Source organism: Lagopus muta, chromosome 1 (assembly GCF_023343835.1).
Source record: "Lagopus muta isolate bLagMut1 chromosome 1, bLagMut1 primary, whole genome shotgun sequence".
Classification (NCBI taxonomy): domain Eukaryota; kingdom Metazoa; phylum Chordata; class Aves; order Galliformes; family Phasianidae; genus Lagopus; species Lagopus muta.
The window spans coordinates 157,290,696-158,444,128 of NC_064433.1; the positions used below are offsets into that span (position 1 = coordinate 157,290,696).

At 36.3% G+C, this 1,153,433-nt stretch overlaps 1 protein-coding gene, 2 long non-coding RNA genes and 1 other non-coding gene across 10 annotated transcripts; 3 read left to right on the forward strand and 1 right to left on the reverse strand.

Annotated features, from left to right (window-relative positions):
• Window positions 1–61,505: 61,505 nt before the first annotated feature.
• On the reverse strand, window positions 61,506–62,779 carry LOC125698207 (uncharacterized). The gene is made up of 3 exons (XR_007379109.1): window positions 62,717–62,779; window positions 61,952–62,030; window positions 61,506–61,572 (listed from the first exon to the last, which is right to left on the reverse strand). It is a non-coding gene; the product is annotated as an uncharacterized LOC125698207 (long non-coding RNA).
• An 11,751-nt stretch (window positions 62,780–74,530) lies between these two features.
• On the forward strand, window positions 74,531–793,519 carry PCDH9 (protocadherin 9). 7 transcript variants are annotated; one of them, XM_048934689.1, is made up of 5 exons: window positions 74,531–74,979; window positions 76,211–79,380; window positions 399,678–399,743; window positions 545,778–545,979; window positions 788,127–793,519. In XM_048934689.1, the coding sequence occupies exons 2-5, from the start codon at window positions 76,345–76,347 to the stop codon at window positions 788,498–788,500; spliced, it is 3,678 nt and encodes a 1,225-aa protein (XP_048790646.1). In that variant the 5' UTR covers window positions 74,531–74,979; window positions 76,211–76,344; the 3' UTR covers window positions 788,501–793,519. The 7 variants fall into 7 exon arrangements, with proteins under 7 accessions (XP_048790646.1, XP_048790649.1, XP_048790652.1 ...); XM_048934692.1 differs by having other exon boundaries at window positions 545,904–545,979; XM_048934695.1 differs by lacking the exon at window positions 788,127–793,519 and adding an exon at window positions 546,787–546,997.
• A 39,256-nt stretch (window positions 793,520–832,775) lies between these two features.
• On the forward strand, window positions 832,776–832,849 carry TRNAN-GUU (transfer RNA asparagine (anticodon GUU)). Its single transcript has one exon. It is a non-coding gene; the product is annotated as a tRNA-Asn (tRNA).
• Window positions 832,850–920,029: 87,180 nt separating this feature from the next.
• Window positions 920,030–931,445, forward strand: LOC125702072 (uncharacterized). The gene is made up of 3 exons (XR_007380426.1): window positions 920,030–920,115; window positions 925,827–925,967; window positions 930,216–931,445. It is a non-coding gene; the product is annotated as an uncharacterized LOC125702072 (long non-coding RNA).
• Window positions 931,446–1,153,433: the final 221,988 nt, after the last annotated feature.

The following is a 1,153,433-nucleotide window of genomic DNA, read 5'->3' on the forward strand; positions in this document are numbered from 1 at the left end:
TGATTAATACCCTTGTCATGGTTTGAGCTGGGAGAGAGTTAATTTTCTTCATACCTTCTTGTATGATGGCATTATTCATATTTTTGATGAAAAAACTGGTGAAAACACACTGACGACTTTGTTACAGAGCAGTAACAAGTAGCTAAGTACTTTTCTACTCACGCTGTCCTGCCAGAGAGGAGGCTGGAGGTGCACAAGAAGCTGGCAGCAGACAGAACTAGGACAATTGACCTAAACTGGAAAGAGACATATTCCATACCATATAATGACATGCTCAGCAATAAAAACTCCGGTAAGAGGGAAGGAGGATGTTCAGGATTGTGGCATTTTGTCTTCCAGTGCAACCATTGTTCATGATGGACCCTTCTTTCCTGGAAATGGCTGCCTTATGATGAGAATAGTGAATTAATTCCTTGTTTTCCTTTGGTTTAGCACATCATTTTTCCTGTACCTACTCTACCCAGTAGTTCTTGCACTTTTACCTTTCTGATTCTCTTCACCATCCCACCTGGGGAGAGTGAACAAGTGAGCAGCTGTGTGGTGCTTAGCTACCTGCCAAGGTTAAACCTCAACATTTGTTCACTTAAAATTAGCAGATGGACTTCAGGGAGAAGAATGCAATTACTTGATTTGTAATTTGGTTCAGCCACACCCCAGTTATATGACAGTAGCATAGGTCTTCCATGGCCACAAACATGGAAACATAGTCTTATGATTCACAGACCTGCACTATGATTACAGTATCTGCTTATAATTTTTTGTGGGTACTTTATAGACTATTCTGATGCGTAAATTGCAAAAGAGCTTGAAAATCAGTACATTAAAATTTTATGAAGATGGATCAAAAAGATTACCTTAAAATTTCTTCTGGGAAATGTACACTCAACGTTACAATACAAATTACTAGCAGTAAAAAAATCTAAACAGAGAGCATATCAAATGCTAAGAAAAAAATCAGTTTTGGATATCAGCACTTGATGTGGGGCATCTAGCTGTCAGCTAGTGAAATATCACATAATACAGGTCCACTACTACTCTTTTGTTGAAAATAATCACTCCCTTTGAATGACCTCTCCAAATTAAGATCGTAATCTAGAGCAGAAACCGGACTTCTTATATCATAACATTTATTGAAATTATTTAAATTGATCTATTTATATCTGGCAACTGAAACTCAATTGAATCAATTGAAATTGATTAGCGAAATTTGAAGTGAAGGGACAAAATAAAATCATCTGCTGCTGGACCATTACTCTGACAAGAACTTTTTCTGTTACTGTGCTGTTATGCCCGCCATGTGTTGGACAATGCAGTCCATGGTGCCCGTACATTTCTTTATAGATTGTAATGTTCACAGTGGTGTTCGTTACACAGTCTGCAGCCATTAAGAGTTGCTAAACATATTTTTAGAAGTTCAGTATCTGTGCTTTTCTTGCTTCCTGACAGACACTGAAAATGCTGTCTGTGGAATCATTCCCTTTAGTCAGAGGAAAGTGTAGACATACGTAGTGTTACATATGTAGGTTTTCTTGAGATTTTCTTAGAAACTTCATAGATTTGTTTCAGCGAAAAAAGAAAAAAAAAAAAAGTATTTCTCAGCTGGAGGGACTGTACAGATCAAGGTGGGAGGATATTGAAATATTGGCATATGGGATACAAAAAAAAATATTTTACAGTTTGTTTTACAGACTTTAAGGGAGAATCATCTAAACCAACATCACAAAATTTTGGAATGGGAATGTGTAATTAGGAAAATGCAATTAGATTTGATGTGAAAACTGGAGGGGTATTCATTCTCTGTAAACAAATAATTAGTGCATATATATTTCAAACAAAATCTGAGGAGTACATACACTGTCTGCAATATACGTTAATGACTGTAATATTCTCAATGGATGTCCAGATATTTCTAGGGGAGTAAATAAATCTGTTACAGGAACCTGCCATTTTTCACAGTATTCTGTTTAGGGAGTGTAAATGTGGTATGATGACTGAGGAGCTGTCACTCATGGGAGTGTTTTTTAAATGCTATTCTCTACCAGAATGCTTTTATTTTCTACTCCTTCACTGAAGCAGGGTGAAGAATGACATACAGCTTAAGGGATGGAGCCTATCTGTAACCAAGTGTACAAGCATTAAGGAAATCAGAGTAAAAATAAAATGCTTAATGATCTATTTGAGTGAGGACAGTTGGGCCTGCACAGCAATAGTTTACTAGCATTAATAGGTCAACAATAGTGATACATCTTCTGGTCCAGAATAAAGCTCTCTACTAGGGGAATGTATGCTCCTCCTTGATATTTCTTTGTTTGTTTGTTTGTTTGTTTGTTTTGTTTTTCTTCCTTGTATACAGTGTTCTTTGTTCAGTGTGCAGTAAATGACTTTTCTTACAATAAATATTGTATGTCTGCTTCAAGACATGCATAATAATGAATGTTTTATAAATGAATACATTTTAGAGAGGCTTATGATAAAAAGAATGATAAAAATTATTTAGCTGGGTGTAAAAATCAAGATAATTATAATTCATTTTTCAACTTTCATTTATATGTAAAATATCATGTCTCCTTCTTAAGCCATATTATACATTTCAGAAAACTCATTACAGTTTTATTCTTGAATTGTAGCTTTTAAGTTATGAATGGCAATTTTTTATTCTGAAGGTTCCAACTTTGTACAAATTATTCTATGTAACTGCATAGGATTAATTTTTCAGCTATACATTATACGCAAACATTTGTAAATATATTTAGAGAAAAAAATCTGGATCTCTAAAGGCAAACAGAAGAGAGAGAAAAAAAAAAAAAAAAAAAAAAGACCTACATGTACCAGCCACTGAGCTGGTAATCAAATCTGTAACATCATGTCTTGAAAGAGAATCATGGGATTGCATATTAAATACCTGACATTATTTTCTTTGCTCCCAAAGAGAATATGACTTTCCTGTGCAAAATATCCAGCCTGTAGTTTGTGTCCTGTGCTCTCAGCCCTTCAAATTGTTTAAGGCTTTAAAATTTAATCAAGGGATTTCTTAATGGAGGCTAAGGAAGAGAAACATCAGAAATACATTTGACAAAAGGGTAACAAATTTCTACTTAATTATTTACAATGACCCTATGCTGCTACTTAGAGACACAAAGTAGTCAGACTCCTGAGCATCACATCCAACAGTCTGGAAGGACAAGGGCATCAATTTGTCCTCACATCATGCAAACAGTTTTCAAGATTGCATCTTGTTGATCTTGATGAAATTACAAGTCTAGGATCTGATGCAGCATGCCAGTAATTTATGATCACAGGTCACTCCAAGCTGAATGTTTTCAGGGCACATCAAGCCTACTTGTCATTTGCATGCAACTCATTTTATCACCCAAAAGATGTTTTTCATCAGGCCACTGGGCAGACATTTGCATTTCTGGAAAGCCTGTACTTGGAAAAAAAAAAAAAAAAAGAAGACCTATTTTCACCCATCACAGCATTAAAACAAACATCAATGCAAAATGTAATATTAAAGCAATTAACCTATTATCTTCAGGTCAGGTGTTTGCTATTTTGCCATTTACAGAACGACAAGCTCTCCCACTTGGCTGCTGATGTTTGGACTGGGCCAGATGTCTGTTCTTTCTAAATGCTGTTTCAGTTGATTATGTGACTATGAAGTGCCCTTTTTCCTGCCATTTGAGATTACTCCTAGTTAACTCTGTATCTGAGCACTTTTCCCTTATAATGTCTAATAAATAGCAAGAAACAAGAGGTAAATTTTGCAGCTGTTATGTTGTATTGTTCTCTCCCTGCAAAGGTTTGGACAAGTTTAGTTTTCAAGACAAATGTGTCTTATTCCTAAAATGTAAGATGGAAAAAAAAAAAAAAAAAAAAAAAAAGGTCCCTCCTGGTGTTCTCCTTTCTGCCTAATGACTATGGGGGGAGATGGGATTATTCATTCAGATTTAGGCATAGAATTGGTGATTCTCTGACATTATGCAGGATGAATCCTGACTGAAGCATGTATCTACTCTAGGGGAATACTATTAAGTGGGTCAAACCTTCGCTAGGTTAATTAATACACAGGTTCTGTATATTACAGTGTACTCTAGCTCCTATTCTAGAAAATAACTATGGAAAATTTTGAAAGACTGTTTAAAGTGTTCTAACACAAGGGAAAAAAAAACCCATCTCTATACCACCTTCATGTTAGTTTAAAATAGACTAGGTGCCAAAGCTTGAAAACACCTTCCACAACAGGCTAACTGTTGCAGATTATGTATTGCAACTTGATGCATTAGCAGCTGCACTATACCAGTAGAATTTCACTAGTAATATATTTGGAGAGCAAACCTAAGTCAGATATCTTAATAGCAAATGGATGTGAATTGCTGTGATTGCACTATGCATACTTAGTCTCTGAGCTCACTACTCCCCAACTCTGAAAAAAAAGAAAAAGAAAAAAAAAAGCAATAAAAAGTGTACGTGTGAGAATCTTTCTTTGTTTTTTGGCTCAAAGCTTGCTTCCTGAGGTATTTCATGTGATAAGATTCTGATTGATTTGTTGAGGAGGCAAGTGATGGGTGTGACAATCAACATCACTTTGGGAACATTTGAAAGTCCCTTCCTCCAAAGCTGCTTGCTCTGTAGAAGAGTGGAAGAGAGTGCTCAGGAGTGTTTACTGGTGAAACATTTGGCCTGAGACTATACAGCTCCAACTTGATATGGGAAAACTGGGGAATGATACCATCATGTCCTGTGAAAAACAGGATGCAGATTGACATCCCTGCTCTTATCTGCTGGCAAGGCCTAGAAGTGGGAACAAAGGAGTTTCTGCTGAGATCCCAGAGCCAGAAGCTGCCACTCTGTGGAGAGCTGACTCAACCACTTTGGATTTGAGCTGTCACTCCAAAGACAGCTGACTTGACCACTTTGAAAGCATTGAAAAGGGCCATCATTGCCATGGCCCTCATTATCGTCATTGTCGCTGTCAACAGAACAACAATGCCCGACAACCCACCACTACTGAAGATCAAAGACTGAACTACAAACCACGCTGGATCCGTGGTGGTGACTACGTCCCTCTTGCTGCCTACAAAGATTCCGTGCTTCTTCTTTCCAATCTTTTCTATCGCCCTCCTTCCCTTTCCCATTACCCTAATTCATAATAGTGTCCATCCTCCCCTTCCTCACTTTCCTAATTAAGATTTGTAATAAACTGGTTGGGCCAACATTTGAACCATTATTTCTTTATCTCATGCCGGGTATATAGATAATAAAAGAACCTCCTCTTCCTCCTATAAATTGGAGCGAGACAACATGATAGAATACTTACTGGACAATCTGAGCTAAGATGCAACCTGGTCCTGTTCAGAGCCATTTAAGTACAGTTTCCTACAATTATTTGAGTAATCAGATATGACACGTAGTTTGGACTGGATGTAGAAGTGTACTGGATGTAGAATTTTTAAACTCAAATCACTTTTCCCTTCTTTGTTGGTATATATTGTTCTACTTCACAAAATCTGTTGCCCTTGTATTTAATCAGCTTTCTACAATTAGACAAGCCTCTCTGGATTTTGTTATTATCCACCTGATAAGGCAGACAGCTCAATGAAACTTTCTAATGTGCCATTTTGTCACCAATTCAAATTCAGCAGAGGAAAAAAATGTCACCTCTGTTTCTATTACACTACCAGAGCCATCACACGGACTTATAACCCAGGTCATACAATTTCCTCTGGATTGTTTTCTGCAACATTCATGGGAGATGAAGGTACAAAGAGGATCCAAGTTAATATTGTCTTCTGTTGGAAGAAACCAGATTAGTCTTTCAATAGTATAAGATTTGTTCCTAATTCATATATATTTTTGACTGAGAAATCAAGCATGCTTGGACAAAGTTACTCTTACTTTGCAAATGTAAACAAATATTACAAGAAACAGATATTATACTTTCTCTGTGTTCACTTTTCCTAAAATGTATGTCTATCAAGCTCTGAGCAGCAGTACCAATTAAATTAACCATAAAAGCTTGACGTTTAATGTGGAAACAGATAACAAGGGAACACAAGTGAAACCTTTCAGGGGATAAAGAAACAATGTGAGTCATAGCACCTGGAAACATCGTTGATTCTGTATGAGACTTAAAGAGCAAATTATCTGAAGATTATAAAAATATAATTCTATAATGGATACAGCAACTTGGGTGCTGCAGTGCTATACGTCTGTTTTATAGGCTGCTGAATAATTTAGTAATGAATTTTAAAATTAGAATAAGTTACAAAGCATGATTAATATTATATGAAGTATTGTTGAATTTCATAGTATCAAAATTATGTCTGTTGTAGGGTGTTTCTTCCAGTAACGGTCAACTATGTTTGTACATAGTCACTGCTTTTCCTAATTGTAAGTATTTTAGTGATGCTCTGGTGAGTGAAGTCAGCAGATGTAATATGGTATACAGCTCTTCCAGATGGTAAGCACTCCTAGCTTAATAGCCTAAAACAGCTTTTTTTTTTTTTTTTTTTTTTTTTTTTTTTTCCCTATCAATATATAAAGCATCATTACAAAACTTTTTCTTTTTTTTTTTTTTTTTTTTTTTTAACTGCAACTGTGAAGTTGGAAGAAAGTTACTGTAAATTTGTCATTGTGTCATCAGGAAGATGATAAACACTGAAGAATTAATCTTGTAAATCTCTACCCGATCTTGACATACACCTGATTTTCTTTGAAGTTCCCCATGAGGGTATGGAAATTGGGAAAAGTGGTGCAGTTGAGGAGAAATAGGAACTATTTAATTCTGTAACCTGACCAAGTGTTGCCATTTTTACCTTTTAAACTGCCATATTTATATGATATCATCAGACACAAACCCAAAGGTATGTGAAATAGTGCAGCATAAAACTTCCTCTGTCATTAGAATATAAAAGAGTATCTTATAAAATAAATTGCTTTTTGCTAATGTAATATGCAGTAATATTCCATAAGGATGATTTTAGTTATTTTTTCTTGCTATTATTTATATTCATAGAAATATTTTCTTGTATTCTGTTAGTAAATGCAGTCTTCCCAATATAACATAATTACTGAAACACTATTTCAAGATGCTGATAGACTTTTTAGTTATCATTTTGAAAGTAATAAAAGTGTTTTCATCTGACCCTTTTGGTGTAGAAAGGCACGACCCTTGGCACAGTGTTGCTGCTAACAGCTACCACTAACTACTTTCCTTATCAAAGTCTAATTACAGAGATTTAAGTGTCTGCCTGCCCAAATATAAACCAATATTAATTTTGCTTCAGTGTTACTGTCGGTCTCAGACAGCTGTGAAATGTAACATATTAGCTTGCTGTGCTAAAGAAGGAAAGAACTAGATGTTAAAAAATAGTTAAAGATATATTAAGTCCCAGATATATATTTTTTAATTTTTGTTGATGTTGATATTAAGATACCTTCTAAATTTAGTTACCAGGTAACTACTTGGGACCACCTTCTGCTTCTCCAAAGCACAATGAATCAAGTTGATTTTGCAGGCTTCCAGCTAAGCACTTAGCATGGATACAGACTGTTCTTTTTTTTCTCCCACTCCTGCCTCAGAATACAAGGTCACATCTCCACTCTTCCCTCCCTTGATGGGTACTCTCTAGCTGAAATCTGTTATGCAGCCATCTGTTTATTAACTATAAGCATTTTGCATCTGTAGAATATTTTCAGACATATCAACTAGCAATTGTAAAATATTTCCATGTTCTGCACCCCAGTCTTGACAGTAAATTCCCTCTTCCTCTGCCTCTTTTAACCTTCCTTATTGAGCAAACATTGATCTTTTCCTTTGTGTTTCTTGAGAAAATAGGGAATGTTTCTGTTTCATATATTTTGTCTGTGCTCCAAAGTCCTTGCTGATACAATTATTGCAGTAATCTATCCAAGAATTTCTAAAAGCTGTTTTCGCTCTCCTGTCTGTGACTGATTGCATAGTGAGTATAAATCATTAAAGAACTGCAGTGCTAACACAGGTCCAAATTTTGGAAACTGAAATGTCATAGTTAGGGTATTACAAAGTTTACTTAGGAAAATAAAAGGAATAGAAGGAAGAATCAGTAACACTTCCCTTTTTCTTATGCTACTGCAATTTCTGAGATTTAATTTGTTCTCATTAAAGTTACAAGTGCTCTTAGTGCTTCTACTCAGAGAATATCTTGAAGGCCTGTTTAGATAATTTACCTACACTCTAAGTCCATTTATTCTTGGCCTCATATACGTGTTGTATAAATATATATTCAAACTAAGAACAGGTGATTGTAGACAATGCAAATAGAGTACATTATTTAGAGTTCAAATTCTCAGACAGGATTATTTCTGTCTTCTTGCCTGCAATTCTGCAGTTTGCAGCATGTGGGTTCACAAGTCCTCCTCAGTTACCATCTTTGTCTGGGAGTACATACGCCATATGTTTTAGCAATGGTAAAGGAGTGATAGGAAGAAAGAAAATAGTCTTTCAGAGGGAAGGAGTGGAAACTTTCCAGGCATGATTCTGTTGCAGACAGGAGATTAGAAGTAGCTTACAAGATTGTTTTTTAACGGATGAAGAAGATACAAGTATTATCACAACTCATTTGTTATCGAGAATATTGTGTCTTTTTTTGTGTGTATAGTTTTAAACAAATCATAAAGAATTGACTGCATTGTCCTAAAGCAAGTCTCAAATTTTAAGCCAGCGAGAGGTACTAACTTGAACAATCCATTATTATTAACTACTAGGTGTGTGGCTGATGGGGAGAAATAGGCATCTCTTTTAAGACAGGTCTTTAAGATCAGTGGTGCTCATCTTAATTTTAAGTTAATTTTAGGAATTAGACCACAAAAATAGTTGATTGTGAAAGAGTTAAACAGACATGGAGCTATACTGAAGACGCTATTGAGTTGCATTTATACCACTGTAATTAATTTGTTGTATTATCCATATAAGTTACTGACAATTCCCTCTTTTTTGTGAGTGTTTCAGAGTACAGGTAAATTATCTGAATAGGCTTTTGAGCTATTCTACAGTGTCGGGAATAACCCACTTGGCCAGGGAAACCTGCTGATAAACCTGGGGAAGCCCACCAACTCAATATGAGTGAACCGCTTCGTTTATTGTAACCACAGCAGACCTTATATAGATACATTATTCTACGTTATTCTAGGTAAGCCTTAATGGTAGACTAGGGAGAAGGTGGATAGTACATGCAACAGATCCATAGTGACAAAATCCTTTCTTCTATCCTTTCTTATTCAGGATGCTTGCAGGTAACCCATAATTCACTGACATCCTGAATATGAACACCTTCTGTACTACAGATTAAATTATCATTTAATTATTTAAATTATCATGTAATGATGTAAGCACGTCATATGGCTATGTATCATACAAATTACACAGTAATAATTATTTTGTATTAAAAGAACCACAGCCATCATGTAAATGATCAAAACTTCTACATTTTTCTAACTGTAGCAATATTCAGTGGTCCTAAATCGCAAACATGAGGAACAAAATATTATTTTAAAAAATTCTTCACATAGCCATGACCTGACACTGCTTCAGACAGGGCTCTATGCAGTATGGAATATAACTGAAATAAAATATACGAGAGACAAATTTGTCAGAGACAAATAAAGATGTCTTAAAAAGTCTCTAGGCACAGATATTTTTATATGGGTATGCAAACAAAATACTAAAGCTCTATCTAGCAGTGCATAGAATGGCCTTAACTTTAACTCTTTTATGTGAAATTCTAAATGGAAAAGGCATTAGTAATATATCTACTGTTGTTTATTTAGTACACGTCCACAGTCTTCTATACATTTCAAAGCATTATTTGCTGCTTTCTAGATTTTAATTAGTCTCTCAATCTTCCTCCAACAGAAATCTACCAGCTGTGACCATCAGTAATTCTTTTTTGACATAACAAAACATGTAGTGCTATATCCAGAGATAAATTAGTCTGGTGGGTTCAGAGACAGAAGTCAGCAAAATTAAAAGATGAATGAATTACCTAAGAGCAGAACTAGAAGACTGAGAACAGAACCATGCTGTGAGTACTGTGGCATAGGTAGGTGTACAATGTAATCAGCGTAACCAAAATAAATGCTGCGTTTCCAGTTGAAAAGACTCCAAAATTTCTATCCAAGCAGTATAAATGAAAACTCTTTCATTATATTTCTAGCCTTTTTCTACTTTCTGACAAATGGAAGTACAAGTTATTTGAAATAATTTTGGTAAGCAGTTCATTCTCTTTCCATTAATCAAAACAGATAAGTGCTTTGCATACCTACAAGGAGAGATATCTAACCTAGTTATCAAACATAAGTATTCTATATTTAAGAGCAAACATATTTTACACATCTTTGTCATCACCTCAAATCTGATACATCTTCATAGGTGTCCTTAAGGACAGAAATTTTGTCCAAAATGATGCTGTAATATAAATATCTATGCTGCCTTATATCAACTGTGACTCTGTAGATAGTATTTGTATATAAAAGAACCCTTTTTGACAGTGAAAAGAACAGAAAGGTCTGCATTTTTCTCTATAGAAAGTTGATGTATTGATGCCAATGATGGGAGACAATAAGAGGAAAAGCTCATTGGTCAAGATAATGATAACTCGCTTATCAATTACCATCACAAGCAAGCAGTCTTGATTTGGGTAATATTAATTTAATATATGAAAAAATGAAAAAAGATCTGAGTAGTAGGAAATACTTTAAAAAAAAACAAACAACACAACATACCCTTTATTCCCACCTTTTTCCAGGCTCAGTCTAACTACTCTGGTTAATGAAAAAAATTGATCTGGTGTTGATTCCTCCATGGGTTGCAGGAGAATCTCTTCTGTGGTGCCTGGTGCACCTTCTTTGTATTGCACCTTCTATGTATTTTTCCTCTATCTGTCTTAAAAAATACAGCAAAGAAAACAAACAACAGCAGAACAGAAAGATGCACGTAAAAATATACATATATTAAAGATTTTATTTAAAATTGGGAAAGAAGTATGTACATGAGTTAGTAGCTCTGAAAGATCCTGTGTGAAAGAGATGCTTTGAGACACAAACCTATACCCCATAGCTTGTTCAATAGTATAACAAATTTCTATTAGTCAAACCCAGTAATAAATGGCATTATCTTTGCAAGAGGTACAGAGATGTCTTTGACACTGCATTGAGGAGTAGAGTTAACTCTGTGCTTAATTCTTATTCACACCTCACCTGATTTGGGAACTACATCCACTGAATAAAATTTATCCCAGCTAGTATTAGATACCTAACCAAGCATTGCTCCTAACTTCTAAAAACAATGGATATCTGAATTACCTATGCCAGTTCAGATCTTAGCCACTTTGTTTGGTTGCCCAGATTACCTACATAAATATGTTCTTCTAAGGCCAAATTTAAAGCAGGAAGGTACAGGAAGGAAGCTATTTGTTCCAGAGGGTGAGGTTTTTGTCCAAGGTGGTCACACGTATTAACAGAAATGTGTGTGTGTAAATATGGAACACACCAAAGTAACATTGTGATACCATGGTTGAAAACTGAAAAATAATTTTAGCACTCAAATTGAGGATAGATTTTTACTGTATTTTATCACGCATTATATAATTACAAATACAGAAAAAAACTCAGCTGGCTTTAGTTAAATGTTGTCCTCATAGCCCTTGCTTTCACAGATTTTAAACAGAAATGCAGGACGTGTTTAGTCAGCACAATATTGTTGTTTTTTTTTTTTTTTTTTAATAAATGGCAATATCAACACATTGATAAAAACAGATCTGTTTCAGCTAGTACTTTTGCCCCTATTTCTGTCAGGCAGCCTGTCTAAAACTGTCTGATTTCATGAAATGGACTATTTTATGGAGCTGTGGTAGTCATTCCATGGCTAAGGTTGTAAGTACCTTCCATTATAAGCTCAATTAGGCCCTTCCATCTAATTTTAACATCAGACTGTTCTATTAGAAATTTCTCTTGTGTGGTGTTCTAAAAGAAGATTATTTTTTTCCCTTTAGAAAGTTTGAGGGTAATTGGACAAGGCATCTGTGAGATTTGAGAGGCTGTAAAATCAATGGTAATTTGCATTTGTTACATTATCCTAATGTATTTCAGAACAGCATATCCCCAAAACAGCATGTTGCAGAAACAGCAAATGTGGTTTATTCTCCTATCTTCATTGCAGAATGAGGAGTTTATGAGCTTTACAGGACTAGACAGAACTACCAGGGCTAGGAAGAAGCAAAGCTTAAAAGGTTCCAAGGAATTGGCCTGCTGTCAGAACTTTTGTTTAGAAGATACCCAGCAAAAGCAGATCTTTGGAGCATCTTCCTGCCTGAGGCTAGTTAAAAAAAAAAAAACAAAAAACAACCAAACAACAACAACAACAACAAAACAGAATAAAGAATAAATAGAAATATTAGATTTTTATCTTACTAAATATTACCTGACATATTTTTTCAGATATAATTCTTTTTTAGAATATTTGATAAGACACAAGCAATTTGAAAGTCATGAAACTGTAGTATTCAATAGGAATATTAATAAAACTTTAGAATTAAAAACTTTAGTATTTTGTAAAATACCAACATCTCACTTACTTCTTTCTCCTGTTATTGATCACTATCACGTACCTTTCAGATATGTTCAAATACCATGTGTTGACCTAGACTTATAGGCCATGATCACATACAAAGGAATGAAACACAACTATAAAAACATAATGTTAAATTATGCATACCACACAGTATGGAAATAATGTGCCAGGATAAGTTTAGGTTGGATATCAGGAAAAATTTATTTACAGAAAGGGTTGTTAAGCACTGGAATAGGCTCCCCAGGGAGGTGGTTGAATCACCATCGCTGAATGGTGTTTAAAATCCATTTGGATGTGGTGCTCGGGGACATGATTTAGCTGAGGATTGTTAGAGTTAGGGTAGTATGGTTGGTTTGTAGTTGGACTTGATGATCTTTAAGGTCTTTTCCAACCTGAGCAATTCTATGATTCTATGATTCTAATGGTATAATTCAAGCAAAAAGAAATCTCTCTTGTTTGCTATTGTTGTTCCCTTTCTCTAACTTGGGGAGCATTTTCTATAACATTTTGTAGAACACATATATTAACTACATAGGCTTATCTTTATTTTTCTTTATTTTCACAGGTAATTGATATGATTTCAAATGTATATCTATAAAATGGTAAAGTAGAAATAGCCATTACAGGCTGAAGACTAATATCACTCACCAACTTGAAATACAGATCAAATTTTATCTTATATACACTGATATTCAATTAATATTTTATGTACCTTACTAAAAGTTTTAATGTACTGTATTGAATATACTTTTCATTACTTTTTCATAGAACATGTAATTATATCACAGAGCAGAGACTGATTGTTCATCCAACTAATATAGAAGGCATAGACTTCAGTGATCTAAAATTAAGTTTCAAAATACAAAGTAATTACCCTAAATTCTACTTATGCTATGAAAAGTGAGAACACTTCCAGAATGTAATTCAGACTACTTGAAAGCAAATATGGATGGAATTAATTTCCTCTGTCAATAAAATATGTTCTCTTTTTATTATTGGTGCACTCAATGATGAACTTCAGTTGCCTCAATTCTGTTTGATTTAGAGCGTTCTAGAATATCTGAAATGTCAAGATGGTATTGGCATACATGACAAAACACCTGTGGAGATTGCTTTGGAGCTGTAAAAGTGATGCAGGGCAAACCAAGATACTTAAAATGTCACTGTGTTTCAAGTCTGGGAAACCCAACATATGAAAGACGCGTCGTGGTTTTATGATTTTTGGTTATCAGTATTCCACATCATAACATCATGTAGTGCACTGGGAGTTTAACTGTTAATGCTCAAGTTCTGGGTACCTGTCTGGAAGAGAAGAACTACATTCCCCAGGGGGCTTTGCAGTCAGAGAGGAGATATAACTCGTAACAAGCTCACCTGATCCGTATTACGGTGTGTTATCTTGCATTCCAATATTATATTTAGTAAACTAGTTGTGTCTCCTCAGATTGTTGCTGCTGTTTTTAATTATTTTGGGGTCCCCTACTCCCTTTTTCTGGAGGTGCGGATTCTGCGAAATCCCTCTGCCCCTCTAGTCACTGAACCGGGCCGAATCAGCCCGTAAACCGTTGACACAGGGCAAACCGAGACACTTAAAATGTCACTGTGTTCCAGGTCTGGGACTCCCAACACAGGAAAGATGTGGAGTTTTTGGAGAAGGTCCAGAGCAGGGCCACAGAGATGATCAGAGAGCTGGAGACCTCTCCTATGAAGACAAGCTGAAGCAGATGGGCTTTTTCAACCTGTAGAAGAGAAGGCTGTGGAGAGACCTAATTTTGGCCTTCCTGTATTTAAAGAAATATTATAAATATGAGATAAATCAACTTTTTACACAGGTATGTGTGAAAGAGAATGGGAATTGGTTTTAAATGAAAGGAGGAAAGATTTAGATTAGATGTTCAGGAAGCTTTTTACAGATGGTGAGGTGCAGGAACAGGTTGCTCAGAGAGGTTGTGGAAGTCCCATCTCTGGAAGCATTCCAGACTAGGTAGGATGGGACCTTGGGCAGCATGTTTTAGTACTTGATGTAGGGGTTGGCAACCCTGCCTATGGCAGAGGATTGAAACTTAGTGATCCCTGAGGTCCCTTCTAACCCAAGCCATTCTGTGATTTTGTGATTCTAAATTAAATGGTCTGGAAACAGAATTCCATACTGCTGTCAAGTTTAAACTAATCACCCAGATTTCCTGTTCACTGAAATTTGACAAAAGCTTTTCCATCCACACTCATGGAGACAAATGTAAGCCTAAAGGGGGAATGGTTTTAAACAGGGGAGTTTTATTTAGTTTAGATATTAGGAGAAAGTTTTTCACACAGACCATGGTGACACACTGGAACAGGTTGCCCAGAGAGATTGTGAATGCCCCATTCCTGGAGGCATTCAAAGCCAAGCTGGATGCTCTGGGCAGCCTGGTCTAGTGGTTGGTGACCCTGCACATAGCAGGGGTGTTGAAACAGGATTATCAGTATGGTCCATTTCAACCCAGGTGATTCTATGACTCTGTGAAAGTGTAGCTTTGTTAGTCATCTGACTTTGTACTTACTGGTGGCTTTTTATACATTACCTGGAGATGGTTAGTACAGATCTGCCAATGGACATTACAGTGGCAATATAGTTATACTACCATAAGATAAAATGTATAATGAGTGGCTTTTACATCAAGGAAAGTAAGCATAATACTTAACTTGTGAAAATATCACAATTTAACAAAATAATTAACCGTGATCTAAAATGAAATTTTTCAGTCTCATTGACTTAACTGTGTGCTAAAACTTAGCACTTGAAAAGCTTTTTCTGAATAAAAGCTTAAAAGATAAAGGATAACAGAAGAGGAAAAAAAAATAAATCACAAGAAATAAAATAGGAAAGCTAAAAATATTTTCTCTCTAGAGTAATACATTTTCTTGGAAAATATATAATGATCTAACTGCAGTGATACTCCTCTTACAATGAAAATTTATTCTTAAATGATTTAGCAATGGCAATGTATGATGAATAAATTATAGATGAAGATTAAGTAAGGAAACATTAGCGTGTCAACTGCAACTTTTTTCTTTTCCTTTTAGTAATGGAATTAAGTCAAGGATACTTTAATGAAGATTCTAATGTTTGACAATCTAATAATTCCAATGTCTTAGTCCCATCTTACACAGATAATTTCACAATTCTTCAAAGTATTTATAGTTGTGTTTCGAACAAAAACTGATATTATGCATCACATGGAAGAATTCCTTGAAAGAATTTAAGACACTTTTTTTTGTTATGATACAAATCATGAGGTCTAGAGTGGTTCCTATAATTGAAGATTTTTTGAAAGTCTGAAGCACTTTGGGCAAATTTTACTGATCTACTCTTCCATTTCCTGTGCAAGTTATGTTATATCAATATTTGAATACAGTTATAGGTGTCTATACTTAATGGACAACTGGAGCTATCAGCTGACTGCATAATGTTAACTCTGGAGTTAATGCTGAGATCCAAGCTCAGGACTTTTTTTTATGTTAGTCAAATTTACATTTTCACTCAAAGAAAGTCAGCTTTCAGGGTGATGTATTAAATACATTCAATTAGCAAACTGTATGATTTTATTCAGCTTTTTAAAAATTAAAAAAGGAATACAAGTATACTGTAGCAAATTCATACTACGTGCTATTTTGGTAGAGACAATGCATTTAAACATTGTTCTGTCTGTATATCATTCTCATTCAGAAACAATATCATATACACTTTAAAGCCCCCTGTATTCAACAACTGCTTTTTGTGTCTATGTATTACACACTGCCATCTTGGTTTGCTGATAGCATATCAGAAGAAGATACATGCATTGACTCAAGACAATTGGTACAAGGTATGTCATGAACATACTCTAAAATAGTTGTCTTGGCATTCTCTCACAGAAATAACCTAAACCTAATGGAAAACCTTAACATTACTAAAGAGGAATAGCTAGAACAAAAGATAAAAATTCAGTCTATAACTTCCTTGTTATATTATATTATGAGAGAACTTTGTGTAGAAATTCAAACTCTTACTTAAAATTATCCTTCTGATTCAATAAACCATACTAATCTTGTAGCTTTGTCATTTTAACACCAGATGATATGCAAGTTTCCTCAGTGACCAGCTGATGGCAATCATATTTTCCGTTAAAGGGATGCTGTGTGAGAAACACCTTCCAAAAAATTGTTTCTGTATTCTGTAATGCTTTCATAAAGCAATACAGCATACTTCATTCCAAATTTTGCTCATCTTTCTTCAAACTTTTCTAATTAATATCTCCAATCAAAAGACTAACAATCATTATCAGATCAATTTTTAAATAACAGTATCCCCAATGTAATGATTTTATCATCCTGAAAATTAACTCTTTAAAATTCTCTCCCATAAACAAAACTAGTACTAAATACCAGGTAGGAAAATAGTAAATGTAGCCAGATAAACTTGAATTCATTAAAACAACATATAACTTGATAGATATTTAAAATGTTATAAAGTCTCTCTCCTTTTGCAATTTGGCATTAGCACCATCCTGCCTTTGGCATGTATAGAGTTAATTTTACTCCTAGTGTCTGGTATGCTGCTTTGTTTTGGATTTAGGATGAGAATAATGTTAATAACACACTGATGTCTTAGTAGTTGCAGAACTGTGCTTATGCTGAGTCGTAAGACATAAGAAGTTGGGAAGGGACAGAACTAGGACAGCTGATCTACACTGGCCAAAGGAATATTCCATACCATACAGTGTTGTGATAAACAATAAAACTGGGAGTAGTTGGCCAGTAAGCTGCAATTGCTAGGGGACTGTCAGGGCATCAGTCGGCAGGTGGTGAGCAATTGCTTCATACATCAGTGTTGTTGTTTCTTCTTTTTGTAGTTTTAGTTTGTTAGTTTTGTTTTACTATTTCTTATTAAGCTGTCTTTTTCTAGCCAGCATACTCTTGAGGTTTTCCTTTAAATTTTCTCTCCAATCCCACTGGTGGGGGGTGGAGAGTGAGCTGTGTGGTTTTAGTCCCTTGCCCGGTAAAAACACAAGAAACATAATACAATTTACTTTACTTTTTATTTGTACTTTAAATGAAACTAAGCAAGGCAGGACTGACAACTCCTCATTCACAGAACTAATAAACTCACTAAGCCATAAGCCCTGCTTCAAATGAGGTATCATCTTTCACTTATCTTACACACCTGGGAGACATTAAACAATGTTTCCTATGAAGAGGACTTCCTTCCCTATCCAGAAAGCATATAGAGTCTAAAAAACAAGCTATTTTAAGATAAGTATAAGGTAATGATATTGTATAATAGAAGTGCTATGTGAGAGTTACATATAAGCAAAAGCCGATGTAGAAAATTCTGTAACTCAGATTTCTTCTGGCTGTAGAAATCTTGAGTATGGATAGTTGTTCTGCTTTGCTTTTTTTTTTTTTTTTTTTTTTTTTCCTACAATATGGCTGTGAGCTTTTATCTTTTACTATAAATCTTCAATTTGTAACAGGAAGATAGAAAATGTTATTTGGTCTGTGAGGTAATATAGATATTTTGTAGATCCTCTACTGGGCACTTACATTTCACAGGGTATGAACTGAATTACTCCCAGGTCATTTCCAGACCTATGACCCTACTATTTGACCTCAAGATGATACCATGTGAGATCAATTCTAAAGGTAATATAATTCAATTCTAATATCCAGAAAATAGCTTTGTCCAAGTTTTCAGTTCTAGCATTTCAGCTGCACCATATGTCAGAAAAAACTGTAAATTCAAAGGGTCAAAGCTTAGAAGAAGTTCTTGGATGAGAGCTGAGGAGATAATTTGACATGACACTGAAGGATGTGAAATTCACATCTGAAGAAGGCCAAAGAGATGACCAGAGCTGATTAAATAAATAAATAAATAAAAACATTTTTGCAATCACACAGAGCTTTATAATACTCCATGTTTCAGTGCTGAAGTCTGAACTGTTACTTGGTTAAATGAAAAATAATTTTCTCCTTCATTTTAGTGATTGCCAGACCAGGGCCCTAAGAGATCTTTTGTCACGCTCCTTAAATACAGGACAAACCCACTCTGCAGCACACACTTCCGCTTACAGTTTTCAGAAGACAATGTCTTACAGAAGTTATGATTGGAAGCTGTTTCTAGTTTGCCTTCTCATGATTGTATTTATTTTCATAAAAGACAGTTGAGCAATATATCTCAGAGAGGGTGAACAGGAAGTGCAACACCAAAAATACCAAGCATACCTGATACACAATACCTTACCCTCTGTCAAAGCACTTTTTGTGAAATACCTAGTTCCATATTTTTTAATAAGAATCATAAATAAAAGAGAAAGGAAGGAAGGAAGGAAGGAAGGAAGGAAGGAAGGAAGGAAGGAAGGAAGGAAGGAAGGAAGGAAGGAAGGAAGGAACATCCACAAGCATTCAGGGAAGGGAAAATACTGAAGAGTAATCCATTCTTGAATTTTAAATGTTAATTTTATACAGCTGATTTTCCAAATAAATCATATATGCTCAAAGATAAAACATTGCATTAATATTAGATAGCTTTACCAGGGACAATGCAAGGATGTGAAGAAGCCAGACTATTTACAGATAGCAGGCTATGTTTCATTGGTAGTGCTAGTGCACACTGCTAACTCTAAGTATCAGGTTGTAGACATCTTTTTGAATCTGGCCCTTGCATGCTCTGCTGACTTTCAACTCAGGATAGAACTAAATCCCACAGGTGTTGTTACGAGAAGTTCTTGCTTTTATCACAGAGCAGACAACAAGAGTCATTAAACTTTGATGACTTGAATGGGATAATGTTCAACAAAGAGATGTGTTCATTCCAGAATATTTTTTCTTTTGACTGTGAAAGGCATCATTACATGGTAACAAATAGTGTGGTAAAGACTTTGGTAACTTATCTAAGAATTCTGGACAGTTATAACAGACAGTCTTACTGTCTTTTTCTCCTCTCTGGATAGGTGCAGTCCATAATAAAGCTTATAATCCTCCCCCAATAGCAGGGCTTCTGGTAAGAATGCAGAATTCTCTAGCCATCAAGTTAACTTTCTTCTACAACTAACACTTTGGTGACATGTGTGTACAACCACTTCTCCTTCCATTATGTAGATGAGAATTTCTCCCTGTTTTGTCTGTTCATGTGAAATCTAGTATGACTGGAGTGAGATAGATTGTAAGGAGGAGATAGTTGACTGTAGAAATGTAAGGTTATTTTATGGCCTGGAAGAAATATTGTATACCAAAAGGAAAGCAAAGTGGGGTCCTGGACTCCTTTACAAGTTTTCCCAAAGCTTAGGGATGCCTACCAGTCAAGATAAATCCAAGATCGAGAAGCGTGCGCAGGCATTTTTTATTTTATGTAATTACATTTTTCCTTGTACTTGAAGAGCATGACTAGTATTAATATACATTTCTATATGCACTAAGGCTGTAAAGTCAGATTGTATTATGCTATATTTTCATGGAAAAAAAGGTGTTTGAATGACAGAAAAGGCTGAACTGAAGCAATGACACCAAGAAATATTGCATTTCATCTATGTGAAGCAGCAACAGAGGACCTGTGCCCTGAAAGAACAACAGAGTTGATACCTATACTGCTAAATGCATTGACCCCAGGGAGTGATCCTTGCCCATAGAGCAAGAAGCAGAACAGACTGCTGCATACTGCTGAGCACTAGCTCACTAGACCAGTCTGGCTATATTCACAATATATAAAAGTTTAACATAGAATCTTCTCTGAGATTCATGTAGGACAGGTATAATTTTTTTATTATTATTATTATTTTTTAATTTTTCCCTAAGGAAAAATGAAAAATGTAAAGTCTGTTCTGCAGCATACCGAAGTGATCATTTTACAGTGTGAAAGTGAGGCCATGTATTAAATTCCCAGGGGTGTATAGTTAGGGCTTGAAGGAAAGAGAAAAACGTGCTTCAGTTTTGCCTACTTCATCCTTAAAAAAGGGTGTCTGGACCACAGCAAGAATACATTTGGATGTTAGCTACTTGATGCATTGTGAGCTTCAGCATGAATTACGATTCATGCAATCTGGAGCAGCATGGGCCCTGTGTGCAGGAGGGAATTTGTAATTGAAACTGATTTACACCACAGATAAGGGAAGTGCAAGAACGTACTCAAGCTAGGAGAAGTTTAGGAGCATTATCTCCCGTGTGTCTGGGGAAAATGTACCTAGGACAGGTAATAGCTAATCATCAGGTGTTTTTTTCCTTTTTAATTCAGTTTTATTTGACAGCAAGTGATTTCTTTTCTGTGGCAGAGACAAAGTTTTACCGCATCAGAACAGGAATGCTAGGAAATAATGACTATCAACTCTTCTAAGGTTTTATATCAATGTATAAGAGCTTTCTGGATTAATTTTTATACCTTGTAGTTCCATAGCATAGTAACAATATTTTATCTCCCTGCCTTGCCATCATATATCTAAAAATTTTCTTTCCTTCCAGCCACTTAACATTTAGGAAGAAGATGATTTTCACAATTAAAAGTCTTTTGCACTTTCTTTTTTTAGTAATGCACTGTCTCTATGTACTACAGGTAAATAGAGAGAACCTCTTCTTATTGACAATGTCCTGAACAATACAGAATTCTTGTTTGTTGGTAGACATCCCTACTACTTAAATACTTTTCACTGAAATAATAATTAAAAAAAAAAAATTAATTCAAAGATGATACAGTCCTTTAGCCTTGTACCCTTTCTTGGCACCCTATGATCAGATCAAAATAAAAGAGACTTAGGAGAATGTGGAAAAAGAGAAAAGAGAAAAGCTAATGCTCCGAAGTGAATAACATTTAGCCTTATCTATGTGTTAAGTGCCCAGAAGTAGCTTAATACTTGCTCAGCTATATTCATTACCTGCAGTTATTCACCAAGTACTTTTTCTCAAAGTAAATTATAAATCATTCATCTGAAGTGTTTATTCAATATGCAATATTATTTTTGTTCACATAAATTTTGGTCAATTAATGGATAAATGCAAGACAGTCATAAGATGGGAGTGGGAGTATCTTAAATTAAAAATTCATAGTTTACCCTCTCAAATATTTGTGATGTGAGCAGTAAATATATTTCCAGTAGAAATTTTTAAGTAGAATTCCTGAGAAAAAAAAAAAATGTGAGCATACTTAGAAAATGTCTTAGAGCTATTCTATTTGTTAAAGTAGCCTTCTAGAATGGAAAACAAAATGAACAAGATTAACACAGTTCTTTCCTATCCAGAAAAGAAAAGTATCTAACTAACAAACTAAATCAACCAACCAACCACTGCCATTACCAATAACAACAAAAACACTAAAAACCTGTTATTATTTTCATTCTTAAACCAATTTCAAATGTTTGGTCTTTAAGGTCTGATTTCTCCTTTTTTTCCCATTTCCTTCTCTAAAGCACTCTGACATGCACTGAGCAACCTTATCTGTGAAAATCTATCTATAGCAACATAGAGGTCAGTTTCACCCTTTGGCCATGAGTCCTTGGAACAGTAGTTTTAGAAGTCTAATCTGGCCCTTTTTAGTAGCAAATGTGACAGCTCTTTGGCAGCACTCTCATAAACTCTCCCCTCTCTCATTTCAAAGTGCTTTATTACATGTCACATGTTATTTCTTAGAAGCCAGTTTAACAGGAATGATAAAAAATATTACAGCAGTGTATCAGTTCTGTACTCCTTCCAAGTCACAATATTTTGTGATGGTAACAACGGTTTCCATAGAAGACAATCAAGATGTTGCAGTGTTTGCTGGTACTTACTGCTTTTCAATCTTACTTCTGTTATCAGTGTGCTAAACCCATTGATCACTCATTTGTACTGCACATGGACTCATTCATGCATACAGTGTTGAATTCCTCCAGCTGTTACTACTGTGCTTGTTCATAAAAGGGAATGCCCATGCCTAAACAACTTTTTGTAATTTTAATTACTGTGATGCAGTTTTTTTTCTCTGATATCATGTGTAATGGGGACCCAAAAATTATTTTGTCCAAAATGACAAATTAACTTTGAAGCTAAATGTGGAGTTAGAGACAAAATTACTGAAAGAGGGACGTTATGTACTCAAAGCTACTGTACAGACAGAAGGCACTTATTGCTCCTGCACCTGATACACTCACAGAACTTGCTCAGTTTATTTTTTTCTAGGTAATATTCATAACCTTTAAGCTGCTGACACTTACTTTCTATTTCCTTTCTTGCCTTTTATTTTGTCCTTACCACTTTAATATCTTTTCTAGTGGGAGGGTTATCAGAGTCTCAGAATTCTCAGCATCTTTTTGTTGTTATCATAAACATACTCTTCAAAATCAGAAATGCCTGGATTTAGACCAGCAAACAAGTCTAGTGATGATAAACAGGTTCAGCCAAGAGTCCAGATCTCCAGACAAGAGCACAGCAACAGGTAATGCCCAAGGGCAAGGTGAGAAGTTGTCAGTAAGCCAGGATTAGTATTGGGTCTGCAGTAAGCAGGGTCAGACATGCCCCAGCAACTGCTGGGGAGGTATACAGTGATGAGGCAGGTCTAAGATCAAGTCAGAAAGTCAAGTCTGCAATATGCTATATTTACCATTTTTCCACTGATTTTTTAATTCCTCCAATTACAGTCAACAGCACCAGTACTAATAAAGTGCAAAGTTCAAACAAAGTTTGACCTAATAGACTTTTTTTTTTTTTCTTTTTGTATGCTTAACCATATCCTGTGGTAGTTACAATAATATATTTAGAAGGCAAACATTACAGGCTTGTTTTCTAGCTCACAGTATGGTATTACATTTATTTTGGATCTGTATTTTGCCTGATTAATAGAGGTATTCTGTACTCTTTTCACTAAGTATCTTCAGTATTATCCTTCTGAATACATTTTCTGAAGCAAGGTCCCATCCTCCACTGTGTCTAGTAAGAGGATATTACTCTATTTCTCACAGAGTCCCCAAGTCATTCTTCTTTGCAGTTTCTGAATTATATAAACAGCAGATGTTCTGTGCCCCCTGTCCATTTAAGTAATTCCTGTCAAGATCAGAATAGTAGTCTAAAAATAGCCTGTCTTGGCAAAAAAAAAAAAAAAAAACAAACAAACATAAAAAACCCCATTCCAAAGTCTGGACCATAGGTCATGCTTTTCAGTCTTTACTCCTCTGGCCATAGGTACAAACACAATTCTAGTTCTTCAGGCTTTTCCTTGACTTAAAGAAAGAGATTTCCAGAGCACTTGAAATTCCAGCAAAAGATTTCATGCTATGAATTATGCTCAAAATAAATTTAAATGATTATACATGCAGCCAAGAGGTAATAATCATACCCATGCCAATATAAAAGAAAGAAAAATAAAAAGCAAAATATACACTTCAGCTATTGAGCTAATTTTCCTCTGTTCAATCCAGAATTATTTGGGCCATGAACAGAAATAATAATATTAATAAAAATAAAAATAGCTGCCTTTCTGTCTTTAAATAGAAAAATTCAAGAGGCTGTATTTGGTGACTGTAGGTCAAGTTTTAAAAGGACATGTGAAGACACACAGTTCTCTTACCTTTAATCACACTAATTTGTGTTTAGGTCCTGCTGGTACTGTGGTAGTCATTACTACTTTAATTATCAATTTTTCTAGTCTTTATGTTGGATTTCTTTTTTTCTCAACTGAAGTTCTCATAAAATCTGTGTTCCATTTATGTACTTTTCATCACGTAGTTTATGGACCTTTGCAAATTCAGGAAAGCTACCAAAGGTAAATAAGCTGAAGTGGCAGAGTTTAATTCTGAACTTCACACTTTCATTCTGAAAGTATGCAAGAGGATGAAAAATTTGAATGTCACTTTTTTCTTGAATCTGTATCTATCACAACTGAGTAAAAAAGTAGTTCAAAGCATCCCATGGACTGCATTAAGTCTGATAAGATTAAGATGATCTTCTCTGGCCTGATAAGATATAAACCTATATGTGATATACCGGAAAGCTATGCCAGCTTGAGAATTGTGCCTGCACAGTGAGTTTCTTTTACATGTGAAAATTCTTCTATATGCATGTGAAACTGTGATTTCTTTTAAAGCAGACAGATTAGAGCTGATTTACATAGACCAAGGACCCTGAAGATAATACAGGTCAAAAAGTATCCCAGCTAACATTAACATTAACTCACATCTTCTCGCCTTCTGGCATAATGATTCTACCAATTTACAGTCATTTATACCTCAACACAATCAATTAAAGTAAGTAAAAAATATTCCAAGTGATTTTAATGCAGAAGGCACTAGTTTATACAAACTTATGAGTAATTTCTGTACTTTCTCCACAGAAATTAATGATGTGGACAGTCTATTAATTCACTTATTTCACTCCTTGCAGTGTAATACATCTATGTGGTTTTATCTGAGTCTATTTTAGATGAGAATGTAAAGAGAAGCTGTCTTAGAAAGCACCTACTTAAGTTAATAAGTACAAATACAGCTGATGATGTTAGAGGAGTGTGGACAGCAAGACCCTTCAGACCCATTCTTATGTAGCATTTTTACAATGGATCCTTCAAGAGAGAGCTGGGAGGGACCTTTGGGGGTTCCTGAAGGTGTCATTCTATATCCAGTAACTATCTTAGAGAAAACTAGTACAAGTGGTCTAAACTAGAATCAAAAGCTGATGAGTACTACTAGTAATACTGTGTTTGGGTGATGGTAACTCATTAATTACTTAAAATCATTACTAAAAATCGTTCTTGAGTTCCAACAGATTTTTATTACATATAATACATAACACTTTGTGTTTTGTGGTTTAAACCTGATAGATAGCTAAGCTCCACACAGTCACTCACTCCCTCAGAGTGGTAAAGGGAGGAGAATTGAAAGGGAAAAATTAGAGAATTCTTGGGTTCAGAGAATGACAGTTCAGTAAATATACCAAAGCTGCAAATAAAGCAAACACTACTTCCCGTCAGAAGACAGATGTTCAGCCATTTCCACTAAATCAGGCCTCCATTACGTATAGCTGTTATTTGGGAAAACAAATGCCAATACTTTGAACATCCTTCTCCCTTCCTCATTTTTTCCCATCTTTTAGTGCTGAGCATGATGTCAGATGGCATGGAAATATTCCTTTGGCCAGTTTGAGTAAGATATCCTTCCTGCATGCCCTCCCAACTTCTTGTGCCATCCAAAACTGCATCAGCAGGGCAGCATGAAAATCAGAAAAGACCTTAACTCTGTGCAAACACTGCTTAGCAACAACTAAACAATCAGTGTGTTACTGAAACTGTTTTCATCATGAATCCAAAACACAGCATTATACAAGATGCCGTGAAGAAAATCAACCCCTTTCCAGCCAAAACCAGTACAATTACTCATTTCAATATCATAAAATCATAGAATCCTCAGAGTTGGAAGTGATCTTTAAAGGTCATCTAGTCCAAAACCCCTGCAATGAACAGGAACACCACAGCTAGATCAGGTTGGCCAGGGCTTTATTCATCGTTGCATGGAATGTCTCCAGGAATAGGGCATCAATCACATCTCCAGGCAACCTGTTCCAGTGCCTTACCACCCTCTTTGTAAAAGACTTCTTTATATCCAACCTAAATCTACTCTCTTTCAGTCTGAAACCATTTCCCTTTGTTCTGTCACCACAGACTAAAGATTCTATCCCCTTCTTTCCAGTAGCTCCCCTTTAGATGCTGACAGGACACTATCAGATCACCTTGCAGCCTTCTCTCCTCCTGTCTTAACAGCCCCTGCTTTCTCAGCCTGTCCTTGTAGGAAAAGTGTTCTATTCTATGGATCATTTTTGTGGCCCTCCTCTGGATGCACTCCAACAAGTCTATGTCTGTCCTGTTCTGAGGACTCCACATCTGGATGCAGTACTATAAGTGAGGTCTCACCAGCACAGAGCAGAGCAACAGGATCAAATCCCTTGATCTGCTGAGCTCACTTCTTTTGATGCAGCCCAGGATATGATCAGCTTTCTGGACTGAGAGGGCACATTGTTTGCTCATGTCCAGCCTACCATCCACCAGCATCCCCACATCCTTTTCAGCAGGGCTGCACTCAATCATTTCATACCCCAGCAATATATTAACTAAAAAAAAAAACAAAATAAAACTGCTAATGAGAAATATATTACATAAAAAAAAACCTTAAATAAATTATATAATACTCTTACATTTATCAAATAAACTTCTAGAAGCATCAAGTGCAGGCAACAGGTTAGCCTGACAAATTATTAACTCTAAATCAATGCTGATTGGTACAAATGATATTGTATTTCAGGTTTTATATATATATATATATTGTTGTTGCTGTTTTTGCTGTTGTCCTTGTTTTATTGTTTATGGTATTTTTATTTTGTTGTTGGTAGTGGTGTTTGGGTTTTTATTTCATTTTGTATTTGTATCCCATATAAAAAGTTCAGCAACGACTTTTTTCACAATGAACATCAGGCCAGCAGACCTATAGTTTTGTACGTTGCTAAAGTTTTTAAATGCTAGCACTGTGTCTGCTTGTGTTCTTTGACATATTACCATGAATAATTAAAACGAAGCTACAACTGTCAAACATAAAATTGTGGCTTATATATGATGTCTTATTTTTGCTAACATTTTATTTTGACTTTGTTTATTTCAGGCAAAATTCCACATCACTTATTCATTCATCACTCAGCAGAAGTACTGTTTGCTTGTGTGTCTGTGTGTGAAGAAAAAGTATAAATAACACACTGACGCTCCTCTTCATAATTTCATTGCTGTCTTTGTTGTATAATCATATTAAACCACTCATCAGATTTGCACAAAAATTTCCCTATGTTTGAGCTGTTAGTGCTTACGAGCAGTTTCTCTGCCTTCCTCTGCAACTACAGGTACAGTCAAATTCACAAAATAAACTGGACATTTCACTTAAGAATTTTTTGGAGTCTAGGAAACTTGGGACACTCACGCGTCTGATTTTGCTTTTTTAATTGCACATGGTAGGTTTTGTTTTTATACACTTAAGATCTTAAATCAGTTCAAAAGTGTTGTTGGGCATTTTTATCTTTGATGGTGCAGAGAACAGACTATCAGTGTACCCTTCTGGACTAAAGAAACATTGAACAAATGTTCCAGTCAACTTCCACATTTAATTTCGTCTTCTCATCTGTCCTTTCCTGCAAACGTGACAGTAACTACTGGGGGCTGAATTTTACTAATACATCATTAAAATTAAAGCAAAATCTATGTGAGTTATGATACATCATCCAAGACAAATAGTTTTATTTGCTGTATAAACATCTAGAACCTTATTTTCACCAAGATTATAACAAGGTATTTTTTCAATTGCTGTGAAATTACCTACTGTATCCATATGTTAATTCTAATTCTAGTCTGCTGCGACTGCTTACCAACTAGGAAATTTAAAAATTACTGCCAATATCTTTCAATGCTAAAAAAATTACTGTTCTTTTAAATTGTCAGGTTCTTTGCAGCAAATAAAGCATACTGCTTAGAGAAAAGCAAATGAAGCTAAACATGCACTTGATATTGATGCAGTCTACGCAACAGATGGCAACATGGATGCAAATAAAGTGCTTGTCCTTTTATTAATATTAGTTAATATTTACATCACTGGAATGCTCAGATGCCTCAGTCGGGAGCAGAGGCCCATTATGCTGGACACCACACAAATACACACTGGAACATTTTGTTCCAGTATCGTCTATCTCCTGCTGCACACTAAACTCGCTGATTACTAATTTGTATTGCCCAGAGATTCATTCAAGCATACAGAGGGTTGATTTCCTCCAGCTGCTCTGAAAAGTTTATAGCCTAAGCAGTGGAAGAATGGAGGAAGGAACTGTAGAATCATAGAATCAACATCCAACTCCACTGCCACAGACAGGGCTGACAGCTGCTGGATCAAGTACTATACTAGATCAGATTGCCCAGGGCCTCATCCAACCTGGTTTTAAACACCTTCAGGGACAGGGCATAAGGAAAGAAAGAAAGAAAACATTTCTTACACCTCCACTTTCTTGTTTCTCAGGTTCCCTCCTTAATTTCTCATTGTTCCTCTTGTTTTCTTTCTCCTGTCTCCTCCTCTTTGCTGCATTGTCCTTACTTTTTTCTCCTTTGTTTTCATGGTCTATGCTTTTATCAGAACATCATCTGACATCCTCCAAGACTGGTGGTAGACTCTAAGTGTGCTAGAGGAGTTACTAATCATTGGCTGAAAACGAAATTAGGGATGCACAAAACAAAGACATCTGTAATTATTATCTAAATTAGTGCATCCGATTTTTCAATTATTCTCTTTTCATTCAGAGGGTGATTTATTTTAAGTAGGACAATTAATGTATTTTTGTATTGTACATAATCATTTCTCCACTGAAAAGCCTCTTTGGCAGATGTTTTTGTCTGAAAATTATTTCTACCAGGTAACAGAAAAAAGCTCCCAAAAGTTCATCCTTTTCCTCAGCAGGTGCATCATTCTGTCTTTCACGATTAAGCACTAGTGGTGTTTGAAACTGGATTTCAATCAGCTACTCTCTGATCCCGTGAATGGATATCAACTGCATTGGCACATAACAATATTTTCTCTCTTCTTTTCCTGCATTCTCACCTCTTAATAGAAAAAAAATTGAAAGACATTTTCAGTAGTAAGCATTTTGATTCTTATGACTGAAACACAAACCCAATATTGAACTCATAAAATATATGGTAGAAATCCAACTATCTAAAAAGGATACCTTTTATAATTTTTAAATTCAAGAAATGGAAAAATCAAGCTTTGCATGGAAATTTTGTTGCAACATAACCTATAAAGTATTGTAATATAGGTATTACAGAGAAAATAAACATAAGTAAATTTTAAGTGCAAAAAAAAGCATTCCTTTCCAAGACAGAAGCATTTACACATTGAATGAGTATTAAACAAATACTTCTGAGATCAATGAAGATATTAGGAAATTACGCACATACAGAAAAAAAAAAAAAAGGAAAATAAATATAACTTACACTTAGTACTAAGAATTTGTATTTCTCAAAGTAATCAAGTGTTCCTGATAAAATTAAATAAAATCTATAATATTTGCAGTTAGTCATCATTAGTTAAATCCAATTTCTGGAGAACAAACCACTTTACATCTCTTCAAAAATATCACAGGAATTGATTTGTGTGTATAGACACACAGAATTTATTTGATAAAATGTAAAATAGTTTTACTGCTAATAGAGTCTCTCTTCAGTAACTCTTGAGGACAAAGTAATTATATATTGAGGCTAAATGAAATATGTCACAGATTGCTGATCAGTACAGCTTAGTCTAAACTTACACTCTGAGAATCATAAAAATCAGTTAATAAGTATATTCAAACAGTTCTTTGGGAACTATTGGAATCACTATTGGAATCATCAGGAATCACTAAGATCTACTAACAGTGATAACTGAGGCAATCTTATATTTCATATTTCTGTAGAGAAAAGAAAAAAGAAAAAAAAGAAGAAAAAAAAGAGCTTTTTAGTAATATCAAAACCAGTGATAATTGTGCACAATTTCTATGCAGCTGCTTCTATGCAGGACTAGCAATTCTGTCCTTGTTACTGTGGTACACCATCACAAGAAAAAAGAACTGCCATATTCTCCCAGACAAAACAAGAATATGCTGTCCCATACAAACACTTCCCTTTTACTGATATCACAGCTTGTCAGGGATTGTCACTTGTAAAATAGTTCCAGTAGGTTCATTTCATTAACCATGTTTGCTGTACGTCCAATAGAAATATTAGGTCAATCCCTCACCCAGAAAAGCAAGGAAAAATAGATTTTCTGTCTGTGTTTGATATGCAGTATTTCCTGATTCTTTAGTAATAATTCTGGCTTTAAATAGAACAGAAAATAGGGAATGTAAAAAATGAGCTTAGCAATTCACATAATTGGAGGGGAAGGATGTTCTATAATGGACTTGGGAAGACTGGAAAATAGCTTAACAGTGATATTTGTGAAAGTTCCCAAATCACAATATTCTACTGACATGACTGCAAAGAGATGATACTATTCAACCGTTATCTATCAACTCTCCTTCCTTATATCTACTATATCTTATTGTTCAGTATCAATAATCTGCATTTTGGACAAGACCACCTCTTACAACATACGTGGTTACACAGGATCAAAATTATTATTATTCTCTATCAGACACAGATAGAGTCTTCTGGCTTCAAATGAAGCATTCCAGACTTATCTGAATATACCCTTAGATTGCCTCAGCTAACATCTTACTCGGGTTTAAAGACATTACTACCAAATGAACTACTGTAAAAAGACACACATCAGCCATACACACATCTAACAAAAGTTTTATATTTCTCTTTCCTGCTGGAATAGAGCTTTAGACAAAATCCTGTCAAGAATCTCTAATGGTTACGTGACTAGGTTCCATTGTCCAACTCTTTATCTTTCAGTTTGATGTAAGCAGCAACTATAGAATTCATTCCCAAGCCTTAATTTTTGAAAGTAAATTTGAATGTGATGGCCTGATTTTTTTCACCAAAACATTTAGAACATTTGCTGTGAACAGTGCATATTCTCCATAAATTCCTAACGTTATGAATGCTATAGTAATTACAGCTTTATAGTCAAAGGCCTATTATCTATTTCAGAGTGCTTACCCAAACTAAGTTCAGATGGCTCTTTTGGCAGTGGCACACTGCCAAATCAGAAGTTCTTGCTCCCCAGCTACAACTGGTAGTGCCATAACTCCTCACTGACAGCCTTGATGACTTTCCTTTTCAGACAGTCCAACTGCACAAGGCTAGAAAGGATGACAAGAACATTGTATAACGTCACAAAGTCAGATACTAGCAGTAAATCATAGACTTCAAATGCCAATAAAACTAGAAATAATGGATGCCACGTATAGTAGCTCACAATATGAAATAAGTTTCTTTCATATTTTTTAAAACAAGTGCGACTAGAAAGCAAGAGAAGCATATTCTGGTGATGTAGATAGTAGCAGTCACTGCAGCTAAGAGGTCAGATTCTATTCTGGCTTATGTCAAGAACTCAAAAAAGTACTCTAGGTTAATACTGAGAACAAGGACCTGACCCTGAAAAGCTTATCTTGAAGTCAGAAGAATGAGCTTCTTCTCAAAGACAACTGGTTTTGCTTTGTGTGTAGTTCAGCCTGTATTGTGGAAGGCATAAATATATTGCTCTTCTGATGCATTTTACCTGGATTACAAACCACGTGTAATTAATGTGTTTGGTTTCTTTCTTTCTTTTTTCTTTCTTTTTTTTTTTTTTTTTTTTTCTTTTTTTTCTTTTTTTTCTTTTTTTTCAGTACAGGAAGAGAAAAACAGATAAATTTTAGATGAAATTGTTCATCAGGCTTGATTTCTATCACGACTGAGGTCTTTTATCGTTACAATTCAAACACATACTGATGAGTTGTTCTTAATTTAGCCCAGTTTGTATGAGGGAAGAAGCATTCAAACAGTGTGAAAAAGAAAATATAAGACAGATAGTAGTGTGGGTCGGAGGAATTTTTCTCACTCTTTTACAAAAAAAAAAAAAAAAAAAAAAAAAAAAATCCTGCTGAAAAGAAGACAGGTTGTAGATTTCTCTCTTACAGTACTGTATGAGCCACATCATTTGCCATGTGTTACATTTGCCAAATGATGCTTATTAATAAAGTTAATCTTGAGCTATTGGCTAATTCATCTGAAGATTCTCTAGCACCCACAGATGATATAACTTTCTCTTAAATGTGAGTCATTCATTTAAACTAAGGAGATGTTTATTGCAATTTAAAACATTAATTAATTATAAATCTAAGAAAATGCCAGAAATAAGTGTTCATAATCCTTGTATTTTAACAGATGAAAAAGAGATTAAGTCAAATAATTAACCTTTATATGACAAAAAATGTCTAAGAGAAGAACAGTTTTTCAGTGGATGTTAAACACAGTGAAAGAATAAGAGAAAGTAAGAAAAATCTAACCAGCAAAAAAACATAGTTGTTTCCAAATGGAATATATATTACATTATATATCACTCAGTACAGTAGCTGTCAGTCAATAATTCTCATTCCTTAGGCAGCATGTATGAATGTCACCACAAATCCATTCCCTTAATTACAGTATGAAATAAAATAAATTTTAAATGCTGATCATAGTTCATTAACCTACACTAAATAGCAAAGTGTAGTGACTTTACATTGCCTTTCACTGAAGAGAACGGCTTGTCTTTGGTAAAATAATGACCTTGCTAAATTATAAGGCAAAAAATAAACTGTTTTAACTAAACAGATATAGCCCTGTAATGTAAAATTACTGAAAAGACGTGATTTGGGGAAATTAAAGTTCCGTGTCTAGTATGTATTCTGCATGCCCTACAGCCTTCCCTAACCAGTAACTCCAAATTTCATTTAAATTGTAATGATTTCCTTTAAGGACAATTACGTTACCTAAGAGCAATGCATGCATAATAATGATGCTTTAGCAAGGTTCAGTATGAGAGTAATAACTGTTTATTAATATGATAATTAAGTGTTAATGCTTAGCAACCCAATTATATCTGTTAAAAAAACATTTTGAGCCAAATTCTAGCAAGAAGAATTCTATTTAAAGATAATAAAAAGCTACAAATGTCACAGTAAACCCACAGTTGCAGTTTAAAGTGCTGAATTTTGACTTCATTTACATCAGTCTTTGCTATAAATAAAAGTGGTCGTAAGGCCTTCTTAGTTCTAAAAGAAAATACCTTCAAGTCAAGATTTTGAGGTTTCAAGAAATGCATGAATGAGCTATGAATACCATGAAATGTGAAGAAAATGAATAAGTTACATGCACGCTATAAAGCTTCTAGAAATCTCCTTTTAGATGAATTGCAGAAGTTTCACCTATTGTAATATTACTGAATGTTATAATCATTTTTCCTTTCTTTGGTGTAGAGTCTAGAAGTCTTTTCACATGAAACAAATACATGGATATACACAGCACTGGAAAGGAGCAAGTTCAACACCTTCAAGTAGAAGGTAGACTAATATGATAGTGGTGATAGTCTGAAACAGAATAAGACAGACCAAAAAAACCAAAAAGATATAACCAATGAAAGAATGTATTTATTCAGCAAAATGAAGAAAAATCTGAGGAAGAATATGAACCTTCAAATCCAAAGTTATGTAGAATTGAACAGGAACTGTATTGAATTAGTGAACTGAGCATGAATACTGAATGTTAACTGAAGCAAGATATATTGAGATGAGGCATTATATCGGATATCTTATGATTGCGAGATACAGAGGGGTTTCATTTGGTTCCTTCATCCGGGGAACTCTGAGATAACAGAGCAGGGAGACTGCCTAACGTGAAGTGGGAGTTGCCAGGACAACAGCTCTGCATCCATGCCCCCTGCCTTAAAAAAGCCTCGGGATGGACAGGAGGAGTCGGGATGTGTGAATCACGTGGGTCGTTCAATAGTGGAGAAACCCTAAGTGACCCATTCACGGGAATACACAGTGAGGAGGGTTGTTATTACTGTGAAGAGAGTGGTAAGCGCAGGGGCAATTGTTAATGGCCTGGTAATGGGGCAAGGGTGGTACCAGCAGTAAGGGCAGCAGGGCAGGGCTGATCAGTCACACTGCATTAAGGCTACCCAAATAGTGCTGGTGAGGCTGCTGCTTTGCAATGGCTGCACCCTGGAAGAAGGCTACTGCCAGGAAACCCAGACAGAGGTCCCATGCACACATGAAAGGAAGGCTGCTGCTAAGAAAAATGTGGAGACTCAGACTGAGGTCCAGAAACAAGATACTACTTCACAGGTCTCTGGCTGTATTGAGTGCCAGAGCCTGGCCTTTGCAGTGCTACATGAGGGAGACAGAACATGTGTAAGATGCAACCAGCTAAATGACTTACTCAGCCTTGTGGTTGACTGAATCACAGAATCACAGAATGGCCAGGGTTGGAAGGGACCTCAAGGATCATGAAGCTCCAAACCCCCTGCCACATGCAGGGCCAACAACCTCCCCATACTATGTTAATACTAGACCAGGCTGCCCAGGGCCCCATCCAATCTGCTCTTGAACACCTCTAGCGATGGAGCATCCACAACCTTTCTGGGCAGCCCGTTCCAGCACCTCACCACTCTCTCTGTAAAGAACTTCCCCCTGGCATCCAATCTAAATCTTCCCTCCCTCAACTTATAACCATTTCCCCTTGTCCTGCCAATATCTACCTTCTCAAAGAGTTGATTCCCCTCCTGTTTGTAGGCTCCCTTTAGGTACTGAAAGGCTGCAGTGAGGTCACAGCCTTCTTTTCTCCAAGCTGAATGAGTCCAGCTCCCTCAGCCGGTCTTTGTAGGAGAGGTGCTCCAGTCCCCTGATCATCTTTGTGGCTGGTCCCTCTCCTCTGGACGCTCTCCAGCAGCTCCCTGTCTTTCTTGTACTGGGGGCTCCAGACCTGGACACAGTACTCCAGATGGGGCCTCACAAGAGCAGAGTAGAGGGGAACAATCATCTCCCTGTCCCTGCTGGTCACCCTCTTCTGATGGAGCCCAGGATACCATTTGCTTTCCAAGCCGCAAGGGCACATTGCTGGCTCATGTTAAGCTTTTCATCCATCAAGACCCCCAGATCCTTCTCTGCAGGGCTGCTCTCAAGGACCACTCCTTCCAGTCTGTATAGATGCCTGGGATTCCTCCGGCCCAAGCATTGAACCTCATTAGGTTCACCTGGGCCCACCTTTCAAGCCTGTTGAGGTCCCTCTGAATGGCATCCCTTCCTTTTACCATCATCAGCAAACTTGATGAGGGTGCACTCAATTCTGTCATTGATGTCATTGATAAAGATTTTAAAGAGCACTGGTCCCGAGACAGATCCCTGGGGGACGCTGCTTGTTACCGGTCTCCACCTGGACATAGAACCATTGATGTCCACCCTCTTTCTGCAGCCTTTCAACCAATTTCTTATCCATAATGTGGTTGATCCATCAAATCCACATCCCTCCAATTTGGAGATAAGGATGTGGTGGGGGACCACGTCAAAGGCCTTGCTCAAGTCCGTGTAAATGACATTGGTTGCCTTTTCCTTGTCCACCAATGCCGTCACTCCATCACAGAAGGCCACCAGATTGGTTAAGCAGGACATTCCCCTGGTGAAGCCATGCTTCGACATGCCACGACTTTCCAAATATGATGGAGAGTGGCTCGGCAACCACCTCAGCAAGCTCCTTCAGAACCCTGGGATGCACGCCATCCGGCCCCATAAACTTGTACACATTCAGTCTCATGAGGTGGTCTCAGACTTGCCCTGCCCTTACAGTGGGGGGGGATTCACTGCCTCAGTCCGCACCTAGAGGTTTAGGGATGTAGGGCTCAGGGATGTGAGAAATACTGGAATCCTGGCCGCCAGTGAAGACCAAGGCAAAGAATTCATTCAGTATCTCAGCCTTCTCTTCATCAGTTGAAGCCAGTTCTCCTACATTTACCAAAGGAGGTACACTCACTTTGGGCTGTCTCTTCTGGCCAATGTACCTGTACAATGTCTTCCTATTGTTTTTCACATCCCTTGCCAAGTTCAGTTCTGCCTGTGCCTTGGCTTTCCTGATCCCATGTCTGCAAGTCGGATGGTATCTCTGTGTTTTTCCCAAGTGACACACCCTTGTTTCCACAGCTTGTACACACTTTTCTTCGCCCTCAGCATGCCCAGCAGGTCCTTGCCGAGCCATGCCAGTTTCCTACTTCCTCTGCCTGCTTTCTTATTTAGAGGGATGGAGAGCTGACCTGAAGGAGGAGGTGGAGAAGCTGAGGAGCACAAAGGAATGTGAGAGGGAGACTGATTGGTGGTGCCAACCCTATCGGCCCCCAGATCTTGACAGCCAGCTGAGGCTCCACATGGAGCACGTCACCCCCTGCCGCCTTGCAAAAAGGTGATAGAGGGGAACAAGCAGGTAGACGGTGTTCCTGCTGCCATGAGCCCCCTGTCCTCTTCTCCCCCTAGTTAGAACAGTCTAACCAGACCTGACTTAGCATCAAAACCTTGCCGGCAAAGAAAAAACAACAGGTCATTGTCATTGGTGACTCTGCTGAAGGGAGCAGAAGGGCCAGTATGTAGATCAGACTCTCTACACAGGGAGATCTGTTGCCTCCTGGCAGCCCAGGTTAGAGATGTAGGGAAGAAGCTTCCTTCCCTAGTTTGGCCCTCAGATTACTATCCCCTATTGTTGTTTCAGGTAGGCAGTGATGATATAGGAAGAACTCCCCTAAAGAAGGGCTTCAGAGGCTTGGGGCAACAGGTATGGGGTTCGGGAGCACAAATTATAGAGAATGATGAGGGACTAAATATGAAGGGCCAATGGATTAATAACTGGCTCCAAGCCTGGTGTGCCCAGCAGGGTTTGGGGTTTTTTGACCCAAAAGGGAGTAGCTTCTCCCAGCGGTGTAAAAGGGTCTTAACATGGGAGTTGGGAAGGTTCATTGATAGAGCTTTAAACTAGGTACAAAGGGGGGTGGGACGTATCTGCGGTTGCTAGAACAGAGCCTGTATGTAATGTGCCAGTGCTTGTAGGAGAGGGCTATCCTAGTAAGATCCCACAGTCTTGTGTCTTGGTGAAGGAGGAGGACAACTCACCCTTTTGTAGGAAGAACATGAGGGTTGGTGTTAGGTTGGCAGCTATGAAAACACCTGAGCATGGTCATGAGGGTTTTAGGACTACTGCCACTCAAAATGAGGCCCAGCTCAGGTTTTTACACTAATGCACACAGCATGGATAATAAACAGGAGGAGATGGAGGCTATTTAGCAGTCTGAAAGCTACGATATAGTCACCATCATGGAAACACAGTGGAATGACTCGCACAGCTGGAGTGCTGTGATAGATGGCTACTGACTTTTCAAAAGAGATAAGCAAGGCAGAAGAGGTGGTATTTCTTAAAATAGCCCTCTATTTTAAGGAAGACTGTGAATGTATGGAAATTAATGATGATGATGATAGGGTTGAGAACTTATGGGTCAGAATAAAAGTGAAGGCCAATAAGACTGATATTATCGTGGGAGTCTGCTACAGGCCACCCAATCAGGATGAAGAAGTGGACAAGACACTTTATAGACAGTTGGGTGAGGTCTCAAGGTCTCTCCCCCTTGTTCTTATAGGGGACTTTAACTTCACAGACATCTGCTGGATTTATAATACAGCAGACAGGGAACAGTCCCATAGGCTTCTAGAGTGTGTGGGAGATAACTTCCTTAAACAGCTGGTGAAGGAGCCAACAAGTGGAAGCAAAATCCTGGATTTGCTGCTTACTAACAAAGAAGGTCTTGCAGGGGATGTAAATGTTGGAGGCCATCTGGGGCATAGTGATCACGAGATGTTAGATTTCTCAATCTTTGCTGAACCACAGAGGAGAGTCAGCAGAACTGCCACCTCAGATTTGCAGAAGGCAGACTTTAACTTCTTTAGCACCATGGTTGAGAGGGTCCCTTGGGAGGTAGTTTTGGATAGCATGGGAGTCCATGAAGGCTGGGAATACTTTAAGGAATTAATTTTAAAGGTGCAGGAGCCGACCATCCCCAAGTCATGGAAGACAAGCTGACAGGGCAAGGAGGCCAGACTGGCTGAACAGAGAGTTTTGGCTGGAACTTAAGAACAAAAGGAAAGTTTAGGGTCTGTGGAAGAGTGGGTAAGCTACTTATGGTGATTGCAGGTACGTAGTGAAGCTGTGCAGGGAGAAAATTAGAAAAGCCAAAGCCCGGATAGAACTGAATTTGGACATTATGGTAAGGATCTATAAAAATCTCAACAACAAGAGGAGGGCTAGGGAGAATCTCCATCCCTTGTTGGACACCGAGGGCATCATGGTGACCAAGGATCTGGAGAAGGCTGGGGTACTTAATGCCTTCTTTGCCTCAGTCTTTAATAGTAAGACTTGTTACTCTTGGGAACACAGCCCCCTGTGCTGGTAAATAGGAAGGGGGAAAAAAATAGGCCCTGCATGATCAATGATGAGATGATTTTGGATCTGCTCTGAAAGCTGGATGCTTACAAATCTGTGGGGCCAGATATGGATTGCACCCTAGAGTGCTGAGGGAGTTGGTGGATGTGCCTGCCAAGCCACTCTCCATCACTCTTCAGCAGTCCTGACTAACCGAGGATGTCCTGGTGGATGTCATTTGTCCTAGCAAATGTAACACCCATCTTCAAAAAGGGCCAGAAAGATGATGCTGGTAGCTACAGACCTATCAGTCTCACCTTGATGCCGGGGAAGGTTATAGAATAGATAATATCGGGAGCCATCATGGACCAGTTAAATGTCAACCAGGGGATCAGGCCCAGTCAGCATGGTTTATGAATGGTAGCATAGGGTTATGAATGGCATCCTGCCTTCTATCAGGAATTGTGCGGTGAACAGGACTAGGGAAGTCATCCTGCCCCTGTACTCTGCACTGGTGAGAACTCACATTGAGTATTGTGTTCAGTTTTGGGCATCTCAGTACAGAAGGGACATTGAGGTGCTGGAGCAGGTCCAAAGAAGGGCAACAAGGCTTGTGAAGGGCTTGGAGAATGTGCCCTATGAGGAGAGACTGAAGGAATTGGAGCTGTTTAGTCTGGGGAAGAGGATGCTGGGGGGAGACCTTATTGCTCTCTTCCAATATCTGAAAGCTGTTTATATTGAGAGCAGGGTTGGTTTCTTCTCACTGGTGACAGGTGACAGGACGAGGGGAAAATGGCCTTAAGTTGTGCCAGGGTAAATCTGGGTAGGATTTCAGGTATAACTTCTTTACAGAAAGGGTTGTTAAGCACTAGAATGGGCTCCCCAGGGAGGTGGTTGAGTCATTACCCCTGGATGTGTTTAAAAACCATTTGGATGTGGTGCTCAGGGACATGATTTAGCGGAGGGATGTTAGTTCGGGTAGTATAGTTAGGTTATGGTTGGACTCCATGATCTTTCAGGTCTTTTCCAACCTGAGAAATTCTATGATTCTATGATTCTAGCTAAGCTATGCAATGGTTTTCATGGGAAGACTGCAAAGACTCTATCATTGGAATCCTTGAAGCTAGCTGTCAGGCGTTACATGAGCGTAGTTGATTCTGAAGCACATGATGGCTCATCCAACTCCTCAAGACTGTTCCAGCCCTGTGATTCTTTCCTAGTTTCTTCTCCAGAGCTGCATAAAAGGATTGACTATTATTTCAAATATTCAGAATTTTAATTAGTGGACAGATTGTTTGCATTAATTCAGCCAATTACTCCTTGAAGTACTTAATATATCTGTCATTTAATTATTTCTCTTAACTGACCTGCAGTTTGAATAGCAAAACACTCATTTTTATCTCTCTGGCCGCTAGCTTTTTATTGTGTTTTTCTAATTTCTTGACAATAAAATGCTTAAAAACATTGCAATTACCATTCCCATTATCTTTGTTCTATCTATGACTTTGGAACAGAAGCTCAGGAAATAATTCACCCCAGAAAACCTAGAAAATTGCAGACAAGAATTAACCTGAAGCTAATGCCTGTTGTGGAATTCTGTTTTTTAGATAACTCCATCCCCATCTCTTCAAGGCACATTTTTGAAAATGTTTGTTAAGGATGGAAGTGGGAAACTTCAACAATATTTTGTTTCCTACCTCATCTTCTTTTGGCTATAACTTTAAGGACTATTATTTTTCACATATTTGTACTACTCACGCTAAACTTGAGTTCAGAAATTTATATTATAATTATCAGCTCTTTTGATCTCCTTTCGGAAGAACTATCATTGTTTTGAAGATGGTTTTATAACCTACATCATAACAACTTCATAATGATTCAGTTCTAATGGGTAAAAAATACAACAGGGTTTAGTATTTCAAATAAGTTCTCCCTGTGGTGTCCAAACTTATGTCAATGAGTGTTTCAATAATGAACAACAGTTTTGCTCCTGAATCAAGACAGTGTTTCATTTGTAGTATATAGTATCACGTTAGCCAACATTTCTTATCTGGCAGATAGATGGTTAGTAGGCTTTTTTTCCTGTGAGAATTTGTCAGCATGCCAAGGTCAACATACAAGGGGAAGATTAAGGATGATAGATAATACAGGGATTGATTCAAAATCCACTGTAGTGATCCAAAAATTGTATGTTTACTCACTAGACACTACTCTTTACACCACAGACATTACAATGGACAAAATTATAATATATCTTAATCATGGTAATTTGAGTCATAAAGATAATGGTAGGAGAACTGACTGACACAAAGTGTACTCTCAGATGTCTTATTAGCCCTATTCTGAGAGTTTCATTTGTAAGAGCTGAAGGAAGCAGAAAAGGAGCACTGAAATTTGTGACCTTTCATCACAACTGTAAATCATCTATAAAAAAGAAGGACGTAACACTAGTAATCTGTATTCTCCACAAAGGGAAACTTCATCCATCTCTTAGACGAGAAATGGATTCTTGGCAAACTAAACCAGCTGCAAGTGTTCTGACTTGTTTGAGCCAGCTATTTCAGTGTGATTCATTAAGGTCTATCAATACAAATTTTAAGATACATGAGTTTTCACTTTTTATTTCAGAATTAGAAATCCTGTTGCAGAGAGGTGAATTAAACTTCGTGTTATTACAAAGCTGATAAAGTAAGAAAAAAGACGTATTTTCCTCTAACTCATTTATAGATTGTGCAGACAGAATATACTGAGTGCTAGAACTGCACTACAGTCAGAATCAGGAGATTCAGGAATGACTGGATTTATAGCTCTAAGAAACACAGAAACACACATATACATATATATATATAAATATAATGTATATCGCCATTAAATATTTATAAAGACAATTAATAACATTATGATTTGTGTTTAGTCTCTGCAGGGGAATTGCCCCCATTGTACTTATTTCCCCTTAGTTCTCTGTTATGCAAAAAGAGTAGAGTTGTACAGAGCAACCCAAAGCCCTTCCCACTGCAGTGCTGGTTAGGTCCTGAATCTGATAACCTGATCCTTCTGGTCTCACTTCATCCCAAGCACAGACACTTGGCCCTAACAGGGCATCTCACAGATCTTGACTAAAGCACATTCATAAGTAGTTTTGCAATGACTAAAGACAGTTTAGGAATGATCTACAAAATCTTTTTGTATTTATGTGGGTCTGTGTAAAGTTTGTCAATAGAAGACATTCCATTTATATTTCTAGATGCAGACCTCCCTCAACAGTGATAAGAAGCATTTGTTAACTTAGACCATATGCTATGCCGATTTCTGAAAGTCTGGAGTCTTCGCTGAACAAGCTTATTTCATTTAGAGAGTTAGTATCAGCAGTGTTTTATGTCTGTAGTACCTAGTGGCTAAGTGGAGTCACCCAAACAGTGAGGGATGTGTGTTGCATTTGCAGCTCACACTGAGGAAATTCACATCCACATTTTAGAGTCCAGCTCAGTTCAGTGTTTAGCTTTCATGTGTAGCTGAATCTCTATAGGAACAGGAATGCGAAATCTCTGGTAGCAGGTGAAAAATAAGAGAGAAAGATGACTCATCAATCAGGTTTTGAGTGCACACTGGATGTGCAGGAAATTGGATCTGCTTCTGCTGGGCTACTATGCAGTGTTAAAATACATAAATATTAAATGGTATAGAGATTCAAAAATAAGTCTAGTTTCAAAGTCCAGTTTCCTACTCATATATTCTGTCCACCTGGTCTCATGTCTTTTTGCACACTGGTGTAGTTTTATCAGTAGCAATAGGAAACACCTATGACAAGTGGGTTACTATACACAACATGAAAAAAAAATAAAAACAAAACACACATAGTAGTGGACATAATCCTCTCTGCATTTTTTGAACAAATACTATTTAAACATTTAATGCATTAAAACACAATAAAGCATAAACATTTTATTGTGTTTCAGTATTTATTTGCTAAAAATTAGTAAAATGGAGAAAGGCTGGGCTGTTATACATCAGCCTCTCCAATAGACTCTTGTTCTGTTTCATTTAGTGAATGACACTGGATTTCACAAGTGATCCCAGACCACATTTTCTCTTAGTGTCACTTTGTCGTTTATTGTGTACTGTGTAGTGAGAGCTGGTATGCAACAACTTGTAGACTAATAAAGGCAAGACTGCTTGGTACTCTTCAGCTTATCTACACAAAAACAATATCATAAACAGAAATTATTATTCAAACAAACAAAAAATAGATATATAAGAGCATAAAAATGAGAAGTAAATTATTGATTTGTTTATTATTTTTCATAATGTTTTTCTGTCCTGGCTGAGGATGCAGTTTTCCTAGCACACATATAAATACAGAGGTGATTAAAAATTTTGATGACTAAAAAAAAATGCAAAAATAAAAGCTTTTAGAGGAAGAAAACTATCAGGTGACATAAAAGACTGGGAAATTGGTGGCTGGAAAATTAAACTGAAGTAAATGGATAGACGTTTGGAATGTAAAATTAATTAGAGGGTTAAAATGCAATACACTTGTGAGAAAAACAAACAAACAAACAAAAAAACCCTGTTTTTTCATTCATATACTTATATACATACATGAGTTCCATGTAAGCAACTAAAAGGTAACACTGTGGCAATGTTCTCATTTATTTCAGGCTGATGGAGGAGTTCAGAACAATAAAAGATATATGTTTCTCAAAGTTAGGAAGAAGAAATATAACTGAAATACAATAAGGCAAAGTCTGTAGCAGTGATAAAATAATGGAAGTATTTATAGTCAGAAAAATTATAGACCAGATAGTAAAAAAATAGATACCTGGTTATAAGTGAAAGTATCACAATGAAGTGTGGTTATATTCAAAATCCTGAAGCATTAAGAAAATATTCTTAGCATCTCATTGTTAATTTTCTAGTCACTGAAAATTAGTTCTAAGTTCCTATTTTTTGTTTGTTTTTAATAAAAAAAAGCATACTTAACAGCGTGCGTAACAACTGTCTCTACACAGCTGGAATTGATTTCATCATCAATCAGTGCCACCTTCGAGCCATAAATACTTGTATGATGTCACAGCTGTGCAATAATATCGCAACAACACATTAGCATTATGCAACACTGAAGAGCTGAGAGTCATCAAACTGTTTTGAGACTTCAGCACAACTTTTTAGCCAACTAGAGCCATTTGATATTATTTTTTCCCCATGTTGCATTGATGAGTAATAGAGAAATACATTTGGTAGCTGTGCCTGAGTTAATCACACTTTCTAGCCATGCTTTAAAATCAGTGGAGAAAAATGGAAACACTGGGAGATTATTCATCTCATTTTAAAGCAAGCATCTAAAATGGGTCAGAAATACTGCACCTTGAAAGGTCGTATTTCTATCCCTTGATTGTAAAGGGAGCTTACAGTGGCTACATCAAATGTAGATGTCACCACTACAAATCTCTAAAGTTTAGTTAATCCCACTGATAAATTTTAAAACTTTATTTTTCTACATGTATAAAATCTTGTTAACATATCCATGAGAACAGATAACGCTCCTCTGAGTAGTACTACTCTAGCTTGCTTCATCAAATCTCCCATGATTCTGCAAGAGGAACATACAATATTCTAAATATATGCACATTTAATTGTTTTAACATTTTGGGTCTCAGTCAAAATATTGTCTTCAAGGTAATATTTTCTGAAGGGAATTAATTATTCATCTCCTCAAAAAATGTAATGTTAAGGAAGAACAGCTTATGTCACTTAACTACAGACAGCTAAAAGTTAGAGATATAAGACTGAGACAGTCATCATAAGTTCCCTTGATAGTCACTGGAAAGAAATTGACACCTCCAAAGGACAATTCATCTGACCTATTCTAGATACTGATCTTAGGATGAGATGAATCTATCCCTTGAGGATCCCATCTCTCTTCATTCATGATAATGAAAGAATAGTGAGTTAGAGAAATTTAATTTTTTATGCCTAAACTAGGGCAAATTAATCTTTACTCTAGGAGGCAAATGTTGGGCTACTTTGCAGATAAATCCTGTAAAAATATAATAGGGGACACATAGAAGTCTACCCAAAATATGACAATATGACATAAATCGGTGCATTTCTTAACATTGCACCATGTTGAATATATGTTCAGAATAATGGGCCACTTAAGAAAACTCTAGAAAATGTATGTCAAAAAGAATTTCCTGATCAAATACAGAAAGAAGATATCTGTCCTAAAGGAGACACATATTTCAGATTTACTGCTAAGAGTCATTTTAGGAATTCAAAGGACATGCCTTTCCTCTCCCTACTCCCCGTCCCCCTCTTCCCCCCTCCCCCCCCCCCCCCCCACAAAAAAAAAAAGAAAAGAAAGAAAAGGAAAGAAAAAGTTTTAGACTAATAATTTTTAGATTAACACTAAAATTAACCCTTCTGATATCTGTCTAGTATTCACAGTCTAAAGAAAACCCAATCCCTGCATGTAAGAGACTTTCGATTAAGAGCCAAAGACTTCTGGGCAAATGCAGAACCTGACCTACAGTGAATGCATGTTTGGAACTGAGAATATTTGAAAGAAAGTACATGGAATATAAAATGAATACTGATTCAACTGCTCAATGAATTTACAAAAACTATCCCGTGGTACATCAATTAAAGACATATTTTAAAACTCTGATAATCACTTGCAAAATAATTTTTATTTTATTTATATAAAATTATACTGTTTATCTTGATCTAACTTGACATGAAGTGATTTAAAATGTTTCACCAGTTTCTGTTCATTTTTTAAAATAATGTTAGCTTAAAATTTAAACATCTTACTATTACACAAGAAGGAAACTAAACAAAAACTTCAGGAGATATTCTTTACCACAAACAAAAACATCTCATGTGATAACTTAAAAATTCATAATGGAAGATAAAGTCTAGAAGAAAAAAATTAAGTAGATTACTTAAATCTGTAAACCAGATATTTTTCAAGTCTATATTTTCAAACATTTTTGTGTCTTTTTGTAAACACGCAGAATAGCTATCCTGAAGTCAGTAGCAAGTTCTCTTCCCTCATTCATTCTTTTCATTAACTGACTCTCAACACAATCTGTGTTTGTATTTGTACAACACAAATAGCAACTCCGATATTTTACTTAAAATAGATGGCACTTGAATAGGTTGGGCATGAGAATGGAAGGAAGTGCCACCATTTTGCCCTATTCTTTAGTGCCGAGATGGAGACATGCATAAAACTATGTGAACACTAATGAGTAGGAAAGTATTGGGGTAAAGACCAGGACAGACCAGGCTGTGCAAGGTAACATCAAATGAAGTACAAGACTTGTCTCAAGAATACTTGTACTTCTCAAAAACATCAACATCACTTTGTTTTAAAGTATATTTCACTACAATTTGAATCATTATATTCATGCAGTACCAACAACCTGGACTGAAAATATTTTTCATTCAATCTGTCTTCATAGACATTGTTCTAGAGGAAATTTAATAATCAAATAAGTTCTCAAGAATCTTCTTAATTATTATTTTTTAAACTGTATTAAATAGGAGCAATAACTTTTTTCCCCCCCCCCCCAATGAAATAAGTTCTCTAAAGACTTACCCCTTACTATTAAAATCTTGCATATAAAGACTAAAGCCAGAATTACACTATGCCTCTGTGTTTGCAAACATCACAGCACCTCTGGAACTATCCACAATATGAAAGAGAAAACAGGAAAATTTTAGAATGGATGACGCAAGATTCTAATTTTTTTTAACCTACAGTTTATCAAAAGCTATATCAATGCTAACTAAATGAACCTAGGAGTACAATTTTCCATAGAAATAATCTTGTTTCATAATGGTTCTTTTAAAGTGTCCACAGGGGACATTAGAAAGAGAATGCCAGCTAGATAAGACGCAAGTCTGATACAGTACAGCTATTTTAATGATACAATAAGGAAGTCATTAGAGATATGATCCAAAAGGTAGGTACTGAGCATAGAATTCCCCCAGTCCAGGATGCTGCAGAAGCTGAACAGATTAAGTTATTCAGAGAAATCTGTAGGGAAAGAAGAAAAAGGATATATTTGGCAATGTTAGATAGCTTGGAATTTAACTTTGAACATGGCATAGGCAGAGACAAGTTCAGTCAGAAATATTTCGCAGAATCATAGAATCATGTAGGGGGAAAAGACCTTCAAGACCACCAAGTCCAACCACCATCATCTACTGTGTCCCATCATAAACCTTGTCCCTTACTGCCATACCCATGTCTCCAGCGATGATGACTCCACCAATTTCCTGCACAGCCCATTGCCTCTTCACTAAGAAATACTTCTCAATATGCCATCTAAATCTCTCATGGTACAACTTGAGACCTTTTCTTCACCCCCTATCACTTGTCACCTTAGACAAAAGACTGACAGTCAGCCTCCTCATTGTGACCTCCTTTCATGTAGTTGTAGAGTGGTAGGATCTCCTCTCAGCCTTCTCTTATCCAGATTAAAGAACTCCAATTCTCTTACCCCCACCTCAAAAGTCATGTTTTTCAATAGCTTACAACAGATATCTTGCTCTTCTCTGCACACAAATAGTCATTTACTTAACTGAAAACACGCACTTAAATTTAAAATGTTTTATTTTTTTCTTATACCAGACAATAAAATAATTCAGCAACATAAGATTTTCATATTACAGACTTCGTGGCTTTCATAAATGTTTCTTTTAATTTTTACCTACATGCTGTATTCAACAGAATGATCCACGGTCTTTCATAGTGGGTAAGCACGCAAAGGTCACAGACTCAAATTCCACACCTGGCTGATCTACTCAGCAGAAATGCAGCTGAACTGTGGAAACAATTTCTGCTAAATTCAGCAGGTGCCCCAGATGTAAGTAGCCAGGAACCTCTTACTTCACTGAGACCAGTTTCTTTAATTTCATCCTTTCTGTGCACCACTGATTCAAACAGGTCTCACAAACAACATTCTATAATGTAGAAGACTTAATGAGAAAATGAAGCCAATGTTCTGGATTAATGCCTTCCCAAGTCACAGGCTGTTAAGTAGGTGCCCAGAACAATTTTCAGACACATTCTCTAATCATCAAAAGGTCTTTAGTATCTAAGCAATGACCTCAAGCATGATTTTATTAATGCTTGTGATTAACTTATTGCTACTGCATTCAGTTTCTGAAGAGAAAGTTGCTGCCAATCAGCCTTAAAATAAGCTTTAAAATCTTCCAACTTGTATGAATGTCAGTTAGACTCCTTACAATAGCTGATGCCAGGTTTTGACTATCAAATTAGAAAAATGTTGGATGCTGCACCAGTAAATGAACACACTTACAGTGTTTGTTAATAAAAACACTAGAATATATTATCAAACACAAATATTCAGAGCAAGTGCTTAACAAGAAAAGATAAGTATAGATAATGTACTTTCATAGATACAATGCACATTTCTTATAATCACTGTGGAAGAAGTGGTTCTCTGGAGAAATTTGAATACATAAAAGCTGGTGGTTAAAAATTTGCTGACATTAGAGAAAATATGAAGATGAGGATTGGTTGGAAAAAGAATAAGGAGACTAGTGCAAGAGAATGAATTGGGTATGAAGGTTAGAGCAGAAAATTGGGGGCAATTAGTCTGGAACACTGCAGAGAGGACATTGTTCCTGGCTAGGAAGTTTGCTGAGACTGCAAATCACATATTTATTTATTTCTGCTGAACTAGCCTTCTAAGTAATAAAGTGCTGCAAGGACACAGAACAAGAACAGTAACATAATTCATTTGAAATTAAGTCACAGCAACCAACCTATAGATAAATGGATAAAGAGCTACATTTTCTCCTGGCATAAATTGGTTGTAACGTCATTGGATTCAATGGAATTGTGTCTTTTTACATCAGCAGAGAATTTGTTCTACAACACAAGCAATAGTTTTGGCAGTTATGTGCTATTTTCAGTAACAGCAAGGCTACAGTAAAATCCCATTTGCAGCTCCTTGTTGATCTGTCTAGTAGTTCTGTCTAACGTCTGGAAGGGTCCCCCAAGAATTAAAAAAAAGAAATCAATTTCCCTGCTGGTGACATCCAAAGACAAAGGTATGGAATGAAATTCAGACACTATTTATACCTAGCATTTTCACTGAGCTCAATAGCACCACTTTATGATGCAAAATTTGGTACATTGTTTCCTGCAGTTTTTTGCCATTTTAAATTTCTGAATACTAGTGTAGTAATAAATAAAACATATCAAAATGTAGATTCTTTGACTTCAGCACTGACATTTCCTTCACATAGAATTTAATCCATGGATGTATAAAGTGGGACAACTTGTTCAGATTGAACACTTAATCGGTTTTATTCTTAAGTGAAATTTCCACATTAAGTATTTTCTTTAGGCATCTAAAATATACATTGCAACTTACACTAATGATAATTTTTGATTTTATGAAATGCAGACTTTTACAGTGACCCCAAAAGGTGTCATAAGTTAATTGAAAGATGTGTCTCCGCAGAGGCATCGTAATTCTTTCTTGGTCATAATTTCTTATGTATCTGCTTCTTTCTTGTTATCTTCTTTTTGTTGTTGCTCATTCTTGTATTTTTCAGTTGAAGGGAAAAAAAAAAACCAACAAAAACCATAAATCACTTTGAGAAGACAAATGGGACTAAAAGCAGCATAAGCATTGCTAAGAATGTGACTTATATTCTAAAATATTTTTATATTTTTAATTAATGCTTATGACAATTCATGGAAACCAAGAAAACAGAAATGGCTTTTGCAAAAAGGGAAAGCTTTATTTCAGAGGCACTAGCGAATTCCTAAATATTGGTATATATATTTTTAGCAAGCTATGTGAACTTCTGAGTCTGGTATACTATCTCCTTAAATTTCTTCGACAGTCTGCTTAATCACAGATAAAACAGAAAGAGAATAAGAAGTTGTTACTGTCAATGATGCTTAATAACAGTCATTTACTTAGAGATAAGACAAGTATCTTTTCATATTTTTAAGTAAACAAAGAATATTAAAATAATCTTGTTCATATCCTCATGCGTGACATTAATGATAGAACTACAGTTTACACTATAGGCTTGTAGAATCCAGTAAGTTTACGAATAAATGTTGCCTAAATGAAGTGTTGAAGAATTTGGGACAAATTCAGACTTTGTGCTAGAGATCTGCCATGAACATATTCTGATGCCAGAAGCATTGCAACTTTGTTACAGTCATATGAGGCTACAAAGCAACATGCATACTGAGCTCAAACATCGTGGCTTTACTATATCGCTAAGAAGCCCAGCTGGACTGTCACCTACATCTATAAGCATCTACTCCCTGCCCAAACACAGTCTCCATAGCAGAGGTCCTGATGCAGTAATACTGCACTGTACTCTCAATGCTATGGATGCACTGTTGAATGGCTGATCTCACCAAGGGCTTCCAGCATGCTCAACTCTCATACCTATTTTGAATAGTGTCAAAAACACTTGTATCCAATATCTTAGTAGTCTCTGAGAACTGAGGCTTTTAGAAGTAGATCTTCACCTTTAACCTCAACCTACTTTGAGAGACATATTTATTGCTATAATGAGAGTTGCTGGGACTTTTCTGTAGGCTTTCTTGCTGTTTAGTTTTCAGTTGTTAGGTTTTTGTTTGTGGTGTGTAAAAGAAGTATCTCAGGCACCTGAGAATACCAGAGAAATATGGTATCAGAGAAACAATTATGCCTTCTTGAGGAAGGGGTTGAGGCCCTGGTCTCCTCTACCCTCAGCATTTTCAAAGAGCTAAACTATTTCATGTGACTTCCTGTTCAGCCTGCAAGTTCTGACACCTCACTTTCCCCATGCATTGAAAAAGGACAAAACATAATTTGGCTCCTGAGCTTTCAGAAGTTAGGCACTGTACTAGGTATGCACTAGGTACATAAATCTTCTCTGCATCCCTATAAATTTCCCTGATGACCTGGGAAAGAAAAAACATCTTGCCACACTTTTATCCAGTACAGTGTATTAATTTCAATCGTTACTACACTATAATTATAGTTAGGTATACAGAGAAGCAGATTCAAGGTTTCCTTTTCTGATGGCCTCTCATCCATATAGAAAAGTAAAATGTCATAGCTGTGCAGAACATGCTTCCTTTTTTTTTTTTTTTTTTTTAAATCAGCGATGCATGCAAAGCATTAAACCATTTTATTTCCAGCCCTTTTCTAGGTAGCAATTATTTTCAAAATATTACATTCAATTTAAGCTGTTGAAACGTAATAAAAGCAGTGAATTTTGACAAGGAATGCATCTGATTTGGTAATAACAACTTTTGTCTATGTTTTGTTCATATCAAAGAAAGAAAACTCCTTTTTTAATAAAGGAATAAGTTCAGCTATTAATGAAATGCTGTCACTCACAGGTGAAGTGCAACAGATTTTCTCTCTTTTTTTTTTTCTTCATTTATTTTCTTAATTGTACATATCTGCTCAGCAATAGTAGGGGAAAAGATTATTTGAGATGAGAAAAAAAGTCTGCAACTTATTTTGATACTTTTTTTTTTTTTTAACACCTGTCAACATCAGCAAAGTATTTTGTCAAGTTTCAGATTGAACTATAACAAATTTTAGAAAAGAAGAAAACTAAATTAGGTACCTTATACCTAAGTAAATCTGTAAGCAAAATGGCTTTCAAAGCCACAGATCAGTAGCTAGATAGAGCTGCTTGATGAGCCACTCATTTAGGTATGAGCATGGGACTTGTTAACAGAGGCAAATGCGAGAGAAAAAGGAAGCCTCATGATGAAAGGGTTTAAGATGTCAGTAAAGCACATGTTTATGGCAGTAACATTAAGCAGTTAACTGTGATTCACAGCTTTAAAAGCAGAAGTCATTTAGCTTGCTAATTACAATAACAGCTGCAAAATTGAAGAGTTCTTCAACTATTTATGAGGTATGAAGACAAAACTGGAAACAAAGCATTAGAACATTGGAGATCTGATCGTTAAGGGTTTTGTGCTAAAACTGTGTCATCTGAGTCCAGCAGCTACCACCAAAAGGGACTTTAGAAACATCTGCAGACTTTTCTGCTCAGTCTTTGTGTTGTATTGTAGTTTTAGTAGTTCCCAATCCTTAGACCTGCAGTTGATTGGTTTATCACACTGACCAAGCGTTTGGTATGTGACAGACCTCGACTGGATATTGTAAATTGAATTCTTACATGTGTGCAAAAGTTTTGATTCAGTGAAATTGCAAATCCTTTCACAGGATGCCCAGGCCATAAAACATGGACATCTAGAAGAGTTATCTGAATTGTGACTTTTGACCCCTTCTTTTCTGTAGATAGCACGAACATGAGGAATTGCACAGTGTGTTATGCAGCAGATCGTGGTAGTCCATATTCAACTGTATTTCCTCCTACTTTCTTTTCCAAAATCCCTCATTTTTCTTCCATTTCCTCTACAGATGTGAATCTGCTTTTGATCAAAATATATTGCATTATACAACTCATTAGTTAAACAGCCAGCTGTGCAGTGGGTTTTACAGCCCTGCAAATACGCCAGAGATGATCTGAACACAGTTTCTGTTTAACAGGACTTAGATAAAATTCCTGTATCTTTTGACTGCGAGGGGGTTAGATTTCTTTCTTAGGAGAGTATAAAAGGTTCAGTATTCATTTTCTTCTGATACATAGATAAAACAATCTAGTAAAGTTATACACAGAAGGAATTTGAAGATGCCTTTAGATAGAGCTGTTCTGAGTTGATCTTACAGGATTAGAAATCATATTAAAAAGCTGTCCAGCAAAATGAATGACAAGATATAATATCACCAAAGTAGATCATCAAAGTATATAAGCAGCCCTTTGATAGTTATCAAGCATTGGACAGCAACACAAAGGCAATGGAACTAAATACAATAAAAAATAAGTAGTGGTCAGCCACAGTCACGTTGGGAAATTTCATTCTAAGAAGTATTGTGCATGCTGTGGTATCTGCAGGAGAATGCAATTAACTCTTTAGAGCCTTGTTATTATTGTCTGTGTGAAAAAGATTTCTGAGAAGAGAACAGGATATAAGCAACTCCCAGAACTATCTGAATAATACCCAAGAGCTGTTAAACTATGGAACAAATGAGGGAAATAAAAGAGGTAGCTGGTATTTTCTATCTCTGTGCAAGCTCAAGGACACCTAGAAATCTGGTTTCACTCAATACACGATTAAGTCTTATTCCTTTAGAATAATGGCTATAATAAAATCCACTATAGGAAATAATCCTTGTTCTTTCATTTTGCACCCTCATTTGGACTAAGAAAGGTCCCTTTGTTGGACTTTTTTCTATCTTCTTTCCATTTATTTTTGTCCCACATGGCAGCCTATATACATGAATAAAATCCACATAAAGTATGCAAAGGTTATTGCAGATGTAGTGGAGAACTTGCCACTAAATAACACCATTTAGCTAATTAAGTTAAACTGCTAATAAAGCTAATGATAGAAACAATAGTTTTGGCAACAAGTGCTGAGAATCATGGAGGTGAATGTGACTGTTGCTTGGATCATATTCACCTTCTAATGTGCCATTTTGATGTTCAGACAGCATACACTGTCTGGTGGGAAAAAAAAAAAAAGAAAGAAAAAAAAAAAGAAAGAAAAAAAAAGGTGTTTCAGAGCTGGATAAATCAGTAATAACTGCAGAATCAGAGGATAAAAAGACTGTTTAAGATTCCGGGTGTCTCATGCCAAACTCTGAGTCCTCTGGAGAGTTCAGAAGCTCACAGCCGGCATCTTCTGGAAATGTGTCACCTTCAGTTGCTATTGATCTGTAGCTACCAACTGTTGTGCTGGAGATTCAGCTCACCAGAAACAAAGTATTGTCAGAACCAAAGATGTTGCATAACAGTGCACAGAACTTTTTGATGACTGAAGTAAGGAAAGAAGCATTTTTGAATAAGGTCAGAAATTACTGAATGATAACACATTTTCCTGTTATCTGTGAAAGTTTCACCATAGTGCAGTTGACAGAGGTGAGAGACTTCTCCAAAACACTGAGAAATAATCATATAAGCTATCTTTTTGTTTGTTTGTTTTAATACCAAAAAAAGGAGCTTCTCTCTCTTATTTTTATCATACTGAACGTGAACTAATTTATTTAGTTTTGTGAAAAAATGATTCCTTTTTAATGTAAAAAAAAAAAAAAAACCAAAAAAAAAAAAACCTTTCAAAAAGCAGTCTTCCTGAAGTACAGGTTTTATGTAAAATAAATAAATAAATAAATAAAGATCTGAGATAACTGTAACATCAAAGAAGTCAAATTCTGTGCAAAAAAAAAAAAGAATTCATATTATGAAGACTGGGGTGCACACAAGTTGCTGAAGTGCACTTTAGTATTATGCTCCTTCTTAAATTTCAGGTCTCAAAGCTTACATACAAGAAAGTATTATTTTTGCTGTACTTGGTGGAAGGTAAAACTATAGATCACAGTATGGAGTCCAATTAAGACAGCTGAGCAGTGCTATCTTAAGGCCATTCACAATAATTTTGTACAATTTCAAAAGCTGCACCTGTCACCAACAGGTGTTCTTTATAGTCTTTGAGATTATGGCAAAGATGTATTCAGACCACTGGTAGCTGAAACTTCTTGAGATCATTGTCTATCATACCCAAGCAGAAAAAATCCTTCATGCTTGTCTCTTTGAGGAACCCATTAAAAATCCACACATCTCCAAGGTAAGAGTGCTAAAGAGAGAAATGAAAAAACATGTTGATATCAGGAGGGAAGGCACCATTACTCCATTTGTACAGTAAGTTGATGCACAGTTGATGTCCTTATGATTGCACTGTAATATATTATTATATTGTATTGTATTGTTCAAGAAAAAGAAGAAACGTCTGGACAGAGTCCAGTGGAAGGCCACAAAGATGATTAAGGGCCTCGATCATCTCCCTTATGAGGAAAGGGTGAGAGATCTGGAACTGTTCAGCATGGAGAAGAGAAGACTGAGAGGGAATCTTACAAATATCTAATGGGTGAGTGTCAAGTGGAGACTCAAGAGCCTCGAGGCTCTTTTTGGTGGTGTCCAGTGAAAGAACAAAGGATAATGGGCATGGACTAGAACACAGGAAGTTACATATGAGCATGACAAAAATATCTTTACTTTGAGGGTGACAGCAATGGAACAAGCTTCCCAGAGATTTTGTAGAGTCTCTTTCTCTGGAGATATTCAAAACTCACCTGGATGCTTTCCTGTGCAAACAGCTTTAGGGAACCTGCTATAGCAGGGGACATGGACTCGATGATTTCCTGAGATCCTTTACAACCTATGATTCCATGATTCTGCGATGTCACCCATCAATGGTGGACTTTTCAGAAGGCTGTATCTCACGGTCCTGATTCTCTTTTGTCTGAGTTTCTGCATTTATTACCCATGCATTTTCCTTACACGTTAAAAAACTTACATTCAAATTAGAATAATATTAGTGTAGCAATTCTCTAATTGGTTAGACTTAACTTCAGATGGAGCAGAATTACAGAAAACAGTATTTTTCTTCCCTAATAGCCTCAATTTTATGATCAGCAACTAATTTCCTTTTGCTTTTACAATGCTTCCGCTTATTCGTATTTCTGCTTTCCAACAAAAATGACTGGACAAAATTTATGTCAAACTTAGGCTATCGGTATAGTAAAGATTATTTTGACTTAAGAGCATGCATTTACAGGAAAATGGAATGAGTAGAAGATTCATAAAAGCTAAGGCCCAACCTTCAGTATGTGCTGTATATTTACAGCAATGGGGGAAACACTGAGCTATTTAGAAAACCTGAAAAGTTCTGCAGCTGCTGAGGCAGTGTTATGCGGTCTTTTTAAAAGATGTGCCCTTCAGACTGCTTTCAGTGTCCTATCATGTCTTTTTCCATCTTCTGCCTTATAACATTTTCTATGCCTTGTAAACTGATAGGAATTCACTCCTCAATGGTCATACACAGAGGTTAATAAGCTCCCAGCATCAGCTGACTTTGCACTCAAGAAGAAATACTCTACCCTCCATCCAGTTCAGAAATGTTACCTTCATATCCCCTTCCCTATTTTGGGAAGTCGTACTGACAGTAAGTCTTCTTCCACCTCAGTTCTTTTGGATACATTTAGGATCCATGCAGGCCATGCAGGCTGTTCCTTGTGCAAATTGCTGGTCAGCATGATGTGACACTGAGTCACATAGATGCACGTAGATGACTCTACCTTTTTTCCTTCTGTCAGACCACAAAATAAGGCTTTGAGTGTTAAAAATAATTACTCATTAGAACACAGAGTAAAACAAGGTAGATATTACAATAAACATAAGGTTTGTCTGTGGAACAGCTTTAAACATTTGAAAAACAAATCTCTCTAAAATCTAATGCATCTGTCCTTCCTTCTGACCTTGCTCTGAGTCCAGCAGCTTTCACTGTGCATTGCAGCAAACTCTCTCTGGCTCTCAGAAATCTCCTCTCTGTCACCTCCGTGTCTGTGCGCTCTGCTTTCTCGCTGCTTCACACTCCAGCTGCAGGCTCCCTGCCTGCTCCACCTTGCACTTGCCAAAGGTTTTCCAGCAAAGCTTTTAAGCTTGTTCTCAGAAAACACAATCTCCCTCTCTCTTTAGAGGGTGCAAAATACAGGACAAAAAAAAAAGAAGCAGCTTCTGACCTTGCTATCCAGTGCAGCCTTTCACCAAACCACGCCGTGCACAGAAACTGTGAACAAACAAATAACTCAGGCTGTTTATCATGTCAGAGTAACAGGGTGGTGAATGGCAGGAAGGGCTAAAAGAATGTAAGAGATTATTGGAAGACAAGCAGCTAGTCGTATATGTATTTCTCCCACATTTCTGACTTTGTAAAATGTCATTCACTTATGTCTCAAGGAAGCAGACAACTTGCTCTTCTTTCAGAAGAACAGACTGGGAAGATACAGAGGATTATTATTACTCAGAAGGATTCCTTCTAAGGTGATAAAAGAATATAGTTATCTATACTGGAACAAACAGCAAGGTGTCTCTGCCTTGTAATATTAGAGGCAAAATATGACACTTCCTGTGACTTAAATTCCATTTTGTTATCCTTTGAAGACGTGCACAAATTCTACTATAAAATAAATAGAGCTTTGCACCCAGAATTGAGAATGTTAGAGGTTAAAAATATTCTTTACCTCTTGCCTCATCAGTGCCCTGCCACCTCTATATATTTTCATACATATGCAAGTTTATGCTGTAAAATGTGCCCAGAAAGAGTTTGCTGTTGAAATGCTGTGCATTGTATCTGACAAAATACTGAGATAAAATGGAATTATGAAAAGGTGTGACATAAACCTTGGACAGTTTGTCGTGCTGTGCTAGGAGATGTACCTCATAGGAAACTATGAAATCTGTAGCCTAAAGCATGGCACCACTCAATCTATGCACAAAACTAATATGTATGATGACAAAGTTTCAGTGAGCATATTCACATGGTAAGGCTTTTTATCATTTGAATGTACTGCATCAAAAGGGAAAGGATAAAAAGTACTCTGTCACCAGTTTGGACAGAGGTCTGTAGCAGTCTGCTGGAAAGGAAGCAGCCAGTAAATGGGAGAAAGGAAGATATCCAAATAGGTTCGGCTTTCTGCAGAGAACAATTGGAAGAATCAAGACAACAGCTATAGATTTTTTTCTCTAATGATATTTTCAATTGTAATCCTGAAAAGTTTTTACACAGTAATTAAATTAAATTTTGAGATGTCTCCAATTTACTATCATATTTTCTTGCCCCTAGCAATTACATAAATTATTGCCCCTAGCAATTAAATATTTTGAAGGATTTTTTTTCTCACCTTTTCCTTCTTTTCCAGTTCCTCTGCTTCTTAGACGGCCATGAAAAGCACAAAAGAAATATTAATGCATATAACCTCCCCCTCTGTCACTGCTCCAACACTAATTTTTTTAAATATTTCAGAGTTTTTCTTTTCACGGTTCTGAAGCTTACATAGGTACAAAGTTACAAATGACAGAAGTATTTAAAAAAAAAAAAAAAATTAAAAAAAAAAAAAAAAAAAAAAAACCACTATCAAGAACAAATGGGACTGAATCAAATCAGTCCCATCAAATGTACTGAATCAAATAAAGGGGAAAAAAAAAGAGAAAAATAAATAAACTTCTTCCAAATCAACTGTTTTTAAAAATACATACATTTTTTGCACGCATCCTCTTTTCTTTGATTTCAAAGAAAACCTGTAATATATGACTTATAAACATTTTGGCTATGGGCAAATGTTTCTATATTTTTCTATAAACACTTAACATGTAAATATCGGTGGCAAAGACCATTCTCCTGGAGTGACACAAGAAGCACTGCTAAGCAACATTCTCTGAGTTTGTTGTTTTTTTGTTGTTGTTGTTCTCAGAGTTCTTAGTGTCATTTCCTTTCTTTCTTTATGAACATAGAAGGAAGTGCTACTAAGGGTCTATTTCTGCAAGTAATGGGCATGCAGCTATAAAGAAACCTCAGATTTCAGGTAGCCCATGCAGAAGATCATGGCATTCATTAAATAACTTTAAGTCTGACATTCAGAAGCAGAATTCAATCTGGAAACCATGTATACAAGTCCAGACTATTTACATTCCAGGTTACCACTTACAGGTTCATGATTCCTAATCGCAGGGATAATCTGCAAAACTGGAAGCTACACTTGTCTGTATTTCTTCATGAAAGAAAGTATTAATTGAAGGAAGCAGTGATTATAAAACTTCTTTATTTCCATCACAAACAGTGAGGCTGAAGACTGAGAAATCATAAGCAAAGTCCAGAATCTTCAGTACACATCAGAAAAAGATGAATTTTTCCACATTTTTTTCCTTCCTCTGTAGTTTCAGCTCTTTGTGAAAGAAATCTGAGCAGATAGAGTTGATGGGTGCCCTAAAATTAACACACCAAATAACAGAAACGCACACACCAATGTTCTATAAGCTTGTGATTTTTTTGCCAAAAAAAAAAAAGAAATCTCCTGCCAAAACCTAAAAACATGAACTCAAATCCTTGGCATTTTCGTCAACACATAACATAAATTATTTAGTTTAAAAAGTACAGGATGCTTTTCAAGCTGTAATTTCAGAATATGAAGCTTATCAGCTCCTCAAATCATAACACATCATCCTACCTTGCTCTTCCATTGAGACTGCATTTGGGATAGATGCCAATGTTACATATGATACAGCAGCAGTTTCAAATTGGTTTATAACTGACCAGCAGCAGTCAGAAATGATAATATTCCAGATGTTATGACAAAATGCATCTCTACAGACAAGGAAATATTATACCGGTATGAAACATAGAATCATAGAATCATAGAATCACAAGGCTGGAAAAAACCTATAAGATCATCTAGTCCAACCATCTCCTCATTACCACTGCTACCACAAACTAAACCATATCTTGCAGCTCCTCATCCAGACGCCTCTTGAACACTGCCAGGGACGGTGACTCCACCACCTCCCTGGGCAGCCATTCCAGTGCCTGACCACTCTCTCAGAGAAAAAGTTTTTCCTCATGTCTAACCTAAACCTCCTCTGGTACAACTTGTGTCCATTTCCCCAGGTCCTGTTCATTGCCTGGGAGAAGAGACCAAATCCCTCTTCACCACAGCCTCCCTTCAGGAAGTTGTAGAGTGCAATGAGGTCTCCCCTGAGCCTCCTCTTCTCCAGATTGAACAATCCCAGCTCCCTCAGCTGCTCCTCATAAGACTTGTGCTCCAGACCCCTCACCAGTTTCATTGCCCTTCTCTTGACATCGGGCCTCAACATCTTTCCTGTATTGAGGAGCCCAAAAATGAACACAATACTCGAGGTGTGGCCTCACCAGTGCTGAGTAGAGCAGGATGATCACCTCCCTGCTCCTGCTGGCCACATTATTTCTAATGCAGGCCAGGATGCTGTTGGCCCTCTTGGCCACCTGGGCACACTGTGGGCTCATGTTCAGCTGAGCATCAACCAACACCCCCAGGTCCCTTTCTTCTTCACAATCATCCAGCCACTCATCTCCAAGCAGCCAAAGTGCAGGACCCGACACTTGGCCTTGTTGAACCTCATCTCATTCACCTCAGCCCAGCGGTCCAGCTTATCTAAATCCCTCTGAAGGGCTTCTCTACCCTCAGGTAGATCCACACTACCTCCCAGCTTGGTGTCATCTGCAAACTTACTGAGGGTACACTCAATCCCCTCATCTAGGTCATCAGTAAAGATACTAAACAAGATGGGCCCCAGTACTGACCTCTGGGGGACGCCACTTGAAACGGGTCGCCAGCTGGACTTAACTCCATTCACCACTATCTGCTGGGCACGGCCCTCTAGCCAGTTCCTTACCCAAAGGAGTGTATACCTGTCCAGGCCACAGGCAGCCAGTTTCCCCAGAAGAAGCCTGTGAGAGACTGTGTCAAAGGCTTTGCTGAAGTCTAGGTAGACTACATCATCAGCCCTTCCCTCATCTATCAGTCTGGTCACCCAGTCATAGAAAGAGATGAGGTTGGTCAAGCATGACCTGCTGGCTGGGCCTGATCCCCTGGACACCACTCATGTGCCTGAAGCTCCAAGGCAACCTTGACATAAATTTTCAGCAAACATATTCCTGCCATTACTGCCTGTGCTATCCTATCAATTCAGTGTGATTATCTAGTCCAATACCATGAATCCACATTTAATAGATGGTTCCAGCAGCAATCCTCTGACACAATCAGCTAAAGCTTGTTCTCTCTATCTTCTTTACCCTCGTCTTTAATGCTGCCTCCAAGAGTTTTCCAGTTCCATAAACTGGTGTGTAAGAGCAGGCATTTGCTTCATAAACTCCTGCTGTTTCTCAGCTGTTTATCAGTGCAATGGAGGATTTTCAATACAGCATGTAATTAACTGTTACTGAGAAACTAAAAACAGGAGCAAGAAATGTTGTTGAAGTGTAACAGAGAAAAGTGTGATTCGTCAGGGTTCTTCCTTCCTACAGTTTTTAAATTGTACCATGTCTCTCCCACAAATGAGTTCATGAAAGACTACAGTGTTTTTCCTAGTGATCTCTGCTTATGGAAATGGAAATGCCTTGCTGACCTCCAGAAAAATAACCCTCTCTACACTACTTATAGCAAGGCAACACTGCAGATGTTTCCAGGACATTATGGCATGTGATGCATGGATAATTCAAGGACATCTCGTATGCATTCTGCCACAACTATTTGTTTGTTATGAGTTAACAAAATTCATTTTGGGCAAAAGTTAGATTTTGGGAAGTATTTACATCAAAGCTTTTACTCTGAGGTTTTACAGTCAGGGCTTCTGTATTTGTTTGGTCTTTTGCACTGAGTACAGAAACCATTTTTGCAAGCACTGAAACTGGTGGAGAGAGTCTGAGATATCTTGACAGTGTCTTTAGCTCTGAAAAGACACCGTAAGTCAAGTCCTAAGCCACTAACAACTTGACAATGGCAAAACTTCACTGAAGTATTGTCAAGCGTATGCACATATTAAATGTCAATACTGTTATTGAACTAGCAACTAGACTTGAATGCATGATAGTATAATCACTAATCGCAAATCTTGGTTTTAATTACACCAAACCTGAATAGATAGTGCTTTCTCTTTTCTTGCTTCCCAGTCTAAATCTTCTTTTCTTGCTGCTACGTTTGTTTCTCCTTCATTCTTGGCATTCTGACTACAGCCCTTTTTTCTCAATATACTCTCACAGCTACCTAGTGCTTCCTAAATAAATGTCTGTTTCTACAGCTATGTTGCGCAAAGCATTACTTTGCTACAAAAGGAGCCTATTGCAAGTGATCACTGTTTGATGCTCCCATGGACCATTTCCATTTCCCCAGCTCTCTTATGACTGGAAGCCCAGCTGTTTGCTTTTTTCACTTCTTTCATTAGAGTTCACACTTTCTCTCCAGATACCCTACTAGAGTAACTGTCTTCCTACACCAAAACCCTCTGGAGATGTAGAAACATTAGCGATCATGTTAGAAGTACTAATGTGCAGAAACTTACCCAGTATTGCATTTGCTGTCTCTTGAGTTCAGCACAAAGAGCAGTCAGTCTCATAGCGCTCCTCAGTCTGAAAATAAAAGAGAGTGGATGAATTAAGAAAAGTTCTGTACAACTGTGGGAATGCATTTGTTTCTTCCTTATAAACACATTTACCACACTTAACAGGCAAACATCCAAATCCAGCTGAGTTCTGCTGATGAAGCACCTGTTCCTGTGGGGATATGGTTACTGCTTCTTTGCTAAGAAGCCCCACAGGATTTGCTTTTTTCCCACTCTCACCATCTTTGTATCTCATAACTAGATATATCATCTGTCCCTTCCTTACCTAAGAAAGTAAAGTCTCTTGATTTTATGAATGTATTTGAAATTAAAAAAATAAAAATAAAAAAATGCTAGTGTTAATTTATTATTTTAATTGCTGCTACTACTCTGAGATTTGTACTCACCAGCCTCAAACAAGACCACAGATCCATTAACCTTGTCATCAAAGTTTAGGGGGGGGTCCTTAGTTCTGATAATGTACAGCTTAAATAAATAAGACAAGAAAAGGTAAAAAGAAGTGCCGTTTAAACACTCCACTGTAAGTGTAAGTAAGTCACTGAAATAGAAAAAGCATCATCTGACTGGCATCCTCTTTCCCTTAGCTTCATTCTGCAGCAGCTTGCAACTTTTCTTGCCAGGCAGTAATGCACTAGATGCAGTATTGTTTTTAATGATCTCAGTCACCATTCTAGTACTATCCCTATTCCCATAACATGTATTAATGTAGAAGTAAGCTTACTGTTGAATTCAAGTGATGTCAACATTCGTAACGGATGGTTACTTTAATTATAACAGATAAAGGAAAACTTTTTAGCCAGCATTATCTTGTGAAAGACTTTATCTGCAGCTAGTTAACTTGACAGCTTTACTGTAACTTTGTTATAATTAAATTTCTGTATCATATAACTGTCTTGTTTGATTTTATTTCATATAACAGTTTTTAATTCTTTTAATTAACATTATAACCTCATTAACCAATGGTATGTTTTTAATGCAGCTCATTTGTAAAACAGATATTAAGTTACATCCTAATGGACCCACTGCTCTCAAGTTCTGTACAAATTGCACTCCTGCCTGACCCACAACTGAAATTAAACACAGCGTTACATATTTAAATTCTTGCAAAATAACATGAAACTACCAGGAACAGGCAGGACTAGATGACACACATTTTAAAGTCCTTCTTGGCAAAGCAGGTAGGGAGTTGTAAGATGTGAAGCTGTTTCTGGTCTAGGTAAAAAATAAAAAATAAATAAATTACAAAAACAAACAAACAAACAAACAAAAACCACCATAAAACAGCTTTAGTTAAGGCAAGTAATAACACTTTTTGTAGCAATTTGTTATCTATACTTAGAGCTCTTAAAAAAAAAAAAAAATGTCTCATGAGGAACCTCTACAGTCCATCGTTTACTGATGGAAGGAGGGTTTGTTCTTACCACTCACTGCATCTAAGGCTGGTAACAAAAAACACCTTGTAATGACAATTATCAATATAAGAAAGTAGTCCTAACGTGATTTTCTTTAAAGTCCTTTCAAAGATACTGCTTTGTAGCATATGTCCCCTACTATTGTTTGATGAGTTATTCCAAAGAATACATCACTTAGGAAGTAACAGGCAGTAGAAGGTAATAAAAATCTGAGACAGCAAAGTAAAATTAATCTTTCCAAGAGAAATGAATGCTAGTAAGTAGGCAATAATATCACTGCTTTTTCCAAACAAAAATATATTTGATGATGGTATATGCTATTACATATTTGCAACATTTGGCAATAAAATTTTAAAGGGTGAAATTTCAACAATTCCTAGTTGCTGGGTTCAGCTGGGTTTTTAAAATATTATTTATAAATTACTTGGTATAATTTGATCACATTATATTAAGCACAAACAAGGGGTTATTTAAATATTCACAGGTCACAACAACATGCACATGATTCCCTTATTTTCTTGATGTCAATTTTACATACTATTTTGTCACCTTAATAGAACTAAACCAAAGATTCACAACAATAATGGACGCTAGTTTTATTTCTTTAAATGCTTGTGATTAAATTAACAACCTTAGGGCAGCCAAGCGTTTTGTTGTGACAGTATATTAGTCTTGCTAGTGTCTCAAAAGCAGAATGCTTTTTTTTATTAGTACTTTTGTTTTAAAATACAATTACTATGGCAACTATTTGTCTTCACGTTTTCACTTTGCTTGTCAAAATCTTTGTAGGGGAGATATTGTAGATGACATGCAGTACTTAAAAATATCCTCTAGATGACACTGTTTACTGCATTTAGAAAATGTGCAGGCGTTTATGAGAAATAGCTGCAAATTGAACCAATTACATTTGACAACCATTGTTTGAGTCTAAGCCTGTTTTCTTGACGTCAGTGGACAAGATTTCAGCAGTTTCAGTGAAAATATGAAGAGATCCTATTTTTATCTATAAAACTAAACAATAGTTTTGTATTTTCAACAGAAAAGACTGAAATTTAAAATGCAATTGAAATAGTTTTCATTGCATTCTGAGCTATAAAATGTACCATAGGAATGCTTTCTAATTGCTGAAACCCCTTCTCACACACACACTCTTAATTATTCTGGATGACTTTGTTTAAAGATGACACTGTATAAATATTAATCTTTTTTTTCAACTATTCTTTGTTCTGCAATCTACATTCAATGTAGCACAGTAAATTCGAGTTCATTAGATCAGCTACTGCTATTTAGATGTAAATGTCTTTGAGGAGGATTAATTAATCTCTAATTCTGATTTTTTTTAAGTCAAGATAATGAAGACATTTTCTGACATTTCTCTGATTGGGGGGAAAAAAAAAAAACCCAACAAAAAAAAACCCACCAAAAGCTAGAAATTCCCCTTGTGCCTCTGTATGAAACAGTTCATAGTAGCTAAAACTTAGAATGTGCCTGATCTTGGATTAGTAAATTAGGTTAGAATGCATTCCAGGAAGTGATTTAGTGGCTGAAACATCTAGGCTCAAGATGCTTCTCCCCTTTAGGGGCATCTTGGTTGCCTCTAGAACCAATGGGAAGAGTTAAACATTTCAGAGTGGTCTCCTTTAAAAATGAATTACAGACTACTCTTTAAGCTAAATGGAGAAGAAGGAGAAGAAGGTGATTTATCAACAATCACATGTAGAGCATGTAGTGGTATGTGATGGAGCAGTGTTTAGAGCACCTTTTTAACTTGCACATTAAGACTTTGTTAAAGAATGTGAGAGACCTGTATAGAAACTGAAAGCAATTGTTAGTAGGCATGCTTTTCAATTACTTGTTACAGACCTCATACAAGTGGTAAATGAACTACCAAGAAGACATGAACCACAAGCTGGAAATCCCTGACAGTTTTCTAAGGAGAAGTAAAGATGAGAGGTTTTTTCCTCTGTCTTACATGAATCAAACCACACACCACTCTCCCACTACCAGAGAATTCATGGAGGGTTTTGTTTACTGACATTCCTCAAGATTTTCTTTAATGACTGTTTTATGTACAGGACATAAGCAGTTCATGGAATAGAGAATACAGTGAGAAGAGGGAAAAAAAAAATAAAAATAAAATTGTATTTGTAAATTCTGATAGGGCTTAGGATATGTACTAATTAGACCACAACTGAGAGACTTCTGAGCAGCCACAAAAGTAGGCCAATTTCTCAAAAATTTTACCAACGTGAGTTGAAACAAGCTGTTGAGAAACTTCCTCCACTTTTTTATGAGGTCAGGCTTACAGGACTAGTTTCTGAGGTAGACGTTTCTACCTAATTTTAGGCAATCGAGATAACTTTAGATGAAGCTTAGGGGTCTGATTGTGTGTTGTTTTTTTTTTTTTGTTGTTGTTGTTGTGTTGTTTTGTTCTGTTCTAACTACATAACTTCTTGGTGGTTTTACAGATTTAAGTAAGATCTACTTCTCACTAGGATGAGCAACTTCAGTGTAAATGAGGAAAATGAATTTGTGGCCTTATATCAGAGCTGCCTTAAGCTACATGGGATCACAGATCATCATCTGTAATGTTAGGGAAGATTTATGAAAATGAGTTTCATGTCATATTTTTGGGGAGGATCTTAGTTTTCAGCATTACTTCATCTTAACAAAGCTAAGACATGCAGGTTCTGCTCTTGAGATGATTTCCAGGTGCCTGGAGGCCCACATTTAGGCAAAGAACATTTGAGATTTAAGATCTTCCCTCCCTGTTTTTAGGAAAACTGAAACACATAGAATCATAAAATCATAGAATCATAGAATGGCCTGGGTTGAAAAGGACTGCAATGATCATCGAGTTTCAACCCCCTTGCTATGTGCAGGGTCACCAATCACTAGACCAGGCTGCCCAGAGCCACATCCAGCCTGGCCTCGAATGCCTCCAGGGATGGGGCATCCACAACCTCCTTGGGCAACCTGTTCCACTGCGTCACCACCCTCTGTGTGAAACTTCCTAATATCTAACCTAAACCTCCCCGTCTTAGTTTAAAACCATTTCCCCTTGTCCTATCACTATCCACCCTTGTAAACAGCCGTTCCTTTTCCTGTTTATATGCTCCCTTCAACATCTTCTGAAAAAGAACCAAAGAGGTTCAGCTTCTCTAGTCTGATCAGAAGCTTACCTTCATCTAATCAAAAATAAAAAGAGAGAGAGATTACTCTTCAGTCACTTGAAAACAATGTTGAGCTTTGGCAAAAGCTCTGGCTTTCCCTTTATGAAATTTTACATTAAATGCATCCAAGTGACTGATGAGACTATCTGAGGAATACCTGGATGGTTGTTCAACAGAAGAAGCAGAGGACATCAACTGATAACAACATGCACAACATCAGACCAAACTGGATAACACCTTTACCAATGGAATGGAGCATTTCACTCATGTTCAGAGACTTGGATTCAAGGCCAAATCCTTCCTGGGGAAGAGAACTGAAGTCCTGCAACTCCTTTGGTTCCCTTACGGTAGCACAGATATGTATACAGTGAAAAAAAATACCTATCTCTACAACTAGAAATGACAGTCTCCTCGTTCACTTCAATGCAATCATGTTAATAATATTTCCATAGTTCAAAATAGTAATTCTGTCAATAACAAGCAAAATATTTTTGTACTGAATACAAACAATTACCCTCACTAAAGTCCTCTGGCACTCGCACTATAAGAGAAAAAAATCTAGTAAGATTCCTTACATTTCTAAGAGAAGAATCAGGTGAGCAGTAATGTAACTTAAGCAATAGCTGGACTTCAGCCTTGAAATGACTGGTGTTCATTGAGGTGTGTATGAAGTTTACATAGTTGGAAAAAAAGAAGGACCTGGTAATAATTACTCCTCACTATGACAGTAGCATAAGTAGGGTGTATCTGGTACTTACAGTGACTGACATATCCCGTAATGACTGAAAGTAAAGGACATTCCCAATTACATATATTTATTATTATTATTATTATTATTATTACACACTCATGTACTTTTTTCTAGCATCACATATATTTCATTAGGGTTTTTACTTCAACAAAATATGTAGGTTTATGCTATGTATATAAGCTATAAGAAAAAATGTTTAAATAGGACTCTGAGTAAACCTGAGTTACTGATTTGCAAAATGTCCTATCTCAGAAACAAGTATCCTCTCCTCATCACAGGACTGAGGTTTGCAGGCATGAATATAAACTAGTCAGGCAGAAGACCTTCAGTCTATCCAAGATTTAGAAAGATAAGGGGGAAAGACAGAGATATGAAAAGGAATCTAAACACTGATCCCTGTAAATACTTCTGAAAATAACAACTTTCTGGCATATGTCAGATCAAGCTTTGCCAGGAAAAACATACAAACAAACAAACAAAAAATAGTGACAATTTCAAGCAACTCATAATACTGTTTTTTGGGGGATTTTTTTTTTTTCTTCTGATTCTAAGGTTCTTCCCCAGGAGGGTGCATTTTGCTCACTCGGCCAGTAGCTGGACAGAGTGAAATCTGTTAGGCTTTGTTCAGGACCACTGTGGCACCTTCCTACCTTTGCAAGGACTGAAAGCAATCTAATCTACCTGTCTAGACAAGGCTTTTCTCTGGTCTGATCCTCCTCTTTGGTGTTGCTTGTGACATCTAGAAATTTGACAAGGAAAGCAATTATTGATCAGTCTGAGGTGTGTTTTGCTGTGATAATTGCCTAAGCATTGCTGTGCGATGCCCCTATAGATAGCTGCTTGCTTATTTCCTGAGGCATTTCGTCCTTAGAGAGACAGAAACATTGATAAGGAAGAGGACAAAATGACTAACTTTGATGGGGTTTGTGTTGAAATATCTGCTGCTTGTCAACATGGGAGGGAGAAGAGGTGATTTATTAGTAGTAAGAAATGAAACACAATGAAACTCTCGTATACTTCTCCTAGACTATTTTCTGACTGTGACCACTCACTAAGTTCCCATCAGGAGAAAGTAGTGCCCCATTATCTTCATATTTTTACTTTCTGTATTGTAACTTGCCACATACCTCATAAAACATAATTCACTTGGAGGCTTTTAGAAACTTCTACTACTGTGAAACGTGACCAAGAAAATAAATGAATGCAACAATGAATACAGAGAAAACAAAATATGGATTTAAGGCAAATTTCAGTCTCTTAGCTTTGTTTTCTCTTGTCCAAAACATGAGTATTTTTAGGACACTGAAGAGTATAGAAATAAACAAGAAGATATACGGTGATGCCTAACCTATTCCCTGAAAGTATGTCAAGCACAGACCTGTAATTTTCCCTGTTTTAATGAGAGTAATTTCACTGGGATTAATCCTTTCATTCAGACTCAGCACTGCATGGGCACTCTGTTCAATTCTGGCTTCCACATCAAGAGAAGCTCTGAGAGGAATTAGCCTCCAGAAGGCCAAAACTACATCAAAGTGCTTCCCCAGAACATGGTGGCACGTACAGAGAGAGGGCAGAGCTGCCAAAAGGAGGAAGAAACACACCTTCTCTTTCATGGATCTCAAGCCCTGAAGAACAAACATTCTTTGAGAATCACAGCAATGCCACTGGGATACAGAAAGGATGCAGTTCAGGAATCTGCCCTCTTCCCTTCCACACATATATGGAAAATAAATGGGCATATTCTGCAGGTGTTGCAGTATTTCCACCAGTGGAACACAACACAAGAGATAAAACTTCAGTACCATAGATTCCTTGTTTAACTGGAATGTTAAGAGAAGCAGAAGTGTCAAAATCAAGAATATATCATAACAGTACAGCACTTTAACAGAAATATATGTCTGCCTGCCCATCTGAAATCTAAAGAATGAAGCTGTGACTGTGTCACACAAGTATTTCCCCAGAGGAGATGGAACTTCATCAAGCTTCAATACCTCAGTCACTTTGTGCAAATGATGAGGCATGACCAAAAATCAGAAGTTGCTTAGGTTCAAATTTAGATGCAAAGATGTCAATCCCAGTAATGCAAGATAGTGTGAGTAGATATATTGATTTAAATTGAACATATTCGATTTGCAGTTAATAGAAGCAAAGAACAGGTCAGAATTTGAAAGCGGAAAAACAAAGTAAATGGTTGAAGGAGGTCTCATTCCACATTTTGGGTTTCATACTGATCCTTTCAGTGTTGCATCAGCATTACTCCATCAGCCAGACCTACATTACCCTTTTGGTGGAAATGAAAACAATTTAGTAAAGCTTTCTTCAGCCATTGTTTTGTCTGAAAAAAAACAAAACCATAAGACTCCGTTTCTTTTCCTGTCTTTTTCCTTCCCCATTTCCAAATAATAGAACATAAATAAGACATCAGGTTATTTGCAGGTCTTGGAATACTTTCACCTTACACAAAAGCGCACACTGGTTTGAATCAGCTTCTGTATTCTGATTCATCATCTACTTCCATCGTAAAAAATGAGAGTAACAAACAATAAAACATTTTTTTCTTTATGTGCCACATGCAATTACATCTTGTTTAAGTGGCCCAATAATTGCATTTTAAATGGCACTTCTTTATTATTCTCTTTTTGCCATTTCCAAATTGATTTTTATTGTTTCACTAAATAGTTACTAAAGCTTTGTGAGAAGGAAAAAAAATCAACACACTTTCAAGCAAACAATTCAACTCTGTATGTTAATCTGTACCTTTAAATAAGCAGCAATAATTAATGGGAGTTCGGCACCTTGCTGTATTGTACAGTGACAGGGATTAAACACTGGCACTGCAAAATGCCAGTTTTCTGCTTGTGCATTTGTAGACCCTTCAGAGCCATGAAATGACATTTGCAATCTTTGTCAGTCTAAAAAAAATGGCAAATTCAGTTAAATTTAGTGCTGCCATTCAAATGGAATAAAGGTCGTCACCTGCCCCTTTTGTGATTTGATTATCCGGGAACTGAGTTTATTTTCCACAAGGATGGTCCATTAAAAGGCCCCCATTCTGCAACTATTTCCAACATTTCAGAAGCTCAAGTAGTTTCAATTATTCATTATTAACTGACTTCGCTATTGTTGTTGAAGAGTACACATTATACAGGCATAAATTGTTTGCTTAAGTGTTTTTCTTTTCCTAGAGCTCTAACAATCATTCTGCAAAACAATTAAAACACATTTTTTAAATGATAGAAATGAGTACATTAAATAAGCATCATGCACATTCAATTAACTGGCCTTCTGAAAGGCTGTACTTACATATGGTTTACATTAAACAAAACATTTTTACTGACTTCATTTGAACTACTCAGTAAGTAAAAGCTCTATGTTCAATCCCTATGCCCAGGAAGAGAAGAAACTCCAAAGAAAGCTCCAAAAATCCAGTCAGAGGTACAACATCTGGACAAAAGAAGCATACCTGTAAGGAGAAACGTGTCTGCAAGAATGTGAAAAACAGGCTCAACAATCCTTTCTGTATGCTCTTATGAAAGTTTGCGGCATTCTCCTCTTTGGCATTTATAAAATTCCTAAAGTTTTGGAGGTTAGGAGTAAAGTAGAAGATAAGCATCACTTTTTGGTATTGTTACATCATGTAAGAACTGGATTTCCTGAGGTTACCACGAGGCCAGATTGTGGTAGAAGCCTGAGTGAAGTCAAATGTCAGCGCAGAAAAAAACAAATGCCTGCCCTCTGAAGGTGAACTACTTCATGGTTTAAATATGTCTGCAACATGGGGAAATCTCACATCTTACCTGCCACACAGAACTCCAATCCTCCAGACTTTCAGCAGACAGTTCAAGGAACAACCAAGTCAGGAGCACTCTGAATGATCACAGCAGGAGTGGCAATTTGGCCTTGAGTAATTCCTATTCAAGACGGGACCAAAGCTGTACTTGCATGTGATTTAAGCAACGTTTAAAAAACACTGCTTCCTGGGATAATAGTAAGGACTGCTAAATAGCTAGCGTGTAACCTGCTATTTGAACACATGCACAAAATTGTTTATAATGTATTTTCTCATTATGCTGGACTGAAGAGAATATGCTATAGGTGTGCTGTAGGTCAGGTTCCAGTGTTGCCGTTTGATGGCATGATGCTAAGAGCTCGCTCATTAGAATATGAATCAGATCTCTGCAGAAAGTGGTAGAACTGCAGGAGAGGAAAAAAGCCATTTTGCTTTAATAATAACAGACTGTAAGAGGTAATCCCAGGTACAAAATGATCAAGTGACCAGAGCCAGTTCAGTGAAGAACGATAGCATTTTGTGCTCAACACTTCAAGATTAAAGTCTTTAGTTAGCTAAGCATAATGTGAATCAGTTTCATTTATAATGTATTGTGTGAGCCTGTAGCCAGTATGATACAACGTAAGCAATTCCATTTAGTGCAATTTGACTATAGCTAGTACAGAATAATTGGAGTCAGTTTCTAGCATGCTAGAATTCAAGTCAAATATGATATGGAAAAGAATTTGATACATAATAATATGGAGGCGCAGATAACATGCAGTGATGTGGATGAATAGTTAATATGCTGTAATACAAAAGTCATTCTAATAGGTTATGATGTGATTAGGAGCCCAGTGTTCTTAAATGCAGACAAAGGCCTAATACATCACGGTAAAGAAAGGCTATCAAGGAACAGTATAAATAACAGTACATAGCTGCCATTTGACCAAACACCACATGTCTTAGTTTTCCCAAATGTAAGATCAGCCAAATAAACATTTACTGGAGGATAAAACATGGCTACTCAAGTGAACATGGGAAATGTTGTACAGCAGTTCCTCAAATTTCAGAGACTGCATAATAGTGTGCTGTGTGATTCTGATTCCTGCTCAAGGACTTGAGCTTGTATTAATTTTCTTCCAATATTAGAAGTAGTCATGACAGTTCTAGCCCCCTTGGTGCTCCGAGACACAATTTTACAATCTGCTGTGCAAACACTGTAGCCTTTTTCAAGAGGTTAACAATGCATGATTAGTTAAAGAACTACAGCATTTCAAAGCAAGCACAGAAACATTAACGTGGCAGAACTTCAAGTAAACACCTCTGGCTTTCTAATGTAGCTTCAGAAAACAACAGAAATGTTGTACTATCTATTTTATACTATTTGTAGCTTGAATCCAACCATGATTAGTTCTCTGTTCACTGTTTTTTCCCTTCCTAACACAGGCTAACCCTGCATACATGAGAAGAACTCATTTATGAGCATGTGGTAATCAGTTCTGACTACAAGTTAAAGTCATCCTTGAGCAAACAGAAAACTATTCAGCTTAGCAATAAAGTTAAATAATTATTACCAGGCTATGTGATGTGACTACAATGTGACATTGAAATAACTATGGTGTGATTAGAATAAGAATGTTATATGTCTGTGATGTTACTAGAATGAGGCTATAAAACGTCTGTGATGCCATACTGCTGTGATATGACTAGTGTCAGAAAAAATGTGTGCATTATTAATGCATACATAAACACGCCATATTTCAGAAGCAGACTGCATTACACAGAAAGCTCACAGTCCTAATTATCTTCTTTATTAATGGCTGTTCTGCTTTGTATTTTAGAAGACGAAAGGATCACATACTTAATTCATTCACAGAATTCTTTTTTCTAAGTGGTTTGGCAGTGAGGTTGCTCCTTTGTGTCACTTGCTTGACTTTCAATGCTGGGGCTCTAGCCATCCTTCCTGTATTACATAATGAACATTTTTCTTCAACTATTATTAGATTCAGTTCCGTTTGCTACCATTACTTGATGTCATCAAAACCAGGATCAATTTTTTTCTGTGTCTGTAATAGGAGTCTTTCAGACACAAATACAAAGCACTGCAAAACTAAGACTGCTTAATCTTTACACATCATGCAACAACAGGATTTCAGTGCTCACATACAGAGTGTATTATCAGTCTCTATCACTTCCAAGGGAATGTACCACAGTAATATCACTATGTGCCACACAAAACCAAGCCATGAAAATTACTGACCTCTGACAGATATGAGGAGCTTCCACAACTGCCTAATGCTGTGCCGTATGTGTGTATGTATATTGGAATCTGAAGGCAGGAGCCTGCATCTGAAAATGTAAAATCTTCTAAAATCTTCGAGGCAGTAACTTGGATCTCTTGCTGGCCAACGCTATCAACTGAAACAGCAGACACTTTTTAGTTACAATATCGCACATGAAAGAAGGTAAATACTGATGTTATCTTTTCTTTTTGTATGCACATATATTTGAAAGGCTTAACCAGAAACAGCAGCCAGCGTGGCCATGTATCTGGGCATACTAAATTGGATAGGTACTGTGTGATACGGCTTCCAAGTTCAAGCTGAGAAAAGCTAGCAGTAAAAGCATAGTCAAATGAAGATTCATTCATGCCTCAGAAAATGTTTTAAAATGCACTACATATAACACACCATATATAATGTACTATAATCATCCTCTTGTCACACTTTTGAGGTCAGTTGTATCATAACACATCGGCATTTTATTACACCGTCTTCCAGGCATGTGATGCTGCTTTGTGGCTAGCTGGATAATTTACCTGTGTCATTTACAGGGAAAGAGAAGTGATCACTTTTATTATTTATCAGGCCACAGAAAAGTGTTTTCCAGCTCGATGTTTAAGCAGACAGAAACACAAGCAGCTAAACAGCTCTCCCTTTCCTTCAGCGAGTATCTCCGCTGACCCTTCGGGAAGGGGAAGGAGAAAGGTGTGCAGGCGTAAATGGGAGCCGAGACGTGGCTGGAGTCTGAGCAGCGTGAATTATAGATGAAAAGGCATGTATTAAATATAAAGCCGAACCACGCAGCGGCGGGCCGGGGCAGGCTGCTTGCTGCGGGAGGCGCGCCGGCAGGCCGCGGAGAGTGCGCAGCCACCGCCGCCCCGAGCGCGCTCCCTCCGCGCAGCGCGGACGGGCGCGCTCGCTGAACTCCCCCACTCCCACCCAATAAAAAAAAAAGCCATAACATCCCTATTTTCCCCAGATTAGCCGCACATCCTCTATCACTGCTGCAACCGGCAGCGGGGCACCCCACACTCGCCAGGGCGGCCCCAGCTCCCCGTCGCGCTCTCGCCTGCTCCCGGAGCGCGGCGACCCGAGACGCACTCCGCCTCCCGCCCCCTCTCCGCGGGGCTCCGCGCTTGTTCGCCCCCTCCCTCCCCGCGCCGCCCGCCGGCCGCCCGCCAGCCGCCCCCACCGCCCGGCCGACCCAAGGAGCGACGTGCCCGGCGGCCAATGCCAGAGCCGCGCTCCGGCAGCCGCCTCCCCCGCCGGCGCGGACCAATGCGGTGCGGCGGGAGGGGGGGCTTAGCGCCGCGCACACCCTCCCTCTGGGCTTATTGAGAGTTATATCAAGAATTTCAGTTCAGAGAGAGAGAGAGAGAGAGAAGGAGAGAGTGTGCGTGAGAGGGAGACTGGAAGGGAGGAGGGAAAGCGCTGTCGCTTCCTCCCATCACTAAAGCAATAATCTATTAGGATTTTTTTTTTTTTTAACCTTTGTTTTCTTTCTTTTTTTTTTTTTTTTCCTCTCTTTTTTTTTTTTTTTTTTTTTTTTTTTTTTTTTTTTAATGTGTGCAACTATCAACCCAGAGGTAAGAAGGGGGAGAAAAGGAACGCCAGACCAACTCTGTCATTTCCAGTAAGAAGTTGCAGACTTGATGTAGCTGCCTCTGCTGTGGTGAGAGAGGGATGGAAATTGTGTGCAGTGCAGAGTGGAAAATACTCCCCATCTAAAGAAGTGCACCGGATTTTTGCTTGCTGCTTGTTTGCGCTGTTGCGTGTGCGTTAAGCACCCGAAGGATCGCCGCTTAATAGAAATGAAACATGGAGAGGATGACTAACGACGGAACTGTGAATTTGTTCCCTGGAGTTGCTAATTTGCCACCCCGAAGCAACACATATCTCAAGGAGGAAGCGTTTGGCTGCTGCTGATTTCTCCAAAACTGGTGGTTTACCAGATGCATTGTGCTGTATCTGCTGGAACAGATCATTGCTTAGCTGCAGCAGATCATCAAAGGTAGACAACCAACGTAAGTGCAAAGTTACCCATACAGCGTGATGCATTTCATTAACAAAATAATGATCAGAGCCAACACACAGTGTATTTATCTAGGGAAAGGATCAGTATTTCGGATTCAGTTGGTGTTGGTGGCAAAGGCTCACCTACTCCCTGTCTCTGCATCCCTACCTGCATCACTCCGCTGGAAGTAATCACGGGCAGCAGCTCCCGTGCTGCTTAATGCAGATAAGGTTAGTGCTGAGGGTGCCCAGTTCCCCCAAACTGCAGGTGCTGGAGCCTTGCTCCCGGGTAATTCACAGCTAGCAGAGCATGCAAACACAAGTCCTTCTGTCGCTTTTCTTTATTTATTTATTTTCTTTTTCTTTTTTTTTTTTTTTAACCTGCATTATTAGTCTGCAGTATTTATGTGTGGCAGCTGCTAATAACATCCTAAAGGGAGATCAGTGTCAATGGAGAAAGGCTGAAAGGCTATACCTTTTTTCCTTCCCTTATATTCAGAAAATATATTCACCCCCTCCATCTGTAAACATACTGGCTGCTCCTAAGTTGCGTTTGGAATTTCCAGCCCCCTCGGTTTAGACCGTGTTTTAAAACAAACAAATAAAGTTTAAGGTTATTAAACAGAAGGGGAAGTATCCAAGAGAGGATACACTGGGCTGAAAGTGTAAGAAACTGTAAGTCCTGTTATTGTCTCATCAGTTAACAGGGATGTGAAGTCGCCAGTGACGACTGCTGCAGCAGCAGCATGTCCGGGTGGTTATTTCCCAGTACGATCACAGTAGTGGGGGATGCAAGGCACAGGGAACAGAGAGAAATCTGGTTAGCAAGAGCTGAAAAATGCGTATGGAAGCAAACAGCAAATGACATTTGGCAGCTGCCATAGCAGTTAGAATCCAGCAGAAGTACAGGAAGATTTTTACTTGCACCAAATGACTGGGTGGAGGAGGGTAGAGGGGAAACGCACGTTACGGATTACACGGTGTGCCAAGAAATTATTCAGAAAGTACGTGTTGAAACTGCAGCTACCCTTAATCCTGCAAGTAGTTATTTCTGTTCTCGCTCTCTGCAAACGCAGCCAATGGGATATTAGTGTATTTGTCCAGAGGGATTGCTTGTAAAGGGGAGCAGTAGGAAAGCATACTGCTGCAAGCGTGCCTTGCAAAAACAAGTAGTAGTTGGAAATTGTGGATTTGTCATACCTTAAAAACCAATAATGCTGTTCTGTGTGGTTGTGTTGACAGTGCTGTCTCCAAATAAGAAATGAGATGTAATGCATCCTGCAGTCCATGCATGCCTCCTCTTGCAAATTGCGCATCATTTCTGTGAGGAAACCTTTAAGTCCTAAAATCCAGGAAAAGACAATAAAAACATTATCATGGACCTGAGGGAATTTTACTTGTTGACCGCTTTGATTGCCTGTTTAAGGCTGGATTCTGCTGTAGCTCAAGAACTTATTTACACTATTAGAGAGGAGCTGCCTGAAAATGTCCCCATAGGAAACATACCAAAGGATCTGAACATTTCTCACATCAATGCTGCCACGGGGACCAGTGCCAGCCTTGTCTACAGACTGGTGTCTAAAGCAGGGGATGCCCCTCTGGTCAAAGTGTCCAGTACCACTGGGGAGATCTTTACAACATCAAACAGAATAGACAGAGAAAAACTCTGCGCTGGCGCTTCCTATGCAGAAGAAAATGAGTGTTTCTTTGAACTTGAAGTGGTGATTCTTCCCAATGACTTTTTTAGGCTGATCAAGATAAAAATAATTGTGAAGGATACTAATGACAATGCACCTATGTTTCCATCCCCTGTCATCAATATCTCCATACCAGAAAACACTCTGATCAACAGTCGCTTTCCAATCCCATCAGCAACAGATCCTGATACAGGTTTCAACGGTGTGCAGCACTACGAGTTGTTGAATGGGCAGAGTGTGTTTGGCCTGGATATCGTAGAAACTCCAGAAGGAGAGAAATGGCCTCAATTGATTGTGCAGCAGAACTTGGATAGAGAGCAAAAGGACACCTACGTGATGAAAATCAAAGTGGAGGATGGAGGTACCCCACAGAAATCTAGCACAGCTATCCTGCAAGTCACAGTAAGTGATGTCAATGATAACAGGCCAGTTTTTAAAGAGAGTCAAGTAGAGGTTCATATACCAGAGAATGCGCCTGTAGGCACTTCTGTAATTCAGCTTCATGCTACAGATGCAGATATAGGAAGCAATGCAGAAATCAGATATATTTTTGGTGCCCAAGTTGCGCCTGCGACCAAAAGATTTTTTGCTTTAAACAACACCACAGGGCTGATCACAGTTCAGAGGTCCTTAGATCGGGAAGAGACTGCTATTCACAAAGTGACAGTGCTGGCTAGTGATGGCAGCTCTACACCAGCTCGGGCAACTGTGACCATCAATGTCACTGATGTAAATGATAACCCTCCGAACATAGACCTCAGGTACATAATAAGTCCCATCAATGGCACAGTGTACTTATCTGAGAAAGATCCTGTCAATACAAAGATTGCCCTAATTACGGTTTCAGATAAGGACACTGATGTGAATGGCAAAGTGATCTGTTTCATTGAGAGAGAGGTCCCCTTCCACCTGAAGGCAGTTTACGACAACCAGTATTTGTTAGAGACCTCTTCCTTGTTGGACTACGAGGGCACCAAAGAATTCAGCTTTAAAATTGTTGCTTCTGATTCTGGCAAGCCCAGTTTGAACCAGACTGCCCTGGTAAGAGTTAAGCTGGAGGATGAAAATGACAACCCTCCGATTTTCAGCCAGCCTGTAATTGAGCTGTCAGTTTCTGAAAACAACCGTCGCGGTCTATACTTAACAACTATTAGTGCCACAGATGAAGACAGTGGGAAAAATGCAGACATTGTTTATCAGCTTGGCCCTAATGCCTCCTTTTTTGATCTGGATCGAAAGACGGGAGTTTTGACAGCCTCCAGAGTTTTTGACAGAGAAGAACAGGAGCGTTTCATTTTCACTGTTACAGCCCGAGACAATGGCACCCCTCCTTTGCAGAGTCAAGCAGCTGTAATTGTTACTGTGTTGGATGAAAATGACAACAGTCCCAAATTTACTCATAATCATTTCCAGTTTTTTGTATCAGAGAACCTACCAAAGTATAGCACTGTGGGGGTGATCACGGTGACTGATGCAGATGCTGGGGAAAACAAAGCGGTGACCCTTTCTATTCTCAATGACAATGACAACTTTGTGCTGGATCCCTTCTCTGGAGTTATAAAGTCCAATGTTTCTTTTGATCGAGAACAGCAGAGCTCCTATACCTTTGATGTCAAGGCAGTTGATGGAGGACAACCTCCTCGCTCTTCTACAGCAAAAGTGACCATAAATGTCATGGATGTTAATGATAACAGTCCTGTTGTCATCTACCCGCCTTCTAATACTTCTTTTAAGCTGGTGCCACTCTCAGCAATTCCAGGATCAGTGGTAGCAGAAGTGTTTGCAGTGGATATCGACACTGGAATGAACGCTGAACTGAAGTACACAATAGTGAGTGGAAATAGCAAAGGTCTGTTTCGGATTGATCCAGTGACAGGTAACATCACTCTGGAGGAAAAGCCAACTCCTAATGATGTGGGGCTGCATCGCTTAGTTGTCAACATAAGTGATTTGGGTTATCCCAAATCTTTGCATACTCTTGTGCTTGTTTTTTTGTATGTAAATGATACTGCTGGAAATGCCTCTTATATTTATGACTTGATACGCAGGACTATGGAAACGCCTCTGGACAGGAACATAGGAGACAGTAGCCAACCCTACCAAAACGAGGACTATCTCACAATCATGATTGCTATTGTGGCAGGTGCCATGGTTGTCATAGTGGTGATATTTGTCACTGTTCTTGTTCGCTGCCGGCATGCATCCAGATTCAAAGCCGCCCAGAGGAGCAAACAAGGTGCTGAATGGATGTCTCCCAATCAGGAGAACAAGCAAAGCAAGAAAAAGAAAAGGAAGAAAAGGAAATCTCCGAAGAGTTCTCTTTTGAACTTTGTGACCATTGAGGAGTCCAAACCTGATGATGCAGTTCATGAACCCATCAATGGGACAATAAGCCTTCCAGCGGAGCTGGAGGAGCAAAGTATAGGAAGATTTGATTGGGGCACAGCACCACCAACAACCTTTAAGCCTAACAGTCCTGATCTTGCCAAGCATTACAAATCTGCCTCTCCTCAGTCTGCTTTTCATCTCAAACCTGACACTCCCGTTTCAGTGAAAAAGCACCACGTGATTCAGGAACTCCCTTTGGACAACACCTTTGTTGGTGGCTGTGACACCCTTTCCAAACGCTCTTCCACTAGTTCAGATCACTTCAGTGCCTCAGAGTGCAGTTCCCAAGGAGGCTTCAAGACAAAGGGCCCCTTACACACCAGACAGGTAAACGAGCACTTTTACTGGTCTATAAGTACTGCATACAAGTGCCCGATCAACCAGTATTAAAAGTGCCAGTATGTTCTTTTTTTGTTTCAGTCTAATTTAACTTAAATATATTATGGGGGGGAAAAAAAAAAAAAAAAAACATACAAAAAACAAAATCAAGCAAAGAAAAAAAACCTCAACCACATTATCGTTTACCTGGGGCTTACCCACACATTTTCAAAATGCCTCTGGTACTTTGGATTCTGAAGATTACTGATTGTTAAAGGACTGTAGGGGTCCTTACATATGCACATGCGTATGCATAAACAGACATGTGTTGTTTTTTTTTTTTTTTCTCCCCAGTTTTTGACTACCCAAATGTAAACGTTATTGAAGAAAAACCTCTTTTATGCCAAATTTCATTTAGAAAAACGTGACTGTTTTGAGATTGAAGGGATGTATACATTCAATGTCAAATTTCAGAGTGAGTTGGCTTGAATTTCTTTAACAGTTCAAGCTGATATGGAACTTTATTAAGTTAGTGCTACTAAAGGGGTTAATTTTTTTTTTTCCCTAACAAAGACAGCTGAATTTCCAAGCTACTTCATCTGCGAAGCATGTGGTTTGTTCATAGAATATAACTAAGCCATACGGAAGTCTTCCTCTGTTTTGAGTTTAAATGATTTTGTTGTAATAGATTAAAGTTGGTATTGCATAGACAGTTCCTTGCATATTTTGAAAAAATGGCCAAAGCATACTTTCAAAAGGATTGCGTTCTCTGAATACATCTGAATTATGCAGAAAGAAGTCAGCCCATTGTAAATATTTTCTCATCTTAGTAATGCATAAGTGATCTGTCATAACTCATTTTAAACTGTGAAATACGCCATATGAAGAGGGATTAGGAGGCTGAGAAACTCATATTTCAACCAAATCCAGCATTAGTTTTTCTTAGGTCTAATAATTCCTTGCTAATAAAGATTTAAATGCAGTGCTGTCTAATTTATTTTATTGGTGCTTGTCTTTTGCCACTAAATTAGAATGTCAATATAGCCTGTAGATGGCACTAAGGTACTATGTCGCTTACGCTGGCCTGGTGCCAGTCCTGCAGTAGGTAGGAAAAGGGGGGAGGGAAGGACTAAGCTGATATTCCAGCCAAAGAACCTTTTATTTAATGGTAGTTGCACTGGGCTGGTCAGTAGTTAAGTTCGTGTGTTTACAAAGCAGCTTTCCAAGTGCTTAGCTTCCACTGCACCAACTTCTTAGGTGTTAGGAATCACTTTTGTATGCCTGTTGGCACTGCACCCTCCAAGTTATGGTGATTTCTCAGAATTTTATTAGAGATACGAATCTTGCAGAATCAAGCAAGACACATTTAGGCTTGTCTTTGCAAAAAGATTTTGACAGTAGCCAAGTTTAGGATAAAGTCATTCTCTTGCTGTTGCATTAGCCTTATCTGAGATGAATGTGGTGTACCCAGAACTGTCTTGACTTTGGGTGTCTGTAAGGTGTCACACTAACAAGATACTAAGAATAAAACAAGCACTTTTGAGGCAGTTCTGCTAAAGTAACTACTCTGAGACAACCGATAACAGTGAGATACTGAAAACATCTAAGAAGGTTCTCACAAAACTGTCACCTTTCTAAGAAATTGAAGTCGTGGTGAACTCCAGTGGCGGTTTTTAAGCTGCTGTACAGCACCATATACATACTGTCTGCATAAGTTTAAGAAAAGATCTCATTTAAAACAAACAAAAATAATCTATAGAAGAGCTCTGCATAATCAGTGGTTACTTGGCTGAAGTTTTCATGAGATTTTTTTTTCCCCTCTGTTTAGTTACAAAATGTAACACCTCCAACCCACACATTCCTTTTCTGTTCAGAGATGTTGTTGAATTATCTTAAATTATCTCTCCAAACTCTATTAAGAAACTCAGACTTAATCCCCCACAGTAAACTGGGAAATTTAAGGTTTGAAATATTATTTACCTGACAGAATGTATATGCTCTGCACAGTGAAATTGAATATGAGCAAAATATAATTTAGGAAAAAAAACAAAGAAACAGAAAAACACCCTACAGGTGTATTTTTAGTTAGTTATGTTCATTATATTAAATGTATTGGTTTCATTTTAATAACCGTCTATGTTTCTCTATATGGATATGATTCAGGTTTCACTGAAGTCTTATTAAATCCTTTCTGAAGTCAGCAAATATTCATATCATGTGATTTGAATCACTCCCTGCAAAAGCTGCAATATTATGTCTAACTGCAAGTATAACTCTTCCTTAGGCAGACAGTTATCTAAACTGAGTTTATGTACGTTTATTCTGTGGGGAAGGAGGAGGTGCTGCTGAGGTTTTGTTGTTTTTTTTCTCAGTGATGCATGTTACAGGAAGTAACCTTATGTCCCCTTAACACTTTTGGCTGGAGGAGAGCAGCCAACAATGGCAGTAATCATTAGCAGTCTTTGTACTATTCTTTCTGTAATTCCTGGGATTAGGATGTATCTTGACTAACATGCACTGGCACTGCAGTTAAATACTCTTTCATAGGTCTTTCATAATTCTTTTAAATAGATTTTTGTAGAATATGTCCTTTAAGCAAAATATTCAGACTTAAAATAGAAATCTTTCTGAACAGTAGTTTAAACTAATGTTACAGTATTGGAAACAGTTTTTCTTTTTTCTTTTCTTTTTTTTTTTTTTTTTAATTCCTTCATGAAGAGATATTTAATTCTGTTTTCTTGAAATTTAAAATAATTCTTTTCTTTGTCTTATGCTGGAAGTTGTAGTAAATTACTTGTAATATAAGTTTTATGTGTGTGGTTTGCAAAGTGTGTGGGAATTGTGGAGAGTGTTAAAATAGGGAAAGAAATATAGGATTAGTATTTGTCTAAGAAATGCTAGCATCCTATGTTTCTACTTCAAATTTCTTTCAGTTCAAGCAAAATATACATTAAGTGTATCTTGCAGATGACTAAATTAAAACTGGTATGGAGATGAGACCCAAGTCCCCACTTGGACCATTTAAACAAAATCCTATTACTTCTAATGGGAGCTGGGCTCTAGAAATCTGTTAGAACTGGGACCTGTGTCAGAAAGCCTTTAGAATTCAGAAATCAATCGTTCAATCCAAATTTATTAATATTTTTTACTGATTCTGTGTTATTGTTGATAATTTTAGAGGAAATTCTGTGGTTAAGTCTTTTCTTCACATGTCTCTTTGAATTGCACAGGTTGGTGTTTCAGAAGTACCCAGTATAAAAACCAAAGCCTTCTTAAAGTGCCTATCTTGCAGTAAACCTGGTGGATGCTCTGAAAAGAGCATTTTTGAATACTTGAACTTGGGATTGTTCTAAATGCTAATTCACATAATTAGGAGTATGGAAAGGATGTTACACACCACCAGCTCATATAGCTAAGCTTCCAAAATCAGTGTTATGACTCATAAAGAATGCTGAAATCTATGCAGGCTTCTCAATCAGTGTTCTTTTCAGAATTTGATTGAACTTTAAAATGCACTTGAAATTAGTAAGTCAGTACACCAAACAACTGCATAGAAATATAGTGGAAAACGACATGTATTCTTCAGAGTGAAAGGCCTTTTATAAAAAGCAAATAAACAGACAAAAGCCTCCTACTCAGTATCATTAGGTTAACAACAGATTAAATAATAAAAGAAATTATGGCCAATTTGCTGTGGTTATCCCAGTTTTAAATTATAACTTTATTTAATCAGATTTGAAGCACAGCACTGGCAAATAAAACAGTTTGTAAAATAAGTTTCAGTGAAGGTTTTGAGCAAAACCTTCAGTCTACATTCCTAAGAAAACAGCATTTAGAAACGTGTTTAGCTTTCATTTAAAGTGATGGGAATGAAGCACATCCTTGAAGTCCAAATGACTTCAGATGTTTTCAAGAAAGACCGCACACAGTAACTCTTATGAGTCAAGATGATGATCTGTAAATTCTGGAAATGTGTACAGTTCCAGTACTTTCTGGAAAGCTGAAAATATGTTGTCACTGTCCTTTTACTTCTGTGTTCTGATGGTAGAAATTATGGATTTGGGGCTGAACGCATTCCACACTGAAGTCTTTCGGTTTTTATTTTTCTTTTTAATGATACAGTCAATAACTATGGAGCTTCCTTTATTCCTTTTTCAGTCAGTGGACTTTTTGCCTGACCAAGGAATGAGTAGCCAGGCTCCTGCTGATCAATGCAGATTACTTAAGCTTATCACATAAAACTTTCTGTTGGCAAATGCAGCTGATATTGTCTTATACTGCAATGTTTAAATTTGTAACTTTGGGGTTTATATAAGAGAAAAAAAAAATGCTGAAAATGTTAATAACTCTAATTTGATATGCCAAGAGTGGCAATTTCAAGATATACATGAAGGAAAGCTGCATTGGAACAGCTGTACAGAATTTACATCACCTGCAAATATTAACGTTTTGTAACCATAGCATTCCATAATTCTGTACGTAATATTATTTTTAGTGACCCTGTTTTAACCTACTACTACTAGTAAGGGAAAAAAAAAAAAAAACAAAAAAAAAAACAAAAACACAACACAGTTCCACTGTTTCTTTTCCTTTCCATGTTTAACTTGTTTTATAAGTTAGTATGGATGTTAGTCCTGGGTGGGAACTACTTGCCTGGAAAAATGCCTGCATGTAAAATTCAATTGTTTCTAGGTTCCATATATTTATGTATCTTTATACTAAAATATTTGAAAAGTTGAAAATGCACAATGCATTTTCTTTTTATCCTTGTATAACTGAAAAATAGGTTAAGGAAAAATAGGATTTTGCTCAACTGTCTAAAGAAATTCATCTTTCAGCTGAGACCAAGCATGGAAAATTTCAGCTGAAAAGAAGAATTTTTCAGAAAGTTAAGAGCATGTGAAAACTGGGGGTTATAATGGAAATCTGAACATAACCTTAAGCTATAATACCATTTTCAGTAGTGACAGTAGAAATGCTAAACTAGGGTAAGGAACATTCTGTGTGTACAGATACAGACAGTCAAAGCTTAGCAAGCTTCCTTGTTCTTTAAATGTTTCCCATGCAAAAGGATTTTATTGGATTCACTGGGGTTTCATCTGTACTGAATGTGCAAAACCAAAATTCCATAAATGCTAATAAATTTGTGGCACACGTGGGAGAGTGAATTGGATCCGAAGAGTTTAATACTATTGGAATTCTGTGATAATGTTCTTTTGTGTATAGGAATAAGGAAGTGTCCTTCTTGTTTCCACTTCAGATTTTCACTTCCAAAGAATCTATTCTTCTAGCACAGCAAAAACATATCAGCCACATTTTATTGACAGCAGTTTTATTGTAGCTAGAGGCTTACAGTAAGCTGTTTATTGCTGTTCCCTAACTCAGTTGACAGCAATTGGGGAATTAATTTTCTTGCCCCTGATGTGTTTTCTTGGGTATAAACAACAGATGTTAAAGATATGAAAACTGTGACCCATTTACATGTGGCAACTCTTTACGGGCACAGCCTACCTGTTTGGAGTGCAGGTTTCAAACCCTAAGATTTCCTTCATCAGTTCGAGGATTCTTATTTTTGCAATACAACTTTTCATCTGCACACATTCTCTTGAAGGACAAGTACGTGATACCTAATGGACCAGTCCTCATCTAGGTGAATTCAGTTCAAGAGAAGCTGAGTTCAAGTTTCATTTATTTCAGGATGTGCTGTATCTTCTCACTTTAGGATCGAATTGTACCCAATATGCGGAATATAACTGACCAAGTGGATCTGCCTGTTCTAGGTGATACTCGAGTTTTGGTGTCACCCTGCAAAATAGCAAATTTACTTTAAAAAATACACTCAGAAGTTTCTTCAGTTGATTCTAAAGTGGAGTTATCTGACATGCATTCTTTAATGTCCATATCTTTGCCAAAGGAAAAGAAAAACAAAATCACATATTACTTTCTTCTTTTATTACTGTTTTGACTTTATGGCCTGTGTTGGAATGTATGCAGGATGATTCATTTTAGTAGACCGATGTGTGCATTTAATCTGTTCATTTCTGTTTTACATCAAATAGCATTCCATTGACTGGAAAATGTTTTCTCAGTCTCTAGATGAGAAATGAATAAATGCTATCTGCTATCATATTTTACTGAAGCTGAGAGTGGGAACATCTTTGTTTCCATTGGTGTCTTTTAGCTAATCGTTTGCTGCATAAAGGGCGGCTTTAGTGTCTTACTTAACTGAGATTTTAAGTGCTTGTTTTGACACAAATATTATTGTAACTGTTCTTTTATAATTAAAATATCATATAAAATAGTTCCTTCTAGAGTAGCTGCAATATATTTTTTTTCAAATGGGTGATGTTCTATTAGCTATGAAAAAAAGGCTGACCTAGGACACCGTAAACGTATTACTACACTCTTGTGTTGGTTGTACAGTTACAAAAACTTGAGATAAGTTGGTCTGCTTAGCAACTTTTACCTGTACAAAACCACTCGTAGATTATTCCTAGGATGCGAGGAGTCAGCAAAGCATTTGGCCCCATGTAATTTTGGTGTTAATTTCATGTTGATCTTAATAGAAAAATTTGCGAAATCTTTCTCAGTTTTTCTCTAACTTTCTTGGTAAGGTAGTTTAAAAATCTAATTTGTAGTCACACTGAAGTGTTCAAACTGTAGTCTTGGAAGTGTTGCTGCCACTTTTTCTGACCTGTAGTTTCTTTTCTGACGTGTGAGTAAAAGTGAGAGATCTGTTTTAAAGTTGACGTGGGATTTTTTGCATCTCCTGTTGACAAAGAAGGACAATTGAGTAATTTAGCAGTTTTCAGGAAATGACTGAGAAATGACTGCAGTTGGTGTGTAGCTTCTATAGTTTCCTATGAGATGATGTTGTACTTTTGCCATTTCTTTTGTGAAATGCCACACTGATTTTATTTATATATTTTTTGTGTGTATATGTATTAATATTTCTACTTGAAAGTTGTTCTTGAATATGCACAGTTCTTGCTATAACAGGAATATAAGGAGCCTTTTCTTAGAGTCGCTGTTCAGTATTTGATGTTAAATCCAAATTGAGATAAATCTGCTGATTAATGCCATCTGTAGCTCTTCCTGATGTTAACTGCTTTATAAAAAATGTAAGATAACACCAAGAGAATATTTTCGAAATCTAAAAAACATGTAAGATGAGTTGGGACTCATACGAACTAAAAATCATTTTATTTTGAGCAGAATTTGATAAAATGTGGAAGATCAGTTATCTAATTTTTCTTCCTTCCTTTATTCCTCACCCATAATCACAGGAACAAATCTAGTAGCAGCTTAAGACAGCAACATCTCCCTGCTCCAAAAAATTTAATTAGATAGTCTCTCTGGCTGATAGCTGTAAGAAAAAAACCTATCAATATTGATTTGTAAAATGCTTTGTAGACACAAACTGATTTTCTTTCTTTCTTCTTCATTCCTTCTAACCAAATTAACTGTGAGATACTACCTGTATTTTACATTTTGCAGTATATTCATTCTGACTATGTCCTAGGCTTTCATATTTTACTAATTCTGTGGGGGTTTTTTTCTTAATTGTTAAAAAGTCTTTAAAAACTGCCAATTCGATACTTTCTGTCAACTGAGCTACTTTAGTAGTTTCATTTAGCCTTGTTTGGTCATATAGCCTTTATTACTCTTAAAAATCTAAAAGGAAATTCATGCTTCAGTTGGTAATGATAATTCCTACTCTTAACACCTCTTATAGATTGGTATCTGGCAGCAGTGTCTTTTAAATGGCTAAACCTGGCAGATGTAAATTTCTGCCTCGAAATCCATGCTTCTTCAAAGCTTGCAAGTCAGGAAGACAACTGGGTTTCTCAAGGAAAGGTATTTCTATCATACATGCTTCTATATATGACCTATTTATCAAGGTATTATAATGAAAAGAAATTAAAGATTTGATACTGATCTTCATTTTAAGCACTGAGTTTTTTGTGAGTCTCCTTTTCCCTCTAGAATTTTTTGGAAGAAATTTTAAACACCTTGGCTTAACAGAAATGGGTCTCAGAGCTACAGAAAAAAAAATAAATAATGCAGAATTGTGAAATTTAATTACAGTGAATTCCTCCTTGATACATAAAATAAGGTGTCTTCTGAAGAGTAGTATTAAACCCCTGGCTTTAGTACTTTTCCCCAGTCAGTGTTGTGCCAGTCCGTATTCTTGCAGCATGTAATGTTATGTTACGTTAATGTAATGTAATGTATCTGAAGATGCACCCAACTTCCAACTGTGTATCTAGCCTAATTTCTGCAAATGATGTTCAGAAATAGCAAACATCTTCCTTTGTATAATTTTCCACAGTATATTTAGCTAGTAGCACCTCTGTATGCAGTGCATGATTTTGCTTCTGTTGATACTGTGGATGGATTGGTATGGTGTAACTTTGAATTGTATGTCAAATCATTGATGATTCTCTGGGTTCACAATTTACCCCTTCTGAAAGAAAATACTCTGTTTCAACTAGTTGCAGTAGCTGACTGATGCAGTAGGGTAAGATACATTCCACACTGGTGAAGATTGAATACAGTGAAGAGTATGTGCCAGTACTTTTTGTTTTGTTAGTAGAGAGGATGAGCCAGTCTAGCTTTCTTACTGAAGTCAGGAGAAGGATTTTAAGGGCAGGTATTTCTGTAGGTAAAAATATCATTTGAGTAGTGTATTTGCCCACAGAAGATAGACAATGTGCTCAGTTACCTTTGGGAAAGTCTTCATTACAACATGGATTTAATACAAGGGCTACTGGATCAACTGAAGCATTCTTTTTCTTAAGTTGTTATCAGGCCATTTGCACAGCTGACTATTTTAGGAAGACAGTACATTGAAACCCCAGTTATTTTGTTTTGGTACTGTGCTAAACGTTTCTGTTTTTCCCTTCCCTGATAACTCATTCTATGAATGTAACTAGAGAAAAAGGAAGCTGTAAACTTTTGATCTCTATCCTCTGTTACGTCTGGCCACTTGTATCACAGTGTAAAAATGCTTCTTTTACCTCTCTGTTTTAGGTCCATAGCAGTATGAATTTTCAGTCACTTGTCAGATTGTTCACTTTCGCCATTTCAGAAATAGAGGTCAAAATATCATTGAAGTGCAAGTGTTGCCAGTAAGAGAATTTGAAATTACCTTCAGTTTGTGACAACAGTACCCTGAAACATGGATTGCTCTGAAGCCTGCAGAATCCAGAGCAGCAGGAGTTAGACTATGCACCAATAGTGAAGTTGTAGTCGTCTCCCATGTTTTTAACAGCTGAGAGATAAATATAAATAAATAAATGAAATCTGCATTTGCATAAGGACAGTAAAACTTGCCTGTTGAAATGTAATCTCTCCTGCGTACAGGAGATGGACTTTCCTATTTGAGATTTCATCAGCTTCATCTCAGAAAGCTGTTACATCTGTCAAACACTTCAGTTTGAAATGAACACCTGATTTTTTTTTTCTTCCTTTGTGTGCTACAAGAGCACCTGGTTGTCAATCAGTAGAAATACAAAACGAGTCAAGATAGATGATCCGCTACTGTGATTGGCATTTTATTTTTATTTTACAAGCCTTTTTTCTTCTTCCAACTGTGATGACTAAAAAATGGCAACACTTGTCTATACTGTGAAAATAGATGAAAAAACGTGGATGTAGCAAAGGGAAGTGAGCTTTGATTCACTTTGATCCTGTTTCTCTTCACTTCTGATAGCCGTCCTTTCAAGTATTAGAACAGTTCAGATGGACAGCTGCAGGAATTGTAATTGAGTATTGCTATGAATTGTGAGAATGGCAATCTCAAGTGGTAAGTGATTGAGATTTAAATATATTATATGACTGAAATTTAAAGACTTACTTTTTCTTTATTTTTACTATAGAATTAATGCATTGCAACAAACTGTATGCAGCCCATAGTATTTACCTGGTAGAGCAAGACCGCTTCTGAATGAGCTGTATGGGCTTTCAGATACCTCCAGGTAAAGGGGCAGTGCAGGACTTGGGGTAATTGAAACCTCTTGATAGTTTTGCTTTTTAATCCACTTCCTTGATTACAGATCAGAACTTTTGTTTCTTGATGTGAATTTTCAAACCCTGGACTAAGAAACTGTCAAAAAGGTAGACTTTTTTTGAAGAATATTTAAATGATAGATGTATTTCCCTGATTCTGTTATTATCTGTTGATAGCAGCCCTACTGGACATCAGTGGATTTCACTATTATACACTGAGAGTGTTGTTTAAATGTAGGCTTTGGTCTTCTCCTGTGCTTTAGCAGTTGATTAAGAAATATTCTAATCTGTCACAGAGTATGAAGAAACTAATGGCATGTGAAGTATTTTAGTCTTTAAGATCTACTGTAAATGATATGAAAAACAGTGTCATTTGGCTGATGCTTAAATACATCCCTTTCTTTTATGATATACTGTCACTGCCCTTTCTTGTTTCTGTTTTTAATCTCTTCTTTCTTTCTCTGAGTTATTTATTTATTTATTTATTTAAATTTAAAATTTTTTTTAAGCATCCATTTGTACACATTAGAAATTTGATACTTCCTCTCAAATATTGTTGCAGCATAGAAGTGGCACCTTTGTGTACAATGTGTTGTTACAAGTTCAGTTTGTAACCACACACTGCAATAGATAAGGACTGATGAACCAATTGGCTTCTTTAAGATGTGAAGAACTGAAGCATTTGGAACCATATCAAGATAGAAGCGTAATATGGAAAGTAAAACACCTTTTTAACTAGCTAGATACTTGGTTTGTCTTGTTCCAATATATTTAAGAGAATCCAATTAGAGCAAATTATAGTTATTATTACACATTTGAAAAGGAAATGAAATCCTGCAACAGGTAACACACATTTTCTATCTGTAGCTTGGTGGCTTACTAAATTTGTGTTGCAAAATTTGACAGCAGAAAAACTAGGATCTGACTTCATAACTGTGGATTTGCAGCTATGATAACTAGGACAGCATCTTCTGGTTAAAACTTAAACACAGGGATTGAGCAAACGTAACCCTAAGTTGCATATCAGAATCTGAAGTGTCTTTAACTTAGTGGACTTGTAGTACTAAGAGTATGAATAGGATGAACAGAACTGGCTAGTATTTTAATGTTATGCATATACCTTTTAATACTGACAAAATCTGATTCACTTGTGATTGATACCATATAGGCACGTTACGTGTGAGTAACGGAGGACTGAAGCAAGTTTTGTGCAGTGTGTTGACTCATATTAATCATATTCCTTCAGTGCAGGTAATGTCTGTATTGTAAAAATACAAAACCAAAATCCTCTCTATCCATCTTTACCTACAACTGTTGAAGTATAGTGCGATACTATAGTACAGGTTTTCCTTCCAGATATTACCAGTTATTTTTGTGGCCATCCTGCATCTGTCACAGTTAAAACCAGCAGACAAAACAACTCTTTGTCGTATATTTTGCTTGTTGTTGTTTTGTTTTTTTTTTTTCACCCTCTCCTGCTTCCCCCTCCCCCCCAAGGATTCTTCATGCTTTTCTCACAGGTGGTATAATGCATTCACAATTTGTAATAGGTGTGGTATCTCACTGAGACTTAGATAGAAAATTGATTTTAAAAACAGCTACAAAAAAATGTAACTCACAAAGCAGAACACTGGAGTTTGCAATTTGGTAACTGGATAGTGCTACTTGAATTCAGCAATTTGAAAGGGAGGTTGGAGTGAGAGATGAAAACATTCATTTATTGTTACATTTTAAAATGATTAAAAGCTCTGTGTGGATGGATGTCTGGACTTGCAGGAAAACTTAGCCTTTTAATAAGAAACCTGGCAGTGCTGGAATGATATAAAGAATGCCACTGATCCTTGAGTCTGCTTGTTTAAAGCAGCATGCTGAGCAGTGTTCAACAGAGTGGTTTCATGCAATGCCTTCTAAGACAATTTATAGACGGTGCAGATTGATTGCAGGCCAAATACTTCTTGTTGCCAGTTAGGATTTCTATCTGTTCTAAGTATGTCACAGAAATAATTCCTGGTTTCAGAACTATCATTTTCTGGATTAGCAGAGACCAAATTGAAAAATACTCTGCATTCACCATCTCTCAATTGGTATTTTTAAACATTTGTAATGTCCTAAAGCTAGAAACTCAGCCTGTTTTAACTATTGTTGAAGTTCATTTCAGCAAGCCTCTAGCCACTGAAGAACATTATATCTTACTTCCTGCAATACTCAGTAAAGGTAGCTGGGATTCAGGAGGATTCTGTGCACTTTGTGCTGTTGTTTGATACTGTTCATGACTTTTGGACTTTGGTAGAGGTGCTGTGATAGTACTTTCAATTAAAAGCCATAGGCATCAAGCATAACAGAGGGAAGCCTTCAGACTACTTAGTATTTTGCCATTTTGTCAACTGGAGTAAAACTAGCATGAGAATAAATTGACTGTGTTAGTTTAACTGTGATCTTCACCCAAACACTGCCTATGAGACCTCAGCTCTAGCATAAAAGCCCAGCTGAAATGTTGAGGTGCTTTTCTGTGCTTGCTTAAATTTATCTCATTTTCTTTTGAAAGCAGCAGCATTAATTCTACTCCAGTTTTAAAGCCTTAAACTTTGGTTGCTCGTCTTGGATTTTCATTACTTTTACGTGTATACAGTAACATAGAAAATGAGAAACCTGCAAAACAAACAAACAAACAAAACTAAAACAAAACAAAGCATGCATATCACTGCATGTAACATTGCTCTGCAACTATTTACCACTTCATTAGTTTTTTCAATAGCATAGATAAGTTAGCATTGTCATAAAATTTGAACAGCTACCACAACCAGCTGAAGCTTATAAGCTGAAGCATAACAACTTTCACAAACTACATTAACTCTTGCAGAAGAAGATGCAATTTTGTAAATAGCAACAACAACAAAAAAAGCACATGAATTTTTATATCTATATAGCCAATTTGTTTGACATTTTCTCCAGTAAATTTTGCTGCTCTCAGAAATATTAAGAATACAAAGGGAGGAATTTATTTTTTGTCTTAGTCTGCATAACTCTATTGACTGAGATAGAATTGGTCTCATTTACATTTGGGCTGTGCTGTACACTCATTGCTCTTTGAACATCATGTGCCTTTTTCTCATTTTTGTTAGGGTTTTATCTTCACTGCAGAATAAGTGTATTTTACATCAAGATTGTTATTGTGAGGTAGCTGTCTAAATGTAAAATCCATGAGGAGAGAAGAAGCAGGTATTTTGTACCTTGATGTAGCTGGTTGAGGTCAGCTCTGAACAATACACTTGGGGTTGATGTCAGCTGGCTATGTACAGGTGAAACTATAATACTTTATCATTAGCAGGATTTTATACTGCATTACCTACTTCAGTGTAAAATCGTTTTACACTATCTTGCAATGTAAAGGTGCCTTTGAGGATATGAATTACATGTGTACTTATTTTAGGTTCTTTCATGCTCCTGAAGTGAGGCAAAGTGAATCTCTGCCCTGCTGTCTGGCAAAACCATACAGTTTAGTCCTGTGGTTGAAGCATAAAGTACAATCCATATTGAGCTTTCAGATTTATCCCAGGTGATATTAGCAGACATACACCTAAAAGTTCCTGCCAGGATTGCAATACTATCTGATGTAACTGCAGTGCATTTTTATGACTTCTTCAATTTTATGCTACTGTTTTGCAAACTTTGCATAATTACATCAATGATTACAGGTTCACACAGTGGTTATAACTCATACCCCAAAAATGGAGTGGTATGAAGCATCAAAATCAAACATTAATTTAATGCAGACCATTAAGTTATGATGTTGATGGTATAGATCTGCCTGTATTCAATTTGTACATCACTAAGCCCCAGTATTTTATAGGGAACATGATCAGAATAAAACGTTTCATCCACAGTCTACTGAATTTTGACAATAAATGAGTAAAATTCAAACAGTAGTACATCCATAACGGGGTAGGTAAACAGTCCTCAGCTTGAGTTGTCTTCTTCAATTTTTCTGTGATGTAGTTTGAATCTGCCTTCTCCTAAGAATGTACTGCTCAGTATATGTCTCCCACCTTTGTTAAAATGTCTCCTGAATTTGCCCAAAGGCTTGAATTAATGTCAACTGAAGGGTTTCTATTCCATTAAAAATGCCTCTTTAAGATTTGCTGTTTTTCCTAGTAAGCTTTCTGGATAAACAGTTCTTTTATATGTTGTGTTTCTTATTTAACTTTAAAAAAATCTCCTTTATATCTCTTAAATTATTCCTTTACCATTGTCTCCTCTCTTACTTTTTTTTTAAATTTAAATTCAGTAACTTTTTTTGTTCTTTCCACTTCTGAACTTCGTAGGTAATTTGCTTGCCTCGTGTCCTACACAAATATTCAATATGCGACTCAGCTAAGGATCCTCTCCTTTTCAGTATCTTTCTTTTTTATTTTTCCCCTCCTTACCCCCCCAAAAAACAAAAACAAAAACAAAAAAAACACCTACAAGACAACATATTTAGTTCACCATCAGTAGTTACTCAGCGGGAGACATTTCCCATTCACATGCGATACCTGCTGGTTGCTGCTTCCAATTACGCCATATACTGGAAAGCCGTGCTGTTGAAGTATTGGAGTCAATGTTATAATCAAACTATTTACAGTGCTAGCAGTATCTCATGAAGGGTTCTGGACATTGTCTGATTTCTGCCATAAGCAAAATACTGACAAGTCCTGCTTTGTTTTGCTTCTTTTTCAGGTGGCAAAAAGCTAGACATACATTCATTATATTGTAAAATCACAACCTTCGAGATCTTGCTGAATCTGCCCTGCAGCTATTTATCACATGATTGCAGGGAATGAAAATAACATTTTTCCTTCTACTAGAATATGTTGCTAACCTTGAGGCAAGATAGTGCATAATTTTATGTGTGCCTAGTCTTGCTGTTATATATAGACTGTTCTGAGATGAATCAGTGTTATCATTTCCCAGAATTTAGCACTAGCGTTTTACCAGAGCCAAGGAGATTTCATATACTTAGGCTCTTGGCTGCGACAGTGACCAGGGATCCCAAGTCTGAGTCACATTTGCACTAATGCCATTAGTGTATATAGTCATGGAAAAAGGCCAAGAAGATGCTAATATCATTTACTCCCAAGTTAAGAGGTTTTTTTCTAAGGTTAGAGCTTGCGTGTAATAATCTTTGTGTTAAAGCTATCTGAGCCCAATTCTGATTGCGTATCCATAAATGTTGTATTTATGAAATTAGAGCAGTTCTATTGATGGTTTTGCTTGTAATCAAGAGCAGAATCTGTCTCCTCACATCTTTGTGTTAATCCCTCTTTCTTCCAGGAAACTGAAACATCTCTAAGACTCTTTTCTTTCCTGCGACGCCCATCCTTCCCTTGTGCTTTCTTGAGTAATCCCTGCTTTTTAATATAAAGCATTAATTCACTTTAAATAGCAGGAATTAGGGAAACCAGGTCTCAGTCCCTCGTAACGTTTATGAATTTAACCATCAAAGCCTACCTGGTGCATTTATGAGCATAGCTATAGTCTAGGCTTGCAGCTAATACACAATTCTGACTTCTTGGTTTAATTTATTCATAAGGTGATCTGCTGTATTAAACATGTTATTATAATTTCTGATATTACGTGGGTACTTTCTGCCACGGCCCATTTTTGAGCCACTTAAATATATAGACAGCATTCTTTGAGTATTGTTTAAAGATAAACATATTCAGAATATAGTTTCCAAACTAGGTTCACTGTGTTTCAGTTTTTAACATTTGTGACACTTTAACATCTTAGAAAGAGCAGAACAGCTTGAAATTTATAGGAAAAGTGTTGAGGAGTAGCTGATGAAAACAACTGTATTTGCAAATCAGGGCATAACCATCGTTTTAAGAAATAACATACTTCTGAGTGTAGATGTGTTAGAATTGCCTGTGCCCTTGCAAGATCCTGTACAGTTATAAACTAGACGTATTTATTTTCTAACCAGGGAAGGCAAAAGAATCGTATTTTAAGTCCATGGATCGGTGGCAGTTTGAAGTAGTTTAGCACAATAGTGAGATGCATTATGCTAAATCCAAAGCCATTGGAGCTTCAGATTATGCTGTTCTAAATTGCTGTGTGAATTTATTTTAGGTGTTTCTTAGTTGATTAAAGCTTCATAGAAACAAAACAAAAAACACCAAAACCAAACCAAGGAAAAATAAGAAAGAGAAGTTTGGTTTTACTATGTGTGTCAGGATAGCTATCCCAAAACATGAAAGCAGCAGCCTTCCTTTGCAGACTTAGCAGAGGCAGAGAATTAATGATAAATTCTGTAGAACACAGTTGGGCAAAATGCCCTCTTGTTTTACTGAGAATTTTGTTTGCTTGAGATCTGTTTTCCCCTTATCTGTGAGTTTCTTGTACAAACTGTGTTGACTCTGATCCAGTAAAGTAGAGCAAGCTTCTTAATCTGGCATGTTAAATAAAAGCTCAGCTGGGAAAGGAATGCAGCATTTTGTCTTTGCATTTCAATTGAGTTGAAACTTATTATTTTAAGCTTAGGCTGTGATAATAATCTCTGAGCCATGTAACATCACTTAGAAAATTAGGTGATAGATGCTTGGACTGAATGCAAAGATATGATGGGACACAGCTTTCCTGTTAATAAAAACAGAAATAAATAAATGCAACATTCAGACTTCCATATTCAGTTATTTGAAGCAACTCAGCTCTGACTTGCAGCACTCCTGCTGTTTTGAGTCACAGACCTTTCTTTCAACACAGACAACAAATTATGCTAATCTGCATGCTGGGCAAAAGCCCAGTTGTGAACAGCTGAAAGTCTAAAAGAAGTTTCACTTTTCACCACATCCTAGTTTTGAACTGCAACAGCTAAAGCAGAAAGGCTTGCTGCATCTAGAAGTGCGTGTTAGGCCATGCACCTCTTCCCTGAAATTCTGGCATCATTTTTTCCTCTCTTTTTGCCTTTCACCAGGGAAATTACTCATGTTTTATGCTGGTGGAATAAGAAAGACTTGGGCTTTTAATTTTAAAGCAAATGTATTTTTCTTTTCCATTTGTGCTGAGACTGTACTCTCTGCCAACAATATGAAAGGAAATCACCAAATGTTCTGTAACTCTTTAAGCAATTATCACTGAATACTATGTTTCAGAATGTAATGAATAAATAAACACTTAAAACTTCAAAAAGAAAATCTAGCACAAATCATAAACAAGCTACTGATGCAAATACCAACATACATAATTTTTATGTTAATTCATATCAATTATAAAATATAAATACATTGTCAGTAATCTTAGGAATGACTTAGAGTATCTTCTTCTCCTGTGGTGAATGATGTGAGGCTGCATCTATGCTGAATGACTGTAACCTACTTTATCTCCCAGGAGTACTAATGATACTCAGTTTAATATACAGAAATATTTAAGAAGCTTACCAAAACAATATGGTGGGCTTAGACTAAGATCATACCTTAAGATCAATCCTTGAGTTGTACTCTGAATCATAAGAAGAAACAGACTATGTCAAATGGAAAGTGAGAAATAATGTAATCTAACCAATCTGCACGTTGGCAAAGTCGTTGTACGCTGGCTAAGAGTTCTTTCATATTCTCAGTTCATGTGGGTGTTTTGCACAATACTGAAGAACTGGCCATTATGATTATGCATGTCTTTTCCTGGAAAGCAGAAGTATAGGCAGGTTCAGAGAGGTCTTTATCAGCAGGTTAGTTACACAGTGCTGCTTAGAGTGAACCAGCAGGAAGAATATACAGTTGGCTGTATAAGTACTTGCAACAATGCTTTGTTGGGAATTGGAGTACATAAGAAAGCGCAGGGGGAAAAAAAAAAAAAATTTTTTTCCTTCACAGATTTTATTGCTTCCCCTGAAACCTTCTGTCCATTATTCCTGTTGATTTTTGAACTCTCTGGAGTTTTTTGCTGGTTTTTTTTCCTCATATTTCTGGGAATTGTGACTTTTTAGAAAGTTATTGAAAGTTTTGCGACTCCTGCTCTTTTTGCTGAGGCTTAACTTTTCAATCACTTTAAAGTGCCTTGGTTTTTCTTCCCATTGTCTAACCAAAGACAACTTGAGTTTTTGGGTTTTTTTTTTGTTTTTTTTTTTTCTCTCTCCAGTCCCAGCTGGAGGCTTACTGATATCGCCTTTGTTTATTTCATGGTGGTAAAACGTGGAAGTATTCACACAGAGTAACTTTTGCTTGTTATGTGGTTAATCACATTGAGGCACAGATAGGTCTGTTGCGTGCACTGGCTTGGGCTGCTTTAGAAACAGTTAATATTAGCTGTGTATACCTTAATTTATTTGCCTTTGTAATCTTAAACTTCAAAACCTCCCTGTTCCTCAAACCAATCAATTACATTCAGTTTGAGAGCTATTTTGAACAAAGCAGGCAATTACTTATATGGGATATAATATTGAATTGCCCCTGAAAATGAATTTAAAAAGAAAATACCTGTTTATAAAAATTGAATAAATTCTGAAATATCTAATGATAGAGAAATATAATTACTACTGTTTTAGTAAAGGATAACTGAGATATAGAAAAACAGCATTGTAAAGATGGCACACATTTCCAAATCCAAGAATGGAATGTGAACTGAAGTCTATAAATATTAGATACAGTGGGCCTTCTGTATAGGCCTGTGAATTAGATATAAAAATTGAAATTTCCATGGAAGAATACTGAACAGTTTTAGAAGGATGAGAATGCCAGCACAACATCAGCAGTTATTTGCATAGTATTGTCAGGGACAACTATTCTGGAGACAATTCAGTGAATCAGAGTGTTTGATTAATCAAATCAAGTCTCTGTTGTAGGAGTGCAAAGAGGTTATGTCTGCTGGCAATCTGATTTGAAATCAGATGTTTATGGATTAATGAACACAAGAAAATTGCTTCTAAGCCTCTTTTCAAGCAAAATTCTTGGTCTTTAGAAATGTGGGTAAGTAGGGAATGATTAGCTGGGTCTGACAGCACATTTATCCCTTCAAACATGCACTCTTTACAATTAAAGAAAATCTAAGCAATTAAAAGCAGACAAAATAAAGCAAAGAACAAAATTTACAAGCTGTGTTTGTTATTTTATTAACATAAGGTGATTAAGCAAATTGTAATCATGGTTTCATTACATTCTAATTGAACGATAGCAGATATAAAGATAACAGAGCTATATTATTTCATATCAGTGAGGATCTATCTCACAGTCTGTTTTTTAAAGGTAGTCCAGGCCACATCTTGCACTATTATTAAGTAAAAGAAATAATTAAAAATATATGAATCTTTCTTTTTTAACAGTTGTTGTTCATTACATTATCTTGAAAACTGTTAACAGTGTGCATATTATAAAAGGAAATGTGTAATCCATTTGAGCATAAAGGAAAGTTCTTCAGCTTTCATAGGAATTGACTCAGAAATAATTCAGGTACAATTTTGTGTTCCCTTTGGTCTCTTTCTTCTCTGAGAAGGCTATCCGCTTTGGTTTGATACTAAATTAGTTATATCTAAATGCTACCTTCATTTCTGCCCCCACTGAGCTTAACAGTTAATTTTCCAGGCTAGAATAAAGAAATCCTTGCTTTCATATTTTATCCGATCCCCACAGTGCAATAGACCAGTAAGAAGTGTGTAGTTCTTACCGAGTTAAGAGAATAGGAGTGCTTCTCTGAAGAAAATTGGCTGGCTTTCACTCATACATAAAAAAACGATCAATTAAAAATAGAAACAGCTGGAAATGAACATCTTCCTCTTGTCAAAGGTGAAAACTGAAGTGTTCTCTGATTTGATTTTTTTTTTTTTAAGATAATTATAATTATTTTTCAATTATTCTCTTACTCACTAAAGTAACAATGATGGCATTACCTGGTTGGGCTTGTTTTTCAAAAACTGACTGTGCAGAATTTGAGGTAACTGCATGGACAACCGTGCACAAGATAACAGAATCCTAAGTTCACAGGGGAGTGAAATTTTTATTAGAACAATCTAGGGAAAGCCAGTCATCCATTAAAATCTGTGAGAATCGTACAATTGCTACTAAATACTTTTGAAAAGCCTGCCTTCTCATCTCATATTAGACTCAGGAGGATCACAGAACTAAATCCTATGGGTGTTGGCTGCTGCTTCACCTGAACACTCATCTTATCTGGAGGTTAAAATATTTTCAGTGGAAACTTTAGTGATGACAATCTGAAAAGAAAAAAAAAAAAAAAAGAAAAAAAAAAAGCAAGATTTCAGCCATATTGTTTTAAAAAGCATAACAGGTGATTGTATATTGTTCAAGGAGAAAATTGGTGAACTTTGATCGAGTTTCATACTACATCATCATCTCAAAATTGTGTAACTTTTAGTTCTTGTTACTATACCTCAGATTTTTTTAACCGCACTACCTTTGTTAATTTTGTATAAATTTATAGTTCTAGTTATTTATTTGAGCAGGAAAATAGTTCAGGCAAGGAGAATGTGGTGTTGCTCAGCATATTGCCTTACCATCATGCATATGCATAGGCATGTGCAGACATGTTACAGATACACATCTGTATGCATATACAGGATTATATATACTTTCTGAAATATTGAAAAGGTTCCACACCTTAAAACAAAGATACAGTACTGTCCAAGGGTACATTAGTTCTAAAGTTCATGTACTGCTATTTAGTTAATGGTAAAAGAGTCATAGAAAACTCACAGTCAAGTTCATCACTTTCAGAAAGACTGTTACTTCTCTTTTCACTTACCCCAAACTGCTTTACATGTTCAAGTTAAGACCTAGTTCCTCAGATAGTACTGGACATTCTCTGTGTTTGTGAAAACAACTGAGGGTCTAACTTTATGACATTTGAAGATTTCCTTTACAGGATAAAAATAGATGCCAGACATTTGTCTGAAAATGTTGTGAAACTGCAGTCCAAAACAAGATGAGACTTGTCCCACACAGACATATTGTGCATATGCAGCCAGGATGAGTATGTGCTGTAGGAGTGCCTGTAGACAGAGTCATCATAGAAGGTGGAAGAGATGATCAGTTTGTAATTGACAACCTCCTTAATGGGCATTTCACAGACTAAATGAGAATTGAACCTGCTAAGGATGTCACTAAGGCATTGGCTAGCATACAAAGGTAAAGAGTTTCTAACTGTAAGAAAACATGAGATGTGTCAACAAGAGTATTTATTATTCCATTTGGGTTTTCTTTCATTTTATTACTTGTTTCTTGGTGTTAAAATCTTCAGGATCAGAACCACACGCAAGTTTGCTCCTGTAGGAGCTTTGCAGATATTTTCAAACCTGGGAAATATTTACAGACTCCGGTACTGAGCTGAGCTGTCAGATATCATGATTTCCATGTCAGGTTTATAGGACTATTGCACTGTATTAGAAAATAAAATCCTTGTCAGGATCATGGCCTGGCATGGTTGGGCACTGTATGTGCTGATGAGAAGGCCTGTCCTGAACATCTTCTTAGACAAAGTCTATGTGTAAACGTTGTTTGGGCTAACGTAAGCAGGCTTGTTTTGAAGTGCATGGTATTTACTAATACTAATACTAATACTAATACTAATACTAATACTAATACTAATACTAATACTAATTTTGGAGAACTCCAAAGGTCAGAATTAGACACATAAGCCTTCTTTTGCAGTCAGATTTCTCTTTCGGATATTGACTGTGTACTGTTGTTCAGCATGCATTAGGATCATTTACACTAATTGCATCTGAGCCTTTTATTTTCATGTAAGAAACTGCATTTGGCTAAGTGTTTTACCATAAGAGTATCCTGCTGTTTTGAAGTGTTGGAAAGCATACAAAGCTGTGTGACTGGTATTACTGGCAAATCATTTTTTTATTAAATTCAGCAGTGAGATCTCAACTGATTTTAAAACTACTCATAGAAAACAATTCCAGTTTTCCTTTCACAGTAAAGAATTTGTTAAGTTTGGGATAGGCTTCAGTAGCCCCATCAAACTTGAATATGATTCTTCTGAACAGAATTTTCCACGTTGTGCTCTGTGCCCATCAAAGCAAATGAATAAAACTAGCTCAGTGGTAGTGCATACTCCACTTATGGGTCAGTAAGTTTCATTCTACCAACAGAATGCTAAGAACCTTGACTGATGTGTGCAGGGCAGTTAGATCATATCGTCACATTCATGACTGCTACTCTAGAACAGAGAGTAAAATCTTCCTAGAGTCTTAAAGGACAAGATATCAGTGAAAGTCAAATATTACTAAAAGACAAGTCAGATCTTAGAAATAAAATGTTGCAATGTTAAATGTCTGTGATGAATAGGAAGAGCTTTATTTTGAAGCTTCCTCTATTTTGCAGGTGATTCTGAAGATTTGTCTGTTTCTTTTTTGTTTGTTTGTTTTTGTGATTTGCGTATTTATTTGCCTTTGTATATTATTTCAGAATTAGAGTCTCTAAATATGTAGACCATTTTTTTCTTATTTAAGGATTTCATTTGGATATATCTCTCAGCACAAACCATAGTGCAGTTAATAAACGAACAAGCTTTTCTGTGGAAAGTTCAGTAGATAATCAATCACAAATCCTGGATAAGAACTTGTAGCTGTTACTTTTTTGTGTCAGTAGAATTACTCTAAGGTTTACGGCTTCAGTATAGTCAAGCAGATGCAAGGCTGATTGTTGTTGGTTGGTTGGTTGGTTTTCCTTAAAGCAAAGCAAAGCAAAGCAAAGCAAAGAAAAAACTTCTGATTAAATGGAAAGATAGGAGTACTCAAATCTGTGTTGGGATAGAAACCTTGTGGCTTGGTGTATGTATGCCTTGTCTGTGCATGTGAATGTACATGAGAGAGACAGAATATATATAAACAAATTACTTTGCAGTGTGAAAATATTGAATTAAAAGAAAAACAGAGGGGTTTAAGAGCATCTTGTATTTAACTCGAGCTCTGGAAAGTAATCTCTCCCAGTAATCTCTCTTTTACAGATTCAAGTGGAAGAAAGCCAAGTTGTTTAGTTGCACAATAGGTTGCAATCATGTGGGAGAGTTCCCAGTTGGGAGTTGAAAACTGAAAACCTGACATGCATAAGTGAATGAAGCTACCCTACATGATGTGTTGATTTAAAATTTTCCCCCCTCCTTAAAAGTACAGCTGGGCTTCTGCCTTTGTCTGGGTACGGAAGAGGCAACACTTTGTGAGACGGAAAATAAGTATTAAATTGACATTTTGGATGTCGGTGATAATTTGTACTGACATTATGAATATTGCTTGATCCAAGTGGGCACTACAAGAGCCAAATTTAATAGACTATAGTTGTAATTTCCTGCCTTGCAGACTGCAGAGATGTTCCAGTGTTCCTTCACAACAACAATCAGGGATTACTAAAAAACAAGTCCGCAGGATTGGGGGAGGATTGAAAGGATTAATGGACTATGACAAAATTGCACCTGAGGGGGAAAATCTGTAGCAGTTTTTGTATGGTGTTGTGGTAGACGAGGCAAATTGGCAATTGCTACTGATCTTTACACATGCATGTCTTCAAAGAAAGTGTGTGAAAGTCAAATGGAATCCAGCTATGTGGCTAAGGCTGTCATAAACATTTATGTCATCAACTGCATAAATCACTTAATACTATCATTTTGAGTATTTCCATGATCAACTATATTAAACATCAGTAGACTGTAGGCCCTGTTCTAAATCATTTTTTATTCTGCTCTAACCTCTTATCCTGCTAAACTAAATCCTAAAAAAGATTAAAATGTAGAGTTAGCCTAACCCTTCTTCTCAAGGATTATTAAGGAATAGTTCTGTTTAGGAAGAAGGTTTTCAGCTTTAGAACTTTATACATATATATATATATGTATACTTATATAAATTGTTTTGTAGTCTTCATTTACATTCTAAACCAATGTTAAATAAAACCCCTTCTATCCCTCTAGTAACTATTAAAAGCAACAATAACAGTCTTAGGTGAAAGTTATTATGAGATATTGATGTATATTTAATAAACTATTTACTGCTTTGAAACATCAAAAGTTTGTAAACTGATACTTGGTTTCTTTTTTCACTGGCTTAAATCAAGGATGCCACCACTATTGATGGTAGATTTAATCAAATGTAAACAAGGAGAAGCAAGAGCAGAGCTATGCAGCTGTTTTTAAGAACTCTAACTTTTTTTTGGCAAAGAGCTTATCTATTACATACTGTTTATTACTGTAAGAAAAAATTGAGATTTGCTTTTGACTTAAGCATGACGGTTTTAGATTAACAGATAAACTTAAACCTTGAAGAAATGTTTCTTTTTCCCAGTTTGGTACAAACATTTAAAGATTAAGTGTTGTCTTTGTAGATTAATGCTAGAGAGAGAAATTTAAAGAAATAAGAATCGCAAGCATCCATCCGTTGCTGTCTGAGGTCATCTCTCATGTATTGTGAACTGTTTAAGGAAGCTCTTCTTTAGCAGCACTGGCTGAAGATCTTGTTATTATTTAGATTTGTTACTACAAGAACAGCAAATGATTCATTAATTCCATTAGCCGACTTTTCTGCACACTGGGAAATGTGAATGTAATTGTCAAGTATTCCTACTGTATACTTAAGCTGTCAAAGATGCTGGAAGGCTTCAGTTATCCTCTTTGAAGATACCAGTTAGGAAGGGGTGGGCTATTTTGTGTCTTTAAAACAGAAATGGGAAAAAAATGTGCCACATGATATAAGCTAAAAGATTTATTTTTAACCAAAAGTGACATTGTAATACAAAAGCAGGATTCTGACTCATAAAGCTTCTGCACAGATTTTTTTATTATTATTATTTATTTATTTTTAAAGTCATCTTAAAAGTACAGTCTGTCAGTGTGCCATCATTGTTTTCCCTAAACCTGTCTTGTCTCTTGGAGCCACGCCAGGGAATTCTCCTTTCTGTTCTCTTTGGATTCCTCAGTCAATCCATAATGTCTCATACTGCGTACTGCTGCATGTTGTAGACAGGTGGGTGCAGCCTGATACAAGTTAGAAGGGATGTTGCACTCTTCTTGCATGCATGTAAGGTATAATCAGGGTGCATTTTTTTTAATGAACTGTCTGGTAGTTTAGCATACAGAAGAAGTGAAAAATGGCGTTTCATTAAAGCATTTCTTCCCATTAAGAGGGATAACCACCAAAATCTAGTTACTGCATTTTAGCATGGAGGAGCAGAATTTGAGAATTAGGAACTCAGCCAAATCTAGATTACATCTGAATTGGAGTGTCTGTCTAAGTGATCACTGCTATTGAATAGTGGTTTTGCGCAGAGAGAATAAAATTCTTTCCGTAGAACAGACAGTTATATTGAAAATACAGCAAGGCTGTTGGGTGCAAGAGGCTATTTTAAGTGAAGACCAGGAAAAGTACTTGAGCCTTCCATTTTCCCATGTGCTTAAAAAAACCTAGCATGCTCTCTTCCAGAGATCTTAATGTCCCAAAATTCTTTGATGGTGTTTTAAAATCCTCAGTTTGTAATTACAGATTTCAGCATATTGCTTTTATGCTAGCAATAAGGAATGCAAAGCTGCCTTGACCTCTGCAATGCTTTGAGCTGTTCAGATAGCACATTACAGAGTGGTTAAACATAACTCACATAACCCCATCATTCTCTAGTTGAAAGGATAGTAAATTTTTATATTTATTATCAACTAACTAATTTTATGGTATGCTTTTTCCACAGTTTAAATGGCAGTCCCACATCCCCTATACATGGCTTGTTTAGCTTTGCTGTTGAAAACTTAACTTTCTCTTTAGAGGTTTAATTTTGTATCATGCCTATAAAATAATTAGTAGGTTGCTGCTCACTCTTAGGTCCTGAAAGAGGAAACACATTTTACATACTTCTTAATATGTAACTTTGTCACAGTGTGATGCTTTTTCTCTAAAATATCAGAAACAGAGAAGGAGGTCCATCTATTGGGTAAATTTTCCCTATATGTGTGATATAGTGTAATGAGTAATAAGTGTAAAGCACTTGATGTGACAATTTTCTATATAATGATTATGCAGTAGTTAGTAGCCACAATATACTATATTACTCCTGTTATGTATTTTGGAGGTGGACATTATGGATTCATAACATGGTTTAACTTGTATAAGTAGTATCAGTTCGTCTGAGGGATACTCTTCCCCCAGCTTGAGAAATACGAACTTACAGTGTTGATTTTTTGAATCTTATGAGCCACTACAGAGTGGAAAATATTTAAGGATAGCAGTGTATGTACTCCTGTGTGTTACTGAGTGTTAAATAAGCAATCAACTGATTGTTAAATAAACTAATATATATAAGATGCATTATATTTATGCAAAAAAAAAAAAAAAAAAAGCTGCAAAAATCAGGTGAAGTGTTTCACTTACTGTAGTAATAGGTACCATTGCTATGTATTTATCTATGCATAGTTTAGGAGAGAAGAAGATGCTGTTAATGATTCTGTAATATTTTCTTCATTGTAGTGGCCATTGAGTTAAATAAGAATTCACTGGTGTGTATAGTAATGAATCTCTAAAACTATCATTTCTAATCAGTGTTGGACAGTGGAAATAAAAAGGTATCCTCTTAAAAATGGACCTTTGTACACTTTGAGTTAAAAACTACATAAAAAGGATATAAAGTAGTTGTACATTCAAAATGTATTAAATTCCATTTTTGCTTTGCTATATTTTGTAAAACATTTCCATTGTAAACAGTATGCCTCTCACACATGTCAAATTGAAACTCTTTATTTAAAAAATATATACCTAATGTAATTAGAAGCTTATTGCACTCTCATAAATGTATATATTGTGACTTCAAAAAAAGTCTGTACTGAACTTTGCTTAAACTACAAGTATGTGGATTTCTTTCAAATTTATTTTTAATTAATGATATTAAGGATAAGATCCTTTCTAAATGTACTTTAAAATTCACAATAAAGTTTCAGAAGTTGTTTTGTACAATGTTGAGGCTTTGTGTTGAATTTTCTTTTTGAAATCTTTTAAACTGATACCTTGACTGAGTTCTGTGTTCCTTGAGCATGTGTAAATCTGTGTTTGACATCAACATGGTTAAAATCATATGTGTAATATTGCAAAATATGGTATCTCCATTTACCTAAGTTCTGTCTTCATTAAATTATGTATTGCTGCTCTGTTGAACAGAGCAACTACTGGCACTTCTGTAATTTCTTCTGGAGATTCAGTCAGTATTCAAGCAACTCTGTATTGAAGGGTGAGATAAAATGAGTTCTCTGTTTTGTGTAACAACTTCATCCAGGAGACAACGGAGAATGAATTGTATGAAATAGTTGAGTAAACACAGAGAAAAACTTGTTATCTTTAAAATATCTAAAAATCTGGTTCATTGTTCCCGGTAGGGAAGGAGGAAAAAAAAGTAAATATGACAATATTGGAAAAAGATGCAGTGGTACAATATGTAGTCAAATATATTGCAAGCTTTCATTTTTATTCTCTGTCTTTTTTTAATGCTTTTTTATTAGCTGATTCAGTAGTTATTGAAATAAAAATATTAGTGGCCTCTGGGGAATATGCCTGAGTAAAGAGGTGATTAGAGCTCTGTAGAGCTTGGAATAATGATTATTTTTCCTTTCTGTCCTTTTCCCATCGGAAAAAAAAAAAAAAAAAAAAAAAAAAAAGGAAAGATGACAATTGCTCAGATGTAGATGTTTCTATTGTAGTTATATGTTTTGTGATGACTGAAAATGTTGGGTAAGAGGATGATATGTTTCTTTTTTTCACTTGGGGAGAACATATGTTAGTTCCTTTAAATTTATCAGTATTTAGTTGTTTAGGCTTTTAACTTTTTTACAACATATCACAAGCCTGTATAATCATGAGAGTTTTGCTTCGCATTAGCACTGTAGGTCTACATACATAGTAGACGTATATAGCTTGATAGTTCCCATTTAGAAATGGAAATATAGCTCCTTAACTACACTAAGATTCTTACATATTAAAAATGTGATTCTGATGTCAGGTAAATCTGATTTGAGAATGAGTTAGAAATCCGTATCTCTTTCAAAACTCCCTTACTTAGATTATCTGTTTAAATAATTAAAACCTTTTCAGAAATTATTTCACTATGCAAAACTTCAGTTAAAGTCCATGGCAAAATTAGACTTAATTGTCTTAATGTTAGATAATACTCAGATATATACTTAAGAAATGATGCTATTCCTACAGAAAATCAGATCTTTCTGTTCAAGTATCTCCTTCAAAAAAGAATGAAGAACAGTTTTAAGTTGGCATCAAAAAATAATCTGAGATTCAGTCTCTTAAAATATCCTCTTGATCTCTTTAGAGATAGATAGTTTACCATACTCAGCTGTTTTTGATTTTTTTTTTTAGTCTAATAACGTTTATCTCATTAAAGGCGTGCTTTGTGGCTAATTCAACGCTCAATTAACTTAAAGCACTGATACTCTAAACTAGAGAACCATTTTCACATTTATTCCATGGAATGGGAATGGATGTTGAAGTAGTCTCATGTGAGGAAACACTGATGACCAAAAGGAGGTAGGATTATGTATTTTTCTTGCAAATACAGCCAGAAATTAGAAATAGTGCTTCAGCATTATTGTGCAGCACAATAAACAAAACACTCATTGTCATTAGGAATAAAAATCAATGCTTTTTCTGGTCTCAGGCTTTTTTTTGTATTTGAGACCCATAATTGTCTTGTGATGTATGACTCTGTGTCTTTCTGCTAAGATTCGTATCTCTGCCTTCCTCATTAGGAATTATGAATCTTTTCATTGGGATACTACTGCCAAAGCTAAGTGATTAGCCTAATTCAGACCCTGATTGTGTAACCTGGGTTCACATTAGCTGGCAGTTAAGTCTATGAATGGCACTGTTAAGTTCTAATATAGCACAATGGACTTGTAAATGCATACTGGTGTGCCAGGGGTTGTGTGATTCAGTACTGAATATCTTGACTCCCTTACACAGAATTATGCTGAATTCAGCCACGCTTGAAGGGCCCTATATTCATCTTCAAATAACTTGCTCTCAGCAATTCCTATTGTCCAGCAGCAGAAATCCCATCCTGAGTTTTTTTTATCAAGGATTATAGTACTGCCATTATTGTGGTTTTATGGTGATAAAAACAAAGGTGCAGTTAAATTGGGGTATTGTATTTTCTTCAAATAATCTTCTGTATCAGGATCTTTCTTTAAGAGTCACATGTGAGACTGATGAGCACCACTTCATGCCATTTAGTTATACTGAATACAATAATATTAACCATTTCTAGCTTCAGAGACAGATTCTGGGAAAAAAAAAAAAAAAAAAAAAAAAAGAGGGAGAGAGAGAGAGACAGAGAGACTAGAGCCTGCAGTAGAAGGAGGTGGAGTAGGATGAACTAAAATATCTTCACTGATAGCCATCATCAAAGGGAAGAGAAAAAGGGAATTTACTGTGAACCCAGGGGAACAATTTAGTTTAGTTTTCAAACATAGATAAACTAAATAAAAATACCCTACAGAAATAACTCTGAATTCATTTTTATTTTGATCTTAAGCACATTACTCTATTTATAGTTGTAGATTTTTCTATTTCAAGTGATATGATCAATGCATACAGTTAGATTTAAAAAAGGACTTAACATTCAGACTCAGTTATGTCTGTATACATGCATTTATTTCCTTTTTTTTTTTTTTTTTTTTTCTTATAGAAGAAAACATTTTGCTGATAAAGTTTCTGGAAGTGGTTGAATGTCTTAACTTTGCAGCTTTCTTGAAGAAAGAGAGAAGTTTCCATCTGCCTTAGTCTGAATATCTGATAAAAGCCTGCTTCATAAGAAATGAAGTCAAACTGTTTTTGTCTTTGAAAAAGGCTTCCCCTAGGTTTATGATGGAGAGCAGATATGCTGGAAGAACTTGTTCAATTTCATTCTTGCATATTCACTTTGCATTTAATACAAAATGTTTTCTTGCTTGCTACATGAAGCAGAATCTTGTCAGAGCACAGCAAAGAGAAAATACATAGTGGGCTTGGCATTCCCTGACAATATGCTTTCATTGCAACTTTAAAATGTAAATGTATGGAGAAATGCATGTCATATCCCATCATAGAGTTTCACAGCTATTGCATTCATTGCCACTAGTATGTGGCAAAGTTGTTCTTTCTTCTTTTTATAGCTTGTTTCCCTCATGAATGTGACTATACAGAGAGTTATAACTGAGAGTAAATGTTTTGCAAACCTTAGCTGAACAACAGTGGTCTAAGCTCCAAGTGTGTTAGATCATTAGCAGTTTAAATTAGTGACCAATGGTTAACAGATCTCAGCACTACATTTCTTCTTCTCCATGTTCTTTCTTAAACTGCTTTGCAGCACAATTTTCAGGTCACTACTCAATGCCTTAGCAAAAGAAGTGGGTGGATTAGAATTCAGAGACATGAGAAATGTTATGTGGAAATTGCTCAGTACTGTTTTGACTGTGGCCAGAAAATATGCTAATTAAAAACATAGGAGAACATAATCCTTTTCTGAATCCAAATGGCTATGACAGTTTGTACAGTTGGGAGGCATGGGACATGCTTTAACCAGTTACAAAGCTATTTAGATGGATCAAAAAAATACAGCAGAGAAAGATTATGCCAGTGAATCCAGTTCCATATGTGTCACATCATCCTTTTTAGTTTCTTATTTTAATGTTAAATATTTGAAATACAATTTATCATTTGGAGCATATGTTAATTACAAAATAATGCAAGACCTCATTTTTCTGTCAGAAGCATTACTTTTTTAGTCTGACAGTACACAGCACTACGTTTGATAATAGCACTATCTGCAATTTGGAATGCTTTCTTCGCTCCAGATTCTCCAAACTCACCTTTCTGAAAGCATGTTCAGAGATGAGAGACAAGTCCATTCTTATATGAGAAAATCACACATTCCTTAGTAAGAGAGTGATCACAGAGACCAGGTACAGAGCTTGCCCTAGAATGTTTTCACTTTGCAAACAAGAATGTCACTATTCCTTCCTTAATGGAATGTAGCAGGATAAGGAGATGGAGTTACGTTCAGTTCAGTGGCAAGATTAGGAGAAATCCATTTTACAAACAGTACACTTGGTATTTATCTTTGTGGTTGTTAAGTTTTTTTTGTGGGTTTTTTTTGTTTTTTTTTGTTTTTTTTTTTTCTTGTTTCTTTTTTTATTTTTGTTTTTTTTTCAATTGACATGCTTAATTTCATGGAGGTTTCTGGTCGGAGACTTACAGCTCTGTGGTGACTCATATCTGCATACCACGGGGGTGCAGTAAGAAAGCTTCAGTACCATCAAGCCTGTGTTGCTTTACTTGTTTATGCTTTTATGTGTATATATATATATTTTTTCATTTTGTTGTTTGTTTCTCTCATGTTCTTCTGGTCTTTCTAGGCATGCAAAAATATTGTTTGAATTCATTTTACTTTGTTTTAATTAGTACTAGTAATTCTAATTAATATTTTTTAAATAGTTGTGCACTGATATAGCTTTTTTTTGCAGGATGACACTGTTGGAGGCAAATGTTGACTTCATCTGGATTTATACTTTTTAATATGACAATAATATATTACTTTTCTGATCTGAATCACTATACAAATACCATTGTAAACATCTTTCCTATAGACCATGACAGGAAACAAGGTAGTCTGTCTTTCTAAGGGTGACAGGAATGTCAGCTACAGTAAAAATAAATGGGAAATCAACATTATTTAAGAGAAAAAATAAGTCACTCATATCCAAAAATAGCTGGCTATCAAAAGCAAATATTTCACTTAAATAAGGGCTTAAAACTTTCTTTAAAGAGATCTATGCCAAGCATTTTAAGCAAAACAGTACAATTTAAACTAAAAATAATTTTAAAAACAATAAAAATGTGAACTTTGTTAAGAAAAATCTGCCAAGAATTTTTTAAATAGTTTAAAGACACTTTCTAAAGAAATGTTGACACAGAATGCTATGTAAGAAAAGTAGTTTCTGAGAAATAAATGCTTTCATCTAGTATAATCAGCTGACAGCTTCTGCTGTATTCTTGGGTTAAATTCATCTGACTGAGTGATCTAGTCATCTAGACACCCTTTAAAGTTAGTAGAGGGAAATGATTTGTTTCATTCCATCCTAAGGTAGGTGTTCCAAATCAGTCCTAGGTATTTAACCCTAAATATTAATTTAAAAGGGAAGAGGATTTAAATAGTTCATTTGTAAACATGTACCCTGTAAAGATCTAAGAGTAGGTGAAATCACTTTTTCAAACATCTTATTTTGCTCAATCACTTTTATGAAAGTCTGTTTTACTGCTTTTCTCTAAGGAATTTGCACTTCCACAGATTTCTTTTGTTTACTTTCCTGAAGGGATAGGATTTACTTTATCATTAAACCCTAATGTAGATTTAATGTGACTGAAGATGCAAGATATCAGCTTTAAGGTTTATTGAAACATTTCTGGAGTATTTTTCCAAGTTTCATCTACTGGAGTGCAATTCTGAAGGGTATACGTTTTTATCTATGAACTTCAGTGGCGGTGCAGTCCATTCCCACCCTCATCTCCATAACACCTTGAGGCACTTAACACCTTAGGCCTAGCTTGGTTTCTTTACGTGTCAAGGATGCTGGGGACAGGGCTACCTTGGTTGTTCTATTTCTTTCAGTATGATTACTTTGAATCTTCTGCTTCATTGCTTTTTTCTTTTTTTTCCAGGATGAAAAAGAGGATTTTAGTTTTTGATAACAGCAATAATCACAACGATTACATACTATAAGAGGGAAAAGAAAATTTAAAAAAAATCAAGCTTAAATTCTGAAAGAAAGAACAGAAAGCCCATAGATATGCAATTTCAAAGATCTATAGATTTTCAATAAATGCACTAGCAAAATATTTATTTCACGGCAGGGTATGATCAACAGCCTGGAATTTGTAGAAAACACTGAGCTCTCAATCCATTCTGTTTCCCAGCTATTCTGCCCGTGGGAGCAGTGGAGCAGTCTAGAAAAGACTGCAACAGATGAATCCAGAAACTCCTTTAGGAACATAGCAATGAGCAATATATATCAGTGTTTCTCTACTGATGATATGCAGTAGGTGATCTTTCTCAAAACTCTGTTACTCATACAGCATTAAAAAGACATACAAAAGCTTAGCATACCCATGGGGCTTGGGAGTCAGATTATTTCTCTCAGCGAGCTCGCATCTCTAAGTTAAGGACTGTGTTATGGATGTTAGCTTTGTTGGTATAATAAAGTCTCATAAAAGAGAAATATATAAAACTAGATCCATTACCATGGAAATAGTGAAAGGTCATTTCCATGGAAACCATGGAAGCTCTCATACCATAATTTTGAAAAAGCCTGTCTTTGAAGCTACAATGCATTTATACAATAAGCCTTGTTTAAAATTAAATCTATATAGGTAAAGCAATAGACATTTCAAAAATTCTTAGTGCAGCCATTTGCTGGAAAGTGCATGAATATCAAACCCAGATGTATTACTCATTTTGGCTATGGAGAAGCCGTTCGGTATCTTTTTGTGCCTTTCCTCATGTTGCAAATTGCTGAGCTTTTTCACTGAGAGCAGTAACCTTTCAGGATTCAAGACTGAGGTTTCTGTTTTCTATGGTTTCCTTTACTGTCTAAATCTGATGCCAAATACTTTAGCCACAAAAGAATGCTTTCTAATATATACATATATTTGTATTTAGAGAGCTCATTCAGGCAGAGTGATGAGACGATTTGCCTTTGTGAAGAATTTCTATAAAATGTAATATTTGTACAAAGAGCAGGTTTTTTAAGAAATGACTGTGGAATCGTGTACAAGTTAATTCAGTCTAATTTTTTTGTTCCTTATCATCCATCATCACAATCTCTTTAGATTTTTCTTGAGACAGTTCTATAGGTAGTGCTTTTTAGAGACTTTTGAGTAGGATGTCAAATCAACTAAAGAAACAATCAGTCTGCAGGTGATGTAGAAATCTACTCTAAATAAGTAATTCTCCAGTGAGGCTTTTTTTTTTCTTCCCCCCATAATGAGAGAGAGTTTACTATTTCTGTGATGCCTCTTTGGGTAGGTAGATGGGAAGAGAAGAATGCTGTGGCTTAATTAAAGATGAATTTCAGAAACTGGAACATGCATGAACCTGCTTTCAGTGTGGATGTACAAACAAATATGAAGTTTGGCTGTGAAATCTTTAGAAGTCTGCTAAACTAGCTTTAGCAAATAATTCAACTTCAGAATACTTGAGCATCAAAGGGAAAGAATCTTTACTTAAGATAATTTACATAAAATCATAATGAAGGTTGGAGCCAGACTACTTTATTTTTCTCTTATCGGGATCACTGAAGCAAAAGTGAGAGCATTCACTTTTACGTACCTGCTTTATTTTTAAAACAGCAAGAAGCTTTCAGACATCCTACTCCCCAGGGCTTCCTATAAAGTCAATGGGAAGAGTCGGTGATATCTAAGGTTAGGCAGACTGTGCTCTACAGGTCCTGCCCACAGAAGTATTTAGGAGTCTGTGCCCCATTAAAATCATTGGAGTGCAGTCTCTGAAATGTCTTTCCAAGCCTGACAATGCAGTTCTTTGATTACACAGGAAGCTCAGTGTTACAGCTTGGGAGGACCATCTGAATCACCCTTAGAAATAACAGTAGTTATAGGTCTATGGCTGCACTTCTTTTTCTTTCCAGATACTCTCAGTACTTCCTTTCCTGTCAGAATTTTGAAATGCTTTCTGAATATTGAACTTACATTTGAAGGAGTTTGAGATCAAAAAGTGTTAAGACCAGCATTTCTGAAGTTTTCACTAGTTCAACGAGATTTTATCAGTACTCAATTTAAAAAACTGTTGAGCCTGACTTCAGTCTGAGTCCAGGACAAAGAGAGCTTGCTGAGAATAGTTTCTGTGTTAACTGAAAATTTGTATAAATTGTTTATCAGAAGGTTTAACAACCTACAAGTAGGAAGTGATGTACTGACAAAATGTATAGGACACTGTGAATAAGCTTTTCCTAGTTTGACATCCTGACTTAGAAGGCAATGATTAACTGAAAGGGAGAAATGAAGACACCATGATTTTTAGTGTATGAGTAGTCATGTGCAGGGGATGGTCTTGGGTGGACTTATCATATGTCACTTCAGACTTTGAAATCAGAGATGTTTTCAGTCAGAATAACCAGACATTTTTTAAAGCAATATTCAGTAAGGAAACAGCAGTGCAAGGTCTTGCCAAGATCCAGCCGGTGTCATTGTTTTAAATGCAGACTTAAACTTTTTCTTCACTGTATGCACCTATGTAACTCTTTCCATCTGGGATAGTGGGTACTTGAACTCAATCAGAGTATTCCATTTCACTAATATTAATTTAGGTCAGTGATACTCTCTGAGATTGGCCAAATACAGATAGGATGTGGATGTGGATACTGCTATGCAGAAAGTCCACTTATGCTCCTTGATTGACCAAAAGAGGTAAATAAACACTGGAACAGTGAATTTTTGTTTGAATTCCTCCTCCTCCTCCTCCTCCTCCTCCTCCTTCTCCACCTCCTTCCCCTTCCCCTTCCCCTTCCCCTTCCCCTTCCCCTTCCCCTTCCCCTTCCCCTCCCCCTTCCCCTTCCCCTTCCCCTTCCCCTTCTCGTTCCCCTTCCCCTTCCCCTTCCCCTTCCTCTTCTCCTTCCCCTTCCCCTTCCCCTTCCCCTTTTTTGTTTTTTCCTTTTCTTCTTAGTATTCCTTACCACTGCTAATCCCCTCTGCTAATCCAAAACACAATTTTTGAGAGCGAAATTCCTTCTGACATCAGACCACCATGAACTGTGACATTTAGGTTGGGGTCTTTCAAAAAAGTCCTACTCGTATCCAGCCTTTGCTCCCTTGTCTTAGTTTCACATGTTAAAGAACTCCTCTTTCTTTTTTTAAACCATTTGAGGAGTTGCTAAGATGCCATGACATTGGTCAGGTAGTGTTCTGATCTACAGATTTCCTGGAAATCAAGTCACAGTATATTAAGAATTAGGCCAATGGCAAATAAAAATCTTGTTTGCTTATTTTGCTTGTTTGCTTTGTTTGCTTATTCTTCCCCTTCCCTCCCTGACCTGCCCATAACTTTTGTCCCAAGTCTCACTCCTGAAATTTTCCCACTAGGAAGTTATGTTCTGTTATATATACATATTTGCTTTTTGCAGGAAACTACTGAACTACATTCAACAAAAAGTACACATATACTTTATTTATTTATTTATCTATCTATTGATTTATTTATTTAACCATCTACTGTTGCCAAGCAACTCCTTTTATTTGGCTTGTTTTTTTCCCATTTGGTCAGACTTAAAGCAAAATCAAGGGAGAATTCTGAATGAAATTTGTTTCATTTTTATACAGATAAACATATCACAGAGTGATATTTATAAGGTTTTCCAGTGACATGAACACAGTTAATCCTAATGAAAATATTGAAGTTTCAGAATTTCAGTTCAGAGACGTTGCATATGAAGAATAGTTTGGAAGTCATTAGGAATGGAGGAGATGAGAAGAGACACACCGATGAGCTTTACTATAGGATTCCCTTTGTGTTCTCCTAGAGCAAGCTTTTAGGTATGTAGATTACTTTCTTATTTTGTGTAAGTTGGAAATAATTTCCTCCTTCTTGCAAAAAAAACAAACAAACAAACAAAAAAACCCTAAGTTTTTAGAAGACTAAGAGCCTCTGCAGACTTTTAATACTTTCACTGGTACTAAAGATACTAGTTTAGGTGGCATTTGTCTGTATTTCCCAGCCACTAAAATAAGGTATGAAGCAGGACCAGATCTGTTTTGTCTAGCCTAATGGGCCCACCACAAATGTTTTGCAGTTTCTCTCAGTGACAACACTGGTACCAGGATATAACTTCATTTTTGATATTCGAAAGTCTAGATATTTTCCTTTTTTAAATTTACTTTTAAAAGAATATTGACAAATAATGCATAAAGTGGGTCTGCATTTATAAACTAATAATTGTCATTGAAGGAACTAGGATATGTCATTTGCCATTATTATAACTAACTGTTTAATTGACATTTTTGAAATTAAAAGAAAAGAAAAATAGTTTTATATTATTAAAATGGGTCAAATGATACTTTGGTGTTTCAAGTTCAAGTACAAAACGAGAACAGTATTTCTTTGTATATTTCTCTCTTTTGATGATTTGATAGTGGGAAACTGGAACGTAAGTTTAATTTCTTTAGAGGGCATTCATCTGTTGAAAGGTCAAACAACAGATTGTCTTGAGATGACATTTTTGAACATTATATGAAAAGAGAGATGATAAAGATTGTAGAAAGAGATACAAGGAGTGTAAACTTAATAAGAAGCATTAGAAAAGAAAGTATCCATCATTTCAAATTTAAAAAATATATATATTAAAATGTCAAAAGAATATTTATTTTAATTATCAATTTATCATGAGATGAAGTGTATCATCATCCATTATTGCTATTGCCTGAATTTTCTTTGATTACAAACAGTATTTATATACACAACACCTTCAAGAGCTTACTGTCGAAGTCAGATCCTGTGTCTTGCTTTCTGCATTTGCAGAATATTTTATAGCAATGCTTGCTACCAATTCTACAGACAGTCTCATTTAACAAATAAAAGTAAGCAGTGTGCATGTGTTTCAAGTTCCTTGATGAGAAGTAACTCTTGAAACAGAAGAATTTAGAGTATGTCAGGTGTTAAGCAAAACTAAAAAGATGCAGCTGCTAGAAAATTGTAAATTTCAAGTTATCTGCAGTCCGTATATCATATGAATCTCAGAAGCGCTTTAATTAAAGAAACAAGAGAAAATTGTCCTTGAAACACAGATTATGATTATGAAAAGCATAATATGAACAAAAAACAGTCATGCCAACAGCACTAAAATCTAGCTCCACCTATTCAAATTTGATGTTACTTAACAGTTATTAATAAAAATATTGTTAATTGTAATGTAGATTGGATGTATCTAAAGATTACAGGTGTGATATCTGATATGCTGTTCAAAAAAGGAGAAGACTCAATGAATTCTCTTACCATTCAGAGTATGACACTGGTCTCCCTAGGGTATGCTGTGTGCCAAAGATCAAAAGTGGGAAGAAACAAACAGTAAGGACATTCATTTGTTCTGGTTTCATGAAAAGTTCTCTCTGTGACAGACATTTGAGTTGCCTGGCAAGAACTGAGTAGGGATTGAGTTGAGAAAAGGAAATGGGAACTTCTTTCTTATCACCTCCCATATCCTCCTAAGATACAGGGAATTAGTGAAGCCATAGCGATTCTTTAGTAGGGCACGCAGTTCCTGACACTGGGCAAATTCTCCTCTGATATATCATGCTGGCCAAAGATTGGACTAAAATATAAACATGTATGCAACAAAAATCGATCTGCGTTTCAAAGTAATTTGTTATTGGACAGTCTTAACATTCTCTTAGAAGATACAACTCTTCCTTGTCTAAAACATTAAATACACTGCCAATGATAAATGAAGGGATATTACACATAATACCATAATAGAATCAGTGTTAATGAAAGACGTAAGACCCATTTTTTTCATCACTGAAAACAGCAGTTAATAAAACTGTACCAAGCTAAGTTTGACTGCTCTTGTCCTTTCGCAGTGTATAAACACAGGATACCTATTGACTTGTTACAGGATCCTGAGGATAAGATTTTGCCAAAGATACTTTTCAGATCACCAGGATTGCTGTGTATGAATTGGAGTACAGGATCTTTTAGAATTTCTTTTAGTTAATGTTTGTTATATTTTAATTATTTCTTTCATACTGAATAAACAGATTAAGAATCATTCAGAAGCTTTTTGTATGGGATTTCCCCTCATTTTACTCCTTATATTTTTACCCATTTTGACAGGGTTTTGAAAAGTCTTTTTACCCTTTTTATTCATGTAATAATTCATTTATCTACAGGGTTTTATTGCTACAACATTACTGGCAATGTAACTGAATATGTAGAATTATCAGTAATTCCTATCTTATTCTCATTATATCTATTCTTGCATACAGTAATCTAGTATAGAATACACTTTTAAAATCTGTGTAGGTGTGTACATGTGTTTTATGATTTAAATGAAATGACAGATTTGGTTTTGTTTACATTCTCCTTCTTCAGGTAAGTGATTTTCCTACATGTTTGCTTTGGAAAGTCATCGCATGATTTTTTGTGACCACACAGAATCATAGAATGGCTTAGATTGGAATGGGCCTTACCCCTAACATGGACGTGGTAGCCAACTACTGCTAGAGCAAGCTGCCCAGGGTCTCATCCAACATGGCCTTGAATATTTCCAGGGATGAGACATCCATGACTTCTCTGTGCAATGTATGCCAGTGCCTTGCCACCCTTTGAGTAAAAATATTCCTTCTAACATCTAACCTGAACTTCCCCTCTTTTAGTTTAGTTTAAAATGATTCCCACTTGTCCTAGCACTATTGACCTGTGTAAAAAGTCAGTTTACCTCTTTGTTTAAAAGCTCCTGTTGAGTACTGGAAGGCTGCAATGGGGTCTTCCTGGAGCCTTCTCCAGGCTAAACAAGTCCATCTCCCTCAACCTTTCTTCACAGGAGAGGTGCTCCAGCCACTGATCATCTTCATAACTCTCTTTCAGAGCTGCTACAACAGCTGTGCAACTTTCTTGTACTGGGGTCCCCAACTTTGGATCTTGTAGTTCCAGTTCATCTCAATGGCATCTCTGTTTTTAATGTGCATGCATTATCTCTGTCATATAAATATTATTTTACTTTGTTTGTTTGTTTGTTTGTGGAATGCAAGGCCAACTATCAAGCTCCCAATTACAATGATAGAGATTTTATGAATGAACATTGTGGGAGCATAATACTCATACAGAATTTATTGGCTCCATGTTTAGATTAAATCACACATTGCAATCAGAAATAACTAGCTACATGAGAATCACTAACTTTATAGAGCTCCTAAGCTTTTCTAATTGCCAGCTATGTGAATACAAACTGAAAAACCACTTTTAACTTTCACATTTATTTTTCTAATAAGAATTCTGCGGTTCACATATAGATAAATCATTTTGCTGATGAAGCATAAGACAAAACAGAAATTCAGCTCACTTTTAAATGATGTGTAATTCAAATAATAGTAAAAACTTGTTGTTAAAGATAATTGGCATGATTTTTAGACTGCCTGGGCATATAGGAGGAGAAGGGCAAAAATTAGTGAAGCTACTTTCCTGAGTTTGCTTTTAAATACCGTATGTAAAAGACATGACCTTAAGCCTAATGAAATGTAGATCCCTTCTTAACTTCAGAAGGCTTTGAATGTTGGGCTGCTTGCAGATTATAAAGCACTTACTTCTTGGTTCTTGTAAGTACATTTATGACAGTTTGTACGGTTCTGTATGTATAATACATATCATGGTAATACCCTGCTGAGACCAGACATTCAGGGCCTATCCTCCATCTTACTGGATTTACTTGCTTTTACCATGCACTTATAAAGTCCAGTTACTATCTGGCCTTGACTTTTTCAACTTCAGAAACATCTTTATGTGTGCAATTTAATGTATTCAAATGTTGTTGTTGTTTGAGAATATGCTTTTTTAAATCTAAATTTACTAATCAATATGTGGGCTATTTTTTTTTTCCTCAATATGCTCAGGGAGAGGTACTTTGACACTGTGTCAGTGTCAGCGGAGAGAAAAGTATGAAAGGCAAAAAGATCTTGTAAATAAAGCTTTATGATTCAAAAATAGTTTGATGGAATCAAGCACTTCTTGGAAATAAAGCTCATATACACATTTGATAAAATGTTTTGGAATAGCCAAAATCCACACATGTCATGAGACCTCCCATTTCTTGTTTCTTAGCAGTTTATAACAGCTGATGCTGTGTAAGTCAAATCTATCAGAGGACACCTTTCTGCAAATTTCTACAGTCTGCCACTGTGGAGTTCCCCAAGGGCTCTGGAGAGACATGAGGAGAGGTGTTTATTATCGGCTTCATTTATTGAAGAAAACAGCTCTTACATTTAGTGGGAGGATCACAGCAGCTCAGTGAAACTAAGAGAAGTCCCTGAGCTCTGGATTTTAAATCTCCCGAGCTTGTTTGTTCTTTTATTTGCCTGTCATTGTGCACGAAACAGCATGACCACTTTTTGCCTCCCAAGCCACAGCTGCTGGCGGGGGATCAGCAAAAGGCCCAGTGCAGCAGAGGGGAAGAGAGGAAGGTTGTTTACACAGATCCACTCCAGTTGGAGTTCATGTGGGAGAGATAGGTTTTAGAGACACACTAAATTTTTAAATGTGAGATCTGCGTGTCATTGAGCAGGAACTTTCCTCTCCTCTCCCTCACTGCTGTTATGCCTGGCGGAGCGAGGGATTTTCCCCCTACATCCAACTCTGCCAAATTCTCGCTAGTTTATGCCGAGCTTATCAGTTGACTGGTCGCAGGGGAATCTTTTCAAGGGCTAAAACAGGCCACAGCTGTGGCCCTGTGGGCAGTCGACCCATTGCAGCTCCATACCCATCGCCAACCCCACTCAGCAGTGTCACCTCATAAGTATTTCTCTATCAGTGTTCACAAATGCAAAAAAATAAAATAAAATCCACCAGCTCTTATGGAGCTTCCCTTCCTTCATACCTGAAGATCACTACTGATGCAGCAGTGACTGCTGGCATGTGATCTTCAGGCACGTTCCCTGGGAGTGGCACTTTGAATACTACGGAAGGCTGGGTCACACATGCTGTGTTGCTCTTGAGAAAGGTGTAATTCACTTCTCTTTAGTCACTCAGCAACTTCAGTGGTCTCTTATCATTCCCCTTGGATGCCCAGCAGGTTAAATAAACAGCAATCTACTTGCTCCCCTATGATGCCTTGATCATTGCAGTAAGTCCGCAAAGGCAGAGGAAAAAAACATTTTAGATGATCTCATGGATACTGCAGATTCAGCTTGGCCTTTTGTTGCTTTACATTGCCAGGCATTGTGTATCCAATATATCTGTGTGTTCTCTGTTATGCTATTTACATAAGCATGTGCAATTCTATTTGGAGATTGTACCATCCGAAAGACAAGAACAACATTCAGTATGGGATTCTTCTTATCTAACCCTAATTATCTGCAGTTATAAACAGAGTTCAGGTATAAATATGTAGTTGTAAAGAAGCAGGCAGTAAGATCACAAGTCATGTGGTGTTCTTAGCAGTATAAAATGATGTACAGTTCCTTACTATGCTCTACTGAGTAAAGATACTAGTGCCATGGGATAATATTTTCTGTAGGATCAGATTATTTGTTTTTTATGTGTTTGATTGGAGGAGAAGTTGGTTTAGTATAACACATATATGTAACAGAGAATCGTAGAATCATAAAATGTAGAATCACAGAATCCTTATAGTTGGAGACGACACCTGCAGACCATGTAGTGCAGCTTCTCTGCAGTGAGCAGGGACACCATAGCTAGATCAGCTTGCCCAGACTCTTATCCAGCTTTGCCTGGAAAGTCTCCAGGGATGGGGCATCAACCACATCACTGGGCAACCTGTTCCAGTGCCACATCACCCTCACTGTATAAGATTTTTTCATTATATCTAACCTAAATCTACCCTCTTTGAGCTTGAAACCATTTACCCTTGTTCTGTCGCCACAGATCCTGCTAAAGAGTCTGTCCCCTTCTTTTCCTAAAGCTCCCCTTTAGATACTGACAGGCCACTGGGTCGGGTCACTTCACAGCCTTCTCTTCTCCAGGCTGAAGAGCCCCAGCTCTCAGCCTGTTGTTGTAGGACAGATGTTCCATTCCATGGATCATTTTTCTGGCTATCCTCTGGTTTCATACCAACAGATCTATGTCTCTCCTGTACTGAGGACTCCACATCTGGATACAATACTTCAGAAGAGGCTTCACCAGCATAGAGTAGAGGGGCAGGATCACCTCCCTCACCTGCTGGTCACATGTCTTTTGATGCAGCCCAGGACACGGTTGGCTTTCTGGACTGTGAGGTACATTGCTGTTTCACGTCCAGCTTCCAGTTCACAAATATGCTGACTTGGAAGGGACCTACAGAATGTTAATTGTGTTTATATTAAAAAAGTAACAACAACAACAAAAACAAACTAAGAAATAGTAGCTATACAGTATGGATAAATTACCCTTTACAGTACACATGATACTGAAAACTGTACTACTGTGTACAATGTCTCTACAACGAATCACAAGCTTTGCCTCAAACTAAGTCACCTATTTGTTTCATATTTCTTTCTTTTCACTCATATTTGTCTGTCTTTCACATTTGACTATTTTATTTGCCTATGGTTTTTTTCTCTCTGTTTTATCTGCCAGTCTAATCTGTCTAACCTATTTTTGGCTTCTATAGCTGGTTTATCACTACAGTATCTAGACATTAAATGCTTCAGTGCATTTCTGAAGGCTTTTATTTTAGTTAAATGACTTTGAACGCACTTAGGAAGTGTTATTAATTAGAATCAGCAACACAGTACAACTTCAGGTACTAATTAGACATTGCCCTCCCATAAATCACTTATAACTTTCCCAAATACAGAACGTTTTAGCTAAGTGAACAATTTGGAGATGGAGAAAATCATTGTACGTGTTTTTGTAAATCTTTACTGAATACTCATTAGGTTTGACATGGAAAGAATATGGGATTTTTTTGGAGACCAAAAATAAATCTTACAAATAAATATCTACATTGTCAGCTGTGAATTACGTACACTTTGTTCTTCCTGTGGAACTGTTCATGGGGAATAGGTCCAAATAAAGACAGAGAACTTAAAAAAGCAGTCTTCCAGTGACAGTTTAGTTTTAATATTTTGTTTTCTTTTATGTTTGGTATTATTTAAAGATTTTATATTTTTAAACACTTTTATCTCATGGAAATAAATTGCCTGTAATACTTTAAACAACCTTTAATTCTTAAAAAAAATATGTGTGCTTAAATCAGTCCTGTAATTTTCAAGCTAAGAACTTGAATGGTAAAGAAAATTTCCAACATTTTATATAAGTATGACAACTTGCTTTATGTGTTTGATATTGGATCAGTGTTACTAATGAAAGCTCAAACCCTTGTAAACAAGAACTTAAATACTTTAAACACCTCAGAAAAGATCTTAGCACGTATGGGCCATGTGAGTTATGGGCACTGTTATGCTGTTAAGCAAGGTTGCATAACCCTAGATCTACTTGAGTTAAATCTGCATGTGCATCCTTTCCCCAGAGGTTCCATGTCAGGGTTATTACCAGTGATTGACCATCTGTAATCCCACTTCAATGGCATTCTCTCAAGATAAGGAATTGGTTATGCTTTCTCTTGGTAGATTCAGTGAATAAATAAATAAATAAATAAATAAATATGTCAAATATGTGACACTTCAGTTACACACAGAAATGCTTTCCTTGGCAATTTTTTTACTGTGGTGGAAGTACTAGCAGGACACTTCAACAGATCATGTGCACTTAAGAAAATAAATTGACCTAATGTTATGAACTCAGTGGGGAAAAAAAAACAGTAAATGTGAGCTGCTTGAAGTCTGATTCTGCTCTAACGGGTTTGAAGAATAACAGCTCTGTCTTTTGTGCTGCAAATTTTGAACCACATTTTTAAACTTCGAAATTGTTGCAATGGCATTAAAAATTGGATGTTAAATGCAAATATGCAGCTCTTTATGAGAGGAGGCTAAGATATATTTGCTTAACTTAATGATCTTCTATTTGCACCACATTAATCTTTACACAAAACCTCTATTTCTACCTTGTGTATTTCTTTTCTTATATGAGAGCTCAGTATTTTTCTCTCCAAATAATTCCGTGAAAACCTGAGCCAGCTTGCTACTTCTGGATCACGTTTAGTTTCTTATGATCCATTTTTATGAGCTTTATTATTTCAAGTAGGCCCTATTCTTCATGTTTCTCATAAAGTCAGGCAAATGTGAGTATATTCTGTGATTAAAATTGCAGCTAGTATAGTTTAGCCTCTTGACACGAATTTAAAATGAACAAGTTTTTCAAATTATTTTGCTTTCTATTAAGGTGCTGAAAAACAAGTAGGCATGCTTAGTTTATTCTTTTGCGTGACTCAATATTACTGTGAGAAATATTCCCAGTGTTAAAACTGAAGCAAAATAACTGCTCTCTAACTAGCACTTATTGGTGTTGAAAATACTAGAAGATTCTTTCTACCACGTTTACTACAAAGATCAAGAAAGGAACTTCTAAAATATTGCTGGAAGTAACAGTTTTTTTATGGGTGGTGAGAAATTGTCCATCTTTCAAAAATGGGTTGGTGTACTTCAGCAGCTATTTTCATTTAAACCTTGTTTAGACTGAGGCTAAAAATCTAGCAGCAGCATTTACAGAGATGGACACACAGTATTTGCATATAGGCCAGATCAAATGATGGTCCATGATAAATCCATGTTTAAATTTGCATCTATATAAAAACTGAAATGAATTTATGACTGTCTAATGGAAGTGATAGTGGGCTTGATGAACACAGTCCTACAGCGACATGTTAGTTGCTACAGTCACCAGAAAGGTTTATCTCAGCAGACTGACTTCTGTACTTGAAAAAAAAATATCGTAAGAAGGTAGCACAGTGATTTATGAAATGTATCAGGAACTGAATCTCAGAGCTCAGAAATCTTCACATAACCTCCACGTCTGCAACTATTCCTGAAGTCATGTTGCTGAATCCTAAAGAGCTGGGAAAGAAAGCAAGCTTTTGTCAGAAGTAGAGCGTTTGCAGTTCTTCAGGAAGGCAGCCTTTGTTCAGCTCAGTGCAGTGAGTTGCAGCTCAGCAGAACTTTTTGTACTTTTTTTTGGCTGACATTGGACTGCAGCTGTGATACAGATACCTTTTCAATGGATCTTTGCTGAACAAAATGTAAGATTGAGACAGGGCAAATATTTTTATGAGATCCTCAGGGGAAGTAGGATCCCTGGAGCAAAGGGAGTGATGATCACAAATGCGCATAGTAATCTGACATTCAGGGTTTACCTGAAATCTGAACTTTAAACTAAAGGACACACAGGTTACATTTAGTACACAGAGTATCAGAACAAGTGCATCTACCTTCTTTCCCTGTTACTTCCAGTACACTGTCCCATGGGCGCAGCAGTCTGAGTGAATCACAGCACCTCAGAGAGTCTGATTCCTATGAAATAGCCTTTCTTCTCTTAATTCATATTAGAATTATTCCATCAATGGATCACCAAATTATATCATCTTTCATACAGAGGCTTTTATGCAGGTGTGATCTGGAAAACTGAACTGGGTGTGTATCTCAGCCAGCATGGTGTACAGTGTCCTTATAGCTGAGTCATTTGACAGCGAAGCATCCCATATTTTTGATGCTCAAAATATATGCACAAACAAGTACTAATTTTGTCAACATGTAAGCTAAATGTATATTTGTATGCATACATACATTTCCAATTAAATAAATAGTTTTGCTATGCTTTAGCAATGAACAGCAATTAGCTGTGGATAATGAACGAGTCATCACTTCATACAAATTGTAGGCTTAGAAGTACCTGGCACACTTGCAAAAGAATACAAAAAAATATCTATTTTAAAAATGTTGAAACTCCTCTGACTTTAGTGAAAAGTGGTGTTGGCTGATGGTAGGCATGCAGTGCAGTTTTGGGCCAATTAATTCTCTGGGGTTAAAAATTATCTGCCTAATTGGTAGGAAAGGTTTCTGTCTTAAAACTGATTGCTTTATTTATTTAGCTTAGTAAAGCAAGTCTTTATTGTGCAAATTACATGCAAGTTGTTTGTTCTGCCCACTTTTATTCCATGAAGATTTGACTTGTTATTCAACAAAAAAGACTTTTTCTGAAGAAAAGTACAAGAAACGTTATTCACAGCAGAGCAGCTTCTCTTGAACTGAACTTTTATTTCAGATTGAAAAATTAACTCCCCTTTATTTAAAAATAAAATAAAATAAAATAAAAATTAGACTACAAAAAATAGTTTACAGCTCATTCTACATTCATCTAAGCATTTCAGGGTCACTTTCTTTCTATTGTGTATGAAATTTCTCACATATTAATAATGAATATGTTAGAAACATATGAGTTCAATTTCCCATACTTTGTCCAGGGCAAGTGAGTTACAGAAATCTCTTCTCCAGATCTCTACAGGGGTGCCTCAGTGAAAAAGAGGACAGGGCTAAGCGTCACATCTAAAATACAAGTGGTTAGATTATCTATTCTGAGTATTTTGCTCTTGGGCACTATAGTCCTTGTAAACAAATGTTGGCAAAGTTTGAAATGAAAACAGAAAAAATGTAAATATCAGAGATTCCTAACAACTATTTTTTTCCTTCTCTCCCTCTTTAAGCTTAGATGACCACTGGTGTAATAGTTCCTTGATTATTAATGAAGAGGAGAACATATAGAAGAAACAGCTTATTGTGTCATTCATACTGCCATACCTGTGCCCATCTACCACCCATATGACTCTTTAGCATTGAGAATTCTTTGGCCAGAGCTTCTAGATAAAAAGTAGCAGCAATTCAAATATTGCTGTATTTCTGAGATCTTCTTCTGATAATGTAATATTTTGCAGCTGACATCATCCCAAAGATGTACTTTAGACTGATTTTTTAAAAAGAATGATACTTTCCTTTGCAGTCTGGTCCATTCTGGATCAAGTTCAGTATGGCGGCAGGTAATTTAACTTCACCTAGACTGATAGACTTCCCATAATGTGGCACGGTTTGGCACATGCAAAATCAAAATTATTGCAGTATGTGCAAATACAAGCATGTGCTCATGCATAGTGAATTAGAATTTTTCTCATTCCAGAGCTGTCAAAAGGACATCCATCCCCCAGTGCTCTCCTAAAACACCTGAGGCTACAAAAACAGCACTTTGTCACTAAGACAATAGCTGTGTTTTGAAAACAGACTTAGTGGCATATTACTATTGCATCTCGATGGTTGTGAGGTGAGATCTACTGCTATGGACTATCACCGTGAAGTCTCTACTTATAAACCAGGAAAGACTGCACTACAGAATGCTACAACTCTCTCTGTACCCTGTCCAACTTAGAAAGGAGGGAGTGCAGCAGCACCAAAGATAACTTTCTTAAAGTCTGACAGAAACTGCCAGACTTACTAGCTGGTAAAGGAAAGAGAATACACACTATGATGTGACTGATGGTGGTTATGAAAGTTCCAGCTCTAAAAGATCCTTCTCTGCAGATTTTCCTGCTCTTTTGCATGAATTAGAAATGGTTACTTGCAGTGCTTTTCCTTATACAGCAACAAAGCTGTCACACATTTTGTCTCTCAACAATGTTGGCTTGCATGGAATGCGAATCTGGCTCACAAGCAGCATGTAAAAGAGAGAAAAGTAAGACACTTAGCACCAGTAAGTGCCTGAACACTCTTTCTTCTTAACTTGGCATGAATATGATAGTATTTCAACTTGACATTGACATGAACATTTCAATGGCAAGACAGTAAGCCCTCTGATAAATCTATTGTCTGACTAGGAAACAAGTCTCTTTTACAGGGTAGCCTCTTTATAGCGATTATAGTAAAAATTAACCTTTCAGAAGTTAAGTTTCTGTTCAAGGGGCCAAAACAAGGACTGAAAGCAAGGATTAATTTCCCAGCAACAATCTTACCTTTTCAAATGAAAATAAAACGCAGACAGGATTTTGTAAGAGGTATTTTCACAGATGAAAACATCCATCCTTTAATTTTTCTAATTAGATTCTGCATCCAGATGTGAACACAAGCAAAGAGTCTTACATGTGGAAACAACCCTTCTTTAAACTTTAGAAAATTCAAAGCAAAATAAAAAAGAAATGCATGCAGAAAACAATATTCTTTGGAACGCTACAAGTTCACATTTTTAGGAGTAGACTTCAACAAGAATTGCTTCATTATGCTTAGTATTTTTGGCATGCAGTTTGAATATAGTACTCTTTCTGAGTACACTGCATAGAAAATCAGCTTTGATATAGCTCTCAGTGTCTTTTCTATGGTTCTCTGTATATTTCATAGTTCTCTGTTGCCATTCTGTTGGTTTTTTTTTTCTTTTGTTCCCCCCCCCAAAACAAAAAGTACATGCAAGTCTTTTCATCTGTCTCTCCCTCCTGATCTTTGTTTCCTTTTCTGTAGTTATAAGAATTTTTTATCAGCCTCTGAATCTGTTACTGTGCTAAAGCAGTGACATAAAGTGATAGCATCTGGAAGTTAAGTACAGGCATTATGCATAGAAATGATTCCTAAATCATGTATTCCACATTAAGTAAAATCTGTGGAAATAAATTTTTGTCATGGCTTGTAAGTAATGTATAAAATACTTGCCCAGTACTGTCAAACAGTCATATCCACATTCAGAGTCCACAATATATAGGTTGTCTGTTTGCATTCCATTCAGTTGTGTTTTTTTCACTTGACGGTGTAGAATCATTTGCTGTACATTCATCCATTTATTTAATTTTGAATGATCTTCTCTCTCCATGTATGGTCTTAAACAACTTATTAATCTGGAGATTATGGAGTACTTTTCAACCATTTGCATCAAGAAACCGTTATTCCTTGCTGCTTTAGATGAATGCAAATTGTTTTGGTTTGTATGTGGTGGCAAACTAGGACTTCTGCCAGTTTTCTTGATTGTTTTAGAGAAATTCCAGACAGCTCCTTAACGCATGTTTAGAGTTGTAAGTCTCCTACTGATGGTGCATTAATAGCTGTCATCAGAAGTATCTTATAAAATATGATGGTGTCAGCAGTGCTATACAGAATGGCAGTCTCCTTGTGAACAGATCATACAGAAGAGCAAAAAGGATAGAGGATTGTTTTAGAACCTTGTTCTTTCTTTAGAGTCAGAGGGGTGAGACCGTCACTTTAAATAATAGTTTTCTACTTCAGAAGATAGTTTGTTAGTTATTCTCTCTTCATGTTATGCCAAGGTTGATTTCTGTGTACTGGAGACAATAAATGTAATGCAGGAGCCTGATACATATTCATAATTTTGCTGTAAGTCTAACGTGCCTTCCTTGTAAATTCATCTAGCTACAGATATTGTGAGCACCAAAAGCAATTACTTCACCCCAACAGTTTGGTCTAAAAAAGAATACCATTAAACTTCTTGTTCTATATTTATTGTTCTAACAGGGAACAAGAAGAACATTCTGCTGAGACACCAGTGCAAGTACCAAAATTAGGATGCTTTTATTCAATTATATTTGACAAAGCTGGACGCTTTTTTTTCAATGTGTAATTTAGTAAATTTATGTACCTATCAAAAACAATTCATAGTGCTCTCCGGTGTTAAATTGTGGTAAAAAGGGAAGGCTAGGCAATTTTAGAAAAAGAGCAGTATGCTTTCCATTTGCAGAGGAAGGCATGAGTCTCTCAGAAAAGACTGCTAATTTTTCAAATTGTTGGTTTTCTTCTCCCTTGCCCCCTGACCCGCCCACATGCTATTAACCTACAACCAAAATCCATTGACTGGGTTCTGTACAGAGAACATAAACCTCTATCTTGCCCCCAGCGCCTACATCTTGCTCATGAATACAATCTGTGTTAAGTCAGAGGGACAGCAGAATACAAAGAAAAGGAAGGTGTTATTTTATGGTGAAAGAAAAATTGAAAAAAGAATGGGCTAGGTTTCTAGGTGGATATTCAAAAGGCATGCCACCAGACTTGATATACAGAGAGATATATTTGTTCATAGGTGAATAGAAGGAAGTCAAGCTTGTGACTTTATCAGAAGCAGAGGTCAAATTCATAGTATGGAATAAACACTGATGGATAGGTGGAAAGTCAATTGTGAAAGTTCCTGAACATTAAATATACATATATATAATTGTATGACAGATTAGATTATCTGACAATCTTTAGAAGAATAAAACATCAAATCAGTACAATTATTTGTTTACAAGTATTTTGCTAGTGTGTCAAAATCACAGTTGTTGAGACAAGGGAGGAGGGTGATTCAATAATAAAGTTGCATGATGGAGAGAAGCAAAATTGTATTTTTTCCTATGTGATTCAAGAGACACAGTGTAAATATGATGGCCTGGAACTATTCTAACTCATGGAATTGTCTGCAGTAATTTCCATTACAGTGGACATTGACACTTTCATCAGGCAGGTAAGCAGGTAAAATAAACAGGATGAATCAGCTTGGGGAGATTGTTTTTTCAGGGTTTTTGTTGGTTTGTTTGTCTCACTCTACAGGAAAGTTTACTGAGAGCCTCGAAAATATTTTGTCACAATGTGAATCTTTAAAATCATAGAATCACAAGATCATAGAATGGTTTGGGTTGAAAGAGACCTCAAAGATCCTCAGGTTTCAACCACCCTAACTTGGGCAGGGTTGCCAACCACTAGATCAAGCATGAAATTAGATTAGCCAAAGCTCCATCCAGCCTGGCCTTGAACATCTCCAGTGGGGGGGCATCTATAACCAAAAATGGGCAACCTGTTCCAGAACCTCATCACCCTCTCAGTGAAAAACTTCCCCTTGACGTCTAACCTAAATCTCCCCTCCTTTAGTTTAAAACTTTTCTGTCCTGTCATATCACTATTTACTCATGTAAAAAGTTGATTTCCCTACTGTTTGTAATCTCACTTTAAATGCTGGAAGGCTGTCACACAGTCTTCCTGGAGTTTTTTTCCAGACTCCACCATCTCAGCTCCCTCAGCCTGTCTTAATAGGAGAGGTACTCCAGCTGTTGGATTATCTTGGTGGCTCTCTGGATCTTCTCCAAAGCTTCACATCTTTCCTGTGTTGGGGGCCCAGACCTGGATGCAGTACTCCAGCTGGGGCCTCACGAGGGCAAAGTAGAAAGAGACATTACCTCCCTCACCATACTGGCCCCTCTCTTTTGATGCAGCCCGGGATACTATTGGCCTTCCAGGCTGCAGCACACTGCCGGTTCATATTAAGTTTGTCATCTACCAAGACCCCTAGGTTCTTCTCAGCAGGGCTATTCTCAGTGAGTTCTTCTCCTAGTCTGTTTACATATACGGGAATCTTCCCCATAGTTGGATGGTGAATTAAGATTTTTATTTCAGTGCTACCAAAATTCTCCACAGTATATTAAAATCTTGGTTTGCAAGTTCTGTTAAATAAAGTCATTTACACGGAGTCATGCTTCTTTCTGTTCATGCATCATGCAGCTTATTTGGAGACTTCTGAAAAAGGAGTCTTGTGAATCAGAAACAGAAGCTCTATGGGTAAACCACAAAGTGATTTTTAAATGTTTATAAGTGGATTGAATTGTGTCCAAATATGTTCATAGACCTTGTCTTTTCTCAGTTTAATGGCGTAAATTTCAGGAACTATGCTTCTATTTAGGAATATACATAATGTGAATTGCTGCAAAACAGATCACCTTAAATATATTTGTACACAATATCAGATAAAATGCACAATTATATTTACATATTTATCATAAAAAGCATATTATTTAAACAGAAAATTACTATTTAAAACATCTTTAACTTTTTTTTTCTTTTTTTTTTTTTTTTTAATAAGAACAGCTGGTTTAGAACTGGTGCACACAGTATCTACAACAGTCCTTTTAAAAAATATGCTCTGAACAGTCTGGGAGTGGTGATGAATAAGGATGAAGAGAAGAGATGGGTTTAGGGACAAACCACTGTTTTTGCAGTGAATTTCAGATTTTACTCTTGCCTGCTTCAAGGCAAAAATATTTGCTTGGGGAACTTTGAATTTTTCTATTTCTTTTATTTATTTTTTTTTAATTAACCTTAGGACAAAATATGATTTTATGCAGCAATGGATTGATGGGATAACTTATTAAGGTGTAGAAAAGGAACCGTATCACCAAAATCTGTATCTGTAGAAAGTATTCTCCGGTAGCTGAGCATTGTGGTGCAGAATGGATGAGCTATGTATGTGCATTAGAAATCTGGTTAGAAGATGTTGTTGTCCTTACCCCTTTACTATCTCATCACTATAGTTTAAATTTAGCTATTGTCACAATTTTCTGTGAAATATGAAATTGTCCTTTCCTCTGACCTGGCAAACATGCGTAAGTGGTTAGGTGATTTGGCCAAGATGACATATGAAATCTTTGGCAATAGCAGAAAATGAACATGTACCTTCCTGTAACTATTCAGTTATCTGTGAAATAGGATCATTAAAAGTCACGCACAGAAAAGCATCTTACTTCTTTTGTATTAAGACAGATGTGGTATCTCAGCAGTGTCCATAGAGAAAAGCTTTGAACTCTGCTGAAGTTAGTTGTATACAACATCATTCCTAAAGCGTGGTAGCAAAGTTATAATTTTACAAGATTGGTGCATTAGGATTACTGTTTCAACTTGATGTGATATCTATGCAGATGACATCTTGCTAATTACTGAGAATCCAGAAAGATGAGTGTAATGTACAGGAACTCCATACTGAAACCTCTTACAGGTATTACAGGTATTATCTATCATCAAGGAAGCAGACTCTTTATTTTAGAGAATATTCCTTTAAATTGTTTGTCTTTTTTTTTTTTTTTTTTTTTTTTTTCCCTATGTAGTGCTTTCAGCTGTTTTTATGCACCACTTTAAAAACACAGTTTCAAATGCTGTATGGCTTTTCCTAATAAGCTTCATAGCTGACATGCTCTTAAAATGCTCTCTTCTTAGGCACCTGTTACAAGGTCTCTTACATGTGAGATGATGCAATGCAAATTATCTGTTCTTCCACATGCATGAGGGCTTTTTTTCCCACAAGCAATTGTTTATTTCTCAAACAAATAATTTCTCAAAAAAAAAAAAAAATTCTCAAGCAAATTCTCATTGGTGTGAAGTGAATCTGCCTGTGTCAAGAGTTGGAATTAAATTTGGCACTAGATGTCAATCTGAAGAATATTGTTTGAATTTTGACTTCTGTTCATCAGCAGTACTTGCCATCATTGGTATTCAAGAACTATTTTGGACATTAAACCTTTTGCTTTATTTACATCTGTACTAATAAAATTTCCTGTAGATGTTTCATAGGAAGAACTATCACTGATAAATTTGTAATAGGGAAGCTTTCAAATCAGTACTTCTAATAAATTCAATAATATAAGAAATTAAAATAAATTTAGCCTTTTCTGAAAAGATAATGTGGTGAAAATGCTTCTATGAAGAAAGTCTGGTCTCCTATGAAGAAAGGCTGAGGGATCTGGGCCTGTTCGTCCCAGAGAAGAGAATGCTTTTGGGAGACCTAAATTATGGCCTTCCAGTACTTAAAGAAGGCTTATAAACAGGAGACAGATCAACTTTTTACATGGTCAGATAGTGATAAGACAAGAGGGAATGGGTTTAAACTAAAAGAAGGAGGATTTGGCTTGGAGGTTGGGTAAAAATTGTTTACTCAGAGGATGATGAGGCACTGAGACAGGTTGCCCAGAGTAGCTTTGGATGCCCCATCCCTGCAGGTATTCAAGGCCAGGTTGGATGGGGCACAGGGCAGCCTGATCCAAGGGCTGGCAACTTTGACCTTGCAAGGAGGGTGGAACTAGGTGATCTTTAAGGTTCCTTTCAACCCAAGCCGTTCTATGTTTTTATGATTCTATGAAAATAGAACTGTTACAATGAGTTAGCATGACCAAACCCCAAAGCTCTTTAAAATGAGATCGAATCATTTCATAGTTGTATCATTTTCAGTTGGAGAACTGTAATTCAGTTTTATGAGACCAATTTAATACATAGTTTTCACTGGAACATGAAGGAGGGAAGGAATAATTGTAATAATTTAAGATTACAAGTGTTTGGATAAAAACAAATGATAATTTTAACAGATCTGAATTGTCGTGTTAGGTTATATAACCTGATTCATTTTTTCACTGAACAATTGCACATAACAGTTTACAATATATCTTCATATGTGGCCTTATCATTTTTCCCCCTTAATAAATTATATTCCTCTATACAACAGAAATAATAGTATTACTTTGTCCCGAGGATATGTAAGATTTATGGAAAATAGTTATTCTCTAGGTAGAAGAACTGATATTATTTACTCCTTCACTTTGATACAGAGAAGGATGGTTATGATCTTCATGTACTTATTTATATTGCATGCATTTTCTTTTTCATTCATTTTCTGGAGCTGCTAGAGTAACTATATTTCTGAAAACTTGAATTTAATTTCCACTTGCCAAATTTAATGAAACTGCTTTAAAGAAAATTGTTTCTTTGTCAACCTGTTATAATTATGGTGACTAGACAGGTCATGTTTCTGAGCTGCTGGAATCAGAGGGAATCAAGAAAGGATTCTGGTAGAAAAGTATATTTTGTTAATAAGTATTTTTGCGTAGGTTTCCCAGTCACCTTTTCCAAACTTTTATAAAATTTAACAGTTTGTTCAGCAAAGATTTTCTGTTTCCATGGTCATGAGTCAGGTAGCTGTTTTCCCCACTCCAAGCAGCAGTTTGTTTCACGTTGATATTTTTTTTTTTTTTTCCGAATACATTACCTTCCACAAAAAATGCTGCAGACAAACAAATATGCAGTCACTTCTCATTCTCTTGTTATACATAGAGTGTTGCAAGGGCTAGGTTACACCTTATTTTCCTCATTCACTCAAGGCTGTAGCCTTTTCATCAAGGGGCACTGTTGTACTTTAAATTTTTATTTTCCAATACAGTCTCCTGCTGACTGAAATCTAGGTCAAAACCTTGCGACCTTGTTCAGTGCACATTCTTTCAACTCCTTGGCAGCAGTAATGTTTGATGACCGCAGTGCAGGTTTGTAGATCAGCCACTGAGATACACATGGAGCTTTACTGTTGCATTAAACTGTTTTTGCAAGCCTTTCTTATGCAAAGACTCAGGAGTCTATGTGTTGCCTGTTAAGAAACACTCAGTGGTTTTTCCAGAAGAGGAAAATCTGGGGTCACAGATTCTATCTGGGGTCACAGCAAAATGGAGCTGTCCTGTTTCTGACAATGGACAGCAGCAAGTGGCTAAGGGATAGCATGATGGCAGGGAGATCTCTGAAGTGACCTTCTGAAGAGCAGGGGTATTTATTTCTCACTGTTCCATTCAGAGCAGTTATCTAGGCATAGGTAGAAATCAGACCTCCTTCATTTAGACAGTAGGGGCAGAGGGAGTTAACTCAAAGTGATGGGAGTAGAACATGAATCAAGCAGGAGAAATACAGCTTGAGTACGAGAGAAACTACTTAGTGGTAAGCTCTATTAGAGAATCAGGCAGCTTCCCAAAAAGAGATGATGGATTTCTATTGCTTGTGGCATTTAAAGGTGAGTTGGGCAGAGCACAAGAAATACGTTAAGAAATACTCAGCCATCTCTATCAGAATGAAGCAGTAGATGAACATTTCTGGATACAAGTGTATTGCTACTCAGAAAAAGATTGAAATATTTCCAAAATTTCTTGAATAAAATAATAAAAAAAGCATTATTTTTTTTCCTTGAGATTGGCCCTCTTTTTCTTTTTTAATTTTTTTTAAACTTTTCATCTAGTTTTGCATATATGTCTTAACTTTTACAACACTTGTTCAGTGTATGATGAGTATGAGGATCACATAGCCTTTAATTACATGTTGCAGGATATATACTTCAAACATTTATGCAGTTTAGGGAACTGGATTACTGAAAATGTATTTCACCATTTTCTTTTGCAAATACTAAATTATTATTCTAGCTAATGTCAAGTAGCATCTAGCTATGTGGGAGTAGCATTATTTAGATTGAATATCTAAATAAGCATTTCATAACCTGGGCTTTCATTGTAACTAGTTGATTGCATCTGCCATTTGTGTTTTAATGAACACTCTGTCCAGGATGTCACTCAGCCTCTGGTGTTCCATAGTCTGTAGCATTTACTTTTAAAAATGTTTAATATGCAGCTGCCTGCTCACATTTATAGCACATCTCCATTGGAAGCCATCAGGTAGAAATAAGGCACTTAAAAATGTTGAGGCATCATACAGTTTTGCAATGAAGACAGTTTAAAGCTTTAGGCACTTATGTAACTTAATTTTTACAGAAGGGAAGAAAGAGATTTAGGTATTCAGAAGAAGATGAAGTCAAAGAGTGCTGTGCCAGGTGTTTCAGTCATAGGAAAGCTTAAAGCATGGAAGAAGCAATGTAGCAGCAAAGCAGACACGTTGAATAATTCATCACTGTCTTACACACTTCTGCTGCTGTACCATTATTTAGGAAAGAATATTATATTGTTATTGATTGCAGCACTTGCTGACACGTTTCATTTGCTGGGAGGTGTGTGTGCATGCTTTGTATTTCCGACACTTACACTATCAGCAGAGAAACTTATGTATGAGCTCTATTAAAATTTCAGAGGCTAAATGTTTTCCTCACAAACACACACACACACACAGAGCATTTATCCTTAATTTCAGAGGCTAAGTGTTTTCCTCACAAACACACACACACACACACACAAAGCATTTATCCTTAATGGTCCTGTTTTGAGGAGGGAGAGCTGGCTTCAGTCAGCTCTCAGGATCTTCAGGAACTCAGATAGTGTTTCCAGAGTGATAACATTTCTTAGGGGAGTACAAGCAGCTTTGCATTTACCATGAGATGGCAGGGAAAGTGGCTCCCTTATTGTACGGCTGTGGCACCCTGCAGCACTATGAGAATACATAGGAAAGGGGCCAGAAGCATCTTCTGCCAGGACAGCCTGCCCCGATGTAGCCAAGATCACAGACAGCCCCACTTACACAAGCCAAACCCCAAGGGTGGCATAGTTATATGGATATACAGCTGTATACAAAACTAGATATGTGCCATTATATAAGCTTTTAGATTTATACTGGCACACTGTGAGAAGTATCAGTTTTTAGATTCCTTTCTGAAAAAGTGATATTTACCTCGGTTAAGGAGAGGGGCAAGAAAGAAATAAACCACAAATATTTTTTCTCCTGATTTTTGTTCTTGCTGTTGTTTAAAGGAAATCTAGTGGAAATGAAAAAGATATTGTTACAAAATATAGATTGTCTAGAAACAGTATTGAGAAAATCCCAAGAGACTGTGGCAACCTTTCTGTCAAATGCTGAATGTGTAGGGGGGATCCTGTTCCAAATCCTTAACAGCACTAGAGATTGAATGAGAAAAACAGCTTGTATCCTGAAGGGAACCCTTTCCTTACCTCTCCTGCTTACATGCCCAAACCTATAAATAGCAAAAAAAAGGAGTACAGGCAAAACACAAGAGACCTTGAAAGACTCATGTAAAGAATAATCAAGTTTCTCGCTCCATTTTGAAAATACACTTGATGAAAATAAAATTAATTTTATACCAGGATTAATTCACAGTAAGATATTGATCTCTTAAAGCAAATGGCTGCCTGCTCAATGATTTCAATAGAGTCTGGGCTCGCTCCTCATGTCCGGCTTTCTCAGGTGGAAAATCGTGAATAGATTAATAAGCAGTTGTTTCATATTTACTTCTCAAATTTTGGAAAAGCCAGCTCACAATTAGCAGATTCAGAAGCTTAGCAGATTAGATTTCCCAGCGCATCAGTCATAGGTACACAGTATATTACTGCTTTACGTATGGAAACAGGTTTTGCACAGCTTGATTTTTTTTTTGAAGTCTTAAAATACTAAATGAACACTGCTCAGTAGAATATTCAATAATGTAAATAGCATGTATTGCATGTGTTTCTAGTTCTTGTTTGCTTTTGTTTGTTTGTTTGTTTGTTTTCTTTTATTGCCAGAAGGGAATTAGATGGTTAATATTTGGCTTATTTATTAAAACTGAGATGGCAAGACTGAAGAAAAGTTGTGGGCTTAGAAGAAACAATTTTAAATAGATTTCTGGTGGTTTTGTATTTGCAGTGATTCTGTATGGATTGCTCAATATCTGAATAGAAATTTGTAAATATAATTTTACAAAATTATTCTTCAAAATGCTTTGAGTTTGCTATGACAAAAATACATAAGTGCTGCAGATTTAGAAATAGGTGCTTCAAATGATGCTTTTTGCATCAAAGCCATCTCTTATTTCCACAGTTTAGTTATTGTGATTTACCTAGAAGAAATCCATACATAGATTTAGTCAGTGTTTTGATTGTTGATAACCAGTGAAAATGAAAAGCTCTATATCTCTGAAACTTATTAAGAATGTTAAAAGGTACACCTTCATCATTATTTATTGTCTAGAGCTTTTGGTATGTCTGATTCATTTTCAAGATAAGTACTGGAAAAGTGGAATGCAATGTATCTTTTACAAAATGCTCAGCAAAACTCACAATAATGTGGTGGTGATTAGTGCAGTATGATGCTTACAGCAATCACATAGTACCAGTGATTATACTTTGGAGCCACTATAAAAACAAGCTGTTCCTGATGTGCTTCTCAAAAATAGGACAAAATGTTCTCCATTACTCTGTTGCTACTTAACATCGTTCTCTACGTCATTTCTTTCTTTTTTTTCCTCATGCCATCTGCAGAAAAACATGTCTCTCAACCTTCTAGATCCTGAGATAGCAATTTTCAGAGCTGTAAGAGGAATTAAGTCAGGTGACAAGAGGTGGTGTGGTAAAGCCTTTCACAAATATTGAGATAAAGAAAAAACTTGCCATCTTTGATTATTATCTTCAGTACAAGTAATTAAAACATTATTTACTCATATGGTCAAATACAAATTCACATATTTCATATTCTCTGAGGCTTTTCAGTCTAGAGAAGAGAAGGTTCTGGGATGACATTATAGCAGCCTTCCAGTACCTGAAGGGGGCCCACAGGGAAGCTGGGCAGGTAGCAACAGGAGGAGGGGAAATGGCTTTAATCTGGAAGAAGATAGTTTAATCTGGTTTAGACCAGATATCAGGAAGAAATTCTTTACTGTGAGGGTGGTGAGACACTAGAACAGGTTGCCCGGAGGGACTGTGGGTGCCCACTCCCTGGAAACTTTCAAGACTAGGCTTGATGGGGCTTTGAGCAACCTGGTCTAGAGGAAGATGTCCCTGCCTGTAGCAGGGGGGTTGGAACGAGGTGATCACAGAATAACAGAATCACAGAATTGTAGGGGTTGGAAGAGACCTCCAGAGATCATCGAGTCCAACCCCCTGCCAAAGCAGGTTCCCTACAGCAGGTCGCACAGGTAGGCGTCCAGGCAGGTCTTGAACATCTCCAGAGAAGGAGACTCCACCACCTCCCTGGGCAGCCTGTTCCAGTGCTCCGTCACCCTCACTGTAAAGAAGTTCTTGTGCACATTCGTGCGGAACTTCCTATGCTGCAGCTTATGTCCATTTCTCCTTGTCCTGTCTCCACGTACCACTGAAAAGAGACCGGCCTCTCCACTATGGCCCCCACACCTCAGATATTTATAAACCTGGATTAAATCCCCTCTCAGTTGTCTTTTCTCAAGGCTGAACAGACCCAGTTCACTCAGCCTTTCTTCATAGGGGAGATGCTCCAGGCCCTTCACCATCTTTGTGGCCCTCCACTGGACTCTTTCCAAGAGGTCCCTGTTTTTTTTGTACTGGGGAGCCCAGAACTGGACGCAGTACTCCAGATGAGGCCTTACCAGGGCAGAGTAGAGGGGGAGGATCACCTCCCTCGACCTGCTGGACACGCTCTTTTTAATGCACCCCAGGATGCCATTGGCCCTCTTGGCCACAAGGGCACACTGCTGGCTCATGGCCAGCCTGTCGTCCACCAGGACACCCAGGTCCCTCTCCGCAGAGCTCCTCTCCAGCAGCTCATCCCCCAGCCTGTACTGGTGCATGCAATTATTCCTCCACAGATGCAAGACTCTACACTTGCTTTTTGTTGAACCTCATGATCTTACATTTCCCTTCCATTCTAAGATTCTATGGTTCTATTAAAAAAATGAAAATTATATACTATAATTTTAAACTACTTTTAGTGTCAAAGTGCACAAATTCTTACACCTCTGGACTTCGGTCCTTTAGTCTTAGAGCAATTAAACTCATTCATTATGAAACATAGTGCTGTTTCCACAAAGAGGGCTCCTGTGAGGTAGGGAGCAGTGTGGACCAATCTGTCAGAAAACCTAAGACATGCTTCAGGTTGAGTGTGTCCTCTGCCTCCTAGAGTTGGGCAGAAGGCTGTGAGGTGAGCATAGGCCCAAGCATCCTACTGGACTGACACCACAGCACCAAGCAGCCTGCCAGCTCTGGCTCTCTCCAGGGGCTGTATTTTACATTTTCATCTGCTTTTATTGCAGGTGAAAAAGAGCAAGACAGCGTTTCTGCTGCAGGGTAGTGCTTGGGACTCTCAGGACCAGTTGGTGATGAGCTGTGAGCAGTGCAGGAAGGGCTTGAGCAGTATGCTTGAATTCATCAGGTTTTTCAGAAAGATGAACATTTGTGACCTAGTGACACAGTGAATGCTGGCATTTTTCTATAGCATATGTTGCTTTCTGGCATGTTAATGCCTTCTGTGCCCTAAAAACTAATGCCTCACAAATGCGCTGAACCACTTTGTTTGAGAAGCTCAAGGTATTATTCCACCTGTGATAAACAGGGCTGCTTTAGAAAAGATTAGTGGCCTTAGTGGGGCTCAGAAGTGTACTCTGTAATACTCTGACAAACTTTAAGCTTTACAGTGAATTATAACTGACATGATTGTAAGGAAGCAAATAGGCAAAGGGGCAAGGCAGCTAGAAAACTTTGAATGGGTTTGTTGAGTTGAGAGAGGGGAAGAATAATGGGAGACACAGCTAGGAATCTTATGACAGGCTGTGAAATTGTATGACGTGAAGGTTTGTGGAAGTCAGTGAAACTGCTGGGGCTGAGCATTAAAGTAATTTCTCATTCACCAGAAGCACATGTGTCATGTAGCAAATCCCAAAGACTTTTAGCATGTACTGTGTTCTTCTACTTTGGTTCTTTTTGCTCTTTCAAACATGCTCACTCTCTCTCCCATACGCCTTCACTTTTCTCTTTACAGTTAGTTTCATTCTTTTGCTTTACAGTGAATATTTGATCAGCAGCTACTCGGGTACTATACAACTTCCACTCCAGGTAGCAATGGTCTTTTTCTCCCCTTTCCCCCTCCCCCCACATCTTTCACACTGACTTTTTATTCCAGCAGTTTTTATCAATGTTGAATTCTTGCAACTCTCACTGGCACCACCATTTTCTTTTTTTCCTGTTCCACTTTAGCTTGCATTCTATATTTTATTCAGTACTGAGAGTAGAGATTGTCAGGTGCTTTATGATAGAAAATAAACAGTTGGAAACAAAGGCTTTTCCAGAAGCAGACAGAATTATTTATTGTTGAAAATATGTCACTGATCCTTTAAAATTAATTGAAATACCTTCAGTATTGGAAGCTCAAATATCACAAGGCTGTGAAAGAGCTTAGCCTAAAGCAAACTGGTGCCAATACAAGGATCACAAGTGACTTATAGTCAATTGGTATTAGAGCTGATTGGAATCTGTGACACTTCTGTGAAAAATATGTCCCCCTTTCTGGGATTAACTAGTCTTAATTTATATTTACAACGTGAATATGGCTACTGTTGTCATAGGATATGATTGCCTTTCATATTCTGTAATGTATATGCCATGTAATTTACCATATAATGCAGCATGATTTTAAAGATTTTTCATCTTTCCTCTTAACAGTTAAGAAATGAGGCATACACTGCTTCTACGGCTTTCTCAGGGTAACACATGGAAATCTCTTTCAGAGCAAGGACAGGAGTTTCAATCTTCCAAGTCAGTGCCTTAGCACTCAGATAGTTGCTACTCTCTGACACTTCTCTAGTAATCGAGACCAAAAAGTGAAAAAGGGTAAAATGCCTATGATATATGAATCTTTATGTTGACTAAAAAGCAGAGGGAAAGAATTAACCTAAAATAAATAAATAAATAAAGGCCTTCAAATACGTTTTCATTCTCTTGAAACTGGGCCAGTTGTGCATCCAGGGATTCAAGATTCATGGATTTAGGACAGCAAACACAAAGGTGCTTGCTTGTATATCCTACTGGCTGAACAACTCCCCTGGGATACAGGAGTCTTACAGATCTGCTTGTTGCATCTTTGAGACATTCTATATTAGAAAGTTGTTTGGTAAAAAAATGAAAACTAATGAAAATTACTCCTATCCCCTACTATGCTCTGAAATATGTTCAGGTTAAATTTTAGATAATAATGTAGCGGGTTTTTTTCTGCATTATTTCTATGGAAAGTAGATACCTAAGACTGCTTATACAAGAGACAGCAGGCGTGCACTGAACAAATATTTAGGACACGGTGTGTCATGCATTCAGAGTACAGATAAAATAGATCTAATTAGACATTTTTTTCATCCTTTATTCAAATATTTTATTTTACATATATTTAAAAGAATGTTATTTATGTTTGCTGTGTATAGAAGAGGTACAATTATGTACATCTGAGTGACCACTCTGCAATGTACAGTGTTACTATGGCTCTGAATGTGGTGGATAGCATGTGCAAAGAGAAAATATGGTCGGAAATAATATTGTCCCATTAATTAGTTTCCCATCACCACTATCTTTGTTCATGCATGTCTGTCAGTTGCTTTTTTTCCTATCTTAGTTTTTACTTCTTTAGCAAATTTCAGCAAATATTCCTTTGCCAGAATTCTCAACAAGTCTCACTGCTACGCTTCCTTCATTTCTTCAGCTTAGGGGGGAACAGTGCCAGCCATCTTGCTCCCAAAAGTAAACAAGATAATGACACTTTTTTCCTTTTTCTTCCTACGACAATATGAGTAGTTATCACTTTTCACTTTGAAGAAATACTGCTTCTTAGAGAACAGCCTTATTTTAGAAGATTTCATAAAGAATATAGTAACATGAATTTTGTAAATTTGGAGTAAGGACAGCATCATCTTGATTGACATGTTTATACGCATATGTAAATCTAAAGAGCCACAAAGAATGAAAAAAACTTCTGTAATCAATGGCTATTTCAAGAACCTGTTCTTCAGCTCTGATGATAACTAGCATGACACATCTCATATCCATACAGCTATACTCTCTTTCCCAAAATTAAGATGAGCACTGCCCTGCAGTCTGGGAACTGCCCCTCTTCCAAGGCACCCCTGAAACTGTTGTCTGTGACAGTGTTGTCTGTGTTAAAACTGACAAAACAACTGTGCTGTTACATATAATGGGCATGTTTTGCTCCTTTTTGGTTTATAAGATTGGATTAACATTTTATTTTGTATAGTTCAACAGGAAATGAAAGGGCATATTACTTACTGATAAATAATCTACATATGATAGTTTTCTGCAATACCTAGTCTGACTCTCATCAATATCCTACTTCACAGTGGTTGATATTTTGGTAGTATCCTTGTGATTAACCATTGATATTCAGAAGTCAAAGTCTGTGGATGCTTTCTCAGCTGGGAACCAGGCTCTAAAGGAACACATGGTTAATGTATAAAGCAATCATGACTGACTCTTGGAAACCATATGTATTTGAAAGGCTGTTATGGGAATGTATGCTCATATCTAACTAAATAAAACTAGTATGCTTGATATGCACTGTCTGATCATTCTATATGTACAGATGGGTCTAATTACAATAGTCATCGTTTTTTAGAAAAGGACATTTTTCTTCGGGTATTTCAGTGAGCTATATTAGTTGTAAAAGGGGGAAAAGATTGGTCCACTTCAGATACTGAATTGTTTTCTCTTGCTTAATTGTATTAATCTGAATGACACTATTTCTTTTTCAGAAATACTCTCTGTTTCTCCCTTTCTAGTACTGTAACTGACATAACATTAGCAGAACATGCTGCACATTCCTATGGCTACTTCAAAAAAAATTAGTGTCTAATAAAATTATTATTAAAAAAAAAAACAACAACTTTTTGTACATAAGCACCCATGTATGTTGATAAGAAAATGTACCATAAATCTTCCTATTTCCTTCCCTCTTTCCTTCCTGCCTGCCTTCCTTCCTTTTTTCCATCAGACATAATGGCTTTCAGATTGTTCTCCTGTCTTGCCATTCAGCAGGGACATCAATCATTTTGATGCTGAAGATATTTTCAGGAAAATGCTCAAGTCTTTTCATATTGAAAGAAACTTGATTTAATCAGAGATCTGAAAACTTCTTTTGCCCGTCTGTGGAGTCTCTGAATTTGACTTCTCTTATGTTGCTACTGAAAAACAAAAATAAAGGTATATATTTTGAAGAAGACATTCCTTTGGTTTCACTTTTTTTATCAATAAAATGGAATGAAAATTATACCAACAGAAAATAATAGAATCATAAACTCTTTTAGGTTGGAAAGGATTCTTAAAGGTCATCTAGTCTTCTACAGTGAACAAAAACACTGTCAGCTAGATCAGGTTGCACAGATCCTGATCCAGTTTGACCTTGAATGTCTTCAGGGACAGGGCATCCACCTGTTTCACTGCTTCATTACCCTTTTTATAAGGGGTATTTTATAAGGCATAAAGAATTTCTTCCTTATGCCCAATCTAAATCTTCTACTTCAAAATCATTTCTCCTTGTCCTATCAAAAGCAAACCTTGCTAAAGGTTCTTCTTCTTCTTATAAAGCATTATCATTATTATAAAGAGTGTTTGTTACAGCCCATCTTTAGATTCTGAAAGGCTGTTCTCAGGTCTCCCTGCAGCCTTTTCTTCTCCAAACTGAACAGTCCAAGCTCTCTCAGCCTGTCCTCATGGGGGTGGGGGGGAGTGTACTCCATTCCTTGGATCATTTTTGTGGTCTTCCTCTGGATGTACTCCAACAGGTCTATGTCTGTCCTGTACTGAGGATTCCATACCTGAATGCAGTACTCCAGGTGAGGTCTCACCAGCACAGAATAGAGGGTCAGGATCATATTCCTCGACCTGCTGAGCATGCTTCTTTTGATACAGTGCAGGATATAGTTGGTTTTCTGGGCTGTGAGGTCACACTGCTGGCTTGTGGCCACCTTGCCATCCACCTTGCCATCCACCAGTATCCCCAGGTCCTTTTTGGTAGGCTGCCCTCAGCTTGTAATGATAGGAAGAGTTGTCATGACCCAGGTGCAAGGCATTGCACTTGTATTTATTCAAGCTCATTACGTTTTTCTGAGCTCACTACTAGAGCCTGTCCAGATTTCTCTGGATGGCATCCTGTCCCTTGGGCACGTTGACCACACCACACAGCTTGGCATCATCCACAAACTTGCTGAAGGTGCACTTGATCTCACTGTTGATGTCATTGATGAAGATACTAACATGATATTTTTTTTTTTACTTTTTCTTTTTTTTTTTTTTTTTTTTTATGGCCTCAGATACTGAGCATATATAGCTATGAGAAGTTTACTGTTTATTTTTCAATCTCATACGTTATTTCATTTTAGTAATGAAGCAGGAAGTTTGGCTGTGGCTGACCTCTATGTCTGCTTGAAGCCTGCTAAAAACACACAGCACTTCATGTCTGAAATTAGCTGAGGGATTATACTTTCAGTTGAAAGGAAACACAGCATGTTTATTCCTCCAGTGTAGGTGGTGTGCTCACGTTTCTTCCAAATGCGATAAGCAAAACTAGGCAGGAGCTTTATAAGATGTATGACACGGTGCTGTGGTTAAGTTTATCAAAAATTATGTTTATATAAGCATGCTTGATTTTATCCATCAAGCACATTATTTTTTAATCCTGATTGAAAACCCAGAGAGCATTACTACCTCCACAGAGGAGACAGAGCAGTACGATAGGTCACCTAATCAGTCCTAATACATGGTTCGTAGAAACAGTTCCATTATTGACTTCTATATGACTGTGTTCTTTCCTGATTGAACTCTTACTGAAGTGCAATACTTTTCTTATACTATCAAGTCCCTCAGAAAAATACCTATGAAATCTTTAAAATTAAGTCAAGGAATCTGTGTGACTTAGTGGTGTTTGTCCCACTTCTGTTGTACACTATTACCTTCTTATTCTGCTACTGTTATTTTCAGACTAGAATCTCCTGGGATGAAAGATGTGTTTTTGTTGCTGCTGCTGTTGTGTGAAATAAATAAATAAATAAATAAATAATAAATAATTGATTGCAGATTGCTATAAAGTTTGATTGAAAATCCTTCCAATCATTTAATTTGTGGGATAACAGAAGATTAGAAGTTTTATTTTCCTTGCATGGAAGCTGGTTCTTAGTGACTGCAGTGTGAACGGGATCAGTCTTTATTCATGCTATAAGGAACAACTACTACTGTGTGTTTATTTGTTTAAAAAAAGTTTACTTCTCTGATAAAACCAAAATTGAATTAATTCTCTTGATTCGTTTCTGACAAAGTATGGTTTTAAGTCATGACTGTTTCTAAAAGTCTGATTAAAAGCCAATGACAACCATTGCTTTAATATCTCACTGATCACACTATTTCGCAAAGGCTGCATGCTCTCCTTGAGTCAATGAGAACCTTGCATTGATTTTGAGGGAAGGAAGATGAAGGCTGAAGTGCAATATCTCAGATTGTACATTCTGGTTATCAATGATAAATATTGACTTTTTTTTCATGGCAGTTACTAGATATTATTTTCCCCATTTTACAAGTGACAAAAATCAAAGCTAAGGGGTTAAATGCCACAGGTGAAGAACAAGAAAGAACAAAGAGGCTCCAAACTGAGTCTTCCAGAAATTTGGCAGATATAGCAGACAGCAGCTAAGAAATTCTTCTCTGACACACACTGACTGAAGAGGCAGGGAAATGCACAGATATTTGTACTGAATTAGGTGAAGCATGGGTTAAAAAAGGCCAAGAAGCTTTTCCAGTCACAAAATGCAGTATGTGCCATTACTAATGAAGCCAGGGAGGATCCCCCCTGAGCCAGGACTTAAAGGGTGTGAGAGCTTGTGTCGGGGATCCTGATCCTTATGTTTGCTACTTGATGAGGTTTGACAAGGTCATACCAGAGTGCATGCATTCCTTCACCAGCACAGTGGGAAGTAAAATTGTAGTGTGCAGACACAGAAGCACCAAGTGAGCCTGCCTGTCTGGTATACTGCATGTAGGTAGGCTGAGATTGATTTAGCCAGGTTTCTCTAGATAACAAAGTAAGAGAAGGAGCTAAATGAGCTGGCTAGTGGTGCTCTAACCTTACAATGTCTTTTTTTTTTTTTCTTTCTTTTTTTTCCGAAAGATCTCCCACTGAAAAAGAAAAATTTCTTTAGCATTATTAAGTGATGTAACCAACAGGATGCACAGCACATGGAAAAGGATTTTGTTAACCTTTTGTGTAGACGAGTTTTGTTGTCTGGAGTTTTTGCAGAAGGGAGAAGAGGAAGAAAATAATAACTATAGGAGATTTTGCTCAAGCAAAATTGATATGTTACTAGGATTTCAGATTCCTGCTTTTCTTTTATGATCATTGTAGTTTACTAGACATTAAACTATATCTATCAGTTTAAAATAGCTGGCAAGGATTTTTGTACAAAGCTAGAAAGAAAATAGTATATTTGCCTGGTATTCCCCACGATCCATTTGTAGTATCCCTGTTACCTAGGAGAGGAAGACATACACCTCAGGTGTAGAAATCTAAAGGAGATAGGGAATATCTATAATTGGTCCCTGACTGTATGCAAAGAGAAGTGTTGAAGTGTTTCAAACAAGAAAAAAATACCTTCTTAGGCAATGTTTTTGCATTTTCACTAATTAAGAAAAGGAGAGAGAAGAGAGAAAAAAAAAAAAAAAAAAAAAAAAAAAAGCCACTAGAAATTACAATGCTTTTGCAAAAAATAGCCTGAATGTACAGTCATCAACTATACAGGAGTGATATACATTTCAGATATATATATCAGTCTGTATCTCTGCATAACTATTTATAAATTCTCAGTATCACTGAGAGCTGCTGGGCTGCTAAGGACTTATGTTAAAAAGATAGACTTGCATTTAAATGCTGATCTCAACTTTCCACTAGGGACCACTAAACAGTCTTTCAGTGGGAAAGGCCAGGATCAGCAAAACATGAAATCATTATAGCTGCAGACTTTCTAGACCTGCTTTGTATTAAGCTTTTGAAAGGGACATTTGTTTAAGGATAAGATACTTTTATCCTGCCTCTAATGCTTAATCTTCTGCTATGGCAGAATCCCAGTGTTCTTACAGCAAGGTCACTGAACCAGGGCAGAAGCACAAACCTGTTTCTCCTCTCCAAACACCTGAGCCACTCTGCTGCAATTTAATTGTTAATGAACACCTACATTAAAAAGCCTGGACATCTTCATTTAGATTCTACCCTTTACATCATAGTTCATCAAAACAGACCTATCTTAGGATGTAACACAGATTTTACACTGATGAGAGGACGATGAGGAGTATTTACTTGGGTGAATATCTCAGGGAATATGCCAGCCTTTTCCTTCTTCACTTCCTTAACTGCAAGTAAAGGAAAGGTAGTGTTTCCACTATCATGGACTGAGGAGTCCTTTTCCAGCTTGTCATGGTGTTTCTGAATACCATTCAGGAATTTGGTGACACAAGCGTCCCCAAGAAGCCATGTGCACAACCCTCTAAGCAGGGTGTGATGTTTTCATTTTCCTGCAGCAGCTGAGAGAGGCTAGCATGAAGTGACATCCAGCAGCAGCACAAACAGCTGTTAAAAATCCACATGCATAACTCCAGCGAAAAAGGAATGTCAGCCCATCCTAAGTTCAGTCATGGGCATAAATAATGTACCTGGACTTATTTTAGATATTTTCTGCAATTTAATAATAACACTTTATTTTCACAATCTGAAGTCACTGGACACCCAGGGGCACAGAAGGGATCTCTTACCAATGCAATTCTGTGAAAATTTGAATGAAGAATTGCAGAGCCTCTGGATTTTATCTGTGAGATGATTTATCCTCTAGCTGAACTGAACTAACTGAGACAATTTGCAGACACAGTCCCCATAGTCTGCAACTTATGGAAGACAAAGACATTTTTCCCAGCATGAATTTTTATGACAGTCTTTGTACTGACTAACTGCACGTACCATCTAGCAGGAGGTAACTCATAGTTCTTTCCTCACTTTTCATGGTTATTGAAAAGATAGCAGATCCCAAGACACTTTTTTTGTATATCCCTTTTGCATCCTGTTATGCTGCTGTTTTCCTTCGGTGTTAAGCTCTTTACAAAAGGGATTCACCTTTACAATACTCGAAAAAATGGAGATGAAAACTGCAACAATCACCATGACTTCATGAACAAGCTGCTTCTTGCTGCCTTCTGAAGTAAGAGCATGTATACTTACTCTGAAGTACAAACTGCGAATAAGAATGACAGATACACCAAAGAGAGTGCTAAAAAAAATCTGTTGCATGTACATGCTAAGTACAGACCTCAAGGAAAAAATTGGTTATCTTATAAAATCTGTATAAAAGATCTGATATGTTCCCACACAAAACAGGAATAGGAACTGAACATGTTGAGGGAGTCAGGGCTGAACTTTAGTTCAGTTGCCATTTAATATCTGCATGCATTAAAAATAGTAGCATAAAAGTTGATTGTTTAAGCTATTCAGAGATGCATGCCATGTATCTGAGACTATAATTTGACATCTGGGATATAGGAACTATTCTCAGTAACATATTTGCATATAATTCGATGATTAATGGAATAAGAAATGGCTTTTCTTAAAAATGAACAGTGGTCAAGGAAACCCTTATTCTCCTCTCTTTTTTTCCAACACCTGTGGGTCCACTTAAGTATTTATATACCTGATGAACGCTGAACAGAGGCACTGCAACAAAAAGTACTGTGCTTGGTAACTCAAATGCCTAAAGGTAAATCAGAATTGCTGAATTTTAGCTGTAAGTGAAATGTAAAAAAAAAATGTCCGCATGTTTTGTGCAGTACCACATAATTAGCAAGGTACTTAAGCTTTCCTTCTTTCTCCTGTTGATCTTTTACATGTGATAGGTAGCATTCTGTACATGAAAAGGAGATAGAGCGCTCTCTGCAATTCTTTCAGAGTATTTCCATTTATAGAGATGTCAGAGAGCTTTTTAGTTATAACTCTGAGGAACATCAATGTCTGAGGCTCTGAATTGATTAACATCTTGTGCATGCAAATCTAACACAAAAGAGAAGCTGACTTCACAGCAGATTGCTACCATATTAGCAAGCCCCTTCGAGTAGTTTGAAAAAGCAATTTGCTATTTCCTTTGGACTGTGTAGCTCTCGGTTGCGTATGATTGTTTTTTCCCCTCTGTTTTAAGGATCTCCCCCTTTCCACTGCTACCAAAGAAGAAGCCTTCAATAGTTGCTGCCCACATTCTTCATGTTGATAAATAATATATGTAAGAATAATTTAAATTATGAAATGGAAACCAACTACTTCAGTCTTCCTGTCATTGCCTTCTTTGAGTTTTTGCAGCTGTATGGAAGAAGACCCATAGAATCTTAATTCAAATTAGAATTTCATTGTGAATATAGTACCTCAGAATAAATTAGTACAGAAAACTGTTTTGAAAAGATTCTTAAATTCCTGTTTAGCTGTCTCTGCTATGTGTGTATTATTGATTTAGTATTGGATCAAGTAAATTTCTACTGTATTGATGAAAATTTATATGGATTAATTAGCTTACAGACAACAATTAAATGAGGGCCAAATGAGCATATAGACTATTTTACAATCTCATGACTAGCAGTGGTTACTTTGGGTCAAGGATATTGTCAATGAGAGAACAACCAAGGACAAATAAGAAAGCTTGCTCGTTGCTCCTATGTTGTGTCTGTTCTAAATTTGGTTGCTTTCATGAAATTCAAACCTATCATATCCAAAAGCAGTTCTAAATAAATAAAAGTTTGTCTGGGAAGAGGGGGCCAAATTTCGAGTTGATGTCTATTATCATGGTTGCACTAATATAAATAAGCTACTGTTCAAGGCATTGATTTTGTAATCTAATTATGCTTTAGAAAATACACATGCACACTTGCGTAGCATGTATGCATTTCATTATGGTAAGACATTTATATTAATGGAGGACATTTCTAACGGACACAGAAAGGAAAAATGCTCATAACTCAAAATCAACACCATTTTTTATGTCAAATTTAGCCCTAGAAATGGCAAAATGAAAACTGTTAAATATTTCATCATACATTTCATAGTAAAATAGGAAGAAAATTAGTTTTAGGAATCCATTCATAATTGTTTTGGTTGGCTTCCAGGCTGTCCAAAATAATATGTTGTGAGGAAATCTTTGGTGAAAGTGTACCATAGCTACAACTGGTGCCTGCCATTGAAGAAATTTCTTATTGTTGCTGAGATTAAAATGTCACTACAAAGAGAACAAAAAAAGCAAAAAGAATACTCATCATCCAGATGATGATTGTGACCTTGCACATAGCAGTGGAATTGAAACTAGATGATCATCTAGTCCTTTTCAACCCAGGCCATTCTATGATGATGATACAGGTATTTCCTGATAGACTAACATTATGCCATTGACATAGTTATAGTCTAATGGTTGGTATTGTGAGCTCAAATACAAAAACAATATATCTGCAATACTGTAATCTCCTAAACTGAGTAAATAAGAATATCTTGACATTGCAGTGTTTGGATCCTAACCTTAATGTCTTACTGGTCTGTATTGCCATTTAGGAGTCTTAGTCTTGGGACTGGTTCTGTTGACTTAGATATTATCCAAGCACAGAAAATGCCTTGGTAAGGCCAGAACAAAAGTATTATGTCTAATGTGGGGCTCCCATGTGCATGAGAGACATGAAGCTATGAAGAGAGTCCAAAAGGCTGCGAAGATGATAAAGGGGATGGGGCATTTCTCCAGAGCTTGCATTCTTCAGCCTGAAAAATAACACAAAAGAAGGCAAAGGGAAGATCTTATCAATGAATACAAGCACCTGAAGAAAGGGTGCAAAGAGGATGTAGCCATCCTCTTCTAAGTGGTGCCCAGTGACAGGACTAGAAGCAGTGACACAAATGCAGGAGGTTCCTTCTGAATGCAAGGAAACCACTTTTTACTGTGCAAGGGACTGAAAACCAGAACAGGTTGCACAGAAAAGTTGTGGAGTCTCTGTCCCTGCAGATCTTTAACATCTGCCTGGATGTCTTTCCATGAGCAGGGTCGGAGGATCAGATGACATTCGACGATATCTTCCCACCTCATCATTCTGTGATTATGTTAATTAGGGCTGCTGAATGTTTGAAGGTTCTGATCTTTCTTTATAGCCTCTTGCACCAGTGTGAAATTTCTGAGCTATCTTATGCATTCACTTGGGTTCATCTACTAGAGACATCAGCTCCCAAAGAGAAGAAATGGTTGCCTTATTCTAATGAAGAATTAGTCTTATAACATTTCGTGTGTAGTGGAAATTATACTTGTGCAAATATAAGTGTAAAAGATGCATCCATGCTAACTAACTTGCTAATTCCTCTTATGGTAGAAATAACAAACCAGTTGAAAATGAAAACTGAAATTAGGGGCTTCTCATGGATTAAAGGCATGGCAAGTCTGAGGGGACCCAGTGTTTTCAAAAATGATGTGAAATAAGACTGAAACTGCATCTAGCCACTGCCATGATTTGAAGCTTGTTCTTTCTCTTTAATTAAGAGGTCTGTTTCCAGCAGATTGATGCCAATGAGATAATTTTGAGATAAAAAGAAGATATAAAAATGTCTTGTTTGGTCCCGGAAAACATTGGTCGTGTGTGAGAACGTATTTTCCATTAATTCTGCACATGGAGTACCTTAAATTACAAAGTATTAAGAGAGTAGGATAGAAGGGGGAAAAAAAAAAAAAGGGCAATCAGAAAGAGAAAAGCATGTGTGAGAGCTGACATCACAGCTTTTTCAGGTATCTCTTGAAGAGAGTGAATATGGAAGGGAAGGGCAGCTGTTCATCTGAAATAAGGTCACCGACAAATAGAATACCAGACACAGTTTTACTAAAATTGGGCCTGACTCATGTTGGAACAGTATGAAATAGTCTTTCTCAAAAGGACCAGTTCTCAAAAGGATTTTTTCTCAAAAGAGCTGGTTGGTCAGTCAGCTTTTAGAATGTCATATTTAGGGATAAGGAGTTGAGAAGTGCTATCATTAGCTATTCAAGCTTTCATTATAAAACCTTTGCTTTTCCTGTCTTCATGATAGTAATGAAGCATGATAAAATAATGCTCAAGTATTTTGCCTTCTATTATATTCTTTACTGCTACTCTTCAGTATACTGCATGCCTACAGAGTACTATAAATATATCACAATATAGCTTGTTGTTTCTTATTATCAAGGTATAATGCAGCTGTTATTAGGACAATAAATGTTGAAAGCACTGAAACCCAATAAATAATAATACATCTTTAACAGAAATCCAAAATAAGAACTTCTAGTCATTTATAAAAGACAACCTTTTGCTTATTTTCCTACGCAAGCACAATGCTAAACAATTTTTAACATGAAGAAACTTCAACGTTCAGAGGCTTAACAAAAGATACATTAGGCTGCCTTTTAAAAGACAGTTTCTTCTCTGAGTCTTTCTGAAAACTGTGGCTATTAACCAGTCAGACACTGTTAGTATCCTAAGCACTGAGTTAAGTTAGGGAACAGAATAAACACAGATTTTGAGGGTAAAAAAGTTTGGGCACCTTGTAGTACAGGGTGCGAGAAAATTGATTAGGATAGATTTAAGGTTCCAAGTGAAAGAATAGTTTCCTAAGTGGTACTTTTTCTGAATTCCTGTCACTCATACCTGCTAATGTCCTTTGCCACCCTCTCATTTTTCATCCTTATTCTCAATGGAGTCCTTCATGATGCTCAGATTCATTTTCTTGATCGATTCCAGCCTAGTAAAGCTCAAATAGCTGTTCTTCATGAAGATTTGGCTCATTATTTAGCTCTAATACTCATTGTTTTAATTTTGTAGATCTGTCTTATTTAGAAGAGTTGGCTAGTGTTTATTCAGCAGAGCCAAAGCTAATGGGGCATTCTGAAGCAAGGTAGATTCTTTTGCTCCATTTTGGCAATATCAAATGATGTACTAAGTAGTTCTTTAAAAAGCCTTCTGTAAAGCTGATAACACCTTTACATTACTTACAGCTATTTTTGTTTTGTTGCTTGTTTAAAATAGAGAAGGCTTCCTGTAAGGAACTTTGAAACTGGAAGAACAGAGATGGAAGGAAACTCATTTGCATTACTCTTCAAATTGTAATTAAAGAAAAGAAAATAAAAATCTAGTTCCTTTGAAACCTTGAATAACTTCAGTTTGAGATCATTTTTATGTTTCAGTTTTTCATTGTTTTACATTTTACCCTCAATTCTGGTATTTTTAAAAATATGCAAAGCAGCTACTAAGACTGTTATGCTATATCCTTGCATTTTTTGAGTTCTGTTGCTTTATGTTCCGTTACTGATAAATTATAGAGTAGATAATCTAATCATTTACATCTGACTAGAAAATTTAGTTGGATGGTTCATACTCAGAACCACCATATCTTTTCTGGTAATTTTTTTTTTACTAGCATTTTAAAAAAATCTGTTGGGTTTATGTCTTTCATAAGGTTGCTGATGAGATACACAATGCAATCCATAGATCAAATAATTTGTATTACAAATATTGTGAACTGTTGTTATTTACAGTCCATTTCTAACTATTAAAATACTTCAAATGCTCTGACAATTAAAATTCCTACACTATTACAACTTTAACTGATAATTAGTAAAATTGTACCCACTCCATTTTCCATAAGAAACAGCAAGTAACCAAATAAGAATTAATGACTTTTCTTTTAAAATATTAACACAGGAAAATTGGGTATTGCAACATTTCTATTTGCTCTATCTTTAAGAAGGTTGACTCAGATTATGAATCTGTATTTGTCTTTTTTTTTTCTTTTTTTTTCTTTTTTTTTTTAATCTCATGTAATTCACTTATGGCAATTACAATTAAAATTGTAATTCCATTGATGTTGGTACATTCAGCCCTCTAGCTCTGAGGCTAAAATAAAAATAATTAAACCCGAATGAAAGGTAAAATCCTAATCTGTTAAAATAAATAATAAGGCTGCTTTGGCTTCAAGTGTGAGCACAACTCTATCTTGATCGCCCACAAACATAATTTTGTAGTATCATGAATGTAAAAGCTTCTTATCTTTTTACATTATGATGATGACCTAATCTGAAGTAAATTAGTAGTCCATATTCTTTTTTCACTAAAGATATTTTCTTTACATTTCTTTTAAATGTCTTTAGTTTTAGAAGTGGATCTTTTTAGCTTGAGATATTTTTCTGCCATCTCAGAAAGTTTTATTATGAACTCACTGTAAAATTCCAAACATGATTTATCCTCTTTAATTTTATTTACTCTTGCCCATGTATTTCAGTCAGTTGTATTCTCAGCCTAGATTCTCTGTCAAATCTACGGACTTAGATGTCTCTGCTAAAGCTATGAACAGGAGATATATGTTCTGTTTACCTAAAAAAAAGCACTCATATGTATGCCAAAAGCTTCAGTTATTATTTAGAATTAACAATGTAAAATATGTAGTGCTTGTTTTTTTAGCACTTATTTTAGTCCTGTTTTAAGGCAGAGGGCCAAAATCAGGAACAGTATGGAAAATTGTAATTCCATTGATGTTGGTACATTCAGCCCTCTAGCTCTGAGGCTAAATTGGCCCACTGCCTATGTATTTTAACTATCAGAGGATCTGAACCCAGAGCAATGGACACAGAAATCATTTGCCTGTCAGTCCTTTTCAATTACTTGACAGTTGGTATAGTATATTTCTCTATAGCAGTAATTATTGTTCTCAAGGGATAGTCAAGGCACAGAGCTTTTCTTTCAGACAATGCTTGTTGCCTCAGGGGAGAACAATAAACATGCAGATATTCTTAGACAGCCACTGCCACTCACAATAGCTGTTCCTAGATATACAGTATCATAATACTGAGGAATTATATAATTTGTTTTAAGATTTTTTTTTTGTATAGTTGCCAAGAGCCTCAAAGTATAAACTAGTCCAGATATGATATTCATTTATTAAACTTCATCCAAATAGTATCAATAACCCACTGAAATGGTGATGAGAGTTGCATAATAGATTGAAAAAAACATACACATTGCACAGTTAATTTCAAAGTTAACTTTATCTGACTGGCATTTCTCTTTAAATAAATACTTCTAGATTGAGAGATCTAGTCCGAAGGTGAGAAGAGCAGTCTGCTAAGCGTTGCCATCTCTTGGCTTGGAACTTGACCAGCCAGTGGGAAATGAATAAGCAAAGCCACTCAAGCTGACACTTTTCTGGTGCCTTCTTCCTACATTCTGCTTGAGTATTAGACAGATTTGTTCATGGTTGACTAGAAACTTTGTAGCACAAAGAATCTTGGGCTCTGTCCTCAACAAATGTGAGAACAAAAGACTCAGCAACAAATGGGAATACTTTGCTATAGAATTCTCACACACGGACAAAGCAGGCTAGGATGCTAAAACTGGGGTGCCAGCCCTGCAGTTTACTGGCCAGGGCAGTGAAGACTTTGATGCCACATTAAGCTACCCTCTCCCTCTGCACGTATCAGTGTGACCTGGATACAGGAGCTGGAGATAGAAGTGGAATGGCTTGTCATTTCTTGTCATAGCCACTGCTGTTCAGAAAGTAGAATAAGAGATTCTAAAGTGGAGGCAAAATGTGCATTGCTATTATAAATGTCATTTGTTTAAACACCAGGCTCACTGAAAGGGTATTTTATCCAATTTCTTGCTTTTGAAAAACTAAAGGAATATGTCTGAGTGTTTCACCTCAATGAGCATGGTACAGAAAGCAAAGAAACATAGGTCAGCTCTTAGTTGTCGGTTTTTCCATTACATTATACATCACAAAATGAAACTTTCTGTGATTTACCATTTGCGTTGGTTATTGCTTTCATCTAATTTTGGCAAATTCATTTCTTTTTTTTTTTAATTAGTCTTTAAACCCCGGAATCCTTAACTCTGTCAAGATGTAAGTAAATTAGCAGAATTGATAATGAAATAGACCCCTGGTTCTAAAGGTGCTTTGGGTATTGTTGCTATGTCATTCTTTTAGTCAGTATAACAGTCATTTTTTGCCATTGGTTCTTTAACCAGTATATCTTGTTTAAAGGTTTTTTTTTTTTTCGTTTTTTTTTTTTTAATTTATTTAGTAAATATAAGAATTTGAGGGATTGATTATTTGCAGTGGAAATTACTAACTGGATGACATTTTTCAGAGTTTTGTTTGAATAGACTTGGATTCCTTGACAGAAGTCTACACCTTTTTCATTCACAGAATTCCCACAGAAGCAGTCATTCTAGCAACTTTATCTCCTTAAAAGTACGTGAGTGACTCTGTTTTCAGGTTTGTCCTAAGATTTTACTGTGATCAACCAAGCTTCTATATGACAAGAATGAAGGAGAAATGAAAGGCCTCTTGCATCTTTTCTTAGAACTTATACATCTTCCTCTTCATGTGACTTTATGTGTATGTCTTTGTTGTGCAGAGCAGAAATACTCTAAGGATGAATGCGTGCTGGCAATAGAAAGAGGGATTGTCTGGAAACCCCATGTGGCCTACATTTATAAAAATGATGACAAAAATGGTAACAGACACAAAAAAAGGTTCTGATTTTTTTTTTTTAGGGACATGGAATTTCTTCACTCATTCTTTTTGCAGGTATCTGTGAATGAAACAGTACAGGATTAGGTTCTGAATATTCAGTTTTGTAATTCTTTCAAAATAAACTCTAATCTGTGGACTTTCTGGTGTTCTTATCAGGAAAAAAGAAAAAAAAAAAGAGGTAAGGGAAACAATATGCTAGAGGTTTGCCCTGGGGGTGAAAAAAAAAAAAAAAAAAAAAAAAAAAAAAGATGAACATAGTATCTTTATCCAAATTGAGATATACAGTGCAGAAGTATATATCCTTGTTTAAAAGATGAGCTTTGGAATAGTTGAGGCTACTGTGACCCACAGCTGAAAGACAAGTGAGATAAAATTAAAGCTTCCTGAAAGAAATATAGTTAGCTATTATCATACTCATCTACATTTTCCAAATGCATAGGGTGACATTAACTCAGTCCTGCCTCTCCTCTCAGAAATAGAGTAGGTGGATTTTAGGGTATTTATTCTTAATTAGCAACTTTTTTTTTTTTTTTTTTTTTTTTTTTTTTAACACAGAAGATGGGTTTTTAGCTAATAAGATCAAAATCACATCCAAGTTCCTATCTCCCCAGCAAGTAAAGTACCACAGGATAGATGTATGTGCTGTGGGAAAGAAACTAGGCTTATTACACTGTTTGGTCGTAAGTTGGTCAGAGCAACCAGATGAATATCTCATCTCATGCTTCTTAAAAGAAGGAGACTTATAATTGTCTTTTCATTATTTAATTATATGTACTTGCAATATTCAGGAACTATTGGCCATACATAGTTGACATTAAGTCCGATTTCAAAAGTTAAATCCTTAAAATAATTCATTTTTCATCAGGGACAGATGAATACTGTCTAACAATAAAACTGAGAGACAGAAATTTCTGAGTTGATTTGTAAAGTATTTATTAACTTGCATAAAAATCAAACTACTTAGAACTTTCACTAAATAAATCCCTTATTTCTGACTACCAACATATTACCCTTGGTAATTTGTTAGAATGCACAAATGTATCAGTATACTAAGGACTAAGCACAGCACACACATACCCCTAAATAAATAAATAAATAATTGAAAATCAAAGCATTGTGTTAGAGCAATTATAGTGTAACACATACTTACTGAGAGGACTGTGCTGCTTTGAAGTGGCTGCAGAGAAGGCTCGTTAGGTAGAATCAAGAATGGTAAAAAATGGCACAAATATATATGTGCATGCTATCATGGATACAGTAAATGGAAAAGCTTTTCTATTTGCAGTTCTGACAGTTTAAAAGATAAGAAGAAGTTGTGGATTGGACATCACAGAATCATAGAACCATAAAATCCTTAGAGTTGGAAGGGACCTCTGAAGACCATGTAGTCCAACTCCCCTGCAATGAATAGGGACACCACAGCTATCATCAGGTTGCCCAGGGCCTTATCCAGCCTCGCCTGGAAAGTCTCCAGGGATGGGGCATCAACCACATCACTGGGCAACCTGTTCCAGTGCCTCACCACCCTCACTGTAAAAGACTTTTTCCTTACATCTAACCTAAATTTTCCCTCTTTGAGCTTGAAACCATTTCCCCTTGTTCTATCACCACAGACTCTGCTAAGGAGTCTGTCTCTAATAGTACTTGACTTGCACTTCAATTGAAAATATCTGGTAGGATAAATGGAAAAAATATTTTAAAATCAACTTTAAAAAAAAATAAAATCAGTGTTAGTCTGAATTATGAGGATTTTTTTTTCTTTTTTAAAAAATATTTTTAAATACTGAGACTAGATGATGTTGTTCTAAAGACATCATAATGTCAGAAATAGACATAGTTGGTTTCCCTCTTTGCTTTATAGGGAAGTTTTGTTTTGTTGCATTCATTTGCATTTCTCCTTGATAGATTACTGAACATTTCAGTGCTGTAAATGTTGTGTGTTTTTTTGTTTGTTTGTTTGTTTTCCCCACCTCTCTCATCTTTAACCTGTGTTCTTGGTCCTGTTGTAGTGTGTGTGAGTAAGCAAGTTCCTTCACTTCAGTGAAAATAAAAATAAACTACTGGAGCCTTTCTTCATATTTATCTGATTGTACTTTATCCAAAAAATACCTTCTACTTGTGTATGCTTATCTTCTCAAATATATCTCCATTATGTTGTCCTGAGGATTAATCCATGTATATATTTTCTTTCTCAGAAATGATCTCCCATAGAGAACTAGTTCCTTTAAGGGTTTTCCCTTTCAAGGTGACCCACTGCAGGCAGACTTGGTGACTTTAATTTGTCTTTACCTTCCTCAGGCAAAGCAGAGATCACAATTCAGTAGTTTGCTGGCAAGAAAAAACAAACAGTGACAACCTTAAGCGCTCCAGACTTCTTGAAAAAGCATTCAGTGTGTAAAAATAACTAAGTTCGTATTTATTTTGTTGGCCTTTTGACTTTAGATCATTTTAAGTTCACCTGGAATAATTTCAGACTCTGCCTTACAACAACAGGTTCATACTTGTGAATAAGAGAAAAAAAAAAAGCCATAACAAAAATAAATCCTAAAAGATGATCCAGAGCAAATTTGAAATGTGCAACTTCCCTTGAATATTTCTTCCCTTTACTTAGGAAGGAGAAACAAAGAGGGAGCATATTTGCAGTCTTTTATTCAGTCATTTTATTCTCACTTCTTCTCCAGAAAAGGTGAGATAAAGGACAGCTTATCACAACAAATAATCTGTTACTACAACAGGAGGCTTAACTTAGTTCAATCAGTGTCATATACAAAACAGAAAAAGCACTTCCCATGTGCAGATACTATTTATTCTCATTGTATTCATTGGGGAATTGTGTGACTTCAGCACTGAACTTGAAATACATAGTCAGTGTAAGTAAACTTTCAAGTCAGTGTAAGTAAATACTGTAAATGTACTGTTTTAGAGGATAGAGGATAAAATATGTTTATTTTAAATAGATGAAATTTTCTGGAAAATGGCTTTTTGTAATTCCATTGCAGTTATTACAGACAATAAGAGTTATAGTAATGATACTTCAGCATTCTCAAAATAGGGGTAGAAAGTGGGCTTAAAAAAGCAAAATTTTAGATCTCTTTAGCCAGTAGACTAACAAAGCTAGCTTTCATAGCAGTATGGAAATGTGCAAACATTTCAAGGTGCGCAGCCCTCTAGTGTTTTAGAGCTTAAATATTGTGAATAGTCGGACCAGTGGCTTTTCTACAGTGGAGACTGCATTCTGCTGTGCCAAACAACTCCAATATTTACAATATTAGCTGAAGTCTAGCAGTGGAGAGACCTGATTCAAGTAAATTACTCATACATCTGCTGCTTTGCATGTATGTTCCTTACATGGAGCAAGTGATAAGTTCCAGAAGCTTTAATAATCAATCCCACAGCTCACTGGAGAAGGCGTACTTTCTGAAGACAGATTTTGTCATTTACTTTGACAGCTCCATAGTTGCCAAATATATCACATAAGATCTGTTTATATTGTGGTATTTAGCTATAATCCTGAATTTTTTTGAATTTCATTGAATGTAATAGGACTGTACTCTTCTATTTTCAATATGAATTTGGCCACTGATTTAATTTAGTGCATTCTATTTCACCAGCCACTCCATGTACCAGATTTCTGAGGTAAAACATTTCCATAAAGGTGCCTGCATATACATATGGAAACCTAACATAAAACAAAACAAAACACAACAACAACAAAAAAACACCAAATAGGGAATTTTAGCTACATAAAGCCTATGTAAGGTGAAAACAGTAAAGCAGTTCATAGAATTATAAAATCATTTGAGTTGGAAGCGGCATTTAAAGATCATCTAACCCAACTCCACTGCAATGATCAGGGGCATATACAGCTGGATCAAGTTGCTCAGAGCCTGGTCCAGCCTGACCTTGAATCTCTCCAGGAACTGGGCATCTACCATGTCTCTGGGTAATCTGTTCTAATGTCTCACCACCCTTATTGTAAAAAATTTCTTCTTTATTCCCACCTTAAATCTCCTGTCTTTCAGTTTGAGACCATTTCCCCTAGTCCTTTCACACCAGACCCTGCTAAAGAGTCTGCTCCCTTCCTTTGTATAGACCCCCCTTTAAATACTGAAAGGCTGCTGTCAGGTCTCCCCTGCCCTTTCTCTTCTCCAGTTGAAGAGCCCCAGCTCTCCCCGCCTGCCCTTCCAGGGGAGGTGTTCCCTCCCTTGGATTGTTTTTGTGACTTTCCTCTGGACGCGCTCCAACAGTTTCATTTCTCTTCTGTACTGAGGACTCTATATCTGGACACAGTACTCCAGATGAGGTCACGTCAGCACAGAGTAGAAGGGCAGGATCATAGAATCATGCAAGGGAGGATCACCTCCCTTGCCTTGCTGACTACTATTTTTGATGCAGCCCAGGAGCTTTTTGGGCTGCGAGGAAACATTGCTAGCTCATGTCCAGCTTGACATCCACCAGTACCCTCAAGTTTTTTTTGGCAGGGCTGTGTTCTATCCTTTCATTCACTGGCTTGTATTGATAGCAGAGCTTGCTGCGACCCAGGTGCAAGACCTTGCGATTGGCTCTGTTGAACCTCATGAGGTTCGCCTGGGCCCACTTCTCAAACATGTCTAGGTCTCTCTGAATGGCATCCTGTACCTCTGTTGTGTTGACAGCACCATACAGCTAGATAAAATCAACAAGCTTGCTGGAGATGCACTTGATCCCACTGTCTATGTCACTGATGAAGAAATTCAAGAGCATCGGTATCAGTACCAAATGCTGAGGGATGCCACTTGTCACTTATGTCCATCGAGGCTTTGAGCCGTTGACCACTATCCTCTAGATATGATCTTGCAACCAGTTCTTCATCCAGTTCACCCATCAAATCTGTATCTTTCCAATTTAGAGAGAAGGATATTGTGGGGGACCATGTCAAAAGCCTTAATGAAATCTTGATAGGTGACATTGGTGGCTTTTCTCTTCATAGAAGTCCACTAGGCTATTCAGACAGGACTTGCCCTAAGTTTAGGAAACTGACTTGACACATTTTCTTTCTTTCCTCAGAATCAAAATGACACCTGCTCACAGGGCAGAGTCTGTGACTCTGAATACAGTATTTAAAGTGTTGTACAGAGTTAGGGAAACTTGTATTTTAATTATATCTGAATTGAAAAATAGCTTTTCTAGGTAATATCAGATAATTATCTGCTGTATTACAAAAAAACTGTTTGAAGCTTAAGCTTAGAGCAACTTTTTCTTTTTGAAAAAAAAAAAAAAAAATTTACCTATACTAGCAAAGATGTGAATCCATGGCCACCATAATAATCATCTGGTACAGTAATGAAGGACATGTAAGAAGGTGTAAATGAAAAAGATATTTCTAAACTAATACACTAAGACTTTTTTGTTTCCAATATTTATTTAGAAATCTTCACTTGAAAAACACTTTATAAATCATATTATTCTGAGCAAAAAAAAAAAAAAAGAGAAGCTGAGGATGTCAGAAGGAGAAAAGTAGAGCTGCTTTGATTTTTCTCTAAGTTGAGCTCCAAAGCCTGTCATGTTTTTGAGCATCTGTGTGTTTGTGTGTTGGTGTTTTATCTATGATGCTGATAACCTAATGGCAAACATCATAAAAACTCTACCAGGAAAAAAAAAAAAAAAAAAAAGTTGGCAAAGCATTTGCAACCACCCAGAGCAACAAAGGAGACTGTTCTAGGAGAAGTGAGAAAGCTTCTCCTGTATACTGATTTGTCCCTTCCCTTGGGAAATAAAGACGTCAATGCATTTGCTGCCTTATGTGTAATCAAATATCCTTCCAGGCAAAGACACAAATAAGTGCTGTCCTTCTCCTTCCCTCTTCAGATTATATGCAAAAATGAATCCAATCTCACTTTTTTGTTTTTCTCTCAGCAATTCTGCAAATTAAAAGCCGTGTCCTGTAATTTGATTCAGTTATAAACAATCTTTTATTTCCTTATTTAAGAGTGTTGAATTTAAGTTTGTGGAGATGAATTTTCTAGTATGTTTTTTTATGTGGATACATATATTTGCTTTTTACATGCAAAGCCATGAAAAATCAGTCACAGTGAGTCTGGAGTTATCTGTGAACAAGCATAACAACTGAGTGCACCAGTGCACAAGCCATACAACAGTGCACAGTCACCTACTGATGGATAGCATATCCACTGAGTATGCATTGCAGAGTATTCCTTGAGTTACTATTATCAAAGGTGCAAAATTAGCTTTCTATTGCAAAATTGATTAGTTTTCTCTATAGTGGAGACTTCTGTTGAGTTTGATGCTCTGACAGCACCCTTAATCTATACTGGGACATTTCTCCCTTGGACTTTATTATTCCTGGCATTTTATTGTTCCTGGCATGGAGGAATTTAATCAAAGGTCGTTTGGGACTTTCTCAGTATAGCCACATCAAATTCACATCTGTTTCACTCTGCAAAAAAAGGACCATTAGTACTTATCCAACTAATACATTTATGTATGATTTCAACCTGGCTCTTCAGGTGTGCTTTATGGGATGTGTCCAGATGTGTTGGAATGCTTTCTGTTTGCTGTTATATCATCTCCATATAGCTCACTTTAAGGAAAATTTTTGTGTATGCAAACTGAAACAAAACAAAACAAAACAAAACATAGTTTTTTGTTTGTTTGTTTGCTTGCTTATTTTCAATTTCTGGTTTTTTGAAGTCATCAACAGTGCTGAAAAACATATGAAATACAAATTGTATTCTCTATAAAGATTGTTATGAAGAATCAATCTGAGCTTCAAAAGCTTCAGAGAGATTGTTCTTTTGTTGTTTTGTTGCTTGTTTGTTTCTTTGGGGTTTTGTTTCATAAGATGATCCTGTGTTCTCTTGATCAGAAAGCTGTAACTAGCAGCCATTTTGTTATATATTTAGAAAAAAATAAGAAGTCTTGAAGGGGAAAAAACTGTTTTGTTTAGTGACAATCATTTATTCTTATGTTTCCTTTTCATAATTCCATTTTTTGTCACTTCTGTTCCTTTTTGGAAATTTAGTTCAGCTAATTTGTGAAACTAAAGATAGGGAAAAATAATTATAATAGCTGTTATATTCAGGAGATAATTTTTGCCTTTCCAGTTATGACTTGTTATTTGACAGCGTGTCTTAGTTCAGAGTGTCGCATCTTGAAAGCTCTACAGTCATTTTAGACCTTTGAAATCTCTTCATGAATACTTAATTCTGCATTTGTAGGGAAGAGTCTGTGCTGGAGAGATCTGTAGTACTGTTCAGTCTGTTTCCACTAGCTCTCAACACAGAGTGTGCAAAGATGCAGAATAAATTAGTATTATTTTGAAACACTGTTTGTCCACTGGTATGTCATCCCTTCAAAACCTTGCACTGAGCATATGAAATAGCACCAGATGCAGACAGTGATGTATGTTCCAGTATGTCTCCCAATTACCGTCATGAAGCTCTCCTGCTCACACTGATGTTTTGTGAGAAGAACAGAGAACAGCATTGGTTCCTGAATGTATGTGTGTGATGGATGGCATTTGTTTTGGTCTCTTTGTTCATCTAAAAAGGGAGTGAGAGGACAGGAGAGAGGTAGTCCTTTTATTTTGGAGAAGAGATCTCAGTGCAAAAGGTAAGGAGTGCAGCTCAGTTAAGCAGGAAGTTACAGTATGGGCAGAGGTCAGGGAGCTGGTGGAAAGTGCAGGTGGCAGACATAATGCAGAAATAGGGGTGATGACAAAAAACTTTTGAGGGACCCAGAGAGGGCTACCCAAAGTATACTGCAATCCCAATCAAGTCAGTTGCTCTGAAGCCAGGCCCAGACACAAGGAGATGCTTTCACATATACGAGCGCTGAAAGGAACATTCCACATAATCCCACTTTATTTCTGTCATTTTACTTAGTTATTTCTACTTTCTCTGTTAAAATACATGGTCCAGTTTCAGTTCATATACAATCTCAATTTACCATTTAAAAATCTTCTGGAGTTTTTTGGGTACAGTATATAATGAAAGGGAGCACCTTTTCATTATAAGTAAAGGGAGTACTTTATTTCAAAGGTCTGGCTGCCTTTGGCTCTTGTCACAACAGATTGAATTTTTCAGAGCAGAAAAACATACTTATTTTGTTAAACAACCTCCCTGAACTACTTGATGCCAAAAAAAAAAAAAAAAAAAAAATCTCTTTTCTTTCCCCCTCTCTCTTTTGCTTTTAACTATTCAAGCTTTTTTTCTTTTTTTCTTTTTTCTTTTTTTTTTTTTTTTTTTTTTTTCTGTTTTATTTTCTGTTAGAAATAGTGTCTTGAAGACCTCAATCTGCTTCTGGAAACTGCGAAAATAAGCAGTAAAAGAAAGAAGATGAAAAAATATTAAATCACTTTCTCTTGTTCATAACTTCCAATAAAATTAAGTTTGAGCTACCAGATCAGTGCATGGTATCTTCAATGTACTGAACACCATGCTCTTTAGGCAAACCAGAATCCATAATAGAAGCAGTTCAATTAGAGGAGACAATTAACCATTTTACCCTTGAGTGTAAATAGATATGTGAATTAACTGAGTGGAATTTTCCTACCGAGTTCAGTTGTGCTGGAATGGATAAAATATTACTGGTTTGTGTATATTTTTTAAAAGTGAGGAAGTTTGAATTGCTGCAGCAATTCTGGCAAACATTCTCTTTCACCATTTTTTTTTTCCTTACTTTTGAATTTCCTGAGGGTTCTAATTAATAAAGTCTGTAAGAAAAGCAGTCACAGTCTATCCACATTCCTAATGGACTTTCATTAGAAAGGAGGCCAACTTCTTGCCTGTTTCTGATCTTCTGTTTATTGGACTCAAAATCTGTCTTGTATCTGAAATCTTTATTTTTTTTCAAGATTTTTTAGTAATAACTTCCTTGCCAGATAACCTCATTTTCATATTTCATACTGACTCCATGAAAAAATAGGGTGCCTTGGATGCCAACCAAACATCTAATTTCTTAGCTAGAACATTTGTGAAAGACAAAAATCCGATCTATTTACATAAAATACTTACTACACTGTCATGGTTTTATGTTTTTTGGTTATTGGCATTCCACACCATAACATCATGTAGTACACTGGAAGTTAAAGAGTTAATATGAAATAAAAGTTAATTGGAGGAGGTAAAGTATAATCTTGGAGTTGGCTCTGTGAGAATGATTTGTTTCAAACTTCTCTGTGATTAAAAAATAATAAATACCTACTTCTTACTTGGACATTTTTTTTAAGTAGATTTAAAAGCTTTTTGAAGGCTGTAACCTTGACTAACTCTGTTTTACAGATGGGAGGAGAAGGAAGCAACTTTTCTTACTTCACTGAACAAACTAATAGTAAAGTTGCAATTAGAAATTCAGGCCTCCAGGCTTCATGTCAGGGCCATCTAGATCCCACATAGAGTCAATAATGTAAAATGAAGGTAGTCTCAGTGCCTGTTCCGTATGGGGTATTATTAGATTTCTGTATTTGCAGAGATTTATATCTTTTGATTTGTACACGTGGCCTCGCAATTTGTACTGGGTGCATAACACAAAAACAGTAACGCTAAAACATAGGAGATGGCTAGAAATTAATGATGATTATGGAAAGGAGACTTAGATGGAGGATTTGGCTCTTGTTCTTGATTTGCTAACTACTGAAGGAATTGAAAAACCAGAAAATGTGGTGACTAATAGAATCATAGAATCATTTGAGCTGGAAAGAATCTTTAAAGGTCATCTAGTCCAAGTCCTCTGCAATGAGACAGGGACATCTACAGCTAGATCAGGTTGCCCTGATCCAGAGCCTTGTCCAGCCAAATCTTGCATGTTTCCAGGGACAGAGATTCAGCACATCTCTGGAGCACTTGTTCCAGTGCCTCACCACCCTTACTGATCTTCCTTATGCCCAATCTAATTCTCCATTATTTTAGCTTGAAACTGCTTCTCCTTGTCCTTCCAACACAGATCCTGCTAAAGAGTTTGTCCCTTTCCTTCTTACAGCCTCCCTTTGAATACTGAAAGGCCACTATAAAGTCTCCCTGGTGTCTTCTCTTCTCCAAGCTGAATAGCCCCAAATATTTCAGCCTGTCCTTGTTGAGGAGGTGTTCCACCCTTTGGATTATTTTTGTGGCCGTTTTCTGGACGTCCTCCAGCAAGTTCATGTCTCTCATTGACTGTGGTTTCCACACTGAAATAGCGCTCTAGGTGAGGTCTCACCACTGCAAAGTAGAGAGGCAGGATTACTTACCAGTTGTGCAGGTCTTGCACTTGGCTTTTTACACTTTTTACATTATGAAGTTCTCTTGGACTCACTGCTCAAGCCTGTCTAGGTCTCTCTGGGTGTCAATCCATCTCTCAAGTGTGTCAACCACATCACACAGCTTGGTGTTATTTGCAAACTTGCTGAGGGTACACTCAGCCCCAGTGTTTATGTCACTGATGAAGATATTTAAGACCATCAGGCCTTGTACGCACCCCTGAGAGGCACTACTCAGTATTGATCTCCATCCAGACACTGATCCATTGACCACCTCTCTGGGTATGGTCTTGAACCAGTTCTTTATCCATCAAACAGTCCATCTATTAAATCCATATCTTTCCGGTTTGTGCAGAACAATTCTGTAGAGGACCGTGTCAAAGGTCATATTGAAGTCCAGATAGGTGGCATCAGTGTCTCTTCCTTTGTCCATTGATACAGTTACATCATTCATAGAAGTCTACTGTGCTGGAACTTGTACAGGACTTGACCCTGGTGAAGTCATGCTGGTTGTTTTCTATCATCTCTCTCTCTTCCATGTGCCTTAGCTTAACATCCAGGAGGATCTGTTTCATAATATCCCCTGTCACAGACGTAAGGCTAATAAGATGCTAGTTCCTTGGTTTGTCCTTCCTACCTTTTTCAAAAATGTATGCAACATTGTCTTTTTTTTCAATCAACAGAAACTTTACCTGACTGCAATGAATTTTCAAATATAAATGAGTCACTGTACTAGTAACACTATGCGACATTCCTCACTAATGTTAATATGAATCAGTAGATACATACAGTCAAGATTTTCCATGCAGATTTTAACAAAATTAGTATTTGATTTAAGTTCAGTCATCATCATTTTTCTGTGCAGAGAATGAAAAGTGCATGCCGGGATATTTCCAGTTGGTAAAGAAACAACCACCACTAGGTGGGATAAGATGTTAATCTTACAGTAAGACTGGGGTCTCAACATGAATTGAACAAGTCTGATTCGGAGTATCATGTGCAATGCAGCACACAGCAGATTGCTCAAGGGGAAAATCAAATACTTAGAAGTTGAAGGGAGAAATAGATAATTTGCTAGGAAGTCTCAAAACTGTACTCAGTTTAGACTCTGCTTAACCTCCAAGACACTTATGAAGACAAGAGATACAGAAAGTAAGGAAGAAGTGAGCAAAGAGAGATGTGAAAGGAAGGGTAACTAGATAAAAATAGTGGACAGAAGAAAATGACTAGGACATTCAAAATGATGAAGTGGAGGAAGGTTGACAAAAGGAAAGAGCCATTTTATGCTAGGGCAGATGTGGAAAAAGTCTCTTTTCAGAAGTTTTCCATCCAGCTACATCTAAGTAAAGTGCTCTCCCTTCCCCATTTCTCTATGTCTTCCCCACGCAGCCTTTTGCTCACCCCACAGTAATGTAGGAAGGCAGGCTCAAAACCACATACAAAGGCAATATGTTCTGTTTAAAGTAGACTTCTTTGCTTGCATTAGATTTTAATTTTTGTCAGGCTGCAGTCACAGCAGTGGGAAGCAGCAGCTCTGGCAGGGCTATGAACCAAGCAGAGTTCTGTGCTCTGGGCTGGTGTGGCAGTGAGTGAGTGAGGACTCTTGTGACAGCAGGATGCTGGGGCATTTCTCAGAGGTACCACCTATAAGAAAGCAGAACCAACAGGCTAGTAGGTAAGTGACTCAAGGTGGCCATTCATTCTCCCACTCAGGAGCTGTTGTAGTTTAAACCATCTTCATTATTTTGCTGCTTTCCTCTGGACTGACTTATTTTTCTGCTTTCTGGGGATAAGACAAGAACACAGAGTATTTAAAATCAGTGTATTTAAAGCTCTATTTTCATAATTGTTCTCTCTTTTAGTACTGTGAATAGTTCAGACCTTAATAATATTGTTGGACTTTTTGACTACAGTTGTACAAATGGTTTTATTGAACTGTCCAGAGTACTTTTTTCATCTTTTTCTCTGAATACATGTACTTAATTTAGAATCCATTTATACATAGAGGTAATTCACATTATTTCATCCAGTGTGTTTCTTCGTCTACGCTGAATTTTATCTGTTGAGTTTCTTAAACACCTAACTTTGTTCAACATTTCTGAAGTTCTTCCTGGCCTTCTCTAATCTTGAGTAACCCATGTCACTTTGAATGTGAGTTTTAAAGATTCCATTAATACTTTAAATGGTTTTTAATTTTTTGTTTTGTTTTGGGATTGGCAAGGCAATATCAGAAGTACACTGAGAATACCTTTGTTCAGCACAGCTGCAGTAATTGCTTCTGTCTCTTGTAGTTTGGAGAAAGTGAAATAAAGTGAAAATATCCATTCATAACAAGAAAATGTAAAGTCAAATAGGCACAAAGTTTTTAATATTTAATTTTCCACATTATAAAGCAGACTCTTCTTCTCTGCTTTCCCATAAATGCAGAAATGTGTAGGATTAATTAAACATTAAACCATAATTCTTCCTAAAAGAAAAGTCCTTACTAGTCATGTTTGATATAATATATTACCAAGGTGATCTTCTTCCCCATCTGAATTTTTCTCATCATTGGTTTGAAAACAATAGTAAAGAAATAAATATTTTGTTATCATATATATGTGTATTTATATATATTATTCTTATATTTTTAATGGAGGAAAAAAGGATATTATTTGGTAAATCTTCCTTTAATTAAATAATTGACTGCAGAACTGATTGCATAATGGAAATGTTGTGTGACATTCATTGCAGCTACTGATTTAGAAATGAGACAGCGAGTCTGTGGAAAAAGGTTTCTAGGTCCTTAGGCTCTGGGGAAGAAGCATATTTACTTTCTAGTCTGTTTGCCTTCTAGAAAAGGAGGAGGAGCAGGGAATAAAGCCAACAGAATAAGGCCACTAGCATTTTTAGCTGATTATATGCAGTGTCAAGAAGGTGCTATTTGTATCTGTGGGATATTGCTATGGGCTGACAGAGTAAGAAAACAAGGAACATATGAAGTAAACTCAACAAGGCAAAAATATTCCATCAAGGAAGAAAACAAATACCAGAGAACTACATTTTTTATTTTTTTAGTAGAAGTAAGTGATGCTTGCTTAAATTACTTAAGGATTTCATTTTTTAACCGTGAGATTATGAACATAACTATTGCCTTGACTGTGTTCTGTATTTTTAAAGCATTTGTCTCTATTACTAGCTTTGTTATTTTGCAGAATGTGTTTAGACTAAATGGAGTTAGTAACATAAGGAAAAAAAAATTGAAGAAATAAATAGTCTTTATAAACCTACAAAATAGGGTGTGTAGGGGGAGAATGAGGGACAAAGATATGTACATGCACACAAATGACATATATAATATACTTATATATTTTCAATGAATATATTTCCTAATATCATATTGGTAAATAATGAATTGTCAGGAATTCTCTGGACATGGAGTTAGAGGATACTTTATTGAACAGTCTGAACATTTATCTACTTCAAACTGTCTATATTCCTTGGAAGGCAAAATAACTACTAATCCTTCAGCTCACACTTTACCTACTTTCTTTTTAGCAATAATGCTACAATTTATAGCTTTTTTTTTTTTAATCACACTATGATATATTTACTATCTTAGATCATATGTTAACAGCTCAACAAGTCCCATAGGAGAAGAAAGGAGACCTATAATTAATCAGATGCATAAAATCTAATGGTAACATCTATCACTATCTTTCCAAAAGGAAACCAAAAGAAGAGTGGAAAAACTATGCAAACTCAAGATGCAAACATAATTGGGAGTGGAAGTAAAAAGGAGATTGTGGCCCACTCAGTGGTATGAGTACAAAAACTCAACCTAAGGTAGAGCCTTTCTACTTCCTGACTGCCATAACTTTGATTAACTTTGCAATGTTTCAGCACAGGGTCATGCTATCTTGTTGACACTTTTCCTTTGAGATGTCAGTCACATTTCAATAACTTTCCAGTGTGGGCTTGTAAGTCCTGTCTCTTCATTGACTTTGAATGAGACAGGTTGCTTGTGAATGCAGCTTGGAGTGTCACTCAGATATTCTTGCATTGTGTTACCTTTGATTGACATGTCTGAAGTGGTGGAAAAAATTCAGGGTATTGAACCTCCCATTTTGACGGTGAGGACCCTTCATTTTTCATTTTATTTTTTTTTAATTCTAGAAGCTCTCCTCCCCTTCGCATAATAGCACAATTTCATTCTGATTGTTTTTTCTCTTTTTTTTTCTTTTTTATTAACAAGCACAAGAGGGTCCAAGCCTGCAGATGTAGCAACTTAGCACAGGTTTTCACAGGACGAAAACTGTGAGCTCTACTAATGGAAGATAATATGTTAATGATAAGAGAAAATGCATATTCAGGAAAGAACATTAAAAAAAAAAAAATGTCCTATTGGTTTAGTCTTCAGTATACGTAGTTCTATTTTATGTCGGGCTTGTGTAATTCCTAAGGGTTAGGCCAAAGCTCTTTAAAAAGAGCCAGCAAAAAGGAAAGAAAAACATTTTTAGTTTTCCAATGTTTATTATTACAACATAGACTGTAGCTGGTTTTGTGGAAGTTTCACTATGTAGTAGAATGCTGTGTCCCAGAACAGTGATTGTTCCAAGGCTGAGTTATTCAATAAGTTGATTTATAACATATGACTCCAGTTATAATGCAAGAGTTGCTCCATTTATTTTAAACAAAATAAATATTTCTTTGCTGTATCCACTTGAGGTTTGTAATCTTGTTTTCAGGAGTGCCCTAGCTCACATAAATAGACCTACCCCCCTTCCAGTGCTAACAGAAAATGCAGGGTCCATGATGGAGGAGGGGAAAACTGCAATATAAAATAGTTCATATTTGTTTCATGGTGTTTCATAAATCTGGTTCCCAGGCAGTGGAGAAAAGTGAATAAAAAGCATTTTATTTTTCTTTAGCTACAACTATAGCTTTTTGCTCAGCAGAATGGACAGAAGTGTATGAAAACAGCAAGTGCTGGAAAGTAGTTGCAAAACAATAGCAAACAAAAAACTCTTTAATAACATAATATCCTGTAGTCAGTGAAAAGCAAGGGCATCATTAAATTCACAATAGAATGTATTTTTCTAATGCAAGTCATGAAGGAAGCAGTCATCCTGAGAAGCACAACAGGAACCACAGGCTCTATCCTGAGTATTGCCATGCCAAATTTTTGCATGCATGTCCACCCATGCACGGCACCCAAGCTGAATCCTGAAACTGATCTGCCATCCGTGTACTGATTGCACTGGGAAACTGCTGAATATGGGGTGCCGTCAACAAACTGTACTGTGATGAGGAGAGAGCAAAGAACAGAGGTATGTTGTGGATCATTACATACAGTTTCAGTAGCAGGAATATTAAAAATAAAAAGTAAAAAAAAATATTGTAACGCATAATCTGGTACCTACAGAACCTGACAATTGGATACCCTTGAAAGAACTGAATCCTCTCAGTAGTTGCGAGTGCTTGAAGTACTGTAGAAGTGGGACCAGTTCCTGCAGCCACTTTTTTTTTTTTTTTAAAGTGGTACTTTCAGTGACACTTTGTACAGATCTCAATTCACTACAGGTGCTTGAGAGAGCCAGCAAGATCAAGCCCACAGAAGAAGAGGCAGAAGAAAATCTAGTTTACTGATCCTGAAGTACCTTAATTCCACTCTAGGTGTGAAACCCTTCATCTCTGTTGAAACACAGACTCTTTCTTATGAGTGAAGAAGCAGGACCTTAAATTTTTGAAAGTCTTTAGCATACAAACTGTGGGCCAGTTGCCAGATGCCCATCCACCCGAGCTGCCTCTCTCAGTTCCCATTCTCAATAGGTGAGGGGGAAAAAATTAGGATGAAAAAGCTTGTGGGTCGAGAGGTAGGCAGTGGTATCACTTACTAATTATTGCAATGGGCAGAACAGATTCAGAACAGTAATTTAATTTGTTGTCAATTAAAAAAAAAATTGGATGCTAAAAACAAACAAAAAAAACCCCCACTATCTCCCCTTCCTCCTTGAGCAGTGCAGGAGGGAACAAAGAATGGGGATTTGGGTTCAGTACATAACAGCTTATTCCCTTCATGCTCTTCCCCTGCTCCATTGTCAGTCCTTCTATCAGAATGCAGTCCTTCAGAATAAACGTGTTCTAGCAGAAGGCCTACAATAGGCTATAGCTTGGATGTCTGCTCCAACATAGTCTTTTTCACAGAACCATAGAATGGCCTGGGTTAAAAAGGACCACAGTGATCAGTGATCATCTAGTTTCAATCCTCCTGCTGTGGCCAACCACTAGACCAGGCTGCCCAGAGACACATCCAGCATGGTCTTGAATGCCGCCAGGGATGGGGCATCCACAACCTCTCTGGGTAACCTGTTCCATTGTGTCACTACCCTCTGTGGGAAAAAAACTTCTTCCTAACCCGAACCTCACCTGCTTCCCCTGCTTGACTTCTGCTGGGGGATGGACAGCCGTTGCACTCTCAGAAGGGGTGTCCTTAAAGAGCTGCCAGCTCTGTTCTGTACTCATGCCTTTAAAGACAGTTTCCCAGGGGATCTTACTCAGCAGTTCCTTGAGCAGCCAGAAGTTTGATTTCCTAAAGCATAGGGTCTGTTAGCTCTGTTTTTTGCCAGTCCCACATTCTTCAAGATCACAGACTGCAGAGCAATCTGTTCTTCTGCACCTAAAGCACATCCTCCTTTTCTCCAACTCTGGGGTTTGCAAGTTTGCTTCTCACACTATTTTTCTTCTCTCTTGTCTAGCATTTTGCTCTTCCTTAAATCTGTTTATCCCTGAGATGCCTCTATCTTGGTTTCTGGACCCATCAAAGCACTGCAGTGGGGTCATTGGAGTCATCTGGAATCATCTGTGTCTAGTGCAGGGTAGCCCAGGATCGTGTTGTAGCACCTGAGAAATTGAGATAGGTTCATAGATACTGTAGCAATTGGATTTCCAGGATTGGTACGTTATTTTAGGTAGCTGTGAAAAATAACCCACTTTCCTTATAGGTATCAAGAGAATCTCAGGGTGAATTTGTAAGAAATAAGGAGGCACTATTTTAATTAATTTCTCTGTAAGATGTTGGATTAATCATATAACAAATCTATTCAAAAGTTCCATTTCTGTTTATGTTTTCTCTAATTCCAAACAGCACGAGCATTTGTCAATTTTAATTAATACTTGTAGAAGTTTTAAGGACTGTAGCAAAAACAATCTGTTCAAATTTGTGCAAAAAATACTGCTTGGACTGGAAACTATTACTTCTTCGAAGGCACACTGCAAGCAGATTTTGTGTTTTATTACGTAGCATATAATGGTACTAATGCTAATATTAACCCTTAGCCTGTTTTTCTTCTGACTTACATACAAAGAACAGGAAAGTTGATCTCTAACAAGTACATGTATTCATTAGCCCATTAGCTATGATGAAAAACGTTTGTTGTTGTTGTTTTTAAGTATAAAGCAGATAGATGCATTTGTAAATACCTAGACATCCTTGCTAGTAATTATATTCATGATGATTTTATTTTCATGAGTAGTTACACATACTTCTTAACACTCTGACATCTCTTCAAATGATTTTGAAAATAATGTTAACATGTTTTTCCTCAAAAGAGGTTTCAAATCTTTTGTTTCTTTTGTTGTTGTTGTTGTTGTTTTTTTAATTCATGTATTTGTGTATAACATGCTACATATAACAGTAGTGCTAAAAGGTGTGTATGTGTACATATATGTATGTGTATGATACCTGTAGTATAATGTGTAAGATAAAACTAATTCTTTCAGTGGCGACTTTACAGCCACTCTAGTAATAGAAACTAATATGCTCAAGAAGAGATTTTTTAAAAGCACTCTGAAGCTCCATGTGATACAGACTTCATTCTTCTTATTCCTGTCTTGAAATCTAGCAGAGAAAAAAAAAATGTATTTCCCAATGGACAGCCACATGCAAAAAGACAGAAAGCTGTGACACAACTTGTGATATCACTCCAGGGGGTCATTATTTAACTCAAAAGCTCTGTGTATTATAATAAATGGCTGCAAGAGCCTTTTTAGATATCTTTCTAAAAGAGGTGTTCAGAAACAATCTTCTAATATGAGCCTAATGTGTGTTTTAATATTAGATACTTACTGTACTATTTCTCCTGGTCTACTTTTATGTGGTTACTGAAGAAGTCTAAGGTGTATAAAATTAAGTGGGCAGAATCTTTCTTTAGGTCTATGAATGTGCATAACTTCTCTTCATTGCTAAGTCAAGTCGTTCATAAAAGCAACTTAAATGAGAGGGAACAGCTCTAAAGTAACAGAGAGGAGATTTAAGTTAGATGTTATGAAGAAATTATTAACTCAGAGGGCAGTGAGGTACTGGCACAGGTTTCCCAGAGAAGCTGTGAATGCCCCATCCCTGGAGGCATTCAAGGCCAGGTTGGATAGGGCCCTGGGCAGCCTGGTCTAGTGAGAGGCAACCCTGCCCATGGCAACGGGGGTTGGAACTGTGTGGTCTTTAAGGTCTTTTCCAATCTCAGCCATTTTATGATTCTGTGATTCTTTGATAGCTAATTTGCCAGATAATTACGATGTAGGAGTAAATAAGTTGTTAAGTTAGACAGTCTGATTGCTGAGGGTACATAGATCACATTTAACTAGTACAGTCAGTTGTGTAGTGAATACAAAGTGAAAAAAATGAAGGGAGTGGCTAGGTTTTTATATTCATCTTTGAGTGGGAACAAAAATTTGCCTTTTTTTGCTAATCAGAATTTTCTAGGACTCTAGCTTTTTAGAATTACATCACAAGGAAATTTTATAAATTTCAGGATGAAGAGAAGCAAGGTTTTAGAAGGCAGCCAGTAGTTTTTGTTCTTTGCAGCTCTCTGCTTTCTACCAGTCTGTCTGAATCTATCTCATATATAATGGGTGTGTTTCTGCCACTCCTGCTGGGAGAACTTCGTAGTCTGACAGACTTGTCATCGTGTCCTGGTTTCTACAGGGACTGAGTAGCTTAATTCCACTTTACTTCACTGTGTAAGCTATACATATCTTACATTAACTTCTTCCTGAAGGAATGGAAAATACTCATGGTTTTGATTCCCACTGAACCAAGTAGGTTCTGCCCAATTCAGCCCCTTAGCACATGCCCTACTCTGTTAGATGGAACAACTATTTATGGGAAATGTTAGATTTGTTGTGATCCAGATGTGATTCAGGACTGTTCATTATCAGAATTCATCTGTCAAGCCTTGTTCATGGATTGTGATTGAGAAAAAGGTGTGCAGTACTAAGAAGGCAAAAGAATGGATTTAATTCTCAGATTAAGTTTCACAAGCTTTATAGTTGCTGCACATGCTCTGCACTGCAACAGCTGACTGTGAGAGTAATTGAAGTGGTAATTAAAGTGTAATTAGACTTGATCCATTGATGTAGATCAGCTTGGTTTCTGTACCAAGGTCATTTGAGTATGTGCCTAAGACAACTTAGATAAGCAAAGGTTAGATGTTTAGAAAAGCTCTTCTGTGGCACAGATAGTTAAGCAGCAGAACTGTTTTCTGATACTGCTGTCACTGCAGATCTGGAAGACATGAACATGTTAAAGGAAGGAAGAATTGCTTTCTTATGGGTAGATGTGACTTCCAGCTATAGGATTCAGAGGCCCATAAAAGAAGTTGCTTGCCCTAAGCCATGTAGCTGAAGTTCCATCAGAAGCCTGTGAGAGGAGAGAATCTAATCTTTCTCAAATCCTGATGCTCTCTTAAACATAATATTTGATCCACAGTTTTAGTTTATGGCATTTTCATTATTTTTTCAATCTGTCTGTCACTATTTATATTTCTGACCTACATACATATAGTTCTCTGTGAATTCAATTTAGATTCTTCTCTTGCAAATTCTGTTTTTGCTAAAAATGTGGTTGTGGGAAGACCATCATAAACAATATATGCATTTTGTTTGAGTTTGTTCATTTTGAAGGGAAGTAAAATTATTTGCCTCCAAATTTAGTATTATAAGCAGCACCTATCATTCCTGACTCTTTATTTACATGGGCCTTTGGAGAGAATAGCTGGGAAGGGTATCCTTGCAGGTGTTCCTGACAGAGTCTCTCCTGGTGTTATTCCAGTCATGCATGTACTTTGGGGCAAATATGATCTTAATTTCAAAGTCATGTGTTTCTTATTAGTTTTGCTTCATTGTATGTTTTCATTTTAATTTCATTTGGCCTTTATTTTCTAACAGAAAAGTTCTATAGAAACTAGAAAATAAATTAAAAAGGATCACTGACACACTAGGAGACACACAGCTCAATAACTCATTAAGGTTTAGAGATGGTTATTACATATATTTTTATTCACAACATGCGAAGTGCGAATTCTCCATCTCTCTTTTGACTGTGCAATGTCAGTAAAATGGATTATGTTTTTTTCATTGCACAGGATATATTGTCTACTAGAATCCATGAAAATAAACACAATAAAAACTGTAATGAAATGTTATTGTATAGAATAATTATTTGCTTTTAAAGTCTTACTATTTCAGCTGTACTAATTGTACAAGCTGCAGAGTTCAATTTTTTTTGAGAAAAAAAATTAGGAACATGTTTGAATTATTCATGTTTTGAAAATGGCCTGTATGACAGCTATTTTCATAACTCATTTTTACTGCAAGTTTAGCACATACCAAAACTCCCACTGAATTGAGAAATTAGAATAGTTATGATTTTACCCAAAGTATTCTCATGCTTTCTTTTAAAGAAATATCTCTCTTGTTAATATATTGCACAGTGTCATGAATGGGGAAATATAGACCCATGTCATCATATAAAGCTTTTATTCAGCAGGCTATAAGAATTTATTCTCTTTAGCATGGACTATCTTGCTTTCTAATTAATAGATTTTTAATCTCTATTTCTCTCCAGGAAAAACCCAGACCACACATAAATGATACTTTCATAATAGATGGCTAATAAACTAGCAACAAAAAGAACAATATTAAGCCTGGGATATTTTTTTCTGTTTTTTGCCTATAGGAGGGGAGAATCAGAAAATAAAGCTATCATCTCACTATTGTCTTTGTTCTCCCTCCGAGGACCACATGGAAATCTTTTGTTAAAAAGTCTTAAGTACCCTGGGTGCAAAAGAGTAAGAATTGAAAGAATTTTCTATTCAGGGACTCAAGTTGCTCAGTGTATGCAAATTAGCCTGGATCTTGGTTCATGCTTCTCACAGTCTGAATCCAAACACAGTTAGCAGCTGGAACACTAATACCCTCCTTGGAAGAATTAAGCTAGATCTATATTTATTCAGCATTTTTTTTCAGGAATCTTTTTTATGCAATCAACAAGGATAATTTACTTGCAGCTTGCTGCTCTTCTATTGCAGTAGCAATGTTGATGTCCCTGAGTACCCCCAAATTAATAATTTCTTGATATATGCTAGTTTATATTGCTCTTTCCTGACCAAATAAACTAATTTAAATATGTTGCTTGTACTACACTTGGATGCTGACCCTAGTAAATTGTGGTGACATCCAGAAAATTACTCATTAGGAAAAGGTATTTAGAATAAATGAGCTAGATATTGAAGGAGCAAATGTGCTATAAATCTCATTTTTTATGTGTTTGATTTAATTTAAAGTCTCAGTTCTGGTCCATCTTCATTTGGATATTGCTTTCTTCTTAAAAGGATTTTGAACAAAATATACATTCACCTGCCATGGTATTTTGAATATGCTCTTACCTTTGAGACACCTTGGATGTAGGAAAGTAAGAAAAGCATACTTGGCATATAAACAACAACAGCAATAACAAAGAAAGAGAGAAAGAGAAAGAGAAAGAGAAAGAGAGAAAGAAAGAAAGAAAGAAAGAAAGAAAGAAAGAAAGAAAGAAAGAAAGAAAGAAAGAAAGAAAGAAAGAAAGAAAGAAAGAAAGAAAGAAAGAAAGCAATTCCTAATGAACAACTCCTATACATTAAAATAAATAAATAAATAAAATCATGTGCCATATGGCAATTATGCCAAAAGACTGAATTTATTACCAAATAAAACTGCTGGCATATGCATTTCACAGTTTCCTCCATTCACAACTAGTGTGTTTTTAGAGGTTTTCCATAGGGTTAGTTGCCCAGACTTCTGCAAAAACAACAGTTTTTCCTTATTGCAGGAGGTGTTAGGAAATCAAATCCAACTGGAGCATCAACTGAGCTACAGGCTGGTTTTGTCTCAGCTGCATGGCACATGCCAAGTGCTGATTTTTCAGTGCAGACATTCAAAGAAATGAATACAAAATTCTATTTGTTCTCTTACTGAATGAATTATCCTTATTGTGTTGTTTTGTTGTTATTTTTTTTTTTTGTATAAGATACTTAATATTTCAGCAGTCACTTTTCACTTTCACCACAGTGAAAATATTTTTACACATCACTTTTTCTTTTGATAAATAATCCTTTAACATCTTCAGATGTGACTTGTTTCATTGTCACTGTCATTTTATCAAATGAAATTATTTACATATACAGAGGTGTATATATAGATAAATATTTATCTGTATGGGAATTTGAAAATTCCTGTGCAATTTCTTCTACTGTTTCTTGGTCTCTGTTAGCTTGCTAATGAATACTCACAACCCAACATGATTTTGAATCTTTAAAAATATTTTCTTAATATCTGAAAATTTGTGCCATCAATTTCCTTTAAAATCTATATTTTTAATTAAGTCATATTATAAAAAGATTTCTTTTCTTCCTTTCTCTCTCACCCACTGCATTCATCTATGAAAGTGGATGTTTGCATCCATCTCAGATCAGATTTGTTCTCTGAGGTCGTGAGTCTGTGATGCTGTTAACATGCCTTTAGCATGCATATTTAGACAATGTTTATATAGACCTTTCAATATAACTTGCATCCAAATTGCTAAACTTTTTTTTTTTTTTTTTTTTTTTTTTTTGTGCAGACACCTACTGAATGAACTTTCTTGGTGTTTTACAGTGCTTACTACAATGAAATTCTATTGCAGAAAGAGGGTGAAGGGGTAAATTAGAAGACATGAGATCTCCATGTTTTCACTTGGCCAGGCATGGTGACTGTCACAATTAAGTTGGAAGAGGTCCTTGAGAGGTGAGGGGGAATCCTTCAGCAAGAACAATGGTGTTTTTATTTGGCAGTAGGGGAAAAGATGCAAAGGAACACAATTGAGCTCCATAACCTTGCACGGAATGGCTTATTCAGCTATGCTTGTTCACCAATATTTCACTCCTGTTGCTGTGATTGGCATGGAGAGGAATACAGGAAAATGAGTCCACAGAAGCTCTCTTTACTGGAACAACTTACTTATCTATAACCTGTCAAGCTCACCAACAGCTAATGTCAGTATATTAAACTGTTTCTGAACGTATTCACACAGCTTACTTGGGAGACCAGTTCTATGAAAAACATCCCTTCCTTTTTTCTCTATATCTTTGAATCTTTTGCCTCTCTCAGGCATCTCCTAATTTGCCTTCCTTGGCATCTGATGTCAAGGAAATAGTATAACGTGAATTTGTGAACAATATTTTCAGCAAGTTCACGCTGATATAGAATTTCCCTGAGAGGCAACATTAATAATGGGTTGGCACAACACATTTGCTGGAGTGGATTTGATGCCTTGATTGAGTTTCCGTGGTGCGTTTGTTGTTGCTTTGGGGAACGTGTGGATATTGGGTTCAACAGACCATAGAATTTTGAATTAACCTCTCTTTTCCTCTTCATGAATATAATGGCTTCACAATCTGTTCCTGCCTTGGCCTTTCATTTAAGGGAAAGAAGAGAAGCTTTAATTAAAAAAAAAAAAAAAAAAAGAAAAAGAAAAAGAAAAAAAAAGGATTTTTGAGAGCATTGTGAGGAGAAATAAATATACATAAGGAAACATTGATTCATAAGAATTTCTTAGGTTACTTTCCCTCAAGAGCTTCCTACACTGATTCACTATAAAATATTCAGTTTAGCCCTGAAGTGTAAAAGATGAAAACCATTAGCACTAAGTTCAGAAATGGCAGCTTGAGTTACACCCACTGTTTAGGAGAAGCTTATGACGAATTTGAGAGACTCCTGGATAATTTTCAAGATTTCTCTTAAACCCAGTCAGGGGTCTCATTATAGATAAAGGTCTCTTTTTATGGGAGTTGTAATTGAATAAAGAAATTTTAGAAGATTAAGACTGAGGGGCAAAAAAAAAAAGCAGCAAACCAACAGAAAAGAATAATTTATTTTTCATTTTTCATTTTTATTCCCTGATGCTGTGTTCAAAGAATGTTTTGATTGTTTTTTTTCAGTTAAGTAGAAATTTGCTCTCAGGGTTTCAAAACAGTAAAGAAAAAATCTGATCTTTACATTATTTCCAAAGCTGAAGAAGGTTTATGTTTTTGTTTTGGTTTTTTTTTTGTGGATGAATTTGAATCCACTCTCCTGAATTTGAGAGTGGATAGTGGATGAAAGAAAACAGTTACTAGCGGCTATATATGCACTGGTAAAAAATGTGCTCAGGGTTAACAGAAATTTGATGTAACAAAACTAACACGGTGATTTGTAAACTGAGGCAGAGTGTGAGCGTGAAATTTATGTTCCTGCCAAAGAATGTTACCTTCTTTGCACATCATTTTTGATCCCTACATTGTTACATTACAAAGAACATAAGCACTACATTTAGTCTTTATCTTCAATATTTCACCATATGTTTACTCCTTAAGCCATTTGCATATCAAGAAACATAATCAAGATATTTTAATTCATTAGATGCATACTTTAGCTCAATTTCACAGCATTTTCGTTGTTCATCTCAGAAGCATATGTTTATTTGTAAGCTTTTAGTTTAAAATAATAATCAAAAATAGCCTGGAAAAAATAAGATTAGTAAAAGTTTTTGTTTTATTTTTAATGAAAAATATGAACTGTTTTTCAAGTTTACTAGTTTAACCCAACCTTAGCAGCAAGACATTGATATAATCCTCAATTATTTCTCTAACTATACGATGTCCATGATTACTAAGGATAAATAAAGCCTTTTCATACTTTGTTTCTGAGATCCTTGTTCGAAGTTGTGTAGGTTTTAGACAGCAGTTTAAATCTGGGAAAGTTAAATCAACCTTAGGGACAGACTGTCTGTACTTCAGACTTGCAGTGAATAATCTGTCTATAATTTACTTGCTCTAAGAATTAGCTCAACTAATACTGATCATTGTTTAGCTCTTAAGAAAACAACGTTTAAGGCTTTAAACATTTTTAATCCCTAACAGACACTCTCAAAAGTAGGAATTTCCTTCCTTTGTTTATGAATCACTACATCCAGAAAAAAAGAAAAAAAAAAAAAAAGATAAAAGTTTTCCACTTTTCATTGGTTATTGAATGCTGCATGATCTTGTTTTCCAGATTTTCTTCTCTCTGTTTTAGCTCCATTGTTGCTGACAGCAACAAGCAGTAGCTGTCTTTGCAGCAACACTACCTTTAAGTACCCAAAGCACATGAAGAGTAAGTGGCCCTGCTGTTTTATTATCAGCTGACTTACTTAATATTGTCATTGAGTCACAGAATCATAGAATGGTTTGGATTGGAAGAGATATTAAAGATCATCTACTTCCAAACATTTTGCTATAGGCCGGGTTGCCACCCATGGTATTGGGTTGCTCAAAGCCCCATCCAAGCTGGCCTTGAACTTCTCCAGGAGTGGGACATCCACAGCTCCTCTGGACATCCTGTTCCATTGCCTCACCGTCTTCCCCCTTTTATTTTAAAACTGTTACCTATCCTATCATTACACTCTTAAAAAACTCCATTTCCATCTTTTCTGTAGGCCTCCTTTAGACACTGGGAGGCCAAGGGATCTCCCTGGTGCCTTCACTTTTCCAGTATGAACAAGTGGAGCTCTCAGTCTTTCTGACCAGCTCTCTTTTAAAGCAAACCAAGATATGGTTTGGGCTGCAAGTGCACACTGCTGAGTCAAAAAACCCCAAATCCTTCTCCTCAGAGATGCTCTCAATCCATTCTCTGCCAAGCCTGTATCTGTGTTTGGGATTGCTCTGACCTGACTCAAGACCTTGCACTTGGACCTGCTGGATTGTTTGTGAGATAACAACCAAACATTCCTACTCTTTTTTTCCTTTTGCCTGTGCTCCTTCCATCTCCTCAGACAAGAGTCAGAATTGGTTGACAACTAGACCTTATTTTCTGAGTGGCCAGTTACCCTTTACTCTTAATTAGGGTACAGAGAGCTGAGAATTCCAAAAACTGTAAAAATATATGAAACATTTCTTTAAAACTGTTCTTTCCAGTATTTTTATCTCTACTGTAAAAGTGACAGAGGGAAATTTTAGCAGAAGTTATTATGTTGCCAAGTCCACATAACTGTACTTGATTTGGGAATCCAGCTCCTTGAATAACACAAAATGGAGGCAGCTTTGGTATCAAATCAGTCTGCTTTTTTACACTCAAATTGAAGGTACTTAGCTTGTTACCATATGGAACAAAAGTAATTACTAAGGATGAAAGGAAAAAGCAAGACAATTAGAATGCTTGATGTTTGTCAAAAAGCAAGCTTCTATACCTCAGAATGCTGTAATTCAGGTTTCATGATGAGGGTTTGTGGGAATGCACCAGAAGTAGTGATTTGAAAGATTTATTCACTTACTGCACTGACAAATGCAATGGAAACCTGTTTTGAGACTTGCTTTATACTCAATTGCTTCTTGTAACTGATTCATTTATCAGAGATTTGACTAGAAGGAACTCAGTGTAACATATTGATGTAAATCAGTGCAGAATGAAATATGTTGAATTTCATAGGCCTGCCTGTACAGCAGAGCTGATTATCTCTGTATCTTAAATACCAGGCATTTTCTTTATTTGCACCTGTTTAATTTGATCTTTCTGTAGTAGTATGGTAATTTATAAAGTTATATCGAAGGAATAATTTTAGATACACGGGAATAGTGTAAAGAGATTGCTCATAATTTCCTGTCTTATGTAAATTGTGTCAAGGTTACAAGAGGAGCTTTTTTTCTTTTTTTTTGTGCCAGAATACTTTAAAAAAGTGAATACGTTTTAGAGCATTTTTTCATGTTCTGTGATCTAGCTTCAGTAAGAGTAGTTCTTCCGTACAACACAACTCAGGTTTACACGTACATTCTTTCTTCGCTCTTCTTCAGGGACCCTTCAATTCTAAAAGCCATGAAGAAAATGGTCTCAACAAAAGTCCCAGAAGAAGAATCTGGGAGTGACCAAACAGAGAGAATAGGTTAGCAGTCTTCAGTCCCTGTGGTCTTTATTAGGTACTTTGATTTCACCAGGTATGCAACTCAGTAAGCAGTAGGGGCCATGTTAGACCCTTAGCTACGACGGGTTCACTAATCTTGAGTGAAAAATTCCTTAATATGGAACAGAACTCTCATTTGCCTGGGTTTCAGTCTGTGTTTTTCCCCAGATTCAGGAAATCACCTGATTTTCTTCACCTTCCTTTATATGTTGATTCCTCTTCATGGCACAGTGAATAGGATCGAGTACTTCAGAATATGAGAAATCTGGAATCCCTATATATTTCAGAAGTTTCTATTTATAGGACTTATGGTTATTTTCTTGAATAATCTTTTCTAATTTGAGGGTCATTAATATGTAAGTAATGTGTGTACACACGGCTATGCTATTTTTATCTAATATCCTTATCTTGCCACAACATTTTACATGAATGTAAGGTTTCCATGATATTCTCCAGTGAAATTTGCATATATATAAATAAGAAGATGGAAAATTTAAATTGAAAATGTGCTTTTTTTAGTCTTTCTTATCCAGGAGAAGAAGTGAATAAATTTTATGTAGCATATTCATAAAATATTGTCTATTAGAAGTGGAATGATAGAAATATCTCGTATTTGCATCTTAAATTAAAAACAAAAATGCATTGATAAATATATAAAATATAATACTGGAATTATGATGAAAAAGTAAAGCAAAAGAAGTTAGGATACACACAAAAAATAGTTGTTTTGTAGTTGACCTGAGTGATGTAAGAGTTAACTCACTAGTTGCCAAGAGAGCTGCATTACCTTTTTTGACTGACCTGCATGATACAGCACCAACTTGTCCAACAGGGATGTGTTTTTGTTTATCTTTTGTATTGCAAAGACAGCTTCCTTAATTAAGATTTGTGTGATGACTTTAGCTGAATTTTTCTTCATTTAGTCAAAGCCTTTAAATTTCTCAATAGTGCTTTTTATAGTATGCTAATTAGGGTTAATTTTACTACACTAGATGATACACAGATTTAGAAATGCATGTAACAATCCAATTTTGAATGGAGAGAGATCCTTTCTTGGCTTATTCTTGTAGCATGTATTTTCTGTTCTGACCTGCAATTCATGTATAATAAATCATTTTTAGTGCTGGCACAGGTGTCCTTTTGAATTTAAGTATGCTTTTCTTTCATATTGTCTGCTATAATTTTTTTCTGATGTATGGTTCATTATTACATCATTCTGGTGTGCAAGTATTTTTACAGCATCATCTTTTGTAACTGTTTCTAGTGCCATGGTTGACTTACCTATACTCATTTTTGAGTTTTGAATTCAAACTAATGCACAAACTTTAAAACACCGTATTTGAATGCTCCTTTCAATTTTTCAGCGAAATTTGAACCTATCTGTACCTGATTTACTCTCCAGTCTAAAAACAAATGGCCTTGATCAAGTAGTGGCTGAGAAAAGAATTCCAGAGCTCTCTGTAATTTCAGATACAGATAACTACTTATGGTTCTTTGCCTTACCTACGGGATTACAGTGCTGAGGGCTTGACTGCAGAAATTATTTATGGTAGTTCTTACACATACGGGTAGTCTTTCTCACAGGCTGCATACTTAACGGAACACAGAATTTTCTCTTTTTGTTTAGTTTTGATTTTCCTCTCCAGTTAGAAATGAAAACAAATTGCAAGAAGAGAATATAGCTGATGATGGTTGAGAACTTCAAAAGTCACTTAGCTACCTATTCTAGTGTTTCAATATCCTTCCCTAGAAGGGTAGGGTTTTGAGCGTCTTGCTACAATTTAATATCACTACTTCATCATGGACAAGTCATTCCTCTTTAAAGCTACCTGTTATATCTTTTATATATTAAAAGATTGCTATCATCTTTAGCTTTGAGAATCTCAGGTTGTTCAACCTCAGATCTTCCTGTGTTGGCTGGACTCCTGATAGTTCTCCTTTGGACTTCATCCGGTTGGTTCATATCTCTTGAGCTGCTCAAAATAGGACAGAAACAATTCACCTCAAGTTTTACCAAAACTAGAGCAAAATAGAATTTTATCTTCTGTATCCTACAGATATTTTTCAGGTTATAGATCTGAGGATATATTTCCTGTAACAGAAAGACACTTTAGATTTATTTTCAGATTAGATCCATTCAGATCTCTACATCTTCTCTTGAAAAGCGTCTACCCATCTAATTATTTTATATTTCACATTTTCATGAACTCGTTTCTTTTAGAGTTTTGCATTCTAATCTACTTCACAATACAGTGATAAGCCCAGTTTTGTGCCTTCTTTAAATGCAGTAAGTGTATTTCTCCATCATCTACAATATCATGAAAATTTCAAATAGATCAACTAGGGGAAAAAAAGCAAAATTAATGACTTTTACTTAATAGGCTAGTCATATATACAGTTTTACATTCAAATAACAGTAGTTACTTAGACAACCTTTCCCTTTCGCTCTTTTTTGAATGTTTGAGAATTTTCTGTGAGACTTTGAGGCTGTCTAAATGACCTTGCTTGCAACTCACCTAACCACAGGTGCTATTACCATTTTCTGGAAAAAAGTGCATCAAATGACAAAGTTTGTTCTTAAATAGTTGGCTAAATTTAACTAATTCATTTTGCCTGTTTCTTACCTCCTTTTCATCGTTTTCATTGTTTCCAGGAACTTACAAATCACGCTGTTCATTTGTTCCAGGATTTTGTGACTTAGCAACTGACAGTTTTGTTAGTCCTAAACTTCTGCTTCCAAACTTTGTTAAAGATGAATATTGTGTCTTTATATTTCCATTTTATTGTGTCTGCGTCCTTCACAGACTATTTTTCTAATGGTAAAATGATTCTGAGATGCGTTTACCAGTTCTCTAAATACTCTAGGAGAAAGTTCATTAAGAGCATCTGTTCTGTAAACTAATTTACTTAAGTACTCTGCAACATTTTTGTCTACATTTTGAATTGAAGTCATTCCTTTGTTGTTTGTGTTAACTGTGGTAATCATCTCCTCACTGTTGACCTTTTAACTTAACATTAATGCAAAAAAAGGTGTTAAATGCTTGGACCTTTATAGTGTCATCTGACAGTAGCTTTTCTTCTCCAAAGATAGCAGGATAATGCTTTTCTTTGTCCCTCAATTAGTCACTTTGAATAGACTCAGCTTGGTCAGCACAGGATGATTTTTTTTTAAATTATGTTTTATCCTCCCAGTAGGTAGTTTAAACTAACTACTGAAGGGAATTTTCTATTGACTTTCCTATGTTTGCATTTGTTCTAAAATTAAAACAACTAGTATTCATGAAAAGTTTTGTACAAATAAGTGCACGTTATGAAACAAACAAATAAATAAATATTCAAGACAAAATTAGAAAAGCTGAACTCCAGTGTCCTGACGGTTTAATTTGTTGTTTGACACATTCAAACCTTCATTATTCCTGCACAATAAAAGTGAACAGCTAAGCAACTAGAAATCAGTTAACTCTGATCAGTAAGTCAGAGGATTTGATGATGTAAGCATACCTGATTCTCTATTTTACTACAGAAAACCTTCTATATATATGCTTGGATTTTCTGTAACAGATCCAGAAATTTTTAGCCATAACTATCCTACCAGGAGGGATGAAGATGTTATCAACCACTTGAAACATGAAAATGTTAGAAAGAAACAAACAACAAAAAATGTAAAAACAAACAAAAACAAGCAAACAAAACAACAGAGCTTGAATTTTCTTTGTTTTTTTTTTCTTTAAATTTCAAATTTTGACAATATGATCTCTTTAAAGTCATATGTGATATTGTTTTTAAAAATAGTTAGCAAGCACACTCTCTACTTAGCAGATGGACAGGCTGTAATGGAGACAGGGCTTTCTAAGTAATACATCTCTGAAAATATATTTCTGTTTCTCAGTCACTCAAGCAGAATCACCTGAATCATTGTTAAGATTACATGAAAATCTCACTAAGAGAATTAAAATAAATAGAATAAAATTAAAACTTAGTTTTGATAATACCTATGGCAATAGTTATATAACAATTTATTGCCGTATATTTGATCCTTTATAAACTGAGTTCATTATGCCATGGTAATGTAGCTGAAGTCAGTTTAAAACAGTTAAATAAGAATACTTAGACTATTTTCTAGAAGTAAATCCTTCAAAAATTTCCCTACTGCCTGAAGCAGAATAAGATTTTAGCATAGCAGTTAGCAGTCCAATTTGCAGTCTACCTGTATAGTGAAGAAATGGGAAAACTAACAACTAGAAGAATATACTCCCGGATGCGTTTTTCTTCTGATGGGACAAGAGCATTGAATGTGAATACACTGACGGTAGCTATTCAAATTTACTATTAGTCACTGGAAGCAGAGCTTCCTGACCAGGGAAATCTGGGATTTGCAATGCTGAAAATGTATTAAATCTGCCCTGGGGAACTTAGAGGGAGACTCTGTTATAAAGGAGATTAATCTTTTGGTGTGAATATGAGGAAAACAACTTGAAAGAGTGTGCTTAAAAGCTGAATCTTTCAGGACACAGAGAATCAGTCACCTATTTAAAATACTCTGCTATCAGGCCTTTGGAGATTTCAGGATGTTTTCTTATAACTAGACAACTTGGAAGAAAAACTTGCCCTATGTTATAATACAGGTTGTCAGTGATGCTAGGGTTGCTAATGCACCATATGCACTTACAGGCAATGTACTGAAGCTGCGATAACTAAATTTCATGCCAAAAATGTCTTAATTATTTGTGATATTTTAACAGCTAAAATGTAGCTACAATATTTTCTAAGGAATTGAAAACATAAAATTGCATTTTACACTGACAGTAATTTAGACTTCAGAGAGGAGAAATGTTTTTAATTCATTCTTATGCAGATAGCATTATGTAATTCGTTATTGCCACAAGAGCGAGGTTTTTTGTTGTTATTTTTGAAACCTATGGACTGTTGCTTGGTTAGGAATGTCAGCTGCTAGCTTGCTGTAAGCACCACAGCAAGCAAAGAGTGAAATGTGGTTACAGCCTTGAGCACCAAACATCCATCCTGTTTGCTAGCATCTTACAGGAGATTCTGAGTGTGGATGATACTAATTTATCACAGTTCCACTCATCACAAGGATGCAATTGGTCTCTCTGAGCTAATATTGAAAGAGTAGACAATGTATGCTGGAGTGTATATCCTGTAGCTTTTATCAATCTGTTTACTAAATACCGTTTTGCATAGCTTAAAATGTTTGCACAACATTACAGGAAAAGAAAAAAGCAAATTAAGTTGTAGAACAACCAACCAAACAACAAAATTATTTCCCTTCATGTTTTTGTATTTCAGAAAATATTGCATTCATTTCTCTGTTGTAGACATAACCATAACATTCTTTTACCATCTTCTAACAAAACTTTTCTACTGTATCTAAGAATTGAGTGGAAGCAACAGTCCCATCAGTCTTTTAATAATTGGAAGCAGGTTGCTCTACCTACGCAACATCTCAGATTTCACTGTTTGTCAGGGGGTGGTATGGCATGAGAAGGCCTTTCACAAATGCTCCAGGTTTCCTAAACCTTGCTTCTTGTCTTTATTAGGTCGTGTTTCATTAGCAGTAAAACTCTTTCTCATTCATCTGTTGATTAAATTGAAAGTTTGTGCAAATGCTAAGTAAAGTTTAGCTGATACTGGAACCTGCTGCAGACAGCATGCATTGGCAATCAAAATAAATTACTTGGCAATCAAAGTCAAAACTAAGGTTTTCAAGGGGTAAGTAACTATTCAGTATATGGCACAGTGTGTGTTTAAACATTGTTCTTTGATTTAGGTACACATTAATTGTAATAACCTGTTTATGTCCACAACAATTTTTTTCCTGTTCTACTCTATCTATTCATTTTATCAAACTTAGCACTAGGTATCATTACTATTATCAATAATAATTTTGTATGCAATAATAATTTTGAGTGGTCTCAAACAAAATAAAATTTTGAATGTTTCTGCTTTTAAAAAAATGACTGAAGATTAAAAAAAAAAAAAGAAAGAAAGAAAACAATCCCAATTGGCTTTAAACAGTATTTTTTTCTTGATAATACAGTCTGAAAGACAATTACTATGGCCTAATTAGTACATGGAAGCCCCACTGCTCTTTGGCCGTGTTTGGAGAAGTGGCTTAGCAGTTTAGATGGAGTCTAGAAATCAAGCGAAACCCATTTATGCCATAGAATCTGGTCCACAACCGTTTGTTCAGTATTTTTTAAAAGATTGAAAAAAATTAATCTTTCTCCACCTATACTCCCAGATTCTGATTACTTAGAGTCATAGAATCATAGAATCACAAGATTGAAAACGACCTATAAGATCATCTAGTCCAACCGTCTTCTCATTACCACTGCTATCACAACCTTATCTCGCAGCTCCTCATCCAGATGTCTCTTGAACAATGCCATGGATGGCGACTCCACCACCTCCCTGGGCAGCCATTCCAGTGCCTGACCACTCTCTGAGAGAAAAAGTTTTTCCTCATGTCTAACCTAAACCTCCTCTGGTACAACTTGCAGCCATTTCCCTGGGTCCTGTTTGTTGCCTCCCTGGGTCCTGTTTGTTGCCTGGGAGAAGAGGCCAAACCCCTCTTCACGACAACTTCCCCTCAGGATGTTGCAGAGTGCAATGAGGTCTCCCCTGAGCTTCCTCTTCTCCAAACTAAACAACCCCAGATCCCTCAGCTGCTCCTCATAAGACTTGTGCTCCAGACCCCTCACCAGTTTCGTTGCCCTTGTATGGACACGCTCCAGGGCCTCAATGTCTTTCTAGCTTTGAGGGGCCCAAAAATGAACACAATACTCGAGGCGCAGCCTCACCAGTGCTGAGTACAGGGGGATGATCACCTCCCTTCTCCTTATCCTCAGTGGCCACATTCCCTGCTGCATCAAGTATAGGATGAAAATTATCCTTGGTTCTTCTTTTGCGGTTGATATAAGAGGATTTTTTATTGTCTTTTACTGCAGTGGCTAATCTGAGTTCAAGTTGTGCTTTTGCCTTCCTAACTTCCTCCCTGCATACCTTAGCTACTTCCTTGTAATCTCCCCAAGTAGCCTGTCCCTTCTTCCAGAGGACGTAGACTTTTTTTCTCCCTGAGTCTCAATAGTAGTTCCCGGCTCATCCACACTGGTCGTCTACCCCTACGGCTCACCTTACGGCACTCAGGGACAGCCTGTTCTTGTGCCTTAAAGATTTCCATCTTGAGGAGCGTCCAGGCTTCCTGGACCCCTTTACCTTAAGAAGCGACTCCCATACCCTTAAGAAGCAACTTGATGCATATCTCCACAGCAGTTGTTTTACAATGGACATTTTTTAACTTCACAGTTTGTTCTCTTGCTTGCTTCAGGAGGTTTTTACATTTTTTCAGTCTTCGTTCAATACTGTAACTTTCCAACATAATTCTGAGTAAGAAAGAAAATAGAACTAGATTGTATGTGGAATTACAGTAGGTACTAAATATAGTAAATATAAAATTATCAATGTACAAGTCAACATCTTGAGAAGATGTTATTGTGATGGAATAGAATTCAGCAAGGTAAACTTGAACACTTTGAATGGTGAAGTAGTAAGACTTGCTAGTTGTACTGTGAAATCCTTCCTCTTATTGATTTTATTTTTCTTGGAGAAAAAATAGTAATAAAAATGGATTATAAAATAAATAAAATCTACAGGGTTTTTATCTGCTACATAAAAACATTCATTTTTAACTGTCAAGACACTGGTCTTCTAATCCATATTAGTTAAACAGAACACTGTGTTGAAAAAGGAATTGCAGTTAAATCTCTAGCATGGCTGTATTTTTATGGAGGTAAAAAGACAGCTAGCAGAATTGGAAACGAGAACATTTCTTTCATTCTCTGTTGATACAGAGGACTCATTAAATCTCATATCAGGCTTGCAGGCACTATAGAGGTACAGACATTTCAGAGATCTTCAACCTCTTAGGAACTTTGGAAGTTAATGAGCCATCCCATAGTTATTACTTTGTGTTTTATCAGGCTTTGCTCTAGGCTTTTATTTGATTTTTAGATTGTAATGTGATGTCCTGTGTGTGTATGCTGAATGACATCAGGTCTGGAAAAGCTGTATTCTCCAGCATTCCAGTACTGATGGGCTACACCATTCAAAACTCTTGATGCTATTTGAGTCTTTTATGATTCCCCAAGTGTCCCAACATCATTAAGCATTTCAGACAAGAATCAGTAAGGATTCATGAGCTCTATGGAGTTTCAAGGAAACTTGAGCTAAGCTGAAGTCTGAAGCACTAAGTCCTACCAGTTACATTGGAACATTCAAATATTCTCTTATCTAACCGTAACATGAATAGCACTTCATCTCCTTTACTTCCCTTCAGAGCCATAGGGCATTTTTTGTCCCATGATTGTCTCAGCTCTGTTCTGTTGGAGGCATTTTGTTGTCAAGATGAGGAGCAAACAGTCAAAATGGGAAGGATGACTAGCTGCCTCCATTTCCCACATATTTGGCTGACTGGAAAGGCCATCCATCCAGGGACCTCTGCCTCAAATCCAATGAACGTATGGAGAAAAAGAAGAACGGGATGTAAAGAGTTCAACCCCCCTTATATTATGATTGTACCAAAGAATCAGAATCAAATAATTTTTGTAATATTTGGAGTCAGCTACTGATCTTACTTACCTGCTTGGTGTCTTCTTTCTGTGAAAGTCAGAAATGCTTAGGAAAAGCAAAAAGAATGTTGTACCAAATGTTGTAAGACTACCGGAATACTTCTCCAACAAACTCCTCCAGTAAAGAAATACATCAGAAAATATTTATAAATCTAGCAAAAGGTAACCTCTCCCCATCTAAATGTAACTAAGACCACCACTATAGTCAGTGGTGATTTATGCAATCTGCTCATGCATGGCAATAGAGTCAGCATTAAAAATGATTACTTGTCTTGACCACGTTGTGTGTTTGAACTTGTAGGTCTATGACAGAAGAAATTGAAGTTCACTCCTGGATTAAACTAGATCCTTTAGACATCGAAGTCGGTAGCAATACCTCTGTCTTCCTCTTTCACAGAATCACAGAATTGTAGGGGTTGGAAGGGACCTCCAGAGATCATCGAGTCCAACCCCCCTGCCAAAGCAGGTTCCCTACACCAGGTAGCACAGGTAGGCATCCGGGCAGGTCTTGAACATCTCCAGAGAAGGAGACTCCACCACCTCCCTGGGCAGCCTGTTCCAGTGCTCCGTCACCCTCACTGTAAAGAAGTTCTTGCGCATGTTTGTGCGGAACTTCCTATGCTCCAGTTTCCGGCCGTTTCTCCTTGTCCTGTCTCCACTCACCACTGAAAAGAGTCCGGCCTCGCCATTCTGCCCCCCACACCTTAGATATTTATAGACCTGGATCAGGTCCCCTCTCGGTCTCCTTTTCTCCAGGCTGAACAGACCCAGTTCACTCAGCCTTTCTTCATAGGAGAGATGCTCCAGGCCCTTCACCATCTTTGTGGCCCTCCGCTGGACTCTTTCCAAGAGGTCCCTGGTTTTTTTGTACTGGGGAGCCCAGAACTGGACGCAGTACTCCAGATGAAGTCTTACCAGGGCAGAGTAGAGGGGGAGGATCACCTCCTTTGACCTGCTGGCCACGCTCTTTTTAATGCATCCCAGTAAGCCATTGGCCTTTTTGGCCACAAGGGCACACTGCTGGCTCATGGCCAACCTGTTGTCCACCAGGACACCCAGGTCCCTTTCCGCAGAGCTCCCCTCCAGCAGGTCATCCCCCAACCTGTACTGGTGCATGGAATTATTCCTTTGAGGTTTTGATCAGAAACTCAGGAGCTATTTTCTTCATCTAGAAATATTCTTTTGGAGAATTTCAAACAAAATTCAAAATTATTCCTCTTCACACATTCATTCTCCTCACCTGCAAAATTCTATCTTTTATTTAGAGACTTTATCCAAGTTTGTCATCTCACTGATTTTGATTACTGGTTTTAAAGTCAGAAAAAAACAAAAACAAAAACAAAAACAATTATCCTTTTTTTCTGAAAATATATTTGTCATTCAAAATGGAATGACTACTGGAGTTCATTATCTTTTGAACTTAAGTAAAAAGTAAAAGAATGAGAGTCAGCGGAGTGAACAGTTTTTCCTTTTGGGGAAGGTTTAAGGAGGTGAGGAACTAAAAAGGCATTTGTTTTATAGCAATCAGGCATTCTTGTGCTGACATGCAGTGTTTTTCCACTCCAGTTGACATGGTTAGGCATCCTCTGACACCCTGGGGGATGTAAATCAGAGGCTGAGGAATTTAGACTTTTTACTCTCTGGAGAAATGTTCACGGTATTTTAATGATTATTTATCTTTCCACCATACATTTACTTAGATGTACGTAGGTTTAAAAATGTATAAATACATATTTCCTTTCAAATATTCAAAAGGTTAAAAAGGAAAAAAAAAAAAAAAAAAAATTGCCGACCTTTAGCCTGTATGGCTTGTTATCATTTTCCTATGCATTTTCCAGAGGTGTTCTAGGAACAGCCTGTTGTACAGCTGTTCTGCTCCAGCTGAACAGGTTCATAGGGAATGAAGAGCTTAGAGCAATTTGTAGGCAATGAAGCAAAAAGAAAAATCCACAAAGAAGCAGCTGATGTTAGCAGCTTTTAAAGAGATTGAAAGAAAAAGGTAAGAATAGGGAATTGAATGTAGAACAGAGAGAGAAGAACATGATTTTGGAAGAAATCTGAATTATGATTTTTCAAAACCAAAAAGAAGCTGCAGTGCTTACCTTGTAAGCCAGGCTTTATCCTTTCATGCTTTTTACTGCCTGCCGAACAATGTATCTGCTTAGAATATGCAGACATTTAGCCAATTCTTTACCTTTATTGCACAAATGACTAGGAAGATGAGTCTGACAGCAAAAGCTGTATGTTAGAGCTCTGTCACTAAGAGGCATCTAGACTTGAATCAAGAAAGATGTTAGGACGTGCTAAAATTATTAATTTCATTATTTGTTGTAACACCTTTCTGAAAAGTAACCTGCATGTTAAACTCCTCAAACAAATCTTGCAGTGCCCGTTTTCCTTTTGTAATCTGGAAATAAAGGTGCTTAGTTCCTATAAAGATTATGAAGCTCAGTTCAGGGTATTTTTCACTATGGAAAACAAAACTCTTCATAGAATTGTGATTTATTACTCTGTCATTAGCATTAATAGAAATTGTTATTTGCATCTATTTCAACATTTAATTTTTCATTGCAATAGATCATTGAAAATTTTAAAGGGAAGAAACACAGTTTCAGTTTCCATAGCTTTGTTTATATCTTTATCACAGAGTCAAGTCCAGCTCCCTAACTTACATCACATCCCATGGGGATTGCTTAGAAAGGCAAGGAAGTTTATTAAAAAAGTGTAGTAGGATACTAGATATTTTTGTTTACATATTTTCATAGGGACATGGTCTATATTGAAAATAAATATTTCATGATATAATCTGATCAATCATTATAGAAAAACAGCAACACCTCTTTGTGAAAAAGAATGAAGAAAAACATTTTAAAATGTTGTAGCTACTGTATTTTTTAAAAACACATGCTAATGTTACGTTTCAGAGTATGCTCGATACTCCTGAGGTAGGTAATAAATATGGTACAATGTCATGGAGCAGAGGGATGCATTATTATTTTTAATTGGTTCTTTTACTACCTGTGGGTGCGCACAGACAACAGAACAGTGTATCAAACTTACTTTTAACCTTTAGACTTAGAAGAAGCTGGACAAGGGGTGCAAAGTGTATTTTAAGTTATTATCCTCACAGTCACCTCACTCCCTCTCTGTTTGTAACTAGTGAACGTGAATGTTATCCAGTTTGTAGTGTCAGTCCCTTATATAGTGTTCCACTTAGACCTGTTGTTTTCTCCACAGGTTCTGTCATGCTTTTCCCTCTGCTTTGTGTGACATGCTATAGATTGTGTCAGATAACTTCAACATGATTCCTGCTTAGGGGAAAAAATGTTAAAAAAATTAAATAAAATCACTTTTGAGTGATGGTAAAAAAGGACAAGACTGGCATATTTTTTTTGAAACATACATGGGTCATAGCTCAGACAGAGGAGTGTGACACTCATGCTTAGAAAAAGGAATGGGATGTTTTTAAATACTGCAGGGTAAAAGAACTAGATAAAACAGAATATTCTTCTATTATGAAGACATTATTATGCCTGAATGTTAGTATTTGCAGCACTGCTACAGCTCGTTTCTTAGTTTCAGATGATAGGTATTAACAGATAATAACCATTTGCAGAGGTAAGACAGAGGGTAAGCGAGGCTAAATTGTGCTTCTACTTTAGAGAAGCCATTCACATTGTGGACCAGGAGAACAGGGAAATTGACTTTGCTGTATATGCAGAGTGGAATGAGAACTATGTGTTTTCTTCCCCTATCCCTCTGCATGCTCTGTCACGCATATTCTCCAACCAACAAATAATGTGAAAAGTAATAATGAAGGCTGATTGAGCAGGGACCACAGTGCTGATAGCCTTTCTTCTCTTTCCTGAGAATCTGTGTTTCACAGTAAGGTATTAATATGAGCATGTTGGTGCCTTTACCAAAAATAGGCTGAGAAAATAATGTGGAGAAAAATAGCATTAAAACATCTTTCAGCAGTTTTGAGGAAGTAGCTAAAAAAAAACCAAAACACTGTTATCAAGGGAAGGAGACATCTTATATCTTGTTTTGTTTTTTTTTTTTTTGTTTGTTTGTTTTTTAAAAAAAGAAAGTTAAGACTTTGACATTAGAAAGCATCAAAGCTAAGGAAAGTGCTAACAAACATTTTACTACTCCTATTTCATTCAAATTTGTACTGTAGTTTTCAGATTAATTATTATATTTTCCCTGTCTAAAAGCTGTTCTGAAGAGGTGAAGAATGGAAGGTTCCAAATTCTCTCTTCACTGAAGCAGATGTCATTAAGTGTCCAAGCATTTACACCATACACGTAATTCTGCCTATGGTTTTGTTTGAGTAAAGCTAGCTCAGCAGCAAAGACAATTATTTTGAGAGAACTTTTATGTTACAGCTCTTTATTTTGCTACTGAGGGTTCTCTGTGTTTATTGACTCCATCCTGGGAATCCACCTCATTTCTTGGCTGCAATGACCTTTACATTTATAACTTTTCATCAGTTTCCAAGCAGTCAGTTGAAGATGAATGCTGTGGTATTAATATGTTTATCAACAATTCTTGTGACCTGGACATAATTCCCTACCCTACCCTATCCCACCCCTTTCCCTTTTAAGCTCTGCTCTAATGCATTTTGTTGAAATCCAGGAAAAGTATTAGTTTCATTGCTTCTCAGATGGATATCACGTTTTATGATTTTAGGCTTATATGGTAAATGTATCAGATTGCCCTTTCTATCACAGTATACTGCTTTACTTTCTGCTTTAGTGTGAAGACATCTAATATCCATTCATTACACCATGTCAATGCTTCACTCTTATTAGTAACAGTAGTAACTGTAATCCAGTATTCTTCTTGCTTCAGTGTTTTTCAGCCATAAATCTGAGATTACTTTACAAAGGAGTTAAATATTTTTACCCCTGTCAACATATCAGGAAAGTGAGGTACATAACTGGGAGGAACAGAAACAACTTGCTCCAAACTAAACTAAGATAGCTAAGCCAGATGAGGGGACAGAAGCCACAATTCCTAATACTCATTACTGTCATCTATTCCCCCCAAACTGAGGTTATTATGTCCCTGTGAGCCTTTTTAAACCACACCCCATTTTTTGTTCTCATTTCTCAGTAAGATACAGTCTCCTTGCCTATTTCTAACAAAATTGATCGCAGGCAATTTTATCGAACAAACATTACATGATGATGCCTGCATGGATTTCTCCAAATACTGACATGCTCAGTTTAAATTAAATGAAGTTAATTAAGTTAATTCAAATTAAGTTTTTATATTTAAAATCTCTCTACTGGAAAATAACCAGATTTAAAGTTTGTGAGGGTTTTTTGCTTGTTCAGATCTAGTTTATTTTGCTACATCCACATGATAAAGATAAACCTGAATAAGGCCTTGGATAAGCAGTACTATCTGTGAATATATCTTTTATGCTGTCTAAATATTATTTTGCAATATATAAAAAAGTAACATAATAAACAAATGTTTAAAAAATCACCTACAAAAATATACGCTCCCTTTGGATGTGACAGTGCCTCTAAAACGTTGTTAATAACTAGTCCTCTAGAAAGAAAATCATTTCATTTAAAAAAAGAAAAAAAGAAAGAAAAAAACCGAGGCCGTCAGTTTACTCATGACATTTGAGTGGATTAGTGCCAAATTGCCTCTGAAATATATTCTGGTAGTCAAAGTTTAACAAGAAAATACATACCAAAACACAATCTGTGTTTGAAACAGAATAAATTTTTGGTAATAATTTACTGAAACTAAATTTAGTTCTCTAAAAGCTTATTTATATGGAGACTTTCAGGAAAATTAATCTGTAAAAACAAATTTAAAGTGGATTAGTTAAACCTAATTAAGTCCCTGTATAGACGTTCATTCAGAATAAAAATTGCTTTGATTTGGTTTAACTTAACTCCCTTCCAAATGAATTACGACTACCAGAGATTTAATGTAGTTTAAATAATCTACTTTAAAAATTAAATGTAGAATAATTTTCCTGCATGTCTCTGTGTAGACAAGGGCTCTGGAAGAAATCTGTCTGTCTGACCCTTTCCCAGATGTTAATACAGGTGTAGACTTTAACAGAATTTCAAATACAAAGTCTTGTAAAACATGTTAAATCACTCTGAGTTCTGAAGTACTCTCTTAAAAAAAGAGACAGAATGCAGGTAAGTAAGCTATCTAATAGGTAGGAATTTATGATATGAGGGAAGGACTATCTTCTAATGGTGCCTAGAAACTGCAGGAAAAGTTTTCAGGCTAATTTTTGGTGAGTGAACATGATTTCCCAAGAGAAGGAATGACTGGAAATACTAATTTTCTACAGGTAATAGGAAGATGGAACATGACTTCTATCGTCTGTCATCTGTTTAGAACATGATAGGTTCTTTATGCTGAGATTCCTGTTACACACCAGTAATAATCCCATATAACCAATACAGTATTTATATTGTTCTTTGACGGTGTGTTTTGTAAAAGGATAACATTTCTTTCAAAATTTCAGAGTACAGTTTTGTACCATAGGTCTGAGTGACTGACTATTTGAGCAGGCATAAGGTCGGAGAGATTCTTGAAGAAAAATAAAACCCATTTTTCCCTGTAGCTGTTCTGTGCGGGAATTAATATGGAAGCTTGGAGGAATGTACAGGCATGGTGACAATGAATTTTGAAAACATCTCTTCCAAGAAAGACCTTCTTAGTGTTTTAAAATAACTTCTCTCATGGGCAGGAGAGACTCAGATTGCAAATGATAACAGTAGCTTTTGTATTGGTGATTTCATAGACTCTTTCGGAGCATAGTAGGTAAATTCTTCCCATCTTGTCTTTTCTCTGCCAGTTTTGCAATCTTTCATTATTCCAATTGCAGTTCAGTTGCAATGGAATGTATTTTTTTAATAAGAGACTTCAGAACCACTATAATCTGGGGTTAAAATGTTTTTATCAGAGTTAAATTATGCCCCTCTACTTCAATGAGTAGAATTAATTATACATTGGTAAATCCTCCACTCAAGCAGAATCCAGAATACTGAGAATGATATAAAAACCACTGTAAGATGAAAAAACTATGCATAAACAAGTTACTGATACTTAAGAAGACTGATAGTTCTGCATATGAAGTAAACAACAATTTCTGATGTAGCTGATTTCATTTTCAAAATTTCAGCAGTATTCTTCTGTTCAATTGATTTTTACATGGTACAGTTTAAAAGCTGGTTTTGTTTCTCTTTGCTTGCTTAGTAACAAGCATCAGTAGACAGCAAATTTCCAATCACTATATAATGAGAAATGTCACAGAAACACACATTGCAAGAGCACTAACTTTACATACTGATTGCACTGGATTTTGAAGGAAGAGGAAGGAAAAACGAAATAAGAGAATGGAATAACAGAATGATTTTGTGAATTACTTGATAATATCCTTCACATTTTATCTTTATATGAAATAAACCACACAACAATAATGAAACTATCAGTGGTGCATAAATGTCGTTCTCCACACCTCTACATCATCTCTTGGGTAAATGAAAAAATTCTAACAGGGAAATCCACAGTTAAACTGTGCAAATGGTGAACTGTAAATACAATGTTTAGGTCATTTCGAAAAAGAAGTTTTAACCAACAAAACCAGTTCTGTTGAGGTAACTCCTCCTTCAGGCCCACTTACAAGCCTCCATCTTTTGTTGTCACACCTCTGTGAGCTGTTGCTACTTACCATGTCCATAGAAAACAAGCCCTATAAAAACAACACAATTTATTTTATTCTGGATGAGCACACATAATGTTCTTGCAAGTGAGTCAGATAAACCTACAGAAGAGGAGAAGTGGGAAAATGCTCCTTGAGTGAAGGGTAGCTTAGATGACTGCTTTTGAGTATATCTGACTATTGAGTTCAGGTAGTTCAGATACAAATATGAAAAGAAAAAAAACAACAACAACAAAAAATATTTGTTTAGTGTTCAGGTACATATGTTTATTATTCTTACAGAGTCATTCAAAGCACTGAAAGTGATGTATTTACATCACATTTGTAACTTTGGTGCTGAAAATGCTCCTTCCTTTTCTTTTTAGTTTAGTCTCTATGATAGATATTGCTTTGTTAAATATTTTCTGAAATCTCTGAATAATTAAGGCATAAAATAAGTGATTTAAGAGCAAAATCTTGTTTATAAAAGTGCACTTGTCAGTGTTGGGGAGGTAAAAAGAAATAATCCTGCCGTGACAGTAGTCCCTCAGGAAGACCTTACCTTCCTGATATCATCCATGTTTCTTGTGGTTCAGAACACTTGTTAAGCTGAAAGGGGGGAAGAGGAGTGCATGACATTTAGACTTGTTGTAACATAAACCATTTCTTATCTCTTCCCTCAGTCCCTCTTCTCTGCCTCCCTTCTGTTTCCATTTACAACCTCACTATCCCTCCTGCCTCCTGGGACCACAACCTTAGTGTAATCTTTGTTCTTCTTGCTTCCCTCTGCATATCTGAGACAAACTGTTTCTCTCTCTCCCTCTCTTTTTTTTTTTTTAGTCACACACACACACAAAATCCACATTTCCCTCTTTTTTTTTTTTTTTTTTTTTAACTTCTAGAAGCGTCATTTCTTCTTCTTCTCCTTTTTTCTTTTCTCCGAAGTGAATATTTTTATATCTCATTTCTGTCTGTCTCACAGTTCCCATATTGGCCAGCCCATAGGGCTAAAATCCCAGGTGACACTACCAGTTCTACTTGTTAAACTTTTTTTTTGTCATAAAGTGAACATTGTCCCATTGGGTTATAGAACTGAAGTCCTTTTCTTCTCTGTTTACTAAAAGACAATCTAAGAAATTATGCCAGAATGCACTGTTCTTCCAACCTAAACTGGTTCTCAGTAAGCCCAGATAGCATTTCTATGCCACTATCAACTTATAGCTCATTTCACCCACAGTTGTTAGCAAACTTGATATGATTTTCATGTTAATTAGATGCTTGGCAGTCTAGGATTTCATTTCTCAAATTTGTTAATCAGCCAAAAGTTCTTTTTTAGGATTTTCCAAGAAGCATTGATATCTTAGAAGAGCAGTCCAACATGCACTTTGCCTTATTTAGATTTAAAACATGAGCATCTCTATGCCTAAATCCCTTGGGGATCTGGTCTAGCTAGGTGCTCTGTGAGAAAGCTTAACACACACTGACAGCACAGAGTTTAGCAGCAAGTAGTCTTGACCACAGCCACTTACATTCAAAACACGTTCAGAATATAAAGTAGTGCTGTCTTTCTTTCAGAACATTTGCCCAGGAAATGACAGATCTGGGAGGACCAGAATGATGCTAAGTTCCATTATGAGTTTCACCCGGAATTCTGTTGCTTCACTTCATTGGAAGAATATGAACAACAGTATTTGCATATTTTGCGCAGTGTTTTGAGATCAGTTGAAGAGAGCTGTTTAAAAAGATGAACAAATTTTAAGAGAAGCTTTGAAGCATCCAGAGTTTTACATTAATAGTTCTGCATTAATAGTTTTGAGGTGCAAAGAAATGCTGTTATAAATGGCACCACTTATGCCTTGTATTTTTCTATCTATGCAATCACCAAGCAAATGCAGTAGTTAGATATCTTATTGCAAGTCCACGTGGGAGAGCTAAAAGTATGATGTTAATGCAGCTAAATTAAGGACCATTAAGCCCTTGTATGGAAGCTCTTATTGAGAAGTAGAGTGCTTAAGAGAAGATTTTTGTTTTTTTTTTTATAAAAGTAATTTCTCTACATTAACTTCATAGCTTCAGTTGATTCATCACAACCTTTCCAACAGCTGGCAGTCCCAAGTGATATCAGTTTTTCACAAAAGTAAATCTTTGGAATCAGACCCTGTGATGGACACAGTGGAAAATCACAGAGAACAGCAAAAAAAATAGCATGATAGTATAAAGCAGTGTATGCCTGCCCACTCAAACTGGGTGCTTGAGCTCAAACTTGATGTTTACAGCTGAAGTAAGCACAAAAGTCTGTGTGGCACAAGCTTTGGTAAGAGGATATTGGAAACTGTGCTATGTGAAAATGCTGTTGTGCATCCCATTACTCCATGCAGAGGTTCCCAAAAGAATCATTTTCTTTATGTCTATGGTGCTTCTTCATGCTTTATTAATTTTTGGAGGGATTCAGCTTGGCTACTTGGTTGTCACTTTATTGTCCCAATAAATATTGACTCTATGTAAAGAAAAATATAAAACTGCCAGATAAACCAAACCATATCTTATACTCTAAAGTCAATACTAGTTCCTTCTCTGTCATTAACACAGGAATTCTGCAAACTTTTCAGCAATGATAAGGCCACATCATGGACATAAATGCTGATACTTCTATTCTCTGGAATCACCAATTTTATTTAATAATTAGATTTTGGTTGTTTTCAGCTTTCATAACTCACTGATTTCAGTGGCTTCCAACTAATAAATTAGCAATCTCCACCTCCACCCCAAACCCCGGCATTATACCTAAAAGTTCGTGAAAGTAAGCATAACTGTGTCAGTTTCCACCTTCAGGGTAATCAGTTACATTTCCATTCTTCAGTCATATATTGTTTTGCTTATTATAATGCTTAAGTTAATAGAGGAACAACCATAACGATGATGGAGTAAGAAACAAAAGCTTCTATGTCTCATGTGGAAAATAAACAGAATATTTTCTCATTCTAAGAGTTATCACATCTATGAAGGACAAATGTAATACTAGTTGTTACTACTGTTTTTAGGTTTTAAAGGACCTTAATAACTTCACTTCAGTGTTTTAGGAGCATCACAACCTCTTTTTTTTTTTTTTTTCCAATAAACGTCTTCTCAATTAAAAACATTAAAAAATTAAAATCTTCTGTAGGCATTAGGTTTCATTTCATTTGCATAGATGATGCTAAATAGATTTATTAATGTAATTCGGTCACTACTATCTTATAGCATTTAGCTAGGCATTAAGTGTAGACAAACAGAAGTAATATTTGAAAGCATTTCAGATTAGGGTCATATAATTAAATTTTGATGCTGATCTTCACAAAAGTGTCTACCTATGAGGGATAAGCATGACAGTCTTCACAGATAGATGCCATATCATGTGCATTTACTTTATCACAAGTTACAGTGAACTAGAGCTTGTGCTTTTTTCCTCTTCAGCTGTGCATTTTGTTGTTAAAGTGCACATAGACTTGCATTTCCCATTTAGAGAGATCAATATTTCCTGCCCTCCCACCCTTTATTTCTCTCTGCCCACCATTTTTCTTGTCAGATTGTGTTCCCCATTGCTGGGTGAGCAGTTTATGAGAAATAAACCACTGAGGCACATCAAAGCTTATAAGAGGGCCAGGTCAGTAATCCAGTAGCTGAGTTTTTCAATCCATTCTGTTTCAAGTAGCTTATTTTAAAAGATACAACAGAAATAAAACATTATTGTGTCTCCTGTTGATGTTTAACAAAACTATAGAAAGACCTTTTGCCTTAATAATGCCAGTGACATGCATTTTATCTTTCTAATTATTTATTTATAGCTGACATGAAAATGCTTCCCACTAGACATCGCTGACTGCTTGAAACCAAGTTCTGCATTGCCTTTGTGAGACTTTCGTTATTATAACATGATTAAAATAGTACATTAATTATGCATCTTGCTATAAAACTGAATACAGCAGAGGAAATAAATACATATTAATAATACATTAGCTATTAAATTGTATACTTGTCATTTGAATGATATACAAACTGATACATCTTCAGTTCATGAAGACCACCATTCATGGACTTCTAAGTCCATTTACATTTCACTGCCATGGAAGGAGAAAGATCACCTTGTTGTGCAGATGAGTACTCTTGAGATTAAGTAGCCAGCACAGCTTTATTGTCAGGCTAAAATTTTCACTAAGATGTGGTAGTAGCATAAAGCATATTGGCCACTAGGATAAACCATGTGCAGTCTACTTTTCATCAAGATAAGTGTTTGAATTTATGAACATTAAAAAGGAGACACCTTGAAACAAGAACAATTCTGACTTTTTATTTTGTGTTTCCTTGTACTGCAGGAAGGCAGACTTTTATACTGAAGAGAAGCCAGCTACATTTCGCTGCACTCGTGAAATATATTGTAGAAATAGATATTTAAAAGTTCTTATAAAGTGAGTCGTGATTAGATTGCTTAAAGAGGAGATTGTAAGACTGTATGTAAATAAAGCATGTGAAGAAATTATCTAGGAGTAATGCATTGGGTTCCAAAATCAGCACATCAAGGTGTCATTTCAGTTAAAAGACAGAGCCAATAGATTACAAAGTGCAACTGCAGCCGATTAGCTGCAGCAAACTTTCATTAAAATAAAACATTTACTTTCTTTTGGCTCAAGCTAGAATAAAAATAAATTTGTTTAATATGAGAACTGCTTGGCAAGATTTGCTGTAGGAAATTAAATGTGCCTGGGAATGTTCATGCCAGTGAGGTCAGCTGTCATGGAGTGACCTATGTCCATATTATTAAAATCTGCTAGTTGACTATAGAAGGTGAATGCAGGCGAATTGCCAGTGGAGAACGCTGTTAACTCCTAAAGCTTGTCTAAGAGATAGATGGGAGAGGCCTGTGTAATTTAACAAGTGTCTGACTTTCAGTCCTGAGCACTTGTTATTTTACAAGTAGTGGTAATCTTGTTGAGTGAGTGTCCAGAAAATAGAGATTTTCCAACAATTTTTGAGATAAGTTCCAAATTTTAGTTCCATCCTTAAATGTCATATGTATAGCTTCCCTCTTTCATAGAGTTGATATATTAGATATATTCTAATTCTAATTTTGAGTCCAATGTGAAAGATAGGGAAAGTTAGATCTTGTAAGGCTAGCTTAAGACATAAAAGCCTTCAACTGTCAGCTACATATGGATGTGTTTTCTCAGTGGCTTATTATTGAACTAGAACAAATGAAAAACTTCAGAATAGGTGTGGCGTCTTAAAAGTTGTTTGATTAAACTTATTTAAAAGTTATGTCAGCTAAGATGTTAAAATAATTAATATTAACAATTTCAATAAAAGAGCAACAAAAATAGAATACTGTTGGTATTGATATGCAGCTCTAACTTGGGATTTGCAACAATAGATTTGAAAACATATAAAAATGGAAATAATATTTTATGGATTGCGAAAGTGAGAAAGAGTCAAGCACAGTGTCATGGTCAGAACTGACTTTTAGGTCATCCGGCAGTCAGCAATAGAATGAAGATATCTCAAATTCCACATTAAACCTCTATTCACTATTATGGCACCAGTGGTTGAGCGTATAATTTATTTTTTTCTTAGATAATTTTCTATCCGAAGAAAACTGTGGTTCAGTGACTATTGAAATCATGCAACATGAACATGACATCCCTAAAGTCAGGAGGTCAAAGCAATATGTGAATTTATACTAGACTAAAATGGCTTTCTTTCTTCCTGTCTCTTGTTTCTTGCATTTTCATATCTTCTATGTTTTCTCTGATTGAAGGTAGTAGATTACCCAGTCAAGAAAACTATCTGCTGAAAAGGAGATTGACCTGTATATAAACACTTACTAACAAATATCTTATACATATCTTTAAAAAAACTTTCAGTGGAAATAAATCTGTTTATAATCCATCATTATCGTTGCTCTTGAAAAGGCAGTTTTTGATTTTATTTTTTTTTTCCTAGTATCTAACCTGCATTTCCTTTGCTTCAGGTCCACACAGCCCTCTTCAAAATCAGTTCTCCAAGTCCATTTCTTTCCCTTTTATACCAACTGTTGAAATACTTGAAAATCACTAATGTCTTAACTGTGGAAAAGCTTGACTACTGCGTATATTAAAAAATGAATCTATTCCTTCTTTCACCACTATTCGTAAACCTTATATCAATTTAATTAAGACTTAGCAAACATCTTTACCATTTTTCTTTGAAAATGCATTTATCTTCTTTCCCTTCTAGAAACACTTTGTTCTTTACAGCAAACAAGAAAAAAAAAAAATCTGAAAAAAACCCAAAACCATTGTAATGTTGTACTGTTGTACTGTTCAATTTCTTTTTCACTTCGAAGCAGTGTTGCACAATTATATATTCACTGTTTGCTTTGTTTTGTAAAAACCCTGCAGTGATTTCTATTAGAGAAAATGATATGCCTGGCTGTTGCATGCTTTGGCTGCTTTAGGGCAGTTCAGAGTAAGTGGGTTTGTATTATTATTATTGTAGTTTTCTGGATTATTACAGATTATTATTTTTCCCTCTTTTTTTGTATGGAAAGTTAGAAGTAATTATACTCCAAGAAAAGATGATACCATAGCATTTCCATAAGGCCCATATGGTGTTGCTTGTTAACCTCATATATGTATAACATTAAATGTATAATTCTACATATCAACAGTTTGATCAATTACTTTGCAGTGGTGCTCTGGCAGTGTTTTATTTTCATAAATGCATGCAAATCCTTCTGTTTAAAGCATAAGATTTTCTTAACTTCTCCAAACAATCTAATGGTGTTGCAGCTCACAGAGCACAAAGAAAATCAAACAATATCAGAAGATAATTCCTGCTCAGCTATAGAGATGCTTTCCTTGTTTAAACTAACTCTTCAGCTTACTTTGGTAGTGTTTATATTTGTAATTACAGCACCTCCCAGTGTTCCTGTAAGTTATTGATTATGCTGCACTCATCCATCAAGGCTGATGAGCTGTAGAGAAAAAAAGGCTTGACACTTACAGTGTATTTATTTGTGGGGGAGAAGAAGTTGGAGCCATATCCCTGAAGCTTTATAAAACCCTTTTGGTTCCAGAAATCTCAGAAATTTCCAGAAATCTGTAAATTTCATTGAATTATACCATTTTTCCTGGCACTGTCACCAACTGCTCTTGACATGTATATTAATGGAAAAAATAGTCTCAAACATGAATATTGAAACCTCTGTCTAATTTCAAATAGAAATAGTTCCAGTTTTATCTCAAGACAGCACAGTTTTGAGAAATCTTTTGAAAATCCACTTTGAGAGGAAGTTATCTGAAATTTGCTAAGATACCTGTGCTGAAAAATATTGCAGGGTCTGTATAGACTAACTGAAATATCTTCGTGAAGCTAGGGAAAGAATAACTGAAGTTTGATAATGTGCATACCTTTGGTACTGATGTGAATTATGTGACGCTTGTTTCATAATACAGAGCAGCAACATAGTGTAAGCTCTAGGAGTTATAACTTTTGTAGAGGCAGTCATTTATGAGTTATAAACTTAACGAGTGTGTTTCCCTTGGGATTTGGGGTGATTCTTTCACTCTCTCCTCAGTTTGCATCCAGCTTTCTTTCTCAGTAGCGTCTGTGGCTTCTAGTCTTTATGTGTGTGGTTAGGGCACAGATATTTTTCGCTGAGCAACATGATTACATGTGAAAACAGACATGTGGATGTGCACATGCATACACTCTCTGTCTAGCAACCATAGAAGAGTTCTCAAATCTGTCTAATGATAAAATAAAAATGCCATGCAAGAGAAGTCACTGCTTTGGGATTTCTTCATACTAGTTATTTGACAATACGCCAAGGCATTACAACTCAGGCCCAAAATACAAATGGAGTTTGGAGTGAAAAAGGAGGAAAAAAGCAGCCTAACAATGTAATGCTGAAGTGAGCGAAGTGTTATTCTGAGAGGTGCTAGCAGCTGTGTAAGGAAACAATGGTGTAACATTCTTCTTTCATTTTCAGTTCTTGCTTGTTATCTTCCACGTCTGCATGCAATCCCCTTTCGTGAATAAGATGTGCTCTGATAAAGGAAGTGATGATACATGAAGTTGTAAAGTAACAAAGTGCAAAGCGATCATTGTCCTCTGCCTATCCTCACTGTATTTTCACACCATTAATGGTGTAAATACTAAGACTTGCACTTAGGATCTCACCTTTGTGCTTTCTGTGGTAGTGTCGTATTTGAAGTGTGATGGCGCTTGCTAAAGCACTGCAAAATATCAGGTAATTTTCATAATGCTATTCTGAACAGACACATCGTATTATTTCTCATTGTGTTGGTGGAGAAAGCAAGGTTAAGTGACTTGCTTCAGCTCAAACAAGAAGTCAGTGATTATGATCAGGCATTCATATTCTCGGTCTTTGAACACAGTTTACTTGAAATAACATCGTAATATTAAAAATCACTTCAAATTTTGCCATTGAGAAAAATTGCCAGGCTTTAATAACTAATTTTAGAATTGTTTGCATTACCAAGTCACTTCTCTGTGTAAAAGTTTTAATTCTCCTTCTGCTAGTATTGAAATTTCTGTTTCAGATTCCTTCTCTTCATTCTCTTTGCTTTGTTTGTTGTTGCTGTTGCTGTTTTTTGTGTGTTTTTGTTGTTGGTTTGGTTTGGTTTGTTTGTTTGTTTGTTTTTTTCCCTTCAGAGCTCTTTTATTCATTCTGCATTCCTAAGCACTTTGCTCTCAATGAGACACTGTCTTTTTGTAGCAGTTGCCAGTTCCAGCCGGTGGAATTGTAATCAGAAAGTACCCATGATAACTGATTTATCCCCCACAGAGACCACACATAGTATGATGGTCTGCACTTACAAAACGTAGATCCTGTCCACAGCTCAAGTTTGCAGCATGAAGTGCCAGAACAGATGCCAGAAGAATTTACTTTGGTTTGAGCTTTGTGAATGTAATAATGTATGGTGAGTAATGCAATCTCCATTGATGTTGCTGCCTGTGTTTTCATTATTCGAAGAACAGAGGATCAAGCTTCAGTCCACAATGTGGTAATTTCCCCCAATACCTAATTTAATGGAAGTAATTTCTATTTACACCATATCTTTCATTTGAGAAGCTCTCACACTATAAACATAAATTAATTAAGCTTTATGCTCTTTCTGTGCAGCATACATAGACTTAGGAATAGTGTGGTTTAAACATTATACTGGTGTTGGGAAATTCTTCCTTTCCACATGCTTTGGGCATATTCAACACATGCATCAAATGCAAGAACTGGAAAGGATAGTATAGATAGTAGGGCAGATTACTTCTGCCCTACTGCCTTCTCAGCAGTCTAACTGAGTAAATTTGGGGTATGTCTTCCTTAAAAACATTTTCCAAATATCAAGGTAGTGGTTGTGTGCAGGTATAGATCTCCTAAAGGGGTTGGAACAATAACAGCATCTCCACTTGGCACCACCTTCTATGGCAAATACTCTTGATGTATATGACAGCTCTGTCCAGTTAGATTAGTACCTTTTACATCTCTCAGTGTAGGACACAGAGCAGCCAGTTAAAATCAGGAGTTTACAGTTCTAACACTATTGATAAATGTATTATAAATGAAGATACTTCTTCTTTTTGAAACCCTGTTTTTTAATTTGCTGTAACTTGTGGTTTTGTTTGCCAACATATCAGCTCTGCTCTGAATAATCTATTGCCTAAAGCAGTAGGATACTGTTCCTAAAGAAGCAAACTGTCAGTGGGAGTAACAAAGAAAAGGATTATAAGGATAATGTCCAGAAAATGATTAACTGCTGACTTTTAAGTCATAGTGCTACACAACATACGTTGGGTCTGCAGACTGGAAACGTTGCACTAATTTTTAATGGCTGGATACCTTGCGCAGTTTTCCTAATAGGTACTTCTTCTCTAAAGTTGCATGATTTCCTACAGTGAAAAAGAACGTAAGTTAATCTACCTAAAGAGAGTATATCTTGACATTTACCCACCACTAAATATATATCCTATTTAGATACTACTTATACAGTTTGGTTTACAAGCAAATGATTCAATTAATGGATCTTAAAGCTTTCTAGGAGGGATGTAGAGGACTTGCTGCTTCAGCAGTGGTTGCTGAAGGCATTTTGACCTCCTAAACTTAGAACACACACAGTGTTACAGGATGAATGGTCCTTATGTTCTGGCAGTGATTTCTCTTTCCCTTCTGAGAAGTGTTTGCATGCTCCTGCAGCAGCTCAGGCTGCTTACTAATCCTCAGGGAGGCTGCAGTGATGCTGCCATCTAAGGAGATACAAACTCCTTGGGTCTCAATACGTAGGAAACATGAGATGCTCTTTCTTCTGTGGTTGAATAGTAACCTGGTACAAATAACCTTCAGCTAGAGTATGAGGGCACAGTGGAAAACTTTTTTTTTCTCTTTTTTTTTTTTCCCCTTTTCTTTTTCTTATTTATTTATTTATTTATTTATTAAGAGAAGCAGGATACGTTCCAATGATTTGATGTTCTCAGCCATTAAAAGTCACCATGGATTTAATTCCTGAGACTAACACTGAACCACATGGAGCATTTCAGAGGCCTAGAAGCCACTGATATCTAAGACACAGAAATGGGTTCCAATGCTAATATCTCTCAATCCATACAGGTGAAGCTGATCTTTTGCCTTCTTGAAGATTTTTTAATTTTAATTTTTACAGGCAGCAGAAAGCTAATTATTGTGGCTTTCAAAACTCTCCTCTACTATTGTCTGATTTGATGTTCCAGTCGGCCTATTATGTGTTGTTAGGCTATGTCAGTTGCCTTGCTACTTCTAGCTATCAGAAGGAACATCCAGGGGCAGGAAACATCCCTTAGAAGTTCCAGGGTTGTTTTATAGTCAAAGTCAGTCCGCCTACCTAGTATTACTATAAAAGTGATTGCAAGGTACATTTGCCTCATTTCTTTGTAGACTCTACCACTGGCCTAAGTTGTCGTAAATTTATATGACTGGTCTGAACAAGGGTTAGGCAGGTTTGGGTATTGGCTGTTATTTCTGTCACAAAATGAATCCTCCAAGGTAAGTAGAACTCAGAAAGGAAAAGAAATTCCTCTGAAGTCCTGTATCTGCATGTATGATCTTTGGTGAATTTGAAAAACACAGCAGGGATCTTTCCAGAAGCTTTTGCAAATTCTTGTGGTTTTACTAAAGCTGTTTCTTCAAAGTGCTGGAGCTTCCTGAGTAAGCAATTTTTTTTAGTACCCACTGGATTGCTTTTTATTGTATGCAAATTCACTGACACAGATTGTTAGTAGCTGAAAAAGGGGAAGTCTTTTTGTTTGATTTCCTTAACTTCTGCTTTAAAGTTACTACAGTCTGGGTGTCTATGCTAAGTTTAGTTCCTGTATTGGGTAGGCAATACTGTTAGGATGAGATGCTTGCATCTGTCAGAAAGTAAATTTAGTGTTGTAATTGTGCCATGTAATACTGACTGAAGTGGTACAAAATAAAAGGAAGAAACTAAAAAAATCCAAGAGGTTATGCTGTCTAATTCTGCAATTGATTTTGAATTTAGAAGTAGAAATATGCTTTGCGTTGTAATCATGATTCCGTTCCACCACCCCAATCCCCATCCCAAAGAAGACTACATTCATTCTATTGAAATGTGGAAAGCTGGAAATTCATTTTTAGACTGTAAGAGGAAATGAAAAGGACTTCAAGATTTATAATAGAATTTCAATGTCTTCTTGAAATCCAGGCTTGAATCTAAGGGCAGTCCTTTCAAGGAGCTGAATTACATCTGTGTATAATTTAATAAATGACCATTGTAACACAAGTTTTTGTACTGATTACTTAGTTCGATTACTCTAAACAAAGAATGCAACATTTTAATAGTCTCTGAAATAAATCTAGCCTAAAAGGATTGCAGAAATGTTGGAAAGATTAAAGACACTTTTATCCACAATTGAATGATTTGAAGCCAGACTCACCTAAAAGGTCATCCTGTATATCAGTAGCAAGGTTACCAATTTAAAAAGCTTAATGACATCTCTTAGCTGATTGTTAAAATAGGTACTTATATTTCAGCATAAATGATCACAAGTTACTGTATGCAAAGAAACACTTAGCCACAGATAGAGGTTAAATAGATTAATTGGTAGGCTTTTACTTCTATTTACAGATACTCCTATAAAGGGCTGGATTTTTCAAAGAAAAGATAGATGAATTAAACCACAATTTAAAATGAAACATTTATTTTTTCCATTTGAAATAATCAGGTCCCTCATTAGATGGCAAAGCAAGTTCCCCTAGAAAGCCCAGTATTTCAAGACTTAACACAATGTTCCAAAATTATTTTTCCAATTCTTTTTTTTTCCCCCCCATTGAATACAGCTGCTTTCATATATTGAAAGATTTTATTTGCTCAGTAAATCTCTAGGTGCCTGTGTTTTCATGTTGTAGAATCATAGAATTATTTGAGTCAGAAAGGACTTTTAAAAGTCGTCTAGTCCAACTCCTTGCAACGAACAGGGACACACATAGCTAGGTCAGGTCTCTCAGAGCCCTGTCCAGCCTGACCCTGAATGTCTCTAAAGAAGGGGCTTCCACCACAACTTGTTCCAGTGCTTCACCACCCTCACTGTAAAAAATTTCTTCATTATATATAGCCTAAATCTCCCATATTTAGTTTGAAACCATTTCCCCTTGTCCTATCACAAAAGACCTTACTGAAGAATCTGTCCCCTTCTTTCTTATAGCTTCTCTTTAGATACTCAAAGGCCACTGTCAGGTCTCACTGGAGTCTTCTCCAAGCCAAACAGCTCCGGTCTTTGCCTGTCCTTGGTAGGGAAGTGTTCTTTCACCCTAGATGTTTCCTGTATCTTTTGTATAGTTTGTTTTGTGTGTCTCAGTTCATCTCCCCAGCTTTTTCAGAACCACCAGCAGAAGCTTGCCTGCCTGCCTTCCCTCCCTCGCTCCTTCTCTTTTCCTTCTTCCTTTCCTTCTTTCCTTACTTCTGTCTCTTTCCCTCCCTCTCTCCCAGAAGTTAGCCTTAACCAGAGCAACATGCTAAGGCTGAGAGGACAGGATACAGCTGCCTCTAAAAGCCTGTCAATGATGCTTCTTTTTAAGTGACAGGGAACTGCTAGCACAGCTGCACACTAAGGTGGATTTACACTTTTCACTATTTTTTTTTTTTTTTCCTCCATATGAGAAATTTCTCAAAAGCTGTATAGAATAATGAGTTAACTGCTGATGCATGAAACTAAGTGAAGACACTACCTTATGCTTAATGGCAGTCTATGGACAGCCCTGTGTTTTAGAGCCAATTCTTTTTCTGGGGAGACATTGTTGAGGTCAAATATGGGGTTACTCTCTATACTTTACAGGAAATTTGAGGAGTCTTAACTTCAGATCTGACAGTCCGAGGGTAGGAATGTAGTGAGTTAGCATTAAAGGTACAGCTTGTATCTTATTTCCTTTAAGCACATAATTGCTTCAATTTTGAAATTTTGATAGCTCACACAGTACTGTAGATATCAGAAAAGCAGTTAATTTGGGGACTTAATTTATGAGTTATGATCCATTTTAACATTAATTTTCTTTTTTTTTTTTTTTCTTTTTTTTTTTTTTTAATAAAGCAGAATTTAGTGGCCTCAGTGACCATTGTGCCCTCCTTTCCCAGTGCTCTTCTTTTCCCTGCAGGCTCCATTAGTTACTAGTTTCCTCCAGTATGAGAAAACCAAAAGGGAATAAGGCAAGGCAGCAAGCCTAGAAAGACTGCAAGCTGATGTTTCTTTGCCTGCTTACTTCTGCTTTCCTTTCTCCTGTCTATTAAAGTTGCTGCCATCACTCATATGGCAGCTATGGTTGGAGGAGGGCAGCTGGGGCAAAAGAGGACTCAGGCAGTAAGAGCAGCAAAAGCAGATGCTTCTGGATATTTGTCGCTGTGCTTAAAAATGCCATGTTAAAATCATATCTTAATATTGTAGATAAAAAATGGTCGTCATGTCCTTTCCGTAGTGTCAAGCTAGGCTGGTTGCAGAAGAATCAAACATACGTTATTTGACGTGATAGAGAACCTCTGTCTAAGGTACAGGCAGGAAGAAGAGATGCACTGGTTGGTAATGACTAACTTAATGCTAAGGGCTCAGCATATACGTAGTGAGGATAGATGAAAGAGGCTTGAGTTGCATCTGCCTGCATTTTTGCTCAGTACTGAATGGTCTTCTAAACTGAAAGTGCATCTTCAAAATTTTCTACTTGAAAAAAACAACAATTAACATAAATGCAATTTGCAAGGAATTGCAAGCAGATGATTGTATTATATTATTTTACTTCCACAACATTGTTACTGTCAGAAAATCTACTTCGATTTATGTTTACAAATTTATCTTTAATACAGTTATATTTTTCTTTATGCATGATGTTTAACTTATTTCTGATTTGTGTTCTTGTGCTACAAATTGTGACAGGAAAAGTCACCACCTTTAACTAGGATAACGATTTCATTAAAAAAAAGAATCTGCTACTGCAGAGATCAAACCCTTTGGCTTGTAAATAAGCTGGGGAAAACACTGTCAAAATGATTAAAAGGTCTTTGAAAATGCAATTTTAACAATCAAAACCAAATTAACTACCAGTTAAAATGATTTTGTGCATTAAAAAGTGACTATAAAGTGTGAAACCAGTAGCTTCATATGATGTAAGTCCATAAAAAGGAAACATCAAAGAAACACACAACTGTAAAACGCTAACAAAATATTTGGAAAATTAACTGAAGATTGGCCCGTAGGTGACTAGAATTTGTGGGAATACAAGAAAAACTGTTCAGAGCAAAAGCTGTGAAGCAAGATAAACAGCAAGAATTTATTTGAAAATTCTTTTAAAGAGATGCTCTAACTCGATTTAAATGAAAACACTTGCTTTGGTGACTTAACAAATTGGGATGAGTTGGTAAGAAAACATGAAATGTCAGATGCTTTGACATGATAGAAAATATCACCTTTCAAACACCCAGCAGAATTTCAGAGTAGCTTCTAATTTGTTACTTTGCCAGTGCTGGGAAATGATTGCAGTATTTCCAAATGTCACCAGAGTAGTTTAAATCATGCCATACACAAGTGAATTTCTGAATATTCTTGTGAGCGTTTCCAACAACTGAGTTCCTCTCACTTCGGCAATTGTCTAAGCCAGAGTCTAAATACCTCACAAACCCATCGATTGGTTTGGGCTAAAGGACTTTAATCACTTATATCACAGATTATGTTTGCATGCTCAGTACTTTGATGGGAATGAAATCCTCTTGTTAAGCTACTGTTGTGCTGAAGTCCTGTGTGCCAAAATATCTGCTGATAAAATCTCCAGCTCTCCTGTGTCAATATATGCATACAGCTGTTCATGTAGTGAGGCTTCTGGGTTGTGAAAAACCCTGTCTTTTGCATAATTTCAAAGCAGATATTCTTGCTCTTGAACCCCCTTCCTACTATCTTTCTCACGTTAAGAGGATGGACTCAACCTCTCTCTACTCACCTTATCTGCCAGAAGAGCTTATTGTTAAAACCCCTTGGTTTGTGTGCCCGTATAGAGGGAGAAGTAGCAAGGACAGATGACATTCCCTGTTCCTTAACTCTCCTGAAAGAATTCGAGACATGACATGACAGTACATGACCTTACTCCTACTCCATTTGGAGCACTTGACTCCAGAAGTGGGAGGAACTGTCTTAGGGATAATCATGGCACTATAGGCTGAACTATCTGAGCTGTGGGTTTTACACATCCCAGTCTCTTCTCTTTGCTTCTGACTATTTTCTGCATCTCCTTGTTCAGGCTGCTGGCTTTTGCAAAGCTATTCTTAAGCATTTAAAATGGAAGGAGAGCCTGACAACGTAACAGGGATCTACCCAATCCTTCTTTGAGTGCCAGACAGACAAGTCATCACCGAGAATTGCAAATGCTTAGTCCCTCTTTATTTCATCCTGAGCTAATTAGTACTATGATTAGAAGAGTGGCTGCAGGCCATGACTTGCACTGCCTTTACCAGAGGTGGAGTTACTTGAGAAACTGTATGCTTTACCATTAAGACTCCTGTGAAAAGGCAACTTTTACTGGTATGTGATAAAAAAAGCAGCGTTGTTTTTCATGGAACAGCCTTGCCTATTGTTCTGGCAATGTTAGATCAGATAGTGAACCTACTGAGAAGCACTGAATGGGATTTGTTGGGGCAGCTGCATCATATTGCTATCCAGGTAAAGGGAAAATTGTAAAATCTGACAAGGTTAAAACATAGAATTCCTAGAAGCAGCCAGCACTAGGAATAAAGTGTAGGTTTCATATGGAGTAGCATTTAGTGATAGAATTAGAGGGAATGGCCTCAAGTTGTGCCAGTGGAGGTTCAGGTTGGATATTAGGAAAATTTTTTTCTCTGAGTGGTCAGGTTCTGGAACAGCTGCCCAGCGAGCTGGTTTGGGTAAACTTCCCTGGAGGTGTTCAAGAAATGTTTAGATGTTCTCCTAAGGGACATGATTTAATGGTAAAATACTGGTGGAAACAGTTGGAAAAAGACAGTTGGACTAGATGATCGAGGAGGTCTTTTCCTTGTTGATTCTATCATTCTGTGATTAATTCTCTTTTTATTGATAAGTCAAGTACTCAATAGGGTCAAAGTTTTTCTTATTTCAAGGAGTTGGCCTATACTTTTGCTTGAAACAAAATAGTGAAACAGCTATCTCAATTATTTACAGAATGCTAATTTTATGCTTATATGTTGGCAGAAAAGTAGAATAGCATTAATTAGTCAGAATTATTTTCTAACACAAACATGTTTTCTCCCTTTGGCTAGGACTATATTAGTAAAGAAAACATCCAGGCCCCTCTCTGGTCCTCTGATAATGCAACACAGTTTGCATCCTTATGGCTAAAGCCTCTCCTGTTCTTTTGCCCTCGTCTAAAGAATAAAGTGCTGATTTGTGCTGCCAGTTGGAAACCACTACCGGTTTCTTCTGTTTCACATGCAATACTCAGACACTACCTGGCAGATGCTATTTGGCATGCTTAAAAACTATGGGAGTGAGTGAGCTACCAATTGAACACTTTCGGTATAATCCAGATACTGAACACATAATTGTGTGCCAGTGCTTGAGCCCTTGTGTTTTGTATTGTAACTGTAGAGAGAGCCTGTTGTAAATGTCATACAACCAGTACACAGGGCTCATGCTGAAGGAATAGCTAAGTACCTGTGCTGAGCATGGAACTTAATTACTAGTCATCTACATACATAAATAGTGCCATACAATATTTTTAGCTTAAAAGACTGTCCAAACATTGAGATGGGTTACTTAGGAGGTTTGAAAAACCCATTTCTGCAAATGTTTAGGTAGGTTATATATACCTGTTAGGCAGGTATCTATAAAGAATACTTAATCATGCCTCACATTGGGGAGATAGCCAAGTTGATCTCTTGCAACCTAATCAGCTTTGTATAATACTGTGATTTTATAATGCTTCTTTGATGAAAGTTATGGCAAATAAATTACAAATCTCTCTTGTATTAAGTAAACAGTTCCTCTGTTTGTGTGCATTCACTGACATGGACTTACACAATAGTAAAAAACAATTTTTTTTCATTTCAGAAATATTGATATTACAAAAGATTCCTTTGTGTACTTTGATACTGAGATTTAGTCTGTATCTAGAAACTCGTCTGTAGTCATGGATGTAGAGTACATTTTAAGAACTAAAAAATAAAATTAGAAATACATGTGCACATTTTTTCTTTGATGGTTTAAGAATACTCAGAGACATTTCTTGTTTACTCAAAATTCTTATAGCGATAAAAGAAAAAGCCACATAAACTTTTGATTTCCTATATAACTAAATATAAAAATTTCTTATCCGTACATGGAAATCCCTTGATGTTAATCTCTTCTCCTAATTTCTTGTAGTCTCTTTCCCCCAGGAGCATTCACATAGTACTGTCTCAGGATACACAATGCTAAGAATTTAAGAAGTGTTTCTCTCTTCTGTAAAAAATATTAGTATTTCAGGGTGTCACTAATATGAAATACATTTACAATTAGTACATAGAATGAGTATTTTTTGCTAAAAATAAGAGCTATCATGAATTATGTCTTATGGAGGCATCATTTGAAAACTCAGTTGTAGATTCAAATAAAAACAAAGAATCCTTGAAATCCTACGTACCAAAATCATAGCAGAAATCATGAACATTCATTTTTGTGTTAAATATCTGACACATTTTCTTGCAGTTTTTCTTTAGTGAGCATGAAAAGTTAGAAGCTTATCAGGTGGCATTTAGTGTTTATAATACGTTTGTTTGGACAGATGTGCTTGTAAAATTAACAAACCATCTAAGTTATTAACATAGTTCAAATAAAGCTTGTTTTATCTGTGAGAAGGAGACTGATTCTTTCTTCTTCAGACTTCCTAGAAGACAGACATTATTATTACAATTTATTGGGTGCCACTGTTTTGTGTGGATTGTGATTGCTGGTTCTCCTTGCTTTTTTTTTTTTTTTTCTTGATATGTTTATTTATAGAGGAGTTATGAGACTGTGATTGAAGGTGGTAAAAATGGTCCCCTTGGGCTTGAAAAGTGACTGACCCCAATCAGCAGGGCTTGTTGTCAATGATGCTGGCATCTATTCACGAGTGAGTGGAAAGTAGTTTCCTGTCAAGTTTAGTTAGGATGTTTTGTTATTTTTTCTTTTTTTTTATTCCTTTTTTTTTTTTTTCTTCTTTAATCCAATGTCTTTGTTATTATGTACAGTGTGAGTCCTGTGCTGCCTTACAGACATAAAGAAGAAAGCCTACTTTTAAATAGGGATACCATTATAGCTAAATTTTGGTTCAATGGAGTTGTCAGTTAAGAACTTTCTATGGATGGTGAGGACAGATTTCTCCAACAGTGAGTCCTGTCAGGGACCTTTAAAAGTACAGACTTATGATTGTGTTTCCCATCACAGTCCAGTCTCCTTTATCTTCTGCCTTTGCTGTTTGAAGCTAACTGTGATTGTGTCTTTGCACAATATGTTGTACAGATGATATCTGAGGCTACGAAGGTGAAAGAGAGAGATGTGTCTGATGATGGCAGTTCGATGAAGAAGTACAGAACATGCCTTTGAAGGATATTTTTTGATTCTTAAGTGAAATAGCCAAGGGGGGAAAAAAAAAAAAGTGCAGTTTTCCATGCTGGACATTTATTTACTTTATGATTAATAAAAATAAATGTGTGATTTTGTATGGCTTTTTGTTTGTTTGTTTTTAATTTGTTGAATATATTTACCAAAAAAAAAAAAAAAATTGTTGAGGGGATTGGATCCATGTTTGACAAGATGTTATTACCCCTGTCCAGGAGTGACTTCTAATTTCCTTTCAACATTTCTTCTGTAAAAAAGTCCATTTTCCTTTGCAATATTTTTCTCAGTATGATGGTCTGGCATTGACCCTTTACTTTTGATAGAACCAAGCAGATACAGTTTTCAAGTAGCCATTTTATTTCTTGTTGTTGCTTGCTATTGTTCCTTTTATTGTTCCCGTGGTGAATGACTTTAACTCCTGTCATTTTCCCCCTCTAACTTCTACTGTAGAAGAAAAAAAAAAGAAAAAAGGGAAGGAAATTACTGGAGGAGAATGACATTTTTCACACTTTTTTGATGGTCAGAGAATTTATTAGAGTGCTCTTCTTGACAGGATGGTTTCAATTGCAATTCAAGATTTGTTTCAGATCTGAGTGAGAGCCTAGATCTGACATGGTGGACAGAGGTGGCTTTGTTTAAAATCTTCTCCCATAAGGTATGGTATTAGTTTCCTCTTTTGGAAGATTGCTGCTGGTTTTGGTTACTAAAGTGTTCTGAGACAAACAGGATTTTATTGTAGCAGTGACAAATGTTATTACTAGCAAAAGAGTTTAATTAGATACCACCTTGCTCATAGTGAGAGGGGCAAGGTCTGAAGTGATTGCATTATAAGTTTTTTTCAGGATTTTTGGCCCATTTTTACTAGGATTTTTTTCTGCCTTAGAAAATGCCAGAACACTACCACATACCAGAGGATTGCTTTTGTTTCCTGCACATCCAGAAGCAACTGTTCCTCTCTCTCTTCGTTTGCTACCTTTTGACACGCTTACAGTGAGGAATGATTGAATATCTGATTAATATCACGTAAGAAGCATTTTTGCCCAGTTTTCTGACGAGATGCCGAACCAGTCCAAATCCCTTGAGTCTTATGCAGGAGGTAATCCCACGATCCAATGTCAGCATAATCCCCCCAAGACAGCTTAAATATTTGTAGTTCTTTCTTAAATCAAGAAATCCCTTGAGGTTTATACCAATCCCAATTTAAAAAATGACTTGACCTGAAAACCCTGGAGGAATGTTTGAAAGAGGTTGTCTTGCCTCTGGCTTCTTGGCCAACTTGCTCTAATAAGACATGAATAAGATATACAAGGCCCTAATTTATAATATGATATGAAAATTATACATCCAGTGAAAGGCTAGGGGGAAAAAATAAGGGATGGCAATGGTGATAGAGACAGCATTTATTGTGATTACTAGAAGGGGCCCTCAGTGGGCTGGGATTATTGTACTTTAAGTGAAATTGATTTTGTTCATGATTTGATTTTAATCTAGTTTAGATGAATCAAATTCTACAAGGAACAGATATTTAATTTAGTACATTAGGATGAAAAGGACATCAGTTCAGAGAAGTTTAATGCGTATGATGTGATAAAAGCAGTATCTGATTATGAGAGGGTTTTTTTTTTATAATAATTCCTTGTTATTTCAGTATTTCTTGAATATATTTTTTCTCTGCATAATGTTTTTATTAAATCCAGCCAAGATTCTAGTCTCTTTAATGATATTTAGGCTGATTGCCTGAGCTAAAACAATAATAATAAAAAAAATTGGAGGAGGGAAGGGAAGAAGACAGAATTCCAGACTTACACACTGATTTTTGCTAGATATCTGCAGTTGGAACAAACAGAAGATCCTTGCTTGCCTCCTGGGTACTTGCTGCAGGCAAACTCCTTTGCAGAACGAGTCATAGCTGTCTTGTTACAGACTGCAGTTGTAAACAGAAAGTCTGTAGAAACCAATCTCCTGCAATTTTCCAGTCTACTGTTTTCTAATCTAGGGGAGTTGGAATGCTTTGCAATTTGGAAGTTGGTTGCTGTTGAAGAGAGGTCTCCTACACTTCAACAGTCAGTACCAGATGGATCTGTTTTCTTAGCTTAACACCAGAGTTTCTGATAGCCATCCGTGCAGAGAATGCAGACAAAAAAAAGTTCAGATAGTGTATCTGAAAAAGAAACTCAACTTTCTTTTTCTTATACAATAATTTATGTGAAAAATTTCCTTCTTTCTCTCTTACTTGGCATCCAATTCAGAGGGTTCTTGTAGGGTAAGAAGGAAATACTCTTGATTCTCTGGCTTCCTTACACTTTCTTAGCACATTTCTTTAGGTTGTTACAGATTAATCAGAGTTTTCTCATTGAGAAACGTTTCTGTTTAGATGTCTAATGTCTAATCTTTTATGTGCTTGGGGAAAAGTTAGTTGTGGTGGAAGGGACTTTTGATTATAATCCAGATTCACAAAGATCTGCATGTGTCACGGTCATCTGCATGGGAAAATAAGGAAAACAAATAATGAAGGAGAAATCTTACATCCTAGATGCAGGGCAGGACTTGGCAGAAAAGCATTTTAATACATCAGTCTGGAAACACTTGATTGTATGTCACCTAGCTGTGCTTGCTTGTCTTAAAACAAATTAGAAGTGCTTTTGCCCTCTTTCAAAAAAAAAATATGTTTAAGATTTTTCATTTGCTGAAGTGCTTCACAGAAAAAAAAAGCAAGAACAACAAGAACAAAAAAAAAAAAGAAAAAAAGAAAAACAGAAAGCAATTGTATAGATTTCACAGACTGTCCAGAGGATGGGACCTTCCCTTACAGTGCTTAAACCTAATTGTATCTATCTTAGGCTAAAATGCATCCTTCTTTAACTTCCCCTTCTGTATTATTGGGGAAACTGTGGATAATTGTCAGATGCCTCCTGTTTGGAGGCAAAATATACGGTGCAGGAATCTCTAGAAAGGAGTTCACATTTATGTAAATGAAATTAAGATTTTCAAGAAGTGCATGCTGTCTGTAAAGAAAGCATTGGGTATCCCTCCTTACTACACTGTTTTTAAGCTAGTGCCTATTAGCTATTGCTGTGGTCCCAGCACTGTGGTCACTGCAGTTCACTATCAGAGGCTAAGAGGAACTGTAAGAAGCATTTGAAGGACAGTGTGGTCTGGCATGATAGAGAGACAGTTTCCCTTTCTGGTTTGTAGGGTAGGTTCTTTTTTTGAATATCCAGTAAATAGCAATCCCTGCAAGTCTGATGAATCAGCACAAGTAGAAGTTTTATATTTTATTATCTTATACACATACTGTGCCAATGAGTAGGTGTATTGTTTCTTTCTGTCCTTAAATGCATACTTGCTGTAAGCAACAACTGTAATGTGAGCATGCTATTTTAAAGCATTGAAAGTATATACATTTTTTTTTTTTTTTCTGTTGTTGATCAGTTGGCATGGGAAAATAAGACTACATTTTTTTGGATCACATGAATTTCACATGGTATTCGAATGAAGGAGTGTTAGATATGGTAAGGGACAGAGCACTGAGTTTAGTTCATGTTGTATCAAAAATCTTGGACTTCTACCACCTGCAACAACTATAGTTTCACTCCATCTCTTTCTTTTGCCTTGTAATGCTGGGAGTAATGAGAATTTTGTTGTCATTACTGACTGTAAGTCCTGTACTGAGATTACATCTGTTCATTTAGCTGGAGATTTTCAGGGACTTGCAAAAATTGATTTCCGTACTTTGGTCCCTCCATTTTGTGGTTTCAACTCAATGAGCAGTCTTCAGTAAAAAAAGATTGCACTCTTACATTTATCTAAAAACAAACAAACAAACAAATAAACAAAAAACCTAGAACATTTAAAGCTAGAGAATCATATTTTCTTTACACGGAAATGCGTTTCTAATTTGCTGAATGCTTTAAAGCAATGTGTTTTATATTGAAATGCTAACCAGTATTTCTTTAAGAAGAGAAGCGTAGAAGGGAACAAAATAAACACTCAAATCTGGACATTGCATTGATTAAATAAACTAATCTATTGTAATTAAAAGCTTGAGTATATTCTTATTTTTATAGTATTGTATTTCCTCGCTCATGCAGGGCTTTAAACTGCTTAAAACCATGAAAGGCTACATTCAATGTCACAGATGCATGCAGGAGAATGCAAACGGCATGACATGTACTTGTCAGTGTCAGCTGAGAAATGAATTGGCATGGATTGTTCAGTGGAACAATAAAAGAGGTGGTGTCTCTGGGACAATAGCTTTAGCTGGCAGAGCAGATGGACCGTAGCCTGGGAGATCTAACTAATCCTCTGTCAGAACAATGAACAAGAGTTTACACTTTAGTTGGCTACACTATAGTGAAGTAAAACAGAAATGTGTGTATATCAGTAATTCTGAGCGAGATCCATCAAGTGCAATAATTTTGCCTGCAAAGACTGCTTGAAATTTTAAAGAACTTGTGAGTGTATCAGCATAGATATTCACAGGAAATCCAGAAAATTTACCTCTGTGAACAAGCTCTTGAGTCTGAAGTGATAACACAATTTTTGAATAAGGAATTTTCCACTAAAAGTTCCTTATAACTTCTCTACATTCAAATTGTCTGACATTCTCCTTTACCAACGTCTGCCTAGGCTCAAATTTTGGAATATATCTGGAGAACAGTGAAACACAAAATACACTGTTACACCCTTATCTGCATAATAATAATAATAATAATAATAATAACAACAATAATAATAATAATAATAAAAGTTTCTCTGTTTATTGGAAGAAAATTAGTCTCTCTGCATTTTAGAAAATGAGATTGGAATGTATCTTTTGCTCATTCTTTGGGTGAAGCGCCCACATTCAGTCCACTCACAAGCACTGCAAAATAACTCAATTTGCCCTGGCTTGGTAAGAACATTTGGCAGCTAAGGTCTATGATTTGTGTCTGAATTGAGCTTGTTTTGTGTCTCAGAAATCAGTGATGTGATCTGACTGCAGACGACTCAACCGTAAATGGAAATACCCATGTATACCAGGGTGAGCAGCCCTTTTCTTGCTCTGTGGTCCTCGCTCTTTGTCTGCATAGGGAGGTTCTCTTCGTTGTTTTCTTTATTTGTCCACTTGATGTCTAAACAGAACTGAGAATTAAAGTCCAGTTTGGTTGCAGTGAGGTGAGGAACAGGCATAGAATATGAAACAGGAGCAAGAAGTAAGAGATGGAAGGATCCACCTGAGGGGCAGAGGGTGGCACGTGAGTGCTGCTGCAGCTAGGTAGAGATGTGAGCATTGGAAGTAATAGCAAAGATGATAAATGATATTGGCAAGATAAAAAGGGCATATGAAACTCGAAAGCTGTGGCAGAGACTGGAGAAGAACAGTAGCCGAGGAAAATGTAGGAAATTGATGAGAAATAAAAACATGTAGTTGGAGAGAGTTGGAGAATATTCATGAGGGCTTTCTGGAAGTTTAGATACTTAATTCTGTGGGGTCTGTAGAGTCAGTCAGATACCTTCAGTGAGAAATTCAAATCAACTGTCTGTGCTAGACGTATGAATTCACCCTCTTCGTTATCTGGAAAAGGAATTTAGAAAAGAGTGACAAGTGACTTAAACAAAGTTTTCATTTATGTTAAGGCTTGCTCACTGCACGATTCTTCTGATCTCTGTGACAGCCTGCAATGCTCAAATTCTGATGTACAGGATTCCCCACACTCATTACTGCAGCCAAGACCAGTGGGGATTCTGTTCTGGGCATGTGGGACGCTTCACAGCCCCAGCCACAGAAAAAGCAGGACCTGGAGCTCTGAAGTTTATTTCAAAATTCTATATTTTGGTTTCAGCAGGTGCACATCAAATTTCCTTCATACACCATGCCTGGCAACGTTACTCTACAGTGCAGTGATGTTGTGTGGATAATTGTGATATTTCGAAGAAACAACAAAGCTATAATGGGAGAAGCAAGAACCCTTCAAGAGTTAACATTTTCGTTTTTAGTCATGATAGGAACAACATACGCTGGTAGATAGGAATGGGGATCATAATATGCCCTGCATAATCCATGATGAGATGGTTTTGGATCTGCTCTGAAAGCTAGATGCTCACAAATCCATGGGGTTGGATGGATTGCACCCTAGAGTGCTGAGGGAATTCGGGATGTGGTTGCCAAGCCACACTCCATCATTCTTAGTCCTGGCTATCTGGGGATGTCCCGCTGGACTGGAGACTGGCAAACGTGACATCCATCTTCAAAAAGGGCTGGAAAGATGATCCTGGTAGCTACAGACCTATCAGTCTCACCTTCTTGCCGGGGGCAGTTATGGAACGGATAATCTCAGGAGCCATCATGGACCAGTTAAAGGTCAACCATGGGATCAGGCTCAGTCAGCATGGGTTTACGAATGATAGATCCTGCTTGACAAACCTGATTTCATTCTATGACAAGGTGACCCGCTTAGTGGATGAGGGTAAGGCTGTTGATGTGGTCTACCTAGACTTCAGTAAAGCCTTTGACACTGTCCCCCACAACAACTGACTGCCCACAGTTTGGATGGGTGTACACTCCTCTGGGTGAAACACTGGATGGATTGCCAGGTCCAAAGATTCGTGGCTAGTGGAGTTAAATCCAATTGGTGACTGGTCATGAGTGGTGTCCCCCAGGGCTCAGTACTGGGGGCCACCCCTATTCAACATCATTATCAGAGATCTCGATAAGGGGATTGAGTGCATCCTCAGTAAGTTTGCAGACAACACCAAGTACAGAGGGAGTGTTGATCTGCCTGAGGGGAGAAAGGCACTACAGAGGAGCCTGGACAGAATGGATCGAAGGTTAACTGTATGAGTTTCAATAGGCCCAAGTGTTGGGTTCTGCATTTTGGTCACAACAACCCCAGGCGACCCTACAGGCTTGGGGAGGAGTGGCTGGAAAGCTGTCTGATGGAAAATTAACTTGGTCTACTGATGGACAGTCAGCTGAATATGAGCCAGCAGTGTGCCCAGGTGGCCAAGAAGGCCAGTGGCATCCTGGCTTGTATCAGAAATGGTGTGGTAAGCAGGACTAGGGAAGTAATTCTGCCACTGTACTCAGCATTGATGAGGCTTCACCTCGAGTACTGTGATCAGTTTTGGGCACCTCAGTACAGAAAGGACATTGAGGTGCTGGAGCAGGTCCAAAGAAGGACAACGAGGTTTGTGAAGGGCTTGGAGAATAAGCCCTACAAGTAGTGACTGAAGAAACTCTGGTATGCTTAGGTTGTGGTTGAACTCAATGATCTTTAAGGTCTTTTCCAACCTGAGCAATTCTATGATTCTATGAACATGCTGGAAAGAGTGTACGGTGCATTTACTGAATACTAAATATGAAGTATATAAGAACTGCTATTTTACAAGCAATGTCTAATCTATGCAATCAATGAGAAGAAATAGCTAATGTCGTCTGACAGTATAGATAAAGGAAAAGAAAACACAGCAGTTGTTGTTTTGGCATTCCCTAATTTCTGGTAACCTGATTTCATGGTGTTAATGTTCTGTTGTATTATTTCAGCAGTACAGCTTTCCCCAGTGTTCAGGCTACCTACTCACTCTCTTTATTTATTAAGTTTTTCTTGGAGAAAAAAGAAGCAAAAAAAAAAAAAATCAAAAAATTGCATGCTTGCTGGGAAGGAGTTAAATAACACAAGCCTTTCAAGCCTTTTTTTTCTACTTTGTTAATCTGGACACAGTGTTAGATTCAGAATTGCCTACAAGGTTATCTACCCTGTTAAAGCTCAGAAGAATTTTCAATGATGCTCATTTGTAGTAATACCTGTTGGGGGAAAGAAAGAGCTTGTGCAATTACAACATCTCTTATAGCCATTGCTTATCAGTGTCTGCCTCTGAGTCAGGAAGCCTTTTCTGGCTTGAGCAGCACATTGAAGAATGGCTCCACTGCCAGCAAAATGGAAACTCAAAACAAGATTGAGTTTAAATCCACAGCTGGGACTTGAACACTTGGCACCAGAGATCATAAGGTCATTGCCGTAAGACAGAGAACATTCATGCATAGTGTGTAAGAAACACATCGGTTTGCCAATCCTCACTGCAGATTTTCACTGGCTTGTGTATAATGTCCAATAGATTCCCATCTTCCTAACCTGCTGAAAACAAACAAACCAAATCTGCGTGAATTTTTTCCCCTTTCTATGGCCAGACAAAAGTATTTAACTGCAGTTATTTCATTATTGGAGTTGTTGCTTCCAACAAAATAGTTCAAAATAGATTTTAATATGCTTTTGACAAAAGATACACGGTGTCCTATGATATATGATTAAATTGCTCAGGATATCAAAGCTCACACAACTGAAGATGATTTTTCTGTTGTTGTTGTTGTTTTGCTTTGTTTTCTTTTCTAAAACATTGTTTGGAGTTGGTGTGTCTTTTAATGTTTTGCATATTCAGCAATACATAACCACTGAAGTTAGTAAAAACTTAAATTCAGAAAAATAAACACAGATTGTTTACAAAAGTAAGGCTTTATTAATAAATAGATGGAGTATCACATATTTTCATTTCTCTATTTATTCAACATTAGGTATGTTAGCTTGCACAGTTCTTGGTAAATTCAGATGACCAAAAGGGAAAGTGCTTCTTTGTAAAAAGCTAGTGTGACCTCTGGAACTAGAGTACATATTAATCTTACAGCCAATAAACTTGCCTGAAAAGTACATAAAATGCATTTTAATAGAATCAGAGGTAATTGTTTCTTGCTGTGAAAGAAAGATGAAAGATTCACTGAGATAGAAAGCAGAAATCAGCCTGGTTTCAAGGACTTAGGGTAAAACTTGATACTGTACAGAAGAAAATAGGCACAGAGACAGATTTGGGAACCCGTGGAGGACTGAATCTTCAGGAATTCCAGTGCATGCAAGAATTATTAAATGAGAAATAAAAGCATTGATTTGTCATTCTTTAATTTTTTTTTTTTTTTTGTAAATTTTGCAATTACTAATGTAGTAGTCTCCTACACATTTAATATGTTTTGTCTTTCCCCTAATAAATAGACAAATTTGTCAGAGATTAGATGTATTTTCAGCTATACTTTTAGACAGCAGAGAGTCCTCACAAGGGAGAGCTTCTGAATTCCCTAAGCTTTGAAAAACAGAGCTCACACAGGATAATTGAAGTGCCAGACATAAAGCCATATTAAACTGGGTTTCGAAGATTAAGCTGCTCACAGACATCCATGCACTGTATAAAAACTAACAAGACAAGCAACTGGTATTCAAAATTTTGCTTCCAAATAACATGACTGATTGTTTTATTTATGGTAAATGACGTAAAACTAAGAGCAAATAATACAAATAATGTACAGCAAAGACTGCCTCAATATCTGAAGAAAAACATCAGAGCTACAAAAGGTAGAGTTGAAACTTCTAGCATTTGACTTAAATAGTCGTTACCATTGTGAACTAATAGACAAAGAACTTCAAATTTGATAACCTAATGATTTGGAAAAAAATAAAAAATCCATCTAAACTGGATGAAAACTAAACACCATTTACAACTTGCTGAGTCAAAACTTAATAAATAAATAAACAAATATATATATATATATATATATTTGCTTTTAAATTTTAAATGTGTTTTAATGTGCATAGTGTTTTGGATTTAAACAGGTTCCCCAAAGTTGCTCATTGAAGCTAGTATTCTTGACAATCCAGCAACTTCTATTTAGTGATCAGCTGCTTTGGGTTTCAAAGCAGCTGATCACTAAACAGAAGTTTAATTTGGGGTTTTTCAGATCTGTGGCTCTGGTAGGAATTGCAATTTTTGAGGTTGTCCTCCTTGCAGAATGAGAGATAAATACAGAGAGAATTGGACCGCTCAGCGCTTTTGGTCTCCAGGCATCCTCACAAAGCACCCCTGGCATGACTAACAGCCCTGATGGGAGTGCTTAAAACTCCCTTTCACATTTATCAGCAGTTCATCAATTGCAGCAAGCATGAACCCAAATATTTTTTAGTGTCAGTGAACACACAGTCAGAGGAGCTTCGCAGGGAAACTGAATAGAACTTGCAGTAATAAGGAAAAAAGTCACTTTTCTGTCATTTTGGTTATTTATTTATTTATTTATTTATTTATTTATTTATTTATTTATTTAGTGTAGTCTTCTTAACCTGCCTTAACAAAGCTTCCCATCAAATCCCAGATTTTTCAAGGTGTTGACAGTTTACAGGCTGGTCCAGCCTGGTTCTGTGACTAGTGGGGTGGAGGGAATTAGCAAAATCCAGACCTCTGGAAAAGGGAAACAGGGGATCCCAAAATAATTGAAAAAAACAGGGGCAATGACCTGAGGAGAAAGAAACTGATTTACTAAATAAACTCTTGTTGAGTTGCAGGGAGGAGAGCCTGGTGAAGAAGAGCACATCAGGTGACTTTGCCAGGGGTTGTATCTCCTCTCTGACTGCAACGCTCCCTGCGTCATGTAGTTCTCTTCCAGACAGGTGCCCAGAACTGGAGCATTAACACTTTAACTCCCAGTGCACTACGTGATGTTATGATGTGGAATACCGATAACAAAAAATCGTAAAACCATGACATTCCACCCATTATTCTACATCACTACATCATGCTTAATATATACAAACAAACTATAATTACTAAACATGAAACACACACATATACGTATACATTTAATTACTGACTGCACTTCCCCAGTATCAAATTTCCTTGTGGTACACATTGAACATCCCCATTTTTCTGCGTCACTCACCAAGTGGACCCAGGTTCTTGGACAAAAACAATTCCACATTGAGGTTTGCCCTTCCCAGAGCTGGAAAGACCCAAACTGTTTTTCCTAACATGTTCTTTACATGTACTACAGGGACCTTATCTCCCTTGACAGTATGCAGGAGCTGGCAGAACCATCGCAATTGATGGATCCTCAAGTGTTGACCAACCAGGTGGCTTCTGCCAAATGCTTCTCCCAATGCTTAAATGTTCTGCCACCCATTGCTTTCAACAGGGCTTTTAACAACCCATTGTAGTGTTCAATTTTACCAGAAGCTGGTGCATGATAGGGGATATGGTAAATCCACTCGATGCCATGATCTTTGGCCCAAGTATTTACAAGAGAATTTTTGAAATGAGTCCCATTATCTGACTCAATTCTTTCTGGAGTACCATGTTGCCACAGGACTTGTTTCTCAAGACCTGTGTTTCGGGCGGTAGCATGGGCTACTGCATATGTTTCAAGCCACTCAGTGGTTGCCTCCACCATAGTAAGCACATAACACCACTGCGAGATTGTGGCAAGGTTATATAATCAACCTGCCATGCCTCCCCATATTTATATTTTTGTCATTGCCCTTCCACCCAGAGAGGTTTCATCCTCTCGGCTTGTTTAATTATGGTACATGTTTCATAGTCATGAATAATCTGTGCAACAGTGTCCATAGTTAAGTCCACCCCTTGGTCTCTAGCCCATTTGTATGTTGCGTCTCTTCCTTGATGGCCCGAGGCTTCACGGGCCCACCGAGCTAGAAATAATTCACTCTTGTGTTGCCAGTCCAAGTTTATTTGAGCCACCTTAACTCTGGCAGCTCAATCTACCTGATGGTTATTTTGTTATTCTTTAGTAGCCCGACTCTTCGGCACATGAGCATCTACATGGTGCGCCTTTATATCCATATTCTTTATTCGGGCACCAATATCTTTCCACAGTTCAGCAGCCCAAATAGGTTTACCCCCTCTTTGGCAGTTGTTTTGGTCCCACTGCTGTAACCACCCACATAAGGCATTTGCCACCATCCATGAGTCAGTGTAAAGATAGAGCATTGGCCACCTCTCCTATTCAGCAACATCTAAGGCCATTTGGACAGCCTTTACCTCTGCAAATGAAGGCTTGATTCTCCTTTCCCTTCAGTGGCCTCTGCAACTTGTTGTGTGGGGATCCACACAGCAGCTTTCCACCAGTGATGCTTCCCCACGATATGACATGATCCATCTGTGAACAAGACATATTTCTTTTCATTTTCTGGTAGTTCATTGTATGGTGGGGCCTCTTTAGCTTGCAATACCTCTTCTGCTGGTGATGTTCCAAACTTTTTACCTTCAGGCCAGTCCATGATCATCTCTAAAATTCCTGGACGACTGAGGTTCCCCATGTGAGCTCGTTGTGTAATCAGTGCAATCCACTTGCTCCAAGTGGTATCAAAAGCACAATGGGTGGAGGGAACCCTTCCCTTGAACATCCAGTTCAGCACTGGCAGTTGAGGTGCTAGAAGGAGCTGCATTTCAGTACCGACTACTTTGGAAGCAGCCCAAACCCCCTCGTACACAGTTAAGATATCCTTTTCATTTGGAGTGTAGCACTCTTTAGACCCCCTGTACACTGCACTCCAGAATCCCAGGGGTCAGTCTCAGGTCCCTCCTGAGGCTTTTTGCCACAAACTCGAAGTGAGACCTTTCTCTCCAGAATCAGTGTAGAGAATGTTCTTTACATCCTGTACTGTCCATACTGGCCCCAGGGCCACAGCACGGGCTATCTCCTGCTTAATCTGCTTAAATGCCTGCTACCGCTCGGGACCCCACACAAAATTATATTTCTTCCAAGTCACCTGATAGAGGGGGCTTACAATGAGGCTGTAGTTTGGAATATGCATTCTCCAAAAACCCACTGCACCCAGAAAAGATTGTGTCTCTTTCTTATTAATGGGCGGAGACATGGCAGTGATTTTGTTGATCACATCTGCCGGGATGTGATGATGGCCATCTTGCCACTTTATCCCTAGGAACTGAATTTCCTGGGCAGGTTCTTTCACTTTGCTTCGCTTAATAGCAAAACCAGCACGCAGAAGGATCTGGATTATTTGCTCTCCTTTCTCAGAAATTTCCTTTGCTGTGTTCCCCACACAGTAATGTGATCAATGCACTTTAAGTGCTCAGGAACTCCACCCTGTTCCAGTGTAGATTGGATCTACCCATGGCAAATGGGCTGCCTTTCCACCCCTGGGGCAAACAATTTCAGGTATATTGAATGCCTCTTTAGATGAAAGCAAATTCTGGCCTAGATTCTTTGGCCAAAGGAATGGAGAAAAAGGCATTAGCAATGTTACTGGTGGCATACCTCTTGGCTGCTTTTGACTCCAGTTCATACTGGAGTTCTAGCATATCCGGTACAGCAGCACTCAGGGGGGGTATGACTTCATTCAGGCCATGGTAGTCCACCGTCAACCCCTATTCTCCACTGGCTAAAGCTCATCGGCCATATGGCACTACTAAAAGGTGAGTGAGTTTTGCTTATCACTCCCTGACTCTATAGTTGACCAAATGGAGAGCTAGTTATGAATGAAAGGATTCTAGTTATTAATGGAGAGCAAAGAATCCCTGTTGGTGCGGTACTATTGTCTGTGCACCATTTTTGTATCAATCCGTACCTGTTGCCTTTTCACTCATAGCAACCCCACCACAAACAGATCTTCTGACAGACCAGGCAAAACAGACAACTGCTTAACATCATCTGTGTCTATAGCAGCTATTCCAAAGGCCCATCGATATCCTTTGGAATCCTAAATACCCACTTTTGAGGAAATCAATACCAAGTATACATGGAACCCCTAGGCTGGTCTCAATAGGGTGCTTTTGCCTGTCTTTACCAGTGAGGCTTATCTCAGCCTCCAACACAGTCAGCTCTTGGGAACCCCCAGTCACCCCATGAATATAAATTAGTTCTGTCCATTGGTGACTCCAGGGCATTAGAGTGCACTGTGCACCAGTGTCCACGAGGGCCTTGTATTTCTGTGGTCTGATGTGCCAGACCATCTAATCCACACAGTCCAATAAACTCTGTTATCCCTTTCCCCCCACCGGCTGAGGGCAGCGCCCCTCTATTTGTTATCTCCATTTTTCTTAAGGCTATTGCTGTGTCCCGCAGCAACTGGAGTAGTCACCTTTTTGGAGAAGTTCACCTTGGTGGTTAATTTTTCTTGTAATTCTTTTACCTGTGCTTGAAGTGCAGGAGTAGGTTGTTTATGCCACTTCTTCATATCTTCATATGGTCACGTAGGTAATGCCACAAGGCAAAACGTGACATAGTCTTATTGTTGTCACTTGCTCAAGCAAGAGGATGTCTTCGATAGCTGAGACATTGGATGACACCAGCTGGGAGGAAACCAAGTTGATCAGCCTCTCCAGCAGGCTGTTTTGGGAATTCTGGTCCCTATTGGATGTATCTGTTACCACCATGGATCCATCAGCATTAGGCATTGTTGACAGTTTGTCTATTATATCTTCTTGTTTGCTCTCCATTCTGTTCAGCTTTTCAGCTACCTTTACAATGGCTGAAACACTTAAAAGTAACTCAAAGTCTTGAAGTTTATTAATCAGTTCATTTATAAGGGGTCTTCTTTCTCCTCTGCCATACATTGCTGCAAATGTACTGGTGTACCTTTCTGGTGCAGTCTTTGTGAATGTACGCCACATGTTTGGTGTACACCTGGCTCTCTCAGGATCATGCTCTTGGTCTGGCTCATCAGGAGTGAAATCGGGGCTATGTAGCATCTCCACCACAGCGTATTCTCTCAAATAACGGATGCCTTTTTCTATATCAGTCCATTTCTTTTTCTCAGGCATCAGATCATCTTTGAAGGGGTATCTTTCTTTTGCAGATAACAACATCCGCTTCCAGCGGGTGAAGGCCTGGTTCTGGCATGTACCAATGCCTCTGTCAATGGCTGAGTCCCTAGCAATGCCACCCAGTTGGTGAGCTTCTCTACTATCTAGCCACACACTGTTGGCCCCATTGTCCCAGCATCGAATAACCAAGTAGCAATAGGCTCATTTGGGTGACGTGAGAAGTCTTTTCTCAGACTTCAAATTTCATTGATTTTCAGAGATCGATCAACAGTGGTAACAATATCTTGCTCACCTCTTACTCTTTCAGGACTTCTTGTTGCCCTTGTAGGCGTTGGTGACCGTGGTCCTACTGAGTGCCCCTCCCCTTGACTCAGGGGTGCTTCTCCTGGATCTAGGAGCCACTCCTCTGGACCTCTATCCTCCTCTTTCTTCTGTTCTGAGTCAAGATTCATTTCATTTTCCGTCCTCTTACAGGGGTGACTGAAATCAATTGTGGTGTCTCCTGTGATTGGTCAGGTTGGTCAGTTCTGATGCTCTCACTCTCTAGCTCGGCTTGGCATCTGTCTTGTTCGATTATGAGAGGATTTAGTTCAGATTGGAGGGTGTCTCACTCAGTTTGGAGGGTGTCCCATTCAGATTGGAGGGTGTCGAGTTTGGATTGGAGGGAGTCTCGCTTGGATTCAAAGGCATCTTGTCGAGATTGGAGATTCCTTCTTTCATCTCGGAGATTCTCCTCTTTGGCTTGGAGACTTTCTTTCTCAGCTTGGAGACACTCTTGCCAGGTTTTGAAATTCTCTCTCCTGGCTAGAAGACTCTCTTTCTCAACCCGAATTCTCTGTCTTGCCTTGGAGACTCACTCTTTGGATTCAGAGACTCTGTTTATCAACTAGGAGACTCTCTCTGGACCTGGAGATTAACTCTCTCGGCTTGGAGTCTCTCCTGGAAACTCTCCTTGCCAGCCTGGAGACTCTCTCTTTGGGATTGCAGGGAGTCTATCTTGATTTGGAGGGCATCTCTCTCAGACTTGAGGACATTCCTCTCAGATTGGAGGTCTTTTCTCTCGACAAGGAGACTCTCTCGCTCAAGAGACAAGGAGAGAGACAAGGAGCCCGGAGATTCTCCCTCTCAGCTCTCAGACACTCTCTCTCAATTTCACAAACTCTCTCCCTTTTTGGGATACTATTAAATAAGGCCCGATAAGCACTAGCCAGGCCCCAAATCATTTGTGCCTCCTCAGATCTGCCTGAGCCACAACATTCCTGTCTCAAATAAATGTTTAAGCTCTCAGGGTCTTTCAGGTGTTCAGGAGTAAAGTTCCATGACACTGAAGATGTCTATCTGTCTAAAGTCTCTCCCAAGCCTCTCCACACTCCCTTCCACACAGTATCCTCTGGTTCTGGGGAGGGCTTCCTTGAAATACAATAAATACAAGTACTGACTGAAATGATGAACAGTAAATTCAGGGAGATTAACAATGGGATCAGGTGAGCATTCAAAAACTGCATAAAGGATTCAAAGGAGAGGCTGGGAACCTGTTTAAAAATCCCAAGTTCTGTGAAGTTAGCAGCTCCCTCTGCAAACAGGTTTAAAAGAGAAAGTGGAATCATTTTTTTCTCTCTTTACAGAAGCAAGATAGCAGTGCTCTAAGTTTACAAGTATCCCAGAATATTGGCAGTCCGCCTAGACTTTCAAGGTCAAGTTTTCAGTGAGCACCAGTGAAAAAGATAAACTTTCCCAATGAAGCTCTCCGAGAGCAGAGAGAGATTCGTTCTAAAAAGCTAAAAAGCAGCTGTTGCCCACATCCTCCACCAAGAATGTCAATGGTCTATGGGCTGGTTCAGCCTGGTTCCGTGACGAGTGGGGTGGAGGGATCCGCAGATCCACGCCTCCAGAAAAAGGGAAACAGGGGACCCCAAAATAATTAAAAATGGCAACAATCTGAGGGAAACAAACTAATTTACTAAGTATATCATCGGAATGCAAGATAACATACTATAATACAATATAATCAGAATTGAAGCTAATAAATCAAATGTAATGAGAGAGAGAATGTCTGAAAGGTGGATAGGCCTCACCACAATGCTGAGGTGAGATGCGCAGTCCAGTTGAGCAGTGGGGAGACGGGAGAAGAGCCCATGACAAAGAGCAGATGAAAAAGGTGACCTTGCCAGGAGTTATATCTCCTCTCTGTGACCGCAAAGTCCTCTGGGGAATGTAGTTCTTCTTCTCTTCAGGGCAGGTACCCAGGACTTGAGCATTAACAGTTAAACTCCCAGTGCCCCACATGATGTTATGATGTGGAATACCGAAAACCAAAAATTATAAAACCATGACTAATCTGCTTAACAGTTCCCCACCATCCATTCACTTAGATCTGTGTTGCATTACCTGTTGGCAACTGAGAACCTTCTAAATAAATAACTCAGTTTAACCTTTACTTAGCATATTATTTTTACAATAAATAAATAAATAAATAAGTAAAGTTATTTTAAGTCAATGTGAATAACACCCAGTACCCTCCTAAATAAATATTAAAATTAGAAATTTAAACTTGCTTTTACTTGACACTGCATTTACCTTGGCAGAATAAAAATCAGGTTCCTAAAATATAATGGGACAGTAACCATTTAGCACCCACCTCTTAATCATTCATTCCATCTTTCCATCTTTATGTATTAACCACAAAGCTTTCTTTCATTCTGATTTATTTTTATTGTACTTTCTCAGCAGGTTTGCATAATGTTACTTTTTTGTGGCTTCTGCATGCAAAGCACACACACTTGCAGTGATCCAGGTTTTGTTTGCTCTATTTCAGGGGCAAATGAATTTAAAGAGAAGTATCATGATATCTATCCCTCTTCATAGTTTCTTTTATAGCAGGTTGCAAGTTATGTTTGACCACTATTGTACTGCAGTAATAAACTGCAATGACAAGAGTACTGATATACAAAGGAATCCATTAACTGTTTGTAGCTGTGATTTTTTTAATCTATTGTATACGCATTTTAGTATACATTGTGCTGAACAAACTGATAGCTCATACATACTACAAACCAGATTCAGATGGCTTCCCTCTTACAGAATAGCTTTGTCTGCCAGAACTGTTGTGGAATTGTACTGCTGACATTTCAGCCATTGAAAGTGGCCTTTCTTTGCTCTAATTAAGCAGCTGAGACTGTCAGCTTTTTCTATGGAGAGAAATTTCCATGATATTTGTGGTAGTTCCTTCTTCAGGAAGAATTAACTCTGAAAGGCACATCTGAATAGAAAAACTTGTTACTACGTGAGTGGATCAGATACAATGTGTCTGAGAGTGTGATGACTAGTGAACTCACACATGGAGTACTCTGTCCAGTTCTGAACTCCTCAGTATAAAAAAGACACAAATATCCTGAAGAAAGTCCAACATGCAGCCGCCAAGGCAATCAAGGGACTAAAGCACCTTTCTCTTTGAGGAGAAGCTGGGAGAGAAGGCACAGGAGATTTTATGAATGTCTATAAATACCTGAAGGGACAGTGCAGAGAGGACAGAACCAGACTCTTCACAGTGGTGTCCCGTGCCAGGACAAGAAGCAATGGGCACCAAGTGGAACACAGGACTCTCTCTCTGAAAACAGGAATCGCTTCTGTACTGTGTAGATGATGGAGCACTTAGATAAGTTGCCCAGAGAAGTTATGGAGTTTCCTCCTTGGAGATTTCCAAAAGCTGCCTGGACATGGTCCTGAACACCTTACTCTGGATATCCCTGCTTGAGCAATGAGTTAGAGTGGATGAATTCAGAGGTGGTTTCGAGCCTTAATAGTTCTACGGTTCTGTGACTGCTGCTGAAGACACACTGGCACAGGATGGACAGTTGGCTTAGCTCTGCTCAGACACATAGACAGATAGATCCAAGAAATCTTCATCAAAAACAAGTTGTATATATCTTAGGTTTGTTTCTCTGTGAGCATAACAGTCAGAACTACTGTTGGCTGCCCTGTAGAGATTTTCATGATGGCTATCAGGATCTACTCTACATACTGTGATTAGTCATTATATGGAACAGACTCATTTTCAGTGCTTTTTCTGAGTTTTGAGTGAAAAGTTATATTCCTTCTTTGAAGCAGTGCCTCTGTACAACATATGGCAGGATCTGCTAACTCTCAGATTCCAGGGCATATTGAAAATGATGCACTGCATGAAGAAGGGAGGTGTTACACTGCTGAATTCCCCAAAATAGAATCATAGAATGTCTTAGGTTGGATGGGATCATAAAGATCATCTAGTTCCAACTCCCCTGCTGTGGGCAGAGTTACCACCCACAAGACCAGGCTGCCCAGGGCTCCATTCAGCCTGACCTTGAATGCCTCCAGAGAGGCATTCCACAGCATCTCTGGGCAACCTGTTCCAGCGCATCATTACCCTTTGAGTGAACAACTTCTACCTCACATCTAAACTAAACCTCCCCTCTTTCAGTTTAAAGTAATTCCTCTTTATCCTATCACTATCTGCCTTTGTAAAAAGTCAGTCTTTCCTATTTAAAAGCTCCCTTCGAGTACTAGAAGGCTGCAGTGAGATCCCCTTGGAGCCTTTTCTTCTTTAAGTTAAACAAAACAAACTCTCTCAGCCTTTCTTCAGAAGAGAGGTGCGCTAATCCTTTGATTATTTTCATGGTCCTCCTCTGGATCAGTTCCAACAGTTTCACATCCCTCTTGTTCTGGGGTCCCCAGACCTGGATATGGTGCTCCGCATGGGGCCTTACAAGGGCAGAGTATAAGGAACAGACCACTCTCACTCTGCTGGCCACACTTTCTTTGATGAAGTCCAAGAAACAGTTGGCCGAGTGGCAAGTACACACTGTTGACTCATGTCCTGCTTTTCGTCCACCAGGACCCCCAAGTCATTCACTGCAGGGCTGCTCTCAAGGATTTCTTCTCCCAGTCTGTACACATATCTGTGATTGCCCAACTCAAGTGCAATACCTTGCACTTGGCCTTGTTGAACCTCACTAAGTTCTCATGGGCCCTCTTGATGACATCCCTTCATTCCATGGTGTCAACTGCACAACTCAGCTTGGTGTCATCAACTTGATTTTTGGTTCTTCCTAAATGATGGGTGTGTGCCTGGGGCCAGGCTGTGCCACCCAATGGGGAAAAGCCACCACCATGATGGCATGGAGAAGGGAGTGGGCCATGAATTGGACATGCCTGGGTTGCACTCTCCTTTGCCTCTCTCTTCTGATCAATGTATCCCTCCTTACTGTTTTTCACACTCCTCGCCAAGTTTAGTTCCACATGCACCTCTCAGATATGCACATCTAGATGGTATCTCTGTATTCTTCCCAGGCCACGCATCCCTGCTTGTACTTGTGCTTTTCTTTCTTTTCTCTCAGTTTGACTAGCATATCTTTGTTCAGCCATGCTTGTTTCTTGTCTCTTCTTCTTGATTTCTTCTGCTGGGAGAGCTCTTGTACTCTCAGAAAGATATCCTTAAATTGCTTCTAGTTCTGTTCTGTTCTTACAATAACTTGCCAATTGCATTGCATTAGAATCTTCCAGTAGATGGATTCCCTCACTTCAGTACAACATTCACTCTAAGCTCTCATTAAGTATCAACCAAATGTCACCATCTCCTAGAAGCATGCTCTAAGATTACAATTTGCAGCTGCTTTCTGCTTACTTGCAATGATAATCTGTGATAACTTCACTTTAAACTGATTTTTCTTTCCCTTCTCTACTTCCTCTTCCTCCTTTCTGTCCTCTTTGCTTGTAAGAGTTTAATTTTCACTAGCCTGCCAAAAAAAGTAATTATAATTACTCTAAATATCCAGTGGAGATCAGAGAGAAGAAAACAAATCATTTTTAGAATTCTAGAAAAAAAGATGGCAAACATAACCTGAATGTACTGACAGAATTGGAAGTGTGTGGGCTGGATCACTAATTTTCACTAGGACAGGCTTCATTAAAGAGAAAAATATGGTTAAATTAGACACACTTATGTAATGAAGTACTTGCCTATCTCTGATGAGCACTTCTGATTACCTGTTATTAGAATTCTTGTACACCTAAACTAAATTTGGATGGAAAACTGTCTACACAGCTGTCAATTTCAGAAAGAAGCATTGCATTTGCTTTTCAGTATATAGTCATTTTATTTGACAGTAAGATGCTGGGCATCTTAACTGTAATAATAATGACAGTTTGTGTGGGATCGAACTATACATATACGCAGAAAATACACACTGGATTATATTATATAGATTTCTTGTTCTTTTTGTTAAATTGTGATCTGCTGAACTCCAGTGAGACAACATTAGCAGATTGCAATAGCAACATCCTAAGGAGTTTTAAGCAGTTTACTGGTCTGTTCACCAAAGTGCTACTGTACTTCATTATACACTAGTTTTATGGTTATTAAGGCATACATTTAGCACTTTTTATGACTTCTGATGGAAGGTCTGGAATGTAGGTTGGGCAAAAATATCACAGATATACACTTTACATTATTTAGAGTTATGATGATATTTTGACAAAGACTGTATTCTTGCAAACTAGGCCTATGCCATTAACTAAAAAGAAGAAAAAACCTTTTTTATGTTGCTATTCAAGATACCTTGAGATCGTCAAGCTGAAATTTATATGATTGGATCAGAAATCCTCTGTAGTCAATGAAAAGACACGTTAGTGCAAACAGACTCTATTAGACTGAAAAATCTTCAGACCTCTTCCCAGCTCTGCAACTCCTTATTTTTAGAGATTACTTTTTTCTCTAATTCTCTTTACTACCAAGTGTCTCTAACTGCTCTCTTGTTCTCTGTTTTTTTGTTGTTGTTGCTTTGGTTTGGTTTGGTTTGGTTGTTGTTACTTGTTTGTTTTTCCCCTAATACCTTCCTCTTTCTGGGCTTTTATTTTTTATCTATTAACTTTCATAGACTTCTATTAATGACTTAAATTGCTGTCTTTTGTCTTCATTCAAATAACTCTTCAAAACTCATTCTTTTTATTGTGCCTTTAGGGAGAACCCTTTGACTTAAGTAAATCTGAAATGCAAATAATATACTTGGCAAATATACAATACATTTCATCACTTTCTTTGGAAAACTATGGTTTTCCAGCATAGTAGGGTATATTCTTATTTCCCAAATGTTTTTCCTATATGCCTTTTTCTTTGCATTCTCTGCTTTTTCTGTTTATTGTTGTTGATGAGCTTCTGCACCTGGTTTGTTTCCACTGATGATTTCAACTTTTTTTTACCCAAAGTTCTTTATTTCCTTATCTTCACACATGGGGTTAATACCTCTGCATATATAGAAATGAACTGTGTGTTGTGCTTAAAAATGTGCTGATGTACTATGCTGCTTTGTTTTTACCGAGCAATCACAACTTTAAAACCTGAACAAATTTACCTGAACATCTGACTGAGGTCAGAAATAAAATACATGTTAACATTGCATACTAATAGATTGTCCAGTGATTTTTTTTCTGATTTTTGAACATTCATTTTATGTTTCTCCATGTAAGTATAATGAACCTTTGCCATTACCTTCTATGGATATTGCTGAAGACTTCATTAGGAAAATGGTGACAGGTAGATAGGAATGCATTTTAAACCTTTCTGAATATTGAAAAAAATGAATAAACTAGTTTGAGGTAAAATATTTCTTGTATTCTTTCTGTATGCTTTAAAACATCTGTCAACCTTTCCCTGTCAGTGTCAGGACACAAGTGACATTTGAACAACAATTTTTGTTCACAAGTGGCACATCTAGGCTGTCTCTAAATTTTTTCTTTAAAAACAAGAGCGACTTCTCCTCCTGCCCCCTCACAAAAAGATATTTATCTATCTATATCTATATCTATATCTATATCTATATCTATATCTATATCTATATCTATATCTATCTATCTATCTACATCTATATCTGTATCCATTTCCATATCCATATTCATATCTATACACACATATATATATCCAAAACTTTAAACCCCAACAATTCCATAACAATGCCATTTCAAAAGAAACAAACATACAACTCATTCTTTTGTGGAGAATCAATCTTGTATTTCAGCAATTTTGCATTCAAATAATGATTTTGTTAGAATCAAATGCTACAGCATACTATCCATGGCAAAATGCTTCACATGTCATTTTTCTGTTTTAAGCAGAATTATAACATGAATCAAATTTGTTCAGGTTTTAATTAATTTAGTTAGTTTTTCGATGTTGGTTTATAGTTTGTGATACTATCGGAAGAAGCAAGAAACGCTTCTAAATTCCACTAAGCTCATTTGTGCAAACAATACTTAAGTATTAAATGATTTCTTTCTACCGATATTTTGCAACCAAAGTTGAAAGTAATAAGTAATAAATAAGTAAAAAAGTAATAAATACAGAAACCAAATAGAAACATTTGAAGTGAAAAACTCAGTTTTTCTTCAGCTGGGTTGGAGCTCAGGGTTGAATACAAAGAGGTTATTATGAATTTGCTTCTTAATAATTGTCATTATCACAAATGAATAGAATAATTGTTATATTTACTTTTTACTTGTGTACTCACATAAAATGGCATGTTATCTCAGGCAATAGAGTTGCCTTATTCTAATAAGGCGCACTGAACTTCTACTCCAGCAACATTCTTTTTATCAGATATGTGTAACCGAACACTTATCCATGAAGAAAATATAATGAGAAGAAAAGTAGGGCTGCTTGACATAAAATAATATTAAATGCAAGACACTTGCATGATGTCCTCTTCAAGATCAGAAACTTGTTGGTTATCATTGGTTACATTTCAACAGGAGGTCTGTTTTTTGTTGTTGTTGTTTTGTTTTATTTTTGTTTTTTTGTTTGTTTCCTTGAGATATGTTTCTCTTTACAGTTGACATCAAGCTTTCACATCAAACCTTCACATGTATAAACAAGATCAAAAGTTTTGAAAAACTTTAAATTCCTCAGTCAGCATCTCTTTTCATGAGCTCAGTCAAAATGCTACTTTACACAGAGAAGTACGGCTGTTTTCCCTGATTCCTTGTAGTTATTTTTTGTAACCATGTGGAAAAAAATTATTAGTGTTACACTCTGAGGAATGGAACAGAATCAGACATTAGGGTAATGGATCTGGTCTGGATCATAAGGTCTGAATGTAGAGGTATGGATTTATAAGGAATAGGCAAAATCTGTGGGATTATAATGGGATTGTAATATTCCACGCTTTTCAATTCTAAACTGGTTGTAGTTTTTTAAATTAAATATCAGTGGGTCTTCATCCACAAACCTGCATTTGGGTAGCCTCTGCATAATCAAAGCTAGAGATGTGAGCAGGAAGGGTGCTAGAAGACTGGCAGGAAAGACATTAAAGGACAGGAATCTTTGGGTTAAATTCATACAGATAAATATCAGAAATGTTTTTTTCATTCTGTTTTATTTTTAGAGATAACCTCAGGATCAGAAAACTAAGAACTTACTGAAAAATCAGTGAGCTCTTAGAAAAAATATGATGTTTTCTGAATGTTTTATGGTCTCTTCTGTCATTGAAGAACCGGATTTTCTGCTGGTGTGAGACAGTATGGTTCAATCAACATCATTTAGTGACTGATACTGCTGGCAAAAATGGGATTGTGAGAGTTATATCTATTAAAATTAAGTTTCAGATTGAACTCCCTATCTTTGTTTATTGTATTTTGTCTAAATCTGTTCAAAGACTGTTATTGCTTATTTCTTCCTCATGACCACTTGTTTCACTTGTCTGATCTTAAAAATATTAAGATGACATCAAATTTTAGTGCACAAGACATTGTGATATGTTTTTAAGTGCTGCCTGTTTCTGTTTTACTAACTTGCTCTGTAGATCATCTAACTTCTCTGAGTTGAGCTGAAAGCCTTGTATTAGGAGCTGTAGCTATCAGTGGAAGTAAATGAGTTGCCACAAGTTACAACTCCTTTTTTTTTTTTTTTGCCCCTTAAGCAGCAGTAGTCAGGAAATGTGGGATAGGATAAAAAAAGTCAAAATAATTGGATCTAAGAAATCTGAACATACAGCAGAGATGTCGAGTTTCTTACAGGTAACTGTAGAATTTGAATAATTTAACCTTTAAAATGTTGTTTATTCTGTTGTGATCAAGAGGAAAAAATGTCACTCCTTTCTTTTGCTGATGCCATTTACAGGGCATGATTACAGATGCCTAGTGTAGGTGCTTGTGTACAAGGAGCCTTCAACTCAGTGAGGAGCCTTGCTGTGCCACGTAAATCATCCAGAGCAATTAAATTTATAAAAAAAAAAAAAAAAAAAAAAGAGAGTGAGAGAGAGAATCACACTTGAATTTACTTAGTATCACTCTGGGCATTTGGCTAGCGCAACCAGATAAAGGAAATCTTGCATAGACTGAAAATAACTTCTGAATCTATTCACAAAATCATGACAATATTTTTGCTTTGCTAAATAGGAATTTGTGATTGCCCAATCTCCAGAACTCTGAAATTGGTGGCTGCCAAGGCAGGTGCTATATGGCCCAGCAGTTCCCTGTGGGCTGAGAACTGGGGATGTCCATATAGAGGTTCAAGGATGAGATCCCACTATCACAGCCTGGAGAAGGGGGCACCAGAGCAGTGCCAGATCCAGGCATTGGGAACCTCCCCAGGCATGGATTGAGACACGGCTTCAAGTCAAGGCTAAGCTAGGTGTCAGGCCCAGACCCAAACCAACTGGATGAGGGCAAACCACAGGTAGGGATGTTGATGCAAGTGGTAATACCCACTCTTCATAACGTATTCCACTGTTACATCCTTTCCTGCATGTGGAGAGGTGCTCACATTGCTGTTAGCCATTTGAAATTGCAGTTACAGGTTACTAAATCAAAAGAAACATTGGGACAATGGGTTCCAGGTGCCAGTTTTTCATTTTGCAACCTCTAGAAGTTGGAAAGTTGCTATTCTTATGCTTTTACTTGAGGAGATGAAGCTCAGGCTATCACTGTCACACTGCATATTAGCAGTGCTGTGCGCTGCCTGGTACTAGTAATTGCAGAGCTGGGAAATTTGTTACTACAAAGATCCTTATTCACAGAGTCATTCTCATATGCTCTTTGACAACATAACCACTGGTGAGAAGATGATGGTGTTCTGGTTAGTTTTAATATTCCTATTCTAGGAATGTCAACTGAAATGTTCTCACAGTAATGTGAAAATAAATGAAAGATCATATTCCTACTCAACAACACTTGAAAAGTCTTAAATCTGTTTTATCCTAGCCATATTTCAGCTGCAGGGGTCAGTTTTATGAACATGTCCAAAACATAATGAGGTAGTAACCATTGAGATGCATGGCCAACAGGTGATACCTACCCAACAGCTACTCAGCCTGTTTAGAGCAACATTAAAGCCAGGGACATCAGAGATCAAACAGATTGTTTAATGCAGTCTCTTCCTTTTTAATTCTAACTGTGTATCAGAATCATCCATTTAACAGTGAGTACAAATATTTGTGAACAACATTAGCTCTCTTCCCATGAAAGTTTGCTCATAGGATGGACAAGGAGGAAACACTTTGTGCACTTTGCTATTTGGGTCAGACCTTATGCACTTTATTACCCTAGTGCTGTCCGGGGGAAAAAAAAAAAAAAAAAAAAGCTGTATTTCTGTATTTTCTGGAATGCATTGCTTCACCAAGTCTAGAATATATTCTATTATATGCTATGCCGCTTCAGATAGTCCATTGAAAATACACTGCTTGCCTTATGAAGCATGGCCTGTAGCATGCCTTAGGGCATGGCACTTGTGGGGCTAAAGTGATAGTTACTGTATATGCACTGTATAGTTGCTCATACTTACTTCAACATAAAACAGCACATTTACACATTAGACAAGCACAAAATGGTCCATGTGGAACTACTTTCACTTGAGGCAAAGTCTCCTTGTAGAAGTCAGAAATATATATATATTTTAATTGTGCAAATAAGCAGAAAAAGAAAGAAAGAAAGAAAGAAAGAAAGAAAGAAAGAAAGAAAGAAAGAAAGAAAGAAAGAAAGAAAGAAAGAAAGAAAGAAAGAAAGAAAGAAAGAAAGAAAGAAAGAAAGAAAGAAAAGAAAAGAAAAGAAAAGAAAAGAAAAGAAAAGAAAAGAAAAGAAAGAAAGAAAGAAAGAAAGAAAGAAAGAAAGAAAGAAAGAAAGAAAGAAAGAAAGAAAGAAAGAAAGAAAATTTGTATTCTTTTTCTGTTTCCAGGGGAGAAGAAGGGAAGTTTGCCCTTTTTCTCTGATTTTTTTTTCTCCTTTTATTTTTTCTTTTTTTTCTTTTTTTTTTTTAGGAATTGGAGAAAGGCTAAGATAAAACTTTTCTCAGAGGTGTAACCCAATTTCCATAGAAATATAAAATGCAATGAAGAATATGGGAAAGTGTTTAATGAGCAAATTTACTTTGTGTTTGATTTATGTGGAGCTTTTTGTTCAGATGGGCAAAAGGTGGAAAAAGAAACAGCTGTGTTATGATCTTTGTCTGGGATGAAAAAAGAATATCAGAGAAGATGGATATGCATTTCTCATTTCCTAGGGAACCCCTAGTCATTGGACATATAGGTAGCTGCATATTTGAATATATTCCAAGATCAATCTTCCAGCTTGTGTCACTTGCATTCTACTTCAAACACTGGCATATGCCGAGAGGTAGTTTAGTACAGAAATAATCCCTCTACTATCCAAGTTTGCTGCTCCTGAGATTTTTATTTTTATTCAACTTTTTCACTATTTTAATACCCACTTATTTTCATTCCAGATTTTGTTTTCCCTGAGGACTTTTCTAGAAGATACTTAACAATCTAAAATATAGTAAATAGTTTGAATTTTTTGGATTTAGCAATTTAGGTGTAGGTAGGCAGTGATAGTTCTGATAAGACTGTGATTCATGAACAGCAGGCAGTAATTCAAAAACCAAATTCTTGTCCTTTGAGCCTGTAATGCTCTATTACCTAGAGAAGAATAAAATAGAAGTCTCTCCCTGAAGACAATGGAACTACTTCTGAGAATGAAGCCACTGGGTCCCAGGCACCATACTACAAAAGTATGCTGCAAGTAAAATGCTTGCTGAAGTAGCTGAGGATTTTTTTTTCTTTTTTTTTTTCTTTTTTTTTCCTGTGACTACAAAAGCTTTGTCAGTTGCTTTTCAAAGTCTAGCACATTTGTGTTTCACGGAGAGCTCAGGACTGCTTCACAAGGGGTGGTCTCTACAGATGCCTGGGCCTGAATAGACAGGGTAATCTGGAAATCAACCTCTCTAGCATGTAGTGCACTGTGTGTTAAGCCCCTATTTTAATTTACAGTCCATAATATAGTTTCTTTGGCAGAGATTCATAAATCTCCATTTCATCTGTACGACGGCTGCATGATAATGGAGCTTTCTCGGGTGCTGCCTCTATCTCCACTAAGCCTGCCTCTTAGGATGTGTGGAATTTAGCAGTAGGAATATCATCCATTGCCAGTCCTCACAGATGCATAGCATTACTGAAAATGTGCTGGTGACTCACATTGTTATGCAGGTCCATGGTCATTAAAATTTTATCATATAAACCCTGCTGTCTGCACCGAGGAGGAATTGAGAGCGTTGGCAGAGGACAATCACATATTTTATCAGAATCTTCTGAAAGGGAAAAACCAGAAAGTTAAGATTAAGAAGGAACCAGAATAATACTCTCTTTAATTTGAATATAATTCAGTGTCAAAACCCCTGAAAATGATATTTGTCTACTACGCCTCATTTTAAGTTTTTCCCAAGAGTGGCTCAGTGTCCCATGGTTGCACAATAGTTCAAACCAGTTGCACATAATTTTCATATGCTTCTCCTGTAAGGCAGATATTAATCAAAGCATGCCACAGACAACTATAGCAGAAGGCAGCAAGCTATGGATTGTAATAACACTGATTTATCAGAGGTCAATGTGTCAGATTAATAGGTTTAGAGAGTTGTCCATTTGTGGTGTTTCCTAGCACAAATACAGCTTGAAACTGTCAAAGAGCTAATTAAGCAGAGTATTCTGTAGGTAAGAGAATCAAGAAATTTCAGCTGGAAAAAGAAAATGCAAAAAAAAGAAAAAATAAATAAAGCAGCTAAGCCATTTATTGGCCAAAATCTTTCATTTCTTGTTAGAAAAGGATCAAATGAACTGACTGCTTTGGACTGCTTCTGGTTTTACTAATATTTTTTTTTCTTTATAGTTAATAACTTGCTTGTGCATGCAGTATTTCCTTTTCAGTTACAATTAAAAATAAATTACAAATAGAATATTATAACATTAATTGCTTGTTAAATATCAAATAAATATTTAGGAAATGCTTATTCTGAAATAACTAGAAAATATATGAAAAAGTTGCATTTGAGATGTTTTTCAAAGTGATAAGTCCTTCTCTGTTTCTTACTACTTGACTACATATGTGAGATAACTTGATGTACAGAAATTACCTGTATTTCACCCTGAAGATAAAGAGTTTCAGTTTCACATCACTTTTTATATGAAGGCCTATTTCTCAAGAAAAAGAATGTGCACTTAGATGATAATACATCAAATCAACAGCCCATTTGCAAACTTTAGTCTTACTGTTTTGACCCTATAAAAGTTAAGATCTGTAGCCAAATAATTTCTGAGCCGTATCTAGATAAATATAAGAACTATTCTGAAAGTAATGCCTCCTATTTTATGATGTCAGCCTGCAATATCAGGGACAGATGTTGGTCATATGGCAGTAGAAGATGAAACTGCCCACCAATTTCCATTACATTTTGTTGCCATGGGGTAGATGATAGCAGAAGTATGACGGAATGACGTCTGAAAGTGAGTATGAAACAAATGTGTGTAACTGAATTCCTGCCTACAGAAAAAATGGCACCCACTGACATTCACTGATGTTTGATGAATGCTTATGGAGACCTAACAGTGGATGTGAACACAGTGAGGCAGTGGGTAGTGCATTTCTGCAGTGTAGACAGTGATAGTGAGTCACCTCCAATGCTGCAGATTTTTAAGAGCATGTCATGCAGGCTCCGTTTGTCACTGGTGAAAATATACAGCTAATTGTGTTGAAAAATAGTGTTCTGTAGATGAGAATTTGCTCTATTGAATAGTATTATTGTGCTCTTTGTATCTGTTGCAGTTTCCATGGAAACACATAGGTAGCATTATTTTGTAGCCTATATAGCCTACATAAAACATACTTCTTTCAGAAGTGAATAAATATGAAGGAAAAGCAGATCTATTGCAGGTTAAAAGTATTTCCATTCTCATGTTTTATGAAGATACAAACTATTTCAGTGTTGAGTAGACTTCAATGATTAATGTATTCAAGAACAGGAAACTTCAATTTTCCAAGACTGACTGTTCTCGCTTTAAATTGCAAAAAGAGGGACTTTTTCCATAAAGAATTAGGACTAGAGCTTAGCACTTTGAAGGTGCTTAAGAAAATTACAAGTGTTTTCTGAGCAAAAAATATTGTATTTTCTCATAGAGTTGTAATGTTCATCCCTGGATTTAACAGTAGTTTCTCATTCTGAGTGTTTCTTCTGGATTTCTTGTTGCTTTTTAATATACATTATATATACAATATATAATACAATATATTGTATTACAATTACAATTGTAATACAATTATATATACAATATACAATATACAAAATAACGACTTTAGATCAGATGCTTAACTGGAAATTTTTTACTTTTGTAAAGGCACATATCATCCCAGTGATTTTATTTCACTTGGGAATTGCAAGTGTTGCATTTTTTCATTTTTGGCTTCTTTTTCTGCAGATGAGTGCACCCTTGTTCATGTCAGCATTAGGTTAGATTTGTATAAATAGAATAACTTTGTTATGTTGACTTGCCCCAAGTTTTCTAATAATTTAAGCACAAATTTCACTCAAATGGGGTCATGCACTATGGTGAGAATATCTTCTGAAACTAGATACAAAAAACCAACAATGTTCAGAAAACTGCCTGTCCTCTCAAAACGACTTTCTATTCTCAGGTGCATGTTTTGTTTTGTTTTGTTTTTATTTCCTAAATTTTTACAAGTGAACTATTTTGCATATATGAGCGTTACTTGCCCAAGAATGGCAAAATAATTTTTCAGAAAAGAGGAACTGCATTTTCTAGTGTAGCAATCTCTGTACCTTCATCTGATTCCACCTTTATCATCTGCAGTGCAGACCCTCTGTAAAAGAAACATGCCAGGTAGAACAGTGAATTTGAAAAGCTTTGTACGTCTTTCTTAGAGACCAGTGAGTTTACTGCCATGGGTTCAAACACAGTAGAAAGAAATAAGCAAGGAGTTTTGCATAGATTTCTGTTTGCTTTTTTTAATTTACAATCCTTTGGATGATCTAGCTTTTCATAAGGATAATAATAATCAAGGTGAATATTATGGGTCACCTACTGAAAAATAACATGTTTCTCTTACTTGTTTAAATAAAAGATCTGCTATCTTTTCTGAATATGAAGAAATTAAAAAAAAAATACCATATGCTTTCTTTCTATTAAAAATGGCTAGATAATTGTACTTCTGATCTCTGATTAGTTTTTGTTGACAGGGTTGCTATCATGTGTTTTAAATTGAGAACTTGAAAATACTTCAGCAAAGTGAAGGCTCCTTCTCCCTAGATACTTAGATTATTGTTTTTCTTGCTTGTGCTTGTGGAAATATTTCATGTCCTTAGAGCTGTAGTCTGCTTCCTTGCCAGAGAAGATACGCTCAATTCTTATTTATTTATTTATTTATTAATGCATATAACCTTTTGAAATTTGTAACTTGATGAAATCTATTCGGACTTGTTTTCGTGGATCTAGCAAAAGAGAACTCTGTGATCTCAGAACTCTTACTTTGCTTAATATTACTGTAGTGATAAGCTTTCATAAAGGTCTTTGAAGAATGTACTAGAAAAATTGTCATTTTCAGTATTAGCTGCATGACCTGATTTTAATTTGTTCCATTTTCAAATCAAGTAAAATCTATTTCAGTGCAATATTAGATAAAATCAAGTCAATGCAAAACATCAATTAATAGAAATCCTGACTTCCTCTGTTGTGGACTGCAGGTAGAATTTCAGCTTCATGTAGTATAGAAGCTTCACTAAAATGTGAGAAAGTGGCTTTACAACACTTGACAGCCTTCACTTGGGGCATTTATACCAGCTATAATCATCGCTGTTATCATTTCTTGCATTCCCTTAGCTGTAGGAAACGATGAGTAAGAGTAATTTCATAACGTGTATTGATCACCCAAGTATTAATCTACTCAAACAGTATTTACCACTTGCTTAGCACTTTTCATTTCTTTAAACATAAACAGCTTTCTAAAAAGTTGAGTTAGTCTGTATTTTTTCATTTTCCTTACAGAAGAAAAGAAGCAGAAATGTGACTTGGTGACTTCCCCGAGTCATGATCTTACAAGGGCAACTGAAGTGATGTAGGCTCTTGTGCTCCCTGAAATGGAAAGAAAGGCAAAGTGGCCAATTTCTATAACTGTGACCATGCCTGTTGTTTCTGTAAGAGCATATTTTTTGTCTCTGTAGACATTAGTTCTCCGAAAATAACAACTTCTTCTGCACTTGCTCTTTCATACAGTTGTTTAGTCTCTGCTTATGCTGTTTCCAGGCTTGAAGAATGGATGAAAACAAACAAACAAACAAACAAAAAAACAAAAACAAAAAACAACCATGGTGTATTTCTAGGATTGAGTATGAGGTTTTGTTGCTCATCCTCCTGATCACAGCATACAGCCAATCTTAGGAAAAGGTGCTTGTAGGTAAGTCCAGTTCAGCACTATAGTTTTACCAGAAGTAGTACTTCATTTTTATCTCTTTCTGTCAGTACTCCAGCAGGAGCTTTCTGGGGGCCTTGGACAATGTTTTCAGCAGATAAGATAATATAGAGCACACACACTGATTCCTAAAAAGTGTGCTTTCTAGCATACCATGTTGATAGCACAGTAAGTAAACAGCAATAACTACCTCTCTGGCATACACATCCACAGCTATCGCTGAGGGACACTGCCATCCAAAACCTTTTCTTCCATGCTGTGCTGCACAGCTGGGCATGGGCCCCGTGATTTACGGTCCAGTGACTGCTGTTCCAGCTACCTTCCTTTGAACAAAATTTTTGCTTCTAAAATAACCACTCTGTGCTTTGTTCTTTCTTTGAAAAAATCAACCGAGTTTTCCACCAGATTTGTAAAATCCCAAATCCTTTTGTTTCAATGTCAAATACTTCTTCCATTGAGCCCTTTTAGATGTCAGGGTAAAACCTTCCCTAGGCTGATTTAAAGGCAAAAGACAGAAATGGGCCACTCCATGCTTCCTGTAAACAGTTTAGATGAGAACAATGCACTAACAGTTTCATGCAGTTTTCAGAGGCTGCTGAATTTGCTGGATTGCTGAGTCATTGACAAGCTGTCGCATGAACGAGACAATAATTTCTTTCAATTAGAAGCTCATACAGGCAGGAATATCTTTCAAATATCATGGAGATAAAATGGAAATTCTGCTCCATTTCAATGACTGATTTCTCTGCTGCCATAGAACAAGCAGCAGATAATGGAACTATGCATATTCTTACAGACATCAAACTTCTTCCCTCCTTTTCTTTTCCTTTCTTCCTTTCAATACTTCCTAACTATCTTTTCTAAATTCATTTTACCGTTGGCTGACTGTCACTGGTTACCATAGCAACAACCTCTGGTAGCAGCACGTCTAGGATGCCCGATGCAAGCATCTTCACATTTGAGCCTTGCCAAGGCTAGCTATTAATCCAGGGTTATATATTGGCTCAGCACTGCAAGATTGCTCTATTTTCTTCCCCTTTAGCTTGCTGCCAATCTGATTTTCCTAAGTTGGTCACTTTTCTTTCTGCACTTATCTACTGAGCAATCTGGTGATAACTTTCATTGTTTGATCTTTTCACACTGGTTATTTTGGAGGACTGGTTACATTAAATATCTTTAAAAAAAAAAAACAAACAAAACATAAAACACAATTCATTAAGGAAACTTTTTCTCAGTTTGTTTTCTAATGTAAAAGAAGAATTTGAAGTAATCTTTGGAGAAGTGTTCACAGTTTATTAGAGCAAATTTCACTTGCATTCTTTTCTGATCTTTGATATTGTCTTGCTCTGATTTATTAGAGGGAGAGGAGATTCTTTGATATATATATATATGAATATACGTATACGTATATTCATACGTATACATATATGCATATGTATATGCATATGTATATGTATATGTATATACATCCAGCGTGAGTTTGAGAAGTAACGGTTCAAATGTTGGTCCAAACAGTCTATTACAAATCTTGATCAGGGAGATGGGGAAGGAGAGGACAGACACTATTATGAATTAGGGTGATGGGGAACAGAAGAAGGGTGATGGAAAAGATAGGAAATAGAAGCAATGAGTCTTTATAGGAAGCAAGATAGAGATAGTTACCGTCATGGGTAAAGCGTAGTTTGTGGTGCAGTTGTTGATCTTCAGTAGAGGTGGGTCATTGGCCATTGTTCCATTGACGACAATGGTGACCACAGCAAAGACAGCAATCAATTTCCAATGGCAGTACCAACTTATTTATAAGTGCAAAGTGGTTGAGTCAGCTCTTTTAGGAGTGACAGCAACTGGCTTTTGGATCTCAGCAGGAACTCCTTTTGTTCCTATCTCCCTGGCCTTGCCAGCAGATAAAAGGGAGCATGGAGGCACCAACTTGTATCTCGTTTTCACAAGATACAATGGTATCATCCCCCAGTCTCCCATAGTAAACAGGAGTTATTTGGTCACAGGATTTATCTTCCACCAGTAAACAGTCCAGTAAACAGTTCTGAGCACTCCCTTCCAAAGGCAAACAGCTCCAAATAAATGCTTTCAAATGTAAAATTGTCCAGACAGTGATGTTGATTGCCACACAGCAACACCCACCGCTCCTCTCCTAGAGTCTTATCACAAGAAATACCTCAGGAAGCAAGCTTTGAGCCAAAAAACAAAGAAGGATTCATACACATATGCTTAATCGTTTTGCATGAGATAATAGTTACTTTTTTAGTAAGGTAAGGATAAATACATATAATATTAGAGTTTTTGGAGACAGGTAGATAGTATGAAAGAGCTGTGAATGATGTGGTACATAATTGCAGATATGAAAGGTTGAAATGCTCTTTAAAATTTGGTAAATCCCCCTACCTTCACCATTAAAGACCCCCTAGTAGCATGTTGCTGTAAAACAGAAGTAGCAAAGTAGTTAAGAGTAGTTGGTTGGGAAATGAGAGCTGAAAGAGAAAAGTGCAGTGCAGTGATTGGTTTGATTTGCTGAATAAATTGCAGTGTTCAAATTCAATTTGTATCAATAGAAAAAGCACTGTACACCTGCAGAGTCTGTCACACTTGGTATCCGAAACTCTGATACAGCTAGTCTTAAACAATCTTTTCACCATTGTCAATAATTAAAACAAAGAAACAAACCCAAACTCTAGATAAGCAGAATTTGCAAATTTATTCCACATATAAAGAAAAACAAGAGCAACGTTTCTTTGGGATATTCTTCCCTTAAAAAATACACGATACATTTTAAATGTTGTGCTATTCTCAATGGATTACTTTAAAAGTAGCCAAGGGGTACTGTTCATTCAGTAGAAGGATTTCTCTTTATTAAATGTGACTGAAAGCTAGAAGCATAATGTACTGTCTTCTTAATATAGTAGAAATTGCACTTTGATAATTAGCACCTATGATGTAAAATGCATAAAAGTGAAGGCTTCTACATTTGCACTCAGGTAATTGATGTTTATCCCTATTTGTAATCCCTGTAGTTTTTTGTGATTGAGAATAGTTTCTAGGGAGTGTTTTTTTTTTCATTTTGGCTTGGATTGGTTTGGTTTGGTTTTCTCTCAAACCTTCTTGGATAGGTTTTGCAATGAGCAATTCATCCAGGAGCTGAATTCTCCTTCTTTTTTTTTTTTTCTCTTTTTTTTTTTTTTTTCTGGAGTTTGGAAAAAACCCATCAGGTTTCTTTAGATGTATGAGTTCAAACTGCTGTGATAAGAGGATAGGATAGGATAGGAGTTCCCAGGAAAAACTGGGCTGAACTTATAAATTATTGATATAAAATAATAATTCCAGAAAAAGGGGAATTAATCTTAAGACAAGGTATAATGTCTAATGTGTGGAAGCTTTCTTGGACAAACCCTAGTAGATTTTAGGGGAATTCTTCAGGACTTTATAAAGTTGTGGACCTGACTGAGGGGGCAATCAACTTAATATATTCTCTTATAGAGTTTCATTTAATTCTTGTAGAATGGAAAAACTGTAAATTATTTTTTTGAGAGAGTAAATAGGGCTTAGTGCATCATTTTACCTTCTCCTGCATATAGAGTGAGTAACTTCTGCCCTACCACGGAGTTGCTACACTCATATCTGATTTTAGTCCATATCTTGCAAATTCTGTTGTTATATGGTAAAGGTTGCTCAGCCCAGCACTAAATAAAAACTTTAAAATGTTGCTTATTAATTACAGTTGACATTTGTGAAATACAATTGACAGTTGACGTTAGGGTCAGATCACTTTTTGATGAAAAATGTCCATTTGATAAATTTCAAAAAGCACTTTTGTCATTGGAACTCAAAAGACCTATGGAAGGTTCTATAAACTCCTTTTCAGCCTTCTTTAACATTAGCTTAACACTTGAATGTTTAATCAAAGTGTTTGGTAATTAAATATTAAACATTGCCATTTTCCTCTGGACACTTAAACTAATATTAAAACAGAGTGAACATGAGCATCTTGTTTAATTATTTTTAATGGTTCCAGTCAAATTCCAGGATTGAAATACCAGCAGTTATTATAGATCCAAAGGAAGTCATGTTACTTCTATTTATTCTTCATGACATGTATTTTTACCATGTGGGCTTAAAATATTTTGTGTTGCTTCAATGCATAATTCCTTTTACTGTATGGAAGTTTGGCATCTTGATACTCAGTTTCTGATGGCTGACAGTAAGGAAGTTTTGTATCTAACATAGGTAGAAGTGATAGTACATTGTCAGAAATATATTATAAATTTTGAATATATATCATTGAGTATTTTTAATTAATTTAAAAATAAACAAACAAATAAAAACCATATTTTTGCCCTATGGATAGTGTGAGAAGTTCACATTATGGTTTAACAGCCTCACACATACCCAAGATGTTTGGAAAAATTATTGTTTTAAATTTATACTTCCATATGAAGCATTATATTTTAAAGAACATATGTAACTGTTTAGATTAATTGCTTTGTATCTCCTAAACAAAAAACAACAAACCAACTAACAAGAAAAAAAAAAAAAGCTTTGTTTCCAGTGGTGAATGACTGCAAGATGTACCCTTGGGTGCATCAGGCTCAGAACTGCTAGTTGGTCAGGGGAAAGGATTGTCTCGCTCTGCTCTGTGTTGATGCAGATTCACCTTGAGCACAGTTGGGTGCCACAATATAAGAAAGACATAAAACTATTAGAGAGCACCCAGGACAAGGTGTATGAGATGAACCTGAGGTCATTTGGTTTGTTCAGTCCAGAGAAGACTGAGGGGAGACCTTACAGCAACCTACAGTTTCCTCCTGAGTGGAGTGGAGGGCAGCTTCTGATCTCTTCTCTCAGGTGACAGTGATATAACCCAAGGGAACAGCACGGAGTTGTATCACAGTAGGGTCAGGGCAGTGGTCATGGCACCAAACTGTCGGAGTTCAAGAAGTGTTTGGACAACACTCTCAGAAATGTGATGTGAATTGCAAGTGTGGAGCCAGGAGTTGGGCTCAGTGATATTGATAGGACAAGGAGGAATGTTTTTTAAATTAAAAGAGGGATGATTTCAGTTGAGATGTTAGGAAAACATTTTTTAATCAGTGAATGTTGAGATGCTGGAACAGGTTGTCCATAAAGGTTGTGGATGCCCCATAAATGGAAGCATTCAAGGCCAGGTTGGATGAGGGGCCCTGAGCAACATGATTTATTAATTGGCAACCTAACCCTGCCCATGGTAGGGGAGTTGGAACTAGAGGACCTTCAAAATCCCATCCAATCTAAGCCAGTCAAAGATTCTATGGTCCTTGTGGGTCCCGTCCAACTTCAGATTCCATGATTCTATGAATGTCACTGATGAAATATGGAAGGCAGTCCAAAACCAGAATATTTTGGAAGACCTTTGACAGCAGGCCTCTGATCAGTCCATTGAATCACATTAAATTAAACTCTTTAACCTAGGCCTTTAACTTTGTTCAACAGTTAAACTGGTGGGTAGGCTGACTCACTACCTTCAGGCTACACAAAAGGAACAATTAAACACTCTTTTATATAGCCACTGCTGGAAAAGTCAGAAGCAGTGCCATAAAATACTTAGCTGAATGGTAGTACTTGTGCCTACCTACATGAAAAAATAAAAGGTGTTTTCTGAAATGGGAGTTCAAAGGCCAGTGGATTTATTGGCTACAGCTGTGAAGGTGAGTGGCTAAAAGTAAGAGCAGAGTCAAGGCCATTCTGCTGTAAGGATGATGAGAAAAAAGAAAAAAGAAAAAAGAAAAAAAACAAGAACACTCTGAAATGGGGGGGGGGGGGGGGGGAAACAACAACAAAAAAACCAACCTCTCTCTTTCTGAGTTCTGGGGATGTTTTGCTGATAATGTTTCTTTCTGGGCATTAAAGCTGTATTTTGTTTACAGTTTTAAGACAAAGTCAGGTGTCCTGACATTTACTGTAAGTAAACAGGATTGTGTGAAGGAAATATTTGATGACTCCTTATTTTCTACTAGCAGAGGCAGCAAATAAGTTCTCTGGTAATGGCAAAACATTCAAGGTAAAATATGCACAGCAGCATTAATTATTGCAGTATATTAAAATCTAGATGGATTGCTGTACTTGTGTCATGCTTCAAAAGCATGGTCTTTTCTTACATCATTTTTAATACATCATTTTGTCAGAAATGCCATATGTATGCAGCACTTGCCACAAATGGAGAGGTTTGCCTGCATTCCTGTCAAATCTGTTCACTTATAGAAATCTATAAGGCACTTTGGCCAAAAGGGATTTGGTTTTCTAGCGACAGATTTATTGGTTTGCTGTACCTGTGTTCTTGGTGGATGGACAACAGCCCATTTTTCTGAGGGCTTTGTTCCTTTCAATCGTGCTGCTAAAGAAGATGAGGAGTTTCTTTCTACACATCCTTACTGACTCTCAGGCCTTTCTGTGAAGAAATAAAGTCCTGAATTTTGATTTCTCTTTTATTTTTAGAACAAGAAGACAAAAAGTGTTGATTTATTTAACAAAAGAGATCAGTCTTAAACAATGAGGTAAATGATTCAGGAGGGTTTTTAGGTGAAACATCAATAAATGTGATCACAGGTCATACCTACTCAGCTATTTCTTGATCAGTTGGCAGAGCTCTGTGTATGTTGGTTAAACAGTGCCATTAAGCAGTATGTTTGTTATAGAGACAGTTAAACCATAAAAGCCAAATACCTGAAACAGAATTACTACGCTAGTCACACAAAAACAGGGGCAGACAGCTTCCTGAAGTTGTGACTTCTTGATATGTAGGTAAAAACCTACAAGTTAAGAAGAAATTGAGAAGATGTTCAAGGCTGTTCCTCTTTTTCTTTCCTGAGTCTGAAAGATAAATAATGAATAACAGCAAAACAAGTCTAGCATTAAGAGATGAGCTGTTTTTTCTGCCACGTGACAATTATTTGCTTCATTCATGCCTTGTAACCCTGCAGCTTGTTGTCAGTGTTTTTCTTAGTCTTCCTGTACAGAGCCCTGGAGCGTACCCACACTAGTTGTTCTTGGAACTGTATTGAAATAATATCTGTGATTCAGGCAAATGGAGGAGGTGAATGGAAAAGGGAGAAAGTTCTAATTTGTAGTAACTGGATAAGTACTTCTCATGAACTTGCGTTTACTTGCTCTTCACAAAGAATTTTTTTTATTTCCCAGGTTGTAACCCTGCGTGTGTTGCTTTTTACTTTAAACAAGATAGAGCTGTGTATGTCACAAAGAATTTATAAGGAAGAATGCTTGAGGCCAGATTTGCTACTGGCTTCCTGTTACACATGTTCTTTATCAGAGTTATGCCAAAATACAGAGATATCAAAATAGTAATAATATTTACATATCAAAAGTGCACAAAAGTAGATGCAAAACAGTGATTTGTTAGGAGTTTGCTCATTGACTTTCCTGAATGATGAGCTGCAGCACTTTTTCCAAAGATCTGTGGTACTTAAGAAGGTTTACCTAAGGAGCAAGAATATTAAGAAATAACACTGAAACACAGGTAAGAGATAAGTTAGTGAGCTTTCTAAATGGATGACATAGACCTGTGTGTTGATTGCTTTCTCCTGTTTATTTATTGATTTATTTGGACCAAGGCATGGAATGGCAAGAGCTGTTGGGCTTCCTTTAATTTCTGGCCTCTTTGACTTCAAGTAAAACTGCAGTTGCATTTCCTTCGTCGTAGATGTTCTGGAACGGAGTTGTTCACTACTTCTCATTGAATTCACTGAGAACTCATTCGCTACAGATAGTCATTTTAGGTACTTGACAATTATTTAATTAGTTACTATTTTGTTTCAATCAGATCACATATTAGCTAACACATGTAGCTTTAAACTGAAAAAAGTTCATAAACATCTGTTCCAAAATATTACAAAATTACATCTTTTCTGAGATAAATTTAGATCTAAAATATTTTTAGCCATATATTTTGTTATTCTTGTTTTTTTTGCTGGTTTTTTTTTTTTTTTGGTTTTTTTTTGTGCTTTTTTTTTTTTTTTTTTTTTTTTTTTTTAAACAGGGCTTTTTAAAAAAATTGCTCTGTTGGGATATTTCTTAATTCCTATTAAATTCATAGGCTTGAAAACAAATTGGGAAATGGAGATGAGAAACTTATTCATGACTGTTAGGCATCAGAAATGATAGTCACCTTTTTTTTTTTTTTTTAAATGATATACAGTTTATTTTACTCTATGTTTTTAATTGCCAGATAACTTCATTTTCAACAAAATGTAACTGCTGAAGGCAGTTCTTCCCACAAGACACAATTATCTGCAACTCATATCCAGTTTACATTCTAATCCATTATTAGCAAGTGATGTTTTTGGTTCATTTATATCACAGCGACATTCTATTTCAAAATGTGTAGTCTAGTGAGATACGCTACTTTCAAGTATATAAGTATTTACAGCATTTTATGCTTTAAAAATAAAGGGAGAATCTTTCCAAGCTGTTTTTCAGGCATCTCTCAGCAGAATGAAAGAAAATCATATAAGCATCAAGAAAGTAGTATGATAGACATCAAGAGAAAAAAATGGAATATTTATTTTTTGTTTATCAGATAATTTGAAAAAGTCAGATAAAGGCTATGTTATTCTTTTCATTTTAACCAGAAACTTTTTAACAATATCTATGTAGCAGGAAGATAATATTCATATATTGTTATTTTATATTCAGTTATTCTCATTTCCCAAAATGCACAGCTGCTCTGTCATTTTAAGTTTTAGAAGTCACTGCATTTACGTTTTAACGATCAGTGGCAGTTGTTGATCTGAGTCATTAATGAGATTTTGACTGCATCTGCATTTAAACCTTGTATATTCTGCAGGAGACAGAGTATGCTTGGAGAATGAGATTTCTGTCATAATATCAAGTTTTACATGCTTAAGCTGAGAGGATTCTCTCTGCTCTACCTTGTGGAAGGTTATATCGTACAAACTTTCTGTTAAATGAGAAGGGGCAGAGGAGAACTCTTGCTGAGATTTCAAATACAACCTTTTGGTCTATGAGCACATAGAAAATGGCCCACGGGTGAAGATACTCACCACTTCTGTGCTGAGAGTGAAATAGAAGAGAAGTCTCCTCAAAGTGAAATGTGATTTTGTAACTCGCTCATTTATTAAAATGCTATCTATTACTTCCTTTGAGGGCAGCAGAGTACCTTGAAAATGACAGATTGAGTGCACATGGTGTCACTTGGGGGATGTTTAATATAATGTCATAGATATTTGGGTGTAGTAAAAATCTAGTAAAGCTCTTAAAAATGGCAAATAATGATCTTCCCAAACAATATCCAAATTGTAGTTCTCATGCAAAAGGAACCTCTCCTTGTAGTTTGGTTTCTTAATGTGCTATCAGGGGGTTTCTGTAGCAGTAATAGCTTGTTTATAAGTTAGAGAAAAAAAAGTACATTTTTTAAAACTACACAGTGAATTACTAATAGCATCTGCCTTGCACTCTGCCTTCTATGATATATGTAGCCTTTGTGTGCTTTCACTCAGAGACTTGTTCTGTCTGCTTCATATCCATGGGAAACTGGCACTAGTTAATTTCTGCTTACCAGTAGGCTAAATGTAATTCTCAGTTTTACAAAGTGACAGAATTTTCCAAATTAGGAGTTAGTGAAAATGTGAAAAAAGATAAACTCAGAGTTAACTATGATAGAAGATTTTTCTACAAGAAAACTTTATATTGTATTTAATCTTACTGAACAAGTAGTTCTAAGTGCCTCTCTGGGAATGAAAATGATTCTTAGTGCAGCCTTATATTTTTCAGATGATTACTAATTGTAGTCTGAACAGGCCAATTGCTGTTGCAAAGCTCGAACTATTAAGCATTAGGACAGGTGAGAAGTAGCTTCAAAGAACTACAGGAAGATGCTGACATGAAGTACTTTGAGCAATGTTTGGACCAACCTGTTATTTCAAATATCTGTATCTTGAAGACAAAATCTGTAAATTGCCAAAGACAGGACGCTAAGAGGTACACTGAAGTAAAGTAAAAAAATCAACTAAATATTAGTTGTCTTTTTCAAACCGTGTAGGCCTACTACTGTTTTCTGTTAAGGCAAACAGTAATAGAATGTTAGTATCATCTAGGTTGAATAAAGTCTGATTTACAGACTCCCATCACTAAATCATGTCCCTTAGTGCCATATCCACCTATCTCTATGGATGGCTTCTTCCCTGGGCAGTGCTTCCATTTATAATGCTTGACTACCCTTTCTGTGAATACATCCTTTTTAAAGTCCAATCTAAACCTCCCAATCAAAATTTGAGACAGATTCCTTGTATCCTATCACTTGTCACCTGGGAAAAGAGACCCATACCACCTTGTGGCAATTTCCTAGTAGGTTGTTGTAGAGAGTAACAAACTTCCTCTTCTCCTCTTTTCTAAGCTCAACAAATCCAATTGACTCAACTGTTCATCGTAATGCTTGTTTTCTATTTCCTTCACCAGTTCTGTTGTTCTTCTCTGCACATTCTGTGGCAACTCAACGCCCTTTTTTGTGGTGAGGGTCGATAACTGAACACGGTAGTTAAGGTCAGATCTCACCAATGCTGCATACAAAAAGAACAAACACTTTCCTAGTCCTGCTGACCACTCTACCTCTGTTGCAGGACAGGAAGCCATTGCCCTTGGTTACCTGAGCACATTCCTGGCTCATTTTCAGCTCTTTGTAGAGCAGCACCCCCAGGTTCCATTCTCTGTGAAACTTTCCAGCCACTTTTCCTCATGCCTGTATGACTGCAGGAGGTTGTTATTACCCGAGTGCAGGGCCCAGAACTTAAGCTTGTTGGATGTCCTGCAATTGTACTCATCCCATTGACACAGCTTATCCAGATCCCTCTATAAAGCCTTCCTAATTTGGTAACATTTATGACTTACTGAGGAGGTACTAGATCCCATCAGTGAGATCACTGATAAAAAAGTTAAAACTGGCCCCAAATCTGTGTCCTAGGGGAAATCGCTGATGACTGGCCACCAACTGGATTGAACTCCATTCACTGTGATGCTTTGAGCCAGGCCAGTTCTTCACCCAGCTTTCTGTATGCTTGTCCAAGCAATGAGCAGACAGTTTTTAGAGAATACTGTGGGACATAATGTCAACTAATTCACTAAATTCAGGGTAAACATCCACAGTGTTTCCAGTATCCACTTATCTTATATAGATAAGTGAAGGAGAAGGAGGTCAACAGAAGGAGATTATAGAAGGAGATCAAATTATTCAGGCAGGACCTGGTTTTCCTAAATCCATGCTGGCTGCTTCTTCTCACCACCAATTGTCCAGTATATGCTGTGTGGTGGCACTTATGATGATCTTCTCCACAATCTTACCTTAGATCATTGTCAGGCTGCCAGGCCCCAAATTCCCTGGAATAATTCCTTTTTGTACGTCTTGCATACTGCAGTAACATTTACTCCAATCTACACAGACACAAAGAGTTACAGTGTCATAACTGCTGCTCTAGAAAAAGTGTACTGAAACATCCAAATTCATAATGTAATAATTGCTTTATAGATTATCCATTATTCAAAGTTTAATGTTCGAATCTGGATGGCATGGAGAGTTCAGGGACAGACACTACTTAAGAAATTTTTTTAAGAATAATTAAAGATGATGTCAAAGTTGAAAAGAACAGAACAGAATCTTCTCTTCATCTTTTTCAAAATTAATCGTTTACTGATTAAGATCATTTCTTCATCTAACTTGTTCATACAAATCTTCTGATTTGACTGAAGATCTACTTTCAGTTCTTCTGCATCTTCTTCTACAGCTATGAGCTTATCCATTGGCTTTTGACATGCTATATTGGAACTGCAGCTTGTGTTAGCACTAAACCTTGTTATATGAACATTTCAGAACTTAATAACTAGTTAGAATTTCATACAAGTAACTACAATTGCAAAAATCTAATTCTCTTAAAGAGTTTATGACTATGGAATAGTGTGTATCAGTCCTTTATCAGCCTGGATAGAAGACAGAATGTCCATAGCCGTTAGGTGCCTGGCCTCATCTAGTTGTTAAAAAACTCAGATTGCAATGTGTTTAGGACTTTCTCCATTTATACTCCTTTATCTCATGTCAGGGATTATGATGGAAAGTAACAGAAACCTCTTCTGATAATGTTATCCACGAGCACCCTCATCTCATGAGGTAACTGCTTGCTATCAGAGACCCTTTGGAAGAAATGAATAAGCTAAAAGTACTGTTCTTATGTTTGAATACTGAATATTGTGTCGATGAGGAAAGAGAAATGGAGAACAGTTCAAGAGGGAGCACTGGTTACCATAAACTGAAAACTCAGTTAATATCATAAATAATATGGTCCTAAATGTATATCTCAACAGTGATTCTACAGACTAAGTCTAATTGCTCCAGAGATTGCTTTGTTTTTTCATCATTTATCTTGCTATTAATGACTATTTCAGTGAAAAGCAAGCAAGAAAATGAACAAAATACACCATACATGGTAACTATTTGCTACATAGCCCTGTAATGCCCCTTGTAAACTTAAAACCATGAAATTTACCTTATTGGTGGAAATAACTACTGGCTAAAAGTAAGGCTAAAAGTAAAGTCATGATTTCAAGCCTTATTCTGCAGATACCTTATACATGTAATTAGTAAATATCATGATACTAATTATATGAGTAGGAGTTACAAATTTGGCCCTTGGACAATTCAGAGTTCTGAGCAGAGACTAAGACACTAGTAATTTTGCTGCAGTCATTGCAAATTTTGTCTCACATTACTTGTGTTTAAATATTGGAAACATTTAATGTTAATTTCATATTATACAGAATGTCTGAACAAAGGAATTAATGCCAGATTACATTTTATGGAGTAATATATAGAATTAGGTTTATAGTGAGGCAGTTTGAGCAGAGAAATTATTTCTTATTGCTAACTTGATGGTTTATTTTAACATTTTAAAAAAGGACAAACGAGAATCTTGCATGCATAGAGTATATATTTATGAAGTTAAAGATAAGTTATATATATAACTATACTTAAAGGTTAGTTATGTTTATACTTACATTAAATATGGTTAAGCTTTTTGAATTGCTCAACCAGTTTCACGGAAGTATGGCTTATGTCTTCATGAGATTTACAGATCAAAAAAAGCTGTCCTTTACCAGTTTCGTCTTCCAATCATACCATTCCCAACTGACACACCTGAGAAAAAGTTTTTCAACTTTAGAAAAAACAATTCAGAACCACTATGCACAGTTCAGTATCTTTCATTGATGTATTGAAGTTAAATCATATTATATGCCAAATGATATGTTAAAAAAAAAAGAAAAAAAGAGCTATGAGCAAATTGAAAGATTTCTGCATAGATTTGAATATGATTCTTTTTAGTATATGAAGTTGCAATAGTCTGGAGAACATAAAATTCAGTAGGCCTTAGTTTCAATACATTCAAGTGCATCTTGAAATTTCACCTTGGGCACTGAAACTTAATTTGTAATTGAGCAAGTAATATTTCTAAATTTGGAAAGTTCATTTTTAAGAAGTGCTGAGTTCTATATTGTAACATTCTGCACATTTATTCTTTTGTCATTTAAAGTATGTATTAATTCTCTTTTCTGTTTAAAAAAAATAAAAACTAAAAAAATTGCCATAATGGAAGCAGATGTGATATACTTCTCATTGATACTTCTTCCAAAACTTATTTTCAGTACACAGTGACACCAAACAAAAGTGTACTCTTTCTTCACCTTTGATGCTGAAGTCTATTGCATCACTAGTTAATTCCATGCGCATTTCTACCTAATCTAATTAGAGCTAGACTTCTAACATGAAATGTTTTAATACACGGTAAGGGAACATCTATTTATTTGTTCATTCCAAGCAGAATGTGTGACAAAATGACACATAACAAATACAAGGTAAAGGAGGGAAACAACAAACAAACAAACAAACAAAAACAAAATAAAACAAACAAAAAAAACAAAACAAAAAAAACGTGATTTAATGTGCAAAACAAGAAGACAGCATGCATTTGGATGAAATGGATGGGATAATGTTATTGTGGGAAACCTACGATTTGGTACAACCATAATGAAAAATTCTATCAATTATTTTAATAGTTATCTGTTATTTCGTAGAATCACCTCCTTCGACCTGCTGGTCATACTTCTCTTGATGCGACCTAGGATACGGTTGGCCTTCTGGGCTGCAAGCACACGTTGCTGCCTCACGTGGAGTCTTTCATCAACCAACACCCCCAAATCCTTCTCGTCAGTGCTGCTTTCAAGCCATTTTCTCCCAACCTGTATCTATGCTTGGGATTGCTCCTATCCAGTGCAGAACCTTGCACTTGGCCTTGTTGAACTTTATGAGGTTGACAAGAGCCCACTTCTCAAGCCTATCCTTGGTCCCTCTGGGTGACATCCTTCCCTCTACTGTGTCAACTGCACCACTCAGCTTGGTGTCATCTGCAAACTTGCTGTGTGTGCACTTGATCCCACTGTCCTTTAAAGATAGTGAAAAGCATCAGTCCCAGCACTGATTCCCAAGGAATGCTACTTGTCACTATTTGTTTCTTTACTAAGAAAGTGAAGGTAAATTAGTGGAAATAATTTTCAGTAATTAAACACATTTTTCGTCTGAAAATAATATTTTACTTCAGGCCATGCTTTTTAACTGATGACAAAATCTAGATCAGAGGACTTGACTTGTAAAGGTAGGCTGGAGGATTTGAGGAGGTAAAATAAAAAGAAAAAAAATCCAAAATGTTGATAATTTAGCTATACCTACTGATATTTCACTACTTCTCTCACCATATGAAATATAGAGATACAAACTAACTTAAGAGTTTATCAGTAAGAGTAAAATATCCAGAATTACAACTCGTAATTCTGTATTTTGGAAGAATTAGAATCCACTTTTTGCATTTGTATGACATTTAATGAGAAAAAAAATGCAATTCACTCTGTTCCCAGTAGATGGCTTTCAAATGAAAGGTATTTCACTGTTTCATGATTGTGGGATCGTTAACAATGAGAATTAAGTCTTAACAAAATATAAATGTACAGAGCAATATACATACCAATTATCTTTAGCTCATATTGGTAAATATTCATAGTCTGGAAACACCTCTCGTATTCCTGTGATACCAGCAGTATTCATACTTTTTATTATACCACATAACATACATTTGGGGATTTTTCAGCCTTTTAAAATTTAAATGTGTGTTGTTGCAAACTAGCTCCTTCTCTTCTGAAAGTGAATACTGTACTACAGTAGCATATTTACACCAGATCATGTCAAGTGCAATCCCATGGACTGTATTCAGACTAAAATATCTTGCAGACTAGCTGTAAATCTTCAGACATATCTCAATCATATGGTAACAATCATGTGGATGTCTCAAAAGATAGTATTGACACAAGTCATTGATTTGAGTACTTCATTGCAGCATTGTTCTGGATAAGGCAGCTTAAGCCAGGAACATAAACTTCTTATGCCACTTTATTTATTTATTTATTTTCTTGGCAAAAGAAGAAAATAATCACAGGAACATAACTGATTGATGACACATGCATCTAGAAGTAGAGAAAAAATAAACTGTAGCAAAACAGAGGCAGTCATTGGGGCAGATGAGCCAAGTCACACCAGAACTTTCTTTGAAGTAGCTAGCAGTCACACCTCAGCTCAGTTAGGGCTGCCACATTCTCTCAAGCATGGTCAGATATATTCAGGCCATCTTTATAGTATTCATTTTTTGAGCAGTGTCCAAATTCAGCTTCTCTCTAGGGCAGCTACAGCCCTCCAGCATTTTGTTTAGCCTGCTAGCCCTACAAAAGTAGCTGCTCATCCTCCCACCCCCAGTATTTTTGCTTACTTTGTAGCTACCCTCAACCTCCTCACAGAACTTGGTAGGTTTTGTGTTGGGTGGGTGTCAAATGAAAGCTATAGTAGCAGTAAATAGAACCTGTATAAATTTACCTGTAGGGTTTATCTCCCTGCTATCTAGTTTAATAGCTTCTGTTGAATGATGCCTGTGACAAGTTAGTTGAATCTGAATCTTTGAAAATTGTAGGTGATCTTAATTCTATGTAACTAAGTTGTCTTTTAGTATAATACAACTAATAATAAAAAGACTACTACCATTTGCCTCCAAAACCTCTATTTTTATAATACTTAAAGGTTTTCTGTCCCTTCTCTATTTGAAAATGTAACGAAATTATTAATAGGAGAAGGAGGAATTATTATGGAACGCTGTTCAAAATCAACAAGCTTGTTCCTACTTAAGTATATTTCACACTATTTTTGATTCACTTTTCAGTTAACATATCTGCTTTGAGAAAAAAAGCTCTTTTATACTTGTGTCTACCATTATTTACTTGCAGTGAAAGTCTTCCAATAGGAAAAGCTCAGGAAAGAAAAGCTGATGAATGGGAAAATAAATATTTTAAGAACAAAAGGTAGGAGAATAATACCTTATCTCTCTGAGCAGCAAGAGAAGCAAAAAGAAGAAATAAATATGGTAAGGAAACTGTGGAGAATAAGAGGCATAAAAGGCAAAGTATGTCTTATTTGGAGATATTGCATATGTTTTACAACTGCAGAAAATGAAAAAAGATGTCAATAGCATAGCTGGAGATTAAGATTGGGCTTGAAGACAATTGGAACACATGGAATCAATTGCAAAGCTGCTACAGTTAAACTGTATTTCGTTCTGCAGCTAGAAATTACACCATTGCTCCAAGTGCATGCCATGGCACATTGCTTAGAGCAACAATTGTGCTAAAGGACGATGGGTGATGCAGAAATCCAGTCAGCTAACTGGGGTGAAGTGAAATATGGTAAAGTACAGGATAACTATTCTGTGGAAGAGAAGTCCAGAGCCCTAGTAATAGCATTTCAGTGACTCATTTTTACAGAGTCTTTCTCCAAGACTTCCCAGATGTTTCCAGAGAAAAAGCAAACAGAACAAATCAAAGAACAAAATAATCAAACAGCCAAAGCAGGAAGAATCCAACTCTAGAGATCTTTTCTCCAAATTCCTTTTAGAAGTATTGTCTTTTAAAATATGAAACATGGGATGTAACCTCTCTTTCAAAACTTTTAATGGTTAGTCTGTGTAAGACTCCCAAGAATATCAGGAGTTGTAAGTGCCTTGTCCTTCTTTGAATCTTGGTAAGCTCTTGACATCAGTGACATCCTGTGGCATTGAGTTCCATAATCTAATTATGTGTTGCATTAAAAAGTATGTCCTTTTATCACATTTGGAGCTGCTGCTTTTCACTTTCACTTAGTGTCCTTTTGTTCTTGAATTATGAGATGCAGGACTACTGAAGCTCCTGATCTATTTTCTCTGCCACTTACCATTTTTATACTTTCATCATATCCCTTCTTATTCATCTTTTTTCTAAGGTTAACAATTCCATTTTTTTTCAGTCTTTTCTTATGAAGGCTTCTCTGTATGCCTAATTATCGCAATCACTCTTCTCTGAATACCTTCTAATTCAGTAATATCCTTTTTGTGATGGAGTGACCAGTACTTCACACTATTCCTGAGGAGGGAAAATTATTGATTTATATGACATTATATTTTCTTTCCTATTCCTAGTTCATTTTTATGTATCTTAACATTTTACTTGCGTTTTTGACCACAGTGGCACATTGAGCAGGGCTTTTCATTGAACAGTCTGCACTGGGGTCCAGATGATTTTTCTGAGTTGCAGCTATTAATTGAGATATCAGGTGAAGTGTATGATTTGTTACACTTTTTTTCACCAATATGCTTTACTCTGCATTTAAATAAATGATTTTCACTTCCTTTAAGGTTGCCTATCCATCTAGCTTGAGCAGTTATTCCTGAAGTTTCTTGTCTTCTTCAGACCTGATTACCAGACTATCTATCTATCTATCTATTTATCTATCTATCTATCTATCTATTTTGTGCGATTTGCAAATTTTGCCACATTACAGATAATTAATTTGGTTTTCCTTTCACATTAATATATTTTGAACACCTGGTCCTTGTATGGCCCTTGAAGCACCCTGATGTTAATTTTTTTTTTTTTTTTTCTGTAATGAAAATTGTCAATATGCGTGGGTTTTTTGTTCGTTTTTTTTTTTTTTTTAATCTTTGAGAAAATTTCTGCTTCATTTTTCATCCTATTTCAGAATGATTTATTCTCTGATTAAGATAGAGAGGGAGTTAGTCTCTTGGCAGAAGCCTTGTTCTTGTCACATTTATTCATTGAATCTAACAAGGTTAGAGACTGGTTATCTTCACAATTACAGCTAAACATTCTTGCATTAGCTATGCTCTTTGTGGCCAAAAGTATGGAAATTCAGGATAGAGAATGAAAAGTAGTTAGTATGCTAGACAGATGCATGCAAAATTAAGATGGGAGCAAGCTTTTAACATAGCAGTTCTTAACCTTGTCTTGGTGATAATCCCAGCAAACCAGAATATAATCAGTCTAAATAGGCAAGGGTATAAAGCTTACAAAAAATAAAAAGAAAACTCCAAGTTAAAGCTTTAGGCAGCTGTTACTTTTCCAGAATTTATTCCAAAGTCTGATATAAACCAAGGTGTTTTCAGATTTCTATTCCCCAGAATTCTTGTGGAAAAGGGGAAAGGCAAACCTATTTTTAGGCTTTGTATGTCCTAACATCCCCTAGGCCTGCTTATTTCCTGGTGTCTCTTTCTCTTTCTCTCAAGCGTTCTCCATCCTCTCCCTGAGAGAGTCAATGTCTGCTTCATCAACCCTGGCTGTCTACTGCATGCAACAGACTCCACCACCTTTCTTCACAAGGAAGATTGCTTGTGCAGAAGAAGGCTTCTCAGATACTTTGGACACCTTGCACTGATGCATGCCACTGCCTTGAATTCAGAAAAAGAGATCCTGAACATATTGGTGGAAATGTGGTCAGTCACTTGCAACTCAGACCTTACCTGTTTGGTAAAGGAAATAAGGACAATTAGAACTTCCTGTGATATTTTCAGAGCTTTATCTGAAGGAAATGAAGTAATTTCCATACAACAGTCCACTCAGCCCTAAAACAAACTATTATGGGTGGAATGGAGGTTAAGAACAGGTATCAAATCTCTATTTTCTGAACAAGCTTATTAAAATGCTAGCAACATTTCTACAGCTAGTACTGAAGTTTAATGAGATTTTAAGTTAGAATATGGAATATAATCTATGGCTATCAGTGGACCAATTATACATACATATATATATGTGTAATTTGTTGTTGCTGAGCAAGCTATTTTGATATAGTCAAATATAAGATGCTGAATTATAAGAGTGTAACAGTAAAAAATAACCACTTTGACATTTATTCTTCTGCACAGCAACACACAAAAATATCAGTATAATATAACACAATCAGAAATACAGAGTTTTTTATTTGAAGAATAAGAATAGTAACATAATGGTGCTCTTCACTTAATTTTTAGAAGATTATAAAATACCACAGTGTTTATGCAACATAAGAAACTGATAGAGATAGAACACAAATTGCACAGTCATATCTACTAATGAGTATAATATGTTAATGATCAAATATAAGAAATTGTACTGTGTAGCATATAGTTAATTTAGGAAAAAGAATGTGTATCAAAAATATGAGCTCACTGCAATGAATAAAAAAAAACCAAATACTTTTCACAATATACTTGCAAAATTAACAGAAACTTAAGAAAAATTTATGTCTTTACAGTTTACCAGTCAAACATAAGAAAATGACTTAATGTTAAATGATTGAAAAATGAATTTTGCCGAAGCAATGCATATGGAAAACAGTGCAAATACTGAGTCTACTGTTGGCTTTGCACTGAAAATATCTATACTTTATATTTGCTGTGGACTAATATAACTCCTGAAATGTGTGTGTATTCAGGTAGTGTAAGAGATTAATATATGCTTTTTTAATGGTACATTTGGGAGAATATCACAAAATATTTTTCAACATCACTAGGATGCTGTCACTCATTAAATGGAGCCTGTATCCCACTGCTTTTTGTTGTAAGCCCAGATAAAATATATAAAGAAATAAGCACTGAGACTGTAACTGAAATAAATCCATATCTTGATAATATTCCATGGCAGAGTTGATGCATTTTTCACAGGATATTTTGTTCATTTTATTTATTCTCTAAAACCTGTATAAAATAATATGAACATAGAAAAATTTTAACAGTGCTTTTCTGTCAGCCTTCGTGGTTTTCTGCTTTCCTGAGAAGAGTGAATATTCCTCTGTGTTCCCCAAACCTCAGTAGGGTAATGAAAGTCGTGAGAGATGCTGCATTTTTCAAATGTAGTTTTAATGCCTTCCTTCCCTGCCATTTTGTTACTGTCTAGCTGTGACTTACTTCTTGAAAATGGTGACAATATTCATATTTTTAGTATGCAAACATTAAATGAAGCAACACAGTATAAATAAGCTTTGAAGGACTACATTGGCTAACACACCTCTGTGTTTGGTAGGTCTTGTTTCATATCCCAATCCGTGAAAGGAAACCTGTTAGCTTCAGCTAACATGGAGTTTCTATGAGTATTTGGAGCAGGCTTGAGTGGTGGTTCTTGTTTGTTGTTGGTGGGTTTTTTTTGTTTTGTTTTGGTTTGGTTTTGGTTTTTTTTTTTTTTTTTTTTTTTTTTGTCTTAGAATTAGGATACATAAAAAATAACCCTTCTGAATTTTAGATGAATTGTTAACCTTTTTTTCTAAAATTCAGAACTATAAAAAGTTTCTGAGTAAGTTTCTTGCTTTGCTATCCCACAGTTAATCCAGAGCTGGGACAATGTATTGCTACTGCAGTTACTGGTGATTTCCCTCATGTATGCTATCATAGAGAGTTTTTAGGGTGTATCTTAATAGATTTAATAGCCTTATTATTTAATAGCAGGGGTAACTGTCCTATCTTCAGTCTCTAATTTGTTTTTCATCCTTCATCTGTTTTTCCTTAATTTCAGATCTCACTGAGTTTGAACAATTAAATTAGACTGGCCTTTAACTTCTAGTTTTTGTTTCATATTGCATTGAGCAGGTACAGCACAATACCATTCTTGCAATGTTAACATAGGTCTATAGAACAAAAAAACCTGAAATATAAATATATATAATATTTTGTTCTGACTTTTTCCTTAACATGTAAAACTGCATCTCATGAAGTAATTTCTTTCTATAACTTCAAAAGTATGCATATATACAAGGTACTGGAAATTCTTGTCTGAAAATTATTTTAAGAAAGCAAATTAAAAATGCAGTATACAACCAGAAATTTGATAATAGTAATACTGTCAATATTGCATCGTGACTTACTATTGATAATATGTATTGATAATATATCACTATTGATAACATATATTAACGACATATGGAAAAACATTATTTCTCAGTTAAAAGAAGAAAAAATAAAAAATAAACTTATGAGGGAAACATTCTAATCTTCTGTAAAATAAAATGTTAAAGAAGCAATGGTTTGCACACAAAAATCTCTAAACTGGCTCTCAGATTATTTGTTTTTTGAAATTTGTCCATAGCATTAACTGAGAAATGTAAGATTTAAATAGGGTATATGACATCTAAATCCAAATAAGTAGCTCTATCATGATAGGTAGTCTATGTGTCTTTACATAGATTCAGTTAAAAAACTATTCTTTTTACCTGCTTCAAGATTCCCTCTTTCCATCTCCATGTGGTTCTGCCTAAATGATCAATTTCTAGTAATTAGTGTGGTAGAAATTATATTTGATTAGGAACAAAAAATATTGTTATTTTGATTAAAATTATTTTCATTCATTTTACAAAAAAAAATTAATAGTCATTGCTGCACACACATTTCTTTTAAGTTTAAAGAAGCTTGGACGGTCTTAATCCTTTTAAAATCTTTACAGAATATTATATTGTCTATGAGTTTACCAACATGACTCCTATTAATGGAATTCCAAGATAATTCTAATGTTAGGATATAGTCCCATAACCTTCTCCCTACCATTGATACAAAGCATTATACATTTTCATGCAGTGAACAGTCCGACTATACATTCTTTTCATCTTGCCTCTCTACCTTTTCTATAAATTATACGTGCATTTTGCAAATGAGATAGAAAAAAAAATTGTCTTCCTTTTCAGCCTCTCATCATGTTATCACATTTAACATTCTTTAACTAATTAAACTGGTACTTGATACATATAGTGACCAAGCCTTTTCTTATGGCTTTGTTGAAAGGCGTACTTTCAGAAGCCGACCTTGGATTACTTGCTGTTCTCGAATGGCTTGCAACTCTCAATATGTTGAATTACTTGTGAAATGTGGAAACAGTTTTAACATTAAATCCTGGTAGTAAAGAACTTGAAGTCTTCTATAATTTGTGTAAGAGATGATAAAGTAAACAAAATCAATGATAAACTAGGAAATCATTCAGACATAGACAATGCAAGCCTTTTTGTGACATAGATTAAAAAAAAAAAAAAAGTATATGAATAGTACCCTTAATTTCCCTTTGTCTTGAGACTTACCAAAGTAATTGCCAGTTGAAGATCTATGTTGAGCCAATCAGGAATCCATTATTAAGCAAATGGATGATCTTTGTCTTCTTGGTAACAGTTGTATTTAGCACAACATGAAATGTGTTGCTCTAGTCATGGCTCTAATTGGCATCTTTGTTGACAGTCTCAGAAGAAAGGTCAAGGCATGGCTAGGCACGAGACAGATACTGTCTTGCTTGCAGAAGCAGCCTCCTTGGCTGAATGCTGCAATTTATTGACAGATACACTTTTTAGTAAATTTCTGTGGGTAAATATCTTATACATTTATTTTTTCTTTTCCTTTTTCTTCTTTTATGCTTGTCTTAATGCTACAGGCAGTATGCTGTGTTAAGTCTAGGTGAGAGAAAGTGAAAAGATGGTGTTAAGATAGTGAAAAAAATATCTGCAACCTGAACGTTTAATAAATTCAATCACTGTTGACAGGAAATGTTTTAGTCAAGAATAGGAAGGAATGCAAGAAAGCATTAGCACTACCAAGACTGAGATACTTTAGTAACTGGAAGAAAAAAAAAAAGAAAAAGAAAAAGAAAAAAAAGTAGATATTAGAACACCTACGTTTAAAAATGTCTATTCCATATGTAGTCAATTTCTATGAGGGAGGCACTTCTAGAGGGTGATTCAGAGCCCTAAATTAGTTGACTAAAGTTAGACAGTGTGAATGCCTCCCACGGTACCAATATGTTGCAGAGGGACAGAAAGGAGGGAAGTGAAGGGAGAAGAACACAGAGTGATAAGGACTTTAAATGAAATAACTCTAGAGCAAAGTTTAGAATGTTTGAAATAAATGGAGGGTTTTTTTGTTTGCATTTGTTAAAGTGAAGATGAATAAGTTTGATATAACACATGCTCCAAACCTAGTAGCATCTTCATAGTTAGCAAGCAATGGTGTATCACCTTCCACTGTGAATTTCTATACTGCACTTATTACATCTATATTATAAATACATCATACATACACATATATTACATCTATATACACAGCTGTTCCCTGATTACTAGTCGATATGCGAGGATTAGCATACACATATAGATAATTACTGCTTGAAATAGCTTATAAGAGAAATAAAAATAATAAGAGAAGGCAAACAAAAGAAAGAAGAATGAAATGACGTGCCCAAAGTAATCAAGAATAATATCTCTTTCTTAGTATATCAGGAACTGTAAGCCATAATACCCATGATTTGCATGTGTGAAAGCATTTCTAATAAACACAACTTTTGGGAATTCATTTGTTTAAAAGAGCTTTGCCTTTAGTAAAAGAGCAAATATTTATACCCACAAGTAATGGCACCACAGTGAACAATCTCATTTGTATTCATGATTGGATAGAGCTCTTGAAAAGATAGTCCTTTCAGAGTATTTATGACTCTTCTATTCTTGATTATAATAATTCATTTGGTTTGTAGGCACCATTTTAGAGAGAATTAAAAAATTCTGTATTCGTCTGTCTGTAAATTATTAGCTCATTAGTCACTGTAAAAGTGGATGACAAATCTTAATCTTTCATCCTCAAAACCAAAGGTTACTAAGGATAGACATCACATGTGTCACAGACTTGCAATTTTTTAATTTGTGTTTAACATCTATTCAGAATTTTTCCTGGTATTTAATAGGAGTGCCAAGGAGCTTTTTGGCATGCATGGACTTCCATGAACATACATAGTAATAGCGTGTATTTATTCATTTATCTTCCTACATCTGTTATCTCATATTGTACAGAACTAAAAATAAAAATAAAAATAAAAATAAAAATAAAAATAAAAATAAAAATAAAAATAAAAATAAAAATAAAAATAAAAATAAAAATAAAAATAAAAATAATTTGCATGTAACCGTCTATTGCTGTTCCTTTAGCTCTGAGCAATTTTCCATTAGATATTGTCATCCCTGTGCCCCTTATTAAAAATATTGTGGATTAGGGAGTCAAACACTGAGGGGAAATGGGATGAAAAAGAAAATTCTGTTAAAATTGGTGGAGACATTATTTCATTTGCTATTTGCCTTAATGGACTTTCACTTTCTTGACTCACTGTAATGTGGTTCAGTTTAGAAAGTTTGGAAAGTTCATATTCTTAGCTTTTGTTAAAACTAATATGTGAGTCACAGGTCATAGTTTCAATATTTTCCACTTGTGAACTGAATCACAGAACCATAAAATGGTTTGGATTGGAAGAAACCTTAAAGATCATCTAGTTCAAACTCTCCTGCCATGGGCACCTTCCACTACACAAGACTCTGTAAATCCTCATGCATCCTGGCCTAGAGCACTTCAAGAGATGAGGCATTCACAACTTCAGGATACCCTGATATCAATCTGTGTCCAGTGATTACTTTTGCATAAGTACACTATACTGGAATAAAGCAATGTACTCTTGATAGAATTTTGTAAACTGCATCATTATTTGACTTTAGGTTTGGCCTAGGCCAATTGCTGTAGACGTAATGGTACTATATATATTATATTGTGGAGAAAATTGAGCATCCTATGACATTATAACTCTGTTGGATTTTACTGGACAGAAGACTTCATCTGTATGTCTGATAATTAGGAGGAAAAGGGAAACTTGCATCCTTTCATTTGGAAACAGGTGAGGAAAACATTAGGCAAATTATCTTTTCCTGAAAATACTGAAATAAATTTACATGGAGACTTCTCTTGTTCAACAAGAAGAAGTGATCTTTTGGATTGCTACAGAAAGGGTGCAGGCTACACATGATATTTGATTACTATAGTTTTCTTTAGATGGGCTCATAGATTTTGCCTCTAAAAGAGAAAAAATGAAGTAACACATAATAGTGTCACACATTTAGCAAAGTGAGCTTGATAACAATTACCCATTTTTTTATGATTCTAGGAAAAAAAGCTAACTTTATGCAGTAGAGGATTAAGATTTACTTATGTTAACTTTTCTTAATAAGTTCACAGTTCCCTGGCCATTTTAATGGAGAGAGTATTCAGATACATTAGAACACATTGGATTGAGAGTGTATTCTTGGATAACAACTGCAGAAATAGGTCATTGTTTTCTTTTGTTCTGGAGTAAAGTGATAAGCCCTTTCAATTCACTGTTATCAGATTTCTCTTTGCTCTCAAGCAGGAGCTATATCTGTGTTACTGGACATAATAGCCCTGTAAACGTCCAAGTCAGGGAGCATGTTCCCAAAAAGATCCAAATTCCATGTTTTGGCAATAGGAGCACATCTGCCATATCCTCTTCTCAGAGTCCTGCTAATCCTGGATAGGAAAAACCAGGACACACAGACAGGGCAGCAGATTCATTCATGTTCCAAGAGGGGAAGTTTAGATGCAGCTGGAACATTTTGAGCCATATATACTGTGTGTGGTTTTCTACGTTCTCATAATATGCATAATAGGAATATTTACATACTTGCCTACATACAGACTTACTCCAATTTAAAAATCTTATCATTTTTATATGCCTGAGTAACAAAAGTGTACCTCAAAATGAAGACAATATGCAGTATTTTCTTTAAAAATGCCAAAACAGCTGGTTTCAGTTTGTAGTTTAAACAGGCGTAAAGAATTTTGTTTAAATAAAAACAAATAAAAAAACAAAAACACAAAAAACCCTGTTGTTAAGGCTGAATCTATTATCCTTCCCTCCATCAAAGAAAGGTGATTTGGTAATCAAATAGAGAGAAGAAAAAGCACTTGTGAAATGAAAGCAACCATTGTAAAAAAGTTGTGTTTCTCCTTTTAGCAGTAATTAAAAACTAAACTACAAGATACTATTAATGTCATTTACTGAACCTTGTGTTTTCATCATACAGAATATATACTGCTTAATAGCTTCAGAATGTTTGGATCAACTTCTGTTCTGGTGTCCAGTTCTGGTGTCCAGCACCCTTTGGGAAAAGCCAGAAATATCAAAAAGCATTATTCACACACAATAAAGGGGAAAAAATATGTTTTTATATCATACCTTTTCTTCACTTTTTGAATACAAGACTGAATATTCCATATAAATATACAGTTTCTATTATAAAGCGTGTCTGCTCATCTGAGATTATTCTATATTTCCTCAAGTCATCTAAAAAAATAGAGGAATAAATATAGTCTGGGTGAACAACATTTTGTTTTTGTCATTCCTACAGGTAAAAATTTCATTTTGCTTGTTATGTTTCTATGCAACCCTAATGTCTAAAAGTAGTAATATTTCGTTATTTGATAGTACTTCTAATTTCTTCTCACATCAGCTTTAGGACTTGTAAGTGAGGTGGCAGGTGTTACCTAGTTAGACTGAGGATTCAATACACTTAGAACTTAGCACTTTTTTGTTTTGTCTTATGTGCTTTCTTTTAGATTGTATGTAAACAATCTGTTTCCTGATTTCCTGAAAATATGTAAATTTCAATGGAAGTTTTAGGATTTTCTTCCTTTTTATTGTATGGTTTAAACATTCTTGTGCATTCAGAAGGATGGCAGCTGCATGAATTCCAGAAGCACAGACTGCAAGAAAAGTTTTTAGTGCATGTCATTGCTCTCTGCTTTTGGACATTGCTTATCAAAACCTGTTGTTCTCATGATGTCTAACAGTGTAACGTGTGGCAATGTGAGAAGGATAGCTGTTGAACACTAACATTTTAGAGTTCTGGAAAAAATGTGCTAATTATTTACTTTTTTTATCCACTAGTGGGGAAAGGGGGAGCTTCTGGCAGTTCTAACAGTGTCATTTACAATCATTTAGTTTATGTTGATGTAAATATATAGAGCAGCTTGACTGAGTTGTAGTGTTGAGCTGTCCTGCCTTATGTAAGCCAAATGTTTTTGAAATTACTTGTGGAAATCTTAAGAGCGTCTCTGAAGTGATACAGCAGGGCAGGGGCATATTGATTTTGACTAAGGAACTTGTAACCATATTTCCTAGACAAATTATATATATATTAGTAAGGACAGCGGTTCTATAAGGAAACACAAATGAAGGTGCTGTAGATACTACAGTAGAATGGGAGAATGACTGCCTGCCTTTTGTTTTCGAAGTCTGGCCTTAAAAAATTGAAGGACAGGAGAAAAATAAATTATTAATAGTACTCATGAAATTTTAAAGATACAAACATATCCTGAAATATAGTAGCAGGAGGGTGATAAACCCACACCCTTTCTATTTTTTTTTTTTATTATTTTTCAGTAGTGGACACGTTCATGCAACAGCACTCAAGCACAGCTTCTTACTGCAGGTGCTTTTCCCATTTTGGGAGTTCACTGCCCTTGTTTTGTTAGCTTCAGCATTTTGAAAGTGTTGGCTCACCCGCAAAGCTTGCAAATATATCAATGTCCATGCTGCCTTTGCTTTTTGTATTTACTGGTGTCTTTAGCTTCAGGGTTTCCGATGCCCTTGAGAAGCTGTGACCATTTTTTACATCTGAAAGAGTGCCAATTCATTTATTAAGACAGAGTCTGTGAGGCCTGGATAAATTTATTCTATCTAACGTTTAATAAAACATTAAATTAAAAATGTGACTTATGCTGTGACATGCTTAACATTACCCTTCCAAGGTTTATATTGGAGAGTTGCAGGGCCCCACTCTGTAGAAAGTAACATGCTATCAATCTGGTTCTGAGGTGACAAGGCCACTGGTGTTTTCCTGTGGAGATTGTTTAATAATTAATTTTTCACTGCTAGTATGTTCAATAAATAGATCACATCATTTAAGTCTAGTTTAATAGGTTTATATGTTCCTTATAAATTCTAATAATGATAACAGTTAATAAAAGAATAATGAATTTGTGTTTGGAGATCTTAAGATCAATCAAGCAAATTAGGCCTGATCTATGGCTATTTTTTGCAGGGGCAAGTTGTTTGTTTTATTGTTTATTTTTTTAACTATAAATGTGCACACCTTGTATGTATAAGCCTATCTACCTGGTGAATTGTAGAATTTCTTAGTGTTTCACTTGCCATATTAATTTAAGTCTTTAATCTGAGGACCGGGCAGGCATATAAAGTGGTACATTAAATCAATATTATGTTGCAGATGATGTCTCCGAAGAGGGTGCCATTTATGGACAGAATTGCAATAATAGGAATAATAAAAAGAAATTGCATTTTGATCTTTCCACATGTTATTTATAATGCTGCTCACCCGTTTTAAAAAACACACAGCTCTCCTTGTAAAGGCAACTCTTTCCACAGAGCTTTGTCACATACTCAAAATGTGAAGTTTAAAAAAAAAATAAAAAAAAAAAAAGAAGAAGAAAAAAGGAACAGTCCAGATAGGGAAGTCTTGTCAATTACTATTAGGATTCAAGAGAATCAGCCCTACAAAAAGAGAGTCTGTTGCTTCACAGGCATTTGCTTGGCATTTAAAATAGATGGTTGTGGTCTTGTTAGAGTTGCTGATAGTCAGGGATAACCTTGTTAAGAAAGTTAATAAAAGTGGAAGGTACATTTGGTTTGTATTCTTGCCTTATGTCTCATTCAAGGTCTCATTTTCCACTTCTTTTCAAAATTCTCCATATAATCACTTGAACTGGTGCAAACAAGGTGATTTTGTGGCTTCATAGCTGTTTCCATAACTATTACTGCACACATAGTATGCTGGTAAGGGATTCAAAGGACTGTTGTTACTCATTCTTGGCTCTGCAGCTATTGTACTGAGCATGCATTCACTCCACTATTTATCCATTTTCTACATCTGTAAAATATAAATCAACCTAATGACCTTAGTAAAATGTTTGGATTGAAAATGACAGGTAATAGCATATTATATGAGATGCAAAGCAGTAGAAAATTGGGGCATTCATTTTTCTAGAACTTCAGCATCTGACTTTGTAACAGTTCTTTTTTTTTTTTTTAATGTAAGCCTGTTGAGATGGGACCTAGCAAAAGCTTTGTGATATATCCTGAAATGCAGGGAGGAGAAAATGCAATTTCTTTTATTATCTGTATTTTAAAGAAATCAACCCTAGGAAGGACTATGTACCTGAACCAGTCCCTGGCAACCTATACTGCATGTGACATTTCAAGGCATTTCTTAAGCCTTCCTCATTTCTGCCATAAACCAAGGCTACTGCCTCTCAAGATTGCAGGCAAGGAGAAGACCATGAGTTAGCAAGAAATCATTTTTCAGGCGGTAGTTACCTGTAGCTGCTGCTCCTGTTTATCTGCTGAATTACTTCCAGAAAAATTGTTTTCAGGGTACCTGCATGTAGATGGAGAAAAGAAGTGAAGAGCCTGGGAAATACAGCATTTGTGGTTATCACAGATAGAAAGATATGCAGGTGGAAAATTATGTTGCACTGTTGCTGAGTAGAAATAGAGTGGGAGAATATTGTAGCAAATGTAACAGAAAAAAATTTGGGCGTGGGAGTTTCATAAGATGATAAAAGAGGTGAAGGGGTGATAAACTTCCTCTGTTGCTGGACGAGGAATCATGCTTGGTTTGGGAGTATTTTATATACTGAGTACAGGTACTATTTATCAATAACAGGTGCTATCCCATTTCTGGTGCTGGCGGAAGCTGATTAATACTGTCAGTAATTATATTTATACTGACAAAAATAGGTATTTCATTGTGGTAAGCTGATCAGGTGCTGCAAACTGTATCATGCTCTGATATTATCATGCACTGATGCACACCATCAGTGCTCTTATCAGGGCACTTATTGCAGTGTTTGTGATTTTCAAATTTGGACTCAGAGTGACTGCTTATCCTGTGGTAAGAGATTGCTGCTGATCCATTTCAACAAGTAGTAGTTGCCACTCAGTGGCATAGTAGTTGCCACTCAGTAGCAGACAGTGATCTTTTTGTCCCAGTGGTGAGCAGTTATCTCTGAGAAGCAAGCAGCAGAGAATGCAAATTGCACTGAATGAAAATTGCACCTATTGCATAGCAGCTCACTAGTGGGATATTCTCTAAGTAGGCTTATCTTGGAGCAAGAAGTTTCTGCAGTGACTTTGTGATTCACAGTAGGTGATGAGCAGTGATAGCTTACTACTGGAGTATGTACTGATGTCAGGTGAGAAGCCTGAGGCTGAAAAGATAAGAAAAGCAGTAGGAAAACGGGATTCTTATAACTAGAAGGGAATTGGGTAGCAATATATATATATATTCGTTCGTATACTATATACAAGTATGTGTATATTTGTAAGACCAAGAATGTAACAAATGGCCTAGTTAAGATTTTGAAATAAGGGGAGGGAAGAAAGGAGGCAGGAAGAGAAATTGCAGCATGAAGTATTAGGTTGAATTTTGAAGTGGCTCAGCCATTCATTTGCTTCATGCACTTTCTCTTAGTCTAACAGATGTCTTGATACTACTGTTACTGCAATCCACATAATATTCATGTTGTGAAGACCCATGAAATTCCAGTGAAATCATTCCTGAAACAAAGTTGGAGATTCAAACTCAGTACATGTGTGTATACAGAAGTCATTAAATACCTGAGAAGTGTTATTTTCTTAAGGATGGAAGGATCAATAGGGGCTGGCTTACATGAAGATAAGCATTAGGAATAGACACGATAGCAAGGTTTCTCCTTAATGAACATTAAGTGTATAGAAAGGATGCAAAAGCAGACATATCAAGTCGGAAATATTTAGAAGAAAATATGGACACAGTATTGCAATTGTCTCCTAAAGAAATAACAAACAAACAAAAACTAGGAAAAATCATTGAAAGTAATACCATACTGAAGGATCCGTAGAAGCACGTAACAGAACAAACTAATATGCTTGATTTTTCTTTTTCTTTTTCTTTTTTTTTTTCTACTCCAATTTCTGAGGTTAGCAATAGCTCTACAGTGATGCAAAATGATGTGTGCATGTTTGCATGAATTACTGGCCCTTTAAAATTTCACCTGATCTTACAGAAGGAAAACAGATACTTGTTATGGGATTCTTTATTATTGAATAGAACTCATACTTGATGAGTAAGATATTCTTTTGCAGACCCAAATGAATTTTGAAGAAGGAATGACTAAGAAATTGTATTTCATTCCTTGTTAAACCTGTGATAACTCATTACAAATTTCCAAAGTGTGAGTTTCATTTAAACTATGCACTCAATTTCCATTTCCTAGGTATGCAACTCATATGTATGGTTAACATTAGCACAAATACATTATTGCTATATTTAACTCTCCTTCTCTCGGATCTAGTTATTTCAGTGAACCTGGCAGTGACAAATCCTATTTCTGTCATTTTGCTGAACACTTACAAGTTCTGTGCAGCTACTATTGAATGAGAATCCTTTTTTTAATTTACCCAAAGTAAATTGGGTACTTTCTTTTTTATCCTGAGTACTCTCAGTCTAACGTGATTGTGACCTTCAAGGTGATGCTAATATTCATCTAAGGTGTGGCCAAAAAGGCCAATAGCATCCTGGCTTGTATCGGAAATAGTGTTACTAGCAGGAGCAGGGAGGTGATCATCCTCCTGTACTCAGCCCTGGGGAGGTTGCACTGTATGTGTTCAGTTCTGGGCCTCTCACTACAAGTAAGACACCGAGGCCCTGGAATGTCCAGAAAAAGGCCCTGGTGTCCAGAAAAGGGTAATAAAAATGGTGAGGGGTCTGGAGGACAAGTCTTATGGGGAGTGGCTGAAGGAACTGGGATTGTTTAGTCTGAAGAAGAGGAAGCTCAGGGAAGACTTTATTGCTCTCTACAACTGGCTGAAAGGAGGTTGTGGCAAGGTGGATTTCAGTCTCTTTTCCCAGGTAATAGTAATAGGACTATTACTAGAGGTAATGACTTTAAGTTTTCATATAATCTTAGAATCACAAGGTTGGAAAGGACCTACAAGATCATCTAGTCCAACCATCCTCCCATCACCACTGCTACCAAAAGCAACTAAACCATATCTCGTAGCTCCTCATCCATATGTCTCTTGAACACTGCTAGGGATGACAACTTCACCGCCTCCCTGGGCAGGCCTGAACACTCTATGAGAGAAAACGTTTATACTTATGTCTAATCTAAACCTCCTCTGATATAACTTGTGTCTATTTCCTCCGGTCCTGTTTGTTGCCTGGGAGAAGAGGCCAAACCCCTCTTCACCACAACCTCCCTTCATGAAGTTGTAGAGTGCAATGAGGTCTCCCCTGAGCCTCTTCTTCTCCAAACTGAACAATCCCAGCTCCCTCAGCAATTCCTCATAAGACTTGTGCTTTAGACCTCTCACCAGTTTTGATGCCCTTCTCTGGACACGTTCCAGGGCCTCAATGTCTTTCTTGTAGTGAGGGACCCAAAACAGAACACAGTACTTGAGATGCGGCCTCACCAGTGCTGAGTATAGAGGGATGATTACCTCCCCACTCCCTGCTCCTGCTCCCTGCTATTTCTAATGCAGGTCAGGATGGCATTGGCCCTCTTGGCCACCTGGGCACACTGTCAGCTTATGTTCAGCTGAGCATCAGGCAACACCTTTCCTCTTCACAGTCATCCAGCCACTCATCCCCAAGCTTATAGTGCTGCATGGGTTTATTGTGGCCACAGTGCAGGACCCAGCACTTGGCCTTGTTGAACCTCATCCCATTCATCTCAGCCCAGCAATCCAGCTTAACCAGATCCCTCTGAAGGGCCTCCCTACCCTCAGGCAGATCGATACCACCTCCCAGCTTGGTGTCATCTGCAAACTTACTGAGGGTGCACTCAATCCCCTCATCTAGGTCATCAATAAAGATATTAAACAAGATTGGCCCCAATACCAACCCTGGGGGACACCACTTGTAATGGCTCACCAGCTGGACTTAACTCCATTAACTATTACCCATTGGGCACAGCCCTCTAGCCAGTTCTTTATCCAGAGAAGAGTATATGTGTCCAGGCAACAGGCAGCCAGAAGAACACTGTGAGTGACCATGTCAAAGGCTTTGATGAAGTCTAGGTAGACTACATCAACAGCCTTTCTGTCGTGTACAAGTCACGTCACCCAGTCACAGAAGGAGATGAGGTTGGTCAAGAACAACCTGCCTTTCATGAACTCATGCTGGCTGGGCCTAATCCCCTGGATGCCACACACATGCTGTGTGATTTTACCCAAGATGATTTGCTCTGTAACTTTCCCTGGTACTGAGGTCAGGCTGACAGGCTAGTAGTTCCCTGGATCCTCCTTACAGCCCTTCTTGTAGGTAGGAGTCACATCAGCAAGTCTCCAGTCCTCTGGTACTTCTTCAGATAACTAGGAATGCTAGTTAGTAGAAGTTAGTAGAACGCTAGGTTGATGGTGAAGAGCGACTCGGCAATCATCCCGCCAGCTCCCTCAGCACCCTAGGATGGAGCCCATCCAGTCCCATGGACTTGTGACAGTCCAGATGGAGGAGGAGCTCTCTAACCATCTCCACCTGAATCACCAGGGGTGTATTCTGTACAGCATCCTAGACTTACAGTTCAGGGCATAAAGTTCTCTGAGGATAACTGATCTGCCTATTAAAGGCAGATGTAAAGAAGGCGTTGAGAACCTCAGCCTTCAGTGGTCACATTCCCTGCTGCATCAAGTAAAGGATGGAAATTTCCCTTGGGAGAATTTCCAGGAGAGTTTCAGGTTGGACACTAGGAAAAGCTTCTATGAAGGAGTGGTCAGGCACTGAAATAGGCTTCCCAGGAATGTGGTAGAATCACCATCCCTGGAGCTGTTCAAGAAATGTTTAGATGTGGCACTAAGACACATAGTTTAGTGGGGAAACATTGGTGATATGTGGATAGTTGGACTGGATCATCTTGGAGGTCTTTTCCAACCTTGATGATTCAGTGATTCTGTGATCTCATTTACCTTCTCAAATTTTTGGACATTCTACTTGAAAGCCTGTGCTTGTTAATAACTTCCAGCATTTGAGTTCTCAGTTCATTTTATTTTAAGTTTATGAAAACTTTTCAGACCTATGGCTTTGTAAATACAAAAAATGCTGACTTGTTAAAGATAATCATGGCAAATTTCTGGAGAGAATTCTTGTAGAATAAATATTTTTTAAAAAACTTCAGATTTTAGGCGGAAGAGCTGTTTCTTCTATTTCCATCTAAGTTATTTCTTCAATGTTCGTGCTACAAAGAGGATTCTGGAGGTGTTTAAATGCCCACATAATAAATTTGACATGAGTTATTTGTGACTCACTTTAAACTTGGGATCAACACAACACATTATTTTTCAAAAAGTAAATTTGCAAATAAAATGTAGCAGCTAGGTTTTTATTCACTGAATGGGTTTTTGATTTTCAGGCCATGCCATGAAGCATCACAATGATATTCCCTCTGGGTCCTTTTTAAACTGTAGGCAGTATAAAAGGTAAAGTAAGGGAACTTCGGAAAGCTCCAAAATGGAAATTTGGCAGTATTTACACTGAGCCTGTTTCTTTCCAGCATTTCCTGTAGCAGGGTTAAGCACCGAAGCATGAGAGTTTATTTTCTCAGGAAAAAAAGGAGGTTTACTGTCCAGTGTAGCTTTTGATGGTCTTGTTATCCATATAAATATTTAAACCTTCTTTGAAACCTGCTGAGCTCTTAGCTTCAGTGATATCTTGAAGGAATATAATAAAACATGTTTCTTGACACCAACTTTCTCTTCTCCTGGGAATGAACTACTCATTATTATGAGAGGTTATTCACCATGGTCTTCTGGCTCCAACAGACTTGATCAAATAACTTCCTACCAGAAACCTCTTATTCCCCAGGACTGAAAAATTGTTCTCTCTCTCCTCTCTGTTAATAGTGCTTAGGTACTAATGGATTGGTCTTGCAAAATTGAATTCATACCTCCTGACAGCTACCAGCTTAGGCTTGACTCAGTCAGCCATATGGATCATTTATGGACCATGGAGAGAGTCAGGGCCATGCTTCTTCAAAAATAAGTAAGAAAGTATAGTATGAACTCTATAAATCCGTACCAGACTTATAACAGGTGAGTTGAAGTAAAAGTAAATTAGAAAAAGGTTAGTACATGTTGCAGAATATGCAGATTAATGAAGTAGTAAGGACAGACGGTCAGATTCTCAGAACACTGTAAATCAACATTCCTTAACTGAAGTTAATTTATAACACTTACAAAACCGATCCAGCATCCTTAGTGACAATGTTAGTATTTTCTTCTGGTAACAGAGAGACAGGCATCAGGAATGACAGTTGGTTCGTGGGGAAAGTTTGCTACAGAATACAGAGAAAAGACAACATGCATATTTACAGTGTGTGGAGAATTTAAAGGCTGGAGAAGACCTTCTGGAGTTTCTGTGTTCTGTTCCTTACTGTTACAGGGAATTACATCATATAATCCCATTCAATCTTTTTCTTAAACACAAAATGGTTATTTAAGGGTAGTGATATTTTAAACACAGTTTTTCTCTGAGAACAGATTGATCGAACTTTAATCACATGCTGCCCTCTGGTTTCCTTCATGATTTCTTATGCATGTTTCATTCTCAAGAAAAGAATTGTACATTGTAAATGTTTCTGTTTGTTTGTTTCCTAGGTTTTTGTTCTTGGTTTTTTTTTTTTTTTTTATTGTTGTGCTTTTTTTTTTCTTCCTTAATACTACTATTAACCTTGTAAATCTGAGAAAGTGGATGCTAATGTTCTCTTTTCAAAACGTATTTTTCTAAAGGCCATGGGACCCACAGATACTGCCTATGCAGCAAGAATCAGTAGTACTGAGTAATAAAATATGATCCACTACAGCTAGTAGATTGAGTTGATTCTGCATTGTACTGCAGCATGGAACGGCTCTGAATTACTAGCTGAAGTATCAGTCAACCTGAGAGCATTCATAGCACCCCAGTCTGCTACTGAGAAAAGAGTGTTGTCTGCCAAAGCTTTAATGCTGACAGCAATGTACAAAGCCAGAAGGACAACAGCTTGGCTTACAAATAGCGTGCTGAGTCTGCAAGGACCAGATAGATTGAAAGACTGTCTTTTGACTTGTAAATTCAGAAAATTTGATAGTAAACCCTTTGGTATACTGAAAATTAAAAATAGTTTTATTCTGACTGTCATTTACCGAATAGGATTAAACTGCTGGTGAACATCAGCTTCCCATACCGAAGTTCTCAGTAAACTCTGAAAATCTTTGATGAGCACTGAAATCTAAGTTCAGCTGCAAAAACATTTGAAATTCCGTGTTACTGTTTTTAGCTAGAGATTTTAACTTGCTTCAGACAGTTTGAAGGAATGCAAACATAACGATGTCATGTATGTGTGTCTGAGATCTGAAAAAGGAAGGCTTTTTTAATCTTCCAAAATGCAGTTCCTGATAATTGATAGAGAAGATAGCACAGTTAAGCATTTGGCGTTCATTTCCTAAGCTCAGGCTGATTTATATGAATTCATCAAAGTTTTCCCTATCTCCAGGGAAGAATAAAATTAATGTTTTGCTGAGAAATGTTTTATGATATTTCTAGATGTTGGATGCTGTTTTTTGTTGTTGTTGCTGCTGCTGTTTTTGGTGTGATTTTTGTTGCTGTTATTGTTTTGCTTTTGTTTTCTGGCTAACTTTGAAAGCCCCTATGGTCTTTTTCAGATGCTTAGCAAATTTGATTCAGGTACCTTCAAAGCTTTGTAAGGCAATAGATTCAGAAATTGACTGTTAGGAGAGACTAATAAATATATCAGACTGTTGACTTTCTAAAACCTCATGTTCCTATTTTCCCCATCAAATACAGTATATCATTAATGAGAGGTGCTATATTTATTAAAATGAATAATTTTGAAGCAAACCACAACACTTAATGTGCAATCTTTTGCTGAAAAACTATATAATATATATATATATAATATATATATTTTAAACATTATCTGCAGAGGAATAGATTTCAGCTGTTCCAAGTATTAACTGAGTTGTAGTAACAATAAAGGTAGTATCCATAGGGGAAATGGGCTAAAAAGATTTCACAGATAACTCATTTATCTGTCTGTCTATTTTTCTATCTGTTTGTCTGTCTGTCTATCAGCAGGCCAAGGAATCTGTGTCAGAAGTAAGTTCATAGCCACAGCTTCTACATAAAGAGATTAGAACAGAGTCACATGTAGGAAAAATGTACATACAAGTCAAGTCTAGGGTCTAAGCAATAGTGCACATGTTCATTTTGTAAAATATAATCGTGAAGGGGCTATAGGTTTATTTTGTATTTCTATTATCAGAAAGCTGCATTCACTACTAGAAAAAAATTAGCTGGGGAATGAATTCAATAATTTCTTAGAGAGCTCACATGAAAAAAAAAAAAAAATCTTGGACAATTAAATCTGAACTTTAGGATCTGTTTACTTGTTGTAGTATTTTGCTACATGAAAACTATCCAGGACAAAACCTTCTGGTTGCCCAAGACAAAGCTGTCTGTGCATAATCGTGATCAACCTTTGAGTATCCCTTCTTGAACAAAGGGTTGGACAACATTACCTGCTAAAGCAGTGGCAGCAGCAAAATCCAACAGCTATTTCAGCCTATTGATCAGTAAATGGCACCTTTCGGACATACAATATGAAATTAAAGTGGTTAATTGAACTGTATTAATTACTCAAAAGCAAGTGAAATTTAATTGCTAAATTTACCTATTGCATAAGTATGCTGATATACTCATTATTCTAGGCTGAGTTTTCCTACCCATTGCAAGACGCACTAATGTGAGGTTGTCCTGATCTTCGGAATGATTTTATTCAATTACAATGACTAGTACCAATTCACAGTTACTCCTGTGAAACAGATGGCAGCAGGGGGGCAGTGTGATACAATGGGTCTGGCATGGAAGTGCCTGAATAGAGATGGAGCAGTGGATGTGAGCACAGTGAGGTGGTGGGTGGTGTGTTTCAGCAGTGGCAACAAGTGGGTCACTTCTGCTGGTGCAGATTTTTGCAAGTGTGGCATGCAGGCTTTTGTTCATTACTGGTGAAAATGTATAGCCAGCCAGGGGTAGAGACTGTGTTCAAAAAGAGTGCTTCATAGTTGAGGATTTGCTCATAGTGTTATTGTACTTTTAGTATCAGTTGTAATTTCCATGGAAATTAATAGGAGGAATTATTTTTGGAGTGATCTAAATAGTCTAAATAGTAAAAAAAAGTCCTGAATAATTAAATTTCATTAACCCAAACAATAAGAAATAAATTATCAACTCCACAACATAATGTAATTGCTCGATCTTGCTGATCTGTGAATTCAATACTATATTTATTAAGATATTTTGAACAACTTATGTGATGTCAGCACTATAGGAGACAATGACATAAAAATTACCATAAAGAAAAATCAAAATCTGCAAGCAACCTTAGGCTGTCTAAATTTCAGTGAAACAGTCCTCATGAGTGTGTTGTTATTTTGTTTGTTTGTTTGTTTTCAAATTTCTGTAGTATTATTCTCTAAAAAAATAGGAATTGGCAGTTGAGAAAAAAAACTTATTTTACATTGATTGGCCTCTATACTGTGGCTCAGGTGGAATATCTGCAGGGAAAAAAATGTTTACCCTTTTGTTTGCAGCAGCTGGAGATGTGCAGGAATAGATAGGGAGGAGTTAAAGTAAGATGAAGGATAGGATTTACTAAAGACCTAGAATTTGCTGAGCAGTGTGGGAAATGGAGGTGCTGCCAGGTTGTAGGAAGACTGGAGAGAAAGGTTCCTCTCGTCCTCTCCTTCCTCATTTTTTCTCCTCCTCAGTTCTCTTTTGCAAAGCATGACAAAGACACAGTAGACAAGAGAAAGATGAGTCTACAATCTTTTATTATTTCTGCTACATTCTAGGTCACAGTCAAAAGGAAAAATAAGTAGAAAATAACTCATTAGAGGTGTTATACAAAAAGATAGGGGAAAAAAACAAAAAACAAACAAACAAACAAAAAAAAACAACACCAAAAAACAGATGGTAAAACCTGAGGAACTTTTAGCCTAATTACTATCAGTAAGCATAGCTGACTCTGAAAGTCAGTTACTCAGATGCCAACCATCACATCTTGTGACATTCTTCCTTTGATAGCACCAAATGGGTGTGCTGCAGCGTTAAGAGACATAAGTGGAGAATGGATTCAAAACGACTGTCAAAGAAATTTTTCTTTGACAACTAAGTTTGCACCTAACATTTGGGGTAGTGGATTGGAATTAATTCAAGGTATTTATCTTGGAATTTATCCTTTTTATCCTTGAAAACTGAAATCTTGTGTTTGGTGCTATGTGCAAGTGCATGAGGAAATTAGGGGCAACAAGTAACAACTGCAATAAATATAGCAAGTGTTCTAACTTGGATTTTTTCTTTCAGCATGCAACATTCATGCAGTAGTTTTAAAGTAACTTATATGTCATTGATAGTACAAGTAAAGCAGATTAGAAAGAGTGACTGCATAGCCACTCATTATGAAAATAAATATTTAGTGTAATGACATGAGTATATGAGTTACTAGGTCCTGAAGTGCTTCTGAATAAACATAAATATGTTCCAGTGTGCAAACATGAATATTCTAGGGATAGCACCATAGAGTCTACATGCCTGTTTATATCTGTCTTTATCTCTTTCTATAAGTGCTGGATTTAAAGAAATTTTCTCAACATTATTCTCTCACTGGAACTGACCTTTCTAAGGCAAAACAGAGCAAAAAAACACCAAACTCTTGGTATCTCCTTTGCGCGCTCCAGCAAGTTCATAAGGGCAGTCTACTCTGTGATTTATTTGAAATAGCAGGGTTATTTACCTTAGTTATTTATGTGATTTCAAAAGCATTAAATTAAGGATAGATTTTTTGTATTTTATTACAAAGGTAATTACACTTTCATTTAGATGTAGACTGGCAATTAATGGGCATGAAAATACAGGGTGATATTATATAGTTTGCAGTTAGACAATTCGGGGAGTTGGGTAGGAAATGATGAATGATCTCCAGTTTTTATGCATAGTATATTAGGTCAAAATTAGGTTTGTGGCTTAAAGTCTTTTAGAGGCTTCAACAAAACAGCAATTTTCATTCTCTGTGATCAAAACTAAGTTTGATATGATATTAGCAGCTGATTCATTAAGTCACTTGATCTCCTTTAAATGTCTTATTTCAATACTGAACTCTGTCCTTAACTTTGCACCATTATTTCACATCTTTATGTTATGATTAGAACCTTTCATAGTACCTTGTGGTTTTGTTTAGTCAACATGACCTAATTTTGTGTATACAAATATACCTGTTTGTTTATAAATGTCAAATTACTTCCCTTGATAGATAATGGTTTGTATATTAACAAATATTTTGTCTATTGAGGCTCAAGATTATGTTTCCTATGGAAAGGCCAAGCTCAGGTTCCATGAACGTCTTTTATGAGTTCATACAAAATTACTTGATACTTACGAAGGATACAGAACCTTTGTTGCAATCTCTGTACAGCCTCATCTTTACAATAGAACTGCAACAATCTTGAAATTTGTGTTATAAGGAGAATTTGTCAATTTGAATTTCTGTTTGAATTCCAAATTGACTAACTAGGTATTCTGGTTTTCTGTAGGATAAAATTAATTTTACAACTACTACCGCATGTAGTGCTGTGTCTTGAACCTGTGACAAAAATGGTGTCTATTGCACACTGATGTTTTAGTTGTAGCAGAACGGTACTTACACAGTACTTTGCAGGCTGTCCTGCTTGCATGAAGGCTGGGACTGGGAGCTGGAAGGGAGCACAGCCAGGACAGCTGATTCAAACTGACAAAAGGGATGTTCCATATCGTGTGGAATTTTTGTCAGCGATAAAAGCTGGAGGAAGAAGTAGGGGAGACATTAGGAGTTATAATGTTTGTCTACCAAAGAAAGTATTGTTTGTTTTGGAAACCCACTTTTCTTAAAGTGAATGAACATCTGCTTGCCATTAGGAGGCAGCGAATTAATTCCTTGTTTTGCTTTGCTTGTGATGTAGCTTTTGCATTCCCCAGGAAAGTTTATCTCAAACTACAAGTTCTTGCACTTTTCCAATTCTCTCCTCCATCCCACCTGGGGAGATTGAGTGAATGGTTGGATGGTGCTGAGCTGCCTGCTGGGGTTAGAACTTTTCCTTCAATTTATATTTACAGAATATCTGGGGAAGTTGATAGGATCAGGAAAGTCTTGCATTAAAATGTTTTATGATATTTTACCAGTCACCCTAGATTTCATACATTGTTTTCCTGAATGTCATAACAACATACGAATAATTTTTACATATTTTTTTCTTTCAGTTTCCTTTTAGCATAGTTTGTGCTATGCTTCTGATGCTCAGAAGTTGGACACTGTGTATATATGGATCTTATTTTGAATTTTCAGAGATGGTACTTTTTTTCTCATGCTGATGATTTTAAACATGTACTTGATGTGAGAGTAAGGAAAGAGTAAGTTTCTTCAAATTACTGTTTTCAAATAAATGATTTTTGAACAGGTCCTACATTAAAAAACAAACAAACAAACATAAACAATCAGAATATTGTAATTTAAGACATTACTCAACCTTCTTAAAAAGCAATTTGTTTGGGAAATAAAATGGTTATTGTAATATTGTGAGTGCTATTAATGGAATTAAATGAGGTTTTTATTTTCAGTAAATGACTAACTGTGCAGCAGACTATGCCACACCCTGCAGTTTCTCTCCCCCTTTTTAAGATTAAGAGCCTCAAGTATCATTAGCAATCAACGCAGGCTTTCCTACAAGAACAGTATCATTACAAATAAGTAACTTAACACTCTGCGCACGTTAAGGCACAGAACAAATCTTAGCACCAATTTGCTAGCACTAAAACCCATTAGAACACTGGCCCCAAAAGGGGCAAATCATTGAAAATGCACTAATTATCAGTCAGTCTCTTTGGAAAGATTTTGGGTCACTGCCAAGCATTATGAAGATTTTCAATAAGTTCAGACCAAGTTTTCTGTTTGGTTCTCTGAAAGAAACTAGCAGGTAGAGACTCAATTCTACCCATGCACAAGCCCAAACCCTGTGGATTTATGGAAGTTTTTTTTTGTGTGTTAAAAGAAAATCCAAGTTTGATGTGTTACAGTGTGCTGCTGGGGTAGCAAGTAAGTATAGTCTGCCATCTCTGAAATGTGTATTTAGTCTGCACTTGAGACTTGAACCTGGCCCAGGTTACATCACCATGGCTACTTGCTTGTCCTTTGTCAGGCAGCTGAAAAGCGGACAGCAGAACATAATAAATGAGTAAATGTTTACACCAGTGTCATGGCTGGTGCACTGCAGACTGTCTGTGGGGGAGCTTGTCTGTGAAAAATGGACAATGTGTGAATTTATGGTTCTGCCAGGTCATTTTCATGGCTAAGGGAATGGGTATAGTGGTTATCGACCAGCAGAGAATTTATATCTAGGATTGGCTATCGTTGTTCTGTACAATGGATTGTTTCTCACACGTCTCATAAATAATGTGCAGCATTTCATTCAAACTGATGAGTATAGCAAAAAGTTGTATTTTCTTCCTTCCCCCTTCTTGGTATTGAAGCACTGATGACATCTTTCCATTTTCTTCTGATGCTCTTACATCCATGCAGACTAAGAAAAGAAGATAAACAGCTATCAAAGTGCCTACATTTTTTTTTTTTAATTTATTTTTATTTTTTTTAAGCAGTCAGAAGCCATCTGTTACAGCATGTGTCCTGACACTGTCTGTCATCCTCAATGAGGCAGTGGTGGGACTGGATTCTCCACACTTTGGCATCTCAAGATGAGTATGTTCCAGGCAGGTGGTAGAAAGTGAAGTTTCTGCTAAGTGGGATGTTCATTGGCTTCAATGAAATTTCATTCATTTTTACAGTGCTAGGTAGGCAGACAGGATCTGAAGTACTCCTTCAGATAAGCAGACAATAATCTCTTCATATCTGAACTGATAAAAGCAATTGCTTATGGTCAGATAGGTTCATGCTATGTAACTTGAAGAATCTATCACTCACTGTTTTGGTGAGAGAATTGTAGTCCTCCTCTCCCATTCTTTTCAGTGCCTTTCACAGAAGCAGGTGAGAGTGAGAGGAGGCAGAAGATGCTTTAAATACTCATGGAAATTCAGTGTAGGATTTTTCAAGAACATGTTTTCCATTTCTTAGCAGCTTCCACACAGGTAAATGGTAGAACACGTTCATGACAAAAACACGTGGCTTTGGTATTACATGGCAGATAGACTTCTGTGACTGTCCCTATCTAGCCAATGTGTTATTTACTCCTTTTTCTTGTCTTTCTTTTTTTTTTTTTTTTTTTTTTTTTAAATAGATCAGATTTCAGGTATATCCATTTGATTGATGCATGTCTAGTGAATATGTACTATGGTGGGTCTCTTCCTTGGTGATACTACAGCATAAGTAGACATCCTCAGTTTGAAGTAAGCTAGCTTTTCTTTTCCTAACAATGCTGCCAAGAGCAGCACAGTGGGAGCTCCTTGCTGAGCTCCCTTACTCAGCACCTGCTAGATGGAGCACTCTGTAATGGACTGATATAATGGATACACTACTATGTAAAAATGTGACAGTTAGCAACTCTGGTCTAGTTTACACCACAGAGGTAATATGCCTCCTGGGGATTTTCACCTTAAAGAGTGCAGAGATCTGTTCAGGGTATTGTTTTCTTCCTTCAGCAATCTTTGTCAGAACAAAGATATTCCCATTCTTGTGATGCAAAGATCTCTCCTACTTGTTTTATCTCTGGAATTTTATTTCTGAGAGTATTTTTTACTCATTTCCAATGCTTTACTCATTACCTGTGCTACTGTACCAATGAAAGCACAGAAAGGATTTATATTACAAAGTACTCCTCTTCATATCAAGGACAAGTTTATTTTAAAATGACCTGATGTGGATAAACAAATAGTGTTTGTTTGTTTTTTTCCCAACCCTTTATTTTCATTTAGTTTAGTATCCTTTGAGAGTATTTTAGATATTATCTATTCACTTTATTACTATTATAATATTTATTTCCTATATATCTGTTTGCTGAGTATTTGTGAAGGCAGTTTGTAGTTGCTGTTGCAGTAGATCACTATTCAATGCTACTTTTTTTTTTTTTTTTTTTTTTTTTTTTTCCCCCCTAGATTCTGATCTCTTAATATATGAGCTAAAGAAGACTTGCTCTGGTTTGTGTTATTTATTTTGCTGTGTCAGGAAGACATAATTTGATTACACATTATAGAATTAAGCTGAAGCTTACAGTTTGTTCTTCGTGTTTTGAAGTATTTGTTAATAAGTGGACCCTATCTTACTGTAATTTTGTTTAATTATTAATTATATTCCCTTTGTCATATACAGTAATTGTAAATGGATGTGGAAACTCTATTCAAAAGATGGAATCTAGCCAACAGTGCCTACACAAAACATTTATTACCACATGGCAAGGAATCACGCTGATAGAAAAATGGCAGAAGTATAGGGTGAAGGTATTTCTGTACACTGAACACAAGTCCAATTTTAGCTATGTGTGGCATGTTTATGTTGGGGCTTGTTTGTTTTAAACATATTTTCACTTGAAAGTCAACTTAACTGTAGATGAACTATAATACTTCACTGGGATTTTTTTCTTGCTATAGGCTGCTAGAAGTATTTTCCTCACATTCCCCTAAGATGCTTCTGAGCAGCCAAAATTACTCTTCCTTGACCTATAGGTTTGAACCCAATTGACAGGGATCCCAGAACGCAACTCATACTTTAGCTCTTGATCTGCCTGGAAGCAAATCCTGCCACTACGCAACTGGTGGGCTTAGGGAATGTATACACACAGAAAGTCATTGCAGACATTGTGTCCTGGTTTCAGTGCAGTGTTTTGTTATCCATTCTGGAACTGAGATGAAATGCAAAGTAGTGCTGAAAGCAGGAGGCTTGTCACAGACAACCAAAGGAATCTGTGTCCAGTAATGGGGATCAGTAAGAAATCTTCATCTTTCTAATATGCTAAGCAGTTGAATATGCTTCCAGCTCCCTTACCTTTCAGTGACAAGGAGGCCTTGCTATCAGTTAGGTCTTATGAATAGATATGCTGCTGCCCAGCACAGCAGTTCCTTGCTGTATCTATCACAAATTCCAGTTAAGTTTTGTATTTAATCCCTGGGATTCTATCTGTGTGTTTAAAATACATCCCATAAGCTCTGTGAGAGATTACATACAGTATTCTGAATAAGCAAGTAGGATTTCTTGAATAGTACTTCAGATGTAAGAATGTCCACGTCTGGTTCCGTGGTTCATATTATTTTGATAGCATCCTCTAAAGACAGGAAACATTACGTTCATGCTTTAGACAGAAAATGATTCTTCCTTTTCCTAGTATTTACTTTTTGTTTTGTTTTGTTCTGTTTTGCTTTCCAATAGAGCAGGTTGTGTATTTAAAAAGGGCTTGTAAGTGACTTGCCACAAGTCATAAAAAGGATATGATGATAAAGCACTGTCCTGAGATGTGGAATTCAGTCTCTAACGTCTTTAAAGATTTTGAATAACCCATCATAACTCACTTATCTCTGTAATTAATTTTGCATCTACCGAGTAAAAATGGTTCCTTTTTTTTTTTTTTCCTCTATTTTATATATTTTTGCTATTAAGATTTATGAGAGAAAGGTTTTTTTAAGCATGTTTCTACTGATGCTGTATCTTTTTCTTTTTCTTCAGATAATCCTCTAATTTAGTCAAATGAGACTGTTTTAACTGTTGGGAAATCTGAACAAAGAAAAATAGTCTTTAAAGTGTAAAAAAGTAAAGAATAAAGATGATTTTTTTTTTTTTTACAGAGAGATTTTTTTTTCTTTCATCAATATGAGGACAAATCCTACTTGTTATTTTTTCTTTTCCAAATACAAACATACTTTTCCATTTGTGTCTCAATTTTACATATGAAGGGATAGTGCTGACTAAGATGTATGTGCCTTATATAGAACAACATATACATTTTTAATATTTTGCATTCGAATTCTAGCTTAGACTATTCTTGTAGCTCTCTTACTATGAAACTCATGTGCTGTTTCATCCAATGTATGGTTCAATCTCTAATGTGTGGCAAAGAAAATGAACATCTAACATTGATCATCAATGATGTTCTACCTTTTAGAACAGCTGGATTATCCTTAAACTCAAGTTTGTCTTGACAGGATAAAATAATGCACTGTACTTCAATCTTAGGGCATGTTCTTACTTAGATGAGTATTCAGTCAGTTTAGTAAAGAGTAAAACAAAAGTAGTATTTTGCTATATTTTCCTCAAACTTAGAAAGTCCATAAATAATCAGATGTTGGGATAAGAGCTGGGAGAAACAACAGATGTCTATAATGAATGTTCTGCCACAGTTTCATAATTTGGTCACTTCCAGGGTCTGATAGCATCTGGAAAGATATTTTTAAATTGCAATTTTGTACCAAGACATCTAACTTTTACAATAGGAATGCACTGTCTTTACTTATTCAGGTACAAAAAACGATTCAGCTTGCAGCATAGTGGGGAATAAATGTTTTCTTTCTGACATGCACTTCCTTTTATCCTTGAATATGCAGAGCGTCTGAACAAATCTTCTATGATAAGCACCTATTCTGTATGCTCAGTGGTCAACTACTACATAGCAATTACTGCCATGACTGCAATAATATCATTAATACTGCTTTTATTTTAAAATATGCATTATCTCCCTGGTATAATTCAAGATGGTGCTGAAGGAATCAGTTCACCCTCACATTAACAAAGTGCTTCCTGATGTTCAGATGGAATCTCCTGTGTTTAAGTTTGTACACATCACTTGTCCTCCTGGAGCTGATCACTACTGAAAAAGGGTCTGTCTATCCTCTTTGCAATCTTCCTTCACAATAATAAGATCCCACCCTGAGCCTCCTGCAGGCTAAACAGTTTCAGCTCTCTCAGCCTTTTCTCATAGTCCCCACATCTTTGTGGCCCTGTGTTGGACTCTCTCCACTACATCCATGTCTCTCTTGAATTGGGAAACTCAGAACTGGAAACAGTACTGGAAACTCACTGGAAACAGTGAGGCTCAGCGGAGGAGAAGAACCTTCTTTGATCTCCTGGTAATATTTTGTCTAATGAAAGACAGTACACCATTAATTTTCCTTACAGCAAGAGTACATTCTGGCTTTGCTCATCTTGTCCACAGGACCTCCAGATTCTTCTCTGCCAGGCTGCTTTTCAGCTAGGTGCTTCCAACATGTGCCTGGAGTTATTCCTCCCCTGGTGCAGGACTTTGCACTTCTCCTTGTTGCACTGGTCACACAGACAGCTTCAGATTAATTAGAAAGGGAAGCAAATCCAACAACAAACTGGTTACATTGCACAGATCATTTTAGTACTGAGTAGAAGACAGTAAAATACTTTTTGTTGTAGTCTGAGCCTTGCAAGGAACTTGTTGACTCAAGCAAGTAGACAGAACAGAGCCTAAAGGACACTACAAGGAATTTATTGACTTAAACAAACAATTAGCTTTTAATGACTAGAATCTGTAAGATCTAAGGGAACCTCACTCTGCTGAGGTAGAGCAATAGACTTTTTATCTTCAGTTCTTCTCACGGCCTCCCACAGTTGATTAACATCAGAAAAGGGAGGAGGGGGTGCACAACCACAAAAGTTCCCATTTAAAAACTCTTGAACTATCTAGATGCAAGTGGGTTGTCAGCCGACAGTGGTCTTGGACCAACTTGATGATTTAACAGTGAACACAGTTTACCTTGGTTGACCTGCAACCACAGATCCACTGATCTCTCGCTGCAGCCTGTTTACATCTGCTCAAGCAGTTCCTTGAGCAGGACGCACCTGCAGCCATGACAGCCCTCTCCTCCCTCAGGACCCAGGGGGACCTCCAGATTGCAGAGCTCCCCACAGTCAGTAGTATGGACTGCTGCATCAGTAGTGACTGCTGTCACTCCCAGCTCCATATCACAAGCACAGCTCCTGCCTGCTTAGGGGAGGACTAAGGCTACCATAATTACCAAACAGCTGTGCGTGTCAATCCGCAGTTTTTGGGGTTGGTTCCGATTTACCTCTCTCCCAGGATCCGCATGAGGTCCTCACTAAAATGGCCAAAGATTCACCTTTCTGACAACCTACTCAGTGGGATGAGACAGGTTCATATTTATATATGAATATTTGCTGAAGTTCAACAGAGTTTTGAAAAGTAGCGCTATATTTATCGCCTTGAAATTTTGGTGAATTTAAATAGTGTAAATGCCAGCTTCTCAAAATTTCTATTGTTTGTTATAGAAAATCAATTCTCAGCTTGCATTAGAGCAACTATTTCAATTTTCTTGTGCATTATAGCATTCCAAATCATTCCTGCAGCAAAAGTAGTCTTACTTTTTTCCCTCTCTCATTCTTCTCTTTATCTCAGTCACTCTTACTGTCTTTTACCATGTACATCTTCTAATTTTCTACTTCTACCCATAGAAATTTCAGTTATTCTTCATGTTTCAGACAGCTGAATTTAAATTACCATGTGAGATTCTTTTCAGGCTTTTTTAAAATAGATTGAGTACTTGTACAATCCCTTAATCTAGCACTTGGGTACTGGAATGATAAACCATTGAAATTGTAACTAAAGGAGACATGTCTCTACATTTGCAATGCAAAAAGCTTACAATATATAAACAAACAAACAAAAAAACAAAAACAAAAACAAAAAAAAAACCATGAGTCTTTTATAAGCAATTGTTGCTATTTATATAGCTGATTTTAATTTTCTTTATGCATATTTCAAAGAGCAATCATAATTCATAACACGATTCTTCAGAAAAGTTTTTGCCAGTCACTGATTTTAGGTTATACTTCAATAGTAAACATTTTTAATGTAAAAAAAAAAAAAAATCACTGCAGTTTTGAATTTGGGAACCCTATCTTTTATATGATGACCTTCTTAACGAGTCATTAAAATATGTGGTGCTTGTTTTGTTCCACAATAAAACAATAACATGAAAGACTAGAGTCATCTGAACTGCAGGATTTGGAACCAAGTTTTAGCATGATGTTACTTTTTATTGTGAGTAAAATAACAAGGAATACTTTGTTTTCTTTGGTTGAACATTCTGGAAAGAAATAAGAATATTAAGGAGCTGTTTAGAAAATAAGTATCAATTTAGACAACAGATTTCATAGCCTGCTGTTTGTCTATAGAACTTTGCATGACCACACATTGAAAAATTTTTGATGGTCAAAGTCTAACCTGACTAGCATCTTGCTGGAGTAAGTCGTCTAAGCCTTTTTTCAGCCATTCATCTCAGTGACTTTATGGATTTTGTTGTTGTGTATGTAGAGAAATGGTATGTCTTTACTGTTTTAAGGAAAGCTGAAGGCAATTTTGTTGACTCAGATCATTTTATATAAGGCCAGTATCACCTTCAGCCAAATCCAGAGTCCTTCTGACTTTCAAGTTCTCTCTTTTTTAGTAACTTACATGTATTGGAGTATTGAGACTTTTATCTTTGGCAATGTTTGAAATAGCATAGCATTAAGTCAAAAGCAAGTGGGAGATAGTGGAATCTGCCTCTGCATCTAGAACAGCCAAGTGCATAGGTTAGTATGGGTGACTGGAGAATGAAGCGGTGACATGGAGGGGAGAACTCCTCATGCTTACTGAGAAGCTATACAAGCCTAGAAGTTATAGTATCCCTGGTTCCTAGCCAAGATTAGAAGTGACATTGTTTTGTAACTGTATAGTTGTACTTTTTGTTTTGTGTTAAGTTTCAATCTGTTTTGAGAACTAATTAGTCAAATATTTCAGTGATGGGATTTTTTCAACATCAGTGATCTCCCACACAGTGCCAACCTTAAAATAGCTATCATGCTGGTTTGATGGACAGGAGCATGATAGGAAAACTTAGGTTAATTTGGAATTTGCAATTAACCAACGGTATGAAAGCTAACTTAAGGCCAGTGACATTAACTCAGTATTGTATTTGGGGGGAGTGATTTCAAGGAATGTGTGGCATCTTCTTTCAAATCATTTCCTCAGTGTCAAAGAAGATCATCTTATCTGTGTTTGCATATGTTGGGTGAAATTTGAATCTCCAGATAATTTCTCATTATTCAATCTCATGGAAACTATTGAAACTGCAATTTTTGTTCAGATTTGGCACAATCTCTTAGCAGTGCTCTGCATTCATCACTACTCTTGTATTTTTTTTACTGGACAATTTTATTCTTATATCTTTATTAATGATAGATTTCAGGAAGTTTTTGAAAAGTGAAAAATTAAAGTTTTTATTTGGAGGATTAATTAATGCTTCTGCTCTGTGTCCTCTCTACCTTGTAGACTTATTTTTGAAATACAGAACTTGAACATAATGTCTTGGGGCTCATGCCATGCTATCTGTTTCTCGTCTCTCTGTAGGAAGTCCTGGTTAGTCTTCAGGCTTGTCTCACACGTGCACGAAATTTTCACTCAAAATTTGAACACAGTGACTTCAATGTTAGCTTATATTTTAGCATCTGTCAGTTAGAGGTACTTTAATTCTGGCCATGTTAGTAGACATTTTTCGAAGAATTATAGAAATTACCATCTGTAGAAGCCTATTAAACTGTGTTGTATCAACCTCTGCTGTAATGCTAGACTGATAAAAAACAGTGAAATCTCCAAATCATTCATCTTTTGCCTTTTGCTTTACTAGACCACATCTGTGCATGCATGTGTGTGTATGTGAAATCTGGTTTTGTTTTTTTTTTCCACTTTCATTTGTTGTTTTCCCTTTTAGCTTTCAAACAGCTTTTGTTAAATATCTTAACCTTTTCTTGGGGCTTAGTGACCTCATCTTAGAGACTGGTATGCTAAGAAAATATTAACAAGAGCTGAAAACATTAATATTGATTGGAAGACTTGGAACAGGGATGAGATCGGGAGTAGTCAACAAAGATTCACTAATGGGAAATCACACTTGACCTGAGTAGATGAGAGGAAAGCAGTGGGTGTTGTTTGCTTTTACTTTAGCAAGGCTTTTGACACTGTCTCCCATAACATCCTTATAGGCAAGCTTAGGAAGTGTGGGAACTGGACAGTGAGGAGGATTGAGAGTTGGTTGACTTGCAGAGCTCAGAGCTGTGATCAGTGGCACAGACTACTTGTAGGCCTCTAGCTAGAGGTGTTTCCCAGTGATTAATAACAGGTCCTGTCCAACATCTTCAGTGACCTGAATGAAGTGATAGAATGCACGCTTGGCCTGTTTGCTGATGATATGAAGCTGGAAGGAGTGGCTGACACATGAAAATGCTGCCATTCAGAAAGAAGAATAAGTACATGCACTAGTACAACTTAGGGGATGATTTTCTGGAAAGGAGTTCTCCTGAGAATGACCAGGTGGTCCTGGTGGACAACAGGTGGACCGTGAACCAGCAGTGTGCCATTGTGAACAAGAAGGCCAGTGGTATCCTGGGTTGCATTAAAAAGAGCATGGAGAGAAGGTTGAGGGAGGGTCTCTTCCCCCTCTACTGTATACTGGTGAGGCCACATCTGGAGTACTGTGTCCAGTTCTGAGCTCCCCAGTTCAGGAAAGACATGGAACCACTGGAGAGAGTCCTGTAGAGGGCTACAAAAATTATTAGGAACCCAGAGCATCTCTCTTGTGAGGAAAGGCTGAGAGACCTAGGACTATTCAACTTGGAGAAGACTGAGGGAGATGTGATCAATGCTTGTAAGTATCTAATGTGTAGAGGTCAAGTGAATGGGGCCAATCTCTTTTCAGTGGTGCCTAGTGATGGAACAAGGAGCAACATTCATAAACTGAAGCATATTAAATTCCATCTGTACATGGAATATGGCTCCTTTGCTTTGGGAGTGTTAGAGCACTGAAACAAGTTGCATGGGGAGATTGTGGAGTCTCCTTCTCTCCTTCTCTGGTGATACTCAAAACCTGCCTGGATGCTTTCTTGTGCAACCTACTCCAGGAAAACTGCTATAGCAGGGGGGTTGAACTAGATGATCTCCAAGGGTCCTTTCCTACAGTTCTGTGGTTCTGTGACATAATTTCCATGGCTCCATGGGAATTTCTACTTATTGCCAACTAAAGTAGTATGTGTGTATAATTTACTATTTTAAAAAGATTTATTTCAGAAACATGTATGCTTTCATCATTTATTAAATAGTATGTAAAAATATCAGTTTTGAGTTGGTATTTTAAAGTTATTTTATATTTTGAAGTTTCCGATGCTGATGAAATGAGATAATTGATGAGGCAATTTGTGGTGTAGCATAAATATATAGCGTTCATCAGATAAAAACAAATGATTAGAAATTATACCATATTTAGTAGCATTAACTTTTTTGCCCTTTATATAATGGCCTAAAAATGCTTCTGGAATGAAAACGGGTCTTTCCTTGAATTATATCCTCCATTAATGTTGCTTGTAATTTCTATTATGTATCACCAATTATATCTTGGAACTTTGCCTATCATAGTGGATATGCTGCTACAGTTGCAAAACTATTTCATCAGAAGATCTGATGGCCTGGAACAGTGCATTACATTTACAGAAGAGAGAGAGAATTTAGGGAGAAATGCAATTTTCCAGAAAGTCTCTTGCTAATGGAGGTTGGATGCCTACCAGAAATGATGCTAAGGAGATCTGAGGTATGAGAGAGACAGAGAGAGAGACCTTCTGCTCAGTTGCCATTCAAGCTGTAACCTGCTATGACAGTTGTCAACATTGCCCTTTCTGATTTCTCCCAGTTGTATTCCATTTATTATAAGCATTTCAAAGAGTCGCCTGCTGGGGAATCCAGAGGAGAGTCACTGCAGGAGTCTGGCTAACAGATTTAGTCAAAAGGATCCTTGCCTCCTGCTATGAGCAATAATTTAATGAGCACTTCACAACAACAATATCAAGATAGGCATGCCCCTTGCTTTCAGTGGAGGGAACCAGTGAGAAGAGTGGGTTTCTAAAACTCATCCCATGTTTTGCATCTGGGTTCTGGGCTCTTATCCTATTGCCTTATTACAGTTAGCAGAGAACAAAAATAAGTGAAAAGCTTGACCTATGCTATAACACAGACAATGTTTGAAAACTGACAAACGTTGTAGGGTTTTCTTATTGTTCCCTGAAGGTCTTTTTGTCTTTTTTTTTTTCTTTTTAATTGTTCTTTGAAAATGAAAGAGATGTGAAAAAGTCAGTATCTAAACAATTCTGAAATGAAAATGCATGTTACTGAAGTGTCAGGCAAAAGGCATTCAAACTTGTGGCAGGCTGCATAAAAATGAAGTAGACCAGCACAGGGCCTACAGAGTTCAAGAGAGATCTTTATTTAAAGATAGTATTTCTACCCTTGGGATATCTAGGTGGTTTACTCTGGTTTAGAAAGTGGATCCTTTTGTTCCCTACCTGGGCAATCTCCCACAAATCCATTTTGTTGGAGTGGAAAAATTATATAGCCAAAAGATCATAAAACATTCTTTAGAAGAGAGCAGTTGTCTGCCTGAGAGTGGCCAAGCGTGACTATTGCTGGCACTTGTTTGGGGGAATAATAGAGGCCCTTCATTTAAGTAGAGACTTGTGAAAAGTACATTTTAACTTCAGTGGAGATTTCTGATGCATTAGTCTTCTAAATATTGTGGAATGGTTGCTCAGTGGTATATCCTGCAAACTCAGGTGAAACAACTAAATGACTAATGAAAGAGACTCAGAAGACACACGTGAGCGCAGTATAATCATGTGCTGGAATACCAAACATTGTTACCCACTGAAGGATTATTCAGCTTTGCAAATGAAAGTTTCTGCTTGCAGTAATAATTATTTATTTACATATGTGGTTAACTTTCTGAAATACAGACACATATTAATACCTGGCATATATTTCACAGGAGCAGACTTATCATATATTTCACAAAGGAACAGACAGAATCACAGAATCACAGAATCACAGAATCACAAGGTTGGAAACGACCTGCAAGATCATCTAATCCAACCACCCTCCCATTCCTATCAGTGCCACAAGCTACTAAACCATCTCTCGTAGCTCCTCATCCAGGCGCCTCTTGAACACTGCCAGGGATGGCGACTCCACCACCTCCCTGGGCAGGCCATTCCAGTGCCTGACCACCCTCTGAGAGAAAAAGTTTCTCCTAATATCCAACCTAAACCTCCTCTGGTATAACTTCTTGCCATTTCCTCAGGTCCTACTATTTGCCTGGAATGGTGACAGGACAAGGCAAAATGGTGACAGGACAAGGCGAAATGGCCTTAAGTTGTGCCAGGGTAAGTTTAGGTTGGATATCAGGAAAAACTTCTTTACAGAAAGGGTTGTTAAGCAGTGGAATAGGCTCCCCAGAGAGGTGGTTGAGTTACTATCCTTGGATGTGCTTAAAAACCATTTGGATGTGGTGCTCAGGGACCTGATTTGTTAGAGTTAGGATAGTATGGTTAGTTTATGGTTAGACTCGATGATCTTTAAGGTCTTTTCCAACCTGAGTGATTCTATGATTCTATGATCATTTAACTTAAGTCACAAAATTATCCTTATATTAATGTCCTGTATACTTACTAGAGGTCAATCCATCTCTTTTAGGTTATCCACTGGAGTTTACAATGTCTTCTGTACTGTGATCTTAATTTAGTTTTGTTTCAAAGGGTAATTATAGGAGGCCATTGCTAGTACACTAATACAGCACAAGCTGTTACTGATATGACTCAGAAGTCATTGAACCACAATGCTGGAAATAACTTAGTTCATATTCAGGGGACTACAGGTCTGTCAGCCTGACTTCAGCATTGTGAAAAGTCATGGAGCAGATTATCTTGAGCGTGATCACATAATGTGAGAGACAACCAGGGGATCAGGCCTTGTAAGTGGGAAAAGGAAATGGATCTATGGGTGTTTGTTGACGCTCAGCTGAACATGAGCCAGGAATGTGCCCAGGTGACCAAGAAGGCCAGTGCCATCCTGGCTTGTATCAGAAATAGTGCAGTCAGAAAGACTAGGGACACTGTTGTTCCTCTGTACATGTCACTGGTGAAGCTGCACCTCCAAGTACTGTGTTCAGTTTTGAACCCTGTGCTACTGGAAAGATATCGAAGCTCTGGAGCGTGTCCAGAGAAGGGCATCGAAGCTGGTGGGGGGTCTGGAGAACAGGCTTTATGGGGAGCAGCTGAAGGAGCTGGGATTGTTCAGTCTGGAGAAGAGGAGGCTTGGGAAACCTTATCATTCTCTACAATTGCTTGAAAGGAGGTTGTGACAAGGTGGGGGACGGCCTCTTTTTCCAGGTAACAGTGATAGAACAAGAACTAATAGCTTTAAGTTTTTCCAGGGGAGGTTCAGGTTGGATATCTGGAAAAATTTATTCTCAGAAAAGCTGGTATTGGACCAGGATGACCAGGGATGCGGTGGAGTCTCTGTCCTGAAGGTTTTCAAGGAGATGGTAGATGTGGCACTGAGAGACGTGGTTTGGTGGGCATGATGGTTTTGAGTCGATGGTTGGACTAGATGATTTCAGTGGACTTTTCCAAACTTAATAATTCTCTGGTACTACAATTGAAGTCAGGTTACATCACTGTATTTCTATCAGTTATGAAGGTGAAGAGTTCACCTAGAGTTATTAGAGCCTTTGCTCATAAATAGCCTAAAGGATGTTGAATGTCAGTTTGCTATGTCTGTAGTTTTTATACCTGAGGACATGATAATGAAGTTTAATATGCCATATAGTAGATCTTCCTGTTATATCCTGCTTTGTTTGTCTTCTGATTTCTTCTTCTTGCGAAGAATGAAATTTCTTCTAGAGTTTCTTACCAAAATATTAATTTTATGCAAAACAGCATTATTGAAATGAACTTGATCAATCTAATTTTCTCACTTATTCTAGGTCCTGCTCTGACTTTTCAGTTTCACAGAGAACAGACAGCTGGTTTTGTAGCTTGTAGGAGTGTGGGTATCACTGAGGTCTAGATAACATTAATGTGACTGGGAGTTAATTTGCTTGTCTACGTGCTCTGCATTATGGGATGTATCTTTAGGTTTAACAGTTGCACTAGAAAGGCAGCCTGCCTTCAGAGCTGGGTAGTATGAATAAGAGGAGATAAGAGGATTCACAGCCAGAGTAATTTCTAACTGATGCTGTTAAACCTTGATTTAGGATATTTCTGCACAGCTTGGCCCATGCTCACAAAATGAAACTGGTGGACTGTGCTGAGATCATAGGCAGTGATTAAACATTTATGGTTAATGTAGTATACTATGGTATTGCTGCTGCCCAGAGGCAAAGCATTGTAATGCAGATTCAGTATAGCTGCTGCAAGAACTCTAAAACAAAAGGGTTTGTAGAGTTTCTCCTGCAGTACTGGCTCCTGGCTGTTCTCAAAACTACCTGCATTTTTCTTCTTCTTTATTTTAGAATGAGGAATGTAGAGGAGAAGTAGATGGAGGCTAATAATGTTCTAGAAATTGCACCTTCCACCATTTGTCTGTCCTTTGCATCTGTCTTCTTAAACTGTACTCTTGAGTGCATTAGGTTACTCTGCTTTTGTAAATAGGTTTATGCAACTGAATTCTGTAACCCTTGTGCAAGTACGTAGCTGTACTGGTGTTAGTGGCTCAGTTGCAAGACAGACAGATTAATTAGAATATTTACTTGTAAGGGGTTACTGCTTGTTTAAGATATGGTTATAAACGTGTGGGTTCTAAATGTATTCTTGTTGTCTGTGTGATCTCGTTAGGTGTGTATAGGACAATCATGCTTTTAAAAGTTTTTTGTTTATTTTTAGGTGATTATATGAAACAATTTGACTGCCAGCAGCAGCTGATATTATTTGAGTGTTCTGTGTTTTGCTTTGTATGTATTTATTTGCATATCAGATATTATTGTTTGCATAAAAAACTACTTCTAGTTTAAGTCTCTGAATGGTTGATTGCACACGCACTGTAACGTGGCAGTTTTTCATACTGTGTTGAGATCCAGTTCAGCTTTCTATCTTGAAATGTGTTGACTTGTAAATATTCACTATATCTGAAGAAAATAGTAAGATTGTAGCAACATGCTTTTGATGCTAAGTGCTGTAATTGTTATGCTGGAAATTTCCTTATACTGTCAGGTTGGTGGAAGAAAGAGAGACAGGGTGACATAAAGGACACAGATAATCACAAGTCTTCATTATGGATATGTAATATCTCAGATAAACAAGTACTAGTTTACTGCAAAAAATCTATTTGAGGGAAGAAAAGCGGTTGTCTGCTAAAGTCATTTAGGGAGGAAAATTCTAATATGAGTTCCTGTGAGACATGTAGAAAATACTTAAGCCTGTCTTTGTCTGCATTTACTGCTTGAATGCTGGAATTACACTTTTAAAATTACCTGTAGGCATACATGCAGTGTTGTTAGACAGGACTCATGGTAAAATTATATAACTTGTCATATGATTATAGATTTTGCTCTAATTATTAATGGTATTTGAAAAGAAGCACTTTCTTGGACAGACTTACCTGAAGGGTAATTATATATTGGTAAGTTCTTAATTCACATGCAGCTAAATGCAATCACATCTGAATGATGGCCTTTCCTCTGAAGAGGACTGGGGGACTTTTGCTGGTTTATTTGAGGAGAATATTGTCTGACTGGCTACTGTTTTAGATAAATTGCCTAATCTCATTTAAGAAGCACTGATGTAATCGTTGCTAGCATTTGCATTTTCCAAGTAATTTAGGTACCCTAAGAAAGTTTCACAAGCTCTTGACTCTGGTCAGCATATAGAAAAGGGGAGAAGTACATAATCTTTGGTCAAACAAAAAAAAAACAATCAAAGGACACATCTTACTGTAATGCAGTTTTGAAAACAAGAATGACCAATAAAAGTTGTACTGTCTTTTTGTTAGCTTATGACAGTATATACAAGTCTGATTTGTCACTGTGCAGCTTCATCTGTTGTGGCAAGCTGTAAAACTGCTCACTGTTGCTTATCTTACCCTTTTTCATCCTTCGTATTTCTGTCTGATTTCATGTTTATGCTTTTGTTCAACATAAAGACACCTTCAGCTTTACCTAGTGGGCAGAAGAGGTGCAAAGCGCATCTATATGAAACATCAGTATGTCCAAAAAACAGAAAGGCTTAATATCTTTTTTCTAGAGCCTGGAGAAAAGGATAAGGGGAGATGGAGGAACTGCAATACATGGAAAATGAAACAAAGGCCTTTACTGATAATGCCATTACAAAGGGTTGGTGTGGCTTAAAGGTTAAGGTAGAGGATTGAGAGTTATGTCTCCTGGAAGACATACATACCAGTTACTTCAATTAGCTTGTCCTTGACCTTAGGTAACCTTCTTTGTAGCTTGATTTGCTTGCCCATGTTGCGGGCTTTTTTTAGTTATTGTTTCATATAGGTTTGGTGGGAATTGATCGTCTGTTTATAAAAGTCTTTGAAATTATCAAATGCGAAAAAAAATTTGCTTGTATTGGAGGCTTTTGGCAATATTTGTATGCTTTTGTGCTACTGAGAATTTGCAAAAACAGGTAAAAAGTAATGCTTTTCAAACGTGACTTTCAGTGCCTTGCAATGTGTGTAATCGTTTACTGTGGTGTAAAGTAAGTGTAAAAATGTGACTGAACTAGAAGATAACAGCATTTTATGCTCATTTTATCCAGATACAGATCACTACACCATGATCTAGACAGTAGCAGATCAGGCTCCTAAGGTATATATAGGATCCTTGTACTGGACAGGTTGTTAATGGGTTGCTATGCTGAGTGAGGAATTCCACTGAGAAACCCTCTTCCTCTGGGAAGACATTTCTCTTGGGATGTTGCTAAGCAATCAGACAGTAGCTTCTCTCTTACTGTACAATCTGCCTCAGTGATGGCATGAGACTTCATCCTGAAGGTGGAATAGTAGAATATGGCATCATTTATGACTGAATGGTGCCTGAATTAACATTGCTTTTGAATCTAATAGATTGCCTCCTGATAGGTTTGAGCTGTACCTAGTGGACATAAGGGCTAGGTCATGCTTTATGCACTGTCTTGTGTTGAGCAGTAAGTCTGTGCTTTCCATTCTTGCACAGCTCAAGCTCTCTTCTCTGGATAAAATGGTTCTGACAGAATGGCTGACAGAAGAGGCCATATCCCCTTCATTGCATACCACATTGTATGATACTGTGGGATTAAACTATATGCATTCTCATTACTAGAACTTTTATGTCTGGTTGTACTCCCTGTAGCATCACTGAAATGAGGCCCAGAGAGGTGAATGGCTGCGGAGTTAACAGAGTCTGAAAAACAAAATGTTTTTTTCAATGTACAAGTCTTATTTTCTTGCTTTGTTTTCTGATTAGGAAAAGTTGACAATATGCAAAGAGCGTTAAAAAGTTGTCACAGTAGTCCACCCTCAGCCTCCGTTCTCCACTGGCTTTACTCACTGGCCATCTGAGGCTATTAAAAGGTGAGTGAGTTTTGCTAGGTTCTGGTATGAACAAAGTAACCAATGGCATGATGTTTTAACTCTTCAGTGACATCATCAACAGCATCTGGGATTTTAAAAATTTAGATGGGCTAATTCCCTAATGAAGCTCCTTCAGTGTAAAAGACAAACTGTGTCTCAACCTAAAGTAGTATTGCATTCTTTAGGGAATTAACATTTCAAGAGGTTGCCAGGTGTATTTCAACTCAATAGTCCATATTGAGAGCAGATGTCTATTCTATAATTGATTGTGTATATTTCTTATGACAAATAGTAGATCTGTGTGTGGAGAAAGACAGCTGATGGACACTGTTGATCAAAGCATTGATATTTACGTATGTCTCCTCTGTAAAGGATTCTTTGAAGTTAGTTGGCTTGCTAATTCATCCACTGCATTAGTTACAAAGCAGTGTTGAGAGAGGCAGTGTTTAATTTGTGTGTGAACAATATTTCAATTAGTTAGGACTGGGTCTGTGACACCTCAGCCCCGGAGGTCAGATTTCTTTGGCTGATAGCTGGCTCTGGTTGACTGTCTTCTGGTGTGATTCTATGAACCGTATCAGTATTGATCAGAATAAAAGTGCTTTTGTGTCTGGGATCTTGGTCTTTGGTATAGAATAATTTTTATCTTGGCCAAATTTGTGCTTTGCCAGAAGAATTGTTGTAGTTCTCTGCTTTTTGAAACCTTGTTTTTGTATGATATCTAGTGATAAAGCCTTATCAGCTATTTGTATAAATGGACAGGCTTAGTCTTAGAAAGCTCTCTTAGGCAGTGTAGTAAGAAATTCACCGTTTCCTCAAGTGTTGCCAGGTGTCTATACTATATAGAGGTTTTGGAAAATTCTGTTGAAAGAAAAGGTTACACTTGCAGACATTTTTTAGTGTCTTTCAAAAGCTGCGTGTACCAAAGTGACCTGTTGTACAAGTTAGAATGGAGAAAAAGGAAACAATAAAGTATTGTTAGGGAGCACAGATCCCTGCAGTGCAGTGCTTACAGGAGCACAATGCCATATTTAGAGATATTTCATGAATCAGCCACCTGTAAGGGATAGCAGATTAACCACTGAAAATCAGAGTTGGATCCTGAGGTGATCAGTGAAGTCTTCTGCCTGTGAATGAGAGGAGATTGTGGCTTTTATTTTCAATTTCCTGTACATGGTATTACTATCTGGATTGGAATTACGCGTATTTTTAAGTGGCAGATAGTGAGACAGCAAGTTTAAATAGTTACGTGAGGGCTTATTATGGAAACATGGTCCTGAGGAAATTTTAGATAGTGAGACAACTGTCAGATGGAAAATGGTTATCAGTCACTACAGGGAAGTTTTAGAAATCACATGTGCCATGTTCAGTGAACGTCTCTGAGCTTTCTGGTTGGAAAGATCAGACCTACAAAGGAGAATGACTCAAAATAGGAAATAGAAGAGACAAAAAAACTACTCTAGCTGTTCATATGAAGTTTTGTAAATGATTTATTTTGTTTCTTAAACAGCCAAAAGGAAACAATTTGGGAATCTGCTAGACCAATTAAGATGTATGTGTGTACAGACAGTATCTGTATTCTAATGGTGTCTGGTTAGTTTTGTTATACCAATGTATGAACAAATTCTTTGATTCATTTTTCTTTTTAAGAAAATCTAACAACTATGGCACATGTAAGTATTACTTGTTTAATATTTTTTTTAACAATTTGAAAAGATACCTATTTAATACAATCAGCATGTTTGTATCAAAAAATAATCAACTTAAAAGAAGAAATGTGTTCAGTTATCTAAAGGTGAGATACTTTATAAATAGATACAGGACTTGCTATTAAAATTACAAAGCTAAAGAAAGCATAGTAATTTGTTCTTACTCAAGTCTTAACAATCTCTAAACAAGTCATAATTTTCTCCTGGTTCTCTGTCTAAATACACAGCCCTTTTCTAAGCAGTGTGGTACAAAGTGTAGATCACAAGTAACTGCAGCATTTTTTTTTGCTGTAGAGGAGAAATTTACTTTCTATAGCCCTAAGTAAAGCAAATGGCAACCATAGTTAGGAGTAAAACAGGCAAATATATATATTTTTTCCAATAATAACTATTAACCAACTGTTTAGCTTTATATTGTTGGAAAATATACTTTCATGTAATACTAATGCTGGATGATTTTTTGTCACAGTGAGAAGGGAATTATAAATCTATGTCAGTGTAGTTATTATGGTCCATCATTAACATGTCCACAAAAAAGGCTCCCGTATTAGTAAAACCGTATATTCACTGTGCTTTTTTTTGCTTGTTTGTTTATTTATTTCTTTTTGTTTGTTTTGTTTTCATCTGGAAAGCTTTATTGGCTTTGTAGAAGTGTAATGGTCTATGCATGTTGCTAGTGGCAAATCCTATCCTTAGGTATGCAGTTCATTTAACTAGAAGTGAAACTGTCAGTTATGTACACATGTGTGATATAATATCATTTTTATCTATAAGGTTCTCTAATGAGACATAAGAAACTTCACTATTTTATTCTTTTCTGCTTTATAAGTGATTGGGCATGGATCTCACCTCCAGGTGTTTCTTCAGCATTTATTTATTTATTTTATTATTTTCTTCTAAGGGTAGTAAGCTATGAGATGCATGCTGCATATCATGCTGTGTTTTCAGTTGTCATTTTGAGACAATCTCCAGACAGCGAGGTCAGACAAGAACTGTATGGCAAATGGACCAGACAGTAAGAAGCTGGTCAAATGAATTAAAAACAGAATAAGTAGATAAATATTCCAGAGCTATGAAGTTGTTGAAGCAGCTGGCTCTAAACTCTCAGCCTTTTCTTTTTTCTGTCTTTTTCTCACATGCAGAGTTCATTTTCAACAGGGAGGTAAAACACACTGTATTTTTTCTTTAAGATATTAGTTAAGATCTATTTATAAATCTTAAAAATGTCAATGCAATTCTAAGTTTTTAATCTCACACATTAAACATGATTTGTCATCAGACTTTGAATCTCAGACATACTCAAATTGTTTTGCTTTTTAGGAAGTATTTCACATGTTCTTTGCATCTTTTGCATAAAAGTTGTGCCCAGTTATCTGTTAATTAGATAATCTGAAAATCTCACTTTTTTTAGTGACATTGGAGAAATTGATATTTCTATCTAAATATCTTGGCCACCTCCTTGTAGGAAAAGTGTACATAAACAAACAAAAACCAGTTAATTTTTCTCTGACTGCATGTCTAGGAAGCATGCACAGAAAACAATATTTAGGTGAAACTTAGATTAGAAATATAGCTACCCTCTTGTCTGTTTTTTGTTTGTTTGTTTGTTTGTTTGTTTCCCCCTGTGGTTACAGTACCAAAGAAGTTTCAGTAAGGCAGTATGTTAATTCTGTTGCACAAAGAGCATCCCTGTTCATGCTTTCATGTCATGTATGAATTTCAGTCCAAGGAGCTAGATTATATATCTGTATTCTGAAAATTATAATATTTGACATCCTGTCAAACATAAGAGCCTAATATTTTCACATAATCTGCATTGATAAAACATCCTGAGCAGTAAGACAATTTGCGGAAGGTGTTAAACACATGTTCAGCTGAGATGAGAAGCTTATCCAGAATGCTCTTTTAATCTCCTGCCTCTGATCCTCCATTGTCTGCTCCTTGTACTGCAACCTGTATTACAACTCATTTTGCTCTTTTTTTTTTTTTTTTTATTTTAATAAGCAGGTTATTTGAGATGTCACTTGTAAAGAAAAATGTATATTTTTAAGTAAGGGGTTCCAGTAGGCTTTTTTCTTTAGATATGCATCAACTTATTTCTCAGAGGATAAATTAAATTCTCTACTGCAAAAGCTCAGGGAAAAAAAAAAAGAAGAAAAAAAAAGTTGTTTATACCCTTAAAAGTGTGGTGCCTCTATCTTGACATAGAGAAAGTTTCTTTAAAAAACAGGATACCATTCCTACTCCTCTCCTTACTAAATTCATATTTGACATGTTTATTCTCCCTTCTGGATCAGAGTTAGATTTTACGTGAAATGAAACAGATTTATATTTATAGGATAAATGAAGATAGGCCTATCTGGAATTTCAGCTTTTAAGGCTAGTCAGGATGAATATCCTGTAGAATCTGTTTGTCTTTTATTCTAGCAGTGATACAGAAGAGAGTAACAATTCATTTCGAAACTGGAACTTTAAAGTATCTTTAAAGATTCATATTTTATTTGATTTGATAAAGATAGAATACTGTTTTGCTTGCAAGCTCATGTCAGCTTCTGTTTTTCCTTGTAAAGCTGAAACCTAAGTCATTAAAAATCCACAGTTGCCATAGGTTTATTTGTTGTAGTGGTTTTTTTTTTTTCTTTTTTTTTTTCTTTTTTTCTTTTTTTCTTTTTTTCTTTTTTTCTTTTTTAGGTTTTTGGTTGTTTTTTGGTTTTGTTTTTACTTGGTTTGGTTTTTAACGAATGGTGAGATCTATAGTACTGAACAGTGGACTAAAACTGTCTCTTACCTTAACTGCAGGACAATTATACCCTATTCTGTATATCTTACTCCAACAAAATTCAAATTTGCTTTTATAAACCGACTCAGATCTTCCTTAGGTGATGAGTTTAGGGTAAGAATTATGAAGAAGGAGGAATATTACAAGAGTTCTAAACTGCTCATTCAGTTAATGCGGTTAAAATTCCCAAAATACATACATTTTTTTATTTTTAAAGTTCCTTTTATAGTTGGTAACTATTTCATTTACTGTGCTTTAAATATAAAACAAACAAACAAACAAACAAACAAAAGCACCAAAAGCAGACGAAAAAACAAACCTCAGCAATTAAAAATAACACAAAATAAACTGCTTCTCCTTCCAGAAGCCTGGATGGAGTGGGAGGGAAGGTGCTATGTGTGAGTCAAGGGCTGGGCTGTGTGGAGCTCCCAGCTGGCAATAGCACGGTTGAGAGCCTCTGGGTAATGATGAAGGGACTAACAAATAAAATGGATGTCATTGTGTGAGTCTGCTTTTGGCCACACAGCCAGGATGACAGCACTGATGAATTATTCTTTAAGGAACTAACAGACATCTCTAGATCAGTTGCCCTTATCCTTATGGGTGACTACAACTTGACAGATGTTAACTGGGAATACCACACAGCTGATACAAACAAGTCCAGGAGAATCTCATAACACCTTGATGATAACTTCTTGGTACTGGAACTAAGGGAGACAGTTAGAAAAGATCTTGTACTTGAAGTGGAGATAGGTGGCTATCTTGGCCACAAAGCAGACAAATTTAAAATCTTAGGCGACTGGAGGAAAACACCCACAAAAGCTTCATCCCTACATGTGGAGAAAGCAAGCTTCAGACTACTCAGGGAACTAGTTAGGATGATCTCCTGGGAATCAGCTTTTGGAGTCTTTCTAACTCTCCCCTTCCCCCATCTTTACTAATTAAAGCTGTACTTCTCTGATTGATCAGTCTGTTGTCAAAGATGTGTATCCCTCATTTAATGGATTCCATTTTTCCCAGTACCTGTTGATCTTCAAATAGGGTCACATGGTTATAGATGCCAAAAACCAGTGGTGCAGCCAGTTGTTCACTTGGAGAATCCATCTACTTCTGCAAACTTTATTCTTCTTTTTCATCCTTTATTCTAACTGGTAAGATTGAAAATATAATGGTCAATGCCCACAGACCCTTAATCCCCATTTGATAGTTTCCAAGTCGCCTATGTGGAAGAGCAGCAAGGGTTAATGGTTTCCACCTGCTAATGGTGTGAACAGTCTTTCCCTGACATTCCTGGTTTAAGCCCCTAACAGGCAGCAAACCTTTCTTGACAAGAGCTCAAGTTAAGTTGGCAGATGGATCTCTGACCCCAGTAGCAGGGAATCACCTACAGCAATCACTCACTGCTTCTTCTGGGTGATCCTGCATGGCACATGGTCCGCTGGCTATATTTCTTCACTTGGAACCATGCTTAGCTCTTTTGTGGATAGAGGATACTAAACCTGCTTGTTAAGTGCAAGCCTGCAGGTGGAGCAACAGACTTTCTTCTCATACGAGGAATGCCCAGTTTACAGCCTTCATCTTCCATAGTCTTGGGACTTACTGTTTCACATGGCACAGAGTGCAATTGCATCTTCACTGCAGTGGGAGGTTAAGACCCTTGCTGTAGAAGCTTCAAGAACATCCTGTCTCTTACTCATCTTCATGAATGCTAATCAGCCTGCTTATTTCCTCCCATAACTTTTTTGACATGGCAACATAACTCTTTAACCACAGCAACATACCTACAGAAGAGAAGACCTTCAGCCTCAGGCACTCCCTGCAATTTGAGACCCGTTGGAGATGCCTCTGCTGCCGGGAGGTCTGTCTGGATGAAAGCCTCTGGCACAACTGATCCAGCAGCTCCAGCAGATGCAACTGCCAAGGAAAGAGTTCTGTGGCGTGTCAAAACCATACCTGAGGGTGAAAGTACTAACATTACCTCAATTCTTTGCAGAGTGCAAAGTATGAATGAGCTATTGTTGGGTTATTACATTAGCACTGACTGCTTCTGGAAATGAACTGAATGTTCTGATGAATTTTTATCTAAAATACACATCCCTCTTTAGCTGTTAGTTGCTTTCCAAGAAATTAATCTGCTGTTTTTAACAGACGGAAAGCTTGTGAGGCCTCATTTGTTGTCAACCAGAAAGATCTCTTACACAAATAAACCAGTTTTTATTGTAGTAAATGTTGTGAAAAGAATTATTTTCTTTTTGGAAGGGTGAGCAGCGTCTTCTGTATTTTCTTTGTGTAGTAGTGGCACGGAATAAACTATTATGCATTAGAAATTCAATACCACATTTTTTTCTGTTGATAATTAGAATTCATGTAACCAAACCTACTGTGGGAACAGCATAAAGTCTGAATAACAAAAATCTACTTTTACAATAACAACAACATTGTTCCATGTATAAAGACTTAGGTCTTCATTTTAGAATTAAAAAGCAGAAAATAACCTCCAGGTATTAATATTCCCAAAAGGCTGCCAGTAGTAGTCTGTAATGAAGCAAATGACTGTCTATATAAACTTGTATTTTCCTGTTGCATATTAGGCAGTAAGTGGGAAGTGTTAGCTTGAAAGCATGTATTGCTCAGCAGTTCACTCAGTAAACACAGGTAAGGATTTGATTAAACAACTTAAGACAATGTTTCTTAAAGCCAGTAATTTCCTCAGCTCTTCTGCACAGTTTTCTGAAAGGCTGTGTATTATAGTTGCAAAAAGATTGCTTTTGACAGGAATGTTCCTCATATTAGAGCATTGTCAAAACAGGTATATACACAAGGACAAGAAGCAGCTGAAATACATCGCTTGCTGAACGTATTGCTGGGCATGCTCAATCTGGCTATGAAGCTGTGTATCAGAGCTCAAGACATTCACATGACAGATGACTTTGGACAAGAATCTGCACCACTGTATTATTATTATTATTATTATTATTATTATTATTATTATTATTATTATTATTATTTTATTCCTTGTAATAACTTCTAGTGAACCTTTAAATCCGTTGTTTGTGCTTTTGGTATGATGAAGAAATTCATCTTCTTTGACCAAGATGGTGACTTTGTACATGTTAGTTGAAAGTATTGAAACAAAAAAGTAACCTATCTTACATTCAGTTTCTGATTTGATTTCATAAATTGTCCTTATAGTCATTGATTAGACTGATTTAGACTGGATTTAGTTAGCATAACTGTCATATGCCATCCAGGTGTTTATTTTGTTTTACTGAAGTGAGAATGGAAATCTTTTGTTCATCATTAATAGAGGACAGGTTTGTTTCTCTATGAACCATTTGTACTCTTCACACTCAGCTAGGAATCAATACATATATGTTCATTCTCTTCTTTTCACAAAACTTGACCTTGTTGCATGGTGTATGTTGTTTTTAACTTCTGCTTCAGGAAAAAACGACTTAACATTTTTATCGTCAGGAGTGATAGCCATCATGTATACAAAATTCTAAGACTAAGGTTGAATTTTTGAAAATCTGGTAGACACATATAGGAATAGGAAGCCGGGTTTGTTTTTTTTCTCTCTAATCTGCAGCTAGAAATGGACAGAAGAAATGGACTTCGTCATTGTATGCCTCTGCAGTGTCTCCTATCTCAATTTAAAAGGTGTCTCTAATTTGGAAATACCTCATTTTACACCTGAGAAAGCCTAAGAAATACGGCTTCACGGCTATAGTAAATCTATAGAAGCACATACATAAAGATTAACTGTTTGGGTTTCTGAATGCCAAAAGCATTCTTAACATTTATACATTAATCTTTTTGTGCCTCAGTTTACTGATGTGCAGTATGAGTAGAAGTAACAACTGTTATTTCTGAAACATAGTTAAGAGAAAGTTTTTTCTGAGAGAGGTTCAGAAGTGTAGATCACTCATTATTAGAGAGGATTTTTATGCCCAGCTTAACATGTGAAAACTATGTTCTTTGCATTTAACTTGCTTAGGAACTGCAACAGCAGAAACAGGTACTTATGTTATGCTGTTTTTTCCTCTCCAGTGCAGACCCTTTCCGTTGTAGACCTCCATTCCCACTGTGCTTCCCACCTCCATCATATCCACATGATAAGAACTGAGCCACTTGCTTTTGTGAGTCTGCAGGAATCTGTAAAAATGGCTGGTTTGCAAGCAGTCTTAACTGTAGTTGACAAAATGACGCACAGGAGAACAAGAAAGGGATTAGCATTGCTAACATTCCAGCATTGAAGTTCATTGTACTTAACTCTCTAACAATGAATGATATGGTATGGCCACCTGTCTCGTGCTCCATGGAAGACTAGCTGGTCAAGTCATTATTTATCTGTGAAAACATCTGTGCAATTAAGCTGAATGCCAAATAGCATGAAGGTTCAGGTGATTGTAGAAAGTTTTAAACATACTGTTAAACAGAGAAATTTGATTATCACCTGGCTTTTGCATTCTTGGCTGTGTAATTCAATAGGCATTGATCAGATGATTGGTATATATGCCACATGCATTAGGAACTGCTATACTGAAGTTAAATAGAAAAAGAAGTAATGTCTTTAACTGCTTTCTTGTAAATACACATCATCTTTATGTTGTCTTTCAATGGGAATTATATGGCTTTTTATTTTCCTTTCTCAATTACAATTAAAAATACTCTGATTTGTAATATAAAATAAAGATTTAGTTAATCATATTTCCTACAAACAAAAGAGATATAAAGTAAAAAAAAGTATTTTCTGGCTACATTAATAACTTGTAGATAGTGTATGCTGTTATTATATTGGTATTAGATGTTATAGTATGCATAAGATGAGAATACCAATGTGAATGAAATGTGATTGCAATATGTTGTTTTTTGAGGAATGTAATTTTCTATAAAATGACTACAGATGTTTTAAAAACAAACATGATTCTCAGAACATGTGCTTTCCTAAAGATTAATGTTCATCCAGCTGTTAGGGTTTATTTTTTCTTTACAATCAAATTTTAATTTTTATGGGATCATGAAAGTCTTTAAACATTAAGGATTAAATTGTGCTTAATTTCAAGTCAAAGTTTAAAAGAAATAAAAAGATTTTTTTTCCCAGATCTTCAGTTCTACCTTTTCTTAAAATGTATCAGATTCAGCTGGGAAGCTTGTCAATATGAGCAGATGTGAGATAACTTTTTTGCTCCTCTGAAATTTTGCTGGAAACTTTCAATGGGAGCACATCTAGTAGAAAAGCTACAAGATTATTCATTTATTGCTGTTTGCTTTCATATTGCAACACTACTATTCATAGCAAAAAATTCAGTTTCTACTATTTACACTTCAACCTATGAATATAGTCAGTTTTTATATTGAAAAACAAAACAAAACAAAAAAAGCCTGTGTAGTGTTCCAGTAACTCATCTGCTAACATAGTCTTTTCGATTTGATGAATGGACACATTCTAAAGGATTCTCTACTAAGATGTATTTCAAACAAATAGAAATATGTGTTTCATCCACACATCGGAAGGAATCATTTCTATTGTCACATTCTGAATAACACATTCTGAATATCCTGTCACACTGTGCTGCTCGTTTAAACCATACAGGGAGAGCTTAGTGGACTTAGCTTTGTGTTGTCCAGCTAAATAATTATATTCTCAAATACTTAAAACAAAATCAGTCCAATATGACACTGTCATTTTGTTTGTTTTAAAAATGACAGTTCTCTTTTTACTGAGCAGTGCTGAAAACCAAGAATAATGGTCACAATTCTGTCTGTTAAATGTTAAATCAGTACTAAAAATTAGATACTATAATGTACTGCTTTGGTATGCACAACAGACAACAGACTGTGTGGCTTCAAGCTGAAATATCTGAATAATACTTTGATTTTTATTTTTTTTTAATTTTTTTTTTTCCCAAATTAGCAGCATTGGGTATCAAGGATTTCTATGAAGTCTTAGCCTGGAACATTTGCAATGTAAAAATGTTTGTGTCTGTATTTCTTTTGTCAGTGGAAGCAAAGCATAATGTATGCATACAGTATTTCTTGTGCAATTAATTAATTTTGTGTTCTTTGTGTGGGGTAGAATTTCTTACACACGAACACTCTCATCTGATTTGCTTCTCATTTCAATACTTGCATAAAGATTCTCTAGGCTTTCAGATCCTCTCTTTTACATATTTCATTTTCTTCTGATTCTGAGAAGGCATTGTATTGAGGGAGTCAACTGGCACAATGCCCACAATTAATGATGATAAGCCTTCTCTTGTCATTCGTTCTCTGCATTGTTGTAAGCATTTATGAGTAAAGGAAAGGAACACAATGTTTCTATGCTTCTGAATATGAAATCCATCATTTCACTTCTTTCTTTTTCTTTTTTTTTCTTCCCCTCCCCCCCCCCCCCCCAGTGAGCGGACGTGTAGTTGAAGGAGGGAAAAAAAAACAAAACAAAACAACTAACATCACTAAGGCTACAAATTTGCTAAGAATTAGAAGAGGCATTCACAATGTTGCAGCTTCTGTCCGCTTTCCTCTTACAGATTTTTTTTGATCACATGAATGAGGATTCACAGACCTCATGGAATACTGCATTTAGGTACTACAAACTGATGCCAATAGAATATCAACATAGATCTTTCTAAATAATATTTATTATCTTTAAAGAGACTGTTACATATTTGCTTGGAGATTGTGAACAGCAATGTGGTCTATTCCCCTAACTTCACTTTTTATATACATGGAGAAATTATTTAAGAATCGATCTTAATATTCTCTCAACCTGACCCTCTCCTGGCTTCATATAAAAGTTCTGTATGACCTCTGTGCAGGAAAAAAAAGTTTTGAATAGCAGAATATTCAGAGCTTTATGCAACGTCTCTTCCATTGGTTGTGTTGTCTTGTACAAAGTAACAAGGTCCTGTTTCAAAATCCAGTAAAGTCAGAAAAATACTTTCTTCTTGGTTCAGGAGATGTTTGAATTGATATGTTCTGATTTTAATGTTGCTTCTAAGATTAGAATTAAAGCTTCTACATCCGGTCTTTAAAAATATATAGAGAACCTTCAAAGTGGGAAGAGATTTCTTGGATTCTAGCAGCTGTCATGGCTTACAGTTAATTAGAACTGGCTTTGAGGTTGTTAAAGAAGAAAAAAAATAAGATTATTCTTTTGATACAAGGTAAATAAAAGACTACACAAAAAAAGTATAGACTAACTCCAATTCTCTGCTGTATGTTATATCAAAGGAACTTTCCCAGTGGTGGAATGTGATTTTGGTACAGCATGACTTTATTTAGAATTTAGTCAATAGCATTTTGTGTTCTACTAGGAAGGCATTTCTGATTTTCTTACCTTTAAAAGAAGAGGAATGGTAAATTAATGATTTTGCAATTGTAGTATGGTACTAAGAGAGTTATTACAGGAGTAGAAGCATTGCTTGTGGTACAGTATGGCTTGTCAAAAGATTCATGTTCAGTAGATTTAATAGATTTCTTGACAGAAATGTCTGCAGATGCTGGGTCTATCTAATTACTAATGTAACATAGTTTGTACCTGGTTGTATAATATAGGCTGTTAGCGAAAATGAATGTGATCAGAAGATGTAAAATAACACTACTTTATCCATTTTAATTAGGTGTTGTTAGGATATAGCTTTTTGCTAGTTGCTTCTAAACGTTTTAAAGACCTAGCTTATTACAAACCACACTCAGATTTTCTGATGTACTTGTTTAAATGTAACATTCACATGTACAGATATTCATAATTTCAATGACTTGCTCTGTTGAACTAAATACCTGCTAGTGGAAATGATACCTGAGTAACATCAGCATTTTCAGTGTATTGACTTGTCAAATAAACCTACTAGAAAAATAAAGTAGGTAGATTTAAAAGATAGCCATGAACCATGGTTGTTTCGTGCATTTTTAGAAAATCTTCTATACAGCCGTTTTTCATCTGTATTCAATTGTATTTTCCCACGGGACTTTTGTTTGCTAGTTGGTTACTACCGCAGATTTGATAGAACTATGAATCAGAAACTTTGTAAAAAGGGACAAAGACAAACAAACAAACAAACAAAACCACACAAAATGAAACAGCAAAACTGACTGAGAACAAAACCTACAGCATTTTTTATTTTTTTTTTAAACCTAGAAAAGAGCATCTATCAGAATGCCCTCATTTATTTGGATGCAACGGAGCTTTGAAGGGGCAAGACAGGTGTGCTGTTTTCAGTAGTGATAATTTAGTATGTGACACAGTTCATAAACTAGCAGCTAAATGTGAGAACAGAATACATTTTGAGGCCAACTTAATGTGTTATTCCGTCCTGTAGAAATGAGAATATTTCATAACATTTTTATGTTGTTAACCTTCCACATTTGAGATGCTGTGGCACCACAGGGGAGAGGAGACTGTTTTGTGAGAGATGTGCCAGAACGTTGTCTGCATGCTCGGGATAGCTCAGTGCTTCAAAAATCTGGACAGAGGGTGACAGTTCCTGAGAGGGAGCATTCTCCTGTACTTGAAAGGAGCTGAGAACTGAAGGTGGGGCACTCTATCCAGTTCGCATACTGGTTCTTCTGTTAGCTGCTGCTCCAACAGATGAGAAAATGATGGCACAAATTAAATAAAATAAATAAATAAAAATAGTGCTAGGAAGTTTTAGTACTAAGCAGAGTCTGGTGAAAAATATGTCTGCCTGTTACGCTCTGTCTCTCAAATCTTTATGTTGACACTTTCAGTGGTAGGAAAAGTTTCAGAATATACATTTACTTCTTCCTTTGTTCTACTCTGTCTGGTGTGCATATATCCAAACAATTTTTTTCCTTTACTGTTTTGGAATTTGTTGGTCCTCTGAATGTCCTGGATTTATTTATTTATTTATTTATTTATTTATTTTGCTTATTGCCTTTTGATCAGTGTTCCTGTTAATGTATTACTATTTTAATGTACTTTCCTGCTTCTGTAGCCTCTATTCTCTTGCTTTTATTGAAATGTGAGCAATGCCCCCTACACTTGATTCCCTCTTTATGTACTACTCACCAGCACAGCTTCTTTTTCTCATTGTAAAGCATTTGTATAGAAACAAATTAGCTGTATATAAATAGGTCTACAATGACGTACCTTCTGCTTGCATAAGGCAGCCAAATTTCTACATGAGATCAAAGAGCTAGTTTACATGGGTAAAGGTGTACATTAGAGACAGAGCAGCTGCTCTGGAGTCTTTTGAACTCTCATTTACCACCTCCCCCTTCAAAAGCATGGTGTTGTGGCAGAAGTTTTTCACAGCCATCAGAGACTGCGTTTTTCCCAAACTGTAACCAGATCTTTGGTATCAGACCTCTGACATATGCTCAGGCTGTATAATTGCAATTGAGCATGATTAAGACTTATGCAGGTTAGAACGCTCTGTGTTTGCACTTACCAAGTGAAATCACTTAAAGTGGGTGGTGTTCCTACATGTGCGAAGTACTCACCATGAACTTGTTTAGCTAAAAATCTATCACTTCTACCACTCCTAACTTTCAATAATCGTTTTGACTTGCCTGAAGTAAAATATAAATTAAAAAAAAAAAAAAAAAAAAAAGGCCACTGAGTATTCTAAAAAAGTTCCATTTAAAAATATAATCATTTACAATTACATTTTGGAAACAAACAAACAAAAATAAAGACAACAAAAAGTAGGAGGCTGTTTGCTGTCTCCTGAGAGGTTTTCACTGATAGCACAGTCATGTGGCCCTATTCTGAAATGGAGCTGACTGGAAATGAAGATGACTCTTTGTCTATTCTGTCATGTTGAATTCTAAGGCTGGCATTTAAGGATCCTTTTGAATGAGTAGCTTCAAATTGATTCAGTTTGTTGAAAAGCTTGAGGCCCACTGAATTGAAAAATAGCATTTAGATTGGGAAAAAAATGATAGATTTCAAGTCACTATACAAGTTTTGTGAGACAGGATTTTGCATTGCAGCAGTCATTTAGAGTATGTAGCTGCTTGTTTCAGCATTCTTTTAATTTTCTAAATTTTACTCACTAAAGTTAGAACAGAAAAGTATTTTTGTATGTGTAGACATATGTAGATCTCTCCAAAATAATGCCTTTTATTTATATACCTTGGAATCTACAACAGATACAAAGAGCACAATAACACTAATTGATAGAGCAAATTCTCATCTACAGAACACTAGTTTTCAGGATAGACTCTGGCATTAGCTGTGTATTTTCACCGGTGATGGACTGCATGCCACGCTAGTAAGAATCTGCACCAGCCAAGAGGACTCACAATTGTTGTATCCACTACTGAAGTGTACCCATCGCCTTACTGCTTTCACATCCACTGTGTGATCAACGTTCAGCAAGCATTGATGAATGTTTGTGGATGCAAAAGAAAAAAAAAAATCAGACATGGAATTTTTAAATATACTTGCATGATTTTTGAGCATGATCTAGGTATGAGAAAGACATACCTTTTGCTGCTTAAGCATTGATTTGTCTCGTGTACTTTCACACCTTCTTCATTTCCCTAAAATCAAAATTTGCTGGTTTTGGTTGAAAGCCAACAAATGGATTTGGAAAATTCTGTTCTTTAAATATCACAGCACTGATCGCACCCATATGCCTAAACATTTATTATCCACCTTTCCTGTCTGTCCATGTGCTTTATTAGCTACTTCTCCCCAAAGGAAGACAAAAAAGCAACAAAAATAAAACATTGTCTGCTAGTAGAGCAGTCTCATGCTATACGACTTCAACCGTATTTGGGGATTATAAGAAACTCATAGGCTAGAGAACAATTTGACCAAGTGGATACACGTGCCAGAGTTCAAGGCTGCAACCTGGTGCTGTCCAGATTGCTATGACAAACATAGCAATTGGAACCAAGATTAGTAATTTAATCAGAATACCACGTAAATATTCATAGAATATGTCACTTGCTGAACAGAACCTGTAACATTACATGTCTATTATATCACAGTTAAAGAAAAAGGAATGCCAAGCAGTGTGTGTGTAGACAACATAATTAAAATTCTAAAGCTTTTGGGGTGTCACATCATAATCTTCAGGTTTTATAGTTTGCAAGATTTTCCTATGTTTAATCACAGTAACACGCTTCGGGGTAAAATGCTCTCATGGAATGCAATTTGGCACTGTCATGTTTTACAGTTTACCGTAATATGGAACACATACTCCTAGTAAGTTTGTAGACTTTTAAGTGAAGATCAAGGATATCAATCATTAGAACAAGTAATGCTAACAAGAATATATTATGAGATATAAAAATCGCTATTTTCAGGCTTAAGCTAATTTGAAATTATTGAGAATATAAAAATTTAAGAATGGAAAAATGATAGGAATGAGATGACCTCAAAGATGCCCAGCTGGTACAGTCAGTTTATTCTGCCTAATACTGGTAGCAGCTGGAGACAAGACGCTGGCCTTAAATGAAATATTGTTTTGCCAAAAATTTTTGTATCAGTTGTAAAATTCTACTATACTCTGTTTTTCTAGTTGGGCCTATAAGATTTTTAGTGTACAGATAGGCATCATAAGTAACAGTTAAATACAAGAGCCATCAGATTTCCGGCTGCTAATAGCTGTTGAGACTCCTGCTTGTCTTCAAACAGCACATGAACCATTGTGACCAGATTGATGCTTTTACAGAAATAAAAGACATTGTAGGACAGTGGGAAAAGAGTGGAATAGTTGCATGAAAGTTGTAGTTTAATATGGCTGCAGAAGGTGAATTCTTACAGAAACTAACTGAATTTCCTTATACATTTTGCATGTATAGGTGCTATGTAGCTGAGAAGCTGATTAAGGTAATGAATTGCAATCTTGTACTCAGTTTATAGGAGAACTCAGTATTGACATTTGCTAGCTACACATTAATAGAATAATTCACTCCTAAGAAAAAGTGATCCAGTTTATTTATTTATTTATTTATTTCCAAAATAAAAAAAGCCTTTGGCATAAAATTTATGCAAGGTCACATTTCACCTATAGCCTGTTTTTTTTGTTTGTTTTTTTTTCTTCTCTTTTTCAAGCACATACCTAGTTACACTTTAATATTTGCAGTCTCTAGATTGTCAACATCATTGTATAATAACCAACTTATTATAGAAAGCTGCAAATGCCACGCTGCCAATCACTTGTCCATCACACTAACAGGTGCACTGCCATTGTCAGTGTCAGGCTGAATACTGGGGATCAGTTAGACAGGTGGAGTAATTTACTCATCTCACAGTGGCAGTAGGGTACACCTTATCAAGAGAAAAAGAGGTGCAGCTTGGTGCATTTGGTATGTAGCTAAGTAACTTGGATTTATAGTCTCCATGTAAAAACTGATGAGCTAAATAGATGTTACTTTGAAGAAAAACAAATGTTATTTTAGATATTGTGCAAGAGTGTTTTTCATTCTCCTTTACCTCGTCCACTCTCATTCTTGCCCTCTCTCCCCACCTCCAACTTTTACTTTTTACCACTGTCACCTTACCAGCTCGCTAGGTGCTAAATCCTTGACAGATCTGTCAAGTCTACCGGATTATGACAAAAAGTAAATTTGACAAACGTCAATAGAAACTAACAAATCTGTGCATTAAAATCTTTCCCACTAACATTCTTTTTTTTTTTTTTGGCAGTGTTTGGAAAGAGGTGGCCAGAGCATGCTGTGCCATTTAATCCAAAGGAGAATGAAAGTAAAAGTTGTTATATCAGTACTAATGTCTGTCTTCACCTGTCCTAGTTTCTATAACTACAACAGCTGTTGGTAATATCCAAAAAAAGTTTCTGGGGCCAACAGGGAAAGAAGCTGCTTTCTTTTCCAGTCTCACACTATCAGTGAACTGGACAAAATTTCCAGTATTTTCCTGACTGGAAGATGGAATGCTTGAAACAGATGTGTTTAGATAAATAAAACATAGAGATCTAAGTGTGATGTGGCTGTACTCATAGCTTCTGACTTAAACTGTGTGTGGTCAGGTAAAATATGTAATTTCCAGGGACTACTACTTTATGGGAGAACTCGGAAAACTCATTTGCTGGCTACACATAAATGGAATAATTTGCTCTGAAGAAAAAGTACTTTATTTGTTTATTTGTTTCAAAACAAAAGAAGCCTTTGGAATAAAAGGGCTATTGCAACAGGGATCTATGCATCTTCAAAGTCAGAATGGTAGAAGTGACCTCAGAATAACTAGTGGAAAGGAACAATTAATGGCTGTGTTTTGAACTCTCACTTTTACAGAAGTACAGAGAGCAGCAGTGTTGGGTTATTAGATGAGATACACCAGAGAGTAATTCTAATTCATTCATGGAATTTGTTAGTTTAAACAAAGTTCAGCTTGCTAAAATGTCAATTTTATTTATAATACTGCTAATATTAGACTTGACCTGAGTTGACAAGTGGATTTGTGGAGCTTTGATTGTCTTGGTTAGCAAATGGTTCCCATGATCTCCAATTCTATCATTTAAATTTGCTGTTCAGATATTCTTGTAAACTGCAGAGTTTTCCCTTACTCTTTTCCATTGCTAACAAAATTTAATGGGCAGTGCTAAAATTCAGACAGCCTAGGGCACAGTATCATATTATACCTAATCTGATGTAATTACAGGCTTCTGCCAACAAGGATGCTCCCAGCTCTTGTGCCCTTGTGCTTCCTGTTGCTTATCTTGTATCCTTTAGAAGGAAAAAAATATGTTCTTTTCCACTAATCAGTAAGAACCAACTATCTCCTGGCTGCAGGAGTGCTGGTATATTAAGAGGACTAGGATTATCTTTTTTGGTGGCAGGCAGCAATTAGGCAGAGGGTGAAGCTGCACTGGTGCTGTCCTTTTCTGTTCTGTTCCCTCTGTTTTGATTGGTATTATTCCCCATAAATTGACATGACTGCATTGCTGTCATGCGTTAACTTCTGAGATGTTTGGGAGCACTGTATTGTTATCTTTGTTTAATTAGAATGATGCTTACTGATATTAACAAGTAATATATACCTTGAACATTTTGCATATTGTAACAGCATGCAACTCTGAAGCTTGTGATTTGAAAAGAGATTTTTTTTTTCCTGATGTCATTCTTTAAGTTCAGAGCCATTGGAAACTTTGAAAATAATTTATCAAAAGTATTTTCTTTTCAGATACTCATCTGAAACTCAGGTTACTGACCAGGAAAAACTGGAGAGTATGTACTATTTGTGGAAAAAAAATGAAACAAATTCAAGTGATGCTGGGAGTAGCTCTTTCTATTGGACACTCTTTTCTCTTTGTGCATATTAATTTTGCACTCTTGCACCGTATTAGAAAACTGGCCTTAGAAACCAAGGTCAGATCCTAGAAATAAGCCTGAGAGTTTAGGTACACAAAGCCCAAGGACTGGATGCACATGGTTGATCACATTCTGACTGCAGGACTAATGAAAGACCTTCATATTCCAGGCTTCTCCTTTTTCCATCCCTTTCTTCATAGAGAAAATAAATGTAGTGCAGCCTAGTTGGATGCTAATTTCTATGATAATTTGTTAAATTTGACCCCTAAGGCACACTTAACTGCATGCAGGCGCAGAATTTCCATCAGCATTGGGACTACAGTCTCTACAGGAAGAAAAAGTAGAAGTGAGATCATCCTCAGTTCCAGGTGGTTTTCACAACAAAGCTGCCAAAGGGACAGTGAAGTTCAGTAGACCAGAGGGTTTAATGGCATTTTGCCAAAATACTTACCTTGGGAAATGCTATTGCGATTGATATTTCAGGAAGTATTTGATTTCTTAGAATCGAAATGTTGAGATAACCCTCCAAAGGTATAGATCAGGAAATGTGGAAATGCATTCGTTTTTTTTTTTTTTTTTTTTTTTTGGGGGGGGGGGGGGGGGGGTTCTTCATAACAATATGCTCAGCAACAAAATGACTAAGAATATAAGATAAGAAACCTCTGCAATGGAATAGTCTGAAGATTTAGATTCAGAGTCCCCTATGCATGTTTTTCTCTCTCATCTGAAGAGGGATTAGTTCCGTTGTCACAGCTATATTGACTTTCTCTTCATTTTTCAGAAATGCTTTTAGAAGTGTATTATGCTATTCAATGACAATAAGCATGCTAGTGTTATTTGCTGCTTGCCGTTCTTTCTGTAAGTGAAAACTGTCTCTAACACTGGCAGCTCAGCTCTTTGCATGACAACTAAATTCCCCTTTTATCTCTCACTCTTACAGTTCAGTTTCTCAAAAAAAAAAAAAAAAAAAAAAAAAAAAAAATCCTCTCTTTCAGTGCCTTTTGAATATTTCCTCTATTTCTGCAATGTAGTACAATCGAACAGTCTTTTCCCAGTTCTGATACTACGGTTTCCCACCCAGTGATACAATTTTCTCATAACTATAACAAATGCTTTCAGATCTGGTGAGTAAAGCTAAATGTCTGCACCTATAGTGAATTTAATAAAAATTGCAGTTAAATATACCCCAAAATATACCCCATATGGATTTAAGAGCTGAGCCTTTAAGTAAGTTTGAAAATGTTGGTTTGTGTGTTCCATAGCCATAAAAGGGGGAAGGAAAGGATTACACTGAGGAAAAATAACATGGACTTTTTTATTTATTTAATTTTTTTTTTTTTTTTTTAAATCAGCATACATTTATGATGCTGTCATCAAAGTGTGCATGTGAAAGCATCTCTTTAGAAAAACTGAATTCTTTAACTACATGCTGCTACTTCAGTAGCAAAGCTGTACTGTAAAGTTCTGGGAAGTTCTTCCTTCATTTTACTTTAATGTGTTTTTAAAAGCTCTAATAATAACTTCATTTTTTGAGCTCTGTACTCATTACAGGCAGGATTCGGGCAGTGCTTACCACAGTTCACAGGAACTGTATACAGTGTAGCTTGTTCAGGCACTCTTTTGTAAGTGTGCTCTTTGTTTCAGTTTGATAGGGCAGTGAACAGAGGCACCAAATTTCAGAGGGTTTATCATTTAAAGAGTAAATACATTTTTTCTGCCTAGATATTTATCTTCATAAATCTGGCTATCATGATATGGAAAGTAAAAACATTTCAGATATATGACTGTCCTGATGAAGATAGACAGACCTGAAAACTGAATCTGATGCTTAGGCTGGGATATTGCACATGTAGCTGCAATTATTACAATATGGAAACCCTGGTGGCCAAATCCAGCTAGGAACAGTGTGCTCAGCTCATGTATGTGTGGCTATTCATTTTTTTGAATTTTTCCATTTCAGTTTAAATGCCATTTGTAAATGCTGCCACTGAAAGGCACAGGGGATTTTGTATCCTCTTTTGGTAATTGAGGTGCAATAGTGGAAACAGCATGTGGAGAAAAAATATTTATTTATTCATTTATTTATTTATAAGAGCTCAGCTCTCCGTTCTTAGAGTATGTCCTATAAGAGATATCTCAGTTGCTGTTTTTTTGGGGGGGACACTTCTATTGCTACTGGCTTACATCTCCTGCTGAGAGCCATTGTGGAGCAGGGATTAGCTCAAATAGATTTTAGCAGATTAAACAAACCACCAAGAAAAGCTTGTCTTTATTTTTTCTTCATCCTTCCACAAATAAATCAGAGACAGGAGATGAATTGCGATTTAGTATGTCAACCATAACCAGTCTGCATCTCAGGAGGATTTTATCCAATCCAACTTACTGAACTATACATAAGGTACTATTTGAAAACTTGTGAAGGTAATATCAAATACATATAGGATACTGAAGCTGTAGAAAGAAAAATGTATGTTTTGCTAAGTTTCTGCAGTTATTTGCAGTTTTACATTTCAGCTCTCAATCAAATCTTCCATTTAATTTTGCCACTGTTGTATGACTCTGAAGTGCATTTAATTTTTGAAACAGTGTATACTGGAAAAAAAAAGAAAAAAGAAAGAAAGAAAAAAAAAATGAAAAAACCACCAAAAGTTACACTTAACAAGATTTTTGCTAAACAACATGTTTTACTTTGTATTTCATTGAAGGAGACAGAGGTTTTTTTCTATTCAATTCATGAAAAAAAGTAACACGCTCTACATACGGGCCACACTTCTGTAGATGCAGTATGATTCTTGCTCTTGTGTCTCCAAGTGCTGTTGAAGTCAGTGAATGTTTTTGCGTTTAAGTCACTCACTGATTTTCAAGACTGAGAAAATGTTCTGCATAGGTACTCAGAGCATACAGTTTAACTGGTGTAGAGAAATGAAAGCCATATAGTATGTCCTGGTGTACAGCCACAGATCACTGCTATGTTTCTATCCATAAATGTTGTTCTGTATGAACAAAGCAAAACTGGCAGAGTGTCTTGGAAATTCTACTTGGAGAGTGAAAATAAAACTTTATTTGAAAGATAGACCACATGCAAAAGATTTTATCTTGTTAATTTTTTGCCTCGTCCTACCTGTATGTAACTGAAGGTATTTTTCCACATCTTAATTCTTCCTTTGCTGTTCTAGCTGCTTTCCTGATGGAATATAAAATTAGAATTTCATTTTGTCTCCAATAGAAATCTCTTCTTAGTTATTTCAGCCATCAAACATGATATAGTTTGCTGCAATTATGATTATATATTAATTGTACAGTACAAGTTCATATTGTGGAAAACTGTTTATAGGATTGATTGTATATATATATTTTTTTCCGAAGTTGATCAAAGGTAGAAATTTTGGGGGGGGGGGGGGTTGGTTTTTTTTTTTTTTTTTGTTTGTTTGTTTGTTTTCCTGCAAGTTTTAGGAATAATTTTTTCCTTCCTGAATTCCTAAGCCTTTCAGAAAACAATTGCATATAATTTAAAAAACATTTTTTTTTCTTTTTTCTACAAAAGCAAAATGTTTAAACCATATGCTTACAGTATAGTTATACATCATAAATTATATATATATATATATATTTTTTTTTTTTTTTGCAAGGAAACCACTTAATGTCTTGCATTTCTGAATTATAGTAACATTTCTAGTTATGGTAATAATGTCCTTCAAGCAATGTCAGTTCCTCTCAATCTTTGTATTTGGACACTCCAGAGAGTGTACAAATACAAATTTTGTAATTACATTCCTCATGCTGTGATTAATGCTATTTTATATCATAAATAAAAACAAGTGTAAAGCATAATCGCCATTCCTGTCTGAACTGGGGAAAAGGAGGGAAACAGTTAATTATCTTCTAATCTTGGTCTAGGCTTAAGCTTTTAGAAAGTTTGTTTTAAAATAATTCCTTCATATTATTTGGAAACTAAATCATTTTTACAGCACTCTCATTTACTGTGGATGAATGATAATGAAATTAATGCTCATACACTGAAAGCATGACAGTGTAAATCATTCTTGAAAACAGCTACAGCTGCAGCTACATTAGAAAAGGTAACCCAGCAAAAATGACACTATGGAGTTCCATATTTATTCTTTCTCAATGATTTCCCTGTTAAATGCACCTAGCTTTCAAAAAATAATAATAAAAAAAACATTTTTTTTTTTTTTTTCCTAACTGCCAGCTGTTCAAACTAAACTGAGATCTCAGTCTCTTAGCTCTTACCCACACAACAGAATTTACTTATTCAAGCTTAGATGCCAGTGCTTTTTGGTGGCGGATGAGGCCAAATAAAACCAGCTCACTCTTCCATGCAGTAGCTTTAGTGGCATTACATGCAATTTGACTGCAACATATGAGAACTTTGCTAGATGAGGAAACTAATGCATCTTGGTGAACAGAAGCCACTGTATGAACTGGAAATGTCTTTATTCCATCATACATTTTGTCTGTGCAAACTAAAGCAAGTTGGAACAAGTGTGAAACTCATTATCTTTCCTTCATAGTGAGAGAAAATGGAGCTAGAAAGAATTTGGGTTTTCCAGGGCAACTACTTTCATGGCCTAATGTTGATCACTTAAAGACTGATCATGTTTGTAGCCTCCTTTTCTGCCTAACACCCATCTTTATTTTTCCCATATAACACAATGGGACCAGTATTTGATTCAATAAAATATAAAGATTTGAAATAAAATTTTCGGTCCATGTTTTCTCTAAATATTTTACTTGGCAGAAGCTTCATTACACAATAAATGAGTCCTTTGGATACAGCCAACTGCTTCATATAAAACAAGCTCCTGTTCCTTTATTGCTTTCGGGAGAGAACAATGAAAATTCACTGTTACTGGCCACATCAACCTGAATGAAAGCCAAATAAGAAAATTGAAAATGATTGTCAAGTTCATCATATCTAATACAATAGAGGCAAATTAGAGTTATCAGCAGCAGCAGAAGTAGCAGCAGATTGCATTATAAATCATCATATCATTGACAGTCAATTACATTCAAAACTTTCCAAGCATGAGGCAGCAGCAGTGTTTATCTACTAACAAACTTATTCAAGCCAGAAAACACAGTGTGGGTGCATATGAATGATTTCTTGGGTATTTGAAGAGTTTGCCTAAAAAATAGAACTTAAGAAAAAATATATTCCATGAAGTGTAGAGAGGATGAAGCCTGATTTTTTATGAAGTTATATCTTTAAACCTATTTTACCTTTCTTCTTCCACTGCAATAAACCCACATTTGTCTGTTGTCTGTGAGAGCCCTCCAGTAATGTCAACTTCTCTCCAGTCATCTCTGCTTCGTTACCACTTCTGCTTTCACAAGACTTGTATCTCCCTCCTCAGTTCCCAACATTTTGACCACTTCCCTTGTTCTTTTTTTGTTTATTTGTTTGTTTCAATTTGAAGAACATATTTAGTTTTTCTCCTTCAGGTATTAAGAGTAAAAAATAAATAAGTAGCTTGTATTTTGGAAAGTGATTCCCATATTGAGTTTTTGAATTACATTTTAATTAGATAAATCCTAATGAAATAGATTGTCAGAAAATTAATATAACTTGGGAGAAAAATTCTGACAATATTTATCAGTGACTTTGTTGTATGGAATTTGTACTGACTCTCAGAATTAAACAGTTTGTCCTCCACTAGTATTTCAAATGGTTGTACCTTTATGCTCAGCCCCTAGCTATGAAGACGAGCACAGAATGGTATCAGAAGCTGTAGATTGCTCCTTACAACAGCCCAACTGTGTTTTCCATAAGTGTAGAAAGCTATGAAGCAGTAACAAAGTATGATGAAGTGTTAGGAGAGATCTAATATCCACATGCCTGCAAGGGGGTAGAGAATCTTGTTGGTTTTGAGGGAGAAGGTCTTATGATTATGGTTTTTTGTTGTTGTTGTTGATTTGTGTTTTGTTTGTTTGTTTTGGTAATTGAATCTGCATAAATCTTCAGAGACTCTGTTTTAGGATTAGATTGTCTGCAGTTGTCCTCCTGCAAGAGCTCTACTTCGTGCCCTGGGCATAGCTATCTCCATACAACCCAGTCAGGTGGCTCCAATTATAATTTGTGTAGATATGCCTGCAATTTATTATCAGTTCCAATTCTAAACTGACAAGAAATTTCTGTCATTAGCCACCCAGCCCTCGGCATATCTGGGATGAGGAGAGCTTGAAGGTGAAGAGCCAGACTGTAACAGTTACCACACATGACTCTTGAATTTCCTCCAAAAATCAGGACTGATGTGTGGGTCCCTCTATCATTAAGCAGCTGGAAGTAACACTTGGACAGTTAGAAAGATGACAGAGGTAACTGCAGAGGGTGATTCAGATGTTAGATGAATTAAGTCATACTGAAAATTCAAGACAGAAACTCAGATAATGTAGGCACCATGGATTTATTAGGGCTGTGGTCAGAATGAACATGAAAATAAATTCTTACTTCAACTTTATTTTAAAGCACTAATAAATTAATTGAACAGGTAGAAGAGAAGGGCCTCCTTAGCAGAGTCTATGGTAGGACAAGGGGAAATGGTTTCAAATGAAAGAGGGGAGATTTAGATTGGATATAAAGAAAAAAGAAAATCACAAGAAGGATGGTGAAGCACTGGAACAGTTTGCCTAGGGAGGTGGTAGAAGCCCCATCCCTGGAGACAGTCAAGGTCAGGCTAGACAGGTCGCAGAGCAACTTGATGGAGTGGTAGATGTCTCTGCTTATTGTAGGTGTGTTGGATTAGATGACCTTTAAGGTTCCTTTCTAACTCAAACAGTTCTCTGTGATAACGCACAAATGTATGTCCAATTTTACATGTCTAGAAATGCTGTATAACTCTTAGCTAGTGTCTGTATGAAGGAAGTAAGCAATGCTAATGTGGATACTGTAGGTACAATTTAAGTACCTGAACATGGTTTTCTCAGGCAGCTTGGGATACCTTGGCATACTCCAAGTATGTGGCTCATCTGGAATGGTGGAAGTATCCTCATAGTCTAATGTCCTATCTTCCACTTGAAACAGCGTTTATATTATAAACTGTCATACATGAGGATGTCTGGGGCATTTCAAAATGGCAGTAGACAATTTTGTATTTAGGTTACTCAATTTTCTTAAGTCTTTGGACTCAAATGTCACATTTTGAACTACCAGCTTCAAAACAGAAAACAGTTATCCGGTCAGCGCTGTAGTTTGTTTTTGCTTTAGTAGATTTTAATTGAGTCTGGGCTGAAACCTTAAAAATTAGCATAGTTTCAAATATTTTCTGTCTTGCTAAGTCTTTCATGCAATTCTGACCATAAATCATATCTTTATTTATGTCCTCTCTTCAGTTTATACAAGACTATCTTGAAACCACTATTGAAATAATGAGTACTAAAATTAGTACGTAACCAATTTTGTAGAGGATTATGTTCCAAATCCATACTATATTAAGAAACTGTTATGTTCTCTTGCATGTTTACCTTTAATGCCTCAACAGCTCAGGTGAAATAAAAAAAGATTTTTTGTATGATTGTTCTGAATTTTTTTGGACTTATATTATTGGTAGCCATAAATAAGCCCTCAACCCAGAATATTTACTTCATAGTTGCTTTTACATCTTTCACACACTGAATTCTGTTGTATGGTTTATTCCAAAGGAATACATCAGTGTTAGTAGCTCTGTGGGTGATATTCCGAGAATGAATTAAGCCAGAAGGACTTTATTAAGTTTACAAACATATATTTCAGTAACCATCATGGCTAAAATACCAGATTTCAAATGATGTTTTTAGATTACTTGAAACTGAAAGGCATTATCATTGTGTTATCATAAATATAAAAGCAAGCTTGTGATAGGAACATTATTTAAGATCTAGATTAGTGGTTTTAACTCTATAGAATAATAATATCCAAATAGCTGTTTTTGTTTCTGTTTTGATTCTTTTAAATGTTATTCAGCTTTATTAATTTTTTGGAACATGTTCCAGCAGATTTTCTTTCAAGTACACATTTTAAAATCTCAAATACATGAACCTGCTACTAGTGACTGAAATCTCGCTTAATGCTGTGTATGCATCTTTGTCTTAAATACTGGAATTAGTTATGGAAAGCCATTTTTTTTTCAGCTTACTAGCTTCAATCATTTGAATTGAGTGTTTTTGAGCAAACAAGTACAAGGCTTCTACAGTGTGATTTTGATATTGTGAATTATTTTTTAGATTCTAGGAACTGATTTGATCTTCTTTTTCTCTTATTGAGGGGTAGGCATTGCCAACAAATATTTGGAATTATGTTCAAATACATTAAGCATGTTATTTGGTGTTCGAACATACTAAAGCCTCAAAAGCATACTAGTTCACAGTAATTTGTCCTGAATTTCATCCTTATCAGATGACTTTACCTTTGATGTCTGTCTTTACTAAACGTATTGTATACTCTTCATGGCCCAACTCCTGTATTTCCAAGGAAAAGTTCTTTAGTTTTTCTGTTTTATGAAGTAATGTTATCTTTGTGCATTTGTTCTGGATTTCCTGATGCATTAGCGTAATGCTGGGATAGGGACCACTGTTTGTCTTTATTTTTAACTACTCCTCAGTGCAAAGCATCGTATTTGTTAAAAGGCCAATTAGAACCTGTGTAAATGCATATGTTCTTGGAATTTTGTGTTAAATAGGCAACACAATTTATGTAAAGAACTGCACCTTCTTTTATTATTTCACAGGAAGAAAAATGATAGATTGCCAAAGCATGATACATGCTCTAATTTTTGATAGAAAGAGCAAATGTATTTATATAAGGTCACTCAACTCCTGTAAGAAAGGTTATTAATGTGAGAAATTATTTGCTGAGGTGAACCACCTCTGTTAGACAGCAAAATTCATCACTCTGGTCTCATTTAGGCATGTACAAAGCACTGTAAAAAAAATAAAAATCAAGGGAATTAATGCTTTAGCCAGAATATTTTGAAGCTGTCCTAATAATAAAGCTGATGAGAACTGGTTTTGATTATGTCAGTAGAAATTATTTCTCTGATGTGATACAAGGTTTAGGTTTGCTGGATGTCAGCTATATTGACATGCAGTTGAGTGTGCAGTGACCCTATGGAATATCTTTACCCTCCTCCCATTTGCTAAGTAGTAAGAACATGTTTGCAGGTGGTTACAGTGAAGTAGATGTAAATTGTGGCTAAGTGAAATTGCAGCTTATTAGACAAATTATGTGTCTTCTAACAATGGAGATTTATTTTATATATATTTTTTTTCATTTAAATAAGTTTGTCTTTCATGTTGTCTTTGCGTTTTAAAGTAGTTCATAGTTCATCTGGTACTAAAATCAGTCTTCTGTCCCACTGTATCAGTATTTATTTTATTTCATATGTCTTCTCCATAGAGTTTCAAGGAGAAAAAAAAAAGGAAAAAAAAAGTTGATTTTTTTTCCCAATTGATAGAAATATTAGAAACTATTGTTTCTAAGACCCCTAAGTTCAATTTGCAAATAAAGCTTCTTCAAGATGGTGATCACAGAATAAGATTCTAACAGTGTTTATTACCATTGTCATTATGCCTACATCAGAAGCTCTTTGATAACCTGAGCAAGAAAGAAACAATATGAAGATGGGAGAAAGACAGATACATAAGTATGAGAAATAATCTGAAAATATTAGATAAAGTAGAGAAAAGTGAAAATTGTACATAAGTTAGGCAGTGGTGGATCCCATACGTGCTTAAAAAAAAAAAGAAAAAAGAAAAAAGAAAAAAGAAAAAAAAAAGTATATTTTGTTTCTAAATTATGAACAAAAAAGCAGATGGAAAATGAAATGTAGAAAACTGGCACAATTTTTTTAAAAAGAAAAAGTGCTGTTCTCTTTCCTTCGATCTTCGTACATCATCATATAGAATTACTTGACCAGCTAGCTTAGTCCACAAATAAAGATTTCATCTGAATTTCCTATATTTTGAGAATTCACAAAGGCTGAGGGGGGCCTCAAGATTTAGAGGAACATAAAAATATTACTGAGCTTAAAATAGTCTAGAGCAAACTATCAATGTCTAAGAGTGAATTTGAATCTAGAATGCTGTTGACAGGGTAAATGATCTATGGAAGTCTGTAGGTGTGACACACCTTGAGTTTTGTAGACTCTTTCATTCCATTCTATGTGACATGCCTGTAGGCAAGCTTGGATTCAATTTAATTTAAAGATATGATGTGTAAGAATCAATCAATTACTGTTAGTCTTCCTTTGTGCATATCAACAGAGTCCTGTATGCATCTGTCCTGGACAAAGAATTCTGATCAGAATTTTAATTTATAGTTTTGATACTAGGCTAAAATCATAAATTATGATCATAAAACATTCAGATAATATCAAGGTTTTATTGCACTTAGGGAGTGGGAGGCTTCTTGGGGATCAGCATTCAAAATTTTTGACAGCAGCTTTAAAGCAACAAGATGATACTTATTTTGTTGCACTCAGGAAAGAGAAATCAAATGCACTAAACAGAGGGTATTTGCTGAATCAGATGATAGTAGGTCAGATATGAAACATGAAAATCCCATGGGATATATGAATAGGTGTACTGTATGCAAGATGTGGAAAATCACTATTCAGGGGGCCAAATCTAGTACGTCATTTAGATTTGGTCATTATGGTATAAGGAAGAGTTAAGCAAGCTACAGAGTCAGAAAGAGAAAATTAAGAATCACAGAATCATAGGAGTTGGAAGGAACCACTTGAGATCACATAGTGAAACCCCTCTCCTAAAGCAGATTCCCTAGAATAGGTTACATAGGAAAGTGTCCAGGTGAGTTTTGAAAGAAGCTCCACTACCTCTCTGGGCAGCCTCTTCCAGTGCTCTGTCACCCTCAAGAAGTGATGAGGACTTCAGAAGAAGTAATGTACTTGTATATTGATAGAATTTTTGTTGTTGCTGTTTAATCTTGTCAGGAGAAGATTTAGAGAAAATACAAGGCTTCAGTTATGCAAAATATTTTGTAAACAGCACAGTGATTAATTGTTTTTCTTGATCACCAATCAAAAATGACAAATAAATTGAATTAATCTACCAATTTCAGTCAATAGAGGAAAAAATGAAAAAAGCTTATAATGCAGTAACCATTTTATTTTTTTTTTAAAGTTTTCAACAGATTTGCCAAATGTGTGACAAGTGAATCGAGTGTAATTTGTTTCCCTCCTTTACTGTAGTTGAAGTAAATATTCTCTTGAGATCTTTGACCAATTTTGGGCTCCCCAGTTCATGAAAGATAGGAAGTTTCTATAGAGTCCAGCAGAGAAGTATTAGAGGCCTGGAGCATCTCCCTTATGAGGAAAGGCTGAGAGACCTGGGACTATTCAGCCTGAAGAGAAGAGTGAGAGGGAATCTTACAAATGCTTATAAATATCTAATAATTGCATATCAAGTGAAAGGAGCTGGTTTTTTTTTTTTTCAGTAGTTCCCAGGGACAGAACAAGGGGCAATGGGTACAAATTGAAACATAGGAATTTTCATATAAACATGAGTAAAATCTTTATTTTGTGGGTGGCAGAGCACAGAAACAAGCTTCCCAGAGAGGCTGCGGAATCTCCTCTACTGATATTGAGTTACTGAAAACCTGTCTGGGTTCTTTTTTGTGTAATCTACTATAGGGAACCTCTTCTAGCAGGGAGCTGGATTAGAAGATTTCAGAAGATCCCTTTCAATCACCATGATTATGAAATTTTATTGATCTCATTTTGCAGCAATTCATATGATTTCATAAATTTTGTGTTTATTTTACCAGGTTTATTTTGTATATTTCTGCCTCAATTTCTTAGTGTCACAGTATAATAACAATTTTACTAATAACAATTTTACTACATTTGGTAGTCATGCTGGGAGTACATGAAAAATTGTGACTGGTTACTGTGACAATGGAAGCCATATAGGTTTGTACTGTAGAGTGATAGACAGCTATTCTATGAAGTCATTGCAAAAATGACATCTCTGTCTTGAATTCTTGCTTTCTATTTCTGGAAATTTGGAAGATACAGTGGCTTCACAGAGTTATGAAGTGTCTAACCTCAGTTGTTCCTCTTGGGACCACTTGGACAATTTTTGGAGAAGTGTATTTGCATATCTCCAATCAAGTGTTTGGCAAGTATGGGAAAAGTTCCTAGCTGCCACTTTTGACATCTGTAATTTTGGCAGCTGTTAGTCTTGAAGGGGAAAGAAGGGGGAAAAAAAAGTAAAAGCACTGGTATTTTTGTAAAACTTGGGTGACATTTAATATTACCTGCTGAAAATAATAATAAAAAAAGGCACAAATAATATGGTGAGAAAAGGGTTCCAACTCATGGAGCAGATAATAGTAATTTAGTATTTTAAGGTAATTCTGTAAGTATTTAATCGCCAAAATGTTCTACTTTGAGCCTGTTAAAATGAAAGTTGAAATAAGAAATTGCATATTGAAGTAATGATGTTAAAAATACATCATCAAGTGGGCTGGCAAACTACAAATTTTGGGGCAAAATTAGTTTACCTAATGAAAGTTTTCTGTTGTAATTTTCATAGGAAAAAATCTCGTTCTCCTAAATATTTCTCAAAGGTGTTACTTTATTATAAAATAAAAATTTGTAATGCTGGCTACACAGAATAAATAAATTTTAGGATTTCTGAAGGATTTAGAGAAGAAAAGTTATGAAAGGGAAAAATGTTGTTTCACATTTGTACTTGAAATGTTTTGACTGCACTTCTAAACAGTAGAACAGACATTCTGTAAATTTCCAGTTAAATGTGTGGTAATCTTAAGAATATACTTGATACAATGTTCATTGGTTATTGGCAGTACTAAATCTATTTTCATTCAGTAGGAGACTAGAGTCTTCTGAATGCAAAACTGATGTTATACAACATTTTACTTGAGTAGGAACCACATAATTTGACCTGGAGGTCACACTAGATTTTCCCCTGTATTAAAGTATCATGGGTAATATTAATCTGTATTTGTCTTTTGTTTTCTGCTATATGTTTTCATGATGCATTGCTATTATAATAACAAATAGCCTGTCAACACACTTACTGGACCGCAACCCTCTTGGGATAATCACTGAATTTTCATCAAGACTGCAATGATTAGTGCTTCTGATTATGATAATCAAATAACTAATTAGCTATCATGTCTCAGAAAAGACATAAACTTACAAATGTTTTCAGAATATTTTGAGGGTGAAGTTTTTGTCTTTCATGTTTTTTGTTGTTTTTCTTTCTTTCCCAGAAAGCTTAGAGTATATAGGAGTAAATGGAAGTTGCTTGTTTTCATTGAAAAGGAGCTGAGTTGTTTCTCACTCTGCCCTGCTATGTCAAGATCTATACTTCTGTTTCTTCCTTGTGTTTTTAGCACAATGATTTAAAAATATGATAAAATTACTACTGGACTGGGCAACAAAAGATTTATTTATTTATTTATTTGTGAAATTTCTGAGATGTTAAAGCCTGTTTATACCTCAGCTTAGAGGCTTAGAGAGATCTCATCTTCACAGATTGCCTCACAGCAGTGCTGCATTGTAGTACTGAGACAGTGTTCTCACCTTTACATGCATTTTCTCTTTTTGTGTTTCTACATTATGAGATCTTGTGATGTTCCTTTGTTTGGGTTTCTGCCATCAGAAGTTAGTATCTGAGATTTCTGTTTGTTTGTTTGCTTAATAGTGATGACAGAGAAAGACAACATAAAGTATATTTGCTTTTGCTATAGGACTCATTACATGCAGCACTGTTTCCTTGTTTGTTCCCAGAACTATTGTTGGATCCGGATACTTGTAATTGCATTGTTTTCCATGCTGTCCTTCATCTGTGCTCATTTTAAATGTCACAGAGAGAGGTGGTGACATTATGCTAATTTGTAATGGATTCCAGTGTTACATTGCCCCATTTCTGTGACCTCAGCAAAGAGCACTTGCTGAGAAGAACAGAGGATGATTACCTCCCCTCTGAGCATGAACTAGCTGCTATGGCTACATGACCTTGGATTTAAAGTATAAACTCCAAAATTGCTGTGCAGAGGTTGTACAGGTTTCATGCCTAAAACAAAGACAGGATTTCAAAGAGAATATTTTTTATCCTCTGTGGCTGAGTTTATAGATTCTTCCTTGTACAAAAACTCTCTCATTCAGAAATTCCCCTGCCTAGGCTTGTGAGATCAGTTCTCAGTGAATGTGCAAAGAAATGTGACTCACGTGTATTTAGGATATGCTCCTTAAGAGATATCAAGCTTTTATGGAAGAATTAGATGAAAGACTTAGTATTGCAGTTTATTATGAGTTTGTGGCTGGAGTTAGACTGTAACTGTATCAAGATAAAGATCTTGCCTGAAAGATTTCTCTGGTTTGATCCTCCTGAAGCCTAAATGCAGGAATTATTGAGCTCCTGACTACAAAAAGACTCTCAAAGCAGCCCCTGAAACTGTATCAATTCTATACTGCTAGAATAAAAAAAATGGTGGCAGGATCAAAGGCATAGTTGAGCCATTACTGCTCCTTTTAAAAGAGAACTGAACAGGGTCATGTGGGAGGACCCTATGAATGGTGGAATTGAAGGAAGATTTCAATCTCCCTTTGAAAATACACTGGCATTAATATGTTTTTGAAGAGCATGAATAAGAAGCTCTACAGTCAAAGCACTGCTGCAGGAGCAGGTTTTTTGGCCTTTTGTATGTCAGTTACAATTACACTGGAGCTCCAAATAAGAGGTGAGTAAAGCCTGAGGACATGATTCTGCATTCATTCCTTACCCAAACCTCCCCCTTACGCTCAGTGGGAGCATAAGGGGGAGTTTCGTGTTAGGCAACACTGCTTCAGTTCTTGAGTCTGGTTCACAGTGAAAGATAAATCCATTGTGTAACTTCCTTGTATCTCCTGAATCATGGGTTTTCTGAGTAGGAAAAAACAGGAAAACTAAGTAGACAGGTTATTTTCACCAAAAGGAATTATAATTTTTCTTCAGATATTTGGATTTTAAAAGATCAGGTGCTTCACAGTTGGTGAGAGTCAGAAGCTATTGAGATCTGTCCGAGGAATAACTGATATTTTAAGGTAGTACCTTATATTTGGAGTCTTATCACTAATTATTTTTATTTCCTTTGGATAATTAACAATTTATCAGTGGTACGGAATTGAAATCTCTAAGGCTATCAATTGATTCATTTGACTTTTTCCTTCAGTAGAATGGAAGTAAAACTACGTCCTGTACAGATGCAAAATGAATGTCGATTGTAGGTTACTGTATCATTTTCCCGTCCATATCAAAGACAATTTATTTGTTCTAGAGGGAGTAAACCTTAGGTACCCCCTAAGGCTAGACTGTATGGTTGATTGAAAATAAGGAAAAATACCACGATTTTTATAGATATAAACAAACCAGTTACAAAAATGCCTTCCTATCTTTGTACTTAACATCTTTTTTTTTTTTTCTCTTGAAGATAGTTTGTTATTGCTCTGCAAAATTGTCAGGGAAGAAAAACAGTACAGAAAGATTATTTTATATTTCATTATAGTGTTGTGTTAATTGTCTGGATTCGTGAATCAACATATTTTAAACTATCATCTTTATCCTGATCTGATCACTGTTTAAAGCTCAAAGTAAAAGACATTGTTCTCTATCTAAAATCTGAAACAATCACTTCTATGGGCTTTCATGCATGCAGTTAATAGATTAGGGGTTTTTTGGGCTCACATTTTTTTTAATTTTAAGACCTTAAAATATTATGAAAATCCACAAAAGTAAGAAATACTGATTTTATTTTTCTATTCTCATAAATTTTTAAACATATTTGAGAAAAATATTAGTGCTTGAACTGTTTGCTTCCATGTCCAATCACACTGATAACAGCTGCTGAAATGCATTTGCTTTTGGGTGGATTGTGACAGGTGCTTAAAAAGGTATTTTCCATTAGATTGTATTATATTTTTTTAATGACAGATACATTTGAATTCTGAGCTAATATACAACCAGATTCCATATTTATGCAGGCAATCCTTTATTTAATCAGATACTAATGTTGCAATGCTGTACTTCACCTGTTTCAGAAATAAACTGATCTCAAAAATATTGCACAGGTTTTTTAGCACTGTGATAAGGTCATATTCCATATCAAATACCTAAAAGGAGTTAGTTCTGTGATATAAAGAGAACTTCATAAAATTGTACAATGTGAATTATATGTTCAGTATGCCCGCAATGCTTCGATTCTTTAGCAGAGTCAGTCTACTTACCAGAAAATTGGATGAATTCCTTTAACTCTTAATGAAAATGTCTGATGTATTCTTCCTAAGGCAATCTTTGGACCAAAATGACATTTGTATTCAGCTGATTTTAAAGTTACAAATACCTACATTTCCTGTCCTAGTTTATTTAAGGGATAATTTTAAGGTGCATTCAGGAAATCACAGAATCACAGAATCACCCGGGTTGGAAGGGACCCCAAGGATCATGTAGTTCGAACCCCCCTGCCTAGCAGGGCCACCAAACATACACAGTGGCCAATAATGTAGATCTGTTGAGCAAGGCCTGCATGTTATCCTATTGTAATTTAAAACTTTTCATTACATTTTGCTTCTATTAAGTAATTTTTTGGCATGGCAATAACTGTGTGTGGGGAAATAGCAAAGCAGATCCATTATAAATCATATTTTTATTAGAATTTTGTTTAAGTGCATACCCATGACAAGTTGATCAGAACAGGGGAATAAAGTTCTAAGAATAGTGATCATCAACCATTTAAGCTGAAATTAATAACAGGACCAAGACATCTATCAAAAGTGTGATCCATGCGGAAGTGTTTCTGCATTCCTTCTACTTTGTGAATAATGACTTGAAATTTGATCCAGTTTGGCTACTGTAAGCTAGAGTGATTCAATGTGAATGATCTTCACAGTTGGGCTCTGAAAAAAAAAATTGCTCTCCATTTTTGCTTACCATTCTCCAGTCACTTCTTTCTCTGTTTTTGTTTGTTTGTTTGTTTGTTTGTTTGTTTTCTTTGCACATGTAATGCTTTGTTGGATTTTAGTTGAACTAGTCTAGCTTGTATATTACAGATCATTTGCTAGGAACCTGCTGGGTTACTCACAAAAAGGGTGCTGTTTTTCAGTTACTAATTAAATCACCAACAATTCCATTGTAATTGTACATTTAATATATTTAACGTAGCACATCTTTGCTATGTTATTTTCAATATGTAACTGAAACAGTGTATTATACTGTATTTTTATTCTGTGATGACTGTAAAATGTGCAACAAATACACTTAAAATTTAGTCACTGCTAATCTAACTAGTATCAAATAATATCAGTTTCTTTATTTCTTTCTTCTTGTTCGCTTCAAAATAAGCTGCTTGAAGATAGATCCGATTTAGCAGGCATTTTCTCTTTTAATTTTAAGTATGTTTAATTATGAACATATGCCGATGTTCTAAATGTCTCTAATTAGAATACAAACTGCAGTGGAAAAAAAATGGTATCAATATTTCATATCTTTAGGTCTCAGTTCAGTTTTACTATCATAATTTCAGAGTTAAAAGAACTGAGTTATTCGTACCATGCCATATATCCCTAAATCAGTCCTCATCCACTGCCTGTAAAATTTTGTGAACACTGTCTGTCAGCCCAGAAGTCTGGGAGAACTTTTTGGTGAAGACACAGGCAAGTAAGCATTGAGTGTTGTTTCTGTACATTCTGTCACTAAAACATCCATTCTGTGTAGTAAAAGTTCCAATTTCTCTTATTCATCTTTTGATATCAGGGGAGCAGTAGTTCTTTTTGTTGCTCTTGATTCCCATTGCAAATGTCTACTTTTGGTGGGCTTTTGCTCTCCAGCTCTTCACGTTCTAGCGACATTTCTGATTTCCCATTGCAATTTGTCAGTGCTTTCACCTCTAGTAAAATGCCTAAAATATATATATATTATATATATATTGAAGCCATACAGTATTGTTAACTATATATAATTGTGCAATATTTTTTGATATGATTTTATTCCATAATATTTGTATTTATTTGGGATGGGATTCTGCTGCTAGGATTGCTTTGGACTAACAAAACAAAGCAAAATAAAAATAATAAAATCTTTAACCGATCACTTCATTTTAGTGCTAAATTCTTTCAAATCCTTTCCCAAGCAGATATGTTACTTAGTTTTAAACATACGTTAGTGATATTGCATTTAAAATACAACAGTCATTTGGTATAATGGAATTAGCTTGTTTTTATGGAAGCAGGTATAGTTTCAAGTTTGACAAGTTTAACTGTAAGAAAAATGAATAGCATTCATTCAATCTATATTTGCTCTTTTAGAAGAAAAACTTGAACACTGGCTTTAAGACAGTGTTAAGTATCTTTCTAAAGTGAGGCTTATCAAACATTACACTGTTACTTCAAAAAAAGGAAACTCACAGTCTACAAACACTGTGAGTGACTCTGCTGACTTCCACCTAGTAATAATCCCAGATCCTTAAGGATTGATGGATGTGTATGTGCATACTAAATACTTCTCAGATTTCAAAGTCATTGATACAGATTTTGAATGTGAAAATATTCTACAGATCATATGAACAGATTCTTAAACTAGTAGTATATGATACAGGAACAAGACAGCAGCTTTGTAAATTTTCTGACTTTTGGTCTGTTAAATATACTTTGATACCTGCAGTTACATAAAGCAGTGAATATTTACTTCTATTTATGTATTTGCTGTTATAGTCCCACAGCTTTCTGTGGTATACTTCAGTCTTTGTCTGAGTAACTGCGCACTTACTCAGATTGGTTGGGATTTAATTCAAGAATATTTATCTCGAACCAAACTGGACTAAGTGTGCATCAGACAGGGTGAATAAACTTATACATTTTTCTTTGCATAAACACATAGCATGAGAATTTTGCAAGGATCATTACTACAAAAGTTGTTGAAATATTAAAATGGGAATCGGGGTCTTCCATCTTAAGGTTTTAGCCCTAGAAATATTTCAGAAACCAGTTCTGAGTTTTGAGGACAAAATGGTTACAGATTGTTGTAATAAACTTCTCAGGTGTAAAATTACACAAATACATACATACTGTGTGTGTTTATGTACTTATGTATCAATCCACATAAATACATAAATACCTTCTTCTTCCCAGAATAAAGCCTTTTATTTAATCTGTATTTAATTTTGAAGAAATTTTCCACTTCATTTTATAAGGAACTTGAGGTATAATACTTTCCTGTTTCCTCCACTCCATGTTCTTTTAATTCTCCTTCCTCACCAAAAGATAAGAAGAGGCCATACATTCTCTTTAGGGTTTTAAATTTAGAGCATGCTGTTCTTAATGAGGGAGTAGGAATTGGTGTTACTTGAAGCAAATAATTTAAAAAAAAAAAAACAAAAAAAAACAAAAAAAGAACATTATGTTTTAGTGAAGAATAACAGGTATAAATGTGAGTGCTAACTCTGTCCTGATGCCTGATGGTATTATAATGCAGCCTCCAGCATAAATATAAAACTCTTCCCTCCTTAATTATAGTGAATATATTTTGTACTGGTTCTATTGATCTTTTGTGAACAATGTGGATCTTGTAGAAATGGTAGGTAGAGTGACTAAATAAGAGCTGGGTAGTGGTGCTGAAGTGCTTCCCAAACAAAAATATTCAACTATTTGTGTAACTGATGTAGCATATATTTTCAATATTCTAAAAAGCAAGTGAATATTGCTCTCAGTTTCATGACTTGGATCGTTATCAGCCTCTGTCATTCACAGGAAATTACATCCTAAAATCTCAATAGATAACATGTAGCTGCTGTAAAAGCTAGTGAGATGATGTAATGCTATGTAGGCTGCACAGACTGTTCCTCATCGAATATAGCATTTGGAAGAACTTTTGCCAATCACTGAAAATAGTCATTACATAATTAAAATGAAAGAATTGCCTTACTGAGTTGAATGACTCTAATTAATGATCTTAAAATAACAATGGTTTTCAAATTTGGATAAACCACTACAGAAAAGTAGTAACAAGTATCATAAATTACAATAAAATTAAAACTATTCCAATTTATATTACTATCAGCACCATTTTCTCCAATGGAAATCTCTGAATTTTCTTAGATAAACTCTTATTTGCATTAAATTATTTCTAGTTCCGGATTTGATAAAACAGCTAATTCTGAAATAGAAAACTCAGAGTTCTATTTTTTATTCTGTCTCTGCATTATTTTTGAACCTAACATTTCTCATTTAGGTAGAATTTGGAAACACTGACTGCAGAAACTGTGTCAAGTATCTCATTCTAAGAGATGGACAAAATCCTTTTGATATTACTCACAGGAGTAGTTTAGCATAATTCAATGAAATTGGAGAGCATGTTTGATAATAAGAATAAAGGTTAGAAGAATGAGAAGAAAAAATATCTTCCTTTTGCAAACAAAAAGCCTAAGTGCATTATGTGCCATGTGTCATTGGATGGGGGAATGAATTGTGTGGGATATGACAAGTTCCCAGTGCTATCTAATGTGATTTGGGGGGAAAAAAAAAAAAAAAAAAAAAAAAAAGCAACCACAAAAAGAACCATGTTTTACCGTGACTTTTCAAAAGTAGTTTGCTACAATTCACACAGAATCACACACAGAATCACACAGAATCACAAGGTTGGAAACGACCTGCAAGATCATTCAGTCCAACCACCCTCCCATTCCTATCAGTGCCACAAGCTACTAAACCATCTCTCGTAGCTCCTCATCCAGGCGCCTCTTGAACACTGCCAGGGATGGCAACTCCACCACCTCCCTGGGCAGGCCATTCCAGTGCCTGACCACCCTCTGAGAGAAAAAGTTTCTCCTAATATCCAACCTAAACCTCCTCTGGTATAACTTCTTGCCATTTCCTCGGGTCCTACTATTTGCCTGGGAGAAGAGGCCAGACCCTTTTGCACCACAACCTCCCTTCAGGAAGTTGTAGAGTGCAATGAGGTCTCCCCTGAGCCTCCTCTTCTCCAGACTGAACAATCCCAGCTCCTTCAGCTGCTCCTCATAAGACTTGTGCTCCAGACCCCTCACCAGTTTTGTTGCCCTTCTCTGGACACGCTCCAGGGCCTCAATGTCTTTCTTGTAGTGAGAGCCCCAAAACTGAACACAGTACTCAAGGTGCGGCCTCACCAGTGCTGAGTACAGGGGGATGATCACCTCCCTGCTCCTGCTGGCCACACTATTTCTAATGCAGGCCAGGATGCCGTTGGCCCTCTTGGCCACCTGGGCACACTGTCGGTTCATGTTCAGCAGATTCAGAAGATTCTTCAGAGAAATTACATGCTCTTCAGGAAAATGAACAGTTATAAAAGGTAAGCATACTTGCTTATCCTATTGAGGCCTAAGAATTCATTCTTTCTCTGTCACAAGATGGAAAAGAAGGGGCATTTCAAAGGAAAACATTCTGAGTTTTACAATGTTGCTATACAAATGTAATGCTTACTGACAGAGAAGTTAAACCTAAGGGTCCTATTCAGTGAACCTTAAAGCAAAGCAATACCTGATAAAGTTGGTAAATCATTTTCTATCATATTTATCATTATGAAATATTCTTACTTCGTGTATCAGTACTCAAATATCCACTATTATAAGGAAAAAAAAAACATGTCAAGACTTATAATTACATAGGCAGAGTGAGGATCAAGGTATTGTCCTAGAAATAGGGTCTGTGTTTCCTTCTGATTAACAAAGGATTTTCATGGAATATAAAAAAATATATAGAATTATATATAGTTCCAATCTCCCTGCTGTGGGCAGGGTTGCCACCCACTAGATCAGGTTGCCCAGGGCCCCATCCAACCTGGCCTTGAAGTTTTCCAGGATGGGGCATCCATAACTTCTCTGGGCAATATGTTCCAGTACATCACCATTCTCTAAGTATTTCTGCCTAACACCTAACCTAAGTCTCCCTTCTTTTAATTTGAAACTATTCCTTCTTCTTCTATCACTTAGAGACCATATGCCTGAGAGCTTTGTCCACACACCTCTTGAACTTTGGCAAGGTAGGTGTCATGACCATTTCCCTGGAGAGGCTGCTCCAGTGCCTGTCCACCCTCTCAGTGAATAACCTTTTCCTTATATCCAACCTGAACCTCCCCTGTAACAGCTTAATGCCATTCCCTCAGGTTCTGTCACCACAGAGAGGAGATCAGTGCCCACCCCTCTGCTCTCATCATGAAGCTGAACAAATCAGGGGACTTCAGCTACTATTCATATATCTTCGCCTCTAGACTCTTCACCATCTCTGTAGCCTTCCTTTGGGCACTCTCTAATAGTTTTCTCTCCTTTTTGTACTGCAGTGTTCAAAACTGCATAGAGTACTCATGTTGAGGCTGCACTAGTGCAGTGTGGAGTGGGACAATCACTTCTCTCGCTGTGTTAACAGTGCCAGACTTGATACACCCCAGAATACGTTGGCTTTCCTGGCTTCCTGGGAACACTGTTGACTCATGTTCAGCTTTCTGTCAAATCAAGACCCCCAAATCACTTTAAATGGGGATGCTTTCCAGCATCACATCCTATAGTCTGTATGTATAGTCAGGGTTGCTCTTTCCCATGCGCAGAATCTGGTACTTGCTCTTGTTAAACTTCATACAGTTGGTGATTGCTCAGCTCTCTAATTTCTCTAGATCTCTCTGCAAGGCCTCTCCACTTTCAATGGAGTCATAGCTCCTCCCAATCCCATCATCAGCAAATGCTCAAAACAATTTTGAGCATCCAAATAATTTATAAAGGCATTAAAGAAAACTGGTCCTAAATTGGAGCCCTGGAAAACCCCACTAGCGACTGGCTGCCAGCCTGATGTAACCTCATTTATTATAACCCTTTGGGCCTGACCCATCAGTCAATTGCTTACCCACAGCATTATGTTTCTGTCAAGTTGTATGCTGGAAATTTTGTCTGGAAGGATACTGTGAGAAGTACCAAAGGCTATACTGAAATCCAAAATCCAAAAAGATTACACTGACTGTCTTCCCATGATCAGCTAGTTGGGTGACCTTTTGCAGCTAACATTGCTGCAAAAGGAACCTAAGTTAAACTAAATTATGTTAGTTAGCATGTCTTCCAGGAGTATCTGTTCTGTGGTCTTCTCAGGCACAGAAGTAAGGTTGACCAGTCTGTAGTTCCCTGGGTCTTCCTTTTACCCTTTGCTAAAGATGACAATGATGTTTCCCTTTTTCTTGACACTGGAAATTTCACCTGACAGCCATCACTTTTCAAAAATGATGGATAGAGGCCTTTTAATTGCTTGCCAAATTCAGTTCCATCTGTACCTTGGCTTTCCTGATCCCTCTCCTACACATCTGAATGGCATCACTATATTCTTCCCAGGCCACATGTCCCTACTTCCACTGTCTGTGCATCTCCTTATTTTCTCTCAGTTCAACTAGCAGGTCCTTGCTCAGTCGTGCCAGTTTCCTGCTTCCTCTGCTTGATTTCTTATGCTGGGGGATGAAGAGCTCTTGTGCTCACAGAAGAGTTTCCATACAAAGTTGCCAGTTCTGCTTTATTCTGTTTCTTTGTCCTTAAGGATAGTTTTGCAGAGAATAATTCCTTAAATAGCTGGAAGGTCAATCTTTTGAAGTTCAGGGTCCTGACTTAGCTCTTTGCCAGGCCCATGTTCCTCATGAATTCAACCAAGCATAGTCATTAGAGCCCAGACTGCCTCCAATCTTAACCTTTCTAACGAGCTCCTGTGCACTGGAGAGCACCAGATCCAGTAGTGCTTCACCTCTGATTGGTTTGTATAACGCCAGGAAGTTTTCTTCAACACACTCCATGAACATCCTGGATTGCTTTCAGCAAGCCATGTTGCTTTCCCAGCAGACAGCCATGAGGTTGAAATTCTCTATCAAGACGAGAGTCTGCAAGCATCCATCACATTACCTTCTTAGTGAAGCCCTCTCTAATTCTTCTGTGATAATTCACAAGTGTATCCCAGCTGCTTTTGGCTCTTTGCTATTCAGAAGTACAGGTCCTCCCTCCACTGAATCTAGTTTAAATCTCTGCTATTCAGTTTCAGTCTAGACAGATTACAGCAACAAACATTTCTGCCTCAACCAGTCAGCTACATCCAATCCAGCATCTACATCTCCGGTCTCTCAAAGGTATGCCAAGATCATAGAACCCAAAATCCTAAGTGTGGCACAATCCACACAGCCAGTCATTGACCTGATCTGTTTACTTCCTTCTTCCCGATCCTCAGTTTCCAAACAGGAGGATAGAGAAGTACACTACCTGCACTTCTGAACCATTTAACATCTTTCCTGGAGACATAACATCTCTTGATATTTTGGAGTCTCCTTGCTGCAGTTTTATTTGACACTACTTGAAAGAGCAGGGATAATAGTCCTCTGGATTCACCAGGGATGTTAACCCCTTCTTGATATTGCATATGCGGGCCCTTGGCAGGCAGCAGACCTCTCTAGAGAGATTATCCCTGTGGTAAATGGGTGTTTCAGTACCTTTCAGTGGGGAGGAAGCGTCCTCTCTTTCCACTTACAAAGTCTACATAGTAATCATTAGCAAACAACAGGAATTGCCAAAAGCTGATGGGGAGGAGGTAGGTCCTAACGTTGATCTCTTCAATGCTGAGTCACACTTCTTTTTATGTATGCTGAGTTTTGGTCTGCCAACAATTTGGACCACTGTAGGGTCAAAATTACAGCTCTTATAATGAGCCTTGTGTCCTGCCTGTTATGAAAACCCATGACCTAATAATATATTATCTCTCATCTCTGTGAAATTTTTCATGTTTGTGGGTTTAAAGATCACTGCATCTAAGCAGGGATCAGTAACTGATGTGAAAAGACCTTTGGATTGAGATCAATGCTTTGACATCTTAGCAATGTAGAAATAAGAGGGAACAGAACGTGCGAGATTTGTGGATTTATGTATTCATTCATTATTTGCTTGGGAATTGTGCAGTCACATTTCATATTTGCTTAAGAGTTTTGACATATTACAGAAGCTATATAATTAATAATGATATAAAATGAATATAAATAATTAATTTAGTTGCATTATTTTAAAGGCACGAAGAAATTTCCTGGATAGCTTGCAATGAAGACTTTCTATATAGCCAGTGTAAAAACTTAGATCTAGGCAAGTCTCCTCACAGAGATCTGTAGTCTGGAGCTGTTTTTATTAAAAAGTCAACTTTCCTGTGTAACTTTTTAGGACTTTCTAATTTAGAGATTTTTAGTAATTTCTGTGGCTTGCTTCATTTTGAGTATCTGATGTTATCTTTTCTGCAGTGAAGCTTGTTATTGATAATCACCTTGAGCAATAAGTAGCTGACTGGTTTTTCATGATCATTTGGCAGTCAAATTCAGCGCAGCTCAGCCTAGCAAAATTGACAATATTCTTCTCACAACTGTGCAATTCCCGTGTGATAATTTCTCATTTGCAGAAGACTAGAAAAAGACATTATGAGGTATGCTTCTAGGGAGTCTTCATGTTTGTGTCACTGACTTTCTCCTTGATCATTTGGAGGTTTCTCTTTTATGATGCTGCTTCCTCATTAAATTTGTTGCCATTTCAAACTATCTGTGTTATTTTTTTCTCTTTTTAAATTTTTAAATGATTTTTATTACACACTATTAATTTATGAATACTGGTTATATAAAATTAAAGAAGTGAAAAATATTTTAACATTAATGTCACGAGGGCAAATGGTCCTAAAATATGCTATAGAGATGTAGCTTTTCAGTCAAGCAATTTAAAAACTGATTAAGCCTGGCAACTCTTATTAGATTCCATGGTAAATAGGTGTCTAACATTTTTGCTTGTCTGGGCCACACTGGGTGAAGTTTTTGCCTGTGAAGAAATTGTCTGTGGCTGCATATAAAATTGTTTGGCTTTTTTAAAAGAGTAATCTGTTTTCCAGAGTTTTCTGACTATTGATCACTGAATGTTACCAGATCAACTCGATGTTACAGAATTAATAATGCATTGTTGGTGTACTTGGCTCATTATAGGGTTGGGATAGCCTGTGATTACATAATAATTTTTATAAGTTTACTGAGACTGTAGTTTACTGGAACATGCAATGTAGGACTTTCATAAGACCTGCCAATATTGGGAAACGTAGTATGAAACTCAGTCATCATTTCATAAAATCACAGAATCATAGAATGGCCTGGGTTGAAAAGGGCCACAATGATCATCTAGTTTCAACACCCCTGCTATGTGCAGTGCCACCAACCACTAAATCAGGCTGCCCAGAGTCACATCCAGCCTGGCCTTGAATTCCTCCAGGGATGGGGCATCCACAACTTTCTTGGGCAACTTGTTCCAGTCCATCACTACCCTATGGGTGAAAATATTGTGACTGTCTGTTTCTGGTGTTCACATCTAATTTGATTTTGGCTTTCACTGGTATGCTACTGTCTTAAATTCTCAGTGGCTTACAATTTCAAAAAAAAATTAACATCTTTCTGTGTTTCTATGTACTTAAAATACTGAAGTATATTCAATGAAATGCAGAGAGATACAGATACATATACAATAACTTGCTTTCTCAGAAATGTTGAGAAAATTCCCATACCACCAAAATGTTACTGTTTTCTCTAAAATTCATTGCACAGTAAGACGTTATTTCAGTACTCCTATCCTCTTTTTATTATAGTACCGAATGTTTTTTCTCAGCAAACAGGGTTCTGTTTGGCAGCAGCTTTTACTGAATTCTCAAATGAAAACTAGTATGTAAGAGAATATGAACAAAATGTAATATCTTTAGCTGTGAATTAGAAAACTTCACACTGAGGTTTCTGCCTTTTCATTCATTAAAGTATACAGAGGGATCCCATTTTAATTGATTACAGTGTATGTTTCTTTTATGTATCTGTTTGTACAGAGAAAAAAGAAAAAAATGATTTCTAAGGGGCTGTGTTCTACCTCTAATAGAAAATAAAGTTATTTAATATTGAGCATTGAAAACACATATTTCCTTCTCATTTTATTTCCAAATCAACGTTATACAACCCTTCTACTTAATATACCTTTTCAGTTTGTTCTTGAGAAATAAAACTCTTGCAGGATATTTGCCTTTTGCTGGCTTGGTATCTAGGCAATAATAATTTCATATTATACATTTTCCTTTTTTTTTTTTTTAAAAAAAATCTATTTAGTTTCTCATTATTTTTCAGTCAGGTGTGTAACATTTAACACCACACCTCAAAATGAAGTGTGAATCGTTATTATTGTGGTTTTTTTTTTTTTAAATAATTACTCCCATGAAGAGTTTTCTTTTCCATTTTTATTTTTAAGGAAAATAATGCATTGATTTTGTAAGAACTTTTAACAAAATGAATTTTACAATAGAAGCAAACTGTATTTGTTATTTATCTCAATCAGAAGAACAAGGTGTGTGCTGATGAAGATTAATTAGCACTGGTCTGAGTTAAGAATTCCATTTGAATCCTGTCTCCCTAAATTCCTGTTCAGAAACATGACTTAGTTATGAGAAACCAAACTAAACTAAACCAACAAGCAAACAAAAAAACAAAAGAAAACACACCTTGCCTGTATTGCTGCTGAAGTAAATGACGGTGTCTAGATTGGTATACACAGGATATTTCCAGCTAGAGATCAATATTTCATTTCTCTTAAAAGCTGAGCCTTTCCATGTGTACTTTTCCCATGTGCTTTTCTATGAGTCAGAATTGTACTCAGTCTCAGTACAGCCAGTGGAGCTCTATATGAGCAAGGACTTCTTCAGTGGTTGAAGGCAGTTAAATCACTTCCTTACTACTCAAAGGAACAGGAGAAATGATTCGGAGGATCTGAAGCCAGATCATTATATCAAAAGAGGAAGTTGAATGTAAGGTTAATCATGTATGTAAACGTTTGTCATAGTAGGGTGTAGACAGGCAAGTCAAACCAAGTGAAGAGTTCATAAGATTAAAAATTCTCCATCAAAAATAATACAACCTGTGAACTCCAGAAGTGTTTAAATCTTGTTGTAATGTCAGGTGGTCTGCTCTTTATCTGCTCTAAGAATATACTTTTAATTAGGATTCAAATCACTGTAGGAACAGAGTGAATCACAAGTATTCAAAAATAGAAGTCCTTGCAGATTTGCAGAACAATGCTTATTTTCAGGAGAGTTAATGGTGTATGAAAGCAGGTGGAAAATTAATGTTGTCTGCTTTACATCTGGGAACAAATGGAATTTGAGCATACTGTAGGACAGGGTGGAAAATGGTGGAAAAAACGTGTTATTCCACTCCTCCCATGCACTTCCAAGCATTTTTTTTTCTTTAATAGAGGTTTCTAAAGCCTCTTCCTCTGTTCCTATCACAGTGCACATATTTATTCTTCCTGACTTCTCTTTTTTTTTTTTCTTTTTGTCAAAATGATTGCATTTTCCATTCTACAGTTGTTCTTACTTTTTTTCAGCCTGTGACCCCCTGTTGCCCCAACAGTCTTTTTTGTTTTCTGATGTTACAAATGCATGGTTGTGGTACTTCTCCTATAGTGTTATCACATTTTGCTGAATTGAAAATGAAACTTTAAATATACATTACGTAAATGAATTGCTTCTTTCCTTGCAACATTTTTTTTTACACTGAGGGTGAATTAATGACAGTTTGTTCATATTAACTAAAACAACTTAATTAATCCTTTGCTTAATAACAGCATATGTAAGAATGGCCCTACTATACTCAGGCCAAGAGTTGACCTAGCCTAAAATCAGGGCGTGACTGTTGTCTACATACCGCTTTTTTTTTCATTTGTGTGCTTTTTGTTTGTTTATGTTTTAAACTTGTGCAATCTGTGTTTTAAGGGCCTACTAGATCAGAGATTGTATTTTATCTTTATAATCAATTGATTGTGATGGAAAATGATATATTTTTTGTTTTCTAGTGAACATATCAAAATTGATTTCACATTTCACTGAATTCAGGTGGCATCTGAAGTGAAATAGTTGTTGTTTCTTTGCTGTTTCTGTAATTTTGAATTGTTAGTCTTCATCTGTGAGGTAAAATGCCTGCATTTAATTTGTTTTCTGAATTACTATCATGAAGAAAGTAATGATAAGTGTATATAATTGGTGTGATAGTAACATTATTGATAAATATATTTTATAACTGTCTTGAAATAGAAGATAAAGTAGAGAATAATTTGATACCATCCATTTTAAGTAAACCTTTTGAACTCCAAGTTTGTAAAGCAGTATTAGATAAAATATTCTGCTTTTTCCAAATACTGTGATCTTATCCCACTGCAAGTTGCAGTAGGATGTGTTTCAATGCAAGTATTGGTTCCCTTTTGCTGTCTTTGATGCTTCGGCTGTGATTTTACCAAGTCATCCAGTGTGCGATGTATGAATGTTTCTGATAAGACTTCTTCCTTGTGGAGATGAAATCCAAAAATCAATGTGAGATAGAAATCAAAGTTCTTAAGGTCTGAAGGATTGATGGAAAGTGATTTTAATGACTACAAATTTCAGTTTTTACCATGATAAATTTGGCAGAAGGGGCAAGCATGAAATTCCTGTGTGAAGATGTATGATGGAAATATTGGAAAGAGTTTAATTGAAAGTCAAGAGTAACATTTTGATGGTGAGAAATAAGTATTTTTTCATATTTCACCTGGAAATGTAACTCAGAAGTTGAGGAAATGAAGTATATGCCTGTACCTTTCTGAAGCTAGTTGATAACCACATTCCAATTACCTCCTCAGTAATAAGAAACATAAAACTTAATTGCTTCTATTCAAGTAGTCATTTTTTCTAATTTAAACTTAAAAAAAAAAAAAAGAAAAAAAAGAATTAACTTTAAAAAAAAAAAAAAAAAAAAGCCAGAAATAGAGTTACTGAAGACACCATCAAAATTGAATGATTAGGGTAAAATCCCAAGCAAGGCCAAGATATTTCTTAGAAATGAGGGAATGTAATCTACCTTTTATTTTTATTTTTATTTTTATTTTCCTTCATTAGAGTGCCACACACAATATTCTGTGAGCTAGTTTTAATTTTGCCTTGGATCAATTATAGCTACATAGAAATGAAAAAGTTTTCATTGATAGCACAACTATATCCATATTCTTAAATAAATATCCTTACATTATATTCTGATGTTTTCTGCTTAGCTCAATTCTTTTTTTCTCTGCTAAAAATTGTATGCTTGTACCATATATTGGATATTGGCACTTAAGAAGCTAATTTTAAACCATGATGGGAAGATCATTCAAATGAAAATAAATATGGTTGCTCTTTTTTCATATAACAATATCAAATGAAAAATGAGTAATAAAATTACAGAAAATAAATAAATTGGAAATTTATTCATTACAACAGTTGAATTCCACAGGTACTAATGCTAAAATTGGCATTAAACATCTTTCTTTTATTTGCTGTGAAATAAAATTGCAAATAAGCAATAAATGAAGAAAAACAGTTAAAAAAATTGATGACAATGATAGAAGTTTTATGAGCATTTTGTAACATCTAGTGAAGTATGAGTTTGGTCTTTTTAATATTTTAGGGTATGTTTGTTTGTTTTTTCATTTGTTTGTTTGTTTTTGATGTATATTGCATTGAAAACACACTGCCTTCTGATTTCTTTAGAAGTCCCTGGTAAAGGTGGCCCTTACTTATGTGCTCTTTTACAACAACTATGCTTGTCTTTCATGAAGTACAAAGTCTTTACATGCAGTGAGACTTTGAAATAACTCTGCATGCTGGGGGACATGGTCTTTTCCCAGTGTGATTCAATCTCAGCTATATAGGGATAGAACTGGCAATGTAGAATCTTCATCCTTGGAAATTTCCAAAACTTGATCACACAAAGCCCTGAGCTATCTGATTTTGCCCTGAAGTTATCCACTTCTTTGAAAATGTTGGACTATATGATTTCTTGAGTTCCCCTCTAACTTTCTTATTTTACAGTGCAAAGATGCATTATTTTAAAATAAGGCATTATTCCTCTGCTCAGATCAGACCTTCCTTGTGCCCCATCGCCATCCCCACAGTCAGGGCCATAGCTCCTCACAGATAACACAAAACCCTTTGGTCTAGTGATGTAATTAGAAATTTTGTTTCCTTTTTTATCTGCTTCTACATTTTCATCTTCTTGAAAAAAGAACAAAACCATCATTGCAGACCAATGGGCTGTCATTTTGACTAGAGCCTGGCTTCAGCTAATTAGAAGTACTTGTAGTACTCAGTATATCAGTAGTAAAATTTTCTGTGGAAGGAAAAAAAAAAGGCACAAGAAATTCTAAAAAATAAACTACTGAAGCATGATTTTTAGGAAGAAGAATGTATTTAGAAGATAGTGTCTAAAAAAATACAATAAAATCACAAATACAATACTAGTTCTTAGCTTTTATTTTTACAAAATAATTGTCTGTCCCATTTTTGCATTTTATATCTTGTTTTGCTCTCCTAGTTCTGAGATGTTAGTGGAGGAGCTAACTAAAAAAGACAAATCATACGTGTAGAAAGAACTTTAGTGGGTATGAAACACTTTCTGAACACTGACCGTCTACTTTCTCTCTGAAGCCCCGACTCTGCCATCTTTCTCTCACCATTAAAGGAAGCTTTGCTGGTCGCACCTAAATGAGGAACCAAACGTGACAGCTTAGCTGATGGTGTTGACATTGGCAGCTGACTTGATGGACAGCACCAAACCTTGCCGTGGCCTATCTCCTGCTAATTAGCTGTTCGAAGGAACTCTGTGTGCCACAGGCACAGTCTTATCGGAAAAGGACATCTTTGCCGCTCACCCTGACAGCTGTGATGCAGCTGTTCGTGGAGTGAATTGAGCATGGAGGGGGAGGGCAAGAGGCAGGGAGGATTTAGAACAAGTGACAGCCCCGGTATCTTTCATTGAAGCCGTCCCAAGCTATAATAAACAACTGCAATGAAGAAGAGAGTAGATGAGAATCAAAATTTATAAAGTGAGAATGCATGTTATGCATGAAACAAGAAGAGGAGTGAGAGAAAGGAAACAGGCTTGCCCCATGAGGGCTGTGTAAGAAAACTGGAGCTGTATGCTCTTGTGATTAATGCAGGCTGAGGGATTCTCTTACAGCTTCAATACACAAACATTCATGATTTTCTGTAGATTGTATACGTATGAATGGATATTAATGGAAAAGTGCCAGGAAGTCCCACAGCTGAGCAAGACCAGGGCCTGAATAATTTATTGTGGTGCCATAGATATGATGGCTTTGGAGACAGGCTGAGGGAAGGGTTATGGTTAAAAAAAAAAAAAAAAAAAGTGCTTACGACTTGCTCTGAGTGATTATGGGTGAGGAATGGGAGAGTATGAGGAAATATTCTTGCTGCTTTTCCAAGCAAATACTGTTGGTGCAGAAATGCAAGTAGTGAAGTACATTTTTGTTACATTTTTACGTATTCAAGCTTCCAATGTACACTCCATTTAAATTTTTAAGACAGATATCCAATTTAGTTGAATATCAAAAAGACAATACAGAAATAAAAGTGTGGAATTAAGGATATAGAAAATTTAGTTGAAGCTGACATTTTCAATGAGGTAGTAAGGCTACACTGAAAGTAATGCCTCCTATTTTATTGTGTAGGCCCATGGCATCACAGGAGGATGTTGGTGGTATAGCAATAGGGGATGAGCCTTTCTGCCAGTATTCTGTTACATTTTGTTACTGTGTGCCAGATGGCAGCAAAGGGATAGTCTGATAAAATGGCATCTGGCGTGGAAGTGTGTATGAAGCAAAGGTATGTCACTGAATTCCTTTATGTAGAAAAAAATACACCCATTGACATTCATTTATGCTTGGTAAACATTTCTGGAGACCAAACCTTGGACATGAGCACAGTGAGGTGTTGGGTGGTGCATTTCAGCAGTGGTGACAGTGACAGTGGTTCATCTCTGAAGGTGCAGATTTTTTACAAATATGGCTCTTGTTCATCGCTGGTGGAAGTGCATAGCTAATGGTGGTGACTATCAATTTGTTAGCTGAGAGTTTTCTCTGCTAAATGCTGGTTTTTGTTTTTTTTTTTTTTTTTAATGTTAGTTCCTATTACATTTTATTTTCAAGAGGTTTGATTTTAATTTTCTATCCATTTAACCTAAGAAGGAAAACATAATTTTTATATATATATATATGTATGTACATTAAAAGTTTACATATGTACATATGTATACATTAAAAGGTTGTTATGTTTGTAAGTTTTCTCATTGATGTTAATAAGTAGTTCAGATTAAATAAGTGAAGTAAGATTGACAGAGATATTCCCTTCCCTAGAACTTTTAAAAATGAGTATTAAAAAAGTTATAATTTAAATAGTTGTTTTTCCTTTGTGTTTCCTAGAAGCAGAAATATTAAAGCTAATGTTTTACTTGCAATATTTCAGTCCTAAGCAATGGTAAGGAGAGTCAGATTGCCCAAGAAATCTTGCTTCTAAAAAGTATCCAGAGTAATTTTACAATTGAGTGGATTAGTTTGTGATAGCATTGAGATTTGGGATGTTGGTGCAAACTAATTCTGTTTAAGGTTTTCCCTTTTTATTGCTGATTGCCTATGGGATTTACTCCATCCAACTTTTCTTTTCTCTACTGACATATAGACAAAATAACTAACAGTATGCTATAGTCTGTAGCCAAAAATGTCCCAAAGCAGATGTTTCTATTGTTATAGCAAAGAAACCACACATATGCTTATTCACACCACCAATGGTTTGTTTATACATTTACAACCATGTTTGCTATTACCTTCTATCCAGCACTGAAAATATCATCTTGAATTGCCAAAGAAAAAAAAAAAAAAAAGAAAAATTCAAATAGACTTAAAATATGTATTGAAGGAGATTTTCCTTATTTATACATATATTTAAATCTAAGACACTCAGAAAAACATAACATTTTAAATACAAAAAAACACATATACCTTTTTAGTAGGACTCTTCACTAGCATTACTCTTACTATTTTTATTTGTCTATGGTATATCATGAACAGTATTTAGAGACATGTAATGCCTGATGGTGACATTTTGTTTACTTTTACTCCTAACTTATGGGGCAATCCAAATTATCCCATTGAAACCTTTAGATATTCTTCATAAATACATGATGTGACCACATAACCTGAGATTTGTATTTCGGATTTCATACAAGTCTAATGACAAGTATGAAATAAATTTTTAGTGAAAGTTATTTTGGTCAGTAAAAAATCTAGTTTAAGTGTTGTTTCTAAATGGCTTATCTGTTATTTCAGATTTTCTTTCACTGATGAATTAGCGGATGTTTGTGTTTCTTTGGCAAATATTTCTCAAATTGTACAAGATGAGTGTTTTTTGTGTGTTTGGGTTTTGACATCTGTTCTATGCAACTGATTGTTTAGATTAATCACTGTAAACATAAATCTTTGATCAACACCTGCTCGTGACTTAACTATTCATTGTATAGCATCAGATTTGGAAAATGCCTTTTTAAAAACATTTTCCAGTTTCAGCAGTAAGAAAGTCATTTCTGTCTTCTGAATTTGTGAGAGCTTGCCGTTACAATGTAAATTATTATTTTCATATAAGTGATGGTTTTGTAACTTTATATAAGTAGGTTAGTTCACTAAAATTGAACTGATTTCAGCTGATTATTTTTGCTGTAGCTTAACTTTTATCAGTGGGAAAATGTTCTATATTCATCTATTTTTCAATTAGCAATAGAATGCAATGTAATGTTGCTTAAACATGGATGGATACTGCAAAGTCTTTGCACCCTACACACTCTATTAAAATATATATAAAATAAAATGAATGTTCTTAATAGATAGTTATTACACATGAGATAATGACATCACTTTTACTTAGGTTATACACAGGCCAAGACAGAAAGAATAGGTTTTTAAGAGGTGTACCTTGACACACTGTGCGAACTGTAAATTTTTTAGATACTGAAGAATCTTAAAAGCTGAGAATGTTATGTAAACTTTAAAGTATATAAACTTCGAAGAAATAAAGTATTAATGAAGAATAACATGACTTGCCAGCTCAAAGAGATCTCTTAAGAAGATCGTCAAGGATTAATGTGCTTAATAGTGCTGCTGCATGAGTATGAGCCGGGTGGCAGAAAGGGAAGGGTAGAAATTTTTAGCCTTGTTATACTGCCTAAGTGCCAAATCAATGAGGTGAAAAGAGGATGACTGTTTCTGATGACTGTTTCTTTCATTGTGTTCTCTCTGCCAATATCTGATAGTTCTTCACTGCTAATTTGACTGAAGTGCAGCAGAAGAACACCCCTCTAGGTCCTAGCTATTACACGTACTTATCAAGAGTAACTATATTAGAAGGAAATCTAATTTTTCACTTAGCATTTCTGTGGTAGTGGGTTTTCTTTTAATTTGAGATTTTTGTTGTTGTTGTTGTTGTTTGTTTCTTTTTATCAGAGATATTATGATAATCCACAAGCCACTGATGCCTAGTGTAGTCATAATCTATCAGATTTCTTTTCTCTCTGAAATTAAAATGGTGCCTCTGGATGCTGCAGATACAATCTGTTTGATGGCATGTATGTGTGTTTATGAGTTTCTAAGATATGAGCAGGAAGGAGCCGTTCAGAGAAGCACAGATTTTCATCTATGTATCAGATGTAGCCAGTATCAAATCATAAGTATACGTGTTTTCTATGTAATTAACAGAACTGCATTAGCAATGCAGTTGCCAGAATGATTAAAGTGATTTTTGTTTTTTAATTTTGTTTTGCTTTGTTTTGTTTTCCTCAAATAAGTGCTAAAAAGCCATAAAGAGAAGTTTCAGTATTATTTTTTCAGGAAGGGAGTTTGCATGATTGGCTTGTCCCTGTTTATTTTCTCGTGTCTTCCTTGTTCTTTTCCTTGCTCTCCTACTTTATTTCCTGTGCTTCTCTGCACTCTTTCCATCATCACTGGCTTGCATCATCTCACATGTGCTATTTCTAATATTGTTTCTCAAGCTTTGTCTCTTCTGTGTGTTTTTTGGTCATGCTCCCATCTCCTTGAACATTCACACCTGTATATACCTATTTCCTTCTTCACTCATTATCACCCACTCACAGATTCATTCACTCTCTCACATGCTCTTTTGCTCTTGTCCCCTTATGCTCCCATTCTCTCATGCTTACTCTCTCATGCTCCCTCTTCCCCTTCTGCGCTCTCACTCACTTCCATTTGCTCAGTCTCACTCCTGGTCATTTCCTCATGTCTTCTTCATTTTCCCCTCCTCGTCTCCTACCCTCTTGTCCTTTTCCTACTCACCTCATATCCTTCTCTATGTCTCTCTGTAAGACCCATCCCTGCCCTGACTCCTCTCTCTTGCTCGCTCACTCATCTCAAACTTATTCTGCCTTATTTTTAAGGCAAAAAATATTATTTTGTTACTCAGCAAGTGACCAGAGATTAGTGACACAAAACAGTTCAATCACCAGGGACAATACTGCTTTATGAACCTCATTAACTGGATTCACAGGAGATTATTTTTACTTATGGTGGTCCCCGCCCCCTTCCACCCCCCTCTCTCCCCCTCCCATACCCTCCCCTCCCCTCTCTCCCCCTCTCACCCCCACCCCCTTTCTCCCTCTCCCTGCTTTCAATCACATCGTTGCTTGAAGGCAAGAAAGTAGGGGGAGAGGGGGAAGAAGCTCATTTTGCAGCCCTGGTACACATAGGCATCACAGCACCAATCAATCAACACACATGCTTTCCCACTGAGACTCCCCTGTGACCTTGAGGAGTGTGACAAATGACTTAGAGGACAAAACAGATGGAAGGTTTGTGATAAAGCAAAAAAAATATGTTCTTCTGGGTGATGAAGAAAAATAAAAATGGGGACTGAAGTGGATATATATTTGGTTTGAGCAAGACTCGATAAATTCTGTAACTACCTTTTTCTGTACTAGCTGTAGTTAGAGGAGTTTACTGTCACGGTAATCAAGACTTCTTCAATAAACCTCACTTCAGTGTTTACAGTACTTTTTTTTGTACAGTACTGCAGTACTTTATGGCTTTGAGCCCTCAACTGTGGCTGGAAGTTGCAGTCGTTATTGATAACAGATTCCAGAGGCAGTATATCTCATCAAATTCCTGTTGAGGGAAAGTAATCAGCAGAGTGAACCACTTAACCTGGATTGACTTGATTCATTCTGAAATCTGCAGCATGTTAACTCAGTCCTGAGAACATTATTATTAATCATAAATGCCAGATACATTAATAACTGCAGTACAGCTATAGATACACTTTCAGCAGATTTGTATGTGTACGTAGACTGTATCTTTTATTTTTTATAGAGCAGCTGGAGTCATCAGTCTTCAAGTATCTACACATGCAGTGCACTATGAGAAAAAGGATAAGTTTTCTGGAGCCCCCCACATGTACCCAACCTTAGGAAAAAACAGTGTCTATGAGTAGAAACATTCCTTTCACCACATTATTCATTCTGAGTGTTTCCTTCAGAATGCAGATTGGTGTTTTCATTACTGATTCATCCACCTTTCATCTTTTTCTAGTTTGTTCTGATCCTTATCGATATGTCTATTTCTTTCACATTAAGCCCCTTAGAACAACAATTGCTATTACATATTTCACCCAGGAAAACCACTGGTACTCCAGGTTCTGTAGTCATATACTTCTTCATCATAGCTGAGTCAAGAAAATAGTGACCTGGTCAAAATACAGACTGCCCAATAAACATTAGAGGTCTGTAATGTTTTTCTCTCCATGTTTTGTCATTGCATTCAAATCCATACCATGAGACTGATTTTCTAATCTTAATGCCAGAGATCAGAAAATTATTTCCATTCCAATTTCATTTCACGTTTCACATTTGGACAAAAGAGGTCTATTCTAAACAAATTTGGAGACCACACTTTTTCTAACAACTGGCCGCACTTTCCAGTGCAGGAAAAGGTATTTTAGTTCATTAATCTCAGTAGCAGTGCTAGTAAATGCTCAGTGAAAGGAGGTGACATGTGTTTGGGGAAGTAGGCAGCAAAATGTCATCATTCTTCTAATGATATTGAAGCTGGTCAGATTTACTGGTATAATGCCCAGATCTCCCTTGTAACGGCTATAATCCAGTATATGTTTGATGCTTTCAAGTGCCAGAATTGCAAATCAGAAAAAAATAAACCATTACCTTATGGAGAGCTTGAAATAATATAGAGAAATATAATCCTATTTAAGGAGGAGTGAATGACAATCACTGTAAGATCCCTGAAAATAACTGGAGAGAACAATCTGTTAGCATTCTAAGAGAGCTTTGTTAAATATACCAACAAGAAATGTGCTATCAGAGGACAGCAGATGCATCAGGAAAAAATTCACAAAGTTGCTTGTTCTTGGAGCTTTTAATGAGGTCAGTAACCCAGTCCTGTAGTACAATTAATTTCTTCACCAACTTACTGAGCGTAATTTTTTTCTGAAAGTGTGAGGCTCCTCTCCCCCAGCAGATTTAGCTTCATTTTTCATTCAGGTGAAGCCAAATTGGCACTGTGTAACTTTGCTGCCCACTCATCCCCTCATTTGCTCTAATGAGGGCCTTCAGAGTGGATCTGTCTATGGAAAATGACAGACAAGTGGGATTATAGATTAGTCTGAGGTAACAAAACAAAACAAAAGAATAGAAATAGTTTAGGGTAAGCCATTAAGTATGTATTGTATTTACTAGGTGCTATGCTCAATTAATGTGAGTAACTAATCAGTAAGCAATACTCTCTAGCTTTCTATCCTGTAGCTATTTTCAAATTTGGGATGTTTTATCCAATAATACCAAAAAGCCATTAAATGGTTTTTGAGAACTTCTGTTCTTGCAAGGAAACTTTTATTTATTTATTGTATTAACACTGAATATCATGTTGAAATTTTGTCTACTTGGGATTTATATATTTTATCTGGATCAAGTTATATATTTTATCTGGATCAAGTCAATGTCTACCAAAAGCAGTTAAGTGACTTAAAAACTTTGGAAAGTATCTTCAAGGACAGTGAAACATGAGTATCTCGCTATTTTTATTATTTTGGGAATACAAGTCATGTAGCTCTGTGTCTCAAATAGATAAGGAAAATAGAACAGAGACTTGAACCCAGGTCATTAAAGCCCTCAGATAACACCTTAATCACTGTACCTATCCATCCTTTGGAAGAAGATTATTAATGCAAGTATTTTCATCTTCTGCTTTTAAAAATCATTTTTCTCATAACATAGCAGTGCACCTCAGCGAGAGTTTTTGCAGCTTCTGGGTTTAATACAAATTAAATAATAGGTTCTTTGTGTTATCAATGCCAAAAGCTTTCAGACTGACTTGTGTGCTGGTTTATCCTGAAAAAGAAAAGTTAGCATGTTTTAATATAGAATGCATATCTCTTTATAAATTTTGTCTTTATATTACAGAAAAATTGAGCCATTTGGTTCATTCAATTTACTGGAGAAGAAAAGAAATTCTATAAGCAAGATCCTCAGACATATCTATAGCCTATTTAATGCAAGCACCATTTTGCAGGGTGAATGGAAGACCTGAATTTGGCTTTAAAACTAACAGTAACTCAAAAAATAAAAATAACTCTGGAAAGCATTATATGTGTTTATAATACAAGAAATATGACTTTTTTTATAATTAAAAGTTTTAAGGGGATGCACAGTAAAACTGGAGCTTGACAGACTATAGCTGTTCTTAGCACTGTTTTTGAAGTGAACTTTATGCACTTTTCTTTACACAGAAAAATTCTGTTGCAGCAAGATTTACTTCATAGGAACATTTTGAATCATACTGATGCAATATTTGTTGAAATGCAGTATTTTATTTACAGTCTAATTTTACAGGACTGTTGTGGTTCTCTAAAGTTATACAGCTGCAGAAAACCTGCAGTGTGGTAACTTAAAGCCAAATTAAACAAAAACTTTGTTGTGTGGTATCAGAAGTTAGATTTTGAGGGTTTTTCTGTTTTGTTTTGGTGGTGGTGTTTTTTTGGTTTGTTGTTGTTGTTGTTGCTGCTGGGTTTTTTTTTCCTTCAGCAGAGGTCCAGTGACAATGGATCCTCGCTCAGGTTCTACAACCTTTAAATAATTATTAAGCAGGAATCATCTTGGTTGACTAAGGGTAAATGAGTCAGTAAAGAGGAACTGAGAGAAAAGAAGGGAATATATTACCCAGCCAATGGTGACATTTATTTTGAATTAAATTTCTCAAAATATGTGCTCAGAAGCCATGAGACTGCTGGGGTTAAGGAAAGGATGCATAGGAGTCAATGCTAGTAGATTTAAATTTAAGACATTCCTTATCCTATTAGTACCAGAAGAAAAACACAGTTTAAAAATAAAAAAATAAATAAATAGAATCCCATAAAGGACTGTGATCTGTATGTTCCTGACTCCAGTCTTTAAGAAAGAAAAGAAAAAGTAAACCTCTTGAACTGTAATGAAATGAATTTTATTTTGTAGGCACGAGGCCATTTCATTTCATTACCAGGATACGCTGAGCGGGCTGAAATCAGCAGGAACTACAGGCAATGCAAGCTGATGATAAGCATTTCATCGTGGCCCTAAACATATTAAATTTTTAGCTATAAATTTTATCAACAACATCTACATGGCAGGATAGCGTTTTTCCCCTTCTTTCTTCAGTCCCCTCCCTGTTCTTTTTTGCTCTGCAAATATAACTTGTGCTTCACTGTTCTGGAAACAAATTTAAAAAATCAATAAGTAAAAATACATCTACAATTTAGCTAGTTCAATAATTATCATTCAAGCTATCTCCTGTACTTACTGAAAATGGGAAAACAATGTTACAGCGTGAGCAAGTGGAACAATAGATGAGCCTCATTAGCTTTTGTGACGCTCTCCAAAAGATTTCCTCCCAAAACTAATAGCATATCCCAGGGGAATATTATTCAATTGAAGATCTCATTCCCAGTTTCTCCAACAGTTTTACACTGGCATTTGATTTGTAACAAGCATATACAGCTTCCTTCTTTTCACCTCAACTACTATAAGGAAATTCATACTGTTCCTCTGTCTGGAAAAATGCAACAATGGCTCATGGAAAAAACATGTAATACATAATTAGGACCAAATCTATGCACTGAGCCTATCACACTTCAAATCAGGCCTTATGTGGCATTTGTCTCTCTGCAGAAAGTTTAACATTAAAAAGGCTACTTGTGAACAAGAAAAGAGTGCTCTCTTCTCTGTATCTGAGGTAGTCACAGCAAGAAGTAATTGGCTAACCTTCAGTGTGGAAAACTCTAGTTAGGACTTCCTTCCTATAATTGTAGTTAAGAATCATAATCTGGAAATAGGTTACCCGGGGAGGCGGTAGACTTGTCATTACTGGAAGGGAAGAGTTTTGACAACTATCTGTTATAAAAATCAGACTCCTATCCTGGAGTAAGAAACAAGAGGATGACTCCCTGCTATTTATTCAAGCCTTTTAATGTCATGACTCAAAGCAAGCAGTGACCATGTATCTTTAGAGATGCCGTTAGAGCATCCAGTTAGACCAGTTTGAATAATTCTGCAAATAGTAATGGTAATTTCAAGCTCTCTCCCAACTGAATTGCAGGCTCAGTTTTATTTTCTCTTCCTGCAGACTACTCAAGTGCAGTAACCATCAGAAATGACGCTCCCTCAGCAGCTTAGATTATTAACAGATTTTAGCTTTTTGGCCAAACTACTTCAAATTCTGTTTCCTTTATGATATCAAATAACCCTCTTGTTTTTTCCTTTCACCTACTATTCAGTACTTGAGTTGTATCTTTTGTTTATTCTTTCATGCACCAGCAAGGAAAAATTCCTTTCACTAAGTAGGTGAAAGTTTCAGGCAAGTATAAAGTGACTGGATTTAGAAAATGACAAGGGCAAAATGAAAAATTACCTGACCCTATCTAATAATTTATTTGTTGACATTGCTTCAGAACCAGATATTTATTTCTTAGGTCTTTTGATTATATTAGAATTCTTTGTAATTTAGTGAAGATACATGTAAAGATACTCTTAAAAATATAGAAAACATCAAATTTTAAAAGTACAATTTTAATGACAAAATACTTACAGAAACTGAAAGCAGAAACAATTATTTGATTCAATAATCTTTAAGAAAAAAACATTACATTTAAAAAAATTCTGAGCTGTGAAAACCTACATGATCTGTACTGTTCAGTCAGCCTTTTCTTATACTCTTCTGTCCTCCTTTCATTCTCTTTGTCTTATTAATATATTGGCCTTGGATTCATTTCTCCTTTTTGTTATTTTTATAATTTTCACAAAGGCAAATTAAATCTCCTACATGACAGCATTATGCGACAGTTCAGCAGTTTCATAATTCTTACAAATATTCCAAACCTATTGCTGTCATAAGTGATGCTCTTCTGTGTGATTTTCACAGCAAAAATCTTTTTATAGGCAGCTGTGCTAGTAGTCCCATTCTCTGTTCTTCAAATGAGCACAATGAAAGAATTCTAATACGCCAAAGCTCCATATGAAATCATCTCATGCCTACCAAAGACTGAACACCTCCTGATGTTGTGTAACTTAAAGCATCTGTTCAATTTCTTAATGCCTCTTCTGTACCTTTTTGTCTCAGAATTTGTTCACTTCTATTTGCAGTGAGTGCTCTTCAAGCCAAGGCATCTTAGTGTACCTGTAGTTGCATGAATTTCTCATGATTATTCAAATTTTCCTTATGTTTTCGTACCATCATGTTTTGTTTTATGTTATTGATATTCTTCAAATAAGCATACATGTAAAAACAAATCAGCAACTACAATTATATTTTTTAGGACTATTTCTGCTTCCATTCTTTGTATTGTTTTGTAGCTATATAATTTACCATTTTAAATATTTGAAGCTACCTGGTAAGTTTCTTTGCTAATTTCTCCTTCTGCTCATTGCTATTCTCATCAATGTCATTTGATGTGTTATTAGGAAATATTATTTACTGGAATTATACACCATTAGACAAATGAAGCTATTTTGCCACTCTCCAAAGTTGGTACTTTTTCACTTCCACCACAAGCTCTTAGACTTTTGACAAATTATAGAAACAAATGATGGCAAACCAAACCATCTCGTAGATTATCAGCCACCCATATTTTACTTCAAAACTTGGAAAATGTTTGCCACATTGACTTTTTTTTCCTTTCCCATCCCCATCTACAACAAAAAAATGTCTGAATCAAAATAATTTTTATAGCAGAAGTTCTGAAACAGTTTTTAGTCTTCAGTGATATATGAATCTTATACTCCCCCTCCACTGTTTCACCTTTCCTTCAGTCTCCCGCAGCCAAAAAAAAGTTCCTACAGAGATACAAACTCTATTATGTGAACTACAAGCCTCTTGTCAATGTGATTATGTGGTGTTTTCAGCTACTGTCAATGGTTTTATGGCATCTACAATACCTATGCTCCCACATCATTTAGTTTTAAAAAGTCATAGTGCAAAATGCTGTAACAACTTCAGTGTTAAATAACAAGAGTGGCTATGTAGACAAAACAGTTTTTTCTTTGGTCCTTGAAAATCATTTAAAATAATATGATTGTCATACTACAGTGACTCAAGTGTGTGTGTATGTGTGTGTGTGTAGTAACAGTAACATACATCAATGTATAGGACAGCATAGTAATCAGGGTAAACTGATGTTGACATTACCTGCTACAGTCTCTTGAGTTTTTCAACATCTCTTCTGAACCATGAGTAGAGGAGAACAAAAACTTGTACCTACACTGTTTTTCATATAGTCCTCTATGCCGCATGTATTATTTGCACAGTAAGATGTGTATTCAACCAGTCATAAACCACAGGCCTCTTCTAGAAGGTCTGTTATTCAGCCAACCACTTTCCAGATTTTATGAGGTTATTTGTTACAACACTGCATTTTTCCTTACTAAGTCTCAGAATCACAGAATCACCAAGGTTGGAAAAGACTTTCAAGATCATCCAGTCCAACCATCCACCTATCACTAATAGTACTCACTAAACCATGTCCCCCAACACAAAATCCAAACGTTCCTTAAACACCTCCAGGGTCGGTCACTCCACCCACCTCCCTGGGCAGCCCATTCCAGTGCCTCACCAATCTTTCAGAAAACGTCCAGCCTAAATTTCCCCTGGTGCAGCTTGAAGCCATTCCCTTTAGTTCTATTACTAGTTACATGAGAGAAGAGGCCAACACCCAGCTCACTACAACCTCCCTTCCGGTAGTTACAGAGAGCAATAAGGTCTCCCCTGAGCCTCCTCTTCTCCAGGCTGAACATTCCCAGCTCCTTCAGCCGCTCCTCATAAGGCCTGTGTTCCAGACCCTGCATCAGCTTTGTTGCCCTTCTTTGAACCTGCTCCAGGGCCTCGATGTCTTTCTTGCAGTGAGGGGCTCAAAAACTGGAGGTGCGGCCTCACCACAGCTGAATACAGGGGACAATCACTTCCCTGCTCCTGCTGGCAACACTGTTTCTGATGCAAGCCAGGATGCCATTGGCCTTCTTGGCCACCCAGATACACTGCTGGCTTGTGTTCAGCTGAGCATCAATCAATACCCCCAGGTCCATTTCCTCTATGCAGTCTTCCAGTCACTCTGCCCCAAGCCTGTAGCATCACCTGGGGTTGTTGTGGCCAAAGTGCAGGACCTGGCACTTGGTATTCTTGAACTTAATCCCATTGGCCTCAGCCCAGCTATCCAGCCTGTCCAGATCCCTCTGTAGGGCCTCACTACTCCCAGGCAGATCCACACTTCCAGCCAACTTGATGTCATCCAGGTCATCAATAAAGATATTGAAGAGGACAGGCCCCAGCACTGACCCGTGGAGAACACTACTCATGACTGGTGGCCAGATGGATGTAGCTCCATTCACTACCACTCTCTGGGCCCAGCCTTCCAGCCAGTTTCTTATCCAGCCAAGAGTGTACCAGTCCAATCCATGATCTGTCAACTTCTGCAGGAGAATACCGTGGGAGATAGTGTGACATGCTTTGCTGAAGTCTAGGTAGACTACATCAACAGCCTTTCCCTCATCTACCAGACCGGTCACTGGATCATAGAAGGAGATCAGGTTGGTCAAGCAGGACCTGCCCTTTGTGAACCCATGCTGGCTAGGCCTGATCTCCCCAGTTGTGTGATCTCCCTCAAGGCAATTTGCTCCACAACCTTCCCTGAGTCTCATGAGTTTTCTGTTGGCTCAGTCCTCGAATTTATCCGATTCTTCTGAATCAAGTCTCTTCCATTTATTGTGTCTAGCATTTCCCAGATTTCATCATATCTTCAGACTTTTTGAGGATACATTCTGTCACAGTCCAGTTTGAAAATTAAGCTATTCAACTATATGAGACCACATACTAATGACTGGGATACTCAGCTTGTTATTACTATTAGCCAGGTGACCAGCCTTCTTTTTCATGGATAATGCAGCAGCTTTCATCCCACCTAAAAATTATTTTTCTATCCCATGTCTCTTTAGCTTCCAAGTAAGGAAAATGTAGGATGCAGCACCTAAAGCCTTACTGAAGTCAAGACAGATTACATCCACTGTTCTTAGTAGCCAGTCATTTCATGAGAGGTATCAGGTTAGTCAAGCGTACTTTAATATTGGTAAATCAATTCTGAATATTCTGGATTACATTTTCATCTTCATGTACCTGAAAACAGAGTCCAGGGAGAAATATTCCAGGGACTGAGCTAAGACTAGCCATACCATAATTTAATGAATCATTTTTCTTGCCTTTTTAAGGATGAGTGCAACTATAACATCTTCACAGATGACAGAGATTTTGTCTAATTGTCATGTAAATTACATACAGGGGACAATATAACATTCACATCGGCCAGCCCTTACAGTGCACACAGAAAAATCTCATCAGATCTTATGGATTTTGAGAAATCCAATGTGTTGATATTGTCCATAATCTTCAGTAAATTACTTTTGGTGTACATAATACATGATTTCTTGTCTATTAAGTAAGTAACACCTTTATTTTGAATTGATACAAATTTGATGGGAGTTAATTTTATTTTAGCAATAAATAAAACAGGTACATTTGATGAAACTCTGTTTCATGTTCTAAATTAAAGAAACTGGCACCACATTTTGAATGTAAAAGCCCTGTAAGTCATGTGATTTCTTTGTGTGTGTTCTCTTTCTATTATACCATTCTTTTTCTGTCTTTCCTCCTTTTCTCCCAACACTACTGTCTGTTGACATCCAGTCTGTAGCACTAGATCATCAATCTAGGCTGAAACCTTGAAGTTCTGCAGAAATCCACTGTTGACTGATTGAATGACTTAGACTCATAGGTCATTGTTCTCAGATGATATATATTTCCTGAAAACTCATTTTCCATAGTCTCCTATTTTTTTCTTACTATTTTCTGAATCAGTCAAATGATAAGCAAACTTCATTAGTATGAAGCAGTCTGCATCATATTTTTTCTGCTATTACAAATAATAGTTTGGTAGTACACACATGCTACAAGTTACATCTTTAGCCATACAGATATGGAAAAAATACACCAGTACATTTAAAAAATAAACTTCTAATTCTGATCATTTCTCAGGAAAACGAACGAACAAACGAACAACAAATTTGAGAAACTTTGACCTTTGAGCCCTTTTGAAGATATTTTCCAAAGTATTAACAATAATTTCATTGTCATATTTAACACTTTGTTAAAGTAGTTGGTAGTTTGTGGTATGTTGTCTCTTTTTAAAGGCTTTGCAAATTTTCATATAGTTTACTGTGAAGAATCTTATAAATGCTATGAAAACTTGTTTGGTTTTTTTTTTCCCTTCCCCATTCCTATTGAACTAGAAATCTGAATTTAATTAATTAAAGATTCTATTTAGAGAAAAAAATGCACTTTTACTATCTGCACTTTTATGATCTCAAGTAAGGTAAGTGCCTGCTTCTCTTTTAACAAACAGTACAGTTGGAATGTAGGAATCCTTCAGTTTCAAATGGCCTATAATATATGTAAAACCAGATACCAGATGAATTCCATTCATACAAAGTTAATTAAACAGTCACAAATTTTAATAAGATCTCTTAAAATCTTTTAAGTCAGTTTTTAACATTCAGTAGTCTAGTATGGACGGTTCAAAATCAAGGTACTGGTTTGGGCTTAGACGTTACTCATTCTTGTTGTTAATACTAGCAAAAAAAAAATTTTTTTTTTTTTTTGTAAGGCATTATGATTCCATTAGTCCAGCATATATGCACAAAGCAGATTTCCAAGATGTCTGAAGTGATATAATGTAATATGCAGAGAAATTAAAAGGAGAAAAATAGGTTAATTTCAGTGGGGAAAGTAAAGAATTGATCTTTTGTTAGAACTCAAAACTACCAGAAGAGGTTTATAAGATAATACTGTAAAACAAAGAAAATTGCCTTGATAATCTCAACCTTCATCCTTTCTTTGTCTTTTTTCCCCCAGTGTCCTTTATAGGAGCACTTGCCTGTCACAGCACAACTTTCCTCTTGGCCAACACTTGGACATTTTCTGTGTCTTTTAGCTTTACTGGCATCTTTCCCAAAAGTGAAAACTGTGACATTTTTATAACAAGACACAAATAAAAGAGGAAGAAAGTGTCCTATTCACCCAGTTCTCCATGTGGAGGTTTCACATTTGTGGTTTTAATGCAATTAATCAAGGACCAAATGCATTTGTATTCTCTGAACAGCTTAGGAATACTTTCATATTTTCTCAGTGTAGCAGTGTGAAATGGTGCAGGATGCCAGTGGATAATAGTTCTGGGAAAGATATCTTTCATGCTAGGACAGTTCTTATGGTTTTGTTTTAGATGATGGATTGCAAGTTCTCCATCATTTGCAAGCTATAGGCTTTACATTTGCTCTCCGCATTATCAAATTTCTCACTCAGTTTGAAAACCACAGCATTTTAATTGAAAGCAAAGCTAAACTTTCCTGCTGTACCAATGTGGGAAGGTTGTTAGAGTCTGAGAAATAACCTTCCCACTCCAAAAAAAAGGAAAAAATATGATACCACTGTTTTCACCGTAGTTACCAATAGGGCTGCAAGGTGAGATGGCATACATTCAAGTGAAAAATATCAAATAGTAAGCCCTCTACTACAAGGAACTCTTTTTAAATTCATGGACTTGGAAGAAACTGCAGATCTGAGGATTTAGTAACGTCTAACAATGGTGTCACTCTTCCTAGAATTGCCATAGAGGGTACTTTCTCCGCTGAGGCTAGTTTCCATGTAACATGAAGATTACTGGATCTGTTTCAGTTGGAAAAGGGATCAGAACAAGAGAACTTGTACATTTGTACAGCAGAAGCTCTAATATCAGATAGGTACAGCTCATCCAATGGCAGAGGCTCATTTAGCTCTAATGTCACACAGAAAAACAAATTCAGCAAGAAATGAATGCTTTCGGTCTTTAGCCTAAAGAAGCAGAAAAAATGGCTACGTTGGCAGATGCTATTGACCAAGGCTTCTGGTTCTGTGGCTGCTGATTCTTTTAAAGAACTCATTTTCCTAAGTTTTGAAAAGTCCTGTTCAATGTGTCCCTGGTGGAATGATAGCCTAACTTGCAATACTGTTAATCATCAGATCATTGTTCCAGATAGTGGGAAAGCACTGGTGATAGCTGACTGTATAATAAAACTAGTTCTAATGGGAATTCGTGTTCATCTCATGCTATTCCAGTTCAGGAGAAGAATACGGAATGAGATATAGCTCCTGTCATATAATATTCTAGCTTTCTCTTTGATCTCTCAGCATCAGTTTTGACCACACTACTGCCAAAAAGGCAAGTTGTGCTCTTTTCCCTGCCTCCAGCTGTCTGTTCCTGCCACCTCTTTTGTGTCAGCACCAGTGACTGTTCAGCAGTTCAGGGAAAAATAATAATTTGGGAAGGCAGGTCGAGTTTTTATTCAGTTCAAGGAACTGACATAACTGGTCAGATACATCATTTAAGTATTGACATAGTGAAGGGTGTGCCCAGCAAAAGAAAAGGAAGTGAGGGCTGTCTTTCTGGTGGCAGCACAGTCTGAGATAATATAAACCTTGTTGAAAGTTTATAAAGTGGGGAAAAAAAACCAAACCAAACCAAACCAAACCAAAAAAACAACTTTTAAAAAATCTTCAGCTGGGGTTAGCAAACATGTGCTAAACCCAGTAGTTTAGTGAATGGCAAATGCTTAATTTTGTTGGTATCCACCCTTTTACTCTGGTTTGTTGGTTGTATTTGCATTTTTTATGATATCTGGAGATTTCTACTAGAACAAGTGAATTGGGTAGTCACATTTAGCTTTGCTTATCAGTGTACAGTGATGCAACACATATTTATGAATGTAAATAATGCAACTATTGATTCATTTATGTATAGCAATTTGTAAGAAAAAGCTAATTTAAGATTTCCCACTTAGTTCAGGAGGTGCTGAAGCCCAGTTTTTACAGTGAAGTCAATGGAAGGAAGAATGAAGATTCCTCTACTGCTCTTGATGTCTAGTGGTACAGTTTGTTTTCAGAGGAGCATGGTTGTCATGGGAGACACAGTGGGAAACTTTGAGCTAAAGACACACTGTAGCACCCTCCTGTTGAACTCTAATAGTGAGAGAATCACTGCACAGACAGAATATTAAATTAGTGTGTGGCTAACATTGCTGTACTTGTTAAAATTGTGGGGTTTGTTTTGTTTTGTTTTGTTTTGTTTTTCTGTAATTGGATGCTGAAGCAGTAACAGAAGTGTTCAGAATCATAGGATGGCTTGGGTTGGGAGGGACTTTTAAGATCATCTAGTTCCAACCCTTCTGCTACACGCAGGGACATCCCCCTCTAGACCAGGTTGCTCAAAGCCCCATGTGAACTTTGAGTCACTAACCAGTAGTTATTAAAGGCAGAACTAGACAAAACCAATACAAAACACAGCCTACAACTTCCATGTGGCAGTTTAAAATAGATCTTCAGATCAAATTTTATAGTTTGATTTCAAGTGTGTTTAATGCACACATGTGGCACCCAGGGGATCAGGCCCAGCCAGCATGGGTTCATGAAAGGTAGGTTGTCCTTGACCAACCTCATCTCCTTCTGTGACTGGGTGACCCAACTGTTAGTTGAGGGAAAGGCTGTTGATGTAGTCTACCTAGACTTCAGCAAAGCCTTTGACATAGTCACTCACAGCATCCTTCTGCGGAAACTGGCTGCCCGTGGCCTGGACATGTATACTACATGTATACTCTTCTCTAGATAAAGAACCGGTTAGAGGACCGTGCCCAGCAGGTAGTGATGAATGGAGTTAAGTCCAGTTGGCGACCTGTTACAAGTGGTGTCCCCCAGGGCTTGGTACTGGGGCTATCTTGTTTAATATCTTTACTGATGACCTAGATGAGGGGATTGAGTGTACCTTCAGTAAGTTTGCAGATGACTCCACGTTGGGAGGCTGTGTCAATCTGCCTGAGAGTAGGGAGGCCCTTCAGAGGGATCTGGTTAGGCTGAATCACTGGGCTAAGGTGAATGGGAAGAGGTTCAACAAGGCCAAATGCCAGGTCCTGCACTCTGTCACGATAACCCCATGCAGTGTTATAGGCTTGGGGATGAGTGGCTGGATGACTGTGAATAGGAAAGGGACCTGGCGGTGTTGGTTATTGCTCAGCTGAACATGAGCTGACAGTGTGCCCAGGTGGCCAAGAGGGCCAATGCCTTCTTGGCCTGCATTAGAAATAGTGTGGCCAGCAGGAGCAGGGAGGTAATCATCACCCTGTACTCAGCACTGGTGATGCCACATCTCAAGTACTGTGTTTCGTTTTGGGCCCCTCACTACAAAACAGACATTGAGGCCCTGGATTATGTCCAGACAAGGGCAACAAAACTGGTGAGAGGTCTGGAGGACTCGTCTTATAAGGAATGGCTCAGAGACCTGGGATTGTTTAGTCTGGAGACCAGGAGGCTCAGAGGAGATCTCATCACTCACTACAACTTCCTGAAGGGAGGTTGTGATAAGGAGGGATTAGGCTTCTTCTTCCAGGCAACAAAGAGGACCTGAGGAAACAGCCACAGGTTGTATCAGAGGAGATTTAAATTTGATATAAGGAAAAAGAATCTGTCAGAGAGTGATCAGGTACTAGAATGTCCTACCCTCCATCATCCCTGGTGGTGTTCAAGAGGTGTGGATGAAGTGCTACAACATATGGTGTAGTAGCATAGTGGTAGTAAGGGTGATGGGAGGTTGGTTGGACTAGATGTTCTTGTAGATTCTTTCCAACCTTGTGATTCTGTGATTCTATGACTCTAAGTATTGAAGTTTTCCTTCATGGAAATGGAAGCCAGGAATTTGATTTCTTTCTTCTCCTCATCCAAAGAGAAACAAATAAATAAGTGCATACAAGAAAGAGCATAGGGCGGACTGCTTTTTATAATACAAACACAGAATATTAGAATCATAGAATCATCGAATGGCCTGAGTTGAAAAGGACAATAATTATCATCTAGTTTCCATCCCCCTGATGTTCAGGGATCACAAAGATTGAAACAAATTTTTAAAATCATCTATTTTCAATCTCCTTGTCATGGGCAGGATTGCCACTCACCAGACCAGTCTGCTCAGGGCCCCACCCAACCTGGCCTTGAACATACGTAGGTATGGGGCATCCACAGCTTCTCTGGACAACCTGTTCCAATGCCTCACCACCCTCTGAGTAAAGAGTTTCTTCCTAACATCTAACCTAAATCTCTACTCTTCTAATTTAAAGGCCATTCTCCCATGTCCTAACACCACCATAATGAGTAAAAAGATAATCTCCCTTCTGTTTATTTGCTCCACTCAACACTTTGAATTAAAGCTTTCTGCAGGAAAAAAAGATTTTTGGGAGACTTTGTGATTAGAATTTCTTTGGGGATCTAAAACAGTTAGGGGAATAGTTAATATTATTCACTAGAAGGTCTTTGTACAACACTACTGAAGCAGTTATTTTTAACACTGTGAGAAATGTACATAATTAAAAAAAATGAATAATCAACAAATGCCTCTTCCCTGTCTAATATCTAGTATGGTTTTCAGAGTTTCTCTTAGACTTTACAACTATATAATTATTTTCTACTGTGCAAAACTGATAAATTTTATTTTAGATTCAGCATTCTATTTTTTAAATTATTTTCTTAAATTCAGAATTTAGAGGATTCTTTTAACTAAATGTAGAAGCTTTATCATAGCACTACGTGCAACTTATCTTTGCAAAATTGGACATAAGTAAATGTCATTGAAAAACAGAATCTGAAGTCATTAGTGTGCTAATATGTTCTTAAGATAATACTATGTGTAGTCTCCTTCTCTGGAGATGTTCAAGACCTGCCTGGACACCTACCTGTGCGACCTGGTGTAGGGAACCTGCTTTGGCAGGGGGGTTGGACTCGATTATCTCTGGAGGTCCCTTCCAACCCCTACAATTCTGTGATTCTGTGATACTACATTTTATTGAAATAAAAGTTACATTTGATTTCAGAGATCATAAAAGCATCAAATTTGTTGGTGTAATATCAACTGCTATATTACATCAGAGAATTTTGTATCATATCCAGGAATACTGGATTTTCAACAGGACAATAAATATAAATGTAATATAGAACTTGCACAACTGATATTTATGAAAGTTATTAATAAAATAGACTAATCATGTGAATGATTTTTATATTTTTTCTGGAGTTTAAGTAATGAAAAGGCTTTTTGTGGATACTTAGTATGAAACTGAGGCATGGAACAGTATCATTCCTGGGCTGTCCTAGTTTTGTGCAATTGTCTTAGGCAAAAAGAGGGAAATGAAGAATCCTATTTTGTTTCTCTGTATTTTCAAGCTATCTACCATAGAAATGAACAACATAATAGATCTATAACCTTCATGGTCTAAGCCAGGCACGTCTAACCCACAGCCTGCATGTCTTACGTGGCCCGGGACATCTAGTAAAGCAGACCCACAAGATAGTAAGTGTTTAACATTATGATGTGCTTTTTAGCAATGTTTTTCATGAGTCAGTTGTGCATAGCTTGAGTATGAGCCACATTGGTGACAGTGGAATGCTTATGGAGTGGAGAACACAGTGCACTGCTAAGCTTGCCTTTCACAGCCATCTTATACTCAGTTGAATTGAAATCTGTATGTATTACATGTTACATGCATTTGTGCCTCTTAATGAGTAAAATACAGTGATTACCAATAATATTTCAACCTATCTACATGTGTGTGTGAAGAAATAATTTTTTTATTTTTTTTTTTTTTAAGCAGACTTGTAAGTTTTCTTATTTATAAGGCTGGAGCACCTCTTCTATGAAGAGAACCAGGCTTGTTTAGCTTGGAGGAGATCTCATTATGGGCTTCCAGTACTTAAAGGGAGCATACAAACAGGAGAGGGAATGGCTGTTTATGTGGGTTGATAGTGATAGGACAAGGGGGAATGGTTTTAAACTGACAGGGGAGGCTTAGGTTAGATATTAGGAGGAATTTTTTTTCACTCGGATGGTGGTGTCACACTGGAATGTCACACTGCAACAGGTTGCCAAGGAGGTTGTGGATGCCCCATCCCTGGAGGCATTCAAGGCCAGGCTGAATGTGGCTCTGGGCAGCCTGGTCTAGTGATTGGTGACCCTGCCCACAGCAGAGGAGTTGAAACTAGATGATCTTGGTTTTCAACCCAGGAATCATTTTATGATTCTATGATTTAATTCGTAAACTTGGACTTGTATTCTTTTGCAAAGTTATTAAATTAGCACTTCCACTGCAGAAAAAATATCCAGAATACCAAATTTTGTAATTTTCAATGTCTCAAATAGCTCACAAGGAGTATAAAATGATATTCAAAATGGTGTTTTTTGTGGATTTGACTGCTCGTTTAAATGAGTTAAACTTGTGTCTTCAAGGTGAATATGCTATGTGTCAAATCATAACAGTGTTCAAAATGAAACTTAAATTATGGCAAGATCAAGTTGCAGCAAGTAAGTTTATGCATCTGTCTAAATGAGAGCAAAATCATAAATGCTGAAGTGCCAACCTTCAAGTTAGGCTCTGTCTGTAGTAAAATGACACAACTGGAGGACAGTTCACAGACAGTACTGCATTAACATGATTATGTAAGATGGAAAAGTCAATTATAGACTGTGTGTCTGCCTTTGCAGTATTTTCCATTTCCTTCTCCCCTTACTCCCCTCATAATAGTAATAATAATAGTAATAATAGTAATAATAACAATAAAATAATAATAATAATAATAATAATAATAATAATAATAATAATAATAATAATAATAATAATAGGAAGTTGACCAGTTTAGGATATCATACAAATGCTAGTAAACTACTTTGGGAACTCTCTTGAAGAGACCTAAGATATCTGACCTGTTTTCATTCTAAAAGTCTTTGTTGAAATACTGTCAAAATGATGTTTTATGACATTCAAAGAGTTCCCCTTTGAAAATGAAAGAAAATGAAAAGCATTCACTTCACTACTTGACATCTTTTAAAGAAGAAATCCATTTGGTGCTGTGGTACCTACGACCTATCCCAGCCAGCAGTTAATACAGACTGTTGAACTTATGCTTTCTTGGCTAGCAGTCAAACTTCTTTAGCTGAGGTTCTTTCATGCATACATTCCTTTTGGATCTAAATGGAATAGTGACAACAAGTTTTCTAAAGAAAACCTGTATATGAGAAAATTGCTTAGACACGCACAATCTTTTTTCCAGAAACTGTCAAGGATTTGTATTGATGCTTGATGATATGTTATTAACATGCTTACAGAATTAATTGAAAGGCAGCAGAGCAGTGCTGTTTATACCATTTGTGGTAATATTACCATTACTAATTACACTATATTGTTATACTGATACAAATCAGCTGCTAGCAATGTCAGGATTAGTATGGGATGGTATAACAAGCCAAGTTTTCAGACCTTTTCACGTTATCTTGTTGAAAAATGTTTGTTATCTTGTTCTTTGAAATGAATAGAACATGCTTGTTATCCAAAATACTGCAAAGACAGCATGTATTTACTGACCTCTCCTTCCAATTTAGCCTTTTCTTTCATAAATTAGAACATTTTTGAAGACAAGAATACTATTTGAGAAGGCGTTTTTTATGAAGAAGAACTTTTCAGAACATAAAAAGATATCTTTTAAATATATATACATATATATATATTATAAAGAGAGAGAGAGAGATGATGGGTGACAACGGGATCAACACCTTTGGCCTACGCTGGACCATGTACTCCAAAAAAAAGGACGGTCTTGTGAGTGATGCGAAGCTCAAGGGCAGCCTTGGCTTCAATGACCATGAAATGATGGAGTTCAAAATCAATAGGGTGTCAAAGAGGCTGTGTAGCAAACTTGCTACTCTGGACTTCAGAGGAATTGCTTGAATATTGAAGACCCGGGTAATTATAGGCCTGTCAGTCTCACCTCTGTCTCTGGAAAGGTGATGGAACAGCTTGTGCTTGATACCATCTCCGGACAACCGGAAGGAGGTTATCAGGAGTAGTCAGCATGGGTTCACCAAGGGGAGGTCGTGCTCGACCAACCTGGTGGCCTTCTGTGATGTTGTTACATGCTGGGTGGATGGGGGAAGAGCGGTAGATGTAGTCTACCTCAATTTTAGAAAGGCATTTGATACTGTCTCCCACGACATCCTTATAACAAAGCTGAGGAAGTGTGGGATAGATGAGTGGACAATGAGGTGGGTTGAGAACTGGCTGACTGGCAGAGTGCAGAGGGTCGTCATTGGTGGTGCAGAGTCTGGCTGGAGACCTGTAACCAGTGGTGTCCCCCACGGGTCTGTGCTGGGTCCGGTCTTGTTCAACATCTTCATCAATGACCTTGATGCGGGGATAGTGGCCACGCTCAGCAAGTTTGCTGATGATACGAAGTTGGGAGGATTGGCTGACACGCCTGAAGGCCATACTGCCATTCAGCAAGACCAGGACAGGCTGGAGAGCTGGGCAGTGAGAAACCAAATGAGGTTCAGCAAAAGCAAGTGTAGACTCTTGCATCTGGGGAGGAATAATTGCATGCACCAGTACAGGCTGGGGGATGACCTGCTGGAGAGGAGCTCTGCGGAGAGGGACCTGGGTGTCCTGGTGGACAACAGGTTGGCCATGAGCCAGCAGTGTGCCCTTGTGGCCAAGAGGGCCAATGGCATTCTGGGGTGCATTAAAAAGAGCATGGCCAGCAGGTCAAGGGAGGTGATCCTCCCACTCTGCCCTGGTAAGGCCTCATCTGGAGTTCTGTGTCCAGTTCTGGGCTCCCCAGTACAAAAAAGACAGGGATCTCTTGGAAAGAGTCCAGCGGAGGGCCACAAAAATGGTGAAGGGCCTGGAGCATCTCTCCTATGAAGAAAGGCTAAGTGAACTGGGTCTATTTAGCCTTGAGAAAAGACAACTGAGAGGGAATCTAATCCAGGTTTATAAATATCTGAGGTGTGGGGGCCATAGTGGTGAGACCAGTCTCTTTTCAACGGTATGTGGAGACAGGACAAGGGGAAATGGACATAAGCTGAAGCATAGGAAGTTCCGCACAGATGTGCGCAAGAACTTCTTTATGGTGAGGGAGCACTGGAGCAGGCTGCCCAGGGGGGTTGTGGAGTCTCCTTCTCTGGAAATATTTAAGTCTCGCCTGGACACCTACCTGTGCAACCTGGTTTATGGAACCTGCTTTGGCAGGGGGGTTAGTCTCGATGATCTCTAGAGGTCCCTTCCAACCCCTACAATTCTGTGATTCTGTGATAAAGGGGAACAAGAAGAAATTCTATAGGTGTATTAGTGATAAAACGAAGGCCAGGGAGGATGTGGACCCTCTCCTGAAGGAATCTGGGGACCTGGTCATGAGAGATACAGACAAAGCTGAGGTACTAAATGACTTCTTTGCCTCAGTCATTACCAGCAAGTGCTCTAGCTGTACCACCCAAATTGCAGAAAGCAAAGGTAAGAACTGGGAGAAGGAAGAAAAAGCCTGCTGTAAGTGAAGACCAGTTTCAAAACCATCTGAAGAACCTAAAATTGCACAGGTCCATGTATGGGACCTGATGAGTTCATCCATGGGTTCTGAGGGAAATGGCAGATAAAGTTGCCAAGCCTCTATTCATCATATTTGAAAGTCTATGGCAGTCTGGTGGGTAAAGGAAGAGCAACTGATGTCATCTACCTGGGCTTAATGGACTTAAATGCAAAGCATTTAACATCGTCCCACATGACATCGTGGTTGCCAAATTGGAGATAAATTGATTTGATGGATAGACCACTTGCTGGATGGCCACACTCAAGAGAGTTGCAGTCAACCACTCAATGTCGTAGTGGAGACTGGTGATGAGTGGTGTTCCTCAGGGATCAGTATTGGAACCAATGCTATTTAACATAATTGTAGGCAGCATGGACAGTGGGATCAAGTGCACCCTCAGCAAGTTTGCAGACGAAACCAAACTGAGTTGGTTGGACAGTTGACATGCCAGAGGGAAGGGATGCCATGCAGAGGGACCAGGACAGGCTTGAGAGGGGGGCCCTTGTCAACCTCATGAAGTTCAACAAGGTCAAATGCAAAGTCTTACACCTGCGTTGGACCAATCCCAAGCACAAAAACCAGATGGTGGAGATGGAGTGTAATATTGTAAACCTCAGCACAGCCCCTTCTTCACCCTTCTAATATTAACATCAGTGTAAGTACTGGGATAAAATTTGTAACATTCAGACAGAACAGAAAATAAGATGAGGTTTACTAGAAACAAAATCTATGAATAATTGAATAGGAATATCTGTAACAGTGTAGTTTCTTTACGCAAATCTTGACAAAATATTTTTTTTCTTTTCATGACAGAGAGAAGTTATTAACAGAAGGCTCAGTCAATCACTTACTAATGATTGTAATCAGGCTAATTTTTAAAGTTTCTTTGTGAGCATTGCTTTGTTTCTTTGATATCCTCATGGTCTTCATTTGGATTACTTCATTGCTGTTCTTTTTGGGGAGATAAACAGATCACAGTAAATTTGACACCATTTTCTTCAGGCTATTATGAGAAGTTTGTACTTCTTTTCATTGAATGGTAGCAGCAAAAAACTGTATCCCTCCTTCTCAAGAAGAAGGCTGTTCATAATTTGTTCACTTCTTAGCAGAGAATTGCTTTGTCACCTGTCATTCATAATGTCATTCATTACAAAAATGTCTCAGTCTATATGTTCCTTCCCAGTATGGATTCTAGCTTGCAGAAGGAGTTTGGAGGTTACAGGTTTGGAGTCAAAGCATTAAACTAGGAGAAGGAATTAGTACATTGAATCACTGTGCCTGTTTCAAAGCTGAATCACTACTATCTTTGGGATTTCAGTAAAATGTGGGTTTGCATGACTAACAGTCTTCCCACCAGACTAGAATTCTCTTGTAAGGTGTAAAAGATTGTCCTTCACAACATAGTATGATGCCTCTGAGAGAAAGTGAGAGAGAGAGATGTTGTTACTTTTAAATAGAGATTATTTTTTTCTCTCTTTCTTTTTAAGCATACTGCCACTTAGCATTTAGAAATATCTGGAGACGGTGTCAGAAGTGAATGCTTTTTTTTTTCTCCCATGGTATACAGTTTGCTAGTGTAATGTTGCAGTTATTGAAATGATCTCTCCCTTGATCGCTCTCTCTCTGGATACTGCAATATTTTGTATAACTGAGCCTTCCATAGCCTTCACTGTAAAAGACTCTCACACCCATGAAACATGGTATGTAGTACTTCAGCATCCACTGTTTTCACAGTGGATTCATAAAAGAGATGCACTGAAATGAACAGAGCCAGTCACAGCTGGTCAAGTAGTGGTTTGAATCTTTGACCTTAGTGTTACAAGTATGTAGTCCATCTGTGGTTTTTGGTAGATAAATCACATCTACTTTGAGCTAAATTGAAACCATCAATTTATTACATGTGGGAGTATTCACATAGGTCTAAATAATACTCATCTGTTTCTCAAGAACCACACATTATTCTTTGTCTTATATGGTCATGTCTTCTCTCTTAAGATAAGGATGGAAGTTTTCATGGAGAATTTTATACTGAAGAAGCAAAAAATTAAAGAAAATTGTTATTTGCAGAGTGAGAATATAATCTTCTGTGGATGAACCTCCTTATAAACTGTTGTCATTAATAGTCAGCCCAAATCTATTGCAGCCATAAAGATCTTACTGAACTATAGGCTGGTGAAGAGTCTGGAGCACAAGTCTTACAAAGAAGGAAACTGGGACTGTTTTGTGTGGAGAAGAGAAGGCCTGAGGAGACCTTATGGATCTCTGCAACTCCCTGAAAGGAAGCTGTGGCAAGGTGGTGTTTGGCCTCTTCTCCCAGGTAACACTAACAGGACAAGAAGGAATGGCATCAAGTTGTGTCAGGGAAGGTTCAGGTTGGATATTAGGAACAATTTATTCTCTGAAAGAGTGGTCAAATAGAAGAGTGGTTGCTCTGGAAACAAGGGTGTGTCACCTAGGAAGAATACAGGAATGCCATCTAGACTTGCAGGATCAGGAAAGCCAAGGTGCAGGCAGAACTGAACTTGGTGAGGGACGTGAAAAATAATAGGAAGACTTTCTACAGGCACATTGGCCAGAAGAGACAGGCTAAAGCAAGTGTACCTCCTTTTGTAAATGTAAAAGGGGAACTTGCTTCAACGGACGAAGAGAAAGCTGAGGTACTGAACGAGTTCTTTGCCTCGGTCTTCTCTGGCGACCAGGATTCCAGTATTTCTCACATCCCTGAACCCTACATCCCTAAACCTCTAGGTGGGGACTGGGGTGGTAAATCCCCCCACACTGTGAGGACAGAGCAGGTCCGAGACCACCTCATGTGTACAAGTCTATGGGGCTGGATGGCATGCATCCCAGGGATCTGAAGGAGCTGGCTGAGGTGGTTGCTGAGCCTCTCTCCATCATATTTGAAAAGTCGTGGCTGTCAGGTGAGGTCCCGGATGACTGGAGGAAGGGTCACATCACTCCCATTTACAAGAAAGGGAGCAAGGAGGACCCTGGGAACTACAGGCCGGTGAGTCTCACCTCTGTGCCTGGGACGATCATGGAACAGATCGTCCTGGACGACATGCTTGATCACATGAGGAATGAGCGTGTGATCCAAGACAGCCAGCAGGGCTTCACCAGGGGAAGGTCATGCTTGACCAATCTGGTGGCCTTCTATGATGGAGTGACGTCATTGGTGGACAAGGGGAAGGCAACCGATGTCATTTACCTAGACTTGAGCAAGGCCTTTGACATGGTCCCCCACCACATCCTTATCTCCAAATTGGAGAGATGTGGACTTGATGGGTGGACCACTCACCCATCAAGATGGATAAGAAACTAGTTGAAGGGCCGCAGACAGAGGGTGGTCATCAGTGGCTCTATGTCCAGGTGGAGGCCAGTAGCGAGTGGTGTCCCCCAGGGGTCTGTCTTGGGACTGCTGCTCTTTAACAATGACATCAATGATGGAATCGTGTGCACCCTCAGCAAGTTTGCTGATGACACCAAGCTGAGTGGTTCCATGAGTTGACACCATGGAAGGAAGGAATGCCTTTCAGAGGGACCTCGAGAGGCTTGAAAGGTGGGCCTGGGTGAACCTGATGAGGTTCAACATGACCAAGTGCAGAGTTTTGCACTTGGGACAGAGGAATCCCAGGCATCCATACAGACTGGAAGGAGTGGTCCTTGAGAGCAGCCCTGTGGAGAGGGACCTGGGGGTCTTGATAGATGAAAAACTTGACATGAGCCAGCAATGTGCCCTTTCGGCTTGGAAGGCAAATGGTACCCTGGGCTCCATCAGAAAAGGGGTGGCCAGCAGGGACAGGGAGGTGATTGTCCCCCTCTACTCTGCTCTTGTGAGGCTCCATCGGGAGTACTGCGTCCAGGTCTAGAGCCCCCAGTACAAGAAAGGCAGGGTTGGAGAAGGTCCAGAGGATGGCCATGAAGATGATCAGGGGACTGGAGCACCTCCCCTACGAAGACAGGCTGAGGGAGCTGAGCTTGTTCAGCCTGGAGAAAAGAAGGCTGTGGGGTGACCTTATTGCAGCCTTTCAGTACCTAAAGGGAGCCTACAAACAGGAGTGGAATCAATTCTTTGAAAGGGTAGATAACTGCAGGACAAGGGGAAATGGTTTTAAGTTTAGGGACAGAAGATTTAGGTTGAATGTCGGGGGAAAATTCTTTACAGAGAGAGTGCTGAGGTGCTGGAACAGGCTGCCCAGAGAGGTTGTGGATGCCCTTCCCTGGAGGTGTTCAAGGCCAGATTGGATGGGGCCCTGGGCAGCCTGGTCTAGTATTGAATGTGCAGGTTGTTGGCCCTGCATGTGGCACGGGGGTTGGAGCTTCATGATCCTTGATGTCTGTGATTCTGTGAAATACTGGAATGGGCTCTGATAGAGTCCATATCACTGCAGGTGTTCAAGATGTGGCACTTAGGGACATGGTTTAATGAGCTTGGTTGTAATGCGTTGACAGTTGGACTTGATGATCTTTGAGGTCTTTTCCAACATTAATGATTCTATGATTCTCTTCTATTGTTCTATTCTTGATTAACTATTGTGTTATGATGTCTTTATGTGTGGATTACATCTAGATGTCTGTCGTAAAAATAAGGAAGATATTCAATAGAATATATAGAATATCTTCTATTGAAATTGTATATATTCAGTACCTCACATGTGATAACATTAGATACCTGTCAAATGACATAAACAATAAGCAGATGAGAACAATGAATTCTCTTTACAGTGCATAAAGTTAACTTATTTTTATATTTGCATTGTCTTTACATTGTTATTCCCTTTTTACATTTCATTTTATCAGTGACTAATCAAGTAACAGAGATTCCTTTTATAAACAAGTCAGAGACAAAAGCAGGAAACATAGGCCGATGGAGCAATGGTAACTAAGAAATGTGACTCTTGCAGAAAAGTTCTGATGATTTATCGAGTATTATGTTGCAAACACATAAGCTATATGAGAAATAGGCATGCCTTGAAAGTCAAACTTTGATTATGAAGTCTTTTTTTTGCTGTTTCTTCTGATGGTACAGATTTTTTGTGTGTGTGTGTGATATCCAAGACATTTCTCTCACACCAATAGAGGTAGATTCTAGAATAAATTTTAAAAATGAGCTGTGAAAAATGTGCTTATTTTCTTTGCCTAAAAAAATCTTCATTTGTCTTTCTAAAAACGTAGTTAAATGGTTACCCAAGAAAATAATTGAATGCCTTATGAAATTTCCAGTTCTAATGCTGACTTTTAAATCTTAATTTCATTCTGTTTATAAATTACAATTTAACTTGTAAGGTTTTACTTTATCCTTCAAAAAGTAGCTATGCCTATGTGGTTTGTTTTTGTGTTCTTTTTTTTATTTTTTTTTTTCCCCCTGAAAACAGGCAATATTGCTTTTTCTTTTTTCTCCCAGGAGAAGGAATCATCACCATTAGGTATTATTTATTTAATATTTTTCTGTGATTTTCCATGTCTTTAAAATTACAACATTTAAAAATAAAGGTAAATGGTAGGCAAAATGCTGAAGTCAATTTAAACAATGCCAGCTGGCAAAGACAAGAATGCAGTGAGTTGGCAAGAACTTATCTGATACTTCTTCAACTGAATGTTTATTACATAGATATTTTGTGTCTGCATATGTATGTGTCAGAGTACAAATCAGCCCATCATCCTAATTTCTCCTTCTTTCTGTTATCTGTTGCATCTTTTATCTTAACCCTAATTTAATATTATCTTAACCCTAATTAAAATATCAGTAGCTCATTATTCTTGAGTTCTTAAAAAATGAAAGCCATAGTAAAGAACCTTCAAAGATATCTTACCATAAAGGTAAAATCCTGTGTAAGAAACCATGCAGAACTATGTCATTTCCAGATGGCATGCCTCTGCAATATAGCTAGTGTATAGGCTCTTTAAATGAACAATTAAACATAGTGCTCTCCTGTTTGTTAGTTCTCACTTGCCCCTGTGCCATCTAAGAGTAAGAATTAAGAAATGTGCCATCTGAGATTAAGAAGAAAGGAAATTGTCCCTGCTAAGGCCTACTGGTGATCAGCCATAAACAGGTCTCATACATTTGCCTTTCTTTTTTACATTATTCTTAGTACTACCTGATTTGACAAGCTACCATGCATTTTATTTTTATTTCTGTGCACGAGCTTATAGTAGTTCTGTATTATAAAATTAAGGATAGTGATGAAGTAATGACATTAATAACTTATAGCCAAAAATATGGTATCTTTTTTTGAAACAACATCTGTACAAGAATTATGGATTTCCTGAAGTGAGTGACCAACAGTCTAAAAATCACTGTGATTTATTGAGGCATCCATGTAGGGACATATATATTTTTTTCTTTTAGGCACTGTAAAGTTAGGCATACATTCTGAGTTATGTGAGGCTACATGGGAAAATATGCTTTGGACTTCAGTATGTTAACTCCTTATTTCCTGCATAAGGATATTGAAAATCTCTTGGTTTTGTCCATTAATTTCAAGGTTTCACTGACAAGAAAGCTTATGTACACACATTCACTTGCATAATTCAGATAGCTTAACCTCCACACGTGATGAGCGCTAACATTTTTATAAACTATTTGGAAATGTGAGTAACTGAGAATTTGGTGTTCATGTAATTGAGGTTCTTCAGAATCAGAATCAGGACTTCACTTGTAAAAGGGAGTTAAAATGCTTATGATAATAAAGTATATTCCTTGGACAAAAGTATGATTTCTGGTATCTCTATTTCTGAATATATGATCTTAACAAAAAAGGAAGGAGAAAAAAAAAAAAAAAAAAAAGAACAATGGAATCTTAAAATGTTTGATTAATGGAAAAAGCTTAGAAAGAGCTAAGTTTGAGGCCTGATCTCAGAGCTTCTAGGCTGGAAAAAATGTCCCATTAATTTTAGTGGGAGTTTTGACTGCACAAGGACTTTCAAGATCACGTACTTTCTTGTTCATTAAAGGATAGAAAGTAATTAGAAATAAAGCACAGAAAAGATTTTATGCAGTATTGCTTTTGTCAGCTGAAAAATCCATATTATTGTAGGAGTCTTAGACTAATCTCTCTCCCTTTCTTGCATAAAATGATGACACAGTAGGTTGTTTTCATTACTTTTAGCAGGTCTGTTTTTCTGTCTGTTTCTTTTACTGGAAGAAAGCAACTGGCAAGTTGTTTTTATTTATTTATTTGTTTGTTTGTTTTCTTACTGTTTTTTTGTGTGTGTTACTTTTTTTCTGTTCAACTGCAATCTCATCTATGATGCTGACTTTGTTATTTCCCTTCTCACAAACTGTTTCCCTCAAAATATTCAACTTTTTGTTTCTAAGTTGTCAACGACAAAAGAAATAAAAAGTCTGTTTATTTTGATTGAAAGCTTTGATGATGTCATCACATGAAATAGAGGAAGAGTTGGAGAGATTAATAGAAAGCTTTTGCAGAAACACGCCTTGTATATTTGATGACAAAACATTTTGAATTTTGAACACTTCCTGAGAAAGAAGATATACATACTTAAGACATCCTAAATCCATGTCTAAAAGTTTAAGGCAGTCATAAGCCATTTAATGAATCATGAGTTTACTCACATTCAGTAATGGGAGAATTTTCTACACTGACTTCATGAAAAAGGGGTTCATCTCCTACTGAAACTGGCTGGTTTTTCTGTTTGTTTTTCTTGCATCAAAACCTTCTTTCTTTCATAAATTCTTTCGTAATTTATTTCAGTGAAGCACATGGTCCAAATTTAATTCTAGTTTCAGTTGTCACTTGTAAAACTAGAGAGCAGGAGCCACTTTCTTTACCTCTTTCTACTGTCTACTTGTAGGAAAGAGAAGCTGTAGAAAGGTGGAGAATCAGGGAAGATATTACTTCCCCTGGTCTATTTGCTGGCCATGCAGTATATAATGATCTTAATTATTATAAAACCCAAGATAAAATATGTTTTACTTAGAATCATACAGTCTTTTGAGTTGGAAGGGTCCAACTCCCCTTCAACGAACAGATAATCTACAGATAGATAGGGTTGATCAGAACTTCGTCCAGCCTGACTTTGAATGTCTCCAGGAATGGAGGGCATCCATCACCTCTCTGGGGAAACTGTTCCAGTGCTACACTATCCTTGTGATAAAAAAACAAAAACAAACAACAACAACAACAACAAATTTCTTCTATCCAATCTAAATCCCTCCTCTTTCAGTTTGAAACCAATCCCCTTTGTCCTGTTACAACATACACTTCTGTCTGTCCCCTTCTTTTTTATAGCCCTTCTTTTGATACTGAAAAGCTACTATAAGTCTCCCTGAACAGCCCCAACTTTCTCAGCCTGTCCTCATAGGGAAGGTGTACCATCCAATGGACTATGTGGGGAAACAGTTGACTTTCTGGGCTGTGAGGGCACATTGCTGGCTCATGCTCAGCTTGCAATCCACCAATATTCAGGCTCTCTTCAGCAGGGCTATGCTCAATCCTTTCATTCCCTAACTTGTACTGATAGTGTGGGTTGCCATGACCCAGTTGCAAGACTTCAGGCTTGGCTTTGTTAAACCTCATGAGGTACTCCTGGGCCCATTGCTTGAGCTTATTTAAGTCTCTCTGGATATCATTCCATCCCTTGTCTGTGTGTCAGTCTCACCACACAGGTTGGTGTCATCTGCAATCTTGCTGAGGATTCAATTGAAGATATTAAAGAGTATCAGGCCCAGTACTGACTCCTGAGGGACACCACTTGTCACTGATCTCATCTGAATACTGAGCCATTAACCACCACTCTGTGTACAATCTCACAATCAGTTCCTCATATATTGAGCAGTCCACCCATCAAATCCATATCTTTCCAATTTGGAGAGAAGGATATTGTAGAGGACCATGTCAAAAGCCTTAATGAAATCCAAATAGATGACATCAGTGGCTCTTCTCTTGTCCATCGATGCAGTCATAGAAGAATATGCTGCTTGGTCAGAGAGGACCTGCCACTGGTGAAGCTGTCCAGATTGTCTCATGTTATTTCTTTCTCTTCCACATGGCTTAGCATAGCTTCCAGGAGGATCTGTTACTCTTATGTTGCAGTAGTTTTTTTGGAAAGCAGTCATGTAGAAAAAAGGCCTCATATTTAATGATACCACATATTTGTCATTTCAGTTGGCAGTTTTTGTATGAATAGTGCTTGATTTCTGTTCATTCTTGTTTCATTTTGATGGCCTAGATAAGCTTTCAACTAACTATCTAAGGGAATGGGGAAAATATTCATTATTTGTTGTTATTGAAATTATTCTTGTGATTCCTTTCCAATTATTTTTTGTAAAAACAGTGCTTACTATTTCTGTAAAGGTGACTGATTTATGTAGAGGTGACATTCTAACAAGTAATAAAATATTTGATATTATGGCACACATTCTGACTTCAGAAATTCATCACTCTATCAAAGTGGATGGAACTGTGCAATATACACTCCAAAAAGAAAGCTTGCTCCACAGGGACCCTCTCTCTGCATTTTCACCAATTTAATTCTGTTGCCTTTGGGTGAACTGCACTTCATTTGTACTCATGTAAATGAGGAAAACAATCACATGTAAAGTACCAGAGGAGGCATAGGAAGATTTTAAAATGAAACATTCTCTGTGGATTTCACCTTTTCTTAAGCTACACTCACTGATCTCCATGGATTATATAAGTACCTTTAGATTCAGAGTGTAAGACAAAATAACATTTCTGCTCGCATAACATTTTATTCTAAGTAAAATTTTAGATGGCAAAGAAGGGATCTTCTGAAGCCGGTTGGAAATGTAACTTCAGATATCAGAGGAGCATATTTTTGGTAGATATAAATACTTAAGATGACTTTCTGTTTTCAAGGGAAGTTACTGAAAAAGCTTTTAGAACTATGATATAATTCTTCAAGAACACAGAACTTGTATGAAATATCTGAGGTATCTGTTGGGAGTACTTTGGAAGAGACATGTTTTCTGCTGCAACTAAAAGCACTGTTTGATATAAAGTTTTCTGAGGATTTTGTTCACTATATGATGGCAAAGGAGTGGATAAACAATTCTGTACAGAATAATAAAATCCTTTTTGAATAGGGTGCACTGAAGGCTTGTTTGCAATTTGGGCTTTTTGCTCTACTAAGAATAGATTTGAAATTGTCCAACTTTCCAGATACATTCCTCTTAATTTAACATTCTCTCTGGGAAGCATTCTTTTCTCCAATAAAAGAGAACAGTAAAAAGGGCTGGTACTGCCTTGGTACCTTATTTTAGACTATATTTTCAAATACATGTCATTTTCTGGATTAAATTGTTCAGAATTACTGTGGTTCTATTTGTTTGTCAAGGTGGATAAGCAATTCAATTCCTATTGTAATATGCAGTTTTGAAGGTTCTTCATACTTGGTAACCTACTGAACTTTCCCTCCACAATTATCTTACAGTCACACACGTATATAGCCATTCTTATTCAAGACCTGGAAGACATGATATTTTAAGGTGCCTGAGAACTCTGAGGGAACCTGAAGTACATAGTGCTATTTATTTTCAGCAGTTAGTAACACAGAATGAACATCCATTAATGCTCCCACATTGAACGCATTTAGTTGTAGTTTTAAAGATCTGCTGTTTTTGCTTTTTAGAGTCTCAGTGTTGATTAACAATATCTTAATAAAAAGCTTAATAGAGCATTAAATTAAAAAAGAAATCTTCTTCTTATGAGACAGCTATTTCAGCTGGTAGTTCACTATACAGAACAAAAAAAAAAATAACATCCTGCTCTGGCATCTGAAAATCTGTTGCCTGGTGCAACAACATGTTACACAGTCAGCCTTCAGAAACCAAACTGATGTTTAACATAGCACTTTAGTGATACAATGCATATGTTTGGTAACACCAAGCTATGACATCTGAATTTTTTGAATTTTTTTAATAAAAAGATATATATCTTCCTTCAACAGAAATTTGCTCACATTTTGCTCTATGTATGACCAATATTGGGTTGTTGGGGAGGTGGGCTATCTGAAGATCTATAGTAAGAATGACACACCTTTTTATTTAAATATTATTGCTTTTTAGGCACTGAAATTTGGAGATATGCCGAAGTACTTGTGGGAGATTTGGGTACCTGACAAACCATGGGTGGTAAGATACCAGATCCACTGAAATAAATAAAATAAACATTTAATTTTCAGTTAGGTAATTTGGGCCCTGCTGTCACTGAATTCAACGGGCAAAAATCCTGCAGGACGTAAAGGACATGCTGCAACTTTATTCAAGCTCATATCCTCTTTTTGTTCAATATTTTCACACTGGTTTGAGGTTGAAGTAATGCTTATAGTGAACAAGAACTACCATCTAAGGGGAATGGGGAATTACTCACCTGAAGGTCGTAATATGATTTTTTTTGTTATTTTTATGAAGATAAACTCTTGCCATCAGAACAAATCACAGTTCACAGGTGGGCCTACTGAACAGTACCATTCTCCAGCAATTTTCTTTGTTAGTTCTGTATAACACTCTGGACTCCAACCTAGTAGTAAGCCAAGGAAAATAACAGTCTCCTTTGAAGCACCATGTGGGCTTCTCTGAAAATGAGTCCAGCAGATGCTGGCTGTTGTTCACTTTCAGGGTCAGTAATCAGAGAACCAGGGTTGAGTGTTCTGATTTCTAAAACTCTGGAATAAGAGGAGCTATGGTCTATTTAGATTCACAGTTTCTTCTCTGTGCAGAACTCCAGTCTAATCCATCAGCTTCCATGCTCCTTCTTAAATAATAATAATAATTATAACAACAATAATAATCTTGTGTATGTGTGTGTGTGTGTGTCCTTCTTTTATTTATTTCACTTGAGAAATAAAGTACAGTAGAATCCGAATAGAGCTTTCAGGATCTCTTCACTGTCAGCTTTTTGAAGAGAGCCTGTCTAAACTTATATTACAAAATGCTATGTGGAAGTTCAGAACTATGATGTCTTTTGAAGGTTAAAAATAATAACTGAAATCTGAATTTGGTTGCATCTTATGATACTTTTAATTACATTTAAGTTTATTTACATTTGTTCAAACTGAAAGCTTACAGTAAGTCTCTTCCTCCATCATTTAGCCTTCTTTCACCAAAACTAACCATTCTATGGCAGCTGCTTTAAGCTACATCAGAGAAAGAAAATTTCCTCGAAGATGACAAGTTTCTAATGACAGACATTCAACTTAAAATTATATTTCCTTGCTACAGAATACTTAGATTTTTAGCCTTAATAGACTTTTTTTTTTTTTTTTTTTTTCCCCTCAGTCTTGACATTTCACAGATAGGAGAATTGCTTTCATTTCCTACTGTAAAATATTCTGAATGAGATTTTTGAATTTCAGTACGTGTACTATATAATACAGACATCTGGATAGCGAACATATTTCTTCTCTCTGATTATAAGGAATGCTGTTTTTATATATTAGTTCAGTAACATGAAAGTTGAAGGAAATATTGAAGGAAAAAAAAATCGTCATATGCAGGACAAAGTAAAATGAGCACGCTAATAATTGGGATTAGGCTTCAGCTACTAAAAATGTAGGTACCTACGCATAAGTAGCTACACTTAAATTCCTATTTTAGGCAATGGAAAATGGATACCTAGTTAGACCATTCTGAACTACATAAATTGCTCTGAAAGTAACACCTCCTATTTATTTCAATGGAAACTACTACAGACACAAAGAACACAATAACACTATTTAACAGAAGGAATTATCAGATGCAAAACTATAATTGTCAACATATTCACTGCAATTGGCTGTGCATTTCTGCCAGCTATGAACAAGAGACACATGCTGCGCTCATAAAAATTTGAACCACTGTCACCACTGATGAAATGCATCACCCATCACTTCACTATTTGGTTACCATAAAAGTTCAGCAATTATGATTGTCAGCGGCTGCCTTTTTTTTTTCTGCATGGAACAATTCAATGACAGACCTTTGCTTCGTATGTGCTACCATGTCATTTTGTCAGTCTGCCCTTTTTTTTTTTTGACACCATTTTGTCAGTCTGCCCTTCTGCTGCCATCTGTTGGGCAGTAATAAAATGGAATGGTGGGAATAATCAGACTACTGTCAGAACAACAACTCCTCTGCCTCTGATGTTTTGTGAGCCAACATTAAACAATAGGAGGCATTCAGTCAGTGGAATATCAAATGGAACTAAACATGCACCTTAGCCTCTAGCTCTGTTTTTTGATGCCTCTTTGTATTTGGGTACAAGTTTGTACTGTTTTAGAAGTTGTGACTTCTAATACTTGATTTCAGTGGATACTAATTACAAAATATAGAGTCCCATGTATAGTCTTACATCAAAGACCAAGATCAATATTTCTCACCTTTTTTGAGAGGAAGTAGAATTCTATACATTACCTTTTAAAAGCTGATCTTTCAAGAGTTACAGCTGTCAGGAAATCATTTTAATGAAAATTGGATGTTAACTTATAGAAACTAAGTTCTAAAGTCACTCAAGTAGAGGGAAATTTCCAAAGTTTTAAACTAATTTCTGGAAGATTTTACATGTTCTGAATTCATGCTCCTAATCAGACAGATCTTTTCAGTTAGTTAGTTTTAGTATATAAAGAGAGTTAAACAAAAGAGTAAACTATTTGCCATGCTTGTTGTATTTATTTATTTTTTAACATATATATGTGATTCTCTTTGCTCTGTTTGATGAAATTTAGGGTGGAATTTTTATGGTTTTTTTAAATTTTATTTTTATGCATTTTTATGTATTATTATTTTTATGCAATTATTATGTATTTTTACTTGTTTTGTTTTGTTTTGTTTTATGGCAGCAGGCTTCATTCCCACTGATGTAAACATTCAGCTTTGAAAAATACTTTCAACTACTTGATTTATAGAAACAACTTATAATATTTTTTTTTCAATTTTCATACTGATATGTCATCATACTCTGAGAAATAGCAAAATAGTGTTGATGGTCCATAGAATGAATGAAAACTAATCATTTTTTTCAATGTATTATTGAGAATGATTAAAGATGTTTTGCTTTTATTATTTTTTTATATTTTAATGGTTGAATTACCTGTGAGTTCTTTCTTTGCTCATGCAAACAGCAATTACATAGTCTCTTTCTGAAGACTTTTTGGCAAAGCACATTCTCAAAGCACATTCAGAGTAACTTAGTTTGTAACAGAAGGAAAAACAAACAAACAAACAAACAAACAAAAAAAGAATAACAACAAAACCCCTCCTAAAAAAGAGTTCACACCCCATGGATTTTCTATTTTTTTGAAGTTAGATTTTAGTCATTGCTTTTAATGGTAGTTGGTAGCTGGGCCCAAACATTAGATGCAGAAGTTTTTAGGTAATAGTATGGTGTACCTGTTTATCAGCAGTTCAGATGCCATGATTTCGTGGATGAACTAGTATGGAATGGGATGGAAATAGGAACAAAAACACAGCACTCAGTGATGAGTAATCTAAAATGTACTTAGCATGTGAGACAAATTTTAGCAGATAGATGGCAATTTTACTTCTATGAAATCTATTCTACAGCACACATACATGACCACACACATACTGACATCACTTCTTTCATTCTAGTTCAGATCAACATGCAGAACCAGGACACTGACTCCAACTATGCAGCATGTCTGGGTCATGACTGGCAGCTGGGGCCCTGTACGCAGCAGCTCATGCTCAGACCTCTTTATGATGCTGGATATCCATGGATGTGTTTACCAATGAATGGTTATTATCTTAATTGTATGTTGCTTTCTAAATCATGTCGTTGGCATAAGCCACAAATCAAGCTAGTGGGCCATGCAGTCTAGTGTCTTTATTTACATATCCTCAGGCCGGTTTCCTTGGTATAATCCATATGTTAAGCCAACTAGCAGTTGTCACTGAGGGCTCTATCACTCTCTAGTCTCCCACCCCACTGTTACAGCAGTGTGAAGTCAGCAACAATTTCAGCATGGAGTACAGCTATGGCTGCTTTGTCTTTAAGCTTATAGTGGGTTAATTTAGTTATTTGTAGAGGGGCAGATGTAGTCATGGTGGCATTTATGTGATCAATGCTTTTGAGTAGACTCTACCTCACGAGTTGTAGTTAAAATGATCCCTTCTAGGAATGTAATGATCCATTCCTTTGGGGAAGAGAACTCCCTCCCCATACACATCTGAGAGTTTGCATGCATACAGGGAAAAAACAAAAGAATGCATGGAATAGTCAAAAGCAAAAGGAAGGGGTAGACTTGTGATGGATGTATGGAGTGCATGATGTTCATGACTAAGCTTGTCCTAAAGTTCTTTGAGAGATCAAAGAGATACTGAACTGTCAGTAAAGACATAAGTTAAAAGATAAAATCTGTGTGTACTCAGGTATCTCATTTGAGTATGTTCCTTGTAAATGGCTTGGTTTCCAATCAGTAGACTGTGTAGGAACTATTCTGCATAAAAAGTTTTTGAAGCTGTGTATTTTTCTCAACTGTTCAGGCTAGATGATAATTGATTGAGTCAGGATTCTGAGAATTTGAATGCTCTGTAAATTTTATTTTTGGAGTCTTCATATGTAGATGCTGTTATTAACCTGAAAGAAACTTTCACAATTTATATTTTGTTCTGACCATAACTTTCAATGCCTATCAGTGACTAAAAGAAGAGCCTTAACTTGAGTGTAATTCACCCAAGAGATGTTGGACTAACAATGATCTTACTTATAACTGGGTTTTATTTTGATCTTCTTTTCAAAAGTAAGCTGCTTTTTTAGTTCAGAATCATTTAAATAAATAAAAAAAAATACTGGTCTACTAAGCGCTATTTTTCTGTCTCAACTGCAGTTTAATAAAACTGACAGGTATTTATATAAAGGCTTCCATTTGTATCTTGACTTCATTTCTCCCTAATTAGTAGTGTTCAATGTACCATTTTGATTTTTCTTTCACCCTCTTGGTGCCTGCATCTCCCTATGGGTATCCCAGCTGTTTTCTTTTCTTTCTGTAATTGAAATTAAACTTGTTGCAGCCTGTAATTGTTAGTGAGTCTAACTATCTAATGTTTTCTGCGAGACAGATGTACTGCAGAAGCAGATGAAGTGCCATATGGAAAACAAAGTGCCCTACTGGGGTGAAGATAGATCTGTTCTTCTTTTGTTATATGATATTCCAATACCTTGATCAACAGGATCCTGTGTGTTTTAGAAAGTTAGGAGTGTGATATGTGTAGAAAAAATGACATATATGGTGTACTAATTAACATGGTTAGGCCATGTCTGTCTGTTGCCTTAAACAACTGTACATCCAGACTGCTCATACATATTAACACTGTGGCATTGTGACATGGTTTAGAGATGGGACTCTGTATACTAGGTTGATAGTTCGGCTTGATGATCTTGAAGGCTTTTTTCATCATCGATGATTCAATGATCCTATTATTCTATATTATCCTCCTTGTCTGTGCTTTTCTCTTGTGATGTTAGCAAGTCCTATTCCAAAGTCTGAACAGTGTTATAACAAGTCTAATGCCTCATTTGAGAATGTAAATTTAGATTTTATGTCTCAGCCTTGTTTTGGCATCTAGTGAAAATCATAATCTTTTATAAAGAGTGTATCTTTTCTGTCTCTGGGTGAAGTATTCCCTACAAATCTGTTTTGGAAGCAGGACTCTGCTGTCAGTATTTAAATATATGACAGTTTTACTTTTTCTTAAACTATGTGATGCTTTGAATCAGAAAATCATAGAATCACAGCAAGTTTGGGGTTGAAAGGACCTTAGAGGTTCCAGCCCCTCTGCCCTGGACAGTGTTGCCAGCCTGTTCCTTAAAGCCACATCCAACCTAGGCTTGGATGCCTCCAGAGGTGAGGTATCCACGGCATCTGCAGACTACCTGTTCCACTTGCTCATCACTTCTGAATAAAGGATTTCCTTTTAAGTAAAGAATTTCTCCCTAAATATATAAAATAAGATGTTATTTTTACTTATATCTGTCTCTCCATAAATATAGAAGACACCATTAGTCATGAATTATTAATTGTAAATAATATTTAAATATTTTTAAATATGTGGGTTTTGATCTATTAGATATCTCCTCTAGTTCCTACATTAAAGAGACTACATAGTTTAAATAGCTCTCTTCTACCTCTAGCTTCTTTTCATGACAAAAACATACAGTAATTAAATATAGGACAAAAGGGAAGTCATAGGTTAAGAACTTGGCTGCTGAATTTCTTGAGATATTTTTGAGGCATGTTTTCTTAACAGAAATAATGTAATAGTCCCCTATGAGGATTTTTTTCATATCTGATTTTAACAGGAGCCTCATGTGCTCCTTCCAGTGCTACTAACAGCAAGAGGTCATCAGTACATCTGAATCAGGCAGACTTAAGGCTTTGAGCAATTGCATCTGTAACTAAGAGTGAAGACCTAGCTTAAAGTCAAATATCACACTTATTCTGTACTGTTCCTTACTCTAAGAATTGTTATACCCTGTGTAAAGTTCAGCAAAATTTCTCCTGGGGTAGCAAAGTTCCTTTAGGTGTATCTATACAAATATTAGCTTTCTGGTGAATACTTAAGAAGAGATTTGGAGGAAAGCTAGTTATTCTCTAACTCTTCAGATTATACCTTGTTTCTCAGGGATCTGAGGAAAAACAGAGGTGGGACTACTTTACATTGCTCACAATCACAGTGAAGATTGCTCTAACCAAATATGTATCCATCATGGAGGAGAGAAAGAGCTGAGTAATCAAATAATCTTAATTTATATGTCATAACTACAGTTAGAAGAAACATCCTTCTACCAAATTTTGTTGTGATTTTCCAATCTGTGTTTTGAAAATATCCTTGAGGGTTTCCTCTCTGCAGGAAGAAGAGAAAGAAAATATGGCTTTTCATCAAGTTTCCTGATATTTTTTCATTATATGTTACTCTAGGTTAGTGTGGGGCTGTCAGTTGTGTCCTGCGAACTGATTAGCTTCTAACTCTATCACCCCTTATCCTGAAAAACAATCTGAACCAGCTAATTGTACTTTCTGACTGACTTTAATGGAACCAAAAAAAGTGTCAGAAGGGGCAAAGGTTTTGCAGTATTATTATTATTATTTTTTTCCTAACATCTTCTGACTTATTTGTGTGTATGTGTAAAAGATCGATCTCATATTGTGCAAAGTAGTACAATATTTTTATTGTTATTACAGTATCACCTTATTTGACGCTGTCTCATTCAGATTATTTATCTGATAATACTTTTAATAGCATTATTGGAGTACTTTAGGCAGTCAAAAATTGAACCTATATAAAAATGTGTAATGTTTAGGAAGATTAACTTTGATAAATTACACAGAAAAAAATTATTATCCACTGAAAATTTATTTAAGAATGAAAGTTCTAAATGTATTAAGTCTAGGCATGTTGAAAAGACCTTCAGAGGTCATTTGCTGCAGTGCTCTAATCAGAGAGCTAATTTAGATGAGGTTGTTCAGGGCCTTGCTAAGGTTAAGTTTTGAATATCTCTAAGGATATCTTCAGGGCTTGCCACAGTCTTGCTAGGTTCCCTGTTCCCCAGTTTGATCACTTTTGTGAAAAACTCTTCTTTCATACCAACTTCCTTGTATCAACTTTTTTGGTTTTCAGTCTATCACTGTGCACCTGCAAGAAGTGCCTTGCTTTATATCTCCCTGTCCTACCATAATCAGTTGAAAGTGCAATTAAATCTCCCCTCAGTCTTCTCAGGATAAAGCACATGAAGCTCTTGTAGCCCCTTTTCATATGCTTCAGCTTCCAACCAGCTCTGAAGTAGAAAATATGCAGAATGTAATAGTTTATTTTTATTTGAAACAATAATGACTCCTTTATAACATCCTGTTTACTGAACTGGTTTCTACCTTCTGCTGTGGATTTCCCAAATTCTTCAGTCTCCCAAATCCTGGAACAGGCACACTGAAGCTGATATTCTTGAGACTGTCATTATGAGTAGAAACTTAGCTTTTCCTATGTCATATGTCATTAGATTCCCTATGACTTTGAGTAGCACTACCAAATTTTCCTTTGCCTTCCATTTGCTGATGAGACACCTTTCTTTTTATGATTCACAATCCTAGTCCTCATTAGTGTCAACTTCAAGAAAACACCGACTTCTGTAGCTTAAATAAACTCAGTCAAAATTCACTGTTATCAATGCTGACCCTATGCAGTGTTTGCTTGAATTTGGGGCTTTTCTTGTGCTTCAAGGAAGTTGACATCGATCTGCCAGTACTTCTGGATTCTTTTGTCCTCCAAGACAGTTTCCTACCAGACCTTACAAAGCAAATCCATGAAGTTTATAAGTGCTTTTCAAATTTTATTATTGACTATTTTATTTTTATTTTATTATTTTGACTAATTGGTCCTACTGAGTCCCTCCTCTAGTTTGTCATTCACCTGTATGAAAGTAGATTTTGATAATTGCCAAAAGTCTCTTGATGTTTTTGTCCTTTCAGAAAATCGCCAGATATTTCACTTGCCCTTGATTACCACCCCAATTACTCCTGACTGTAAAATTTCCAAAGTTTCCAGTTTTCTGAAGAAGGCTTCTTTTCCTTTTTCTGATCAATCAGTCTGTATCAGAAACTTGCAGCTGCACCCATCATGATCTTTACTTGTCAACAGTACAGAACACAACCACTTTCCACTTTTCCAGTGAAATCTGTACTGGTCCCCAGCAATTTGTTTTCCACTCCTCATGTGTTTGAGTACAGGCACTTGAGGCAAATACTCTGGCTGTGTTGTATTCACAGGGGATACTCCACGTCTGTCAAGCTGCACTCTCAGCACTTCCTTGCTTTCTCCTATCCTTCCTCTAATTCTCAGATTTTTGGTCTCTATCTCCTTCCCTTCACTAGATTAGCAAGTCTAGTCTCACTTGATTATACATGCCATGAAATAAATGTTTTCATAAATACATTTATATGTACATACAAAATATTTCTGCATTTATTTGTCCATGCATAAATGCTGCTAGCAGGTTATGAAGAGAACAGACACTTTGTGTGTGTTGTTATGCACTTGTGCAATAAAAGAGAAAGAGAGGAATGTAAAAACTTCCAGTACTAAATAATTCTCTTTTTGTTTGTGAGTATTGCCTTCAATTCTTTATCTTCTTTATGCTTTGCTGGTAGTGTTATCTTTCTGTCTGATTTTTTCAGATGATACAAGTTGTTTTGTTTTTTGTTTTCATTTGTTTGTTTTTAAGTATCATTGAAGTGAGAAGCAGAAAGCAGTCATGCATATGCCTGGCCAATTTGACAGTGTTGGTTTATTCTTCTTGTAGAGATGGTGCTGAAATGTTTTGAAAAGCCTGGCCCTGTAGAGGGTTTCAAAACACAGGAGTTAAAGAGATGCAACAACTGCCATGTCCTTTTCTTCTAGAAATATAACTGTACATAAAAATGATAATTGCAAAATCAACATGCAGTGTTGTAAGCAAATTTGAACTGGAACACTGAACTATGCTATCAAAAAATGAATTTTACAATCCATAGATTTATTTTGTTTTAAAGCTTGATTTCCTTTGAGGGAAAAATGGTTTTCATATATATAAATATTTTGAGGAATATATACATCTGTTACTTAATGTTATTGAGATAGCAGTCTCTTTTGGTAGGAGGATGTGACACGTTATGTGTTGTTTTTTTTGTAAGAAATTCATTTTATAAGAATTCTCTGGGACATTTCTGTTTGTAAACCATTATTCTGTGTTAATTTATTTTCCTAAACTAGTAATTATTGTCAGTGGGAGAGAATAGTAACTATGCACAAGAACTATTCTTTTCAAGTTTTTTTCCATTGTCCAATCCCTACTAAAATAAACTGTCTTTCCATAGTGAAAGAAACGTTTTCAGATACATTTTTTTGTTGGGAAGGAAAAAAATTAAAAGAACATTATGTTCCATAATTTGAAAGTTTTATTTTTGGTGCTAAATGCTAAGGTGGAGGAAGATAAAAATGTAAAAGTATGGCTCGCAACACTATAAATTTAAGTCTTTTTTTTTTTTTTTCCTGTCTGTATACATTGAGTGGACAAATAGTCTGAATTTTATAAGCATGGAAAGCATATTATTCTGAAAATTGTCAATAGTTCTGATCCTTTGAAATTAATTATCAGTATTTAATAAGGTATATTTTAAATCCTCAAAGCTTGGACTTTCTTATATCAGTCACAGAAGATTGACCATACACTCGTGGGTACATAAAAGTAGTGATCAGGAGATAGCATGAAGTGAAATGGCTGTTACTGCCCGTCCTTAGGTTTGACTGTGTACTCCAAATCATAGAGATTTAATACAAGAGTTTTTTTTTGTTTGATTGTTTCTTTGCATGTTTTTCTTCTCTATATAATATCCACAGTGCCTTTTTTTGCATTATACCATTCTGTTGCCAGAAACAGTAAACTCATTAATAACTACCCTTTCCTATATACTTCCTTAAAGTAGAATAGAATAAGTCATTATATTTTGCTTCATAGTCTTTCCCTGGCTCTCAAAAAACTCCTGGAGTCCTACCAGATTTTGTTAGGTTCAGAATCAGAGGCTTTATAAAAATGAATGCTGCCACATGTAATGGGCAGCAATTATTTTGTACACTTTTGAATTTACATAATTGGCCCTCAGTTTTTAATTTGATGCTTTAGATTAAATCTGATTTGGGGGAATCAATGAAAGGTTAGACAAAGTCTAGGCAGCTTCAGTGGTTAGAAGTCAACAGCTTTGACTGCATGCCAACTGACATCCAGGTTCACTTTTTATGTTTCACATGTTTTTTATTTTCTAACCTTTTACCAAAACATTACTGCATCAAGCTTTGATAGTGGGAGGAAAGAATTAGTATGCTTAATAAATCATTGCTTGTTACGCTACATTGTACTTTTAAGAAGTTCAAAGTAACAGATGAAAAGTATAAGCAGCAAAAATAGATATTTTACACAATTTCTGTCAAGGTTTCAGCTGCTATGCCCGTTGCTCTGACAGCCTTCATTGCCACTGATTTAAGTCAAGTCATTGGTAGAGGGTAAAAGCCCATGGATGAATGTATACAACACAGAATGATGCATCTAAGCTATCTATTATTCAAGCTCACTGTTTACAATATTAATGTGGGACATTTTGTGTTTCCCACAAAATAATCTTTGCCTTTTTTGTATTTAGAAATAAGATGTTTGTGATGAATAAATACAGCAGTTAAACTGAATGTTAGCAATAAACTGTATGCAGTTAACAGAAATTTCCCTTTCCTCCCTTAATAATGGAATTAAATATATGCTGTGGGTGTCTGTATGTTAACAAACAAATACAGCTCTCAGTGTAATTTTATCTATATATAGCTTGTGTGTGTGTGGTGTTATTTTTCCTATATTATTTGTCACGTGAAAGCTGATATGCAACAATCAGTTAAGTTGAGGGAAGTTTTATGGAAAGTCACCAACCCATCCAATAAAAAAAAACTAGATGCGTGGAGCCTTACAATGTCCATTTCCATTTTATAATGTAAATCAATCCTTGAGATGTCTGTGGTTCCTAACACAAGGCCCTCTAGACAACGTGTAATGTAATGACTTTTGGTAGCAATAGTGACAAAAAGCAAAGACCAGAATTAAAAATCATGATATCAGGAGATTGCGGGACTGATGGTGCCTGCTGATTCTTCATTGATTGCACAAAGGCCCCTGGCATATGTGCTGCACAATCCACACTGCAGCCTCTGGTTATGAAATGTAGCTTTTTGTTACAAGTAAATGCCTTCTTACAATATTTATTTGTTTAATTACATGTACAACTAATATTGAAGGGTCTTTCAGGGAACCTCTTATGTCATGTTTTTATTTTATTTTATTCCAATTGGCTCCATCTATCCTGCTTGAAGTAAGTCTGAAAGAACAGTAGGTGTTTGATCTTGCTCTGATTAAAGTCAGTGCAAAATTGGATTTGAATTTAAAGGCACAAGTTCAGTCTATTGAGAGGAAAAAAAAAGAAAAAAGAAAAAAGAAAAAAGGAAAAAGAAAAAAGAAAAAAGAAAGCTCTTCCAACACATTTAGGATATTTCCAGTATGGAATGGAAACCCAGAAAATGAAAGCTTACAATTGTTTACTCACACTTTTATTTTGCTAGGCATTTGTTAAACAACCACAGACTTCTTTGACGTACTATTATCCACTGTAAATTTTGAGTTTAGAGAAATGAAAAGCCAGGAGCAGTAAATTAGGTCATTATTCTGTAATTCTTACTATTCTTTAAGTTCTACCTCAATATTACTTCTGGAATTTACATTCAAATTCTGTTTTTAAAATCTTGATATATAAACTGCCAATGATTCACTTTGGTACTGGGTAGTCTGTAAGTACTCAATATTCTTTAAGTCAGGTTTATATAACTAAAATCTGCGGCTTCACTGTGAATGCAATGTGAATACACCAGAAGCAAACTGGCTGAATAAAATATTTTGTTGTCAGATCTGTGAATCCCAACTTTAGGCAAAAAGCGGTGACCTTTGTGAGCAGTCCATGTGAGAAGATGTATCATCCCACAGGTGGATTTGAGGAATGCATAGCATGGACTGCCTACATAGAATTCAGTGTGATGCACCACCAATCACCATTCCTATTTGGAGGCAAATGAAAGCAGAGGCAGCCTGCTTTCTATTTAACCCACCTTCCAAATTCTTAATAGGAATATGTATATATGTATAAGGAAGAGAATTAAGTTTTGAGCTGTAGTCTTTACAGAGATATTTAACTCTAGTATGCAGCTGCAGTCTAGACTAGGAGAAAAAGATGCTTCTGATGGGTGTTACTGGTGAGTGCAGCTCTTCTCCTCTATTACTACAACTTTCTGCATGTCCCAGCACACAGTTATGGATTTCGTTTCAAGAAGATTGGGATATAACAGAAATTTGTTGTGCAGCCTCTTCAGTAAGTCCATCTTGGGAGCGTGAGTCTAGGTGCTTAACATCCTCAATGGTCCTTGCGGAGATCCACTGCATATTTAAAAAAACAATGTCTCATTTAACAGGTTATATATTTATTTTTCAGTGCTACCTAAAGATGAGGTAAAATAGCATTAGAAAGCTTTTGAACAGAATGAAATGAAAAAAGAGAGAGAAACACAGGAATGTTTGTTTCTTTTTATAATTAGAGAGCCTAAGATCCCTGCAATGTACTCAATCATATACCCCCCAAACAACATTTCATTCTTAAGTAACAATTATCTTGAAAAAAAGCTGAAATAAAGAGCTGACCATTCCACAGATTGGCAATGCACTTTTATTGTAGTGACTAGACTGAGACATATAATTGATTGGAAATTACAAGGTGTACTATTCTGCCCCATAGCTGCAGCTAACACTGCAGCATACAGAGGGTCTGAAATCACTGTAACTTCCATTAGGTCAATAGCAATTTTTCACATCTTGTGTTAAGAGACTCAGGGTGCACAGCTTCAGTTCTACTTATATTTTGTTATATTTTGTTATCATGTGAAGCTTCATGATTCTTTCCCTTGGAATCAAGTGCTTCCTTGGTCTATTTATACAGGTCATGCTGTGTAATCCACAAAGATTCTGTTGTCTTTGTTTCTGTGAGGAAAATATAAATTAGTTTATTGTGAAGACAAAGTACAGCTCAGCACCCCACATAAGATGCTTTCTGAATTGAAAGCAGTAACTATTCTATGTTTACAACACTGGCAGGGTACTTTTAAAGCTGGATTGCTGCCTGGGTTATTGAACCCCAGAATGCTAACATGAAATCCATAAAGGCTTTACAGTGATTTTCATACAATTTCAAATTATGCCTGAAGAAAGATGGACAGCTGTAACTCATAAACATTGTATGAGCAGATGAATTTCAAGGTCAAATTTTGTTCTGGAGTACAGCAGTAAGATTGATTTTTATTTTATTTTTAAATCTACCTGAAGATTACAAAATAATGAAATTTTGTTTTCAAGTTCATGCACAAGTGTCCATACTGTAAAAGGATCTTGTTAGAAGTCTTTTTTTTTTTTTTTTTTTTTTCACATATAGTATGGATTTCTCATGCTATATCAATGAACATGAGTAGGAGAAGTGAATGTTTGTAATCTTGAATGAAAGGAATACATGACCAATTTTCCTACAAGATTTTATTTGTGAAATTTAAATCAATTGCGCAGAATAAATTTACAACAGCTCTATCAACTTGCTGTATCCTGAAAATTGTGTATTTTTTTTAAATGATAGGAATTTAATAGCAAAAAAAGAAGTCTATTTAACCCTTTAATAGAAAGGTTACTCTGAAAGTAACATCTATTTCAATAGAAGCTACAAAAGATACAAAGAGCATGACAACACTTTCTGGCAGAGTGAATTCTCAATTGCAGATCACTAGTTCTCAACAAAGCCACCACCATTAGCTATGCATTTTCACCAGTGATGAACAAGAACCTGTATGCTGTACCCATAAAAATCTGCACCAGTGGAGGTGACCCATTGTCACTGTCACCGCTGCTGAAACACACCATGGACCACTTCAATGTGCTCACATCCACTGTTTAGTTTCCATAAATATTCCATAAGCAAATGTCAATGAATGTCAATGGGTGCCATTTTTTTCTGCATGAGAAATTCAGTGACATACCTCTGTGTGTGTACACGTCTATGTCAGACACCATTTTGTCTGATTGACTCTCAGCTGCCATTGGTTGCATGGCAACAAAATGTAAAGGAATATTGGTGAGAAGATTCAGCCTCTACTGCCATACTACCAACATCTACTTTTGACACTGTAGGCCAAATTATTAAAACATGAACTATTACTTTTGAAGCAGCCCTCATGTAAGTCTAGATAATAAATTATGTTATCACATTCTGATACTTCTGGAATCTTATATTAAATAAGTTGAGCTCAGCTTATGTCCAGAAAATAAGCTCTTACTTTCTGGCCCTTTATACTTGCAAACTCCCGCTAGGTAAAGTGCATGAGTTTAAGGACTGAAATATTCCTTTATCCCCCTGTTCCCATTTTAGGATTTTTAAATCAGATGCTTGATCCACCTGTTCTGGGTTTAGCATAGGATCTGGAAAAGAAGGGATATTCAAGGACAGATTTTCAATTTACTTGATCTATCAGCTAATTATGAAACCAAATTACGTTAACAAAGACAAGAGGAATTGCTTTGCTGTCGGGGTTTGAAAGGTGATTGGTTGTCATTTTATATCATTTAGTGTTCTGAGGAGGTGAAGCTAATTTCTTTTCCATGATATCTAGAAAACTAAGGATGGGCTTCCTCTTTTCTACCTTTCTGTATCTGAAAAATATTTGTATAATCTAAAATAGTTATCACAAGTGTTCTCTATAACACAGGTTCAAATCTTCAGAGAATGTTTCTTTCTTCTGCTTAGTTAGCTCTTGAGAACTGAAGTGAGGTGCTATACTGGAGTACCCATTTGCAGCACTTGTAAGCCCAAAAATTGAATGTCTAAAGTCTTAGCCTGGAAAAAATATTAAAAACCATGAATAGTAAATGCAGTGTACTTAATTTTATCAATGACAACAGAGTTGGTAATGTGTGAGAGCTAAGTTTGGAAAGAGCAGAAAAATTAAACCAAGGCAAATACTGGCCTCTAATCCTTTCTTAAAACAATATGTGGTTTGGCAAGATGTATTCCTAGCTATTATATGATAGTATTTCTAGTGTCATTGATGTTATTTATTGAGGTTTCCAATTTGTCAATCATGACTTAATGCTTTGAAGATATATTTGTCAGCAAAATTTGTGAAATCTGATCTGAATATAGATTCTTCAATTCCCAAAAGATATAGATATATTGGATACGTTGAGGAAAGTGGGGGGAAAAAAGGCTTGACACTAAATGAAACATCAATATAAATAAGTATAAGTACTTTGTGATAAATGGATATGCAAAATGTAGCCCCTAAAAAGGCTTTTTTTTGGACATCCTTGAAAAATACAATTATTTGACTTCTATACAGAGGGGCATTTACACAGTAATTTATTTTCAGAGGGAATTTTATATGGATTTCACTGGAAATATCAACACGGTGAGTACTGATATTTTTACAATGGTTGTTACAGGTGACTGAAGGAAATAAAAAATCAACAATGAAAGTATCAGTTCTTCAAATATTCATAGAATCATAGAATTGTTTGAGTTGGAAGAGACCCTTAGAGGTCATCTCGTCCAACTCCCCTGGAGTGACCAGGGACATATACAGCACAATCAGGTGCTCAGAGTCCCATCCAGCCTGACCTTGAATGTCTCCGGAGACGAGGCTTCCACCCCCTCTTTGAGCAATCTGTTCCAGTCCTTCACTATTCTTATCACTAATAATAATAATAATAATAATAATAATAATAATAATAATAATAATAATAATAATAATAAATCCTTGCATGCAATCTAAATCTCCCCTCTTTCAGTTTGAAACCATTTCGCCTCATTCTATCACAGCAAATCCTGCTAAAGAGTCTGTACCCTTCTTTCTTATAGACCCCCTTCAGATACTGAAGGGCCACCATCATGTCTTTCCAGCACCCAGGTCCCTCAGCCTGTCCTTATAGGGAAATTGTTCCATCCCTGCAATCATTTCTGTGGCATCATTTTTGTGGCCCTCCTCTGGACACACTTGAACAGGTCTATGTCTCTCCTGTACTGAGGACATCTGGACACAGTATTCCAGGTGAGGTCTCTCCAGCAAAAAATGGAGGGGCAGGATCACCTCCTTAACCCAGCTCACCGTGTTTCTTTTGTTGTAGTCCAGATGCAGATGGCTTTCTAGGATGCCAGGGAACATTGCTTTCTCATGTCCAGCTTGCTATCCACAGAACAAAACTGCTTAATGTTTCTGAAGACTATTTAAATAGGAACAAGTGGCAATCTTCTATTCTGGACTTGTGAATGAATGAACATCAGGTCAGTGATATCAAGTAAATCCCAAGTAACCATCACTGATAAATAGGGAGCCTCCTGGCAGCTACTGTTGTCTACTAGTCAATGGAGCACAACAGCCAAAACACCAAAATCATCTCAGAAGCCAGAGAAAGGCACTGAATAAGTAGGACAAAAACAGACATTTTTCTCTATTGAATTGCCCTTTTCAAGTTTTCCAGCAACTGAGACACAGAGCACTAGCTCCAGGCAGAGCAACTTAGTATGAACAAAAGCATGCCCTGTGTTTCAAGCTAGATTCCATGTGTTAATTGCAACTCATAAGTGAGTTTCTATTGAAAGTAGATTAGCCAAAGTTCTTGAAAATATCCTGTAAAAACGAGATTACTCTAGGAGAAAAAACAGCTATGTGGCTATTTTTATTTGTTTATTATTCTGTGGTGCTTAAAAATAGTAAAAAAAAAAAAAAAAAATTAAAACTGTTGGCGTGACATCACTAATTTTCTTAACAACTTTCATGAAGTTCTAAGGAATTGCTATGTACAGTCTTTAAATATTGTTTTTTTTCCTGTGAATCAAGACCCTGTTGGTAAGATCTCTTCCAATCTCTATTACTCCATCTGAGACAAATAAAGCATACTTTCAAAGGAAGAAAAGATCTAAGCTGTGCAGATCCTCGAAGATTAAAATCAACAGCCTCAGTTCCTCTTTGTGCTGCTCTAGTGTTCAGCATAACTTAATATTTGTAAGCACTTCCTCTTAACAAGTGAATTGCACATTTTGTACAACAGAAAAGCTTTAACTGTTCTAAGATGTAGTTTGAGTTTGAAGCCATCATATAGATCCAGTCCATCTGGACAGTAGTATGATGCGTTTTGTCCTCAAATGATTTCAGGAAATTAAAACAAGAAAATCAGTAAAAATATAAATATCTATTTTATGCCTTTCATTTAATAATTGGTTTTTAAACACACCATGCCTACTGTGTTACTTGAAGGAGTACCACATTTTGATGTCTGGATCTGTCTAGGAGGGGTTCATGTCAACAGCACTCATGCCTGAATCCTTCTGTGTCAGATTTTCTAGTGGAAAGTTTGTTGAAATTGTCCAGAATAAATAGATCCAAGAGATAATATAGCAACGGGGATGATCAGGGGTCTAGAATTTAAGGTTTTTTAAGTAGTAAAATTGTTTACCTACTGACATACAAATAGATTCTTCTGCAACTTGATAGACAAATTCTTAAGTAGCAACTATATTGTATGTCAGTTTACAAAAGCAAAATTTTCTATAGGTGAAGGTTTGGGTAATTTTCACTTGGCAGTTCTTTATTTAGAACCTTGTTTTCTCAGGTACTAATTTACTAGATTAAGGCTAGGATATGTCATTCTATGTCATTCTATGTACACTTAATTTCACTTATGAAGCCAGCTTTAGCAAAGAAGTATTTCCAGCAGGAATTTCATCCTTCCAGAGGTACTTAAGTCTGTAGAGAAGACATAAGTCATTGGTCTTCTACCTTTAGTAGGAAAGGCTGAATCCATTAGCTTTTATTATCCATTTATTTTTCAGTTTTCTCTCATGTCCAACCTTTTGGCTTACCTGGACCACACTGAGCAGTGAGGAATTGTCTTGGGCTGGATATAAAAAATATAGTCAATATACTAAAGTAAGAAAACATTTTTAAAATACATTTTTATTAAAGCAATAATGATAATAATAAAATAATAATAATAAAATAATAAGTTTGTTTAGCTTGGAGAAGAGAAGGCTCCAGAAATACCTCATTGTGGCCTTCACTATTTTAAGGGAGCATATAAATAGGAGGGGTTGTGACTGTTTATGAGGGTAGATAGTGAAAGGACAAGGGGAATGGCTTTAAACTAAGATGGGAGGTTTAGGTTAGATATTAAAAGGAAGTTTTTCACTCAGAGGGTTGTGATGCACCGGAACAGGTTGCCCAAGGATGTTGTAGATGCCCAATCCCTGGAGGCATTCAAAGCCAGGCTTGATATTGCTCTGGGCAGCCTGGTCTAGTGGTTGACAACTGTTTGTGACAGAACTGCTGAAACTAGATGACTTTTGAGGTCTTTTTCGACCCAGACCATTCTGTGATTACATGATTCTATGAAAATGTAAAGGTAGTGCAATATTTGATCTAGTTTTTGTAAAACTGATGCCTTAGTCTGGTTTAGTGGAACTGGTTGCAATTTTTAGTGAGTTCTCAAGGGGTGTGACAGAGGTTTTTGGTGAAATTTTGCTCCTCCTGTACTTCAACCTTGAAAAGTTATTCACAAATGTATTTGGTGCCAAAAAGTGGTGATATGAATAAAGCACAATTATGAAGCAAGGGATATAAGAGAGGACTCACGAAAGTCTGCTAAGGAGACATGATCAGTTTTTTTGTGTTGAATATCTGTTTGTAACTCTACATTCAGTTTGAAAATTTGCAGGTAATGTATTTATGTTGTGAAAAATAGTCACAAATATACAAAAAAAAAAGAAAAAAAAAAAGATTATTGAAACCTATTCTTAAATTCTTTTGTCATAGTAGAAATCAAGGATGCCTATTTTTCACTGTTCACAGACTGTATTAGGCCAGTGTATCAAAATGAGTATAATCATTTGCTATAACTTGAGTTAACATTGCATTGCACGTTCCTTATGTCATGGTTTCAGCCTGGCTGATTGCACACTAATGCTTGGTTTTTATTGAGTGGTGAATGGGTACCTGAGGCTGGGCCGGACCACCTGACAGGGAAGAGGTTAGACATGCCTGGCCTTGTTTATGACAAGAGGCATACTAGTCCTTCCTTTAGAAGAGTTTGCCAGCTCACATGGCTGCCAGCCATTCCTTCCCTCCGTATTGCATCTCTTGGATCTTTTCAGTCTCCTTGCCTCTCCTCTGAGCTCTTGGAGATGGTATCTTTAGAAAAAGGACAATTTCATGTTCCAGGAGGTTTTCAAAGTGTAGCCAACTATGGCTTAGCTGGCATGCTGAAGTTTGCAAGAGCATCTGTCAGAAAATATTCTACTTTTCACTGATCTCTGTCGGAGGCTTTTAGGGGAAACTTGTGTATCTTGTTCTATATAATATATTAAAAATAAAAAATAAAATTAAAAAAAAAGAGAGAGAAAGAGAAAGGAAGGAAGAAAAAAAGAAAGAATTTGAAACTTGATAGAAAAGATAGTTTCTCAGTAAGAAAAAAAAAAACAGCAGCAAGGTTACTATTCTATCTTTTCTCTCCTAGTCATTCTGCTTAGCACAATTTAGTCTAAGAATTTTTGCTCTAAACAAGTTTGAAATAGACTATCCTTAGATTGAAGGTGCTGGAAATGAAGACTGTAGGTTTACAGTGTCTGAAAATGAATTTTAAAATCCAGAAATTAATGTAATAAATATCAAAAGAAAGAAAAGAGAAAAAGGAAACAAACAAACAAACAAACAAATTTCAACTGTGGGGTGTTAAATACACTTTTTTATTAGTTAGTACTCTTATAACTCAAATGTAGCAAATATACTTCTAAGCAAGATCGCATTCCTCATAGCAAATGGTTGGCTATATCCTAAAGGCTGTACTATTTATCAAGAAAACATAAGCAAATAACAGACCTCAGGAAGTTTTTAATTGTGTATTTTTAACAGCTATACAAAAAAAAAAAAAAAAAAAAAAAAAAAAAACATTTTAAGCATCTCAATCAATTGTAATGACATTTTTTTTAAAGCCGAATGATTTTGGTGCTTTTACAGTTTAGCTTGTGGTGCACCTATATTTAATCCATCATGTATGATTATATGAAGGTAATTAGGTATCTGTCATTGACATGTACTGTTTCCTTCTGAAGATAGTGACATTTCAGTATTGAATAATGACTGGATTTGTATAAGGAATTACCTTCTGTACACTGGTGCCTTATCATAGAGCACACTTTACCTAAGCCATTGTAACTTTCTTCATGCCATTTCCAAAGAAAGGAAAGGGTGGAAAGGAGGAGTACAGTTTTGTGAGAAAAGATAGCATTCTAAGCTGCCATAAATTAGCTTCAGTTGTATCTGAAAGCTGGCATAGCCAACTACTATGGAATGGTTTGCTCCAGCATGTCTATCCGTACATGACCAGCTTCATTATTGTCCAGCAAACAAAAGAATGAAAGCAAAGAAGAAATAATCAGAGCAGAAATTGTATCCTTTGTCTGAAACTTTTCAGTGGATAAAACCAAGAAATCATATGAAAAATGTAATGATCACTGCTTTAGAGGATGCCTGCATTCAAATGCAGGTTGCCTTGCCAGGTTTTTTGACTGTTTATTTTGTTATTTTCTGACCCTGCGCAGGGAAGAACTTCTGACGTACTCTTTTGCAATTCAGCAAAAAAGATCTTGTAAGCTTGTTATATTTTCTGCAACTATGGAGGCAGAGATCAAATAAATGTTCTCAGTACCTCTATGCTCCATTTGAAAAGCTGATGAACTATAAAATATCTTTTTGCTTTGCTTGACTTCCACAGTGCTTCCTTAACTGGGTATATACTTCACGTGATATTAAGAATTCCTATAGGCAATGATTAAGGATTAAGTCCCAGAGACTTTCTCTGGAACAGTATATCCAAAATGTAGGATTGTTCATTTTATTTTATTTTACTGAGTACAGTTGTTTTGTTTTTGTTACTGTTTTTATTATTTTTTTCTGCAACCACATTTAAAAGAAAGAAACAACGCTTGTATTGGCTTAATATTTCCAGTTTTAATATATTGAATACAAAAGGCACTTGCTTGCTTTTTAATTATGATTATTAAGATTATGATAGCTCTCAGTCTTTTTCTAATAATTTTTACTGCTGCTATACATTTTTTAGTAATTTGTAGTATTGATAGGGTAATATTTTCAAATGCAGTTAATGGCTTTTAATTTAGTTGTTGAGTTTGGGTTTTTAATCCTGTTTCTCTTTTCAAGTGACCATAGTGTAGTACTCTCTTTCCAACGGATTGCACTATTCTTTTTGTCTGTCAAAAGCATCAGGACAAATATATCCTATGTATCTACAGGTAACTATTCATACATTCTGTACAAAAATTAATTGCGATACTAGACTTATTAAAATTAAGTTACATTGGGCCAACAATATTCCATCCCATTTAGAGCACAGCAGATAAACCTGAAATAGGTAAAACAGTACAAGTAATATCTAAAGTGAAAAGACTCATAAAATGTAAGATGTTGCCTGCACACTACACCTTGTTACCTTGTCATCATTATCTATTTTCACCTCTTTCTAATTGCATCTGCCTTCCTGAACATATTCCTTTTTCCACTTTGTAGATGAAATTCAGGTCTTTATTATTCCCTCAAACTGTGTCATCTTTAGGTTAGGTGTTAAATTTCAGACAGATTTCCTCATGAATACTGCAGTTCTAAAAACCATAGAATCATGGAACCATTAATGTTGGAGAAGAACACTAAGATCACCTTGTCCAACCACCAACTCATCACCACTATGCCCATGAACCCATGTCCTTCAGTGCCATGTATACACTTTTCTTTAACGTCTTCAGGGACAGTGACTCCACCACCTCCCTGAGCGGTCCTTTCCAATATCTCACCACTCTTTCTGAGATTTTTCCTAATATCCAACCTGAATTGGATTATTATCTGAGTTACGGCACTACAGAAACAGATTTTATAGTTTATAATTATAGCTTACAGCTGAAAAAGAAATTAATGCATGAATTTGTTTTTAGTTTTGTCTCTCTTAAAACAGTTACTGCAGAAAAGGATAGTGAGTGCAGTAATACAGTTACATGACACAGTTTCACCAAATCTGTCACAGGATGTTAAGCAAGTTTATTGTTTGACATATCTTTATGAAAATGCAAATTCTGGCATTTTCCCAAGCAGGCAAATCCCTTCCAGTCAACAGTGTGAAACATTAAAACTCACATAACTATTCCAAGAGAATGTAATATTGCTAGGGCAATTTACTAAAATCAGTCAAAATTTAAACTTAGATAAAGAAAATTAACTGAAAGATTTTAAAAGGAACGAAAAAAAATGATAATCTGGCTTTCAGTATTGTCATTTTCATGCCTTTCCTACTTATCAGACCTGTATTTTCTCAGTATTTTTAGTGTTTAGTAGTGACCCACATTTTTTGCAGTCATACTTCAGAATTAAGTAATTCAAATAGTGTTTGAAACAATTTTCACAACAGCTTATCAGTATAAACATAGTAACTCATAAATACTTGAATGTGATTTACATAAATTTGGAGAACTGGCATAGTTACACTGTGAACTAAATAATGAAAAAAGGGGAAATGTTTTAGTGAAAAGAGGCTTTTTGGATAATTGGTCACAAATGGAGATATTCAACAAGTTATTTAGAGAAAGTAAACTATAGTGTATTTAATCACATTCCCTGTGATAATTAACATTACTGTTAGACATTTTTTTATTTTTTTATTTTTATTTTTATTTTTGTCTATGGCCTAATAGACTAACAACCAGTTTAATATTTAAATAAATAAACTATTACTAATTAACTATACAAGTCAGACTCTGACATTAGTGTGAAAAGTTAGGAAAGTTAGAGAACATCTAGGGAAATGAGAATGTAGTGTAAGAGATGGAAGAAGAGTTAATGGTCAGGAGTTACCGGTTTTATAAAGGGATGAAAAAGCTCTACAGGAAAGTAATTAATACTTCTTAATCTGTCTTTGGGGGGTACAGTACTGTGAATCAAATTGAAATTAGTATGTAGTCCTGGGATTGCGTGCTGTGATAACATATAAAGTAGCACTACTTGCTGCTTTACAGATATTTTATATTACAGGTAAGACTGGACTACATTGGTTAGTATGCACTGCTACAGTTTATACAGCAAATCAAAATATTGGTGTAATTCTTGTTTAACAACAGAACAGGAACAGTTGAGCTCTTGTAGTATATGTTCATTAAAAGGCATTTCAATTGATTAAAAAGGATTACAGACCCACACTGGCTTTGTTTCTGATTTATTTCCAAAGCAGATAGTTCTGTGATTTACAGTTGCTAACTCTTGGCCTTTCAGCAAGCTAGATAAAGATGGGGGCTGTATGAAAGGACTGCTTTTTCTGATTAAGACGAAAGGGACAAAATGTCTTGTCTGTGTCTCACTTGGCAAAGAGCCAGGCGAAATTCTGAAAGAGTTTGGATGAAGCATGATAAAAAAGAAGTAATGACTTAACTAAACAGATAATATGCGAAAGGGATTACCATATATCTCCAGTGACTGCTTTTATATTTTCACATCCAGAAAAGACAGAAGCTGATTTAAGGATTTAGATCTTTATTTCATCCGGAACGAATGGGACTTCCACTAAACTTTCATAAGTAGCGACTTAATATTATGGATCAAAAAAATCTCTACAATTTTAATAATTGGAAACTGGCAGATGAAAGGAACTGTTGCAGACTTCACCTAATAAAGAGAAGAATAACCTACTATCTCTATAGAGTCCAAAATATTTAACAGACATAAAAATCTAAACTCATTACATAATTTTAAATTCAGTACTATGAGTACTAGAGGCTTTTCGATACTCATTCCCACCATCAGTAACATACATATATGATGAGTAACATATATGCTTGAATTAATTTACTGTTAGAATCTTGGAAAATACAATAATTATAGTTTGGTAAAAACAGACTGATTATTTTATAATGGAATTGTATTTCCATTGAAAGGATACAGTTAAAGTATAAAGTATTCCTTGATGAGGAAGTCTAGTCATTACATAAAGTCTGTAAAACACTATCTGATCAGGTGTATGAAGTAATTTCATCAGGAAAAGACACTGCTGTCTGGAGAATGAGTGAGCAAACCAAAGGGAAAAAACAAGGCACTTAAACTCTAATTGGCATTACTGGTTAGAGACAATACAAAAATTTTAATGTGTTAAAGACAGAAAAGAAACACTATAATTTCCCCATTAAAAGATAAAAGCGAGCATTCATTCTCACTCTCTTTTATCAAGACTCCATACTTCTCATTCCAAGCTGCATGTCTCTAAAAAACACGCATCCTTCAAAAGCTGACAAAACAGCAGAATTAATCAAGACTGATGTGTCCTTATTTCAGTTAGCTCCATGTAATCCATCAAAAATATTTATGCAAAGATTGGATTAGCTTGGAAAGAATTCTTAAATATTACAATTAATAATAAACACATGCTTGAGCTGCCAATGCTTGAAAAAAAAAAAGGTGCATAAAAAAATATATATATGCACTTATTTTCCTCATCTCTCCCCCCTCCCCTTTTTTTAGTTTTAAAATCAACTTCTTAGAGACTTAATGATATTTCTAAAAGTCACATTACACTTGCTTAAAGGTCTATTATAGTAGTCTATAATTATTAAAAGATTGTGGTCTTTTATTGTTATGAGACAAGCACAAAACAAGCTTCAGTACTGTGTGTCAGTACTTCTTTTGAAATTTGAGCCTGTGTTACATATTTGACCTTGTAGTCAATTCTGGACTTCTCTTTGCCATTAGATTTCAACACAATAGAAGCAGTTGCTCCTTAATGTTACAGTTTTAGAGACAGAAAGAAAAGCTACCTTTGCGACCTACTGTAGGGAACCTTATAGCAGGTTGGACTTGATGATCTCTTGAGATCTTTTCCAACTCCTGCAATTCTGTGATTCTGAGATTTTGCCTGTTCCTGGAGAACCTTACCTTTTCCCTAGAATGTAACTGATATGTAATTTGTACACAAGTTAATCATGCTTCTTAAGAACTGCACGTGCAATAATTTTAATTTTTTATACCTGTTTTTCTTGTAGAAAGTATAGAATTAGGCACTTAATTTCTGTCATCTTTCATATTAAGAAATCAACTTTTGTTTTCCTCTTTAGTCATCTAAACAGCTACCGCCTCTCCTTATGACTCCTTCTGTTTTTTCCCCTTTCTGATATTTATTTTCTATCTTAATTATGTTTTAAATATATTTTATTTTAAATTTATTTTCATTTTTATTTCCTTCCCTTGTTTATTTGATCATTGCAGAGGTAATAGGACTCATGTTGCCTTCAACACAAACAGAATAAGTTTTATTATTTTTCATTTCACTCGTTGCTTTGCATTAACAAGGAAATTTGCAGGTATTTTTCATGCTTTCCTTTCTACATGCAGCAGAAGTTTGTGCACTGTTATCATAAACTGTGTATTTAAAGAAACTAAGCAAAAGTCAGTAGGAAGTGTGGAGCTTTAATTTGGAACATTTTAGCTGCACAGGAAGGCAATGAGCATTATTATGAAGGTTAAACAAGAATAATGCTTTAAAAAAAACACAACTCTTTTAATCAGTGTATTTCCAGATGATAAAAAGAAAGTCAAAGAGATGAAATTGACAAATGTAGCATATAATGGTCCTTCTTGGAGCAGTACTACAGGGGCCTCATTAGTAGACATTTTAGTACAATCATTTTTACCCCTGTGGCTGTCACTTCAGACTACTCAGAAAAGGTGGCTCTAGGAGCTAATCACAGCAATGCCTTTCTCAATTTTATTTTCCTTGTAAAAATGAGGCACAAGAGAGCAAGTAAGTTCTAATTGAAATCAGAATTATCATTGCCATGGATGCATGCTGTGTCTGTAGGGTATGTTTTTGCCGTTAGAAAATTTCCTTTTTCCCCATAAGTTTGGGGACTTAAATGCAAAGTTGTGTTGAAGTCAATAACAGTGTAGATTTTTTTCTGCAGTTTTGAATAGCTCCAGCAATACATTTCCTCCTTTCTTAACAGAAGAACAGTTGTCCATTTATGTTTAATATTATTAACTGTAGTTGATAAGGGGAGGGGCAGACTTCAAGGATGAGAAGTGCCATTTACATTGCACATTAAATTACAAATTGGCTTTCTCTTGCATGTAATTCCTTTTCCTTTAGAATTCTTCAATTTCTCTTACAAGAATAATAAGTACGATTTCCTGCTTGAAGTTTAATTGCCAACTTGAGAGCTACTGCAGATCTCTGTTGCTAAAAAAAATTGCATAAAATGAAAGCAAAGTATTAAACGAGTACTTTAAAGTGGGAAAAATGTTTTTTTTTTTTCTTTAACTTCAAAGAAGTAACTGACTGTGATGGTCCATCCTGCACATACTGGGGAAAAAAAATACATTCCTGAAATTTCATTCTTCTTACCCCTGAATTTATATGATAGTTATTATAATCCCAATATTAATCTGGGGCTTTCAAATGTATTTCCTCCCTTTTCTTGTGAAATAGTAACTTGGTACTCTACTTTAGAGAAAGCAACACAGGGAAATAGAGAGTTCTATAGAAGAGACGTCTTTTCATGTCTATTCATGTCCTAGAATTTTCTACCATTGGAGGACTTGCTACTTTTGAAGTAATATGTTCAGGTTTCAGCCAAGGCTATTGTAGAACTCCAGTGTTCTGGCTTTTGCTGAGTGACTGGTATTTACCCAATGCCAGACTGGGCCACTAGATGGGGAAGGGCTGCCACCATGGAATATCCCTTTGGCCATTTTAAGTCTGGTATCCTAATTCTCTTCCCCCCCCCCCCCAGCTCTTTGGGCCTTCAGGTGAGAATGGCCTTGGCTTTGTACAACTCTGCTTAGCAAATATAAACACTGGTGCATTATCAACATTTTTTTTCTCCTGGAACCAGAACATAGTATCATATCAGACATCAGAACCAAAGATAATTATCATCCTATACTTGATGCAGCAGGGAATATGGTCACTGAGAACAAGGAGGGGGTTGAGATCCTCAATGCCTTCTTTACATCTGTCTTTAATAGCCAGACCAGTTATCCTCTGGGCTTTTTATGACCCAATCTGGAAGTCTGGGACGCTGCTCAGAATATGCCCCCAGCAATTCTGATGGAGACAGTCAGAGAGCCTCTCCTCCATCTGGACTGTCACAAGTCCATGGGACCGGATGGGCTGTACCCTCGGGTGCTGAGGGAGCTGGTGGGGTGATTGCTGAGCCCCTCTCAGCCATCTATCAGCGCTCCTGGTTAGCTGAAGAGGTCCCAGAGGATTGGAGGCTTGCTGATGTGACTCCCATCTTCAAGAAGGGCCGTAAGGAGAATCCAGGGAACTATAGGCCTGTTAGCCTGACCTCAGTACCAGGGAAAGTTATGGAGCAAATCATCTTGGATGAGATTGCACAGCATGTGCGCTGTGTCCAGGGGATCAGGCCCAGCCAGCACGGATTTGTGAAAGGCAGGTTGTGCTTGATCAACCTCATCTCCTTCTATGACTGGGTGACCAGTTTGGTAGATGAGGGAAGGGCTGTTGATGTAGTCTACCTAAACTTCAGCAAAGCCTTTGACATGGTCTCTCACAGGCTTCTTCTGGGGAAACTGGCTGCCTACGGCCTGGACAGGTATATACTCCTTTGGGTAAGAAACTGGCTATAGGGCCATGCCCAGCGGGTAATGGTGAATGGAGTTAAGTCCAGCTGGCAACCCGTTTCAAGTGGTGTCACCCAGGGGTTGGTACTGGGGCCAGTCTTGTTTAATATCTTCACTAATGACCTAGATGAGGGGATTGAGTGCACCCTCAGTAAGTTTGCAGATGACACCAAGGTGGGAGGTGGTATCAATCTGCCTGAGGGTAGGGAGGCCCTTCAGAGGGATTTAGACAGGCTGGATCGCTAGGCTGAGGTGAATGGGATGAGGTTCAACAAGGCCAAGTGCCAGGTCCTGCACTTTGGCCACAACAACCCCATGCAGTGTTATAGGCTTGGGGATGAATGGCTGGATGACTGTGAAGAAAAGGACCTGGGGGTGTTGGTTGATGCTTGGCTGAACATGAGCCAACAGTGTGCCCAGGTGGCCAAGAGGGCCAACGGCATCCTGGCCTGCATTAGAAATGGTGTGGCCAACAGGAGCAGGGAGGTGATCATCCCCCTCTACTCAGCACTGGTGAGGCCGCACCTCGAGTACTGTGTTCAGTTTTGGGCCCCTCACTACAGGAAAGATGTTGAGGTCCTGGAGTGTGTCCAGAGAAGGGCAACGAAACTGGTGAGGGGTCTGGAGCACAGGTCTTATGAGGAGTGGCTGAGGGAGCTGGGATTGTTTAGTCTGGAGAAGAGGAGGCTCAGGGGAGACCTCATTGCATTCTACAACCTCCTGAAGGAAGGCTGTGGTGAAGAGGGATTTGGCCTCTTCTCCCAGGCAATGAGCAGGACACGGGGAAATGGCCGCAAGTTGTATCAGAGAAGGTTTAGATTAGACGTAAGGAAGAATTATTTCTCTCAGAGAGTGGTCAGGCACTGGAATGGCCTGCCCAGGAAGGTGGTGGAGTCGCCATCCCTGGCAGTGTTCAAGAGGCGTCTGGATGAGGAGCTGCGTGATATGGTTTAGTGCTTGTGGTGGCAATGGTGATGAGGAGACGGTTGGACCAGATGATCTTATAGGTCATTTCTTGTGATTCTATGATTCTATGATTCTGAAGAAAATAATTTAATCCCAGCTGAAACTAAGACAAACGACAACATACTGACAGATGTGTATTCTAAACAATATAGGCAAGAGCCCCAGTATACTATATGAGCAACTGGTGAGCATGGAAAAACGTTTGGAGAGTTTTTCTTAAAGAGGATGATACTACTGTGAAAAAGAGCCAAGTTTCTGTGAAGAGCTAGGTTAGATAAATTAGACCTCACTTTGGTTTGGCCTTTTGGTTGGGCCTTTTGAGAAAACAGAGGCAATCTCTCAAGTACATTTCCAGCCAACACACACACACACGTATATATATTCGTATTTAGTACAGTTTTACTGTATTCTAATACATTATGCCATTTTTATTTTCTTTCTGGAATAAATTAATCAAAGTTTCTTAACTAAATATCTGAAAGAAAACAGAAGCCATACAATTTTTCTTCAAGTCATGGAAATGTGGTAACTTTTTAGTAACTTACTGACCTGCGATTTTTTGATACAGAATCACAGAATCATAGAATCATAGGGGTTGGAAGGGACCTCAAGAGATCATCAAGACCAACCCCCCTGCCAAAGCAGGTTCCCTACATCAGGTCGCACAAGTAGGCATCCAGGCAGGTCTTGAACATCTCCAGAGAAGGAGACTCCACCACCTCCCTGGGCAGCCTGTTCCAGTGCTCCGTCACCCTCACCATAAAGAAGTTCTTGCACACATTTGTGCAGAACTTCCTATGCTGCAGTTTCCGGCCGTTTCCACACACTGCTAAAAGAGTCTGAACTCACCACCCCGACCCCCACACCTTAGATATTTATAGACCTGGATCAGGTCCCCTCTCAGTCTTCTTTTCTCAAGGCTAAACAGACCCAGTTCACTTAGCTTTTTTTCATAGGGAAGATGCTTCAGGCCCTTCACCATCTTTGTGGCACTCCACTGGACTCATTACAAGAGATCCCCATCTTTTTTGTACTGGGGAGCCCAGAACTGGACACATTACTCCAGATGAGGCCTTACCAGGGCAGAGTAGAGGGAGAGGATCACCTCCATCGACCTGCTGGACATCATGCTCTTTTTAATGCACCCCAGAATGCCATTGGACTTTTTGGCCAGTCAGCCAATCCTCAACCCACCTCACTGTCCACTCATCTATCCCACACTTCCTCAGATTTGTTATAAAGATATCGTGGGAGACAGTATCAAACGCCTTGCTGAAATCAAAGTAGACTACATCCACTGCTTTCCCCCCATCCACCCAGCCAGTTACAACATCATAGAAGGCTACCAGGCTGGTCAAGCATGACCTCCCCCTGATGAACCCATGCTGACTACTCCTGATAACCTCCTTTTCTTCCAGTTGTCTGGAGATGACATCCAGCACCAGTTGTTCCATCACCTTTCCCGGGACAGAGGTGAGGCTGACAGGCCTATAATTACCCGGGTCTTCCTTCTTGCCCTTTTTGAAGACTGGAGTGACACTGGCTATCCTCCAGTCTTCGGGCACCTCCCCCATTATCCAAGACCTCTCCAAGACGACAGAGAGTGGTTCAGAAATCACCTCTGCCAGCTCCCTCAGCACCCATGGGGTCCCACAGATTTATGAACATTGGTGTTGCCTAGGCATTTTCGGACCACCTCTTCACTGACTGAAGGGAAGTCTTCCATTCCCCAGACCCTCTCACTAACCTCCAGGGTCTGGGATTCCTGAGGGAGAGATTTTTCACTGAAGACAGAAGCAAAGAAGGCATTTGGGATCTGCCTTCTTGGCATCCCCCATTATCAAAACACCCCCCTCACTTAGTAGGGGAGTCACATTTTCCCTAGTCTTCCTTTTACTGTTAACATATTTTAAAAAGCCTTTTTTATTATCCTTTATCACCTTGGCCAGATTCAATTCCAGACGGGCTTTAGCCTTCCTCATCACATCCCTGCAGGCCCTGACAACATTTCTATATTCTTCCCAAGTTGTCAGACCCTTTTTCCACATTTCATGAGCCTTCTTCTTCCCTTTGAGTTTGTGCACGAGCTCCTTGCTCATCCACACAGGTCTCCTGCCACCCTTTCCTGATTTCTTGCTCACAGGGACACACTGATCCTGAGCTTGGAAGAAGAGCTTTTTAAATGCTGACCAGCTCTCACAGGCCCCCTTACCTTCTAACACACTAGCCCATGGGATAGCTCCAAGTAGGTCCCAGAAGAGATCAAAGTCAGTTCTCCTAAAGTCCAGGGTAGAGAGCCAAGAGTCCACGCATAACAAACTCAATATTGCACAACAGCTATGTGCTATTGCTTTCAAGGAATCACCTGCTTAAGAAACTTAAAAACAGAAACTTTCACAGTATGCCAGTGTCAGCAAAGAAGATATTCATTGCATGTAGTTCTTACTGAGACCAAATGCTGAAGAGAAAGGATAAAGCTATTCATTGACAGAAGTTGTTATCAGAATTATAAATAAATGTAAAATCTTTAGACAGCTCCTTCAAGTATAATGTCTACTTTATCCATGATTTCCCATCAGTAGACAAAAACACAAAATCATATTATAGAGTAATAACTGGAATAGGACAGATTTCAGAATGCTTCACGTTATTCAGAGTGCTCTTGAGGCAACAATAAGAAAGGGAGTTTGAAAACAGGTAGCTATAATAGAAACTATTTTTCAGCTTTAGCTGAAGCTGATGCTATCACCTACTTCTTGTGATACTGACTTCTGTAGAGGTGAGCATCAGGAGTTATTAACCCAAAAGGTTATATTGACTGAGGTGAAATTAAGGTCAACAAAAGTAAAATAAATCTTTGTTTCATGAATGTCCAAGTCCAAGGACAGATGCTCTGAATTATTTTATTTGTCACCACCAGAAATACCATTTTTTGGAACGTGAGTGGAAGTGTAATGACACTCTGGTAATGATGATTTCCTAATGTTTTACGGCTTTTTAGAGGAGAATGGAAGAAGCAATTCCTTACTTAAAAAATAAATAATGATATAAAGTCCTATTAATTGTGTCAAATGTATATCTAATGTATTTTATTAACAAAAGATTCCATTTTGAAGCATGGGAGGAACAAGAAGTGCTTTTGTAAGTATTAAATATTGATAGCAAATACTTTTAGGTAAAATTTAAGTGTGAAAAGAGAAATAGAAAAATATACTGCAAGCAACAGATAAATTAGCACTTGAGAAGTTGGAAATAGGAAGCAGAAGACATTTTTGATGTTTTCACACTAGTATGAGACAAGTTTCAGAAAATGATCTGACAAGTGTAAAGAAAGGGTATGGGTTTAGGTAACTTTAGAGGTTATGGAAGGAGCTGGGGGGAAGGAATCAAGATAGAAACTTGCTACTCGTCTTTTACTTCTTTTGATGGTGTGGATGATAACATGAGTGCTTCACTGACTTTCTAGTCAGTTGTCTAGCTTTTGTATCTAAAAAACTAAATAGTCTCGTGACTAATTTGATCCATTAATCTAGCTAATCAAGTCTGGTTCCTTCACCAATTGCAAAACTAGTAGCTTTCTTTTTTTGTTGTTGTTTTTTGTTTTTTTGTTTTCCACTGAGTATCTCAGTTTATTTGGGGACACACTTACTTCCTTTCATCCTCCATACTTCTACGAACATGGAATGGAGATTTATTAGAAGCATTTCTGTTACACAAAATGAATTGCCTTTTCCACTGCCTCCTTCCCCTGTATCTTGTATGTCAATGTGCTACCAAGAAGGCATGAATAGTTAGAAGGAAATACAGAAATACTTGGTGATGATCACAAAATGATCTTAGGGGAAACTATATCATTAACAGATACAAATTGCCAAAAACTAAGTATTTCTCTTCAGTTTTCTTTTAGATTTTGTAATGGACTCTTCTTTACTGAATAACAGGAAATGCTGAAACATTGTCAGAATAGTATTTTTGAATTGACTTTTTTTTAAAGAAAATTTAATTTTGTCATTAAAAGTTGTACTTAAATTCAGCTTACTTAAATATCATGATAAAGATATAAAGACCAAATAGCATGAGCATTGCATTTGGAGAAGCCCCAGATTCTTTCCTCACTTTTGCTTCCAAGTTGCCTTTATGGTTTTTTGTGTGCTTGATTTTTGCATGCATAAACACTTTTGTAAGTAGGACAGACCTCAGTATGGGTTTACATACAAGACTTAATTTTTTTTTTCTCTCTCAAAGTAATTTCTCACTAGGAAAGTGTTTATTGAACAGCTTGGGAATATCCTCTTATCTAAAAGAATATATATATATATATATAAATTTTAAAGCAAGTAAGGTTAAAAAATTATGTTTGTATCACACACCATGAACATCATGAAGAATTTTTTAGTTCACAGCAATTTCATTTTTTTTCAGAAACTGTTTAAGTTTCAGGACATTGCCCAGCCATTGGATAAACAACCTTTTATTATAAACTACAGTGTGTAATGTATATTATTAATGATGCTCTCATAGAGCTGCTTTTCATGATAAAAATGAAAGTTTTCAATTGTTGGAATCACATTCAGAATGAAGTGAGGGCAGTAAAGGATGAAGAGCCAGACTCCACAGCACAGCACTGTATTCTGTTAATGCAGATGCTGTAATTTGTCTCTCAAGTCATTTACCCCGCTGGTGGCTTATGGAGAAACACATACATTAATATTTCCAATAAACCTGATTGTAGTCAGATGAAATTTAAATTGTATGCAAGCAGGAAAGGAAATTAGGTCTGGAGAAATAGCCACTACAAATTAACAAGCCCACTGATATCCTCACCATTAACGTCATTGTTTCCATCAGCTATTCCGATTATGTAGAAATAAACATCAAATAATATGTCGTTAAATAAGGAGGAAGTGTAGTACTTATTTCTGTATTTTCTTCTTTCTTTTTATAGACTGAAAAGTGTAGCACAAGTATTATAGATTTTCAAAATCACTAAAATCTTTTTGTGTGTGTGCATGTGGTTCTCTTTTTTTCTCTTCTATGATTTTCTGCATGCTAAGGATTTTATTCTGCAAGTCTGTCTCATGAGGAGGGAGATGAGCTTTAACTATGTATATAGAAACCAAACTACTTTGTGAAACTCTCACTTAACAGTGATTTGGCTTGAGAATATGACAGAGGTATGAGCACTCTTTGTCAACAGTTTATGGGCTGGTTTGGCCCGATTCCATGACTAGCAGGGCGGAGGGATTTGCAAATCCGAGCCTCTGGAAAAGGCGAAACAGGGACCCCAAAATAATTAAAAACAGCAGTGATGATCTGAGGAGAAACAAACTAATTTACTGAATATCATATCAGAATGCAAGATGACACACTAATACAATATAATACAGTATAATTAGAATTGAAGCTAATAAATCAAATAAAATGAGAGAGTGTCCGAAAAAGCTGAAGGCCTTACACTAATGGTGTGCAGTTTGTATGAGCAGCAGTGAGAGAGCCTGACAGTCAAAAAGAGAGCCATCATGTGACCTACCAAGGCCTTGTATGTGTTTCCCCTGAGCAGGAATGATAACAGAACAGCGAACAGTCTTTCGGGGAATATAGTTCTTCTCTTCCGGACAGGTGCCCAGAACTGGAGCATTAACCCTTTAACTCCCAATGGGATACCAATAACCAAATATTATAAAATCATGACAACTCTCTCTCTTTTTCCCTCACTCTGTGTTTCTCAAAAATCCATGAAACATATAATGTGAGTTTGTGTATATATACAATGAATTAAAAATGCCTCAAGTGAATGTTCGTACACTGAGAAATCATCTCATTCTAGATAAAAAGATGAATCTTAATACTCCCTTGGTCTAGCGTATATATGTATGCATGCACATCCATACATAGTATATTCACATAGTCCAGAACAATAGGCAATCTTAATGTTATTTTTTGTGTTTACCCAAACTTACAGTCATTTCATACAAGAATGAAAAAGAGTGAAGAAAGGTGAAGAAAAAGACTGGAACTTCTTAAAGACTATATCGACTTATAAGAGAATAGCAGTCAGGTGGAAATACTGCATATGTTTCAGTCACTCCTTGCTTTGAAGTCCTATGAAAATTTAGAATGTAAAGATAATATTACAACTGAGTATCTGCAGGTATCTGTACACTAGAATGTTAACAGATCAGATGGGAATGTTTAGAAGACTCTCAAAAGCATCCAGTTTCAAGCTTCAAAATGACATTTTACTGAATTGATATTCATTAAAAATGCCCATTGCCAGTGGTCTGTTCTTAATCACTGTTGTCCATGATAAGGTTATTTTAAATTGGTTCAAGTGTACAATACCACTGAATGGAGGTTTTTTCTGATATCTATAATCCATCAGTTCAGAAAACAATTTGAGGAGGAAAGCCAGAACAGACTGCTACTGCCGTCTTTCTTCCTGCTCTTTTCCCATAAAACTCCCCTGGTGTTCTATGTTCCTCTGCTTCCTCCCCTGAAGAAAACTGGGTGATCTCAGCTGCTCTTGACAATTATTTTTGGGATCACAGCTTGTACTAGTTCTGCATATTATGCAGGATTATTCTCTTTCCATCAGACACCCTGCCTGTTTGCCTGCTCTGCAGGATTATTTTGGTTTTACCAGACATCATTCCTGTATACTCTGCAACCTCAATTCTTAACTTGCAGGTTTTAATAATTGCAATTTTTTTTTTTTTCATGCACCTTGTTTTTGAAGCCATATCACAAGTCTCCATCTGTCTTTTTGCAGTTAAGGTCATTATTTCTGTATTAAATCTGAGCTGCGTTGTGAAATGTTATTAATGATTTTGAAATGTTAAATTATGCTTTTATACTGTACCTACTTGTTCTGTTTTTGTGGCCCGATGTCTGTGTTCAAGACGAGCAAGCACTAATTTTGTTGCTCAGTGTGCAACTAATTAATGCAGTAAAACCAAATAATGGATTGAAGACATGCATAATTTAATGAGTTAAAGCTCTATCTCATACAAGTGTCCACTGAAGATTAAATCTCTGGTAAAATTCTAAGCAAAGTCAATTTATATTTATAATTTATCTAAAAATAAAGTATTTCATTACAGCTTACTCAAATTTAAATAGAACTTAGGTTGTGTATTTAGCAGACACAGATTGAACTTCACCTTTATAAGCAGATATTAATGTTCTTAGAACTTAGGCAGATTTGAACTTTCTTTACTATATTAGAGCATGAGATCTAGCTGATCGTCAGTAAGCTTGGAGCAAGGCTTGCTGTGCTTGCACAGGGCTTCAAAATGATCAGTTTTTCTTAACCACAAACAAAATAAAGAAGAAATTTTGAATGTCTCAAAGCAATTCTGAATATATATGTAAAAACTGTGCAAACTCATTTTTCCAGCATGTTCTTCTTAATACCTATTTATTTAAAGGAATGAAAACATAAAATATTTTTTCAGCCTTCCATAGAATTTACGTGAAATGTGAGAGAGAGACTCAGAAAAAAAATGCTGTCATTTGGAGAAATGAGGAGACTGTCAGTAACAGGAATCACCTTGTGCTTCTGAGCGTGTTGTGTCTCCTATAGCATTTTCAAAAACCTTTGGGAAATTGCATGCGTTAACTGTGTATGCTTAGGAGACAGCTTTACTGTAAATTACTCGAGGCAGCTAAGCAGCAGATCCCCTTTGGCTGTTACTGTGTTTGGCTATATTAGTATGTCATATCTGCACACAGATGTTCAAGCTGATTTTTTTTACAGACAAGCATTAGGCATATGCAGGCTTCCTTTCTCATTTCCCTTTCCTCCCTTCTTTTCCCTCTGTCTTCTTCTTACTTTCAATGTGACAAATATGCAGTGTTATCTTTTCAGATTATTATTATTATTTTTAATTCCAGTAGAATGGACAACTTGCAAACGCTCTCACAGGAACTTGGGTCAAAATGAAGAGCTAACAGTGCTGAACATCCTGATTCCCAGTAAAAAATTAAATTGTTGATTTCAAATTATAAAAACTGAAATTTGGAAGTCAGCTGCAAATCAAATTAGAAGAAGCTAGATGTATTTTAGAAAAGTGTTCCAAATTTCTCTGATAACTTTGCTTCCAAAGCAGTCTGCTCAATATTCAACCAATGCTAGAATTGCCATCCATCTCCTAGTCTGTGGTCTTTGTAAGGAAACATCCTTTCTGTATAAAAGTAGAATCATAGAATCACCAAGGTTGGAAAAGACCTTCAAGATCATCCAGTCCAACCGTTCACCTATTCCCAGTAGCTCTTGTACTTGCTATGGGTAGCCCAGTCCTAGCCAGTCACATTTTTAGAGGTGTTTTTATTTTTTTATATGCTTGGGGAACACAAAAGCACTATGTGTTTCACCATAATTAAAACTACTAATGTTATAGCACATTCACATGATGGAAAAGTATAAATATTCTATTATTGTGTTATGGAAGCCTGTGAAAGGTTGGAAAGCTGGATTCTTTGGAGTAAAGGTCAAAAATGTTAACCACTGCTGTAGAACCAAGAGTTGGTATGAGATTACAAGCCCCATGTTGCAAGTAAAATTTCTAGTCATCGAATTCCTTCTTGTTTTGTCAGATCAATTTATTGGGATTGCATGTGCTTTGGCATCTTTTCTTGACATTCTTAGAGACGTAAAAAACATTAAAAGTTATAAGAGTAAATAACAGAATAAGAAACATTTAACTTGTACCATTTTTTCTAGCTCTAGTAACATAAGGCTTTAGAAAAGAAAAACACATCTTCTTTTTCTTTGTAATTCCAATTTTAGGGAGACTAAAGCTAATTATTCATGCAATGCCATGGTGCTATGCAGAAAACATACTGTGTCTTGTTATGTAAAAACTGCTTTAATGAGCAAAAATACAGTATAGAGAAAGTGAGGACAATAAAATTTTGAACACTGATGTTAGGAGAGTTTTTCCAGCTTCCTTTCATTGGCAATAAATTCTTTCAAATAATTTCAAGTTTTATAATTACTTGTGAGACTGCCCTAGAAAAAATAGCTTGGTGTAAGGTATGAAAGACAGGAGAAATTACTGGAAAATCTTTCCAGTTCAGGCTTATAAACTTATATTTGAGAAATCATGCTTTGTGTACTTTGCTTTTGGAAAATAATTTGGTATCTGCATTCAAATGCATTTTCAGTTAATCTTTGTCTGGAGGCCAGTGGACTGCTGTGAATTTTGAACATTCTTTGGCTAAAACACTGAGCACACACCACAGCCATCCCTGCTGTGTTGAAGACCAGCTGGGAAAAAGATACATACTCTGAAGTTAAAATAGTCGGAACAGGTCCTGTACTTGATAACAGCTGAGTGCTGTAGTCAAATACAGCTATTGCAGCAGGATTCTATTGATTTATACTGGACAAAACGGGTGCTTTTATCAAACAGTTTTGTGGCTACTCAGCAGTCTGTGTCAAGCCATAGGCAAAGATTTTCAGGAAGTTCCTGGCATGCAGTGAGACAGAGAAAACTGGTTACTATACCAGGCAAATCACTCAAATCACTTAGCAGCATGCCTGCCTCAGTCAGATGGAAAGCACATTCACATTATGCGGATTATACTGCAAGCCAGCGCAGCAGAAAGATTAGGCCTCACAATTTTCCAGGTAGTGTTTAAAATCTTTTCCCCAGCTGAAGGATATAGCTGACAGTTCACACTCCAGAGTCAAGTTAATCTGTAACATTATCCACCCATTTTGCACTGAGCAGTCCCCAAAGCAGTTTGTAATATGCATATGAACTGAACCATTGTTGTGATCAAATTTTAAATACCCTTGTGAAATGGGAAAAAAAGGAAAGATAAAATAAAACCCTGCTGCTCTGGTACTGAAGATTGACAGCGAAAAGAAAAGTACTGCTTCATTGAATGCATGGCTCTGGCTATGGTGGCTGCATTAAGTTGCTGGTGGGACTTCCAGTCCCTCCTCTAATGAATGGTTAATAGCTCAGTATTAACTCTGTAGAGCTGGGAGATGAAGCTTTCTTATTTTAGACCATTATGAAATCGTGGTGGTATGATATTTGAGTGATATTTATCATAAATTTTTTTGGTCAAGCATATTTGTTAAATATAGTTCACAAGCATCATTTTATTTGGTAGTGTATAACTATTTCACCACTGCAGCAGCTGTAGTGCAAAGTAATAAGAGTACATGTTGCATTTGCTGAATTTTCTGGGTTTTAAAATTGGTTCTTGTCCTGGTGGCCAGACATCTCTTTGAATGACAGAGAGAAAAAGAGCGTCAGGAAGAAATTACCACTATGGCAAAAAATAGAAAACAACACATCATAGTTCAGTTCTTTGCTGGCTTGATGCCCTCCTCAAGAGTGATTCACACCATAATTAGTTATATGCATTTGTTTCATAGTAGTGAAATTCACTCTTGACTTCACTGTATGCTCAGAGTTGATTCCATTTGTGGAACTGTATAATTCGCTTTAATAACCTGAACACCAGCAATATGCCATGAGATTAGTAAAAGCTTCTATACTTTATGACTATCCTGTTAAATTAAAGGGTTCTCTGTTAGTGCAGTCTCTGGTGAATTAGGAGGAGAAGAAAAAAAAAATAAAAAAAGAAATATGGAATTTGTACTGTTGCTGCTAATAGGCCAGTTTCTTCTCTGACCTCTTAGAAATTTACTTTTTCTTATTAATGCCTCTGTTACGGCTCATTCCTGAAGAAAAAAAAAAAAAAGAGAGAGAGAAAGATTATTTCTCGCTCTTTATTTCACATGGTCTTGACAAAATATTTAATTCATATTTCTTGATAGAGAAACAGAAAAACCTGAGGCATATTTTCCCCACCTTTCAAAAAGTGTTTTGAAAGTATATTTTGAGAAAATATATATATATATCTTTTATTTGACATACCTGTTTTTTAGGAGCATGTTCAAACTATCCTGCAATTCAAGGAAAGAAAACTGATGTGATCAGATGATCAGAGGTCTGGAGCACCTCACCTATGAAGAAGGTTCAAGGGAATTGGGCTTGTTTAGCTTGGAGAGAAGTCTCCAGGGAGACCTCATTGTAACCTTCTAGTACTTGAAGGGAGCTTATAAAAAGGAGGAAGAACTGACTATTTACAGAGGCAGAGAACAATAGACAAGGAGGAACAAAATTAAACTAGAAGAGGGGAGATATAGATTAGACGTTAAATTTTCAGTCAGAGGATATAGAGCACTGGAATATGCTGCCCAGAGAAGCTGTGGTGCTGTACGAGATGATCTACAGATATCCCTTCCAAGCCATTTTCTTCTAATACTATATTAGGAGGATGAAGATTTCAACCCATGATTGTGCAAACTCCTTCTGTAAATATCACATAGATAATTAGAAAAAAAAAAGGAAAAGAAAAAGAAAAAGAAAAAAACCCCACAATCCTAATACAGGAAAAAAAAAATGCTAGTAATGATGTAGCTTCCCTCTAGGTTTGGTGATACAAAATGTATAATGAAGACAACAAGAATATTGAGTATTGGTTTACTTTTTAACTGGCAAGGTAAAATAATATATGACATAATATGAATTGCGTTTGATTTCAAAATTTTTATAATTTTTTAAGAAACTTCAGAGTTTTGAGAATCATTAGAAATCAGTATGAAAAACTACTGTTACCTCATTCCGCAAAATCAGCAACAAAACCATTAGTTTATTAAAACTATGGTATGAGTCTTAATTGATTTAGTCACTTTATTGCACAAGTCTTTATTATGTAAATATTCATGTATTTTATCTTGAAGTAAATGTAATTATAATTCTGACACAAATATTATTTGCATAACAGTTGATCTCAAGGAGTAATTCATTAATATTCGATGAAGTGCTAATTTGTGCAGAGCTTAAAGCAATTGTAAACTTTATTTTGCCTTTAGATGTAAAATCGTTGCAATGTAAATATAACTGTAGAATTCTATTAATCAGTTTGAAAGTGTATCTGAGATTGAAATGTATATTCTTTTATTATTTTAACTATCGTGGATCAATATGAAATAATAATCACAACAGAGAATGGGTTTTCGAATATTCTTAACACCCTATTTAGCATATACAGTGAGAAGCAATTGTATTATTTTATGAAGACTTTGTTACCTTCCTTGTTACCTGAGAAATAATTCACAGGATATTCCCTTCAACTTCTTATTAGAAATATAGAAAAAAAGGAGCCAGAGAAAATTGCAAGATGTAAAGAACTGATTTTTGAGAAATTTTCATAGCAACATTTGTTCACACTATAGTCTTTCCATCTTACTGCATTATGAATATAAAATGTATTTACTACGGTTTTGAACAGATAGGGTAATTGTTTTGTATGCATCTACATAGCTGAAAATGAATGAAGCTGCACAAATGCAGTTGGTAATATATATCCAGCTTACATTTAACCCAATGCACTTTGTAAATGCCTATAGTCAAGTGAAGCTCTAGCTTGGTGATAACATTGATTTCTTGACTTTTTGTAGACAGTCCCATGGAAAATGCACAATTTAGAGAAACTGTAAGTTAACATAAACCAAACATGACACTGAAAATATTTTGTCTCCTAACACACTACGAATTGCCTATATAAAATGTATAAAAATAATACAGAACGTACTGCATATTAAAGGTGCACAGAACTTCCCACTGCAGATGGTTCTGAACTTTTTCTCAGACTTTATAATCTTCTACTAAATTGTTTCTGGATTATCTGGAGAAAATGAGAAATTAAGAGAGAGCAAAAGGTGTATGCACTGCAGAAATGCTCATATCATCGAATGCAATTTGGGTGATCAGCAAGTAGAGATATCTGCAGTTCTCAGCAGTTCTTCCTTGAAGATTACTACCTGCTGAGAAGAAGAAAAGCTCATATCACTGTAGGAGGACATCACAGAAGTAGGTCAAATGCCCACAGGTAACTGACCAATATGGGTATGTTAATACACTGTTCATTCTAATTCTTTCTATTTCTTAGGTGGTTCCACCATCTTCTCCTTCCTGCCCTCTCCTCCATCACTTTTTTTTTTTTTTTTTTCCTTTTAGTTTGCCCTAATATTGGCCTCCTTACAGATTGCCAGCCATCTGTCATTTAGCAGAACGCTTTTGGTAGCAGACTACTTGCAGTATGTTGTTCTCTGCTTGTTATTCAATCCAAGTGCTCTATTACCTGACCTTTAGTAGTAAAAAACTGTATACGGTATTTTCACATGAAAGGATAACCTAAAGAAGTCTTGTTTAAAAATGATATTTCATGTTGGAGCAGTTAACTGGACTGCCAGACTTGGCAAACTTGGAATAGTGTTTCTGAAGCCATGAAGAAATATAGTGACAGGTTACATTTTTATTTATTTATTTATTTATTTATTTATTAATGTGAAGATATCTTGCAAAGGAAATGTCATTCATTATACTGCTACAAGGTACATTTCCTTAACAACTTCCATAAGAAGTTCTAATTATCAATTCTCTCATTTAGAGAGAATTGTTCTAAATAATGTACTATTTTTTTACTTGCATGAACAATGTCATGGAATTAATGTATACTGACTATACTCACATGTTTAAGAGACATAGGCTTTTGCTTTCATGTAAAACAACAACAACAAAAACAATAAATATCCAAATAATTAAATTATAAATATAGATTAAAAAATGTTTTCAGAGCAAACATGTACAGACTACAGTAAGTTTTCACCGTTATCTGCCTTCAGGTTTTTTGATTATGAATTCAAGATGGTAGAAGTGTTCTTCTGAGCCATTATTTTGAGCACTCTAAGGCTTCATTTTACATCTAAAATCTCATGTTGATTTAACACATACACCAACTTTGATCTTCTCTGATCATATCTCAGCACCAGCTGTTTAGGAGATCTCTCATACAGATATGGCACCCAAATCTTTGTTTCTATCAATAAACGAGATTCTACTTGACATCAGTTAAGCTGTGCCCATTTATATTGGTAGACTATTTGCCTCACAGGATTTATCAGAAGAATTTCAGTTTTTTGTTTTCTCTATCACTCAAAATAGAGAACTCTATTTTCTGCCGATTTGAATTGGATTTCAGCTGCAGAAGAAAGAACAGCTGCTTACAGTTGACCTTTCAAGCCTGCTTTGATATATCCCATTGAAAAAAGTAACTCTTAGAACAGTATTCCTTAGTTCAAACCTGTCACGTGATGAATTTCTCCTCCCACAATCCTTGAGAAACAAGGAGGTGAGGGGAGAAGAAAAATAAGAAGCTTAAGATAAAATAAAAGAGACCCTGTAAAGAGGAACTTCAGTATTTGTACCACATTAACGCTGTTATTAGTGTGTCCATGAAGATTGGCTCCTTATTCTTTTCCTGTGCCATTTCCTTTCCTGTGAATTAATCATACAGTGTTTTCAAACTAGACGACTGCCTTGTCCTCTTTTCATAGCTGTGGAGTGTGGCTGGTGAGCAGTAGATGTTGCCAGTTTGTTTTCCAAATGGGAGACAAGTTTGACTTGGCAAGGTTGCCAACTGCTATAGTAGTCTGGGAGCATGGTTTAACTGACTGTCACTAATTGAAGGAAGAAGACTAATGGCTACATATAATATTTCCACAGTAATGAGAGCATCACTTTGACGCTGCTGTGTTGCTCTATGAGAGACTAAAATGTTTTACAGGGATGGCAGAGCAGTATCACTCACAACCTCCTTCCACCCACACAGCCTAAATGTCATAATGTAGTGAACAAGCTGGCTTGGCTAAGGAATTCTAGACTTCTGCTTTTCCAATTCAAAATGGGAAGAAAAGTGGGCCTAGTGGAAAAACACTGGCCAGCTCCAACTGAATGCCAGAAGTACCACTTAACCAACATCTAATGATAAGTAGAAAAATGTCTCCACCCAGACCACAATAATCAAAGAGTGACAGCGATGCTATATTGAAGTGATGGCATGAATTACTTCTGAAAGTTTGCTACATTGGTGACAGAGATATTGTTTCACAAGTAAGTAATGAACGCATCAAATTTATTAGGAAGAGAGGAAAGAAACCACATCAGCGGGTTCAGCATTTATGCAACTCACAAGTCAAAGACTGGACAGTAGCCATGATCTCCCATCAGAGAAATGATAGGTTTCACTCAGGAAAGTAAATCACTGCAAGATAGCGGACTGAGGACAGAATTGTCTGTTTAGACTCTCCAACAGATGCAGTCTATGCTCAGAATTGTTATAAAACATGTTTTCTCCATTGTATGATTTACTCTGGCTTAGAAATTCATTTTGTCAACATGAGCATGTTTACTGTTGCTTTCAAATTCTCTAACTTGGCAGACAGGCAGCTAAACTACAAAGAAATGTAGGACAGAAGCTGCATCTGTCTGCCTGCTTTATAAAAGGAAGAGACTTCACGTGAAACTTTATAGCCAGTTTGAACAGTCTCACCAATCACTGTCCACCCTTACACATGTCCTATTCCAAGATAAGTAATGAAGAGGATAATAAGGTGAGAGTGGTATATTATGATGCATGAGATCAGAAAAAGAGGAGGTTGTGCTTTTCCAGATGATTTGGGGAGGATTATACATTTATATATATCTATCTGGAAGATATTCAGATAGCAGGAAACTTACCTGTTCTTATTCTGTTCTTTAGATCTGAAGACACTAAGATTTAGCAATCAAAACATCATTGTTAGGAAGTCCTTGTTGGGATTTTAACATGGAAATGTATTTGTAGAGTTTATTTGGTCCTTCCTGATTATAGACGTGATAAAGTGCTACTTCCAGACCAGGAAAAATCATAGGTGACATAAATGATTCTTAATTAATACCTTAACATCAGGGAAGTTATAAAAAGATGTTTATGTGCCAAAGGATTGGCGAGGTCATATTGTTTCTGGAAGAATATAGACATCAGATCACACAACGGTACTTGCTTGATATTATCTCTTTCATTTGGTACAGCTGCAAGACTTGGACCTGTCTCATATTTTAGGATTATATAGGTCCCCAGCTGAGGCAAACATTTGAGCATGCTTTAAATGCAATTCTAATTAAAACCTTTTTCTCCCTGCCATTCCAACTTAAAGGCTGCTAGTCCAAATTAAATGCCATTAGCTTATACATTTTTCTCACTGCACTATTGAGATGTCAGCCATAAATCAAAATCTTTTTATCTTCTGACTTTGATCCAATATGTCTCTAATAAACCCTTAGTTACACTGTTATGTAGAAGGGATGTAATAGGGTCCATGACACCATTTAGAACATGTTTATTTTAATAAGAAGAATTAATAAATTGTGTTTTCTCTAAAAAAATAACTAAAACAAACAAACAAAAAAACCAAACAACAACAACAACAAAAAAACGAACCGAAACAAACAGCTCCTGTCTTCAAAGTAAAAGGTTATTATTGTTGTTGTTCAGTAACAGGTAAATTAAGTCTAGATTTTCATACAGTGTGTATTTATTAATAAGCCATTTGCCAAATTATCTGATTAACAATTTAATCAATGAAATGCAATTTAGGATTACTGATGATGTTAGTTTTATCTCTTGAGATTAGAAGTAAGTTTCCTGTGATGTAGGTTTGGAAACAGTGCCAGGGCTGGTGTGTGTTTTCATACAGTTTTCTCTCAGTGTACAACGCGCAGACATTTTTTTGACAATTATTTGCTGTAACATTTTAAAGAAGTGGTAGAAAGTTACTGGCAGAAAATTTAGTATCAGAGTTAGCGAATTCATATAGGATCAGGCATTCACAGAGTTAAGGTTATGGACACGTAAGATGAGATGGAAGTAGTGGGATACCACTAGCTGTTCTTCAGTGTAGATCTAAACCTTAATCCATAAAGATTGTTAAAGCCTCTGGAGAGGCTGGGTGATTGTGGTGACTGTTATCCTAAAAAACAGATGGTAAAGTGAGTGACACCTATAAATGTGCAGGCTGTGTTACTTCACTGACAAGATGCTAAGCCCTTCTGGCACTAAAGTAAAAAGACAGGTGTTTTTGACACAAAAAAGTAGTATTGAAACTATGCCTCAAGCCATGTGGAGAGTCAGAGCCAATTTTTCAAGTAGAAGTAACTAAAAATCTAAATTGGGGTATACATGTAGAAGCACGACAGCTTCAGACCTTTCTCATCAATAAATTTTTGACGAGTTCTAGTGCCTGTCTTATACCTGTAAAATTAGCCAATTGCCGTTTAAATAAAACTCACCATTTCAAGGTTTGAACTGTTTGTAGCTTTGCTCTAGAAATCTTTTGCAGCTAATTTCCTAGCAAATGAAATGGCAAGCAGAATTTTTTGCTTTCTTTGAAAACTTCCTTTATGTTCCACAGTAGGATTCTTCAGTTACCTTTGCGTCTGCCTTAAATACAATATGAAGTTAATCAAGTACTCAGATACCACGTATTATAACAGCAATTAGCCTGTTTAGAGATTCATGTGGCCAACAGGGAAAGCACAATGGTGTAAAAACCGATTTAATGAGTATACTTACTTGAAAATCCATTATCACTTCAACAGATTACTTTGTTGAAAAAAGTATTAAAGCTAATAGCATTTAATCTACTTGCTTGAATGTAGTAATATTTTTCAGAAACCAGTAAAAATAAAGCTTCAGTAATCGAGTACTACCAGATGGTAAAATCTCAAGTGCAATTCTTTCTCTGAGAAATTGGGCTTCTATCTTTTTTCTACCTTCAAATTTTAAACACCTATTTATGTTTATGGATGAAAGTAAGTTGTTAAGCAATAAAAACTGCCTCAGGTTCGCACTGAAAGAAAATGCAATGGAACTCAAAATAAAAATAATAATAATAATGATAGTAAAAAAAAATCCATGAAGAATAAAGGGAAGTCTATCTTCTCTTTGTAGTTGTGATGTGAACTGAATTACATCCACTACTTGAAAACAGTTTTTTTGCATTGCAATGGCAAGTCTTTTATGTATCCAGGAGCTGGCTACTTCTTTTCCACAAATACAATGTCCATTATAGTCTATTCAAATTATCAGTTTCAGAATATCTTTATATACTTCACCCTTATTATCTCTTTTAGTTGGAGTAGTTCTCCTCTAGGCAATTAGTCTCCTTGTTCATTTGTTTTGGCTGGATAGGTTATTATTACAGTCCTGATCTAAATGGTGTGTTCAGCCACTATGTGTTTCTGGTAACCAGGACGCTTTAGCAATGTATTTTATTATTCTATGTTAATTAAATTATATTGGCAGTTGCAGAACATGTGGATGATAAAAAGGTTTACATCTGCACATTAAAATAAATCATAAGGCTTCTTTTTTTTTTTTTTTTTTTTTTTTTTTTTTTTTTTTTTAAGTATTGTTTCCCATGTTGCTCATTCAATGTCAATATGATAAAAAACTGTAATACAACAAAAAATTATTTATAGGTCCGAAATTAGGCAGTAAAAGAGAAAGCATGACTCCACAGTCTTCCGTTAGGGTTACTAACCTAGAAGGGGGTTTCATTTAAGCTGCACTGCATAAAATCCCTGGGAAAAGGGGCTGGAGACAGGTTCTTCCCTTTGTCAGTGAGTGCTTGTTTTATTAGACTTTTCTCTCATAGCTATACATTCTGCATTCTTGGTTGTACAAGAGACCAATCTCTAAAGAAGATTAGAAAGTAGTTCTATTCCAGCCTGGTGATGAGGACATCTTTCAAGGCTTCATTATAGATTGGGAGGACCAGGTTTCCACTTTCCCAAGTAACTATTGTAGCCATGTAATTACTGTGCTAAAACTGTTCATTAAAACCACATCCATTCTTCAATAGCCATATTTAAACAGCAAATATTGAATTTTACTAGGAACTATTGTAATTTACTACATCTCATCTATTGAAATCTAAGTGAATGCTTATTTTAAGAAACAGTGTTATTTTCACAGCCAGAAGTTTAGATATGGCAAAACTAATCTGCTTTTGCCACCATTAATCATAACTCTGTCTCTTCCTGATTAATTTCACACCTTTTTTTTTTTTTACTATTTATGCGCTGCTGTTAATAATTTCCTTAATGTATGTTCAAATTGCCATATATTACCCAAGTTCATCACAGAATATATCTTTTAGTTTAAATTTGTTTTTCTTGCTTCTTCCTGAGGAGCATAAAATGGTATTTTTGATATGTTTGACAGCTAACCATCTTTTTTTTTTTTTTTTTAATCCCTCAAACAGATTGTTTTGTTTCCTAATAGTTCCCCAGTCAGTAAGAGTAAAAAACATAGTATTACTCATGAAAAACTCATTTTTATTTAATGTCTGATAATTTTTGCTCCCAACAGTATGGAAAAGGACTTGTTTCTCAGCCATCATCTCTCATAAGCTGAGATGTGCATATGGATGCCTTTTGGATTAGTGTCAAACTTGGAGTGTTCTGTGATCCTGATTCTTTTTCAGTAGTTGCAGACTTTTATCCATATTGGCATTCATGTTATTCCAAGACTAACTAGGGGGAACTTCTTTCAAAATGAGCTTTTACTTTGACCTGAAAGGACACTAGAATTTTTCTTGATCTAGTTTCTGTACTTCACCCAGTTTGGCTTGGAAGACCCACCTCTCAGTGAGTTGCACTTGTTGCCTGAGTGGCTACAGGGTTCAGTTGAAATCAAGCCCTTCATTTATGTAGGAAGTCACATTGTCTAGAACTAAAAGATTTTAAGATTTCAGCTGAATGCGTAGGCTTTAAAGTATAAAATTCTCTTTGGCTCATATCCTTGATGGAGCTGGCAGAGATGTGTGTAAGTACTAGTCATAAAATCATAAAATAATTTAGGCTGGAAGGCTTTGCTGGAGGTTCGGTCTGTAACTCAGAGAGCCCAAACCGGGCACAGTATTCCAGCTGCAGTCTTACAAGCATTGAACAGAGAAAAATGATCATTGCCCTCTAAGTCTGACTACATTTTTGCTCAGTTATCTACCCAGTCTTCTTTACTAGAAGGTAACACTGCTGAGAGAACATTGAACATGTTGGTCTATAGATCTCTCCTAGGTCCTTTTTGCCAAAGCTGGTTTCTATCCAGCCTGCATTATTACATGGAGTTATTCCCTCCCAGGGACAGGACTTATGCATTGCTGAACTTCACGAGGTTTCTGTTGTCCGTTTATCCAGCCTGCAGATCTCCTTCTGAATAGACCTCTGCTTTTCAGTATGCAGAGTACCTGTCTCCACCTTCATCTGTGCTCTTGCAGAGGGTGCACTCTGTCTCATGTTCTAGGTAGTCAAGGGGCAGTTAGGTGGTTAAGTTCAAACATTTAAAATTAGATCATAAATTGGTAATATATCTTACTAATATATTTAATTTGATTTCTGTCCTTACATATTCTAGAAAATAAATGACATTTTCTAATTCATCTGAATGCAGCAGCAAAGCTTCATTAAGGATGGGGAGTTCATACAAATTATTATTAATGTTATTAATTTTGTAAATTGATGTCCAACTGCTATGGCAATGGGCACTCTATAGATTGTGCTGTTCAATAAATGTAAGTTTGGGAATGTCTGAGATCGGCAAAATTAAATGACTCAAAATGAATTTTGCAAAGAATACAAAATCTAATAATGATATTGTCTTTATATCAGAAAATATTTAACAAGTTTTAAAAAAATCTCCAATGCTCTGGACCTTGATTTCCTTTTTTGTTTGAGAGCTAGAACATTAGGATTATGCTCATGTATCTAACACCATTTCTTCCCAAGATTAGCATCTCATTGTAATTTTCTTTTTTTAAAAAGCAATGCTTTTTCATGAGATCTCCATCATTGCATCTTAGTATTTCTCGGTTGCATAGTGAGCAATTTGATATCTAATTCCTTATTTGGATAAAATATTTTTTTGTGAAATGCTCTATGTTGAATCTCGTGGGGTTGAGACAGTTAATGTACCTTTTGTACTCCTTAATAAACCAATGCATTTTATGCCAATTTATCTACTAATTTCATAATCGCTACCCATTATAAATTATAAACTCAGAAACTAAAAACTCTAAATACATTTCATTACATTACTCTGTAAATAGTATGAAGCTATTATATATATTGATGAAAATGTTAATTCCATTTATTTAAACAAAGGAATGACACTTGCATGTCAGTATTGCCTGTTATGGAATGCAGACTCTGCTAAGTGTATATAATTTATGTGGGTTCTATCTAGTTCAGTATTTCACCTAGCAAATGTACTAAGATATTGGTGATATTCTTTCACTTCACTTATTTTTATAAAGACAGAAAGGAGTTTGTGATTATCTCACATGAATACCTGTACCACACAGGCTCTGGGATTTCTTTTGATTGGTTAATTCAATTGGTTTATCTTGTTGGTTATTGGAATCTCTATTTTGGAAGAAAATATTTCTATTCTAGCAATATTCAGTGACAGTGAATGTTAGGGTACTTCTGAACTTTTTTTTTTACTTTTTTTTTTTTAATTTATTAAATAATAGGTTACATTTTAAGTATGTTGATTTAAATTTTTTAGTAATTTAATCTTGCTGTTACTTGTGTCTGTCAGATTAAAGCATCTGCTATCAGAAAATTTGTAATATAGCTAAAGGTTCTCTGATTTGATGATTTGATGAGATCCATTGGTCCACTTCTTGAGCCTTGAAACAATCTTCTAGTTCTCTGATCTTCCACATCCTGAAAGATTTCTTTTCTGATGCTCAGATGAACATTACTATTCTAGTAGTGGGCATTTCTACATGATATACAAAAGTAATGCATTGGGCCTATTTTAACATGACATTCTGCATTATTTATATGAATAATTAGAATGCAATTTATGTTAGAATCACATTAACATTTTTTGCTACCTTGTATATGAAACTCATGCTCAACCGATTATTCACGATAGCCCTTATATCTTCTTGGATGTAACTACTTCCCCAGAAGGTTTTTTTGTTGTTCTTGTCTCTTGTCCACCATCATTCCCAGCTGTCATTCATGTTTTTTATATCTGGTCATGTTGCAATACATAGCTTACTTGGACCCAGTGTTCCCCAGGGCTCAGTGCTGGGGCCTGTCATCTTTAATGATGACCTGGATGAGGACACTGAGTGCACCCTCAGTAAGATTGCAGATGACACCAAGTTGGCTGGAAGTGTCTATCTGCCTGGGGGTAGAGAGGCCCTACAAAGGGGTCTGGACAGGCTGGATAGCTGGGCTGAAGCCAATGGGATGAGGTTCAACAAGGCCAAATGCCTGGTCCTGCCACAACTTTGACCACAACCCCAGGCAATGCTACAGGCTTGGGGCAGAGTGGCTGGAAGACTGCATAGAGGAAATGGACCTAGGGGTATTGATTGGTGCTTGGCTGAACATGAGCCAGCAGTGTGCCCGGTTGGCCAAGAAGGCCAATGGCATCCTGGCTTGCATCAGAAACAGTGCTGCCGGAAGTAACAGGGAAGTGATTGTCCCCTGTACTCAGCTCTGGTGAGGCCACACCTGGAATACTGTGTCCAGTTTTGGGCCCCTCACTGCAAGAAAGACATTGAGGCCCTGGATCATGTTCAAAAAAGGGCAACAAAGCTGTGAGGGGTCTGGAGTACAGGGCTTATGAGGAGTGGCTGAAGGAGCTGGGGTTGTTCAGTCTGGAGAAGAGGAGGCTCAGGGGAGACCTTATTGCTCTCTATAACTACCTGAAGGGAGGTTGTAGTGAGCTGGGTGTTGGCCTCTTCTCTCCTGTAACTAGTGATAGAACTAGATGGAATGTCTTCAAGCTGCACCAGGGGAGATTTAGGCTGGACTTTAGGAAATACCACTTTTCTGAAAGAGTGGTCAGGCACTGGAATGGGCATCCCAGGGAGGTGTTGTAGTCACCGACTGGAGCTGTTCAAGGAATGTTTGGATTTTGTGTTGAGGGACATGGTTTAGTGAGAACTATTGGTGACAGGTGGATGGTTGGACTGGATGAACTTGAAAGTTTTTTCGAACATTGGTGATTCTGTGATTCGGTGATTCTGTGATTCAAATTGCATCAGGATCCAAAATTCCTCCTACTCAGTGATTTGTTTTATTTATTCACTTTTCCCTTAATTCTCATTTGTGTGCAAACTTCATATCTAATAATTTTGTCACATCTATTGATAAAGATCATAAATCACAGAGCCAAGGTTTATTCCTTGAAGGATACCAGTAAAAATAAACCTGGTTGATCATGATTCTCTGTTTACCATTAGTTTTTTACAGTTTATTATTAACCACTTTTTCATTAATTTAATGTGTAAAGACTAGAAGTATTCTCTAATTTCACTAGCAAAATGCTGTGAAGTGTTGATTATTTTTTTATAAAATAGAAATCAATATCACTAAACCACTATTATTTTTTATTATACTACAGTTACCCTTGTCATATAAAATTTTAGTCATTTTACTGAATTTGTTTTTCATGAACCTATATTATCATATTTCCTAATCATATGTGTCTAAGTCTCTATAGGTATGTGATACTTTGCTCAGAGTCAGAATGAATTTGACTTCTATAACCTTTAAAAAACTATTTATGGAATATTTCTGCCTTCATGTTATCGTTGACTATTCCAACATGCCAGTCATGCCATCATTCTTTTGAATGTAGGTTCTACTTCTAAAATACATTTTTTCTTTTGTTCTAAGCTACTCTTTAAAATTACTACTACTGCCTTTCTTGATCACTGAATCCTTTGAGATCTAGTAAAATGTTTTTTCCCTTATCTGCATATAATCCATTTAAAGGTACCTGCTGTTTCTAGAATGTCACATAAGCACTTATTTACATATTATCACAGACAATAAAATGAACAGTAAAATTGATGTGCTTATCTCATTCAGTATTATGTTCATCACTGAACTGTGTCTTTAACAAGGAAGGCAAAGTAAATTTTTGGACAATAAACATATCCTATTCATAGCAATGAAAGGTCAAAGACGCAAGAACACATTATAAATAAAATATTCACAAGAAAGCTCTGCATTCAATTATGGTGTCAGCTCCCAGTACAGATTATTCCAGATTCTCCCATACACCACTGTCCCAACTGCATGTAGATTAAAAGACTGCGGAGGCACTTATGACACCTTATTTCTTCTCTGAATGACCCAAAACTTACCTTGTTAATGATGGGGAAAAGGGTAGTGCTCTTAGCATACAGATGTCATTGTCTCTGCATTCTTCCATTCTTGAAAACAGGAGTATGGGAATCTGTAATGTTCACAGTTATTTGTGACCTCTTGTATTATTGTGTTACTTCCAAAACACAGTTTAGAACATTTGGCATCATAATAGTAAATTAACATTATACTTCATGAGGTGGTGAATTTTGTAACCTGTTCAGTCAAGTGTCATAATTCAGTTAATTTTATTTTAGGCATAAAACCTGTGAGTTTACAATAAAATGCTCAAAAGCATTATATCAAACAGTGTATATAAAGCTATTTTTGTATATAAAGCTATTTTTCTTCACTGTTACCTGCTGGATTTTTTAACTGCTGCTTAGTGTTCCACTGAGCACAAACTGCTGCTCTATTTATTCTGACTTTGGACAGTCAAAAATATTATGTCATGCTTTTAGCTGGTTTCAGTGGGTATTGTATCACGTATAAAAATTGAGTTAAATATTTATAAGATTGCATGTATTCTTAAGGGATAGAAAAACATTATTGTAGCTAATGTGATTTGTGTTTACCTTTTTGCCCTCTGCAAACCATTTTCCACACACCAAGGACAAAATTTAAGTTCTGAACTAATAAGCTCTTAAGAGTCCTTACTAATTATAATTTTCAGTCCTGCTTTTTTATTCCTTTGTAATCTCAGTAACCATTTTAACACCTTGTCAGGCATTCAGGAATTTCCATCTGTTCAGCCTTGTGCATTTGTGAAATAAACCCATCTGTACAGCTGATTAAAAATTGGATGTGGTCCATGTTTTGTCTTGATTCTGAAAGAAACAGTATTGCTGCAGCAGTTGTTGATGTAGGGACTGAGTATAGAATGGAACGTACAAGGCTAATGGAGCAAAATAGCTTTCAGTGTTTTCATTTGTATTTAATAATTGTTTAAAATAAAATCAGAGCAAATTAAGTGTGACAAGTAAGACCAATTAGAAAGGCTGCAAAGTTCAATCTGCAGTTAGAATATGAAGATCTTTAGAATTACTGTCATTTCAATCAAGGTGAATCCATGATGACAGCAGCTTCTTACTCTTATACAAACATCCTTAAGTTTATTCTCAGAGTGCATTTGTTTCATGTTTGTTTTTCATTGGTGTGGTGGGCAGTCTTCATTGGCATGCTTTCAGAAAGGAAAGACGGATGTATGATTCCTTATCTGCAAATTGGGTCAATAGAGTATAAATAAAAATATCAAGAATAACTGATTCTTGATTTGTATGTGCATTAGGCAAAGATACCAGCTCTCTTATTTCCATTTGTAATTGCTCTGCCACTTCTGAAGGTTTTGTGGATTCAAAGCTTCAAAAGGTGACAGGATACTGTCACGGTTTTATGTTTTTTTTTTTTTGGTTTTCAGTATTCCACATTAAAACATCATGTAGTGTACTGGGAATTAAAGTATTAATGCTCCAATTCCAAGTACCTATCCCTATACATTATGGAAGTCATGGGATCTGGCCCTTCCGGGTGGGGTGGTCTCTTACTGCCTCACACTGGGTGCTGGAGGGTGCTTTTCTAGCTGCTCCAAGCTTTTCAGGTTTGACTAGGTCTCAGGAACTCTCTCTCTCTCTCTCTCCTATCTTATTTGATTTATTAGTCTCAATTTCAATTAGATTGTATTACATTGTGTTATCTTGCATTTTGATATCACAGTTAGTAAAATAAGTTTTCCTCCATAGATTGTTGCCGCTGTTTTTTCCTTCCTTCCTTCCTTCCTTCCTTCCTTCCTTCCTTCCTTCCTTCCTTCCTTCCTTCCTTCCTTCCTTCCTTCCTTCCTTCCTTCCTTCCTTCCTTCCTTCCTTCCTTCCTTCCTTCCTTCCTTCCTTCCTTCCTTCCTTCCTTCCTTCCTTCCTTCCTTCCTTCCTTCCTTCCTTCCTTCCTTCCTTCCTTCCTTCCTTCCTTCCTTCCTTCCTTCCTTCCTTCCTTCCTTCCTTCCTTCCTTCCTTCCTTCCTTCCTTCCTTCCTTCCTTCCTTCCTTCCTTCCTTCCTTCCTTCCTTCCTTCCTTCCTTCTTCTTTTCCATTTTGTGGGGCCAGGGTAGGGGAGGGGGGAGAGCAGGGGCCTACTGCCCCCCTGTCATGGGCATAGATTGATCTAGTTAACTCCGTGACAGATACACTTTTATAAAAAGTAAACGAAGCAACAAAAAGTGGCCCAGCCAACTAACTTACTAGAAAGTTAAGATGAGAACACATGAACAGGGTGTGAATTATTAGGTGTACGTGTATATTGAAAAGAATAAGGAAGAGAAAGATAAGAGATGGGAAGAGTGTAAGAGACAGTATGAGAACCTTTGTCATATGTTTTCTTAGATGAATCAGGACAATTACTATCACACGTTTGTCATCAAGCACCTCTCATCAAGCATCAAGCATTCTCATCTGTCTACCTGCTTTTGAATATCAGAAGTGGTGTAACACAATTCATACCATACTGAAACGGGATATAAAATAGCAAAATAGGCACTGATATTTGGTTTTATAAGCTCCTGTCAATGCAAGCAAATAAATCTGCATAAAATGCCACATCACCATGGAAATATTCAAGGTCACATTTTATTGGTGCAATGTCCAACTATTCATTAGCATTGCATGAATATGACTATGATACTTTTATTCCAAATGCCAGTTCCAAATTTCAGACATCTCTTGCTCAAGGATATATGCTATCTCGTCACTTATGTTGAATGGGCAAGCTCTTCAGCGCCCTCTAAATGACGGGTGGTGTAGTGTAGCTGTATTATTCATCTTTTGATGTTTAGTGCACTCTAAGACCCCTTAATTGTAGTACACCAATAAGGAATATCATGTGGTTTACTGCATCAAACAACATCTGAAACTTCCTGATCTATGTTAGGTCTATTGACCTTTATTCCAGTATACATATAGGACTTCTATCCATTCTAATTATTTATTATTTGAAAATCCTTCAGAAGGACACCCTGGATGAGAAATTTAGAGGAATTTAGATATATTATGATACAAACAATACTGCATAAGCTGCCAAATCTCATGAAGTGAAGCATCATAAATTTTTATACTACTAAAAATATGTGTATATATATAGCTTTTTTTCAATCCATTTACAATAATCAATAGAAAAACAAGACCTTAAATATAATGTAAATGTAACTGATAACTATATTTAATAACATTGCTATATAGTAAAAAAGAAAAAAAGAAAGAGAAAGAAAAACAAAACACACAATGAACAAAACAAAAGAATCCAACCCTTAAATCCCAGAGTAACGCTAGAAAAGGAGGAAAATTCAGCTGTTCCAATGAAAGAATAGCATAGATGGGATTTATTCATAAAATCGAGGTAAATAATTGTTTAAATAATTGTTTAATAATTGTATAAAAGTAATATTTTAGGTGCTTATTAGTAGAGGAAATTGTGAAAGTTTTATTTTTATTTATTTATTTTTATTGAAAAATGAAAATATTTAATACTGGGGAAAGGCAATAGTAATTATACTCTGTAGAATTGTTGCCCACTGTTTTGTTGAATATGGTTCACTTTTGGTGATAGTAACAATACGTCATTTAGTGGATTGTGAATTCCCTTAAGGAATTTATGATATAACTCTGGAGCAGAACAAATCCCAAGTACTGACTTAAGCAAGATAAAAACAGATTCTTCCTATACAGGACATGTGTTGCTAGTATATTTTTAAAATAATGTATTTGGTATTTCAGTTTCAAGTTGTCCAGTTAAATTGTCTTGAATATATTTCAGTATGTAGTGAAGCATTTTAATATTTAGTATAGTGTTAGCGAAAAGATGGTAGACATGGTTTTCTCCTCCCTGGTCCTTCTCTCCTACCTAATTTAAACATTCTTTGGTCTCCACAGTTTTGAGGTATCAGCTCAGATAACTTCTAGGTGCTGTTCAATCATTATCATTATGAGAGGAGTTTTTCCTTTAGTCAAGTTACATAACTGCTGTCTCATATTCTGATTTCTTTAATAGACTAAGATACAGAGAGCTTTCTCACTCCATGTGGATTGAATGACTAAAGGTGCTCCAGGGAAGTACTGTGCTGAAGACAACAGAAAGAATTAATTTAAGCAATATCATATGTAAATCCCCATTGCCTTTTCACACCAGAATGTTAATTCTAGGGATATGTTACCCCACTGGAGTTTGTGTCAGTCTCAGACAGGATAATATAGAAGTATAACACAACTGAGGGAATAACTTTTAGGTTTGAATAATGCTGACTTCATTATGATAGTGACAAATTCACTAGCGGTTTACACATGTGTAACATAGGATGCCATTTGGGTTATGAATCATATAATAAAGAGAAGAACTTGTCCCAGTGTTTTTCACATGAAAATAAATAAGGCAGTTTTATAAGCAGTCTAATTTACATGATGCTGTATTTAATCAAGCTGAATGTAAAAAAGGTTTCAAGGATCATGTTTGTAACCAACTAAATTTAATAGGCTAAAACTTAACCTTAATGTTCACCTCCTCCACCCTAATATATTTCCTGAGAAGACATCTTTTTCAGCTAAACTGTTTGAGCAGCTGATCTAAACTCATTAATGTAACAGTATTTCAGCAGAAGTCATGCTGATAGCTATTGGTTCATTAGTGTCTGAATCCAGAAGGCATATAGAAATAGTTAGAATCAACTGACAATCTTAGCTTCAAATGTGATGAACAGATAAGTAGGTTAACAGTGTTTTTTTGATATTTTGCCTGTGTTTTGAGAAATGACTGAAGATTATACTATGGTAAGATTTCTACTAGATCTGCTTCCTCATTGTATGTTTATTTGTCATGCTTAGATACAAATTAAATGCCATTTATTAATGAGGTATGTATTGTTATTGTAAGTCATAGTGTTATACCAAATTTGTCACACAATTTCACTGACTAAAACTGACATCTGTAGTTTTGTCAGTAAATACAGCTATACCACAGTGTGGTATAGTTCTAATAGGATGAGGCTAGAGGTGGTTTTGGAGACAGAAAAAATCATGAACAAGAAAAGCTATAAAATACACATAATTAAAGTCCAGAAGAATCATCAGAGGACTACGGAAACCAAGGAATATGCCTTCCTATAGGATGTGATGATGGGTTGCCATTAGCCTGAACAGTTTATTCCAGGCATGCTTTGTCTTTATCCTGAATTCATATTGTTAGACAGAACCTAAATGCAAAAAAAGTGAGGATACTTAGATGCAGCTGCAGGACAGAAGTACTGGGGAGAAATGGAGAAGAGGGAAAAGAAGCAAGAAGACACTTGCAAGCAGCATCTCAAACAAAGAGCTTTTGGATGAAATTCTGTAAGACACTTGTTAGCTGAGGTAGCATAGTTCTTAGTAGCATAGTCCTTAGTCTTCAAAAAACTCATCATTCTAACTACAGATTAATTATGCAGGTAGAGCCTGACAGCTGGAGCTTGACAGCTTGACAAAGACTGGGACATGATGAAGTGAATGTGATGTAATTTAAAAAAAAAAAAAAAAAAAGAAAGAAAAAGAAATTCAATACACATTTTTTCCTGCTTTCCCAATTGAAGGATGGCTTGAGACCTCTCAAAAATATTTTACTAAACTGAACACATAGCCACAGGTAGCACCATCCATGTTTGAAGGAGAAACCAGTAATACATTTACAACACGTGTTTCTAGAACATGCTTCAAACTTTTCTAAATTTTTAGGACTGATTAATTGCAGCCATAATTCTCTGTCTTCCTATGGAGTATATAACTTGTTTTACATAAAAATTATACCATGGTAAATGCAGTCCCATGTATACTCAACAATATTTTAAAACATGTTCAGAATGCAACCTTCTGCTTTATAGTACATACACTTAGATTGTGAGTTAGAATTGAAACAGCTTGTTGTGCATGCAAATAAATTTTGTAATTGAAAATAATTTGTCTTGATCTTGAGTATTATTGCTTAAGAAAGAACATCTGGTACTTTTAGAAAACATGAAATTTCTTTGTTCTACAGGCATTTTCCTACCTATAAAGGCAGAGTTTAAAGCAAGAACTTCGACCAGTTTTTGTGTTGTACTAGTCAAGCTTTCCTACTCGATTTCCAAGCTATTTTGTATTTATATATTTATATAAATACTTACATAAATATTATATTATACTATATTACATTATGCTATATTGAATTCAAATATATATTTATATAAATGTTATGTGTTTAACTTTTCTTTATATTTTGCTTTAATTTTATTTTTATATTATCATATTTTATTATTAATTTTTAATTTAGTATAGCATTCTAAGGGTAGATTTCATTTGAAAGACAAGATTTGACTGCAGAAGCTATCATGGTGTAGGTATGTGTTAAAATAACAGCTCATTTAAACAGTAATCACAGAGGGTGAAAATGTATTTGAACTACTAATGTGCAGAATAGGTACATGTGGTTTATAGGTCAAAGTATAATAGTGTGAACATTTTTTTGATTGATACAAATTGTAACCATTGTTGTCAACTTGGCTCCAAGAATCCCACGCAGTTGGGGAAAAATAATAATGTGGTTTTTAACGATGCCAAAGTACTTCAGGATATTGCTTCACCAAATATTAATTCTTCTGTGCAAGTTCCAGTTTCCTTTTAGTGCTGCCCCCAATTAAAGCTTTAAGCACTTAACCTGTAGTTGTGAAAAAAGCAGTTTATGATGGGTGTAATCTTACTCCCAGAGGTCTAATTATCTCAGTTGGTTCCCAATTAATCCATGAAGTTGTTAGGTCTTCCTTTTAATTAGATCTGTTCTTCTTGAAGAACAGTTTTATTTTTCATATTTCACTTTATTATATCCTTCACTGGAATCCTGCAGGGTGGGAATACTACTTTGAAATACTCTTATTTGTTTGATTGCTGATTGATTCTTAATGAAGATGATGTTCTTTACCCATAAATTGGATTAAAGTTTGGTTTGGAGATTGCAATGAAAGTCCTTTAAAAATGGAAATAACGTAAATATGTACCAAATGGAGAGTGTTTTTAAGAGATGCCATAGGAGAAGGCATATATAAGAAAGCTTCATATATAAAGTCATATTTTCTTCCTTGTTTTCACATGTGAAATTTTTTTTTTTTTATATAACAAGAAGTTGCAGTTAAGAAAAGAAACTTTATTAAATCATCACTCAATAAATGGAATATTATCCAAAGATTGTGGAATTTCAGTCACTCTTCCATTCATGTTTCAGCCTCACATGATAGAAAGCTGCATAAACTTAGCTGGCAATTGTGTCTATGTCCCCTGTTGTGGTAGTGAAACTCAGTTTATCCCCTGAAACAATGGAATGCTTACAGAGATGAAAAAAGTGGATCAATTTAACTGTGGAATTTATCCAACTAATGGAAGTCCATTTCATGCCTGCACCAGTTTCACTGACTCTTCTGCCTATGATGCACAGCTTTTTTGCATCAGTTTGGTCTATTTTTGTATCAATTTTACAGAGAGTGGAATTCACTATTAAGAATTGCTTAGTAATAAATTCAAGATTCTTATCGGAAACTGTATAAACCAAGTTTAGTATTCCTTACACATAATTAGTAAGAGTTCATTGAAGAGAGCAATATTCATTGAGATGGGAATGAAAATAATAAGGAAAATAAAAACATAATTAGTGTTCATAGATTACATTCATGTCTACAAATATGCATTTTGAGTAAATTACATAGGCTATATAAGGTGAAAGGGGAATTATATTACAACTAAATTAGGCTGTACACAGGTTAGAATGGGAAATAATTGTTATAAAGAGAAAAGGCTCTGATGTATTTTCTGAAGTAATTGGTGGCAGTGTTATGTAGCAGTGAAGTCGTAATTTCATTTATTTCATTCTTTATAAATAAGATAGTAAGTAAAAATACTGGATTACCTTGACCCTTTCTATTAAAAGGTCTTTTTTGTTTACTGTTCAACTAATGTAAATTTTTAGTTTCTAAGGGGAAGTTTTTCAATAATTCTCTGAAGTTTAAAAAAAAAAAAAAAGTTTGTGGCCTGATAAAACTGTGGAGAACATTGATTTTTGCCGCTACATTTTTAGGCAGAAAGTTGTGATATCACACTGCATTGCTAAGAAATGGTATCTAAATGTGTAACTAGAAATGGAAGTGAAATGTCCCAATATTTTTTCTTCTTGAAGTTGTTTACATTTTCTAGTGACTGAATGTGAAACCATACTTGCAATCTTAGCGAGAAGTGTTCTTTTAATTATAGTTAGTGTATACAACATAGATGGATAAATATTCTGCCATACTCCGTAACTGTCAAACATACTGATACATGTGAAGAAGAAGCTTACAGCTAATGTTATAGTGTAGATTGCGGACACTAGACCTTACTAACTGACAGCCTTTTGACATCACAGGGGTACCTGCCATCCTTTTTATCTACCCTAATCTTTAACTTACACCATTATCATGGTCCTGGGTCTTCATGCTAGCAGAGAAGTAAGTGTATTCTAGATAGTGTCATTAATGCACAAAGCAGATGGCAGGGGTGGAAATAAGGTCCACCTGCTCTGCTTTCTGTCTCCATTATAAATAAGACCTTTACTGATACCTATGCAATAGGAAATAATGAAGAAAAAGAATTTCTTTGAAAACACAATGGAGTTTACTAAGACTAATCATTGCATTCTTATCCATTCAAGCCAAGATGTAGAACTTGCCAGTAGATGGCATAACCCTGCCCATCACTTTTCAGTTCTTCCTCAAGTAAATGAAAAGAAAAACAAAGTGCAGGCCCAGAGCAGTGATCCTTGAAAGTTAAGTACACTTCAGGGACAATGTGATGAAGCTGATGTTGTGGCTGTTGGCAGGTAAATTAAAAGGGGATGAAGAAAAGTATAATTTCTTTGTAACAGGAAAAATTTATACAAATATGTCCTACCCCCAAAAAACATCGAGTAATTAAAAATGTTATTTTGTGGTGTAATTATTTTTATTGTGTGTGAAATTTTTAGTTGATTTGTATTAAAAGGGGGATTGCTAATTGTGAAATCGAACCTCTGAAATTTCTCTGACAGACCTTTGTTCATTATGCAGTAATTAGAAAGGCACCATTAGCATCTATGCTGTGAACTTTTCAGTGTAGTTCAGGACACATGGTAGTATAGCCAATTAAAACAAAAACATTTAAGTGGGTAAGAAAACTATTAAAGCCAATTCATTAGACCTGCATATTTTGAGGTCAGTGGTACAGAACATGCACATCAAAGCAGAAAAAGCTTGAGTCGCTAATATGCCCCAAAGCACTGAAGTGAGCAGCATTGCAGATTGTGAATTTGAGAGGTAGGGCAGCCTTAGGGTACTGATTACATTGATGAGGATATGGTAATGACTTAAGCAGCTGTCAGGAGTTACAGAGACCAAAATCCACAAGGATGTGTGTCTAAGTAACAGATGCCTTTAAGACTATCAGTTTTGCTACTGTTCAGTAACTTACAGCAAAACTTTAATGAGATGACCTCCACAGTACTTTGTACATAGACTGGGCTTTCATTTTTCAGAAGCCATTTTTCTTGCAGCAGTAGATGAACTCAGATAGATCCAATTTTAAGAGTTACCAGTAAGAATTTCAGACCAGAGAACAGCAACAGAGGGGAAGAAAATGACTTTGAAAAATACTGAGTTGTAAAATATTTCAATCAATACAAGGCTCTTTTAGTACTCTATTCAAATCCAACCGAGATCAGACAGCAATGGAAAGCTTCTTTAAGGCCAGTGCCACACTGTAGAGATGTGGTCAGGTTACTGTAATGTCCAACCATATTTCAAATATTTTTGACATTCTGACCAGAGATCTGTACATCCAGAATCAGAGACAGAAACAGAGCAGTCAACAGCTTGAAAGAACCTAGAGAGTGAAAGCATAATTTATTTTTGGACACATTTGTTTTCTCTCACAAATATTTGCCATCTAAAAGTTAGGTGCTAGGTCGAAACTCACCTTTCCAGGTATTTATTGGCCTGTGTGGAAAACCAAGCATCTCAAGAGAGTGAATCACACTGTCCAGAACAGCTAATTGTCCAGTTGTTCTCTGAAGGATCTTTCCCTTTTGTCTTTAGAAGTGTTTTGGATGATTAATTTAGATTGGATGCCTAATTTGTGGAAGGCTAAAATAACAGGCTTTGGACAAGGGGCTAAATAGATAATGGGCCTGTGACAAATTATTGAGTTAGTGGCACTGTGAAACTGAAGATCCATGTCAATTTTTTCTGTATTCTCACATTACAGCACTTGCATACCACTTATTAACTATATACAGTTGATTGTCTTTTTCCCATTGCTGTAGTTCCTACAAATGTTCCACCACTAAAACTGAATTGTGCTACCTGTTCAGTATTGTAAGTAGCAGAGCAGGGTGCAAAGTGGTATTGGCCTCAGGAGAAGAGTGGTGAATCACTGACACTTGACCTCAGTTGAGCTTATATAAAGTGCTGAAAAGTCCTCATACTGATTATAATAATTCTTCTGGGATCACCATCCTTTCCTCCTGTAGCTCATATGCAGCTCTTTTAATGAGCAGTTCAGTGATCTTGTCTACAGTGTGCACAGAAGTGAATACAGTTGAGAATCAATCAGCAGTGTGATTAATCACTGTGAACATAAGAGCAGGATACTGCCGACTGTTGGCATGCAGTGTTTGATTTGAATGCATTTATCTGGGGAGGTAGAAGCCTCTCTTTATTCTGACTGAAGCAACCCTGCTGCTTCCAACAGCTGCTGAAATCAGGCATGTTTCATTGCTATTAACTCAACATAAGAAATCGTTATCATTGTGCTGAGGTGCTGGACACATATCATTCTTCCGTGTCTGTATTGTAAAGTAAAATTAAGAAGACTTTTCTGCTTTCAGACAATGAAGCTATTACTATGTAAGGGTTTGGTTCTAGTTAGTTAGAGAGTTCAGTGCTATTTTTTCACCTTGCAAACAAGGCAGGAGATATTCAAATTAGTAAGACTCGAGAGTAAACTAAACAGTGCATTGCTCTCCTTTATACCAGGTGTAAACAGCTCTCTAAGCTGACACTTTATATGATAAAAATCAAAGATTTGCATATTATTCTTGCAACTCAAAATTACGCTGCCTTTTCCCTGCTGTTTTTGTCAGAACATTATTAAGTTTTTTTTTTTGTTTTTTTTTTTTTTGCTTTGGCTCCCCATTCAAGGTGATGAATAGTTACTTCCTTTTGCTGTCAGGCAGCCAGTAAATAACCAATTGACAGTAGGAATATTATAGGATCAAGTCCCTTTCCTTTTCCGAAGTCTTTCGACTGGGCAGGCAAGCATTAAATCTAACCTAATCTATTTACTGCAGTCTGCTGTCCACCAACCTTCTATGTGATTGTCTTCAAAATGAAATAAATGGCAGTAGAGAGTCTGTAGCTGAATAATAGCATTCTTGTTCTTTGAGATAATTTTAAAATCTCACCATGCTCATCAAAGGTTGATATTGCTTGTGGAAGGATCCCCGCTTTGTCCAAAGATGTTAGGATAATTTTTTTTCCAAGTTCTGAGAACCTGTTTCATAGCCACACAGTTTCCAATTGGTACTTTGGACTCATATCCACCATTATAATCTGCATGTACCTCTCCCAAGACAGGAACTCTGAAGATACTGTGTGATTTTATTTTAGTTTATTTCTGTTGTTATTAAACATTTAATTAAGATAAGAGTTATTATGATCATTTACAACATTATTTATAAAAAATGGATGGATCTCTAAACTGTTACCTTTTTATTCCTATTTTGATTATTCTGTGTAGTAACAAATCTTGGAGGGATATCTTCATTCCTTAACAATAAGAAGCTATATGTTTATTTTTATTTTCATTATTGTTACTGTTATTATTGATATTTTCCTTTTCAAAAAATAGATGCTGTCAATTGAAGTTATCATATAGGTGACATCTGTACTCTTAACCAACTAGAGAATATTGTCACAGTGATAGATTTTTTTTTAATATTCTCAGGGGAATATCATCGGGCTAGGAGCAACAAAATCCAGTTTCCAGTTTTGATAGTATGTAGCAAATTGCATACTTGCTCTATTCTGATATTTATAGCTTTCGTTTAACATTTCATTTCCCAGAGTCATGTATTTGATATTTGTCTTCAAGTATTATAAGTGATCTGATCAATAGAAAATCCATCAAACTGTTTCAGGAGGATGTTACCTGTTTATTCAGTTATCTATAGGCATATTTAATGTGTTATTCACAGAATCACAGAATGGCCAGGGTGGGAAGGGATCTCAAGGATCATGAAGCTGCAATCCCCCTGCCACATGCAAGGTCACCAACCTCCCCATTTAATACTAGACTAGGCTGCCCAGGGCTCCATCCAATCTGGCCTTGAACACCTCCAAGGATGGAGCTGTTCCCCACAACCTCTCTGCACAGCTTGTTCTAGTACCTCACCACTCTCTCTGTAAAGAACTTCCTCCTGGCATTCAACCTACATCTTCCCTCCCTCAACTTATAACCATTTCCCCTTGTCCTGCAGTTATCTACCCTTTCAAAGAGTTGATTCCCCTCCCCTCTGTAGGCTCCCTTTAGGTATTGAAAGGCTGCAATAAGGTCACCCCACAGCCTTCTTTTCTCTAGGCTGAACAAGCCCAGCTCCCTCAGCCTGTCTTCATAGGGGAGGTGCTCCAGTCCCCTGATCATCTTTGTGGCTCTCCTCTGGACCCTCTCCAACAGCTCCCTGTCTTTTTTGTCCTGGGGACTCCAGACCCAGACACAGTACTCCAGATGGGGCCTCACAAGAATAGAGTAGAGGGGGACAATCACCTCCCTGTCCCTGCTGGCCACCCCTCTTCTGATGGAGCACAGGATACCATTTGCTTTCCGAGCTGCAAGGGCACACTGCTGGCTCATGTTAAGTTTTTCATCCATCAAGACCGCCAGGTCCTTTTCTGCAGGGCTGCTCTCAAGGACCGCATCCTTGCAGTCTGTATGGATGCCTGGGATTCCTCCAAAAACTCTGCACTTTGCTGTGTTGAACCTCATCAGGTCCCTCTGAATGGCATCCCTTCCTTCTTGTTGTTGTTCTTTATAGAGTAACAGCAAACAGCTTATGCAGACAAGTAGAAAAGGGAAACCTAAGTGGATTAAGTTTCAAAATTAGACACCAGTAGGAGCTATTAAGTATCTTTAAAAACAGTTGTTTTATGTAATGATCTAAACCAGGATTTTAGATTTTAGAGAAAATTGAAAGTGGTTGCTAACTGATCTATAAAATCTTATCCGATCTTTTAACTTTGTTTGGCAAATTTCAAATGATCAAAAGAACATTCTGTTTCTACGTTAGTATATATATTCCCAAAGACAATTATATGCAGTTTTTAGGGAAAGATTAATATTTATTTTTTTCTTTTTCTTTGAATCAAGGAAATCTTTTGAAAGTAGTAACCTTAGTTGTATAAGCTTCCCTGCTGTTTTGGATGTTCTTCCTGATAGTTTTTAACAGTTGCATGATGACTCTGGAGTTGCTTAAAGTCAACTCAGTCATTTCTTATTTTCTGTTGTATAATTTTAACTTGCATGTTAAAAACATGAAGCTTGGAATATTATTAAAACACAACTTCAGAAGCTAGTACTATATTTGACATTGACTCAAAAAATATTACCACCTAATGTCTTGAAGTTTATCAATAACTCTCTATGTGATAGAACATACAACATGGCTAAGAGTGGCAACTATTTAATGATGCTTCATTAATTTCAGTGAAATGCTTGGAGGCATATTTTCAAAATGCCATACTGTTATCATTGTTCTGGGAATACATCATGTTTTGCAACAATTACAATATCCATTGGGCAATAAATCAGTTAGTTATATTCCTCTAGGCCAAGAAAACGAGCTAAATCACTGTTTCAGAAACAACTTTTCCCAAGCTCATTTAAAATGAGGAGGATTGGAGATGAAACGTTAGTACAGGATTAAATTGAAAGGCCAAGTGAGGTATATATAGGTACAACAGAAGGGCAACATGGGGACTGTGAACAGGATTCCTTCTGTTACAGTATACCACTAGAGATAATGAGAGTGACAAAATGTGCTGTAAATAACTTATAGCTATGGAGAAAAGTGAAATAAGGAAATAAAATAGGTACTTAAGTTCTCTGAATTTTAAGCAAGACGATAGCTCTGCAGTTTTCTTCCAGATGTGGAGGCAGGGAAAAAATAGAACAAAACCCTCTGGCCAGATATGCTTTTAGCTCCCGATGTGCCTTTGTCCGTACTAATATTCTAACTTTGTATCCATTACCAGATTTTGATCAGTGAAATCCTGTGTTGTCCTGAAAATAAATAAATAAATAAATAAATAGATAGATAGATAGATAGATAGATTAGGAATTAGTCCTTGATTATTCATATACAAACGCACGCATGAGTGCATGCATATTTATTATGTGTATGTTTTCCTTTTAATATTGTTTTACAGAGACTTTATAATTTCTCACCCACCATTCCTTTAATTCAATTAAATAATTTAATTAAAGTAAAATGAAACTGCAGAATTGACAAGTAATCAAAAATAAGGAAACATCATTTAAGTTAGAAACATTGTAAATTTATAATAATCTTTAATGCAAAATATTATGTAATGTATGTAATATATATAATATAATATAATTATAATATATAAATATATATAATATAATATATATAATAATTATATATATAATATAATATAATATAATATAATATAATATAATATAATATATATTCTGTGATGTAATGTAATGTAATGTAATGTATCATGAGACTGTGCTGCTTTGAATTGTTGAGTCTTTATTCTCAACTTATTCTCAATTTATTTATTGTGGGTGGTATGTGTATGCATATATAAAAATACACATGCATATAGTTACCTATAGATGTTTATTTCTCTCTATATACAAAATATGGAGAGAAAAAAATATATGCATATACAAAAATATATATCTATAACTATCTTTATGTATATATTCATATGTATCTTACCCAAGTTCATTGATTTCTATCTTCTTCAGTAAACCATACATTAAACACATGCTTCTGTGCCCACACCCAAATATGGAAATTGTCTAACTTTTTATCAAACTAATGATAGGTAGAATTATTAAGTAACTAAGTATCTTACAGGTGAGAGATTATATATAATATGCAGGAAATAGATCAGGAACTTTCTTCAACTTTAATCATTATGTAAATGAAAAACTTTGAAATTATAGAAGTTTTAGAGATATAAAATTAAGATATAATTCCCTATGTTTAAAATACAAGAAAATACTGGAGCATAAGAAACTGCAAATCTTACTTTTAAAGTACATATTTTCAGTCCAGAGGGTTGATTGTGGAGACTGGGGAATGTATCTACAAAGATACCAACAATTTGCTAGAATTCTGGAGATGAAGAAGACTGCAAAGATTTCTTAAATAAGGCACAGCAACAGATTTGGAACGAACAGAAATGTCAACATTTCATTGTTTATTTTGATTGAAGATAACTGTGAAAATGATGGAATCTCCAAAGTGTGCGTGCTTCAGAATTTATGGAATTCACTGACACAGTGAGAAATCCATATTTTCTATATTTGGCTACTAAACTCTTGAGTAGTACTGGTCAATATATTTCAGTGAGTTCTTTGCTTCTAAGAAAATGCACCTTCCAGAGCTAAGAAGTAGCACCTACAGTTATTTATACTTTTATGGGTATGTCAAAAGTGTAGTCAAAGGCATGGCTCTGTGCACATGTTCAGCCAAACTTTCAACTAATTCACTACTGGATGTCAGAAGAGCTGCAGAACCTTGTAAAATAGGCATAATTGGTAAGATACAACTGTGCAAGTTGCAGTGTGTATGCAGTCCCATGCATATAGTACATCCAAATTGCAGTGACGCCTTTGGTTGAAGAACACACATGCCTATCTCACCAAAACTGCCTCTAGGTCTACTGTGAAAAAGGTATCATGGTATAAGGACAACAGGAAGTAATTTAAAACCTTTCTTTGAGAATGAGCTCACATTAAGGGAACGTCTGATATATGTAATGTATGATTACTAATTATGAGTGTATTGTCAGATAATTTCCAGTGATTTCACAGTTAACATGAATGAAACTCAAGAATGTCGTTAATTTATAAAGTTGGAGTTAATAGAAGTTTAATTCATTAATTTTAATTTTTAAACATATGTTTACATATTCATATAACTAAACTTGAATATATTAAAAACATGTCAAAAAGCATTACATATCTATATTTATCTTTTGCTAAATATTCTTCCCATTTTGTAAGGGGACATTGATTCATAATCTTTAGACTATCCTGAATGAACTTTTAAAAAAGACAAATGCAAACATACATAAAAATCTGTGTTCCAGGATTCTCTGTCAGTTAAATTTCAAATATTACAGAATGCTTTTGTTTTTGTGAGAAAGTTCTGGAGCATCCTACTGACTGTTGCAACTTTGGAAAATCACAGTGTTGCTGCCGTACTATATTTAACATTATCAAGACCTGAATTTTTCTAGGCTGTTTTTTTTTGTGTCTGTCTGCAGTAGTAACCCAGATTGTTTGTGCTACAGGTAGAAGCACTTTTTTTTTTTTCAGCCTAATGTCTGAGGGAAATGCGTACAATTTGATTTGATTTCTGGTATTAGATAACTGCAAGGATATAGCTCAGTGAGGAACCAGATTAGAAAGATGAGCACCCGTTGTAAAGAGATCCTGATAGGAGTGCTATGAGAATGATTAAATGTCTAAAGAAAATATAATCTCTGAGGAAAGTTATAGAAAATTGTAGTTGTTCAGTCTAGACAATACAAAATTTCTGAGGTCATAACAAATAAAGACTAAAATCAGAAAAGGAGAAACAAACATTACAAAATATCTTGAAACAGAAAGGATACCTAAGCTCTGTAGATAGAGGTGTTGAGGAACTTTTTAAAAGTTTATTGATGAGCATTTTTGAAAGTAGATGGGCATCAGCTAGGATAGAAACAAGTGTAGTAGTTTCTGTACTGGGGAAAATTGATACAAAATGTGATCATTTAAACTCTATAATAGCCTTTTATTTCCATGATTACATACTTGATCTAATCAGCATTGGTTTCAGTTTTTTTAATTAATTGAAATATATAGGGAATTCTTGCACTTCTACAAAGAAAACAAATAAAGTCTGTTTTCATCTGATGCCATTTGCAAATAAGCAACTGGTCAGTATTATTACTCTCAAGGCTGATTTGGGTGACTTTTTGGTATAGACTAAATTGTTTTCTATTTTAACGAAATTTGCCTTTAAAAAAAAATTCTCAGAAGTAAGCAGTAGTACTTTACTTTTTATAATCATTTTCTTCCTTTTTTTTTCTATTTTTCTTCCTTTTTTTTTTTCTTTTTTCTTTTCTTCTTCTTGTACTTAGAAAGTTTCATGCTTATTTCTTGTATTTTTATTTTTTCCTTCAGGTGCACTAGAATTCATATGATAATGAAGCATTTATGAAAATAAATGTTTTGACATGATTAACTATGAAGACAAAATGAAGATGTGACTGAAGTTTTGTCAATACTTTGAAAATCAGAATATGAATATAGAAATTTCTTGTCAGCAGAGCAAAACTTAAGTGTGGACAGTTGAAACTTTGCTGTTGAAAGAAATGGTACATTAAGAATGAGAAGTGTGAATCAGCAGTGGGATAGTTCCTTTTCTCTTTCCTGTCCTTAAAATGGTTTCTAGCAAAAATGTTGTGGAAAGATGCATGGTTTATATATAGTGGCTATCAAAATCAGCCTACAGCTGAATCAGTATTTATCATAAACAAGGAACCTTGAAGGGGGAAGTTAGAACCTAAGGTAGAGATTAGGAGGCTAAGAGACTTGTAACTAGAGGAAAAAATGTAAACTTTTCTTTTTTCCAGTAGACAGACAGTTGTCTGCTAGCCTTTTGAACTATTAACTTCTTGATTTTCTAGCACTCTTTTATGTTACATGATCTCAGTCTATTAATTTCAGCATTTTTCTTAGCAAAATAATATTCTACATTACTGTAACTTGTCAGTTTTTATACGGTTTTCAGAGATCAAGCCTAGAAGTTATTCCTGGGCTGCATCAAAAGAGGGGTGGCCAGAAGGGATGTGATTGCCCTTCTCTACTCTGCCCTTGTAAGGCCCCATCTGGAGTACTTCATCCAGATCTGAGGTCCTCAACACAGGAAAGATGTGGAGCTGCTGGAGGGGGTCCAGTGAAAGGCCACAAATATGCAGCATTCCAGCACTAGAAAGGAGCACATAAACAGGAGGGAGACCAATTTTTTCATGGTCTAATAGTTATAGGACAAGGGTCAATGGCTTTAAACTAAAAGAGGGGGATTTTATGTTAGATGTTAGGAAGAAAATTTTTAATAAGAAGGTGGTGAGGTGCTGGAAATTGTCACTCAGAGAAAAAGTGAACGCCCCATCCTCAGAGATGTACAAGGCCAGGTTGGATGGAAACCTAGGCAAGCTAATCTAGTGGGCAGCAACCCTGTCCACAGCAAGTGAGTTGGAACTGGCTGATCTTTAAAGTCCTGAGCTGTTTTATAATTTCATAGATTTAAATCAAGGAATGAAATTGTTTCATTTCTGCATCTATGTTTATAAGTGATTAGTAAATAATGTAAATACCTATTTCATTCAGTTAATTAACACAGATACAAAGTTGTACAACTGCAGAAAAGCATTCTAAATTATTGTAAGTACTTATTTTTTTCAGAGGTAGTCTGTGTCTAAACAGTAAGTAGATTAAAAAAAGACTTATCAAGAGACAGAGGAACTGTCCCAAGTGGCTGAGTCATCACAGAAAACAAACTGTACCAAAATCATGAGATTATGTGAAAGGATAGAGAAGCACTTCAGCAGGTGGAAGGATAATGGAAAATTAGAAAATAAAATTTAGATCAAGTTACAGAGTTCTTGATTGATAACTCCTCCTAAGGAAGACTATTCTTAAACCTTAAGGATTAACTTAAATTTATCTTTTTAAAAATAATTCAGAATGATTCCTCTAATGTTTTATAGGAAACAGTTTTAACCTCTGAATTTAATAGACTTGTAGCTGATTTAAGATAAACTATTTCTCCAACTTGCCAAAAAGACTGGGCTATTATTAGTGCCCTTTTCAACATATGGTATTATATTCTGTCAGTACTTAGGCAGGACAAGGTTCTTTTTTTATCCTGAATCCCACTTGTACTTCTAAACTGATGATGCATTAATTTTGTTACAGAAATCTTGCCAGATCTTTCTTATTGCCTAATGATTATCTGTGCTGTAGCTTATATTCTATTAGTTTCCCAGAATTCAGTGTTCTTTAAAGTTATTGAGTGATTTATTTTTGCACTCAGCAGACTCTGAATTTTTCTTTCTTTTTTTTTTTTTTTTACATCACAAATAGGATTCTTGGGGAGGTGGAGGAAGTATTTAAAGGAATAGAAAGATGAGCAACCTTTTTTAGACTATTTGTGGTTTTTTTGCTTAACTCCTCCACATCCTTTTAGGTTTTGTCACAGAAAAAATGGAAAGTTTCTCTAAACAACTATCAATACACGATCTTAAATTTTACCCTTTTTTTCCTACTAGAAAATAAATAAATAAAAATAGTTTGTTCTCTCTTTTCAGCTAATAGCAGTTTTAAAACACTAAGGAAATTATCCTTACACAAAATCCTATTTCTGCATCATCTCCACCTTGCTAGTATTGACAGTCCACCCAAAAAACCATTAAGTTAAAGGCCTATGGCTAATTCTTGAATAATTCTGTTGAAGGTTTGTATAAAATGCATAAGCATGTTGGTGGAAAAAGAAAATCTTATAGCCTACACATTTAATGCTTATAAATTAATACTGAGCTAATTAAGGCATATATGGTAGTGTCTGTTCAATATGTGACAGAATGAATACTGAATAGAAAGTAATTCATTTACTAATACATGGAGAAACAGAAAAGCCTGGATATTAAAAAGAAAACAAAAGTTTCTTTCTGTAAATTAAATACAAAAGCTTTTCTGCAGATGATCAGGAACTAAGACTGAAGACTTCCTAGAAGTCTTCAGTTCCAATTTGAGAAATTGGGAGAAAAGAATCTTAAAACCTTCACTTTTTTTTTAAAGCATAAAATTCATGACTCCAAATAAAAGTTTAGTATTGGAACAATGTGAGTACCCATTTTTTGCTGGGGGTGGAAAAATAAAAAATAAAAAGAGCTTGAAATTGTAATGACATTATAATATGATAATGCTATTTCTTATTATTTAGTTTGTCAAATGTAGATTTCTTCATATTCTCTCAAGGGAGAAAAATGTCCAGAGCAGAAAGATAGAAAGATTAACTGGAATAAAACTTTGAACATTCTTATTCCGTTATACACATTTTGTGGACTTCAGTCAGATTTGTGAATACCTAAACTTAATTAACCTAGTATGCAAGTTGAATCTGAATGAATAATAAAAAAAAATCTGTCTTCGATACAGTATTGTTATGACAAGCTCATCAGTATAATATTAGCAGTAGTCTCATCACACAGCAGTGTTCACCTTTCTACTGACTAATCCGTTATGCAAGGTTATAAGCATTGTGGTTCCTGCAATGTGTGAGACTCAGAAGTGTAAATAGGATGATTTTTTTTGAAATGAGCAAGACAGTCTTGACCTGTGCTTTTGGAAAGTAAAAACTGTAGAAAAGCTCAATGGTGTGATTTTTGCAATTTATATGGATATGTCCCTGTGATTTAAATCTTTGGGGATCTTAAACTAGTTTCTTCCTAAAGGTGAGAAGTAACCTTATTCAACAGAAATATTCTAAAATGTTACTCACAATGAAGGTAAAATGTGAATTCATTATTACAGGAATCAGCAGTTACTTATAAAATATTATTAATATTTGGCAATACACTCTCAGGTATTTAAAAAAACCTCTGTAATTCTCAATCCCCAATCAACAAGCCAAATGAAGAAGCCAAATGAAGCATTGTATTGATTTTACTGAGATTCTCTTGCACACCTAACACACTACATAGCAAATTTAAACCCTCTTCTGATGCATTTTAAACCATTTCCAATACCTTTGCTACCTCACTGTGGAAGATGCTTCTTGTTTGTTAGAGGCTAAAAATATGTAATGAACCATTTTTGTCTTTTACAGTGGTATACTTGCAGTTTCTTATCAGTATTAAAAACATTAGAGGTTTTTTTCTTATATGCCCATTGAGCTCTCAAACACAAACCATCTGGATTATGAGACTACTAACAAAAATAAAGAAAATGAAGAGAATATATGAAAATCAAAACCATTGGTGATTCAGACTGAACAGAATTCCTGAAATAAAATCAACTTTTGCATCTTTAAGGCTCCAATCCATCTAATGCAGTTACAGTTACAGTATCTCATTATTTTCAGGTGTTGGGATGAGCAGATTATAGTTTTTGTATTGTAAGAGAGGAATTGTACTTTCATGAAAGGTACTCTGTGGTAGGGATGGTGTATTTATATATGTATATATATATATATATATACAAGAGTGTTTTTTAACATTGACTGCAATCTTTTTTTTCCCTAATTTCCACAATGGTCTGCTTTTATAATTTCTCTTATTTTACATCTTCAGAAACATTCCAGGAGAGTTATGATACTTTGCATAAGTCAAGAAACATGAACAGTAACAGTGATATTTTATCACTTTTTAAAATCAGTTTTCTTAGTCAAAAGTTTGAATGTTAATCCCTTTATTTTTCCAGAATGAGTCCACATACAATATTTGTCCTTCTCAGCCCCAACTGCCAGTATATCTATGAGATTTTAGGCTTTTCCATCCTGAAGTATATCTTAAAATAGCTTGACTGCTTGATATAGATCATTGTAAAATAAACAAAATTGAGTCCTGGAAATGCATGAAAGTTGGCATGAATCTATCTGCTGTTGACAGAGCAGGATTAAGTGTCTGACTTCTTTTAGAAGAGATTTATTCTTCTCATCATACCAATTTTCAGTTTTCACATTTTATGCCTGGTAGAATACATTTCTGAGTTTGGTCCAGATGTCTCAAAAGCAAGGAAAGTAAAATCCCTCTTACATGTTCTTGTTCTTTCAGTAGCTTCTAGTTCAACAAACCTTCCTCTTATGAATCTTAGTTATCTAACTCTAACGCTATCAAGTTTTCTCTAGTTGCTTTTTCTTTTGTTGTTGCTGTTGTTGTTTTGTTTGTTTTTGGTTTTTTTTTGTTTTGTTTTTGGAGGTTTTTTTTGTTTTTTTGTCGTTTTTGTTTTTGCATTTTTACAAAGTATTCAGCTGTGTTTTGTCTGTTGGTTCCTTTGTGGCATCATATTTAGAACTGTTCATCATTTAAAAATAATTGTAGAATAAACACAAATTATTATGGTAAGGATGAGGAATAGCTGAAAGTTTTCTGTAATGTATTTCATTTAAGTAAATTGCATAAGCCTCGTATTTTTTATAGTTTAAATATGTCCTCCATTTTAAACTTAGTGAGTTTCTTTGTTGGAATAGTGAGCTTGCACGTTCTCTCTTAGGAACAAGTATGGAAGACAGAAATATAACATTTTAGAAACTGTTATGAAATATGTTACCAAGGCCATAGAAACAGATAGAAATGTGACTATTCCAAAGATAAAGAACAAACTAATAGATAGCACTGACGTTTCTATTGCTAGATATACGAGAAGTTCTTTCACAGCAGTTTTAGGAGAATATGCTATCTAAAATGCCTTAGGAAAGAGTAGGTGGTTTGAGACAGTGGCAAATAACGTTTTAAGCACAGTTTGATTTTTTTTTTTAACTAAATAATTATTAAATTTCCTAATTAAGAAGTATATACAGAACTTCTCTTCCATTGCATTTTCTCCCTTGCATCTTAATTGTATAATATTTAAAGCCGTGTTTTCAAAGTGAAAAACTTTGTCTTAAGATGTATGAGCATGACAGAGCAATGCTGTTCAATTTCCCTTTGAAGTTCTGAGAAAAGTCTTCTCATCATATTGTGTGACAATTTCTTAATGAGAGTGTGTTGGTGGAGTAGAAGCTCAGTGATTTTTTGTATGACTGGCAAAGGTTTCCTTTGAGTTAAAAAGGCTGTGAAAGCAAACTATAATGCTTATATTGATCCAGACACCATCTATTGCTGTCTTTATTACATTTGTTTATTTTACCATAATTTATTTATAACTAAATTACTTGGTGATGTCTCAGAAGGACCAAAAGGGGAAAGGGTATTTTCTGATTATCAAGAAAAGGAAAGCGGGGAAGGGGAAATAGAGAAACCACGCTGATTTTAAGTGTTAAAAGCTTTGACACAAAGGGGAAAAAAGAGAAGATACGTCATATAAAATATGTAAAAGACCTTCTTTAGCATAATGCACAGTTAACAATCAGTTTATATAGGAACAGATTATAAAATTTCATGTTGTTCAAATACGTTGTGGAATGAAGTCTTTTCACCACTAAATTATTTACACATCAGTTTGAAAAGTAAATAAATGCTAAGGGCCTCATACTTTTTTCTTTCTTTTGAAAAGACATATATAATTTCTTGTTGTCAAAAGGCCTGTATCATTTATGGACTAGATTTCAGTATGATTTGTTGAAAATTAAGATTTTTAATTTATTTTATACACAATCCAGAGACCTCTGAAGAAAAGTAACCAATCAGATATTCATTGTTTCATTGGAAAAAAATGCAATTTTGCATTAAAAAAATGGAAATAATAATTAAAAAAAAAAAAAAAAAAGAAATCAATCAGGACTAAACTCATTCATCCTTGTGGCAACTCTCGTGAAGATAGAATACAGCTGTAAAACATAGAAATATATTGTACTATGATGGGCAAATTTTGCTATTAGCACTTGATACGATATCATGGAATCATAGAGTGGCCTGGTTTAAAAAGGACCATAATGATCATTAGTTTCAATCCCCCTGCTATATGCAGTATTACCAGTCACTCTACCAGGCTTCCCACATCCAGCCACATCCAGCCTGGCCTTAAGTGCATCCAGGCATGGGGCATCCACAACCTCCTCGGGCACCCTGTTCCACTGCATCACCACCCTCTGTGCAAAAAACTTCTTCCTAATATCTAACCTAAGCCTCCTCTGTCTCGGTTTAAAGCCATTCCCCCTTGTCCTATCACTATCTACCCTCATAAACAGTCGTTAAATATATATGAACAAATATAAATTCCTCCTTCTGAAACATCACCCTATAATCATACATGTTGAAGTGCTCTAAATGAGCAGCATTTCCATGTGTTTCTTGTACTGCCAGTCACAATCTCTGTTTGACATCAGATTCTTCTCTGCTCTGCAAAGTTGTGTGCATTTGTGCAAAGTGACTGAAGTAGTCTCAAGAGCAGATCTGCTCATATTGATTGTCACAGTGGTATGGGCTTCAAGGGAGCTACGATGATAGTTACTGTCTTGTTTGATTGCTGTCTTATTTGAGTGGATCATCTGATTTTGCAGAGATTTGCACTGCTTTTGCAGGAGTCTAAATGATCACTCAAGGTAGAACACCACAGAGGTTCAAGCCTTTCATATGGTTTGCTACTATATAAAGCTTCTCAAGAATCACAAAAAAATGACAGGGTGAAATTTAATACATAAATAAATATATTTTCAGTGTAAATTCTTTCTAATTAAGGTTTTTCTAAGCTAATATTTCATAAACTTTTTTTTTTTTCATAGTCAGGACAAAAAACAGCAGTAAACAGGAGGAAATTTTAACAATGCTGTATCTTTTCCAAAATATATAGCTTTTTTTTTTTTTTTTTTTTTTTTTTTTTTTAATTTCACTACGTGGAACTTTACATGGAGCTTCAATTGGTATTAATTAAAGCTACTTCCTGGGTGGTGAAAGATAGAAGGTGAAAATTTTGTTAGGATGCTCTACACTATAACTAAACACCCTGGTGTTTTATTGCTAATTTTCACATTTTCACTGCAGTTCCTCACTGCTTTGTTGGACTGTGAAGTTATATTATACTGCTATGAAATGACATAATATGCTCTAGTATGTTAAGTGGGAGATCTTTTTGTTTGAGTTCTGATTTAAAAGCTCAGTGTTCATGCTATTTACATTTTAAAATATTTTATTCCTACAATGTAGTAGAAGAAATGAACAGATGTCAGCCTTTTACCACTTATGCCAATCTCTGGTAGAAGGACATTCCCTCTGGAGTTAACCTGGTTGAAGTATTGAGTGAGTCTGAGCCATGGTCTAAGTATCTACCCATTAACCAGAAGGTGCCCCTGAAAGGTCTAAGTCAAACAAAGAGGTAGAACTACAATAAGGCATACAACAAAACAGCTTGTTTTAGAGCTGCTGCCTGTAGGATAGCAATTTTCTACACAAGTGTTGTTGCTTTCTCAATGTTTTTGTGTTGTTAATTTTTTTTTTCCCCTTTGGAGGGCTGTGATAATAATTTTACAATGGGATTTAAATAAAAAGTTATTTAAAATAAAGAGAACTTAGTTAAAGCAAAGAAAACAAACACAAAACAAAAAATAAAATCCACAAAACACTATAGATTACAAAGCTGACTTTTGCATTAGCTTCCCATTGGCAAAGAGAATATATTATTTTTGTAGAAATTCATAGCCTCTGATTAGCCTGAGAAGGAATTACTTCAGCCAACTCAATTGTCTAAGAACTATTGCAAAATTGTAAACTGGACATTTAGCTCCTCCTGTGGTCAGTGGGAAGAAATAAAAATCCATTAATTAATACTCTGACAAAAATAGGTGTCTAACAGTGGTGAGAATTTTTGAAGGAAGTTTTTGTACTGAACTAAGAGGGAACCTCTCTAAGAAGACGAGACTTAGATGATTAATATTAGATGAGTGAGGCTAAAATGCTTCCTTGGCCTTAATATTAACACATTCCTCTCTGCATATATATTATCTCACACTTAAGATATTTATGAAGTACCAGTCATAAGAATTCAGCATTATTTTGCTGTTGGGTTTCAGGACTAATAGTGTTTAAGTATGCCGTATGGAGGGAGCATTAAGTATTTTTCCTTTTTTTCCTAATCCATCTTTAAGAAGTTCTCCATCATGTTCACAATTTCAAATGTAATTTCCTTTCTCCTGTCAATGAACTGAATGTGGGCTTTTTTGTTTGGTTGGTTTTTGTTTGTTTGTTTTGTTGTTATTGTTTTGTATTTGGTTTTGTTTGTGTACTTGGTATTTTTAGAAATTATATACTTACACTGGGAATATCTGTTCTCTGATTCATTTAACCACAGAAGTCACTTCAGATTTTTTATATCAGTTTTTCATATTAAAAGCATAAATAGTGGTTTCTAGTGTCTTTGTCACATAGATCCTTGAATACTACAATGATAAAAACACGTGCGACTACAGAAAATATTCACAGCTTTAGTTGAGGAAGACCTTAGACAACACAATTATGAAGAAAATCTTGAGACACAAACTCCATAGAGATAATACACAGTTAAAAGCTAACTATTAATTAAGGGCAACACAAGTTTATCTTAAGTTTTGTTGGTGATACTAGGCTACCTCCTGTAGTTAGTAAAAATAAGCAGATAAACAGCTTTTGGGCACTCAGGCCTCCTCTTGATTCTATTATGTACAGTTCTGATGCAGCTGATTTGTGAAAACAATTACCTTAAAGTAAAATACTTAAACCTTCTGGAATTATTTTTGTGTTCAATTACCTGCTTTAATACAGCCTTTGGTGTATTTTATAATATCATTTGTATTTGTTGTATAGTTTATTCAGCAAAAGTGGGACTTGCAAGCAAATTAAAGATGCTGCCAAAGGGGTAAATCATGTCTCATTCTACAAACATTACTATAGCATGAGTCGTATACTTATATTTGTGGTGGGTTGGCCTTGGCTAGAGGCCAAACTTCTGCTCTGTTTCTCACTCACTTCCCTTAGTGGAACTGAGGAAAAATAGGCTGAGAAAACTCTGGGTCAAGATAATGACATGGAGATTGCTTAACAGCATCCCTCGCTGGCAAAAAGGACTTGATTTTGTGAAAAAATAATGTATTGGCAGTTAAAGCGAGTTCAGGTAGTGAGAAGCAAAGATTTTAAAACAATACTGTTCCACCTGTTTCCCATGTTCAGCTTCAGCCTTTTGTCCTGATTCCTCAAGCCCCACTCTCAAGAATTGTAAAGTGATGGGGAATGAGTATTGCACTCAGTCCATAACATCTCCCCTCTTCCCACTCACACTTTTCCCCTGCATCAACAAGAGTCTCTTTCCATAGCCTTTTGGCTTTCACAATAAATCTGCCCTACTACAGCCTCCTCAACCATCTGTGAAGGCACATGTGCCTGGAGCACCTCTTCCACTGCTACCTTTCTGGGTTTGTTGTGTACAGGGCTGTTTCTTTTTCCCTTACTCTTTAGACTGCGGTGCAGCATTTCGCTTTTTTTTGAACAGCTTTTTTTTTGAGGTACCACCATCTTGGCTGTTGTGCCCAGTCGAGCCCTGTGGTGCAGCCATTGGTGCTAGCGCAAGGAGGCCACAGTTCTCTTCAGGGAGACTCTGCCAGCTCCTATCTGCCAGTACCTGGGCATCTCCTCCAATATAGGTGCCTGCTGTAAAAATCCTACTGTGTGTAACTGCCATAATTGTGCAGAAAGTTTTGTTAACCTTTCCATGAGACTTGAAGTAACAGTGGACCCACCCTGGCATGAGCAAAGGTTTTAGAATGATGTGGAGGCAAAAGCAGTGTACATTTTCTAATGAATGTGTAGTATGAATTTAGAATTCGGTTCTCTTGGATTCTCAGGTGAACAAATTACCATTTCAACAAGAAGATGTAAATTTAGATGGGAGAGAATGTTGTAAGATACTTTCAGGTTTGACAGTCATCTGGTTGTTTTCTGTTTTATTTTGTTGTTTTTTTTTGTTGCTGTTGCTGTTGTTTCTATTTTAGATAGTTATTTCTGTGCAATGAATTAATATCCCGGATCCCTGTAAGCCACTTTCCCCCTTCATTGATAAAGGAAATATTGAAATAATTACAATTTCTGTAATAGTCAATGTGTATTTGTAATTGCAAGTTTTGTGACTGTTCTGTGGAATGGAACAGAATATAGACTGACATCCATATTTGCCCAATCATATTTTTAGGAAATTTTAGAATCTCTGTCTCTTTTAAAGTAATTATACACCCAAAAACTGAGAGAAAGGAGAGAAAGAGAGAACAGAGACTGAGAACAGGAGGGAGGGAAAGGGAGGAGAAGTGCTATGACTGTATAAATAGGGAAAATTGCATTTCATTTGCTAACCTGACCGGGGTTTGACAATTAATTGCAGCCCTCTTAGCTACTGTCTTTTACAGAAAGATAATAGTTTGAACAATGTATGGGGTTTTATTAGTCTATTGCAAGGAGAACGTTTTTCTGTTTTGCACTTTGTGCTATTAAACTGCTATTTATGAATGTAATAGTCAAAGAAGAAGCCACTTTCTGCTATGCATCTTAAAGACAAAAGAAACCGCTTTGCCTTTTCCTGTGCTTCTGAAAGCAAGGCTAGCATAATCGTATATTTTTTAAGGTGGGTGACTTGTGTGCAACAAGCATTTATAATGATACATCTTAAAAGCACAAGTATTTTCCAAACTGATTTGCTCAAGATTATAATACAGTTAATAACATGAGTAGACCTGGTATTAGCATCACTGTTGGTAACATCTTAGAAAGAATTTAATCACTGTTAGTATAGGAAACCTTTGTCTAAATCTTAAAATATCTCTATATTGCAAGGCTATGCAATTGAGGCTGTGACCAGATATAGTCCTTGCAAAGGACAAATTGTGCTTAAATGCAGGTTATTCTCCTAGATTTGTGGATTTTATTTTTCTTCATGGTTTGTGCAAGTAATTTCAGATGGACAGCCAGATGGATTGAATAAACAATAGAGTAAGACATGGAAAACAATCAAGGCATTTTAACTTTCCTACCTAACCTTTCTAAAATCATACTTGAACTTCAGAAACAAAATGAAAAGCGCTCCCTTCCATTAATATTGAAAAAAATATATTTCCCTTAGTACACAAGGAATAGTGATTGACTTACATAACATGCATAGAATTCTCTGTAAGATACTTCTTGCAAATAGCTATTTTATTCTCTACTATGTAAATATAATGGCTAGTAAGTAATCCATATGTGTTCACAGTTTTAAAAAGATGTGATCTCATCCACTAACAGAACAGAAAGAGAACATTTGGGTCCCAAATCTAATCACTTAATAGGAGGCACTGCTCTGAGACAGCTAAGATACAAGAACAGGTGCTCCATATTTCAGTGGTTGGAGTGTGACCAGGAAATGAATTGACATCAATATAACTACGTGTCATTATGGATCATCCAGGAAACCTACAAAGACCAACCTGGGTATTTTTAAAGGCTCCGTGTAGATGTTACCTATTCCAGTAGGTATAGAAGCTGTAGGTCCAGAAGCTTTTTTTACTTCTGCTACAAGTAGAATGAACTATGATTCTTTCTCTTCCCCTAACCATCTCTTACTGTGTATATAACAGTGAAAGTAACAATATTTGAGTTACCTCAAGGAAATGAGATTGAGCTGTGTCTCTAAAACCACTTTACCTAAAGGTTAATATTAATTAGTGTGGAGTCAATATCACTCTGATAAGTTTCTTAGTTTAAAATAAATGACAGAAGAAGAGCTAGTACTACGCTTGTGAACATTACAACAAGAGAAGACACAACACATTTAAAAAATAAAATCAACAGACTTTGGAAAATTAAATCATACTTCAGTTGGAAATGTTACAAATGGAGTTTTATTCCCATTTCTGCTTGCAGTTATATATTCAGTATTACAGTAGCTTAGATTGTAAAAACTAAATGAATCTCAGGTTTTATTGCATAAAATCTGAATATGAGACCCAAGTCATTAAAGGTCAGGAAATGCATTGGTTAGCTCACAGCAGCCCATGAAAGTGTAGTAGGGTTGGAGGAGAGTAAGGGATAATGCATGTATATTTTCCAAGTTCTTTACGAATGTATGACTGATTTGTCAAGTAAATACTATTTGGCAGATCTACTTCAGTAGTGATTTAAAGAAAAAAAGGTGCTAAACTCACAAAGAGCCAAGCAAATGTTTTCCACACTGAAAAAAAAAAAAAAAAAAAAAAAAAAAAAAGTATTAATTTAAACTAAGGGTGAGCATAGACCAACCTTTTTTTCTAATCTGCATGCCAGCCTAGACAATTACTGGGATCTGAACCACAGTGCAAAAATAACTTTTAGACTGAAACCACAGTGTTTATTATAGCTAATCAACATTTTCCTGAATTTCTTTACTAAAAATCTAAAACCACAGCAATCGCTTTTGGAAGATGAACATGGCATAGAAAGGAATGATAAGTAAGACTGAGAACTAAGCAGGACCAGAACAGACTGAAGTTAAAATTAGTTCTGGATTTGCACTTAGGACAGCTCAAGTTTTATTCCTGCTTTAATACTTCAGATCTATAATCGCTTAAACTATAAAATTCCAATTCATGAATGAGAATTTTTACCATCACTCGTGTTCTGTAACCCGTGAAGGAGATTATAATGAAAACAAAAATAGCTGTTTCATGAGCTGGAAAGGGATCATGAAAATTGGACCTAAGAAACAGGTGTAATAACGTATATAAGATAAAATAAAAATGTTGCTTTGTTAGTTTGGATCAAACTCACACAAATCTGGCTGTTCATGGAGGTTAAGCACCTATTGCAACTCCTGAAATAATCAATAACAACAAATATTGCAGTCAACTTTCTGAAATAACTTTAGATATTTCAAACCAGCACATATAAGACAGCTCTAAAGATTTTTAAACACATTGCAAGTAAAATAGTATTCTTTTGATTAAAATTGATTACTGTTTTGATTTTTACATATATGCCCAGGTTATTATTTTTCCACTTCACATAGATTAATTTTAAATTTTTACTTCTTCTAATTTTTTTATAAGAGCTGAAATCATATGAAGGATTACTTCCTCCCTGGGAGATAACAGCATTCCAAATACTGTATAACCTCCCTATTTTAATGTATCGTAACCCAAACTACAACACAACAGAACTCTAACTTAAGAGTGACTTATTTGTTTCTGTGCTTGTTTATTTAAAGAACTGTATAGAAAACTGTAAGTTAAGTAGGGTGGGTTGCTGGGTTATTTTATCTCTTTTTTTTTTAATTAGTTGTTTTTTTTGTTTGTTTTGTTGTCTATGTATGTTTAATACTGGATGGTGTCACAGATAAACAAAAAATAAGAATTTGTAAATGCAAAAAGAAAAACAAAAGGTATCCTCACACCCCCTTCTGCTGCCACTTTTTTGCATGTATTCTCATTCTTTGCTACAAGTAGGGATGTTCTTACACTATCCTTGCCAGATTGTTCCTGAAAAAGGAGCAAAACTAATGACAGTGATTAATTTCTTAGTATGATTTTTTAATAATATTTACTTGCTATTTGTACCTAAATAGTAGGTTGCACTTCCATAATTATTTCTGTAGTCCTTTTGTTTAAGTGGTTTTGTATTCTATATAGTCTATAGACAGCTCTTCTACTGGCTTTTCTTTTGCTTTTCTCTGAGCTTTCTTGTAATAAAAGGATGATGAACTGATACTACTGAGGATATTACTAAGCTACAGTCCCAGTAAACTAGAATAGAGAAGAGAACATTTCGTTTTTGCTACTGGTGTGTAAGCTTGCCTTGGAAAGTACATGGCCTTCTTGGAAAGTATTTTTCAACACCACTGCTGAAGAATTATTTTTTTGTTGTTAAATATCAGCATTTAGATTTATTTTATTCCAGCTAAGTTATCAACTGGAACTTGCTGTTGCTCACATATTTCACTTTCTTTTTAATAATTTCATATTTTATTATGATAAGGTCATATGTAATTTTTGTTATCTGAGTACAGTGCAAAATATTAAAAATCCATAAATCCATGCCCTATTTTTGACAGAGGGTATATCTATCTATTATTACCCAAAGTTGTCCTTTCCTTGGAGTATACTTACATTTTTAATTCCAGTGGCACCAAAGCACATTGATCTTCCAAATTTAATTGTTATTGTACATTTCCTCACAGGACATTTTCTGTCCCACCTTCTGGTTTCTTCTATCAGGATAAGTCTTTCTATCATCTTTCACATCCTAAGAGGTATTAAAATGGAACACCTGCTACTGTGACTCATTTAAAATGTCTCTGCGCAGTCTAAGATGAGAGATAATAAACATGTCCAGGCCATGGGGGATCACAAAGGAACCAGGAGACAGTATTGGTCAGCATGATGGGCAGTGGTCTCAGCATGACAGCACCTAACCTTATGCTCCGTTATTCCTCTGTGTAAATGCTCAGCAAATGTCACAAACCTGTATGTATGCTGCAAACAGTTTGTGGCAGGTACCACATGCTGCTGTAGGTCTGCACAAAGCCACTGCAATGTTAGTTTTTAACAAATAATACTACTGACACCTTCCTTCCACTCTCCTCCCTTCACCCCCCCCCCCCCCAAAAAACAAACAAACAAACAAACAAAAAAACCAAAGGATCAACACCATACAACATTTCTGCACAGTTGCCAAAGTCTTTTCTGCTAGAAAAATTAAACACATATTTGTGTGTTTTCTGTAAATTAGACTTGATTTTATTTTTTTTTTCTAGGAAGAGAATGGAAATTCCTCTCACCCCTATCGGTTTTGAATATTAATTCATTTGGTGGTATTTCTAGCTCTAAGAAACCCTAGCTAACCTACTTATGAATTCCTTCTTTATCTTCAGTGCTTTTTTTGGAAAGCTTTCCTTTCTTAGTAATAGTTTCTCTTTGGTTGTAATGTGTGTCACCCATTAAATATATGAATTTTACTGACTTTAATCTCATGTGAAGTTGGAAAGGACACGAACAATGGATGGAGTTTTATGACATCTTTAGAAGTGAAGGGCATGGCAAAGGCACCTGTCTTTGCAGATGAAGAGGATCTGTCTATTTCACACCAAGAGTGTAATTTTCTACATGGCAAAGAATGCATTCCTGTCATGTTGTCCCAAGGGTTTTTTTTTCTTTCCTTTTATTTTTTTATTAGTATGTTTTTAAGAAACTTGAAACAAGGTCATACATTCTTCAGAGAACTAGGCTAAATAAAATTTAAAAAAATATTTAACAACAATTTTTTTTTTAACCTTAATTGGAAAAGAGTTGTATAAAACAAACATGCAAAAAAGAAGCAAAAAAAAAAACCAAGAACTTTGTGCTGCTGTACAAGAAAATATTTTTTATTTTTTTAATAAAATACACCAAATAGTATGTATTTTTTTCTTATGTTTTAGGTTTGCATTTTTGGCTGATCTGCTGAGGGTCTGATGTATGTCTTCTACATATTGTAGTATATTTCTTATTAAAAAAATCTTTCCCAAATATTCTTGGCAGTAGAAACAAATTTGGAGAATAAAAATAGGAAATGAAGAAACATCATATCTTAACCAAATCTGAATTTTAAAAATGTAGGCAATACAGCAAAATCACAGCTGTTGGAAGGAGTATTTCTTAGGTTCATGACACATTCTACCTTCCCACCGAATACTGCAGAAAATAAAGATTCAAAAGAGACATTAAATTCAGTATAGTTGGGTTATAGAATAACATAAATCTTTTTTTTTTTTTCTTTTGTGTGTGTGTGTGAAATGTGAACTGTACATTCCTGTAGAAATTTTGTCAACATTTCATAGATGTAATACTGAATTGGGAATAGCTGAAAATTAAGTAGTATGGTATGATAGGGGGAGTGAAAGCTTGTCTGAAGTAGAAAAAGGCTTACTACTAAGACTGCTCATAGAACAGATAAAACTCTTCTCCCCATTTTGAACACTAGGAGTGTTGTTAGTCTTAGAGGCATTATGTGTCCTTTGTAACATCTATCTGACTATAAATAAAACTATGATGTTTTTATTTTACTTTTCCTTCTCTGAGGCAATTTTTCAACTTTCTATTCTTCTTTCTTTAAGATGTCTGTCATCATTTGGAAGTGATCAGAAAACTTCCTTGCAGCCAAACTAACCAAACGTAACATTTTTTCAGCTTTTCTTCATGCCTCTGGAGAATAAGCAAACAATTTACGCTATTTAGGTAAATCTAGCTAAAGACTGAGTGCAGAGGTTCTTTCATGTGGCCTATTTCCTTTCTCACTGATAAGTAAAAAGATAATGTTCACCAGTTGGGAAGAGTGTCTTTTTCAAGTGGACAAATTTTAAGTTATTTAGCATCCTTTTGTTCCAGACAGTGGTAAAAAGGACACGTTATCAAAAAGACGTTTTCTGGTATTTTCCTACTTCATTAAATATTCCTTGGAAAAGTAAAGGGATATTTTTTTCTTTGGAGCTTTTGCTTGTCGGAGAAGTACAGAGAATGTGACATGTAGCTAGGGTCCTATGTAGAAAAAAATGACAGAAGAAAAAGACCCACCGCTATTTTATATTTTAAAAGTTCGTGACTGTGGTACAGTTAAAGAGCAGATGTATCATTTGCAGCTAGAATTTCTTAGAAGGTTTTAGTCACCAATCCGTAGCTTCAGAATAAGCCTTCTTTTCCTAAAATGGTATATAACTTGTCAAATGCTATAATCAACCAGTTCATCCAGGCTTACGGCAAAATTAAAGAGCCCCAGGGATTTTCTTACAGCTAAAATATTCAGTCTCATTTTTTATCATTTTCCAAAATGTACTGTGACCTCTTAAGTTGTGATGGGCCTGCTTTTACTTTGTCCTTTTGTGGAATTATAATCCACTTTTCAACCCAACCACCATAAATTTAGTTGGGGGGCAAGCTTTCGTCTACACGCTTAGTTTCACTGAAGCATGTGGAGTCCTGTGTGGTCTCACTACAGCAGGCAGATGTCAGAGTTTTAGCTGTAAGGCAGAGTTTTCTGTTCTCAGGAGATTGCATCATTTCCACTTGGATGTGGTGCCCAGAGCATAATGTTAAATTAGTTTGTTTTCCCCAGGATATTTGCAGTTCTAACATGCAGTTTTAGATACTCTGTTTCTGTTTATGTGTGTATTCTTTGATAAATAGAAAGAGTGTGTATATTAAGTTCATATGTGTCTACCCACAAGTATAAATTTCTGCCTAAGAAGTCCTGCCTGCTCTTTTCTTTCTCAGCTTTTGAAGCTTCATTGTCAATACAAGGACTTAAAAATATAATGCATAACTGACCAAATAAAGTTTGAAATTGTTTAAATATTTGTCTGTTAAAAAAATTCTTTCACTCTATTTGCTTTCTGTGAATATTGAATCTCTTTGGTTTTCTGTGCTGACAAGGTTTGACTCTGGGTCTGCCAAATAAACATCCCTGGAAAAAGACAAGGAGAACACAATTTGAAAAGGGCAAGGAATGTATGCTGAGCACAGCCAGTGTCAAAATACTAATTACCTGCTCTTGTGGCACATTCGATATGATGAGACTACATTTTCTTTCAGCCTAAACATTGCTGTGTTTCTCAGAGATGTTCAATATACAGCCTTTAGAGAAATCTGCATCAGCCTTGCCTTGGCTAGTTATTTGAATGATTTGAAGAATAATTCTTCCCCACAGATGAGCACAGAGAATAACTGAGAAAACTACCTATTGATAGCAACTTCTGTTTGTCGTCCATCTCTTGATGGTTGCTTATCCTTGTATAATTTTCAAAGTGCTTCATGAAGAGCCAGCTCATCACTATAGGTTGTGTAATGTGATTTCCTGCAGATGATCTAATTGAAGTAATTGAAGTGGGTTTATTATTACTATTTACTAACTGGACCCATAGTCTTCCTATTGTATTCTCAGACTGAAGCAAAGTCTGGGCAGGAAGAGTGATGGCCATTAGTTCTTCACAACTGTGGAGAAAATAAAGAAGTATCAAAGCTAAGCTGGTAATCAGATGGGTGAGTCAGGGTTAATTTGCTATTAGAAGGTCTTTAAATTTATTAGCTGCCTGTCCTTTAATTAAATTTCTGTTGAAGGTCAGATTTTGCCTTGATGCCCTCCTTAGTTTTTCACTTAAAAATAATGAATCTGATAAAAAGACTTACCGAAACCTAGAACAGAGCACAGGGAAAACTTCAGGAAACATATTAGCATGTAAAAGTGAGGGATTCGTCTTCAAGGTGACAAATTTCATGAAGTTTTGTACCTTCAACATGTCAGTGATAACCCATGCTGTTTAGACAAGTAATATACCAAGGCTGTAGTAGTTGTACTGCTCTTAGCAGCTGCCACAGAGTAAATACTGTAGGAGCAAAGAGATTGCTGATATAAAATTCTGGACACCTTGGTTCCTCTTTTCGTTTTACCATACTGTGTTGTTTTGCCAGTCATCAGGTATATTTGGGAGGTATCTGGACAATTGTCTATCTACTGAGAATGTGCTTTTGATGTCACACAGTTCTTGTCCTAATGTATTTTCTTTCTCTCTTGCTCTTTGGAGTTAAGCTCTGAGTTATAAAACATAAATGTAGTTCATGAATGTAGTTCACTCTTTCTGCCAATGCTTACCAGCATTTAGCTAACACAATCTTTCCAGCAGATTACAGTGTTTCTTGGATTGTCACTCCCTTTGAATTACGTTGGTTCTCTGTAGGAATCACAAGTGAGACATCAGTATATCAGTAAGAGTCAGCAGGAATAAGAAAGTACATCTTTCTTAGTCCTAAAAATGCTATTCAAAACATTTATAATTGTATTTATTTATAGTCTATTTATAGTTTCTTTAACTAACCACAGAGCCACTTCTCCTGTGAACAACCAAGAACTGCTATTCAAATAATGACAGCAAAATAATAATAATTTTAAAAAATCTATATTCAAGGTCACGTTTATATGGCTGAATTTCCTTGGGGACATGTTTACAACTGGAAAAGAAACAAACAAACCAAAACAATACAAATATTTTGCTGTATCAAACAAGGCCCATTTTTGAATTGGACTTGTACAGCAGTAGCTAAGGCAATTTTATTTATTTATTTATTTATTTTCAATTCAATCAGAAGGAATTGTCAACATCATATCTGTGGTTAGTTACATAAATTTAAATTATGAATTACTGAGCTACTGTCAAAGGAGTTATTCTACATTAACACTTCTCAGTTAAGAGACAGAATTTGGCCTCTGACTGATAGTCCCAAAGCCCTTCAAGCTACATTGGAAATCACTAGTCTAGTCCAAAACAATTAAAACATATCTCACTAATGGTTTTAGACAACTTTTGTAACATCAGTCCTCACTAGAATTATATGCAGGGAAAAAAAGATGATACTGAATTGGAATTGTCAGAAGGATCTGCAACTTTCTTTTGTGAGTACAGAAAATATATGCAGTTGATCTTGTTTCTTAAATCTGTCTGAACTTCCTATGCAGTTAAGGACAAAATCAGATTAAAAACACTTGTACTATAAAGCGCTCTTGCTTATGTTGCTTTCTGAAACTGCAGGTATGAAAGTAGGATAGCGTAGCTGTACTGTTTTGCCAGGATGGCTGGTAGTTGCTGCTGAGGGAGATCATTTGCACATCAGAGAGTGCATGTGCCAGATATCAGTTTTCTCCTACCAGTGGCTTTTATTATCCTTACTCTTTGTGGTGGAAGCAAAGTCTTCTGGCTCTTCCTTCCAGGTTTGCCCCTTTCCATTTATCAGGATGAGCAAAAGATTTGTCATTGTAGTAAGGGCAGGAAGGATTAAATTTTTACTTAAATCTGAGTTCTCTGTTATAGTTAAATGCCAGCGTTTGGCAAGTGTGGTTCTGGGAATATGTGAACATATAGCAATAGTTGTAGACTGTGTTTTTTATATATTGCATAAGCTGCTCTAAGTCATGTAGAATAGCATGAAAAGTACAGTAAGGAACAGCAGTGCAGATGCAAGCTTTCCAGCAGCATCAAATAAGAGATTTTTACTTTAATTATATTTTTGAAATTTCTAAAGAGCTATTGACCCCTCTTGGCATGCTTAAATAGGATACCATGAAGTGTGGTTGCTGTTGTGCTTGTAGACTTTTTATGTTAATGTTATTTCTGTTGAAAAATTTAAATTTATTCACCTGATAATTCAGCTTAGAGTTCTTGCAAAATGCTAAAGATTCTTCGTGGTGACCATTTTGTACATTCTGCACACTATCATGTGAAAACATAAACACAGTATAACATACAAACACATTCATTTAAAGTATTCAGTAAAACATGAATTTTCTGTTTGTAGATACATATATATACGAAATTGTACACTTACATTTGGAAAGTTACAAGAAAGTAGCATTAAAAAATGTCTTGATGACTGTGCTTATCACATACGATTTGACACTTGAGTTCTGTCTCACTGAAGTACAGTTGGGTGCTATAGTGAAGATTATAGTCATCTAGCAAAATTAATACAATTAGATACTTTTTCAAAAAAAAGAAAAAAAAATGCTTATGAATTAGTTTGTCAACAAAAAGAGTTATAAAAATAATTCACTTGTCAAAAGAAAGTTAGAGACAGGGACCTGTTAGAGTGCATCCAGAGGAGGGACACAGAAATGATCTGTGAGATGGAGCACCTCCCTGACGACAGCCTGAGAGAGCTGAGGCTGTTCAGCCCAAAGAAGAGAAGGCTCTGGGAGACCTCATAGCAGTCTTGCAGTATCTAAATGGAGGCAATAATAAAGAATCACTGAATCATAGAACTATAGAATGGTTTGTGTTGGAAGGGACCTCAAGGATCATCAAGTTCTAAACCCCCTGCCACAGGCAGGGTTGCCAGCCACAAAGTGCTAGGTCAAGTACTAGATCAGATTGCCCAGGGCTCCATCCAGTCTGGCCTTAAATACTTCCAGGGATGGGGCATCCACAACCTCTCTGGGCAATCTGTTCCAGTACCTCACCACAATCTTAGTTAAAAAAAACTTCCCCCTGACATCTAATCTGAATCTCCATTTAGTTTAAAACCATTTCCCCTTGTCCTATTGCTATCTACCCATGTAAAAAGTTGATTTCCCTCATATTTATAAATTTCCTTTAGATATTGGAAGACTACAGTGAGGTCCCCCTTCAGACTTCCCTTTTCCAGGCTGAATAAACCCAGTTCCTGCAGCCTATCTTTATAGGAGAGGTGCTCCCCGTGGATCATTTTCACGGCATCATTTTCTGGACCCTTTCTGAAAGCTCCACACCTTCACTAGGGATCCCAGAGTTGAACACAGTACTCCAGCTTGGGCCTCATGAAGGAAGAGTAGAAGGGGACAATCACCTACCTTGCCCTGTTGGCCGTTCCTCTTCTAATGGAACCCGGGATACACTGCTAGTTCATGTCAAGTTTTTCATCAGTCAGGACCCCTAAGTCATTCTCAGCTGGGCTAACCTCAAAGAGTTCTTCTCCCAGGTTGTATACATATCTGGGATTACTTCAAGCCAAGTGCAAAACCTTGCACTTGGCTTTGTTGAACCTTATAATGTTCACAAGGGCCTCCTGTTAAAGTTTATTAAGGTCCCTCTTAATGACATCTCTTCTTTTTGCTGTATCAACTGTACCATACAGCTTGATGTCATCAGCAAACTTGCTGAAGGTGCACTCAATTCTATTATCTATGTCACTGATAAAGACATTAAAGAGTACCAGTCACAAGGCAGAGCCCTTGGGGACACTGCTCATTACCAGCTTCCTCCTGGACAAAGAGCCATTGACCAAAACCTCTTCCTGTGACCTTACAACCAATTGCTTATCCACCGAATAGTACACCCTTCAAATCCACATCTCTCCAATTTTGACATAAGGATATGGTGGGGACCATGTCAAAGGCCTTGCAGAAATCCATGTAGATGACATCAGTTGCCTAAAAAGGGACAGATTCTTTAGCAGGGTCTGTGGTTATAGGACAAAGGGAAAATGGTTTCAAGCTAAAAGAGAAGAGATTTATGTTGGACATGAGGAAAAAGTTTTTTACAATAAGTGTGTTGAGGTAATGGAACAGTGCCCAGAGAGGTGGTAGAAGCCCCATCCCTGGAAACATTCAAAGCCAGGCTGGACAAGGCTCTGAGCAAGCTGATGTAGAAGGAGATGTTCCTGTTCATTGCAGGGAAGTTTGACTAAATGACCTTTAAAGGTCCCTTCTACCTCGAATGATTATTTGATCAAAATACTAAAAACTGAGAAATGTATCATAAATAATTTAAAATGTAATTTTGATGCTGCATAATATTAAATGATGTCCATTGAAAAACTCAATTAAAAAAAAGTAACGCTCTTCCATCAAAAACTTTATATTATATCCATCTTGACCTGTAAATAAATATTAAAATAACTAACTCATACTGACAAATCTGCTATTACATAATGTAATTAAGACAGTAAGTTTTGATAAATGTTGTAAATAATATAAGAGTAATTCTGCATGTATTACTCTTTTAGGTAAACCAATCCCAAACATTCATTAAAAGCTTCGGAATGGAGAAATTGTGTCTCCTTTTCCATGAAACATAGTTCTAAAAACTTGATTTAATGTAGTCAAATCTGTTTCCTTACAGTATTGAATCTGTGTTGTCCCAGCCAAACTCCATTTATTTAGGTTTTAGACTGCAGTCGGTTTTCAATTCAATTTTTCCTGTCATATTGACTGATTGTATACTGCTTCTGTATGCTTTTAATAGCTGTCATGTGCTGCACAACCATTTCAGCAGTAGTTGGTTTGCAGTTTGCAGGGCAATCAGAGTTTCTAAATAAAAACCAGTGTAGAATTTGAAGATATAATACTGTTAAAGAAACAGAAACAGAGAAGGAGTTTGTTTTGAAAATGATCTTTGAAGAACAGGATTTAAACACTGAGATTTTGATAACAATGTGTAAGTTTTATGCATCCTCAGCACAAATAAACTTTAAAAAAAAAAAAAAAAGTTGTGAATTTATTAAAAGAATACTGAAAGTCTGACATCCTTACACTCTTCTTTTGTTACTTTCTTAGTAAGTTTACTTACTGAAACTTGGACATTCAAATGAGAGCTATTGACCTATCTATGTAAAGAAGTTGGCCCCATCAGCTATGATTCTAAGATGATCCTAAGGTAATCTAGATAAGCTGAATGAATGCTTTGGACATAGCTGCAAAAGAGGAAAAGTTAACTAGCTCCCGCTGAAAGATACCTTCTTGACATCTGAAGTGGGATGAATTCTGTCAAAGTCTTGAGATAATGGAGGTATGAAATATGAGAAATTTGCATTTAGGGAATGTAGTAACTGTTGGATATTCTTTAATGGTCACAGTGATTATCCTGAATTTTACAGCTATTTGGAAGAACCAGTATGATGTGTAGTTGAAAAACAAAATAACTAGAAAGCATGCCATTTAATTGAATATTAGAATTTGCATTAGGAGTTGGACCATCAAATTAGTGGGCACACCCATCCAGTGATAAACTTAGAACGGGTATCAACACCTTTTACATCACTGAACTCAAAATATTTTTTATAGGCAAAGAGTAAGGATAAGTCAGTAAGCCAAGAATTTCTTGCTAATATGATTGAATGCACCTTTATTTCAAACTTCCATTTGCATGACGGTCCGTAGGTAAGCTGTTCACAGCTGTGAGGTCTGCAGTGCCAGCCTATGCCCTGTCTCACACCTACATTCCTCTTGGCCACATGCTGTGTCACCACTTCTCAGAGCCTCTCATACAGGGCCAGTAATTCTTTACATTGTTATGTTAGAATCATAAATCTCTCATTTCACATAGAATCATTTCTTGTTACTGCTATCTATGCAAAAGCGTGGTTCTACTGCACAGTTTTTAAAAAAGTAATGTAAATTTGCCATTGCCACCTGATCAACTAGCAAAACTGCTGTCACAGCTAAACCACGTAAAGGAAGACTGCAGACCCAGGAAATATCAGACTTAACAAACAGATAATAGGGAGTAAGTTAAATGATGGTAATGATAGAAAACAATGAATAGTGCATATTTGACTGTGAAAGAAGAAAGACCATCCCAGTCATTTTGTTCCATTACACAAGCGTTTACATATTGCATTTCACCACTTGCAACATAGGTCAATTTTATTTTTATTTTTTATTCTGTATACTTTCTGATGTTACTATTTTAATCTAATTTTTGAATTTAATTTAATGTAATTAAGTATATGCAAGACTCAGTCTATAACAAAGTCTCCTAACTATTTGGTATTAAAGAAAGTATCATCTATGATGCAACTGTCTTGCCAAGAAAAATTGATTGGCTGTTTTCAGCCATTAAATCAGATTATTCTCTTAAATTTGAAGGGCTGTACTAGAAAAATAGAAATCCGTTTTCAAATTTTACCACCAATGTTGCTATTATGTTACTAGTTTTCTTTTTAGAAGTCTCAATGATCACACTGAATGTGATTCTATTCTCACACTACTGATAATTTAATAATAACATTGATTTCAGTCATATTGTTCTTCTGCCCAGCAAGAACACAGAATAAGATTAATTCACCAAAATTATTTTATTGCTATTTATAAGAACTTATTATTTTTTCCTCTAAGACATTATCCTAGTAATTTTAGTAGGGAATAGGTTAAGATAATCTTCATCTAGTTGAGCAAATAGAGTCAGCCTGCTGGCGTGTTATATAGCCCGTCTGTTCTGCCAACATATTTTTGACGAGCTTCTTAGAAATAGCTGCCTTTATGAAAGTGACTTAGGGTAGGGTAGTCTGTAATTATGCTTTTAGTAACATTGCAAGTATAATGAATAAAGAAGAAAAAAAAGACATAGGTTTTTAATGGGACTTCTTGCAGACTTCTGTCTCATTATGTTTACAATCTGCATAGAGAATAGTGTCAGATTTAGAGAGCAGATGAGATTGATTTACTTTTCAGGCCTTTATACCCATCCTAGTTATTGCGTTACAAATGGCAATTCTTTCTCCCCTCTGAAGGAGCACTCTGATTAGCGTTTGCAGTGCAGGTGCCAGGGCTTAATACGGTAAGTGCATGTCAACTAGTTTCTTTCATCACATAGTCAAACTGAATAAAACAGCCATTGCACACAAGGATCTGATACATGGTTCTACCATAACTGATATGAGCTTAAAATTGATAGGTTTAGAATGACTAAGAAATCTGTCATCCTTTTTGTTTAAAGATTTCTTTTGTTATTTCAGTAAACGCAGGAATGATAGGTAGATGTGAAATGGAAATAACATTGTAAACAGACGTTTTAACACTGCATAATTTTTCAATCCTCCCAATGCCTAAGACAGAGTTGAATGGTTCTTCTCTCATTTCCAACACTTCTGTCTAACTTATTTGCTCATGTATTTAATGCTCTATTATTGAACAGCAGTAATGTTCTTTGTAGTTGGTTAAAATTCATTTATAAATATCACTTGACAATGACTGGATAAACATGGCACTTGGATAAGTAAAGAGAAATAGGATTTGATATGATTTTATTGAGAAAAAATATTTTTTAGTGTGTGGCTTTTTCTTTTTTTCTTTTTAACTTTCAGTAGACTAAAGTAAGAAAAAGGGGAAGTGAGCCAGTGTAAGATTCTTTCCAGAATAATTTTATGTATGTTATTACTAAAAAAAAAAAGAGACACAATTTGGGAAAATTGCTGTTGCAATGCTATTACTCTGCATGGCACAGTGAAAGGCTCTTGAGATCACTGTAGATGATGTTTCTCAAACCCTGTAAGTTTGAGTTCTTGTCTAAGAGAACACCAGCTTCTTCTTCAGCACCTAATTCCTTTTGAGTCCTTATAATGAACTTTGTCAGATCTTGTCCCAGATTTTAATGGTTAACATTGGTTAATAGCTGTTATGCACACCTCAAGTTACTTATTTTTCTATGTTCAATTCAATCCATGTTCCTTTCAAATATGTTTGAACATACTCTGAATATGCAAAGAGTGTTATGTCTGATTCTTTGACATGCAGTATATTTAGTGTAATTATTAGGAAACTATATCAATAATTATGGCAATATTCATTATTTATACAACAAATATACCCAATACACATTAATAATGCCCAATATTCATTTCTAATTTTGTTTATGCTTTCTAATTTTAAAATGTAGTTTTATAATTAACATATCTTAGGGAATGTATATATGGCAAAAATGGTATTCGCATTATATTAATAAAATTATCCTAATTTTAATAAAATAAATGGAAAAAAATGAAGGAAAAAAAAAACAAAACTGAGATGGGATGTTTGTGTTAGAAATTAGGAGGAAGTTCTTCACCCAAAGGGTGGTGACACACTGGAACAGGTTTCCCAAGGATGTTGTGGATTCCCCATCCTGGAGGCATTCAAGCCAGGCTGGATGTGGCTTAGGGCAGCCTGGTCTAGTGGTTGGCGACCCTGCACATAGCAGGGGGTTTGAAACTGAATGATCATTGTGATCCTTTTCAACCCAGCTTGTTCTATGATTCTATGATTCTATGATTTAATTTCACCCATATTTGTAGCACAACCTCTTTGCACAATTAAACGGACATTGGTGAGCCTTAAACTTCCATCATTGCTAATCAGATTCCACTGAGTTATTTAGCTGAGATAGTTTGTAAGTTGTCTGAGTGTTGTGAAAAGACTTAAAATCCATAGAAATAATAACTATATTATGAGTGTGGCTGTTTTTTACTTTGTACAGTGCAGGATGATATTTAAACATCTCTACAATTAGATACTATATCATCAGTTCAACCTGAGCATGTGCAATGTATAAATATAGTCACATATTCCCAGAATACTAGTGAATTTAAGACTCTGTTGCTAAACTGAAGTGGGCTAGAGGTTGATCATGGTCCAGAAATTGAGTCAACATCTGAATTCCTCTATACAGCAGTTTTCTCTTGTAGAGACCCAATGAATTTGGATAGTTCTAGAATAAAAAAAACCATAAACAAAGAAACAAAAAAACAACTCTGTCTGGTTTGAACTTTCCTTGTAAATCCTGCACAGGCAAATTCTAGGTACTTTTCATTATTAATGTTCTCTGCAATCTTTGTTTTATTATCTTTAAACTACTGGTAAATTCCTATTTTTTGTCCTGGATGAAAGTTATGGAATGCAACACAGTATTATCAAAGGCTTCCTTGATGACATGTACTTTTCATAAAGGAATTAAAAACTTTTTATCAGAATTAAATCTTGCATAAACATTGCAGAGGCTCTCAGAGTACTTGTGCAAAATGGAAACTGAAGCATAATAGTGTGATCTGCACTCCAAATTGTTCAAGTGTTCTTTAAATTCTAACATTATACAGAAGTCAAAATTTTGCATTGAGTTTACACAAAGGCAGCAAACATGCAAACATGTAAAAATGAGTAGTCTATGAAGTTACAGAAATATAAATAAGCATGAATGCAAAAATTCCAGGAATAAAATAAAATGTTTACTTTTGGACATTAACTCCCCTAAGTTCCTCTAAAATAATGGAATCTGTAAACTTATTCTTTTGCTATTTTTTTCTTCCATGAGAGACTACACTGCATAACACATGATATACATAACTTTAGCTTTTGGAGATGACATTTTGCTCAGCATTTTGCAGAATTTGCATCATATACTAACTATAATTTAAAAAGAAAAAAATCGTGAAGGGGAAGTGCCACTGTACCATTTGCATTATGCAACAGAATGAGTACAAAATTTCAACCCATATTTTAATGAAGTAGTAATGTCAGTTTCTCATGTACACTGAAGAAAACTTACAGTAAATGGGAATCAAATTTGACTGCATATTTACAGCAATTTAACTGGTTAAATAAGAAAATACAGCTTAATTTTCAGAACTGTGAATTTGAATTCAAACTTCTGATTCAGATTAAGTAATTATTTATTTTTGTATTTACTTGCTTAAATTAAAGTAGGAAGTGTTTCAAAGATGTAACAACACAGTATCATGCTTGCAGCACTAATTGCAAAGCAGCTTTTTCAATAGTATGTGAGAACATTAAGATCATCCATGTCATCATTCTTGCCTGATGCATAATTATGACCCAGTGCTTTAATTTGAATTGTCCAAGGGAAGGTTGAATTAACCTCCTTGCTAGTAAATATAACAGCTGGGATTCTGTTAGTTCCCTGCAGAGATCTTCAGGCAATATTTATCAGAAATTTCAAGTGCAAAATAAACTGTTGTGCTACAACAGCCCGTCTGCTGTGATATGTGTGCAGCTGTAATAACTGGCAATATATAGTTACGCAGTGTGAATTTGATTCTGTTATACCTCTCCTAACAATGACGCTTGCACATTTCACGTGTTCTGATGTGCAAACATTTACTTGATAAATATAATTTTTATAGGAGTGTGTAGCATATGTTTTTCTACTGTAGAGACCAACAACTTTTTTTCAGATAAGAGTTAATGCTGGTAACGGAATTGCTGATGTTGTGCAATTCCCTCTCTTCATTACAAAGCTTCTGGTTTGATTTTTTTTTCCATCTATCTGGATGTGTCACTGTGCTCTTATGTTCATACTGTAAAGATATCCTGATGGTTGATCAGGGGTTTTCTAAGGTTAGGGAGTTTGAAAAACACAATGCTCTTAAGTTGTGCAGAAATACATAAAAATAACAACAATTATAACAATATTAATAAAAGCAATAATTATAAAAAGGTTACTTCTGCTGTGACAGAGAGTTGATGCTCTGTAGCACTCTATGCCAGCCCAGCTCACCTCCAGTGAGATGAACTGTTTTGTCAACAGCTCCATCTGCAGCCCATGGGCAGCTGAGTGCTGTGTGCTGCCATCCTGGGATTGCTGAACACAGTTGTCTGTTAAAATTAGTTTTGAAAGCCAACACCTTTAAACACCTTTTTGCGGTCGAAATTTTGGCACTGTCAGGTTTTATATGATTTCTGAGAGTATAGCCGTAGGCTCTGTCAACGGAAACTCGCTGTGAAAGAAGCAGGGAGGAAGAGAAAGGAAAAACGAGCTATCATGGTTGCTGAAGGCTTGCAATTGGGCATAATAAATTCTCCAGTCTGCTGCTTAAAAAAATACACAGAAAATTAACTTCTTTTTTTTTTTTTTTTTTTAATAGAAATTATTTCTGTAAATGTGCCTTTATCTGCAAAAGCCACTAAGCTACTGGGGACTTGGTATCATCTTCCTTGTGATCTGAGAGTGAGAGCAGAGTAACTCCTTCTGCCAGAGCTGTGATTTCTGTTGTTTGAATAACTTCTATGTGCAGCAGTGCCAAAGTCAGGAAGGCTGTCTTTGGGGTGAGGGGAAGAAGTTAGCATGGATTTAGTTTATTTTTAGCCAAGGTCTGTAGTTCAGCAACACTAGAGGGCTGTAGAAGTCTTCTCTAGTCATGTAAGAGTGAGAAAGTTTATTATGGGTTGTTTTGTTTTTTTTATCTGGGGGAAAGTTGTGGTACTAATGGAAGAGTACCTCCTTGCACTGCCTTTTATAAGTCAGGAGATATAAATATTAAATGACTTCAAATAAGGAGAATGCAACAAGTTTAGTTACCAGTGCAGCTATGATGATCTGTATCTTTGTATGTCCTGATTTTTAATAACATAGTGATTGCCAGTATTTTATAGGCCTATTCAGAACAACATTTGTCTCTGCTTTCCTTGAAACTTTAATTAGCAGCATGTAAGTTTGGCTTTTTTGTTTAGTTGCTCTTATTGTTTCGCTTTCATACACAGAGATATTTCTAACGCTGCAGTCTCTGTGTACATAGTGTTAAAACTCCGTATGTTGTCTTCAGAACACCTTCAGGTATCTTTTTTGACCTCTTGGTACCCTGAGCAAATTAAAATGCCATTCACGATAGACAGGAACATTAGTCAGCAGGCAACAGTCGTTTATTGGCTTCAGAAAACAGAATACACAAAACCTTCCTTTCCCCTTCTCACTTTTGATGACAGCAATCCTACCTACCTGTCTGTAGAGATGGATGGGGTTTTGGTATATTGGAAAGATTAACAAATTTGGATCACTTTAGATAGGTGTGGAAGTGAATTCTTCAGTGAAAGAGCACACATATACCTTGTCATTAGTTCCCTATCTTTCACTTGAAGGTGATTCAGTGCTGTCAGTAATTTCAACACATGCGAGTGAGTCCATCTCACAAAATAAATAAATAAATAAATAAATAAAATAAAGATGGAGGCTTCAAGTTATTTTGGGTTTATGGGTCAAAAACAGCACTTCAAACTACATTTGAAAAACAACAGGCAGTCAGAGCATATTTGGAGAGCAGATGTCAAACACTCATAAAGGGATACAAAACATATCAAGCAGAATGCCACCTTCTTATACCAGATTGTTTCCAGGATGATTTAAGGTGCAACCCAATGTAGAGTTCATGTCAGTAGTCAGTTCAGCTACTTGATAAAATTGTGTTTGCGAATGCGAAATTTTGATGACACAATGTAACACAGAAATATGATTATATATGAAGAGAATAACTGATCCCCATCATCTTGAGTGTTATTAGCTCAAATAAGATTGTACTCAGAAGGGAGCAATACTTCAATTTCTCCTAAAAGAAACCACCTCTACTTTCAAAGATGTAGAACTCAACAACAACTATTCATTCCATACATTAGATTTTAAGATCGCCGCATAAGATAAAGTATGAACAGTATAAATCAATATACAGATTCTGCTCTCTGGATAAACCTTTCATTTTAGATGCATATTTTTCCCCTTCTAACACTTTATTTACAATAGATTGTATCTTATTTTATATATTTGTGGAAATTTTGGGGATTGCAATAAAACTAAAAATTTGCTTATGTAGCTTACATAGGATGATGGACCATTTCCATAGAATTTTTCATAAGGAACTCTAGTATGTTTCATGTATGTATTATTTTTGAGGATATTATTATATTATTATTTTGAGGACATAACACCATTTATCAACATTAAACACGTTATAAAATAGAAAGCAAAAAATGCATCATCCGTTCTGCATTTTTACTATCTTCTAGAATAGTCAGCTTATTAAATGTTTGTGTGTGTGTGTTGATAAATGTTATTAGCAGTACTGGCTGCCACATTCTACACCATAGCTATCTGCATTTCATCATGATGTCCTCAAAAAAAAAACAAACAACAACAACAAAACAAAACAAAACAAAAAAAAACAAACAAAAAAAACCCCCACATATATACACATATATACACATATAAAACCCAAAGGATGATGGATCAAAAACCATCCTCTGCTAAGCTCTCATTTCATGGGGGAACTAGATGATCTTAGCTGTCTTTTCCAACCTTAATGATTCTGTGATTCTTTCATTCTACGATATAGTTAGATAGGTAAGCTGCTCTGAAAGTAATGCCTCCTGTTTATACCCATGAAAGCTACAGTGGATACAAAGAGTAAAATAACACTATTTGGTTAAGCGACTTCTCAGCTACAAAATACTATTTTTCAACATAGTCACCACCATCCTATTCAACAGTGATGAACAAAAGCCTACATGCAACTCTTTTGAAAATGTACACCAGCAGAGGTGACCTGGTGTTTCACAGATACTATGATGGCACTGTTGTTAGGAAAACAATGATATGATCCAGGAAACTGTAACTGTCAGCCTCATATTGATTCAATAGGTTCTGACAGACTTGGAGATAATGTTCTTTCTGTTCCCATATGAACATCTGTGGAACTCACCTGACATAAACTTTGCAATATTCCAACACTGTGACCATTGTTTCCAATGTACTGAGGCTGATATTAAGCTCCGTACTTAGTTCCTTGGTTGTAATCTGCTGATTCATGTGGCTGTGCTCATTGAAACACTCTTCATTTCACAGTGTGATAACTGTCAATGGCTGTCCATCTTTTCCACATGGAGGAATTCAATGAGACACCATTACATTATACAGACTTCCATGTCAAACATCATTTTGTCAGACTGCCCTTCTGCTTCCACCACATGGCAACAAAATGTAATGGACTGCTGGTGAGAAGCTTCATTTTCTGCTGCCATACCACCACCATCTGCTTCTGACATTGTGGGTATACATAATAAAGTAGGAGGCATTACTTTCAGACCATCCCTCATATATATAAGCTCTATATGTACATATACTTTGTGGATTACAATCAAAAGAATTTTGATTGGGAGAAGAATAACAAAGCTTTTGCTAGTGTTTTCAACTGTCGAAATACAGTGCTAGTAGGTTGTCAACTATTACTGCAAGGTATTGATTAAAAGAGAGAAAAACAATAGATACTCAATAGCAGTAAATGGAAACAAAATTACAGGAAAAAAACACATTTTTTCTTTCTTTTTTATTTTTTTTCTTGATACTAGCAAAATTCTATAAATTTGATCAAGCAAACTGGATAATAAATAAATGTTCAAAAAAGAAGTAGCAAAATAAATGCAAATATGCATTTATATAAATGCAAAATAAATTCCTGCTGTTACAGCAGCTAAAGAACAATTTGAGGCAATCTAGTTCAGGTTTGAAAACTATTAAATATTTTGTTCTCATTTGATGATGCATGCATATGTAATGCATATGTAATGTTGCATATGTAATGTTTACAGAGCACTTGAAACCCCAATAATCATCTGATTGAAGATATCAGGGCTAATTGTCACGGAGTTAATTAGATCAATCTATGCCTGTGACAGTGGGACAAAATGGGTAGAAAAAGGGAAAAGCAATAGGGAGATGGGAGCTGGGCTCAAGGAAGGAAAAAAAAAAATTAAAAAAAAAACAGCAGCAACAATCTATGGAGGAAAACTGATTTTACTAACTATGATATCAGAATGCAAGATAAACACAATCAATTGAAATTGAGACTAATAAATCAAATAAAATAGGGGAGAGGGAGAGTTCCTGAGACCAAGCCAAACCTGAAAAGCTTGGTACGGCTAGGAAAGCACCTTCCAGCACCCACTGCAAGGCAGTAAGAGACCTCCCAACTAGGAAATTGCCAGATCCCATGACTTCCATGATGTACAAGGACAGGTACCTGGAATTGGAGCATTAACAGTTTAACCCCCAGAGCACTACATGATGTTATGGTGTGGAATACTGAAAACCAAAAAAAGCACTAAAGATATTCTGTGATATCAGTTATTTAATTTCTTGTATTGATTTAGCTGAGTATAAGCAAGTTTCTCAGCATCAAGTATGAATAACATAACCAAAGTGCATCATATTTGAATGTAAAAATAAAGTCAAAGCTAAATATGCCATGTAAGGTGAGAAGTTGTTGGTAATAAAGAAATGAATGTCTGATTCTGATCTGACTTGGTAAACTCATTTGAATTCCAGTGCGATCACTGTAAAATGTGACGAAGATGGAACACATGAAAAGATGGAATACTATTCAAGAAAGCAGTCACTCTGAAAACATTGCAAAGAGAAAGAACAGACAGTTAATGGAATGTGAGCTCACAAAAGTGAAAGGATTTTAGAGATGTAACTATGCAAATACTGAGTAAGAATCAGCAGATTATATTGTCCAGGCTCTGAGCATTAGTATGACTATTTTATGAACATTGTGTTCTATCTGGTGTCATTGGTTAGATAAACAAAACACTAAATGTCAAAGAAAACAAAGGAATGATTGAAAGGACACGAACACGTGTTCTGCAGTGAAAAGCTGAGCTTAGTATAAAAAATAGACTTAGTTGAGATTTGATTAGAATCTATAAATAACTACATGGATAAGAACAAAAAATTGATAATATAGGTCTATTAATTCTGTATGCAAGAATATATTAAAATGTGGCTAAAAGCAGAATATAAACCAAATCAAACTGAAAATAAGATGAATACTTAAACTAATACTGGAAACTACTTTCTGATGGAATTGATGGATTTTCTGTCACTGGAAATATAAATGTGACCTTTATTCATTTTCTTCTTTTACAAATACCGTTTAAATCAAGCTTAAATATTGAATTTGAAGCAGAAATAATTAAAGTATATTACCTATGATATACAGGAAGTCAAATAACCACTGTATTATTTCCTGTCCCTAGAAGCACATTAACTTAAAATAGAAACAATGCACACTTTCTTTTAATTTCCTCTCTGTACGCTGTTAGATTATGTGCTAATTTGTTGTCTTCTCCTGAAAATACTGTGTGCAGAGAGCTTCCTTTTAAGTCAATAAGATTAAGGGATATGGGGTCGTATCCTTAATATAAAATATAATTTATATGGATATTGGCTATCTTCCAATTCACACCATAACAAATTCTACTTACCTGAAAGCATACACATTTTTTTCTTCCTCTCAGGCTTGTATGGCATTGCACAATTCACCAAGTGCATTATGGGAGGATATCATCTTTCTATGGAGGATTAAGTATTACGCTTCCCCAGAGGCAGAATGCCAGACTGATTTGATGGACTGGTTTGCCACACTTACAAATTGCATATTCCAGAAGCACTTTAACCAAAAGTTACTGTTTGTAGTATACCATCTGCTGAAAGTCTGATATATCTATATTTAGATGATCATTGCAGTTATTTTGTGTAGTAAATTATTCATTTAAACATTGTAGTGGACACTTCACCACATGAAAGCTGACTTCTGCTGCTTCTGAAATTTCAGTTAAGTGGGATAGAAAACTGATGTATAAAAGCAAATACATTTTCACCAATTTTAATCTATACAATTACTTACATCCATACAAAAATATGTATCAATGCAATCACTATTAAAATGTGAATATATGAATATGAGACTCAGCAGATATGCAAATAATAATGAATTCAGGTAGTTCAAAGTAGTGGTGCGGGGATTGCACTACTTTGGAATGACGGTTTATAGGATGTAATATCAAACTGTGTATCCTGAGAATACTCTACCCTGAGAATGAGGGAAAGCAATTCAGAATGTGCAGCTGCAGATTTTTTTTTTCTTCCTATTACTTTTTTGTCCTTTTATCACATGGGATACTGCACAACTTCTTTGTGAACAATGACTGGCTTGCAAGTTATGCTATGAATATTGGCAGTGTTTGTCAGCTAAAAACTGTGCTAGGCCAATAGCTTGTGACTTCCCACTGGGCCAAAAAATGTACCTGTTGTGTCTCATAGACTTACTGTCAAAATAGAAGCTTTCTTCATTCTGGGATTTTCAGATTGTCCACTCCTGTACTGTAACATGTCCTAACACCAAATTTAAATGAAAGTTGATAATGCAGATTGAACTAAATTAGCAATTCTCATAGGTATTATGAGTTCTGCTGATAATGGTTATTTATCGTACTGTATCTAAGTAATCTACACACTTACAAATTAGAGAATATCAGGAGCTGTGAGTTGGGGGTTTTAGTTTCATTCTGTTTTTCTTTTAAGGTTCTTCTTGTCAACACTAGAGACAGGATGAAATGCAACCTCATGTTCTGTGACTGTCTAAACATTCAGAATATTACTTTTGCAGCTCTCTGAAACAGACTTTGCTGCTCCTTGTAAACCCATGCATACTGCCTATCAGCAGCTTCAAAGCAACCCTCATGCCTAAATAAAGAAGGCATCACTAAATAACTTTGAAAAGTAGAATTAAAACACATGTAGTATATTAGAAAACTTCATTACTCTTTCAGATATATTGGAGAAATGGAAGGAGCGTGGAGCTGATTCTGTTTTTCAGAATCAGCAGTAAGTTTGATACTTGGGCATCTGTGTGGGAGCAGGACACTTAGTGTGATAGAATGTCATGTGATGTATAGCTTTCATAGCCTTGACTGCTCATTCATGATGGTCTCCAGCATTATAATTTGATTTTTTTTTAAGTTTTGCTTTGAATGACCATATTACTTGTATGGTGGATACTATAGTATTACTATGGTCCGGTAGCACCAAACTCTCACGGCTGCTGGGAACAGATATTTTTGAGAGAATTTTCAAATAAGGAACAGTGATAACTTCAAACTGAAACTGTTGTTCTAGTGGTAGATTCTTTTTGCAACACTGTGATGAATGCACTGAAATGTCCTCTGCAGATCTATGCACTATTCTGATATTCCGATAGTCACTCAAAGAAATTTGTCAGAAATTAAATAAAAACTTAAGAATAGTGTATCTATATGTAGAACTCAATCATAATCACTCAATCATAAAAGCAGAAGTTAGAATTATGTAATGTTTAATTTCTGTGAGCAATTTTCTACTTTCTTTCCACATAAGCTAAGAAAAATATTGTCATAAAAAAAGTTTCCCTATTTGGAATAAAAATGAAAAGAACTGTAATGTGTGAGGGTTTCTTTGTTGTTGTTGGTTTTAATTTTGTTTTGGTTTATTTTATTTTTTTAAAATAATCACAGAGTACGTGTGAATAATTTGGAAACACTAATTATGTAAAGGTCACAGAAAGTTTCCATTTTTTAAAATATCCTATGGTTCCTTTTTATAAAGCATATTAGTAGGCAATTTCATGTGGTGTCATTCCAATTAGTTATCTTAAATGGAAATATGTGGAGTTTATGCTACTGTAGAACTTTTTATTCTGTTATTTGCTCTTTTTGTTGATTGACACATGTCTGAAAGTCTCCTTAAGAAACAATATAATTAGTCTATTTGCATTGCCTGGAATTAGGTGACCTTTGGTTTTGGCATTAATTAGACCATCCCTGCTGTACACTGTTACTTTCTGGTAGTCACTAACCAGGCAGAAAAGGAATCCAAGCAGCTCATTTAGTAAGCTACAAAAGACTTTCAAATGCCATTTAAATGAACAGGAAATTATAATTAATTGTGTGGTTTCATTTCATCATTCAAATATATAGGGTACATCTAGGTGTACATAAAGAACCTAATTATTACTAAACTTATTTATATCAGGTATTGTAAGGATAGTCAAATAGATTATTTATGTTGACCAAAACAACATCTATTTTATAATACTTTAAAGACTTTTTTTTTTCTTTTTTTTCTTTTTTTTTTTAAATAAAGATATTAAAAGGTAATGTGATAAATTTTGGTGTAATATTTCTACACTATTCACAGAGAGTTAGTAAAATCTGTAACAACCAAATTTCGAGGTACTTGTATGCTTGTTCTTATATGGATGATATGTTCTTGCATGAATCTAGTCATGCAATAAGATAAATCTGAATTGCCATTAAAACAAATTGAAGGTTTCTGCCTTTATTTCTAGCAGTTAATTGAGGAACCCAAGTTGATAGCCTAGATTAAATATACTCCTGGTTTAGGTCTTGCTTATGTGCTTCAAGTTGCATAGTGGAATTAATCAAAATTGTAAAGTACCCTTAGTAAATGACACCAGAACTGAATTCTACACAGAATGTCAGGACCGTGTTGAAGATTTACCAGTAAGTAATAGCTGCTTTGCATCACCTCATTAAAATAATTGATCTATCCTTTTTTGTCATTGGCTCTTAACACTGTAATGCTAGAAGAAAAATGAGGCTTGCCCTTGATGCTTGACTTGTCGTTCACCGGACAGTATTAAAAAACAGAAATTACCGTAGTCAGCTAACCACTACAATTCGTTCTCCACTTGTTGATCATAATGAATTTCAATTTAAATCCTACATATGCAGGAATGCTGAACACAAACAAAGGATTTCTTTCATAGGATAATCAGAACCTTCTCTGGGGGGCAAACAGACATCAATCCTCAAATATTTTTGTAAGATAAGTATGCATCATCTTTTTTTATACACATATCATAAGAGTTATTGTGTTAGCTCAGTGTATTGAATATATATTATAGCTTTGCATGCTATTTTATGTCTCCACTTTTATTATTAGCACATTCAGAAGTTGTATACATATCATTCAAATTACAAATTAATGTTGACGTAATAAAGAATTAAGTGATTTTAATCTAAAGGAGCAGAAAACTTTTCTCTGACAACACCACTGCTTCACATCCTTGGCCAGTAAATGTTTTAGGAAGAAGAGCAAGATGACTTTTCTTCTTAGGTAAAAGACTTATACTAGTTTGAACATCGAACTCCTGCACTTTATAACAGTCATCTCTCTATAATCAGAATAGATAAAAATAGATGCACTGTTCTTGGAGATGCCTTTTCCCATAACCTAACCTAAACCTCCCGTCTCAGTTTAAAACCATTCCCCCTTGTCCGATCACTGTCCACCCTTGTAAAAAGCCATTCCCCCTCCTGTTGATATGCTCCCTTCAAGTACTGGAAGGCCACAATGAGGTCTCCCCAGTGCCTGCTCTTCTCCAAGCTAAACAAGCCCAACTTCCTCAACCTTTCCTCACAGGAGAAGTGTTCCAGCCCTCTGATCATCTTAGTGGCCTAGTGGCCCCTCCGTAGTGGACCTGCTACTTCCTTCCTGTGCTGGAGGGCTCAGGCCTGGAAGTCATAAATATGACTAAGTGATAGCAATAATATGACTAAGAGATATTTAGTAACAAAGATTGAGCTAATTTCTCTCTTTTTAAAAAGGAAGAAAAAGCTGTAAAACTGGATAATACATTCATTTCAGGTAAACTTGCTTCATTAATCATGTCCATGTATGATGTAACAGGTGAAACAGCTAACAAATGAGAAAGTGATCACATTGAGAATATCAACATTTGAACAGATTCTGCAAGAAAAGAAATCTGCTTCAGTCTGACCATTCATGTATTATTTTTGACAGAAAAAGTAGACAGGTGATCGTAAAATGAATACATTCATTTAGAAAATCCATGATTTGCTGTAAAAAGTAGAAGATTGACAATTTGCACTTTTTTTTTCCCCTCAGGATTCTTACTCTTGACATTTCACAGTCTTCTGAAACAGTGGTTCACTGAGATGTCAAATTTATAAATGTAACATTTAACTTAAAATGTGTACTTACTTTTTTTATTTTGTATTAGTAAATTTGATTTAAAAACATTAGAAAAGCTATTCAGTTATCAATAAAACTGCATCACATGGATGAACACTTAGAGCAATGTTGGCAGGGTGTTAGCCTTTAATAGATTAAACTGTCTAAAACATTAGGCACTTACAATTGTCTGATGAAGTGGAAAGACACAGGTACCTCCACAAACAGCTTAATTTTACCCATTTGTATTTAAATGTAAATAAGTCACAATAAATGTTTATTTTAAAAAAAAAATATATATGTATATATTAAGATCTATATCAGTTACATTTAAGTAGGTTTGGAAAATTAGCTGAGATTAGACACTCAACTTTAATAATAAATGTTAGCTGAGATGCATGGTGCGCCACAAGTTTGACATTGTTTAAGTGCTAGTTGCAATCCATACAAAAAAATAAAAATAAAAAAACGTGACCTCTCTACATATGATACATCCTAAGGATAGTGACATTCAGTCGTACCACTTCATTAGTTTTACAAAATATTCATCAATCTCTATACTGAGATGCAACATAAATTCTGAAATTCTCAATGAATTCCATATTGATGTTGACCCTGAATGATGATCTCTGAACAGACATGAACAATCGCTATATTGCTGGAAGAAGACAAAACAAAACAAAACAAAACACAGATCGCCTTTCATTTTAATAATTACCTAATAATACCTCTCAAATTTATCATAGGTGATTTCAGTATCCAGCTGCAGCATATTAGTTAATCATTTACACAAAACAAAACAAAACAAATAATTTGTGTAGTAGGAAATTGTACAGTGCAAAATAAAAGGATAGAAAAATTTTCATAGATCATATCATGTTATTTCCTATCACAAACAGATTTCTGTTTTTGTCATTGCGAGTTTACTAAATCCATTTATTTGTGAGCTGTTGGGCCAAAAAAAAACAGTGCTTATTTTCCTACTAAAAAAAAAATTATAAAATCTGTTTAAAAACTATCCAATAAAAATACCTGGTTAGCTAGGTTTGAATAATACAGAATTCCCCTCTTTTTGCAGAAACCTGTCCTTTTATAGTTTCCCTGGCTGATCAGATGCAAATAAAATCTAGAATTTTGCATATTATAAAATTTTGTGAGCATTTGTACAATGTGTTCTAACAGTCTATGCACCTAACCATCCAAATGCTTACAGAGATATATAAATATACAGACCTGCTTTAAATATGCATACACAAATACATAGGTTGTGAAACTGAAATACTTTGTCAAATGTATTTTAGTTGTAAATGAAAGCTAACTAGAATTAGAAAGTATAGCAATATAAAAATTCTAGTTATTTCATTTATGGTTAAAAAGGATTTGTAGGACACTCCCCTGTTTTACTTCCTTTTTTTTTTTTTTTTTTTTTTTTTAATGGGGAACATATATATTATTCATGAACAGCTTCTGTGAATTATAGGTGATGTTGGTGTCACAGTTATATTAATGCTACACCTGCTAAACCTGTTAAGATAACAGGTGCAGAATGGAGATTGGTAGAGCATGAAAAGTGCTTGCCTTTCATGTATGTACACAGCAGTTGCTAGTTTGAAGTTGCCTGGAATAGCACATATACAATTAAAATTCAGTATTTTCTGATTCATAAGCAGCAAACAATATTTCCATCACTTGCAGGTTGAACTGTCTCTTACTTCTTTTCCTAAACAACATCTTAAAACGTAACCATTTTATTTACAAAACAGGAGGCAAAGTTTCTAATGATAGTCCATGAAATCATGGTTCTGAATGTTAAACCTAATAAAAATCTACACAAAGGTCTACCCACAGAGAATGGCCTTTTCACTTTTTTTTTATACTTTAGCATCGTTACAGGAGAAACAGTAACAGCATACCCCTGCACGTAGAAGTTCCAAATGAAAAACAAATATGCTTACAGAAAATGTTTGCAAAATTGGGATTTTTCTGTGCAAAACGAATTTTTTTTCCTCTAAAAAGAGAAAGAAAATAAATCTTTCTCTGATCATATTCAGAATGAGTCTCTAAGTTCACCTTGCTTTAACTGTTAAAGTAAGACTTTAACAAAATGTGTTGCAATAGCTTTTTGAAATGTAGTTTGAAAAGTAACTTGAGACGGTGGGAAATGTAAAGGAAAGGTTTTCTGTTATGCTATGAACTTTCTACAACTCTGGAAAAAAACGCAGATGCTTTTGTGAGAATTGCTCAGAAGGATTTAAATTACAAACCTATAGAATTAGGAATTTAGAAAAGAGACCAATTACTGACCCTTAGCTAATAAAGATATTTAACTCCTTTATTAAATTCACTGTTGGCATTATAGGCTTGGAAATACTGAGAAGAGGTTTACAACTACAGTTTGGTTCAGGATTAGATTTTGATGTGATTTACTAGCATTATCTGAAAGATTCCCCAAAAAATAAAACATGCAGTAAATACAAAATTTCTCATTATCCTCATTTAAAAAAATTATATATATATTTCTAGTGGAATTTGCTCTAGCTATATGTATATATATATATATATATATATATATATAGAACTACCAATATATATAAAACTACCAATTCTATTTTTATTAATAAATACTTTAATTGAGGTAACCCGTATTTATCTGTGCTATGTGTAAGAAAAAATTGTAGACTTTTTTTGTTTTTCTTCTAATCTGTACTGGTTTTAATTACTTGAATTTTAAAAAAAGAAACATGGTCAGAAGATTTCATCTGCAAACATCTGCCCCTTCCATTTTCCTTCTTTCTCTTCAAACTAAGAAACAGAAGACTTAAAACTTATTTGAAAGTTATTAAAACAAAATGTCATCGACAGCCTAAGATGTTGAAAAAGAAAGTTGTCACTGACATTTTACCTATGCAAAAAAGATTTCTAATCTTAAGACATGGAGGTAAAAATGACAGATAAACAGAGAATAGAAGTACAGTATAAAGGTGTCACTTCTCTTTTGCAACTCCAGCTGCTTTTCTCCTTAGCCTTATTCAAATTTATTGCTGATTTTTTTTCAGGGCTATAAAATCCTGGAGTATAACACAACCTCACACAATGCTTCCCTCGACTTTTATAGCAGAGGCATGATTTACTATTGCAATAAAACCCTGCTATCAGTATTTTCTAACTGCTTTCATCTCTTTTGTTTATGAATAAAATGTAAAATGAGATTCCCATCTGAATATATAATTGAAGGCACAGTTACTTATATGCAAAATACTTGAGGAAACTGAAACAGATTTGGCTGTGTTAGTTTAACACTGAAATGAAAACATCTCATGACATATAATTCTTATCTGTGATATCAGCAACCTCAGAATTTAAGACTGCTAAAACCCATGTGACTCCATGTTTGACTTCTGCATCAAAAAATTATACAATTGCTGCTAATTTCATAATATACAAAGGTTGCCCTGAAAGTAATGCCTCTTATTTTATAGTGTTGGCCAACTATATCAGAGATGCATGTTGGTGATATGGCAGTAGATGTTGAACCTTCCTGCCAATATTCTGTAAAATTCTGTTGCTGTGTGACAGATGGCAGCAGAGGGGCAGCCTGACAAAATGGTATCTAACACAGAAGCACACATGAAGCAAAGGTGTGTCACTGAATTCCTCCACGCAGAAAAAAACACACTCTTTGACATTCATCACTGCTTGCTGAATGTTTATGGCGACCTAACAGGGCATGTGAGTACTGTGAGGCAGTGGGTGGTGTGTTTCAGCAGTGGTGACAGTGACATGAAATATATGGTGATATATAAATTTTCCATTGAAGAAAAAGTTCAAAACACAGTCCTTAGTGTGTGAAGTGATGTGAACCGTATTTTGGGTTGGGAAAGGTGTGATGCTTCTGGATTTCCTGGAACTCAGACAAACCATCAACTCTGACTGCTATAGGACAACTCTGTTTAAGCCGAGGGCTTGAACTTCCAGAGGAGAAGACAACCCTACTTTTGGAACACAGTAACACCAGGCCCCAAACCAAGACTGTGGAACACATTGCCAATTTTGGCAGAATCGTTCTTCCACAGCCACTGTATAGTCCAGATTTGGCATTTTCTGAATTCCTTCTGTTTGGACAAGGAAAAAAAAGACATTTTATTCATAAAAAATGCTGCCACTCATCAATAAATAAACAAGAAAAAAATTCCACACTGGATCAGACTTTTTTTTTTTTTTTTTTCCCCAACTTTGAATTAAAAATGGAAGTGTGGAATTAGGAAAGAATAATAAAGAACAATACTGCACATTTCTTTCAGATGTGATCACTTTGAATGCCACATCTTGGAAGCTTTGGCATTAAACCTCCTTCCCCATGGCTCAAAATGAAGTTTGGTTTATAATAAATTCAGTGAGGTTTTAAACACAGGCCTGTACATTGGAGATGCAGCTTAGCATAAAGCTTGTAGTCTAAAATGCGTGGCATGCAGAAACTGTCAGATACACAGTATGGACACAGAAAATGGACTTATGTTCTAACTTCCGTGTGCAGGGTTTTCAACATGGAACTAACCTAGGCATTGAGATGTAAGCATATTCTGCTGTTGACTTTATGCTTTTATTGTGGTGCTCACACCAAACCTACATAGTGTTTCTCTGCTGGCTTCTCTTCTCAAATGAACAGTGGGAACTGCATTTACTATTTGCTACTAATTCTTTCTCCTGTTTGCTGTCCTGTCAGATTTGTTTGAAAGATTTTTTGGAGTAGTAGAAGAAGTACTGTTATACAAAGCCTGCCATTTCTAAGAAGTGTTTATTATTACAGCTCTTTGAATAACTTTTTTTTTTTTTTTTCAAGGAGGACCTTAAGCTTTTGAAATGTGTCTTCCTACTGAATTGCATCTAAATCTAAATCTGAAAATTCAAAAGAAGAGATTAAAAAAAAAAAACAGATTAATCACTTTTATTTAAATTCTATTTTGCACTGTGATACACAGAATAAATACAAAATAGAACAGGCTGACTTGTGGCTGCCTGTGACAGCATGGTTTTGGATTTGCTAACCTAGTAGATCCCTTTCAATTCCATGAATAGCAATTTCAGAAGACAGGATTAAAGACAGTTGACATCGTCAGCTTTTTGCTTCTTTGAAACAAAATTTCAGCAAAATTAAAACACTGAGTTGTTTCACTGTTACAGTAGAAAATGAATGCTTCCAACATTTTTTTCTTCAAAATATGTTTAATATACTTCTAGAAAATAACTTGTACAAGTAATTACACTGCCATTTGGTAAGCAATATGCATACAGAAAAAAACTTTCAGTTTGTGCCAGCTTTTTTCATCAACATTAATTACTAGAAGGTGAAACTGTGCTGCTGCAGTTGAATTGCTCTTAACATATCTCAGTAATCCTATAACTATCCTCTGCCTGCATTTTTTCCCCTAAATATGGGCTTTTAACTCTCATTAAGCGAAAAGATCATCTCATTTATGGTAGCAGTTGTTGGTGAATCGTGACATTAACAGACAGAAAAGGGCAGGGTGAAGAACCTGAAGGTTGTGAACTTGCTATCTGTTGGTCCAGTATAAATTCATAAAGAGTCTGAACAAAGAAACAAGGAAGTGAACTGTCATGCTAGTGGACTGTGACTCAGCTACCTAACAAAGCATTATTTAAGGAAAGACAAGAGGTTCATATCTGTATGCATTAAGTCTCTCCTACAAACAGTGTAAAATAATAATAAGCATTCAGGAAGAACATTTTAAGTACAACTATCCCGAAAATGACAACCTGTTGCATATAAAGGGGAAAAGGCTTGTCTGAAGTCAGCAGCCAGGACAGTGGCAATGCAGGGAATAAAATTCATGTTTCCCAATTCTTAGCCACTACAGCAAGTACCTTCTTAACACTAGACAAAGTGTGTATAAATCATTTATCTCATCTAATCAATTGCCTGCCATTGCAGAGGAGTCTGGATTGGGGGCATCTGTTTTTCTCATTTTCTATCTGCCTTCGGCAAAAAGCATAGTCTTCTGAGAACTGAAGTGCTAACTAAAGTCTTTGGGCTTAATTTAGGAGCTTGTGGGTGAAACTTAATGGCTTATGATATATGGGAGGTCAGAGCAGATGATCTAATAGTCCCCTCTCACCTTAAACCATATGAAACTATGTAGGCTCCTGAAATATGATAAAGCTAATAACAGTGTCACAGATCACAGTGATAAATGCTGAGCTAAACCTTCTGCTTGGCTGCAGTCTGAGAAAAAGCCTGTGAGCATCCCAGTGCTGTGTAGGGATTCAGCCTGCTACTGCATGCCAGACAAGAGCAGCAACAAAGGAACCTGAAATAGCTGCACCTAATATAGCCAGCATGTTTTATTAAAAAAGAAAACTGTTAAAACTCATACTTAAAAGATGTATGCTAAATAGTACATTTGAGGGTGTGGTGTGCCAAAATGAAAACCTCAGTTTTTATTCTCAAGAATGAAATATATTATCTATAGAAGATGTTTGACTTTCTGAGAGTCTTTGGTTTAGCTGTATACACCATGACCATGTTCTGTTATTTTTTCTCTTAAAAAGTTTATTACTTTGCCTCAATTCTTGAAGGACTAAGTCCTTTATTGTGACTTGGATTGAGGAAATTCTGGAAACTGGAATATAAGTGAGTTTCCAAAAGGATTGCTTACGTTACTCTGAACTCAACATGTACCAGTGAAAAGTGCTGCTAAAACAAAGGTTGAATGTCCTAGATGACACACTCAGCAGTACGCTTTATTCACTACAGTCTGGAATTGGAGGCTTCACTGAAGTTTGCTGAAAAACTACTATGGATTAGAAGCAAATTAGAAAGTTAGAAATTAGAAGCTAATTAGAAAGCTTCAGCAGTGGGATAATTTTGATTGCATAGAAATATGTTTGCTTTCTGTGTACATATACCAAGTAACACTTAGATGTATAGAGGCAAAATGAAAGTAAATGAAAACCAGATTTTGCTCCTGAGAAATGTACAGACGCATCATCATTGCATTTCATCCCAATTGTTGTCATCCTTTTCTCCATGTCTTTTCCTTTACTTAGCAGCACGACTACTTTTGATACTGCTTTGAAGGATTGCTCAGCAGGTAGGTCTTATGATGCAGTACACGGCATGGCTAGCTCTGCTGTCCTTGTGTAATAAGAAGGGCCTAATGCCTTTTGAAGATTGACAAATGTGCATTTAGGGAAGAAGGATTTTGTGGATAAGCTTTATTTTTTCTCTCTTTTTAATTTCAAATCCTTATATACTGTCATTAAAACATAGGTAGGAATACTTAGATCATCTTTATGATAGGATTCTGGATAGAAGTGTATGAAATGAGATTGCTTTTTCATAAGATGTAAGAAAGAGGTGTTGGTATAATCAAAGCATGAGATAAAAAGATGGATATGAATTTTAGTTGTACAAGCATAGATAAGAAATGTCTTTTTAAATGTCATATAGAAAGTGTGCTTTAGGTTTAGTCAGGATTTCAATATAGAGACCTAGATTAAGGAATCTAGAGATAAATACTACTTAAATATTATTTTAATTTATACAATAAACATAAGGAATCAGAAAATTACAAAATAACAAGCAACTGGCAAATCCATTTTTTTATTATTTTCTTCCTCCCACTGATAAATTTATATGCAAACCCAAATTTATATGCAAACCCAAACAGAATACTTTGGATCTAGATTATAACATTCTTAGGAACTGGAAATAAAAAAGAATGTTGTCCTAGCCAAAATAAAGTCAAGGAAGGAATTCTGAGATATATTTATGTTATCAAACACAAGTGCATATATTTCAGGAATGTGAAACTTTCCTTGAGCATACATATTGGCTGTGAGAATATAAATCATTTAGTTCAGCTCAGAAAAAAAATCCTAAAAATATAAAAGAAACATCATGGAATAATTGTCAACTAACAAAACTAGGACTTTTATGGGGTTTCAGCTGACATAAAATGTTATTCTTCATCTTGCTCTGGGTTTCTGCCTAGCCACAGCTTTAGACTGTTAGTGGCAAAGATGGAGAATACACACATACATACTGTGTTATACAAAGTGACTTGCATATTCTGATTCAGAATCCTACATCTTCTTCCTCCTTTCTGGTTATAATGCATATAATATAAGACCTATATTGTATGTGACTGCAGATCTGACGGTTGGAAGTGCCCTTCCGGCTCTATTCAAAATGGAAAAATGAAACAGTACAATGAAACTGGCTTGTAGAAAAATACTCACCTAGTAATCAAATGGGACTATTAGAAATGTTGTATTAAAATAACTATATTGCTATGAAAGTCTCCCCCACCTTTTCCGTGCAATACAGCATTATTCATGTTTGTCACTACCTCAAAAATTTCAAATAAAAAATTGAAGAGGGCAAACACACATTTTTACCTACATATATTGTTGATTTCTATTTATAGAACTGCATCAGAATGCACATATAGAAAGCTTATCCTGCAGCTGAAGAGAATGAATATTGTTGAGACACATTAAAACTCATTTTGTTTTTCAGCTCTGTTGAATATTACACATGCCCCAGTATGTCTTAGGGTTACTCTAGCAACCTCACACTACCTAAGGGAGCCACATCCCTTGCTACTGCAATCAATACAGTAATTCTGTCTTGCCACAGATTTTCAAAACTTACTCAGCCTGGCACACTACTTTTTAGGTTCCCGGAAAAAGCGATTTCCCTGTCAGTGCTTTTGATGATGAGAGGTTTTTCTCATTCTTTGCATTTAGCAGCCACCGGGCTACAAAATCACTTCTCAGCTTTGTGGTTGCAACTCACATCTTGTGCCAGCTTTAGGTCATTTAAGTGCCTCTACACTGAAGAGATCTTGGGTTGTATGCAAGTTTTATATTCAATCCTATTTCAGGTTCGCAAGATTTAAACCTCTCTGAGGAATTCTATAGATGTAAATCACCCATGATATATAGATCTCAGATTTTCCCTGATTAGTTATATCTCAGTTCCCATAAAAATGGTTATACATTTACCAATAGATTTTTTGTCTAGTACACATAGATAGCATATTAGGGTTCCTTCTGATTATCGCTGACTGCAAAGAAATACTTTACCCAATGACAGGAAAATACTTTTTTCCAGCTGTAAAGTTAGAATATGAATCAAAGAGTATAACTTCTTTGTACACTGAAACTTGCATTTTGTATATGCATGCATATATTATTAATCACTTATGGATGCAATTTATTATTTGCTATTGAAGTAACATGTGTAACTGAGCCGTTTGAGATGAAGTGGGTGTGGGCATGTAAAATTTAGCATTAGCTTAGAGGAATTCAATGAAAAACTTTATTATATTTAACTCTAATGAGCTTGTGGTGATAAGAGATGGCGTACTTTTTTATATAGATTATGTTACATTTGTTCAGTGCCTCCTATACTATTAATCAAGAGGTGAAGTCCAGCAGGGGAGAGATGAAATTTTTCTGGATTTGTCCTGTTCTTTCCTTGCAAAAATGAAACACCAAGTAGCAGAGAGTAAGTGTTCACCTTTTGTGAAAGTCTTGCACGTGGATCTATTTAATTGCTTTTCCTGCTTAATTCTTGAAGCAATACAGTGAACTGATAGAACAGGTGGTATCTCTTAACAGATGGATACTACACGCTAGCTGTCTTTTAAAGAACAGATGATTTTGATTTGCCTATCTGCTATCTTACTGTAACTGGGTTTTGAATGAGGTCATCCTAATTATGAGTCATTTCACAGATGAGTGACTTTATTCTACTACCAATAAGAGTGATACTAGTCCCCTTTTGTAACATCTCTATCTGTTATCGCTTGCAAGTATCCTTTCTCTCTTCTACCTCAACAGTTAAGATCTTTCTATCTACCTGTTTGTTTTAGCACAGTAAATACCAGATAAAACAGCCTAAGCTTACTTTATGTAGGGGAGGAGGCAAAAAGAAGAAGTGGAGTGTGCGTAAGTGAATTTTTAAACCCTATCTTCATGCAAGCAACATACTTGCCTTGGTGCTGGCTGTCAGGAATTCAATGTCAATTGGATGAAACCTCAGTTTCCCCAATCTGAAGAGGACATGGAATGGGATATAAGAGAGAACACTGATGTAAGATTAGAAGTTCATGACAGATGGTTATATTTTCACAATCTACTACTAAATTAAATTAGATTTGTGGATAAAAATTTTGTGAGTGAATTTCATAAATTCATTTCAGACCTTTTCATTTAAACTGACAGAAGCAAATTATAGTACTATAGCACGTGCATCCATGATTTCATGCTTCTGCACTCTAGGAAATGAGAGGAAAATCTCAACAGGTTTCTCCCTGGTAAAACATTTTTAATTAGTAAACAATTCTGAAGCTGCACATTCAAAACATATCCTTACCATGCAAGCCATATTGTCACTTCCAATCACAGCACTTTCAGATTTTTCAGTGTATGCACAGGCCCACTTTTCTTTTTTTCCAAAGAGTGGAGAGAGTCAGTCCTGAACACTGTTGATGTTTCTTGCCAGTTGGACTACCATAAAAACTTAGCCAAGTGTTCCTTTGTAGAGAAACATTACAGTATGAAATCCATGAGGTTTAAAAATAGAAACTAAACTGAGTGTTGAAAAATGTGAGGAAATGTCAAACTAATATGCATTTAGTTTAATGGAAGTATTGTCAAAAATAATGTTTTCCAGTGATGGGTTTAACAGAGTGAAAAACAGAAACTTGAATGTATTTCATGACATCAGTTTGTTTTAATTCATAAGGAGGAGAAGCAATTAAAGCTCCTAGGCTATGATAAAGAGTGTTAAGTAAAATGAACAGGAGAAAATTGAACCGCACTTACAAAAGATTTGAAAAGACTTGGTAAACGTGATTGAAAAAAATGTTGTATGGAAAGCATAGTCTGTTGTTTTGTTTCTTTGTTTGTTTTCACCAATTATTTTGATCTTCTTTCTCTTGGCAGAATTATATATCATACTTTTAGTGTGAGTGTCTTGGCAAGATATCCTCTTTCCCTACCTGTTTCTAAGTTGTAGTGGTACTAAGAGCAACAAATATTTAATCATCATTTTAATGTCGCAGAATTCAGCATCTGGAAGCCAATATTCACGCTGTGAGTGGTAACTCAATTCAGCCCCACTGTGTGTAGGAATTACAATACAGTCTTTAATTACGTAACCATGTATTGATCATTATTTCCAGAGAATCATGATCCTATTCAGTGCACAAATAGTCAACCGAAATTAATGAGCTAACCTCAATATTTATTTTTCTCTTTGCTTTTGTGTTGATGTTATTTGCTGCAGTGCTCACACCTGTATTGAAAGCAGAACTATTTTCTTGGGGAACTTCCTATGACATTTATCATTGATGTATTGGAATGCTTTACAAATATTAACACATTTATTCTTCAGTGCAGAATCAAAAGGGTATTAGTATCCTCTGCAGCCTTGGAGAAATGGAATGTATGCCAAAGCTGCATACTCAGTCTCACCTTTCTGACCCTAAATAAACCATGTGGGAAATAAAGAACAGAAACTAAAGAAAAAAAATCTCCTGACTTCAATGTTATTTAATGTTATTTTAGATGAAGTTATGTAGACACAGTTTTTAGTCACTGGAAAATAATCAAAGGAACTGGTATACTAAAAGGAAGTGATAAGGAATGAGGATGATGTCTCAAACATAACACCTTTGGCAAATGCCGATTTCTCTCTATTGTATTGAAAACCAACCTATTCTTTTCACCCCAACTGCTTCTTTATACTAAGTTTAAGAACTTTCCTAGTATCATAGAAACATTTTGTATGGTAAAGGCAATGACAAAATGTAATCTGGAGTAGGATTCATTCATCTGTGGCAGGAGACTATTGTTTATCTTTCATCCTATATCTTTTAAAATGTAAACTTGAAACAAGTGATCCATTTCTGCTTGCAATAGTACAGTTCACTATTGAATCTTGGTTCATCCCCAAAAGAGGTTTGACTGACTGTACTCAACCAGGGATTATTTTCTCTTAGAAAGTTTATTTTTTCAGTTTTCTTCTCTGTAGTACTCTTAGTTCTGCACCTGTGCAGATCTGCCAGAGTTTTCTCCCAGCTTTCTAATAACACCTTCTTTTCATCACTTTCTTTTTCTCTCATTGGTAAATCGGAATGGATTTTCATTTTATCTTTGGCTTCTCACACAGCCTTGATCTTACCCTTTATCCATTTATTTCATTCTTCTTTCCTACCTACAAGTTTCAGACTGCCTCCATGGCCACAGTCATCTTTCTGTCTCATTTCAGTCATCTCTAGATTCAACTGAATTGGCAGTTATGTGGTTACAGTGTACATTCCTTGCATTCTCTGCAGAAATCTAGTTTGTGTTCCCATGGTAGCCTAATTATTGTTCCACCTTGTGCCAAAGAGCAAAAGAAAGTGCTGTTTCTCTGTAGGTGACAGTTTGCTGGAACAATGTAATGCACTAAAACAGACATTCAGGTCTGTTTTCTCAGATTTTTACTGCTAAAATGAGAGTAATCAAGGAATGAAAACAAAAAAACAAACATGTAAAGGCATTATGAAGTCTGGCTGAAATAAGTAGAATGATCATTCATCTCCCCAGATCACACGTGCTGATTTACAGTAATGAAACATTCCTATAGTGTTTACTTTCTTCAGTTTTCCACAGTCTTAACTGCTGCAGAACAAAATTAATCTCCTTCTCGTCAGTCTCCTACTGCTCAGAGGGTTTTGAATAGCAGCAGGAAAACATGACAAAAGACTCTTCTCAGTTTTAACTCTGCCATAGCCTGTCAAATCTTTGTGTTACAGCTGTCTGTCTGCTGATTTAAAAAAAAAAAACAAAAAAAAACCTGCACTGGTTTCATTCAGTTTATAGTTTTGAGACCTTCTTTTCAGAATTTTTTTTTTTAAAGCTGAGACTGTGCACAAGCTGATAAGGCGTGGAAGGAGTGAATATATTCATTAATAACTCAAAGCAAATTTCCAGATTGACATTAATTTGATTCACCAATACAAGTGGACTGGAATTAAGTATTATACTACATTTTTATATCCTGATATTTCTTTATGATGAATATCTCAGAGAATGTAATGAAATTAAACCAAATACTAGAAACATGACAAGAAAGTGATCCTGATGAGTGTTCAGCTGAATGAACATAGATAGGCAAATGTGCTTTTTTAATAGTCAAGTGTGTCTCAGAGGAATTAGGTAGGTGAGTATTGGCACGTAGGAAGCTAAAGCATTATCCATTTTAAAAATATGATTCTTCTGAGATTTTTAAAATACTTTTTTTTTTTTTGCCTTATGCAGTTGTATGTTGTATTGTTGACATCACTTAAAGGATTGCATACAATGACGCTTCATGTGAGTATCAGAATCCTCAACTTGAAATATTCTATTGCCTGTAGCTTGCTTGTCATTTCAAAACAAAATGGCAAGTGAAGAAAGATCCTTATCCTGCCAAGCTTCACTAATATGTTGCAGCTTCTGTAGTATTCTCCTAAAGTGTCAGAATGCTCTGCAGAATGTTGGCATCATTCAAAAATATCAGTAGTTCACTACCCCAATACCTACCTGCTATTTTTAAGCATCTTAGAAATAAGCTGTTATGTTGGAATTGCTTTGACCAAGTCCTTCAGGTACAACAATTGCAAAGAAATCAAACTGCCATCTCTCTCCTTGTCCAGGAAGACCTGAACATTCTAGCTGTCTTCGCAGTCAACTCTACTGGAATTTGAAGAGACACTTCAAAGCTCGATTGTTGGTATCCCAACCCCTGTTAAACTCTGGACAATGCCCAGAAAATTGGTTTCAGAGCAATATTTAGAGTCCAAAGGAACATATCTGTTTAATCTGGCAAAAGCCATCTCAGCAGTATTATTAAGCCACTGAGGGAATTTTCAAATGCCATTTTCTTTGTTCTTCTTCCTTCTGGCATCTATTCTGAATTGCTCACAGATCAGAGAGATGTGAAAGTCCCTTATGATTAAGGGACTCTTTGTGAAAGTGTGTGGGTGGCCCTATGCCAGACCACTGCTTTTCATTTCTCTAAAACACTTTACCTGCAAATGACAGACAGTAGAGTGACTGAATAAGCTGTTAGAAGGAAGGTGAAAGACAGGAAAACAAACAAACAAACAAACAAAGAAAAACATCTTGGATTGTTGGTGGATTCACAAACTCATGTGACTATTCTTCCATACTTATTCCAAGACAAGATAGTGGCCATTGAATTGGGCATTACTTAACATAACTGTTGCCATTTAGAAATCTCTTTCAAAAAGAGAAAAATCTCATGTCACCTGTTTTAAGTTAGAAGCTATTTAGCTCTACTGGTGCTCAGTAGGCTGTAACTGGCTATTTTCAAGCATTTGTGAACAATTTGAGAGCAGATGATACTATTTATTACAGCAAATAGGACAATGATTAATGACGTTGATATCCTTCCATTGCCTCTAAAAGAATGTGAAATTATATTTATGGGTCCATATGTTTTGATATGGGCATCTCCGCACTGCAACTCTTGATCTAAGTTAATTAATACATCTTGTATTAATTAATTAAGAATTTCAGGAGCACCAGGGATTGTGAGCAGGAAATAGATTGGTGGAGTAACTCCCTGCCATATCTGCGAGAAAGGCACCGGGGTGATACATCCCAAATAGTGGTGTACCCCTCCCATGTTGCCACTGGGCATAGAGATGGGACCTAAGAGATGGGGAAGAATGGAAACAGGTCTCATATCAGCATCACAGGTAAACCCCCTCCCTACCAGCACTGATTCCCCAGCTGCCCCTGTGCAATAGAATAGTAGAATGGCTTGGGTTGAAATGGACCATAATGATCATCTAGTTTCAATGTCCCTGCTATATGCAGGGTTGCCAACCACTAGGTCAGACTGCCCAGAGCCGTATCCAGTGTTGCCTTCAATGCCTCCAGGGATTGGGCATCCATAACCTCCTTGAGCAACCGGTTCAAGTGTGACACCACCCTCCCTGTGAAAAACTTCCTCCTAATATTTAGCCTAAATCTCCCCTGTCTTATTTTAAAACCATTCCCGCTTGTCCTATCACTATCCACCCTCATAAACAGCTGTTCCCCTCTTGTTTATATGCTCCCTTCAAGTACTGGATGGCCACAATGAGGTCTCCCCGGAACCTTCTCTTCTCCAAGCTAAACAAGCCCAGTTCCCTCAACTTTTCTTCATAGAAGAGGTGCTCCAGCCTTCTGATCATCTTAGTGGCCCTCCTCTGGACTCTTTCCAAGAGTTTCACATCTTTCCTGTTCTGGGGGCCCCAGGCCTGGACACAGTACTCCAGATGGGGACTCACAAGAGCTGACAGTAGACTTGAGACTCTGGATCTTGAGGAAGGGGGAAGTGAGGATGCAGTGGAAGGTGCATCCAGAAAGCCGTCTAGGGTGAGGCAGCTGGCTGTATGCCTTGAGACTGCCTTTGCCAAGAAGAAAAGAGGGGTGAATGTCATAGATATCTCTGTACTGAGAGGAATGGAGGGCCCTATATATTGGCCAGATCCTGCCCATAGAGAAGTGTGTTGCCTCCCTGGAGCCTAGGTCAGGGACATTACTAAAAAACTTTCTGGTCTGGTTCAACCTTCTGATTATTATCCTTTAATGACGGTTCAGACTAGAAGCAATGAAGTCACTGAAAGAAACCTGTGGGCTGTAAGAAAGGTATTGAGGTGGTGAGTTGATAGAGCAGGAGTACAGGTGGTGTTTTCCTCTATCCCTTTAACGTCAGCAAGAGACACTGAGAAGACCAGAAAAATAAATCTCTTAAATATGTGGCTGAAAGGCTGGTGCCATTGCAGGAATTTTGGCTTTTTTGACTATAGGGAAGTTTACTCAGTGCCTGGGCTGATGTCTGCAAATGGGTCTCACCTGTCTTAAAGAGGGGAACAAATTTTAGGCCAGGAGCTGGCAGAGTTCCTTGAGAAGGCTTTAAACTAGGAGTAAAGGAGGAAGGGGATGAAATGAGGCTTTGTAGTGATGAGCCTGGGGGAACAATGTTGGGATTGAAGGTAATGCACCCAGCATGGGCAACAAACAGGAGGAGCTGGAAGCAATCACGTGGCAGGCAAACTAGGACTTAGATGCTGTTACTGAAACCACTCCTGCAACTGGAATGTTGCAGTGCACGGCTCTTCAAAAGGGATAGGCAAGAAAGGAAGGCTGGCGGCACGGCTCTCTATGTTAGAGAGCGTTTCAGTGCTGTTGAACTCAGGGCTGGGAATGATGAGGTTGATTTTCTACTGGTAAGCATCAGGGGGAAGGCCAACACGGGGACATCCTGGTGAGGGTCTGTTAGAGACCACATAATGAGGGTGCAGTGATGGGCGAAGTGTTCTACTAGCAGCTGGAAGAAGTTGCATGATTGACAGCCCTTGTTCTCATGGGGGACTTCATATTGAAAATATAACACAGTGCAGATGAAGCAGTCCAGGAGGTTTTTAGAGTGTGTGGAAGAGAACTTCTTGACACAGCTGGTAAAAGAGCTTACCGGGGAGGAACCCAGCTAGACCTGCTGTTCACAAACAGAGAAGGACTGATGGGAGTTGTTGGAAGCTACCTTGGGCAGTGACCATGAAATAATAGAGTTCTCAATCCTTGGTGAAGTCAAGAGGGGGCCAGCAAAACTGCTATTTTGGATTTCCAGAGGATAGACTTTGAACTATTCAGAATACTGATAGGGAGAATTCCTTGGGAGTCTGTCCTGAAGGGTAAAGGGCTCCAGAAAAACTGGTCACTCTTTAAGAAGGAAGTCTGTGTTGTTAGAGTGTTACTTTTCACAGTGTGACTCTTTTCTCCTGAATTGATGACATTGAGACGGTGGGGAAGAAGATCACTGTGAATGAACAGGGAGCTTTTCCTGAGACTCCAGGAGAAAAAGAGAATCTTCTCTGTGGAAGAAGGGACAGGCCACTCGTGGAGAGTACAAGATTGTTAGGATGTGCAGGGAGAAAATTAGAAAGGCAAAAGCCCATCTTGAATTCAACCTGGCCACTGTATTAAAAGACTTTTTTTTTTTTTTTTTTTTTTTTTTTTTTTAAAAACAAAATAACACTGTTTGATCTAAGCTTGCCAATTTCACTTATATAATATTCTTAAAAGTAGATGCACTTGCTTCTGTGACAACTGTGATTCTACAGATATGTGTGTGTGTAGCCAAGTCTTCATCAACATATTGAGTTTATAAGTATACCAAATGCTTTGCTGTACGAGTGTTTTTTAATTCAGTATATTCTACTATGCAGTGAGAACAGATATTAGGGAAAGGGAAAATATATACATTTCAAATGGATATAAATGAAAATTGATCTTTATTTTAATTTTGTCCTCCAAAACAAAGTATAAATGCTGAGAATAGTAAGTGTTCTAATTGTAATTTCAGAACCCTCTAATGGTATTTCTCATATATTTATTTATTTAGCAAAATGCATGTGAAAATTTCAACTCCCCAGTCTAATTAATTCTCCTCACTAAGATTCTGACTGGCAAGTCTTCTCTAGACTGAGCTTTTGTGGCTTTGCTGCTCATATTTCTTAATTATTTTGGTCAAAAAACTCTCTCTATGCTCATTTGCCTCAATTAATTTTGCTCAATTATGATTGGATACCAAGCAAAAGTCTTTTAAGAAAAAAATTCCATTAGTTTTTGCTTCTTTTACCCTCTAGACTCTTTCATTGGTTTTGCCAATATGTCTGCTTTTTTGGCACACCTGCTTTTGCTGTCTAGATTGTGCTAGTTCTTTTCCCAGAATCAATCGTGAGCAGCTTGCAACCAAATGCCTGATTAAAAAGTTAGCAGACCTTGAGTGCAATTACTTCAGCTCTATGGCATTCACGCATTAAACCCAGTGTTAATTGTTTCCCATTTTTGTAACGATCCTTATAATAGGATAAAAACAGAAGAGATCATTTCTTGAAGTTAAAACAGCAGAAAATAAAGACATTTGCTCTGATTAATCATCTCAATATGAAATTAAACACAAGCACAAGTAAACATAGAGGGTCCTTATGCTGGATGCCAATGAAATTGGCATTGGTTCCATTAGAAAAAATTATTCTGAAGGCTGGAATAACACACATTTTTTACAGTTAGACAAAAAATAAGATTGAATAAAGCAGGTTTTTTGAGTTGCTATTTCAGAGAACATCTACACTTTCATTGGTGTAAGTAGTATCACAGATACTGTCTATATCATGCTGTGTGTACAAATATTCACAATTTTCTATAAATGAATAATTCTGTTATTTCATTTGAACTGCTAATGGATGGTGTCTTGCTGCTTTAATGAATTTTTATATTTGAAGAAACATTAGGGTTTTATGTTTGTTTTTGTTTGGTTGTTTTTTGGAGGGTTGGCTTTTGTTTGTTTTTGAGAAGGAAAATATCCCTAGATGATTTAGTGCCATCAAGCAGTACACATAACTTAGTTATATGGTTATATTAACTTATTACCCTATAGTTCTGTTTTGTCTTTACTTCATCCAGTCCGATCAGATTATAAATTTTGTGGAGGAACAGCATTCTTTTCTGTGTTGTTAGAGTGTTACTTTTCACAATGTGACTCTTCTCTTTTCTCCTCCTTTCTTTCCCTACTCAGTGTAAAATTTAAAACCTTTGCAGTAAATATGTTCATAATTCCTATTTACACCTCAAATTACACAGTAAGAAAATATTTATTCTTCACAAATATTTGTGTATTTTCTACCTAAGCATCTTAAATGAATTTGTGGACAGCATGTTATCTTTTATAACTATCATGCCTAGCTGAAACAGGCAATGATCTCTCTCACTTATCATAAATGTTGAGTGAGGGCAGCTGGCCCCTGTCAAGAGGTAGTAAGTACCTGAAAATAGACCTCAGGTACCTGATTCTGAGCCTTAATAGGAAACTTTTTGTTGATTACAGTGACTGACACTGTATTTCTCATGAAATCTGTCACAAAGCCCATCTTCTAACTTCACATCCTGCACTTTAACCACATGATTGCCCTCCTCCCCTGGGTTGGAATGACAGCTTATATCCTCTCACATGTTAGCTTCTCTGTCATTTTCTGTTTAGCTTAGAAACTCAGTATCATGAATTCTTTAAAATGCTACTTGTTTGACCTGGCCCCTGATTTTAATTGTTAAGATTCAGGCTAGCATTCCAGATGGTCCCACTCTACATGCGCTAACAAACTGGACCTGGTTGGTATTTAGCTGTTTCTAAGGAAAGTGCCAGCTGTTAGTAATTTTGCTTGTTAGTGAATATCATTTGAGATTATACCACTGGGTGAAGTCCTAAAGGATATTTGGCATTATTGCACTAGTGAATATCTGTAGCCAGCATTATTGAGTTAGCAGTTTCATCTTATAAGGGGAAAAAAAAGAAAACATTCAAGAAATTGGAGCACATCTGTTTTCCTTCGTTTTTTTTTTTCCTAGTGTGGGAAACATTTAACTTCTTCATTACATATTTAATTATGTACAGTTTGTTGATTTTTTTTTTTTTACCTCTGTTATTAACACTAATGTTCAAACTATGCTATACAGACTTTATAGTTTCATTTCTAGAGATTTTAAACTTCATGTTCCTAAATAATAATGATAAATAACTTTGCCTATCTTAGAGCAACAACCATATCCACTAGTATTTTGTGCAGTTCACATTCGGTGCTTATGGTCATGATACATTAGGCACAGAATGAATTCTTTAATCATTTCGACTGTATTCCTTTGAATAAAACCAGTTACAGTAAGTATTATCTATGAGAGTTCTCATGGAAAAGAATATTTTAGGATCAGAACTTATCCAAACATAGTTTTAGCTGCATTTTTTCCACAGTTACACTTAGGAAATCTTCCAAAGAAATTCTGGATACCAAAAGGACTAACGACCCAATCTGTGCAAATTTTGAGCGGTTTTCTTTAGCCATTACATAACTTTGAGTTCGAGGGTGTATTTCATACATAGTTCATTGGTTAGACCATAGCAGTTTCATCTTCTTTTACAAAACAGGGAGAAGAGCTATTAAAAGAATATATTTAACCCACACTAAGAAGTTCAAACACACAGTTCAGCGCATGTAGACATGCACATTGACATGTGAAACATTTAATGCCAATCCTAGGTGACTATTTAATATATTCTAACCTTGTTTAAGAAGCCATATTCAGATTAAATTTTTATATCAAAAGAACAACATAGTAGCATCTTCTGAAAAAAAAAAAAAAATCAACACATCAAGGAGTGTTTGATGAGTGTCTTGAGTACAAAAGTACCTATGAGTAACATAACTTCAATCAAACAGATTGACAAATTCAGAAGCATTCAAAGAATTGTCTGTTAGAAAACCTTTGAATTTTATTAGTTTTACTGCAAGTGAAAATGTTGATAGACCAACCACAATCCCAATGAAATCAGAAGGAAATTTTCCAATGAATTTACTAAGGCCTGTATTTATTCCTTCTAAAAATTGACATTCAAAATAATGTCAGCAGGTATAAAAGTTTCTATTTCAGAGAATTTTCTCAGGCTTGAATTTGTTTTGTCTGCTCCTTTTGATTTATGTTCACTTTTATAGTAGCAGTAAAATAATAATTTAACCAGTTATCACCCTACTTGCAGTTTCTCTGAAAATCTCTCAGACTTCCTGTCTATCAACAATAAAGGTCAAATCACAAGCTTTGCATGCATTCTTATGTGACTTATTGTCATGCTTTTGTGATTTTTGGTTTTCAGTATTCCACATCATAACATCATGTAGTGCTCTGGGAGTTAAACTGTTAATGCTCCAATTTCGGGTACCTATCCTTGTACATCGCGGAAGTCATGGGATCTGGCATTTCCTAGTTGGGAGGTCTCTTACTGCCTTGCAGTGGGTGTTAGAGGGTGCTTTCCTAGCCGTACCAAGCTTTTCAGGTTTGGCTTGGTCTCAGGAACTCTCCCTCTCCCCTATTTTATTTGATTTATTAGTCTCAATTTCAATTAGATTGTATTATATTGTGTTATCTTGCATTCTGATATCATAGTTAGTAAAATAAGTTTTCCTCCATAGATTATTGCTGCTGTTTTTTATTTTTCCTTCCTTGAGCCCAGCTCCCATCTTCCTATCCCATTTCCCTTTTTTCTTCCAATTTTGAGGGGCTAGGGTGGACCAAGGGGCTTACTGCCCCCCCTGTCATGGGCATAGATTGATCTAGCTAACTTGGTGACACTTGACAACTTCTGAAGACTGACATAATGTGGCTTCCACAGGCATTGTGCTCTGTGATGTATTCTATGCTCTGATAACTAAAATCCCAAAATATCACCAGGCATTTTCTTCCATCTGTCATGGTAGTATATGTCAGAAGGAGTCCTGATATACTACTTGAGAAATTGATATCAAAACAGTTGTTCAACTTATTTCAATTTGCCCATAAATATATTTTAATCAATATTTGTTCCAATGCTGAATTCTCACTCAGAAACACATTTTTTTTTAATCTCTTCTGTAGACAGATATTATGTAGATCATAAAATGATGTAATAGCAATACATCTTTTTTTAAAAAGAAAATGAAGCTTTTTTTTTTTCTTTTTCTTTTTTTCTTCCTGGAAAACAAAGATGTGTACATGTGCCTCTACAGTACTTACATGAAGTGCAATTTTACCCTTTTTGCCTGTGCTTCTATTTACAATAATGTTTCATAAAATTATATGTGAAACAGAATGTTTGTGCTTGTCAATTTGCCTGATGAAAAGCGAGCATTTGCAAAGTATGTGTAAATTACTCTTGAAATGTTAGTAACTGCTGGGCTAAAAAGTCAATCTTTGGTTATCTTTAGTAACAGACATAGTCATGTGCTCCCAGTGGAAAGTACACAAATAAGTCCATTACATTTAAACACTGGGATCAAGGGTGATGACATAGGACAAATTCTGTGAAATGAGAAACTTGGTAGTATGTAAATTAGAAAAAAATGCACCAATCACTAAATGTTTTATGCCCAGTTTAGATATCTCATGTCCTCCTTTATCTTGGTTTATAGACACATAATCTTGAAGAACTCACTGTTAGGCCAAGATCACATGAAGGTCTGTACTTATGAGTAAGTGACTTAGTTAATCTATTTCCAGTAGAAGCTAAGCAGAAAAAGATGGCTATAAACATTAGCTAAAGTAAAAAATGAAATAAAATAAAATAAAATAAAATAAAATAAAATAAAATAAAATAAAATAAAATTAAATTAAATTAAATTAAATTAAATTAAATTTAAAAAAAACCAACTTTTGCAAGCTTAGTCTTTTAAGTCACTAAAATTAAGAAATTCATTAGTGTTAGTTATCAACATTAAACTCACCTGGCACAACTAAATAAAATCATCAATACTGAACAAGAATGTGAACAACTAAATTTGCCTTTTAGCCTTTTTCAGTGGGGCCTATGACATTAGCAGCATTTTCTAAAGCTATCTAGGTAGTCAGAGTTCCTGTTTTCCCTGTAAATTTTAATAAGTCAAGAGCTTGCCATATGTAATTTGTGGAGAATATTAAAAATTGGGTAAAGTGCAATAATAACAGCGATTCTTGTCAGCTCTCATTTTACTTCTACTTGAGACAAGCAGAAAATACATTTCTAGTTACAATAAGATGCCTGTGAGAGTATCTGCTGTTTTGATAGTACAGTAGCATTGCTGCCTTTGTGTAGATGAATTCCATACAGAAAGACCGTATTTTTCCCTCTTTCGTATTCTTTGCTTCTAAATGAAGTTTCAGCTTTCTTAGTGCCTAAGCTCCTCATGTGTGTATTTAATGACAGAAGCTGCTATATAGCAAAACCCTAATATGGTTACTCTTTTGTATCTTATTTGGCATGATAATTTAATGTATCAAAGATTTGCCTTTTACACTCAGGGTAGTCAGGATAGCATAGATATGAAAGACCCATTACCAAGCCAAAAAGGCCCATTCAACCACTGAAAGACCTAGCCTTATCTGTGGATTTAGCTTTTCAAGCTCTGACATAAGACACTAGCAGTCAGATGTACATAAGTGTTACCTGCGACAAAGGAAGAATCTGTATAAATATTTGTTACAACATGCATTGTTCCCTGAAAATTTCTGAAGAAATTATTTTCTGTGACATATGTTTACTTATGTAACATGAAAATTCCAAAGCTTTGAGATTTCATCTGGAGAAAAAAGTAAAAAATAAAATACAACTTAGAAATTTACTCTCAGGGAAGCAGTTCATCAGGACACCGTATCTCAAGTAACAAAATATAGGTTTTCATTCTAAAATTGCATTAGAGTCTAGTTTATTTTTTCTAGTAGAGATGTAGGTATATTTTGACTGTGGTGTTTTAATTAATTTCTAGTGCATGAAATCAATTGGGATAATAATATTCATTTCACAATTAAAATATTATATATATAATGTATATAATATTATATATAATTATACAAATACATCTTTCCAAAGGTGTACCAGCTTAACAGATGCATCCTTCATAGCAATCATGTCCACTTTCAGCTTTTCCAGTGTCGATCCATTTATTTAATGTGACAACTACAGTGTCCATTGCGTTAATAGATGTACAGCTGCTTTCTAGAATCATAGCGTGTAAGCGGTATTATCCTCAAAGGGCAGTATTGCTGCTGTTTCTGCTTTCAGTGTTTGCAGGAGAAGACATGACTGATGACTCAGAATTAATTGTAACACAATATGCTGTCAGTGACAGATATCTGCTACATCCACTAGTACTACTTCAGGAAGCAGTGTTCTAATGTACTATTCCCCCTACAGCATGCCTGTAAATTTAGAGCCTCCTTCCTTGTTCTCTTCCAATCCCCATGCTTCCCATGCATCCCATGATTCCAGTACAGGAATCAATGAGAATTCAAGTTTTTCTGCACATAATGATACTCATTTTATCCATGAAGAACAACACTAGGAGTACTGATTGTCTTACCATGTTGTTATTCAAACTCTTAAACTCTCCTTTTTTCACCCTTCCTGTCTCATTTCCTCTTTAAACAGTATTAATCTGAGTGCCTTTAAAGTCCTGTGGCACAAAAATTCCTAGTGTTCACTATTTGCTGTTAAATTGATGGATTTTGAACTATGTCCTTCTTCTTTGATACACAGTTAAAAACTAGAGAATTCAAAATCTGAAGGCAAGTTATAACATAGAATCACCCCAGACAAAAGATTACTACCATTACACAAAATCCATGGACTGCTTTATTTCCAAGGTTACATGCCATACTAAGGAAAACTAAAGGAGTAGAATAATAGGATTTTTTTTTTTTCTCATCATGCTTGTTCCTAAATATCGGGAAATATAATGCCGGGAAATTTCCTGCTCCTTGGTAGGAAAGTGTATCTTTGCATATCTTCTGTAGTGACTGACAGTGATGAAGGCATATATCCACAGCTCTTCCGTAACAGTACTTCTCCCAAACCATAGTTCATAGAATCAGTAAGATTGGAAAAGACCATCTAAAATCATTTAGTACAGGCATTCATGTGGCACTGTCTCGCTCCAATTACTAGGAGGGAGAGGAGGTTCTTTTATTATCTATATACCCGGCATGAGATTAAGAAGCAATGGTTCAAATGTTGGTCCTACCAGTTTATTACAAATCTTAATCAGGGGAAATGGGGAAAGGGAGGACGGACACTATTATGAATTAGGGTAATGGGGGAAGGGAAGGAGGGCGATAGAAAAGATAGAAAAGAAGAAGAAGCAAGGGGTCTTTATAGGCAGCAAGAGGGAGATAGTCACCACCATGGATCCAGCAAGGTTCCTAGTTCAGTCTTTGATCTTCAGTAGCGGTGGGTCGTCAGGCAGAGTTGTCCTGTTGACAACGATGACGACGAAGGACGACAATGACCATGGCAATGATGCCCCCTTTTCAATGCTTTCAGAGTGGTCGAGTCAGCTGTCTTTGGAGTGACAGCTCAAATCCAAAGTGGTTGAGTCAGCTCTCCTTTGAGTGGCAGCTTCTGGCTCTGGGGCCTCAGTAGGAAACTCATTTGTTCTTATCTTCCTGGCCTTGCCAGCAGATAAGAGGAAGCAGGGAGGCACCAACTTGCATCTTGCCTTCGCAGGATACAACGGTATCATCCCCCAGACTCCTGTAGCAAACAGGAGTTATTTGGTCACAGGCTAGTTCTTCCACCAGTAAACAGTCCTGAGCACTATCTTCCAAAGGCAAACAGCTCCAAAGATGTAAAATTGTCCACACAGCGATGTTGATTGCCACACAACACCCATCACTTGCCTCCTCAACAAAATACCTAAGGAAGCAAGCTTTGAGCCAAAAAAACAAAGAAGGATTCTCACAGGCACTAATATTGCCCACTAAACCATGCCTTTAAAAGCATAGAGGGAGTTTACTTCCAAAAGCGTAGAGAGAAACTTGAGCTAGAAAATTCATAATTGATCTGAAGACAACACAGAATTATCCTCGGCTTTTCTTATCAGATTTTATTAAAAACAAGATGCAAAATCAAGACATGATAACTGCTGTGATACCGTATGCATTGATTTAGCCAATCATTAATAAACCTTAGCCAATGGAATACGTCTATAACTGAAGTAACTATAAACATAAGCTGTGTAAACATAAATTGCAAACATAACAGTCTATATTTTCATAACTTTGTCATTCATGTAAGACAACAATAGTTTTCTTGTATAAGCAGGTTCAAAATAATGTACATTCCTCAAATGGGAAATATTCTTTTTTGTTTTTTTCTTTTTTTTCCTCAAATCTGGAAATGTAATTTATAGTTAAAAGAAACTTCCCAGAATTTTATTATCTTACTCACATTACTGAAGCCAGATGATTTTTACAGAATATAAATCAGGACATATTTATTCTTATAATTAAACTAGTAAAATTTCAGCAACAGCTGTTTTTACATTTTCATAGTTCATATACATTATTGATCAATACATGCTTTTATTAATGTAAAACTTCTGGGAGTGCAGTGAACTTATGCTGGTTATCATTATAATTGCTACAGTGCTTCTGCAGTACTTCTTCAAGTGAGTGCACTTGTAATGTGTTTTATCTGTCTTGCTAGGAGGAGCTCATCAGCAAAACTAAACTAAACAAACAAATTGAAGATCAGTGAAGTCTTTAAATTACTAAAGATCACATGAAATATAATTCCATTACAACTAAATTGTTTACAAGAGAGCTTCTTTCTGTGCTGTAATGTTCCAAGCTGTAATACAAAGAAGTTTTTTTCTATAAAATGTGCCACAGAAACAGATAAGGCAGTTCACACTCAGTGCAGTATCTTTTGTTCATAAGATCTTTTTCTTCAGGTTCCCATGTCCCAGTACTTAATGACAACTAAAGTTTCAAGTATTGAATATCTAAAATCACATCCTTAACTGATGAAGAATACAATACAAGATCTACGTTTTCCTACTGGCAAGTTAACTTTGGGCATTTACATTTTAAAATTCTGGATTTCATGTCTCTCTATTATCAAGGAGTAAAACATAAAGTTGGTGAAAGGATCAGTCTGCCATGAGTCTCCTAGTTGTCAAATACCTTATACTTATCTAGTCATCTGCAGCCAATGGCTGAGTATAGAGACTCAAAAAGCCATTTTACTGCAACTTTTTGGGTGCCAAGAATCTCACTAGAGCTACCTCTCTTGCTCCATTAACTACAAATTTATTTAGGAAACTGTCCAAGTCACAACACTAATTTTAGCAGGTATTTATTTACAAATTGCTACATGTTTAATGAATCTTTTCTAAGGTTTATTTTCCCCAGAGTTTCTGGTAAGAAACATTTTAAAAATATACCGAAGTGTGGTTTACTGTAGCTATTTGGTTGAATAATGCATCTGAACAATTTTTAATGATTTAGTTTAGTTGCATATTGAACTATTTTCTGTTTTATTGTGTACAGCAGTTTCTTTTCTTTCCCCCACTTGCCTTTCCATGCATCTGAGACATTAATTTACATAACTGTGGGTTTAGAACTGATTTCCTGAGTCTCAGACAATTAATTCAGGGGGAGGAGTCTAAGACAGAAAATATTGACAATTTAGTGCTGTTTTAGCAGACACCAGACTGAAGAAAGTAACACTCTGATTTAGTCTAGAATAAATAGTACAACTCAGCTTTCACGTTAGGTCAAGTTTACCTTACAGTTAAGATGATTTAAGGTAGATAAGTAACTGCCTATTGGGAAAATGAGTGTTTGCATACTAATTAAAAATGCAATACTTAAAATAAAATAGATGACAGCTTCTGTTCTGTCCAAAGAAAAAAAAAGAAAACAAGAAAAAAGCAGGTACACAAACAACAACAAAAACACAGGGAAAAGTGAAGACTACTGGTTTCATGAAATAAATTAAAGGAGTGTTACAACTGTCACAACTTTAAAGAAGGGAGAAAGTGATCACAAAAGATTATTAGAAGCACAGGATTTGATTGCAGTTCACTGTTTCTTTGTTCACTGTGTCTGCAAAACTAAAGGAATTGCCCAAAGAATGGGGCTGCTTACTCTCCATACTTAGATGTGCTTAGGGCCATCAAGCGCACATTTTCTCCCCAGTCAGTGGGAGACGGCAATTGAGACAATCTGTCTCTGAGTCATTCTTTTCACACTAAAGACGGGCCAGTTATCTTCAGCCTAAGTAGTAACAGACATACGAGGTGATTATATGTTTCCTTTTAATACATTGCAGTGTAATTTACTGATTTGTACGACATTTTGCTTCAGTGAAATTGAGTAGAAGAAATCAAATGGCGATCTGACATAAAACAATGTACATTCTGGAATCGATACTAACATTGTTAGGGAGAGAAAACAGGAGAATATCTAAGCACTCAAACTACGGTATGAAACGTATCAGCACGGTATGAAAACTTACAAGGAAGATATAAAATAAATTGCCTTTTTTTTTTTTTTTTTTCCCCTCATCCTTTCCTTAGCCTGAGAAATTGATGGAAACCTTTCCTACCTCTGTCACTTTGGTTCTCTGGATGAGGTATCAAAATGAGAATAGAGACTGAGTTATCTTGTGATTCAAGTAGGACCCTTGAATGAGGACTGCTGTAGCAAACTTAATTTAGACATAATAAAGAAAAAAGAATCCTATTTCTCTTAGCAAATTTCTGGAAACTACTGCACAGTTTGTACAGAAAGTGTGAGATTGAGCCAAGATTATTTTAGAGAAGCAAGGAGGACTTCTTACTAAGAAAGGAGAATAATTTTACTTTATACTAATATTCTTTCATAAGCTCAAGTGAAGCATGAAGTAAGAAAATGTGTATAAGATCACTAGGCTGAATTATATGAAGCCTTATTTGTGGTCTTTTTGGCCTTCCTGCAGGATATACTTTCCGAGGTCACAGTGAAAAAAAATACTTAAGATTCATTTTTTCAGTTTGGAAAATAGAAGATTATAAGGGGAATTTATTAAGTCAATCAGAACTGAAAATAATAGCAAACGAACAAAAGAGCTATTGTTTGTTTACAAAACAAACTAATACAGCAACCATATGGTAATTCAGAGACCTTGCCAATTCTTTCTGGAGCAAATACAAACATAGGTTTGTTTCTTCAAGTTTCCTGTTGTATTTTAGTTCAAAAAATTATCTCCTATCCCAGATGATTCAATTGCCGCATTAAAAAGGTGCACCCTAAGTGCTTCCAGCATAGCACTTAGAGAAATCTTATGAGAAAACAAGGGTTTAAACTGTTGTTGTTGTTTTTTTTTAAACCCTATTTTCCTCCCCTCTGAAACTGTTAAGCTTGGTTTTGTGACTTCATTTCTATTACAAGCTTGATATCATCAAAAAATTATATCCACATTTTAGTACATGAACCAAGAGTCTTTCTTTTAATCCTGAGAGGAACAAATTTTACCAAACAGATGTTTTCCACAGAGGACATCCAAAGAAGCACAGTTGTCTCTTTCATCCTTACAACATTTTCTTAAACTTGTACATAATTTCTTCTTCTTCATTATCATTTTATAGGATTTTTTCTACTGTTTTCTCCTGATATTATTTTCAATTTTTCTTCTTTATTTAAGGGTGGTGTTTAAGTGTCAAAAAAGTTTTTGATGCATAGACTCTTCTGTATCTTCTTCATAAAGATTTCTTTTCTATGTTTGTATTTTGATCTTCGGTAGTGCGAATAATTTTGACATAAGGAAAATATTCCCAAATTGTTTTCTTTCTCTTTATTTTTTATTTTATAATGTTTGTTTGTCACCTTAACAAAAGAATGGCATAATAGTTCAGAAAGGAAGGTGAAATATTTTTTGTTGTTGCAAGTGTTCCCCTTTGAAGTATAGATCTCACATACAATTGAAGATGTGTCGTGCTTGAATAGGTAGTCTGATATGCAAACATATGGTCTATTCTGTACAGCTTATTTTGACTTTGTGTGAATGAGATGTTTTGATGGCCTCGTCTAGAAGGCCAGAAATCAAGGCTCATAGCATGCAAATATGCTGAATGGAGAAGTGGACATTTTGTTTAGCTACCTGCTTTCTAATCTCAGAAAGAAGCTAAGCTGGTAGTGTAGAAATGTTTTGTTTTGTTTTCTTTTTTTTTAATGTATCTGTTTTATCATAATGGATAGCATCTCATGCTGAGTCATTGTGAGAGACATTCAGTAGCAGAAACAATAGAGTAATTATTTCTTGGCTGCCTGATTAGTAAAATCAAAACAATAGCTATGCAGTGAAGTCTGATTTTCAGAATACAGCAATTTTACCATGGAAAATCTCCTCTTAATGCTGATTTCTGTAACTTTGTTTGATTCAAGTACGTAATTGGAAGTAAAATACATTTTAGAATCTAACATGCAATGGAAGCACTGAATAGTTTTGAAAAACTTGTGCTTATACTTCCAGTGTAAAATTCTATTTACAACACAGCTTGTAACTCATCTGCTACAGGACATTTCAGGCATTCAATATGATGTGGAATAGTCTTTCCTCAACTTCAGATTTAACGCACTCAGGTCAACTAAATAACTTACGTTATTCACAAACCACTTTCTGCCAGTATCTGATGGTTTCTGTAACGTAAGTCAGCAGGAAAACCTGCCAAATTCTCACCAGTACTGGCATAGTCTGAGTAATGGAGGATTCGTTACCCAGTGTGCAGTAAGCCAATTTCATACATAGAGATGAGATTTACAGCAAAGTTGCATGAGTTTGGGTCTAGGTGGCCTTTCACAAAGCTAGCACACCCTGGGACTTTTGTGACGTTATTTAATAAATATTAAATATAATAATTAAATATTATATGTAATTATATTTGTTTATATTATTAATTACATTTATTTTTATTTAATTTATATTTATGTAATATAATTAAATGTACTGCCCCAATACAGCCTCAATTTACCATTGGTCAATAAGATAGGGCTAATCTCCCTTTCTACAGGCCAGCTAGACATGCTAATTAACTACATGTTTTCTCAAGATTCTCCTATCTTCAAAAACAAGTTTAGTCATCACACTGTGATTAAGAGCTTCTCTACTTAAACACTTTAACACTTTCAAGAATGGTCATACTGACTTAGATAAAGGCACACATTTGCTATATGTAAAGATGCACATAAAAAGGTTTGAACAAAGTTTACCAACAACACTGGCCCAACTATTATAGAAATCCATGCTGAGGTCCAGTACCCACAAATTCTTTTGCTTAAATAAGGATTTCAGGATTGTGTTTTTTATACACAAAGCTACTTTCAAAAGCAATAGATTTGTATGGATTGAAATCACAAATTCTAGTGTCAGAATATATTTTATGAAGCTAAGATTTTAATAAATAAGGTATTTTGGTCCAACATACTATGTTTTCTGACTAGCATGCAGCGTTGAAAAATTATGAAACTGCTCCAGATATTTGTAGTTATTACTTTATTTCCAATTAGAATTCCTTACATCAAGAAAACAGAAGTGAGAAATACGTGACAGAAGAGTAAGATGCAGCTAAGATGTATTTTTAAAATGCTTTCAGTATCTTGAAATAAAAATGTGCTAATGAAGAAAGATGTAATATGCTACGCCAAGCACAGGTTCTACTTTTCTGTGCCTGTGCCAATATCTCTATCCTTTTCCATCCATTCCTCCCTAACCCCTCAAGAGCTTTTATTCTTAGTCATTTTCAAGAATCACCGCTATTATTTATGTCTATCAATCTTGCAAATTACAGTTGTTAGAAATTGCCAGATGTTGTTTAAGTTCACTTCTTTATTTGTAACTAGACCAGTTTCATGTATGATTGATTTAATATACTTTTGCTTGTTATTACTATAAAAGTATCAGCTGGCTGACCACCTTGTCTGGAATGAGAAAAAAAAAAAGTTCATATTACGCTTCAACAATTTTTTTTTATCAACACTAGAGTTTGCTATCCTTTGTCACCATCTAAGATACAGAATTATTTTTTTCTGTGTACCTCTTGTGGGAATGAAGTCATGGTTCACCTGGATGAGCTTTATGGAATCTGCTGCAAAATGTGATTAATAGAAGAATGATTCAGTACATCTGATATCAGTTGTTTTTCTGATTTTTAAATTCAGCCCAGGTTCAAAGACATATTGATTAAATTGTCCTGGGTTACATACTAAAATTATTTTGACACAAGGGTTTTTTTATTTTTTTTTTATTTTTATTTTTGTCCAAATGACACAAATGATGTTTTTAATTGAGTTTTCCTTTTAATTTTGAGTTTTACAGAACAAAGATATTATATTTTCCGATTAAAAATCAGATCTAAAGAAAGCCCAAGTATTGCATTTTTTTTCCCCCAGAAATGATGATTTATGATCAAATATGTCACAGATTGTAGATTTGAAGGTTGGCCATGTGGTATGGAGATGAACCATAGCCCTACCTCATGCTGTATGTACTTCTCCTAAATATACTGTAGTATAATTAAAACTGTAGTTTCTTGTTATCACTGATTCTAGAGTTGTACCATGTATCAATGTTTTTTAGAATAAATTAATTATATTTAGGTAAGTTCAAAGCTTCCTTTGGTTGCATGAGGAACCAAATAAAATTATAAAAATATAAAAATAAATAAAAATATAGTCTAAGCATGCTCTAGGATTTTCTCCTGAAAGAAGTCCCTGATATTATTATATACAGAAAGTCAGTATGCCTTGGAAAGCAAAAGCCTTTTTGTGAGTGGATAGCTTTTTTAAAAAAACAGTTTGAACATGTTCAGTTATTTTAGGAATCTTATGTGTCCAAGGAGTCGGAGAGGCAAGGACAACCTTGCATTGTAAGGATCTAACTCAGCCTGTTTTCATTAAAGATTTGTGGAAGGTGAGAGCATCTGCTTCATTAATCAAGGACATTTAAATAATAATTAGAAGGGGAAGCCGTAAACCAGGGACACACATTTTGTAGACAAGGGAGACAGTGCCAAGGAGCAAAAGTTTCCAGTCATTAGGCAATGGAAACTTTTCCAGCAGTTTTGGAGAGGGCCAACCTGGACTTTGTAACTTATGAAAAGGGTGAAACAAGGGCATGTGAGGATTTGGGATATCTGAGGGGCAGTGCCAAGTTTATGAATGAAAGTTTAGGGGAAGGAGACTGAAAGGAAACAGAAGAGGAACAATGAGAAAGGGGTACAAAATGGGGCTGATCACCACAGTCTGTCTTGTGTTGTCATTTAATCTCTTAGTAATCTCACTCCTTGTTCTGTGTGTGTCAGTACTGCAAGGGCTCAGCAGCAGCTCATGGCAGGACCTGAGTGCGTATAAATGTTATCAAGAACCATAACCAAGAAAACTCTCTAAACCAAATGATACTTTAGAAAGCTGACACTGTTTTTTTCACAGCACTGTGTGCACGCTGATCTCTCAACAAGGCATGCACACTCCAGAGCTAAATCACCCTCATTATATACATTTAACATATGAATATTATACAATTCCCACAAAGTTCTCTCCTATTTCATGCATGTTAAATCTCACAGTGCACCTGCATCTACCAATCAAGGGATTCTTGCAAGGGTGTCTTTAAGTTTCCCCCATAGATGGTACTGATGTCAAGGTACACATATGACTCTGGTACCTCCTTGTCTCTTAGATTGCTCTTTGGTGCCTCTCCACAGTGTCTTCACAAATGGGCCTGTGTTTACCAGTCTGGAGTATCAAGGGGCCTGTTCTTTGAATATGATACAGCTGGAGAGCCAGGTAGTGTTATCCGAACAGGCAGAGGGGCTGTGTTGGTGACTGAGGCACCCATAAGTGTGCTATGTGCTGGTAAGCCTGGAGGTGTTCAGGGCTGCTGCACCTGCCAGCCTGAGGGAGGAGAGTATGGGCTGTGAGAGCAGCACTGGGCTTGGGCCCATGGAACAGGCAGCTGCATGGAACATTCTTTAAGACACTAGTAAGATTCCAGTCGATGGAATGGATTGTCTTCCCCTTTGAGTGACATGATATGTCTAAAGCACTGGCTTTGAGTCTCTCTTTGTGGAAGGCTTTTCCTCTCAGTGTTTTGATGGCATGGCTTAGTCTGACATTTCCTGACTGATTGCATGCTGCCCCTTCGTCACCTCTGAATCTGGATGACTGTTTAAGGGACCCTCAGAGTTTTGTAATTCTTTATGATTGGTGAGGTCCTTATTGAGATGCTTGGAAAGCCATACAACCAAACATATATATCTTTTTCTTATCATTCAAAATGCGAGCTTAAAAATTTACGAAACTGAGGAGTTGCCATATCAGCATTCAACCTCTGCCATTTTACTAAGTGACTGTCAGCTTAGAGTCAGAACAGATTTTGGCTAGGATAAGGAGCTTTTTGGTAACCAAGATCAGTATTTCTGCTTCACAGCCCATGAAACTGTCCATTTGTATAACTGCATATTTTTTTTCAGTATATTTGGGTGGTAAATTAAGTGCAACAGTTTAATTATTTTCCAAAATGTTGAAATGTTCATTTCTCCTCTTTAAGGACTTTTCTCAGTCATTCATATTTTCTTATGAAGTCTTTTAGTTTAGTTTAGGTTAAGAAGTTAATCTCCTTTTCCTCTGCTGCTTACTGATTTTACTAGTGACATAAATTCTTAACCTTGGAAAAACAGATTTGTAAATTTGGGTTACTGAAAATAAATGTAGGAAGAGAAGATTTTTTTTTAAGCTGTGTGCTTAAGTATATTTTGTTCAAATTTAAAGGAAAAATATCTGTTAGTGATTAGAGAAATTGTTCAGGGTGGCAATTCCATAGTGAAAATACTGGAAGAAAAAGTATTGAAGCTTGAAGTAAAAGAATGCTTACTGACAGTATATAGAGTTAAGATTTCTGTTGGTATAAACTAATACAGCTCAGTGACTCAGAGGATCTGGGTTTTTGTTTTTTTTTTTTGTTTGTTTGTTTGGGTTTTTTTTGTTTTTTTTTTAAGCTGGATTCCAATCCTAAAGCTAGGAAAGGAACTTAAAAGTAAGATACTAATTATAAAATCACAGCCAAGAGCAAATAGTACATTTATTTCTATACTGACTTGCACGAAAGTAATTGAAAATTGACTTAATCAAGTATCTGTGTCTACCCAAGGGAAATGAATAAAAGGAAGCCTCATAGAAAATATTGATCATCATGTAAAATGGCAGCAATTACCATTAACAAATAGTTTTTAATAAGCAAACATACAGTTAATACTATTAACTCAAGGGTTTCTCATTTAAAAAAAAAAAAAAAAAAAAAAAAAAAAGCACTAAACAAACTGTTGTTAAACTTACTGCAAATTTTGTGAATCTCTTCACTTCAAATCTTTCTAGCTAACCAGATTGATCCGATTCAGCAGCTCCCTGCTGCTGAAATTCATTTTTGAGGAAAGTTGTGCTTAACTTAATTTAACCTCCCTCTTGAGATGGCCTTGAACTAGTTGTTTCTGAGGCTTCAGAAATGCTGTATTCTGATCCTTGAAGACTTGTTATATTCCTTTCATGAATGCTACAGCTGCTAGTGCTAAACAACTCACAATAGTGCTAACGGCTCTGGAGTGCACAGGGAATTGCTGCATTATACTGTGGCCACAACTCATGAAGTCAAGCTATTTCTCCAGATGAGAATTTCACAGTAATGACCAACTAAACCAAATGCACAATGTGGATTTTTTATTTTTTTATTTTTTATTTTTTTACTTTTGCAGTGACTTTTTTCTTTCTTAAGAAGCTCAAGAAAAATTACAGTTCTGGCTGCCATTCTCCGTGTTGCTTTGAGAAAAATACCTGAGTTGTAATTTTATATTTCTTACAGAACTGGTAACTGCATATTCCATCATTGCATTCTGTGATTCATTGTTGATCAGTGCAGTTTCACGGTTACATTATCAGAGTTAAATGTCTGTATTAGGTAGAGTGCTGATATCAGTTCAATATCCATATAAATCCTTCAATTCTTGAAAGATGACAAAGTAAAAATATACATTTTTTTGTTTGTTTAACTTGGGCTTTTTTTTTTTTTTTTTTAATTTCAATAATATGAGCAGTGATAGTATGGGTTTTAAGCTCAGGAGAGTATATTTATCACATTTTCCAATGTTTGCTTTTCATAACAGTTTGCCAATGTTTATTTCTGCTTATCAGGAAGTGTTCATAGATCGCAATTTTTAAATGATAAGAAACATACCTAATGGTCTACTGATCACTTTCTCATGAGAAGGTTACTTCACAGATGAGCACATGAGTACTTTTGTCTGCTGTCTTCCCTGGGTTGCTCTAAAAGCAAGCAAAAATAAAAATAAATTTAAAAAAATCACCAGCAAACTCAATTGCCTCTCCAGCACTGCCAGGAAACTAGTTGTACTTCAAAAGTTTTTTTAAAAAATCAGGAGAACAGAAAAGAAGAGCACTAATCAGCATGTCCTGTGCTCTTCTTTGTAGTCCCAGCGCCGTGTTACTTTTCACCTCCCCGATGGCTCCCAGGAAAGCTGCAGTGACAGTGGTCTGGGAGACCACGAGCCGGTGGGTGGTGGAACCCTGATCTCACACCCTCTCCCTCTGGTTCAGCCGCAGGATGAGTTCTACGACCAGGCCTCACCAGACAAGAGGACTGAAGCTGATGGCAACTCCGACCCCAACTCGGGTGAGTCACTGACAGAGCTCTGCTTACCTGTATTGCTTTGGTCACTCTTTTCCTTCCCTTTCAGATTTGTTAGAGATATTTTTAAGCACCTGCATGAATATTTGGTCGTCTAGCTTATAATGCTTGGTAGAAGATAATGTAGTTTGCTTGAAGTTCCCCGTGTTGTAATTCATCTGAAGAAACAGAGACATGTCCAATGAGAAAAAAACAGCTCCGGGCAGTTTTGCATTGTGGGAGTGGATAGAAAGAAGGAAATCTTATGAAGTAGTCTGCAGTGCTGATGTCATTTAGCATTGGGCTTTTGGAGGTTGCCCTGTCACATACCTATAATATCCCCTTCTTACCGCAAGGATCATATAGTTTCTTTGTTAAGTTGAAATGGCATGATCTGCTTTCTGGAACATTTTTTTGAGCATTTTAATGCAACTACTAAGCATGTACCTACTTTGGGAAGTGTTTTTTGTTTTTTTTTTTTTCCTTCTTTGCTGTAATAAATTTACATTATTGCTGTGTTTGTGACAGTCAGTACCCAAAAAAAAAAAAAAAAAAAAAAAAATGAAGTGAGGTCTTATCAAAAGCTGTGACTAGTTCTTTGCCATTGCAAGATGGAGACCTGGGCACACTGAAAACTGGAGGAGGGCAATAACACTGCCATTAAGCTTTCTGTTTTCTGTCTAGAATGTGTAGACAAAGGTTAAAAGCCTTGTCTCTGCTCTTGGAAGGTAATTGAACTTGCATTCTCCTGCATTTTGGGAGTACAGAAATAAGGATTAATTTCTTCCTCTGACATTTCTCCCTTTTTTATAGATGATTAAATTTTTAGTGAGTCTGTACAACAGGGAAGGAAGGTGGCACTGAGATCTGCTGCACAAAATTCTGACCTGTGTTCTCATTTGGGCAGAACTGGATTTGAATTACATTTAAGTCACGGTAAATGAGAACGTAAACGATGGACTATTGACCTTAGGAGCATTTATTTATTTTTTTTCATACTTTCTTAAGGGAGTATAAAGAGGATATGTGGGATAAAACTATAAAACTCTGGGGAGGGGGGAGGGGGGAGGGGAAGGAAAATCTTTCCTGTCTGAATTTTGTTCTGTTTTTCCCCTTCTTCTTCCTGTTTTTCTGGATCTGATAGCTGACTCTTTTCTCCTCTAAACAGAAGTATTGTTGGGCCTATCACCTTAAACCTTAAGTCTGTAGGAATGCAAAGAACTGTAATAGATTAGCAACTATGAATGCATTGACTCTGGAGCAAAGAATTTACATTTATTTGAGGGAGGGTCTTAAGCGGAATTATCCTTTTAATTCTCTGACTGCATGAAGAATTTAACAAGATCAGAGAGGAGGTTTAAGGCATCATTGCCTGGATGACACTTTCACATTGGCTTTGCAGACTCTGAGTTGCCCATTTTTTCTTTATGTGACATAAAATTCATAGAAGATTTCAAAAAAAATGTGCCCAGTAAACTTCACGTCAAGTTACTAAAAATGTGTTTTTACAAATTTTTTGTGAAGCTTGTTGTTCAAATGAAGAACGTTAACAATGATAAAGAGCTATTCATCCCTAATACACACAGTATTGGAACATCAGTGTAAATAAGTGTTATTAAAGGCTATAAGAAAAGTTTTATTATGTCTGCAGTTACACCCAATTTAGTCTTGGGAATGCTAAATTAATGAGAAATTTATGAAAATACAGCAATCAAACTTTACTAATGAATAGTGAACTATTGACATGCAAGCTTTTCACCTTTTATCAAAATGAATTAGAATGGGCATTGAAACAGTGTAGTCTATATCTCATAAAATCTCACAAACTACAAGGGGAATGATGTGGTTGCTAACGTGACAGAAATCATCCTAGAAAAACCCAAAGCAGGAAAGGAATGATGTTGCCCATTAGATGGACTTGACTTTTATATCTTATTCAGCATCAAGTTATTGTTTAGGCATTATGCCTAAAGTTATTTTGGTACTGGATGCATTTTTGGATGAGAAGTGAAATGGAGTATAAAGCAGTTTGTGGTTATTGAAGATCCTGTGACATTTTTCAGAAGATTGGACAAAAAGGTGATTGGACAAAATTGCTCTCTGGGCATTTACATATGTTCATGGTTAATGTAACTGACATAGTATTATCTTAACATTGTATACCTTGACACTCCTAATTTTAACTTCCAGTTTTATTGCAGTGAAATGCAGTAAGAAGAGACAGTTTAATTTCACTGACTGTTTAAGGGATTTCTGTTTATGAAAACACTTTGAATTCTGAGGTAAATGATACTACTATAATATAAGGTAAAAATCTTAATGAAGACTAGTAATACTCCCATGTATGTGTAGTACATTTAGATTATACAGTTGATGAATAGTATTTTATTATTCTTTTAACTATTTCAACTGAAGAGAATTACAAGAATATTTTCTAATGATCTCAAAAAATCTGCAGAAAAATATACAGACTTTTCCTATAGTATTTTTATGAAAGTTTGCTGCAGTTCATGGGAAAATGGGTTAATCTTAATGGTAAAGTTGTTGCCTCAGGGTGAGAGCAATTTTGGTAAATGGCTTTAATGCTCAGTAAATTATGTGGTTTGGTGTTGTACACTCTGTAGTTGTGCAAATAAAAGTTCATCCATTGTTTGTCAATATTAGTATGTTGCTATTTTAGTTCAATTTTGAGCAGTGACCAAAAACTTCAAAACCTGCAATGTTGAAAGTGTATGTGGGAGTTAAAAGTCTCAATAACTTATTATATGAATGTAGGAGAAATCTTACTATCTTATTTTCTCGACACTATTAACTTCCACAGAGAAGAGACAGAAACAATTGCATGGTTTAATAAAAAAAAACATACACAATGAGAGTAAACTCATCGGACTAATCTTAAAGCAGCAGTCTTTCTCACTGGGAGAAACTGAAATGGAGAGAGACTGCAAACACTAGCAGTGTCAGCCACTCACTGTCACCATAGTTATGAGGGAAAAGCAATAACACACAAATATGAAATAAAAATTAATTTTATATGAACTTGAATAGTGATGTGTGCAGTCCAAATTTATACTTAAATGCTTTTTTTTTTCTTTCTTTCTTTTTTCCCCCCTCAAGTGTTTCATTCTGTTCACTAAGAAATCTTTTTCATTTCAGCATTGCATGATCTATATTAATCAATTGTCAGGGAACTACGACGACCCATCAGTTGTAATTTACTTAATTCTACCTTTATTTCATTAGCACTTTGTTATGCTTTTTAGGAAGGGTCTCACCAGTACGCAACACTTCAGTTTGTTTAAAAACAGCATATCACTACAGAGTGACACTTGCATTTAGTTTCGTTAAGCGTTATTAGGTAATAATAACAAATAATACGAATTTACTACAGGAGGTCTCGTTATTCAAGAGCCATAGTTACAATGATTTAATTTTGCATATATTATTGATTAGTAAGGCAAGCCTTGTGTATGTTACAGTGTTTTATTGAACTTAAATGCAAAGATTAAGAATCTTAGCCTTGTCTTGCTGACTATGACTTTGCCAGAAACATGGGCCAAGAGAAATGGAAAAATAGCACAATATTACCCTCTTTTTTTTTTTTTTTTTTTTTTTTTCTTTTTGCAACCGTGATGACAAACAGGAGAAGACTGCAGATATTACACTTCTTATAGTTTGTTATAAAACCAAAGTACACACAGTAAAGGAGAATCTGTACTTTCTTGGAAAGTACTGTTTTTGAATAATCTGAATGTATATACATACACATACATTTCCTATAAAATCAAATGATGATATTCCAATGATCAACCATCTATCTGATGAAAGTTATTTACCTTTTAGTTTCTTCAAGACCTTGAACAATTAACAATCCCATTAACAAATCAACCGACAAAAAAAAAAAAGAAATAGAAAAAAATGGAAAAAAAATCATATTTAGTTGTACAACTTAAGATCTTTTATTATGAAAAATCCTGTTTTAAGTGGTTTGTAATGTGTTTAACATGAAATAAGTGCACTATTAACATAAACATCTTTTATGATTGGTTTCGTTAAAAATGTACGGGTGTCTGATGTGATTTCATATGAGTTATTTCTTCCATTGTCAGTCTAAAGAAAACTGTGTTTTTGTTTGTCAGCAGTCAGGTGCAGAATGTCATTTTTCATTATTATCAGTGTGGTTTTCATCAGCATCAAGCAAAACCTTGTTAGTCGAAACTCTTTTTCAGCGTGGTTTACTATAGGTTGTCAGGGACTTAAATTTAGATTGAAATTGTTAAATGTATCTAAGAGATTCATGCAGCAGCTGTGAGATGAAACTGTATAAAGGAAAAATGTGCCTCCTAGTGTAAAGAAGAGGTAATACACACTTTTGTCAAAATGCTTGATAAATCGCATTTTGATAGCTGCAAGCTGTGGATGTGATTCATTTTTCTTCAAAGGGATAAGAGGAATAGCATATACTTAGAGAAGTGCTAGAACTGCTCTGGGGAGGAAGCCTACAGTATGCCGTGGATGAATATATGCAATAATTGCAAAGGTTTAAAATCAGACAGAAATACATTATTTATATTTTCTGATGTATGTTTAGGAAACTAAATAATGGTTTCCTTATTTTTATATCTCATTAATAAGTAGTATCAATATGTGTTACATAACATGAAGTAATAACTTTCTAAAAAATGTGAGATACAGAAGAAAATGTGATTTGAAGGTCATCCCTTTTTCTTTGCCAAAGAAAAATAGTTGACCTTTAAATTAAGTAGAATATTCTATTATGCCCTAAGATATTAATTAAAAATTGTGAAGCAGTTGTAAATTGTTGAAGGTAATAGTGTCTATCAATAATGCTTCTTGAAGATAGCTTTCTTCTTTTCAATGTGTTAATATTATATGGGTAAATCTGCCTGATAAATACCCAAGTTCTCACGTTTTAATAAAACTAATGCTGGAGTGGTTTAGTCAAATGATGTCAGGGGTATTAAATCATACTATAATTCCAGTAATAACTAGGAATATCTCTATGGCAGAGGTTTAATTATGATTAAAGTTCAGAGTAATGACAAGACTGTCTTGTATTACACTTGGTCATATGATAAGGTCCCATGTGGAGAAGCTAAGTCTCTCATGCAAAAAGCTTTGGTTTTATAGTGTCACTGTCATTACACCCAGTGGGTGATGATAGTTTAACCTTGCAGGCATACCCTCTACAAAATCCTTCCTTTTATTTTGCTTCCTCAAAAATTGCTTCCTACTCATACTGGAGTCAATAGCTGAACATCCTCAGGTGTAGGAAGAAATGCTTGTGTTAATGCTTTCTCTTTAGATAAATCACCATCCATAGCTATCCTTGTGTTTTCATAATATGAGTCTCTGTGTGAACTAAAATAGGAACATTTGCCTTTGAGCCATTTCCTCCATTTCATTAAACACAAGTTCATACCTCACACAGAATCTTACCCTGTCACATTTAGCTACAGGCAAGTAGGAGGAAGAAAAGCTGGAGTCAAGATGGTGAATTAGCCTACTGAAGAGTTATAAAATAGTCTGAAGTCTAAATTCAATTTTAGTCCATGCATTTGTTTGTTTAATAAGTTAAATAAAAGCTGAGCGGCACTCTCGGAGACAGAGAGTGCCTCTTTTCACATCTCCTTGGTACCCCCTTACAGTGAGGATTATAAAACTATCTTGCTTTAGAAAAGCTACTGCACTACACCTAGTCTATTCTCCTCTCCTTTTCCCCCTGCACCAAAGCTAAGTGGAGTGTAAATTGGATGGCAGAGCCATTGTACGGGAAACAGGAGGGGAACTTGTCCCATTGCTTTTCTGAAATGAGCACTTAACGTGTCTGAACTTGCTTGCTCGTGCTGCCATCCAAGACAAGGAACTGCAGGTCTTCAGAAGTGAGTTCAAAAGGCTAGATGGGGAAGAGGACTACTCAGACTTGGAAGGAAACATTAGAATGGTTAAAAGATTAAAAGAATGGCAAGACTGCATACTAGGTAAAAGCTGATGACTGTGACTGCCATCACTGCTTATACCTATGTCTGTTTAGGCCCACAGATGCTTTTGGTAATGGTATATGCCAAAACAAAAGTCTGATTTAAGGAATGAGTAACCACTGAGCGGTGTGGTTGACAAGTGGAAGGAAGGGATGCTATTCAGAGGGACCTTAACAGGCTTGGAAGGCAGGCCCGGGTGAATCTAATGAGGTTCAACATGGCAAAGTGCAAGGTTTTGCACTTGGTCCAGAGGGATCCCAGGCATCCATACAGACTGCAAGGATGTGGTCCTTGAGAGCAGCCCTGCAGAAAAGGACCTGGCGGTCTTGATGGATGAAAAGCTTAACATGAGCCAGCAGTGTGCCCTTGCAGCTCGGAAAGCAAATGGTATCCTAGGCTCCATCAGAAGAGGGGTGGCCAGCAGGGACAGGGAGGTGATTGTCCCCCTGTACTCTGCTCTTGTGAGGCCCCATCTGGAGTACAGCATCCAGGACTGGAGCCCCCAGTACAAGAAAGACAGGAAGCTGTTGGAGAGGGTCCAGAGGATAGCTGCGAAGATGATCAGGGGACTGGAGCATCTCCCCTATGAAGACAGGCTGATGGAGCTGGGCTTGTTCAGCCTGGAGAAAAGAAGGCTGTGGGGTGACCTCATTGCAGCCTTTCAGTACCTAAAGGTAGACTACAAACGGGAGGGGAATCAACTCTTTGAAAAGGTTGATAACAGCAGGACAAGAGGAAATGGTTATAAGTTGAGGGAGAGAAGATTTTGGTTGGATGTCAGGGGGAAGTTCTTTAAGAGTGCTGAGGTGCTGGAACAGGCTGCCCAGAGAGGTTGTGGATGCCCCGTCTCTGGAGGTGTTCAAGGCCAGACTGGATGGGCAGCCTGGTTTAGTATTAAATGGGGAGGTTGATGGCCCTGCATGTGGCAGGGGGGTTGGAGCTTCATGATCCTTGAGGTCCCTTCCAACCCTGGCCATTCCGCGATTCTGTGAATTCTGCAGTTATTTTCCCACATTCATAAGAGTTCTCATCTCATATGGCTCTTCTTCTTATCACAGTGAACCCAACCTGCTGTAGAGATTCATCCCTTTTTGAATTTTTAAAGTGTTATAATTATCTAACCTCTGATGTAGCACAGTACATAGAATTTCACTGAAGAATTCCTAAATCAAGTCTACATTTTAAAATATTCCAGTGGCTTATTTCCCTTGCTGATAAAACTGGATACTATATTCCCTGTCTGAATGCATTTATCTTCAGTGTCTAGCTCCTGTCTGTGAGACTGTGAGGGCCTTTGTCAGTGGAAGTCTTTCGCTTCCAAAAGTGCATTTCTGAGGCCCTAGGGACTATTTTGACTCGTACAGCCTAGTGCATAATACAGGTCGAGAATACTGCCCAGTATCTTATACAAATTTCTGTGTCTTCTGGTCAAATCTACAGCTTATATTTCAGAATGATGTGTTGATTTAATCATTTCCATTGACAGAGGTAGCAGTATTCAGATGCTTACTGACCTAGATTAAATCACTTTTAAACTTTCTATTTGATAAACTAGTGTCTATATTTAAGACATGGTGTGTGTGTGTCATCTTAGATCTGTAATGAATTGGCTATTATTTTGTAGGCTTTTGAATTTTGCAGTGTTTATTCTTCAGCAATTTGTATTTATTTATTTATTTATTTTTAAATAATAGTCCCATATCAATCCGGAACATAAAAAGAATGAGTTCTTCAATCCTTTCTAATGGGTTTACAGATAAATGACATAAAGGTAAATAATACAATAAACAATTTGAGCTTCAATTAAGAAAATGTAACTCTTACAAAATACTGCCAATCTTTTATATCTGTTTCTGTCTTTATAATTCCTTGCTTTGAGCCAAATAAACACTCTTCTCTGCATCATGAATGTGCCATTGAACGGTATTTTTCAGCAGTAGAATAGCAGCAGATTTTTCTTTTTTTTTGCATACTTTCCATGAGAAATAAAGCAAAAATGCAACTGAATAGATACATTTTTAATCATGGTTAAATACACTAGAAGGGTTTCATTAGCATTTTAGGTGCTTTATCAGATAAATATATTTAAGACAATGAACCTTCTAAAAGTATGATAGTAGTGTTGGAGAATTTTCATGCTGCTTTTTCTGAAATTCAATGCAAGTTATCACTGCCAGCTATGACTCTTTGTTACATAGATACTAAGATCCATTTTCTGATATTTTGCATTCTGTTTTTAATGGAGTCTTAAAGGAAAGATTATAGCTGTGAGCATGAAGGTGCTGAGTTTAATGCAGAATTGGTAATTTCAATATTCAAGTGGTTATAAGTTGTAAGTAGAATTAGAATTGCTGATGGCTCCAATGGGAAGAATAAACTCTATGCAGCAGGAATAAATACATTGCACCAATACTGGCTTGGGCCTGATCAACTAGAAAGTATCTGTGCAATTAAAAAAAGTGGGGATCTTTCTGGGTGACAAACTGACCATGAGCTAGCAATGTTACACTGAAGAAAAGAAAGCCAGCAACTTCCTGGAATGCTCTAAATGAAATGGATCCTTCCCCTCTGCTTAGCACAGGTGAGTCACATCTAAGTTCTGAGTTCAGTGCAGATTTCCTAATATAGAAAGGAGATGTGTATAAATACCTGATGAAAAGTGGAGAGGAGGAGAGGTATGGAATCAGACTCTCAGTGGCATCCCAAATGAAAGAAGGGGGAAGGGCCACAGACTGAAATAGAAATAAATTATTTTTTAGGGTAACAAAACAAAATAAAAACAAAAAACCTACTTTCTTAATGCCATTGTGATACAACTCTGCACTATATTTATCTGAGTCCAAGAATCTTCATTCTTGGACATTTTGAAAATCTCTTCTGACGTGGCCCTAATGACCCTGGAAGGTTAGCAAACTCCAGAGGTCTGTTCCGACCTGTTCAACTGTTCTGTGATTCTGTGAAAAACACAAACTTTAAAATACAAATATAAATAAAGAGATAAAGAAAAATCTTTTTTTCTGTAAGGCAGATGAATTCTAAGTGCAGAGTAAATGTGTAAGACCAATGATCTGTCTGGCTCAGTACTTTTGTGTGGTCAATGGAAGGAACTATATATGAATCAGCTCCTAAGGCAGATTTGAAAATTAGTCAAGTAAACTTCAATGGTGAGTTCCTATATCCTACAACTCTTTGTGAAAGAATGTAGATTTATAGGCCTCAAATAATTTGCTATATAGACAGTTAGGGCTACTTGAAATAATGTGAGTTAACCTATCTCTTTTTAGCTGCACTGTCTTCTTTCTTGCTTGACATCCACATGCAAATATATTAGGTAGCCCAGGATATTTCTGGTCTGGCATTGCATGCTAATGGAAAGGCAGGAGAAGTGAGCTTTAGATAAAAATTCATTCAAAAAGGAGTTATGTTTAGGTGACTACTGATAGGAGAGTAGGTGTTACATATGTAAACTTTTTATGCACCTATAATTCATTCAGATGTGAATTAGATAATCTGAGCTCCCACTATAGACAGTGGAGATTTATTCAGTATAGTATTTGATTCTGGACATCTATTTTGTTACCAGAAGTGTGTGTTTACACACAGAGAGACAGACGTTGAGAGTATACCTACTAGATTGCCAGTGTGAATAGGGGAAGCTTAGACACTGAAATTTAGTTTATTCAAAAAACAAAACAAAATAAACAAACAAAAAATTCAGCTTTTTCACCGCTCTTGTTGCTAAGGGAATATATTATCTTTTGAGAGATTTAACAGTTTTTCTCACTTACACATAATATTTTCGAAAGCAAAAGGCACTTGCTAATGTATTGCTTCATTTTTTTACTGTACTAATTACGAATATGTACCAACTTTTATATAATTTTTTTCTTCCCCAATATAAGTGACATTAAAGCATCCTATATTTTAAAACTAAAAATCTATCTTTTAAAAATCTAAAGAAAGATTTCTAATAAAATTGTTGTTCCTTGGCCAGTTTCTTCTTCCTCCAAACGATCACCAAGTACTTTCTGATCAGTACGGAGTCTCAAGGCATTTTGAAAAATAGCATGTCTTGAACGCAAAAAAGTTTTACATTTTGATTGTTTCTTTAAGAGTGACCATACAGGACATTCATGGAATCCAGTCACAGAATATTAAATCCCTCCCTCAAGCAAATAGCTTAATAATCTTTCTTTATAGGAGAAAAATCTACTCTTTTGGAAGAAACAGTCCATCGTCTAAAGAAATTCCCATATATTTGTACATGTGTCCTAAAGTTTACAGCTTTGATATAGTCTTGTCCAGAGAGTAGTTCATCTTATTATACTTATTTTATAACGTAATTTCTAAAGATTCTGTGTTTGCTTCTTTATGTATAAGGAGAAATCTGAATATGAAGAGAGATTTCTTGATTAAGATCTGAGTGTTATATGGACGGTGAATATTATCTTTTCTTTCAGATATTTATCTTATGAAAGACTATTTTGTTTCTGTGCATAAACCTGTTTGTTTTAAATATGAGGAGAAAGAGGAGAAAATATGAATGAAGTGGATTGAAAGCAAATAAGGGATGATATTTACAGTCCTAAACCTATATAAATACAAATTCTAGAAGTAAGAATCACAGTTGAATATTTTACTAGTCTAAAGCTTTATCACTTTTCATACTGATCTAGACAAATGCATATTAAAATAAGATAAATAGGGAGAAAGAAAAGAATTGTAGAATGCTGTGTTTGATGTGTACAGCCTGCCAAATTTATTTATTCTTTGGTACTAAGAAGAAGTCATACCTTCCATAGAAAAGTCATTCAGATGTGGAACTATCTTAAGTTTCCAAACTTAGGTTATATTTACATATGGCATGGAATTAGAGATATGTACAAAATCCTCTTTATCAAAGCCTGGGATCTTTTCCTTCCCATCTTCAGTCAAACAGATAAATGAAGAAATGAAGAAATAAATAATATTTTGCCACGCCTGGAATGTTAGAATTTTTTTCAGTTTTGTCATTGCCACAAAAAGAGGAAAAAAAAAGAAAAGAAAAAAGAGGTTTAATACTAGTTACTAGAGCACAAATCCAGTTTTATTTCATCAAAAAGAAATACCATTCTTGTACTCCAAAGGAATTCTGCAATACAAACTCAATCACCTTGAATGGAGATGATTACTATACTCATATTAGAAGTACACTTCTGAAAATCTCTGCAGATGTACTATTTAACTACAAATATTTATTTTTCCATAGGTCAACTCACCAATCATTTTAAAGAATTTTCCCTTACTGAATGATCTCCCCAAATAAGTAAATACTTTAGTTATAAACAAATGAAACAACTGAAAAAAAAAAAACAAAAAAACAAAAAAACATGAAAACCTCAATTTTATAGTCATCATGTAATTTTTTTTAATATCCAAAATCTCATGATATATATCACATTAGATGTTCATCAATTACTGAGTTTAAGGGATATCAGTTTATTAATCAAAACTCACGTTATTTCAATTTAAAAGGTACTTGTGATGTACAAGTGCATGTCCCAATATTATTAGACTTACTGTAACACAGTAAAGTAATACAGAATAGATATTATTTTCAGAGAAGCCAATACAATTTGAGCAGCGTTTTGCTTGTTTGTTGTTGTTATCATCATCTTGAAACTCAGCCACTTACTAGTTGTGACTGTGAATGGAGTCTGGCAAGTGCAGCATAGTCATTGACTAATGGGTTGTGCCTACAGTCTTTCAATAAAAATGAGTAGATAGTTAATAGCACTGTGGTGTTACCAGCAATTTTAAAGCCATTTGTAGGTTAGATTGTGAAATTAAAAGTGTGATCAAAACATTCCCTGCACTACCGTTTTGGGTTTTTTTTTCTTGTTTTTTTTTTTGTCTTTTTTTTCCAGTTGATTTAACCGCAGATGCCTTGGTTCATTCAAAAGAGGAAGCAAATGACTCAAAAATAATCATCTACACCACAGTGGATTAGTCATTTCACAGTTTATATATTTCCCTTCATGAGAAATGGAGAAATACTGAGAGATAATTGCTTTGTGCCTTTACTCCAGACCTGAGGTTTTTTTTTCAATATCATACGTGTATGTCCTTCACTACTCCTTGATTGTGAATGAACATTATATATTTTCAGTTGTAAACAGATAGTCATATACAATATTCTGTTTTTAATTGGCTGCGTTGTTTGGAGAAATACTCATGAGAGTTTTTGAAGAAGAGTGAAAATATCCAACCTGATAGATGAATATAGGTCGCTGTGCCAGCTGTAAAATATAAATATATGTACATCTATGCATATAGATTTTCATAAATAATAGCACATTCAGCTAAGGTGTAGGGGTTTTGGAATAATCTAGCTTTTTACTACTGACACTGGCTTTTGGCTATTCAGCCTCCCTTTCACTTTTAAAGGGATACACGATCTAGATGATGGACAGATAAAATGCACCAATGGTTACATTCTGGTTGATTTGCGCAGTCAGATAAGAATAATGGGGTGACATTCTCAAGAGTTTGTAGCAAGAAACCTACACTTACATACTGTTTCTGAATATACAGTCTTCTGTGTTACAGCATAGGGTGACTGCTGAATTTATCTCTGAAAAAACTAACAGTCTCTTAAGTCATTATGCATTATGCACCCTTAAGCCTCCTAGCATATAATATGAGATACGGCTTCAAAAAAAATCAAAGTACTATAGTATTAAAAACATATATTGGTAGTCGCTTCCTATCCTTAAAGACTGTTTTTTGAGCTACTTTCTGCATAAATTGTGGAATGTCTTGTCAGAACAGACAAATGGGATGAAGAATGTGTCTTTGAAGACACTTGTGAATTTATCCATGTAATTTTGCAAACAAAAACAATATTATGAAAATGTTTTACTTTGAAATTAGTCTGGCTAGTTAAAAATGAAGAATCCTGAAACAGCCAAATTGTAACTTTCTTTGTGTGTTTATCCATTTTTGGGCTGAAACATGAGAAGCTGATTCCACGAGAACATGCATAAATAAATGGACAACAGAATAAATCCTGGTAGCAATGTATGTTAATATCCATCAATGTTTCTTTCATTTAGAAATCAATGTGTTTGGGTTGGTGATAGAATATATTTTTCAGTGGGTGAGATTCAGGAGTGTCTGTTGATATTGCTTAATCTGCAGCACAAGTGCAGAGAAAGAAGTGAAGGAGATTAGACAGGAGAGGCAAAGAAAATAATGTTTAGGTGTTTGGAAGATGTCAGGTAAAATGCCAGCTGGATAGATTATACACAACAGTGTAGGAATGGTACATGAAAAACAGAGTACTGGAGAGCTGACATGAGTATAGGTAATCCTTCCATGTACGTGGAAACATGTTAGAACAGCTCTGTGCTGCTCAAAACCCAGAAAACTGTTTTATTTATGGCTCAAAAATATCCATGAATCATTCTGCCAACTGAGCAAACTTGAAGGGAAGAACATTTGTCTTTAGAAGCCTGCAAAATTCCACAGCAAACTGGAAAACTACCCACGTCAAGAAAGAAGGTGCTTATTTAGGTGAAGATCTGGTTATCATGTTAGTTAACTCAGCTTTCTCCCTTTATGGTCTTGTCAACATGTGCCTGTCATAAATGCCAGTCTGCTCAGACTTGTACTCTGCTGTGTTTAAGGTATATGGCATCTCATAAATTTGGCAGTTTGCTGACAGCAGTATACAAGTTTTCTGCTCACATGATCCATTAAAATCTCTATAATTAAATTGAATTTGTGCAATATGAAGAGCATATATAGACTAGCCAATGGTATTACTCTGTTGATTCCAGATGTAACGCTTAAGAGCAGATAGCATTGACCTATAAAATGTACTGAGGAAATATTTGCATATTGCACATCTCCACTAACCCCGACAGTATCATAATAACAGGGTTGGTTTTGTCTTTGTTTTCATATTGTATCTAGTATTATTTCCCAAAATGCATATAATTTACATACATTCTGTTTTGATGTATCTGAAATACACTTATTGTGGTAGGCATGGTATGTAGTATCTTCATTGTTAGGACAATATGGTAGAGATATTATGAACAAAATACTGATTATTAAAATAAATTTAGCATGCATTACTTCTTAGCCCAGATTAAATTAATCATTTAAATTATTTACTGGTTAAGAAACAAAATGCAAAAAACAAATCCCTTTTTTCAGTAGAAGAGATAATTGACAACTATAAATTTGGATTTAGTGTCCACCTAAGTAAACAACAGTGCTTTTTGTTTCAGTGGAGTTTTTTCTACAGCTGTGATCGTTTGAATCATCAACTCATAATCAAAAAGGGTCTGTTTGTATGCCTAGTTATATGTCTATAGATGATGCTTCAGCGGAATTCCAGAATAAAATACTTAGGATCAGTTAGAAAAAAACAAAAAAGAAAATTAATAATAATAATAAAAAAGAAAGTAAATAAACTTGAGCTTCTTTCTGTAATTGAGAATCAGTTTTACTGATAATCTCAATTCTGAGAAGTTTGCCAAACTAAGCTGTTGGTCTGCGTATTGGAGGGCAAAACTGAAAGGAACTTGAAAATAGTGTTTTCTGCTGTCATGGTGAGTTGTGTCCCATTATGTCCCATAATGAAATGGAATATTTTGAAGGGAAGAAAAGCAACAGTTTTTGTTTGTTTGTTTGTTTTGTTTTGCTTTGTTTTTCAAGGTTGCTGCCTTTTCAGACAAGATATTTGAGGAAAGTTTTCCATATTTACCACTGTAAGCACCTTTGTTTGATGATTGGAATAAAAAGTTAATTAGCATAAAAATCAACATTTCTAACCATGTGGGCATAGGCATACGAGCTTTTTGTCCATAACCAGCAAATGGGCCAGCATGATCATCTAATTATAATGCATTTTGATTATTTCCAGATCCATCTTGCATAGTAGATTCGCTGATACACTGTACTAATCAAACCATTTATATTCAGCCATATGAAGTGTAATAAAGAATTAGTACCTATTACCTTTTCATGTTTGCTCAAATGTTTTCACATGTTTCTTTACAAACTCTGCCACTCAGTGCCCTTTCAGCTTCTGAAATTAATTCACGAGGTGCTACCAGTTTTATCTTCATTAGCTTGTCATGTCCAAAAAAAACTTGGCATGCAAGAATTTCTCTGTGTGAAGATTAATTCAATCATTAGACTAACATTTGCTGCACTACAAATATCCATTTCAACCCACTGAATTTATTTAATATCTATGGGCACTGATTAGTATTTTTGCTCATTAACACGCTGAACCTGCAATATAAATCATGGCCTTAAATTGTTTGTGTGATTGTTCCTTGAACTTTTTTTAACCTTTCTGGTTCAATTGCTTCAACTAGCTTTAAAAAAAGATAAATATTTCATTTTTCACGTTTAGTCTTGACTGTAAATCAAGAAAAAAAGAAGTGGACATTTTCGCTGCATTCAGAGAGTCTCTATCTCATCTCTGCCTGTCTGTATGTTATTAAACAGGTGTGTACATTTTTATTTTGCCACCACTTATGGTTGAGAGGGGAGAAATACAGTCAGGAATGAAGGATTGAAGTTGAGCCACAGAAGAAGAGGATAAGAGTAGAAAGATTTGTAGTGTTTTGTCTTTTCTTTCTTTCTTTTTTACTATCCTTCTCTCTTTTTAACTTGCAAAAAATTGAATTCATTTTCCCACAATTTAGACTGTTTTTATGTGTTATTTCCTTGCCTTATATTGATCCATGAGCTTTTTCATCTTGCTTTCTTCCCAGTTCCCAGGAGGGGAAGAGAGAGAGTAGAATGGTTGGGACTGGCAACAAAGTTCATCTCACCACACATGGTTTATAATATTTAAAAACAGTTGCCCAGGAAAACAGCCTTAGAGTTTGGAGAAAAATATTGGTCAATAAATACTATTACTTACTAGTTGTCTCGCTCCAATTTATAGGAGGGAGAGGAGGTTCTTTTAATATCTCTATACCCTGTGTGAGATTAAGAAACAGCAGTTCAGATGTTGGTCCATCCAGTTTATTATAAATCCTAATCAGGGAGATGGGGAACGGAAGGACAGTGACTGTTACGAATTAGGGTGACAGGGAAAGGAAGGAGGGCGATAGAAAAGAGGAAATTAGCAAGAGTAGTGTGAAGCGGGGATAGTCACCATCAGGATCCAGCAGTGGTCCCATTGCACGCCATTTCAAAGGTCCAAAGCAAAAGCAGCAGGGAGAGAGCAGCAGCAGCATGGCCAGCCTTGGGCAGCAAGCAGGTAGCAGGAAAAAGTCAAAAAGCCAATCCGGGAGGAAGCAGCAGGACTCAGGTAGCAGGCCCAGGACAGTCTGTCAGCATGCAAGAATTCTGTAGTGAGGAATCTGATGGCAGACACCTTTGTTCTTCTGTTTGTTTTTTTTTTTTTCCCTGAAATCAGAGCAGGAGGCATTGAAGATGCTTTGCAACATGCTCTTCTTCCCTTCTATCTCTCAGCTGTTACCACTCATAATGGCTTATCCAGAAACTGTGAAAATTAATTCAGAATAATAAATAATGCATATCTAAACCTGAAGAATGCATTTTAAAAGCTTCAAGTTTTAGAAACTTTCCATTCACATTGCACAAAGCTTTTTGTTGTTGTTGTTTAAACCCAGGAATATCACTATAATTTATTTCCAGGTGGATATATTTTTGTGCTTCAGATGCCTGAGTCCGGAAGAGCATTCTGTTCTTTATTTTCTTAAAAATTACTGTCCAAATATACAACTGTGAACAGCTTAAAAGGAAAAACTGTAAACAGCTGTCACAGAATATGTTAATGTTTCACAAGGCTTCACTTGAAATCGTTTTTCTGATGGTGCCGTAAGAGACACTGCTTATGTTTCCACTAAAGGGAGCCTTATTCTCTGCTAAATAGTGTGTGGATCTTTCGTCCCTGATGCTATTTTATTTAATCTTTTAGATCTGTTTTTCAGTTGGTTGAATAGTCTACTATTTAATATAGATTCAGATAACCTTTGAAAATGGCTTTTCCTGATGTTTGCTATGCAAGACCTACTTTCCAAATACAAGCAATAGCATTCTTGAGAAGGTTTTTATTTTATTTTAATTCAGTTGCATGTTTTCCCTCTTTTTTTCTCCTAATCTGAGAACAACACTTTTCTCAAAGAGTAAATCCACAATTGTTTGTGTCACTTCCACCTTCTGTCTTTACAACTGAAAATCCAGATGTAGTAAATACAGTAGCAGAATAAAGGCATGAAGAAAAGTATGGTAAATAGAGCAGTCTGTTCAGAGTGCTCTCTTTTGTGGAGTTAAAAAATAAGTATTGACTTATTATGTTATATTACACCCCATGGGTCAGTGGCTCTATGGGTTCTAAGTGTCTTGGGATCTAGTCACCCTTTGGTCAGGAGTATCCTTTAGGCATATACACAGATGTTATTGAACTCAATGTCATTGTTTTTTATTATTGTTATGGTCGAGCTAACCTGAAAGTAGTTTTCTGTCTCTCCGGAAGAATCTCTAGAGGTAAATTCCCAAATGCTACACTTCTAGAAAGATTCTGCTCAGTTTTTAAAGCTTTCTGGCTAGATTTTGAACTCTCAGGATAACTCTCTGAAACTTTTCCTGTTTTTAAATAATATTTTGTGATCTAATATTGTTACTAAAGTAATTATTACAACTGTCATAATTGCAGTTAAGATTCTAATTTTCTAGTGACTTCAGAATTTGGCAAACATTGCCTAGTTAGTATGGCAATTCTGTTTTTACACAGTGTTCATGCAGAGAAGTTCTGCCGTGACAGTTTAAGTTCAGATAAAAGATTGATTCCATCTTTTGATCTTTACGGTATTCTTCAAACAGGATGAATTCTGAGCCATATCACAAGAACAGTATCTGACTCCCAGAGAGTATTTAAAATTGGATTATAGTTTATCTAGACCTGATACATGACCGTGACCACATAATTCCCTAATTAGGACTGTTTAGCCTGTTGGGCTTTACATGAAGTTCAATATTCATTTCAGTCAAAAACACTATTAAAGCAGAATTTAGAAGTCAGTAATTTGAAAATCATGATTCTTGAAGCTAAGCTTTATAAACCATTTAGTTTATTGCTTGATCTGTTTGAAATTCATATAAAAAGAAGGGGCAATAGATTTGTAGTTAGTTCAGGCAAATACATTTTTTTCATGTGCTACTCCTTCTTTACAGAATTTTCAAAGGTACAGTGTAGTCTGCATTGAGACCAGAAACCTGCTAACCACTGGAGATGGATGAGAGTGTCGGCTGACTTGTGGTGCGTGAAAAGAAAAGTGATTCTTTAATCACTCACAAGCATTATACAAAAATGTAGCTTTTGATACTAAGGAACAGCATGCTTGCCTTTGTGATACATGCTGATGATCAACATAAAGAATCCTTAAGATGAGAAAAATGCTCTGTCTGTGACTACATGTTTTGTGAGATTTCTATATTAAAGATATGTTGGGGAGAATGTGTCATATGTTTTATTCAGTTCTGATTTCAAATATGTTCTTTTTTTTTTTTTCTCAACAACATGTGCATGTGTGTATGTATGTATTTCTTTGGTTCTCCCCTTTAAGTGTAAAGTGAAATAAAAAGTAATAACACTGAAAAGCCGATGGGCAAAAATTGATTCATAAATGAGAAGGTGGCATTCATCTCGGCGCTCTTATTGGAAACCTAAATCTCAGTAAATTTGTAGCCTAAGGATACAATGGGCTTAAAGGATTTCTGTCTCTGAAGAAAAATTAGAATGCCTTTGAGGTAAGGTAAATGGAAAAGGTTGTTTGGGCAAACGTTGAGCTCTAGCACTATTAAATGTTAAGCACCATCAGGGGGTATCTCAGTCATTAAAGAGAGTGGCACGTTGAAGATTGTTTCAAGCAGAAGAAGAGTTATGGATGGCTATGTGAAGGTGGCACAATGCCACAGGGAAATTGTGTCAAGCAAGAGGAAGATTTTTTTTAACTTATTGTGGGAGAAAAAAGTACTGAAATAGTATCTTTTCCTTACCTGTTTGAAAGTATTTTCCTCAAAATAACCTTGTCTTTTAAATGAAATCTGGCATGCTAGCTTTAAAGTCCATTGTACAACTTTCTACATACTAGTCAGCCTTGATAGTTGGTACATGTCTTGTTTACTTACAGTGTAAATGTAAGTACCAATTTAATCCAAAAATAAGCGTGTTCACTTCAAATCCAACTATTTAGCAGTCTTGACTGACTTGGAAGTGTTTTATGGAACTTGTGTGTTAGTTTTGTATATAATTAAAGGAGATCTCAGGGGTTCTGCAAGCAGCCAGTAAGTTAAGCTATCTGGTGTGAGAATAATGTGTTGTTGTCTAGGGAAAGAAAGATTTAGGAGCCAAGCAGCCAATCTAGGATTCCTGTTTCAGCCAACAGAGCTTGAGAAATGAGCAGACATGAAGTGTTATATCTCTAGACAGTAGTTACCAGTTTTCTCATTACACTAGCACATCCTCCTGGCTGCTCTGCAAACTGGCCCTGAGATTAGAAGCTCTGCAGGAAGCTATCTGTATTCTCACAGTTGGAAATATGTTGTTGGGATGACAGCAGTTACATGGAAAATGGGTATTAAGATAGTCTTCAGCTTTCCAAGTTTGCCTTAGGTATTGCTTAAAGAGAATAGCAGATAGTATAATCTATGTTGTAATCCTGTCTGAGAATAAACAGCAAGAAATGCCATTTTATCTTCTAATGTACAGTACAGTGGCACAATACATTGTAACATGGGAGGACCTTAGCATTTTGTTCATAGAGTGACCTCTCTTCCAGGTCTTCATCACTTCCTATATTATTTGTTACCACGTAATATCCTTGCAGCTACTACAGTCAAATTTTGAATATTTATAAGAGAGTTGACCTTTCAGTTTCCTTTGAACTGTCTTAAACAGCCATGAAACCCACAGATTACAAGGACACACTTATCTTGCTGTTACTGTACACTAGGATTTAATTTTTTTTCATCATCCTTTATTTGGCACTATTAGAAATGCAGTAGTCGTCCTTTACATATTCCTGTGTGTATGCTCCCTTTAAAAGGATCCGTTTTATAGAATACTTCATCACTGCACATGGCTTTGTCTACCCTCCTATATCATTTTTGATTTAAAGTAGATTAAAAGGCTCTATCTTTTCCATCATTGGACCACTTGTACAAATTTGTTTCTTTATACCAGGTTATGAGTACAGTTTTAGAGAGACTGCCATTTGCTTTGTGAAGTATAGACCAGATTCATTCTCTTTTTCTTGCAATGATAACATCATTTGACCAAAAGAGAGAGGTCAATATAAACAAAGTCACACCAGTATGCCAGCTGAAGTATGAACCATCATAAAGCACTGATGCAGTTGTTCCAGGTTTGCCAGACACTTACTAAGCACCAACAGTAGAACTATCAGTATAGAAACAGGGGACAAAGTGCTGGTCTGTGACACAGTATCACACATAATGAAGTCTGTCAGGTGAATTTCAACTATATGTATGTCTTGAGATCTTCTCTAACAGACAATTGTAATTTAGAGATTTAATTCATGCAATTTTGATTGCCAGATAAGACTCTAGACCTGAAGGTAAATTCATTTTGATAAATGTGAATAAATGAATTACAAGAAAGGACCATATGACCATTATATTGACTATACATTAACATCTCAATTATATTGAGATATTTTATATATATATATATATATATAGTATTATATTTTATATTATTTTAGTGGTGCTCAGAGGTGGAAATAATCCAGTTGTTTGAGACAGGAGCAGGAACTACATTATCAGGACAAAAAAACATGTTGGCAGAAGGTATGTATAACTTGTAGTGCAGAGATAAGATTGGGTGGATGGGACTTCACTCACTCACATTTCTCCAACGTTGTTCAGAAGAAATTCAATTTCAAGAAATGAATGTGTTCTCAGAAATTGATAGCATAGCAAATATATATAATCGTGCATTCAGAAAACTAATGTGGTACTTTACTGGATTTGCTAAGCTCTTTTTTGATGACAAAGTAGCTCTACAATTCTTAGCCAGCTTGTTCAAGGTATTTAGTGTCTTTAAAAATTAAAACTCATTATTCCTATTTCATATTTAATACAAGCCTTAAGAGTTCAGAGACTAAAATGCTGTGGAAGAAAAAGATCATTTTCTCAGTAAGATGTTATTTCACTAACCTTGCAAGAATAGATCCAGGTGATGTGAACTTCTATACAGTTTGCATTTACACATCAACTTGGCAAGAGGAATTAAAGAAATATATGTAAAGCCCTGAAGTGTTAGATTCATTCCTTAACTAGAAGCTTTAGGCTACAGATTTAATGCATAACTTCCGAAAATGTTAAATATCATACATATTAAGACTATTTAATTCAGATTTAACAGTAGGACTTTTGGAGGCCTGCCATGTACAAAGTAAAGTGAGAGAAGTAAGCACTCCCCTGACATTAAAAGGAGCCATCACTCAAAATTATTCCTGCCTAATTTGAAACCGTAGATTTGCACGCTGAAATCCTATGGAAGTTTTGTGCTTCAGTTGAAAGTTTATATTAAATGCAGAATAAATAGTCATTATTACAACATGTCTGCATCAGCAAGAGAGATTTTTGCTTTGTGTTTTTGGAGCTTGAATAAGCTCTTCAATTGGTGAAACCAGTGAGTCCATTGGTCCTTATGGTTTTTGTTAAACTGTGATTATTGAATATAAAGAACAGAAATATCAATGTATGATTAGTAATAAGATAATATCTGTTTCTTCCAAGCCAATGTGGTACTGATAGACAATGAATAGCTGTAAAGCAAACTTTATAGCATTTATGATGAATGTGACACAGTTATTTTAGTAGTGCATTTTTTTCCTAACTTAGAGTAATGCAGCATATATTGAAGTTGGACATGATCATTAATGGCAAATTGAAACTCAACTGAAAACTTTCATGATTCATGTTTTGAATATAAATTGTTATTCATGTGAAGCTAGAGGCAAAGCTCATATTTACATGAATCAGACAATACATCTTTTTACATGATTCTGTTTAGATACATTTTTAGGTATTTGGTTTTTGAAATAGATTAAGAAACAAAATAATTTAGAAACTATATTTCATGGGAGATTACATAATCACGTCCATGTAAAGAAGAATTTCCATGAATTCATCATGCTGACTAGAAGCATGCCTATGATCAAGAGTTAAAAATAATCAGAACAAGGATCTCATACATCACTAGACTTAATTGTCCATTTTTGATTCAGATTAAATTTCTACAATTAGGCTGTGATTTACAAAATCTAGTTCTAAGATTAAATTTAATTATCTTCTGTGGACCTGAATAAGTAGCTGAGGCATTAATAATGCTGGTGAAAGAAAACAAGGAATATTTGCTTTTACATAACAGTCTATTAAATAGAGCATCACCCAAGAGAGCAGGAGACTGCAAGGATTGCTTTGAGGAAGATATATAAAATGATAGTGTCATATTAGGCAATGGTGATGACGAGATGGTTAGAGTAGATGATCTTAAAGGTTGTTTCCAACCTTGTAATTCTATGATTCTATGATTAGAGAGATAAGCATTGAAAGATTTTCCTGAAAGAATGGGGATCCTGGAATCCTACCAGTTCTATTACAGAAAGCTGCCTCTCCCTTCTGTATTTGAGAGATCATTTTATAGATAATAACCATAAACTTACAGTGTATTCAGAAAAGCTTCAATAGCAGTATCAGCCTATCCTTTTCCTGCTTCTGGACTATTTTCCTACATGAACGTTTTTCTCTATACATAGAAATGTGGAAAACAAAGTAGAGAGGAAAAATAATGGAAGGAACTGGCAATATGTAAGAGAGGACAAATGATTCCATGTGCAGTCTTCTTTGAGTGCAGAGAAGATGCACAATTTTATTTATTTAGTTAGTTAGTTATGTTAGTATATGTACTTGGAACATAAGTGGGCCAACCCACTGATAGCAATTCCACAGTCTCATGAAATATGTTTGATCAAACCTAGCTATTACAATCATAGAATTATAGAATGATTTGGCTTCAAAGGAATCTTGAAGATCAACTAGTTTACCTGCTGCTATAGACCTCCCTCTAAACCAGGTGGCTCAAAGTCCCATCCAACCTGGCTTTGCACACCTCCAGGGAGAGAGCATCCACAACCTTTCTGGACAACCTGTTCCACTGTCTCACCACTCTAACATTAAAGATTTTCCTCCTAATATCTAGTGTAAATCTACCCTTGTCACGTTTAAAGCCACTTCTCCTCATTCTGTCTCTATGTGCCCTTATAAAAATTCCCCTCTCAGTTTTCCTGTAGGCCCCATTCAGGTACTGGGAGGCCGCTATAGGGTCCGCCTTGAGTTTTCTCTAGACCAGTTTGGTGCTACAATGATAGGAAGTAGAAAGAAGAAACCAAAGCCATACTTAATGATTCACAAGTCCATGGAGCCGGATGAGCTTCATCCTAGGGTGCTGGCGGGGGTTATTGCTGAGCTGCTCTCCACCATTTATCAGCGCTCCTGGTTAACTGGAGAGGTCTCAGAGGATTGGAGGCTTGCCAATGTGACTCCCATATACAAGAAGAGCCGTAAGGACGATCCGGGGAGCTACAGGCCAGTCAGCCTGACCTTGGTACCAGGGAAGATTATGGAGCAAATCATCTTGGGTGAGATCACATGGACATGCATGGTGTCCAGGGGATCAGGCCCAGCCAGCATGGGTTCATGAAAGGCAGGTTGTGCTTGAGCAACCTCATCTCCTTCTATGACTGGGTGATCAGACTGGTAGATGAGGGAAAGGCTGTTAATGTAGTCCACCTAGACTTCAGCAAAGCCTTTGACACGATTTCTCACAGTATTCTTCTAGGGAGACTGGATGCCTGTGGCCTGGACAGGTATACTGTTCTTTGGATAAGGAACTGGCTAGAGAGTCATGCCCAAGTAGTAGTGGTTAAAAGAGCTAAGTCCAGCTGCTGACCCATTACAAGTAGTGTCCCCCAGGGGTCAGTACTGGGGCCCATCTCGTTTAATATCTTTACTGATGACTTAGATGAGGGGATTGAGTGTACCCTCAGTAAGTTTGCAGATGACACCAGGTTGAGAGGTAGTGTCAATCTGCCTGAGGGTAGGGAGGCCCTTCAGAGGGATTTAGACAGGCTGAATTGCTGAGCTGAGGTGAATGGGATGAAGTTCAACAAGGCCAAGTGCCAGGTCCTGCACTTTGGCCACAATAAACCCATGAGCACTACAGGCGTGGGGATGAGTGGCTGGATAACTGTGAAGAGGAAAGGGACCTGGGGGTGTTGGTTGATGCTCGGCTGAACATGAGCCGACAGTGTGCCCAGGTGGCCAAGAGGGCCAACGGCATCCTGGCCTGCATTAGAAATGGTGTGGCCAACAGGAGCAGGGAGGTGATCATCCCCCTGTACTCAGCGCTGGTGAGGCCGCACCTTGAGAATTGTGTTCAGTTTTGGGCCCCTCACTACAAGAAAGACATTGAGGCCCTGGAACATTTCCAGAGAAGGGCAACGAAACTGGTGAGGGGTCTGGAGCACAAGTCTTATGAGGAGTGGCTGAGAGAGCTAGGATTGTTTAGTTTGGAGAAGAGGAGGCTCAGGGGATACCTCATTGCTCTCTACAACTTCTGGAAGGGAGGTTGTAATGAGGAGGGGTTTGGCCTCTTCTCCCAGGCAACAAACAGGACCCGAGGAAATGGCCACGAGTTGTACTAGAGGAGGTTTAGGTTAGACATAAGGAAAAACTTCTTCTCTCAGAGAGTGGTTAGACACTGGAATGCCTGTCCAGGAAGGTGATGGAGTCACCGTCCCTGGCAATGTTCAGGAGGTATCTGGATGAGGAGCTACGATATATGGTTTAGAGGCTTGTGTAGCAATGTTCATGGGAGGACGGTTGGACTAGGTGATCTTGCAGGTCGTTTGCAACCTTGCGATTCTATGATTCTGTGATTAGGCTAGGCCACATTTTTTAAGACTATGTCAGAAAATATACATGCACCAATTCATAGGAACAAAGCAAAATCAAACAATTTTAGTGTTCAATTCATCAGGAGAATCTGTACTAAGAAGTAGGCAGTATTGCCTTAGAACCCATTTGAACTGGCTAGGGATAGGAACTGGGAATAAAATTGCACAGATCAAGGTTTCAAACTGAAGAAGCGGTGTTCAGAACCAAGACTGGGAGCCAAGACCTCTGTAGGTATAAAGCTACAAGGCAGTGTACACCTTTCAAGATATGCTTATGTAGCTCTCAATTGGAGGCATCCAACTGTTCAAAAAGCATAGTAGGCACAATAGAAGCAGAATATGTACCGTGTGTATCTCACATTCAGGTACAGTCTCCCTGGGGAATGGCTGCTCTTTCTTCTCTTCTGTCTGCAGACAAGCAATCATTTGTTAGGTGGCCACATGCTAAATTGTTTGGATAAGCAGAATTGCACTGCTTTCTTGGCTGCTTCAGCTATTTCAGTTCTAACCACACCATGTTCCTCTGTGGGCTTCACTGCACTAAAGAGCACCAGTGAGGATGAAAGAGAGTTAGAATGTTCACTATTCCATTTGTAAGCAAAGAAAAAAAAAAAAAAAGAAAACTTTGCAGTCAGTGAGTCAGTGTAGAAACCTGCCAAAGAGAATTTGAAATCATCCAATACCTTCCTTTATTTTTGTTTTTCAGTTGGGTAGAGAAAAAGAGAGTTTAGTCATCAAACTGAAATCTCATTAATGAACAATTAGATAAAAATTCCGCATGGGAAACTTTAAGATTTTCATTCCTTTACTCGATTTTGTATACCTCCCCTTGGAAAAGAACTGAACTATTATGACAGTACTTAATTATTGTATCATTTTGCTCTTCTTTGGCTTGTTTGGTTGGTTTTTGTGTTCCACTTCTATAATTTAAATTCAGGTTTGTATTTCTTCTTTTAATTAAATTGTATCTGTAAAGATTATTAATTATGTAATCATATAATCCTTTTTTGATTGTTTGCTCCAAAACTGATACTTTCCTGGATATCAATAAAAGTTGCTGAAAATCACGTATATAATTTTTTTTTAAAGAGCAAAAACCTTGAATTTGAAAACATTTCTCTTTTTTTAACCGGTAAGTCATCCACTACTGTGCAACTCAAGTGGAACACCCACTCGTAGTAAAAAGTGAAAGCCATCTCCTATTTCTAGAACAGGTTTCTTCTATTTTGGTTGCTCTGGAGCTTTACTGTCAAAATATAGATATGGGCACCCTTCACCTCATGTGTTCCATTGGTAGAGGGGATCCCAGGTCAGTACAACATGTATAGAAGGATATTATATTCCCATCTTTGCAAACTCTAATGTTCAAGGAAAAATTAAAGTTAACTTTAAAAAAGGTAGTCACGTTGAATTTTGATATCATGGTCAATACACTGTTATGACTGTGAAATAAATTTAATATGAGTTCAGTAAAACCAAATCCAGCAGGGCTTTCAGTGCCTACAATGTTTGTTTCTTTGTGAGACTTAGTAGCAAAAAATCAAATAATTAAGAACAAATGATGCAAGCATAAATAATTGTGTTTTTATTTTGTTCATATGAGTAGGTGGAAATTTCCAGTTATTTCGGTGCTTCTTCCTGTTCCTTGTGTAACAGCAAATTTCCATGTTTTCTTACTTATTACCAGATATGTAAAGATTGTTTGAGAACTTTACAAGTACTTATTTACATGTGTATTTTACCATTTGCTTTCATTTCATTCAATCTTTAGAACTTCAAATTTTGTTTTGACTTTTTTCTTAGTAACTTAAGCCAAAAGATTGGTAGAAGGATTTTTTGAAGGATGTAAGTGTTAAATATAATATAGTTGGTATTTATTACTTCTCTGTAGACATGTTCTTCAAAGTAAAGCAAAAATATGGATAAAGACGAAAGGGAATATGAAAACAGGGAGGATATTCATCATTTTTAAGGATAAAAATTGTCTTCTAAAGAGTGATTTTGCAGCATGTCTGGAGGGGATGATTTTGTTATTCCTGAACATGTGCTTCAGATATTTAAATGTAATTCAAATTAGAGTTTTGTCACTTTATATGAGTTTCTAAGAAAAACATCTTTGAACTATTCCTTTTTCCACTGTATGTCTTTCAATAACTGTTTCATAAACTAGTGAATGACTTGGAAACATTTGGACTCATAATTTAGCAGTAGTAGGTATTCAATAAATTAGTTCTCTGATTTTATTTATTTTTTTAAAGGACATAGTAACAATCAAAATTGAGTAAGATGAGAACACCTAAAAAAAAAAAAAAAAAAGCAAAAGGAGACACTGTAAATAATTGTCATTTAATATTTTCCCAATAAAGCATATCTGTTTTAATTATATCTGCTAACTCTTTTTTATATACATGCTACATTTACCTTGCTTTTTTTTCTTTTTTTTAATTTATGTAGCTCTTCAATTACTTAACACCACTCAGGAAAGGAAAATTGAAAAGAAGTTTGCTTGTAGCAAAATAATTGATGCCCCTTTAGGTCTGCCCCATGAGAATGCTCACATAATAGCCAAAAACCCCTTGCTTTAGGTCTCACAATTTAACTTGTCAATATGTAATTATGATTCCAAAACACAACAGATTACTCTGCAGTTATAGCATGGTTTCAGCCATGCAGAATGGAGGAGAAACATCCATGGCTGATCAAAGGGATTGTCCCATTAGTAGGTTTTATATAATAACACTTGGGGACTAGACCTGTCATTGTGTAAATCTGTTCAACAACCTGACACAACACATTTTTTCAGATAGCCTGTTTAGTGAAATCTAAAAGAACTTGAATCTTAATTTTGATTATTGCCACAACACTTATAATGCAATGGTGTGGTTTTTTTACATACTTTTTGTTTCTCTTTCTTTAATAGTTGTTGGCAATATCTTCTTGGGCAGATTGGCTAAATAACTCTCTACAGATGACATTTCTGTCACATCAAAGCGTTTTCCGTTACAGATTGTAATTGATTTTTTTATGGTTTTATGATTGCTTAACATTAGTATGGATTATGAGTAGCAGTGTAATTCCTCTCGCAGAGTAGAGAGGATCAGTTCTGGTAATACCTCTTTTATTAGTATATTAGAAAATATTCAAACTTCCTCAATTCTTTCTGCTCTATCAGCAGTTCATCTACACTGACCAAACTGAATCTTTTTGATTCCAACACATATAAATTATTTGTTGAAACGATTATACTGATTGTTAAATTGTAAGCAGGTCCTGGTACTGTGCTTTGATTATGTAAGTCCACGGGCCTTCTATTAAATCAGTCTATTTTGCAGAAGAAAGCAGTGAGAGGCAGCTACAAGGCAGCTACACTTTTTTTCTCTGCAATAGATATCAATTTAGTTAGTATCAGTTCACTGTAATTCAGCACATGGTTCGGATGCAATCTTCAATGAAACTGTATTTCCTCCCTTAACCTCTTCCAACTAAACTATCTCTTTTAAAGCTGAGGAATACAAGCGCTTCTGATGGGAGGAAAGTTCCTGCTATTATCTGCTGCCTAATTTGAATAGCAATGACAAGCATCAGTCATACACTTAAAAAATCAAGAACATACATCATTAAAATTACCTTCAAAGAGGCTGGTTTATATTTATGACTTTGGCATCACTGAGACTGACTCACAACTTCAGGCAGCTTGATAAGCAACATCTTCAGCTAGAAAGCATTTGGTTAGTAGAAAATGCTCAAGACAAGTCCATCGGAGAGGGATGGACTGCAAATAGAATCCTGTCAAGCATATCCAACTATATTTGAATTAACCTGCATCAAAACCAAGCAAATGGTCACCTCCTAACTTCATAAAGTCTCGTGAATAAATGTTCAAATGTTCCTGGTTTTCACCTTTATGTTTTGTATTAGTATTGTAAGACATTGCTATACCGTATATAGATTTTAATCATTTGATGGTACTTCCTGAAAATTTTTATACCCTAAAGACTCCTGTGATACTCAAAAGAGTTGCAGGATTATTTCAGGCTTGCTGCCACTGACGTCTAACAGTAATAACATATACATCAATTGAAATATACATATAAATATACAATATATGCATCAATATTAAATAACAGTGATACATTTTAATGGAATAAATCCTTATGAAGGCTAAATAAAACCAAACATTGTGAATACTGCCTGATAAATAATTAGTTTTATTTATGGATTAAATTGTTTTGATGTATAAGTATAAATATTAGAACCAAAGCCAAAGTTTTTCTAGTTGTTTTCTCACAATTGAGTGAGTCATACAACTAGTTCAGTTTAAGTAGATATAACTGTGTTCTTTGTTTGAATACAAATGCTTTCCATTTATTGATGTCCCATAAGCATTTTTTAAAATTTCATATTGTGTTTAAGTTGTTGCATTTTTCCTATCTATGCAACTCACTAGTTTTCATTTAAATAAACATAATTTTGTACCTACTGAAGCAAGGATAATTTTGAGAGTCAAGGGAACAGGGAGAAAAATACACTTTTTGAAGAGAAAAACTCATAATAGGTTGAAAAATGTGATTTTTTAAAAAAAGTTTTTTTAAACTTAAGTTGCATAAACAAAGTGTGGTAAATATTGTGTTGTATTTGGTTGCCTTGGTAATAGGCCAATTCTTATAACATATCAAAGCTTGCCATTCTGTTGCTAGCTATCTAACTTGCTAGGAAGAATATGACACTGAATCTTCAAATATAAAATGTATACTAAGTTTGATAAATTGTACTCTATCTCCTTCTCAAGTTCTTTAAAAGTATTATACAAAGATTGCTGCAAAAGCAATGCCTTCTATTTTACTGTTGGCTCACAGTGTCATAGGTGGATGTTGGTGGTATGGCAGTAGAGGCTGAACCTTTCTGCCAACAGTCAGTTTTCATGCCATGTGACTTATGGCAGCAGAGAGGGAGTCTGACAAAATGGCATCTAAAATGGAAGTGTGTTTGAAGCAAAGGATTGTTTTGTTTCATTAGGAAGGTTACATTAAGGCTACTTGCAGTTAAAAATAGACAACTGGAATTAGGGCTTTATCCTTCAGCTGTCATCAGCTCTTTTGTTTCGTTATTGTGGAGCTACTCTTCCAGCAAACAGACTGCATCTTGATAATGTCCTCAAGTGCAATGTTAAAAATAACCAATTTTAAAAGTTAATATTACTCATATTGAATAGAACCATATTGATGGAAAACTATATTCTTTTTAGGAGATGATGCAAGTGAAATTTGAATCTAAGAAGGAAATGTTGTTTAAGTGGATTTTTCATTAGCAATTGTCAATCTTCTTGAAGTATCACTATTCAAATAGCAGTATGATCAGATTATTTTTTCTTGAAAGTTTTTATAAGCTTTTCTCAAGAAGTATAAGAAGTAGATATTTCAAAAGAATTCTGGCTTTAAGTACGTAGTATTCCACTGGATTGTATTCCTTAATGTTTGACCAGACTTTTCTTTTATGATTAGTGCCGTATGAACTGCTTATAGCTTACACTTCCTCTGAGCAGTCAGTTTTCCTCCTCAGAATGTTTACGTTATCTTATCTCCATTAGTATCATCCTTCACAGAATGATCATCTTCTGAAGTTTGTGTCATACATTTTTTGTTTTCATATAGTTCCTCCTACTGTCACCTCTGTAAAATAATCAGTAGTGAAATAGCTAAGTCACTGAGTTTTCAGTCTTCCATAACTAACATGCCAGTATAGTTGAATTGTAGTTTAGATCTTTCTGTTCTTGAGGTATAAGAAAAATGAAAAAAATCTATGGATAATTGGTCAAATAAATTACTTTCTGTACTGTTCCTGTCCTGGAGCACCAACAGATATTAAATGCCTAATTTGTTTAAGAAATCTAGTAGTGTGCCATGCAGTTAATTCACTTTGAACAATTACTAACAGGGACTTAGAAGTGAACAGTACCACTCCTTTCCTTTTGCTAGGGGCACTCAAAGAGGCTGTGACTGATAGCATGTTTAGTGGTGGTGAGAGGTTTCAATCTGTGCTGGGAAGAGACTTCCCTAAAAACCCAGAGGCTTCAGAAAAGGTGCAGAGAAACACAACTGCCAACTGTCTGGTGCTGTCAGTGTGTGCACACCAGAATTGCCTTATGATGTCTGCCTCAGTGAAGATGATTTTGGATGAATATGCAAAATATTACCATGATACGTTAATCTTAAGTGCTTCTGTTTGCACTGGTTTTTGTTTGTTTTTGAGGAAAGTCTTGTTAATTCTGTTGATTTTCTGATCTTATACAGTGGTAGTATGTACCTGAATTATCTTTTCTGTTTTCTGCAAGAGATCTAGAAATCAGGTGTTTGATTCAGCCAGAAATTGATCCTGATAGGCATGGAAAATCTGTGGTCTGTTTGCAATATACATAGGTTCATCTTTCAACATTATAATTTACATGGGGACTTCTACATAAAATAGTAAGAACTCCTTTTCCACTGCCTTCAGGTGTTTTCTGTATGACTGTCTTATTGACAGATTTGTCTGTAATCCCTAACACAAAATTAAAATCGACCTGTAAACTGGAACAAGTGTTAAGCACTCAATTCACCCTCTACTAATAGCCTTTTTTTCTCCCATTCCTTTTTTAATAACACAGAAGTTCCTTCCTAAGTATTCAATGACATTATGAGCTTTTTTTCTGCACTAAACTGTGACAACAGTTATGTTAATTTATAATGTGATATTTTCAGATTAACCCTTTTGTTCAGCTCTCTGAATGTGGTGGTTTTACCCTGATCGGCACGCAAACTTTATCACATCAGTCTCTCCCCCACCTCAAAGAAATGGAGAGAGAAAATATGATGAAAAAAGGCTCAGTGGTTGTGGTGAAGACAGGGAGATAACTAACAAAGTACTGCCACAGGCAAAACAGACTCAGTGTAGGGAGATTAACATAATTTATTACCTATTACTAATAGACTAGTGCAGTGAGAACCTAAAAGTAAACTAAAAGCACCTTCTCTAGTTCTTCTTCTAGTTAGGACTAGAGGGAATGGCTTCAGGCTGCACTAGGGGAGATTCAGACTGGATGTTAGGAAATACTACTTTTCTGAAAGAGTGGTCAGGCACTGGAATGGGCTGCCCAGGGAGGTGGTGGAGTCACCGACCTTGGAGGTGTTCAAGGAACGTTTGAACATTGTGCTGAGGGACGTGGTTTAGTGAGAACTATTGGTGATTGGTGAATGGTTAGACTGGATGGTCCTGTGGGTCTTTTCCAAACTTGGTGATTGCGATTCTATGATTCTATGATTCTCTTCATTCACTCTCTTCTACCTTCTCCAGGAGAAGTGCAGGGGAATGAGGAATGGGGACAGTCCATAACACTTTGTCATCTGCCGTTCCTTCACAGTCTATCTCTGCGCCTGCTCCACCATGGAGTGCCTCTCACAGGATGCCACCCTTCCCAAACTGATTCAGTAAGGGTTTCCAACAAGCTGCAGCTCTTCCTGTACTGCTACTACATGGGTCCATACAACATGGGGCCCAGCCTTCAGGAACTGCTTCATCACAGGTCTCCAAGGGCAGCAGGTCCCCTAGCCCACCTACTCTACCAGGGGCTCCTCTGCAGGGGCTGCATCTCCTGCCCAGAACCTTCAGGTCACATCCATTTACTCCACCATGGGCTGCACATGATGTGCTCTCTGTGTTGCCCTATGGGCTGCGGGTCCACTTCATGGCCTTTCAAAAGGCTGCAAGGAACTTCTGTTCTGCACTTGGAGCACCTCCTGTCGTCCTTCTGCACTGACCATGGTGTCTACAGGACTGTTTTCTTTCATACTTTCCCACTTATTTCTCCAGCACTGTTGCACAACAGTTTTTCTCCTCCTTAAATCTGCTCTCACAGAGACACAATCAGTGTTGCTCACTGGCTTAGTGCTTGCCAGCAGCAAGTTTTTTGGAGCTGTCTGGAACTGACTCTTGTCTAACATGGGTCAAAGTCTGGACTCTGCTCACAAACCCACCACTGCAGCCCACCCACTACCAAAACCTTGCCATGTAAACCAAATACACTGGGAGAGAAAACAAAACAAAACAAAACAAAACAAAACAAAACAAAACAAAACAAAACAAAACAAAACAAAACAAAACAAAACAAAACAAAACAGAACTGTTGATGTTCAGCGCTGAAATAAGCTTCTGTATCTACAGGAGCTACGATATCAAATTCATAAATTTAAATGATCAGACTCCTTCTAGAAAAACAATGGGCAAATAACAGAATAATCTCTTCTGCCACTCAGTAACTTCTATAAGAATCATAGAATCATAGAATCACAAGGTTGGAAACGACCTATAAGATCATCTAGTCCAACTGTCTCCTCATCACCATTGCCACCACTAGCACTAAACCACATCACGCAGCACGTCATCCAGATGCCTCTTGAACACTGCCAGGGACAGCGACTCCACCACCTCCCTGGGCAGCCATTCCAGTGCCTGACCACTCTCTGAGAGAAATAGTTCTTCCTTATGTCTAAAAATGTCTAGAAATCTTCTCCCCTACCTGACTAGGTTATCCCATGATCAGAGTGCCATATGTTCTCACAGAAAACTTAAGCTGTCTTAAATCTGTCATTTTTAAGAGCAGTTTTATGCAGTTTCTTCACTCCTGTAGATATTTTAAATACATTTTTCCAGTAAGGCATTTGATGTTATGCATGTTTTGACCCTATTTAAGTACTGAGCCCTCTGTATATCCGTATTCATACTGCTCAGAAGTCAAAAATTGGAGACACATCCAAGGAAGACAAAATATAATTCAGTATCAGAGACACACCAAGAATGCAGAAAGGTCTACAAAATGAAACTGAGACAGGTATTTCTGCTTTACAAAAGAACAGTCTTTCAGGAAAGTATAGCATTTTGTGCCATCTGAACTTCATGAGTTTGAAGGTGAATGACCAAGTCAGTCCCGGCTAGATAGCCATTTGGAAACAGTGAACTAGAAAAAAGATAAAACATAGAAGTACAAATTACTTCTTTTTTCTTTCTCTAAGATATTTGATGTAGTAGGATAATATGTTGATTAAGAATTCAATTCCTCAATTTTTTTTTAGTAGAGCAGTTTTTGCTTCTCAGAACTGAAGACATTTTTTTAAAATATTTATTTTAAATTATTTTTCTTAACTCATAATTACATAAAGCAACTTTTTTTTAAATACATAAAATATATGGTTTTTGCTGAGTGACATTTTGTTTGCACATATAAAAGCATATGAAATTATGCCAACTTACATTTCAGCAAAAATCAATATTTTTGTATCAGTGATTGATATAAGCTCAGTGAAATTTCTGAGAGATACAAGGCAGAACAACAATACTGAACAACTTTTTTTTGTTGTTTAAATTCGAAACATATGACATTTTGTTCAGATAGTTTACTTATAGCTTTGTGAAACAGTAAAATGAATGATTCAGGGGAAAAACAAACAAAAAACTTTTAATGTAATCTCTGAGAATCATCTTTGTATAATAATACACCTAATGACTGTCATGATTTAAACTGTTAAATTATAAGAAAATGACTGCTTAATGCATTTCAGATGGAAGCTTTTTGTCTCGCTGGGATTTTCTCCCACTTCCTCTGATACATCACCAATCCAATTTCAATTTGTGAAAGATGTTGAGACTAACATGGTGAGCTTAATTCAGTAAAGTGCCTAAAAGGATCTGATATAATCCAGTGAAAGAAATCACTTAATAGTTTATGTTTTGTTTGATGTTTGATTCAAGAAAGAATTTGAACTTATAAATCTGTATTTTTAAAAGGCTATATGTAAATTCCAAGCATTCCTTTTCCTAGTGTAAAATTCCACTTGATTTTTGTTGTTTTTGTTGCTTGTTTTGTTTTCACTTTCTGGTAAGATAATAATAATACAGAATAGAGCATGTATTAGATACAGCAAGAATTTTAATTGAACCTTGTAATGCTTGTAATTTGTATCCAGTTGTCCCTCAATCTAAGGTTTTCAATTAGGAGTTTTTCCTTGGAAAGAAAAATCCATTGTTTCTTCATGTCCTCCTCCTCAGCACTTCTCAGTACTCTTTTAAATTAAAAATGATGCAGGCAGGCCCCAAATTCTATTTCTAAATGTTCACCACTGCTTTGACATCAGTGTTTAAAAAGGAAGCATTGCTGCATTACTTAGGGGCTAGTAATGTCAAACTAATCATTGAACTACCTGCCACTGTGGAAGTTACGATGGTTTGTCATCACCTCAACTTGAACAGAGTAAGAGAGGCTTCCTATACAGAGAGGGAATGAAATGCAGTGATCTTCCTCTTTATTAGAATCAAAAGGAGGATTTCAAGACCAACCTGGTCATATTTGCTGGCGAGTATGAGCATCTTTATAGTCTCAAGTAGAAGAATACACTACATTTTAAAATATTTAGTATTATTTCTGTATAGCATCAGAGTTAAAACTGTATTTTAGTAAAGGAAGGGACAACTATAATGATGAAAGTAAGTATGCAGTGTGCAGTTTGGCCTTTTTTTTCCCCCTTCATTTTAAGGCATGTTTTGTTCTATCTCTGGTTGCAGTGAATTGAATAAGTAATAAAATGAAGTTACATCCTGTGTGTACAAGCATCATTATTTTTAGTGTTTCAAAAAGCCATTGAAATTCTGAGTCCTTTGTTCTGTCTTGCTTTTAATACTGCCTAGAAATGCCTACAGCATTGAGAAAACTAGAATATGAAAACACTGAAAAGGGATTCCACAGAAATTTTAATTAAAAACTTCCAGCAAGATTTACCTCCTCTTTGTCAATGGTCTGTAACTTTCTTTTTAGCAAAGCATTCTTGTTGTCCAAGTCTGCATTATGCTTCATTCACCAGCAGTAATAGTTCAGGTTCCTTATGGAATTCTGTGAAATGATGAACTCTATGAAAACACTTATGGAACACCTGAAAGAAAGTTTTACATGACTTCTAAACCTACTTTGCTGTAGTAACTTACAGGCCCCAGAGAGTCAGATGATAGGAGGAACAGTAGTAATAATATGGGCAAGCTGGTTGTGAAAGGCAGAAATTATTTACAATGAAATGAACTTATCAAGTCTATGCAAAGAACAGGGGCAGCTCCAGAGCAATAGCTTGTTAGAACCACATTTTCTTTGCTTTTTCTTAAATTGGGTTAAAAAAAAAGTGCTTCAGAGAGTCCCATGTAGTGTACTGAGAGTTCAGGAATATTGCACTGTATTTTGCATAGTTATGGAGTTTTGTATGATCACAGGTTAACTTTCTGAAATGAACACTGACGTGAGACATTACCTTAGGTTAAACAGCGCAATGTAACATCAATTTTTTATACATATGATAAATCAATTTCAGAAGAGTGTTCTATGACACTATTTTTTTTTCTCTCTCAGTCCTATCTGAATTCTCACCTTTGTGAAGTGTTATAGAAACACCTGCTCTATTTTCATTGTACAGACTCATAACTTTTTCTATTAAACTCTTTTCTATTCTATTTTATTCCCATTTGGTAGTATATTTTTAATGGATAAAAAATATAAATATATTTTTAAAAAATTAAATATATAAAGCTCTGATGGTCTGTAAGAATTAAACATTGCATATAAACTTAGAGGTGGATAAGTTTATATGATAAATATGTAGACAAGTAGACAAATACATGTAAGTGTAAACCATTAACAGCATTTTAGCAGATTTGCATTTCAGGATAAGCTAGATTTCCATTGCCAAAAAGACAGTGAGAATGTGTAAAAGCAGTAAGGCTATAAAATAGGCAGTTTCCCAATATCCTTAGTTTCCTAAATATGTGCATTTATTTTGCATTTAAATTATTTAATTTAAATTAATGACTTGAAAACTAATATTAAAGATTCTTGATTTATTTAGGTAATTCAATAATTCTGCTAGCTGTTTGCCTAATTACAGAAAAAACAATCTTGACTAACCTCCATAGATGTTTGGTCTGATAACTTATGTCCTGTATACAAATAGGAAATTAAAAACATTTATTTATATTGGTGATTACTCAGGCTTTTATAATATATATATGCACATGTATAAGAGAATGTTATTTTAGGATGGGCTACTTCTTTTTTCCAGTTTCTGAAATGAATTTTTTTTCTCTATGTGAGTTCTCTCCTGACCTGAATACAAAATGAAAATGTTTCTAATGACGTAAGTTGGCAGTAAAATAAGTGTTACCATATCTGTTCTAACTCATTTTAGATCTGAATGCAATGCCAAAAATAAAATAAAATAAAATAAAATAAAATAAAATAAAATAAAACCTAGTCTTTTTTATGATTTGTTTTCTTAGTCTATCAAAATTTGTGTGCAAAGACCCCTGTGACTGTATGGTTATGAGATGACTGAAACACAGTCATAAAGTGTTTAGTTCATTTACTTAAGCACACAATTTTAAATTGCCACCTTAAACTGATAGATCTGAGGAGTTTTGTGAATGACTGAATGACTGTATGTTCATCCAAAATTTGGATATAGACTTTTTTTTTTTTTTTCTTTTTTTTAAATGGGAGTAATTTCCTTGTGGTGGATGGCCTGTTGTCTTCATCTGTGTAAAAAGTATGTCCTCTTTATTTCAAGGTAGCGCACTCAAGGGGTTAACTAAACCTTGTTTCTATAGTCTGAAAAATAATTGGTATTGATTAGCAGTTGGTGCAACATTGCTAGAAGGGATATTAAAGCCTTAAAGTACAGTACAAAATGATACTGAAAGCATCATGTACTCCCAAGGCTATTCTATACCAACCACTCCTGTGTTTGAAATGTCCTCTTGATTTTGCTTATGATTCTCAAGAGCTTTGCTGTACTTAGTGATTCCAAATTGTAAAGAACATTTAATTAGTTAAATGGGGGCCAGGGTGAAGGGGAATTACACCAATGTAGGGACTGTTGTCTTTCTCCTCAAACAAAACTTGAGAGCTATTTTGTTAAGGAAGAAATTATTAAAGAACTGGATTTCTGGCTATATTTATCTTTTATACATCTTCATTGTAAGTGAAAACAAAGTGACAATGTGACAGCAAGGGACTGGAAAGTACATGTTTCTTTCTCTTCTTGTGTAGCTAATTTATATTCTCAATCAATGCATCCTCATGCTGAGCCTGGAATAACTGGACTTTGCATAAATTATATCCCAGTTAATCCACTCTTATTTGTCATTTACAATTTAGGAAAATTGATTGTCTAGAAATGCTTTAAAAATTATGCTAAATATAGAAGTAACTCAAGGAAAACTTCTATTATACTTCTATATTATAATTAGAACAGAGGTTATGTATTCTGAGTTTCAATATTTACTCTCTTCACTAAAATTGATACTAACCCTCTTTTTCTATTTATCAATTTGAATATACTCACTCATAATGTTTTGTAATGGTTTCAACAAAGGAACATGTAATTCAGTAAAAATGTTAAGCACAGGCAAGTGCTTTAGGGCCTTATTTAGACACTTCTTAGTAGAGACTTAGAACAGTGTGATCCGACTCTATCTTGTACCTGGATCTGGATCAAGAGGTACTTTTGCACTGCCAGGTGGCTGTCAGAGGCCAGAAGTGGATAAGGAAACTGGAGTGAAATCTGTATGGTTGGTGGGGAGATCCCAAAGGAGGTTTTCCAACTCTGTGGCTTTTACAATTGTATTACCTTAGGTTAGAAAATTAGAAATTGCTAGGAGGTAAGCTGCAATTTCACTGAAAAAGGTTTAGTGGTAATTTTTAATACAAAATAGGCAGTGGTAGTCTCCTGGAAGTAAATTCATTTCAAGCAGTAAATTATTTGTGAGATTTTGCACAAAAAAAACCCCACAAAAATGGACTCCTCTAGAAGAAGGTCAGCAAGTGAAGATATACTGTAACAGAACTCTACATTTTCCTTCTGGTATTTATCCTTAACTTCAGTGTATTATGTCATACGCTCTGCATGAAGAGGCTGGGATTAGAAAAATACAGCACAACATCTATATTTTTGTCTATATATACATGTGGTTTCTACCTGTAAAAATAATGTCCTTTTCTCACTAGTATACAATCATATGTCTACTGTATGTGATTATTGCTAATAAAGAAGTTCTTACAACTTCATTTTGTCATAAGGAAATAAATTGGATCCATCATAATAGCAATTTTGCTTAATCTAAATGTATTCTCGTTCACATTAAAACTTGTAAACATACTATTTAGGAGATGCAGGGTAGGACATTAACTTTTCCTGATAAATAAATACTACTGCATAATGCAATGATCAGAAAATAGCTAAGTAAATTAATTCCTTCTTGCTGTGTTGGGAAGTACTTGACTACTATCATAGCACATTATACTAACTAGATAAATGGATGCACTTGTCAAGTTTCAATTTGAAATAGCCAATCTGCACTAAAAAGTGTGCTGTGTGTAATTAAATCTTTACAAGTTAGTCTTCCCTAATCGAGGGCAAGCTTTGTGTGCAATAATATACTATTTACTATGTTATTGGAGTAGGAACGTGTATCCTTGTTTCAGGACCTTATCAGTTGTACTAACTCAGATAGTATCTGTACTCTATAATGAAACACACAGCTTCATAAGCACAGTGCTGGTAGTTTGTTGGTACTTTTCTGGGGCTACACTTGAGTTTTAAGTGACTAACGTGAAGATCATACTTATTTTTTAAAGTTTGTTCCAAAGTGATACTCATTGTAGTTTCTGACTTGATAGGCAAGGTGATCATCTTTATTCTGTTCTCTGAGGATATTAACTGTTTAATGTTTGTTTTCTGCAAACATACTTTTACATGGTGACATGCTATAATATATTCATTATCATTATCTTTCAATTTTAGGGTAGAACATATGCTATAATTTAAAGATATTCATAGTCCATTGTGACAAATGTATGAAAAATTCACTTAGAGATCTTATGAAAATTGTTTTAATCATTTACTTTTTCTCCTGCCCATTCTCTTCAGATCTATTATCTCCTATTCATTTGTTGAAACTCCAGTTTTCTAGGAATTCCGAGAATTTTTTGTATTTTAAAAATATACTCAGCTATTGTATTTTATAGATGGTCTAAACTTATATTCATCAGTGAAAGAAACTGCTGTAAAGTCTTGTAGGAATGTAACCGTACCTTGATTAAGTTGCTCACTTAGAATGAAATGGTGACAAATTAAGCTGAGTACTGAGGCAAAGTGCTTGTGAAAATATCTGTGTAATTAAGACACATAATAATCCACTAATAAATGTTTTTCCAAATGATTGCCATCCAGCATTAAGTAAGGATCAATGATTTGTCAAACTAGTCATTATGAGAAGTTACTGAAGAAAAACTTTAGACAGCAGTTCACTGTAATCAACAGTAACCAACAGTAACCAAACAAAATAATCTACTTTCTACTAGTTTTTCAGATTTGATCTGAAAGCACAGAAATATATGCACAGCAATTCAGGCATGCATCAAAGCAGAATTCACATACTGCCATGACAATTTCTTGAGAAAACATAGTTTTCAGTTCTGATGTTGGACAGTTCACATATAACTCATACTATTATCTTTGATGAAGGTACAATCAGCAGTATTTCTGTATTTATGAAAATTCTCTTATGCATTGTCCTGCCTTTTGTGCAGTGAATGATAGTTTTCAGGCCTGTTCTTGTGATCTGTTTGAAGCAATGTGGAGAACAATATAATTTGATTTCCTGCAGAGAATTTAACAGAGCCTAGCTATATATGTAAATGGGTATGTCTGTTCTGGTTGATAGGAGTTGAATATGACACACCTAAAACTTATCTGATTGCAAAGGTATTCATATTGTCTTTACTAAAAGATATAAATAATTTTCACGTCAGCTTGTATGTCTTATGGAGAATGTTTTTCACTGGGTAAATACGAGAGGGTGTGCAATGTAAAAGCAGAATAAAACACTGAAAGTAAGCCTTCCATCTTTGGACAAGTAATTGTCCAAATAAGCAATAAAAAATCCTTGACTGTGTTCCTCCAGTGTTTTAGGAAATGCTACCTAAAGTGAGGATATTTCTTGTCATTATCGATCACAAAATCACAAAATGTTTGGGATTGAAAGGGACCTCTGAAGCTCATCTGATCTACTCCTTTCTCAAGCAGGGACACCTACATTAGGTTTCCTAGGATGAGGTTTTGAAGGATGCCAACAATCTCCCTAGACTTCACAGTAAATAAGTATTTCCTGATGTTCAGATTGAACCTTCTCTGTTTCAGTTTATACACGTTGACTCTTGTCCTGGCACTGGGCTAGACATAGGATATTAAATCTCTACTCAGAGTACACCTTTGTAAACTGTAGAAACTGCACAGTAAGTTGTTTTTTTCCGTATGATTTTGAGTTTCCTTGCAAAAAGTACAGATTATCTGCACATGCTTAAGATCTGTATGTGGAGGAAATAAATAGAAAGGAAAACTGTGAAGTTAGCTGATGCTGCAGAAACCTATTGAAAGGTTGAATGAAAAGCTGTTCTTTAGTCCGTACTGTCCATACAATGTCTTTTCTAACCTATCTGTCCTCAGGACCATCACTCAGGTTACTGCGCCTTGTTGATTTATAAGTTCTCCTCTGAAGCTTTATTATACTTTTCCTTCTTAAAAACTGAACTACCCAAATTTTACTTCTTAACTGTAGTAGCAATAATTTAATTAAATGGAATCTCAATGAACTGCATTTATTTCAGACAAGAGAATTTTGTGAGAATTAATAGTCCGTTTAAAAATAGAAATGTAAAAATATAAAAATAAATATGTTTTTGCTTTTTGCATTACTTCTTATCTTTATCCATCAGTAATATTACTTTAGATTCTTAGATTTATGCATTCAATTTTAATGAGAGTTCTTAATGTAAGACGGCACTTAAATGTAACACAAGAAATGCATTTTTTCCACTAACTGAATTTAGTTCTTTGGAATAATGTAGCCTCCTCACTGAGGAACTGGAATGAAAATTTGAATATACGTACCTGTGATTTTTTAATGAATTTACTACTAACCCACTCCATAGTTTTGAGCATGCCATTTTTTCCCCTCTGGATTTATGTTTTTCCTCAAGATTTCTGCCTGATTTTTCTAGTTCAAAAAATATCAATTTGGTCAGGAGACTTTTCTTACTACTCATATACTCAGTGCCTGACTTCACTAGAACTTTAATGCTTCAAAAATAAGAAAAAATATGCCAAAGAAAACACAAACTCATTGCATATGGCATTCTCTTCTAGTCTTTGTGTTTGTTTTATAAGAGAGATTATGTCTGGAAAGCACACACCAATTCTGAGAGAAAATTTACTGTTAACTGTATTGCTGTGTGCTCTTTAACTTCACAGCTCAAATGACTTAAGATCAAAACTGTAATGTGAGTATTCTTTATACACATTACATTTTTCTATTATGAATTTGGTTTTTTTTCTTTTCCAACTTGTGACTTCTGAAAGACGTGAAATGATTTAATCAAATAGATAGATAGAAAGAAAAGAACTGTGATAAGCATGAAATGCAGTGTAAGATGTAATTTTCCACCAATTTGATGACTGCCTTCAAAATATATAGTTGACTGAAGATTGAGGTTGAAAATAATTAGTTTTGTTACCAGTGTTTGTGGGGTGAATTAGGATGCAACCTGAACAAATGATGTTTATTATAGAACTGTATTCATTTCTAGAACAAAATAATGAAAAGGCAAGATATTTTGCTATTGGAGGTAATTTCTCATGAGTTTACAGTTGAAAATATTAATGATTTTTGCATTAGTCTTAGTTCTAGGAGATTTAGTTTTTTTGACTGAGAAATTAAATGGCAAATTGTGCATTTTTAAACAATAGAGTGATGAGATTTGTATAAGCTTCTGTAGTTTTAGCTGAGTTTATTATTTTTTCCCCTAAGACCTGTAAGCCAGTTCTTAATCATTGTAAGAATTGGGTAAGTCATTCTGAGTACTTTTTATTATTTCTCTAACTGAAGAAAATGATCTTGTATAGTCTCTTTTTCTAGTGTTACAGTGAACACAATAAAATAAATAAGAAATTTGATATTACCAGGTCAAGGAAGGGGGAATTCATATTATTTAAATAATAGAAAGAATAGAATGAATAGAATGCAAATACCTGATTTATTTTTTAAAAGGAAGACATATTTCTCTGTGTTATTTTATTTTATTTTATTTTTTTAAATTTCAGAAGCATATGCAGAACCACTTTCACATTTGCCCTTATTCTTCTATCTGGAAATCCAGTTAGGTGTTAAAGGCATGAATCTTACAGCCTCCAAATATTGCTGGATTGCCTCCTGCTGCTGCCAAGAAGGGTAGATGTGAGACACCACATGTGGTAGAGAAAATTCTTCATTGCAGCTGTACTGGAAAGCAGTGACAGCAACAGCACCAAGACATTGAGGATTACTATGGCTGTTTTACTGTTTTATGTTCTTCTCTTCTGATGTTTGTCTAGTGCAGAAAGAAGATAAGGACAATTGAAGTGACGTGACCTATCACCCCGTATGTACTGTGGCAGTTCTCTCTGTGTGCAATGGACCCAATCACTCCCTGGGTAGCATAACACATAATTTTCATTGATTTTTGTGGCAGTTGAACACAGGCAAGCAAGGGCAAAATTTGGTCTTTTGGCTGCCATTATTTTTTGCTTGAAGATTGCAAAGGCAAATAAAGAGCTGTGTGATTCCCTTCCTTCTGAGTAAACTACTGTGTGAAAAAGACTGAAAAAAAACAAAAACTTGCTGCAATGTCATTATCAGTTTGAAGTCCCAGCTTGTGTCACTGTAAAAAGAAGGGGAACATAAGCCAAGTTTTTGAAAATGTCAAGAATTATCTCTGCTTTGTCAGATTTGAGAGTGGCGTCATGGGGCTTAATTAGACATCGTGTAATAGAAAATGCAGGGGTGTTAGTCTGTAGTGAGTGCCTTTCACAGAGATATAAACATTCATGCTGCTACATTATTCCACATCTTTCCAGTGAGCTTGTGAATGACCCAAAATATAAAGAAAGATTATTCTACAATGAAATGCCAGTATAACTTCTCTGGTATAAATTCTTCCCTATTTGTTTCTTAGAGATTTTTTCCAAATCTACTGGAATCAACTACAAGGATGAAGATTTTAAAATACAGAAGTCTGGAATTATTTCTTTAACTTCTGATTTGTTATGGGAAAAAATAAAGATTCTACTGCACAATTCCAACAATTTTCATTCCTTCCCACAACCCATAGCCCCCATTTGACAGCTCTGAGAGTCTTCTGATTTGTAGGATATTGAAAGTATTGTATTCACAGCTCAGCTATGCATTTCTGAAGATGTATGTGTAGGAGCTTCTCTTCTAAATATATGTAATGTCCTGATACCAATATATAGAAAGGTTATGCAGATTCCTGAGTTTTGGACTTTGAAGAAATTTAACTTTAGGAACATGTACTCTCTGATAATTATAAGAAATAAAAAAATTAAAATTAGTGAGTCTAAAATAAGCCCTGATACTTGTTTTTATTTTATTTTTGTATGATTTCAAGGTTTTGTTTTTCTTATCCAACATAAAGCTTCAGATAATACCAGAGGACTGAATTTTAAATAATTCTTAAGGGGACATGCAGAGCTAATTGTGCTGAATTATTTGAGTGTTAATAGAATGCAATAATTGATGAACCGTTGTAAAATGCCACCTAAGATACATGGATGTAATAATGTGCTTTCCCTACTGTGATGCTTGAATGCATAGTAAGCACTGGTAGATATTTAGGAAGGATTATGATAAGATGCATGGGGGCTGTTAATCATTTTTGCAATAATCCTAGAAATAATATTTAATAAAATAAGAGCTTTTTCCCCCAAAGGTGGAATTGCATTGATATAAAACTGCCATGTGAATGATATCTCTTTCATAATACTTGAAAATCTATAACCCTTTCAGTTGCATTGGTTTATACAATGCTCCTTCTGTGTATCAGCGCCTATTTTTTTCCTTCAGAAATTTCAAGTATTCTATGCTCTGTTTTTTTTTAGATGCTATTTTAAGATGACATTCCTCAAACCTGAGATTGCACTTTTAATAAGTGTCTGTAGTGAAAACATCTTGTATCCTCACTGATATCTAGGGACTTAAACATTTTTTATGTAGAGTAGTGTTCTGAAGTACTGAACATAGAATAAGAAAATCTCTTTTCCTGGGCCCATGTATTTGCATACTGCTTTATTTGATGTATAGAAGCATAAATGATAGATGTCGGGAGACTTATGATGTTGGGCATTGTCAGATCTATGGAGAAATGCACACATAGATCTATGGAGAAATGCATGACAGCTCCTGTTACAACATTGGCTTCTGAGTTATAAAACAAAACAAATTCTTTTAGAAGTCAGGAAAACTACAATTTATACCTGCTTCTAAAAAAGTGGAACTGACAACTTTTGCATTCATACATTCGCTGTGTAAATATTCTTATTACTATCCTGCTACACATTACCATCACTAAGATTGAAAAATATATATACCAAATATATACATTTATGCATATATATTTAAAAATATATGTTGTATACACACAATACACACAATCTTTTTTTTTTTTTTTTTTTTTTCACTTTCACAGATGAAAGCTTAATTTATTTATTTATTTATTTTTTTTGGTTTTGTTTTTCTGCTTCATCAAATATGTGCAGCTGAGATCTTACCAAAGGGAGTGAAGTCATGTTCTCCTGAATGTTTAGCACTTAATTCTCCTAGAGATACTTTTATCAATATATATATTTAGATGCAGCGTTCAATACTATATCTGTTGTGCTGAAAGACAGATGATAAATATATTGATATTTTCAATGTCATATGTTCAGTGGTGCTGTCAATCTCATGATGCATTTTATAACTTTGAAAAAACTCCAATTTTTTAAGAAACAAACCAAAACAAAACAATATCAGAACAACTTACCAAGGAATTGACTGAAATTTATATATCTTAATCATAGAATGGTTTGGGTTGTAAGGGACCTAGTTCCAAACTCCCCTTGACATGGGGAGGGACACATTCCCTTAGAAAATAACATTGCTATATAATACTATAGCCATATACTTCTCCCTCCCCTCCCCCCCCCCCCCCCCCCCCCATCTCTCTCTCTCTCTTTTTTTTTTTTTTTTTTATTCCCCCCTTTCTTTTCTTGTAGCATCTTGGTAATAATATTATAAAAATATCTTTCCATAGCCCAGGAAGAGGTCTTGAAAATGAACAGTAGTTGTCCTTAAGTACTCTGCACTAGAACAGAAGAAAAAGAGTTCTGTGTAGTCTTCTTTTTCCTAACAGCTGCTAACAGATTTTGTAGATTATGCAATACTAAAAAGGGACACAAAGCAAAACAACATAAAGAGAAAGAGGTGCAGCTGTAAACATTTATAGCTGAATATACGTTTTGTTTGATTTTATTTCCTACTTTATAATTACAGATACATACTTTAGCCTAGCTGGAGTTCCTCTGTGAGGAAAATGAACACACCATCAACACACACAACTTTTCCCTGTGAACTGCTCACAGTAAAAAAGTAATGCCTTATGTAATATTGTATTGGTCCACAACATCAGAGGCGGATGTTAGTGGCATGGCAGTAGAGGTTGAACCTTCCTACCAATATTCCACTACATTTTGTTGCAGCATGGCAGATGTCAGCAGAGGGACAGTCTGACAGAATGCCATCTGACATGAGAGTGCATGTGAAGCAATGGTGCGTGATTTAATCCCTCCATGTAGAATAAAGGCACTCATTGATTCATCAAGGCTTCATGCCAATGGAAAATGGACTATGTAGGCAACATTTTCCTACCAATGATATGATACCATCATAGCAGCTGTGAATCAGCAAGTCACCTCTGCTGGTGCAGATTTTTATGAAGGTGGCATGAAGGCTCTTGTTCTTTGCAAACAAAAATGGTGGTGATTTAATTAATGGTGGTTGAAAAGTAGTGTTTTGTAGCTGAGAATTTCTCTGTCAAACAGTGCTATTGTGCTCTTTGATTCTGTTGTAGTTTCCATGGAAATAAGTAAAATTATAGAATCATAGAAACTTTTGAGTCAGAAGGAACTCTTAAAGGTCATTTGGTCCAGCTCTCCTGCAATGAACAGCTAGCAGCTAGATCGGGTTGTTCAGAGCCTGGTAATAGTAGGCATCACTTTTGAAACAATGTATGTATTCACATATGTTAACAAACAAACAAAAGGCCTCTAACAGCCAATTTGTAACATCTGACTTTCTCCTAATTTTCCAAATAATGTGCTGCACTGTAACCTGTCACAGTAGATTATATCCATCATGTAGCACTGGAGTACCTGATTTGACATAATGAGACTTGAAGGCAAGTATTTTATACAAAGAAAATATTTTTATAAATGATGAGGATGCACATGTGTTTGTGTATCCATGTTTATCTTACTATTAATGCATAAAAGCCATATTTTGCACACAAAAATGGTGTGACTTCAATCCACTATACCAAAGACAATGAGTTCAGAGTAAACTGCGTCCTTAGATCACCCTGCTACACTGCATCTCCATTAGGTAGTGTCACTCAGACTTGTTTGCTGACATTAGAGTGATTTAAAGGTATTTTAGTTCTGAAAAATTTATTAAACACTTTTTGTTGTTGTTGTTGTTTTCCCATTTTTTTTTTTTTTAACTTTGTATCATCTACATTTCTTTTATATGTACGCTTACAAACAGGGTATTTTTTTGCCCAGAGGCAAAACTTGTGAGGTTCAGAACTACCGCTCATTTATTTTCCTTTTTCATTATTTATCTTTGTGTTGTAAGAGACTAACAGAATAATTTTGATTTGAAGGAATCTCTGGAGGTCATCTTGCCTCTTCAAAACATGAGTAGTTTCAGAATTAGATCTGGTAATATGACCTTTTACTTTTTATTATTCAAGCATTGTGTTACCACAGTTGGTGGCTATCATAAAGATCATGTTACAGCATCCAAATTTTTCATTTTATAGATGAGCCTTTTACTTCTTCTAACTCAGGGTCTTGTATTATATTTTATGTAACATAAGAAATTTGTAATGCCTACAGAAATAACATTTCAAATAACAAGTGAGGAAAAAAAAAAACAACAGGAAAGATAAATTGTACATGAACATGATGTGTTTTGTTGTCAAAAAAAGAATAGTCCGCTTTAGCTGAAATAAGTAATTTTTATTTATTTATTTATTTATTTAAAGATCTTTTTTTTGATGGTAATAAGTTAAAACACAGATTGAGCTGATTTTAGTTTTGTTACTTAGATTCTGTTGTTTAGGATCCCTTGAGTACTTCTGCAATTTAAGGAATCTATTTTTGAAAGTTAGCCAGAATGGTGTTTCTCAATATCCTCAAGTGAATTCCGTAAAGTCTCATGTATTAGGTCTGTGTTTTTGAGTTCTAGGATATATACAATTCTAAGGAAAAATGTAATCACAAAGTACAAATTTCAGAGCATGAGGAATTTGACTGACCTTGTCAATAGGCAGTGGATTTTCCTATATTCTTCTTCTTGCATCTTCTTCCCATGTGCTTCTGCCTCTAATTACTTGTTTTGATGCTTGTCAGGTCATGAATGAAACAGGCCCAGGCAATACTAGTTTCATATAGGAAACACAAGGAAGGCTTCATTCCTCATGGATAGTGCAAATCCCAAAACTGATAGTATAGCAGTATTTTTTTATTATTCTTTTTTCTTTCAGATCAAACCAAGAGTGCTATGGATAATTCATAAAGTTCAAAATCCAAAGACAAAACATTTAATTTTTTTTCTCACTAGTAGAAAATTCCAAAGAATAGAAAGAGAAGAAACAGATCACTGTGAAAAGAGTACTGCATGTATTTATTTTTTAATCATAATATCGTAATGAGTCTGTAGTAACTATATTTCTTTAGGAAAATACAAGATATGTAAGCGTGCTTTTTAAGCACAAGGAGAGGATTACTGAAATCCTCTCTTGTCTGTATTTTGGGTGTGTATAGAAACGACAGCCAATACAAAATTCTGTGTAAGATGGCTCATGAAGAGTCAGAGTTCTAAATGAGTAGTAAATATTACAAATGATGAGTAAAATATCCATGAAAAAAATAAGAAAATAGCGGTAAATGGAAATTACAAACTTTCTATTGAAACTTTCAGTATGCATAAACAACATTTGAATCTTATGGATAGCAGTACACTGAATTCAGCTTATTTATCCATTTATACTCAAACAGTATACTCAAACATTTTTGTCATGTCACAGACTATGTAGTTACGTGGAGATACATCTACTTCCAAAGAATCAATTCCTTGCTACATTATTATGATTTCATTTATTTTTCTATTTTATATCTTTTTTTTTTTTTTTTTTTTTTCTATCTATGTAGTCTATGACTTTCACAGGACTGTGTTTTTAGAAATATGGTGTGGTGAGGCTGTGTTAGCAAGACAGATACAAAACTTTACTGCCAAATGTGATAGGAGTTGTTATGAGTTAATGAGTTGCCATATATTATTTTGACAAATTCTGATGGATAAATTACATACACTTTTCACTTACTATCTGGTAACTTTAGAAGAATATATCAGTGTTTCTACAATTTGGCATACAATTGATTTCCCCACTCTCTTAAGAAAGGCATTATGCTAAAGGAGAAGATAGAAAGGAAGAAATGTTTTCCCTGAAAATTCAGTCGTATAAATTGTTTATAGCACTTCATTAAACTAGTTGCTGAATAAGAAAGGCTTTCTTTACACTTCAACAACAACGAAGTAGAAGCTTAAAACATGTGAAAGGAAAAGGACAGAAAAGAATCACAGGATCACCAAGGTTGGAAAAGACCTCCATGATATTCAGTCCAACTGTCCACCTACCATAAATATTTCCCCACTAAAACATGTCCCTTTGCACAATATCTAAACACTTTTTGAACCTCTTCGGGGATGGTGACTCAAACACCTCCCTGGGCAGCCCGTTCCAGCACCTGATCACTCATCTAGAATGCTATGAATTATCACATATGCTAAAAGATACATTGAAGCAAAAACACATTCAACAAAAGGTGATGCAACCACAGGAGATGGATAGAAGTTCTGCTGAAAAAAACTGAAACTACTTCAAAAGAAAATGAATATATGAGGAATATTATAATAACATATAACATAAGTCAAGAACTTCCATGTGACAAATTCTACCTCTTTCTAAGCACACACACAAAAAAGAGAATAGTAAATTGAAATGAAACGCAATTAAATCCAAGAATTTTTATCAGTTTACTACTGTTTTTCATGCAGATATCAAAAGACTGAGGAGCTCTCTAGATATGATGTGGATTAGACAAATCTCTCAGGATTTTTAAATTATCTTAAAGAAATCATAATGATCTTGACAACAAATTTAACTATTGTTTCTGTAACAAATGGATAAACCACTGTTTTGAAATGAACATTTCAAAATTAAGTATTCTCTGTCTTTTGGATTGAATAACCCTAGATCTGACTGATTTAGGTTTCCTTTATCTTTCTCTGTCACAGAGGCCTCAATAGTGCTGAGTACAGGGCAGGATTACTTCCCTAGTCACAGAATCACAGAATCACAGAACTGTAGGGGTTGGAAGGGACCTCCAGAGATCATCGAGTCCAACCCCCCTGCCAAACCAGGTTCCCTACACCAGGTCGCACAGGTAGGCATCCAGGCAGGTCTTGAACATCTCCAGAGAAGGAGACTCCACCACCTCCCTGGGCAGCCTGTTCCAGTGCTCCGTCACCCTCACTGTAAAGAAGTTCTTGCGCCCGTTTGTGTAGAACTTCCTATGCTGCAGTTTCTGTCTGTTTCCCCTTGTCCTGTCTCCACTCACCACTGAAAAGAGTCCGTCCTCGCCATTCTGCCCCCCACACCTTAGATATTTATAGACCTGGATCAGGTCCCCTCTCAGTCTTCTTTTCTCAAGGCTGAACAGACCCAGTTCACTCAGCCTTTCTTCATAGGAGAGATGCTCCAGGCCCTTCACCATCTTTGTGGCCCTCCACTGGACTCTTTCCAAGAGATCCCTGTCTTTTTTGTACTGGGGAGCCCAGAACTGGACGCAGTACTCCAGATGAGGCCTTACCAGGGCAGAGTAGAGGAGGAGGATGACCTCCCTCGACCTACTGGCCACACTCTTTTTAATGCATTCCAGGATGCCATTGGCCCTCTTGGCCACAAAGGCACACTGCTGTCTCATGGCCAACCTGTCGTCCACCAGGACACCCAGGTCTCTCACTCAGTCCTGCTCACCACACCATTCCTGATACAAGCCAGGATGCCATTGGCTTCCTTTGCTACCTAGGCACACTGTTGGCTCATACACAGCCAACTGTCCATCAGTACAGCATGGTCCCTTTCCATCAGGCAGCTTTCCAGTCACAGTTTTCCAGTTTTGAATCTTCTGTTTCCTTCCATATGAAGATGAGAAGATACTGTTAGGGGCTCAGTCTGTGGGAACTTTTGGTGAAAAGCTAATTCCTGGTCCCAAATACAAATTCACTGTTTTTGCTGATACATTAGAATTATTTACACTTTCATCAAAAATTATCTTCCTGAAACTCATCTAAATCTAATAATTTTGTCCAGGTCATTCCCCAAGTTCATGTTGTTCTGCTGGTAGAATTTGTCATCCCTAAATAGTTCATCCATCAGATATTTTGGATAAACTTCTGTGCAGTTGCCACATTTTCAAAGCTAATGTCTTGGCAGCTAAACAATTCAGGTTGTTCCAGACCTTTTTATTTTATTTTTCAGAGTCTTGTACAAACTCACAGTCTGCATAACTTTCATAAACATTTCTAATCAACTAATCTAACTAATTGCACTGCTAATTGCTGCCATTGAATTCTGTGTCGTCTGAATTTTAATTTTTAGATTTATTCTTTCCTGAGCCTCCTGGTCATTGTCAAGGTAAACAATTAGTTGCTAATCTGCCAATTAGGGTTAGCCATCAGTGTGTGCTGAAGAGATACCAGCTTCATCTTTCATGCAAAGTTAAGAACTTGCAGCTGACTTGGCTGCCTGTTTGAAGCTGAATGGATGAAAGAGTCCATTAAATCATTAACTCTTAAGAGCCCATTAAATCATTAACTTTCTTTCTGGACATAAGTTTTATAATAACGTGATTCAGGGATCAGTGGCCAAAAACATATGTCCTGTTGTTTCAGTACTAATACCAAAGCAAATCTGAGGCAAAAGTTGCTGGACAGAGTCTGCCACTGACTTAGCATGTAAGCCTTGTACCAGAAAATGTACTCCCTTCAACCACTTCAATTTAAGGAGGTTTGTTTTGCATAGGTAATATATGTGTCCTTTCCAAAGTGCTCAGTGGTGCATCCTTGCTGTCTCTGACAGAAACTTTTGGGATCTGAAAGCTCCCAAAAGGCTATTAAAACATAACTTTTGCTATAATTTATTTATTATTTAAAGATACACCAGATACACTGCAAATCAATTCTAATGCTAGTACTGTTGTGAATTTCAGAAAATTTACACTGAAGAGGCAGCAGAATTACATGAACTATTTTTCATTTTAAAGAGGAGAAAAGATAAGCCTTTAAAGCAGAATTAAAGTACTACCTAACAAAAATTGCAAAAGAAAATGTTTCCTATTTGAAAATTATGTGACAGTCTTGGTTCTATTTCTGTTATGGAAATCATGGAATCAAAGAATCACTGGGGTTGTAAGGAATCTCTGAAGATCATCTATTCTATATCCCTGCCAGTTTCCCTGGAGTAGGCTGAATAGAAAAGCATCCAATTGAGTTTTGAATATCTCCTGAAAAGTAGATTTCACAGCCTTTCTGGGCAGCTTGTTCCAGTGCTATCATCTTCAAAGTAAAAGCAGTTATTTCTCATGTTCAGAGGAAACTTCCTGTGTTCCAGTTTATGTCCATTGCCCTTTGTCCTGCCACTGAGCATCACTGAAAAGAGACTGGCCCTATACACCTGACAATCACCCTGTAGATATTATGTGCCGATAAGGTCCCCTCTCACTCTTCTCCAGGCTGGACAGTCCCAGGTCTCTCAGCCTTTCCTTATAATGGAGATGCTCTAATGCCTGTAATCACGTTTGTGGTCCTCTGCTGGATTTTATGTATAAGTTCTCTGTCTTTCTCAAACTGAGGAGCCAAGAACTGGATACTCCAGATGTGTCCTTACCAGGGCTTCCTTTGATCTGCTGGGCACACTTTTTCTAATACACTCCAGGATACCATTGGCCTTCTTGGTCACAGTGGCACACTGTTTACTCATGGCCAACCTATTGGGCAGCAGGACACCCATGTGCTCCTGTATAGAGCTCTTTTCCAGCAGCTTAGTCCCTAAGCTGTACTGATGCATGTGGTTATTTCTCCCCAAGTGTAGGACTCCAAACTTGCTCTTGTTGAACCTCATCAGGTTCTTCTATGCCCACCTCTCCTGCCTGTCCAGATAAATATGTATTGCAGGTTAGATTAAAACTGATTTTCATTATTTTTAGCACAATCCTTTTATGTTCAAACTTAATATATTGTATAGAAGAACAGTAAATGGAACACGAAGACTTGAAATACTTGGACACGGCCAGCACAATGTGTCGTGGCTAGTAAGAATTACCAGAGTTGCCTTACTGCAAGTTTTAACCATGTCACTAATAGAATGGGCAGCACTGGAGAAGTATGAAAGATTATTCTTTCCGTCTAAAGTTCAAATGTTACAATCAAATTATGGGGTCACATATCCCACCAATTTCAGGAGAACCTCTAAGACTGATTTTGGTGAGACAAATATGTTATTAACTGTTTTTGCTATCAGTGTAAGATTCTGGTTTTATCCAGAATCTTACTGCAGCAAGTATAGAAGTTATCTGCTAAGAACAAGTTAAATGGCCAAGCCTTTTACTTAATAGATGGCAAACAATAATCCAGTGTGCTGGACATCTATAATCAAAGACTCATTAAGCTAAGCTAATTAAATAAATACAGTAAGCCAAATAATTAAGATGAAAGTCATGACCTGTAATGATCTCAGGTCCTGTCTATGACACAGAATTAATCTTTTATCATGCCTAATGGCTGCTTACATATTTAATGCCTCCTACAGTTACTATCCTCCCCAAAGGGAATCCTCTGTTTCTTTCCTTCTTTCAGTTGTTCCTTTGGGAAAGTGTGTTAATTGCTCTTACAGAGCAGCAAAAGTAGTTCACGTTTTCAGAGCTTTTCCTTTGTCATATTTTTTTCTTGATGACAGTCAGCAGTGTAAGTGTACATCAAATTTTAGTTTTGTCCTCAATTGTACCACATGTAAGACTAAGCCCAAGAGTTCCTCAGAGAACTTTAAACTTGAGATACTGCATAAGAAGTACTTAATTTGCTGTTCACATTGTTCAGACAGCATAACTTATATTTGATTGGGGTTAATGAAAGTTCATTTGATACATAGTTCAGGTCAAATTTAATTTCTTGTGGAAATTAAATTGAATTTCTTGTGTACCAGAAAAACAGGTACAGCCATATTAAAAGTGCTATCATAATCTACCAGATGTTTCTCAATAATGTTAGGGAATTTAGAAAGTTTGTTACCTTCTTGTTATCTGCTGCTCTGAGCAGCAGGAAATTGAATATCAGGTTTGAATTCTTTACATTTATTCTGTTCTTCAGTTCTGCTATAATTGGGAAGAAGGTGTTTCCTTCAGAGTTCTAATTCCCTGAGAAGGAGAATGTGTCCTGTGAGATTTTCATAGGCTCTTACAGTACAAATGATGAGTTTCTGAGCTCAGGAGAACACTTATCGCCTTCACTGCTTCAGGGAAAGATTAATATCATGGACTTAGTTTCCTGGACTGCAGCCCTTCTAGACTAACAGACATTTAAAGAAATTGATAAAGCCGTCCTTTCCTGAAATCAGTTTCATCTTTTGAATGGATACTGTCTCCATGAATGAAGAGCCAAGGAACTAGCAAAAAATGGTTATTTTCTTGTAAGAGACAAATCTTAGATGTTCTGTTTAACTTCCAGATATCAGCTTACAAAAAAAAAAAAAAAAAAAAGTAAGACTTCTGAGACCATTGATAAGCACCTACTCAGCTATGGCAACATAATAATACTTTAGTATACTTACTAATAATACTAACTAATACATGACAGCCTAATGAGAAACAGGATAGAGAAGAAAACACATACAAAAAAACTCAGCAAAATATGAGATTGTGCCTTAACAAAAAAACAAAAACAAAAACAAAAAACGACACACACATATTTGTATCTTAAATATATGTGTTACTCCAAAATTAAGTCCTTTGTTTTATTTCCATGGAAACTACAACAGATAAAAGAATCAATAACACTATTTGATAGAGAAAATCTTAGCTACAAAACATTTTTCAACACAGACAGCATCATTAGCAATGCATTTTCACCAGTGATGAAGGAAGAGCCTGCATGCCATACTTGTGACAATGTGCACCAGTGGATGTGACCCACCGTCACTGTTGCCATTGCAGAAATGCATCACCCACCTCCTCACTATATTCACATCCACTGTTTGGTCTCCATAAATATACAGCAAGTGTCAGTGATCGCCAGTGAGTGCCATTCTTTTTACTCCTTGGAGGAATTTATTGGCACATCTTTACTTCATACACACTTTCATATCAGACACCTTTCTGTCAGACTGCTCCTTTGCTGCCATCTGTCACACGGCAACAAAATGTAAAGGAATATTGGTGGGAAGGTTCAGCCTCTACTGCCGTACCACCAACATCTGACTCTGATGTCATGGGCCAATGTAATAAACAAGCAAGCATTATCTTCAGTGCAGCCCTGAAAGTTGTTACTTCTCATTCATCGGGGGGAGTTTTAAACATGGTTCTGTTGCCAATAACCTTGTTCTGTATCCTCCCACTTACATGATTTGCCATTCAGCTGCTTCTCTTCAGCACATTCTTTAAATGAGCTAAGCGTTTTTCTTGTCTGCATGTTTTAAATCAGGTAAGCATACTTTTCATACAAGATTTTATTTTTTTCCTTCTGACAGAGTGAAGGCATTTTAACAATAAATGGATTTCATTATGTCCTGATTCAGTAAATCATTTAAAGATGTGTTTAGTCTTCTGTAGCTTGTGGACTTTACATATAAGATGTTCAGCTAGTCTAAGTTAGCATAATTTCACTCATGACTGAAATCACCGTGATTTATACCAGCTTTAGAATTGGCTCAGGCTCTGTATCAAGAGCCACAGGGGGTTAGTGAAGTGATCTGAATTCATTACTTATTATACCTTGTGTGAGCTCATTTTTCAGATTTTTCTGTATTTTCAGATTTTCTGAAGATACAGGAAAATGTAACACTTGCACCATCTGAACTCAGTGAACTTGCAAATCCACGAACGTCAAGTTTTTCTATTAATTTATTTTCCTAAGTGGAAAGCACTAATGATTAGAAATTATTTAAATCTAGAAGACGGGAAAAGTCTAATCTAGACAGAAACATGAGGCTATAATTAAGCCTGTTACATAAAACTAAAAGAGAACTGATCCAAAGTTAAAGGCAAGAAATCTCCACAAAAAGCAAACATTTGAAGCGCTTCGTATCATCATTTTAGAGTGCTTATCGCTTATTGTGACTTTCATTCCACCTTTTGATCAGTGTTGAGAAACTGCTAATTACCTGAGTAAGCATCTTACACATATGAGCTCAAAATCCAGTAGATACAAGGGACCACTATTATTTTGGGTGAACTACTGAATTCATACTAAATATATCTTCTCTAACATCTGGAAGATGCTTGAGTAATCTAAGGCAGTGGTATGGTTATGGTGGTAACACATACAGGACCTATGTGGAAGTCCTTATAGTGATCTTTCATCCAGAGACTACTAATGCACACAGCGGGAAAAAAATCAACTGTAATTTCAAGGTTGAATTTGTGTAAATTCATTTGATAATTTTTTTCACTCTGGAAGATTGAAACTTTCTGCTATTGGATCTCTCACTCTGTGTGTGCAAGTACATCCAAAAAAAACCCCACCACGTTCAAGTCAAATACTCACCCTTTTTTTGTAACAGACCTTAGAGGTGGCTCCTGTGTTTTCTTAACATTTTTTGAAATTTCTTTGCCATGCTCTTTCTATGTGCATCAACTCTGCAAAGTTTGAAATGTTGTCTCTGCTTATGGCACTGAGTAGATTGCTGTAATACTTCATCCTGATTTCCAAATCCTTGCCAGATATGGCACAGATCAGGGGCTCTCAGGGTTCCACTAAGGCAGAGTCTGCTGCACTACTTCAGCCAGTGTCTCTGCTTATGGCACTGAGTAGATTGCTGTAATACTTCATCCTGATTTCCAAATCCTTGCCAGATATGGCACAGACCAGGGGCTCTCAGGGTTCCACTAAGGCAGAGTCTGCTGCACTACTTCAGCCAGGAGCAAGGCAGTTGGGGCAATGGGGTGGGCACATTTGCAGGTACCAAGCATTTCCATGGGGACAGGGTTACTCCGTGGCCGAGCATATCAGCCTGCAGATGGGAACAACTCAGCAGAGCATATGGCCTGCAGAGTTGTTGGGAAGCTACAGACTAGTCCTTTTGCCTTCCCTAGCAATGAGGGGGTGGGCAGGGGCAGTAAGTCCTGTGTGGGTCCAGAGGATCCTGGCAGTCTTTTAATAAGCCACTACTATCAAAGGCTCCTAATTCAAGAACAGCTTTTGAATTGTTAATTCCCAAGTGCATTTGCTCTTATTTGCTCTATTAAAACACATTTTATTGAGTGGGGCCTTTGAGCTCAGTGATCCAAATCACTCTGTAAGAGTCACTTGTCCTTAGTATTTATTTCTCCATCAATCTTCATGTCATTTGTAAACTTCACTAGAAAAATTGGTGCAGAAAAACTACTAATAAAAAATGCAGCAGTAGTGTAGGATTTACAAACCCTCTCTGCAGGGCCATTGCAGGACTTGAGTCAGGAGTCCAGGATAGGTAATAAGGGAAGTAAGTAAAGGGGAGAAGCCCCTTCTCCTTCCTTTTGTATGTCAGTAAAGATACTGTATTGTGTTGACAGTGAAAGGTGTCATTTGGCTATGTGTTCCTCTGTAGCTCTTTCCATAGAATCAAAGAATAGTAGAATGGCTTGGGTTGGAAGGGGCCTCAAGGATCCAACCCCCCTGCCACAGGCAGGGCTGCCAGTTGCTGTCCATTTTGGTGCACATCTAAGGACACATGGCCCATTGTGTCTAGTGCAGATGCTCAAAAATGCTCAATAGTAGTAGTGCAGTGTTGTGTGTGTATAAGTTTTGAAGGAGTATATCAATACCAGTGAACTTGTGGAAACAATAAAGGGATGATGATGATAAAGAGTCCAGAGGAGAGGGTCCAGAGGAGAGCCACAAAGATGATCAGGGAGCTGGAGCACCTCCCCTACAAAGACAGGTTGAGGGAGCTCGGCATACTCAGTCTAGAGAAAAGAAGGCTGCAGGGTGACCTCATTGCAGCCTTTCAGTACCTAAAGGGAGCCTATAAACAGGAGGGGAGTCAACTCTTTGACAAGGTAGATAACTGGAGGACAAGGGGAAATGATTTTAAGTTGAGAGAGGGAAGATTTTGGTTGGATGTCAGGGCTATTGAAGTTCTTTACTATGAGAGTGGTGAGGTGCTGGAACAGGCTGCCCAGAGGGGTTATGGATGCCCCGTCCCTGGAAGTGGTCAAGGCTAGATTGGATGGGGCCCTGGGCAACCTGATTTAGTATTAAATGGGGAGGTTGGTGGCCCTGCATGTGACAGGGGGGTTGGAGATTCATGATTCTTGATGTGCCTTCCAACCCTGGCCACTCTGTGATTCTGTGATTCTGTGATAAAGCAGTGTCAAGAAGGTCACTGCATATTTAACGTTATGGGTGACTGTGCAAAGTCAAATTGTTGTAAGTTTTAATCATTCTATGTAACAATCTAGGAGTAATATTAACCACAAAATTTTATTACATTTTTTGTACTCCTCTGTCTGATGCCCAGGACTTACTCACTACAAGTTACTCTTCTTCCAGCACTTTTTAAAACCTACAAGGGTTTTGAAGTGCAGTAAACTTTCTTATTTTATTTTTAAAGCTATTAGAACTTCTCAGAACTACTGACCTTATTTGATAGGGAATCAAATGTTTTTGCCTTTTCTAAATCAAATAGAACACACATAAATGAACTGTATTTGGGGAATAAAAGAAAAAAACAGTTTGTCTTATGATGTGAAACATCTGCTACAAAAATGTCAACATCTTCAAGACAGAATGAAGTGCTAATGATAGTGTAACATTATAAAGTATGCAAGTTTATGTAACTGCCTCTGTCTTTTTCTGTTTTCTATCTTTGAAAGTAGATAGGGAAGTAAGAACAAAGCAGTTACCTAAATTAATGAAAAGCACGAGTAGAACATTTACATTGTCTACTCGTGTGTAGGGTGGAAAGCTCTATTTAAGTGCACCTTTGTCTCTTATCTGGACAAGTAGGATAACTAGTGAGTGTGAGTATCCATTCCTTGTAACCATATAAACCCCATCTCTGTCTTTTGTTAAGCAGAAAAACAATGATAAAAAGAAGGATGATTTGTGCTCTGACAGTAACAATTCTCTTTAAAAGACTTAGCAGTCCTTGATGGTGTTTAATATATAACTATATTGTATCTCATTTACCTTTAAGATGAAACTGCATAAAGAAACAAAAGGGTTGGCTCACCAGGTTTTAGCTGCAATTGGGCACTTTATGTTACACAGATCTCAGCAGAGCCTGCTGTTCGAAGTCTTCATTGTTATTCAGTTTGTTAACATGACAAGGATCAAAGTATCTAGGCTAAAATACTCATTTATTCTAATTAGAAGAGCTACGCTTATCCTTTTGCAGGTTTTATCCTTACAGTATGTATAGCTAGCAAACAAGTAATTGGTAACTTAGAAAGTTACAGAGAAAGGTATATCAGAATTTTTCTCCAGGGCCTCTGTGATTTGATGCAGAAGGACTAGAGGTTTAAGAAATAATCAATTTTTTGCCTCAACTCATTTATTTAAAACAAACAAACAAACAAACAACAACAATTATAAAAACAACAAACAAAAACCCAAAATTATTATTTACCAAGAGGTCAGTTTCTAGCAATTGGCCAGGTAGCTGGACACTGGTTTTGCAGTTGAAGATATTACAAAAACAAAGGATACTAAGCATGTACACCTGCTATACCTGATTTCTACCTGCTTTGATTCTTTTTTCCTTTTTTTTTTTCCTCCTAGAAAAGCTTGAAAAGGCAAGCTTTATGTGTTAGAGCAATTGATTTATTCCAAACAGAAACAGCTCTCTGGTATATTGATTCTTGGACCATTTTATTTGCTGTCCGTCATGTTCTGCAAATTATTTCTGTTTAATTTAAATTACCTGACCTTTTAGAATTGCAAAATAATTGTGTCTTTTTTAGAATGAGAGATGAGCTGACACTGAATTTCTCAGCTTGCTCAGCAGTTTGAATATCATATAAATATACAACCAATTGCTTGAAAATAAATGATGACTGTGCATATTCTTCTCAATTTTGTATCACCTCTTATACCATGCTCAAATCAGAAGCAACCTCACAAATTGTAATTAGGTTTTGGTAAGATAAGTGATACAGTGTTCTTTAGGAAACTAATTTAAGTTGTATGATTAAAATTATACGCTGCTAAATGTCCCAGTGTTACATCTTGAGCTTTCATTAGACAAGACTAACAATTTATCTAGTGTGTCAACAGGACAGTTAATGGGCAGAGTACAGGACAAGTTAGGATGGTGCTTCCTTTGGTGGGGAAGTAGTGACTAAAATTACTACGAATATCGTGAAAGGTTTCTTCTATTCTCTTGATAGGAACTAGTAGACCAAGTCTTCTGAGACTCAGTGTGATTCTGTCCTGTAGAGAAAGCAGAATTAATGTAGTATCTATTTTTAGTTAACAAGAGTAGCTCACACCCGACACCTGCATCACACCTACGTGTGTGGACGACTCTCAGAAAGTTGTGCAGTTCAGTGTCAGTCTCAGCTGGGAAATGGTACTTTTGGCTGCCACCTCAAATCCATGAAGTGAAGCAGGAGTACTCACATACTCAGGCTCTGGTCTCAGCTGTGAAGCAGCAATTACAAGCTGAGATGACTACAAGCAGATTTTCAACTGCTGTTGCCTGCAACCTGCCACTCTATCTACTTGACATACTGGAACTCAGGAGATTTTCCTTTAGGTCTGGGAAAAACTGTCAGTATCAAGAGATGAAATCTATACTCTGAAATGAAAGATTTAAAAACATGCTCAGTCACTGACCAAGAGCACAAACCCAAGATAAATACTAAGCCCTAGTCTATTTCCTGTCCTTAGCCACACACCAGAACTAGCCATGAATATTGGTAAGAATTGATACAGCTATCTGAAATGCAAGCATCATAGTGAGTGAGCTAAATTTTGTATTGATTTATTATAATATTAAAAAATAACAAAAAACAAAAAACAAAAAACAACCCACAAAGATTTACTATTTTATTTCTCTTTTTTCAGGAATAAAATGATGACATAATATTTTTATTATGTCCTTCTTCACAACAGGTTGTCCTAATGCTGAACTATGTTTTCATATTTATCAAAACAAGGTGAAAATAGTTGCGCTCAAAAATCTTAAATTGAGGTAAACTTCTCCTTTATTTCTGAAATCATAGATGTATGTTTTTTATTCATACATCCATATATAGGATGACAGGTAATGGCCTGAAGTTGCACCAGGGAGCGTTCAGATTGGATATTAGGAAAAAAATATTCTCAGGAAGAGTGACAATGCATTGGAACAGGCTGACCAAGGTAGTGAAGTCACTGTCCCTGGAGGTTTTCAAGGTAAGGGTAGATGTGGCACTTAAGGCATGATTTAGTGGGCTTGGCGGTTGATGATTGGACTAGAAAATCTTAGTGGTCTTCTCCAAACTTAATGATTTTATGATACCACATACCCCTTCAAGCCCTACATGGCTTTGTAATCTTATCTTAAATGGATATTGTCTTATGCTACAGGGAAAAAAAAAAAAAGAAGAAAAAAAAAAGTATAACTAATGGTGTTCTGCTTGTTACATCTGAAGTGCCACTGTTCCTTCAACACTGCACTGAGGACAATTTAGTCGCAGCCCTGCTACATGCAACTCAGAGGTACTTCAGTGGAATCTTGTGGTAGAGATAATTGAATTCAGAATCACAGAACCACAGAAACACCAAGGTTGGAAAAGACCTACAAGATCATCCAGTCCAACCATCCACATATCACCAATAGTTCTCACTAAACCAAGTCCCTCATCACAATGTCCAAAAGTTCCTTGAACGCCTCCAGTGTTGGTGACTCCACTGCCTCCCTGGGCAGCCCATTCCAGTGCCTGACCACTCTTTCAAAAAAGTAGTATTTCCTAACGTCCAGCCTAAATCTTCCCTGGCCATTCCCTCTAGTCCTATCACCAGTTACACAAGAGAAGAGGCCGACCCCCGGCTCACTACCCTCCCTTTGGGTGCTTATAGAGAGCAATAAGGACTCCCCTAAGCCTCCTCTTCTCCAAACTGAACAACCCCAGCTCCTTCAGCCGCTCCCCATGAGGCCTGTGCTCCAGACCCCACACCAGCTTTGTTGCCCTTCTTTGAACCTGCTCCAGGGCCTCAATGTCTTTCTTGCAGTGAGGGGACGCAGCACTTGAGGTGCAGCCTCACCAGAGATGAGCACAGGGGCACAATTACTTTCCTGTTCTTGCTGACAACACTATTTCTGATGCAAGCCAGGATGCCATTGGCCTTCTTGGCCACCTGGGCACACTGCTGGCTCATATTCAGCTGAGTATCAATCAATACCCCCAGGTCCATTTCCTCTACACAGTCTTCCAGCCACTCCGCCCCAAGCCTGTAGCGTTGCCTGGGGTTGTTGTGGCCAAAGTGCAGGACCTGTCTAGATCCCTCTGTAGAGCCTCACTACCCCCAGGCTGATCAACACTTCCAGCCAACCTGGTGTCATCTGCAAATTTACTGAGGGTGCACTCAATACCCTCATCCAGGTCATCACTAAAGATGTTGAAGAGGACAGGCCCCAGCACTGACCCCTGGGGAACACCACTCTCGTGACCAGTCATTAACCAGTCACCAGCTGGATGTAGCTCCATTCACTACCACTCTCTGGGCCCTGCCTTCCATCCAGTTCCTTATCCAGCCAAGAGTGTACCTGTCCAAGCTATCCAAGCCATGGGCTGCCAGCTTCTGCAGGAGAATACTGTGGGAGGCAATGTCAAAAGCTTTGCTGAAGTCTAGGTAGACTACATCAACAGCCTTTCCCTCATCTACCAGAGGATCATAGACGGAGATCAGGTTGCTCAAGCAGGATCTGCCCTTTCTGAACCCATGCTGGCTAGATCTGATCCCCCAGTTGTCCTGCACATGCAGTGTGATCTCCCTCAAGATAATCTGCTTCCCTGGCACTGAGGTCAGGCTAAAAGGGCTGTGGTTCCCTGGATCCTCCTTACAACACTTCTTGTAGATGGGAGTCACACCGGCAAGTCTCCAGTCTTCTGGGACCTCACCAGTCAACAAAGAACACTGATAGATAATGGCAAGCAGCTCAGCTATCACCTCTGCCAGTTCCCTCAGCACTCTCAGGTGAATCTCATTTGGCCCCATGGACTTATGACAGTCCAGCTGGAGTAGTAGGTCTTTGACTGTGTCCTTCTGAATTGTGGGGGATTCAGTCTGCACCCCAGCCGAGACTACCAGGTCAGAGAGTGGAGTACCCTGAGGATAACTGGTTTGACCTTTAAAGACAGATGTAAATAAGGCATTCAGAACCTCTGACTTTTAATCAGTGGTCACATTCCCAGCCTCATTCAGTAAAGAATGGAGATTCTCCATAGTCCTCCTCTTACTGTTGATGTATTTGTAAAAGAGTTTCTTGTTCCCTTTTTACCCTAGCAGCTTTCCCTTCCCTTCCCTTCCCTTCCCTTCCCTTCCCTTCCCTTCACCCTGTTCCTCCTCCCCCTCCCCTTCCCCCTGTTCCTCCTCCCCCTCCCCTCTCCCCTCTCCCCTTTCCCCTTTCCCCTTTCCCCTTTCTCTTTTCCTTTTTCCTCTTTTCCCTTTCCTCTTTCCCCTTTTATCTTCTTTTCTCTCTCTGTCTCTCTCTCTTTTTTTTCCCCAGCTAATCAAAATAAAGATTTTCTTTTTTCCCTCCTCCTGCCATGGCTTAACTCTATCTTACAGTTTTGTCACAAAAACAAATAAGACTTTTATTGTATTTGTATATTTTTAAAACCCAAAAATAAACTGGAGTGAAATTATAGCAATATTATTTATTTGTACTATATACTGTGGTATTATAAACACAATAAGAATAAGTGATAAGAACATTCTAAAAGTACTACTTCTTTCTGTCTGGAGCAAATTGGGTTTACCTTTTCCTGACTTCTTAGCTGCGTTTCTGTTTCTTTTCTTCCTCCCTTGCTTCTTAAGGTTTTTGCCCCATCAGTTAGACCAATTCAGCCAATTGCTGAATCACATATGGACGGAGATAAACATTAACTTAGAGAATGTAATCTCTACTAGTAAGCAGTATCTCAGTATCTGCACATGGAGGCATAACTCGGTAGAAAAGCAGTAGCAATTTCTTAAAATGATAATGAGAGATAAAGTGTTTATCAGTCATGAAATTGTAACTGGGAGATACTCATGATTTTACAGCTCCCACTGACATTTTGGGTTTCAGCTCTGTGCTTAAAACATATTAGACAACAGCATCTTGGAAGTGTCATGCCTGAGGTCCTTCCTGTAGCAGTTGTTGTTATTTTGTATTGTTACTCTTTAAGAATAAATTAGAATAATTCTTTAAGATAAAATTAGCTACCTACCTGTCAAAGAAAAGGAATAACATAGAGAGGAGTGCTATCATGGTCTTTTTTATATTACTAACTTGCCATTCCAAATCATGGCTCTGGAGCTGCCTTCTTCCTCCATTAAGCATGTAGAGAACATTAAGATCCCAGTTTTATTTTCTAACTAGCAAATAATGTGGACTGATGGGAATAAACTTGTAAAGGGAACAGTGTTTGTACTACGTATATTTCAAAGGTTTTATTTTGAACTAATTCTATTTTTTCTATTAAGTGTCTGTTAGTGGTTGGATCTCATTAGAAATATTTCTACAGTAGTAAGTTGCCCAGCAGAAAAAGATGTGCAGAGTGAAACAGATGGTGTTGAGGATCCTGTGTTCTCACTGTACATGTTTTGGGATATGTGTAACTCTTGTTAGTAGACTCTGTCAGCTAATTATGCATCAGCGGTAATGATGACATTCAGAGTGTTTTTTGTATCTCAGTTTAATCTAGGAAAAATACTATTTGTGTTCCCCAAGAATTCATTATGCTCTGAGCCAGAGAACAGTAAGAGAGATGCTCAAAGAGATTTCCTTTAATAGCGTACTCCTGATGAAAACTATAATGCACCCTACTCAAACTATCTAATTAGGCTATATGCATAGATACTCAATAGTTAAATCTTGATTCATACTGAACCCTACTCGACTTAATAAATAGTCCTATTACAATCAATAATGAGACTGCTTTGCAGTGAAGTGCTACCCCATATGAGTAAGAACACGAAAATCTATCTTGAAGTAGTAATAACAGTGTTCAAGATCCATAATTGATGGACTCATTTGCAGACAAGAATTAATATATGAGCTTTTGTCTTATCTTTTTCTTTATTAAACTGAAATAGAAAAAATTAAGCTATTGCAATGCCTGCTTTATGGCTTTTATCCTGGGTTTTCTAGACTGTAATTGTTTACGTATCTATGGCTAATACAAACTTTACTAAAAAATCAGTCATCCCAGGGTTAAACATTCATGGAATCGGCTGGTACTGACAGCAGTTAATATAGTAGTGATTAAAGAGTGCTTTGAAGGTATGTTCTCCAAAGCAGAATGTTTGGGACATTTAACCTTAAAGGAAATGGCCAATGGCAAATAAAAGATTTGTCTTATAACAAGATTTCTAAAGGCACTGTTCAATGCCAAGCAAGGATGACAAGAATAATAATATATAATTCTTTTTTTTTTTTCCTTTCTTCAAAAGTAACCCCAAAACTCAGGTGTTTAATTATTGATCCAAGTAATATTTTCCTTTTAAACTCATCCAGGGGCTAAGAGCCATTAGTTAAAGCATCTGACAGAAATTCTTCCTAAAGGATTAATGAAATGAACTCTTCAGCAGTTTGCAAAAAAGGATTTTTACACTAATAGATTAAAGAAAACAGACATGTAAAGCATACTGATTCACACACTAAGAATAATAATTACACTAAGGTTTTTTCCATTCCACCTTTCCTTGTACACCACTTCCAAGTGATAAGTGGTACATTAGTCTAATCCTAATGATAATTAATGTTGCATGTGAAAACAAAATCATTTTCAGGCTGTCTGCTATCTTTATTCATATATTATTACTTTACCACCCAGTATGTCTGTTTATATAAATAAGATTGAGCAATAAGTTACTACTCATTTCAAGGAAACATAGCATAATTATAGACCTTGATGTCTATTTTCCTAGTGAGTTTGTAGATGTCTGTGGGTTATGTGTATATAAAAATTGCATGCTGTTCAATGTATTTATATTTATGAGACAGCTGTGAGGTATGGAAGTTCTCTTATGGCTATCTTAGAAACCTGTACCTTTTCCTGCACTCTTTTAAGTCATCATAGAAGTCAGAAAGAGTTAGACACCATAAATGCTTTTGAAAATCTAATATGGTGCCCGTCAGACTTTCTTGGAGCCTAACACCTTTAAAATTCAAGTCCAAAGTAACTGCCAAGATATTACTGGAAAATAAAGGATTTTAACACAGAGCCTAGGCTTGTGCCCCAGCCCTTGGATCACTTCTCTGCAGAAGTACTTTCTCCATCTTTCTGCAGTCAAAATTTTTATAAATGTCAATGGGAGCAAAATTACTAATATTGGAGTTATGAGCCAAGTGGGGGAAAAAGCCTGCTTAGATAAATTTTATTTTGCAGTTTTGCAAGCCATTTTTCAATAATCCACTTTATGGCTCTCTGCAACCTATTGAATTGTAGGATAGAAAAGTACAACTGACATAATTTACCACTAAGCACCTAAAGGCAGACTTTCATTTTGAGAGTGGTAAAGAAGGAGGAGAAAATTAAATGGGTTTATTTTAAGCCTCATAAGCAGTATGGCTTGCCTAAACTGCTATTTTTGGTGTTTTGTGTAGAATCCAAAAGCATACAATGGAATTCCTTTCTACTGTAAGATTAAATAGACATTTTCACTTGAGTGTACACAAGGAGTGAAACTGCGGCCCCATTCAATCTGATGGAACTTTTTCTATTGACTTCAGTGAGATTAGGACTTCACCCCAGGAGTGTACTTTCTGGCTAGCTAACATCTTTTTTAATGTACCCCCTACACAGCCTATTAAATATTCTTGTCATTACAGAATACAGAAGAGCCCATTTTCCAATTTGTCACGCTCTGACGAGCACTCTTTCATAGAGCTCCCTTCAACCCCTGTTGTTTCCTACTTACTAGTTAGAGCATGAAAAAGTCAGTGGGTCAGAGGTTGCTTTCTCAGTCATTACATATAACATATAACAGCTAACAGGATATGAAAGTAGCCTAACAGGAAGCCCAGCTTTAGTCAGAGCATTTTGGCATACCTGGTCCATCTAATATCTGAAGATTTTTCCTGTAGGAAGATTTTAGCAAATATCTACATATATATATGTATGTAGATATGTGTATGTACATAAATATATATATGACACATGATATAGATGAATAATTTTAAACATCTGGTCTATGGATGACATAGTGAGAGAAGGCACAATGAGGTAGAATTGAAAAAGATATTTCTGAGTGTGTCTTCTGAAAATGTAAGAGAAAGAAAAATGACATAGATTGTTAATGACTATATATTTTGTCATTGCTTAGAAAAAGACTTTTTAAAATCTGTAGTGCATTTTGATAACTCTGAAAGCAGATTACCTTTGTATATCTGTAGAAGCACCCAAGAATCTGTACCAGTGTATGCTGCTGTCTCTGTAACAATGCGGTGTCTATTGCTGTTCCACGATATTGCATAAAGCTAAATGAAAGGTGAAGGAAAGACACTTGAAATCAGCTATTTCCCCCTAACAATATTTACTAAAGAACATAGGAGGGCTGGACTTCATAACAATTAAATTTAAGAGGGTAAAATATGACAACTGAAAACTGAAGCTGACTGCAGGTTTTTGTGCTGCTCAGAGTGATTTATTCTGGATCTGATGGGAAAACTTCAGAGCCTACCTGATGCAGTTAGTTTTGTGTTTATCTTCTGCTATGATATTCGTGTTAAGGAAATGTTTCCATTTCTTTGTATAAAAAAACCTGAAAATAAAAATCTTAAGGATGTGAATAGAATGGGAAAAAAAAAAAAAAAAGAAAAAAGGTGAATTAAGAACTGTTCATTTAAATGTAACTCAGAAAATATATGGTCCTCTATTCTTACAATTTTCTTATCATAAAAATTGCTTCAAGAATCACAAGCTAGTACAAATAATATAGAGCCTCATGAGTGTGTACTTATTTCCTTTGTTTTAACAGACACTTACAGAAATGAATCTCCCATGATCATGTTCATCTAAGGTTCAAAATTGTTTTTTCTTTCAAATATTTTAATGCTAAGTGCCTATTTTTAGCTCTTGAAAGACACCTAAGTCATAATTTGAAGGAAGATAAATAGAAAACAGTTTAAGTTTTAGGTCTTGGAATTTCTACTGTCAACTTGTTTTAAAAGATTTTTTTTATTCATAGACTACTTTTCAAAACACTATGTTGACTATATTCTTTCAACATAGTGTGTTTTTCTTAAAATCATCCACTCGGTACTGCTCCAAATTTTCCCTGATCCAGGTCTACACTTTATTTTACAGCTTGTATAGATTACAAGTTCTATTTTAGGATTTATGTTCAAAGCATTCTACAAACAAAGAATTCTCTTAACTGTAGTCAACTGAACAATGATTTCTAGAGCCTGAAGTGATTCTTGCTTAATTTGGGGAGGTTTAGAGACTGTTTATTTAAGATAGGGCAGGTTAATATAAAGAACTAGTATAGGCCTGATCCAACAGCAGGATAAGAACTCTGTGCTCTGCATATCTAATGCACTCAACAGTTTTCAACCTGATTTACTCAACATATTGTATTGTTGCTATGGTTACTCTACACTCTGCAGTCTCACACGTGGTCAATATATATATATAAAGAACAGTACATATTTATATCAGAGAATTTATTACAGTTTATCTTTTGGGATGTTCTAATTCACTGCTTGAAAACCTATTAAGGTATATGTACAATATTCAGAAAAAAAGAAAACAGCATCAACTTCCTATTATTTTTATTCAAGATGCACCAGAAATTTCAAATTATATTGAAACCCTTCCTTCATCAAGTGAGTAGCTATAAAAATATATACAGTGCATCTTCTTTTGTTTGTTTGTTGTTTTTTTCTTTAAAATGTGAGAACAAGTGCTAATATGGAATAGTTAAGGTTGAGGTCTGGGTTATTCAATCAAATATCTTGTTAAAATATATGATTCCTTTTTGATTTTGTTCCTAGGTGTGGGTACAAAAAAAAGTGAGCTAGTGAATGGTTATGTGATTGGGAGCATGTTCTTTTAAAATTCATTTTAATTCTAGACTTCAATCCTGTAGTCTCACAGTTACAATGAATTTTAGAATGCAAATCAACCATGTATATGTTCATGTTTTGCCTTCAAAAACCAAAATAAAACAGGAACCACTCTTAATGAGGTCTGAGCAATTTTCAAGTATATCATTTGTTTCAATTTCAAACCATTTTTTTTGTTTTTGTTTTTGTTTTTATTTATCACATATTAGACAAATGCAGATGGTGAGATTAGGTATAACACCACAGTGATTTTCAATCCAAAAGGCATCATTTGGACTGGGACTACAAAATTTTGTTGCTAATATTTTGTTGAAAATTCACAAAGATTTCCTCCTACTTTCTCTGCTTCAGAAACATAGGTGCAATCAGATGAGAAGGGTTTAGATGTCAGCCTAGTTTAAAACATCTTAAAGGTGAATTCTGGAGAGATTTTTACTTGTGGCTTAAACAACAGTCGTATAATTTCATATTCTCACAGCATTTCCTGTACATCTTACATGCACAGAAGGGAAGAACAGGCATTTTCCAGCCATCCCTAGCTCTTTTTAAAGCTAGATTATCTCTGTTGTACCTGTTCTACTTTCTATAGCCCTCAGAAAAATTGTCCCAACTCTAACCATATCAGATTTTCTTCTCTTTCTTTGACCCTTCTAAACCTCTGCAATCATTACAATGAAGAAATGGCAAGTAATGAGGCATGTGAACCATCAAGAGTCAGATACTGAGCCTTTCTAGGGAGAGGTGTAACTCTCAGTCTGAGAAATTAGAATATGCTTGGAGGCCTAGAAATACTTTTTGCAGGTTTTGGAACAATAACTGAAAAAGAGTAGTTGAATATGCTTGTGAAGACTATAGCCACTTTCTGTTTAAGCGGAATAGTTTTATCTATCCTATTTCGTGTGTTGCATTGCCATCCATTTCTCTAATATAAATGTTCAAAGAATGCAGAGAAAACAGGGTGTCTACAACTTGGGTCATGCCAAATGTGGTGGCTCTTTCTTTTTTTTTATTCCCCCCTTCCATTTTAACAAGTACATTATGGAAAAAAGAGATGCTATTTGTCATTGTCTTGTCTTCTCAGGGATGAAAGAACTGTATTAATGTAGCACTAGAGATTTATGCATAAAAGGATAAGTAAAATTCATTATTATTATGAAAAAATAAAATTCTTATATTTTTGTTCCAAGTTAAAATATATTACAGTTTTAAGGATAGTGTAACAGTCTCATATATGTACCACTTAATATAACTTATATCATTTTTATAAGGTTCCTGGAAAATATTTACCATTGTACATGAACTAAATTGTGTGGACATAGTCAAAGCTAACATTACTATTATAATCATGATTATACTTTGAGATCATGTGCAAGTATGCAGCCCGAAATTTAAGCACAATCTCTCCTTCTGGCAGTGGGAGCCCCACTGAATTGTCATCAATCTTTCCATTGTTTTGTGCTACATACCAACACCTGAGATTGTATACCTTCAAGTTACTAAGTCTGTATCTCTGGCTACATCTGCATTATGTGGTGAAGAGCGGGTTTTGCTTCACAAACCCAAGCTGCCAGTGTTTCTGACCATGTTGTTTTCTTCAGCATAGCTATGGCATGGGCTCAAACCACCTCTCCAGTGATTAGGAATTGCTGTATAGCCTGTGTGTGGCTGTGGTATGCTTGATTGACAAAACTGCAGGAACATGCCCACATACTGAGAATATATAGGAACTTGGGCTTTGTGCATACCTGGACGTACCCTTGGGGATTTCTATTTTAAATAAGGGGTAATTATAGTTTTGAAAGTTGTCATGTGTGCTCATTTAACTATTGGCAGGTCCCACATGTTTTAGTTTCTGATCCACAGTGTTGTATGTTAAAGGAGGGGAAGTAATTCAACATGCAGAATTGCAACAAGAATCCTGGATAGGACATTGACAGGACCTTCACCTAGAACTGCAGTAAAAAAAAAAAAAAAAAAAAAAAAAAAAAAAAAACACTTTCTGTTGTGTTTCCTTTGTCTAAAAGTAATGTGGCCCAGACAATGCATCTGCAATAGACAAGGACAAACAGTGAGAGGAAACAAAAGTGATAACCAAGGACATTCTGTCTATTATGATATTATACAGAACTGTCAGGAAAAATTAAATCAAAAGGTTGTCTAATCTCAGAGGAGAATTATACAGAACTTTAGCTAATGTATACTATACTTTAGCTAACTATTGTGTCATATTTTTACTTTTCATCAACTACTTCTCTTTTCTCTCTTTTTCTCAATTTTCCATATTATTCATGACTAAAAAATGGGTGAACATGACACAGATGCCATTTTAGAGGATGCAAGGCAGGTTAAAATCAGTTTGGAAGGGGCTGTTAGGCGTTGTAGTTTGCTCAGCATTGGTTTTGCTGCCACATTAGATGAAGACGATATATATTGTAACTGAACTATTGTCAAGTGCAAATATTAGCAAAGTAACATTACAGTACAAAATGCTAGCATGAATTTTTTCACAGCTGCATTAATTCTATAAAAACATAAAATGTATTTTGGAGAGCATTAGGTGAATTAATTCAGCAAAATACACCTAATTGGCATGAATGATTGCTATCAATTTCTGTCTTAGAACTTTAAGAAATCAGGATTTGAGAAAGATTAAATATCTACCTAGAAAATGATAAACAGTGAAGCTTTTTAGTTTGAATAATGTGAGCAAAGGTACCCTCTTCAAAGCCTGGAAATTTTAAATTGCTGTTTCAGGATGGAAAAGGTAGTTATTTGAAAATGTACCTAGCCTCTTCCTGAGTTTTATGTGACCCTTCTGTGTCTTAAATAGCAATACTACATCTTCCCACTGGCACCATCCTCACTCAGTACTCTCAGTAGTGTTCCAGTGTTATTATGTACATTGCTGATGTCCGATTGCAAACAACCATTGCTAATCGGCTTACTCCAGCTTCCATATATAACTTTTAAAGAGCTTATGAGGGTAACCCATTGAGATTAAGGAAGGATAAGGCCTGCTGTTTTCGGTTACCTGACAGGCAGATGGAAATGAACCTACCTTTCCATACAGCAAAGGCAAAAGTGGTGCAGCTTTCTATCAGTAATTCTCATTTATCTTTAGTGTGTCAGATTCAGTACTTTATCATCAAACTCACTGCCTTATCACTGCCTAGACTCCTATCAAGAATATAGCAAGAACTGAGTTGCCAGAGTTTCAAATGTTGAGCATTTAGTTCTGTATATGCTGTATGTGATTTTTTTTCTGCAGTGATTTAAAGTTATCCTTTATAGAAATTGAATTAAACTACTGACATAATAATAAGTACTTAGAAAACAAATGTGAATTTAAAAAGAGAAAATGAGTTCTACCTTTAAAAGGTGGTGTGAAAGGACTGAATGTGAACAAGGAGGAAAAAAGCTTTTAAAAATCAGTGAGCTTCCAGACTGTTCATACTTACTTCAAAAGAAAAAGTGAGTAGTAGAGTATTTTAGAAGGTATATTTAACACTTTCCACATAGTGTAAGATCCTTTGGATTATAGTTTGAGGAAACAGTACTGAGCAGACCATTTCACTGCATAAAATACCAAGTCTCTTATGGAATATCTTTGAAAAAAAGTAAAAAAAAAAATAGCATGTATGTGAAATTAAAAACTTGCAGTTACATATGTATATATATATATTTATACTGACCTGTCATGGTGAAATTTAGGATATGCACATGTATCTGGAAACAGATAAATATAAGTGTTCCTTTCTTACTCCTAGTTGTGCATTATCTCTTAGAAGGGGTGGTTTTTGAGAAGCTAGTATGCTTGCTGTACTTATTTGCATTTACTTGCTAGTGAGATATTTGCACAATTTTAAAATATATAAATAAAAAATCGTATTTATGATTTAATGTGGTGATGCTGATCTTTGACCATGTATATACGATACAAACAAGCATATTTATCTGTATTTATACATATATACTGTGTATATAATTAGATTAAATATACTATATTTTTGTATGTAATATACATACATAATTTTGTATATATCCATCATTAATATAACTAAGGATATAATGATTCTGGATAGTTCTAAATTGAAGCATTTGGGAATAAAATAAAGAACAGTTTGTGCAGAGTTAAAATTTTCATTTTTCTGAAAAATTTCAGATTTTCAGTAGAAATTAGAAATAAGCAGATTAGAAATAACAGAAGAGTTTTTAAGTGACAGGAATATATTGTTACTGTCTTTATGGAATCATGGAATTGTGTGAGTTGTGAAGGACCTTTAAATGTCATCTAGTCCAATGCCCTTCAATGAACAGTAACATCCACATCTACATCAGGTTGCTCAGAGCCTGGTCCAGCCTCTCCTTGAATGCCTCTAAGAACAAGGGCATCTACCACCTCTCTGGACATTTTTTTCCAGTGCTTCACCACCTTTATTATAAAAAACTTGTTCCTTATATCCAGTCTAAATCTTCCATCTTTTAGTTTGAAGCCATTTCCCCCTTTCCTATCACAGCAAGCCCTGCTAAAGAGTCTGCCCCTTTCTTTCTTATGGCCTTCCTTCAGACTGAAATGCCGCTATCAGTCACCTCAGAGCCTTCTCTTCTCCAGAACGAACACACACAGTTCTTTCAGCCTTTCTTCACAGAGGAGGTGTTCCATCTCTCAGATCACTTTTGCGGCCCTCCTCTGGATGTGCTCCAACAGATCTTTGTCTCTCCTGTACTGAGGACTACACATCTGGACGCAGTACTCCAGGTGATGTCTCACCAGCACCAAGCAGAGGGGCAGGATCACTTCCCTTGACCTGCTGGCCATGCTTCTTTTGAAGCAGCCCAGAATACAGTTGGCTTTCTGGGCTGTAAGCACACATTGCTGGCTGACATCCAGCTTGCCATTCACCAGTACCCACAGGTTTCCTCTGGTGCTTCTGTATTTCAGGCTCGTGTACCAAGCTAACTTAAATGCTAGCCATGTTAATTCAGAGCTCAGAGTAAACTCGTTTTCCTTCTTTGAGCATCATTCCTTTGGCAATCAGCAGCAGAGTAACATATTTTCCTTCCTCCAACTCATGAGGTATACTAATACATTAAGGGTTACTCCTATATTTCCCATCCTCTCATGTCTGAGGCGTAGACAGTGACATTCAGATGCTCTAAGATGACAGAAAAGCCAAAACTTCTAAAATCTGAGGTGTTTTTGAAAAGGTAGGTTTTTTTAAAGGGATAAGTGTAATATAAAGATTCTCCTTTATAGCATGTATGTACAGTATAATGTTCTACTGTACTGAATGTAACCACACATCTGTTCACCTTGTAGCCTCAGTGCAAACTTGAAGATTTTCACATCTTTGTTGCCACAACTTCAATGCTACCTGAATCATCTATCCTAACTGTGACATATGTCATGGTAGTTTTATTATATTAAGAAAAAAAGAAGCTGTGTTTGCTTTACATAAACAGATATACTAGTTAAACATTATAGAAGGTGACTTATGGAAATATAAATTGCAGAATTAATTTTTCAGTATCTCCAACTCATCCTTGTATGTTGATTGAACCTAATAAGACAATAAAACATGGCTGCATTAAAATAATTTTTTGATGTCTGACTGTTTCTAAGATATCATGAAAGAAAGACTACTTTTTCTCTGTGGATTTCTTTCTTTTCTTTGTTATGTAAATAATTGCCTTTGTTTTTATTTGATCAAATCCAATTACCTCAGATTCTACAATGCCCAAGAGCTTTTTTCTTTTTTTGTTTTTGAATATTTCTCTGTTTTGAAACATTAGAACTCTTGAGTTAATTTGACCTGTTTTCTTCTTTAAAAAATGTTGAAGTTCCATTGCTGAACTAAAATCTTCAATCAAAACCTTTGAGTATAAATATGATTTTTTTTTGTTTGTTTGTTGTTTTGTTTTGTTTTTAATTTCTGGTTGCTAGTGAAGTCATAGGTCTGAGATTTCAGTCTGACATGCTGTTTTTCTGTGTCATGAGATCTACCTTTTTCTCTTCCCTGATGTAACTGGGCTTGTAGCACCTGCTGAGAAGTCTAGCCAATAAAGAGATGTACAGGCATTCAAATTCAATTTCCACAAATCACTGCAAATGTTTGAAAGTCATATTTTTTAAAGAGCCAACTGAAAAGGTTTTGATTTTTTTTTTTTTGTATTTTTTTTTCCCTTCCTTCTCCAAAGAAAACATTAGTTGATGAGTTGTATCCTGCTGATGGTTTCTTGAATTGCAGACAAAATCTCAGCACTGCCTTGTGGCTATGTGAGATGAAGGTAACTGCTATGGGAGCACCTAGAAAATGAGTGAAAATGTGTGTCTCACATTAGAAAATATGAAACTTGGCAGGTTCTGTAGCTACTGAGGCTAAAATTTTCCATGCTGGCTAGTCACCTCAGGAAAGACGACTTGAAAAAATCCGCCAAAATGGTTCAGCTGTTTCCAGCAGCTAGGCTGGAGAAAAATGTGTTGTTTTTCAATACCAGATTGTAAGTGACCTTGAAATTTGGCAGAGGAGTGGCACTTCTGTCATAGATGTTTCTTTTGCTGTCCTGTGGTAATTCTGGCCAATTTATCCAAGTTGAAAAAGGACATATGTTCAGTAGATACCAGCACTTTATTGCTATTACCGTTAACAAATGAGCATAGTCCCTTATAGTTGCTAGTATTATCCAGATGATGAGATGCTGTACTCAAACATAACAAAAATGCTTCATTCAGGGCAGAGCTGCACTGGTGAAGCTGAATGCCCCTGATGTGATCTGCTTTGAACAAAGACTGTCTGCACATTTAAATGGGGGCAAAAGAACTGGTCTCTCTTTCACTTGCTTTTGCCCTGTCTCAGACCCTTTTCTCCTCTCCTTTAAAGTCTGGCTAGCTCCGGCACAAGGCATCTGAGCAGCCAGAGAGATGAAGTGGTAATAGGAGCTTAGGGAAGGTTTGGCAGGATAAGGAACAATAAAGAAGGGAGCTGGGGGAAGAGACAGCAAGTGAACTGAATTTAATTGAAGGAGGAATTAAGCACTGGAAACCGTGGAGAGGGGGAAGGAAAAGGAGTGAAATGGGACTCAGTACACAGTGGTAAAGCAGGTGGAAGGCAACTAGGGTACAAAAGCAGAGAAGGTTGCTGTATATAATGTGCATAATGATGTCTGACTCAAGAACTGCAGCTCTGTGACATTTTTCTTCAGAAATGGGTTGTTTCTGGTACAGTTTTTCCTCAAAATCCCTTAAAAGCTAAGCTATATAGCTAAAATTTTCCATTTCCCTTCAGCAGGGTATTCGATTGTCTGAAGAAATGGTGTATTTCAGTCCCTCTCAGTCTGTCAGTATTTGAGGAGTTATTAACTTAGTTTGCTTTTTCTCAGCCTTTCGAAATCTGACATGGATTTGTCCCACATCTCCCAGAGGCTTCTGTGTGCAATTAGCCATTGGATTCACCGAGTAATTACTTCATTTTTCATGTAAAATGTGCTTGATTTATTATATACTGCGGAGGGGATGGCAGAGGTAGGTCAACAACAGTTTGAGAGGATTAGCAGGGAGATTCTCTGCTGCTGTGTGCCGCCAGTCCTCAGGGACGCTGTCTGAGTGGGAGCAGTGCCATTCATGCCTTGGCAGTGGTGCACCATTTGACTTTGCCACTCCTCTGTGGTGTGAATATGAGGGCCCGTGGGGCAGATTGTAATCCCCACCCAGGTACAGGAGCCAGTAGGCTGTGGAAATGATAGAATTGTGTAAAAAAATTATGTTTGGAGAAAAAAGAAAAGAAAAAGGACTTATTTCTCAGTAGGAGTTGTGAACTGTATTAGAAGCTGTCTGCCAGGCAGAGGCAGTGTATTGGGGGAAAAATGTTGACTGTCATCTTTTCAGACAGGTATTATTTACTCTCAGTGCTCTGGGTTAATGGCTTTTTAAATAGTGGTTTTAAAATAGTTATGCTGGAAGGACGATAGGGAGTAATGAGACATTTTTTTCCCCTCAAAATAAAAAACCATAGAGGAACTTCTTTGCAAAAAGCATTAGCTGATAAAGATATGCATCTGTTAGATTAAATTCTGACAAAAGTGTCTTCATTCATTATTATAGAATGATCTCTCTAGAAACAAACAAACAACAACAACAACAACAAAACAACAAAAAATTAGTTTTGGAGCACCTTATATTTACTGTGCTTTTATATCGATAGCATTAGTGTTCATCATGATTAGTATCTTTTTTTTTTAAAAAAAACTGTTACATTTTGATTAAAATCCTTTAAGATTGAGAGTTTCAAAACTGAATTGGAGAGAGATAAATAGGACTAAAGGCCGCTTCTAAAGAAGGAGATACTTAACTGTAGGCACAACAGAAAAAGCAGCATGATATATTATGAAATTCTTAAAATCTGTGGAAGGTTATTGGACCATTTTTTTTTTTTTAATAAGATTAGTATGTACTTTTACATACAACAGTAAGTATGAAAAAGAGAATGCTAGGTGAAATTCTATACTTTTGCTTGTGGGAGCAAACAAATAACTAAAATAGTACTATTTGAAATGAATGTATTTGGATGATTCTTATCTGCCAAGTTTATGCTGTCAAGTCTGGCTCATAACATTCCTTTTATGAGAAACTAGCCAGAAATATTAGGTTATGGTGGTGGATGCATGTGAGCTTTACAAAGATAATGAAGATAATTTGTTATTTTATTTTGCCCTACTTTGGAACATGCTTACTCTTTTGCTTTAATTCTATCAACTTTATAATTCTAATCAATATCAACATATAAAGAGATGTAATTGCACTGAGGACTTTTGCTATCATATGACTTTTGTGATACACAAAACCTCAGAGTTTGTATATACACTCCTTATACCACAGAAGCTCACTGTTGCCATGAGATAGGAAATGAGGAATATATTTGTACCACTTTCTACTGGTTTCAGCTGGGACAGAGGTCATTTTCTCCATAGCCTTTGCTATGATGCTATGTTTTGGCTTTAGGAGACAAAAAATGTTGATAACTCACTGATATTTTAGTTGCTAAGTGATGCAGTATGGACGCAAGGATTATTGAGTTTTTCAGTTTCTCATATTGTCCTGCCAGTGAGAGAGTTGGGGTGGGAGGGGTCACAAGGACCTGTTATATATTATTGTTGTTATCATTACAATTATTTCTCTCTTCTTTTTCCATCTTAGTAAATAGTTTTCATAGAGTTCTACCTAATTTTTTTCTGATTGTCTACCCCATCTCCACTGGGAGAGAGGGAAGTGAGTGAGTGGTTGTGTGGTGTTTAGCTTCTTGCTGGGTTAAACCACAACACAGTTATAATGGTATATTAAGAAAATATGGTGTTAAAACAAACAATGCATCAGCACAATCCCTTTATTTAACTCGCTTCTGTTCCAAACACAGTGAGCAACTCACTGTCCTAAGAACCATAACCACAGAGAAATAACCAGTATTTGTAGTGTTTTCCTTCTATTTCTAGGGGTAAACAGAATGATCAACTAAATCTCTCACTAACACTGACTTTGAGTGCTCTGGGAGTGATTACAACTTGTACAGGATTCATAGAATTACACAACAGAAGTTTTATGTAATCATATATTTCCTGAAGATTTGCCAATACTGTGAAGCAATTTTGTCAGAAAAGCTTTGTTGAGGATTAATGGGTGTCAGTCCTGGCATGCAGACAAGAAGCAGTCCTCCCTTGGACTTAACAAATCCTATGCATGTCGATAGTCAAGTGAGCACGTATAGCATTTTTGGTACATAGCTCTATTTTCTGCATTCCTTTTTGTTGTTTTTCTTTAGTAATATTGTACAGTATATATATATTTTTAACTGAATTTTGTTGTTGTTGTTGTTCTGTTTTTATAATTGGCTGAGTTTATATAATGTCTTCCAATAAGCCACAAAGTCAAAGCCCCCCGCTCCTTTTTTCTTTTTTCACTTCTTTCCTTAACTCCAATCATAAAAAAAAAAAAAAAAAAAAAAAAAAAAAAAAAAAAATCCATAAATTTTTGTGATATGAAGCACATAGCATGTGAAATCTCTAAATGATGTCAGGAAGAGTCTGAGTCTAATTTCTTGTATGCTGATGGGGTTTGGATTTCTGATTTATGTTCAACAAATCCAGAGAAGTGATTAAAGTGCAAATGTACCCTTTTCTTCTAATTTTGGAACTTTTCAATTTTTCCTGAGAAGAAGAACAAGAAGGAAAAAAAAAAAAAAAAGATTTGCTGGACTAATAGTGGAAGACTGAGTGAAACATCTTCAAAGACTGAATTGTGACTTGTGTGCAGAACAGTTTGCGAGGCTGCTGTCATTCTGATGTTTGAAAAATGTCCATCAGGAAAAAAACAACTTATCTCTTTAGATCATTTTAAAAATCAGCACTGTTTTGACTATGTGGCACGAAAGTTATGGTTACCACAGTTTTCCCATGTTATTACAGTAGGCATAATCCGCAGTATCATTCTAATAGTTTAGTAAATACTCATTTTTTACTCTCTTTTCTTTCTCTCAGGAAAGTATGCTCAGGAAGTATACAGTGCCTGACTGATACGGGGAGAAAAAGAAAGGCTCAACTCATCATCAGTGTAGGCCTAATTTTTTATCAGCTTCAAGTCAGCTTTGCTGGAGGTGCTGTTTGTTCAGACTTTCCCTTAGCCTTAGTCAGGTTGACTTGAGTTTGTTGTCCATTTCTGGTTGATCTTCTGAGTTTGCCCAGTTTGATCTGGTGACATAGGTATCACTTAGAATCATAGAATTATAGAATGGTTTGGACTGTAAAGGACCATTGAGACTGCCTAGTTCCAAACCCCTTGCTATTGGCTGGGATGCCCCCAGTAGACCAGGTTGCTCAAAGCCCCATCCAGCCTGGTCTTGTACATTTCAAGGGAGGGGACATCCACAACCTCCCTAGGCAATATATACATGCAATGCATATGCATATATGCAATTACTGGAATATTCAGTATCTTAATTTACTTTCTCAAGGTAAGAATTTGGCCAGATATTTTCAAGGCTGATTACTCATTTTCAGCATATATTTTGAAGATTATTCTGTCCAATACTTTTTGCACAGATCACTTTTGATTTCCTAAATATAGCTTTTTGCACTTTTTCCTCAACTGATGTCAAATTGATTAGACACTAATGGCCTAGTTTGTCCCTAGACTGTTTTCATCTGAGAAACAGAGGCAGGATAGTCACTTTACAGCCCTCAGAGATTTCAGTCTGAAATGAGATAATGTGGAAAACCTACTAAAGTTTCCGTACTTTCTCTCCACTCTACTCAATCATACAAACGATTAACCTATGATTAAACTTTGTTGCATATTCTTTAAAATATGTTTCAGCCTGGTTTGACTAGTCTTACCCTTCAAAGGAAAGTGTTTGCAAGCTCTGATTGGGTTTCTCAGTAGAAAAAGCAAATTGAACTCTGTGTAAACTGACTATAATTTATTTGGTCCTTATTGCAAGTGACACTTGAATTAGGTTTTGTAGGTGGCATCCTAGTCCACTGGTGTATAGTGTACTAATATGCTTAACCGGTTTATTACATTTCTAAATAAATTCCTCCTTCAGTGTTTTATTAACAATTCCTTTCTTCGCTGTGCTTTGCACCCATTTTTCCCATTCCCTTTGGCCACATAATTGACATTTATTTTACTTTTAGTCTAGGGTTATTTGGGTGTACTTTTAGAGGCTTTACCCATCCTTTTCTTCTGTGTTTTTCTCCTTTTTTTTTTCCTCTCATTTATTTATTTTTTAATCATGTATCTCTAGCTGTTCCATAAAATTTCCTAATATAAAGCCTTATGCCTCATCTCTTTAAATTAATATTTTCTGTCACATTCTTTTCCTGATGTCTGATGTCCTTAACTTGATAGTTCGGTCTTTCTGCCTCCTTTCCTCTAACAATGTCCATGTTGGTTTTTTTTTTTTTTGTTTTGTTTTTTTTTTGGATGTCTCCTCTGTGCCTCCTCTGGAGACTTGTAGCTGATCTGCCCTTCAGAACTTAGCATTCAAAGACAGACATGATGAATGGGACAGAGGGTGGTAATAAAGATCAGGGTAAAGCAGAAGGACAGAACTTGTTATTCTTGTGAAAGCTACAGCAAGGTGGCTAGGCAGGTAGTTGAATGTTACAAGCTTTTAATCACAATATATAAAAGAAAGAACATATCTGAAAACTCTGTAATTCTGGAGACAATCTTGTAAAATGTGATTTTCTTGGCATAGTTGGATAGCCATTCACTCAAAGTAAATAAGCATCAATGAGTAATGAAAACAAAATCAAAACTATAATCTGATTTGTGTAAGAAGAGGGAGTATTTGATTGTAAAGAAAATAATAAGCATTGTGCAACATCAGTACTTATTAAACTGTGTCTATCAGAGACAATTCAACTCCTTTTTCATTTTCCATTTCTTTCAACTTGTTTGAATACAACTTGATAATTTCTCTAATATGATGGTGATGAAATAATGAGAACATCAGCTTTTAAAAAAATAAGCTTGTCTCTCTATTTATGACTCATATTTCTTGCATATATAAGTACTATGTTGAGATAAAGAAATAAATTACTAACATTAGTTTATGAGAAGAAAACATAAGCTATTAGTAACAAGCATTTCATATGGTGTAATATATGAGGCTGTCTGTAGTTACAAAACACGTTGTTCATTTATTTCCTACTAACAAGAAGGCTTGAGTATTTTTAGGTAACAATTGAACTCCACAATAGACATTGTATTTCAACTAACCACCATCACCTGGTTGACCCCATAATAGCTGTATTTGGGTGTTTGTTTGTTTTTTGCATCAAATACACTCAATTTTGTTGGAAATTTCTTTAGATATAGTACGTTTTTAAAAAGTCTTCTACATTTTACAGCCCATTTTTTATAAGAAAATACAAAAATGTTAAGAATGATGTAATGCTGATTTTTTTTTTGTTATTCGGTCATTTAAACAATTCTACAAAGCTGGTATCTCTTCCTCAACATACACTGGAAAGTGAAAAGGAAAAATCCAGTTCAGAATTTGAGAGGCACATGACATTCAATATCAAAATGGCCAGCATCCCATTACTTTCTGCATCTTACCTGACTATATAATGCTCTCTGGAGTACATAGGATTGTACCTTAATTAATCTCAACATATTTAGAATATTGGAGATTTAAACACAACAAAATTCTTTTTTGTTTGTTTGTTTTTTCCTCTTTACATAATATAAAGTAAAAAACACAACGTAATGTTACATATAATTGATTCATTTTTGTAGATGCATATATGTGCAACAAGCAGAGCACAGACAATATATTAGGGTCTTACTGGAAAAAAAAAGGAAGAGTTCTATCCATTAACAGACTTCTCAACTGATGAGATACTTCCTAAACTGTTTTATTTTTCAAAGAGTGAGGCAAATTTGTACTGGAGAGGAGGAAATTACACTTTATGTGCATATGCACCTAGCACCTAACTCAATCAGTATTATTGGTTGGGTATGAGTCCTCGGAAACTGAACTAATATAGATGTAGATGTGTAGAGCTACAGATCATACGTAGGCACCAATAATTGATTGTTTAACGAGCCACTGAAAAGCACCCAATGCCACTTCTTTGTGTTGTTCATTGTACTGTTAAAAACAGTGTGGAAGTGGTATCTCAGAACAGTTTTGAGTCTATCAGATCTAACAATTTTGTTCCAGTTCCAAAATTGGATTGTATAATTTCTAGAAATGACTGACAGGAAACTTCTCCTTATAGCTTGATGCAGAAAACCTCCCCATAGTCCATTTCCTTTCAAATTGCTTGGGAAAATAAAAGCTAAAAATGTGAAGAAAATGATAAAGAGGAATTTTTTCACTCTGCTAGTAATGTTCCACAACACACAAAGCTAAATACTGCATTTTATCTCTGAGTGTAGCTCAAATGCAGACTTGTGAAGAGTGTGAGAGCCTGGATTAATTTAGAACTGATTGCTCATTAACCTTTGGAATAGTTGCCCAAACTGTCTTCCAACTGCAGGGGAGGCAATTGGCTGCTAACATCAAACCTTGCTGTGCAGTATTCAGCTCTTCTTTGCTACAATATTTAGCCTTTTGTTCAATGTTTACATACACAAAATTACTTGGAAAATATTGCTTAATGAGCTAGTACAATTGGACCAAAGGAGTTAGACATTCAGTGTCTGCAAGTGGGTGGCCAGTGTGAACCCACTTGAGCTGTTAGATGTAAAGCATAATTGTTTCTCAGTTTTGATTTTGTGAGACAGAAACCTCTGACTCCATGGAAACAGTGAGGAACTGCTTCAGCTGCTGATTCAGAACCAAGGATAAGATGTGAAAAGAGTGGATTTAATAATGAAATATTTCTCTAAACCACAAGAATTTGATTTTTTCTCTTCAGCAGGATAAAGAAGCAACACTTTCTATCTATGGACAGAAAGGCGGTTAAGCCTGTTTTAGCTTCTGGCTTTTCCTGCTGACTATCTCATCTGACAACGAGGAAATGATGAACTTTGATATGTCCTTTCCACTGAGCAGGAAAAGAACTGGCAAGCATGTTTCCTAATCAGTATGTTTGCTTGAGCAGGTGGGAACTGTTGTTTTGGCTCACTAAAAAACACAGACTATTTGGTGACCCATATAATTATTTCACTGCTTTCACTGAGATTCCTCTTCAGTTTGAGTGAAAAAAAAAAAACCTGCATTCTTTGAAGGTCACACAAAGTGTTGAATGATGTCATACTAAAAACCAGATCATTAGAGAGACAATAACTGACCAATTCTACTGGGGGACCTTACTTCAGTATCACTTTTTTTAGCTTGAAAGTATCATGAAACAGCTTAAGTTCATCAGCTTTTACCTTCCAACTTGGCAGAGAAATAACATAGAACAGAAAAATCGTATGCCATGTGTTGAACAACAAAAATTCTATTTTTAGATGGGTATCTGAGATACAAAAATGTCAACATAAAACTGTTCTTAGTGAATTAACAATTAGAATGGTATTTATTTTTGAGAAATAGATGCATTTAAATGTTAGTATTATCATGACTGGAAAGCAGCATACTATTAAAACCTAAATAAAGAACACGTGATTTAAAGACTGCTGGCCTCCAAGTAATTTCAAGGAGCCTGAGGACAAGGACTTTTCATGTTATGTTCCTTTTTATATCCCTATTCTGGCAGCAAAGGACAAATTGAGTAATGGGAAACTCATGCCAGTCAAAAACATTTTATTTAGTGTGATCCCTTGTCAGGCTAATGTAAAAGCATATATCTTATTTTAATGGGACTGCCACTGATGTGTCAAGAAAAAAGAGTAAGTTGTGGAGCTTTAACATGTTAGTCTTTCTGTCTTGAAAAGACACCTAAATGTGAGCTGTGGTTGCTGTCTGCAGCCAGATGACCACAATGCCTAACAATGGTCAGAACAATTAAAACAGATGTTCTATCATATATTCAAGTCAGAGTTAAAGAGTTTTAGCTGCTGTGAGCCCTATTATTGTAGTGCAAAACATTTTAAAGGAAGGAATATTCCTTAAGTGAGTAAAAGAAGAATAATCACAACAGGTACTTTCAAGTTTTGTATGTGCTTTCAGTTACTACATCATGCATAGACCTCTAACTTCTGTAATGAGACATTATGTTGTACTAATTGCCTATCCATAGCATTTGATATTTAAGACATACCATTTGGTGAAATAAATAACAGATTTGGGTTTCACTGGTGACATGTTTCATCATTTTATTTCTACCAGTTCTGCAATTTTCAAAATTTTCCCTTTGAAAAAAATTGAGTGCCATTCTATTTTCTTTGTGGTAAAGAATGAGAGTAAAATTGTATGTATGTATGAAACATTGCTGTCATCATGGAAATTTATTTTTTTATTTCCTCTCTGAATCTAGTCACAGTACATAGTATAAAACTTATATTGTCATGTTATATGAACATCTATGAATTGAACATTAGTATGTAATGGTTATTTTAATGAAAGCAAAAGACTACTTTCTGAAATCTGGTTCCTGTCATAGCTGTAATTTTCTGGGAGAAATATTTAACCATGTTTAATCTGCTGGCGGTATATTGTGTTACAGTCACCTCACTGTGTCTGTTTTGAAGAAAGACAACATACTTAGAAATAACATACAAATCTGACTATGTAGGTGCATTTGTTCAAACACCCTGGCACACAAGCTAGCTGCTGATACTCTTGTAGATGTCAGAAGCAAGATATCTATTATCTCATCCTGTTTCATTACAAATAGTCTCCTATTACTTTCTAGCCTTAGTGTGCTTTTACTATATTTAGCCCCTTGTCACTTAACTCTTCTAATTTGAATGGCTTTCCCTGATTCAGAGAAATAAGAAAAAATGTTGAGATGTCTGTTTTCCTTAGTAAATCTTTGCTAGCAGACCAGGCAGATCCTTTTCTCCACTATTCCCACAGCATTACTATTTTATACTCTCACCTGCGACTGTCAGAATAGATGTATGCAGCAATGCTTACAGGTATTATAAATACACGTGGAAACATACTAAGCCCTTAAAATACTGGAAATGTACCATTCCAGAGATAAAATGGTAGTGACGGGATGACCTGTAGAAGTCACATTTTTGAGTGCTTATCATGTCACCTAGAATCTCTGAAGGACTGCATCACAATATATAGTATGTCCCCATTGAACTTTTTTTTTTTTTTTCTTTTTTCTTTTTTTTCCCCAAAAGATCTTACATGAAGAAGTGACACTTTTTCCCAGTGAATTATTTAATTCTGATGCTGGTCCACCTGACCTTATTTAAATATGAAAATTGTTCAAAGACTCCTTTGAAGTTAAACCATTAATTACTTTTCATACATGGTTTGGTAAATTTGGGCATGGGTTGTTGCTTTTCTTAAATCTTTCCTGATTTTAAAAACCAGACATAAAAGGAAAAATCTGAAACATGGAAACAGGACAGAAGGAAAAAAATGGATATCTGTCAGATGTCTTTTTTGAAGACAAAACTGTGGAAAGGAGAGTGATTCAAAGGCTTAATTGTAGCAATTTAATTTTTTAAAGCCTAATGAGTTAGAGAGATGAAATAATGACTGAAATAGTGAGAGATAGTGGTTAAACATGTACTGCATTGTTGCTGATTGTAAAAGAAGTTTTAGTTTTCATATTCCAAAATTCACACTCAACTCTGCTTCCTTTTCTATCTTTCTGTTATATCTCATGGCGCAAGCAGACAAACCACAGTTACCTTCACGTCTGTTTCTCACTGTCAGACACCACAGTTTCCTAGACTCATTTCGTCCTGTTTCCATAATCAGTGCTTCAATTCTCACTGCTTAGCTTCTGACTATGCTTCTTCTTTTGTCTTACTGAAACAGTGATCCCTGTTTTTCTACGTTGCTTAGTTTTTAGGATATTTATTTGTTCCTCCCACTTAAAAAGGACAATTCTCAGTGTTAGCAAGATCTGTGCAGACTGGAGTTCAGTGTGCAACATTTTACTGATTATGAGAAAGACTATTCTATCACTCTTTTCCATTGATATTTCTCTCCCGTATCAAACACTATGTCAAAATATTGAAAAACATCATATATAAAAGCAACATATTAATCTAGATGATACATTTTATTCCAACATGAAATATTTTAATTAATATTTAAATATTGACAAATGGAAATAGGTGAAACTTCAGAACAAATGAGAATAAAGTTATTCTTCAAATATAAAAGACTAGGCCTACTAGTAATGCTAATGTGCTGTAGAAGATGGGTAAAGCCAAGTAATATTTCTTAAAACCTGAAATCAACAGTTATAGTATAGACTAATCATAAAAAAACATGAAATGGAATATGGTCTCTGGTTATGAACAAAATAACACAGGCAGTGTTTCTGTTTCCTCATTAATATCTTAAGGAGTAATATGTGGAACAGCAGCTGAAGCTACTACTTTGGGAATTATCAATATTTTTAATCATGCTAGGTAAAGAAATCCCTCAGCTTTGCCTAAGGGTCCATTACATTCCTAAGCAGCATAAATCTACTTATATAAATGCCTCTGTCTCAGATCTCTCTACTTAATTGTAACCACAGTGTACCAACTGTACTGTCTCCAGCAAGGTGTTATTAATACAGAAGCTCATGTATTATCTATTGAACTTCTCTTCCTCAGGGAAATATAAATTAAATTGTATTATTATATATCTCCTTCAGTTAGTAATAAATGAGAAGAAAAGAGAAGTAATCTTTGTTGATGTACTAATTCCTTCTAAAACAAGGGGAATTCAAATCACATTAGGCTAACATGTAAAGAAATCTAATAATATTAAAAAAAAAAATTTCTCAGCCTTAGCAAAGATCAGTTAGTTTCTTTTCATGCTAACATGTTTTGCCATATATTACATTCAGCTTAGCAGGAGTAGCCCCATGGAGCACAAGAATAAAAATAAGTTAAAATAATGTAATCTACTAAATACCCCTTTTTAACCAAGAACTCTTTAAAAAAAAGTGCAAGAGAAATAAGCATGTACTTTGTATACAGATTATTCTGGATTTGAATTGTTGCTATTATATTTGTGTAAGACCTTTTCTGCCTTTACATGGCACCATTTTCTTTCTTAATGTGATTCAGAGATCTCTGGCATTGGTGTAAACTCAGTGATAACTATGACAAGATATTTCAGTAGTTGTATAGGAATCTTTAATTTTTTAGTTATGCTCCACTATTTTGGATGTGGAAATTATAAGGCTACATAGCACCTCTGAAAGAGCAACTTACTGATCACTTTCACCATCACCTTCATTGGCAATTCTTGCCCTCCTAGAGAGAATTCCTAGCTTTTTATATCGTTAGAAGTATATTGGTTTGGGAAATATTTGGTATTGATACTCGCTACAGGTTGTTAATCAGAGAATTGGTGAAATAAGATTCAATATTTTTCAAATAAATTTAACATTCACTTTTAGAATTAAGGATATATCATAAGTAATAGATGGCAGTGGTGACAGACTCCAAATTCTATTCAGTGACGATAAAACTACCCATAAGCTTAGGGCAGTTCAGAAACAGGTACTCTACAAATTCCTGACAAAGGAAATAGAAAAATAAATTATTGAAGAATAATAGCTTCTTAGCAAAAAAATATTTCCTCAAGACTTTCACCACTTAAATGAAAAAAAGCCTGAAAGTCAAATTATTTTATCTAAGTCATATGATCTTCTCATATCTGGCCTGTTCTCTTTTCAGTGTAGTATCTTGAATTCACTTAAGGAAAAAAGTTTCCTTTATAATATTAATAGCAACTTCTGCCTGAGGCAACACACTTCGAACACTTCTATGTGGACTTCTGAAGAGAGATTACTACCATATAGCATTGAGCAGTTAAAATTGTTGTTTTGTCAGTGAAGCTGTGCTGCTGAGTGACCTAAATTCCTAAGAAACAAGGGGGATGTGCTCTAACAGTTAGCATCACCACTTCAAAGTGAGGTGTGACCTAAGGCAGATCTGCAAATATAGTGGTTAGGACCTTTCAGGAGGCATTATGATTTTTTGCTTTTGAATCATTCCTTGAATTTTTTCTTTCGCTTACAAAGATTTTTGATGATTACATTATGTTACTTAATGCTTAAAATAAATAAATAAATAAGCAATCACAGGATACAATTGAAACCTGGAAATTTATCATCAAAATCAATGACTATACCATATTTTCCTTACTGAGAAAGGGTGGTTGCCAGGTCAGCTAATGTCATTCCAGCTCACTTATGCACAGAAGGCTTTCTTTGACCAGATTGCAGTTTTGCCCTCTTTAGATTGTCTGAGTCTATTTTTAAAGATGCATCTCAGCCACCAGTGCAGATACATCCAAAGAGACTGTGTGCATCTCTGAAAGCAGAATTGAAAAAAAAATATGTCATGGTCTACCTAATATTAACATAGCAACTTTTCTAATTTTAGTAAATTGATACCAAGACATGACCCTGCTTTTGTTTAAAGAACAGTACAGACACATCTAACCAAGACAGATACTGTTTCTGTCTTAAAATGTTTCTTTAAAGGTATCTTATTTGAGGAATACTTCTTTTTTTTTTTCCTTCATCTGTCTAGTTTTTCTTCTCATATATATATATATTTCTACTGGGAGAAAATGAATTGTTTAATGAGGGAGAAGATTAGATCCTTGCAAAAACTTTGAAATTGAATTTTGCAAGTCGCTCCACTGTCAGACTGTGTGAGTGTAAAAGTGTAGAAGTGGAGTGGGGTATCAGATCCAGAAGCTTAAGACTGAAACATATTTTTTATTAGTACAAAGTGAATGCTATCCTTTTCCCTTCCCCTTCCCCTTCCCCTTCCCCTTCCCCTTCCCCTTCTCTTCACATTTTAAATTCGAATGACAAAGCAAGGAGCTTATTCTTTTCTAGTGTTTTAATTCAAATTACAGTACCTTCTGAAATGTAAACTAATGCGTTGTAACTTGTTGATTGAAAATAAAATGTATAATTCTATTAATAGAGTTGTACTTAGTCTGTTTGGGGACATGCAGTAAAAAAAAAAAAAACAAAAACAAAACAGTTTGGCAATTAAAAGCTGGTAGATGAAGGACATAGACTGTAGAAAAAAACCTATCTCCTAGAACACCAGATTCCTTACATTATATCTACAATTTAATAGATTAATTCTACGTATGATTAGAAAATTGTGTTTCATTACAGGACTGTGAGAGAATCTTTTTCAGTGAACTCTTTGTGAGAGAAGTGGAAATCCTGACTTTTGCAGTTTCAAGGGCAAAGCAAAGCATAATCTTCTCATTTTCAGGCTATTTTTAAGCTAAAAAGGGTCACATCATTTGTATGCTGACATTTATTCTATTGTTTTCATTAAAGAAAGAAGAATGAGAGTCTGAGAAATCTTGAGCTGTACCCGATAAGAAATTTGTAAAAGATGACCCCAACCTGTGGAAGATGATTTATGAAATCATGATTTTCATTATAAGACTTAGTGCTGAGTCTGTTGTTTTTGATTGATATGCCTGGAGCTTATAGGCTTTTTTTTTTTTTTTTTTTTTTTTTTTTGTCTAAAGCAAAGAGCAAGGGCATTAGAATTTTGCTGGAGAACAAAGTTATGTAAAACGCATCCAGGTATCACTGAAGATAAAATGACTACAGAGAAAAAAAATAAATAAAGCTTTGCAAATTACTGTGTAATGCATGTAAAGTTAAAATTTTAAACAAAGCTTCAGGGCTAATAGTTTTCAAAAGAGAACAAATATTTCATTCTATACTCAAACAGTGAATGTAAGATATTTCAGATAATTTCATTCTCATGTGCTAATCTGTCTTTACCAGCAAAATTAAGGGTAATTAAAAATGTTCTTTAAAGTAAAAAAATATAGAACTTACATTAAAAACAGTCATGCTTGTTCATATTGTCAGGTGTGTTGGCTAAAATGACTGTATTGTGCACATCACTTTTATTGGGGTTACAAAATGGTATCACTGATGTTTGAGATACTGAAGATGTCTAAACTGAGTTGACAGCAAAATATGTCCTACATTAAGATGTTGTTTAAATTTCATAGAGTTCACCCATCCTGTTATCACCGTTGAGGTAAATGACAGTGTAATCTGTCTCTCAGTTTTAAAAGTCTAAATTGTGAAAGTAATACCCTGTGAGTAAAAAAATAAATAAATAAAATGTTCTGCACTTTTAACTTGTGCCAAGTTCCAGTTAGGAAGAAAGGTTTCTTTGTTTGAAGAACTAAGAGAACAAAATAATTAATTCATTTTTAATTAAATGAAATTATTGATGAATAATAAACTATATCTATGGAAAACAGGATGAGAGCATGTGCTACAGCAAGATAGTAGACATTGGTTCTATTTGCTGATAAATCATTCCTGTGTAAGTTAAATCATGGAGGCATGAAACACTAAAATAAAGGATAATCTGACTCCCCTAGCAGAGGCCCAAATATATGATTAATATTTAGTTATCTTGTGATACTTCACAAGTACTGATACGTATTACACCTACTGCTAATGATCTTAGCAGATGAGACAAAGAACTTCACTTTCGAGATTTCATCCCCATCTATTCAAAAGTGAAAAAAATCCACTTTTCCATAGTATCCACCGAAAATGAAGTGAGAACAATTAAGCTAGATGCCAAGTGAAACTACTACAGACAGAATACCTTCTAATTACACCTTAGGAACTTACAATGAACTTCAAACTTATGGATTCACCTGCATTTGCTGAGGGCTAAGAACATGCAGATGGTTACTTACAGCACAGATGGATCAGCACACTAATGTTTGTTAAGCCTCATTTATTTGCTCATATGCCTGAGCCCTAAGTGTGCCATTTTCCACTGTTATGAATCAAGGTATATACACACACCTGAAAAAGAAAGGGATGACGAAGACGTAGAAAGATGATGAATGGAGAAGGAATTCTTCTGATCACAAGTCTTGGAACCTGTTCCTTACTTATGACCATTTGTTCATATGTCTGATTATCATGTGCACAGTGGTATTTAGACACAAAACGACTATTCATCTGTTATTTACATGTGTTTTGCAATGACAGCTTTGTACTTTAACTATAAACTGCTTTAAATATAAATGTAAACATAACAATCTGAGACTCCTTAGAGTTGGAAGGGACATTTAAAGGTCATCTAGTCTAACTCCCCTGCAATGAACAGGGACATCCATTGTAGATCAGGTTGCTTAGCATTTTCAGGACTTCTGGCATTCATTTTGTGTATGAATATGTATTTTCTGCATTCATTTTGTGCATAGCTTTCTGTAGGCATTATATTTACTTTTAGTTCAATGCAAAATCTGGATAGGTAATCTGAAGTTGTTCCAACATAATACAACTCTCAGTAATGCAATGTAAAGGAAAAACAAAACAACAACAACAAGTCAAATATGGTAGCTGAAAGGTTTGGGGAAAAGGTTTTGAGTCTTGTTGGTTGTTTGTTTGTTTTTTTCCTTTCTTTAATTATACGATTTTGCAGTATCTCCTAGTAAAAATTAAACAGACTTCTTTTTTTCATGAAATTAGGTTATGCCCTTCTGTTTTGAAAGTGAAAGATTGAAGTCTTCTTGAATGCAGTGTATTTTTTCCCAAATTTTATGATGAGAATTTGCACAAACTTTGACATAGAAGGTGATACTACTAGTGATGTGATATTAAAACAGCTGAATTCACAACTGAAAAAGATGCATGAAAACAAATGCTCACACATCTTCAGTAGGATTATCACTGTCACATATATTTTAGTATTAGAAGTTAAATTTTATCTTATTTTTTAAAATCTGTCATTGCCCTTTTGTAATGTGAAATGTGTGTAGTCCAACAATAATCCAAATACACACCAGTGAAAATCATGAAATGAGATAATGAGACAGAATGAGCAAATAAGTAAAATCTTAGGGGACCATAATAAAGTAGCTTGTGTGATTATTAGCTACTAATACGGAACCATCTCTGGACTAGGAAATCTACTCCATTCCTTTAAATAAGGAAGAAATTTTTCTACTTTTTAAACAAAATGTACCAAATGATGTTCTTTCTAAGTCTTTCTAAGTCAAACTCCACAGATTTGTAAACATGTAACAGTTTATAAACAGGAATTTATGTATGTAGATTTATATGTAATATATCTTCTTTCTGTTGGAGAAAAACTTATGCAAAAGATGTTTTATTAGAAGAGTTTAAGGATGTTGGCAATAGCTTAATTGATATTTTTTATAGGCAAAAGGATTGCATTACTTTTAGTTTTCTATTCAGCATTTCAGAAAATCACCTAACAAAATTGACCCAGCTGGAAATGTATTTATTGTTGCCATTCTAATACTTGAGGAAGAAGTACTTTGCATTAGAAAATGTTTGATACTACTTGGGATAGTTTAATTTACCTACTTGTTTTTTTGTTTTTTTTTTTTTTTTTTTTCCCCTTCTTGTTGCACACTAAGGTATGTGCTAAATTTTTGAGAGAAATTAGGAGTGTCATGATAACAGAGTAATCTTTCTTCCAACTATCTTCCTTAGATACGTTAGACTTAGTCCCAGAATAAGAGAGTTAATGTCTGGCATATGAAATGGGCATTTAATAGCTAGATGATGTTGCTTTTATTGTCTCATCTTGGAGATGAATAATCTATTGGGATTTCAGGTATGCATACAATCTAAGAGAACACGCTAATAATTCAGGGACAAAGCCTTAGCCATTACTCAGGGATAATACATTATGCCAGGGGATAAAGACTTCAATCATTTTACTAATGCTTGTGTCCTCTTTAAGTAGTTTCCCCTTATTTAAAATATGAATTTTGATCCATGAGGAACCACAAACTGTTTTGCTGTTTGAGTTATAAATATAAATTAATATTAAAAAGTGCTCTAGTATGAGATAACTTTTTATATTTCCACATTAACAGCATTGATTCAAATTTCTTTCTCAGAAATCATTCCTGAAAGATTATCGTTTTGGTGTGTACTTCTGGTAAACATAATTAAACAATAATTAAATATTCCTAGCTGTGCTGTTCCTCCAAAAGAACCAGAGATTTGTGTGTTCTTGGTTGTTTTTTTTTTGTTTGTTTGGTTGGTTGGTCGGTAGCTTTTTAGTAATTAGTAGTTTGAGTTTTTGCTTTCATAATTTAATTCTGACACCTGCTTAGATGGAAGTCAAGTTTAGTCTAGAAGGGATTTTTTTACTTGGTAGCTTTTTTATGGAGAGGAAAAACATTAGGCCAAGACCTACTTACATGTAGAAGAAAAGCCTAATGAGTGAAAGCGATACACAGTACAAAGAAGATAAACATGAATGTTGTAGATTTAAACACAAGGCTGTCTGGAATTTTTCAATCTTATAAAAGCAGGCTCATGTGTGTGATATGGATCAAAGACAAAACAGATCACTAATTTAACAGGAGTTAGAAATTCCTTTATAAACAGGAATGTAATGTAGTAGAAAAGCGTTGTTGATTATTTTGTGCTACTGGATGGAAATTCTACTTGGAAATTGAATGCTATGTAATAATACTGAGTCCTTCCATAAAAGTGAAGAAAAATCCCTTTATACACGGTGAGTTGACCCAACAACTTTCAGACTAGTTTTCAGTGCTTCTTTTAATCCTCTTGACCAAACAAAGGAAACTGAAAATTCACACATTAAACTGGGAGAAACCTCTTACTGCTGAAGTCAGGAGTCCAAATCAAGGGCTTGAAGCCGTGCTTTAATCAAGCTCTTCGCTGATGTGTTCTTGAAATTTTATTTTTGTAATTGAAACTAGTGATTTTCCTTACTGATAAAAGAACTAGTACCCATAAGGGGCAACAACTATTTATTATAGTCTATGGTTCTTATTTAAATCCGATACAATCCGGAGCCTTGACTATGTCTCATATATTTTGATGAATTCCAAGAAATATCTTTTCACTTTTACTGTCTTTCTACTGGCAAATATTTTATAACCTGCCTCAACTTTTACACCTTATTTGTGATAAAGCAATGACGAACGCTACAAAATATATCCAAAACTATCTTTAGCATAAAACACAAAGTTATCTTATACAGTGAGAAAAAAAAAAAAAAAAAGAAAAAATGAGATGCTAATGAATTTTCAAGTGGAAATTCCTTCTCTGAACACAAAGCTGGATTTCTGAAAGGCCTGTACTTTTTATTAAGAAATATGTGAATGTATAAATGTGCACTTTTGCTTCATTTCACTTTTTTATTTTTCTGATTTCACAATTTTATGAAACTCTTGTTTACTTATTAGTTTTTAGAATACTTCGTGATGATAGAAAGAAGGGAGGGCAGATTTTTAATACAGCCATTTCTACTAATTTCTCCATGTTAATTACTTGAGAGGAGTCTTGGGGGAATAGCAATATTGAAGGAGGTGATCCTCTCCCTCTACTCTGCCCTAGTGAGACCACATCTCAAATACTACATCCAGTTCTGGGCTCCCTAACTCTAGAAAAACAGAGATCTTCTGGAAGTTCCAGCAGAGGGCCACAAAGATGATGAGGGGCTGGAGCGTCTCTCATATGAGGAAAAGCCAAGAGAGCTGGGACTGCTCAGCCTGGAGAAGAGAAGACTGAGAAGGGATCTTACCAATGCATATGAATATCTAAAGAGCAAGAATCAAACTGTTAGGGGCCAGGCTCTTTTCAGTGGTATGCAGTGACAGGACAAGGGGAAACAGGCAAAAACTAGAACACAGGAAGTTCCATGCAAACACGTGAAATAACTTCTTTACTGGGAAGGTGACAGAACACTGGAACAAGCTGCCAAGAGAGGATATGGAATCTCCTTCTGTGGAGATATTCAAGACCTGCCTGGACAGTTTCTTTCTCAACCTAATATAGGAAACTTACTTTTATGGGGAGGTTGGACTGGATCTACAGAGGTCCTTTCCAACGCCTATGATAGTGTGATTCTGTGATTTTCCTGAAGCCTTTTGCCTCTCTACAGTTTTCAAGTTTGTAGGTAATTTTCCAAAAATTTGACTGTAACTGCCTCCCCCCCATTCCCTTCTCCACAGAGAATTTCCCTTGTGAGGTTGCATTCTTTTCTTTGCTTTTACATGCTGCATCAATGATTTTTCCTACTTAGAGTGTTCTGAGAAAATTTGGCCTAGGGGGAAATTTAACATTTTATCTTTATTTACTCTGACTTTTTTGGTTCCAGAGTGGATGAACTCTGAAGTCGATATGTAAATTGGAAGTTAAGTCTCAAGTCATTACATCCATCTGAGGATTTAACTGGGCCTTAGTCATTTCTGTAACCACTTCTTTGCAAAAGTAATTCTTCTTAATTTTAGAAGCTGCTAAAAAAAGCTTAATTTTAGAAGCTGCATTTTTACCTGCAGAAAAACTCACCACTGTGAGGAACTTTAGATCATTCAAACCTAAAATCTGCTACAATTTGTTGTCATTTTGTCGGAATAGCTACATGTTGAAGATATCAGTCTGCGTGTGTGGTATGCTAAACTTATGTCAAAGGAGCAAACCTAGACAAAACAATGAAATGCATACTGCAATACTGGAAAAAAATAATCTATATTCTAATGTTCAGGATAAATGATTATTTGACTGTCCAGAATTGATAAATAGACATATTGAATTTTTTAAATGGAAAAAAAAAACCTTTGGCATCGTAAGTACATATTGCCTTGAGGAACTTCAGTCATTTGAACCTGAAATGGAGTCCAGGGATGAATATTTAATTTCACTTTCCTTATAAGTGAGGTTGAATCACTTCTACAAGTCTGTGGGTGACAGTTTCAAATTTTGACTCAGACAGGCAATCATCAGAGAATAACATTACAGCAGGGTAAAAAGTTGGTAACTTAGTAATGACATTTTAATATTACAGAACAGTAATAAAGAGACCGACAGTCCCCTGTGAAAGCTTCTGTTGACTTACTAATCAATATCACCATAACAAGCAGCATATGTAAAATCCTACACAGAGTCAGTGCCTGAGGATAGAGGAGAAATGCATTCCTCACATTTTCTTGGTTTGCAGATTATGGCTGTTTCTCTGTGAATGATTCAGAGCAATACTATCTCAGCCTGCCACAAAGACTGCAGACACTGAAAGCCCTGTGATGCCCCCATGGGACTTTCACACTTGTGGTCAAAACTACCCTCATTTGTCTCATCCTCATATGAGTTTTCTCCAGGGTATCTCTTTACCTTTTATAGGCCTGGGGTCAGAACATGGTAGACCACAATATTCTGCAATTAGCATAGTGGGATCTGTCAGCCATGAGCTCATCTCCACTGCTTTCCTAATAGGCTAAACACTCATTAGCTGTGTCTGCGTACAAATCTGGAAAAGGTGTTGGTGCAAAGGAAAGGGACATTTTACTCCAGGAAAAAAAAAAAAAAAAAGAGAGAGAGAGAAATGAGAATAAATAAAATTGAGTTGAAGCAGACAGAATATAAATGTAATTTTATGACTATGCATGAGTTCACAATGTTTTGTTGTAATATAAATGAGACAACTGTCCTGATGATGCACTGTTATGGCATAAATCTGAAGCTGCATGTTGCTATGGAATAACAATTATACAGTCTCCTGGTTATTCGTTCAGTATTTCTTTAACAAAATCAAAGTTGCAAAAATAAATGCGATGTGTTTTATAATATAAAAACAAGCTGTGATTGTTGAACATTAAGACTTCTATCCAAAACTGTGAAAACTTAGTTCAGTTATTCAGTGAGCAAGATATTTTTAAAATTGATTGATAAATACATTTATTGATAGTTTTAGATAAGAATCTTACACAGCGCCTGCTAAGTCCATTTGATTTCAAAAGCACGATGTGGTCTATACACTGATCTTTGTTTAAAGGAGGCGTGTGTGTGCATGTGTTGAGGTGCAGGATACGTATACAATTTCCTTCAAAATTTATCAGAGAACATTTTCCTTTTTTTTCATATATGATTTTGCCTAACATAAATAGCTTTACCATTTGGATTTCAAAACTAGTTGGATGAGTGAAACAGTGAAATAAAGAGAAGTAAAAAAAGGAGAAGCACTTACGTGAAACAGAGTGTTACTGAATCTCATACTAATTCATTTGTTAATATTAGTTTACTTCTTAGCCATTTGGGATAGAAAAGAATAAAATAGGAGTAATCAGGCTTACATGTGAAAGGGAGCATCACTCCTCCTTGACTACAATGAAGGTTAGTAAAATGCTCTTCCTGGTTTTTTACTAGAGTTGATTCCTGTAATTTTCTGAGATCAGCAGATCTCCTCATACATCCTAAGTGTGTATAGTAAGTGTTTTGCTGGATGTGGTCTAAATTGCTTATCAGAGTCTCTGTGATCACCATAACAGAACATTAATAGAAATCCACAGTTGTGTTTCAGTAAAAACAAACAAAAATACACCACCAACCAAGCAACAGCAAGCAACAAAATGAAATACTGACACCAAAACAAACCAGAATTGACCTTTTTAAAAACGATTTTCAAATCTTTTTTTTTTTTTTTTTTTAATCATAGGTCTGTGGTGGCCTTCTATGATGTTGTCACATGCTGGGTGGATGAGGGAAGAGTGGTAGATGTAGTCTACCTTGATTTTAGAAAGGCATTTGATACTGTTCCCCACGACATCCTTATAACAAAGCTGAGGAAGTGTGGGATAGATGAGTAGACAGTGAGGTGGGTTGAGAACTGGCTGACTGGCAGAGCACAGAGGGTCATTGTTGGTGGTGCAGAGTCTTGTTCAACATCTTCATCAATGACCTTGATGAGGGGATAGTGGCCACCCTCAGCAAGTTTGCTGATGATACGAAGTTGGGAGGATTGGCTGACACGCCAAACGGACATAAGCTGCAGTACAGGAAGTTCCGCATGAATGTGCGCAAGAACTTCTTTACGGTGAGGTGACAGAGCACTGGAACAGGCTGCCCAGGGAGGTTGTGGAGTCTCCTTCTCTGGAGATGTTCAAGACCTGCCTGGACGCCTACTTGTGCAACCTGCTGTAGGGACCCTGCTTTGGCAGGGGGGTTGGACTCGATGATCTCTGGAGGTCCCTTCCAACCCCTATAATTCTGTGATTCTGGGAAATACACAGTTAGGGAAGACTTGTAATTTGTAGAACAAAAAAAATGTTAGCTGGCTCACACAATAATGAGACTATTGAATAAGAAGCAGGAAGCCTCTTGATTAACATACTGAATATAGGTGACTGTCAATATAACAGATCTTGCATAGTTCACATTAAGAAAAAATGGATATAACCCCAAAGGAAAACTCAGCAAAAATTAAATACAGGTCTTATTTTAATACAACTTAATAAACTTGGAAACAACAGCCTTCAGAATTCAACATCATTTTTAGATTTAAAAAATTCCAGTGTAGTATTAGTTTTAACTGTAGCATTAAGGTGAATACATAAGTGAATAGGTTTCTAAATATTATCTTTGATATGATTTATAATTCCTTTTGATATTTCCTATCAAATTTCATTGACAACTTCGTACTTCAAAACACTGTGCTCTTTATACATTTGTTGGAATTGTGTTCTGTGTTACCTCTTTGAAGGGTAAGTGCCTAAATAAAGAAAACAAAATGAAATATTACTTTTGTCAAAGGGGTGAACGAAGGCATAAGATTCTTGGTTTGGTAATAATTCACCAAATAATTCACCAAAGGGTGAACATTGTTTGCTCTGAAGTGAATGTATTAAAGTATTAGCAATATGTCCTTGAAATATGCAGGGACACTGGTAAAATAGAATGATTTAATAAAAATGATAAATATCTAGACTTTTCATATTTGGTACAATGTTTCTATACATTTTCTTCTACTAAGAGGATTTTCAAACAATATTCTGTACCTTCATAAACCCTTTTGCTATCAGAGTTTTTTGCAAATATTAGCATTTGCTGGGAATACACTGTTGCAACTGGAAATTCAAAATAAATTCTCCTTTGTCATCAAATTACAAAGTATTTGCAATCAGAATTTTTAATTTTCACTTCTTTCTTTTGCTTTACCTTCCCAGCTATTTTTCTTATTTAGTTTATTTACTTGTTTGTTTGTTTTTGCTGTTGTTATTGTCAAGTGTCTGTAATATTTCCACATGCTGTGTAAGTATACTTAACAGCATAAAAATATGTTTCCATTTCCTCATTATTTTTCTTGGCTTGCTTCTGCCGTGAAGTATTTGGGAATCAAATCCAAGTTGTGTGCATGTCAGATAAACCACCGTTTCAGAGGCTATGGATTTGTAGGTAACAAGTGAACTGCTGCATGTGAATTTTTTTAGCTTAGTGTTTATGATAGTTTGTCCTCTTATGGTTTTAAGCTTTTCCTGATAGAATGCTGCTGTGCCCAGTGAATATAGAAAATTTGGTCTCCATCAAAACTGCAGTTGTTGAACATACTTCATAAATTAACAGCAAAAATATCATTCAGAGATTGATCCTGATCTCATTCTATAACAATTGCTGATGCAGTTCTCACTGGTTTCAGTTGAAGTACTTTGACTGTGATTCTTTGTTTGGTCTTTACTTTTGCACAAGAAAAGATGAATGAGGATGAAAATAGCAAATCTTCTACATTAATTAAAAGAATAAAATGGCAAAGAAAATCTTCATGCAGAACATTGTCAAAAAACATTTTGTTTCTAGGTTGTCTCTTTAACTGAATTTTATTTTTATGTCCAAGACAAATAAAGAGGATAGCTACATAACGCATGTCTGTACTATTTCTGTCTCTCTATATGTGTACCACCTGTAACTAGTTGATGTTTTGTGTTTCCACCAAATATGCAAGTATGCTCCTGATTATCTTGAATATTTTTTCTACTCTGGAAGGTACTGCGATCAAGTAGCATTTTGAGAAAAAAAGTTTAATATAAAAACAATGTTAATCTGTGTTTCTCAAAGTGCAGGAGTCTGTAGTGTGTAATATGACTGTCATTACCCAGAATGTCTTAATATTTTTGTTTTTTTAAGCAAGGATTGTGCATTTCATCATTAAATCTGTGTGCAAGAAAAATGAATATCACATTATGCTAAAGAGCTAATATTTTTAATTTTTAGCATTATTAATTTCACATGCATCTGATGTCACGAAATCGAGTTGAGCTAAATATTATGGGAAAAATATGACAATCTAAAAGTTTGCATAAGGATTCTGGAGAATTTTAGGTACCTTTCTGAAGAAGGTTCTCCATCCATGCTATGTGTTAATTTAGTGATTTATTTGCAGTTTGACATTAGCAGCAGCAAAATAAATATTCAGTAGCTGTACATTTTTCATATGAAATAACAGTGATTTCTTATCAAACTGAGAAAATTTTTATCTGCCCTGCAAATTTGTGGATTATGCCTGTAAAACAGCTGCAAACAAATTTATAACATCTTTTATTCCAGTTTGGTTGACTTAAAGCCAGTTCTGAAGTGCAAGGTGACTGACCTGATCCTGCAGTAATAGCTGTGAGGTTTTGCATCTCTGAATGCTGAGACTTAAAAAAAAAACACCCTGCAGCAAGTATGGTTGTGTCAGTAGTAACTATGTTTGGCTTTGTGTCTGGCCAATCACAATTGGAGAAGCAAAATAAATGAAAGTCTGTTGTGCATAATAGGAGGTGGACAGCTCATTTCCAGAATCTCCTGACCTCCCAATCTGATCTTGTGCCTTCTGCCTTTTCAGAGCAATTTATGCTTTGAAGACATTTGTGTGGCCAGCCTCCTGCAAAGTCACTAACTGTGGTTTCTGATCTGGATGTGTTCTGCTAGTTTGAGCACTAAACATTTTAAAATTTACTAATTCTGATAAGCAACTGGTGACATTATGATGGAAAGTATGTTTTTAAAGCTATTAAGTACTTAGTGTGTGTATATCCTGTATTTCACTTATCATTTGACAGCAAAGTAATTGCAAAATGAACATTTAGATTGGATTGAGGACACCATATGATAGAACAGCTGTGGGTGGGAAGAAAGACAGGCTTAGTAGTACATGCATTATGTCAAAAATAATAAATAAATAAACGTTGCCAAGCTGACAGAATGTACAAGGAAGCAATGGTATTTTCACGTTAAATCTTCATGCCTGACCTTTTATAACACTTGCCATGTGACAGGTTAATTTCTGAGTCTTGAGCAAAAACACCTCACGCAGTATCAGGTAGAGTATGTGCTATTCATGGACTATGCACTAGACCTTTCTATAGGTGGTGACAGTTAGATGACTTGTGTTTAAATTTAAGGAAAGCTTATGTATTTTGCTTGATCAGCACAACAAATAGTTGCTAATATAATATAATGCAATATAATGTAACCAATATAATTAATAAAGAATGTATTAATAAATATATGAATATACAATTATTTATTAATTTTATTTGCTGCAAACTTTCATTTTATAGAAGTTGGCAAATTCATACTTCAATAAATAAATAAATAAATAAATAAATAAATAAACAAACAAACAAGGCTTTATTTTTTCAGAAAATTTACCCAGACATGTTCTTGGGACTGTGTAAAGGAAGGAAACCTGTGAACATTTCCTTCAGTTGTCCAGGAAAGACTCATAAGCTTCTGTAAATGATCAATCTGAAGCTTATTTGTAGCTGAAATTTAGTTGTTGCTTTTTTTTTTTTTTTTTAAGAAAATATTTCTCAAATCAATTTTTTGGAAATTAATATATCCCCAAATATTGTTGTATTTCCTATATAAATGTAAATCTAGTGTCAAATGTAAATGAAAAAATACTTTATTTGAATTTTGTCTGAGTAGTTCAGCTCCTTTTAATGAGGTGAGCTATTTGCCTCATTAGTGTAATTGCTTTGCTGCTCTGCATTATTATCTTCAGCACTAGGCTGTTTTCCAGCAACTATTGTTATACAAGTCATACTAATTTGTACGTTTTCACTGTCCTAATATTCCACTGAGATACTACTTTAATTAAAACATGACCTTATTATTCATAACTAAATGTGAAGCATAACCTTTTATCCTCAAGGAATGTCATCAAAGGTTGCATCTTAGTTCTGCATCAGATCAATGACTGTCATGCAGGATGAAGATCCTATCATCTGTGAATGGCATCTGATGGTAATTTATAACATTACCTGCCAACTCATCTATCTTTAGAGACATACTGTAGTCAATCTCCATCTTTCCTTAGAAGCTTTCATTTAGCACTTCCTAGCCATCACTCCCCTATGATAGTCAGGAGACAATTCATAAAATCAGAGTGAATTAACATGTTTATATGTGTCTAACTTGGAAAGGCAGTAAGCAAGTCTCCAAAGGCTGAAATAAGTTTGTATACGCTGTACCATCAATTTATTTTGTTATTGTACCCAGAGAGGAACCACTTTTATTTTAAAAGGTGAGTAGTTCTGCTTGAAAACCAGAGATCTGTGAAGCAAAACTGAATGGTTGGATCTATCTCAGATGAGCAATGAATGGAACACCCTACAATAAAAAATAGCTACCCTCAGGTCAGCATAAAAATTCATTACAGTGGCAACTGAACATACTGTAAGAAAAATAACTGATGAAATAACTAAATGGAGAGCACAGTGGCACATATGAATGTTAAATAAGGATTTTTTGCCTTAGTAAAAGAAAGTTTTCCAGGAGTTAAAGCTATCAGCTGATAATCACTAACTTGTCCATAAAGAACATCACTGTTTTCACCACTGTGCAACACAGGAAAGTATACAATTATTTTTAGAGGATGGATGAATTTATCTATTTATTGTAATGTTGTCCTTGCTGAACATCTTTAACATATTTTGCCTTACATTTCTGTCACAGATAAGCTAAAAACAGAAATGCCCATCATAGGCTAATGCTGTTAACAAAGGTCATTTAATGAAATAATTTTGTTTGCTTGCTTTGCTCATTGTTTTGTAGGAATTAATTACTCTCACACATTTAGAAGGACTAGTCTAATCTAAAGGTCAACTGGCAATTACTATTACTTTCTGGTACTGTTTAACTCAGATGGCAGGACACAGGGCTATAGAGCTAAGTATTCTAAGCTAGTAACTGAGCTGTAAAGGTAATTTTAATTTTTTTTTTCAAGTTATGAAGGTAATTTTATTATTTTTTTTTTCAAGTACTCACAATTTCTGTGAAGATCAGCTAGAATGAGACAGTTCTTTTTTTTTTTACAGTACAGTGAAAAGATATTACTGAAACATCAAAGTTATAAAATAGCAAGGGAATAAAGTTTTAATATTGAAAGAATCAGTATAATTAGAAGTATCAGTAAGTTGCATGCTGCAATACCTAAGCCGTCTTTAAACTGACTGGAAAGAAAGAACATAAGAATGTATACTCATTGAAAAAAGTCTGGGTTTTTTCCTATTATAAATGGAAGTAGTCTTCATAAACATCCATGAACTTTAAAGTCAAATTTCAAAAGCCCACTGGAAGATATACCATATCAAAAATAATTTTTAAAAAGTGCTGCTATTTCTATCTTGCAAGAAGGAAAACGTTCATTGATATCATATGCTTTGTATTAGCTGTTAAGAATCACTTTTCATACCTTCCAAGTATTCGTTTTTTTCTCTTCTGCCTCTAATTTTTCAAAGTTCAGTCACTTATACTTCATTTCTTGCACAGCCTCCCACTTTCATAAAGCATGCATTGGGATTAGTGTAGTAACATCTCTCCCTAAGCAAAAAGAAAAACAGATGTATAAATAGATAAATCCTATGTAGACAGACATTGATAAAAAGGACAATTAGTGTATTGTAACAATTATCATTTTTACAGTACAGCCCAGTAATTCTTTGAATTCATTATAGAGAAGTTAAATATATAAACAACAGGTTAATTCTCTGTGAGAAGGCCATAACACTGAATTTTGTCATTGGTTTTACTTAGTTTTTCTTTTAACCTTTGAGAGATAGTTTACTTGAAATGTTTCACACTCATTTTATTGAATTTATTTCATAGTAGTTTACCAGTTTAGAAGGACAGCAGTTTCTCTTCCTTCAAGGCAGATGGGTATCTAAATCTTAGCAGTCTTAGAAGTATATCATCTTGAGAGTGTACTGCAGAAAGGAGAAAAAAGAAAAAAAAAGAAAAAAAAAAGGAGTTAACGAAATGTGTTTGCTTTGTAATAACTGTCTTTAAAACTGCTATGCAAAGATCCATAGATGCTTATCAGTGACCTCATAAATTTTGCTTAATTCCTAAGTGAGAAATACTTATATATTTCCTGATTTTTTGGCCTTTAATAACCAATTTGAACTTTGATTTTGGTGGTGAAGATGCCATATTAAAATAGTAATTCAGGATTTCATTCTTTACTAGAGTCTTTGAGAGTGCTACAGCAAAATAGAATAATAAAATATCTGGTAAAGGAAGCTTAGCCTCCTGTCCATCACTAACTCTTCCAGGTTGTTTTCAGCAGAGCTGTCACCAAGCTAGTCCCTCTTTGACAGCACAGGGAGTTACACCAATGTAGATGTAAATTTGCCATTTCTTAATTTTGTGAGATTCCTGCAAGCCTATTCATTCTGCCTATATTAATACTTTTGAATAACAGTCCTATACTCTAACACAGCAATCACCCACACCAGTTTGGTGTTCCCCACAAACTTGATCAGAATGAGTAACTGAGTTGTATGATCTTACTGTCTACCTGTGGCAGATGTAATTAAATTATAATCATCTGTGGGAAAAAGAGGTGCCCACACGTGTATGTTAATTTGAGTTTGCATATATTTTTAGAATGTAGAAAAAAGGATCTTCAGGATTAAACATTTTTTTTCTTCTTTTTACAAATGACAAAGACTGTGAAACTTCCCATATATGTCATTCAAGTTGAAGTCATACATTATAATGCAGTTTTTCCACCAACACAGCAGAAGTCGATGTTTCACAGGTCAGCTCTCCTTTTCCCTACAGTAAAGTGATGATCTGTTACAGACATCAACTAGTGTCTCATCTAAGCTTTTGTTTGTTTTATTTGTTGTTGTTTGTTTTTTTTTTTTCTTGTTAGATTATAGAGCTATGGAGATGCAAAATCGTTTTCTTTTGAGAAACCAGTGAACTCAGGAGCAGTTTAATTCCCCTGCTGTAACATAAAGTACTGCTGCTCTATTTTTGCCCAGTAGATTCTGCCTAAATATTGTATTTCAGTGATTTTAACATTCTATTTGTGCAAATCTTCCCACCAGGTCTCAGTAATACCAGTTAGATCATAAAAGAGCAATTCCAATTCCGATTTCTCTTTTTTATTACCCAGAATCCTAGCATTCGTGTATAGACAACTAAAGCAATTTTGTTCAAGCTTCTTGGTGCTTTGATTAATTTTATTCTTGACATCTTGATTTCATGCTAAATGAGTGTTTGCTTGTTTCTCCTTTACACCCTCCTTAGTTGTTAGTTTCATGTCCTTTGAGTGGCTGAGTCAACTGATTCAAAACAATTTCCTTGAATTCAGGTGGTGAAATGGTATTTGTGCTAATATGGACTATCACCAACAGATACTCGTACAAAGACTGGATGCATTAAAAATCTTGTATTTATTCTGTGGATAATATTCATTTTAGTAATGTAAGTCAGGCATCTAGTCTAAGCTATTCTATATTTTTCTGTTTCTCTATGTTCAGTAGAGAAAGATATCTCCATTCTCCCAATTTTTAAAATGAAATGAATATACATCCGAAATGTCTCTGCTGGTGGAAGTAACAACCTGGTTAAAGCCTCTGTTTCAGTGCTGACCACTGCAGTACTGCAGCAGGAAGCAAATAGCCATACCTGTAAAAATGTCTTTGTCTTAGAAACTTCGTTTGTTTGTTCTCAATAGAATGTGGTGTTATTATCACATTTATTGTTAATCACACTCTTCAGTAAATTGTAGGTATATTGTAGGAAAGCTAATAAATGCATTATTCAGGAGAAATTGGTAGAATTCTTTTAAATCAATCCATGTTTGTTGTTTTTTTACTTTAGGGTGTATCACAAAGAATATTCATATTGTAAGAAGCCACATATGTTTGTCAAGGCTTGTCACCATTATATAAGAGAGAAGAGAAAAATAAACCTAAAAAAAGTAAACACCCAACAAAACAGTTATATTAGTGGAAGCAGACAGCTGTGGAACTTAGTCTTGGAATAAATATTTTATGTGAAATGACAGTAGCTGTGTTCTGAAGATTATATAAATGTTAGAATAAGAAGACTTTTGGATGCCGTACAACAAAAATCAAGTTCCAGAATTTAGTGTGAGAAGGAAGAGGGATTATAGTGGCACAGTACTCTGGGATGCTAAGGAGTGATTAGAAGTGGGAAATCCTCAGAAAGTGTGACTTCTTTCTCAAAGTTAGTGTTACGCACTAAATTATGGTTTCCATCTTTACATCTGATCTCTTTACTTAATAGTTCAGGATATTGTGCTACTCTTAGGACTCCATTGCAACTTAAAAAGTCCTCCTTGCTGTTAACTAAACTTTGCTTCATATTTCATTGCTGATGTTGAAATCCTTTCTGGAACTGTAAGGGATTTTGTTTGTTTGTTTTAAGCAATATTTCAAAGTTGTCATTTTTAAGGTGGCCATAAAAGATGCCATTTTTACTTTTAGATTCTATAACTCTAACCCCCCAAAAAACACTGCTAGTGATTTAACACTCAACAAGATAGTTAGCATATTTCCTCCTACTTTCTATTACAAATAATATTTCTACTTGTGTGGACTGGAAAACTGAGAATTGGGAAAGATTCAATATCATACTGTTCATATTCTGTCAATGTATCATGTCTTTTGCTTTCTCATTGTTTAAACTACAGAAGTGTTTTCAAATCTTCAGTATTTATGTCTGATTTCTCAAGACAGTGTCCAGCAGTGCAAGTATGCAGACAGGACTGTGATCCATGCTGTGTTTAATCTGCTCTGGGACATCAGCATGAAATAGCTGATTCAGACACTAGCAGAACTCCCATAGCTCTGCGGAGCTGGCTTTGAGGTCAGCAGGGGTCCCTCGTTAAACAGGAAGAGATGCTCTGATGATGCTTTCACCCTCCAGTAGTGTTTGTTGCTGTTCAGGTCAAGGACTACGCTGGGCTTTGCCCAGAAGCTTCCTCTTCCATCTGCAGAGGCTGATGAAGAAGCAGGTGGTTCTCTGATTTCCCAGAGCTGTTCCTGTTTTTTCTCAGCTGTGTTAGTTGGTTATGAGGTAAAGAGCATTGCAGATTTTCTTATATTTCAGCCTCAAATCCCCTGTGCTATGTCATAAACATTTGGAAAATAATAATAAAAATGTAATGTTTTAATACTGAACACGGGGTTGGAGATAACAATCTAAGGAATATACTGTATGTGAAATAAATATTTTTAAACACAGTAATACATTTTCTGAGTATCTCATAATCACAAACTTGCTTAATACAGTCCTCTTTCCAGAGAGGTGGAAATAGAGATACTTGCAAGCTAAGGCTTACTAGTGCCATTTGCTAGATTGTAAATCTGGTTTCAGATGAGTTTATCTTCTGTACCATTCATGTCAAATGCTGCTCCAAGACATATTGGTTGCAGCCCTGATGAATTCCTGAGCTTGTATAAGATGTCAGTTGCACTGGTCAGAAAAGTAGACTTCAGTAGAAGTCAACTGTAGATACAAGTTTTTCTTTAACATTTTACCACTATCAAAATTGTGATATTAAAAAAAAAAAAAAAAAAAAAAAAAAAAAAGAATACTGTCACTTTAGTGGTTGAATTAATAAAGCAGTTGAAGTAAAAGCAGATTAATGCTGATTCATTTACACATAAGGGGGAGGAACAGCAGAATATATCTGAAGCTTTGTCGTTGTTATGATCCTTCTCTTCTCTAGCAAACCTGGAAGTAAAAGAGTACCATGCCTCAGCAACCTCTAGTGTACAATGTTCGTAAATGCAATGAGCATAGAAAAACAGATCTTTGTCATATTTTCACTTAATATCGTTGTGTTCTGAATAGTTGTCTCTGCAGCACTTTCATTCTGAGACAACATAATTTATTTTTGTCAAAGCACAATGTTTCTTTGTACTGAAAACAGGTATATTGCTGCCCTCAATGAAGCAAATTAAATTGTCAACCACAGCTATATTTCTAATAATTAATTTACTTTTTTTTTTTTTTTTTTTTTTTTTTCCTAAGGAGATGTGGGAAACTATTTATAACTCTGAATGAAATGCTGCTTACCAGGTTTTCAAAATTCAATATGTAACTGATGTATGTCCATGTAGTTTCTTGTTTTTACTGTTCTCTGTGTTATTACAAAAACTCTTGGGGTCAGACACTTTGCCTGCATAAATCATTAGAGCTCAGTTTGCTCTAAGGCAGGAACTTAATTTCATTACTTGTTTCTCCAACAGTTACTAAGGTTTAAAATATGCTTATAAAATACTTTGAGAAATGATTGAGTGTATTTTTAGTAGATTAAAAATAACCTAAGTTTTTCAGTGAAAAAAGTACAGTTTTTTCTATTATGTGGCTGAACGTGCTGAACAAGCAGAGATAAGAAAGAAAAGTTAAGGAAACAAGATCCCACTACAACTATAAAATGAAACACCATCAACAAAACTAAAGGAAATTTGTTTAATGGAAGACAATATTCTGAAATGTAAGCACTGAGCACCTTTTGAGCAAGAAGTTCCATTGGTCACTTGTGAAATGATAAGCTTAATTGGGGCAACTTTCTATCAGCTAATATTTGGCCTGGTGTTCTTCACTTTCGAGTGTAATAGTTCAAATTGTAAGATCTGACTTTTTGAGAAAGAGCCATTTGTTGAAAACACAATTCAGCAATCTTAAAGTTTATTCATGTCATTACTACTGAAAATTGTCCCAGGAAATATTTCTGACATACGTTGACAATTTTCAGAAAAAGAGAAGAACTAACCTGCAATATGCAATGACTGGCGTTCGCTGGGAAAGTTTGAGAGGAGTTCATACCCCTGCTTTGCCTTAGTAATGTGGGAACTTGTGCATTTCTTGGAGGATGCGCAATCTCCAATCAGTTGTGGCAGGAGAAAATTATTAAAATTTTTAAAATAAATCTTTATGGGAAAGTGACGCCCCAGACAGCATTTTTTCATTGTCAAGTCTGTTTTATTCCAACAGTTGATGGTATGTCCCTATCTCAGATGAGAGCTTGCTCCTACTAAGCAATCAGTAAGCCCTGAACTCTTTAGAAAAGAAGGCTAGGATTTTGGATGTGATATGAAAAATGTTTATTACTTTCTGCAATTTTGTGACGTTCAGCTAAATGCAAATTGTTCCTCATTACATTATTTTGTTGACTTGGTCTTTTGCTTTTCATCCACATATTTATAAACATATGATAGCAATTACAGTATCAGTAAGAATAATAATCCAGCAAAGCAAAGCCAATAGTCATTGTGAAGAAGTGTATAAGAAGGACCAAATTAATATCAGAAAACTACAGTCAAGCTACAGTGAAGAAATAGCCTTTTTCACTACCATTCTTATAATAAAGTCTCTAAAACATTAATAGCTACATGCTCACAACAAGAAAATTTGATAGTTGAAAGGAAGGAGTACTAAATGCCTATTACTTCAGCAATGCATATTATTAATGAACATAATAAAATACGTGAATTAGCAATACAAAGTAGAATAGCATATGAGAAACACTTAATAGTCTTTCAGGGGAGGAGGTGGAAACCCCATTGCTTGAGTTATTTAAAATAGGAGAAAATGCAGCATTTTAAAGAAGCAGTCTGTACTGCAGCCTTTTTGCTGGATTGAATGTTACGGTATTCTTTCAAAATCAGACAGAAGTGGATAGTGAATTTAGCAGATTATGATGGCAGTGTGAGTCAGGTGCTGAGTATTTAATATCACATATGTAAGCTGATCTTTTGAGAGTATCATCAATGAGCCCCAAAGGAACAGAGATACAGATACTTATTTAAAATTTATTTTATTAGTGCCGATGAGGAATTCTGAAATGCCAACTCTGAATTGCCATTAAAATGCCTCTAAAATTATTTTGTTGGGTGTCTCTAGGGCCCTTAGAAAAGTTAATTATGACAAAGGATGAGAGGGACAGTACCTATAGAGGTGTATGTGCTACGTTTCTATTGCTCTGTGGGAACGATGTAAGAAAGAAAACTGGTCATCAGATTTTCATGGAATCATGGATTTGTTTGAGTTGGAAGGGACCCTTAAAAGTCATCTAGTCCAACTCCCCTGAACTGAACGAGGATACATACAGCTAGATCGGATTGCTCAGAGCCTAGCCAGCCTGGCCTTATCTCCAGGGACAGGGTCCTGGAGACAAGGTCCACTACTTCTCTGGGCAACCTGTTCCAGTGCCTCAGCACCATTACTGAAAGAATCTTCCTCCATATATCCAAACTAAATCTCTCCTCTTTTAGTTTGAAACCTTTCCCCTTGTCTTATCAAAACAGATCATGCTAAAGAGTCTGCCCCTTCCTTCTTATTGTCTCTCTTTAGATACTAAAAGGCTGTTTTCAGGTCTCCCTGGAGCCTTCTCTTCTCCAGGCTGAGCAGCCCCAGTTCATTCAGCCTTTCTTCACAGGGAAGATGTTCCATTCCTTGAATCATTTTTTGGCGCTCCTCTGGATGTGTTCCAGCATAACCATGTCTTTCCTGTACTGAGAACTCTGCAAGTGGCTGCAGAACTCCAGATGTCTCATCAGTGCAGAGCAGAGGAGTAGGATCACCTCCCTCCATCTCCTGGCCACAATTCTTTTGATGCAGATCAGGTCGGCATTCTGGGCTGTGAGAGCACATTGATGGCTTATGTCCAGTTCACCATACACCAGTATCCTCAACTCCTTTTTGACAAGGCTGTGCTCTATCCTTACATCCCTCAGCACATATTGGTCGTAGGGGTTGCTGTGACCCAAGTGCAAGATCTTGCACTTGGCCTTGTTGAACCTCATGATGTTCTGCTCCCACTGCTTGAGCTAGAGGTTTACAACATTACTTTCCATTTGAGGGATAATGTATTTGATAGTTTCCTAGGGAGAAGATGTACAGAATATTAATTTCTCACAAGTTCTCAGGATGTGTACTGAATGGCATTAGATGGGTCTTGCATACTCATACATTTGCTTACTTTGTAATATACTCAATTTGTATTAAAGTACAAGTTTTCAAAACAATTTTGTTTCATCTTGAACTGACATTTTCAGAGTTAGGGCAATTGAAATTTACCAACTTGACTGCACTTGTTAATTCAAGTGCACATTTGAAAAGATTGAAAAAGCTGTTACAATAGCTTAACTCCACCTCAACAATGTGAGAGCCAAGAGTAATGTAGAGTTGAAGTCATTTCTCTCTTATCAGAGGCTGCTTAAATAATCTGAGGATTAAATAGAATTTCTGGGTAGACCAGAATAATAGAGCTGATTTTTTTTTGCTGTGCTGTCAACTCTTCAGTGAGACAACAACACTTTTTTCCCACATAAGTATAAGGCAAGGTATTAATGCATTCACAGGAAATCTGTGGGTGTCTTTTGTTGTTGATGTTGCTAGATATATATATACATATTTTTCAAATTGTTTCTTTTTAATTTAAACAGGAGAACGATTGACAACCAGGACAAACACAATGACAAAACAAAACAACACAGTTCCATCTATTTTCGTAGTTTTCTGAACTGGTGGTTTTTGTAAAATACTAATGGCAAATCCTAATGATCTTTACCTGTCTGTGAGAAAGCAGTGAGTTAGAAATGAAAAGCCAGTTAGCTAAGTACAGATGGATCCATTTCAGAGTTGCTATTAACAACCACAGTATACATTCCACAGTCCTTGTGCTGTAGTGGCATAGGTAGTATCATCATTGATTTGGCCTAACAAAGTCAAAACAATTTTCTTATAAATCTTATACATATCTATATTCTATTATGTAGGCTTGTAATTATTGCATCTTATGATCTGTAGGCAGAATCCTGTCTTTAATACAGCTGACATTCACTTAATAAAATAAAGTGGGAGGCAAGAAAGAGAACAACATATGATGTTTCAGATTTTTTTTTTTTTTACAGAGAAGCTTGGTTCATGGATATTTCAAGTTAGGGAACTACAGCTTTAGGATTGCTACTAATGAACATTAGTTATCTTTTTTTCTTTCACGTGTAGTGAAAGCATACATATATTAATAATTAATTAATTATTAATTAATAAAATAATTAATATTTGTGTAGTCAGGGTTTTTTAATACCTGTGTGTTTTTTTCACAGTTATTGCTTTATGGTTTTAGAAGTTTGCTTCATTAGAAATAAAGATGATGTATACCGATAAATGAGCTAAGTAACTTCATAATTAATTGTTCATTGTTATACATGAAGTAAGACATCTTCACTACTTTTAAGAATTCTTATTCTTGCACCAAGATCAAAGCAAACATAATTGGAATGATGATAACAATGCTATAAAATATAGAAAACTGAGGGATGGAGAGCCCAGACCTTTTAGGTTCTAGCACAACAAATCTTGAAAAAAAGAGTGCCTTCAAAGCTACCCCCTCTCCCCCCCCCCTCCAAAAAAAAAAAAAAAAAAAAAATAGAGAAAGCACTGTGGAGTATTTTGACAAGTATTTTGACAGTGTGTTTACCAGAAATTCAGTGAGTCAGGAATAAATTCAGACCTATTAATTTTAATATGTTAAAGATTTTTCTTATATATGCATATATGTGGTGGCAAGAAAGAGCAGTGTAATAGTGGCTCAATTCCTTTTCCACAACAGCTATGTATTTTCTATCACCATAAAAAGAATTAATGTGCAGTTCTTCTGGTCTGAAAGACCTGTTTTTCTCACCCTCTATCCTTCTGCTTGAGAATCTCAAATGTATTGACTAATTTACCAATCAAATCTCCATGAGACTGTATTATTACATTTTCAGCAGATATCACTTCTCCATTTGAATCCATATTTTTATTTGGTGTCAAATGCAAGAAAGCCTATGATGTTTATCCAAGGAAATTTCTGGATTTATCAGAAACTGCTCTCTCAATCCCAACTATTTCATCTCTTACACAAGGGAAATAACTGTTGTCTTTGGAGGAATGGAATGCAAGAATGAATCCCATTTCATGAGTTAGGCTACTTTGCTCCAGCCCTGTTGTGACTTTATTTTGGGATAAAATTTGAGCTGTTTGCTCTTACTTGCTAGGTCTTATCCTAAGTCTACATAGGGTTTCTAGGGTGAAAGAATATGTGATGTACTCCTGTGTGTCTCCTGAGAAGAATGACCAAGTGCATACAGCAGTGCTGAAGAGATTCTATCAGGTAAAATCTAGCAATATTCTTGCCATCTGTGATTATAAACATGTTTTTCTCAATAAGCTGAGAAATACACCACTTTCCAACTTGCTCTTTAATTGTACTGAAAGATACTGAAGTATTTCATGGTTTCTTTTGCTTTGGTATTGCTACTGATTTAGGGTTAACAGTGCCTGTGTGTACCATCTGTAGACAGAAATCTTTCTGTAAATCTGTCAGAAGGCAGCAGTTCCCTTGGGAACTAGGTTAGGGTAATGAGTCAGAGACTATGCTCTTGCAAGTCTCTGGACACTGTATCTTCCTATAAATGTGCATCAGAAGGCAGAATTTGACCCTTAGCAATGAATCTATGAATCTGAAAAAATATAGAGGGTGTAAGAGTTACTTTCTTATCATATTAGAACAGAGCTTCTTAAATTAAAAACAGGGAGAATAAAACCAGTTCCTAAATATTTTTATGAGCACTTCTTATTTAAAGAACTAAATTATCTCCACTTCTCCACTTCCTCTTTTTTTTTTTTTTTTTTTTTTTTTTTCTTTTTTTTTTTTTTTTCTTTTTTGCAAAGGGCATTGAGTTTGACCTATTATAGTTGGTTCAGTTAACATCAAAAGTACTGCTGAGTCTCAGAACTTTCGCCATCAGCCGATATTTTCTGAGTGTCTCTCTGTGACTTACTCACACTGTAACATAGGAATGGGCACTGTTTCCTTGATGTTCCTTGAAAAGGTAGAAGAACTTGTTTTTTGTTTTTGTTTTTGTTTTAATAGTAAAACAGCAACAAGAACTTGAGAACAGAAGAAAAAAATGCCATTCAGTTAAAAACATGTTTGTTCACTAAATGCTGTAGCATTTTAAATATTCACAGTACTTCTGTAAAATACAGATATAATTGATATAATGATATATATGATATATAATGATATAATTTTATGCCTCCGTTTGCTCTTTAGTTGAGATCTTCCTTGGTCTGAACAACATCTTTTTTAGTCTTATTCTTGTGCATCTCTAACATCAGCTCCAACATATACCTACTGCAAAGTTATGCCAACATTTATCGATCTAATTTATAGCAGCTGCTGCAATTGAGAGTACTAAAATTAAGGCTGCAATCACCTACTTTCTGTTCATGAAGAAATAGACATTTCCAGAGGATTCATCATTAATCCTCTGTAAGAAGTATCTGTCTCTTGGTCAAAGTCTGTATGAACTTGCCATGTTTTCACTTATTACCTGAAGTTAACTTGGCTAAAATGCTGAGCCTTCAACCCTAAGCAGTGACCATCGACAGACAGATTTGGAAATTAAGTTTGAAAAATGAAATAGCAGAGCAAGTTTCTTCACAGTAACAAGTCAGTGTGCAACAATCCTGAGGCCACAACTGTGCATGAGGCCATGGCTATGCATGGCTAAGCACTGAATACTTGCTCATTCAGTGCTTGACACTACTGCTTAGACTGCCAAGAAATGTCACAGTTCTTCTGGATATTTTGTAAGAAGGACAGACCTAGCCACAAGGAAGTTAACTAAGAAATGAGAGAAAAGGGAAGCATCAAAGAATTAACTTCAGTTCAATGAATAGTGGAATATTACTGACCAAATACAAATGCCAACTTCCACACTAGAACTGTTTAGTTTGGATGTGTGCATTTGTGATAATTTCACTTTGAGAAACAGCTGAACTCCCATCACATCTACTCTCTCACTACCCCTCCTTAAAGGAAGAATGTGGGGAGAAATTACATTAGGGAAAAAAAAAAAAATCAAAGATGAGATACAAAAATGAAACAAAATAAAAAATAAAACATAAACAAATTTTAAAAAAATAAAACAAATAAAATAAAAAAAATCAAAGATGAGATACAAAAAAATCCTAATCATATCAAAATCCTAGCCTCTGCCCCCTAAGCCATGGAGATTTTACTTAGGTGGTTTGCCTGATTGTAGCACATATTTCACACTCATGGGTGACCTGTGCGGTGGCCTCAGTGTTTACATCCACCCAGATCTCTCCATAGATGTCTTGACATTCCATGGGCTCATGCAACAGCTTACTCTTACTTTCCCAGTCCAATTTGACTTGAGTCACTTTTTAAAGCCCAGTTCATCTGCTAAGTATTCTTCAGTGATATGACTCTTGGTCATATGAGCATCCATATACCATACTTTTACATCACTGTTTTGCTGTTGGCTGGCAGTGTCTTGTTACACTGCAGCAGTCCAGATGAGTTTGCCTCTGATCTGCCAGTTGTTCTGCTTTCTTTGCTGTAGCTATCCCCATGGCATTAGCCACCATCCATAAGTCAGTATAGATCAGCACAGAAACATAGAATGGCCTGGGTTGAAAAGGACCACAATGATCATCTAGTTTCAACCCCCCCCCAGCCATGTGCAGGGTTGCCAACCACTAGACCAGGCTGCCCAGAGCCACATCCAACCTGGCCTTGAACACCTCCAGGGATGGGGCATCCACAACATCCTTGGGCAAGGAAAGGAAGGGCATCTTTCCAGAGTCACCACCCTCTGTGTGAAAAACTTCCTCCTGGTATCTAACTTAAATCTCCCTTGTCCTAGTTTAAAGCCATTCCCTCTTGTCCTATCACTATCCACCCTTCTAAACAGCCATTCCCTCTTCTGTTTATATGCTCCCTTCAAATACTGGAACGCCACAATGAGGTCTTCCTGGAGCCTTCTCTTCTCCAAGCTAAACAAACACATACTGAACCACATATTAGGTTTTCATGGGCCCACTTCTCCAGCCTCTCCAGGTCCCTCTGAATGGCTTCCCTTCCTCCCAGTGTATCAACTGCACTGCTCAGCTTGGTGTCATCCACAAACTTGCTGAGAGTGCACTCATGAAGATGTTGAAGAGCACTGGTCCCAAGACTGACTTCTGAGGGACACCGCTTGCTACTGGCCTCCACCCTGACACAGAACTGTTGATCACAACCCTTTGGCTGTGTCCAGCCAGCCAATTCCTAATCCATTGAATAGTCCATCCTTCAAATCCACACCTCTCCAATTTAGAGAGAAGTATGTGGTGAGGGACCAAGTCCAAGGCTTTGCACAAGTCCAGGTAGATGACATCCACCACCCTTCCCCCATCTACCGAAGCCATCACTCCATCCTAGAAGGCCACCAGATTGGTCAGGCAAGTTCTGCCTTTGGTGAAGCCATGCTGGCTGTTCCAAATCACCTCTTTATCTCTTGTGCGCCTTAGCACAACTTCTAGGAGGATCTGGTCCATAGTCTTCCCAGGTACAGAGGTGAGGTTCACCAACGTGTAGTTCCCTGGGTCTTCCTTTCTCCCTTTCTTAAAAATGGGAGTAATGTTTCCCTTTTTCCAGTCACCGGGACTTCAAAAGACAACTGTGATTTTTCAAATATGATGGAGAGCGGCTCAGCAATCACATCAGCCAACTCGTTCTGAACCCTAGGATGGATATCATCCAGCCCCATGGACTTATATACATTCAGTTTCATGAGGAGGATTCAGACTTGTTCCACCATTACAGCGGGACAGAAACCACTCCCCACATCCTCACCTAGAAGCTCATGGTCCTGGCAGACTCGAGAAGCTTGACCATCCATGAAGACTGAGGCAAAGCGCTCATTGAGTACCTCAAGTTGAGTACCTTGAGTTTTTTCTATGTCTCAGGAAGCCAGTCCCCCATTATCTTTTATCAGCGGTGTAACACTCTCCTTAGTCCGTCTCCTCCTGCCTATGTACCTGTAGAACCCCTTCTTGGTATCTTTCACAACCCAGCCAAGTTCAGCTCCATCTGTGCCTTGGCTTTCCTAATCCTATCTCTACACACTTGGACAACAGCCCTATATTCCTCCCAGGCTATACAACCCTGCTTCCACTTTCTGTACATTCCCTTCTTTTCTCTTTCTTGATTTAAGCTGCAGGTCCTTGCACAGCCACGACGGTCGCCTGCCTCCTCTGCTCGACTTCTGCTGTGGGATGGAGAGCCGTTGTGCTCTCAGAGGAGTGTCCTTAAAGAGCTGCCAGCTCTGTTCTGCACCCATGTCCTTAAAGACAGTTTCCCAGGGGACCCCACCCAGCAGTTCCCTGAACAGCTGGAATTTTGCTCTCCTGAATCACAGGAGATCCATCTCTTCATTTCCAGTGTGGAAAACCAATAATGGATAATAATCAAAGGGCTAATAACCAGGTGTTAACCATGTTCTTAGCAACATCTCTCACCCGGGCACCATGTAGGCAACCCACCTCCCTGGGGGAGTCCTAGCAGCATACCAGGCCCTTGGGTCCCCTCAGAAGGGAGTTCCCTATGACAGCCCTTCTTTTTTTCCTGACTGACACTGTAGCAAAATGGGGAGCAGACTGATGAGCCTTGGGCAACCTTTCCTGCACGGGTGGACATTCACCAACATTCACATACCCCCAGACCCTCAGTTCCAGAGCCTCATACCTGTTATGTAAGGGCACTTGGGAAGGTGGGACAGGCTGAGGGGCAGCCCGCTTGTTGCCCCAAACAGAGATTTGTTTCCATCCCTCACTATTTTTGCGGTTGCCCCTTCCCACCTGACTGTGAGACAGCAGATGATCCCCCATTGCTTGAGAAGCATCTCCCCTGCACTCTTCCTGTAGGAATGGCAGAGTGTGACTCCACCAATCGATCCCCTTCCCACAGTCCCGGATGCTCCTCAGCCTTTCTACTTTCTCCTTTAGCTCTACCACCAGGCTGAGCAGATCATCCACTTGCTCACATCGTACACAGCTGGTATCCCGGCTGCTCTCCTGTGGCAGTGACAGGGCCTTCAACCTGAGACCTGAACTGTGGCATGGACATTCATTCTTTCAGTCTGAGTCTCCACCTCCCTTTAAGCAGCAGCTCCTCACTGTGTGGTGATCATGGTTGCATCTTGGTGTTTTCAGTGAATAATGACCTGTTGAGTGACCTGTTAAGTGCTAAGTGCTAAGCCTACTCCTATCCTTCACATATCTCACAGCTCATTCCGGGACAGGGATCTGGTGATAAGAATAGTGTCTGTTACCTGCTTGTCATGTTCAGAGACCTTCTCCTCCTCTTGGGGGTGCTAAAGAGTGCTAACTATTGTGTGATATGTGCTTTCCAGGCCACAGCAGTGTAATGAGCTATAACTCTCTGCACTGCCAGGATTTGGATATTTCCTTCAAATACCTTTTTAATTATTATTATTTCTTTTTATTACTATTTTTATTTTTATTTATTATTATTATTATTATTATTATTTTCATTCTACCCTTGCTCAGAAATGAAGTTCTGAACAATCTAAACAAAACCATGACAGGTTCCTGCAAGTATTGACTTGCAGAATCAAAGTTATAATCATGAAATAATTATAAAGCAGGTGTGTTTATTTAGCGCTGCACACACACCAGATGCAAGGGGGGGAGGGGGGGGGGGAATTAGGGTTAGGGTCAGTCCTTCCAAACCTGCATGATGGATGCAGATATATGTCTTTATTTATAGAATGAATACATGTATATTTATAATATCTCTAAGAAAGGAGTTGTTATTACAGTTACTTCTAGGAATTCATTATAATATTTCACACCAATTCTATGCCCCAAACTCTATCCCAGGAGGTTGTCCCAGTGGTTGTGGGGATGAAGGCTGTATATCTTCCTTGCAGTGTACTTCTGACCCCAAGTGTAGTTTGAGGAAGTATTTCGGCTACAACTGGTTCAGTTTCTAGAATGTGGCTCCTTGGATCAATCAGCAGGCTGCTTGGGTTATAGTTCAGGTAACCCACATCTTTCCTATTGTTTGTGCTCAACTACTTTTACGATTCTAACAATATAACAAATTAGTCCTTTATTCAGTATCTTCCCACATACCTTGTCATTCGCTACCACACTTCCACAAGGCAGATTTCTCTGTACCATTTTTAATCAATTGTTTAATCTTAGGAAAAATCAGAAAAACATTATGGAGACCTAGTAATAAAAGCATGTGAGATACCCGAGGATGTTCAAAATACTGAAAAGGTTGTAATTAGTCCATAAGGAAAGGGAGAAGAGGTATGGTTCTTTATATCCTCCATCAATTGACTTCCAGGGAAGAAAAAAAGAGAGAGTGTAGTTGTTAATATTCTCCACGAGATAGTTCCCAGAGTACAGAGATGATAGCAATGCAAGGCCCGAATACCAGATTAGGCTCAAGGCCAATACTTTACAGCACAGAAAAGGGAAAAAAAAAAACAACCAAAAAACAATCACAGCCATTAATAAGCTCTCAGATCTGATATAAAGCAGAAGAGAGAACATGGCACAGATTACATAAAACAGGATCACATAGAATATTAGGAGCAAACCAGTCAACATTGTGACAAGAATTTATTACACAAGTAAGTTTCCTCTAAAGTGTTCTGGTCTAATCTGTTCTTATCACAAGCTTTTGAGCTCCATGTTGGGCCAAGCCCAAAGGGACTTTGATCTTTTCACCCTAATTGTCAGCTGAACTCCACCACAACCTCTTTCACAGTTCCTCTTCTCAAAGGAACAGACAAAAAAAAAAAAAAGAAAATATGATTTTTTTTTTTAAAAAAAGCTCATGAGTTAAGTATAATCAAATTAGGTAAAAAATTAATAATAATAAAAACAATCTAAGGCTGAATAGGAGAAAAGAGAAAAAAAACCCTATTATTCTCACTAGCAGGAGATGTTCAGCCATGCTCTAGGAAGCAGGACCTCAATATTGATAGTGGTTGTTCAAGAGGACAGATGTTTTCATAGTCAGCAATAAAAGCAGGAATTTTGCTTTTATTAATAATAAAAGCAGGAATATTGCTTGTACTGCTGACTGTGACATTATGTGGGTTATACCTTTGGTTGGTATGGGTTAGCTGGCCTGGTCCCCTCCTGCTTCTTGTCCACCCGCTAGCCTACTGCCTTTGGAGAGGTCTGGAGAGAGCCTTCATGTTCTACCAGCACTGCTCAGCAATAGACAAAACATTGGTGTCATATATTGACACTGTTCTGCCCACTAAAAGAGAGCATAACACTATATAGGCTTCTGTGCAAAATATTAACACCACCACAGCAAGATCCAGTACAATATTGATGTTAAAATTAGTTTAACATAATTTAGGGTTTTGTAAATGTTCAGAAAAAATCTTCTAAAAGTGAATTGATGACACATGGCTTTGACAGTTACAATCCTGGCTGGATAAGGAACTGGCTGGAAGGCCGGGCCCAGAGAGTGGTAGTGAATGGAGCTACATCCAGCTGGTGACCAGTCATGAGTGGTGTTCCCCAGGGCTCAGTGCTGGGGCCTGTCCTCTTCAATATCTTTATTGATGACCTGGATGAGGGCATCGAATGCACCCTCAGTAAATTCACAAATGACACCAAGTTGGCTGGAAGTGTCAATCTGCCTGGGGGTAGTGAGGCCCTACAGAGGGATCTGGACAGGCTGGAGAGCTGAGATAAAGCCAATAGGATGAGATTCAACAAGGCCAAATGCCGGGTCCTGCACTTTGGCCACAACAACCCCAGGCAATGCTACAGACTTGGGGCAGAGTGCCTGGAGGACTGCATAGAGGAAATAGACCTGGGGGTATTGACTGATGCTCAGCTGAATATGAGCTAGCAGTGTGCCCAGGTGGCCAAGAAGGCCAATGGCATCCTGGCTTGCATCAGAAACTCTGTTGCCAGCAGGAACAGAGAAGTGATTGTGCCGCTGTGCTCATCTCTGGTGAGGCCGCACCTCAAGTACTGTGTCCAATTTTTAGGCCTTTTACTGCAAGAAAGACATTGAGGCCCTGGAGCGGGTTCAAAGAAGGGCAACAAAGCTGGTGAGGGGTCTGGAGCACAGGCCTCATGGGGAGCGGCTGAAGGAGCTGGGATTGTTCAGTCTGGAGAAGAAGAGGCTCAGGGGAGACCTTATTGCTCTCTATAACTACCTGAAGGGAGGTTGTTGTGAGCTGGGGGTCAGCCTCTTCCCTCGTGTAACTGGTGATAGGACTAGATGGAATGGCTCCAAGCTGTACCAGGGCAGATTTAGGCTGGACGTTAGGAAATACTGCTTTTCTGAAAAAGTGGTCAGGCACTGGAATGGGCTGCCCAGAGAGGTGGTGGAGTCACCAAACCCTGGAGGTGTTCAAGGAACGTTTGGATTTTGTGTTGAGGAATATGGTTTATTGAGAACTATTGGTGATTGGTGGATGGTTGGACTGGATGATCTTGTAGGTCTTTTCCAACCTTGGTGTTTCTGTGATTCTGTGATTCTGATTCTGTGATCACTGATGAGTTTTGGAAGCTAAGACCAGACTGCGATTTAGCAATCAGCACTGAGATTTTAAATAAATAAATAAATAAACAAATGAACATGTTAATTATTCTTGCATATTCTTGCATCTGGTTTTATTTATAGCAAAGCTTGTGGGAGTCCCTTGAGCTAACTTGAACTTTACGATAAGTAGCCAGGGCTTATCCATCTCTTAGAAAGAAAAAAAAATGTTGAATGTTTTCTGTTTAAAAAATTCAATAATGAAGTATTCAGCATAGCTGTTGGCAAAAGTGTGTTTTTAGGTAATACCCGGACTGGGAAAAAAAAAGAAAAAAAGAAAATAAAAAGCTAATTAAAATATCTTGTTATTTCTAATACTGATTTGTCTTTACTGTTGGTTCTAACTTTAAGGAATCATTCTGCCCAAGAGCAAAGAACAGAATACTGTTTTTTTTGACAATAAGAGCTAAAAGAAAAATGAAAAATGAATCCCTCCAAATGGAAGACGGACATGAACGAGAGAGCCTGGAGCATAATCAACACTTAGTCAGAATGAGTCAGAGTATCAATAAAGTTGTACTTTTTATCACATTGAAAAAAAAAAAATAGATATCAAGGTGCTTGTTCCTTTCTCATTAATGAGGGAGATCTGGAACACTTCCAATTTCAGGTATTTAGGTATCAGCAAAATGAAACCTGGACTGTATTAACCTCATAATCAGTCTTACTGTTAATCATGTCTCTGTGTATAGTTAGATCTGATTTCAAAACTGCTGTATTTTGCAAACATTAAAAAAGCAAAAAAAAAAAGCAAAAAAAAAAAGCAAAAAAAAAAAGCCCGGAAAGCTTCTGTATAGTTCTCCCTTAATTGTCTTAGGGACTCATTCTACCACTGCTATTGCTATTTCCCATAACAACTGGCCATTACAGCTTCTCAACAGCACGGCCATCTGATTTACAAGTTATATATTGTTTCTGTCAATAAGCTATCACATAACAAAACTACAGGATGCCTGTTCATATAAGGGCTCCTCTGAAAATAGTCCTTCCTATTTTATTATGTTGGCCCACAATGTTAGAGGCAAATGGTGGTAGTATGGCAGAAGAACCTTCCTGTCAATATTTGGTTACATTTTGTTGCTGTGTGACAGCTAGTTCTCGATCTATATGTAGAAGTAGGAAGACTTGAAGAGACAGATGATTTGATTTTTTTATTTAACTTTGTTTATTTCTTGGTTCTACTCAGAATGAATAATTATTACCAACAGAAGGTGAAAAAAATCCTTTCTTTTTCAGCCACTTTTTTCATTTCTCAGGTCTGATAACATTTCTAGTTGATGGGAGAGAGAAAGGTGAGGGTTTTCATTATACACATGCTCAGTGACCTCTCCTCTCCTCTCCTCTCCTCTCCTCTCCTCTCCTCTCCTCTCCTCTCCTCTCCTCTCCTCTCCTCTCCTCTCCTCTCCTCTCCTCTCCTCTCCTCTCCTCTCCTCTCCTCTCCTCTCCTCTCCTCTCCTCTCCTCTCCTCTCCTCTCCTCTCCTCTCCTCTCCTCTCCTCTCCTCTCCTCTCCTCTCCTCTCCTCTCCTCTCCCCTCCCCTCCCCTCCCCTCCCCTCCCCTCCCTCTTTCAGTGGGAGATCCTTTCAGTGCTTGATGAAACTTGAATGCACGTTCCCAGTAAGAGTGCACAAGTACAAAGCCTACTCTGAAAGTATTGTTTCTTATTTTATTATGTTGGCCTACAACATCTGAGGCAGATGTTGGCAGCATGGCAGTAGAGGCTGAACCTTCTTGACAATACTCTATTGCATTTTGTTGCTGTGTGACAGATGGCAGCAGAGGGGCAGCCTGACAAAATGGTGTCTGGCATGGAAGTGCACATGAAGCAAAGATGTGTAATTGAATTCCTCAACATGGAAAAAAATTGTACCCATCTACTCCTGCTGAGTATTTATGTAAACCAAACAGTGAATGTGAGCACAGTGAGGTGGTGGATAGGGCATTTCAGCAGTGGTGACAGTGATCTGAAGGAAAAGCTGTGTTCTGGACAACCATGCACAGCTGTCACAGCACAAAATGAAGAGCATCTCGATGTGCTCTTCTGTGTAAATCGGCAAATTATGACCAGGGAACTGTGTATGGAGCTAAATTCCAACATCAGAAATGAGGGCGGCAACACTGGGATGTCACAAAGTTTGCACCAGGTGAGTCCCAATAATGTTCACACAGGAACAGAAGGAATACCGTATGCAAGTTTGTCAGGACCTATTAAACCAATGTGAGGATGAATAGCTTCCTAGATCGCATCATTACTGGTGAAAAGACATGATTTCCCCACTACAAGCAGAGTCAAAATGGCAGCCTATGGAGTGGCAATATGTGAATTCCTCATCAAAGAAAAGTTCAAGACACAGCCCTGAGTGGGTAAAGTTCTTTGCACTGTCTTTTGGGATAGGAAAAGAGATTCTTCTAGATTTCCTGGAACACAGAAAAACCATAACTCTAACTGTTATGTCATAGCACTGACTAAGCTGAAAGCTTGAGCTTCTAGAGTCAGGGCAGAGAAGAAAACCTTTCATTTGCAACATAACACCAGGCCCCACACCAGTTTGAACAAGGTAGAGTACATTGCCAGTTGTGGCTGCACTCATGTACCACACCCACTGCACAGTCTGGATTTGGCACCTCCTGACTTCCATCTGTTCAGGCCAATGAAAGATAAACTACATGAGCAATGTTTTCCTAGTATGATGCTATCACAGCAGCTGTGAAACAGTGGGTGACCTCCACCAATGCGGATTATTATGAGTGTGACATGCAGGCTCTTGTTCATCACTGGTGAAAATGCATAGCTAATAGTGGTGATAGGAAGTATCTCAATCTCTTTCTTAGAGCATCTTTACCCGCTGAACTTCTGTGAACTATTTAAATATTTGTTGAATTGGAAAAGAGATGAAGCAAGTTCTTATTCCATATATAAAAGGATGAATAGTTCTCCAGGAAGACTGACTAATTGGCTTAAAGTATTTTTCTCTTTTCCACCTGAAAATGGATCACCTCCCAGATAGTAAGGCAGAAGAACTACAAAATGACAAAACTGAAAAACCTGTGATTCATCACATCTGCTAAAACTGGGCTCCTGAAGCCTTTTTTTTGGTGGGGGTCTTCTATGTATGGAATATATAAATACTCCTGTAAGCTGTGACAGAAATAATACAACAAACATCCTGGATAGACCAGCAGACTCTGTCAAGCTATCTATCCCAATTTGATAGCTATTTGACACCATCTCTCCTGCAGGACCATGAATCACAGTATCACAGAATCACAGAACCATAGGGGTTGGAAGGGACCTCCAGAGACCATCGAGTCCAACCCCCCTGCCAAAGCAGGTTCCCTACACCAGGTCGCACAAGAAGGTGTCCAGGCGTGTCTTGAATATCTCCAGAGAAGGAGACTTCACAACCTCCCTGGGCATCCTGTTCCAGAGCTCTGTCACCATCACCGTTTGTGCGGAACTTCCTATGCTCCACTTTCTGGCCCTTTCCCCTTGCCGTGTCTTCACACTCTGCTGAAAACTGATTCTTCTCTTCCTTTTGGGCATTTCTTAGTTCCTTTAGGCCTAGCCACACAAGAGTGGAGCCTATAGCAGGTCTTTTGCCTTCTTTCAAGTCTATCCTCCGCAATTTGCAAAAATTTTTAATTGACATTTCTTTGTGGAAATGGCATTAACTGTCGTGTGTGCTGCATTTTATAGATACTGCTGAAATTACTGAGAGAGAAGCCACTGAGAGAGTCCATGAATACAATATGATCTTTGATCAATTTTTGGATTTGAACATGCTGCTTTTCTGTGCTGGTAAATTAATGTGCACAGAGGATAAACTTCTGCATTTCTTGAATACCCACTGGAAAGCCATAGAGTTACATTTGCAAGTTTGTCTTCTGGTAGGTTTAACTTCAGCCATGGCACTGAGGCACATTACAAAATTCTTGTTGCATGTTGTTAGCTCTGATAGCACGGACTTCTATGATCTCAAGGTGGAAGGAAGGCCTGAATCAGAATTATTCCCAGGCAGAGCCTCTGGCATCTGCACATGAACTAGACATATAGGCAGTTGAGTCCAAAGTGGAGATGTGGATTTGGCAACAGAAGACATTTCCATAATTCTCTTATAACAGCAGCTTAGGAGATCAACGGCTCTTACCTATGACTTATTTTGAATCAAGCTTATTATTCATTAAAACTGATGGAACTACTTTCTTTTATACCAGCTGAAGATTTGTGTAAAGTATGCACTTAGTTTGACCATCACATATTTTCACAACAAATGTGAAGTGGAATGTGTATTTACACTGCAACTCACAGAAAAATATGGACTCCTTCATTAATTAATTATTTTTATATGACTTTTACAGAACTGTCATTCTTCTGTTAATGTAACTGAGTGAAAGTGATGGCTGTACCTTTCTAGCTACTGTGCTATTTTGCATTGACGCTGATTAGTAAAGCAGGTCCTAGTGTGAGAACAGTGCATTTACAGGTCGTTCCTGCATGCCTTTAGGGCTACCAGTCAAGCAAACAGAATATTGAGGTTGTTAACACTGGCAATCAAACAAGTTTTAAATGGAATGAAAATGCATACATGAGAGTAGTAGGAGCTTCCTGGAGAGGTATTTTGTGATTACAGTGCTGGGAGAAAAATGGAGTCAAAGTAGCAGGTGATGATAGCTTTCCTTTTTAATTTAGCAGCATTTCAGATAACAAACATACCCTGAGAATTCCTCATTCTAAATGTCAGTTTAACTAGCAACATGGAAATTCCCTCTTTCCTGAACTTTTCCTACTCTGCCTACCATCTTCTCTTATAGTCATTGCTTCAATGCATATTAGGAAACTACAGGTTAGTGATTTTCTTGGGTTAGCATTATGACAGGCAGATCTTAAAGGTGTTCCTAGCAATGAAGAAAAATGCAGCTCTGTAACTGGTTTCTGCCATTAACTTTTCTAATTACAATGCTATTCAAATTTTCTCTCGTGTCTTCAGTTGCACTATATAACATATATAAATGTATATATAAATATATAAATATTAAACAACTTTTTAAAATTACAGTTTGTAATAGCTTTATATAAATAAATATATATATATATATATATTTCAATACAAATACTTTAAAATACACAGTTTTGGCAAATATCCACAATACATAATTTATAAAATCATATGAAATTTAGAATGCTATGCATAGTATGCATAAAAATAAAGAGGTGTGAATTAGATTTAAAAATGCATGAATATCTTATTTAATGGTAATTCTTAGACTTACTGGCTTCTGCCAAAACTATATATAACATATGTGCAGCAAAGAGATTTTCAGAAGATACACATTTATCTCCTTTTCTCTTTTATTTTTGTTTTTTTTTTTCCTCTGTTTGTGTGGATTTTTAATACCTGCAGGTATCACAGTTTGTCCCTGCTTGATAATAATATTATGATGAAAAGGAGAAATATGAACCTGTACTCAAAAGACCTGGATAGTGACACAGCAAATTAAATGTTATAATGCACCTCTGTGCATGGATATACTAATTTTATTACTGTAAACAGTAGTCTTTTTTATAGTTTCATTGAGATAATATTATACTTTCATATTGAGGGGAGTAGCTGTCAAAACTACAAGAATGGCTGAACAAAGACACTCTAGATTGTTCTTGCCATGTGAAAAATGCAGAGCTTTTGATTATGTCAGAATCAATCAGCATGAATAGTTATAGAGTTATCACCAGAAAGCCAAGTGTTTTGTCTTAAAATCATGCAGTATGCCATTAATTATTTTATTTGCCTTTTTGTGCACTCCTCTCTGCATTTATGTACTTGCTGACATCTGTACTTAGTGGAGTGACACACAGTCTTCCCTAGAGCAGAGCCCTTTGAGCATGTGCATTATTGTGTTACTCAGCTGGAATGAATATATTGCTCTAGGTCAACATATCCATATAGTCAACCACTTAAAGGGCACTGATTCACTTCTACCCAGAATACAGCAGGACGCTAAATTTCTGCTGGCAGCATTGTCAGTACTAAGCTGAGAATACTGTCCAGCAAAGAATGGTCAGAAGATCAGGATGTTTTTGTGCTACTCACATCCAGTTATTTAAAAAGTCTAATATAATATCAAAGTTTTGGCATTAGATGTCATAAGTCATCATCTGAAACATACATTATTTGGATATTGTTGGTGGTCTTGTGGTCTTCTGATAATTAATCTACTGCCCTTAGAATGATTTACATGCGAGATTATATGCTAGGTGTGTTCTTCATTAAGCTGAATATTAATAATGGCATCCTAGTTCAAGGAAACCATATCAATGTTATGATAGGGAGAGGGGTCACATTGGCTGTGTTCAAGTGCTGTACAAAATAGAGTCACATTTCTCTCAAGCCACAGCTTATTCATTAGAACAGTCTTCAGATAATGTTCAAGAGCGAATCAAAGTTTTAGCATATTTTTCTCTTGATGCAGTTTTATAGTGTTCAACTTGCTTTTCTACTAAAATAGGATGAGTATATGAAACTTACTCACTTGTCCCTTAACTTCTGTTCAGTAGAAGGATGGAAAGAAAAAGATAAATAGTAGCCAAGCCACAGAAGTTGAGTGTATTTTTTAATTGCAAATTACAAAGAAATCTGTCAGTCTAAATTTGATATGCATACTGTTATGTTTACATCTTTCCTTCAGAGGCATGAAAACAGGATAACACGTAATGATGCTCCTTCTCCTAGATATTACAGCTTGTTTAATTATCTTGTCACTGTTTAGTAATGCCATGGAGAATATTTGAATGATGACTCAATCAAAATCTTTAGGTTACTTGTGGTATCTATATCATATAATCTATATGAAAAGAGTTAGTAGTGATGTTTCAAGAATTAGTTAAAATCTGATTTCATGCCTATAATTAATTTTTTTGTAAAGTCTCATTGGAATGGTAGGAAGATGTCAGAGCTGAACTGTTCATTCTGTACTGCTTGCCAAATGCCAATATTGGAGTATAAAAGACTACCTAGTCTCAATATTCTTAAAAATGTACTTCCATTGAGAATCATGGATATTCTGGAATCCTTCCGTCTTCTGTGCTGGAAAATATGTAAAATGGCCTAGTAGTCATTAGAAGCCAGTATCACAAATAAGTAGGAAAATGGAGAATATTTACACTAGCAATTGCATTAAATTAAGAGAAAATAGAAAGCTCTGAAAAATTAATGCTAAGTATTCTGTTGAGACACCAAAATTGCATTTTAAAATAGGTAAATGTGATAAAAGTGTACTTTCACTTTTGTGTTTCTCTGACAGAGGAGCACAAATTAATTTTGTTATAAGCATGCAGGTTTCTGAATCCTTCATTGAATTTCACCAAGGGTGAATAACTGCTATAATAGTATTTTCATGCTCCCATGGCTGTGCAGCTAAACAGAATTATTCTACTATGTTAGCCAATGCAAATCAAAATTTGTCAATAATCTGTAAGTCGAAGATTGTCAGTCTCCATGTTTGAGTGAATCCATGTGTAAGGAGGTGTTGCAAAGGCATTTGATTATCTGACTCAAATCTATGTTTCATTTCAGTAAATCAATTGTTTCACCAATGTGTAGAATAATCAGGAATTTCAGAATGACCAATTTCTCTTCAGATGCCTGGCTATTTAAATTGGGTTTATAACTCCTTTATCAACAGGAGAAATAACTTTGTGTGCACTATAGTGCAGCTTTAGTTTTACTTAACAATTGTTTGCTCTTGATACTGCAGTTTTTACTGAAGAAAACTCTCATTCTCACTTTGTGAAAAAAAAAAAAGGGGGGATACAGAGCCTTTTTGTCCTTGCACACAATTTTACCCAGTAAAAAGAACAGTTTGAAACTTCTCATCTAGGGCTACAGATCTCTGGATTCTTTTCATAAATCTATATTATAAAATTTTGACCAATTAGTTTAACTTCTGTTTCCATCTGTCATTTTGCTCCTTGTCTGTTTTGTGTACACGCATAGGTAATTGTCTTGTTCTGATTATCAGAGTGAGAGAAGATTCTTTGATATTTGTTTACCTGATTATTACAAATCTTAATCAACCAGCGAGATGGGGAAGGGAAGGCTGGCGACTATTACGAATTAGGGTGATGAGGAAGGGAAAGTGGGCAATAGGAAACATAGGAAAGGAGCAAGAATTATGTAAAGTGGGGATAGTCACTACCAAGGTCCAGCAGCATCCCATTGCATGCACTTCCAATGGTCCGAGGCCAATAGAGGAGCAAAAGCACAGGGGAGAGCAGCAGCAGAGTGGCCAACTGTAGGCAGGAAGCATGTATGTGACAGTCCAGGAGAAAGAGTCAGGTCTTGGGTGGCAGGCCCAAGAGAGTCCGTCAGCAGGCAGGTATTATGTTGTGAGGCATCTAATGTCAGACACCATCCTCTTGGTTGTAGGTCCTTTTTTTTTAAAAAAAAAAATCTCCTTCTGCCAATGTGGCATTCTTGGGCACTTTGTTAAAAGTCATGTGGAGGAATTCCTGGGTGCTTAGCTATGTGCAGCATCCATGAGCATGCAAGTAAGGTTATTTCCCTCAAGATGAGCACAGGCAAAAGAGTTCTTATTAGACATTAAGCTGTTACTCATTGCCCCTGGCCTGCTAATCTTCAGTCAAAAGATTTCTCCAACTTTGACTGGCACTTGCCTAGGCCTGTCCATCTGTGTTCTTCTGACAGAGGATTGCTTGAACTTTGACCAGGCCTTGCCTGGACGTGTCCATCTGTGTTCCTCAGCTGCCTTTGAGACAAAAGTGCAAAAGAATAATCTCATACAGTAATATTAGTCAAAGGCATGTCTCCTCATAAATTTGCAGAATATCTTGGATGTATCTGGTTTCATTCCAGAACTCTGGAGAATTCTGTACTCTGTATTATCATACAAAGAAATAAGTCAAATTTACAGAAGGCTTGATAGATAATAATTGTTTATGGGCGTTAAATAAATCAGACTTCTAGTGAACTTGGAGAAATTTGTATTGAAGAAATCTAAGAAGACTTTTGGTCTTCTGATTGTCAGCTAATTATCTATAATTTCTGCTCAATAATTATTATTTTTGTGCTTGAGAAACATAATTCTTTATCTACTCGGTCCTACCTGCAATTACACAGAGATTGAGTAAAAGTGCTTAACACGGCATTTAAGTATCCTTCCAGCAACACATTACTTAAGACCTGTGTTTACTGACAATACTATAAGCATGCTGTGAAGGTTAAGCAGAGAATTTAAAAAAAAAAAAAAAAAAAAAAAAAGAAAAAAAGAAAGTAATCCTCCTACATGTTTTTTCCATGACATTGTCAGCAAATAACCAGGGCAGGAGGATGGGATTCTGACATTCACATAGTAAGTGCTCTGATCCAGTCAAGCTGAGAGAGACATAAAAATATCCAAACAATATACATAGATATATTTGCAATTTTCGATGGTAGTTTCTTCTCTCTAATGAACAATGCATGTGATTTGTTTTCTGTAACAATTATTGGTCTATATATATATCTAAGATATAGTCCATGTATGTCTGTTGCTAATCAAAAGGAAAAAAATGGCATTCCTTTTCATGACTGTGTGATCCTGAAATACAGATCATAGGATTAATAAACCAGATGACCCATGCAGTATCAATATATTTGTTTATTTATTTATTTATTTATTTTTATTCAATATCTTTAGCAGAATAAAGCACTGCTTCACTAGCAATCTCATGGTATGAACGTTCATTTACAGGGCCTCTTAATCTAATGTAGAGTATATTTTAAGGGAAACGAACTCTGTGTGTTTACATTTTGGCCTTGTTAAAATACTTAGGGCTAAATGACTTTTGTAAAAATAAATGACTCATTGTGTAAGAGATAGAAGAATTACTATAATGGAAGAAATGCATGTTATCCATTTCATTGCTACTATTTGCAATGAAAATTTGAAGCAATATATATGTTACCTTAAGATCACTTGCATAAAGTGCCTGCATAAAAAGACTCATTAGCATATTTAGTTCTTATTAATACACTTAGTTTTGCTGGGAACTTACTGTATTGCAAAACAGTAGGACCTTCAGGTAAAGTTATTCATAATAGCCAGTAATCAGAGACAGAATACTTAGTTTGTTCCTAAAAAAATTAATAAACAGGCTGTTGTTGACCACTGAGGAAATTACTTCAACAGCAAGGGAATGCATTAGCAAAAATTCTTCATTTTTAAGTCAGTCGTAGAAATATACAACAATTCATTAATAGGAAAGAAGGGAACAGAATACCTTAACAGTTATTTTCTAAATAATATTTTTCTTACAAATGATTATTTACAAAGGCTTGCATTAATGCATTTTGAATTTCTTTTCGTAGCTTGCATCTGATTGCTTGCATCTTTAATTAGTTCTTAGGTCAGCCCATATGAAATTTATTTTAAATAAAACTCTTTGAAACTGTTTGAAAGCATAACTTTTAAATGTTTGCATCTATTTTAAAATATTATTAACATTTTCTTAAATTTTATTTTACAGAAAAGAGTCGGTATTAACTATGTGATGAATCTCTGTGTACACGGCAATTACAGTACCTTTTCCTAAGGGCAATGGAGTATGTTCATTTTCACATTTATTAGAATGAACTTGCTTTGTCTGTCTCTAATATTACCGAGTCTCATTTTAGAGTAGATACTTATCTTTCTTTAAGCAAAGCCCACACAAGGGAACTGTGGGAGAGAAAGATATAGCAAATAAATTCATCATCATATATATATTTTTAAAATTAAAATTATCTTGCCTTTGAGTCAAACAATTACCATAGCAGTATTCAAGAAGCTTTTCCTTACTGACTGTAGTATTATATTTAACAGTGTTCAGCTCTACAACACATTTGTCTGTAATTCTATTTTGTATCATCACCATATCATCTCATGCAAGAGTGGGTAATGGAAATTAATATTGTAGTGATACCCAGTGACACTAATTGGACTAGCTTACTTTACTTCTGTTGAGGAAAGAGGATTGTCTTAAAATTGTTTTAGAAGACTTTCAGGAGAAACAAATACAATGCATAATGTATTCATTTGTCTGAGATACTAATAATTTTTTTGTTTTTGCAGAGTGCTATTAAAATGCCTAAGTATATGGGGCATAAAATTGCATTTTGTACTGAACTAAAGAGATACAAAGAGTCAAAAGATTAATGAGAAAGGTTTAGACGAGGTTATAGGAAGATGAGTGGACGATCACCATGTAAAGAAAGAAATCCACATCATCTTGACTGACAGTCACTTAAAATTAGCTTTTGTTATTTTAATTGCTATCATGAAGGTGTTTGCCAATTTATAGAAGATTTACTAGTAATATTTTTTTCTTTGTCATTTATCTTAGTCAAGAATTAAAGAAAATGATTCCTGGATACGGCTAAAGGGATCACCTAGTGAAGTTCTGGCTAGTCAGTTTTATCATTAGCTAAATCACATCTGCAGATATCCAGATGGATATCTGGATTATAGTTTATGTAAACGTGCCTCCAGCCAGTAATATCCATATGGTCACTTAAGTGGGTATATGGGACTTGAAATGCAATCCCAGTGGTACCTAAGGTAATATTCCTCTTCAAAATATATATGTACCTACCGTGTATTCCAAGTTTAGACTCAGACTGTTAATAGAATCTTTTATTCTTTCATTGTCTTTGCACAAAGAAAGCTATTACGTATTTGTTGCAAGAGAGGCGCTGAGAATATTTGTATGTATAATAGCATATAATATTATTTTTTCATGAACTGTGAGTTAAATAGCTGCAGGCTTTTTTACCCAGAGGCCTTTTCTCAAGGTAGAGGAGCTATTTCATTCCTCATTGAGATTATAGTAATGCTAATAGGAAGTGAGATACGACCTATCTTCCATTCTCCTGAAACAAATGGCAGGTTGTGGAATTTTATTTTTCATTTCAGCGAATATTTGGAAGAAGGCTACAGACTGGGTCAGAGAATCCCAGAGGCAAATGGTTGCCAAGTTGTATCTGTTTCCAAATTATGCAGGATTTTTGTTTCTCACAGATTTAGTTTAGCTTTAATGACTTTGTAACTTTACCATGTGTTTTTTTTTTTTTTTCTTCTTTTTTTTTCTTTTTTTTTTTTTCTTCTTTCCCCCCCCCCCCCCCCTGTAGTAACTGAGCCTTCTGAAGGCTAGGCTTTTGTTTGGGTCTGAATTCATGCTTGAAGTAAAGATGAGAAGTCAGGCATGTATCCACTCCAGTGCACAGCCCCTAAGAAACTTGCATAAAAGTAAATATACTGGAATTTGGAGGCAAATCAAAACTCAGAAAACCAGATTAACCTCTTGTGACGGCTAAGCCTCAGGGTACCAGGTCAGAGTATTTTATAATTGAAGTAATGGTGCTACAAACTGGAAACATGGACACAGGACCATGAAGACGACTGCCCATTGAAAATATACTCTGCGCTGCAATTGAATGTAAGTTAGATACTGACTTCTCTTTTGATGGGATCACATGTATATTTGTACAGGTTATTTGGAATTGATTATATTTATCACCAAAGATGTTTTATACATTTTGGAATTTTTATGTGTGAAAGAGAAGGCTGCTGCTTTCTATATGTTAAGTATGGTAGTGAGGGCCAAGTGAACTGTTACTATATGGATTTCTTGTAGTAGCTGGAAATGTCTGCTCTGTGTTTCTTGTAATGAGAATGCCATGAGCTGATTCTATGTTGTCAGTGCTCAAACTCTCACACTGTATAGAGCTACAAGGCTATGAAGTAGCAAGAAGGTGATAGACCACCAAAAAATCACATGTGCATTATTTTTTGAACTTAATGAATTCCTGTCAATGAACTCACACCTCACAGACTTGAAACTGCTTTTAGAATGAGTTCACATGCTTATCAGAGTTCACAAAGTGACAGGGGAATGCAAAAATAATTCTCTGCTTTTTCCTTGATTTGATTTCTTATCCCCTGTCTTAAGACTTCTTGGGTTCGGCACTGGAAGAGTGCTATCTTTGGGACTTCAAACAAGACAACAAACCATTTAAATAGTGAAAACTAATGCTTTCAGTGAAGTATGTATTTCTTTAAAAGACATAATTTCCTAATTTAATAGCAGCCAGCTTCAGTATTATTTGTGTTTAGTTATACTGCAGTAAATATATTCTTAAACTTTACTAACCTATCAGGCAAAACTTATTGAATTATTAACTATTATTGCTGTAAATATGTTTGGGTGTTACACGAATGCTACAAATTCATCCTACCAACACATGCCCAGCAACAGGGAGAGGTGTAGGGGAGGTGTTGAGGATTCTTTTCTTCTAATTTTTCTTCAAGTCATATCCCTTCTAGTTCTGTTTTGTTTTTAGTAATTCAGTATAATCATTTATCTTCATCTGTGAGTATAGAAACCTAGATGCTGCTGACAAGGTATAAGAGAAGAGTGCATTTAAGAATTGTATGAAGAAACACTATTTACAGAATAGGTTTTGTTTTATGAGGGAGAAAAGATCAGGTGGGAAAATAAAATGCTTAAATCCACCTTCTAGTACTGATCCTAAGAATATCCATGTAGTGATTGTAGAGCTCTGCTTGAATAGTTGTTATTTTTACTCCTGTAAAGTAAAAGCAGAATACACTGTACTGTTTTCCTTTTTAAATGTTTCAGAAAAGTAGTGAATCAAGTTCTTCTTTCCAGGTGAAAAACATATTCCACTGCATATAGAGGGAGTCTAAGGTAGATAGATAACATAAATATACTATTCCTAGATGGCCAAAGGCAAAGGAGATGAATGTCACTACATTTTTTTCTGTACACAGCAATAAACTACTACTGTGTTTTAAGCAAACAAACTTGCCTTTTCTTCATGCTAGTAGTTCACAAATGTCAAATTCATCATTTTCATCTGATAAGTGGTAACTCAGCAGGCCACAGTTATTTCGTTACATCTTAATTTTTTCCTTCTCTTTTCTTCCTATTGCTTCCCTCTCTTCTTAAAGAAGGCTGATAAGTTGCCTTTGCAGTGAACTCAGTATTGTCTGTGTATCAGACATGCCTATCAGTTAAGACTCCTAAGTGCCAGTCCGTTTCTAACTTTCAAATGTTCTTCAGGTGTGAAACAGATACTGAAATGCTCAGATTAAGTGGAATAGCTTCTGGGTAGCCCCTGAGTCTGAACAATAGCAGAACTTGAAGCAGATATAAAGCTTTCTGGGGGGAAGGGGGAGGGAAAAAATAATAAAAAAAAAGAATCAGTAAATCAGTGCTTGGATACTAATTAGATTTTTATGGTCTTCATCTTAAGATATGTTCTGTTTGTAATGGACTTTGTGTACTGTCTGGTCTATCTTTGCCTAATTTTCCCATCATCAAAACACAAATACTTCATTACTAATATTTTGAAAGGCTAAAATTATTAAAGAGCGTAAAACACTCTAGGTCTGTGGTTACAGAGCTCAGCTGTTTATTATATTGCTTAAAATAAAGCATCTATATTTTTCTGTGATATATCACTCTTCTCAGGAGAATTAAAGAAATAGAAAAATCTGTACTTGACCCACAAATGGTGACTTTCTTTGAGTGACTCAGCTGAGGTGTGATTTGACAGGGTGAATTTTTGCGAAAGCAATTATGAATGTAAATTTTTATTGGATTTATTTTATCTTTCCAATAATAAATATATTATTTATTGAATCTCTGTGTGGGACTTGAGGTCAGTTCTCAATGAATTACATTGTAACACGTTTTTATTTTGAAATAGCAATGATTTTTTTCATATTTGTAACCTAGATGCTTCTGGAAAGATTGGAGTGATAAACCACATACAAGTACTTACCTACTGCACTTAAGAATGTGTGTTCATTCTACCTCTACCCTCACAAAGTTAAAAACAAAAACAAACAAACAAACAAACAAAAAAAACAACCAAGAACAACAGGAGGCCTGAAAAGGAGAGATATATTCTACTCAATATTTGCATGCAGATGTAGAATATAATGATATATATAATGACATATAATGCTATATTGCTAAGAACAAAGTAGTACAAAGCTAAGTACAAATCACAGTATGCCTAAGATGCTATTCTTTTAAAGTGAAGGGAAAGAAAGAGAAGGGAAAGGTTGGGAAAGCTAAGGAAAAAAAAATAAAACAAGAAAAACACCTAATTTCTGATGCTCATTATGCTAGGCTATACAGATTTTTCTTTTGTAGCATATTAAATTGAGTGTAAAAAAACAAGTTACACTGGTTCTTAGCAGCTACTTCAAGATTACAATTTCAAAGAAGAAAAGAAGCCTGATTTTGAGAAAGCATAGCTTTGTTCTCTATTCTGAGTTATACAAAACTGTATTAATCTTGAAACTGTAACTGTTCCATTGTGTAGAGAATTGAATTATGAAACTGCTGTTACAATCCTTACTATTTTCAGGTTCTTTTGACTACTTAATAGCACCAGAAAGCAGTTACCGTTTTTGAAATTATTGAGCTCAGCAGCTATCCCTGTAGTTGTTCTTAGAAAAGCAGATCATGTTCCTATTCAAATACCTACTGTATCTTTTTATATGTAAACTAACCTAGGAATGTTCACTGTGAGGAACAGATGCTCCTCCAGTTTATCCTTAATATATAAATGCATTATTCTTTCTGAGGTATATGAAAAAGATTGTCTTCGCTTCTTAATTTCTTTATATTAGGCTCCCCTCTACAGCCAGGAAGCTGAATAGATGTTAGGAACTGAAAATAGGCTGCTAAGATAGACTAAACAACAAGATGTGCCAGCCTGCAAGACAAGATTTTATTTTTTGTTAAGGATTACTTAATTACTGCACTTTAGGTGAAATCTGTTAGCTTATTTGCAATGCACAGCTACTTTTTTAAAAAATATCACATAGAAAGTCATTATTTCTAATACACTGCTGCCTCTACAAATGGCCCTTGCCATGTATCTATCTGCTACTTACTTAAATAATTGTCTTTCTTCATGGCCCTGTTTCCAAATACTTCTTTCCTCTTGGCTATGATACTCTATTGGTTCCTTAAGTCTAGGTCAAGTTTATTTTTCTTCAGTCCCCTTTATGCCTCTTTTACCAATTTCTTTGAAGTGTCCTTATCTGAACTAAATATGATTTTGTCTACATTGCTGAAAGCCAGCATGTATAAATTTTCCTCTTTTATTTATTTATTTTTTTTAAACTTGAAGGATTTTCAACTGTATGCATAACTCATTCTCCTTAATCCAAGGACAGACCAGGATTTTTTTTGTTGTTGTTTGTTTTTGGTGATTTTACCTTTGTTAGAAGTTGTAAACAGCAAAAGCCTTCATGTTTTTTTTTCTCTCCCTTGTAAGTGAAGGGAGCATGCTATTGTGACAGCATGTTTCACAAAAAGCAGATACTGAATGCTGTGTATTTTTTTATTTTTATTAAAGAGTATACTAGACCAAGTAAAATAAAATTTTGTAGCTGTTTTTTTTTTTTTTTTTCAAAGTTCTGTGAGGTGTCTGAGTCAACAAACATCTTTCCTTCCTGGTGAGGAAGCTTTTCTTAAAGCATTAATTGTTGACTACAAGAGATTTCCTGATAACTCTGAACTTTTTTTTTTTTTTTAATAAGTTTTGCAGAGAGAAGGGGCAAACACTCAGAAATTAGAAAATGACTAATTTTTTTTTTTTTTTTTTAAAGCAAAACAAGCACATCCATCAAAGATAAATATATTTTTGAGAGAGAAGCTTTCCTGAGTTTGAGGCTTTTTTTTTTTTTTTTTTGCCCCCCCTGGTGAATCTGAAATCTTAATTGGTATTCTTTCTGTCATGCAGTGACTATACTGTGGTAGGTTGAGCAAAACTGTATTCAAATTTTAATAACTATTTTTTTTTTTTCCCTTGGGCAAAATGCATCAGAGGAAAGAATGAGTTCACCTTATAGCTTGTGAATCCAAACAAAACTATTTGACAAGTACCAGTGAAGTGCTACTACCTTTTTAATGCAATCAGCGTCAGGGTTTCATTGGTTGGAAAGAACTTCTGGAGGTCTTCTGTCTGACACCCTGCTCAGTGGAGGTTCAGTTAAAGAAGATTGCTCAGGAACCTGTTCAGCTGCATTTTGAATGTATTCTTATCCCTGTGTTTATCCATTATCATGTTTTAAAAAATAAAATAAAAAAATAAAAAAATAAAAAAATAAAAAAATAAAAATGCCCATTCAGTCTTCCGCTCTCCCACATGGAGGAGTTAGACCCTGATGCTTGTGAGTCTATTCTAACTCAATTTTTTTAAAGAACTTGAGTCCATTACCACTAGAGTGTTTTACTAGGTACCTTCGAGAAGACCAGCTCTTTCTTCTTTGTGCTCTTCTAGTAGGTATGTGAAGGCAGCAAGGTCTCCCCTGAGCCATCTCCTCCAGGGGGATATAAAAACCAAGTAGCGTCTCTCATCATTTGCTCCCTTGTGACCTTACTGTACTCTGGTAAACTGTCCTGGTTTAGTTGGGACAGAGTAAGATTTCTTATAATAGCTCATATTGTGTTATGTTTTGGATTTGCAATGAGAATAATGCAGATAATAGAATAGTTTGAGTTGGAATAGACCCTTATAGGTCATTTAGTCAAACTCCCTGCCATTAACAGGATTTCTACAACTAGATCACTCAGAGCCTGGTCAAGCCTGTTCTTGAATGTCTCCAGGGACAGGGCATCCACTGCACCTCTGGGAAAGATATTCCAATGTCTCATCACTCCTATTGTAAAAACAAAACAGCACAAAAGAACTTCCAGCAACTCTGCTGTGCATTTCTGCAATCAAGAGCAGTAAGAAGAGCAAGGTGAAAAGGAATTGGGTGACTTGATTACAACATTGCCATTACTGAGCGAAAAACAGTTACAGGGAAACAAGAGAAGACATGTAATCTTACAGTAATGTATGGTGGTGAAAGAAGCAAGATACAGAAGACTGCTGGTTTTTTTTTTTAGGTGAAATTTATCTATGTAGACATGTAGAATGGATGTTCTAGTGCACAAATGACAAATTATGGTCGGCACTCTTGAGTTTCTGATATACCAACATACTAGAGTATATCAATACCTTATTCCAGTAGAAAGCCAGGGTGTGCAGGGTGTTGATAATAAGCACAGTGCCTAGAATCTGTCTGTCCTGATGCAGATTTAAAACAAAATACCTCAGACTCCTTTATCAGCATAGATAATGATGAGAAAATCCTAATGCAGATGCTAATAACAGTCAGATAATTAATGTACTCACCTCTATCAATTATACTGATGAGACTTGTGACAGCATATGGACCTCATGGTAGCATCTCATTACACTAACATCTCATTGCAATATTGTTTGTTGGCTGCTGTGCAGTGCTTACGCTGAGTCAAGATCTTTTGTGTTTCTCAGATTGCCTGATAAGAAGTAGGCTGAGGGTTCATGAAAAGATGGAAGGGGACATGGACAAGACAGCTGACCCAAACTGACCAAAGGAATGTTATGTATCGTATGATGTAATGCTCAAAAATAAAACGGCAGAGGAAGATGGCAATGGATGGGGATACCATCCCTCGGAGCAATTGGTCATCAGTTAGATGATGGTATGCATAGTGTTTTGCATCACTTGATTTCTGCATTGCTGTGAGTTTTGTCCTTTTTTCTCTTCTCTCCTCTTTTTTCTCTTTTTTTCTTTTTTTTCTTTTTTTTTCATCCGTCCTCGCTGAACAGACTTCATTTCAGCACACAACTTTTCTAACTTCGGCCCTGCTGATTCTCTTTCCCCCATCCAGGTGAGGGGAATGAGAGGGCAAGTGAGCAAGTGTCTTTGGGGTTCTTAGTTGTCTACTGGGGTTAAATCACAACATACATTCATTCAGACTCTTTCTTGTGCTGGGGAGACCAAAACAGGACATCACATCTGGGACATGATCTCTCACCTACCTAATAAAGGACCAGTTTCCTGGATCTGCTAACTACACATCTGCTAATGCAGCTCAGGATGTAGTTGTCTATTTTTGCTGCGAGGGTGCACTGCTGACACATTCAATTTGTCCACCAGAATTTTCAGATCCTTCTCTGTCAATCTGCTTTCTATCCAGCCAGCCTTTAGCTTATAGCACTGCATGTGATTATTCCCTAGAGAAGCAGGAGTTTACACTTTTCTGATCTTCATGAGGTTGCTGTCATCCCATTCCTCACACCTGTCCAGGTCCCATTGAATAGCAGCCCTGCCCTCAAGCATATAATCTGTTCCTTCTAGTTTAGTATCATCTGTTTCTACCATTTTTATATCATCTGCAAATGTGCTGGTGTTGTGTCTCTCATCCTCCAGGTTGTTAATTAAATCATTAAGCAGTATTTGCCCCAGTAATATTGCATTTGATTTTTTTTAACTTTTGATTATTATCCTTTGAGACCAACAGTCCACCCAATTTTTCACCCACCTTACTGTCCACTTTTTAAGCCCATAGCTCACCAACTTGGCCATACAGTCAATGACTATATTGGATGTCTTGTTAAAGTCAAGTTGTGCCACTTTATGATGAAAGAATAGCCAGTTCTGTTATCATAGAAGGCATCAGGTTGACCCATAAAGTGAACTTATTGATTAACATGTTTCCAGACATAATACAAATGGCTACTCTGTATCTGAGTTTGTTGTCAGCTAAATTGTGCAAAAGATTTATCTATTTATTTATCTATTTATTTATTCATTCATTCATTATTCATTCATTCATCATTCATTCATTCATTCATTCATTCATTCATTCATTCATTCATTCATTCATTTTTCCCATTCAAAGAGCAGAGGAGTGAAAGAGGCCTTAGAGATGTTTTCTTTGTGATGATACTGATACGGAAGGATCTCTTGTCAAGTCTCAGTCAGTGTTAGGTATGATATAGGGTCATTGTAGAGGCTTTTGTTGCTCATAGTCTCCTATCTTCATTAGGAATTAGCCAACTCGATGAAAGAATTGTCCTTCTACTGTATGTCAGACCTTGACTCTTTTCCACCAGTTATATGTTTTAAATGAAGTTCATATTTCCTAACTTTAACTCGTTATCTAAATTCCGTCTTTAGTGACAGAAAAGAAATAAGACTTTTCCAGGATATGTTTCAACTAATCTATAACTAACAGGCATGTAACAATGAAATCAGATTATTATCTATAAATACTAGTTCTTCATATTGAGTGTAAGAAACTCCATCACTCTTAATTGCAGATTTAGTGAGATGAATATCCCATAGAAAGATATATCTTGATTTTCTCCAAGATATTCCTGCTACAACTCAGTTATTATTAAGTAGATAAAAGAAAAAAATTAGAATATACTCAATTCCAGAATATTCCAGTCCAGAGGTTGTCAAGGATTTCATACAGCTTATGGTGCATTGCATCTCGTGCTAATAAATATATGCGTGAGTTTCCTTCTGGTTCCATAATCAGTATTCTGTTGGTGTTATCTGAAAAATTGTTTCCTTTTACTGCAGTTTGCCACTGTTTAGGTATTTTGGAAACATGTCAGTTTTCAAAGGATCAAATCTTGCATGAGTTGAAAATAATGGAATTTAGCTATTGCCTTGAATAGATGCAAAATCAGGTCTTCAGTCTTCGTGCTTTAATGTGATTCTAATTATATTACACTTTTGTCCTTCTCCTGTGCTTTCCCTTGCAACATTAAACTTAATTTGTTAATTACCCAACATTTGCAAATTTGCCAACAAGGCAAATCTGGAACTCGTTTTATTTCCTTTGCTGCTTGCTCTCTGTTTTCTCTCTTAATCAAATAGAGGGATAAGCATCTGACTACTCTCTTCTAGGCATTGCGTCCTTTACTAAAGTCTGGTATACAGCATTACCTCCTATGGTCTTTTCAATTCACCTTAGAAGTATTGCTTTAGTTTTGATCTGATTCAGAAGGACATACTAACTACTAACTAGTACTAACTTTACTGTTAGGAATAATATGAAACTTGATGAAACTGCTCATGATGAAGGTTAGACTTGTAATTACCACTGGTAGGAGGGAATGCTTTCAAAGAATATCCTACTGCAAAGATAAGAACATTTATCAAATTGTGTCAATGCTAGCACAACCACTTACCTCTTGCTAATGGTACATCTAAAAAAGTAAGCAAATCTAAATGCAGAATTCCATCCTGAGTATTTCTTGAAATATTACTAAGTACCACCTGAGGAAAGAGCTATCATAAATCTCAGATTAGCTACAAAGTAAATATTTTCAAAAGTTACTCAAAATGTTATACTGAAAAATCTAACCATTTTCTCTAAGCAATCAAAACCTCTTTAGTTCTTTTCCATGTTTGTTCTATTCTTGGCCTTCTTCTTGATACTGTCAACAAGAATGTTGGTTGTAATGCAGATATCTGTTCAACAGGATGTGAGCTGAGACCGTACGGTCAAATTCCATAAGCAATTGGATAGCCATCATTCAGTAATGGTGTTTAGTTTGGTCATACTAATGAACTGGGTCACACACAAACTAATTTTTTGTAAGAAGTTCAAAGGTCATTGTCTTTCTACTGGTCTTTCTATCATTTAGTAGTCTGGATTTTTCTGTTTGTTTGTTTGTTTTCCTTCCTTTTTTTTCTCTCTCTCTTTTTTAAAATATAATATTCCTTTTTAACTCTATTATAAATCTTGTTCTGAAGCCCTCATATGAGGTTTATTATTATTATTATTATTATTATTATTATTATTATTATTATTATTCCATGTTTATTTTCTGTAATTTAGGTCCTCATAATTGACCAGATGTCTTGGGTGTTGAACTGAACTAATAGAAAATAAATAGTTTGTCTCCATGCAAGATTAGACCTGACGTGAAAGTAACCGTGATTGATTCTCCATATGCATCAGAATGATTCTTTAACTGTTCATAGCCTGTGGATTTATCATCCTGGAGGTTCTGATCTCAGACTGCTTTAGGAAGATTTTTAGATTTTGAGTCTTTTCTCTGCAGCAACATTCTCTGAGGCTCTTAGAATTTTTAGCATAATTGAAACATTGAAGACCATGACATAAGCCAAATATTTTGGGCTTTCTTTTTCAAGCCCCAAGAGCAATGAGAACATGGCAGCCCTGGATTCATGACTCTGGAATTTGGGTGGGTTTTTACACCTGCTGCTGTCTGCCTAAAGCCCCTCAGCTCAAAACTCTGTTGATCAGATATCTCTCAATTGCACAGTGTATTAATGGTGTGCATCCTCTGATCATTTACACTCAATAATAGAATTCACATGTTTATATTTCTGGTAGTATGTTAGAAAATGACTACATTTTGACATGCTCCGTTTCCTCTGTCATGGATTGCAGTAGCTGGAATGTAGCATAAAAAGTTTTTTAAATTGTTTTCTTCTCAAGGTTTTTTATTCTAAGGGACAGAAAGAAATAATCTGAAAAAATAATAATAAAATACAGAAATATTTGCAGCACGACCTTGGAAAATGCATTTGTCCTTGCTGCTTGAATAATCTACCCTCATATTTAAACCTACTTTTTTTTTTTTTTTCTAATTCTCAATACTCCTGATTTAAAGAAAGGAAAAAAAAAAAAAAAAAAAAAAAAAAAAAAGATCAGCAATTAGAAGAGGGCACTGTAATCTCCTCATGGAAGTTTTCCAGTAGTTAAAACTGTCATTTTTGTATGCCTCTGAGCCACAGTATGTAAAAGTCAGTCTTACTAAGATATAATTAGAAGTGTAGGATAATTCTAATGCTGTTTTACAACTGATGAAATCTGCTTCAGCTCTGTCTACCACCTGATCACCATGGTAACCATTACTAGCCAACAGAGAAATTTGGATCAAAAGGAATTATTATTTATCTTCCCAGTCCAGGGTGGATGTCTTATGTTAAAGTTTACGAAACAGGTTGAAGGATTCAGGAAGGGTAAATGTTAACACTTAATGCTTGTGTCAGAAAGCACAAGTGTTTTATTATCAAAGTACAACTAGATATTCGAAAATCAGATATTAGCAAATTACAAAATCAGCCATGCACCCCGCAGGAAGTGTACATAAAGGTAGCTTGCTGGATTGAAAAGAGCTGCAAGAAAAGCTGACATAATAAAACTAAGTATCTGTTTCAAGGACAGTCAAATGCTAGTTTAAAATCTAATGCTGTAAAGAAAAAGGAGCAAAAGTGTTGTACACAAGTGTTTTGTGTATTTGTTTGATTATGCAAAGATAATACTCATTATTTGTAATAAATACTGAAAGCTAAGTATTCTTCGTAAGTTTGAGAAGGCTGTCAAAGTAGAAGAGAGATGATGTATTTCCAGGAATTCCCCATCCCTCAAAGCAGATGCAAACTGAGCAACATTTGGTGTTTCTAAGATGTGGGAAGTTTTTCAATTCTTAAAATTATGCTTGTACCAAACACTAATGCCTCCAAAACCATAATACTTGTATATTAAAAATGCACAGTTCCAGTTTCCCTGTGCTTCATCTTCAAGAAAGACTAAAAAGTGCAAACATCATAAAGCCGGAGCAAGCATCATTGTTCTTTATTGCATCCCAGTGGGAAATAAAATAACTCCTTTCTTATTGTTGTCACCCTTGGTGGCCAATTAAGAGCCTTTTAGATTCCAGCTGAAGATTTGGCAGGTCTACTGTTTTAGCCACAGTGTGGTGGGGAATATGATAAAAGTTAAATTAGAGTTCAGCACCTGTGACTGGCTTGGCTCTGTTCACATTTGACACTAAGCCAAGGCAGTGACAAAGTGAGAAACTTACTTTATTTATTTATTTTTTTTCTTAGCAGTCAAAGTCACCTTAAATACAATTTCACCTATCTTTCCACATTTATATAGTGTTGCTCCTATCTTTGACTTCCGTCTTGCTCACATGGACAAACTAGTGCTATAGCATGTTCCTTTTATCACAAGTATTGCTCAAGGAATTATGCAGAATCAAGGTACATTCACTTTTTAATGGCAAAGATGTACCCATAACATTTACTGAACTTTACTGTGAGACACACTCTTTTTTATGGGTGCTTAAAAAAAAAAATCTTTTGATATTCTATTTGAATAATAAATTATTTATATGTCCTGAGAGGTCTTTCAAGATTTTAAAATGTTGTGGTCTATTTCAATAGAACGAAGGCTTTTGTAATAATCAAGAAGAAAACAACTTATTTATGTCAGAATAGATATTTTTCTGCTAGTGTACTTTCAGAGAATGTGTGATAACCTTTTTTTCAAAATGGTGAATCAGGTAAAGCAGAGATTTGAAACTGGCACTCTAAAGTAAGCTATACAAGTCCATTTATTGACTCTGTAGGGATGGGTTTCTCTTAGTCTCCTTGTGGTTGTCTATCCTTGATCTTCTTATTAAATAAGCTGTGGAACAGGATCTAGAATGTAACTGTTCTTTATCAGGAGTGAGTACTCTAAATCCTTCATTTTATGGAAATCAAGATGCCAAAAAAAAAAAAAAAAAAAAAAGTAGGTACATGTAGAGAGCTAAAAGCAGTGGCCTTTATCTTACAGGAAGCATCTATGTTTGAGCTACTTATCTAGTCTCCAAATACAGTCCGTAGAACAAAAGGCAGTTCTAGGTATAATTTGTCTCATCCTAAAGTAGATATATAGGAGATAAAAATAACAGCATCTGTTTCTGTCCATTCATTTAAAAGAAAAATAGAATGATTTGCTCTGTTCCCTATGCTATAGTTTTGTTAAAGTAGATAAGATTTAAAGTCCCAACATTTATATGGTCTAATGTTTTGGCTGTTCATATAGAAACAGATGGGGAGATGCAGCTTCCTCTGAAAGATTATCATAGGACCACAAAATGATGCTGGTACTTTACAGATTAGACTAGCAATAGAAAATGGCAGCAAAGTGTACTACCTTGAGCTATGTATGGTATTGAAAACAAGCATTCAGACCACATCTCTAGGAAAACAACGTGCCTTTAATTGTATCTTTGTAAAACACAAGTAACTATTGAAAATATTTCTAAGGCTAAAATTATGTCAGTTAATCACTTATTCAGTTAACTATTACTTATATTTTATTATTGAATTTGACCAAATTAGAAATTTAGTTAATTCTTTTTCTTCACCTACATCCATTGCTTTCAATTTTAAGCAAGATTACATTACAGAAATGGTATTTGAGTTGTAGTATACACTACTGTGCTTTTACAGTATCAAATTAAAGTGCTGAAATTAATAGATTGTGTGCATGTGAGTATTTATAAATGTATGTAGGCATCCACACAATGTATACTAATGTAGCCATAGGTATATGTTTGAATAGGTATGTATTTTCCTTTCTTAGAAACATGACCTATATAAAAGATAAATATTCTTATATCTCAGTAGAAAGATTACAAGTTACTGACTTATTTTACATGAATATATAATTTAAATCTTCATCTGATTTTCTAAATTTTTCTTTTCCAATATGTATTGAAAGTTGTTTATTTATTTCATTTCTGTGCTTTTCTTCATATTCATATTTTTTTAATCCACTGTTTTTCAGGTTACTGCTAAGGAATAGTATAATGTAGTATCTCTTGAATCTACTATTTTAAGACATTTTTCTTAGGAGAATAAATATTAAGCACAAAATTAACAAGCACAATTAACTGGAGAAAACAAAAGCATGAAAAAATATTTAAAATAGTAAATCTGGGACATTATAATGTAAGTCATGCCTAAAATATGTGTTAAGGCACAGTTCTGCCTTCATTCATATGCAAATATTATGTATTTGAAAGAGAAGGAATCATAGGTGGTTTATTACCTACTAAGATTTATCTATCCCATTATAGCTACAGCCCAGAGGGTGGAATGCTACAGAGAAGATCTATTAACACAGCTAACTAAAAAAGGAAATAAATTTAGAACTGAAACTTTAGATAATGGGTCAGTGCCACAGTTTTCAATGCTGTAGTTTGATCTGCAACTCTCTGTTACAGGTTTGGGTAAAGAAATATTGCAGTAAAATTTAGCCTCTGGAAAAAGGAAGTACAATTCTTGCTGTTTATGAAGGAGAGCAAAGATCAGACTGTGCCTTAGAAAATCTTAGCAGTCATTCTTTCTACCCTTGCTTCCAAAAGGAAAGTAAGCTATATCAGTTGTGGATACCTGATTTATACTTCTTGTTGTGATAATTCTGCTATGTTAGCCATTTCAATATGTCAACTGAGTAAACACCCTGATTGTGTCTCTATCCACTTATTCCCACTTTCCCAGAGTCTTCAGAAAAAAACCTGCAGTCCAGGGAGATATCTCATTTAAAAATAAATATTTGGGTTTGTCTTACCATGTCAAAGTCTTTATGGTAATGCAGATAATAACAGCAGTCCTGCTGTCTATTCAAAATTTTCAAAAGATAAAATCAACCATTACATGAACAGGTCAGGGATTTCTGTGTTGATCTTATACTTAGCTAAATAAATTTTGTGTACGTGCTAAATACATAAGTAATTTCTCTGAGGACATCCCTTGTGAAATTTATGCTCACTGAGGAAAGGCACCTTATGAAAAGCCAAGAATTTACTGATCGTTTAATACCTGAACTCTCTGATCAAGTTGGATCACAGGAAGCTTTAACTAGGAAACTACAAAGCATTAAAAGAGACTTTACATCACTTAGAAGGATGTTGAAGAGGTTGGGAGAACAAGTACTGTTCTCCTCTGTCCCTCCATTTTGAGACTGGGACCCAGGAAGAAGGAGATTGAGACATTTGAATAATTGGTGGCATGGATGGTGCCATACTCGGGGTTTTGGGTTCTGTGATCTTGGACAGGCCTTTGAGTGCTGGGACATGTTGACATCAGATGGGACACAGCTGACTAGGTTGGGCAAGAATATTCTGAGAAGCAAGGTGACTGGACAGGTCATCAGAACTTTAAAGTACATTGTGTGGGGAAGGAAAAGATTTCTAAGAGATAGGGAAGGGCCCAGGAACACTGTCACTTTAGAATGCAGCAGGAAAAAGCCTCAGATTTTTCCCAGAGGAACTCAGGAAAGCTCCTTGAAGAAGGCAACACTGCTGATAGCCTGGCTGAAGTGCCTCTACACCAATGCACACAGCATTCAAAATAAGCAGGAAGAAATGGAAACTGTGGTGTAATTAGAAAACTATGACCTAATTGCTATCACAGAGACATGGTGGGATGAACTGAAACACTGGACCATGGTGATCATGTGCTACAAGCTTTACAGAAGGAGAAACAGGCAGGGAAGGAGAGACAAGGGAGTTGCCCTCTATGTTAAGAAATTGATAGATTGTGAAGAGCTATCTCTGAGAAATAGCTATGAACAGATAGAGAGCTTTTGAGTACAAATCAGGGACCAGACCAATACAAGACATTTGGTAGCTGGGGTCTACTACAGGCTGCCTGATCAAGGGGATTTTGTGGATGAGGCCTTTTGCTTCAACTACAGGTGTTGCATTTGCAGGCTCTCATCCTCATGAGGGATTTCAACCACCTTGATATCTGCTGAGAAAGCAACATGGTGGGCTGCAGACAGTGCAGGAGGTTCCTAGAGGGCACTGACCAAACTCCAGTTGAGTTTGTGACCTTGCCGGATTATGGGCCTGGCAAAAAAGCAACATCAGGAATCTGAACTACAGGAAAGTGAAATTCCAGCTTTTTAGAGAATTATTGGATGAGATCCCCTGGGGAGCTGTCTTTAGATACAAAGGAGTGGAACAGAGCTGGCAGCTTTTTAAGAATGCCTTTCTTAGAGAGAAATAGAGCATAAGAACTCTCCATCCTCCAGAATAGAAAATCAAGTAAAAAAAGGAAGAAACTGGTATGACTGAACAAAGACCTGCTGGTCAAATTGAGAAAAGAGAGATGTTTATAGGCAGAGGAAGCAAGAATGGATGGCCTGGGAAAAAATACAGGGATGCCAGACATGCAGAGATGTCATTGGGAAAACTGAAGTACAAATGGAACTGAACTTGACAAGTGAAAAATAAGGACTTCTACAGATACATCGGTGAGAAGAGACAGACCAAGAAGAGTGATAAAGAAAAAGAGAGATCTGGATTCAACAGAAATGGAAAAATATTGAGATTTTCAGTGATTTGTTTGCCTCAGTCTTCAAAGCCAGTCAGGCTTCCATGACTCACATCCCTGAACCTTTAGGTCGAAAGTCATAGCTGTCAGGCAATATTCCCAGACTTGAAAAAGGGTAATATCAGTCTCATTTTTAAGAAAGGAAGAAAGGGAGACCCAGGAAATATGAACCAGTGAGCCTCACCTCTGTGATCATGATGCACCTCTGTGAAGATCATAAAGCAGGTCCTCTGGAAACCATGTTAGGACATATGTAAGATTAGAAGGTGATCCAAAACAGCTTCAAAAAGAACAGATAATGCCTGACCAAATTGGTTGCCTTCTACAATGGAGTGATGGTATCACTGGACAAAGGAAGGGAAACTGATATTGTCTACCTGGAATTCTCTAAGGCATTTGACATAGTCTCATACCACATTCCTATCTCTTAATTGGAGAGGTAAGGATCTGAAGAATGAACTATTTCATGGATAAAGGTCACAGACAGAGTGTTGTTGTCAATGGCTTTATTGTCCAGGTGGAGGCCAGTGACAAGCGGTATTCCCCAGGGGTATGTCTTGGGACTGGTGCTTTTCAACATCTTTATCAATGACATAGTCAGACTGAATGCACTGTCAGCAGGTTTTCAGACAGCACCATGCTGAGTGGTGCACTGGATTGTAGGATCATGGAATGGCTTAGGTTGAAAGGGACTTAAATGGTCATCTAGCTTCAAGGCCCCTGCTTTGGGCAGGATTGCCTGCCACTGGATTAGTCTGCCCAGGGCCGCATCTAATCTGGCCTTGAACGTCTCCAGGGATGGAATATACACAATTTCTTTGAAGGAAAGGATGCTATATAGAGGAACCTGGACTAGAGAAGCTAGAGAAGTGGTCCCATGTAAACCAAAAGAGGTTCAAAAATGCTAAGTGAAGTTATTACGCTTGAGTCACAGCAATCCCACAAATATGTACAGACTGGAAGAACTGATTGAGAGTGGCCCTGTGGAGAATGAGCTGGGGGTCCTAGTGGATGAAATGCTGGACATGAGCCAGCAGTGTGCTGCATCCTGGGCTGCATCAAAACAGGGGTGGTTAACAGGGCTAGGGGGGTTATTGTTCCCCTCTACTCTGCCCTTGCAAGGCTTCATCTGGGCTACTGTGTTTAGGTCTGGGGACCCAAGCGTGAGAAAGATATGGAGCTTTTGAAGCAGATCCAAAAGGAGGATCATGAAGATGATCAGAGAACTGGAGCACCTCTTCTGTGAAGAAAGGCTGGGCTTGTTTCAGTTGAAGAGGAGGCTCTGGGGAGACCTCATTGCAGCCTTCCAGTATTTTGAAGTAGCTCACAAGGAGGAGGGAGACTTTTTACATGGGTAGAAATCCATTGCACAATGGAGAATGATTTTAAACTAAAAGAGGGAAGATTTCGATTGGATTTTATGGGGAAATTTTTCACTGACAGGATGGTGAGTTGGTGGCATAAGGCTACCCACAGAAGTTTTGGATGCTCCATGATTCAAGTCCAGTTTGTATGAGGCTCTGTGCACCCTGATCTAGTGGCTGGCAACCCTGCCCTCTGAAAGAGGGTTGAAACAAAGTGATCTGAAGTCTGTTCCAAAGCAAGCCATTCTATGATTAGTCCAATTACAGTGTTTGTAACACCAATAGACAGTCTTATATAAATACTTCCTGGTATAAATATTCCTGGTAATAACAGTAAACAATGAAGTATACAAAATTTTCCAGATCTATCTGCTTTTGCTGGTGTTGTGTTCACTATCCCAACCTTGAGTTTGATGGCACCTCTATTATTGCGAAGAATGTCATTCCATTTGCATTGCACACTATTTGTATTATAGAATAATATTATATATCCACACCTTCATTTATGAGATGAACACTCCCTTTTGCAATTTCCTTTCAGTTTTCTGAATGAATAGGGATGTGTTTGAGCCCAGAAATTCCACAGGTTCTATCCTTTCAAAAATGTTTCATTTAAAATTTGATTTAAAATTCATCTTGGAATGTTTGTCTTAGCCAAATGAGAAAATCACGACTGTAAAGCCATGTTTATATCCTTTGCCAGTGACAGGATCATCTCCACTATATTCTTCAATGAAAATACTATGCTAGTATGGTAGTCAGTTATCAGAGAGTAGCTAACTGGAACTGCAGAGAAAGGACTGAGGATCATCCATTAGCAGTCATCATCAATGAATGTATTCCATCTGAGTTAATGCAGTGGCTGCACTGTTAAAAGAGAAAGCTAGGACTACCTTTCTCTTTTTTTTCATCCTTTCTCTTTTTAATCATCTATCATCATTCTAATAATACCAAGGGAAATAGTACCAGAAGAAATGCTTTCTGTGATCTAGAGTAATAAAACATAAGCCTGTGTATTTAGGAAGTTACTAAAACAGTGAGATTTTTAAATCATAGTGTTGGCCTTCCTTTTGTCTTAATGATTTCATTTAAACTAATATGATATGAAAGCTACATGACAGTGTATGATCTGAGAGCTTTACTGCATTAGTGAACAGGAACAAGCTAATCTCATGAAAGTTTTTAATACGTCTTAAAGTATTATCAGTTTTAATATATTATTCACTTTCGTATGTTATTAGGGAAAGGGGAGTTGGCTAATGTGATAAGAAACCAATTAATATGATACAAAAGCAAGCTGATGATAAGACCTTTGTTCAGAATATTGGTGGCTTTGATAAAACCATAAGCACAGTCATTCAATAGCTTGTTCATTCCAATTGTGATAAGTTACGTATTTCTTTTTTTTTTTAAACATCCACTGTGGAAGAATGTAGGGATTTATTTTTTGCTCCTTACAAAGCTCGTATCATTATCAGTAATGAAGTAACATTTTGGAATACAGTAGATTATCTATTTCACTGAGAATATCTCAATTTCCATACCACTTAAAAAACTCATAGGTAACTAAGACATTTTTATTTTATCTAGAATATTCACTTTCAGATATTATTCCTTCTATTACTTTCTATGTGACCTTTTAAATATTATAATTACCAACTCAAAAAATATGAATATTATATAATTGCATCTAGAATGAAATAAATTACTGATTCCATACTTTTCTTAGGAAACTTATCTCATTCTTGAAGATGTGGATCTTTAAAATAATATGCATATTTTCAGACTCTGTGTGTGCTTCAACACACTTACAAATCCTTAAATTTTAATGTACTGCTGGATATTATTATGTTCAGCAGTCTAATGAATAGTTTAGCATAATATATAAATATATAACAAAAATGATAAGTTGGTAGATTTTCCTTTATTTTTTTTCATGAGGTGCTGCATAACATTTTATTATGCATAATTGCTATTTCTCCTTAACACGTATTGACTTTCTCATGTGCTGTTGTCATATTGAAGCCCTGTATCTTTGAAAGAAGTAGTAAATCCTACTTTGAAGGCTGAGACTATTTTGACAGACAGTTGTCATTTTGAATTGTGACTTATCTGGGATCTCTAAAGGTTTGTCATGTTTTGTCACTAAGACTACAAAATATATATTTCCTTTTCTGAGCTTTTCCCATTAAGGCAAGTCTATTAATGGATGTATTGAGAAAAAATGAAGTGGAATATTTAAATAATAAATAGTTACGGAGGAATAGAATAAAAAGAAATTGGTGGAAACAAGCAGTGCTGAGCAAGTGAATAAGGAAGCTCAATTCTTCCTATCTCACAACACAGGTGGGCAAGATATTAAAGTAAAATGAACAGTACAAATTCTAGAATTACTGAAAGTAAGTTAAAATTCATTTCTCTTTCCATAGACAAAGCTCATTTTCTTGAATTTCTGATTATAAGGTTGGCACCCTGTGCTGGAAGAGAGTAGGACTACCATATGCTGTCTTCTAAGTCATGTTCAAATATATTCACGGATTGAATTCAGAAGACACAGCTGACAATTTTAAAACTAGAGAAGAAAGATGAATTCATGATTTAAAATACAAAAACTAATCATATTTTTGTCAACTTTTTAAATTGGTAGCCAAAAGAAAGAATCATTTGCTATTTCAAAGTTAAAAATCAAAACCTCCATCAGGGTGTCAGTGTTTCTTTTCTTTTCTCACTTCTCTCATCACAAATGAGATAAAATTGTCCTTTCCACAGTAGATGCTATACTCAAGAAACCTTGTGATGAAGGCATTGATAAGTATGTTTTAATTCTATTTTAATTACACTAACTTAAATATTTTATTTTAAATTGTTCTTTTGTGATTTTCATTTTCAGTTCACTAGGTTCTACTCTAAACATCACTGAGCTTGTAATTGTTTGAAGCACAAATAATAAAAACTAATTTGTTGACATTCCCTGAAACACTTAGGAATCCAGCTGAGACTTAATGGATTTCTCCATCCTCTCCTTAAGAGGCAGTTTCTAGTCTAATTCTTTCTCTGGCAAAATGTTTCACTGATGCGTAAATTCAGGGATCAAAAGGTTATGAATATAGCTCTTTGCTGCCCTATTTATTCATCCAGAGTCATGAAAGCTCATCCAGAGATCCTGATCTCTTTTAAACGGGGAATCTTTTTAATGGAGAATACACTAAACAGAATGAATTTACTTCTGTCTATAAATGAACACATTTGATATTGTTATTTACCACTTTTTTTCAGTTGTGATAAGTACTATGAATATGACCTCTCAAATAATCAAAATAGTAGCTGCAGTTGTACTAGATTTGGAAAACGTGAAACACTAATCTAGATAGACTTCTTCTCATGAATCTTACAAAGTGTATATTTCTGTTTTGTTTTCTTTTGTTTCGTTTTTCTAAAAAAAATATTTTATTGATAAATTTATATATTATTTGACTCACAAGTTTGTGAACTATTATTATTCAACAATATAATTGCTAGTTTTGATTGCCGTAAAGTTACTTCCTCGGGATAAGTTCAAAGTTGTTTGCTTACTTTAGCTGCTACATTTCCTAATAGTCTAAGTATCTAGTGTATTTTATTTATTTATATATACGCATACACATGTGTATGGGAACTAGTAGAGGCTGCTGTAAGAGAAGGTGTAAGAAAAAAAATAACACTATCTTAGTGATTGATCTCTATAAATACTTCCCATTACTGATGCTAACTATCACTGATTTTCTGTTTCCTAGGAAATCTCTGATTTTTACACTAAATTTTAAAATTATTGTTTTTACCTGTAGTTAATTGTCCTTTCTCATGTCTTCATGGGAAAAAAAAACTAAATGTCGTAGGTAGGAACATTCTGGATAGAAATGAGGAATTGGGTGTTTCTAGGGGAATTAGCTCAATTTAAAGGACTATTAAAATCAAATGAGGAATGGGATGTTCACTGTAAGTATCAGTATAATTTCTGAATGGACCCAAATGAGATTGCTGCTGCCATACGAACTCAGGAAAAAAGTTTGAGAGGAAAAAACAAAGATTACAATTAGTAGAAGGTGTAAACTCCTGAAGGTAAGTATACATATAGGTAAAACAACCATGACTTTAAATTTGGTGCCCACATCTGAGAAGACAGTTATTGTATTTCCTATTATAGGAAGTGTAGATCAAGCCATGATAAGAAAATACCTAAGGCTTGATCGAGTTGCTTGCAAAAAAGTGTGTAGTGCTGCATTGCATAAGATGCAGTTTCTGATAGAAATGTGCATGAGTCTGTCATATTAAGACACAGCACTGCCAGCTTTGATGGAAATAGTCTTGACGAATTCCATTTAATAAACAAACAAACAAACAAATAATCCTATTTTGTTAGTTTATTCATTGTTTAATAATCTCCATAGCAATAATCAGTTTCCACACTGGCATTTACTCCCCCAATTTATCCTCTTAGGAACCATGTCAGTGCTCTGCAAAGTTAAAAGTTCACTGTATCCCTCTTCAATTACAGGTAAATTTCATATAACTTTCAGGTGGAACATTATTGAAAAGCAAGTTAACATTGACCTATTTATAATTAAGGAACCACAAATGCTAAAAGTATCCCTGAAATTCCCCTTATATTTAGGAATTAAGCATTTAATCAACAATTTTACATTTAACTTACCATTTAAAACTATGATAATTACAGGTTATCATTTTAATTTAGTTGATCATCTGCTAATTTTCATTTAATAAATGTATTAATTGAAATACAGGGAGCTTTATCTTCATGTCTGTGACAGTTATCAACCTAACTTGATACTTTATGTAGTTCAATGTCAGAGAACATTTAATATAAATATGTCTTTGTGTATATAGCTGGAGCTCATAAAGAGTCTAGTAGACCTGACTGCTAAAATAGAAATACAGAACTGCTGCTCTTTTAATTATATTACTGAGTTTGTTAATGAATTTTTTACACATTACTCCATTCACAGTTGGTTTCTGTCTACAGTTTTTCTTTGTCTCCTAGAACATCACAAAGTGGATTGAGCTTGAGTTTGAGCTCAGCTCTTTTAAATTCTGAATAGAGATGGAAAACTTGCAAAATATGGTCTTGAGACCCCTTTTTAAAATGGCATCTCTGCTGATGATGCAAGGAAACCCCCAGAAACATATTCTACTTCAAATTATTTATTAATTTAGTTTACCTCCTAAGAACATTTAATACGCCCTTTTTTCTTACCCAAAGATAGTAACTTTGTAGTCAAGTTTAATTGGATCACCATTATTTAAGGGGTAGAAGAAATAAAGTATTTATTACTCCATCACTGTCACAGTGAATTAAAAAAAAAAAATGCAAACAAAAACTCCATCTGATCTTGAAATCATTTTAACAAAAATAATAAATAAATAAATATTTTTGATTAAAATAAATGAGTCATAAACTGCAATATGTCATGTAGATTTACTCTAATCATTGTGAGTATTCCTAAAGCCAAACTACTAAAACAAAACTTCTGAGATGGTGAGGCTTGGACAAACTTTGCTAAGATAGTATTTTAAATGAAAGAAGGGGAAGTTAACTGTGTGTAATTGGGATGGGGTTCTCTGCCAGGCTGGTAAGAAAGAAATCACACATGTAGTCAGTATTTCATTTTGGTAGTTCCAAGTTCTCATGACCTTTTTTTCACTATAGATTACAGCCTTTCACATTCAATATGCAGAAGATACAGTAGCTTATTTTTCTGTACTATTAATGTATGAACTATTAATGTTGGATGTCCTTCTGCTCAAATTGATCAGTAGCATGAATAACATTTTCAGTACTTCTTTCTCCCAGTGTTAGTGGGGACTAACATATACATGTTGCAGTCATATGTATACATGGTGAAGTAAATAAGCAAGCAAGGTAAAGGTGATAAGAGATGGTAGAAGCCAATTTGAGTTCCTTATATTAAAAGACAATAACATTCTTAGTACCTCTAGTATATGCAATAGTGAGTGTTTGTTCATTTTCTGGGTGATGTTCAGGGGAGAGGATGGGAACAAAAATTTCACAAAGCTTAATTACTTACTAACTTGAATAATCAATCCTCATCTTTCAGTTACACAGTAATTTTAAGGTAAGTCCCCTCCCTTGAATGGAAAGAAGAACAGTTAATAAAGTTTATTTTTAATAGATTTGTAAATCTCATTCTGAATTTCCCAGATTTATCAGTATAAAGTTCACCATATTCAGTATACATTAAGTTATTTTCAGTATCTTGGTGACAAATTATTTCATTAACACTTGTAATTCCTATTCCCCTAAACATATATTCCCCTATACATTCCCCTAAATGTATTTAGGAAAACATTTCAACAAAACTCTCACACTAAAGGAAGTTAATGCTTTTTGCCTGTAACAGAGTATCTGGATCATAGGAGGACACAAACATTAAATCTGATGCAAGATTAAAGAGTAGGATGCTTCTTTGTAATCTCTACGTAAACAGGATAAAGAAGAAAATAGCTTTCCTTTTAATAAACAGTATTAAACATAAGGACTAGTAGAAAATAAAGTTGGGGGAGAATTTGTTACCCAGGTCTTCCTAAATGACTTAGTTATTAAAAAGTGATCCTAATGTAATATTTGAGAAATATTACTTTGAAGACAATTTAACTCCATGTTTAATAGAAAGATGGTAAACTTAATCTATCATGTTTGCAAAAAATTCCAAACATGGTCCTCTTCAGTGATCCTAGTTACCTAGTTGTACTGCAATATTGTACTGTTAGTCATTATCTGCTGGTGTCAGCCTTTGTCTCTCTGGAGCCTGTAAATAAGCTTTGCTCTCAGTTACAGTATAGTCACTTATGTTATTATTGTTACTATTTGATAATGAAGTCTTGGTATGTGGATTTCATTTGATCCCAATTGCAGGTAGTTTCCCATCACTGTAATCAAGGTAGTGCATTTGAAAGCAAACTTTCTTTCTCTGGAAAGAAGCAGTAGTTAAATGTTGCTTATGAGATATAATTGGTTTAGTTGCAACTAGGAGGAGAAAATCATTGTATTACAAAGTTTGTTTTTTGTTTATTTAATCCTATCATTTTATTCTGTAGGAATAGTTGTATCCTTGAAGCTTAATGAATTCGTGGTCTTGCTAGTGTTAAAGGAATTTTACTATTGTTTTCCCTTAAATAAGAATTGACACAACATGCTCAGGACATCTGTGGGCTTACATTTTCCTCCACTTTATTTGGTGTAGGAAATTATTTCTTAAATCTCATCTACAAATTTATCTTCATGAATAAAGAAATTGGATTGTCTCTTAATGACTGCTTCTTAGCAGTCATAGTTCCACATTCATTCTTTGTCACCTCTCAAAAGTATCTGAAAATAAATGGAAATAAAATTCTATCAAAGACAGTAACTTTTTAAGGAAAAGTGTGTCAAAATTTTAATTTCATACAATGAGATTTGTGATTAAAATAATCCAGCTTGTACTGACAAATAATTCAAATTTTATGCCTAAGAATTTGGTGTAAAATCAGACCATCATCATTATCTGAATCGGATGCTAAAAGATGTAAAGATGAATGGTTAAGATGTTTAAAACATAAACAGCTGGATAATTATATTAATAGTCTCTCTCCCATCTTTGATCTTTATAGACCTGCATTACAGTGAAAATGCGAAACCTAGAGGCAAGTGAACTGTATGTAAGGTATTATTTGTGCTATAATAATGCTATGAAACATCATACTGGGCAGCTACTCAGTCTCTTGCAGAACCACGTCACATCATTCCAACTAATGATTTATCTAGCCTTTGCTGTAGCATCTGCAATGACAGTACCTTGACCAAATGCCCTTAAGGAGCTTATTTCTGCAACCAATCGATCCTCATGTTAAGACCTTTTTCTTATTTGCTGCTACTACTTTTCTATTCTTTGCTTCTAGCTGTTGCCCCCTGTCCTCACCATTTTCTAGACTAAATAAATCCCTTCTTTCTTTTATACATTATTACCCTGTGGGTAATTTAACGAAACTGATCATATTCCTAGGATTTCCAGTTTGATATATGATGCTTGATCATTTAGCCTCCCTTCATACGGTTTATTTTCTGGCTATAGTGTTTCATTTGATCCTTCCTTTTATATTTATCCTTTTATTCCTTCAGTTTGTTCTGTGTGATTCATTATCTGTGAGAAACTGCATTGTGGGTACTGGGTAGCATTTAGACACTCAGTCAAAACATGCAGCTTCCCTGCCTGAGGCAGAGTAGTAAAAGTACTTCTGTTACTTTTGAAAGTGGTCTCTGTCCTCAGGGTGCTGGCATCATAAAAACTTAATCCATGGGGTATGCCACATAAAGCAGTCCCTATGGAAGAAGAGGCATAAAACCAAGTAACATGTAAGACTGCACTCACACTTTGGGAATTGCATTTTGAGCTCTGCCACGGTTTATGCCGAGGGATTAAAACATGGGTGGCACAGGACAACTGAGGAATGGTGAAGGGAAGAATTTATCAGGATGCTCTGACTAGGAAATGTAAATCAATTGGTTGCAGATTTAGACTGGTGTCATGAACTTACATTCTGTAAGCTTTCCTCTTCTTTTGCCTTCTGTCATGTTACTCTTCCATTACAACTGTCTATACACCTAACTGTACTCGTACCCTCATGGAAAGACAGCATAATAATTCCTACCTAGGTTGTTTCTCAGGGTATAAATTTGAGTCTCTTTGCAGCATGTCAAATCTTAACATTCCTTCAGTAATGAAACTTCTGCCTCTCCTAAAAGTGAATGGGCCCGAAGAAACGAGGCTTGATATACTTCATGCCCCCCTCAACTGATAGCTTTATAGGTGTCTGGAGTATGTGACAGATAAGTTTACACTGTCTTTCTCTGTGTATGTATGTGCTTGTAGATATTCTCTCCTCACATACAATCTGAATATAGACAGTGGTGAAATTACCACCAATATGTCATATAAATCTCAGTTGCAATGCAATAAAGTAGACCTTGCTTTTTATGTGTTTGTTTTCTTTTATTTTGCTTCTCTAAGTGCATGCAGCTGAGGTGTTGCCTGCAATGACTTTATTACATCTAAATGGGAAATAATCTGCAGAATTTTAAGGGAGATTTAAGACTTTCATGGTAGAGTTATGAGTACAGCAGGTAGCAGAAATCTGGTATCCCCTGCCGTTAGGTCCAGTATTGTTTTCACTTTTCATTTTTAACAGTTGGCTGCATCTGCATCCCTCTAAACTCAAGGAGCTGATTCTATGACAAGTGGTACAGAGGAGCTCATGTGTGCATCATGATTCAGAGCTCCGACCAGACTTGCTGCATCTACACTATGTAGTGCATGGAATTGTCTCCCTCTAGTGCCTGTCACCCTAAGACAAAGTGGTTACATCTTGTTTGCTTTCTCTGATCAGAGTGTCTGAAATACTATGAAATCTTTGATGCAGTCGTGAGAATTTTAAAGCACAAAATGGAATTTGAGGGTGACCAGCCCTTAGATGTGACAGGCATGATCACTTGAAGGTACAACCTGTCATGTTAGAGAACTGTGTAGGACAAAGGAAGCAAGTCTAATGTAGTGATGTCTGTACTATTTATTGGAAACAGTCCTCAGTATGAACTATCCTGAGAATCCTATTCTGATTTGGTTTTGGAGGCAATTAGTGGGTTTATTGTTGGGAATTATCTGAGATCTGTGAAAGCCAGGTTCACTCTTTCTTGTGTGAGGTTTGACAGAAGCATGAACAAGCTACAGGAAATGGAGTGGATCTACCTTCTTGACTGTTTTTGTTGCCTGTGCATTCCCACGTCCCACTTGCAAATTGCAACTATAACTGCTATGCTTCCTTAGCCATAAAAAGCCTGTAGTGGAAATATTGATTCAACAGCACTTTAACACTTGTGAGTGTCTTGCTCTCTCTTGCTAACTTGGAATTTTTATAGGCTCTTCTTCGTGACTTGGAATTTGAGCAGATGTGCAGAAAGACGAACACATTATTACTGAATTCAAAGAGATTTTTCACATCAGTGCATTCTAAGCTGCTTAACTAGATGGCTCTTTTTTTCTTTTTTTTCTTTAAAAAACAACAACAATGGAAGAACATGATGTGTAAGCATAGGAAATCTGTCATATCTGTGCTGATATATCTATTCTTTCAGACTGTAAAACCCTGGTTTTATATGTGATTTCAAGGGAATTGTAGAGGTTCTACACCCAAGAGATAAGAAAGCACTATAAGTTAAATAAAACAGTATGAAAGTCATTTCTGGACTAAGAATTCCATTAACTCAGGAGAGATGCATCTGTCCTTATCAGAAGGTTTAAACACCAAAGGAAATCATAATTACAGAACTGTAAATATACATAGTACTTTAGTCACAAATAGCAAGTCAAGGTTACCTTCTTAGTTAATTTTTAATATTTTGAGGGACCTAATTACAAAAGCACTTGTCTCCCCTTCAGCTGACTAAAGGCAGCACAACAATATCCACTTCCACTGCTCGTTTCTTGTCCTAACCTCCTGCACTGTCAACTTGGCTAAGTGGAAGGAGTAATTCTTTAACAAATTTCAAACATTTAAAAGGCAAAAGGAGATGCATTGTGCATGTTTATTTACAATTAACTCTAGTTTTCTGTGGTTTAGCTTGTGTAATTTCAAAATTAATATAATCATCAGTGTAAACATAGGCCAGAATGCTAATGTACTCTGACTGAATTCAGTGCAAAACTGCATGAACAGATAGGGCAAATCTGCTGTCTGCAAATTTTGCAATCTAATGTCATTCTTCTAAAATTGTATGTAGTATCTGGTCAGGTGTTATTATAGATTGGTATTGTTTTGTGCTGCATAGTTGTTTCTCGATATTAATTTTGAACAGAAATTGATATATTTCCTGTCATACTAGCTACTATTTATTATGGTACGCAGAAATTGAATTGAATTATGTGACACTAAGAAGAAAGATCCTTTCTGATGAAGTAAGGCTCAAAGTTTTACTAATATTGGCACATATAATAGTTTTTTAGTTTAAACACTGGACAGATTTTGATGGTGGTGTTTTTTTGTTGCTCTTATGTTTATTTTGTTTTGTTTTTTGTTTGTTTTCATCTACTTCCCCTATTGGGGGATCAGATATAAAAAAATCACGTGATTTATATTTTTTCGTGATATTTCTGACTTGATCAGAAAATAAGCCTCCAAATCTTCCAGAAATCTGTTTTCCTTAGATTTCTGCTTATTTAGTGGATAGTTAAAGCACATTTCACTGTGCCCTGTGGTTCATAGAATTTTACTTTAAAAGTGTTTAAATTCAGAGAAAACCTTGTATATTTCAGAACTACAGAAATTGGGCTATTGCACACGCTTTGGGAAAAACTGTAGGTGTGTTATAGTCAAGTTCTAAAAACAAAATGCATAGTTTATTTGCCTATAATATGTTCAATAAGACCATGAACTTAAAATACATATTTTAAAAGATTTTATGACAAAACAGGATGCCACCTTTTAGAATACGTTCAGTGGTGTGCTGAATACATAAACATGTCTGCAGAGATTTCTGATGATGAACAGATGATGATAATCACTAATCTCTTCTTAGCTATTTCAGGTGTGTATTCTTCTGTGCGTAGCTATCTAGAAGTAAGTGCATACCACTATTTTAATGTGTTTCTGAAAATGTAGACTTGAGGAATCAAACCACCCATTAGACATAGCCGAGCAACTCCCTCGAAGTCACTAAGAATTAGGTGTGAAAACATTTGAGGGCTGATCAAGCCTAAAGGCACTTCTCTGAAATTCTCAATGAAGTTTAAGGTTAAGGTCATACAATGACGTTTCAATTGTGTTGGAAAATGCTAATGCAGTTCTAGGCTTAATCATTTTTTTTTTCCTTACAGGAAGCCTAACAGGTATTAACTTGCAATGTTGCACCTTTTATTATACAAGTATGACCAATCTACAAATGTGCCTTTGTTGGAATTCGATGTCTAAGCCCTTGTATCCTAACTACTGCAGGAAAAAACTTCTTGTATGTTTTTTGTTCGTTTGTTTTTAATGTCAAATCATTTTGACTGTGACAAAGGATGGAAAAAAAATTATTTTAATTCCTTATGTTTTCCACAAAAATTCTTGCTGCATTTATCCTTCACTTACACTCTCATCCTCCTCTCTTTTCCAAACTATGGTTTGGTACTTCTTTTGCAAGAATGTGAAGGTAAAAAATGAAGTATTCTATGCATTTCCTTTGGCTTTTCTTTTGCATCAATAATTTATTTATTTATTTTCAGAAGTAGAAACATAATTCTTCAAAATGCTCTACAGCAGAATGCTATTATCTCTGTTTCTACTGTTTCTCTGGAGCAAAGCCAAAATGTGAATAATGATAAATTTCAGTTTCGTTGCTCTCAGAATTATCCAAAGAACAATATTCAGATTAATTTGAAAATATGTTTGAAAAATATGTGAAGTGAAACAATGCAATCTGAAAATTATCTGAAAAATCAAAATTCTGTATATAGATCGAGTTTCTTGGATTTTGCTTGCTGAGTTGCTGCTTTTATTTTAGATTTCAGGGCAAAAGACATAATGGAGGTCTTGAAATTTTTCAAAGCTTTTTGAGCAAAAGTAAGGAGAGAAGATTTATTTTGTGCTGCATAAAAACCTAAAGACTAAAAGCTGTTTAAACCTTTTTCAGCATTTCATGAAGAGCTGTTGCTCTTTATTTCAATTTATGATCTAAAAATTTATTTTTTCTCATTGTTACCTGTTGAAAAAAAGTTCACAGCAGTTCACTTAACAAGTTTGTAAAAGTGCTTTTCTTTCCAGAAACTATCAACAACACACTATGTTATTCAGCATTTCAAGCAATTTTTACCTTCCTCTGTTGCTTTATTAATTTTTTTCTTCTCACATTCTCACTCGCTCTCACGTTCTTGCACTACTCAAGTATAGTAAGGAGGCTGTGTCAGCCCCTTTCTACTGCAGAGGAAGTGCTCCTAGGTTCCTGAAGTCCTCCTAATTTGGTTTCCTGAAATGAAGACCAGACTCTGTGGCCCCAAGTTTCATCTTTCCCTTCCTTCTCTTCATTTATTTCTTCTGAATTATGTAGTAATTGTCGTAAGCCTTAAATAAACTAGAACTGGAAAACAATAGCACTTTTTTTATAGCTTGTGATCAAATGAATTCTCTATCAGATGTCTACATATGAACAAATATGTATTCTTATATATATACATATATATATAATAAAGACACTAGTAATCCTTGTACTTCAATCTGTGGGATATTTTGAGCATCTGGCCTGAGCTGAAATTAAAATTTTATGTTTTCTTACCACATATTTTTTCACTTCAGGATGACTCGTCCTAATTCAGACCGGTTCAGACCTAGTCTTTTTTTCTACAAGAAATCATTCCTGCATTTGTTTTCCTTCCATTTGTAAGAATTCTATATAAAATTTGACTGCAAGTTATTCATTTAGGATCCCGAGGCAGAAAAGAATATGATAGTGCCCACACATACCAAAATTCCTATAACAATGTTAGTTTTTGGTGCTGTGAACTACATATATGCTGCTGAACACATCAGTTCAGGGCAGAGATGAGTGGCTTCTGAGCCAAGTGGTGTACAATTGTTCATACCCACGTGATCTGGGACTGTGCCTACTCCACACATTACTGAGCTGTGGATTGTCCCCAGCTGATACTCTTGTAAGAGCCACTAGAATCATAGATCATAGAATTGTTTGAGTTGCAAGGTACTTTTAAAAATCATCTAGTCTAACTCCCCTGCAGTGAATGGAGACGTCCACAGCTAGATCAGGCTGCACAGAGCATGGTCCTTGTATATTTCCAGGCATCTGTCACCTCTCTGGGCAACTGTTCCAATGCTTTACCACTCTTATTGTAAAAAACTTCTTCCTTACATCCAATCTAGATCTTGCCTTTTTTAGTTTGAAACTATTTCTCCTTGTCCTGTTGCAGCAGATCCTGCCAAACAGTCTGTCCCTTCGTTCTTCTCATAGAATCATAGAATTTCTCAGGTTGGAAAAGACCTTCAAGATCATCAAGTCCAACAGCAAACCAGACACAAAAAGGGCATTTAACCAAGTCTCCCCGAAGCCCTCTCTTCTCCAGGCTGAACAGCTCCAGCTTTCTTAGTCTGGACTCATAGAAGAGGTGTTACATTCTGTGGATCATTTTTGTGGCTCTTCTCTGGACATGCTCCAACATGTCCACGTATCTCTTACAGGGATCTGAATACAGTACTCCAGGTTTTGTCTCACCAGCACATAGTAGAGGGACAGGATTGCATCTCTTGACCTGCTGGCCACACTTCGTTTGATGCAGCCCAGGATATGGGCTTCAAAATATTTTAAAGTACAAAGGTCATGTTACAAACCATCAAAGCAATGGTTTTATCACATGAAGCAGAGGATGTGTGTTATGTTTCACATGTGATATGGAGACATATTAGGTTCCTCAAATGCCAAGATTTTTTCAGTCTACCAGCATTAGTCTGCTGGGACTGTGGAAATAGAGAGCAGAGCAGGGTGAAGGGATACAAAACTGCTAGGGTTACGTCTATGCTAAATTTTAAGAAGAGTCTCTGACCTGACCTTTCCTATAAGTAGTATATCTAGAGGAGTATATCTAAGAGTATATCTAGAGGAAGCTGGATGGAATGCAGCAAATAATACTGCAGTCCAGGTGACTAGAATTTGATTTTGCTCTGGTCTCCTTTTATTTAACAGTAGAGATATGTTCTCTTTTTATTTTTTCTTATCTGTGTTTTCATATTGCACTACTGAATAGTAGCATCACTGTTTTTAAGGTTGACCTAATCTTTGTCATTGAATCAACTTTCTTCTGCATACTTTAAAAAGATTCATATAAATCTATACACATGCACGAGCCCAAATAAAACTGTTTTCAGTGCTTTCAGTTATCTATGAATTGAAACATTAGAAAGAAGAAATGAAGAAATATCCTATTTCTTCACTATATTTATTTTACCTCCCTTTCATTTAACATTTTCCCCACCAGCTCCAGAAACTTATGAAGTATTTGCTTAACCCTTGAATTTGTATTTGAGTTTTGTTTCTACCATTTCCTGACTTACTTCATTGAGTTTTATAAACCATGAAGCAGATAGCTTATAAATCGTAGAACAAGCTGTAGTACTGGGGTTATCTTAGCAAAAGGAGCCTTAATGCTCTAACAATTTTTCCTTTATAAGCAGTGTCCGCATTGCAGTGTGGAGCCAAAATCATCACATGCTTCTTTCTCTTAATCTCTTTAGTAGGCCCTAAATTCTAGTTTTGATTTATAGTTTCCCAGTAACTAGTTTCTAGTTCCCTACTCAGCAGTATCACAGCCCTCAAGTTGCTGACCTGCTCAGCAAGCATTTTTGGGGAAAGCTGTGGCACCTGGCTGATTTCCAAGTGTGCCCGGGCCTCCAGTTATTCTGGAACTTCACGGTTCAATTATTTTGAACTGAAGTCACTTATCTTACAAACTGAGTAAAAAAAAGAAAAAAAAGAACAACTGAATTTGGAGGATGAAAAAAAAAAAGCCTGAAGTGCATGACCAATATTTGGAGTGTTATTGTATGGACAGTTAATGGGGTATTTATGCCTTGTAACTTTCTATTGTGTCGTACGTGTCAAAGCTGACTCAAGGGAAAACACAATGAGAATATCTTTTTTTTTCTGAAAAGCTGACTGCGCCATTAAATCTTTTCTTACTTCTTTTTAGAAAAAATGCTATAAAACTATGATTTTCAAATCACAGCTTACATATCCTTAGGAAATAATAACTTTTTTCTTTTTTTTTCTTCTACTGCTTTTTGATATCCTTTACCTGATTGGAAGCTAAAGTTGAAATCTACAACTGATTCTCCAGTTCTGCTGAGTTTAGATGCTTTCCTGTTGAAAGAGAGGAAATGTATAAAAGAGTGTTTTTCACTGCTTATCTGTTTGACATCTTCTTTTTTTTTTTTTTTTTTTTTTTTTTTTTTTTTAATATTTCCAACTAGCTGGCTTTAAGAAAAAACTCATGTGAAGGTATTAACACTGCAGATGGTTTTGTAAAATACGTTAGTACTGAGAAGTTTGAAATACATGACAGCTTTGTACAACAGTAGTGGGAGAAATCTTGAGGAGACTCCTTTTTAACACCAGGAAAATGCTATGTTCAGTGCTCACTTTTTTTGTGGTAGATCTTCACTGCTGCAAAAGATCTGAAATTAGTTTCTTCTGAACGGTGAGTGTCCACTTCTAGGTACTCTCTCTATTGTCTATGAAGATAAATGGACATTTTAAAGGAACAATTCATGTGACTTGGTTTAGATATCCACTTTAGTGTGAGATGAATCACATCCAGGGAATTTCTATTTCTCTGACTATGACTATAAAGTAACCCAACTTGTCTTCAGATACAAACATCCCTCTAGTAGAGATAAGTGAAGTTATTTAACAGAGATCATACCCTTTTAGTGTGCTAAAGCCTCAAATTTATCAATGAGTATTATGTTTAATCTAGTGAGCAGTGCTGATATGGATTTAGAATTCAGATGGTGTTAAAAATCTCTGCAGAGTGATAGAAAGTGCCAAAAGATAATTTGTAGTTTTGACCTTATTTGATCGTAGCCAGCCCATGATTTACGTAACCAAGGTTTACTGTCAACAACTGCAGCAGCAAATGTATTGTTTTTACAAATCTTAGAAATCTTAATCACCTCACAACAAGAAAGATCAGTTTTAGGTTTTTCTGTTAGTGTTCTTTCTTTTTCTTTTTTTCCTATTTTTTTCTCTCTCTCATGCTCCCTCTTTCTCCTATTATTTTCTCCTCCTTTTCTGTCATTCTTAAATAACACTTTGAATCATTTTAGAAATTCAACAAAATCACCTGCATTAAGTCAAACTCAACTTTTCATATAAGAGGTCAGCTACAACTGTAGGAAGTTTACCTAAGTAATTTGAAACAAGGCACAATGAAAATAAACATCTTATTTTCTATGAAATTGATAAGTAATAAACAAATAGTTAAGGCTGTAGCAAAGTCTAGAATTATATTTTCCCTGTGATTGGCATCACATATGAGGCAGCAGCAGATTTCTCCGTGGCTGTTTGCAATAGATGAATGCTGCTGGAGGGCATGGCAGTAGAATTGGCTTCCATTACTTACAGTTATATAATGTACTTGGAATGGAAAAAAGGATGCTTTTCCATTAGAGAATCCAAAAAGCTGTGTCCCTTACTGAACCCAGTCTTTAATATGCAGGGGAGAGCTTTGGGAAAGGGAAGGCAGGGAGAGAGTGAGCTGTAACATAGTGCTGTTACACAGCTTCATAGAAGTTTTTCATTTTTTTCCTTTGTCCCTCCTTTTTTCTCTTGCTGTGCCTGAGCATACTAATTGCTTCTTTTCCTCTTCCTTGTTCTGCAAGTGCTTCATATACTGTACTGTGTGTAAGAACACGTTACACTGGAGCTTAAAGACTGAAAGTCGCCTGGTTGTATGGCATCAAGTTAGTGGAAAGGTTTTACCTTCCAGTATTCTTTAAATGTGATATTTTCAGTTGTAGCTGTACTGTGTATTTTCATTTTTAAAAAATATTATTATTATTATTATTATTTATTTTTTTAACATGAATGGATGGTGTGCATCTGAAGAACAGTGTTCCTTTTTGCTCTTTTAGTGGATTTTTTTTTTTTTTCTAACTGAGGGATGTGGAGGTCATATGAGTTGTGACCAGAATTGTTCCTTGGAAGACCTAGCTTGAAGTTATTTCAATAACAGGCCCAAGCACAGTTCAGTAAGAATGCTTTTATGAAAGGCTCATTGTTGAAATTTTGGGACAGTGGAGAATATATTAGTGCAGTCCTGAAATATAAAGTGACAGTAAAATGAAATATGACTGCATTTGTTTCTTCTTTCTTTTTTTTTTTTTTTTTTTTTTTTTTTTTTCCCTAGAAGTACCAGGTCTGTGAAATCAGCTTTGTTTAAGGAGTGGCAAGCTAACATGTTTTCTGGTGGTATACATTTTGTAGCCTGATTAAAATCCTTGCTGCTGTTTGAATTAAAATAAAATAAAATAAAACAAAACAAAATAAAATAAAAATCATGATAATTTTCTTTCATGAGAAAAGTCAGAGTGGCAAATTCACTCTTCTAAAGAAAAAATGAGTTCGGCAGTTAGAAACAATAGTAATTAATAAGATACCATATTTACACTTGTCATTGGTTTGACCTTACTGCCTCACAGAATCAATGTTCCTGCTGTACCTTGTAAAAGTGCTTCCATTCATGAGACACACATAAAACCCAGTGGCTGCTAGGTACTGTGGAATATCATGCATTTCCTCTTAAATGTCTGATATATCAGTGTCTTGAATAGATACAGATTTTATCGTAGTAGTTGTAAAGAATTCCTATAAATGGTCTGCCTATAAATCATCTGCAGTATCATGACTACATCAAAAAATGATACAAAATCATGGAGATTTTCAAATATAAATTTGTGTATTTTATAAATGTGTGTATTTTAAAGCAATTTCTTCTTAGCTTCTTGAATTTGGTTTTTTGATAATGTACTAATATTGACAAATCTGAGATATATTTTCTTTCTCTTGCTTTAAGTTTTTATGTTTTAATGCTTTACATGCATTCTGTATCACTAAATACAATCATGATACTGTTTTACATTGTTAGAAATGAAGAATTTTTGCATAAGTGAATCTAACATATTTCACATTTTTCAGACCTTGTCATCATTAACAGGAGCTCTGGTCTATAACATGAATCATCACGTCTCTGCAGTGTCCACTAAGAGGACTTAAGAAATAAAAAAAAAAACAACAGGTCAATCAACAACAATACTGCACATAATTATAATTATCAACTACTTAAAACAGGAGAATAGTTAAGAATACAATTTCATTGCATATGCCCATTTATGTATTCTTTTACTTTACATATAAAAAGTATATACCAAAATTAATTATGTTGTAAAGGGGAAATAGAGTTTCCACTTTTTAGAATAAATCACGAGATCTGAGCTTTTTTCTTTTTTTTTTTTCTTTTAAAGTTTACTCCTTTACTCTTTAAAAAAAAAAAAAAAAACAACAAGAAAAAAAAAAAACAAAAAACAAAAAACCAAAACGCTCTTCAATCAATAAACTGTATTTAGATATGCAAATGTTCTTTGTCTGGGAAAGGAGTATCAATCAGTAGCATTCAGACTGGCACTGACGGGCAGTATGAGTTGCCCACTGAGAATATAGTGACTTAGGAAGTGATTTGCTTTTAGGCAGAGATTCAAATTCAGGACAATGGCTCTACGTTTAGGAAGAAAGTGATCGTTTGTCTAAATCAGGTCTTTATTTAGACAACAGATGACAGCTCTCACTGGCTGCAGTGAGATGAATTGACTGGATTTTCCTGCAGCTCTACCTCAGGTCACGTGGTAAGATGGATCCACGTGAACAACTAGAGGACAAAGAGATAGGATAAGAATGCAGAGAATAATCTGAAAGTGAAGTTGTATTTTCTGTAGTAATAGGTTGGATCCGCATTTACAAAAATACAAATGAACTGGCATGTTCACTTTTTAATATATTTCTCTTCCCCCCCACAAAACCACAAAACCTAGAATCATAGAATCATAGAATCTTTTGAGTTGGAAGGGAACTTTAAAGTTCACCTAGACCAACTCCCCTGCAGTGAGGCAGGGATATCTGCAACTAGATCACATTGCTGAGAGCCTGGTTCAGGCTGACTTTGAATTTTTTCAGGGAAAAGGCATCCACCTCCTCTCTGGGTATGGTTCAGACATAGTGATGGTAAATTACTATTCTAAACAAAAAGTATTGTTGCCTCAATAGCTTTGTTTCTTAACTGGTTACAACTTTTTCTCATCTGGTACAACTGCAAGACACTAATGAACATACAAAAAACACTGCTTCCTTCCGTCATTTACAAATCTGTCTTTACTGGTCTGTTGGATGGTGGAAATAGTTTGTCTATTTTTGAGCAGGCATTAAGTGAATAGTTTAAGGGATCTGTAAAATGTTAGGATTCAGCTCCTTTTTTGTACAAGACAGAACTTTTGGCAAGAACTTAGTTGACGAGTGGACAAGTGACTAGGGAACTGAAAAGTTAATATTAACATAGAAAAAAAAAGGAATCTGAATGGTTCTCTGAAGTGTTTTGTTCACATTTTAGAGTGAATATGCTTAACACCATGTTTAATATGTCAATAATAGACATGGATTGTTAAGTCACAGAATCCCAAAAGAAAATATGCATATGACTCTTCACTGTTTAAGTAAAGCTACATATAAATACAAATAAATTTAACTCAGACATTAAATGCCACACTTATGCTTTTCCAAACAAAATCAACTTGTTTTTGTTTTTCCAAACAAAATCAGCTTGGTGTGGCTGCAGTACCTTTTCAATTCAGGATTTTATACCTGTTGAAGAAAAATAATAAGTATTGAATTTCTGGAGAAGCATACATTGTGTTCAAAACATAACTTGTATGTCTCATCTGGTTACAAATAATTTCAATCCTAGTAGATATTTATATGTATGTACAACTTGATTTCCATAGGTGGATCCAGTACTTGTTTAGACAGGAATGTATTTGAAATAACTCCAAAAATAATTTTGATTCTTCCAGTCTTTGGTTTCATATCCATGCTGCATCTTGATGTGTATCTTATCTTGCTTCAGTGCTGCTATTGTTTCAGCCTAATAATGGTGATTTAAGTGCAATCATAATTTCTCCAACTTATTCCCACCAGCCTATGTTTATAATCTTTCAAGTCCTGTTTCAGTTCCAATCTTATTTTGAAAATATGTTTTAATTTTGTCTCAACATCGTTATTTAAAAAACATTTTGGGATAGAATTTTGCACAAAACTCAGTGTTTTTTTTTTAATATATTTTTGCTCACATTCTTCTTCATGAAAATATATATATATATCATCCTTTGATATATATGATATATATGATATATATGATATATATATCATCCTTTCAAGTAAATAGCATTAGCATAATATAATATTTCATGATTCTTTGCAGAAGAGTTGTCGCCTTTGTTTTGGCGACCCTGACTGAAGTCCCCTTGTGAAAGTGTTCCGACAGCCCCAGTCAGTTTCGCACGCTTTTCATGACACCAATATGGTGAGCGGCAAAATGGCATTAATTGCAAGGAGCACATCCTTCTTAAAGCTTTCCCCATGCCTTAGGGCTACTACCGTTATCTCTGACCAATGGACATGTGGCATGTCTTGTTTCTTCCTATTTGGTCTATCCTGTTCTTCTTTCTTATCTTCAAGACATTTGTTGCCATGGTTTCCCAGGGGCCAAGGGGCCCCTGTGGACGCTGCAGACTGCCACAGCCCATTCAGTTAACTACAAAGAGTTACTTCAATCTTATTTACAAAATGGTTTTTGCGTTCATCTCATGCACTCATTGCATTAATAGATTTTTCGTCTTTACAATAAATGTAAAACAAATGTAGAATTATTTTATCACTATAAAACACTATTTTATCTTTTAAACCAAATGAGCTTTCTCCATGTCTAGCTTCAATGGTGGAAGAACATATAATTTTCATTAGTGTTGGTTTCATAAACATTTTGATTAAATTTTATTATGAAATTCTTACTACTTTTTCATTTTAAAAAAGATAGAATAAAAATATAAAACAACTAGATCAATTTTTGTGACGAAATGATCAGGCAAATGGGAAAAATCTATGCAGACAGATTTAATTATTTAAACATTTAAATAATCTATATTTTTTATGGTTATTTAGAGACAAAACCTTATGTATTTAATGAGCAATATATGACCATTAGTGTTTCATTGTAGATAGTTGCATCATCTTTATCACTGCATTTTCTAATTATCTAATTTATTTGTTTACCACATATGCTCCTGCCAGGGCAAAGCAAATTAATCTTATTTACTTAATATAATGATTGAATGTTTTAATCTTTTCCTACACATCCTGTATCACACGTATATCATAATATTGAATTCCTATTTTTCTGAGCTGTTGTTTTACCTACTTTTGAGCACATGGCTAGAATTGTATAGTTCAAATCTAAAACATAGTTCTAATTTTATTATTGCCATTAACATTTTATTCTGTTTCCTGAATCTTCTGATAGGATTATCCAAAAGAAGGCATATTCCCAAAATTCTCATTCCCAGTTGTCCATATTTACTCTCTATAACTAGTTGAAAGGAGATTGTAGTGAGGTGAGGGTCGGCATCTTTTCCCAAGTAACAGAGATAGGACAAAAAGGAATGTCTCTAAGTTGCTCCAAGGTTGGATACGAGGAAAAATTTCTTCTCAGAAAGAGTGGTTAGGCATTGAAATAGCCTGCCCAAAGAGGTGATGGAATCACTGTCTCTGGAGCTTTTCAAGGATAGGGTAGGTGTGGCACTGAGGGACATGGTTTAGTGGGCATGGTGGTGATATGTTGACAATTGGGCTGGGTGATATTAGTGGTCTTTTCTATCCTTTATGATTCTGTGATAGGTAACAGCAGCATTATACTTGAGTCATTTGTGAGCAACTATTTTATATGAATTTTCATGTTTTTATTGAATCTGTCAAAGTGACTTCCACTGACTGTTCTTACAGATATATTTTTTTAGCATTCATACATAATCTTGGTCAACAAGCTCCTGGCAAAAAATGGAAATCGCATGAACCTAATGGAAATACAGGAACCATAGCATACTTCTGTGGTTGGCTGTCCCCACATGCATAACCAGTGATCTTTGCTTCATTGTATGCCCCAAGCCAAAACAATCCAATATAGTAAGCAAGAGAATGAAGAGATAGGAATACTTTGAAAGCAAGAAATTTACTGTGATTAAAAGAGGATCTGATGAAAATAAATATGACTTGTATCTTCTTAAGAAGCTTTATGATTCCCAGCCAAAACAACAAACATATTTTCTGAGTGTCCAGTCTAGCTGTGTGCTTTCACAAACAGTTATGCAAATACCATGGGACTTGAAACAAAAATATTTGTATGCATGCTAGTATCTTATTGGCAAGAGAGAACTCCTAAAATACATTTCTACACAGTATATGATGAATTATTCTGCTGATTAATTCTGTTGTTTATAGGTTGCTGTAGGCCACAGTGAAGTCACGAGCATGGTCATTCAAATACAAAACACTTATAAATTCTGGCATCAAAGAAAACACATAAACTTCTTGCCATGCAACGCTAACTTGAAACACTTAACCTGAATATTAATATCTATGCCAGGTGTTGTGAAATAGGTTGTCTTTTTTTGTGGAAATAATGACATACATGACTGCAATTGACAATCCTTGTTGAGACTGATGTGTTTGAAACATTTACTTTGTTCACAAAACAGAAAAGTGACGACAGTGATTTCTGTGTGTACTTTAGCCAGATCAAGGAAAATTACTGAAATAAACCATAGAAATAGCTTAAAGAAATCACGTGTGGCAAAAATTGTGGGTTGCTATTGCAGTAAGTAAGAAAGTTTGAAACTGATCATATCTCCTTCCTTTAGCGAACTCAGATTTCACAAGTTCTTGAAGATATTTTAAATGATATAAATGTATGCTATTCAGTGCTGAAACACAAAGTGTTACAATTAACAGAGTGACTCTTTATGAGTAATAACACCCTGATAAGAAGGAAGTACTGGCAAAACTTTTGTTAAAATGTTGAGAACAGCACTGTTGTAATACACAGCTTTTTTACTTGAAGTAGTAGTTTCTTCTTATCTGTGTGTGATCTGCTAAGAATGTAAGACACTGGGGTATCCTATGCACGGCAAGGAGCAGTATCTCTGAATTCAAAAGAATGTGTTCCATGTAAGTGCAGCAAGCTAAGATACTTTTTGTGGCTAATTTCTCAAAACATCTATTCGTAGGCTTGGATTTAGGTTTGATCTGTATATTAATTATGAAGAAAAAAATAGCATATGTCTTAAAATAAATATACTCAATACGGGTAAAATGTTTTGTTCTGTGATTTGGAAATTGGCTTTAAGCAAACCTTTTCAAGTTTGTTTTTCTAGCTAACTTTTAAGTAGTGACATATTTTATACAGAGCAAAGAATACATGTGCAGTTAGAGACAGAAGAAAAGAAGCAGGCCATCCAAAAAGCACCTACGCTGCCCACCCAGCAGGATCTCAATAATGGTATATGAATTCAGTGATTGAACCAGTACAATCTCCTAGAAAGGAACTCACATGCACTTAGTGTCTCTCTTTTCAAAATCCATTTGTAATAAATTATTTCATGGCAGTCCTTCAATTATTTATGATACCAAATGGTCATTCAACATTCTGACTCATGGATTTATCCACTTAGATAAGCATACCTATGTGCTGCATGGCTTTCAAAGTTCTGGGAATTTTCACTTCACTCAAGCCTGTTTTAAAATACTCTGCAGATTGCAAACAGAGGATAAAACTGAGTAGCTGGTTTAAAATCTAAGCTATAATTAAATATAGTAGAATTGAAATATATATATATTTATATAATTGTACATGCATTGAAACATAGGTATACTATGCTCAGAGTAAGTTTGTTTTAAATAAATACATAAATCTTGCCTCTATGCTTGAGGGTTGTTTTTATTGTTGTTGATTACTCATTCTCCATAAACATGCTTACTCCATTATAATTCTGTATTATGATTTATATATATATATATATATATAACAAATATTCACTATTTTTAACCAATAGCATTTTACCTGAAGAATTAATTCTAGATCATTTGACAGTTTTAACCATAAATTACATTATTTTGTTGTGAACCAATTAATTTGTCATATAGGCTAATTGCATTTGTTTACTTCCTGGATGTTCAATATTATAGTATTTATCACCATTTGCAGGTTTAATTTATAGTGCACACATAGAAAATATATATGTCTCTTAAAGCTACATGCAACTAGCCTGTCGGTTTCAAATAAAATTGACTGTATTTAAGCAGCTTAGACTTTGTCAGGTCTTTGTACAGAATATTCAGAAATGTAAACCCAGCTTTCTAAGCCTCTTCGTTGTTCTACATAGTTTTTCAAGGGAATTCGTTATCTTCATTTACTAAGCAAAACGTAAGGTTGAATTTAGACAAACTAAATATGGTCTTATACACAAAAAAATCCATTTCTGTTTCAAAACATTTTCAAAGGTATTTTCTTAAAAGAAACTGGAAACGTGGCACATGAAATACAGATATGCTCTTAGACAAAACAGAACTGTGTATTCAAGGAAAGTTACTGGTACCTGTTCTGTTTGAAAATATTACTAATATGTATGTCTGTATTCCCTTGCAACGTCAACACAAACACTTTAGTACTTTAAGCTAGGTAATAGCATAATTAATTGTTGTATCATATCCATCTATGGCAAAACAAGAAGCAATGACATTTGTTTGCATGTGAAAATTTGGTTAGATATGAGGAAAGTCTCCATGGTTATGAGGAACATTAAGCCTTTAGAAAGACATAGGGATAACAAAATATGCCATTCACTGCAGAGTTTTAGAGGTCAATAAGGTTAATATATAAAATACCAACCAAATAAGCATGTAGATGATAAAGTTCTCTTCCTCTTGTACCATGTTCTGTAATATCAAATTCAATAAAAACAAACAACAAAACAAAACAAAACAAACAAACAAAAAAACAAATTACAATTCATCAAGGATTGTTTTTCAAGATGATTATTGGTAACATCCTAAATGAATAACAGGACAAAAGTATCATTTAATTTCATAAATATAGGTGCTACTTATGTCCATTAGCATAGAAACCTACTATTCAGGTGGCTGATATAATTACAATAGGGAAGTTCTCTGCAGTAATTTATGTAAACTAAACTGGAAATCTGTAGCTAAAAAGAATTGAGTACGGGCATGATGATTTCAATACTGGGTCAGTGTTAGCATAACTGGTGAGGCTGCATTTCAGATACTTACTTCCTCTTGAGAATTAAGCTATGGAGATCTACCAGGACAATTTTCTGCAGTAGCAAATAAGCCCTCCAGGAATTTGTGGTCTATTTTGAAGAACCTCCATATTCAAGATGGAAATGGACCGCCTTGCAAAATTGGAGTGCATCCTAGGGTAAAGAGCTTCAAGAAAATCTACTTTTCCTTAAGTAGAAAACTAGTCAGTATCATTAGAGTCTTGAAATATGACATTAACAATTGAGATGAACATCTGGTGGCATTTGATAATGGTCTACCACTGTAAATAAGGTAATATATTTCTCCATAATGGTTCACTGCCAACAGTGCTCATCTAGGAATGAAACAAGATGACCGTTTATATTCCCAGTTGGGCGATGTTGCAGATTTGTGTGCTATTACTTTTGGTGAAGCTCAAATTTGGCCTTCATATTATCACAAACTAAGCACATTGCTTTCAAATACTCTGTGTGACAATCTATGTTATAGTTATGTTTTAAGGTCAAACATTTTGCAGATATATTCAGTTGTGTTCTATATTCACATATACTTAATTTCTGAAGGTACAGAATTTGTCTCCTTCCTCCTTGCTACAACATGCTTACTGTTCTCAAAGGCTAAAAGCATAAATTTTCTGTTGGATGCTGAAGGAAAGCTGTAACTTTTGTTCTTTTAACAACCTAAAAATCATCTTAAAGCCAATTAATATGCAATTGAAACAAATCCTTTTTCCTTGTATGAAGTGGAAAATGCTCTAGGGTGTGGATTCACCATCAAACTTACCAATGGGAATTTTGCTAAAGTATGCAAATTTAGGAACTACTCTTATTTATGAGTCAATGCTTTTTGTTTTGTTTTCATCAGTGGTGGTGTGTTCCTGGATGCAGTTGAAATTCAATAATGTTTGAGTTTACATTTAATGCTAGGCACCTAATTAAAGTGTTAAGGTCTAGAGGATCTCATGCCTCTAGACTTCTTGTATTATTATCAGAGAAAATAGGCTATCTACTGTACTTTGGAAGTGGATGGGTTCGCTCTCAGTTGCTTAGTGTTGTCAGAAGATTATGACAGCTTTGTTAAAGGCTTTCTCCTCACCTGATTTCCAACATGTTGAGAGGAGAAGCTAAATAATTCCAGTTCTCTATAAAAACATCTGTGTTAAGGTGCCAGATAGGCTTAAGAATCTGTCAGAATAGGCTAGCAAGCAGCAACTGTTATGCAGTAGGCTAGATTTGATGATTTTTAAGATCCCTTCTGCTGTGTTTTCCTTGCTAAGATGCTGTGCAGATGTCTGGGGAATGCATGTGATCACTGTGAGGGTAGCATATTTGACTGAATAAAGTAAAAGTGTGTTGTATTCTTGCTTTTACTGTTTTATATATTTTACATATATATACACACATATATTTTTTTACCGTGTGTGTGTGTGTGTGTACCTGGGGAGGGTGAAGGGTGAAGGACAGCAAGCTTGTTCATAATAAATGAATTGCTGCAGCAAAAGGCATTGTATTGCTTGCTAGGTCTACTTGTTGTTAAGAGGAAATACAGTTGTAACAGCATTTCAGTTTCTGCATTACATGCTTTTAAGTGCCTGTCCACTAAGAATGCCTGCTTTCACTGATTTGAGGCAGGAAAGTTGGCATATTATTTCCCAGTGCTCTGTACTCAATGTTGGCTTCTATTAAGTGTTTCCAGACATGCAGAACAATATTTGAAACAAGACTGTTTGAACTAAAATGTAATTGGACTCATTTAAAGTCTTATTACAATGAAATCTGACTTCCTCCTTGTAATTTGACTTGTAGAAACCTTTAAAAAAAAAACACACTACCTTTTGCCACAGGCTGTACATTTAAATTCTGCACTAGGTAAGCATAACAGGAAAAGAAAGTTCTGACATGGATGGAGATCATATCAGCTCTGGCTTGATTAATTATTTCCACACAATCAATCGGCACCTTATTTAGATAACTGGAGGCACTCGCTAGTTAATTTGTGAGAGTAGAACAATGAGGGCAAGCATTTATATGACCAGTCAATACTCCAATTAGAGTTAGAAAGTCAAATGCAGGTTTGAAAACAGCTAGTAAAAGAAAAGCAGGGGTGATGGAGCACTAGAATAGGCTTCCCAGAGATATTGTGTGCTCTCCTTCTACGGAGATATTCAAGACCCATCTGGGCACTTACGTGTGCAACCTACAGTAGGGAACCTCTTCAGCAGGGAGGTTAGGCTAGATGATCTTTTGAGGTCCCTTCCAATCTTTGCAATTATATGTTTCTGTGAAATAACACAACTTCTCCGTTCTCAGATACATATTAATATCAGTGACTCAAGTGATCTGCCCCAAAAACATTTATGCAAACTATTCATTTACTTCCTAATACATATATATATATATATATGTATATATATAGCAGGTTCTGTAGACACTTAAAATAGTTAAATCAAATACTAATACTGCATTCACATAACTAGCAAACTTGCACTGTTTTTACTCACTCAGTTTCTGGCATATCAGGACTTACTTTGACCTGAAAGAAAAATGCTAGTTCTAGGAGGTAAAATCACTTACCTCTCATGTAAACTTATTACACAAACTGAAAAACATTGCAAGGCAGATGTTATAAAAAAGGACCAGTTACTGCTCAATAAATTGCTTATGTAGTGATTAATTCACCTGCAATATATGTTGGCTGAGTCAGTAGACTAACTTCTGTACTCAGAATATTCTGTATTTAGAATAAATGAAATACTAAACTTACCTCTTTGTCAGATAGAGAAGGATAAACTGGATGAGGTTTTGGAACAACACTGTCAAAATTACATTACAGTGATTCCTCATAGTGTCTTTTAATTGGTAAACGTCTGTTCATGAGGTTTTGGAACAACACTGTCAAAATTACATTACAGTGATTCCTCATAGCGTCTTTTAATTGGTAAACGTCTGTTCATGAGCAAAAGAGAAATAATCTTTTTATGTAGCATCATGGTTCTCCACCTTCTGCTCAAGAGAGTAAAGAAGCCAAATTCAAACTCTAACATTTCAGCTAAGCCACTTTTATCAACATAAGACTGATCTTGACAGAAGCTCGCATAGAGAAAATAAATTAAATAAAATGAACAAAACTTTTTATATGAAAAAAAGAACTTTCTGTTTAAACTTGTACAATATTTGGTTATTGCTGTTATTTTTCTCTATTTTTCTATACAGTGACATTTGAACCAAAATATTATTACATGAAATGGTCTACGGAACAAAATTATTACATTTTTATTGGTTTCTAAAATAAAATTTGGAAGGATAACTTTTGTGTGTGTATAAGAGAGAGAGAGAGAGAGAATCATAGAATCGTAGAATCATAGAATCATAGAATCATAGAATCATAAAATCATAGAATCATAGAATGGCTTGGGTTGGAATGCACCTCAAGGATCTCCAACCCCATTGCCACATGCAGGGCCAACAACCTGCACATTCAATACTAGACCAGGCAGCCCAGGGCCCCATCCAATCTGGCCTTGAACACCTCCAGGGATGGGGCATCCACAACCTCTCTGGGCAGCCCGTTCCAGCACCTCAGAAGTCTCTCTGTAAAGAACTTCCACCCAACATCCAACCTAAATCTTCCCTCCCTCAACTTAAAACCATTTCCCCTTCTCCTGCTGTTATCTACCCTTTCAAAAAATTCCCTCCCCTTCTATTTATAGGCTCCCTTTATTTACTGAAAGGCTGCAATGAGATCACCCCATAGCCTTCTTTTCTCCAGGCTGAACAAGCCCAGCTCCCTCAGCCTGTCTTTGTAGGGGAAGTGCTCCAGCCCTCTGATCATCTTTGTGGCCCTCCTCTGGAACCTCTCCAACAGCTCCTTGTATTTCTTGTGCTGGGGGCTCCAGACCTGGATGCAGTACTCCAGATGGGGCCTCATGAGGACAGAGTAGGGAGGGACAATCACCTCCCAGATGATGAAGGGGGGGAATGATGAAATGGTATCTCTTAGATAATGTCAATAGCATTATTGTCGCCAGGTTTTGATATAATAGTAACATCTTCAGTGTCATTCATACATCATATGTTATTTGATATTTTTAATCACAGCCCAATAACAACAAATTTTGATTTGAGTGAAATGCCATCATAGAAACCATCATCACAGCTGAAGTTCATAAGTACTATGGCATAAATATAGGTACAAGTTTCATACAATGACAAAAAAACACTGGGTAACCCAGTCAATTTAAAGAAGCTGAGGAGCCTCATTTTTACATGATTGTTACATTTCCATAGAAATGATCTTTTCTATAGTGTATTTTCCTGCTGTTGCCGAATTCAGAGAGAGAACAATGATTCCCTATAACATTAAAAAATAATATAATTAAAATTATTTATCTTCCAGTGTGCATGCTAATATTTAAACAAGAATTGCTTCATGCTGCAATTGGTTTATTACTAATTCAGTACTGGTTTCCTGTGGAGATTCTCCCAGTTCCTTGGTACAGCTTTCAATTATTTGCTACATTAAGATTTCAGTAAGCTGCACATTAATCTTCCTAAAAGATTATTTTACAGGTTTTCAGTCTTGTGTGATCTTCCTTGTTGGGCAAAAGTTAGATAGATGGTAGGTGGAGATTACAGAAAAAGAGCTGTAGTTTTCCTAACTCTTAAATGTTACAACCATAGCAGGAAAGAACTGTTCAGTTCATGCATTAAACCTATGAACTGGGAATGTTTAGCCTAGAAAAGAAAAGGCTTAGGGGAGATTTATCAACCTGAGGGGAGGATAAAGTGAGGATGGAGCCAGGCTTTTATTAGTGGTGCTTACTGAGGTGATGGGCGCAAACTGAAGCACAAGAAGTTCCAGCTAAACATCAGGAAATGCTTCTTTACCTGGTGGGTGTCTGGGCACTGGAACAGGTTGCCCAGATAGGTTGTGGAGACTCTCCCCTTGGAGATCATGTTCTTGAGCAACCTACTCTAGGTATTCTTGTTTGAGCTGGGAGGAGTGGTCCCTTTAAACTTCAATCATTCTCTGATCCTCTGAAAGATCCAAAGTGTTTAACAATTTCTGAGTTATATGTAATTCATGGAATAATTGGAGAACTATACATTTAGGATCAATACCACCAGTACAGGTAATAAAATGTAGTACTAGATACCTATAAAATACGATTCCACAACTATGTGGTTCTAATTTCAATCTGATGAACCCAAGAAGTTTTGACTGCACATACACAACTACACAATATGTGCACATTTTGTGCACCTACATCTGTGAATGTGAGTACCTCTGCTGAAAAATCCCTGAGGGGACTGGAGGTAGTGGCATTTTTTATACTTTGCTCCCTATAAACTACTGCTTGTGAGAGGTCTCATGGACTCACACAGGTACTCTGAGATGTGTGTTCCAGGTGTGGCAGTGTGTATGGCACCTTGCAGTGTCATCCCACAAATTGGAATGGGACTGCTTGCACCATCACATGGGAAGGAGAATCCAGTCCTAGATAGAGGTTGGAATTCGGTTAAGGTGATTTTTGGCTGCTTTGCTACCAGTTTACATTCCAAGATGTAAATCATGCTTCATGCTTCTTTATTATTCTGTTCGAAATGTCTCATTTTCTTGAAAGTCTCTTTGTAATTCTATGATTATTGTTTAATGAATGGTCATTTCATGAAAGCCTTATTACTGATAATTTCATCTTTAGTAATCTGTTTTGGGGCAACAATATTTTAGAATAGATAGTTTAGGATATGCCATTCACTCACACTTTCTGGAGTACCAAACAACTATTCTAAAAAGGTTTAAGGGGAAGAATTTCCAAAAACATTAGGGTAATCTCAGGGTACCTATTTTCCAGAGAATGTGTAAATACTTGGATTCTGACCCATATTCTAATATTGAGTACGTTTCAGCTTTTAGTGTGGGTAAAGCTTGCTTGAGAATGAATTAGAGAAAGTGGTATTTGCTTGAGATTCCTCTGAAAAAAAAAAAAATTATTTTCAAGATAAAAAACTGTTTAAGGGGTGTGAGAGCATAAGAAAAGGAGGTTATATTTTTTAGTAATCTCATCTCTATCCTTTCCAGTCTGATTCTCTTCCAGCATCTCCTACAGAAACTGTTGAAGTGTTAATGTGTGCACTTTATACATGGCTGTATGCCAAGCTGTAGGATTTTGTTATAATTCTCCTTTCTAACACTTCTTACCATATTGAATTTGTCCTTGGAATGGACGGCATCATTAGGAATGGAGATTTAATTATAGCTACTTAAAGACGACTTAAGAACTATTGTTTAATTTACTGCAGTTTTAAAGTGGAATTAGGAAAGTAGTTGTGAACTTCAGTAGTTTAAAAATACTGGCAAATTAAATGTTTTGTCAAAGGTTAGTATAGCAAAATTTCATTCTGATGGAGAAGTGAAAAGAATTAAGACTCTCAGACAATTTTTATTTTTTAAATTCTTTTTTTTTTTATTAAGAAAAATAGATTAATTAAATCAAATCTTTTCACTATACCACATTGTTGTAAATGACCTAATGGGATTTTGCTTATCTTTTGACCATCATTCATCTCGCAGACCTATAGATATGTACATTGTACACACCTGCATCAGAGATGGTCACCCTTTGTATTTAAAAGAAAGATGCTAATTTCAAGGCATAATTCACGTGGCCTATTCTAGATGGCTTCTTTAGGTTGAAATGCATCATGCGCATATTTTTATTCAGTGTAAAAGGTGCCTAGGGCTATTACCTCAGATGTAGATATTTAATTTTGATATAATTAATTCCTCTTAGACTGTCTTGTCAGCCATAAAGCATTTGCTTCTATTTAAAATAAGTCTATAAGTTTTTTTGACAGATTTCTTTTCTTTTAAAAAATATTTGATAGTATCTATTTGAATCTTATTACTATAGTGCCTGTATTTTTGAGTTCTCTTTTCTTGCCTCTACACATGTGAATCTGAAAATTCCCATAGTCTGTTACAGTACTGAAAACATTGTAAACTGGTAGCCTGTGCCAATTATGTATCTACACTGAAGGGAATTATTTCAGTGCTTGTAGTTTACTTTTTTTTTTTTCCTACTGTGTGGAGATCCTTCTGCGTAGACAGATATCTCTATGGATTTTGATTACTTGTTCAGTGACTTGAATGAATTAAGTTCTCCATTTCCCTTTACAAACCAAGAAAGGATAACAAACCAAAACACAACTGAGTCAGAATTCCCTACTGTTACAGAGTGAGCTTTTCTGCCACCATTTGAAGTCAGTGAATAGTCACATCCTTAGCAGTCACTATAACAAAATATTTCTAATTTACAAAATAAGCACAGAGAAAATAATAATTAAAAAAACAAAACTTTGCTATTTGGAAATCATGAGTGATTTTGATCTGGCATACAGCATGCCAGTGCATGCATCTATATGTGAGAAAATAAGGCGAGCAAGTATGCTTCATTTTGTTATATTTCACAGCATTTTCTCATTCAGTTATTTATTTCTACATAGAAGAGTGTTTCCGCTGACTTATTAGGTTAAAGGTTTCTCAAATGAATGGTATTGGCAGTTTTGGCACTGAGATAATTTCCCCTAGTGGAGGGATAGCTTGGAAATGCTTCTCAGTCTTTATCAAGACTTTTGTCAGAGAGGAAAGGAGTTAAAATAACATCTTGAGGACCATGAAGGAAAGGCAATAATGCAGATTATGGTGTTTTTCAAATTTGTTTATTTCTTTCACAATATTTTATATAACAAGATACTGCTAGGTTCAGGTTTCAAGGCTAGACTGAGCCTTGAATAAGTAAGGTTGGGGTATGTTGGCTGTTTTTCATGCTTTTCCTCAGATAAGAGGTAAGCTCAGGGTAGATCTAGAGGGTGGGGAAGCACATTTCATGATTTTACACAGCATTATACTTATTCTGTAATTTTCTGCAAATGGCATACCAATGTTTTTTAACAATGATACTTACTGGAGCTGTGAAAGAGTTCAGAGCTCAGAACCCTTCCAAAGAAGTTCAGAGGAAAGACAATTTTGTGCTATTAGTATATACTGACACAAAGCTGTGGAGATGGGCACTACTGGGAAGCAAAAAGCAAATTTTCATTTTTCTTTATTCTCCTGTTGCTACCCCTGCCATGCTTAGCATAATAGTGACATATACTATTGCTAGTCAGACAATTATATAGCTTAATGAAAGCCACTTGCTTGTGCGATAAAAAGGTATAATTCTTAGTGTTCAGTGATGTCTTCCTGATTTTTGGCTGGTGACAGTGCTCAGAGCTTTGCTAATATTACTTAATGATATCTACAAGAAAGCATTTGATACCTAATGTTGTGATGAATATTCTGATGAAAATAGTTTCAAACCATAACACTCTCTCCTTTTTAAAATAGTTTATTGTATCAATTAATATTAATTTTGTGACCCTTTATATGGAACGAAGTTATGAATAACCAAGTTTCAACAACACTATGAACTATGCAATGCTTTATTCTCAATGATACTGCAAAAAAGCAACATTTCTGTTACCGTTACATTTATTTTTCTCTGAAATATAAAGTTACACTGTCCTCACAGTTCTCACTGCTCTCAATTATTTTTAACTTTGACTTACTGTTGAAACTGGTGCATATTATCGGTTTCAGTGTGTGATTTCAATACATTTTTGCTCTTTGAACTTCAGTTCATAAATCTTTAGCACATAACTGAAATTAATTTAAATCTCAGCCTTAGAAGAAATGGTACTTAATGGGTTTTTACAAATTGCCCAAGTCTGTTTACACAGAGAAAGTAATTTTTTTTTTTTCCATTTGGTGTAGGAATGAACTAAGTAAATTCAACAAGTTTTTTAAAAAATCAAAAAGGTGGGTTTTTAAGATAGAACATCACAATATTTCCTAACTAAATTTCTAAAGCATGCAAACATACAATCCAATATTTTTGAACTGCATGATATTCCTCAGACAATTAAGTCATCTTCATTTGTTGCCAAATTTTGCAATTCCTGCAGATATTACAAATCTTTAATTTTTTTTTTTTCTTCACCTTCCCTCTCCTTCCCTCCCACCGAGTACAACTGTATCAGGATGTTTTATTTCCTAAATGCAAGATGTTAATGGAACGCAATTCTGTCATCATAATCCTTTTTCATTTTTCCTCTTCTTTGCCCTGGAGTGTGTTTAGCTAAGTTATGTTTATAACCAAATTAATTGGCATTGGTTCTGCATTGTCAGATCAACTTTCACTTATGCTAGAAACCTGAACACATATATTTCTGAAATTTGGAAGTTGTACCATAAACATTTTAATAGATGCTAAAATAATTAGAAGTAGAATTTTATGCTGCCATTCTTTTCATCATCTAACAAGAATTTTAAAATTACTACTGAGCAAAGAGCCTGTCTTTATAGAAATAAGTTTTAATAGACAGAAAATATTAAATTCATTTTAAGTGTAGGCTATAGAAAAAACTGTCTTATGAGATCATGCCTCAAAATATCCCTATGTGTTCACGTCTGACAAACCAAAATATCTCCTATCAAATCATATTCTATACGTATGCATATTCTGTACATTTTCAAATATTCTTTAACTTTCAACAAGGAATTATTTTTTCATGTCTAATATCTAAAACATGAATGCTTGGAGCTTGGACCATCTGCAAATGAACAACAACCTGATGTGAGACCACACATGCAGTTGAAATTAGATGTAATTTATCTGCACACATACTAGTGAGTCTACATTTATTAAGTAAACAGTGCAGATTTATCGCTGTATATACAGCGTATTTATAGACAGAAGGGGAAACCTTTTCACCATGAAAACAGTCAAGCACACGTATCCTTGAGAATCTGTTCAGAATTATCCCTCAAGGTTCTCCTAAATGAGTAAAGCCCTGGGCAACCTTGACTAATCTCATAACTGATGCTGCTTTGAGCACAAAGGTGTTAAGAGACCTCCTGAAATCTTGCTATGCTGCCATTTAGCGAGACCTGGACAGGCTGGAGAGCTGGGCAGTAAAAAACCGAATGAGTTTCAACAAAAGCAAGTGTAGAGTCTTGCATCTGGGGAGGAATAATTGCATGCACCGGTACAGGCTGGGGGATGAGCTGCTGAAGAGGAGCTCTGCAGAGAGGTACCTGGGTGTCCTGGTGGACGACAGGTTGGCCATGTGCCAGCAGTGTGCCCTCGTGGCCAAAAAGGCCAATGGCATCCTGGGATGCATTAAAAAGAGCGTGGCCAGCAGGTCGAGGGAGGTGATCCTCCCCCTCTACTCTGCCCTGGTAAGGCCTCATCTGGAGTACTCTGTCCAGTTCTGGGCTCCCCAGTACAAAAAGGACAGGGATCTCTTAGAAAGAGTCCAGCGGAGGGCCACAAAGATGGTGAAGGGCCTGGAGCATCTCCCCTATGAAGAAAGGCTGAGTGATCTGAGTCTGTTTAGCCTTGAGAAAAGACGACTAAGAGGGGACCTGATCCATCCAGGTTTATAAATATCTACGGTGTGGGGGCCATAGTGGTGAGACCAGTGCCTTTTCAGTGGTATGTGCAGACAGGACAAGGGGAAATGCACACAAGCTGCAGCATAGGAATTTTCTCACGAATGTGCGTAAGAACTTATTTACGGTGAGGGTGACGGAGCACTGGAACAGGATGCCCAGGGAGGTGGTGGAGTCTCCTTCTCTGGAGATGTTCAAGACCTGCCTGGATGCCTACCTGTGTGACCTGGTGTAGGGAACCTGCTTTGGCGGGGGGTTGGTCTCGATGATCTCTGGAGGTCCCTTCCAACCCCTACAATTCTGTGATTCTGTGATTCCGTGGTTCTTTGCAAATCTGAACTCTTTGATTGCGCAACTCTCTTGTGTTGAGACATGCTGTTCCCAAGACATGATTTCAGCTATGTCATAAATTTCCAGAGCAGGTCTGATTTTTTATAGGCAAAACAAATTTTGGTATTGAAACCTCTGATCAGAAGGAGATATTTGAACTATTTTGTTAGTGGGAAAGCATCCAGGAGTGCCTCTGTAGCTCTGGAAGTCATTGTACTCATTGTCATGACCTCATTTCACTGCTTTCCAGCTAGCAGCTGCAGATTTGAGGGGGAAGCCTCAGGTAATGTAATCACTTTGACTGAACATGTGCTGTCCCATTTATGTTCTGGAAGTTAAAAGAGGTCAAAATGGAATTTCTGCATGTCCTATAGCACAGATACAAGAGGACAATTTGGCCAAGGACTTTCTACTTTTCTTTTGAATGTAAGCAAGAAAAATGGTGGCTTTCATTTTATGTTAGAAAAATGGAACAATATATTTTTTCAAAGAGAAAAACTGAATATGAAAGTATATATGAAAGTAGGTTAAGAAAGAGTTTGTTTTATTCTAGGGTAAGTGAAGAAGAACAAAAATTGGAGTTTTTGTTGTAGATGCATTGTCTGGAGTTAAACAGGAAAACTAATTTTTCTTAATGACATTCCAAAAGCAATCAAGTTAAATTTTTTTAGCTTTGTGATTCTATTTATTTATATAGGGTCTCCTTATGGCATTTTTACAATGTTGAATGTGTTGCTTTTAATGCATTTTTGTTTTGATTTTTCATCAACCCAAAAGTTCATTAAAAATAGTAGTAAAATAAAAAATAATAATAGCTGGATCATAGTCTAACAATGTTTTTATAATTTTTAATTTAAAATCTTATTAAAAGAAGTATTATTTAAATATTTGGATAAAATCTGTACTTAATATATTTTACTTTGTATATATCTGACAAGCTTGTAGACAAGCTGTAGACAACATATAGACAACAGCTTGTAGACAAGCCTATAGACAAATGTTGGTATCTTTGCTATGTTTAGAAATACTGCTGTCAGTGTACCACTTTATACCTTACAGTAATTGCCTCTGAAATTAGCAGGTATCATCATTCATTTCAATGATTAAGGCACAGTTTGCATAAAGGTTAGATCAGGCATGTCTAACCCACAGCCTGTGGGCTGCATGCAGCCCAGCACACTTGGCAAAGTGGATGGCCCCTGCCCTGCGCCATTGTAGCAGCGCCTCTTCCCCATCTAGTGTGCATGCATAATTCAGCAACAACCAAACATCACTGTGCTGTTATATATATATATATATATATTATATATATATATTATATATATTTCTGACATTCATATACATTCAACATGAATGCATTACCTGTGACTTTTCAAATGAAATGCTTAGAGCTCTAATCAGACATTAAAATAATCTGATCGTGTCTCTTTACTAGACTTTTATAAGCTCTCTTACCAGAGAAAAACAAACCTCATTTTACAATCGCACCTTATCCATGTCACTGTTTTTTGACATTACGTACACTCATGAACAACTGTTTTCAAGGACGAAGTACAGAAAGAGTAAAATTGGATCAAAAATCTGATGAGTACCCTGAGAACTCACTAAGAATTGCAGTCACTGCCATGAAGCCTGACTGATCCACCAAGAAAAAGATAAAATATTCCACTAGTTTTATCTTTTGTTCTCTTTTTTTTATGTTTAAACAATTAAAAAAAAAATCTAAAAAAGTTTTGTTACATTAATTATATTGTTTATTTTATATGTAGCCCAATACAATTCTTCACTCAGTGAGGGAAAGGAAAGCAAAAAGGTTGGACACCCTAACTGCTAGGATATCGTGGCTTCAGAAGTTGTTGCTGCAAATGCATTTTATTCTAAACTAAATTTAATTATTTTATCACAATGAAAGAAGAAATATTATAAGAAAATACTTCATGATTTAAATAAGATTTATGCTTTTTTTTTTCTGTATAATTTTATAAAACAAGAAAGGTTAACCTTGTATATTTTCTTTTACTAGAGATTTCAGGCATATTTTCCTGAATACAGAATACAGATCGTATTCTGTAAACAGCTTTTGCTTTGGAAGGTATGAAATTTGTTCAACGCTTCCCTTTTAGATCTTTTGTATTAAGGCTCTGTTCATAGGCACATCACTGAAAAACCTTCTACATAACTTAACTGTCAATAGTAAATCTCTAGTGACAACATAGGTTTTGTTTACACCAGCTAAAACAGCTCCGGGGTATATTTCCAACCAGTGGAACTGAAGTGTGTACATTGTTAAACAGTTAGATTTGCCCCTCACATGGCTTTGGCCTAGGCCAAATAAGACTCCTCCAAGCAGCTTCTGGGCACTGTCCAGTAGTTAGAGCATAGCAACGACCATCCCTCCCAGGCAGTCCAGATGTGCCTTGGCCTGACATGATTGTTTTGGAGAGCAAAGGAGTTAACAGCCACAGCACAGTGTGTTCCATGTTGGTTGATCTCTAAGCCAGAGAACAGTCCCACAATATTTAAGGTATGAGTTAAGTCACAGACTAAGGCTTGTTTTGCTATTCTTTCCAAATCAAAAATTTCCAGGTGATGATCTTTTATCCCTTCATTTTTGTTTGTTTGTAATTTGCTTTGCTTATTGCCTCAGAGGTCTTTTGGGTTTTTATTTATTTGTCTTCACCATTTTGACATACTCTTATTTGGAAATGTGAAATTAAAGACGCTGTTAATATACTATTCATGAAGTATTCTGCAGGAGGTTTTTTACCAAAACTGAATGTTTTGTAGCACATGCTTGTATACTATTTTTCCTCAATCTTTTCTGTATCAAGCCTTTTCTAAATATAAGCCACTCAGTATGTTTTCCTTGCTGTAGTGTTTCATTTTGAGCTTTGTGAACTGTTTTGTTCTGAGATAATTGCTGTCCAAGTTTCCACATGAAAATAATTTTATCCAGTCATTCCTCTGATAATTTATGTCCTTAATTAGGATAGAGACTGTCATGAGTGAAATACTGATGTATAATGCTTGTATACTCATGTGGTAAACCTGTGGCAGTAAAGTGCATGCATAGCATAAGCTTGTTTTATTTTAACACCACACTATAAAGTAGGTAAGTGCCAGATGACATGGTGCATTACTAATGTGCGACTTGTATTTTCTCTTAGGGTTTATTCTTTATTCTGACCAGATCTTGAAGATCTATATAATTATATAGCTTCTTGATGGTGAAAGTAAGAGGGAAAAGGTACTCAGTACAGTTTTATCAGAACACAGAGCCAGTAACTGATGTATGATTCAGAGACATATTATTCCCATACTGGAAGATCTGAAAAGCCCATACAAAATATTGTTTTATTGCCAAAGTGTTGAATGACAACAATTCCAATATTTCATGTTTAAATTCATTTTCATTTAAACACAGAGTTTTGTACTCCACTTTCTCCTTGGGGCTTTTCAGCAAAGTTATTTCCATAATCATTCCTATAAAGAGGAGGTAAAAATGTAACCCAGAAACACATTTTGAATGAGTATTTCTGCGTAATTCAGCTTCCTTGGGAAGTATATTTTTATATCTAACTCCTTCTGCTTATACAGGGAGAAAGAATATCATTTATAGTTTTGTTCCCAGAAAGGTCTATCTTCAATCTCTCTCCAGCAGCAATTACTCACAGAACTATTAATATTGCTTTGAAAGTACTTCTGAAGCACTAGCAAGTGTCTGAAGGAAGAGGGATTTTCATATGATTTTAGTCTTCTGAAAAACTGTGAGATCCAGTTGCTTCTAATTAATCGATTTTTTTCTATAAATTTGCCATGAATTAATTCCTTGTAAAACTGGAAAGATGTAATATTGGGGCATATGTGTTTTACATATTTATTTTTCTAGGTTTTAAAACAAATAAATGATTCCTTATAAAGAATTTTTAATAAAGTCCTAATAATCTCATAATTTCATGCATTGGCTTTAGGATAACACTAAGAAGTTTTCATATACTCGTTTCTAAATCTAAATTGTTCCAAATTCTGGGTTTTTGGGGGGGATTTTTTTCATTATCTCTTTGCACCTTGTTGCGAAAATAATCACTGTGTCTCAGATCTCTGAGGAATCTACCAATTTTTCAGTAGGTGATTGCTTTTGTTTAAGTAGTGCATGCTGAAAGTCTGTTATAACTATTTGTACATTAATTACTGTGAGACTGTTGACATATATAAGACAGTAATGTAAAAAGCAAACATGTTCAGATAAATTTCCACATTAACACATAATTCTTAAGAAGCCTACTCATGGTTACTGTTTATTTCAGACATCTGAAGTCTTAGTTGTACTCCAGGAGACTGATTAAATTTCTTACCATGAGGTGGGGGAGTAGAAAAATGCATACCAAATAGTAAAGAACAGAGAGTTTTGTGTGATATTTAAAAAACAAAACAAAACAAACAAAACAAAACAAAACAAAACTTATTCCATGAACACTCAGAAGACATCATTGGCAACAGAAGGACTCAGAGGTCTCATTAAAAGGAGCATTTGGGCACATGTGATTTTTGCCAAGAAGTGCTGACGGTCTAATCTAAGACTAGACAGAACAGTAAACTGAATGTGATGAACAAGGCCATATGGTGAGGAAGAATTGGGATGCCAAAGCAAGCAGTACATGATGGATGTTACCTCGGTGACTAGGACATCACTATAAGTGCTTTTATATGACAAAAAGCAAAATATAAGAATGTATCCACAACAGCTAACAGCAGTACCCAATTCAGAGAGATGATAAAAGAATAATTCTATGGGGAATTCTTCAAAATATCTGCTATTAAATCCTGTGCTAGGGTCTCACAGGAATTACATAGCAATAGATATTGCTTTTTTTTTTTTTTTTTTTTAATGCAAATGGTTGTATATTGTAAGAATTTGCTAGTAATATGTTGCAGATAGATTTTTTTACACCATTTTTCTTTTTACAGATTTTTTACCTCATTTTACTTTTTGTATGTAAAAAGATCTGACAAGTTTCAGATAGGTTTTATTTTTCTTTAAAAATATTTTGACTTCTAAGTTTTCTGAATTAGTTGTTGACAAGGAATTTTACAATTTTGCTAGGAATAGATATATGCACTACCAAATACAGAAATGTATTATAACAAAATTCCTAAACAACAGAAATCAGTGCATGCAAAATTTTGTAAACAATGCCAACTGGACTCACAGGTATATGTTATTTCTAGCTAAATTTTGATAGGTTGTAAATGCTTTATACAGCTTCAGTGACATTTTCTCTTTTCACTCTTTCCTTTTTGCATTTTAATATTCATAGATAAGATACGTAACTTTAAGTGAAATTCCAGTGCTAAACTAGATTAACTACTGGAGGACAGCTTCTTCAATAGGTCACATATTTTTAGTGTTCTATGTAAAATGCTATTCATTGCCAAAGGGGATTCTGGGAGTACAGAAGAGCTGGAGAGCAAAAGGGTGAAAATAATTAAGAGATGCTGATTAAAAAGCAGCACAGTTAGGGATATATGGGATTATTGTAGCATTTTAGATCATTTAATGTCAGAATTAACTTTTTTGAGTTCTTCAGAAATGCAATAACATGAGTGAATATTAGTACTTCTCTAGTACTTCTTATATAGTGATGGTCAATGCATTCCTGTCCTCTCTGTTAGTCTTACTAAGTCTTAGTGATTAAATATGAATTCCTTCTTCAATCCCAGATTCACTTTTTCTGTAGAGAAACTTCATTTGTGCACTTTGTTTCCTTTTTGTGTTTGAGTATATATGTGGGTCTGAGTAAGCATAATAGTTGCAAACGTTCTCCTTCCTGCCAGAAAGCTGAGCACACACTTGTATTTTAGGCTTTAATGCGTACCTACTAGAATGTGCTATTAATACCTCGTAGGCAGATATCTAACTGATCTGGTGGCTAAGAATCCGTTGTTTAAACAGCATATTAGGCTGAAAGCAAACAACTAACAGAATTTAAAATTAAGCTAATTAACTGCTTTAATCTACCTGATGCTTTAGGCCATGTCTCTGTTGCAGGAATAATAATAAATAATAATGGTAGTGTAAAACCTTGTTCTCCATTATGAAAATTTTGGTTTCTGTGGAAGTCAATAAATAGGTGCTGATGATCCTTTCATTATTAGGACAAGATTATGTTCTTAGCAGTAAAATGCAATGGAGATAACTTTTGAATGCTGACATTAAATTACACCAGTTCTAAATAGTTTCTTTGAGAAAACTTAGAATATCACAAGCCTTTCTTTAAATATTGATGTTCATCTCTGGCATATTTCTTAATGAGGATTTGACGTTAGAAATTTCTATTTTTAATTAAATATGAATTCTGAATTAAGTGGTTTTCTTACTCTGTTTCTGTTTTGACAAAACTATGCTGTTAAAATAGAAAAATGTCTTATCTGAAGCTTTTGCAATTAGTTCATCCCTAAAAACATATAAAATGAGTGTGAAACAAATGATGTAGTTCAGCATTTAGCCCTAATTCAGTAAAGTTGTTTTGTTTTGCTTTCAAGTGTACTGCAGGTCTTTTCTGAGAGTCCAAAGAAAATTTTCTTCTTCCTTACAAAAATGTTTATGGAAACAGCAATTTATGTAAGAGAATTCTGAGCAAGTGCATTCTCTTTTAGCCAAGGAATGAGGTGCTGTAAGAATCAATATCTTTAGAGTAGAAAAATTAAATTTGTGGTTAGGTTATTTTCAGAGAACCCTCTTGATGGATTAAAAATCGTCTGCAGATAGGGTTGTCTGTGTAATTAAGCTTAGATTCATCCTACTACTTGGTATATTGTCAGGCGTCTCACTGAAAGTTTAGAACCTGCTAGCTGTCTACAATTAAGAGACAGAACCTTCAAAGTGTGATTCAGTTTTTAAATATGCTGAACTAACTAACTGAGAACATACACACCTTTGAATATGCTTTTTCCTAGATCCTTCATGCACTAGAATTGTTGGTATTGTAAGTCTAGTCCTCAGATTCTGGATAGAGAATTACAGTAGCAATATCTATTTCTGTAAATAAATTAGATTTCTAAGCAACTTAGATACTGAAAAGCATTTTCTATACAGGCTACGTTTTGCTAGGATGTTTTAATCTGCTTTTCTGCACAAATAACCCATGTGCCTTTGTTGAGTCTTAGTCTTAATTTAGTTTTGATCTTGCCTATGTCTATCAACTAGATCTCCAAAACAGTAAGGTTTTCCAAGACTCTTAATCAGTGTGAGATTTATCTCAACTAACTCCATCAATATCAATGTTTCTTATCTAAGTTCAACCTAGCAAATTTCCTTCTATTATCAAAAGAAGGAAGCAGTCATCTCCAGGGGAAACTGATCTGACCTGCCTCTGAAAATCATTTTGGAAAGGAAGGAATTGCCATTTAGATGTTGCTGTGCAGTGACTGACCAGTAGCTGATGTCATCGTTACACACCTAAGGTTAGATGAGAAGAATACAATTGTTATCTAAATTTCTGAGTGCTGTATTATTTTGCTATTAGCCATACTCTCCTGTATTAATCCGGGTGCAGTATCTCATGACTGGAATGCTTATATTTGGCATTCTAATGCTACATACAAATTTATTTCCAAAGAGTAATTCTCTGCAGTTAGGTTTATTTTTATTTTGGGGTTGTAAATATATTTTCATTCAAACTGAACATTCTTTCTTTATATTTCAAAAATGCTTTACAGGAAATGTGCGCACAATTTATCTTCTGAATTTTTCACCTCATTTTATTTTTATTTCTTTTTTTCTTTAATTCTAACTTTAAATTTATTTACCGTTTTCTTGCATACTTTTGCTAAGTTTTTTATTCCTTTCAATTTTTGCCTTTGCTTTTGGCTTCCAGTATTTGCATGTATGTACAGTCTAATTGAGTCATATTGTTAGTATAGTAAAAACTTTGATGTTTGTTCTGCCTCTAGTTTGAAAATATTTTGACTGGGTATAAGGAAGAAGCTTTTACAGTAAGGGTTTAAGTCACTGGAACAGGCTGCTCAGAGAGGTGATGGAGCATCCATGCCTGTAAGGACTGGGCTCTGAGCAACCTATTCTGGCTATAGGTGTCCCTGTTCATTGCAGGGAAGTTGACTGATCAGTCAGGTAACTTTCAACTACATCTTTTGAAGTGTGTTTTCTTTTGGACTTAATTGAGCGTTCTTGCAGGCTGCAGGAGCAGTTAGATGCATGGTGATAAAAGTTGTTAATGTAGAAATGGTTATAGAAATAGATAAAGAGAAGAGTGGAGATGATGAGATTGAAAAAAGAATTTTTTGCCAGCATGCTCTAGTTGAAACTTCTGTTGGAAAAAATGCTTGAGAGCCTGCATATGCTTCATGGACAAGTTGCATTATGTTGTCATACTTGAGTGGGATGTTTTGACAAGATGACCTCTAGAGATCTCTTCTAACCTCAACCATTATGTTATTAAGTGAAATGCTTATTTCTTTTATGAAAGATGAAATGTTCTGACTTCATTGGTATCTGAAGAAGACTACTTTAACATGCACACAACTGAGGCTACTAATACAGTCAAAGCATTTTAGAATCCATGGTGCAATTATTAAAAGCAATTCAACACATTGTCTACTTCTGTCCAAATCCTGTGTGCTCAGCTCTGCTTTTGCTCTCATAAATCCAAGCTATTTGCAAAAAAAAAAAAAAAAAAAAGAAAAGAAGGAAATTTGCTAATAGTGTCTCTTTAAAAATCTGGTTGCTGACCAGTAAAATACCGGTTTCTGCCAGGGACTGCTGACCAATAAATTAGATATAAATTAGATTTCTGCCAGGAATGACTTGTATATCTTGTATATACACCCTCTCTCAAGAATTGCACAGTCAAAATAATTTTTTATGAAAGCTTTTGGGTTTTGCTTTTTCCTGTGTTGTAAGTGAAGCTTCCCCTCTGTTTAGAATATACTTTTGAAAACTCAAAGCTCAGTACTTCGCATAAGACTTTTCACTCATATTCAGTGCCTCTGGCTTACAAGCAAGTGTCATATGGTTGCAATTAAAAGAATGTCACAAAAACTTCATTGTAAATAGGGTAACATATGCTCTTAAGGGGTTTACTACAGTTTCCAGTGCTTTGAGTCTTGCTGGGATTGGTAGTCACATCTTTCACAGCTAGTCAGTCTTCCCTGCCTTAGATATGTCAGCTGACAGGGTTCCAGTTAAAACATCTTCCGGAAATGTTGACAAGTGTTTGAGCAGAGAAAGCCAACTGCATGAAATAAATGACTGAGGAATAGCAGCGGCAAGTTCCATTCCAGAGGTAGTGCTTCTATCAATCAAGCAGGATATGGGTGGCACTTGAGAAATGTTTCCTGGTGAGGGATAAGTATGGGGAAGGAATTCAGTAATTCAGCCTTGAGCTGTGGATTCTGCCATAGGCTTACCAAGTAGTAGTAAAAAATAGGGACAGTGAGTACTTAAAAAAGAAAAAGAAAAAAACAAACAAAAAACAAAAACCACTGAACCACTGATAGCACATAAAAGAAAGAAATACAAGGAGACATGTGACATTCCTGCTTATCACACAAAGCTAAACCTGAACAAATTTGTTCCTTTTACAAGAGCAAATTGATGTAGTGAGGAAGATTCATCCTGGATGTCTGTATTTTTTAAAGAATTTGTAGCTGGAAAATTAGCTGGGTATATTTACAAAGAAATGCCTTGAAGAACTATTTCCTTGTTCTGAATTTGTTAGAACAAATGCAGACACTTGACTCAAGTTCTCAATTCACTTTGGCACATGTACAATTTAAATTTCCTAGATTTCTGCATAATCTTTGTATCTAATATGCAGAGAGAGCAGGGAAATCAATCTGCAAATTGCATGTTCAAAGATTATAACAACATATTGCCTTTCGGCCTTCCTTCATGCAAATTTTTTTCCCAAACTGAGGTTTTTTTCCGTTTATTTTAATTTGTTATGTGGCAGTTGTGCTTTCCTTCCCAAATGGCTCACATCTCCGTAATCACTAGTCATGCAGTTCTGGCTGTCAGGAAATTTAGCAATTTAATGTGGTAGGAAGAAAGTAGCTTTTATTAATTATTATTTTCCTGTATAACCCAAGTACATTATTTCAGCTATGAACATTAGAAAGAAATGCTACTTTCAATAAGATTTTTATTTCATTCTGTTCTATGAACAAAATCACTATTATTTACATAAAAGTGTTACAGATATTCCCTTTACTAGGTATGTTAAAGTTCTTACAAGGAAGTGCTAAGATTCCAAATGATGTTCATATAAACTAATATTTTAGATTTGCTGCCAAAACTTTTTTTGGTTACTTGGCAGTGATGAAGATCATTTATTTAGTTAGGTTTATGTTAATAGTGTATCTGCAACTCCCAGTAAAATAAAAATCCTCAGAAATCTATAGCAATTGACAGAAAAAAAAGTTCTAAAGTTAAGACTCTGTTTTCCTAGTTAAATCTTCTCATACAGGAGAAAATTTGATTGGTGAAGTTTAGTAATGCATCTTGCTTTATCACAGAATCATAGAATCATAAAATCATAGAATGGTTTGAGTTGGAAAGAACTTTGAAGATCATCTTGTTCCAGCTCCCCTCCTGCAGGCAGGGACATCTCCCACTTGATCAGGTTGCTGAGGGCCCTATCAATCCACAACCATGAGTATTAGAAGAATGAGACATATGTCTGAGTAATTGTTAGGCTTGGAAAGAACAGAAACTGACCATATGGTGTGGTGGTTTCACTCTAATGGGCAGCTGAACTCCACTGCACTGCTCTCACACTTTGTCATCTCAAAACTAGAAGGAAGAAAACAACTCATGGGTTGAGATAAGGACAGGGAAAGCACTCACCAATTGATGGCATGGACAAATCAGCCTCAGCATAAGGGAGAGTAATGTAAGTTATTGCATATTACTGACAGACTACAGTAGTGAGAAACTCAAAGCAAATTAAAACCACCTTCCTCCTTTCTACCATCTTGTAACTCGTCTCTAAGCAAAACAAGGGAATAGGAATGGGGGTTGCAGTCAGTCCGTAACAAGCTGTGCCTCTCCTTCATGATCATTCTCTGCCCCTGCTCCATCCTGGAGTCTCTCCCACAGAATGTCATCCATTCCAAATTGATTATATACATGCTTCCCACAAGCTGCATCTGTCCAAGCACTGCTTAACATGGTTTGTACCACAGGGCCCATTCTTCAGGACCACACTACGCTAGCACAGATCCCAGTGAATGGCAGCTCTTCCAGCCCTCCTGCACCACTGCAAGCTGCAGCTCTGGCCCAGGGCTTTCTGTCAACAGGCTGTGGCTCTGCACTGGCCTTGGAGGCTGCAGGGCTGTTTCTCTTTTTCCCAACTGCTTTTTCACACTTTTTTTCAGCCATTCTTAAATCTACTCTGACAGAGACATAATCAGTGTCATTCATGACTCAGCTCTGGCCAGCAGCAGGTCCCTTTTGGAGCCAGCTGGAGTTGGCTCTTACCTAACATGGAGACACTGCCTTGCTCTTCTCACAGAGGTCATGCCTGTGCTTCACCAAAACCTTGCCATTAAGCCCAATACATATGAATAATTTTTTAGGATTAAAAAAAAAAAAAGAAAATAAACATTATTTTTCATTATCGGCAACAAAAAATTCTTAATAATTTTAAAAAGAGTAAAAGCAGCAGTATTTTGACAATGGAAGAGTATTGTCAACATTAAGATTGTGGTGGCCTTAGTCAGAAGAGAAGTTTGTCTTCTTACTCACCAGACATTTTTTTTCAGTGCTTTGTAAAGATATGACTGTACAATGTATTTGGGGCAGAAAAGGCCATGAGAGGAGGTTTGTTCTCTCTGTGTGTAATGCCTGAGATGATAGGGCAAGAACCTGCTTTGACTAAAAACATGACAAAAAGCCTCCTGTCTGTCAATAAAATCTAGCACTGCATTGCTGCTTTTGTATAACTTTAAATGATTTAAACAAATGGGAAATTAGAATAACCCATGCAAAGCAGATTTTGTTTATATAATCTAGTCTCACATAACTGTGTGTTGTTTCCTATCACAGTTGCTCTCCTCAAAATAAGCTGTTTCTGGAATCTTCTTAGGATGCTTTACTACCTATCCAGGAACAATAGCTGACATAGCTTACAGATGTCTACAGTTTTAAGAAAATATTAGTGAAAATGCAAATATTAGATTTTTTTTTTTTTTTCTTTTTGGCCTTTTTTTTCACGGAGCTCTAACTAGAAAACCTGTAATATTGTTTACATATGATTTTATTTTGTTCTGTTGATAAGTTTCTTAATCATATTGCACTGAATGGTGGATCAGAAATGCTGTGTAATTGTTAGTGCTACTAGACAGGACTGTCATCTTAGATACGGCTTACAATCACTGCTCTGTCAAGGTCATTGTTAATGAAATTTTTTTCTACATGAATGAAATAGAAATATAACAGTGATTCATCAGTGAATATGTCTGCACTAGGTTCTTGATTTAGATCAGTGTTTTGAAGTACATCATCTGTGTCCCTGTTAGATTGTGCATTGCTTGATTCTGCAAAGCAGTTTTGATGCACAGAATCCTGGTATAAGGTGGACCTATTTCAGAGAGACCTAGTCTGGAAGCTCAGTCCTCTTCCACTTGATAGTTTTTTGTTCGAGATACAAAGAACCTTAGTAGTAGCAGATTTGATTTACTACACTACAGCTGTTGCTCAAAATGACTTGCTATTGTGGGCATAGCCCATGCTAACAGACCGAACTGAAAAACTGAAAGGAAGTTATCCTATCCATTATGTCAAAATAAGCCTGGCTATGAAAGAATTGAAACTTTTACTTGACTTCAGTGAAAATTCAACCTAAAGCATTTAATCCAAACTTACTTTTTTTTTTTTTTTTTTTTTCAAGAAGTGCGAGTTTTCTAAGGAAAAGACCAGAACTATCCCTGTCAATCCCAATGTTATAAGATTCTATCTGAGCACAGAGCCATATTTAGTAGCACAGCATGAAGGTGTGTATGACTAGGATTTTCAAGTAGATACCCTCTAAAATCTGGGATTATTAAGTGATATTTTTAATAGCTAAATTTAAAAGTTCATATTCTGTTATGGAAATGTGCAATTAATTTTAGTTTATGCAGAAGAAAGACTGTTTTGAATTATACACATTTACTTGCAATACACAAAATTTGGAGCAAATGGAAGACTCCTAATAGTGAAACTGTGAGATTAATGCAGAGTTCTTCACATCAATTTAGAAACTTTTTCCAAAGTTTCATCATGTATCCAATATAAGAATATAGAGGACATTAACTTGAGTACTTGAGAATGTATATTAGCAGGCCCATTTAAAAGAATTGTCATCTTTTTGCTTTCGATGACCCTCTCTAAAGAGTGAGATTGTGTAAAAGAATTGACTTGGCTTTGAGTTACAAGTGTTACACGTAAGGATTTTCCAGTTGCCAGGAAAAAAGAAATAACTTTGACAGAGCTTCGATAATTGGCTGAAGTGTCATCAGAATCAAACTGCCTGAGTACAAATAAAACACATGCTTTTATTTACTAGTAATAGTATGAGGGACTGAATTTGAGAGTAAGATTGAGAAAAATGCTGATCACTTTGATCACTGAAATTGTTCCCACATAAGTTCAAATACTACAAAAGTACTTCAGTTAATGCTGTTTTCAGCATATTTTCAGACTACACGTTAGTTTGGAATATCTAATTTAAATTTAAAAAAGATTGATCTGTCCTCATTCCTTTGTGTTATATATCTGTGAGTTCACTATGTAGAAACTTTAAAAAGTAATGTCAAAAGTATGCTCTGTCAAATACAGTGAGAGTGCATCTGGTCTTGCAATCCTCTTTTTCTCAATACAAAGTTAAAGTGATCTGAGAGACCTTCTGTATGGCAGTCATGAAAGCGATAACCCCTTATGAGCACCACATCTTGAGATTAATAAACACTCTCCTGGTTCCAACATCTGGAGTGAGAGCTCCATTTTGCATTATATGACCTTGGTTGAAGCACTGAAACAGAAGTGCATGTTACTGAATTTATAACTTGCTATTAATACCAGCTACAAGGAAATAACACACATAGCTATTTTCTGCATTCTTACTTTATCAGTATTATTTTACAGCTTTATTCATGCAGGATGTATAGAAAAGAGCATCTTTACCTCTGATGTTGTCAGTGTTGTTTCTACTAAGCTATTAAAAGGAGAGCTCTCTGAATGATGCCGTCATACAACCCCTTTTTGTTCCAGGGCCAAATTCAATAGCTGTTGATGTCAACTAATATTGAATTCATTCAGTGCCTAACCTTTATTAACCTCTATCCAACATGAGATAGATAGTCGCCACAGGTAACCTATTGCAATAGACAGCAAAAGGTAGTGTACTAGTAACTTCTCATTATTGTTCATGTTCAGTTTCTGAGTTCATATGTTTCCACGGTGGATTTTCTGGATGTTTTCTTTTGAACACAATTTATCTTCATTAGTTCTGTTCTAAAAGAATGGGACTTACTCACCAATTCTGTAGCCAGTAATATTTTTATTGTTGTTCAGAAAAGACTCCTAAGGGCAAGACTATTTTATTTTTTAGGGACATGCTGTGTGCTTTCACCATTATGAATGATGACTTCGCTGCACAAGTGGAAAAATTGTAACTGTCATATATTTTCATGGATTGCCCAAATCTTTTGATTTATTGTAGTATTGTATTTTATATTGTATTGCCTTTCAAACTATCCTGGAGAAGGACAGGGGTGACATCCATTCATTGTATGTGTAGTGCTTCTTATGTGGTGTTCATAAAGTTTTAGAAGTGTTTTGGAGGATCAGCAATCCTCCAAGATTGGCTGGCTTATATGCAGCAGCTGAGGAAATATGGAGCAGCAAAATATTTTTCTCCACCTTTAGATTTCACTTTTCTTTCAATTTGTTTCTGATAAATCCTTTGAGACAACACATTGACTAAGAGCTATTAACAGGGAAACTTCAGGATATGCATACTGATGATAAAGAAATAATATTCTGAAGAGCCAAAAACTGACCTTTCTTTAGACCACATCATGGAGTCACAAACAAAACAACAATAACAAGAACAAAATATTTTTAGAAACATTCTCTATGATATAATGAACAGCAATAGAACACAGCAAGAGATAGATAGATGTTTCGTGATACGAGGCCTGATTATTTCTCAGTAAAATTTTCATTTTATACACTTCTAATAGTTTGTACCCAGTGAGTGTCTTCTGATTCATATAACTTAAAGATTCCCATCTGTTGAATTGAAGTATTCCACATGGTAAGTTTAATAAAATAGCTCAATAGAACACTTCAGAACCTAGTCACATAATAAAGCTTCATAGTTGTGGATTTTGAGACCATCTGTATTGTGAATACAGCAAGTCATTCACATCATTTACCATACAATAACAGTCAGGGAGCTATTTTAGGAGCAATGGACCTTACATTGCTGACATCTAGCAAGAAACTACAAAATACAATTTATTTACTTCAGTGCTTCACAAAGATTAACTTTATCCTTGGGAGGCTAATAACCCTAGGCTCCCTTAATAATCCATGGAAAGAAAAAAAACACTTGCAGTTGATTCTGAGCAGAACTCTAACTTGAAGGATGCAGACCATTTGGAAAGAGTACAGAAGGGATCAGGAAGAGATTTCAAAACAGCGATCTGCTTGAAAAGACTATAGAAATTAGAGTTGTCATGAAGGAGAAATGAAAGGCAATATTAGCATTTTAAAATACATAGCAAACTGTTGAAAAGTCTGTTCCCCATGTAGATAGTCAGAAAAAAAAAAAAAAATAAATACAGCAAGGCTTCATATTAGACAGTAGGAAAAAAAATTATAACAGTTTGGAGAAGGAGGCAGGCTGAAGGAAATTATCAGAATAGGTTGCAAGGTCTCTGCTATATAACAGCAGGTGATTCAAATGTCTGTCAAGAATGTCATATATAGCAATGGTTTTACCTACAGAAAAGAATTGACTAGGTGACTCCTGGAGGTTTCTTCTGTTTTATAGAATGGGTTAGGGAAATTAGTCTCTTCTAACAAACTGTTACTTTTGTAACCATTCCTTTAGTGTGCAAGATCATCCATGAGAGATTGTAAGGATGCTGTACTCCTGCCTATAAGAGACATGAGATCATGAATTCTGCACTTGAAATCTTGCTTATGATAGCACTTCATAAATGCACTTGATTCAATACCATCTTCTTGGAGTACGTGTTCTTATTAAAGCATCTGATGTTATTACCTTCAGTATTATCTTACCTCTCTTCTCTTGAGATATTTGATTCTACAAGCAATTTTACTGTAATTCAGTTTACTATTCATTCTGATAATTAAAGCTTTTTCAGTCATCTCTTCAATAGTCCTTGATATTTCTACTGAAAAAAATACAAGCTCAATGACATCTTGTTAATGTAATGAATTTAATTTTGTCATTAGTACATATGTGTAGTATTAATAATATTGGATTTATTTGCTTTCTTTCTATAAAAGATGAAGTGTAGTTAATCTCATCCCATTTTAAATTGTTTTTTATTTTTTATTGTTATTGTTGCTATTACTTTCCATCTAGCATATAAAATCTGAAGAAGCTGCACGTCTTCCAGCTCAGCAGAAATGTTCTTCTTTTGTTGGATGTGCATAACAGTTATCCATTATATAGCACTCTAATATACATACATACTAAATAAATAAATAAAACATTGGGTAATTACATCATACAGTCACTTAGAGATGATGCTGTACTTTCATAACGCAGCAAGTGAGTAAAGCAATGAGAATGGCAAATTATTGTCATGTGAAACATCATCAAGGTGCATGATACCCAAGAGCAAGACAGAAGTAAACTGGCAAAAATATGGAAAAAGAGAATGTAGGATTCCATGGCATTATGTGAAATGATCATAAGCCACATCCGTTGCCATTTTCCTCAGCATTTTTCTTTGTTTTATTCTGTTCATATGCATATGCTTTAGTAAGAAAAGTTAGATGATCTGAATTTAGGTCATAAAATGTAATATGTAATGTAATAAGTATAATAAGTATATAATAAGTATATAATAAGTATATAATAAGTAGAATATTGCAGATTTTTTCCCTTTATATATATAGTTGAAAATTCTCCTTTGAATATCTTATTTCAAAGTACTTTCTATACGAGACAAGCAGTTTTGTTTCTTTAGAGTTTCACGCTCTTGTGATTGGAATATGCTTTTGTTAAAAATTCTAGTCTGATAGATAAATACATGATATATATGCATAATCAGGTTTTAATACACAAATAAGTGCCTAGTACTTGTGACTTTAGTCACCTTGGAGATGAAAAGTGATCTGGAGAACTGAAGAAAGAAAAAGTTATATAAAACCAGTTTAACGTGAATTCATTTAGTTATATTTTCTTTTTCTTTTTTTAATTAAAAAGAAATGCAAGTATAAATTTTGGCCCTCTAATCAGGATTTTAAATGGTTGAGATTGACAGAGCTTCAAGCATGTGGTCTTCATGGGAGAAATTTTCTATCAGCTAGTATATGAACCATGAAATTGCTGAAATCAAATGGAGTTTCAGGATTCTACATAGAACACAGGCAGTTTTTCTTTGTTTATAGCAAAGTATAAAGCAATATGCCTGATAAGCTAAACTAAGGAGAAACATTTCTGCAGAGATGTGTTGTTCTTTTTTTCTCTCTGAATCAGAGAACCAAATTTTCTGCTGCAATAAATTGCTGCAGATTACAGTTTTATTCAACGATTGCTAGTGTACAGTCTGTGTGTCTTCCATTTACTTAGCGGTGTTTACTACCCTATAATTCTGGGCAGGTTTATCTCAGAATCTTCTTACCAATTATATATCTGATACCATTGAGAAAACCAATTTTGTGTCATTGAGGATAGTAGAATTGGCCAGTGGATTACACAGTGTAGCAAAGGAAATTTCTTTTCCATGTATTTCACTGAAGGAAGTGAATAGTTAAAAAAGCATAAATAAAAATAGCTGCGAGAACTTGAATTGATTTGGGATAAAACAAAGTGTCTGATGGAACTGTTTATGTTTTCATTGACCATATAAGACCAGTCAGCCCAAGGCCCCATCCAATCTGGCCTTGAACACCTCCAGGGACGGGGCATCCACAACCTCTCTGGGCAGCCTGTTCCAGCACCTCACCACTCTCTCTGTAAAGAATTTCCCCCTGACATCCAACCTAAATCTCCCCTCCCGCAAATTAAAACCATTTCCCCTTGTCCTACTGTTATCAGCCCTTTCAAAGAGTTGATTCCCCTCCTGTTTGTCATCTCCCTTTAGGTATTGAAGTACTACAGTGAGGTCACGCACAGCCTTCTTTTCTCCAGGCTGAACAAGCCCAGCTCCCTCAGCCTGTCTTTGCAGGGGAGGTGCTCCAGTGCCCTGATCATCTTCATGGCCCTCCTCTGGATGCTCTCCAACAGCTCCCTGTCTTTCTTGTACTGGGGGCTCCAGACCTGGACACAGTACTCCAGATGGGGCCTCACCAGAGCAGAGTACAGGGGAACAATCACCTCCCTGTCCCTGCTGGTTACCCCTCTTCTGATGGAGCTCAGGATACCATTTGCCTTCCAAGCTGCAAGGGCACATTGCTGGCTCTTGTTAAGCTTTTCATCTATGAAGACTCCCAGGTCTTTCTCCACAGGGCCGCTCTCAAGGACCGCTCCTTGCAGTCTGTATGGATGCCTGGGATTCCTCTGGCCCAAGTGCAAAACTCTGCACTTTGCTGTGTTGAACCTCATTAGGTTCACCCAGGCCCACCTTTCCAGCCTGTTGAGTTCCCTCTGCATGGCATCCCTTCCTTCCTTCCACCATGTCAACCGCACCACTCAGCTTGGTGTCGTCAACAAACTTGCTGAGGGTGCACTCGATTCCATCATCGATGTCATTGATAATGATGGTAAGGAGCACCGGTCCCAAGACAGACCCCTGGGGGACGCCACTCATCACTGGCCTCCACCTGGTCAGAGAGCCATTGATGAGCACCCTTTGTCTGCGGCCTTTCGACTAGTTTTTTATTCATCGAGTGGTCCACCCATCAAATCCACTTCCTTCCAAGTTGGAGATAAGGATGTGGTGGGGGACCTTGTCAGAGGCCTTGCTCAAGTCCAGGTAAATGACATTGGTCACCTTCCCCTTATCCACCAATGCTGTCACTCCATCATGGAAGTCAAACACGACCTTCCCCTTGCAGCTGTACTGCCTGTCTCAGATCACACACTCATTCCTCATGCAATGAAGCATGTTATCCAGGATGATCTGTTCCATGATCTTCCCAGGCACAGAGGTGAGACTGACTGGCCTGTAGTTCCTGGGATCCTCCTTGCTCCCTTTCTTGTAAATGGGATTTCCTGACGTACAGCCTAAATCTCCCCTGGCGCAGCTTGAAGCCATTTCCTCTAGTTCTATCACTGGCTACACGAGAGAAGAGGCCGACCCCCAGCTCACTACAACCTCCCTTTAGGTAGTTATAGAAAGCAATAATGTCTCCCCTGAGCCTCCTCTTAATAATTGCATTTTCTAAATGATAATCTTTCTAATCCTCATAAACAATAACAATCCACAGAAGATGTCATAATAATAATTATAATGATATAAAACGTGTATTGAAATTGCAGTTATTAAAACATTCCTGAGTTGTTTTATCTATCTATCTATCTATCTATCTATCTATCTATCTATCTATCTATCTATCTATCCATTTATTTATTCCCCTAAGTTGCTTTATCTGCTGTGGAAATCTAGTTAGATCTTTACAAGTTGGTTATTTTTAAAATAACTTCCATTAATAGACTTTGGGAAGCAATAATTATCAAGGTCATACTTTTCCCTTTTTTTTTTTTTGTTCATCATAGCCTACAGGAAGAGTCAGCTTTGTTACTCCTGTAATTGTTTAGAGAAGACGCAATGTAATTAGAATTTAGGATAGGAAGATTTTCCTGTGAGTAAATTTCCTGAAGAAAAGAATGTTGTTTTGTTGTTGTTGTTTGTTTTTTGTTTTAGTTATGAACTCAATTGAACTTACATTGTAATCAGGAAATATTTTGATGAGTAAACAAGTACAATAGATGTGACACACTAATACCACAGATTCAGTAGATTAGGCATGTCCAACTTGCGGATCAAGGACACATGTGACCCTGGACAGCTAGTAATGTGAGCCAACATGATCATAAACTTTGAAGTTTTTTGTGTCATTTTTAGCAATATTTCTTCACGTGTCAGTTGCACATAGCTTGAATGTAGACTGCACTGGTGACAGCAGAATGCTGTGGAGGGAAGGGTTCAGTGCAATGCTAACTACACTGCTTGCACCCATCACACGCATTGAGTTACATCCAAACCCAATTACACATAATACGAGCTTGGGCTGGCTGGCAGGTAAAACACAGTTATTCCTGATAATACATCAAGTTACCTACACATGTGTGTTCCTTTGAAGATCCGTGTCTTCTTTGTTATTAAGCAGACATGCAAGTTTTCTTACTTTGACAAAAATAAAATTGCAAAAAAAAAAAAAAAAATCAATACGATTTTTGACTGCATATGACTAACAGTATCATCTACTAACAATAAATGGAATGTGGTGTGCAGCACAGGAATTTTTAAATGTAATTCTTGTAAGGGCTGCAATGACTGCAACATCTGCAGGGTCACAGAAAAAAAAAACTGCAACAGTTGCAGTCTCTGCAGTCAGCAGGGTAAAATATTTTTTAACAGCTGTAATATAGGAAGTGCAAAAAAGTATTTTAGTGCATTAGCTAAACACATTTCTGTAAACACTGTAAATTATGCAGTCTTGCTTTCCATTTGGATGAAGGAATTTGAAGATATGTTTGAAGGTTTCCAAAAAAGCCTCCTTTTTCAGTTTACATAAATGCATTACCTACAAATTTTCAAATTGAATATATAAGGCTGAATTCAGGCATTCAAAGCAAAATGTGATCATGTCTCTTTGCTAGATTTTTCAAGACAAATTTTGCCACAGAAAAATATCCCTCACTTCACAACCACACCTTAATCATGTATCTGCTTTTTGGAAGTACACTTGTGAATAACAGTTTTCAAGGATGAGGCACAGGAAGAGTAAAATTAGATCAAAAATCTCTGATGTGCACCTTTAAAACTCTCTAAGAATTGCAGTTACTGCCATCGAGCCAGAACTGATACAACTACTGTTTCTCGCAAATCATCCTTTGTTGGCATATCTTTTCCATTGTCAGAATGGACTACCCTTCTACCATTGATTTGGAGTTGAAATAAGCAGGGTGAGATAGTGATGGAGAGAATAGAATTTCAACAGAATTAATCACATATGATACTTCCGGATGTCACCTGCTAAAAAACTTCTAACAGAAGGATACTGTGCTTGTTAGTTGCGGTCTGTTGATCCCAAGTTAATTCTTCTCTTTTATGTTCTTCCATGCTAAAAGAAGCAGGAGAAGGTCAATAGATATTAGATGCCATTGGACTGTAACACTCAGTTCAAATTAAATCTCAGAAGCGTGTGAAAGGAGGTGTCTGGAAGTTTAAATTGGATCCTATCCCTTGGAATCATAGAATTATAGAGTGGTTTGGGTTGGAAGGGACCTTTATGATCATCTAGTTCCAATCTCCTCACTCTGGACCAGGTTACTCAAAGCTCCATACAGCCTGGCCTTGAATGCTTCCAGGGAGAGTGGCATTCACAACCTCACTGGGCAGCCTATTCCTGTGTTTTACCACTCTCACAGTAAAAAATTTCTTCCTGATATCTAGTCTAAACCTACCCTCTACCAGTTTAAAACCATTTCCCTCGTGTCTCTATCTTCTACTCTTATCAAAAGTCCCTCCCCAGCTTTCCTGTAGGCCCCCTTCATGCACTGGGAGGCTGCATAAGGTCTCCTCGGAGCCTTCCCTTTTCCAGAATGAAGAGAGATAGCTCTCAGCCTGTCCTTGTAGACAAGGTTCTCTAGCCCTCTGATAATCTTTGTGGTCATGGTCCAGAGGATAGCTATCTCAGTGTCCTTGTGCTGGGGACTCCAGAACTGGATGCAGTACTCTAGATGAAGTCTCATGAGAGCAGAGTAGAGGGGCAGAATCACCTCTCTCAACCTGCTGGCCTCACTTCTGTTGATGCAACCCTAGATGCAGTTGGCCTTCTGGACTGCAAGTGCAGTATTTTTGGCTAAAACTGCAAAGCAGATATTTTCTTGCCAAGAATCAAGTATTTTATTTCATATATCTAGATGCTGGTACATCAGAAGATCTGCAATATGGATTCCTTATGTTTGTTTGTTTGTTTGTTTGTTTTTGTTTTAGTTTGACCTTCCTAACTGGATGTACATCTGCAGTATTCTCCCCTTTTAGAAACACCTGAACCATGAAAAATTCTGCTTTCTGTAGCAAATACAAAACTAAATTCCCACTTTTTAAAAAATTTTGATTAAATTTATTAGTCTAGCACATGTTACAAAATTTAGGCTTTTTTTTTTCTTTTCATTCTAGCTCAAGTAATGGTTTCTCACATCTGTTTCTGCCTATAGAAAAGTCTGGCAAATACAGGTACAAATGTATAGGCAGATAGGATGTGTACTGCATAAGAAGAGTTGACAGTAGAGGACACAGTGTTTGAGAAGCTATGCTCCAGTCTATTTCATGCCAAGCTCAAGGTAAATTTTAAAAGTATTATGTAAAGGAATTACATAGAAGAATCTGTGTAGTCCCACAGAAAGCACTAGCACACTGTTTAACAAAAAGTAGACTGTAATTTTTCTCATTCTTTTTTCACACCAGGTTTGGGAAAAAAAGCAAATAAAAAAGTAAACTATCATCAGGCAGATACTAGTGATATAGGCTAAGCTAGAGAGAAAATATTCAACAATGTAAAAGCCATTAAACAAGACTGTTTTGTTTCACTTTTAAATGTGAAAGTCATATGCACTGCTGGATTTTACTAAATGGATTTTCTGTTTAGTCAATTGTTTCTTTTCACAATATTCAGCTACCTAGTGACTGATTTGTGCCAGATGGCATTTCTCCAAATATGTGATATTTCCAGGTTTCTGTTCACAGCTTTCTGGAGACAGACAGATATAAGTACACCAGCATGCCCCTTTGCCTGTGGATAGATGAGAATGCATGAGACTGAGACTAATTTAATAGCCTGGAAATGCAATAAATAGCAAGAATTTATTAACTATATTGGGGTAAATGAAATCAGTATTAGAAAGCTAGAGAAAAAAAAAAATAAGATAAAAGCTTAAATGTTCTTGAAAAAAAGTAAAATTTGAAAACCAGGAGGATAAATCTATACAAAACAAAATAAATTACTCTGTTGTAAAATTATAAAATAAATAATGTCATTAACAGTGGTGTAAACTCAGTGTCAGTGTTCACAGTTGCCTATAATGAACTTTAAATAACTGTTGCATAACTATTTCAGCTGCCTAAAGTGCAGAAGAATCTGATAACCATCAGATTAACAGAGCTCTTGGAGTTTTTGAATTAAAGAGCCCAGAAAGGTTGCTGTAGCGTTGTTCATTCAGTCCCTACTACATCTGAACTTCAAATGTAGGTTGCCCACACAGAATGGAGAAAAGACAAAAAAATCAAGGTTTCCTGCTTCATCATCTGTACTGGAAACTCTAATTCAGGAATTTGATGTAAGCCATATCTGGCCATTGTGAGACTTTACCAAAGGGACTTTCTGCCCAGAGAAGAAAAATCGTGGGAGAAAAAGACATGCAGTTTCTCTCCTTACCAGGGAGAAATAATCATTTTTATTCCGTTATTTGTTGTTGTTGTTTGTTTTTTTTCCAAATAAGGATCAGGTATTGGTGACTGACTGGACTGTAGCCGAGCATAAGCATGTTCAAGACACAGAAGGGTATTCATTACAAGTACAGTGCTCCAAATGCTGGTTGTGACTCTCTTCGCTGTCTGTGGGGGAAGCCCGAAATTAGCTTTTCCTAATATTCCCCAGTTACCAAAATATGGCTATGTGGTATATTTTAGAAAAGTTTGCAGGATTTTCAAACCCTGCTGTTTAAGATCTGTAGAAGTTAGACCATTAGTGGATTTTGAAGAAAAAAAAAAATGTTTTCCTTTTTATTTTTCTGTCTCCAAGGTTTTGTAGCAGTATTGATCTTCAAGTCAATGCATCATTATGTTGTTCTGTAAGACCACTCATATCCTATTGCTACACAAGTGCGGATACTGGAAAAAAAGTATATTTTTATGGAAGCCATACTTGGATTACAAATAAAATCAAAAGAAGGCAAAGCAACAAAAGGAATCTGGAATCAATAATATTTGACCTTCTGCAGTGTTTAATTGTTTGGTTCTTCAAGTCTTTAAAATGGTGGATTACTTACACTGGCTAGTAGAGTTATTCTACAGCAACTATGTACCTTTGTATTGATCAGACTGTATCATGATTACAGCGTAATGGGTAGTTCAATTGGGAGAATTTACTCAAGCTCTTGTTACCTGGTCATAAACTAACACGTTTGTGGAGTGATGCAGATCTGCACTTCTGTCCCAGAACTGAAAGATACTGACACACTAGTATTATGAGATAATTGATAAAACAGTGTTATCAAACTGAAAAGATTAGAGCTGAAGTAAGAAAGACTTGTGGACTGTGAATCTGATGGAGTTCAACAAAAGAGCAGTCAATAGTTTTGCTTCTTTTTGAGTCAATTTTGCTGTTATTATCTGTATATATATGCACATATACATGTTGAAATGCATGCTTACTTATGCACATGCATACTCACACAAGTTTGAATTCATACTGTAAGTCAAATTATGATTAAGCAATGTATATATACATCTTCTTACACTTTCTGTAGCCTTCACTAAAGAAGGAATATATTTTTCTTTCTATTTCAATTTCTATTCCTAATTCTTCTAGCTTTAATTTCAACACCGGCAAAATTTAGGACTTCTGTTACATGTGGACTGTAGATTTCTAGCTACTGACAGCAGACATTTACCACATAGAGATACTTTTCTAAAAAGAACAAAAGTGCTTATTATTCATAATTTTCTTTGCTGAATATATCTTCTTATTGTTATTGTTAACAGGAATTCCTCTACTTACTAAGCCTCTAGCTTGAGGAGGATTATAGTAATGTCATAACCAAGTACAGAAATCCTAAAAAGAACTCATTACAGAAATTGTGTGTCCATTATTATTACACAAATCACTCAGCAAAACATTTCTATTTTCATTAAACAACCAGTTGGCTCCCTTATGCTGGTATACAACCATGATGACTTCAGTTGAAGAGAAATTCAGTGCTGCAGTGCATAAAATAAACACATAGCTGCTAACATGACATATTTAGGACAAAAGAAACATGCATACAGTATTTAAAAGAAAAATAGCATGCAGAATATTTTTGGATTTGAGACATGGTACAATTTGTTCATATAAATCCTTTGCAGTTTCATTTTCAGTTATGAATTCAGAGCATACCCTACAGCACATTCTCATGCAAGACCTACTAATTGAGGGAATTCTTTTTATTATTTATAGACATTGCATTAGCTTAAAATTCTTCACATTTCACAGTTTCTCTAAGATGGAAAAACAGAAGTTTCTTAGGAATTAGGGCCACAAAGATGGTGAAGGGCCTGGAGCATCTCACTTATGAGGAAAGGCTGAGTGAACTGGGTCTGTTCAGCCCTGAGAAAAGAAGACTGAGAGGGGACCTGATCCAGGTCTCTAAGTATCTAAGGTGTGGGGGGCAGAATGGCGAGGCCAGACTGTTTTCAGTGGTGAGTGGAGACAGGACAAGGGGAAACGGCCGGAAACTGCAGCATAGGAAGTTCCGCACAAATGTGCCTAAGAACTTCTTTACGGTGAGGAGCACTGGAACAGGCTGCCCAGGGAGGTGGTGGAATCTCCTTCTCTGAAGATGTTCAAGACCTGCCTGGATGCCTACCTGTGCGACCTGGTGTAGGGAACCTGCTTTGGCAGGGGAGTTTGGACTCGATGATCTCAGGAGGTCCCTTCCAACCCCTACAATTCTGTGATTCTGTGATTCTGTGAATTCTGGAAGTAATTTCAGTTAAATACTTTTGACATTACCTCTTCTCTGTCTGTATAACAGAATCACAGAATCACAGAATGGCCAGGGTTGGAAGGCACATCAAGGATTATGAAGTTCCAACCCCCCTGCCATATGCAGGGCCACCAACCTCCACATTTAATATTAGACCAGTCAGCCCAGGGCCCCATCCAATCTGGCCTTGAACACCTCCAGGGACGGGGCATCCACAACCTCTCTGGGCAGCCTGTTCCAGCACCTCACCACTCTCTCTGTAAAGAATTTCCCCCTGACATCCAACCTAAATCTCCCCTCCCGCAAATTAAAACCATTTCCCCTTGTCCTACCGTTATCAGCCCTTTCAAAGAGTTGATTCCCCTCCTGTTTGTCATCTCCCTTTAGGTATTGAAGTACTACAGTGAGGTCACGCACAGGCTTCTTTTCTCCAGGCTGAACAAGCCCAGCTCCCTCAGCCTGTCTTTGCAGGGGAGGTGCTCCAGTGCCCTGATCGTCTTCATGGCCCTCCTCTGGATGCTCTCCAACAGCTCCCTGTCTTTCTCGTACTGGGGGCTCCAGACCTGGACACAGTACTCCAGATGGGGCCTCACCAGAGCAGAGTACAGGGGAACAATCACCTCCCTGTCCCTGCTGGTTACCCCTCTTCTGATGGAGCTCAGGATACCATTTGCCTTCCAAGCTGCAAGGGCACATTGCTGGCTCTTGTTAAGCTTTTCATCTATGAAGACTCCCAGGTCTTTCTCCACAGGGCCGCTCTCAAGGACCGCTCCTTGCAGTCTGTATGGATGCCTGGGATTCCTCTGGCCCAAGTGCAAAACTCTGCACTTTGCTGTGTTGAACCTCATTAGGTTCACCCAGGCCCACCTTTCCAGCCTGTTGAGTTCCCTCTGCATGGCATCCCTTCCTTCCTTCCACCATGTCAACCGCACCACTCAGCTTGGTGTCGTCAACAAACTTGCTGAGGGTGCACTCGATTCCATCATCGATGTCATTGATAATGATGGTAAGGAGCACCGGTCCCAAGACAGACCCCTGGGGGACGCCACTCTTCGCCTCCACCTGGCCTCCACCTGGTCAGAGAGCCATTGATGAGCACCCTTTGTCTGCGGCTTTTCAACCAATTTCTTATCCATCGAGTGGTCCACCCATCAAATCCACTTCCTTCCAAGTTGGAGATAAGGATGTGGTGTGGGGCCCTGTCAAAGGCCCTGCTTAAGTCTGGTATATGATATTGGTAATATGTGTCATATATGTATAACAACACTGGTTTTACCTGAAGAAACACTATTCTAAGCTGAGAGCATGCCTCTTCTTTTAATGCAATTATTTTTTCACCAAAAATATGGTGGGAGAGCAAATACAACAAAGAATGGGTATAACAGACTATAGACTGAAAGGCAGATGAAACAAGTAGAGAACGCTTTAAAAACAGCTGATTACACAGTGCTGTTTGAAGAAGATTGCTGATTCATACTAAGTGTCCACAACAAGATTGAGTAGATTTATCTGGAGAAAATAAGTAAAAAATTATTTACAACACAAAGATTAATTCTCTGTGTGCACTTAAAGGAAATCTCTGAGACATTTCTGGTTGGATTTTTCCTGTCTGGAAAGACTGTGAGAAACACAGTTTAACAGTGAACTCTGAGAAAAACGTGTTTCAATGTTTTGTCCTACAAGCACCATTTTCTTCACCAGATGTACCTCTTGCATTTGGAAGACATTTTTCTTATGGGTGACCTTTCAAACAATCATCTGTAAGCAGACAAGTGTAATGAATCATCTTCTGTTTTCACTTTTCAGTTCCACTAGGCACCTGTGACAGAGCAGTTCATTACAGCATTTTCGTTTGGAGGTTGCCTCAAATATTCTTTTTCTAGTTGAAAGCCATTTCTAACTCCTTGAGAGGAAAAAAAAAAAAAAAGCAACAAGCTGGGATACTATTTGCAGCAGTAACACTTGTTGCTGGAAATATATTTGAAGTCATTTGGGTTTTCAAATGTGGACCAAAATCTGCAAAAAAAGACTTGTTCCTTCCCTTACTCCAAGCTCATCAGAGTTTGTTTTCACTAATTGAATATTTTTGAATTGTTTGCTCACGTGAATAGTTCCAGCTAATCAAAGTTATGTTCCTCTTTCTATTAACTCAAAGTTACACAAATTTTAAAAAGTCTTTGACTGATTTTAGCTATACAGAGAATATACCTGGGTCTGTGTCAAGGCAATGAGAACATCTGGATAACCCATATCTATGTGAGCAAGCACTGGGAGTGATCCCTGCCTGTTCTGAACCCCCAGAGAGGCCAGTTGTCCCATTAAAGAGGGAGATGAATACTTTACAATGAGGCCACTGAATAACAAAATTCCCATATCTCGATTAAAACCTCAGGATAGAAAAAATGGTTATTTTTACACTTCAGCATTACAAATAATATGTAGTTGATTTTCTGAAACAGTTGTCAAAGAGTTATTGTGATTATAAATATAATCATAAAAACTGTGTTAAAAATTTGAATATTTTTGTTGACAACAGGTTCATGACTTTAAGATGTTATCTTGGCACAGCATTTTTTACTTAGTATTTATCATTAGACTTTTTCTAAATAGTGTGTGTGTGTGTGTGTGTGTGTGTGTGTTAAGAGTTGAGGTATAGCAGAGGAAATTAGATAGGAAAATTTCAGCATGAAAATATGTGAACAACTAAATATACATCAATGTTGGTGTAGAGCTTTGTTGTTGATTTTCTTTTTAAATTGTTCACAGATATCTCATGTCAAACTTTTCTTTTGCTATATCTATTACTGGACTTCGAAGTAAAAAAACAAAATATCACATTAAACTGGGGGGAAAAAAATAATTGATTGACTACTAAAAGCAGGGATTCCGATACCATCTACATCAATACATTTGAAATAATCCTAGTGGAACTCTTATCAGCTTTAGTTTGATATCAGGTGGATGCAAACAGCCAGTAACTTACGTATATATCTAAGAATAGGTGCATCAATAAACAAACAGCAGTATCCAGCACTTGCTTTCTTCATACAGCCAGGACACAGGGAAAGGGGCAGTCTTGTTCTCCACTGACTATCTGACACTAGCTATTTCTTCATTCCATTTCAAAAAATTTTGAATGCCTCCAATAACAGATAGAATGCTAAGATTTGCATGAAACCTGTTACTCAAAAAAAAAAAAAAAAAAAAGGTATTTCAAACCTTGCAATTAGAGATCACTGAGAATGTAGCCTTCCATGGATAAATTTTATAAATTTTATACATCTAATGTGACCTTAGAGAATCTAAAGGATCATCTCAGAGGTCTTTTAGCGTTAAGTTTATAGTATGCATATATGTTGCATTTTCTTCTTTTTTGAACATCAAAAGCTCATCTGGCTAAGAAAGGATTTTTGTAAATTTACTTTGGTCTGTGAAAATTCTCCAAAGAGATTTTCCCATGTTTAACAACAATTCAATCTATGTAAGAGCTATACGAGCCTGACCATCATAACTATGTTACCAATATTTTAAATCATATCATATATAAGCTGGCATTGGGTCATAGCAAAATATAAAACTGTTATTGCTGTGCAGTGATGGATGGATTTATCTAATAATATCGAAAACTGATATTGATTCATGGAGGCTCTTCTACTTTCAAAATAAGCAACCTTCAGCTTTCTTTCAGAATTTGTTGGGTGAGAGGGAGGAAACCATTTCACTTTCTTGTTCTAGCTGGATCATTCAAAAGCTCGTGTGTGTTTATACACACAAACCCTTTGTGCTATTTGTGTGATTTACAGCAGATCAAATTCAGTCTACATTAGAAATCATTGTCTGGAATACAGTATAGTATAATGGTGGTTTGCAATATGCAGAAGATGACCTGGGGTCAGTGGTAGCCAAGAGAGTGTTATGCAAGTTATGTTTGCTTTACTTAAAACTATTTTACATCCCTTTGTGATGTGTAGGTGACATGATGCACACTGTGAATCTTAAACATTTGCATTTTTGTTCCTGCTTCAAGAAGGAAGAAACACTGTGTTCTGTATTAATTGGATATCTTTGGCTCAAGCTTTTAAGTGTGACAAATGGAGATGTGCCAAACTGCCTGAAAGTAATTCGGGCTGTCAGTGAACCACAGTGGCTGCCAGTTTGCAGACAATTTCTAGTCTTCTTGGGTCTGTCACATCTCTTTCACACTACCTATTTAGCATTTGAATAGAGAGCCAGCACTCCGAGACATAAATGAATGTATTTGCCTTTAATATGAGAGTGTCTCTGTGAGGACTTGTGTTACATTGTGCCACACATCATAAACCAACCTAAACTTCTGCAATGACACAAATTGCAGACAGGTCTCCTCAAGCAAGCAACAATTATAGTGCTGCTGGAAGCCAAAGAACATAATTAATAAGCAGCGACTCTGATGTTGCCACATAATTTTCTCAAGTTGGAATGATGTTTGTGTTAGATTAGCTCATTCTCTCCAGGACACCTGAAAGTATATTTACGATAGAACAAACAACCTACCCCTGCGGATGCAACAGCAGAAGGCTTTGTTTCTTTATGAGTTTGATCCAAAGCAGCCTTATGCTCCTTAGTTTACAGGAAATACAGGGTAAACCTTTTATTTACAAATAAGGAACACTTGCCAAAATAGAATAAAAAAGCAGCTGATTAATCAGCATGCAGCTTTCATCTTGAAGGGCCTCGCTGCCTGGACCTTTTTAACATTTGGAAAATTAGCCTTGGTGAGAGAAATGCCTTGGTGTGGAAATGCCTTTGATAGCTCTGTGATTAAGTCTATCATGATTTGGAAAGGGGATAGTACCGGGTTTGAAAAAGTCTGCATGACAGAACAGAGAATGTTCATGGCTGAGAAAAAAATTACCTCATTATAGCTCTGTACTGTTGCCCTTTGAAGCAAAATGAGAGAAAAGCTTGCTGCGGTACTTCTGCTGATAAAATCTGCTTTCTGGAACATGACCAAATATCAACATATATCATCTACGTGAAGTAAGGCAGTCAAAATAGATTTGGAATATTTTGGCAACTGCTAAGAAAACACAAATAAGGAACAGTGCCCTGCTAGTTCAACCCTTAAATTATGCAGCTGTTCATTACCAGAATTATATATCTCATGCTGCACTTTGGAAGGATGGCTTGGTGCACAGAGCTGGAACAATTACTGAATTATAGTACAATAAGAAAGACCTCCCAAAGTGTCACATGCGTGTAGAGGATGATAAGAAAGGCCAGCTTAAGTTCCTGGCATTTTAAAGAAGGCAATCAAGAAACCCTTTGAATTCTTTAGTTTTCTTTCCCTGCAGTTCATCTACATTTTTATGCAAGTCTGACAAAGCATCCCATTCATGTGTCAGCACTCTCCTCTCTAGATGCATTAGTGTTTATTACAGGCTGAATTTGCAGATGCTACCATTTGAAAACAGTAATAGAGCCAGTTGTGTGGCCTTAATATTTATATAATTACTACTGATTTCATGCTTCCCTCCCCTGTTTCTGAAATAAAAATGGATACAGCGTAGCAGTGCTCAATACAGTCCTGTAAGCCTGAACTGTTTTGCCATAACAGGCTTTGAATTTCATTCTGACATTAAATATGTTGTTAATCAGCTTAATGTTAATGAGTGATTTGAGTGACATATTTGGCACATTTTTGTACATTTAGCTAGGATCTGATTTTTTTTTTTTTTTTTTACATTAATCGCACATAATACATATACTCTGAAGAGACTGCTTAAATCTTCCATATTAGCTGATTTGAAAATATTATGTTGTATTTTTTATCCCCAAAAGCTTATCTGACTATGGTCTGGAAATCAGCCTAATAAAAATCTTCATATGCCTTATACTTTCAGGTAGCGTTTCTTTTTCTGGATTTAGATCGTACTGAGAATCCTCATACTCAGATTCTTTCTGTTTGATGAAGCAGAAGTCATAGTTTTTTCTCGTTAAAGTATTACTTATCCAGAAAGAAATCATTTTGACAGAAAGAATTTCACTGCTCTAGTATATTTAGTACAATAGTCTTTGATGTGTCTGTGTGTTAAACACTTACCAATACAGATATGACAAAAGGAAGGTAATTTAAGAAAAAATATCTAACTGATTTCATGGATGGAAAATAGATTTCAGTTATTTCTCTTTTTTAAGCTTTAGAAAAAATTAATTTAGGAATAATTAATAATTAGTAGACCAGAAGAGCACTTAAGGAAGCAAGTTTTGTTGTTCACCTGTTATGTTTTATTATTTTTTATTATTTTTTTCTAGAGGTTTGAAGGTGATGTGTTCAGTGAATTCTTCTATGTAAATCATGATCAAATTCTAAGTAAACATTCTGCAAAATCCTGCAAAGGAATTATTAAGGAAGACAAATGATTCACTATGTTGTGTAAATCTTATGTGACATTAAAAAAAGAAAGGAAAAAAAAAAAGGAAAAAGGAAAAAGGAAAAATTGTATAAAGATGGAAAACAAACAAACAAACAAACAAACAAACAAAAAAACTTAAAAGTCCTTAAAGGATAAGCTAAAAAAGGCTATATGTCAAGGGTTTGGGAGTTTGGGAGTGATGTATGAACACAGAGGGAGCTCTTACAGCACAGCAATGCCTAAGAAACAACACCCCCATTATCAGAGCTGGAAGACACTTTTACTGCTTTTATTTGACATAGCTGTGTTCACACAGTAGCTTTACCAGGACTTCTAAGGATGCGCAGTGAGGGTTCTTACGTCTTTTATCTCATATTCCATTTTCTTTGCAATGTTATAACTGAAAACACTAAAAGAGTAAAAGTTTGTAAACTGCTGGTATCAATAAAATTTCTGTTTTACAGATAGGGCAGAAGTCACTTTTCCCTTTGCTACTTTCTCAGTGATCCACAAATAAGATTCTTGAGTAGAAAAATAATTAACAAAGTCATTAATGCTTGTCTCTGGCTAGTTGAAGAAGCACCTCATCACTGCCCAAGAAGCAAAGTGCTTCCTTTACAAGGGAAGCTGTAAATGAATTCTGCAAAGACAGCTTAAACATCTTTTAGATTTAAGAGATTTTTATCAAAAGGTAGTAAAGACATCTGTCCTTTTCCTACTCAGTTTCCAAAATGTAAGTAAAGATCAATCAGAAACAAACAAGGCCATAGGAAAATTTGTCGTCAAGGCATTAACTGCAATTCCTTTATTTCATTTATTTATTTATTTATTTTTAAATCATGCTCTGGTAAAGTATGATCTGCAGAAAGCTCTTGTGCAGGCTTCTGGTTTTACAGCCGCATGCTCACACTGTGAGCAATTTTTGTGTGTACACTGCTCTGCATGCATAGTGCTTGTTCTGACTGATGCTGGTCTATGAATGGAGTTACTTTACTTTTGTATTATTTCCTTGTGGCCAGTACATAAGGTCAGCAGAAGGGAGGCCTGTTGTGGTTTAACCCAGCAGGTGGCTAAGCACCATACAATCCTTTGCTCGCTTCAACTCCTTCCCAGTGTGAAATGGGGGAGAGACTGAAAAAAAAAAAAAAAAAAAAAAAGAAAAAAAAATGTAGAACTCATAGGTTGAGATAAAGCTATTTATTAAAAAAGAAAAAAAGGATAATAGTTATGTCTGTATATACGTATGTGCTTGTGAATGTATATAACAAGTGATGTGCAAGTAATTGTTCACCACCCCCTGATTGATGCCCATCTAACCCCCTAAGCAGTGGAAGACAGAAGTGAACTCTCACCCCCTACAAAATTCCTTCTGCTGGATGTCATGTGGTGTAGAATATCCCTTTGACCAGTTTAAATCAGCTGTCCTAATTCTGTTCCCTCCCAGCTCCTGGGGCACTTCACTGAGAATGGCTTCAGCTCAATACACCACCACATAGCAGCAACTATATACATGTGTTATCAACACTGTTTTCTCCTAGAACCAAAACATAGCATCACACGACACTCTGAAGAAAATAATTCCATCTCAGCTGAAACTGAGGCAAAGCTTCAGTGCAGGCATGTGGTTTTCTGAAAACTTTGTGATGGAAAGGCTACTGAGAAGAGGCAAGAGATCTAGTCCTAAATGTTGAACAGAACAGAGGTTCTGTCATTTCTTGTTAAATTTTTAAAAGCACAGACATTAATTTAAAAGTAAAAAATGACATGCTGTTAAGATATTCAGTACACACTTTCAGGGTCTTTGCAGTCATAAATTAGCACCATTACTACAACATTAATAAGTTGCTTCCTGAAAATTTAACTGGGAAATGTTGCAATTGCACTTATAGTTTTAAAAAGCTCTATGTAAGCATTTATACATACACATATAATATGCTTATGCATGTTTTAGCAACATGTTTCATCTCGTGTGAATTCTTTTTTTTTTTGGATAATAGAGCTTTCAAACTGGAGTAAGCTAATTCTGGGTGCCTTTCAATCGAAAACTTTATTGGACTCAAAGGTTCGGAGTTCTGGTTTTGGTCATTCAAGCTGAGGTTTGAATAACATTATTTGACCTGACTGGATATTTGAGCTTAGTCTTCCAACTTTTTCTCTCCCTTTAGCTTTTAAGATTTCTCTGCTTGCTATTTAGCGTAATACTTTATTATAACTAGGCTAAAATTACTGTGTAAATTGAGAGAAAGGCGATCTTTCTACTAAAAGCTTTCTACTAATTAAGTCGTCAGTTTTTGCTTCTTGTTCTGGCAGTTGCTTGGTTAGCAATAAAATACATTGCAAATTTATAGTTAAAAATGATGTAACATAACATTTTCACTTAAAAGCACAAGTTTAAATAGTATTCTTATGTGTCCTTAACAGATATGTATACTGTAGCAGACAGCCTTTAACTTTGGTGGTGCTATAACAGCTTGCTAGAGCTGTCATTTACACTTTCTGTAAGCTGTTCTTACTTGAGGAGAAGGAAATAAAAATATTAAAAGCTTCACATTCATTTTATCATTCTTTCTTCCTATGGATATTGAAGAGACCTTTTCTCTATGGGATGAAATTCAACTTTTCATATCACTGAAGAATGATTTTCAGATAGTATGGGAGAACAAAAGAGAGCATTTCCAAGCAAGTGGAGTGCTTTCAGCACAGGTAAGGAAAGCATGACAGTCCCCACAGGTCTGACTTGCTAGAGGGGTTACTAGTTTGTCATCTCTAGCACAGTTATCTCTGTACTTATTTTGAGTGACATAAGAAGACTCAAGTTTGGACCTGTGAGTTACAGATAACTTTTCCTGAGATCAAACTGAGAAGAAAAAAAAAAACTCTATTTTGGCTTTAAACATCTACTTTTAAGTATAAGGCTGTTGTTATTATCGACAAGTACTTCTTTGTACCTGTTTCTCTCCAAATTCTATCATAAGCCATTAGCTCTAGACAACTGAAGAGGAGATTTTTATAATATATATATATATTTAGCAACTTTGAATACTTGTGTTCTCTTTATGGCTGCTGCTGCTGTTAAAGTATTTATAACCTTGATTTTAAATAAATAATCCCTCTGTGTTTCTCTGAATCAATGTTAGAAAACCCTTTCTCCCAAGGAAATTTGAATGAATGCCAATTTAGCCTTGCAACTAAAAGGCATTTTCCTGCTGGAGATATGCTTTGGCTGAAATATGAGGATCATTCTGACAGTGGTTCTAGAGTAAAGTAGAGTAAATTGGTGAAAATGAGATTAAAATCAGCCTTTGCATATATGAAACAAGCACATGTTTTATCAGAGGAATCACAGTATGACACTAGGAATGTGTTGTGAATAATTTTCCACTAAAGATTTAAACAATGGCAAACACTTCCCTGGTAGCTGTTTTAAAAAGAAGTCAAAATTTCAAAAGAAAAGAAATGTCACATATCAGCGAGTAAAGTACACAGAGAATTCTTTAATTATTGCAGCAATTGTTTACTTGAATCATGAGACAAATAGAACAGACTGTGACAAAAGAGAAAAACATATCCTGTGTGAATTCTTATTCAGGTGGGAGGAAAGCCCACTCTTTCAAATAAATCACTGCTATTGTAACAATTAATCATAGCATGCTTTACAGGAACCCCATCTTTTGGTGGTGTTTTCCTTCAGGGTGATATCAAATGGCACTCTTTGAAAAGAAATTTGTTTATGAGTTCTATCCTCTTTTCCTCTTTGTTTCGGCATTCATTAGTCCAGAAAGTAGCTGAAGTACTTATAGGACTTGCATTGCCATGGTATTAGTGTCATGTAATCTGCAATCCGCTGCATTGCCCTGTAAGGTACTGAAATTCTATTATCCTCATTTTATAGACGAGCAGTAAAGATGCAGAGGGACTAAATGACACAGTTAAAGTTCTCTTTTGATTCATGAGAAATTTTGAAAGATCTGTCTTCAGTTACTTTTGTTGGAGAAGTTAAAGCTCCCATAAAGCTCACATATATGTCTTAGCTAGGCATTTTGGGTAATTTAGTAATCAGTGGGGAGAAGTAGACAGGTTACAATTCATCTCATCTTAAAGTAAAGCCTGAAGGAGTTCATCTGAAAGAAATTGTAAAAGAACCTGTTTAAAAAATCTAGACGATGAGCTGAAAGATATTCTTCAATTACAAATGCCAGTGTTTCATCAAATCGTCTTACTTCTAGTGCTGTCTTACACCAATGAGATTTTCAAAATGAATGCAGTACAACATTAATACTAAAAAATTTTACCTTTTTTTGCTCAAGATACTTATTCTTAATGCTGCATATGGTCTCTGTAAGGGTTTATAAATCCTTTTATCTACCTTTTATCAGAAACTAGAATTTGACTATAGTGTCTTAATGCTTTACCACATGGAATAACTTTCTTATGTATCAGCTGCCATGCCTTTAAGTCAGTCCTTAAGAAAAGAGATAGAAGAATATAAATTTCCATTAATATGCACAATAAAAACAAAACTACTGTCTTCCTCATCAAATTTTTCACTAGTATAGGAAGCTACATTAGGAAGGGGTTCCATAGTCTGTTTTCGTAGAACCCCTGTCATCACATTTATTCTTATGCTAAAGTATCTCTTAATTTACAAAGTCAGTTCAAGTGTTTTCCCTCTCTCTTCACTGACAAATGGTTTTCTCTCTCTGGTTTAATTCTTCTGAATGAAACAAGTTAAAATTTCTGAGTCCTCTTTAGTAAGAAAGACTCCTGACTGTTTTCATTTCTTGCAGTCCTTAACGTCTTCTTTAACATTTTCTTTATTGATGATAGTTCATAGTTTTGTGGGTAAAGACCATGTTGTATCAGCCCTTCTCATGCATTTCTATCACTGTCATCACTGAAAATATTATTGAAAATATTATTCACAATTAGTTCTGATATTAAATTGCGAGCAACCTCTTCCCAGCCCTCTAATTCCCCTTTCAGAACTGCATATTCAGTCTTTTTATCAACCTACAGGTTCTGTTAACTTATATAGTAGTTAAACTAAAATTGTTTCCTATATGGTACTTCATCACATGCTTTACTCAAGTCCAGAGAGATGAGATTTACTCAATTTCCTTTGATTCTAAAAATGAAATAACTTACCACAGTAATCTAATATTACCTACCATTCTTAAAATTGATGTGGCAGTTCTTCCTGTTTTTCAGTTGTCATGGTATATTTTCCTTTTTAATTCTCTTTAATGCCTTCAAATCAATTCATATAGATTGGTGGCTCCTGTGCTTACATTTCTTTCCTCTCAGTTTGGCTGTACACCTATAACAATTCCATCAGGTAGTACTATCTCATACTTTGGACATTAATAACGTCAGTTTATGTTGTATCTGGATTTTTCTTTTGATTGGTTATGTAAGTTTTTGCTATCAACACTGTAGTAAATGCCTTCACGGTAAACAGTAGGTATCAAAAACAGAGTTTACTAAATATGAACAAAGAAGTTTAGATGATATGCAACACAGTTAACATGAAATTTAAGAAAGTATTTCTAGTAGGTGCAGGCCATGCTTGAGCTAGGTATTTCTGCATACAAGTACTGCTCAATCTCATTAAACAACAAAGATGTCTTACTACCTTTGTCTTGAAGCTGTGAAAACATAAAGGTTTACTTAATAAACTGACATAGATTCCGAAGGATACACTGTTGATGTATAAACATTAAGATGAAGAGTGTTCATAATAAGGCCTTAAAGAAAAAGACCACTGTGAATGGGATAAAGAAGCCAGAAGTAAACACATTACAAGCGTGTCATTCCCATGTTCTTTGATTGCAGAGGTATAGAAACAGAGCATAATGTTTCTTTGAAAGTCAAACTACTGAGAATCTGCAAAATGATTGTCTGAGACTGTGAAATGGATTCATCAACAAACAACAACAGCAACAATAATCACAACAACAAATGGTGCTGAAGAAAAACTTTCATATTCAAGGTGTGTGCCAGGTGTTTTCCACTTTCAGTGCTATTTTTCTCCCCCCAAGCAGGGAACGTTTTCCATTTTAATCAGGAATGCTACTGATGCATTACTCTCGAATGGGGGACTAAATGAAACATATGATGTAATCCATCTTTTCAAACTTATTTGAAAAGTTTGTCATCTCAGTTTGCACTCCACTAGACCACTAGTATTAGTCAAATTTTCAGTTCTCTGGAGTAAATGATTATTTTTCTATTTACTTGGACTGTACTGAAAACTTCACATACATGTGCAGGTGGCCAGGTCTCACCAGTGCAAAGCAGAAGCGCAAGATCACCTCCTTCAACCTACTGACAATGCTTCTTTTGATGCAAGCTAGGATATGATTGACTTTCTGGGCTGTGAGGGCACACTGCTGTCTCATGTTCTGCTTGCCACCCACTAGTACCCCAAAGTCCTTTTCAGCAGGGCTGTGCTCAATACTTTCAACCTCCAGCTTGTATTGGTAGTGGGGATTGCCATGACCCAGGTGCAAGACTTTGCATTTGGATTTTTGAACCTCATCAGGCTCTCCAAGGCCCACTGCTTAAGTCTGTCTAGGTCTCTCTGGATGAAATCCCATCCCTTGAGCATGTCAACTATGCCACACAGCTTGGTGTCATTCGCAAACTTGCTGAGAATGCATTCAATCCCACTGTCGATGTCACTGAAGATATTTAGCAGCACCGGTAGATATTAAACAGCACCAGTGCCTGACTCAATGGTAGAACCCTGGAGTGGAATGAATCCTTCAGTAGTTGTGGTTCTGTAATAATCTTAAATTTTATACCTAAATGATACACAAAATAAGTCTTTCACTCATCAGAAGTTAAGTCTTGTGTCTAAATGCAAAGGACTTATCATGCAGAGAAGATGGTGGGAGTTAATTGTTTTGTGGAAAATAAAAGAAGGAATATTGATAAGAGTTGAAAATGTGTAAAAAAAGATAGAAAGCAGTGCTATATATAGACAACTCAGAAAAAAGTCCTGAGCTGAAGAACTTGTTAAGAGGAATTGGTTTGTTAGACAGAGAAGTTAAATGCTAAAGGAATGACCTGTAGTTCACTAGAGAATTGATCTGTCTCCTTCAGTGCACGCTTTCCTAAATCAGGCTTACCAGTGAAATTCATTTTGTGTTCTACAGAGACAAAAGATTTGGCTTTACAGTCAACAAAGGTAGTAGCAAAACTACAACCTATTTCAAGGGAGAAGTATGTATCTGGTGAATCTATGAAGACATAGCTGCCAGTTTCTGTTATGCAGCTGAATAAATGGTCAAGGAATACTTCTGTTTGTGTGCTAAGAAAGTGTGCTGACATCTCAACTAGGACATTGTGATCTTAAGTGTTTGCTGTTGTTTCCAAATGACTAGCTACCTCTGAAGTTACCATTTAATGAATTAACTTACTTGATCTGAGGGTAATAATAATCTCAAATGTGTCTGTTTTCCTCCTAAATACAATTTTATAATAGTTCTTCTAAAGATACATTGTTGGCACAAAGCCACCTACTACTGGCTGGGGTTTTCAGGAAAAGGCTGTATGTTCTAACCAATTGCTAGTGATCCTTTTCAGAATTCTTCAGTTCAAATCAGTTATTCAACCCAAGCACAGGACAAAGGTATTAACAGAACAATAATCCTTAGGTGTTTTGACAAGACATTTTATAATTGGTAATTAACTTCTAAACTGGAGGTCATACAAGGGAGGTAGACATTAAAAATTTGAAGTGAACTAAATGCCAAACTGCAATTTCTTATTTACTTTTCATAACTAAATAAAGCAGCAATAGTGATATTGCTTTTTGTTTGTTTGTTTGTTTGTTTGTTCTTAACACGAGAAAAACATGAGTTCAGAATGTTAAACTGAGTTGCTTCATAGTGTTTTTTTTCTGATTCTCGAGTTCTCCAGCATGCTCAGAAAGCACAAAGCTGTTCATATTGTCCTTTATTTTTATAAGCTTAAATGGGATAAATGTACAACATAAATCACCAAGTATGCGCCAAAATATACTATGCAACGGAAAATAGAAACAGTGAATTCAGAAATATGAAATTACTGTTTTACTTTGTCTCAAATTGGAACCCCATGGAAATTCCAAATATTCATAGCCTTTATTTTGTCATATTTATCTAAATGGTCTGATTTCTATATGGTTTGACAAAGAGTATGTGTTTCTATACACATTAAATGAATTCTGAACAGGTAAGCAGATCTTAAATTGTGACTTTATACAAAAGCAATAGTTTAAGGAAAACAAAATAAACATTTATCTTCATATGCTCCTGTCCAAAATACAAAAATTGCTTTAAATGTCAACCAACTGATTTTTTATTGTTATTATTATTTGAGAAATCCAACAGTGTACAGGCATAAATGAGAATATAAAGAGTCTTTTACATGTGTATGTATTCATGGTCTTTGTTCATAGCATCAATTCTTCCTTCTGCAGCTTTCTAAATATATCTAAGTCCATTTTAAAATAAATAAGATTTGCTTTATTTTTATTACCTATATATTTTTATGTATTTATTTGCTATATTCTCTCAATATTTGTTGGTTTAAACATGTGTAAATACCTGTAGATATCAGCCAGTATATTCCTCCAAATTTACTGGTAGGAATCTATCGTATGTGCACTTCATGCACAAATTTCCTACAATCTTTTCACTGTATTCTTGTTTATAGATGCAAGTTAAAATGGCCTATTTTTTTAGAATCTTTTGCATGAATAAGTATAATGCAGTTTAAAAAAAAAAAAGAAGAAGAAGAAGAAGATGATGAAGCAAGTGAAAGAGTTTTGGAAAGCTTACTTTGTTGAGATTTTTCATTAAATAGAAAGAAGATGATAGAAACTTTTGCACCTCCACTAAGTGTGGATTCACTATTCATATGAAATGTGGTTTGATTTCCTCCCTAGTGTCACAAAGATAATTTTTTTCAGTCTTCCAGGTAAGACATGAAAGTCTGGAAGTGCAGCTTTTGACAAGAGTTATGACAGGACTATGTGAATAACAAAAATAAGTAGAAAAAAAAAGTGTGTGATATTGCTTCCATATTACTTTTCAGCATATTGTATATAATGACTAAACATCGAACAGTTTCTTTCTGAGGCATAGTTTAATATAAATGTGTTTTGACACTGGAATATTTGTTTAATGGGAGTTTTACTATAGCCTATAGAAGCTCATTATGAAACATATGGTTATATTTGTTGTGAAAAAATGTTGCAAGTATATATTCATATGTATATTAAGGAAAATGAAGAACTTAGAAACATAAAATCACCGAGGTTAGAAAAGACCTCCAGAATCATCTAGTTCACCTGTCAACAAGCATGGGTGGGACTCTGAAGTAAAGGAAAAGTACTTTCTAATATTTTTCATGCAATATTCCTGCAGTTCTAACAATTCTACTGACAGTAAACTAAAGGTTACACAATGAACTAAATGGGATGTGGCTATATAAGCAGAATTAGGAAATGGTTCTTTTATCTCTGGCATATGTGTCCAGTGAAATTTGTAAAAAAAAAAAAACAAAAAACAAAAAACTTTTGTGTGTGTGTATGTAGAATGGAAATCAATGTCCAGAATACAATTGATTTTACTATGCACCTAATTTAAACACTTTCCTCAGATTCATCTAGTTTAAGTTTTCCAGTTTTACATCTTAATTCCATAAAGGGAAATGTATTTCAAAAGCTACTTATGTACAAAAGTACACTTACAATAAGGGCATTTGCAACATACTGAGTTTAATCTACATTTGATTTTAGTCTGAATTGTGGTGAAGAAAACTACATCCAAGTGGCAAGAAATCTACTTTAGTTTCATACCTTTCAACTTAAATGTATCTGTTTGTGTAGTTATAATTAACCTAATTATGGAATGGATTTTTCTATGCAAAACTAGTCAACTATATTTTTTAATTAATATTTTTAAATTAAAAAATTTAAAATTTTTTTTTTTAATTTAATTTTAATTTTAATTTTTAATTAATTTAAGTGGTTTTCTTTAGTCAACTGTAATATATATACATGCATTTTGTATTGTTGCTGGACCAACTCAGTTGTATAAGCATAGTTTTCTTATGGCGTTGCTTTTTTTTCCCTCTATTTGTCATTTGATCCTTCAAGTAAGTTATTTTTTATTAAGAAATCATGGGGAAAGTGTTTATTTTGGCACTCACTGCTGTAGAGAGGGGTTAATCTACTGCTGAAAAAATAAATAATACCAAGGAAATAGAGCTGAATGTCTAGAAGTACAAGCGTTAGAACCTAAACTACGCTAATTGTTCCTGATAGCAGCTTTATGTTAAATTTTTGCTTCAAGTCCCAAAATTATTAAGTTGGGACTTTTTTCCTAAGATTAGAACATAGACTTGTTACATTTGGAGATAAACTGAAAACTGCATCTAGGAAGCTGGGCAAATATTATAAAACTGTGCTTTTTTTATTTGAGAAAACATGAAACATATAAGAATGCAGAAATGTACTGATATCTGAGACAAGATTCCCAAAAGTCTGGAACAATTGTACAACAGTAAATTGTATGGTTGTGGCAAAATAATGTTTTCCATAAAAGCTAGATCAAATGAAGATATCACTATTTATGATTAAATAAGATAATTGTTACTGTGGCCTCTAGCCTGGTCTTCTGTTTGTATCTCTCCATGGCATCTGTGGTTGATAGTAAGAGCAATAAATTTCAGTTTTGGAAATTGTAGTTCTCCATTTATTTTCATCAAGTTATGATGGGTACTTGGCCAAATACTATTTCTGGAACTTGCTCAAAAGAGCAGAGTTTTATATCACTTTAAAACATGCAGTGACCTTTCTAAGAGAAAGCTAGAATACAGTTATCTCATATCAACGTTTTTTTTTTTCGATAAAGAAATACTTGTTCTGAAGTTATCAAGAACGCATTAAACTATTGGTCAGATATTACTACTAGTGATATTAGAGAAAGCCTGGAGATACTTTGGTATAGCAGGAAAACTGGAGATATTTGGGGATAATTACTGAATAACTCATCTAATAAAATGAATATAAGCCAACACAAATACTAGAACTTAATACTTGGCTTGAATTTCATTAACTTTGTATATACACTGAGAATAATCTGGAGATAAGTACTGTAAATAAGACTGGAAGTCACTGGATTATTATAAAGTTTTCCTAGTGTAAAACTCACACGAATTTGTGGTGGAGTAAATAACTAGAAGAGATATTATTTTTAATCTGGACCATAGCGTTTAAGCATATTTATTCTTCCATAATTTCATGTTTTCCAATCTTTTGACTGCATGACCTGTCCTGTTTTCAAGTCTTTAGGAAGCCTCAAATACCAGTTTTCTCTCTCATAAGTAGCAGCATTTTGGAATAACTCACCTATTCAAAAATGTGGAGAACTAGAATCATTTTGGATTATTAATTTTCTAAAAAATGATTTGATTGTAGCTGGAACCTTCCAAGTCCTTAGAGGCATAGGAATCCCTCTTCCTGAGTATGCTTCAGATCACTGACATTTAGATATTTTATGTGCACCTTCCTTGTTTATTCACTGGCCACTGGAACCACACTGTTTAAAACAGGAAACCTTTATTAAGCTCCATTTATAAGAGATCAGATTTTAAACTAACATTTTCTAGAATGGCAACAAAAGACTAGACAACATCACATACATTTTAAACACATAGAGCGAGATGGGTAATTGCTATTTCCTTTTTTCCATGGATTTCTTTTTTATCAATTAAAAGAAATGACACCTCTAGAAAATGACTCAGGTCTTCAGATAGCCGATTTGCTCTGTGCAAATTTCTCTCTACTTTGATAACAATAGAAAGTTAGCATGAATGTGTAAATGACTTGGGCACAGCAATTAAGTTGCTCATTTTGTGGTTTTTCTATCCATTTCAGTGACAGAGGAGGTGGACTAGTTAGTCTTTAAAGGTCCTTTTCAGATTAAGCCTTTCTATAATTAATTCTATGAGTATGCTGCACACTGTTTATTCTTTCTTGCTAAATTAATTTTTATTAAAATGAAGATAAAGGAATTAGATAGGCAAACATATAGGATACATAAGTATATAATGTATAAAAGTAAAAATATTGAAAATTTACATAATGTACATACAAATAAAATACATAAATATATCAATATTTGAACATATGTCATATTTCATAATCCATACATGCATGATGTATTTTAATTCAGTTATTGATTAGTATAGCCAATGGATATACTCAAATAAAAATGCCACACACCATGCCTGCTCTGAAGACATGATTAGTATTTATCACCTCAGAAGATCAAACTTCTACTGGAGAACAGACAGTGATCAGGAAAAACACCCCTTTCATTTAGACTTCATTTAAAAATTATAACATTCAAATTAGATGCAAGTTGACTTGTTTTACTTTTCCTTCATGAGCTAATGGTCAAGTGCAATGTAGCTGCTTAGAAAGCTTATAACACCATGCAGTAGTCAATATTATTCAGCTATCTTGCTGACAATAGCTTCTGCCAATAAACACATTCTGCTAACCTTTCTCATATCAGATATCTTTTTAAGCATTGAATACTGCCTTTTCATATTCAATATAGAGAAATTATTCACCAGAATTTGATTTTATGATAAAAAGTAGACAGAATCTTTCAAATTGAGACTCAAGTTGGTTTTGATTGACAGCAGATTCATGTTTGTGGCATATTAATAGATCAAAAAATGTGACCATGTCAGAAATATTGCTGTCTCACCAGGTTACCTGTAAATCAATCCAATGAAATGTTTTGATCAAATGCCATAAATATTTAGGTTTTAAAGAAAAAAAAAGGTGGTAAATGATTATGACCATGGGAAGCTGTACAAATATTTTACTTTCACCATTCATATCTGAATATATTTAAACAACACAATAAAGAGCTACACAAGGAAAAAATATTTCATGCTGAAAATGAGTATTAGCCCAAATATGTGAACAGTGACTGTGCTTTGGTCTCATTAAGTAATCCAGTCAAGTTTAGGAAGTTCATCTGAATCTGGATTTATTAGATGGCCCTGCTAAAATGAAAGGTATAGCAGTGAAAAAAAAAAAAAAAAAAAAAAAAAAAAGGTAATTTTGAGGAAATAGAATGAGATAGCATTCTTCATGGCAGTATCTCCAGAGATGAGAAGATGGATGAATTCCATGCCATGGTGAAGGCATGGAATTCAAATATATAAAGATATGCTGTCTGCTCTCTGTGTGTCATAAAAGCTATCCAAAGAACAATAGCCTCTTGGGGAGAATCTGCTGGCTTGGTTGCTAATGTGCTACTGTATTTGGTTTCTCTCCATTTTCAAATGTTGACTTTTCATTTGTGATTAAAGAGTGGGATCTGTATTAGGTGTGTATTTATATGTGTAAAATATTTACTCTTTATTTATTTTCTAACAAAACTTAGATAGGTAGATAGATAGGTAGATAGGTAGATAGGTAGATAGGTAGATAGGTAGGTAGATAGGTAGATAGGTAGGTAGATAGATAGATAGATAGATAGATAGATAGATAGATAGATAGATAGATAGATAGATAGATAGATAATTTGGTGGGGAAGGTAGTGTTTTTTTGTTCCTTCCTCTTACCCAAGAAGGTTACTGAACTTGAACTGATTGAAGTTGGGAATACATTGTGTAGTCTGTGGTCTGTTTATTTTGTTGCTTGTTTTTAATGACAGAATGCACTAAACAAGAAAAAGAAGCCAGATATTAGTTTGCATCTTCTGTATTTCTAAAAGCCGTGATACATTTGGCTTTGTTTGTCTGTGAAAATTTATATAGAATACAATTTTATATTTGTATTTGCTGGTATATCCCTCGTTAGAAACAGAAAGTACCTCTAGATTATCTAGTGAGGCTACTTTTTAATTTTTTTTAATTTTTATTAATACAAGGTATAAGGTTTCACCCAGTTAAATATTGAAAAAAAAAGGTATCAAATAGGTCTACGATAAATAGCACAGATAGGTTTTTATAATCAGTGAAGAGAACTGAAGGTTCGAGCTGTTCACAGAGTAGCAAACTGCACTATACCTGACCATAGCTGATTTGAACAGCTGCTATGGCAGCTTCTTACTCTCTTGATTGCATGGACAGTGTCTCAGTGCTGTGGCTTGCCTACAGAATGGTCCTAAATACAATATTTGTCTTTTCATCTGTTCGTAAAAACTAGACATTGCTAATCAAGCTTGATTCATAGTATGTTGCAAGCTCTACAGTGAGATAAGGTATACACTGAAGTCTGTGCAATACAGTTAGGAAATGGACTGCATGCCATCTTTTACAGACAACTGAGTACTAGAATTTGGTTAAATCTGTGACTGGAAGCAACCAAAATGAGCAACCACTAGGCTATAAAGAAGTACTTTCTTTCTCTGAAATATCTCAAAGCTCTAAGACCCAAATAAATTCATTATTAAATAATTTCTGTATAAAACAACTAGAAATAAAACAGTAGTAATATTCAGCTGAGCTGATTTCAAGGGTTTTTAGATCGTAAGAGCAGAGAGGTTTAATAGTAGAATAAACCTTCAATTTCTAGACAAGTTGTTTTGGAGGACTTCATGGGATTACTGAAAACTCTAAACTACAAAATGCTATTAAAATTCTTTATATACTTTCTTTAAGTGTATTTGCTTAGGCATAGCAACATGCAAATAGCCTTCTGGCACCAGCATCTAGTTTTACAGTAAAGGAGGTTTTTAGTTCATATCTGCAGAAACGAGCCACAAAATTCTTTCCAAGGTCTAGGAAAACATATGCTGTAGTCCCTGAAACATTGTAAAACAAATTCAAATATTTGGAAGGTATAATTTCTAGAAAATTGTCTTGCCCTAGACAATGCAAGGAACTGAGAAATTTGTCCAGGCTGCCTGTGCTTCAACATGTGGTCTGTATGGTACACTAGTTAGAATCATAGAATCATAGAATCACTGAGGTTGGAAGAGACCACTGAGATCATCTAGTCCAACCGCCAACCCATCCCAAGCACATTAGGCTTTGTCTAAAAATAGTTGATAATTATTATTATTGCTAAATAGGCCATGTCTGAAACAGTGGTAGCAGTCCTATCCAGTGTTGCCACAGATTGTGGTGTTATTATGTGCTTGTCACACTTGAGCAGGGGGAAGAAGAGATTTCATATTATAACATGTCTCCCAGTCTCCCTAATTGTGCCAGTAGCTGCTGTTTATTTTCTGTCTCTTTAATGTCTCATTTTAATGTCTCTAATTGTCATGTGCTTCAAGGAACTGAATATTTTCAGAAGTAAACTTCCTCTTGTAACTTGGGACTTCAGTCCACATCGTTTGCACTTTGTCCAGCTCTGGTTGGCAGTGCATCTCTACAATTGCTCCTACTTCTTGAATACATAATGTGGGAAAACATATATGCGTTTATACATGTATGTCAATGCATAACAAATAATTTTTTTAGCAAGACTGAAGATAATTTTGGTCTGTGGGAGAAATGAATCTGAATCTATCTATCTAAAAACAGCCCATTGCAATCATTCAAAACTAGAACCTCTTGGCGTATATATGTTAGTTGTACTCTTAAAATGCCAATTGCATTGAGAAATTCAAGGTATGAAGGAAGGGGAACATTTACTTTCATAATCCTGATTCAATTTAGGCATGAAGCATTTCAGTCATCAGAAGACTGAGGCAGTTCTGTGCAGAAGCAGAATTTCAAGTGCTTGAATAATCTTGCATTCCAAAATTGATGGAGCCAAAGAAGTCATCACGCATAGTTTTTGGAATTGTACTTTGAATCTTAGCCACCTAGAGTTTAGTGGAAACTATTTATATCACTTTAGTATTTCACAAAATTGTGTAGAAAATCTTTTTTTTTTTTTTTTTTTTTTTTTTTTTGTCTGGCTTTCCTGTCTGGTAAGAAATTGCTTTACTAAGAAAATAGTTTGTGGGATTTCTGTATTCTGAGCAGTACCTTGCACAAACCCTCTCTCCTCAGTTGACTGTCCCTCTTGTTGTTAATGATTCTAAGTAGCTAATGATACTAACAGCTTATCTTTGGTAAATAATCAAGATACAGGCTAACCTTATGGTATTATTTGGTAGCAATAATGAAAAATAAGCTAGGACAAAACAGAAAAAAATAACTATTCCGGGCTTGATCTGCTCTTGAGTACAGAACGTGGAACATCAACAAGGAGAGACAGAAGCAACAGGTTACAAGGTGCTGGTGATAATTCTATTAAAAAAAATGCAGCAGCAGTGGACACAGGGACCTTGGAACAAGGTGGTTTGGGGCCATGACATTGATTATTTTAACAGTATTGTTTTAACAGTATTGACTCTTTCAGGTGGAATAGGCATGTAATAAGCTACTGAAAATATATTTTGGTTGTAATCACTGAAGAATCTTTCTGCTAATAAGCAATATCTAGAGAACACAAGTAGCATAACATGTATGTGACTTTTCAGTCTTGGATTTTTCTTTTCTTTCTTTCTTTTTCTCAGATTATAAGAACAGGCTCTCATTCATTTCACTGATATCCAAGAGGGAAAAAAAAAATCAAAAGTATATTTTTTTATTATAAACTGATTTGCAATTTTTGTATTTATTATACACAGTAATTATAAAACATCCAAGAAATGTAATAATGTCATCTCAATTCCAATTTATATAGGAAAGGCCGTAAAACTCATATGGTCTCAGAAAAGATTATTAAGTAACCCTTGAAAGCTTTAAAAAAGCTTTCTGTATTTGAGCTTAAATAGAGCTGAAAATGTTGTGTCTGTTGTTCTTTTCTGTTTAAGAGGTAATATGAAAAGTTAAATAAATATGATAGTCTGCAACACAGCTGTGGCCATGTTTGAATACACTGTACTTAATGTCAGTGCCCCCAGGCAAAGAGCACTATTATTTTATTTTATTCTTATTTATGTTGAGAACACAAAGCCTCACTGATTTGAACTCATTGTCTTGACTCTTTAGCACTAAAGAAAGAATTTTCTGGCTTTAAGCAAGAGTGTTTTAAAGAAGCAGGTTGAAAAGCAGGTGGTCAACACACCAGAAGCTACTCGCTAATTGCAGCAGTAAGTTAATCAATGAAATAACAGTTTAGCTTCAGGGTACAATAAAAAGTGATAAAAGACCACACCATTAGGGTATGACTAGCTATTTAGTGGCATACATTATTTTTCTTCTTACACCTGTCTGCTTATGAGGACACAAGTCATGCACCTTCTTGTCAGCTATTAAAAGAATAAAATAATAACAAAAAAGCATTTTGGGGTAAGACCCAATATAAATATTTACAAAGACAATTTAAAGGAGTATTTGTTATGCATTTTTGTGTTTGCTTTCAAAACAATGAACTGCAGAGACAGATGGCTTGTACAGTTTTATCAGCATTTGTGTCATTATGTATTCAAGTAGCCAAGACTGATAATCAGCCTTATGTATTATGAATTGTTCAGAGAACAAATACTTTGAAAAAAACATATCAAGAAAGTACTTCACTGTGGACAAAACTTGATACAGAAAATTCAGCGACATTTTTATGAAAGCAAATTAATACAATTATAAATTTAAAGGAGCAAGAACAGGTTTTTAAGTGGGGTCTTTGTATGTAGTAATGAAACAACTTCAGAAAATTGAGTAAAAGCTACTATTCATCTGTGGTGGAGGAGAAAGATTATTATTATTATATGAAAATTCTGCTTCACAATATAAAGCAGCCAACTCTTCAGAAGCTACCCATGGAAATGGAAGATTTCTCTTCTATCATGTGCTTCATGATCATTTTGCTTTATGCTATTGAATAACAACCTGAATGAGAGTCTTAGAAAAAAATAAACCTTTTATAGTTGAGAATATAATTACAAAAAATCTGAAGAAAACCATATTGTTAAATGTATATATATATATATATATATTTGTAAGTGAGGTCCTTTTTTTTCTTCTCAAAATTTATTTTCAGTCTTCTTTAAGAGTCTCACAGTAGGACATTTTTAAAGTCCTCTAACTTGTCATCATTCCCACTATTATCAGTGATAGTTACAAAAACATTGGGTTTTTGTATCTAAAAGGCTTAACTGGAAATGAGTTGCAAAGAGCACTGCAGGCATTATGAATGAAGCTCCCTCCTCCAGAACCAGTAAGCGCAGTCATGAGTAGCAGCTCAACAGCAACGTTATTACTTTAAAAAAAAATCTTCTCTTAAAAAAACAAAAGAAAACAAACAAGCAAACAAAACCAACAATATGGATTTACTTTCCTTGTGCCATGTCATAAAACAAAAGTAGTTAAATAAATATTTTTAATAACGTAAGAGATGATGCTTTGCATTTTGTGAACTTCAACTTCACAATATTTTAATGAGGCAAGTAAATTTTCCCTGTATTTTACAGAACAGAAAGCATGAAACAGAGTACTTGAAAATATACACACTCACTTGAGTAGAAACCCAAACCTCTTCCCCAAGTCTAGGCAGGCATTTCATTCACAGACTTTTACGTCCAGGCACAAGTAGAAGAGTGTTCAGACTTGCACCAAACCTCATGGCTTTTTGAGTAACTGTTCCAATACAGCTAAAAGAATAGCACTGGGGCTGCCCTGGAGTTCCTAGCCCTCTAATGACAGTGGAAGATCTCTCTACCCACAGCTGTCATTTGTCACCTACACCAATCAAAAAATAATAATCTGCGGAACTGACTACAATACATTGCTATGTGGCAACTTAAAAAAAAAAAAAAAAAAAAAAACAAAAAACAAAAAACAAAAACAAAAACAGAAAAAATAGCAATTATGAAATTAATTGAGATAAGTCGAGTGCTCAGGAAGGGACTTGTTATTGTGGGTAACTTATTGTACATGCATAGTGTACAAGAGAATGAAATATTCTTCACCATTGTAATGCAGAAATCTTTGTTAGTGCCCTCACTTATTTTGCATCTCAATTCTATTGTTATAAACAATTGCTTTTTGCTGGTACATCACTGGCATTTTTCTTGATTTATACCACTTTTCAAGATGCTTTGTAACTTCACTTTTCCTTTCTCCCCTCTAAAATTCTTTCTCAAAAATCAATCTATAATTTGTTTCATGTTACTGGGCTTTTTAATCAAGGAAAAATGTCTCTAGCTCTTCAAATGTCTACAAAATTAGCTAGCTGATTTACTCTGGAGTTGAGAAAGGGTGTTTTAAAACTCTTGCTCAAAATTGCAGCACATTTGGAAAAATATATTTCAAATAGTGAGAAATATCTCACAAAGACACATGAAGTAGTTTCTCTACATTTTCTACTATCTTGTCGTTCCTCAAAAATCCAATCTGATTAGATGAACAAGTTCAGTCAGTTAGGAATACAGTATGACAGAGAGAAAGTTAGTGCTACTGAAGATATGGGTTACCTGTCTGCTAGACTGCAAGATGCCTTCAACTGGCCAGCTGTGTCCTCAGTGGTGTGTCAAAGATGATGAAGATATTTAATATGCATAGTACATTACTAATCTTAATTTCAGTCTCCTGTGCACTCACATTTCTGACTTAAAATAGTTACGAGAACAACTCTTTATGATTAACAAGATTTATATAACCTTCCTTTTTCATTTACCCCTTGATTTTTATGGTTGCTGAGATGTGTGTTAATGGTCAGAAAAGTTACATTTTTTTACTTTGTTTTCTGTTGCAACACTTGAAACTTTTGCAAGATTTTCATGTTTTCACAGTAAATCCTGAAAACTTTAACTTGTCTCCTACTTTTTGGGAATATCAGAGCTTTATTTACTGGGTATATGTCTAAAGCTGTGTATTAACCTATGTTTGTACAATAGTAGAAATATAGAAATTTCTGGCATTCAGATAATACCTTTGGCAGACACATTTTCAGACAGCAAGATGTTTCTTAAATTACAGCATACTGTTAAATTGTCAAAGCATTAAAGGCATAAGGTGAGATGAAAGCAAAAGCACGCATCCAGAATATAGACCTTTACAAGGAGTATAAATTCTCGCTCAGCATCTGCAAGAGTGATGTTTTCACCTACCTACTTCTGTATTCTCAGTGTGACTGAAGAGTTAAGTTTATTCAGAGTAGAACCAAAGACTGATAATTTAGGGCTAATTTAATCATCTTTTGAAAACTGTGTATGCATATATGTAGAGATTGCATGTCCAGAGTACATGGGCTATAAAGCAATCACTTCAACACAATGAAGAAGTATCTAGGATTTACCATGAACATAACAGGTTTTGTGAAAGACGCAATATTTTTTTCAGAATCATTGTAAATTTTCTCAGGAAGTACATGTATACGTGTTATGTCAAATATCAAAATCTAATATGTCATTTTTTCTCCTCTCTCTCTCTCTTTCTTCTTTCTGTTTTGTTGTTATTTTTATTTGTTTGTTTTTCTTCTTCTACTACAGATGGGCCTCTTGGGCCAAGAGGATTAGCTGAAGCGACAGAGATGTGTACTCAAGAATGCCTGGTTTTGGGTCATTCAGATAATTGTTGGATGCCTCCCAGCCTGGGTCCATACCAACAGCCAAAGTCTCCTATGTCTACCTTTGCATCTCAGAAAGAATGGGTTAAGAAGGACAAATTAGTTAATGGACACACACTGACCAGGACCTGGAAAGAAGATAGCAACAGAAACCAGTTCAGTGATAGAAAGCAGTATGGTTCCAGTGAAGGCCATTTCAACACTGGCAATCACATGACTGATATTCCTCTGGCCAACTTGAAGTCTTATAAACAGGCCTCAGGAGCTGCTGAGAGTCCAAAGGAGCACCAGCTATAAGAAACGGTTACTTTGGCCCAATGACTTTAGCCTACTTAGACTTGCTAATACTGTTTGTGTGTCAGAGCTTTATGTACTGAGTAGACCTCTAGAACTATGCTTTGCCTAGCAGAGATATGCATATCTTTATGTTAGCACCGTGGAAGATATGATGTCCTGCAAGATGAAAGAGTTCCTACTAGTTGTGTGGTTTTGTTAAATAGACATGATTAAACTCTGCAGCAATCTCTCCAGTTTGAGAATATTCTTTTATTGTTTGGTTTGTTGTGTTTTGTTTTTTTTTTTGACCCTGGACTGCTGCTATGAACAACAGAAGATACATTTTGAGAGTGGGAGAGCGAGAAAGCTCATTGGATTGAAATGATTGAAAAGAATATCCAGTTAGAAAATTGTGCTTTTGTTGTCATTGATCTATGCTGGGACCATTATACTTGAGAACATATAGCAAACAAAACAACTGAAACTGTAAACATTAAACCTATTGTGCTATTAATGCTAGTGGACACTTATAAGTCAATCAGTGTTCAAATACTTGTAAATAGAAACAATTATTACTTACAAAATTTGTGTACTTATAACATTCACCTGAAAAGATACGGTAGCATATTTCTGTGTTTCAGAGTTGCTTTTTACTTTCTTTCATTTGCTTCCTGTTGTTTTGCTTTCATTTTCAGTGATGGTGTTTCTGTGTTAGTAATCTGTCTGACACACAGTGTTCCAAGGAACTCAAAACACTTGTGTTATAAGGAGAAAAAAAAATAAAAATAATAATAAAAAAAAGATTGATGAGGTGAGAGAGAAGGTTGCTGGTAGAAAGGAGAGCAAGAAGAAAAATGTTTTTTTCTTTCTAGTAGTAGCGAGTGATGCAGGCATTAAGGTAGTTTTTTTGTTTGTTTGTTTGTTTGTTTCCAAATATTAAGCAGAGAAAGGATATGTGTAAGGGCTTTAAAAAATTGCAACTTTTTTTTTTTAACTTCCATTCTGTTTCATAAAACAGGGAAACTGCAGAGCAGAGGAGTATTTAGATTCTTGTTGATACAGTGAGTAAGGGAGAAAGCTGCTAATATGGAATCCTTGATCAAGTTAGCTGCAGTCTGGAATTTAATGAGTGGCAGCTGACATTGATCTCAGCTGGAATTTATGAAGGAAATTATAAAGGAAGAAAATACAATAATCATGTTTTTCCAATTGGGCAAGTGTGTGTCTATACTTAAGACAGTTTGTATTGCTGAAACAGCAGCATTTGTGTGGATCTTCATCTGCGTTAATGTTGTAGTAACACGAGCGTTTTTAGACCATAGCCAGAGAATATTTAATGTGTTGTGCCTTCATGATGTAACAGAGCATTCTCCTGGTAGGCTAGTTGGGGGAAATAAAGGGTTAAATCTCTAATTATTGCTGTTTAATTGTTTGTTATCATAGTTGGTCAATGCCTGGCAGGTACCAGTATCATGTCACCTCCGTCAGACCAGCAGAGTGACTACTAATGTTAATAAGATCTAAGTTGCACGCAAAGCAAATCCAAGTCCAAACATTCTTAGATTGTTTTTGTTAAAGCATGACAGATTATTTACACAAATAAATAGCATGCAAAAGTTTAAAAAACGTCCTTGCAGAAAAATATAAAAAAGAAGAAGTTACTTATGCCACAGTGAAACATCAATCTTAAAATAACAGTTAAATAACCTGAAGGTGATTTTATTCTTACCACAAACACATTATTTTTTTCTTCTTTATTCTTTTGTACATAGTAATTCACATTATTTTCTTCTTCCACATTATAAACGGCATTAAATGGGTTAGGGGTGCATTGCTTATTGCAGTACTTATGTCAGTTTGTGAGGGGTGTTTGATGACTTTGACAGAATAAATATCTAACCAGTTATCCTTGTTACTGCTTTGCCAGTTCAACATTATTTAGTTATTGAGCTCTTGCAATAAATGTTCTGAATTCCTGATTGTGTTGTGTTAGTTCTTGGGCATATGCCTAAGGGACTTGATTCCTGTTAATTTGTTTCTTTTGTTATTTGTTTGCTTCATTCTGAATTTCCAGGTTTTTGTTTAAGCATATCATGGTCCATTTGGTTCTCATAGAAATGTATTAGAATGGAATATACACAAATGATAAATGCTGAGGGCCATATTCTGTTGTTCCTCTAGTAAGTAGGAGTTTATTTAAAAGGATTATTTAAGTAGCATAAAGTTTTACTTACCCAGAACAAAGATGACATAATCTGGCCCAGATTAATTAGATATGCATAAATACATGTAATAAGCATTCTTTCACAAGTCTTTGTACAGCTAGCTTATGGAAAGGTTAGCATTTAGCACAGGTCAGTGTTCCTTTTGAGAACAGAGAAAACACAGCAAATACTTTCTTACAAGAAAGTGTGCAAGATTATATAATGACTTTTGTTGCAGTGTGGTGGAGGAAAAAAGGCAAGCAATCTTGAAAAAGAAGTAACAGTAAAAGTAACCTATTTTTGAACACGCTGAGTTTCAAAGTAGAGGTGCATCAAGTTCTGTATTAAAACTAGAAATACCATAAATATTTGCAAACTCAAATAACACCAACTATTTTAAGTGCCTTTTTAAACAGATTATATTTGAAAAACAAATCTCTGAAGGACAGAAATTTCCTTCTTCACAAATAAGATCTCACAATGATGCTAATAATGCCACAGAAGGAGAAAGTACTATTTTGCTGCCCTCAACCTGTGTAGGAAGAGCACAAATAAATATGATTAAAATTTCTTGCAGGTAATTTCTTTCCCATCTTGTTTTGTTTTTGTTTTTGTTTAAATAGTTCTAAATCCTTAAAGCCTCAACTAACTTTTATATACTTATCATATTAAAACAACAAAACAAACATGCAAGAAATAAAGAAATAAATACATCTAACAATGAGGACTCAATCCCATCTCTAAACCAAGGGGTTTCACAGCGCCTGGAATTGGCTCTAAGCCTATATTCAGAATGTACTCATTCCTTTTGGTCAACCATGAATATTAGTACTGCTGTATAAAACAGAAAAATAAGAATATATATATGTAAATCAAAGTTAGATATTGATAGAAATTTAGTGATATTCCAGATGAGAGACTTTAAAAATAAAAAGCTAATCCCACTCCACAGAATTAGAAGTTGGCTGAACCTTACTGAAGTTTTCTACATATCTTTGAAGTGAAACATAACTTAAAATTATTGGTAAGCTGGCATGACATGGATGCCATTCTCATGCCAGTTCTAGCTTTGTTTCTTCAGCTAGGAAGATTTATTTATCATTGTTATTATTTTATGTACACATTTGAAAGGACTACTAAAAAGATAAACTTTTTTTCAAAGTTTCATTATTTTTATTGTTGCTGACCAAAGCTCTTTATCTAAATAGAAAGTTATGGATTTAGTTAATCCTTAATCTCTGTGTGAAACTCTTACTATTTAGAACATCTTTCCCAACCAATTGTCTTGAAAGGCAAAAATGTATATGGAGCAAAATTAAGAAGTGCTTATATTAAGGAGGACATCAATTTTAATGGATATGAAGACAATGATAATGATCACATTATTTATCCAGTGGTGATTACCTTTTAGCAAGTTATGAATAGGAATCATGATCAGAAAGAATATTAGGACTTGACCATAGATTAGACAAGCCTAATAGTAGTTTAGAAGTTTAGGGATACCTCTAAAATGGGTTACAAAAGTATTCTTAATTATATGGGAACACTGCAGTGCTATTATATCCAGTCCAGACAGAAGAACAAGTACACTGTGGTAAGACTAACTTGCTGAGACCACAAAATATTTACCTGATTCAGATGATAGATCTTCCTTCTGACATGTAGACTTGCCCTGAGTGAGATGAACAGTAAAAGTTCTCTTGAGCATGTGTGCTCACGTGTGCCAATTCAAATAGTGAAAGCAACTACGTACTCACAGCATCATCTCTAAATGCTAAGTTATTTCTTCTTTAATACAGTTAGGCATAATTGTATTTCAAAACTTCAATTTTATTTAATTTATATGCTTCCTGTCCTTTCTGCAGTGTAGAAAGTTTTCAAAACCAATTCTGGAGCTGTGCATCATGTTTTACTCTGTAGGAAACATGATACAATATCACTCAGAGATGTAAATCAGTTAAATTTAGTGGAAAGTCAAGCTCAGAATATATTAATATTAGATTTTCAACTTTCACTGCTGGTCACTTTTGTGAACGTACCCATTAAATATAATTATCCCATAACACTGCACCTCTTTTTTTTTTTCTTTCTTTTTTTTTTTTTTTCAGTTTGGCTTCTTCAATGTAATACTTATTATACAGCTTTTTTTTTTTTTTAATCTCATTTTATTTTTTTGTTCTCAACCAATTAGGCATAGCAAAGTCATAAAGCAAAGGAACAGGTTCTGACTTTTCAAGCTATCATGAACCACTTGTGAAGAAAAATGTCAGGATCTGGCCCACATTGACTAATAAAAATAGCAAATCCTTTAGTATGCAGTAGATTAGCAAATGCTTGAAAAGAAACAAATTTGTAATCTCCAAATTCAAAAAACTCATTGTAGTTTATCCATAAACTCAAATTAATGTTAATAAATGCAGAATTAGAAGCTTTTTTTTTTCATGTAGACACATCACTTCATTGAAGACTAATGGAATTTATGTGCCGATAAAGGCACGGATCCTTATCTTGCAAAATACTGTGCAGCTCTCTGAGACAATTAGTGCAGTTAATTTCTCTAAAACATAGCACCAATCACCCTTTTGTAGAAGCTCAGCATTTGACAAGACAGCGTCCACAGTGAGAATAATATCATAGACACGCATGCCATATGCTAAGTTTTGAAGCATGAATGCTTTCTCTAACTGCAACAGTTCATTTCTCTACCTACAGCTTTAACACTGCTACTTAATTATCCTATAACAAAAGTATGCTTTTAACTACCAGAAAGGATCTCCATTTCTCATTGTGTACTAGAAAAAGAACGAACTGAAAGAAATAAATGACCCTTATCTTAAACACCATGACTTCTTTTTTTTTTTTTTTTTTTTTTTTTTTTTTTTTTTTTTTTACCACAGCCATTTTTACATCACCTGTTGTGCCTAGGTATTGCAACACATTCTAATATTGCATGGCATGTAAATAGATACCTTAATTATTCATAATGATATGATTATATACACACATATATATATAGATTATATATATACTTAAATATTATCAATCACATAATTACTCAGTATTATTTAATGGAATTTTGGGATTATTGATTTTGTTGTTTGATGTACTTTAAAATGTATGAACAGCATACTCTTAAGACTACCCTCACCAATGCTTTTGATTATTTATTCATTAAATAAAGTGCTTTCTTTTGCTTGTTATAATCCTGTTTGTACAACCATGTGATAATGTTAAATGGGTAAGTACTGTACGGGAATTATAACTGTTTCTTCTTTTGTCTAAATATATACCTATAACAATATTTATTAGTGATATGAGTTTTAAGAATGTGTCTTTCTATGTGTTTACTTTCTCCTTGCACATAGTCCAAGTCAAAAGAAAAACTAATATAACATTTTCTCATGTAACTCTGAATGCCCCAATGACTTTCAAGTGTCTGTTTGCCTCTACTCACAAATGAAATTAGGATGAAATCTATACTCTGAATCGGCTCTAAAATAAATGTATAATACAATCTGTAGTAATTGCTTACTATAGTTACAATAAATGAACATCCATTCTTCACTCTTTAGGAAAAGATAGCATAAGCCTAAATTGGGGGAGGGGTAGAGTCAAAGAGTACAATATAAAATAGCTGATTTAACAGATGATTGAGAAATCTGATAATGCCCACTTCCATCTTTGTACTGTAGAGAGAGCCAACTAGAATGAACTCAAACATTTCTTATAGACAAAAATGAGAGTTGTTTTTGGTGACTCTTAGCTACATTAAAATAAATGTGAATTTTTAACTTAAAAAGCTAGAATTTCACTTAATATCACATGGCGAAAGTCATCTTCTGCCTTTTCACTCAATGCAGTATTCCACAGATAGGTTATTGTTGTCTTCTGGAGAAGTGCCGCAGTACCATAAAATGGTATACTGGACCTAAGGAGTTGAGGGTTCCTAGTGTATACCACACTGGACATTTTGGTTTTGTATTCACATTCTTTCAAGAAGTTCTAAATTTATGCAGTATGTACATACATCGCTCAAATGTATACATTAAAAAATGTATCTTCCTGTCAAATGTGTATGAAGACCAGAAACAACGTCAACTGATTTCAATAACAAAGGCTAATGAATTATGAGTATCAAATTGTTAAAAAAAAATTAGTTGCAGATAGCTTGCAAACAATCCATAAACTGAAATTAGTAAAAAATCATGTTACCAATTTGCAAAGACGACCAAACAAAAAAGGATAATACACAATTGATTATATTTCAGATTAACTACTCTGACACTTCTACCATCTTTCTCACCTCTCTCCTCTTATGGAAAAGATCATAACTGACAAAGATGTAGTAGAAAATAATATATTTATTTCCATGTGCTATGCTATGCAGAAAGATATAGGTTATGAAAACAGTTGTGCTTTCACCTGATATTTAAATTAATTCAAAGCGACATTAAAGAATTTTAATCACATGAAAATAAAAATCCAATTTTGTATGAATGGGAAAAATACTTACTTTTTTTTCTATTGCACTTCACTGTTTAATTATTGTGTAATGAGTACAAAGGTAGCTGTAAAAGTGATGCCTTCTATTTGTTTCCAATGAAGCTGCAAGAGATACAAGGACTACAATAACATATTTGGTAGAGCAACTTCTCAGCCACAAAGAACTATTTTTCAATATATTTACTACTATTAGCTATTTGTTTTCACTGTCAATGAACAAGAGCCTTCATACAGCATGCTTAAATCTGCAACAGGTGACCGTGTCTCTCACCACCCCTTTAATATATCACCCAACACCTCACTGTGCTCACATCCACTCTTGGGTCTCCATAGACATTCAGAAAGCATAAATGAAAGTCAGTGGGTACAATTTTTTCCTCATGGAGGAATTCAGTGACACACCTTTGCTTCATACTCACTTCCATGTGAGATGCCATTCTGTTAGACTGCCACTCTGCTGCCATCTGCCACATAGCAACAAAATGTAATGGAATATTGGTGGAAAGGTTCAGCCTCTACTTCCACACTACAGATATCTGCCCCTGATGTTGTGGGACAACATAATGAAGTAGGAGGCATTACATTTGGAGCAGACCTCCTATTATATCCTTCTTAATATTGAACAAAGAAATTTTTTAAAGAGAGTAATTTCAGGTTAATAGCTATTGCTTGGTGTTTTTAATAATACTGTTTTATAGTTTGTTTTCTTTTGGAAAGAGTAAGTATGGATTCTGTTTACAGTTTATATACTTTTGATTTTTTTTAATTTTTTTTATTTTTTAGAACTTTTTCCAGTTGTATGATTTATCACATGGAATGGCATAGGTTTTGGTTTTTTTCTTCATGATCTTGTACTCTTAGAACACTTACGCTATCTTCAATAAGTAGTTACTTCTACATTATTGATAAAGATCATGCATAATTACTGTCTACCATGTGGTGTTAAGTACTCAGGGAAAAAAAAAAAAAAAAAAAAAAGGCAATCACATAAAGATAATTGGTTTTGTTTTGTTTTGTTTTGTTTTGTTTTGTTTTGTTTTGTTTTGTTTTGTTTTTCCACATACACACACACACACAAAAAAAAAAAAAAAAAAAAAAAAATCCCACAAACCTGTACTGTGTTGTGAAAGCAAAATATACAAAGGTCTATACATTTAGCCAGAACTGCATTCTTATATTGACTGATTCAACAACACACTGCTTGTTTTCTTCTTTTCTTCAGGAACCACACTGAAGGACATAATGGACAGTTATACTTCCTGATGGTTCTAAACTTTATTTTCTAAACTTTATTCTGAAATCTGATTGCAACATGATGAGTCTATGGACCGGTGTGGGATACAATCTTAGATAAGTCTTGGGTTTCTTAGTGTTAGGTGCACAAGAGAGCAACCTTTAAAATAACCTCAAGGTTTCTAAATAATAAACAATTTTGTTTTAAGACTTCCAGAATATCCCCAAGATTAGAAACTAGTTCTCTGCTACATAGGGAATCAGAGAGCAGAACCTGTTCTAAACTTAGTAGCTAAAAGCTGTCTCTAGATCCTTTGCCATGTTAAATAATTTATCACTAATATGGAAAACATGAAAAACTATCAACAAAACGATGAATGAGAATGAAGCTATTATGTGCACCTAATTGTTAAAAAACAAAGCAAGAACAATACAATAAATAAGTAAATAAATAAATATGTGGAAGGATGGGAGAAAGATGTGTTCAAGACTTTCAGATTATTTTTTCTTTGCAAAACATATAACTGAAGACAAATACATTGCTAATATTGCTTCTTTATTTTTTTATTTTTTGTCTTTTTTGATGCCCCACTGTGTATATCCCAATTACCGTGCTGAAGGCTAAGACTCAGTAAACTTATAGGCAATATTTAACATAAATATACATTCTGTCAAAAAGTGGTTATTTTGTGGGGAGTACAAAGAAATTTAATTTCTCTGCAATTTTAGAAGATCAAATGCATGATTACTGTTTATAACAGGCTTGCAGTCATGGACTGTAATTCTTTGGTCCTGAACAATTGCATAATTACTAAATCAACTATATTAGCATTGGGAGTAGTCATGGATGATTTCAAAAGGGACAGTACTGATTTAATGAGGTCTCAGTCTGTAAATTTCCAAAATTACTGAAATTCTGCTTAACACTCATTGATGTGTTGGTGTGTTTGAACCAATACATCAACCAACTGCTAAACAAAAGAAGTGCTTAAAAATGAGAACAAAACAACAAAAAAGAAGAAAATTAAATTGCATTTTTCAGGATATGCAGCTACCAAAACACTATTCTATTTTCCATTACACCTCTCTATTTTCCATTAATCTGGCTGGCTTTACTATGGACTGGTTGATGCTGAATCTACTAAACATATAAAGATGTCATTCGCTCCAGTACTTCTTGTATTTCAATGCAAGAATAAATATGATAATAGGCCCATGGACAAAGAGTAGCTATTCTGAATTCACTGCTCTTCTCCTGTATTTGCCACCCCATTTATTTTTTTATTTTTTTATTTTTTTTTTACTTTTTCATAATCGGCAACAACTGATAAGATCCAGAGGTTGTGAAGATGGTATCTTGCCAAAATAAATAGTTGGCAGTTCTGTCTATAGAGGAATTTGTAACACTTTGTGTAGCTTTTTTTTTTTTTTTTTGTAGTTTTTGTTCCTTAAGTTATCTATTCTGCAAAGGTCCCTGTTTTAAAAACTCCCTTTGATTTCAGTGGGAGATAGATTAGTCCAAACAGCACTGTTCATGTCAGCAGTCATTACACCAAGTAAGGATGAAAGGATATGTCAGTCAGAGAAGTCATAGAATTCTTAAACTCATATGCCCCCAAGTATTCCTTCTGTGTAACTGACAATTACTCTACACTGAATAGTAAAAGGGAACATTAATCTTAGCTTAGAATGATCTACACCAAATTATAGCATGTAACTATAGATACATCAGCACTACATCTTCCTATGGGTACTAAAATTAGCAGGTGACTTCCAAGAGTTTTAATTTCCTATTAAGTGTTTGCAGATGTAGGCTTTGTGCACATTCAGAGTTCCAGTGTTTCCAGCAAGTTTCTCCACTGACTTAGAGAAATGCTGATTCATTGAGATGTTCATTAGCTCTAATCAGTTAGCCTCTTATCCTCAAAACACGACATCCAAGCCTGAAATGCAAGTGAATAGACACATTCTCAACCTTTCCTAAGAGATGGAGAATGGCAAGAGCTAAATCATAACCCTTTGAGTACTTTTAATATATACATTTATATACACGTATATACGTTTTATATTAGCCAGTACTCTTGCTCAGGATAAACACACTCTGTGCTGGCTTTCACTGACTGTATAAAGTCCAAGAACGTGATTTAGCTGATGCATTTTTTACCAAAGAAGCTTTCTTTTTTCCAAAACCTAGACTGTATATGCTTCTTATTCTTTCCATGTTCTGCCAGTCATCTTTCAAGTTCTGAATATTCAAAATAACAATGCAGTAACAGCTCAATTTAAATACAAGTTGACAAATCTATTACATACTTTCTAAAATTCTTGACTATGCAACTGATTCAACTAAATAGATATCATCCTGAAATAGATATCCATTTTTAATATCAATTCTGCTACTAAGAGGAAATTTTACACAACTGTTTGGCAAGTGTCTGGGGTATCAGCTGTTGTGATACTCCAACTCTTGTTAAAATATCACGATTAGTCATGTGGGATAGACATTTCCAATAAAGATACAATCAACACAGTCAAACTAAGGAATGGGTGGAGTGAAAAACTACAGACTAAGATACTCATACGAAGTCAACATCTCCCACAGTGCTTGAATTAAAAATATATCTATACAGCACTCCAGAAGTTCATTCAAATGAGTCCAGGCAATTACTTTTACCCTTCCCTGCAGCTTCCAATACATGTATGTTGCCTCCCAAAGTCTGTAAACATAAATTTGTAAGATTTCTAGAGAAGTGCCACCCAAACAATCTCCCCTCAAGCCCTCTGCATTACAGATAGTGTTACTAGTACTGGTTGGAGTTTCCACAGTCTTGGACGCTACTACAGTAAAGAAGGGAAGACTAACACATCTCAAGGAAGAAGTAGGTAGATTTTACGAGCAGTTCAGACTAAGCTAAGGCAGCAGTAAGATACTCATAAGGAAACTATAACCATCACTGACTGTCAACTTGTCTTCTGCTGCTCAAGAACCACCAGCTTCTTTCAGGTAGAGACAGTGGCGATGATAAGCAGCATGAAGCCTCTTTCCCTTTGAATGGATATTTTTCTTTGCATCAGGTCTTTCATTATTTAGCATTTCATACAAGAAGGGGCAGTGAGCCTGCTTAAAACCAGAAACAACTGTGCCAATAATAAGCGAACAGCGTTAAAACAAATGCTTACTTGATGATGGGATTCTTGATTTTGTTTGTCCTGGGGGGGGGGAAAAAAAAAAAAAAAAAAAAAAAAAAAAAAAAAGCATGATGGAGGACTCTGTAGCACTGAAAAACTTGATAATGTCCAGCTTATGAACAAAGGCCTACATTCCTCAAGGGGAAGATAAACAGAAGGATTTTGCACATTATAAAGAGCAATCTGAGTGGACTGTGAGCTCATATTTGTTCTTGGAATGGCACTGTTTTGCTTTAAGAAACAAGCAAACAAAAAAAAAAACCAAACCAATCCAAACAAAATAACTACATTAATCTAAATAAACCAGAATGAGCACCTTCAGAAAGGAGAAAAAAATCAGTCCTCTATCTATTTCTGCTCTACTGCAGAATCTCCTATTATATCCAAGGTGAGTGACACATTTTATCAAATCACAGACTTCATAATCCTGTAGGACCTCCTCCACACTGAATCTTTGTAAGCTTTCTGGAAAGAGTGTTCTGTTTTGCCCTTTAGTTGGTCAGGCAGCCAAGGCTTCATTTTAGACACTCTTGATTGGTACTCACAGCCCCAGGAAAAAAAAATAATAATGGGCATGTAGCTAGAGAAAGCATTTTGTGAATATATCTAGAAATGGGATGTTAACTGCAGTGTGTATGAAATGACTGAATTGCAGATGTGATAAAGACAGTGTTGATATTTTCTGAGTCTGGATTTCTAACTGGAGATGTCTTCTGCATATAGATATACATATTTTGACAGTGTGCATGCAAATGTCAGGAAAAAAAACATTTGATACAACTCTGATGAGAATTATAATACCTACAATCCTGCAGGAAATTCACTTTTAATCAGATGAATCGCACTTATTGTAACTATTGTGACCACTGTTTAGAAGGATAAATAGGATGGATTTGGGTTTTTTTTTTAGTCAAAGGTTTAATAGTTTCCCTTCATGCTAAACACCCTCTGATACTTAATTTCCCATTGAATTTTAAAGCTAAAAATAGAATAAAATCAATTCATTCATTCATTCATAATTTATGTATAGTGAAAAGATAATATGTACTTTCCTGCATTGGCTCGTTTGAACTGAATGTTATTAACATGCCATAGAAACAGTATTTTGTTGTTGTTGTTGTTGCTGTTATATTGAAGAGACTTATTGTAAATCCAGAAGGCAATTGAGGTCATACACAAATGTACTAGTTAGTTCCATGTATTCTGAGATACTGAAAACTTGATCTCAAATCAAATGAAATTAATTCAAACTTTCCTATCATACTTTAAAAGGGAAAAATATTTTTCTGCACAACTTCATTGAAGTATTTTTTTAAAATGCCATTTGAGACTAGATTTACTATAATTCAACCCAGGCTTTAAAATTAATACCAATACATTCATTTTGTCTTGCTTCAGCTGCAATTTATGCAGATAGTTAAAACTAAATTTCTTCTTTACTTAAACTGGAGACAATACCTACTGAGTGATTTTCACAAAAGGAACCATTCTTTGAAAACAACTTTTGTTTGTTTGTTTGTTTTTGTTTTGTTATGCTGCCCTTCAGGATTGAAGAAAATACTTCCCATTGTTTTGTTCAGAATTAATTTAGGAGCTGAAAAAATCAAAACAATTTAAAGCAAAGCAGAACTACATTAATGGAATGACATTTTTTTCCACTCGATTTGCATGTACTCCTAAGTGTTCTTGATTGTTTTTTTGTTGTTGTTGTTTGTTTGTTTGATTTGTTGTCATGGTTTTATGTTTTTTGTTTTTCAGTATTCCGCATCATAACATCATGTAGTGCACTGGGAGTTAAAGTGTTAATGCTCCAATTCCAGGTACCTATACCACTATACATTACAGAAGTCATGGAAGCTGGCCCTTCCGGGTGGGGCAGTCTCTTACTGCCTGGCACTGGGTGCTGGAGGGTGCTTTCCTAACCGTTCCAAGCTTTTCAGGTTTGACTCGGTCTCAGGAACTCTCTCTCTCTTCTATCTTATTTGATTTACTAGTCTCAGTTTCAATTAGATTGTATTATATTGTGTTATCTTGCATTCTGGTATCATAGTTAGTAAAATAAGTTTTCCTCTTTATATTGTTGCTGCTGTTTTTTTCCCTCCCTCCCTCCCTCCCTCCCTCCCTCCCTCCCTCCCTCCCTCCCTCCCTCCCTCCCTCCCTCCCTCCCTTCCTTCCTTCCTTCCTTCCTTCCTTCCTTCCTTCCTTCCTTCCTTCCTTCCTTCCTTCCTTCCTTCCTTCCTTCCTTCCTTCCTTCCTTCCTTCCTTCCTTCCTTCCTTCCTTCCTTCCTTCCTTCCTTCCTTCCTTCCTTCCTTCCTTCCTTCCTTCCTTCCTTCCTTCCTTCCTTCCTTCCTTCCTTCCTTCCTTCCTTCCTTCCTTCCTTCCTTCCTTCCTCCCTCCCTCCCTCCCTCCCTCCCTCCCTCCCTCCCTTCCCTCCCTCCCTCCCTCCCTCCCTCCCTCCCTCCCTCCTTCCTTCCTTCCTTCCTTCCTTCCTTCCTTCCTTCCTTCCTTCCTTCCTTCCTTCCTTCCTTCCTTCCTTCCTTCCTTCCTTCCTTCCTTCCTTCCTTCCTTCCTTCCTTCCTTCCTTCCTTCCTTCCTTCCTTCCTTCCTTCCTTCCTTCCCATTTTGTGGGGCCAGGAAGGAGGGGGGAAGGGCAGCAGCCTACTGCCCCCTTGTCATGGGCATAGATTGATCCAGTTAACTCTGTGACATTTGTTTTTAAATATATTTTTTTCTTAATATAGGTGCAACGGATGTTCTCAGATGAGCAGGATCACTAGTACCAGGATGGCCTTAGTTCTCTGGTTAAGATTTGCTTTCTGCCTCCATTGGAGAGCCAGATGTAGTCAGATTAACCTGCACTTCCTTCACTTTGTAACTAAACCAAATGCATAGGCTAGTAGGGAACAGTAGTGGCCTCTTAGCAGGAGACCTTTGTCCTCAACAAGAGGTTATAAGAACCTTGCATGATTCTGCTAGTAAGTTTAAGTTCAGCTGTGTCTCTTCAAATAGGACTGTGTTGTACAATCCTACTGTTTTTGTGATACACCTTGATTTTTATTGCTTGAGGTTGTATTTTAGTGTATCCTTGAAGTGGCTCATCTGTCTGTTCTGGCTGTGGTCTCCTTCTTCAAGTCCACAGCTCAACAGCTGCTGTGGGATACCAGTGTCTTTTACCCTAGGCACGTGACCAGCCTACTGCAGCTGTTCCATGATGATCATGGCTGCAGTCCCTGGAACATAGCTCTACTCTGAAACTTTCTTACTGCAAATTTTATCTTGCCATCTGATGCACAATATGGCCCACAGATGGTGCAGATGACATTTGTCTAGAAGTCATGTATGTCATTACCAGTCCATGTCTTCAAACCATTCAGCAAATTGCTGCTTTGTAGACTTTTAATGTGATCTACCATTCAGCACTGAGCTGACGTTGGACATTGAAGTAACCTATATTTTTAACCTCATGATGCAGTACAAAAAGTTGTGTTTTATTCTGGGCTTTCTCAAAGATAAACTATTAGTAGTAAAATCAGGGGGACAAAATGGTATTGCTTTCCTCTAAAGTTTTTTTTTTCTTTCTTTCTTTCTTTTTTTTTTTTTTCTTTTTTTTTTTTCTTTTTTTTTTTTTTTTTTCTTTTCCTTTATCCTGGCTTCCAATGTTTAAAATAGGAAATATTCTGCTTGCCAAATTCACAAGTCTGCTATGAATTGATAGCATGTACAGAGCATTTGTGTTACTTATCTCTTGCTATAAACTAGCAAATGCCTCATGTAAGGGCCATAATTTGATCACAACTGGCAGTAGGGAGTTAAATGTCTAATGAATTTGAGTGTATAGATAAAGAAGTAGGCTTACGCTGACAGAGGACATCTGCTTATGTATAGCACGTGCTAAATATAACTGAGGTTATAGGACTTGTCTAATATGTTCACATCATTCAGGACAATGAGAAAATGATAAAATTAAAATAATAAAAAAAGCTATCTCAATAGATCTACCATCTTTGTGTTATCTATTGAGAAAACTTATGCCTTAATGTAAATGCTCCTTCTCATTTGCTGCCTTCCACTCATTCCTTTGACTTTGAAAGGGTAACTAGCCAAACACTGAGATCATATAAAGTAGAGTCCAAAACTTTTGTTGTCTTATCACTGTTCTGGCTTCAGTTTTGCAGATAGGTAACTCCTCTACTACTAGCCAGATGGATAAAATGCAGATACTTCTGAAGTAAATCCCATTCCTGTAGTGATTTTTCGTGTGTGTGGACATACCCTCCAGAAAAAGGAAAAAATGTCTGGAAGCTCTGTCCTGTCTTTTTTATATCCCATTGAAACTAAAGGGTAAATATTATTTGCTTTTGTGTCAAAAGTCTAAGAAAGAAAAGAACAGAAAGCCCTCTGTCTAAAATATTTCTCAGACTTGTTTTTGATGGAATCTATTTCATCTATTTTATCAATTTTTATGGAAGAGAGTAAAAGAGATCTCCCAACTTCAAAGGTTATGCAAATTCATTAATGGTATATACAGTATATGCTGCAGGGTTGTTTTTTTGTTGTTGTTTGTTTGTTTGTTTGTTTGCTTGTTTGTTTTCCCCTCCAGGTTTATTACAAACTACATAATGCTAGGGTATTAAATTTGACATGGACTGTGTTGTTCTCTTCTGAACTGATGTTAATTTTTCTGATTATAATCTATATTATAGTAGGTGATTAGAGTTGACTAGTGGTTCAGGTGATGGTACTGCTAAATTACATACTGATGCCAGAGTACTTTTCCTTTTGCATTATTTTCTATTTCATTTTAAGATTTCCTTATTTCATTTTTCTAATGTTTAAACTACAAACCAGTAAGCTTCCAATGGGCTTAGTCTTATTGACTATAGTTTATTTAGCACCCACAAGTATATATGAGTAGTTCATATCAAATTATTCTTTATGAAGATTGTTGCCTCTAATGTGCCATTTTTTCTCTGATTCTCCTCCTCATTTGTCTACATTTATTAGCTCCCATTGAAGTTCTTGTCTTTTTCAGTCTTCTCTAAGGAAGCACATGTGGTTAATTAAACTGGCTTAACTAGTATATGGAATCACGTAGGTTCCTGCCAGATCCTTTGTAAGCTATCACGTTTCATCCAGTTCTTTCCATGAAATTGGCAATTTGTAAGTATTCCTCAGATTTGGGCATCAGATTGTTTGCCATTTAGTCCAAACAATAAAGAATGCCAGTACTAATAATGTTCAGTGTAAGGTTATTTCCCGTTTAGCAATGGATCTTTTTATTTCCTCTGTGAAGGAAAAATATATCCTATTTCCTAAATACCAAATTACTCACAGTAGCCTTTAATCCTTATCCCATTACAAGTCTCCTTAAAGGCTTCATAAAAAGTCCTTCACAAAATGATGCCTTGATACCCTGAAGGAAGTCTAAGTACTGCTTTGTCTTTATTATTTTGCTGGCATAGCTGCCTCACTTTGTACTCTCCACAAAATTTAAAGTGAGTTGACAGAGCAAAGAAAAAAACAAAGAGCTTCCTAAAATATAAAATAAATCACTAACAGGCTACATAGACCTTGTTGTTTTTCAGTCTTTCTGCCTTTTGGAAAACAAAACTAAATTCTACCTTCTGTCTCTTACTCTCCGTTGAATATTGCAGTTGTGAGACAGTTTCTCATCAGGAATGAACAAAAATATTTGTAGATAACATTTCCCTTCTTTTCCCTTCCATCCTCCTATGTGCAAAACCAGCAGTAAGTGAAAAGACTTCCAAGTGCAACTATTTCAAATAAATTGAACCCCTCCTATAAGTATGTAACAAGTCTGTTTTTCTCCCTGAGGATTTATTAATTTAAAAATGCTCTGTATGTACTTGTTTGTTTCTACTTAAAAAATAGCCTCAAAGGATACACTAGAAATTTATAGCACAAATAGCACTTCCTGCAGGGAAACAGTACTGTTAACTGCAGAATAACATAGGTCATCCTACATGGGTTTAACACTCATTTCTGATGCTTGATGTTCAAGTAAGTAAAGCTCTAGCTGATACTGTTATGGGACATTTTGATTGATTGCTGTCCAAAATTCTTTAAGTGCTATTTTCTGTTTTAGTGCAAGGATTTAGGTTTGACTGTTAAAACACAACATAATTGTTTTAAAAAGTCATACTCACTGCAATATTACTGAATTATCTATGCCACATATTCCTACTACTTTGTTTCTGATCATCTGGTTTATACTACTGTAAACCTAACACAGATGCACTTTGTGGAATTTTCAAATATCAAGTTCAATAGGTAATGTTTATAGGTTATAGGTAATAGCTTATTTTTGCTCCATAATCCAAGAAAACTTGCCTGCTTGGAAAATGAAACAATTGTTTCATGAGGAAGGGAGCTAGTGAAGATTCCTATATCACAGACCTACGGAGCAAGACACAGAACATCCGGAAATAAACGTGTGCTGACTAAGTCTGCTAATGACTTGATAGATCGGCATGTTTTATGCTACTTATGCTATTTATATAGATAAATTCTAAAGTGCTAGGAAGAGTACTTCCAATTTAAGTGAGTTTAAATTATGTTTATATAGTTTACTGTTTAATATATTTTACAGATATTTGCAGTCTTCTTTAGAGGACCTCCTTGAAGATGACCCTTTTTCTTCCAGCCATAATACTTCAAGATTTTCAGAGAAAAGGCAGATTCTCTTTACATTTGAACAACTCCTGATGCTGAAGCAGTTCAAATGAGAAAAATTTCAAATGTCTCATTGAATCATTTTGCCATTTCTCTCATTGCTTCATGATGACGAATAATCCTGGTTCATTTGAGCTTCATTTATAAAGCAGGGCTTTTTTTTGTTTTTGTTTTTGTTTTTGAAGTCTAATGATAGATTACTGTCATGCATGGTACTTCTAGAGGTTTAATGATGTGATTTGTGTCTTTCTGAGTGGGAGCATTGCATGTTTATCAACAATTTAGGTAATATTACAAAGCTTTTTTTTTTTCCTGTTTTCTGAATATTTCTAACGAACGGAGGGTTCCACTGGGGCTTTTGGCATGTAGTTTGTTTATCTTCATGCCACTGGGAAAGCATTTTCAAATAGCATCTTCTCTGCTTTGCACAATTTTTACAAGGGTGTTTTGTTTGTTTGGTTGTTTTTTCTATTTTGGTTGTTGTTTTCTTTATGTATATAGTTTTTAAACTCTTCTACCTCTAAGAAGCCTTTTGCTTTGGTAATAATCATCCGCTCTTTTGTAAAGAATTGCATTCACAGGAACAAAAGCAGTATAACTGAAAAGCTAAACATCGGTATTTTTATTATGATCATAGAATCATAGACTCACAGAATCATAGAATGGTCTGGGTTGAAAAGGATTGCAATGATCAACTAGTTTCAACCCCCCTACTATGTGCAGGATCACCAACCACTAGACTAGGCTGCCCAGAGCCACATCCAACCTGGCCTTGAATGCTTCCAGGGATGGGGCAACCACAACTTGCTGGGGATGCACTCGATGCCATTGTCTGTGTCACTGATGAAGGTGTTGAAGAACATCGGTCCCAAGACCGACCCCTGAGGGACACTGATTGTGACCAGCCTCCACCCTGACACAGAACCATTAATTGCAACACTGGCTGTGTCCAGCCAGCCAACTCCTGATCCATCAGATAGTCCATCCTTCAAATCCACACCTCTCCAATTTAGAGAGAAGGATGTGATGAGGGACCATGTCAAAGGCTTTGCAGAAGTCCAGATAGGTGACATCCACCGTCCTTCCCCCATCCACCAAAGCTGTCACTCCATCATAGAAGGCCACCAGATTAATCAGACAAGTCCTGCCCTTGGTGAAGCCATGTTGGCTGTCCCAAATCACCTCTTTATCTCGTGTGTGCCTTAACACAACTTCTAGGAAGATCTGCTCCATGATCTTCCCAGGCACAGAGGTGAGGCTCACTGGTCTGTAGCTCCCCAGGTCTTCCTTTCTCCCTTTCTTAAAAATGGGAGTAATGTTTCCCTTTTTCCAGTCACTGGGGACTTCAGCAGACAACCATGATTTTTCAAATATGATGCGGAGCAGCTTGGCAACCACATCAGCCATCTCATTCAGAATCCTAGGATGGATATTATCTGATCCCATGGACTTGTATATGTTCAATTTCATGAGGAGGTCTTGGACCTGTTCCACCATTACAGTGGGACAGAAACTGCTCCCCGCACCCTCACCTAGAGGCACATGGTCCTGGCAGACACAAGAAGCCTGACCTGTGAAGACTGAGGCAAAGCACTCACTGAGTACCTCAGCTTTTTCTGTGTCTGAGAAAGAAGCTTTCCATTACCTTTCAACAGAGGGGGAACACTCTCCTTGGCCTGTCTCCTCCTGTCTATGTACCTGTAGAACTCCTTCTTTCATGTCCCTCACCAAGTTCAGCTCCATCTGTGCCTTGGCTTTCCTAATCTTATCTCTGCATGAATGGACAACGGCCCTGTATTCCTCCCAGGCTACACAACACTGCTTTCACTTTCTGTACATTCCCTTCTTTTCTCTCAGTTTAAGCTGCAGGTCCTTGCACAGCCATGATGGTCACCTGCCTCCCCTGCTCAACTTCCGCTGTGGGATGCAGAGCCGTTATGCTCTCAGAAGAGTGTTCTTAAAGAGCTGCCAGCTCTGTTCTGTGCCCATGGGAGAGTTTCCCAGGGTATCCCACCCAGCAGCTCCTTGAGCAGCCAGAAGTTTGCTCTTCTAAAGCAAATTCTCCTAGCTCTGCTTTTTGTCAGGCCTGCATTCAAGATCACAAACTCCACCAAGGCATAATAACTACAGCCCAAGGTGCCTCCAATCTTAACCCCTCTAATGTTCTCCTCTGAATCAGTGAGCACCAGGTCCAGTAAGGCTTCATCTTGGGTTGGTCCATCTGTTACCTGGACCAGGAAGTTGTCCTCAACAGACTCTAGGAATCTCCTGGATTATCTGCCACTCGCCATGCAACTATCACAGCAGATATCCAGGTGGTTGAAATCCCCCATCAGAACAAGAGCCCGCGAGCATGACACCTCCTGCAGCCGAAGCAAGAAGGCCTTGTCAACAGTCTGCTCTTGATCATGTAATCCTCCTGATCCTCCTGATCCTCCGTCATCCTCTTGATGATGTAAACATATTGTTTAATTTTGGGAGAAAAATCAGGGAAATCTTCCATTACTTACATGAATAAGAGGCAATTTTTTATTTTGGTGACTGTTATTTGCTCTGAATGAAAAGAAATTCACAGAGCCTGGGAATTTTTAATGTTAAAACAATGCAATTTTGAAAATGAAATTTCTCTAATAGATTGCTCACAGTTCAAGAAAGGCATGAAACCTTTTTTTTCTCTTTATATCTTATTGATGCAGTTGTGGGGAAATCCCTATCACTACTGAATGATTCAGGGACTTATCAGAGCCTACCTGGGCCAATTCTTCAAGTTGATATCACAAAAATATGCTCCTCCAGATTATCCAAAAGAATGTGATAACCCCTGAATTTTGAAGGTGCACATTCTCTTTTTATTACCTGAGAAATTTTCTGTGCAGCTACCTACACAGCATGGTAGCAGTGTTTCATAATAATAGAAATGTACTAGTTTATTTATCATCTTAGGGAAGTTTAGGATAACAAACTGGAAGTCATATCTGCATCAGATGGTTAAAAGGTCTCTTGGTGGGAGCTGGGTGAGCAAACTGCTCCTCATAGGAAGGTCAGAGCGAGCCTGAGACTACCTCATGAGAATGAATGTGTATAAGTCAATGGAACCAGACAATACATACCAGGATTCTGAAGGAGCTGGCTGATGTCACTGTCTAATCCACTCTATCATATTTCAAAAGTCATAGAATCATAGAATCACAAGTTTGGAAATGACCTACAAGATCATCTAGTCCAAAATGTTTGTCTCGGGGCTGCTACTCTTTATCACAGATGACATAAAAAATGTGATCAAGGGCACTCTCAGGAAGTTTGTGGATGACACCAAACTGAGTCAGTTGTGCAGTTGATATGTCAGAGGGAAAGGATGCCATCCAGAGGGACCATGATAAAGTCGAAAGGTGGGCCCATGTGAACTTTATGAGGTTCAGTGAAGTGCAAGGTGTTGCACTTGAGTTAGGGTAATCACAGATATGTACACAGACTGAGAGAATTCACTGAGATCAGAGTTGCCAAGAAGAGCACTGGGGTTCTGATAGACAAAGACTTAATATGAACCAGCAGTGTGCACTTGCAGACTGTAAGACTGAAAGTATCCTGGGCTGCATCAGAAGAGAGATGGCCTGCAGAGCGAGGAAAGTGATTGTCCATCTCTACTCTGCCATCATGTAGTCCCAGCTGCAGTACTATGTCAGGTCTGGGATCCCCAACACAGGAAAAATGCGTACTTTTGGAGGGGGTTTGGAAGAGGGCCGCAAAGATGATCCAAGGGCTGGAGCACCTTTACTAGGAAGGTAGGCTGAAGGAACTGGGCTTGTTCAACGTGTAAAAGAGAAGGCTGTGAAGAAACCTCATTGTGGCCTTCCCGTATTTAAAAGAAGTTTATAAACATGAGGGAAATAATTTCTTACCTGCATAGATAGTAACAGGACAAGGGAGAATGGTTTTAAACCCAGGGAGGGAAGATTTAAATTAGATGTCAGGGAATATTTTCACTGAGGTGCTAGAACAGGTTGCCCAGAAAAGTTGTAAATATCCTATTACCTGGAAGTGTTCAAGATCAGACTGGAAGGGGGTTCTGGGCAACCTGATCTAGTGGTTGTCACCCCTGCTCATAGCAGTGGGCTGGAATTACATGATCCTTGAAATCCTTTCCAACCCAAATCATTCTATGATTCTGTCAGCTACCAGAAGCACAAAATTTTACATCAGTTCTATGTGTAAGCCAGGAACTGAGCCAACTGTTCAGGGCGTATGTAAAGCACACAAGTACTAGGTTTGTTTTTTTTTTTGATATGGTTTATAACAGAGGATTAAGACTTGCTCTATTCAAACATACTCTCCTTATCTCTATTACACAAAAACAAGTGACAACTTTCTAAAACTTCTAATTCCTGTTCTGCTAGGAACACTACAAATGCCTAATCTCTAGAAATATTAGCAGATTTCCAACTCCCTGTACTGTCTGCAATTACAACTCTTGTCTAAAAATTCCTCTCATGAAAAGTGAAAGTGGAGCTGCCAAGCAGTTAAGTCAAAATACTCAACCATTTAGAAAGACTTTTGAGGCCTCTACCAGGACTGTTCCCTGTCTGTCTGCACCCAGTGTCTTCTACAGAAGTAATTGTGTGAGAAAAAAATGTGTGAGCTACCGTGGTAAGTAATTTCTGCTTTCTTCTCTGAAATGTGAAACCAGCTCTTGATTATGCTTTTGTTCAGTTCACTACCACTCTCTGGGCCCGGCCTTCCAGCCAATTCCTTATCCAGCCAAGAGTGTACCTGTTCAAGCCAGAGCTACCAGCTTCTGCAGGAGAATACTGTGGGAGACAGCGTCAAAGGCTTTGCTGAAGTCTAGGCAGTCTACATAAACATAAAAAGATGAGCCTTTCCCTCGTCTACCAGACAGGTCACTAGATCATAGAAGGAGTCATGCTATATCACACTGAAATAATTTAATGAGACCAGGAGAACCAGGAAATCTCATTTTTTCCCCTTCTGCGATTTCTTGAACAGATTCTGCGACAGAAAGCTGTGACACAGCAATGAAAAGCAGGGACTTTAGGATATCTTTTTTTTTTTTTTTTTTTTTTTTTTTTTTTAGGAAACTTCTAACTTTGTACAAAACAGATACATGGCTTTTATTGTTAGGCTGAAAGCAGCGTCAGCATTTCTACTTTGCAGTAACCCTGACCATAACTTTATTGAGGAAAGACACTGTAAGAGTCTTTCGGTGGCAATCATGCAGAGAGACTCTGCAGGCAAACTTCTGGACTTGCTCCAGTCATTACACATTTGGAAAGAGCTTCACACAAAGGTATTTTTTGCATGAATAGTCCAGAGGAATAGGTTTCTGGACCAACTGGTGTGTAGCTAATTTTAAAAAGTCAGTTTACCATAACAATTATTTTATGGACTGTAGAGCAGATCTCATTAAAGTAAGAAGTGAATCATAAATTAAAGGAGAACCAAACACATTAATGTCTAATATTGCCACTTCTTAACAGGAACGTTACAAATGGTAATGAGAACACTGTCTTTCTAGGGGAATGTAGTAACTATGGTAAAAATGGAAATGTATTCTTATGCATGATATTTTAATGATATTTCCTCTGTACATTTTCACTATATATTATATAGCTTATTTTTCTGTACTCAAAGACCCCTGGATTTTCATCCTAATTATTCTGTTATGGTGGTGTTTTGTTTGTTGTTGTTTTTTTTTGCTATCCCATTACTTTCTTTTTTTTTTTTTTCCTTTTTTTAATTTTTTTTTTTTTTTAATTTAGAGTTACACGTAGTTTTGTCTTTGCTGAAGTGTGGAGCATTTTATTATTATCACTATCTTATCTACTTTATAGTTTTTGTATTTTAGTTTATTTTTTGTAAATCTCAAAATATTTGAGTTCATCTAAATGTGTATTAGAAGTAAATGTGTATGTATGTTAGTTCTTTCAGCTAATTGGGTAAAAAGGCAATAAATTATCACCTCCACAACAGAGACACCTCTCTGAAATGAATCTGATTTCTTTTCTCCAGGAAGCTCACAAAATGGATCTAGTGTCCAGAAATGCTACAGCAATATGGGCTAGGTCTTAAAAATGTAGCATGTACTGTAACAGCACAATAAGTCACTACCTGAAAGGAGGTTGTATCAAGCTGAGGATTGGCTTCTTCTATGCCGTCATAGAATGAGAGGTAATAGCCTCACATTGTGCCAGGGAAGGTTCAAGTTGCATATTAGGAAAACTTTCATCTCAGTAGGAGTGTGAACTATTAGAACAGGTTGCCCAGGGAGGTGGTGATGTCACCATCCCTGCAGCTTTTCTAGAAAAGGGTAAATGTAGCACTGAGGGACATGGGTTATTGGGCATGGTGGTGAGGGATCAGTGGTTGGACTAAGTGATCTTAGTGATATTTTCTATTCTTTATTATTTTATGATTCTATGATTCGACATATGGAAGACTAAAGATATGTATCGTTTGTATCTATCACCTGTATCTATTTCAATTCGTTCAATAACTGAATCGTTGTGATTTAGTTTTACATCATTACTTTTCAGTGAATTATATTCTACAGATTTTACTACATTTATGGTGCTGATTATTTAAAATACTAGAGAAATGACTTTTCCCCTTGTTTTCAAGTGCTAAATGAAGTAATTTAGTACTTATTAAAAGAAAAAGTTCATTTCTGCATATATATCGCATATGAAAGCCAGATTTCATTCAGGTCCTTCAGTATTCTTTTTTTTTTTTTTTTTTACTTTTCCCCCTTTCAACTGGAGTATTAAACAGCAACAGTTCTAGTCACCAGAATTTTTCCCACTGCCTTCAGTGAAATCCTATTTAGATCCGAGCAGAGGAATTTTTGAAAATCTCATCGACTGTTAAGCAGTTTTGAAAAACAGCATCACAGGGGTGCCTATAATTTGTTTGCTGTCCAAAAGAAAGAAGACTCTTATCACTCTTTTTAATAATTGTAATAATAGCTATTCCTGTCATACATATTTTATTAATCTTGGATTTCTGTGCAGAGGGGATTGATGTCATAATTTGCACTTACTTATGAAAGATATAAGTGAAGTAATGGGAAGTGACTTGTTAACCTCACCATTTGTGCAGGTTTTGAACACTGATCTGTGGCCCAAGATGATTTAGCAGAATGATGCTTAACCAATTGAATTAAAGTTTGGGGAAATCATCATAAAACATACTTGAAATGAGATAAAATGATATCTTGGATTAATGTCAGTTAAGCAAATTCTGTAATTTGAATAAAAATAGCACTGCCGTTCTCCTGAGTTCAGACTACCCTCAGTAATTAAGGGCTACTCCTCTCTGCCCTAGGTCCTATAGAGCCTTGCAATAGTGGATTAGGTGAATAATTCTTATGCCTCATATTCTAGCGTGATAACTAGGACAAAAGGGTTGAAACAAATATGTTTAGCTTTCACTTGATTGCATAGGTGTGTGTTGAGCTTTGGATTTGCTTATGTCAAAAAACTTATTAAAAATCCAAAATCAGAAAAGAAAATACTGCTTAACTTCATACGACAAAAGTTTTCACAGTTTTCATTGCTAGATTGAGAGCAGTGTTAGCATTACTGTGTTGTAGTGACTGCATATAACTTTGTTGAGAAAGGAAATTGTAAAACCATGTTGTTTTTTCTTCTCTTCAGTGTATTTGTATTGCCACCTGTAGGTGTCAGAGGATTATCCTATATGTATAGAAGTATTATAATCATTTCTGGTACAAAATCTATTGTAATGAAGATCAGAATGACTTAAAGACTCAAGTTCAGATTTCTGTGTGTTTGTTACTCAGACTAAGTGCTAGAGCTTCCATTACTGTCAGAAAAACTTAGAAAGAAATTCAGCTTGGGGCTTGATTGAATTACCTACACATAGGTAAATGTCACTGATTTGAGACTTCCTAAGAAAATCATGTCTACATGCATGAGCCTGTACATGAGACACGCGTCTTATAAGTGTCTTTCAGCCCTCTGAAATAATAGTAGATTCTAGAGAGAGTATTGTTACACCAACTCAAATAGCCATGGATAGAAATATGTGGGCAGTTGAACTGATTTGATCACTGAGCACAGTGGAAGCCATTCTTCCAATATACAGACATTTAGATACCCGCATTAAGGTTTTTTAAGTAAAAACAGAATTCTCCTATAGCAGTTATATTATATGACTTTGCAGGAACAAGACTGATGGAGAAAGTCAAGTAATAAGACATATTTAATTATTTTTTTTTACCAGAAAACAAAAATAAAAATATATATAAAAAAGAATAAATCTAGCAAATCTAATCTAACTAGCTTACCTGAAAAGAATGAAGGTCAGAATTCACATAGGAATTGAGCCAATGAGCTCTCACATAATCCATTACCAGGATATCAGCAGATAACATTGTTCTAGTTGCCTTATGCAGCCTACCATGATTTTCAATGCCAACTCCAGAGTATGAGTGACCTGTGGATTGTATGCTATAATTGTAATTTCTGTGTAGACTCCTTAGATAACATAAATCAAAAGACAGTCGTTGTATTCTGTGTTAACTGACACAAGGCCTTAATATTCTGGCTGTGAGAAGAAATGAGTAATATATATGACTGAATTTCTGGAGAAATAATACTAGGACCAACAAGAAGAAAAGTAAGTCCATAGCAATAAGCAGAAGTATTCACTTTTCTAGACTTTTGATAGCAAGTGTTATAAAAAGAATTAAAATCAAATAATGTAGAGAGGATGATAATGTCCAGGGGAGATCTGCCTGATCAAAGGGCAATATACAAACTTCAGCAAACTGATTAGTTAATGGTATGTAAGAGCAATTCTGTTTATGCCATAACATGTATATCATTCAACATTTTTAGAGAATCAAAGAAGAAAACATCCATAAATAAACATTTTGAATGACTAGAATACTTTGCTGTAGAGTTAATTTAATCTATCCTTAAATATCTTTAGCCCTATCTGAGCCAGTAACTTCAATCATACATTATTGTCAGTGCAGAGGAAGAGACACTTCACAGAGCCCATAAGCCAGACTCTTTTAGACATCTATATTAAGATGAGATGAATATTTCTTTAGAACTTTTTCTTCTTCACTGAGTAAACACACAACTCTCTTCTGCTTAATTCCAAGAGAAATATCAGTTGACAATGTTGTCAATTGATACTCTTCATACTGCAGAGTTTTCATTTGTACAATCCTTTAAAATCCCTTAAATCTCTGATGTATCTTTTCAGTATATAGGAAGGAATCCTTGAAAAAATTGTGGCACTGTAAGCTAATTGACATGAGCATCCTGAGCATTCCTATATTTATATATTCATCCTCTTAGATGTGATTGCATCAATGACAATATATGTAAGAGTCTCAATGACAACTGAACTCTTCAAACTGAGTAAGGCAGAAGTGATAAAAATGGGAAGAATAATATGTTCATTTTAGTAAAGAAAAGTTAACTGATTAGTGAAGTTAAGGAAAGGAAAACTTGCAAGTATACTTCAGACATTTGCAAATTTTCTCTTTTATCATTTTGTACTACTGTGAAAAACAATTGTTATTATTGCTTAATAAAAAGAGAGAATATGTCTCAAAAAAAAAAAAAAAAAAAAAAAAAAAAGTACTTGAAATTCTCTATAGAGACAGTGACCAGGAAAACAATTAATTTTATCACCATCCATTTTTTACTATGGTGATAAAATAGCACAGACAGTTTAGCAGATAGGTAAATGTACATACAGTGTGAAATGTAAAACTGCTTTTGTGCTCTTGTTAGCTCACAAGGATCAAAAAGGAAAGGTAAATTACTATCAGATCATGGTTTGTCTTACATAAATAGACCAAGGTAATTTGATTCTTAAAATCCTTACAAATCTATTTGGAGTCTGACCTGATATTTTAATATTATGATATCTGAACTTGAAAAGTATTGCAAAAATCATAAATATTGATATTTTTTGTTCTTATTTTATCTAGACAGCTAGAATCTCAAAAGAAGAAAAGACTATATGGTTTTATGAAAACTAAATGAAAAGACAGAAGCTTCCATTGATATTTTAAAAAGTCAATAATGGAATACAAACTGTCTTCATGTAAGCTTGTGTAGTTGGATAAGATTTCTGGGAAAGAAAATTAATTTGAACTGAAGGTGTACAAATTATATATGTAACTAAAAAATCCATAAGTGAAAAAAAAGAAAGAAAAGGCCATTTGAGTCAGTTCCTGCTTTCTCCTGACACCAATAAGAAATCATCATTTAGTGATGATATTTAACTATTTTGCTAATGTACTTCAGAACATATCTGTCGTGTTCTGCTGGTACAATAATTTATTGGGTTATAAAAAGCAAAATATGAGCTTAGTTATACATATAATGCCAGATGATTAAATATACCTAATAAAGTTATATAGGCATAGACTATTTTGTTATGCTGGATACAGAAAACACAATTGCCACTTTAACATTACATGCTTCATTCCTTCAGCATTATTCCTTAAGCACAGATTATTCTGAATGAATGTTAGCACATGTTCAATGTCAAAAAGTGTCCAAATATTGTTGTCTATTTGTTTTCCTGAAAAGAAAAGCTTATAATCCATATGGTAAAGGGTGAACAGATTACAGATAGCACTGTAGCATGCCTCTTGAGCATTCATTTATTTAAGATGCAAGAAACAAATGAAGCTGAACTTTCTTTCTCAGTGTTGATTGTGTATTTTGTCCTCTGCTAGGGGCAGAAGTACTGCTGTGTGATGCTGTCACTTCCTTAACAGTTGTAACTTGGCACTGTGGATATTGTCCCTTCAGCAGGGAACCTTTAATTTGGTGGAAGATCAGAAGGCACTGCCTGAGCCTGGCATATTTATAAACTAACATATGTTGCTTCAATACTCAGTCTTGACTGTCCAGGGCACTAGGATGAAAACAACATGTCTAGTGCATGCCTACATCTATAGGTTTCTTTGTTCATTTATGTTTTTATTTTAAGCATATTTTTAAGTTCATCTTGATTAATTTCTCTTGTTTTGTGAAAGCCTTTTTCATATTTTAATTAAATATAGTGATATTTTTATTAATGCTTTTTTATTGCTGTTAATGTTAGCTTAGTTCTATCCTTTGCAGTCTGACGTGCTAAGCCACGAAGTAAGTAGTCAAGTACATTTTTATCTTTCTTAAAATTTCAGGATGTAATTTTCAGAAGTACAAACAAATTAAAGAATTATATTTAGATTCTGAACTGACACTTAGTAAGAACACATATTTAAAATTGTCTTTCAGTTTCTCCAAATCGCTAGGATTGTGAGGCACCTCTAGTCCAACCCCACTGCTAAAGCAGGTTCCCTGCAGTAGGTCACATGGCAAAGTGTTCAAGCGGGTTTTGAGTATCTCTAGGGAAGGAGACTCCACAAACTCTCTGGTCAGCTTGTTCCTGTGCTCTGACATTGCATACAAGAAGTTAAAGTACATTCTGTGACACTCTAAATAAGACAGACACTACTTATTCTTAGTAATGGATATTTGTGCCTGTAAAAATCAGGTCAGGAGCAAATTGAAAGATTGAGTCTTTCGTATTACATTTTTCTCTTGTGTCAAAAATCACAAGGGTACTTGTTAGACGTGATTTCATGATGAAAATATGATAGCAGAGAAAACTTTGTCAGTGTACTTTTGTCTTATTATCACATTCCTCATTGAAAGTTCATTACAATGTCTAGAAAGTCATAATCCATGTATGTATCAATGTTGAGATCTTCAACTTTACATCAAATTGCATTGCCCGATATACTGTAGTAAGCAGTAAGATAACTACCTACCAGTTTTCACTTTTGCTATGAAAAAGGAAGGCTTGTTAAAAATACAGGCTATATTTTACATTGTAGAATTGCTTTTTGCATAATATTACCTTTTCTGAATGCAAATGCAAAAGATACATCCATGCACCCCTTACAGCTGACTGACGTTTATTTGTTTGTTCATTTTTTTATCATTTATAAATAGAAAAAGAAAAAGTGCATTTCTATTCAAAGGAATACATTTCTACATAATAAAACAAATGCTGCAGTGTGATCCCTTTCAGGCATACAGCTTGGGAAAGCAACTGCAAGCTTTTTCTTACTTCACTGCTATGCTTTATTGCTGAAGTAAAACACTTCAGGGAGGTATTAAATATGCATGCTATTCTTTTTTCTAATTTTAGTGTGAAAATTACCCTCAGAACTGTGTTTATACAGTATGCAAAATAGAGCAGATCTGTGGCAGAGTTAAGAAACCCATGAGGAGGTATCAAAGTTTATGCATCTTACTTCAAATTAAATCTCTGTACCAGCGGGGCGTTTTATAGAGGCAAAGAGATGGGCTGAGAAATGTGTTAGGTGCCTTGTGCTTAGTTGTCATTTTTACCCTTTGCTTTTTAAAACTGAGGAGTCCAGTTAAAATTGTTCATGATAACCTCTAAAATTCTATTTGCTGACAGTTTTTATGGTTCTATGAGTTTGACTTCAAATAATTTTAAGTATCTGCATTAACAACAAAAAAATAGTATGTCATACACAACCTCCTCTTGTGAGATTTTAATTTTTTGCTTTGGGACTAAAAGTCTGAATCTGAAGTCCAGTTCTGCAAGCATAAATTTCTCTGGGACATGGTATTTTTTTCCATTTACTGTATTGTTAAAAACAATATTTTTTAAATTTCTTTTCTAAATGGTGTATTGGCTCTTCTTTTGAAGAAGGAAGTTAAAAGTAATGTTTTCCTAGGGAAGAAAAGAAGAAATCTTAAAATGGTACTTAATTAATGATTTTATTCAGGAAGGCATGTAAGCACCTGCTTCAAATTGATTACTTAATTTGAGTCCCATCAAGATCAGTGGGAGGTAAGCAACTTCTTATAGTGAAAAAAAACGACTAATACATTCAGAAATGTCTACAAGTATGCATTTGGAGGACTAAAACATCCATTTGCTCATTCACTGACACTGCAGTACTGTGTTCAATTTGGAGCCAATGTAGTCCTTGAAATACAGACCCAATAACTTGTTAAGGACTTTTAAATAGGCAGTAGGATACCAATAATATATACATATATTTTTCTAGTCAAGTGTAACCATGGGAAAATAGATATTTTACTGCTCATCCAAATACACTGAATAATTTTCTTTTTTGCTAAAATGTGACAAGAAATAACTTACTGAACTAAAGAGTGAATCTCTGTTCCAGAATGAGGCTGAGGATTGTGGTAACATCTGTATACATAAAAGCTAATGCTCTTCTCTTTTCAAGGCCTGATCTAAATTTCATTTAAATCTTTCCACTGACTTCAGTAAACATAGAAGTCTTCTTTTATGACTTTCCTGTAGGCAATGCTGCTGGGGGGCTCAGCATGAATTGTACATGACCAAAACCCAGAAAAAAAAACAGAAAGAGTATTGGGCAACAGAGTTATTAGAGTGATCAATCAAATTTTCTGTTTTTGTTATCAACATACAGTCTTTCACAAGTCAAGATTACAATAATTTCTGTTAATTTCTGTTAACAAAATTCCATTAACAGCAAATCCATTTGAAAATAAAAAAAGTTTTTCTTAGGTCTCTTTATGATGTATCACATGAAGTTTGAATGTCTGAGATAGAGGCAGTACGAAACAGTTTAATCAGATTCAGCAGTACAATACAACTGCATTAGTAATAGAAATATAACATATTTTTAGCATATCTGCCACTATCAATCCACTACTGGACATAGGACTCCCCATGTCTTATATCTTCTGCAAGATCTGGTTAGTCCAAACCTCTGCTGTTCTTGATTATTTTCCAGGTTCTGTTTTTCTTCAGTTCTTTTTAGTCTTCTGCTGGGATTTCCAGGTTTTGGCAACCATTCCAGAACTGTCTTAATCAATCTGTCATCTTTTCTTCTGGTGAAACTCTATTACATTGCTCTTGCTGATCTGGATCTTCTCATATGTTATTCTTATATGTCCAATCCCTTGATTTTGTTCCTTAATTATTAATTTAACTCTTATTAATGCTTTTATTTTTTGTCCTTTGCAAGCTATTTATTTATTTATTTTCTTTCATGTTTGGAAATAATATCTCAGTTGATAGATACAGATAAGCCTGCAATAACTTGTATGTACATATAAATGTTTTCTTTTGGGAGACAAAAAAAATTATATTTTCCTTCTGAAAGGAGTATAAACATCTGGAGGGGTAAGAAACTCTCTTCTGGAATTAATCACTTAGAAAATAGCTAAGCTATTCATATTTTTTTAATTATACACAGGGATGACAAAAGGAAGAAACAACCTAATAAAGTTTTTTTTTTTTTTTTCTTGAACTGATTGGTTCTTTTTATTTTCAATAAGAAATAAATTTTCTGAGCATCTCAGAAGTCAGTGTTACTATAGTAGTACTCGTGTCACCTGTAGTGATTTTCTACACCTTGATGTATTTCTTTTATTAACTTCTAAATAGTTCAGAATGAAAGGCTTCCAACAGTTGGAACCCCCAAATAGTTGGGGTTTGTTGCTGAAGGGTACAAGTATTAGAAATCAAGTATGATTCAGAAATTGTTCTTCTTAGTTCTAGAATTCCTCTCTGTTTATAAGCAAACACAAATATTTTCAGGAGATAATGTGCTTATGTGCTTAATACTTTAACTTGACCAAAGCCTCATTGAAAAATCTTTGTCCACTGGTTTATAAACCAACTCACCAAGTTACTTCAATCATATAGTAACAATGTTCAAGTTTTGATGCATTTCTGTCCACCTCTTTATGAGAAATACATTGATTAACTGAAGAGAATGAAGAAACAGAAGTGGTCAGAGGATTAAGATTATTGATTTAAGACAAGCAGAACTTAAAAAAATGTGAGTGTTCATAGATTTGCTAAGAGCAAATGATGATAATGCCCTGACTATCCCTCAAAGATGTACATACTTAAGACAGAAAGAGAAAGTATCACAGAAAAAAATGTGTAAGTAGTCGGAAAACAAAATAATGAAAATAAAGCAGTCAAAGTTGGGGTGAAGATTAGAAATTTCCTAATTTTCCTTAAATTTCTGATCTATTTGACTTGAATTGTGATGGGAAAAGTCTCTGTGAGATGGACCATTAGAACTGGAGAAAGCAGAATACATGAAATGACTGTGTCTGTTAAGATAGGCAGAAAAATATATATATATTCAAAAAGAAAGCACTTCCAGTCTCTTATTTGTATGATATTGATACTAGAGATGGAGAAGGAATTAAGTAAAAGTGCATGTTAAGGTTGAACCAAGTAAAAAATACAGTGTGCTTGGTTTGACTTGAGATTACAAATAAGAGGACAAGATTGTTCACATCATGGCATTCAATATACAAAAACCCCCATTAACTGGAATTTAGTCACATATAACACTCCTTAGTGCCACAGAGTGACTCAGTCTGCCTTCCTTTCAGAACTGTTTTATGCTGAAAGTCATTAGTTGCTTCTCTTCTTAGCCTGAATGCTTGCTTGCCAATGACAGTTAATTTGTCATGCTTGCTCAGAAGTGCCTCTTTGAAGGAACAGGTACTTCACTTCAGTTTAGAGCCTAGATGTGACTCATATGCATGATCTAAGTGCACTGAGAAACTCCAAAACGTAAATGTGATTTGCCACTGCCAAGTTTGTGCATAAATGTCTTGTCTCATTTGATAGCTGTGATGTAGCTTAAGCATAAAGTAAGAATTTGTAAGCTTGGTTTTTTGACCCTGTCAGACTAGAAGACTTCGAACATGCATCTTGTAGGACACTGCTGTGACAGTATCCTCAGTATCCTCAGTAGAAAAGCCTATGTTTTTGAGGCTAGATCATTGTGAAGTCGTAGAAGAACTGTAATGAAGTTAGAAATAATGTAGACTAATTTTATACAGCAGTTAAGGCTCATATGTAGGGATTTGGAGTAAGTGTAGAGAGATTATGAGATAGGCATTAAGCTCTGATGTTATTTCCAACTTTTTTTATTATTTTTTTTAATACAGCATTATCACTACTTCATCAAATCTTATCCTCTGGAAGAGATGAGAAATCTGTTTGACTTAGGCAAACATGCTGGATTTTCCTAGTATTTCCTGCTGCTTCTTATCCAGAAATTAAAATCAGTCTTCACTGATTATGTAGGGAATATGAACACTCTGCTTCTATCAAATATCTTACGTTTTATTACAGTGCTGTTTAAATAATTTATACAGAGTAGAATCTCTATATTCTACACACAGTGGTATTTCATTAATTATAGGCACTGAAGTATAGAAACATGCATAAATATTCATTTATAGAATCAGGGTTTATTCACTTATAGAATTAGGGTTGTCAGACATAACAAAATCCTTCTGGTTGTTCTCATATGAGAAGCCTTGGAATAGCCTTGGGAGTTCTAGCCCAAAGCCTGGGGTCCTATCAAAGGGCTGTAGCATCCTTCTCCAGACAGCTGGATGAAGTAAGCAAAGGGTGGCCTAGCCACTTGAGGGCAGTGGCTGCGTTATTGCTGAATATTCAAGAAGCACAAAAATTCACACTGGGCCAAAGAATTATCCTATTAATATCTCATACTGTCTCAGCTGTGTTGGAAGTAAAAGGCTCTCACCACAGAGGTTCCTCAAGTATCTGGCTATCCTGGTAGAGCAAGATGATGTAGAAATTGTGGTGACTAACACTGTCAACCCAACATTGTCCCTCAGCGGAATCTCAGGAGAACTGGTGTTACATGACTGCCTGGTGACCATTGAGGCAGTGTATTCCAGTCGACTGGACTTGAAGGATGAGCCACTGGAGGTTGCTGAAGACTCCTGTTATGCTGATGGTAGCAGCCTTGTGTGACAGGGTGTATACAAAGCTGGTTATGCCATGACGACTGCTAGCAAGGTAAGAGTCAAAAGTTCTTAATCCAAACATGTCACCACAAAAGGCAGAAATTATAGCCTTGACCTGAGCATTAGAATTGGCAAAAGGAAAAAGAATTAACATATGGACTGATTCTAAGAGTTATACTTCCTGCACCTGGCGCCGAATAGACATAGAGTTTATTCCGCAAGTCAGTAGCAGCATTGTTGCTAGGAAAATATTGCCCATGCAGCCATGCAGTCCTTTTTCCATTAATTCAAAGGGATAGAAGTCTGGAAGAGCCAAATCCAGACTGTAGATCAGTCCAGTCAACATTAGCAATGTGCTCCATGGTCTCCAAAATGGAATAGGGCCTCATAGAATCATAGAATCACCAAGGTTGGAAAAGACCTAAAAGATCTTCCAGTGCAATTGTCCACCTATCACCAATAGTTCTCACTGACCCATTTAGTAAATGTGCCATCATTTGCTGAAAGCTTATCTATTCAAGACTTGATCTATGAAGAAATTTTGATAAAAGTTTAGATCTGGCTTTGAGCAACCTGGTCTATAGGGAGGTGTCCCTGCCTATAGCATCTGTGTTGGAACTAGATGATTTTAGATGTCTCTTCCAACTGAACACATTCTGTGATGCTATGATGTCTCGAATGTGAGAGATAACAACATTCTTTAGAACGTTTAAGAACTGGATTGTAGAAGTATGTCTTCTTTAATTAGGATTTGGCCCATTTTACATCCTTTCCGAAAGTTCAAGGACTGAAGGTTTTGAGTCTGTGGAAAATTCATTTGATGCTGACCAACTAACCCAATAAGAAAAGTTTTTCTGTAGTTTACTGCTATGTATCAGTATATCAGTATGAGTTTCTCTTGTTGTTGCTTGTTCCTCAAGTTTTTGTGACTTGTAACACCAGTGGTGGTCTGGCATTCCAATCTATGTTTCTTCAATTCTTTCATAAAATACCACTCAGGAAAATGGCCAATAATGTATTACCTAAGTTAGAACATATGTCTGCTGTGTCCAGATAGTATTTCAGTCAAAACTGTGAAACACAGTGAAAGAACTGTGTTTCACTTCACAGATTATGATCCCAAACTAGCATTCCGTACAAAAACTGACTAGGCTTACAAAAAATTAGAGTGTATGCATATATATTTCCAATTTTATTACCGTTGCTTTCTTTCTGGCATAGAAGAACAGGAGACAGAGGCCAGAGTTAAAGATTTCTGTAGTACATGGGCATAAATATAATACTGAGAGACAAGAATGGAAAGCAAAGGTGAAAAGTCTTCCCGTATTGCTTTTCTATGTGATGAAACGTGATTATTTCAAATATTTGCCAAGGGCAGCTCACCTTGAAAAAAAAGTCTTCTCCAAGTACTAACTCTGAAACATAAAATCCTCTGACCAGAAGTTCTTTCTCTTGAAAAGTAATAAAGTTAGACTAAGTAAAATCACATTGTGAATAGGTGTTAAATATAATACTAACCATAGATATTCTAAATAGAAAGAATGAAGCAAATTGTTGTTGCTGACTCAGTACTCTTCTTTGCTCTTTATGGTATATAGTAGACCTAACTCTGCAGTTCACAGAACATCATTCCTCTGAACTGGCATCCATCTTGTCTTTGAATTCTTTTTTATGAATCTGTCATATCAGACTAAGAATCAGGAGTTTCTCGGCAGGATGAATTATACATAAAAGTTCCTAACCCATTATTGAAAACAGAGGTGAATTTCTTGAGGGAAGAGTGATATAAATAAATGAAATTATGTAGTATTAATGGTGAATATTAATTAAATATTTTAGGCAGGAAATTTTGAGCAACAGTTTTGAAAGTGACTACTTCATTTATATAATACATGTGTGTGTAGGCCTTTTTAATTTAGCATTCATTACCTGGTTGCTACTATTGTTTCATAAAGGCTTGTACAAAATCTAGAAGGTCATTGCACTGGCACAGTTTTGAGTGGCCTCAAGCTGTTGGTTATTTTGTAGGTTCTGTTTAATTCTCTTTTGTTTTCAAGAAAGTCATATGTGCCTGAAGATGATGTTTAATGTTTGTTATTTCTGGATGAATGAACTTAATTATCTCTAAAAATAATTTCATCAACAGATATCTCCTCCTTGTTCCTTTGTTTCTTCATTTTTTATTTATTTATTTATTTATTTATTTATTTATTTATTTATTTATTTATCTGTTCTAGTGTTCCCTTTCCTCTTATATCTGATAGATTTCTCCTCCAGGGCAAAGCTCTATCGCAAAACCAAAAATGTGTAGCTGTTTAAAATCCACCACAGAGCTCTACAAACATTCCCCTGTGCATGTTCGAACGCAGCCGTTAGATCTGTCCAGATAGCTTAAAAACAAAACAAAACAAACAAACAAACAAAAAAAAAAAAAAAAGAAAAAGAAAAAGAAAAAACCCAAACATTTTTACAGCAAAGAGAGAAAAAATGTTCAGGGTTCAAAAACCACGAGGTATACAAAGAGGAGGTTATCCTTCTAAGGTTAATGCCACTATTGATAGCATTTAGATTTTCTGGTAAACATTCTTGATCATATGCAAAAAAAAAAAAAAAAAAAAAAAAAAAAAAAAAAAAAAAGTCAAAACTTTAGATTTTAAAGGAAAATAGAGCCTGCATTTGTACTTTAGATTTGGTGAGGGGTCTGGAGAACAGGCCTTATGAGGAGTGGCTGAAGGAGCTGGGGTTGTTCAGTCTGGAGAAGAGGAGGCTCAGAGGAGACTTTATTGCTCTCTATAACTTCCTGAAGGGAGGTTGTAGTGAGCTGGGTGTCGGCCTCCTCTCATGTAATTGGTGATAGAACTAGAGGAATGGCTTCAAGCTGTGCCAGGGGAGATTTAGGCTGTACGTTAGGAAATACTATTTTTCTGAAAGAGTGGTCAGGCACTGGAATGGGATGCCCAGAGAAGTGGCGGAGTGACTGACCCTGAAGGTGTCAGGAATGTTTGCACATTGTGTTGAGGGACATGGTTTAATGAGTACTATTGGTGATAAGTGGATGGCTGGACTGGATGATCTTGAAGGTCTTTTCCAACCTGGGTGATTCTGGGATTCTGGGATTCTCCAATTTGAGACAACTAGTCTTATGCTTTTGGCCAACTTAAAGCCAAATTCACGAACATGTTTTAAAGACAAATCAATGACAGTTCTCAAAATTGCATTTCTCATTAAAATCTGTTTATTTACATACATCTTCCATTGGTATGTCGACATGGAACATGGTTTCTTAAAAAAAAAAAGTCAACAGCACATCACAAAATTAGCACTGTCTTTAACAGAAATTCCTAACATTTATTTTGAGCACTTTTATTTTATTTTGAGACTTGCTTTTGCGTGGTATAAGCACATAGTGAGACAAATGTCCTTTCTTTGCATCATTGACACTGTGAAAACAAGACAGTAGGACATAATTGTTGTTGAAAGGGTTGTACAAGAGTTGTAAAAATACAAGAAGCTCTAGAATAAATGGTTCCATATGAGTTAATCTCCCATTAAAGTCAGTGGAGAGAAATAGATACTTTTAAAATGGGGATCTAATTTAGAGATCAAAAGCAAGAAAAAAAAAATAGTACAACATGTGTATGGGTATTTCCTTTCATTTAGTACAAAAGGGTGCCATGGAAACTAAGTCAGAGAATTCTATAGTGTGTACTGTGCAAGTTACATGAAATGAGTCATCAAAACAATGAAAGAACATTGAGGGTGTTTCTGCAACAAGAAAAACAAATCAGATAAGGGAAGAAATATTATCCTGCAGCATTGTTACTCACATATCTTTTAATATGTTATATCGTGTTTTTTAATATAAAACAGCTGTATCATAATGAAAATACTAAACTGAGACCTGGACTACTCTAATTTTGTTAGTATAATCATGTTGGAGCAAAGTGCCTGAGGTGTAAAATGGATATTATACAAGGGGAAATAGTGCAGATTTGCTAACAGAAAAAGAAGTGCCCTTTTTTGTATATAATTTTTGCTTGCAAGAGTTTAGTTAAGATGTTGAGGCTACATACCTGTTATGATAGGTGGCAGAATATTCATCAGAAACAATTATAACCTGATTTACAGGGTCTCCACATTCCCAAAATGTGACTTTCTTTTTACAGGTCAGTTTGAAAGATGGTGCACTTAACCATAAATACAAGTACGTTATGTCTTAAGAAGCAAAAATTATCATCAAAGAACAGATACAATATTTATTGTTTATTGAAAAATCAGTGTGACACATTGATCTTGATCTTGACAAGTAATGGGATCAAGTGTATCCTCAGTAAGTTTGCTGATGGCACCAATCTGAGTGGTGCAGTTGATACTGCAGAAGGAAGAGATGCCATCCAGAAGGACCATGATAAACTTGAAAAGTGGGCCATGTGAACATAATGATCTTTAACAAAGCCAAATGCAAGGCGTTGCATTGAGTCAGGGGCACTTACAGATGTGTATATAGAGAACTCACTGAGAGCAGAATTGCCGAGAAGGACTCAGGAGTCCTGGTAGATGAAAAATTTAATATAAGCCAGCAGTGTGCACTTGCATATTGGAAGGCCAACAGTATCCTGGGCTACATTAAAAAAGGGGTGGCCAGCAAAGTGAAGGAGGTCCCTTTCTACTCTAATCCTTGTAAGATCTCATCTAGAGTATTGCATACAGATTTGGGGCCCCCAACACAGGAAAGATGTGGAGATTATATACAGAAGGGAAATTAATTTTTTAATGTATCTAGTGATAGGACCGGGGGAAGGGTTTTAAACTGAAAGAAGGAAGAATTAGATTAGATGTCAGAGGGAAATATTTCACTGAGATGGTGGTGAGGTTTGGGAACTGGCTGCACAGAGAGATTGTGAATGTTGATATTTCTGTCCCTGGAGGTATTCAAGACCAGGTTGTATGGGGCCCTGTGTAATCTAATCTAAGGCTCGATCAAGCAGTTGTCAACACTGCCTGTGGCAGTAGGGTTGGAACTTGGTGATATTTGATGTCCCTTCCAACCCATGCTATTCTATGATTCTGTGATTCTACAATTCTATGATTGTATGATTCTGTGATTATATTATGATTCTATGAAGATTCTATGATCTTGATAAACTTGAGGACTGGGCAACCACAAACAAAGAAGTGCTGGATTCTACACGTAGGACAGGACAGACTGTTGGATGAGGGGAAGGAGAGGAGAGCCATGGAAAATGATCTGGCTGTTCTGTTTGACAGCATGTTGAATATGAATTAACAACGTGTACTGGCAGCCAAAAAAACCAACCATGTCCTGAGGTGTGTCAGGCACAGAAGTGCTAGTCACTTGAGGAAAAGGTTTGTCCCACTCTGCTTTGTGTTTATGCAGCCTCACCTTGAGCACTGTGTGTAGTTTTGGGAACCACAATATAAGGATATGAAACTGTTAGATCCTAAGGAGAGCTTCAAAGAGGATGAAGGGTCTGACGAGTATGACGAGTGGATAAGGTTACTTGGTTTATTTGGTCCAGAGAGAGGAGTCTGAGGGGAAGCTTCATGGCAGCCTTCAGCTTCTTCGTGAAGGGTTGGAGAGTCAGGCATTGATCTCTCTGATGACAACAATGGAACCCGAGGGAACAGCATGGAGCTGCATCAAGGTAATGTCATATTGGGTGTCAGGAAAATATTTTCAGTGAATGCATGGTCAGGCACTGGTATAGGCTCCCCAAGGCAGTGGTAAAGACCACAGGCTGATTGAGCTCAAGCAGTGTTTGTACAATGCTCTCTTTGTCATTTCGATTCTCCTAGGACTGCTGTCTGCCCATTTCATCTAGGCATGGCAGTTGTGAAAATTAATTAATTAATTAATTAATTAATTAAAATCTTACTTGTCACGGAGTTGACTAGATCAATCTATGTCCGTGACAGGGGCGACAGGCCTCTGCCCTCCCCCCCCACCCCAGTCCCACAAAAAATGGGAAGGAAGGAAGGGAGGAAAAGAACAGCGGCAACAATCTATGGAGGAAAACTTATTTTACTATAATATTGGAATACAAGATAACACAATATATACAATTTAATTGAAATTGAGATTAATAAATCAGACAGGATGAGAGAGAGTTCCCGGGACCAAGTCAAACCTGAAAAGCTTGGAACAGCTAGGAAAGCACCTCCAGCACCCACTGCAAGGCAGCAAGAGAGCGCCCCCCCCACCCGGAAGGGCCAGATCCCGTGACTTCTGTAATGTACAGGGATAGGTACCTGGGATTGGAGCAGTGACACTTTAATGCCCCGTACACTACATGATGTTTTGATGTGGAGTACTAAAACCCAAAAAACAAAAAAACAAAAACAAAAAAAACATAGAACCATGACATTACTTCACAAAGTTACTAATAAATTATACTTAGTAAAAGTAAATGAGAATCAAGTCCAATTGGTTTTCTTTATACCCATATAATGTAAGTGAATATACCACACAGAAGGTAAGGCATTCGAATAGAAGAGAAAATGCTTGTCTAGTTTTCTTTAGAATGCATAATACAATATTTTCTTCCCTCTTTTCCTTCCTTTTCAAGCTGAAAATATAAAGAAGTTTGAGTTAAGGAATTTTTTCCTTGCTTTTCTGTGTTATCAAAATAGGGGAAAAAGAGGAGAAACATAATTTCCTCTGGCAGGCATATGAAATAGCAACAAAAGTGAAGTAGGTTTTATACTGGTGCAGATTGTGTATTAGCTTGAAAAAACTTTGGTCCTCACTCTGACTCATTTTTTGGAATTAAGAACATTATCACAAGTTATATAATTGAAACAATTTGTTCCAGGGTCCTTAGCCAGAAACAAGACAAATTACACAGAAATTCTCCCACTATATTTGTTAGAACAATGTAATACATGCCCAAGTGCACTGGTAGCAACAAAGCACTGATGGTATTACTAAAACACTTAATTAAATTGTTGCTCATGCAGTAAATACAACATCAGACTCCCAGGCTTGTCCTACTGTGGTGAGGGACATTAAAGCTACATAGTAGACAATGGAAACAAGGACATGCTTCAGGCATAATGAAGAAACCCAAAAAAGAAAATCCCAAGGAAATGAGGAAACAAAAGCAGCCCATAACACATAATGCAGTAAAAGATATTGGATCAAAAACTGTTTTACTTTCCTTTTACATAAGTGAAATTCCTAATGAAATTTTCTGCAGCAGAAATGAATGCATCAAGAATTATATAGGTTGATCCAAAACTAACGCCTTTTATTTCCATTTAAACTATTACACCTACAATGAACATAATAACACTATTTGACTGAGCGAACTTTCAGATACCACACATTGTTTTTCAACATCCACCATTAGCTGCACATTTTAGTCACTGATGAACAAGAACCTGCATGCTATACTCATAAATAACTGCACCAATGGAGGTGTTCCACTGTCCCTGTTGCCACTGCTGAAACACACCACCCACCACCTCATTGTGTTAGCATCCATTTTTTAGTCTCCATAAGCATTCAGCAAGTGCCGGTGAATGTCAGTGAATGCAATTTTTTCCACATGGAGGAATTCAATTACTCACCTTTGCTTCGTATGCACTTCCATGTCAGAAGGCATTCTGTCAGACTGCCCCTCTGCTGCCATCTATCACATGGCAACAAAATGTAATAAAATATTGACAGGAAGTTTCAGCCTCTACTATCTCACCATCAGCATCTGCCTTTGATGTCCTGGGCCAAGACAATAACATAGTTGGCATTACTATTGGAGCAGCCCTCATATGTACTTAGAAAATTATAATAATGAGTAAGAAAATGAAAGAAACTAACCTTTTTTTTTTTTTTTTTTTCCTTTTTTTTTTTTTCCTTTTTTTTTCCTTCCCCTCCCACCCCCCCAAACATCTTTCATTTCCTCATATAAGAAACAATGAGTTTGTAGTTACAAACAACTTTGTGTAATTAGGAAGATCTGGATAGCTATACTGTCTTGCCTGTTACTAAAAAAATTATTTCTTTGTTTTGATAGATCTATTTCCTCAGGTATTCTAAATTTGAATTTATTGCCCTTTAAAACCACTAAATTATAAATATAGATATAAGAGAGATATAAGAGAGATAAGAGAGGGAAAAATCCTTTGCTTATGATATTACCATTTAATTCTTCGCTGTGTGAGTTGGGGTGCATAAACAAAACAAAACAACAACAAAAAAAGGAATGAAAATGACAGTGAGATTTTTACTTGAGGCTGTATTGCTCTTTGGAGGACTAAGAATGGTTTAGTGAAAGAAGTCCACTAAAAAATGCAGTGGTTCTTTTCTTTAGTGCTTTCAGCAGGTATAAATATGTTGCATTGTTCCATGACGGTGATGATACAGACTGACACATTCCTGCTCACAGCATTTAGATATAAAATCAGGTGTAAGTGTGCCTGTCTGCACTTAATTTCATAGCTAAGGTGGTCTTAGAAGACTGTCTGCCATCAGTTTGGAATTCTTCCATTCTAGTCTCCCGAAGGAAATGAGAATCAGAACAAATGGCTTTAGAAGTCAGATATTCTTTTAAACTTCTCTAGTTTAAAGTATTTGATGACATGGTAGCACATCAATTCATAATTCTGTGCTTTCTGTTTTTTATCCTCCATTGTGATAGAAGTGATGAATGGCATGAATTTGTAACCGACCAAGTAATATTTTAGTAATTCTACATTCTAGTTCACAGTTTTCTATCTAAAATATTTAATGACCATGTGTTTTAAACATGGGGATAGTTTTAGCCAAAAACATAGTCTTGTATTACTTTGTTCACAGCTTAGAATCACTTCAATTTGTTTCCTTCCATAATATCATCAAATTGTGACAAATTGTGTATTAAAACATCTTTAGGATACTGGATTCTGCAGAAATGAAGGCCATAAGAGTCACTGTTTATGAAACAATAATTTGTTAATGGATGAAGATGTTCAGGAAAGCGGGGCAAAAAAAAAAAAAAAAAGTGTGTGGGGGAGAGGGTAGGGCTGCTTATCTTGCTAAGAAACTTCTGACAGTCTGTCCTTCTGGAAGTGCAGCTCATTTCATAATTGCTGATGGGGACTGACAATCAAAGTACATGGCTGTAGGAATCTGGAACAGAGAAGATATAGTAGCATTAATAGAAGATAGAGAAATGAAAGGGAAAAAAAAGCAAATAGAAGCCGAGGCTGATGTTGTTTTTTGTTCGTTTCTGGTTTCTTTTTTCAGTTTTTTTTTTTAAATTTTTTTTTTATATGTTCCTCTTTTAGTTTCTTTTATTTGCTTCCCCCCCCTCCTCCCCCCTCACCCTCCAAGAGTACTACCATTTCTTGATAAAGGGAAATACAGTTAAATATAAATTTTATATTTTTCTGCTATTGTTTCTACCTACACAACTTTCTCTTTCTTTTTCTTTTTCTTTTTCTTTTTCTTTTTCTTTTTCTTTTTCTTTTTCTTTTTCTTTTTCTTTTTCTTTTTCTTTTTCTTTTTCTTTTTCTTTTTCTTTTTCTTTTTCTTTTTCTTTTTCTTTTTCTTTTTCTTTCTTTTTTCCTCTTTTTTTTTTTTCTTTTTGAAAAACAAAATTCTATTTTATAAATAGATTTCATAGTTTAAGAGAGTCTCTGTGGCGCAATGGGTTAGCGCATTCGGCTGTTAACCGAAAGGTTGGTGGTTCAAACCCACCCAGGGACGTAGGTGTTTCCTTCTCCTCTTTCCACTTACCCTTTTTACTCCTTTCTCCTTCCTCCTAGTCTTTCTCCTTTCTCCTCCTCTTTTTTCTTTTCCCTTTTACTCCACTTCTTACTCCTGCTAATTCTGTGCTGTTGAGTAGGAATTTATTTCAACATGCAGTCTTTCTGTAAATTGTGATTCTAGAGAGGACTTCTGTTATCTCCTCTCACCTGATTTGTCCTAATTATCTTTGAAACTGCTGCCATTCTATTAAGTATGTTTGAAAATAGACTTTTAAAAACTCATTGAAGAGGGACGGACAGACAGACAAGTGGGTGTATAAGCATATATCTGTACATAAATTACACAAGCTGCACGACAATATGAATAGCGTCAGTATCCTAAAGATCCATCAAAAGAAACAAAAATCTTGGATAGAGTGAATTCTAATAATGCTAAGGAAATAGTGATATACTTACAGCTTATACAGTTCTTACATCAAACATTTAAACAATTACACTTTGTTAAAAATACACTCAAAAGTTTACATTTTGAAAGTTTTTCCTCAAATGAAAATGCCAGTAAGAGGAATATATTTTCTTAACTGATTTTTTTTTTTTTTTCTATGTTGTATGTCTCATCCCAGAGAATTATCTTGGAAGTACTTTATCTTAGAAATAGCATAATCTTAAATCTGCTAGTCTTTGTAGTATCTCTAACAAGATTGATAGATGAAATCATAATGAATAACATTACTGAACACAGCATACCATCTTTTATAGACACATTGTTTTACATTATAATTTGTTGGTATTTCTAGTTATTTTTAGTATGCTTACCAGTCTTAAGCTTTTTGTGACATCTCTCAACATCGAAATCTTATGCTGCTTTACTCTTTGAGAAACTGTAGTGACTTTTCATTTGATATATTACTAAGTAACTCCAGATAAAAGGACAATATTGCATTTATATTCCTTTATTGCTCCTATCTTCTGTAGAAAGTCTGGAACTGCTTCATGGAGATCTCTGCAGATTGATTTAAGTCTTCTCTTTGAGGAATTTCAAATATATTCTTCTTCAAATAGGAAATTTCACTATTTCCATGACACTTTCACCATGAGATCAAGGTACCACAGTCACATATAATAGAAGACACTATAATTTGTTTACATATGAGGTGCTATATCACTACTGTTGAGATTAATCCTTTTTCATTTTTCAATAACACTTAAAATATTTGTCTAAAGGCCTCCTTAACTCTTTTTTTTACCCAGTTCTTCCAAATTAGTTTCCAAGATCAACATCAATCTAACTAAAACAAATTTCAAAGTATCTTTGAGATACAGAAAATAAAAATTCATGGTTTTCATTGGTGCCAGATTTTTATTTGGTAATGCAAATTATAACTAGTTTTCTACAAATATTTAGAACTACTAGGTGATAGGAATATTAAAACCTTACTAGACAAATTGTTAAGATTAAGCTTTCATGTGCTATGCATCAAAATGAACCTCCTTTCTTTAACAAGATCCTTAAATGTATTATTGATTAAATAACTGGCACTTTCATTTAGATTTACAAAAGAAATTGCATCCCAATAATTAGAATATTTCCACTACTAGTAAAAGGCAATAAAGTTTTTACAGATCTGCCAGTCTTTAGGAAGCTCAGAACTTGTCAGAACTAGTCTTAGCTGACCTAGTTTTACCTTGTTATAACATTTTCCTAGTGGTGAAGTAATCCCTGTTTTCTTTTCCCTTAGCAGTTTATTGATCAGGCTGAGAGAGGTCTGTCTGACATGCATGGAAAATAATATCTAAAACTTTCAGTAGGGTAAGAATAGTGAGGGGAGCAAGCTAAGTTTCTGCTTAGCTCAAGAGTAAAAAAAAAAAAGTAACATTCCCATTTGTTAGACAAGAATGCTAAAGGCTAAGTGGCTCAACAGGTAATGGAATGAAACCAGGCTGGAATAGGAAAAGAGCAGACATAAAATAAGATGAAGATGAGTAAATTCAAAATTTGAAATTGGACCCCAGGTTTGCTGATCCTACAATTTTTTTTTACTATAGGAAACATTAAGCCATAGGATGATAATCCTACTACTACCACCTCTACAACAACAGCAGCAGTAGCAACAACAACAAATTAAAGTATCTTTTAAAGTTTGGGATTGTTTTTGTAACTATATAGAATTATGATATGTGATGCTGATGTGGTATGTGATGGGTTTGCTCATCTACAGATTTCATGTACTTTATGTACTTCAATGACAGTGATAAGAAACTTGATGAAGTCAGGCTTGGAAATAAGTGCATGTGCCTTCCCGTTTTCTTGAACATTTCTTTGCTTCCTAGAGATGGGAGCACTCAATTTGAAAGCAACTATGCTTACAATACAGATGAAAATAAAAATATAGATAAGTCTGGAAGAAGAGTGAAGCTGAAGCTGAGATTTGTATTTGTTTCTTATAAAAGCCTGCTTTACAGTTTAAAATCTTTACGTTTTCAGAAAATGTCATTAATTTAGCAACACAGAACCTTTAAATTATGATCAATGCTACTTTAAAATTTTTAAAACGTGTTGTGTATATCAGCAGACCAAATTGATATAACAGACCCACCATACAGACAGGAGAAATTGGATGAATTATATTTCTGAGATGTTTTATATTTCTCATGAGAGAGAAAATTCTCAGTTGGTGTTAAGTATTTATTAAGACTAAGACCTCAATATTTATTCAACGGTTATTTTATTACTGAAAAACGTCACTGATGATCTACTCTAGAAAAGAACTGGTAAGACAGAGTTAAAAGATTCTTCAGAGTTAAATGATTCTTTGAAGTTAAATGACTTCTCAGAGTCTTAGTTTTTAGAGAATTATATTTCATCTAAAATATATAAGAGCTCATTCTGCATTATATTTCCAGACTGAAGCATTTTTCCACGACTTGTTTCCTACCTTCTTTTTCTGAATCTCAGTGTCTGCTGCAGAGTGTCATAGAAATCTTCCTATACAATTTTAAAGAGCATACTTGTTTTCTAGATATCCTCTTAAAAGAATTTTACTTGCTTGAGAAAGGTAAAAGAGCAATGTGTCAATTATCAGAGTGCTGACAGCAGCATGCAAAATAATACAGTGAAAAACTCTTTTACTTTCACCTGTTCCTTCTTAAGATGGTCAACAGGAACTCATTATTGGAACTTCCCTCATTATGCAATAAAAATGTTTCTCCAATACAATATGTTGAGGATTTAACTGTACTTTAAAACAGAAAAAGATGCATGAAAATTTAATTGCATAAGCTCTTATTTTACTCAGTGTAACAACACTATACTGCAAAGGTTTTGTGACATAGAGTTAGAAAGTGCGTGTGCTTTAAAAATGAGAGTATGCTGTTACTGATCTTCTGAAGGGATGAAAATATATTTCAAAAATATATAGCAAAAATATAATCGCCAGATGGTGCACGTTTTGCTACAGTCGGTGTCATTACTGAATTCTTATTTAAAAGTCCTGGGAATTTTAAACAAATGAGGTTACAAAACATAACTGAGCTAAGTCAGGCATCTCAAAAAATGGGTCAGTAAGGTGTTAGAATCCAGTTTTTGTTTAAAGGAAAGCTTGGATTCAAGGTCACATCAAAGATAGAATTTAGATGTGCCAATGTTTGGGAAACTGCTGTCAAATCAGCTTAACCATAGTGCCTAGAATCTTAAAAAGAGTTTTTATTGTCCTGAAGCTATTCTGGATTAAAATTTTATTATTATGAATATTTCTGCTTTGATTTTTACCTTTGTGAAAACAGAAGCTGAAGAGAGACTCCAGTCAACTTTGGACTAATCCTAAATCATAAATCTATGGAAAAGTTTCAGCTTAAGAAATCAAACAGGAATTTCATTTTGCATGTTTCAAGTATTATTTTTAAGATTTTTCAGAAATCTCTTCTAGTATGAAGCTATCTTATTCAGCAGCTGATTCATACTAATCCTTTCATATCTGACTCAAAGAACCTTGTTTTTTAATGTGTTTTCCTCTGAAATAGAAACTCTAGAAAACAATATTTTTATGCACTTCATTTAAGGAAAGTCTTGTACTTGATCTAAAATTCAGTTGTGATTTGTCAAATATGAAATTGATCTACATATTACTAGGACTAATCAAAATACCCAAAATATGTACTTAAATATACATATAAACTACAGCTACATTAGTTTTCTCAAATGAGATGTTGATAGAAGCAGTCACTGAACTGCAAAATAAATTAACAAATGCCACTTAAGCAGTTAAGTAGATTAGTAATACATATAGAAATACAGTTATTTTGTTTTCATTTAAGGCTGGTTAACACAGTGTTGTGCAACTTATTCCAGAATCCTTAGCAGAAGTTGGTGATTTTTCTCTCTAACATTAATCATGTACTTACCAGGATTCAAAGCCCTTTAAGAAGCAATTGAGATGGATACTTTACGGAGCACTTCAAAAGTCTTTGCAAGTCCATCCTCTAATAAGTCTTCCCTTCTTATGTGCAGTATGTAACTACAATGCTCAAGACTGCTGACACTCCACTATAGGCTGAAAGCTATGGTGTTCAATTCAAGGATAACTGAATTAGATCTTATGTTAGACTAGATATTCTTCTGATTCCTGGATGTTCTCTAATGTTTGAATTTCACTCCCAGTTATAAAAAGTTATGAAATCACATTCTATAAGCATACTGGAGCAGATTTTATTTTATTTTATTTTATTTTATTTTATTTTATTTTATTTTATTTTATTTTATTTCATTTCATTTCATTTCATTTCATTTTATTTATTTATTTATTAAGAAAACCTTTGTACTCTTTTTTTTTTCCTTAAGAAAAGTAAAAATTTTAAGTAGAATGATATGAAGTATGAAAACCACTAAGAATATTCCTATATATGATAAATGTTTCATTTATAGATTTTGAACAAGGAAGTTAACATATTCTGCAATTGTGTAACAGGCACAACAATTCAATGCTTGTGGAATTTGCAATGTGTTCTTTGCAAGAGGTAAACTAATCATACGATCTGATGAATTGGTTTGTGAACTTTGATAAATTTGGATAGACAGAGATTCCACTTGAGTAATATTAAGCAGATAGGTAGACAACTAAGAGATGCTACTCAGATCCCAAAATTCAGTTAGCAAACATCAGGGATGTGGAAATCATACATAAGAGATAGAAAGTTTCAAATATTTTATAAAATTCTGCTATTCTGAGGCAGTTGATGAACATTTAAAAAATGTAGTTCATTGTGATGTTTTCTTTTTTTTTTATATCAACCTTGCCCAGCAATGTGAGGAGTACAATCAGCCTGTGAAAATGCAATATATAGATAATTCTGTTATGTACCTACTTAAACGTAATGGTCATTGATTTTCTGTATTAGACTTTGTGTATTATAATGCATGTAAGTTGGCATGTCAATTATGTAGTAATTTAAAGTCCTGTGACAAAGCTGCAGACCACCCTGAATAGATTGTTGTCTCAATACCTTGTCAAAATTGTACTTAGAGCAGGAAAATTTGGTTGATTGAGACCCCAGGAATCCATGATAAGCAGATAACTGCTCTTTCTTAACATTTTCAGTAAAACCAATAAATCAACTCCTCAGTAACTATAGAAATAAAAACTGAATGCTGCTGTGGTTATCTTTTCTTTTTTTTTCCTTTCCTTTACTTATGAAAAAATTGATCTGCAAAGAGAAATTTTTCATCTCCCTGAAAAACACGTTATGCCACTAAGTAAGAAAATGTGAGGGAAAACTACAGGAAGGACTTAGAGCTCTTAGAGTGGGTCCAGAAGAGGGCCACTGAGATTATCAGAGGGCTGGAGCACCTGTCCTGTGAGGAAAGGTTGAGGGAACTGGGCTTGTTTAGCTTGGAGAAGAGAAGGCTCTGGGGACACCTCATTGCAGCCTTCCAATACTTGAAGAGAGCTTATAAACAGGAAGAGGAATGGCTGATTACGAGGGTGGATAGTGATAGGACTAGGGAGAAAGGTCTTAAACTGAGACAGGGGATGTTAAGTTTAGATATTAGGAGGATTTTTTTCACCCAGAAGTGGTGACACACCGGAACAGGTTGCCTAGAGAGGTTGCCGATGCCCCATCCCTGGAAGCATTCAAGGCCAGGCTAGATGTGGCTCTGGGCAGCCTGGCCTAGTGGTTGGTGACACTGCTCATGGCATGGGGTTTGAAACTAGGTGATAATTGTGGTCCTTTTCAACCCAGGCCATTCTATGATTCTATTATTCTATGATTCTATGAAAGAGTGGAACACCTTAACGGAAGAAATAGTTGCTGGTCTGAGTCCAAATTGGGAAAAATCTCAAATTATTGCATAGTGAACTAATAATCCTGGTTATAAGCAAATTTGTCTACAAATTAGCTGATATGGTAAATAGCAAATGCAACTGAGATTCTTAGTACAATCCGTATTTCACATTACAAGCCATTGGACTTCAAGGTGTAAGTCGGGACTAGCTTGCTTGCTTTCTTGCTTGCTTCTTTTCCTTCCTTCTTTCTTTCTTGCTTGCTTTCTTTCAGGAAACTAGTCTATTGCAGTCAAGAAGCTAGTATGCTTTGTTTTCAATATTGTTCTTACGAAATCCTAATTTTGATCCAATGGGAACGTGAAAGCCAACATGGGATTGCTGCAGATGGATGCAAAGCAAGCATTTCCTTCCCCTTCCCTGCAGGGGAAAAAAAAATATGTCCTTAGCCACTTCTAGCAATAATTTTATTCTCCAGATTGAGTATTACAATAGCTATGTAAATTAGTGATGCAATCTGTCTCATCATCCTGAAATTTTTATCACAACATAAAAATATAGTTTACTAGAGAAATATACTTTAAAATTAAATACATTTTTAAAAGAAGCTAAGTATTTGTGGTTGTCTTTCTGGATATTTGACTTTCGCTTTTATAAAGCTTCGATCCTGTACCCTGTCAAATTGTTTTTTAAATCCATTTTTGCAACATGCTTTATTGTTTTTATACAGCAATAAAGATGCGTAACAAAGATGTAAAATACACAGCAAACTATTATAGGTGTTTGGTTTCAAAGAGGATATGTAGATTCCCAGTCACAAGGTGCCTCGTAGTAGTGTGGCAGAGTGTTCAACAATTTTGGGGAATATTGGATATGCAGTTTTTCCCTCTAAGCTGCAGCTATCAGAAATTCCAAACATTCTAGGAGAACTTGAGAGTACAAGGAAGATAAGCTACATTCAAAACCCCTATTTTACCTTTTATTGAGACTGTGGCATTTGGATGGGGGATGTCTGAATCTCAGCCTTTTAACAGTGATTTCCACTGAACTGCCTAACATGAAAGATACTTGGAAGAGATAATAATAATAATAATAATAATAATAATAATAATAATAATAATAATAATCTTTTTTTTTTTCCTAAAAATTACATAAAATAAAGAATCATAAACTAGGTTTCACACCTGTTTATTCCAAACAACCTATGAATTCTTAAGCATTTTTGCAATTTTAATCTGGAGCGGTATAAAATTATAATATTAAACTCATTTGCAGTGCAATGAAAATGAGAACTACATCGCCAATGGAAGGCAAAATTAATCTTAGAATGCTTGGTGTTAATACAGTACATTGTATGTACATAGCAGATACCTATAAGAGCCAGTGAATATTTTGTGATAAGTAGCTCAATTTCTCCTTATGTAGCAGTGTTTGCCATCCCAAAATTTTCTTAATATTTTGCACTTCAACTGTTTTGTTTTGTTTTGTTTTGTTTTGTTTTGTTTTGTTTTGTTTTGTTTTGTTTTGTTTTTTTAAATCAAGACAGTCTTGGCAACTTTTGGCATATTTCCATCACCATTCTATATATAAACTCACATTACCTAGAATAGCTTTCTTAGCCACTACAGTAAATATCTCAAATGCATAATAAGTGAATGTATTCTAAAGTTAATATTGTGGATTTGGACGATTTTGATGAATTAAAATAGGCATTGACATCATACATATTAACAGTTCCATTGGAGCAGTGTCTTTGTAAAATGTCAATTCAGATAAAGAATAATATCTTTCGTACATGGAACCTTGTGAAAGCAATGCTACATCGCCAGATAGCGTATGTAACAAAATTAATTATGAAAAAGTTATGTAAATTCATAGCAGCTATTTTATTAACATTAACATTAATTTGCACTCGTTTCTTCAAACAGTGCAACGCTTTTAAAGGTTAAGCCACAGAGCTTTCCAGATGCCCACATTAACTCTTCAATCAATACTGATATCCTTAAACCCACCTCCAAGAAATCGCGAATTTTACTCAGCATCTGAAACTTCATTAGTCTGTACTCATAATTGTCAAATATCGCGTATACTCCTTGTCTCTCCACAAAGCTGAGGGTTTTAATCAAATCAGTGCCATCAGACATTGGAATAAGTCATTATTTGAATCAGCAGCTCCTAATCCACGTAGTTTAAATGAGAATCATCCTCCTACTATTTCAATGGTGTCTTAAAAACTTATTGCAATTCTAGGTGATGCATGCATAGTACAGAATGATTTCAATTGCAAGTCATCACATGCAAGATATAGAATGCTGGAGCTGGTCATCCCTTCTCTCCCCTTACAAGCAGGATGTGACAGGAGCATTACTCTGTTTTAAGATTGAAGGAATCCTTATTTCCTGAGATGTAAAAAGAAATGAAAATAGTTACTACAGAATTCAAAACAAATAATGTACAGCCATACGTCAGAGATGATAGAAAGAAATTTTAAAATACGCGTATTTAAAGTAAGATCCACTTCCTAATTCTTTTTTCTTGTTACAAAATAGATGAATTGTTGATGCTTATTCAAATCAATTATACAAATTCCCTTGGATTGCAATTATAGATTATTTGCAAATCACACTTCCTTCTGTACTGCTTCTCTTTTTTGAGGTTTTGCTGATATCTTTCTTCAAAATTTGTCTTTTACTTGTCTATTACATTTAATATCACCTCAGGTTGTGTACTATTGTAATCTCTGAAGAAATTATAGGAGCCCTTTTGTAGACTAAATGTCATGTCTTAAACTCAACTGAACTATTAGGAAATCATTATCCCTTGAAAAAAGAAACAAACAAAAACCAAAAAAACCCAAACCACCACTTTTCTGCCTGGAAAAACAAGGAGCTAATCTTACTGTAAAGCCTCTCTGTACACAGAATTCTGCAAGAACATGTAAATTGACAAGTATGCCTGACTTAAATATGAAAACGGAGTTCATGCTTTCTACTGATACTAACTCCTGAATGAGTTCAAAGAAAAAGGCCTTATCTTTACAGCAAAATAAAAGAGGAACAGGGACCAGTCCCTGGCTCAGAGCTCATGCAGCAATGACTGGTTTTCATCAACAATGCCTGGAGGATATTGTCACAGAGACAAGACAAACTAGATGCATTAGCACATATTAGATTCAGTATGTGTCTCCTCTGGATTCCAGCTGAAGCCCACACATTCAGAAGACATTGCTCTGTGCATATTTTTTTCTCATAAAATGTTTTCAATACCATGAGAATACTGTTGAAGTTCAACACAGTGTTGTTTTTTTTTATAGTAAGAAATTTACATTATACACTACATGCAAAATCTACTGCTAGTTTGGAAGACTTTGAAGCACTAACGAAGTTAAATTCTGTTCCAATCATATTTTCCTTTGAAAATTTCCCCTGTATTTGCTCTCCTCTGATTGGTGGTTTGGCATTTTTTCTGAGACTTCTTATTGACATGAGTAAAATTTTGCAAGGCAATTAAGCTAACATTTGGCTGAGTGCTGTGGAGGACTTTCTCAAAAGGAAAGGTGTAGCCAATAACCATGTATCATTTTTGTTTTAAAATGAGTTTTCAGAAGGTAAGCTCTGAAGGACATCATAACTTTATCACGTATTTTTAAATAGTTACGTCCCATCTACCTAAGCAGATGAACATGACTCCTGAGAGAGTAGTTTCTGTAGAAAAAAATCTATGGAGATGCACTTTCCATATAATACAGCTAGACAATTTTTTCCAGTATTGATTATCTTGGGAATATGTGAGTGCTTAAACATTTCACTCTCCAGAGTAATTTACTGAGATATACTAAATATTCAGACTCAGTTGAATGTGTTAACCATTAAGCACTCCACTGATTGCTTTGTAGTAGTTGTTTCTGATCGACTTTTGCTTAAAGTATGGCACATTAAAAACATAAATATCAGCTGAGCAGATCTTTGGTGCTTCAGCATTTATTTTACCCCTCATTTTAGACTAGTGTAATGGCTGTTGAACAGCAAAACGAAAGTAGGAGTCTGTCCACGTAATCCCATCTGCACTGGAATATGTGTACCTAGCACTCTCTAGCTACTGAAAGGACATCCAAGCTACATTAAGAGAGATTAGACTATGTAATCCTCTGATGATCAATTCTAAATATGTGTATAAAGTAAATAAGAAAACAGCTAAGATGCCATGGATTTCTCCTTGCAGGTCTGCAGACTGTATCTCTTGATTAGTTTTACTAAAAATTTCAACACATTAGGTGGCATGGATAGATTGTCTGCCAAATTAGGTGCACTACATTCAGTCTCAGTACAGTCTCAGCATCTTCAGAGCACATTATCTTCAGAATCAAAATTGTAAAGTGTCTTGCTTGTTTTCTGTAAAGTGACCATGAATTGACCCCTAATATTAAAATGTGCTAACCACAATCACTTTAAATAACAAAATGGTACAAAAAAGCAATTAACATAAATTAAAACATAAATTTTAAACAGCCAGCTCTTAAAAAATTCTAATCACTTATCTACTGACTCAAGATCTAATACTGTTGCTGTTGAAGTTAGGTCATATATTATTTTAATTTCTTCCAGCTATCTTGCTAGTTCCTAGTTCTTACAGTAGCATACGTTACTGCAGCATCTGAATGTCACTCAGGAAATAGCGGGCACTGTAACAAATGACCACCTATCCACATTTTTCCTCACTGATCTTAAAGCAATTAGAGATCAGGATACCTCTCGCTCTTTTTCTCTTCTCCTTTAACTTCCATTCCTCATTTCTACCTTAAATGCTATTTTTATTTTATTAGAAAGTGTGTTAAATGGTAGCTTATTTTAGTCTGTTCAGGTAAAAATTTTGTTCCATTGAGAAAGTGCTGTAACAATCTTTTGAACTTTTCCAATGTTGTCAGAATGACAGCTCCTACAGAAAATAGCTGTGAAATCAAATCATCATCAGGAAGAGGGAGACCCTCAATGAGATATCTCAGGGATTAGAGATCAACAGAGATTAGTTTTGAAGGTGTCTGATATGAGAGGACACTTTCAGATGTCATTACATTAAGTAATGTTCCAGAGAGACAAGGTGGTGATTTATTTATTTACTTATTTAATATTTTGGTGCCAATATCGCAAAGAGAGCTATTAAAATATTTTATAATGCCAAAAACGATAACCAATGGAAGACGGAAGAATATTTTTCATTAGCCACTACTGAAAATAACTATTATTTTTCCTCATTTAATAAATAAATAAACAAACAAACAAATAAATAAATAAAATAATTTCCTTATCTGGCAGTCTTGCTTTAAAAAAATGTAAAAAAAAAAGAATACAGGCAGCCCATTTGAGAGTCAAACATTTAAAGTACATTTTATTAGTCAATCAAATAAGATGCAACTTGTTAATGATAGCATCAGAAATGCAAATCAAAGAAAGATGCTAAGAATAATATAAAGACACAAACAAATAGATCTTTAAATTTAGCTTAATTTAAGGATACAAAATCAAGTAGATCAAGCTTATCTACCTCAGAAATATATGCTTTTTGTATATGCTAATTACGACCAGTGAAACCTTGAGTCTTCTGTTTATGTACATTGCATGATTCACAGCACATTTTAGATTTTCACAGTTGTTACAAAAAATCACTCTTAGTCCATTACTTTAATTAATCTTCACTCATTACCAGCAAGGTAGTTGTTTTGTGAGTGGAAAGTCAAAGGAGAAGACTTATAATTAGTGAAGTTTTAGGAGAAATTGTGGGAAACTGAGACATTAAATATTTCCTACCCCTAGTAAAGTTCCTTGATCCATAACAATAACAATGACATCTCTAAATACAACCTTGAAAAAAATACTTCAGGGCTTGGAAATCTGGTGTATAACAGAAAATGTCATTCACCAGCTGCTTTCTCATTTCTTAATAAATTAAGGAGTGTTACTTCAAACATATGGTGTTATAATGATCTAAGTACTCTTCCAAGATTGTGAAAAAAGCACCTGTTGGTATAAAAGAAATATGTAATTACAGAAAGCTAGTAAAAAAATACAAGAAAAACAAACAAACAAACAAACAAAAAAACATCCATACAAACACTGTTTGAAATCAGTGCATTCTGTGGAAGAAAGCCAGCACAAACTACCTGATCTCTCTCTCATTTTTCTATGTATCTTTTATAGCTATATAAGATACACTGCATGAAAATAGAATCATAGAATCACAAGGTTGGAAACTACCTATAAGATCATCTAGTCCAACCGTCTCCTCATCACCACTGCCACCACAAGCACTAAACCATATCTTGCAGCTCCTCATCCAGACGCCGCTTGAACACTGCCAGGGACGGAGACTCCACCACCTCCCTGGGCAGCCATTCCAGTGCCTGACCACTCTCTGAGAGAAATAGTTCTTCCTTATTTCTAATCTAAACCTCCTCTGATACAACTTGTGGCCATTACCCCGTGTCCTGCTCGTTGCCTGGGAGAAGAGGCCAAACCCCTCCTCATCACAACCTCCCTTCAGGAAGTTGTAGAGTGCAAAGAGGTCTCCCCTGAGCTTCCACTTCTCCAGATTAAACAATCCCAGCTCCTTCAGCTGCTCCTCATAGGACTTGTGCTCCAGACCCCTCACCAGTTTTGTTGCCCTTCTCTGGACACATTGTAGGACCTCAACATCTTTCCTGCAGTGAGGGGCCCAAAACTGAACACAATACTCAAGGTGCAGCCTCACCAGTGCTGAATACAGAGGGATGATCACCTCCCTGCTGCTGCTGGCCACACTATTTCTAATGCAGGCCAGGATGCCATTGGCCCTCTCAGCCACCTGGGCACACTGTCGGCTCATGTTCAGCCGAGCATCAACCAACACCCCCAGGTCCTTTTCTTCTTCACAATTATCCAGCCACTCATCCCAAAGCCTATAATGCTGCATGGGGTTGTTGTGGCCAAAGTGCAGAATCTGACACTCGGCCTTGTTGAACCTCAGCCCATTCACCTCAGCCCAGTGATCCAGCCTGTCTAAATCCCTCTGAAGGGCCTCCCTACCTTCAGGCAGATAAACACCACCTCCCAGCTTGGTGTCATGTGCAAACTTACTGAGGGTGCATTCAATCCCCTCATCTAGGTCATCAATAAAGACATTAAGCAACATGGGCCCCAGTACCGACCCCTGGGAGACACCACTTGAAACAGGTTGCCAGCTGGACTTAACCCCATTCACCACTACCCGTTCGGCATGGCCCACTAGCCAGCTTGTTACCCAAAGAAGTGTATACCTGTCCAGACCACGGGCAGCCAGTTTCCCCAGAAGAAGCCTGTGAGAGACCATGTCAAAGGCTTTGCTGAAGTCTAAGTAGACTACATCAACAGCCCTTCCCTCATCTACAGACTGGTCACCCAGTCATAGAAGGAGATTGGTCAAGCACAACCTGCCTTTCACAAACCTGTGCTGGGCCTGATCCCCAAAACACTACACACATGCCATGCAATCTCATCTAAGATGATTTGCTCCATAAATTTCCCTGGTACCGAGGTTAGGCTAACAGGCCTATAGTTCCCCGGATCCTCCTTACGGCCCTTCTTGAAGATGGGAGTCACATTGGCAAGCCTCCAATCCTCTGGGACCTCAGCAGTTAACCAGAAGTTCTGATAGATGGCCGAGAGCAGCTCGGCAATTACCTCTGTCAGCTCCCTCAGCACCCGAGGGTGTAGCCCATCCAGTCCCATGGACTTGTGACAGTCCAGACGGAGGAGAAGCTCTCTGTTTCCACCTGAATCGCTGGGGGCATATTCTGAGCAGCGTCCCAGACTTCCAAATCAGGGCATAAAAGGCCCAGAGGATAACTGGTCTGGCTATTAAAGGCAGATGTAAAGAAGGCATTGAGGACTTCAGTCTTCTCCTTGTCCTCAGTGACCACATTCCCTGCTGCATCAAGTAGAGGATGAGAATTACCTTTGGTTCTTCTTTTGCCATTGATATCTTTATAAAAGGATTTTTATTGTCTTTTACTGCAGAGGCTAACCTGAGTTCAAGCCGGGCTTTCACCTTCCTAACTTCCTTCCTGCATACCTTAGGTACTTCTTTGTAATCTCCCCAGGTAGCCTGTCCCTTCTTCCAGAGGACATAGACTCTCTTTTTCTCCCTGAGTTTCAACAGTAGTTCCCGGCTCATCCACACTGGTTGTCTTCCTCTGCGGCTCGCCTTACGGCACTCAGGGACAGCCTGTTCTTGTGCCTTTAAGATTTCCATCTTGAGGAGCATCCAGGCTTCCTGGGCCCCTTTACCCTTAAGAAGCGACTTCCAAGGGACCCGCACTACAAGTGTCCTGAACAGATCAAAGTCCTCCCTCTGAAAGTTCAAGAAGTTAGTTTTGCTGGTTACTCTTTTGACATCCCCAAGAATGGACAATTCTACAATTCTGTGGTCACTCTGCCCAACACTGTCCCCAACCTTCACTTCTCCCACCAGTCCTTCTCTGTTAGCGAAGACCAGGTAATACATGTAGTATACAACTCAATTTTCTTATAGACACACTTTTATTCTATTAAAAATTTAAGTAAATAACAGAAAACTACATTAAATATTAATTAAAGTTAAAAATATAAGATGAAACCACTGTGAAATTTTTAACAGAAATATTTAGTAATCATAAACACACTTTAAAATTTAAAAAAAATAGTAGTTCTAGATGTTGTACTTAAAAATTATGAATACTGACTCTAATAATCTGTAAACTTGCTAATATCACCCTACAAAGCAAGAAATGTTCCCTTCAATAACAGAATAGCTAAAACAAACAAACAAACAAAACACTTGTGTTATCTGCCAATTGAGAAAGGACAATGAAAAGTAGAGAAGAGAAAAGAGCACAAAATAATGCAAGAATTCCGTAATGACAAAACAATAATATGGGCAGGTATTAGCATATTTTTTGTTGAATGGGCAAAAAAAAAGCAAAACTGTTTATCAACAGAACAATAATTTCAAGCTTTCAGTACTATTATTTTCCCAAATATATCAATAGTGCACACCTTCCAAGCCTGTATCTTTCTCTCAGCAGTCACATGATGAAAAATAAAAAAATGAATTTTTTTTTTTAACTTATGATTGCATTCATGTCTACATGAACTCCCAAATTGTTATTGCTGAAGAGCTGAATGTTGTTTTACTTAGGATTCATTACTGAATTTGATTAGCTGATATGTTGAATGCATTTGTGTATTTAATACATACATTTAGATGTATAAGTATGGTTTCCAACAAAATTGTAACAAAACCAGTCACTAATAATATGAAGCTGGCTAGGTGGATTTTAAGGGAGGTGAATCTTTTTCTATCTCCTGAGTTGTGCCTCCTCTAGTCAGTAGGGGTCATATCCTCAATGGAGTCATCCAAGACTCAGAAGAATAATACACATCAAATTATTGAGAGATTTCTTATAAACAACTAATACTCAGAGGTAAAATTGGCTAATTTGATAATGATGATTAATAAGTGTTACAGATATGACAATTTTTGGCAACAGCTACTACAAGGAGTGAAAGCAGAAAAGAAGAGAAAAAGATTAGAAAACAGGGAAAGACAGACAGAAAAACAGACATACGGATGCAGATACACAAACATAGCAAAATAGAGCGGTTCACTCTCTTTAATCCAGTGCTGTCTTGGTCATGCTTATCTTTGGTAGTGGAGAGTTGTCCAAGATTGCAGTGTTAAATTGGTGACTAACGATAGAAACTGTCCACAAAGTGTTTCAATTGTCTAGTGTTGATTTGAGACAATGCATTCCTTATCAATCTCAGACAACAATATCGGTAAAAAATGCTATACTGGATACATAACAAGTAATCTATTTTTTTAAAGAACAGGAGCTACTTGATATCTTAGTTGTCATCAGGAGATCTGCATAAACCTTGAGAGATGGGCCAAAGTAATAATAATTAAAACTAAGATTGCTATAATTCATGACCCTTCAGAAAAAAATGTGTTCAGCTTGTCATGGATAGGAAAAAAAGGAATAAAACTTAGTTGACTTATGGAAATTATTTCTAAAGAGATAAAACGTCAAAAATTACAACAAAGTCTACCAGCATTGAGTTCTGATAGTTGACACATCAAATCACGTTCTCATGATCAATTCATTATAGTGATGAGTTTTAAAACTGCCATCAAAATTTGAAATCTCCAGTATCCCTCAAGATTTTAAATTACCCTGGCCTAATAGTACATAGTTCAAAGAATATAATGCATAAATCAAATGTTCCTACTGACTTGGTCACTGCTCAGATCACAGGTTAAATGTTGTTTTCTTTTTTCAGTTTAGAAGATAAACCATGGTGCATGTCAGTAAATATGATTTTGTCATTAGTAGTAGAAGGCCATAGACTTTGCACTGACATGACACTGAAGGTTGTCAAACACGTTTGAGCTTGCCCTGGCCTGGTTGTTTTTGCCTCATCAGTACAGCCAGGGGACTTCAGGGAGCAGTTAATCTCATCCTGTGGTAGACATTTGAATTTGTCCTGTCAATTCATGATTGCTTTAATTATATTTTTACAGATTTTTCCTACATACTGTAGATGTGTCCCATAGCTTTCGTTCTGAATTCACTGCTACTAGTTGTCCTTGTGACAAAGTAATGTAACTAGTACTGGGAGACAGAATGCATCAAAATTATTCCAAGGCATATCTAGATGTTTCCTGATAAAAGAACAGAGGCAATGTGTAGGCAGCATGAACATAGCCTGAACCCATCTCACTAAGAAACAAATACAGCTACTCAGTACAGAAAGCCAGGTCTGGAAAATTTTCTTGACTTTTAGGCTCTTTGGGTTTGCCAAATTCAAATAAGTTGAAATATAATCAGAAGAAATAGCAACACTTGCCAGAGCACAAGGCTGTATTATGACTTTAAAATATCTTTAAGAATCTATAGCTCAGATCCTATAATTTGTAATAGATCTGCAGTCAATTTTTGGCAAATTGAAATACGTCTATATATTTTCTTTCCTTGTTATCACATTTTTTACTTTTATCCAAATTTTTATCTTCAATTTTCTATTTTATTTCTAATTACATAGAATGGCTTTGTGTGATTTGTATGCTTTTTGTCTAACTAATTGCCATACAATATCTCCCCAAAACAGATGTTTACTATGCAATGAAGTTTAGCTATTTGATTCCTGATAAATTCAAAGAGCAGTGCACTACTGAAATCCTTGTTTGAACAGTTATGAGGAAGAAATGAAATAACAAACTTCAGTGTCTATGAAGAATCTTTGCTGTTCAACTCATTCAGTATTCAATGGCTCATCTTCCTGAGCTGCAACTTGCGTGCTTCACTGGGCAGTGTAGTATCATAATTGGCACTGCTGGTTAACTCAAGAACCATCATCCATCAATTCACAGGCCCCAGTATAATATGAAATGGGTTTCAGCATGCACAGTTGTTTTCAAATTAGGAAGGAAGGAAAATTCTGAGAAAGAGAAGGATGCACCATTAAAAAAGCACCTTAAAATAAAAACCTCTCAATTCATGTTCTGAGTACTGCTTTTAGTCTCCAATCAAATAAGTGGGTCTGAGGCTCCTTTGCTTCATACAGTGTACTTTTGTTTACTTGCCTGGAATCCAAAGAAAGAGAAATGGTTGAATAATGAGAAATTAACAACCAACCAAACAAAAAAAACATATCACAATCTGTGTTTTTTTAAATTTTATTTGGTTTTGTGAATTTGTAATTTTTGTAATTTTGTAATTTTTTAAAAGAATACTGTCACAGAGTTGACCAGATCAATCTATGTCCGTGACAGGGGCGACAGGCCTCTGCCCTCCCCCCCCACCCCACTCCCACAAAAAATGGGAAGGGAGAAAGGGAGGAAAAGAGCAGCGGCAGCAATCTATGGAGGAAAACTTATTTTACTACAATATTGGAATACAAGATAACACAATATAACACAATTTAATTGAAATTGAGGTTAATAAATCAGACAAGATGAGAGAGAGAGTTCCCGGGACTGAGTCAAACCTGAAAAGCTTGGAATGGCTAGGAAAGCACCTCCAGCACCCACTGCAAGGCAGCAAGAGAGCGCCCCCCCACCCGGAAGGGCCAGATCCCGTGACTTCTGTAATGTACAGGGATAGGTACCTGGAACTGGGGCATTAACACTTTAAAACCCTGTACACTACATGATGTTTTGATGTGGAATATTGAAACCCAAAAATAAAGAAAAACATAGAACTATGACAAATACAAAGGATGTAATAATTTGAAGGAACAGTATACTTGTATACACATCGTCTGAAAGCATTACGTAAAAACAACAACAAAATATTCAAGAATGTTTCCCATTTTATAGCTGTTGGATATGAAAACAAAATAATGTAAGTTCTGAAGCCATTAAAGAATCAAGTTAAGAACATTAGACTACAAATTATTGAATATCTCATCTGTGATGTCTGTGTACTTCTGTATTTCTCCTCTTACTGAAATAAAAAATGTATTTGTCAATTATTAAATGAGACAGTAATTCAGAAAAAAAAAAATCCAAACATTCATGATTAAAGATTTTGAGAAAATGAACTTTCAGATGCTTAACAAATGTTTCTGAATTTTGGTGTAATCTCTATTGAATGTTAGTGCTTCAGTTTGTGTACACCACATAGTTAGGTTGTGAATTTTGGTTTTAGTTTAGGTACAATATTGTACAAAGTGTTTGGGATGTTGAATATATAAAGAAGTATTTAGAGACAGATGAGAAAAGGCAGAAATGTGCAGTAGGTTGTACATTAATAATGAGGAAGAGAGATTGAAGTGAATTTTCAACAGTATAATTTCTTTACTTTGACACGGAACCATATATACATCCATGTCCTGTTGGCTTGGTTTTTTACTTAGATTTGTCAGTTGTTTTTTTTTTTCTCCCCCAACTTTTCCCATTTTCTTGATTTACCTAACAGATAGCTAAGTCAAACCATACTCATTTTTACAAAACAGTCTTGTGCCCATGACACAGTGTCAGGGCTCTAATGGAATGACAAGCTTCACTGCTCCTGCCCAGTCCCTGTGACTTCCCCCCATTTTAGCCGTTGTGGCTGTCAGTTGCTACTCAAGCAATGCTGCAGCAGGACTGATCTCCAGCTTTCCATAGGCTTTGTTCAGCCATGGTCTGTGTTGAGCTGCACCCCACCTCATGGCTTTGGCATATTTCACTTCATTTAAGAAATTACACTGCACGAATCAACTTCCAAGTGCACCTACACTTCTGTAAAATAGCTAATCTCTTATTCAAAGTTAATAAAACACAGTCAGAATATGATTTTTCTCACTTTATTTGAAATCCTCATGGACACTGAAACTGTGCTGTATATATCTACATAGGCCCTGTATGATTAGATGGGATTCCATTATCTGTATTTCACACATACATTCTTTTGCAGAACACTCGCTCCTTCTCGGGTACTGAAATGCATTAAAATGAATTAAAAAAAAAAAAAAAAAAATCAGGGGATTAAGTAGAAATTAAATGGAGTTTCAAATGTAACATACTTTTAGTAATAAATCTCTCTCTCTCTCTCACTGACTTACTCAGTTCCATGTAAAAATCATGAGCCACATGGTGACAAAAAACTCAGCAAACTGAAATCCTGATAATTGCTAATGGCTTCATCTACTGCTTCTTTGGTGGTACCATCCAAAGAAGTATGGTACTTCTTTTTACCATCCTCTGTGGGAACTTTGAATACAAATATATTCCCAGTGTTTTTTAGTTCAGAATAAAAGAGGATGGCAAATATGAATTCCACCTTTTCTGCTCTGTGTCTAGAAAATGTACAATGATTCAGGAATATTTTGCTGCATAGATACCACAAAGCATGTGGTGATGGTACCTACTTCTGTTCTTTAAGCATCCCAAAAACTTATGATGTGTCATCTATGATAATAAATGCAACAGACTGCATTTGGTAAAAAATATATTCTAGAAATATAGCTCAGTGTTCTAAAGTAATTACATAAATGTGAGTCACCTAACACAATTACAACTTTATAATGTGACATTTCAGAAGCAAGAAATCTGCATATGACTGTATAAGAAACTTTGAAGATATTTAAATTTACATCATTCCTTTCATTTCTACTTATTCTTTAGATGTAAAATGGTCTTTTTATAGCCTTATCTTCAGTTTTTAATTTTCAAGGTAATGTTAGCATTATCTTTCAAATAAAAAGGATACAAAACTCATATAAATGACGAATAAAAGTCCTTTTCCTACCTCTCAAAACAGGGTGCTATCTGTTTTAGGCTTCGTGATATAGCTTTCACCACCATAATTCCTGATTACTCATGACATTTTGTCCATTATAGAATGAGATTCCTTGAAAGGTAGAAATAATTATCCAGAAGTAGAGTTTAACTGATAATCTGTTGTTGGAGAAATCAAACTGGTGTAATGGATGAAACAACAATTACAACATTGGTGGTCTATTAAAAAAAAAAGAAACAAATCTTTGAAATTAATGTACCACAGATCTCAATGATCTTCTCAGTTGTCTTTGTCATTTCTAATTCATGAAGCAAAGCTTGTTAGCAGCTGTATGGGAACTGCTGAGTCATGGCCTGAACCTCTGATTGATCACCTGAGGCGAGCAATGAGTCAGCTAGAGGAGCACAGGTGAAAGCAATTCACCTGTGCTGCTGGAAGGGGTGGAGCCTGGTCCTATTTAAGAGCTGGGTAACCGGGGGTGGGGCCCTAGGATACAGGTAAGTTTTCTATCTGTTTTCTTTTTGTTATTGTAATCTGCTTTGCTGAACTCTTTTGTTTCTTTTGTTACTATTGGATCAATATTTGTTGATTGTACAGCAGTGGAAAAATGAAATTAAAAAAATATATGCTTTGTTTGAATGCCTGGTAAGAATTATGGACCATAACTTATATGTGTAGAATGTACAAATTATCACTGGAATTATGGTTTCATAGAGTAGTTATTGATAGCATAGGAGTTACTGTAGTGATACTCATGAGGTACTATGTCAAAGAAGCTTATTAGGAGTAAGAATATATATAGTTTCATTTTAGCCCATTTTTAAGCATGCATTAATATTTTTTCTTAGTCAAAATAATTTAATTGCTTATTTGAATGAAGAAAATGTCAGTGTAATACATATAATCTGGTTCCTAAGCATGATGTGCAAGTATCGTTCTTAGTTCTAAGGCAGCTAAAAAACATCGTTAATTAAAATTATTTTATGCCTAGTAGGGGAACTTAGGCACTTGTTTGGGTTTCTAAAAATATAAAGTATTGACACGTGAATGCATTTGGGACTTCCCAAGTGAAACTGTAGACTCCTAGGACATCCAGAAAGGAAGCAAGAAGGATAAGCACAGCAGTATACAAGGTGGAGGAGTAGATGAAAAGAAACCAGAAACACAGAATTTAGAAATGAAGTGTCAATGAAAATAAGGTATCAGGTTAAAAGTGATAGAGTGAGGATGTATGTGTGAAAATATAAAAGATAAAACGAGACTTTTAAAAATAAGTTACCTAATTTGAGGAATGAAATCTGAGGAGAAAGGAAGATATCCTATATTAAATTTTAAGAGCTTTTGCTATGAAAACTTCTGACATGAGTTCTGTCTTCAGATAAAATGCAGTGAGAACTGTATACAGTCAGAATTTGACCTTTTTCTTTACTATTTTAGGTGACTTAATATAGACAGATCATAACAACAGAAGATGGGGGATTATAAGCATAGCCTGTTCTCTCTCTCTGTTCTGCCCATTGTTAGTTCTTACCTTCTTCAGTTCATTTTGTGCTGTGCATTTGTTGTATCTGGGAAGGTTACTGAGTCCTACAATCAAAGCTGAAAAAGAAAGAGATGCTAATCAAATGTACAGAAAATGTTTCAGCTTTCTTATGAAAGAGCACAAAAAATTAATGGAATCAGTTTCTTTTTTACTTTCACTCATATCATGGTGGTGGTCAAAATTCTATGAATTTTAATTAAGATAACATATTTTAACTAAAAATAGCATTTTTTTCTACTGCATGGGAAATAAATACTTATCTCCAAAATAAAAGAATTGCACAAGAAAATCATTTTTATAAATCAAGTGTTCGGTGGAGCAGTAGCTGTGAACTTCTTTGCATTTAGATCTCTGCTCAGTTAACTGGTCAGAGGAGGAATGCTCTTCTCTTCCCTGAAACAAAAGCTATGATTAACTGGAAGATATTCACTCTGAACAGTGACTGCCAGCATGAAGGTTCAGCACAGTGGCATCCAAATATCACTGTGAAGAAATTAAATCCAGGTAAAGTCTTTCACAGATAACTTGGAGAAATATTATTTCTTAGATCAGTGCAAGAGGGTTTTTTAGGAGAAAATATTTATGTCCCATATGATCACCTGATAGTCATTAGAGTGTTCTCTTGTGGAAGGAAGATGCTTTCTCAGTTTTTATTGTGTAAGTTAGAGAAAATGAAGCACATAAAGAAATGAATTGACATTTCCAGGAAATAAGTTGGCGTATGAGTATTAGAACAATACTAAGGGAGGTATACTGTTAAATGAACCCCCAAGGATGTCTTCTTAAAAGAAACAGAAGTGAAAACTTGTATGAAGAGATAAGGAGAGCAAGCTAGGTTAACAAGATTGTGCTTATGGATGATTTGATTTCAAACTATTTCAACCTCCCTGCTATTAATTGAGAAATCTCTGAGGCATACTGTAGAATGGAGAAAAATTGAAAGATCTAGGATTTATAAATGATTGCTTCCTTGAACCACAGTGTTAACAGCCCAACAAGGAATAGTTTCAGCTTAATCTAGATTGAATTTTAGCCAGTGGCTAAGGTAATAGTGGTAAATTATTATGTATTTGTATATGCTCATGGTAAAACAGAAGACAGTAAAGACAAATGTCCACAGTCCACAATACAGTTCTGTTGTTGTTGCTTTTTTTAAATTGTGTAATTGGCAGTTATATACAGAAAGAAAACAAATGAGCATATGAAGGCAGTGGAAAAATGAAATAAAATATAATGATGAAGAAAATGCAAGTAGTGAAGTGAGAACCAGTAGGTGCTAGAATCAAAGAAACTTCAGTCTAATTTGCACTACTTGATAATATATTGAAACAAATAAAATACTACTGTGACAGTTTAATCTACCTATAAGCCATTCATTTAAAAGTGCTTTGACATATATGCAATTCTAAAATGTAGTTCATGTGTGTAACAGCTTAAACAGTGGAGACAGTGTCATCCTTAGTTACAACTATGTGTGGTAGACTGGAAACAGTATGAGGAGGTGTAAAGAGGGATGAAGAGAAGCAAAACTGGGTCATTGTTATAAGAACTGAACAGGCTTTGTGTTCATCACACAGGTCTAAAGCAGTATTCTAATTTCCCTCTTGTGTCATAACTATCAAAGCACAGGTGTATAATTCAACATTGTTAGCTCTACAACATAATATTGTAAATAAATAAATAATATTAAATTCTATACCCTAAAGCTTAATAACTGTTTTGTGATCTTGATGAAAACTAGTGAGATCAAAGTCTGCAGAATCTTTAAAATCTAAATTACACTGACTGAAGAAAGCAAAGTCTTGTAAATGCGCATTGAGATAAAGGCAGTTGTCTGTAAGGAGAAAAGTGCTTACTGATTTGTACTTTACATTTCCTGTAAGTTCTACAAATGTTTTGTTATTCAAGAGATACTTTTTTGCTGAAACCTGAATTAATGGCTAATGAAATATATAGTAGCAAAATTTATAAAGTTTTTTGCTGTGTAGCAAAGCATTCAGAATTGTGAGATCTCTGAAAAGTTTATATTTTATATATTTTATAATGTCTCTATATTGCCTGATGTTTCATTCTATACATTTAAAAAAAAAAAAAGAGTGAAGATATTTGTAAGAAAGAAAAGAAAAAGTAGTTTGAACAGTGTAGAAAAAGAGTAGTTTTGAACAGTGAATTGAGGTCTTATCTGAAAGTAATGCCTCCTATTTTATTATGTTGGCCCATGATATCAGAGAGATATTGATCATGTGGCAGTAGAGGTTGAATTTTTCCTCCTATATTCCATTACATTTTGTTGCTGTGTGACAGATGGCAGAAGAGGGACAATCTGACTAAATGGCATCTGGTATGGGAATGCATATGAAAAAAAAAAATGAATAACTGAATACTTTCATGCAGAAAAATTGTACCCACTGATATTCACCAATGTTTGCCAAATGTTTCTGGAGACCAAACAGTGGATGTGAACACAGTGAAGTGGTAGGTGGTGTGTTTCAGCAGTAGCAACAGCAACATGAAAGGCAAATCATGTTCTGGATGACCATGCATATTTTTAGGAGCGTTACATGCAGACTATAGTTCTTTGCTGATGAAAAACATAGTTAATAATGAGTATGTTGGAAAAGAGCATGCAGCTGATAATTTATTCTATCAAATAGTGTTATTGTGCTCTGTGTATCTGTTGTGTGTTTCGTGAAAATACGTAGGAGATGGTACCCCCAAGAAGAGGCTGCTCTGGCGAAACATGAACAGAGTCAGAAGTGATGGTGGTAGTTTAAAGCCCAGTGTAATCTCAATTTCAACAAAGACTTTGAGAGAAGTGACTCCTGAGCAGAAGCTCAAGCTGGGGGATCTTTCCCAGACTGGCTGAACAACAACAAAAAGTGCAAATTCAGAAGTGCAAGATAAAGAGAACACCAGCCCCTTACTCTCAACAGAATGCATGAAGCTCTGATTTAGCATGTGGGGAGCCAGGAGTGACAGAGATACACCTCAGAAAGTACAAAGGCAGATTCTAAGGAGCATGAGCAAACAGATTGGGCAAATGGGAAGTGGCAGTCAGTGGAGTGGGTACAGCAATCTGTGGCAGTTCCTGCAGAGAGGATTTGTACTCTGAGGGTTAGAGAGGGGACTTCAATGTGTCATTATCATCTTTTAAATACAGGGTTATCATTCTCTGATAACAGAGACCTTCATCTGTGGATGACATCAAGCTGTGTGATGCAGCTGACACACCTGAGGGACAGGATGCCATCCCAAGAGACCAAAACAGGCTTTTAACAATGGGCCTAGATGAACCTCATAAGTTTCAAAAAAAATCCAAGTACGACGTCTTAAACCTAGGTTGCAGCAACCCACTTCATCAATACAAGCTGGAAGACAAAAGGATAGAGTGCAGCCCTGCCAAAAGGGATCTGGACATGGAGTTGTCAATGTGCTCTCGGAGCCCAGAAAGCCGACTGTATGCTGGGCTGCAGCAAAAGAAGGGTGGTCAGAAGGTCAAGAGAGGTGATCCTGCATGTCTTCTCTGCACTTGTGAGATATGAATTGGAGTATTGTGTCCAGATGTAATGTCCTCAGTACAAGAGAGGCATGAACCTGTTGGAGTGTGGCCAGAAGAGGGCCACAAAAATGACCCAAGGCATGTAACACCTGCCCTGTGAGGACATGATGAGAAAATTGGGGTTTTTTAGCCTGGAGAAGAGAAGGCTCTGAGGTGACCTCATAGCAGCCTTTCAGTACCTAAAGGGAGTTTCTAAGAAATAAGGGGACAGATTTTTCAGCATGTCAGTTGTAATGAGACAAACTGGAAGAGGAAAGATTTAGATTTGATATAAGAAAAAAGTTAAGGGTAGTGAAGCACTGGAACAGGTTGCCCAGATCTGTGATGAATACCTATCCTTGCAGACATTCAGGGTCAGGCTGGAGCAGTCTCTGAGCAACTTGATCAAGCTGTTGGTGTCCATATCAGTGCATGAAAGTTGGACCAGCTTTACCTCTAATGGTCCGTTCCAACTCAAACAATTCTGAACAGCAATGGAGTACTCCTGAGAAACTGTCCTTAGCTCTCTGAGTGATTATTTTAAAGTGACTTACGTGCATTCACCAAGAGGTTTTAGAAGAATAATTGAACCTTGCTATCATACTGAACAATAGCAGTATGCATAGGTGCAGGCATGAGATGGAAGACAAGTATTTTCAACACAGTTACATATGTCCTGAAGAAAATTAATCCATTACCCTTGTATACATAAATCTTTCTAAGTGAAGAATGTTCATACAATCAAAACATTCTGATCTTAAAGACCCCTGAACTCAGTTCATTGCAGGCAATGCAAAAATAATTTAATGGGCCTGTACTTCATTTCTCTAAGTGAAAGATTAGATAACACTATTTCTCTTTCCTTTATCTACTTTAGTTATATAAAAGTTATGTTCTTTTTATCAAGATATGCCCCATCTCATAGCTGTATATGTTATAGCATGGTGAGAGTCTAAATTGGTGAGCATCTCATAATGCTATTTTTGTCTAAAAATAATATGAAATCTTTTTCCAAAAAAATTTTATGCCCAGTTCATCATCCTCAAACACCAACATTGATAAGTTAAATGATTAATACCTAAATATATACTTTGAAATATGATACTAATATAATACTTTGAAATAGTTATTAGAACAAGGACTGCAACAGAAGGGCAAGAAAGTTTTTGTTTTCCAAGGGAGAACAAAAAAACAGCCACTGAATTTTGAGGAATCTTAGTGCAAGAAGAAGTAGTGACCTCAGTGAGGAAAGTGTTGTCTCAAAGTATTTAAAGTAAGGTTGTCACTTGTCAACAGTTTATGGGCTGGTTTGGCCCAGTTCAATGACTAGCAGGGTGGAGGGATCTGCAGGTCCGTGTCTCCGGAAAAAAGGGAACAGGGGACCCCAAGACAACTAAAAACAGCGGCAGCGATCTGAGGAGAAACAAACTAATTTACTAAATACAGTATTGGAATGCAAGATAACACTCCATAATACAATATAATTACAATTGAAACTAATAAATCAAATATAATGAGAGAATGTCTGAAAGGTGGATAGGCCTCACTGTAACACTGAGGTGAGATGCGCAGTCCAGTTGAGCAGCAGGGAGGCGGAAGGAAAGCAGACGAAGAAGCACAGGCAAAGAAGAGCGCATCAGGTGACCTAGCCAGGAGTTATATCTCCTCTCTGTGACCGCAAAGTCCCCTGGGGAATGTAGTTCTTCTCTTCCAGGCAGGTACCCAGAACTTGAGCATTAACAGTTAAACTCCCAGTGCCCCACATGATGTTATTGATGCGGAATACCAAAAATCACAGAAAGTGACATCACTGAATTTAAGGTTTCATGAAATTCGAAAGTGTGGTACAGGAGACAGCTTTGAATGTTATGATTAAGAAATCAGTTTAAATGAGTATAAGAGATTATTCTCAATCTCATCATATTCTCATCATTGTCTCAAAACTTGCTGAGGGTACAGACAGACAAGTCCAAACAAGTCCTGGGCAAGGGTTGAGAAATCCTTTGCCTGAGGGACACAGATGGACAAGGCTGGGGGCAACAAGAGAGAGATTAGCTGCAGATTATTGGCCAGGAAGCAGTCTTTTGAATGGGTTTATCTTGATGAAGATGGCCATCTCAGGATGTGCTGCACATGAATATTACCCAAGTGCCCAGGAATGCCATGATGGCAGAAGAAGAAGAATAAAAAGGGGACCGACAACCATGAGGTTTAGGTTTTCTGGCAACAAATTCTTCATGTAGAAGAAGAGGTTTCTGACGTGAGAAGCCTCATCATCTGCCTCTCTCCCTCCTGCACTTGCTCTGCGCTCTACCCGCATGCTGAAGAAGAACAAAGGTGTCTGCCATCAGATTCCTCACTACGGAAGTCCTGCATGCTTATGGACTCTCCTGGGCCTGCTACCTGAGTCTTGCTGCTTCCTCCCAGCTCTGTGACTTCTTCCTGGTACCTGCTTGTGGCCCAAGGCCAGCCACACTGCTGCTGCTCTCTCTCCCCCCTGGTGATCTTTGAAACGTTGCGCCATGGGACCGCTCCTGGATCCTGGTGGTGACTATCCCTGCTTTACACAATTCTTGCTTCTTTCCTATCTTTTCTATTGCCCTCCTTCCCTTCCCCGTCACCCTAATTCATAGTAGTCACTGTCCTTCCCTTCCCTGACTCCCTGATAAGGATTTATAATAAATTGGTCAGACCAACATTTGAACTGTTGTTTCTTAAATCTCACACCGGGTATACAGAAATCAAAGAACCTCCTTTCCCTCCTATAAATTGGAGAGAGATAATGAGTCAAGAAGAAGGATTTGGGGGTTTGGCTACTTTGTAGAATAAAGCACAAAGACAGGCACTCATACAAGACTATTTGTTGCCTGGAGCTCTGATAGATTATTTACAGAATTCATAATACTGAATTATTTTTTTTATTTACCACTGTCCGAGTGGTGTAGCTGTATCTACACATTAATACTGACTTCTGTTTTTAAATGTGCAGTTCAATTGATTCAGTATTTTCTTAACCTCATCTTTTTCAATGAAAATTCTGGGAATTATTCCTCCTTGTATTGATTACATCTTCACAATCCAGAGAAAAAGAGAGAAACAAAATTAATTAAAGAACAGCGTTAACAATAAAACCTGCTTAAACCTGTCATGTTTCACTGACATTGGTTGATGTACTCAAGGAACCTAGATTTGGGTATAGTGATGCCTTTCGCCTTTCTCAAGTCTCAAAGAAGAATTCTAACCTGAAGGATGTAAGGCAGCAGTCTCAAGTATCTTGACTTTTAAGGAAGCGAAAGCCTAGTTTTCTGTGAATACTGCAATTCCAGTCCAGTCTTAATCTGGTAAGTAGGAATTGTTCAGCCCTAAAAAGAATACCAAAGCTAGACTGAGTAAATCCAGTCTCTAACTAATTGGTAATTTATTTATGTTTGTGATGTAAGAAATCACATGTAGGATCAGCTATTGATAAGTAATGAATTTAAAAAGCCCAAACCACTGATATAGAAACTACTTTTGCTATCATTACCTTGTTCTATTGTGGAGACAACTTTTGAATATAATGATAAGATAACCAGAAAATTACTAACATATGAAAAAAAATAAATAAATAAATAAAAATTTTGTTTTATAATATTATCCAGAATTTTTAAAATTGTCATACTTTTTATTAAATTATTTAGTAGGGAACCTATGTGACATCCAGTGATTTTTATCTTTAGAACAATGATATTTATTTTCCCTGTGTATGTATGAATTAAAAAGAAAAATGTAGTCAATCTGATAACACAATCTATTTCATAATACATTTTTACCAGATTGAGTAAGTGTTGGTGCACAGAAGACAAAAAATATTTCTAAATCACTGCTTCTCATGTATTGTGGAAATCAACATTTCTGATACAGAAACAAATGCTTAGGTCTGTGTTAAATGTAATGAAATTATCTGCTGTTATTATTCATTAATGCTCTAACCATTTTCCCCTAAGAAGTATTTAACAGTCTAAGAAGGAGCATATGTTTGTGCAAATTATATTCTCCCTTAAGATTTCATAAGAAGCTCATGATAATAAGCAATTATGCAGTACTTCTTTGGCTTAAACTTTTAGATTAATCACACGAAGGTTTTGTGCATAACCTTATTGCCAAGAACACACTTTATTGTGACAAGTTTATCCTCAATTAGGTTTTGATAAAGAGTCTTCTTTGTACTATTAAGCATGTTTTTGTTTAGTATAAAGATAGTGTATTCTCTCTACAGAAATATTAATCTGAAAGATACTCTGTTGAATATATTACTTTTCTTGAATAATTAATTTGACAAAACTATTCTTCTGATTGGTCTCCTTTGTATGCACAGCTTAGCTTTTGATGATTAAGATGACAAGATAATGCAGTGCCATTATGCAAACACTGTAAACAACAGGTAAGCACTATGCAGCCAGTGAAGAAATGAATCTTTTGTAGTCTTGTCTTACTGTTTGTAGATGTCAGCTAAACCATATTTAACATCTTTTTCTGCAAATAATTTGCACATTTGAATAGTTCTGTACTTTTTGTTTGAAAGAAGAAAAAAGTCTAACAAAAAATTCCAGTGTTCTGTACTATTATTTGACATTATCAAAATGTACCACAGAGGCAATATGTCATGTTATGTCATAATACAAAATGACAAGCTCTGTACAAGCACACGAGCACAAGATTTTTTATCTGGTATTAGTGAAATAAGTATGAAAGGTATAAATGTCATCATTTACAAAAGGATTAAACAGCGTAACTAAGAATGAATAAAATATTTTAAAGAGAGCTCCGAAATATTTATATTTTAAAGATAATTAGAATAGATGATTTAGAATAGGAACCTTATTTGTGATAAAATATCACCATTTAAGTGGTTAGTTTTTAGTGATAATTGTAGTTGCTCTCACATTGACTGAGCATGTCAGCTTCACTAGGTGGAAAGCAAGTAGATTTATATTGTGTCTGCAGCACAGAAGAGAGCTGTTCAGTTGCAGGTTGCTTTTTACCAAATAGCAGATCATTGTGAGAGCATACTCATTGCTGCAAGTTGATCACTGGTGAATTCTCAAAAGAAGACTAGGGTCATGAATAAACTTTTCCAGCAGTTTCCTAAATACAGTACAGGTATTTAGATCTTCAGCTAGCTGTATATGCAATGGAAACATACCATACTTGAACACAGATTTATTTGGATTATAATGCTATGTAGCAGAGAAACAAAAGAAGGAAATAAAGGTTATGGATAAATTTTATCCAGTTTTTAACTGTTGATTTTGGATATGTATAATCATGATAATCATACTTGGTAATTTAAGCAACTATGGTAACATTGTTTGCTTCAACATATCTCACTGAGATGCTCAAGACTTAGCTCATTTTTTCATCTCTAGTTTTAAGAACTACAGAGATATAACAGTTGTCAGAGTGCATGTTAGCTCAGCTCTCTCAGGTACTTATCTTCAGGTAACAAGATGAGTTATTTTGTTGTGGTTTCTTCTTCCACTCATTATGAAGCGATCTAAACTCGGATGAGACAGATCCTCCCTTATGACGCTGTTCTGATGGTAGCATGAAAACACTTCATTTTTTATTCTGTCCACTAAAAGGAGGAGTTTGGATGATTATTTAATATGAACTAAGTTGTGCTCTTCATTTTTATTGAAGGATAAAAATTAGATCAGTCTAGCTCTTACAGTACAAAATACATCTGTTCAACATCCCATATTAGAAAACAGAAATTTTTTAAGTATGTCTTTTAAAAAGAAAGATAATGAAACTCCGTTTTGTGTATCTTTATATTGAAGGTTACTTAGGACTGATGAAGAGAGACAAACCAAATAGTTGGTTTTCAACTGTGTTCTTTTAGGTAATACAGTGATTTTACTTTGTTTTATTATCTCTTTATCTTCGTCTTTACTGGAAATAGAAAGAAAATCATGAGTACATCCAACTCAATTACTTGCATTTATTCTATACAGAGATTTTATCTAACATTCTGTCAGAAACAGGTATAAGTATGAACATAAAGCTAATGTTACCCCCCATACTGGTTTTATCTGGGATGGAGTTAATGTTTTTCAGAGTTGTCTGTATAGGACTGTCTTGCATTTGGAACCAAAACTTTTGATAACATACCAACTTTTTACCCACTGCAAATCAGTGCTTACACAGCATCAAGGCCTGCTCTGTTTCTTGTGCTGCTTTACTGGAGAAGAATCTAGGCATGCAAAACAATCTGGAAGGGCATATGTCATACCAAGGACAGCTGACCTCAACTGATCAAAAGAATATCCCAGTATCTATGACACTAACTGTCTCAAAAAGTGGGCCTGTAAGAACTTAATGAGGTTCAACATGGCCAAATACAAGGTGTTGCACTTGAGTTGGGGCAATTCCAGATGTGTGTGCAGAGTAGAACAACTCCTTGAGAGCAGTCCTATGGAAAAGAACTTGGTAGTCCTGGTGGATGAAGAGCCGGACATGAGCTGGCAGTGTGTGCTTGCAGCTCAGAAGACCAACTGTTTCCTGGGCTGCATCAAAACAGGGGTGGTCAGCAGGGAGAGATTATCCTTCTCTATTTTGCTCTTCTAAGGTCCGACCAGGAGCACTGCATCCAGGTTTGGGGTCCTCAGCATAAGAAGGATGCAGAGCTGTTGGAGTGGAGCAGAAGGGGGACCACAAAGATTATCAAAAGGCTGGAGTATTTCTCCTATGAAGAAAGGTTGAGGGAGCTGGGCTTCTTTAGTTGGAGAAGAGAAGGCTCCAGGGAAAACTCATTGTGGTCTTCCAGTATTTCAGTCATGTCCGATCTCTGGCCCACAGGTTGCATATGTCCTGGCACAGATCACAATGTGGCCATCCCCTGCCTTGTGCCATTATGGCAGTGGTTCTTCCCCACCAACTACCCCCACCCCTGCCTGTTGTGCACAGCTGTCGCCCAGCACCAAACCAAATATTGGTGTGCTCTTACCTCTATCTGGGCTGAAGGCTCTACTACATGTTGCCCAGTGAAGTTGTGGATGCTTCATCCCTTGGAGGTATTTAAGGCTAGGATGAGTGGGATCCTGGGTAGCCTGATTCAGTGGCTGGCAACACTGACCGTGGTAGTGGAGTTAGAAATAAATGATCTTTAAGGTCCCTTCCACCTAAGCCATTCTATGATTGCACCCTGCAGTAAAAGCTGTGGGAAAGAGAGAATGCCCAGCATTACAGCATCTGTCCTCCTGTATAACTGTCCTTCCCAAGCAGGATGTGAGCAATAGCTGTCTGCACATGGAAAATAGCAAATGAACACATTATTTTGCTTTGTTTGCATGTGCAGCTTTATTGGTATTACACAACTATGTACTTTCCTCAGATACTTATTAATCTGTTGCTGAAGTATCAATTCTATTAGCAAGACAAAGCAAGTGCTAAAAGAAAACCTCAGTGGTTAGTCACTTGAAATTCTATACAAATGTTCAGTTGTTGTGTATTTCATCAGATATTTCCAGAAGTCAAGTTCTGCAACAGTATTCAAAGACTTTGTCGCCACTTGATCAATCTCATTTCAAGCACTCCTTTTGGGTCAATTACCTTCACTTTAGGTGCTCGCTTGGCTTCTTTTCGTAGTGACTTTGCACTGCATTATTATTTGTTACTATTACTTTTAATATTATTTTCCCAGATACACAATACATTAATTAAAAGGACAACTAAATTTATAAGAGCTTCATCTATCCTCTACATCAGATTAATGTGTAAAATGCACTTTTAAGTGGCACTGAGTGTCTGAGAGGTAAAGTCTGAATTTATTGCACTATTTACCAGATGCAAGTTTTACACTGGAAAAAAAAAAAAAAAACAAAAAAAAACCTGGATAGCAAACACCATATGTTCATTAATTAATTCTTCACCTATGAAAAGTACTGTAACTTATCCATAGAAAGATGGAAATAAGTAGGTATATTTACTTCTGTGAAGTTTCTGAGGTGTATTGGTCTGCAAGTTCTTTTAAAGCTATGAAAAATAGACAACTAGGGAACTGTATTATTTTTTTGTCCTGTGCAGACGCAACAGCAGAAAACTGTGAAATCTCATCTATAATATTAATTCTGTAATTGGAGAAGTAAAATTTATAGCTTTAACAATTCTCTTAAGAATGACAATCTAAAGAGTGCTGTTTAGCATCTTACTGGTGCTATTTAACATCTCTGTAGGCAATACAGACAGTGGGACCAGGTGCACCCTCAGCAAGTTTGCAGACAACACCACGCTGAGTGGTGCACTTGACATACTAAAAGCAAGGGATGCTATCCAGAGGGACCTGGACGGTCTTAAGAGGTGAGCCCATACCAAACTCATGAAGTTCAACAAGGACAATTGCAAAGAGTAAACTCAAGCACAGATACAGGATGGGTGGAGAATGGCTTGACAGCAGCCCTGAGGAGAAGGATTTAGGGCTGTTAATTGATGAAAGATTCAACATGAGCCAGCAATGTCTGCTTGCAGCCCAGAAGGCCAACCATCAAGAGACATGTAACCAGCAGGTTGAGGGAGGTGATTCTGCCCCTCTACTCTGCTCTCATGAGATCTCACCCAGAGTACTGTGTCCAGTTTTGGAGACCCAAAGCAGGAAGGGCATGTAGTTGTTGGAGCAGGTCCAGAGAAGGGCCAAGAAGAGGGTGGAGCACCTCCCCTACAAACAGGCGGAGAGAGCTAGTGCTCTTCAGCCTGGAGAAGAGATGGCTCCAAGGGACCTTATAGCAGCCTTTCAGTATTTGAAGGAGACCTACAGGAAATCTGGGAAGGGACTTTTTATTTAAAAAGTAGCAACAGGATGAGGGGAAATGGTTTTAAACTGGAAAAGGGTAGATTTGGACTAGATATTAGGAAGAAATTCATTACTGAGAGGGTGGTGAGATCCTAGAAGAGGTTGCCCAGTGAAGTTATGGATGCCCCCTCCCTGGACGCATTCCAGGCCAGATGGGGGTTTGAGCAATCTGGTCTGGTTGGAAGTATCCCTGCCTGTAGCAGGGCTGTTAGAACTAGAACTAGGAAGATCCAGGCAATTATAGGCCAGTCAGCCTCACCTCTGTCCCTGGAGAGGTGATGGAACAGCTTGTGCTGGATGTCATCTCCAGACAACTGGAAGAAAAGGAGGTTATCAAGAGTAATCAGCATGGGTTCACCAGGGGGAGGTCATGCTTGACCAACCTGGTTGCCTTCTATGATGTTGTTGTCTCTTGCTGGGTGGATGGGGGGAGAGCAGTGGATGTAGTCTACCTTGATTTCAGCAAGGCATTTGATACTGTCCCCCATGACATCCTTATAACAAAGCTGAGGAAGTGTGGGATAGATGAGTGGACAGAGAGGTGGGTTGAGAACTGGCTGACTGGCAGAGCTCAGAGGGTCATTGTTGGCGGTGCAGAGTCCAGTTGGACGCCTGTAACCAGCGGTGTTCATCAGGGGTCTGTCTGTGCTGGGTCCGGTCTTGTTCAACATCTTCATCAATGACCTGGATGAGGGAATAGTGGCCACCCTCAGCAAGTTTGCTGATGATACGAAGTTGGGAGGATTGGCTGACATGCCTGAAGGCCGTGCTGCCATTCAGCAAGACCTGGACAGGCTGGAGAGCTGGGCAGAAAAAAAATGGATGAGGTTTAACAAAAGCAAGTGTAGAGTCTAGCATCTGGGGAGGAATAATTGCATGCACAGGTACAGGTTGGGGGATGACCTGCTGGAGGGGAGCTCTGTGGAGAGGGACTTGGGTGTCCTGGTGGACAACAGGTTGGCCATGAGCCAGCAGTGTGCCCTTGTGGCCAAGAGGGCTAATGGCATTCTGGGATGCATTAAAAAGAGCGTGGCCAGCAGGTCAAGGGAGGTGATCCTCCCCCTCTACTCTGCCCTGGTAAGGCCTCATCTGGAGTACTGTGTCCAGTTCTGGGCTCCCCAGTACAAAAAAGACAGGGATCTCTTGGAAAGAGTCCAGCAGAGGGCCACAGAAATGGTGAAGTGCCTGGAGCATCTCTCCTTATGAAGAAAGGCTGAGTGAACTGGGTCTGTTCAGCCTTGAGAAAAGGAGACTGAGAGGGGACCTGATCCAGGTCTATAACTAAGGTGTGGGGGGCAGAATGGCGTGGCCGGACTCTTTTCAGTGGTGAGTGGAGACAGGACAAGGGGAAACGGCAGGAAACTGCAGCATAGGAAGTTCTTCAGAAATGTGTGCTAAAGAACTTGTTATGTTGAGGGTGACGGAGCACTGGAACAGGCTGCCCAGGGAGGTGGTGGAGTCTCCTTCTCTGGAGATGTTCAAGACCTGCCTGGATGCCTACCTGTGTGACCTGGTGTAGGGAACCTGCTTTGGCAGGGGGTTTGGACTCGATGATCTCTGGAGGTCCCTTCCAACCCCTACAATTCTGTGATTCTGTGAACTAGATGATCTTAAAAGTCCCTTCCAACCCAGACCATTCTATAATTCTATGATAATGGTTCTTCATGTAAATTTTGCACAGTAAATTCAGTTTTTATGATTGTCTTAATGTCCTCATTATAAAACTAATGTAAAATTTGTCTTCTGACTGTTAAATTTGTGCTTTGTTGTTGTCACAAGAAGACACCGACTTGGTCTTTAAGCTATGATACTTTTGCATTCCTTTCAATTTAAATGTTATTCTTTCGCAATAAACATTTCACATTTTGCAAAAAAGATGAGTGCATGTAGGTAAATTTCAGTATTAAAGTAGTATAGTGACACATAATTCAATTGCCATATAAGCTCAGTGCTGAAGTTGCAAACAAAATAGTTTTCTGTGTTACATACTATGTGTAGTTTAAATTGATATCAAGTGATGTTTGCAATTTGGCTGTAAACAAAGGTTACAGACCATAGCAGTAAAATTAATTTATTACTATCATTTGAAGACCTTAACTATAGCATATGAGAGTAAGGGTCAAATTTTCTCTCCAGGCTTTTCTGATACATTCATACTTCTTGTTTGTTATTCTTCAGTACACACGATGACTCCTTTTTCTCTTTCTCTTTCTCTTTCTCTTTCTCTTTCTCTTTCTCTTTCTCTTTCTCTTTCTCTTTCTCTTTCTCTTTCTCTTTCTCTTTCTCTTTCTCTCTCTCTCTCTCTTTCTCTTTCTCTTTCTCTTTCTCTTTCTCTTTCTCTTTCTCTTTCTCTTTCTCTTTCTCTTTCTCTTTCTCTTTCCCTTTCCCTTTCCCTTTCCCTTTCCCTTTCTCTTTCTCTTTTCTTCTTTTTTAATTAAAAAAAAGATCTATTTCCTGATATCTGTTTAACTGCCACCATACAGCAAAAAGAAGCTGAAAATAGACAATGCCAAACTGCTAAAACTTTTCACACTGTAATCTTCAATTTTACAATACATACTACTCCAATCTTTAAAAAAGTTTTTCTTTGCTATATATTTGAAATTTCCCTATTATGAAATTAATGTGCATACATTTTGCATATTGCAATTTAAAATATATATATATATGTATACTAGATACTCTTAAATAAACTTTTCTTAAATGGAGGATGACTATGAATTTAAAAGCTCACACCTGAATAGTATTAAATAAAGTGTTTACTGTTCAAAATATAGTCGAAGCTTTGGATCTCATCATGAAACCAGAATTTAAGTATTCCTGAAAACAAGATTACATTTGATGCTTTATGAGATGTTTCTATTAGAAACAAAGAGGAATTTATCAGCCTGTAGGGACCTAGTCATTATCCTCCAATTCGTAGTTGAAGCATTTAAAAGTCATAATAGAAGTGGATAACTAAGAATCCCATCATAATTGGTAGTTGAAGATCACATCCTTGTATCTTACAGATAAAGCATGAAACACAAAATCAAAAGTACACAAATTAAGTATATGGATGAATGAAAGACGTACCCAAGACCTAGTAAACTGCCATTTCTAATTGTGCTTACTGTATTAAATGTATGCATATATTTATCCTGACATGTGATCCATCTTAAACTTCCTTTAATGATTTATTATGCAAATTCAAAGAATTTTCAGAACAAAGTAAACATTTTGTTTCAACAGAAAAGAGCATTGCTTCTTCAAATTACCATTCCATAGATATATTGACATTGTTAAATGTCTAAATAGGCTTGTATTACATTCAGAGCTTTACTCATAATAAAGTATTATCCTGTGTGATTGGCAGTAATCAGGATTTTCAGCTGTTCCCACAGTTTTTGAAGGGAAAATTAATATTTTTTTGGATATTTCTCTGTCTTTTCCATCTGCATCCTGGTCCCCTAGAAGGTAAATTAAAAAAAATAAAATAAAAAAAAAAAATCAGATGTGTAATTTGGGATTGTCTGTAATACTAAGTACTGAGTATGGTGGCTTTTTTGTTTTGTTTTGTTTTCCAGCACATAGTTTATGTAGAAACCTACCATTTTCCTGGATTTTGCTTCTCATTTTTCAGTTACATGATTAACCCTCAGACATTTTATCACTTGAATTGTAGCTGAAGTTAAAGGGAAATAAAGTTTATGGAAAGCAAAAATTTCTAGGTGAGTATATTATTAATACACTGAAAGAGGGCATGGGAAATAAATAAATAAATAAATAAATAAAATTTTAAAAGCTCTCTATGTTTTCTTCTATGCTTTTGACACTCAAGACAAGAAGAGCTAATGAATACTCCTACAGGAAGAAAGAACACTGTCTCTACTTTCTGCTAGTGACTTTTTTCAAAGTAGATAAAAAGGAAATTTGGAGGAAAAAGCCCTTTAAAATGCCCTTTCTTTGCCCTTTCTTTCTGTGAAAACTTTTCTGTGTTTCTAAAAATACCATTTTTGAGAAGGAAGACTTTAGGTGACAGCACTCTCAAGGTGTAGAAAATCATGCTCCAAAACTGTAAGAAATGAAGAGTGGAAGTGAAATTTTAAGACAGAAAAGTTTTAAATGGAAGGTAAAAAGAGCAGATCAGTAGGTAGAACTGATTGGAAGACTAGATAGAGGAACATAAAACAAAACAAAATGAAAAACAAACAAAAATACATACTTATTTTGGTATTAATGTGAAAATCATGAGGTAAAAGTGAGATTCTTAGGGAAGAGGTGATGTGAAGATAGACATCCCACATTTTTAATACCATTTTAAGCTGTGCAGACCCACATTTTTTCCTGAATACGCTTGCAGATTAGATTTTTCTGAAAAATGGTACTACCTATTTGTCTGTGTGTGTTGTAAGCACCTTTCTAAATTCATATAGTTTTATGAAGTATAGTCTGATAGAAGTATATGATCTTAAAATTTGAAACATTAATTAACCTAAGGAGGAGATTTCAAAGAATAAATGATAAGAGAAAAATGGTACTTTAAGTAACAAAATAACAGAAAAAGAAAAAGAAATAGAAAAGAAAAAGAAAAAGAAAAATGAAGAGGAAGATGAAATAGAAATTTAGTTGCATATATTGCAACTATATATATATCATGCATATATGAATTTACATGAACACATTATTCATGTTATTTCCATCCTAACAAATAAATCAAATATGAACACTCATTCTTCTTGTTAATACTTTAATTGAACATATGTTTTGTACATAATTTGCCACATAGATTTAATACTTAAAAATAATAAATAACAAAGGAGCCGCAAACTCAAAGATAACCTGTGCCAGTTGAAAGAATAGGATATGAACACAGTCTTACTAGCCTTACCTTAGCTAGTAAGGGTGAATAAGTCTCCACACATTCAAAAAATGGGTGGAGAAGTAGTCAGAATTCTGAGGTGGAGGAGGTAGGAATAATGGCACACTAGAGCTGTTGAGATATTAAAAGATAATGCAGCTGGATTAAAATATTATCTGGGCATCAAAGTTTACAGAAGTTAAAGAGAGTATAAAGGAGATCCAGAGGTGAAAGGAACAAAAGGAGAAGCAAAGTTAGGACAATAGTGAAAAAAACTGTCTACAAAAACTGGCATTCTAATTGCCATCACCAGCAAAAGTAAAAACACTACTGCTTGTTGCAGATGCTGGTTGAAACAGAGCTTTAGTGTTAAGATGGTTTTGGAAAACAAGACTATCACCTCCATTATATCTACTGCTGTTAACACAACAAACTAGGTATGAATTATCTGGAATCTTCATGACATGCTCTGCTTCTTGTTTGTATCATCAGTCATTCAGCTGTTGAGCTTCTTTTCTTGGTATCTCCCTCTTTTCTTCCTTTCACCCCACCCTGTACTCAATAATATTTAGTTGCAAAATGACATTTCCTTATATAGTGACAATCTATTCACTTGGAAGTGATATTTGTATGGCACACTGTGCAATGGTTGGCAATGCTTGCTGAACTGATTGAAAGAAACAAAGGAAAAACATAAAATGGTCAATGATTTTTTTTATTTTTTTTTATTGTTGTGACTACTGTGTGCAAAGTATTGTACTGACTTCATTAAATTGGCTTTGCAGATTCCTGGTAAGGGAGGCTACATGTTCCCTGTCATAAAATGAGCTACTCTGAAAACACTAAAACCACTACATGTGATTTTAGAGCAATCACGTATCAGGTAAGGAATTGGATGTACCACATTGTATGCATAAAACTCGATTTTAAAAAGTATTGTTTTCTATCGCTGCATTGCTTAGAAGTTATTACCCATCATTTATTTACTTAACTACTAAGTTAAGTTAAGTTAACTACATTTATTTACTTAACTATTATTTTTTATTATAATTAGAAATTAGATTTTGAGGGAAATCCTGAGCCTACTGGTATACTCAAATTTTAAACTAGGAGTTTTCGTCTAATAAAAAAAATGTTCTGAGGAACTGTATATATGAATGCATTTATATATTTATTCCATCAAATGACCTTCAAGAAGCATCTGCCATGTGTTCTTTCAGATAAGATTCCTTATTCACCACAGAAACAAGAAAGGGTTGATCTGTTCCAGCAGAAAACACTATCAATAAGGATCTTGTGATTTTGGCTATTTATTTCACTGAATTTTGTACCGCTGAATCTTAAACATAAGACTCATTTTGAAAAAGACCAAGATTCAGTGTTGGCTTTGTCATTTATAATAAATTAAAAAGGCTAGATAAATAGAAAGTGGCTGGATGCTTGTACTAGGCAATGGAAACTAGGTGAGAAGTTCAATTTAATTTTCTAACATAGTTACTTTATGTGCCTGAGAAATTCTGGGACATCCATACAGGATTTACAATCAACAGAATCCCTAGTAGGATACTCAAAGGTTTCTAGAGCAGCAGCTGGAGGGCAAAGGGAATACTCTAAGGTATCTCAAGTGGTATTGAACACTCTAAGCCTAAGATGCTCAATTTTCTTCTTGGCTGCAAGTATTTATTCGAGTTAGCCTGAAACTCAATTGTTTAATGTTCTGCTTCAGACCAGATATAGGATCAGTTTTTACACTTGCATAGAGAGTTTCTTTCTCCATTTTCTCTTTCTTCTTTCTAATGAAGAGTTTCTAATTGGATTCTTTAGGCATTCAAATATCATTTCTTAGGTAATAAACTGCTCCTCAGAAAGAGTAAGTCAACTAAATGCTAAACTGTATGGGCAGACTTAAATTAGTCAGGTCCCAGACTTACACCACTTAATTATATTCAGTTAGTATCTTACTTCAGAGGTTAACTGTTTGACAGTTTTGAGTATAGCCTTAATTTAATATGCAACTCTCTCACGTCTCATGTGACTGACAGGGAAGTGAATGTTATGGCAGTGCTCAGCCTAATGACATCTAACTAAAGAAGTCCAGAGAGTAAAAACAACTATCCGGGGTCTGCCTTACCTCCTGAAAGAAATTAGTCTTTGCTCACTTTAGAGGGAGCTTTCAGGAAGTGCTGTTCTTAGTTCAGTGCTCACTTTGGTGGTATGAATCTGACTTTACTGTACTTCTCAGAGCTCTGTTCTCTTAGGAAGATACTTTGTTCAATAAGTCAGTTGTTGCACATGGCCTGTTTCATTATCTTAATGATAATTATCTATGACTCTTCTATCATACTATTATAATTTCTTTTGAGAAAGGACAGCCTCTCAGAAATGAGGACTGCTGTAATGTACAGGGATAGGTACTTGGAATTGGGGCAGTGACACTTTAATGCCCCGTACACTACATGATGTTTTGATGTGGAATACTGAAACCCAAAAAACAAAAAACAAAAACAAACAAACAAAAAAAACCATAGAACCATGACATGTTCTATGTATTTACTCATTTAAAGAATGTATTTACTCATTTAAAGATGCTGACATAAGTTCTGCAATAGTTTCATTTTTATTTTTATTTTTTTCCCCAGCTCACAAGTATCCTGTCAGTTTGATCTGAGGTTAGTTTCAGAAAAATTCCTCTCATTCAATTTTGTTAAATGATATTTCAGATACTAAATCATATTACAAAATAATCTTCTATTCTTCTATTCCTATTACCAAGTCTTAATGAAATATATATCTCCTTATTTATCTTTATGTAATAAAAATGAGAAGGGAGATGTTAAATGCTTTAGTAATCTGATTCCAGTTACATGGTTTACTTGATTTTCCTGAATTTCTTAAACTTTGTTTATGTGTTTGTGCCTTTTTTTTTTTCCTTCACTTTCTGGGGTGGATATCTTCATTTTGTATGATATCAAATGTGGTCCTGGAAATGTCCTTTTAATTTAAAAAAAAAAATAAAAAAAAAAAATAGTATAAAGACCAATATTCTTAGCTGCTATAGTCCTGTGAGATTTCATCTGAATTATTTTTGATGCATGGATATGAATTCATGAAATATAGAGCACATGTGAACAAGAAATTTATAATAGGTTAGATTTTGCCTCAGTCTACTAACAAGACCAACTTTCCCAGCCCTTTGGAAGATAGTGACAAGGAGTGAGATAAAACCACTATAATCCAATGGGAATCATAGAATAATAGAATCATAGAATCTTTAGAGTTGAAAGGGACCTTTAAAGATCATCTAGTCAAATTCCCCTGCAATAAACAGAGACAACTACATCTAGATCAGGTTGCCCAGGGCCTGATGCAACCTTGCCTTGAAAGTCTCCAGGGATGGGACAACTACCACATACCTGGGCAACCTTTCCAGTGCTTCACCACTCTCACTGTCAAAGACTTTTTCAGTATATCTAATCTAAATCTACCCTCTTTAAGCTTGAAACAATTTCCACTTATTCTATCACTACAGACCGTACTAAAGAGTCTGCCCCTTCTTTCCTGTACCTCCCTTTTAGATACTGACAGGCTGCAATCAAGTCATCTCTCAGCCTTCTATGAAAGAGCCCCAGGTCTTTCAGCCTGTCCTCCCAGGAGAGGTATTCCATTCCTTGGGTCATTTTTGTGGCCCTCTTCTGGATGTGTTCCAACAGGTCCATGTCTCTCCACGTCAGGACACAGTACTTCAGGTGAGGCCTCACTAGTGCAGAGTAGAACAGCAGGATCACCTCTCTCGACCTGCTGGCCACACTTCTCTTGATGTAAAACTTGTGTCATCAGCAAACTTGCTGAGAGTGTACTCAATCCCACTGTCAATGTAATTGATAAAGATATTAAAGTGTATCGGTCCCAGCACCAACTCGTAGGAGACACCACTCGTCAGTGATCTCCATCCAGATATTGAATCATTAACCACCACTCTCTGGACTCAATCCTGAAGCCAGTTCTTCATCTATTGAACAGTCTACCAAACAAATCCATATCTTTCCAATTTGAAGTGAAGGATGTAAATGGGATACTGTGTCAAAGGCCTTACTGAAGTCCTGATAAATGACATCAGTGGCTCTTCTCTTGTCCATTGATTCATTGACACCATAATAAAAAGCAACTAGGTTGGCCAAGAAGGATTTACCCTTGGTGTAACCATGCTGGTTTTTCCATATCACTTCCCTGTCTTTCATATACCTTAGTATAGCTTCCAGGAGAATCTTCTCTGTGATCTTTCCTAGCACAGAGGTGAGACTGACAGGTTAGTTGTTCCCGAGGTCATTCTTTTTACCCTTTTTAAAAACAAATGTGATATTGCTGTTTTTTCAGTCACCAAAGACTTCACCTTATTGCCAGAACTTTTCAAATACCATTGAGACTGGCTTGGAAACTACATCAGCTAATTTCCTCAGGACTCTGGGAAGTTATAAGAGCTCTATGTTTTGAATGTTCATAAATTCGTGCAGTCAGGTAATATTCTTCTAAGAGTTCTGGAGGAGCTGGCTGAAGTGATTGTCAACCCATTTTCAATAATTTACCAGCATTCCTGGCTAACCTGGGAGAAATTCCTGTTTTCCAGTCTTATTCAATATCTTTCCCACTATTGTTCAGTATCTTCATCGACAACCTTGATGAGGAGATAGTGTGTATCTGCAGTAAATACACCAGTTATACAAAGCTGGGAGGAGTGACTGACACACCTTAAGGCCATGCTGCCATTCAGCAAGACCTGGATGGACTGGAGAGCTGGGCAGCAATAAACCAGATGAGGTTTAGCAAAAGCAAGTGTAGAGTCTTGCATCTGGGAAGAAATAACTGCAAGTATCAGTACAGAGTGGGACCTGACCTGCTGGAGAGGAGCTCTGCAGTGAAGGACATGGGAATCCTAAGGAATGACAGGTGGTGATGAGCCAGCAGTGTGCCCTGGTGGCCAAGAAGGCCAGTGGCATCCTGGGGTGCATTAAAAGGAGTGTGATCAGCAGGTCAAGGAAAACGATCCTCCTCCTTTGCTATGTCCTGGTCAGGCCTCACCCGGAGTACTGTATCCAATTCTGGGATCCCCAGTACAAAAAAGACAGGGTCCTTCTGGAGAGAGTCCAGCAGAAGGCCAAAAAGATGATAAATGGTCTGGAGCATCTCTCCTGTGTGGAAAGGCTGAACAACTGGGGTCTTTTCAGCCTTGAGAAAAGAAGACTCAGAGGTGACCTTATTAATGTTTATAAATATCTTACATGTGGGAGTCAAAGAGACGTGGCCAACCTCTTTTCAGTGGTCTGTGGGGACAGGACAAGAGGAAATGGCCATAAACAGGAATATAGAAAGTTCCACACCAATATGCAAAGGAACTTCTTCACAGTAACGTTGATGGAGCACTGGAACAGGCTGCCCAAGAGGGATTTGGATTCTCCTTCTCTGAAGATATTCAAGACCCACCTGGATGTCTATCTGAGTAGCTTGCTGTAGGGGGCCTGCTTTGCAAGAGTGTTGGACTCGGTGATCTCTGGAGGTCCCTTCCAACCTCTAAACTTCTATGATTCTGTGATTATGTGATTGACTGGAGTTTAGCAACTGTGACACTGATTTACAAGAAGAGCGGAAAGAAGAATCCAGAGAATTACAAGACTGGCAATGTGACATTGATCTGAGTGAAGGTCATGGAACAGACCATCTTAAATGCCATCCCACAGCACATACATGACAATCAGGTGATCAGAATCAGCACAGTGCAGGTTTATGAAGGATAAGTCCTGCCTGAGTGAACTTATCTTCTTTTACAGTGAGATGACCTCCTTAATGGTAAGGTTAGGAATGTTGTTTTCCTCAATTTTAGTAACACAATTAACACTGTTTCCCACATTATTCACTGGAGAAACTGGTTGTTCATAGCTTGGACAGTTGTGTGGTTTGTTGGGTGAAGAGAAGGTTGGATGGCCAAGCTGAAGAAGATATGGTGAATGGTCAAGAAGATAAATGGCATCCTGGCCTGCATCAGAAACATTATGAGGAATTTTGTTATGAAAAGATTGGTTAAACATTCGGAATGGGTTGCCCAGGGAAACTTTTGAGTCCTCATTTCTGGAGATATTTAAGAGATATGCAGGTGTGGCACTAAGGGACACAACTTAGTGATGGCTAGACTTGATGGTTTTATGATTCTGTGATTCTATGATTTTGAAATTAAATACTGCATGCTGGGCAATACTGAAAAGATTTGGAGAACTGCTACCCATTCAATAACATGTATTCACATATTTATTAAAATCAAACAAATTATACTTATGTAAATTTTACTTTATGTAGCATATATATTTCAAAATACTTTCTTCTATATCAACACAGATTTCTCATGTTCATTTATCTTAAATTAACTGTAATAATATTTTTGATATGCTAAGGCTAAATGTAGACTATACCTATCACCTACCAGATTTCCTCTGAGAAATCTCGTATATTATCATATCATTTATATCTAATTAGTTCTATCTTTTAAAAATATTCCTTAAATATGTTATCTTTTACAGCAATTGAAATCAGTAAATGAATGGTATGTGATTCTACAAATAGTAACACTTTCTACATTCTCTTTCAGGAAACCCTCTTTCCTAAAGTTAAACCACATTACATTTAAAATTTATTTATGAGGACAAAAACAGCTACTATTAATGACTGTGTTAAATACTTAAGGGTGGTAGTTACAGACAATAATGAAATACAGAAATAGTATGCTATAGCTCCTGATAAAGCAGGAAATAAAAGGGTAGTCTAAAACAAATAAAACAAAGCTTCCCAGAAATGGAAACTCTCACATACCAGTTTTCCGCTTGTCCAGAAATTTATCAATATAAGAAAAAAATAATGAAAAAAAGCTCCAATTAGTAGAAAAAACTTACTTCCTGAAATGGTATGGGAAAAACAAACAAACAACAACAACAACAACAAAAACTATTTAGGATGAATTACAATAAGTGTTACAAAGACCTATAATTGTCTTTGAAAAAAGAAACACACAAAAAAAACCCTGCTACAAACAAGACAACAAAAACACTTCCACTCCATCCCACTCTCCCCCTCCCAAAAGAGCAAAATAAAATAACAACCTAAAAAACTCCACATAATTTAAATCCCTAAATAATTGCAATTCAAAAATAAAAGCTGGAAAAAAAAAGGAAAATAGTGAATGTGCTTTTGCATTAAAAAATTGAATAACTTAACCAAAGTGCAAAATACTCTTGTTAAAATAAACTATTAAGAATTAGATTCCTTTTTCATTATGTTTGCAGATTGCAGTGCTATAATAGTAGGTAATGAAGTGAATGTTACTTCTTTATAACTTTTGTACCAGAATCTGACAGAGTGATAAATTCGTTCAGATTTTATATTCTCATATGGTGGGATATTTGAATACATGAAAGCTAAAATATCATACAGAGCTCTTAAGGTACAATTAATTAACTCAAGTTGTGCTATGAGACTTTCAGTCTGTTCCTTTCCTCATCCTTTGTTGATTGCTTGCGTATGTTTTTGTTATTTTTGTTGTTGCTTGCATGTTCGTTTTTATCAGTTTCATCTCAATTCTCTGGGCACAGTTTGAGATCGATATCAATGAACATTAAAATTCAAGCATTAACTGGAATCTCTTAACATGTATTTAGTGAGGTCTTGTGGTGAAATATTCCTCCTGAGACTAGAATTTGAAAGAACTGATCTGCTTGATAATTTCTTAAAAGGGAATGTATTTTATTTTTACCTCTTTTTTTTTTTTTTTTTTTAATCTAATGGAAACAATATCTAGGTTCTAATGACCTTGAGCTAGATAATACTCAGGCAAACACAGACTGAGATAACAATACTATTTCTATAACACATTATCAGTCACAGACAACCACTGACAAACAGAAATTTATGGTCAGTGCTTGAAGTCATGTGATTAAGTTCTTGCCTTTCCTTTTGGACAGAGATTGATTTAGCAGTCCAACAGTACTTACTGCACACTTTTTTTCTAATTAACTTAATATCAAGATCATCCTTTGTTTCTGTGAGCTGGAAGGAACAGCCTTGCTTCATCTTTTTTTTTTTAATCCTTCCAAATTAATACCTGGAATCCCTTAGGCACTCAGGTAACTGATGGAGGTATAGGAAGAATTCTTAATAAACAAATGTCTGAAACACCAGAATAGATATCACATCAGTGAGGAAGAAACATTGGAAAATATTCATTAGAAATACACATATCATGGGAAAGTATGTAAGAGGAACATTTACTAAATGCATGTTAGATTCCAGCACCTTTTGAATTCCATATGAAAATATTTTTTTAGTATACAGTATGTAAGCAAGGCTTCTTACAAAATGTCATATGTACTGCAGAATCATTGAATGCTTTGGGTTGAAAGGGGCCTTAAAAGGCCATCTAGTTCCACCCCCTCTGCCATGGACAAGGACACCGTTCACTAGATCAGGTTGGCTAAAACCATATTCAACCTGATCTTGAACACTTCCAGGAATGGGGCATACACAGCTTCACTGGGTAACCTGTTCCAGTGCTTTGCTTCTCTCAGAGGGAAGAGTTTCTTTCATATATCTAGTGTAAACTTAACCTTCTTTAGTTTAAAACTTATTCCTTATCCCACCACTCCCTGCAGATCCTATAGTGATGTACTAAAGTTTTCCTTGTCAGATAATGTAGAACCTGTTTGCACTCAAGATTTTCTTGGGACTCCTTTAGCAGACTTCTAGAATTCTATTTATTTACTTATTTTCTTACTTATTCAGTTTACAACCAATGCATATTCTTCTGTTTATTACACTTTTGTTCTGGATTTCAGTGTACTCAGAGCAGAGCTCAATGGCCCTCATTCTTTAAATACTTAGCAACAAGATAGAAAAAGCCTAGTTTCAATATTGTAACAGCTGAAGTTAGGTTCCTGCCTTTTTGCTCGAATGCTGGAAAATCTGGGCATAATCATTTGTTAAAATTCTATTTGGTTCTTTCATACAGGAAAGATGAGGTTGGACTCTATCAGGGAGTTAGTGTAATCTTCAACTCACTGCTTTAATTTCCTTGATCAAAGACCAATCAATGTAAAACAAAGCCTTGCAAAACTCTCTTCATTCAGAAAGTTGAGATGAGCCTTAATTTACTGAGCACAGTTCAGTCCCTCTCTGTATAAGTGGTGATCTTTAAACAGCTGCTTAGTGTCACTTTCACTGTTTTAGAAAGGAGTCCATAGTTTAAGGCCGCCTTCTTCTTTAAGAAGTTTGGATCTCCAGTGCCAAAAGGCCTTTTAGTTACTTAGATGTAGAGATACTCTACTGTTGAAAATGCACCAGTCTAAAGGCAGTAGGAAGGTTACACAGAAACAGAATAATGATGAAGAATGTGATATTGGAACCCTCCACTTTCTATTTATCTAGAAGGGGAAAAAAAGACAACATATGTTTTCCTGCATCCTTAAATTATTTTTTTTCTTCTTTTTTGGCCAACACATCTCCAGTATATAAAAAAGACAACCCATGATTACAAAGATCACCAGAGATGGAATACTAGGATCTGCAGTTCTGTCTTCATTCAGAATCATTCTCTGTTTAATACAATAAGTTTGAGTTACATTATAGATCAGTAGCAAAGACTGATTCATGTCACACTTCAATATACAACACTTTAGTGTAATTTCAGATGATCATATACATTTAAAATATTAGTATCACATGTACTGTTCTTTGATTATAGTGCAATCTATTTTCACATATCAAAGTTGCTCTGAAAGTAATGTCTCCTATTTGTTTTCATGGAAATTACAATGGATACAAAAAGCACACTATTTGATAAAGTTCTCAGCTACAAAACACTAAAAACTTTCTATCTTGATTGGGAAACCACGAGACTGACAAATTCAGGCCTCTACTGTGAAGAGATCCCTTTAAACTTTCAAAAAGCATTTTAGATGCCCATAGAGAACCTCACAGAAGCTTCTTATTCAACAAGCTAACAAATGATGAATCATTTCTAAAAAGAATTTCTGAAATGTATCGTCTTTATCATTGACTTCTTCAGTCTGAATAGATTTATAGATATAAATAAGAGTTAAAGCTAAAATCAGCACTATAAATGATGTATATTATGAATGTTTGAATATATGTATATATATTGTTTCATGTTTAGTTTAGGTATTCTTTCTTTGCCACAGTTAAAATTTAACAATAGAGTCTCACAAGATCTATCTTCCTTCCTTCCTTCTTTCTCTCTCCTTTCTTCTCTTTCCTTCCTTCCTTCTTTCCTTTATCTTTCTTTCATCTCTCTAACGCCCTTCCTTTCTGAATTATGTAAAGATCCTGGTACATACCATCTTTGACAAGTCAAAATTATTTTTTCTAGACTAGCGTCAGATGCATCAGATTAGATAAGCTTTCCAGCCTGTGCTAAAACTTAAGCAAGAATGTTTAATTTTAACACAACCTTCCAGAGTTTGACAGCGTAGCACTACTAACCTACAGAGGAAGTACATCTGGACATTGAATGATTCATTGAACTTTCAGAATATGCCTCTGCAAGTTTCAAAATGTATTAATGTAACATGCTAAATGATAGTACAAGATTCAATGGAATTGCAACTTTCTAAGTTACAAGATGTAATTACAAATTCATAGTTATATACATAATGATTATAATTATTTCTATGTATGTTTAGAGAGGTATAAACAGACACAAGCAGTGTGTGAGCATTAAAGCTATGTGCTTTCCCAATATTAAAAAAAAAAATATTTTGAGGTTTGCAGAAAGCATTTTTGTTACTATTTCACTAGTGATTTTATGTTACTGTTAATACCGACATTTTATTTTCTTTACTCTTTTGTTTTTCTTTTAGTAGGTTTGTCAGATATTGAAGATCAGTTCTACTAAGGTGTATTATGGAAAAATGGTACATTCCTATACCAAGAAAGACGCTTTGTCAATAAATCTATGGAAATTAATGATAAAACTAATAATTTTATTAACTCCAAGGTTATTTATGACTGAAAAGAGGTAACTGCATCACAAATAATCATTACTTAGGTATTTAGGTACATTAATGATTACTAAGTAATCATTACTTAGGTAGTTTGCCCCATTCTAGGGTCTAAATAAGAAAATAATTATCAAAAAAACCTGAAATATTTGAAAGAAAAGATAAAAAAAAAAAAAAAAAAAATTGCAGAAAACTGATTTAGAGTAAAAGTATACATATAATCAACTTATTTAACTCTCAAAAGACAAGCGGACTACAGTCCATTAGTATCTAACATAAAAAAAGAAAAGTAAAACAACAAACGCAACATTTCTAAGATACACCTTTTTTTAACATACCAAGGAAAAGTCTTTTAAGATACATTTTATTAATCATTAAAACTATCTGTCCTTGGGTGTGCAGAATCCTCTGACACTCAAAGTTTTAAATAACAGACAATACAATTTTCACTGAAAAGTTATATGTCTCAGGATAAAACTATGAACTTGGTGGAGAAAATTCCAAGTGAAATTCCAGTGGGCTTCTTTGTACTATAAATTAGAAGAGATGATTACAGTGATCCTTCCCAGATACAAAATCTTTGAGTACACTCCCACCAAAATTCTATAATCTAACAATTTTCACTTCAGGTTGAATCTCTACTCAGGAAAGGAAACTGATTTTAACTTTCTACTTTGCCTCAGCATGTCAAAGCCAAGGAGTGAATTTGATAAACAGAAAACTTGTGAGAAATGGAAGAGACAAAAAGCAAACCAGATACAGCTTTCTGGCTTTCTTGGAGTGCAGTAAGAACTGAAACAGGAATATTTCTTCTTCTTCTTTTTTTTTTTCTCCTCCCCTCGCCCTCCCCTCCCCCATTTATTTTTGTACTAGATTGTAGATTTCTGTGAAACAAGGTACAAACTAAAATGTATTTAGAAAAGATTGTTTTTTTTCCAATTGAAAATGGATCTTTCTTGCTTGTTGCTTCTGTTTTGTAGCTCAATACAATTATCGACATCAGATGACTAAATTTAATGCCATTACCAATGTCTATTGCAATTCTTTGTGCTTAAACCATTTAAAAATAGGTCCTCCCTTTAGTAGTCCATTCCCAACCATATATTCCAGCCTTTACAAGTCTCTTCGATGAGCAGTTGCACAGTCCTTGGTGAAACCCTTTCAATCAAGTAATGATCAATGGAGAATTCTGATATGCTCTGACATGTAACTTTCATCATTTGCTTCAATTAATGTTATTAAATTTATATACATAGAAATACACACCATACAGACATTTTACTAGTAATTTGCTAGGTACTGTCACTAAAATTCATTATTTATATAACTTGTTAATAAATATAACTCATAAGTGTGTTTACTAGTAAATATCAATATCTTTATCTATTAAGAGATACAAGGATTCTGAAAATTAGATTGTGAAATGTCTAACTTTATTCTGTGAAATGCACCTGTCTCATTTGAGTGCCTAAACTCTTGTGCAGAATGCCAGGACAGCCACATACCTGACAATGGGACATGGAAAACAATATCTGGAAAACAACATTCATTGTCTTAATTAACCAAGAAAGAAAAGTTGGAGGCAGAGGCACATTTCTTCCTAAGTTGTTGCCAACATGACTGCTACTTGGAACGAATAATATGCAATATTCTTACAAAAACAAAACCAAACCACTGTTGTATTAAAATGTGATTAAGAAACTGTTACAGATATTGTTGTCACTTAGTATTTGAAAAATTGAGATTAATTTTGAAGAAAACAAACTATTACTTTTCAATATAAAGACATGAGTAAAGACATTAAAATCCATATTTTACAGTATAAAATTTATTAGAAACTAATTGTATCTCTTTAGGGTATCGCTAGCTACAGTTAATTACTATTGCAAAATGTAGATTGTCATTTTACTGTCTGTATAAATGCCATTTAAGATTTCTTCTTAGATGTCCTTTGTTCTCTGTTACCATTATTCAGTATTTACAATATTTTAAGATAACTTAGTTTTTACATGTATTTAAATGCTTAAGGGTACAACCTTAGTCCCCAGCATTGAAATGCTGAGACTATGGTTTCTAGTGAGACTTTTTCAGTCTGACTTTTTTAGTCTTATCTTGCTAATTAACTTGTCTGTGACCTTCAAACATTCTGGAAGGAAGTACTGAGATGATACTGTCTACTAGAAGACTTTAAGTATGTCTGCTTTTTGTATGCTCTTTTCCTCTAAATGAATCTAAGGAAAGCAAGAACGAAATAGAATATTTATTTCTCTTATCATATACATCTTGTCATTAAATAATTTTGTCTTAAAAGACTATTTTTCCAGCTTCTCTCAGTATATCTTTTTTATCTCATTCTGGGCATGAGTGGAGGGGAACCTTGTCAGAGAAGGAGATTAGAAAGGATGAAGAAATTGAAGTGAAGGACAACAACAACCTCTCAGTGGACACTGCCACTCAGAGCTGGATTTAACCAAACTTTGACAAGACTGGGCTGCAGAAAGTTATGCAGGTTATTTCAGCTCATCATCAGGAATAGCTATTGCACTAATAGTGAACACTAATTACGCTTAGTGAACACTAATTACGCTAAGCGAATACTGGAAAGAGACACAGAAAAACATACTTAACATACTTAGAATGACTTTGTATGACTTCCCATTTAAAACAAGCAAACAAACAAAACAAACAAACAAACAAAAAAAAAAAAAAAAAAAGAGGAAAACTTTCAGATGTATTTGTTCAAAATAAACAAGTTACCTTATTCAGCTCAGAGACTGAGGGGTTGCCTCATGGCAGCCTACAGCTTCCTCATGAGGGGAGCAGAGAAGCAGGCATCAATCTCTCTGGTGACATCAGTAGGACACAAGTGAGTGACATGGAAGGAGGCTCAGGTTGGGCACTGGGAAAAGAATTTTCAATGAAGAAGTGGTCAGGCACAATAACAGGCTCCCCAAGGCAGTGGTCACAGCACCAAGCCTGCTGATGTTCATGAAGCATTGGGACAATGCTTTCAGAAATATGATTTGAATTTTCATTTGTCCTATTTGGAGCCTGGAGTTTGACTCAAGTATCCATGTGGGTCACTTCCAACTCAGGATATTCCACGATTCTATGGTTCTATGAATATTATTCCTTAGTTAGAAACCTGAAAATTGAAAAAAATATTCTTGAAATATAATATTACCCCCTTTCCTTTGTTTTAGTAAAGATATGAACATGAACACACATTGTACTATGTTGGTATAATATACAGTCTTTACCATTGACCTTAGAGAAAGATGCCTATTTAGTTGATAGGCATAAAAACAGAATCATAAAAACATAACTTTATTTTTTACTACCAGAGTAAAGCTCATCTGTCACATTTATAATAAATTATATAACAAAAACTACATATGAATCCATTTCAGTAAAAAAGAAAAGACAGGCTAGATATACTAAAAAGAAACATAGAATTCACTGACATTTAAACAGCAAGACCTCTGTTACTTAATGGCCTGGACCAGCCAAACATCTATAAGTACCAATTCTCTCCCTATATATACCCTCCTTCACGCATATCTATACTTGTAACAAAGATCCAAAAAGTATTTTGCTGTTTTTACCTCTGGAATTTATTTATTTTTAATAATTTAACTATGTGTTCAAGATGAGGAACATAAACATTATAGCAAGAGATCAATTTTATTGGTCTGGTCACAGAGTCAAATTTATGCTAAAAAATATTATACCTTTGACAGAGTGTTGCAGTTTAACCAGGCAGGCAGTTAAACACCCCGCAGCCCTTCATTCACTCCTTTGCCTCCCGGTGTGATTGGGAGGGAATTGAAAAAAACATAGAACTTGTAGGTTGATATATATATACACATACATATATTTATATACACAGAACAAATGATGCACATTCACAAGAGATTGTTTACCACTTGCTAACCAATGCCCAGCTAGTCCTGGAGCAACAGCAGCTCCCCATGCCAACTCCTCCTATTTTTATTTTTTCCTCACATGATGACATACGGTTTGGAGCTCACCTTTGGTCAGCTTATATCACCTGTCCTTGTTCTGTCCACTCTCAGCTCCTTTTGTGCCCTCCCACACCTCTTTCTGGTAGGACAGTGCGAGAAGCTGAAAAACTGAAACATCCTCCATACAGCACTTCTTAGCAACTTTAACATCAGTGTACATTGTCAGCATTTTTTTTTCTTCTAAAGCTAAAACATAGCATCATACCAGACACTATAAAGAAAATCAACTCTGTCTCAGCTGAAACCCAGACAAGGGATATATATCCACTGACTCCAATGTCATAAATATCACAGAATCACTCCAGTTAGAAGGAACTGTTAAAGGTCATCTAGTCCAACTTCCCTGCAATGAATAGAGACACTTACACTAGATCAGGTTGCCCAGAGCCTGGTCAGCCTGACCTTGAATATCTCCAGGATTGAGGCATCCACCATCTCTGTGGGCAACCTGTTCCAGTGTGTACCTTGCTGTAAAAAACTTTTTTCTTACATCCAGTCTAAACCTCTCCTCTTTCAAATCATTTTTACTTTGTGCTGTCACAACAGACCCTGATAAAGAGTCTGTCCCCTTCTTTCTTATAGACTCCCGTTACATACTGAAAGGCTACTATAATCATAGAATGACTTAGATTGGAAGGGATCTCAAGGATCACCAAGTTCCAGCCCCCTGCCACAGGCAGGTTTGACAGCTGCTAGAACAAGTACTTGATTAAGCTGCCCAGGGCCCTGTACAATCTGGCATTAAAAATCTCCAGGGATGGGGCATCCACAGTCTCTTTCTGGGCAGCTTGTTCCAGCACCTCACCATTCTCTCACTTAAGAAGACTTCCTCTGGAATCTAATCTAAATCTCCCTCCTTAAGTTTAAAACCATTCCCCCTTGTCCTGTCACTATTTATCCTTGTAAAAAGTTGCTTTCTATCCTGTTTATAAACTCCCTTTAAATACTGAAAGGCTGTAATGATGTCTCCCTGCAGCCTTCTCTTTTCCATGTTGAACAAGCCCAGCTCCTTCAGCCTATCTTCACAGAAGATAGCTTTATTCCACTCATGTGTCTCTAAGGACAGCTTCCCAGGAGATGCTGTCAAACAATTATTTAAACAACCGCAGGTTCTCTCCCTTAAATTTCAGATTCCTGACTTCACTCTTTGCCAGGCCCACATTCCTTGAGATCATGAACTCAATCAGGGTGTGGTCACTGCAGCCTTGGCTGCTTCCAGTCTTAATATCTTTAATGACCTTCTCTGCATTGGTGAGCACCAAGTCCAGCAATACCTGAATTGTAAAGTTATCTTAAATTGGCTCCAGGAGTGTCCTGGATTGCTTACAGCTTGCTGTGTTTTCTTGCCAGACTATATCTGAGTGGTTGAAATCCACCATCAGGATGACAGCTTGTGAGCATGACACTTCTTGTAACTGTCACAGGAAGGCCTCGTCAGCAGGCTGCTCTTGATAAGTGGCCTGTAGTATACCCTGACCACCAGCTGTCCCTTACTGGTCCCATCCTTAATTTTAATCCATAGGCTTTCAACCTGTTCCTGGCTGTTCCTCAGAGGGAGTTCCTTGCAGTCTATCCACACTCATTAACATAGAGGGCAACTTTCCCATTCCTCCTACCTTGCCTGTCCTTTTTGAAAACCTTATAGCCCTCAATGGTGGTGTTCCAGTTATGTGAATCTTCCCATCATTTTTCTGTGATGGCAAAAAGATCGAAGTTTTTGGAGTGCACCATGGTTTACAGCTCCCCTTGTTTCCCACACTGCATGCACTGACATAGAAGCACTTCAGCTGGGATTTTGGGTGCGCTGCCTTCCTAAAGGAACCCTCCCACAAACCTCTGGGACAAATCTGAAGTTTTTCCTTTTTGCTTCCTGGAGTGACAGCGTTTTCTTGCTCTTCTCTGTCACTCAGCAGTGACTCCCTTCTAGCAGCAGCTCCAGTTTAAAGCTCTCACAGTGTGCGCAGCTACTTTTGCACGCTAGTATATTCTTGCCTCTGCTTGTCATTGGTTTGTTAAAGTTGCTACCTAAATCTTAAAAGCCATAGCCTTGAGCATGACTCCACTCACAAAACCAGTCATTCAACTAGTCTGTTTCTCTCCTGTCTAGATCTGTCTCCCACTGGGAGGACTGAGGAGAATTTCACCTGCGCTTCTGAATCCTTCAACACCTTCTGAAGGGATGTAAAGATCTTTTTGCTATTTTTTAATTTCCTGGTTGCAGCCTCGTGTGACCCAGTTTGAAAGACCAGGAAAGGATAGTAGTTGTGTGGCTTTATCATACTGTATATTGTCTTCTTGATGTTCCTAATGCAGGGTCCCAGCAGACAGCAAACCTTTCTAGAGAGGTTATCCAGGCAGCAGATGGGTGCCTCAGTGCTCCTCAGCAATGAATCTCCTATTACTAAGACCTTTGCCCTTTTTTTATTGGCACTGGTCATGACTCAGATCTTTGGTTCAGTTTTCTTTATGCCATCACCCCTTTCCACTTCCAAACTGCTATTCGTAAATTTTTTTCTCTCACACCAGAGCCTGAAATAGCTAGTGGAACTTCAGGTGCAAGGGGGAGGCTTCTCCTTTTGCCCTGAGCAGAAATGAGGGTCCAGCCCTCCCTACCCTGCTCATGTTTATCCTCTACTTGGTATGAAGCCTGCTTATCACCTAGTTGGGCCCCAAGTCAGGATGATTTATCTGCTTACACAACCATGTGATACCAGGCATTAATTTCCCTCTGTCTCCTGTATTCATCTCAGCCTGGTGACCTCCTCTCTTAGCCTGGTCAGCTGCTCATGAAGACTATCCAGTGGGGCACATCTGCACCCATGACACTCCTCACCTCCCCTACTCCATGAATTACCTCTATATTCCAGAGCTCCCCACAGATAAATGTCTAGGCAGTCTTCTTGCTTCTCAGGAGGTCCGTCTGGGTGCACATGTCAGCCCGGAGAAGTTGTGGGTACCCTATCTGTGCTTCTGCCTCTGGCTGTTTGCCATGTCGAGTGGTCACCATGTTGGTACTAACAGAAAGCTTTCCCCTAGTGACTCAGGATGAGAAGAGCAGCTAACCCTTTTCAAACTCGTGTGCAAACAGTTCCTTGGTGCTGCTCCTGGCTTCCCAGCCTTCTTCAGGCTGAACAGACCCAGCTGTCTCTCCCCTGCCCTCACAGGGGAGGTGTTCCACCCTTTGGATCCAGGTGAGGCCTCACCAGCATAGAGGGGCAGGATCACCTTCTTTGACCTGCTGACCACACTTCTGGATGCAGCCCAGGAAATGGCTGGCTTTCTGGGCTGTTAGGGTACATTGCTGGCTCATGTCCAGCTTGCCATACGCCAAGTCAGTAAGCAAGCTTTCACAATATAGATATGAATTGCTAATTCCTGTAATTTTCAGATGTGACTTGAGCTCAGATAGTAAGGAAATTAGAATAATTATTTCCTCATTTCCAGATTTTTAAAATTTAATAATTTAAATGACCAGGGGCAGCAACATCTCTTCTAGATCTAAATTTTGCTCTGCTCCCAGATAAACACTCTGAAAAAAAATAAAAAAGCCTATGAAAGGCTATCTTCATTGTCTTCCCTCAGCAATGAGGGAAAAAAATATTTTATTTGTATTTGAAATGTATTAAAAAACTTCAATAATTTTTGAAATTTGGGACAAGTCAAAAGGCTATGCTGGTGATAGGAGTATACTACAGGCCAACTGATCAAGGGGAGACTGTTGATGAGGCTTTCTTACTTCAAATGCGGAAGGCTTTGTGCTCATGGGCTCTTGTCCTGATGGGGGGCTTCAAACATCTGGATATCTCTTGGAAAGACCTCATGGCGAGTTGCAAGAGGTCTAGGAGGCTCCTGGAATGTGTTGATGATAACTTTCTGGTCCAGGTGTTGGACAGACCGACCACAGGGGAAGCGTTGCTGGACCTGCTGCTCACCGATGCGGAGGAAATCATTAAAGGCGTTAAGGTTGGAAGCAGCCTGGGTTGCAGTGACCACACCCTGGGTTGAGTTTGTGATCTCAAGGGATGTGGGCCTGGTAAAGTGTGGCGTCAGGACCTGGTCTGAACTTTGGAAGTGCAAACTTTACTCTGTTCAATGGACTGTTGGCCAAGATCCTCTGGGATACTGTCTTTAAGTTCAAAGATGTTGAGGAGAGCTGGCTACTTTTCAAGAATGCCTTTCTGAGAGCACAAGAGCTCTCCATCCCTCTGAATAAGAAAGCGGGCAGAGGAGGTAGGTGGCTTGGTAAGGACTTGCTGGGTGTGCTGAGGGTGAAGAAAGGTGCATAAAAACTCTGGAAACAAGGGCATGTCACCTGGGAAGAATACAGGGATGACATCCAGACTTGGGGACATGGGATCAGAAAAGCCAAGGCGCAGGCGGAACTGAACTTGGTGAGGGATGTGAAAAACAATAAGAAGACATTCTACAGGTACATGGGCCAGAAGAGACAGGCCAAAGCGAGTGTACTTCCTTTGATAAATGTAAAAGGGGAACTTGCTTCAACAGTCAAAGAGAAGGATAAGGTACTGAGTGAGTTCTTTGACTCGGTCTTCACTGGCAGACAGGATTCCAGTATTTCTCACATCCCTGAGCCCTACATCCCTAAACCTCTAGGTGGGGACTGGGGTGGTAAATCCCTCCCCACTGTGAGGATAGAGCAGCTCCGAGATCACCTCATGAGACTGAATGTGTACAAGTCTATGGGGCCGGATGGCATGCATCCCAGTTTTCTGAAGGAGCTGGCTGAGGTGGTTGTGGAGCTGCTCTCCATCATATTTGAAAAGTCTTGGCTGTCAGGTGAGGTCCCAGATGACTGGAGGAAGGGTAACATCACTCCCATTTACAAGAAAGGGAGCAAGGAGGACCCCGGGAAATACAGGCCGGTGCGTCTCACCTCTGTGCCTGGGAAGATCATGGAACAGATCCTCCTGGATAACATGCTTGATCACATGGGTAATAGGTGTGTGATCCAAGACAGCCAGCATGGCTTCACCAGGGGAAGGTCATGCTTGACCAATCTGATGGCCTTCTGTGATGGAGTGACAGCATTGGTGGACAAGGGGAAGGTGACTGGTGTCACTTACCTGGACTTGAGCAAGGCCTTTGACATCCCCCACCACATCTTTATCTCCAAACTGGAGGGATTTGATGGGTGGACCAGTCAATGGATAAGAAAATGGTTGAAAGGATGCAGACAGAGGGTGGTCATCAATGGCTCTATGTCCAGGTGGAAGCTGGTAACGAGTGTTGTCCCCCAGGGGTCTGTCTTGGGACCAGTGCTCTTTAACATCTTTATTAATGACATCGATAATAGAATTGAGTGCACCCTCAGCAAGTTTGTTGATGACACCAAGCTGAGTGGTGCGGTTGACATGGTTGAAGGAAGGAATGCCATTCAGAGGGACCTCAAGAGGCTAGAAAGGTGGGCCAGGGTGAACCTGATGAGGTTCAACATGGCAAAGTGCAGAATTCTGCACTTGGGCCGGAGGAATCCCAGGCATCCATACAGAGTGGAAGGAGTGGTCCTTGAGAGCAGCCCTGTGGAGAAAGACCTGGGGGTCTTGATAGATGAAAAACTTAACATGAGCCAGCAGTGTGCCCTTGCAGCTTGGAAGGCAAATGGTATCCTGGGCTCCATCAAAAGAGGGGTGGCCAGTAGGGACAGGGAGGTGATTGTTCCCCTGTACTCTGCTCTGGTGAGGCCCCATCTGGAGTACTGTGTCCAGGTCTGGAGCCCCCAGTACAAGAAAGACAGAGAGCTGTTGGAGAGCCACGAAGATGATCAGGGGACTGGAGCACCTCCTGTACAAAGATAGGCTAAGGGAGCTGGGCTTGTTCAGCCTGGAGAAAAGAAGGCTGTCGGGTGACCTCATTGCAGCCTTTCAGTACCTAAAGGGAGCCTATAAAGAGGAGGGGAATCAACTCTTTGAAAGGTTTGATAACAGCAGGACAAGGGGAAATGGTTTTAATTTGCAGGAGGGGAGATTTAGGCTGGATGTCAGGGGGAAATTCTTTACAGAGAGAGTGGTGAGGTACTGGAGCAGGGTGCCAGAGAGGTTGTGGATGCCCCGTCCCTGGAAGTGTTAAAGGCCAGATTGGATGGGGCCCTGGGCAGCCTGGTCTAGTATTAAATGGGAAGGTTGGTGGCCCTGCATGTGGCTGGGGGGTTGGAGATTCATGATCCTTGAGGTCCCTTCCAACCCTGGCCATTCTGTGTGATTCTGTGGTATCAATTTTGTTATTTAATAATTTAAACAACTAAAAATTTATTTTATCCTTGATAAAGCAGAAGCAGTGGTCTTGAAAGTCTGAAGATCCATTGTGTTAGATAGTAAGCAATTTCTACAAGATTTTTGAAAAATGTTTTCATCTTTGAAATTTGAAAAGCTGCCATCTGGAGCTTTATTCCCACTTTTTGCTGAGTAGCACTCTCTTGGCTGTGAAGCCAAGTCATATGTTTGGGAACAGCTTATTTATGTACTCTTGAGCTTCCCTTCACTAAGTAATTTTCAGTGCTAGTCAATCTTCCAAGAACATGGATTTGCAGAGGCAAAGAAGAGATTGGAAGGCTTTTTATGTGGAATGGTCTGGGTATATTGCCTTTGCATAGCCACTTAATCCACTATCTTTTATTTTTCAAAGTTTTTTATTAGTATCTCATATATACTGGTAGAAAAAGAAACCTAAATGTGACTGTAGTCATATTCCTATGTGAAAATTAGTAACATACAATGAGATTTGAGATAGACTACACATGAAGCACTAATAGTCAGCAGTTTCTACTTGTCTGTGCTTGTAACAGAGCTAACATACACGGTTTCAAAAAGGATTGTTTTGCAGATGCAATGTGCTGATAGCTTAAATCACAACACAATATCTTTTTAGACATGAGTAGGCCTGAAATTAGAAGAAAATCACTTCTGTAATTCTGACATTCGTAGAGTTGTATACATCTAGTAGTATGGAGTAATAGATATTTTGGAATAAAAAAAAGAAAGTTCACTGAGTTTATGCCAATAAAGATGTTTAGCCTTCATCTGTTTCATGGTAGCATACAAGTCCAAATTCTGAGAGCTATGAGTAGATCTTTCTCGCTTATGGAATTCTGTTGTTATTTTTGTATAGAAGATAACAACAGAAAGACAGTGTAGAAAGTCATCTTATCAGAATATTCAGAGGTTTTCAGGATTGACAGTAAGGATAATGATTTACTATATATTACTGTGGATAAATCCCTTTAAAATTCTGCTCCACCTCCACACCTTTTTCACCTGACCTCGTTTTCTCTAAGTAACAGTGATGCAGAAGAATCCAGCAGAGCACAAACTCAATTGATATTTATCTCAATTGATTAGCTGTCTAGAAGATTTGATTTTTGGAATTGATACTTGAGAGAGCTCCAATTCATTAGTGGTTGTCCACTTGTGATTAGAAACTGTGGGAGGCCTAACCCCCACTTTTAACTGATCCAATTTCATATTCCTTATAGCCATTAAGTGTGTTAATGGTATCTTAATACCTGCATTAAGCAATGAACTTCACAACATGCTACAAATGACTTTAAATCAGCAGGTGCCAAACTTAGTGAGGAAACAAAAAAAGACATGATTGCTGCTGCAGGAGGTATATGAAGTAATAAAATGTCGCGATTGTTTATCACAAAGAATTATCATTTGATGATAACGTGATCATTATATTATTACTATCCTTTGTTACTGATTGCCCCTTCTTCACTCAAGAGTATCACTTTATGTTAATAGCTATATTTTCATATATTCTACTTTGTAAGAAAGCAAGGTTTCCTAGTATCTTCACTAGAATAAGCTTGCAGATTGCAGGCCATGTTAGTAATATGTGGTGCTAGAAAGGCTTACTGCATTTTATGCTCTCTTTATACAGGCAGTTTCCTTAAGAAATATTTCTGCAAGATGTATGAAAGCAACCTCTCACTCTACCAACATGACATTTCTGAAGATTGGTATGAATGTAAAAATAATGTCTGGATGATACATAGTCCAGATTTTTATTAGAATTATTATTATATTGCATTTTCTGTATTTTAAATGAAAAAAATACGAATTAAAATTTTGTTTTAGAAAAACTATCAAAATTTTTCTCATTTCTTCTACCAAAATACATGTGCCCACCTGTTATTTAAATTTCAGAGCATGACTAAGTTCCACAGATGCAAATTTTTAGAATTTTACCATTTCCCATAACCTATCCCATTCTGAGTAACAATATGCCTAAATCCTGATTGTTTTCAGAAATTAATGGTAGAAGTATCTATGTTCCCTAGAGGGTTTAATCTGTGAAGCATTGTGAGAATGGTGCATTTAGCATGCACATATTAGATTAGGTTGTCATACAAATTGGAGTTACTCTAGGCTCTGTTATTGCACAACATAGTAATTGGCAGTAATTTCCCATTATGTCTGAGGAAGAAAAGAGAGTTCTGGGAGAGAAAGAGGAAACATCTGTTTGAAGTCATTTCACTGCATACCCCATACAGCTGGGGGAAATGCCAGAATAAGAACTATTTCTGGGAATTCCTGGTTAGTATTTAAAAGAATATAGAAGAAGAGAGAAGATACAGGGGAGGAGAAGAAAAAAAAAGAGAAAGTGATGAGGAAAAGTAAGAATTCAAGGAACACTGCTGGCAGGATAACACATAAATATCATCTCCTGAGGGGGGGGGGGAAGAAAAAAAAAAAGGGTGAAATTTCCAATGTTTTTAATGATATAGAAAAATCAATTTCACTGTCTTCTGGCATATCCATAATATGCAAGTAAAATTTGAAACAAATGATCTTCAGAAGAGAAAATAAGTTATTATTTGAAACAAAGATATACAAATATAGAAAGATACTTCTTTTTTCCATTAACATTATTGAAAAACAAACAAACAAACAACACAACCAAACAAATAAAAAGCATATACTGGATATACATTTTGCAACTGACTGTAAAGCAGCTAGAACCTAGACACATCCTAGAAGTTTGCTTGAAACACTGGAACATTCAATGTCAAAGAACCATCGTAAGATACTGAGGTGTGTTAGAAAGATAAGCATTTCTGAGAAAGAATTGGGATGCCTGATTGCTATCAACTACTATATTCTAAACAAACGTGGAGTTCTATTGACAGACCAACTCTTCCTTCTTTTTCAGGAAAGCATCAAGCACTTCCTTTGGTTGCAACAGCATGACATTTACTGTCACCCTAGAGCAATGAAAGGGAAGAGCTGTGTTTAGACAGCTGGACTGAATGCTTAGCTGAGAAGTCACGGTGGAGATGTACTCCCTCAGAGACAAAGAATTGAATTTTTTGGACATTAAGCTCAAACTAGATGCTCCTGATTGGTTTACCTTACAGGAATAGTGTTTCCTATGAAGTATCCTTTGCTTATTAATTTCTCAACGTTTTGGGTGCTTAGCTTTAAAAAGAACTATTAGTAAAAGTTTTATCTCATAAATATGTATATGTTTATACAGATACATTTACATAATGGCATTAAATTTGTTTAATTATTTAGCTGAATTAACAGATTTTCATGACTGACATAATTATTTGTAATCAGCAAGTTGCTGTGTCAAAGCCCAGTGTTCAAAAGTAGTATGCAAGGTAAATGAAATACTCTTGATGCTTATGCTTGATGCCACAAAATTTTTCTATTGGGAAGTAACAGTACAAATGTTGGTTCAATAAGGTATAACATGATTGTATTAATAATACTTAACATGGCAAATTTGTATTATCCTTATAATTCTCATGTATCACATGTTGATTCAGAACAAAAATACTCAGACACCCTTCAATTAAATAGTTGCAGGAAAAAGTGTTGGAGCCATCTACAAATCCCACTACAAAGACATTAAAAATATTTTGTATTTTTATGCTTTTTAACAAAAGTAAAAGAAAATACAACCATCATTTAAAAAGAAAAAAAAAACAAAAAAACAAAAAAAAACCACAAATAGCAATTTGAGGAAAGACAGCAATGCAGACCTGGCAAAAAGCAGAGCTAGGAGAGTTAGCTTCAGGAGAGCAAACTTCCGGCTCCTCAAAGAACTGCTGGGTAGGATCCCCTTGGAAACTGTCCTTAAGGTCATGGGTGCAGAACAGAGCTGGCAGCTCTTTAAGGACACTCTTCTGAGAGCACAATGGCTCTCCATCCCCTAGAAGAAGTCAAGCAGGGGAGGCAGGTGACTGCCATGGCTATGCAATGACATGCAGCTTAAACTGATAGAAAAGAGGGAAATGTACAGAAAGTGGAAGCAGGATTGTGTAGCCTGGGAGGAATACTGGGCTGTTGTCCGTGTGTGTAGAGATAGGATTAGGAAAGCCAAGGAACAGATGGAGCTGAACTTGGCGAAGGATGTGAAAGATACCAAGAAGGGCCTTTACCGGTATATAGGCAGGAGGAGACAGGCCAAGGAGAGTGTTCCTGCTCTGATGAAAGGATGAAAGGGAACTGGCTTCCTCAGACATAGAAAAAGCTGAGATACTCAGTGAATGCTTTGCCTCAGTCTTCATGGGTGGTCAGGTGTCTCGTGTCTGCCAAGACCATGAGCCTCTAGGTGGGGGTATGGGGAGTGGTTTCTGTCCCACTGTAATGGTGGAACAAGTCTGAGTCCTCCTCATGAAACTGAATGTGTGTAAGTCCATGGCGCCGGATGATAGCCAACCTAGGATTCAAAATGAGATGGCAGATGTAATTGCTGAGCTGCACTCCATCATATTTGAAAAATCGTGGTTGTCTGGCAAAGTCCCTGGTGACTGGAAAAAGGGAAACATTACTCCCATTTTTAAGAAAGGGAGAAAGGAAGACCTGGGGAATTACAGACCGGTGAGCCTCACCAATGTGCCTGGGAAGATCATGGAGCAGATCTTCCTAGAAGTTGTGTTAAGGCGCATATGAGATAAAGAGGTGATTTTGGACAGCCAGCATGGTTTCACCATGGGCAGATCTTGCCTGTCAATCTGGTGGCCTTCTATGATTGAGTGACAGCTTTGGTGGATGGAAGAAGGGCAATGGATGTCACCTATCTGGACTTCTGCAAAGCCTTTGACATGGTCCCTCATCACATCCTTCTCTCTAAATTGGAGAGGTCTGGATTTGAAGGATGGACTGTTTAATGGATTAGGAATTGGCTGGCTGGATGTAGCCAAAGTGTTGTAATTAATGGTTGTGTCAGGGCAGAGACCAGACACAAGTGGTGTTCCTCAGGGTTCAGTCCTGGGACCAGTGTTCTTCAACACCTTCATCAGTGACACAGACGATGGCATCAAGTGCACCCTCAGCAAGTTTGCAGATGACACCAAGCTTAGCAATGTGGTCGATACAATGGAAGGAAAGGAAGTCATCCAGAGGGACCTGGACAGGCTGAAGAAGTGGGCCCATGAAAACCTAATGAGGTTCAATAAGGCCAAGTGCAGAGTGCTGCACTCAGGTCGGGTCAAACCCAGTTGTTTATACAAACTGGGGGAAGATCTCCTTGAGAGCAACCCTGCAGAGAAGGCCTTGGGGGTCCTGGTAGACAAGAAGCTGGACATGAGCCAGCTCTGTGCACTTGCAGCCCGGAAAGCCAACTGTGTTCTGGGCTGCATTAAAAAAGGGGTGGCCAGCAGGGAGAGGGAGGTGATTGTCCCCCTCTACTCAGTTCTTGTGAGGCTCCATCTGAAGCACTGCATCCAGACCTTGGCTCCCCAGTACAACAAGGATGTGGAACTCTTGGAGCGGGTCCAGAGGAGGGCCACTGAGATGATCAGAGGGCTGAAGCACCTCTCCTATGAGGAAGGGTTGAGGGAATTGAGCTTCTTTAGCTTGGAGAAAGAAGGCTCCGGGGAGACCTCATTGTGGCCTTCCAGTACTTGAAGGTGTAAGAGATTATTCTTTTACATCATTGTCTCAAAACTTGCTGGGGATACAGACGGAAAAGTCCAAACAAGTCCTGGGCAAGGGTAGAGAAATCCTTTGTCTGAGGGACACAGATGGACAAGGCTGGGGGCAACAAGAGAGAGATTAGCTGCAGATTATTGGCCAGGAAGCAGTCTTTTGTGTGGGCTTGACGAAGGTAGCCATCTCAGGAGGTGCTGCACATGACTTTTACCCAAGCTCCCAGGAATGCCATGATGGCAGAAGAAGAAGAATAAAAAGGGGACCGACAACCATGAGGTTTAGGTTTTCTGGCAACAAATTCTTCATGTAGAAGAAGAGGTTTCTGACATGAGAAGCCTCATCACCTGCCTCTCTCCCTCCTGCACTTGCTCTGCGCACTACCAGCATGCTGAAGAAGAACAAAGGTGTCTGCCATCAGATTCCTCACTATGGAAGTCCTGCATGCTTATGGACTCTCCTGGGCCTACTACCTGAGTCTTGCTGCTTCCTCCCAGCTCTGTGACTTCTTCCTGGTACCTGCTTGTGGCCCAAGGCCAGCCACACTGCTGCTGTTCTCCCCCTACTGCTTTTGCTTTGGATCTTTGAAATGGCATACAACAGGACCGCTCCTGGATCCTGGTGGTGATTATCCCTGCTTTACACAATTCTTGCTTCTTTCCTATCTTTTCTATTGCCCTCCTCCCCTTCCCCGTCACCCTAATTCATAGTAGTCACTGTCCTTCCCTTCCCCAACACCCTGATTAGGATTTATAATAAATTGGTCAGAGCAACATTTGAACCATTGTTTCTTAATCTCACACCGGGTAAACACATACTAAAAAGAATCTCCTCTCCCTTCTATAAATTGGAGTGAGAAGAGAACATACAAACAGGAGGGGAAATGGCTGTTTACGAGGGTGGATAGTGATAGGACAAGGGGGAATGATTTTAAACTGAGACAGAAGAGATTTAGGTTAGATATTAGGAGGAAGTTTTTCACACAGAAGGTGGTGAAGCACTGGAACAGGTTGCCCAGGAAGGTTGTGGATGTCCCATCCCTGGAGGCATTCAAGGCCTGGCCAGATGTGGCTCTGGGCAGCCTCATCTAGTGGTTGCCGACCATGCATGTAGCAGAAGGGTTAAAACTTGATGATCATTGTTGTCCTTTTCATCCCAGGCCATTCTATGATTCTATGATTCTACGGTTCCATGATTCTACAAGTAATGAGATCACAACTTCAGTGATAGTGATTGTGCTAGTAGGTGAGCATTTAGCTTCAATCTAATAATGAGAGAGGAAAAGGAAATGATACAGGTCAAAGACTAAAAGCTTCTAAAAGACTTTAAGAGAATGGCTAGTGAAACCCTGCTACGTGTATTTTTTGCTTCCTACTCTATTTTCCCGTTTTCTTGATCCTATTGAAAACTCCATCAGGCTGAAGTGGTAGAAATAATTAATAATTATGCTGTGTTAGCCATTAGGAAATCTTAAATTCATTGAAACTTTTCATTACTTTTTCCCTACTTGTTTCTCTATTTCTTGATAGATTTCCCATAGGGAAAAATCATTATTAGCTGACTAATGAATACCTGGATAATAAATATAAATTATGAAAACTCCATAGACAGCTATTAGACAAGATTAGAATAATTCCATTCTTCATTAACTCCTTGTGGTGAATATTCCATTATCTTGTCAAGTGTTTTTTTTTTTTTTATTGTTTTCTTTTTTAAATTATTATTAAATTTAATTTAAAGCTTTTTTTTCTAATAGAATATTGGAAAAGCTATAGAAAGCAGATACACATAAATAAAAACCTATGTTAATAGTTTGCACAGAATTCCAGCCAAATTCTTAGTTAGTGTTAACTGATTTTCCTCCAATAAAGTTAATTATGACATGCTGGTTTATATAGAAGGTCTTGGCTTTTGGTTTTAAAGAATTCTCGGAATTCTTTAATTCCTAATCAGATAAAATTAAGGAACTCTATCTGATTTTGCATTTGCAAGTTGCTACAAGCCTATTGTGCTGTAATCCTGCTGTGAAAACAAAACAAAACAAGACAAAACAAAACAAAAACAGGGTGGGAGGTTTTTTATTTCAGTGCAAAATAGGACATGTAGTCTACACTGAGAGACTTCAGAACTGAGCAGTTATAATTAGAGTAATTCAATGGATGAATGACTGGGTATGTACAACTTCAGCTGATGTAGAAAAAAAATTGTGCTGACATGTTCTCCATTCATAGAGAATGCTTTTTTTTTTTTTTTTTTTTAATAGTTTCATTCTTTGTGCATGAAAATTGACACATGAAGATAACTGTCATTGCATACTGTACTGTACATATATGGAAAACATGAACAGGCTACAGTTTAAATATCTATGCATTCAGTATTTCATTAGAATAGTTTTGATGACAAGCTGTGAGAAGGTGACAAATTGTCTACACCTCAGTGTAGAATTTTGAGTTACTTCAAATGCTTTACAGGTGAGGAGCTGTATCTTTACTTAGGTTTTACTGAGCTTGTTAAATTTCAGAGAATGCTCTGATTCTCATGGTATGGAAATCAGTGAATAGAATATGAAAAGAATGTATGACATACGAATATATGCATTTGTTAGTATATACAGAGATCTCAAAGTTAGTGTGTTATAATGTTCTTCTATATTCCAGCTCTAAAATTTTTTGACAAAAGTTTGCCCTCAAGAAAATAGTTTTCTTACTTAGCTTCTTATCCTAGAAAGGATTTTTGAATCAAGTGGGTTCCAAGACACCTGAAGGACTCACTCTAAAAGATATTTTAAGGACAAGCATACCAGAAAAACTGGGCCTTTTATAACATGCAGCTATATATTTTTCTTGGAGTGTTTTGAAGTGTTCATTTTTTAATATACTTAACTTGAATTCTCATAGCCCTTCTCAGAACAATAGCCTATTCTATTCTGCATTACCATATTTTCCTTTTGTAAAACTCCCTCCCTCCCTCCCTCCCTCCCTCCCTCCCTCCCTCCTTCCTTCCTTCCTTCCTTCCTTCCTTCCTTCCTTCCTTCCTTCCTTCCTTCCTTCCTTCCTTCCTTCCTTCCTTCCTTCCTTCCTTCCTTCCTTCCTTCCTTCCTTCCTTCCTTCCTTCCTTCCTTCCTTCCTTCCTTCCTTCCTTCCTTCCTTCCTTCCTTCCTTCCTTCGTTTAAATTGTTCAGAACAGAATCATATCTTTTCTGCATGTTTCTGAAATGAGACAATATTTTTTCCTGTTTGCAGATGGTAATTATTCTGTAAGTACAAATACAGCATGGTATTATAACTGTGTATCTAAATGCTGTAATCTAAATAATTCAAATAATTACATGATGTTGTGTGAACTTGTTTTTAAGTTAAATTCAGGAGTATTTGTCTTCTTTATGAATGCAGTAATTACACCTACAGGTATATCTTTATGTATCTACCAGACTTGTAATTTTTGTCTTAATCTGACAAATAGTTAATATTTAAGTAATTTTCTGACACAATACTAATCTGGTTGTACCTTAAAGACATTTGCTTCATTTTCATAGTTCATTTTTCCCTTCTTTCCATTTCTTTAAACTCAAAAGAAAGAATCAGGAACTGAGTACTTTGTGGGAGTTTTGTTTGAGTTAAACTGCTTTGTTGAAAACTTCATCCTTAGGCAGTGTTTGTAAAAATGATCAAAGGAATAGAAATTGCTCATTCTTGTTGAAGCAGTTTCCCTTCAAGAAAATATTTAAATGTTCAGTATAAAACTGATCGGAACCCAAGCCTCAGTTATTACAAGGAGCAGAGTTGAGAGACACTCTTATTCTTAGTCTCTGATCCCTTCTCATAGGAATATTTCAGGTTGAAAGGGATTTCAGTAGATCTCTAGGCACATATGAAAGCAGGGGCAGCAACGGGGTCAGGTCATGTTTCTCAGGGCTTCTTCCAGCCAGGTTTTGGAAAACTCCTCTAACTCTCTAGAAAATCTACTCCACTGTTTGACTAATTTCCTTGTTGTGAAAAATGTTTTTCTTTATGGCAAATCAGATCCTCTTTTATGTCTGCTGCATTTCATATTGTACTTGTATGATTGATGTATTAGTATGTGCATGTTCAGAATTATTTTATTTTGACTTCACAGGTTATTCTTAGAGCACTATCAGGCATCAAGTTATCAGACCTGAAAAGTAGTGCCAGTATCTTGATCATGGCACAAGGCAGTAAGGAGTTTCTTACGCTGGCCCTGTCGTAAATTAAGCTACAGCCTTTTTATGATTGCAACCGTACACATACATCTCAAAGTGCCTCTGTGCTAGTCATTCTTAATGATGTCTGTAGACATCGCTTCACCTTTCTGTCTCCCTCTCATTTTTCAAGAAAATGCCAGAGACTCTTTTTTTATTTATTTAAATAAACCCTTGTTTTACATTCTCAGGCTATGCAGTTCTTATCCTACATTCTTCACTCTTTTAGGAGTTTAAACCTAAAGTATAGGAGAAAATTTCTTCAAGCTTTTTCATTCACAATGGAATACACAGACTAGAAAATGTAAGTTATGAATTGCCCTGGAAGTTAAAATACATTTCTGGTTTTCTCACTCCTAAAGTTTCTAAGCTAAACGTTCTGTGTCAAATATGAAGAGATTTTAAGTTCTCTACTTTCACAGATGTGATTGTGCTTCTGCTTGAGAGTTTTCCTGTTTGTTCATTTGTTGGATCACTGTAAGAATGGTTTGGGCATTTTCCAATTTGTTTGCTCTTTTTTTTTTTCTTCTTTCTTTAAAAGTCTATTGCCCTTATACATCTTATAAAAGTGCTCGCAATTCACTGGGTCTTCTAATTGAAGTGAAGGACACTTGTTTGCACTTAAAAATAACTTTGAGTGAATTTGTAATGTACTGTTAATAAAAGAACCATCATTAGGTTATTAGCACTCCAGAATAAATCTATGGTTAGTACCTTATTTACACAGACTGAAGATTATTGTATCCATGTTTGGCGACCTTGAAGCTGCATTGTGTTCAGTGCCCTTTTTATAACCTTAATTACCAGGGAATACAGAGCTTTAAAGAAATACTAACATTTCACTTTAACATCCACAATAATCTATTATAAAACCAGCTAAGCCATTCCCCAAATACAGAGAAATGTTATTACATGCTCAGCTAGCTGTCAAGGGGCCATGAGTCAGTAGCTTACAGTTATCAAAAGTAACAAGGTTGTTCTGAATTTTCTTCCAACAAAGCCAGCCAGCTTATGAAGGGATTAAGCTCTCTTTGATTAGAACAAGCAGAACACATCCTTCCCTTTTAATTAGCATTCCCTTTTACTTGGTTTAGGCTGGTAATTTGATACTCATACTAGCCAATGTAAGAAAAGACTTGCATTTTTGGTCTATCCTGGAGTATGATAGTAATAGTATATTAGTGTGCACTAGATAAAATGTGAACAATCTTACATATCATGTTCAAAGGCCTAAGAAAATCCCAAGGGCACAATGTCAATAGATACAGTATAATAATATATGAATATAGTGTGACATGAGATTCTGAGAGCCTTTAGGCACAGTATATCGCCCCAAGGCCACAATCTTTTACCTTCTATCCTAGAAAACGAAAAAAGATATTATGTCAGCTTTATTGATATTTTAGAAGTTTACATTTTAATTTCTGACTTAAGGCAAGACAGACTGAAGTAGTGGAAAAATGAGTGGAAAAATATGTCCAAAAAAATGAAGTGTTGATATCAAGACAGATTGGTGTTGAAATATCCTTAACATGTTGAAAAGAAAAAGTAAATTTATTGGAACACAGGTGATGGTACTTTGACTGTGGATTTCCTGTCATCACCTTTCCCAATCCTCTCTCTTTCTACCTTGAAATCTCAGTGTTAATTGGCATTTAATAAAGATCAAAGAAAGAAACTACAGATTATAGAGTCATTTGGGTTGAAAGGTACCTTTAAAGATCATCTATTCCACTCCCCCTGCCAAGTCTCATCCAATCTCATGTTTAACATTTCCTATGACAGGACATCCACAGCTTATCTGGGCAACATGTTCTAGTGTACTGTCACACTCATAAAGGAAATACCTTCTTTATGTCCAATCTGAATCTACAATTTTTCAGTTTAAAATCATTGGGCTTTGTCCTGTCACAAAATGCCTTTGTTAAGAGTCACTCCCCATCCTACTTGTAGATTCATTTTAAGTACTGGAAACCTGCAATAAGATCTCCCTAGAGCCTACTACTTTAATCCATCATCTGATCATTTTTGTGGCCCTCATCTGGCACTGTTGTAGTAGGTCTGTATCTTCCTTTTGCTGGGAGTCCCAGAGCTGAACTCAGTAGTCTAGGTAGAGTATCGCAAGAGTGGAGTAGAAGGGGAGAATCACCTCCCTTGACACGCTGGCCTCTCTTCTTTGATGCAGACCAGATTGCAATTGGCTTTCTGAGCTGCAAGAGAATATTCCTGACTCATGTCAAGCTTTTCACTCACCATTACTGAGTCTCTGCATTTTTCTTAGTAGCAATCTTCCTTTCACTTGTGCACAGGACCTCTGTCTGGGTCTCCACATTTTTCCTGGCAGTAGCCTTCCACTGGGTTGCAGCCATGGCAAACCAGTAGACTCACCAGCACTATTAGGTTAGCCTTAATGAGGTGTGACTGATCAGCTCAGCCCTGTTGCCAGTAGTGCTGGCACTGCCCTTGCCTGGTTACCAGGCCCTTAACAGGTGCCCCTGAACTTATTACTCTCTTCATAAAGACAACAACCCTCCTCACTGTGTAGTCCCATGAATGGGTGGCTTACGGTTTCTCTGCATTTGAACTTGGACGACCTATGTGATTCACACACCCTGACTCCTCCTCTCCATCCCTGAGGCTTTTTAAGGCAGGGGTGTAGATGCAGAGCCATTGCCCTAGCAACATCCATTTCACATCAGCTGCTCTTGAGAGAGCTGCCGGACTGCTTGGTTATCTCAGAGTTCCCCGGATGAAGAAACTGACCAAAACCCCCCTGTACCTTGTGGTCAGTCACTGTAGTTCTGGCTGGGACAGCTCCAAAGCAGTGAAGCTCACTGATCAAGGAGTAAGTACGTCTCTGCAGGACTGCTCTCAATCCATTTTTTCCACAATTTGTACTGATAATTGTGATTGCTCTCACCCAGGTTCCCACCAACACTCTCACTTTGCATTTGACCCTATTGAATTTCAAGCCTATCCAAGTCCTTCTGGATAGCATTCCTTCCTTCTAGCATGTTAACTGCACCACTCAGCCTGGTGTCATTTTCTAGCTTGTTAAGCATGTAGTCAATTACACTGTCTATGTCATTGATAAGGACAACAAGTAGTATTAGTCCTTAAAGAGACACCACTTGCTACTGACCAGTGTGCTTCAGAAGTCACTTCAGTTAGTTATACAAAACTCCAAGTGCTATACTGAATAATTATCATATTAAATATTTTCCAGAGATTTGCAAGTTACCTGGTTGGTTTTTTTTTGGGGGGGAGGGGGTTACGTTTAATTGTCATAGATTTTAAATAAGCCCCCTGTGTCCTATTCAAATGTAGCAATTGAGATTATTTTCTTAAATGCCCAATTTTCCTGTCCTTTTCTCCTTTCTTCTCTCCTTGGTTCTGTACATCATGTACAAAAAATCAATTTTATTTAGTCCAAACAATGATGACAGTCTTGCAAGATTGTCTAATATGTTAAATGAACAGCTGTTCATCTTCTGCTTTTCACTTATCCAGCACTGCTGCACACTCAGTTCTATCCTGCAATCTGCCTGTGTAATTACTTCCTAGCTCAGTTCAATCAAAATGGTATTATGCTTAAAAGGAAAAAAAAAAAAAAAAAAAGAAAAAAAAAAAAAAGCTGAAAAATGTGTCTTTTGCAGATCAATTGAAATTAGGGCTCTTAAAGATAGTACTCTGTCTTATGTCACCTCTTCTCTGTGCTGGAGTGGAGGATTAAACTGACACATATAGACCATATTTTTTGTAGGTGTTTAGGCCTCTGCTTTCTCAGAGACGACTAGTATTTTGAAAAAGTTCAATTTGAAGAATATTTTTAGTGATAATAATTTAAAATTATTTGCATTTGAGAATGACTAAACATCAGAGAAGTGGTTAGCACATTTTTTATAGTTCAAGAATTTCTGTGTTTATGAATGAAATAGTTTTGTTTTAGATTGCTGTCAAAAATAAGATTATGTATGATGAAATATCTTCATATTTCCAACACAATTGTTGTTTCTCCTTAATTTATATATTTATTATATATATATATATTTTGTTGTTGTTCCTTTGTGAGTGCATCTGAAGTAGCATGTAAAAATCATTTGAAACTCTCTTCTTAGGTCTGATATACGTTTTCAGAAGGCTTTTTTTTCTTGAAGGATAAGGTATAATGAAAGCATTTCTTTTTCCTTTTTTTTTTTAATAGCAACTGCTAAGACTTTTAATGGACTGTGAAATAACATATTTATGTTATGATTCTCTAATATCTGAATAACAGAGTTAAGGTAGTTTAATGGAACTTGGAAAATAGCCATCTTCCTTCAAGAATATGAGTATAGATACAAAGTGAATAAGATCTAACATTAAAGATAATAATAGATGAGTTTGGAAGTTGGAAAAGAGCCCAACAAAAAATTATCATGGGAAAATCCGGTATGTGAAGAGAGCTTTAAAAGACAGGAGATGAGTGTGTTTTATGTGGTTTCTTAGACATGTGAGTTTCTTTTATACATTGGGATTATAAACAGGTAAATTCCATGAAAAATGTTTGTTTTCTCTTTTATGTGGGTTCCAAACATCTATTGAGGAATTTATTACATGAAAAGGAAGAGGACATTTGTTGTTTATTGATGTGACTAATTAACACTTGAATTTAATTCATAAATTCAGATTAAAATAAGTCAGAGTACTACCCAGTAAAATAGTTACTAGATGTATGGGAACTGTTGAATCATGGCCTGAACCTCTGATTGATCACCTGAGGCAAGCAATGAGTCATCTGCAAGAGCACAGGTGAACGTAATTCATGTAAATCATGTAGATCCAGAGGTAATGCGTGCATACACACGTGTGTATGTATACAGTGATCTACACATACACATATACATTGATCACTTCAAAAATAATTCCTCCTCTTTATTTCTACGGAAATTACATTATATAGCAAAGAGCACAGTAACATTATTTGTTACAGCAAATTCTTAGCTATGAAACACTATTTTTCAAAATAGCCACTAGTGTTAGACGTATTCTTTTGCCAGTGGTGAACAAGAGACTGCATACTGTGTTCATAAAAATCTGCACTATCAGAGGTGACCCAGTGTTTCACAGCTGTTGTGGTATTGGCTTGGTTTACTGTACTGGGTCTGAAGGATTCCATCTTCAGTCTGCCCCTGAGCCCAAAGTCAATTACTATTTGCATTTGAATGGGAAGGAAGGAGAACACAACTTACATGGACAGTACTTCCTCAAGGATTCAAAAACAGCCCAAATACATTTGGGAATCAGTTGGCTAAGGATCTGGAGCAGTGGGAGCATCCACCCGGAAAAAGAATTTTACTACAGTATGTAGATGATATTTTAACGGCTACTGAAACAGAAAGGTTATGTGTGATGTGAGGGTTTACGAGGCTACCATCTTAGGGTTGTCAGACATAACAAAATCCTTCTCATAACAAAATCTGTTCTCATATGAGAAGCCTTGGAATAGCCTTGGGAGTTCTAGCCCAAAGCCTGGGGTCCTATCAAAGGGCTGTAGCATCCTTCTCCAGACAGCTGGATGAAGTAAGCAGAGGGTGGCCTAGCCACTTGAGGGCAGTGGCTGCGTTATTGCTGAATATTCAAGAAGCACAAAAATTCACACTGGGCCAAAGAATTATCCTATTAATATCTCATACTGTCTCAGCTGTGTTGGAAGTAAAAGGCTCTCACCACAGAGCTTCCTCAAGTATCTGGCTATCCTGGTAGAGCAAGATGATGTAGGAATTGTGGTGACTAACACTGTCAACCCAGCATTGTCCCTCAGCGGAATCTCAGGAGAACTGGTGTTACATGACTGCCTGGTGACCATTGAGGCAGTGTATTCCAGTCGACTGGACTTGAAGGATGAGCCACTGGAGGTTGCTGAAGACTCCTGGTATGCTGATGGTAGCAGCCTTGTGCGACAGGGTGTATGCAAAGCTGGTTATGCCATGACGACTGCTAGCAAGGTAAGAGTCAAAAGCTCTTAATCCAAACATGTCACCACAAAAGGCAGAAATTATAGCCTTGACCTGAGCGTTAGAATTGGCAAAAGGAAAAAGAATTAACATATGGACTGATTCTAAGAGTTATCCTTCCTGCACCCAGCACTGAATAGACATACTTGCTATGTAACTACTTTGTGGTTATAGTTTATTCCGCAAGTCAGTAGCAGCATTGTTGCTAGGAAAATATTGCCCATGCAGCCATGCAGTCCTTTTTCCATTAATTCAAAGGGATGGAAGTCTGGAAGAGCCAAATCCAGACTGCAGATCAGTCCAGTCAACATTAGCAATGTGCTGCATGGTCTCCAAAATGGAATAGGTCCTCATAGAATCATAGAATCACCAAGGTTGGAAAAGACCTAAAAGATCATCTAGTCCAACCGTTCACCTATTCCCAATAGCTCCCACTAAACCATGGCCCTCAACACAACATCCAGCCTTTCCTTGAACACCTCCAGGCTCGGTGACTCCACCACCTCCCTGGGCAGTCCATTCCAGTGCCTGACCACCCTTTCTGAAAAGTAATACTTCCTCATGTCCAGCCTGAATCTCCCCTGCCATAGCTTGAAACCATTCCCTCTGGTCCTATCACTAATGACACGCGAGAAGAGGCCGACCCCCAGCTCACTACAACCTCCCTTCAAGAAGTTATAGAGAGCAATGAGGTATCCCCTGAGCCTCCTCTTCTCCAGGCTGAACATTCCCAGCTCCTTCAGCCTTTCCTCATATGGCCTGTGTTCCAGACCCCTCACCAGCTTTGTTGCCCTTCTTTGAACACGTTCCAGGGCCTCAATGTCTTTCTCGCAGTGAGGGGCCCAAAACTGGACACAGTACTCGAGGTGCGGCCTCACTACTCTTGAGTATAGGGGAACAATCACCTCTCTGCTCCTGCTTGCAACACTGTTTCTGATGCAAGCCAGGATGCCATTGGCCTTCTTGGCCACCTGGGCACATTGTCGGCTCATGTTCAGCCGAGCATCAATCAATACCCCCAGGTCCATTTCCCCTATGCAGTCCTCCAGCCACACTGCCCCAAGCCTGTAGCGTCGCCTGGGGTTGCTGTGGCCAAAGTGCAGGACCTGGCATTTGGTCTTGATGAACCTCATCCCATTGGCTTCACCCCAGCTACCCAGTCTGTCCAGGTCCTTTTGTAGGGCCTCGCTACCTGCAAGCAGATCGACACTTCCAGCCAACTTGGTGTCATCTGCAAACTTACTGAGGGTGCACCCAATGCCCGCATCCAGGTCATCAATAAACATATTGAAGAGGACAGGCCCCAGCACCGACCCCTGGGGAACACCACTCACGACCGGTCGCCAGCTGGATTTGACTCCATTCACCACCACTCTCTGTGCCCAGCCCTCCAGCCAGCTCCTTACCCAGCCAAGAGTGTACCCATCCAAGCCTCGGGCTGCCAGCTTCTGCAGGAGAATGCTGTGGGAGACAGTGTCAAAGGCTTTGCTGAAGTCTAGGTAGACCACATCAACAGCCTTTCCTTCATCCACCAGATGGGTCACTAGATCACAGAAGGAGATCAGGTTGGTCAAGCAGGACCTGCCCTTCACAAACCCATGCTGGCTAGGCCTGATCCCCCGGTCATCCCGCACATGCCGCATGATCTCCCTCAAGACAACCTGCTCCATAACCTTCCCTGGCACCGAGGTCAGGCTAACAGGCCTGTAGTTCCCCGGATCCTCCTTACGACCTTTCTTGTAAATGGGAGTCACATTGGCAAGCCTCCAGTCTTCTGGGACCTCACCAGTCAACAAGGAGTGCTGACAGATGATGGAAAGCAGCTCGGCTATCAACTCCGCCAGTTCCCTCAGCACTCTCGGGTGGATCTCATCTGGCCCCATACACTTGTGGCAGTCCAGTTGGAGTAGCAGGTCTCTGACTGTTTCTTCCAGAATCACAGGGGGGTTAGTTTGGTCCTCAGCTGAGATTACCAGGTCAGATAGAGGAGTATCCTGAGGATAACTGGTCTGACTTTTAAAGACAGATGTAAAGAAGGCATTCAGAACCTCCGCCTTTTCCTTATCCTCAGTGGTCACATTCCCAGCCTCATACAGCAAAGAGTGGATATTCTCCTTTGTCCTCCTCTTACTGTTAATGTATTTATAAAAGAGTTTCTTATTCCTTTTCATCCCAGCGGCTAGGTTAAATTCAAGCTGGGCTTTTGCCTTTCTGATTTCACCTCTACACATCCTAACGACTTCCTTGTATTCATTCTGAGTGGCCTGTCCCTCTTTCCACAGGCGGTAGATTCTCTTTTTCTCCTGGAGCCTCAAGAATAGCTCCCTATTCATCCACGCCGGTCTTCTTCCCCGCCGGCTCATTTTGCAGCTCAGGGGGACTGCCTACTCCTGCGCCCTTAAGACTTCCTTCTTGAAGAGCAACCAGCTCTCCTGGACCCCTTTACTCGCTAAGACTGAATGCCAGGGGACTCCCCCTATTAGTCCCTTGAACAATTCAAAGTCTGCCCTCCTGAAGTCCAAGGTAGCAGTTTTACTATTCCCCCTCCAGGCTCCACCATTAATCGAGGAATCTATCATTTCATGGTCGCTCTGTCCAAGACAGCCTCCAACCTCCACATCTCCCACCAGACCTTCCCTGTTTGTGAACAGCAGGTCTAGTGAGGCAGTTCCTTTCGTGGGCTCTCTGACCAGCTGTATCAGGAGGTTGTCCTCTATGCATTCCAGAAGCCTCCTAGACTGCTTCTTCTGTGCTGTGCTGTACTCCCAGCATGTCAGGGAAGTTAAAGTCCCCCATGAGGACAAGGGCGGGCAACTGTGCAGCTTGTGCCAGCTGCTTATAGAATACCTCGTCTGTCTCTTCATCCTGATTTGGAGGTCTATAACAGACGTCCACCAGGGTGCCTGTCTTGTCAGCCCTTCCTCTGATCTTTACCCAAAGGGATTAAATGTTATTGTCCCCAGTCACAATCTCAGTAGCCTAAAAGCATTCCCTAACGTAGAGAGCCACACCGCCACCCCACCTTCCTTGCCTATCCTTCCTGAAGAGTTTGTACCCATCCATTGCAGCGCTCCAATCGTGGGAGCAATCCCACCATGTTTCCGTTACGGCAACTAAGTCATAGTTTGCCTGCTGCACAATGGCTTCCAACTCTTCTTGTTTGTTGCCCATGCTGCGTGCATTAGTGTAGACGCACCTCAGCTGAGCCCCTCGCCTCTCACCTAATCCCAATGCCACTTCCCCAGGCTGTTCTCTAGCAGGCCTGGCTTTATCCCCTTCCCCCTTCCTATCTAGTTTAAAGCTCTCTCTACAAGTCCCGCCAGCTCCTGGGCAAGTATCCATCTCCCTTTTGGAGACAGGCAATTCCCATCAGCAGACCTCAGGCCAGGTGCCAAGTAGACCGCCCCATGATCAAAGAATCCAAAATTTTTGCGCTTGCACCAGCCTCTCAGCCATGCATTTGTAAGATGGCTTTTCCTGGTCATCTCAGCTCTCGTCCCTGCCACCAAGGGAATACTGGCAAACACTACTTGTATGCCCGCTCCATCAACTAACTTCCCCAGTCTCCTAAAATCATTTTTTATAATCCTCAGGCTTCTAACAGGGATCTCATCACTGCCGGCCTGAACTATCAATAGAAGGTAATAATCAGAGGGGCGAATAAGGCTGGGGAGTTTTCTAGAAATATCCCTGACCCGGGCCGCAGGAAGGCAGCACACCTCCCTACGGGTAGGGTCAGGCCGACATATTGGACCCTCTGTTCCTCTCAGAAGAGAGTCACCTACAACTACCACTCTCCTTTCTTTCTTGGAGGAGGCAGTCTTCAAACACGGAGGTGACCGCCTCACCTTAGGCAAGCTTGGCGGCAGTGCTCCCACGTTATCATCAGTCACCACTCCCTCTGGTTTCAGGGCTTCATACCTACTACAGAGAGGGACCAGGGGAACCGAGGTAGGTCGGTATGGGGGTTGCCTGCAACGCCGGGATGAGACCAGCTGCCATTCCTCCTCTTCTCTCAAGCTGTCTCTCCCTGTTTGACTACAATGAGAGAGAGGGTCCATTGTTCCCTCAGTCTGGGTAGTGCAATCTCTGCGCCTTTCTCGCAGAGAGTCACTCTACCAGTCAATCTCTCACTCACACTCTCTGATGGTCCACAGTCTATCTACCTCATATTATCATGTTGCAAGAGACAGGTTGCCTTCTTCTCTGGCCTGACTCTAGAAGTTTGATACTTCAGCTTAGTCAGAATCATAACATGGCAGTTAGAGTTGATAGTTTGTCCAGGTTCTGGACAATCCAAAAGGAACACCCCTTTCCTATTTCAAAGGACAGTGTACATCACTTTACCCATGGAAGCCTGTGTCTTGCAATTTTTCTTTGGCGAATTCATATGTCCACACTTCATGGACTGGCCTTTTGACTCCAGTTCATAACGGTGACACCGCATCTTGTTGTCAGTGATGATGCAATCCAGGAAACTGTCACTGTCAGCCTTGTATTGCCACCATTGTTTCCAACTTCCTCTGTAAAACTGATTAACTGTGCTGAAATAGAAGGGAACAAACACCTTATCAATATTGCTTGCTTGTGCTATCCCTCACATCTGCTTTGTACTCAAAGCACTATTTGGCCTACTTAGTTATGCTAACAAGTGAACAGTCAAATATTTCAGTGTTTTAAATAACAGCATAGTGACTGTTCTCCACTCCATGTTTACATCTGCTGTACAGTGAAATAAATGGGCATCTTACAGTGTTTTTCATGGCTCTGAATGATTCTACTTTTTGCTATGAAAAAAATGAAAAGTTTTTATTTCTGCATGGTCAGTGCTGTTTTGTTTTTCTTGAGTAGGCCTGTTATATCAGCTAAGTGTGGTAGCTTCAGATTGCATATTTCTTCAATTAAATAATATGTTTATGAAATATTTACATCCTAATTTTAACAGTCTTGCTTTCTTTTCTCCTTGAAAGGATTAATTGGTCTTTTGTGGGAAGAGAATAATTGTTTTTATTGTTTCAGTTATTAGAGTTTTCTTACAACTCCACCAATGTTAAGAACTATATTGATCTGCTGATTTAAAAAAAAAAAAAAAAAAAAAAAAAAGGCATCATCACGTGAAGTCCTCATTGGTTCTCTTACTTGTTCCAGCAGAGCAGTTTTGCGAGCATGTGAAGTAGGGCGATGGACTGTTGGTGACATATCATAGAAAATCAGTTATTAAAAATAGCACTGGTATTTTCAAGAATCATTTTCATTCTTCAATAGTCAGAAGTATGATTAATAAATCTCTTATTCCTGGCAGCTTTTCAGTACCTGAAGGCTAATTCCTTCCTCAGCTAAGTGTCAAATATGTGTCTTATTTAGTATATTATAAATTTATCTTTGTGCACCAAAATCTATTATAACATGGAAGCAACAACATTTAAAGAGAACTGTTCCCAAACATTCCTGAAATGTGTAGCTGCTTCAACTTTTCAGTAATTCATATTTCTGAGATATTTTAATAGTTAAAAAGAAACATATTTCTGAAGCAGTGAAATTTATGTTAATGAAAACATTTATCTGGTTGTGAATTCAAAATTTTACATGCATCTTAATAATTTCATTCTTTCATAAGTTTAAGAACAATGATAAACTTTATGATCTTCAAGTTAAATGTTTTAAATTTAAAATATTTTGGGATTTTCTTTCCGAAGAACTTCACTTTGGAAGTAACCTGAATGTACTAAACAATCATTAAATGACTGGGTAAGAGACACAAAACATAAATGTTAATTGTAGGTAAAGAGAAAAAGAAAAGTAGTTTTATTTCTGGGTACAGCTAGGTAAATTCCCTTCATTGTGCCATTGATATTAACTGTAATATCAACATTCATCGTGCCAAGCGGGGCTTCAAAAAACAACATGGTAAAGCACTAATTTTCACTAATTTCTAAAAACTTTCACAATTATTTTGGAATGACAAATTCACTGGGAACCTAATGTTTCTGTAAGTTGGATCCAAGGTAAAGCTTTCCAAGGAAATCTGTTAATAGGAAATTTCTGGTCCTGTTTCATCCTGTTTTTATGTTCAAGGCCAGCCCCAGATCTTCTCAGGTTTGCTGCCGGACTCAAAGATTGAAGTCTTTTTTACTTCAGTAGGCCAGAATCTCTGTCTTACTTGTCTGACAGTACAGTACAGAATTCAATTCAGTGAAAGTATTACCTGAATCACCGAACTCCTTTACACTTGGGCTGGTGTTAGAAAAAGGCTTCTTTTTTTTTCTTTTTTTTTTTTTTTTTTTTCTTTTTTTTTTTGAGTTTAAATTCTTGTTGCACTGCACACTGGGGAGGGAGGAGGGAAATCTTCAGCCTGGAAAAACAGTGTAAAAATAATTATCTATTAAAATAGACCTATAGAAAATATTTTGGAATGGCAGCTGAAACCAGACAAGATGACAGGGGAAACCTCAGATGGTTATAAATGTCTATGTTTAGGAATGTGAAATTCAGTACTGAATTTCTGCTCAGGATAAGTTTACCTTGCTGGTGATGTGTACTTGAAGCCCAAAAAGCCAACTGGGCTGCATCAGAAGAAACATGATTGGCACATCAAGAGAAATTATTCTCCTCTATTCCATTCTCATGAGGCCTGGAGTATTGTATTCAGCTGCACGAGAAGGACATGGACCTATTGCAGTGATTCCAGAGGAGAGCCATGAAGATGATCAGAGGACAGAAACATTACCACTATGAAAACAGGCTGAGAAAGCTGAACTACTTCAGCTTGGAAGAGGCTCCAGGGAGACCTCCTTGTGGCCCTCTAGTACCTAAAAGGAGTTTATACAAAAGATGGAGAGGGACATTTACACGTTCTGTAAGTGATGGGATAAGGGAGAATATTTTTCTACAAACAGGAGACTTACGTTGTATGCTAGGGGAATTTTTTCATTCAGTGTGGTGAGATGGTGGAACAGGTTGACTAGAGAAATTGTGGATGAGCCTTGCCTGGAGGTGTTTAAGGCCAGGTTGAATGAGGACCTGTACAGTGAAATAATTATTTTTATCTAGTAGTTGTTGTCAACTTTGCCCATGGGAGGAAAGGTGGAGCTAGATGGTCTTCAGATGGAGCTTTAAGGCTCCTTCTAACCCAAGCCATTGTATGATTCTTTGATTTATTATGTCTGTAAGTCATCTCATGTCCTTGTGTCAGCTGCACTGGAGACACAGTATTTTCTTTGTATATCTATTACGTATTATAAAAGGTTTGGGAAACTGAATCATTTATACTGAATTACACCATTCACCATTTACCTTTATAACTAATGGAAAGTTCTCTAAATCTCCAATGAAAAACATGTTTTTAATAATGAATATAATACTATCTAGTATGAAAGTTCTGGTTAAACTCAAATCTAGTCAAAATAATAACTCTTTCTCAAGTAGTAATGAGAGAAACTTAATGGAAGAACTGCTGTGATTACTGTGTTTAATGGTTTGGAATAACTGTCAGGTCTCAAAAGGTTTTTGTGGGTGGATTATTACTGACCATGAAGTTCAGAAAAAATACACTGAATGCAAAGGAATAGCTGACAATACACTAAAGAGGTTTTCTGCTCAGAGAAAATAAATTAAATCTGAACAATTTTTTCAACCAATCTGAAAAAAAGATGGATTTTGTCTGCAAAATTGAATAATTCTCTATTTGTTGTGAAATCATCAATAGATTATTTATACACTACCTGGAATTCGCATGGAAATATTGTATTCTGAGCAAGTGTTAGAGAATACCCCTTGGCAGTGAAATGTGAGCTTTTAAATGTCAGTAGTTCTAGTTAAGACTATTTCTTATTCTCCTAAGCTATGTTCACGCTTTGAACATTGATAGATATTACTATTCATAATAAAATACTCAATATCACTTCACTACTCCTCCTGCCCTAATAATTACTTGCTCTACAGATCAAATATCAAATTGTAATGACATAGTTGCAGCAATGTGAATGTTAAGATATTTCAGTTCTAGTTCAAATAGGAAAGTGAATTTCAAAGTCAGCAGGTACAATAACTGTCCAGTGTTTTCTTCCAGTTTAAACTGTGGAAACTATGCTAATGATAGCATCCACTGAGGTTTTATCTAGCATAGTGCAAAATGAAAGAGAGATTCAAAATTCCAACTCAAGATTACTTTGAAAAATATGGGTTAATGTTATCTGCTATAGTTTTGGCTAAAACTCTGAGGCATCTCCTATATGCACTCGTCTTGATGTTGCACTTCCCTACGTATCTGAAAAATATTCAGCTACAGCTCCACAATATTAAACATAGGATCATAAAACCACAGAATGTCTTACTGCTATTATAGCAGCTTACAGAGAACAAGCTTAGACTGAGTCAAAATAAGATCTCCAGCAGCATTTGCTTCCATTACCTCAACAAAAAGTACTATTGTTCTTCCACTTGGGGTCCTGTACCAAAGACAAGCAAACAACAACAAAAAAAACCATAGAAGAACCTCATGTGCTCCCTCCAAGCTTACTACTTTAAGAAGAATAGAAGCAAACAGAACAGAATAAAACAGAATTGTTTATTTGAAGAAACCACAAAGATCTTTAAGTACAACTGCCTGACCAGTTCCTTCATTGTACAGCCCAGAAATGTACACAATATTCAAGGTGAGGCTGCACCACTGGGAACTGTGCTGGAAAACTCCTTTCCTTACTGGCTGTGCTGTGTTTAACCAAAAATAAGGTTTGGCTTCTAGGATACACTGCGAATTCCTGCTGAGCCTATGGTCTACCAGTACCCTCAGAACCATTCTTGCAGAGATGCTCTTTAGCATCTCTCAGTCTGTACCTGTGTTCAGCATTACTCTGTCCCACGTGCAGAATCCAGCATTTATCTTTCCTGAGTTTCAGGCCAATCCAGGTTGTTCAGTGCTCCAGTGTATCTAGATCTCTCTGCAAGGCATTTCCTTCTATCAGGAAGTCAGCAGCAATTTATTATCATCAGTAAGTTTCACATTTCACTCTTGCATGCAGATCATTGATGAAAATGTTGACCACTCTTGCATCCAGATCATTGATGAAAATGTTGACCAGAACAAGCCCTAGTAATAATGAAGTCCTGAGAACACTACTAGTGGCTGGCTGCCAGTCAGATGTAGTCCCATTTACTACAACCCTTTGAGCTCTAGCATTCAACAAATTAGCATAACATAAGCCTATTCAACTCACAGGCAATCAAATTGTCCATAAAAACACTGTGAAGGACAATATTCAGTGACATTAAAATTCAGAAAGATTACATGCATTTCATCCCCTAATTGTGTTACTTTATTGTAGAAGAATATAAAAATACTAGGTCAGAGTTCTCCTACCTACAGAATAGCTGATCTATGCCATCAGCCTGAGTGAGTGGTTGATAGCAGACACTCATGGTGATATCTGCTTTACTATCCATCCTCTTAATCCTCACCCAAATGCTCTCCACCACATCATCCTTAGCTGCAGAAGCTGTATAGTCTAATCTCTGCCTGCAGACAGTGCAAAATCTCCAACTCCCTTGCCTTGCCTGTCTTTCCTGAACAGCTCATAACCCCATATCCCCTCACTCTAGTCCTGGTACTCATCCTATCAACACTCACTAATACCAATGACACCATAAATTTGGGAAACGACTGAAAGAACTGAAGTTTTCAGTTCATCTGATTTGTTCCTCAGACTGTGTGCATTGATATGCAAGAATTTCAGATGTGCTTCTCAAACCTAAGTGAGCCTTGGTGCAGAGTAGATGCTCCCATTAGCCTCTATGCTGTCAGACAGTGCTGTATCATCTCTTGGGTTGACTCAGCATTCCTAGCTGTATTCGCCAGGGGGTTAAGGAAAACGCTGTCTGTGCTTCTCAATACTTCAGTCACCTTCCCAGAGCCTGAAATCTCTTTTGATAGATCTCAGTCTTCTTGCTGTGGCATTGTGTGTGCCTACATGGAAGAACAGGAGTGGTGTCTTGCTTCAATTTATAGGAGGGAGAGAAGGTTCTTTGATATATGTATATCCAATGTGAGATTAAGAAACAATGGCTCAAATGTTGGTCCAACCAGTTTATTACAAATCTTAGTTAATCAGGGAGATGGGGAAGGGGAGGCCAGCGACTGTTATGAACGATAGGGATAGGAAGGTGGGCGATAGGAAAGGTAGGAAAGAAGCAAGAATTATGTAAACAGGGGATAGTCACCACCAAGATCCAGCAGTGTCCTGTTGCACATCATTCTCATGACCCGAGGCAAAAGCACAAGGAGAAAGCAGCAGCAGCAGTGTGGTTGGCCTTAGGCAGCAAGCAGGTACAGTGACAGAGCAAGTCCAGGAGGAAGAGGCAGGTCTCAGGTGGCAGGCCCAAAGAGTCTGTCAGCAGGCAGGTATCCTGTTGAGAGGCATCTGATGACACACACTTACTCTCATAGTTGTTGTTCCCTTCTTTATCCTCCTTCTTCTGCCAATGTGGCATTCCAGGGTGCTTGAGTCAGTGCCTCCTGAGATGGCTATGTCCCTCAAGATAAGCCCACACAAAAGACTGCTTCCTGACCATTAAGCTGGGACTTATCACTTCTCCTTGCCTCTGGCCAGCAAATCTTCAGACAAAAGATTTTACCAACTTCCACCAGGACTTGCCTGAACTTGTCCATCTGTGCCCTTTAGGCAAAGGATTTCTCAGCCCTTGACCACGACTCATCTGGACTTGTCCTCAGCAAGCTTTATAAGGATTTGCTGCCGAGACTAGCTTTGGAACAGGTAAGATTACACTGGACAAGGGATCTGGAGTAAAAAAGCTCTTTTTAAACGATTTTTGAAGCCAGCAGCAGTGCTGCACTTGTGCTGGGGAACTGGCAGCTTGTGAGCAGGCTCCTGAGTCAGCAGGGGTAGAGCTGGCACATTAACTGCACAGTTTAAATACCCTATGAACATGTTATCACCCGCTCTTGATGGTTGCATCTGACTAAGCTTTAAATAACGTTGGGGAGCATCCCAGGTGAGTAACCATTTTTTCCTCTTTCCTCTCCTCAGTGTCACTTAAATTGCTGCCTTCATCCTCATGAGATCAAATACTAGGACTGTTTCAGTAGTGGTCATACTGGATTGATTTGTGCATATCAAAAAAAGCAGAGCACAGCTTCACTGTTCTGTCCCTTTCTTGGACTTCCAGATGCTTCTCATTCTCCCCCTACAGTGATTTGATCCCATTGATCCCAATGAGTATCAATCAAAATACAGTTTACTGTATGTAGTTAGTATCTTGAACTCTGTGAGGATGATAACATAACATAAACAAGAAAAAACAAACGGCTTACTTTTAGATACTCTATCATAATCAAGGGATGGTACTACTGCTGTGAATGGAATGTAAAAGACAGTTATAGAACCACTCAGGACAACTTAATCAAACAACATGTGGCCCTGCCTGTGTCAAGTGGATTGGAGCTTGATGATCCTTGAGGTTCCTCCCAACCCAAGCCATTCTGTAGTTCTATGATCAAAACTACTAGTTGGAGTTAAGCCCAATTTACAGAGCCTTTCAAATTTAATAGAAAAAATGTAGAAAGCAATAACTTGATAACTTGATGGAGTCTCAAAAATATGTCTTTCAATGTTTTTCACCAAAATTCAGAGAAATATTTTTTTCTTATAATACAACATGAATGTGCGTTATACCATACAGAAAACATGGGAAGAATGCTTTTATAGTACACCTAGTCACGTGACTGCAGAGATTAGAAAACAAATCTGTGTGTATGTGTTTGTGTAAATTTTTGCCTTTCCATTAGGAGAAAAAAGTGGAGTGAATGGTGTCTCACTTCAATTTGTATGAGGGAGAGGAGGTTCTTTTAATATATGTATACCCGACAGTGAAATTAAGAAACAATGGTTCAAATGTTGGTCCAGCCAGTTTATTACAAATCCTAGTCAGTTACAAATCTCCCTTACAAATCTCCCTCCCAAATCTCTACAAATCAGTAAGGGAGATGGGGAAGATGGAAAATAGAAAAGATATAGGAAATAGAAGCAAGGAGTCTTTGTAGAAAGCAAGAGAGAGAGAGTCACTACCAAGGGTTCCAATGTTGCTTGTGGTTTGGACTTACTCTTCCATAATGATGGGTCACTGGAGGTTGTGTTGTTCAGTGTACAACTGCGCTTTCCAACAACATTATAACCTTATCTATGACAGTGGTCTGTCAGCTCTCTTTGGAGTGACTGTTTCTGGCTTTTGAATCTCAATGGGAACTCCTTTGTTGCCATCTTCCAGGCCTTGCAAATTTTAAGTCAGCAGATAAGAGGAAGCTAGGAGATGCCAGTTGTATCCTGTCTGCATAGGATGTAATGGTATCATTTCGCAATCTATCCCATATGGCTGGAGTCATTTTCTCCCAGGCAGTCTTCAGCCAATTAACACTCCTGAGCACTCCCTTTTGAAGGCAAACAGTACAAAGAAATGCTTTGAAATGTAAAACTGTCCACAAAGTTATGTTGATTGCCACTTGGTGACACCCACCACTCACCTCCTGCTTAGGGCAGAGTTCTGTCCCAAGAAATCCCTTGGAAAGCAAGTTTGAGCCAAAAACAAAGGAGGGTTCAAACAGATGGAAAGGGTCTTCTGGTCCTTCTTTTATGTTTTTTTTTCAGGTAAAGACAGTGTCAAGAGGTTGGTTTTTTTTTTTTTTTGTTTGTTTGTTTGTTTGTTTGTTTTCTGCAAGCGAAGAACAAATATGTTGTTTTGAGTGCCTTTTCTCCCTGTGATGTAAGAGAAAGAAGAATGTGATCAATTTTCTTCCTGCAGAATGGCTTGAAGGAATGAGGGGACAAACTTTGCAAAGTTGTATGCATGACTGGATTTACATTATAAGATTCGGGAATTATGGAATAACTCAATAATTTCAATCATGAGGGAGTTCTGAAGATCTTCTGGTTTAAATTCCTTCTTACCTATATTTGAATTTAAAACTAGAGCATGTTGTTCAGCATCTTGTTGAGTTCTGAATATCTTAAAAATGGAGATTTCTCAGGCTTTCTCAGTAACCAGGTCCAGATTTTGATGCCTTATTGTAATTTTTTTTTCCTCGATATGTAACTTGTTGCATCTTTGTCCACTGCTTCTTGTCTTTTTGCTGTACACCTTTGAACACAGATTCTGTTTTCTCTGTAACTGGTTTCCAATCATTGAACACATTAGTTGGATCCTCCATTAGCCGTTTCTTCTGTCCTCGTATGTCATATGCTTTACAATCCTAGTTTCCTTGGTATCTCTTTTTTGGATTCACTACTCTAGATGTGTTCTCAAAAGTGCCAAACAGGGAAAAATGATCACTTCTTTGACTTATTAGCAACCACCTTACTAAAGCATTCCAGTTTATTCTTGACCTTTTTTTTTCCCCCCCCTCACATCCAACTTATTGTCTGTCGCAATCTGTAAAGCTGTTTCCTAGAGATGTGGTGCCCAGCCTATACTCATTCATTCACATTCTATACCGAAGGTCTTAGCACTTAGATTTTATAGAACTGTAGACTCTTTTGCATTGGAAGGACAATAGGAAACCATTGTTTTTCAATCATGTTAACATGTATAGAAACGATAAAAGCTCGAAGACTTTCCTGTCACTCCAAACAGTGATGTCAGATGACTTTTACAAGATTGTAAATCTTCCATTTGCTGTATATAAAGTGTTGCTGCCTTATAATTTCTGCTAAAGATTATCCGAAATATTTTTATAAAAACAGATAAAAAGGTGGATTGAGTATGCTAGGAGAAGAATAAAAGTATTATTTTTACAGAGAAATATTACTAAAAGTTAAAAACTTCTTATTTTTTTTTTAACATATATTTATGTTCCTTCAGGTAGGTCACTGCTGGAAATCATGGAATGTTTTATGAGAGTGCCTGACCACCCTTTCTGAAAAGTAATACTTCCTCATGTCCAGCCTGAATCTCCCCTGCCGTAGCTTGAAAGATACCTTGAGACATACCTAGGAATTTGCCCCTGTTCTGTAAATTACTTCAAGACTGGGATCACTTTTATCTTTTTGTCTATCAAATGCCTATAGAATTCAGCTGACATTCCAAATCTTTCTCCTACTTCACTGTTTTCATATACCATGAAAAAAGAAGTGTCATTGTTCATTAATCTTGCAGGTTTATTGCACAATAAAAGGATAACAAGATTGAATAATCCTGGGAGGGAGGTAATAAATAAATACATTCATATATTTTAAATGAAACTTATTCTTTGAAACTGTAGTATTTAGACAGAGTTGAACAGCAAAAGGAAGCACATCTTTTCTTGTTTCTTTACATTTGTAAGTATATCTACACAAATGACATTGTTCTTTAAATTAACATCTCTGAGGCTGTAAGAAAGTGTACTTTAAAGAAAATGCGGGGGGTAAGTTTTATTTTAATTGACTCTCCAAAGAAATGAGTAAAGGTCAGAGTTAAAAACTAATGGCATTCTGAGAAAAATTTATTACAGAAATAAAATTTCACTATTTTCTAGAGAATATTGTAGTTTGCGAATTACAATTTGTATGGAAAATTATAGTGGTGTGAAGTTGCCTTAAGAATGTTTGAGGGATCTGAACTTGACCTTTTGTATCTCAGATTTCTTATGTTATGCAAGTATATAGTTCAAAGAGCTGTCATGGTATATCTAGCACAGTTTTGTTTGTTTTCTGTCTTTTCCTCAAACAGAACAGTCTATTTTGCTCTTTTTTTTTTTTCCTTCCCAATGTTTAAATGCCTTTTAATAGTTAGCATCCTATTTATCTTCATTTAGTTTGCCTTGTTTTAATATCTACCTATTCATCTTAAGTCAATTTGTGTTTTTGTCTACACAATGTTATTTTGTTCTATGTTAATTGTATCACTTTGTAGAACATTATACCATAACCCCATGAAAAAAATCTCAGTAATCTTCAAACATGCTTGAAGCTCAGGAATTAAACCTAGAAATTTCACTGATCTTTTGATGATTTAAAGTCTGAGGAGTTTTGCACACTGAGAGCCAGCTACTGTAAAACAAGCACTCACATAAAGCCTAGTTGACGTTTAAAAGAACACACATTTACAAATGCATACACAATTCCAGCCTAAAGTAATATATAGACATCTATGAGGAATACAGCTTTAAGAAAGCAATATGTATTGACTATCCACTGTTTACATGACTACTTCATATAAATGAATCTGAAAATTTTGAGCAGAAATTCAGATGGGAAGACAATTCAGGCTGTCTCCCTACTATATTGGATCAATAGTTAATATTTTAGGAGGTAGAAGAAGAGCAATTAGTTTGGAAGATAAAATTTTAGACCTTATAAATACTCTGCTTTTCTGAGATCATAGAATCATAGAATGGCCTGGGTTGAAAAGGACTACACTGATCATCTATTTTATTTCAACCCCCCTTCTATGTGCAGGGTCGCCAACCACTAGACCAGGCTGCCCAGAGCCACATCCAGCCTGGCCTTGAATGCCTCCAGGGATGGGGCATCTAAAACCTCTCTGAGCAACCTGTTCCAGTGCTTCACCCCTCTCTGGGTGAAAAACTTTCTCCTAGTATCTAATCTAAAACTCCCCTGTCTCAGTTCAAAGCAATTCTCCCTTGTCCTATCACAATCCACCCTCGTAAACAGCCGTTCCCCTTCCTGTTTATAGGCTCCCTTCAAGCACTGGAAGGAACTGTTTAGTTCTTAGCTTTGGTATCTTCTATTAATTCTGAATATCCCAAATAATTTACTGCCATTAGGTATTAATACTGTGCAATCATATTGCCTACCTATGGAACCTGAAAGAAGAATGAAATACTTAGCAGTACTGAATATATTGAAACATATTATCTGAAGTCAATAGGATTCCTAAGTGCGCAGGAAAAAAGAGTGAGATGGTTTATCAAACCTTTGTACTTCACAGAGGTAAATCCTCTATACCTTGTACACAAGCATATAAAGGTCTCTATAAGAATCATGATTTATTCCTGATTAATTTCAATGGATAATTCTCTTCATATTTAGAATTGGTGAGCAAGATTGGCTGACTGTAACTCAAAAATAGGTCTTTCAATATCTATGCTTTCAATATGTCAGTGGTGTCCTGCAACAATAACCACGTTGTTTCTGAACTCATGTTTAACACAGGACACTGACAGATTTGTCCAATAATATAGGACCTTTTATTTGTAATCTAGGGAAATGTCATGCTGTGCTTTGAAACTCGGAGTAATAACCTGATATCTGAGTTCATGGACTGCATTTTCAAACCTTCATATATTAGTGCAAGCTGCTGACAAGCTGAAATATGAAAAATATGAGAAAGTATGTCTGTAAAAAGTGAATCCAAAATATCTTCAAAAGTGACCTTAAACTGAGTAACTCATTGTTTGAAACTACTCACAGTTATCCCATATTTTATAATGGCCTAAGTAAAGTTGGCTAACCCAATTTTTTTTCACTGTCAGACTTCCCATAGCATGCAGATGATTTGTACCATTGTACAGATTTGTGATCCAAGAAAAATAGAAGTTCCATAGGGAGAAAATAATAAAGAGAAGCACCAAAAGAAATACCAGTTTCACACAGATAATGGGAGTCAGCTTGTGGTAAGTACTTTTAGTTCAGATATCTTCATATTCTCAGAACTATCTCTTTATAGTGAACATTTTATTAGGCTTCATAAAGTAATAGATGCTGTTTTTCCATTAGACCAGAAACTCAACCTAATGAAAGAACAGAGTTCATTTTTACTCCTGTGATATTACTGATTTAAGGATATTATGGCATTTTGCTTCAGTTCACTATGCAGTGTGAAGTCATCGGTTAAGCACCAGATCAAAGAATTACAGTACTCTTCAAAGTGCTGGGGATTACAATCTGACTTCCAGAGGTGAAAGGTAAAGAAAGAGAAAGACAAATAAATGCTTGATGGGATGAGTCGGTTAAGCCTATAGCATAGTAGCAAAGTCTAATGATATATTGTCTAATTTTGTCTAATATTGTATAAGTCTAATGATATAAGCAAACAACCAACACACACTATAACTTCCAGTAGTAGTAGCTGTTGTTTTTTTTCTCATTTGTTTGTTTCATTTCTATAGAAAAAAATACTACTAAACAAACACTGATGCAAGTATTTTCCATTACAGTGGATTCTTAATTTCAGGGAAAAAAAAAAAAAAAAAAAAAAAGAGAAGTTTGAAATTGTATTTTATTCACTTTGTGCCAATTTCATTTTATTAGTTTTCATAGTTACATTGCAAAATCACATGGATTTTCAAGACACTGGTCAAGTGATAGAAGGCTAGCATACATGGCATTGTTATTATGACTTCAGTACTAATGGTAGTCTTTCTTTCCCAAAGTCTTTCAAATTCTTTATTCCATAATAATGTGTTGCTATATCGTGCCTACTCAAGGACAGTGTGTTATCTGGCAGCTTGTAGCTTTTTAATGGTCTGACAAAAACTTCTCTTTCTCTGTAGTTTTACCATAGCACTTTAGCTATACCAGCAACTTGGAGTCTGACTCTGGCTCTGTTTGCCAGTATGGGTGTCCCTCAATGGTATTCTTACATCCATTAGCAAATGCTGAAGTCTAACTTCCTTGAAATTCCAGTATGCAACGAGACTGTGCAGTTTAAAAAAAAGTTACATTGGAAAAAATTATGTATTTAGTCAAAAGAAGAAAAGCATGCTGTCTTGTAGGTACACTGAGGCAGGAACGTAGTAACTTCAACTAAAATATAAAACAGTTCATATGAATTACTAGTAAAAGTGATACCTAATTGAGTGATTTTCTTCAGGGAAAAAAATCACCTCAGGATTTGAATAGATGAAATTGCTCTGAAATTATGGTGATACTATAAATGCCAGTAATTCATATGTGAGGTAGAATAAAGATAAAGAAAAATTAAATATCTATAAAAAATTTCCAACTCACCTGAAAAAAAGAAAATTTAATCTCTCTCTTTACTTACCTTTTTATATATTTCATTTTTTAAATTTTCCTCAGGAAATCCAGTCTCTAGACCAACTTAGATAAATGTTTTGGTATGGATTTTTTTTTTCTTATGCAAATACAGGCAAGCAGATTTCAGTACAGTTCATTTTTTACAAGTTAACCTTGACACTTCCCCACTTTCAACAGATTTCTGACATACAGGCACAATTACTTAAGTATTACTTAATTTTGATTTCAAGAAATGACCTAATACATCAACATGAAAAGAGGCATATTCTTCCTATGCTAGGCAGTCCGTCACAGTTCTTCATTTCCATTTAAGCTGTAGTTTATTTAAATGCAAGAGTGGTATACAACGACTACAGAATGCATGCTACTAATCTTTATTAACTCTGGTTATTTATCATAAGAAAAAAAAAAAAAAAAAGTACTGAAGCATAGTGTTTCTATTTGGAGTCCTAGTGACATTTTTGGCCTTGGTTTCATCTTTTATTAGAATCAGGTCATTTTAGAACAAATTTATCTGGAACATTTGAAAATAGTCAGGAAGATTGTATTGGCGTAGCTTTTAAAATTGGGGGGGGAGGGGGTTGGAGGGTGGAAGGGGGCAGAATTATGGAATCTGTTAGGATAAACCAGGGGGTTCTAGTGGGAAACTGAGGAACTGAGGCTGCATTTACACTGCTTTTCAGTGCCTGAGACTGTTCCTAAATATAACTGAATTTACTTGTATAAACACAGTCTGAAGATATGGGTAATTTAAAGCTTAGTATAGCGGTACTGAAGGACTGTAGAGTGCCTAGGAAAACAAACTGAATTATGCCTTCATATTACCTCATACAGTATGAGACATAGAGCCAAAACAATAACAAATGCTGTGTTACCAAATGTTACCAGCAGGTGACCCATTCCTTTTTTTTTTTTTTTTTTTTTACTTAATTTTGATTTTGATTTTGATTTTGAACCAGAGGAAAGGCTGTAATATTGTAGCAGAAAAAATCTAAGAAGAATAATGACACTAACTGTCAAGTCCTAGTAAGAATAAGCAGAAAAAGTAATGCAAACATCCCAGTAGTAAGTGGAAGATTAAAATGAGCTGTTTATACTTCTCAGTGAAACAGGTTAACCTTCAGGTTAGTATTAGTAATCTGACTTTAATTAGTTTTAACAAAAATGTCTTCTAACAACTGGTTAACTGAGTTTGTCAACCACAACAGAACAAGATCTCACCCTTGAATAATAAAAATTTAGAGAGACCACTACAAATTAAAGGATTTCATATTGTCTGGGACTGGTGACTTTCAGCTCACATTACTTAGACTACTTGATAGAGTCTTAGAACTATTGGCAACTTATTTATTTATTTATTTATTTATTTATTTATTTATTTATTTATTTATTTATTTGAGAAGTATTTCTATAAATACATGAAGTTTTATCAAAAGACTGGAGGCAAGCTACTTTGGTCTCCTCTTCAAAAAATGAAAGTAGGTAATTATAAGACTGTCATCTTAACTTTGTCATCCAGAACAAATTCTGAAAGAAATATTTGGAGATACCTGTATGAAAAAAATGAGATATATTACAACCAATATGAATTTATTCAGAACCAATCTGTTTCTATTTATAGAATGACAGAGGATTTATAAACAGAAGAGCAAGAAAGGTGTTGTATATCTTCATTTTAGTAAAGTCTTAATCAAACTGCTGAATTCTGTGAAAAATGCAAGCATAGTAATGGGACATGTAACCAGAAGGTAAAACTTGGAGGATATATAGAATGATCTGATATTTGCACAGTGCTGCTGAAATTTCAGTAATTATAGTACTTAAAGTTTTGGGCTCTGTATTTCCAGAAATATTCAGACAATTCTTGGGAATGGCAAGGAAGTAGTTAAGAGACTGATTAAGTTTCTATGTTTAATCTATAGGATAAAGTGAGTAAATTAGTAGGTACAGTTTAAAAATGACAAAGATAATTGTGAGGAGTAAATATAAGAACAATTTTTGTTTGCATAAAAAGCATCTCTAAGAGAGAACGCTATTTTCCCACTGTTTATTCCAAGCCACATAGACCAAGAAGTAATGAAGTTTAACTGCATAAAGGAAAGAAAATGAGATAGAGGAAAAAAATTGAAAAGCTAATGCCTGGCATCTATTATTGCAGTGATTTAGGAACCTTAATCATTAAAACTCCTTAACTGGAGGGTAGACAGAGATATGTCAGTAATGACTACATCTACTTTTTGGACTAGCTTTTCTTTCTAAAATTATCATTTTATGAAGTATAGTGACCTTTCACAAAATGGCCTTTCAGCTTATACTTCCATGAATATGCATAGGAAGCTTAAACCAGACTTTGTGGTACTCAATTTCTTTTTTTGTCTGTGAATGTTTTTTATCCCATTTCTCTCACCTCTTGGCATGCTGTGATGTCCTTTTAATAAAAATAAAATATTCTGAGGACAAATATGAACTTTTCTTCGCATTTTTAGCAAAAAAAAAAAAAAAAAAAAAAACCTGATCAAAAGTAGTGTTGAATAACTAGTGAGAGTTCACTGTAATAAGTTTTCCTAAAATGTTAGAAGTGATAGAAGAGTTTGAATTAGTTGTGAATTGACATAGACTATTCAACTTGTGGACTGCTTATGAACATTTAATTTTTCTTACAAAAACACTTTTTTTTAATTATTATAATTAAATCGTGGGGATACATTTTCTAAATGACTGTTCTTTTGCATTGTAAATTCATGTTTCTCCTTATTTGTATGGCCTTCTCCTAAATAAGAAAATAGAAAATGACAAATCCAATGGCTGTAGCTCCCACTCTTCAAATAATAATTTTCTTTTCCATTACTTCTTCTCTCCCTTTATTGAATTTTATGTTCTAGGTGGCCAACAAGGCTACAAGAGTTGGTGGCAGAAAAAGAAATGATAATACTAGCAACTGTGCAGAATTGTGACTTCGGAGGAACTAAAAAACAGCTGCAGTGCTAAACAACAGCCAAAGTTTGGAGCACCACTGGGCACACAGAAATGAGGATGGAGTGGTGAGTGAGAAGAATCTTCGTAGGCTTCCAAGCAATCAGTTTTCACGAGTGTCAAAGAGTTGCAAATATCTATTTTCAGGCAAACTTTGTCTTACTGAGATTGATAAAATAGTCTTTTGGTAGCTCTGCAAAAAATTAATAATACTCTATTATTTCTTAGCTCATCAAAAGAGTTCTCATGTTTCTCAGCCAGTTCCATTTTTGTCATGAACAAATGGCTTTTTCTCTAACATAAGAATATACATATATGAATGAATCTATATGACTACATGAATTAGCAACAGAGTACCTCATATTTACTATTCCTTCATGAATGGAAGAATTTAGATTCCCTTTAGTGAAAAATATTTTTGAAATAGAAATATTTAGCAGATGGTTTCAACCAAATCCAGGAACTTCTCACTTTTCTTTGTAAGACACTAAAACAACATAATGCTGAAACCATTGTTTCCTTTGTATTGTCCATGACTCACTTGACCTAGGATGGTTAAAGTACATCTGAATGAGAGCTTAAACAAGTAGTTCAACTCAATTATGCAGAGAGTAAGCTTAGGCAAATGTTTTATAACATAGCATCATATACTGATAGCACTGAATTCTGAATTTTGATGCTACTACATTTTCTGGCAGATAAATTTTGGGTTTTGATTATTTTTTTTCCTTTGTTCCATCATGTTTGTTTGTTTGTTTTTTTGGAAGCACTTTCTGTTTTGTTGTTGTTGTTTTGTTAGGTTGCTTTAAAGTAAGTAGTTTCCAATTCTTCATTTTTATTGCTTTTCTTTAAAGTCTCTTATTTATTTATTTATTTATTTATTTATTTATTTCTTAATTATTCCTACACTCCTATTTGAAGCACAAAAGGGTTTTCCATGATTATGATCTGTATGTCTCTACTCACAAGCTTCTGACTGCAAGTCATCCTTTGCTACAACTGTTGAAATTAGTTGTATAGCTTTCTTGATGTGAATTCTCATGCAAAATACGGAATGGGACTATCTACCAAATTGATCAACTTATATATATTTTTTTTCCTTGTCTCCTGTCTTTACAGCTTTTCCGTCTCTGTATAGTTTCACTGCCTATACTTTTCATAGCTATAGAACATTAAATGCCAGAGAATAAAAGTTAAGGCAAATAAAAATAAATAAATTAAGACGCTTTCTGTCCTACTTCATTTTCTAGTCATTCCCCTAACTCTTACCAAAAAAGAATCTTGTAATTTGAGTCTAAGTTTTCCAAAGGAAAAAAATGAGTTCACCTTTAAATATAGTGCATTGTTTCTGCTTTCTGCTTCCATGAAATATTCTGCAGGAAAACTACTTTACAAATTGCGGTTGAAAGTTACACAAGGTAATATGTCTGTTAGCAAACAGAAGAGATACAAATGCTGAAAGCATTCAATTATTGAAAATACTATGAAATCTTCCGCCCAGATGGACTGATAGTACATCAACTTTTTAATGTCATAAATATCACTGTCTTCTCAGAAACACAGCAACAAAACATACAGACCACTGAAATCTCCTTTCAGAATTTCCACTATTGAGATGCTGCATATCTAGAGAGCAGCTCTTCTGCAACAGGATGATAGAAGTAGTCTACAGAAGGGCAAAAAGTTCTGTTAAAAATTGAATGACTCTTATGATGATGATTTTGAACAAAAATGGCATAGTATTCCTTTTGATTATTTTTCTTCAGATAACTCTATTTGCTATTTAAAAAATACGTAAGAAATAATTGGAAGCTAATTGCATTGTTTTTAATGGAAAATATATTTTCAAAACCATAGGTAGTGAATAATAAGCAGCCAACACAGCACTACAGAGTAGCAAACCAATTGTGAAGAAAGACAATTGTGAAGAAAGTTAAAATGAAGTCTACTGATCGCACAGAGTGGTACATGTGTAATGTAACAGCAGATGTCATTTTAATTATTCTTAAAATGACATGCAACACGTACCCTCTTTTTTTTTTCTTTCTTTTTTTTTTTTTTTTGCTTAATCCTATGATAGGACAAATTAAGGGGTAATGGTTATGTATATGTGCTGATCTTACTCCTACTACAGGAATCTATGTAAATTTAGATTTCCCTTCTGGTTCTACAGCATTAACCAGTAATTAAAGATGTTACAATGAATGTTACATGTATAAATTCCGCAGGCAGCCTGAACTCATCCTAGTAGTACTGACTGGATATGAGAGAGATCCAGTGTGTAAACCAATTACTTCATTTTGGTGTTGTGCTTAAGCTAATTTACCCTACAGCATAATTTTTATGTCAGAAATGCTAACCCATTATAATCATTCTAATTTGTTGTTGCAAATAATTTATCACAGAATGACTTGGAGTCAGGATAAAATATTTTGTATTTTGTTTTTCCTGAGGAAAATACAAGGACAAGCATATTTTCAGAATGTTGATGAAAATCAAATTTCATTACTTAGCTTATTTTATTTGTTATAATGTAAACTCAGCACAAGGAAGATTGTTCTCACAGTTGATTCCACTTCAATTATTGCCAAATTCTTTAATCTAGAACAAAATATGAAATGCATGTAAATCTTGAAAATACAAAAACAAAAAACAAAAAACAAAAAACAACTTTCACTGGTATAAGTCTTTCTTTCACAGCACTGGCGAACAGAAGCAGGATATTCATTTCATAGAATCATAGAATGGTCTGAGTTGAAAAGGACCACAATGATAATTTATTTTCAACCCCAGTGCCATGAACAGGGTCGCCAACCACTAGACCAGGCTGCCTAGAGCCACTTCCAGGCCTTGAATGTCTCCAGGGATGGGGCATTCACAGTCTCTCTGGGCAACCTGTTCCAGTGCTTCACTACTTTCTGGGTGAAAAACTTCCTCCTAATATCTAACCTAAACTTCCCCTGTCCAACTTTTAAATCATCCCCCCTTGTCCCATCATTATCAACTCATGTAAACAGTTGTTCCCCCTCCTGTTTATATGCTCCCTTCAAGTACTGGAAGGTGACAATGAGGTCTCCCCGGAGCCTTCTCTTCTCCAAGCTAAACAAGCCCAGTTCTCCTCAACTCCAGATGGGGCCTCACAAGAGGTGAGTGAAGGGGGACAATCACCTCCCTCTCTCTGCTGGCCACTCCTCTTTTAATGCAGCTCAGAACAAAGCTGGCCTTCTGGACTGCAAGTGCACACTGCTGGCTCATGTCCAGCTTCTTGTCTACCAGGACCCCAATTCCTTCTCCACAGGGCTGCTTTCAAGGAGATGTTCTGCCAGTTTGTATAAACACGTGGGATTGCCCCATCCTAAGTGCAACACCTTGCACTTGGACTTGTGGAACCTTATTAGGTTTTCATGGGCTCACTTCTCCAGCCTGTTCAGGTCCCTCTGGATGGCTTCCTTTCCTTCCAGTGTATCGACTGCACCTCTCAGCTTGGTGACATCTGCAAACTTGCTGAAGATGCACTCGATGCCATCATTTATGTCACTGATGAGGATATTGAAGAGCACTGGTCCCAAGACCAACGCCTGAGGGACACCACTTGTGACCGGCCTCCACCCTGACACAGAACCATTAATCACAACCCTCTGGCTGTGACCACCCCTGCCAATTCCTAATGCACTGAACATTCCATCCATCAAATCCATACCTCTCCAATTTAGAGAGAAGGGTGTGGCGGGGGACCATGTCAAAGGTTTTGCAGAAGTCCAGGTAGATGACATATGTCTTGCTTCCCCATCCACCAATGCTGTCACTCCACCATAGAAGGCCACCAGATTGGTCAGGCAAGATCTGCCCTTGGTGAAGCCATGCTGGCTGTCTTGGGTCACCTCTCTATACATTATTTATGTTCAGCAAATAAACTTGCACAGACCATTCTGCACTTCCCAGATATCATATTTTTAAATGCAGATATTTTGTAAAGTTCATAATTTGAAGGCCTTAGTATTCCCGTTTCTCTATTCTGTTTAAACTGTTCAAACAGAATGGAAGGCTTTGACATAATTATTGCATCTCCCTTGTGTTTTGTAGATAGGATTTTTATAGCTAGGTGCTTCCTGTAACTGCTCATAATCATTTATTTCTGAAAATGCTGTTATAAATTCCCTATACATGGTAAACATTTAACTTAGTATCAGCAGGGCCTATAAAGTTATCTGGAGGAGATTTTGGTTGTGAAGTGCAGATGGGTTTTATTAAAAGTGGTACAAGTCCTTGGAAATTATGTAAGCATCCTACCAACATCAGTCTAATCAGAACATTATTTCTACTCTTTTACTTTAAATAACTTCAGTTCAGAATGTGTGCAGGGAAGGGAAGAGTTATGTGACCAAATTTCACTACAAACTGTTCTTCAAATGGCACAAAGTGACATTGCTAGTGAATAGAGGGCGCTGACTGTTATCTGTGGTTAATAACTTCTCTCACTAGCCCCCATTCAGCTGCCAGTTAACACAAAGACACGTCTGTATGACTTTTAAAGGGTCTGAATTAATACACCCAGCTAATCAATGGTTTCTGCCCCTTTCACAAGGACACTGGTCTGTTACTATTACTGGATGCTGTCAACAGAAAATGACATGGGAGTTGCAAAAGGTAAAATGATGTCAATTTAATCAGAGAACAGACAAAAGGCAAACAATGCTGCCGTGGAAAGGAGGATAGCAAGGAGACTCAGAGGTTGGCTTAAGCCTCTCGACAGGTCCCAGTGAAACTAGCTTGAAATTCAATAATACAAAATCTAGCAATGTGACATAGAAGATGAGAACTGCTGTTTCCATTCAATTAAAATCAGTGAATACTGCTGGCGTAAAACAAATTTGACAAAATATCAAGAGGTTTTGCATTGTAAGTCAAAATATTTTTCTTCTAAACTGAAAGAAGACAGAAGTGGTAGAAAAGTTTGTGTAATTTTTTTCAAAATTATATTACATGAAATTATTATTAATAACAATAATAAAAGACTTCCTGATTTTCTGTTCATTGTGAAGTTAAACAAAACTCTACAGATTGAGATGATTTCAGCATAAAAATGAAGCAATTTCAACTGTTTACATATCTATGAAAATTATGTGTAATGAGTTTATCATTCTTCTTTTTGAAATTTGTGCTATAATGTGTACATAATTTCCCTAGAAAATTATTTTTTTTATAATTATTATTTATAGACAAATAATATGATATCATATCAGGTCATATATGAGTGGAAAACTGAATAAATGAGCAACTTTCGGACTACGTACGATTTTACATCCATTCTAGTTACACACATTTGTAAGGTGGATCTGTAAGGACATCCTATACTGCCAGGATACTGCATCCTTACCCATGTTGACACAAAATATGCGTCTTCTTCCTCTCTGATCTTTATTGGAAAGAATGCCTGTGTTGACTCAGAGAGGGATCCATGTAATCTCTTCTGATCTGCCTGATTTAGGAGAATTAGTTTGAAACGTTCCACAGCCAAGATACAGTTTTATAAACATTTAGGCTCAGGTTCTCTTAGTTGAGCACTGAGCAAGATGTCGTATGTTTCTAGATGACACAAATCCAAGGAACTATTTGATGCTCCAAGTTATGAATCAATTAGAGACACTGTGTGATTCAGTCCAAAAACTACTCAAAAAATGAAAAAGAAGCTCCTTGCCAGCTTAGTTTTAAAATATTAAATGAATAACTTCGGTCTTTTATGTGTGTACATGAAAACCAACTGCAATGAACTATAAATATGATTTTTAGAGATCAGAAAACTCCACAGATTCCTCTGTTAACCATGTAACCAATAAAGGTTACAAGAGATTAGTAAGAAATCTTTATTTTTATTGTAAATATGAATTTTTAATTTGTTACCAATTTTATTTGTAAACAGGTTGCAGGCTGCTCCAGTTCCTTTAAAAATGTGGTCAGATGAACCAGCTGTTGATCAATTATTAGAAGTATAAGAAAGCTTATATTGATGAGATCTTTCGCTAATCTCTTTGATCAACTTTCCTGTTGTATTTTACTGATTACTTGTTGGCTTATAGCAAGATTTTTTCCATATTTGCAAAGTTTTACAGATGTTTAGTCCCTTGACCTACATTATATGACTAATGTCTGCAGTTAACACTGCAGTTAAGTTCACCAAAGGCCTTTCTGATCATCTGCTTGTCATGTCTGCATGTAAACCACTTCAAAAATAAATGAAAGTAACTAATCAAAATGACTTTGTAAGATGTAAAGTGACGAGGGCAGGTGTCAGCCTGGTGATGGCTCTTCAGTATTATAGCATCCTACTGTGAAAAGCAGCTGGACTCTAATTTATGAATGAGGATTTGTTAAAAAAAACATCAGTATAATCTTGCATAGATGATTAGTCTGGTGAAGAGCCACCTAAAATTGTATCCAGCGTAAGGCAGAATTCTTCTAAAATAGTATGGTTACTCTCTTGTGTGAGCAATTTTTCATACTTCAACACCGTTGATAGTGACAAGTTGATGGATGATACAACTGTCTAAACTTACTATGTTCTTCAGGACAGATTACTTATCCTTGACTTCGTCTATCCTAAAATCGAGTACCTGAAATATAAACTGAACATCTAGGCACAAAAAAAAAAAAAAAATCTAAGAGGAATTACAAACCCCATACAGAAATATTTTATATGATAGTGGGAGAAGATACTGGGAGCAGATATGATACATTTCTGTAGTAAGATACATGACTTCCAGTGTATCTGCCTTTTTTACTGGCCTTTACTAAGTAATTATTTTTAATTAGATAGTAGATATTTGATGTCTAAATTACTCAGTAACATTTTGAAATTAATATAGATGTACAATAAAGGCAGTAGATGCTGAATAAGTTTGTCAACATTTAGGGTGCAACTCAGCATGTAACTTGTTATAAGATACTTTCTATGAGGTGTGATGGAAATTGATTGTTTTTCTGAGGACTGCATTAGTCAGATGTATTCTACTCTTATAGCTCTTCCCAAAGAAATGTAATTAAATTGTCCGTGCAACTTGCATACTTAATCTTTTTTTGTGGCTAAGAAATGAAACAAAATTAAATAAAACAAAATAGAATGTTTAGATCCCTGTAGAAAAAACACATTGCTTGTAGTTTCAATACAACAAAAATATTGGTGCTAGAGTCATGGGAAATAAGAAGAGATTTTTTTTTTTTTTTTTTTTAAAGGCATAAATAAGAAAAAAATCTTGAAAATGTGTGCTTTGTTGTTTTGTTTCTTTGTTTATTTTATTGTAATAATTGAGCCCAGTTGTATCCACTATAGACACAGTTCCGGTATTAAGAATCCGGGTTAAAGATGTTTCCCAAATAGCATTTTTTCATCTCTTTATACAGAAGTTTGTAATATGCCAAGTACATACTGAAAATTATGCTTCTTTTTTTGAATTCTGAAGGGAGTCTAAATGTTTAGCTCATATGAATACATACACCACAGAAGTATAAAGTTATTAAGGTTAATCCCATCTTCTGCATATGTTTAAGGAGAGATATTACACTTGCTTTTAATGCAAATGTCAGCAAAATCTTGCATTAGGATCTGGAGTATTCATAGAAAAACTGTGTTTTGCTTCTAGCATATTTAAGAGGGTTCTTTACATTGTATTATTTTATTAGCACCTTGTTGAAACATGAGAAAGACGTAATTTGTCTTATTTTTAGAGATTATTAACTACCTTAATCATTAATATAGCTTGGACATTCAGCATTTTAATAGAAAGAAGTCTAGTTTCTGATCTTATGCTTTCATAGCACTTTCTGGGTTCTAAGATTTTTCATCAGAAAAGTATATTGAAATGTTAGAAAAAGAAAAGACATCTCAAAACAAGCAATACAGTACATGACATATCTTGCCTATTTTCAGATGAAGAACTGCCTATTATTGATGCAGTCAGTATTTTACAGTTTGAATGGATTTAACTCCTAGCAACACTGAAAACTCAATCAGAAAGAGAATAACATACAGGAGTACTAAGTAATACAGCATCAAACATGAAAATACAGGGGGTTGAACTATCATATAATTCCAGGCAATTCTTAACATACTTTTAAATTCCTCTCCATTTCAAACATTATATAGAATTTCTAAAGTTCAGCAATATTCTTTTTCTTATATATACACCATCATGTCACATTTTTGCCTTTTTCTGCCTTTGCAGTGTAAACTATGGCAGATGACTTTATAGACAGAATAACCACTGAAATGTACAAATTTATAAATCTGTGAATCTACAAAAACTACAGTTTTTACACTCCAAAGAACAAAATATCTTCTCAGGAAGTTGTCCTGTGTTCCATTCTGACATTTGCTTTTACATACCTTTTTGAACTCTTGTACAATAGTTTCTCAGGAAAGGTAAAAGTCTGAGAATGTAGTAGTAAAAGAGGAGAATAACACAGGGACACAGGGACACAGATTAAGAGCTTGTTCACTCTAGGAATGTGTCTCAAAAATTCTGCAAGAATGAAAATGTAACAATGCAAGGAAATGCAAAAGGAAAAGTCTGCATGAGGAGTCTTCATCACAATTAGGGAGAAACTGTTTTTTAACTTGCATGTGCGGAGGACAACTGGCATTTTCAAGAGAAAACAAGAATGTTGTTGTGGACACCATAAGCACCTCTAAGGAGGTAGAAGAGTATCTGCATGTGAAAAGAGGGCCTTAACTGAACCCTGAGAGACAAAATGGTAAAATGCAAAGTGTGGATGGAAGAATAGAGCTATGTAAGACACATATTAAGACATATATTGGCTTTAAATTCTTTATTCAGATGCTTTTGTTATATAGGCAATTCTTTATTTATTATTTGTGTCTAAAAGGAGGCAAAAAAAAAAAAAAAGATTGAAACAGGTAGTAGTGTATTCAAAGCACAAGAAAAATATCTGTCACTTATGGGACGTTCAGATATGTATTGGAATATTTCTGTTGATCAGGGAGGTTAACTGTTCTGAACAGATTGCCTATAATTGGAGGAGTTGACTGGAAGGGCTACCACTGCTCAAAGACCATCTGGGCACTGGTTGGTGAGTGATGAGCAACTGAATTATGTATTACTTGTTTCGTAAATATATATATATATGTATTATTATCATTACCATTTAGTAAATAGTTTTTATCTCAAGCCACCTGTCCTACTGTATTGTTTTTAATTGAGACATAAAGTGCAAATTATGCATATCAAAAAAATTTTCCAGCAAGGAAATTATTCCATCCTATTCAGAATGAAAATGCAGTGCTAGTGGTTCCTTTAAGATATTTGATTTTCTAGATTTAAATGTCAAACACCTGTACTTGTGCAAGTGCATTCAGAATATACAGCATACATCAATCAGATTTTATCTCTTTCATATTATGGAAACTTTCTGTAAAGACCTTGGTGATGCTTCCTGGAAAACTTTGAAAATTCATTTTCAAATAATTTGGCAATTATTATCATTTATTCATTTCTCCTGTCTCACTGTAAGATGCATCATTGAAGATAACAACTATTGTATCTCTATTATGAAAATCTCTTTCAAGAAGTAATAATCCATCCTTCTTCCCAACAACTTTTCTGAGTCACAAGATACTCTACTTTATTCCTTTTATTATTTAAGAGCAGAAAGGGGACATTAATGGCAATATTTCCATTTTGTTCACTCTAGTTGCAAGTGTCTTTTTCAGTCCTAAAGCAATGTATCTAGCCTAAGACATCCCTAGAGGAATAGAATAGTGACTTTTTTTCCCTGTTGTTCCTCCAAAATATATATGCGTAATTTTGAAAAATATAGAAATGAAATGTTATAAAGTAAACCAAGTTCATCATTCTTCAGGATAGCTAATCAAGCAACACACTCTGTATGTGCTTGGGTGAAACATCATGTATGATTACTAGACTCAAGTGGGTAAACTCCCACTTGCTTTTAACATTTTACTGTCTGTGATGTGTACTATCATTGTTTTTATCTGGTCGTTATTCTCATAAATAACAGTTAACTGGTAAAAAGAAAGGGTGAAGGCTTGTGGCAGTGCAATTAGAAAGAAATCTGAATAAGATTACATAATCCTTACATCAGATTATACCCATATACTTTTCGAAAGAATGGAGGGTGCAACAAAGACAAGAAAATGAAATACTGAATAAATAGCCTTAAATAATCAATTATAAATGAAAGAAATCATCTAAATAGAAATCCTAGGAAAATATTCAAAGCAAACAGTATTCTGTATGCTGTGTCTTTTTCCCTAAGTATTTTTTTATGGGATATCAGAAGAAAAAATTATTCAGGCTGCTGGTACACTATGGATTTTTTGTTGTTGTTGTTTTCTTACCTGGCTTTCTTCAGAAAGGAAAATAGTTCATTATATGGAAGACTTAATGTGAAATCACATATATCTTACATATTGTAAAATACAAGCCGAAAAATGAGGTAATCTAAATATCTAATTTTTGTTTGCTTTACCTGTCACTGCTGTCCAGTCTGTCTATGAAAGAAAAGAGAAAGGAATTAGCAGTTGTTTATGATTAAGTACAGTTTTGCACTTAACACAGAAATGTATTTTTTATGCATGAAATATATCATGTAGTGCCCAAAATTACACTATCACTACCAGTAGTTTTGAGTTTGATCTGAATTTTCGTAGAAAAAATCTGTTTCTCAGTAATATGAGTTAATATGAATTTTTATTTTATTTTATTTTATTTTATTTTATTTTATTTTAAATATTGCTTTCTATCACAGTTAGACGGGCATTATTTAACTAAGAAAAATTCTTCAGACCTGCTGCTTGGCAAAAAAAAAAAAAAAAAAATCAGTGAAAAATTCTATGTAGACATGATCTGTTTATATATATATATTTAGTATTATACATAAATGAAAAGTTAATGTCAGTGGCTTGAAGAATTGGCCAGTTTTTCACAAAATGGCATTTCAAGAACAGCAGATTTTGAATAAGATTTTTACTGATTTTAAAGCTTCACTATTCACATGACATCCCACTCCGTTTATTTCTTCATGTACTTTCCCTTATCCTACATTTTTCTGCATATAAGAGAATTCTACTTAGCACATTTTTTACTGTCCTTGAAGCGTAGGAGCTAGTATTATTTTCTCTCAAATTCTAATTTAATTCCCCCTGATGCTCATTATAGAGGACCTGGAAGGCTAGAACCTTTATCCTGTTTATTTCAAAGGTTCCAGAATTTCAGTTTCTTCTTGCTTTTGCATACATAGTTGAAAACAAGAAAACTCTGCTTTGGTCAGCAGTTTAAAGATAGCTGATTAGGTTTTACAGAACAACAAAATCAGCAGTGTCAATTGTGAGAGCTAAGTCAAAGTTTCCTCTGACAAAAGCATCAAGGCTGGCAGAACAGAAGTGATAAGCATATAGTTATCATTCTTATTATCTGTGCGTTTTTCTAACCTGTTATCTGAAGCAGATTATTAATAGCAGGAAATTGACAAAAATGAACAAAGACATAGGAAAGCTATAACCCATTATAATTTTGGTAAAGCTGTTTACCTGACAATGGTTTCTTGGTTAAGGTTATTTTAAGTAATGCAATGGAAGACAGGAATATTTTCTCATGAGTTTCCTGACAGTGGATTTTCATACTCTTTTTACTTAGAAATGAGATTTTTCTCTCCACAGCAATGCAAATTATGCATTTCTATGTTTTAACCTTTCTCATTGGTTTCCTCTGTTGATTCAGCACTTTTGATACCATAGAGAAACTTTCAAGAGTCAATGATTCCTCATCTCCTTCACATTCATGAGCACAGGTAGATTTGTTAGATTATTTGTTAGGTTAGAGATCCTGTACAGTTATTGCTAGTGCTGTTTCAAGTTAATGTTAAAATATAAAGAAGATCAGTTGAAAGGGTCTTACAAAGATCATCAAGGCCTGTGATAAGTGGTGCACCACAGCGGTCTGTCTTGGTACTGGTGCTCTTTACCATTTTTAGCAATGACAGTGGCAGTGGGATCAAGTGCACCTTCAGTAAATTTGTGATTGCAGTTGGACTTGATGTTCTTTCTGGTCTTTTCCAACTCGAGCAATTCTTTGATTTTGTGATTCTATGAATAGAAGGAAGAGATCCCATCCAAAAAGGGCCTGGACAAGCTTGAGAATGAGGCTCACATAAACCTAATGAGATTCAGCAAAGTGTTGCACTTAGACTAGGGCAATTCCAGGTACATGTACAGACTAGGAGAATAACTCGAGAGCAGCCTTATGGAGAAAGACTTGCAGGTCATAGAGGAGGAAAAGCTTGATAGGAGCCAACAATATAAACTTGCAACCCTGAAGGCCAAATGTATCCTGGGCTATATCAAAAGAGGAGTGGTTGGCTGGGTGAAGGAAGTCTTCTACTCTGCTCTTGTGAAGTCTAATCTAGAGTTCTGTGTCCAGACCTGAGGCCCCAGAAAAAGAAAGATGCAGAGCTGTTGGGTTCAGAGGAGGGCTGCAAAGATTATCAGTGTGCTGACACACTTCACTTATGGAGAAAAGCTGAGGGAGTTGGGCTTGTTTAGCTTAGAGAAGAAAAGGCTCCTGGGAGATCTCACTGCACAATTCCAATACATGAGGTGAGCTTATAAGCAGGAAGGAGACTGACTTTTTATATAGCCTGTAAGTGACAGAAGGAAGAATGGTTTTAAACTAAAAGAACGGAAATTTAGATTACATGTCAGGGGAAAAATTTTCTCAGAAGCTGATGATCTTGTGGAACAGGCTGCCCATGGACATTGTAGATGGAGACAGACGTGTTCAAGGCCATGTTGGATGGGGCTCTGGGCAACCTGATTTAGTGGCTGGCAACTCTGCCCATGGCAGGGAGGTTGGAACTAGATCATCTTTAAGGTCTCTTACAGCCCAAGCTATTTTGTGATTCTACAATTCTATGATTCTATGATTCTGTGATTCTATGATTCTGTGATTCTATGATTCTATGATTCTATGAGTGTCCATTTCAGGGCTAACAAAAAATTAACACATATTATTAAGGGCATTATCCAAATGCCCTTGTTTAATACTGAAACCCATGGGACGTCAACCAACTTTTTAGGAAGCCTGTTCCAGTGTTTGACCTTCATAGTAAATAATTTTTCCTAGTGTCAAGTCTGAACCTCCCTTAAAGCAGTTTTATGCTGTTCCCACGTATTCTCTCTTCAGATTCCAGAGAGCAGTGCCTGGCACCTCCCATTTCACTTCCCCTCATCAGGAAGCTTCAGAGAGCAATGAGGCCCACCTCTTAACCTCTTCTCCAACTGGACAACTCAAGTGTCCTCAGATTCCCCTGGTAAGACATGATTTCTAGCTCTTTTACTAGCTTTGTTGCCCTTCTCCAGATGCATTCAAGTATCTTATTATATATATATATATTTAATATCAGAAATGCATACTGTGATCAAGTGAGGTTGCACTAATGCAAAATATAGTGGAAGAATCTTCTCCTTTAATCAGTTAGCTATACTGTGTTTAATGCAACCCAAAATTTTGTGATAAAGATACAGGCATTCCTTTAACAATGTTACTAAGTTTTGTCTGGAACAAGAAAGTCGAGAAAATCAATAGCTCCCAAAGTATAAATATGTAATTTATATGTCATGTATGTCAGATGCAAAATATGTTTTCACTTATAGGCCTAATTATATAATGCAAGTTAAATAAGTACAACAGGAAAAAGAGTAGGCATTAAAAAAACTGAATATTGAAAATAAAAATTATAAACTAAGCCCATATGTACATTCATGTGTGTATATATTCATGACAGACTCACCTTTATCGCTGCTGTAGTATAGTTATGTTCTTTACATAGAGAGTGAAAATGAGGTAATATAAATTTCTTTTTTTCAGTTTTGGCTGTCTCATTCTCCCACTCTATATTCATTATCTATACAGTGGCAGGGAAGATCAGAGCATAGGAAAGATCTTCTATGATATCAAGCAGAAATGTTGACTGGTTTTCCCTGGAATATTGCCACCCAACTCAGTTATGAAATTTCATCTTCTTGTACATATCAACTTTTCACATCAGTTTTATATGTTCTCTATTCTTACTGTCAAATCTTTGCTTGTATTAAACAATCCCTAACTCTATGGAAGATCCAGTGACCACAGGATCCTAAACACAGTCCTCAAAGTAAAGAAACTCTCTCATTAGACATTACCTGTTCTCTGGTGGAGGTTGTTAACATCTTTAGCCTAGTCATGTAAAACCTCAATAATTGATCTCAGCCTGGTTACAGATGGCATAATTCTTCTGCAGTTTTTTAGCCAGCAGGAATTAATACATTCCAAAAGATGAATTAAACCAAAATGTACAGAAGCAGCTCTCAGTATTTTAATTTTATTTTATTGGAAGTTTTACTCATCTACTCATTACTTATTGCTTATTAATAACTGTTGCTAGAGATCTCTTTCATCTTCTTCTAACCTTTTTCCACCTTCTCATGGAAGTGAAAAATTTCATGAAAAATACTAGCTATGACAAAACTTCCTTAACTTCAAGGTGAAAGTATTAATTATAGAATATAATGCCACAGAACAGTCAGGCTTAGTGGTTCAGTTAATCATCTCAAGAGTGAGCAAAATTGGAATATCTACACTAAGTTATTTTGCACAGTAACTGTCTTTGGCTCCTCCTAAACCCAAGCAAATACACTAAATAACTCAGTGTCTTGAAAGGAATTGTTTACTTTTTGATAAATTTCTTCTTTTTTTTTTTTTTTTAATGGTGGAAAGTGAAAATAGATTCCCATCTATTTACTTTAAACATGAATGAGAATTCTGATTTACCAGGCAATTTTAATACATTTAATAAAAAATGCATTATTTACTTCTAAAGCTCCAAGTTCTGACTGCTCAAAAACGTGTCCATTCATCTTTATCTGGCAACAGTTCAAGTGCAGTTATGGATTTGAAATCTAGTGCAGTCCATAGTTGTTTTTAATATAAGTATTCACAAAGTCTCCTTTTTTTGAATCTAGATGAAAAATGACATTTACAAAATTATTATAGTACAGTGGAAAACCAGAAATAAAAGAGTTCTTGACATAAGAACATGAAATATCATATTCTGTCGAAACATAACTAAAGCATAGATCCCATTCTTCAGTTGACAGTTATACTTTATCCTCCACACAGAGAATTCTCTCGAGTGTGATTCTGTTGTTCTTCTCATTTTTCTTACACATATATATTGCAGATGAAGCACTTGTAATATCATGCAATCTCTTCCTGGAATACGGCACATAGAAGTATTTTAATCAAATTTAAACATGTCAAGTCAAAACTCAATATTTTAAGGGGAAAAACAGACAAACAAACAACAAAACAAAACATGGCACTAAAGTAAATTTATTGTATCTGGAGTTAATTCAAATAAAAAATTCAGTGATGGTGTAATGAACTGATTGATGTGGACATTCCCAATTTTTTTTTTCTACTAAACCCCGTTATCACAGATTTGTATGCCCTGAAAACATTAGTGAGGTTTTACTAATAATATTCTTGTGAAATAATGTGTCAATCTTCTGCATATTATAGATTGCAGTGCAATAAACTAATAGTTATCAAATACCTTGAGTCTAGTCACTTGTGCAATTGTTGCAGTGACAAAAATTGATCACGGGTCTTCTACCCTGAAAGAAACTTCATCATGAATGCAAATGTCTCATTAGAGGTGGAGTTCAAAGCCAGTGAAATCTGCCTCACTCCAGCCGCCTAGCGGCAAAGTATTGATAGACATAATTTTAGATACATTTAGATACATTTTAGTGCTCATTCTATTGTATGAATTACATTCTAAAAATATTGGACACATTGTCTTACGGATGTGTGCAGACAGCAGCAAATTTCTTTATGTTCTAATATGTCTGTTCTGGACTCATGTGAGTGTTCTAGAGTGAAGTTTGTTCACAGCAGACATCTTAGACCATATGTAAAGTAAGACTGCATCATTCTAGATAGACGTATGTGTGTATACACATGCAAATATATATATATATATCTGATTGTTTAAAATATATGAAAATAATGTGATTTTTTTTTTTTTTTTAATAAAGTAATAGCAAAATAAAGGCTAGAATGATGGAATCATGGAGTTATAGAATTATTAAAGCTGGAAAAGATCTCTGAGATCATCTGGCCCAACAGTCCACCTACCACCAATATTTTCCACTGAACCATGTCCCTAAGTACCACATCTACATGTTTCTTGAACACCTCACAAAGCATGGTGATTCCACCACATCCCTGGCAAAAATGATGGGGCACCCTTGCTGAATGGTGTGGGTGTCCTGGTTACTGAGGACACTGTGAAAGCAGTTACTGAACATCTTTGTTTCAGTCTTTATTGCTAAGACTGTATCTCAGGAATCCCAGACCTTGGAGATAAGAAAGAGTCTTGGGAAAGGAAGATTTCCCCCTGGTCAAGGAGGATTTGATCAGAGGTCATCTAGGCAAAAACAATGCACACAAACCCATGGGCCCTGATAGGATAAATCCACAAGTGATGAGGGAACTGGCAGAAGTGGTTTCCTAGCTACTTTATCACTTGTAGAGAATGAGAGAGATGCCTGATGACGGGTAGAAAAAGAACAGTGTCACTCCAGTCTTCAAAAAGGGCAAGAAGGAAAAGCTGTGAAACTACAGGCCAGTCAACCTTACCTCCATCCCTGGGAAGGTGATGGAACAACATATTTTGGATCTCATCTCCAACCAAGTGGAAGATTATCAGGGGCAGTTACCATGGGCTCATCAAGGGGAAGTCATGCTTGACCAATACAGTAGTGATCTAGGATGCCATGACGAGCTGGGTAGGTGAGGGGAGAGCAGTGGATATTGTCTACCTTGACTTGGTCAGAGCCTTTAACACTATGTCCCATAGCATCCTCATAAGTAAGCTCAGAAATTGTGGATTAGGTGTGTGGATAATGAGGTAGATTGAGAAGTGGCTGACTGGCAGAGCTCAGAGTGTTGTAATCATCAGCACAGAATCTAACGGTAGGGCTGTAGATAGCAGTGCTCCCCAGGAGTCAGTACTGGATCTGGTCTTGTTCAGCATCTTCACCAGTGACCTGGATGAAGGGATAAAATGCACCCTGAGCAAGTCTGCTGATGATACAACGGTGGAAGAAATGGCTGACACACCAGAAGGCTGTGTTGTCATTCAGTGTCATTCTGGAAAGGCTGGAGAGAGCTGGACACAGAATAACCTTATGAGAGTCACACACCTAAGAAGAAATAACTGCATAATTTAGTGGCTGATCTGCTGGAAAAGAGCTCTGCAGTTAACAGTGTGCTCTTGTGGCTAAGAAGTATTCTGGGGCACACTAAAAGAGTGCAACCAGCAGATCAAGGAAGGAGATTCTCGCCATTTGTTCTGCCCTGGTGAGGTAAAATCTGAAATACTGTGTCCAGTTCTGGGCTTCTCAGTTCAAGAAAGACAGAGAACTTCTTGAGAAAATCCAGCAGATGATTAGGGGCCTGGAACACCTCCCTTATGAGGAAAGATTGAGACACCTGAGACTGGTCAGCCTGGAGAAGACTGAAAGGGACATCATCAATGTTTATAAATATCTAAGAGACCAGGCTCTTTGTAGAATCATAGAACCATAGAATCACACAGGTTGGAAAGATCTTAAAGATTGTCAAGTCCAACCACGACCTAAGCCTACTACCTCTAACAACCTTCCACTAAATCATGTCTCTGAGCACTACACCATGGTTTTTAAATGCATCTAGGGATGGTGACTCAACCACTTCCCTTAGGAGCCTATTCCAGTGCATAATAATCCTTTCAGTAAATAAGTTTTTCCTGATATCCAATCTAAACTTGCCCTGGAACAACTTAAGGCCATTTCCCCTTGTCCTGTCACCTGTCACCAGTGAGAAGAGACCAACCCCGCCTTCGCTGTAAGCACCTTTCAGATTTTGGAAGGGAGCAATAAGGTCTCCCATCAGCCTCCTTTTCCCCAGGCTAAGCAACCCCAGTTCCTTTAGTCGCTCCTCATAAGGCATATTCTCCAAGACCTTCATAAGCCTCGTTGCCCTTCTTTGGACCTGCCCCAGCACCTCAATGTCCTTTCTGTACTGAGGTGCCAAAAACTGAACACAGTACTCGACATGAGGCCTCACCAGTGCCGAGTACAGGATTACTTCCCTAGTCCTGTTCATAACGCTGTTCCTCATATAAGCCAGGATGCTACTGGCCTTCTTGGCCATCTGGGCACACTGCTGGCTCATGTCCAGTCTACTGTCCTTCAGTACACCAAGGTTCCTTTCCATCAGGCAGCTTTCCAGTCACTCCTCCCCAAGTGTGTAGGGTTGCCTGGGGTTGTTGTGACCAAAAATGCAGGACCCAACACTTGGCCCCATTGAAATTCATACAGCTAACCTTGGCCCATCGATCCAGTCTATCCAGGTGCCTCTGTAGCACCATTCTCCCCTCAGGAGATCAACACTCCTTCCCAACTTGGTGTTGTCTGCAAACTTAACTGAGGTTGCACTCAATCCCCTCATCAATATTGTTAATAAAGATGTTAAATTGAAGTGGCCCCAGTACCGAGCCCTGGGGGGCACCGCTAGTGACCATCTGCCAACTGTGTAACCTAGTATAGGGAACTTGCTTTATAAGGGGAGTTAGACTAGATCAGTGAGTTCAATCTATTGGCTTGCCTCAGCTGCATTGGGTTAAGAAGCATTATCTAGGGCAGCATCTATGAAGGTTAATCCAAAAATAACGTCTCCTATTTATATCCATGGAAACTATGACAAAGAGTACAACAACACTATTTGATAAAGCAAATGCTCAGCTACAAAACAATATTTTTCAACACAGTTACCATCATTACCTATGCATTTTCACCAGTGATGAACAAGAACCTGCATGCCACACTTGTACGAACCTGCACCAGCAGAGGTGACCTACTGTTTCTGTTGCCATTGCTGAAATGCATCATCAGCTCACTGTGCTAGCATCAGCTGTTTGGTTTTCATCGACACAAACATCAAAGAACGTCAATGGGTGCATTACTTTTTTTCTGCATAAAATAATTAAATGACACCTATTTGCTTCATATGCACTTCCACATAAGATAGCATTTTGTTAGACTGCCCCTCTGCTTCCATCTGATGCATGGCAACAAAGCATAATGGAATGCTGGTGGGAAAGTTCAACTTCTAACGCCATATCACCAACAACTGCCTACAAAACTGTGGGCCTAGTAATAAAATGGGAGGTTTTACTTTCAGATAAGCACTTTCATTTTATTTTGCTTCAAGTTTTCAAATGCTTTGTGGATTAGTCTCATTTAGGTTTTTTTTTGTACTGCTACATAAAGAAAACCAGAGATAAATCTTTGGATGTAAGGAGAAGTTATGGATGAATTTGTATCCAACTTGCTTAGATATAGATTGCTCTATAGGAGATTTGTGTTAGAAGGAGAACTTAACTAAATTTCTAAACCAAACTTTAATACTGAATTCTTGATCATTCATCCAAACTGCTTAACTAAAATGCTCCATAACTCTGTTTTAAGTAGCAGTACAGACCAAGGTATACTAAGTGCATAACCTTATCTGTGAATACATAAACATTAGAAGAATGTAGAAAGCATATTCAAAAATACGTATTTATAGTTAACAAGGATTTCCCATCCACATTAAAACACATATTTCTAGAATTCTTTCCAAAGAATGTGACTCGCCTTCTGGAGATTTCTATCTGTTTTATAATCTAGATGAGGTGATTTTAATTATGCATGTGTGTTACCTAAAATTAGATGACATATTTTGGGTCATCAAATAAAACTAGAGGCATGAATCATCATCCATATACACTGCATCTATACAACTAGAATGAACATTGTCTTTATCTACATTTTCATTTTAATAATTTTACTTGAAATCTACATTATAAGTTATTTATCCTTGTTTTGTGAAAAAGATCACTCTTCAATGTTACAGTTCGACTTTGATAAACTTGCAGTAGAGTGCTTTGTCTTTCATCTAGCTTAAGGAATTTTAGCAGCTCAGAAGGTGTATTTCTTTGTAAAACATAGCACATGCTACTGTTTTATATAAATGACTGCTAGCAATAATGGTATAATTTTTTTTTTTTTTTTTTTAGGGCTAATATATACCAGTGGTGAAACACAAACCCAGTTCCTTAGTGAAGCTTGAGTAACAGGATTTTGTACGAAGCACAATAACAGAATGAGAGCATATAAAAATATCAGATCTTATTAGTAGATATTTCATATATTTTGAATTTTATTGAGAATAAGTCAAAACAGTAATACATTTATCCATATTGCCAAATCCTGTTTTGTGAGTAGGGTCAGGATTCCTAGGAAATTAGGTAGTTTATTCTTAGTATAGCACTAGATCTTCAGCAAGAGCTATTGTCCTTGGTTGTCCCTTCAGTCTTGAAAGTTCATTGATGTGAGCACAGATGAACAGACTGAGGATGTACAAAGGCACAAAAACTTGTCACAAAAAGAAACATAAAGAAATTGATATCAGAAACATCATAGTCCTTGAGGACAGTAGAGAGATCATAACAGAAAGAGTGTTGTTCTTAACAATATTTTTTTCTTGTGCCTTGGGCAGAATAATTTTGCAGATGATGTACTCAGTGACAGAGGTAATATGATCTTTTTGAGATCTTCTACTTGTATATGAGACTTCTAGTTAAAAGGTTTTTTTTAAAATTTGTCCTAATTACACAAATATAGCAAATATGCTATGGCGATAATAAATTGCCTTTCAGCTTTCATGGCAGAACATTTTAAGCTAAATATTCACCTGCTGTCTTGATTTGAGTTACTGGTGCTTTTGTTTGTTTGTTTCTTTGTTTGTTTACTTATTTGAAGCTGTCTGTAATAAAAACTCATCTGACCCAATCAAGCAATCAAAGGTCAGGTCTCAGTGAATCGCTTCCAGTACAAGAAAAAAAACAGATGAATTTGGATCAGGTGTTTCTGATACAATCTTAGTGGTTATTTATAAAAGAGACATGAAGCTGCAGATCCCCCACAACTCTCAGCTAATACTTCTTGCCTTCTGTGCTTATCTATCATTATTTCTCTGCTTTGTCTCTCTGATGGCACTTCTATTCACTCTTACAGATACACTCAGAAATTCTGTGTCTTTCAGATTCATGAAAGTGTCATAGGCATCCTTGGGTACTTTAGGTGACCCACTCTCTACAACTTCTCAAAGAGGGGAAACGGAGAGGAAGGTGCCGGTCTATTCTCCAGCTGCACCAGGATTGGTTCAAATTGGGCAGCAGGAAGGAAATCTGTACTGTGAGAGTGTTCAGACACTGGAAGAAGCCTTCTGGAGAGAAGGTTCATGCTCCATGCCTGACACTGTTCAAGAAGCATTCAAACAAATATTGTTCTGTCTTAATTTTAAATAAATATTTGCCTCCAGAATTACTTTTTATTATTATTGCTAGTTTATGGATACTATCATTGTTGTCTTCCTATCTTCTTAGGCTAAACAAACAGCATGTGGATCTTATAAGACTGTAAATAAGGAAACACTGGGAAAAATTTGAAAAGACACCCATGTGTTAATTACCAGACCACGATATAAATATATTAAATGTATTTCCAATAAAGTTTCTTTAGAGTCTAATCCACCCTTAAAGGAGCCTACACTGCCTAGAGAGAAGTTTTATCACAGAAAAATACAAGACAAGGACAGCAAGGTACACATGAACTGGAACACATTAGTAACTAACACAAATTTATCACCAAACAGAATGCTAAGTTTTGCACTGTAAAACTAAATAAACTTGTCTGGTTTGTTCATGCTGCTACAAATACAGTGAGTGAAGTCATTTTTTACTCTCCGTCAAATGAAGCAAATAAAAGACGGATGGAGACAAGGGGAGAGTAAGTATATATGTATATTTTCTTATGGTGGTTGCATTCCCTAGTGATTCTACTGAATGATGGAAGTTTCAAGTAAAGATCAATGACACTGAAAACTGGTTTATAATTGAGTCTGACAACTAATATGATCTCAGAATTGCCATGCTGCAATCTACTCTGTCTCTACTGGTTAGCAAACATTATCCTTATAACAGTTAAGCCAAATATAGGCAAAACAGATGTTCCTCATAACCAACAACTAATTTATAACCACAAATTTATAAATATAGAAAAACACTGAATGACAGTTCAAAGTGCATCTCATCAGTAGTTAAAAGAGTAAAATATTTGTTAAACTATCATGTGGCTTCATCAAAACAACTATTACAGACAAGTCAAAATCTTTATTTATGTTTCTGGGGAAATGGGATTATAGTTGCAGAGACAGGTAAAGATTAAACTAAAAAGGTGGAGGAAATACTGACAAAATTCATTCAGGCAGAATATCAGCTCTTTGATAGAGAAATATACATTAAATTGAACAGTTACAATATATGAAGAGTTATAAAATAAACAGATGGACATGAACCAGCAGTGCGTGCTTCCAGCCCAGTAGGCCAATTGTGTTCATGGCTGCATAACAAAAGGGGTGACCAGCAGGGAGAGAGAGCTGATTTTTCCCCTCTACTTGGCTCTTGCAAGGTCCCATCTGGAGTACTGAGTCCAGGCTTGGGGACCCCAGTATAGGAAGAACGTGGAGCTCTTGGAGCGGGTCAAGAGGGGAGCCAATAATCTTCTAATCAGTAATCAAGATCAGAGGCTCTCCTGTGAGGAAAAGTTGAGGGAACTAGGCTTGTTTAGCTTGGAGAAGAGGAGGGTTTGGGGTGACCTCATTGCAGCCTTCCAATACTTGATGGAAGCATATAAACAGGAGGGGGGATGGCTATTTACAAGGGTGGATTGTGATAGGACAAGGGGGAATGGTTTTAAACTGAGACAGGGGAGGTTTAGTTTAGATATTAAGAGAAAGTTTTTCACCCAGAGGGTGGTGACACACTGGAACAGGTTGCCCAGAGAGGTTGTGGATGCCTCATCCCTGGAGGGACTTAAGGCCAGGCCGGATGTGGCTCTGGGAAGCCTTGTCTAGTGGTTGGCTACCCTGCACATAGGAGGGGGGTTGAAACTTGATGATCTTTGAGGTCCTTTTCATCGCAGGCCATTCTATGATTCTGTGATTCTATGATTCTATGAAATGAATACACATTGAGTAAAATAAACTTGTCATTTCTACATAAATTGTTCATAAACAAGTTAACAAAATTATCAAGTTAGACATGTAAAACAGGGAGAAAATATAGTTTAGCTGCTATGAATGAATGATATTCATTCAGATAGATTAAAAATATTTCCTGAGAAACTTTAGGAGCAGTTGCACTACCTCAAATTTCTAACACAGTATCTTACTACTAAAAAGATTGAATAGTGGATGCCTTGGCATCCACTATTTTCAACATAATATTAATGTGAGCACAAGACACTTAGATACTGGCAGATCTTGCATTTCCTTTGACTGATGCACTGTGATTGAGCATATGAATACTGTGATTCTGTTTGACTTACAGTGATGTAGGTTGACTTTAGCCCCTTCCATATGTATATAATGATTTGGATTATAGTAGTGTAAAAACCCATGTAGAAATAATTATTTCATCTAGGCTGATGAAGAATAGTATCTTAAGTAATTTCTTTCAATAGTCCTCTGATAATTTCTTACGCTTGTGAATGCAGTGATGGTGAGAATACCATCTTTGTTTTTGTACTGTTTCATCTTACATTGATTGAGTAGCATAAGAAAATCTAGTCCCTGTATAGGAATCCTTGGTTCTATGGCAGTATACAAATAATTTCACATTTAGAAGTGAAAGTTGTGACTGTTTTTACTAGTTTGCTTTATGCTCTTTCCTGAAAAGAAAAAAAAAAAAAAAAAAAAAAAAAAAAAAAGGTAAGAATCTTAGTGCAGATATTGTCAAATATCTCAATTTATCAAGACTTAAGAAGAATTATTTTAGCCTTCATAATATGCAGAAATACCTTAATGTGAAAAAAATGCTACTGTAAAAGTTGCATTAGTCTTCAGTGGAATGTATTCATCCATTTTATTGTGTACGTCACCTCTCCCCTATTAAATGTAGTTCCATTTTAATGACCTGCTGACATAAATGAAGATTTCACAGTTCTGGAGTGATGAGAAGTTCTGCTGAAAGAGCCTGTGAATAATAATTCTCATATCATCATCAGTGAACATTCTCCAATACTTAATAGGGATCTAGTTGAAACTCTCCCTGGGAGTTCTCAGTTTCATAACTCACTATGCAGAGAGATGGCACATTTATTTAATTCTTACATAATAATGTCACAGTGTTTCTGCAGCCGAAGCTCTGAAAGCACTTCCACGATATCTTTTTTTTTTTCTTTTCCGCAGTGTTTTATAGAACTTGAAGAAAAGATAGTCTATGGTTTTAGAATTTGGCTTAAAGAACTACTGAGGATGCATCTTATTTAGTGGTTGAACATGAAATGTAATATATAAAGTATCTATTAATTCGATCTACAGAAACGGGGGAAATTTTCATTGCCTCTGTAAAAAAATAATTTCTATGCTTACTTGTGTGTATAACAACATTTTCAGTGAGCAGGTACTGAAATAGTTATTGTCTCAAAATCTGATGATGCCCGCAGGCAGGCAATTTTAAGAAATATGAAGTTACATTCTGTAGAATACTGCATTCTGCTGTAATATTGATATAATTTATTAAATGTAAAGAATTTGCTGAAAAATTACATGTCACTTTAATTGCTCTTAAGGAGCTTTAAGACAACTGGATATGCATGGAAATGTTGAAAATTGAAAACTGAAGTGTAATGCTGAGGTTTCCATATTAGGATTCACATCAGAACAGGTAATTACTAACTAGTTGGCTGATCTTGTTCGACTCCCTATCAAACATAATGTCTTCTCAAAATCTTGTAATGAAACTATTAAACATAAGTTGTCAGAACAGATTAGGAATGTCATACAAGGGGTAGCACTCAGACTAATGTAAATTTTGAAGATGGTTGCAGGCTCAAATTCAAATACATGGAATCATAGAATCATAGAATGTTTTGGGTTTGAAGAGACCTTCAAGATCAACAAGTTTCTCTCCCCCCCCTCTGCTATCAGTAGGGACATCTCTTAGTAGATCAGGTTGCTTGAAGTCCATCCAATCTAGTTTTGAATGCATCCAGGGAGAGGGCATGAACAGCCTCTCTGGGCAGCCTCTTCCAGTGTCCCACCACCCACACGGTGAAAAAAACAAAAATAAAAAATCTGATATCTAGCTAATATCTTTCCTCTTTCAGTTTATATCCATTACCCTATGGATGTACCATCCTATGGGTACACACCCCTATAAAAAGTACCTTCCCAAGTTTCCTGTAGGCCCCCTTCAGGTACTGGCAGGCCACTATAATGTCCTCCAGAGCCTGTTCTTCTCCAGACTGAAGAGCCCCAGATCTCTCAGCCTGTCCCAGTAGGGGAGGTGCTCCAGTCCTCTGATCATCTTCGTGGTTCTCCTCTGGACATACTCCTACAACTCCATGTCCCTCTTGCACTGGGGACCCCAACAACAGAGAACACAGTACTCTGGATGGAGTATGAGAGCAGAGTAGAGGGGCAGGACCATATCCCTTGAACTGCTGGCCATGCTTCTCTTGATATAACCCAGGATACAGTTGGCCTTCTGGGCAAGCACACACTGTCAGCTCATACTGAATTTCTCATTAATAGACATCTCTAAACCCTTCTCCTCAGGGCTTTTCTCCAGCCATTATCTACCCAGACTGTATTTGTGCTTAGGATTGTCTTGACCCAGGTGTAGGACCTTGCACTTCGCCTTGCTGAACTTCATGAGGTTGGTATGGGCCCACCTCTCAAGCCTATCCAGTCCCTCTGGATGGCATCTTTTCCCTCTGTCATGTACACTGCAACATTCAGTCCCACTGTCCATGTCACCTACAAAGACATTAAATATTAAATAGATATTAAATAACATCAGTCATAGCACTAATCCCTAAGGAATGACAGTTGCCACTGGTCTCAATTTTGACACTGAGCTGTTGAACGCAACTCTCTGAGAGTGACCATGCAGCCAGTGTGGTCCAGAGTGGTCCATCCATCAAATCAATTTTTCTCCAGTTTGGTTACCAAATACTCTGCACGAGTCTAGATGATGTCTGTTGCTCTCTTTCTTTGTCCACTAATGCTGTATCTCCATAAGTCCATCATAAAAGGCCACCAAGTTTGTTAGGCATGACTTGCCCTTGGTGAAACCATGTTGGTTACCAACAATCACCTCATCTTTATTCTTGTCAATAAATATCAGGATACTGTCCAGACGTACATAGGTGGGATCAGGAAAGCCAAGGTTCAGACAGAACTAAGGGAGAGATATGTAAAACAACAAGAAGGGATTCTATAAACGTTGTAGTCAGAAATGACAGGCAAAAAAGAGTTTACTCTGATAACTAGGGGAGAACTATCTTAAAAGACATGGGGAAGATTGAGGAATTCAGCAAGTTTACTGTCAGTCAGTCAGGCGTGCCTCTCACATCCCTGTTTTGGAACTACTGATCTTCAAAATTTTTATCAATGACATAGATAGTGACATCAAGATTATTCCGCAGTTTTGCTGATGACACCAAGCTGAGCGGTGCAGCTGACACACAATAAAAGGAAGGGATACCATCCAAAGAGACCTGGACAGGCTTGAAACTGTGGCCTCCTAGTTCTTGAGGAGAGCATATAAACAGGAGGGAGACCAACTTTTAGGTAATCTGGTAGTGAGAGGACAAGAGGAAATGGCTTTAAACTAAAAGGGGAGAATTCGTTTAGTTGTTAGATGGAAATTATTTACTCAGAGGGGGGGGAGATGCAGTGGAAATTGTGGATGCCTCATCCCTGGAGGTGTTCAAGACCACTTTGGATGGAGCCCTGGGCAGCTTGACCTAGTGGCTGGAAATTCTGGGTTGGAACTGGCTGATCTTTAAAGTCCTTTCCAATATAAGCCATTCTATGATTCTGTGTAATTAGCATTTCTTGTAATAACAACAATAGTAACAATAAAGTAAAAAAGATATGTAATTATATTACTAGTTCTGAAACTTTAAATTGTACAAGGAAGTTTAAATAAGAAACTGGAAAATCAACATTTTATTTCCAATTGTACAATAAATTGCTCATCTTATTGTCCTATGTTTTTATTCCCATGTTTTTTACTCAGACAGTTAATATTTTAAAATATTGATATTAAAAAAAAAATTAAAAATTTATTTTGGTGACCAGAACAATATATTTCAAAGAACTCTAAAGAAAATAAAACTTTCATAGAAGTTTTCTATTATTTCTGGGGATCAACCAGAAATGATTGGTTACTGGAATTTTTAGATTATTATTATTATTATTTGTGCAATATTAGGACAAGTTGTTTGTTTCCGATTTTTCTGTGACTGAAAATTTCAAAAACTGTGGAAATTCCAGTAAAAAGTCACTGCATAGAGATTTTTAAATACTTTGCAATATTTAATCCATTAAGGCTTGTTGAAGATTCCAAATTATCACAATATGAACTCAGATATATCCATTTATTGCTTAGTTTATCAACATCAGGGTTATGCTTCCTATTTTTTTCTGAGCATATTTTTTATTTTTGTAATGCTGGGAGATCTGTAGCTGTGTTTTTAGCCGGAAAAAAAGGAATTAAAGTGTTGTCCTGGTTTATGCTTGTTACTACAGTGGCACTGGCTGTCCTAAGGCAGAAGAACTTGAAGGAAGCACTACTTGCATTCTTTTCATTTACAATAAGTGAAGAACTGCTGCAAATCAGGATCTGGCTTTAAAAATCTGAAGTAATAAGGAGATTAGCAGCCAACTCTTAAAATGTGACAGTTTTAACAGCTTCTGCTGTACCAGATGCAGGATACTGCTCAAAACCACATAAGTGTACCTTAGGAAATGTCATTCTATCAGGAAAATAGTTACATTTTTTTTCCATTACAACACTACACATACTTAGAAGCTTTTAAGATAAAAACAGAAACAAAATATAATTCCTTAATGTCATTCTGAATTCTGTTGTCTAAGATGGCAGATTAGTTCAAAACAACAGTTACCTTGATAATAAACAACTGCAGTGAAAGGAGGATTAATTAATTCAGATAAAATAAATAAATTATATGAACTGACTAATGTAGCAGAAATTATTGGGTACCGATACTGCTGTTTTAATTATTTAACACATTAATTAATTTCAAAGCTACCTTTCTGAAAGTCTACAGCTTGACCAATATTCATAGTGTAGAACATGCCAAGAGAGAAATTTTGCTTAGTAGCAGTTTTCCAAAGGCTGGAACTGAGTCTTCAGACAACTAGATGTGAAGAATGTTAAAACAAAATGTCAATTTCAATAAGCAGTGTAGAATCTAAATAATTGTGTGGTGTACCTACTTGACCACACACTGAGAAACAGTTTGTTTCTGCCAGCTTATTTCTTTCTCAGAAAATTCTAGGCTTTTTGTTAATTTTTAACATGGTTTTGAATTTCTCTCTAAGAACTGCAGTAAAATCAGTGATAATGGCTACCTCAGTTTGCACAGCTATTAGACACAGCGAGATTCAGTCATAACTCACTGAGAGGAGATCCGAACCTTACTGAATTTGAGATCTCCATGCACTGCACTTTATATTCCTCAACATGTCTATATTTTGGTGGTAGTAGGTTACTTAATTTTTGAAACCTTGAATGATTCCTGGATTACATCTAAAATAATGAATGAATATGTAGATTTTTCGTAATGGGTAGGTTTTGTAGTCTGTTCATTGTAACTATTGAAGCAGTGTCTTATAGCCTCGTAGAGAATGAGAAAGAATGCCTACTAATATTATGTGTTTTGTTACAGTTAATAGTTATTCCAGTGTTGATTAGAACACCAGGATTTAAAAAGAGTAACATCTATTTATGCCATATTTTGGTCCTTAATACCTATTATATGCAAATGCTTCACATTTTGTGACAACTGAAGTACTTCTTAAGCATTTCTGGTGAGTCGGCAGGGACTTTACTCTCCATGCAGTACTCTAAAAAGACTGAAACGAAGATATTATATATTCAAGACTACCTGCTGTAGTGATTAATTCTATAAATTACTAAAAAAAGATACAGCTTGCAAGTTTATATCTGCTGCATCACAACAGACAGTAGTAACACCAATATAATGACTAAAAAACACGTTCCTGTAAGAATTTTCTTCCCTCACCATTTTGATTTGTTCTTCAAACGAAAACATCTGTAGCAGAAATTCCCCTGACAAGCTGGAAGACATAGAACAGAAAAGAGAGCTTTAATTACCATCTTCAGAATACCTCCATCATACATCAACACCTTTTACAATCATCTTAATACAATTTAATTGTTCTTGTTTTCACTTGAAACAAATTGTAATGTTTTGAGAAATCTACATGCAATTTCATGGACCAAGAAAGAATATCTTTTTAAGAAAAACACAGAGAAAATAGTTGTAACCCTTATGAATGCTTCATGTTGTATATTTGAAGACATTGGAGGACAGAACAAATTTGTGCCGAAATTTTTTCAAGTGATCCTTTCTGCAATAAAGTTGCTTTTGCAGGCTATTCCTTCTGAGACTACAGAAATCTACTACAAAAATTCTTTGTAGGCTAAATCCCTGCTCAATTAAAAAAAAAAAAAAAATCAGAAAATATATTCTTTAATATCTACTTTAATTTTGGTTCTATATTAAAAGCAATTTCTCACAAAAATCCAAATAAATATACAGCAGCTGTAATAGACTGACTTACCCCACAAGTATTTTTTCTTTTTTAAAATACTTTATCTCATCCTGAAAGAAACATGTTACCTACTCTGCAATGTCTCCCGGTGATTAGCTTTGGCAGTTTTCTGTAGAGCATGCTGCCAGCTGGGATCCTTCTTCATAGAGTTTTAAAGTTTCAGTATATTGTAAAGGGAGCACAGATGCATTATTCCAATGGGAGGATTCCCTTCTGGGACTGAGGCACTGAGAAGCTGAGTTTTATAGTACCTCAGTCATTTGGCAGGTCTAGCGTTGAAATCATTAAAACTGAACACTTGAGAAATTAATATTAGTAGTAACCCTACAAGGGCCTCACACAAAATCAGAATTGTTGTTACAGCCTATCTACAGTATGCTTAGTTTCAGTTCAGAAAGAATTTTCAATATCGTGTTATTCTAGTTCTCTGAACGTGGAAGGTTTACAAAGGGAATGCAGGCACTGGCTTAATTGCAACTATGCAGGCAAAGTGGCCTGTGAGTTACTGCTGGCAATACAAGAAGCTGTTTAAAACCCTATATATTGCCTGGAGTTTCTCAAATGGAGCTTTGTGGGGGTGGGTTGACCTCAGCTGGCTGCAAGACACCCACACAGCTGCTGTCTCACTTCCTCTAATCTAGGGCAAGGAGAGAATGAAAAGGGACTGAATAAAGACAAGGAGATCACTAGCACAAAACAACAATTACAAAAAAAAAACAAAATAAAAAAAAAAACCCAAAAAACTAATAGATTAGGATGATGAAAATAAATAAGCAAACTAAAATAACTTTGCCCAGGCTTAGCTTCACCCCTTCATTCCTGATTCCTCTGTTTTCTCCCCATCAAGCATCAAGAATGGAGTTATGGTCCTCATTATAACATTATGTGTTTGCTGCCCTCTATGTTATTAGAAGAAGAGTTTGCTCTGGTATACCTTACAGTCATTCAAATCTTTCAAGTTATAGTGTGTTAGAATATTAAAATGTAGGATTATATAATTAAATTAGCTCTTTTGCACAATATTAAATCTCATTTATGAACAGGATTTATTTTAGAAAGTTGCTGTCCATCCAGAACAAATCAATATTGCTACTAAAAAAGCTCTGTATTTTCTCTTAATTCAAGCCAAGCATTTAGTTTGACTAGAAAAATGTTATTTCTATAATAATAAGAGAAGTTGTTGTGGTTTTGAGATTTTTTGTATTCCACATCAGAACATCATGTTGACCAGTGGGAGTTAAAGAGTTAATGTTCTGGTTCAGTTTACTGCCTTTTATGGGCACTCTGAGTATCCTGATGGGAGGGGAAAGGGTGGCATCCCTGGAGGCCTTAGCAGGAAGAGGAAGTTGGGTGGAGCTCCTGACAGGGCTCCAGTGTCTTCCTCTCTCCCTCTGGCCCTGGCTCAGCCGTCAGCTTGCTGTGGAGAAAAGCACTGCTTTCCCTCGCACTATCGTGGTTTGACTCACATTTTGGATACTCTTGTCTCTCTCATTTTGTTTGATTTAGTTAAATTCAGTAAATTATCAAATTATCGTTCCTCCTCAGATTGTTGCCATTGTGTTTTCTCTTTGTTAAAACTATCTGCTAGTGCTCTGTCCTTCCCCCTCTCCTGGAGTGCACGCGGCCTGGGGCTGGCCAGGTTGTGGCAAATAGTGTGGCACTAGTATTCCTTCCTTCCTTTTTTTTTTTGTTTTGTTCCTTTTTCCCAGAGCCTTTGCCCCCGTCACGAACTTGTATCAAAAGATAACTCCATGACAAAAGTAAATTACAATCAATTAAAAAAAAAAAAAAAGGGAAAATTGTCTTTTGGGAAGTTATTCATTGCATATCTTGACAACTTTAAATAGAAAAAGATCCATATTTCTGATGGCAGAAATTTACTTTATGCTAAATATACATATAAAAGAAATCAGATTTGTTTCATTTTGTTCCAAGCTTTAGACCCGCCAATCTTTTCTATCCTTGTAAATCTAGCTCTTGAAATGTAGATGATACCCTATGGTTTTAATAAACATCCCTTACATAAAAAGCTTGGAGACACATAAATCCAGAGGAGTAATGTAATATGCACCTGACTCTAAGAAATGCTTCCTGGGCTTCCTAGGGACCATATGGATATAGCTATCATCCACATTTCCAAGGGTGCATCGTGTGTTCTAACCTGTAGAGCTCTAGATTATATAAAGGTATAATAATCACAGTTTTTTAGCTACACAATTTTTGCTACTTGCCTTTTAGTATTAGTCCAGTGGAAACAAGATTGTTTTTTCCTTATTTTTCTTTCTCTTTTTTTTTTTCTTTTTTTTTTTTTCTTTTTTTTTTTTTTTTAAGATTTATTTTCCTGTGCATTTTAATCTATGTTTAACTATATCTACATCCAGGAATAGCTTTTTCTTCTAGGTACTGGTACATAGAACTTGAAATTTCCCAGATGGAAATTCTGAACAGCTGAGTGTCTGCTGCTTGCTTCCTGGTACAAGAAAAAGCATTTGTAGATCAAGCAAGGAGCAGATGGAGAACAATTGGAGTATATAATTATTCAGCCTGGGTTCCTTTTAAATGAGTAGGCTGAACTCTTTGAATTTGGCTGGGAAGACAGAGGGACAGAGTAACAAATGGTAGATAAACCTTCCAGTAATTCTTTAAAATAGATCTAGGCAAATATGTGAAATAAGTTCATCAGTTACCAAGGTCTCTTTTTCTGTGAACTTCAAAATCTGGCAAATCACTCTCAATCTGCTTTTGAAGTCTGAAATTAATACACAGCCTACCCAAACACTTCTATATTAATAAACTACATTGATTTCATTATGTTACCTGAGGACTCCATCTGGTGACTTTTCTTTACTCTGCCAGATTTAGAAAAGCTACAGCCCTGCTATGATCTATTGCCAAAACATAAAATCCACCATAGCAAAGTATTAACACATTGTGATTTTTGCTCTTTAAAGGTGAATAATTTAGTTCCATGACTTTCTGAAACTGCCCTCATAGGAGTATTACATTTTGTAAGCTGAAGGCTAATAGGAAGAATAGATGCCAAAATCATTATCTAGAGACTTACAATTATTTTCACTAACTTTCGAAAATTAAATGAAAAAAAGGAAAATAGAACATCAAAGCAAGAGTAATAAAATACTGTGAGAAAAGAAAGCAAATCAGAAGAATTTAAATACCAATAAAATGTGAAATCAGAAGCAAACATAGGGCAATAAAATATGTCAGAAGATGAAAGGGGAGAATTGTACCTGGTAGCCATACCTAAATTATGTTCTGAAACTGCATATTCAAATCAGAAATGATGAAAATATTTTCTCTTCAAAAATTTCCATGAAAGGAAGGATGCTAAAACAAAAATGCATGACAGAAGTTGTTTCTACTAAATCTTAGGCATGCATTCCAGATCAACTCATGTTGTAATTCTGTACAGAAGAAGTATGAATAAGCAGTAATTGAACAGCACCTACATTTGAGTCTAATATACTTACAGATCACTGTCATGGAGTTAACTAGATCAATCTATGCCTATGGCAGGGGGGGGCAGTATGCCCCTGCCCCCCCTCCCCTGTCCCACAAAATGGGAAGGGAAAAGGGATAGGAAGATGGGAGCTGGGCTCAAGGAAGGAAGAAAAAAACAGTGGCAACAGTCTATGGAGGAAAATTTATTTTACTATGATATCGGAATGCAAGATAACAGAATACAATGCAATCTAATTGAAATTGAGACTAATAAATCAAATAAGATAGGAGAGAGAGAATTCATGAGACCAAGTCAAACCTGAAAAGCTTGGAACTAGGAAAGCATCCTCCAGCACCCACTGCAAGGCAGTAAGAGACCACCCGGAAGTGCCAGATCCCATGACTTCTGTAATGTATAGGGATAGGTACCTGGAATTGGAGCATTGGCACTTTAATTCCCAGTACACTACATGATGTTATGATGTGGAATACTGAAAACCAAAAAACATAAAACCATAGCAATCACTTTTTTTTTCCAATATGACATAAATGAATTTGATAAGATTATTAAAATCTTACTATTAATTCACTTCTCCATGTTTAGGGCTGAAAATGTATTTTAAATATGAAAATGTGTTTTAAATATATCTTCAAATGTAAAACTCTTATTGTTGGGTTGCGATTGAGATACACTTGTGCTATTATCACAAAGAATTCAATTTTCTTTTGTTTATTTGTTAATTTGACTGCATTGTAGAGATCCATTTAACACATTGAAATATAAAAGTTCAACTTAACAAGTACACAGGAATACACATACAAATAGCAAATCAAGGAAAGGCAGAAAAATTGAACTGTAGATTATTTTATACTTTCTTTGTATAAAAAATAATAAGTGTGTCAACGGTTTATGGGCTGGTCCAGCCCAGTTCCGTGACCAGCAGGGCGGAGGGATCTGCGGATCCGCGCCTCTGGGAAAGGGGAAGCAGGGGACCCCAAAATACTTGAAAACAACAGCACTGATCTGAGGTGGAACAAATGATTTTACTAAATATAGTATTAGTAAAATACAATGAGAGAGAGAGAGAGAGAGAGAGAGAGTCTGTTTGAATTGTATAGACCTCACCACAATGCTGGGGTGAGAAGTGCAGTCCAGTTGAGTGACTGAAGTACAGATGGCGAAGTGCAGGCGGCGAAGCGCAGATAGCGAAGCGCAGACAGCGAAGAGCAGGCGAAGAAGAAGGATCAGGTGACCTTGCTTGGAGTTATATCCCCTTGCTGACCGCAAAGTCTCCTGGGGAAATGTAGTTCTTCTCCGACGGACGAACATTCGGCAGATATCAAACCCCACCCCCAGTGCATTACATGATGTTATGGTGTGGAATACTGATGACCAAAAATCATAAAACCATGACAAAGTGTTAATTTTCTTCAGCCAAGCTGACATTGGTATATATACACATAGACCACTGCACCCAGGCAAGCTGGCATGAACAAAGCTACACATAGAGACATGCATTAGAAAAAGCTCGGAACAAAAAAAAATAGATGTTAATGCTCTACCTCTTCAAGTTCAAATGTTGGTGCCTTTGAAATAGCCTTAAAGAAATGGCTATATCTGCTACATACTTAATATAGTCTTTAATATCATCCATATGACTGGAAATTTTTATCCCATGTGCATTAATTGTAATTACTAATGTGACAGAATTGCACTACCATTCTATTAATTGAATTTTAGTATATTAAATACACTGCAAAGAATGTAGAATGTAAACAGTGGAAATGTATTCTTTTTAGACTATTTAGAGCAAGGGAGAGAATCACATAACTGAAAATGACAATTTTACTCCGGTTATTGAATTTTTATCTGACATAAATTACAGCAGATAAAAGACCTCCATCATTCCTAGCCATAATCTTTCATAATGTACATAGATGCAGTATACATGACAGTCAAACATGTAGAAAATGTGATTAATGTCTCATAATTCTAGTCAATAATTGTTGTTTAAACATTTTTCTTTAAAAAAAAAAGCTGCATAAAAGAAGAAATAGTCAGTACGGAATGGCTGCAGTAACCTTGTACCATCCATATTAGTTCATGTTTTCACACTTATACTGTGGCTATATCTATTACCAGTAATACCACAATATAAATTTAATAAATCCAAGTTGTCTGTGAATGTTGTTTTGAGAAGAAAAATAAGAGCATCTTATGACATTGTGAATACTGATTACTTACCTGCGAAAGTCATGGGTCAATATTATATGCTGTGAAGTTAAAGAGGTTTTGAGTATGGTTACTCAGCTTTACCATTGCAACAGAGTGTCACTTCTGTATTTAATTCACTGACATTGCAGTCAAAATCTATATCAACTCTAGTAATAACCTGGTATTGGGAAAGGAAGAACACTGGAATGAGAATGAAAATGGACAAGTAACACTGCCATGTTTCCTCTTTTTACTACAGTTATAGCTGTAGAAGACAACATCTTGATGACTATTCAGTGTGGATCCTAAAGCTCAGAAAATATAAGCATAATCAGATGATCCATTGCACTGGATCAGGTAAAAAGGAACAGAGGTTACTTTAACAGTCACTAAATCTGATCTTTTATATCTTTTATTTATACAGAATTTTGGAACATGCAGTATTCTCTTATAAGAATATGTATACGGGCAATCTAAAAGCTTCTGAACAAATAAAATTTTGCTTTGCTTGAAGATATTGAAGATGACTTGACAGATACACTTGTCAGGAAAAAAAAAAAGAAGAAGAAGAATAAAGGAGGTCACTACAGATTTGTACTCTGGGGGTTATCTGGTTATCTCATCAAATAGAGATGGAAATAGAGATAGATCCATCTAGACCTAATTCCCATTCCTGTATTATAACATATATATAAGCTTTCTTTGATTCTTATTCTGCAAATTTTCTTTTCTACAGATTTGCTTGCTTTCTATACCATATTTCTGAAGTTTACTTTTACTTTGTACTTTGTACTGCTGTTGAGGAGACCACATCAGTAGTCTAATGATGTCATGCTGGAGCTTCAGTGTATGTAGCCTGGATGTGGGAATAAAGAATATGCTAATTAAATTTGCATATGATACCCAGCTTGCAAAAGAATGCAAGTGTCTTGTAGAACAGGAATAGAATTCAAAATATCTTGATGAACTGGAGATAGATTTGAAACAATAAGATGCAGTTCAGTAGGGACAACTGCAAGATACTCTTGTAAAAATAGCAAATTATACACACAAATTGGGGAACACTTATTTAGGTACAAGTTCTGCAGATTTCCAAGTTAAAAATGATCCCAAGGTAAGCATAGGTCCACAATATCACAGTATAGTTAATTAAAAAAAAAAAAAAAAAAAAAAGTTAACATTATTATAAAAATATTTCTACAGTTATTCTTTAACTAAATTCAATATTCATGAGTAAATTTGCACATGATTTCACTTTTGTTTTTGTAAGTGGTTTACAGGCTGGTTTGACCCGGTTCCATGATTAGCGAGGCAGAGGAATCTGCAGATCTGCACCTCCGGAAAGAGGAAACAGGGGATCCCAAAATAATTAAAAACAGCAGCAACAATCTGAGGAGAAACAAACTAATTTACTAAATATAGTATCGGAATGCAAGATAACACACTATAATACAATAAGAATCGAAGCTAATAAATCAAATATAATCAGAAAAAGACTGTCTGAGAACTGAAGGCCTCACCATACCCCGAGGTAAGATGTGCAATTGGGGTGAGCAGCATGGAAGAGGGCTGAAAAATGTACATCACCTGACTTTGCCAGGAGTTATATCTCTCTCTGAATGCAAAGTGTTCTGGGGTATGTAGTTCTCTTTCGGACAGGTTCCCGAAGCTGGAGCATTAGTTCTTTAACTCCCAGCACACTACATGATGTTACGATGTGGAATGCCAATAACCAAAAATCATAAAAGCATTACAGTTCTTTTTATGTCAAGCTTGTTAACAACTAAGTGTTACTTGGTAAGAACGCCAAACAAGGCAGAAATACTGACTGAAGATCTTAACGCTATGTCCTGCAAGAAACGATAAAATAGAGATCATGGAGGATGTGATAGTAGATTTTAAAAACATATAAAACTATTTCAAAGATAGTGATAATATCCTTTTTTAATCAGAAAATAAGTAATTTAATAACAAAAAGAAAGGAGATTAATTAAATTAAAGTTATTAGAAAATATTTTCTGAAGACAAAGTTAAGAAATCAGAAATTCTGCTAAAGGTACCTGGTAATCTTTTGTTATTGAATGCAAGTCATGTGATAGAAATGAATGCCCAAGAATGCCCTAAATGTTGGGATGACAAAATGGGTTCATTTTCTAAACCTTTCAGACTTAAGATACTAGAAGAAATCTGAACAGATTTAAGATAAAAATATCTAATTATTCCTTCTTTTTCTCTACATGCTTTCATCTTTCCAATCGCTGATATTTCTGAGATCCTTCTTGTTATTTTATACGATTATTGGACAATAATTAAAGATAGCACTAAGAATATATAATCTTTATTTTATAATCTTACTCTTCCTTTCTTCTTTTTTTGTATCTCCCTATATATTATACATTTTTTTTCTTGTATTTTATTATGTGGTTGGGTGTTTTTTGATTTTTTTTGATATATTTTTTTGGCAATTCTTTCCAGATCAATTTAGTTTCCTAAATAGGTGAAACCATATAACATACCAGTTTATTCTGATACTCTTCAGTGCTAAAACTCTATGAACATACTTCACTTTTTACTTCAGCCTTTTGATATTTTCTGCTTCCTTTGTACTTTCTTCTTACTGAGAAATATTTTTTTCAAAACAGTCCAAAACTTATTATGAATAGACTATAGCTAATACTCACATTCACATTATTCTTATTCACGTATTCTATTCACCTTCTTATTGTTACCTTTTATATAATCTTCTTTTGTTGGTACCACTGCACATAGTGAGATCTGTATGTACTACACAGTTACAGTTTATTGTGAATTCACAAATTGCTGGGGAAAATTTACATTTTCTAGAATTGAATATTGCTGACGAATCAAAATGGAGATACAAATAAAGCATCACGTGATGAACTAGGTTGCAAAAATATTTATAACAGAACCGGAACTACTAAAACCTATTTATTTCCCTTGCTTTTTGGTTAAAACAAACAAAAAAAATTAACCAACTTGCCCTTTTTCCCAGTATAAATAGTAAGCACACCCTTAAAGCAAAGGTTTGCAATGTTTACAAATAGAATATATATTTTTTTCATTTAAATAGAAAGCATATATTGAAGTCAAAATTTGCTCTTCAGTCAGTGCTTTATTTACATGTTAATCATAATGTTTAAAATTGGATCTGGGAAATCAACAGAAGGAGAAGGGAAAACACCTGCAACATATTGATCTTCTGTGTATTCTGTAAAATACATCAATCCAATGATACTTCTGGGGAAGGCTGAATATACACTCCATATTTTTAGATACCAGTTGATTCTTTAATTTTTATAACGTACCAGTAGTTAGGATACTGTGTAATATTTGTGATAGTAGATTTAATGGATTTCCACATGAGAAAACATATACAGAAAAGTAGCAAGAAATCTGTATTATATAAATCATTTCTAAATCTGTTCTCTTAAAAAGTTCCTGAGTATATAAATTCTATTGGTAAAGGGACAATATTACAAAAGAATTTTGGTGGTGTATCTGCATAGAAGCGTGTACGTTCATGCATATGTGCAGCAATCTTGTTTGTAATGAAGCAAAAATAATTAGGTAAATGCATAATGGTTCACTAATTATTGTCCATTAGAGAAGAAGGAAAAGTAAGAAGTTAAACATTTCTGCTACTAAATCCGGTTATCTTAAAATAAAATAAAATAAAATAAAATAAAATAAAATAAAATAAAATAAAATAAAATAAAATAAAATAAAATAAAATAATCAACTGACAGATTTTAGATCATGTGATCCAACACCGTTATCAAGCAAATACACCTAGAGCATGGTGGTACTGTACATGGTGCACCATGTACTGTACATGGCGCAGGACCATGTACAGGCAGCTTTTGAAGATCTCCTAGGAAGGAGATTCCACAAACTCTCTGGGCCAGAGTTCAGTTACCTTCATACTAAAAGTAATGTGTTTCTTGATATTCAGATGGAACATCTTGTGTTCCAGTAGTTTGTGACCATTTGCTTTTTGTTTAGTCACTAGGCATCACTGAAAAGAGCCTGACTCCAATTTCTTCACAACTTCCCTTCAGGTATTTATATACACTGATTTATACTTAATGCGTTCATATGCCCTTGAGTCATTCTTCTCTAGGCTGAACAGTCCCAGCTCTTTCCTCAAAGGCAAGCTGCTCCAGTACAAGTGTTGACCATAAAAGTATTCAAGGACTGAAATATACCCATCTTGGTTATGTAGATAATCTGGTTTTGTATTTTTGGATCTGTGAAATAGCCAAAATCTCTCTTGAAAAACGATAAGCAAAATAATTGTTTAACAAAATTGGATTATAAAATAAAAGGCACCAGTGCATCTCTTTGTATAAATACAGCAACAATTGTAAATAATACTGAAATTAATTTGATGCTGTCTGAACTGTGGAAATGATACTTCATAATAGTAAAGATTTTTTAAGTTACTTAAGTAAGTTTCAAAAAAAAAAATAACCAATAAAATGTGAAGTTCTTGTAAATGAAGGAACACAATACATAATAAAATTGCTAGCTATCTGATTTTGGTGCAGTGAAAAGTTTCTTGACAACTTTTCCATGTATGCAGACTGAAGAAGTCATATCTGACATAGTCATGTTTGACTATGCAAACTGAATGCCAGATCATTATTTTGGAAGATAAAATGTGTTAACAAAACACTGCGAGTTTGTTTTCTTACAGATGTCCTGGGCAAACTAAATGAGAAAAAGGAAACAATAACTTTTTTACCTCTGTTAAGTTTGATTTACACCTCGCTGGGTCCTCGATAACCTGACTATGAATGTAATATTCTTGCTCACATTTTCTATTTCATACCATCCGTTATCTTTTTTTCCCTAATAATTTTTTTTGCCAAATCTATCTCTTCCTTATTTTTATTTATTTATTTTTATTTATCTACTAGAGAAAGTCAATAGACAGATGCAAAGGCTTAAGTGCATTTTGGGGACTGAGATTCAAAACACAGTTGTCATTTAAATGTAAAGCATTCTACCTTTGCTTCTGACTCCTGAAAATGTATATATTCTCCCAACTTAAAATTCTGTATTGGTGAAGCTTCATGAATGCTTTATTATCTGCTGAGCATGCCTAGTATCAATTTTCTTCATTATTAAAGCAAATTCTTCATTGCCACACCTCTTATTTCTTCACAGACAGTAGATATGCTTCATGCTTGCTGGAAGTATTTTTTGCATCTCTCCTTATCTTTGAAAAGCAAAACTTTCCAAAGTACTGTTGTGCTGCTGCAACTACTTGTTCTATTGTTACTACTTGTTATTACTCCACAACTGACTACTACTGACTACTGATCACAGAGCATGACGAAGAACTTGTTTTAAATTTTCTTTATGTATTGAAGTATTTAAGCCTCATTATTTGTTTAAAAGTGCTCTGTCTATCTAGCAAACAGGATATTTTTGAATCCTTCCCCATACTAACTTAAGTTACTTAAGAAAAAAGCAAATAGCTTCCTCACTTGTGCATTGCAAACATCCTGACTGTTCTCTTGTTCCTTGCACTGAGGTAAAAACTTCTGGTAATCAAATTTCTAGACCTAAGTCAGGTTTAGGTTCTGAGCCACTTAACTATATCTTGATTCTTTATGACACAAATGCGTACCTATGTGCCCTCGAAACTTTTGAGGTTAAGCACTGAACTACCAATGGAATTTAGGCAAACTAACTGACAGTGACCAAGGATTTTCAGTCTTTAAAGAGTGAGGAAGAATACATTACTTACCATTATACCTCAGTCATGTATAATATTTGTTTGGTTTTGTTTCTTTGCTTTGTATGGAGAAGTGTAGCAAGTTCATTCCAGTGAATCCTAAATAAGAACAGATGCATGAACTGGATGGAAAGAGGAGCACATGATTCATTTGCCAGCTTTAGTAACAAGCATACTTTGCTCAATTAGCTTTTTGTAGAGCTCATTCTCATCAGTTTTGTTTTTCCCTAGTAAAGTAGATTTAAACTAGCATCATAGGTCTTTTGAGTTACAGCATAAAATATAAAGCATAGAGCCACTATTTGAATCTAGCTGCCAGTCTGAAGGAAGGTAACAATACTGAAATTTGAATTTACTGGCACCCACAGTCTGCCCTAAGTATTTATTCCACTTAATGTGTTTATGAATTCCTTAATGCTCTCTGATTGTAATTTTACTGCTTTTGAAAATTTAATTTCAGAAAATAATATAAATAAAAACTGGATATAATATTTTAGAATTGTCAAACAATTAACTTAGTATATAAAAAACAAAACTGTCAAAATGATCATGATAAATCAAAATTTTATCTTATTCTAGCTGTAATTTTATGGATTCTCCGGTTATTAAGTGCAGGTCCTAATTAATTTGCCAGTAAAGTTTTATAAATCAATCAGAAGTCATAATATCACTGACAGTGTAACCAAAAAGTAATTCTGAAGTTATATAACTGGTTAAATAAAAAAAAATATATATATATATTTCCCCAGGCATGCTATGTATTCACAGTCCTTTTCTATTCACTCATGACCATTTACACACAGATACCTACCTATAAGATACCATGTTCTATCTCTGTTAATTTAAACACTCAACTGAATTCTAAAAAGTTCACAAAAGAAACCAAGCGCACAATAACACTATTTGATAGAGCAAATTGTCAACTACAAAATACTGTTTTTAAATATAGTTACCACCATTAGTCATGCATTTTCACAAGTAATGAACAAGAGCCTGCATGATGCACTAACATAAATCTTCATGGCTGTCTGGAATACGGCTTGACTTTCATGTCATTGTTACCACTGCTGAAATGCACCACCCATCACCTCACTTTGCTCACATGCACTGTTTGGTATCACAAAACTCTCAGAAAGTGTTGGTGAATGTCAATAGATGACTTTTTTTTCTGAATGGAGGAATCACAGAATCACAGAATCATAGGGGTTGGAAGGGACCTCCAGAGATCATTGAATCCAACCCCCCTGCCAAAGCAGGTTCCCTACACTAGGTCACACAAGTAAGTGTCCAGGTGGGTCTTGAATATCTTCAGAGAAGCAGACTCCACCACCTCCCTGGGCAAGCCTGTTCCAGTGCTCCATCACCTCACCGTAAAGAAGTTCTTGCGCACATTTGTGTGGAAATTCCTATGCTCCAGTTTCTGGCTGTTTCCCCTTGTCCTGTCTCCACACACTGCTGAAAAGAGTCTGGCCTTGCCACTCTGCCCCCCACATCTTAGATATTTATAGACCTGGATCAGGTCCCCTCTCAGTCTTCTCAAGGCTAAACAGACCTAGTTCTTTTAGCCTTCCATCTCACTCTTCCATCCAGTGTATACTTCCATATACACTTCCATTTCAGTCACCAGTTTGTTTGACTGCTCTTCTGCTGCCATCTGCTGCTTTGCAACAGAATTTAACAATATTGGTGGAAGTTTGAATTTCTACTGGCCATACAACCAATGTCCACTTCTGACATCATGAAGTAACACAATAAAATAGGTGGCATTACTTTCAGAGCAGCCCTCATACATTGCTTTCAATTAAACTATTTTTATCCTTCATGCTGCTATGCTTCTGCACCCATGAGATTGATACTCGTAGGTATAATTACCCATGTGGTCCAGTGATGATTAACTCAAGACAATAATTATGTATCCTTCTGATAAGTACTGAGCTAAGTCTACTTTATATATTACCTGCCATTATCAGATTGATCCCAGAAGGCGAGAGAGGTGAACAAGCATCTAATAGGTAGACTATAATGGAGTTTGAAAGTTAAGCTATTCAGTATTTTATGAAAATTTTTGTGCATGCCATGATGCCAAGTAGTTCCATAACAAGATAACAAAATCTAGAAGTTTATGAATGTTTTGGTTTTGGATTTAATTTATGTGTGCATGTGCCATTTAATTCACAGAAAAGAACCATAGAATGATTGATTGAAAGAGACCTTAAAGATCATCTAATTCCAAACCCTCTGCTGAAGGCAGAGACACCTTCCACTAAACCTCAGCTAAATGATTTTTGTTGACCCAATTGCAGAAATTAACTGAAGGAAAGATGAGATACTGTCATTTTTAGGAATCAAAAAATTAAGGACAGAGCCTCATTTTGGTGAGCATATACCACCTCATTTTGTTGGGCATATCAACTGTTAGTCTATGAATGATATTTTGCTCTTTCTGTTAATTATAAAACAAGCATCTAATGATGAGTTTGTGTCAATCTTTATGACTAATGCGTTTGAATGCTTGTACTCCTTCTGTGCTGCACCAGGACTCTGACTTCACTGTGTATTTCGCCAGTTTTACAAGGAACTGATGAGACTTCAGTCTTTGTCAACCCAGAAATAAACTGGTTCTTGACACTAGGGTTTTCTCATTGATTAAATTGTCATGGAGTATTCACAGCCTAAATGCTGCCTTCTGGTCACTGTCCTTTTTTTGTGTGTGGAAAATGACCTTTGTGAATTAATTGCATGCCCTAGATGTGTCAAAATGAGGTGGAAGCAGCAGTCCAAAGCAATAACATTCTAGGAACTATTTGTCCCTTGATTCTCCTGTGAACTTCATGGGAAAAAAAAAAAAAAAAAAGTGCACAAAATATATATTATCTTTTAGCCACACTAAATTTGTAATATTTTAATGATTGCCCTGTATTAATTGTAAATCAGTACATGCTGAGTGAGTTATAGGAATTATTTTGAGTCTGGACACTGCAGCTTTAGGTTTGCGTTTCAACTACCTTTATGTGATTTATCGAGCTTTCAAAGATTTTTAGATAGTTTATAATTTTATAAGAATTCCTTATTTCATGCAAATATGGAAACATATTACATTGAATTTGAATTTCTGGCATATAGTGCATTCTGGCTGCCTTCCGGCATTCTCCAATATACTGCAGGATGTACATGGGATATCACTGAAGTGAAACTAAAGTTCCTCCCCTACCTTGCAGAATTGTCCAAACTCAGAAGTAATTAATAATTCTCTGAAAATAGATAATTTGATGCAATTCATGATTTTCTTGCTTTGATGACAACAGAAGTTTTTATCAAAAATGAAGCAGATGGGGTATATTGGAAAGCTTGCATGAATGCCTAATTTTCTCTCAACTCATGTACTAGTCACATGTATCTCTAGGTGTCTGAAATCCCACCTGTTTGGCTACAGATTGTCCAAGTGCCTTGGAGCGGTGGCTAAGTTATATAGTACAACTGGTAGGGTACAGGAATGCCGCAGCTTCATGTATTAGGTAGACTGCATGGTTGTCCAGTCAGTCCAGTGGGCTATCTCTGCCCAAAAATGGGCATGGTTGCAGTTTCCAGTGGAGCTTGGTGGGATCAGATTGCTGGCTAAAACATTATAGAAAATATGCATTCTGCCTTGTTTAAAACAAGTTTTTCTTCAAATATTATTTATCTTATGAACTCACCTTTTAATTTATTCATTCCTTTTCATAATGAAAAGAATGTTAAAAATGCTAAAATTTCTACAAGATGAAAATTCAAGATTAAAATGATTTTTTTTAAGAATAAAAAACATTGATTTCAAAAGAAAAGAACTAGGAACAACAACAACAACAAAAAAGGCAAACTTAGATGAAAATGAAAGACATTTTTATTTAGAAACAGAAATCACAAATACTGCTGTAAACATGGAGAAAAAAATTAAAGTTGTAACCTAGCTGTAACTGAAAGTTGTCCCACGGTAACCTGTAGCTTCTCCAGAAGAAATGAACATTCTTCAAAATCGTGCCAGAACAGAATTCTCTATGCAACTGTGAACCAGAAATATACTAATATATAAATATAAATATCCTAACCAGAAATACATGAGCTACATTTCCTGTAGTCTCTTTGTATCTCTTCTTGTCTCACATGTCTCTTCTTGTCTTACAACCAAGCAATATACGATTATATAATAAGTTATATCAGCTTAATATTGCATGGCTGTATTGGTGGTTCTGTAGTTGTTTTGTGCATTCTTGCAGCTTTATTCTTCCTGACTTTCAATGGATAACAAATTCCTGTGAATAAATAATCGCAAGATCCTATTAAAACAATTTAATATGCAACAGCACAAATAGAATTTCAAGCCCTAATTGCGAAGATCCATAGAAAAAGGTGGGATTTTCCTGGTGGCTTTTTTTTTTCTTTTATTGTTGAAAACCTACATTTATTTCTCATATGGTTTTTTACTGTATATGATATTAATATTGATATTAATTTGCATATGCAAATGCAAGCTTCAGAAAGAACTGACAAATCCTTTTTCAGTTGCCTATCCCTTTCAGTTTATTCACGTACGTAAGATGGCTCTACTAGCATATACCACAGATACGTACATACATCAATCTAGAGGATCAAACACCACTCAGGTAATTTTTTCCACTCTTTCCTAAAACTTAGGCCAGCCTCAATATTAGATTCTCAGGGAATATGGTCGACTACAGAATATCTTATGAATTTATATCAGTTGAAATCCAATACAAAAACTAACTCTTCAGTTAGTTTTCCTCATGACCATGGACTAAAAGGTCAATGGGGCAATATCTTCATTTGATTTTGTCTATTTTCTGAGTATAAATAGAGAGTGGCAGTCAGTGACTCAGTGAATGGATGTATATTAGTGTTATGTGGTATCTCTCAGAGGTCAGTACTGGGGCTGATGTTTAATTTATCAATTATATCAAATTATCAATTATATCAGTGAGATTGATTCAACAAGTTTATGGATTACACCAAGCTGTGTGGTATCAACACACCTGAGCGATGGGATGCCATCCAGGGAGAGCAGTGTGCTCAGGAGAACATCATGATGTTCAACAAAGCCAAGTATAAAGTCTTGCTTATGGGTTGCAGCAATCTCCCCTATCAATACAAGCTGGAGGAGGAAAGGAGTACAAGCTGGCTGAAGAGAACTTGGGAGTACTGGTGGATGGTAAACTGAACATGAGCCAGTAATGTGTCTTTGCAGCTCAGAAAGCCAACTATATGCTTGTCTGCATCAAAGGAAGCATGGCCAGCAGCTCAAGAGAGGTGATCCTACTCCTCTGCTCTGTACTGATGAGATCTCACCTGGAGTATTGTGTCCAGATGTGGAGTCCTCAGTACAGGAGAGACATGGATCTGTTGAAGTGTGTCCAGAGAAGGGCCACAAAATGATCCAAGGGATGGAACTGTCCTCCTTTGTCCTCCCTTGATCCAAGGGATGGAACTGTCCTCCCTTGTGAGGACAGTCTGAGAGAGCTGGGGCTGTTCAGCCTGAAGAGCAGATTCAGGGAAGACCCGGTAATGGCCTTTCAGAATCTAAAGGGTGACTATAAGAAAGAGGGAAACAGACTCTTTAGCATGGTCTGTGGTAATAGGACAAGGCAAAATGATTTCAAGCTAAAAGAAGAGAGATTTAGACTGGGTATCAGGAAAAACTTTTCTACAATAAGAGTAGCGAAGAACTGGAACAGGTTGCCCAGAGACAATGTGACCTTTAAATATCTCTTCCAATTCAAATGATCCTATTATTCAATGAGTCTTAATATTTATTTATATGCACCATAAAACATCTGAATGACAGATATGACACTGTTTTTATTTTGCTGTTCTTCTGACTGCTGGTTAAATTTGTAAATAAATTTGTAAATAAAAGTACTTCTCTTAAGTAAAAGCTTAGTGGAGAAAAAAAGAAAAAAGGAAATAGGCAAAATAGAATTAAGATATTGCCCCATTGATCTTTTAGTCTATGGTCATGAGGAAAAGTATTTACTAAATCAAGCATAAATAACAAGGACATAAATATGCTCTTTTTTTGGCATTAACTCAGTTTTCTCATTTATCAGAGGGGGTACATTCTCTTTGGACTGTCTCTTTTCAGCAGTGTACCTGTATCTTCTTGTTATTTTTCATATCCCTTGTCAAATTTAGTTCCACATTTGCCTTGGCATTCTTGATCTCATTTCTGCATGTCTGGGTGGCATCCCTGTATTCTTCCCAAGCAACAAGTTGCTGCTACCACTGTTTATACATGTCCTTATTCCTCAATTTGACCAGTGGATATTTGCCCAGCTATGATAATCTCCTGCCTTCTCTGCTTGATTTCTTATGCTGGGAGATTGAGAGCTCTTGTGCACCCAGAAAGACATTCTTAAAGAGTTGCCAGCTATCCTTCACTCCTTTGTTTTTAAGGGCAGCTTCCCAGAGGATCTAATTCAGCAATACCCCAAATAGCCTGAAATTTGCTTTCCTGAAGTTCAGGGTCCTGACTCAGCTCTTTGCCAGGCCCATCTTCCTCATGAACACAAACTCAACCAGAGTGTAGTCGCTACAGCTCAGTATGCCTCCAATTGTAACCTCTCTAATGAACTCTGCATTGGTGAGCACAAGGTCCACTAATGTTTCTCCTGTGCTGAGTTTGTCTAATACCTGGACAAGAAAGTCATAATCAGTGAATTCCAGGAGTCTCCAGAATTGCTTGCAACTCACCATGTTTCTTTCCCTGCAAGATAGGGTGATTGAAATCCTCCATCAAGATCAGAGCTTGTGAGCATAATGGTTCTTGTAGTTGAAGCAAGAAGACCTCATGCACAGGCTTCCCCTGATTAGATGACCTATAGTAGACCCTGACCACCAGATGTGCTTTATTAGTCCAGTCCCTGATTTTCAGTCACAAAATCACACACACACACACACACACACACACACACCAAAAAAAAAAAAAAAAAAAAAAAAGTATGTTAGTATTATTCTGTATGAGCTGTATGTACTATGGATATACCATGTCACCTATGATTTTCTTAGTAGTAACTAATTTCAAATGGTTTATGTACCAACTTTAGCTCTACATTTGTGACTTACCCCATTATATATATACATATACATATGTACATATGTATACATATGCGTATATGTATATATATATAGTTATATATATGTATAAAGTTGCTAAATTCAAACTGAACAGAAATTGAACATAATTTTCATACTAGTTGTTTTTGCTAGAAGTCATTTATGGGAGTCTTAAAAAGCTAAAAGTTTTACTTACTGATGCTGCATGTAAAACACTTAAAATACATAAAACACTTCTAACATACTTGATGATCTTAGTTCAGAAAAATGTGTGTATTGGACTTATGTGACTTGGGAAAGACTTAAAAGTGTTTGTGTTGTCATTCATCATACTGCGAATTGGCAGCTACTTCGGCAGTAATTGTTCAGAAATTATATAGAAGTCATTCATTTGTTCTTCCTGGGCAGCAAATTTAATACATTACAAATGCTCTAATTCATCTTCATACCTATAAATAAATATTTCACTAAATGTAAATGCTGCATTATAACAATGTACTTCATCTGTACTTCATGTACAGAGGAGCTGAACAGTTTTGGTGACATCAAGGTACAATTCCCTACAGATTCAATATGTTATTTTGTTTTACAGAGGCTAAAAATAACCTTTTGTTTAGAAAGGAGACTTTTTTTTAGCTTTCTGTCTGCATCAGACTGATATTTATTTTCTTATTTTATCACTCACTACATACTGCTATTTTTCCTCTTTACTTCTCATATCCCTAAATCTTGTAATATCTTAGACAAGACACATGCTTGGAAAGGGAAAGGGAAAGGGAAAGGGAAAGGGAAAGGGAAAGGGAAAGGGAAAGGGAAAGGGAAAGGGGGGAAGAAAAAAGAAAAGTCATTTTCTTACTAGAAAATCGAATATGGTGGATTGCATAGATGGAAAACCATTTTTATTTGTAGTATCACACTTGGATACCAAACAAATTAGACTACAAGATGATAAATGACATTAAATCATCCAAGACAATTAATAACAAAAATATTATAATGCAAAACTTTAAGAAGTGGGTTTAAAGCTTGAGTTGTTACTGCTTGTGTTCATTTTTAGGCTGTGTTTAACATAGAGAACACAAGTTTCCCATTTTTATTTACTACCAAATAACTAACTAGATTTCCTCATGAAAAAGACTCTTTCGACATATGGGTCTTCTGCTTTGCAATGACTATAGTTCCTGGAGGAAGTCTAGCATAAAGAGTCACATGGATTTTTCCTTTACAGAGTTAGCTGTTCCCTCTGAGCAATGAAAATCTTTCAAATCACCCTCATAATGGGAAAACTTTGAGAGTTGGAGGGATTGTGATTTGATGGTACAGTAAACTTCTGATGACAAGTTTAGTCACAACAAATGTCATAAGTCCCTCTTTGCACTGACTTTGAGTTGTCTTGCTCATGGGGCTATGCTGTGTGACTATTCCCACTATACCTCTGTGACACGTGTTCCCTACACTTATCACCATACTGACAGTTATCATTGCTGAAAGTTGTGTAGGACATTACCTGTGAATAAGAAGGAAGCTGGTACTCTGGTGAACAAAGAAAAGAAAGTGTTCTCTCACTGCACAGGAAAAGCAAAACTGTTTAGCTGAACTGACAGCTACAATTTTCATCCAGCCTTTACTACTTTTAGAGACTCAGTAAAGTGCAAGAACGATGTACATCATTTTCCATATCTATTAAAATTGTCTCTATTTAAAATCTTGAAGTATTTTAAATAAAATATATTAACAAACTCTGACAAGTGTTTAAGAAGTCATATGGATAGAGAAAGCAACTGTTCATAAATGATTGACATGAAGCCCTTTTTAAAATAAATAATAATAAAAAAATCAGTAATAACTGAGATTCAAAATGAGAATGCCATTCTATATTAACAATTTGAAAGACAGAGAGGAAATCTGTGGTGGCTTAACAGTGACCCCTCTGGCTTCTAAATGTGCCAGTTAGAAGAGGCAAACATCCCTCTTTGAATTGGAACATAGAGTAAAAACAACTGATTTAAGGCTCTGCTGGATATTCAACAATGCACATCACAACTGCAAGTATATATAATGTCCTAGAGGCAAGATCTTCAGAACAACTTAGTACAACTCGTAAAACATTAGAAAATGACATATCTGGAAGGCATGCTCCTGTAAACTGTAGTGCAGGGGGATATTGATCCTTAATTTGTTTTAGTCACCATAATTACTTGAATGTTGAATTACCCTATTTCATGTTTGAAGAAAGTGCCCTAGCCTCACTCCTATTTTTGCTAAGATCCTTTTACTGTGTCCATAAAAATGGACCTTCAAGTGAATGCAGATGTAATTCACTGACTGCAGAAGAACAAATACAGGTTGATATTCAGAATATCTACTGTAAAATAACAACATATCCATAAAGTTAAATAGTTCTTTTCCAATCGTAAAATAGATCACAAATATGTAATTAATGGTGTCCTGCAGTATTTAGTAGAATCACTGTATTTAAAGGGTAGTTCATGAGAACAAAATATATACTAGTTTTTCATTCTGATTTATCAAGGAAGAATGCTAATGTCTATTTTTATGAAACAAGGTAAGAAAGAACAACTGAGAATAAAAGTCTTTTCAGAAAAGTTTTGGTTGTCAAACAAGTGAGACTGAATAATAAGAGAAAATACTTGGATGTATAAAATTAAAAATGAATAGTAAAATACATTTATCCTACAGTATTTTGAATAATTTTAAAATCATTTATCATTCCATTCACATTAAAATTATTAAAATTATACCTCTGTATTTTGACTCTAAAGTGAAAATACCACATTGAAGAACATTGATAACATATTATCAGAGAATCATAGAATGGTTTGGGTTTGAAGGGACGCTAGTGATCATCTTGTTCCAACCCCCCTGCTATCGACAAGGACACTTTCACTAGACCAGGTTGCTCAAAGCTCCATTCAACCTGGCCTTGAACACCTCCAGTGAGGGAGCATTCAAAACTTCTCCGGGCAACTTATTCCAGCGTCTTGTGACTCTAACAATGAAGATTTTCTCCTTGTATCTAGTCTAAACCTAACTTCTTCAAGTTTATAGTGATTACCCCTCATCCTGCGGCTACATGCCTCTTAAAAAGTCCCTCCCCAGCTTTCCTGTAGGCCCCCTTCTAGCAGGCCACTATAAGGTTTCCCTGGAGCCTTCTCTTCTCAAAGCTGAAGTATTCTGGGTCTCTCAGCTTGTCCCTGTAGGGTAGATGCTCCAGCTGTCTGATCATCTTTGTGAGTCTCCTTTGGACCCGTTCCTACAAATCCATGTCCTTCTTGTGTTGGGGGCCCCAGCAACAGGGGACACAGTGCTTCAGCTGGGTCTCACAAAGGCAGAGTAGAGGGGAAGCATCATTTCCCTCGACCTGCTAGCCACACTTCTCTTGATGCTACACAAAATCTGATTGGCATTCTGGGCTTCAAGTGTGTATTGTCAGATCATACTGAGTTCATCATCAACAGACACCCCCAAATCCTTCTCCTCATACTCTTCTCCATCCAACTTGTATCTGTGCTTGGGATTGCCCTGCAGAACCTTGCAGTGGCTTAGTTGATTATGGTGTTGACATGGGTCCACCACTCAAGCCAGTCAAGGTCTGCCTGGGACCTGGGACCTGGGCATCCCTTCCCTCTTGTTTGTCAGCTGCATCACACAGCTTGATGTCATCCATAAACTTGCTGAGGATGCACTCGAACCCCATGTCCCACTGTGTTTATTATAAAATGCTATTCAGTACTTTACCTTTCTCTCTTCATTTTTCTCATCAGCACATTAGAATTTGGAAATTATTATGTGAAAATTTTGGAGCCCATAATTCAGTATTGTACCTGAGCAAAATCTCAATACATTTTATAAAAGCTTTATATTCAAAACTGTGCATTTGAAAAGATGGCTTGTTCTTTTCCATTTGTACCTTTATAGGATACATGAAATAAATATTGTTCTGTCATGTCAGATTGTGCTAATATTATAAACATGTTACAGCCTTTTGAGGACCTATGAGTATTCAAAGCTAAAAGCTAAAGTAGAATCTATAAATAATTGATAAAATATCAAAATACTCAAAATGCTGTGCTCTAGTCTAATGTTAGATAGTGGATGGAAAGGTCACTGAATTGAAGATAAGACAGAATGAAATGAATATGAATTAACTTTATGAAGCTGAAAGCCAGCTTGATTACTAGCATTATGAGATGCAATTCTGTCCAGAAGCTATATAATGAGGATTAATAAAAGTGGCAGGCTTGACTCTTGATTTTTGAAGTTTGATACACATGATGACATTTAACAGCTGAATTAGAAAAAAATAAAAGGTTATTTTTAACAAAAAGAAAAGCATTTAAATCTTCTGTTTCCTTACAAAGATTTAAAGATCTAATCTGAAAATAGTCTAACATTAAAGAATTGTTTTATGCCTCTCTATTTTTACACTAGTGAACAATTTTGGAAAAAAAAAAAACCTCCCTGGTACAACACACATGATAAATTCCAATGGTTCTGTTTCACAATTCTTTTTTTTCTTTGTATGTGCGTGGGAAGATTTTGACTAATAGAGGTCTACAGTTCAATTGAGATCACTGCTTTCTACAATGATTAGAGCTCTATTTTTCATTCTGTGAACTCCGTATTTCACATGAAAAGGTAAAGTATCTGTTTAATTTGAATTATACAAGAAAATATGCCTAGGCAGACCAAATAACCTGTGACCATAAAGCTGAGAGTTTCTGATGATATGTGCAGATGTTTTTTGAGTGACAGAATACATTCTGGTAATTTGATTTAGAGGATTTGTTGTCAGTGGGAATGTTGTAGTTGCCCTTAGATAAGTGTTAAAATGTGCACTCCTGTTATTAAATAGATGGAGTTGGTTTAAAATGTCAAGGCTCTGACAGACTGGTAGGAAAGAAATCTTTCTATTGTGATGCCTTTAAAATAGCTGGAGGGTAAGACAGAAACTATTCCAAGTGACTTTGATAGAAACTCGGGAGAATAAATTAGGGCAATTTTTTGCTCCCATTTACACCAACATAAATCTGGAGAGACTCCAATGAAATAGATAGATAATCCAGAATATAATCAGAGAAAAATTCCACCTTTTTAAATTAACATTAGAGAACATGTAATCATGTTGTAAGTTATAATTTTGTGCCCTAATAAATGAGTGTTACTCAGAGATTCCATTTAGAGTAGAATATACTGATAATCTGCATTTAGCTGTTACTATAATGGATTATTGTATGACCTTTTTAACTCTCTTTTTTTTTTCTCTTTCATCAGGTCACTTTTCTCTCAATCCTACGGCTAATTCTTTTGTGATCTCAAGAAAGGTTTCATTGTTCATTGGGCAACACTAAGGAAACAGCTGATATACACCTTTATCTCATGCTGGGTTACAATGAAATCTCTGTAAAAAAGGCCGTCTGTGCTTAAGGCTATGATTCAGCCCCATGTTGTTGTTGTGCAGGTTACACATTGTTCACTATCTAGTTTACACAATACATAAGAGACATGACAGCTGCCCCAAGCAGGTTGCAATTTAAAATTAGATATGCTACAGTGAGTGGGAGTAACATGTCATGATTTTTGTTGCAGTGTAAGAGCTGGTGGGCTCGTAAAACAAACCGGAACAAAACAGAACAAAGAGAAAAACAAATACAAAAGAAGAAAAAGAAGGAAAGAAGTTATAAGAAGTTTGCATGAATTTTCATCTTCCGGTCTTACTCCAGCTAAAGGTATTGTCAAAGGCCTTTGATACATCAAATGCTTGATGTAATTTGCCTAGATTAGAGACTGTGGACACAAATTAAAGAGCGTAAGAGGATACCATAATAATATACCATTGAAAAATACAACCTATCAGCAGCATTAGATCATTTTAATTGCTGTAAGAGACATGATGTAGTTTTGTAGTTATAAAACTATAGCATTAAGGTGACAGATAATTTAAGGAGTAAAGTAAAATAGCTGGAAAGACTTTCCCAGCCAGTACCCTACACTCTACACTTGCACTCTACAACCTCCTTAAGGGAGGTTGTGGTGAAGAGGCATTTGGCCCCTTCTCCCAGGCAACGAGCAGGACCCGGGGAAATGGCCACAAGTTGTATCAGAGGAGGTTTACATTAGACATGAGGAAAAACTTTTTCTCTCAGAGAGTGGTCAGGCACTGGAATGGCCGGCCCAGGGAGGTGGTGGAGTCGCCATCCCTGGCAGTGTTCAAGAGGCGTCTGGATGACGTGCTGCATGATATGGTTTAGTATTTGTGGTGGCATTGGTGATGAGGAGACAGTTGGACTAGATGATCTTATAGGTCGTTTCCAACCTTGTGATTCTATGATTCTATGATTCTACCCTCCAGTAACTAGGATGCAGTTAAATCTGTAGTAAGTAGGATTTGCAATTGATAATCCATTAAAAAAACACTGTTTAGCACACTCTCACCTGTTTGCACTGAGATGCTGAGTAGCTTGAAACAGAATATCTGTTCGGAGAAAGACAGACATAAATCTATATTTTTAGTGTTTACTTTGAGATTGAACACAAATAATTAAATTTATGTAGTTGATAAAGCTTAACTTCCTAGTACTTGAACAATACTTGGAAAATGCAAAGCCATTGTGTGTTTATGCTTAAGGGAGTATTATTATCCCATACTCTTCTCAGGAAAGATTCATTTGGTTCTTTAGTCAAATATAAGAAAAGTCTAAAAGAAAAGATGAGTACAAGAACTCTAATTAATCCACATGGTACACTCACTCATCTTCTGGCTGGCCCTCATCAACTTTTGTGTATTAAGAGCATCCACTTTTCTAAATTTATGTGTCAAAAACATCTAAACACCTGGAATGAATGAGGACCAGCACAGCATGAGGATAAACCCACAGTATTCTTCTTTCATCCATTCAGATTCAGTTTAAACAGTCATTATAGTATTTGTAATAAAGACTCTGATATATAAGCTTCCTTCTGTCCTGAGACTGAACTGCAACTGTCCAGTTTAAATAAATTTCAGATTGCTTTCGCAGAGTAGAAAGTTACACAGTGTTCCACTGATATGGAACTAATGCTATTGACATTGTTTATTAAAAGTGATATTATATCTTACTAAAGCAAATAGAAAGTAGGCAATTTTATACAGCCAATTTTTATTTTTTATTAATCAGGAATCCTTCCTTTCCTTTAGAAATTAAAGTCTGGATAGCAGTAATACAAATTTTGTTACATTCCAATTAAACTATTTTCTTCAGAAGAAATTGTTATCATTATGAAAAGGTGATAACCCATGTTTGTCTAGTCAAAACTGCAAGTGGGAAAACTGCAAGAATTTGTAACACAATGGAGCCAGTGGGTGAAGTAGGTAGTGGTGAAAAAAGGGTTGATATGAATAAAGAGATACATTTTGATCTTCTAAAGAAGTTTTACGTTTTCCTTTTTAGAATCAGACACACAGATGTCACTGCTTCCTTGTCATAGCTTCTCCAATTACAGACTGTGTAACTTGAAACTAAGTATAATTTGAACTCATAAAAACTTCATCTGAAATCCTTGTGATCTTTGAGTTTTACGTAGTACATAAATAGCCCTAACCAAACTCTTTTCAGCTACACAGCTTCTTAATTACTTATTGCTCTCTCATTTCTGTTGCTCTGCTTTTTGTAAGATTTGATTTTAAACTACAGTCTAACTAGAACAAACACTTATGTAAATGAAAAATTATATCCTTAAACACTTAAGAGAACTGCAGCACATTAAACTGCTACTAGGAAACACACACACACACAAAATCATTTAATTCCAGAATAATTCAACGTCTGTTAACAAATTTAGAGAAGATACTGAATTTATTATAGATCTGTAAATGCTCTGCATGTGGCAGGTGGTATTTTTATGAAGCAGAGAACAAAACGGGAAAATAAAAAGATGAACCTAATAACCCAGTTTTCCAAGGTAAAGGAGATTGCTTCAATATATACAGAAATATAAAGTTTTATGTTTGGGATTATTTTGCTGTTGTTGATACACTTTTTTTTTTTTTTTTTTTTTTTAAACATTTTATTACTACTTTGAAGCTCATTTCATTTATTATTACATGTTGACTTTTCTGTGTTAAATTTGCTATCTCATTGATTCAGGAATAACATTTCCGACACCGCAGAAAGCATAAAGCAGTTTGTTTCTATGAAACATTTTAAAGAGCATTACATTACTGCAGAGTCTGGGGAAAGAGCAAGAGATTTCATGGAAGGGTACTGATTTCTAGAATGTTCAGTTTGTGTTGCAAAGAACAATATATAAAACTTGGAAATATCACCTGAGTTAGCACAATCGTCAGATGACAGGCACATGCATATCACTAAGTTCTCGAATGGGTCACTTATAAGAATGTTTGCTTCTGTCATGTCTTAACCTCTTTTCCATGACGAGTCTGGTGTGCTGGCCAAGAATCAAACTGCATGATGTGGAATACTGATGAAAAACAGCTTCCATCTTAAGAATATGGAGGTTAAGGAAAATAATCTCTGAAGCATGAATTCACAATTCAAATCCTTCAGATCAAAAGTTTTTGTAATAGTTGATCTAGTAAAGCATTACAAATGTGATCACAATTTCTGAAAACAAACTGCAGAAGAATTGCTTTTTTATCAGTTCAAGGCTATAGCTAGTAGCGGTGGACAGATGATTTCCATATCATATAAACATAAATGATTTGCTGGTGTTATGTCTAACTGTGCAAATGATTGATAGTGAAACATAGATAATGAATATTAAGTATAAAAACAGAAGTTAATAGTCCATAGAAGCAGAAAAACCTGGGCAAAGTATATCCAGTTCTGAATTAATCTTTTTCTGAAATTGTCGACATTATGCAGAAAAATAGTAGACACACAATGACTGAACAATTCAATGGCAGCTTCCAATCCCATTCTAACCCTATTCTAACTAATTTAAGTGAATATCCTTTATTAGCCAGTTAACTAAATAAATATAGCCAGCTCTTTTAGCACTGTGGAGAAAGACCCGGGGATCTTGGTGGATAAAAAACTGAACATGAGCCAGCAGTATGTTCTTGCAACTCAGAAGGCCAATGGTATCCAGGGCTCCATCAGAAGAGGGGTGGCCAGCAGAGAGAGAGGTGATTTTCCCTCTCTACTCTGCCTCATGAGGACCCATCTGGAGTACTGTCGCTCAGTCAAGTTAGAGAGCTCTCACAGTTTCTTGTAGAATCAGAATAGTTCTCCAAATAGTTCTCTGAATAGTTCTCAGAATAGTTCTGCTTTATTGTGTTCAACATACATTTTATATACCATTCACTTACAAGCCAGGAATTCCTGTCTCTCTAATCTGTTAATTGGCCTAGCTTCTCCCAGAACACAGTGATAAAGGATGAAAGGTTTCTTAAGTGTGATAAGGTTAACAACGCATACAAAAAGAACCTCCTGTTTACCCTTAGATGCAAACAGATACCATTTGCTCTTTGTCTTACACTCCAGATTCCAAGGTTTCACAGTGATAGGGTCTATCAAGGAGTCTCATAAACTCTTTGCTGACTTGCTCACAGTTACATCTTCCCCCACACCTCCCCCTTCTTTATTAATAAAAAAGGCACGGTTCATAGTATAGTGTATCATTTTTTGTACACACTGCAACAAGCATGGAACACAAATTAAAACACAGAAAAAAGCAATGAGACAAACTAATGCTAATTTTAACAAATTCTGTATCCATCCTGCAAAAATCCCTGAAGAGACCCCTGAATATATTCCATACATCTTGGACCTGTTCCTTCATCCAGAGAAAAGCAGATCTGCGCATGGGATTGCTTATTTCAGCATAGCACTTCTTCCAGCGTGAATTTCCTTTCAGCTTCTATGCAGCATGAACTTCCTTTCAGCACTCTTAGTCCACCTTGGTCCTTGCATGGACATTTGGATATGAACAATCCAGATCATTTATTACAAGTTCTCACAAAATTGATATACATTCACAAGTTTCCCTTTTTAGCATTCTATCCTCCTTTACAACTTTCCTCGCCCCCCCCCCCCCTTTTTTTTTTAATTAACAAACTGTAACCACACTATTAAATAATAGCACTAATTATATTAATAACACAATCATAATAACTCAATCAAAGCCTCGATTGATAACACTTTAAACATGAAAGTTACATAGGAGGTCATGGTTTTTTGAATCAATATGTACACACAGGAATTTATTTTAGACAATTCCATAAGTGGCAAATGGAAACTTTCTAAGCTAATTTGTTATTACTTATTGACCCCTGAGAGATGGCAAACCACCAAAATGACAGAGAAGGTACATTCTGGTGGTAGATGTGAAAGGCAGTGACAGCAAGGCATCCCCTGCTACAAAGATCGCTTCTCCTTTCTCAGCCATCGCAGACTCCCTCCTGCTTTTATTCTTCTCAGGGTCTGCAATGTTTTTTCCATTTGTGCTCCAAATCTGCATGGCCAGTACATAATACAGAGCCCAGGTGGAACACCTGCTCGCAAAACAGAACAAACCACTAAATTAGATCTCTCTACAAAGCAATATACAGAAAGCTATTTACAGCTATAGTTGCTTTCTCCCATTGTTTCTTGCTTTAACATTAGCTCCATTTTTTATTTAATTCATAAGCTTTTTCTTGTTGACTAGTAGCTCATACTACTGTTACAAAAATCATCTATGGGTGGTAATCTTGATGCAGAACAGAGTGAGAGGCAACACAGTGAGAGGCACCCATATCTACCAGACAACAAACATCGTTACCCTGCTGTGTGCGCACTACATTCTATCTACTGGGGGCAAAACTCATCCTGGGTCCTTCAAGGTCCTGCTCTAGTGCAACTGCTACTGTTCTTCCCAATTCCTTCTTTTCGTTACAATCCCTGTTTCTATATACTTTCTAAGTCCAAGTCCCTTACTTCAATTCTTTTAACCTGTATATTATCGGGAGAAAATAAAGACATTTTTGCTTGGACTAGCAAAAGACCTTCAGAGGTGTAAACGGGTAGATGACCTGCACAGAAGGAGGTGAGTGCCAACATCGAGATGCATGTCACGCAGGAATGGTTCCACGGCAAGCTGGGGCAGTGGGTGGCACATCGCTGAGTGGCTGCTGACAGAGTACTGTGGCAAAATGGAGGCCCCTGATGGCTCCTTCCAGAGTACTACTTCCACATCTGTAGTGGATGTACAAGAAAGACAGGGAACTGTTGGAGAGGGTCCAGAGGAGGGCCACAAAAATATCAGAGGTCTGGAGCACCTCTCCTACCAAGACAGATTGAGGAAGCTGGGCTTGTTCAGCCTGGAGAAAAGAAGACTGTAAGGAGACCTCATTGCAACCTTCTTCACAGAGAAAGTGGTGAGGCACTGGAACAGGCTGCCCAGAGAGGTTGTAGATGGTGTTCAAGACCAGGTTGGAGGGAGCCCTGGGCAACTTGGTCTAATATGAGATCTGGAGGTTTGTGGCCCTGCTGGTGGCAGGGGGGTTGGGGTACGAGATCTAATATGAGATCTGGGGGTTGGTGACCCTTGGGGTACCTTCCAACCCCAGCTATTCTATGATTCTATGATACTATGATTCAATGTTGTGATGATTCAATGATTCAGTGACTCAATGATTCTTTGGCTACACTGTTAGCAGCAAGATTGATAATTTTCTATTCAGTAAGACTCCTAGAATACTGAATTATTTTAACTGGCATTTTGTTTGTTTATTTCAGTTCATTCTCACTCAATTTTCTCATTATGCACAGAAACATTTTTCCATTGCACTTTGAGCTTTCTGTCAATTCAAGGCAAGATAGAAACTCCTGGCTGATATTCTTTTTATTCCTTTCAAAGTTGTGTCTGTTCCTGAGAAGATAAATAAAACAAAGAGACTACTTTGTATCTATTTAGAAAATAATTCCATTCAGATGTTCCTAAAATGTTGTTTCTTTAATTTGCACAGGAAAAATGGGTGGGAGGATGAGAGTTTGTCCATGTAAGTCAGCTTCATACAAGTTGGAGCATACTGTAGTAGTTCAGATTCTATAGTAAAAATTACACTACTGTGAATTACTTCACTGTGATTTACCATTCAAGTTAGGTTCTGAACTGAAAAAACAAACAAACAAAAAAAAAACAACAGCAACAACAAAAAACTAGTATGTTATCAATTTATTGCAGCAACAGCAAAATTTTGATTAATTAATGCCCCATCAAGATTTGAAGAGAAATTGTCCGCTTTTCATTGATGGGTATTTAAGTTTTAAAATTGTTAACATAAATAATTCTGTGAAAACAAAAAAATAAATTAATCAATCAAAGATCTGTCAAGACTACTATAAGAAGTATTTGAATCCAAAATATTAACAAAATAATTATACCACTAAAGATTTCTTGCAGATGGATAGTACTAGAGATTTTATCGTGAATATAATTCCTATAAAAAGTTCCCAGAGTGGACACAGTGCTTATGGCTGCTGTGGATTTGCATTATTTTTTCATAAGCATATGTATTTACGAGATATGGTTTAGTAATAGGAATGGGAGTGTGGTTGGACTAGATGATCTTGCAGGTCGTTTCCAACCTTGTGATTCTGTGATTCTGTGATTCTATGTATTTATATTGCTCTATCAGTTCAAATAAGTAAAGAAAGCAAAGTCAATGTATCTAGATAAATTATTTTTAATATGAGATGATCTGTAGTCATACATCTCTTAGAAATAGTAATGCCAGTAGAAGACTTATGTTTAGATCCAGGATATCTTCATACAGGTTTTAACTTTCATTATATATAATTTTAGAATAATGCTGGTGTTTTTAGTTTTTACCAAAATTCGATGATATATTTTAACCAGATATTGTATGGTTCTGAAACTAATTGCACATGTAATTCCAGTTGACATACTTCTCTGTAGGATCTTGAATCTGTTTCTATTGTAAAGGAAAATGGCTAGTAACATTTAACTTTGGTTTTAATCTATTCAACCACATTGAATATACTGAACAAAATGTAACACACTCATTATATAGTCATATATAAGTTATATAAGTCATTTAAGCATAGATCACTACTAAATTAATGATAGGGATGTCTATACATCATATTATTTCAGAATATTTTTTTTTTTTTGAGCAGCCTTATACATATATAGATGTTATATATACATGTTAATAGAGTAGCTTCTTATTTCAAGGAAGTTAGGCATCTGATATGAAAAAAAAAAAGAATAATAATTTTGAGGGAATCAGAATATAGCATTAGATGGTCATATTGATGTAAGTAGAATCTTCAGAAGTGTAATTGTATCTACATTCAGATTCAGTTTAAGTGTACATTCTTCACCTAGATTCTCAAGCATCCTTTTCAATTTCATACTGAAACTTGAATATGAAAAATCATTCTGATTTTTTTCCCTACTAATCTCCTAGAATGCTCAGTTTAGGGTAATAACATGAAAGAGTGTATTTATGACTATGTGCAGTGGACCTGGCATGTATTTTTATATAATGTGAGAACAAATTTATTCCTGATAGTCTTCACAGTATCATTTACCTGCTGTGTTTTGTTGCTTGAAAATAAATCATAGACTTCTTGTTATTAACCGAAATTAGCTAAGAAGACAAAAAACAAAAGTTTTGAATTTTGCATTGTAACTTCTAACAGTTTGGAAAACTGCCTTCATTGAAACAGTCACAAGAAAGCCTTTATGTGATGATTGAAACATATTCTACCGTGAAAAATGTGAAATAGTTTTTACCCAGGATTAACAGATTGGAAAATATATGTATTATTATATTGTCTTTTCTGTACATTTTCCAACACTTTTTGCTTCAAAAGGTGGCAAAACTTTAATTTTACTGTCTGGTTGGTTTAAAACAAACTCCTTAAACTCAAGAAAAGTACTTTTAAGCTATTTAAGCTATGTATTTTACAAGATGACAGAAAAAAATCCTAGAATGATTTTTAATTCCTGGTAGTGTATCATTTTCATAAATATTTACGGAGAAAATTAGCTCTTGTCTTTAAAATGAAACCAACAACCTAAAATAGTGCTGAAAAATTCTTTCTATAAAAAGAAGATACTCTATACTATTATATATAATATTAAGACCTGAAAAATCACATTTAAAAGAAAGAGGAAGAGAGAGAGAAAATCTGTCTTTTACCATACTTTTTGCTGAATACTGCATTAGGATAAAAATACAAATTACCCCTGGCTATATGGAGTGCCACTACAAATTCCCATTGTATCACAAATATGTGGGTTACTTTTTGCATAAGTATTACTTGAGGCCTTTTTCTCATCAGAAAATAAGAAACTGAATATGTTAGTAGAGTGGTTGCCCTTATGAACCATCAAGATTTCTGTGATGAAACTTTTCATTTTCCTCTCAGAATAGAATTTCAGATCTTATTTATTTGCTGATAATACTTTTTTCTCTCTGGCTGACCTAGCAAACTGGGTACACTTGAACAACATCCTGAACAAGAAGAAAATATCAGCTGAGGCTTGGAAAATGCTCAATTTCAAATAGTTAAGGAACTAGGTATCATCTCTCTTTTTTTTTTTTTTTTTTTTTTCCCCATATTTTTGTGATTTTATGAGTATTCCACACCATAATATCATGGAATGTGCTGGGAGTTAATAATTCAGTTTTGGGGATTGTTGATATTTCAACCTGGTATGATAAAGCTTAGTTTTTCTTTTTTTCCATTAAAAAGTGTTTTAAAATAAGATCTATGAAAAAAAAAAACAAAACAAAACAAAAACCAAAAAAAAACCCAAACATATTCCAGACTAATCAATTAGGAAGAAAAAAAAAAGAGAAAAATAAGTAAATATTTTGATAGATATTAGAAGTACGGAATTATGAGACAATATAAAAATTGGTTGTCTCATGACAGCTAAAATACAGAAGACAAAGGACATTAAGTATGCTAAAATAAAGTAAATGTTGTATTGTATTCACTCTCCAAAACCATGAATTCTTTCAGATGATCATTTTCATTCTGTGATCTCTTCTTCATCTTGTTATATAACCCAATTTCTGCTACGGCATTTTTTGCACAATGTTACTTCCTCAAATTAGGATGTAAATCTCATTTTTATATCTCATACTACAAATTCCTATCTGGATGCCTTCTGTTTTCTAAGTTTTTTCACTGAACTCTCTCATCTGAAAAAGCAAATCTCACTATGACTTTGCCTGTTGCAGTCAGCAAGGAAGATTCAGGAACCCCAGAATCCCAGAATCACAAAATGTTAGGGGCTGGAAGGGACCTCCAGAGATCATATAGTCCGACCCCTGTGCCAAAGCATGTCCCCTACAGCAGGTTGCACAGGTAGGTGTCCAGGCAGTCTTGAAGTCTCCAAAGAAGGAGACTACACAACATCTCTGGGCAGCCTGTTTCAGTGCTCCATTACAGATCTCCATCACAGATCTCCATTGAAGAAGATCTGACGCCCATTTGTGCAGAACTTCCTATCCTTCCGTTTGTGGCCATTTCCCTTTGTCCTATTGCTGCACACCTCTGAAAAAACTCTGGCATCATTTCTTTGCCTCCCATACCTTAGATATTTGTAGACATTAATCAGATCCCCTCTCAATTTTTTTCAAGACTGAACAGACCCAGTTTGCTCAGCCTGTCCTCATAAAAAAGGTGCTCCCAGACTTTATCATCTTCGTGCCCCCTCACTGGACTGTTTTGAGGAAACTCCTTCCAGGAACTATATAACAGAGCAGGAACAAGTGGTGGATTCTCATCAGATCAAAAGTAAAGTGGTGTTCACAAAAATAATAAATAGGAGGTGCAGTAAGGTTCATGTAGAATCTCTTTTATTTTTTTTCTTCTTCCTCTGCTTACTAGTATGACAAAGCAAGCCTGAGAATGCTTCTGTATTGTGTTTGTGATTTTTTCTCATTTTTATTACTGCTCTAAACACTTCAAAGGAGTTCTCAGAGATTTTTAAACACATGCACTATATGGGAGCAGGAAATACTTCTAAGATTTCAGTATATTAATCTAGCTGTAAATTATTTACAGTAAATAAATAAACATATGCAACATCTGGGAAATTTCAAATTGTACTGTACACCTGCAGATTGCAAGGATGAATACTTTTCATAGTCATAGACCATATTTAACTCAGTATAATTTATGTAGACCATGTTGCAGACCTCCACACAATTCCAGCCCAGTCCACAACACCCTTTTCAGCACCCGTATCTGTCTGCACCCCCACCCGGCACAGGGACACGAGAGATGCACGCCGTAGGGTATAGCTCAAGTGTCAATTTAATGCTGCTCAACAACTGCCTATATACCATGACACGCGACTGCCCCGTGAACCCATGACCCATTAAGCACCACCCAAAACCACCCCCTGTATCTACCACCCACCTTAGCCCACATACCACCCACACCGAGTACCGCCTACATCTCCCCCCTGTCTGTGCCAAGTTATTGTGTCCCCTACTTTCTACTGTTACCTCTCTTAGTAAATAAAACAAGAATAGTGCATTGAGGTGCAGATATGCTAGATCCGTTGAAAAAGATTAGTTCTTGTCTACAGCTGTTGTGCAGAATCGTAACACTAATTGCATTAATAACATAATCATTATAACTCAATCAAGGCCTTTATTGACAATACTAAAAATGTTAGAAAGACAAACATAGCATAATGACAAGAAATACTGTTAACCTGCTAAAAAGAACAAACACATGGTGGTGGTGAATGCGATAGGCAGTGCCAGCAGGGTGTCCCCTGCTTCAAGGTGTGTTGCATTGCCTCCTACGGTACTGACCTTAACCAGGCCAGGACCAAATAACAGCACGTACACACCAATACGATGAACAGCAATGGTGTTTATTACACGTGAACTCTAGCTTATATAACCTATGTGCTTCGTCTACACCCCTAAGGGCACGTGCCACACATCAATCATAGAGCAGGGAGAGGGCCTATCGCATCACATCCCGTGGGGGGGTCCGGCTGTTGCCTGCAACATCTCCCCCTCTCCAAGCTCAAGAAAGTCCACTACAACTCGAGAGGACCCTAACCGCATACACCCCGAAATCCCTGCATTGCGCTTATACATGCCATTGTCCTCTCGGTTAAGCCGTGCCTCGTTACATCGCAATTCGCAGACTAATCCTACCCTAATAACCCTATAACCTATTAATCCTGAAGTCCTAATGTCTTAAATGTGAGTTCTACATAAAACCATATATTGCATTCTTAGATGATGCTGATTCGTTCATCTTAGCATTTGCCATACGAGCCATTTGTCTCAGCATACACTATACCTATATATGTGTAATATAACTATATACTTAATATACTTATATATAGAATATGACTATATACCTATATACCTATATACCTATATACCTATATATAATACGACTATAAGCACTAAACGTATTAATGTTAGACCTAATACAACTATAACTAAATACAGAATAGAGTTAAACAGAGTTAAACATTCCCGTCGCTTTGATGAACCATCCAAGAAGCACTTCCCATCAGTGGTGTTCTCCGTCCTTCTTTGCTCTCTCTAAGACGTGATGTCTCTCTTGTCACGGTGAACAGTGATGAAGACTTTCTGTCCACTGCCTCTGATGTGTTTTAGCAGTTGGTACAAGTTATCATGTTAGCACAAATACCTTTCTTTTGTGGGTAAGCTGTTCTGGAGCAGCTCCTTCTCTTGTTCTTTCGCTGATCTTGTCTGTTGTCTGGGCCTTCCCAGGAGTCAATGCTGTAAATGGGAATACTCATGTTCCAGTTAGTTCCTTGCTGATGTCTGGCTTAATTTTTCGCGACAGTATCCATACTATTTTTCCCGTCTCGCAGTGTTTTACTGCTGCATAGCCTCTTCCCCATACCAGAATCATCCAGCCCGCCTCCCATTCCTGGGTCAATTTTGAGATGAAGCAAGACCCATTATCTGTTTTTATCTGGCTGGGTAACCCCATAGTTGCTATTGCAGTGGCCCAATGACTCTGTGCTGCGGTCAAATTGTACTTTGCACGTTGAATGACTGATAACATAGAAAAAGCTGTGTCTACAGTAATGGCGAGCCATGGGCAAGGGGCCATACGGCGTTCCCATGTGAAATCCGTCTGCCAGATTTGTAATGGCTTTAAGCCATGGGGGTTAACACCTGCACCAATAGTTGGGGCAGAATTACAATATGGACATGCCTGAACTACATTACGAGCTGTTGGCAAGGGAATAGAACAGGCCCGTGCCAAAGCCTTGGCACCTATATGAAGAGATGCATGAAGATCATGTGCAGTTCTGACAGTGAAGCATGCTGTGCCTACAATAATTGATATGATGTTACTGATGCTAAATAATTAAAGCCACATCCTACGATACTGGTAAAGTTATAGACAGAGAGATTAGAGATTAGAGTGATTGCTGATAGCTCTAGTGGCACTACCTATGAGTATGAAATTACAAAGAAGTTACAAAGGATCCTTCTACAAACACAGCCTTTCCCAATATATGCCAACGTTGTCTCAGGTACCTGTTGGAATGTACCTCAAAAATGACAAGCATTTGTTCAATATCAAGGCAGATGTCTCAAGCTTTGAGAGCATTGCTCTCACAAACAAATCCTTGTTGCTTGTTCTCCAGGCCTCAATCTGGCCACCTGTCCTTGGAGGGAACCCATTCTGATGCCCATAATGTATACTTAATTGGCTTAAGCACCATGTGCATCAGATTCATTGCATCATGAGGAAAGTGAAGACCTGATGCTGTCAGGACTTCTAATGCAGTTAGAGCGAGGAGTGATTTCAATCCCCGTTTCTCTACACAATCTATCAGGTGTGTGATGTCTTTTGAATCAAGGGGTACCCATTCCAGGTCTCTGTTATCAGGAAGATCTCCAGTACTTTTCCTTCCTCTATCAGGCTAGATCTAAACTTCCCACAATCTGTTAGTGCATTCCTCTTAACTCCTAAATGCAAATTCACCTCTCTCCTTTCGCTATCCTTTTCAGTCACAGCTGGAAGCTGTGGGCTCCGCACCCCTCCCTCTCTGCCCATCTCCCTTTGATGAAACACTGACTGTTGTAGAGGCTTCTGATTAGTTGCATGCACGCTCAATCTTGTAAAAGGATGTGTGGGTCAAGTCAATGGGTCTGAACACAGTGGTAGGGAGTGGGTCCGGAGACTATCGTCATTTTGTCTTTCTCCTTCGGGTGCAACCTGAGCAGACAGCACTGGCCACACGCTACCTACTCCTTCAGGTGCAATCAGGGTGGACAGTGCTGGCCCGACGCTATCATCTGAGCATGTGTAAGTTACATCGCTTCCCTTTCTCTCTCCTTCTTTTTCTACCACCTCTCTAACTTTTGACCAATCTGTACCCCAGCCTTTCCCGCAGTCCCCACCCCCCTGGGTGTTACTGCATTCCACCTCCAGAGAGGGGATCAGCCGGTCCCTTCTTCCCCCTGCCCCCGCAGGTGGTGTTAGATTACACAGAGAAGGATACAGTGGTTGCCGTGGACACGGCTGGGGAGTTTCAACGACCTTGGATTCCTGCACTTGAGCTGTTTTGCAAGATAAAAGTGCAGACAGTTTAGCGCAGTCTTCTTCTACTTGTTTATGTGAAGCTGGAGCCGAGGGGGGAGTGGAGGGGTGCCGAAGGTGCTGACGAGATGTTAGTCGCCATAGTTGAGGACATATTTGCGGTGTTCTCTTCCTCAGGGGACCTGCAAGAAAATACGCTTCCCGCGCCGTTTCTCACAGCGTTAGTAAATTCCAACCCCATCATAACACGCGTAGCTTCAGGAATTCTACCCTCCTCCCTCGCTGCTTTCAGACATCCAAGGATCAGCTCCCAAACTTTAAGCTCCACAACTTTCTTCTCCTCTATCTCATGCTGCGCAAGTGTAATGTAAATGCATCCCATCTAGTGGGGTCTAAAATGCCCTGAGGAGAGGGAAGATTCCACTCCTCTTCCAGGCGAGTAAGTACAGCGGCAATGTCCTTCTCAGAAGGAGTATCCTCGCCAAGATAGTCCTTCCAGAGTTGAAGGATTACCTTGATAACTTGCTCCATCACCAGCACAGCACTGATGTCCCGATCCGAGAGCGACCTGCCGCCACATCACAGGTTATCACCGCTCCAGACTTCCACGGCAATTTACTGCCACAGGCGCGCCCTTAGGCGAAGGTACCGCAATACCGCGGACTTCCGCGGCCAACCTGCTATCACCTTACAAGCTGGGAATCCAAGGGCTCGCAGGAGACGTTATATGCAAGTCGGCTCCTCATGCGAGTTCCTCACACACATGTGTAGGCTCTTCTCAAACGAGCTAGCTCCTCACACGTTCCTCACACGCATATAGGCATTCCTCACACGTGTAGGTTCCTCACACGTGTAGGTTCACAGAATCACAGAATTGTAAGGGTTGGAAGGGACCTCCAGAGATCATAGAGTCCAAACCCCCTGACAAAGCAGGTTCCCTACACCAGGTCACACAGGTAGGCATCCAGGCGGGTCCTGAACATCTCCAGAGAAGGAGACTCCACAACCTCCCTGGGCAGCCTGTTCCAGTGCTCCGTCACCTCACTGTAAAGAAGTTCTTGTGCACATTCGTGCGGAACTTCCTATGCTGCTGTTTCCGGCCGTTTCCCCTTGTCCTGTCTTCACTCACCACTGAAAAGAGTCCGGCCTCGCCGTTCTGCCCTCCACACCTTAGATATTTGTAGACCTGGATCAGGTCCCCTCTCAGTCTTCTTTTCTCAAGGCTGAACAGACCCAGTTCACTCAGCCATTCTCCATAGGAGAAATGCTCCAGGTTCTTCTCTGCAGGGCTGCTCTCAAGGACTGCTCCTTCTAGTCTGTATGGATGCCTGGGATTCCTCCAGCCCAAGTGCAAAACTATGCACTTTGCTGTGTTGAACCTCACTAGGTTCACCCGGGCCCACCTTTCAAGCCTATTGAGGCCCCTGTGAATGGCATCCCTTCCTTCCGTATGTCAGCTGTACTAATCAGCTTGGTGTCATCAGCAAACTTGCTGAGGGTACACTCAATTCCATCATCGATATCATTGGTAAAGATGTTAAGGAGCACCAGTCCCAAGACAGACCCCTGGGGGACCCCACTCATTACCGGCCTCCACCTGGACATAGAACCATTGATGACCACCCTATGTTTGCAACCTTTCAAACAATTTCTTATCCATTGATTAGTCCACCCATCAAATCCACATCCCTCCAATTTGGAGATAAGGATGTAGTGGGGGACCATGTCAAAGGCCTTGATCAAGTCCAGGTAAATGACACTGGTCAACTTCCCCTTGTCCACTGATGCCGTCACTCCATCATAGAAGGCCACCAGATTGATTAAACGTGACCTTCCCCTGGTGAAGCCATGCTGGCTGTCTCGGATCACATGGACATTCCTCATGATCAAGCATGTTATCCAGGATGATCTGTTCCATGATCTTCCCAGGTACACAGATGAGACTCAACAACTTGTATTTCTCCAGGTTCTCCTTGCCCCCTTTCTTGTAATTGGGAATAGCATGACCCTTCCTCCAGTCATCTGGGACCTCACCTGACAGCCAAGACTTTTCATGTATGATGGAGAGCGGCTCAGCAACCACCTCAGCCAGCTCCTTAAGACTCCTGGGATGCATGCCATCTGGCCTCATAGACACATTCAGTCTCATGAGGTGGTCTCGGAGCTGCTCTATCCTCACAGTGGGGAGGGATTTACCGCCCCGGTCCCCACTTAGAGGTTTAGGGATGCAGGGCTCAGGGACGTGAGAAATGCTGCAATCCTGGCCACCAGTGAAGACCGAGTCAAAGAACTCATTCAGAACCTCATCCTTCTCTTCATCCATTGAAGCCAGTGCTCCTTTTACGTTTACCAAAGGAGGTACTCTCACTTTAGCATGTCTCTTCTGGCCAATGTACCTGTAGAATGTCTTCCTATTGTTTTTCATGTCCTTTGCCAAGTTCAGTTCTGCCTGCACCTCCACTTTCCTGATCCCACGTCTGCAAGTCTGGACGGCATCCCTGTATTCTTCCCAGGTGACACACCCTTGTTTCCAGATCTTGAACATGCCTTTCTTCACCCTCAGCATGCCCAGCAGGTCCTTGACAAGCCATGCCAGTTTCCTACCTCCTCTGCCTGCTTTCTTATTCAGAGGGACGGAGAGCTCTTGTGGTCTCAGGAAGGCATCCTTGAAGAGTAGCCAGCTCTCTTCAACATCTTTGTTTTTAAAGATAGCATGCCCAGGGATCTTGGCCAACAGTCCATTGAACAGCTTAAAGCTCGCTCTTCCAAAGTTCAAGGTACTGACACCACTGTTTGCCCGGCCCACATCCCTCGAGATCACTAATTCAATCAGGGCATGGTCACTGCAGCCCAGGCTGCCTCCAATCTTACTGCCTTTAGCTGTATTTCTGACTCAAGAAATGCAATGCCTTTCATGTCCAAAAAGGATGTTCAGGTTTGCTTATATCAGTAAGTTACTTGGAGCAATGAAGAGGAGGGCTAACTATGGAAAACCACATAAAGCTGAACAGTAAAGCAGTGAAACTGGTATAGGTAAGTGCTAAATCAAGAAAAATCCTATTTTCACATTTAGAGTCACGAATTTTAAGATGACTACCCAGAAATTAGATGTTGGAGTTATTTTAGTTAATTGCATGGAAATAGCTTATCTGAAATTGCTACTGATCTAACAAAAGTAAATTAGAAGATAGAAATTAAAATGAATGAATAGCAGCAGAAAATAGAAGCCTTTCTCTCTAAACAGAAAAAAACAGAAATCTCTAATCCAAACCCTTTCCTACAGTTGTACCACTTCATAAATCCTTCTTGTGCTTGCATCTTGAATAATGTCCAGTTCTGATCCTAATATATTAAAAAATATTCACTTGAAATAGAAACAAATCAAAGGCATCAAAGACCACTGAAGATTCTGAACATCTTCCATTTGGAGAATGACTAAATAAAGGAAGACAAAAAGTCTAGCATCTTATTAAACTGTGATTCTCTGCTGCAGAATATTAAGTATGCTGAAAAGTACTGATTAATGAAAGAAAAATCCAAAGACTGTTTCCATGGTTCATAACATTCCTGAACTGCAGACTGTTGGACTTCAGAAATGGGTTGTCTTTTACATTTTAAGTGAGTTTTTTAATAATCTTTAGAGACAGATATGAACAACATAAATCTTTGGCCTCATCCACCATGGATATTTAGAAAGTAGGATGAAAATATATATATAAGGAAATTTTATCAGTTTCATATCATTTTTATTCTAATACTTTTTATCTTCTTTATTTCTCTGCCCCTATGATATTTAGCCTGTATTTTTTTACTGGAAAACATTTGAGTTACCTGATATTTAAAATAAAGTAGTTAATTTTAGAATAAAATTTCAAAATAGCTAGAAGAGAAATGTTAAAATAAAGGAAGACATAAATTGCAAGGTTATTAACATTGAGAAGTAGGTGAAAAATATGGAACAAATGATTAATTAAGTACTGTAAGATAGCTACCAAAGAATTACAGGACAGCTTGATGTTGGAAAAAATAAACTGGTTGAAGGTTATATTTAATTATGAGAATCCAGATGGTATTGCTGAGGTGTTATTTTTACTCATCACAAACTGTCTATCTAATGACTTAGTTTTACTTGGGCCACAATAAACTATGCTATCATCAAATCAGTTCTTATTAGATGCATCAAAATAAGCAAGACTTGTTAACTTTTATATGCAGGGGGACATGAATAAATGAATGCCTGAAGTTTCTGAAAACAGTTCTACTGCACAGGTTGAATGATCATGCACCTCAAAATTGAACTGTAATTAAAATAAACAAAAAGCTTTCATCCCATAATACAGACTTCCTAACTAGAGTAATCTTTCTTTTTGCATTTTTAAGCATTAGGAAATGCTTAAAAAGGTCACTATACTAAATGTTTCCTATGTCATGTTTACTAATTGAGCAAAGGATAATTTTATTTTCCTCCTTTCAATAAAAATACTTTTAATTTCTAAGTTGTGCATATTTTAATTATTCTTTTTTTTTTTTTTTTTTTAAGAGTCCACATAAATTTTAGTAAAATTATACACATTCTTCAAAATATCTTATCAGGAAGCCATCAGGCTCTTAACATGACAAATCACCAAAATTTACTTTTCTACAATTTTTTTCTTTTACTCTGTGTAGGTTGCTCTGAAAGTTATACTTCTTATTTATTTCCATAGAAACTACAGCAGATACAATACTATTTGATAGAGCAAATTTTCAGCTACAAAATACTATTTGTCAACATAGTTATCAACATTAGGTATACATTTTTTGTCAACAATGAACAACAACTTGTATGCCACACTCTTAAAAATATGAACCAGTGGAGCTGGCCTACTTTTTCACAGGTGCTATGGTGATGATGTTGCTAGGAAAATGTTGTCTATGTAGTCCATCTTTCATTGGCCCAAACAGACAGAAGACAGAAGACGCCAAATCTGGACTATAGAGCAGGTGTGGTAGGATAGTCTAGCCAAGACTGGCAACGTCCTCCACAGTCTTCAAACTGGTATAGAACTTGGCATTATCATGCTTCAAGGGAAAGATTGCCTTCTTCTCTGAGCTGACTCTGAAAATTCAATCTTTCAGCTTAGTCAGCAGCACAGTGTAGAGATCAGAGCTGATGGTTTTTCCAGGTTCCAGAAAATCTGGAAGAATCACCCCTTTCCTATCCCAAAAGAAAAAGCACATTGCTTTAACCATTGGTGTTGTGTCATTATTCAATGGGGAATTCATAAGGTGCTGCTAAATGGACTGCTGTGTTGACTCCAGCCTGTTGTGTTCACACCACGTCTTGTCACTGGCAATGATGCAGTCTAGGAAACTGCCACCTTCTACTGCATATTGCTTCAGCAGTTGCTGGCAAACTTGCATACAGTGTTTGTTTTGTTCCTGTGTGAACATCTGTGGGATCCAGCTAGTGCACACAGTGAGATATTTCAACGTTTCTACCATAATTTCTAATGCACTGATAATAAGCTCTGTACGCTGTTCTCCAGTCATAATCTACCACCACATAGATGATCAGAACAATCTTCATTTCATGATGTGACAACTTTGCATGGCCAACTAGACTGTGGCTTGCTTTTCACATCACTATCGCCCCTTCTGGAACGCACCACCCACCACCTTACAGTGCTGACATCCTCTGTTTGGTCTCCATAAATATTCAGCAAGCATCAATTAATATCAGTGGGTGCAATTTTTTTTTGCATGGAGTTCAGTTACACACATTTATTTCATACACACTTCCATGTAGACAACATTTTGTCAGACTGCCCCTCTGCTCCTATCTGTCTCATGGCAACAAAATTTAATGGCGTATTGACAGGAACATTCAGCCTCTACAGCCATAGCACAAACATCTGCCTCTGATACAATGAGCCATCATAATAACACAGGAAGCATTACTTTTGGAGCAGCCCTTGTTTATTGTGCATGATATTGGTAAACATAGTAGTGTTGTACAATTGATGATTAGTGCTAGCTATTATTTTTGAAATGCTTATGTATATATACGCTGAAATGCTTGTGCGCATTGTCCTTGTAAACAATGTCCTTGTTTATCTTAGCAGATTCAGTGGCAAACAGGCCTACTTAAATAGCTGCATGGTGGCAGACTGAGGACTGTGTGTATTTAGAAACATTAAATATTTTAATCTATTGATTTTAAGCGAGGTATGTAGAGAGTAAATAAAGTCTCAGGGAAGTCAGTGGTATTGTTTGAATTCACTTAAATAAAGTTTGGATCAGTCTTTCACTGTAGGCATCTAAAGCAATTTTCAAATGATTGCTTTCAAATGGCAGCACTGAAAAATAGTTCAATTCATTTTCTGAATATTTTTGGAAAAAGACCATATTCAAGGATCACCTTCTCCAAGCTCAAGAATGATGCATCCCAGCAAAGAGTAAGGCAAAATTACCAGAAGGTCTAAATAGATGATCAAGGACTTTCTGGCTAAACACTAAAAAGAAACTTGTAGAAGATGGATGCAAGAATAGGTAAACTGTGAGGAACACAAATACATTAGCTAAGTAGCCACAGATCAGGTTAGGAAAGATAAAGGCTAGATAGAATTAAATCTAACCAAAGTTGTCAAGATAACAAGGACTTCTACAGGCATATCATATATAAAAGGAAGACGAGGGTATAGTGAACCCTCTTTGGAAGGAAATGTGAGACCTAGCTACCTGAGACCTGGTTACCTGGAACATAGATAATACGGGGCTACTCAAAACTTTTTGCTTTAATCTTCATTGGCAAGTAGTTACACTGCCCAAGTTTCAGAATGCAAAAGCAGGGACTGAGAGGCATTGCTCACTGTAGGAGAAGATCAGATTCAGGAACATCAAAAGAACTTAAGATGCACAAGTCCTTGGGACCTGATGAGATGTAACTGATGGTTTTGAGGGAAATGATGGATGAAGTTGCTATTTGAGAAGTTGTTGTCGGTCCAGTGAAGTTCTAGTGACTGGAAAAGAGGAAATACAACCCTCATTTATAAAAAAGTAAGAAAGGAAGACCTGGGGAACAACAGGTCATTCAGTCTTATCTCTGTACTTAGAAGATTATAGAGCGGATAGATCCCCATGGAAATTATGCTATAACGTGAAAAAGATCAAGGGGACTGATGACAGCCAGCATAGGTTCACTAAGGGCAAATTCTGACTGAAAAATTTGGTGGTCTTCTACAATGGGGTTACAGCATTGGTGAATAAGAGAAGAGGCATTACCTATCTGGTCTTGTGCAAAACATTTGGTACTACCTCACATGACATACTTGTCTTCAAACTGGAGAGACATGAATTTGATGGATGGACCACTCAGTAGTTAAGGATTTGAATGGATGGTCACACACAGTTGCAGTAAATGGCTTGATGTCCAGGAATAAGTTGATTTTGAGTGGCTTCTCAAAGGTCTATATTGGGACTGATATTAACATCTTTGTTGGTGGCATGGGCAGTGAAACTGAGTGCACCTTCAGCAAGTTTTTGGATTACACCAAGATGAATGGTGCTCTTGACATGCTGGAGTGAAGAAATATCTCCCATTGGCGCCTGGACAGGCTTGGAAAGTGGGATTTTGTGAATAACATGAAGTTCAACAAGGCTAAGGGCAAGGTCCTGAATATGAGTTGCAGCAATCCTGACCATGAATATAGCCAGGGCAATGAGTGGATAAACAACAGAAGGACTTGGGACTGCCTGTGAATGAAGACCTCAACATGAGCCAGCAATGTGTGCTTGCAGCCCAGAAAACTAACTGTAACCTGGGCTGCATAAAAAAAAGTGGTCAGTCGAAGGTGATGGTTCTCTCCCTCTCCTCTGCTCTCATTAGATGTCACCTGGAGTAATGCATTTAGGTCTGGATCTCCAACATGGGAATTACAGCAACATATTGGAGTGATTCCAGAAGAGGATCATAGGTATGTTCATAGGTGTAAAGCATCTGTCCTAATAAAAAAGAAGATTTGGGTTATTTAGACCAAACAAAAAAAAAAAAAAAAAAAAAGAGAGAGAGAGAGAAGGCTCTGGGGAGACTTTATAAAAACCTTCCAATGCTTAATGTTTTCCTTTTCCCAAAGGGAAGATGAGGAGAAACTCAGAAACTCTTCATTGGGGATCATAGAGATAGACGAAGAGAAAAAGAAACATAGGCTTAAAACTAAAACAGAATAAATTTAGATTAGACATTAGGAAGAAGGTCTTCAAATTCAGGTTGTGAGGCACTGAAGCAGTTTACCCAGAGTAGTTTTTGATGTTCCATCCCTGGAGATATTCAAGACCAGGTTGGATGGGGCTATGGAAACCTGATCTTGTGGAAGTTATCCCTACCCAGAGCAGAAGAGTGCAATTAGATGATCTTTAAGGGCACTTCCAACCCAGACTATTCCATGATTCTCTGATTCTACTTATAAGCTACATTTATACAGCTGGAATACTTTGTCTGAAGAAGGATATTTATTTTATTTTATTTTATTTTATTTTATTTTATTTTATTTTATTTTATTTTATTCTGTTTTATTTTATTTTATTTTATTTTATTTTATTTTATTTTTCTTAACATGAATTTGGATATTCTTTTCTCAATATATTAAATTCTAACTTTTGGGATATATTATCTTATTTGTCTGTGTAGAGAGGGGACTTCGTAGTGTCCCTCTTGGTCTTAGTGTTTATGGTAGTTATCTATAGTATTCTTTATTTACATGACTGGGTCAAAATTCCTTGTGTTACACTTCTAATATTACCTCAGATACAAAACATGTCTCTCTTTACGTATTAAGCAGATTTCACTCACTAAGGACAATAAGCTTTGAAAATAGTCTGGAAGTTGTATAAATCTAGATGAACATTTCCCCCCCTTCAATCTTCTCTGAGGAGTGATTCTAATATAGGTTCTACAGTTTTGTTTCCTTACAAATACATATTTTCTGATGACTTTGGTAGTGTCATTTAATATAATAGCAGAATAAAACTACAAAATGTGATATATAGACTGTTTATCTTCCCACATAAGCAATGTACAAAATATTTCTCAGACTAAACAAAATTTGAGTACATATTTATAATTGCTTAAAACTCTCTGTACTCTTCTGGCTGGCTGGAAGATCCGGTGATCTTCCAGTTCTCTCAATTTTCAGTGCAGGTGGAACACAGTCACTGAAGGTTACATGTGGCATGTGTCACAATTATACCTTAGAGATTCAAGGGTTCCAAAAACTGTCTTTCATATCTTTTGAGATTTTTACTTAATACTTCAATTTAATTTTGAAGCAGGCTGATAAAAAGGCATCTAATACCCCCTGCTATCACAGAGGCCGAGTGCCTAAATATTCTCAAAAATCTGGCCCTACTCAATGAAATACAAATCTAACTCAAATTTTGGCAAGTAATTCTGTCCACTTCCTTCACAGGTTAGGAAAAAGGGAAAATGATATATCACTTTAAAAGGGGTGCTAATTTATCTGCATAATTATGTCTGCATAATCAGAAGTGGCAAATGGTAGACCTGAAACCAGACATTTGAAAGACATCAGCTTCCATAAAATCAAAATCAAATAGGAGAAAAGAATATTAGCAAATAGAACACTACTCAGGTTCCCGGATACAACCATTCCAAATTTAACTGTTTTCAAATTTCTCTCAGACATCTAGGACCACTAACAGTTCTCTGCACTAACCTCCTTCCCTTCCTCTGCTCTCCCCCCCAAAAATGTGTTAGTGAAAAGTTGTATGAATTTGGTATCTAGTCTGGTGAATACCATTAACTAAAACATATAACCTCTGAAAACTTTTTCTTGGTAAATTAGCACCAAAATGAAAAACTGTGAAATCTTCAGAGTAATGATAAATACTGGCAGTAAGACAGAACCATCTGTGGATAAAATGCTCAACTTGTTTACCAGCAAGTGCTGTATAATCACATATTTTAATAAAAATGTACTGCAAAAAGACATGCAGGCAGAGCAGCTGAACAGTGAGCACTACTGAAGCCAGTTGTTAGGATGAGAGAATAGCACACATGAAATATGAAAATTTTGGGACCTAGAGGCAAGGACAAATTGTCTGTAAAGTCTCTAACCATAAGAATTTCTCAGCTTGCAGCCTCTGAGCAGTTAATGTTTTTGTGTAATATTTCTTGCTGTATCCCTTATTTCCTGCTTTGTGTGCAAGATAACCTCTGGTAATTGTGGTATGTTGTTTTGAGATGAGCACTGTCAACAGTAAGTACTAACTGTAAGCATCTGTGCTGTTTGCCTTGATTCAATACAAACTGCTCTCTTCAGGCTCTTAATTTAAGGTATGTTGTTGACTCTCATATTTTTAATGGAAAAGCAGACTATCAGCTAAGGAAAAGCAGATAGTATCAAATCAACTACCAGTTTCACCAGTATAAAAGCAGTTAGGATTCTTTCATTTGTTCATAACTAGGAAATATGCTGGATTTCAGTAGTTATCACATTTCATACTACAATTTTAACTTGATACATTTTAATCATAAGGCTAACAAAAGCAAACCTCTCAAAAATTAGAAGTATTTTTTCAGGTGAAATGTGAAATCATACCTTAAAATCCAAAGATGTGGCCACTGAAGTCAACTATTTGGAGCAGAATTTGATCATATTCCTTCTCAGCCTAATATTTCCCTTTCAATTTTCAGTGTCTTAAGTTGCTGTGTTTCAGTATAAGTAACACCATTTAAAGATTTTTATATTCCTCTGGGATTCCTCTGGCCCAAGTGCAAAACCTCGCACTTTGCTGTGTTGAACCTCATTAGGTTCACCCGGGCCCATCTTTCAAGCCTGTTGATTTAGTTTAGATATTAGGAAAAATATTTTACTCAGAGGATGGTGAGGCAATAGAACAAATTGTCCAGATAAGTTGTTTATTCTCCATACTGGTGGTGTTCAAGGTCGTGATGGAGGGTCTCTGGGCAGCCTTATCTAGTGGTTGGCAATCTTGCCCATGTCAGGGGGATTGATCTTTAAGGTCCTTCCAAACTAAACAATTCTATGATTCTATGATTCAGTGATGGGAAACAAGTCTCCTCTGTCACACTTACTAAGGAGTGCATGTGAGAATGTGAGAGTCTTTATTCTGATGAAGTTATCTGATTGAGACCTTCTAAGTTGGAAGAAAATCACCAGAAAAAAATCTGGTCTGTTGTGCTAATTGATAAAGGGAAAGATGAAATATGAGAATATTGCTTCAGGAAAGGTTGTCTGAGGATTTCTGGATGGGGATAATGGGAAGGAAAGAAGGGGGGATAATAAGCAAAATGCTTGGCAAATTGAAAATGGAGACAATGGAAACAAAACAAAAAACACAGTCACACTAGTTGGTGAGTTATCAAACTACAGGTACAATTTCCAGGAAGATCAACCTTGCAACTGATACTATTTTTGAACCAGGGCTTGGGGAGAATGAGGAACAAAAAGGGAGAGTAGGTAGAAAAAAGTAGAAAAGGGCTGATTGCATATACGGTGAGGCCAGTCTGTATGTTTGGCTGGCCAAGTCCTGCACCAAATCACAGTGGTTTGTCCTATCTTCTTAATTTTCTCATTACATCTTTTTCTGAACTCTCTATTCATTCACACTCTTAATCCCATGTGCGTGTGTGCTGCAAGAACTATGTGCCAGTTCCTGGCAATACCTTTGTGTGTGTGAATGAAGATGGTTGTCAGCTCTTGGAATCAAGCCTGGGGAGCAGGCCTCCCATGGGTTGTGGTGCCAGCTGCTGGATTGAATGTAGAATTTTACTGCCAGTCACTAATAGAACCTCTCTGTGTATGTGACTGGAACCACTGCCAGCTACCAAAGAAAGGCTGAGTCTAGACCATTGGACTGTGGTGTCAACTATTGGAGCAAATAGGAGTTTTACTGCCTATAGTTGAAGTGACCACAGCTCTCTGGATCTAGGAAAGGTCCTATAGACTCTGTTTCCAGAGAGCCAGCTACTGGAGGACAAGTGGTGTTGGTACTGGCTCCTGGAGTCATAACAGGGCAGTACACAACCCCAGCTGTGACACCAGTGATGACCTAGCAGGAGATATTAGAGGGAGAGGAAGTCCTCTACTTCCAGACACTAGGGGTGGTGTGTGTTCCCAAGAGAGCTTCTAGAGGGAACTAGGATGAGTTTTCCCTGTGGGTGACTAGAGTGGAGCCGTGGGCCATAGCCCTTAAGCCTCATGCTGTCTGTTGTGGGGGCTGGGCGTCTGTATCTTTTCCAGCCTGATGTGTGTGGAGTGTGCTTATGTATTTGCTAGCCAGCTTTATGTTAGACTGGTGAATAGCAATGTTCTTTGTTCTGATGTAGTGAATCAGACGTGTAGAAGGGTCTACGCTCACATTCCCAGAGGGACTTATATTGCCCAGTCTGATCAGATACCCCACATCTCTGGGAACTGGACTGGGCTGAAGCAGTTGGACAGGTGTAGTCTTGGGCCAGAATGAGCAATTGGAGGGTGTGGCTGCATTCTCCATTTAACAGACTGGGGAAATTTTTTAGATAATTCACTGGAAACGAAAGCAGATATGGTAAACAGATGCATCACAGAAATTTTCAGGTATATTTAATTATATCAGTATGGGATTTGTCCCACAAAATATTTCAAGGAAATTAGAAAATAGTATCTTAAAAATGGGAGTAGAGATTCAAACAAATGCAAGTCTGATTCAGAGTAAAAATCTTGGACATACCCAAAAGTAGAGTATCCTCATCTACCTTTGAGTGCTTTTTTCCTCATTGATCCCTGTCCAGTCATCAAGCCTTCTACAGATATGCAAATGTAACAGAAAACTTGAAAAATTCCCATGGCTTTCATTGAAGATATCAGTGGGAATGCTCACACTTTATAAATAATTCCAGACTTTAATTATTCTAGGCAGAAAGAGAAAAAAAATAACAGTTCTTATTTATCTAACAAAAACAAACAAGCAAACAAACAAAAACCCTGCAACTTTTCAAATCTCAGTAAAAAGAATTCATGTCAAGCTATTTATTTTCCAATGAGTTTATCCAGCCTAAAAATCATTACGTTTGTTTTAAATATAATATCCTTCATAACTGCGAGAAAATTCTGTGCATATCCTAGTCTAAGCAACTCTATACTAAATCTTACCTATGGGACTACTTGCACCTGTAAAAAGAACAGTGTAGTAGCCAAGTCACCATCAAGCTTGGTTTGGAAGACATTTTAAGTGATAAGAGAGGACTCCTGTCAAAAATTAATTCATGAAAAGTTATGTGCTCTGAATCCAACACATCTCTTTATCCATTAATCAGTAAGAGCACATTCTGTTAAGTTACCCTGAGAATTATTAGATTTATTAGAATGGTGAGTAAGTACTGACTGAATTTTGACTTGATAGGTGTCCAAGTTCTTCTTCAAACTGTAGGACTTGGATACAGAGGCTGACAGATGGTCATGGATGACTCTTCCTAATTAGGGAAACCTGAAGAAATCTATGAGCAGAAATCAAATCTGGGTAGCTGGCCATGGGACATATGGCAAAAATGTTAATGTATATGTACTTTACACATTTTTTCAACAGAGATTAGTTACTGTGACTATAATGCGCAACAGTGGAATAAGGACCACAAGATTAAAGATTCCATTTTAAAAGGCTATCAAAGCAAATTTCTTTGTTTATTTTCATCACCTGAGTGTGGAAAATCATAGATACAACTAAGCAGGTAAAATATTGTACTAGCAACACACAAGGTCTTTTTATGATCTCCTTACCAGAATACAGGATCAAATCTGTATAAATTGGATGTATTTATGTAAGTTGTTACCATTTGTAGCCAAAAGGAGGTAGGCTTTTAGCTCTACATGAATAATTTTTCTATAAATTGTTTTTGTGTTCTCTTTGTCAAAATATAGTAACTCTGGATGCTAGCCTGTGCATAAAAGTTCATAACAGAAAAGGAAATCATTCAAGAAAATCAAGATTTTTTGTAGTGTATTATTTTTAAATTCATGAGGTCATGTGAACTAATTTTTCATTACCTAAAACACAGCACCTATCAGAAAGGGAAAGGAATTTGTAAGTATATAATATTCAAACACATTGCCAAAGAAATACACTGTTTTTTTATAACTTGTCTTCTTGTTTTTGTAATACCAACAACACATTTAACAGCAAATAGGAAAAATGAGGAATATACTCATACAAGAAAACAAACCTAAAAATACATCAATGTATATCCAAATAGAATAAGAATTAGTATCTTTTTCAAAGTATGTGTTGAAAATACATGATTAAAGATGGCATTTTAAATACTTATTTGAATCAGAAACCAACAATTAGAGAGGATAGAGTTTGAAGAAATTAAAGAGATGAAAAGGGACTAGAGCTATTTTTCTTTAAAATCATAATACAGAGCAGACACCTGTGGGAACAAACAGTGAATAAATGTAAGCCAAACTATTTTATTCAGAAATGTAAATGTAGGATATTTTTATCCTTTAAGTCACTTGTGGTAGGGCCAGTCCACTCAAAGGGAATTTTCAGTCCTTTCTGATACCCAAGTATAATAAACAAAGGATCTAAAGTAGAGAAAGGCAGATCATGAAATATAAATATGCTTAAGTGTAATAAGAAGTTTGTCTAAGATGCCAAGACTTTAAAATGTGAAAAAATCTCAGTTTTAAGCTACACAAAAAAAGCTACTTGGGTAGTATTCAGAAAATGGCATATGTAGTGAATACCCTGGGCAAGTGGAAATGATTTTGAACTAAAGGAGGGGAGATTTAGATTTGATTTAAGAAGAAGTTTCTTATAATAAGTGTAGTGAAGAGCTAGAATGGGTTGCCCAGAGATGTGGTGGATGCAACAACCCTGGAGGCATTTAAGTTCAGGCTGGATGTGCCTCTGAGTGACCTGATTTTGCTGTAGATGTCCATCTTCATTGCAGGGGATTTGGTCTAGATGACCTTTAAAGGTCCCTTCCAACTCAAAGAATTCTACAATTCTATTATTCTAATTTACTATGCTTTTAGATTTAGGATGTTTGGATTTCTGTGAAAAAATGCAATACAATTAATGCAACACTAGAATATTAAATTTTGAATGCATATTTCATTGCTTGCTGTGGATAAATGCATTTAAAAGTAAGTACTACCAAGAGAAAACAAAATCACACTAAAAATTTCAATTTCCTTATAGAAGTATTCTTAAAATCATAATGCAACCAAAAACTAGAAGAACTCTCTTTGTAACTGCAGACTGTTTTTGTCATACTCTTTCTTGACACATAATATTACAATCTTAATGTATTATTTTTTAGATCAAAGTAATTATATATAGCAGCATTACTTGCATGGTAACTTTTAGGTGTTGAGCATTATTTCATTTCTTTCCACAGCTGTTCATAGCATCCTTATACCCATGTATAAAGGTATGTATCAATAAACTTAATATTTAAATAGAAGAATTTTCTCCCTCTATGATGTGATTATAGATGCTGTGATACTTGTATAGACTCACTTGTGGGACACAGCTATGAAAATCATTAGCAGATGATCACTGTGATTCTGGAAACATTCTGTAAAATAATAATGAGTAAAATTTTATCTTTGGAATTCAGTAGAATGGCTCCAATATACAGTGAAGATCATCCTCAATGGTAATGTTGTGTATTACTGTAAGTTCACCTTACTTCTGCCATTCTGAGTGCATAAAGTATCCATAAATTCAAGCGGAAAGACATTTAATTCCCTGTTAATAAATCTGTATTTACTGAATTTACACAAGGAATCCAGAGCATATTGGTATAGCTGTTCGTGCAGGCTTTAGAAGAATTTTGTTTACATTCTACAACAATTCTCCACAACTATACTGATTTCACATGTCTATAAGAATTTTCAACAGATGCTCAGCACATATAGCCTTTCTCTTACAGTTCTGTTTACCGTGATTATTTATTTCAAAAATATGTTGAATCTTCTATGAATTTTCTGTAAAGATTCAAATAATGTATGCTTTTTCTAAAAAGCTATTCTTGTTGACAACTATTTTAAAATATTTCGTATTTGTGTTCACATAGAAATGTATGGTATTGAAGTCTGCTTGAGTCTACTTTTTATATTTTCCTATCATATCCTGCTTCATTCTCAAGGGTTTACCGTTAAACTTTGCATATTATATGAGAGCTTCTACAGAACTGAAAAGTCTAAATGAGAGATCTTTCCCTTTTCGTGACAATTAGATGGATATTTTTTTTCATTTCACAGATATATATATATACCAGCAGAGCTATTCAACTTATTTTTAAGCAATCAAATTCATTTCTGGACAATAATGTAAAAATACAGCTTGTAGATAAAATGTAGATGGTATGCTTTGTATATCCAGTTGATACAGTGGATCTCATCAACTATTGAACCTTACTAAACTTTAAAAGAAAGTGATTTTTCTTTCTGTTCTATGTGTAACCTGACTGACAGAAAATGCTCCAGTAATTCACTAATAAAGCTCATTTTCTTATGGCTTAATTATTTACTGTGGCAATCAATCTAAGTGTTGCTAACAACTTAAAAAGTAGATTGAAGAGCTAATTTTGTTCCATAGCCTCTAAATGAAAAATAAATCTTTACCTTATTTTCCATAAATGGCGTTCAACCAATTCTTCACCCATTCACCCAGTCAAACAAATAAACATATGCATATATACTTGCTCATAACTTAGTAACTGTAAAGTTAACTAACCGAACCATGCAACTGTCTGCTAAAATCATAAGTGGTTGGATCTTAAGGGCTAGTACGAAGATGGGAATAGAGACAAACAAATAAAAGAAGTAAAGTCCATCATCATGAGGATCTAAAACACTTCTATGTCTCCTGTGCAATAAATCTGTTGGCTATTAGTTCCCAAAACATTTCTATTATGCTAAAAAAATAATATGTGCATAATAAGTTGCTTCTTAAAACGCTGTTTGCTGAATTCATTGATGTACATACAAAAAGGAAAAGCAAGTAAGCAACAATATCCACCAACCAATCTGTTCAGAAGGACTATTGGTTTTATTTCTTTTAACCATTCCTGTGATTCAAGCCTTTGTTAACGTTTGAGGATACATTAGCACCTCTTCAACAGTATATTCACTATACTCATTCATGTGTTGAATAAAGCTGTTCTCACAATTTTGTCATAGAAAATAGTGGGTGTTGGAAGATTGAGAAGTTTTTGTCTTTCTTGTAATTATGATTCTCAGTTTGATCGCACTTACCTGAACACCACAGTGGTAACACACAAGAGGCAACAATTCACTGACTAATGGAGGTGGGCTAAGCTGAATTTGAAGTAGTGTCAGGAAGTAAGGTATTAAATGTCAAACCAATATTTGCAGATAGACTAGCAGAATAGCAAGAGTTACTAGTTTGCTAAAGGAGAAAAAAAAGAGAAATGATGAGTAGAAACTGAACTTCTGGATAACACATCAATAAATACAAAATGAAAAATACCTTGTTTCTCTCATCCACTGTGAAAAACATAAAAACATGTATTTTCCCTTAAACCCTCAGGTGATTATATTAGCACAAGTTTAATGCATACATTTGAAGGTTTTCCATTCTGAATCACAGTGAACGCTGGGTACATATGGCAAACCTGAAAAGAAATGGTCACGATGAGAAAAGTTTTACTTAACTGTGATAAATAATCTTGCTATTTTATTCAAGTTTGAATATTTCTGACTGCAAATATTTGATATTCAGACTGTGAGCAACCATTGTTATAGGACAGCAACACCTTTACACTTCTAAAATTTGTGATAGGTCACTTAATACAATTGGAATATTTTCCTACATTGTAGTAATAAAAAATATTGAAATAAAATTAAACATGAAATTTTAAGAAGTAAAGCAATTGTTCTTTGATATTTGTTTATATACATTTTAGAGAATAATTTTGTTTTTTAATTATGCCTGTATACATGCAGTACTAGATTATATAGATCATAAGGCAAAATATAAAATTAAGTTCATTGTGCAGTACATTTTGCCTAATTTGTTGCAACATTCATTGCATCTGGCATAAAATTACATTTCTTAAAAAAAAAAAAACCAAACATTTGCTTTCACTATGTTTTGTTTCTACATGGGTCATTCTGAAGCTTTAAATCGACAGAGTTGTTAATTTTTAAAGTTCATAAGTTCTCTGCTTAAATCTTACCAAATTCCAGTTAAATAGATTAAACAGCCATCCACATTTTTTGGCAAATAGGAAAGCACAACTGGGTTGAATATATTATTTTTAAGTTCATATGATGTAGTAAAATATTATTTATTTTGTCAATCTTGAAAACTTTTTTGTATCACCAAATTATCATTTCCTTTCTATAGTATGTAACTAGTGAATGCCAAAAGTTTCAAGTTCTTCTTTCATAAGTGGGATTCTGCAATTTCAAATGTTACTGAAGGTTAGCATCAACATAGATAGGAAGGCTTGAGAAGTAAACCCTTAGGTTCTGTTTTTCAATGTAAATCTGCACATTCAAGATGTATTTGAGCATACTGTGGGTGCCCCATCCCTGGAGGTGTTCAAGGCCAGGTTGGTTGGAGCCCTGGGCAGCCTGGTCTATTATTAAATGTGGAGGTTGGCAGCCCTGTGGCAGGGGTTTGGAGCTTGTTGATCCTTGAGGTCTCTTCCAACCCAAGCCATTCTATGATTCTGTAATTCTATGATATATCATGAGGAATATATAACATTAATTATGAAAATAAATAATTTCTGGAATATCATTCCTTCACATACAAACCACACAGCAAAAGTTCCTAAGTATTGTCACATGATTTGTAGTCTTAGATATTATAGATGCTTGCACTGATAAAGAACTAATTGTAATCTATAATACTTCAGCAGCTAAGAAATGGTATTGTTGTTTGTTCTCCTGACTTCCCACTGTAAAGACAAAAATACAGAGCATATGTAGTACAAAGGAAAATTTCCAAAGCAACTGAACCTGATTTTTAGTGTTTGCATACCAAAGGACAACATTTAGTCTTCAAATGAATGGTTGTGAGTCTTATCTTAAAGCCCAAGGGCTAACTCTTCTTCTAGGTTATAAATACTTGAATGAATACATTTATTTATACTTACAGACAGTAGAAATGATTTGTAAAGAGACCTTAATGAAAGTCACTTTGTAAATGGAAATATGCATGTACATATATACACACATATCTCCATATACAGATGAATTTGTCTTTAACAGCCTCTAGTCATCGTTCAAAGAGGAATATAAATATTGAAAAGGTGGCCCATTTTTACTCTTCTGTCTGCATTTAATTTTAGACAGTCACCATAGACTGAGCCTTGTAGGACTGTTTCCTGCATTCATATCCACTCACTCTGCCTGATGGATGTATCCTTGTACTGACTGACATCCTCTTTCCTCATGTAGCAGTTTTACCTCAGCTCTGTCTTATATCCATGTAAGCATTCCCCTCACAAAGGAGTTATTATTTTAATTGCTTAGTGTTTTCTAAATTAGAATGGTAGTGTAAGCCTTGAAGGCCTCACTAAGCATGTAGCTCTGGGTCTCTCTCTTTGACTGATTAGTGACTGTTAAAATTTTTTCTAGTGTGCTCTGGTCTCCTGAATCAAATATGTTACATTGGTGTGAATTCAGAAAAAAATATATGCATACAACAAATTTAACATATAGCTTTATTTTCCAACTAAGCACTTTTCTTATACTTCCAATAGGTCCATTTATAATCTGACCTTCAGGATATCTTATTTGCATGCTTCCCTAAGCACAATAACTGGAATACAAAGTGACATTCAATAGCACTAACATACATATACTCTTTCCTTAGCTTGACTGAAGATACTGAATATAAGAATGACTAATGATAGCTGTAGGAAAGGTTTTTATCTTACTTAATAAGATGTATTACAGTGCATATACTCTGGAATTCTGAGTTCTGGAATTCAAGTCAGGCATTTATAAGAACATGTGTAGGGTTTGTTCAGATTTATCTTCTGTGAATACCATAAGAGGAGGAAGGCAGAGAAGGGAATTATCATATCTATAGTGCTGTGCTTGTGTGGACCACATTCCTATGTACCATATCCAGACATAGCCAGAAAATGTAAAAGAACGTGTACAAGAAAATCTGTGAGAAACTTTGCTGAATAATGCACATAGAAAAGCAGTCTTAGATTTGTGAAAAATTATGCTTCTTGCTAACATTAGCATAGCAAAATGGACCTTTATATTCATTTTTATTAAATAAAAAGTTGGACCAAGGGAATACAGAAGAAGCACTCTGAAAAGATCTGGTCCTCTAATCTTTTTATCCTCCAGGAAAATGATTAAATTCTTATACTAACTAACATAGATCTACAGTTTTTAAAACAACCAACAAAAATGAAACAAAAACTTATCCTGAAATCTTAGAAAAATACTTGGCTTTGTATTGAATTTCAGAATTTGAATAAGTGTATTCATGTCATCTAAGAGGCAACAGTTTCTTATATGACTTCAAACAACAAAACTCAAATAATTTATTTAGAAAATATGACACCAGACGTGAACTTAAATAATTATTTACTATGGACTTCTTGATGTACTTAATTTGTGATAGCACTAGGATACAACATTATAAATTTTCAGTATATTTTTTTCTCACATTTTACTGACCTATAAAATATGCAATATAGGATTATAATTCTCAAGATAAATGATAGAATTCATTTCATAAATTTCCATGCACGTGCACATTGAGTTGTGTAATTAAAATTATTATTTACATTTTTAGAACTGAAAATTGTTTTAAGCCTTCTTAGGAGAATCATTTATGAAACCTGAAAATTATGGTGAATTTGTAGAAGATACAATAAAATGCTGTAGATTGTATATTAATTCAGGTAATATATTTGACAGAGATTTGTGGTTAGTTTCTATGAACTTAGTGTAAATATATTCACAAGACTAAGGAAATATAGGTCAAGTTGTTCTGTTGTCAGGATTCAACTTTTGTTGTCATGTTCTAGACCACTGTACAAACGACTTTTCTGACATTTCCTCACATTAATACATTTTTAACATGACACTGATATCTAGCTTGTAGTCTGTGAATAGATTAAAAACAAACAAATAATAATGCAATGTTAATTTTCATCCTCGATCCATCAAACACCATAGTTTTTTAAAAAAAAATTTTTGCATGAGCCCTTAGATACCTCTTTTTTTCCCTAAATGTCTCATTGTTTAGGTGAAATTTGGTGTGTTTTATTATGTTCTTCAGTATTTTGCTTTTGTTTGATCTAATATAAATATATGAAGTGCTTCATAAACTCTTGCAATTGCAGAAATTGTATTTCAGACATTGCTATTGAAAAGTCAAAATTCTTTCAACTTACTTCTTTGCAGCTTTGGTAAAATTACTTAGAATTTTTTATATGTTTAGTTGCACAGATTGCTCCAAGTCTTCTTGAGAAATAAATCTAGACCTCAGAAATACTAACCTGATAATCTGTCTAAGTACCCAGGAGAACAGAGAACTCTATATTGCCTTCTATCTTTCTGTTTTTAAAGAAAAATCACATAAAATACAGACCTCATTACTGCATTGGCAACATTCCTCATGTGGATTTCTTCTGCTATAGTAACTTTTATGTGATATTGCTATTTACTGAGGTCAATAAAATGCTGCACAAGTTATTTCCCCTAATGATTGTCATCTAAACTATTTGAATCTTTTTGTTATTTATTATTATTATTATTATTATTATTTACTTGGTTACTGTCATGGTGTGTTATACTCTGTAGAAGAGTGACTTCTCCCAAGATACAGAGAAGCAGAATAGGATCCAGTCTGTAAAAGTGAAAGAAGCAAGGGGATTTTCATAAGAATTCAGAAATAATTTTATTTTTATTTTTATTTTTATTTTTATTTTTATTTTTATTTTTATTTTTATTTTTATTTTTATTTTTATTTTTATTTTTATTTTCTATTATATATTTATTTATAAGAATCCACAGGATATATTTCAATCTAGGAAAACATTGGAAGTATTTAGACAAAAAAAAAAAAAAAAAAAAAAAAAAAAAAAAAAGTAATAATAATTTTACTGCATATTATAGAATCTATGCAAGAAATGTTTGTTTTGTACAGTCTCATTTGAAGACAAAATGTATTATTATGTCTACTTGAAAGAAAAGAGCTAAATCAGATGAATGTAGGTAAAAAAGGCTTCTGCCACAACAATCTTAAATAGATCGATATGGGGATATTCAAACTTTAAGGCAATTCACATTTGTAGAAGCTTTTGGAGTTAGTTAAAATAACATCATCGTCACATGCTGTCATTGAGTGATAGGCTCCTGAGAGGCTGAAGTTTCCTCATTACTAAATGTAGTGCCAGGCTAAGTGAATGGAAGACATCTAAGCGGTACATTCATGTTGTTATGGTTAGTCTAACTTGATTCATTTTTCAGCAAAATGATCTTTCCACAGTACTCTTTATTGCAGTGTAAGTTTACTAGTATGTATATTTTCTGTGGTTGGATGCTTGGATAAGCAGAACACAACTCTACTGATAAGCTTGAAAAACAGCAATATCAGGTGAAGAGAAGTGATTAAAAAAACTCAAAACTCTGCATGTCTATGTTTCTTGATCAGTGAATCAGCAGAAAATGTTATCATTAATCTCTACTTTCTTCCTGAACTTCCCTCACCTCCCCCCCAATAAATAAGCCTGTTTCAAGCACTATACTTGAAAAATATGAAGATGTAGTTGGTGATCGTGGTGTCTCCTCCCAGCACAGTAAAATAAAAACTAAACAGTAAGTAATAGTCATCTACCTCTCATAAGAGATCTGGATAAATATGGAAACAAATAAGCAAATGGTTACAGAGGGTGTCACAGCCATTTTTCAATTGTTATTCCTGTGAATTGAAAAACACACAGTGAAAAGGAAAATAAATGGCTCCTCTCTTTGATCTCAATAGTTGACATTTTGTTGATCTAGGGCCAGTGAGATAAAAACAAAACAAAAAAAAAGTTTGATATTACACAGGCACAAACCCAAAGGCTTCCAATCTGTGATAAACATTAACAATAATGACATTTTCACTGACCTGTTACAATCTTTTAACTCCTTCTGGACAACGTTTTGACATATCCTTCCTTCCAATTAAATCTGATTATCATTTGGTTGAATGAATGCTCTCAAGAGCAAAGGGAAAAAGTGTTCTCCATTGTCTTTTAAATTACAGATCAATATGATGACTGCATGGCACTTAATTAGCAAAATACTGGGTGGAATGTATCTTGTAATTTAGCTTCTGTCTGACCTTTTTATTACAGGAGCCAGTGATATGTAGGTTAGTATAGGAATAAGTTTATCAGGAGAGTTAGAAAGAGATTAAATGTTGCATTTCCTACTTGTAAATTTTAATACAAATATATAAAAATAAAATAAATTGCAGAAAAAAAGATTTTATAATTTTGAATCTCTGTTTTCTTCATAGCTGGTGATTTAGTAATGGTTCATTTAGTAATTAGATTTCTTTTTCTTGCTGCATGTATACAAAGCTAGAAATAGATTTGCATAATTTAAGATGCTTACATCAACAGGAAATTTGTAGAGCAGGTGTAACAGACCAAAGAAAACCACTTTATCTATGGTATGGCTGGGATTGTCTCAAGCACTTGTAAGATAAGACCATTGCCATGACAACAGACTAATGGTTAAAGATGTGGTCATAGGAGGAAGCCTTATGGAGACAAAATGGCCTTGCTCTCTGGCCAAAACTCCCCTGTTCAAGGGGGACAGAGGCGTCATTGAATAGTACAGTTGTTGACTGCAGATAAGTCTCTGGATGTGATGACTGCAGATTCTGCCAAAATCTAGCAGACACAAATGGATGCCTGACAAAAGCTTGAGAGGTATTTTGGAACTCTAGGACTTTGTAACTTCATAAATTCTGGACAAGTCCCAAAGACTGAAGACCCCTGTTGGCTGGACCAATGCTGAAACCTACTAACCTGACCGGTGACCTCTTTCTGTCTATCTCTGTCTCCCCTTTGTCCTATTTCTCTCCCTTTTTTTTTTTTTTTTTCTCAAAGTTGTTAAGTAATGCAAGGATTATTTTGATTTCTTACAGAGCTGCATAATTTAGTAACACCAGTTAGGTAGATATAATTGAAAAAGTGCCAATGCTTTTAAGATAATTGTAGTACAGATATTCTCATTAAAATTGATGATTTTGTCTGGATCTTGAGTGTCACTTCACCTTAATCTATGCAAGGGAATTTTCTAACCTGGTCACTTTCCCCTCCCTTCATGGCTGGAATGTGACAGCAGTCATATGGCTTGCTATTTGATAAACATCCAAAACTCAGTAAAACTACACACAGGCATTTGTATATATATATATATATATATACACTATATATATGTATATATATACACTATATATATATCTATATATATATATATATACACTATATATATATATATTTAAGCTCTGGGTCTTCCAAGAACTAAAATTTTGGCTTCTTCAATCTCCTTGTAAGTTCATGTGAAAATCTCTCTGTAGTGTCAATAAATTACAGGTACTCATTTTGGCCACTATCTTCAACAGCTCCATGTATTGGGCAGACAAAGCTTTTGGGCAGACAATGAAAAATTCATTGTCAATTATTATGAAGACAGATGGGATTTCCAGGCAGTGTGCACTCTAGATAACCTTACAAAAATGGCATTGAGAGTCATGAAGTTACTGGTTTTATACAACCATCAAACTGGACTTGCAGCTGTCATCTAGCATCATTTTGAGCCACACTATACAGAAATTTAAGCCATTTTTATTCACAAGGTTAAATGTAACTTCCCAATGGTTTTGGAAATGATAGTACTTAATCCTGTGTATTTTACACTAGTTTGTTATACTAGAACAAAGATGTACAAACAAAGCATTGACTTCTACACCTACATACTAAAAAAGGAAATTAGACAACTATAGGCTTTTATAACTTTCCTTCTGCTTGTTTGTCTGACAATTGCAAGTACACAGAAGATAGATACGATAATAATACGAGAATAAGATAAGATACTGATAAGAAATGCTATGTTCATGGCCACAGATGGACTTTCTATTTCTTCAGCAAAATACTAATTTGTCTCATCAGAGTCATAACTGAAATTCAAAATATAAGATTCCCAAAACCAGGTTATATATCTCAGTGGTAGAATTACTGTTTTATTGATGAATATTGTTGTAAACTCCATCCTGTCCTTATGCCTGTCAAGTTTCATGGAATGACCAGCAAATATTAGACATTTATGAGTGACAAATTTCCATGGAGAACTGGCAAAGTTTATCAAGAAACATAAGGAAACCATAAATGTTTTAGTGTGAGAAGACAACAGAAAATTGCTTTCTGACATTAATGTACTAAGTACTGAAGTTCATCCTGTGCACACTCTCTTTATGATGTCATTGCTCATGTGTCCATGGGATGCAACACAGTAAAAAATAATAGTAGTGCAGGCATTTAAATCTGTTTTGCTCTCTCCAGTTAATGATGACTTAAGGAAAGTTGTGGTAAAGATCAATGCTCTCTTATTCCTCATTAAAGACTGTGTCATGATATTTCATGCTAAATAAACGGCCTGCTTCCTATTGAGTACCTGAAACTATGAGATTTAAAATTCAAAAATAAATTCTGTCATGGTAGAACTACCTACTTTCCTGATGCTTCTCATCCCCTGTTAGCCTTAGACACCTGACACAACAGGATCATAGGCAACAAACAATTTGAAAAACAAAAACAAAAGAATAAACAAACAAAAAGAACAACCAATCAAGAAAGAAAACAAACAAAGAATGTGAAGAAACATGGAAAGCCTAGATGCTCACTGCATTGACAGTAGAAACACAAGGACAGGGCCGAAGGCAAAAAGCATATGGATGTCCCAGGTACCCTGAAATTAGCATGAGTTCTGTTGATGGGAGGTCTACCCAGCCTTCTCTGTTTAAGCGTTTCTTGTGCATAGTATAAAAAACATACATGCACAGCTAAAATGACCCTGCAGGAGATTCTGAACAACTTCTCAACATGATGTACAAGTGCTGCTCTATTCTGTTTATCTAAATCTGCATTAAGTATGACAAAAGTAATGTTCCATATACTTCAGTAATAGGTATAAAGTCTGAATTCTGTATTCAGCCAATTGTAGGAAGTATTTATCTTCTTAGGCTGATAGCAATCATCACAGGAATGATGATAAGGAACAAAAGAGTTCTACATTAAATTCTGTATATGCACTTCTACTGGAAAAAAGTATACCAACTGCTATGCATTACAAAATTACCAGAAGAGTGTTCTAGATTTTTATATTTGTTAGCAGGCTGTTTTCTGAATTGAGTTTTTCACTTAATCAGTGTGCAAAAAATGACAGTATACTGATGTGTCCAACCTAGGAGTGACTTCTAGCTGCATTATAAATCACTGCATTATAAATCATTAATAAGCTCTAAATTCAAAATGACCATTATATTAAAATCACAGACTAGATTATGCTAAGTGCCAAACTTTACATATATACATCCATATATATATTAGATTAATTATGCTTATAGTTACAGACTTGTTATTTCCACAATTTGCTCTATAAGTAGATTGTGTTGCTTTTCACCTTCTTCTGTTTCATGGGTATGGACTGTAGCTTTCTTTTTTAAAGGATAGAAACTCCCCCTCCCCATCATTATTTCTCCATTGATTTTGGTTGAAAAAAAGAAAAAAGAAAAAAAGAAAAGATAAAAGAAAAAGCTTTAAAACACTATCCTATTCTCTGAACATAATGACAACAAAGAGCAAGATGAAAATATGGCAACTCACCCTAGTAGTAGACTTCTTTTCCAATGATTAATCTTAGTGGTTTCAAATAACATTAAAAGGAATTTGGTTTTGTTTCTCTTTAAGCCTTTGCCTTTAAGTGAGAGTTCTGTAGATCACACAGCTACAAGTCAGTTGCAGAATATGTCTTGTAATAAGTAAGTAGAATTAACCTCTTGACCTTCCTCTGTCCTCTGCTGTGATGTGAACAAATATTTCTGTAACCGTGAAGCAGTTTTTCAGACAAGAAAAGAATGGGATTTTTGAATGAATGAGACATTATTTCTCCCTGTAAATGTAGCTAGAAATATAGAGTAAAAACACCTTTCAATCCTATATTATTTCAACTGTATATTGTGTGATTGCACATTTACCATTCTACTAAATATCTATATTTTCAATGGCAAAAATGCCTCCTCACTTAGTTGACTTTGGAAAATGAAATAGAGTATTTATATTAGAAAAAATATTTTACTTATTTGTTGACTAATTCTTATACAATGATATTCGTGAGAGAGTGAGTGCATATATTTCTCAATTATTTCTTTTTAAGTATACTAATACAAGTGCAGAGGATGGACAGAAATGAAACTACAGCTGTTCTGCAAGGAATAACTGAAATCTGTAGAAAATAGCAAGAAAGAAGAAATGGTTTGACTAGCTCTAATATGAATGATTCTGCCATTTTCTGAGATCCAGCTGAATGCAATAAAGCCTGATAATACCCTGAACCTGGCACAATTCAATGAAAATATTCCAGCAGAATTTATTAATTTTTCTAGAAATTGAAGCATTAGTATTGCAAATAGCAAATGCAAAGAAAAGCTAGTTTATTTTTGATAGTGTTATATTAATTAAGACATGTGTGTACATTTTACAGCAAAAAGAATGGACGATTAAGTTGTGAGTGAAGTTTCAGAAATATTTCTCAGCTGAGTGAAAATGAAATAAATAAAAAATGAGTAAACAGAATGGACAAAAACTTATTTTGAAAAAAATACATCAATTTATGAAACAGTTTTCCTGACTCATAAATACACGTTTAGAGTTCTAGAGACATTATGTGCTCTGTGATGACAAGGTTAAGATCACAGAATCACAGAATTATAGGGGCTGGAAGGGGCCTCAGACTACAGATCATCTTGCCCAACCCCCCTGCAGTGCAGGCTCCATAGTCCAGGTTGCACAGATTGGCATCCAGACTGGTCCTGAACCTTTCCAGAGAGGGAGATGCCACAACCTCTCTGGGCAGCCTGCTCCAGTGCTCCATCACCCTTATTGTGAAGAAGTTTTGGTGCAAATTTATGCAGAACTTCCTATCCTTCAGTTTTTGGCCGTTTCCTCTTGTCCTATTGCTGCACACAGCTAAAAAGAGTCTAGCCTCCATCGCTTTGCTTCCTGCACCTTAGCTATTTATAGATATTGATCAGATTCCCTCTCAAAATATAAATACTCAGGGGCAATAGAATTTAGATGATTTGTCTAAATTTAAATCTTCAAGATTAAAACATCAAGATGGAAGCTATGCTAGGGATTTCTCAAATACAGATTTGTAAATGGTATTTAACTCAAAAAAGCTTTTGATTTTATCCATCAGAGGACTTAGCTAACTGGAATTTGAGTACAATATGAGAAAAAGTCACAAACACAATATGGAAGCATTCTCAGGCTTGCTTTGTCATACTAGTAAAAAGAGAGAAAATAAAAAAAATAAATAAAAGAGATTCCTCATGAGTTTTACTGCAAACTCTCTCAGCTACTACTTAATTCAAGAAGCTGTACTCCTTAATCATAAAGTTTTACGAAGACCTGAAATTCTGCCTCTAAGTGTACCAAGAACTCTTCATCTTGATGGGACTGAGAAGCTCAGCTAATATATATCTGTAGATACCCACTTAAATCCTCTGAGAGCGTTTTTTAGAGCTGCTAATGGTTTTTCTCATTCCCTAAGAAGATTGTATGTCTTAAAAATGGATTTATTTTTAGAATTTAAGAAAGAATGGAACAATACTATATATGCAAGTGTTCTTTGTGTAATCTTTCCTAGTTTGAGGCTGGTTGCCTGCACCACGCTGCCTTTTTCATTGTCATATCACCTCTCCTTAGTACAGCAAGGGATGCAATTCTGGATTCTTCACTAGGGATCTTACTTATTGGTACTCCAGTCATATATTGGATACATTTTAAAGATAAAGAAGTAGAAAACAAGAAAATAGAAAATTATGTGCAATTATGCGCAATGAAACTTAGTTTAGTGGTCTAAATTTAATTCTTCATTTCAAGTAATACAATTGTACTCATGAATCGAGTGATACATGAGTATCACTCGAACTGAAATAAATTATAGTATCTATTAAATTAATCTAGTTAGAGCAGCCAACACACACCTGATGTGTTGTACTCCAAGAAAAAGAAGTATCTGCAAATGAGAAAAATCTCATTATTTAAAATTTTTCTAGATACGGATTCTTTTCCACACATAAGCCACAAATCATGCAGCTTTTCCTGAAGATTTTTACAACTTTTACCTAGAGCAAAATAAATAAATAAATAAATTACTTCATTTCTTATTTGGATATTTGACTCCTACATAAGACTTGAATATCTGTATTTGCAAAAATAGTTGGGAGGTATCTTGATGAATTTAGAGAGATTGGGGGACAGCAGTGGATGTAGTCTACCTTGGTTTCAGCAAGGCATTTGATACTGTCCCCCATGATATCCTTATAACAAAGCTGAGGAAGTGTGGAATAGTAGAGTGGACAGTGAGGTGGGTTGAGAACTGGCTCACTGGCAGAGCGCAGAGGGTCGTCGTTGGTGGTGCAGAGTCCGGTTGGAGGCCTGTAACCAGTGGTGTTCCTCAGGGGTCGGTGCTGGGTCCGGTCTTGTTCAACATCTTCATCAATGACCTTGATGAGGGGATAGTGGCCACCCTCAGCAAGTTTGCTGATGATACGAAGTTGGGAGGATTGGCTGACACGCCTGAAGGCCGTGCTGCCATTCAGCGAGACCTGGACAGGCTGGAGAGCTGGGCAGAAAAAAAACGGGTAAGGTTTAACAAAAGCAAGTGTAGAGTCTTGCATCTGGGGAGGAATAATTGCATGCACCAGTACAGGATGGGGGATGACCTGCTGGAGAGGAGCTCTGCGGAGAGGGACCTGGGTGTCCTGGTGGACGACAGGTAGGCCATGTGCCAGCAGTGTGCCCTTGTGGCCAAGAGGGCCAATGGCATTCTGGGGTGCATTAAAAAGAGCGTGGCCAGCAGGTTGAGGGAGGTGATCCTCCCTATCTATTCTGCCCTGGTGAGGCCTCATCTGGAGTACTGCGTCCAGTTCTGGGCTCCCCAGTACAAAAAAGACAGGGATCTCTTGGAAAGAGTCCAGCGGAGGGCCACAAAGATGGTGAAGGGCCTGGAGCATCTCTCCTTATGAAGAAAGGCTGAGTGAACTGGGTCTGTTTAGCCTTGAGAAAAGAAGACTGAGAGGGGACCTGATCCAGGTCTATAAATATCTAAGGTGTGGGGGGCAGAGTGGTGAGGCTGGACTCTTTTCAGTGATGAGTAGAGACAGGACAAGGGGAAACGGCCGGAAACTGCAGCATAGGAAGTTCCGCACAAATGTGTGCAAGAACTTCTTTACGGTGAGGTTGATGGAGCACTGGAACAGGCTGCCCAGGGAGGTGGTGGAGTCTCCTTCTCTGGAGATGTTCAAGACCTGCCTGGATGCCTACCTGTGTGACCTGGTGTAGGGAACCTGTTTTGGCAGTGGGGTTGGACTCGATGATCTCTGGAGGTCCCTTCCAACCCCTACAATTCTGTGATTCTGTGATTCTGTGAAGCCTCCAGCCAGAAAACCATTGGGACCCTAGCATCAGCTACCAAAATGAGTGGGCGATCCTCTGATCCAAGCCAGTCCAGTGGGAGTGATGTGTATTCCCAAAACAGCAAGTAGGGGAACTGGCACGAGTGAGATTAGTACAGGGTTCTACATGGGGGGCTGAAGTGGATTCATGGGTTACAGATGTTGAGCCTGACAATGGCTACCGGTAGAGGCTGAATGTCTGTATTTTTCCCAAACCAGTGTGCAAAGAGTGTGTGTTTGCTAGTCTGCTAGACTATCTTGTAAATAGCATGATCCTTGTGACTGAGCTGTGGTATCAGCTGGGCAGCTGGGCAGGTAGTCTATATCTGTAAACCAAGGGGACTTGTGAATTTGATGTGTGTGAAGGATGAGCATGTGAGTTTTATTAAGGTTAGGGTGACTCAGACTGGTTTCTGGTTTCCCAGAAAGGTTGTGGATTCTTTCTTCTCGGAGACACTCAAAAGCTGCCTGAGCATTGTATTACTCTAGGTATCTCTGGCTGGGCAGAGCTCTTGGATCAGATGCCTGTTAGAGGTCACTTACACCTCCAAGCATTCTGTAATTCTTCTTCCAAATAATTTCTAGTACTCTTAGTAATCACAGATCACAGAATCACAGAATCACAGAATCACCCGGGTTGGAAGGGACCCCAAGGATCATGTAGTTCCAACCCCCCTGCCTAGCAGGGCCACCAACATACATATTCAGATCAGGTTGCCCAGGACCCCGTCCAACCTGGCCTTAAACACGTCCAAGGACGGGGCATCCACAACCTCCCTGGGCAGCCCGTTCCAGGGCCTAACCACTCTCCTAGTAAAGAACTTCCCCCTAACATCTAACCTAAATCTTCCCTCCTTCAACTTAAAACCATTTCCCCTAGTCCTGCTGTTGTCAGCCCTTTTGAAGAGTTTACTCCCCTCCTGGGTGTAGGTTCCCTTCAGGTATTGATAGGCTGCAATGAGGTCACCCCGCAGCCTTCTCTTCTCCAGGCTGAACAAGCCCAACTCCCTCAGCCTGTCCTCATAGGGGAGGTGCTCCAGAATCACACAGAATCACAGAATCACAGAATCACCCGGGTTGGAAGGGACCCCAAGGATCATGTAGTTCCAACCCCCCTGCCTAGCAGGGCCACCAACATACATATTCAGATCAGGTTGCCCAGGACCCCGTCCAACCTGGCCTTAAACACGTCCAAGGACGGGGCATCCACAACCTCCCTGGGCAGCCCGTTCCAGGGCCTAACCACTCTCCTAGTAAAGAACTTCCCCCTAACATCTAACCTAAATCTTCCCTCCTTCAACTTAAAACCATTTCCCCTAGTCCTGCTGTCGTCAGCCCTTTTGAAGAGTTTACTCCCCTCCTGGGTGTAGGTTCCCTTCAGGTATTGATAGGCTGCAATGAGGTCACCCCGCAGCCTTCTCTTCTCCAGGCTGAACAAGCCCAACTCCCTCAGCCTGTCCTCATAGGGGAGGTGCTCCAGAATCACACAGAATCACAGAATCACAGAATCACCCGGGTTGGAAGGGACCCCAAGGATCATGTAGTTCCAACCCCCCTGCCTAGCAGGGCCACCAACATACATATTCAGATCAGGTTGCCCAGGACCCCGTCCAACCTGGCCTTAAACACGTCCAAGGACGGGGCATCCACAACCTCCCTGGGCAGCCCGTTCCAGGGCCTAACCACTCTCCTAGTAAAGAACTTCCCCCTAACATCTAACCTAAATCTTCCCTCCTTCAACTTAAAACCATTTCCCTTAGTCCTGCTGTTGTCAGCCCTTTTGAAGAGTTTACTCCCCTCCTGGGTGTAGGTTCCCTTCAGGTATTGATAGGCTGCAATGAGGTCACCCCGCAGCCTTCTCTTCTCCAGGCTGAACAAGCCCAACTCCCTCAGCCTGTCCTCATAGGGGAGGTGCTCCAGCCCCTTGATCATCTTAGTCGCCCTCCTCTGGACCCTTTCCAAAATCTCTATGTCTTTCTTGTACTGAGGGCTCCACACCTGGACACAGTACTCCAGATGGGGCCTCACAAGAGCCGAGTAGAGAGGGACAATCACCTCCCTGTCCCTGCTGGCCACCCCTCTCCTGATGGAGCCCAGGATCCCATTTGCCTTTCGAGCTGCCAGAGCGCACTGCTGGCTCATATTCAGTCTCTCGTCCATCAGGACCCCCAGGTCCTTCTCTGCCGAGCTGCTCTCAAGGACCACTCCTCCCAGCCTGTACAGGTGCCTGGGGTTCTTCCGGCCCAAATGCAAAACCTTGCACTTTGCCGTGTTGAACCTCATCAGGTTCACCCGAGCCCAGCCCTCCAGCCTGTCGAGGTCCCTCTGAATGGCATCCCTTCCTTCCACCGTATCAACTGCACCACTCAGCTTGGTGTCGTCAGCAAACTTGCTGAGGGTGCACTCAATTCCCTCATCGATGTCATTAATAAAGATGTTAAAGAGCACCGGTCCCAAGACAGACCCTTGGGGGACACCACTTGTTACCGGCCTCCACCTGGACATAGAGCCATTGACCACCACCCTCTGTCTGCGGCCTTTCAACCAATTGCTTATCCATCGGGTCGTCCACCCATCAAATCCACTTCCCTCCAATTTGGAGATGAGGATGTGGTGGGGGACCATGTCAAAGGCCTTGCTCAGGTCCAGGTAAATGACATCAGTCGCCTTCCCTTCGTCCACCAATGCCGTCACTCCATCATAGAAGGCCACAAGATTAGTTAGGCATGACCTTCCTTTGGTGAAGCCGTGCTGGCTGTCTCGGATCACATGCTCATTCTTTATGTGACCGAGCATGTTGTCCAGGAGGATCTGTTCCATGATCTTCCCAGGCACGGAGGTGAGACTCACCGGCCTGTAGTTCCCCGGGTCCTCCCTGCTCCCCTTCTTGTATATGGGAGTGACGTGACCCTTCCTCCAGTCGTCCGGGACCTCACCTGACAGCCACGACTTCTCAAATATGATGGAGAGCGGCTCGGCAACCACCTCGGCCAGCTCCTTCAGGACCCTGGGATGCACGCCATCCGGCCCCATAGACTTGTATTCATTCAGTCTAAGGAGGCACTCTCGGACTTGCTCTGCCCTTACAGTGGGGAGGGATTTATCTCCTCGGTCCCCACATAGAGGTTTGGGGATGCAGGGTTCAGGGACGTGAAAAAGACTAGAATCCTGGCCACCAGTGAAGACCGAGGTGAAGAACTCATTCAGCACCTCGGCTTTCTCTTCATCTGTTGAAGCCAGTTCTCCTTTTAAATTTACCAAAGTAGGTACGCCCGTTTTGGCCTGTCTCTTCTGGGCAATGTACCTGTAGAAGGTTTTCTTATTGTTTTTCACGTCCCTTGCCAAGTTCAGTTCTGCCTGCGCCTTGGCTTCCCTGATCCCACGTCTGCAAGTCCGGACGGCATTCCTGTACTCTTCCCAGGTGACACAGCCTTGTTTCCAGAGCTTGTACACCCCTTTCTTCGCCCTCAGTTCTCTCAGCAGGTCCTTGCTGAGCCATGCCGGTTTCCTACCTCGCCTGCCCACTTTCTTATTCAGCGGAATGGAGACCTCTTGTGCTTCCAGGAGGGCCTCTTTGAAGAGCCGCCAGCTCTCCTCAACATCCATGTCTTTGAGGGCAGCGCGCCAGGGGATCTTGGCCAGCAATCCATTGAGTAGCTTGAAGTCTGCTCTTCTGAAGTTCAGTGTCCTGGTCCTGCTCTTTGCCAGGCCCACATCGCTTGAGATCACAAACTCAACCAGGGCGTGGTCGCTGGAGCCCAGGCAGCCTCCAACCTTGACGCCTTTGATGATCTCCTCAGCGTTGGTGAGCAGCAGGTCCAGCAACGCTTCACCTCTGGTCGGTCTGTCCAATACCTGAACCAGAAAGCTATCATCAATGGATTCCAAGAGCCTTCTGGAGCTCTTGCAGCTCGCCGTGTGGTTTTCCCAGCAGATGTCCGGATGGTTGAAGTCCCCCACCAGGACAAGAGCCCGTGAGCCAGACATCTCACGCATCTGGAGCAAGAAAGCCTCGTCGACAGCCTCCCCTTGATCAGGTGGTCTGTAGTATACCCCTAACACCAGCTGACCTATATTTGTCCCATCTCTAATCCTAACCCACAGGCTCTCAACCTGTTCCTGACTGCTTCTCGTAGGGAGCTCCTCACAGTTTATCCAATCTCTGACATAGAGAGCAACTCCCCCACCCCTCCTACCTCGCCTATCTCTCCTAAAGAGTCTATAGCCGTCAATGGCAGTATCCCAATTGTGGGAGTCATCCCACCATGGTAATGGTGGTATGGTAACATGGTAATGTATGGTACATGGTAATGTATGGTAACACTGTAAACTTCTGCAACTTAATTGTAAAAAGGATATTTAAAAATATTATTTTAGAGTGATTTCTTCACAAGCAAGAGTATAAATACATATACATAGATATACATGTACCCCTTATAATATATATACACATTTATGCATATCCTATTATTGTATATATTGTATATTGTATATTAATATATATATATTGTAATATATATTGTAATATATATATATAGTAATATACAATATATACAATGTGTATATATATATATATACATGGTTATATCAGATTAGTATATTCTAGTTTTCTTAGTATGGTGGGAATGTCCTACAAAGATAAAGGCAATTTAATAAAATAAAATAAGTATTTTTCTCAGGTGAACCTGGTTGGTTTTATACTGTTTATATAACAATTGAAAAATAATTGAAAAACAATAGTTTGCCTGCAAGCTGCAAGCATTTTGTTGTTTGGGGTAAAAAAAAAAAAAAAGTTTCTGAAAGTGTTGCAGTATTTTAGATAGCCTTACTTTATTTCTCTTGGGAGAAAGTGGTGGCTGTTTCCTCATCTGAGATCACAGAGAGCACAGAGAAAATGAGGCATACCTGTTGAGATGGCCTATCATAAACAAAAAGGAGGATGTTTGCAGGTACAATGCATATATACCATAAGAAATTGTGCAACTTGATGTTCTCTTGGTTCCACAACAGGTATGAGACTGAACAAGAAATTTGAAGGGGAAGAATCAACTGTTTTTACAAATTTTGAAGTATTTTTAGTTTTCCATATGGACAAGAACAGAAGAAAGCACAAATTCTCTTCCTAGAACATATATTTATGTTCCCAAGAGCCCAAAAGAGATGATCAGTTGGATCAATAAGAACAAGTAATTTACTTGGAGAACTAATAATGTTTTTCTTACATGACTGTCATGGTTTCACAATTTTTTTTGGTTATCGGTATTCCACAACATAACATCATGCAGTGCACTGGGAGTTAAACTGTTAATGCTCAAGTTCCAGGTACCTGTCTGGAAAAGAGCTACAAACCCCAGGGGGCTTTTACGGTCAGAGAGGAGATATAACCCCTGGCAAGGTCACCTGGCAAGGTCTTCATCAGGCTCTCCTCCCTGCTGCTCAACTGGACTGCGCATCTCACCTCAGCTTTATGGTGAGGCCTATCCACCTTTCAGACACACTCTCTCTCTCATTATATTTGATTTATTATCTTCAATTCTAATTATATTGCAATACAGTGTGTTATCTTGCATTCCGATACTATATTTAGTAAATTAGTTTGTTTCTCCTCTGATCATTGCTGCTGTTTTTAATTATTTTGGGGTCCCCTATTTCCCTTTTCCGGAGGTGCGGATTTGTGAAAATCCCTCCACCTCGCTAGTCACAGAACCAGGCCAAACCATCCTGTAAACCGCTGACAATGACAAATCATGAGAACTCTTTGAACTTAAAGCTATAGGATTCTTTGATAAGGAAAAACAAACAAGCAAGCTACATTTACATGTGTAGAAAGAATTGTAGTAAGTAGCTTGAAAGAAAAGCACAAATCTATTTCCCTCAAACTACTTGTTTACTAGCACTAATGAAAAAAAGCAGTCTCCAGTAGGATTGACTTAAGTTCCAATGACTGTAGTTTTTCATCCCGAAACAAGAATATCAGTAACTTATTTGTTTTCTCTAAAGGAAAAAATACATAGCTGTATCATTAATACAACATGCACAGACACAATGCTAAATTAGTTATTAAGTTGTTGTCCTTTTAGCTCTTAGGCTCATTTCAGGAACTTTTACAATTTTTACTCTATACAGTCATTTTCAGCTCTGCTCAATCTTCTAGATACTTTCTGGTATACTAGCTCCTGTGTGATACAGTCTGCTTTGAAATTTGAGACACAAGTTATATTTTCCTCTGTATGAACCATATGAAGGAGTGAAATCATTGACCCCAGATTCCACCATGAACCTGTAGCGACATGAAGCCAGATAGAGTGTACAAGTTGCTCACAGAAGGCAAATTTAAATGTCAGACTTGCCGCTAATGCACAGAATGACTCTATGATGTAGAATATTGGCTTTAAACATGGCAGATGGAAAGCATGACAACAATCACTTCAAGGGGATAGAATAAAATTTGCTGTGACAGCATGTGCTCAAGAAAAATTACACATGTAGCTGCAAAGTCTTTATTTCATATCACTTTCTATCACTGTGTTATTTCTATTTCCATTTTATGTTGCATTTGAGAGATCTTATTTATTTATTTATTTTAATGATATTCAATAAATTCTTGAGCAACCTGAATTTCAATGCCAGACAGATGTGAAACATTACAGCAGATGAAAAGGGTTATTTCCCATTTGTTTCAATGCCAGACAGAAATCTGAATTAGATATTCCATTATTTTTAAGTTATATGAAGTATGTTCTGTGAATCAGAGATAACAGAACTCTAAATAATCAAATATTTTTGGGAAAACAACCAAGCAAACACCTATGAGTCTGAATGCTTAGAATTTTAATTTTCTCTTTAATTTTCTATATGAGCTTGATTTTACTCCATTTATCCTCATTTCTATATACAAGTATAATTTCAAGTTCATACACAAGTCATATATTGAGTGTGGGAACAGCTAGTGAAATGAGCTAAGTATTTATCACTGTTCAATATAACTGCATTTTTTTCCATAACATAATTAAATTTTAGAAATTTTAATGATCTGGTTATGGGGTGTAGTATATCCTCTGCAAGTTTGCTGATGATGCTAAATAGGAAGGTGAGTCTTACACGTTAGAGTCATACTGCCATCCAGAGGCCCCTCAACAGACTGGAGAAATGGGCTGACAGGAACTTGACAGTAAACAAAGGAATAACCCAAGGCCACCCAGCAGGAAAGCAGCTTTACAGAAGAGAACCTGAATGTCTTTGTGTACATGAATCTAAAAATGAGACAGCAATGGGCCTTTGCTGCAAAGAAGACTAATGACAAAATAATTAAGGGAATGGTTAATTTTTCCTATGAGGAAAGGCTGGGAAAACTGGGACTGTTCAGCTCAGAGAAAAGGGTTCTCAGGAGGGATCTTATTGATGTCTATAAATACCCAAAGGGTGGATGCAAAAAGGACAAAGCCAGGTTCTTTTGAGACATTACTGGTGCCAGGACAAGAGGTAATGGTTAAAAACGGAAACACAATGGATTTCCTTGGAAAATCAGGAAACACTTCTGACTGAGGTGACTGAGAACTGGAATAGGTTTCTCAGAGAAGTAGTAGATTATCCATCTTTGGAGATCTTCAAAAGCTGTCTGGACACGGTACTGCACATCGTACTGTAGGTATACCTGCTTAAGCATGGGAGTTGGGCCACACTGGAATTCTGTATCCAATTCTGGCCTCCCCAGTACATGAAAGACACACGTATACTGGAGGAAGTCCAAAAAAGGGCTGCGAACATTGTTAAAGGGCTGGAGCATCTCTCCTATGATGAAAAGCTGAGAAAGCTGGAACTGTTAAGAAAAGGCTCAGCAGCAATCTTATCAATGTCTGTAAATACCTGAGGGGAGGATGCAAGGAGGATGAAGCCAGGCTCTTTTTAGTAGTGCCTTGACAGATAATTGGCAATGAGTATAAATTAAACAAAACTCCATCTGAGCATCAGGAAACACATTTTTAAGGATAGGTTCACCAACTTCAAAAACCTCTTGGACGTGGTCCTGGGAAAGCTGCTCTAGATATTCCTGCTTGGGCACTGGCATGAGACCAGACAACCTTCAGAGGTCCTTTCTGTCCTCAAACATTATGTAATTCTACAGTATCATTCTGCCCTGGGTGCCAGCGTCCAGTTTTTCAGTAACGCTCTTTTACTTGTGCTGAGGACTGTGATGACTCCAAAGACTGTAGGACAATTGCAAGTTCTGATAATGTTGTATTTGGGAAGTTTAGTGATGATGAAGTAACATCAATGTTATATTTAACAAGCAAAATTGTGTATTGCAGTTAAATTGTAGGATAAATGCCCACAACTTGCACTGAACATGAGTTATTTAGGGATTAAAAATGATACACTGTAATTTTCTCTTTAATAATTTTCTCTAGATGAATTATTTAACATCTATAACTCATCTTTCTGCCAAGAAATAAAACAAACAAACAAACAAAAATCTCTATGCTTGTAAATAACTGAGTTTTCCCTTGTGAGAAGGTTTTATGCTTTTTTTATAAAGAAAGACTGGAAAGACTGTTAAATATATCCTTTCTTTTTTTTTTTGGCAAACACTCAAAATTTTTAGTGCTAATAAGCTCATTTAGTGTTAAATTAATAAACACTTTAGACTACTTAGTAGAAATAATAAAGTAGTGTTTGCGTGACCCATCTTTAATAATTATTGCAGTCCATCTGGTCTAGCTGTTCTCTATAACCTTAAAAATAATATCTTCTCGTATTGATTTCAAGTCAAATTTTCAACTTAATGAGTCTGTGACTGTAAAATTACAACTTTTCTCACTGTCTCATGTTATTATAAATGCTTCCAAAGTCTCTTTCTTATTTTGTATTCTTATATGAAAACATTATCTTCGCAAAACTTAAATTCTGCCCTAAGTGCAGCATTTCTAAAATTTCATAATACTCTGGTAGCTTACTTGTTCTTCATAAACTAACTTCAGGCTGCTAAATGTTAATGGTTTACGGGGCTGGTTCGGCCCAGTTCCATGACCAGCCGGGCGGAGGGATCTGCAGATCCGCGCCTCCAGAAAAGGGAAACAAAGGATCCCCAAATAATTAAAAACAGTGGCACCGATCTGAGGAGAAACAAACTAATTTACTAAATATATCATCGGAATGCAAGATAACACACCGTAATACAATATAATCAGAATTGAAGCTAATAAATCAAATATAATGAGAGAGAATGTCTGAAAGGTGGATAGGCCTCACCACAATGCTGAGGTGAGATGCGCAGTCCAGTTGAGCAGCAGGGAGATGGGAGCAGCGCCCATGATGAAGAGCAGGTGAAAAAGAGCGCATCAGGTGACCTTGCCAGGAGTTAAATCTCCTCTCCCTGACTGCAAGGTCCCCTGGGGAACGTAGTTCTCCTTCTCTTCTGGGCAGGTACCCAGGACTTGAGCATTAACAGTTAAACTCCCAGTGCCCCACATGATGTTATGATGTGGAATATCAAAAACCAAAAATCACAAAATCATGACACTAAATCTAGTGTTTCTTCATCAGTGTACCATAGATTAAAATTCTGAAAGTAAACACACCAACTACTTTTTTTTTTCTTCTTGTAAGAGTATGTAAAAGGAGAGTGTTTGCTTGTTTAAGGATATTTGAACCTTTGTCACTGCAGCACTGTTTAATAAGGAAGAGAATGAAGTGATGGGAAATAGCTCTCCTTGGTCATAATAATCAATGAGGGCATGTGAGAATATGGGGGTCTTTATTACAACAAGGTTACCTGATTGAAGCCTCCTGGGCTGGGAGAAAATCACCAGAAAACAAAACAAAACTTCTTTGTTTTACTAATTGGTAAAGAAAAAGATTGAATGAGGGAATGTGGATTCAAGGAAGGTTTTCTGAGGATTTTTGGATTAAGATTATAAGTAAATAAAGGGGAACAATAGGCTAAATGCTGAGACACAGACTAGGCAAATAAAAGTAGATAAAATAATAAGAAATAAAACTTCCAGATACTGAGTGAATGTGTATCCTCCCAGATATTGCAGTGAGCATGTTCCCAAAACAGCTTCCAGACTGACATGAACAAATTCAGGCTTCACATGGAAAGCTGGAGTGGGCCATGGACTACAGCTCACAAGCTCCATGCTGCCAGTTGTGGGGACAGAATGTCTGAACTATCTGGTGAGTAGGAAGGTTCTTTGGTCTGGGCTGATGAATCAGATGTGTGGAGAGATCCATACTCAAGTGCCCGGGGGACTTGTGAATGAGGGACAAATGTGTGAGAACTGGCTATGTGCAGTAAACATCAGTCCAGATGAGCTGGCAAATAGGTGACTTGTGAAGGTACTAAGGGGGCCTGGGATCCAGCCAGAGTTTCTGGAGAGACAGAGGAGCTGTACCTGTACTTGAGGTACCTGGACAGGGATGCTGAAAGAAGAGCCATGTCAGGTCTTTGAACAATTAGCTACTGTGTGTGTGCTTGTACACTGTCACTAGTGAATTTCTGTCTTTCCATCCAAAGAGAAGAAAGAGGACGTGGCCTTTTATGTACATACAGTCCTGTGTGTAAATGCTGCTGGAAGAAGCCCTTGGCTGGATCAGTGTGTATGACATGTTTTGTTGGTGGCCTGCTTCTGTATGTGTGTCTGTGTATCTTTGGGAAATGTTCTCAGCTTTCGTACTTGTCAGTGGTTTACAGGCTGTTTCAGTCTGGTTCTGTGACTAATAGGGTAGGGGGACCCACAGACCCACACCCCAGGAAAGGGGAAAAGGAAAAAAGGGAGAAGAAGAAAGGGTATAGAGGTGGGCCTAAAAACAAAACAGTGGCAACAATACGAGGAGGAAAGCTAATTTACTAAAAAATATATTGGAATGCAAGGTAAAACAATATGATACTGTATAATAAGAATTGAAGTCTACTAAATCAAATAAAATGAGAGTCTCCAAAAACCAAAAGCCTTACTCTAATGCTGAGGGAGAGAAGGCTAGGGAGCACACGTGCTGCCAGGATAAGCAGAAAGGGAAAAGAGACAGCTCGTGATCTGCTAACAGTTTTTCCCTCTGAATGGAAAACAGAAATGCAAAGTCCCCTGGGGTATGTAGTTCTTCTCTTCTGAGAACAAGGTACCCAGAAATATTGGCAGTTCATGGAACTGGAGCATTAACTCCCAGTGCACTAGAATGATGTTATGAACTGGGATACTGATAACAAAAAAATCATAAAAACATGACACTACTTGATGAACCTGCAAAAGGAAAAGTGTCATCTGCATCCCCCAGTCTGGTCAAATATCCCACTGGGCTGGGCAAAAACAGTCATGCAGAACAGTCCTGAGCTGAAGCACCTGGAGGAGACAGCCACACTCTTCGCATTCCTTTCTTAACACTTCCTCTACAGTCATTGCACGTATTTTCATGAAAAGACCAAATTCTTCATTTAATCTGTTTCAGTTCTGTTTCTCTTATACGTATGCAAGTCAAAATTCTTTGGATTCTTTAGTTGGAATTCATAACGCTCAGCAACTTTTTACCCACTATGCTCCTCTTATTCTAACTTTTCTTCCCTGCTAATGTATTTTGAGTGAAAAATGTGAACTTGAAGTAAAGATGATGTACTATGCTGAATATTTAATGTAATAGAATGTAAAGTGGTATATATTAAAAGAAAGCATTCATGAGGATACACTGAGAAACAAAAGAGACAGATCTCCATCTGGCTTCATATGTTGTTACTGCTAAGAATGAAAACTAACTGCTTCTAAGCAGAATGTTCTGTGAACTGCAGCGTTGTGCCAAATCACTGAAAGACTTTGAAATTTGTCCTTTTGAATCACCCAATATGGCAGGGGAGCATGCTAGTAAAATGACTGTACAAATTCTGCTACGTTGCTTTGTTGCATTACATAAATTAAATATAGCTTTGTTGCACTGCACTGCTAGTGGAACCATACTCTACATAATGTTAGGTATATCTGTTATCTTGAGATAAAGTCAAAAACAGCAATAGAAGAATATGCACAAATGGAAACACAAGAAATCCTGACTTAGCTGGATTAAGTGAGAAATACACATTGACTTCAACTTTCCTGCTGTTTTGTTGACATACATCTTTTTTGAAATTCAGAGATCTCCCAAGTTCTCTCCTTTCTAAGTGCAACTCCCTATTCAGCATAAAAATAAATAATAAAAATAAAAATAAATAAATATAAAAAATAAATAAATATAAAAAAATAAGTAAAAATAAAAATAAAAAATAAATACCTTAAATAGTTTATCTTTCCTCAGAAGATATTATCTACTGAGCACTGGATCCTGCAAAAAATAAAATGAAGTAATAAAAAAAAACCTCTTATTTTCCTAAACTTGTAGTAATCTTTCTTAAATTCACCACTGTCCGTGTATTACCAATAACAAAAATTTACTATCAGTGTATAGGTTTTGTTTTTTTTTTTTCAGTGGTTCCAACAGAATTTGTCCAGAAGAATGTTTCAGATTAGTGGCTGTTATTCTGTCTACATAACTGCAAATCTCTACAAGGTGGATTGAAGCAATATCATAGAATTATAGAATCATAGAATGGCCTGGGTTGAAAAGGAACACAATGGTCATTGAGTTTCAAGCCCCCTGCTATGTACAGGATCACCAAATATTAGAACAAACTGCCCAGAGCCACATCCAGCCTGGGTAGTCTAAACATATAAAGAATTTCCTGTTGCATTAAAAAGGTTTAAAACAAAAACTCAAACAAGTTACCTTTTTGTGTGCAGGCAGGACAAAGATTATACAGATTTTAGTGTATGCAGCATATATATTCTATTCATAAAGAATTTTTTTTCATCTCTATAAATAAATTAATAATTACATGACTTCTAAGATAGTATGACTTGTCAGTAAATATTTATGCCATACTACCCGTATAACAAATTAGAATAAAGGAAGAAATAAAAAATGAATAAATTTATTCTTGACAAAAAATAAGGATCTTCTTTGAACAAAATGCAAATGAATTTGTAGAAGCAAGAAACACTATAAAAATCCTATATTCTTGTACATTTTGCATATTTTAAAGTACAAAAATACATTCCTTTCAATTTCAGTATACAAAAGCATTGTTTAGTATAGCAATTGACTGATTTAGTTTCTTTTTCTTGACATTCTATACATTCCCAAATATTCCACATTTAATGTTTCGTATAAACTATTCTATCCATCCATATTACAGGTGAATTTAACTTTTGCTTTTCCAGTGCATCCATAGCCTAGTAAAAGTGCCTATAGAACAGTTTTTAATTCCAGACAATCTTTTCTATTTATTTCAGATAACTTTATATGCATTTACAATTGAATACAGCTTGCACTTGCGAATGGTAGCATTTGCCAAGTCCAAACAAAATTATCAGCACTCCATAAGAACTGTTCATCTTTCAGAATTGGTTCACAGGATTGGGCTCTATGGATAATAAAATAACAGAATGACACTAAAAATAAGAGAGAGAGCAATGCTAAGCATTCCTGGAGGTCTATTATAATAATCCTTGGAGGGATTACTATTATCATTTGTAAAATAATTGTTCATAAAAAGGACATGCTTTATTATGATATTAGACTAACACACTGCTAATGTTAATATATGTTATTATGTATAATAACATAATAAAATTGCAACTGGATAGATGGCCATGATGAAATGAGCATGGCTTCAGTGGTGCATGTCAACTTATAGAATGCTAATGCCAGATGAAGTAACATTTTTTGGTTCAGTGGTTTAGGCTATCAGCATCCTGGAAGTCATCTCAGTGAAAAAGCTGTTGTCTATTGCAGTGTTTAAAATACCATGGATTATGGAAATGTTTTCATGTATGGTAGATACTGAATATAAGAAATCTTTTATCAATTTTGCATTTTGCTTTCTAAACACTATATACCAGAAATAATCCTAAAATTTTCATTATGCAATTCTAGTGTAAGTTATTAAAAGAACAGTTGTAAGTAAAATTTTATCTGGAGAAATTATTTTTCAGTTTTTTTATTTTTTGTATTGATTTATTTATTATTTCTCTCTTTATAACATGAATAGATAAGTACTCCCTTTTATCTTCTGTTTTTGAGGGGGCACAAATATCTTGCCCAATCATTTACAACAAGGTCTTGAGGACTATCTAGTGAGATATGGTTTGACCATATGTGAATTAAGCTGCTTGAACACTTAAAAGATTGGATTCCTAAGCTGTATACTTGTGCTAGTGAATCTGTTATTAGCCCAGGTGTAGTCCTTTGCTGTTTAGAGTACATTGCACCTGAACAGCTTGAAGCTTTAGTAGAGTTGTGTAGGGCTTCGTATGTCTGTTCTACAGATATGCCAGCAGTGCTTCAAATTAAGCAGTGTTTCAAATTAAGCATTTTATTTCCTTATACATTTAGAGAATTGACTACCTAGGCCAGTAAAGTTACCAAAGAATAAACAACAAAGCAGGGAAATGATGAGTAAGCTACTGTTTCAGAGAGTTCTAATGTGTTTTACAAGCAATACTTGATTATTATAATTCAATGGGATTTTTTTTAATAGACATGCTAACTTATGTCAAAATGCATCTAGCTTTATATTGAGGACATGAGATAAGAAGTTTCAATCTCTTCTGAAGAAAGCAACGACAGAGGAAAAATTTGGTAAGCTTATTAATCTCTAGGCTGCTGATCAAACTGGTACAACTACCTCTTACTGTGCTTTATGTGAGGTCTATTTTTCTAGAGGTATTCTGAGAACACAGGTTTGCTTTTTAGACATAGGTTTACTCATGTGTTTGCTAAAGTACAAGGTCCTCATTTCTTCTAATTAAAATTGATTTATGTGTACAACACCACTGTTATTTTCTCAATGCAAAGCCACACAGTATTTAACACAATCCACACCCATCTGAGTCATGAGTGTATTTGTCCATATAAAATCAAGCAATGCAAAGACAAATTATTTTTAATCTCAGTGGGATGGGATTTTTCAACATCATTTAAATGCATCGCTGTTCCATAAGCTTTATAAGTTTCTTGCTTAAAAAAGATGCCAAATATATCATTATTGTTCCTATGAAACCTTTGTAAATTTTGGGATTTCTCCCACAAATAATAAAAAGTAATTCTGGTTTTGTTTGCAGGCTCATACAGATTAATGTGAGAGAGAAATTGGCACTTGAATTTTTATTTGTATGGAGCCAAATTTTAAAAAGCATGTGAAGAAATGAAGGTATAAGATGGAGTTAAGTACCTACTACAATTTACAAGTAAAAATAATTTCTTTCTGTGACTGAAATTTAACAGCTACATGAAACATGATAGCCCAACACATTTGGACTTGAATATTGTTATCTAAGGTAAAGGAACAGACTAATTGAAAATAGTTTCCAACTTTATATATATAATTTACTATGAAGACTTCTCCGTAAATCTTACTAGGGCTATGAAAATTCAGTCAAATCCCTGAGAGAAAGATAAAGATTGAATAGTATCTTCTTAAGATGTGTTCTATCTCAGCCAATACATTTGTTCTTTCTCTGCATTTTTTTTTTTTCAATGATAAAATGGGGAAAATTTACAATCTTCATTTCACAGAAATTCCACAGAATTAATCATGATATGATTTTTCTCGTCTTTTGTAGGGATGTGGATCAAATTCAAAAGAAATGATATTAGTGGAACAAATTCACCTTCATATGCAAAAAGTTATTTCTAACAGCAGAAGACTTCCAGTAGAATGGAAGTCTCCGTAGGTCTTCTGGTCTGTATGTGTGAAAATGCTTCCAATTCAAATAGAGTGGAATTTGTCTTCTGTCATACTGAGTTTGCTATGGGTTTGCTAAGGGTTTTAGAATATAGGTAAGATTAATAACTTTTGTACATTTTGTTTTCAAAATAATTGAATATTTTAAGACATATATTTTCTCTTCTTTTCTCATTTTATTTCTTTTTTCCCTTTTTTTCCTTTTTCTTTTTTGTTTGTTTTCTCCTCTCTCCTTTTTCTTTCTCCTTCTCCTTCCTCTTCATTTTTATCTCTCCTTTTTCTGCATCTCTACAGGTATCATGTTCTCTGAATACAATTAAAAGCAGTCTAGGGAGGGGGAAAAACGGGAAAAGAGACCAGTTGACAGAAACTCTGAAGTAGGAATATTTGAATTCTTATACATCTTTACTATTCTAAATTGTCATACCTTGTAGTATATACTTAGCTTACTGTAAAAGATGCATGACAATAACAAACTAGTAAGAATTCAGCACTGATTATGTCATTGGATGTCCTGTGTTTTTAAACTTTAAAGTGAGTATAGATACCCTGAATGTTCAGACATTTTGTCTTGATCCATTTCTGTAACAATACTTGTTTTAAAATCTTTCTTCAAGTTTATTTTATACAGATATTTTTTGAGCACTGCTATGAAGATGAGTAATGCTTCTCATTCTCAGTGACATCCCAGACTCTTTAAAAACTTTTCAAACTATCTCAGAATTTATAAACATGAGCTAGATCTAGAATAAAACAGTGAAATACAGTTATTTTGGAAGAGAAATACAGCAGGTTCCAGGCTGCTCTCAAGAGAGAGCCTGGATGTATTGTCAACTGAAATAATATAATTATGTCAAGATTAAATTTTAATTTCTAAAAATCTGATCACTGTAATATGTAAATAGAACATAATTAGAAGCACATTTCTCACCTGCATAGGTCATCACTGAGTTATTTCTTTCCCTATCACATTGCAGTTTTAAATGTAGAAAGGGCAGCTATATTTAATGTAACTATCAGCAGAACTGCAATAACTCATTCTTGCTGAGAATTTGTCTCAGTGATTTCTCATTTTGGTATTAACTTAAAATTTATGAGAGTTTTAACATCAGATTGCTATAAACATAAGAACAACCAACTCAGAAAATTACTTTTGAACATGTATTTAAAGGGAAAACACACAGTTGCCATTTTTCTATTTCTTTTTACCCTCCCCTCCCCCTCCCTTTTCCATTATTTATTTCTTTATTTGTTTATTTATAAATAGCAGTAATGAGTTAACATTTTAGGGGTATTTCTTCTTTAGCTGTAGACTTATGCTCCCCTTCTCATTCTGTTTTAAAATGTACCTGCCCTGTACCCAATGGAGTAATTCTTCTCCACTGGAGAAAATATTTTCCTTGTGTTAAAGTTCTCATACAGTGTCACATTTTTACCTTTTCAATAAGCTGAAAAAGTTTAATTTTTAAGACTTACAATGTTTATTTTCAAGCCTAAGAAAATTTTCTATACACTCCATTTTAACTTACTTCAGTATGTCAGCATTTTTCTCTACGGGGACACAACAATATAAGAAAATATTCAGGCTTTGCGTATTCAAGACTTCTTCCTTCTTCTTATGAAATATCTGCCTCTGTAAAATGAGACTAAGGGTCATCGTCAAAGCATTTTTCCCTGGAACTGTACTAATCTAGAATAATCCACAAAAACATGCATCACTAATTTCCAAAGTCATTCTTATCGTATAACTTGTATGGCTCTTATCTGTATGTATACATTTGCTGTTCCCATTCATATTATTTTAATTGATTGTACAAGATTACTCTTTTACATCATTGTCTCAAAGCTTGCTGAGGACACAGAACAAGTCCAAGCAAGTCAAGAAATCCTGGTCAAGAAATCCTTTGTTTGGAGAACACTGATGGACAAATCCTGGGCAAGGGTTGCAAAATCCTTTGAGAACCACAGATGGAGAAGGCCAAGGGCAACAAGAGATAAAGAGAGAGATAGAAAGAGAGAGAGAGAGAAAGAGAGAGAAAGAGAGAGAGACAGAGAGAGAGAGAGAGAGAGACAGGGAAACAGGGAGACAGGGAGACAGGGAGATAGTCATGTCAGGGGGTACTGCACATGACTTTTACACAGGTGTCAAGGAATGCCACGTTGGCCAAAGAAGGATAAAAAGGGAACCTACAACCAAGAGGTTAGGTTTTCTGACAACAGATTCCTCATGAAGAAAAAGAGAGGTTTTCTGACAACAGAGTCTTCACAAAGAAGAAGAAGTTTCTGACAACAGATTCCTCATGACCTGAGACCTGCATGCTGACCGACTCTCCTGGGCCTGCTACCTGAGACCTGCTGCTTCCTCCTGGACTTACCCTGCTGCTTCTTCCTGGTACCTGCTTGCTGCGTAAGGCTGGCCACACTGCTGCTGCTCTCCCCCTGCACTTTTGCCTCGGACCATTGGAACAGTGTGCAGTGGTACTGCTGCTGGATCTTGGTGGTGACTATCCATGCTTTACACAATTCTTGCTTCTTTTCTATCTTTTCTGTCACCTGCCTTCCCTTCTCCATCACCCTAGTTCATAATAGTCACCATCCTCCCTTTCCCCATCTCCCTGATTAAGATTTGTAATAAGCTTGTCAGATGGACATTTGAACCGTTGCTTCTTAATCTCATGCCAGGTATGCACATATCAAAGAACCTCCTCTCTCTCCGATAAACTGGAGCGAAACATTGATTTAAGACTAATTAGAGGGCAACATTTGTAAATTCCAGAAGCTTAGCTGTGAATGTTGAGCAACTAGTTCATATCAAGCTTCAGTTTTTCTTGGACCTGCAAACAGATACATAAGCTAGAATTTGTTGAATAGTACTCCCAGTTTTTCTTTATATTTCTATTGTAAAGCAAATCAAACCCAGAAACTGTTAATTGCAGGCTAATACGTAAAATAAAGGAGAAGAAATGTTGTTTCCATAAGGTGCTTCATTTGACCTGCTTTAAAAAACCTCATCCAGAGTGAGAAGAGTTGGCCTCTGAATTTTCCTGGTCCTTTCCCTTGACTAGAAAAATAGACTGGAATAACTCATCCAGCCTTACACATCTTGCCTTTAGATGGTCAGTTAATAATTCAAACCTTAACTTGAGAACTTACACCTGAAAAATTAGATATTATGCAATTAATGTATTTGGAACTAAGTAACTCTTTTAAATAGATTATGATATAAAGAAGCAATTAATTTTGTCTCTCCCTTGCTTGACAGATTTAATATAAAAGTGCATTAGAAGATGCTTGTGGAAATATGTGTAGGTCATGATGAAAGTAATGCCTCCTATTTATTTCCATGTAAAATACAACAGATAAAAATAGCACATAACACTATTCAGTAGAGCAAAATCTCAGCTACAAAACACTGTTTTTTCAACGTAGTCACCACTATTAGCCATACAGTTTCACCAGCAATGAGCAAGAAACTGCATGCCACACATATGAAAATCTGCATGTCTGTCCTGAATGTGATTCGTCTTTCATGTTGCTGATGCCACTGCTAAAACACACCATCCACTGTCTCATTGTGCTGACATCCACTGTTAGGTCTCTGTAAACATTCAGCAAGCATTAATGAATGTCAACTGGTGCAATTCTTTCACTATGGAGGAACCCCTTTTCTTCATACACCGTTCCATGTCAGGTGCCAAATTTGTCAGACTGCCCCTGTGCTGCCAACTGTCACACCAAAACAAAATGTAACAGAATATTGGCAGGAAGGTTTAATCTCTACTGCCATACAATCAACATCTACCTCTGATATCATGGGCCAACATAATAAAACTGGAAGCATAACTTTTGAAGCAGTTCTTGTATAAGAATTTAATGCGCTAATCTTTTTAATCAATTTTATCTTTGTCTAGTGAAGCATAAACTGTGAGATACTGGGGCAATGTCAGATAGATACTATTTGTCTTGAAAATAATACAGATAGTAGAAACATCCAACAAATATGCTTATATAAATTCAAGTACAGCTTCAGCTGTTACATACCTATAGCTTTCTCTGTCTCAACTAAGTATATGTGCTTTATATTCCTGATATTTAAATTCTGTCTTCATCATGATGGACCTACATATTACACTTGACATTTAAAGCAAATGCTGAATTCCTTCCTTAGTGAATCTATATTATTAGAACCATCTCAAACATTTTGCTTCTTTTTACAATGACTACATATATACATATTTTATCTTCAATAGTATCTTTTCTTTAATAAGACCAAGCAGATTTCATAGTATTCCTTGCAGGCAAATCTTTAGTTTTTGAGAAGTGTTCAACCTGCTCTTTGATCAGTTCATATAAATTATAAATTCACATACATGAACAACCAGTTGAAGTAAAATCTAAGCAGATGTTGAACTGAATTACGCATCTGTTGACTTCAGAAGAAATTATATGTATTTCAAATTGGATTTACCCTTTATTTTTCTCAGGAGACTGAATTTCATAACTGAAGCAGGAACAACATAACTATTAAAACAAATGCTTTTAAAATTCCATTGCAAATACATATTTCGATTATGTATATATATGTAGTATGACATTTAAAAAATATTTAACTTCTAGATGAACTGTATTTCATGTTAAAATACTTGGATTTACTTATAGAAATCATTATTAAATTTATTCAACAGTATACTAACATTTAGTATAAAAATATAAAAGCAGTTCATAGCACTAAGCAAATACACTGTGGACAATATAGAAATTAAAACTGATTTATAATTGCCTATCTAAACATTTTTTTTTATAAATAAATATCTTGATCTTTTTTCATTACAAAAAGTGTACAAAAAACCACAATAATTTCTAAAGGGAAATAATTGAGCAGACAGCTTAGAGGAGGAAAAAAAAAAAAAAAAAAAAAAAAAGTAGATGTATTCAAATCAGAAAAGAATTTGGTCTTCCTACAAAAATAAGCAAAAATAATAGTTATTCAAATGCACTCAAAAAAACAGAGAGATGATAATATGTTTTAAAGATATAATAATGAAATATCTAGCACTTAAATGCCTCTTTTCAGAGAAAGGAGATGTACGGAATTTTGTATTACAATAGAAGAAAGACACTGAATGAAATTGAAAGGCAACAGATTTGAAGTTGATGAAACAGAAAACAGTTTTAAACAATGCATAATTAACTTACAGTTTTCATTGCCACAAGATATGCCTGAGATAAGAGCTTAGTTGATTTCATGAAAGGATTAGGGACTTATGTAGATAGTGTAATCTCCTACAGCTACATTAGAGAGTAAATAAATAAATAAATAGATAGATAGATAAATAAATAAATAAAATAGCATGTAATCTAATCACTAGCTAAAATAGCTGGCAAAACCACATTATGCAACTTATTTCAAAATTGTTCATCAAGTTACTTTTCTATAATCAGAAATATTAACTGTTTAAAAGATGGATGGTCCCAGTCTTGTTTTCATTCTCCTCTTTGCTGGGAGGAAAATTTGTTTCTTCTCAGTCTTTAAATCAGTTATATCTATTTTTGCATAGATAGATACTGAGTTCCGTAACTGAAGCAGCAGCAATGTAAGTATTAAAACAATTGCTTTAAAAGTTCCATTGCAAGTACTTATTATAATGATATTAATTTTTATGGTTTTTTTTTCATTTTTACTATTTTCTTTAATATTTTTGTAAGTGCTTTCACTGAACAATATATGGATATATAGTACATTTGAATTAAATATGGACAGCAAAATAATACGTAAGTGCTAGGAGCATTTTTAAATGACCTAATTGTGTTTCTAGTTGCTGATGTTAGACTGATCTGTTACTTGATCTATATTTCCTAAATCTAACAATAAAATATTTATTTTATGCTGAAATTTACAGTATAAATGCACCATAAGTGGTATTTAGAAGTATTCCAGCCAGTATTATACCATAGTTGACCTTAAAACTTAATTACATCCTTTCTGTTGGGGACAATGAGATGAACTTTTTAACAATCAGAACACAGAGCTTCACAACTGGAGAAACAACATAACTTTATTCTAAAACATAGATGTCTAGAAGCACAGAAGAAGTAGTGGAAACAGATTTAAGAAAAGTATAGAAGACCGAAGTTGCAAACTTTACCAAGCCTCATGTCTTTTAAGAAAGTGATCTACTACTATCAAAGACCAAAGTTCACATTCTGAGAATAACCTCAATTTTGGATATAAAAGCAAACAAAAAATGCACATTCATTGAGTAATGGGGAAAAAAAAATCGGAAAACAGCTCTAGAGAGAATATGATAAATAGGAATTGTGAGTTTTCATGCTTCAGGCAAAAAAAAATAGTATTACTCATTATTGACTAAAAAGCCAAAATCTTATTTCTTTCACTTAGGTTTGAAAAGACTTGAAGGTAACACTAAAAATGAAAATAATTGATAATACTAGAGAAAATAACTCACAAGCATCTACAGCCAATAAGATAATTTTAATGACCTTTAAAATCTTTTTATTTTAAGTAGAATCTACTATTCTGATACATTTATATCCATTGTATATTAATGAAGTAAATCATGAAACAATCTCTTACTTGTCAGTTGCTGTTCTTTTTTCATTAGTAGTATAACAGCAGTAATTTTGAACTTTTCCTTGTTAATAATGCTATCCTGTTTTACAGTTACAGGATAAATTGGCAAATGGTTGAAACCAATCATAATAGGGTATCCTGCTGAAATTTTATCCCATAATGTTGTGTACTTCATCAGTGACACCAAATGCTTCATGACAATATCTCAAGAAAATAACTTGTTGAAACAGAATATTCTTCTGAACACTGTCATTTTACTTCTGACAATTATGAACTTCCAGTAAGATATATATAAAAGAGCCTCAAAAGTTGATACTGAGAAATAAAATCAATAGTTCTGCTACATATTAAAAAATCACAGACTTGACAGAAGTGGTCTTTTCATGGATTGCTATAATTTTACTTGTTCTCTCTTTCTACTAGGTGCTAACTAAACCCTTTCATTGAAGTACTCTGAGTAACACAGTCATTTTATAAGTAGAAAAATTTTCCTGCTTCTTATGTATGCTTGAAAGCTTGTCCTTTTACAGCTCTATTATGTAGTATATAAACTTTTCCCTATGAATCTTGTCCCTTAATTCTCTTTAGATTAGAAGCTGATCGATCTAGAATCTCTCTATAATTACAGATGCGGACTGTAGCAGACTGAACCATACTTTTATAGTGATTTTCATTGAACAAATTTCAAAGAGTTACTCTTCAATATTGTACAAAAAATTTATGATGAAGAAGTGAGATTTCACAGAATCACAGAATCACAGAATTGTAGGGGTTGGAAGGGACCTCCAGAGATCATCGAGTCCAAACCCCCTGCCAAAGCAGGTTCCCTACACCAGGTAGCACAGGTAGGCATCCAGGCAGGTCTTGAACATCTCCAGAGAAGGAGACTCCACCACCTCCCTGGGCAGCCTGTTCCAGTGCTCCGTCACCCTCACTGTAAAGAAGTTCTTGCGCACATTTGTGCAGAACTTCCTATGCTGCAGTTTCCGGCCGTTTCCCCTTGTCCTGTCTCCACTCACCACTGAAGAGTCCACCCTCGCCATTCTGCCCCCCACACCTTAGATACTTATAGACCGGATCAGGTCCCCTCTCAGTCTCCTTTTCTCAAGGCTAAATAGACTCAGTTCACTCAGCCTTTCTTCGTAGGAGAGATGCTCCAGGCCCTTCACCATTTCTGTGGCCCTCCGCTGGACTCTTTCCAAGAGATCCTTGTCTTTTTTGTACTGGGGAGCCCAGAACTGGACGCAGTACTCCAGATTTAAATTATTTATCTGAATATGTTATTATAGCTTAAGCAATTCCACTCTTTTTCAATTAAAAGCTCCCCACCCTCAAAAAAAAAAAAAAAAAAAAAAAAAAAAAAAGGCCCAGTACAGAAATTGTGACATTAAGATCAGTATCTGGAATCAGTATTCTGTAAACATAATTCAATTGTGTGCTAAAGAAAAGAAGATATGAATCATCACACTGATATTTCATGTAAGGGGAGAGACTTTTCAATAGGAGTCCTTACTTTGTCCTCGACTGGATACTTTCTCAATGCTATTTATTTGTTTATTGTTAATAACTTTGTGTGCTATTAAAATATTTTTTATTCCACTGTTTAAAATCTCTCTTTCTTGAGCAGTTTCAACCATAATAATCATTTTATTCTACTTCATTGTTACTGTGATATCCATTTCTTTATTGCAGACTAATGTGTCTAGTTTCAGTCTCAAGGCTGCATTTTCTGTCCTTGTTCCTGAAAGGAACTACCACCATCTATTCTTTCAATGACCTTGAAAAACCAGGCTGTTTTTTTATTTCTAGTACAAAGCTCACAGTGACAAAGATTTCATTCTTGTCAGTATTTGCATATGTTTTTGTCAGTATTTACATATATATGTCAAATTTATTCTGTCCCTTTTCTTATTATCTCAGTTTGAAGATGATCTTGTTTTGTGCTGGTTCTCACAATTACCTGAATAACATCCTAAATTGTCCTCAAGCTCTGGTCCATGTCTCATCTATTAGATTCTCCCATTTTCTAGAAGTGCCATTACTTTTTTCAATCACTGGCTTTCTGCCTTAGGAATTGCTTTAGAATATGTAACTTTCTTTAGTGCTCTGATTTTATTTCAGTTGGACCTATCATATTCATAATTTGTCATCACAATCTATAAAATATTGTAATGTCTTATCAGCATATCACACAAGCTGTCCATGGGATGGTGAGATGCATCCTAGGGTCCTGAGGAAAATGGCTGATTTATCTACATTTTAACCACTGTCCATCATATTTGAAATGTTATGTCAGTTAGTTGAAGTTCCCAGTGACAGGAATAAATGGAATAATTAAATCCATTTTAAAAGTTTAGAAAATTAGATCCTGGGAACAGCAGACTAGTGAGCCTCTCTCCCATGCCTGGAAAGATCATAGAATAGACCTTCCTTGAAGATACATTACAACATATGGAAGGCAGGGAGCTATATCATAGCTAACATGGCTTTACCATGGGTAAATTTTTCCTGACCAATCAAGTATATTTTTATCTGTCATGGTTTTGTGATCTTTGGTTTTCAGTATTCCACATCATAACATCATGTAGTGAACTGGGAGTTAAAGTGTTAATGCTCCAGTTCTGGGTACCTGTCCCTGTATGTTGCAGAAGTCATGGCATCTACCCCTTCCTGGTTGGGCGGTCTCTTACTTCCTTGCAGTGGGTGTTGGAGGGTGCTTTCCTAGCCTTACCAAGCTTTTCAGGTTTGACTTGGTATCAGGAACTCTCTCTATTTTATTTATTAGTCTCAATTTCAATCAGATTGTATTATATTGTGCTATCTGGCATTCTGATATCATAGTTAGTAAAATAAGTTTTCCTCCATAGATCATTGCTGCTGTTTTTTGTTTTTGTTTTGGTTTTTTTCCTTCCTTGATCCCAGCTCCCATCTCCATCTCCCTATCCCTTTTCCCTTTTCCTTCCCATTTTGTGGGGCTAGGGCAGGGGGAGGGGCACAGGGGCATACTGCCCCCCTGTCACTGGCACAGATTGATCTAGTTAACTCTGTGACTCTATCACGAAGTTGCTATACCTGTAAACAAGAGGAAAGCAACAAATATCACCAGCCTGGACATCTATAATGCCTTTGACATGGTCCTACACAATATCTTTGTATCTAAATTGGAGAGATATGGACTTGAGTGGACTGGAAACATCATGCATGCCCTTTCTCTACAGGCGTATTCAAGGTTAGTTGCTTGAAGCACTGGGGACTTGGTCTAGTGGAAGAAGCACAGTATTTTTATTTTATGATAACTCATAGTGATTACTTACTGTGTTTCAAAATATTTAGTTTATTCTTTTATGTAATAACTTGTATGTTCAAAGTTATGTATTGCCTTTTTAAGAAAAGGAAAAATGGCATTCTTTTTTGTTTGCTTGTATTTATTTATTTATTTTCATAACAAACATCCAGTTTCATTTTTTAAAGTTTTTTATGTTAGAGAACTATCACATAGATTATGAAAACAAAATTTGACAATATATTCTAATATGCAAATGATGCATTTGATCTAAATGTTTTACTGAAAAGTTTGAAGTATTACTGATAAGCCAAAACTGTTGAGAGCTTATTAACTTTATTTTGTAATATTGTTGAAAACATGAATAAGTTGTTCCTTTGAGCCATCATTTCTATCTCACCAATGAGTTATCTGTTGTCATGGTTCTATGTTTTTTAGTTTTTTGGGTTTCAGTATTCCACATCAAAACATCATGTAGTGTATGGGGCATTAAAGTGTTAATGCCCCAATTCCAGGTACCTATCCCTGTACATTACAGAAGTCACGGGATCTGGCCCTTCCGGATGGGGGGCACTCTCTTGCTGCCTTGCAGTGGATGCTGGAGGGTGCTTTCCTAGCCATTCCAAGCTTTTCAGGTTTGACTCTGTCCTGGGAACTCTCTCTCTCATCTTGTCTGATTTATTAATCTCAATTTCAATTAAATTGTATATATTGTGTTATCTTGTATTCCGATATTATAGTAAAATAAGTTTTCCTCCATAGATTGTTGCCGCTGTTCTTTTCCTCCCTTCCTTCCTTCCCATTTTTGTGGGACTGGGGTGGGGAGGGGAGGGCAGGGGCCTGTTGCCCCCCTGTCACAGACGTAGATTGATCTAGTCAACTCCGTGACATCTGTGCATTCTTAATAAATGAAGAGCATATCTTCATTTATATATCTTTGTGTGTGGTATTAAAAACTGTAAGGAGGAAGTTTGATATAGTTGAGACCGCATGTGTCCTGTGGGAATTAAATGAGAGACAAAGGTAAGAAGCATCTACCTTTTAACATACCAAACTTTTAACATATCAAACTTGTCAGTGGAGCTGACAAAAGTTAAAGAAAAAAATGTTTTGCAACTTATAAGAATTAAATACTATATTCCCGCCATTTGCAATTTGCACAAGTCACGTGAACAAGCTAATCTATAGTTGAGTTTCTGAGGTTGCAAACTGTAAACATAAAAGTGTGTAATATACTTTGTGAGGATGCAGGGATAAATCAAAGGGGACGAAACAGGCCTCACAAGAGATGAGCCTAGGGGAACGATGCTTAAACTGGGGGTGACACAGATGACTCAGCTGAAGTGCATCTATACCAATGCATGCAGCATGAGCAACAAGCAGGAAGAGTTGGAAGTGATTGTGAGGCAGGCTAATTATGACTTTGTTGCTATTACCAAAACATGGTGGGACCACTTCCATGACTGAAGTGCTGTGATAGATGGGTACAAGCTCTTCAGAAGGGATAGATGAGAAAAGAAGGGTGGTGGTGTGGCCCTTTATATTAAAGACTGTTTCGAGGTCGAAGAGCTTGGGGTTGGGAATGACAGAGTTGAGTGTCTATGTATGGATAAGGATTGGGGGAATGCCTGTAGAGGTGATCTTGGTGGGGGTCTATTATAGACCACCTAATCAGGATGAAGAGTTGGATGAAGCATTCTATGAGCAGCTTGAGGAAGTTGTGTCATCGCCAGCACTTGTTCTCATGGGAGACTTCATGTTCCCTGATGTATGTTGGAAATATAATACAGCACAGAGGAAGCAGTCCAGGAGGTTTCTAGACTGCATGGAAGATAGCTTCCTTATGCAAATGGTAGGACTGCCTACCAAGTGTGGTGCCCTGCTAGACCTGGTCTTCACTAACAGAGGACTGGTGGGAGAAGTGAAGGTTGGGGGCCATCTTGGGCAGAGTGACTGTGGAGTTGTAGAATTCTCCATTCTTGGAGATGTCAAAAGGGTGATCAACAAAACTTTTTCTTGAACTTCCAGAAGGCAGACTTTAATCTATTCAGGGCACTTGTAGCATGGGTCCCTTGGGAGTTGCTTCTTAAGGGTAAAGAGGTCCAGGAAGCCTGGATACTCCTCAAGATGGAAATGTTGAAGGCACAAGAACAGGCTGTCCCTGAATGCCTTAAGGTGAGCTGTAGGGGAAGACGACCGGTGTGGATGAGCCGGGAACTACTGTTGAGACTCAGGGAGAAAGGGAGAGTCTATGTCCTCTGGAAGAAGGGACAGGCTACCTGGGGAGATTACAAGGGAGTAGCTAAGGTATGCAGGGAGGAAGTTAGGAAGGCAAAAGCACAACTTGAACTCAGATTGGCTACTGCAGGAAAAGACAATAAAAATCCTTTTATAAAGATATCAATGGCAAAAGAAGAATCAAGGATAATTTTCATCCTATATTTGATGCAGCAGGGAATATGGCCACTGAGGACAAGGAGAAGGCCAAGGTCCTCAATGCCTTCTTTATATCTGCCTTTAATAGCCAGACCAGTTATCCTCTGGGCATTTTACACCCTGATCTGAAAGTCTGGGATGCTACTCAGACAATACCCCTGGCTATTCAGGTGGAGACAGTCAGAGAGCTCCATGGGATTAGACGGGCTCTACCTCGGAGCACGGAGGGAGCTGGCAGGAGTGATTGCCGAGCTGCTCTTGGCCATCTATCAGCGCTCCTGGTTAACTGGAGAGGTCCCAGAGGATTGGAGGTTGCTGATGTGACTCCCATCTTCAAGAAGGGCCGTAAGGAGGACCTGGGTAACTATAGGCCTGTTAGCCTGACCTCAGTATCGGGGAAAGTAATGAAGCAAATCATCTTGGGTGAGGTCACACGGCATATGCGTGGTGTTTTGGAGATCAGGCCCAGCCAGCACGGGTTCATGAAAGGCAGGTCATGCTTGACCAACCTCATCTCCTTCTATGACTGGGTGACCAGTCTGGTAGATGAGGGAAGGGCTGCTGATGTAGTCTACCTAGACTTCAGCAAAGCCTTTGACATGGTCTCTCACGGGCTTCTTCTGAGGAAACTGGCTGCCTGTGGCCTGGACAGGTATACACTCCTTCGGGTAAGAAACTGGTTATAGGGCCATGCCCAACAGGTAGTGGTGAATGGAGTTAAGTCCAGCTGGCGACCTGTTTCAAGTGGTGTCACCCTGGGGTCGGTACTGGGGCCCATGTTGTTTAATATCTTTATTGATGACCTAGATGAGGGGATTCAGTGTACCATCAGTAAGTTTGCAGATGACACCAAGCTGGGAGGTGGTGTGGATCTGCCTGAGAGTAGAGAAGCCCTTCAGAGGGATTTAGATAAGCTGGATCACTGGGCTGAGGTGAATGGGCTGAGGTTCAACAACACCAAGTGTCGGGTCATGCACTTTGGCCACAAAAATCCCATGCAGTGCTATAGACTTGGGGATGAGTGGCTGGATGATTGTGAAGAGGAAAGGGACCTGGGGGTGTTGGTTGATGCTCAGCTGAACATGAGCTGACAGTGTGCCCAGGTGGCCAAAAGGGCCAACGGCATCCTGGCCTGCATTAGAAATAGTGTGGCCAGCAGAAGCGGGAAGATGATCATCCCTCTCTACTCAGCACTAGTGAGGCTGCACCTTGAGTACTGTGTTCAGTTTTGGACCCCTCACTACAGGAAAGACATTGAGGCCCTGGAGCATGTCCAGAGAAGGGAAACGAAACCAGTGAGGGGTCTAGAGCACAAGTCCTATGAGGAGCAGCTGAGGGAGCTGGAATTGTTTAGTCTGGAGAAGAGGAGGCTCAGGGGAGACCTCATTGCACTCTATAACTTCCTGAAGGGAGGTTGTGGTGAAGAGGAATACTGCTGGACCTTATTCTCACTAATAGAGAAGGGCTTGTCAGAGAAGTAAAGGTCGGGGGCAGCTTGGGTTGTAGTGACCACGAGATGGTAGAGTTCAAGATCCTGAGTGGAAGAAGCAAAGCAAAAAGTAGGATTGCTACCCTGGACTTTAGGAGAGCCAACTTCGATCTCTTCCGGGACCTACTTGGAGCTATCCCGTGGGCTAGGGTGTTGGACGGTAAGGGGGACTGTGAGAGCTGGTCAGCATTTAAGCAGCTCTTCTTCCAAGCTCAGGATTGGTGCATCCCTGTGAGGAAGAAATCGGGAAAGGGTGACAGGAGACCTGTGTGGATGAGCAAGGAGCTTGTGCACAAACTCAAAGGAAAGAAGAAGGCCCAGGAAATGTGGAAAAAGGGTCTGACTACTTGGGAAGAATACAGGAATGTTGTCAGGGTCTGCAGGGATGCGACAAGGAAGGCTAAGCCCGCCTGGAATTAAATCTGGCAAAGGGGATAAAGCATAATAAAAAAGGTTTTTTCAAGTACATTAACAGTATAAGGAAGACTAAGGAGAATGTGGCTCCCCTGCTAAGTGATGGGGGTGTTCTGGTAATGGGGGATGCTGAGAAGGTGGAGATACTGAATGCCTTCTTTGCTTCTGTCTTCAGTGCAAAAGCTCCCCCTCGGGAATCTGAGACCCTGGAGGTTAGTGAGAGGATCTGGGGAATGGAAGACCCCCCTTCTGTCAGGGAAGAGGTGGTCCGGGAGCGCCTAGGCAACACCAATGTTCACAAATCCATGGGACCCAATGGGATTCATCCACGGGTGCTGAGGGAGCTGGCAGAGGTGATTGCTGAACCGCTTTCTGTCATCTTTGAGAAGTCTTGGAAGACGGGGGAGGTGCCTGAAGACTGGAAGATAGCCAACGTCACCCCGGTCTTCAAAAAAGGCAAGAAGGAAGACCCAGGCAATTATAGGCCAGTCAGTTTCACCTCTGTCCCTGGAAAGGTGATGGAACAGCTTGTGCTGGATGTCATCTCCAGACAACTGGAAGAAAAGGAGGTTATCAAGAGTGTTCAACACGGGTTCACCAAGGGGAGGTCGTGCTTGACCAACCTGGTAGCCTTCTATGATGTTGTCTCTGGCTGGGTGGATGGGGGGAGAGCAGTGGATATAGTCTACCTTGATTTCAGCAAGGCATTTGATGCTGTCCCCCACGACATCCTTATAACAAAACTGAGGAAGTGTGGCACAGATGAGTGGACAGTGAGGTGGGTTGAAAACGGCTGACTGACAGAGTGCAGAGGGTCGTTGTTGGCGGTGCAGAGTTCGTTTGGAGGCCTGTAACCAGCGGTGTTCCTCAGGGGTCGGTGCTTGGTCCAGTCTTGTTCAACATTTTCATCAATAACCTGGATGAGAGAATAGTGGCCACCCTCAGCAAGTTTGCTGATGATACGAAGTTGGGAGGATTGGCTGACACGCCTGAAGGCCGTGCTGCCATTCAGAGAGACCTGGACAGGCTGGAGAGCTGGGCAGAAAAAAACCGGATGAGGTTTAACAAAAGCAAGTGTAGAGTCTTGCATCTGGGGAGGAATAATTGCATGCACCAGTACAGGATGGGGGATGACCTGCTGGAGGGGAGCTCTGCGGAGAGGGACCTGGGTGTCCTGGTGGACGACAGGTAGGCCATGAGCCGGCAGTGTGCCCTTGTGGCCAAGAGGGCCAATGGCATTCTGGGGTGCATTAAAAAGAGCGTGGCCAGCAGGTCGAGGGAGGTGATCCTCCCCCTCTACTCTGCCCTGGTAAGGCCTCATCTGGAGTACTGCATCCAGTTCTGGGCTCCCCAGTACAAAAAAGACAGGGATCTCTTGGAAAGAGTCCAGCGGAGGGCCACAAAGATGGTGAAGGGCCTGGAGCATCTCTCCTATGAAGAAAGGCTGAGTGAACTGGGTCTGTTCAGCCTTGAGAAAAGGAGACTGAGAGGGGACCTGATCCGGTCTATAAGTATCTAAGGTGTGGGGGGCAGAATGGCGTGGCCGGACTCTTTTCAGTGATGAGTGGAGACAGGACAAGGGGAAACGGCCGGAAACTGGAGCATAGGAAGTTCCGCACAAACATGCGCAAGAACTTCTTTACAGTGAGGGTGACGGAGCACTGGAACAGGCTGCCCAGGGAGGTGGTGGAGTCTCCTTCTCTGGAGATGTTCAAGACCTGCCTGGATGCCTACCTGTGTGACCTGGTGTAGGGAACCTGCTTTGGCAGGGGGTTGGACTCGATGATCTCTGGAGGTCCCTTCCAACCCCTACAATTCTGTGATTCTGTGATTCTGTGATTATTTCAGGATGATATGCATTCAGTGCAGGTGAAACACATAATGGAACAAGACCCTTCAATCATTACACATGTACAAAATAGAAATAACAGAACACACTTCACAGTAATTATCAACAATAGTGCTTCTTCTGATCATTAAAAAAATGCAAAAATCTAACTTACTCTTCACTAATTTAATCAAACATAATTTTTCTTTTACAATTTAATCCCTGACAACATTAAAAGCTTAAACTTTAACTGCATTTTATTAGCTTCAGAACTGTCTGTTCACTTTGCTGCTATTCCAAAGGTAAGATTGATAAAGATATCAAAATCACTTAGAATCACAGAATTGTAGGGGTTGGAAGGAACCTCTGGAGATCAACGAGTCCAACTCTGCTGTTAAAGCAAGCTTCCTACATTAGGTTGCACAGGAAAGTGTACAGATGGGTTTTGAGTATCTCTAGGGAAGGAGACTCATTCTCTCTGAACAGTCTGTTCCAGTGCTCTTTCACCCTCGAAGGAAAGAACTTTTTCCTCATGTTCAGATAGAACTTCCTGTGTTCTAGTTTGGGCCTGTGTCCCCCTGTTCTGTCACTAGGCACCACTGAAAAAAGCCTGAGCCCATCCACTTGACTCCCATACTTTAGATATTTATAAAGTTTGATTAGATCCCCTCTCAGTCTTCTTTATGCTGAACAATCCCAGCTCCCTCAGTCTTTCCTTGTGTCATCTCTGTGGCAATCCACTGGACTCTGTTCAGTAACTCCCTATCTTTCTGGAACTGGTGAACGCGATATTGCACATAGTATTACAGATGTAGCCTCACCAGGGCAGAAATAGAAGGGGAAGATTGACCTTCTGGCCACATTTAATGCACCCCAGAATACCACTGGCCTTCTTGGCCACAAGAGCACAGTGCTGCTTCGTGGTCAATCTGTTGTCCACAAGGCTACCCAGTTCCTTCTCTGCAGAATTCCTTTCCAGCAGGTCAGTGCCTAGCCAGTACTGATGCATGCAGTGATTTCTCCTCAGATGTAGGATTCTACACTTGCCATTGTTGAACCTCATAAGGTTCCTCTCCATCAACTCTGCACCCTGTTCAGGTCTCACTGAATAGCAGTGCAACCTTCTTGTGTGTCAGTCCCTCCTCCCAGCTTTGTATCATTAGCAAACTTGTTGAGGATGCATTCTATCATTCTATCCTTTCAGGTCATTGATGAAGAAGTTAAAAAATGTCTGGACCAAGTACTGATCTCTGGGTAACAGTACTAGCTGCAGGCTATATGACAAATAATGTGAAACTAATAGGTGTTGAGGTGTGTTATAGAAACTTCAGGAATATTCTGTATAAGTGTGATAAAAATTTTGCAGAAAGGAGATAAAACTGAGATAGATTTTAGGGCATATTGAGTAGTATATTAAGGAAGTTTTCTTAACAGAGTAGTCTTTATGCATGTCTTCAACTTATAGGAAATTTAGGTACAGTTGTCCTTTGAGAAAAGAAACAACAAACAAACAAGCAAACAAAAATAGGGAAAAGTACTAAATAAATATCATTAATTCACTGTCTCATTATTCCTGTTTGATAATTTTAATAACAAAAACACATTATTATTTGTTGTAACAGGCAAACTGACCTTTAATACCTAACCAGAGAAAAGGTCAAAACCATGTTGAGCTACAATCATGAGGCAGACAAATTAAGCAGTTTAGGGTAAATACAGAATGAAGTCAATTACCCATTGAATCTGGAAGATCACAAAAAAAAACAACAAAAACCAACAACAACAAAAAAAGAAAAGTTATAATATTGCATAAAAAAAAAGAAATATGTCAATTGTTTGGACAGAGAAAATATAACATTTATCTTGGGAATATATATATATATTTAATATATATATATATATATTTGCTAAGCTAATAAAATATAGTTTCAGATCCCTATATTCAAATAATCATTATGTAGATTTTCAGTATGTTATTTGTGTTCATGGGTACTGTGTTTTTCCCCACAGAAAAATCAATAGTGAAAATAAGGTAGTGTATTTCATAGGAAAAAAAAAAAAAAAAAAAAAAAAAAAAAAAAGTGGGCGAATATAATTAAAACCCGAAGATTGTCTTGGGTTGGATGGGACCTTTAAGATCACCTAGTTCCAACACCTCTTGCCATGGGTAAGGTTGCATGTGCTAGATGAAGCTGGCCAGGACACTCATGCAGCTTATGTTCCAATATCTCCACAAGGGGCATCCACAGCTTCCCTGGACAACTGCCTAACTGCCTTATGAGTAAAAATTACCACATAATAGTAGATTTAAATCTCCTTTATTTTAAAACCATTACCCTTTATCAGACTGTGAAAAGTCAGTTTCCCTCCTCCTTATAAACTCACTTCAAGTACTGTACTGCTACCATATATTGTTAAAGTATGTTTTGGCTTCTGGTGCAATGACACAACTTTGAATACTTTTCAGAGTCTATAGTCTTGAAAAACATGTGCTCTAGATTGGAATAAAAGTGGATGTATATATTTCTGTAAAGTTCTAGAGATCTAGATTGGAAATGGAGGAAAGCCCTCTGCAGAGGGCTTGTCAATTAGTCATCTTGTCATCTTGTCAATTAGTACAGTTTTTTTTTTTTTTTTTTTTTTTTTTTTTTAATATCACATTTCATAAAAGCTTTGTGTGAGCAGCGCTAGACTTCAGCAGTGCTCTGGTGTAGGTCCTGGATTCTGAAAGCACTTCACAGAGACTTTTTGTGCCTAACTCAAGATCCTGCATTCAATTTTATTTCAAGTAACAAAAGGAGTGTAGCAAATCGTCCTTTTTTTTTTTTTTCTTTTCCTCTGTATCTCCAGTTTGCATGAGACATTTATAACAGAACTGTCTGCTCAATGCAGGAAAGAAAAGGACACTTGCTAAATAATGCAATATTGGAACTCAGATCCATAAAGAGTTCTGATTTTCAAAGTAGGTATAATTAAGCTGCAGAGAACTGTAGAAGTTAGTACACTGCATGCTCTGGCTCAGTAAGAAAACTAAATGTCTTTGACAGTAAATCCTTTCTGGTAGCTTAAGTCTTAGGTATAGCTCTGCAAAGGGTAGTCAGTTCCATGTAAGCAATTCAATTATCTTACAAAAACATTCCTCTTTGAATGTTTCTGAGGTTAAAAATGCTTATTTAACTTTTGTGCTTTAACATAGTCAGACTCTCACTCTGAAGGCTTTCTACCATAATCCTCTCTTCCCAGGTAAGACCTCATAGGCCCCTGCCTACTTATCACTGTGATTTTAAAAATCAGATTCAAATTAGATGGGTAGACTTCAGTGGCCTTGCTCTCACATCATAAAGCTTAATAAATTCTGTAGCCTGATTTATCTATCTGGTTTCAAGAACACACACTCAAAAGCAAGATGACTAAGTCCCATGGTTTTATCCCTCATCTTCCTTTGCTTACTTTCAGTGTTTACTTTTGGTCCTATCTTTTGCCTGAAGAATATTATTTATGCTGCTGTTAGGCCTGTTTCCCTTTACTTCATGATTGCAGCTCCATCCTCTTACTCAGTTTTTAACCTCTGCTTTCTGCTTTTTTTCTGCAAAAAAAAATGTTTCATCCTTACTGAGCCAATTCTTCCCTTGCTCTCATGTTAGATTGTATGCTAGGACAGCACAATGCAAGCTAACAACTTGCTGTTCAGTCATTTCTCTTGTTCAACAAAGCAGGAAAACAGAGATATTTTTAGATCCCTAAAATACTTCTATTTAGTGCAAACTTCTGGGAAATACCCCAGTATAAAAACTCTAGTGTATGCATATATAATTATATCCATTAGAAAACAACAGGAATTATATAAATATTTATTTTGGTTCTACAAGCAGAAAAAAATATGCCACAGAATCCATAATGAGAGTGCTGTTTAGAAAAGTGCAATATAAATCATATGCTTTTAAAAAGCAAATCATATGGTTTAATACTTGGACTCTATAAAAACAATGCATAGAAATATGGAAGGGAGATGAAAATGTGGAACTTGAATAAAACATGGAAATGGTGGCAGGATGAATGTGTCATTTTATGTACTTGATTCAATGTCTTTTATACAATCAAATGTCTTTTGTAAAATGTAAAAAAAAAAATAATCCATGATTAATTTAAATTATTTTCCAGCTATATGTTCTTTCAAAATGATATGATGCGTTATCACTGCATAGAACATATTTCTCGTGTCATTAGTGATAGGACCAGGGGGAATGGTTTCAAGCTACGCCAGGGGAGATTCAGGCTGGACATGAGGAAGTATTACTTTTCAGAAAGGGTGGTCAGGCACTGGAATGGACTCCCCAGGGAGGTGGTGGAATCACCGACCCTGGGGGTGTTCAAGGAAAGACTGGATGTTGTGTTGAGGGACATGGTTTAGTGGGAGCTATTGGGAATAGGTGAACGGTTGGACTGGGTGATCTTTTAGGTCTTTTCCAACCTTAGTGATTCTATGATTCTATATGATTCTATATTTGTTTTTGTGGGGAGACCTAGAATATTCCAAATACTGCTCTTGGCCCCATTTCTTTTCTAGTTTTTCAAATTTCAATTGCATTTGTTTTCAGTGTTCATATTAACATTTTATTCTATGTTGGTTCCCCCTCCCACTCCTCTCTCTATTTTTGAGTCAAATCCATCAAATTTGACTTGATTTTGATTTTTTAGGCTTATGAATTCTCTGTCTGCCACAATTAAAACTACAGAAACTTTTACAGTGAAGTTGAAAATCCCTAGACATATTCTCATTTTAAAAGCCCTCAGGGACTCCGTAGTAAATATAGCTTACTTGTATCAAGCAGAAATGACTGGAAGATTCTTTTTTTTTTTTTTTTTTTTTTCCTTTCCCTGAAGAAATCTGTAGAGATATATATAGATAGAATGCATGTGCATATACATATGTATGCATGTATGTTGTTTATAAAGTACTGTAGGTAATATTTAGCCCAACCATTATAACAGCTTTCTTGATGTATCTAGTTTTAAAACTTATCTTTAAATGTCTGACTTTAAGCAGCTGTGAAGCAAACTCCAAATAGTTTAAATATCTTATACCACATTTTAGAGGCATTCAGGGGTGTATCAAATGGTAGCATATGTCTCTGCCAGTGGTCTGATTAGAGATCTAAAATAAATTTCAAATACAACGGATAGCAGCTTGGCAACATCATTTACCAGCTCCTTCAGAACCCATGGATGGGTCTCATTGGGTCCCATGGAATTATGCACTTTCAGGTTCTCTAGATGGTCTTGAACCTAATCTTCACTTACAGCAAGAAGATCTTCCTTCTCCCAGTTCTTATGTATATACACTACTGTATATTATGTACATACTACTATACAATTATTTTGTTGATTTGAAAAGTGATCTGTATATTACTCCCCCACTGAAGTCAAAGGAAAGCCAAATACAACAGCTTCACATATTAGATATCGGTGAATAAGTTAGTCACTCTTGGCTTTTGCTGTAGTTAATATAGAACAAGAGCCATCTCAGGAATAGATTAAATTCTTTTCTTCCTGTGTAAATCAGCCTCTAGAAATTCTTACTACTATTCTTTCAGCTGTCCTAGAATAGCCTGCATGGCTGCCAGCTTCCATGTTAGAAGGGTGCAGGTTTGTAATAATTCCATCGCTTTACCTGCCAGTTCTGGCAGATGTATCAGATACACTAGAGCATCTCAAATATGTTCAGACATCTATGTTCACATAACTGAATAGCTCCCAGTGATATCTGGAAAGCTTCTTACTTGACCAAATGTTTATGTCTATTTTAGGATGAGCTGAAGAGCTCTCACTGGATTTAGTTGCTCAGTTGTTTGCTTATTGTCATTTGTAAATGTCCTAGAGTATCTTAGATTTCTATGTGAATCCAGCAGATCCGAAATAAGATGTGATTTTAGCTCTTCTTGGAGAGTCAGCTAGAGGTCAAATTGTGTACTTGAAGACATTTCATATAGCGCTAGAAGTCTACATATATACAACTAAATCAAACTGTTTGTTTATAGAATCATAGAGTTTTCAAAGTTTAAAGGGACCTTTAAAGGTCATCTAGTCAAACTCCCTGTGTCACAGAGTTAACTAGATCAATCTACCCCCCGTGGCAGGGGGGTAGGAGGCCTGTGGGTCCCCCGGCCCCCAAAAATGGTAAGGAAAAGGGAAAAGAGGTAGGGAGAAGGGAGTTGGGCTCAAGGAAAAAAAAAACAGAACAGCGGCAACGATCTAAGGAGAAACACTTATTTTACTAACTATGATATTGGAATGCAAGATAATACAACACAATACAATCTAAATGAAATTGAGACTAATAAATCAAATAAAATAGGAGTGAGATAATTTTATGAAAACCGAGCAAACTTGAAAGCAACGGCTTGGAACAGCTAGGAAGCACCCCCACACTCCCCAGAGAGTGTGCGAGCCAAAAAGGCAGGACCAGATCCCTTAACTTCCGTGACATATCTGCCTGTCTGGCTGTGAGGAGGAGTATTAACTGTTTAACTACCTGTGCTTTGCATGATGTTACGATGTGGAATACTGACAGCAAAAATTACAAAACCATGACACCCTGGCAATGAACAGAAACATCCACAGCTAGACCAGGCTGCCCAGCCTGACCTTTAATGTTTCCAGGAATAGGGCGTCTACCACATTCCTGGGCAGCCTGTTCCTGTGTCTCACCGCTCTCACTGTAAAATACTTTTTTCTTGTATTAAACCTAAATCTTGCCTGTTTACATTTGAAATGACTCCACTTATGGGTGCAGATAGTCAGATCTCACCAGTGCAGAGTAGTGGGCCAGGATCATCTCCCTCGACCTGCTGACGGTGCCTCTTTTAATGCAACTCAGGATACAGTTGGCTTTCTGGGCTGCGAGGACACATTATGGGCCCATGTCAAGCTTGCCATCCACCAGTACCCCCAGATCCTTTTCAGCAGGCCTGTACTCAATCCTTTCATCCCCCAGCTTGTACTGCTAGTGGATATTGCATTGACCCAGGTGCAAGACCTTGCACTTGGGTTTATTAAACCTCATGAGGTTCTCCTGTACTCACTTTTCAAGCCTGTCCAGGTTCCACTGGATGGCATCCTGCCTCTTGGGCATTTAGACCAGACCACAACCCCACAGCTTGATGTCATCAGCAAACTTGCTGAGGGTGCACTTGACCCCACTGTTGATGTAATTGATGAAAATATTAAGAATATTTATCCCAGCACAAATCCCTGGGGGACACCACTTGTCAGTGATCTCCATCTAGACATGGAGACATTAACATTCTGTAGTTTCCACTACATAACAAAATTATCGCTGTATTTGACTCTACTGGATCACTGTCTTCCTAAGCAATGCTCTTGAATTTCTCAATCTGGCAAAGGGCTAGGGAGAATTAAGAAATATATTATGTGAAATATTTTTTTTTCCAAAAATAGTCTAGATGAGGAAAGATGCTGCACAGTAATTTGTGCTGTAATTTACAGGGCTCTTTGAAACAAAGACATAAAGCACACTAACAAATGAAAAACTCATTAAGAATCAGTAATAAAAATAAACACTCAGTGGAACAGATTAATTTATAATGTAGCAAATTCTCCAGCACTTGATGCCTTTAAAGAAAGACCATTCTTCCTACTGGAAAAACAGATATCTATCTAATCAGATTGTGTTGAAATAAAAGACAAAAGTACTGTAAAAATTCACTGACATTTGCATTGACAAAACCGGATTAGTCAATCATAACATTCCTACTGCCCATAAAATATCTCCAATGGAAAAATTTATATTGTAAATGCCTGTATCTTCGTAACCACTGTAAAACTGAGTTATTCTTCTGGGGAAAGAATAGTCATGGGTTTTCATTTATTTATTTATTTGCTTGCTTGTTTGTTTGTTTCTACAGGGAGTGGGAAGGCTCACGGAGCAGGGAATCTTGCAATGAGAAGTGCTGAATTTCAGTATTCACTGAGGATGCTCAGATGCTTTTTTTTTTTTCTCAAGACTGAGATCCATCTAGATCAAACTGTGATGACATCTCTACTTGAATTTTAAAGTTAAAAAAATGTTAATTTTAAATTTTATAAACCTTGTGTAGGTTATACATTCATCAGATATATAAGGTGGTAGAACTCAGTTACATATGCTAATCTATAACAAAAATTACTCTTCCCATTTCCTTTCCTTTGAAAATCTTTAATAACTGGAATTTTTAAAGTCTGTCATTTGTTTTAAACAAAGACAATTTACTACAGTTAAACTAAAGAACCCAAGAAAATTACAGATACTTCTCACATGTTGTGAAACTTGATTTGGATTAAAGCATAACCAGGGAAAAAGAGTTGGTAGAAGGCGTATAATACTAGTTCTGCTCTAAAAGCAACGCCTTCTATGTTTTTGCACAACATCAGAGACATGTGTTGGTGGTATGGAAGTAGAAGTTGAACGTTCCCAATAACATTTTGTTCAATTTTGTTGCCATGCAACAGATGGTAGCAAAGGGGCAGTCTGGTAAAATAACATCTGACATGGATGTATGTCTGAAGCAAAGCTGTGAAATTGAATTCCTCCATATAGAAGAAGAAGGAACCCACCGGCATTCACTGATGCTTGCTGAATTCTTATGGAGATCAAACAATGGATACAAGCACAGTGAGGTGGTAGATGGTACATTTCAGCAGTGACAACAGCAGCATGAAAGACAAGTCACATTCTGGATGGACATTAAGATTTTTATGAGCACTGCATTCAGTCTCTTTTTCATCACTGGTGAAAATGTATAGTGAATAGTGATGATTATGTTAAAAAGCACTGTTTTGTATCTGAGAATTTGCTTTATCAAACAGTGTTATTGTGCTCTTTGTATTTGGTATAGTTTCCCAAGAAATACATAGGAGGTATTACTTTTGGAGCAACCAACGCAATATCTAGACTGATTTCTCTATTGTGGATTATAATTATTATAATTATTATTATTATTGTGCATATAAACGTGTATATATGTATAATCAGTTTAATTATAACTTGTGCGAGGAAAAATTGAGAGAGAAAAGGAAAGTAGTTACCTTCTCCCGCCCAAACAGAAGTACAGTCAGCCTGTTCATAGATATTTTCGATTCTGGTAGAGGTGCTGAAGTGAGTGTCTGTGAGGCTGAAGGAAGCAGCACTCCTGAAAGTAGAATACCTAGCTCATCAATCTTCACGTACCATTTAGTTGAAGTGTTTTTTTCTAAGTTTAATATGCACCTGTAAATATAGCATACAAGCTTAAACAGGCAGTGCCACAGAAAGATCTGCCTTTATTTCACTAAATAGGCCAAAATCAAAATAATTGACAATATTTTCCAGGCACCTCAAGTAAGTGAGTTGTTTTAAGTCAGCAGCTGAGTAGGCGAACAGTAGACTTCATTGCTCAGATGAATTTCTTGAGCAGAGATCATCAGGCTCGGACCAAGTATTTTCATTATCACCCAGCATTACGTTACAGTCATACATTAAAGCATGTTGTGCTGGATTGTTGTACATTGAAACACACTATGTAGTCAAGTCTAGCTGTGAATCTGTAATAATATCACATGGCAAAGCTAAGTTTAAGGTCTATTGAGCAGTTGAGCTCACAGCATTCTTGCACTGTTGTGAACATGGATCACCTTCTGTTACCATTTGAGCAGATTTGATCATTTCTGTTTACTGTTCATTTATTTTTTTCCACTAGAGAATTCCATATCACAATGAGATTCAGCTCATAAATATCAGAAAATCTCTCTGCCCTGTTAGCTCAAATTCATCAGTATGTTTTTGTATTACGTAACTACGTACACATGGGTATAGTACTCTGGATTCAAGATATTGCTTCTGAAGAAAGGAGAGTAATCACTGACCTTTGTTTTCTGGAAATGTACATACTGATGCAGCCCAGTAAGCTGTTAAGAGTTCATTGCTGCCAGGGAACATGGACCTCAAAAGGACCTCCAAGCCTTTTGCATCAGAGCTACTAACCAAAGAAGAAATCCTAAGGCCACACATACAAACCCCAGCAGGGTTTTGTACATGCAGGTGCAGGTGTTTGCCATGATTAAACAAAAACTTGTATGAGATGGTTTCTGACAAATACATTTTTATTTTATTTTATTTTATTTTATTTTATTTTATTTTATTTTATTTTATTTTATTTTATTTTATTTTATTTTTTTATTTTATTTTATTTTATTTTTTTTATTTTTATTTTTATTTTTAAATAAAAGAGTTATCATGGACTAGTTCATATTTTCCATTTACTAGCATTTGCTGCCAAAATTACTAAATTTATTGCAAACTGACTGCCAAAATACTGAACGCATGCATATTACTTCCACACTGCATACACTGACAGCTGAAGTACCAGATTGCTGCAAGTTTTAGCGAGCATTTTTATTTTAACTGATTTCTTGAGGTATTTTGTCTTACACATGAGACAAAATTGTACCTTTCCAAAATAAATTACTGTATCATCTGTGATAAGTTTTATCATAAATAAAGAATAAATAGCAAGTAGGAGTCAAATGCAGGAATTGATTATTAATTTGACATTGGATATGTAAAGAATGTAATAATGACCTTGTTGACAAATTTTGAGCATAAAGTTTTTGACAGAATTAAGAATGGCAACATCTAGGAAAAAAAAAATGCAGAAGAATTTCATAATTTCATGATAATTTGTTAATAAATTGTAGATTATTTTTTATGTAGGTGAAGTGGAAATAATACACAACTATGAGTCATTATCACTCAGGAATTAAATTTTAAGTCTATCACAAAAGGACTGAAAAGAAAATGTAATGCTATTATCAGTGAAGAAATACAGAAATAAAGTGGTGTGTAACATACATACATAATGCACTCACAGAGGAAACTGCAATTAGTTTTGGTGTCTCCATTTAAAAAAAGAAAGAAGTAGAACTAAGGACGTTACAAAGATGAGTGGTAAGTGATGAAGCTGCTAATGAATAGAATAAAATAATATTTCACTCTAGGAATAATAAAAGAGACAAGGACTTTTCAGTCAAAAAAGAGATAACAGAAATTCTATGAAGTTATTGGCATAAAGAAAAAGGAAAGAATGGTGAATTAATACATGGTTTTTCAAAAGAGAAAAAATTATAGACAGAGGAAAATTCTTAAGTTCAAAGAAAATAAATGGACGCACACATAAAAAGTCAAGTTAAGCTTTGGAACTCATTGCTAAGTATGTGGTGGAAACCAAAATTCATAGGAAATCAAAAGACAATTATAAAGCCATATGTTACTGGAGGGCAAACCATTAATGAGCATTATCAAAACAAACAAAAAAATCACTTCTGTCTTGGGATGATTTTGATTTGCTGATCAGTAGGAAGAAAACCAAGAATGTGTATAGCTTTCTTTCTTACATATTCTCCATTGACAACTGCTCAAGGGATAATGAGTGAGTGGACTTCTGATATGACTACGTTTTGGTATATTTTCTTGATAATACATCGTACTTCTACGTTATTTCTGCTTGCTCTTTTGTTTTATTGAGTTTCAGGGTTTCATTTACTTTCAGTCACAAATTTCTGTGTTGTGGTGGTTTTTTTTGTTTGTTTGTTTTTTCCTCTATTTACACTAGACACCTTGCCTAGTCAGAGAACATAATAAGCTGCAAATATGCTAGTTCCTAGTTTCACATGTGTAGCAATTCCTAATATTTCTGATGGTGTTTCACTTTTCTGTAACATAAAGATGTTTCATAATTTCATTATTTTCTTGAGTATACATTAAGCTTAACTTTGTAAAAACCAGAACTGCTCAAAAATGAGAAGTAGTTATTTAAGGATTGAAAATGAGCTGTGATTAAAAGTAGTCAGAAGCATATGTTCTTATTGCCAATATTATTATTTTCCCCTTAATGAAAAAAAAAAAAAAAAAAAAAAAAAAAAAAAGTCTAGAATCCTGTAAGTTTTTTAGGCTGGTTATCATTTCTGGATGTATGTATTCTATCAAAGTCCCTGGAACTATGATTATGAAAATTTGCCTTTGTTCTTAAAATCTGTCAACTAAGACCGAGACACTGAGAATTAACCTTTTGTAAGGCAAGTGCAGTGTGTACTGAATAATTAATTTCTATTAAGATATTATGTTGAAATGAGTGCCTGCTGCAAGCTGCAGCCCGCCTCATCCTGTTCTGCTCTTGAAGAACAGAACATCATGTTCCAAAGGAAAACATAATGTTTTCTCTCTGCAGATATTTGCCCAAGTGTTGCAAGGGGTCAACTATGTTATGTGTCCTTGATCACATCGATGAGCTGGGTTTTTTTGCTTTCTTTTTCTAATTGCATGAACTTATTAATCAGAATGTGGTAAATAAATATATGATGACATATAAGAAATACATGATAATACAAAGTGTTGCAAGCAGGAGAGTCATAAAAAAATCTAGTAATTGACCATTTCCTATTACTTGTCTGTTACTGTATACCAAATCAAGGCTACTAGCTAGAGCTGATATAACACTGAATATTTCAGTACATTTTGGACATTGGTGCATATGCAAACAGGTGGTATCATTTCCATTGTGCTGAGATAGATATATCAATCCTTTCCTTATGGGTGAAAAATCTGTTAAAAGTTTCTAAAGAAGGCTGTTCTAATTCTGCATATATGTCATGAATGAGGGATGCAAATACTGGCAGGTGAGGGAGAAGGGCCAGTAGTGAAATAAGAGGAATGTCAATTTCTACTTTTTTCCATTAACACTGACTATGTGATATGCATTCTATGTCACACGACAGGCAATCTACTATGCTTCAACAGTGTTCACACTTCCCTGCTAATCAGTATTGCATTAGATGTTCAGTGAACAAGCCTCAAATAAAAATCTGTTTAATTAGAAGTTATAAAAAACAACTCTAGCTGCATTAAAAATTTCAAAATTGTGTTATTTTTTTCATTCTATATTGTAAAAATATGCATATTTAAGATGGAAATTTGCTACAGTAACGAATTAAAAATAGCACTTTTTTTTAGATAATATTTCTTTTGTACATGTAAATACACATTTTAGAACATCATTAAACTTGTATTTATCATAGTGTAAATGTTATAATGAACTTTACTCAAATGAAAGACTTTAGAACAATCAAAATGAAATCATGATATTCAAATTAGGATAATATGTAGGTTGCACCAAAAGTAATGCCTCCTTTTTTTTCATGGAAGCTACAACAGATATGAAGAGCTCAATAGCACTGTTTGGTAGAAGAAATTCTTAGTGACAGAACAGTTTGTCAGCATAGTCACGACCATTAACTGTGCATTATCAGCAGTGATAAACTAGAAACTGCATGCTTTGCTTATAAAAATCTGCACTAGTGGATGTGACCCACTGTCACTATTGCTTCTGCTGATATGCACCACTCATTGCCCTGCTGCACTCACATCTACTGTTTGGTCTCCATAAACTTCCTTATTACTGGTATGGGAGTTGTTGCTGCCAGAGCTGTTTGAAGGACAGTTTGAGAAATAAATCTTGTGATTATACAAAATTTTCTGGATGAAGATAAAACTTCCCTGGGGTCAGGTAAAAGTTTAGCATAGGATCTCAGAACTGATTTTCAGTCATAGAATAAGCCATCAAAAAATAGAGTCTCCTGCAAGTTATATTTTTAGTATTTCTCACATAACTTTGTATTTGAAATTTAATATATGAATTGTGACAGTGATACAAAAATCATATTGTGTTAAACCTCAGATATCAGCAATTAAAAATTGTCTTATTCTCTAATGCATTTTATAATCTTAAGGACAAAAGTCTTTTTCTTTACTTCTGTGATCAAGACAATTGACTTCAATCATCATGATCTTGAGATTGTTAGTAGTCATCAAGAATATATATTCTCTTAAGTAAAAATATTATAGAATTCTTAAATAGCAAAGGAGAGCAAGAAAGCAACTCAACTGACATAGCAGAGGATGAAGATTTTCCATCCTCTTCAATGACTCAGAAAACATATTTTCATCCTGTAAAATAGAAAACCTTCTAGACATCTTATAGATACAAGGAAAGTGGGGACAGTACACAAAATATAACTCCATTAGAGAGAAATACTGAAGTCCTTGTTGGAAAGAGGTGCAATGCACCACGAAGACCCAGTGATCACCTAAGGCTTGACAAGTGACTACCCCATATGCTGTTATTGCCCAGTACAGGTCTTTTAATATCAGATCATAAATTTTGGCTGTGATGTTTTGGCTGTTTTCACTTGTTTTTTTACTTCTTTTATTATTTAAGATTGTCCTGATAATTTTAACTTCCTAAGACTTAGTTTGTCAGTAATCAATTAGGAGAACTTACAGAAATCTATAAATAGCTGAGGCTCAAGTAGCAAAGAGCTTGATATCTTTGCATTTTCTGGATCAATCATCCCCAGTATTGTTAATGGCAGTCATTTCTCAGAAATAAATTTTGTTCTTCTGTTCCCATAGGAAATAAGCAAAGATTGGCAAATATTTTGAGTCTGCTACACTTAATTCAATAGAATCTGCAGAGCCTTTGGTTAAAAGAATCCTAGTCACAGAGATCAGCTTTTTCTTTCATGACTTTTTCTTTTTCATTATATTTGGAGACTCTGAAATGACCTTTGCTTTTGTTTGGATTTAATTTTACACGGATGAAAGCCAAAAGCGACAGCAGTGGAATTCAAAACATGTAGAAGTGTGCTGATGAAGAGTGTTTGTCAAGTTATTTTTCTTATTTTTCAAGATGCACTGAAGATGAAACACTGAAATAAAAGTAGTTATTTTCTGAGTGCTTTACTAACTTAATAGAGAGAACACTGAGCATGCAAATATGTTTACAGTTACATTTTAGGAAGCCTTGAAGCTTTCAACTCTGATAGAAAGATGTAGGTTTAACCTGCATATACTGTCATTCTTGAATTTTAAAGAAATGAAAGATGGTCATGGAGATAAGTTAGAAATTTTTTTTCAGTCTCTTCTCTATTTCTATATTTATCTTAGTTTTAATTTTTTACTATAATTATTTATACCATAAAGTAGAAATTTACCTTTAGTTTCTACTCAGAAATAAAAAGAATTAAAAAATACCAATAAGAACACTTTCCTTTATGCTTCCTCTCTCTTACATGTAGTATACACCAAAACTAATAATTAAAAAACAAGTCTTGCATTATGTGATATTTTACTTAAAGCTCTGAGCAACAAAGTCATTTTAGCAAAGCACATTTCTAACACAAACTTATTAAGACTCAGTATAAAAGCAATAAAATATTCCCTGACCAACAGAAGAAACAAAAAAAAAAACCAAACAAATATATATGTAAGCATTATATATATAACATAAATAGAGTAGCCATGCCAAGGACAACTTAGATGTTCTGGTAGAGAAAAGGCTTAACATAAGCCAGCACTGTGGACTTGCAGCCTGACAGGCCAATTATATCCAGTCAGAAGGGTGAGGGGGGTGATTGTCTACTTGTACTCTGCTCTCATGGAGTATTGCATCCAGATATGGGGCCTCCAACTCAGGAAAGATGTGAAGTTGTTGGAAAGGGTCCAGAGGAAGGCAACGAAGATGATCAGAGGGCTGGAGTACCACTCTGATGAACACAGACAGAGGGAGCTCAGCTGGTTTGGTGTGGAGAAGACTCCAGAGAGAACTAATTGCAGCTTTTCAGTATTTAAAGGGAGTTTATAAAAAGGATGCAAATCAACTTTTTACATGGGTAGATAGTGATAGGACAAGGGGAAATGGTTTTAAGCTGAAGGAAAAGAATTTTAGAATAGCTGTTGGGAAGGTTTTTCACTGAGGTGCTGGAACAGGTTGCCCAGAGAAGTTGTGGATTACTCATTCCCTGGAGATGTTCAAGGCCAGGTTGGATAGGAGCCTGGCAACGTGATCTAATGAGTGACAGCTCTGCTGCAGCTGGGGTTGGAACTGGATGATTTTTAAGGTCCCTTCCAACACAAGTCCTATGATACTATGACATGTATAGATATAGATATATATATGTGTGTACATATAACTCATGTTCATACCAATGTAACTTATCTAATGACTCCGGAGATTTTCCTGTGACTTAGGAAAATTAACTTTTAGCAGTACAATAACTTCTGCATATATAAATTTTATTTCATGACATAATTCAAAATATGTTGCAGAAAGGGATAGTAGTTTGTAACATCTAAAATATGGAGTTTTCAAATATAATTAAGGATAGCTAAAATATTTCTATTATGTTCAAAATTAATTAAATTAGAACATACACTGAGAAAACCAAGTGAGATTCTGTCTCAGCTCTGCATTATTGGAAGAAAGAAAATAAAAATTGAAATTCTAATTCAAATTAAATTTTAATAGTTTGATTGTGATGCAATTTAAATTGTCTGTGACATAATGGATTTTTTTTTTCTCTAAATACGTATTTTATTATAGCCAAGGAAAATTATACATTCATAATAACTTTTGTTTTCCTATACTGACTGCATTTTACATTTCCGCTAATTGATGCATTTTTTCTTCTATGTAGATGTCATTCATTATGCAATCATTTTTTTTCACTCAAGTGGACTACCACACTTCTGCCTCCTAAACACCTTCTGTTCTCTGATAGTTATTGTTGTAAGTTCAAAGCAGTACAACTCAAAAAACCTTCAACTGACAAAACTCTGCTGTGCTGAAGCAGTAGACCACCATATGCATTTATCTCCTGAAATCCTTTTTAACTAATATACTATATTGCTGAACAATTCTATCCTATTCTTGTGGTGCTTGTTCTCTTTTCCTTCATCATTTCCAAATAGCTCTTTTTTTTTTTTTCCTTGCTATTATTTCCACAAGACTGAAATTCTACAGAGCTGCAGGTGACTTTTAACAGGAGTAAGGTATGGATACAATAGATAATTTAAAGTGAGATAGACTTCAGCAGAAATAAAAAGTTGCCTGCAGAGTGAATGTATCCAAATTCTAATGATGCTTTCTCTATTGGAGTTTTTGTCCTGCTCTGTTTTGAAAGATCCAGTTTTTTCCTGTACTTAATTTAATTTACTGTTTCTGAACTGGCAGACAGATTTCCAGATCACCAAGATTATCATCTTAACATCTGCCTTTTTCTTCCTTTGTATCATTTCAGATAGGATTAAAGTTTTTATCTGGTACAGATCTTTGTTTTTTCTCTGCCTCTAACAGTTTGGTAAGCAGCTTCACACCATCCTGTTTCACATTTGCATTTCATGCCAAGTCCTTTCTACTGATTATCTCAGCTGGAATACCAGAGGGCTGGGAGGAAGGGAAGGTTTTAGCAGTTATGTCCTGCAAAGGAAATAATCTGTTATTCAGAAACAGTATGAGGCGTTCAGTTCTCAGAATTGCATACCAAACTGTATTTTTTCTCTTACCTTCTAAACTTGAAAATACCAAAGGAAATGAAAAGCTAAGAAGTTAGTAAATGAAAAGCTGATACTCAGGAATAGAGATTTAAATATAACTGTGGTTTGAACATGGGCTTATTTTGGATCCAGGATTTTTATTTTAAAATATAAACTTTCTTTTGCCTATCATGTTTGTTTCACTGGCTCAGGTCTGAAACTTACAAAAATGTAAATACTGACGTCCTATAAAATGTCAAAAACTTTTATGTGGTGGACTTTAACCACCATAAACTTTCATTTAGTGCTAACTGCCAACTCCTGAAAATAGATCAATTACAAATCACAGAATCACAGAATTGTAGGGGTTGGAAGCGACCTCCAGAGATCATCGAGTCCAACCCCCCTGCCAAAGCAGGTTCCTTACACCAGGTAAAATCCTTATAAAATCCTTATATCTAATATAAGCTGAGGGTTTAAGGAAGGGTCTGTATCTTTCAGTAGTTTTCAGATATGGTATGGCGATTTGTGCTAAGTAGTTTTTCATATAAAGGCAGTTTAACCTTCAATACTGGTGTGGGAATGGAGGACAGTAATCCTAGATAGACCAGGAAACAGGTCTGTAGCAATTTTCATACTTGTCAGTCAGGTGTATTCTGTTTAAAAAAAAACAAACACACACATGCACCAAAAAAAAAAAAAAAAAACACCCACAAAACAGAGTTATCCCAACGTGTTTTATCCAAGATTATTTTATATGTTATTAACTGTCTATCTTCTATGTACTTCTAGATATGATAGATAGAAAGCTATGAAATAAAGAAGAAATTGAGATTCTCACATCTTTTTACTAGTACAGCACTTATGGATCAAATCTTAGAGGTACCATGTGTGTTGGGATTTATTAAGTCAGGAAATTTAAACCAGTGAAGAAATTGTTTTCAAATAAGATGAAGGTCTTTATTAAAAATTAAAACAATTCTCAGATCTTTGAAAGAAAGATGTGCCACAGCACCCCTTGAAATCCTTCTCTCATGATATTCCAGACTGATGGTTTTGATTCAGTGCACTGTTCCTTTCCTGGCCATATTGTTAGGTTTCCTGTTAACAAAAAACAGGATTGGAAAGTATACAAGTATGCAGGAAAGAGGAGAAACATTTAGAAGCAACAACACTTGGGTCCTAGTATGCATTAGACGTGGCTAGGGAGGAACCTAACTATGCAATTCACAGTATTTCTTAGTGTACGCATTTACTTGAATTGCTTTGGAGACACAAATGCTGATTTTGGAACTGATTCGTTTAAAAAAGGCAGTATAGTGAAACAAGAATGATTGCATTTTGAAGATTTATGCACTAGAGAGGATGTGTGGTTGAAATTAATACGTATTTAAATATTTAAAGATTTAAATGCACAATAACCACATTGGATAAAGAAACATATTTCACTGGGACCTCTGTGGATTTGTACATGCATCCACATTCTTTCAGATATTGAACCACTTGTTTTACATGTGTCTAACAGAATGACAGAAATAGATGGGTAATCAACCAGCTGTGTAGATGTTAAGGCACTGAAGCATCATCCATGAACTGACTTTTGGATTATTATCATTTCTAAATACTTGCATATTAAAAATAAAAATAAAAAATCAACAATGCACATTAATTGAGAACTCAGAATTTAATACAAATTGTAATTAAGGAAAGTTTTTCCTACTAAAATGTGAAGCTAGTATTTTCAAGTGGGTGAAGGCATTTTAACTTTGAAAGAGGAATTCAGTTGCCTGAACATGTACAGATTTAGTTCCATTTACTACATCTCAGAGTCTGAGTCACTTACATTTTACAGAAATAACTGTAGATTTTTATCTTTTGGTGGCACTTAGAGAGCAGTCAGGATATTTGTGGGTGTTTAATATATCTCTGGATGCCAACGTTCAGACACCTGCATGCTACCCTCAGTTCTAGTGAGAGTCAAGGGACAGTTTGATTACAAGTCAAAGACTAAAATCTACTTGAGAAATCTATAATGAGATGCCAACAGTCTCAAAAGTGTTAAAAAAGACATGAAAAAGACAGTAGCATATAAAAAGACTAGAGGTGGTTGTTTTATTATTATTATTATTGTTTGTTTGTTTGTTTGTTTGTTTTAATCTATGGAGGCTGGTCGGCTGATCAAGCTATGCAGCTTGATTGCCCAGGTTCACTGCTTCAGAGCTGTTCCAGCCAGAACCGCAGTGACTGACCGTGAGGTACAGGAGGGTTCTTGTCGGTTCCCTTATCCAGGGATCCCCAGGACAACAGATTTGGGCAGCTCTCGCGAGAGCAGCTGACACGGCGGGGGCATTGCCAGGGCAGTGTCTCTGCATGCACTCGCCTCACCTTGAAAAAGGCTCCGGGGATGGAGAAGAGGAGTCGGGGTGTGAGAATCACCAGGGCTATTTTAATGAGGAGAAACTGTAAGCCACTCATACAAGGGACTACACAGCGAGAATGGCTGTTATCACTGTCAAGTGAGTGCGGGGGCTCCTGTTAAAGACCCAGCAACTGGGCAAGGGCAGAGCCAGCACTAATGGCAGCAGGGCAGGGCTGATCAGTCACACCCCATTAAGGCTATCTAGTAGTGTTAGTGTGCCTGCTGGTTTGCAATGGCTGCACCCCAGTGGAAAGCTACCAGCACAAAAATTGTGGAGACCCAGACAGAAGTCCCATGCTCACGCAAAAGGAAAACTGCAGCCAAAGAGTGTAGAGACCCAGACTGAGGTCTTGTGCATGCTTGAAAGGATAGCTGATGCTAGGACAAGTGTAGAGACTCAGACTCAGACCCAACACAAGATGCTAGTACACAGGTCACTGGCTGTCATGAGTGCCAGAGCCTAGCCTTTGCAGTGCCAGGCAATGGAGGCAGCAATTGTATAAGATGTGACCAACTAAATGACTTACTCAGCCTTGTGGTCGGCCTGAAGTAGGTGGTGGTGGAGAGGCTGAGGGACCATAAAGGAGTGTGAGAGGGAGATTGATTGTTGGTGCCAGTCCCTATTGGCCCTGAGATCTTGGCATACACCACATGGAGCACGTCACCCCCTGCTGCCTTGCAAACAAGTGGGAGAGAGAAAATGGGAGGTGGGAGAGGGGAACCAGCAGGCAGATGGTACTGCAGTGAGCCCCCTGTCCTCTCCTCCCCCTAGCAACAATTTGAGAAAGGAGGAGGAGTGGGAACGGGTACCAGCTCGGCAAAGTGGGCATCCCCCATCCCGACCATCGTCATCTCCCCAGGTGCCTCTGTGCAATAGGTTTGAGGCCCTGGAACTTGAGAGAGAGGTGAGTGGGCTTTGGAGGGAGGTCCAACCATAAATTTGCCTCGGGTGAAGCGGTCGACCCCACACCTCAAGACTGCCTCCACCCAGAAAGGCAGAAAGGTGGTTGTTGTAGGTGACTCCTTGCTGAGAGGAACGGAAGGCCTTATATGTTGGCCTGACCCTACCCGTAGGAAAGTGTGCTGCCTCCCTGTTGCACGGGTCAGGGACATTCCTAGGAAACTTCCTGGACTGGATTCCCCCTTCTGATTATTAGCCCTTCTTGATAGTTCAGGATGGTGGTGACAAAATCACTGAGAAAAGCCTCAGGACTATCAAGAAAGACTTCAGGGGACTGGGGTGCATAGTTGATGGAGCAGGCATGTAGGTGGTGTTTTCTTCTATACTTTCAGTGGCAGGGCAGGATACTGAGAGGATCCAAAAAACCCACCTCATAAATCAATGGCTTAGAAGTTGGTGCAAACACAGGAATTCTGGTTTTTTGTTTTTTTCTGACCATGGGGCAATTTAGTCGGCACCTGGCATGATGGCTGCAAATGGAAGTAGCCTGTCTCTGAGGGGTAAGAGGATCTTAGACGAGGAACTGGTGGGACTCACTGAAAGGTCTTTACCCTAGGTATAAAGGGGGAAGGGGACAAAATGAGGGCCTCTGGGATTGAGTGGGTCTTTCAAGGGCTCGTACCAAACTTGATGGGTGAAGATGGTGGAGTACACAGAGATGGACTGGGGCATGGGGATGCTGGGGGTGCTGCTGTTCTAGGACATTGCTATCCCCTTACCCGTGTGCACACACCTCATCACATCAATTGGGTCATCAATTGTTGCTAATCTCCATGCAATTCCAGCCCAGCTAACAATGCCCTCTCAGGCCCCTCTCGTCTGCACCCCCACCCAGCATAGGGACAGGAGAGATGCACGCCATAGGGTATAGTTCCAGTGCCAATTTAATGCTGCACAACAACTACCTCTATACCATGGCACGCGACTGCCCTGTGAACCTGTGACCCATTAAGTACCACCCAGAACCAACCCCTGTAACTACCACCCACCTTAGCCCACGTACCACCCACACTGAGTACCGCCCACATAGGGGATCCTAGATGCTCTATAAAAGCAGTGAGATGGAAAGACCAGCTGAAGTGCCTTTATACCATATAACATATACATATACCATATACCATATACCACATACAGCCTGGGAAATAAACAGGACCAGGTGAAAACTGTGATGCGCTTGGAAAGTTATGACCTTGTTGTTATCACGGAAACATGGTGGGATGACTCCTGTAACTGAAATACCACCATTGAGGGCTATCAGCTCTTTAGAAGGGATAGGCGAGGTAGGAAGGGTGGGGGAATTGCCCTCTGTGTCAAAGAGTGGATAGACTGTGAGGAGCTACCTCTGAGGAACAGTAAGATGTTGAGAGCCTGTGGGTTGGAATTAGGGAAGAGACTAACGAAGGCTATGCTGGTGATAGGCATATACTACAGGCCACCTGATCAAAGGAAGACTATTGATGAGGCTTTCTTGCTTCAGATGCGGGAGGCTTCTTGCTCACGGGCTCTTGTCCTGATGGGGGACTTCAACCATCCTGATAGCTGATGAAAAGACCACATGGCTAACTGCAAGAGGTCCAGGAGACTACTGGAATGCATTGATGATAACTTTCTGGTCCAGGTATTGGACAGATTGACCAGAGGTGAAGCACTGCTGAACCTGCTGCTCACCAGTGCTGAGGAGATCATTAAAGGCGTTAAGGTTGAAGGCAACCTGGGCTGCAGTGACCACGCCCTGGTCGAGTTCATGATCTTGAGGGATGTGGGCCTGACAAACAGTGGTGTCAGTACCTTGAACTTTGGAAAAAAGAACTTTAAGCTGTTCAATGGACTGTTGGCCAAGATCCCCTGGGATGCTGTCTTTAAAGACAAAGATGTTGAAGGAGAGCTGGCTACTCTTCAAGAATGCCTTTCTGAGAGCACAAGAGCTTTCCGTCCCTCTGAATAAGAAAGCAGGCAGAGGAGGTAGGATACCAGCATGGCTTGTCAAGGACCTGCTGGGCGTGCTGAGGGCAAAGAAAGATGTGTACAAGCTCTGGAAACAAGGGCATGTCACCTGGGAAGAATATAGGGTTTCCGTCCGGACTTGCAGACGTGGGATAAGGAAAGCCAAGGCGCAGGCGGAACTGAACTTGGTGAGGGATGTGAAAAACAATAGGAAGACATTCTACAGATACATTGGCCAGAAGAGACAGGCCAAAGTGAGAGTACCTCCCTTGGTAAATATAAAAGGAGCACTGGCTTCAACGGATGAAGAGAAGGATGAGGTAGGTTCTGAATGAGTTCTTTGACTTGGTCTTCACTGGTGGCCAGGATTGCAGCATTTCTCACGTCCCTGAGCCCTGCATCCCTAAACCTCTAAGTGGGGACCATAAATGTGTCCCCACTTATGTAAAAGTGGGGCAGTAAATCCCCCACTACTGTGAGGGCAGAGCAAGTCTGAGACCGCCTCATGAGACTGAATGTGTACAAGTCTATGGAGCCGGATGGCATGCATCCCAGGAATCTTAAGGAGATGACTGAGGCGGTTGCTGAGCCGCTCTCCATCATACATGAAAAGTCATGGCTGTCAGGTAACGTCCCAGATGACTGGAGGAAGGGTCATGTCATTCCCATTTACAAGAAAGGGAGCAAGGAGGACCCCGGGAACTAGAGGTCGTTGAGTCTCACCTGTGTACCTGGGAAGATCATGGAACAGATTCTCCTGGACAACATGCTTGATCATGAGGAATGACTGTGTGGTCCAAGACAGCCAGCATGGCTTCAGGCTTGAAAGGCTTAAAAACCTAATGAGGCTTAACGGGGCAAAGTGCAGAATTTTGCACTTGGGCTGGAGGAATCCCAGGCATCTTTACAGACTGCAAGGATGCGGTCCTTGAGAGCAGCCCTGCAGAGAAAGACCTGGGGGTCTTGATGGATGAAAAGCTTAACACGAGCCAGCAGTGTGCCCTTGCAGCTCAGAAAGCAAATGGTATCCTGGGTTTCATTAGAAGAGGGGTGGCCAGAATGGACAGAAAGTTGATTGTCCCCCTCTACTCTGCTCTTGTGAGGCCCCATCTGGAGTACTGTATCCAGGTCTGGAGCCCCCAGTACAAGAAAGTCAGAGAGCTGTTGGAGAGGGTCCAGAGGAGAGCCACCAAGATGATCAGGGGTCTGGAGCACCTCCCCGATGAAGACAGGATGAGGGAGCCTGGAGAAAAGAAGGCTGTGGAGTGATCTCATTGCAGCCTTTCAGTACCCAAAGGCTACAGACAGGAGGGGAATCAACTCTTTGAAAGAGTACGTAACGGTAGGACGAGGGGAAATGGTTTTAAGTTGAGGGAGGGAAGATTTAGGTTGGATGTCAGGGGGAAGTTCTTTACTGTGAGAGTGGTGAGGTGTTGGAACACGCTGCCCAGAGGGGTTGTGGATACTTCGCCCCTGGAGGTTCTCAAGGCCAGATTGGATGGGGCTCTGGGCAGCCTGGTCTAGTATTAAGTGAGGAGGTTATTGGTCCTGCCTGTGGCAGGGAGTTTGAGATTCATGATCCTTGAGGTCCCTGCCAACCATGGCCATTCTGTGATTCTGTACAAATACATTTTACTGGCCACACATTCGTACCTTCGTACCTATTGTCCAATAATAAGAAAAAGAAAAAGATGTCTTAGTGTTGAATTCAGAGGTTGCATCTATATTTTTTAAATTAATTTATTTAATTTTCATTTTTATTCAATATATTTTAAACTGTTTTGGTAGTTAGGTACAGGCATTTTCTTGCACCTTCCATGGGACTTGTCCACTTAATGAGATTAACTTCCTCATTCAATTCATGCTCATACATTTTGCATTGCATAGTCTTCTGACACAGAGGACTTTGAGGTTTTTGGAAAAAACACATGAGGATCAAAGCTGTGGAAAGTCATATTATACCACTTGAGACTAAATTTGTACTTTCATGCTATTAGGAATTTGTGGGTAATTTTGAAGCATAAATACATAAAATGTATTAAATTCCAATGGATTATGCCTGAATGTGGCATTAAAATATTGCTATTTTGACTATCAGATTTTCATGGTAAAGTCCGAGTTTCTTTACCCTTTTAAAATCACCAAATAATTCTTAGGAGAAAGTATTCTATCATTACTTTAGAAAAGAGCTTAATGCAATTTTGTTTTCTTAAAAGCTACTCTTTTCTCAGATATTTTAAAATAGTGTTGGATTTGCATCAGTGGGCAAATGTATATGTACAAGCTTCATTACAAACTGGAAATGCAATGCAGTGAAATAATATTAAAATATAATAAAATACCACATAGCATTTAAAGTGAAGGCGTCATTTAGGAAGTGATTAATAATATTATGCAAAAGGGAAAACTGAGAATAACATACCTTAAACCATGTTCCTCTGAGGCATATACGAACTTTTCTAAGCTGCAAGGAGATATTTATTTCTGATTTTTCTGGGGAGAAATAAAAAAGGATGCTGCTATAATTACCTTTTCATCTGATGTTCATGATTATAGCTATCATAAAGCACATATGCTCACTTTATTCCTTAATTCAGATATAGGACTACATTTCCATTGAGATTAACTAATCGTTAGTCTGAAGATCATTCAGGAGAAGGGGATCTTCTCAGTGGTTTCTGCCAAAACTATCTTCATCAGAAAGATGTACTATCCAATCCTAGTGCCTCAGATCATATTTAACTATGGGAAAAAAAAAAAAAAAAAAAAAGAGAGAATGAGACATAATTTTCTGTAATACAGAATTAGTTATTAAAGTGATTAAAACTGAGATCACTATTTCACAATAAAAAATGCTAAAAAATATATAACTTTGAAGAAAAGATGGAATTTTAGAAAAGCTTCATAGTAAACACAACAGCGTAGCAAAAAAGTGACAGCAAAAGGAAACTCTGAATCCTGCTTATGCTGTTTGTGTTCATAAAAATAACTTGCACTAAAACTGTTCATTCATTCTGAAAATGTTGGAACTACTTCAAACAACATTATTACTGAAATTATGTTGATAAGCATGATTTACATCAGATTGTAGTGTTTAAAGCAGAGCAAATACTATGAAAAGTATTCACCTAAATTAATTTGAAAGTAAACTACCTTCTATTATTCTCCACAAGCATTTGAACAAACTAATCTGTAGCTACAGTATATGCTAAATCAGTTCAGAGTTACTTGCATGAGTGTGCTGTCTCATAGATATTCATGACAAAAAAAAAGCCCATCAGGGATTCTGAAAACTCTGAGTTGGTTTAGGACTCAGTAAACAAATGACAAATATAACATCACTTTACAATGCTGAACATTTGTGCCCTGCATTGATAAAACAAAGTTGGATTAATTATGTCTGCATCTGACACTTATTAACCTTACCTTCTAGGGGTCATGGTACACAATAATTTCAGGTTCAGGTGTACATGGGTGTCTTGAGGTCTTCCAGTGAAAAAAATCACAAAATACCTTTAAAAATATATAGTAATATACCTTTAAAAATATATAGTAATATACCTTTGAAGTTATGTATTCACTTCAATTATATATTTTTATTCCCATCTCCAGTATAACAACATACATTCAGTTGTATTTCTAACTAGTTTTTTGTTCTTTTATTTCACTAATTATTTAAGAACTTTTTGTATCACAGAAAAATTTTGAGATTTTCCTTATATACAAAGAATTCAATGTCAATACATATAAATGAAATATAACAATATTTTATTATATATTTATACATTTAATATAGTAATTGTTATTTATACTATAATATATATTTATTATATATATATTTTATAAAATATAAATATATAAAATAAATAAATGTGAATAAAATATATAAGGAAACATCATACATGCTATACTGACAATTCTGTGTCAAAAGGACTCCTGGAAAGAGTGTTAAAATCCAAATCTGTTTATTGGGGCGTTTTACATAGGGTAATGCTTATACTGGGAGGCAAACACCTTGAGGAGGACAATTAGTTATTGTCTGTTGCATGTAGTCTCTGTTGCATGGTGATGATAGTTGTTGAACTTTTGCCAAATCCTTCTAATCCAGATGGCTTATAGCCTTACATGGCTGGACTCTGGTATGGTGATCAATTTCTATTATTTTGAACTTTGTACTAAACACCTCCTGTCTATCTGTGAACACAGAGCTGTCCTGCATAATGATTTCTGTGTGTGCAGAAACAATTTCTACTGACTACTAAAAATTATCTGCATACAGATTGATTAATTCTGTCTTGAAAACTGACTTGGGGAGGACTTGGGATGACTGGGTTCTTCATTCAAGATGATTGTTAACGCATAGAAGAATGGAAATACTGTCATCACTTTATCTAAGCATGGAAACTGCCTGAGGAAATTGGCAGGGCTGTCTGAAATTCCCACCTGGAGAGCTCCTGGAACATTAGCCAAATGCTATGCCATAAAAGTGGTAGAAATAATGTCTGAAGCTGGTTCATTGTCTCAAGTCCATCCATCTTTTCATTTATGCTGAAAAATTCTGCATAAGTGTAGCTGCCTTTGATCCACCTTGATTTGCACACAGAAATTCAGGTACGGTTCTAATGTTATGATAAACATGATTCACGTCTTTATAACACAGTTATTACTTAAGTTTCATAGAATTTGACACAGTGTATTCTATTGAACAGTAGACCCATGATAATTTAATAAGGTTCAGTAAGGCAAACTGCAAGTGTTGTGTTTAGGTCGAGGTAATCCATGTATGTATACATACTTACAGACTAGGAGAAGAATTCCTTGAGAACAACACTGTGGAGCCAAGAAAGCCAATGGTATCCTGGGGTTCATAAAAAAGAGAATGTCCCAAAGTGTGAGGAAGGTGGTCCCCCCCTCTACTCTGCCCTGAAAAGCCACATCTGTGGAACACTGTATCCAGTTCTGGGCTCAAAAAAATATACAAATCTGGATACAAAAAAATATACAAAAATGGAGTACTGTGTCCAGGTGTGGAGCCCTCAGTACAAGAAAGACATTGAGATTTTGGAAAGGGTCCAGAGGAGGGCGACTAAGATGATCAGGGGGCTGGAGCACCTCCCCTATGAGGACAGGCTGAGGGAGTTGGGCTTGTTCAGCCTGGAGAAGAGAAGGCTGCGGGGTGACCTCATTGCAGCCTATCAGTACCTGAAGGGAACCTACACCCAGGAGGGGAGTAAACTCTTCAAAAGGGCTGACAACAGCAGGACTAGGGGAAATGGTTTTAAGTTGAAGGAGGGAAGATTTAGGTTAGATGTTAGGGGGAAGTTCTTTACTAGGAGAGTGGTTAGGCCCTGGAACGGGCTGCCCAGGGAGGTTGTGGATGCCCCGTCCTTGGACGTGTTTAAGGCCAGGCTGGACGGGGTCCTGGGCAACCTGATCTGAATGTGTATGTTTGGTGGCCCTGCTAGGCAGGGGGGTTGGAACTACATGATCCTTGGGGTCCCTTCCAACCCGGGTGATTCTGTGATTCTGTGATTCTGTGAAATCTCCTAAAGGAAGTACTGAAGAGGGCCACAAATGTGATTAGGGCCCTGGAGCATCTCACATGTGAAGAAAGGATGAGAGATCTGGGACTCTTCAATCTAGAAAAGAAAAGAATGGGAGGTGATCTCATCACTTTATAAATTAAGTGTGAGAGTCAAGTGGATGGGGCCAGGCATCTTTCAGTGGTGTGAAGAGATTGAACAAAGGGAAATGGGTAAAATTGCAACACAGGAAATTCCATGCAAACATAAGGAAGAACTTATTTACTGTGAGAATGATGGAGAACTGGAACACTCTGCCCAGAGAGGTTGAGGAATTTCCTTCTCCAGGGAGATTTAAGACTTTTCTGGACACTTTCCTGTGCAAATTGCTGTAGGAAACCTACTTTAGTAGGGGGGTTGGATTTGGTCTCCAGAGGTCCCTTCCAACCCCTACAATTCTGTGATTCTGTGATCCTAGGCTGCATAAAAGGAGGATTTACCAGCAAGTTGCCAGAGTTGATAATTTCTATATACTCTATCCCTGTTAGGTGTATTTGGAAGACTATAATCAAACCTGTGGTCTCCAGCTCAAGAAGGTAGAGCTGTTGGAGTGGGTCCAAAGGAGAACCATGAAGAGGATGAGAAGGTTGGAGCACCTCTCCTATGAAGAAATGCTGAGGGAGTTGGGCTTGTTCATCTTGCAGAAGAGAAACTTCAGGGATACCTCATTGCATCCTTCCAGTAATCGAATTGTGCTTATAAACAGGAGAGAGACTGACTTTTTACACAGTTAGATGGTGATAAGACAAGGAAGAATTGTTTTAAATGAAAAGTAGGGACATTTAGGCTAGATGTTAGGTGGAAATTCTTTACTCAAAAGGGTAGTGAGGCAGCTTTCCCAGAAAAGTTGTGGATGCTTCCTCTCTGGATTTGTTCAAGGTCAGTCTTACTGTGGCCCAGGACAACCTGATCTAGTGGCTGGCAATGCTGCCCATGTCATAGTGATTGGAGATAGGTAACTATAGTGTCCCTTCCAATCCAAACCATTTAATGATTCTATGATTCTATGTGATTTAAGATGTATCAAGAAGCGTTTTCTTGAGAGAAATTTTGTTATAATTAATAGAAATTTTGTTCTATCGTGATTAGCAAATACCCAAGAGTTAATACAGTTGAAATAATTATAAAATGAATTAAAACTTTCTTTCTAAGATTGAATCTATGACATTCCTATATTCCTATTTTTAATTCTCTCAAGATTCAAGATATATCATCACTTATCTAATGCTACCATACTTTGAAGCTTTGTGAAAAAGTGATTTTTAAGATAGAGTAATATCCTAGGTTTTGTTTAAGGTAGATTCATAATTCAGATAGTAACAAATACAATTATACTTTCAGAGTCTGGAGAAAATCTGTATGCATATCTGTAATGATATTACACATTCAAGCATCTCAAGGGCCCTTATTTTTCAGTGAGAGGCTTTTTCCATGGACTTAATGGACAGTTGAACACAGGCCTAATTGAGATGTTGAAACATAATTTGCATATCAGTAGAATGCAATCTGTATGGACTACTTTGCAGTCAATATTTAAGATTCTCTGACAAGCCAAGTCAATTACATTATCATATTAATAGATAGGTGATGAGGTAGGAAACAGAAAAGAGGTTTTCTTCAGCTCTCTGTTACTTAAATAAATAAGTTGTCAAATCACATAGAGGTATGGTATTGTATTTTATATGTGTATGAAGAGTTTTGCATGATTACAAGTTTGCATAATGCATTCTTTATTGTCTGCAAACTAAGCATTACAGATTCTTTTGCATCTTTAAGTTGATCTATTGTAAAAATACTTAAGTTTTTTTTTTTTTTTTTTTTACAATATTTGTAGGACAGAATGCAATAGTAGTGTTATTAAAAAAAAAAAAAAAAGAGAGAGAGAGGGAAATTTTTGGTAATCAAGTCATTTCTCTGCAACTGCAAAAAATAATTTTGCATACATTCTTTCGTTTTTCTTGTCTATACCAAAGAACGTTCTGAGAACCTTACAATTCTAAAGTTCCTAATCTCAAATCTGAATTTATGTGCACCCATTTTATCCTAGTCCCTCATCGTGCCACCATTTTTTTCTTAAGCATAGGTTGCTTTTTCTACAAAAGGTTTTACTTTTCAACTATTTATAAACAGTAATCATGTTCATCTTGGTGTTCATTCCGTTCAACAAAGTAAATGACAGTTTTATAATCTTCTCTCATAAAACAGACTCATTTACTAGACCGCTTTATTTCCATTTTCAATTTAATTTTATTTCATACAGGAAACCAGAGAGTGTAACATTCTGCAGTATAGTCTCACCAGTGTATTCTGAAATAGCCCAAGAACACTGTATTTCTAAAGGAATACTTATGTAATTTGTTTTTCCTTTTTCATGGATGCATAATTTTTAGGGTACCTATGTCATGCTGCAATTCTTTAAGTTGACCATTATTCTCTACTTTCCAGTCATTTCCAGCTGATCACTTTCTGCCTTACAACCAAAGTTCCTGGAAGCTTACATTTTGTACTACTTTCATCTCATTTCTATTATTCAAGTCTTTAAGATCATAAATTTCTTTCTGTAGAAGACTGAAGATTTTGCCTTGCAAATGTTAACAACAATTCTTCAAGTGCAAGGTACTTTATCACATGAAATGTAGATGTAATGAAGAAATGTCACTAACACTAGAATCCAAGTGCTTAGTGATAAACTTAAAATCTTAGTGATTTTATCAAAGAGTTATTAGTCCAGTTACAATGATGCTAATCCTTCTACTCCAAATTATCCAGTTATTATAACTAATATGCAATAATGATAAATGCAGACTTTCTAGTGTTCACTGGTCTCTCTCTGATATCAGGCCAACATCTAATTTGTACCTGTGTGTACTCATTGTACATGAAGGTTCCATCTTCAAGATCCTAAATTATTTCCTGAGAATAGTATGCTGTTCAGATTGATGGTTTATTTTTCCTTACACAAAGTGTGTTTGAGATTATTTCTGTTTGCTAATATTTTTTACTTTCTTCTTTCTACGTCTTTGAAATTATCCAATCTTACAATGTTTTGTATATGTTGAAATATTATTTTTTATATTTGTTATTACTAAAACCAGTTTTACAAAGCTCCAAAGACTGTATTTAGTCATTGCCCATTATTAGACGATTTCTGATTCATTCTTATATTCCGTGTACTTTTGTTCTTTTCTTACTCTTTTACTTACGAGAGATGTTTGTTTCACAGCTTTCCTTTGAGAGGGGGCATCCTTCACAACTTCTCTTTGCTTTAACAGCATACACTTAATACATATCAGATAAATTTGGTTTAACAAAACATTATTTTAAATAATGAGGTAAAGTTTCTGCTGAGTAGAGTTAGAGTGAGACAACTCAGAAAAAAAGGCTGATTGAAAAAAAAATAACAATTTGTCATTCACAGGGTCTTCTACTTAATTAAGTAGGAATAAAAAGGAAATAATGTATTTTCCTATCAAGAACAGTAGACACTTGTTAAATGAATCTATCAGTATTTTGAGTTTAATGTCAGCTGATTAATTTTCAATTTCTTTTTCTTTAGTTGCATTCCCCTTTACCTCAAAGCATATGTTACCAGAGACTATCAACTTTATTTTCTTTTTACACTGATTCTCATATACGATTAAAGAATAATCAGTGGAAATCAATATTTTGCTGAAGCAAAAGCTGTTTCCTACATATTTTCTTACATGTTTATATATTTCTTCCATCTAATAGATTGTCTCAGTGATCATATTAATCACAAGTATTACAGTAAAGAAACTATTTATATCTTAGTGAAAGTTGGGTAAAACACATTGCCTTGGTGGATCCTTCCATGTTAACAATCTTGACTAATGTTCCGCAACCATTTCCATCCATTATTACAAGATTTAAAATACATACTTGAGAGATATTGCAGAACGAGATACATGAAACACAATCTTCCATTCTGTAGTTATTTATTCCGGAGTACACGTAAATTTAACCACATCGAGATAATACATTCTTTCTTTCAATCTTTACAGTTATAACAATCATTTTGTGTAGATTTAAATAGTCACAGTATATTAAACACTAAAGAATTAGGAACATTATGTTACAAGGTTAATGTATGAAAAAGAGGATTAAAAATATTTGATGTGTTGTTTCACAAACCAGGTTTTATTTTGCCAGTGACTTCAACTGAAGCTACATACTGAATGAATTTCTGAAAGTAAGTCTATTTATTCATAATAGAAATTTAGTATGTAAGGATTTTTCTCCTTGTACTGTGTACAGTGGAAATATATAGTGGGAAAATCTTAAAAATGAGTCATTTCTTGCTGATAAAATATTGCTGGTTCCTAACAAACAAAGTAAACTGTTCAAGAACAGTCTATCAGTACAAGCCTTACTGCATTGTATCTATTGTACAGTTGTATTAGTAGCAAACTCACTGTAGAGAGGGAAAGACACAGAATTATATCATAGAATCATGTAATAGTATCATACAATCACAGAATGACTTGGGTTGGAAGGGACCATAAAGATCACATAGTTCCATCTCCCTGCCATAAGTAGAGTTGTCAGGAACTATATCATGCTGCACAGGGTCCCATCTAACCTGGTCTTGAATACTTCCAGGGTTGGGAATTCCACGAATTCTCTGAGCAGTCTGTTCCAGTACTTCACTCTCTGAGATAAATATTTCCCTGATATCTAATCTAAATCTCCCCTCTTTTAGTTTAAAATCATTCCCTCTTGTCTTATCAACTATCTACCCATGTAAAAAGTCAGTCTTCCTCTTATTTATAGGATCTCCTCACATACTAGAAGGATGCAATGGGATCTCCCTGGTGCCTTCTACTCTCCAAGCTGAAGAAGCTCAGTTCCTACAACCTTTCTTTGTAGGAGAAGTGCTCTAGCCTTCCAAGCATTTTCACGGCCCTTTTCTGGGCACCATACCCCAGATGGAGCCTCATGAGAGCAGACTAGAGGTGTACAGGCAATTCCTTCTCCTTGCTTTTCATCCCTATTTTGATGTGTGATACAGTTGCCCTTCAAGGCTTCAAGCTTACGCTGTTGTCTCATGGCAAGCTCTTCATCCATTTGAACCTCCAAGTACTCCTTTGTACATATAGCATATGTACAAAGAGCTCTATGTACAATGTACATAGAGCATATAAGCAAGAAATATCTGTAACAATTTCAGTTGCCTTCGTGTGTCAAATGTTCAACTCAATCTGTACCCACTCAAAATATGATTCAAGAAAATAAACAGAAATTTGCGTTTTAATTTACTACTTAAAATGTAACAGAGTAATACAGAAACTGGATTAATAAAGCTGTTCTAAAGGAAAAAATGATTATGTTATACCTAAAATCATGCTGCTTGAGACGTATATGAACTTTTCTCAGCTGCAGAGTGACACTTATTTCTGTTTTTCTGGGTTTTTTTGGTTGTTGTGTGTTTGTTTATTTGTTTGAACAACAACAGAAAAAAAGATGGTACTATGACTACCTTTTTATCCAACAGGTTCATGATGACAGCTATCATGAAGATCATGAAAGATACATATTCAGTTTAGTTTTGAATTCAGAGATGTGAGACTGAATTTCCATTGAGATTAACTATTTGTCTGAAGGTTATTCAGGAGAAAAGAATCCTCTCAATCCCTTCTGCCAAAGCTGTTCCACTATGCATCAACTAATTAAATATTAACTTGGCTTGTGAACATATGTAAGCATGACTTTATAACTTGGTGGTTAAAGCACTTTTCTAAAATGGAAGAGACATATGACCTTTTTTTATCTCTAATGAGATTTTATTGTTGGATATAAGTATTTTGCATAGAAAAAATAAATAAATTTAGGAGTAGGATTAATCCCTTCTAATTTTGTGGCACCTACAGTGCTCATCTGTTTCAGAAACAGCCTATACTGTTGATTATAAAAAATTTGTCTCTGAGGTTCTCTAACATATCTACAACCTTGATGTAGCATCTTGATTTACACCAGTGTCTGAAATGGCATTAGCCATCCTAAGTTAAGGCAAGTGAACCAAATCTCTAATCAGTACAAGCAATCAAACTTTCAGTTATTTGTCTCACCATCAGCTGAACAGTTTGCACTCATCAAATTGCCTATGGCTTTGTATGATTGCCTCACCAAAAATTTAAAGTGCTAAGTAAATGACCTAGAAAATCTGAGAGATCTCCTTTGCACAGGCAGATAGTGCACAGGTTCTATAAAAACTAGTTCTCTTCTTCACTGGCAGATTGCTGAGGCATGCACCATTTCCAGACATTTGCAATGACCCATGCTGTAGTATCAAAGTCAAGAAAGAGAAGCTAGTTTCATATAGTATTAATGTTAATTTATACTTACTGTTTTCTTTTCCAGAAAGTAATTCCAATTATAAAAGCCAGTACTAGCATGATTCCCATTTGCATGATTTGGAGAAAGAATGTCAATTATGGAAATCAATGAACAATTTGTGATAAATTGATCCCTATGGTATTTCTGCAAATTGAATAACTCTATGTATGTGTTCCAACTGATTAGACCTTAAGATGCAGGCTCTTGTCAATGGTGGAAAACTGCACACATCAGCAAGGGATTCTGAAGAATGAACACTGACATTCATGCATATACAAACATAAATGTATGTATGAGTTACACATCTGCTTATGTACCTCCTTCTGCCTTAGCCATAATCTTCTCTGTAAGTCAATAGCTAAGACAAATAGCAAAGATATATTAATGGATGCCACAGATGTGCCATATCTATCTGTTTAAAAAAATGGGTTTGGCTGTAGGGTGAATGTTCATTGTGATGATGGCGAAGGATTTCAAAGTCGGTGTAGTATACTGTCCTAATGTAATTGACAGAAAAAAAAATTATATGTGTTCTGCTGAAAATATTTAATTCTCTTTTCACATGTTGAAATGATTATACCAGTCATAAGTTCTTATATTTAAGGATCACCAAATAAAAGACAATGTTTTGAGACAGTTTTAGAGACGTACAGCTTCAGATGGGACAACTATTGATAAAAATAAATTAAAAAGAATACAGATGTTGTTCCCTAAAATGGTTGCATAAATTAACTTTCTTTTAAAATTATTTTTTTCTTTCAAAAACATAAAATAAAACAGATAAAATAAAACACTGAAAAGACTGAACTTTAAAATTTAAAGGAATTGAAAACTAATGAGGAAATGCATTCTACATGTAAAATGGATTTTTCAGTAAAGACTTTTTTTTTTTTTTTTTTTTTTTAAGATTGATGGAAATCATTTCTCCCATCTCAATACTTTCATGTCATAAAGAATCTTTCTAAGTACTTCTATTAATGTTGACAGTAGGATAAGATAGCAAGGCTGCCTACAGCATCAGCTGTCTATACGCCTGAGGACACAGGCTGATACCTGAAGTATTTTGTGCACTATTTATGGTATCATAAAACCCAGCACTATAAACATGATTAATTTTTTTTCTGGCAAGATAAATATGTTCAATGCAACTAATTTGATGGTAATCTAGAAACAAAAGTACATAATCCCATGTGGAATGTACTGCAATAATTGTATTAGATTTGAAAATATCATTATTGTAAAACTAACTCTTGGAATCTTTCTGGGGTATTTTCATGCAGGAAATTTTTTGCCTCTTTCAAAATGGAAATGAAACCAAACTGAATAAAAATTCATTTTGAGAAGCACAAAATGTAATAAAAAGGAAAGCTGAGGTGTTTACAAAATTGCCTTTGGACATAAATATGTTAAATATTTCTTTTTGTGTGTGTTTAAAATATTAGACTATCTTTCTTAGTCATATTATATGACTTTTTCTATCTTGATTTTTCTCTACCTGCCTTCTCAACTTTTTGGTTCTAGATTATTTTTCCATGATTGTTAAAACTTGGTTGTTAATATTAATAACTTATATATATATATATTAGAATATTATTTAGTCTTTAAAATTAGTATGTTAGTTTTGAAGCACATCCTGCCATTACAACTTGAGGGCATTGTAATATTGGAAATTTCTGCATTCTACTAAGGAGTGAATTTTCCTCATCATTTTTGGTGGTTGTAACTTCAATATTTCAAAGGATGTTTAATAATGGAAAACTAGGGTGTAAATCAGTCCTCAGCCTTTACGTAGAGAAAGTAAAAGTTTATCTTCAAAAAGCAGAAATCTCATTGTTTTCTATTTAAACTTTGAGAGGTATTACATAGAGGTTATCACTGTTTAACACAAAAGCATCCTCTCTTTTCTTGTGTAATCTGTTTAATTATGATGAATAAAATCAGGGTTTGAAGCTTAATATGAAATGTATCTACTTACAAACTTCCACTTGCTCTTTGCCTTGTGAATATTTGCCACTTAACCATTTTAGGACTCATTACATTCATGCACCTGTAACTGATGCCTGCTTAAACTGCCACAGTATGAACATATTCAGTGATTAAAAAAAGATTGTGTGCATTTATTTTCAATGATGCATAAAATGAATTTATAGAAAGAAGATTTTAGAAAGGAAGTTTTCCATTGTCCAGGTGGGACATACACAATTTAATTCTGTCCCAGGAATTTTTTGTGTTGAAAACATGATATTTCTATGCCTAGACAAGCTATGTAAGGTTATTTTTAGTTCCTTTTATGGATCCCTTTGAGTCTTGAATGGCATGACTGAAGATAACTATGGAAGCTTGGATTTTCATGTGGAGGGATACAAAATTAGCCCTGATACTGTTCTCTAATTCTCTAATGCAGTAACTATGATTTGATATTTGAATTGTAGTAATGTGTAGAGTAACCAGTCTGAGATTACCTTAGACATACTGAACACATGTGAAGAAAAGATATTTTTTTTCCCCAGTGGGCAAAAATATTTTGCTCTTGTTCATGATAATCAACATGAATAATTTTAAATTTGGCATTGGTTTAATACTGTTATCACTCAGATTCATACAGAACATTTTATGGCATCAAAACAAGAAACACAGCTGGAAGCTGAAGAGGGTAAGCTGTGTTTTCTTACTTTTCATGTACTTTGTGGTTTGTCTTCTTTGCTGTGGTGAATTTTATCACATTGTGGACACCAAAGTTAAGAATCAGACTTAAGACATTTCATATCACTCCAGAAGTTATAATTCCCATTTATTTCCATGGAAACTACAACAGATACAAAGAACACTATTTGATAGAGTAAATTCTCATCTACAAAACACTATTTTTCAACATAGTCATCTTCATTAGTTGTTTGTGTTTGCCAGCAATGAACAAGAACCTGCATGCTACATTGATAAAAATCTGCTCCACTGGGGGGGACCTACTGTCTCAGAGTTTCTCTGACAACATTATTGCTAGGAAAGTGTTGTCCACACAGATCCTTTTTCATTGGCCCAAACAAATGGAAGTCAGAAGACTTCAAATCCAGACTTGCAATGGGCATGTTAGGACAGTTTAATCAAAATTGGCAAAGTTCTCCACACTTCAAACTGGTATGGGGCCTGGTGTTATCCTGGTGTTGCAAGAGAAAGATTGTCATCTGATTTCCTGTTAATATTATTAATAACTATGAATCCAAACCAGGTGCCATGAGATGTCAAAACAAAGTGAAGGGAACAATCATGTCAGTCATGGTCTAAGAAAACATTTCAGAAGCTGGACATTCATCCGTTTCTAAGAAACAGAGAACTTTTTCTCTGTTGCATTTGTTTCTTTAGTTTTTCATTTCCAACCAATGCAAAATATATATATACATATATTTGAGCATATGAATTATATAACAAAATCTTCTGGTTATCATTTTCATGGGAATGTATTTAAATTACATATAAAAAAGACTAAAGTCTCAGATGCATGCAATAGATAAATAAAATTATTATAAACAATTGCATAGAATCTAACTAAACCTCCAAAACTCAAACATATAAAGGGCTTTTCTGCCTTTTATCCTGAATACTTCAAGTTAAGGTGATAAATAGGAGCAAAAAAATTCTACTAAAGAATAATAATTAAAAAATCAGCATTCTAAATAGATTTTACATCTTCATTAACTAAACTGAAATGAATTACATTGTGAGTAAAGATATGAAAAATACAAACAAACAAAAAAACCCTTACTATTATACTCCTCTTCACATTATTCATAGTGAGTAAAGCCATAAATTGCATAATCGCTTACTTAAAAGTGATCAGACTAGCTGATGGTTAAGCAAATCTGGTAGATGTTACTTCATCATAAACATCAAAGTATTAGCGATAGTATTATAATATGACATTAAAAATCAGAAGAGCTTACTTCCTACAAACATTCATGGTGTTCTGGTGAAGTTCCCTCTAATGTTCTTGCTCTTTATTGTATAAATATTTGTCTTTGCAAACATCCTCTGAATTTTAAGCTAAATCTTAGCTAGTAAACTCTGGATTTGAAAATTGTCCAAGTGAGTGTTGCTTGAAACATATATGAGAAAAGATTCCTTACCAGCAATAGGTGAAAACTATTTTAGAGACTATAAGGAAAAAACAAAACCTAATGTTCCTATGGATTCCTTTACTACACCTTCTTCTTTATTCAGTCTTGATACTGCCTAACAATAAGTGACCATTGGGAACAGATCTGCAAAGTGATTCATATCTGACTAACAGTCATCTAGATTGTAATTCAGTTTATCACAGGTAATCTTACTACATCTGTTTCATTATTCACTCAGACCTATCACACCTTCAGACATCTGAGCACAGGATAGTCAACAGTAGAATCTGTATATGCAGTGGTACTGACACTGTTTGCTGATCTATGAAGATCCATATCTGGACAGATATTTATCAGTGGGTCTTGCAAGTCTAGGAAACATCGATTTGTCTGCAAATTCCATGCCATTGGTGGGTTGCTTTCCAAGCCCTAAATTGTAAATTTCCACATTACATGAGGAAAGATGAGATGGGATCAGATCTGTCCTCAAGTGGTTCATTTAGTAGCCCTTTGCTTTCCTGCTGTGCATCGTCTGACCTTGACTCTGAATGCACATTAGAATTCAGAGCATTCAAAATTTTCCCATTGTTGTGGGATTGCACACTGTGAGATTACCTGTCCAAATCTTCCTGATGTTTTCAAACTATGCTATCATCTCTGCCTCAGGACTGTCTGCTCACTAGCAATAAATATGTGTGAAGTATATCTACAAAATTTTCATGACAACCAATTGCACAGATGAGTTTATTGTTAATTTTCTTCCCATACTACACTCCTTTTTTCAGCCAGGAAATGTTTGTTTTCAGACACTCACAATTTGAAATTAACAAATGAGAATTTTTCTGGAGGCTGAAAAGAGAGGGGGGGAGTAGGGGGAAGGAAGAAAACTGCCTGTCTGCTAAAATCTCTTAAGGGAGGAAACAGGAAAGAATGATTTCCTAGAAATTCAGACTCTTTTTTTAAAATTAATGTGTTTAGAAACATGCTTTCAAACTCTTCTGTTTACGTTGGTTTACTTTTAGTTTTAGTTTTTTGCTTGTTTGTTTGTTTGTTTGTTAAATAATCATTTATATTCCAGGCCAGTCAAATAAAATAGTTTTATACAACATCATCTAAAGTACTGCAGTCTTCATTTATTTCTGTTGGAAATTAGTTCAAATTCTTAAACGATGCCTGCAGAACACTATTCTTAAATGTAATACTAATGTAGCCAATTTAGCATTTAACCGCTTTTTATGTATTAGCACCTATTCATAGGCATTTTAAAACTACTGCTTATTTTCCTGTCCTATTTTGAATATTATTTTATGTAGTTTTCTGTATTATTCCACAAAAGCATTGTCATTGTGGAATATTTACTGGAGGAACTTATTGAAATATCCACCATTTGTAAGAATTTAAACCTTCAGGCTAGAAAGCGGTGGATAATCTGTTCCATTCTAGTTCCCTAAGCAACATGACCTGCAACCTTAACTGTTAGCAAACATCAGGGAAGCATGGTATGCTGACTCTAAGAAAAAAGACGGGAGTGTGGAGTGGGGTGTAGATCCCTCTGTGATCATCCTGAGGGATGGGGACTTGATATTGGTGGAGTGGATAAACTAATTTTGCTTTCCTGAGCCAGTTCTAAGCCAGCAGTTTTTCACCTTTCTGTCAAAAAACGTGTTTTCCAGGAACCTTTCAAACAAACAAACAAACAAAAAGTTTAACTAGAGCCACTTGAGCTCCAAGAGAATAATATAAAAATGGCTTAAAAAAGAAAGAATTTTGGAGGGAACAGGTTGCTGTCACAAACCAGATGAAAAATACTATCACAGACAAGTTAAGAGGACACCACTGACTTTCTGGACCAGTGTATGAATCCTTCTTTGTTTCCTGACTCAAAGCTTGTCTCCTGAGGCATTTCTTGTGTCTAGTAGATGAGTGATGGGTGTTTCTATGTGGCAATCAACATCATTGTGTGGACAATTTTAGATTTTAAAGCATTTCTTTGGAGCTGTTTGCCTTTAGAAGAGAGTGCTCAAGGACTGTTTACTGGTGGAAGATCTAATAACTCCAGATTGCTATGGGAGATTGGGGGATGATACCATTATATACTGTGAAGGCAAGATACAAGTTGGTGCCTCCCTGCTCCCTCTTATCTGCTGACAAGGCTCAGAAGATGAGAACAAAGGAGTTTCTGCTGAAATTCCAGAGCCAGAAGCTGCCACTCCAAGGAGAGCTGACAACCACTTTGGATTTGTCACTCCAAGGAGAGCTGACACGACTACTTCGGACTTATAAATAAGTTTGTATTACCATTGAAAAGTCACCATCATCACCGTGGTCACTGTTACTGTCAGTGGAATAACACCCGATGACCCACCACTACTGACAAACCATGCTGGATCCATGATGGTGACTATCTCCTTCATAGTTCCTATAAAGACTCCTTACTTCTTTCCTGTATTTTCTATCACCCTTCTTCCCTTCCCCATCACCCTAATTCATAATAGTGTCCATCCTCCCCTTCCGTATCTCCCTGATTAAGATTTGTAATGAACTGATCAGACCAACATTTGAGCCGTTTCTTCTTAATCTCACACCAGGTATACAGATATCAAAGAACCTCCTCTCCTTCCTACACATTGTAGTGAGACAGCAAGTCAGTGGCTTGAGCCTTTCTCACTCCTCTCCACAGGGACACCTATTCACACATGCAGTTGTACTGAGAGCTTCCTCTGGGAGACTTAGAAATTTCTATAGAGTTATCCCATGATAAAATGCGTTCATAATGCATTTTAATTTAATTATTCATGATCTTGGTTAACATCACATATTTTGCAGACTGTGTTTATCACTGGCAATCTAAAAGAATCTGTAATCTGTTGCACTATTCATAAACCTACCCTTGAGAGCTCATTTGAATGTGACTAGATGAACTGGGAAGCATGTTATGTGTGAATCTGTAATTGTGATAATTAGTATACTGAACTAGAACAGATTTATAGCACCAAATTCTGCATCACTCAGAGTCTAAGCTCAGCCATCCCTAGTCCTTCTGATATCTGAGAACAAGCTGGAGCACAAGGATATTTTTCTTCCAAATTTCTCTGCCCTTTTCAAGTGACATTCACTTCTTGATACCTGGATGAACATTGCTTTTTTTCTCTGACTTTGTGCAGTTCGTTAGTATGGTATGTCCCCAGTTCTTGTAGAGAGAAAAATGAACGAACTTAATCACAGTCCTGCTGATTACGGGAAAAACTAAACATTAGTCTAGCCACTGCCAGTTTTTTAAGAAGGCCAGTTAGCTTACTACAAAATAATCTGGACAGAAGACTCTATGCAAAATCCTGTTAAAATCACAGAATGGCCAGGGTTGGAAAGGACCTCAAGGGTCATGAATCTCCAACCCCTCTGCCACGTGTAGGGCCACCAACCTCCTCACTTAATACCAGACCAGGTTGCCCGGGGCTTTATCCAATCTGGCCTTGAACACCTCCAGGGACGGGGCATCCACAACCTCCCTGGGCAGCCTGTTCCAGCACTCACCACTCTCTGTAAAGAACTTCCCTCTGACATCAACCTAAATCTCCCCTCCCTCAACTTAAAACCATTTCCTCTTGTCCTGCCATTATCTACCCTTTCAAAGAGTTGATTCCCCTTCTGTTTGTCGTCTACCTTTAGGTACTGAAAGGCTGCAATGAGCAGCCTCATCCCGCAGCCTTCTTTTCTCCAGGCTGAACAAGCCCAGCTCCCTCAGCCTATCTTTGCAGGGGAGGTGCTCCAGTCCCCTGACCATCTTGGTGGCCCTCCTCTGGACCCTCTCCAACAGCTCTCTGTCCTTGTACTGGGGGCTTCAGACCTGGTCACAGTACTCCAGATGGGGCCTCACAAGAGCAGAGTAGAGAGGGACAATCACCTCCCTGTCCCTGCTGGCCACCAGTCCAAGGAGAACAAGAACCTTAGAATCATAGAATCGCTAAGGTTGGAAAAGACCTTAAAAATCATCAAGTCCAACCATGACCTAGCCATACTACCCTAACTAACAACCCTTCACTAAATCATGTCCCTGAGCACTACACTGAAATGGTTTTTAAACACATCCAGGGTGGATGTGGTGCTCAGGGATGGTGACTCAACCACCTCCTTGGGAAGCCTATTCCAGCACTCAACAACCCTTTCTGTAAAGAAGTTTTTCCTTATATCCAATGTAAACTTACCCTGACACAACTTAAGGCCATTTCCCCTTGTCCTGTCACTTGTCATCAGTGAGAAGAGACCAACCCTGTTCTCACTGTAAGCACCTTTTAAGATATTGGAAGAGAGTAGTTATCATAGAATCATAGCATGGTTTGGGTTGGAAGAGACCTTAGAGATCCTCTTGTTCCAATCCCTCTGTTATGGTCAAGAGCACCTCCCACTACACCAGATTGTGCAAAGTCCTTCCAGCCTTGTCTTGAACACATCAAGGGAGGGGATACCCAGAACTTCTCTGAGCAATTCGTTACATTGTCTCACCTCCCCCACAATAAAGAATTTTTCCTTAAATCTTGTCTAAATTTTCCCTTTTCCAGTTTATAGTTGTTACCCCTCGTTCTGTTGCTACATGCCCTTGTAGTGGTCCCTGTTGTCTAAGTATGGGAAAAGACTCATTCTTAACATATTAAAAATAAAACAAAGATGTTAATGGAGGTTACCTTGCTTCCAGTGTTATTGTCACCCCTTCCTGCAATGAGAAATAGGGTGAATTGTCTTCTCAGCATCCATGTTTACCATGCCATGGTTTCCAAGAGATTTTCCCCAGCTTCTGGGAATAGCAGCAATGTTCCAACTCTTTTTTCACAATGTGCAGGCTAAGAATAGGTGATGGTAGTGGGAAATATGTCCTGAACATACACGCTCATTTTTTAAAGACGTTATTTTAAGTATTTTGTATTCATGAGAAATATTGATGAGAAATGTAAATCAGAACTGTAGACATCAGATTTTTTCTTGAAATGCAGAGAAAAATTTAAAAAGACTGGAAGTCTGTCATGGTGAAAACAGTGCTGTGGTTTAACTTATCAGGAGCTGAGAACCACGCAGCCATTTATTTACCTTCCTCTCTCATGGTCAGATGGGGGAGAATTGGAAAAAAAAAAAAAAAAGAAAAGAAAAAAGAAAAAAAAAAAGATAAAACTCATGAGTTAGGGATAGTTTAATAGGACAGGAAAGGAAGGGAAAATAATACTAGTGATGAAAGAGTATACGAAAGAAAGGATGCACAGTGCAGTTACTCACCACCCTCTGACCAATGCCAAAACAGTCCATGCACAGTAGTATCCTTCCTGGTCAGCTTTCCCTGATGTTACTACTGAGCATGACACTACACAATATCGAATAGTTGGCCAATTTGTCTGTTTCACTTCATTCCTTCCCAGCCTATTGTGCACCTTCAGCCTCTCTAGCAAGACTGTATAAGAAAGCTCAAAAGTTCTTCACTTAGTGTAAGCAGTGCTCCAAATCAACTAAAACATCAATGTGTTATCAACATTATTCTCATTCTAAATAAATATGGTGTGCTAATATATATAATATTATATAATTATTATAATTTATTATATAATATATAATATTATATAATAAATGGTGTGCTAATTATAGCCTTCCTGGCTTTGTTTATGTATTATCTTCAGACACCGTTCTGAGTTTGAGAAACAGGTGTAAGATATGGTGGCTATTTATTGTGTGAGTGTTGATAGTTAGCTAAAGAAGTTTTAGCTTATTAGATCTGCAGATACTTTGCAGACTTTGGAAAAAATGATCCTTTTTGTCATTCTCTCCCACTACATGTCATGGCTGCTCCAACTTGCTTGTAAGGACTAATTTTACCAAGAATTTATATCTTCATAGGTTAGTTATTATACTTTCTAACACATTGCTTGGCATCTTCTACCTTCCCACATTACTGAAACAGTTTATTGTATGTTACCCTAGCTAAAATAAATATGCCACATTAAACAACAACAACAACAAAACCCTGTAATTAGATTAAAATTGTAAAGCTAAAGCTAAATTTGCCTTAGTATTGCAAAGTTTTGTCTTTATGTGTTGTCAGGAAAAAAGAATCTACACAGATGTGTTACTCCAGGGATGAATGAACCTCTTTCCTTACACAATGATCATCATGTTAATGTAATAAAGGCACTGTTGAGGGACCTAATTAAGAGTTATATTTTTCCTTCAGCTTTACTGTGAAGAACTGAAAAACTGCATTATAGAATGGAGAATCAACCCTCTTATACACTCTTTGAGTTAAGGCAATCCATTAAGTAGAAACAGGTGTGATTTAATCATATTAGAAATAAACTCTTCCATTATGCTCTGCTATACACAGAGACAGAATGCAATAACCAAAAGGCAGGAGGTAATCAGTGGGGTATTTATTTCCTTTTGTTATTGCATTATATCCTAATTTCTCCTTTAAAGTAATACTCTTTTTCTCAAAATACAAACAAACAAAAAACCTATCGAATTGGATACAGATAAGTAGATAAGTATTCATTAGCAAAATTCTAGTTGATTTTCATAGAATCATAGAATCACAGAATCACAAGGTTGGAAACAACCTGTAAGACCATCTAGTCCAACCGTCTCCTCATCACCATTGCCACCACTATACTAAACCACATCACGCAGCTCCTCATCCAGATGCCTCTTGAACATTGCTGGGGATGGCGACTCCACCACCTCCCTGGGCAGCCATTTCAGTGCCTGATCACTCTGAGAGAAATAGTTCTTCCTTATGTCTAATCTATACCTCCTCTGATACAGCTTGTGGCCATTTCCCTATGTCCTGCTTGTTGCCTGGGAGAAGAGGTCAAATCCCTCTTCACCACAACCTCCCTTCAGGAAGTTGTAGAGTGCAATGAGGTCTCCCCTGAGCCTCCTCTTCTCCAGACTGAACAATCCCAGCTCCCTCAGCTGCTCCTCATAAGACTTGTGCTCCAGACCCCTCACCAGTTTTCTTGACCTTCTCTGGACATGCTTCAGGGCTTCAATGTCTTTCCTGCAGTGAGAGGCCCAAAACTGAACACAGTACATGAGGTGTGGCCTCACCAGTGCTAAGTAGAGGGGGATGATCACCTCCCTGCTTCTGCTGGCTATTCTATTCTATTTCTAATGCAGGCCAGGATGCCATTGGCCCTCTTGGCCACCTGGGCACACTGTGGGCTCATGTTCAGCCGAGCATCAACCAACACCCCCAGGTCCCTCTCTTCTTCACACTCATCCAGCCACTCATCCCCAAGCCTATAATGCTGCATGGGGTTGTTGTGGCCAAAGTGCAGGACCCGACATGTGGCGTTGTTGAACCTCATCCCATTCACCTCAGCCCAGTGATCCAGCTTATCTAAATACCTCTGAAGGGCCTCCCTACTCTCAGGCAGATCCACACCACCTCCCAGCTTGGTGTCATCTGCAAACTTACTGAAGGCACACTCTATCCCCTTATCTAGGTCATCAATAAAGATATTAAACAAGATGGGCCCTAGTACCAACCCCTGGGGGACACCACTTGTAACGAGCTGCCAGCTGGTTTTAACTCCATTAACCACGACCCTCTGGGCACAGCCCTCTAGTCAGTTCCTTACCCAAATAAGTGTATACCTGTCCAGACCACGGGCAGCCAGTTTCCTCAGAAGAAGCCTGTGAGAGACCATGTCAAAGGCTTTGTTGAAGTCTAGGTAGACTACATCAACAGCCCTTCCAGTCCAGATGGAGGAGAAGTTCTCTGACTGTCTCCACCTGAATCGATGGGGGCATATTCTGAGCAGCATTACAGACTTCCAGATCAGGGCATAAAAAGCCCCGAGGATAACTGGTCTGGCTATTAAAGGCAGATGTAAAGAAGGCATTGAGACCTTGGCCTTCTCCTTGTCCTCAGTGTCCGCATTCCCTGCTGCACCAAGTAGAGGATGAGAATTATCTTTGGTTCTTCTTTTGCCGTTGATATCTTTATAAAAGGATTTGTATTGTCTTTTACTGCAGAGGCCATTCTGAGTTCAAATTCAGCTTTTGCCTTCCTAACTTCCTGTAAGAGATTATTCTGTTAACTTCTGTGTCTCAAAGCTTGCTGGGGACACAGATGGACTTGTTCAAGTCCCGAGCAAGGACCGTGAAAACCTTTGTCTTAAGGAGACAGATGGACAAGTCCAGGCAAAGGTTGTGAAATCCTTTGTCTGGGGGAATGTAGATGGACAAGGCCAGGGGTGACAAGAGCGAGATGAACTGCAGCTAAATAGCTGTGAAGTGCTCCTTTGTGTGGACCTATCTCAGGATGATGGGCCATCTTAGAGGGTGCTCAATGATTCTTGCTCAAGGCCCATCCTTGTCACTTAGACAGGAGAACAAGGAGGATAAAAGAGGAACTGAAAACCATGAGGACAGGTTTCTGACAACAGATTTCTCATGAAGAATGGAAGTTTCTGACAACAGATTCCTCATGAAGAACGGAGGATTTCTGGCAGCAGATTCCTCCTGAAGAAGAACAGAGGGATTCCAGAAGATTGAGGTGATTCCTGCATACTGTCAAACTCTCCTGAGCCTGCTGCCTGACCGCTGTTGCTGCTTCAAGAATTGGCTCCTCGACTTCCTCGTTTACCTGCCTGCTGCTCAAGGCCAGCCTCGCTGCTGCTCCCTGTCTTCTGCTGCGTCTGCCCAGGACCTTCAAACGCCATGCAACGGGACCGCTGCTGGATCCTGCTGGTGACTCTCCCCGCTTTACGCAACTCCTGCTTCTTTTCCATCTTTTCTATCGCACTCCTTCCCTTCCCCATCTCCCTGATTAGGTTTTAGTAATAAACTGGATGCAACAACATATGAACCGCTGTTTCTTAATCTCACACCGGGTATACAGATATTAAAAGAACCTCATCTCCCTCCTATAAATTGGAGCGAGACACTTCCTCCCTGCATACCTTAGCTACTCCCTTGTAATCTCCCCAAGTAGCCTGTCCCTTCTTCCAGAAGACGTAGACTCTCTTTTTCTCTCTGAGTCTCAACAGTAGTTCCCGGCTCATCCACAACCTCTACGGCTCACCTTACAGCACTCAGGGACAGCCTGTTCTTGCACCTTTAAGATTTCGGTCTTGAGGAGAGTCCAGGCTTTCTGGGCCCCTTTACCCTTGAGTAGCGACTCCCAAGAGACCCGTGCTACAAGCGCCCTGAAGAGATTAAAGTCAGCTCTCTGAAAGTTCAAGAAAATAATTTTGCGGGTCACCCTTTTGACATCTCCAAGAACGGAGAATTCTATAACTCCGTGGTCACTCTGCCCAAGACTGTCCCCAACCTTCACTTCTCCCACCAGTCCTTCTCTGTTAGCGAAGACCAGGTCTAGCAGGGCACCACACCTGGTAGGCTCTCCTACCACTTGGGTAAGTAAGTTATCTTCCATGCAGTCTAGAAGCCTCCTCCTGCTTCCTCTGTGCTGTATTATATTTCCGACATATATCAGGGAAGTTGAAGTCTCCCATGAGAACAAGTGTTGGCGATCATGTGACTTCCACAAGCTGCTCATAGAATGCTTCATCCAACTCTTCATCCTGATTAGGCAGTCTATAACAGACCCCCACCAAGATGTCACCCCTACAAGCCTTCTCCCTTCAGCCCTTCTTAGCCATAGACACTCGACTCTATCATTCCCAACCCTAAGCTCTTCAATCTCGAAACAGTCTTTAATATAAAGGGCCACACCACCACCCTTCTTTCCTCGTCTATCCCTTCTGAAGAGCTTGTACCCATCTATCACAGCACTTCAGTCACAGGAGTGGTCCCACCATGTTTTGGTAATAGCAACAAGGTCATAATTAGCCTGCCTCACAATCGCTTCCAACTCTTCCTGCTTGTTGCTCATGCTGCGTGCATTGGTGTAGATGCACTTCAGTCGAGTCATCTGCCTCACCTCCAGCTTAAGCATTGTTCCCCTAGGCTCATCTCTTGTGAGGAGGCCTGTTTTGTCCCCTTCCCCCTTCGTAGCTAGTTTAAAGCTCTTTCAATAAGTCCCGCTAGCTCCTGTGCTAGTAGTATTCATTGCCCCCTTTGAGATAGGTGGGTTCCACAGATAGACAATAGGCCAGGGGCTGAGTAAACCATCCCATGATCAAAGAACTCAAAGTTTCTGGCTGACACCAGCCTCCAAACCAATTATTTATTGCCTGTGCTTTATGATTCCGCTCACTGTTGATGTCCCTCACTGTTCCTGAAGGTATAGATAAGGTATAGATAAGATCACTTGAGCTCCCGCTCCTTGAACTAAACGCCCTAAACCCCTGAAATCTCTTTCATAGTTCTAAGGAAGGAAGGAAGGAAGGAAGAGAGTTTACTAGAAGGAAGCTACACATTTTACAACAGTACTTTGTATCACATTTGTTATCTAGCGCAGATCTCTAAAACACTTTGTTTCCGTAACAATATGTATCTGAAATCTTAAAAAAATGAGGAAAGTAAAGCACAAAGACATAGATAGCAACATTAATTCATACCATTTAACTTTGGTTTGCTGTATCTGACCTGGCTATCTTAGTTTCTTGATAGGTTCTCTTTATAGTCTATCTTCAGTAGAGTACTAATTATAAAATTAGTTACTCCTGGTTTCAACTTACTCAAAAACACATGAAGCTGTTTCCGTTATCTCAGGTGAATTGAGTCATTAAGACATTTATGGTTTCCTTAAGACATTTATTTTTGACATTCATGTCTCTCCTATTATGGAAGTTGAACTCATGGAATCTAACTTGGGTGAATCCCACCATCTGTAATTTTTAGCAGAGGAAGAAAATATGTCTCTGACCAGACTATGAAGTTTTTAATGATCCAGTACAAAAGTTTACACTTTTGTGCCCTGGAGAGTGAGGATGATGTGGGATTACATGAATGTATCAAATATGTTTGGCTTTGAAATGCAAGGAAATATCAGCTCAGAGCTGTTACGTGATTTAAGCTAGTTCTGTTAACTTAAGATGATATGATGAACAGAACAATCTCATCAAATCTTTTCTACTTGAAAAAGTACATCAGACATTTTAATGAATTTTACACCTGGCAGATTAATTTCAAACATATGCATTAGCAATTAAATCCAGAATTTTTGTAAGTAGATAGAAGTAGCAATGGTCAAATATAACTAAAATAATTAATCAGTTTAAAAAAAAAGTTAATGACTTTTTTTTTTTTTCTTTCAAGATTGACATACTTCTGTGAAACTGCAATAAGTTTCTGATCAGTGGTGGGTGTGTAAGATGGTTTCTGAGCAGCTATGCCTGGAGAATCAAGCCAATGGAAATGAAATGTGACATGAAATAGATGTGAGAGCTCAAAGAGTGCTGGTTCCAATAAGGGTGATTAATGGGTGAACAGTTATCTGGAAACTCGTGTTTCGAGGAACAAAAACTTCTAATATCTTTAAAAAAAAAAAAAAAAAAAAAAAAAAAAAAAAAAAGTGATGACACTAAAGTAGAGCATAAAATGTGAACATACAAGATCAGTTAAAAATTATTTAATTTGCTTTTAAATCTTTTAAATCTTGCAGTGTGTGTGTCTGCTTTCCTTCTTGTGTGTTGATAAGTAACAAATACTTTTAGGGAATATTTTACCCAACTTACCTTAAAATAAAATGAATGATGTCCTGGAATATTATTAACTGTAAAAAGAGCCTACAGTGAGTAATTTGAGTGCACATGCCTTTGTTATCTATCTTCGTTTTTAGTAACGTGAATGCAAGGCATCAGTTTCCTAGTTTGATGAAGTATGAGTAAAGTATTTCCATCATCATAACACGGCCAAGATGACATTTCTAAAGTAAATTTTACCCATTATGATTTAACAAGACTTGTGCATTGAAGGTCATGACAGCCTCAGAAGATGCCCTTCAAAAATCTTTACAGAGAGTATATGAAATACATATATCAACCTGACTGATGTCCAGACATTTTCCTACTGTTGTTAAAAACTTGAAGTATACCGACTTCATTTTCTTTTAGACCTCATTTCTTCCTTTCAATAACTTTTGTCTATATCATACATAATATATATAAAATATAATGCCTAATTAGTTGTCCTTCTTCCAAATCCTTGGGTATTTGGCCTGCTTGAGGATTTGTATCTACTTGCTTTGCATTCATCTTTCAGTGTCCTTCTGGAGTTGAATTATTTGCTTTGAAAAGTGAACTGTATCAATCAAAGTATACATCTCTCTTGTGTCCTTACTTTGGGTCATAATTTGTTACAGAGAAGCAAAAATTGGAAATGAAGTATATCAATCATGGACAATGTAAAATTTTATAAACTCATTTAACACATATTTCAGTAAAGATCGATCACATTAAATGACTTTGTTGCTGTTTTTAAAGAAGCACTTTGTTAAACATATTGAAATGATGAATCCATTAAGGATTCCAAGAATACAATTTGTTTTGTTATTAATCTGTTGATAAGTTGTTGGTTTTGTTTGTTTGTTTGTTTGTTTGTTTTTCCTTTTGTGTCAAATTGTGCCACTTTTTTTTCTTGCATTCTAAATACCTACAGTGCTTTCAATACATTTTGCAGTTCAATAACAAGATTCATCTGAGCTGTCTGAAGGAGTACTTCTTTCTTTCTTTCTTTTCTTTCTTTCTTTCTTTCTTTCTTTCTTTCTTTCTTTCTTTCTTTCTTTCTTTCTTTCTTTCTTTCTTTCTTTCTTTCTTTCTTTCTTTCTTTCTTTCTTTCTTTCTTTCTTTCTTTCTTTCTCTCTCTCTCTCTCTCTCTCTCTCTCTCTCTCTCTCTCTCTCTCTCTCTCTCTCTCTCTCTCTCTCTCTCTCTCTCTCTCTCTCTCTTCTCTCTCTCTCTCTCTCTCTCTCTCTTTCTCTCTTTCTCTCTTACTTTCTCTCTCTTTCTCTCTTTCTCTCTTTCTTTTTTATGCTTCATTAAAATTGAAATACAAAGTCTTTAAATGTTGTTTTCTCTTTGTATTTCTCCATGACATAAAATTTGAGCTGAAGACAGCCACCTGTTTCTGTTTTCCTGGTGTTCATGAGAACACATAGTAATGTTATATTTGCAGTAGCAGCTTATGCCTCAATCTGTCTTTGAACATAATGAGATGTGGTGCCTGCCTTTCCATGATGCTATGTCTTTCCTCTGGGTTCTTAGAAGTAGCATACAGGGTCATGTAAAAGTGTTGCTTCAGTACCAGGGATGTATGAGTTCTAAATGATGACAAGGATAGGAGGAGGCAGCAGCAAAGGAAAACAGGAGGGGCATTATTTTTGTGGTTCCACTCCAGTATATCTGAAGCAACAAAAAAGTCTTTGTATAAACATCTATGAGGTAAATTAGCGTAGACATCTCAACTGGGGAAAGACGAAGGTGCTGTCTACTCTTTGTAGTCAATCCAAGTATATTTTTACTAGAAAAACTTCTGACCTTTATACTCTCCAGTCACCAGATACGTGTGTCTGGGCATAATGGTAGAAACTACTGTCTTCTAAATGACATGCCTCATCATGTTCAAGTCAACGCATCTCCACTTACTCCAAGATAAATATACAGATATACTTAAAATGATACTTTCAGATGTTATCAGTTATATAGATAACACTGTGAAATATGTAGAATGTATCTAACCTAGCGAGGACTAAAAAAATCAAACAAACTTTGGTATAAATGACAGGTACTCTGGTCATTTTATCTTCACTGTTAATGAATATGAAAGAGTTCAGAGTAAAAGACTATTAGTTTTCAAAAGAGTTTTCAGCATTATTGCAAAAAGCAAGCAAGCAAACAAGCAAGCAAACAAAACAAACAAAAAAAAATAACAACAACAAAATACCCAAAAATTTTATAAAAAGCATGAAACAGTAGTGTAAATACAGTAAGTTTCTTATCCTAAGTTCCAAGTCCTACTACATGGACTTGACAACACTATTTTTACCTGCAGTGTGTAAGCAGCATCGAGGATCATATGAGTTTAGTGTATATTGTTGTGGTTTAACACGGCAGGTGGCTAAGCACCACCACAGCTGTTAGCACACTCTCCCCTTCCCAGTTGGATAGGTGAGACATAGGGGGGAAAATGTAGAACTCATGCATTGAGATGGAAAAGAAAAAGGATAGTAGTTATGACTATACATATAAATGTATTTAATTGGTAATGCACAAGAAATTGCTCACTATCCCCTAGTTGATGTCCAGCTAGCTCCCTGAGCAGCAGAAGAAGGAGAGAACACCTGACTCCTTCAGAACTTCTTCTCCTGGATATCATATGGTATGGAATATCCCTTCAGCCAGTTTAAGTCAACTATCCTAATTCTTTTCCCATCAATCTCCTTGTGCCCTTCACTGGGAATGGCTTTGTTTCTGTACAACACTATTTAGCAGCAAATACAAACATCAGTATGTTATCAACACTGTTTTTCTCTGTCAGTGGTTTAGGGCCAGTTCAGTCTGGTTACATGACTAAATGGAGTGGTGAGTAGGGGCACCCACTGACCCATGCACAGAGATAGAAGAAGGAGGAAAAGGTAAAAGGTATGGACGTAGTCCTAAAAACAAAATAGCAGCAATGAACTAAGGCAGAAAACTAATTTACTTAATATGATAGCAGAATGTGAGTTAACACAGTATAATACAATATAATTGGAATTAAAGCTAATAAATCAAATAAAATGAGAGGGTATTCAAAACTGAAGGATTTGCTCAAAAGATGAAGGTGAGACAACTAGGGAGGACACACCACAGAGACGAGCAGTGAAAGAAAGGGCAGTCTAATGACTCACAAGCAGTTTTTTCCCTCTGAATGGAAAATAGAAACAGATCAGTGAGAGGAATGGAACGGAAAGTTACACTGGAACTAGTGACATTCCACAGAACTGAAGCATGAACTCTTTAGTTTCCAGTGCTCAGCATGATCTTATAATGTGGAATACTGATAAGAAAAATCATAAAACCATGACACTTAGATGTCCTAACTGTTCACACCCAGCTCCTTGGGCCCTTCACTGAGAATGGCTTTGTTTCTGTACAACTGCCAAGCAGCAACTGTAAACATCAGTGTGTTATCAACATTGTTTTTCTCCTGAAATCAAAAACATAGTAGAACCAGTAACACCAGACACTCTGAAGAAAAGAATTCCATCCCAGATAAAACTTAGACAGTTGTCAAATAGTCATGTTTTGATTTGTTTTGTTTCTCTGATGTATCAAGTTCAAAAAAGCATACATTTTTAGAAACCAATGTTGTTAGAGAATGAAGAATTAGTGAACACAGTTTACTGGATGGGAGGTAGTGATGGAAGAAGAGAGACAGCTGTGTGGAGAGTATTATTAATACTTCATGGAGATTATTATTAATAATGTCTTTCTCTTTACAAATTATAAAAGGAAATAGCACTTAGAAATAAGTACTAAGTTAACATTCCTTCGATGTAGCAACATCTCATCACTAAATCATATACTGAAATAGGTATGCAGTTTAAACTTTCTAACAAAGTGATGCAAAGAACTCTTAGTTAACAAAAAATCTTTGAAGTACAGACAAAGCTAAAAAAAAAAAAAAAGGAAAAGGAAAAGAGATTTATTGATTTATTGCTAAATTATACTCTTCAATAGTGTACATCAATGTAACTATTTATTTCAAAATTTAAATTAGCTACAAATATTCATATTCTCAAAATTCTGGAAATATTTATTTGTTGAATAATTGTCCATTTATTTTTATTTTGTTTTTTTGTTTATTTTGTTTTGTTTCGTTTAGAAGCACACAATGTACCTCAATTTGCAATAAAGAGAACACATTATTTAGAAACTAATTCAATACATTTAATTTTAGCTACCAATTATAGAAATTATGTCTATTTTAGGTAGACATAAAAAAGCCAAATGCTACACACTTCAAAGTAACAAAACAGCTTGTATTTCAATCATTTAATCAAAAAGATCAGATTTTTAAAATAATTAAAATACATAGAAACTCTTCAGACAGCATAAATTTTTTTTTTACCTCTGTGTCATTCTAAAAACCTTGCCAAAGGTCTAGACTAATCCTATTAATATTCATAATTTACATCCTTGCTTTCTCTAATAGCATTATTTATAATCTTTTTAAATTCCCGATTCTCCTGACACTCTTAAAGCAGTCAATAAGTAATCTCTCTGTAGCTTACTGAGTAAATGCTTCTCAATTTCAGCTGAAGTTTTTCTTTCGATTGATGATATTTTCATTACCACAGAAGTTTATATGTATATATAGATGTCCTTTCACTGGAGTGAAACATTTTTTTCCCTTTATCATTTTGGTTTTAGATATCGTTTCAGAGATTTTTGGCATACATATATAATACTAAGTGTATATATATATATATATATATATATATATATATACAACATATATATATACAACATATATATGTATATGTGCGTACATATGTATATAAATTTATGTATTATCAACACTTTTTCTGAACTGTTTACTGTAGATCTCAATTAATGACAATCTTGGCACAAAAATTATTTTCTGTTTCCATTTAGAGTGCTAGATATGTAAGAAAACTGTTTGTCTTTAATTTTGCTAGTCAGTTAGATCCAAAGTGTAAAATTTGTTGAGTAGAAATGATAAGCTTGACTCTGAATTGTACTTTTACATGAATCTAGCAGCGTGTCTCAGCTTTGCTTTTGCTGTTTGTTGTACTGTTATCTTTTTGTTTGTATGTTTGTTTTTTTATACCTAAGATCATAAGACATGCAATTCAACAAGTAATTGCTGTCTTCCCTTTTAACCTAGTGTACCAAAAAGACACCATTCAGACTATGTTTAGGTTATTTATACTGATTTTTGTTGTTGTCGTTGTTGTTGTTGTTGTTTTCCTATGATTCTAGTGAGAAATAATTGTAGTAGAACTGAACTGCAGCAAGACCAGATTTTCTTTTTTGGAGAAAAATAGGAACATAAGGTCACAATTCCATTGGAATTCAAAGCTACTAGTTTTCCTGTCATTCATACTGCTTATACTGTTATATTGTATGATGTATTGTACTGTTATATTGTTTGAAAGATACTGAAAAGAAAATTGAAATTAATTGAAGAAGTATGGAACCTTCTTGTTTAACAGAAACTATAGTTTCATTGCACCAAATTTCGCAGTTTCACTTGTTCAACTGTATATGTTTAGGAGATCTTTCTATGTGAATATAGTCATTTGCATAAACATCTTGTATTTTTCCGCAGCCAGATTTGACTCATCATAGATGCGCTCATATTAATCAAAGAAGTTGCCATTGAAGTTGAATAATAGTCTCAGAAGTAGTCTCCAAAGATTCAGTTTGGGTATCCTTTCAGATACTGTAGCCGTCCTAACAGATCTTCTTCTGTAGGGAAATGCTGCTTTATTTAGGTGCAGCATCAGAATCCATTTCATTAGATTCACTGAAGTTTTAAATAGATAGCAATCCTTTATTGCAGGAACACAAGAAAAACTGTTCAGAGCAGAAGCTGTGGAGCAAGATAAACAGCGTGAGAACCAAGGACACCTCTAGAAGAAGAAAGAACATCTCACAGCTCTGACTTTATAAGCGCCTGTGTGAACTATTGAAGAGTGTTTTGTAGAATGCTCTGTTGACATGTAAAGGTGGATGGGAAAGTTGTAGGGGTGGATGGGAAAGCTAGAAGAAGGAAACTTGTGAAGGTATATAAGTGATGTGAGAGTTGTAATAAACAATTTGGATCATTCATATCTGACTCCATGCATCAGATGCCGCACTTTATATTCCATAAAGGGAAATCTAACTTTTATTTAGGAAATTAAGATCCCAAAGTTTTGATGTTTTAGAGAAAGTCAGGATTCTTTCTTGTGTATAATAGTCTTTACAGCCTTATTTACTAAAAGTGGAATTAAAGAAAATATTTAAGTAGCAACATTTAACAGATTAGAAAACTGCTAGGATGGATCTCTGATTGGTAGGTTAACTTTCTAATGTGATAGATTAGTCAATGTAAACTCCAGAGCTCAGTTGAAACTGCTGTTCCAAATTGTCAATTTCATTTTCATCCAGCAGAGAAAATGCCAACCTTTTTCTCTGCAGTAAAATCTTCTTGTTATAACAATGAAGCAAGAGCAGAGTTACTGTTATTGTCAAACATCTGGTAACCACAAGATGTGACTCCTGTGAGATAATCACATCCATGGAAAATTAGAACTTACTGAACTTTGTTAAATTTCATGTTTTGTAATGCCCCTGAGTGTGGTTGGCATATAATTCCGTAATCACTTTTCTTCTGCACCAGAAATGAAACCACAGATGCTACACTTTGCAATAACAGCCATCACTTAACATAAATAAATGATCAAAATAACAGTATTGTGCACATACTAAATATATATGTCATAATAAATACTGAGGGATTTAAAGTTTCTGGGAACCCACTAAAATAGGTGCTGAAGGCCTCATTATGGGCACCATTAAAAATAGATCAGGAGATGGAATATGAAGAAAACAAAGCAAAACCAAGCCTCTTCGTTTCCACAGTGCTACTTCTTGTTGTCAAATCTGAATTGTTTGTCTCCTCTTATTTACAGTAAGAATACTTACTCCTAGTACTTACATTAAGAATATCCATGTTATTAGGCAAACAGTATGTCTGGCAATGTTACTTTTTACAATGGTATTTCTACACTGTATGGCATATTCAAAGGCTAGTGTCTCTTCAGGTGGAGATTTAATAGCTCAGTGTATCAGAAGTGTGAGAAATTCTCAAGTATTTGTTGATCTGGAGTACACATGGCCAATGACACTGTTTTCTTTTGTTTTGATATGTTTTTTGTTGTTGTTTGTTTGTTTGTTTTTTTGTGATAATTATGTGATATAAACCTTTTCTGCACAAGTCTGGTCTAAATGCTTGCGGAAATCTGAAGTACATCCAGGCAGCTCAGACTTAAAGAAAACACCATATTTTCATTTTTATTCATCATCTATACTTCCTTTTATTTTGAGAACAGATAGAGTTCTGAACACAATCTACACTATTGTGTCATGTTTTCCTATAAGAAAATGAGAATACTTTCGTTTTTTCAATTTTTAAAATATGTTTTAAGGATATCCTGTGGCAACCAAGTGTTATAAATCACAAAACAGAGTAATAATCATAAGAGCCTCTTTTCTCACCTGTTACTATCCCTCTCAAATCTAGGACAACAACTGCTTTTGTTCTTATTGATTTTCCCTCTTTTCACTTGCTCTTCATTTTTCCTCCCTATCATAGCTATATGTAAACTTTTTTTTCTGGCTATCACGATTAATAATAGCTTTAAGAATAAATGTAGTTGAAAGAAAATAATGTCTCAGTGTAGTTTCAATTTTGCTCTTGGCTTCATAATTAATTAAATCTGTAGTGTTAATTCTGATAAGTATGATTTGTATTATATTAGCCAATTTATTGTGTTTCTGATTTTCCATCACTTCTTATTTTTCTTTTGATCACACAGTTATCAATCCATTGTAGCTTGACTTTTAATAGATTAAAATGACCATTTAAATCCAACAGTTTTCTGCTTTCAGTTGACTTTACCTGAGTCACTGGGTAGCTCTTTCAATTCTGAACATTTCCAAGCTTCATCTTTGTTTTCTATTCTACTCACCAATAATGTACATTAAACCTACAAGAATTATACCTAAGAATTTCTGTAATCTCTCTTTAACTCTGACACAAATTCTCTGGGTGGTCCTGGGCAAATTAGTTAAAGTTCTTATTACAGTTACTGGCAAGACTGCAGTGAAGACTCAGATGAGAATAATAAATACAAGCATGAAAATGCTAATAGCGCCCAAAGGTCTTGTAGCTTTTGTACATGAACAGGCCTTCATTTCATCTGTTGGATTCATGAAGGCATTAGCACACTGACTTACAGAACACTGACTGTCATAATATTCAGATTTTCATTTCAAGTATGAAGTCCAAAAAGACAGAATTTTACAGGCAAGTCCAGAAGCAAGTCCTGCTGCTTCTCAGCTGATTTCATATCAGCCCTATACAGTCTGGTGCTTATTTGCTGCACTTCTGAACTGCTGATTTGCTCATGAACAAAAATGCAGAGAGAGGAACAGGCATGGCTTGGTTACTTTTAATTCTGTTGAACTAGATTTGTTGCTGATAAATAGCTTTGTAAATTCAGGCATTTAGCATTCAGGATTTTCTAGTATTTTAATTTTAAAATGATCCAGGCTTGATCTATCTATAAGTTACTAGTGAAGTTAAACAAATAAACAAACAAAAATATTAGTCTTTTGCATGCCAGAAAAATCCTGGCATACAGATACAGAAAATAAATATTATTTTATTTATTTATTTATTTATTTATTTATTTATTTATTTATTTATTTATATTCTTTTATTATTTATTTATTTTTATTTATTTTTATTTATTGCTTAATGAAATCACCTATTTTCACAGTGATATTTTTTATTTGTATTTTATGAACACAGAAAGTATGTATTCCACACGAAGTGAAAATAAGCAACTACATTTAAGGCATTTGTGTGTAAGATTTTATGAGAAGTTTTGCTTAACTAAGTAATTTTCTATCAGTGTAACTGAATTTCGTAAGATTTTATAAGTCTTAAGTTTATCTAATGCTTATAAAAGATAATCATATTACCAAATCTCATAACATTAATGGAGAGCAGCACTAACATGATACAGGACTAATTTAATTGTATAGAAAGGCTTGCATTTTGCTTTTTTTCCTCAGAAATGTCAGCACCGTTTGCTCTTTCTCTGAATACTTTCTACAGTGGGAACTGTTTTACTGAGCAACCCTTGAACTGCCAGTACTTTCAATGGATAGCTGCCTTCTCAGTGAAGATGAAAAATTAGAAATGTTTGTAGCCATTTCAATTTTTATTTATTTATGTATTTTCCATGCAGTGGATTGCTTAAGTATCTATAAAATACGGGACGTATAATTTACCAAAATACTGTTCAGCCTTTAATTTATTTAAAAGCAAATCAGCAATATGAAAGTGAAAATCTAAGACTGACACTAGCTTACATAGAGAATGAATAATAAATTTAAATTTATGGACTACTAAACTGAATACATTTTATCAGAACTTGAGTCCTTTATAAAGCAGTTCAAACTTGATTTCCTGAGTTACAGTTTTATTCACAGTAGTATATTACCTGTTAAAGCTGAGGGGGGAAAACAGCGGTAGTGTGGTTATGTATCTGTTTCCCTGAATCAGGAAATTAAATCTTCAGATATATTCCCGTGTTACAAAGAAGACATGGTATCAAGAGCATCCCTTGCTCCTGGCTACCTCTCCAGAATCGTGCTGATTTCTGCTGATCACTGACAGAGTCTTTGGATGCCCATGTGAATCACAACTAGAGATGTTTTTTGTGCTGTGCTGTCCAGATCACACATTTGTCCCCACATTTTTTATCTCTTTCTAGCAAAAATAAGAAGATAGTATAAAAATTTATACAATGTGTCATCAACAAACCAGTAGACTCAGCCCTAGACAGTCCTCATACTTGATTTATTCTTCTCGGGATTATTGCTTTGTGCCAGGGAGAATCTTGAAATGCACCATGTAGTGAATCCACACGCCTCTAGTTCTGATATTTTAAGGGTGCAATTAAATGATTTTGTTATAAGGCCTTTCTTAATGTTCTTTGATAGTTCAAGGATCAGTGTGACACTGCTTTTACAGCCAATTTTTCTGACTAGATACACTTTCCTGATATTTCTATCTTACTGTACGACAGTATTGCACATGCTATTACAGTGTTTACAACCTTGTTTGAATGTAGGAGCTGTGAAGTTACAGAGAATGCACAACACACACTTATTTCTTTCCTTGTTTGAGCTACTGAAGGAAAATAAAAAATGCAGCACAATGGGAAGCAGAATGCAGGAAGTGTCCATTAAAAAGAAGAAAAAAAAAAGGCTAAAACCTATGCTTTCCTCTCATTTTTCCCTCTGGCATGCTAGGGGTATCTACTGCTTCTCCTGTTTTCTCAAAGGCAGTCAGGTCTCCTGTGATTGTGTTCTGCGCTGAAGCAAACAGGTGGTGAAAGAGGGCCTATAAGAGTAGCTACTGGGTGCTATTCACTTCTTTGTGGCAGAGGCAGTGTCTCTGATGTGGTGGAGATGGAGTAGGAGCAGAAGTGTCACACTCTGCAATCTCAAATGTGTCCCCTAAGGAGTGCAGTTCCCAAGAGTGCTGCAGAGTGGGCAAGCAGAGTGTGGAGCATTAGTATGAATGTGGTGCTGCAGTCTGTGCAGACAGGACAAGCAGGGAGGACAGAATATCCCTCCCCACTCAGGAGATCAGCTTAACTACTGGCTGCCTTCCAGAAAATAAATCTAGCCATAGTCTCCACTAGAAACAAAAACATCTTCCCAAAATTAATGTGGCAACTGAGAACAAATGCTTGACCAGAAATCTTTTTGGCCGCAGGGAGTGCAGTAACTCCATACTTCAAGAGTGCTTCTGTCAAGAAGGTAAGAAGGGTAATTGTTGTAGGTGACTCCCTTCGGGGGGAAAGAAGGGCCCTGTATGCCAGTAAGACCCTACCATTAGGGAAGCATGCTGCATCCCTGAGTCTGGATCAGGGACATTACTGGTCTGGTTCACTCCTTTCTGATAGTTCAGGCTGGCAGTGATGAGGCTAGAAGTGATGTATTTTGATTTGACTTGTCCTGTTACTGAGCACCACTGAAAGGAGCCTGGCTTTGTCTTCTTTTCTCCCTTCCATCAGCTGTTTACAGACAATGATAAGATCCCCCCCTGAGCCTTCTTTTCTCCAGGCAGAGCAGTCCCAACTGTCTCAGCTGCTTCTTTCAGGAGAGATGCTCCAGTCCCTACATCATCTTGGTGGCGTTCAATGTCTGTCTTGTACAGAACTGGAGCAGTACTATAATTTTACCAATGATTAGTGAAAGGTAAGGATCACTTCTCTTGACCTGCTGACAATACTTTGCCTAAAGCAACCAAAAACATCCATACTATTCCTTACAGCAAGGATAGATTTTTGACTCATGCCCAACTTCATATGTACCAGGACTCCTATGTCCTATCCGCAGAGCTTCTTTCCAGCTGAGGCACCACAGTGTACTGGTTTTTGTGTTCAGTCTGGGATAATTTTAAATTTTTATACATTTTCTCTTCTTCTTTAGTCTGTATCTCCATGTTGCTTATAAATTTACTATAAAGAAAATGACATTGAAGGGATATTCTCTGTCACTTCATCAGTCCTTTGATGCTCTTCACGCTCAGCATAGAAGAGACTTACGGTATGTATTTTTTGACAATACTTTACTGACTTCTGTATACTTCATTCCTTTTGCTACCTTAATGTGATTTCCTCTTCCCCTCCCCATCCCCCCCCAAAAATGGACCCATTTAAGCTGATGATTGTCAACAAAGTAATCCATTTAGCATGTTGTACCTATATACTATCACATTATTACGTTTTGACTGTGCAACTTCTTTGCAAATGTGATTCAATGGATTGCAATTCAGGCTCATGATTCAATCAAGTAAAGACATAAAAGAGCTTGGAATATGCAGGTGGGCATATTTACTTCTTCAATCTTAGGAACCATATCTGCTTATTGTATCAAATCTCTTGGTTGTCTTTATCACCTACAAAACTAGCTGTGGTTTCCACTAGAATGTTACCTTGGATATGTGCTTAGCTGTAGAAGCCTTTTTCCCATTAAAAAAAATCTCCAATTGTTCAACTTCTTACAAACAAACAGATCAATTTGTCTGCTTACTGTCTAAATAATTCAAGTTCCTGTGTCTGTGTATGGCACAGCTGAAGGTACTTTTATTTCTCATAAACAGCGAAAGTGCAACTTCAAAGAGATCAGATTATTTAAGGTTATTTCATTGCCTTTCTTAAAATACAATCATTTTACATGTTCAGAAACTTCACCCACTAATTAAAGAACTAAACAAAAATATTTTCTGTTTGTTTCTTATATGTTATATATTCCAGACTATCATTTAGATCTTGACAGTTTAGATACATGGAATTTATTCCTCAGAAATTCATGAGATCCAGCCAATTGTATTAATCTGCAGGTAATCACAGAATCATAGAATCACAGAATGGCTTAGCTTGATATGCATCTTAAAGATCATCTAGTTCCAACCACCTAACATCTAACCCAAATCTTCTCTCTTTTAGGTAAGAGCCATTTGCCTTAGTTGTATCACTACCAGACTGTATAAAAAGTTTTCCTCAGTCCTGCTTACAAGCTCCCCTCAAGGACAGGAAGCCATAATGAGGTTCTCCTCAGAGCCTTCTCTTCTCCAAGCTGAACAAACCCATCTTTCTTCACCTGTCTTCATAGGAGAGTTATTCTGCTTTTCTGATCATCTTAGTGCCCCTCCTCCAGGCCTGCTTCAACACCTCCAGATCTTTCTTGTGCAGAGGATCCCAGGTCTGGACACAATACTCCAGATAAAGCCTTGTAAGGATAAGGAAGATGGGAACAATCACCTCTCTTACCCTGCTGGCCACTCCTCTATTGATGCAGTCCTGGATAATGCAGGCTGCAAGCTACAGGCACGCAATACAGGTTCATGTCCAGCTTTTGGTCTACCAGGACACATCCATGTCCTTTTCCACAGGCCTGTTCTCAATGAGTTCTTCTTCCAGTCTGTACACATATCTGGGATTTCTGCAACCCAAGTGCAACATCTTGCTCTTGGCCATGCGGAACCTCACTTGATTCATTCTGGCCTACATTCAAGCCTTTCCAGGTCCCTCTGGCTGACATCTCTTCCTTCTATTTGTCAACTACACCACTCAGCTTGGTGCTATCAGCAAACTCTTTGGGAGTACACATGATCTTACTGTCCATGTCCTTGCTAAAGGTGTTGAAGAGCTACAGTATCAAAATGGACCCTCAAGGGATATGACTCATCACTGGCTTCCACCTGGGCATCGATCCATTGACCACAACCCTCTGGCTGTGATCATCCAACCAATTATTTATCCACTGAGTACTTCAGCTATCAAATTCATTTCTCTCCAATTAGAGATAAGGACGTGGTGTGGGATCATGTCAAAAGCCTTTCATAAGTACAAGCAGATGATGACATCAGTTGCCCTTCTTTTGTCCCCCAGTGCTGTCACTCCATTGTAAAAGGGCATTGGATTGGCACAATCTGCCCTTGGTGAAGCCATGTTGGCTGCCTTAAAACGCCTTATTTGCATGTGCCTTATCATGTCTTCCAAGAGGACCTACTCTGTGGTTTTCAGAGAAACAGATGTGAGGCTCCCTGGCCTGTAGTTCCCCAGGTCTTCATTTCTCCCTTTCCTGTAAATGGGAGTGATATTTCGCTTGTACCAGTCACCAGGGACGTCATCTGACAGCCATGACTTACACAAAGATGACAGCACAAAGTGTTTTGGCAACCACATAAGCCAGTTCCTTCAAAACCCTGACATGCATGTCATTGGCCCCACAGGCATTCAACCTCATAAGGTGGTCTTGGATGTACTCTACTCTTAAAATGAGAGGGATTTTGCTTTCTTCACCCCTGCTTAGAAGTTCAAGAACATGAGAGGCATGAGGAACATGAGCCATATCTACTGAAGCCAGTTTCCCCTTCACATTTATCACAGTGGGTACACTCTCTTTGGCCTGCCTCTTCTCACCAATTATCTTATTATTTTTTACATCCTATGCTTAGTTTAATTACATCCGCATCTTAACATTCCTGATCCCATCTCTACATATCTGGACAGCATCCCTGTATTCTTTCCAGGCCACTCATCTCTACTTCCACTGCCTGAACATTGCCTACTTATTTCTCAGTTTGACCAGCAGGTCCTTGCTCAGCTATGTTCATTTCTTGTCTCTTTTGCTTGATTTCTTATGGTAGGGAATGAAGAGTTCTTCCACTCTCAGAAAAGTGTACTTAAAAGCTACCAGTTCTGTTCTGTTCCACTTCCTAAGGACAGTTTCCAAGGGGGTCAGTGAGATGACAGGTGTAATATAGATGTATATTTTATTTACATACATACATAAGTACATACATACAATTTCCAGAACATGTTAATTTTATAAATATATCAGAAACTTACCAGTGTATTCCTAAGATAGAGATCCAAGGAAACTGAAACTATGTGACACCCACACATTTTTGCAAGTACATTCAAATAATAAATTATAATCAAATATCTGATGGAATTTATATATGGTAGTCTGATGTATAGCCAATGGAGATGAAGTAGCAATTATAACTGATGCAGGTCTAAGGTGAGCAGAATTGCCCTTCAGTAGTCTATTTCATGCTGTCTTCTGGCACCATATATATTCCAGTACAGCTGCTTTTCTGACTCAGTTATTTCAGTGAAACCAGTTCAGACAAATTTGGTAAGTAATGTTAAAGCAAATAAATAAAAAACCCTACCTTGTTACTTTTACTGCTACTATGAAGTACTGTGGAACACATTCAGAAGGTTAAAACATGAAGCATTTTTGGTTTACAGTATGCATGTATATATATATATATATGTATTTGAGAAATATGACTCCATTGGCTACAAAGCTTTCAGTGACTAGCTTAAACTAAGAGGGCTACTTCACAAGTAATGCCCTTTATTTTATTATATTGGCCTAAGATGTCAGAGGAGTGTATTTGTGATATAGTAATACATGTGCATGATTTGCCCTGTCCCTGGAAGTGTTCAAGGTCAGATTGGATGGGGCCCAGGGCAGCCTCATCTAGTAATGAATGTGGAGGTTGGTGGCTCTGCATGTGGCATGGGGGTTGGAGATTCATGATCCTTGAGGTCCCTTCCAACCCTGGCCATTCTGTGATTCTGTGATGTTGAATCATTCCACCAATATTCTGTTACATTTTGTTTCTCTGTGATAGATGGCATCAGAGGGGCAGTTCAGCACATATTGCCTGGTATGAAAGTACATATGAAGCAAAGATAAGTGAATTCTTCTGTGCAGAAAAAAAATCACACCCATTGACAGTGCTTGCTGAATGTTTATGGACACCAAACAGTTGATGTCAGCACAGTGAGGCAGTGGTCGGTGATTTTCATCAGTGGTGACATTAACAGTAACAGTGGATCATCTCTGCTGGTGCAGATTTTTATGTGTGGCATGCAGACTCTTGTTCATCACTGGCAAAAATGAATAGCTAGTGATGGTGACTATGCTGGAAAATAGAGTTTTGTAGCTGAGAATATGCTCTATCAAATAGTGTTATTGTACTCCACGTATCTGTTGTAGTTTTCATGGAAGTAAGCAGGAGGCACTACTTTCAGAGCTACCCATGTATGTACTACATAACTTTCAGAGTTCAACTACTTTATTTATTCAATAACTTTACTTATTTATTTAGTAAAATTGTATATTTTCCACATGTAGGAATACAGAAAACAGAATCAGTGTTAGGAACACATGTAATCATTTAGTTTGTTTCTTGACATAAGTACCTATGCTTACATTTCCCATATATTCATCAGTATTTGCAAGCAGCTCACTACAAGTGTCAATATTTTTTATACATAAGAGTGAGTTGGACTTGCTCTTATGAGATAATGCAATTGGATACTATATTTAATACAAACTATTGTTTTCTTAACATGATGCTTACATGTCACAAGCCACACTTCTTGTATCATGCATTTAATCACACTGTAACTGAAATGGAACGAGAAAGAGGAAAAAATATAAAATTAATGATTGAAAAATATGTTAGTGCTGCACTTCAGTGAAGCACTGAGAAAGCTTAAATAAGATCTGAGCTATCTGCCTCAAAATAGACTTAATTTTAAAGAAATAAAGCTCTTAAATAAATAAATAAATAAATAACATTTTTCACTTTGCAATAAATTTGCAATAAATTCCATTATCGTATTAATTGTATAAAAATGGACAATTTTTTTCACCAATAACTGTAAATATTTTTTTTTACATTTGTATAAAATAATTTCTTGATTTACTCTGAATATGCTATGCAATATATATTCCATCTAATACATATTGTTCTACAATAAATATAATGCAGACCAAATCTATCATCAATTGTTCTCTCCCCAGATGTGAGTTTATGAACAATAGTGGAGCAGCAGCTGGCCATGACATGCTTTCTGGATCAGTAGAATATTTCAAGAAACTATCAATGAATGATCAATAACACTACCCATATTTCAAATGGATAAAAATATATGAAGAGAAATCTCAATATCTTCCAACACAACTCATAAATAAAATGTTTATGGGGAGACCATACATACAAAATTCAATTACTTTTGAACACAGCATATTTTCAAACTAGATGTTTGAGGCTCCACGTCAGAAAGTCTTAAGCTAAAAGTTCATTTTTAAACTGCTATTACAGGAAGGTGTAATGTGTGTGTGGTTGTTTATGTTTGTTTGTTTCTGGAAGAGAAGTTACTTTTTAGTTCTTGTAAATCAAAAGTAATCTTTCCAAAGGTTAATAATAAAAACCATAAAAACCCTACTGTCTGAACCAGCCGGAAACCTTAAAACAGTATTGATTAAGAAGGAGTGCATTAATGGAGAGCTAGTATTGCTAATTTTGAAGGTTTTGTTTTTTTTTTTAATCACTGACATAGGATTTGTGTCCCAATTCAACTCATAGGAGATCGGTAAATATAATGATAATATTTGGGGGTTTTAATCTTCATTTTTTTTCCCCTTTAGATTAACTTGCTTTAAATTTAAAGTATGTGACAACTTGACCTCTATTGTGCTTCTTAAATCATTTCTGTACGTCTTTTGCTAAGAAATAGTTCCAATGTATCTGGTTGCAGTTGCACTTGCAGTTGTTTTTTAGAAGCCAAACATTTCCAGATTCCTCAAAACCTCTCTATTTAGTTGTTTCCATTGTTGTTAGTTGATTTTTGTGTATGCTTACATGAAATCACATAGTGAACCTTGTTTTTCTACTGGACCAACTGACTGCTGATCTGTTTCTCTGAACTATGTTATTTTTTAAGCTACATCTAATCTGATAAGTCCACGCCAAAGGAGACACATTTGTGTGTATCAAGGAACAAGACAAATGCCTGTGCTCCTCTGCACTGATCTTTTGGAGAATTTCTCCTTTGTATCCTTTCCAGAACCAGAGGTGAACTTTGCCTCAGAAACAACATAACATACTGCACAGGAACAAAGTTGTGTTTATGAATGTATCCACACTGGCTTTTAGTTTGGATCACAAATTTGTCTTTGAAATTAATCTTGCAATTGCCCTTATTTATTGGACTTGACTGACAGTCATACATAAATTCATAGACAGACAGAATAGTTAAATCTAGAAGGGACCTATGATATCATAGGGAGTCTAATCTCCCTGCTCAAGTGGGGTCACTTGCACATTGCACAGGATTTTATTCAGGTGGGTATTGAATATCTTCAGAGAAGACTCAAAACATTTTTGGGTATCCTGTTCCAATGCTCTATCACCTTCATAGTTAAGATCTGCCCATCTTGTCATTCGTTCATAGAAGGCTACTGAGTAAGCATGATTTCCTTTTGGATGCATTTTGTCCTTAGACATGATTACCCTATACTGAGTGATCTAAAGAGGATGTGAAGTATTAACAGGATCAAGACATTTAATTAATTTGACACATAACAAATCACCAATTAGAAAAACTACACATTCAGAATCGGTACTGATAATACTTTAATAAACTGCAGTACTACGTAGGTTGCTCTGAAAGTAATGACCCCCATTTATTACCATGGAAACTACCACAGAGCACAATAACACTATCTGATAGAGAAAATTCTCAGCTACAAAACACTGTTTTGCAACTGAGTCACCACATTAGCTATGTATTTTCTTCCAGTGATGAACAAGAAAGAGCTTGCATGCCACACTCATAAAAACCTGCACCAGAAAAGACGACCCACTGTCACTGTTGCCACTGCTGTAACATACTACCCACCACCTCACCCAGCTAGTATCCACTGCAAGGTCTCCATAAAAGTTCACTGAGTGCTGATGAATGTCAGTGGGTGCCACTTTTTTTGCATGGAGGAATTCAATTATGTTCATATGTACGTCCATGTCAGATGCCACTTTGTCAGACTTCCCCTTTTCTTCCATCTGGCAACAAAATTTAATGGAATATTAGTGGGAAGGTTCATTCTCTACTGCTATACCACCAACATCTGCCTCTGATACTGTGAACCAACATAATAAAATAGGAGGCATTACTTTCAGAGCTTACATGCTTGCAAAGATTTTCATAATCACCTTTAACAGTCTGTACAACAACAAAAATATCATTACTCAGCTATCCCTGTTTAATATATTTCAAAGACGGTATCTTACTAATCTATTCTGCAGTTGTATACCCTATTCATTAACAAGTTAAATAAAAAATGTTTCTTACTATTTTTAATTACAGTGAATATTCTGACAACAAAAGTCTGAAAAAGAACTTACTGTGATAATTTACTGTAAAGTATTAATCTGATTTTTGAGATGTAATATCAATATTCAGTTTACTGTGAAACACTGGACAGTATACAAAGAACATTAAGATACCAAGCTAAAATATGTGTGTGTCTCCAAGTGTGCATCATGTGTAAACTTGCTTTTCACTACCACCTCATTCTCTCAAGAGATCTTCTTATACAAAAGGTAACATAGTCACTGTAGACCATAAACTAGATCAATTTTACCCAGATCTACATTACTTGATATGTCAGTTGTATGATATTAATATTTGTTGACAATCTGGTCTTGAGTATTCCACCTTTCTTTACTCACTCCTCTCCATACAGTTTCTTACCTTCTTAATTTTAATTTAAGATTCTCATTTAAAATTTAACCAAATTATTTCTTCACTTGGAGTAAGATCATCCAGACAATACCTTATCCACCATATTTTCCATCTGTCAAATACATGCCCCTTCATTGTAGACACAAGGATCTTGTTGTTCAGGAGAGTGTGAAATGCATTGTCCAGGAAGGTAATGTAAGTGGTTCTTCTTTTATGCATCAATACTGTAAATACATTTACAGTATTATATGTGTATAATATTTATATTATATAAATATATTTACAGTATTAATGTGTACAATATATTAGATATACACCTATATATTGCATATATATACCTGTATATATATCTATACATCTATTATATATATATATATATATATATAAAATATAGTATAGACTGTAAATCTCAACTTGAAAGCCACCAAATTTTTTCAGGAACTATTTGTTCTTAGTGAAGCCATGCTGTACCTCACCGATTACCAATTTGCTTTCTATAGTTTCCAGGAGGATCTGCTCTGTGACCACTCCCAGGGACACAGCTGAGAAAGTTCAGACCAGGGCAGAGGAACTCTGTTTATTTGGGTTCAAATATTTTGATTGAGTGGAGAGGAATAGCCATTCCTACTCTATGTTAATTAGAATAAAACAGAATAATGTCTTTTTCTTTACTAATTAAGTATTTTCCTAATATTTTCTCTTACAATAACAGGGAATTCTGATTCTTGTTCAGATTTTACTGTGCTCAGGGTTTTTTTTGTTTGTTTGTTTCTTTGCAGAACTTTTAAGTAACAGTTTCTTCTGCTGTATTTTACCACATTATTTCTATTACTCAAACAAGGAATATTGGAATTTCCTCTAAAAAGATTTTAGATTTTTTTTTAGCTTTTTTTTTTCTTATTTATTGCAGTTTTTGAAATTCTTATCTTGCTTGTCAGTTTACTGGCAGCATTTCCCACATTTCAACAGCAGCAAATTCAGCAGGCACATTATTATTATTATTATACCTAATGAATATATTTAAGAGTACTTCATTCAGAATTTTCTCAGAGCTGAGAACCAGAAATGGGAAAATATGGGTATGTTTGATAAGCATAATTGTTTTACTGAATATTCTTTAAAAACATGGTTATATGTGATATAAGTGGTTATATGTGATATCATCTGAGTGACTTAAGGGAAACAAAGCAGGAAATTTATTTATTTATTTACTTATTTACTTATTTAGTGAATGATAGTGAAATAAAAGTGAACCTGTGGGACTCTAGAATGCTCATGATTTGAGACTACATTTAAGTCTGGTGCACTTCTGTTACATCAGTTGCAGAGATTTCTACAGTTGATATATAAAGCAATAGTAAACTGTTTCCACTGAAAACAATTAAAGGTGTTTGTTTGTTTGTTTGTTTTTTAATGATGTTGCAGAAAGATTTTCTGCCTCTCACTGAATGGGAAAATAGGAATGGGAGATAAATTCTGGGTGCTAAGATTTATCACTACAATTCTGAATTGTTAACAGTAGCATACTGACTTCGATACCTTCAAGAAAATAACCCAAACTCTCCAAAGATCTGATTACGTACCTTGATATGATTTGTTATATTTAGGCCCTGTCCACGTTAGGTTTTCAAAGAGGTGCCTCATAAGTGCAAATGGCTCTTTTTCTCACATTCTAATTTTTTTCTTTTTTACTGTTCATTAGCTATTATCAAAGAAAAATGTACAGATGCCGTGTAGTGCTGCTATTACTGGATTGCTCTGCACTCAAAAATCAAACTCAGTGATAAAAGCTTGAAGTAGCCTATATGTGGTTTTACAAGAATTATCTTCCAATTTCCTTATACTTACTGCTTTTCTTAAAGAAACTAAATACTTTCCTGCAATTCCTTGCTAACAAACCTCATGAAAGGCAAGCTCCATGCACCTATTCACATACACAGTAGGTTATTAACTCTCACTAAGGGAGAAGAAAGATGCTTACTGTAGTTTAGTCTAAGTGGATAATAAGAAAACCAGCAGGAATCTGTATGTTGCTGTGAGAAGAAAGATACAGTAAAGGAGTTTTGATCCTGTATTAGACTTTGTGATTGCATCTATGTCTCCAAAGTGTTTAGCTGAATGATAGTGAACTGATTTGAACTTTTGTACCACTTCACTGACAAAACTGTAGTACCATAAATAAGTTAGAACATCAATATGAAAGATTCAAAGTGATAAAAGTTTAGAATAAATGGTTTTCCCAGAGATCAACATTTTTTATTGCAACATGTAAGGATGTATAACTTATACACATGACACAATAAGTGGTTTCTTTGTTCTTTACTGAAAATACTTGAAAACTAGCATATAATTTAAAAGTCTCATAAAACTACTTAACAATTGCCTTAATTATTTTAATGCTTTGGTGATTGCATTTCATGTAATCATTGCATTTTATGTTCATTATCTAAACTTTAGTAGTCGTTTTTTTGAGGGTGACTAAAAAGGAAAGCAAAGAATGAGCAAAGGACATGTTCAGAAGGTGAAAGTTAGCCTTTTTTTTTTTTATAGTGGTGTGATGAGATTTTGTGAAAAATGATATGGAACACTTCTGAAAAAGGAGATAACGGAAATCTTGACAAACTTTAGGAAGTAAAGGAAGGATTTTGTTCATTAAAACTAACACAGAACTAAATTATTGTATTTAATTTAACACATTCATTTCAGTGAACTTAAGAATGCATTTCACAGAATTATAGGATAGCTGAGATTGAAAGGAACCACTAAATCAATCTAAGATAACATGATGAATAAAGTGGCAAAAATTCGGTGATATATAACTGATAAGTATGTGTCAGTGAATTAGAAGCAAGCAAGTACAAGGTGTATTAGGCCCAAAGGTTTATCATGTACTCCTCAGTTATCAAAATGTGGTACTTAAAACTATATTTTATATAGGCAAGCCTTTCTTCATTTGAAATCTTTATTTTTATTTTTTTATTTTTTTATTTTGCCCCAAGGGTTCCAAGAAAAGAGCAACTGTGCATTTTAAATTATACCTGCACAGTAGCTTTCTCTCCAGTTATTCTATAAATGTAAAGAGAAATTCTTAACTGAGTGCACTGAGTGTGTTTTCATGCATGTTTTTCCTCTCTAGGCCATAAAAGCCCCTAAATTGAACTCAAAACTGACAAAATTTTAAGATGGTTCATGGATGATTAGGATTCTATACCTGAGGGGGAAAAAAAAGTAAAGAAGGAAAAAAAAAATTAAAATGAATTGCAATAAATTTAAGGAGACAGACATCAGTAACATAGAATACTAGAGAAAAGATGAAGCTGTGAAGGTGAACATTTGTGTAGTATTACAACTACTGCAACCATGTGATAGAATAGATGTAATGACTTCATTTTTCTTTATATAATATTTTTTCTATCTGTGAATTTATTGGTCAGAAAAACAGAAGCTATAATGTGATTATAGTGTTGCTAAAACACTGTTCTAGACAGTAAAGATCATGTGTAGATGTCAGTACATGAACTAGCAGTGAGCTGAATAACTCACTAGATCCCTCTATTTTGACTAGGTGTCCGCTGAGTACATTGACAGTGGAGGGGTTTGTTGTTCTGGTTGTTGTTGTTTTGTTTGTTTGTTTTACCATATATATTCTATACATATAAATATATTACATAAAAATGTGTCAGTTGATATCAAAGATTAGATTTTCTGTGGAAAAGCATCTAAAAGCTTTGCAATCACTGTGGCCACAGAACAGTTGAGGTATATAGTTAAGTAAAACAAATACTTAAAAAATGAATGTTATTAGTTTTCTTCATGAGACTAGTCATCTGCTTAATTCTCAATATTCAATTTGCTTAAAAAAGATAAAGATGGTCAGTTTTTTATTATTACTATTTTTATTTTATTTTATTTTCCTGTGTATAGAAGAAGTACGGATACAGTCTCAGACACAACAGTGCACTGAGCAGTTCAAATTTTCTTAAGCAGTGAACCACTAGGCAGATGTGAACTGACAGTGCTTAAGCCCAGGTGTCACTGTCCAAGATGCACGTTGACAAAAAAATGTGGCTTGACAGATCTTATTGCTCAGTTTCATCTTACCATGAAGAATTCTCTTGCTTATCAGGAAATGATGAGGGACAATTTTTTTAGTATGAAAAAAGTTCATATCCATCAGAACATACTCTGTGCCTGTAGATTCTCGTGATTGCTATAAATACACTCATCCATTCTCCCTAGTTGCTTCCCTTTTGTCAACATTTTACGGGACTAGCGGGGCAGAGGGATTTCGCAAAATCTGTTCCTCCAGAAAAAAGGCAAACAGAAGACTCCAAAAATGATCTGAGGAGAAACAACCTAATTTACTAAATATAGTATCAGAATGCAAGATAGCACACCATAATACAATATAATTAGAATTGGAGCTAATAAATCAAATATAATGAGAGAATGTCCAAAAGGTGGATAGGCCTCATCATAACGCTGAGGTGAGATGTGCAGCCCAATTGAGCAGCAGGGAGACAAAGAAGAGCCAATGAAGAAGAGCAGATGAAAAAGAGCGCATCCGGTGACCTTGCCAAGAGTTATATTTCCTCTCCGTGACCGCAAAGTCCCCCGGGGAATGTAGTTCTTCTCTTCCAGACAGGTACCTGGAACTGGAGCATTAACATCTTAACTCTCAGTGCACTACATGATGTTGTGATGTGGAACACCAATAACCAAAAATCATAAAACCATGACACCTTTTCTTCTATATCTTTCTCTACAAAGGTATTATACATTGACTATATATTGACTTTATATTGATATACTGATTTCAGTAAAATTTTTGAATGATGGAATTAGGGATTCAGGAACATTTTACATTTCTGAAATAGCTGAATATCCAGTAATGCCTGTTAAACTGAAAATTTGCTATATGACTACTAAAAAAATTTCAAATACAGTGATTATCAATAAATAAAAATCAGAAGCCTGTCTAAATTTTATTTCTACTAAGATTCAGAACTAGTAATTAAGATTCTGATAGTTCATACTTATATTTTTGTTGTTTCTTAATTTCAAATTTACAAATTTAGGCTACACTTGCTGTATCAATTGATGATCAACAGATCATCAGTAGTGCTGGATGAGATGTCCTTGGTATTGCACAAAACACCAGGGTATGCTGCCTTTGATTAGCAAATAAAGGAGTTGTAATAGTATACAAGTTGTACTTTGGTATAAGAGAAGTGCACAGCATCAAAATGTAAACTTTAAAATATAAATCTAAAACATAAATTATATATATATAGACATTATAAATATACAAAGCAGAGTTTAGATAGAAGACCAGTTCACAGGGCCGAGTATGAGCTTAATATTTGAGTGACCACTCTTTAAAGTTGTAATGTTTGTAATTAAAAAAATGTCTTGAAGCTCTTCTGTAAAATATCCTAATCTGCAACGGGGGGGGGGGGGGGGGGGGGGGGAAGGGGAGGAAGAAAAACTAAAAGTGTTTTATACTGATATGAAAGCAGCAAGAAAATTTACAAAAAGGAGCTGTACATATGGAGATAATGTACAGCTATCGAGGGATGTGTGAGACAGCATTAACAGAAGAACCATATAAAGTAATCCAGTTTATATCTAAGATTCTTTTATTCTGTGAACATGCAGCGCATAGTAAAAAGAAACACACGCCATATGTGAAATTTAGGCATACAAGGATCATGAAATAGAGGTTGTGGTGAGTCAGTGAAGAAGAGCAGAAATAGATGACATTTGTGCAATTGATGGTTTGATGATAATATGACAAGCAGAGAGGTAGAGAAACCTGAACTGTCAGTGACATTAACCATGCAGAGCTGAAATTCCTAAATATTATGTGACAAGTTAAGAGCAATACTACAAAGTGCAGCAGACAGCTACACACCACTAGAAACATAACAGGTGAGAAAGATATAGCACAAGTATTCAGTGATGCACATTTTCATCATATTGAATGTAACTTGAGCAAATGTCTGTTACACGAACTACTACAAGTATCAGTGATAACTTCATGGTATTGATTATATGTTACTGTATATTCAAAGCTCAATTACAATGTAGATTCTATCAATTTTGAAGAAAAATCATAGGTCTTGATAAGTTAGCATAAAGAAGTTGGGAGACAGAAATAGCAATGGAACAAGAAGCAGGAGGTACAAGCTGGAATATGGGAAATAATTAATGTGAACAAGAAGTGGTATAGGTTGTCCAGGAACAGACAGTGGTGTATCCATCCTTAGATATATTCAAGACTTGACTGGATGCAACCCTGAGAAACTTAATTTTATTAGACCTATTTTGACAGGATTTGGAGTATATGTTCTCTGGATACTGCTGCCAACCTAAACTGTCCTAGTTATAATATGGATTATTTGATTATTTTTAATTTCCTTGTACTTCTGCAGCTGTGATGGTAAAAGGACTTAATAAAACAAGCTTTGTAGGAACAAAAACAGATAGGTTTTTTTTTTTTTTTTTTTTTTTTTTTTTTTTTAAGTATACAAGTTTTAGGGACTTCAAAACCCATTCTAAGAGTTTGTTTTTAATATATGCCTTGGATGATTCCTCAGTATTTTTCACTATTTTTACTGTTTAGATATTTGCGTTGCATGCCTGTCAACTCTGTATTATCCAGCAATACCATTACAAACCATGTAATGGATTAACCAGGCTCCAGCATTTGAGAAGGCTGATGCCTACAGTACAAAGTTCATGTTTCTGTCCTCAGATCTTTCTGTTCATACTGGAGAATCCTTATAGAGATGAAGGTACTATATATGGTTTATAGTTTACATACCTTTACACTAACAACCCTTTTTCTTTCATGGTGTTGTCTCTTTCTGTCCTTGTCTCTCCATACTAACTTACAAAACCATGACTTGTATGGAAAGATAAAATGCAATATGTAAAAAGTTCCAAAGACAGATGCATTGATAGTTGCAAGAAATCATAGAGTAAACAAATAAACAAACAAAAGTCTTTACAAATAACAGTTCTAAGGTTTATTTTCCTTTTAGAGCAGTGGGGATAGAACTAGAGACAGGAAAACAGAATAACAACAGTGATTATTAAAATAAAAGCAAATCACTGTAAGATGCACTTTACTTTGATCACTGTGAAGGAATAATCACTTTACTGACTAAGTTTTTATGATCACTGTGCTTACATTAGCTCTCATCTTGCCAGGTTTCTCTTTCAAATAAACAACGTATCTTCTAGTTTATGTCATTATCATTATCATTATGTCATATGTCATTACTGTTTTCTGCAAATTCAGCTGTTTCAATTAGCTTACTCATCCAAATGTTCTTTACCGTGTACACACTGGACATTTACAGTACAAAATACCATCTCTTTATAATTTGGTTTTACATTTTCTCTCTTGTGATATATTAAATCTTTTTAGTCTTGCATGTTAAATCATATTTCATTCTTTCCCGTGTACTGCTTAGACACTGATATCAATCACAGATAGAGTAAGATTTCTGCATATTTAAAAATAAGCATATTTAATTAGGAGTCTGGATTCATACTCTTCATCTATACTGATAAAATGTGCAGATAATGATCTGTACTTCTTATTTGCTCATACTGAACTGATATCACTGTATATTTTAAGCATGTTCATTTCCCTATCCATTTCAACAAACAGAATGAATATATTGGCTAAAGGACTATAACAAATCTGTTTCATCTTGATTTGTTCAAATTTCATAAAGACTATAAAAACAGTGAAATTATCATAAAAAGCATAGGTCTCAATACTACTATATTTATTAGCAAGGAAACAACACCAGGTTGGGATAACAAAATAGATTCAGTATTTGAGAAGTACAACTGATTAATGAGTGAGAAATATGACCCTTAATTGCAAGGCAGATCAGCTTAGATCAGCCCTATGCATTAGCTCTCAGGTAGAGCTTAGATCAGCTCTGTGGATTAGCTCTTTCTTCGAAATTTTATCTTATTGAAATAGGAAACAAATATTATCCATGAATTCCAAATTGAGTAGATAATAATAAAATATGGTTATTATATACCCTTCCATGAATTCATTTACAATAGATAGCTGTAAAAATAGTTCAACTATTTTTGTCCTTTAAAATATATATATTTATTTATGTATTTGTTTAGATATTCAAACAGAAGTATCAGGCTAAATTGTTTTAGCCACAAATAGAAAGCAAAGCATCACATGCACTTTTATGAAGAAGGTTAATCTATAGCTTCATCCCACTGAGACCCAGAAAAATTCTGACATACTAAACCTTTATATGAAACAGGATATGTAGGCATTTCACATAGTTCCTTCACTGAGATAACCAAGGACAGAAAAAGATGACTTGCAGGTATCTGTAATTAGTGTTCTCATTGGTGGACAAACCAAAGTCAGAACTATTCAAGATGCAACTTTAAAACATTCTAAACATTCTATTTATTTGTTTGTTTTTGTTCTGTGTTCACTACAGCTATGCAGTTACCAAACTGTAGCAGTTAGATAAAAGTTGTTGAATGTAGAGGATATTTCCTTCTTAAAAGAAAATGAATTTTCTTTTTTTCTACTGGCTGCAATTCAGCAGGTAACTGTATTCCTCATTCACAGAATACGTAATTTCCTTTTCAGATTTTTCCATTGTTTTCTTATAGAAATATACCAATTGAATCTGAGAGTTATGATTGCTTTCCCTTAAATTTCTTTTTGAAGTATCAAGGAAAAGACAGAGAAGACTGGTTTGAACATAGGCAGCATTATCCTCCTAGAACACACATGCTTCTCCATCTGTAAGGAATTTGTTCTTCAGTGGATTCCTTCAGATGAAGTTAAGAACCATATTATCTTCCAAAGTACTGTATTTTTACCATTCATCTATAACTCCATTCAGTGTGTTGTCTTTTTTGAATTATTTAGAGGGATAAATATTATAACAACAGGATATCAGAGACTAATTTTACAAGAAAATATAAGATATTCTTTGCATTTGTACACATTCCATTTGCTACATGAAATGGCTATTGTATATTAATTTTCCTTTGTTTTCTTGGAAACTTTGCTAAATATGTATGATATAGAAAAATTTCCTCTTAAGCCTTCTAGCCCTATGTTTTTGTAAACAATTCCATACTCTACAAATATAGTCTTCCAGATTCACTTGAGTTATATGCAATATGAATTTATGTTGTATGCGTCTGCAACATATGCATACATTAATTGATTAGTCACCGGTTATTAGAAACCCTTAATTTTTTCAAAATTTTAAGGTTTTTTGTTTGTTTGTTTGTTTTTGTTTTTAAGATGTTGAACTTCAGAATAAAATATCGGCACAAACTTTTATAACTGTTATACTTCTGTGCCATGTGTGCAACAACCATCATCGATACTTCATCACACAGCAGTACTGTTGATAAATGGCATATATCCTTACACTGACACCTTATTTGGCACAAGATAGCTGTTCTAGTGGGCAAGGATTCATAGATGTCTAAATAATCTGTGTCTAAATAATTGAGTGGATGCACTCAAATAATGATATAATCCTGCCTCTAGATATCTCTGTCTCTAACTACACAGACTCATAGAATCATATGGGTTGGAAGGTACCTCAGGAGATAACACATCCAGCCCATCTGCAAAAGCAGGTTCCCTGTAGTAGGTTGCACAGGAAAGTGTCCAGGTGGATCTTAAATATATCCAAAGAAGGAAACTCCACAACCTCTGTGGGCAGACTGCTCCAGAGCTCTGTTATTATCACGCAGTAAAGAAGTTCTTCCTTGTGTTGGTATGGAACTTCCTGTGTTCTAGTTTCTGCCTATTGTCCCTTGTTCTGCTGCACACCAACAAAAAGAATCCACTTTCACCACATGAGTCCCACACTTTAAATATTTACAAACAGTAATGAGATCCCCTCAGTCTTCTATTCTCTGTAATGAAGAGTCCAAAGTCTCAGCCTTTCCTCATGTGGGAGATGCTCCAGGCCTCTTTTCATCTTTGTGGCCCCCTCTTGGATTCTCTCTAGAAGTTCTCTCTTTTTTTGAACTGAGGAGTCCAGAACAGGACCTGATAGTCTAACTGAGGCTTCACCAGAGCAATGGGGGAAGATCACCTCCCTTCAGCTGCTGGCCATGCTCTTTTTAATGCATCCCAAGATACTACTATCCTTCTTGTCTGTAGTGCACACTGCTGGTTCATAGCCAACTTGTTGTCCACCACAACACCTAGGTCCTTCTCTGCGTGGCAATTTTTCAGCAGGTAGTGCCTAACCTGCACTGATGTGTGGTTATTCCTTCCCAGGTGTAGGATCCTACACTAGCCCTTGATGAACCTTAAAGAATTCCCCTCTGCTCACCTCTCCAGGCTGTCAAGGTCTTGCTGAATGGCAGCACAGTGTTCTGGTATGCCAGCCAGTCTTCCTAGCTTTGTATCATCATTCAATTTATTACAGAGAAGCTATAGGAAAGTTTTATTCAAGTAACGTCACTGTTATGACCAGCACTAAGGATTACATTATTCATTTGGCCCTCCTCACTGTTAAAATATATTTTAAAAGTTCCCTGCCTTGGAAACTATTAAATATTAAGCAGAGTGGAACTTCGGATTGGTTGTCCAATACTGCTCAGTTTTAATCTTTAAATAAATAATTTCAGAGATTTTACTAAAAAAAGAAACATGGTCTGAATAAATTCCTGTGCAAAGTATATCTTTGATTGGTCTTTGATTACTAAAATTAATCTGGAACAAATGCATCAGCCCAACACATTTTGTTTAGAATATATGTTATACCGTATCTGTGCGACAAAATATTTTAAGGTTTACTACTTTATTTGAATGAGTAACTAAAAAGAACAAGTAAAAGAGAAAAAAAAGAGAAAGAGCAAGAATAAACTGAGAAGAATGTGACAAAAATCTTTAGTTCTCAGCACCAGATGGAAATGTATTGACATTATATAGCTAAAAAAATACTAATGAAAAAAAATACATATATTAGATCTGTGAAAGTATCTAACCCTAAATAAAATGCTAGTTTCCAAATATTTTATACAAACTAAATATCCTTGCATCTACCAGACTTTTTTTTTTAAGCAAAAGACTTTCACTTTTGAATATTTTTCTAACAATCAGACATTAAATATTAGATTATAATTATTCTTTAGCTCTTTTAATTTGTCAATTATAACCCTATACGATTAATTAGAAATTACTTTCACATTTTCTTTTGGTAACAGTAAATAAGTAAAATAATAAACTTCATGTTTAAAAACAATTAGCTTATGATTACATCATGTAAAGGAGAATCACAGAAACACAGAATCACAGAATCACAAGGTTGGAAACAACTGCCAAGATCATCTTGTCCAAATGTCTTCTCATTACCACTGCTACCACAAACTAAACCATATCTCGTAGCTCCTCATCCAGGTGCCTCTTGAACACTGCCAGGGACGGCAACTCCACCACTATCCCTGGGCACGCCACTCCAGTGCCTGACCACTCTCAGAGACAAAATCTAAACCTCCTCTGGTACAACTTGTGACCATTTCCCTGGTTCCTGTTTGTTACCTGGGAGCCTATCATGTCATTTGGGAAAATGGTTTTGCTTACCAAACCAAACCAAAAATAGCACCAGTTGTTGTGACTTCCAGTTAAAAAAAAGGTCTATGTTAGATTTCTTTAGATCCTTAATGCCCTGTCCTCCTCTCCAAGTCTCCTATATCACTTTTGTGGTTTAACCTGGTGGGCAGACTGTTTCCAATCATCCACTCTCTTGCTTCCCTCACAGTGGGATGGGGGAGAGAATTAGAAATGGAGAAGTGTGATCTTAATAAAGTGAAATTATGAGCATAAGCAAAGTAAAACAAGTAATCCATTCACTATGACAAATTCCCAGTGGCAGGTAGGTTTCAGCCACTGCCAGAAAAGCAGAGTTCCATCATGTGCAACTTTTTTTTTTTTTTTTTTTTTTTTTTTTTTTTCTTGGAAAGACAAACACCATAACTCAAAATGACCTCCTTTCTTTCCTCCAGATTTTATTGCTGAGCAAAAATATTATATTTCATGGAATAAACCCTTGGCCACTTTGGGTTAGCTGTCAGCTGTCCTCTCTCAGCGTACTGATGCATCTTTGTTAAGAGGCTCTCATAATGCAGACCTCCATCTTTCTTTTCTAGTACAGAGCATATGTTTTCTTCTTTTTACTGTTTTCCTCTCAGTTTGCAAATTATTTTACTTTCTGTTTTTTTTTATGTCACACTCTGTATTACATCCCACATAATCTTCCCTTGTCTGTTCCTTGTTTTCGGACTGAATACATTTCCAAGGACACATTTTAAAAGTGTCATTTCTGTCTCTTGACTTCTTCATTGTGTGTGGGTATTGACTAGCAATTTTTAAATATTACCAGCTTATGAAAATGCATAGTTAAAATTTACATTCTTGCAGAATGGTTAACATTCATTTCGGTGTAATGACTATTTGTATGCCTCACACTGAATGATGCATTCATTGCAATATTTAGTGATATATTAGACATAATTGAAACAGATGGTCTCCTTCTGCATGTATATACACTTCACATATGGTGTGAATTTAGGTTATGAAGATACTGATTTACACTGAAAAATTAGCCTTAAAAGAAGGAGTTTTGCATTTATTTTCTTTCTTTTCTCCCCCCAAATATGTGTATATAAGTAGTTTAACTGATTCATAAAATAAAATATGGATGAATGATCCAGATTTTTTTTTTCTAATCTCTGATTAGAATTCTCCTTCCAAAAGCATCATGTTTGAATATAACCATGGAATCATATAGTTGTTTGACTTGGAAGGGACACTTAAAGATCATCTAGTCACACTCTCCTGCAATGAACTGGGACACCTATGACTAGGTCAGGTTGCTCAGAGCTTGGTCCAGCCTCATCTTGATTGTCTCCAGGGATGGGATATCCAACACCTTTCTAGACAAACTGTCAATGCCTCATCACCCTTACTGTAAAAAACTTCTTCATTATATCTAATCCAATTTTCACCTCTTTTAGTTTGAAACAATTTTCCTATGTCCAACCACAACAGACCCTGCTAAAGTCTGTCTCATGCTTAATCAAACCATGTCTTAATTTCTGCAATATATGCAATAGAGAATAATTTCCTTAATATATTAAAAGAAATGTAAAACTACATTGAGATTTCTAAATTAACTGCTAAAATTAGAAAACACATTTTGTTACAATCTTCAATTATTTGATTGTGTATCAGCTAATTATTTATTAGCTAAGTGCTTATATTAGAGGGAACTAATGATCAAATATAAAACTACATGTCCTAATAAGTGAAAACCTAGACTTGCTTAATCAAATCTATATGTTTTACCAAAATCAAAAACAAGATCTGAATTATTTGTGAAAGAATCTCAGGAAAAAAAAAAATCACATTTTGCACATTTTGTTGAAACTTTCTACAAAAAGGTCAAATCAATTATGAGCTCAAGAAAAACTTCTAGTTGAAAGACAGTGTTATCTACAGGCAATATATGGAAGTAATTATACATACTAATGAATGCAGTGGTTATAATTCTGTATAACACATATACATGCCCATGTGAAGATTTTTCTTTTTTAAATAATTATTTACCTTTTAAATGTAAATGCAGACTTTATAGACCAGTCTTTGAATTATTTTTGAGAATGTCTGTGGAAAAGTTAGATACTATCCTCCTGATTTTAAAGCCCTTATAGTAACTTAATCTATTGTATATTGGAATTAAATAATAATTTACAAACTTGTTTTTATAATACTCAAATCAAAGAAAACAATACGTGTTTTCTGTGTTTGTAACTTTTACTTAACTATCCACATTTATATAAATATTAATACAAAATTTTATTTTAAGGATAACAAATTATTATTGTGCAATATCTTTAAATAATGAAAATAGAATAAATATGCAATGATATAATTACTGTGAAATAGTTGTAGCTGTATAGGATGAAACTCTGGAAAAAAAAAGCAACAAAAACACTTGTTAGTTACCAATTGTGACACTTAGTGAGATACATGTTTTAATATTCATAGTAAAAGATCATTCTTGTTCATTTTGTACTATCTTTTAAATAGTCTTTTATTTCCAGCTAACAGATTTTACAACACAGGTACATTTTTTTTTTCACTTTAACTAGGAGCTCAATATCAAAAATGTGTTCTGACTCTGAAGCAGGATGAAGTAAAGTGCGAAAAGAATGCTCAGAATAATAATGCAAAATGTATAGGCTTTTAATGTTAGTGAGATGTATCTTTTCCCTTTTTAAAGGGTAAGTTTCCCCTCCCCCACCCCCCCAAAATCATGAATGTACACTGAAGAATTAGGTATAGTATACTAGGATGCAAATATTATGCAATTTATTTTATTTTATAAAGGTCCCTGATTTCTTCATTTTCTTTGTAGAGTTGTGTCACAGAATTGTTTACTTTTGATTGGTATTAATATACTTTGCACACATAACAAGTTTGAAAGTGCAACCAGTATGTCAGATGCATTAAGAAGATCTATTCACATTTGGCATATGTAATCACACTGAGATAAATCACTGCTTATATCTTTGATAGATATGCAAAATGTCTCATAGGAATCATTTAAGTCTTTGAAAAACATTTAGGAAGAAGCTTCACAGTAGCACGTATATCTAGGTGTGGATTTTAATATTATAAGCTACTTCAAAAAAGAAAATGATTTACCTTACTTTTTCAAAGTTCCTAAATACAACTAGACAGTCAAATAGATGCTGTTTTGTTTACAAAGTAAGGTAAAGCCACATCTCATTTTGGAATTAAACTTCAGTTGGCCTATTCAATTGCTGACACATCTTTGTCTGCAGTCCACATATAATCTGCCTGGAATATGAGTCTTGAAAATGAAGTTCACTTTTGGAAAAAATTAACTTTTTTGGGTAAGCATCTGCTTTTTGTTGGAATTAAAAAGCACAGGGATCTCAGAAGCAGAGGTTTCAGATAAACTGCAGATACTGTCATTCAGGAAGTGTAACTCATCTGGTTTACATACTTGTCAGTCTCAAGTGATTTTTCCTATATATTTTTCCTATATAGTAAATGTTAGCTAATGGTTCAACTTGACCAAAAATACTTCTTAAGCCTATTTTTTTTTTTTTTTCCTTTTCATTTTGAAGATGGACGACTGGAGAACCTGTAAAGATGTACCTGAATAATCTGTAACGGTGTTAATGGACTTTGGTCTTTACTTCTGGGCCTGTTCAGAACAGATCTGTATTATATTCTTGGAAAAAGTCCTTCACTCTTTGTAGAGTGTTCAGTTTATAACCTGTCATCACTGAAGTGATCTACTTTTTCTCCAAGTGTGTCAGTAAAGATGGAGGTTGACTGTTCTCTGAAAGTCAAGAGAGAATTGTAGACTTCTTTACTATACAGGGCATACCTAAACTCACCTTACGTTGCAGTGCTGAGGGCATAAAATCACAAAATCAATAAACTGTTGAAGTTGAATGGACCTACTGAGACTACCTAGTCAAAGTCTCTGTTCAAACACTGTCATCTAGTGAAGTTACTTATGGTTGTATTCAGCTGGATTTGCAGTATCTTCCCTAATGCAGACTCAACAACTTAACAGGGCAATCTGTTGCAGTGTACAACCACTGACTGTGTGCAACCAGAGTGAGATATATCTTTTCCCTTTTTAAAGGTTTTTTTTTTTTTTTTTTTTTTTTTTTTTTTTCACAGAATCACAGAATGGCCAGGGTTGGAAGGGACCTCAAGGATCGTGAAACTCCAAACCCCTGCCTCAGGCAGGGCCACCTACCTCCCCATTTAATACTAGACCAGGCTGCCCAGGGCCCCATCCAACCTGGCCTTGAACCCCTCCAGGGATGGGTATCAACAACAAATCTGGGCAGCCTCTTCCAGCACTCACCATTCTCACAGTAAAGAACGTCCCTCTGACATCCAACCTAAATCTTCCCCTCTTCAATTTAAAACCATTTCCTCTTGTCCTGCTGTTATCAAACCTTCCAAAGAGTTGATTCCCCTTCTATTTATAGACTCCCTTTAGGTACTGAAAGGCTGCAATGAGGTCACCCCGCAGCCTTCTTTTCTCCAAACTGAACAAGCCCAGCTCCCTCAGCCTGTTTTCATAGGGGAGGTGCTCCAGTCCCCTGATCATGTCTGTGGCTCTCCTCTGGACCCTCTCCAACAGCTCCCTGTCTTTTTTGTACTGGGGGCTCCAGACCTGGACTCCAGATGGGACCTCACCAGAGCAGAGTAGAGTGGGACAATCACCTCCCTGTCCCTGCTGGCCACCCCTCTTCTGATGGAGCCCAGGATACCATTTGCTTTCTGAGCTGCAAGAGCACACTGCTGGCTCATGTTCAGTTTTTCATTTATCAAGACGCCCAGGTCCTTCTCGTCAGGGCTACTCTCAAGCACTGCTCCTTCCAGTCTGTATGGATGCCTGGGATTCCTCTGACTCAATCGCAAAACCTTGCACTTTGCTGTGTTGAACCTCATTAGGTTCACCCGGGCCCACCTTTCAGGCCTGTTGAGGTCCCCCTGAATGGCATCCCTTCCTTCCACTGTGTCAACTGCACCACTCAGCTTGGTCATCAGCAAACTTACTGGGGGTTTACTCAATTACATCACTGATATAAAGAGCACCGGTCCCAAGACAGACCCCTGGAGGATGGCACTTGTTACCAGCCTCCACCTGGACACAGAACCATAAATCACCACCCTGCCTGCGGCCTTTCAACCAGTTCCTTATCCATTGGGTGTTCCAGAAATCAAATCCACATCCCTCCAATTTGGAGATAAGGATGTGATTAAATTTGTTTTCTCCCTTAGGTCATTGCTGTTGTTTTGTTTTTAGGCTCATCTTCCTACCTTTTTCCTATTCCCCTCCCCCTCTCCAAAGTCATGGGTCCATGGGTCCCTCCACTCCATTAGTCACAGAATAGGGAAGAACCAGTCCAGAAAGAGTTGACAGTAGCAGTCTTAGTTTGCAAATGTGACTCAGTAACTATTATAAGTAGAAAATAAACAGATAAATAATTTTTTATTGTTCTAACTAAATAATAATGTGAGCTTCTTATGGGAGATATTTTGATAATACAATTCATCAGGATATTTCTTGTTAAAAAGCAAACAAACAAACAAAACAAAAACACAAACTTTGAATTAGCCTCTTGAATCATCAAAACCAGTTTTAGTGACAAAGTCTTGATTCTGTAAGTTCACAAAGTTAATTCAGTTTTATTAACATCCATCTTCTCCTGCCTTTGAAGCCTAAATTTTAATTTCAGTTAAGAAAAGAGTTAAGAAAAATACATGGTGAATGACACTTAATTTAAACTAAATCCACAGTCACTAGGATCTCAGCCATAAACTGACTCTTTATAAAGGGGTACTCATGCTCCATTTATTTCTGAGTGATGCATTATTTTGTCCCCAGAGAACAGTATATAGAGAAAGGTTACAAAAGTAGTATTATTAGTCTGTTAGGATTATGCTGATTTATTTTATAAATAAATAAATAAATAAATAATAGTGTGAACTACAGAAAAGCAAGCTACTAGACTGTATAAATTGATTGGATAAAAAGAGCATTAAATATTCTTAAAATCCTAAACTCTGAGGCTTGCCATTCTGTATACACATGAGAGATTATGTAAAGCAATATTAGCAGTCCCCTTTTAATATGTATATCTAATCACAATAAATGTAGAAAAATCTGAGCGTGTATTATTCATAACTTAGGTAAAGATTGTGTGGGAATTATAAAATGGCTAGGCTTCCTTAAAGCTTCAGATGTGACAGATAAAGCTACTTATTTTTCTTTTTTTCTGACACCTATAAATAGGCTTTGTATTTTTGTCTTTCTTGTTTTTGTAGCAAGTGTATGAAATTTACCTAGTAAGAATAAGACGAAAACTAGAACAGAATAGAATGAATTCAAAACTGAGTAAAATCTATGCAGTAATCTCAGCTGAGATGTTTACCTTAGTTCCCAAACTGTAGTAGGAGGCAATGCAACACCAAACAGAATTAAAAGAGCACTCTTAATGTCATTGGTTCTCAATACAGACAGTATTGAATGATCTGAAATTGAGCACATAATATTCCTTCTTCTCCCAATGAGAACTGTGTGGCTACTTTCATTCTAAATGCATATTATCAGGCTTTAACAAATATTAGATTATGACTTTATGATGTGCTAGTGTAATAAAGAGTGTGGAATCATGTTGTCCCTGTCCATGTTCCCATGTAGCATGGGAAGAAGTGAACTTTGATAATCAGAGTCCACATTTGTCTACTCTTTGTTCGCAGGCTCAATGGACACTCCCAGCTTTCCACATAATCATAGCATTTTACAAATGAATAGGAGCTGGTGGCTTCAAAGGTAGTGGCAAGGTCCTTTCTCTGAATGTGTTAATGAGCAATCTGATGATCTCCTTCTCCTTTATATTTGCAGTTCTATGATATGATTTATGGTACTGAGTTAAGTGAAAAGATTCAAGAGCAGTAACAGGATAATAAAAGTGAAACTAATCTTCGGCTTTATGTATAAAATATTCAGGAGCAAATTAGGAGCAGATTTTGACTTAATCTTTATCAGAGTGTACATGTAAAAAGTGTTGAGCTGACAGAGCTGAATGAACATCATAATCTGCTGTTGTTATATTCATTATGAACACAACACTTAAGGATGTTAAAATTCAATCTATAAACGTATGAAAGAATAATGAAAAATAGTGCCATAGGGAAGACAAAGTAGAGAAGATGCATGAAACACACTTAGTCATGTTTAGTTCTTGAAAGTATTCCTGAGTAGAAATACACAGGAAAAGTAGAAACCACTCTTTTTTTGTAAAAATGAATAACAAAATTACAGGAAATAAGTGATGTAAAAAAAAAAAAAAAGAAAAAAAAAAAAGAAAAAAAAAAAGGAGCTGATGTGATAAGGAAAATAATAAGTAGGGGATAAGCAGGGTTGAGTTCACTTCCAATAGTCATTCAAAAATGTATGAGAAAAAAACATTGTGAAGTATGCAGTAAAGGCTACAATCTCTTGAATAAATTGTAAGAGACAAACTTGTAATAAAAGAATGACAACATTTTTACAAGGATACAAGAACATAACCTGTTCTTACATAAATGTAACTCACTCATGAATGTATTATCAAATGTATTATAAATTATATTTTATTTATTTATTTATTTATTTATTTATTTATAATTTCTATTTTATTATTATTATTTATACAATTATAAATTATAATACATTATCAATGTATCATAAAATCATGAGTTTAAGTCAGTCTCCATGAGAATCACAGAATCATAGAATTGCAGGTGTTGGAAGGGACCTCTAGAGATCATCGAGACCAAACCCCTGCCAAAGCAGGTTCCCTAACCAGGTTGCACAGGTAGGCATCCAGGCAAAGAGAAGCTATTGCTAAAGATTCATATCTCTTTATCTCAATGCAGCTCAGGTTTGTAGCATGGCTGTTCCCCACAAATGTATGTGGATGGATGGGATCCATCCAAGGATGCCAAGGAAGCCAATAGAAATGTTTACCAAGCCACTTTCAATAATTTACCAGTAGTCCTAGCTGGCTAGCTTAGGAAGTCCCAGTTACTGGAGGATGATGAATGTGATGCTCACGTACAAGAAGGGCAGAAAGTAGGATTCAGAGAATTACAGACCTGTCAATCTGACCTTGATGTCCACCTACAGGATGATCAGGTTATAAAACCCAGTCAGCATGAGTTTATGAAAGGCAAGTCATTGTTGACTAACCTGATCTCCTTCTATGATATGATGACCCACTTAGTAAATGTGGGAAAGACTGTATATTTCATTTGCTTGGATGTTAGCAAGGTATTTGCTATTGTTTCACAGAGCATTCTCCTGGAAAAACTGTCCAGTCATGACAGAAGTACTGTTCAGTGAGTAAAAAACTGAGCCAAACCCAAAGAGTAGTCATGAATGGATTTAAATCCACTCAGTGACTAGTCACAAGTGGAGTTCCCAAGAGCTCAGTATTAGGGCCAATTATGTTTAATATCCTTTTCAACAATTTTGATGCAGGGATTGAATGTACCTGTAGTACTTCTGAAGATGACACCAAGTCAGTTGGAAGTGTTAATCTTGAGAGTAAGAATGTTCTGCAGAGGGATGTGCACGGGATAGATTGATGGGGTAATGTCCAATCAAACAAAATTCAGAAAGCTAAGTTAGAGGATATTATACTCAGTAGCATAATTGATAATTTATCACTGCCAGGATTATTTCCTTCTGTCTTTTAACTAATATCAAAGTTATTTTAATCTCTGTATTTCAGTTGTGCTACTGTAAAAGAGTACACTACGTATACAATAAAAGTTGAACAAATACATTAACTGCAGTGCTGGATTCAGTCGGGACAGAGTTGATTTTCTTCATCGTGACTGGTGTGAAGCTATGTTTTGGCTTCAGGTGAAAAACAGCTTTGATAACACACTGATGTTTTTGTTTTTACTAAGAAGTGCCAAGGATGTTTCAGTTTTTCAGCTTCTCATATTGCCCTGCCAGCAAAGGAGCTGAAAGAGGAAAAAACTAAGACAGCTGACTTAAACTGGCCAAGAGGATACTTCATACTATAGGACACCATGTGAAAAAAATCTATAAAACTGAGAGGAGTTGGCCAGGGAGGGCAGCTGCTGCTATGCGACTGCCTGGGCATTAGTCTTCGGGTGGTGAGCAATTGTGTTATGCATCACGTTTTCCATGTTTGGCAGGCAGGTATTCAGCCACATCCAGGAGAGCAGGGCTCACCACACATCATTGTTTTTTTTTCAGAAAGACTAATGTCATCACTCTGAATATCTCCCCCTACTCCTTTTTTTCCAGTTTCTATTGCTAACATGGCATAACGTGGTATGGAATATTCCTTTGGGCAGCACAGATCAGCTTCCTGAATCTGTCCCATCCCAGTTTCTTGTGCAACCCCAGCCCCCTTGGTGGCAGAGCAGCACAAGAAGTTGAAACATCCTTGATTTATTGTAAGATCTGCTCAGCAACAGCCAAAACACCTGTATGTTGCCATCACTATTTTCATCAAAAATACAAAAGACAGCATCTGAACTTCTACAAAGAGAGTGACATTAAGATGAAGTACACTAAAATAACAGACAATATTGATGAAAAATGAACAACTGAATTTAATGGGAAAAAAAAGGATAAATGGGATTTGATAAAAAAGACTATATTATATTATTATTTAGAAATCGGCATATCTTTAACTTAAACATGAACAGCCATAACATGAAAAATAAGCAAATATTTCTAAACATAAGCAACGTACGAAAATCCATCTCTTAATAGGAGAAACTTAGAAGGTATAAAAGCTTTCAAAATATTCAAAGCATGTCTAACAGTAACTAGAAAGTAGTTGATTTCATTAATCTATTAAAATGACAATAACGTCCTCTGTCAACAAATAATTAAAGATTAGATCCAGATAAGTACTTACATCATAGAGTAACAGAATTGAAGAGTAGCTTAGAATGGAGGGAAGCTTAAAAATATTTTTTTCAACCCCCCTTGCTGTGGAAAATGTTGCCAACCACTAAATGAGGCTGTCCAACATCCCATCCAATCTGGCCTTGAATGCCTCAAGAGAGATTTCATATAAGATAGAGGAACCTATTGAATGCACATCCATGAAAACACAAAATTCATTAATTAATTACTGTTGAATTTTATGTTATTTCTGACACTGTTTTGCTACTGCACATTCTTTTTCACTGCTGTTAACTTTGTGCTGCTTCTCCACAAATATGATGGAGATTAGAATCATTGCTAAAGAAAGAATTGTTGCCAGGCTTCCATCAGCTGGGGCATATAGGCCATAGATGTGGATTGCATATATTTCAATTAATAAATACCATGGAGAAGATACTTCTTTTAGAAGAGGCTGTCCTTCATTCTTCACGCTGAGTTAAAAACCTCAAGGGATTAAGTGCTAGAGATGGTATAAAATAAATTAAAATTGATGCACAGTTGCAATAACAGTAAAACCAATTAGTTCAATTTGTATAATCATTTAAAAAAGAATGAGACTATGAGTTAATTAATAGGAAAACTAAGAGGGAATGAAAAAATAGGGAGGCATAAATATAATAAAAAGAGAAAAAGGAAAAATATATAATGAAAAAATACACATTAAATGGAACAAGTAACACAGAACAAACATTTAGAGGACACTGTACTTAACGTTCTGTGAATAACCAGCCAAGGAAATTATAGCGAGTACCTAGATTTAATTGCTTTATCCTTTGGATGTCCAGGGGAAAAAAAAAATAATAAAATTATATTGTGTGGTATCTTAATGAAAATTCAGACACTAACAGTATTGAAATATTATTCACTAGGGAAAAAAAAAAAGGTGTTTGTTTTCAAAATGTTAAATATTTAACACGATGAAGACTAACACTACATATTAACAGAAATCTATTCCTTCTATTTCCTCTAAAATTGTCTTCCCAGTATTTAAGGAATGTATTGAGCATAGTAAATATTTATAAAACATAAGAAATTATAAGTTGGAAGTTTGTGCCTGGTATAAAACTTGACCATTGTCAACACTTAATAATCATGATTACTACCTCCATGGGAAGTGCTGTGAGATTTTTAATGACTGTGGCTGATTACATCCTGAAATAATAAATCATGAGAAGAACAGAGTCCTTGAATTAGTTGGTTATCTTTTTGAGTTAAAAATAAATAAATAAATAAAGGCAGAGAAAAACATTAGCTTTATTTAACAAAATTTAGCCCAACTCCTATGAAAACATATTGCAAAAATGAAGATCTACTTTATGTGACTTTGATATGCTTTTCTACAATATGCAGTTTACATACACTGTAGTTGACTCTCTTTACACACTCACAATGTACTAAGTTGTATACCACGACTAATGACTTGCCTGTAATACTAAGATATCAGAGGAAAATAAAAATAAAGAATAATAAAATA

What these genes read in the sequence shown, in the direction of transcription:
- PCDH9 (XM_048934689.1), top strand. Translation starts at nt 76,345, where the DNA reads ATGGACCTGAGGGAATTTTACTTGTTGACCGCTTTGATTGCCTGTTTA. An exon ending in GCCCCTTACACACCAGACAG is followed by an intron (nt 79,381 to 399,677) that starts GTAAACGAGCAC and finishes ATTGCTTTTTAG; the next exon opens with GCACTGAAATTTGGAGATAT. An exon ending in CAACTCCGACCCCAACTCGG is followed by an intron (nt 545,980 to 788,126) that starts GTGAGTCACTGA and finishes CTTCTACTACAG; the next exon opens with ATGGGCCTCTTGGGCCAAGA.